A 1153433-nucleotide genomic window follows, 5' to 3' on the forward strand; every position below is an offset into this window, starting at 1 on the left:
CATGCTAGCAGTGTCACTGCCAGCAACACCTGGCCTCTTTGGCATTGCAAGGATGGCAACCCGGTGACCCTGCCAGGGTGCCAGGCTGGCAATGCCAGGGTGTCCAGGTGGCACCTGCAGTGTCAGAGAGTCACCCTGCCCAGAGGGTAAGCACCTGGGGCCTCCAATTCCCTGGGATGCCCCCACAAGTGCCATTCCATTTGGTCCCCGTTTGTGGAGACCAGCACTGAATGGTGCTCACCCGAGGTCTGCAAGGCAAAAGGGTTAGATTCCAACACCTCGGGTGGATCATGGTAGAGCAGTCATTTTCAAATCCAGGCTCGTGACCCGGGGTAGGTCACGTTGGGAGGGTTGCGGGCCCATGTGTTGCAGCGTTCCCGATCGTGGGGCCGTGCATTGTGCCGTTCCTGATCATGGGAAGTAGTGCCCAACAGCGTGACTGGCTTTTAAAAATGACAGCCATTCCGCGCATGCGTGCCCCCTCAGCAGTGCGCAGGCCCGTTGACTTAACCAGGATGATATTTTATTGATGTGCACGTGGTAAGGTAATGATCAGAATGCTATCCAGTCCAAGTTATCATAGAATTACATTGGACTGTCCTGGAACTATGTGCGACTGTCCTCAAGTACGTCTTACAACCTTCTGCCGTTAGCCGGATGTCAGCTGACTGATATCTGACGCCACCTGCTGGTGGGAGGTCGCAATGTTGAGTATACGTGATATTATCTACAGGCATATCACCACATAACCCATGAAGAAGAAGATGAAAACAAGAACAAAGCAGCATAAAGATAATTACTTGAGTTATGGGTTTATTAATTGTGCTACTGCAAATCAGGACTCAAAGTTCATGTGAGTTAAATGCAGGGAAGCACTGGCAAGTGAAAGTTTAAAGCCCTCAAACCTTCAAGACATTTGAAGACTAAGCATGACGGGGCCGAGGACAAACTTCTTTATTTTTAAAAACTAAAGTGTTTCTCGGCACTGCGAGTGCTGGGAAACGCCCAGCTAAACACACTCGTTGCTGCACTCTGTTACCTTTCACTTCGATCGTGCCTAACTTCCCTTCTCCTAAAGCTAAAATAGTAAAAGCTGATGAGCTCAGAGAGTCCAGGGCTGATTCATAAATCAGATTCATAACACAGCCGAACAGGTTGAGTATGTCAACCTGCAAATTCTTTCAAACATGCTAATGGCTGGTAGTAAGAGTGGGAGAGATCCTGGTCAGCTACGCTTGATATGGACTGGTACCCCGTAAGCTACAAGCCATGGTGACAGACTAGTGACCTGCTCTGGAAATTCTTAGCTTTGTCTTAGTGTATCACTCGGCGTGGGAAGAGAATTGGAATGGATTCATAAATCAGCCTAAACATGGTGACTTTTTAAAATTATCTCATGAGATAAAAAGATGTGCGGGTTAGGTGGATTGGCCATGCTAAATTGCCCGTAGTGTCCTAATAAAAGTAAGGTTAAGGGGGGGGTTGTTGGGTTATGGGTATAGGGTGGATACGTGGGTTTGAGTAGGGTGATCATGGCTCGGCACAACATTGAGGGCCGAAGGGCCTGTTCTGTGCTGTACTGTTCTATGTTCTATGTTCTATGAGATGTGGGCATCGGTGGCTAGGCCAGCATTTATTGCCATCCCTAATTACTCTTGAGAAGGTTGTGGTGAGTTGCCTTCCTGAACTGCTGCAGTCCATTTGGTGTAGGTACATGCATGGTGCTGTTAGCAGAGAGTTTGAGGAGTTTTGACATAGCTTTTTGTGTACAGGACATATTTGGGCAATGGATAGATGCAATTGGTGTCACTGTACTAGAACAGCTTGGCTATGGCACAGGTAATTGCACAAGCCTTCAGTACTATTACCTAAACATTGTCAGGGCCTTTGCAGTATCAGTGTCTTCAGCCGTTTCTGGATTTCGCATGGAATGAATCAAATTGGCTGAAGACTGACATCTGTGATGTTGGAGACCTCTGGAGGAGACCAAGATGGATCATCCACTCGGCACTTCTGTCTGAAGATTGTTGCAAATGTTTCAACCTTACCTTTTGCTAATGTGCTGGGCGCCTCCTTCACAGAGTACGGGGAAATTTGTGGAGCCTTCTCCTCCAACATGGGGCTGGTTTAGCACAGGGCTAAAGAGCTGGCTTTTAAAGCAGACCAAGGCAGGCCAGCAGCACGGTTCAATTGCCGTACCAGCCTCCCCGTACAGGTGCCGGAATGTGGCGACTAGGGGCTTTTCACAGAAACTTCATTTGAAACCTACTTGTGACAATAAGCGATTTTCATTTCATTTTCAATGAGTTGTTTAATTGTCCACCACCATTCACAGCTGGATGTAGCAGGACTGCAGAGCTTAGATCTGATCCGTTGGTTGTAAGATTGCTTAGCTCTGTCTATTACTTGCTGCTTTTGCAAATCATCCTGTGTTGTAGCTTAATCCGGTAAAGACCTCATTTATTTAGGTATTCCTGGTGCTACATTGAGCCAAGGCTCATTTTGAATCCTCCTTAAATAAAAAAGTAAAATCCAAAATGTAAACTATTGCAAAAACAAATTTCACTTAAAAAAAAACAATGGGTGAGATTCTCCATTTGGGAGACCCTGGGCTGGATTCAATCACTTGAGAGACTAAGTGCTGACTACGGGACTGAATGGAAGGTGTTCCACCGTCCTGATGGCAGCAATGGTCTCGGTGCGATTCAGGACATACTAATGGGACAGCACTCACGCCGCATGGAAATACTGCAATTCCAACTCATGGCGGCATCGGATTCGCTGCGTTCAGGATTGGCACTGGAGAGGCTGATGAGCTGGAGCTGCATGTAAGCACTCCAATTCCCACACACTCTCATTAAAGCTGAGAACATAAGAACATAAGAACTAGGAGCAGGAGTAGGCCATCTGGCCCCTCGAGCCTGCTCCGCCATTCAATTAGATCATGGCTGATCTTTTGTGGACTCAGCTCCACTTTCCGGCCCGAACACCATAACCCTTAATCCTTTTATTCTTCAAAAAACTATCTATCTTTACCTTAAAAACATGTAATGAAGGAGCCTCAACTGCTTCACTGGGCAAGGAATTCCATAGATTCACAACCCTTTGGGTGAAGAAGTTCCTCCTAAACTCAGTCCAAGATCTACTTCCCCTTATTTTTTTTTTTTTTAATTATAAATTTAGAGTACCCAATTATTTTTTCCAATTAAGGGGCAATTTAGTGTGGCCAATCTACCTATCCTGCACATCTTTGGGTTGTGGGGGTGAAACCCACGCAGACACGGGGAGAATGTGCAAACTCCACACGGACAGTGACCCGGGGCCAGGATTCGAACCCAGGTCCTCAGCGCCGTAGGCAGCAATGCTAACCACTGTGCCACCGTGCTGCCCTACTTCCCCTTATTTTGAGGCTATGTCTCCTAGTTCTGCTGTCACCCGCCAGTGGAAACAACCTGCCCGCATCTATCCTATCTATTCCCTTCATAATTTTAAATGTTTCTATAAGATCCCTCCTCATCCTTCTAAATTCCAACGAGTACAGTCCCAGTCTACTCAACCTCTCCTCATAATCCAATCCCTTCAGATCTGGGATTAACCTAGTGAATCTCCTCTGCACATCCTCCAGCGCCAGTACGTCCTTTCTCAAGTAAGGAGACCAAAACTGAACACAATACTCCAGGTGTGGCCGCACTAACACCTTATACAATTGCAACATAACCTCCCTAGTCTTAAACTCCATCCCTCTAGCAATGAAGGACAAAATTCCATTTGCCTTCTTAATCACCTGTTGCACTTGTAAACCAACCTTCTGTGACTCATGCACTAGCACACCCAAGTCTCTCTGAACAGCGGCATACTTTAATATTTTATCGTTTAAATAATAATCCCGTTTGCTGTTATTCCTACCAAAATAGATAATCTCACATTTGTCAACATTGTATTCCATCTGCCAGACCCTAGCCCATTCACTTAACCTATCCAAATCCCTCTGCAGACTTCCAGTATCCTCTGCACTTTTCGCTTTACCACTCATCTTAGTGTCATCTGCAAACTTGGACACATTGCCCTTGGTCCCCAACTCCAAATCATCTATGTAAATTGTGAACAATTGTGGGCCCAACACGGATCCCTGAGGGACACCACTAGCTACTGATTGCCAACCAGAGAAACGCCCATTAATCCCAACACTTTGCTTTCTATTAATTAACCAATCCTCTATCCATGCTACTACTTTACCCTTAATGCCATGCATCTTTATCTTATGCAGCAACCTTTTGTGTGGCACCTTGTCAAAGGCTTTCTGGAAATCCAGATATACCACATCCATCGGCTCCCCGTTATCTACTGCACTGGTAATGTCCTCAAAAAATTCCACTAAATTAGTTAGGCATGACCTGCCTTTTACGAACCCATGCTGCGTCTGCCCAATGGGACAATTTCTATCCAGATGCCTCGCTATTTCTTCCTTGATGATAGATTCCAGCATCTTCCCTACTACCGAAGTTAAGCTAACTGGCCTATAATTTCCTGCTTTCTGCCTACCTCCTTTTAAAACAGTGGCGTCACGTTTGCTAATTTCCAATCCACCGGGACCACCCCAGAGTCTAGTGAATTTCGGTAAATTATCACTAGTGCATCTGCAATTTCCCTATCCATCTCTTTTAGCACTCTGGGATGCATTCCATCAGGGCCAGGAGACTTGTCTACCTTTAGCCCCATTAGCTTGCCCATCACTCCCTCCTTAGTGATAACAATCCTCTCAAGGTCCTCACCTGTCATAGCCTCATTTCTATCAGTCGCTGGCATGTTATTTGTGTCTTCCACTGTGAAGACCGACCCAAAAAACCTGTTCAGTTCCTCAGCCATTTCCTCATTTCCCATTATTAAAACTCCCTTCTCATCCTCTAAAGGACCAATATTTACCTTAGCCACTCTTTTTTGTCTTATATATTTGTAAAAACTTTTACTGTCTGTAAGATGCCACCTTGGAGATTTCTCTTTGAAGTGGTTGCTATTTGCAAACATTGTGGTCAGGGCACTTTAGAGTTACTCAACCACGAAGTAATGTGAATGAAGCAAGGCTCACTGCTGTATGTGGAAGCTGTCAATCACCACTCACTAAGGGAAATGAGCTGACAGGGGGGATGCAAGACACCAAAGTATCTGGGACCTTAGTGAGAAATTAGACTAACAGTGTATCTCCATAACCAATTAAATTTAAGGATTGAGGAAGAAACAGAAATGATAAAGAAGAAAGTGAATTTGGATCTAATAATGCAGAGAATGCAGAGAGGGAAAGAATATTTAGATTAAGAGAGCAAAATCTCGAAGAATAAATCTGTAGAATTGAGCCTTCCTTCCACAATTTAAATTGTTCCCTTTCAGGGCGGCACAGTGGTGCAGTGGTTAGCACTGCTGCCTACGGCGCTGAGGACCTGGGCTAGATCCCGGCCCTGGGTCACTGTCCATGTGAAGTTTGCACATTCTCCCCATGTCTGCGTGAATTTCACCCCCACAATCCAAAGGTGTGCAGGTTAGGTGGATTGGCCATGCTAAATTGCCCCATAATTGGAAAAAAATTATTGGGTACTCTAAATTTATAAAATAAATAAATTGTTCCCTTGGGTGGGGGAGGTTGATTGGCTTTGCATTGGCAAATATCACATAGCTGTGCAGTTTCTGTGACAATTTTAATGGGCAATTAATGTTCAAATGCAACGGGCGCGATTCTCCGCACCCGCGGAAAATCGCGAAGACGGCCGTGAAAACGGCCGGCTTTTGTGACGGCCCGACACGGCCCCGTTCCCGACGTATTCACGTCCGGGAAATGGGCTAGGAACAGGGCCGCGTCAATCACGTGTGCGATGACGCCGGAACACGACGACGACACGAACACGCCCACGTGAGGCCGCCCGACGCCGTTAAAAGGCGCGGGCGAGCACAGAAACTGTAGGCCAGGGTGTCGGAGCAAATGAGAGCAGCCCCGCGATTCTTGGAGGCTGACGTGGAGACGCTGCTCGAATCAATCGAGCAGAGGAGGGGCATCATCTGCCCACGTAGAGGGCATCGCCACCCTGCCAGCGTGGTGCGCCAGGCCTGGCGTGAGGTGGCTGCTGCCGTCAGTGCTGTGGGGCAGACCCCTCGCTCGGCAGACCAATGTCGGAAGAAGGTGCACAACCTCACCAGGGCTGCCAGGGTAAGTGCCAACACGGTGCCCCCGGGTCACAATCATCCCTCCCCCCTTTACTTAATCACCCACCTCCCCCCCCCCTCTCGGCACGGGGGGGTGGAGGGGGATTGGGGCAGAGTGAGTTGAGGGTGGTTCACAAAGTAGTCACAGACCCAGCGCTCTGGCCCCGTGGAGAGATGCAATGGTCTTATTACAACTTGACCCCCAAACTGTGCCAGTATCTGAACGGACTGCTGATACCTGCCGTATTGTAATGATCTACCTATGCCCCCTCCCCCAACAGGACAAGACCGTTCACAATACTCGTGAGCGGAACAAGACTCGAGGGGGTTCGCCCATCCTGCACCCCCTCACCACATTTGAGCAGAGGGCACTGGACCTTGTTGGGGGATCTGCCACCCGGGAGATCGCGCAATGCGAGGTTGGCGGAGCTGCAACAAGTGAGACAACCCTGCATGACAAACAACCCCCCCCCCTCCCCCATCCTCTGTCCCTTCACACTCTGCCCACTGGAACACCTCCCCCATCCTCTGTCCCTTCACACCCTGCCCACTTGGACACCTCCCCCATCCTCTGTCCCTTCACACCCTGCCCACTGGGACACCTCCCCCATCCTCTGTCCCTTCACACCCTGCCCACTGGGACCGTCCAGCGCCCGGCCGAGCGTCTCTAAATAACCCGTTTCATTCTCTTCCCTAGGACGTGATGCCGAACGACCAGGGCCGTCTGCCTCCAGGCGGACACAGGCATCTTCCCCCACCGCACCCAGGGCCGCACGACAGAGGGTGCCCGATCAGCGGGGAGTCCCATCCTCCACAACCGAATCTGTGGAGCAGGACGCCCAGAGGGTGGCGAGAGAGCAAGAGAGAGAAATGGCCCGCGAACGCCCTGCGGCCTCTCAGCGGGCCGATGACATAGAGGAGGCGTCCACCCAAGACGACCTCGAGCTTGCGGCACAGCTGTCTCCCACACCATCCACCATCCCAGAGACACTCACCCTGGTTGGCCTATTTAGTGATGAGGCTCCTGGGTCACAGTCCGGGTTGCACATCACAGCTGAGCAGGTACAGCAGGTGGAGGTCGGAGCAGCCGAGGGCCGGACTGGCGGAGGACAGGCCAGGCCCAGCATTCAGCTGGCTCCCAGACATTTTCCGAGTTCCTGGAGTTTCTCAACCCACCCGCACAGCCGATGCATCAAGAAACCCAGGGACACAATGACGGGATGAGGGCTGTCTTCCAGACTCTGCAGACGCTGTTAGAGGAGTCGAACCGCATCCACGAGCAGGGAGTGGTGCCGTTCATGGCAGCAACCCAGGCCGACACCACACGGGTGGCATCCGCGGTGGAGGCAATGGGTCAGGTTATGCAAGGCATTGGGCTTAATGTGCACGCGTCATCCTCGGCCCTGGACAGGGTTGCCCTCTCACAGGCAGCAATGCGCCAGAGCCAACGCGACATTGCCGGCGCGCTGCGGGCCTTGGCCGAGTCTCAGCAGGTCATGGCCCAGTCACAGCACGCCATGGCACAGTCACAGCAGTCGATGGCACAGTCCCAGCAGTCAGTCGCGGAGAGCATCAACCGCCTGACACATGTGCTGGATGGCGTCGTGCACTCACAGGTTGAGATCGCACAGTCCCTGGCGGGAATGTCTAACTCCCTGGACTCCGTCTCTGCAAACCTTCGGATCCTGGTGGATACCGTTGCAGGCATCCAGGACTGGCAGCGCCAGGTGTCAGTGGCGCGACGGGGCACCTACCTGCACGCACCTCTGTCCCAAAGTGAGGCCCGGGGGCCACCGGGCTCCCCGAGGGAGGAGGAGGTTTTGGGGCCCGTCCCATTAACTCCATCACGGAACGTCCCGGAATTCTCGGCCTCCCCCCGTCCCATCCCTGGTGCATCGGGTGGGCAGCAGGCAGAGCAGGGTGGCACAACGTCACCCGCAGGGCCGGCTCAAGGCACCGGCAACTCGGGCAGTCGCCCGGGGCGCCATGTGCTGGGGGGCGCCAGAGACTCGGGTCCCACGCATGCGCAGTTGGGCCGGTGCCAACCAGCGCATGCGCGGTGGCCGCCCTCCCCCAAGGCGACCCCCCCGGTCCGCCCCGCTCGGTCCACCCCCCGCTCGGATCCGCTCCCCCCCCCCCCCCCCCGCCCGCCCACCCCCCTTGGGTCCGCCCCCCCCCGCCCCCCCCCTCGGGTCCGCCCCTCCCCGCCCCCCCCTCGTGTCCGCCCCCCCCGCCCCCCCCTCGGGTCCGCCGCCCCCCCCTCGGGTCCGCCCCCCCCTCGGGTCCGCCCCCCCCGCCCCCCCTCGGGTCCGCCCCCCCCCCCGCCCCCCCCTCGGGTCTGCCCCCCCCTCGGGTCCGCCCCCGCCACGGCCCCCCCCACCCCGCCCCTCGGCCCCGCCCCCCGCCCCTCGGCCCCGCCCCCCGCCCCTCGCCCCCCCCCCCCCCCAAGGGCGCCGAAGTTCAGCTTGCCCGGGGCGCCAGCAACCCTAGGGCCGGCGCTGGTCACCCGAGACGCCCGCAGAGCAGCCTGGCCCATCAAGGCCGGGTCGCCCCAGGAAACGCTTGCCGAAGGAGAAACGAGTCGAAGGGGGCGATTCGCAGCAGTCCTCCTCCACTCCTGCTGTATCATCTGGGGAATCACTTAGACGTAGTGGTAGGGCCCGTAAGGCAACAAAGAGAGACACTGAGTAAGTTGGCACGGGTGAAGGGCACAGTTTAGTTGTAGGGGCTAGGGCACCTGTAAATTATTGTTAACATTAAACGCACTGTTCCACCTTACTTGTAATACCGTGTGATTGTTCCACAGCCACAGGAATCGTGATGGTGACCGAGTGTCGCTGGGGTTGACGAGCGGTGAAACTTTGGTGCCGGGTGTGCAGTCCCTTCCCCTCCCCCCACCCCCTCCCACAGCTAGCCCACGCGGGCACGTGATGGAGTGTCCGTGACGAACTCAGCGGCCACCAAGGTGGATGGTCAACTATTGCCATGGGTCAGACTCTCTCTAACGATTCTGAGCTCACAGCTCATCGCAGAGCGGGCTGTCATCATTCCACATGGCACTGATCACACCCGCTGACACAGCCATCAATGTTGTGCCATACCGTCTGGACCAAGTGGTAAGGGTGATGTTGAAGTGGAGCAGTGTACACTGAGAGGGGAGGGGGGTTGTGGTGGTGGCAGTTGTGAGTTGACCCTCTGCACGACTAGCGATGCAGGTGGTGGTTTGGTGTTCAGCGGGGACGTCGCATGCGACGCGTGAACCGTGCTACCACCAAGGCGTCGCATGCCCGCCGTCCTCGCCGGGTCCGTCGTGCCGCCTCCTGGACATCACCAGCACCTGGGTTGTGTCTGCGTGCTGCTCCCGCCACTCCGCCAGCCTCCTCCTCCTCCTCCTCCTCCCTCTCCTCCTCCTCCTCCTCTGTGCTGGCACCACTACCACTAGCTTCTCCCTCCGCCTCCTGCAGCAGGTCATCTCCCCTCTGCACCGCGATGTTGTGCAGCGCACAGCAGACCACAACAATGCGAGCGACCCTGTCGGGCTGGTACTGCAGGGCCCCTCCGGAGCGGTCCAGGCACTTGAATCTCATCTTCAGGAGGCCAAGGCAGCGCTCCACCACACCCCTGGTTGCTGCATGGGCCCTGTTGTATCGGGTTTCCGCATTGGTCTGAGGCCTCCGTATAGGCGTCATCAGCCAAGACCTCAGCGGATAACCCCTGTCGCCTAGCAACCAGCCCCTCAGCCGGGGGGGGGAACGTCCCTCAAACATCGCAGGGATGTACGACTGCGCCAGTATGTAGGAGTCATGCACACTCCCTGGGAACCTTGCACAGACGTTCATGAACGTCATGTGGGGGTCGCATACCACTTGGATATTCATGGAGTATGTCCCCCTCCTGTTTGTGAACACCTCCCTGTCCCCTGCAGGCGGGCGCATGGGGACGTGAACACAATCGATTGCCCCCTGCACCATCGGTATCACGGCCATGCTGGCAAATCCACGAGCTCGTGAGTCTTGAGTTGCTCGGTCCTCGGGAAAGGTGATGTAGCGGTCCGCAATGGCATAGAGGGCGTCGGTCACATCCCGGATGCACCTGTGGACCGATGACTGGGAGATCCCGGAGAGGTCCCCGCTTGGAGGTCGCATAGAAGTTAAGAGCGACCATCACCTTGATGGCAACCGGGATCGCGTGTCCTCCCCCCGTTCCACGTGGGGCGAGGTACGCCACGAGGTGACAGATATGTATCACCGTCCGCCTACTCAGCCGCAGTCTCCTCCTGCAGGTGATGTCCGTCATTGTTAGGAAAGAGATCCGGACACGGTACACCCTCGGCCTTGGTCGTCGCCTCTGGTGCCGTGGCTGCACCCTCACTCTCTCCTCTTCCTCTTCCTCCTCCTCCTCCCCCCCATGCTGCTCGACGACTGGCAACTCCTCGGCCCTTCCCTCTGCTGCTGCAGCTGGCCCTGCATCCACTGCGGGTTGTGGGTGTGGATGCTGCTGCATCGCCAAATGCAGTGCAGCGGCCCCAACCACTGCGCAGAACATAGCCGTTCTGTTCGCAGACATTGTGCTAACCTACAGAAGGGTGGTGGGGGGCAGAGAAACGGGACATGTTAGACGGACATGTTAGACGGAGGTTAGTCGACACCTCGGCAGCCGCCTTCCACGGGATACCTGTGTGTCCCGGTGGCCTGGTCGCGCTGCTGACACGCGGGCAGCCTAACCCCTGGTCACTTTCTGCATCCAACGGGCAGTTAACTACGTCCTCTTCACCGGTGCGTCAGTGGCCTGTGGCCGTAAGCCACAGGGGAACCAGCGGCCGTGTCCTCGTGACCGGCACGCCATGGCATGGTGGCAGACATTTTGTAACCGGGGTTGGACGGGTCACTCGCTCACTCACTCCCTACCCCCCCGCTCCCACTCCCCCCCCCGTCTCCCCCACTCCCCCCTCAGTCTCCCCCACTCCCTCCCTCAGTCTCCCCCACTCCCCCCTCCGTCTCCCCATTCCCCCCTCAGTCTCCCCACTCCCCCTCCGTCTCCCCCACTCCCCCCTCAGTCTCCCCCACTCCCCCCTCCATCTCCCCCACTCCCCCCTCCGTCTCCCCCACTCCCCCCTCCGTCTCCCCCACTCACCCTTCAGTCTCCCCCCTCCGTCTCCCCCACTCCCCCCTCAGTCTCCCCCACTCCCCCCTCCGTCTCCCCCACTCCCCCCTCAGTCTGCCCCACTCCCCCCTCCGTCTCCCCCACTTCCCCCTCCGTCTCCCCCACTCCCCCTCAGTCTCCCCCACTCCCCCCTCAGTCTCCCCCCCCCCCCCCTCCGTCGCCCCACTCCCCCCTCAGTCTCCCCCACTCCCCCCTCCATCTCCCCCACTCCCCCCTCCGTCTCCCCACTTCCCCCCTCAGTCTCCCCCACTCCCCCCTCCATCTCCCCCACTCCCCCCTCAGTCTCCCCCAATCCCCCCTCCGTCTCCCCCACTCCCCCTCAGTCTCCCCCACTCCCCCCTCCGTCTCCCCCACTCCCCCCTGCTCAGGACCCCCTCCCGTTCTCGGGGATGCCTTTCCCGTTGTGGCCAGACTCCGGCAGTGCGCTGAGCTGTGCGCTAAGCGGTGTGCTCACCTCCTCGAAGCTCTCGTCAGCCAGCACGACTGGTTGACGAACTTGAAAAGCAGGTGTGTTGGCCGGCGTGAAAACATTGCGTGATGACGTCGGGACTTCGGCCCATCCGGGCCGGAGAATAGCGGGGGGCCAATAAGTCGGGATTCTGGTCATGTCGGGGGGTCTTTCGAGGCCTTTGCCGGTTAGCCGACGTGTAGTTTGTGCGGGGTTCGGAGAATAGCGGGAGGGCGTCGGACCGGCGTCGCCGTGAAAATATGCGCGGCCCGCTATTCTCCGAACCGGAGTGAGAGCAGAGAACCGCGCCCAACATCTTTAAACAATCACAGACAAGTTGAGGGCGAGCTGCATTTTGGTCAAAAGGCAGAATAATGCAAATTGTCTAACAACTTGTGACAAACACAGGATAGCTACTCTGCAATACAAGTTTCAGGATGATTTATAGGGAACCAGTGAGTCTAACGTCGGTACTAGGGAAATTGCTGGAGTCCACAGTCGAGGGTTTCATAGCACAGCATTTGAAAAGCAGTGGTGTTTTTTAAAATTCATTTATGCAATGTGGACTTCGCTGGTTAGGCCAGCATTTATTGCCCATCCCTAGTTTTCCTTCAGAAGGTGGTGGTGAGTTGGCTTCTTGAACCGCTGCAGTCCTTGAGGTGCAGGTATACCCACCATGCTGTTAGCGAGGGAATTCCAGGATGTTTCCCCAGTGACAGTGAAGGAATCAGACAAAGTTAGCATGGGTTTACGAAAGGAAAATCATGCTTGACAAATTTACTAGAGTTCTTTGAAGATGTAACTCGTAGAGTTGACCAGGGAGAACGAGTGCATGTGGTTTATTTAGATTTACAGAAGGCTTTCAACAAGGTCTCACATAGCAGATTAATATTTAAAGTTAAAGCACATGGATGGGATTTCTGGCAGATGGATAGAAGGCTGGTTTGCAGACAGGAAGCAAAAAGTTGGAATAAATGGGTCTTTTTCTGATTGGCAGGCAGTGACTAGTGGGGCACCATAGGGATCTGTGTTAGGACCCCAACTGTTCACATTGTATGTTAATGATTTGGACGTGGGAACTAAATGTAGGATCTCAAAATTTGCAGATGATACAAAGTTGGGTGGGTGGGTGAGGAGTATGCAGAGATACTTCAGCAGGATTTGGACAGGCTGACTGAGTGGGCAGATGCATGGCAGATGCAGTATAATGTGGATAAATGTGAGGTTATCCGCTTTGGTAGAAAAAATAGGAAAGCAGATTATTATCTGAGTAGGTGTAAATTGAGAGAAATGGATACTCAGCAAGGCCGTGGTGTCCTCGTGCATCAGTCACTGAAAGTAAGTGCCCAGGTACAGCAGGCAGAAAAGAAGGCAAATGGTATGTTGGCCTTCATAGCGAGAGGATTTGAGTATAGGAATAGAGATGTTTTACTGCAATTGTATAGGACATTGGTGAGGCTACACCTCAGTGTTGTATGAAGTTTTGGTGTCCTTATCTGAGGAAGGAAATTCTTGCTTTGGAGAGTGCAGCGAAGGTTTACCAGGCTGACTCCTGGGATGGCGGGATTGTCGTAAATGGAGAGAATAAATCGGTTAGTGTTATATTCATTGGAGTTTAGAAGAGTGAGAGGGGCTCTCATAGAAACTTACAAAAGTCTATCAGGATTAGACAGGGTAGATTCAGAAAGAATGTTCCCAATAGTGGGGAGTCCAGAACCAGGGGTCATAGTTTGAGGACTGAGGTGAAATTTCTTCACCCAGTGAATGGTGAATCTGGAATTCGCTACCACAGAAAGTAGTTGAGGCCAAAACATTGTGTAATTTCAGGAAGGAATTAGTTATAGATCTTGGGGCTAAAGGGGCCAAGCGATATGAGGGAAGAAAGGATCAAGGTATTGAACTCAATGATCAGCCATGATCATAATGAATGGCAGAGCAGGCTCAAAGGGTCGAATGGCCTCCTCTTGCTTCTATTTTCTATGTTAATAATGTCCTTAAACGTGACGTTAATGGGACAGCAAAGTGTGGGCCTTTAATATCGAAATAAACGCTGCTGTGTCACACTGTCTCTTTGTCAGATTTTTCCCAAATTTTAACACGATTATTCACATGAAAGAAAAAACAAACACTGTCAGAGGTGGCTGCTTTTAGATGAGACATTAGCCACCCTGCTCAGATGTATGTTAAAAGTCTCATGGAACTCCTTTGTTGAAAAGCAGCAGAGTTCAAGGAATGACTAAGGCTTTAAAAATATTATTTTCGCAAAGCATTCAAAGCTGCAAAAATATCTCTGTGGACATGTTATTGTAACATAAGAAGGGAACGATCTAATGGTCTTGTTGTGCCCGACTTGGTGACGTGACAAAGCCGTTAAACCTCGCAAGAGGCCTCAGATGCTCGGAACGCCTTGCAAGATCTAACGAGATCTCATGAGATGTCACAATCTGGATCTCACCTTCACTGGCCATTACCCAGATTAACATATTTAAATGAGCCATTTGCCGCTGTATTCTCCCAGGAACTAACGGCCATGCCTGGGAGACCTCGCCATGCCACCCTTTATCACTGGTCCACACAAATAATGGCACCTGGGGGTCTCTCAAGCCCCCGGGTGGTCGGGCTCTTGGTAGGGTGGCACCCTGGCACTCACCCTGGCACCCAGGCACCTTGGCACTGCCAGATGGGCACACTGGCAGTGCTGCCCTAGCACTGCCAGTGAACATGGGTGAGAATGCCAGGGTATCAGGCTGGCAATGCCAAGGTGCCCATGTGCCTGACTACATCTTCCAGGGATCAGGCCCGGGGGTGCCTTCCCTTAAGAGATGGGGTGAGGAGGGCCTCGAGGACCCCTAAGAGGTACATTGGGGAGCGGGAGGGGGGGTCCAGAGGCCACGGTGGAGGAGCAGGGAGGGGGAGCTTTGAAACATCAGGATAACATTTAAAAATGGCGTCCTGCTCCACGAAAATTCTTCCTGGTGAGCTGAGCCCGGCAGTGCAGGAAATGAGAAAAGTGCGGCTGAGGCTAAACCAAACGTCAGTGTCCTGTTAAATAGCGGAGTCGTTCTTGGCACTGCAGGTGCAGAGAAACATCCTGCTATATTCGCCCAAAATGGGACTCTGTATTTTATGCCTGTGATTTTGATTTCTTTAGTTTGGTCAAGTTTTGTTATGGGCATTGAGGGCATACCATTTGGATCTTTAACACCTGGTTTTATGGGTACCTTGAGTGTCCTTAGAGGTCTAAGATGACATCAATGGAATGTGTGCACAATCCCTGTGTGATATTGCACGTGCAGTGAATGTCTGCTGGAAGTATATAGATCAAGATCTTTCTGAAAAGAAAAATCCAATTGAAGGGAAATTTAGCCTGGCCAATCCACCTACCCTACACATCTTTGGGTTGTGGGGGTGAGACCTATGCAGACACGGGGAGAATATGCAAACTCCATACGGACATCTTCACCGTCTGCACCTTCCCAGCTAATGACAACGGGAGCGCGCCCAGCTCCGAGAATCGTCCTTCATATGGTCTACTAGCTGGGTCAGATTTAATTTATGCAGCCGGTCCCATTCCCGTGCCATTTGAATGCCTAGGTACCTAAAGCTTCCTCCTACTAATCTAAACGGCAGCGCCCCCAAGCGCCTCTCCTGTCCCCTCGCCTGGACCGCAAACATCTCACTTTTTCCCATATTTAGCTTATACCCCGAAAACCGGCCAAATTTCCCTAGAATCCTCATGATTTCTTCCATCCCCTCTAATGGGTCCGATACATACAGAAGCAGGTCGTCTGCATAGAGCGAAACTCTGTGCTCCCCCCCCCCCCCCCCCCCCCCCCCCCCGGACCAGCCCCTTGAGGCTCTCAAAGCAATTGCCAACGGTTCTATAGCTAGCGCGAACAACAGTGGGGAGAGGGGGCATCCCTGTCTCGTCCACCGGTGCAGTCTAAAATAGTCCGATGTTGTCCTATTCGTCCGTACACTTGCCACTGGAGCCTAATACAGCAACCTGACCCAGTCAATAAATTGTGATTAAAAAGTGCAATGAAGGAGCAGCACGGTGGAGCAGTAGTTAGCACTGTTGCCTCACGGCGCCGCGGACCCGGGGTTGATCCCGGCCTAAGGTCACTGTCCGTGTGACGTTGGCACATTCTCTCTGTGTCCGCGTGGGTCTCACCCCCACCACCCAAAAAGATGTGCAGGGTCAGTGAATTGGCCACGCTGAATTGCCCATAAAGTGTGATGAAGTGTGACATGACAAAGTTATGAAGAGAGGACGTGCTTACAGAGATTTAATAACATTACTAGATATACCTTTTATTGCCTGCAACAATGTTAGTTGTGTAACCAAAATTAATAACACAAAGAATACATGGCACCTTCTTGTGAAGGAGATCTGACATAGAAATCACAAAATTACGATGAAATAATTTTTACAGGGTTCAATTTTTCATGGAATATACTGTTATAAAGGAATTAATACTTGTTTATGTTGTGTTTTTATAATGATATACAAGCACCAATCACTCACAGGTTTCTGGGTAAAAACATTGTGAGTTTATTTATTTAGACTAGGCACATCAAAACAGCTGTGGAAAGGTAGAAATCTTGAAGATCCCACCAGCAGCAGAGGTGTGCGTACTGTGTTCAGCTCGCAGGTCGAAGTGAAACTGAAACTGGACCACATGACACACTTCCCTCCTCGTGGTGACATGATGCTATTCCTTAAAGGCACATTACAGCAGTTTATATTTTGTGTAATATTTTGTGTTTCCCTGAATTTCTCTAGCTTCTACTTTACAGGCTTCAGTGAAAGAAATTTACTGAGGGTCATCTGCAGAAATTATTCTCGCAGAAACTTTATACATGTCTTGAAAGGTTAAGCAGGAATTATAGACATCCATTTGCAAGGGGAAACTGCAAATGTGTATGTTTTCCTCCTGTGAAGTTTGATACTGTTAAAGAATCTGTGCGCATGGAAATGATTCCCAAGGGGCTGTGGTATTATTGTTAAAATGTGTCACGAGCTGCTGAATAGGTTCTTTGACAGGCCTTCTCCTCTATAATCGCACTGTAATTTACCTATATTTTCAGCGCCATATAAACTCATAAGGTTAGGCTTAGGACCTGACTGTTCAGTTTTCTATTTATGCCAATGGGAAACACCCCTGAGGCGCCAGTGAGCTGGTGGAATAATGACATGGCCAGCATGTCATGGCCATGTTTGGAATGTGTTCCAGACATTAAGAATTTGCTCCTGGAACCACCAAAGCTAGATTATTGATTTTTGAACATTGCTGAATATTACATTCTTTACAAAGAGAGAACAGTTACAGCTTTACTTTAAGTTGCAGGCAGCTGCCAAGTTCCTCTCTTCATCACTGACAGTTCATTTATTCCACCTCTCAAGTCAATATTATCACAATCATTTTTTCAACCTCCGCCTGCGTAAATCATCACTGTGTTGAATTTCACAGTGAACAGGCTCCTGAGCAACACACTCCCAATAGGCAATTGGTGTTCCCATCAGTAGAAAAAAGAATTAGCCAATAATTCTGGCCAAAATGACAGCAGAAATTTATCACGGCCCACTTGGTGCATTTTGCAAACTCAGAGGGCTCACAAGCATGCACAAAATGAATAAGTCATCTTCGCACAAGTATTACTTTAAAAGGCAATATCATTGTGTGCAGATAGTTTTGTTTTCAATCCTTTATTCCATCTGCTGAAGGACAATGCTAACCCTTTAAGCACTGAATCACTGGAATGGGCAATTTTTCAGCTTTAAATCATAGCTTTAAACTGGTGAGGCGACAAGAGCTCCTTTCCATAAACTTTGCCCAGAGCATACTGAGGTCACTGGGTATATAGGCCAAGATAACGCTGCCCTGGGATAATAATAATAATCGCTTATTGTCACAAGTAGGCTCCAATGAGGTTATTGTGAAGAGCCCCTAGTTGCCACATTCCGGTGCCTGTTCGGGGAGGCTGGAACGGGAATTGAACCCGCGCTGCTGGCCTTGTTCTGCATTATAAGCCAGCAGTTTAGCCCACTGTGCTAAGCCAGCCCAGGGATTACCTGGGAGTGAAGCTTGGTCCATTGAATCTATTCCAATTAGGTACTTGAAGGAATTTCCAGATTCAAGTTTTGTTTACTGACTGCAAGATTTGGGACAGAATGTTCCACTGTGCATGCGCCCATCCCAGAAGCACGTGAAATTAAATGTAAAGGTGGCGGGCGCAGATCCCGACGTCATCATGCACTCGTGTGATATTTTGGTCAGTGGGCGGCGCAAGAACGGATCGGTTGTATGCCCATCAAGAATTAAAGAGTCCATAGAGAGGATTGAAGCTGTAATTGCCCAGAATATTGTGTGACCTGTGCGATTTTTGGTCAGTACACGGGCAGGCGGACAATCCGATTTTGCTGTTTTCTCATGGCAGTGCAGGATAAACGTGGGTTGGAGCAATGGTTGGAGTGTTTGGGAGTTTGGTTAGGGTTTGCTTTGGAGCATTGTGAATTTTCACTGCTTTCTTTGGAGGTTTCATCATTCAGTCTGGAGCTTTCAGGACATTGCTGTCCTCTGATATCTGAGATTTGCTACCCTCTTTCACCCTCTTTGCACGCATCAGCCCCATTGCATCTGTGCTGATGGGTCTTGTCTATCCAACAAGGAGCACTTCCTCTGAGGAGGTGAAAGAAAGAGGAGACCAGGTAGTCGAAGGCATCACCTCAGAGCAGAGGCACAGGGTGCTTAGGGCCAGCGGGAAGGGCAAGGAGGACATACCCGCAGAAGACACCACTCCCAGCTGCCGGCGTGTACAGGTCGGGATCCAATCACCTAAACATCACTGATATCCAGCACCTCAGGAGACCCTTACCAACTTTTACAGATGCCCCATAGAAAGTATCCTATCTAGCTGCATCACAGCCTGGTATGGCAACGACTCAACCTGAGACCGTAAGAAACTACAGAGAGTCATGAACACATCCCAGTCCATCACACGGACCCGCCTCCCATTCACTGACTCTATCTACACCTCCCGCTGCCTGGGGAAAACAGGCAGCATAATCAAAGATCCCTCCCACCCGGCTTACTCACTCTTCCAACTTGTTCCATCGGCCAAGAGATACAAAAGTGTGAGAACACGCACAGCAGATTCAAAAACAGCTTCTTCCTCGCTGTTACCAGTCTCCTAAATGACCCTCTAATGGACTGATCTGATCTCTTCACACATCTTCTCTATTGAGTAATACTGCACTCCTGTATGCTTCACCCGATGCCTGTGTCTAAGTATTTACATGCTGTATTTTATGTTTGCCCTATTATGTATTTCTTTTCATGTACAGAATGATCTGTCTGAACTGTACGCAGAACAGTATTTTTCACTGTACCCCGAGACACGTGACAATAGACAAATCCAATCCAATCCACAACCATTTGTCAGATGATTGGGTTGGAGGTAACCTCCAATTGTGTGGGTGGACACCCAATTCCATGGCTCTCAAAGTCACTGTTGCACTTAACCTTTATACCTCCGGATCTTTCTCAGGCTCAGTGGGTGATCTTTGCAGAGTCTCCTGGTCAGCTGCGCTCAGCTGTGTCAAAGTGGTGTCTGACCCCCTGTTCAGGTGGGTGAGAATATTTATACATTTCAGGATGGATCATGTCAGCCAGGCGGAGTGAGCCTGAGGCTTTGCTGTAATTGCAGGGATTCCCTGCATCCAGGGTGTCATTGATTACACCCATGTGGCCATCAGAAGAGGAATCTAATGAAGACTCAGATGCAGATCCCGGGCAGGCAGATCACGAGGATGAATAGGCTGAAATGAGGAACCTCGGAGTTAGGGACACCAGGGAGTCCTTGATTCAATGTTCTTTCAGTTAAATTGCAAAGCCTGACTTCTCTCTGAGTCTATGGGCACCACTCCACACCAAATGTCTCACGTGTGACCATCCCATGAGCCTAATGTGGCATCACTGCTTCAGTAATAAAGTTTGATGCTACTAATATCTCTCACCAGGCATTGATGAGACAAACACGCATCGAATACACACAATACTAGGGGCTTGTGAGCTAGTAGTAATATTACTTTATCACTTTAATGTTAAATAAAACAAAAACATCCAATTGGAACAGATTTAAACACATGTGATATTAAAAAAATACATAAGCCTCCAAAGGACAAACCCATTGCTGTGTTTACTGTGTCCTTCTCCCACACCCGCAGTGACCTCCTGAGATCAGTGCCTGTGTGAGGGCTTGCAGATCCGAGCGCAATCCCAGGAACCCCTCATTCCATCCCCAGAGCTGCCTCTCCAGGAAAGTTGCCACTCTCTCCATGAGTGAGGTTGTGGGCTTGGAGCTAAGGGTCAGCACAATGCTCATGTTCTGCAAGGACTCCTCCATGACAGAGACAATGACACACAGATCCTCGGGGATCTCCGCCACATCTCCATTCTCATCCCACTGGACATCCACCATTGGCTACCTATTGATTCCTCTGGAGGCTCATCATCTCGTTCCGACTCAGGTCCTGGTCTTGGGCACTCCTATGACTACAGGCACCCTGGGTACTCCCTGCATCCACCACCTGCTCAAGTGAGCGTGATGTGCCCTCACCGCTGCGCACTACCAAATGAGCAATGCCTTATTACCCACTGACATGCGCGTGTCTGTGCTGGTGCTTAGTGCTGAGAGAGGATGTGCGGTGGATAAATCTTCCATGGGCATCTGCTCCAGTATCAATGGAGGGCCGTTGACCTTCTGACTGGCTTTGGTGGATGGCTCATCTGAGGGGTGAAAGCAATGGGTCAGAACTATTAGTCATACCACACATACCCATGGTATGCTGGCCAGTGCGATTAGTATCAATTGCATCACAGTGGCTCAGTGATTGGTGCATCACTAAAGTCCTTGTGAGGGATAAAATGCCCGTATATTCATAGAATAGAATCATAGAACCCCTACCGTGCAGAAAGAGGCCATTTGGCCCATCGAATCTGAAACGGACATTTGAAAGAGTATCCTACCCATATCCATTCTCCAATCCACCCCGCCCAATCCCCATACCCTTACCTGCACACGAAGGGCCAATTTAGCATGGCCAATCCACCGAACCCGCATAACTTTAGACTGTGGGAGGAAACCGGAGCACCCGGAGGAAACCCACGCAGACACACGCAGACACAGGGAGGATGTGCAAATTCCACACAGACAGTCACCCAAGGTCAGAATTGAACCTGGGTCCCTGGCGCTATGAGTCAGGGGTACTAACCTCTATGCCACCATGTTGCTCTTTCACTTTCAGCCTGTCCCACTTCCGCCCACTAGGCTCTTACCTTCCTGAGCCTCTCCATGACCTGATAACCTCCTTCCCCACTCGTACTCAAGCAGCAGGGCTCCCAGCTCATGGCTGGTGAGGATTGCCAGTTAGGCACCCACCACCTCAACTCTCAGAGTTGTTATGGCTATGTTGAGCTCCATTGAGTACTCATCTCTCCACCTATAGCACCATACCAAGCTGTCTCCACCCCTCCCCCCACCCACCACTTCACCCCCACAAGGCATGTGGATATTCCCATCCCTTTTGCAGGCCTGACCTTTTGATGGAACCAGGTTTTCAGATTCTCTTTCCATCTTTGACACGCATGAGCAGAGATGCTTTCTGAGACTCCCTAATTTCTACATGTTAGAGTGCAACTGTGGATGGGCACACTTTCCCAGTCCCCCAGACTGGACAATGCCTATTCAGAACTCACCCTTGCCAAGTGCGGAAGATCATTGAACCTCTTGCGGTACTGGATCCACATGCATCAGACAAGGTCATGTCCGTTGGCCTCATCTGCCACCTCTGTGCAGACCTTCTCGGTGAGGTGGGGTGGCCTCCTTCTTCCATCTCTCGGCCTGAGGATGTCCCTCCTGGCTGTCACTGCCTCCACAAGGGTATGCAGTCACCAGTCAGAGAAATGGGGGGGGGGGGGGGGGGTTTGCTTCCCACCTCAAGTTTTCTCATGCCTTGTGTGTCTTCCTGGTGCTGCAGCCACCATGATGGAGGCCTCTCTCTGGCTCTTTTGTTGTCTTCAGTGGCCTCTGACAGCCGCCTTTAAACTTCCCACTCGGCTGCCATTGTACCCGGCACACAATGTACGCACATTCCCACCAGCTTCCTGACCTTCTCCGGATGCATTTCATATTGGCTGCCACTTAAGTGGTCAGCCAGCATAATATTGCATTCCTTAATTAATCTAGGACGGGACCAGGGAAAGTGGCCGGTTCCGGTCCTGCTCACTGTACACGCATGTCATGTATAAAATTCAGGCCTTGTATTCCAGCACAGGATCATCCCGGAACAATGGCACTCTTGAGCTGCTCCCAAAGTCTGCAGCCTAAAGGGTCTGTTAGAGCTCTGCAAGAAACACCCCAAAATTAAGATGAGCCTTCTGCGCTACCCTCAGGATCTTGAAGTCCAAACAGGCTTTGGTGCGTCAGTCTCCATCAGCAGAGTAAATGTCTATATGGGCATGGCCAGACTTGCAGCTGTAGACTTCTTAGGCTTGTAGCTACCCCTAAGTTTTCTAGCTGCAAGAGGAGGAATCAGGCCATGCATTTCCTGTTGCAGGAAATAAATGTAATCTTGGGGCGTCATTTTTGACTTGGATGGGATGGGACTGCAGCACGAATTTGGACCTATGACTCAAAACATAAAAGAGATCAATCCAGTTTACAGTCACTCCCTCCCATTCCAATTATCTTTTCCAATTGAGTGGGCTTAATTAACTCCCAGTGCTATTATGGAAAGGATATAGGAACTAAACGTTATATTCCACAGGATAAGTCATCCTGACAGCGTGCAACTTGGTCCATTGGTATTATACTTCCTACTATCTAACCATAGTGGCATCGGTAATAGTCTCCATTTTGTGACCCAGATCATTTTGCTCTCCTTGGTGCTACAGATGATGAATTACCACATCAGTGGTGGAAGAAAATTTTGCTTTGAACTAACCTAAACCAGGGAATGTAAATGTCATACCACCCTCTCTAAGCTAAGACACATATTTCTTGTATAAGCAACCGCACCACTTAATAAACCAGTATGGTGCTATTCAAAGCTTTCATAGCAAATAAGCAAGCTGTGCTTCAGCACATTGAGCTAGCTGCTGCTGACCACACAGCTGGTGTGCTGTACATTACACAAATGTTTCCACTTGCTTCAATGGAAAATAAGCCCTTGCAAAATGACATGTGTATATTTTTGGTGTTAGACTTCATGTAACCTTCGGTTCCATTTGAATTAGTTTACTCTGTGCTTTCAGTGAAATGAACAGCATCCAGGAGAGAAAAGGTATTCAGATGTTGCCCTCCTATTGAGCCGATAATGTGTCTGATTCTATAACAGAATTAGATTAACATTAGAAGCATCCATCTTCTTTCCCAGTTGACAAAAAAAGAATGCAATTTCCTCCCTATCTCAAGCCCTGCCATTTTTCAAATACAGAAGTTCAAGTAGCTGCAAATGTTCATTGTTGGATTTATTTCCACGGCATGAGACGAATGAAGCAACACATTGTCTCTCTCTCTCTCTCTCTCTTGCTCTACCTTCAAGGACAGCACTAATTATTTGCCTCACAAGGGAATTTTCAGGCCGTATGGTGAAATGAGATAAAATTAAGGTGAAGGGACTTCAGATACTGGTAGGAAGAGATAATCTCAAAAGTGAGGTTAGAATAAAAGGGAATGACGATGAATGTCCTGCCAAGGTTCTTATTCATATTCCAGATTCTTCCGATTTTTGTGTCAAAGGCCTCTTTCCGTGAGTTGGATACAATTATTTCAGAGTTCGTGTGGGAGTGGGGGGGGGGGGGGGGGGGGGGGGGGGGGAAGATGCCAAGGGTAAAGAGGACTCTAGTACAGAGGCACAGGCAGAATGGGGGGATGGTGTTGCCAAACCTGTTACATTATTACTGGGCGGCAAACGTGGAAAAGGTGAGTCGGTGGTGGGAGGGAGATGGGGTAGAACGGTTTAGGATGGAGGAAGAATCTTGTAGGGGGTCCAGCCTGAGGGCTATGGTGACGTCAACTGGCGCCACAGAGCCCAGTTGTGCAGTCCACGGTGAAGGTGTGGAACCAGCCGAGGAGGCATTTTAGGATATCTAGTATAGAGGAACTGAAGGAGAGGGTAGAGCTCCCGAGAGGAAGCGAGTTTAGATAGTTACAGGTAAGGGGCTTTGCACGGAAGGTCTGCAAAGAGTTCCCCAAGCTGCCGAAGTATGTCCTACTGGAGCGTTGCTGCTCCCGGAAGTGGACGGGGAGGGCAGGAACAGAGACATATATAGATGGCTCGGAGAATAGTAGGGCGAGTAGGTACTGAAGAATAAAGAGAAGTGGGAGGGGGAACTGGGAGGGGAGATAAATGGTGGAGTGTGGAGTGAGACGCTACGCAGGGTAAATGCAACCACCTTGTGTGTGAGGATGAGCCTGATACAATTCAAGGTGATACACAGGGTGCATATGAACATAGGACATACAGTGCAGAAGGAGGCCATTCGACCCATCGAGTCTGCACCGACCCACTTAAACCCTCACTTCCACCCTATCCCCATAACCCAATAACCCCTCCTAACCTTTTTGGTCACTAAGGGCAATTTATCATGGCCAATCCACCTAACCTGCACGTCTTTGGACTGTGGGAGGAAACCGGAGCATCCGGAGGAAACCCACGCAGACATGGAGAACGTACAGACTCTGCACAGACAGTGACTCAGCGGGGATTCAAACCTGGGACCCTGGCGCTGTGAAGCCACAGTGCTGTCTACTTGTGCTACTGTGCTGCCCCATGACTCGGGCAAGAATGAGTGGATTCTTCCAGGGAGTGGCAGACGAGTGTAAGAAGTGTGGGCGAGAATCAGCAAACCACATACATATGTTCTCGGACTGTGGAAAGTTGGAGAGATACTGGGCGTGAGTGTTTGAGACACTAACAAAGATTGTGGGGGAAGAGGTCGGGCCAAAACCTGTGTAGGCGATATTTGAGATATCACAGAAGCTGGAGCTGATGGAGGAGAGGAAGTCCGATGTCATGGCCTCCACCTCCCTGGTTGCCCGGCAAAGGACCTTATTGGAATGGTGGTTGAATCGCCGCCGGGGGTGGCTGGCTAGGAAACCTCTATGACTTTCTCCGTTTGGAAAAGATTAAATATGGACTGAGAGGTGCAATGGAGGACTTTGCAGCAAGGTGGGGGCTGTTTGTGGCCATGTTTAAGGACCTGTTCATCGCAGAGAATCCTGCAATATTAACTTGGAAATATAAAATAATAAAAATACCAGATGTTCATATAATTAGTAATTTTCTGTAGCTCTCACTGAGGAAACATATATGTCATTCCCTCTGTGTGGGCTGAAGCAGAATTTGACTGCGGAATATTTATTGGACTGTGGTTATCAGTAATGAATGGAATAGCCACGGAATCAAATTCAGTCAGTCTATATCTGGTCTTGTATGAACTATTTAAAAATATGGAATGTTGTTTTAAGAAAATGATACGTTTAAGTTTGGAGCTGACCTGAAACGACAGCACAGAAAATAAGAATGTAATAGTTTCACATTAAAATTAACTTGAAAAGTTGCCCCTTGGTATCCAGGGATATGCGGGTTCAGTGCAGGGATAAGATGGGAACTCGGTTAGGGTGCTCTTTCAGAGGGTCGGTGCAGACCCAATGGGCTGAATGGCCTCCTTCTGCATTGGAAACATGCGCGGGATTCTCCATTGGCTGATGCCAAAATCGCGAAACGCGATTGGGCAGAGAACAGGTTCCGACATCAAAATCGTGGGGGGCGCCGATTTGACACCAAATCGCAATTCTCCACCATCTCGACAATGACATCATTGCGTTCCGAAACTCAGGCACAGTAAACACCACTTGCATATCATTAGCAAACCTGACCTGGTATTCTCGGGGGATCTCCGCGATGCTCCGCCTCCGATGGGAATTAACTGGGGGTGGCCAGGAGGTGGGCTGTGGTGTCGGGGTGGATGGACATGGAACACCATTACTGCAGCCGGAAAGGCAGCCATGCAGCTGCACACGCCGCTGACAGCCCACTGTAATCTTAGGGCGTTGGTCATATAGGTGTCCCCCCAACCACTCCTTTAGCTGACCTCTGGCCCCAGCCAACCCATTAGCTGTGTGGGCCTGCTCCAGCATAACCAGTGCCATCTTGTTGGCTGGGATAAATGTGTGTGGGGATTTTAACGTGTATTTGCGGCTGCAGTTTGTCAGCCTCCGAACTGTCAATCACGGACCCAGCGAATCCCACACTTATTCATTAGAATCGATTGTGTTCCATGTGGTGCATTGCTCGCCCTTCCACAGTTGCTGCATCGATCTGGGTTCAGCGCCAGCTTTGCTGTCATGAAAGTCCACAAATTCTACGTCAGCATCAACACTTAGTCACAGAAATAGAGAATGCTGCCCATTATCTTCAAAGCTTGCAAACAGACAGTTCCACTCTTGTTCTTAATGTATTTGAATAGTACCATTTGGTTAACATCATTAGTTTAACAAGATAGTTTTTATTTGTATAAAGGTTTTTGTTCTTGTATTTGCATGAGTTGTGTCACATGGCACATATCAAATCATCATTTATTTATGATGGTTTTCACTTTGTTATACGCTCTGTCAGGAAAACAAAGGTTGATCTAAGGGATTTATATTTGTATTGATAAAAAGAAGAAATAAGGTATCATTTTAAGTGGATTTAAGTGGGTTTAATTTAATATTTCTATGTAAGGATGCGTAAACCTATAGTTAGATCCATGCTTAACAAAGGTGTTTGTATGTGTGGGGGTTTTGGTTTCAATTCAAACTGTGCTTCTATCGTGCATAAGAGAAGTTATGGTGTGAAAATCTTGGAAAAACAGGAAGACGTTGCTTCGTAACCAGGGGCCACTTTCTAGAAGGAAGAGATTCTAGAAGGATGCCAGGGCAGTTGGAGATAGAACACTGGGGAGTGAACATCTCTCGGGTGTGATTTACGGGCCTTGTCCTGTCCAACTTGGTGACACGATGAGACCATTGAATCTGACAAGAGGCCTCTTTCGAGATTTACGACGCTCAAAATGCCTCGTGATTGGATCCCCCCCCTTACTGAGTGAGATCCAGATTAGCATATTTCAGTGAGCCATTAGCCTGTAACCCCATAGCCACACCTAACCTTTGGACACTAAGGGACAATTTAGAATGGCCAATCCACCTAACCTGCACATCTTTGGGCCAGGGGAGGAAAACGGAGCACCCGAAGGAAACCCACAAAGACACAGGAAGAACGTGCAAACTCCACTCAGTCATCCAAGATTGGAATTAAACCCAGATCCATGGAACTGTGAGAGCTGAGCTCGTCAGTGCAGAAAAGGATATAAGTGTGGGTTCGACGGAGCATTCCCCACTGAGACCAAAACAAAAGACAAAGTGTTGTTGAATAGCGGGGTCTTTCTCGATGCTGCAGGTGCTGAGAAACACCCCACTAAACGTGCCTGAAATGTGGCTCTGTTTTTGTCCTGTTGAATCGCACCCCTCACATCTGCCAGAAGAAAAGTGGGACAGGGCAATGGGGCTGCAAAAGGCAGACTTCCCAAAGAATAAAATAAATTCCAGACAGACAAGTAACTGGGACAGAAAGAATGTCTTGGAAGACTGAAGTTAGGGCGGCTTGGAGGCAGGGTGTTTAGCTCTGCTACCCGTGGCGCTGTGGACCCGGGTTTGGTACCGGCCCTGGGTCACTGTCCGTGTGGAGTTTGCACATTCTTCCCGTGTCTGCGTGGGATTCAGCCCACAACCCAAACATGTGCAGGGTAGGTGAATTGGCCATGCAAAATTGCCCCTTAATTGGAAAGAATTATTACTCTAAATTTAAAAAAAAGTAAGACTGAAGTTAAGGGAACAGAGAACAAGAGGTGAACAAGGAACTGCTCAGGAGAATTTAAGACAAAAGTAGATAAGGTGTTCTAAGTTAGAGAGATAGCTGCAGTAATCAACATCACAGAAACAGATTATGTGGGCATGACTACCTTTCTGTTTGTGGGAGTTTGCTGCGCATAAAATTGCGTACTGTGTTTTCTACATTACAAACGTTGCACAATTTTAAAGTACTTAATTGGCTGTAAAGCGCTTTGATATGCCGAGTGGACATGGAAAGCACAAGAAATACAGGTCTTTCCTTCGTTTCTGCACTATAATTCCTCCATTACAGATGCTGGAATTTGAATTAAATTAATATCCGGAATTAAAATTCGAATGATGACCATGAAACCATTATCAATTGAGGTAAAAACCCATCTGATACACTAATTTCCTTTTGGGAAGGAAATCTGTCCTCCTTACCTTGTCTGGCCTACATGTGACTCCAGACTCACAGCAATGTGGTTGACTCTTAAATCCCCTCAGGGTTGGGCAACAAATGCTGGCCCAGCCAGCGACGCCCACATCCCATGGACGATTAAAGAAAAACAAAATTCCAGTTTTACTGCTTTCTACTATGCCAGATGGAGATACGCTCAAACAGCATCAAGGGTGCTGAATACCTCAGGAGTTCTACCTGCTCTAAGAATTTCTAACTTGTTCACAAGGGGCAGAAGCTCCACCCATTAAAGCCAAAAATATCAACAGGAGGGGCAGAGTCAGAGGGTGAAGCCTCATGCTGGATTTTCCCATTTTAGTGGTACAGGTGAGATCTGGCTTATCTGTAGTGGGCCGAGTTTCGAGATGCTTGCAACTAATGTGAGAGACACATCGTGATGGTACCTGTGCCCACCTACTCCATGCTAATTGGATGTCCACCAATGACTCAGAAGGAGACAATATTGGAGGGAAACAATGGTCACAATCCTGAAATAACCATCAGGATTGTGACCCAAGCATTTTCACACCTAGGTTTTTAATAATATAGATAATACGTTTCTGGGTATTCAATGTGAAAGCTGGTTATTGTACTGATATTGGTGTTTAACTTACCTGAATTCAAAATGCCTCCTCAAAATTACGACAATTACCCTCTGTTGCGAATTGGAGAAGATCCCTACTGTAAAATGTTTTTCTAGCAAAATAATCATTTTAGGGAAAACATTTAAATCTCAGGGTGTGGGGTGAGGTAGGGTTAAATGTTGGGATCACATGCTTTGTAATTCTCTAATCTTCATTGATGCAACTCAATGAATGGCAGATAAGGGGCGAAATTCTCCGACCCCACGCAGGGTCGGAGAATCGGCCGGCAGCGGCGTTATTCCCGCTCCCGCAGGGTTTTTAATTCTCTGACCGGCCAAAAACCGGCGCTGTGCAAATCCCGCCGGCAGCCTCTGAAAACAGCTGGCGCCGGCGGGATTTCATTTTTTTTTTAGTTTCCACAAATCTCCGGCCCGGATAGGCCGAAGTCCCGCCGACGTGGCCACGGGTCACGTCGGCGAAAATCACAGTTGCTTTAAAACGGCGTCAACCATTGAAGATGGTTGACGCCGTTCAGTGTCGGGGGGGGGGGGGGGCGGGGGGGGGGGGGGGGTGGGTTGCGGCATGGGGGGGGTTGCGGCATCGGGGGGGTGTTTGCGCCATCGGGGGGGGGTTGCGGCATCGGGGGGGGTTGCGGCATGGGGGGTGGGTGGTTTGCGGCATCGGGGGGGGTTTGGGGGCAGCGGCGTGCAGAGAGGGGGGGCGCACGATTGCCCGGGGGCCAACGCGCCGTCGCCCCCCCCTCTGTACGCCGCTGCCCCTACCCCAACCACCCCCCCCCTCACCACCTCTACCCTCCCTCCAACGCCCCTACCCCCGCTCCCCACCACCCCTACCCCCCTCCCCACCACCCCTACCCCCCTCCAATGCCGCCCCACCCATCTCTCGCAACGCCGCAACCCCCCAGCCTCAAACGCCGCAACACCCCCTCATCGCCGCAACCCCCCCCTCTCAACGCCGGGTCCCCCCCTCTCAACACCGGGTCCCCCCCCTCTCAACGCCGGGTCCCCCCCCCCCTCAACGCCGTACCCACACCCCGTCCCCCTCCCTCTGAAGGCCGTACCCACACCCCCCCCTCTCTCCTCCTCCCCCCTTCCTTCCTCCTCCCCCTTCCTTCCTCCCCCCGCCCTCCTTCGTCCTCCCCCCCTTCCTTCCTCCTCCCCCCTTCCTTCCTCCTCCCCCCCTTCCTTCCTCCTCCCCCCTTCCTTCCTCCTCCCCCCTTCCTTCCTCCTCCCCCCTTCCTTCCTCCCCCCTCCTTCCTCCTCCCCCCCTCCTTCCTCCTCCCCCCTTCCTTCCTCCTCCCCCCCCTTCCTTCCTCCTGTAGGGGGGGGGGTGCGGCGTTAGTGGGGGGGGGGTGCGGCGTTGGAGTGGGGTAGGGGTGGTGAAGGGGGTAGGGGTGGTGAGGGGAGGGGGTTGGGGTAGGGGCAGCAGCGTGCAGAGGGGGGGGCGACGGTGCGTTGGCCCCGGGCATCCGTCACCCCCCTCCTCTGCACGCCGCTGCCCCTACCCCAACCCCCCCTCACCACCCCTACCCCCTTCACCACCCCTACCCCCCTCCAACGCCGCCCCCCTCCAACGCCGCCCCCCCTCTCTCAACTCAACACCGCAACCCCCCCCAACTCAACGCCGCAAACCCCCCCCTCAACTCAATGCCACAAACCCCCCCCTCAACTCAACGCCGCAAACCCCCCCCCCTCAACTCAACGCTGCAAACCCCCCCCCCCTCAACTCAACACCGCAAACCCCTCCCCCCCTCTCCTCTCAACTCAACGCCGCAAACCCCCCAACGCCGGGTTCGTCTCTCTCCTCCTCCCCCCCCAAATGCCGGTCTGTCTCCCTCCTCCTCCCCCCCCCCCCCAAATGCCGGGTCTGTCTCTCCTCCTCTTCCCCCCCCCCCCCAAATGCCGGTCTGTCTCTCTCCTCCTCCTCCCTCCCCCCCCCAAAATGCCGGGTCTGTCTCTCTCCTCCCCCCCCCCCCAAATGCCGGTCTGTCTCTCTCCTCCCCCCCCTCCCCCCCCTCCCCCCCCCCCCCCTCCCCCCCCTCTCCCCCTCCCCTCCCCCCCTCTCCCCCCTCCCCCCCTCCCCCCTCCCCCCACACTCCCCCCTCCCCCCTCCCCCCCTCCCCACCATCCCCCTCCACCCCCCCCCTCCCCCCCTCCTCCCCCTCCCCCCTCCCCCCCCTCCCCCCCTCCCCCCCCCCTCCAAAATGCCGGTCTCACCACTTCCGCAGCTGGTGAAACTGACGCGTATCGCGTCAGTCAGCTGCTGGCCCCTCCGGGAACGGAGAATAGCGGCCTAAAAGAAGGCCCCGACGCCGGAGTCATCTACAACACCGATTTTTCCTCGCCTGGAAATCGGCGTTACGACGGTCTGCAGAGAATTTCGCCCCAGGTAACTACCTTGATCAGATTTAATTCGCATTATTCGCTGAGGTATCAAAAACAGAAAAGGGGGACAGAAACACAAGATATTGCTTACAAACATAATCTCAGGCCCACGGAAATAAATGTGTCAGGTATGCTGTATTTCCTGTATAAAGGGCTGGCTCTGAAATTAGTCTGGTTTGTTGGCACCTTGGAGCCAGTGGTGATGGGTAAATGTGATTGTGGATCTGATGATTGTCTTGTACCCACACTGATGAAGTGCAGTACTCTGCCCTGGTGTCCAGATCAGTTAATGTCTGTGTTTTTGATGTTCTTCTTTTTGGGTGTGACATAACAACCAGTCATTCTTAGACGCACAACATATGTGGCGTAGCTATAAAATCACCTGGTATTCATCAAACATCTGTTTTCAATTTCAGATCCCTGAAGGTACCAGTGTTGTTACATTGGCCTTGTTTTAGTAGCTGTTTGTCAAATTCAATTTAGAGAACACTTCATCACAAATTTGGGTGTAAAATCTCGAGGAAAATACTCTGGTACAATAATTTGGAAGTCAAAAGAAATTGCAAATGTTTTCATATGTGTCCTCTCCCTACTGTTTGCAAGGATTTCAGCTGTAGCCTGGGTTATTTTGTTGCCAGAATTGTCAGAATTGCAGGAATTATGATGACTTAGCTCTCATTTAAAGGACTTGGGTAGGTTACTCCGCATAATTTAAGTAATATCCTGTATGGTTTTCATATGTGAAAGGGAGAATTCAGTCACCTGTAGGGATGGGAAACCAGACGTGCAGCAGCTCTTTTAATGTAAAGAGAGGCAGCATCTTTTTTATTTCAGAGACTGACTAATGGACAGTTTGCCTGGATGAGTTCCCAGAACTGCTCCCTTAAGTGAAGAGACGTGTTTATTGGAGGAAGTAATTCTGGTCATTTCTGATGCAGAAGCAAGTTTTACCAATATCCCCAGTGTACATAGAAGAGATGCCCAATCTTGTGAATGTTGCCTTCTCAGCGCAATGCTAATAGGAGGAAAGAAGTTCTCTCGAGTGCCAAGGCAGGACAGACTAAAGAATGCCCAGGAAAAATAAGTGGATTTCAATGCAGTAACTCAACCTACATGCAGCTTGTCATTTCTATTAGATTCTTGAAGTTGTACATCCTCCTTTCTTTCACAGAGCTTTGATGTGCTTTCTCGCTATCTCACTGGTCTTATGGCCCAATACATACTGCCCCTTCCTCTGCACCCAAAGCTTCAGATTTTAGTCCCACTCCAGGACTTGTTGGTCATGGAAGGAACGCTCAAGAGGTGGTTCAACAGTTTGCTCGTACTTTCAAAACTTCCCCAATACTCCCCAAGGAGGTGTGTGTGAAGATATAAAACAAACTAACTCATTGTATTGCTTCTGTAATTGTTTACATGCTCTCAAATAAGATGTTAGCTGATCATTGTGGTGCCCCCTCGTATTGCCTCATGATGCTCTTTAGTTTGCTTTCAAAGGAGGTGGGTGCTTGTAATCATAGATTCATAGAATTTACAGTGCAGAAGGAGGCCATTCGGCCCATCGAGTCTGCACCGGCTCTTTGAAAGAGCACCCTATTTAAGCCCACACCTCAACCCTATCCCCTTAACCCAGCAACCCCACCTCACCTTTTTTGGACACTAAGGACAATTTATCATGGCCAATCCACCTAACCTGCAAACCTTTGGGCTATGGGAGAAAACCGGAGCACCCGGAGGAAACCCAACGCACACATGGGGAGAACGTGCAGACTCCGCATGGACAGTGACCCAAGCCAGAAATCGAACCTGGGACCCTGGAGCTGTGAAGCAACTGTGCTAACCACTGTGCTACCATGCTGTCCACTAATCATTAGCGAAAAACCCTCGCTGCTAGCTGAGGAGGCAATACGTTATTCTGTGGATAAGGTGAGCAGCTTACCAAAGTATGTGAGGTGAAGGTCATTGAGGAAGTATTTGGTTATATCATGTCAGCGCAATAAGAAAATAATTTGTTTCAGCATGCTCAAACCTAAACTCAGTCAATAATGTCCTTACTTGAATATTCCAATCCTCTTAAGATATTGGAAATTATTCCATTAGCTTGGATTTTCCATTGGGTTTTTTAAAACTTGTGCAGTGGCTATTAGTGATTGTATATATAGACACATAAATTCTTTTGTTCCTGCATAGCTCCTAGTCTATCACCATTATGTCAAACCTTGTCAAATATCATCTGCCTATTTGGTAACATCCATAGATACTCCCTTATTCACCTCAAGTAATTCAAATAGATTATACAGACATAACCTCTGCTTGACAAATATGATTAGAATCATAAATCTGACAAAATGTTAACTCTATTTATCTCTTCACAGTTGCTTTCAGACCTGCTGAATATTTCCAGCATTGTCTGTTATTTTATTCAGATTTCCAGCATTTGCAGTATTTTGTTCTTCAATAACTCATGCCAGCTGTCTTTGAAATGAAATGAAATGAAAATCGCTTATTGTCACGAGTAGGCTTCAATGAAGTTACTGTGAAAAGCCCCTAGTCGCCACATTCCGGCGCCTGTCCGGGGATCGAACCGTGCTGCTGGCCTGCTTGGTCTGCTTTAAAAGCCAGCGATTTAGCTGAGTGAGCTAAACCAGCCCCATGAATAACTGATTCATGTCCAAACGCTTAGCATCTTGAGGCAGAATGTTTTGTCCCCTCACGTTAGTGGAATCTTACGCTCCCACAGAGGTCAATGGACTTTTGAGTGGTTCACTGCATTTCCTGGCCCCGCCCCAGCGTGATGGGGCCAAACATTTCTGCACCAGATCCCAGTTACCATCCAACATTAGATGTTAAACCAGTAGTCTATTCTGTTGTCGTTATCTATCATATGTATTATTTGGCCACCATGAAGCAGTCGTGTTGAAGTGACAAAGAAGTTTTAATCAACATTACTGAACCATGTACATATTTACAGTAGAGGGTGAAGGTATGTAGAAGACCCCATACTTAGTCCTTTCATGTTGCTACCTATCTCTAGACTGCCCTTAGCTCAAGGTCATGTGCCTTCTTACATCATTATGTGGGCAATACCATACTCAGTCCCATGTTAACCCTTTAGTAGTGGATCCTACTACTGCGCCACCCCCCAAGTCTTTATCCCCTGGATATAGACTGACATTAGTTTCTTTACAGTTTGCCTCAAGTCTTACATTGCAATAAAGTTTGTATACTTAATGTTAGTGTTGCAGCAATAAACTATTCTAACTCTAAACTGCTTTATGATTAACATTGCAACATTAACAGAATGCATTAACAATGTTCTTACCCCATCTCTCCTATTTAAGTCTTTGAAGTTGGGTATTTAGGCAGCCTGGAGATCTTGTATTCCTGCCACATCTTATTTGTCATCCATTGGGGAGTGGTAGGCTCTAGGTGTTCGGAAACTGAAATAAAGAACAACAGAGAAGAGAGCTTACAAATAAAGTCAACATTTGAAGGATGTGTAACAGTTGGGCCTTCAGGAGGATGCCTTTCAAGCTGGGTGGGGTCTATAGTTGCCTTCACATCTTTTACTAGTTGAAGAAGATTGAGAGATAATTGCAGACATCTCTGCTGAGTCAATAAAAGAGTTGAGTCCGCACAATGTGCATTAGTTCTGTCATCTGTTTTTGCTGCTAGATTCTCCTGTTAATTTTGGCGGTTTCCAAGACCTTCTTAGATCTCAAGTTGAAGAAAAGGCTGAAATATTTTAAAATATCATCATCTTGATTAACATGAAGATCAGAAGTTATGGGGAGAAGACAGGAGAATGGGGATAAGGAACATATCAGCCATGATCGAATGGTGGAGCAGACTCGATGGGCCAAATGGCCTAATTCTGCTCTATATCTTATGAACTTATGAAATATAGCAGAGGATTGGCTTGCCTGGCAATGATACTGTCTCCTGTTGGCCCTGTGGCATAGAGTAATGTGATAGCCTATTTACCTCAGACTTTTTCTTTAATTCTGCAGCAATGCAGTACCTCAGTACCTTCCTCCAATAACTCCAATTGTAACATTGGTCAGAGCCATTGGTGAGGCCTATTGGTGGTGGTAGTGAAGAATTGTGTTCCATCGTTAATATGTTTTAAGGTGTGTTTGTCTCTTTAATAATGATTTCAAGATGGTCTTACCAGTATGGATGAAGATGGGGGGTTGGATTCTCCGCAGCCTCGCGCTGAAATCAAGTTTAGCGTGGGGGCAGAGAATCAAATTTCAGGCCCAGTGCCAGTCTGGTGAATCTCCAGGAGCCGAGAATCGACGTGTTTGCGGAGTACTCCGCGTGGCTGGAGGGCCATTGCCCCGCCCAGCGATCCTCTGCACCCGATCTGCCGAGTTCCCGACGGCGTGGTTCGGGAAGCTCGTGTGGAGGCTGTGGACCCAGTTCGCGGCCGCCTTGGTGGGGGGGGGGGAGAATCGGATACTGGGGGGGTTGCCTTATGGGTGGCCGGGGGACAGATCGGGAGTTTGGATCTTCGGATGTGTGCCCGATCGGGTGGGGGGGGCTACATTTTACAGCTGCCTCTGCGGTCCGAGTGTGCCATGGTGCTCGGCACGGCCGCTGGAGGCATGCACGGACTAAAACCGGAAGTGCAGGGACCCGTATCTGCAGCTGAAGCTACTTGAATAACTCTGCAGGTGGGTGAATTGGCTTATCTTTTATCGGAAACGCCAGAGTGAAACGCCAGCATTTTTACACCGGCGTGGGGACATAGTCCCATTTTGGGAGAATATGCCCGGGATGTTTGTGATCTGCAGTTTTGGCACAAAATTCTAAATGGCGGTGAAGTCGGTGGGAAGGAAAAGCCTTAAAATGGCTGTGGGTCAGGTTGCTACTGAGGGTGGTATATTATTTCTTATGTCTGAATAAAGCTCGTAGTCTTCCAGTTAAAGTAAATGCTTTATTGAGTAAGTTCGTTCTTTCTCCAGAGTTTATACTAGATGTTACATGAGAGCTGTCTGTCTGTGTCCTGCTCACTAGCTGCTGTTCCTGTGAAGAGTGACCTCCTGACTTCCTGTCTGCCTATTATATACAACTCTAGTGCTCCCTTTAGTGTTTACTTAGTTGTAGTGTATTTACATTAACCCCTTGTGTATATACAGTGATCCAGATCACTACAGGCCAGGAAGCTGAAGAGTCATATGGCACCTGATTTATTTATTTTATTCTTCCAAGTTTGATCCCCTTTTCATGTCTTTTTTTGTAATGTTCCAGACTCAGGGCATTGACTTAGAATTCAGGATAGCGATGAAATGCATGATGGAACTTTGTCTGACTAGATTATTTTTAATGGTTCACAGGACTGACTCGTCTGGAAATTTAAGTGTTCAATCTCACTCTGCAGGCTGCTGGCTCTGCTGTGTAGAAGTTTATCTTCCACATGAATTCAGTGGAGATCTGTGCTCGAGCTCAATTTTTACCTTTTTGCTGCTGCCAAACTGTCATGTCTCTGGAGCTTCTCAGAAGGCTCTTCTCAGCATTTTGCTTCTTGAGTAAGGTTGTTTCAGGGCAGAATCATTGTGGGTTCTTTAGTATTTTAGAAAGGATGTGGATTTCTATCCCCCAATGCCGCAATAATCTGTTCTGTTGTCAACACCGGCTGATTCGACACCATGAAGCAGTCTTGTTTAAGTTACAAAGAAGTCTTTATTAACATTACTGAACTGGGCACATATTTAGTCGCGGGTAAAGGAATGGAGAAGATCCCATACTAAGGGCGCGATTCTCCGCTCCCGGGAAAAATCGTGAAGGCCGTTGTGAACTCGGCCGAGTTTCACAACAGCCTCGGAGCCCGCTCCTCTCACCATATTCACCCCTACCCGGGGGGCTAGGAGCGGCGCTCCGTTATTCTCAGCCACACATGCGGAGGTTGGCCGGCTCCAACCCGCGCATCCGCGGTTGCCGTCTTCCACTCAGCCGCCCCGCAAGACGTGGCGGCTTGACCTTGCGGGGCGGCAGAGGGGAAATAGTGCGTCCCATTGAGACGCGGTGCTCAGTCCCCACCAGGCTCCCTACAAGCCCCAAAGGGGCATCCCACGGCGTTTTCACAACGGCAGTGACCAGGTGTGGTTGCCGCCGTCGTGAAACGGTCGCGAACGGCAGGCCGCTCGGCCCATCCGAGCGGGGGGTGTGAGAATCACGGGGGCGCCAGGGTGGCGTGAAATTAGTCGCCCGGCCCTCCCGCGATTCTCCACCCGGCGCGGGGAGCAGAGAATCGCGCCCTAAGTCCTTACATGCTGCTACCTACATCTAGACTAATATTAGCTCTAGGTCATGTGCCGTCTTACATCACTGTGTGGGTGGTACTCTCCTCAGTTCCATGTTAACCCTTTAAGTACCAGATCCTTCTACCACATGTAGTTGCCATGGGCTGAATTTTACAGTGCACTGTGGTCTCAACTGTCCGGCTAACAGGTCATGGGGAATGGGGTATCCTGATGGCTGCCCTGCATCAATTTAATGCTGGGTTCAATAGTAATTGCTTTAAAACAAGAGTTCTGCACCTATCTCAGGAGGAAGTCCTGCTTTAGAGAGCTACCGACTCATTGAATGGTGGGCAACTTTGTAGCCAAGCAGGGGTGATGGACACTGTTGGAACTACAGGCAGTCTCATCAAGCCAAAGAGCCTGGGTAAGAGCGGCACAGTGGCACAATGGTTAGCACTGCAGCCTCACAGTGCCAGGGACCCGGGTTTGATTTTGACCTTGGGTGACTATCTGTCTGGAGTTTGCACGTTCTCCCCAAGCGTTGGTTGCCTCCAGGTGCTCCGCTCTCCACCCTCAGTCCAAAGAGGTGCAGGTTAGGTGGATTGGTCACGCTAAATTGCCCCTTAGTATCACAAACGGTTTAGTGAGGATTGGGTGGGGCATTGGCCTAGATAGGGTGCTCTTTTGGAAGGTCAGTGCAGACTTGATGGGCGGAATGGCCTCCTTCTCCACTAGGAATTATATAATTCTATCCTATGATTCTAAGCATTTGGGTCAGGGGCCTTAGTGGGGGCTCAGATTCAAGAGACCAGGGAGGAGGGTTAAAGAAGGAAGGACCTTTGGAGCAGGATTCTCCAATAAGCCTGAGGGCCTTTCAAAGGAGGTCTCTCCCTTGCCTGACTGCAGCCTGTGCAAGTAAAGCTGCTGGGTTTCCCACATGTCAGAGGCCTACCCTCGCTGTGGAAGTGGCATTGGGATGAGGCCCTTAAAGGCCTCAATAGGCCCAGGAATGGGCTAAAAGCCAGACGCCTTACCACCCCCTCGCCCATTGAATCTCAGAAAGACAAGGGCGGGCGGGGATTGTACATGCACCCCTTCTTCCTGCTGGTGGGGAAGCATGAAATATAGCCTCTTATTTCTCACCTGCACTCACTGGGCACAATTTAACATGCAAAAAGAGTCTCATTTTTGGCACGTACAACATCTGTCCCCCCTCAGGTACCCCACTGTGGCCTCCGGACCCACCCACTTCTCTAACTTACCTCTATGGGGGTCCGCGAGTCCCCCCTCACCCCATCTCTTAAAGGCAGGGCACCCCCCGGCTGATTCCTGGCACGGGCAACCTGACATCTGGGCACTTTGGCACTGCCACCCTGGCACCATGGCAGTGCCCTGCCATCCTGGCCATGCCACCTGGGCATCCAGTGCCCAGATTTGTGCCCTGGGCATTGCCCAGGTGCCAGCTGGTGTTTCAGGACATCACCCTGTCCAGAGCCTAACCCAGGGGCCTCTGATGGCCGAGGAAATACGCCCAGGAAATTACACCTAGTCCATGTTTATGTGCACCAGTGCTGAACAGCACTACGGTGAGGTTTCCCAGGCATGGGCATTCATTCCTAACAGGCCTAATGGTTCATATAAAAATGTTAAGCTGGATCTTGCCCGGCAAGGGTGGGATCCAGATCATAACATTTCTCGAGATCTCGTTAGATCTCTTGAGGCGTTCCGAGCATTGCAAATCTGATGCGAGCCCTCTCACGAGATATAACGGCCTCGCCGCGTCACCGATCACGCTCAATGTATTCAGTTAATATGTCTCACCATCATGTGCCTTTAACGGGACAACATTCGGATTTTATATTACTTTATTTCCCAAACTTATTATGCCAGTATTTGCCTAGAGTATTGCCACAAAATCTAAAGAAAACCTTTGTTCTTACGGAATCAGATTTTCAGAATCATGTGTGCTGAGGCCAGACCCACATCCAAGAGTAAACCCTCCACCCTCTCTCCCCCCCCTCCCCGCCCCCCCCCCCCCCCCTCCCCCGCCACCACACTTCTCCTCCACTCCTCCATGGAATTCTCCTTTTGTCTTTGCTTTCCAACACTCCACTTCAAGTGCATTGCTCTTACTCAGCAAAGTTCATTAGTGAGTATAATCTTCACTCCGTTGGCAACACTGTTGCCTCTGGTTCAGAAGGCTTGGTTTGAATCCAAAATCTGGCCTAACATTGTAATGAAATATTACAGGAGTGTTGTATTGTCAGAGCTGTTGCTTGTCAGATGAGCTGTAAACTTGAGCTTTGTCTGTCTTTTCAGAGGCCGTTAAAAGAGAAGGTAGGAAGATTGGTATTCCGGAAGAATGGGGCTAACGATTTGTGTTTACCTGACCTTTTTTGGTTTTATAGGTTCCCGCTGTTATTCTTTACATCATTCATCTCTTTCCTTTTCCCTCTGGACCCCAACCCCCTAAAAGTATCTATTCCTTTACCTAGGCCTTGTGGTACATTACTTATTTTTCAGCCATTCTTTTTTGTTGTTTTCCTTCGCCCCAGCCTATCCTCTAGTATTGATTTGTTCAAAACTCCCTTCTATGAGCTGTCTCCTCTGAGCTTGCCTTTTAATACAAAATGCGGATCTCCTACTCCTCCTCTTGTGTTTCCTGATAGTACTAGACAATTTTCTAAAACTCCCTGGGATACCTCTTGTACTCAATCGTAATCCAACACCCACTGGCTTTTTTTATGCTTTCACATTGACCAACATTCTATGGCAGAGGCTCTAGCTGTCCTCAACACAGTTCACTATTTAATGGCACGACCAGAGCTGAGTATAAGAGTTGACACCACTCCCATAAATCTCTCAGTGGTATCAAAGACCTGTAAATCACACAAGCTCTCACTTTTGACAGTCTTTTGAAAGTAAGGTTTCAGCCGACTGATGTGAGTGCCTGTGTTTATTTTTAAATAAATGCCAGTGTCACTTCCTCACATTGCAGCCCATGGACTGAAACTGTGACTCATGATTCCAGCAACAAATCCTGACTGTGACAGTGGGCTGGATGGCTATGTTGCAAGCCAGATGGTATCTGCTTCCCTGCAGCAATTGCCCTATCAACTCAATGTACCAGATACAGCAAATGAATGGATTACTTGTATGTAGTATGTAACATTTGTATGTAGAGTTAACTCAATTCAATTGTTTAAAAAGTGATATAAAGCCAATCCAGTAATCTGGAGAGCTGCCCTCGCTTTTCAATCACGACTTACAGTCAGACAGTGTGTAATGTATGAATTATAAAACCGATCTTGAATGCTCGTGAGACATGCAAAAAACAAGATTAATTGTGCTCCAAGAGAAATGCCTTTTGCAAAATTAATCTGGAATATTTGAGTCTGATAAAGCCAGTCACCGTAAAGGTTTTAGTGGCTCATTTTATTCAATGCATCTATGGAAATTATTTTTAGCTGTCTACTTTATGTTTGTTTTAAAATGCTTGAGTGGAGATTTATAATTCTACAGTTGCTCAAGTATACCAACATTATGCATTTTTGTACAGCTTAACATTCATAAAGCTGTCAGCTTAATTTCACATAAAACATGGGGGAGAGGGCTAAATTCTCCTCACATAAACACCAAAGCAACAAGCGTGGTGATCATGATGTGTGATTAACATGTGCCCATTCGTTGTGAATGCCATGCTGCCTGTTCCTTTCCATAGTTTGTGCATTCAGCTAGCGCTCACAGTGCTATTCACCGTCTGAACTTAACAGCAAGAGGCTAATGTTGTAAGTAGTTAATACTACTAAAAGCTAGCCTGCACCATTTAAAGGGGAGAGACATTATAGATGTTGGCAATCAAGAAGGAAGTGACTCTGCCCCAGGCAACATTGAAGAATGGCGCAACATGGGAAGCAGCAGGCTCCACGGTTTTCAGATGCAGCTCCAAAGGCCTTGCTGGAGGTGGTGTAAAGAAGGAGAGATGCCACAGAAGAGAGATGTCCTGCAGCCTGCAGACACTCAGATGGCAGGGGGAGCAGGACTGTGGAAATAGATGTCAGGAGTTGAGACCCCAGAGCCTGGAAGCAGTGCCACAAGAAGTTCAATGATCTTCCATCAGTGGTCAAACTCAGTGAATTCATCATAAAATGCCATGTGCTATCTGTTGTGTTCTCTATTTTGCTTTACCTGGATGGCTCAGATATGTAGTAAAGATATGTAGTAAAGAACACAAAGCTTTGTTAACGAACAAAACTATAAATTTACTACACTACTAACTAAGATTTGTTCACATTCCTAAAGTAGAAAGGTTTCTCTATTAGACTATGCTATCCCTAACTGCAGACTTCTCAAGTACAACTGCTCTGAAGGCTGGCACTCTTCCAGTTGCCTTCTAACTCCTAATTCACAGAATCCCCAAAGTGTTTTGAAACGTTTTACAGTCCACAAATGTAAGTATCTACTCAGTCTTCATTGTGGTAGTGTTACAGTACCAACAAGAACCTCCACCGGCCGGCATGAGTTGGCGCATGCACGGGAGCGCCAGCGTGTTCTGGCATGATCCCAGTGCATGCACAGGGGGGTTCTTCTCCGCGCCGGCCATGGTGGACCGTTACAGCAGCCGGCATGGAGGGAAAGAGTGCCCCCTCAGCACAGGCCCGCCCACAGATCAGTGGGCCCCGATCGCGGACCAGGACACCATGGCCCGCCCCCCCCCCCCCCCTTCCGGGGAGATCCCCCCCCCCCCCCCCCCCCGCCCCCTCCCCTCCCCCACCCGGGGACTCTGCAGGCTGCCCGCAGAGCCAGGTCCCGCCAGTAAGGACGTTGTTTGATTTACGCTGGGGGGACTGGCCAAAAACGGGCAGACACTCGGCCCATCGCGGAGCAGAGACTCGCCCGGGGGGTGGCTACTGCCAAAGGCCCCCGACCGGCGCTATGCGGTTCCCGCCCCCGCCGATAAACCGGCGCCGGAGAATCCGGTAGCCAGCATCGGGGTGGGATTCACGCTACCCCCGGCAATTCTCTGGCCCGGCGGGGGGTCGGAGAATCCCGCCCGTAATTTTAGTTGCTTTACTCGCACGGACCATTTTAATAGAATCTCCCAGCATTATTTTTTTTTGCCTTTGCGGTCGTTTACTCAGCTGCTCATTTCTTTTAAGGTCACAATAGCTATCGAATTTCTTAATGACTACTTCAAACTTATTTTGTTCAACTTCATTCTCAAAGTGGAATGAGTTATACACTTCTATAGCCTGCGGTCCAGCCAAAGTGAGTGACAGTGCAATCTTTCACTTCTCACTGGCTGCTTGGAGGTTTAAGGCAGAAAGGTATTGTTCAAACTCTTGTTTAAAAATTTTCCAGTTCACATCTACATTACCCGACGTCCTGAATTACTTTGGAGTCTGCAGACCCTCCATGAAATTTCGGCTGGGTATTTCTTTTTATGATGCTTCTGGTCATTGCTCTTGGAGTCTGATTGCTGCTACTGCAGTCTGGTTGAGATTTCCTTTGCATATCTTTTTCTTTCTTTGAACGGAGATTCTTTCTTTCTCTCTAAACCTTACCAATCTACTCGAGGACCACTTCTGGTACCATGTTGTGTTCTCTATTTTGCTTGACCTGGCTGGCTCAGATGCGTAGTGTTGAATAAAGAACATAAAGATTCTCTGCCCAGTGAAGCAGTTGAGGCTCCTTCATTAAATGTTTTCAAGATAAAGATAGATAGATTTTGAAGAATAAAGGAATAAAGGGTTATGGTGTTCAGGCCGGAAAGTGGAACTGAGTCCACAAAAGATCAGCCATGATCTCATTGAATGGCGGAGCAGGCTCGAAGGGCCAGATGGCCTACTCCTGCTCCTCCTTCTTATGTTCTTATGTCCTTAATGAACAAAACTATAAATTTATGACACTACTAACTGAAATTTGTTCACATTCCTAAAGTAAAAGGTTTCTCTATTAAACTATGCTATCTCGAACTGCAGACTTCTCAAGTGCAACTGCTCCTAGGTTTGGCACTCTTCCAGCTGCCTTCTAACTACTAACTCGCAGAATCCCCGAAGTCACATGATATATATATGACTGTTCTGTGGTTCCCTCTCGTGGTAAGAATCATTATCATTAACTTGTTAACACTTTACATCCCAGTCAATATACATATCATTGCAGTATCGACCACAATTTTAGCCTCCCACACTGCTCAATGCACCACATCCCACCATTCACCCATCAACAGAGTTCATCAGTCAGGGCTTATTTACATTTATATGCTCCCACTCTAAGCACTGCTGGAAGCCTCTCACCCATAACTCACAGCCTGAGCACACTGTCAGCTTATCAAACATGGCAATGATCACCCAAACAGTTCCCATGACTTACACTGACAAACATTCCCCTCTCTTGCAGCAAGTCCTAACCAGAAGGATAGAGTCACGCCCCAATGGGCGAGGTAAAGCTGGCCATTATTGCTAAGGCCACTGCTGAGGCCATTGCCAGCAGTGGGGCTGAAACCATTGAACATTATTCCTTTTTAAAATAAATTTAGAGTACCCAATTATTTTTTTTTCCAATTAAGGGGCAATTTAAGTGACCAATCCACCTAACCTGCACATCTTTGGGCTGTAGGGGCAAAATCCACCCAGATATGGGGGATATGTGCAAATTCCACATGGACAGTGACCCAGGGCTGGGATTTGAACCCGGGTCATAGAATCATAGAATCATAGAATTTACAATGCTGAAGGAGGCCATTCAGCCCATCAAGTCTGCACCAGCATATCTGTCTTCAACATATTACTGTTGAAGACAGATGTGAAAATGTTGGCTAAGTTAGTGGTGGGGAGGATGGAAGGATGTGTTCCGGGGTGGTTTGCAGAAGATCAAGCGGGCTTTGGGAAGGGTTGGCAACTTTCCAGTAATATTAGGCGGTTACTGAATGTGACCATGACCCTGTCGAGGGGCTGGGTACTGGAGGTAGTAGTATCTATGGACACGGACAAGCCTTTTGACCGGGTGGAATGTTTGTGGTTCTGGGAAGGTTTGGGTCAAAATTTGTGGCGTGGATGCGATTGCTGTACGTGGCCCCCATGGCGTGTGCACGGACAAACAAGATGAGTTAGCGGAACTTCATGTTGCATAGAGGAACAAGGCAGGGGTATCCTCTATCGCTACTGCTGTTCGCACTGGTGATAGAGCCCTTGGCGATGGCCTTTAGGGGGTCAGTGGAGTGGCAGGGGATTATGCGGGGGAGTAGGGAACACTGGGTGTCGCTGTATGCAAACGACCTGTTGCTGTTTGTCTCAGACCCATTGAAAAAAATAGGGAGGGGCCTTCTCGGGCTATAAGTTGAATGTGGGAATAAACAAGGTGTTTCCGGTGAACGAGGCGGATCGGGGAGTCAATTTAGTGGTGCTACCATTTAGGGTAGCCAGGGATAGGTTTAGGTATTCGGGGGTCCAGGTAATAGGGGAGTGGGCGACAATGCACAAATGGAACTTACCAAAGTTGGTGGAGGGAGTAAAGTAGAACTTTAGGAGATGAGAATGAGAGAATGAGAATCGCTTATTGTCACGAGTAGGCTTCAATGAAGTTACTGTGAAAAGCCCCTAGTCGCCACATTCTGGCGCCTGTCCGGGGAGGCTGGTACGGGAATCGAACCGTGCTGCTGGCCTGCTTGGTCTGCTTTAAAAGCCAGTGATTTAGCCGAGTGAGCTAAACCAGATGCAATATGTTACACCTTACACTGGTGGGGAGGGTCCAACTGGTGAAAATGAATATCCTACCCAAGTTCCTTTCAGATTCCAGACCCACCCGACATTCATTCTGAATGTCTTTTTCCAGAATCTAGTCGCAGCGATTTCGGAGTTTATACGGTGGAGAAGGTACCGAGGGAAAAGAGGGCCCTGCTACAGATGCAGAAAGGGGGGTTGGCATTACCTAGTCTGCTGCAATATTATTGGGTGGCGAATGTGAAGAAAGTGAGGCGGTGGTGGAAAGCAAAGGGGGTAGAATGGGTTAGGATGGAGCAGGCGTCCTATGGGGAGGTCCAGCTTGAGGGCCGCTGGCACTAAGGAGATATCATAGAATCAGAGAATTTACAGTTCAGAAGGAGGCCATTCGGCGCATCAAGTCTGCACTGACTCTTGAAAAGAGCACCTACTTAAGCCCACATTTCCATCCTAACCCCATAACCCAGTAACCACACCTAACCTTTTTTGGACACTAAGGGCAATTTAGCATAGCCAATCCACCTAACCTGCACATCTTTGAACTGTGGGAGGAAACCGGAGCACCCAGAGAAAACCCACACAGACACGGGGAGAATGTGCAGACTCCGCACAGACAGTGACCCAGCCGGGAATCAAACCTGGGACCCTGGAGCTATGCAGCAATAATGAGAAGCCAGTTGTTCAGTCCACGATGAGGATGTGGAACTACCTGAGGAGACACTTCAGGATGGAGGGGATGTCAATGTTAACACCATTGTGTGAGAACCACGGGTTCAAGCCGGGGTAAACAGATGGCATGTATAGGAGGTGGAGAGAGGTAGGGCTGGTGAGGACGAGGGATCTATATCTGAAGAAGAGGTTTGCAAATCTGGAAGAGCTGCAGGAGAGGGTAGAGCTCCCAAAGGGAAGTAAATTCAGGTGTATGCAAGTGAGGAACTTTGCACAGATGGTATGGAGAGTGTTTCCCAGGCTGCTGAAATATGCCCTACTGGAACGGTTGCTGCTTTCGGATGTGGAAGGGGAGGGTGGGATCGGGGACATATGGGTGGCTGGGGGGCAAGTGGTGAGGATCAAGAAGAAATGAGAGGAGGAGTTGAGGGAGTGGGAGACAGGGTGGGGAGTGTAGAGGTGATGCACAATGTGAATTCGACCTTCTCGTGTGAGAGGATGAGTTTTATACAATTTAAGGTGGTACAAAGGTACACATAATTCAGGTGAGGATTAGTGTGTTCCTCAAGGATATAGCAGCCGAATGTGAGAGGTGTGGGCAAGGACCAGCGAACAATGTACCTTTTTTCTGGAGTTGTGAGAAGTTGGAGAGATACTGGGAGGGGGTGTTCGAGATGCTAACAAAGATTGTGGGGGTAGAGGCCGGGCCGGACCCTATGGTGGCGATTTAAGTTGTATTGGGAATGCCGGAGCTGATGAAGAGAGGAAGGTCGATGTGCCGACCTTTGCCTCTCTGGTTGCCCGACGAAGGATTTTGCTGGATTGGCGGTTGACAACGCCGCCAGGGGTGGCGGCTTGGCCAGGGGACCTGTACGACCTCCTCCGGTTGGAGAAGATTAAGTTTGAATTGAGGGGTTCAGCGGATGGGCTTTGAAACGCGGTGGGGACTGTTTGAGGAATTGTTTGTCATGTGGCAGGGTCGGGTGGGGGGGGGGGGGGGTTGGAGGCAGGGGAGGGGGGCAGGGGCTGAAAAAGGGGAAAAACTGTAAATCGTGAGATGGGGAGAATGTTTTCCGACCTATTTATATTTTTGTACTTTTGAAAATGGTTGGAATAAAACACTGTCAACTCAAGTCTTCATGTGATGTAGGGATTGAGGTCTGGATTTTTATGACGAACACCAAACATTGTTCCTTTCTGGACCATATCCATCATCTTTCCCATCACTAGATTGTTTCGTGTATACCTCTGTACATGAGACCAAGTCACATGTACATCATCCATGAGTGAGAAATACAGGATGTTGACTAAATATTCTTCAGGTTCTTGTTTGGCTTGTAACAGCCATCTTGACAAAGCATCAGCATTTGTATGTTGCTCAGTCTTATGATATTGAATGTTGTACCTGTGTGCTGACAATATCAAACACTATCTTTGTAATCTACTAGTTGGGCTAAAGAAGGAACACCTTTATATGGCCCAAGGATTGTCATCGTGGGTTGATGGTCGGTCAAAATAGTAAAATCACATCCATAAAGATAGTGGTGGAACCTTCTTACTCAGAAAATATTGCTCAAAGCCTCTTTTTCCAGCTGAGCGTAATTCGTTTCAGCGTCAGTAAGAGTTCATGAAGTGAATGCTATTGGTCGTTCCTCTCCTGAAGCCATTATGTGTGAGACAACTACACCAATCCCATAGGGTGATGCATCGCAAGCATGTTGTAACTTCAGCTTCGGATTATAGTGAACCAACAGCTCTGACTTCTGTAAGGCGTATTTCACCTCATTGTCTGAACTTTTACAGTCTTCTGTCCAGTGCTATATCTGTTTGGCACATAATAAAGTGTGTAAAGGATTCAATCATGATTTAAATTCAGCAAACATTTACCATAATAATTGATCGACCCTAAAAACTACCTTAGTTGTGTTACATTTTTGGGCAGTGGTCCTTCTAAGACTGCTGTCATCTTCTCCAGCTCGTTGCGTAAGCCATCTGTATTGATGATGTGGCCCAAATAATTTTTGGATGGTTTGAAAAAGTTACACTTTTCTTTTTTAACTCAGAGATTCTGGTTTTGCAGACGTTTCAACATAGCTTCCAAGTTCTTTAAGTGTTCCTGTTCACTCAAACTGGTGATGAGAATGTCATTTAAATAACATTGCACCCCATTTAGCCCACTCAGAATTTGATCCTCTGAAAAAGAGCAGAAGCAAATGTTTTAAATCTCCACATATTCCCACTTAGCCATTGCATTTTAGTACAGGAACTTTTGGTGTTGCCCAATCACTCATAGTTACTGGCTCAACGACTCTTGTTTGTACTAGCCTTCTAGTTCTTCTTTGACTTTTGGCCTGATGGCGTGTGAGACATTTTGGTGGACTGCTTGGGTTGATCTTTAATTGTTCTTCAAATTCAATCATGGAACCTAGTGGATCTTTAAACACCTTCTCATACTTCTCCAGGATTTTTTTGTTGGTTGCCCTTGGACTCCAATAGTTGATTTATTGCTCCTCAGTTGAGTTTAAGCTTTGTCAGTCATGCTGTACCAAACAAATCAGGAAAGTTTCCAAGACAACGTGAACAGGCAACTCCACCATCTGTCTATATATGTCCATTTTCACCACAATATATCCTTTTAGTGATGCAACCTCTTCTGTATAAATCCTTGGGATCACATTTGATGGTTTTAGTAGCAGATGCTTCACCTTTTGATTAAAAATTGGCCCAGGTATTAATGACACAGCTGTACCCGTATCCAGTTCCATTTTAATTTAATTGCTGTCAAGTTTTAGAAAGAAGTCTGACAACACCAGGTTAAAGTCCAACAGGTTTGTTTTAAATCACTAGCTTTCGGAGCACTGCTTGTTCCTCAGGTGAATGTCATTGATGTATCTGGTGCATAACATCGGAGAAGGTCCAAGGAATGCCCAGCTTCTGTCGCGATACGACGGGCTTCTTACAGAAACTCAGCACCTATGGACCAGAAGAACCAGGAACATTCCTCGTCACAATGGATGTCTCGGCACTCTACACCAGCATCCCCCATGACGACGGCATTGCTGCAACAGCCTCAGTCCTCAACACTGACAACTGCCAATCTCCAGATGCAGTTCTGCAACTCACCCGCTTCATTCTGGCTCACAACGTCTTCACCTTCGACAACAAGTTCTTCATCCAGACGCACGGAACAGCCATAGGGACCAAATTCGCACCTCAATATGCCAACATCTTCATGCACAAGTTTGAACACGACTTCCTCACGGGTCCTTCAACCGACCTTTTACACCAGATACATCAATGACATTTTTTTCCTTTGGACCCACGGCGAAGAATCACTGAAACAACTACACGATGGCATCAATATGTCCCATCCCACATTCAGACTCACCATGGACTACTCTCCAGAATCGGTTGCATTCTTGGAGACACTCATCTCCATCAAGGACGGTCACCTCAGCGTTTCGCTTTACCACAAGCCCACGGATAACCTCACAATGCTCCACTTCTCCAGCTTCCACCCTAAACACATTAAAGAAGCCATCCCCTATGGACACGCCCTCTGTATACTCAGGATCTGCTCAGACGAGGAGGAGCGCAACAGACATCTACAGACACTGAAAGATGCCCTTGTACGAATGGGATATGGCGCTCGACTCATTGATCGACAGTTCCAACGCTCCATAGCAAAGAAATGCACCAACCTCCTCAGAAGACAAACACGGGATACAACCGACAGAGTACCCTTCATCGTCCAGTACTTCCCCAGAGCGGAGAAACTACGACATCTTCTTCGCAGCCTTCAACATGCAATCGATGAAGATGAACATCTTGCCAAGGTCATCCCCACACCCGCACTACATGCCTTCAAACAATAGCGCAACCTCAAACAAACCATTGTTTGCAGCAAACTACCCAGCTTCAGAACAGCGACCACGACACCACACAACCCTGCCATGGCAATCTCTGCAAGACATGCCAGATCAACGACATGGATACCACCATTACACGTGAGAACACCACCCGCCAGGTACATGGTACATACTCGTGTGACTCGGCCAACGTTGTCTACCTCATACGCTGCAGGAAAGGATGTCCCGAAGCGTGGTACATTGGAGAGACCATGCAGACGCTGCGACAACAGATGAACGGACATTGCGCGACAATTGCCAGGCAGGAATGTTCCCTTCCAGTCAGGGAACACTTCAGCAGTCAAAGGCATTCAGCCTCTGATCTCCGGGTAAGCGTTCTCCAAGGCAACCAAAGGACCCGCAACAACGCAGAATCGCCAAGCAGAAACTTATAGCCAAGTTTCACACACATGAGTACGGCCTCAACCGGGACCTTGGATTCATGTCGCACTACATTCAACCCCCACCATCTGGCCTGGGCTTGCAAAATCCTACCAAATGTCCTGGCTTGAGACAATACACATCTTTTTAAATTGGGATCACCCCTCTCTCTGGATCTGTAAAGACTTAATTACCTGCAAATGCTCGCATTCAAAGTATTGTCTTGCATCTTTGACTTTGTCTATATATATGTTTCTGGAACCTACCTCTTCATTCACCTGAGGAAGGAGCAGTGCTCCGAAAGCTAGTGATTTAAAGCAAACCTGTTGGGCTTTAACCTGGTGTTGTAAGACTTCTTACTGTGATCACCCCAGTCCCACGCCGGCATCTCCACTTCAAGTTTTAGAAATGCCCAGAAACATTGTTGATCACCCCTAGTGATCAACAATGTTTCTGGGCATTTCTAAAACTTGAAGTGGAGATGCCGGCGTGGGACTGGGGTGACCAATATGACCCTTTTTTCCACAGTTCTATCACTTATATTCTCTACTCCAGAATTCCCCCGCTGAGTGTTTAACTTGTAACATGATTGTCCCCTAGCAGCCTTGTTTCTTGCAGTATCCATTTTGTGAATCTTCACTCCAACCTTGTCTGTGAAGCTTCTTTCATTGCTAGCTCTATAGATGCGGTAACCTCTACAGCAACTTTGAGAGTTAAATCACTTACAGTAAGCAGCTTCCTCTGAATAGCTTCACTGTGGAGTCCACAAATCGACCGATCATGAAAAGTGTCATCAGGTGCTGCACCAAACATTTTGCTAAGCTTCTTAAGGTCACTTCGAATTTTAAAATGCCTTCATATTTTTCCTGTCTATGGGTGTGGAACTGAAACCTTTCTGTTGCTTCACAGCGCCAAGGTTCCAGGTTCAATTCCCAGCTAGGGCCCCTCTCTGTGTGGAGCCTGCATGTTCACCCTGTGTCTGTGTGGGTTTCTTCCGGGTGCTCTGGTTTCCTCACATAAGTCCCGAAAGACGTGCTGTTAGGTAATTTCGACATTCTGAATTCTCCCTCAGTGTACCCAAACAGGCGCCGGAATGTGACGGCTTGGGGCTTTTCACAGTAACTTCATTGCTGTGTTAATGTAAGCTTACTTGTGACAATAAAGATTATTATTATTATCAAAGGATAGCACAGGTGCCAGTTTGCTGGAGGGAAAGGTTGCATACAACTTATGCTCTCGGGGAACACATTGATGGACTAAGCTACAAAAGAATACTGATGGGTATTCACAATGATGGTCTTGGTGTGTTGACAGGCATGCCAGGAAGACAGTGATCAATGTCAAGGGTCATGGAGGAGTTCAGCACCAACAATGCACAAAGCTCAGTGCCAGACTTTTCAGCATGGAAGTGTTTACTGACTCTGTTCCCACACTTATGATTCAATATTGATAAACCGCCCGATGGGAGATGTGCAGTTTCCAATGCCACACAAGCAGAAGCCGCACAGACTCTGAATGCTGAAGTGGAAGCTTGGATGATGTGATGCAATGTCAGTTTGCTACCATGCAAGCTCAGACTGCTGATATCACAGCTGTGGATCATAGGGTGCAAAGAGGCTTGCGATGTGCCACAGCAAACCAGTAATCTGCCCTCCAGCAGATAGTTAGAATTGCTGCGGCGTCACCCTAGGACAGTGACAGTGGCTCCATGAAATTCCATGGTCCTCTCTTGGGAAGGCAGCATTCAGCTTTCAACACCCTCAATCTTCCAGTGTATCCATTGTTGCCTGTCAGTCTGCTGGCTCGAATGCTGCAGCCCACGCCAAGATGGTGCAAACTATCTTCCAGGTGATCCCCCAAGGCTACCTGTAGCTTCTCACCCTGAAAGTCAGCAGCCTTCCATCAACCATACTGCAATAACTGGAGTAGCACTATGTTGAAGCACTAGAGCAGGCAAATGCAGATTGAAGGTACGCATTAAGGGAGCACAGAGGGATGATTAGTTGACATTGTATGTGACGTGAAATACTTAGATTTATAAATTGCATTTGGGCTGTTTATTTGGCAGTAGTTATAATTTTGGACCCTGTGACATGGTGACAGAGGGAAGGGAAGGAGTGGGACTGTTAGTTATAGGATACAGGATATAACTTATAGTTATCGAGGTTATAGGTATTGCGCTTGGATGAGTCCTTCACTGACTCCGCCCCCCTCCAACACACACACAAAACTCAGCAGGTCTGGCCACCTTGTGTGAAGAAAATATAAAATTTTCAGTTTAACCATGGAATACAATGAAGCAGGTTTGTGGAGGCTGTGTGTATGTTTGTGAATGTGTGTGTGTGCGTGAGTGATTAACTAATTTAATCAATCTGAAGACAATTAGGCTGCATGATGTAAATCATCAAAGGGCTAGGTGTAAAAGCAAGCAAGCATTTTGAAATGAAGATGAGTCAGCTAAGATAGGATACAAGTAAATACAACATGAAAGGGGATTTGGCTTCAGAGATAAATGAAGAGTTGAATTTTAGATGTTGAATTTCAAAGTGGAATAAAAGAGAGGATTTACAACTGGCCAATATGCAGGAAACTATGACTGTGTGAGAGCTACCTACAGTCTCAGAAGCTAACCACAGATATATTAAACTGTTTAAAGAAGAACTATTTTTCAAAAAGCCAAGAAAAAAACACTGAGCAAAAATAGTTGCCACGAGTCACCTGATCACAAATATTGTAAAGGTGACGGCTTCTCAGGAAAGTTTATGGGTGGGATGTGCCACGATGGAGGCGGCCCACGATTAGCCAGTGGTGGGATCAGAATGGAGTTTCCAATTGAATGCACCCTCACTGCCTGGAAATCCACAGTGGTGATACTCCATCAGTGGGACCAGAAGATCCCGTTAGCATAAACAGTTGGAAAATTCTGGCCATATGTGTTGCACAGCAAATTACATGAAATTTCATACCTATGGGGTGCCAAGACCCACTTCAAACCCTCTTGAAAAGGAAGGAATTAAAGATGTAAAATGCTGTTCTTTGACCAGATGCTCATCAGACATTAAACAAAAACTTTCTGTAGAGGACAAAATAACCTCCATCTTATTTTGAAATGTGTCAAAGATTCTGAAGGTGAAAAGATCGGAAAGTTGGATTATTTGGTATACAACAATGAATGCAAAGCATGCTAATCAAATTCCCTTCCAGGAACTTAGACTGGTGCTGCCAAGCCGAATCAGAAAAAAGAAGCAGGAGAAGAAAGAAGCATGATGGCCATCTAAAATACTGCTGGAAATATCTCACTGGAAACTAAAAGGGGGCTGGATTCTCCGATCCTGCGACTATGTCCGCCCCGCACTGATCCTCCATCCGGTGGGTGGCTAGCACTCGCGCAACGTAAAACCCCCAGCTTTAACGGTGGATATGGCCGGAGAAGGGCCTGGTCCTTGGCTGCGCATGCGCACAGCGGCGGCCTGCAGCAGACGCGCTGAACGACATGGCGCCGGCCTGCCAAAAACTGTCCCCCTGTAACCAGCCTCGCCAGCCCCGGACCACCCCCCACCAGTCTTCCCAGCCCCCGCCAAAGACCCCCTGCCAGCGAACGGCTCCCTTCTGTCACATGAGGTCCCCGAACAGTGTAAGCACACACGAGTGACGCCATCGGGGGCTTGGCCCACCGGGGCTGGAGCATCAGTGGAGGGCCTCAGGTGACGTCCTCATTCATACGGCATGCGGTATACTCCACCAGTCTGACGTTTGTGAGGGGGCAGAGCATCGCGAAAACAGCGCCGCCCCCGATTCCGGCGTAGACAGGGATTCTCTGGCCAATTGCTGAACGCAATTTCGGCATCGGCGATCGGAGAATCCCGCCAGGGTGTCTCCAGCAATATGCAGACCTGAACAAAGTCAACTCCAGAATGCTACAGAAAACTACCTACCTTCATCCACATACGTTTTAAAGGATGTGACATTTCCCTCCTCTATTACGCTCCCAGGCAGTATATTCCAGATTCCCACCATTCTCTGGGTGAAAACAATTTTCCCCAAATCCCCTCTAAACCTCCTGCCCCTCACCTTAAAATTGCGCCACCTCATTATTGGCCTTTCAACTAAGCGGAACAGCTGCTTCCTGTTCACCCTATCCATAACCCTCAATCTTAGACACCTCAAACAGGTTCCCCCATCCTCAGCCTTCATTGCTCTAAAGAAAAGAACCCGAGCCTATAGAGCCTCTTTTCATATCTCAAATGCTCCGTCCCAGACAACATCCTGGTGAATCTCCCCAGCACCCAGGTGGCAAAACCTGACATGTCACTTAAGAAGAATCTTTGGTCGCCAAGCCATTTCAATATGGGAGATCATGCAAGAGATTAGGGATCTTCATCTTTGTCTAATGTCATAGTTACAGTGTTCTGCCTATTAACATATTATTGTTCTGTTATATTTCTCTAAGCAAGCTGCTAGAGCAGTTAGTATTTTGAAATATCTTAAACATGAAATGCTACCTTTCTTTGTAATAAAGGTGAAGTGAAATACAAAGGAACTAAGTCACTGAGTAACTTCCTGTCTTTCATAAATTGATATAATATGAATGAGTGCTAAGGTTGAAGACAATGTCCATCTATAAGAATTAATAATAAAAGAGTTTTAGAACTGAAGGGAAGGGTAAGTACTGAGTTACACCTGAAGTACTGCCATAATACAGCATTGTGAACAGTCAGATTTACTCTGAGTGATTGAAGATGAGGGATTATAGTTCAGTTCATATTATTTTACGCACAAGACTGCCTGGGGTAGATGGACAAACTCAGCCCATTTCCTTTACTTTCCTTTTCTTGGCTTGGGGTTTTAGTTCTGTCCCTGCTTTGAATTATAATGCATGTGGACTTTGTTTAATCTTTTAATGGAAATGAAGTTGCTACTTTTAAAAAGTGCAAAAGATTTTTGTGAATTGGAAACTACTGGGTAAGGACTCCGCTATTTTGGAATTGTTTGCTACATCAGTCTTTCAGGTCATTGCAAATGAATATGAAAACAATAACAAGGGTTCAGGAACTTATGGACTCGAGAAGGAGTGTAAATGAACATGGACAGGAATACTAAACCTGCAGAATTGCCTTGGCCAGTCTTTACACTGAATGTCCGTCGTACAATATAATGTGTGGCAAAAGCAATATTTCATAGTTTGCACTCACGCCATGCCCAATTTCAATCCAATGAAAATCCCAGGTGGATATTTTGGAACTCATTCGAGACCTTAAACACAATAATACAGTAGTCATAAATCGCAAGTGGTTCAATTCCATCAATATTTCGATAGACAGTGACCGTCATAACAGAAATGCAGGATCATGCCAACTTTCCAAACAACGGTCAGAATTCTTTCATTTTATAACCATCTTCTGTGCCTGTCTCATTTGGAGGTGTATTACTGGTGCATCTTTTGCTGCCTTATTTTGTATTGGTCCAATCCCCATGTAACCATTTACATTGTAAAGCAATTCAGAATTAAAAAGATACTTAATAAGCAGGAACCAAGTAGAGAGCAGGCCATCCTAGACTGGGTATTGTGAAATAAGAAATGAATAATTGACTATCTATTTGTATGAGGCCCCTTGGGTCTGAGCGACAAGAATATGATAGAATTCTACAGCGAGATGGAGAAAGAGACGTAGTTGATTCTGAGACTCGGGCCCTGAATCTAAATAAAGGAACTACAATGGTAGAAGTTGTGAGCTGGCTAAGCTGGATGGAGGAACGTTATTGAAAGGGATGACGGTGGATAGGCAATGACAAGCATTCAAAGTGCGCATGGGTGAACTGCAACAATTCTTCATTCCCCTCAGGCACAAAAATAAAACACGAAAGATGGCCAAACCATGGCTTAAAAGGGAAATTAGAGATTGTATGAGATTCAAGGAAGAGGCATACAAACTGGCCGAGGAAAACAACAGACCTGTGGATTGGGAACAGTTTAGAATTCAGAAAAGGAAGACAAAGGGATTGATTAAGAAGGGAAAAATCGAGTAAGCTTGCGGGGACTACAAAACTAATTGTAAAGGTTTCTATAGGTATGTGAAGAGGAAAAGGTTGCTAAAGACAAATGTACGGTCCCTTACAGTCAGAAACAGGAACATTTATAATGGGGAGCAAAGAAATGGCTGGCCAACTAAATACATACTTTGTTTTGTCTTCACAAAGGAGGATGCAAATAACATAACAGAAATGTTAGGGAACACGGGGTTTAAGGATAGGGAGGAACTGCAGGAAATCAATATTAGTAGGGAAATGGTATTGGGGAAATTGATGGGATTGAAGACCAATAAATCCCTGACAATCTACATCCTGCAGAGAACTTAAGGAAATGGCCCTCGAAATAGTGGTTGTCATCTTCCAAGATTCTGTGGACTCTGGAACATTTCCTCCAGATTGGAGGGTAAATAATATAACCCCACTATTTTAAGACCAGTCAACCTGACGTTAGTAGTGGGGAAAATGCTAGAGTCCATTATAAAAGATTTAATATCAGAGCACTTGGAAAAGAGTTGCAGGATTAGTCAGAGTCAGTATGGACTTACAAAAGGGAAATTATGCTTGACAAATATACTGGAATTCTTTGAGAATGTAACTAGTAGAGTTTATGAGCGGGAGCCAGTGGATGTGGTTTATTTGGACTTTCAGAAAGCTTTCGACAAAGTCCCACATAAGAGATTAGCCTGTAAAATTAAAGCACATGAGATCGGGGGTGTATTGAAATGGATAGAAAATTGGTTTGCAGTCAGGAAACAAAGAGTAGGAATAAACAAGTAGTTTTCCAGGGATCAGTGCTAGGCCCAGGCTATTTACAATATGTATTAGTGATTTAGATGAGTGAACTAAATCTAATGGCTAGATTCTCTGTCGGCAGGATCCTTCACTTTGCCTGCAGCGCACGTAAGCCTGCAGATTTCCCGATGGCGTGGGGGTTCCCACAATGGGAAACCCCATTGGCCAGCTGCCAAGACGGAGGATCCCGTTGCCGGTGGGGCATGCTGTACCAGAAAATAGGTACAGTGGGATGGAGAATCACACCCAATATCTCCAAATTTGCAGATAACACAAAGTGAGCTCTGAGGAGGATGCATAAATGCATCAGTGTGATTTGGACAAGTTCACCCCCACCTCCTTAACACCCTTCTGTCTCATCCCCTACTCCTTATACATCACTAATCTCCTCAGCCCTCTTCCATTCCACCCCATTCACCTAGTAACCATAGAAACATAGAATCCCTACAGTGCAGAAGAAGGCCATACGGCCCATTTAGTCTGCACAGATCCTCTGAAAGAGCACCTCATCCAGGTCCACTCCCCTGCCTATCCTCATAACCTCGTAACCCCACCTAACCTGCACATATTTGAACACTAAGGGACAGTTTAGCATGGCTGATCTACCTAACCTGCAAAATCTTGGACTGTGGACAGAAACCGGAGCACTCAAGGAAACCCACGCAGGCAATGGGAAAACATGCAAACACCACTTCATCAATAGAATTCACAAGGCCAATAATAACATTTTTACGTTGTTGAAAAGATCATAAATATGTCAAAATAAACAAACATCACTTGAATAAGTGCATAAAAACCCTCAGCCTCTTCAGAAGATTGTAAATTAGGCAAACCAACAAAGTCACATTCCAAAGGCTTGCTGAATAAACATACTCCGCACTTCATAATACATCAGTACTTTTGAAGGCAGCCAAAAGCTCAAACATTTGGCACAGCTTTCAAACAGCCAAACAGAGGGCTGAGCTGAACTGGGGACAATTTAAACATGTAGTCTTGGGTCTTGCACTGGATGAATCAATATTGAACAATGCAGAATATTGTTTTATCCAGTGGACAATCTAGTCTAATGTGTTTGAGGGCTTTTCTACTTTTACAATGCTGTTATTTCACTTGACAGTTCTCAGAAGTAACAACCTGATAACCACACTATTTAATGGTCACTTACATTTCATGATAATAATAATCTTTATAATTGTCACTTATAGGCTTACATTAACACTGCAGTGAGGTTACTGTGAAACTCCCCTAGTTGCCACACCCCGGAGCCTGCTCGGGTTCACTGAGGGAGAATTCAGAATGTCCAATTCACCTAACAAACTTTCGGGACTTGTGGGAAGAAGCCGGAGCACCCGGAGGAAACCCACGCAGACACTGGGAGTTCCAACCACAGCACTGTTATCACTCACTTTAGTAAACACAGCTACAACTGCAGCATTGCGTGATGAACAATAAATGAGGCAACACCATTTTTGCTCACCTTTTGTACTCTTATCACCTCTAATCCATGGTTCGCACCTCCACTCAATAGATTTGATTGAGGAGGGCATCCAAATTCCAACTGCTTCCATGGAAATTCTGGACATTTTGAGATGGATAATAATGCAATCAAAGGAACCAGTTAAAAGACAATGGGCGCGATTCTCCGCTCCCCAGGCCGTGTGGGAGAATCGCGGGAGGGCCACTCTGACACCCCCCGCGATTCTCCCACACCCCCCAAAATGGCGTGTCGCATTTTTCACGGCGACCCGCGATTCTCCAGCCCAGATGGGCCGAGCGGCCTGCCGTTCCTGACCTGTTCACGCCGGCGGCAACCACACCTGCGTGAACAGCGCACAAAAGGTGAGTTTGGGGCCTGTGGGGGGCGGAGAGGGGATTAAGCACCACGGCCGTGCTCGGGAGGGGACTGGCCCGCGATCGGCGCCCACTGATCGTCGGGCCGGCGTCTCCAAGAGACGCACTCTTTCCCCTCCGCCGCCCCGCAAGATCAAGCCGCCACGTCTTGCGGACAGCGGAGGGGAAGACGGCAACCGCGCATGCACGGGTTGGAGCCGGCCAACCTGCGCATGCGCGGCTGACGTCATTAGGTGCTGCCGGCCGCGTCATTCTCGGCGCACTGCCTTGACGCCAGCGTCAAGGCCCGGCGGCCGAGTTCTCCACAACACCGCTCCTAGCCCCCCGGGGGGGAGGGGGGGGGGTTGGGGGGGGGGGAGAATAGGGGGCGAGGAGCGGCCTCCGACGTCGTCGTGAAACACTCCGGGTTTCACGACGGCGTCGGCCGTTGCAGAGAATTCCGCCCAATATATAACATGTTGATCGTCTGAGCAGCATTGTTAGGCAGTGCAATCTAATTCGATCAAAGTAAACACATGGATGGAATCAGAAGATATGAAACGAATAGGTAATGTATTCATGCACAAGAAAATACCTCCCAACTCCAGATGATTTATACCTTTTCCTGATGTGAGTCAGGGGCCAGAAAAGGGGTACAGTAAGTTGGTTCATAGTTTGAAGTCTGATGCCTGATTTCCTTCTGGTGAAAATTTATTAAAAACTCGAGTAACTTTAATAACTTCAGGCTACATATCAAAAGCCTCAGAAGTAAGTTAGATAAAAAGACTCCTGTTTGAAATAAATATTTTTTTTGCCATCAGTTCATATTTCGGACATGTCTGGATTGAGGGCATATTTAGTAACACAATACATTGTATACCATTAGTTATACTTTAATCTCACATCGATGAATTCATGTTAGACTAACCCAGGTAAGTAAAGCACCAAATAATTATTCCTGATCATAATTGTCTTTTCTACTGTTTGTTGCTTTTTCCTTTGTCAATTTTCTTGGTGTAACCTGGGGACTGAGGTATGTCCCAGCCTGGGTTTACTACTGAAGAGAGAGAGATTGCAGATGTGTGAAGTTACACGTTTTGGGAGAAAATACAGCGAATGGCAGAATATCCTGAATGAAAACATGACATAGGAAACAGCGAAATCCACAGGGTCAGGGACAATGTTCCCTGAAAGTGTAAGACCATTGCATGCAAAAGAAAACAAAAATAAATAACATGCTGAATTTTATAAATGAGGACATGGAATACCAGACTAAAGAAGTTATACTAGTTGTTATAGCTTTAGACTAACAGCATAAAATAAATAGATTGCCAAAGCATTTGGGTTTAACACAAGATTAGCAGAGGTTTATTGAATAGGTTAGCAATGTACGTTTTGCACTAGACTTGCCCATTGCCCACAAAGTAGCCGATGATGGCATGCATGTCGCGTAACTCTGTTCTTAAAGAGACATTGCACACAACTGCAATAATCCACATGTATAGGGCGAAATTCTCCGCCCCCCACGACGGGTGGGAGAATAGCGGGAGGGCCTTCCCGACTTTTTTGACGCCCTCCCGCTATTCTCCCCCCCCCCCGCCGAAATCCCGACACGAATCGCTGCCGCCGTTTTTTTACGGCCGCAGCGATTCACAGCTGTTAGAAGGGCCGAAGTCCCAGCCCTTTACGACCTTTTTACGAACGGCAAACACACCTGGTCCTGCCATTCGTAAAAACGTCGTGACCACCTGGAAAAAAATAACCATGGCACCGATTGGCACGGCAGTACCACGGCCGTGCCAAGGGTGCCATGGGCCCGCGATCGGTGCCCACCGATCGCGGGCAGCGGGCCCGATGCCCGCGCACTATTTGTCCTTCCGCCGCCCCGCAGTATCAATACGCGGGGCGGCTGAGGGGCAACCCGGACCGCGCATGCGCGGGTTTCGCGCAAAAAAGCGGTGACGTCACCCGCGCATGCGCGGGTGGCGTCTTCCCACCTGCGCATGCGCGGCTGACGTCATATGACGCGTCAGCCGGCGCTAAGTCCGACAAGCGGGTTTAACGATTTTCGTTAAGCCCGACTTGTCGGAGCCTCCGACGTCGGGCTGCTAGCCCCGACGGGGGACCAGAATCGGTCCCCCGTCGGGAAGGGGCGCGATGCCGTAAAACCCGCCCGGGTTTTACGGCGGTTTGACGATTTTTCCCGTTTTGGGAGAATTTCGCCCATAACATCTCGCCCCCTTTATTTCTAAGGTTCATCACAGCTAATAACTTGTATTTTAACTTAGTAATTTCCATCTATACACAAATGCAGGCATCATATTATTAGAGTGCATTAGCATAGTGAATAAGATAGACAGTCAGATGGGCATCTATTTCTTTCTGGTTGCCTGCGCACTTCTCAACCTTAGATGTATTTTCAGGCTCGACAGAAGATTTCTCGACCCTTGAAGGGGGTAAAATCTCTTTTTCCGAGGGAAGACTAGTCGTAGCAGGTACAATCTGTTCTACTGTAAATGAACAATAACAGTCAGATGGAATGGCGACCAATACCTTTTGAGGTAGTTCTGGCATTGGCACACAAACATGTGTAGACAATGATTGATCTTCAACATTTTATTATAAATACAATATTAAACTTTTTAACTTCACATTCGAAAAGAGCAGCTTACAATTACACCTTAACACTACTATACAATTCCCCATTAAACAACAAGAAATAAAAATACAGCCCTCAATCCAGCTTAAAATTCAGCAGGGCAGAGAGTAAAACTTGCGTTCAGATCAGATTAGAACCCCTGCAGGTTCTAGCTGAACATCTTCAAATAGCTGCTTCAACTGGATTGTTTCAGCCTCTTTCTTGTCTTCAGACAAGAGTGCTCTGCTTTAAAATATTATTACTCTTTTTTAAACTATCCTACTGGGAAAGAATTGTGGATTCAGGATCAGGGAGCTCAGAATTCAGCTCCTCTCTCTTTCAAAGCTTCTCCAAACTTAGACTCTCTGCTATCCTGGGCTACACCCAGCAAAGACCTCGGCCAGGATTCTCCGAAATCCCCGCTATCCTCGGCAGCTCCTGCCAGGTTCGGGGTTTCGGGCCTTTAAACGGGGTGGCATCCGCACTTAGAAGATGAATACCAGCGTGGGAAAGGATGCTGGGGAGGTTCCCCTCACTGCTGTATGGAGGGAACCAGGAGCGGGGCCGTTAAACGAGCGATTGCGGGGAAGAGAGCGGAGCGGGTCCGGGAGGACAAAATGGCGGCCAGCGCAGACCATGAAGAGTGGGCCCAGTGGTCGAGAGAGCAGCAAGACTTTCTGAGGAGCTGCTTCGCAGAGCTGAAGACAGAGATGCTGGCCCCAATGAAGGTCTCTATGGAAAAGGTGGTGGAGGTTCAGAAGGTACAGGAGAAGGTGATCACAGAGGTGGAGAAGAAGGTCTCCGAGAATGAGGACGAGATCCTGGGCCTGGCGGTCAGGGTGGAGGCACACGAGGCCCTACACAAGAGATGGCAGGAGAGACTGGATGACCTCGAATATAGGTCTCGGAGTCACAACCTGCGGATCCTGGGCCTCCCTGAAGGTGTGGAGGGAGTGGACACGAGCACGTATGTGACTACAATGCTGGGGACGCTGATGGGCGCGGGGCCTTCCCGCGGCCCTTGAAACTGGAGGGGGCACATAGAGTCCTCGCGAGGAAACTGAGGGCGAATGAACCACCGACGGCGATGGTGATAAGGTTCCACCGCTTTACAGACAGGGAGTGTGTCCTGAGTTGGGCAAAGAAGGAGCGGAGGAGTAACTGGGAGAACGGCGAGATTCGCATATACCAGGACTTGGGAGCTGAACTGGCGAGGAGGAGTGCGGGTTTCAACCGGGCTAAGGCAGTCCTCTACAGCAAAGGGGTGAAATTCGGGCTGCTGCATCCGGCGAGGCTTTGGGTAACATACAAGGACAGGCACCATTATTTTGATAGGCCTGATGACGCGTGGACATTTATTAAGCATGAAAAGCTGGATTAGAACTAAGGGGCAACTGCACGTGGGTGAAACGCGCTGGCGGAGATGTGCAACCGGGTGTTGGCCTGGTGCAAGTTTATTAGTAGAATTTAAGTTTGTTTGCTTTTTTTTTCCTGTTTTTTGTTTCAGGGGGCTGGGTAATGCCCGGGTTGTGTTGTCTGGTGCACGGGAAGGTTCCGGATGGCACTTGCCTTCTTACCCTGTGGGGAAGGGGGTTGGGGGCCCCAAGGAGGAGACTATAGTAAGGTTGGAGATAGAGGTGGGAGCGGCCGGGGTCAGCATGGGTCAGCTGACTTACGGAAGCGTAATGGGGGGGAAATCAGTGCTAAGTGGGTGCTTGGCATGGGGGGTTTGGGATTGGTGGGCTGGGGGGGAGGAGTGATGCTTTTCTGACTGAAGGGGAACCAACTGTTGGGTACAGATGGAGATTCGGGTTGGGGGGCCTCCGGCAGGGGGGGGGGAAGTCCCCATCCAGGCTGATCACGTCGAATGTGAGGGGCCTGAACAGGCCGGTCAGGAGGTCCCGCGTGTTCTCGCACTTAAAGGGGTTGAAGGCGGACATGGCCATGCTGCAGGAGACGCACTTAAAGCTTGCTGACCAAACGAGGTTAAGGAGGGGATGGGTGGGCCAGGTGTTCAACTCGGGGCTAGACTCAAAGACCAGAAGGGTGGCAATTCTGGTAAGTAAACGGGTAGCGTTTGAGGCAGGGAGCAACGTGGCAGTAAAGGGGGGCAGGTACATAATGGTGAGTGGCAAGCTACAGGGGGCCCGGGTGGTGTTGGTGAACGTGTATGCCCCAAACTGGGATCATGCGGAATTCATGAGGTGCATGATGGGTAAAATCCCAGACTTGGAGTCAAGTAACTTGATCATGGAGGGGGGTCTACTTTAATACGGTCTTGGATCCGGCGCTGGACCGGTCTAAGTCCAGGTCAGGAAAGAGAGCGGCGGCAGCCAGGGCCCTGTGGGAATTCATGGATCAGATTGGGGGGGAGGGGGGGGGGGTGTGGACCCGTGGAGATTCAAGCAGCCAAGGGCGAAGGAGTTCTCCTTTTTCTCTCACGCCCATAAAGTCTACTCGTGGTTTGACTTTTTTGAGTTGAGTATGGCATTAATCCCAAGGGTGGAGAAGGTTGAGTATTCGGCCATTGTGGTCTCGGACCATGCCCTGCACTGGGTGGACCTGCGACTGGGGGCGGAAGAGGTCAGCGCCCTCTCTGGAGACTGGATATGGGGCTGCTGGCGGATGAAGAGGTGTGTGGGCAGATATGGAGGAGCATTCAGAACTATGTGATAACGACTGACAAAGGGGAGGTAACAGGGAGGCTATGAAAGCGGTCATCAGAGGGGAGTTAATCTCTATTAGGTCCCACAGAGAGAAGAGAGAGAGGGCGGAGAGGGAGAGGCTGGTGGAAGAGATGCTTAGGGTAGACAGGAAGTATGCAGAGACCCCCGAGGGGGATTGCAAAAGGGTCGCCGGAGAATACAGGCGCAGTTAAATTTGCTGACCACGGGAAAGGCGGAGGCGCAGTTGAGGAAAGTGAAAGGGGCAGTCTACGAATATGGGGAGAAAGCAAGTAAGATGCTGGCACACCAACTTCACAGGAGAGATGCGGCCAGGAAGATCGGGGGGGGGGGGGGGGTGAGGGATAAGGAGGGTAATACTGTGTTGAACCCAGAGAGGATCAATTAAGTCTTCAAGGAGTTTTATGGGAAGCTGTACGAGTCAGAACCTCCGAGGGGAAGTGAAGGGATGAAGCAATTTATGGATCGATTGAGGTGCCCAAGGGTGGACGAGGATCGGGTGGAGGGACTGGGGGCCCTGATTGAGTTGGAGGAGATAGTTAAGGGACTGGCAATTGCGCAGTCGGGCAATGCCCCGGGTCCGGATGGCTTTCCTGTTGAATTTTATAAGAAGTTCTCGGAGCTACTGAGCCCACTCCTGCTAAGAACCTTTAATGAGGCAAAGGAGAGAGGAACCCTCCCCCCCGACGATGTCGCAGGCATTGACCTCGCTCATTTTGAAGAGGAAGAAGGATTTGCTTAATTGTGGGTCCTACAGACCAATATCGCTCCTGAATATAGATGCCAAATTGTTGGCAAAAATTCTGGCTACAAGAATAGCGTCCCAGGAGTGATCGTGAAGGACCAGACGGGTTTCGTTAAGGGCAGGCAACTGAACACAAATGTGCGAAGGCTCCTGAATATTATTATGATGTCCTCGGAGGGAGGGGATGCAGAAGTAATGGCTGCAATGGATGCAGAGAAAGCCTTTGACAGGGTGGAGTCGGAGTACCTGTGGGAAGTGTTAGGTAGGTTTAGATTCAGGGAGGGATTCATAGGGTGGGTCAAGCTACTGTATCAGGCCCCCGTAGTGAGTGTGTCCACGAACCGGCTGAGGTCGGAATATTTTAGGCTGCACCGAGGGACAAGGCAGGGGTGCCACCTATCCCCGTTACTATTTTCCCTGGCAATTGAGCCGTTGGCCATAGCGCTGAGGACTTTGAGGAACTGGAGGGGGCTGGTCCGGGGGGGGGGGGGGGGGGGGGGGCACCGGGTTTCCCTCTACGCGGATGACCTGCTATTGTGTATTTCGGACACGCTAGAGGGGATGGGGTGGTCATGCGGATCCTGGTGGACTTTGGGTGCTTCTCGGGGTACAAGTTGAGCATGGGGAAAGTGAGCTGTTTGTAATCCACGCTAGGGGTCAGGAGGAGAGACTGGGAGAGCTCCCGCTCAAGATGGTGGAGAGGAGCTTTCGTTATTTCGGTATACAGGTGGCCAGGAACTGAGCTGCCCTACACAGGCTCAACTTATCTGCTTGTAGAGCAGATGGAGGGAGACTTTAAAAGGTGGGACATGCTCCCACTTTCACTGGCGGGAAGAGTGCAGACCGTGAAGATGACGGTCCTCCCCAGGTTCCTGTTTTTCAGTTACTCTCCATTTTCATCCCCAAATCCTTCTTCAAGCGGGTGAACAGGATTATCACGGGATTTGTGTGGGCAAACAAGACCCCGCGGGTCAAAAGACTGTTCTTGGATCTCAGATCTGGAGGTCAGCGGCTTTATTTCTAATACCATAGATAATACCAAGGGGCAGCAGGGTAGCATGGTGGTTAGCATAAATGCTTCACAGCTCCAGGGTCCCAGGTTTGATTCCCGGCTGGGTCACTGTCTGTGTGGAGTCTGCACGTCCTCCCCCTGTTTGCGTGGGTTTCCTCCGGGTGCTCCGGTTTCCTCCCACAGTCCAAAGATGTGCGGGTTAGGTGGATTGGCCATGCTAAATTGCCCGTAGTGTCCTAATAAAAGTAAGGTTAAGGGGGGGGGTTGTTGGGTTACGGGTATAGGGTGGATATGTGGGTTTGAGTAGGGTGATCATGGCTCGGCACAACATTGAGGGCCGAAGGGCCTGTTCTGTGCTGTACTGTTCTATGTTCTATGTTCCATGGTCATAGAACAAGATAATGTCATTGGTTAGTCTACTTTCTAATAAAAGTTAATTTATTGTACTGGAGTGGTTACCTAACAAGGTACAGAAGATCTGTAAACTTCTGACAAATAAAGTATTCCATAATATGTGAAACAAAAGAGCTATGATTACACTTTTAATACATTTAAGCACTGACACTTTATGCACTCAGGATGGAGATTGTCTTACTCTTCACTACCTTTTTGTATTAATAATCTTCTTCCATCTCATCCAAACTGTTAACAGTGCTAATAAGAGGATTTTAGTGAATTAGGTTTCAAAGCTGAGTACCTCCATTACAGCAACAATAACAACTTGGATTTATATAGCACTCTTATTTTTTCATTATTAAAGTTTGTCATTTCATAAAATACAAAATAAACAAATCTGTGTAGATCAGTTACAACTTACAAAGGCCAAACATTAGAAATAACCCCGAAAACCCAAACACCCTGCCCCCCCCCCTTTATTTTGAAATGTTTTTATTGGAATACATAGTTTACAAAAGGTGATTGTCATGTATTTACATATGTATAGTTCTCCCCCCCTTTCCCTCTGCCCCCCCCCCCCTCCCATCGATTGGCCCCACCCTATCCTCCCCCCACCCCCTTGTTTTAGATGTTCCTTTGAGGGTCTTGGTCTACTTCATCTTATTTGATTGTACCCGCCCCGGCCGGGCTCTAGGCCTAGTAGCTGGCCAAGTTGGTCTGCCAGTTGGTATGGACTTTCCGCCTGGGGGGGGGGGGGGGGGTTGTTCCTCCCCACATTGGGTGGTTTAGCCTTGGCCGGCCCCTTCTTTCTCTTGGGGCCCTTTGTCCCTGTCAGAGGGTGCTGTCTTTGTGGCCTTGTTCTTGGTCCCCCATTGTCTATCCCAGGTCTTCCTAACCCCCCCCCTCCTATCTCCCTGCCCTGCCCCCTCCCTCTGGGGTGAACCCTGTCCCCAGCCCAAACCACTCTAGTCCCTAGATGAGGTACTCCCAGTCAACTCTGTCGAAGGCCTTTTCTGCGTCCAGAGAGATGATTACCTCTGGTGTTCTCTCCCCAGATGGGGTCATTATCACATTTAGCAGTTGTCTGATATTCGCTGTTAGCTGTCTTCTGCGATCATCTCAGGCATGCAGTTCTCCAGACGCTTACCAGGATTTTTGCGGGTATTTTCATGGGCTCATTTAGGTTAAAAATGCAAATTTTCATGCCTTTCAGAGGGGAGCCACATGCTGTGCAACTGCTCAGTACATCCTCGCCACCAGAAGTCCCTATGCAGCACTCTTAACAAACACCCCCAAAGCGCTTCACAGGAGTGTTATCAAAATTTGGCGTTGTGTCGAAGAGGAGATATTTGGACAGGTGACCAAAAAGTTGGTCAAAGTGTTACGTATTGTGGTATTGAAGTATTCAATCCCTATGGAAACACATTGCAAGTGAGTATCATTTCTTTCGGAGGATCAATATGGATTGGCAAATGTGTGGATAAAAGGGCCTGTTTCACTTTCTTGAATGGTTCCTTCTGCAGTGTTTTCCAATCCCATTCCTAGTATTTTTTTACAAGAGCATGCAGGAGTGCCAGCATTGCTGGAAAGTTGGGAATGAACCACCCATAGTAATTTGCCATTCCGAGAAAACATTTTGCTCTGCTGTATTCCTTGGGACTGATGCTTCCTGAAAAGCCCTTACCTTATCTTCAATTGGAGGTTACCCTAATGCATCCATTCTATAACCTAGTTAAGCCACCTCATTCACTCAAAAGGTACATTTCTCTCTCTTTAACCTCACTCCAGCATTCTGAAATCTTTTAAAAACTTTCTCCAGGTTCGATAAATGCTCTTCCTCAGTGGTTCCCATTATCAACACATTGTCTTAAGTAAATGACTACTTATAGTAAATCTTCCACCAGATTCTCCATAGTGTGATGAAAAATAGCTCAACTGGTAATTGCATATACTGATGTAACCCCTTGTGTGTATTAACGATGACACATTCTCTGGAAGCATCATCCAGTTCCAGTTGCTGGTATGCATGACTCATGTCTAACTTGGTGTGTGCTAGACCCCCAGCCAACTTCGCATACAGGTCCTCTATATTGGGGATGAGGTAGGTGTTTAATTTTACCACTTGGTTCACTGTTAACATGTAGTCTCCACTGATGCGAATGGTCTTGTCTGGTGTGGCTACAGGTACAATGGATGCTGTCATTTCTGCAAAATGTATGGGCATGATGATGAGCAGATCCTCTAATAAGCTCACTTGGTCTCCACTTTTTTATACAATGAGTAAGGCACAAGTCTGGCCCTATGAAACATTAGTGTAGCTTCAGGACCTATATGAATCTTGGCTTTAACCCTTCTGATTTTACCCAATTCATAGAAACATTGGCCTGGGAGACCCCCCCCCCCCCCCCCCCCCCCCAGATGCCATTATGACAGGTCCACGTTTGTGTAAACCAGTACTGAACAGAACCCTGGCAAGGTCTCCCAAGTGCAGCTGGTGAATCCTGGGCCCTGCTCCCAGCGAGAACGACATCCAAATTGCAACATCTCGCGAGACACCGTTAAATCTCACGAGATGCTTCGAGCATTACGAATCTCTCAAGAGGCCTCTCGCGAGATTCAATGGTCTAGTCCCAACACCAAGTTGGGGCATGACAAGGCCGTTGAATCATGCCCATGATGGTTCACAATTGCCAATGCCCCTGAAAGTCAGTGCCATGCTCAATTATTTTGCCTGTGGATCGTTTCAGGAATCCAAAAGGGACCTAGACAGCATCTTACAGTCGTCAAGCTAGCCGCACTGTTAGATTTGTGTTTGTAGCTATCTCAGGCTTCCCTCACGCACAAGTTGCAATAAATTGCATGCATGTGGCTTTGAGAGCCCCTGATGTTCATTAACAGGAAAAACTTTCACTCCCTCAACATTCAACTGGTGCGCGATCATTAGAAACACATCATGTACATTTGTGTCAGGTACCCTGGGAGTTGCCATGATTCATAAATCTTGAATCACTCCCAGTTACCTCACATTGATTGATTGATTGATTTGATTTATTGTCAAATGTACCGAAGTACAGTGAAAAGTATTTTTCTACAGCCAAACAAACTTACACAGTACATACATACATATTCAAAGGGTCTTCGTGATTACTGGGCTGTTGCTTGGGGATAAGGAGAATCAACTCAAATAGCTCATAACGCCCGTGTACCATCCTCAGAGAGCCTCAAAGAAGAGATACAACATGGCATACAGCTTGACAAGATCCATTGTCGAGCAGACCATTCAGGTTGGTCTCTGCAGTACTGTCCACAGTGGATGTCCTAAATAATCATGGTGTGTTGAACCCTTCACAACCGGGTGCCTCAAAGGGGGAATCCCTTGACAGAGAGCCATGGAAGAGGCTCAGCACTCCTCAATGATGACGAGCAAGAAGGGTAGGAAACTGAAGATGGTCAGCTTCCACGTGAGGATGCCATCGAAGAAGCACGAGATGGAGGAATTGCCCGTGTCACACTGACAGCCACAGGATTCCAGGAGGAGTAAGGTGCAGACAGCAGGATATAGCCACATTCCCATGTCAGTTTAGTATTCGGACTTGCTCCTTTGACCCTCATCAGGCCCTAATCTTTGGAAAAGTCAGCAGCGAACTCTGTATCGCTGCACTCTGGAAAGTGAAAGTTGGCACAACTGCCCAAGCTCTGCATCAAAGGACTTGATGGAGTCATCTCCAGCTTAATGAGAAAATGTTTGCAGACACTAAGATGCAAGAATGGTTGGATAGACCACCTTGGCTGCAGATCTTATACTTTAATTGGATTATGAGGAGAGGTTGAGTAGACTGGGACTGTACTCGTTGGAATTTAGAAGGATGAGGGGGGATCTTATAGAAACATTTAAAATTATGAAGGGAATAGATAGGATAGATGCGGGCAGGTTGTTTCCACTGGCGGGTGACAGCAGAACTAGGGGGCATAGCCTCAAAATAAGGGGAAGTAGATTTAGGACTGAGTTTAGGAGGAACTTCTTCACCCAAAGGGTTGTGAATCTATGGAATTCCTTGCCCAGTGAAGCAGTTGAGGCTCCTTCATTACATGTTTTTAAGGTAAAGATAGATAGTTTTTTGAAGAATAAAGGGATTAAGGGTTATGGTGTTCGGACCGGAAAGTGGAGCTGAGTCCACAAAAGATCAGCCATGATCTAATTGAATGGCGGAGCAGGCTCAAGGGGCCAGATGGCCTACTCCTGCTCCTAGTTCTTATGTTCTTATGTTCTTATGTTCTTTAGCGCTCCAAATGCAGAAGCCATCTCATTTTATGAAACAATTACAGTTAACCCCCCAAAGCTATTGAGGATGCTTAGCTCCATATCACCATGTAAGGAGTCGAGATTACTAATGCAATTTTGCAAACACTTCCAGTAAAGAGTCTGACACATCCCCCTGACAAGACAGTTGCTCTATCCTTGTGTTATGAGTCAGCTACACATCACATGAATTCGAGCTCACAAAAGGAGACAAACACTGAGTGGGAGCATGGATCACCCTCACAATAAGAGGACACATAGATGCAGATGCATGACTCTTTCAAATGACAAGACCATTCTCATGAACAACAAATGTGCTTACAAAATTGCATAATATATACAGTGACTGAATGAATACCCATGCCACAGAAGTGATGTCAAAGTCTCTTAATTTTTTGAAACATGCCACCATGTCTTGTTGCACCCCGACATCCACAACAGAGGTGGAGGCAGCCTGCTGACTGCTGCACCCTGTTGTCTGTGAGAGCTTTAGTGGGTATCCTCTGGAGGGCCAAGACCTGGAAGGTCCCAGACTGCTTTAAGTGTTCTGCTGACCTTGACTGACTATATGAGATCATTCATCCTGTTCCTGCACTGGGTATTTTTTGGGCGCGTGCTTGAAAAGCTGACCTCCTTTGCAGCAGTCCCAGACCAGCGAGGTGAGGTTGGTTAGCCTTCTGGAGCCATCCCTTGGGGACAGAAATTCCCGGTGCTGGCGGACTACATGGTTGAGGGCCCCATGGGAGTCATTGCTGAACCTCAGTACAGCATTTTACTTGGGTGCAGCCATATGAAGAAGTTCCTTGCATACCGCTGGGCTGGAGAGAGCGAACATGTGTGTTTGGGTAGCGTTTAAATATGGCGCCCATACCTTCGGCCCCATTAGCTGACAGCGGGTTGGACAAATTAGTGCCCACCCTGTGATGTGATTCGAAGATCTATTCTCTGATGATTTATTAGCTTCTGAGCATGAAATTGGGTGGGAGCTCCCATCCCGTCACCCAGCGGGAAACACCCCGTGAAACCCGCCGGCCATCGCACTTAGTCTACAGAAGGAAAGTTCAACCCATGTTGTTGGGTATTCTCCACTGAAATATATGTGTGATTGCATCAGAATCATTAAATTATTTGGAACCTTTAATGTTTCTGATGCAATTAGGTTTATGACCAGGAAATAGCAAAGATATTGGGTGGGATTCTCGGTCGGCTGACGCAAGAATCGCTAAACGCGATTGGGCAGAGAATCGGTTTTGATGCCCAAATCGTGGCGGGTGCCAGTTTCACGTCAAATCGTAATTCTCCAGTGCCTCGACAGTGCATTCCGCTCTGCACGTACAGTAAACGCCGTTTGCATATTATTAGCGGGCCTGACATTATATTCTTCAGGGTCTCCGTGATTCTCTGTCTCTATTGGGGGGATTTCCCGACGGCAAATTTTGCTTGTTGAAATAAACGGGGGGGGGGGGGAGGGAGAGAGAGAGAGGGGAGGGGGGGGAGGGGGAGGAGGGGAAGAGGGGGGAGAGGGGAGAGGGGGCGGGAGGGGAGAGGGAGGGGGAAGGTGAGGGAGGGGGTGGGTGGAGGGGGAGGAGGGGGGAAGTGGGAGAGGAGGGAGAAGGGGGGCAGGGGAGGGGGAGGGGGAGAGGGGAGGGGGAGGGGAGGGGCCTCTGCCAGGGCCAGAGAGGGCGTGAAGGGGGGATGGATCCGTGGGACAGGGGTGAGCCCCCACGGGACTGTGGCATGTCCAGGCACGGACACGCCGTGCCGCAGCCTGCAAGTTAGCTATCTTGCTGCACGCGCCACTGACCACCAACCTTGGACCCTAGTTCTGCAGAGTGACACTGGCCATCTGGATGCCCTCACCCCCGCACCCCACGCTCCACTCCCCCAACCGGCCGCCACCTGCCGGCAGGGCATCACGCAGCCCGCCCACGGACAATGCCCACAGTAGCCTCTACAGGGGGCAATGGTGTCCTTCCTCCTAGTCACTGCAGCCCAAGGGGATGCACTGTGGCTGTGCGAGCTGGAGCTGCTCGAGGAGGAAGAAAGTGCAGCAGCGAACCATATCTGTGAGGTACAGGCGGCAGCCACTGAGGATGGAGAGCCGGTCTCCCAACTGGCCGAGGAGGAGGAGGATGTGCAAATGGAGCGCTGCAAGAGGCCCCATGTGTACCAGCTGCACTTGTCATTCGAAAACCTGTCGGACTGAACATGCTGTAAAAGATTCCGGCTGAGCAGGGGGACAGTGCGATTTATCTGCAGGATTATGGCGCACTTGGCACCGCGGGAGAACTGAGCGAGCCACCCACTCCCGGTGGCCGTCAAGGTGATGGTTGTCCTGAACATCTACGGAACAGGATACATACCTGCTGCACTATGTGGTGCAAGTTTTGGGTTGGCAGAAACAGCAGGTATGGCCCATGGGATGGAGGATGATGACAAATCGCTCTGCGATGACCCCTGGTGCTCCACATCATTTGACAATGTCTGACTCCCGCCAGTGGTAGCATTTTCCAGCATCCACCAGGGTGATCCTTACATGTAAGCTGGCATTCCCTCACACGGTCCTATCGAATCCCTGGGGTGGCAGAGGTGGTAGACGTGGGGATGGTGGGGGCGATGGAGGTGGAACACCGGAGCGGTGAGCACTGGCTGAACTGTGGTCCCTAAGCCAAATCCACCCTCAATGTCAGCACATTCCCCTCCCCCGTGCCAGCTCTGCTCCAGCCCAAACCAGTCCACCCCTCACATCCTTCTGACAGAGCACCGAGGCAGGTTGTAACATTGTGCACATGTCGTTAATGTGGAAACATACCTACAGATTCGTGCCCTAGCCCTATTGCAAAACTTTGCCCTGCACCTGTGCCAACTTAACTGCCGTCTACCTTTCTGGCCTTACAGGCCCTAACGTTATGTCTAAGTGGATCCCTAGGAGTGCAGGAAGCCGGCTGTGTTTCCCACGCTGTGACCTGGATCCGCTTTTGGCAGCCATCTTCTGGGGCGACCGGGCCTGAATGGGCCCGGCTGCTGCTCGGGTGTCCCAGGTAGCGTGGTGCTGCCCTGTTCTGCCCGCTGCCCGTGTGCCGAGCCAGGAACAGGAGGGGAGATCTGCAGGTGGTGGTGAGTGTGAGTTTGGTGTGGTGTGGGTGTAGTGTTGGAGGGGGGTGACAATGTGTCATGGGGAACCGCAACTCAGTGGAGTCTCACTTCCTCATCAGATGTCGACCTCCGCCCCAGCAACTGCCCTTTCTTTGGGCCTGCGCATCCAGGGCCCTGTGTTCTGCTGCAGTGAGGGGCTGCAGGTCCGGCAGTCTCCCTCCAGTCTTCGCCCGCTCCGATGGTTATGGGCGCCCTTCTCCTGTGTGTATGTTGGGGGGGGGGGGGGGATAAAATACACAGTGTTAGACAGTCTGACGCATGCAGCCCAGGGGGAGGGTAGCTGGTGCCTTCAATGGCCAGGGCACCTGGGTACCAACATGTGGTGCAGGGTGGAGGTTCGGCCACCCTCCGGGTTGGGGGGAGGGTGTGGAGTTGCGGGTGTGTGGGATGGGGTTTGCTGCCAGGGCACAGTGCTGCCGACTCACCCTGGCCACCCTGAGGAGGTCGTGCAGTTTCTTCCTCACTGCTGGCCGGTCCGGATGGTGTTGCTCACGCCGCTGATGAACTCTGCCACCTACGCCCAGGCATGGCGAATGGCGGCTGGCAGCCTCCATCCCGGGCCGCCCACCTCTCCTCCATGGTGTCCAGCAGGGGTCTCGAGCTCAGCATCTGTAAAATGGGGTGCCGCTCTCCTCACTGCCATCTTGTTGGCTGGGATGGTGGGTGTGGGGAGTGAAGTGTGTATGTGCGGCTGCAGCTTGTCAGCCTCCTGAGTTTTAATCATGAACCCGGCGAATCCCACACCATTCCTCATTAGAATCGATCGTGTTCCATATGGCGGTGGTGCTAGCACCTTCACGGTCGTTGAATCGGTCCAGGTGCGGCGCCAGTTTCGCTGTCGTAGTAGTCCATGAATCCTGCCCCAGCGTCAACACTAAGTCTCAGGAATGGGAACTTCCACCGATTGGCTGTGAGCTAACCAAAGAAAAAAAGAGTCTGTTCTGGGGTCAAGCGCCGGGAATGATCGTGCCATCTAACGGCACTCTTTTTTTCGAGCCCCAACAGGAAATGCCCTCCCAAGGCCGCACTCAGTTGCATTTCCTGCACTGAGGAGCCCCAATCTCCTGGCAGCCCAATGCGACCCCCGGCCCCTCAATGCCCCAACTCACTTATTGGGGGTTTCCGATTCCCTCCACACCAGATCTCAAACGGGTAGGGCACCCAAATACCTGATCTCCAGCGCGGACAAAATACCACTTGGGTAACTTGGCGCTGCCAGTCCAGTACCCTGGCAAAACCCCTGTCAGTCTGACCATGCTACCTGGGCACCCTGTAGTGCCAGGTTGGAACGTGGGTGGCACTGCCAGGGTGGCCAGGAGGTACTGCCAGGCTGGCAGTGCCGTTTTCTTCAAATGGCATCTGGAGTGCCAGCGTACCACCCTTCCCAGATGCCAATCACCTGGGAGACCCCCCCCCACCAAGCGCCGTCTCGCCTGATCCATGTTTTTGGGACCAGTGCTAAATGGCGCCTGACTGGGGTCTCCGCGGCGAGACTGGTAGATTCCGAGAGCCAGTTTGATCTGGCGCCGGCAGAGTTAAATGAGTTTTTAAACTCACTGAACTCTGCAAGTCTCGGTCCTGCCAATTATGAGATTTCACGAGGCGTAATGACTGCCAGAAATCCCAGAACAAACATCTCCCGGAATCTATCTGCCCCGTCCCATCCCGATTCTGATGGAACGCGGCCGGTAAATCACGCTCATTCTATATGTTCTAACATGTAAAATATGTAGCTCTTACCTTCTCCATCATCCTATAATATTAAGAATGTGCCATATCTGCTTAGGGTAGTTTGATGCTAGTTTTTATTTATTAAAAATGTGATAAATGTTGTGGAACACGGGGCGGGATTCTCTCAGCCCAGGCCGGGCCGGCGAATCGCCAGGACGGGCGCGAATCGCACAACGCCGCCCCATCACCTGTCCACCGATTCTCCGCTCTCCGGTGCATTGGCGCCAGCGCACAGCGGCCCCTCCAGTAATTCTCCGCCCGGGATGGGCCGAGCGGCCATACAAAAAATCCGAGTTCCGCCGGCGCTGTTCACATCTGGTCTTACCCGGCGGGATCTCTGGTCTTACCCGTGCATGCATCCGGAGGCGGCCTGGTAGAAGGGGAGGGGCGTCTGACCCCGTGGGGGCCTCCGCTGTGGCCTGGCCCGTGATCGCGGCCTACCGATTGGTCGGTCCCTCGGGCTGGGGGATTTTTTTGTTCTGCGCTGGCCCCTGTAGCCCTACGCCATGTTGCGTCGGGGCCGGCGCGGAGAAGGGAGCCACTGCGCATGCCGCTTTGCCGCCAGTCCCACTGCGCATGCACAAACCCGCGGCGCCCATCTGATGCTGGGATTGGCAGCTGGAGCGGCGTGGGTCGCTCCAGTTCCGTGCTGGCCCCCTGTGGGAGTCAGGATCGCTGCTCCTGAGTGCATGTTAACACCGTCGAGAAACGCAACGGCGTTTACTACGGCGTCAACACTTAGCCTCAGGATCAGAGAATCCCGCCCAGGGTTTAGTGAGAGGGAGCAACTGAAGAATAAGGGTGTTGGGGATTGAAGTCTGATAAATTCCCAGGGCCTGATAACCTACATCCCAGGGAACTGAAGGAGGTGGCTCGAGAAATAGTGGATGCATTGGTTGTCATCTTCCAGGATTCTATGGACTCTGGAACAGTTCCTTCTGATTGGAGGGTAGCGAATGTAACCCCACTATTTAAAACAGGAGGCAAAGAGAAAACTGGGAATTATAGACCAGTCTGACATTGATAATGGAGAAAATGGTAGAGACCATTATAAAAGATTAAAAATCAGAGCATTTAGAAAACAGTGGCAAGATCGGACAGAGTCAGCATAGATTTATGAAAGGGAAATCTTGACAAATCTTTTTTTTTTTTTTATAAATTTAGAGTACCCAATTATTTTTTCCAATTAAGGGACAATTTAGAGTTGCCAATCTACCTATCCTGCACATCTTTGGGTTGTGGGGGTGAAACCCACGCAGACACGGGGAGAATGTGCAAACTCCACACGGACAGTGACCCAGGGCCGGGATTCGAACCCAGGTCCTCAGCGCCGTAGGCAGCAATGCTAACCACTGTGCCACCGTGCTGCCCAAATCTTGACAAATCTACTGGAATTCTTTGAGGATGTAACTAGTAGAGTTGATGAGGGGGAGCCAATGGATGTGGTTTATTTGGACTTTCAAAAAGTTTTTGACAAAGTCCCACATAAGAGATTAGCCTGTAAAATTCAAGCACATGGGGTAGTGTATCGAGATGGATAGAAAATTGGTTGGCAGACAGGAAGCAAAGAGTAGAAATAAACGGTCTTTTTCAAAATGGTGGAAGCTATTCACAGTATATATTAATGATTTAGATGAGGCAACTTAATGTAATATCTCTGAATTTGCAGATGACACAAAGCTGGGTGGGAGGGTGAGCTATGAGGTGGATACAGAGATGCTTCAGTGTGATTTGGACAAGTTGACTGAGTGGGCGAATGCATGGCAGAAGCAATGTTATGTGGATAAATGTAAGGTTATTCACTTTAGTAACAAAAACAAGAAGGCTGATTATTACCTGAATGGGTATAGATTGAGAGAGGGGAATGTGCAACTAGATCTAGGTGTCCTTGTAAACCAGTATCTGAAAGTAAGCATGCAGGCCTACATTGCGAGAGGATTTGAGTACAGAAGCAGCGGTGTCTTGCTGCAATTATACAGGGTCTTGGTGAGACCACAACTGGAATACTGTACTATGTTCAGTTTTGGTCTCCTTATCTGTGGAAAGATGTTCTTGTAATAGAGGGAGTGCAGGACATTTTACCAGACTGATTCCTGGGATGGGAGGACTGACATATGAGGATAAATTAAGTCAAAAAGGATTATATTTGCTGGAGTTTAGAAAAATAAGGGGGAATTGGATGGAAACCTATCAAATTCTAACGGGACTAGGCAGGGTAGATGCAATGGGAGGGGAGTCCAGAACCAGCGACCACAGTCTTAAAATACGGGGATTTGCCATTTAGGATTAAATTAGGATACTTTCTTCACCGAAAGAGTGGTGAGCCTGTGGATCTTGAATAAAGCAGATGAGGCCAAATAATTTTTGTTTTCAGGAAGGAGTTAAATAGAGCTCTTGGGGTTAAAGGGATCAAAGGATATAGGGCGCGCGGGGGGGGCATGGTGATATAGGCCGAATAGCCTACTCCTGCTCCTATTTTCTATGTTTCTATGTTACTAATAATTTTGCCAAAAGGCCTAACAGTAAATCTGGGCACTAGTGATCAGAATAGGGCTGGGTCTCTGTACAGGAGCCAAGCAGGAGGACCTTCATTACAAGTGAGAAATAGCATTTGGATGAGGGCTGTATACTGACGTACAGCCAGAAGAGTGTGGGCAGATTCCCGAGAACAGCAGGAGGGATTTACAGATCAGAAATCTGGACAGCAGACAGCATCATAACTATTAATAGTTCCTTTTTCTTGTTGGATTTTCTCATGTAAAAAGTTTAAAGTTAATTGATTCCCAGCCCATGAGTTGGGGGAGATGTGTCGTTGTGGTAACAATTACTTAACTAGTACTGCTAATGCTCGGGGGGCAGGGGTTCAAATCGTACAAGAAGAGCTAATGTAATTTAAATCCAGTTAATAAAACTGGAATATAAAGCTAGTCTCAGTAATGATATCCATGATAACTTTCATCAATTGTTGTAAAAACTCGCCATGTTTCCTTTCTAGAACGAAATCTGCTGTCCTTACCTGGCTTGGCCCAGATGTGATTCCAGATCTAACAATATAAGAAAATAAGAACTAAGAGCCGGAGTAGGCAATTTCAACCCCTGGAGCCCGCTCCACCATTCAATATATTTACAATGTGGTGTGGTTGACCCTTGCATCCTCTGAAATGGTCTTGTGAGCTATTCAATTGAAGGATAATTAGGAATAGGAAACAAATCTATAGAGGGACAGGTAATACTGAGGAAGCAGACGGGCTGCAGAAGGACTTGGACGGGCGAGGAGAGTGGGCAAAGAAGTGGCAGTTGGAATACAATGTGGAAAAGTGTGAGGTTATGTACTTTGGAAGGAGGAATGGAGGCATAGACTATTTTCTAAATGGGACGATGCTTGTGAAATCGGAAGCACAAAGGGACTTGGGAGTCCTTGTTCACGATTCTCTTAAGGTTAATGTGCAGGTTCAGTCGGCAGTTAAGGAAAATGCAATGTTAGCATTCATGTCAAGAGGGCGAGAGTACAAGACCAGGGATGTACTTCTGAGGCTGTATAAGACTCTAGTCAGACCCCATTTGGAGTATTGTGAGCAGTTTTGGGCCCCGTATCTAAGGAAGGATGTGCTGGGATGGAAAGGGTCCAGAGGAGGTTCACAAGAATGATCCCTGGAATGAAGAGCTTGTTGTATGAGGAACGGTTGAGGACTCTGGGTCTGTACTTGTTGGAGTTTAGAAGGATCTTATTGAAACTTACAGGATACAGCGAGGCCTGGATAGAGTGGACGTGGAGAGCATGCTTCCACTTGTAGGAAAAATTAGAAGCAGAGGACACCATCTCAGACTAAAGCGGCGATCCTTTAAAACAGAGCTGAGGAGGAATTTCTTCAGCCAGAGGGTGGTGAATCTGTGGAACTCTTTGCCACAGGAGACTCTGGTAGCCAAATCACTGAGTGTCTTTAAGAAAGAGATAGATAGATTCTTGAATAATAAGGGGATCAGGGTTTAAGGGGAGAAGGCAGGAGAATGGGGATGAGAAAAATATCAGCCACGATTGAATGGCGGAGCAGACTCGATGGGCCAAGTGGCCTAATTCTGCTCCTATGTCTTACGGTTTTATAAATCCATGAAAGAATAAATAAATGCCAAACAATGACCACCAGCAGAGGGAGATGTTTAACAGCATGAGAGTGTTGTCATCTTCCTGAGAAATGATAATTAGAGAGTATTAAAGAGCTTTTGTCACTGCTGGCAAGTTTGATAATTTATCAAGTGGCGTTTTCAGTGATTGACTGGAGGATTCATTCAGTACTGTAATGTGACTTGGCACAGCCTGAGCCTGACAGGAAGTGCTGATGTGGGGGCGGTTAAGTGCTACCCTGGCAGTGAATTGGAAGGGAAGGAATGGTTTGTTGGATTTGTTCATCTTCACATCCTGAACTCATGTGTTTGCTATTTGTTATCCTGCTTGGCTGTTTTACCACAACCTTCTCATCTCCCAGGGAGAACAAAGACTTTCAAAGGCAACGATAGAACTATAATTGATTCTTAGTTTTAGTGCACATGACATTTTGCATGAGATTCAGCTTTACTTGATAAGTGATACACCCTAGCAAACACCATAATATATATTCTAATTACAAGCTCTTTAATTCCTGGCCTACTTCCTCCTCCTACTCATTCAATTAACTCCAAAGAAAACCTGCTTGTACTCTCCTTTTAAGATGTTGTTGAATTGCTCACTTTAAGCACATATAAGCTGATAACTTCCTTGTTGATTTTCTACACTGTCTAAAACAATACTATATTTTTGTAACACATATGAGCTCTCATGATGAAGAACACATTCATTATCAAGCTAACAATATTTTTGATGCGGATTTTCTTTTTCTACCCGAACTCAATTTTGGCTTTGAATTGGCTTTGAATTGCCATTAAACTTCAGCTAGACCGAGTTTTAATTTGTTAAAGTGGATTTCTATATGATATATCCTGTTGTATGGGTAAAGATGAAGTGTGCAATGAGGAAGAAGGGGCACTTCACAGCATTTTTATTGGTTGGACATAGCTGATAGTATTTAATCTTCAAAGCAACTCCAATGCTTTGATATAAAAATAAAAAGTGCTGCAAATCTCAGCACATCTCTTTGTATCTGTGGAGAGAGAAGCAGAGTTAATGTTTCATCAGACCTGGGAAAAGTTAGAAATGTAATAAGTTTTAAGTGGGTCAAATGGGGTGGGAGGTGGAAAAACAAAAGGGAAAGTCAGTGATTGTTTGGAAGGCAGGAGAGGTTCAATGCCAAAAACATGATGGGGCCAAAGGGGGGGGGGGGGGGGGGGGGGGAGTGTAGGACACATAAAGGAAAGAAGATGTGCTCTGAGGAGGTGTGAATGGCAAAGTAATGTACAGCTGTTATCTGGAACCAAAATCAAGGTTAACACCAAAAAGTGCAAAGAGAGGGAAACAAAATGGGGAGCGGAGATTATGGTCAAAATTTATTGAGCTCAGTGTTGAGGTCAGAAGGCAATAACGTGTCTAATCAAAATAAATCGGGGATGGCGCCGCTTTTGTGGCCTCTGTACGTTGGCTGAGGCCCGCCCCACGATGCTCCGTCCCCAGCCGGCTGAGTCGGGGGAGGGCCAATCCATGGGCAGGGGTGGACATATTTGGGGCTGGGGCGGTCTGGGCACACGAGCCGGCCGAAGGAGGGGACTATTTTGTGGGCCGGGTACGTGAGCGGCATCCACCATGAAGCACGGCTGTGGCCTGCAGCGGCCAGGGACCCGGCAACTCTCCAGACCATATTGACAGCTAGAGCCGGGCGCTCTATGCTGCCTGGCTGCTTGCCGCTCCCCCCCAGAACATGGAATTGGTGGCCGTTTTACGCCTGTTTTCCTGGCCACCGTTTTCACGCCAGTGTGGGGGCTTAGTCTCCAGAACGGAGAATCCAGCCCCCGGTACCTCCATCTGTGATTGTGCCACCACTTTCTGGGCCTGTGTCACATCAGCCAGTGACTGGGCCATCTCGCTCTGTCTTCGCCACGCCAGCCAGTGTCTGGGAAATGACGCTAATATTCCTAACCATGGCCTGCTGTGATGTCCAGCTGGCTCTGGCACATGGTTGCCCGTGAGTCAGCAACTCTGCCCTGGGTCACGGCCAGTGCCTCCACAGATTGACCCTTGGACATGCGGGTGCATAGCCGAAACCGATGCCCCCAATGCCTTCAGGCATTGTATGGCCACCTGTATGGTGCTGGCCTGGGTGGCACACATTGTCGGCACCGCCTCCTGCTGCTGCATTCTGCAGGTGCTGGATGCTCGCCAACAATCCCTGATGCAGTCCCTGGTTCTGCGACTACATCTCCACTATGGATGGGACTGACTTTCCAGAAGCCCGAAACCCATCTGGACGGCAGCTAGTCCCTGGGGTCGGCCCTCCAACCATCCAGTCCCTGGGGAGTTCCCACCTCCACCTGCTGTGTGGTGAGCAACAGAGAGTGTCCCAGGAGCCTCCTCACTAAAGTGCCAAACTGAGGTGAGCGTCTCTGGGATGGTGGAGTACGGTAGAGACAGCTGTGATGAAAAATCACTGACATCCTCCGATTCAAGCTCTGGGGGTCTCCTGAGTCTCGGGCGGAGGGCTGGTGTCCAAGCTGCTCTGATCACTGCTCGGCTCACGGGGGTCTCCGTGCTGTGGCACTGGCTGCGGGCGGAAACGCCAGATGGACCTGCCCCATCACTAGCAGGTCCTGTAAAACACAAGAGAAGACGCATAATTAGACCGCGGGCCGGGGGGGGGGGGGGGGGGGGGGGGGGGAGGGGGGGGGGCAGTGAGGTGAGCGTGTGAGTGGGGGGATGGTGTGGGGGTGATGTGGGGGTCGTGTGGGGGTGACGGTGGGGGGGGGGCGAAGATGGTTTGTGGGGGTTTGGGGTGGGTTGACACACATGTGACGGGGAACCACAACTCGGCAGGGAGTCACTACCTCGCCTGCGGCTGGACTCCAGCTCGGCAACCGCCCTTTCCTCTGGGCCGCCAACTAGGTCCAGAACCGTCTGCTCAGCCACAATGAGGGGCCGCAGATGTGGCGGTCCCACTCCTGTTTCCTTCTGCTCCGGCGGTTGTGCGCGGCCTTCCCCTGAGGGGTGGGGGTGGGGTGGGCGGGGAGAGAAACAGAAAACATTCAGTGTCAGATAGTCCGACACATGCAGCCCCAGGGGGGGTAGCTGGTGGCCTCAGTGGCCGGGCCCTCAGCTATGGTAGCCAGTTTGGGTGCTGGCAAGTGGTGCAGGGTGGGGGTTCACCTGGTGCCAGGGGTTGGGGGGGCGGAAGTGTAGGACGGGGGTTGATGCCAGAGGCACAGCGCTGCCTACTCACCTTGGCCACCCTAATGTGGTTGTGCAGTTTTCTGAGGCACTGCTGGCCGGTTTTAAACTCTAGCCCCTCACCAGTAGCAGAATCAGTCCAGGTGCGGTGCCAGTTTCGCTGCCGTGAAAGTCAACAAATTCTGCCTTGCCGTCAAACGGACTCAGAAACTGTGGTCTCAGATACGGAGAATCCGCTCATGAACTTTCATGATTAAGAGTTATTTACTGATTGCAATTGCAAGAACTGCTGATCAAGAATATCATGGAATTTTCAACAATAACTCGCTTTATGCGGCACATTTAATGCAGAAGAATATCCCAGGATGGTTCACAGATATACAGTTAGACGAAAGACTGATCACAAGCCAAAGAAAGAAATATTAGATGGATTACCATGAGTAGCAAGAGAGTGACAGTGGCACTACGTTCTTTGCCTCTCACTCACCTGATCAAAGAGCTACACTCCGAAAGCTCGTGATTCCAAATAACCCAGTTGGACTTTAACCTGATGTTGTAAGACTTCTTACTGTGCTCACCCCAGTCCAACACCGGAATCTCCACATCATCTCAAAGGTTATTGCAAATCTCTGTGGCATATCGCAAGCAGCCACCCATCACAGCTTGTGCGGGTAACGGGCATGGGGCTGGATTCTCCGTTTGGGACACTACTCCCCACGCCGGTGTTGAAATGGTGGTGTTTTACGTCAGGAAAACTGATGGAAAACGGCCACCCATTCCTTACTCTGGGAGGGGGTGGGTGGGGGGTAGCAGCCAGGCAGGGTAGAGCTCCAAGCTCGAGCTGCCAATACGCCCTTGAGCATTGCTGGGGCCGTGGCCACGCATGCACACGGCGGCAGCATGCAGCGGCCGGGCTGTGCTTCATGGCCGACACAGCCCACGGACCATGACCTCAAAATAGTCCCCCCCCCCCCCCTTCGGCCGCTCGCCCACCCTGGACCGTGCCCCCCCCGCCCCACCCCAACAGTGTCCCAAGCCCCAATAAAGCCCCTCCTGCCGCGGTGGCCCTCCCCCAACTGGATTGAGTATGCAGCCACCACACTGAGTTCACGACTGGTGAGACCACACGTGTCCCACGCTGTCGGGAACTCATCGGATCGGAGCATCGCGGGGCGGGTCTGAGGCCGTGGATATGGCGTGTGCCGTATGCCTAGAGTACCCCACTTTTCAGGGGGCTGAGCATTGCGAAAGCGGCGCCGCCCCCGATTTTAGCATCATCGGGGATTCTCCGCCCCGTCGCCAAACGCGATTTTGGCGTCGGGGACCGGAGAATCCAGCCCATGGTGTATAGAACAAAGAACAAAGAAAAGTACAGCACAGGAACAGGCCCTTCAGCCCTCCAAGCCTGCGCTGACTATGCTGCCCGTCTTAACTAAAACCTTCTACACTTCTGGGGTCCGTATCCCTCTGTTCCCATCGAATGTGAGGGGATTGGAGTATATTGACTGATGGAGCTCCAGAGGCCCAGAGGACCATGGGCGGATGCCTTCTTGGAAAGATTTCCACGGGGACAGGGCACTATCGACTACATACATTTTGCTTTTAAAGTCCCAGCAGAGCTTTTATCCTTTGGAAGGGATTTCCAAATGATTCCTTAATGATTGCCTTAAAACTTCAGCTAGACCAAGTTTTAATTTGTTGAAGTTGATTTCTACATGGTATATATTCTGTTGTAGAGGTAAAGATGAAGTGTGCAATGAGGAACAAGGAACACCATGGTGGGGGCTTAAGTAGTTAGCACTCTTGCCCCTGAATCACAAGGTTCCAAGTTCAAATCCCACTTCAGGACTTGAGAATAAAAAAATCAGGGAGGAGCATTGTAATGTTGGCGGTTCCATCTTTCCGACGAGATACTAAACCAAGGCCCCATGTGGACGTAAATGATCCTCTGTCACTATTTTGAATAAGAGCAAAGGAGTTTCACCAGAAGAGGGATCTTGGGGTGAAGAGAGTATTCATGAGTTGCCAGAGTCAGTGGAACAGTGTTCTGGGGACTGAGGGTGAGTGGGTGGAGGTGAGTGAGGCAGAGAGGCACAAAGCCACAAACAGTTTAAAGCAAGAGACTAAGAATTTTAAATTAGTGTTTGGAACTGTATGGAAATGTAGGTCTATAAAAGAAGGAGTGATGGGTTAGTGGGATTTGACGTAAGCAAGGATGCAGATGGCCATTTCAAAACTGTTTTCTTTTGTTTGTGGTTGTCACAATCACTACCTTGTTTTTTGTCTCTCTTCTGTTAGTTATGCCAGTTCGTTATTCATTCCATGGCCAACATTTATCCATCAATCAATATCACAAAAGCAGATTATCTGATCATTATCACAGCGACGTTTGTGGGAGTATGCTGAGAACAAATTAGTTGCCACCTTTCCTCCAACCGTGACTACACTTCAAAAAGTACTTCATCAGCTGTAATGCACTTTGAAGCATCTGGTAGTCTTCAAAAGTGCGATATAAATGCAAGTCTTTTTCCAATGTCTAGCTAGGGTACGGGCACCAAAGCTTTTTCTGTCAGGATATGCTACGTTTTCATGGCAGTTTTCATGAAACCTTCAGCTTGAGCTAATAACAGCTGCCAACATTTGCTCCTGTCACAAGAGAAACTTCTTTGATGACTTCTAGGTGATATAAAGACGACCCATGAGGAAAAAGATACAGAACAGCAGAACCCAGCTTCAAAGAATGAGGGAGAAGGTCCTGCATTGAAGACTTTCCAGAGATCTGTTTGAGGTATCATATGATTGACCAGGACTGGAGGGACAGCTCATTCTGGGCAGCACTTGCTCCAACACAACACCTTCCCCACTAGGAGCGGCCATATCCAAAATGTTTGCTATGCAATGCTGTCTCCTGTTTCCTCACAATGCTTGGATGAAGCAAGGCAGCTAGTCCCACTCTAACATGCAGATTCCCGAGATGCCTGAGGTTTGGGATTCATCCCCTTCACCTCGGAGACCTCCGGTGAGCGCAATTCAGCATTGGTCTCCACAAACAGGGACCAGATGGAACGGCACTCATGGGGGACTCCCAGCTGCACGTTCTTTGGATTGTCATGGGAATGTCCCTTTAAGAAATGTTTGTCTTCTCAAATGGCTGCAATGATGTCATTGTGTGGGTGGAGCTGGGCGGTGGCTCTGGTTTTTACTTTCGTTTTGAGCTGGAAGCTGTTTGTGGCTCCGAGTTTAACTTTCGGTTGAGACAGTTTGAAGCTATATTCAGACAAAAGAAGGCTTCTCTGGTCTCTCTGCATGTTAAATGGTGTCTCCAGATCACTTGATACCTTGAAAGTAATAACTGTGTTCTGGAAGGAATCCAAACCTACTGTTTTGTGGTAAAAGGGATTGTCTGATTTATGGATGATGTTACTTGATTGAAACAGTAAAGGGAAATTATTAAGGGTTAAATATATAGCTGTGTGGGGTATTTATGTTTGTAGTTGATAAAATGCTTACTGTGTGTGTTTGTAAAATGTTAACTGAATTCGTAGAATACACTTTGTTTTTGACTAAAAGTGCTTAAGGCCTTTGTGCTCCTCATAACCAAAATCTATAAACTGTTCTAGGTCAGGTGAACTCCATGATATACTTTGGTGTTCTCTAAACCCTGGCCCATAACAGGATAGGGTGGTGTCCTGGCACTGTTGGTGACACCGAGGCATCCTGGCAGTGCCAGCCTGTCACCCTGGCAATGCCACCTTCCAAGTTTCCCAGATGGAACTGCCAGCTGGCATGGGCACTGCCAGAGTGCCAGGTTGGCACTGCCAAGATGCCAAGCTAGCATTTTTTGCACGATCGGGACAAGAGTGTCCTGCGTGGGCATTGTGCAGGGGTGCCAGGGACCTCCCCATAGTGCGTTTGGGCTGGAAGGGTCAGGAGATGCTTTGGGGGCCTTTCACTAAACTGGGGAGCTATGGTGAGCCGAGCTCCCCAGTGTACAAAACGAGGCTCTGTGTCACCTCAGCTGCATGTTCCCCACTGAGGCCCCTTACACAAAGTGAGTCACTTTGCATAGCCATGTGTTTCTCAGCACTGCAAGCGCCAGGAAATAATAATAATAATCTTTATTATTGTCATAAGTAGGCTTACATTAACACAGCAATGAAGTTACTGTGCAAAGCCCCGAGTCGCCACATTCTGGCGCCTGTTCAGGTACACAGAGGGAGAATTCAGAATGTCCAATTCACCTAACAGCTTGTCTTTTGGGACTTGTGGGGCAAAACCGGAGCACCCGGAGGAAACCCACACAGACTCAGAGATAATGTGCAGACTCTGTACAGACAGTGACCCAAGCGGGAATCGAACCCGGGACCCTGGCACTGTGAAGCATCAATGCTAACCACTGTGCTACCGTGCCATGCTGTGAAATACACAGCTAAATGGACTCACTATGGGACTTGTTCCCAATTAGTTGAATCGTGCCCAGCATCAACATGGTTTTATGAAGGGGAAATTGTTTTGGGCTCCCCAAAGCCTTTCCACCACCTATAAGGCAGTGTAATGGAATATTCTCCACTTGCCTGGATGATTGCAGATCCAGCAACACTCAAGAAGCTCAGCACCATCCAGGCCAAAGCAGTCCTCTTGATTGGCACCCCACCCACCACTATCAGCATTAACTTTCTCCACCTTCCAAATCCACAACCGCTACCACCAAGAAGGATGACAGCAGCAGATTAATGGGAACACCACTACTTGTCAGTTTCCCTCCAAGTCACACACCATCCTGATTTGGGACTAATTATTGCCATTTCTTCAAAACCACATTCTCAAAGGCAATTAGGCAACATGTGCTGGTCCAGTCTGTGACACCCACAACCTGTGTAAGAATTTAAAAAAATTATTAGAGTTCTTTGAAGATGCAAAAATAAGTTGGATAATGGGATACCAGATGTTGTGCATTTGGATTTCCAACAGGCAATCCATATGATGCCACATAAAAGGATACTGCAAAACATAAGGGGCGCTATTCTCCCAAAATGGAACAAAGTCCAGCAGCAAGCGCGTTTAGCCGTGTGTTTCCTGGTGCTCGAAGTACTGAGAAACACATAGCTATTCAACGCGACTCGCATTGAATAAGGGGCCTGAACAGGGAACGCGCGGCTTCACTGTGGTCGCCACCCTAGCAGTGTTGGCCTCAGTGCCTCGCTTTGCCTGCGCCATCTCCTGCACCCGCAGCCTCTGGGACTCCTCCAATTGGCTATTGATCTGCTGGAGTAACAAGGCAATAACAACTCACGTTTCACAGGTTCTCCAGGTGGATCTCGGAGCTTCTTCACTTCTGCGGCGTCCGCCAGCCTCCGCATGGGTGACTGATCTGTCCTCCATTACCGCAATCACCTCCAGGACCCACTCCTCAAAGGACATGAGGATTCTTAAGCCTGGCACCCCTCTGCCAGTGTGGGCCATCTCTCGAGGAATATGGGAGAGCTTTTCCTGAGGAGGCACAAAGGGGGCATCATTAGCCACACATGTGGTTCACAGCGGTTGGAGGGTTGGGGGGCATGAAGGGGGAGGGGGTGGAGGAAGGGCTAGAGGTCACTTGGGGAGTTGGGGTTGGATGCTCCCTTGGGGGGGGGGGTGGGGCGCGTTGGTGCCTACTCACTTGTGCTGCCCAGAGTAGGTCGTTGACCTAACGGCGCTCGAGGGCAGTCCTCCTGGTACACTCCCTGAGCTGACAGCCACCTCATCCCAGGCAGCACTGGCTGATTTGTGGGTGACCCCCCGGGACTCTCGGGGGAACAGGACATCCCTCCTCATCTCCACCGTGTCTAGGAGCCTCCCCAGATCAGCATCTCCGAATCCTTGGTGCCATTGGCTGGGATTGGCTGAGCAAGTGTAGCTTAAGTGCTGTTCAACCTTGTTAGCTGAGGGCTGCCAAGTGCTGACAAGCCTTCATTTGTGACGAGAAGCCCGTGAGGCCTCGTTAAGTGGACCAATTAACATTGAATAGCGTTGCCGACCTCGCTGGGCCGAGCGCCGAAAAGCTCAGGGCAATTCCTGCTCGCTACCACGCTTAGAGATTTTTCCAGAGAATCACGTGTGTCTCCCATTTAAGATACTGGTGAGGATGATTTTTATTTTCCTCAGAGTGTTGTTAATGTTTGGAATTTTCTTTCTGCAGTTGACATTGCCATTCTAGCTGGTGGACAAGCTCACTCCAGCAACCATTTTATTCTGACCCACTTTTCTGTGATGACCTAGCATGGTTAACCAGGATGCAAGTATCACTCTTGAGTTGGATTGTTGACTTAAAGATATTCCAGACCAACTCTGCTTAATATCAAACCAATTTACTTAAATGTCCTGGAAGCCTGATGCCCAATTTTGAATTCTAATCGTAGTAATAATATTTCTTAGTTTCTGCAGTACCACCTCATAAGAAATTATCAATCGGCATCATGATCAAAGCTGAAACTTTCCTTTATCTCTCATACCAATGGAACATTGTGGGATCTGCTTTTCGTTGAGCATCGTCTATCTTTCATGCATAGATGATGCTGGATGCTCCAGTCACTCAGCCGTCTATGTGGTCTCATTGGTGCACTAATTGCTGGCGGCAGGATTCACTACTCCCATCTCTAATCAATGGGATTTCCCATTGAAGCCATCCCACTCCCACGGGAAACCCACAGGTGGGAGTGGGCTGCCAGCGGGAACAGAGAATCCCAATGGTCAAAGAATTCCGGCCTTTAGTTTCCATAATTTCCCTTCTACACCTGCTGCCTTTTTTCTCTGGTAAGTCTCGTCCTGCAGAACCGTGGCCCAATATATGTCTGTGTCAGGCTCTGAATGAAAACCTGCTTGTTTCCCTCCAGAAACACAGCCGAGTTCTCAGGCCAGATTTTCTGGCACTCAGGCATGATTTATGCTGTCACTCTGGCGGGATGTGGCCTGTTAGAGCCCACAGAGATTGGGGCACAATCTTTTAAGGGCACCCTGATTTGCATTCAAACTATAGTCGCCCCCCCCCCCCCCCCCCCCCCCCCCGGTAACGACATGGAAGATCACCTTCAAAAGCATCCGGGTAACCCACCATGGATGTATTGGGTGGCACTTTCCCCTTTACCGCCAGGGCCCCACCCCTCTGTGCTGTCACTGGGGCTCTCCCACCCACCACACATAAGGGGAAGCTCCCCAATGGAGGAGGATCCCCCCCCCCCCCCCCCCCCCCCCCCGGCCTCCCGCCAGACCCACCACCCTTGGCATTTCCCACTTGGCACTTCCTAAAGGTACTTATGGAACATAGAACAGTACAGTACAGCACAGAACAGGCCCTTCGGCCCTCGATGTTGTGCCGAGCAATGATCACCCTACTCAAACCCACGTATCCACCCTATACCCGTAACCCAAAAACTCCCCCCCTTAACCTTACTATTAGGACACTACGTCATCTTTCTTGTAAGTTTAATCATGTGGGATAGAAGAGCAAAACTTATATCTCTATCTAACTGATGACCATCCTGCTCACAAAAGGCAGTGAAGGAATTTAGAGGGTGCCTTATCTTTGGGAAGTAGTGAGAGCCCTCCTGGCCCCACAAGGAAAGTGGAAACATACTTATTTGGACTTCTTCTGGCCCTAGATCCTTTTTCTACTGCCTTCGCTGGTGGGAAAGCAGGGCTGCAGTTTGAATTGCAGTAGGAGTCCAATGATCTCCTTAAAGGAGGACTCCACCAGCTTCAGGTGGCTGTCTTTGCCCCACATGTGGAAGAGAAGCTTAAAATTGAAGACAATAGATATGGTGCAAGACCTCAGTGGGTAAATCACCCAGCCAATTTGAATGTCCTGTCCACCAAGTTTCTGTTCAAGGAGAACTGTTGACATTGCCTCTTTAGATGCAGACATGTATATTTCCCCCACAGCTGCTGCGTTATCAATTCAGTCTTTTTCAGCAACTTTGTTTAGCTACCAGGATTTTTCTAAGAGACAGTCATGTTACTTAGTTACTATTTTACTTGGGACTCAAGTCCATCATCTGCAACTTCATTTATTATCCAGAAGATAAAGTATATTTGGCAGTCTCTTAACATGAGCGGCAGTCTCCGTGAATCGGCGCGATGGCCGGAAACCCGGCGGCAAAAACGGCGCGAATGACTCCGGCGTCAGACACCCTGGAACGTCGAGAATTCGCCGGCCGGGAATGGGCTAGCAGCGGCGTGACGCCATTCGTGATGGCGTCACCCGTCATGGACGCACGCGGCGTTGCATCACAAAAGACGCCACCCCCTGGAGACCGTGCAAAATGGCCAACCGTCACACAGCACCGCAGTTCCAGGAGCGGGACATCGAAGCGCTCCTGGGCGCAGTGGAGCAGAGGAAGGAGACCCTGTACCCCGGACACGGCCGCAGGGTCGCACCACACCGCAGCCGGCACGTGTGGAGGGAGGTGGCAGGGACCGTCAGTGCCGTGGCCATTACAGCCAGGACAGGCATCCAGTGCCACAAGAAGGTCAATGACCTACTCAGGGCAGCCAAGGTGAGTAACACCCCCACCCGCAATGGGCAGCACAGCCCTAGGTGCAACCGACATGGCTGCACCCACCCATACAGGCTGCAGTGGCAGGATGGGTTGTGAACCTCTGTCAACATACACAAAACCACTGGTCCGCATGTATATGGCTGCCTAACACTGTTGCCCTTTATCCCTGCCACCTTCCCGCCCCCCACAGGAGAAGCGCGCTCACAACAACCAGGAACGTGAGAAGACCGGAGGGGGTCCACCCGAACTGCGACCACTCACCATCCATGAGGAGAGGGCCCTGGCTTTGCAGGCGGACTCGAGGACCGGGAGGTAGCGGATGCAGAGGTCGGGGTCACATCACCAAGTGAGACCCCGCACTGCCTGTCCCCCTTTCCCACATCCCCCTTCCCCCATATCCCCTCTATCCACCTTCTCCCATATCCCCCTTCCCCTATCCCCCTTCCCCCATATCCCCTTCCCCCATATCCCCCCTTTACCACATCCCCTTCCCCAATATACCCCCTTCCCCTGTATCCCCCTTCCCCTATCCCCTACCCCATCCCCCTTCCCCCTATCCCCCTTCCCCATATCCCCTCTATCCACCTTCTCCCATATCGCCCTTCCCCCTATCCCCCTTCCCCCATATCCCCCTTCTACCACATCCCCCCTTCCCCAATATACCCACTTCCCCCATATCCCCTCTATCCACCTTCTCCCATAACCCCCCTTCCCCATCCCCCTTCCCCCATATCCACCTTCTCCCATATCCCCCTTCCCCCTATCCCCTTCCCCATATCCCCCTTTCCCTATATCCCCCCTTGCCCCTTGCCCCCATTTACCCTTTCCCCCATATCCCCCTCCCCCATATCCCCTCTTCACTCTTTCCCCGTCTGCGTGTCTAACCATGCATGCTGTATTGTGTATTGCAGGACCAAACGTCGACTCGACACATCCGTCCCCGCGGATTCCGACTGTCCCCAGGGCGTCCCAGGGCGACCACAGACAGACCCAGCCCATCAGGCATACGATGCCCCCAGGACGTCCCAGGGTGGCCACGAACCAAGGACAGACCCAGCCCATCAGGCATATGATGCCGCCCCCATCTAGTGCGAGTGCGGAGACATACCCAGAGACAAGGAAGGCAGCCATAGCAACAGGCCCCTGTCGCAGCTGACTCAGGACACTGACACACAGGACACAAGCACTTAGTAGACCCACAAACAGGGCACACCCACACAGGACCCGACACCCAGGCCACTGACGCCCAGGACACTAACACCCAGGACACTGATGCCCAGGACACTGGCACACAAGACACTGACGCACAGGACACTGTCGCTTGCAGGGACGGTCTAAGTGGAGGGTGGTACAGTGGCCATGGGTCAGACATTGTCCAACGATGTAGAGCCCAGAGCTCATCGCAGAGCAGGTTGTCATCATCCTCCATGGCCTGCAATAGACACGCTTCCACTGGCGACCGTGTGAGCCCGGCCCGTTGTGCCGCAGGTGGATGTGCAATGGAGGGGTGGTGTGCATGCGGGTGGGATGTGGGTGGTTGGTGTGGGTGGGTGGGGTGAGGGTGATTGGTGTTGGGTGGGTGGGGTGAGGGTGGTTGGTGTTGGGTGGGTGGGTATGTCAACATACTGACCTGCTCGGCATAATGGAAGAAAATAAATTATAATGAGGTCCGACGATTACATTTTGGAAGTTTTGCATTGCCGGTCTTGACGGGTTCTTTGCCCATTCCAGTTACCCCCACACCCTCCCCATATCCCTATAAATTCCAGATTTAAAAAGTCCATGTAATCCAGCCTTTCCGTATAAGTCTTGCTTCCAGGACTTGAATGTTTTCTCTGTGTCTCAGTGATCATAGTTACACTCAATCCTTAAGGTATAGTCTGACCAAAGCTTCAAATAATTTGGTCAGGACTCTCTTTGACTTACATTCTTCCATTTTGGCTCCAAAGTTCAACGTTCTCTTTGCTTTGGTGATTACTGCTCAGCGCTGATTGGATATGTTCTTTTTTTTTGAAAGAGGGATGTCCTGTTCTGCTTCTTATAAAATGCAGCCTCTTGTTTCAACAATAGGGATACTGTCTTGTTATAAAAAGACAAATGAAGAACGAGAATAAATATTTTGACAAGGTGAAAAAATACTAGACGCATGGACAGCTTGGCGCCTCACCCTACCATAGTCCTCAGAGGGTTAAGGTTTCAGGCCACAACTCCATATCTGCCAACATGCGGAAAGTGTTAGTGACTGGCAACTGCTTCTGAGCTCTCTTTAGCAGTTCACACTTCATTCATTCAAATCCCAAAGTGCAGCAGAAAGCAGTTAATCAGATCAGCTGTTATATTCTTGCAACAAAGAAAAATCTGATTCTGTCATGGTAGTCGATTAGATTTCAGAATGTTTGGATTGTGTTCAGACCAGATTAATATGGAAAAACTGTATTCTTTGGACTCTTTCAGGACTGTGATGCAGTCACAATTTTTTGCACCGAATTAAAACATATATAAGATTGGCATTTTTTTATCTGTTCAATCAGATATTTTTGATTATGCCAATGCAGTTAATAATATTTATCCTTAACAGCTGGTAAACAATGTTGAAAAATATATAAAAGCTTCAAATCCTTGAGAAGTCTTCAAAGGGTTAGCTACGCACTTTGGGTGTTTCATTTTTTCTAAGTTAAAAACTAACAGATTCAGTAGGAGAAAGTTTAAACTTGTAAAAGTAAAGAGAGAATTCCACAAAAGTAACTCTTTAACTGAGTGAAAATTACACCATGCTGTCAGAAGGGGATCAGTTTGGATGAAAATAAAACACAGTGAAATCTTTGTGAAGTGCACAAACATAATACTGAATTCTATCTTGGCTGCTTAGTAGCTACTGAACCCAGGTTATAAATATTCATATATTATGCCCTAAAAATAACCGTGGTGCGTGGTTTGGACTATGTTATCCTTGTTTAACCAAAATCTGGGCCGCCCCTGAATCCAAATAGATGGTTCAGTTTGTCACCACTGTCAAAGTGCTTTTGATGCAGTTTTCTTGTCGAACACGTTGTTACTGCCCATGGTTGCAAGATCATGAAGTCCATACGATTCTAGCGATCAGAGAAGGCAGGGGGCGGGATTCTCCGCCGGCTGGATTCTCCGTTTTGCCGGCATCCGGGGGTTTCCCGACGGCGTGGGGCTGCCCCACAATGGGAAACCCTATTGTCCAGCCGGCGTAACGGAGAATCCCGCTAGCGGGTCGAGGCTGAAAAGTGGCGCAGTGGGGCGGAGAATCCAGCCCAGGATGTCTCATTCTTGGGAAAATTGGAATGGGTTTGAGGGAGACTGGAATTTGGGAAAGAATTGAGATGAATGAGGATTTCAATTCATTTATTTGGGCCCTTTACATTTCATTCGGTGGAGAATCCGTGGCCGAATCTTCTACCAGCATCTCTACACCAAGAGGAACTGTCTAGGGAAACACCCAGATTTCCCCAGCAAGTGTCAGCTTTTATACAGTCTGTAGAATTCACACCAGCTAACAGCTGGCATGAGTATTGTGGAAGTCTGTAAAAAGTCAGCAAATCTTTAGAAGTATGGAGTATTCAAAGATTTTCCCAAAAGGTCTATTCACCCCATTTATTTTCAAAGGTGCACTATCTTTTCTGAAAAACTAGCGATTCTCCATGTTGCTAATTTGAAGAGGAGACATTGAGATATTCTCATGCACAATATATTGCAAGTGAGGAGAAAAGCTGAATTTCATTTCAATGGCATCATCACAGATGACAGGGTTATGTTCTCACATCATAATTTCATATTTTGATATCAATATAGCGGTTTTAATATACTTACAACAGAGCCAGCCTGTTAGCCGTTGAACTTTCGGTGAACTGACCGGCTGACCCTGTGGCACTTATCTTTATACAGCAGCTCCCGGGGGAGGAGTCCTGGGCGGAGCCAAGGGATAAGTCCTGTACAACTCTCGAGCATTCCCAGAGCTACTCCCCCTGGAGGACAGGTAGTGCAACTGCACTTACAATAGGCACATGTATATACAGGTTATAATCCGGTGTGAATCACATTCACCACAATAATTACATCAATGTGTTTGCCTTTGTTAACTTTTCTAACTGTTAAACATAGACATAGAACAGTACAGCACAGAACAGGCCCTTTGGCCCTCGATGTTGTGCCGAGCAATGATCACCCTACTCAAACCCACGTATCCACCCCATACCATACAACCCCCCCCCCTTAACCTTACTTTTTAGGACACTACGGGCAATTTAGCATGGCCAATCCACCTAACCCGCACATCTTTGGACTGTGGGAGGAAACCGGAGCACCCGGAGGAAACCCACGCACACACGGGGAGGACGTGCAGACTCCACACAGACAGTGTCCCAGCCGGGAATCGAACCTGGGGCCCTGGAGCTGTGAAGCATTTATGCTAACCACCATGCTACCATGCTACCCTACTGCAATAATGCATTTTCAATATGGCCACTGCGGCAAAATATATTTGTCGTTGGATTCTCCATTCCTGAGACTAAGTGTTGACACCAGGGCAGGATTCGTGGACTTCCATGATAGCAAAACTGGTGCCACACCGATTCGGTGACTGTTAAGGGGCTAGCTCCGGTGCCATGTGGACATAGTCACATGACTTTAAGGCCAATGCTTATTTTCAGTTTATCTTGTATTAGAGGCTCCCAACAGAAATAGGCAAGAGTTTTATTATGGTGTTGCAGTATGATGGGAGTTACATCTTCAAGGTGATCAAATATTTTCGAGTTTTATGTTAGAAATATTTGAAATTTCAGTCACACAACCTACAGTTGAGAAAGGTCACAGCCTCAAACATTAACACTGCTTTCCTCCACATTTTCTACTAGACTTGCTGCTCATTTCCAGCAACTTCTGTTTTTATTTCAGATTTCCATCATCCAGAGTATTTTGCTTTTACATTACTGCCATAATAACAAGGAATGGGCTGTTTGGATTTTGAAATGTGACCATTTTAATTGACACCTCTGGCTTTTCATAATCACGTGACTATGTCCTAATGCTGCCCCTGGAAGCAGACATCTTAAGAGCAGTTCATTAAAGCCTCGCACAGAAACAGATGCTGAAGAAGACCACTGTCCTTATACATGAGACATAGGACGGGGTTTGCCCGCCGATCGGAGAATCCTGCCCGAGGTCAATGGAGTTCTCCATTGTCCGCCTCTTGCCCATGGCGTCCTTGAGGCAGGCGGGACGGAGGAATCCAGCCCATTGTGTCAGAGAGTGAAGAAAACAAATATACACATAAAAATACAAATCTGCAAAAAAGCTAATGAGGAGCTTTAGAATAATACCATCAGACACTCAAAATGATGATTCGGGCACACTGTCAAGTCTATCCCCATGATTGGGACAAGGGTTAGAATTTATTTTTCTTGCCATTAGGGATGAGTGAACCGGTTTTCATTCTTTTGAGTTAGTTTATGGGCATGAGGTGACAGTTTCTCTGAAACTAATCCAAGAAAAGTTACTGGAATGGAGGGACGACTATTCCATGGTAGATTACGTGTGTAGGTCCAAGGAGCAGCTTGCAAGTGCCTACAATAAGGCTCAGGAGCACCTTAAAGCTTTGCAAACAACAATGAAGAAATGGACAGACAAGCACGCCAGGACCCAAATCTCTCAATGAAGGGATGATGTGTTAGTATTACTGCCTTTACAGGGCAAACCACTAAAATCATTATTCGGTGGTCCATATAAGGGCGTAAAACTGGTTGGTACAGATAATTATTTAATTAACAGCCCAGCTAGCCCCTAGATAAGGAAAAGAACCAGCTGTGTTGCATCAATATATCGAAGCAACATCATCACCGGGAAGAGGTTAAGCAAGTATAGGTATGCCAGATAGTAAGGACAGTTGAGGCTGAAGAAGATACTGAGGATGAGGCAGAGGGAAGCCTAGACAATTCACAAATTGAACCTCCTACTATCAGGTTCACTAACTCTGAAATATTAGGAAAACTGGACTTGCTTTTGTATTCAGATGCAGAACAACAAGAAAACCTAACAAGGGATAAACCAGGAGGTACAATCTTAGCACATGATGTGGATGTAGGAGAATCCTCTCCTATAAAACAGTATCCTTACCATTTATTTCCAGAAAAATAGGTTCAGGTGAAAGCAGAGATCCTCTTGTGTTAGTACCTAAACCAGATGATTCAACAATGTTCTGTATAGACTACGAAAAGGTCAATGCAGTAACAAACAAATTGCTACCCAATTCCTCGTTTGGAAGATTGTATTGACAGAGTTGGCTGTGTGATGTTTCTTACCAAGGTAGATTTGTTAAAGAGGTATCGGCAGGTTCCTTCAACATCCCAAGCTGAAGAAATATCGACTTTTGTCATATCAGATGGTCTTTTCCAATGCCAAATTATGCCACTCTGGGCTAAAAAATATGCACCAGCAACTTTTCAGAGACTGACTTTTTTAATTTGTTCATGGGATGTGGGAATCGCAGGCTCCAGCATTTATTGCCCATCCCTAATCGTCCTTGAGGGGGCAGTTAAGAGTCAACCACATTGCTGTGCGTCTTGAGTCACATGTAGGCCAGACCAGGTAAGGATGGCAAATTTCCTTCCTGAAAGGACATTAGTGAACCAGGTGGGCTTTTACAACAATCAACAAGGGTTTCATGGCCACCGCTAGACTTTTAATTCCAGACTTTTATTGAATTCAAATTTAACAATCTGCAGTGGTGGGATTTGAACCTGGATCCCCAGAGCATTACTCTGGGCCTCTGGTTAACTAGTCCAGTGACAATATCACTATGCCACTGCCGCCCCATAATTAACCAAGTCACAGCCAGTCTTTTGAATTGTGGTTTATTTTGATGATATATAGTGATACTTGGAAAGATTACTTGAAACAGTTAGAAACCTGTTTACAAAACTGCAGTCAGCTGATTTGGCAATGAACATTACCAAGAGTGGGTTTGCAAACACCAATCTCGTGGCCTCATCTTAGGGTCTTAAAAGAAGCAGCTGCAGAGATTATAGGAACATTGGTTGTAATCTTTCAAAATTGTGTGGATTCTATAAATGTCCCAGATTGTAAAAATGTGAATGTAACGACTCTGTTCAAGAATAGAGGCAGACAGAAAGCAGGACATTATTTGTCGGTTATGAGTAAAATGCCAGAATCCATTATTAGCAGGACATTTAGACAATCATCATACTATCAGGTAGCATCAACATGGTCAAATGGAAGGGAAATCATGCTTGACAAATTTTAATAGTTCTTTGAAGATGTAACAAGCAGTGGGGATAAAGAAGAACCATTGGATATGGTGGGCGCGATTCTCCGTAAATGCGGAGAGTCGTAAAGGCTGCCGTGAAACCGGCCGTGTTTCACGGCAGCCTCCGCGCCCCCTCCCGGGACCCGATTCGCCCCCCCCGGTCGGGGCTAGCATCGCGGCCCCGGGAAGAACGGCAGCGCTGGCTTAGCGAACGTTCGCTAAGCCCGGCCGCCAAGACTCACGGCGGCTGACGCGCATGATGACATCAGCCGCGCATGCGCGGGTTGGACGGCTCCAACCCGCGCATGCGCGGATGACGTCATCGCGCATATGCGTCAAACCCGCGCATGCGCGGGCCGTCATGCCCCTCAGCCGCCCTGCGGACTTATCCTGCGGGGCGGCGGAGGGACAAAGAGTGCGTGGGAATCGTACCCGCTGCCCGCGATCGGTGCCCACCGATCGCGGGCCCATGCCACCCTTGGCACGGCCGTGGTGCGGCCGTGCCAATCGGTGGCATGGTTGGGCAGAACGGCACTTTGCGGCCGTTTCCACGAATGGTGAGTGCAGGTGTGTTGAAATTCGTGGAAACGGCCGTAAAGGCCTGGGAATTTGGCCCATCGGCCAGGGGAGAATCGCTGCCCGCCGTAAAAAACGGTGGGCAGCGATTTGTGTCGTGGGGCGGCCGTGGGGGCGGGGGGGGGGGGGGAGAATAGCGGGAGGTCGGGAAAAATGTCGGGAAGACCCGCCCGCTATTCTCCCACCCAGCGTGGGGGGCAGAGAATCGCGCCCGGTGTATTTCAATTTCCAAGAGGCTTTGATAAGGTGGCACACAAGAGGTAAATACACAACATAAGAGCTTATCATTTTGGGGGTAATATGTTAGCATGGATAGAGGACTGGTTAACAAGGAACAGAGAGTCAGGATAAATGAGTCACTTTCTGGATGGCAAACTGTAACTAATGAAGTTCCAAAGGAGTCTCATCTACTTACAGCCTATGGACTGAAATTTCACACATTGTTTATGCATGATCAATGGGCCTGGAACTGGATGTGATTTCTACCTCAGGTCGCAATTGGAACCCAAAAACAATTTCAGCATAGACATTAGTGCAGCACTGCCAGGCGCTGGGTCCAATGGGGGCCCAGCAATGGATTTAAATTCAGCAGAGGCAGCTCCCTGAAGGCTTCCAAAAGTTGGTGAGGAGACAAGGAGAAACAACACAAATTGGCATCAGTTATGGCCTCAGAACCCATTGGGCACACCAGGCGGGAGGGCAATTTGCCACCTTCCCCCCTCCCCCCATCCAGCTTTTTGGATGACTGCCTATGCACTCTAGTGGAGGCAGTGAGTGCCAGGTGGAGGGGGGCATTCTCTTGCCTCGGGTTGGGAAGAACAGGCCACTTCACCAGAAGGCCTGGTCAGAGGTGGCAGCACAGGTCAACAGGCATGATGTTGTGCATTACAACTGGATCCAGTGCCGGAAAAGATCTAATGGTCTGGAACTCCTCCTGGCAACGTTTGCCAGTGAAGTTGGAGAGGGTCCAAACTAGATTGGTAGGAGGGATGGGAACCTGAGGAGAAATTTAGAGAGGAGATGAGAAAAACTGGCAGTGGAATGTACAGAAGTACTAACTGATAAAGAGGATATATTGGAGTAGTTTCAAGGTAAATAGAACACTTGGAGAGTTTGATAGAACTTGAGTAGGCTGTCGGAAGTCATTAGATGAGGTCAGAGTAAGGGGAAAAGTTAAAAAGCCTAAATCAGGATTAATGTGAACGTATGTGAATGCAAGGTGTGTTTTTAACATGAATGGTGATCTACAGGCACAGGTTGGTATATGGACATATTGATATATTATTGCATAAACAGAGACCTGGCTCAAAGAAGGACAGCAATGGGTGTTAAATATTCGTGGGTAGAAGGTATTTGGCAGAGTCAGCAAAGGAAGAAAAGGCGGGGGGGGGGGGGGGGGGGGGTGTCCCAGGGTTCATTAACGGTGGTATTACAATACTGGAGAGAGGATATCCCAGAGGGGTCAAGGATGGAATTTCTCTAGCTAGAGGTAGGGAATGAACAAGGCACAATAACATTGATCGTTGTAATATATAGACAACCAACCAGTGGAACAGGCGCAGAGAAACTAATTTGCAAAGAGTGGTGCAATAATTATAAAGTAATTATAATGGGGGGGGGGGGGGGTAATTATTCTGGGGCATAGTTTGTTGCACTGTTTCTGCTTGCTTGTCTTTGTTTTCAGGGACTGGGTGATGGGGGAGGGGATTGGGAGGAGGGGGGCCCTGGCAGGAGCCTCCACACTAGCAAGCGAAGGTTGTGAATGGGAGTGTGGCGAGGGGAGGGGCTGCGGTCATTGGAACCTGGTCCAATTGGATTCGATGGGCCTGGGAGGTGTGGGATCGATACTGGGAGAGATGTTTTCAGGAGGAAGTGGAGGGGGTTTCTGGGAGAGGGGGAGGGTGTTGATGCAACAAATGGACAGGGTGGGTTCGGCTCAATGGGCAGGGCCCGGGATTACGATGATGGCTGATAGGAGGGGCGGGGCAGGTGAGAGACCTCCGGTCAGAATCGTAACGTGGAACGTGAGGGGGTTATACACCTTCAATTCACCGAGAGGCAGAGAGAGCGAGTGAACATTAGGCTTTATTAATCATGAACTTGCCTAGCCAGAGTCGGTTGTACAGATGAATGCCGCCCACAGGCAGCTGGTCTATATATGGCCCCGGCGAGGGCCGAGCCAGAGGCGGAGCCCACCGGGGTTACAGTACAGTACCTGGAAGCAGCTTGTATAACCACTTCCAGGTCATAGGTCATAGATTGCAGTATCATACATGTATTAGGTGAATACATTCACCACAGCGGGTTAGGTCGAGAAGCGGTCGAGGATTTTTTCACATTTAAAGAGCCTAAGGACCGATGTGGTGATGCTGCAGGAGACCCACCTGTTGGTAAAGGACTAGGTGAGGCTTAGGATGGGTTGGGTAAGCCAGGTTTTCCATTCAGCGTTTGATAGCAGGACTCAGGGGCTAATGGTATTCGTGGGCAAGAGGGTGAGGTTTCGGGTGGAGAAAGTGGTGGCAGACCAGGGGGGGTAGGTATGTCATTGTGACAGGGGTGCTAGAGGGGAGGTTGGTGGTGGTGGCGAGCATATAAGGCCCCCAATTGGGACGATGTGGGTATGTGAAGAGGGTGCTGGGTGCCATCCCGGATTTGGATACCCATGAATTAATAATGGGGGGGGGGGATTGGAATATGGTGCAGGAGCCAAAGGTGGATAGGTCTCAGCCGCACTGGCTGGCCCAGTCAGGGGGCGAAGGTGGATAGGTCTCAGCCGCACTGGCTGGCCCAGTCAGGGGGCGAAGGTGGATAGGTCTCAGCCGCACTGGCTGGCCCAGTCAGGGGGCGAAGGTGGATAGGTCTCAGCCGCACTGGCTGGCCCAGTCGGGGGGCGAAGGTGGATAGGTCTCAGCCGCACTGGCTGGCCCAGTCAGGGGGGCGAAGGTGGATAGGTCTCAGCCGCACTGGCTGGCCCAGTCAGGGGGCGAAGGTGGATAGGTCTCAGCCGCACTGGCTGGCCCAGTCAGGGGGCGAAGGTGGATAGGTCTCAGCCGCACTGGCTGGCCCAGTCGGGGGGCGAAGGTGGATAGGTCTCAGCCGCACTGGCTGGCCCAGTCAGGGGGCGAAGGTGGATAGGTCTCAGCCGCACTGGCTGGCCCAGTCGGGGGGCGAAGGTGGATAGGTCTCAGCCATGCTCGCAGGCCCAGTCAGGGGGCGAAGGTGGATAGGTCTCAGCCATGCTCGCAGGCCCAGTCAGGGGGCGAAGGTGGATAGGTCTCAGCCGCACTGGCTGGCCCAGTCAGGGGGCGAAGGTGGATAGGTCTCAGCCGCACTGGCTGGCCCAGTCGGGGGGCGAAGGTGGATAGGTCTCAGCCGCACTGGCTGGCCCAGTCAGGGGGCGAAGGTGGATAGGTCTCAGCCGCACTGGCTGGCCCAGTCAGGGGGCGAAGGTGGATAGGTCTCAGCCGCACTGGCTGGCCCAGTCGGGGGGCGAAGGTGGATAGGTCTCAGCCGCACTGGCTGGCCCAGTCGGGGGGCGAAGGTGGATAGGTCTCAGCCGCACTGGCTGGCCCAGTCAGGGGGCGAAGGTGGATAGGTCTCAGCCATGCTCGCAGGCCCAGTCAGGGGGCGAAGGTGGATAGGTCTCAGCCATGCTCGCAGGCCCAGTCAGGGGGCGAAGGTGGATAGGTCTCAGCCGCACTGGCTGGCCCAGTCGGGGCCGAAGGTGGATAGGTCTCAGCCGCACTGGCTGGCCCAGTCAGGGGGCGAAGGTGGATAGGTCTCAGCCGCACTGGCTGGCCCAGTCAGGGGGCGAAGGTGGATAGGTCTCAGCCGCACTGGCTGGCCCAGTCGGGGGGCGAAGGTGGATAGGTCTCAGCCGCACTGGCTGGCCCAGTCGGGGGGCGAAGGTGGATAGGTCTCAGCCGCACTGGCTGGCCCAGTCGGGGGGCGAAGGTGGATAGGTCTCAGCCATGCTCGCAGGCCCAGTCAGGGGGCGAAGGTGGATAGGTCTCAGCCATGCTCGCAGGCCCAGTCAGGGGGCGAAGGTGGATAGGTCTCAGCCGCACTGGCTGGCCCAGTCGGGGGGCGAAGGTGGATAGGTCTCAGCCGCACTGGCTGGCCCAGTCAGGGGGCGAAGGTGGATAGGTCTCAGCCGCACTGGCTGGCCCAGTCAGGGGGCGAAGGTGGATAGGTCTCAGCCGCACTGGCTGGCCCAGTCAGGGGGCGAAGGTGGATAGGTCTCAGCCGCACTGGCTGGCCCAGTCGGGGGGGCGAAGGTGGATAGGTCTCAGCCGCACTGGCTGGCCCAGTCGGGGGGCGAAGGTGGATAGGTCTCAGCCGCACTGGCTGGCCCAGTCGGGGGGCGAAGGTGGATAGGTCTCAGCCGCACTGGCTTGCCCAGTCGGGGGGCGAAGGTAGATAGGTCTCAGCCGCACTGGCTGGCCCAGTCAGGGGGCGAAGGTGGATAGGTCTCAGCCGCACTGGCTGGCCCAGTCAGGGGGCGAAGGTGGATAGGTCTCAGCCGCACTGGCTGGCCCAGTCGGGGGGCGAAGGTGGATAGGTCTCAGCCGCACTGGCTGGCCCAGTCAGGGGGCGAAGGTGGATAGGTCTCAGCCGCACTGGCTGGCCCAGTCGGGGGGCGAAGGTGGATAGGTCTCAGCCATGCTCGCAGGCCCAGTCAGGGGGCGAAGGTGGATAGGTCTCAGCCATGCTCGCAGGCCCAGTCAGGGGGCGAAGGTGGATAGGTCTCAGCCGCACTGGCTGGCCCAGTCGGGGGGCGAAGGTGGATAGGTCTCAGCCGCACTGGCTGGCCCAGTCAGGGGGCGAAGGTGGATAGGTCTCAGCCGCACTGGCTGGCCCAGTCAGGGGGCGAAGGTGGATAGGTCTCAGCCGCACTGGCTGGCCCAGTCGGGGGGCGAAGGTGGATAGGTCTCAGCCGCACTGGCTGGCCCAGTCAGGGGGCGAAGGTGGATAGGTCTCAGCCGCACTGGCTGGCCCAGTCGGGGGGCGAAGGTGGATAGGTCTCAGCCATGCTCGCAGGCCCAGTCAGGGGGCGAAGGTGGATAGGTCTCAGCCATGCTCGCAGGCCCAGTCAGGGGGCGAAGGTGGATAGGTCTCAGCCGCACTGGCTGGCCCAGTCAGGGGGCGAAGGTGGATAGGTCTCAGCCGCACTGGCTGGCCCAGTCAGGGGGCGAAGGTGGATAGGTCTCAGCCGCACTGGCTGGCCCAGTCAGGGGGCGAAGGTGGATAGGTCTCAGCCGCACTGGCTGGCCCAGTCGGGGGGGCGAAGGTGGATAGGTCTCAGCCGCACTGGCTGGCCCAGTCGGGGGGGGCGAAGGTGGATAGGTCTCAGCCGCACTGGCTGGCCCAGTCGGGGGGCGAAGGTGGATAGGTCTCAGCCGCACTGGCTGGTCCAGTCAGGGGGCGAAGGTGGATAGGTCTCAGCCGCACTGGCTGGCCCAGTCGGGGGGCGAAGGTGGATAGGTCTCAGCCGCACTGGCTGGCCCAGTCAGGGGGCGAAGGTGGATAGGTCTCAGCCGCACTGGCTGGCCCAGTCGGGGGGGGCGAAGGTGGATAGGTCTCAGCCGCACTGGCTGGCCCAGTCGGGGGGCGAAGGTGGATAGGTCTCAGCCGCACTGGCTGGCCCAGTCAGGGGGCGAAGGTGGATAGGTCTCAGCCGCACTGGCTGGCCCAGTCGGGGGGGCGAAGGTGCTGGCTGGGCTGATGAGAGAGATGGGAGGAGTGGATCTGTGGAGGTTCCTGCACCGGAGAGAACTGGAGTATTCGTTTTTCTCCACGGTACATGAAGTGTACTCGAGAATAGACGTTTTCATGTTGGGGAAGGCATTATTGGCTGGGGCCAGAAGGTCGGAGTACTCAGCGATATTGATTTCAGACCATGCGCCGCATTGGGTAGATGTGTTCTGGAGAAGGGGATAGCTCAGAGGCCGGGGAGGAGAATGAACGTGTGTTTGTTAGGGGATCGGAGCTTTTGCGACAAAATTGGGAAGCTGATTGAGGAATATGTGGGGTTTAATTGCACAGAGGAAGTCTCGCAATCGGTAGTTTGGGAGGCTCTGAAGGCAGTAGTGAGGGGAGAGGTGATTTTGTACAAGGCTAAGTTGGACAAGGAGGAGCGTCAAAAATTGATAGAGGAGCTGTTAGAGATGGAAAGGAGGGACCCGGAACCCAGCCCTCTTGGCCAAAAGAAAGGAGCTTCAAGGCAAGGTTTGACCAGTTGTCCACAGGGAAAGTAGTGCGCCAGTGGAGAAAAGTGAAGTGGGGCGGTCCATGAGCATGGCGAGAAGGCTGGCCAGCTCCGGAGAGAGGCGATGGTGAGGGCGATAGTTCAGGTGCAGGATAAGAGGGGAAGCTGGTTGTGGCCTAGGAGCAGATCAATAAAGGATTTTAAGAGTTCTACAAGAAGTTATATAGGTCGGAGCCAGCGGGAGAGGAGCGAGAGATGAGAGAGTTCCTGGACGGCTTGGAGTACCCTAAGTTGGGTGAAGAGGATAGGGTAGGCTTTCAGGGGCTGGTGGGGGAGCAGGAGGTGAAGGAGGCAACTGGGAGGATGCAGCAAGGGAAAGCGGAGGGTTCCCAGTGGAATAACTATAAGAAATTCAAGGATAAGTTGGCGCCGCCGATGGTGGGAATGTTTGAGGAGGCGATCGGTTGGGATGTCCTGCCACGGACTTTGGGGCAGGCATCGATTTCTCTGCTGTTAAAGAAGGATAAGGAACCAGTGGGGTGTGGGTTGTATAGGCTCATATCCCTATTGAATGTAGATGCCAAGGTATTGGCAAAGGTTTTGGTGGCAAGGCTGGAGGGGTGTCTCCCGAAGGTGATAGGAGAGGATTGGACAGGGTTCGTGAAGGGATGGCAGCTGATTTCGAACATGAGGAGTTTGCTAAATGTGATCCTGTCTCCGGCAGAGGTGGTGGTGGCAGTGGATGCAGAGGTGTTTGATCGGGTAGAGTAGAGTTATTTAATGGCGGTTTTGTAAAAATTTGGATTTGGGCCAAGGTTTGCGGCATGGGTATGGCTGTTGTACAAGGAGCCAATGGCAAGCGTTCGCTGAATTTGGTGGACTTTCTCTGGGGTACGAGGCAAGGGTGTCCTATGTCCCTCCTGTTGTTTACACTGGCTCTAGAACTTTTGGCCTTCGCACTAAGGAGCTCGGGTTGTGAAAGTAGATGGTTGGGGGTGGAGCATAGGATATCCCTATATGTGATGCCATTTCATCTGACGACAACCCACTTTAGGCACCTGGGGGTGCATGTGGCTTGGGTCTGGGGTGGGCTCCGAAGATATCATTTTACCAGTTTGGTGGGGAAGGTGAAGGCCGATTTAGCAAGGTGGGACAACCTTCCTCTGTTGTTGGCAGGCAGGGTACAGGCAGTTAAAATGAATATGTTGTCACGATTCTTGTTCCTATTTCAGTGCCTGCCAGTCTTTCTACCAAAATCCTTCTTCAAGGGGACAGACAAATTGGTTTCCTTGTTTATTTGGAGGGGTGGGGAGGGGGTGGGGGGAGGGGGAAGGTGACAAGGATAAGGAGGCTGGTCTTGCAGAGAGGACGACAGGCAGGGGGACTAGGCCTCCCAAACTTATTGTGCTATTATTGGGCGTCGAATATGGAGAAAGTGCAGGGCTGGACTAAAGAGACCCAATGGGTGAAGATGGAGTGCTGGCAACGGCACCACTCCCGATAGCACCAGGTAAGTACTCAGTGAGTCTGGTGGTGGTGGCCACTCTGAGGATCTGGAGGCAGTTTAGGCTACATTTTAAGCTTTGGGGGAATGTCGATTAGGGGAAATCAAGAGTTCGAGCCAGGAAGGATGGATGTGGGGTTCCGGAGATTGGACGAGAGAGGGTTTAAGGAATTGTATCGGTGATTTATGGGAGAATCCTGGAGGAGAATAGGGTGACTGTGGAGGAGATTGAGGTGAAGTGGGAGGAAGAGCTGAGGGGGATGATGGAAGAGGGACTATGGTGTGAGGTGCTGCGGAGGGTAAATGCCTCAACCTCGTGTGCAAGGCTGGGGCTGATACAGATGAAGGTTGTGCATAGGGCGCAACTCACAAAATCAAAGATGAGCCAGCTATTTGAGGAGATGGAGGATGTCTATGAGCGATATGGGAGGGGCCCCGCAAAGCACATGTTCACATGTTTTGGTCCTACCTGAAGCTGGAAAGTTATTGGTGGGAGGTATTTAGCACAATCTTGGGGGTTTTACATATGGATGTGGAGCCCAGTCCCCTAGAAGCCATTTTCGGGATGTCGGACCGGCCCACGTTGCAGGCAGCTGCAGGGGCGGACATTTTAACCTTCGCCCCGCTGATCGCTCGTAGGCAGGTCCTGTTGGGGTGGAGGTCAGCTTCTCCACCCTGTACTTTGACGTGATGGGGGGACCTGCTGGAGTATTTGACCCTGGAGAAGGTGAAGTTTAAGCTGAGGGAGGCGAAGCAGGGGATCTACAATTCTTGGGGTTTGTTTAGTATGCACTTTCAGGAGTGGGTTGCTGTTGAATGCTAAGGGGGCAGGAAGGGGAGGGAGTGGAGGAGGGACTGCTTTCATTTCTGTTTTGTGTTTTATACAGTTGGGGTTGTTCTGTTTCAGTTTCTTTTTTGTATGGTGAAAAGTTTGAAAATATGGTGAATAAAAATATTTTTTTAAAAGAAAAAGGGATGGTTGTACAATGGACCACCTTCAACGTTATAGTATTGCAGGCAAAGTCAAGGTATATTCCCCTGAAGGGGAAAAGTAGGGCAAATAAATACCTCCAAGTGCTGGATCCCTGGGACGCCTCTGCCTCCACATTATGAATCTTCAGCTGTGAGGTGCTCACCAGTAAGTGGCCCAGAAACCTGCCTATTAGTTAAACCCACCCAGGTGTGAGTATCTGCGCTGGTGGAGGGTGCACCTGTCAGCAGTGACACCTCCTTGATGCCTGTCTCCCTCGGAGCTGCTTGGATCTATGGTCTCCAGAAGGCATGAGGATGGTCAGGGTTGGTCAACTGATTAACCTGCAAGGCAAGCAAGATGGCATTAGTGCATCACAGGGGCAGATTGATGGGAGAAAATTAACTTAATGTGTTAAGGGTTTTCATTTTTGTCTGGTGCACCTACCTCGCCCTCTGCGCAGGTGTGGTCCTGCTCCTCACCAACCAGCTCGTGGGCTTTCTCATCAAGTGGTGTTAGGCTTCTGAGCTCTGACATGGCTCTGGCAGGCTGTGCCCACTCATGCCAATTATACCCTTAGCAATGAGACAGATGGGGAGAGTATAGGCCGAAGTCTTGCCAGATCAGATGGTGATGAAATCTGGCATGCATGGGAGGTGAATGGGAGCAGGCATGTGAGGAGCAGATTATTTACTGGGGGGACCATAGAGAGTGGGGTGGGGGGGGGGGGGGGGGGGGGTGGATACATACACATGACATGTGTTGAGAACCCGTGAGGTGGCTGGGAGAGAGATCACCATGGATGTGTGATGGCTGTGTGGACATTCAGCGGGAGGCATGAGGAGACAGGCATAAGCTGACCGCACAAAGAAGTTCATTCAACTTCTTTCAGTACTGTAGCCCTGCCCTCTAATGGAACAAACTCACCATCAGTCTCCCAGGTGAGGTTGGTGACCTTGTTCACTGGACATTTGGCCGATCGTGGGTAGAGAGTTTCCCGCCTCCGCTCGACACCATCCTGGAGTTTGGTGAGGGATCCCTCCATGAAGTCATCCCTCCTGACTGGACACGTGGTGGGAAGGCATTTCAAAGGAGCGCCCCAGTGATTACAGAGAAGCTCTGACAGTGGGATTCTCCCCGGTTTCCTTACCGGGTGCGGCATTTTGAAAAAAATATGGGAAAACTCCGCCCAACATATGCAATGCATGTGCAGTAACCGACGAGTAGAACAAACAGTTGGTAATGCAATATTGTACAGTGAGTAACTTGAATTACTCAGTCACACAGGATTGTGACTTCAAATGTGTCTTTTGTTTGATATGAAAAGGAAGATGTTGGGTTTTGAAATGTAACCAGTCTCTGGTTTTCCCCAGTCGCGTGACAATGCCATGAGGCTGCCTCTGGAAGCAGACATCCTTCGGGCAGGTGAATAAAGCTTTTCACAGAAACATACACTAAATAAGACTGCTGTCCTTACGCATGAAATGTGGGCCAAGCCTGGTACACGCCTTCCAGATACTTATGCTCTGACCATGGCTCCTCTCAAAGCACTCTGAGTGTGGACAATGGCTCCTCAGGCCCTCTGCCAATGACCCCAACACCAGTAACCATGACAATTAACAGAGGAAGATCTTGCCTCTGCAGAAATCCCTCTGCATGTCAGAGTCCTCCAGGCGTCAAACAACCAGAGGGTGACTAACCCGCTCAGCAGTTTGCCTCCCCTAACTACAAATACAGAGTCCCACCTCATAGGAGCACACATAAATATTAAGCAGTTCATTTGACATATTTGGATTCGCAAATGTTTATATTTTGCATATATTTAAATCTTTATATAGTAGTGCCAATAAATCAATGTCACACTTACTGTTTATGGTCGTCCATGCATCTCTTACTGCCTTGTCAGATATCATCCAGTTTTCTTCCCTCAAAGAAGTAGACTGGTGGCGAATAACATTTTGTAGACCCATTTTTTCCTAGAAGATCTGCAGAGGGCTATTAACGAAGGTCCGTACCTGGACATGACATCATCCATCTCAGGTAGCCTGCTTTGAACCTAACCGGCAATGCTTATAAACATTTGATGTGGTCATCAATGCAGGGCATTTATCATACCTGGTGTTCATCTCAATGGAGTAATTGTACTAAACCTAGAAGGACAGGTAGGTATTCTACTACAGTTGTCGAACACATGTGGATCCGATTTTAACTCTGTGTAACCCGAAGAATTGGTGGACAAGCACCCCCGATGGTAAGGGCTGCCCTGCAGCCATTTGATGTTCCAAGGATTGTTAACTGGCTGGAGATGGGATTTCCACCTCTCACTGTTGGCCAATCTGACTGACTGGCAGCTCTTACGTCCCAGCAGCACCATTGGGAGCAGTGGCCACTGCTAGTGCTGGCATCATTTCTACTCCTTTTGCCCATTACCTTGAATCTGTGCCCTCTACTTCTTGATACGTTCCTGAGAGGGGATAGTTTCTCACTATTTACCCTGTCCATACCCCTCTGGATCTTGAATGCCTCTATCAGATCTCCTTTCTGTCTTCTTTTCTCCAAAGATAACAGCCCCAACCTGTACAATCTATCCTTGCAGCTACAGTTATTTATCACTGGAATAATTCTTATGAATCGCCTGTGTGCTCTCTCCAATGCCGCACATACTTCCTCAAGCATGGTGCCCAGAACTGGGTACAATAATCTAGATGAGGCCTAACTAGTCTTATACAAGTTTAACATGACCTCCTTACTCTTGACCTCAGTGCCCCTATTAATAATACCTAGGATACCATATACTTTATTAACTATTCTCTCAACGCAAGGCATAGATTACAAGGACTTTAAACTTCAATGCACAAATGACCACATCTGACCACATCTGTGCAACAATGACATTTGTGCATATACACTAAGATCACTTTGTTCCTGTGCCACCTTAAGAATTAAAACTGCCTCATCACATTATTCCTGTCAAAATGAATCACCTCGCACTTCTCTGCAAAGAACTTCAACTGCACTTGTCTAACAAATCCATCAAATGTCTCTTCTTTTGAAGTTCAAGACCATCTTCATCACAGTTGACAACGGGCGCGAATTTATGGCCACACTGCGCCCAAAAAGCAGCTTGCCATGCGTAATGTGGACCATTAGAAGCTGGGAGACCCCACTCCCGGGAACTACCCGGCTTGCAATGCCTCGCGAGATCTAGCACAATCCCACGAGACATTACAATGTAAATCTCGCCTATTGTGGGCGGCATCACTTTTTAGCAAATCAGCATATTAAAGCGAGACTCCAAGTCTCACTTTACTGTGCAGATTCCCAAGTTACCTGAAGGGTGGGATCAACCTCCTTCACCTTGGAGACCTTGGGCGTGCGCCGGTCTGTATTGGTATCTTCAGACGGGGATCAGACAGATTGACACTTTGGGGATCTCCCAGGGAATCAGAGGCCCACAGGTGCATGCCCTTTGGGCAGGATGGTACCCAAGCACGACAGGTGCCAACTTAGCAGTGCTACCTGGGTGCCAGCCTGGTACTGCAAAGGTGCCCAGGTTTCTATGTGCTGGTGATCGGGCCGGGAGTGCCCTATGTGGGTGTTGGGAGGGTGCGGGGCGGGGCCCTCCAATAGTGCTTTGCGACTTGGGGATGTTTGGGGGTCAGGTCAGGGGCCTCGGATGTTGGGATGCTATTTAAAAATTGGCATCTCTATCTCTTGCTATGCTAAAGAGTTCTGGCCAGCAGAGTTCCTCAGTGTAGAAATGGGGCTACATGCAGCCTTGGCCTCATATTCCCCACTGAGGCCCCTTATCCAACATGCGTGGCGTTTTATAGCCATGCGTTTCTCGGTGCTTGGGAAATATGTGGTTAAACACGCTTGCAATGGGACTTTGTTTCCTTTTAGTAAAATTACGTCCAAAGCTTCCCATCTTTGTATAAACTTTAAATTTTGAAATCATGCCCTGTACGCCACAGTCTAGGTAATTGATATATATCAGGAAGAGCAAGGGTCCCAACACTTGGCATTCCTTGGGGAACCCCACTACAAACCTTACACGAACCTGAAAAAAAACTATTTATTGCTACTTTCTGTTTCCTGTCACTCAGCCAATTACTTTCCTTTTTATTCCATGAGCTAGAATTTTGCTCACAAGTCTGTTGTGTGTCACTGTATTAAATGTCTTTTGAAAATCCATATACACCGCATCGACAGCTTTGCTTTTATCAACCTTCTCTGTCACCACATCAGAAAATTACAGCAAGTTAGTTAAACATGATCTTTCCTTAATGAATCCATGCTGGCTTTCCTTCATTATTCGGCACTTGTCTAAGTGACTTGATTTTATCACAAATTATAGTTTCCAGAAGTTTCCATACCACTGAAGTAAACAGACTGATCTGCACTCCCAGCTCCTCTCACACCCTTTTTGTACTTCCCTCTCTCCTGGCGTAATTTTTGCACTCCAGGATCCTCTTGTGCTCATTCATTCCCCTCTCCTCTCACGCTCTTTTTGCATTCCTCGCTCCTCTCATGCTCTTTTTGCACTCTTCACTTCTCTCACGCTCTTTTTGCATCCCAGCTCCTCTCAGTGCTTTTTACCCTCCAGCTCTTCTCACGCTATTTCTGTACTCCCCATTCTTCTTTCATTCTTTTTGCAGTCCCATCTCTTCTTGCGTTCTCTTTGCACTTTCTGCCTCTCTTGCACTCCCCACTCCTCTCGTGCTCCATTTGCACTCCCCACTCCTCTCGTACTCCATTTGTACACCCCACTCCTCGCGCATTCTTTTTGCGTTTCCCACTCCTCTTACGCTCTTTTTGCATTCCCAACTCCCCTTGCACTCTTCTTTACTCCCCACTCTTCTCGCACTGCTTTTGCACTCCCCACTCCACTCGTGCCTTTCCCCCGCTCCTCATGTGCTCTTTTTGCACTCCCCGTTCCTCTCGCTCTCTTTTTGTACTCCCCACTCCTCTCACTCTCCTTTTGTACTCCCCACTCCTCACACATTCATTTTGCATTCCCCACTCCTCTCATGCTCTTTTTGCATTCTGAACTCCCCTTGCACTCTTTTTTTTACTCCCCTCATACTGCTTTACTCTTTTCGTACTGCTTTTGCACTCGCCACTCCTCTCATGCTCATTTTGCTCTCTTGATTGGCTTGTGCTCTTTTTGCTCTCCTGTTCCTCTCAAGCTCGTTTGCACATCCGGCTCCTCTCATGCTCTTTTGTTTTATTTTAAAAGCACTAACAAATTACCAACCATCCAGCACACTCGAGGTATCATGCAGTGTAATCCATAAATAAAGCAAAGCTGAAATAAAGCTTTTTGAAAACTGCTGTTTAAAACAGATTCTCCTTGGCTAATCCCTGAGATTGCCAACAACTTTATTGTTCTGATGTCTCCAGGAATTGAAGATTTACCTCATAGAAATTTGTCTAAGCACCCCGGAGGAAACATCATTGGGGTATTAGAAATGTGTGTGTTTTTCATTTTCCTTGAAAACTTGGATTTATTAGTTATCAAAATGTTGGAGATGGGTAACTAAAGGTTGTTTGACTGGGTGGGGAGGTTGGAAGGAAGGCAGCGAGTAATGTCTCATATAGAGGTGAAATCTCCAGGAATACACTCAACCTCAACTGGGAGCTGACAACCTTAGGCTTGATGCTACCACTGTACCAGCCTCCCCGAACAGGTGCTGGAATGTGGCGACTCGGGGCTTTTCACAGTAACTTCATTCGAAGCCTACTTGTGACAATAAGCGATTTTCATTTCATTTCATTACTACACTCATCCCCCGAAAAACGGTGAGCCTAATTTTCAACTTCACTGCTTGAACAATAAGCTGGCAAAGTCCACCACACGCCCATTATATAACACACCACTGACTCCCACTAATTTTAGCGGAAATGAAAACCGGACAGGCTCTATAAAGCATGGTTAGTTGATCGACCAAGCAGAGAAGGTGAAAATTACCGCAGCGATTTCCAATGGAGACAGAAATCCTGCCTGGTGTCTGGCAGAGAAAAATAAATAAAATTAGCTTGACCCTGGAAAATCAGCCAGGGTCAGGAGCACAGTCTTGCCAAGTTTATGCCGGGATTCCATTGGAGCGGAAAATCCTAGCTGAAATGTTTGCTACTCTATTGTGTGCAGGTGATGATCGGCAATGTGCTTATGATCCATGTGAACAGCAAAACACACAGAACTGCTGGATATAATGGATTTTTCCAAAATCTATTCAAAACAACATAAAATATGTGAATAAAATGCTGACAACGATGAGACACTCAAATAAACAAGAATGATCAATTTTATCAGTTTTAGTGGAGAAAATTAAGAATTACAAGTTGGAGACCGGTGTTGCCATTTTTCAGGAGTTACAATGATGCAAATCAATGATCCATGAAATGGTTTTGTGCTTTATAGCAAACAATCAACAGCTGGACAAAATCCTCATGGCATCAGAGACATATGTGCTTCATGAGTAGCTAGAACTAAGCATCGTTTGGATACGGATTCAGAAGTTTGCTTATAAGCTTCTGCCTTTTGTCTTGACATTAACATATAGACAAATGTTGCTACTAAGCCTTCCTTTGTATTCAATGTTATTCAGGAAAACCAAGAGATTGAGCTTGTCCAGCAGAAGAGAGAGAAAAAGCAAATTTGAACAAAGTTCTCACCAGACAGCGTTTAAATATGGATTATAAGGGTCCTGAATTTCCATAGGAATGTGGCACACTTCTGCCAGTTCCCAGTCTACACTGACAGTGTCTATTTGGGGAAAAACCCCTCCACAGTCTCTTGTGTTGGAGGAGACATGGGGCGCGATTCAGCGAACTCAAGTTGTAGTCTGCTGAATGCTGCGTTTAGCAGGATGATTCTGGAGTGAAAGACCCCACTATTCAACGGCACTTTGCCCTTTTCTTTGGCCTCAGCGAGAAACCCCCTGTCGAGGTCACTCTCAGAAACCTCGCCAGTGCAGCAAGACTACTCGCACATTGGGGCACCATCTTTAAAGGCAGCTCCAATCTTTCGACCCCTCCTCTGTTCTCCACCACAGCCTCAGGAACCCCCCCACCCCCACTTCACCCAGCTTACTTCTTCCGGGGTCCTCGAGCCCTCCCTCACCCCCCAACTCTTATGGGCAAGGCCCCTTCTGGCTGACCCCTGGCATAGGCAACCTGTCACCTGGGTACCTGGCACTGCCAGCCTGGCATCCTGGCAGTGTCAAGAGAGAGTGCCAGGGTACCACCCTGACCAGAGGCCTCAACTCCCCAGCAAACAGCCCCCCCCCCTCCCCCCAAGGTAGCATCATGACTGGTTCATATCTTTGTGAACTAATACCTAAAGGTGCCTGTTTGAGGCCTCGTCGGCGAGTGTGGTGAATCCTGGGCATTGAGAAAATTGGGCAAATGCATTTTCAAATGGGTCTAATGGTTCATTTAAATATGCACGTTTGGATCTCGCCCAGCGAAAGTGAGATTCCATTGAATCTCAAGAGATATTTCGAGCAACGCAAATCTCGATCCAGGCCTTTTGGGAGATTCAATGGCCTCGTCCTGACACTAAATCAGACGCAGCGAGGCTGCTGAATAGTCCATGATATGGAGGAGGATACGTTCCTGTGTGAACAGTATGCCATGTGCACTTGCTGGCAGGAATATAGCCACTGAGAGATCCAAGCCAACAATTTGTCACGTAACTCTGACAATATAGGCAAGAGGCTTTTCTGCGCTACAGCTTTTATTTATTTTTTACATCTGTGGCTCTAACAACCCAACAGAACAGCTTTCCAGTGCCCTGAGGAGGGCCATGCCCATGACAGGGTGTTCTGAAGGATGGTGGGCTGAAGGGAGGTATGAGGCGACTTCCTAAAGGTTGGGGGGGGAAAGGAGCCATCCTGAAATGGGGGTTGTGCGGCCTGTAATGTGGGGGCCCTCAGCAATCCCATAGCGGGTGTGCTCACTTGAGGTAGGATTATGCTCATGTCTGGGAGGGTGGAATTGTCCATGGATGGGAGTTTAGGGAACCCGCAAGCTCACAGAGATCAGGGCACCCTTTCAAAGTGGTGCCCCAATCTCTGATAAGCCAGTCTCGCCAGCAAGTTCACCTTTCCATTGCTGAAAAGATTTCTCAGTGTGGGCTAGACCAGGGAGAAACTTCCCAACGCCCAAGAGAATGACTAAGTGTGGGTGAATTCCGGTCTGGATATCATCCAATAAGCCGGAGGGAAATATCCCGCCAAAATCTCTAGTGTGATCACAGTAATGGAGTGAGCAGAACTGTATGCAAATTAATTGAATGAAAATTATGTTAAGGGATAGGCCAATGTATAGATATGGCGACAGACATTCAAAGGAATATTTCAGACTACACAGAATAGGTCCATTCCATCCATCGTTAACTAAAATAGTTAAAAGAAAATGGCCAGGATTTCCCCTGCCGCAGTGCGTTTCCTGGCAGTGGAGGTGGCAGCGGAGGAGGATCACCATTGGCTGGTGGGTTCCCTGGCAGTACATCCAGTAAGCAACAAAAATGGCCATTGACTTTGGCAGGGGCAGAAGATCCAGCGGCGCCGGAAAATCCACCGTGGAGGTGGCAAAAATCTCGGCCAGAATCAAACTTAAATAAAAAGCATATCATTGGTAAAGACTCAGAAAATTGGTCTGAGTTTAAAGAAAAGCAAAGAATGACAAAAATATTAATGAGGGAAAATTTAGAGTACGATAGAAAGTTGGCTAAAAATATAAAAATGGATAGTAAGAGTTTCTATAGATATTTAAAGAAAAGAGTTAACAAAATGAGCATTGGTCCGACAGAAAGTGAGTCTGGGGAGCAAACAATGGAAAATAAAGGACCAGAAGATGAATTGAATAGGTATTTTACATCAGTCTTCACTATAGAGAATACAAGTAATATCCCAGAAATAGCTGTAAATCAGGAATTGGAAATGAGGGGGAAACTCAGGGAGATTATAATCACCAGAGAGATGGTACTTTTCAAATTGTTGGAGATGCGGCCTGACAAGTCCTCGGGTCCTGGTGGACTCCATGCTAGGGTCTTAAAAGAAGTGGCTACTGAAATAGTTGACACGTTGTTTTAATTTTCCAAAATCCCTTGGTTTCGTGGAAGGTGTCATTACATTGGGCAATTGCAAATTTATTCAAGGGGGCGGGGTGGGGAGAGAGACAGAAAACAGGAAACAACAGGCCAGCTAGCATAATGTCTCTCATCGGGAAAGTGTTGGAAGCTATTATTAAAGATGTTATAACAGGACACTTAGATAAATTCATGGTAATTGGGCAGAGTCAACATGGTTTTGTGAAAGGGAAATCGTGTTTAACCAATTTATTAGAGTTTTTGGAATAAGTAACGGGCAGCTGCCTTGGATGGAGGGAAACTGGTGGATGTCCTGTACTTAGATTTCCAGAAGGCAATTGATAAAGTGTCACACCAAATCTGATTGCGAAAAATAAATGGAAGAATTCTCCATTCCTGAGACTAAATGTTGACGCCGGGGCAGGATTTGTAAACTTCAACGACAGCAAAATTGGCGCCGCACCTGGATCAATTCTATGTTGAGGGGCTAGCTCCAGTGCCACGTGGAATACAATCGATTCCAATGAGAAACGGTGCCAGATTCGCCGAATTCGCGATTGACACACGGGAGGCTGACAAGCTGCAGCTGCATATGCGCACTTCACTCCCCACACACACCATCCCAGCCAACAAGATGGCAGCAAGATGTGCGGCCCCAAGATTTATGAACACAGAGGTTGAGACCCTCCTGGCCACTGTGGAGGAGAAACGGGCCACCCTGTTCCCTGGCCCGGGAAGGAAGCTGCCAGCCGCTCGCTGGACCGTCCTGCAGTGCCAGAAGAAACTGTATGGCGTCCTCAGGGCGACCAGGGTGAGTAGACAGCACTGTGCCCCTGGCAGCAGGCCACGTTCCACACACCCGTAATCCCACCCCATTCACCAGGGGGACGGCTGAACCCCTAACCTGCACTGCATGCCGGCACCCATACCAGCCACTGAAGCCACCAGCTAACCACCCTCTGGGCTGCATGCTTCAGACTGTCTAACACTGTGCATTGTCTGCTCACCCCACAGGAGAATGATGCCCATAACCGGAGGGAGCAGGAGAAAACTGGAGGGGGGACTGCCGGATCTGACGCCCCTCACCGTGGCTCCTTCATTAAATGTTTTTAAGATAAAGATAGATAGTTTTTCGATGAATAAAGGGATTGAGGGTTATGGTGTTTGGGCCGGAAAGTGGAGCTGAGTCCAAAAAAGATCAGCCATGATCTCATTGAATGGCGGAGCAGGCTCGAGAGGCCAGATGGCCTACTCCTGCTCCTAGTTCTTAGTTCTTATGTGGGAGAGCAGAGATACCTGGATGAGTAAAGGGAGGAAGTGAGACCCTGTTGAGTTGCAGTTCCCCGTGCCATGTGTGTCAAGCCGACCAACACCACTCTCATCCCCCTCACTACCCTCACCCCCACACCACCTGCCAACCCACCGTCTAATCATGCATCTTGTCTTGTGTCTTGCTGGAGCTGGTGGAGTTGGGGTGGGTCCATCTGCTGTCCCCTGGCCCCAGCCACAACTCCTCTGTGTGCTGAGCAGTGATGCCGATACCGAGGTGGAGGGGACCCATATGCCTGACACCCAAGAAAGCCCGGAGCTCGAGTTCGAGGATGACACAGAGTTCCAGTCACAGCTGTCTCCAACATCCTCCACCATCCCAGAGACACTCATCACAGTTGGGCACTTTAGTGAAGAGGCTGCTGCGACACTCTGGTGCGCACCTCACAGATGCTTCGGTACATCAGGAGGAGGTAGGAACTCCCGAGGGCCAGGACGGTCGGCTGGGGGGCCGACCCCAGTGACTCACTGCTGTCCAGATAGGTTTTAGGCTTCTGGAATGGACAAAAGGCACACAGCGTTAGACAGTCAAACACAGGCAGCCCAGGAATTGGGTAGCTGGTGGCTTCAGTGGCCTGGGCACCCAGCCATGGAGGCCGGTATGGGTGCTGGCATGTAGAAAGGGTTCAGCCGTCCTCCCTGTGGAGGTGGGGTGGGGTTGCGTGAGGGGGTTTGGTGCTGAGAGTCATAATGCTGCCCAGTCACCCTGACCATCCTGAGGAGGTTGTGCAGTTTTCTACAACCTGATTGGCCAGTCCTGACGGTGATGCCACCTGCATCCATGCATGGTTAACAGCGATGGTTGGCAGCCTCTTTCCTACCTCCGTGTACAGGGGCGCCCGCCTTTCTCCCACAGTGTCTAGCAGGGTCTCCAGTTCAGCATCATGTGAAATGGGGTGGCGCTCTCCTTGCTGCCATCTTGTTGATTGGGATGAGTGTGAGTGGGGGTTCAGAGTGTATATGTGGCTATAGCTCGTCAGCCTGAGTGTCAATCCTGAACCCGGTGAATCTGGCACCGTTTCTCATTGGAATTGATCGTGTTCTACATGACGCTGGTGAGCCCCTCAACGGTCGGTGAATTGGTCCAGGTGCAGCGCCAATTTTGCTGTCGTAGAAGTCCACTAATCTTGCCCCGGCATCAACACTTAGGGTTGGATTCTCCGATCGCCGACGACAAAATTGCGTTCAGTGATCTGCCAGAGAAGGCATTTTTAACGCTGGAATCAGGGGCAGCGCCATTCATCCGATGCTCCACCCCCTCATAAATGGCATACTCGAGGAGCACGCCGCACGCCACTGGGACGGCCTCAGGACATCACATGAGGCCCCCCCATGCCCCGCCCCCATGGGCCAAGTCCCCGACGGCGTGGGGCGTGTGTCCTCACATCATTCAAGGACCTCGCGTGGCAGTGCTCAGCACTGCCACAGTTGGGGGGGGGGCATTCTGATGGCGGGGGAGGCATCGGCGGGGGAAGGGGGACGGGTGGGGGGTTAGTCTGGGGGTGCCGAGGGGGGTTACAGGGAGGCAGATGTTGGCATGTAGCAAGGCGCAGCCATTGCAGGCTGCCGCTCTGCACATTCACGGCCACTGACCTGGCCATTCTGTGGCCGTATTTGCAGGTAAAGTCGGGTGCTTTACGCGGTGTGGCTGTTAGACCCCCACCAACCGGAGGATTGGTGCGGGGGTTGCGTCGACTTTATGGTCGTAAGACCAGATGTATCCTGCAGACATAGTCGCAGAATCAGTGAATCCACCCCTTAGTCTCAGGAACGGAGAATCTGTCGCGATGTGTCCATTCCTGGAAATAATTTATCTCCTTTCATGGATGAGTAACTCTTAAGTGTTGTAACCACAATGTTTACAAACATCAAAAACTTCAAAGAGAGTTAAGTGCTGTTAATTTTTAGTGCAGCACATGAAAGTGTGAGGGGGGGATGCACTTAACTCTCTGAAGTAGTTGATGGGGTCTGTGGGGGGGAGGGTCACTCTTTTTTGGTAGTCGCTTTGGGAGGGTCTCTTATCCAGGGGTCTTTCCCTGTTTAGGATGTGTCTGGGGAAGGTCGCCCTATCTAGGGGGTCCCTGGGGATTGGGGGTGTGGTTTGGTGGAGGTGGGCAGGTCATGCATTGTAGTGAGGTGGAGAATGGCCCTTGGGTGGATTTTGGGAGCCACACTGGCAAATACCAGTAGTGATCCGTGCCCACGTTATTTCCGGCCCAGAGAATTGCAAGTCCCTGGAGACTCTGGTGCTGGGCCCGCTAAGTGGATGTAGATGGGCCATTCGGACCCATTTGCAACCATTAGTGTGCAGGCATTAGCGTGCAGGCACTGGTGTTGATGAGCCATCAATTGCACGAGAGACGAGTTGCTATACAAAAGTTAGGCTTTAATAAGCTAGAACTTAGCCCTGCGGTTGTCTACAATAAAATGGACGACTGCCGGGCGCTTCAACCATTTATACTTCGGTAAGGAGGCGTGGTTAACTCAGCCTCTTGACCAATCGGAGAGCAGTCACATGACTGGTCTCAACCAATCAGTCGGGAGACACATGACCGACCAGGGCCAATGGTAAGCCGGTGTTCTGCACCAATGGCAGACAGCTATGCAAATCCTATCACCACATTCATCCCTTGCGGAGAAAGAAGCCGGGGGGGGGGGGGGGGGGGGGTATAAACGAGAGCCGGTGCAGGGGGGGGAGGGGGGGGGGGGAGAGAACTGGTGATATGAGTAGCAGCCGGGAGGACAAAAATTTTCTCTCCTTTTATTAAATTTGGGGGCTTCCCACTGGCCCAGACAATAAGCAATATTACACAAAGTCCCAACAAAGTCCATGGAGCTGTTGAAATTTAGATCGATTCGATCAGTCTTTTCGTGGCCCGTGACGTTCTGGCAGACCGCCGCAGTGGAGGAGGTGACGTCGGTTCAGCCGATGGTGGTGGTTCCGCTGACGTCCTGGAGTCCGGGAGCGATGGTCCTTGAACAGTCTCCGTCACCCGAGCTGGCTGTGGAGACGCCATGGATGGGGAATGGATGACCTGAGTGTGGCGCTGGGGGAAAAAAACAGGGGGGGGGGGGTCTGTGGTGAAGGGGGGGAAGGCCGCACGTCGGCGGGTGCCATTTCCCGGAGGGAGACCGTGTCCTGCCGACCGTCGGGGTACTCCACATACACGTACTGCAGGTTAGCGTGGAGTAACTGGACTTGTTCCACCAACGGGTCGAACTTGGGCACACGCACATGCTTCCGGAGCAAGATGGGTCCGGGGGTGACCAGCCATGTCGGGAGAGGGGATCCGGAGGACGACTTCCTGGGGAAGACAAGAAGACGTTCATGAGGTGTCTGATTTGTTGCAGTACAGAGAAGTGAGCAGATAGAATGTAGGGCATCGGGGATAACCTCTTGCCATCGGGAAATAGGGAGATCTCTGGACCGGAGGGCCAGTAGTATGGTCTTCCAGATGGTACCATTCTCCTGCTCGACCTGTCTGTTACCCCGGGGGTTATAGCTGGTCGTCCTGCAAGAGGCAATGCCCCTGTTGAGCAGGAATTGACGCAGCTCGTCGCTCATAAAGGAGGACCCCCGATCGCTGTGTATGTACGCGGGGTAGCCGAACAGGGAGAAGGTAGAGAGGAGGGCCTTAATGACGGTCAATGTGGTCATGTCGGGGCAGGGAATGGCGAAGGGGAGGCGGGGGAATTTGTCAATTACCGCCAGGAAGTAAATGTTGCGGTTGTTAGAGGGAAGGGGCCCCTTGAAGTCAATGCTGAGACGTTCGAAGGGGCGGGGTGCTTTGATCAGGTGTGCACGCTCGGGGCAGTAGAAGTGCGGTTTGCACTCGGCGCAGATGTGGCAGTCACGGGTTACTGTCCTGACTTCCGCGATGGAGAAAGGCAGGTTGCAGGCCTTAATGAAATGGTAGAGGCGGGTCACCCCTGGATGGCAGAGGTCCGCGTGGAGGGAGCGGAGGCGGTCTATCTGCGCGCTGGCGCAGGTACCGCGGGACAGGGCATCAGGAGGCTCATTGAGCTTCCAGGACGATACAAGATCTCATAGTTGTACGTGGACAACTCGATCCGCCACCGTAAGATCTTGTCATTCTTGATCTTGCCCCTTTGTGCATTATCAAACATGAAGGCTACTGACCGTTGGTCTGTGAGGAGGGTAAACCTCCTGCCGGCCAAATAGTGCCTCCAATGTCGCACCGCTTCGACTATGGCCTGGGCGTCCTTTTCCACAGAGGGGTGGCGGAGTTCGGAAGCCTGGAGGGTTCTGGAGAAGAAGGCCACGGGTCTGCCCGCTTGGTTCAGGGTGGCCGCCAGAGCTACTTCTGATGCGTCGCTCTCGACCTGGAAGGGGAGGGCCTCGTCGATGGCGCGCATCGTGGCCTTTGCGATGTCCGCTTTGATGTGGCTAAAGGCCTGGCAGGCCTCCGTCGACGGCGGGAAGGTCGTGGTTTGAATGAGGGGACGGGCCTTGTCAGCGTAGTTGGGAACCCATTGGGCGTAGTATGCAAAGAACCCCAGGCAGCGTTTGAGGGATTTGAGGGTATTGGGAGAGGGAGTTCCATCAGGGGGCGCATGCATTCGGGGTCGGGGCCTATCACACCTTTACGCACTACTGGCTAGACGGTCGGTGCTAAACACGCACTTATCCTTATTGTATGTGAGGTTAAGGAGTTTTGCGGTTTGGAGGAATTTCTGGAGGTTGGTGCCATGGTCCTGCTGATCGTGGCCACAGATGGTGACATTATCAAGATACGGGAAGGTAGCCTGTAATCCGTACTTGTCGACCATTCGGTCCATCTCCCGTTGGAAGACCGAGACCCCATTTGTGACACCAAACGGAACCCTAAGGAAGTGGTAGAGGCACCCAGCTGCCTCAGACGCAGTGTATTTGCGGTCACTCACGCGGATGGGGAGCTGGTGGTAAGCGGACGTAAGGTCCACAGTGGAGAAGACCTTGTATTTCGCGATATCGTTTACCATGGTGGAAATACGGGGGAGAGGATACGCGTCCAGTTGATGGTCTGGCTATAGTCGATGACCATCCAGTTTTTCTCCCCAGTCCGGACCACCAGCACTTGGGCTCGCCAGGGACTGTTGCTGGCCTCGATGACCCCTTCCGTCAGCAACCTCTGGACCTCGGACCTGATGAAGGACCGGTCCTGGGCGCTGTACCGTCTGCTCCGTGTCGCGACGGGTTTGCAATCGGGGGTGAGATTAGCAAACAAGGAGGGGGGGTCCACTTTGAGGGACGCGAGGCTGCAGACAGTGAGGGGGTGTATAGGGCCGCCGAATTGGAAGGTCAAGCTCTGCAGGTTGCACTGTAAGTCCAGTCCTAGGAGTGCCGGTGCGCAAAGGTCAGGGAGGACAAGGAGTTTATAATTTTTAAAAACCTTCCCTTGGACCGTGAGCTCCGCGATGCAGCAGCCGGTGATGCGGACGGAGGTGCGAACCTGAGGCTAACTCGATTTTGTGTTTTACAGGATGGACAGGGAGCGTGCAGCGTCTTACCGTGTCAGGGTGAACGAAGCTTTCCGTGCTCCTGGAGTCCAGCAGGAAGCCCGTCTCGTGGCCGTTGAGGTAGATGAGCGTCGTCGTTTTGGCGAGCGTGCGTGAACGTGACTGGTCGAGCTGAATGGCCGCTAGCCGTGGAGAAAATCCGTATTCGTCGTCGTCGTCCGAGTAGATGCTGGAAGAACCTTGCGTGCCAGTCCCGGAAGGTGGTGCCCAGGATCCGCACGTGGAGTCAGGATCCCAAGATGGCGGCGCCCAGGACCCGCACGTGGGGCCGGTGCCCCAAGATGGCGGCGCCCAGGGCCCGCACGTGGGGTCGGCGCCCAAAGATGGCGTCGTCCGTGGGGCCCTCGTGGTTGCTGGGGGTGGGGTTAGCGGTGCCGGCGGGCCGATTGGCGCAGCTGGGAGCGGGGGCAGCGAGGCGCGCAGGCCAGGCGCGGGGGCCCGGGGGCGGCGAGCTGAGAGTAGCGCGGTGTGCTGGAGGGGCCCCGGAGGAGAGAGGCGCGCAGGCCAGGCGCGGGGGCACGGGGGCGGTTGGGAGAGAGTTGCGCAGCGTCTAGGAGGGGACAGGGAGTGCCCAGAGGAGAGAGAGAGGCGCGCAGACCAGGCGCGGTGGCCCGGGGGTGGAGGGGGAGAGAGTTGCGCGGCGTCTAGGAGGGGACCGGGAGGGCCCGGAGGAAAGAGAGAGGTGCGCAGGCCGGGCGCAGGGCCCGGGGGAGGGGGGGGGGGAAGAGTTGTGCGGCGCTCAGGAGGGGACAGAGAGGGCCCGGAGGAGAGAGAGAGGCGCACACGCTGGGCGCGGGGGCCCGGGGGCGGGGAGAGTGTTGCGTGGCGTCCAGAGGAACCGCAGCAACCGTTTTGGCCTGGCAGACAGTGGAGAAGTGGCCCTTCTTCCCGCAGCTCTACAGAGGGCGGAGCAGGCTGGGTAGCGTGGGCGAGGGTGTTTCGTGAACCAGCAAAAGTTGCAGCGGGGCCCCGTGGACTTGTCAGGGCGTCCCGCGGCGCAGGCCTGAGGGAGGTTGGGAGCGGCGGATGGCGGTGGGGAAGCGTGCCAGGAGGCCCAGGATGGTGCCGCGCGGCTGGGGACATAGGCACGAGCGTTTAGATCGGCGACCTCCAGGGAGGTGGAGAGAGTCCGTGCCCCAGTTAAGCTGAGGTCGTCTTTCTCCAGCATCCGCTGGCGGATAGCGGGGGACTGCATCCCAGCCATGTAAGCGTCTCTGATCAGCAGTTCCATGTGTTCTGTAGCTGAAACTGCGAGGCAGGAGCAATTCCTCCACAGGATGGCGAGGGCCTGGTAAAATTGGTCTAATGACTCACTGGGGAGCTGTTGTCTGGTGGCCAGCAGATGTCGGGTGAATACTCTGTTGACTGGTTTGGGGAATTGTCCATTCAGCTTTAGTATTGCGGCATCGTAATCTTTCTCCTCCTTGATTATCGCGTAGGCTGCGATACCCACGCTGGAGTGGAGGACGTGAAGCTTCTGTGCCATGGTGGGGGGGCTGGTTGCAGATTCCAGGTATCCTTCTAGACATAAGAACATAAGAACATAAGAAATAGGAGCAGGAGTAGGCCATCTGGCCCCTCGAGCCTGCTCCGCCATTCAATGAGATCATGGCTGATCTTTTGTGGACTCAGCTCCACTTTCCGGCCCGAACACCATAACCCTTAATCCCTTTATTCTTCAAAAAACTATCTATCTTTACCTTAAAAACATGTAATGAAGGAGCCTCAACTGCTTCACTGGGCAAGGAATTCCATAGATTCACAACCCTTTGGGTGAAGAAGTTCCTCCTAAACTCAGTTCTAAATCTACTTCCCCTTATTTTGAGGCTATGCCCCTAGTTCTGCTGTCACCCGCCAGTGGAAACAACCTGCCCGCATCTATCCTATCTATTCCCTTCATAATTTTAAATGTTTCTATAAGATCCCCCCTCATCCTTCTAAATTCCAACGAGTACAGTCCCAGTCTACTCAACCTCTCCTCATAATCCAACCCCTTCAGCTCTGGGATTAACCTAGTGAATCTCCTCTGCACACCCTCCAGCGCCAGTACGTCCTTTCTCAAGTAAGGAGACCAAAACTGAACACAATACTCCAGGTGTGGCCGCACTAACACCTTATACAATTGCAACATAACCTCCCTAGTCTTAACTCCATCCCTCTAGCAATGAAGGACAAAATTCCATTTGCCTTCTTAATCACCTGTTGCACTTGTAAACCAACCTTCTGTGACATGCCAGCCAATGTTGAAAAAGTTCTGCAGAGTTCGGAGTTCGGAGTTTGTGGGCTGATGTGGAGGCATTTGGGCTTGATCCGGAACTCCATCTTCAAAAATCTAACTTATCAAATTGATGAGCCATCAATTGCACGAGAGACGAGTTGCTATACAAAAGTTAGGCTTTAATAAGCTAGAACTTAGCCCTGCGGTTGTCTACAATAAAATGGACGACCACCAGGCGCTTCAACTATTTATACTTCGGTAAGGAGGCGTGGTTAACTCAGCCTCTCGACCAATCAGAGAGCAGTCACATGACTGGTCTCAACCAATCGGTCGGGAGGCACATGAACGACTAGGGCCAATGGTAAGCCGGTGTTCTGCACCAATGGCAGACAGCTATGCAAATCATATCACCACAGGTGTGCAGACACAAACCCCGATCCCGCTGCCAGCATGGTGCCGGAGCTTAGCCGTCAGTTTGGCGCCCGTCTCAATCTTCGTTTTCGGCCAGACACCCGATTCTCTGTGCGCTTACCATCTGCGTTGCCGGCGTCACGGGCGGTCAATCCAGCCCAGAGTCTTTGAATGTTTTCAAGGCAGAGGTTGATAGATTCTGGATAACCAAGAGGGTGAGAGATTATTGAGGATAGGCGAGAGGTTACAGCCAGATCAGTCATGATCTTACTGAATGGTGGAGCAGTCCTAAAGGCCCGCTTCCTCCTACTTTTAATTAGTATGTTTGTATTCAGTATGCAGTACTCTAGCTGTGGTTTAAACAGTGTTTTATACTGTTACAGCGTAAACTCCCTGCAGCGCCGGCCCTAGGGTTGCTGGCGCCCTGGGCAAGCTGAACTTCAGCGTCCTTCGGGGGGGGGGGGGGGGGGGGGGGGGGCGAGGGGGGGGGGGGGGGGCGAGGCGGGGCCGGGGGGGGCCGAGGCGGGTGGGGGGGCGAGGCGGGGGGGGCCGAGGCGGGGGGGGCCGAGGCGGGTGGGGGGGCGAGGCGGGGGGGGGGGGCGAGGCGGGGGGGGGGCCGAGGCGGGGCCGGGGGGGCCGAGGCAGGGCCGGGGGGGGGGGGGCGGACGGAGGGGGGGGGGGGGGCGGACGGGGGGGGGGGGCAGGGCCGAGGCGGGGGGGGGGGGGCGAGGCGGGGAGGGGGGCAGGGCCGAGGTTGGGGGGCAGGGCCGAGGCGGGGGGGGCGGAGGGAGGGGGGGGGCGGAGGGGGCCGCCCTGGGGGAGGGCGGCCACCGCGCATGTGCTGGTTGGCACCGGCCCACCTGCGCATGCGCGGGACCCGAGTCTCTGGCGCCCCCTAGCACATGGCGCCCCGGGCGACTGCCCGAGTTGTCGGTACCTTGTGCCGGCCCTGACTCCCTGCCCTTATACTCTGTGCCTCTGCCAAGAAAGGAAATAATCCCATATGTTTTCTTACCTGTTCTACCTGTCCTACTACCTTCTGGAATCTGTGAATATGCACTCCAAGGTCCCCCTGTTCGTCTACACTCTCAGAATCTTACCATTTATTAAGCATTTTGTTGCCTTGCTTGTCCTCCCAAAATGTATCACACTTCTCTGGATTGGAGAGCAAAGATGCCAGTTCAAGGACAATGTTACATGTATTCCTCAGGGCAGTGCCCAAGTCGCAAATATCTTCAGTTGCTTCATCAATGACCTTGCCTTCAAAAGGTCATAAGTGGAGATATGTGCTGATGACTGCACAGTGTTCAGTTCCATTTGTAATTCCTCAAATTACAAATTACCGAAATGAAGCAGTTTGTGTCCGCATGCAGCAAGAGGCAATCGCACCACAAAAGTGTCAGGCAGTGGCCGTCTCAAACAAGAGAAAATCTCACCGCCTTGTCTTGACAGTCAATGGTATGACCATCCTCAAATCTCCCATCATCAACACCCTCGGGGTCACCACTGAACAGGAACCTAACTCGACCAGCCACATACAGACTGAGGCTACCAGAGCAGGATAGAAGCTACATATTTTGCGGTGAATGACTAACCTCCTGACTCCACAAAGCTTGTCCACCACACACCTTTACAAGTCAGGAGTGTGATGGAATATTCATTACTTTGTTATATTAGCGCAATTTAATAAGTTTGAAGCGATGCACTGTGGGAGAAACAACATGGAGAAGCAGTATTACATCCAAATGGTACTCTTTTGGGGACAGGTGCTAGATCAGAGATACCTGGGGAGTGCATATTTGCAAATCACTGAACGCAGAAGGGCAAGTTGATAAGGCAGTTCAGAATGCACATGGGTAACTTGGTTTTGCAAATAGGGGCATTAAGTGCAAAACAAGGAAGCCATACCAACCTTTACAAATCTTTGGTTAGTCTTTAGCTGGAGACTTGTTTAACATTCTGGGCATCATACACTGTTATTAATTCTTGAAATGTGAACATTGCTGACAAAGTCAGCATTTATTGCAGATCCTTAATTGGCCTTGTAAAGGAGCTGGTGAACTGCCATCTAGAACTGCTGCAGTCCACGTGTGTAGGTACACCCATCGTACTGTCGGAGAGGCAGGATTTATACCCAGTGAAAGAACAACAATATAGTTCTTAGTCAGGATGCCAGCTTGGAGGGGAACTTGTAGATGGTGGCATTCCCATGCATCTGCTGCCTTTGTACTTTAAATTGGTAGAGGTCATGGGTTTGGAAGGTGCTGTTGAAGGAGGCTTGGCAAGTTGCTGCTGTTCATCTTGGAGAGACGCACACTGCAGAAAGGATATCAAGGATATGGAGAGAATACAAAGGATGTTAACCAAGATGATACTAAAATGAGGAACTTCAATTATGTGGAGTGTTGGGAGAATTTGGGATTTTTCTCTTTAGAATAGAAGAGGTTAAGGGATGTTCTAATAGTGATATTTTGCCCATGTTGGGAGGGCCCACCATCATGTGGAGAGACTGTTAATGGGCACTCCTTGGGCCAGGTGAGGGAGCATCACCGGAACAACCAGTCTTGCTCCACCCGGATCTCCAGGCCATGGCCCCGACTCACCTGTCTTTGAGGGCATTGCTCCTTGGAGGCGCAGCTTCAACACTCACAATTGTGAGCGGTGATACAATGAAGGCAGAAAGCTGCCAAAAGTTCTTATGGAGGGGGTGGGCGAGGCACCTTCTTCAATTGGACAGTTGCCCTGTAGCAGTCCGTTAATTGACTTTTGCGGGCAAAATGCAGCCCTAGGGTCCCACTGCATGCTGTAGTAAGGTCCATAAATTCCCTACAGTGCAGAAGGAGGCCATTTGGTCCATCAAGTCAACACTAATCCTCCAAAAAAAGCACCCTACCGACCTCCGGTAGCGTACATGGTGTGAGTGGTTGCACATTTGGAAGCACCCGCTTGTGGTGAGCCTTTTGGTCCCTTTTCCCCAGTTAACGGCAGAGCTGAGTGATTGTAAAAGGTGCAGGAGGGCTGGAAGAAGAGAGTATCCCGTCGGTGTATGGATTTGTTGACCGGAAGTGGTCAAAAAGAATGGATCAATTGTTGAAAGCTAGTTTGGAGCCTGCGACACAGGGGAAGGTGGCAGAGGGTCAGGATTCGAGCCTGCCTGTCCAGTGGCCGACAGATCAGCTAGTGGGCTTCCTCCATGAGAAATGTGCCCAGCAGAGGAAGGAGCACTCGGAGGATGCGGCTAGGGTGGTGGATCAACAAAGGTGGCTGCAGGAGAAGGTGTAGGACCTGGAGAATAGATTGCACAGGCAGAACTTAAGGATCGTGGGCCTGTTGGAGGGCAGCAGCGAGGGAGTGGATGCTGGCGCATATGTGGCGTGGATGCTCGAGAAGCTACTGGGTGAAGGGGCCTTTGCTCAGCCCCTGGAGGTGGACCGTGCGCACAGGGCGCTAATGAGGAAGCTACAAGGGAACGAGCCGTCGAGAGTGATGGTGGTGTGACTGCACCGGTTTCTGGATAAGGAATGGATTTTGAGGTGGGCCAGACAGATGAGGCACTGTACTTGGGAAGGCAGCAAGCTGCGCGTCCATCAGCACATGGGTGCAGAGCTGGCCAAAAGGAGGGCGAGCTTTAATAAGGTGAAGACGGCCCTCTTTAAGAAGGGGGTGAATTTCGGCATGTTATACCCAGCGCATTTCTGGGCCGGGAAAGGCCGAGAACTGTCTTTTGGGTCACCAGAGGAGGCGATGGAATTTGTTAGAGATAGTGGACTGACAGGAGAAGGAGGAATTGGGCTGCATTCTTCGGCCTGCCACGCCATATTTCTGCCCTGGCTAGCCAGCAGGATTCTCCGTTGCGCCAGCCGGTCAATGGGGTTTCCCATTGTGGGGCAGCCCCACGCCATCGGGAAACCACCGGGCTGCCGGCAAAATGGAGAATTCTGCCGGCGGAGAATCCCGGCCATTGAACTTTGGAGGAGAGGTTCCCAATTTGTATTTTGGTTTCTTATGTTTTGTATGAACCACGTTTGCACTGTATTTGGGACCGTTGCTCTATTCTGGGTTTGTTTCGTTCTTAATGGGGGATGGTGGGTTGCTCTTTTCTTTGTGTCTGGTGGAGATTGTGAAGTTTGCACTGGGCGAATGATTGAGCGGGGGGAAATCAGCAGGGGATCATGGAACATGGAATATGAGAGGGCTGGATGGGCCAGTCAAGAGGGCCGGTGTATTCGCTCATTTGAAAAGCTTAAAGGCGGACTTGGCAATGATGCGGGAGACACACCTGAGGGTGATTGATCAGACTAGGCTGAGGAAGGGGTGGGTAGGGCAGGTATTCCATTCAGGACTAGACTCTGAAACAAGGGGGGTGCCGATTCTGATTAACAAGTGGGCGGCGTTTGAAGTGGGAAGTATAGTGCTGGACTTTTGGGGGGGGGGGGGGGGGGGGGGGGAGAAAAGAGGGCAGGTTCGTCTGGTGAGCAGGAAGTTGGAGGGGTTGCGGTGGTGATGGTGAACATTTTACGCACCGAGCCGGGATGACAGAGTTCAGGAGGTAGGTATTGGGGAAAATCCCAGTTCTGGACTTTGGGGGGGGGGGGGGGGGGGGGGGTGGAGAGACACGCAACTTTATAGATCCAAGGCTGGATTGGACGTTGGACGAGTACGAGTACAGGGTGGGTGTCAGTGGCTGCAAAGGAACTAAAGGGGTTAATGGAACACTTGGGGGAGAAGATGGATCCGTGGAGGTTTGGGCGGCCAAGAGCAAAAGAGTACTCATTCTTTCATTCTTTTCCCGTATACACAAAGTGTACTCCCGAATTGACCTTTTTGTTATGGATAGGACGTTGTTGGCGGGGGGGGGGGGGGGGGGGGGGGGGGAGGAATGCTGAGTACTCCACGATTGTGGTGTTGGATCATGCCCCGTACTGGGTGGACATTTACCAGTGAGTAAGTGGTGGGGGACAAGTGCCCGCACTGGAGGTTAGAAATAGGACTATTAGTGGAGGAGGAGGGTGTGCGTGTGGGTGAGGGAGGCCATTCAAAGGTATGTGGAAATAAATGATACGGCGGAGGTTTCGGCAGCTACGGTATGGGAGGCGTTGAAGGCAGTGATGGTGGGGGAGGGACAGGAAGAAGGCGGAGCAGGCGGCGATGGATACGTTAGTTAAGGAGATTCTCCCAGTAGACAGGAAGTACTCGGAGGTGGAGTTGTTGAAGGAGCGGCAGAAGCTGCGATGGAATTTAGGTTGTTATCTACAGGGAAGGCGCTGGGGCAGTTGAGAAAGGTGATGGGAGCGGTGTATGAATACTGGGAGAAGGCTAATAGGATATTAGCAATCAGCTAAGGAAGCAGGAAACGGCGAGGGAATTGGGAAGTGAAGGACGGGGGGGGGGGGGGGGGGTGCGCACAATATAATCTTGGACCCAGTGGGGGTGAACGGGGGTATTTAGGGACTTTTACAGTAGGCTGTATGAGTCGGAACCCCCAGCCGGGGTGGAGGGGATGAGTGGATTTTGGAGGGACTGGAGTTTCGAGGGTAGAAGAAGAGCTGGTTGAAGTGGTGGAGAGGCTGGAGGCGATGCAGTCGGGCAAGGTACTCCACAGACCTGATGGTAATGCCGGCCTTGAGGGTGTGGGGACAGTGGCAGAAGCACATGGGAGTTGAGGGGTGTCAGCATGGATACCAATTGTGGCAACCAAAGGTTTGCGCCGGGGGTCTGGATGGGGGGTTCGGGAGTGGCAGTGAGCTGGGATCGATCGGTTAGGGAATCTGATTAATGACGGTGTCTTTCCGCGCTTGTTTGAGGAGTTTGAGCTGTCTGGAGGGGGAAATGGGTTCCCCTACCTGCAGGTGAGGCACTTTGGGCAGAGGCAAGTTTCAACCTTTCCGTACCTACCACCCCAGGGGGATACAGGGTAAGGTTGTGCCAAAAACGGGAGTGGGGGAGGGGAAGGTCTCGTAAATTTATAAAGAGCTCATGGAATGGGAGGGAGCCCCGTTAGGGGAAGTGAAGCAAAAGTGAGGAGAAGAATTGGGCAAGGAGGTGGGGTTGTGGGAGGATGCCTTGATTACAGTCAACGCGTCCTCATCATGTGCCAGGCTCAGCCTGATACAATTCAAGGTGGTCCACAGGCGCATATGACTGTGGCCTGTATGAGCAGGTTCTTTGAAGGGCTGGAAGATAGGTGCAGGGGTGTGCGGGAGGGCCCGCATATCATGCCCACATGTTTTCGGCATGTTCGAAGCTTAGAGAATTTTGGAAGGATTTGCCGATGTCATGTCCACAATATTGAAGACATGGGTGGTTCCAAGTCCAGAGGTGGCGATCGGGGATGTGCCGGAAGACCCAGGGGTCCAGGGGGCAAGAGAGGTCGATGTGTTGGCCTTTGCCTCCCTGGTAGCCCAGTGACCGGGGTATGGGTCAGTGACATGGCTGGATTCCTTAGGCTTGAGAAGATCAAATTCGCCCCGAGAGGATCGATGGTTCGCCCGGAGGCAGCAGCCATTTATCGACTTCTTTGGGGAAAATGAAGCTGTCAGTGGATAGAAGGGGAAAGTGGGGGCGGTAATGGTAAGGCGGCAGGCATGGGGGGCTGGTTGAGGTGGGAAATAATGGGAAAGGGGGATTGGGGAACTGTGAATGTAAGCCAAGTTCGTTGGGTTTGGTTGTTAGTTGGGTGGGTGTTATGTTGTGCTGTTTTTCCTCTTGAAAATTGTTAAAATTATATATGCCTTAATAAAGATATTTAAAAAAAAAAGAAAAAAGCACCCTATCTAGGTCCACTCTGCTGCCCTATACCAATGACTCTATAACCCCACCGAACCTGCACATCTTTGGACGCTGAGGGGAAATACTTTCAGCATGGCTAATCCACCTAAGTCTACAGTGGTGGGACTTGACCCACTATGATTCTATTCATCAGTATTCTGGGTAAGGTGTGTTCTACTAAAATTAGTGCATGTGGCTATGATGGTGCCATAGTTTTGCCTGTGACTCTTTGGATTTTTTATTGGACAACACTGTGCCAAAACTGCAGTGCTTGGATTAATGAGCATTTCCTGCATTCTCTGCTTTTGTTGCTGAAGAATCAGATTATGGAATTAAAAAGATGTTTCCATAATCCTGTGCTGAAAGCCAACAGCCATTCATTGAAATCTGCTATTGTTGTAATCTCTGCTAAATGTTCCCTACTGAAAATGTAGAATCATCTCTTATGCCAAACAGCCCTGGAATCTGTCTCCATTTTATCAAAGGCAAAAAAATTGTGAACAGGGCACTGCAACTCCTGAAATACTTGTTTATTTTACAATGGCCCATTGGGTGACTTGGACACGTAGAATCCCTACAGTGTAGAAGGAGGCCATTTGGCCCATCGAGTCTGCACCGGCCCTCTGAAGGAGCACCCTACCTAAACCCAAACCCCACCCTATTCCCGTTATTCCGCTAGGGGCAATTTTCACCTAACCTGCACATCTTTGGACTGTGGGAGAGAACTGGAGCACCCAGAGGAATCCCACACAGACACAGGGAGAACGTGCAAACTCCACCCAGTCACCCAAGGCCGGAATTGAATCTGGGTTCCTGACTCTGTGAGGCAGCAGTGATAATCACTGTGGCGCCATATATCATATATCTGAATATCATTTCAAGATTTATTCAGTGACAACTGGAGGTAAACAATATACAAGAACAGTGCAAACCTGAATTACACAGCTGTGAATTCTATAGCTGCATATCCTCTGCAGTATCTTTAAATGATCAAAGAACATAGATGCAAACGTTATAGAAAATGCCATTTTATTGAGAATGAAATTCAAACTTAAATCAATGTTACAATCATGACAATATGTCAGACAAGGAATTTTGTGGTTTGGTGACACAAAAAACCATTATCTTAGCATTGTTCCCTTTTAAGACGTAGCAAAGTGATTCATAATCAATGATGGCAATGGCTTGGAAACACAATGCATTTGTACAGTATACTCAGTGCAAAGCAATTATTCAATAACAGCAATAAAAAGCTTGTACTTATACAAAAAGTAAAAAAACACAGAATAAAAAGGCTGAAGTGTAAGGATACCTTTGAAATCAAAACTGCAGAATGTTGTCTGTTTTACATACACAGAAATACAAACAGATTAAAATGTATGTTTTTTTTCATGGAGCTCAACTATCTATGTGGTAATTACATTAGAAAGCTAGGATTTCCATCTCATGCCTACAATCACAAACTAAAGGAATACAAAATATGAACTGTATCATAAACTGCTGAAATTATGATAAAATAAGCCTTTTTAATGTTTGTAAAAAGAATTCAGGATTGAAGATAATTGGGTGTACCAAATCAGAGATGGATGAGGCTTGCCCTAGGTCCTATTCAATCTTTAACGTTGAAACAGCCACCTATACCTTTCAATCTATTTAATAAATAACAGGATAAAGTGTTATTTTCCACTATAAATTTGAGAATATTGCTTTCATTATGCGAAAAAAAATCATGTGCATATTTTAACATGGCAGTTACTGGAAGCAAATAAAAATATTTTGTTCTTCGCAATAAATGGTTAATAAACAAAGCTTATTTTGCCACCAGTACTGGCCAGGTACATTAGCAGAATGACTGTTGGCTTAGAAAATCCTAAAAGTTTTCTGAACTCTGCTTGACCCAATTGTGCTCAATCATTAATATGAGTTGCCGTGTTCGGCAAATACTTCGATTTACTGCTAGAGTTAGTGCTTCTGCTTTCTTAGCAAGAATCCCATTATCAAAGGTCTCGAGGAAAGCAGATTAATCGTTGTCACCAGCACAGAACTAGAGCCAGCTTTAACCTGTGGTTCGATCTGTGCTGCTCGGGTTTTGTTTGTTTTGTGTCTGAATGTATTTCACACCTGCAGTACTCAGTAATTACCATCTTCTCAAACAGGTGTCGCATTGAATAATAAATGATTCCCAATAATTTAGCAGAAAAAGGAAAATGGAGATGGCAACAACTCCAGTATTCAGTGCTATCCCAAGAACTTCTGCGGAATCCCATCTCATCAGTGGAGGAATTTATTATTTGACTAATAGAATGACATTTCAAACATGAGTGTGTAACATTGGTTGTGATTGCACAATGCAATAGGAGTGATTTGAATCTGAATTCCTTTTTTTGCTAGTATATAATACCTCAGATTATCTACTACCACTATATAAACAAATAATTTCTTGGTGTACTGTAAAGTCTATTAAAACATATCTCCATTAGCAACAAATTTATTAGCAAACCATCTGAGGCATCACATAATTGCAGCAGAAACAATAGTTAAAGGTAGCAGTCGGTACCATAGAAAACTAACTCTATCTAAAACCCAAAAGATGTTCACATCTGCAGTAGAAAATTTGCTCCGAATGGAAAAGTGATGAATTACTGCATTTTGTTTGATGTCCAAAATGTATGAGGATTATTAAAACTTTTGCGGTAGAGAATTTACCTGGTGGATGCTGAATCTAACTGGATGTGGTGCGAAATGTTTTTGACTGTACAAAATCTTAAATTTGGTTCCAAAATCGCTGCCTGCAGCCTGACAAATATCACATCCTAACAAAGAATGTTCTTTTTAAAAATCACTTTATATAAAAAAAATCATATTTAAATCTTTGAAAGCCCACCTTAAGCAATAAAATTACATTAAACAATTCGAGTACCCTATTATAAAATAGTAACAGCCTGCACTGGCAGTAAGATTTGATTAGTTCAACCTTGAGTCGTGTAACCTGACACTGCTTTTTCAAGTGCTGCTGAAAACTCCTGAAACTCATTACCTGTACAACAGATATTAAACGTAGATCTGGTGGTTTGCCTTCAGCTACCACTTGGACTAAATAATATCAATAAAGTTGTCCAGCTTACATGTAAATCGGCAATTGTGAACCTTGGGTCCACTTAAGCATGCTTCACACAAGAAACTTTGCAGTAAAAAAAAGCGAACTATATCTAAATATGGAAAACATATTTAACTTATTTAATACATAAAATAGTAATGTCTAAGTTTCTTATGGAACAAAGCATTTGAATTTAAGGAAGCATAAGGATAAGTAGATATTGCATTAATGTAACTCATTCTATTTGTGCTTTTTAAATAAGTCGAATACACATTGCAAGTGTGACCTTTCTAAGTAATATTTGGTTTTATCGGTATTTCAAGACTACTATCTCAAGGACTGGGTTACTTTGATACATAATGGGTTCTCTATAAATCTACACTTACAAAGTACATATTTAAAATGGACATCTACACATGTCTTAATAAGGGTTGAAGGCCTTCTAGAATATGAGGCCTTATAAGACTCACAGTTAGATACGAGACTAACGAAAAATCAATTTTCATTTCATTGTTTAACAGGACTGAAAGAAATGATGACCATAACAGCATGTCTTTTAGTTGGCATATTAAACAAAAATATTTGATTTTAATTTGCTTCATTACAGGGCTTTAGAATTTGATCTCTTTTTTAAAAAGGTGAGAGTCGCAATAATCAAATGATACAAGTCAGGATGCCGTTTTGTGCTCTCAACTTCACTATTCCGTCGATCCATCTGATCTTAATCATTGTATGCAGGACTAACAACCACAAACCGGGGTGGCACAGTGGTTAGCATTGCTTGCCTCACAGTGCCAGTGACCCAGGTTCAATTCCAGCCTTGGGTGACTGCCTGTGTGGAGCTTGCACATTCTCCTCATGTCTGTGTTTCCTCCAGATGTTCCTGTTTCCACCCACAGTTTAAAGACATCCAGGTTAGGTGGGATTACGGGGTTAGGGCGGGGGAGCGGGCCTGGGTAAGGTGCTCTTTCAGAGGCTCAGTGCAAACCTGATGGGTTGATTGGCCTCCTTCTGCACTTTAGGAACCCTATGGTTCCAAATACGGGAAAATTTTGAGTTACTATGGGTCAAATGACAGGGGAGGGTTTATCGATAAACAGTTATATAGGGTTATGATTGGGTGATTTTGGACAGCCAAAAAGTCCATCCCTTCATTTATCAAAGCCCTGCACCTATCAGTCACGTAAGGATGTTTCTTTGATTTGACATCTTTAAGAAAAGAAGACCAATTTGTCAAATAATACACTTCGATTCATACCTCAAATAAATTAACATTTTACATCTAAATATTTAATGTATAGGTTTTTTAAAAAATGTATGTTTTCAGAGAACTTGTAAATTGGAACAGATGATTTGAAGGCAAGTCTCCCACCGCCACTGGAATGAGCTACCAAGAATACTCTGTTATGTAGGCACGAATATTTGATGATTAAATCATCCTGGGATTTTAAATATTTCAAGGGAAATCCCACATACTTTAAAGTAACCAATTTGAGTATGTCAAGACAATATTAATGACTTCCACTTTTTTTCAAATGTGCAGACAGCTACAGATAATGATGCTAAAGTAGACATTACTATTTTAAGATCGCTATGTCATGAAGGAGCCATTCATTTAATGAGTAAACAATATTCAATAGAAATATTAATGACACTAAAGTAGAGTGAGATTTCTTCAAGCCAGATGACATTTACCTCGTTTGAAACTGGAAAGCATTTTTCTTTGAAACATACAAAGCATTTAAAGAATGCAAATCAGACCTCTTAAAATCTGTAGTAAACATTCAATTAACAGGAATTCTTGGATAAACGGCACTTAGAAAACAACTTTTTTCTATTTACACTTGAAGGGATCTCTCAGGAAATTGATAAAGAAAAATTCTGCCCCTCTATGCATAGATACAACTGAGTGCATACATGTTTGTTTCTGATACCACTATTCTAACAGTGAACCATTTTCCCATAGACAATTTATTTTTAAAAATTAAAGTGGGTAACTATTTTTTGCAGGACTTTTCATCTTCTTAAGCTTAGAGTCCTCTTATTCTTGTTTTTAGCTACTTTTCTTGCAACTTTCCATGTTGTTCTCATAATGCATTTATAAATTCCTGAAATTTGCACACTGTCAGTTCTGGGAAGGCCCATCTTTCTAAAACAAAACAATTTTGCTGTGTAGCTAGAAGTTCTTCATATATTTGGACAAGATTACAAGTTCACTCAAGAACTTATAAAAAAGCAATGTGATGTGCATATCTTGATCAGTACAGAAATGTCCTCAAATACTGTACCAGTTCTTTCACTCACAGTCTAATATGATAAGATTTTCTTCCAGTTAAAAACTGTATAATAGGCACTATTTAAATGATGACTTCCTTTGCAAGCTGTAGATATAAGATAAGGAATCACAGGTTCAGTATGGTCTCCAGACAGACTCATCAATCCTCCCAGTGGAAGTCAACACTGTGGGAGAATTGCTATGGCTACCATCAGCATCTACACCATCATTTTGGTTCGGCAGGTTTGGATTAAGGAGTGTACTGCCAGTTGATGCACTGGTGCAAGGTGGTAGCATTCTGGAGGGTGAGCGTTCTCCCCCTGCCACCATGGAGAATTGGTAAGATCCAGAAGAGGTGCCATAGTAGAGATAGGGTGCACTGCTGGTCTGGAAAGGTCCACTTTGGTTTGGGGATGAGCCAGGATAGGGTGGTGGTAGATAGGTATGGTAATGTGTAGCTGCAGACATACCCAATGACATGCCAGTTGTAACAGGAGTTGGTGTGTAGGTGAAGGCTGCTGGGTAGTGCATTCGCGGATTAGGAAATCGGCTTTCTGTGAGGGAGGAAAGCCCAAACTGTCGGGAGTCTGTGAAGTGAAAGTCTGTAGCACCTACAAAAGAAAAAAGTGCAAAACATATAACTTGCAAATCTTTCAAAGGAACATTCATAAACTAGTATTCAGTTTTAGACATTTAAAATTAGAGTTAGGGTTATACATCAGTATATCTATCACTTGTGCTGTGCAAAAATGTAGCAATAAAAAAAAACAAATTTAACACTATTGCTTTTGTGTTTCTTACATCCTTATAGTGTACAACATGTCTTATCCTAATCTGCTTGTCATGGGGTTTATCTGAGCAAATTTAATCTCTTAATCTGTACGAAAGAATCTAAAAAGGTTATGAGTATGGCCAGAATCTTGTGGAGGCAACAGAGGTGTCTGCTGCCAGCTGGAGAGCTGGCGAGACTCCATGCTGTCTTTTCGTTTGGGAGAGCCTGCGTCATGTATCCAGGAAGGTACTTAACAGATCAGCAGTGGGGCCTTCCTCCAGGATCAAAGACACAAAGGTAGGTGTCCAGCCTACAAAACGCAGCCAGCCAATCAGAAACCGACAGCTCAGTAACTCAATTTTGGAGGTGGTGACTACCCACGGCCTCAGAATCAGGGTGGGGCGGGGGGGGGGGGGGGGGGGGGAGTCTAGGTACAGGTGAATGATGGTGGATTGGGGTTTGTGGGCTTGGGGGGGTGATACACCATCAATAATACATGACGAGGGATAAACGTAACTGAGGCTTTAATACACTAAACAGCAAGCCTCCTGCCTCTGGACCCGAACTGGGTCTGGAAGCAGAGACTTGCCACTTTTATACAGAAGCCCCGAGGGGAGGAGCACAGGCGGAGCCAGCCTGGACAAGCCCAGGCATGTACAATACAGCACAGTGAATATAACACAATAAACACAATAACATGGTTTACCACAGGGGGGGTCACAGGAGAGGGGGCTGGGGGTTTGGCAGCAAAGACAGGGGCCGTGATTCTCTGATCCCGCGCTGGGTCGGAGAATCGCCAGGGCTGGCGCGAGAATCGCGCCACGCTGCTCCGATGCCGGAACGCCAATTCTCCGGCGACCAGAGAATTGGCGGCAATCACGCCCGCACGGTCACCGCCGCACCGGTCGAGGGCCGTCCCCGCGCTCGACGGGCCGAGTACCGGCCGAGTTCCGCCAGCGTCAGTTACGTATAGTCTCGGAGTTCTGGCTGCGGGGGCCGTCGTGGTGGGAGGGGGGAGATCTGACTCGGGGGAGGGGGGGGGGGGGGGAGGACCTCCACGGTGGCCAGGCCCGCGATCGGGGCCTAACGATCGGCAGGCGGGCTAATTCCGGGGAGGGGAGCCTATGTTCCTCCGCACCGGGTCGCCATATTGCCCGGGGGCCTGCGCGGAGACGGCAAACCACGTGCATGCATGGACCCGCGCCGGCCGTGTCGCACCAGCTTTTGAGCGCACAGCATTCCGGCCCCGTACTAGCCAACGAAGAAGGGGTGAACTGCCTGGACCTGGGGGCCACGTGAAGCCGGCGTCACTCGCACCAGTTTTGATGCCAGCGTCAACACTTGGCCGGGATTGCAGCCGTCTCTTTTCCCAATGCCTTCTACTGGTACATTTATTAATTTTTAAAAACAAATATGTATTTATTGCAATACCGCATGGGAAAAGATTGGAGGTTTATTAAGCCTATGCTAGCATTAATAATTTTGGGTTGTTGCCACATATTAACTGTCAGTGAGAATGTAAATGTTGCCACCTTCCCAGAGGACCATAGGCTGCTCCCCGCTTTGAGAGAGAGCTGACTGGTGGTGATGTAACCTGAAGGTCATCACACTTCAAGCAAGGGGCAAGGTTGAGAAAGCAGGGCATTCGTTAATAAGCTCAGCCCATACTTGAATTGAACCCACGTTGTTAGCGTCACTCTGCCTCACGAACCAGCCGTTCAGCCAATTGAGCTAAATGACCCCATGTCAGCAAGAGACAAGTCACTACTTTATTGTGGCCATATATATCCCATGTAACAGAAGGAAAATTGATTCCATTTCTGGAACCAATGTTATTAAAGTGGGTATACGACAAGAACCAGTATGAAAAGTGGATTATTGGGACCATTGACACCAACAGAAAATTAAGCAGTACTTAATATTGTCACACTAATAGCTGGCAGATTTAGAGTATTGGCCAATAATGAGATTTAAATTCTTGAGCAGTAATACGAGGCCCACAGGGAATAGGTTTGATTAAATTCCAAGAGCATTCATGAGTTCTTTGTGTAAAGCTGAGGCCTTTTGTAAAAACAAAAATATATGTTTTTTAAAAGCACCATGCCCTGTCAAAAATGAATCCAAAGTGCCAATCTGAACTTTACATTTTAGTTTTTATGTCTATTTTACATCTATTGCAAAGATTTATGTCCTTGTTTTATAAATTATTCTAAGCATTCAGGAAAACGTATTTATTGATTCAGAATCTATGAAATAACATACAAAATCTCAAAGAAACATTCTGTTGTCCTATTTGAGGAGTTATAGTGAAATGTCATATACAATGAGAAACATATAGAGAACTCTTTATCCATACTCCGTTAGAGTAGGAGCTATAAATAACATGCATTAAGTATCAATATATCAAAAGATTTTCTAATGAGAGCTTACTGTACTGTAGCTGTAGGCTAACAAAATAAATACAAAGCTCTTTGTGTATGTGGTCCCTGCAGTTCTAGTTAAACAGAAGTTAGGTAAACATCTTAGAACTATTTTCAACTATATTTTTCCTGGAGGGAGTACAGTTGTTTTTATACTGTAATTAATACATATGATTTGTTGAAACACATTCCTGAACTAACTTTAAAGGAAGTCTGCACATAAAACTGAATGGAATGCATTATTACTTATTATTTTGTGCCTAAACAACAGCAGATATCTTAGGTAAGGAATGCAATCCTTCCTTCAGTATGTTTGGTATGTCCACTCTCAGCATTCTTTTACTTGGGGGTACACGGTGTGGCCAGTTACGCTTAGTGACTTCCCTCCTACATCCTGTCCCAACAAATGCCAGGAGTAGGTGCCAGCAGCTCTAACTTATATGCAATAAAAGTCATACAGACAACTCAAATGAACTTTAACGTCATATACAGTTTGGTGGGAGAGGGGTGTGTGGTGGGAAACGGTGGGTGATTTGTGGGCGAAGGGGATGGAGAACTATTTTAACAATTGAGGACACCCACTGCTGCCCACTCCCCCAGCCACAATCTATCCCAATCTTCCCAAGGGTTTTAATACAAGTTTTTTTTCATATGCAACACAACAAAGGACACTAAAAGAAAGCACAGGGGTGAATAGGTTTTTAAAATTTTTTGGATTGTTCTTTATCATTGCATATGCTGTTTAATAGAGATGCTAAGGCAAGGTTTTTGTTGCTGTCTTTTATTGCAGGATTTTGGTCAAGGGGTTGTTATGACTGGATGTCGCAGGTAAATGGGTAGGTGTGGCATGGTGGACCAATGGTGGTGAAGGGGCGCATTTACAGCCGGTCCATCTGGAGGTAAAGTGACACAGATGCCTCCTCCCTACTTGTCCCTTGATGCTGAGCTTCCCCTTTCCACAGCCTCTGCTCTATCTGCCCTTTCATGTTGTAGAACAAGAGGCATTACAACTAGAGCTCCCTTGCCTGTTGCAGCCTTTGCATGGATAGGTTACCAAATCCTCTGCCCACCCTGTGGAGATGTAGCAATATGTGCTGCCAACTCCAGAAACTCACATCTCCAGAAACATCTCTACGGTACTTTCATAAGTAGCAGACGCTTTTCGAAATGACCTGACCTGTGAGTTGGATGCCTCGATGGCAAAAAGTGCTGGTATATGTTCTCTCTTTTGTACTTTTGTGAGTAAAAATATGTACTTTTGTGAGTAAAAATAACATGCATTTAGTGAATCAGCGCAGTCCAAGGTCCAAGAAAATGCATCAGGACGGCCAGTTGCTATGCATCGGCACTGCTTGAGGCATGCCAGAAACACTAAACGTACCATTTTGAGGACTTACAACTTCGATAGTGCGGCCTTCACCAACACTTACAAAATTGAATTGAGCACTTTTTTTGAGTAACCCATTATGCTATTTCCTCATCCAATTTTTTATACCCCATAATACTTGATACGCCCATGTACCAGCAGTGCAAATCAATTCTGGCCTGTTTCTATCACAAGATTTTACAGCTAATAGGCCAATCTCCTCTTTATTCAAGGTACAAAGGCATGGTAGCACAGTGGTTAATACTATTGCTTCAGAGCACTAGGGTCCAAAGTTTGATTCCTGGCTTGGGTCACTGTTTGTGTGGAGTCTGTGTGTTCTCCCCGTGTCTGCATGGGTTTCCTCCGGGTGCTCCGGTTTCCTCCCACAAGTCCCGTGCTTGTTAGGTGAATTGGACATTCTGAATTCTCCCTCAGGTGTACCCGAACAGGCACCGGGGTGTGGCGACGAGGGGATTTTCTCAGTAACTTCATTGGGGCTGTTTAGCACACTGGGCTAAATCGCTGGCTTTGAAAGCAGACTAAGGTAGGCCAGCAGCACGGTTCGATTCCTGTAACAGCCTCCCCGAACAGGTGCCGGAATGTGGTGACTAGGGGCTTTTCACAGTAACTTCATTGAAGCCTACTCGTGACAATAAGTGATTTTCATTTCATTTTCATTTCATTTCATTGCAGTGTTAGTGTAAACCTACTTGTGACACTAATAAAGATTATACTATTATTACATCCCGCCAACATAAACAGCCAATATATTCCTCCCATAAACTATTGTGCCGGGAGAGCCACTCTCCTTTAAAGTGAAAAACAGCTCAAAATATTTGTCATTGTTTACATATACATTTTTTAAAAAAAAATATTATTAGAATTTTCCAATTTTAAGACATTACAGAATGTCTTAAATTACAGAATGAAAATTACATAGATGATTTGGAGTTGGGGACTAAGGGCAATGTGTCCAAGTTTGCAGATGACACTAAGATGAGTGGTAAAGCGAAAAGTGCAGAGGATACTGGAAGTCTGCAGAGGGATTTGGATAGGTTAAGTGAATGGGCTAGGGTCTGTCAGATGGAATACAATGTTGACAAATGTGAGGTTATCCATTTTGGTAGGAATAACAGCAAACGGGATTATTATTCAAACGATTAAATATTAAAGCATGCCGCTGTGCAGAGAGACCTGGGTGTGCTAGTGCATGAGTCACAGAAAGTTGGTTTACAGGTGCAACAGGTGATTAAGAAGGCAAATGGAATTTTGTCCAACATTGTTAGAGGGATGGAGTTCAAGACTAAGGAGATTATGTTGCAATTGTATAAGGTGTTAGTGAGGCCGCACCTGGAGTATTGTGTTCAGTTTTGGTCTCCTTACTTGAGAAAGGACGTACTGGCACTGGAGGGTGTGCAGAGGAGATTCACTAGGTTAATCCCTGAGCTGAAGGGGTTGGATAATGAGGAGAGGTTGAGTAGACTGGGACTGTACTCATTGGAATTTAGAAGGATGAGGGGGGATCTTATAGAGACATATAAAATTATGAAGGGAATAGATAGGATAGATGCGGGCAGGTTGTTTCCACTGGCGGGTGAAAGCAGAACTAGGGGACATAGCCTCAAAATAAGGGGAAGTAGATTTAGGACTGAGTTTAGGAGGAACTTCTTCACTCAAAGGGTTGTGAATCTATGGAATTCCTTGCCCAGTGAAATAGTTGAGGCTCCTTCATTAAATGTTTTTAAGGTAAAGATAGATAGTTTTTTGAAGAATAAAGGGATTAAGGGTTATGGTGTTCGGGCCGGAAAGTGGAGCTGAGTCCACAAAAGATCAGCCATGATCTCATTGAATGGCGGAGCAGGCTCGAGGGGCCTCAGAGACTTCAGGCGAGCGCCGTTCAGTATTGGTCTCCACAAATGAGCCACAGACGGAACGATATTAGTGGGGTTCTCCTAGGGGATCGGAGGCTCCAAGGTGTGCCCTTTGGACAGGCTGATACCCTTGCACTGCATGGCTGGCAACCAGGCACAGCCAGCCTGGTACTCGTGGCAATGCCACCTGAGTGCCAACCTGGCACTGCTAAGGTGCCTCTATGGCACTGCCAGCTGACAAGGGCACTGCCAGGTTGGCACTGCCAAGGTGTCAAACAGGCATTTTCTGTGTGGTGTTGATCAGTCCGAATGTGCCCTGCATGGGTGATGGGGGGATGGGGGAATGCCCGGGGACCCTCTCATAGTGCGTTGGCACTTGGGGAGGGGGGGGCGGAGGGTCGCCTTGGGGGCTTCGGAGATCGTGACACCATTTATAAATGGCATCCTGTTCTCTCACTACATGGAGTTCAGCGAGCGGTGCTCCTCAGCGCACAAAACGGGGCTGTGTGTGGCCTCGGCCCACACCACCTCCAAGGGATGACACCCCGCTAAGTGATCACTAAGTGACCCCTTTTTTAGGTCAGACTTTCCACCCCACTTTCAGGTCCCTCTTCAGGACCCCCACTCTTCTAGAGACCCTTTCTTACCCACCTTGCACACCCCATCCTCGTCCACGTTCCTTTCATGGACATGCCCCCCCCCCCCCCCCCCCCCCACCCCCCCCTCCCACCCCCAGACCCTTGGCAGTACCACCTGGCCACTCTGGCAGTGCTCCTGCTGACTTTGCAGTGCCCCCCCATAGTGACAGCGCCAATGTGCCCATGTTCCGGGGTCAGGGGCCACACTGCTCATGCAAGGGCCTCCAATGGCCTGGGAGACCCTACAGCTGCTGATCCGCCTGGTCCACATTGGTGAGGCACAGTACTAAATGGCACCCAGCTGAGGACTCCCTGCGGAGGCCATTAGATGCCCAGATGCCGGTAGATCCTAAGTGAGGACACCTTAGTAAGTTTAAAACCTACTTAGGCATGTGCGGCTTGTTCACGCCCATTGTGGGCGGGATCCTGATCGCACCGCCTTGCCAGGTCTGGATAGATCTTGCGAGATATACTGGCTGTCGGGAAGCCTTCAGGAGGCTTCTCCCAGCATCTACCAGCCACATCGTGCTCCCGTTCGGCCAGTAGATCATGCCCTTAGTCTGCCATTTGTCCAATTACTGTGTCCTGCAATTTTACAATGCTGTTGCAATTGTGTGTTGGTTTCTGATTTCATTTTGTTTCTACAATTCAAGTTACAATAATTAACTATCCCTCGCAAATTTAACCCTTTTGATCTTCTGGCTGTACGCACCGGTGAGATTTTCCTGTCCCTCCCGCCGATGACACAGCCCCGTTGCGGGTTTCCTGGTGGCGTGGGATGGATTGAGAGGGAAACCCTATTGACAATGGCGGGGCCAGAAGCTCCTACCGCTGAGAAACAGGCTATGGGGAGGCCAGAGAATTTTGTCCCTCTTCTTCTGAAAACATTCATGCAGCGGTGCAGTTTCACTGGGAAGGAGAGAAGGCGAATTAGTTCCAGAGGCAGTAGCTTCCCCACATGTTCAGCCTTTACATGTAAAGTGGTAGTGGCCCCAATGTTCACAGCCTCCACCTAGCAGGAATAGAGCTGTACAAGGCCTAAAAAAGCAGTGTGCCACCTACCACCCCTGCCTCCTCCTAGTATGGCTGCCAGCATTCTTGATCACCAGTGGAACTGGCTGGCCACAGGGCCACCTGGTTGAATTGGAAGGCAGCTTTTATCATGCAAAGTGAGTCCTGCTGGTTGTATAATTCCGATGTGCAGTACAAATATACAGACACTGGCCAGAATTTTGCGCTGCTTGGGTAGGCGCGCACCTGACCCGGAAGAGTGTAGAATCGCATGGGAAGATGTTGGGTGCATGTACCGATGTCACCTCGCCCTCGTGCAATACTTAAGTCAGTGGTGTGAGTCAGAAATGCGCCCGCCTACAATCAAGAAGGCAATTTAAATTAATGAAACATCAATTGACTGGGATTTTACGTTGCCGGCCTGCTGGTTGGTGGGCAGGCTGATTGGCAATATGGCCTTTACGTTTTAGCTACAACCTTGATCCAGGGCAGATTAAAGTTGAGGCTCAAATAAAATTAACAAAGGTGTCCGAGGACTGAGGTCTGTTTATGATTGTGTTGTGTTGATACTCGTGGCGTAGTTTTTCCAGTGATAATTTTTTTTACAAGTCAGCAGCTCCCCGAGATAGCTCCGCTGTCCCCCTGAAGAAGCACATTGAAAGCCCAATCTGCCACGCTCCCTTTTATCGGCATCCGCGCTCCTGGTTCCCAGGCAGCGCTCAACCTTTCACAGAGTACATTTCAGGCTAAATGGCCGCTATTTGGCTAGCCAGTGTAATATTGCGTTAACAACACAATCTTGGACAGGAGACGGTTTCACAGCCGCTCACGTCCACATCGACTTTGGGTGTGTCCCGAATGTAAAATTCAGGCCCATGTGCAACTTGCACGAGACATTGAGCAGCTTAATCTGCAATCCTTAAAGGAACCGCTGCAGGCTGCTCCCGAAGTAGGTAAATACAAGTTTTGTGTATGTTTTATATAGGTCCAGGAGGAGCATGAAAAATTGTCCCTGGCTGCATGAATATTTTTGGCACTGTTTACCTTTGAAAATAGAATTTCCTATTTGGTTTGTGGAGGAGGAACCAGAATTCCAATTCTGACCATCCTTCACCTCACTGGCAAACTACCAGACATCAAAATGGGTTGGGCCTCACTGACGACAATGGTCTGGTACACAGCTCAACTGATTTACACTCAAAGTCAAAATCAACATAAGTAGGTTATTCTTCAGCAGGCAAGCCACAGCTAAACCCAATTCTGACCTCATGAATGGTAAATGTGCATACTAGGTAGTGATCTGAGGTAGGGACATCCGCAGAATCTAAAACTCTGTTTCTTGTGTCCTTGCACAAAGTCTTGATGACCTATCACCTCTATGTTGCTGGTATACATGCTTCTGGTTAAGCAATGTACATTGATCTACATAACTATGGGCCTGGCAAAGCCTGAACAGGCTCACATCTCCCTATCTCCCACACCTCCCTACCCCTGTAATCTCCTCCTGTTCAGCAAATCTCCAAGATCCCTGACCATGTCCAATTATGGCCTCCTGCGCATCCCCAATTCTAACAGCTAACTGATGACTATGACTCCAGCTGCCTCGGCCCTAAACTCTGAAATGTCCTCCTTAAACATCTCTGCTGACTCTCCTATTTTAAGGTGTTTCTTAAAGCGTTTCTCTGTGACCAAGATTTTGGTCACCTCTCCCAACACCCTTATGTGGCTTGGCATAAAATTCTGCCTGATATAACTCCTGTGAAGTGCTTTGAGATGTGAAGTGCTTGGAGATGTTATACTATCTTAAAGATGTTACACAGATGCAAGTCGCTGTTGTTCTGCCTGAAAAGCAGCTAACTTCACACATCAGGAATCAAACTTGAGATCTTCCTGATCTGTTTGGCTCATTTTCAACCCACAGGGTGCAATTTCTATCCACTGAGCTGTCATGATATTTGTCTACTAAGAAATACTTTTATCAGACCATTTGTGGAATAATTACATTAAACTATAATATCAGTGGCTATAAGAGAAACCGTAATAAACATTTCTTGCAGTAATTAAAAAATGGGCTCGTCAAGATCCAAAGGGAAAAATGCGTTGTGTTTAAGAAGCCCACACAAGTTGTGGCACAGCCTCACATGACCAGTATATCACTCCCAGGACCTATTGCCCAGGCCTATTCCCTGAAATGGTTCCAGTGAGTGCGTGCATAGGGACCCCTTCAGAGAGAATAGAATGAATCGGAAAGACATATGGAAACGTTTTCATTGAACTGTTTCCATGAAATTTTTAATGAGCCAAAGCCCTTAGATGTGGTTCAATGCCTTAAATTAGCAAAATAAAAAAGGACAAATCCTCTTTCCCTTTCAATCCATACACTGCTTTAAAAAAATTAAAAACCACTAATTGCTTGTGGTTCAACAACAGAAAGACATTAAAACAGGACCTTCCTCCTAAAAATAGCAACAGTGCTCTTCAAATTCCTATTCAGAATCAATAGTCTTTCTCCCAGTCAGATTGTCTCCATGAGGTACATAATGTAATTTCTCATGTTGCAACAGGAGGAGGGTTCAAAACATTAATTATATAAATGGTCAATTAAAATTGCTGCCATTGATTATTCATTTTGTCAAACCTCAAATGAAATGCCTCCAGAATACAACCAAATGTTATATTTTGGCTTACAGTCATAGAATTAAAATTAATCAGGATTCATGTATTCACAGTTTATTGAATCAGGGCATTCAAATTTAGTTGCATGTATATTTTGAAAGAAGACAACAAGTTTAACAGATGAACTGAAAACAGGTGGAGGTGTTCTGTTAAATAACAAGTAAGCTGCTTGAACTTGTTTATGAATTCCCACCCTCTGTTTTTAGACATTACTAAGTATGACATTCCAGCTTGCCAAGAGGTCTGTGGAGACAAGACAGTCTGTCTGAAACTCATTACCTTTCCCTCTGTTGGCCAACATGTCATGTAGCGTTTGCACAGGAAGGTGTAAAGAAGTCCACTTTCCACTTACCTGATCAGCTGGTTATGTAGCTAACAAATAGATGGCAGAGATCAATTACAAAGAGGAATTGAATATGTCCCCTGTCCGCTTCAACATAGCAAACTATATTGGAAAAATTTCAAATTTACTTCTGGAAAAGGCAATTTAAAATTGCAGCTAAATTTCCATGCGTTCCATGAGAAACACTGGCTGATTTTACAGTGTTGTCCTTCTTGATTGCTACAATTATTTTGAAGTCCCAAAGTCAGAATAATGTTACCATATGTGAAAAAGAAAATGTGCTGATTTAGTTTCCTTACTGCTTTATATTGTTAGTTGGAGGCACTCCCTTCTGAAAGTACAGCCTTTAGCTTTATTCTGTCTAATACAACAAGGACAATCAATTGTCCAGTACATGAAGGGAACTTGAGAGACTACACTACACAGAGGTAGGTCATACCAGCACACATTCTAAAACTACTATAAATTATTAATCCACTTGAAGGAAGGGGGACTTTTTGAGTGACAACTGGTTAAACATTTATTACAACAAATAGATATGTAAACTTTCAGGTTTTGGAAAAAAAAATCAATTCCGCTCAAATTATTCCAGTTAACAACTATGCAAAGGAGTTATGCCACTTTGCCTACTTATTGAAGGTCTGATTTCTTGGCTGTGGCTAAACTTGGTAGCTGACATATAGAGCCTCTTCAGAAACTGTCAGATGTATTTGTAGACTTCTGTCCCATTCGAAAGGTCAGCAGAGGAGTAGCGATTGAGACTAAATGGACCAATTTATGAATGTGTACTTTGGCAAGGCATGTGCAAAAGTCACCATTTTCCTTCCTGGATTCATGGTAGTGCTGAGTATTGGAGCACTATCACTCAATTTCCTTTAGTGGAAGCTTTGATCCTCCAGTTTGCTAAGTACCTGATTTGAGCCAAGCTCGGCCTGATGGCTTTGGTCAGTGTGGTGATATGCATCACTGTAAATACACATGGGGTTAACGTAAATATATGTAGACTAGCTAGACACTAGAGGGAGCACCAGAGACATGACACACAGGCATTCAACCAATAGGACAGTAAGATAGGACACGACCAATGGGCATTCACGACACACACACACACACACACACACATACACATACACAGAGGTGACACTACCAGAGGAGGGCATTATACCAACCCATATAAAAGGACACAGCACACATGATCTTCCTCTGGTTTAGCTCACTCAGCTAAATTGCTGGCTTTTAAAGCAGATCAAGCAGATCAAGCAGGCCAGCAGCACGGTTCGATTCCCGTACCAGCCTCCCCAGACAGGCGCCGGAATGTGGCGACTAGGGGCTTTTCACAGTAACTTCATTGAAGCCTACTCGTGACAATAAGCAATTTTATTTTATTATTTCCAGTGGAGACACTGTGTACACAGGGTTGATTTGAAACACATCATACCCACCACCTGGATTGTAGCAGACTGGTTCGTCAGTCTGAGTAGCTATAGCAGGATTAACAGGAGAGTCGAATCCAAGTAGGAGAATCGTTAACAGTTTAATAAATGTGTTAAAGCTATCTCCAAGTCTGAACCTTCCTTTGTCAGAGTGCACATCAAGGAAGCAGCTTATGCTCCGTCAAGGGCATAACAAAACAGTCAGTAATGACTATACTTCCCTGCCTAGACAGTGCCTCAGCCCTTCTAGCAATTAACCAAATTGCAGAGGTCTGGGAGCAAAACAATTCTCCATCAACCTGGCATGAGGGGCGCGATTCTCCGCTGCCCACGACGGGTCAGAGAATAGCGGGAGGGCCTTCCCGACATTTTTCCCGACCTCCCGCTATTCTCTCCCACCCCCCCTCCCCAACACGGCCGCCCCACGACACGAATTGCTGCTCGCCGTTTTTTACGGCGAACAGCGATTCTCCCCTGGCCGATGGGCCGAGTTCACAGGCCTTTACGGCCGTTTTCACGAACGCAAACACACCTGCTCTCGCCGTTCATGAAAACGGCCGCAAAGTGCCGTCCCGGGCAACCATGGCACCAATTGGCACGGGCAGTGGGTCCGATACCCGCGCACTCTTTGTTCCTCCGCCGCCCCGCAGGATCAGTCCGCGGGGCGGCTGAGGGGCATGACGGCCCGCGCATGCGCGAGTTTAACGCATATGCGTGATGACATCATCCACGCATGCGCGGCTGACATCATCGTGCGTGTCAGCCGCCGTGATGCTTGGCACGCGGGCTTAGCGACGGTCGCTAAGCCCGCGATGCCGTTCTTCACGGGGCCGCGCTGCTAGCCCCGACAGGGGGGGAGAATCGGGTCCCGGGAGGGGGCACGGAGGCTACCATGAAACACGGCCAGTTTCACGGCAGCCTTTACGACTCTCCGCATTTGCGGAGAATCGCGCCCTAGAGATACAGGGCGCGATTCTCCGCTCCCCACGCTGGGTGGGAGAATCGCGGGAGGGCCGAGCGACTCACGACACGCCGCCCTGGCACCCACGGGATTCTCCCACCCCCTGCTTGGATGAATCGCCGCTCGCCGTTTTTCACGGCGACCGGCGATTCTCCGGCTCGGATGGGCCATGTGGCCTGATATTCCCAACCGGTTCACGATGGCGGCAACCACACCTGGTCGCTGCCGTCGTGAACATGGCACCAAAGTTCCATTTGAAGCTTGTGGGGGGCGGAGAGGGGAGTGAGCACCACGGTCATGCTCGGGAGGGGACTGGCCCGCGATTCGTGCCCACCGATTGTCGGACCGGCGTCTCCAAGAGACTCACTCTTTCCCCTCCGCCCCGCAAGATCAAGCCGCCATGTCTTGCTGGGCGGCGGAGGGGAAGACAGCAAACGCGCATGCGCGGGTTGGAGCCGTCAGCCGTCACGACGACAGCCGCGCATGCACGAGTTGGAGCCGGCCAACCTGCGCATGCGTGGCTGACATCACTTAGGCGCCGCCGTTGCTTCATTCTCGGCACGCCGCCTTGACGCAAGCGTCAAGGCCCGGCGGCTGAGATTTACAGAGCGCCGCTCCTTGCCCCTTGGGGGGTGGGGGGGGTGAATACGGTGCGAGGAGCGGCCTCCGAGGCCGTTGTGAAACTCGGCCGAGTTCACAACGGCCTTCGCGAAGCCGCACGGGAGCGGAGAATTCTGCCCACAATTCATGGACCATTTTGCTGTTTAAAAAAAAACCTCATAGATCCTAGAATTTACAGTGCAGAAGGAAGCCATTCGGCCCATCGAGTCAGCACCAGCTCTTGGAAAGAGCACCCCACTTAAGCCCACACTTCCACCCTACCTCCCCATAACCCAGTAACCCCACCTAACCTATTTTGGAAACTAAGGGCAATTTAGCATGGCCAATCCACCTAACCTGCACATCTTTGGACTGTGGGAGGAAACCGGAGCACCCGGAGGAAATCCACATAGATACGGGGAGAACACAGACGCCGCACAGACAGTGACCCAAGCTGGCAATCGAACCTGTGACCCTGGAGCTGTGAAGCAACAGCGCTATCCACTGTGTTACCGTGCCACCCCAACCTGATGACTTATTTTTAAAATCTAAAAGCCTCGAGTTATAATAACTCCCTCTCTGCAAACATATTGGGCAGAATGCTCCCAAGCACTCACTGGCGGGTTCAATGGTGGGCTGGGGAGAGGGGGGGGGGTGGCAAGAATTAGGCAGGATGCCCAAAAAGTGGCGGCGTCAGCAGGAAAATATGTCTGTGCGAAACATGTTTGGAAGAACTTGACATGCAAATGTCGGGACTCACATGAACTATGCCTGGGGTACATCTGAAGTTCCGGATGGAGGCCGTCGACACCCCTGGACCCTTGAGCACCATGGCAGTAGGTGGAAGGGGAGCACCTACAGGTGGACCTTCCAGATTCGGTGTCCTAGAGGGGGTCCATCATCCAGTCTCAATATGTTCCTGGTGTTCCATTTCTTTTACACGAGATCCAATTTCTAGCCTCAAAGTTTTCACAGAGATCTATCTTAATTGTCAGATGGTCCGCCTTTCTTCAATAGTGGGTCAGTGGTGTTAGGCCCAGATAGGAGAGCAGACTACACGCCATCAGGCTTGACCCACCACGGAATATAGAGCAAAACACCGGGTTGCATAATTAATTGAGGTCAGGGATAGAAGATTTGCCGTGTTTTCTTGATGGCCTCCACAACGTGATACATTCCTAACCCACCACATGACCTAGTTCCCAGATGGGAGAATTCTACCCATTGTCTTAACTTGATATGCAGTGGAAAATATCAAGAATATTATTCCTTATGCTAAATACAAGTGTCCAAGTGTACACATTACTTAAATTGGTAGGCTGGTTATTCGACACTCAGCGACCCTAGCAGTCAACATGAATATTAACTGCTGCACTTGAACTAATTATATATTTCTTATTCTGAGTATTACTAAAACAAAACTTGCTGTCAAAGCTTTTCATTTTGCACTCATCAGGGCAGACACACAAGTAACATATTTCAAAGGGGCAACCACTTATATTGCATATATTGAGAAAAAGGTGCTGATTGGTTGGCAAATAAAAGTCTACGCTGATTGGTCACGGCATTGCTCATGCATTCCCCATCACACCATCTTGAACAATCAGTGCCGACTTGCCATTTTTTGAATTTAAATAAAAGCTTGGGAGTAATTGTTCCCTGGCACAGTTTCCATGACAACATTTCAACCGTAGTCCACTTGCCAAACAATCAGCACCCTTTTTCTCATTTGGTATTCTTGTGTTTATCCTGGGTGGCACGGTAGCATAGTGGTTAGCACAGTTGCTTCACAGCTCCAGGGTCCCAGGTTCGATTCCTGGTTGGGTTACCGTCTGTGTGGAGTCTACACGTTCTCCCCGTTTCTGTATGGGTTTCCTCCGGGTGTTCCGGTTTCCTCCCACAGTCCAAAGATGTGCGGGTTAGGTGGATTGGCCATGATAAATTGCCCTTAGTGCCCAAGAAAGGTTAAGTGGGGGTTACGGGGATAGGGTAGATACGTGGGCTTGAGTAGGGTGCTCTTTCTGAGGACTGTGCAGACTTGTGCTGAATGGCCTCCTTCTACACTGTAAATTCTATGATCCTGCTGAATGCAAGATGAAACGCTTCGACAGGATGTGTTTTTCCTCAACAATTTATTTTTCTCTTCGTTACATAACTGCAGCAAAGCAGCGAAAGTTTCAACTTGTTCAACTTCACCACTTTTCTTTAAGTACCAGGAAGTCATTTAGGCCAAGAAGTCTCCACTTAGTCTACTTCAGAACAATGCACCTGCCACAAAAACTGCTCGAAATATTGAAAGCCCCAAGCTCTGGTTCAATTTGTGACTGTAGAATCCCATGCCAACGATGCACACTACATGATTTGTTTCCAGCTTTCTTTCAGCTAATAGTAAGAGTTGATGAGGTCTCAAACAGATGTTATGAGAAGTGTGCAAATATGACAACAACGTGATCAGATAATTTCTATTTTACGTTTGTTTTAATCTTTATGTCAGCTTTCTCTGATGGATGACAAGAAAAATGTTTATACACTGAGGTAGCTCAGATGTTTAAAATAAAAATAACTATCGATCTATAGGGATGGATTTACCTAATGGAAAAGGGTCAAAGTCGGATTTCTGCCCTTCAGCCTATCTCCACCATGACTTTCACTCATTTTCCCCCATCAGAACGCTTTCCGCATGCAAAGGGTGATCCTGTCTGAACCTCTACCAAAGTCCACTATTATTGGAGGAGGGACATTAAGTCATTGGCGATGGAAGTATCCAATGAAAACGTTCATATTAGACCTTGCGGTAAGCTGAGGCCTAATAAATGGCCTGCAGAAAGGGAGATGTGCCTGCTATCTCTCTGAATTTTCTCAAAATAGTCCATTGCAAACCAGAGGACAGTGGTTGAATGTTGGGGATTGCAGTTGGTGAAGCTGTGTTCTGGTCGGTCTGTTTAGAATTCTTGAGAAAATATTAATCTATCAAAAGTGAAGTGTGAGTGAAAATGTGGACAATATTAAGGATAGTTACTCCCTTCCTCTACTGTTTAATTATGCATCTGTGTACACAATGAACATTTTGGTCATAGTCTTATTTGGATTTAACGCTATATTTTCACACTGTGTCCTGAATTTGCCCAGCAGCTCTCCTGACCTCCTGCTGTCACATCATGTCAGCAGAACTGCCAGTGTAGCACCATAAATGGACATGTCTGTCAATCTTCCACCAAGGTTACAGCAGGAAATCAGGCAAACCTTTGTAGAAATTTGGTGGAAACATTAGCACACTTTACAATTATTCTTATACACCATTGTTACTGCAAACACAGGCATATCTTGATTCAATATGTGCCTAATCTAGGGAAAAACAATTGAATTACTGCCTTGCAGACTGACACTAAATAATTGTTTAACTACCGCGTATAATAAATAATCAGTGCCTCTTTCATTGTCATGTTGGGAGGACTAGTAATGGCTGCTACCCAGGAAAGGCTTCTTTCAAATAAGTGAGTTACAATTCTAATCAGTTAACATAATTAGACTGTGGTACTATGCAAGCCGAAAGAAAAAGTAGCACATCATACCCTCTCTCAGGGCCCTGGCATCCTGACTGTGCCACTGGCCCAGGTAAAGCAAAATAAAACTTTCTGTTTTAGTGGCGCATTAGAAACTTTCGCAATTGCTCTGGGTGCAGAATACTTTCCACAATGTAAATTGGATTGGAGCAATACAAATTGATCTGACTACACATTTTACCGGATGTTGCAGTTTTACGTAGATTCAGGGATTATGAAAGGAATATTCAACTTGCGTCAAGCCAAGTCAAATGATGTACCTAATAACATAACGGGCTGATTTCTCCCAAAATGGGACTATGTCCCCACGCCGGCATAAAAACACTGGCGTTTCACTTCGGAGTTTCCTAAAGATGAGCCAATTCACTCACCTACAGGGGCTAGCAGGGAACCAGAGTGATTCACGCAGCTTTAGCTGCGGATACGAGCCCCCACACTTCTGGTTTTGAGTCTGTGCATGCGCACGGCGGCAGCCTCGCTGAGCGCCATGGCGGACACGGACCGCAGAGGAAGCAGCAAAATGTAGACCCCCCCCCCCCTCCCGATCGGGCCCGATTTCGGCGTGAAATTGGCATCCTCCACCCCCACGCGATTTTGGTGTGGTGCTGCGGAAAATCCAGCCCAATATGTAGAATCTTTCATAATTGGCTGTAGATTATTTCTCAATTAGCTTGCAGTGATGTCATGATATTTACTCATACCTGAAAGTATCACACAAAAGCAAATCAGGGGTTGCAGTTGCTACTGTAAGAAAAACTGCCAAAAAATATATCGGGCAGGATTTCCGAAGGCTGGCGGGGGTAGGACTGGAGGTGGGCCTGGAATTTTGGGCCATAATCGTCCTAACCCTGAGCCATTTTCAAGATGGTGAGGCTAGATTGGGGGCAGAACTGTTGCCTACCTGCAAGTGGTGGGTAGCCAACTGAGGCAACTAAGGGCCTTTTAAGGCATCTTTCCTGGACCCAGAGTTGAATTTCCCCGTCGGCAGATGGGTCGCACACTGCAGCCAAGACAGTGAGAAGAAATTGTCCCTAGGTGGGAGGGGAGCTAGGGTGGGGAGTGGGTAGCATTTCATCCACTAGGGACCCTCCCCCGTACCTGCCATACTTGTGGGGACCACAGCTATAGCTGCTGATCACAAAGTGAAAGGGTTATTCCTCTATCACCATGGTCTGACAGCTGTGGCTGTCAAATTTTTTTTTTAAAAACTGGTTGTCAGAGATTGCCTCCATTGTGAGATGGGGCTGTCAATGTGTTGTCACTATTGACTCTCTAGTCTCAAGACCCCACTTGTTGCCTATAATTAGATCGCAGGTACGCCCTCTCGTCACTAATTGGCCAGCTCCCCAAAAATCCTGACAGATTTGTCACAACCACACATCATGCATGGTCAGGATCTAGAATTGATTCCGATGTTGGGATCCCGATCCCGATCCCGATCCCAAGCAGAAAATCCAGCCCACCAACTGTATTGTAAGCAACAATTTATGTTATGTTTTAAAAATTGGGGAAAATTAAGATTAAAAAATGAAATTAGGATAAAATAAAAAGAGCAATTGATTAGCATACCAGCGAGACAAGCAAGTGCTTACCTACGTGATATGGGGAAAATAATGGGGTATAGAAGAGAACTTCAAAAGTGGAGAGATAAGGGAATTGGCACTTGTATGCTAAAAAGCTGCGTCCACAGGTTGGTAACATCAAAATGAAAAAAATGATATTTCCACAGCAGAATAACTGGAGAAAGGGACACAGTAGTAGCAGCTTCCATCACAGCCACACCCAGCTGCAGAAAGCAGTCTCCTCTGAAGTTATTACTAAAAGGACAGCCAGTTAAACTCAAAAACTCAAACCAAGAAAATTACGCCTTAGCTGAAACTGACCGTTTTCCCCAAACGTGGACAAATAGCCTGTCCATGATAATTATCTACTGGACTTAACTCATCATTGGATGTTGTTTAGGAACAAAGGGGCATCTCAGAGTTCAGGATACATACGTAGTTGGGAATAAAGGGGTAACTTAATGTAATACTGTGTATGTATCGCCATCAGTGTACTATCAAATTATATTAATCCTTCTTGTCAACTTTTAAGTTAATACATTTTTTTCATTAATTGATCACAAAACAACTGGACTATTCCTCCCTGGTTTGCATACCTTTCCTCACAGTTTACCAAATTGAAAATACACACCACTTTCAAGTTACCCTTCTGGGTTTTGGGATACCCTCTCATTAAGCATCAGCGGCATTCTGAACATATGTAATTACTTCTATTTGGTTAGGAAAATAATACATTTCTGACAAATTTATATCTTGGTTTGTAATATTATCCAATGCCCTTGATTCGGCTACTGCCCTTGATTAATTATTTACAAATACATCCCATCATTCAATGTGACCAAACACAAAGAGAAAGTATGGGTCAAATTTTCTCTAGTGTTTGCTAAGACAAGAAAATCGGAGTGTAGCTCCCCGGCTACACAGCCAGCTTTTCTTGCCCGGTAATGTAACACTTGGAAGCATCTGTGACGCTGACATGTTTGTGGGGTGGAGCCTGATTGAGTCAGTGCCAGCTCTACAGAAAGTGAAGGGTATCCCGATCCGCAAGAAAAAAAACATCTCCCCCCCCCCCTCCTCTCGGATAAAGGGAAACCCCCCCATACATACAAGGTCAGCTCCCCCCTCCCTCGCACACCCCATGGATAAGAAAAACTCCCTCCCACTGGAACTCCCCAGAAGGCCCCCCCGGCTCCACCCCTTGGCACTGTCCCCTGGCAAGTGCCGGGGCAGTGCCAGGGTTCCATCCGAGCATGTCCCTCCCCCGGGGGCTTTACATACCTGTGTGCCCATAGCGGGTTCCCGTCACCTGGTTCCCATGTTTGAAAAGCAGTTGTAAACCGTGTCGGCCATGACGTGATGCCAATGAGGGGGAATTCTTAAATGCAGGGGAAACATACGGCAGGAAAGCCCTTTAATTATATGCTAATTTATGGAAAATAGATTCCTGCCTTTTTTGGGGTGGGGGATCGGGGAGGGGGGGGGGGTAAACTCTTTGTGTCACCGCCTGCTGGGAGGGGAAAAAAATCAGAAAGCGAGACCTCACCATTGAGATTCTCATTTTGGTGGTCTTGCGAGATTTTCCGCAGGCATCGCCATTTTCGTCCTCGGCGAATGGCAGCAGAAATCCCGGCCCATGATTTGCTTCTATGACAAGGTTATTCCACTATTTGTCTCATTCATGTATTGTTCCTTCTATACTGTCTTAGGTCACTGTTAGCCTAGACTGAGCCATCTGTAAATGAGGGATTGCTGTGGTTACATTATCATGGCTCAAGCCCCACAATCTGCAAACATGTGGCACATAACAAGCACTGTAGTAGTGCTGAGTGAGCCTCTGTTTACTCAGTCAGGGATTCTGAACTAATCTGGAGTGAAATTATACTAAGTTATTACCAGTGACTTTAGTGAGAACTGAAAGTGCCTATTGCCGCCGCCATTCTTCATATGGAACTATTTTATTCTCTCCAGAACCTGGAAGAGATTTGGGCTAGTCAATAGGAGGTTTATTGGAGATTCAAAACAGCAATTGCTTAACAATGTGCTACTTGTAAAGTTTTTTTTTCAAATGCTTTAAAAATATCACTGAACCAAACAACTTAAATGTGTTCTAAATATAACATACAGATCAAATGCAACAGCTGTTGTTGGGCAATTCTCTCTCATCTGCTTTTATTTCAATATAAAATAAGCAAAACGTTTTTCATCTAACACTGTAAATCAACTTCACTTTTAAAAGGGAATTCTTTTAATGAATTGAAAATGCTGATTCTTTTACGCTGTCCTGTGTGGTACAATAATACTAATTGTTCTCAAAGGGCTTGTAATTAAACTCTTCATAAAAGTAAAGATTATTGTTTTGCCCCATTGAAAAGTGCTGTTGAGTTAAAGGAATGTTTACTTCCTATTTCATAGCAATGGAAAGTAATTTTGATAAGAAAAACATGATAAAAATCTGTTGGATATTTTCATTAGTTGGAAACTATGTCCTGTTTTAGCAGAGAACATCCCCCTGACTAATCTATTCTAACCAAACACAAACCAATTGATCAACCCTGCACAGTAACTGTATCAACAAATCCAAACGCTTGAATAATTTGCAAAGTTTTGGATAAAAATGAGTCAAATCATGTTTTTGAGAGGCCACACATACTGTATTATTGCTGCTGCTTGACTAGCTTGTGCATGTTTTGGTGTCTCTGCAGGACTAACAGTAATAGGCTATGCTGCATATATTGTGCATATGAATGAATCCTGAGATCACCCAATTGCTGAATACTAAAGGGAAATGTATGGTTGGAGATTTTGACTGAAGTGTATTGGCACAGTCCTTCGACCTGTGAGCAGAAGGCTCCTATTAACAAAAATTCAGATTTTGAAGTGCCAGTGTTATGCCAAAGGGCAGGGCACATTTGAGATACTTCTTTTTTCTCCCCCCTCCAATTCGCCTTTTCTTTCTCTTCCTGTCCTGAATAGACTGATTCCTACTGGGCTAGAGTTCCATTGGTTTTGGCAGCACTTTAGCATTTCATTCTACTGGGTGCTGTCCATGTGTTAATAAACCAGTTGATTGTATATGGGAAGACAGCATCATGCTGTATTCATTCCAACAGGAGCCATTCTATCTCCACCACTGCCCCCCCCCCCCCCCCCCTTCTCCATTCCATCTCACAACCCAGCACAGTGACCGGGATCCTCCGAGGTTTCCCGCCGCAATTGCGCTCAGCGCCGGAGCGGAGAATGGGCATCAGACCCATGATCGGGTCCGACATCTTTCCTGCGATTCCGGAGAAATGGCGCCAATCACACGCGCGGTCGACGCGGCGCTGGTTAGGGGCCATTGAAAGAGGCCCCCGCGGCGATTCTCTGCCGACAACTGGCTGAGTTTCCGCTGGCGTGGTTCACTCATGGTTCCATCCGGCAGGAGCTCGGAGTGGCGGCTGCGGACACAGTCCCCTGGTAGGGGGCCTCCAGGCAGGCAGGCTCGCAATTGGGGGCAACCGATCGGCGGCCGCGTGCGATCTCAGGGGGACCTATATTGTCGGGGCCGGCCCGCGGTGTGGGTCCGCCATGTTGCGCGGGGCCGCCGCCGTGCGCATGCGCAGGCCGGCGGCCGGAAGTGCAGGGCCCCGTATCAGCAGCCGGAGCTGCGAGGAGCACTCCGGGGCCCTGCTAGCCCCCTGCAAAATGAAGAATCACTCTGGACTTTCTCCAGGAATGTCCAGAGTGATTCGTGCCCGTTTTCTCACGGGCGCGGGGACATTATCAGAGTATTCTGCCCAGAGACATTGACTGACTATTTGTGATGCTGATACATTTTGCTTTCAGTAAATATAGATTTGTCATTTAAAAATTCAAGTTGGGCACGGTGGTGGATTTTCAGTGAAAAAAAAAATTTATAAACAGAAACTACATTTAAATCAAATAACGTTAAAAGGAAGGTCCTAAATTTATCCATTCTGAGGTAATCCAGCCATAGGTTCAGGGGGGAGTTCAGAGGAAGGGTTGCTCCCTCAACCGGAACTGAAATGTTGCTGCTTTCCAGCTTTTAGGCAGACTTTCTGGGATGGCTTTGTGGGATTTTGTGGTAATGTATTAGTTGTTGCTAATGTGGATTTTTTTTCCTTTCCTTCTTCCCATTTAGTCATCCCTGGACTGTGGCGGACAGCCCAGCATAAGAAGTTGGACAACGTGGTCTTTCAGATTTACTACCTCCATTCTGCACCTGCCAATGTCAGAGGCCTTCAAAACTAGATTCCCTGCTCATTTATCCTCCTTCCCTGTGGGAAGTTTCTAGGTATGGCCAGGAACCCCTGTTCCTTTGGTGTTACAGCTTAATGATGGGTCAATCCACATCTGGAATTGTGTCTGCAAGGTCACATTCTATGGATCAAGTCGAATACTGGAAATTGAAATACCCTGAAAATATTGGGGTGGATTCTCCGCGTCCCCAGCCACGTGTTTTTCAGCGGAGCTGACAGTGGAATTCTCTGTTCCTGCCCCTCCACTCCACGGAAACCCACGGCCGGGAACAGAGAATCCTGCCGGTGGAGAATTCACCCCATTGTCTCTCTGAGGATTGTACCAAATGGATCCATTAACATTGGGAGCTAGGACATTTTCTTTTAGCATGCTGTGAGTAGTTTTATTCATGATTGCTTTAAACATTTGTGGATTGTCTCAGCTGTTCTGGTAGAATTTGTCACAGCTGCCAAAATGTGAGCTGAGTTTTCAGACCAGGTTGTTTGATGTGGATTGGCTTGAAGCCAATTGTATTGCTGTTCAAGACAGGTGACCCTAACCTATACAAGAAATCTAGATATGACGATAAGACCACCAAGGGTGCCAAGAGACAATACTACAGCAGCAATTTGGCCTGACCAAAATGTCGGACAAAGCTCCCATCTGCAACAACCATAGATTCACACCAGCACTGACTGACGCCACCTTCAAAAGGTGGGGACAGGACGGGGGGGACACTGACAGTCAGGGACCTATACATGGACGGCAGGATCACAATACTGGACGAACTGACAGAGAAATTCCAGCCAGCCAGGGGGAACGTGCTCAGGTACCTGCAACTCAAAAACTTCCTGCAAAGGAGACAAAGACATACCCACAACCGCCACGACAGACACTACTGGAAGTGTTACTGGACGCAAGCATACTAGATAAAGGAAACTGTAGCGACATATATGACCGACTGGTAGAGAGGGCCGACACCCTACTGGACGCAACAAGAAAGAAATGGTAGGAGGACCTGGGGATTGAAATAGGGTGGGGACTCTGGAGCGAAGCACTGCATAGGGTCAACTCCACCTCCACGTGCGCAAGGCTCAGCCTGACGCAACTAAAAGTGGAACATCGAGCCCACTTAACAAGAACCCGTATGAGTAGGTTCTTCCCGGAGGTGGAGGACAGATGTGAATGGTGCCAAGGAGGCCCGGCCAACCACGCCCACATGTTCTGGTCTTGCCCCAGACTTGCGGGGTACTGGACTGCCTTCTTCGAGGCTATGTCCAAAGTGGTGGGGGTGAGGGTGGAGCCATGCCCGAAAGTGGCGTTCTTCGAGGTTTCAGACCAGCCAAATCTATTCCTGGGGAGGAGGGTGGACACCCATACCTTCCTGATCGCCCGCCGTAGAATCCTGTTCAACTGGCGGTCAGCAGCACCACCCAAAGCTGCAGACTGACTGTCCAACCTCTTGGAATCTCTCCAAATGGAGAAAATCAAATTTACCATCCGAGCGTCAGACGACGGCTTCCACAGAACGGGAGAAGCAAGTGGTAACACCAACACCAGACCCATTCGAGTATTGTCCTCTGTAATTGTTTCTCCGGCACCCAAATGTATATCTACCTTCCCCCCCAACCCCAGCTCCCCTCCACACACACACACACACACCCACACAAACAGATGCCTATTTGTGTGTTGTAAATAATTTTGCCAATTGTACAGAGTTGCTGCGATTTTTTAAAAAAACTTTTTTTTTTGGTTGTGTTTGTGTGTGCCCTTCTCTTATTCTGTGCACATAACGGTAAATATACTTTGTTCACAAAACCCAATAAAAATCATTTATAAAGACAAAAAAAACACACACACATCCAACTTTAGTAATTCCATACAATGGAAATCATGTAGATTTGGTAACCTCAAAAATGTTCTTCCTGCATCCATATTCGTACAAATAATTTTGCAAAACACAGAAACTTTCTGGGAACAATAGAGCAGTATGTCCAGCCCAAGGATGGAATCTGATTATATAGGTCATTAAATACACATTTTCCACATGAAAATAAAACTAAGCATTTCTAGGACCATGGAATCCCTATACTGTTGAAAGAGGCCCATCGGGTCTGCACCCTACCTAGGTCCACACTCTTCCCCCCCCATCCACCCCGGCCCCTTCCCCGTAACCCCACCTAATCTGCACATCTTTGGACACTAAGGGGCAATTTAGCACAGCCAATCCATCTAACCTGCACATCTTTGGACTGTGGGAAGAAACTGGAGCACCCGGAGGAAACCCACACAGACACGGAGAGAATGTTCAAACCACACAGTTACCCAAGGTCAGAATTGAATCCGAGTGCCTGGTGCTGTGCGACAACACTGCCGCCCTTTAGTTACTGATGTTCAGTTATATAATATCATGCACATACCTCAATGATCGATGTACCGGTTAGCTCAATTTGCTAACTACATCTAATTTAATAAAATTACCAGTCAACAATGGCAGAGCCAGTGAGGTTGTCAGGGGTCTTAACCACCTCAGTAACTTTGAGATTGGCCAACTTTGTACAACAAGACTTGACAAAAGCTGACTACAAGTAATTTACTCATTAAAAAAAAAAAATTTGATCAATAACAATTTGCATTTATATAGACTTTCTGACATAGGAACATGCGGCAAGATGCTTCACAGGAGTGTAACCAGACAAAAATTAGCACTTGGTTAAGAATCAAATATGAGGACAGATGTCAATAAACCTGTCCGAAAGGTTTCAAGGAGGGTCTTGAAGGAAAGGGAGAGACAGAGATATGGAAGTTTAGGTAGAGAATTACAGAGCTTATGGCGTAAATAGTTGAATGGTGGGAAGAAGTTAGAGGGTGATGAGTAAATGACCAGAGTTGGAGGAAGGCAGAGTTCTTGATGGGAAGCGTCCGGTGATATATTGGTGGACTATTAGAGCCTAATGCAGATCAGTGAGTATGGGTGAACTCGACTTGCTGTGGATTAGGATAGCAGTAGCAGAGTTTTGGATGAGTTCATATTTTAAGAGGGCAGAAGGAGGAAGGCTGGAAAATAGCTAAAATAATAGCGTCTGGAAATTTGAAAAGCTTGGATGAGCCGCAAACACACTTAAAATAACAAAAATATGTTTATCATGTAGCCTGAAAGGAAAACATCACATAAGCAGAATATGTAAAATAGCATTAATGGTGTGAGGTAATAAGTTAGTTTTAATACAAATCTCATTGGTGCTGACTGTAATCATTGCATGGATACATCAGAAAATACCCTAAGCATTGTTTATGCCATTTTTCTATTGTTTCCACAGGTCTTCAACATACTTCAGTAAATCAGTTGGCAAATACCTACAGAAATTCATCCGCAGGTTCTCAAAGGGCTACAGTGAAATTACAAAGTTTCTCCTTAAAGAAGAAGTTTCAAAATAGCTCTTTGGAAACATCTTTTTTAGAATTCAGAGATTATCCTCTTAAGTGTTAAATTGGAAATGTTGATCCAAATCCAATAGGAAACAAGTGTAATCCACTGACAATTTTCACCACATTGCACTGAACATAGTTGGATAGAATTCTAAGGGAGTTTCAAATTATAATTTGATTAATGCCACCGAGATAAATTGGTAAAGCGATATCATCTCTATATCATGAAAAATGTGCGATTTTTAGGAACAAACAGTAAGGAGGGAAAACAGAAAAAAGCTATCTGTGTTAGAAGTCATGACTCCCTCTTGTACATATGCCAGTTTAACTATGCCAATGCTTTCAAATTCCACCAACCCATCCCCTCCATATTCCCCCACCCACACCTTCCCCAACCATCTTCAAAAGTTTAAATACACAGGAGGTTTACTCCTGAGATTGTGTCTACCTGAAAGTTGTCTTGACGCATCAGCAGTGATTGCAGGAAGCCCTGTGGCACGGGCAGAGGAGAGAGGGGTTGTGGAATGTAGGGAAGGTGAAGTCATCTGACTCAGATAGGGTGGGTAGGACTGATCATATGACCACGGTGGCGATGACTGGGCCTGCCTGGGGTCTGTAAACAGAGGAATCAGTCAATTCTTTTTTTTCTCTTATGTTACCTTGCCAGAAAAAAAAGTCTCTATCACTTTTGTCGGCCTTAGACTACATTCAACATTACTAAATATCAGCCTTATAAAAAGGTGCTCAACTCTCTTGCAAAGTTTACAAAATTGAACCTTCTTCCTTAGTTTTTAAGAGAAATAAGTTAAATAATTATCTATCATCGTTTATGATCAGCATGCCACAGTTCAGGCATGTTCCTTTCCAATGTATTCTATTTTGTGATTAATACTAATAAAATCATTTCCTGAAAATATTAAACATTAACTATATTCTTTTGCAAATTGGCCCTGAATCAGGCACTGTAATCACACGTTGTAGCCACTAAACATGAAAACAACTTGCATTTATAGTATGCCTTTAAGTTCTGAAACATCCCAAAGAGCTTCAAAACAAAGTTTGTACACTAGTTCCTATAGCTTGTAAATCAACCTAAAACACAGCATCTGTAGTGTTTCTATTACAGGAACTAGTTCTATGTGTACAAATGGCCAAGTAGATTTCAAAGTTTATCACAACACATATATATATATTTCAGAAAACCAGCTCAACGAAGAAGAGAATTGCTTGTATTTAAGATTATGTGTAATGAAACAAGCAGCTGAATTCTCACGTTGTAAGCTGCCATGGTTATCCCCTATTCCCTTTAGTTTACTCAGGCAGATGAATTACAGCTGTGCTCATAACAAGGAATGGATAACAAGGTAAAGTGATAAGAACTCAGTGAATCAAAAATGATCCAAAATATCCTGGCAAGAATGTGGAATAATCAGTGTTTCAATTGTGTAACAATGTCCTCACCTGTGCTCAGTTAACCAGCAACAAATCGTGCAACCACTTTTTCACGTAAAGTTTTGCCGAATCCCCGGCACAATTTGATTGTTAATAGACTCAATACTTAATACCAATGAAAAACCTGCGCGATCTAATGGCCGCATCGTGCCTGACTCGGTGACGCGATGAGGCCGTTAAATTTTGCGAGAGGTCTCTCGTGAGATTTGCGACACTCGGAACGCTTCACGAGAGCTAATGAGATCTCGAGACATCGCAATCAGGGAAATATTTCTATGCCGGCTTCCCTGGGCCCTGGGAACTAATAGAGTCGCCTGAGAGACATTGCCAGGGCACCATTTAGCTCAAACATGAGGTGGCTCCATTGAGGGGAATAGAGTCCAGGCGAATAGAGTTCCCTGGGTTGTCAGCGATAGGGCAGGGTAGTATCCTGGCACTCCCACTGGGACTTGGGCACCTTGGCACTGCCAACTGGGCACTGCCAAACTGGTATCTTGGCAGGGCTACCCTGACACTGCCCTGACAGGTGGCTAGGCCGGACTGGCAGTACCAAGGTGCCCATGTGCTAGGTTGCCCATGCCAGTGGCACTCGTGGAGGACTCCCAGGGGATCAGAGGCCCTCAAATGCATGTCCTTTGGGCAGGGTGGTCCCTGGCACTGCTGGTGCCACCTGGACACCATGGCAATGCCACCTGTGTGCCAGCATGGAACTGCCAAGGGGCCCAGGTGGCATTGCCAGCTGTCTTGGGTACTGTCGAGGAGCCAAGCTGTCATTTTTTGCGCACTTGCAATCAGGCCAGGACTCCCCTGGGAGGGTTGGGGACCCTCACGTAGTGTGTTTCGGCTGGGGGGTGGTGAGTGATTGCTCTGGGGGCTTCAGAGATCTGGGATGGGATTCTCCGATAATGGGGTTAAGTGTTGACGCCGTTGTGAAAACCATGAATTTTCATGACGGTGTCATTGGGCCCCCAAGTGCAGCAATTCAACGGCCCACAAGGGGCTAGCACGGCCTCCGATATGCAGGTTGCATCATTCGCCGTGGCACACACACATACACAGCTGTCGCAGGCAAGGTGGCCGCCAGACGAGCAGCCCTGAAATTTAGAGACGGTGAATTGGACACCGTCCTGGACACCATGGAGAAAAGGAGGCTGGTTCTGTACCCCGGGCCCGGCCGCAGGACAGCGGGCGCCATGCATGGGCGGAGTGGCAGATGCCGTCAGTGCCGTCGGGCTGCTGGACAGGACAGCAGACCAGTGCAGGAAGAAGCTGCACAACCTCCTCAGAGCAGCCAGGGGGAGTACCCAGTATTGTGCCCTTGGCACCAACCACTCTACTCCCCACACATGTGAGCCGCCCCCACCCCCGGCCTCTTCCCCTCCCCCAGGGGGACTGTCCTACCCGCGCCCTGACCCACATGGCTGCACCCACCCATGCCAGCCGCAATGGCCCTGTGCACTGATGCCATCAGAGACACAAACCCTGGGCTGTATACGCCTGGTGGTCTAACACTGTTGCTGTTTGTGTTTGCCACCACCGCCCCCCCCCCCCCCCCACCCCCCCCCCGGAAAAGTCCGCACACAACTGCAGGGAGCGGGAGAAGACCGAGGGGGACCTCCAGAACTGCAAACCTCACCGTGCCCGAGCAGAGGGTACTCAACATTGTTGGCGGACCGGATGAGCGGGGAGGTTGCCGAAGCAGAGGTCAGAGGCACGCCACCAAGTGAGAACCCCCTGCCTGTACGCGGACCCTACACACCCTCACCCTTCCCCACCCCCTCACGCCGCTCCCCCCATCTGTCTGTTTAACCATACATGCTGTCTTGCAGGACCAGCTGGCGATGGTCCCGGCCCATCCGGAGCTCCCCGCCCCCAGACAGTGCCAGGGCCGGTGTCCCCCAGATGCGCAAGCACCGACGGGAGGGCAACCATAACAACAGCCCTCTGGCCAAGATGAGCCAGGGCGAGAAGAGCCAGGACACCGCGACCCAGAGAATGGAAACGTGGGGGATGGACACCCAGCACACAACGACCCAGGGGACAGACAGCTCCGGTTTGGACTGGACGGTCAGAGGGCAGCCGGCCCCAGCAACTAGCTGCTGCCCAGATGGGTCCCGGGTTCCTCGAATATCCACGCCCACCATAGATCAGGTGCAGTCAGAGACCCAGGGACGAGAGAAGGGGATGACAACCGGCTTCCAGCACCTGCAGATGCAGGTGGAGGAGTTGAACCGCCTGCAGGAGCAGGGAGTGGTGCCGGTCATGCGTGCCACCCAGGCTAAATCCGCATGGGTGGCGTCCACAGTGGAGGCTATTGGGTGAAGGTGTCAGGTTATGCAAGGCCTGGGGCTATCTGTGCAGGCGGGGGCCGTGGCCCAGGGTAGGTCGGCCCTCTCACAGGTAACCATGTGCCCGAGCCATCTGCAGACTTCAGCGGTGCTCCTCATTGTGGCCCAGTAACAGCAGGCCATGGCTGAGAGTATTGGCGCCATTGTCCAGGTGCTGGCTGGCGTAACACAGACCCAGAGGGAGGTGGCCCAGTCCCAGAGGGAGGCGGCCCAGTCCCAGAGGGAGGCGGCCCAGTCCCAGAGGGAGGCGGCCCAGTCCCAGAGGGAGGGGGCCCAGTCCCAGAGGGAGGTGGCCCAGTCCCAGAGGGAGGTGCCTCCAAGTCAGGGATGGCCCACTCCCTGAGCTCCATGTCTGCGAACATACAGACCCTGGTCGATACCAGAGCGGGCACCCTGGACTGGCAGCGCCAGGTGTCGGGGAGCTTCGGGAGATGGCCTCGCACCCCCACCCCATGGAGAAGCGCGGGGGCCATTGGGCACCTGAAGGGAGGAGGAGGTGATGAGGCCCGTGCCGGTGACTCCTGCAGGGGTGGTCCCGGAACACCGCAGCACTTTGGATTCCTCCCTTCTGCCCCTGGTGCATCTGGTGGGCAGTGGGCAGAACAGGTTGGCACCACACCAGCCAGCACGCCCGAGGAGCAGCCTGATCTACGGTGGGCGTGGATATTCCAGGAACCCGGGAGCACAAGTGGGTAGCACTGTGGCTTCACAGCGCCAGGGTCCCAGATTCGATTCCCTGCTGCGTCACTGTCTGTGTGGAGTCTGCATGTTCTCCCCATATCTGCGTGGGTTTCCTCCGGGTGCTCCGGTTTCCTCCCACAGCCCAAAGACGTGCAGGTTAGGTGGACTGGCCATGCTAAATTGCCCTTAGTGACCAAAGGGGTTGGGAAGGGTTGTTGGGTTATGGGGATGGGGCGGAAGTGAGGGCTTAAGTGGGTCGGTGCAGACTCGATGGGCCGAATGGCCTCCGTCTGCACTGTATGTTCTGTATGTTCTATGTAAATCTGGGCGGCAGCTGGTTGCTGGGGCCAGGCTGCCCTCCGACCGTCCAGCCCCTCGACTGCTCCCACCTCCACCCATCCAGGCCCAGCCGCCCAGGAAATGTGCGCCAATGGGGACCCTAGTCACAGGGCAGGGGTCACAGCAGTCCACCTCTACTTCTGCTGTTCCATCTGGGGATCCAACTGGCAATAGTGATATGGCCCGCAAGGCCAGAGAGATAGACGCCAATTAAGTTTTTAGTTACAGGCGCTAGGGCATAGACTGTATATACCTCTGCACAATAAACACCTGTTATCACCAATGGAAGCTGCTTCTGTGCTCTGTCTGATGGGTGCGGGGGTGGGGCGGTACGTGAGGGCCACTGTGGGTGAGGGGTGATAGAAGAATGAGTCCCCAGTGGGTGTGCCATGCAGCCCTCCAGACCCCCCCCGGACGTACCCATTACTCCATCCCCAGCCATACAACAGGGCCATGTGATGGACTAGCCAGCTCACATGCAGGGGCCATCCAGGTGGAGGGTGCTACTGTGGGCATGAGTCAGAGATTGTCTAACGATGTGGAGCTCGGAGCCCATTGCAGAGCGGGTTGACATCCTCCATTCCATGCACCAGACCCATTGCGGTGATCAAAAAGCGTCCCGTGCTCACTGGCTCTGCCGGTGGCGTAGTGCGGTCTCCCGTGCATGACCAGCCCCCATGTCCTGCCCATTGTCCCTCTCTCCCTCATACTCCTCATCTGATGAGGCCTGCCCTTGCCCCGCATCCTCCTCCAACACATTGCCCCTCTGCTGGGCTACATTATGGAGGACGCAGCAGACCACCTTGATGCGGTCGACCCTCCTTCACTTGTACTGGAGGGCCCCTCCAGAGCGGTGCAGGTACCTGAAGCACATCTTCAGTACCCCAAAGCAAGTCTCCACCACACCCCTGGTCGCACAATGGGCATCGTTGTAGCTGTTCTCTGTCGCTCTGTGGCCTCCGTATAGGCGTCATCAGCCACGACCGCAATGGTAACCCCTGTTGCCCAGCAACTAGCCCCGCAGCCCGGGCGGGGGGTGGATGGGGGGGGGGGTGTCCCTCGCACATGCAGGGGATGAATGATTGCGCCAGGATAAACGAGTCATGCACACTGCCTGGGTATCGGGCGCAAATGTGCAAGAACTTCACAGGCCACCTGTACGTTCATGGAATGGCAACCCTTCCTGTTCTTCAACATCGGTTTGTTATCCCTCGGTGCCCGAAGGGCGGCGTGCACCCCATCGATGACCCCCTGGACCATAGGCATCCTGGCGAAGCCCGCTGCCCGGGCACCCCCCGGGGCCAGATCGCCCCGCACCCTCCCCAGGACCCCGGAGCCCGCCCGCGCTGCCTGCTCCCCCGGTAAGGTAGGTGGTTTGATCCACGCCGGCGGGAGAAGCATGACAGCGGCGGGACTTCAGCCCATCGCGGGCCGGAGAATCGCCGGGGGGGGGGGGGCACGCTGACTGGCACGGAGCTATTCCCGCCCCCGCCGAATCTCCGGTGCCGGAGAATTCGGGGCACGGCGGGGACGGGATTGACGCCGGCCCCCGGCAATTCTTCGACACGGCGAGGAGTTGGAGAATCCCGCCCCCGTCCTCATTTATTGGTTATGATCAGGGCCGAAACTTGGGGACAGGTGCACATTCTCCCTAGAGCTGTGAGGGCCTGGTAGAATTCGTCGAGTGACTCACCAGGGAACTGCTGTCTAGTCGTCAGGAGATGCCGTGCGTGTACTTCGTTGACCGGCCGGAGAAAGTGTCCTTTGAGAATCTCCATGGCCGCATCAAAATCGCTTTCGTCCTCAATCATTGAATATACCGCCGTGCCCACGCACGAGTGGGGGATGTGGAGTTTCTGCTCCTTGGTGGGCTTGCCGGCTGCAGTTGTCAGGAAACTGTTGAAGCACGCCTGCCAATGTTTAAAGATTGCAGGCGCATTTGAGGCATGCGGGCTGGTGCGGAGGCAGTCAGGCTTGATGCGTAGCTCCATTCCAAAATTCTAGCTGATTAAATTGATGTACCATCAATTGGACGCGAGACACGATGAAGATCCAAACTGTGGCTTTAATCAGCTAGTTGTTAGCCCGGTGGTCGACTACAGATTAAGGCCGACCGCCGGGAAACCTGGGTACTTATACCCCCACCTCGGAGGCGGGGTCTACTTGCCTCTCGACCAATTGGTGAGCAGTCACATGACTAGTCCCAGCCAATCAGACGAGAGGCACATGACCAGCCAGAGCCAATGGGGAACCAATGCTCTGCACCAATGGCAGTGCTCCCACTCATATCACCACAGTTGCCACGGAAGTTGCGTAGTTGAACAGACCCAAGATAAAATCTGCCCCCTTATGCAAAAACCAGACAAATTAATTTTAAAATATTTCATTTAGACTTGCAGTTTATGATCTTGCAGCAAACTGCTGAACAAAATTCAGCGAGGCAGTGTGTGGATGTGAGACTGTTCAGTCCAAAGAAGCAGTATTTTTATAATGACCGAGCACAATCTCACAATATGTAAATAACCCCTGTGTGGATCATCTGAAAAAGTAAGCAGTGTAGTGTGCTACCCTTGTATGCAAATGACGTCTTGCATCAGTACACATAAAGCACACCCACTTCCTGCTGTCTCTGAACACCCTGGTTCTGTTCTTCCAAGTACCATTTAACACATTCCTATCCAAAGTCCTTTAATGTATCATTGCTTTTCTAATCCATGTACACCTTTCCCAGAACACCTTGTTTAAATCCCTCCAATCAGATTTTGTCCCTACTACTGTATTGAAACCCAGGGGGTGGGAATCTCTCCCCAGGTTCCATTTTTATCTAATCATAACCAGAGAATCACTTACAATGGCTTCTCTTCCTGCGCCTGTACTTTTACATCTGGTGTCCCACAGAGATCCATCCTTGGCCCTCTCCCATTTCTTATCTACGTGCTGTCTCTCGGCAACATCATTCAAAAGCATAGTGATAGTTTACACATGTATGATGACAACACAAATCTCTGCCTCAAATCACCTCTCCCAACTGCTCCAGTGTTGCAAAATGATCAGCCAACATATCCAACATTCAGTACTGGATGTGCAGAGGTTCCCTCCATTAAACATTGGCACGACTGAAGTCATTCTTTTTTGTCCCCATTCGAAACTATATTGCTTAACCACCAATTCAAACCTCTCTCTGGCACCTGTGTAAATCTAAACCGGACTGTTCGCGACCTTGGTGTCATATTTGACCCCAGAATGAGCTTCCAAGGTGGTGAAAAAAAGTTAAAGATGCTTTTTTTCCTGATCAATGTAAATAACAACGTATATTTATATATTGCCTTTAACATAATTAAACATCGCAAGGTGTTCCATGGGAGTGTTCCAACAAAATATGATACCAAGCTACAGAAGGAGATATAGTCAGATGACCAAAACTTTGGAGGTAGGTATCCTGCACACGCAGATTTAAAATAAGTAGCAAAAAAGTCAGAGGGACATGAGGAGTAATTCATTCATCAGGGTTGTTATGATCTGGAAGGGAGTACCTGAAAAGGAGGTGGAAGCAGAGTCAGTAGCAACTTTCGAAAGAGCATTGTGTCTACTTAAAATAGAAAGATTTGTTGGGGTAAGGTTAATAAGCAGAGTGGGACTAATTGGTATCTCTCTCAGGGAGCTGAAAAGGGAACAATGGGTCAAATGGCCCACTTTTGTGCTGTACAATTCTAACTGACCTTCTCTGCACTCTCTGGTCCTGCTCCTCCATGATATTGATATTGTGACATGGAGGAAAGATAATGTTGGGGTCTGATTAAGGTTATCAGATGCCAATATTTTAAATCTGAATGAGGCAATCGTCCACCTATGATGTTAGCCTCACACCCTGCCCATAAAGGATCAACATGGAGGCATGTGCGTAATCAGTGAGTGACATGCCAATGAAATTATAAGATTGGCGCATGTTCTGTTCTCACTGGGTGCAAGAGAAAGGACAGGACAATTAAAATATAGTAGCCAAAACTAATATGAACACATTCTGGGATCATCATTGGGCCATTTTGCTTGTAATAGCTTGAACTCCTTGTACTTTTAATCTTTTTATTGCTGAGTTTTCTTGGCAGCTAATATTTCCTTCATATTAATCACAAAAAAATAATATTAGCAGGAGGTAAAACTTAAGAAGAAACCTTTATTTGTTGCATTCATGCAAGAAGATTGCTGTTTTCTTTCTGGTAGTAAATGGTATCATAGCACTGCAAGTGAGAACACATTTCAACCTAATGCACTGTAATGTAGAAATGCTTTTCTTATTTGATGTTTAAACTAGGCGAGCTGTATGACATTATCCCATTGTTCATGTTACTGTCAGTGCAACCCTGGTTAGATTTGGCCATGTTTTTAATGAATTGTTTTGTTTAGGTTTCATTTTTAGAGTTGATTTTTAATTTTGTGTATTGCGCGGAGAAAAGATTAACATGTGGACTCATAGCAGGCAGCCATCATTGAACTAACCTTATTTATACTTCGCCAATTGAGAGGGCAACAGATAGGCATAATAAAAAGTTCTGCTCTTGCGATATACTATATTCCCTCCCCACTTAAAGATCAACTTACATATATAAAAATATAAAATGGTTCATGTACATAATTTAACAGAATACAATATCACAGAATCACTACAGCATTGAAGGAGGCCATTCAGCCCATCGAGTCTGCACTGACCCTCCAAAACAGCACCCTGACTATGCCTAATCCCCCGCCCTATCCCCGTAACTCTACCTAACCGTTGGACACTAAGGGGCAATTTAGCATGGCCAATCCAGTTAACCTGCATATCTTTTGACTGTGGAAAGAAACCGGAGCACTCAGAGGAAATCCACACAGACACAGGGAGAATGTGCAAACGCCACCCAATCATCCAAGGCTGGAATTGAATCCGAGTCCCTGGTGCTGTGAGGCACCTGTGCCACCATGATGCCCCAATATAATATAACTGAACTATCAATAATACCTGAAAATGTTAACAGGATGGGTTGCTTATTTGTTTCTACTATAATCACAAATAAAACACATAAGCTAAAGTAATTTACATGCAAAAATAGACTTTTCCTTAACTCCAGTATGTGATTAACAAAAATATCACCATTTAACAAGAAATAATAAAGGAACAGCTTGTTTATAGAACATAGAACAGTACAGCACAGAACAGGCCCTTCGGCCCTCAATGTTGTGCCGAGCCATGATCACCCTACTCAAACCCACGTATCCACCCTATACCCGTAACCCAACAACCCCCCCCCTTAACCTTACTTTTATTAGGACACTACGGGCAATTTAGCATGGCTAATCCACCTAACCCCCACATCTTTGGACTGTGGGAGGAAACCGGAGCACCCGGAGGAAACCCACGCACACAGGGGGAGGACGTGCAGACTCCACACAGACAGTGACCCAGCCGGGAATCGAACCTGGGACCCTGGAGCTGTGAAGCATTTATGCTAACCACCATGCTACCCTGCTGCCCTTCTTTCTTCCTACATGCTTTCAATGAAACTACCCAGCTTCTTTCTCTTTCTGTCTGGATATCGCCTTCCATTTTCATTACCTTGTTTCTGCTCACGACATCTCTGACTGTGTCAAATCTGAGTTTTACCTTTGAGAATCAACTCCACTTAATGGTTGGTGCTGTAGCATTCATTGATTTTCCTTAATCAAAGACCCTCACTTCCCTTGCTCTACTAGTGGATTCTGTGATACCAACATACTTTTGGTTTCTTTTTGACTTTCACTTGGATCTGTAGGTAAACCCTTGGACTATAGGTGGTTATCATGCTCTCCCTTTGTCAAATGTCCTCTTTCAAGCAAATGAAATGAAATGAAATGAAAATGAAATGAAAAATGAAATGAAAAATGAAAATCGCTTATTGTCACAAGTAGGCTTCAATGAAGTTACTGCGAAAAGCCCCTAGTGAAATGATCTACAAGGCACTGATGGAGTCCCTCTCCAATCTTTGCTAGATATGTGTGTGCAGCGAGTCACTTTGCAACAACTCTAATCACATGCTTCTCCTTATCACCTCAAGAGTTTTTTATCACCTCGGAAACAGGAGCAGTAGACCATTCAGCCCGTCGAGCCATTTCCACCATTTAGGCAGGTCATGGCTGATCATCTTCCTCGATGTTATTTTTCCCATTATCCCTATATCCTTTGATATCATTAGTATCCAAACATCTATCAATTTCTGTCTTGAACATGCTTAATAATTATAGGGCGCGATTCTCCCAGAGAGGGAGAAATCGTAAGGCTGGCGTCAAATCCGGGCGGGTTTGACGCCAGCCTCCCCCTCCCCGACCGGGAACCGATTCTGGTCCCCGGTCGGGGCTAGCATGCCGCCGCCGTAAACTCCGGCATCGTGGGCTTAACAAATTTCGTTAAGCCCGCTTGCCAGAGTTTGCGCCGGCTGACGCGTCACATGACGTCAGCCGCGCATGCGCGGATTGGAAGACTCCAACCCGCGCATGCGCGGATGACGTCATCGCGCATGCGCGGGCCGGGATGCCCCTCAGCCGCCCCGCGAAGTGATACAGCGGGGCGGCGGAAGGACAGAGTGCGCGGGTATCGGACCCGCTGCCCGCGATTGGTGCCCACCGATCGCGGGCCCATGGCACCCTTGGCACGGCCGTGGTACTGCCGTGCCAATCGGTGCCATGGTTTTAAAAATCGGCACTTTATGGCCGTTTTTACGAACGGCCAGACCAGGTGTGTTTGCCGTTCGTAAAAACAGCCGTAAAGGGCTTGGAACTCGGCCCATCGGCCAGCTGAGAATCGCTGCTGGCCGTAAAAAAAACGGCGGCAGTGATTCGTATCGGGAGTCGGGCGTGGGGGGGGGGGGGGGGGGGGGGGGGGGGGGGGGGGGGGGGGAGAATAGCGTGGCCGTAAAATTTTACGAACCCCGCTATTCTCCGCACCGTCGTGAGTGCGGAGAATTGCGCCCAGTCTTTTGGGGTAGAGAATTTAAAAATTCACCATCCTCTGTGTGAAGAAATTGTTTCTCATCACAGTCTTAAATGACCTGCCCCTTATTGGAGACTGTGTGCCCTGGTTCTAGACTCACCAGCCGGGGAAACAATGTTCCTATGATCTTCTGACCAGCACCAGTTCTCCATGTTTCATGCCTTGTGTATCATGATACATCTTCATTTTGTCTTGCTTTTCTCTTACTTTGTTACTGATGTCAGGCTGAAGCAAATTAAACTTTGTCTCAGGAGTGTGTTTAAGCACTAACTCATGAGGTGAGCAACCTGTTGCAGACTGTGGAGTTATTCTGGGGGAGAAAAGAAACCTGACTAGCTTGGGTCGAAGAGAAGCATGAAAATTACTGTCTCCCATGTCACTTAGCAAATACTTCTGAAAATACCTCTTCACAGTCAATTCATTTCTTTGTGCAGCACCATTCGATTCTGGGTGACATGATGGTATTAGAGTGTGTTTGACTCCATTCTTACTCAGAAATATTTCAAACTCTTCTGACAGAAACTGGACCATTATCTGACACCAACATCTCTGGCAACCCATAAATTGCAACTTCTGAAAATCTCAATAGTCTTGGCACTTGTGGCATTGGGCACAGGCTCAACATTTATCCACTTACTATAGCCAATGACCAAACTAAGGTACCCTTTTCCTTCCATGTCAAATAAATCAACACATACTTGTCTCTCTGGTTTTATTGTGTTTGACCATGGAATAAAAGGACCCTTTGTTGGATCATTTCTCATTCCAAGATGCACCACAATTTTTCACCAACTCTTCAATATCTCCATCTACCTTTGGATACCAAAAATGTTTTCTTGCTGCTGCTTTCATATAGACTAGCATTGTGTGCTCTGCATGAAGTCCATCCAACAACTTCTCTATAAACCCTGGCAGAATAATGACTCTTAAATTCCATTGAAGACAGTCTTGATCTGCACTCAGTTCATTTCTATGTGTGAAGTGCACCTGCAGTTTCTCTTTATCACAATCTTTAGGCCAATCATTCATTAATTAATTAAGCACCACATCTGGCAGATATTGACATGTCACTTGTGAATGTACATTAATTCACAGGTAACGCAGTGGCTAGAATGAATCAGTCTTCACGGGAAATCTCAAAAGAACATCTAGATTTACATGATCTACTGACTTACGAGATTTAGTATCATACTGATGGATAACGTGATCATTTGGCTCTCTTTACTCACTTGACCACTTTGCGCTCTCTTGGCACTTCCTCGATGATAAATATACTCTTACTGATCCCTACTATAAAAAACTCAGCACAGTTTAACTGTATTTTCTTAAGCCAATTTCTTTCCATCAGATAGACTTTGTACCCTCCTCCTACTATCAATGACAAGTAATTGAATGCGTCATCATATTCCACCCTAACCCTAATTTTACAGAACACTGGAAGACTGATGTTGGAATAATTAGTCAGTTCCACACTGGCTTTACAAAAGGGAATGGTGAATCAGTGTATACCTGAATACAACGTGCAAATGGAGCAATCTTTCAGATCACTCAAACTCCCTCAACATCAACGTTCCAAGAATGTGTCACAATGTTCTTTAGTCTTTAATTTCTCAAATAAACTGTGAGAGAAGATTCCACACCAACCTCATTGTCAGCTTTCTGTTGTATATTGTAGTTAGAAAAACATATGGACTCACAACAAGGAGCCATCATCCCACTAACTTTACTTACACCTCCCCAATGGAGAAAGCAGCAGAGAGGCAGGATACCAAAATATTCTGCTCTTGCAATATACTAAACTTACCCAGTATATGACCATGATAAGAATGCATAGGAAGGGAGAAGTTGGACTTCAGTGTGGTTTGAATTGAATTAAAAGGCTAATAACAGAACTATGATCAGAGTATTGTAACAGGAAATTGCAATATTTGTTGCACCTCCTTTTTCTTTGGCCATTGTGCTTCCTGTTGCATCTTGTTAGGAAGGAAAGAAAATTTTAATTTATATCTTGGCAGGTCAGATCCTGACAGGTCTGAGACAGATTTGCTGGCGTAGTTGGCGTCTCCTTGTTTTGCAAGAAATGAATGGCTGCCAGCTCAGATTTGACTGTCAATTATCAAAATAATCAGCCACACACAGGGTTTAATAGCTTTGTATTTATGTGCACTTGAGGAATTGAATTATGTATAAGTGAAATCATTTATTTTAACTGAACAGTTCCTACAAAGGAATGCATCTAAACAAAATTTGGTATTTTTATCATTGCTGTGCATGATTTCTTTCTCTCCCCCCATGTTCCCATTGCAAAGTTTCTAATAATAATAATAATAATCTTTATCAGTGCCACAAGTAGGCTTACATTAATACTGCAATGAAGTTACTGTGAAATTCCCCTCGTTGCCCCAGTAACTTGGACTGAGTTTTCAATCAGAGGTGGGAAGGCCCACAACTTTGTGCTAATAGTTATCATACTGCCTCCTCATCACAATCCCAAACGCATCTTGAAAGAGTTCAGGTCAGGGTCGGTTTGTCAGCCTGCCGGCAAGCCGTGAATCGCCCATTTGGATCAAATAATTAAGGGGCCTTTAAGGCCTAGTCTCTGGGCTGAATGGGATTTCCAGTCAGCATGTGGGCAGTCCACAATGGCCTGGACATAGGGTGGACTCTGGAGAGTAGACACGACTGTTTACATGGGGGACTTCCACACCCCTGCACCGAACCCAGTATAGCCGTCATCACAGCTGCGGCCGCTAGAATGATCGTGGAGGGGTTGCCATCCAGGATCATGCCCAGGCAGCAGTGGCAGTTCTGAAAATAAAAAACACTTACCTGGCTGTCTTCTCTCTCTATTCTGAGATTAGCAGCTCCTCCCTCAGTGGATAGAGCTGCTGGTCTCTGAGTGCCGGAGGGACCCTTACTGGCCCTCCATCCTCAGAAGCCTGCCCACCATCCCTGATTAGAAGGCAAGCCCACCTCCTGGCCTTTAATTAGCTTCCCATTTCAAAATAGCAATGGGGATGTCAATGAAACGCTGTGCTGGGTCGGAACTTGGAGTTAGTCACCATGTCGGGTTCCGCCCCTGGGCAAGAAGGGAAAGGTATCAACCTTTGTTGCCCCAGCTAATCCCTCACCATTTATCGTAAATTGGTGTGTGCGCATTAGGTAAACTCAGTTAGTATTACTCATGCCTCTGAATCAAAAGGAACTGAAGTTCCAATGCAGTACTTTACCCTACAATCATGAGATCTGTGCAAGATAGTACTGTAGTGAAGAAATGCTACATTACTTGTGTTGCTCTTTGGATAAGAAATTAAGTCAAATAGCCTGCTTGCAATGATGATTCAGCTGAATGTTAAAGCTTCCACATCACAACTTAAAAGAAAAACTAAACTTTGTGCACTCCATTCAGCCATCAACTAAGAAGGACAGATTAACTGGTTACTCATTTAATTTCTGTTGATAGGATCTTGTTGAGTGACTGCCTTGTGTGCCTACATATCATCAATGACTGCACAACAAAATTCATTCTGTGAAGTACAACAGAGTGCTTTTCCCTCTTGAGGTGCTTCATAAATATAAGTTGCTATTGAACTGCACCAAGGAATTGAGAGAAATATGAGTAAGATGCCATGTTGAGAGAGAGCACAAATTTAAGACAGACATAAACAAAATTAAAGGGGGGTGGCGGTTAGAAAAAAGTTACACAGAAAGTGGTTAGGATATGAAAATATCTGGCGTAATCTATGTTTCGTCTATTATTTTACGTAGGGAAATTTGTTGGTTGGAAATGAGGAATATAAATGGTTATATGGGGAGTGAGCATGAGAGTAGGATTAGACCAGGTGACTGGTAGTGAAGGGCACAGAAACAGACTTCATAGGCAAACAGTCTGTTTCTGTGTTGTAAAACTCTTTCTTTTTTCAAATTGGAATCAATACCCCATGACATTGCTAAATCTCTTGACTAATGCATGAGGAATGACCACTTGGACAAGGTAAATAGAGGATTGTCAGCACCCCTGAAGGAACGGTACACCACCATAAATCAACACCTTCAGGGCAGCAGAGGGAAGATTGACTGGAGCTATAGGTAAATAAACAAAGGGTGAGTGGTGGGTGCAAAATGTAGAGGACTACAACATAATCCACCCTATTAGCATGAACTGCAATTAGTATAAATACGTAATAATCCAAAAGGTATAAACGAAAATTTATTTCAAGTATTAGGTTCATCAGATATTCTGCTATAAATAATTGAATGAACATGGTATATCTCCAATTATAAGCATTCAGATAAGCAACAATGTATGAAACTACTAGTGATGAAGAGAGAAAGAGATACTGGGTGAACGTTTTCCAAAAAATGACTAAGTGTCATTTTGAGCATGAAAATCGGTGTGAAATCCGGTTTGATTTTGATCGCGATCTTCCTGCACTTAGTCATTATATTTGAAGCTGGCAGTGATTTGCGCCGTGAATGAGATGTATGGGACCCAAAGATGCTGGCAAGGCCCGATCCTCAGAGATTGGGGCACCCTTCTTGCCGGCAAAGACCCCCACCAATCGCTGGCATCGGGGCCTCCCTCAATCGCCAGCATCAGCTGCCCCCGCAATCGCCGGTACCAGCTCCCCCCATTGTCCAGATGAGGACACCCTGCCATGGGGTCACCAAATGCCCTGCCCCCATCATGTCCCATCCGTTCAATATCCTACCCTTGGCACTGCCCCCACCATCTGGCAGTGCCAACCTGACAATGAAAACATGGCAATGCCAGGGTGCCAGGATGCTCTGACCACGTGGGCCTACAATGATCTCTGAGTCTCCATGGTGTGATCATCATTTCTGTTCTCCGTTTGTCAAGACAAGTAGTAAGTTGCGCTAGCCATATGTTGCACCAGCAATGCATGAAAATTGCGTGAGCTGGGATAATTTGGCTCAAAGCCAATTGTGAATATTTATGTTTGATTTTTAATGAACTAATCTAGTTCACACCCAGCAGAGCCGTGAACCAGATTACGGCAGCTGGGAGGGCCAGGGAACATCATGTCCGGTTTGGCGCCCATCGCAAATCCCGTTTGATGGCTGTCCCGCAACTTTCCCAACATAGGGGGATTTGCACCGAGCGCAACGCTGCTGAAAAATCACGCCCCCATTGATTTAAATGGCACAACTGAAGGAGCGGTCTACTCTGTTCATCTTTCTACGTACCTGCAATCTGAGATGTAGCCTGAGGACTGAAAGGAGCTGGTGCAGGATTGAGAGATGGACGAGGACTCTGTGTTGAGGCACCCACTCTCATTGCAGTTTGCCGAAGGCGTTCCAATTCACTCAGCCTTTCTGAGAATAATCCGACTTTGGGTTGGTCTTCAGGCTTCTGTCTGTGTCCTGGTTAGAAGAGAACAAAATGGCAATCTACAAAAATTCTCTTTTATCCACTTATTGGTTAAAATGTAGATTATACATCTTTTTTCTGTTGAAAGGTGAATTTATTGTAGGTTTATCCTTGAAAGTGTAATCTCCTCATATTGGAAATGCCAAGGGGACAAGCAAGAATTGTAACAGTTGAAAAGGATCTTAAAAAAAGGTGAGAACAAGAGCAGAGAGGTAGAAAAGTGCAAGGATGAGAGCACAGGTGTAGGAAAGGGCAAGGCGGGAGTAGAGGTGTAAAATTGGTGGAGATAGAGAGCAGAGTGATTAAAGAGGGTGAGGCCGAGAGCAGAGCTGGAGGAACGGGTGAGGCCAAGTGTAGAGCAGTAGATAAAGAGTTTGAGTAACATACGAGAAAAATCACAAACTGAGGTTACAACACCATGGGAACTGGTAGGGTAGGTTATAGGTAAATACTGAGTTAAAACAGATAAAGTAATTAGTTTAAAAACTTCTAAAAATTAACTAAGTTGATTAAATATATAGGCGTGGATTCTCTGGCGGCGGGATCCTCCGCTTCGCTGGCAATGCATTCACGCCTGCAGATTTCCCGACTGCGTGGGGGTGGCCACAATGGGAAACCCCATTGGCCGGCTGCCGGGATGAAAGATACCGCTACCAGCGGGGCGCACCATGCCAGAAATGAGTCTGATGGGATGGAGAATCCCACCCATAAGCTTTAACTTAATAAATAAAACAAGGGCAACGGAGATGTTAATGCAGGTGGTGTGTCTCAACTGCAGCACATGGGAGTTTGTAGACAGCAGTGCAATCTTGGACAACCACATCTGCAATAAATGTCCCAAGTAACCTCATTCTAAGCTGGAGTCTGAGGTGCAGATATCGAAGAGCAGCAGACAGAGAGGTGAAGAGTTACCTGGGCACTTTAATCCGGAGGCACTTGCAATCCAAAGTTTTGTTAGTGGTACTGAACTGGCTGATGGTCAGGAACTGGAGGTGTGACCGTGACTCAAACTCCTCCAATGCTGGAGGAGTTTTAGCCTTTGCCATTATCCAACAAATACAAGGTTGTTGCCTGTGTAGATGAGGGCAAAGTCTGAAAAACTGAACAGGGCACCATTGTACAGCAAAGTAATTCAAGTGGGAAGAACGAAAGGAAATGTGTAGTAGTAAGAGTCAGTGGAGTAAGGGATAGATACCATTCTCTGCAGTTCCAAAGCTTGCATTGACTTCTCAGTGCCAAAGTTGAGTACGCTCCCTCAAGGTTTGAGAAAAGCCTGGATGGGAGGGGGAAGATCCAGTTGTCATGGTCAGCATAGGAACCAATTATAGATAAACTAGGAATTAAATTCCTTTGAGAGAATTTGAGGAGCTCGGGTTCATTTTAAAATTCAGCATCTTGACAGGTAATCTCTGGATTGTTACTTGAGCCACATGCAAATTGGCATAGTTGCAAAAGGATTCGAAGGTTAAGTGCGTGACTGAAAGAGTGATTTGCAAATCAGGGGTTTTGTTCCATGGGGCATGACAACAGTTTTGCGGAAAGAGGCATCTGTCCCATTGGGAATGGCTGCACTTGTCCTGGAAAATCAAATAACTAGGGTGGTAAATTCGGCTGTAAACTAAAAAAATGGGGCGGGAAGGTGGAGTTTGAAGGATTCAAGAATGGGTAAATTAAAACACATTGAGAGAAGCCAAGCTTTAGAGCAAGTGGGTGAATAAGTGGGTGAGGAATGGAGTGAGAGCATAACAAAGGGCATAAAGTGACATCTAAAGATGTGCAGGTAGGATGGGGTTAATGGGTTTTGAGGATAGGGCAAGGAAATGGGCCTGGGTGGGTGCTCTTTCAGAGGGTCAGTGCAGACTTATTGGGCTGTAGGAATTCTGTGGTTCTATGGTTAAAATTGAGGCACTATATCTAAATGCATTAAGTATTCACAATAAAATAGATGAATAGCGCAGATAGAAATGAATAAGTTTGACCTATTAGCCATTAAATGTACAATGTTGTGAATGAAATATTATATGACACTGGTCTTCTAAAAGAGATAGGAAATTTGGAACAAATGGAGGGTAGCCCTTATCGTAAAGAATGGATAAAGAGAGTAGGAGGAAAGAACCTTAGCTCAGAAAAACAGATCAGTTTGAATGCAGCTCAGAAACAAGACAGAAAGCATAAGTGGGGGTAATTTATAGAGCCCCTAACAGTAGTTGCAGTGTTGAGGCAAGTATAAATCAGGAAATTACAAGTTCATGTAACAAGGGTAGTACATGAGGGATTTTAGATACAGAATGAGCAATCCAAATCTGCAGTATTACTGTGGAGGATGAATTCATGGAATGTATACAAGATCATTTTCCAGGTCAAAAAGTCGAAGAACTGGGGGACTAGTAGATCTAATTTTGTGCAATGATGCATAATTGATTAATAACCATATAGTAAAGGAGGCTGGGGGAGGGGGTGGGAGTAATCATAATATAATATAATTTCATGTTGAGTTTGATAGTGATTTAGTTAAGAAACTCTGATCATAAATCTGAACAAAGCAAATTTCTGAGGTATGAAGGGAGAGTTGAAAGAGCTCAGTTGGGAAACTGTAGCTTCAAAGATATATGACAGTAGGTAAGAAATGGCAAACTTTTACAGAAATGAATCAGGTTTTGCAATGAATATACATTCTTCTAAGGAAAAAAAGCTCATGTGAAAACTATGCAACCACAGCTAATAAGGGAAGGTAGAGATTATTCAATTAAAGGAAGAGATCTATAATGTTGTCACAAAGGAAGGTGAGCCTGATGATCGGGAAGATTTTGGAGTACAATATTGATAACGAGAGAAAAAATTGATTATCGAGTAAAGTAACAAAAGACATAAAAATAATCGTAAAAGTTCCTATAGGCATACAAAATGATTAGTAATATGAACCATGGATTCCTTCCAGGTAAAGGCAGGAGAACGTATAGCGGGATATGAGGAAACAGAGCCATGACACAAGTATCTGCCTTCATGGTTGCAAATACAAAAATAATTCCAGGAAATAGTGGGGAACCAAGGGTTCATTTGGAATGAGGAACATAAAGAACTTAGCATCAATAAAGAAGTAGTATTGGAGAAATTAATTGGTCTGAAAGCCAACAAATGTCCTAGATCTGATGTCCTACATCCGACTGAGCAAAGAAGGAGCAAATTTATTTGGGGATTTAAATTGGGAGAATTGAGGGTCAGGAAAATAATGTATGTCAGCAAAGAAAAAGTGATTGTGAAACAGAATTCCATGAGACATAAGATACAGCTGAAAAAGGTTAATGAGTTGAGGTTTATAGAACAAAGAAGATGGAAGCTGCAAAAAAAGGATTGTACTATCTTGGCTGTAGGTGACAAAGACATGAATGAGAGTTTACGCAGCAGCTGAGGCTGCTGAGCAGGTGGGCTGAGGAAGGGCCGGAGGTGGGTGTTGTTATAGTGATGATGTGGACAAGATTATCATTCTGATAGTTGGGCAAGGCAGGTGGTACAAAGTATAGCCAGAAAGGAACATTCCAGGAACGAGCAAGTTGTCGGCTATCACAAGGCAAATTTCCATCAAAGCCAGAATATCAATGCAATAATTCACAATAAGTTATGGGTAGCAAGAGCTTTGTTCTGCAATTAATGGAAATTCTGAAGAGATATATAGTGATTGTTGATCCGTTGGTGAAAGTCAAGTGGTCATTGGATTATGCAAGACAGCAATAACTACTCCAGAATCTGTGAATAATAATGATAGCTAAAGCTGACCCTCTCATTGGACTGAGCGACAGGAAGGAAAGGCAATGGCAGAGAATGACACAAGAGACGTTAAGAAGAAAATAAAGGAAGGTAGAAGTAATGTGTCTCGAACAATGTGGCACTAGGGTACAAAAGAGATATAGGTTTCCCATGGCACTGCAACGGTAAAATATGTGAAATATATACTTAATATTATCCAAAATAAAATCAATATAGTTGTATTGTTGTTCATCACCAGCCTTTGAAATGGCTGCATTAATAACTAATATATTAGTCAAGTATTTGAACTTTGTTTATAAAACTGTATTCATGTTTCCTTTTTTGATTATACTGAATATTGATAGGCCAGGTAAAATAGACTGAGCAAAATTTGAAACAGTGAACAATCGTGCTCGATTACTGCAATGAATGAAGTAATCCATCAGACAAGGATTACTGCTATCTCAAATGTTTTGTCCTGCTTTTAGTAAAAACTTTGACACTTCATTAAGGGAAACATAAACTAGATCTCTTCAATACATACGAGAATGTTTCTGGCTGGACTGGTAATATTTAATAAAATACAACATTGATTCAGTACTCTGGGGCTTTTTCTAAAGCTAATCTCTGTTCATCATGTCAATAAACTATATTTTGAACCGTGATACTTCAAATGGCTGTATGACTGAGCAAATTGGAATCATCCAGTGGCATTTCCAATAACAGCTGTGGCTATCATTATTATTCACAGATTCTGAAGTAGTTTTGCATGCAAACATAGCCAGTCACGCAAATCCTTTCTTTCAGCATCCCAATCACAGACAAGTACACATACCCGGACTCTTATGAAAGAGAGAAGCAATGCAAACACTGGTAATAAAAACAGCAGCCTACAGGTGCATTAGCTGTTTGATTTTTGTATAAATACAATGGAAAGAATGAAAGCAAAATAAAGCCAGTCACTTTGTATAGTTCGGGCCTGCCTATCAGGCCTCAACTAGCAGCTTTTAATGGAAGAAAAGTAAATATCTAACAGTAGAAAAAAAGTTGCTTGTGCTGGCTGATTGCCAATTGGCAGAAAACAATGATTACCTCAGCTTACCAACCCCAGTCCTATGGATACAAGAGGCAAAGAGACGTTGTATTGGACTTTCAAGTTTAGAAGGTCTTTGTTTAGACTAATAAATACGGAAAATTGCTACCTGGATTTATTTTTAAAAAATAAACATTTTAAATTTTAAAAACTTACAACGAAAAGGCACCCACTGTATTACAGCGATGCACAGTGTGAATTTTTCCTGGTTACTTGGAACAGAAGCCAAAACCCAAGCAATGATCACGTTACACACTTTTTGAAAACAAAACTGAGATGAGGCCTGAAAGGATACAAATAAACTGTTCCTACCCATTCATGTCTGTATCATTATATCTGTAATAGTGCCAAATAATCGGCAAAGAAAATTAATTTGGAATACACAGTACCTTCCAAACCCATGACAATTGCCATCCGGAAGGACAAGAGCAGCAGATACCTAGGAACCCCACCAGCTGGAGATTCCCCTCCAAGTCATGCACCACCCTGACTTGGAAATATATCACCGTTACATCACTGTTGTTTATTCAAAATCCTGGAATTCCCATCCTAACAGTACTGAGGGTGTACCTACACCTCAACGACTGCAGCAGCTCAAGATGGCAGCTCACCACCATCTTCTGACGGGTAACTAGGGATGGGCAATAAATGCTGGCCTAGCCAGCTAGGCCCACATCCTGTAAAATGAATGTTAAAAAAAAATCTCAATGCAGGTATTGCATCTAAACTCATGTTGCATTTTCAAATTAAATGTTTATTCCAAATAAATAGCTCTGCAGATGTAAAATGCAGCTGTATTAGTGATGGGAACTGTAGCAGCTGCTGTGAGATTATGGCTATAATTCTCCGGTCGTTGTGATTCTCTGTTCCCACCGTCAGCGCACCCCTGATTTCGAGTGATGTGGGGTGGCTTCAATGGGAAATCCCATTGACAAGCAGCAGGAGTAGAGAATCTCGCTGCCAGCGAACGGTACACTGCCAAGAAATACGCGGCTGGAGGACTGAGAATCCAGCCCATGTTTCAGTTTATGGGTGCATGTCTGCATGTTTTTTGGACGTATATGATTTGAACAGTTCTCTCATGAAACATGATGGCAATGAAAGCTTCTTAATGGAATTTCTACTCAAAAAGAAATCAAACAAGATCTGTGCTCCTATGAAACTACTGTTCAGTTCATGTCTCCCTATTACAAAAAGGATACAGAATCATTGGGGAAAATGCAAAAAGGATTTATGAGGATGATACTAGAACTGAGCAGGTACAACTATCAGGAAAGATGAACAAGCACAGAGCACAGAGATAATAAATTAATGGGACTTGGTGCAAGTTAAGACAGTAGAACTTTGGATGACTTCATGTTTTACAGGGTAGAAAGTAGCAGACCAACCAGCAGTACTTTGGAATAGAGATAATAAAAACATGAATGAGGGTTTCATCAGCAGATGAGCTGAGACAGGAGCAAATGCAAACGATGTTACAGAGAGGAAAACAGATGGTCTCAGTCATCGAGTGATATGTGGTTGAAAGATCACCTTGAGGTCAATATAACACCAAGGTTGCAAACAGACTGGTTTGACCTCAGAATGTGATGTGATGATGTGAATTAAGTGAGAAAGTGGAACTCACTATCACATTGAGTGGTGGTGGTGGGGGAGTAAAAGGGAACATAAAAGGGGAAGCTAGATATGTAAATGAGGGAGAAAGGAATAGACGGATGTGTTGATAAGGTGAGATGAAGTAACATGAGGTGAGGGTCTTGTGGAGCTTAAATGCCAGCATAAGTTAGTTTGGCTGAATGGCATGTTCCTTTCCTGTAAATTTTATTTATAGCCATTTGGTCGTATAGAAATCGAGTATTATTGAAAAAAAGAGAGATATGCTATCAAAGTTTTTCAACTTGCACTCACCAGGAAAACTTGCAAGAAATACCAGCAACAGTAAAAGAAACAAGTTATACTGCATAAGAAGAGAACGCTGATTGGGTGGCAAGTGGACTCTGATTGGTAGAAGTGTTTCCAAGGAGAATGCAGGAGGTAACAGTTGACTGCCTAGCTTTTGCTCAAATTCTAACCAGGTAGGTTGACTCTGATTGGCCAAGACATTGCCAATGGGGAATGAACAAAGAATAGCTGTCCCCCTGAGCTTTTGTTTTATTGAAAAAGCATAATGCATGTTCTTTCTGTCTGTAAATGCCATGGCTGTGTGTGTGAATAAATGTGACTTCTAACATGCATAAGCGAGCCATACTGATAATCTTAAATTGGATTATATTTCATTTTACTCTCTGCAATAAGAGAAACAGAGACAAATTGGCCAAGAGAGAAGTACAATGATACAAAGACCAGGCAGAATTGAGCAGACACAGGCGTCACTACCTGCTGGCATCAGTCCAAATAATTTATTCTAAATTGAATTTTCATAAGAGTGCATTCATATATATATTTTATGAAACCACTGTACATTATTGTACTAAGCTTGCCTAAATGTTCAGGTCTCCTGGCATGGCTATGCTTGAACTGGAAGTAATGTGAATCAACATGTAGAGAGAAATAATTTGGCTTGGTATTGGGGGATTAGTTAGGTCCGGTAACATGAGGAGAGGAAGAGAAGGCCCTCAATACTAGTCGATGCATTGGCTGGAATCTTGTCTGGGGGTCAATTGTGTGAGTTTCTATGCTAATACAGAAGGCAGTTTTTAAACTTTTTAAATTTTTTTCATTTTATTCATTTATGGGATGTGGCCAGCAGTTATTGCTAGGCCAGCAGTTATTGCCCATCGCTAGTTTATGCAGAAATGGCTTCCCAAGTGGCAACCCCATGTCAAGTCACCCCATCATCACTACCCTGAGGTTACCACTGACCAGAAGATGAAATGAACCAGTCATAAAATGTTATGGAAAATACAAGCTGTGTACACTGCAACAGACAGCTAATTTCCTGGCACCTCAGAATCCCTCTATCCACCATAGGATTTCAGTTGGAATTGTGATGGAATTGTGATCATTTGGATGGATTCAGCCGCAACAGTTATCAGGAAAGTCAGTGACAACCAGAATAGAGCAGATTGCTTGGTCACTCTGCCTCTTCTCGCAATAGGTATCCTTCTACTGCCAACACACTTTGACTTCACATAACAATCTACAGAATGTACGGCAGAAATTTACTAAGATTACTTCAACAGTACCTCCTTTCCCTATGACCTTTATCATTAAACAGAAAGAGTGAAGTCAGGTAGTAAAGTGAAGGCCCGGGAGAGTGAAGTCAGGTAGAACCGGGGGAGAGTGAAGTCAGGTAGGACCAGGGGAAGAGTGAAGTCAGGTAGGACCAGGGGAAGAGTGAAGTCAGGTAGGACCAGGGGAAGAGTGAAGTCAGGTAGGACCGGGGGAGAGTGAAGTCAGGTAGGACCGGGGGAGAGTGAAGTCAGGTAGGACCGGGGGAGAGTGAAGTCAGGTAGGACCGGGGGAGAGTGAAGTCAGGTAGGACCGGGGGAGAGTGAAGTCAGGTAGGACCGGGGGAGAGTGAAGTCAGGTAGGACCGGGGGAGAGTGAAGTCAGGTAGGACCGGGGGAGAGTGAAGTCAGGTAGGACCGGGGGAGAGTGAAGTCAGGTAGGACCGGGGGAGAGTGAAGTCAGGTAGGACCGGGGGAGAGTGAAGTCAGGTAGGACCGGGGGAGAGTGAAGTCAGGTAGGACCGGGGGAGAGTGAAGTCAGGTAGGACCGGGGGAGAGTGAAGTCAGGTAGGACCGGGGGAGAGTGAAGTCAGGTAGGATTGGGGGGAGAGTGAAGTCTAGCATGGCACGAAGAGAGCAAAGTGAGTGACCAAGTGCATGAGAAGGAGTGAGAGTGAGTGACTATGTGTGAGAAGTAACTGAGTGGCTGTGGGAAGGGGGGAGGGGCATGAAGGCAGGGGTGTGGAAGGGAGTGCGAGATACTGAGTGTGTGGGATAGGTACGAGGGGGTAGTTCAAGAGATCGAGTGAGTGTGTGAGACTGAGTGAGTATTTGGAACTGTGAGTGAATGTGCCTTACACCCAATCTCAGGTTTCTCACTCACTCACCACCACATACTAACAGATACACACACAGCCAATCACACTCACCCACCCACATACACTGATCCTCTCACACTCTGGTCATTTTTATTACTCATTTTTTTTATATGTAACAATTTATTGATGTGGCATTGTTGTACATTTGATCAGCAATTGCTTCTTTCCTTAGACCCCAACTTTTATTTAAAATTTAGTTTATTGTTGAGCCAATCTTTACAAAATTTGCAAATCAGCCCACTGAATAAGAAAAACATGCAAATGTGGCCCCTGAGGAAAACGGTTGAATAAACCTGTCTTAGATCCATCTATCATAGTTATACATCAATTTGATCTTTCTGCTTCCAACTCATTTTAGATAAACAGGATATTCTGGGCCTTTTCGCTAATTAATTCTATTAACTGAACAGAAATTGAAAAAGTTATAACTGCAACTGTTTTATTTATTACTTAGTTATTTATTCTATAAATTAAGGCGGTACTTTAAAATGATACGTTAAAATAATAAATTGGCAAAGTATATATCACCACATTTATAAACGAGAAGTTTTATTTTTATTTCTCTTATTTGCAAAAGTGATTCATAACAATAGTTTTTGTCGGGTTTAATCAAAATGGCAAACTAATTTGCTATGGTTGATTTCTTAGTGTTGGTGACAAAACACTAACCAATTACAGTGCGTCATAATAATATTCCTGACGTATGTCAGGGAGCTAACAAGCTACTCGTGTAAAATCAAGCATTTTATCAAATTTAGGTATGGGCTTATCTTGTTGGTGCAGGCATAGTTCCCACAAGTAAGTAAAATAACAGGGTACGTGGCAAGGCTTTATGTGTAAGCTTGGGCTCAATTATTGTGAGAAACTAGGAACATCAGAAGCAGTTTCATGATTTGAGACAGAGCAGCTAATTACAGCAAGGTTTATCTTTTAATATGGAAATGAATGACAAATACAGAGATAAAGTAAATTGTTCATCTCTTCCGTAGTTTGCTGCTTTTGCTCATCCAAGTCCAAGGTTAGACTTCTGTCAATGATAGTATTATGCAAAATACCTTTCAGTAGTTTACATTGTCTACCAGTCCCCTCAATGTTTTGAACTTAAAACTTTCATCCTTGAAAATGTTCATCCTTTCACCCTACCATATACTCCAAACTCCTCTAGCCTTACATCCACTCCCTCATCCACATATTATCTTGGATATCCATTGGTGGCAAAGACTTGAGTCACTTTTCTGATAAACTAGAGTTCAGAACAAACTCTATTTCTTTGACCTTTAACAAAGTCTTAACAGTCCTTAATAAGAGAACTTTTGGACTATCTTTCATTAATGCATTGTTGAATGGGAGTGAGGTTCAAGATACCAATGGATAAAATGTGTTTCTTTCTTCCTACCCATCTTGCTTGTCTGTTAATTTATTTCTACCTTTTCATTTGTGGAGGTATTGTGGCGCTTCTACTTTGAAGTCTCACCCCGGGACATAATGGTCAAGGAAGTAATGTTCAAAATGTGGCCAAAGAGGTTGATTATCAACCCACAATTCTTTCCAACACATGCCAATGATAGGTAGGAAGAGAAATTGCTGGTCAGCCATGTGTTGGAGTGAAAGTTGGAGCTTCTATCATTACTATCCATAGCTCCAGATCCAAATGAATATAATACTGCAACTTTGACTCCTTGAATGATCTAACACATTGCCACAAGTTTTTCATCACTATTAGCAAATAAAATATTCAACAAATGTTTACATGGGCAGAATTTCCCCAAATCTGCAGAGTTCCGGTTCAGATTGAAAACCGGGGTAAATATCTCCAAATGCAGAGCCAAGTTTTCACTCCATCTTGTCTGACACTCAGTGCACAGAAAATCTGGTGACTCTCAGGTTAAATCTTCACCTGTCAGCTCTCTCTCAGAAGGGGAAAACAGCCTATGCAGCTTGGGGACAATGTCATCCAGAAAGTGTGATGCTGGTAGTGCAAAGACGGCAATACTTCATATAGTCAATAAACTCCGCCAGTGTCTTCTCCTTGTTAGTGCACCTGCCTTCTGGAAAGGGATCAGAATAACTGTGAATGACAGCTTCCCATTCAATGAAAATGCGAATGATTAATGACTTTCTGTCATACAGTCACTTTCTCCCAATAAATTCTCTTAAGCACAAAGTGGTACTTGTATCCTGATGTCGGCTAAGAGAGAAAAAAAAAGCTCCCATAACAATTGGCATAAAAAAGCCACTTTAAATTATGCCTTTTTAGTTGCCTCAGCAGCCCGCGGCAAACAAATGTTGAAGAATGCTCGTGGGAGTGCAAGAGGATACTTGTAGTGCTGAAATGTGGGCAAGAGGCCAAAACAAGCAGCCTGATGTCATCTACGGTGTAAAGAAGCTTTGCAAACAAAGTGAGCACTTGAGCAAAGGTGAGGCCCAAACAACTAAGTGACTATTGTAATGAAAAACTATACACCATATTTAATAAGGGCAAAACAGCATTTGAAAAAGTGCTAACAAAGTTAAAATTGTTTTCATGTGATATCCATTTACAATATCTAATGATACTGACATCAATTATGTATTTATTGACTTCAAAAATGCTCAATTTCACTCAGAACTTTAAAAGTTGCTTTTCCTCAGACTTTCTCCCCATCAACATGCATCAAGAACGCAGGAAAGTGAAATACTTTGGCCTGTGTTGTTGTTCCAAGACATTTGTCTCTGGTCCCCAGATCAAAATTCGGCACTATCAGAGATCAAAGCTACATCCCGCTAATCTAACGCACCACATGCTGGTGTTCCAGCATACCACTTACCATCTGATTGGTCATTCCATCCCATCTTTTAAGAAAGACTATTGCCATAAATACCGATTTTCTGTTCACCAACCGTTAACCACAGGGATAATGGGATATGATATTTCGTACACTTAATTGAATTGTCAAGCATTATGTGCTACTCTGATATGTCATATTTCACATGTAAATTGTAAGCAGCATGTAGGGGAGGGAAAATTTCCTTGAAACTGACTGAAGATTATTTCTCTTTGAACTGCAGTGCAGGTTTTATTGTTAGTTTTAAACATCCTAATGTTGCACATGCCAACAAGTTCACTAATTGGGCGCGAACAGGCAGCCACGCTGTGCCTGAAAAGCAGCCCGCTGTGGCATAGCGTGACCAATAGAAGCTGGGACACCTCTCTCCCGTGATCTACCCAGCTCACAATGCCTCGCGAGACCTAACGTGATCTCGTGAGATGTTGCGATATAAATCCCACCCATTGTGGGCAGCATCGCTTTTTGGAAAATCTGCTCCTTAAAGCGAAACAGCTCGTCTCACTTTACTGTGCAGATTCCCGAGGTACCCAAGGCGCTGGAATCTATCCCCTTCACCTTGGAGACCTCGGTTGAGCATTGTTCAGTACTGGTTTCCACAAACAGGGACCGGACGGAACAACAGTAGTGGGGGTCTCCCAGGGGATTGCATGTGGGTGCCAGCCTGGCACTGTGAGCTGGCAGGGGAACTGCCAGGTTGGCACTGTGAAGGTGCCAAGCAGGCATTTTTTGGGTGGTGGTGATTGAGCCGGGGGTGCCCTGTGCAGGTGTTGGGAGACTCCCATTGTGGCTTGCGGGGAGGAGTCAGGGATCGCTGTGGAGGCTCCAGAGATCAGGACACCAATGAAAAATAGTGTCCTGATCTCCTGCTACACTGAGGAGTTCCGGTGAACAGAGCTCCAAGTGCACAAAAAGGGGCTGTGTGTGGCCTTGGCCATGCATTCACGCTTGCCCCCGATCTAACCTGGGTGCCGTTTTATATAGTGTCATGTTTCTCAGCGCTGTGAGCGGCGGGAAACACACAGCAAACGTGCTCACTATGGGACTTTGTTCACATGTAGTTAAATCCCGCCTGTTAGGTTTACCAAAGAAACCAAGATTCCGAAATCGAACTGACCCATAATACATTGGGTGAGAAATTAGGATCCTTTTTGCCTGTTTCTTCAAATGCTAAGACACACACTAAAACTCTAAAATGTTGCCTATGGCATGTGCGCAAACTTATACCACAAGACCATAAGATGTAGCAGTAGAAGTAAGCCATCTGACCCATCAAATCTTCTCTGCCTCTGCCATTCAATAAGATCATGACTGATCTGATGTGATAATCCTCAACTCCATTTTCCCGCCTTATCCCCATAACCCTTGATTGCCTTACAGAACAAAAATCTGTCTGTCTCAGTCTTGAACATACTTAACGACCCAACTTCTACAGCCCTCTGCGCTAAATAATTTCACAGATTCACTATCCTCTGGGAGAAGAAATTCCTCCTCATCGCTGTTCTAAATGGGTGACCCCTGACTGCGATTATGCCCCCTGGTCCTAGACTCTCCCACAAGGGGAAACATCCTCTCAGAATCTACCCCATCAAACCCCCTGAGAATCCTTTATATCTCAATAAGGTCACCTCTCATTCTTCCCAACTTCAATGAGCACAGATCCAACCTACTCAACCTCGACTCATAATACTCCATATCCAGGATGAATATAATGAACCTTCTCTGGGCTGCTTCCAATGCCAGTATATCTTTCCTTAGGTAAGGGGACCAAAACGGATCATAGTATTTCAGGTGTGATCTATTTAATGCCTTGCATGGTTTTAGCAAGACTTCCCCCATTTCATAGTCCATTCCCTTTGAAACAAAGGCCAACATTTTGATGGTTTCCCTATTATCTGCTGAACTTGCATGCTAACTTTTTATAATTTATGCACAAGGACCCCAAATCCCTCAGTACTGCAGTTTTCTGCATTTAAATAATATCCAATTCCTTTATTCTTCCTACCAAAGTATATAACTTCACATTTTCTTACATTATAAGCTTATGGGGCAAATCACAAGCGACAACAGATTGGTATGGGTGTTAGCATACATGCAGCTTCTGATCTTTACAATTATTCAGAGAAAGAAGATCATGGTGTCAACTAGCCTGCAACATGTGATGTGACGCCAGCAGATCTCAACAATCCAGGCCTCACATTGCTGAGCACACGCTCAACAATAGGACAGCTGTTCTGACAAGTGCTACATAAAAGGATTATCAACTTCTTACAGGTAAATTGTTGTTTGATTTGTTCTCGATGTTGCTTCGATGCTACAAGTGTTTGGTGCTTTGTATAGTTGTTTAAAGTTTCAAAAGTCTACAGAGCCTGGCAGGTGCTGAAAGAGTTTTTGCTGACTTCAAACGTTCTGCACAAACCTGTTGTTGCCAGACATGGGCACACTCAGCCAACCCACTTGAAATAGAGCATGACAAAGAAAATGGACGGAGCCGGAGAAGCTGCTGCTGAGGAAGGAGAGCGAGAAAGGCTCTCAGCAGGAGGCCATAACCGCCCAGGGTGCTCAGAGAACAATTCTCGTCCCTGAACCTCAGTGAGCAACAAAGTGTGAAATGTCTGTGCTCCAGTAAAAACAGTTTCACTGAAATCTGCTACCTTGTACAACCTCAACTTCAACTTCAGAGCAGGACAAGGACAGCATCAGCAGTGGTTGTGAAAGCGACCATGAACTTTCATGTGTTTGGCTTCTTCGAGGCTAGAGTTGGAGATATTTACAACATCTCACAGTTTGCATCCACTGTTGGGTAAGGGAGGTCACTGAAGCCCTCTACCCAAGGAAGCTAATTACTTTTCATTCTCACTTACCAGAGAGGAGCAAGTAGAACAAACACTTCATTTTGTCAGGACTGCCAGATTCCCTGTCGTGCAAAGTGCCTTTGACCGCACACAGATAACTTTGTGCATGCTGCATGTCAACTCTGCCTTATACTGAAACCAAAATTGATGCCACCCTCAATGTCCGACTGATTGGTGACTATAGGCAGCCGTCATACAGGTCAAATCCAGCTGCATTTAAACACAAAAGAAAACCAAAGGCTGGCATATTGGGCAACGAGGGCTATCCACAGATGAGATTGTTGATGACTCCAGTGCCCACTTTGTGCTCACTTGTGCAGTATGTATACAATACGCTGCCATATAAAATGTGTTAGAACAGATCATTGGCTTGTTGAAACAATGCTTCCTCTACCTGAAGAACTCTGGAAGAGCCCTGCAGTAATTGGCAAAGTGCATATCAAGATTCATGGTGAATTGCTGCCTGCTGTATGACCGCATCATCATGAGGGGACAGCAGTTGTGAGTTTACATATTGAACACCATAAGAGCAACAGTATGAGGATATGGAGCATCAGACACATAAAGGAGAGGGAGCAAAGGAGAGGAATAGGAGCATAAAGAGGAGAAGAAGGAGAAAAAGGAGACAGAATGTAACCTATTCAACCCCTTTCTGACTGAGCTGCATGTGAAGAACTTGTCTGAGTGCAATAATAATGACAACTTCAATTCCACATTCACCAACAGTTTCAGAACTTAAATTTGCTCTATCCATGGTCTGTCCACTTGACCACAATGCAAAAATAAAAGCCACGACAAGAGAAATTCCAAATTTATTTTGTAAATAAATCATATTACATACATAAGTAAATAATCATCCTTTTGCATCCACTTAGTACCTGGCATCCGTGAGCTCCTAAACAGTGCTCATCTGTGGCTGCAGCATGACTGGTGGAAGGCTGCTGACTTTCATCGAGGAAGACTGCAAATGGCCATGGAGGATGACCTCAAGCAGTTCTGGCCCCATGAGATCTGTCTATGGATTACACCATTTCAGCATCAGTGGCAGAAGCCTGGCCTGGCTGGGTGGCAGGCAATAGCATGAGTAGCTGTGGAATGGGGTGGGAAAATTAATGTTGTCTTTCAGAAAGTGTATAGCAGATTCTTGTTCCATGGAGCCATTGCCACTTCTCCATGGTGGTGTAATCATGGTAATCTGTTGGAAGACAGATTGTTGGGCACCCTGCAAGAGATTTTCACTTAGCTGATCGATTATGGGATCACAAGTATTAGAAGCAGGAGTGGTCATTTGACCCATCCAGCCTGTTCTGACATTCAATAAAATCATGGCTGATCTGATTGCGGCCTTAACTCTACTTTCCTGCCTGCCCCTCAAAATCCATGACTCCCTTGAACATCAGAAATCTGTTGAATAATATACCAGGTTTTCTTGATAATTCTTCTCGCCATGCTAATCTTCAAAATGGTCTGTAATCATAAAACTTTTTAGCTCATGGCACAGCAATGAACTGCCAAAACCTTCACCGAGAATAACAGTGTTAATCTGTCAAAACCAGAATTTCAACACGGGGAGACAATGTGAACAACAAAAGTTCTGCAGAGCACTAATTCTAGACACACACGGATCTTAGATTCCCTGGGGGCTGACAGCACCACACAGCACTTCTCAATACAAACATTTCTCTTCCTAAGCATTTAATTGCCCAAGTGGTTCCATAGGAATTTTAAACATCTTTACTGTAACTTCCTGTACTATTCCTTCCAATCCACATTAAGAACAGGTAGAGAAATTTTACCCGCAGGCTTCTGCTCATGCCTCTGTTAAGACCACAAGACCATAATAATAGTGGTAGAGTTAGATCATTCAGCCCATTGAGTCTGATCTGCCATGGCTGCTGTGTTCCTTATCCCCATTATTTTGCCTTCTCCCCATGACCCCTGGTCCCCTTATTAATCAAGAACACCAGATTTGTGCTTGAGGTTCTGTTACCTACAGGGCAACAGACAAAGAGCTGGAAGGTGGAATTGGACAGAATAGTTCTTTCTTGAAATAAAAGAACATAAGAACTAGGAGCAGGAGTAGGCAATTTAGCCTCTCCAGCCTGCTCTACAATTTAATATGATCATGGCTGATCGCAATTGGCCTCAACTCCACCCTCCTGGCTGTTCTCCGTCGTCGCCGGGCAAATCATGCGCCAGTGTGGGACTGGAACTTCCCGCCTACGTGAAGAGCCGGTAAGTCCCACCCTATGATTACTCAGCTGCCGAGTGATATTCAAACTTTTTTTAAAAGCACATAAATTTTAACATGTGTACATAATGTGGAGTTGGGATGGGATAACATGCATGGGCTCCCTGGATGGGCTGGCGGGTTCAAAGGACCTGCCGCCATATTTAAATACCAATCCAGCACACTCATATCACTCTCTCCAACCCACCTATCATCATCAGACACTCAACTCTCAACCTTACTGAAATTGATATCACAATTTTTCATATTGTTAAATAGCATTTGATTGATTTGTTTTATTGGAGGCAGTATAAGGTTAATATGTTAGTAATACACATTAAGTATAAGATAAATGATGTCAGCTGCTGTTATGAATGGTTAAATGCTGTCTGGTTGTGTGAGGACCCAGCAATGGAAGGAGAAAACAGCTGTTCCTGATTGATAGTTCCTGCCATTTCCCAATGGGCTCTGTCATCACCTATACCACAGTCACAAACTACTGCACTGCTTTACCCCTTCTATCCAAAACACCTGCCAGCTTGTTGTAATGTTGGAGTACATTCCGTGGAATGACAATAACTCATTTTTTTATATATTTATTATTTCCTCACCTATTGGGGAGCAGTAGAAAATCACAATTTAGACATGAGCAGCGAGTTATTACTGGGCATTACCATTTTTGGATACGAATATAGGGGTTCTGTTATTGTGATTAAGCACATAGATGTGTAAAACGTCATAAGCCGTTTCAACGCTAAGCGTCAGTGGCGTTCTACGGTGCCAAAATAGGCACCGAACCCTCACCGATTCCGAGACCGGTGAGGGGCTAGCAGCGGCGCCAGTTAAAACTCCTGGCTACTGCGCCAAAATCGGCTGGAGAATGGCCAGGTCCGTGGTCGCGCATATGCATGGTGACGACTTGCAATGGTTGCGCCGTGCAACATGGCACCGGCCTTGCGCGGACCCAACCCGCTAAATACGACCCCACAGGCCATCCCCATGCCACCCCACACCAGCCCTCAGGGAAGCCTCCCCCCACTCCCCCGGCCAGCAGCACAGCTCCTGGTCGAGTGTGGCGGCGCTGGACACAGTTCACAGCCACCACATTGGGTTCCTGACCGCTCAGACCACATGTCAACTGCGCGGTCGGGAACTCGGCTCCTCAGGGGCGAGGCACCAGGGGAGGGCCTTCCGATGACAGGCCAATGCCGTTTCAATAGCGTGCGCTGCGTAACATGATGATGCCATTTCGGAGACTCGAAAACCGGCGTCAAACCGGCACTGCCCCCGATTTGGGCGTGGGAAGGGATTCTCCGCCCGATCACCAATTATGATATCGGCATTGGGCAAGAGGAAATCTCACCCCAAATTTCTCATGGTCAACGAAGTGTATGACACTAAACTGAAGGTTATCATGGGCCTCCATAGTACTTTGGAACAAGGAAGCTTGGAAAACTATCATGGTTGAGAGACGAATGTCAATAAGGATTCCTTGTGGTGGTGGAGGCACATTTCTGCTCCTCATGGCTTAAAGGGAAAACATTAAAGTTGTTTTTTAAAAATTACTTCACTGAACCTCTTATGGCCCTGGAGCCATCATCCACCCCCCCAGTTCTAGATTTTCCCACAAGAGGCAACATCCGCTCCACATCACCCTGCCAAGACCCATCAGCATTCTATATTTTTCAATCAAGTTGTCTCTTACTCTTCTAAACTCCAGCAGATACAAGCCTAACCCGCCCAACCTTTCTTCATAAGACAATGTGTCCATTCCAGGTATTAATCTGGTAGACATTCTTTGAACTTCTTCAAACACCTCTGTTTTCAGGCGACCCCACCTCCACTTTCACCCTCCCCACGTCCTTTTTGCCCCCCCCACCCCTGTCCTTCCACCCTTCCAATATTTAGGAGGCCCTTCATCCCCCCCACTCTGCATATCTCACTGATCCCCCTTTCATGGTTAAACAAATGTTAGAGTGGCACATGAGATTGCACATGGCTCCCCCTGCATGATAGCACAGTGGTTGGCACTGTTGCTTCACAGCTTCAGGGTCGCGGGTTCGATTCCCGGCTTGGATCACCACCTGTGTGGAGTCTGTATGTTCTCCCTGTGTCCGCGTGGGTTCCTCCGGGGGCTCTGGTTTCCTCCCACAAGTTCCGAAAGACATGCTGTTTGGTGAATTGGATATTCTGAATTCTCCCTCCGTGTACCCGAACAGGCGCCGGAATGTGGCGACTAGGGGATTTTCACAGTAACTTCATTGCAGTGTTAATGTAAGCCTACATGTGACAATACAAATTATTATTATTAGATCAGGACACCACATGGCTTGACCCCCGAACCCTCACTATGGGAGGGTCCCCGGCCACTCCCCTGCACTCCCGGCCTGATCGCCAGCGTAAAATGCTAGCTTTGCCCCCGGCAGTGCCCATGTCAGCTGGGCATTCAGCAATGCCAGGTTAGCAGCCAGGTGGCAGTGGCAGGGTGCCACCCTGCCCAGAAGGCATGCACCTGGGGGCCTCCAATCCCTGGGAGACCCCTCAGAGTGCTGGTCCACATTTCTGGAGATCAGTACCGAACAGCACTCGCCCGAGGTCTCCGAGGTGGAGGAGATTGATCCAACGCATCGGGTGCCTCAGGAATCTGCACATTAAAGTGAGAGTAGCTACCTCCCTCAAATGTGCAGATTTGCTAAATAGTGATCCCGCCTGCCCCGCTTTAGATCGCGAGCTGTTGCGAGCCGGGTAGATCCTGGGAGCTGGGTCTCCTGACTTCTATCGGCCATGCTGTGCTAAGCCGAGCTGCTTTCAGGGTACAGCATGGCCATAAAATACCGCCTAATATGCCAGTCTAGTTACACGCTTTTCATTCTTTTGACTATTACGTGACTCTGCCGTGTTTATGCCAATTAAGATGTCATCATATGACCTCCTACCTTCAACTGCCCCTCGCCCAGACTGCTGTCATGTTGCCCAACATCGTGGAGCCTCACTTTCCCAAGGCTTCGATGTGTCCCAGTTTTGATTTTGAAAATCTGGTAACTCTAGTGAAGGATTCACAATCAAGTATCAGAACTGGAACTCAAAATTTGTTCAGATGAAAAATAATGCTCAAATCCAAGTTAAATTTAGATCTGGCGAGTGATATTTGCCTGACATTAGTGACAAAAGTGTGCAACTAACGTATGCAAAACCAGCACGACTGTGGACCTGGCACATTTTGCTGGCCTTAATCCAATGCTGGTGTAAGCAGTTTATAATATTACCTGTATATCACTTCTCACCAGCACATTAATTTCTCAAAAGACAACAAAAAGCAACCTCATACCAAGCATTTAATAACACATGGCAATATTGCTGCAATCCAATAAATTATTCAGGAATTCTTGTACTACAATGTAGTCTTTAGAGAATTAAATAGGCAGCCTTTCTGACTCTATGCAAAGCATTAGAGTGTAACAGAGTCTGCAAACAGGATTATCTCAATTTCTGCTGTGCTATTGCACCATTCACAGGATAATAAAAAGTGGTTTAGTCTGTATGTCTGACACTGACTGTTTACTGCTTACCTTCAAACAATCATCGACAGTAATCGTGACAACACTGAAATACGTCATCTATTTGCATTTGGACCACATTGCTGTTAGATGGTCAGCTCTGAATTCAACACAGTTCTGTACATAACAGTTTGGCAGTTTAGAATTGCGGGTAATGTTGCATAATTATAGTTGGGAAGGAAGGAATAATTTTAATTCATATCGTTCCTTTACAAGCTCCTAAAGTGCTTTACAGCCAATTAAGTTTTTGGGAAAAAAAACTGTTGTACAAAATGTGCCGGCTAATTTGCACAAAGCTAGGTCCCACAACAAAAGATGACCAGATAATCTACTTTGGTAATGTTGGTTCTGAAATATGGCCATGACGCCTAGGAGAACTTCCTGCTTTTCTTCAGATATACAGGCCTGAATTTTCATTAAGTCGGAGGGGCGGGGGGGGGGGGGGGGGGGGGGGGGGGGGGGCTGGTGAAACAGGGGCAGGAGGTATTTCACATATCTACAGTTCATGGAGGCAGAGACACAAGTGCAGATGCCTTTTACAATAAGCAATTTTGATCATGAAAATTTCGGAAACAGGACCCGTGGGCTTTAGAGATTTGAGGAAAAGGTCTTTATGTTCAAGAGATGTGGTGTCACTGGCCATCCCTCACTGCCCTTCATGGTGGTGTGCTGCCTTCGTGAACCACTAGAGTCCATGTTTTGTAGGTGCATCCACAGTGCTGTTAGGGAGGGAGTTCCAGCATTTTGACCGAGTGACAGTGAAGGAACATCGATATAGTTCCAAGTCAGGGTGGTGTGTGGCTTGGAGGGGGACTTGTGGGTGGCAGTGTTCCCATGCATCTGCTGCCCTTGTGTTTCTCATGATTGAGGTTGTGGGTTTGGTAGGGGCTGTCGAAGGAGCTTTGGTGGTAATGCTGCAGTGAATAATGTAGATGGGTTGGAATGAGTTGGCCACTAAGCTGACATAGGGGCTATAGAGATGATTGTGAGGTTGTGGGTTGGCATGAATTGGCATGGAGGGTATGAGGAGTTATGGGGTGGCATAGATGGGGTATGGGGAGTATATGGGGGGTGATGGCTGTGTTTGGTTTACTGATTTTTTAAACCACTGGGATGAAGTCCGCACTAATATAGGCTTTTTAAACAGGCCGCTTTGGCACCCGGCTGCCCCTACGGCTGTCTCTGCACTGCCTCTGGCAGTTGGGAGCTAAAAGTTATCCCGTAATACTTACAGCACAGAAACTGGCCGTTCTGTTCAACAGGTCTCTGTCAGTGTTTATGTTCCACGTGAGCCTCACCCCCACTTTACTTTATCTCATTCTGTCAGTGCAACCTTCTATTCCTTTCTCACACATGGACTTCGCTAGCATCCCCTCATGCTGTTCATCTCAACTATTTCTTGTGCTCATGTTTCTACATACTCACCACACCTTGTGTGAAGTTGTTACACCTCAATTCCTTATTTGATTTATTGGTGACTAATTTATATTTAGGGGGCTGGTTAGCTCAGTTGGTTAGATGGTTAACATGCGGATTAGGGTCCAAGCCCTGTACCAGCTAAGAAAGAGACAAAGCCTGTCTCAGTCCTCACCCTACCAGGTGTGAAAATCATGGCACTGTTCAGCAAATAATTGCCAAGGACCAGCCTTTGGGCAGACAACTGAAGAAGATATTGGGCACGATTTAACTGAAACGTTTCTAAGTGTCACTTTGGGAGGATTTGGCGGGGTGTGTCCTGCCTGTTTTTCAGTGAGATCCACATCTATATTACCCACACTTAGGGTGCGATTTAAGAACAAAACAGTCTCATTCCAGGTGGGATTAGCAGGGTGGTTCCAGGTGCTTATAGTGGCAGGAACAAGACCGCTATCAAACGGCACTCTGATATTTTTGGTCCACAGCAGGGATCGCAATCTCGCAACGCAAACCTCGGATGCAAACCCCTGCAATGCCCCAACTCACCTGTTGAGGAGTCCTCAAGTCCACCTCTCCGCACCGCCCTTCATACGGGCAGGGCAACCCCATGCCAAATACCCGGTGCAGACACATTGCCACTGGGCACCTTGGCATTGCCAGCCTGGCACCATGGCAGGGTCCCCGCCAGCCTGGCAGTGCCACAGTGGCACTCAGGTGTCAGTGGCAGTATTCCAAGCTGGCAGTACCACAGTGAACTGGTGGAATCAGCAATGCCAGGGTGCCACCCTTCCCAGGGGCCTACCACCTGAGGTTCTCTGATCGCCTGGGATCCATTCCACCGTTCAATATGATCATGGCTGATCTTTCATTTCAATGCTGTACTTGCATGCTCTTTTGTCCAAACCCCCCAAGTGAGGACACCCCGCTTGAGATTGCTGAAGCCTCCCCCCCCCCCCCCCCCCCCCCCCCCACACCCCTCCCACCCCATGTCCCTTTTGGCCCCCTGCTCCTTCAGGACCCCTTCCATCCTTCCAATCTTTAAGAGGTCGTTCATCCCCCCCCATCCTGCATATTTCCCTCATCCTCCTTTCATGGGCATGGCTCCCCCTCAGGCCCTGGCCCTTGGCTGTGCCACCCTGGCACCCAGCAACCCTGGCACTGCTACCCAGTCACCTTGGCAGTGCCAGCTTGGTGGTGATACCCTGATACCTTGGCAGTGCCAGCATGGCAGTGCTAAGGTGCTAGCCTGGCAGTGCTAAAGTGCCCGGGTGCCAGAGGAATAGCCAGGGTGGCACCCTGCCCTGACCACCGAGACCATCCAATGGTCTGGGAGACACGCCCAGGTGCCATTACGCCAGGTTTATGTCCGTGTGGACCAGTGCTAAACAGTGCCATTGTCAGGTCTCCCAGGAGCGGGCATCAGTTCCCAGGTGCTGGGATGATACGGCGCAGACATATTTAAATGAGCCTAAATGAGATTTAACAACCCTGTTGCGTCACCAATTCCTTATTGTGATTATGTTCTGTCTTAATTTTTAAAAAAGTGGCCCAGATTTTATGGATGGGGGAGGCAAGGGGAGTGTAATTTTGAATAAAGCACCTAAGAAAATCTCCACAGTACTTTAAAAAACTGCATTTCAAAAGCTTACACAAATTTCTTCAAGTGCTCTGAAATGTATTGTTTTTATGCAATGCAGTATGGGGAGCATGAGATCATCTTGGCAAGCTTGTAGACTAGTCATAGAATAAAAGTCATCTTACAATTAGGAGTTTTGCTTTTCATTGGTAATTTGTATTGCTTCTGCCTGCTTGCAAAAGACTCTGAAAATTATTTTGGCGGCATCGCTGGTGGGCACAGCAATGTCATTTTTCCTAAAACGTACTGCACTTTTCCATAACAAAGAAGGATGTGGTTTAAAGGCCTTGGCAGAACATTTTGTGAATAAACTCCCTTAATTTCTTAAAAATTAGATTATTACCATCTGTAAAACACAACAACAGCTAAAATCATGGCGTTGCTTAACTGGGATTGAATGTAGATCAGCAAATAAATAGAAACATAGAAAACCGGAGTGGAAGTAGGCCATTCAGCCTTTTGAGTCTATTCCACCATTCAATATGATCATGGCTGATCCTTCATCTCAATGCCGTACTCCCATGTTCTCTTGACGTCTTTAGAATTTAGAAATCTATCTATTCCATTCTTAAATATATTCAGTGACTTGGCCTCCACAGCCATCTGTGATGGAGAATTCCACAGGTTCACCACCCTCTGAATGAAGACGTTTCTCCTCACCTCAGTCCTAAATGGCCAACCCGTATCCTGAAACTCTGACCCCTTGTTCTAGAGACCTGCCAGCCAGTGGAAATGTCATTCCTGCATCCAATCTGTCCAGCCCTATCAGAATTTTATACAGCAAAGAGATCCTCTCTCATTCTTCTAAACTCTGGTGAATACAGCCCGAGTCAACCCAATCTCTACTCCTAGGACAGTTCTGCCATTTCAGGAATCAATCTGGTGAACCTTTGCTGCATTCCCTCTGTGACAAGTATATCTTTTCTTAGGTGTGGAGGTTAACCATAAAACTGTGCACACTACTCCAGATATGGTCTCACCAAGCCCTGTACCACTGAAGTAAGATATATTTGCTCCTGTACTCAAGTTCTCTTGAAACAAAGGTCAACATACCATTTGCCTTCCGAACTACTTGCTGTACCTGCTTGCTTGCTTTCAGTGATTGGTGTACAAAGACATCCAGGTCACTTTGCACGTCAACATTTCCCAATCTATTACCATTTAAATTATACTCGCTCATTCTGTTTCTCCATCCAAAGTGGATAACTTCACCCTTATTCACAATATTATTCATCTGCCATGTATTTTCTTACTCGCTCAACTTGTCTAAATCATCTTGAAGCCTCTTAACATCCTTCTCAACACTCACATTCCCACCAGGTTTCATGTCATCACGACAGCAAACTTGGAAATATTACATTTGGCTTTCTTGTCCAAATTATAGATGCATATTGTGAGTAGCTAGGGCCCAAGCACTGATCCCTGCAGGACCCCACTGGTCACCGCTTGCCACTAAAAATAACCTATCTGTTTCTGATTGCAAATTATTTCTCAATCCATACCACTATATTACCCCGATCCCATATGCTTTAATTTTGCACATTGACCTCTTTTCTAGGACTTTATTAAAGGCTTTCTGAAAATCCAAATATATCACATCCACTGGTTCTCTCTGAACAATTTTGCTAGTTACATCCTCAAAACATTTCAGTAGGCTTGTCAAATGTTACTTTCCTTTCATAAATCCATGTTGACTTTGTTGAATCACATTGATATTTTCTAAGTCTTTTGTTATCATATTCTTTATAATAAACTCACACATATCCCCTACTACGTATGTTAGGCTAACTGGTGTGTAATTCCCTGTTTCCTCCTTCCCTCCTTTTTTATACAGTGGAGTTACATTTTCAACCCTGCAATTTACAAGGACTTTTCCAGAATCTACAGAACTTTGGAAGCTGACAACCAACAAGTCCACTATTTGCATGGCCACATCCTGGGATGTAGATTATCAGGTCCTCGGGATTTATCAGCCTGCAGTTCCAGTCTCCAGCATTATTTTTTAGTAATACTAAATTCCTTCAATTCCTCCTTCTCACTAGACCCTTGGTACCCTCGAATTTCTGGGACGTTATTGGTGTCATCCTCCGAGAAGCCAGAACTAAAGTAGTTGTTTAATTGCTCTTGTCCTCCATTATGAAGTCTATGGTTTCAGACTGTAAGGGACCTACATTTGACTTCACTATTCTTTTTACATAATTTAACAGTTCACTTTTATGCAACTTACAAGTTAACTCTCATACCTATGGCCAAAATCTTCTGTCCTCATTCACAGCCGCATTCACAGCGAGGAATTTCCGGTGCCACTGAGAGTGAATGAAGTTTTGGCTGGAACACCTAGGCTGGAATTCTCCGACCATTGGGATTCTCTGTTCCCACTGGCGGCAGGTTTCCCAGTGTACTGGGGTGGCTGCAATGGAAAATCTCATTGGTAAGAGGCGGAAGTATAGAATCCCACCAAAAAAGAACGTGTCCCCGAGAAACACGCAGAGAATCCAGCCCCAAATTTTCCATTCTTGCTCACAACAGGTCCCGCCACAGACGAGAACGGAGAATCCTTTTCTCCTATTAATTCATCTCTTGGTGTTCCTTTGCTGAATTCTCAATGGCTCCCAATCCTCAAGCTTGCTACCTTTTCGAGAAACTTTATATAACTCCCATTTGGATCGAATATTATCCTTAATTTATTTTGCTATCCATGGGAAGGACTGCTTTTTCTGTTGTGTTTTTCACCAGAAAGGAAGTATAACTGTTGCAATGCACACAAGCTTCCTTTAAATATTAGCCATTGCCTATCCACCTCCATTCTTTTTAATGAGGTTCCCCAATCTACCTTAGCTAACTCACACCTCATAGTTTCCTTTGTTTTGACTTAAGACTTTAGATTCAGATTGTACTTCTTCACTTTCCATCCTAATGAAGGATTCTATCATGTTAAGGTCACTGTTCACTGAAGAACCCCACACAACAAGATTATTAATTAACTCCCTCTCATTGCACAGTACCAAATCTAGTATGGCCTGTTATCTAGTTGGTTCTTCAATGACAAACCATCTCATAAACGTTCCAGGAATTCATCCACCACAGTATTATTGCTAATTTAGTTTTTCCAGTGTATATGTATATTAAAATCATATGCATCTCCTACTTCCTGTTCAATGCCATCCCCTATCGTACCACTACTGTTGTGAGACCTGTAGTCGGCTCTTACCCTTCTCGCTTCTTAGTTCACCCAAGACTGATTCTACATCTCGATTTTCTAAGCCACTATCCTCTCTCAGTAGAGCACTGATTTCATCCTTAATTAACAATGCCACCCTACCTCCTTTTCCTTTTTGCCTGTCCTTCCTAAGTATCGAATGCCCTTGGATATTCAGTTCACAGCCTTGGTCACCTTACAGCCTTGTTTCCGTAATTGCAATCATATCATACACATTTACATCAATTTCTGCTCTTAATTCGTTTACTTTATTGTCAATACTCCATGCATTCAGAAACAGTGCTTTTAGACTTGTCTTTTTAACATTTTTACACATTTCTTTAGTATTATGGCCCTATTTGCTGTTAGCCCTTGTTTTCTCTGCCTTTCATTTTTGCTTTCTACTTTTCTATTTTTAATTTCTATCTTTGTTTCCCTCTGTTTGTGCTTCCCACTCAGGTTCCCATCCCCTTGCCACTCTAGCTTAATCCCTCCCAAATAGTACGAGCATATACCTCTGTGAGGATATTGGTCCTGGTCCTAATGGGGTCAGACTGGAAACAGGCAGTGGAGTTTTGGATAACTCAACTTTTGAATGGTGAAGCATGGAAGGCCAATCAGGTATGTATTGGAATCATCAAATATAAAGGTAATAAAGGCATGGATGAATTCAGAGGAGAGAGAACATGATGAATTGAGATGAAAGCTGAAATCACCAAGAATGAAAGGCTGCTCAATACAGACTGGGCTGAGGGAGGTAAGCAGTAAAGATACCTCAGTGAGAAAATAGTTAAACTGGGTGGGAGGTAGATGATAAAGACTTTAAATTATAGGTCAGAAAAGTGGAACAAGGGTCAGACGCTCATAGGAGAAGAAAGCACCATAGGAGTTGTAATAAAAATGGAAAAATGTGATATTTGAGCCGTGGCCATTGTCCTGGGAGGACTTAGGAATTTTGTTTGGGGAACCAATGTTGGGCCAAGGGAGCAGATAACCAACTTGTGCTAGCGTCTTTAGAGGAACGGTATATCACCAGTCAGTGCTTCGAAGCTCACCTGCCTGCCATTCAATTAAAAATCATGTCAAAGCTTTGACCATGTTGCCGGGGAGAAAAAAAAAGATGGTTGGTCACTATTTTTATCTGCGGGTGTGTGTGTTTTTGTTGTTTATGAAAACATTTTTTAAATTGGAAATGACGCTGGGACTCACAGGGGGCCGTTGCTGTTTAAAGAAAGGCGGCAGTTGGCAGCACGAGCGGGAGGCATGCGCTGGTGCTCGCGGCGGCCATTATTTTTTAAAATGATGACAGTTAAGAGCAGTTGGGGCTGTTGAAAGCAGTTAGTTGGAGAAAGGCAGCCAGAGAGGAAGGCAACCGACGGCCGGAGCACAAGAAAAAAGCCAACGGCATGTGAAGGCTGGGCGAACAGTTCCGCAAAGCGAATAAGGTGCCATCAGCTATAAAGAACAAGGTCAGAAATAAATAAATAAAGAGCAGGAGGAAGAATGACGAAGGAAAAACCAAGCAGCCCAGAAAATATATTGGAAGACCCAAGACTAAAAAATAATGATTGACAAGGAAGACCTGAAGATTTTACTACTGGCCCAATACATCGAAAGAAAAAGATCTGTTATATCCTTTAAAAAAAATAGCTTTAATCTTTTAATTTTGAAACTAAACTTTATTTAAGTTAATATCCTGAAAGAATTGTTATTAATTCGAATTGTAAAGTTTACTTATTCTACTTAAAAAGCCTGACCCGTGTGTAGAGCTATTAAGTGATAGGTAAATGAAATCTTCTCGGAAGATATGGGTTATACTGGTGATTAACTTGAAAAATTAGTTTGATCCGAATAGCACCCATCAAAGTCTGTCTAGGAGTCAGGGATACAAGGGAGTCCCTATTTACCACATAGAATTTCTCTACCTGTTTTGGTGTAGGGGGAGATTTCTTACTGATTTCTCGATCCTTTGTGGTTTAGGGGGAGAATTCTTGGTGGTATTAACTTCAGAGTATAGAGAGACAGGTGAGAGGTGATGATAAAATTCACACTATCTCCACAATGGCCTGGTTGGGCAATTGATGGATGGTACAGCCAGGCAGGGGGCTTCACTTAGGGGATAGGTGTCATCCTTTAGCAAAGTTTATGTCAAGGCCTAATGTCAATGCAATCATCCACAATTAATTCATGGAGGGCAAGAGTCAATTGATCTAAAATCACACCATAGAGGAACTGAAAGACTGCCTGATGTTGTTTTCTATTTTTGATTGATTGACCATTGCTACTGAGCCATCCAGAGTTTTGCGAACTGAGCTATCACCATCATTCCTTCTGTTTGATGATGTGGCTGAAAGCAGGAAGCTTCTGTGGCAAGCACTTCCTTGTTAACAGAAAGCTGTTGCAGTCATTTTCCACAGTCCTTTTCATTTTTTTTCCCTGCCATAATTTTGAAGGTTCAAGAAAGCTATAGTTCCGTTAGGATATTTCCAGTGCAGGAAACACTTGCAACAGAAACCTTCTGCACACTTTTACATAATTACCCAAACCTGTCACACTTCTTCCTCCATGAGTATGTAACTCGTTGCTTGTATTTTAGTCAAGTTTTAGAGCTATGTATTTTTCAAGTCCCTCCCTCGAGTAAAAAATGTTTCACAAACCTTTTACTTTTTGGAGGATGAAAAGAAGCAAAAGATGCATGAATAATTTCCAACATAATGACTTCACTAGGAATTGATGCAATCCTGCATTCCAACAAATACCTAAACTCACAAAATATATTCTTACTTGTTATTTTAGGGTAAATTGAGTTCTCCCTTGATTCTACTGGATTCTACTACATTCAAGAGAATCGGTGCTCCCTCGAAGCATGGTTTCCCCACTGGGAATATGCAATTATGAAATTGGTGAATTTAGCCTCACGGGGTGTATCAGTAAATGAACAAGAAAGCATTTGTGGAACACTTTTGCATGAAAACTGACCTTTTAAACGGCTTGTATTATTACATTCAAGATATCATAAATAGAAATGCAGCGTGTTTTATTTTACAAACACGGAGTGTAATTTTAGTTCCCCCGATAAGAGTAGGAGGTAGGCAAGTTGGGGGGAGTGGCATAGGGCATGAATTCCGTTGCCCTTACGGATTTGCCAGTCACCTACCCGCCTCTGATGGTATTTTGCCATCAGCAGGGGAGGTATTGGTTGGCCCACCACTCTGGAATCTATTGAGGACCTTAAGTGACAAAATAATGGCCACTGTGATCCTTGTGATCTTTTTCCGGGCTGAAGGGGGGGGGGGCACAACTATGGGCACCCTGTGCCCAACAGATGCCCCCCTCACCTCCGGCATAGTCCTCCTGAACCTAATCTCCATTCCCCCCTTGCTACCAGTCTGGCCCCGACAAAATCATCCACTCACCTTCTCCTCCATTTCCATGCTTTGTCGTCATGCTGAATTGCTCTCAGTGGTGGTGCTGAGACTAAAAGCTGCTGGCCACCTGGTTGACCACACTTAGGGACGAGATTCTTTGGCTTCCCTGCAGCGTATTTCTCGTGGTGGTGGTGGGGGGCCAGCCATTGACTGATGGTGGGATCTTTCAGTCAATGAGATTTCCCATTGAATCCACCCCATGCCCCTGGAAAACGATAAAGGGAAGTTCCCGCCGGCATAAACAGCCGGAGGATCCCACCCTGGGACTTTTGAGACTTTAGGGATTTAGGGACATGGGGAGATGCAAGTGTCTCTCACCTTGAGCCCTGAGCCAATTAACGGTCTTACAGGCATAAAATTATCTTGCAGTGAGCCTGCCAAGAGAAGGCAGTCTAGATGAAGTGGGCCTATCTGTGGGATGCAGATGCATCTGTCCATGACAGTATTGGTAGAAGTGACCACCATACAGTCCTTGTGGTTACAAAGTCCCGTCTTCACATTGAGGATACCCTCCACCGTGTTGTGTGGCATTACCACCGTGCTAAATGGGATAGACTTCAAACAGATCTAGCAATTCAAGACTGGGCATCTATTAGGCTCTGTGGGCCATCAGCAGCAGCAGAATTGTATTTAACCATAATCTGCAACCTCATGGCCCATCATATCCCTCACTCTACCATTGCCACCAAACCAGGGGATCAATCATGGTTCAATGAAGAGTGCAGGAGAGCATGCCAGGAGCAACATCAAGCATACCAAAAAATGAGGTGTCAACCTGGTGAAGCTACAACACAGGGCTACTTGTGTGCCAAAGAACATAAGCAACAATTTATAGATAGAGTTAAACGATTCCACAACAAATGCATCAGATCTAAGCTCTGCAGTCCTGTCACATCCAGCCGTGAATGGTGCTGGACAATTAAATAACTCACTGGAGGAGAAGGCTCCACAAATATCCCCATCCTCAATGATGGAGAGCCCAGCACATATGCACAGAAGACAAGGCTGAGGCATTCGCATCAATCTTCAGCTAGAAGTGCCAGGTGGATGATCCATCTCGGTCTCCTCCGGAGGTCCCTAGCATCATTGATGTCAGTCTTCAGCCAATACGATTCACATCACGCAGTATGAAGAAACGGCTGAAGGCACTAGATACTGCAAAGACTGTGGGCCCTGACAATATCCCGGCAATAGTACTGAAGACGTGTGCTCCAGAATTGGCCGCACCCCTAGATAAACTGTTCCACTACAGCTACAACACTGGCATTTACCTGGCAATGTGAAAAATTGCCTAGGTGTGTCCTGTGCACAAGAAACAGGACAATTCCAGCCCAGCCAATTACTGCCCTATCAGTCTATTTCTTATGTCTCCATCATCAGTAAAGTAATGGAAGGAGTCATCAACAGTGCTATCAAGTGGCACTTACTCAGCAACAACTTGGGCTGAGCAGCACGATAGCATGGTGGTTAGCACAATTGCTTCACAGCTCCAGGGTCCCAGGTTCGATTACCGGCTTGGGTCACTGTCTGTGTGGAGTCTGCACATTCTTCCCGTGTGTGCGTGGGTTTCCTCCGGGTGCTCCGGGTTCCTCCCACAGTCCAAAGATGTGCAGGTTAGGTGGATTGGCCATGCTAAATTGCCCTTAGTGTCTAAAATTGCCCTTAGTGTTGGGTGGGGTTACTGAGTTACGGGGATAGGGTGGAGGTGTGGGCTTGGGTAGGGTGCTCTTTCAAAGAGCCGGTGCAGACTCAATGGGCCGAATGGCCTCCTTCTGCACTGTAAATTCTATGAACTAACCTGCTCACGGACTCTCAATTTGGGTTCCACCAGGGTCACTCAGCTCCAGACCTCATTACAACCTTGGTTCAAACATGGACAAGAGAGCAGAATGCCAGAGATGAGAGTGACTGCCCTTGACATCGAGGCAGCATTTGACCGACTATGGCATCAAGGAGCCCTCGCAAAACTAGAGTCAATAGGAATCAGGGGGAACACTCTCCATTAGTTGGAGCCATACCTGGTACAAAGGAAGATGCTTGTGATTGTTGGAGGTCAATCATCTCAGCTCCAGGACATCACTGCAGGAGTTCCCCATTGTAATGTCCTCGGCTCAACCATCTTCAGCTGCTTCATCAATGACCTCCCTTCCATCATAAGGTCAGAAGTTTGGATGTTTGCGGATGACTGCGCAATACTCATGACTCCTGCAGCAAGACCTGGAGAATATCCAGACTTGGGCTGACAAGTGGCAAGTTACATTTGCACCACACAAGTGTCAGGTAATGACCATATCCTACAAGAGAGGATTTAGCCACAGCCTCTTGACATTCAATGGCATTACCATTGCTGGAGGTTAACATTGATCAGAAACTGAACTGGACTAGCCATATTAATACTGTGGTTACCAGGTAAAGGCTAGGAATCCGATCGCGAGTAACTCACCTCCTGATCACCCAAAACTTGTCCACCATCTGCAAGGCACAAGTCAGGAGTGTAATGGAATACTCTCCACTTGCCTAGATAAGTGCAGCTCCAACAGCACTCAAGAAGCTTTCATACCTTCCAGGACTAAGCAGTTTGCTTGATTGCTCCCCCTTCCACAAACATTGAAACCCTCCACCACCAATGCACAGTGGCAGCCGTGTGTACCATCTACAAGATGCACTGCAGTAACACACCAAGGTTCCTTAGACAGCACCTTCCAAAACCACGACTACTACCATCTAGAAGAACAAGAGCAGCATATACCTGGGAACCCCACCACCTGGAGGTTCCCCTCCAAGTCATTCACCGTTCTGACTTGGAAATATATCATTGTTCCTTCACTGTTGCTGGGGCAACATCCTGGAACTCCCTCCCTAACAGCACAGCGGGTGTACCTACACCTCAATATACAGCGGTTCAAGAAAGCAACTCACCACCACCTTCTGAAGGGCAACTAGTGATGGGCAATAAATGCTGGCATAACCAGTGACGCCCACATCCCGTAAATGAATCAAAAAAGAAAATCCATACCATATTATCACAAACCTTTTCTAAAACAAGGGGTGAGGTTTACAAGTGTTTTAGCTTTCAGATTATGGTATGAAATTGATTCCTCAGATGAGAGGGTTGCCCAAAAAGAAAGATTGGGTAGATTGGTCCTATGTTCTCCGGAATTCAGAAGAATTAGTGATTATCTGATTGAAACATGTAAAAGTCTTATCGGACTTGTCAAAGGTAAATGTTGTGTGGCTGTTTCCCCGGTTGGAGAATCTAGAATTCAGGTCATAGTCTCAGGATTACTTATCACTGAGAGGAGGAAGAGTTTCTTCATACAGTGGGTTATGAATCTTTGGAATTCTGTACCCCAGAAGCCTGTGCACTGCTTTGTCTTTCCTTATCATGCATGTGTTCCATAAATGCAGCTCCAATTACTGCCAGCACCCGCATAACTATTATACCAGTCGTATGTTTTGGTGTTAATTATGCAATGGATTTGTTGGCATTTCGCCAAATAAATCTTTTTCTTATCTATAGAAAGAACAAAATAATCGCAGCAATTTTGAGAAAACCACTGATTTTCTGATTCACTCACCAATATGCATTCTGGAAATTGTGATCATGATATTGATATGCATGTATATCATGCCATATTGTCATAACTTCCACATCAATTTATTCCACATCCAAATCAATATATTCCTCATCTAAATTGTTTCCAGCTGATCACCATCAGGTGGGCAAACACCAGGTGTGATTCAGCACACACGCAGGCAGGAAAGAATGTGTGTGCTGCTGCTGGCCTCAAAGCTCTGAAGCACCTCATGAGAGAAATTGTCCTTTTTCAAGATGGGTGCTGATATAATGAAATCAACTCAGAAAATATCTAGGAGCAGTACTGCCACCAGCAGGGCACCCCAGTTGAAAAAAAACAGCATAGAAAGCAGCACAGATGAAACCTCCACATTTCTCTTCAATGATTCAAGAAGGGTTGGGCTAAATGGCTGAGTAGAAAGTGAGTGGTCAAGATATGAAATGTCAGAAATATTGTGCAAAGGACCCAGATTCAATGCAGGGAAAGGATCAATAACCTTACGAGGAGCGGTAAGGTAGGTGTGCACACTATTAACTAAAATTATGTAGTGCAGCAACTGTTAACATCATTATATATGTTCCTTCCTGTTTAAACATTCTTCCAATATTTATTTAGCATCCCCTGGTTTCGCTTTTTGCTGCACTCCCTCCCAGCATATTTTCTTCTGTAATAGCCTTCACTTTGTAACCACATTTAACTCTTTCTATGCACAACATCTGCATGATATATGTTTCCATCCTCCTTGTGGTTACGGACCGATTCCAGGTACATCAGTTTTGGTGTTTGCAATACAGCCAATTCCTGCCTCTGCCTTTGTAGGAGAAAAGAGATCAAAAAAGCGGTCTACCATTTTAAGACAGAGATGAGAAGGAATTCCATCTGTTAGAGGGTAATTAGTGCTTGAAATTCCCTTCCCCAGTCAGCAATGAATATATTTAAGATTGGATCAGACAAATTCTAATTGACCAGGGGGGCCAATGGGTAACTGTGGCAGGCAGAAAAGTAGAATGAAGGCCATAATCAGATCAGTTGTGATCTTACTGAATGATGAAGCAGGATCAGGGTGCCATGTGGCCTTCTCTTGCTCCTATTTCTTATGTTCTTCTGTTGTTAACATGGGAGTGGATGAAAAGGGGAAGAGAACCAACCATGCTGCATCCTCCTTCTGCCTCTGATGAGATTCTCTACATCTTGAGCCAGGACGTGCAAGAAATGGGGAAGTAAAAGTTCTAGTCCCAGTTTGGGAGTATGACATATTTATTTTCCCTTTATACCTCATCCTGTTCATTGAAGTACTCACTGACAACAAAATATACAGCTAGTCCATGCTCGGAACACAAGCAAATTGTAATAAAAACATGCAACATTCTTTCTCCTCTTTTTTACAAATAGATTTAGAGGACCCAATTCATTTTTCCAATTAAGGGACAATTTAGCATAGCCAATCTACCTACCCTGCACATCTTTGGGTTGTGGGGGCGTAACCCACACAAACACGGGGAGAATGTGCAAGCTCCACACAAGACAGTGACCCAGAGCCAGGATCGAACCTGGGACCGTGAGGCAGCAATGCTAACCACTGCACCACTGTGCTGCCATTCTTTCTCCTCTTTGTAGGTATGGCTGAGACATGAGTCAGTGATCATTGCACAGTGACTTATTACCTTCTAATTGAGCGAATGAATGGCAGCACAGATATATCACACCTGGGGATTTAAAAAGTGATTTAGACATGAGTGTTGTCATCTCGTGGAATCCTGGTTCTGGTAGTGACCCAATGCTAGTTGGATCTCTGGAGCTTGTGTCACCTCCTATTTGCCATTTGCATTGTGCACTGAGGGGGAAGGTCAGATGCATGCTTCATGCTGTGGTCCTGTGAAATTACAGCTTTCATCACGCTGCTGCCTGATCACCGTTGGACAAAGCCATGGATCTGCATGTCCACTAAACTGCGTGCTGGCTTGTCTAATCAGACACTGAAAACCCTGAGAGACAGTGACATCCAAGCTGGTTCTAATGTCTGTCAGTGTCAATGATTAACTATTTAAGTCTACTCAGTCTTTTAAACTATCTGATACTTACCTTCTGCTCCCTCAAGCGTGAGGCTGTATACCGTCAGCCATTCAAGGCTTTTTAGGCTGCAATTAACAGGTTTTATTCATCCCAGTGGAGTACTCAAACGTTACATGGGAGGAGCATTTACCAATGCTAATGGTGATATAAATAAGCTGGGAAAGTGATTTATGTTGGAGAGGATCAAATTGGGCCCAGAATCTCTTTTGTTAGCTATAAAGTGTAAGCAGGACTGAGATTAACACATAACATTTTGGTAGTTATAACATTGCATTTTACATGCTGTATGTTCTAAATGACTAGACAGACCCGTGTCTAATGACAGTCATTGAAAATAAATTGAAATGAAAATTTTAAAAGTTACTAAACATTGTTGCAAATCAATAATGTTCAATTTAAAGGCAAACAAGTGTTTTTTGTTTGTGGGCATATTTTAAGCTTTCTTACATGTCGAGAACAAAGAAAAGTACAGCACAGGAACAGGCCCTTCGGCCCTCCAAGCCTGTGCCGACCATGCTGCCCGTCAAAACTAAAATCTTCTACACTTCCTGGGTCTGTATCCCTCTATTCCCATCCTATTCATGTATTTGTCAAGATGCCCCTTAAATGTTACTATCATCCCTGCTTCCACCACCTCCTCCGGCAGAGAGTTCCAAGCACCCACTACCCTCTGTGTAAAAAAACTTGCCTCGTACATCTCCTCTAAACCTTGCCCCTCGCACCTTAAACCAAGGCAAGCATGCCATATGCCTTCTTGACTACCTTCTCCACCTGTGTTGCCCCTTTCAGTGACCTGTGGACTTGTACACCTAGATCTCTCTGACTTTCAATACTCTGAGGGTTCTACCATTCACTGTATATTCCCTACCTGCATTAGACCTTCCAAAATGCATTACCTCACATTTGTCCAGATTAAACTCCATCTGCCATCTCTCTGCCCAAGTCTCCAAACGATCTAAATCCTGCTGTATCCTCTGACAGTCCTTATCGCTATCCGCAATTCCACCAACCTTTGTGGCGTCTGCAAACTTACTAATCAGACCAGTTACATTTTCCTCTAGATCATTTATGTATACTACCAACAGCAAAGGTCCCAGCACTGATCCCTGCGGAACACCACTAGTCACAGCCCTCCAATTAGAAAAGCACCCTTTCATTGCTACTCTCTGCCTTCTATGACCTAGCCAGTTCTGTATCCATCTTGCCAGCTCACCCCTGATCCCATGTGACTTCACCTTTTGTACCAGTCTACCATGAGGGACCTTGTCAAAGGCCTTACTGAAGTCCATATAGACATCATCCACTGCCCTACCTGCATCAATCATCTTTGTGACCTCTTCAAAAAACTCTATCAAGTTAGTGAGACACGACTTCCCCTTCACAAAACTGTGCTGCCTCTCGCTAATATGTCCATTTGCTTCCAAATGGGAATAGATCCTGTCTCGAAGAATTCTCTCCAGTAATTTCCCTACCACTGACGTAAGGCTCACCGGCCTGTAGTTCCGTGGATTATCCTTGCTACCCTTCTTAAACAAAGGAACAACATTAGCTATTCTCCAGTCCTCCGGGACATCACCTGAAGACAGTGAGGATCCAAAGATTTCTGTCAAGGCCTCAGCAATTTCCTCTCTTGCCTCCTTCAGTATTCTGGGGTAGATCCCATCAGGCCCTGGGGGACCTATCTACCTTAATATTTTTCAAGACGTCCAACACCTCGTCTTTTTGATTCTCAGTGTGACCCAGGCTATCTACACACCCTTCTCCAGACTCAACATCCACCAATTCCTTCTCTTTGGTGAATACTGATGCAAAGTATTCATTTAGTACCTCGCCCATTTCTACTGGCTCCACACATAGATTCCCTTGCCCATCCTTCAGTGGGCCTACCCTTTCCCTGGCTACCCTCTTGCTTTTTATGTACGTGTAGAAAGCCTTGGGACTTTCCTTCACCCTATTTGCCAATAACTTTTCGTGACCCCTTCTAGCCCTCCTGACTCCTTGCTTAAGTTTCTTCCTACGTACCTTATATTCCATACAGGCTTCGTCTGTTCCCAGCCTTCTAGCCCTGACAAATGCCTCCTTTTTCTTTTTGACAAGGGCTACAATATCTCTCATTATCCAAGGTTCCCGAAATTTGTCGTAAATTTATTCTTCTTCCGCACAGGAACATGCCGGTCCTGAATTCCTTTCAACTGACTTTTGAAAGCCTTCCACATGTCAGATGTTGATTTACCGTCAAACATCCGCCCCCAATCTAGGTTCTTCAGTTCCCGCCTAATATTGTTATAATTAGCTTTCCCGCAATTTAGCACATTCACCCGAGGACCACTCTTATCCTTGCCCACCAGCACTTTAAAACCTACTGAATTGTGGTCACTGTTCCCGAAATGCTCCCCTACTGAAACTTCTACCACCTGGCCGGGCTCATTCCCCAATACCAGGTCCAGTACAGCCCCTTCCCTAGTTGGACTATGTACATATTGTTTTAAGAAGCCCTCCTGGATGCTCCTTACAAACTCTGCCCCATCTAAGCCCCGAGCACTAAGTGAGTCCCAGTCAATATTGGGGAAGTTGAAGTCTCCCATCACAACAACCCTGTTGTTTTTACTTGTTTCCAAAATCTGTCTACCTATCTGCTCCTCTATCTCCCGCTGGCTGTTGGGAGGCCTGTAGTAAACCCCCAACATTGTGACTGCACCCTTCTTATTCCTGATCTCTACCCATATAGCCTCGCTGCCCTCTGAGGTGTCCTCCCGTCGTACAGCTGTGATATTCTCCCTCACCAGTAGCGCAACTCCACCACCCTCTTTACAGCCCCTCTATCCCGCCTGAAACATCTAAATCCTGGAACATTTAGCTGCCAATCCTGTCCTTCCCTCAACCAGGTCTCTGTAATGGCAACAACATCATAGTTCCAAGTACTAATCCAAGCTCTAAGTTCATCTGCCTTACCCGTAATACTTCTTGCATTAAAACATATGCACTTCAGGCCACCAGACCCGCTGTTTCGAGGTTTCTTATTGTTGTTGACTTTTCCTGGCTCATCCTCTTGAAAGTTAAGATCTGTATCATTCAAGCCCTATCTCTTCCTGTGTTTAATGACAAATTGACAACTGCTATAAAAATTTGTGAATGGCATTTTCCTTTTAATTGTAAAACACAAAAATCTGCAACATGGAATTACGAATGTATATTTTGCGTTATTTAATGCAATTGCTCATTTTGTAACCGGTGACCTTTTAAAGTATATTTGGAAGTTAACTAATGACTTGGACACATTGTGACTAATCTCTTTAGTGTACTTGTTGTTTCAGAAGCACTGACAACACTACCAGCACACCAAGCCAAGACATCAGTAAGACAAAAGGTTGCACAACCAAATGACTCTAGACGTGTCACTTTCTGCCTCGCTACCTATTTAATGACTGAAAACTCAAGTAACTGGGGAAAAAAAACCTCCACAATCCAGAAATTCATCTGTTGATTTTTTTTTGAACGAAGCAATGCAGTCCTTCAAACAAAGAAGAATCATAGCACAGGGTGGGGAGGGGGAGTGACAAATGTTCAAAGTTCAACACAGCAATTATAAGATGGAGAAGTTTTTAATCTTTTAGTGCATGATGGTCATATGGTCTTAAGAAGTGTTTCCAAGAGGGAGTGCCAGATGCTTTCACTTCTTTAAAAAAAACACCTGTGATGTAATAGCACTTGCTTGGAAGCAGGCAATGGAAAAAATCTGTTACTGACATGTGAAATAAAAAGATCAACTGTCAACAGCTGGAAAACTGATCCTTGAAACACACTGGAAATTGTGACATTTTACGAGTTCAGCACACTGCAGCTCTAATTCAGAGAGGAAAGCACCTTGCAAAATGTTGGCACTCCGCTTGCAATGTCCAACGCTAATTTTACAGCCTTCAAGTTTGTTTGACATTAAAAAAAAACAAGTTGTCATGCTACTTTGAAAGATCATCCAAAAAGGAAAGTGAAATGTACTTTCAAAGCAAGGAAAACAAGATGTAACTACACCAATGACGGCCCACATTAATATCATCGCCCACAAGTCATGGCGATCAGCCAGAAATTATTTTTTAGTGCACAATTTGAAATTTGTACAAACCATAATTGCTGGAGCTACCTAGTGTTCAAACAAAATGATAAACAGGCCAAGTTTACATGCTATCTGCCTAATCACTCGAAAACCAGCAATTTAGGCCACCTGCACCCATGGATGCCAAACCTATTCAAAATCCCAGTGAAAGGTCAATGGTTGATTTGAGATGAGTGCATTAGCACCTGCCTCCACTGGCTGGATGCAACCTTTCACCTAGGGGCAGATGGAGGCCCTTCCCAAGGCCTAATAACCTTACTTTTAGTGAGAATAGGGTCCCTTTCCTGAGACATTAGTGTGTCAAACCAGCTCCCAATTAAGAAAGAGACAGATTCCAGGTGGAGTTGAATCCCATCCTAACTTTTGGTCTCTTGACAATAGGTCTTCCCGAGTTCTGCCTAGGCCAGGGTGGGAAATGTTGTTGTTCCAAATCAAAATAGTCTTGATTTTAACTCCATGCAAACCCCCCCCCCCCCTTTCCCTCACACCAGAATTGAGAGAATGAAGAATGAGGGAAATGGGAGCCAAAGTTATAGCAGCATGCTAATCACCTTCTTCATGGAATATGAATGCCCGGTCTATTTTAAAGGTGTGTTTTGGAGCACATACTGGAGTTCCTAGTTCCAGATAGGCCAATTTAAGACAGGTTTAATTCCCTTACTCCCTTGTCTACCAATATTCAGGGAATGACCATCTCCAACACCCATCTCCCCACAACTACCTAGCTGAGTACCATAGATCACTCCAGTGTGTCCCTGAAAGTGGCCTCCTTCCATCACAATTCCCATTCCCACTTGCGAGCTGCTGGGAATTAGACCTATACTATGGTTATGGAGCCTGGAGTTAAAATAGGCCAAGTTTCATGTTGATGAGGGTGGTGGGAGAAGCTGGTGGGGAATTTAAGAACTTGCAAGTACACATCTGCACACAAATCTATAATAATCGCTTATTGTAACAAGTAGGCTTCAATGAAGTTACTGTGAAAAGTCCCTAATCGCCACATTCCGGCGCCTGTTCGGGGAGGCCGGTATGGGAATTGAACCCTCTAGGGTTAACCCTTTTGCTCTGAGTATATTCTGTTACCTCGCATATATTTTTTTGACTCCCAAGATTCAGAAGTGGTATATTTTGGCTAATTGGTGCAGGTTTCCACTTGGATTGCAGACTGCCTAATGGAACATTTGCATGCAATCAGCTGTTAAGCATAATTTAAATGGCTCCAGCAACCATTTACACAACTGCATTCGTGCCTACTACACAAAAGAACTGCAAAAATCCTTGTTAATCTATCACTGCCAATTTATTGACTGACATTGCACTGGAAGCTATGCTGTAGCAAGGCAATTGTCTTTGGTTCTGAAAGGCACGCTTCACAAACCAGCGCAGATAACTGATAGCTGAATGCTGTTACGGCACCCAAACTGAGAAGATTGCAGGCATGAAGTAACTTGCACCGTAAGACTCCAAACCGTCTTTTTATGACAATTAGCTGCTTTGAGTATATATATCACAAAGTGCTTCACTACCTCAATTACTCTCTTTTCACCACCCATCCAAAGAATTTATACAATGTTACAGGTCTTTGGATATCACATATGGCCATAATATAGCACAACATTATACAAACTGCAACTTAAACCTGGAACAGTTGTTATACTGAGATGTCAAATGGACCTCATGCAGCAAATCCTTCTAACAATTCAGAACGGGTCACAGAACGGTCTCACATCTTGACATTGTACAAAGTCCTTAAATTTGCAACAGCTCAAGAGAACTTCCTTGCTTGCAAAACAACACGGAACATAATAAACTACAATCTCTTAATTCTCTCAGAGAATGCTACATAAGACAACATTGTCTATGAAGGGTTCGAAGCAATGTATGTGAAGCTGGTGATGGCTGTCATACTCAGGGATGGTGCCATTCAATTCTTGTTAATCTCTTGTCCTCCTATTTACTCATTCCCACATACGATACATTCAACCATGGAAACATTACATGCAGTCCTTTGCATCACATGTCAGCACCTTTAGAGCCAATATTACTTGATTTTCTTCTGTTTTTGCAGGGTAAGAAGAAAATTACAAATAGCCTGAAGCAAATCAACATTTAAATGTACATCAGTGACAGTCATAAAACTAGCAAACATATCTTAAAACCTCCATATAAAAGAAAATGATTGTTTGAGCAGGAGAGTCTACGAGACTCCGTTTCAAATCGTCCTAAATACTTTGCAAGATCTGGCTGGACATATGGAACAGTCCAGTATCCATACCTGTCAGGTCACGCAGGAAGTTCACTATGCACTGCAGTCTACAGTGGAGCAAGTGGCAACTCTGGAGATAGCTGTACCAAAATCCCAATTAAACAGGTCTTAAACCCAGTTACATTATCTCTTGTGAGTACACTATTGCTCGAGAGGTCTTGATCTCCAGAGTTACTTTCCTCAACCACATAAAGCCTGCTGACATAAACACAATTTCAGACTAGAGTGAGAGGCTTAAAGCTATCAATTTACAGTTATATTTGTTAGTAAAATCTAACATTATTTTTCCCATGTCAAATCTGACTAGTTTCTCCAGTAAACATTTGTTTTTGGGTATTGCCACCTTCCTTATTCCTCATTTGGATTAACTTTTCCTTTTTTTCCCCATTGTATAATTTTTCACACAAATCTCTTTAAAGCATCCTTTCACATTAAGCACTATTTTGATACAAAAAGGCAGCAAACGGATCTGATGCCAGACTTAAATCAACACTATGCTCCTTACGCTGACCATTGGGGAGGTGGATGAGAGAATGACCTAAATAATTCACCGTTAGAATTTCTTTTCTTATCCTATACCAGCCACTACCGCCCCCTGACAGCATGGTTGTATTCAACAATTTACTACCCGTGGAATCACACACGTGGACTCAGGTCCATCGTTCAGTGACACTGCACCGGGCTGGTGTACCAATGTGCTGCTATGATTTAGCAATTCTCAATCCAAAAAATATCTAGCCTTTCAATTTTTGAAGCTCCACATAACATCCAGATGTCAAAAATCCACAGAAAGAAAAAAATCTTGGCATATTGTTATTCTGATGCAGAAGCACTAATTCAGTTCTCAGTGGTTTAAACAGAAAACAGCCAAGATGTTATCCTCGTCAATTGGTTTTACCATTGGCAATCCAGCAGAAATTCCATTCATATTTGATTTTGATGCTCCCATGTGTAATGATAAATAAATATAATCATGTAAGTAAGAGTGTCTGTTATAACATACATTCTACCCAGGTGTTTTTAGTACTGTGGGCTGACAAGCACAGTTCAAATGTAACTTTATCGTGTTTTAGTTTTAGGTATTTTCCTGATTCTTTGAGAACACTGATGGCGGCTTGCCTACCTTGAGCTGAAGCCAAGGCTTTAATAAGGAAGAGACTTCAGTCAGAAAAGTTTCAAACGATCGTGCCTCTGTTGCTGGTAATACTCCCACGTTAAGCTATTTTGATTGATTTTAGGGATTCTAGTAGGAAGTGGTCCTTGCAGAGTGGTGGCATTATGGCACAGTGGTTAGCACTGCTGCCTCATAGCACCAAGGACCCAGATTCAATTCCAACCTTAGATGACTGTCTGTGTAGAGTTTGCACATTCTCCCTGGCCGCGATTCACCGATCGCAGGACTAAGTGTCCGTGCCGTCGTGAACGCCATCACGTTTCATGACAGCGTGAAACGGGAACAGGCAGTAGGGATTCTGGCCCCCATCACCCCAGGTGAAGTAGCGCTTTTCCCTGCCCCACAGGCCGCCCCCCCCCCCCCCCCCCCCCGACCCTTCTCGCAGAGTTCCCGCTGGTAGCGACCAGGGGTGAACGGCGCCAGCAGGACTCTGCCGTTTGCGCGTGGCCGCTCGACCCACCCAGGCCGGAGAATCGTCGGCCCGGCCGCGGACAGCGGAGCGGGACCAGCGCTGCCCCAAATGCGCCAGCGCAAATGGCGCTGATTCTCCACACCTCAGAGAATCGCATGTCAGCGTCGAGGCAGCGTGGCGCGGTTGCGACAATTCTCTGGCCCGGCACGGGGCTGGGAGAATCGCGCCCCCTGTGTCTGCATGGGTTTCCTCCAGTTTGAGGGCCACGAAGAATCCAGCACGAGTTTGTAGAATCAAAAGAAATAACTTTATTTACAATTACATATATACAACAGCAGCAGTAGACTCTGCAAATGATTTCTCCACTCTCCTCATTGGGGGAGCTCATACTAAGAATTGTGGGATTGTTATTAGTCCCCAGCCAGTAGTAATCAGGCAGGTTACAACACTCCAGATGCTCTGGTTTCCTCCCACTGTCTAAAGATGTGAAGGTTAGGTGGATTGGCCGTGCTAAATTTCCCCTTAGTGTCCAAAGGTTAGGTGGTGTTATGGGGATAGGATGGGGGAGTGGGCCTAGGTACGGTGCTTTTTCGGAGGGTCGATGCAGATTCAATGGGCCGAAAGGCCTTCTTCTGCACTGTAGGGATTCTAGAATTCTAAATGGTGGACATGCAAATTGTGACTTCCTTTATCTATATGACAGATGGAAAATCAGTCCTATAAACTTTGCAAACACCGCTGCTGCTGGAAATATCGGATCATAGAATTACCCCAGTACTGAAATACATATTACACCTGAAACTATCAGCAAAAGTCTCTTTTGAAGTACAAATGTTTAGAAGAAAGTGCAAAATGGGATTCTGGTCTCCACTGCAGAATGTGTACTCTCTGAGTGGAGACCAGAATCCCATTTTGCACTTTCTTTGTAAAAATCAAGATGATCTCTGTCCTACACAGTTGATTTCTACCCATGAGAAACCCAAAGAAGACAGCACTCTCTTTGGGTAAATAAAGGCAAAAACTCCCTATTTGAATAATAATTGGTTATTTAGTGATCAATACAAAAACTTTAAGCTACTAGGGTGCGATTCTCCGGAACAATGTCCAAGTGCTGTAGCGAGCGGGAATTGCCGCGTGTTTCCCAGCGAGACCGGCAACACTATTCAACGTTAATTGGCCCACTTAACGAGGACTCATGGGCTTCCCGCCGCCAATGCCGGCTCACCAGCTGATTCAGCGTGACCGTGATCGCCAGCCCCTCGCTAACAGGTTCGAGCAGCACTTAGGCTGCCCTTGCTCAGCCAACCCCAGCCAGCTCACAACAATGGCGCCGAGGATACCGTCCCCCAAGATTCAGGGATGCTGCCCTGGGGAGGCTCCTGGATGCGTTGGAAACCAGGAGGGATGTCCTCTTCCCCCAAGGGTGCCGGAGGGTGAGTCATAGAGCAGCCAGTACTGCCTGGGATGAGGTGGCGGCAGCAGTCAGCTCGGGCAGTGTGACCCGGAGGACTGGTGTCCAGTATCAGAAGAAGGTCAACAACTTACAATGGGCAGCCAAAGTGAGTATGCACCAACGTCCCCCTACCCAAGGGAGCATCCCCTGGGCAACCCCCAACCCTCCCTCCATCCCCGTACCGCACTCCCTCCACCCATCAGTCCAACCCTCACTTCATCCCAACCTTCCATTCCCACAACTGTGAACCACGCATGAGGCCAACAATGCCCTCTCTGTGTCCCCTCAGGAAAAGCTCTCCCATAATCTGGCAGTGAGGTGCTGAACTTGAGAATCCTCACCTCATTCGAGGAGAGTGTCCTGGAGGTGTCTGGTGTGGCCAAGGACAGGGCGGTCACCCACATGAAGGCTGGCAGATGCTGCAGAGGTGAGGAACCACCAGCCACATCAGAGGACCTGTCTAACGTGACCCATCCCACCTACTGACCACATGTCCATTCTCCCAGAGCTCCTCCAGCAGATGGTGCCGGCCCATCCCGCGCTGCTCCCCCCCGACTCCGAGGACAACACCTCGGAGGAGAGTTATGAGGATGCAACTGTTATAGTCACGGCACAGCTATCATCTCCACCCTCCACCAGCGCAGATACACACACCTTGGTGGGAGATGTTAGTGGTCAGGCTTCTGGGCACAATCTGGTGAACACCATACTGCTGCTGATGTACATCTGGTGGAGGCAGGAACCCCAGGCGAGACAGCAGTCGGAGGTCTGCTGGATCTCTCGATCTAGCACTATCGTGAATGGGTTGTTGTACAGCACATTAAACAACCCTTTGCACAAACGTTATGATGCCTCTGTCACTTTCTTTCATGATGCGGGATGCCTGAAAATCATGTCCCTACATTTAAAATAACTTATTTTGGATTTTATTTCTCTCATATCAATTATTGACCTGTCCATATCTACAGTGAGCGAGTGGCATGATAAAGCATACTGCAGATTCCTACAATTACTGCTTGTATCGGGATTTGATGGTCCAGTATTGCAGCTTTGCATAAAGCAAGTAGAGCATATTTCTGAATGGCTAACAAAAGGAAACATCAAAGTTGTTTCAAGGTTTTCATGGTGAAAGCAGTAACACTGAGTATGCCAAATTTATGGTTACACCATGTAATGTTTTGCTCGGAAAGGAGCAGTTTTAAGGTAAAATTGGGAAGGTGGTGGCATAATGGTAATGTCACTGGACTAGTAATCCAGAGGCCCATGTGGTCTGGGGACACGGGTTCAAATCCCATCATGGCAGCTGGTGGAATTTGAATTCAATTAATAAATCTGGAATTAAAAACTAGTCTAATGGTGCCGACAAAATCATTGTCAATTATTGTAAAAGCCCATCTCGTACACTAATGCCCTTCAGAGAAGGAAATCTCCCATCTATACCTAGTCTAGTTCCAAATCCACAATAATTTGGTTAAAGCTTAAATGCCTTCTCAAACAGCATAGCAAGCCACTCACTTGTATCAAACTGCTACAAAGTCTAAAACGAATAAGACCGGATGGACCACCCGACATCGACCTAGACACTGAAAACAACAATGGCAAACCCAGCCTGGTTGACTCTGCAAAGTCCTCCTTACTAAATTGGGTGAGCTGTCTCACAGACGAGTCAAGCAACAACCTGACATAGTCAAGCACAAAGAACCATAACCTTACAATCATCATCCCTGGGTATGTCTGTTCCACCGCAGGATAGACCTACCAGAGGTGGCGCAGCTTGGTCGTAAGCGGTCGGCTAGCAGAGCTAAACATCTTGTTCCCCAAGATGTCTCATGGCATCAGGTCATGGGCAAGGAAACATTCTGCTGGTTACCATCTACTATTCCTCCACAGCTGATGAATCAGTACTCCTACACATTGCACCCCATTTGGAGAAGGAGGCACGGAGGGTGGTAAGGGCACAGAACATACTCTGGGTGGAGCACTTCAAGGTGCATTACCAAGAGTGGCTCAGTAGCCCAGCATATCAGTGCAAAAGACAAGGTTGAAGTATTTGCAGTCATCTTCAACCAGAAGATGGATAATCTATCTTGGCCTCCTCGTGAGGTCAGCATCACAGATGTCAGTCTTCAGCCAATGCATTTCACTCTACGTGACATCAAGAAATGGTTGAAGATACTGGATACTGAAAAGACTATGAGCCCTGACAAGATTCTGGCAATACTATTGAAGAATTATGCTCCAGAAGTAACTGTGCCCCTCGTCCAACTAGTCCAGATCAGCTACAACACTGGCATCTATCATTTCTATCATGAGAAAACGATGGAAAGTGTTGGTGACACAGCAATCAAGTGCCACTTACTCAGCAATAACTTGCTCAGTTAGAGTTCTGCCAGGGTCACTCAACTCATAACCTTGTTGCAGCATTGGTTCAAATACAGAGACTGCCCTTGACAGAAAGGCGGCATTTGACCGAGCATGGCACAATGTTCCTTAGCAAACTGGAGTCATTGGGAATCAGTGACAGAACTCTATACTGGTTGGAGTGATAACTAGCATAAGGAAAATGGTTGTTGGAGGTCAATCACCTCAGTGCTGGAACATCACTGTAGGGGTCCCTCAGATTCCAAGAACAGCCGCTTTCACCTCTGTTGAATCCGTGGTAGGCAGAACGTATAGACAAAAATAGAAATTACAAACTAAGGTTTATTTCAATACAATTACAATACTACTCCACTCCACTCAGGGTCTCCTTCCCTGACCTGCAGCTAGGCCAGGGTTTTTATGCAACTCGGGCTCTCCTTGTAAAGGGGAAACCCCGTCCCCTTAAAGGGGAAGGCCTGCCAGTCTTAAAGGGGACTTCATAATCTGGGGAGGTCACGGGAAATCGTATAGTCCTGATCCCAGGACCTCCCTTGAGGTGAAAACAACCTGCTTCATCAATTCATCATCAGGTCAAAAGTGGGGATGTTTACAGATGATTTCACAATGTTCAGCACCATTCATGATCCCTCCGACATTGAAGCAGTCCGTGTTCTGAAACATTCTGGGATAATGTGCAGCAAGACTTGAACAATATTCAGGCTTGGGCTTAGAATTGGCAAGTAACATTCTCCCACACAAGTGCCAGACAATAACCATCTCCAACAATGAGAATCTAACCATCTCCCCTTGATATTCAATGGCAATGCCGTCACTGAATTACCCACTACCAACATCCTGGGCATTAACATTGACCAGAAACTGAACTGAAATAGCCATATAAACACTGTGGCTACAAGAACAGGTCAGAGGCTGGTAATTCTGAAGAGAGTAACTCACCTGGCTCCCTAAAGCGTGCCCACCATCCACAAGGCCCAAGCCAGGAATGTGATGGAACCGTCTCTACCTGCCTTGGTGAGTGCAGCTCTAATAATACTAAAGAACTTAACACCATCCAGGACAATTCAGCCCACTTGACTGGCACGCCATCGACCCAATAAACATTCATTCCCTCCACCATGGCCGAACAGTGGCAGTAGTGTGTACCATGTACAAGATGTACTGCAGCAACTTACCAAGGCTCCTTTGATAGCTCCTTCCAAACCCAGTAAGAAGGACAAGGGCAGCACATACATGGGAACATCACCACATGCAAGTTCCCCTTGAAGCCACAGACCATTCTGACTGGGAACTATATTGCCATTCCTTCATCGTCACTGGGTCAAAATCCTGAAACTTCCTTCCTAACAGCACTGTGGGTGTTCCTACAACACATGGACTGCAATGCTCCAAGAAGGCAGCTGACTATCACCTTCTCAAAGGCAATTAGATGGCAATAAATGCTATCATAGCCAGTGAAATTCACATACCATGGATAAATATAAATAAAATTACATAGTGTAATGGGAAAATTGTCTTCCTCAAAAGAAACATGTGAAACGTATCTGTCTTGGTGATGAATGCGTAGAAAAGTCTCACGAAAATGTAAAAAGGAAGCAAAGGGAAGAATTTGAAATGGCTCCCATGACTTTCTTCACCTGTTTCTACACAAAATACAGTTCTGAGTCACAATAATGCCCTAATGATTGATACCTCTTTTTTAGTGTAATTCTGTACCTCATTATTCATAATTATTGTTTCTCTGTCCTGATTTTGCTTATCTTTATTGTGGTTTCTTTTATCTTCCTTTGTTGCTTCTCATGTCCTCTTCCTTTTCTGTTATTTAACTTAGTTTGTTTCCCTCACTCTTCCTTCCCTCTATCCTGCAATAAACAGTATGGCGATTGTAAAGGACTTCAAGAGGACATAGCAAGGCTGGTGGAATAATAGGTGGACATATGACAGATGAAATTCAACACACAAAAGAGTAAGATGATACATGTTGGTAGGAGGAATGAGGATCGACAATAATAGCTAAACAATACAATTTTAAAGGAAGTGAAACAGAAATCTGGGGGAATTTGCACACATATCTTTGAAAATGACAGGGCAGGTTAACAAGGCAGTTACTAAAGCATATGGAATGTTGGGCTTTATAAGTAGAAGCATAGAGCACAAAAAACAGGAAGTTGTACTAAATCTATATGCAATACTAGTTGCCCACAGCTGGAGTATCATGGCAAATTCTGGGCATCACAATTTAAGAAAGACATGAAGACTTCAAAGAGAGTACAGAAGAGATTCATTCGAAGGATTCCAGGGATGAAGGATTACGGTTATGTGGATAGACTGGAGAGGCTGGAGTTGTTCTCCTTACTGCAGATAATGCTAAGAAGATTTGATAAAGGCATTTAAGATCATGAAAGGTTTAGATGAGTGAGTAAAGAGAAACTGTTTCCGATGACTGAAGAGTTGATAACTAGATTTGAGACAGAGAATTGAGATAACTGGTCTAAATTGACAACCTAAGGAGACATGAGAAAAATATTTTTCAGCAACGAGTGGTTAACATTTGGAATGCATTGCCTTATTAGCATAATGGAAACAGATTTAATGGCAGCTTTCAAAAGGAAATTGAATAAATTCTTGAAGGGGAAAACAAATCACAGAAATATGGGCAAACAGTGGAGAAGTTGGACTGACTGGATTACCCTTCAAAATAGACGGCACAGACTTGATGGCTGTTTGCTCTGTTTATTTCTAAAGTTTAGAATTTAAAAACTGAACAAATAAGACAATATTCTTGATCATTTAACAGTCAAGTGCTGGGTGCTGCCTTACCATTCAAAAAAAGTTTAAGGTGCATACTACTACAAGTATAAACTATATTTGAAATTCCAATTCTATTTTCCAAATGTGATTCATAGCTTAGAAGCATAACTTGTGAAAATTGACACAAAAATATTATGCAAATTATTTTGTCTTGGATACCTTCTCTGGGGTGCCATGCCATTCAAATCTAAGTGAGAATAATTAGAAAACAATAAGGTGTCTTTTGTCCATTAAACATATGTCAAGTGAATGCTCCTCAGTTAATACTGAGGATTTGGATATTTCAGAAAGGGTCAAGTTGGTTGACATTTCGGTAGTTATACAAAAGATGGAAAAAACTGTAATTATTTTGTATGTTCATAGAATCATAGAATTCAGATATATTGTGATGAGCTAAAAAAGATGTCAACATTTACATCATATTCAAAAAGTTTATTATGATTTATGTGTAACAAGTTGGTATAGGGCTCTGTTACTTTACCCAAATTTCCATTATTTGCTGGTTAACCATAACAATGAGTGCCAGCAAGCTAGTCAGTGTGGAGATCATGATTGGCAATCCTAATCCTATGCTGATGCACACACTCACTGCAATGGACATGGATTCACAAATAGGATTAGCCAATCTTTAATTGTTTAATTAAAGAGCAATAGAGCAAATTATACCACTCCTTATAATGTGGTGCCAAGATCAAAGTAGAGATTGGGGATCCTGACCTGTAAGCTTCAAATATAGAGACATTGGGTGGGATTTCCTGACCACCATGCTGTGTTTTTTTTCGGTGGGGGAGGTGGGCCGCCAGTGGGATCTACCGGTCCTGCCCTTGTCAACATAATTTCCCGTTGACTTCAGCTCTCGCTGCCGGGAAACCCGTGCGCCGGGGTGGGACCGGAACTTCCCACCGGCGTGAACAGCCAGGAAATCCCTCCCTTTATCAACAAGCCTTTGGGAGTTTCAACCTCAAAATTTAAGAACGTTTTGCTGACTATTGTTCATCAGCATTGGTGAATGCTCAAGTAAGAGTCAGTTATATCAGACCGTTTCTAGTCTGGACATTTTGACATGCTATTTGGCACATACCTTAGTACAAAATTGAATTGAACCTGACCAGGGTATCTCAGATAAACTGAGATCCAGCACAATCATTGATTTGAAAATGGTTACAGATGAGCAACTGATTCAGTAAATCTCCCACCTGAAACAGTAAAGTTATGTTGGGAAAGGAATATAACTTGCTAAAAGAGTTCAATAAAGTAGTTGGTTTAAATCTTAAAACAGTTGCAGTTAATTAAAGTTAATTTAACACTTTTTGTGGTTTAAAAGAACAACAATGTTAACCCAAAGAACTTTTGTCATTCTCAACGGGAAGTCCAGAAATTCTCTCATGGTTGAGGTACCATAAGGGCTTCCATTCATTACAAATCTGACACGACAAATCCTTTTACAAATTTCAACTCATTTCATCAAACAAAAATACTGTAATTATCTGTCTGTATAAATCATATCAGTAATGAACATAAGAAGGTGGCACTTACTTCTTGGTTCTCTAGGTCCATCCACTGTAACCTTTATAGCTCTGTGATAGGTTGCCACTTGGGGTGGGTTTGTGAATACTGTGATTGTCAATGTAAAACTTTTACCTGAAAAATATAGTTACATTTAATTTTACTTATAATGACCATTATGTCCAAGCCTCCCATCAACAACTATTTCTGTTTTCCAGCATTACGATAGTGCGGATTTAGATAGCTAAGAGCATCTATACTAGTCATTGCAATCCTGAGGTGAGTGTTTACCAAAGTGACAGAAAGTGACTTGCTTAAAAAATTATGTTAACTCAAAGTCACAGGTTGATTCCGTTATTGATTATAATTCTTTCTGTTGCTCATTATACATTGCATTCTTCCCAGGCCTGTTAACATGGAAATAGGAAACTGTTCTTAATGCCAAATAATATCCCATAATATAAACAATCATGTATGGTACAATCATAGGTATTAGTAAATGGTATAAGCTAATTTATAAGTGTGAAAAACTTATAATTCAACAACAATTTGAATTTAGTTGGCTTAGGAAAATGTCCCAAAGCCCTTGCCAGATGTATAATCAGCCAAAGGAAGGGATATTAGTATCAGTGACTAAGCATTTTTGTCAAAGATGCAAGTTGAATGAGTATCTAAAAGAGGACAGGGAGCCGGGGAGAGTATGGGAACTAACTTGCTCATATTTGCCACTGGAGGGACAAAGTAGGGCGGGTGCACAAGATCAGAGTTAGAGGGACCCAAAGTTCTCAGGAAATAGGTATGGAACTGGAGGAAGTTACTGAAATAGGCTGAGGCAAGACAAAGAAAGGATTTAAGCATGAGGGTAAGAATTTTAAAATCATAGGCTTTGAGGATACGGTTGCCAATGTAGATCAGCTTGTCAGTTTTGTCTGCTTACATGGGGATTGGTGTCAATATTAATGGGTCCAATTGACATCCCAATGCTGGGGGGACAGGAATCCCATGTCAGCCCCTTCTGTCCTCTGACTGGGTATGGTTTTGTCACACTTAATTTCATTTGATTACGTGAGCCTGGCTGCCATGGCTCCTGATTGAATCCAGCCCAGGATGTGGTTTTATTATTGCTAAACTAGAGAAAGTTACAGTTCATCCTGGACTGGATGCCAGACAAACAGTTTGACAAGTTGGAGGGTTTGAGAGAGGTGGTGGAGAGGTAGAGTATGGTGTCATTGGTGTACCTGAGGAAAGTGACTCCATGCTTTTATATGTCACTGAGCAGCTGCATAAACTTGAGAAATAGGAGGGGCCTATGACAGACACCTGGGTAAAGGTGCAGGTGTGAGAAGTGAAGCTATTATTCGATATGCTCAGGCTGTGACTGATCAGTAAGAATGGAACCAGTCGATGGCTCAATAGGTTCCACTGAGCTGAACATGGAGAGACATTGGAGGTGCATTATGTGGTTGATCAAAAGCTGCACCGTCAGCCATCAAAATAGTTTTTGGGGCATTACGTAGGCTAATTTCAGTGCTGAGCCACTGGCGGGAACATGATAGGAGAGATTTAAACATGGAGTTGTGCAAAAGCTAGGCATGGATTTAAAAAAGCAACCGCATGATCAAGGACTCTGGGCAGGAAGTGAACGTTGGAGTAATCTTTTGCAGGTAGAGGTATCAGAAGTGGGTTTGAGAGAAGGTCAATGAAAACCAAGGTTTGGAAATGGAGAGGTATAGAATTTTCTCTGGAGGAAAGGAATCATTTACAACATCAGCTAGTTTGGTGGAAAGCAAATTGGGTAATTAGTAGTGACCAAAGGAGCAGAAATCATGGAAAAAAGTGAGCATGAATAGGAAATTAGGGAGGATAGGAGAGAAATTCGAGAAGGACACAGGACCAGGGAAAAGACGGGGGAGAATTTGAGGGAAGTTAAGGGTAGATAAGGAAGGGGAGAATGGTTTAAGGGTATGATTGAGAGTGGATAAAAGGAGTCCTTGCTTCCCAGATAATAATCAGAATAATACCAGTTGTGATATTGGAGACAGAGGCCTGGGAGTACTTGATGGGACCCTCATGGCCTCGTAATGGATGAATAATCCAGCTGTACACCAGGGGCGGGATTCTCTGACCCCCCGCCGGGTTGGAGAATCGCCGGGGGTCGGCGTGAATCCCGCCCCAGCCGGCTGCCAAATTCTCCGACGCCGGAGATTAGGTGGGGCGGGAATCGTTCCGCGCCGGTCGGCGGGTCCCCACAGGTGATTCCCCGACCCGCGATGGGCCAAAGTCCCCCTCGTTCTATGCAGGTCCCGCCGGCGTAAATTGGACTAGGTCCCTTACCGGAGCGACCTGGTGGCGCGGGCGGGCTCTGGGGTCCTGGGGGGGGGGGGTGCGGGGAAATCTGGTCCCGGGGGATGTCCCCAAGGTTGCCTGGCCCGCGATCAGAGCCCACCGATCCGCGGGCGGCCTATGCCGTGGGGGCACTCTATTCCTATGCCCCAGCCGTGTAAGCCTCCGCAATGGTCGGCGCAAAGGTGAACCCCCCCCCCCCCCCGCGCATGCGAGGGGATGACGTCAGCAGCCGGTGACAGCTGGCGGACTCCCTTCGGCCCCGGCTGGCGCAGCACCAAAGGCCTTCCATGCCGGCCGGCGGGGCGCAAAGCACTCCGGCGCCGGCCTAGCACCTGAAGGTGCAGAGGATTCCGCACCTTTGGGGCGGCCCGACGCCGGAGTGGTTCACGCCACTCTGTCCCACCGGGACCCCCCGCCCCACCGGGTACGGGAGAATTCCACCCCAGATATAGTAACACATGAATTCCTTGAACTTGAGAGAATAACAATTTGACTATACCTATGGTAATGGGTGGCATGGTAGTACAGTGGTTAGCGCTGTCGCTTCACAGCTCCAGGATCCCAGGTTCGATTCCCGGCTTGGGTTACTGTCTATGAGGAGTCTGCACGTTCTCCCCGTGTCTGCATGGATTTCCTCCGGGTGCTCCGGTTTCCTCCCACACTCCAAAGACATGCAGGTTAGGTGGATTGGCTATGCTAAATTGCCCTTTGTGCCCAAAGAGGTGGACAGGATTGCTGGGTTACGGGCAGAGATGTGGGTTTAAGTAGGGTGCTCTTTCCAAGGGATTGTGCAGACTCAATGGGCCGAATGGCCTCCTTCTGCACTGTAAATTCTATGTCTATGTCTAATGCTAGGGCCTGGATTTTTGTAAAGGTGGGGAGGATCTTCAGCGTAGCCAAAATGAGGCTGGAGACCTGACTCCAGAACTTCCGACCCCAAATCTGGCACCCGCCATTTTTGCCAGGTTAGATGAATTGTAGTTATATGTCTGATTTAGTTATGTTTCAGGTCAATGGTAACCCACGGGATGTTGATAGTGGGGAATTTAGTGATGGTAAAGCAGTTTAATGTCAAGGGGAGATGGTTAGAGTCTCTCTTGTTGAAGATGATCATTGCCTGGCACTTGGGTGGTATAAATGTTACTTAGTACTTATCAGCCCAAGCCTGAATGTTGCCCAGGTTTTGTTGTGTATGGACACAGACTGCTTCATTATATGGAAAGCCAGGAAAGGTACTGAACATTTTGCAATCATCAGTCAACATCACCAATTTGGGCATAATGGTAAAGGTAAAGTAATTGATGAAGCAGCTGAAAATAATTGGGGCCTAAGAAACTACCCTGAGGAACTCCTGCAGTAATGTCCTGGGGCTGAACTCATTGGGCACTAACAACCACATCTTCCTTTGTGTGACGCCAATCAATGGAGAGCTTTCATCCTGATTCTTGTTAACTTAGATTTTAATGGGGCTCCTCAATGTCACATTTGGTCAAATGCTGCCTTTATGTCAAGGGCAGTTACTCTCACCTCCCATTTTGTGTTCAGCTCTTTTATCCATGTTTGGACCAAGGTTGTAATGAGATCAGCAGCTGCTTGGTCTTCGAGAAACTCAAACTGGGCATCGGTGAACAGCTTGTTGCTGTGTAATTGCCATTTGACAGTATTATCAACGTCATCTTCCATCACTTTGCTTAACGTCACTGATGGGGTGGTAATTGGCCAGATTGCATTTGTTCTGCCTTTTGTGGACAGAAAATTCCTGGGCAAATTTCCACATTGCCAGATAGATGCTAGTGTAGCTGTACAGAATGGTTAAGAATGCAGCATGCTCAGTGACCGATGGTGGTATAGTGGTGAGCATAGCTGCCTTCCAAGCAGTTGATCCAGGTTCGATTCCCGGCCATCGCAATAGTCATTTGATTGGAATGTTTTAATAATGCAGCATGCTCTGGGCACAAGTCTTTAGTTCTAGTGCCGGGATGTTGTCAGCCCCAGAGCCTTTAGAGCCTTCAGCCGTTATTTTGGTATCACATGGAGTGAATTGAACTGGGTGCTGCAGGGGACCTCCGAGGAGGCAGAGGTGGATCATCCACTCAGCACTTCTACGTGAAGATCGTTGCAAATTGTTCAGCTTGTCTTTTGCACTGATTTGTTGGGGCCCCCATTATTGAGGATGGGAATGTGTGTGGACCCTCTTCCTGTTTGCGGTTTAATTTTCCATCATCATTCAAGACTAGATATGGTAGGACTACAGAGCTTTGATCCGATCCATTGGTTGTGGGATTGTTTAGCTCTGCCTGTTGCATGCTACCCCTGCTGTTTGGCATACCTGGTGAACCAGGTTGGTACTCATTTTTTGGTATGCCTGGTGCTTGCTGTCCTGCATTGCTCATTGCACCAGGATTGTTCTGCTGGCTTGATATAATGGTAGGGAGAGAGCTATGTTGTTACGGACGCTGGTCGAATACAATTCTCCTGATTGACCACAGCACCTTATAAATGCCCAGTTCTGAGCTGTTACATCTGTTCTGAATCTATCCTATTTAGCACGATGGTAGAGCCACAACATGATGGAAAGATCGCTTCTTGGCCTTTTGGCTAAAATCGAGTATGAGATCAGGTGTAATGACTGGATCTGTTATGTCTCTCTTGTGGGGACCATGAATTGGATTCAACATGATGGAGAATATCCTCAGTGCAATTATGGCACTTCATCTCCATAAGGACTGTGCGGTGGCCACTTCAACCAATACCATTATGGACAGATGCATCAGTGACTGGTAGATTGGTAAGCGTACCTGAGGATGATTCCATGAGTATGACTATGTCAGCCTGTTGCTTGACTATTCTGTAGGACAGCTCTCCCAATTTTGGCATTAGTCCCCTGATGATAGTAAGGAAAACCTTGCAGGGCTGAATGGGCATGGTGGGCCATTGCCATTTCTAGAGCCTAGGTCGACAATGAGTGGCCTCTCCGGTTTTATTCAACTTTGACTTTTTTGTAAGCGGTTTGGTAGAAATGAATGGTTTTCTAGACCATGAAGAGGATACTTAAGAGTCAGCTACATTGTGTGGATTTGGAATCACATGTAGGCCAGGTCAGGTATGGATGGCAGGTTTCCTTCCCTAAAAGTGAATCAGATTTCTTATTGAAACAATCCAATTGTTTCATTGCCATCATTACTGAGACTCACTTAAAAAAAAAATTCCCAGAAGAATTAATCAGTTTTAAATTCCAACAGATCCTGTGGTGGGTTTTAATTCCAAATCATTAGCCTGGGTTGATGGATAATTAGTCCAAGAACATTTCTACGACACCACCCTCCAAGAGTGCAGTCAAGGGTCACATTCCTTTTTCAATTGATACAACCAAACAAAACCCATCAATTGATTATTCATTCACCTGCTGTTTGTAGGACTTTGCTGTGTGCAATTAATTAGTTTTAAAGCATTTTTGGACATCCTGTGATAAGCCACTATCCAACTGGAAATTCTTTCTTTAGCTCAAAAACTGAAGGACTGTGGCGGGAATACGTACGTATTATATATTCTTATGATATAAAGTGATGACACTTCAAAAGAAGATTGAAGGTTAAGACTGAAGATAAAGCATTTTGGAGCATCAGGTGGTTGTGAGAAGGGCTATACAAATGCAATATCAGTCACTAAATCAGCTTTACGTTAAAATGCCAAAGTTCATCTGGGACATTGATGCATTTAATCTTTTAACTAATTTAATCTCCGACTCAAACAATAATTGATTATAATACATTTCACAAATTTAATGAATATCTAAGTTTTGTAGTCTACCTGTTTCTACTGTTTCTATTTTGACAAGCTAAATGTTGAATATTTAAATTATCCACAATATAATTTAAAACCTGGTAACATTCCTCCAAGTATAGTTCAAAATGCAAAAATTCTATGAAGGTCATTTTTTTTCTGTGTAACTACCTTACTCATTAGAGCTAAATTAATGTCTGTTAACCAGCTGAATAATTTAAATTTCCCTTATTTAATACTATACAGTGTCTGTACAATTTGTAAGATGCTGGAGGGGTATCATAAAAAGGAATGGATTGTACGAACTAAACTCCTGTACCTTTTGAATACACACATGTAATAAGTTAGATATGCAATTGTTAGTCATTCCCAATAGCAGTTAGTGTAGTAATGATTCAAGACAGGAAGAGGTGGGTGTTGTAAAGTGAGTCAATAAAACAGTCATCACTTTGCATCAATACAAGATTTTGCATAAATCAGTGAATGAATCAGAACAGACTGCTTCAAACTCTATTACTGACTGTGTACTTGGCAGACATGAATGTCCATAAGTTTTTTAAAAAATCTATCGTTTGTAATTGATAGCTTTCAACTTGTCTTTCTGTCCAACTTGCTTTCTCTGTTGTTAAAATGTTTTGGCTTGATGAGTAAGTTACGCAGACTTCTTTACCATGTACAGTTTTCAAATGTCTACATGTAACTGTCCACCCATGATCTCATGCCCTTTGTCCATTGTTTAGGTTTGTCTTTACGTGTTGGATCTTTCGGCTTCTGCAGCTAAACTGTCTTTGACAGTCTGCTGTCCAGGATCAGTTAATAGGTAACTCGAGTTCTAAGTGATTAAATAGCTTGAATACTTGCTTCACTGTGCTCACACCGACTATGATCTGTTGGTGATGGCTCAATGAATGTTCAGTAGAAATGGGAATCTATTAGCAATCTTATCTCAACCTCACTCCTTACTTGAACTGAATCACACAAGACAAGTCTCGACTTAAAAACTCTTTTGCAGCTCTTCCTGCCTGTGGCACACTCGGAGCTGGAAACAAGCCGTCTGCTTCAAAGCAAACCAGGGGTTTGTTCCACGAAGATCATAAGAAAAAAAGGGTCAAGTCTGTTTGGACATAATTACACTTCATCAAAAGAAGCTTTCTTCATCTTCCATGCGTGAAAAGCCTGCAAGCAGTTAGTCTCTTTTTTTGGAAAGAAAAAAATGCTTTTTGGGAAGCCAGCCAAGAGAAAAGCAAAACAGTAAAACTGGGTACACCACTCCTTTGTGATTTCTTTGAACTTTAAAACAACTTTTTCAGGTACATGGTTTATGTGCTTACATTCTGTGTTGTCTTAAGAGTCCTTTGGTTAATACATTTTTTTGATATAGAAGACAACAAAGAGTTGGCACCCAATAGGAGTTTTAGAAACCCCCTTTTCTCTCCCTTTTCGCAAAGGATTAATTTTAGAAAAGTTGTTGGCTTGTAAGAGAAATCCTTCCGGCCATTAAATGTATGTCTGTTTTAAGCAAAAAAAGAGAAAGCTGATCTACAAAGGATTAAGCTGAAAGGGGATCTGTCACTTCCCTCAATTTTGTTTTTCAGTACAGAATAAGTACAGTGCTTGCAAAGATTCTGACATCTTTGAATTTTAAAATACTTATACATTTCTGCAAAGGGCACCTGGAAAAAGTTCTTGCAACTCTGTTGAACGTTTGCAGCTTGTTGAAAGGCGACTACAGTGAAGTTCAGGCGAATACAGGAGAGGAGTGAAAAACAGGAGAGCGAATGCCCACAATACTGAAACGTTGACAGGATAGATAAACAGATTGAAAAGAACATGACAAAATGTAACATTTCAGCAGAAAGTATTAGATACATAGACCCCATAGTCATTATTTAACATCAGATGCAGCGAACTCCTGTTTACAATCATTACTGTACCAGCATAAATACAGGATGGTGTCAGATTCCCGTGCCTGGGAAATACTGCACTGGGACCACACACATACACATATATATATATATATATATATATATTACACACACACACTCACAGAGGTAAAATGCCCACGTATTTAAGTTAGGTAAATTACTGTACCCCTTCCACTCCGACCCACGAAGCGCAAATCATTGAAGCGGGCCACTTGGTTTTTCATTACTGCCGAGGCGTTGCGGAGTTCGGCCGAATAATTCTCATCATTGCCGGCCATGACAGTGACCACAGTGCCGTCAGGAACATCCCCCAAGGCTACCACCTGTCAGAGAACAACACACCATTAGTAGTGTCCTAGCTACTGTCACCAGGGAGCTGCCTCATTCGAAGACCTCGAGGATTAGGATTAGTTAGCACTGAGTTTAAACTGTCCCTGAACAACTTTATAAAGATGGATTTGTCTAGTCTTGTTTCTAAATGGTTGATTTGTTTCAATTACCCAAATACGTTTCAAACTAAAAATAATAAATGTGTTGACTTAACCATATTTTATTGTGCAAAGTAAAGCACTGTTGTTGTGGTTTGCAGGAATGTGTGTGAACATTTCCCCAGCTGTGCCTTTCCCAACCTCCTGATCATTACAGTAAAGGAGTAACGCATTTAGGCAATTACTTTCAAACCACATTGCGCTCTTTAGAAAGCGTTGGACTGATCTGGTGTTCCCAATAAGTTACTGTAAAAAAAGTTACTTTATTTACAATTCTTTGATGTTTGTTGTTCAATATATTTGTGTGACAATTGTTAAACGCTCAAAATTCACTTAAGGAGTTGCTCACACTTTCCTCTGACATAGGTGTACATGAATAATAGTTCAATGTTATGTGCCATATGCAACAGCAGAGAAAATACTGCGTATTCACTAGTTTACAGTCTAAGTCTGTTGAAATACAAACTACATCTTCAGAAAGTTGCTAATGCATTAATCTTAGCAAACTAAAATATTATAAATTCGCATAAAGTGGTTTGATGACTATAAATGTTCAACTTTAAAAGCGGCAATTCTACATCTTTATACATGTCAGGATGCCGACAATACAAGGCTTCACTTTTCCACAGTAGTAACTGCTTGGTACATTTTTCCAACATTTTGTTCTTACTCTGCATGTACTGGAAAAAAAGAGAGTTTTTACCTTGAATGCCACAGGCAGGGTTTTATTACACCTCCAGTGGGACGGCAGGACAGAGCAGAGGAAGTTGGGGCTGTCAGTCCGGACCAACTCTGCCGGGTGATCGGCAATGATATCCACCATGGTTCGGTTCTCATGGGGCCTGATCAGGGACCTGCCGAGTGCCGCTGCCGCCCCGGCAGTTCCCACTCCGGGCCCGGGCTCCTGGTGAGGGATCATCCCGCTCACATCGCTCATCTTTCCCGATGCTGGTAATGTGGTGGACGGAGGAGTAAAGCGCCGGCTCGTAGTGGGATCTACGGGAATACGCATCACAACACTTTGATTAGGGGCTTACAGTAGCCACAAAGTCAATCTGTCCAATTAATGCCAGTTATTGTCTCACTCAATCCAATCCTGTCCAGTTTCTTTATTTTTTCGCCTTCCCTCCTCTGAAATAAAGAACTGTTTTTTCAGGAAAGTCACTGATTCCTCCTGTAGTTATTAATATATTCCAAATGTATGTCTTTGGGGAGAAAAATTCTAATCCAACTTGTGGTCAAGGCGATCAAGAGGGGGAAAAGCCACAGTTTCCAACTGGTGGTTTCACGGAGGTTGGGATTATAAAGCAAGTTTGTGGTCATGAAAAAAGTGAGAGATGATGAGACATCAAAGAGCACGTGGTAGCTGTCGGGGTCATACACGACTTAAAAATACTCCGTATTCCCTTGTAAAACGAGGTCGAGACGATCACGATGGTAGTTTCCAAATCCGATTCTTATCCGAAATATATACATAAATATCTCTCCTGCTCCTCGCTGATGGGGGAATAATTTTCAAGGAACGGCTGTAGAATGCACACTAAAACATTTCCTTGAATGAATGGAAGTTATAAAGCGTCCCCCCAGAGAAAGGCTTTGCTAAAAAAAGGCTCTATTAAAATCATTTACATATCCAATCGTAAAAAAGTGCAAACGCCTACTTGTTATGGTCTGAGCCTATCAAAGCCCTCAGATGGTTTCTTCACAGTTTATTTCCTCAAAAAGTGTTAGGAGGCTGCCGACTTCCAGTTTCTAGTGTGGTTTTAGTTAAATCTTGCTGCTGAGTTCATAGTGATGATGTGTTCAAATGTTTGCAAAACACTGTAAATGGCTTCTAAATGCGACTCGCTGCCTGAATATAAACGTGCGCAATAGGGCTACTGTCGGTTAATTTTATTAAAATTATTTTCAATACATGAGGGAGTGGGGGAGTGCATAAACGCACTGAGTTTGGAACGAATCAAATCCCAAACTGTTAAACTATTACTGTAAATTAGTGGTAAACCCAACAATAACTTTCAAGTGTACAAATGCTACTTGAATTTGAGTGAGGAAGCAATTATTTAGCCAGTCAGTAATCTGGCACTGGCATCGCTCTTGTTAAACCAACTTCAAACGACGTGCTTTTTCAGAAGTATTCATCAAAGGGACATGATGTATTGCATATAACGTTATGGCAAAACATTATATTAGATACACTTATTACACCAAATGACTAATAAAAATAGGGCATTACGCTTCCATCCAGATAACTATACATCCAGTCACGTTTATCTGCAAGATTATCCTGTTCGACGGAAGCAATATTGCAGGTTCCTTCCACAATAACGAGCAGCATAATTGACGCAACATCCAGCACTGCCAAGGCATTCTGCTTAATACAGATTAGGCAATACCTTAATAAAATTATATCCCAAATATTTCTATTACGAGCTCGCGTCCCTTTCTCCCAAAAGGGGCCTTGTCGGGGCCTGAACGCAGTTTGTTCAAATGTACCGCGTAACATAATTCACATATATGAATCGACCAGTCTCTAATTCAGTCTGTGTTGCGGGGGCTATCTGGATCTGAACTCGCTATAATGAGGGTTATTATTCAGTTTATTGAGGTGCGACCGCACGAACACCCTGACGGCTGGTTCGCAGATCCGAATGAAATACCAGCAAACCCTCATTTGTATCGGATTTCCGCGCACGCGTCCTGAAGGTCGCACGCACGCCTTGATTGACGTGCCAATGATCCAATCATCAGTAAAATGGCTCTTGGCAACCAGGGTAAATAAGAGGCCAGATAAACCAATCAGTGCTCCCGATGGGCGGGTAGCGGATGCCCAACCTGTTTGTCATGCTACGCCTGAGGAGACGTCGGTGCTCAGCATTGCGGGAATTGAAGTTCGCGCGCCGCTTGGATCGGGAAGGCACCTCCCGCGACCGGTGGACTACAACTCCCAGCGTGCGCTGCGCACCGCGACTGCGTGGATGTGATGGGGACCGGAATTATGGCTGTGTGCGCGTGAGCAGCTGTCAGTATCCGGAGGAGAGAAACAAACAACAAAACAAAAATCCCAGACACACATATATACATTACAATTCAAACCCTGTCGTACTGGATAGTGTGTGTTTACAGAGGGCTTCCTTATTAAAACCAAAGTGAGTAAATCATTCAACATTCATCTGGTTTTGTGCCACTGGCCTAAATTTTGAATTTGATATAATTTGACACAGTCCTGACGCCCTTAATCCAGTTGTTTACTCTGTTTTGTTGTAGGTAACACGTTTGAGGTTAAACGTGAATCAGACGGTCGAGCTGTTCGCTGTGAAGTGGGCTGAACATTTTTCACTGAGTGGTGCGTTAGCTTCCATCCGTTTAAACTTCACATACTGAACCCGCACGTGGAAGGATCCGCACTGGAATCCCGTATCCCCGCACGTGGACAGAATCCGCACTGGAATCCCGTATCCCCGCACGTGGAAGGATCCGCACTGGAATCCCGTATCCCCGCACGTGGAAGGATCCGCACTGGAATCCCGTATCCCCGCACGTGGACAGGATCCGCACTGGAATCCAGTATCCCTGCACGTAACATTCCAATGTAGTCAGGAATCACGTGTTCGCTTATATGATGGAAAACGGACTCTTCCTGTTTTAATTACTTTTCCTTTGCTTTAGGACCTTTTAATCCAGGTATGAGTGTGGGAAGTTTCTAGGTACCAGCAAGCATATTAGTGCGGCTATTTAAACGTGTCTAATAGCTATCCTGACCTACTTCGTACCTATAGAATTTCCCTATTTTGCTACTCTTGAAATCAATACGGTGTTCATGAAACTTAGGTCCTGTGTCTTTCCCACTAGTGTAAGGAGGTGGTATATTTATACCCTATGTCTTTCCTAATGGTGTTTTATACTGGTGTACATGAACTTCCAAAAGGCAAAGTTGAACACCATGGAATAAAAGGGACAATGGCAGCATGGATACCAAGTTGGCTGAGTGACAGGAGTACTAGTGAACCTTTTTATTGGTGGAAAACATAGTGAGGTTTCCAGAGGCTGGTGCTAGGACCACTGCTTTTCTTGATCTATACTCATGACCCAGATTTTGGTGTATAATACACTATTTCAAAATTTGGAGATGACATAAATCTTGGAAATATTGTGAGGTTGATATACTGTCAAGTGGACTGGGATAGGATGATAAATGGTAGGTGAAATTGAATGCAGAGAAATCTGAGGTGATTCATTTTGATGTGAACAAGAAGAGGCAATGTAAAATACAGTACAATTATAAAGAGGGTTCAGGAGCAGTGTGATCTCTGTTTGTGTGTAAATCATTAAAGGTATAAAGGTAACAGGGAGGTTGAGAAAGTGGTTAATAAAGCAAATGGGATCTGGGCTTAATAAATCAGGTTTGGCCTCAACTGGAATATTGTGTCCAATATTGGGCACCACACCTTATGAAAGATGTAAAGACATTGGTGGGTGCAAAGAAGATTCACAAGGATGGTTCTTGGGATGAGGAACTTCAGTGTGGATAGATTGGAGAAGAGGTTGCTCTCCTTATGGAAGAAAAGATTCAGGATATTTGATGGGTATTCAAACCACGAGGGGCCAGGATAGAGTACGTGGTGAGAAACTTAGTTTGGTGGAAGGATCAAGAACCTGAAGATTGGCAAAATAAACAATTGTGACATGAGGAAGACATTTGTTTTGCTGTGAGTGGCTAGGATCTGGAATGCACTGCTTGAAAGTGTGCTGTGGCAGAGTTGGCATAGAGAATATCTTCAGCTACTTAATTCCAGCAATATACTCGAATGCCAACCTCCCGCTGCAGAATTGAGATTTAAATTACTTCCAGAGTCTAACCATGTGGCTCTTTGAGTAGAAAAAAAATTAAGAGGATAGTGCAGGGAAATGGGGTTAGAGTCGTAGCTGTAGAAAAGTGTGATCTATTGAATGGCAATTTTTTGTGCTAAAATGTCTGTTAAATGTTATTTGATGGAAATCGGTTCTTTCAAAGCAAAATCCCCTGTATCTATTAATCTATGTAATTTTATTGCTTTTGCAGTAAGCCACAGGTCATTCAACTACTCCCAGGCTTCAGTTGTTTTTTAATAGGAGCCTTGACATTATTTACACTTATTTCTGTCTCACCAATCTGATTAGATGTGTAGCTTTGCCTGAATACTTTCCTACACAATTGTTACCGATGAGAATTAAGTGGGTAGAAAATTGAACTATATCCATTCTCCAATTTATTACCCTGCCCAAATAGGTTTTGTCCCCAGTAAATTGTACTTGCATTTCTCATACCAATAATGATCAATAAATAAGAAGCAACTGCTTAAAGATTGTTTTTGTTTTCCCTCAAGAGGAGTTTACCTTTAGCTGTGCTTTGACCACTGTTTAAAATGTAAGCAGGCAGAATGAACTGTAGTTCATGTGCTTTTTCCACTCGCAGTCTCTCCCTCAAATATTTTTCCCTATTGCGTTGCTTGTTTTGTTAATTTCAATAGAAACTGCTGTTCATTTTTGCTTTAATTGTAGCTTTTTATACTTCCCATTGGAAGAGCATCTGGTAGTTGCATGTCTACCTGCTAGAAACTATCCAAGTTACTTGTCATCTTCAGGCCATTATCAATATTGATCAGAATTGTACAGAAATAATTCTACGGCTGTTGCAGGCTAATTTAAAGTGCAGGTTTAAAAATTGTTCATTGCTTTTATTTCATAAAACTGAAACATATAACTACTTTGATTAAAAATGTTCAAAGTAGCAGATAAGTATTGTACCCGAATTTAATGGCTGAAATTAATAATATTTAGGAGAAAAGTACATTTTGCAGTGGACTAATGTTAGGAGTATAACTGACCTGATGGATCAGTGAGCACCTTCCAGTTAAACATGCAGGAAGCTTTTTGTGTCGGCTTTTTTGAGAAGAGACTCTGGACGTTTGTGTCTGAAAGGGGTGAAAATTAAAAAGTGATTCTGAATGTTGTCTTTACTGTTTTGAAAGTAAACAGCAGTTACATTTTTGTGCAGTGCGGCAGTTTGAAACACCCTACATTTGATACCTCAGTCAAGTTCTTTGTTTTGTAAGTTTAAAATTGTTTTAATTTGAGAGTAACCAGTCCTTCCCATTGCTGCACTTTCAGTCTCCAAACTTCAGTTAACATACTGGTGATTTTTATTTACATGATCCTGTTGTCTTTCTGTCCTGCAGCATTAATATCCAGCCCTGGCTAGAGCAATTAAATTCTCTGTTACTTTAAAGTATATGAACTTGCTTCTCATCACTTAAATTCCTGAGGTATTAGATACAATCATAATATATATTTTAAAGGAGAATACAGATAAAGGTTTCATCATTTTAATTAACATGTGGCCAGGCAAGTTGATACAGTTGTTGGGATGCTTGGGTTTGTAAATAGAGGCAAAGAGTATAAAAGCAAGTAAGTGATGCACCTCTGCAAATCATTTGTCAGACCACATTGTTCAGTTCCAGCATCTTATTTAAAGAAGGATGTTAAAGCCCTAGAGAGTGTGTGGAGGAGATTTACTCGAATTATACCAGGATTGAGGAATTTTAGATACAAAGAAAGATTAGAGAAATTGGGCTTGTTCTCCTTAGAGCAGAGATGATTAAGAGGTGTTCAAAATTATGAACAATTTTGACAGGGTAAAGAAGGCTATTCTGTTTCCAGTAGTTGGGGGTAGGGGAGGTTTGCAATTTCAAGATGGTCAGCAAGAGAGCGAGGAGTGAGATGAGGAGAAAATTCTTTATTCCGAGACTTATTGGAATTTGGAATACGATGCCTGGGTGAGTGATGGAGGCGGATTCCATAGGAGGTTTCAAAAGAGAGCTGGATATACATTTGAAAGTGATGAATTTCGAGGACTATGGAGATAGGGCTGGGGAATGGGACTAGCTAGGTAGCTTTTTCGTGAGCTGGTGGAGACATGGTAGGCTGAATGACCTGTGCTGTAAAATTCTATGATTCTATTCTATGTTTTGAATTGCGTTTTTTCAGAAACTCCTCTTTAGCTTGAAATTAAAAAAAAAAATACATTAGTATATACTGCTGTATTTTGTATTATCTTTTGAAAATAAATTTAGAGTGCCCAATTATTTTTTTCTCCAATTAAGGGGCAATTTTTAGAATATAGAACATAGAACAGTACAGCACAGAACAGGCCCTTCGGCCCTCAATGTTGTGCCGAGCCATGATCACCCTGCTCAAACCCACGTATCCACCCTATACCCGTAACCAAACAACCCCCCCCTTAACCTTACTTTTATGAGGACACTACGGGCAATTTAGCATGGCCAATCCACCTAACCCGCACATCTTTGGATTGTGGGAGGAAACCGGAGCACCCGGAGGAAACCCACGCACACAGGGGGAGGACGTGCAGACTCCACACAGACAGTGACCCAGCCGGGAATCGAACCTGGGACCGTGGCTAATCCACCTAACCTGCACATCCTTGGGTTGTGGGGGTGAAACCCACGCAGACATGGGGGGAATGTGCAAAGTCCACACGGACAGTGACCCAGGGCCGGGATTGGAACCCGGGTCCTCAGTGCCGCAGCCCCAGTGTTAACCCATGCGCCACATGCCATTCAAACCTATTTTCTTATTATCTGCTGATCTCCTTCCTAAATTACACTGGCTAGATTTAAAAAAAGTTTATCTGAGAAAATGATAGTTTGAGTCAAATTCAATTTTTTTTTTTGTTGGTAGTCGGCAATGGATTAAAGCTTTTAACTGACAAATATATTACAGTCGCTATGTATCCTACCCTGCCTTTTTATTGAACCTGAGGTCCGTGATGGCAGACGATGAAAGTATGACAGTGGATATTAAGTAAGGGATTAGCTTTGGTTAGAGTAATTGGAAGTAGTGCAGTGGAGCGTGGTTTGTTAGATAAGTGCTGCTGAAACTGAAAGGAAATGGCTGTAAGACAGTTCTGAGATCAGCCTTGTTCTATAACACAGAAACCTGGGCAACATCAAGAAGAGAGAAACAGCAGTTGGATACAAATGAGATGCAGATGCTGAGATGGATATGTGGAGTGAGGATAAAGGGAAATATCAGAACCAGTACATCAAGGGGTCAATGAAGAGCAAATAAAGTAACCGAGAAGAGAGCAAAATGGTATGGTTATCTTGTTGTGGCGAGAGGACATATGGTGAGGTGAGTTAAGGAGATGGGACTATCAGGAAGAAGGAGAATAGGAGGGCTTAAGATGGAAGAATGTGGTGGTGAAAGATTGAAGGAAGAATGGTGATTGACAGGATGAGATGGCGAAGGACGGTCAAACCAATATTCTGGAAATTCCAAGAAAATGGGTGAAGCTGAAAGAAGAAGCTGATATCAGTTGAGGAATTAGTTGAGAACATTAAGGAGATAAGTTAAGGATTTGCTGTTCTTGACCTAAGCAAAATGCTGGAAAATGAAACATTTTCTCAACAACAATCTGTTGTAAATAAGCCTTTAACTGTAACTAGAGACATTCCCTATTTTTTGTCTTTAGCTTATGAAATAACTTGTAAAAGTTATTTTCACAAACATTAGATGTACCTCTTTAAGCAATAGCTGAAATTGAATTTCTTGGGTACCCTGTACTGATTTCATTTGGTGATATTTATAACTACTGCCTAAGAAACCAAAAGGGAAAATACATTTTTTGTGTTATAATTTAATTAACAGCAAAATAAACATGGCTTTTATTGTGATTTTATTTGATTGTTTATTCAACTCACGAGTACAGACATACATTATTTTCTTTTCAAGGAAAGTTTGCTGTTCACAGAAAACATTTTCTTTGCATAGATTCAACGTGTTTACGAAAGTTGGGAATGAGGAATACATCACACATGTCATTGCGAGTTATGTTGAAAGTGAGTCATCAGTGATTGGTGTTTGATGTCGACTGGGATTCATTACATGAAAAAAATACTCCTTCAGAAATTATTTTGAAAGTAATATAAGGAATTGTGAATTTCAATAAGAGAGGAACTTTGATTTCAGGAAAGTAGTTTGCTCAAAGTTACCATTCTTTTTTCTCTGTAACTTTATTCTCTTTCTCCTCCTTCCTGAAACTCCCAGCTACAATTAACTCTGCTTCCACACCACATAAACTTATAATAATTATTGGATTATTTTTCTTTGCTTTTCTTGAAAGAAAGAATAAATTTGATCATTGTTATCAATTACCTTTCCAGCTGAGATTAGCTAGATAGATCATTTATTGGCTTGCTAAACTCCTCTATTGCCCTTCATATTGTATTCTACTGATTATTCTCTGCTGATGAGTTCCAGCGCTATCTCTTTCCTCAGCCCCATAAACTATATCTATGCTGTCAGGCCACCTATTCTAAATTAAGTAGTGCATTTGTTAAAAGTCTGAATGTCATGGTGGATTTCACCAGTAAGTTTGATTGTCATTCTATGATGGGAGAAAACTGCATCAGCACATTCAAATGTATATTTTGACACTTTTTACCATAAAATAATATTGACCTCGAGTTTCAGTATAATTGTAGCACAAGTTACGAAGTAAAAAAAAAGTACTTTTGGAAAATGTTTTTCATAATTGCAAGGTGAAATTAGTGCAGATTAGGGGAAAAGCCTTGTGTCTAGTTATTCGGGTCTAGGAATACAGTTTATATTTTATGATGTCATGTTTTGCAAATCTTGTAGTGGCTTTTGGACAAGGATATAACCATATTTAAAATGATTTTGACTTATTCAGAAAACAGCTAAATATTTAAAATCTACTTCCAATGCTTTAGTAGAAGTAAATATTTTGTTTGCTAGGTTTGTATTGCATAAACAAAATTCATGTGTTTAAAACCCTGAGGGCACCTTTAGTTTCAAAGTGAATAGCAAAATGTGGGAGGAGATTTATAAATGGTGACGTGTGAGCTTGAGAACTGCATGAGAAAGCAAGCGGTATGCACCTGCAGCCTGGGCTATCCTGTAATTCTTCCAACATTAATGGGAAAGTTGCTTCCAGTTGTGTGGGAGCAGACAGTAATATCCTCTACATTTCAAATTTCATCTAGTAGTATTGATTGACGGAGCAGCTTTTCAGCTGCCATGCTTTTGAGTCAGCCAAACACTTTGTTTTTCTTTGTAAACTGTGGTGAGCTACTCAAATGTTACAATGTTATTTCACTGAGTGGGTTCAATGTACTTTTCCTGACCACCCACTCGAGAAAACAGACCGTAAAGATGAAATCATATATTCAGAATGTTTGTGTTTAAATAAGGATGCCAAAGGTTAGACATGTCCACTTATAGCATTTGTCGTGAACGTTTTGTTAGTCCATTGGTAATGGATTTTAATTTAAATACATGTAATGGATAGATTGTGAAATATGTCAAGGTTCATATTTGTATAGCACTTCTGTAGTTTGTATTCCTTTTCTGCCATGCATTAAACATTGTAAGAGTTTGAAGAATTTTTAAAGGTTTTTACAAGAAGGGAAAGTTTATAATTTTTTTCAGTTTTTCTTCAATATCTGAGTTACTTTAGTATCAGTTTTGTTTACTCCTGTGATATTTTTCTTTTGTCAGTACATTTTTGCAATCACTGTGATTCCACATTGTCATGCAGCATCCTGGACATTGAATTTGTTATTAGGCAAAAATAATTTCTTATCCTTAAATATTTGGAGCTGTAAACTAATTCAATTTGGAGCACTTTTATAAAAAAATTGAATGCTGTGTGCTGTTAAACAATATATTTTAAAAATAAAGTCTTAGAATGGGTGAGGGAGAAACACCTGAGAAGAAGTTTGCGCGTTTTCTGATCTTAAAACTTTGATTTGTCACAGGACTACATGCTGTGTACTGAAAGTAGGAACCTCTAATGCTAGGAATTGCTTTATATGTTTCCATTAACTGTTAGCCTTTGTTTAATGTCTACATTGAAAGGCAGTATTAAGAAATATTTGAAATCTTGGTAAGCATTTTAATTAATTGATATTTTTCAGCGATGGTCAGAAGTTTTAATATTCATCTTCTAACAATTTTGAAAAGGCTTCTCCATCCTTCTTCTCTCCAGTATTTATTTATTTGTGGTTAAGCAAAGCCAGTATTATCTTTTTATTAGCAGCGTCGTGCATGTGGATCTGTATGGCTTGCAGATTTTGAGGAGACAACATATTTTTATTTTATTTATTCATTTCCGGGATGTGGGCGTCGCTGGTTAGACCAGCATTTATTGCCCAACCCTAGTTGCTCTTGAGAAGGTGGTGGTGAACTGCCTTCTTGAACTGCTGCAGTCCCTGAGGTGCACTCACTGTGCTGTTAGGAAGGAAGTTCCAGATTTTTGATCTAGTGACAGTGAAGGAATGGTGATAAATTTCCCAAGTCAGGGTGGTGAGTGGCTAGGAGGGAAACATCAGGGTGGTGGTGTTTCCAGATATCTGCTGCTCTTGTCTTTCTAGATAGTTGTGAGTTTGGGAGGTGCTGCCTCAGCAACCAACTTTTCAAGCTCCACTACATTAATGAGAAACACCATTTAGTACTAACATAAATATGTACATGATTTCATTCTATGATTTCTTGCAAATGCAAGAAATATTATGAATAAAATAGTTGTAATAGAGGTTTGGCTCATTGATAGGGCTGCAGGTCAAGACTGTCAATTACCTACTGCATAACTAAGCTTTCTTATTGTAATTTAACTTCATAACTGTAGCACATTGTTTTGTTTTTATTTTCCAATGGGCGGCACGGTAGCACAGTGGGTAGCACTGTTGCTTCACAGCGCTAGGGTCCCAAGTTCAATTCCCGACTTGGGTCATTGTCTGTGTGGAGTCTGCACGTTCTCCCTGTGTCTGCGTGGGTTTCCTCCGGGTGCTCCGGTTTTCTCCCACAAGTCTCGAAAGACGTACTGTTAGGTAATCTGGACATTCTGAATTCTCCCTGTGTGTACCCGAACAGGTGCCGGAATGTGGCGACTAGGGGCTTTTCTCAGTAACTTCATTGCAGTGTTAATGTAAGCTTACTTGTGACAATAAAGATTATTATTATTATTTTCTTCCTTTTGCAGTTTTACTAGGCACAGATCTAACCTGTTTGAGAGTTGCAAGAACTATTGCTTGGGCAACATCAAAGAGATCCGAGATAGTCTTTGGTAATTGTTTTCTTTATTTTATTTCTCTTTGTGGTCAAGGCAGCTTTCAATTAACTCTTACCCTTGGTCATGAAGCTGAGATGGGGCATCAGTGGACTGATGGGTGGAATTTGTATCCTTATATTGCCATGGCATTTCATTTATAATACATTTTGGAAAAGTCTTTAATACTAGCAATGGAAGTTGTGGGATTTGTTGATTATCTAAATAGTGGACAGAGGTTGCTCGTAGCTTTAACATACTTATTCGTTGTATCTAATGTCTCTGACCTTACTGTGCAGACGTGTCTAGAGTTTCAGATGAGATTGATTAACTGGACACAAATTGGTATCTTGTGGTCTGTGTGGGTCAGCTAACTGCTAGACAGACTAGCTGGGTCAGTGGGGAGCTGTCTTTTAGGCTTTGGAAATGCACAGTTTTGGAAATAAACCATTTGAGAACTGAATAACTTGTGGTTTAGATGGGACATTTTCCAAAACCTCCTCCATTACTTCACCCAAAGATGAAATACTGGTGAAAGCATACAAAGATTGTTAATAAATTACAGTACTTAATTTCAGGTGCTGTATGGTTTGTAGACTGTACATGTCTCTTGGTGTAGTCTGGCAATCTTCACAAAGATTTAAATATTTTCAAGCAATGTCAGTTGGAAAACTTCACATTTATAGAGAAGGCAACAACTTCTGAGGAATGATTAGTTTTATTTTACTCATGAGATTTAGAACTGCGATTTTGACTGTGGTATTGTTGATATAGTTTGTTGTAGTGCAGAGTTACTTGTTAAAATGGTCTTCACAGACTTTATACATCTGAATTCATTTTACTTGGTATGGCAAACAGCTGCATTTCACTTCAGAGCAACTGATACATTACCATATGTCTAAAGATTACAGTGTGATTTCAATTTCATGTTCAGTCTATTGCTTAAAGTAAGTTTTCTAATGTGTTTCATCTTTTACGTTATATTTTAATGTCCGGAAGAGAGGAAATCAGGCAGTTTCACAAAGCAAGACTTTGATGTGTAAAGAAGTCAATTATCTAACTACCGAACATATTGAGATGAGGAAGTAATTCATTAAGAGCCTCAAATAGTATTTGCCGAAGCAAGAAGATGCACCTGCATCAGTCAAAGAAACAATATGCAGCTTTTAAATGGAAAAATTGGCTGAAGTAGTTGGGTTAAGATTACTGATAATACTTTCTTGCTGCATAACACTCAGTATATTGTTATTATTACTGGGGTTTGGGGTTTCGATCCTGCAATTCTGCATAATAACCCTTTTTCGCAAGAATCTAACTCGTGCTGTAATATGTAAATAGAGCTACTGCTTTGAACAAGCCAAAATTAGAGTCCTTAAATATAAAATAGTCACAAATATAACCTATCAGGAATTCAGGAGAAACCTCTTTACTCAGAGTGCTAAGAATGTGAAACTTGCTGTTCTATGGCATGATTGAGGCCTTTAGCATAGATGGATTTAAGAGGTAGCTAGATAAGTACATAAGTGAGAAAGGAATGAGAAAATAAGGTGAACTGAAATAAGGTGTGGAGCATATACACTGGCATAGGCCTATTGGACCTAATGGCCTAATTCTGTGCTGTGGTATTTATTGGCAAGATTTGTGGTTAGTGGTGAAGCAACGGTGCTCACTGCTGACCTCAAAGAAAACTGCCCACAAAGATCTAGTGACCTCTGCAGACGGATTTCCCCTTTCCCAACAGCAGTTTAAATATGGAACCAAGTTAAGAGGATCTTCAGACATGTAACAGTAGAGATGTCAGCAAGCAGGATAACCAACCAAAAATTAGGATTTTATCAGCACTTTCTCCTTCAATTCAGATAGTGCAATATATATTATAATTAGACTTTGATAGAATTTAGAAAAAGCAATATAAGCAAACTTTAAACAAAATTTAAAAACTGGTACTTTCTCATGAAATGATTTGACATAATCTTTATTGTCACAAGTCGGCTTACATTAACACTGCAATAAAGTTACTGTGAAAAGCCCCGAGTTGCCACATCCGGCGCCTGTTCAGGTACACAGAGGGGGAATTCAGAATTTCCAAATTACCTAATAGCACGTCTTTTGCGACTTGTGGGAGGAAACCAGAGCACCCGGAGGAAACTCACAAACATGGGGAGAATGTGCAGACTCCGCACAGACAGTGGCCCAAGTCGGGAATCGAACCTGGGACCCTGGCATTGTGAAGACTATGCTACCATGCTGCCCATTCCACAAAAAGTGGAAGTTCATTACTTCAGGATTGAACTTGGCGGGGGGTGGGGGTGGGTGGGGGGTTGGGGGTGGTAGTGAAGGGGGAACTTTGGAAGAGTGTTGGGCCACTGACAGCAACTTATGAATTTCAGCACTATTCTGTACGTTTGTAGATCCTAAAGTTGCTGTCAGTTTCAGTGGTGTATGTCTGTAAATGTGACAATTTCACCATCGTTACCACTGCAAAATTGAGGCCTCAGTTGGAGTTCCTAGTTGGAACTTCTATCTCTCAAATATCCCCAGAAAAGGCTGTGCAAATTAAAAAGGCCTTGTGGAACTGCACTTATTGTCTTATCAAAGACTCCTAATAAGAGGACCACAAATCTCAGTGTTGTCAGTCTGTATCTTTAGTTGAGTTGGATGATGCTGAAGGTTGGGAATTAGGTGAGAAAAGTCTGGCTCACCCAAGTTTTAAACCACAATGACGCCTTTCCAACTTTGCTTTCTTGAAGAAGATGTTTATTCGGGTGAAGGAAAATGAATCAAAATAAATCTGAAGGGTAGCTTGAAAATTATAAACCTGTCTCCTACTTCTGCTTTGTGTCTTAGATAAATCTTGAACGATCTCTGATGATTCTTTCCAAAGTAAGATCAGAATCAGAACAGTATCTCAAACTAGATGAAGAGGAATAATGTCAAATGTAGATGCCCTTTTAGGCAACACTTGCATCATGTTAACAAGCAAGCATCTGTTGAGATATACATAAATTATGCTGTCTGAATTGTACTGTGGCTGTGAAAACATTCTTCCATTTTAAAAAGTGTTTTATTGAAGCATGTGTTTAGAAAGAAACTGGGCAGTATTGTTTGGGAAAAATTGTGGTGTGATGAGAAACAGTTTTCTGTTGTAATCTGTATAGTACATAAGGTAAGATTAGGGCAATAAATGTTGCTACTTTTCAGGAGTTAATGCATTTGTATAGATTGACAAATTAGATCTTGTTTCTTCAATAAATTTCTGATTTAAGATAAAGGTGAAAGCTTGATGAGGAATCATCTGCCGATCTACACAATGGTAAAAGTGCAATGCAAAAGTGTTTTCCATTTGCATGCCTTAATTTTGCATTGAAAATGTTTGGTTGAGAGCTTTCCAGAATTCAACAAATAAACAACAGATGCGGGATTTAATGGTAAAGATGCTGTCTGTGTACTTGGAGACACATTTCTAGACTATTTTTCCAATTGCTGGAATAAATAAAGGAATCTTATGAAGATTTGCCAGTGAATCTTTGATGGTTTGAAATTCTTATGCTGTTTTGCTAATGGGTCTAAAATGTGTTTGTCACTGCGGCATTCCATACTGATTATAGGCAGACTTTTATAGTTTCTAAAAGTCTGATTTGCTTTCATGTTAAGAGACAAGTAACTCTTTTGTGCATGGACATATGTTAGATTTTAAAACCATAAAGTCATTTTTTTTTCAATTTAAGGAGTGACAAAGTGGCACATAGCAGTTATCCTATTTATTCATCCTATGTTCTGTTAGGAACTGTTTTCTGTCATTTATAAATGAATACACTAAGTTGTTTATCTGAAAAATTGTTTGCTATTCATAGCACTGCTAAAGTGCAGCGTTAAACTGGAAGATAAATGAAGAGTTCTGATTCTCACTTGATAGTGGGAATGGAGGACTGAACTAAATAGTGCATCTTCGAGATTATCCGCAAATCAGGAACTCTTTGGAGGGGTTGGTCTTTTGTTAAGGTCGTAAGCATTATACTCAAGATGGCCTAACCTTGATCTCTATCTAAGCTTCTCTTTAAGTGCAAGTGTTACCATTCACGGTCATGTGCAATAACTTTTTAAAAATTGCATCAGTTGGACCCATCCTATTTTGCTGAAGCAGGCCTTCTGGAGACAGGCTAAATATCTTTGCTACATTAAATTGCTACAAAGAGGGAGAGAAAATAAAAAGCAAATGTGAAAGAAAATACCTTTTGAAAATCTGTACAACTAAAATCTGTGTGCTGATGAGATGTGTGAAATACATGTATTTCTTTTGTTTAAAACTTGATGGACAATGGTTTCTGATCACTGTACCACCATTACTCCAGTGTTTTCATTGGCAGTTCATGTTCTTGTAGGTATTGAAGCTGGGTGTCACACAAGCAATTATTTTGATAGAGCATTTTATCGCAGATTGGTATTTTCTGTTTCTATAGATTGGAAATTTTTGCAGTTATTATCCTTTTTTAACCTTTTCAGTTTCGCGTAAGAAATGAGAATCACTTCAGTGGATCCTGTGCTTGAAATAATTAATTGTGAAATATTTAGAATGTGTTAAAGATTTCTACAAATCATTAGAACTGACTATAGATAGGAATTCCGTAAAACATTATAATAATATTTCCAAGGGTAAAAAGTTAAATCCGAATTAATGGGAGCTAATAGGTTTAACTGAAATTGTGTCAACATTTGAATAAAAACCTTCTCTTTCTGCTTGGAAGTTTGGTGCTTTCTTTCCTGGATGCCTGGACTTCTCTATCCTGTGGTCCATCACCAAGTTGCACTAGGTTGTTCAATAAGATTGATTAAATTGATAAGCTGTTTAGAAAAATTTTGAAATATGTAATGTCACCTGGTCAAGGCATCAAAGAAGAACATGCATATTTTTCCAAAAAAATAGCCTAACTTGCATGTTTGCATCTTTTGCTTTTGCTGAGTCTCTTGTACAAAATTGATCATGAAGCTGGAAGTTGAATTAAGAGCTCAGCCCTGGTGCAGTGAGTCGGAAGGGAATTTCCTGATAATTTTTGAAACTATATATAAAAACATTTTGAAATATTTAATACTATTTTAATGTCAAGTTCCAGATCAGTTTGTTGTTTGCTTTAATGATTGCTCATGTATTTCCAAAACCTGAATTCTAACAAAATTCTCTAAATGTTAATGAGTCCTTATTTATTTATTTTAGATGAGCAGTAATGCAGCCAGTCCCATGTCAGGCGCAGGAAGCACATCAAGCGGGAGGGGATCTGCAAAATCGACCAGCTTTGTTATGGAACTTCAGACCATGATGTATGTAACAAATCATACAATTTACTTACTATTTTGATCTAATTGTGAATCATTATGAGCAAGTAAAAAAAATTAAATGATACAAAAGAATTTGTCATTAAGATATACATTTTTAAAATAAGCATTTGGCCATATGTACCTTCATTCCTTCATTACATTTTATTTGACCATATCTGAAATGAAGATTTATGGTTAAAATTTACATTTTGTTCTTTTAATCAGTGTAAGACAATGTAATTTTTATTGCTGTGTAGAGAGAATTTTGATGTATGATAATGAGCTAATTTGATCCCTAGAGTTATTTTAATTTAAATTTGATTAATTCGTCATCGTCAACTCCATTTTATATACTTTTGTGAATTGGGAAGCGCATTGACTGACTGGATTATGTATGTTATTCTCTTTATGTAGGCTTCTAGAATTGTTAATGAAGGAATAATACTGGTGGGGTTCATTTCCATCTGTAGGCAGGGATGAAATACAGAAACAAAATGGGTCATTTGAATAATAAAGTTCAGATAACTCAAATCTATGAATGCGTTAGATGTTTAATGGGTAAAAATGTCCTAAAGGAACTTTGCATTTATTTGTGCAAATAGAGATTGTTTTTTTTTTTGCAAAGCAAAAATAATGCACTTTCTCTCCCTGCAGAATATAATAAATTTTACATTGATCTTTGACGGTTTAAAAAAGGGAATGAATTAAAAACAACCTCCAACATAGGCTGAAAATAGTGATGGTATGATATGATTTCATTCTTTCCCGCTGTTTCCATTTCCATTGTTGAGTGCTGGCTGGAACTGTCTTTTAGACTATGGCTCTTGCTACCCAAAGTCTCCATTGATTGTCACAATACTTAATCAGTCTGGATATTAGCATTTTTTCTTTGACATTCTATTGTTACAGATTTACACGTCTGGATGTGAGAGCTAAGTCTGGTTTAACAATGTTAGCAAATAAGTTGCAATTTGCCTCGGTGAATCACTGACATTTCAGTTTGCGATTTTTGCAATCTAAGTTGGACTTTTTAGGGACTCCATGGGTATGCAATTAAATTGTTCCTGTGATTCTGGTTTTGTTTTATGATCATCGGCACTAAAGAAATGGTGCCTTCATTTTGACGCACCAAGGTAACCAACACTGGAAGCTGGAACTGGCACAGGTGGGTGCCAATGAATGCACATCTGATGTTGATAAGGAGGCGATATTTTACTGCGCACAAAAAGAGATTTGAAACGAGCATAGAAACATAAACCACCAAAATCTCTAAAAATATGAGACCAAAGTAGATTTTGGCAGTTCAATACTGTATTTGGGCTGACAGGTTTGTCAGTGCATTTACAGAAATAATTATTTCCTGTTCTATTTGGTTACAATGTCTGATTTCTTCTGCCTTCATGGAGGTCTTTAATTGAGATCACTTGTGCACATGCATGACAGGAAAGAAAAGGGCTCACGGGAAGTTTAAATGGAACAAGAGCGTTTATAATGGGGTGAAAATCTTAACTGTAGTAAGTTTGAAGAAAAAAATTTTTTTTTGGCAAAATGTTGTCCTGTATACTGAAACCTTCCTATATTGCATCAAATTTATGGCTTCCTCAGATAACAGTTGCTTGGAGCAACAGCTCTGCATTTAATTGACCACACAACCTGTATTTTTTAAATTACTAAAAGTCTATGGTAGTAAGATTTTGAGAGTTTTTTTAGGTTTGGTAGCTTAATGCATGATAATGAAGATATAACTGGTTGCAACAATGTAATTAATAGTATTTGATGAACAACCAAACTGACCTCGAAAAGGTAATGGTATAATCGTAGAGAGCAGCAGTTAATTACTAGATTTTGTTCAATAAATTTTCATTTTAAAAATCTTTTTTGAAAGAATATGTTGACTTTTACCTTCACTACATATGTATACCCCAACCTTTAACTTGAAGTAAAACATATTTTGCAACTAATTTTAGTTAATGCTTTTATGTTTCCTGCTTGAATGTCTGTTAAAATTCTTTAATGTGATTGGCTACATGGATAGCTTGATGACATCATTGCTGCTCCACACTGTAAAGACTCATAAAGAGCGCTGCAATCAGTTGCAGCACTTCTGCACAAGCTAGACCTGAAAATCTTGCAAAAGATCATCAGATCTCTGAACAAGATTTGCTTCAGAGTTAGTGGAGAATGCCAAACTGACCTGTTTACTTAAATTTGAATATAAACTTATATTTTTTTCTAATTGGCTTTAGAACAGTGGTGTCCAAGTTTACTGTTTTTTGGTCACTTGGATTTTGTCCAATTGAATCACGTAGGCAGATTATGGTGCTGTTAATTTTCATATATCTTATTTGCTGACATTTATTAATCTTGGTGTCTTGTTTTAGACTTCACCCATCAATGAGGCAACAGTGGTTAAGAACAGCTTTTTCAGAACCTTCATGTTTCAGACATCATGCAGGTGCAAACCAGTGAATAACATATTCAAGTGCAAATATCACTGAATTCCTTGAACGTTGATGACCGGATTATCAAGGCTAGGGAACCTCGGGTGGCCCATGACTGTAAATTGAATCCCTCTTTTAGAAGTAAAAACAACAAAATGATTAAACTATTATAATAGTTTACTGACGTGGTGGTAGGACGGTTGTCTCTAATGTTTTCTCTTTGGCGAAACCCATATTTTCCTTTTTGAAATTCAGAATACATATTCTGAATTGTAGGTAGTTTCCTGCAATTTTCAGTTTGTACTGGAATATATGTGGATATTTTGATATGTCCAAAATGAATTCTAGTTTGTCTATGTTTCATAAATGTACACCTACAAGAAATAGGCCAGCAGGTGCTATGGGGGAGAAATCTAAGGCACAGAAAATTTCCTCTGAAAATAATTGATTCTCATTGAAAAGGAATCATTACTGTTTTCTAAGTTGCCAATATAACTAAACATTTGGTCCAAAATGAACAATAAACAGATCAGCAATCTGAAATACCCGGTGACCAATGATAGTCTCATAATAGTCACATCATGCCATCAATTCAATGTGGAATCATTACTTGTTTCAGAGATGAGTTGTTGATTTAAAGTTACTATTAAGCTGTCTTGTGAGAGTTTCCTGTTGAGTCTTATTGTTGTACTGCATTTCTGGTTTGTTTGTATTTAGCCTTCTTGTTATAGTTTACAAAACCTGCTAACCAAACTGTGGCTCGACCCAGTTGACTCCTCCACAATGGCACTACTCATCTTCTGATTTCATTCTTATTTCTCTGGAAACTATTTCATAATTTCAAGTGGCTATGAGAGGTGTTCCTGTGGATCCACCCTCAGTCCCACCCGTTTTCTACTTAATACCTAGATGTTGACTTTTGACTTAGTGACACAATTTGCACAGAGACTGTTTTCAAACTGATGCTGATCATGTTTAATTCTACTTCACGCTACTGACTCCAAGACTATCAACATTGTTTAAATCTCCACCCTACATCAAGTCCTTCAGAAATCAAAACTTCCCCTAGCTCAATGTTGGTAAAATAAACCATTTGATTTTTCTCATCGAACCTTCTGGCCTGCACCTCGGGACTGAAACTGGTGATGTATAGCTTGATTCTGAGCTGATATATGGCAAACTTTTGTACACTCCCTCTCTACCTCACATCCACTTCTAGCTCTTTCTCATCCCCTGCTCTCTCACATACTTTGTTTCTGTTACTATCTCTATCATTCTCTCTCTCTCTCCAACATTTTTTGTCTCCCTTTACCTTTCACCCTTTCTCTCTATCCATTTCTCTTTCCTCTTCCCTCTCTCTCTTTCTTGCTTCCTCTCTACCTTTTAGCTCTCTACCCTTTTCTCTCCACCTCTCTCTACCCATTCTCTCTTGGCCCTTCTTCTCTATGCCCTTCTTCTCTACGCCCTTTTCTCCCTGCCGCCCTTTCTCCCTGCCGCCCTCCCTCCGCCCTGTCGCCCTCTGGCCTTTCTAGCTTTGTGGGTTTTGTATTAGTGAACATTAGAAATAAGGTCTAGTTTTAAATGTTTTTAATTTAATTTTTCTGTGCCTGGAAGGGTAAAAATTGAACCAATAATGGTGTGTTTAAAATAAAAAATACCTTTTAAAAGGTTAACCACAACAAAAAGTGACATATTTGTGGCAGCATATTTTGCAAATGAATTGACTGTTAAGTGGAAGATGGTCAGTGTCCTGTAAAACAAATGTCCAAATTTGGCTGCTTTGCACATGCAGGAATTTCTCTAGTTACATTTTTAATTAGTTTTGGCATAATCTTTGTGGATGGCTGTTGATGGGATGGAATGAATATGCTCAAGCAATTCTTATGCAAGTATTTATATGGGGAAAGTTTGCCACAAAAATGTAAAACTTTTTTTCCATTCTGTCTCTCCAGTGGACCCTGATAACTAGGTTTAAATTTAAATAGTTTGAAGCATACTTTGAATTTTTGGAATGATGGTCATAAAAGAACAGTATTCCTTTTTGTATTTTTATTGTTCAGCATTGTGACCAGCAGTCACCTTGGCTTGTGCAATAGAGCGGATATTAAATTGTTTCCTAAAAACATTGGCCATTACTCTTATATCAGAATAAGTTAGGAAATTCTGTATCAAGGGGGTATCTTGTTTTTTCCCTTGCCCCCAACTTTCCATTTCTATTTTCATTTACACTGAAGTCAAACTGTTTATAGTAGCCAAGCAAAACAGCTTGGCGCTTTAAGTGACAGTGTTTTCTTTCATGTGTCCTCTTCTAATTATTTCATAAGGAAAAGCACCTATTTCCCCCTGCCGTGCAGATTTTCATGATTGACTGATTAGAAGGCTGCATATCCAATCTAATTGGTTGGAAGACAGCATGAGAGTTAACAGAACCAATCCAGTTGGACAGTGGAACGGAAGATGTTTACACACCAAATGGATCATTAATATGAAACTTTTCAATAAATTTTAGTTTTCATCAAAGTAATGCCCAGCTGGTTGTTTAGTAGATTTATTTTAATCAAGGTTAATTGCAGTTCCTTGGCGTTACGTAAGTTTACTTGGGTTTTACTTGAGTATTACTGTTTTTGGACTGGTGAAATTCTCTGGAATTTCCTCCCTAAACCTGCTTCTTAATAATAATCTTTATTAGTATCACAAGAAGGCTTACATTAACAGTGCAATTAAGTTACTGTGAAAATCCCCTATTCGCTACACTCCTGCGCCTGTTCGGGTACACTGAGTGAGAATTCAGAATGTCCAATTCACCTAGCAAGCATGTCTTTCGGGATTTGTGGGAGGAAACCGGAGCACACGGAGGAAACCCACGCAGGCACGGGGACAACGTACAGACTCTGCACAGACAGTGACCCAAGCCGGGAATAGAACCTGGGTCCCTGGCGCTGGAAGCAGCGCTAACCTCTGTGCCACTGTGAGACCCTCCTTGAAGCCCGAGTGACTAAACCTTTTGTCACCTTTCCAAATCTCTTCCTCTGTGGCTTTACATTTTTAGTTTTCTGTTGATTCCACTCTAGAAATGCAAGTAATTGGCTTTGACAAAGGGTCATCTGGACTCGAAACGTTAGCTCTTTTCTCTCCCTACAGATGTTGCCAGACCTGCTGAGAATTTCCAGCATTTTCTCTTTTGGTTTCAGATTCCAGCATCCATAGTAATTTGCTTTTATCCAGTAATTGGTATTGCTTCTTTCTCCTTTTTCCTCTTATGCTTTTCTTGATAGGTAAAAGGGGGTGGTTATATGGTAGTGTGGAACTTGAAGGAGATGTTGCTGAAGGGCAGTACAGAGATGAGGACGGAGGGTGGGGTCAAACATAGATCCTTGGGTCGACATCAACGGTAACAATGGGGTTAGATTGTGATGCTTTCATTAGAGATGCTTTAGCTTTGAGTGGATAATTAAGAATGGAGTCAAGTGAGGGTAGTCTTATTTGTGTTGGATGATGGGGTAGAAGCATTAAGCGAGATTTGGAAGGAAAGGAAAGAAGCTGCAGAATTATGATGGCAAAGGCTGGACAGTCCGAGTTTGCAAGGGACTCGGGAGAAAATCTACATGAGGTCAATGGAGAAAGAAGTACGGTTGGAAACAGTAGGTGATGTGAATGCTGAGGGATATCAAGCCGTGATTGGAGATGGCCTTTCCTCAAATCAAGGTGACGAGAGTGAAATATGTGAAATGGTAAGGTTGAAGGGTGATAAGGAATACAGATGGGAGATTAAAAGTTATAATTGTATACATCTTTCCAGGTGAAAATATTAAACAAGCCTAAATTTTAATGACTGCCCTTTCAGTTGTATCACATTTGAACACATTCTTGAGATTTTTTCTTGTGCTCCTTATAAGCTCCAGATAAATAATTTCTTTCATGTTCCCTTCATTTGCACTGGTTAAATTTAAGGTTGAATGCCTTATGTCTTTCTTTAACCGCTCTTTCTCAGGGACGTGGATTGTGGAAAACCTTATTCCCTCAATCTTGTCTGTGCAATCTAAATACTTTTATAACCCAAACTAGTTGTCACCTAATCACCAATTCTTGATTTATGTGGCCTTTTCACTTACTCTTTTAAACCTTGGTAATATTGCTAATTATTGGCCTTGGTTTCACCTATGTTTTGCAGATAAAGACACACCTAAGGGTAAACGTGAAGAGCAATAGCCTGAATAACTTGCATTCATTCAGATTTATTTATTCTTAAGTATTAACCAACTTGGCTTAGTTGGTATCACTCTTCTCTCGGAACCAAAGGTTTAAACCCACCTATAATCGCATAATTTAGGCTGACACAGTGCAAAATTGCTGGATTGTCTCTTGAATGCAACTTCAAACTAAGCCTCCCATTCTCCTGCTCAATCCCATGGCTTTAATTTAAAGTTCCATGCATTTTTGCCAGTACTTCTCCCTCAACCAATCGTGTAAAAAAAAAAAATAATCTGATTTATTAATTTGTGGTTTATGGGTTGTTGCTGCATGCAAATTAGCTATATGGTAACCACGACTACACTTCAAAAGTATTTTTTTTAAGCAAAGTTTTAAACTAAGTTCTATCAACATCATACAGTACTACATAAATTAAAGTTCTCTACTGCATTTGTTGTTGATAAATGACATGGATTATTAGCAATAGATCAAAAACCCAGAAGCAAATTTGCTGTTTATGATGCCACAGTACACTTTACAAAAGAAGCGAAAATTGGAGTTGTTTGGAATTAGAATTTAAGGAATTTTAAAAAATCATATTTTAATTTTATAGCTGTAAATTTCTTTTCCACACAAATGAATAGCCATGTCATATTGTAAATTATCCAGAAACATGATAACGGTAATTAAATTAAACATGCAGTTGATTAATCATGCAATTTTCCGATGCAGTGCATTCTACAACATCTTAAAATGCATCCACTCCCATGGAGGCATTATAATTCTCACATATTACTTATAAAAGAAACAGACTAAACTATTAAGCAAGAATAAGAAAGAGTTACTCTTGTATGGTGTTTTTATTTTCCTCACAATGACTTGAAGTGTTTTCCAGACAACAAATTGCTTTGGATGTCTGTTACGCAAGCAGATAATCAATAGACCCAGAATTTCTTCTGTTTAGAATTTATTTTTGTTTCATAATGGGCACTTTATAATTTGTAGAAGTGCTGAGCAGGAACTGTAACCTATTGGTAAATTAGATGTTACTATCTGCAATAATTAGGATTGAGATTCTTGCCAGGTTTTGAGAAACTGGATGATCATTGTGCTTGCTCAGGGGATTATATTTTCATTTCTGTTGGTAGTATTCAATAGAAGTTTTGTAATACAATGTCCATTTCCACCTGTCCGTATTATCCTAACTTTAAAAAAAAACTCTAATTGTGCTTCTGCCTGTCTGCCCGAGCTTTTCTTCCACTTCTGTGCAGTGCTAATCTGTCTCCCTATAAAGCATCTTGGATGTTTTGCTACATGAAAGGCAACATCGAAGTAAAAGTTGCCAAAAAAGTTTTTAAAAGAAAGTCAGTGCAAAGGAGGAAATGGAAATGCATATTGTTATGGAAGTTGAATGCAGCAGTATGATATCAAAAATCTAGCAGTGAACTTTTTAAAGCTAATTTAATGACAGTCAGGATTGACCCATGGATGTGTAGCCCAAAAATAATTGACAGAATTGCACAGCATTGGGGGTGAAAGATGGTCTGAAATTAATGGGATTTGGGGCTTAAATGTGGGGGTGATTTGGTAATATCGGGCATTTCTTTAATTGCAGCAGAGCAGAAAAGGGAAAGGTTGGAGTTTGAGGCCATATTTGTTTCCAAGGGTGAAAAGTGAAAATGTAGGACAATTGCTTGTCCGATGGATGAATGAAAGAAAGGAAATGAGAAAATGGTCAGAAAGAGCACGATAATTGAAATCTTGGCCAAGTGGTCAGAAAGAGCACAGTATTTGAAATATTGGCCAAGTGGTCAGAAAGAGCACAGTAATTGAAATCTTGGCCGTTTCCACACCTTGTTACAAATTTTGGCTCTTCACAAGATGTTCTCTACAGCATTTGCCTCTCCTATAAGCAAATTTTGTATCACCCATGACCAGTTTACCTTGTTTGCTTGGTATCTTGTTATATGACAACTTTATCTCAACTTGGACAGGAAAGCACATTTCCCCTTCATGAGGGGGAGGGGCCAATAACCAAAGGGCATAGATTTCAGGTAATGGGCAAGAGGTTTAGAGGAGATGCGAGTAAAAGCTTTTTCACGCAGAAGGTAGTTGGAATCTGGAACTCACTGCTTGAAAGGGTGGTAGAGGCAGGAACCCTCCCAACTTTTAAGAAGTATTTAGATCAGCACCTGAAATGCGATTGCATGCAAGGCTACGGACCATGTGCTGGAAAATGGGATTAGAATAGTTAGGTGTATGATGGTTGCAATGGATGTAATGGGCAGAAGGGCCTCTTTCCATGCCGTAAAACTGACTCTATATCTATCACAGCTGTTTATCCTTTAAGATATTACATTGGCAGCACGGTAGCATAAGTGGATAGCACTGTGGCTTCACAGCGCCAGAGTCCCAGGTTCGATTCCCCGCTGGGTCACTGTCTGTGTGGAGTCTGCACGTTCTCCCCGTGTGTGCGTGGGTTTCCTCCGGGTGCTCCGGTTTCCTCCCACAGTCCAAAGATGTGCAGATTAGGTGGATTGGCCATGCTAAATTGCCCTTAGTGACCAAAAAGGTTAGGAGGGGTTGTTGGGTTACGGGGATTGGGGTGGAAGTGAGGGCTTGGGTGGGTCGGTGCAGACTCGATGGGCTGAATGGCCTCCTTCTGCACTGTATGTTCTATGTAAAATCTATGTAATGCAAATCTACTGAAGGCCAGAGAAATAAAACAGGGCCAGCTTTGTACCATAATTAAAATAAAAAATGCTGGAAGGTTATTAATCTGAAACATTAACTCTATTTGTTTCTTCATGGATGCTGCCAGACCTGCTGAGTATTTCCAGTATTTTCTGTTTTTATTTCAGATTTTTAACAACTGTGTATTTTGCTTTAGTGCCAGCTTTGTGGAGTTCATTTTAAATTACAGTCATTGCTGCAAACACTGAGTTTTAAAAAAAATTACAACTTTCAACTTTTGAACATTTCTTTTTTTTAAAAGAAATTTAGAGTACCCAATTCATTTTTTCCAATTAAGGGGCAATTTAGTGTGGCCAATTCACCTCGCCTGCACATCTTAGGGTTGTGGGGGCGAAACCCATGCAAACATGGGGAGAATATGCAAACTCTACACCGACAGTGACCCAGAGCCGGGATCGAACCTGGGACCTCGGCGCTGTGAGGCAGCAGTGCTAACCCACTGCGCCACCGTGCTGCCATCGTTGAACATTTCTTGATGAAGCTTCCATTATTGTATTTCAGAAAAATTAACTGATCATTGAGATAATGCTCTAAAGGCATGTTACATCAATGTCAGAATCATAGAATTTTTAAAGTGCAGAAAGAGACCAGTTGGCCCAGCACTGGCTTTCTAAATGAGCACCATTTCTCCGCCTTCTCCCTGTAATCCTGCTCATTCTTCTTTTCAAGATAACAGTCTACGTTTGGCTGGTCACCAGGAGGCATGGAAATTGCCGAATGGAATCACCCAACAAATTTTCCCTCATTATACTAGTGAGATGTTTTCTCACCAGTTAACTGAAAGCATAAATTTATGCCATTATACATACGTGTATAATGCAGGAGCACTATTTGGCAAAAGGAAACTCTTCTTTTCAATTTTCAGTAGCTTCCAAACAGAATTCCAATAGAACAGTTTCCCAATGTAAGTAGTGGTTCCAGATACTAATAAAAAAAATAATTTATTAACCCTTGGGGCGCGATTCAACAGGAAAATTTCTAAGTGTGGTAATGAGTGGGAATCGGCGTGAACGTCCCAGCATTGAGCCCAGCGAGGCAGGCAATACAATTCGATGTTAATTCGTCCACTTAACAAGGCCTCACGTGCTTCTCGCCGCAAATAATGGCTTGCAGCTGATTCGCCGGGACTGCACTCACCAGCCCCCAGCTAACCAGGTCGAGCAGCACTTAAGCTGCCCTTGCTCAGCCAACTCCAGCCTACTCACAACAATGGTGCCGAGGAGACCAGTCCCAAGAGATTCGGCATTGCTGACCTGGGGAGTTTTCTGGATGCAGTGGAGGCCAGGAGGGTGTTTCCCAGAGGGTGAGCCACAAGACAGCCAGCTCTGCCTGCGATGAGGTGGCGGCAGCTTTGAGTTCGAACAGTATGATCAAGAGGACTGGCCAGCAGGAAGAAGGTCAACTACCTACACCAGGCAGCACGAGTGAGTAGATACCCCCGGCCCGAGACTCTTCTGCCCCACGGGAGATGGAAGCATCCATTTCCCAACTCTTCGTGAACCCCAGCCTCTCTCTCCCCCCCCCCCCCCCCAAAACCCCTCGTTCACACCCCCACTCCCACCTCTGTGAACCATGCGTGTGGCTAATGATGCTCTCTCTGTGTCTCCGCAGGAAAAGCTCTTCCACAATCGGCGGCAGAGGGCCCTCCCAGACCGGTTTTGGGGGGGGGGGGGGGGAGGATGGATGTCAAACGTGAGTTGTTATTGCCTTGCTGAACGACCCATCCGTCCCACTGACCACATGTGCATTCTCCCACAGGTTCTCCAGTCAACAGCGCTTGCTCATCCAGGCCGGCCCCCACTCCTGACTCCGAGGAGAACATCTCGGAAGAGAGCTCCGAGGATGGCACCGGGTTGCAGCACAGCTGTCATCCCCACCCCCCACCTGCGCAAATACACACACCTTGGTGGAAAATGTTAGTGGACTGGCTTCTGAGACACAATGTGGTGAGCATCACACTGCTGATGATACACATCAGGTGGAGGTAGGAGCTCCCAGGCGAGACAGTAGTCGGAGGTCTGCTGAATCCCAGGACACAGCTGGATCCCAGCCTGATTAAAAGCTTGTGGAAATGGTTTACCCAGAGCTGATGGAGATGATGGGGAGCGGCCAGGACCTTCAGACGGAGGTGTCAACGTCGCTCCTGCAGATCGATAGCATCTTGGAAGAATCCCAGAGGCTACGGGTGCAGGAGATGCCACCGGCAGTGAGTGGCACCGAGGCCAGCTAAGCTGGTGACCGCAGTGGAGAGCCTGGTGCATGACGTGGGCAGCATGAGAGGAGTCCAAGGCGTTGCGCTGTCGGTGAAGGCCATGGCCTCGGCAGAATGACCGCCTCGCTGGGGGATGTCACCCAGCACCTGGCCGACCTTAATGAGGTTCTGCGGGACATGTCCCACTCTCTGGGAATGGCCAACGTATTGCGGAACTTGTCCCACATGCAGGTGGGCATGGCTGAGGCATTGCCGAGCATTGCCCAGTCACTGAGGAGCATCGCCGAGGGCATCGACACAATGGTGCAGACCATGGAGAACTGCCAGGGCTGGCAGAACCAGATGATGCAGGGGCAGTCAGGGCTCAAACCTGCTGCCCATCTGTCCTAAGATGAACCCAGGGCTGTAAGGACACCGATCGAAAGGAGAGGGCGCTGAGTGCCAGGCTGGTGGGGGGGGAAGAGGGGCGGTGGGGTGGTGGCAACACCATCGATGGTGAGGTATTGCACAGTACACTAAACACATTTTTGCACAACCATTATGATGTCTCTATCACTTTCTTCAGCAATGCAGGCTATCCCCGGACCCTTTTCCCATCTCTCCAGGCATCCCCCCCCCCCCCCCCCCCCCCCCCACCCGTGGCGCTCACCCAACCTCCAGTGTGTACATGTCCCCAGCGATCTGTCCCATGCGTGTGTGGGGTTGCCTCCCACAGTCTTCAGGCACGGTGTCCAGGCATTACGGTCTGTTTGCGATTCTAAGCAATGACTCCCACATGTTAAATGGCCCACCCATCCACAGAAATTCACTTGGTGGGTCAAGTGCTCACTTAACCAAGATTGCCATTTCCCTATAGCAGCCTTCACGCCGCAGCCAGAGGCCTCAGCAGTCGGGTGGTAGGTGGGGCAGACAGGCAGGGATAAGGGTTGTCCCTGGAACAGGTGCACATGGTACACAATAGCGAGCAATAGCCCCTCAATTGCCACCCCAGCTCATCCGCCCCCCACCACCCCCACCGTGACGGCCCATCCCTGTGGAGGAGGGTCACCACCCCCAGCCAAGCTCTCTTCTCTCCAGAAGAGCACTGGAGTGGCAATACCAGCACCCCGGGCCCTTTGCCTCGTCAGAAAAGATGGCTACTCGCCGTAGCTCACCACAGAAGTCCTTCTGCCAGGTTCACCTTCAAAAGAAGTACTAATCGACACCAGAGTGACTACTTGCTGGGCAGACCGCTGAATGATGGGAGTCCGTTGGACTTGGGGTCGCTCTCGTTGATTGTATGGAAATGGGACTTAAGTGGTGATAATTAGTTTCTAGCCTCGCTACGGTGAGATCCCGATTTCACCTATGGGAGCAGGCTGGTTGCATCGCAACTGTTTGGCACCAGGCACAGTACTCATTTTTGGCCTCTTCCGCTGCTCACCGGCCTCATTACGCTTGAGTGAGAGCGAGAACAAGACCGGAGAATCGCGTCCATGGTTTTACAATTCCATACTTTACATAACATGTGCCACTTTGAGCTATTTGCATCTGTCCACGTGACCTCAACAGGCATGAAGAAGGAATCAATAAGCTACTGGCCAGGCAAGAGTTAATAATCAAACTGACATTCTGAAGTGCAAAGTTACTTGCAGTCTAGCGTGGGTGGTAAATAGCAGAGTAAAAGTCCAGTTTTATGTTGTTTGTGGTGAGACTCTAAAAGAGAGACACACTCAATATGACATCACCAGACAAATCTCTTAAGGGCAACTGTAGCGGGAACTTGAATTAGGTTTTATGTCTTGATTCTGTTCCCTCTGATTATTGTTTTCGATCTGACTACTCCCAAGCAGTTGATTGTTTTTTTTTAAAGCAACTGAAAAACAATGCTAAATGGGCCCTGCTTGTTTATATGGAGTTCTGTTAGGAGAAGTTTCATTTTGACATAAACAGCACTAATAAGTTGGTTGGTTAACCAGCCTGCAATTTAGAAGCTGAGAAGCGTTTCTAAAAGGCATTTGATATTTGTTACCAAAGATTATGTTCAGGAGGAACACGCAGTGTGCTATTAATTAAGTCTCAAAGTCACTATCAATCATTGTTATGGTTTGAAAGAATAGTTGTAGGATGTTGTGGGAAGTTATTTTCTAAAACTATTGTATCATAAAAATAATTGTGGTTAATTACAGTACCTGTGAAACTAATTTATGTTTTGATTTGATTGAAAATACTCTTTTCTGCTTTTACTTCTAACCTTTTCGTTTACACAGCTGAGATTTATATTTAAATAAAGTGATTGTGGCTTAATATGTTCTTTGATAGGCCCTGAGGTGTGATTTCCTTCTGTTTTTCATTAACTGCTTGACCTAAAACATTCATCTGCAGGAGGGAATCAGCAGATGGCAATATGGGAAGAAGAAGAATTGGAGATTATTATCTTCAGTCTTTCTTCCTCTCACTTTCTAGGTGGTGGTGGAATCTTATCTGCACATTGCAGGACTAACAGCATCATAGGGTGACACAGGTTTGGGATTTCATAGAATTTACAGTGCAGAAGGAGGCCATTCGGCCCATGGAGTCTGCACTGGCCCTTGGAAAGAGCACCCTACCCAAGCCCACACCTCCACCCTATCCCCATAACCCAGTAACCCCACCCAACACTCGGGGCAATTTTGGACACTAAGGGCAATTTAGCATCTTTGGACTGTGGGAGAAAACCTACGCACACACGAGGAGAATGTGCAGACTCCGCATTGACAGTGACCCAAGCCGGGAATCGAACCTGGGACCTTGGAGCTGTGAAGCAATTGGGCTAACCACTATGCTACCGTGCTGCCCTCCTGTTATGTTGACCCTCTGATCTCCACTTTGATTGCAAGATAGCAAGTAGCAGGCCAGCCTATCTTTGGAAGCAGAACAAACAATTTGGATAAGGTGATCTCTATCAGGTCTCCCTCCTCTGCTCACTCCTTTTTCTGAAGAAGTGATGTGCGGCGCAATCCATTGGTAGTGTAGGGGGAAATAAAATGCTTTGGAAACATCAGAATTCCTCTGTTGATACCAGCTAGGGTAAATTCAGTGCATGGTGTGGTAATGAGATCATGGAGCAGGAGGGCCTTGTATTCAATCCCTCATCTTTGTTAAGCTGGCTGTACAGTTTACTTCAGCATTCTACTTACTTTCCCTTCACTCTTACAAGAAATGTTTCTTGTGTGAGGGCATATTTGAGTTTAGCTATTATAGTGTCCATGATTGCGTTAGCTGCTGCCACAGATTATTCACTTGAGTGAGGTATCTGCGATGAAATACTGACTGAGGAACCATACCACAGTCTGAGTCATATTCTAAAGTGGTTAGTCGGGCAGATATAATGGAAGAAAAGAATTAGGGGAACTTTGAGTGGGAGGTGAAGGATATTAATTCTCATGCTATCAGAACATGCTGTTTGTGGGATGATTTTAAACAGACATTCCAAGAAGTGGACAGTTTGAGCAATTCTAAAACATCAGGTGGTGTGTTAAGGCAGCAGCAAATGTTTGCCTAGTATTTGGAGTTTTCGTTCTTATGAAGCAATGTAAAGAAGAAATGTGGTGAACAGAGCGTAACCACATAATGTTCATTCACAGAACAGCGTGAAATGCATATTTTTATTCATTTACTGATGTGAGCGTCGCTGACGAGGCCAGCATTTATTGCCTACTCTTAATTGCCCTTGAGAAAGTGGTGAGGCATTGTCTTGAATATAACTAAGTGGTTTGCGAGGCATTTCAGAGGACAGTTAAAAATCAACCAAACTGCTGTGGATCTAGAGTTACATATAGAACAGAATGGGCAGCAATGGACAGATTTCCTTCTGTAAAAGGATATTAGTGAACCAGATGGATTTTATCAGTACTTCTTTGCTGTTTTCATTTTAATAACATTTCTAAAACCTAAATTTAGCAACAAACACTTCAATGGGTTTTGAATAGTAATGCAGAAGAGCAAAGAACAATGTAAAGTAGGCCTTTTAAATTAGAAGAGGGGTAATGTCATGGGGGTGTGAGGACATCAAGGCGAGTAAACGGTACTGGAGATTGACAAGAAAATCTAACGGACAATGATGATCGTTAAGGAAGTCATGTTTCAAGTACAGGCTAGATACATTCCAACAAGGGTGAAAGATAAGGGAATCAAAGCATGAGCTCTTTGGTTGACGAGGGAAATGGAGACGGTGACGAAAAGGAAAAAAAGAGGGTGTATGACACGTGAGCAAGTGAATTCTGAGAAATAGATCAAATATAATAGTTGAGGGAGAAAGGGAACATATGAAATTAGAATGGCACTTAACATACAAGGGAACCCAGAAATCTTGTATGTAAATAAGCAGATAATAAAAGGTGGTGTGGGCTTATTAAGGGCAAAGAGGGAGATATATGCTTAGGTGCTTACTAAGAGGACGTTGACAACATTCGTAGAAGCGGTGATAGTGGGGTGCAATTTGGTACGAAGGATACACTGGAAAGGCTGGCAATGCTTCGCATGGATAATTTGACCTGGATGGTTTGCACCCCATATCACTAAAGGTACTGGAGATAGCAGAAGGGCTTGTCATTATCTTCCCATCTTACCTAGATATGGGAGAGGTGCCAGAGGATTGGTCAGTGGCAATTTTGGTACCCTTATTCAAAGGAAATGTTCAAGGACATCCCCAGTAACTACAGTCTGGTTAGTTTAAGATCAGTGGTGGATAAAATGTTAGAATCAAAAACCAACAGGAACCTTGGGATGTCTTGAGTTAATTAAGGAGAATAAATAGATATTTATAGAAGGCCTGAATAATCTGATTGATATGGACTGCCATGGTTCAAGAAGGCAGCTCACCACTACCTTCTTGAGGACAATTGGAATTAGGCAATAAATGGTGGCCGAGCCAGTGATGCCCACATCCCATGAATTAATAAAATTAAAAATAGAATTTTTAAATAAAGTAGCACAAGCTTAATGAAAAGAATGCAGTGGATGTTGTTTATCAACACAAGAGGCCATTAACAAAATTGATGCTCACAGAATAAGAGTCAGTTTAGATAAAACTTGTTCTAAGGACAATTAAAAAAAAAAGTTTTAAAAAATCTTCCAATTAAGGGGCAATTTAGCATGGCCAATCCACCTACTTTGCACATCTTTAGGTTGTGGGGGAGAATGTAAACTCCACACGGACAGTGACTCAGGCCGAAATCGAACCCGGGTCCTCCATGCTGTGAGGCAGCTGTGCTAAAGCACAGAATATATATCGAGTGTAAGTAAATGGCTGTTTTTCAGATTGGAGGATGATAGACAGTGGTATCCCACAAGGGTCCGTACTGGACCTGCTGCTTATAAATTACTTGGATACTGGAATACAAAGTAAAATTTCTAAATTTGTCAATGATACCAAACCTGAAGTGTGACAAACAGTGGAGATGATACCAATGACTGAAATGGAACATGGGCTAATAGAATGGGCAGACAAGTAGCAGACAGAATTTATTTATATATATATTTAAAAAAAAATTTTTTTAAAAAATTACTTTATCTTAGTTACACAGCCAGGGCTCAGAGTGTGGACAGAGGCGAACCCCTAATCCAGCTCTTTGCCTGCTCCAAAAAACAATTCAAATTGAATCCAATTCATGGTCCCCATAAAGGAGACATACCAGATCTGAACCAAAAGGCTCAATCTACGCTCAATCTTAGCCAAAAGGCCGAGAAGCGATCAGACAGAATTTATTAATGTGAGGTGACACATTTTGTCAGAAGGAATACTGAGAGGCAGTACAGACTAAATGGCACAGTTCTAAAAAGTGCATAGGTTCATATGAATAGACCTTTGAAAGTGAGAGAGCAGTGAGTAGTTAACAAAGCATACGGGATAGAATCATCCAAAATTTACCAATAGAAAGAGGCCACTTGCCCATCATGTCTGTGCCAGCCAAAAAATAATCCCTCCGCCTAATCCCACTTTCCAATGTTTGGTTCATAACCCTGCAGGTTACGGCACTTGAGGTGCATATCCAGACATATTTTAAATGAGTTGATAGTATCTGCCTCTACTACCCTCTCGGGCAATGAGTTCCAAACCCTTACTACCCTCTGGGTGAAAAGATGTTTCTCCTCTCCCTTCAACTTTATATATGTCCTTCCAATCCACTCCAAAAAGAGATCTTGGGCTTTCACAAATAGTGGTGTTGAGTACAAAGTCTGTGCAGTTATGCTGAACTGGTATAAAGCTCTGGTTAGGCCACAACTAGAATATTGCATCCAATTTTGGCCACTGCCTTTAAGGACAGATGTGAGGCCCTCGAGAGAGTGCAGGGGGGATTTACCTGAATGGTTTCAAGGATGAGGAAATTTCAGTACAGTGTTAGGTTGGAGAAGCTGTGCTAGTTCCCTTTGGAGCAAAGGAAATTGAGAGGAGATTTGACAGATGTACAATATTATTTTGGGTTTAGATTAGACGAGCTGTTTGTTAGCTGATTGTGCAGGGACTAACGAACACAGATTGAAGATTTTAGGCAAGAGATGCCGGGTTGGGGTGGGGTGGGGGGTTGGAGGTGAAATGTGAGGAAGAACTTTTTTCACACAGTAAGTGGTAATGACTACCCTGATGGTGGTGCAAGCCGGGACAATGAAAATTATTCCAAAAGAAAACGGATGGGCGCTTGAGCGAAATAGACTTGCAGGGTTCAGAGCAGGGAAATGGGTCTGATTGGATTACTCGACAGAAGGCCTCCTTCAGTGCAGTTATGACTCTGACATATTGTCCCCGTCAAGAATGGTGTCAACATCCCCAGTGTAATTAAGGCTGGTCAGCTGCTTGAATAACAGTCAAAGTGACCTGTTAAAGTTGATAAAAATAAATAATCTTTATTGTCACAAGTAGGTTTGCAGAGGGAGAATTCAGAATTGCCAGCTGGTACGGGAATTGAACCTGCGCTGCTGGCCTTGTTCTGCATCACAAACCAGCTGTCTAGCTCACTGAGCTAAAATAGCCCCTGGATGTTAAGGGCCCGAATGCGTAGTTTCCATCACTACCAGAGAAAACCCTGCCCAGGCTCAGTGCTTTATTAAATTAAAAGGGTTTTCTTTTATTATCCTGATATGTTGAATGGGGGTTGTTTAGGTCACTTGGACAGCTGGTTTGAGATGCAGAGCAAGGCCAACAGCACGGGCTCAATTCCTATACCGGCTGAGGTTATTCTCAACTGTGCCTCTCACCCTGAGGTGTGATGATCCTCTGGTTAAATCCCCATCAGTCAGCTATCCCCCTCAAAGGGAAAAGCAGCCTATGGTCATCTGGGACTATGGTGACAAACAATAAACGATATGTTGAAAACACATGTTTACAATGTAAATTTAAAATTTCTTGCAGTTGGCTAGCATGACCAATATTAACTCATCAGTATTAACAGTAAGAAGTCTTACAACACCAGGTTAAAGTCCAACATGTTTGTTTCAAACACTAGCTTTCGGAGCACTGCTCCTTCCTCAGGAGGAGCAGTGCTCCGAAAGCTAGTGTATGAATTAAACATGTTGGACTTTAACCTGGTGTTGTAAGACTTCTTACTGTGCTCACACCAGTTCAACGCCGGCATCTCCACATCATCAGTATTAAGACATTGAAAGGTGAATGAGAACAAGTTGTTGGGAAATGAATAGGAAGTGGTTTCCATGGCAGTAGGTGGTTTATTATTGAAAATTGCATTATTGTGACAGATTCAGAGTCAATTGTCCCATTTTAACATGGAATTATTTTGTATGTGAAGGATTTTTAATGTTTGTCTTAAATTCAGTGTCACTGAACCACAAGAAAATCCACAGACCCATAATGCATTATGCAGTAGTATGTTTTTTGTCTAGGTTGTTTTTCACTCCTCCAATAATACGATTTATACAATTTTGTAAAGCTGGACCGGCTGTGGTTTGTGAATCATCTCTTAATTCTTCTCCAAACAAAAGCTTATTTTTTGCAAGGGATCTGGCCAGAATAAGAAATGAAACCTCATTAAAGCTGTGAATGAAACAGTGAAGAGCTCTTAAAAACCAGTACTGTCCCCAGAGACAGCAGAACATTTACAAGGGTAAAACACACAATAGTTTTTTTTTGCTGTATGCCCCAGTGTGACAAACAGCTGGTCTGTTGTCTCGTTACGATGATTCACAGTCACTTGAAAGTAACAGTTTGTAACTTGACAGTCTTCCTATCAACTTCAGTTTGAAGGCTATGTACTGAGACAAAGTGTAGATTACCGAAGGTAACTAGAGACCTTGCATTGAAGATGAGTCAACTTGAGCTTGCGAAACCATTCTTTATTAAATTGAAGAGGCAGCCAATTTCTTTTTAAAACGTATAGCCAAAATTTATACAAAATGTTTCATTAGTAGAAACACAACAATACAACAAATCCCAACCCCATATTATTCCCGAAGTACATCCATCCAGTCCTCCCAATCCCCCACCCTCTCACTCCGAGCTTAATCAGACTAAAAAAATACAAACCGCACCTCCCCGACAACTGACGGTAGCCAGTTCCCTGAAAAAGGAGATGAAGGGATGACACCTCGAGTAGAACTTTTCCACTGACCCCTCATGGTATACTTAATCTTCTCTAGGTGCAAAAATTCCATCAGGTCCCCCAACCAAGCCGAGGTTGCTGGTGGCCCTGGGGTCCTCCACCCAAATAAAACTCGCCTCCAAGCTATTAGCGAGAAGGTTAGGACATCTGCCCAGGTCCCCATCGGCAGCGCTTGTGAGTCTGATACTCCAAAAATGGCCACCAATGAACATGGCACCAGTAGAATGCTTAAAATCCCCAACATTATATCCAAAAAGGCGACCCAGGAAAACGAACAAGCTTGGGGTATGACTGAAGCATGTGTGTATGATTTGCTGGTACCCTAGAGTACAGCTCACCTATCCTCCACCCCCAAGAAGAAGCCACTCCTATGTTCCCTAGTCCGGTGCGCCCTGTGTACAACCGAAGTGGATCAGGCTTAACCTTGCACATGAGGATATGAAGTTAAGCCTGCAAAGGGCTTCACTGGGAAATGAAGGAAGTTCCTTGTGTAAAAAATATCTGAAAGTACCTGAATACATTCTCTCTTGTAAACTGGAACCTTACCAATCTGTCTCGTCTTGCAAACTTACTCTCCAAAAACATGTCTCTAAACCTCTCCAATGGCACAAATCCTCCTCTCCCATGCCCTAAACAATGAATCTAAGCCAGACAGCACAAACCTATGGAGCCAGCAGCAACATAGAGCCCAGCTTAAAATGCTGCCTAAATAGATTCCAAATCCTCAGAGTGGCCATCACCACCAGGCTCGAAGAAACCTGCAGGGAAAAAAGGGAGTAGTGCTGAAACCAGGGCACCCAGACGTGGCCCTATGCATGAAACCTCCTCCATCCGACCCCATATAGAGTCCGGATTCTTGAACCACCCCCCACCTTATCAATATTTGCCACCCAGTAATAGCATAACAGATTAGGTAATGCCAAACCCCCCAATGGCCTACCCCTTTGCAAAAACGTCGTACGAACCCGAGGCTTCTTATCGGCCCAAACAAAGTAGATATAAATTTATTAACCCTTCAAAAGAAAGCCTTGGTTAGAAAGACTGGGAGACACTGAAACAAAGGAAAAACCTCAGGAGAATATTCATCTTCACCGTTTGTACCCTTTTCGCTAAGGTCAGAGATAGGGCATCCCACCATTCCTAATCAGCCTTCACCCCATCCACCAGACTAGAAAAGTTACATTTATGGAGTGTGGCCAAGTCATGGACCATCAGGATTCCCAGATACCAGAAGCCAGTCTTGGACAGATCAAACAGCAGCCTCCCCAGATCTGCTCCCCTCCCTGGGTGGTTCACCGGAGAAAATTCATTCTTGCCCAGATTTGACTTGTGCGCCGAAAAGGAGCCAAACTTTCTGAGCAGCCCCATGATCTCCCCACAGCGAAGAGAGGATCTGTAATATATAGCAATAAATCGTCTGCAAAAAGGGCACCCTATGCTTTCTTCCCAGCACCCCCCTCCCCCAATGCTCTATCCCCTTCCATCTGGTAGACAACATCAATGCAATTGCCAATCGCTTGATTGCTAAGGCCAACAAAAGAAGAGACAATAGACACCCCAGCCTTGTTGGAAATAACCCCAGCTCAGGACATTAGTGCATACACTTGTGGTGGGGACCCTGTGCAAAAGACTAATCCACAACAAAATAAATTTTGGTCTGTAGCGAAAACCGCACCAAGATCTTAAAGATCCCACCCAGCCCTATCGAACGTCTTCTCCGTGTCCATCAAAATAATAACCTCCTGGCAGGTGTCAGGAGGCTGGGGGACCTGTTCATAGATGGGAAGTTCGTGAGCCTGGGTGAGCTGGAAGGGAAGTTTGGGATCCCCCGGGGAACACCTTTAGGTACATGCAAGTAAGGGCGTTTGTCAGGCGGCAGGTGGCGGGGTTCCCTCTGCTGCCGCCGCGTGGGGTTCAGGACAGGGTGCTCTCGGGGGTGTGGGTTGGAGATGGGAGGATCTCGGAAGCGTACCAGGTGATGCAGGAGGTAGACGAGGCCTCGGTGGAGGAGCTGAAAGGTAAATGGGAGGAGAAGCTGTGTGAGGAGGTTGAGGAGGGGACGTGGGCGGATGCCCTGGAAAGGGTGAACTCCTCCTTTTCATGTGCGAGGCTTAGCCTCATACAGTTTAAGGTGCTGCATAGGGCTCATATGACCGGGACAAGGATGAGTCGGTTTTTTGGGAGTGAGGACAGGTGCTCTGGGGGCCCACCAAACCATGTCCAAATGTTCTGGGCATGCCCAGTGCTGGGGGAGTTTTGGAAGGGTGTAGCAAGGACGGTATCGAGGGTGGTAGGATCCAGGGTCAATCCAGGCTAGCGACTCGCAATATTTGGGGTTGCAGTGGAGCCGGGAGTGCAGGAGGCGAAAGAGGCCGGTGTTCTGGCCTTTGCCCGGCGGAGGATTCTTCAGTGGAAGGATGCGAGGCCCCCAAGCGTGGAGGCCTGGGTCAACGATATGGCGGGGTTTATTAAATTGGAGAGGGTGAAATTTGCCCTAAGGTAGTCAGTGCAGAGGTTTTTCAGGAGATGGCAACCATTCCTAGATCTCCTGGCAGAACGGTAAAATTAAAAGGTCAGCAGCAGCAGCAACCCGGGGGGGGGGGTCTCTTTATTTTTGTTCTGGGTTGAATCTTCGCTAACGACGGGCGTTTATTTATTGTTCCTCTTTTGTATATATCGGGGGGGCGGGGGTGGGGTTTGTTCTTGTTGTTCTTTGAATTTTCTGTTACTGTTTTCTTTTGTGAAAATGTGAAAATTTGAATAAAAATTATTTAAAAAAAAAAACAAAAACCTCTGGCTTGGTCTCCAAGGAGGATGACATTACAATATTTAACAACCTTCTAATATTGGTCGACAACTGCCGGCCCTGAAATCCAGTCTGCTCCTCCAAAATCACACCCGGTAGGCGGGGCTCCAAATGCATTGCCAACACCATAGCCAACAACACTGCGTTTAACAACGAAATAGGCTGATACGACCCACATTCCATGGGATCCTTGTCCTTCTTCAAGATCAAGGAAATCGGTGCCTGCGTCAGTGTGGCTGGCAAAATCCCCCCGGCAAATGGAACCATTAAACATATCCAGCAGAAATTAGACCAACTAACTTGCAAACTGTTTGTAAAATTCAAATGGGAACCCATCCGGACCTGGTGCTTTGCCCGAGTGCCTTAACTGAATACAGCTCATAATCTCCCCCAGCCCTATCTGCGTCTCCTCTTATCCTGCTCCACCTCCAGGAATGTCAACACATCCAAAACGTGGCTCTTTGATGCACCCTCCTCCGGAGGTTCTGACTCATACAACCCATGTTAGAAAGCCTCAACCACTTCATTAACCTTTCTGGTAGAAACTACCCGCTACTAGAGTCCCTACCCTGCACTATCTCTCGGGAGGTTGCCTGCTGCCTCAGTTGGTGAGCTAATTACCGACTAGCTTTCTCCCCATACTCATTAAAAAGTCTTCCTCGAGTGATGCAACTGGGTCACTGCTTTACCTTTTGAAAACAATTCAAAATCCATTTGCAATTTTTTTTTTGTCCACCAATAACTCTGCCATCAGAGCAATTGAGTACTGGCCGTCCACCTCGAGAATGGAATCCGCCAGTCTTTGATTCTTCAACTTCCCAGATTTATCCCTATGGGACTTAAAAGAGATTATCTCCCTTCTAACCACCGCCTTCAGTGTCCAGTGCTTGGGGGCCTCGCATCCTTCCACTGAAGAATCCTCCGCCGGGCAAAGGCCAGAACACCGGCCTCTTTCGCCTCCTGCACTCCCGGCTCCACTGCAACCCCAAATATTGCGAGTCGCTAGCCTGGATTGACCCTGGATCCTACCACCCTCGATACCGTCCTTGCTACACCCTTCCAAAACTCCCCCAGCACTGGACAACGTCGAAGGCGAGATCGCCTCATTCCTGTTAAACTCAACGTACTCTTAATGGCAGAGGATGCACACTCTCAAAAAGTCTTTTTACCGTGAGCCAATCTCCACGGGGATCGCTGTGAGCGGCCCAGCTCCAGTATCAGGTCCGCAAAATGCGGAGCATGATCCGATATAATGATCGTCGAGTACCCTGCACCCGTCACATCAGAGAACGACCCACCACGAAGAAGTCAATCCGAAGTAGACCCGATGGACATGAGAAAAGAAAACTCCATATCCTTCGGAAACAAAATCTCCACGGGTCTGTCCCTCACCCTCCATCTGTTCCACCAATAATTCCTTCGCTACCTCTGATGGACTCCGAGACTTGGGATTCGACCTATCTAATCTGAGATTCAAAACACAATTGAAGTCCGTCCCCCCCATCCCCCCCCAATCCAATAATTACCGGACGTGAATCAAGATCTGGGCTAGCTGTCAGCACCTTATTAATGAATGCCGTGTCATTCTAGTTTGGTGCATACACATTGACCAACACCACCGGTGTGCCTGTCAACGACCCACTGATGATTGCGTAAAGGAGAGATTTGCCTCTTAAGTGGGGAGCTTTTCCCTTCCAAAATGCTTATTTACATTGTGTGTATTTATAGTAATTCTGCTATTATTGAGAGAGTTGAGTTTTGAATGCGTCAACATCTCAGAAAATAGTGGATGGAAGAATTTCATTTGAATACCTTAATTAGTATCACATAATGCGATTTTATACCAGAAGGCGTTCCTCAAGGAATAAATGCAAAAACAATCTTGAATGTTTGGAGAAAAGCTGGTGATATGAGTCTGCTGTGTTAACAGTTATTGTTGCAGTCATCAGATAGTGTGGCTTGCTCATGTCCTGGTCAATGTTACTAATATAAATGATCTGGTTATTTATCTTCTTGCTCTTTGTGAGACCTTGCTGTGCACAAACTAACTTTATGTTCAAACAGTAGTATGGTAAACCTGGCAAGGCTTGGATTTTAGGCCCAATAAAATTGGATATTTTAAATTAAGAATTGGATATCTTAAATCAAACTGCAGTCAACCTCAGGCAGGCTAATGCAAATTCGGACTTGACCAAACGCAAATACACAACACACCGACAAACTGTGAGGACATGTCTTGACCTGCCCTGTCAAGCATGCATCAGGAGATCATTGATTCTACTGATATGCACCGATTTGTTTTGGGTTGCCCAGATTGAGCCAGACTTTCTGGTACCTAGAGTTCCTGCCGTTACCTTGTATGGCAACAGGTTATGTGCAAGCAACAACATCAGAGTTGGACACCCAGAGGCGGGCCCTGGTGTCCTGTCAAGCGGTCATCATCTAATCCACTGGGTCTTGGGACTCACTCCCGAAGCCTCATTGGCCTTAAGCCAGAGATGTTTCGAGAAAGGTTCGAAAGGATAGGGAAAAAAATTAGATCCACAAGACACACCCCAGTGAAGATTCAACATGGAGGTTACCGTAACGATCCGGAAGTCTGACCAGAGGAGGAAGGAAGCAACCAGTGAGATGCACCTTCGCAATGTTGGACCTTAAAGACCACAAATCCTGCATTTTCAAGAATTGGATAACATCAAACATGGGGGGGGGGGGGGGGAAATGAAACTGTGGGGGACTGTATGTGTTAATGTTGACTATGAGTGATTCCTGATCCCTTTTTGTTATTTGCTTATGGAACATGCGGGCAGTTATTTGGTGGTTGGTGGGAAGATGTGATTGTTGTTGATATGGGGATTGACATTATATTCGTGACTGCTTATTGTTTATTGTTGGTGGGTGTAAATTTGGAGAAAATGTGAAAAAGGAGAATAAAAATATTTTTAAAAAAATGTACGATTGAAATGTTTGCTACAGTTTGTTTAATGTGAATGGTGGGCAGAGCTGATAAATGCAGTGACTGAGTAGGTTTAATTCCACTTTTATGACAAAGAATTGAGTATTCTGCCAGTGCGATGGGTGATGTGTTTATGTTCATTTTTTTCATGAAATGCAAGCTTCTATTTGAACACCTGTCTTTAAGGGAAGTAAGTATATTGATGCACAAGTATTTAAGTTTTTAGAGAAAATTGCCTTTATTTATTTAATAAGAATGAGCAAGCATAGGTTGTATCCCACTTAAGGATTGTACCTTTGAATAGTCCATCATTATTTGTCTGAAATGACGTTTTAGTTTTAGATTCTGGAAAACTCTGTCTCTGCTGCAATGTATTCAAACATACTGTGAGCTGACTGAGAGTCAGCAATATGATTGAGTGCCGAGTATTGGAAATAACAAGATGGAGCCCGGACATGATCCATTTGACTATGATGCATGGCACGTTTACGGAACATAGGAACAGGAAGAGGGCATTCAGCCGCTTAAGCCTGTCCTGCCATTTAGTGAGATCGTGGCTTATCTGTGGCCGAACTCCGTATACCTGCCTTTGGCCCATATCGTTTAATATCTTTGCTTAACAAAAATCTATCTCCGATTTAAAATTAACAACTGTTCCACCTTCAACTGCTGTTTGTGAGATAGAGTTCCAAACCTCTCCCACACTTGGTGAAGAAGTGATTCCTAACATATTTCCTGAATTGTGTAGCCTTAATTTTGACTGTTTCTATCTTCCAATCCTGTTTATCCCCCCCCCCTTGCAAAAAAAAATTGTTATCTTGTAAATATATTAGCAGGCCCTATTGTTTAAATCCATTTTCAATGTTTTTTTAAAAATGTTTTTATTCTCCATTTTCACATTTTCCTCAAATTCACACCCCACCCCCAAACAGTAAAGGGTAACAAATACAAAGTCAATCCCCTTAACAATAACAACGATCCCATCCTCCCACCACCCCAAACAACAGCCCATCTGTCAATATATGCATCCAATAAAACAAACCCTCCCACGCTGGAAACAAAAAACAAAGGAGAAAAAGAGAAAGGAGTCCGGGACCACCCATGGTCACCCTAGAGTCCACTCGCTTCTCTCCCCCCCCCCCCCCCCCCCCAGCCCATGGTCACCCTAGAATCCCCCCCCCCCCCCCCCATTTAGCACACACACCCCGCATATCCACCTACACCCCAAAGAGCCCTCACTTCTAGTGCAAGTCCCATCACTTCCCTTGTCCAAATATATACAACATTGGCTCCTTTAGCCCATACACCCGCACTCAGTTAAACAAAAAAGAAGAGACAAAAAAGAAGAAAATTCAGTCCTGAGGTTACATCGGCACATGGCCATATCTCAATTTCTCAGTTCTGTCACAGTCCTTCTGCCTTTGCAAACTCCTCCGTTGCTTCTTCCGTTCCAAAATATAAGTCCTTGAGCTTATAAGTCACCCTCAGCTTCGCTGGATATACAATGCCGCACTGCACCTTGCTGATGTACAGTGCCCTCTTCACCCGGTTGAAAGCAGCCCGCCTCCTCGCCAGCTCCACCGTAAAGTCCTGGTATATATGTATACTAGCTCCAGCCCACTGCACCACCCGCTTCTGCTTGGCCCAGCACAGGACCTTCTCCTTCACACTGTACCTACGGAAGCACAAAGTCACTACTCTTGGCGGCTCACCCGCCTTTGGTACAGGCCTCCCCGACCGATGAGCCTGATCCAGTTCATATCGGGAGGGATCCTCCCCCTCCCCAATAGTTTCGCCAGCATAGTGGCAAAATACTCCGTCGGCCCTGCCCTTCAACTCCTTCGGGCAGCCCCGCAATCCTCAAATTCTGTCGCCTGGACCTGTTTTCCAGGTCTTCCAATTTTCCTCGCAGATCCTTGTTCACCTCCATCACCTTCCGCATCTCCTTCCCCATCGAGGTAAGTTGATCACCGTACTGCGCCACCGTCTCCTCCATTACCTTCAGTGCCTCCCCTTGCGCCCGCACCTCCGCCACTGCGCTCGCCACCGCCGCCGTGGAAATCGCCTCCTCCACCAGCACACTCAAAACCTCCCTCATCGCCTCCAGGTGTTTTGTAAACTGCCTTTCGAATTCTGCCGCCATTACCGTAGTTATTTCTTCAGCCTTCAGCAATGCGGCCTCCCCTGGTGCTCCAGCCTCCTTTTTCCCTGGTGACCCCGTGGTGACCTCTCCACTCCCCGACGGGCCCTCAGCTGTTCTTTTAACGGCCGTTTTCTTGCTGACCCTTGACATCTTCTTCTGCTGTGCCTCGTCTGCACCTTCTCAGTGCCTTTGACGCCTCCGTGGACCTTGGGACCGGGCTTAAAGCCCCGAAAATGCCGTTCTCGATCGGGAGCCCTCCGTTGCGCGGCCGCCTCCCGCCCGCCGTCACCGGAAGTCATCCATTTTCAATGTTAGGCAATCCTTTCAATGAACTATATTTGTTTTATTGTAAGAAAATAACAATTCAACTTTGTGAGGATGTTGATGCATCCTTGTGCTCGTTTAAAGTTTAGCATATTTTAAATAAACTTCTAATAGCTGTCCCAAAGAAGCTGCTTTCGCTTTACACAGTCCAGAAAATTCACCGTGTGATACCTTTCAAAGCAACAACAATGAGCCTCTTTTATACCAAGGCAACTGGAAATAACAGTGGAAAGTTGATGTCGCATATGCGATAAATTGAGAAATTCAACTTTTCTATAACAAAAGTTGCACTGTTTCATTAAAAGGCCAATTTATTGCCTGTGGACACTGATGCACATTCGTAGCCCTCTCTGTACTGGTACAGTAATAACAGATGAAATATACGAGTCCACTTCAAAGCTAGAGAGACACTGTAGTGCTGCTTTGCACTTCTGTTTGGAACTGTGCATGTTCTTTTGTGCCCTGAAAGGTAAAGTTACAATGTTTTTTTTCAGCATTTGTAGGTTCTGTCCTCTGACTCAGCTGGAAGAAATAGCGAAGCAATTTTTTGCCATTGTAGTTGTAACAGGACCTTGGTGTAAAACATTGCCTCTGTGTATCCAAACGTAAAGCAGCTAATGTACTCTGCAGTATTTGGTATCTCTGATCAAATATCCTCTTCCTTATAACATTGTAAAGTAATAATTATGTCAGTAGACCTTAATCTGTTGTAATGTGTACTTTGAATAAACCTCAGAGTTAACGTTTCAACTGCAATTTATCACTTCCTTTAAATGTTGACCGATTAGTACAGAAAGAAGAAAACAATGCAGGCACATATATACCACACATGCAAAACAAAGTACATTTTTACTGAAATTTTGTTTTTCACTAAATTCTTCACTGATTACTATTGGAATAATTCAGCTGTGTGATTTTATTCTGATTCCAACTGTTCTACATTTTAGTGACCGTTGTCTCTTTCCATAACTACCTTAAATCCTACTGAGTGATGGTCACAGTCACCAAAATACTCCCCCACTAAAACTTCTACCACTTGCCCAGCTTCATTCCTGAAAACTAGGTCCAGCACTGCCCCCTCTCTTGCAAGACTTTCGTTATGCTGGCATTAAAAAGTTCTTCTGGATGTGCTTTAAAAATTCTACACCCTCTAGGCCTTTCACACTTTGAAAATTGTGATTAATTTCATTCGCCATTGTCATGTGTGCTACGCCTGAAGGCAGATTCTCTGATCATTGTTTGCTGATATTTTATCCTGAACTGTTTTCTTGACAGTTTTTTTGCCATTGCCTTCCACTCTCAAGGGCAGGGTCAGGAAACAGTTCCTGAATCTACTTTAGCCAGGATGGGTTCGGTTATTATGAACCACGCACTACTATCTAGTCAACCGAGCTAACGGCCCTTTTGTAGCAATAATTGCTGTTTGTTTAATGTTTGCTTTTTAATTATTCTTATTTGAAACAACTTGACTTCGTGCACGACCAGTTGTTCATTATCTTTTGTGAGTCAGTAGGAAGCCTGTTATAAAACTCTGTAAGCGTGCATATAAAGAATTTTATCCCCCGCCCCACCACACACATGCACGCGCACACACACACTATAACAGTACAAGTTTCATTGCTCACAGGCACTGCCAATAGTAATCACAATACTCATGGTCCAGTCTGATGCTCAAGTCAGTTATCAAGATGAGACATGTGGGTGGTTACAGTAAAAGTATGCTATGTTTCCTTTCTGTTCAGCCTATTTTTATGTTTCTTGAGACTTTTCAAATCTTAAAAAATATTGCTATTTTCCTCAACTTTATGTCTGCTCTCATAAACGTGATCTTGGCATTTGTTTCAAGACTTTGCCTGCCTCTTTTTCTGTGAGTTGGTGGCTGTTGGCCATCCAATCACATTAGTTCAAATTAGAGTCCTAACATTAGATAATTTAATTTCATTGTGCTTGGAATGTTAACAGCAGTGAGTTATGTTGGATGCTTTGCATAAACTTTACGTATGTGTCTAGATTGCATACAGTCTTATAAAAGATGAATACATCATAGCGCTATGATCTAATTAAAGGAGGAAATATTTGAAATTATGCCACACACCCGAAGAATTGAGAATTTGCTTTCCTAAACTTATTTTTATTGCACTTATGTCAATGATTGCTGACAGCATACACCATTCCTCAATTATGGTGCTTTTCAGAAGTGTATTAATGTGTCTTTTGTGAGTTCTCTGATTTAAAAAAAAAAGTAAATTATTATTTGTATGATTTCATGTTGGCTTTTACATTCTGTAGGCTTTCTATACAGTAAATTTACACATCTTCATTAATATGTACGGATTTGCCTGAACATTCATTATTTTTAAACAATTTATTTTTGTTATGCATTTAATTTTGAAAAGGGGTAAGAGATGCACTGAATAACTGAATCTAAAATCAGCCAATTTATTAGGTAGTGAGTTTGCTTAAATACAAGCAGACAATTTGGTTTTTAGTTATTTTGGTGGATGCCTCCTTATCTATTATAGTAACCTTATTAACGCATTTAACAAAATCACAATATGATCTTACACGATCTTCTGCCTTGTATGCAGTGGAATGCAAACTGTAGTTGCTTTTATGAAAGTAAATAGTGCTTGATAAACTTTTCTCAACTTTCTATCTTCAGAGGAAGGACTATTTTCTTTGAAGTGTTATAACAAAATCATGATAGACCCTGCTACAGTGGCAGAGGCAGCAGGGGGGGGGGGTTGGCGTTGCCAAACTTGCTTCATTATTATTAGGCGGCGAATATGGACAAGGTGCGGTGATGGTGGACAAGGTGCAGTGATGGTGGGAAGGAGAACGGGTAGAGTGGGTAAGGATGGAGGAGGAATCTTGTGAAGGGGTCTAGTTTGAGGACTATGGTGATGGCAGCACCAATGGCTCCGAGTAGGTATTCAGGGTGCCCGTGCAATCCACGGTGAAGATATGGAATCAGTTGAGGAGGCATTTTAGGGTAGAAGGGATGTTGGTGGGTGAAGATATGGAATCAGTTGAGGAGGCATTTTAAGGTGGAAGGGATGGCGGTGCTAACGCCACTGCGAGAATCATGGGTTTGAGCCGGGGGAGATGGATAGTTTATACAGGAGGTGGAGGGAATTGGGGCTGGTTACGATGAGGGATCTGTAATTGGAGGAAGGGTTCGCCAGTCTGGAGGAGCTAAGGCAGAGGGTAGAGCTGCCAAGGGGGAGTGAGTTCAGGTATCTGCAGGTTACGGACTTTGCGTGATAGGTCTGGAGGGGGTTCCCTGGGTTGCCGGGATACACGCTGCTGGAGTGACCGCTGCTTCCGGATGTGGGAGGGGAGGGAAGAATTGGGGATATATACAAGTGGCTGGGGGAGGACGGACGTGAGCGGGTGGTGAAGATCAAGGAGAAATGGGGAGAGGAGATCAATTGGGGAGTATGGAGTGAGGCACTGCGTAGGGTAAACGGGACTTCTTGTGCAAGGAAGAGCCTGATATAGTTTAAGGTGGTGCACAGGGTGCATATGACTGGCGCGAATGAGTGGGTTCTTTCAGGGGGTAGCAGATTGGTGTGGGCGGGGGCCAGCGAATCATGCGCACTTGTTTTGGGGTTGCGAAAAATTGGGAAGGTTTTGGACGGGGGCATTCGTGGTCTTAGCCAGAATAGTGGAGGAGGAGGTGGACCTTTTGTGGCGATATTTGGGGTTTCAGAGAAGCCGGAGCTCGTGGAGAGGAGGAAGGATGATTGCACGGTGGTGAATTTTACAGTAGTGGCGGGCGGCATCGCCACCAGGGGTATGCTTGGTTGGGTGACTGTACGACTTCCTGCGGTTGGAGAAGATAAAGTATAAGATAAGGGGCTCTGCAGGGGGTTTGAGAAAAGGTGGGGAATGTTTGTGACTGCCTTTGAGGAGCTCTTCGTCGGGGGGGGGGGGGGGGGGGGGGGGAAGGGAAGGTGAAAATGTGGAAAAATCTGTAAAGACTGTATAGTTGATTGTTGGGAAGTATGTCTCCCGGAGTGTTTTTTTGCTGTAACCTGTTTTGATACATGTAAAGTAATAAAATACTTTATTTAAAAAAAAGCCATGATTAGGCTGTGCAATTGCAACCATTTGTATTGCATTGTCAAATATTAAAGGAAAAAGCATAGCGTGAATTTGTTTAATTGCACAGCATGACCTCATACATTGTTTTTCCAGTTCTTGCCTTGCTGTTTAAACAGCAAAGAATTTAGATATTATTGATTGTTTTGCACTATTAAGCATGGTACTCTACGATCTGAATTGATGTTCAGCAAAAAGTAAATGTCTGTGTGGCTGTGAAGAACTTTGTTATAAGAGTGCCTCTGGGACTGAGCATCAAACACTGACCCTTCCCAAATGTTTGCTCAGGTTCAATCTGGTGATGCAAATTGAGATTTAAACCTCACATGTGGCCCATTGCTGAGATCATTGTTTTTCATCTATAGGATGTTGCCTGTGCAAAACTCTACCAGCAGATCCATATACACCTTAATTGTCTCGAAGATTGATTTCTCTAAAGCTTTTTCAGTGACTTCCCCACTTTTTTTCTGCTACAAACGTAAGCTAATCTCGAGCTTCACATGCCAAACTCATTCCAACATAAAATCTGTGCATCAAGCACTCATGTTTATCAAATGGTGCTTGCTTCCTGTGTCCAGAAAATGAATGCCAAAAATCTTTATACTCATTGTTAAATTTTTCCTTGTGTTTTGCTGGAAAATCTTCTCCAGCCATCCAGTTCTGTTCCAGGAATACTGCCTGCTACCCATTCTCACTGTTGCTTCATCAGAGATTTGTGTTTCAACTCTCCTCCAAAATCACTGTTCCCTTTTTAACTTTTTCTGTGCTTACAAAAGGTCATCTAGAAACAGCCTTTGCATTGTGCCTTCCTTTTATGATAACCTTATTCCTCACTGCTTCCATGTCCATCTGTCCTCGATAAAGTGCTATTGTGGTATTGTAATGCAAGGTGAACATCAATTTAATTAGTTGCAGTTGCTTTGTCAGATAAGTTACTTTTCAGAATTAAAAGCACTACTTGGCTGTCTTTAATGACAATAACTCAAATGCTATGAATTGGGCTTATGTAGATTGAGATTCCCTTTTGTGTTGGATGTGCATTACAATGTTCATTTTGATCTTACAAGGTACCTTAATTTGGGGAAAATGTGCTTTAGATTGGGGGGGGGGGGGTGAATTGAGATGGATAGAAAACTGGTTGGCGGACAGGAAACAAAGAATAAGGATAAACAGGTCTTTTTACAAGTGGCAGGCAGTGAATAGTGGAGTACTGCAGGGATTAGTGCTAGGGCCCCAGCTATTCACAATGTATATCAATGATTTAGATGCAGGAACTAAATGTAATATCTCCAAATTTGCAGATGACAGACGCTGGGTTGGATGGTGAGCAGTGAGCAGACATGCTTCAGTCTGATTTGGACAAGTCGAGTGAATGGGCAGATGTATGGCAGATGAAGTTTATTATCTGAATGGCTAAAGATTGAGAGAGGGGAATGTGCAATGATACCTGGGTGTCTTTGTACACCAGTCGCTGAAAGTAAGTCTGCAGGTGCAGCTGGCGGTGAAGAAGGCAAATGGTATGTTGGCCTTCATAGTGAGAGGATTCAAGTACAGGAATCTTACTACATTTATACAGGGTCTTGGTGAGACAGCGCCTGGAATATTGTGTGCCGTTTTGGTCTCCTGATTTGAGGAATGATTAGCTCTTGGGGCTTAGAGGATCATGGATATGGGGGGAATGTGGGAACAAGTTATTGTGTCAGATGTTCAGCCATGATCATAAGGAATGGTGGAGCAGGCTCGAAGGGATGAATGGCCTCCTCTTTCTATTTTCTATGTTTCTATAAACACTGACACTCTAAATCGAATCTAACCAGCTTCCTTTACAGTATTATGATGAACATAGTGGGAGCTGTGACATCTAAACAGAAACTGATATTTGCCAATTAAAGGTGTTCACATAAGGCAAGATTCTGAAATGATTACATAGAGATTGAAAATCTCCAGTTTGCACGAACATTGAGACCTGTACTCACTTCAATACAAGTTGACTTGTTTATGCTCATTTAATCTAAAATGCTGATCTTGCATTTTAACTGAAATTTTGTTAACTTACAAATGCAAAAATAAACCATAAATTTTAATATTTTAAAAATTCCAGCAAAATGGTTTCTCAGTTTACACTATTGGCATTTTACCATGTATATTTAATTCAGATAATTTAAAAGTCCACAATATTTCTAAATAAATGAATTAAAAAATTGCATATTTCAGTAAAATTTTATTTTTGATATTTATTTTTGGAGGTTTGATTATAAATAATTAGCATATTATTTTTGTTTGTTTATTGGTGCTAATAAAGATATTGCCCCTCCTGCACTGAGGTTATATGCATACCAGATGAAGCCTCACCTCAACTTATCTAACTTTGGGGCTGCATCAAATTTTGAGTTAGCAAATGGAACACATTTTTGAACTTGTGGATACATTGTATCTGTTTAAGATGAAGCTAAATCACGGGGGCAGCATGGTGGCGCAGTGGTTAACACTGCTGCCTCACGGCGCCGAGGTCCCAGTTTCGATCCTGGCACTGGGTCACTTTCCGTGTGGAGTTTGCCATTCTCCCACTGTTTGCGTGGGTTTCGCCCCTACAACCCAAAGATGTGCAGGCTAGGTGGATTGGTCACACTAAAATTGCCCCTTAATTGGAAAAAATGAATTGGATACTCTAAATTTATTTTTAAAAAATGAAGCTAAATCAATAAAAGAAAAATGGCTCTAATCCTGGGCACAGCCAGTCGCAGGTAGTCCTCTATTTCAGGAGCATTTCATTATGGAGCTGTGAGAATGTTAAAGTCTCTCTTGTACTAGTCATACATCTTTGGAAGATACATTATCTGTCAAAGATATAAGGGAGAATTCATATGTACTTGGTTCTGTGCTGTAACTATGAGCCTTGCAACTGGTTTGTTGAGGCAATATAATCAGCTGAAAATATAATTTTTATTTATTTACACATTGAAGAAACTATATCGGGATGCGCAAAGTTTAACTGAAGCAAGAAAAATGTTAAGAGGTGGAGATATCTTGAGTGGGTTTCTCTGTCCTGTTGCACCAGATTTTTGGTGCGGCACACCGGCGGAATTCCATTTCGCCGGCTGGTCAATGGGGTTTCCCATTGTGGGGCAGCCGCACCCCGTCGAGAAATCCCCGGATTTCCGGCAAAACGGAGAATCTCGACGGTGAAGAATTCAGCCGCAAATCTTTTCATTCAATTTTTTCAAAACAGAAATCACTTACACTGACCTTGATCGTTTTCTAGAGTTAACTCATACTGGAGTTTAGTTAATATGGAAAGAAGAACAGTGAACCATAATTTATTTCCCAGAATGTAGGACTTTCCTTTGGTACGTTTGAATTCAAGCCCATGCACATTCTGCACTAATTTGTGTCACAACTGCTTGCAGTTTGAACAACCATACTTTGTAATAAAAACTGAAAAATTTCAGTTGCAAATTAGTGAGTGGACTTTGGCATTTCAGAACTGAATGCCCCTTTTTAACTTTTAATATCTATGCAGAGAAATTTCTTTTGGAGAACAGAAAGAACTAGTGAATTTTAAGGAAAGATGCAAAATAGTCTACAAAACCTATGCATTGAACTATCTAACTGCACTTTGCTTACCTTTGTGTAAATAGGCTGAACAATAAAACTCTTTTAATAAGCAGTATAATAGATTTTCAAAAGTTGTCAATGTAACTATAATATTTTAATTTCTGACAGACTAATTTTATAATTATTTTGTGAATCAGCAACTGTTGATATTTAATAAAAAGTGGTCCAACATGCAATATTTGTATAATAATGGTGTGAATTGCTTTGTGTTTAACAACAAATTGCAGTTACCCTTCTTGGAAAACTAGTTAGTTTTCCACCAACACACAAATATCTTGAGAGATTTCTGGTTGTCCCATTGGAGTTAAGTCTCAATCAGGCAACCTTTCGGGGTTCCTGGGGTCAATTCCCTCCCTGACCTCCTGGTTAAGGTGGACAACTCGTCTTGGTGAGATGTTGGACAATCAGAAGCCGAGGCTGAAGATCATCACTGGAACCCTGGAATGATGGTGAGTAGGGTGGGATTGCCATAGCCACTCATGGAAGCCCCAGCCCGATACTGGAGGTGTGAAGGGTGTCCTTTTCAAGGATTTCTGGAGGGTCCCTTCAATTTCACTGATTGTTTACTCCATTGGACTCAGGATGCTGAGAAGGAGGGAACTTGAAAAGCCTCAATGGCACTTATCTCCCAGTTTATTGAGGCCATCGATGAGAAGCAAGAATACAATTAAACTGTTCATAGAGGTGCATTCATGTGGGATTGGGACCTCCTCGGCTATCACAAAGCACTGCTTAACACCAATTTGTGGGTGGATCCCCTGGGATTCAAATCATCGTGATTTTGCTGTTTCCTAACACTTTTTGTTGGGTTGATATAGAAATAGGATGGAGGGCTGTAAAGGTGGAGGTGAGATCTTGCAATTTATACTACCCTCTGGGGATAAGTTATTCTTTGCTGGAGACCTGAAATTTAGGTTTCTTTATTTGTTCCAATGTACAGTAAAGACGCAGTAATGCAAATTGTCACGAGTAGGTGGGTCATCCTTCAGTGTCCTGGTGCCCACCAAAATTTAAAAAAAAGATTTTATTTCCTTAATGTAACTGAGGAGTACAGTCTCACTTGATGCCCTGTTTGAAGATTTTAAGTGTAAATAAATGTCAAGATACGATATGTAGCCATGTGATGCAGAATAAAACATTAATGGACTGTAGAGGAGAATAAAATAACTATCTTTTTACTGTGCATAATGTAACTTTAGTCATCAAAAATGAAAGATGGTTTTTGTATCAATTCAAAGTTGTATACAAAGTGTTTCTGATGTTACACATACAGCACTTTTGCTAAATTTAGCTTAACACAGTTTGGCTTCAGACCATGAAAATAGCCTTGATAATGCTGGTAGTCGTTGTGTGGTCACACTGGACTATGCATCATTTTGTGAAGAGTAATTAATTCAAGCCATAGAGATTGCACGCTAATAGAAAAAGCAGTTATGAACTGGTGGTTACTAAATATAGCATCTGAGGAATTACTAATCAGCTATAATTATGATGTTTATTGATACATGTCAGGTCATTAAATAATGTGCTCTTTAAGGTTCTTGTTGACATTATTTACAATAATAAGGCCCTATTCATTGTGAATTTACTCATATTTGGACTTGTGCCATTCTCGTGTCTATTTCATACTGAATCACTTGTAGTTAGGGGTTTAAGATCTACAGTAATTTTGGATGGAATGCCCTGTTCGGGCATAATTATCGGACTTGGAGACATTAGTAGGGCTGGTTAAGACAGTGAATTGCCAACCAAACAGACCTGGATTCGCTTACCTGTCCTGACTTGGCTCATCTCACCCAGGTTGGTAGGATAGAGGCTGTAATTAAGTCTTGCACCTCGTTGTCATAGAGGGAAAATTTAGCAAGGGTACCTGATTCCGATTAATATTCATAAAATCCTGCTGGAAGTGTATCCATAGAATCCTGCTGGGTGTGTCCATAGAATCCTGCTGGAAATGTATGTGTCTATGCATATGTCATGAGAATAAAATTGGCTCAGCTATGCTGGCCTGTGTAGGCAAATAACTAGCTAACAGGTGGGAGAGGTACAGAGTTCACTTGTAATTTATCAAGTGATCAAATGTTGCTGGACTAGGAATTTCAGACAACAAGTTCCAATATCACCATAACACTTTGAGGATTTGAGTTCAGTTTGTAATTAGGCGACACGGTAGCACAGTGGTTAGCACTGTTGTTTCACAGCAACAGGGTCCCGGGTTCGATTCCCGCTTGGGTCACTGCCTGTGCGGAGTCTGCACGTTCTCCCTGTGTCTGCGTGGGTTTCCTCCGGACGCTCCGGTTTTCTTCCACAAGTTCCAAAAAAAGTGCTTGTTAGGTGAATTAGATATTCTGAATTCTCCCTCTGTGTATCTGAACAGACGCCGGAATGTGGCGACTAGGGGATTTTCACAGTAACTTCATTTGTAGTGTTAATGTAAGCCTACTTGTGACACGAATAAAGATTATAGGTTATTATAATCACAAAATTCAAATTAGTATTTTTAAATTGGATTATGATGCTGTCAAATTGTCATAAAAACCTGACTGATATCCTTTCTAGGGAAAAATAAACCTGCAGTCCTTGCCTGGTTTGTCTTGCACGTGACAAATGGCCCATGCCAACTTGGAAGCTTCCTGACTACCTTCTAAAATAGTCTAGCAAGTCACTCAGTTGTCTCAAAGCTACTGTTGTAAAAGGACAGTAAGAAGTCTTACAACACCAGGTTAAAGTCCAACAGGTTTGTTTCAAACACGAGCTTTCGGAGCGCAGCTCCTTCCTCAGGTGACTGGAGAGGTATGATCCAGAAACATTTATATAGACAAAGTCAGCGATGCCGGACAATTCTTGGAATGCGAGAATTTGCAGGTAATCAAATCATTACAGATCCAGAGAGATTTGATTACCTGCAAATTCTCGCATTCCAAGCATTGTCCGGCATCACTGACTTTGTCTATATAAATGTTTCTGGATCATACCTCTCCATGCTCGTGTTTGAAACAAACCTGTTGGACTTTAACCTGGTGTTGTAAGACTTCTTACTGTGCTCACCCTAGTCCAACGCCGGCATCTCCACATCGTTGTAAAAGGAGGCCCTCCACCAACTTATTTGGGAAATTAGGGATGAACAACTGGAAACATCCAGAAAATGGGTGTAAAGCACTTTCACAAAAGGAGGAAAAATTAGCACATATACAATGCCATGTAGAATAAATTGCTGTAATTTTGTCACAACTTCCCAAGTAAAAGTTGTTACATTTCATAGTTCTTGATGTTGAAAAGCATCATTGTAATGTTCTTCATTGCGGCTGTTTAGCACAGGGCTAAATCGCTGGCTTTGAAAGCAGACCAAGGCAGTCCAGCAGCACGGTTCAATTCCCGTACCAGCCTCCCCGAACAGGCGCCGGAATGTGGCGACTAGGGGCTTTTCACAGTAACTTCATTTGAAGCCTACTTGTGACAATAAGCGATTTTCATTTCATTTTTCATTTCATTATTATTTTGGTATTATTGAAGAAATATGAGGAGATTTACATACTATGGAGTAATTTTTGAACTGGGGGCATGGGCGCATTTACATAGAAACACAAATAGAAGCAGGAGGAGGCCATTCGGCCCTTTGAGCCTGCTCCAGCTGATGATCAAATTTAATACCCTGATCCCACCTTCCCCTCCCCCATAATCTCTTGATTCATTTAGCCCAAAGAGCTATATTTAATTCCTTCTTGAAATTGCACAACGTTTTGACCTCAACTACTTTTCGTGGTGGTGAATTCCACATTCACTACTCTCTGGGTGGAGAAATTTATCCTTTCCTCAGTCCTAAAGGTTTAAATAAAATAAATTTAAAAAAATAATCTTTATTGTCACAAGTAGACTTACATTAACACTGCAATGAAGTTACTGTGGAAAGCCCCTAGTCGCCCACATTCTGGTGCCTGTTCGGGTACACAGAGGGGAGAATTCAGAATTCTCAGCTGGTACGGGAATTGAACCTGCACTGCTGCCCTTGTTCTGCATCACAAACCAGCAGTCTAGCCCACTGAGTTAAACCAGCCCTTACCTTCAAACCATGACCCATTATCCTCAAACCATGACCCCTACTTGTGGAAGGAAATCGGAGTACCCGGAGGAAACCCACGCAGACACAGGGAGAATGTGCAGGCTCCGCACGGACATGACCCAAGCACGGGTGCACAGTGGTTAGCACGGTTGCTTCACAGCGCCAGGGTCCCAGGCTCAATTCCTTGGGTCACTATCTGTGTGGAGCCTGCACATTCTCTCCGTGTCTGCATGGGTTTCCTCCGAATGCTGTTTTCTTCCCACAGTCTTCTTCCCACAGTCCAAAGATGTGCAGGTTAGGTGGACTGGCCATGCTAAATTGCCCTTAAAAAGGTTAGGTGGGGTTACTGGGTTACGGGGATAGGGTGGAGGTGTGGGGCTTAAGTGTGGTGCTCTTTCCAAGAGCCGGTGCAGACTAGATGGGCCAAACGGTCGCCTTCTGCACTGTAAGTTCTATGATACTCCTGGACTCTCCCACCATCGGGAACATTCTTTCTGAATCTACCCTGTCTAATCCTGTTAAGAATTTATGTTTCTATGAGATCCCCTCTCACTCTTCTAAACTGCAATTCATATAATCCTAACCAACCCAGTCTCTCCTCATATGACAGTCCTGCCATCCCAGGAATCAGCCTTGTAAACCTTTGCTGTTCTCTCTCCATAGCAAGAACATTCTTCCTCCGGTAAGGTTACCAAAACTGCACACAATACTACAGGTGTGGCCTCTGCCTGCCCTATACAATTGCAGTAAAATATCCCCATTCCTATACTCAAATTCTCTTGCTGTGAAGGCCAAGGTACCATTTGCCTTCTTTACTGCCTGCTGTACTGTGCGCTTTCAGCAACTAAGCATGCGAACACCAAGCTCTCGCTGAGTATCCATTTAATGGGTCATAAAACCAGCTAATCATTTTATTATGTACAGTGTTTGAGAACTTTGATAAAATGGCATTTTAAATGTTATAACAAACTCTTGGGTAACTTCGCTATGTTAGCTATTCGAACTATATGACTACACCCACAATTAACATGGAAATAGAACATAGTTTTTTTTTGGGAAAGTTATCTGATTGCTTGTTGGACTTTCAATACTGAATTTGCAAAATTTCCTCTAATTGGGAAGTCTGAAGCCAACCATTGTTATTGGTCCCCGCTACACATTTTGTTCTCTATCTACTGTGTATCATCCGTGGCAACTATCTAACATTGAACCATATTGTTTGCAACCATGGTGTCATATCTGACTCTGAGCTGCATTGCTAACTACATCCATGCCAACACTGAGACTGTCTTTGGCCCCGCCATGGCACTGCCCAACCTTTACGTCAGTTCATTTGTGCATTCACCTTTTTTTACTTCTGGACCTGACTATTCTAATACATTCCTGACTGGCCTCCACATTATTCCGTCTGTAAATTTGAGGTCACCCATATCGGCTACCTGTGTCCTTACACCATATCCAGCTCACTTATCACCCCTTTGTTCATTGATCTACATTGGTTCCTGGTGAAGCAATGTCTTTCTCTATCACTGTAATTTCCTCTGGCCTCACAACCCTTCATGGTATCTGCACTTATCTAATTCTTGTTTGTTGAGCACCCCTGATTTTAAATGTTACACCATTGATGATCTTGTCTTCAACTGCTTTGGTAATACACTAGAATTCCCCTCTAAAATCTCTTCATTCTCCATTTCTTTTTCCTCCTTTAAGACGATCCTTAAAATCCACCTCTTTGATCAGGTTTTTGGCCATCTGCCCTAATGTTGCCTATGTGACTTCATTTGGGCAAGTGGAGTAAAATTCCAAGCTGTAAATACACAATTGCGTAAATGTTAATCGGGTTCTTTGAAAGCCTGTAAATTTTTGGCTTTGTTGTTGATTAAGTGTCTGTTCTTGTCCAGTGGTTCTGATTTTAGGAACTTAATGGGATCATTGCAGAGGTGACAGCAGAGGTGCTGTCTGAGTGGGAACAAGAGCTTCTGGACCTCGCAGCAAAGCTGTGGTGAAAATTGGAAACCAGGCTCCAGATTTGAGATTATCTATAAGCAATACCAAAAGAGTTCTATTAGTAATTTTTTGTCACTCCAAGATACATTTTTGACCACTTTTAATAATTTTAATGACGGATTGCTACAGATGAGCTATATTAAAAAAAACTTTTAAAATATCATTGTAACTTAGAATTTTTGTTTCTGTTGTCTTGATATGGTCCACAATAGTATATAAGCTACATTGTTATGAACATATTTCTTATTTGCTGTACAAAATAATCTCTGGCAGATCCAGTGAATATTAACAAGCTTTTTAAAAGTCTATGTCATAACCTAGTGCATGTAACAAACCTCTAGTGCTTCATAATTCTTGTGATATTATAAAGCTATGCATTTCACTTCAAAACTCTGTTCTGTACCCAGATCGACATTTGTCAAGTCTTATTCTTAGTCCATCTATTTTTCCAATTGCTTTATTCTACTGACTGTCTTCTCAATGGAGTCTTCAGGTCTTTATCATCTACTTTGGGGAAACGACGGCACATTGGTAAAGTCACTGGACTAGTAATCCAGAGATCCAGGCTAATGCTCCGAGGAAATGGATGCAAATCTCAACGGCAGTTGGTGGAATTTGAAGTCCATTGCTAAATCTGGAATATGAAGCCAATCTTAATAATGGTAACCACGGCAACTACCATTGATTCTTTTGTGCAGCGTGACCTGGCTGGCCTTGTACACCAGCCACTGAAGGTAAGCATGCAAGTACAGCAGGTGGTAAAGAAGGCAAATGGTATGTTGGCCTTCATAACGAGAGGGTTCGAGCACAGGAGTAAGGATGTCTTAGTGTAATTATGCAGGGCGTTGGTGAGACCGCACCTGGAATATTGTGTGCAGTTTTGGTCTTAGCTGAGGAATGATGCTTTTGCTCCGGAGTGAGTGTAGCAAAGGTTTACTGGATCGATTCCTGGATGGAAGGACCGACGTACGAGAGGATTGTATCTGCTAAGATTATATTTGCTTAAGTTTAAAAGAATGAGAGGGGATCTCACAGAAACCTATGGCCTAGACAGGGAAGATGCAGGAAGGATGTTCTTTATGGCGGGGCAGTTCAGAAACTGGGGTTACAGTCTGAGGATATGGGGTAAACAATTTAGGACTGAGATGAGGAGAAATTTCTTCACCCAGAGTGTGGTGATCCTGTGGAATTAGCTACCACAGAAAGCACTTGAGGCCAAAACATTGTATGTTTTCAAGAAGGAGTTAAATAAAGCTCTTTGGGCTAAAGGGATCAAACGCTATGGTGGGAAAAGCGGGAGCAGGTTACTGTGTTGGATGATCAGCCACGATAAATGGTGGAGCAGGCTTGATGGACCGAATGGCCTATACCTGCTCCTTTTTTTTGTGGTTCCTATCTTCTATGTTTCCTATTTTCTACATTTCTTATTTTCTACGTATCTATCTTGTAAAAGCCCATTTGGTTATCCAGTTTCCTTTAAGAAACAAAATCTACCATCCTTGCCCAGTCTGACCTCCCTGTGCCTCCAGACAAACAAGCAATGTGGCTGTCTGTTAACTGCTCTCTAAAATAGCGTAGCAAGCAATTTAGTTCAAGGGGAAATTCGGGATGGGCAACAATTGCTGACCCTGCCAGTGAAAGAATGAAGAAAACAAAACTTTGAAATAACCAATTTTTTCAATCTGCATACTATTTGTAGGTTTCTACTCATTGCTATGGTTTCCACAAAATTAATGCATAAAGTCAGTGTGTAAGGGGGAAATGAGAAGGGCAATATTTGTCATGTTAACATCACAAACCCAATTATTACTAAAATACAGTAATGGCAGTTTAGAAAATAGAAAAACTATGATTTTTCTTTCCACAGCAGTTTACAGAAGAAGATACTGGAGCAGTAAAACTCTAAATTCAACTTCCATTTTGTAAATCTCCTCTGTTGAAGATTACTCTCCAGTCTTAAGCGACAACAGCAGCCAGACTCTTCAGCTGCTATGTTCTCCAATTGATCTTTTTAAAAAGTAAAATAACTAAATGCATAAAGGCTTTCTTGATCTCTTTGATCTGAGCCAATGGGAGAAAGTTTCACTGTCTCTTATTACTGGTATGCATATGAGATGCCAACAAGGGAATACATTTTTGAGTTTTGGGATCATCAAAGAAAATAAACTTGTACCGTCCAAATGTTGATGCAGGTTTCCTTGCTGTCTAGCTGCAAGTTGACATCTTGATGATATCAGGTTATTTATGTACAAGTGAGTCAGTGAAAGGCGCTGAAATTCCCACTGCATCAAGGAATTAGGTTTATGCCTTCTGGGAGATTTGTCAATCCATCATAGAAATATCTCGTACTTGTACATATTTCTTTCCATCTGACTTTTCCAAAATAAGTGTAGGTTCATTTGTTTGTACATACGTACATTATGCAGCAAATGTACGTTTATATATAGTGTGTGTATAATTAATCAGAGTTCAGTCTTCTGCACACTGTTGTTCACATTTGTTGAAAGTTTAGTTTGGATACTTATTAAGTACAAACCTGCAAGCATTTTGGGGACTCTTATAGTGTGTCATGTGAGAGTACCTTTAAGAAATGCGTGTTTATAAATGGGTGTGTATATAAATATCTGTAGTGAGAGTACCTTTAAGAAATGGGGGTTTGCTACTGCAGTGATGTCAGAGAGTGGGTGGAGCTGGGCTGTCTGTCAGCTTTTTACTTTTGTTTTTGAGCAGGCTGTAGGGTGTGTTTTAGTTTTGTTTTCAGTGTTGGAGCTGAAGCCAGACCAAGCAGGTGTACTGCTGTTGTCTCTGCCATTAAAGACTATCTCTTGATCAGTTGGTGAATGCAGAATTATAAATGTTTTCAGTAGTGACTTTAACCTGATGTGCTTCTGATAAAGGTTTTGTTTTTAAGTCGTACGGATGTTAAAAAGGAAAACTTAAAGGTTTACTTAGTGTTGTAATCTTTGGGGGTTGTATTTGAATTAATGGTTGCTAAGATGTTCACTGTATGTTTTAAAAAGGTTAACTTGAGTTCATAGAATACACATTATTTTGATTTAAAAAATACTTTTCCATTTCTGCTGAATACGTGAATATGAAAGAGAGATAGAGAGGAAAAAGAAAGAGAGGAGAGAGAGAGAGGTGAAAGAGCGAGAGAGAGACAGGAAAGAGAGGAGAGAGAGATAGAGGAAAGAGAGGAGAGAGAGAGAGAGGAAAAAATAGCCCTAGCGGAGCACAAAGAAAGAGAAAGGGAGACACAGATCAGAGAAAAAGATAAAGAGAGAGAGTTTGAACTTCAGAAAATGGCAATGAAACATGACAGTCAGTTAAAATTGGCAGACGTAAAGGGTAACGTACGGTTGGTTGATAGTGATGAGGATAGTGAGAAATAGCGTCATAGTCAAAGGCTTGGTGTGAATCTATTTAAATATGTGCAAGCATTGCCAAGATTTGATGAGAAGGAGGTAGAAGCTTTTTTCATTTCATTTGAGAAGGTGGCTAAACAAATGAAATGGCCACAGGACATGTGGGCATTACTGATTCAAACAAAGCTGGTAGGTAGAGTTAAGTGAAGTGTTTGCATCACTACCGGAGGAGATATCGGATGTATGAGAAGGTGAAAAAATCCATTTTAGGTGCATATGAACTAGTGCCTGAGGTTGACAGACAACGGTTTAGAATTTAAGGAAAGAATTTGGTCAAACATACATGGAGTTTGAAAGGATCAAACAGAGTAATTTTGATAGGCGGATAAGGGCTTTGAAAATGGTCCAAACGTATGAAGCTGTCAGAGAAATTATACTTTTGGAGAAGTTTAAAAATTCAATTCCTGATGTGAGAATTCATGTGGAAGAGCAGAGGGTTAAAACTGCGAGATTAGCAGCAGAAATGGCAGATGAGTATGAATTAGTTCATAAAGCAAAACTTGGTTTCCGACATCAGTTTCAGCCTGTGGGGACAGGAGAAATATGCAAGTGGTCAAGGTAAAGGTGATCTGATGGGAGATAATAAGGAAAGTGTCCCTCAGATTACAAAAGAAATCCAGGAGGGTGGAAAAGTAATGAAAAGTTTCAAATGTTTTCCCTGTAATAAACTAGGCCATGGAAAGTTACAGTGTTGGTGGTTGAAGAAAAGCACTGGGTAGGCTGATGTGGATAAACAGGATAAGACAGTAGGGATTTGTTAAAGGGTTAAAGGAAAGCCCAAGTGAAGTGAAGGAGGTGCAAAAGATTGTACAGCCTGATCAAGAGGTGCTTGATAAGAAGGTGCCAGATATCTTTAAAGAATTTACTTGTGTGGGTAAAGTTTACTCGTGTATCAGGAGGAGCAGGTAAAGAAGTCACAATTTTAAGATATATGGAAGCTAGTCAGTCTTTAATGGTAAGAGATGAGGAGTTACGTAGTTTGGGAAGAATGTTGCCAGAAAAGGTGGTAATATGTGGAATTCAGCATGAGAGTAGTGTTCCATTATATAAGGCAAGGTTGGAAAGTCCAGTGAAAAGTGGTGAAGGGGTAGTAGGAGTAATAGAGAAACTATCTTGTCCAGGAATACAGTTTATCTTGGGTAACGATATAGCTGGATCACAGGTGGGAGTGATGCCTACTGTGGTTGATAAGCCAGTGGAAAATCAGACAACTGAAGTGTTGAAGGACGAATATCCTGGGATTTTTCTGGATTGTGTAGTAACAAGGTCGCAAAGTCACAGATTAAGACAAGAGGAGAAATCAAAGAGTGAAGATGAAGTGGAAGTGCAATTATCAGAAACTATTTTTGATCAGATGGTTGAACAAGAACAGGAAGATGAGGCGGATATTTTTTGTTCAGGAAAATTGGCGGAGTTACAACAAAAAGATATAGAAATAAAACTGATGTATCAGAAAGCATAGACGGAAGAGGAATCTGAGAGTATACCAGAGTGTTATTACCATAAAAGTAATGTCTTGATGAGAAAATGGAGACCTTTACATATGCAGGCGGATGAAAAGTTGGCACAAGTTCATCAAGTAGTATTGCCGGTAGGAAAGGAGGTTTGCGAGTTGCACATGAGGTACCAGTGGGAGGTCATTTGGGAATAAGGAAACATCGAGCTAAAATACAAAAATATTTTTATTGGCCTGGACTACATAAAGATGTAGTAAAATTTTGTCAATCATGTCACATGTCAAGTGATAGAGAAACCTCGAAACGGGTGCGGAGGCAGATATCGTAGCTTTCGCCTCATTGATCGTCCAAAGGCGGATCCTGATGGGATGGCGAGCAGCCTCTCCACCTTCTGCCCTGGCGTGGCAGGGGGACTTGTTGGAATACTTGACCCTTGAGAAGGTTAAATCTGAACTGGGGGGAAGGACGGAGGGGTTCTACAAGTCATGAGCATTATTCATTATGCACTTTCAAGAACTGGATAACAATGAACATTAGTTGGGGAGGGGGAGGGTGGGGGGAGGGGGGAGGGGGGCTGTGTGTATTAAGGGTCACTATGGGTAATCCCTGATTCCTTTTTGTCATTTGTTTATGTAAACATGCGGGCTGATGTTTGGGGGTTGGTGGGAGGATGGGATTGTTGTTATTGTTATGGGGATTGATATATTTGTTGCTGATTATTGTTTATTGTTGGTGGGTGTAAATTCGGGAGAAAATGTGAAAAAGGAGAATAAAAATATTTGGGAAAAAAAAGCGATAGGGAAACCTCAAGCTGTGATAAAACCAGTGCCCTTGATACCCATTTCAGCATTTGAGGAACCTTTTACAAGGGTCCTAATTGATTGCGTAGGACCGCTTTCTAAAACAAAAAGTGGAATCAATATCTTTTGACTATAATGGATATGTCTACTAAGTTTTCAGAGGCCATTCCAGTACGTAATATTGCAACTAAAATGATTGTGGAGGAGTTACTTCAATTCTTTACTAGATATGGACTACCCACAGAAATACAATCGGATGAAGGATCAAATTTTACCTTGAGGTTATTCAAAGACGTTATGGATAGCTCAGGAATAAAAGAATTTAAATCAACTGCATGCTATCCAGACTCGCAGGGAGTGTTAGAAAGGTGGCATCAGACATTAAAGAAAATGTTGAGGGCTTATTGTCACGATTATCCAGAGGATTGGGATAAAGGAATTCCATTCGTACTGTTTGCAATTAGGGATGCATCTAATGAGTCAACCAAATTTAGTCCTTTTGAACTAATTTTTGGTCATGAGATAAGAGGACCACTTAAATTGATTGAGGAAAAATTGGTCAGTGAGACATCAGAAATTACATTATTGGATTATGTGTCAAATTTTAGGAAACGATTAAATTGAGCAGGTGAATTGGCTCGACAAAATTTAAAAGTTGCACAAAATGTGATGAAACGGGTAGCGGACAAGAAATCCAAAGTTTGTAGTTTTGCCTGTGGAGATAACGTTTTAGTGTTGTTACCAGTGGTAGGTGAACCTTTAAAAGCAAGGTTTTGTGGACCTTATCAGACTGAAAGGAAATGAAGTGAGGTGAATTATGTGGTAAAAACACCAGATAGAAGGAAAACTCACCGAGTGTGTCATGTTAATATGCTTAAAAAGTACTTTGAAAGGGAAGGAGAGAAAAAGGAGGAGGTTTTAATGATTCAAACTCAAAGTTACAAACCAAATCCAGATGACTGTGAATTTGACATACCTCAAATTAAATTGGAAAATGAGGATGTTCTTAAAAATAGGGATAAATTGTTGAGTTATCTTCCAGAGGAAAAACGAACTGACCTGAAAGTTATTCATATCACATGGGCAGGTTTGTGGAGATAAGTTGGGAAGTACTAAAATGGCTATACATGATGTAGATGTGGGAAATGCTGTTCAGATCAAACAACATCCATACAGATTTAACCCTTTAAAATTGGCACTGGTTAACAAAGAGATTGAGAGTATGCTTAAAAGTGGCATAATTGAAGTGGGTTGCAGCCAATGGAGCTCACCAATAGTGATGGTACCAAAACCAGACGGTACCCAACGGTTGTGTGTGAATTATAGAAAGGTTAATGCAGTTACAAGAACGGACTCTTATCCTATCCCACGTTTGGAGGATTGCATTGGGAAAGTGGGACAATCACCTTTTATTTCCAAACTGGATTTACTTAAAGGTCACTGGCAGGTACCTTTATCCGAATGGGCGAAGGAGATTTCAGCTTTTTTGACTCCAGATGATATATATCAATTCAAAGTTATGCCATTTGGCATGAAAAACACCCCAGTCATATTTCAACGGTGAGGCATAGAGAAATGGACGGATCGTGCAGAGACCTTCTTGTTCAAAGAGACTATCAATCAGGAAGGGTTTCAGTTGGAGGAAGAAGAACAAAAATGGACTGTTTGCGTGTGTTGTTTTTTTTTTAAACGAAAAAGTATATTGACTGTGTGCATTTCTTAAAGGATAGTGAAAAGGTGAATAATGAAACCACCTTGAAGTTGATGGTTTAATTTTTATTTCTTGGGGGGAGGTGTCATGTGAGAATACCTTTCTGAAATGGGTGTTTATAAATGGGTGTGTATATAGATATCTGTACTGAGAGTACCTTTAAGAAATGGGGGTTTACTACTGCAGTGATGTCAGAGAGTGGGTGGAGCTGGGCTGTCTTGTCAGCTTTTTACTTTTATTTTTGAGCAGGCTGCAGAGTGTGGTTTAGTTTCATTTTCAGTGTTGAAGCTGAAGCCAGACCAAGCAGGTGTACTGCTGTTTTCTCTGCCATCAAAAGACTATCTCTTGATTATTTGATGAATTCAGAATTATAAATGTTTTCAGTAGTGACTTTAACCTGATGTGCTTCTGATAAAGGTTTTATTTTTAAGTCGTATGGATGTTAAAAAGGAAAGCTTAAATGTTTACTTAGTGTTGACGTCTTTGGGAATTGTATTTAAATTAATGGTTACTAAGATGTTCACTGTATGTATTAAAAAGGTTAACTTGAGTTCATAGAATAAACATTATTTTGCTTTAAAAATTACTTTTCCATTTCTGCTGTACCACACCTGGAGAGTGGGCCGTGTGCTCCCCATACCACAATCTAGTAAAAGTTGTGGGTACAGGTGAACTCCATGATACACTTTGGGGTTCTCTAAACCCTGGGCCATAACAAGTGTGTTTATTTACTTTTTATACGGTCCTCAGATGAAGTAATATTTGCAAAATTTCATTTGTATAAAATATCCCCTAGCAATATATGCATCCCAGGGTAGAGGGGTCAATTACTAGGGGGCATAGGTTTAAGGTGTGAGGGGCAAGGTTTAGAGGAGATGTGCGAGGCAAGTTTTTTTACACTGAGGGTAGTGGGTGCCTGGAACTCGCTGCCGGAGGAGGTGGTGGAAGCAGGAACGATAGTGACATTTAAGGGGCATCTTGACAAATACATGAATAGGATGGGAATAGAGTGATACGGACCCAGGAATTGTAGAAGATTTTAGTTTAGACGGGCAGCATGGCTTGGAGGGCCGAAGGGCCTGTTCCAGTTCTGTACTTTTCTTTGTTCTTTGTTTTAATATGCAATAACAAATGTTAGTTCCACTGAGAACGGAGGGGGAAAACATATGTTGAAGACATATCTTTTACGCTAACCCGTGTAACATTAAGAAAAGCATTAAACCTTCAAGCACACGGAATCATTGACATAAATAGCATGAATTGAATTTTAAAATATGTTGATTCCATTCAGGACATTGAGAGAGGACTGAAATCGCTAGCAATTTCTGGTGCAATTGGGATAAGAGAGGTATCGCAAATGTCACTCACTTCGTGATTTTATTTGGGCAGGAATAAATGAAAAAGTGCTGTACGTTATTTTGTGGCACTGCAGCATTTTATAGGAGATGGTAGTCAACATGTCAGGAGTGTTCGGTACAGCAATGTTTGAAGCTTGAAGTGGCACAAACTTTCAATTATCACCCATACAGAATCTGAAATACCAGATGCTAAGCATCATTCCATCATTTTCTTCAAACTTGCACTAAACTGATTCTAATGGTTTTATTATAAGGTATCAATTATTACTTCTTTACTAAATGTAGTGTAAAAGTTTTGATGAAAGTTCTACGGTGTGATGTACATGAAACCAGATAAATTATCAATAAGATAGAAGATCGCTTAAACTATTTTAGGAATGATAATTGTGGTTGGTGCAATTGTGGTTAATATTTCTTTTAATCACTCCTGAATGTTCCAAATAGTAGTTCACCAGTAACATCTGTGAGGAATAATCATTACTGCCAGTAATTACTACCATTACTGTTTTGCTCTTCAGAAGTGTCATCAGTGGCCGATGTGCGATTGCTGTTCTCTAAAGAAAAGCTTGCTGATTGCATGTGCATGGCAGTAGAAAATCGAAATATATTATGATAGCTGCAGTGGCATGAATTTCTGATTTATTTTCAACTTGTGCAATCTGTTAAACCTAACAAGCCAAGTGCTCAGTCAGTTGTTTGAAAAGCACCATGCTGTTCTGATTCTAGGAGTGTCTTGGCTCCGTGATTTACCTGCACTGAGTTTCAGTCACTACCTTAAAAAATTATCTTGATCATTTCGCATAAAATATTGTTTGATTTTAGAATGGCTCAGAATGCAGTGGGTCCCCTTTTTCTGATGCTCTCTGATATTTGCCGAAGGCTTGCTTTCTCTAATGAGTATGCAACAAATTGTATTAATAGAGAATTTAGTATGTGCATTCCTGACATATGATATGCAAGCCTGATACGGTTTGTTCCTTTTTTATCGCCCAATTCAAAGTTGAGTCATTGAGATGACAAAGAAATATGTAGTTAAGGATGAAAGTGATGAGCTATGCTCCTGGACTAACTGTATGGTCTCCATTACTGTTGGGCTGAGAATCTCACCCTGTTCATATTAGTTTTTAACATTGCTACTTTAGATATCATTGTGGCTATTTTATTGCTAATGATAAATAGTGTGATACAAGAACCGCCAGAGATGTGTACAAGTTTCACTTAGTGTTAGATAAGAAAGTAATGCTCTGCACAATAATTCTTAGTAAATGCTTCATTATGTGTTTGCTATGGTTTTGTTTCATGAAAAATACATTAGAACCTGATGCATTGATGTTACAAGGTTGTGAGAATTTAACATTTAAAATATGAACTCACTGTTCATTGACTTTAGTAGTTGAAATTGAATAATGATATATGACCTTAAAAAAAAAAGTATGATATTGTAATTTCTAGGAAATCTGCCATTTTGTCTCAGGCTTAAAATCACCAATTTTTGCAGCAGTGCAAATGGATGTTAAAGATTGGATGCCTTTATTCAAAGAATATCAGGGAGTTTTCGGAGTGAATCTTTTCCTATTACAAATGTGAAACCTGAACAAGAAGTGGTTGGTGCAATTAGCATTGACAACTTTAAGGGAGGTGTACATGAAAGATGATGGAATGAAAGAATATTAAGACCGGGTGGAAGAAATAACGAGTGGGTTTATTGGAAATATAAAGACTGGCATGTTAAGTATGAAAATCCTGCTCCTGTGTTTAGATTTTGTCTAAATTTGGCCAATATTTCTTGCTTAACCAGTATCAATGGAATCATATTAACTGGCTGTTCCTCATTTATAGAATCTTAGGCATACAATGGCTGCTGGAAAGACACCCAATGAGTAGAATTGCTTTTGAATGGTGAAGAGACTAAGTAAAGGCACAATGTAAACACCAGTCTTTCTCAATGCCAACTTGCAATACAGGATATATCAGAGTTTATCTTCCATATTAAAGTGCAATAAAGTCATAACCTTTCAATAATATACTTTTACAAACTAATGTTTTTTGTTGAGCAAACTACATTTCAAGCTTTGCAGTTAGAAATACCGAGACACAACATGCTCCTTAGAAATCTGAACATATTCTTGAAAATATATTATTTACAAATGTTGCATTGATTTATAGTTACCTCCTAACTTCTAAAGTGGAAAAGCCTTCTAACTCCTAGAATAGCTGTTAATTCTCTTACTCAAGAACATCTGACAATGATAACAGAATTGATATTAAAAAAAGGGATTAAGTATTAAATACAGATAGACTTGGGATATATGTGTTTTTCAGTGTATGATCAATAAAACAACTAGTATCGTATTTCACAATGTTCACTGTTACGGACAGATCTGGAATAATTTCCCCCTTTGCCACTTTTTGATTGAGCGTGACAAGATGTGTTTTAAAAGAAGTGTTTTAACCTCATGTGTACTGTGACTTTTAAGAACAGACACAAGGTAGAATTTCTTCACAAATAGAAGAAAGAGTAAAAACCCAAGATGTAAACGCAACAACATCCACTTCTCTTTCACACAAGGCACAGACATAAGAAAAGGCGATTACAAAAAAAAGGTAGCGTGCATTGATATCTTTCAAAAAGTATGAGAAATCACTTTTTTTACTTTAGTTCTGCAAGGTGGTAGTGGGAAGCATTACAGGCCTGAGGATTCTCTTTTGTTTCACTGAAGAAAAAACAGAGGTTGGAAATTTCTAGTGAGGGGTTTGGGCTTTTCCTGTCAAAGTTGTGATTGAGCCCCTGTTCTGAAAATATAGTTCTGCAGGTAAACTGAAGTGGCCCACTTATAGACAGCTATTTCTTTTGCTCTGCAAGATAGCTTCCCTGCGTGAATTCATAAGATATTTCTTATTGCAAGCCAGTTTCTCCAATGTGACCATAACATTGATATTTCCATTGTCCACACAAACAATCTGGTGCGCTAGGCAATTTTCACACAATGGGGAATGTTTGATATACCCATCAACATTCCAGTTGTGAATAACTTCCAATTATCTTTATTTGAATTGCATTTCTATCTCCATGAGGCTGGCAATTTTATCAGGTACTGTTACTTTGAGTCATTTTAAGTGAAATGGAAAGGGGCAATTATCAAAATCTCTTGTTTATAAAAGCCTAATATTGCTGATTAGTTTCTCAATATGTCCTGCGACCTTCAAAGACCTATGCACATGAACCCCTCTGTCACTCTACACTCTTTAGAACTGTACTATTAAGTATATATTGCCTCTCTGCATCCTACTGCTAAAGTGCATTACCTCGTAGTTCTCTATTAAATTCCACCTGCCAGTTGTCTGTCTATTCAGCTAGCCTCTGTATGCCCTGTTACCTTTGATTGTTATCATCCTCACTATTTACCATGCCTCCACGTTTTGTATCAACAAAGTTTGAAATTTTACTCTGTATTCCATATCTCATTAATATATATATATATATTTAGATATGTATATCACAAAAAGCAGTGTTCCTATAACTGATCCATGGAGAACATCCTCCATGACCGTCATCCTCCAATCTGAAAAACACCCATTTACCATCAGTAGTTGTTTGTGCCCTTAAGTAATTTATTTTATTCAAGTAACTTTCCTATTCCATGCGCATCACTTTTGTTAATCAGCCTTTTATGTGGTACTTTGTCAAATGTTTCTTAAACTAAATCCCTATAGACAATATCCATTGCATTGTTTTTCATCAACCTTCTTCACTTTGTCAAAAACATTCATATGGCACAATCTGCCTTTTACGGTTCTCTTTTATTAACTCAAACCTCTTCAAGTACTTGTTACTTTTTCCCTTCTGGAACAAGGGTGTCACGTTTGCTACTGTCTAATTCTCTGGCACCTCCCTTTATCTAGGAAAAGTTGCAAGTTTTGGCCTTCAGCCATCTCAACGACCATTTTCATCCGGACCGGCAACCTATCCTCTACCGTAGCCAGCCTTCAAGTACATCCTTCCGATCAATTTTCACCTCATCCATTACCTCTACCATCTCTGTTTATATCAATTTTTTGTCATCACCCACTTTCTTGTAAACAGTGTTACAAAGCCTTGTTCTGTGCCTCTAACCGACCATCATTGTCCTCGTAGATCCCACTCCATCTTTTGCTATCTGCTTACTAGTAAATGCAACTTTCACTGACATTTTATTTGTAAAGCTAACAGCATTGCTACTTTTCCCACATTTTCTTGTAGTATTATACCTTGAACAATCAGGACTGCATGCTGGTAGATTTTCGTATTACCTTTTATGTCAACTGCCATTCTATTCTCATTGTCTCTTTGTTTTCTCTTAATTTTCCTTTTCAACTTACTGTATTTAACCTGACTTACTTACGGTTGAAGAATTGATCTGACATGCATCAAACACTTTTTTGGTTCATCGCCTTTTCGTTCTCTCTTGTCATTCACTTGATTGGTAACTGTAATGTCCATGGACTCCTTTGACATTAAGTTACTTGCATCTTTAATTTTTAACATGGAATTCCACTTTATTGATTGATTAATTGTTGAATATGGAGAGATGCAATGCCATGCACAAGTTACTTTTGAAATCAAAATTATTTCATGGTTCGACATGCATATGAAGAAAAATTAAAGGCGATCGACTTTGTGCAATATAAGTGTCATCCTGATTGTTCTTCTTTGGTCGTAATGCTGTTAATGTGGGAAATGGAGCAATGCTGTTATATTTTCAAATAAAATGACTGAGAAAGTTGTACTCACTAGTGCTAGTTTGACTAGTGAATGAGCTGTGAAAGACGCAGCTATGCCTTATGTATTTAACATCTTGGGTTTTGGTTATTTGGCTGTTTATCATTTTTAGTTTTAGAAAAATTGGAGAACAAAGTTAAAGGCCTAAACATGCATCCTATATTGTAAAGTTCACCAGTGGATGTGTATTTTTGATTCCGTATTGATTAATTTTGTGTTTCTCTTTATAGTTTGACTCGTAGCATAGACTATTTCATGCTGAAACTGAATAGAAATGTTTGCAACTTAAAAATTAGGGCTACGAAAGCAATTCTAAAATTTTGGCATAGTTGGATACAAATTAAAGAATAGAGAATGATGACAATGGCATAACTGTTGATTTAAAGGAAGGTATGTAATTTTCTCATAACAGTTTTGTTTTTCTTTTGACAGCTGTTTTATATTGTAATCTAATTGTAATGTTGCCCTTCAGAGGTGACTTGTAAATGCTCACATTTTTCATAATATGTTAACCATCTACATATTAATGTTTAAAATCTATATTTGCAAAGATTTAGAATTCTACTGAATTATTTTTGATTAATATCCAAGGGGCTGTTTAGCACAGGGCTAAATCGCTGGCTTTGACAGCAGACCAAGGCAGCCCAGCGGTTCAATTCCCGTACCAGCCTCCCCGAACAGGTGCCGGAATGTGGCGACTAGGGGGTTTTCACAGTAACTTCATTATTTTAATAGGGGCTGGTTTAGCTCACTGGGCTAAATCGCTGGCTTTTAAAGCAGACCAAGCAGGCCAGCAGCACGGTTCGATTCCCGTACCAGCCTCCCCGGACAGGCGCCGGAATTGGGCGACTAGGGGCTTTTCACAGTAACTTCATTGAAGCCTACTTGTGACAATAAGCGATTTTCATTTTTTCATTTCATAATGCGCAGCAGTAAATGTAAAATATTTTATGAATCTTTTATTAAAATGAAATGGAATGAGCTTCTGCAGAAATATGGTTGCTACAATATAGGAGAGAGGAAAAGAGATTGCATTTTGTTTTATTGTGAGATGTTAGTTAGATTTCACGATGCTATGTAGATTTTTATCCTAAACCTTGTAAACATGTCCTTTTCAAAATCATGTTAAGATTTTTAGTTAACATCAGAAGCCAGTTCTATTTTTCCTGTGTTCTTGGAATGTTAAATGAAGCAAGCTTGACAAAATCTTAAATTTTATTGACTTTTTCCAATGACTTAAATTGTATATCACATTAAGTATATTACAAAGAATTGAAAAATATGCTTTTGCTAGGTCATTCTAAACTTTAATTTTAGTATAAAATTTTCTGAAAAACATTTTTTCTAAATTTAAATGTTTTAGCTTTATATAAAAGGAAATTCAAACTTCTGATTGAAAACATAAGTTAGGAATGTTAAGTAATCATTTGGAAATTACTGAAACCTCACGTTTTTCTGTTGCTAGACAGTAAAACTGCTATGACAATGTTGTAATAAATTTGAGATATTTTGAAAGCTTTAGGGAATAAAATCTAGCCTGGATGGTTATAAATTATAATTAATTGGGTTAAAGTGTCTAAGCAGAACCATATAGTATTAAATAACTCAACCATGAAATGCCTGACTTGTGTAAACCTACCTCATAGCTGACAAACACATGGTCCATGTTTTAGGTCCAAGGATGCAAAATTTATTGGGTGCCCCAATACAGTTGCTTGTATTTTTGACCATGAGAAATGGAAGGGGAAAATATTTTTTAATTTGTGGCTCTTGAAGAAAGTCTATCTGGGCTGCTTTGTGCCAAATGTTCTTTTATGTGCTGAAATAGCCTTGAAGGTTTTTTTTCAATTGCTTTAATATGCCTCCTGTAAATAAACTAACAGTTTGTAGGTAGATGAAAAGAAATTGGTGAATAATCAAGTAGTCTTATTTGCCACCATCTGGTTTCTAATTATACCCCACCCGCCCAACTCCCTCACCCAGTCATTAAAGTAGTTTCTTGTTGGGGTTATGTGGTAAAGGGAGGATGTCTGGCTGGCTTTGTGGATATCAACTGTCTATGGACAAAAAACCGTGGTCAGGTTGCAGTCATAGACTCATTTATAACAAAAAGGGCAGTTTCATTTTATGCTGCTTTAAAAGTTGAAGCAATTGTTAGGGAACACACTAGTTGTATATTTAGTTCAATTGTTTTGCTTCGACAGGAAGATTGTTTACACGCAACAGCAATGGGCCATTTTTCAGAGGACTACTTGGAACTACATGCTTGTCTTGGAGACAACCACATCATAACTAAAATTTCAGTACTGTTTGAATTAAGATTCTTGTCAAGGGCATGTTCTCATTGGCATAATTTCAACATTCAATGAGTTAATGCAAGCTTTGTGGAGGTACAAAATTATTTTTTTGTTTTTAGCTTCAGTAACCACCACAAGCTGAATTAAATTCCAAAGCCTAATTTACTTGGGTGTCTAGTCTGAAAAAAGGTCAAATAGAAAACAAAGTGCCTCCTTCAATGAAAGATTAAATTTTAATTACATTTTTATTTGAGATGAATGTTAAATTTCTAGCGCTGTGTGTCTACCCAAATGGATACTAAGGCCATAGATCAGAATGATGGGTTTCTGCAAAAACATAAAATTCTAACATTTAACTGCCCAGTCCCGCTCAGTTGCATCATTCTCGTTCTCAACAGATTGAGATGAAACCAGTTTGTTCACAATCTTAGTACCATATTTGATCCTTAGATGAACTATCAACTACATACTTATGCCATTTCTAAGATTGCCTATTTCTACCTGCATAAAATCGCCTGACTTTACTCCGGCTCAATTCATCTGCTGAAACTGTCATTCATGCCTTTGTTACCCCTGGACCTGGCTGTTCTAATGTACTCCTGGCTGGCCTCCCACATTCTACCCTCCGGAAACTTGAGATCTTCTAAAACTCTGCTGCCCATGTCTTAACTCACACACCAAGTCCTATTCTCCGATCACCCCGTGCTTGCTGCATTGGTTCCTGGTCAAACAATGTCTTGATTATAAAATTATGATCCTTGTTTTCAAACCCCTTCATGGGCCTCACTCCCTTCTGGCTCTATAATCTATTACAGCCCCACAAATGTTGAGATATTTGAGTTCCTCTAACTGGGGCCTTTTGAGCAACCCAGAATTTAGTCTCTCCGCCATTGGAAGCCTTCAGCTGCCTATCACTCTACCTCACCGTTTTCCTTTACTTTGCTTGCCTCCTTTAAGCATTCCTTAAAATGTACTTTTGTCACCAAGCTTTTGGTTATCTAACCTAATATTTCCATATATTTGTCATTTTGTTATTGTGCTCCTGTGAAGTGCTTTGAGATGCTGTATTGTGTTAAAGGCCCGAGATAAATGTAAGTTATTGTTAAGTTTTGATGGTTGTCTAATTTATCTGGTCAATCCCAGCAGTGAGCTGTAGAGGAATGAACTCCCTCCGACAATATGACAAATAGTGCTAGCTCGGCACTGTCTGCAAAATTAGGTACCAGTACATTAGCATCATCATTCCATAGCGGTGTTTTAGCCATAGGTGCAAAAATAAGAAAGTGGTGCTCTGCAAAGATAATTTTGTGTGCGGTGACTGAAATAAATACATTTTTTAAGAAATCTACCAAATATCTGCAGCAGCAATTATTTTATTGTACATATACTGATATAACCTTATGTAAAGGATAGTTTTCTCCATCCCAATTATTGTGGCAAGCCTAACAGCAGCATACCTTTTCAAAGAAAGAAAAATATTTATTAACATAATGCTTTATCATGTCCCCAGATTGCATTTCACACAGTCACTTTTTTGAAGTGCAGTGAAGTTGTTGTGTTGGGAAGCATCAAAGTGCATTGATTGGTCTGTTATTGAAAATAGCACCAGTGCCTGGGGAGAGAGCAACTGAGTGATATTGACAGGAACTTAGATCAATCTTTTATCAGTCGTGAATATAGTAATTTACTTGGTTAAACAGTGGTCAGCACTGCTGCCTCATAGCGCCAGGGATCCAGGTTCAATTTCGGCCTTGGGTCTGTGTGGAGTTTGCACTTTCTCCCCGTGTCTGCGTGGGTTTCCTCCGGGTTCTCAGGTTTCCTCCCACAGTCCAAAGGTGTGCAGGTTAGGTGGTTCGGCCATGATAAATTATCCCTTACTGTCCAAAAGGTTAGTTGGGGTTACTGGAATACAGGGATAATGTGGGTGTATGGGCCTAGGTAGGGTGTTCTTTCAGAGGGTTGGTGCAGATCTGATGGCCCGAATGGCCTCCTTCTGTGCTGTAGTGATTCTATGATTCTCAATAATATCATTTTTAAAGAGTTGATATCTAGTTTATAAAGCAACATGCATGAAATCATTCCATTTAGAATTTAAAATATTCTACCTTATTGAGTTGAATTACTTTGGCAGTTTCTGGTTTGCAAACTAGAAATGTCTGAATGTTTCTAATTCCAATGCAAGTAAACTATTGATCAAAGTTCAAAACTTTTATTTATTGTTGGGTATTTGCTGCAGAAAGGTGCTTTTTCATTGGTTGGGTCTTCTATCTGTAAATAGATTTAGTACTATACACAATATTTAACTTTTACTTCATTTGAATATGTTAGCTTCTCCATGAGGTGAGAATAATAGGCCATTTATGGTTTATCCCAAATAGATATGAATTATTAATGTGTTGCTGCTGAGAGAAAAATTAAGGTCAACATTTGTTTAGGTTAACAAAGTCGCACAATCCACATTGTTACAAAGCAAGGAAATGCTTCACTTTCTATCTACTTCAAAAAATTAATTATTATTTTGTTTGAAGCAGAATAACAAGTATTACGCTGAACGTCGCATTATCTTAAGGATGAATGGTTCATTAAATAGAATTAAGATTGCATAATGTTAACATTTCAGTATCATACACAGTTGGAGAATATGAATCCTAGGGAATGATTAATTTGCCCATTGCAGATACGGTTTGCCTTGTGAAGACATAGTAACAATTATTTTGAAGGCAGATTTTTTTCTTTAAGAAATTAACAGTTGAGCGTTGTTACTTGCAAGTTGACTAGGCCAGCAGAATTACTAATTAATGTCCCTCTCATGGCATGATTCTGTGCCTAACAGTGCTCAAAATGCCTCACAAGGTGGTTGTACCAAACAGAGCCAGCTTTTAATTAAGGCTCAAGTCTTAGCGATGTACAATGTGGAAAATGTATGAGATTAGAAATTTACTGAGCAAGACCTATCTGGAGTTTTCATGAAAGCATCATATAACAGTACTTGTAATTTTGGGAAAGCAAAATCTGACCTTTATATAGAGGAGTTCTTGAGAGCACCCTGGCCAATATTCATATCTGAACCAACATCGCTAAAACAGAAGATCTAGCCGTTTATTGCATTGCTATTTGTGAACCTCTGCTGTGGGCAAATTTACTGCCACACTTGCCTATAATACAACAATTGATATACTACAATTAGTACTCAATTGCCTGTAATTTCTTTGGCACAATTGAGATTGTGAAATTCAAGTCCCCTTCCATTTTTACTTTGAGATTTTTGTGCAAAATGATTGAAAATGTTTGAGGTCACCATACGTATACTTTAATGGATGCTTTTTGCTTTAGACTACTGATGTGTCGAGTTGTGTGAATTTTATTCAATTGACTGTGGAATATACACAAGCATTTGGAAGAGAAAATCATTTTGACACAAGTTGGTAACAGGATCTTTTCTTCCTCACCTTTTTGTAAAATTATGTACATATCAATGTTAAACCTGAGGAATTGTATTATTTGTGCATTAAAGAACTCAGCATTTTAAATGTGCCTTGCAATAATTTATATTCAGTATGATTCCTACTGAACAATGGAGTTGGCGAAAGGGATAAATAATTATATATGCGGGTACAATCCCTGGATGGTTCCACTTATTGAGTTGAGTCTGCCTTTGAATTTGCATTTGAATTTTAACAAAAGGTTTTGTATTCTCTTCTGTCCCTCTATTTTCAATTTGAAACTAGTAGACAACTTTGCTTCTCAGAAGTTCAGTCTGAAAAAAATGGATAAATGTGTGCTTTTAATAGTCTATATGGTAGAATGAGAAAGTTAACACTGCAACAAGTGCCATCTGTGTTTCCACACTGGTTGAGTTTCCTTAAATATTTTCCCTTGCACGTAAAGTTTTAAAGTATTAAATACTGTAATTTAAAGCCTGTTGAAATGAAATGTGCTTTTCATGACTATGCCAGGAGACCAAGGTTTAAAAACCCGAATGCAATGTTTTTCTAAATTGTCTATTTTGAAAACTAAGACACTGTTTTGTGTAATATTGTTTAAATGGCAGTTGCACACATCATCTATGCAGTTGACTAAAGGGTGTAGTTGGAATATTGCATTTGCATTGTTGTGGTGTAGTAATAATAATGAGAACACTTCAGATTCAATAAGTCGAAATTTGCAGTTTTCGTACAATTTATTTGTTGTTCAGGGTACTGGGCAGATTTACCTGGATTATTTACCTGAAACCCTACACAAGCACTTACTAGAGATCAAGGCGCGTGATATTCCTTTTTAACAAAATCTTGCGTTAAAAGTTGTTTCAGTGAAATTGCTGCAGTTCATTAATAATCTACATTCTCCCGTTTTTTATAAATGTAATTTTGAGACCAAATGTTTCACAATCATTGCTTTGCTTATTAAATCAATTATTTGTTACAAATTTCAGTTTTATTCTTTATCCAAAAGGCATATAACCAAGCTGCAGATGATATCAAATGTGGACGACACTGGCATTGGATATTTTTGATAGTAGTGAAAAAGATTAAGAATTTAATATTAATATTCCTATTAATTTAAATTAATAGAACAAGAAATACGTATGATTTGTAAAGATCTAAATCTTTTAATATGTAGATGATAATTAATGGTCTCTTCACATAGGAATGGCAGTATATTGGATTTAAGGTTTGCTGGATGTATTTGTATTAAAACATAAGTCACCAAATAATGGATGGACTCATGTTATGCATTAAACTTTTAAAAAATTTGATTCATAGCATAAAATACTAAATTCTCATTTAAGTGCTGTAAAACGATAATTTTTAAAACTACTAATTTTTAATCTGGCTCGATCCAGGAATACGTGACCCTTTCCAACTGCTGTTCGGAAGTTCAAGCTAAATAGACTATTCACAGTTGTAAACCTACATTATCCATTATAAACATTTAAATAATGTGGCCCAGCTACTCAGCGGATGTTATTCCTCTTGGTTTACAAAAGCAGCTTACAATTTAGTGTAGATTTAACACCTGTTTTTACAATGAATGGTTTCCTTAATTTTTCTTTAATTGCACACAACTAGGCAAGAGTTATTTGTGAAACTGCTACTTTGTTAGTGAGACCATGTGTAATTATGTGATGGAATTAATTAAACTATATCTAAGAACTAACCAAGGCTAATACTTTAATTGCCCATTGTAGATTATAGCAGGAAGTGTAAAGGTTGCTGCAAACCTTAACCGTGCATAAATCAAATGTTTTAAAATTATGTATATCTGTGGAGTCAAGGAGTCAATGGAGAGGCATAGGAGAAAAGAAAAGATCATTTTGGTATTGTTAGTCATTACTAATTTAGTTGATTAACAACTGCCTGAATAACTCTCAGATGTTCTCCGAGTAGTAGTGAACAATTTTCTTGTGACATTTTACCACCTGTCTTTGTTAATTTGGGTATCTCTGCTTTGGGATCAGACTATAAATTCGCAAGTGCAAAGTAGAATGTAATTTTTGGATTTGAATATTTTTTGAAATGTGTTATGATACTTGCAAAGCCACACTTAAGGGATTAAAGTTTCAGCTGACCACTTGTAAAAGATTATGAAAAATAAGTTGTTATCTGCAGTATTTAGTGATTACTAATGGCCATATATGCATTAGCTTATTGCAACGATAAATGACTTCTTCACACTTCAGAAGTTTTTCTTGCTGTTCTTTAAAAGTTATACAGTATGTTATCTCTATGGTCTGCTATGTGGAGAACAGTAATATCTTGATACCCACAGGTAATTAAAAGCAACACAGATTCTTTCGAAATGAACCTAGTTTATATCTCTATAATGCGTATTTTGGTAAAATCAAGTTCAATATTTCAATTTGTAGTCTTTATTTGTCATGTAGAAACTTTGAAAGTACACTAATCTTACCAATTTGCTGTTGATTTTCATCAATACGTTTGTTTGATAGACCCAGTTCAGATAAACTAGAAGTACTTGCATTTATTTTAATTAGTGTGACTCCCAAGTACCATTACCATAAATGGCAATTCTGGCAGGAAGCAATGCAAAGGATTTAAACATATATGCATATGCTTTGAAGACATTTCTTGTTTCATTTTAATCGGATCAGTTTCTGTCAAGACCAAATACAGCATGCGTGCAAAACATGCCACTTGTTCTAAAATTAAATTAAATTCTTTACGAGTATTAGAAACCACCTTAGCGGTCAGATAACACAGTGACCTAGCTGTTAGAGGTTGCATTTTAGTCAGTAAAGCCAGGTCAGCCACATATCCACAATGTAAATATCAGGAAACTTCTGTATGCTTCCTGTACAAAATCGTAATCAATATAATATGTGCTGCTGTATTTGAATGAAGTTTTAAAAGTAGGATGTATGCTTTTTCCTTCCCACCGTCATTCTTTTTCTGTAATGTGGAAGAGTTAAAACCAAACCGTACCAGTTACATATTTTACAAATCATCTTTAGTTTGTTTGTAATCTGCTGTTTTGTTTCTTTTCCGTGAAAGAAATGCATACCACAGGAATGTTGGACGGGAAAAGATAGATTGTAGTCCTCTATTGACAAATAGGCAAAATCTTATTTCCACAATATCATTTTCAAATTTTTAATTTTTAAATCATCCTGTAGTAGTTTTAGGTTTGAAAAAAACAGCATGCTATTTGAAATAAGTTTGTTTTTATCAACAGCTAATTAATTTAAGTTTCATTTGCCTTTCCATCGTCTCAGTTTTACTGCAAGCTTATGAGACGAGCTTTTGTATTTGCCAGTCACCAAATTAATAAGTTTCATAAAGATGTACTAAATGGAAATATTAATAGTAAAATTCCACTTCTAGTGCAAGGGAATATATATATGAATTGTACTTACCCCAGAAAAAGTTTTGCTGACATGGTGTGACTGAACTGAATAGGCTGTTAGATGCCATACTTCTTCTTTCAAATATATTTTTCGTCTGTGGTTTTGGTGTCCTTCGAAGTCTTAAACTGAAAATATAACCATTGCAGAGGAAGTTTAAGAGCTTGCCAGAAGTGCTTAGGTGAGCTGTTTGATGTTGTTAACTTGTTTGGCCACAAAATAACATACAACATGCAAAAAAGACAAATAAACATTTGATGGACAAGTATTTACTGTAAAGGCTGTGGTTAGCAGGCACTTACTGACAGAGTTGGTCTTGGTGGCTGGTAGTGACCTGCGGAGATTAACCATTTAGAACCAGAGGTTCTCTCGTCGTCCTGGAGAGAAAGTTGCACCGCACTTGTGGTTCTGTGGTTGTTTGTGAGGCGAATGAAGCATTTACACAATCCAAAAAGCATGAGCTTTAAACTCTTCATGTGCTCTTAGTGGAGAATCTGGATCACATGGCTTGTGACATCATGATATACAAAGCAAAGTGGGACAGCCTATCCCTGTGGGTTTTTGACAAAAGACTCGTGGTAGAAATCTTCCTGGCTTAAAGAGGGACCAGCTTCACGTTATATGACTCATGGGGATTTGGACAACAGTACAAATGCAGTGAAGGGAAAAAAAAAGAACAGACTCATCTACAGATGAAGCATATGGGCAGCAGGAATGACTCGTAGTACTCCGTTTAGTCTTACCAATGCAATGTCATTTGTGGAGAAAGCTGAACATAACTTGCTGACAGTTGTGTGAAGTTCTTTAGATCAGTGATGACTAACAGTAAAATTGTGAATTTGTCCATTATTGAGAGAATATGATTTATATTTGTGATTTCTGAGTGAACCCCCCCCCCCCGCTTGCTAGCATTATGCTACTCCTTTTTGAAAGAAAGTAATCTATGTTGGGTCTGGTTACCAGAAGGTTGTTTGTTGTACATTTTAAACTGTAATTGCCTGTTGTTGAAGTGCAAGCCATGGTATTCCAATTCAAGACTGAGGGTAAATCATGTTTTCTGTTGCTGCCTGGGAGCTTTGTCTTGAATAATGAAATTAATGCAGCAAATTGTTTGTTTATTTCAGTAAAAAGCAGCAGAAGTTTTCATTTGTGATTTATTGGAATTTATCAGAGTGCTTTGCTATCTATCAATTGAATAAAATTTTTAAAAATCTTTTGTTTTTGTTTTAAGTAGTAGAGCAGCATTAGTCACAGAATCCATACATACAGCTCCTCAATGGGGATGGGGGGGGGGGAGGAGAGAAAGAGATCTCACTTAAAGTACATCTTTTTTCTAAATTTTTGGTACATATTAACGTGATTGAATAAATTCTATCATTCCCCTTAATTACTATTCTTTTGAGTAATTATATAATACTGTACTTTGAAAACTAAATGATGTCTTCAGATTTCTATTTTATTTAAATGGAAGAATCACATAATAAAAGGTACACAAGGTTAGTGTTGGGTAAAAGATGTTGAGGATACTATTTTTAAAAACTTTTTCTTTGTGTACTTAATTTTTCAAAGAGGCGGTGATGTCAAAATGTACATTTTGTTCACACTGGGGAATTTAAACCAATCCATATTGAGGTAAATCAGTTTGAACTGGGGACCTCTAAACCAGAAACACATTGAAATCAATCTTTTTAGAAATTCTCCATGGAGATGGGTTTAAAACTAATTTAAAATTGACTTCAGGCACAGTATTACAGGTCAGAACAAGAAAGTATTCAAATATGTTTAATTGAAAAGTAAAAGACCCACCTGTAGTATAAGAGTAAATATTAAAAGTTTCTGCTCGTATTCCATTCAAGACCTCCAATCTCATCGCAAAGATAGATGCACAATGGGAACTGGTGGAGTACGAGAAGTAAGTTGGAATAGTTTGGGCTGTGGTGCGTGTGAGTTATGTCAGTTGTGTCATAAGTGGTTTCCTGAACTCACTGTTTCCTGACGCATGTTGTATTTGAGAGTTTGAATTCTTTTAAACCAGTAATATTGATTAGGTTTGGAATGGAATTACCATTGCAGATGTCATTGGAGAAGCTGTTGAGTGATCCCAGATTGTGAGATTATAGTAAAGATTCAGTAATGGAGATGTAAAAAACAAATTTGCTTTAATAAATAAAATTTGCTTCATGTTAACATTTCATAATATATAATTTCGAGAATAAGAGGACAAAACATACTGATTTTGCAGCAGATTTTATACAAGCAAGCGTAACATCAAGAATGTAAAGCTAATTAAAAGTGGTTCTCTGTAATTACGCATCACTAACACATGAGTACATTCTGTCAAACCTTTGGACCGATTAAACAAGGGAAACGGCATTTATTATGTGAGCCGTTGTCACCAATATCAAATTGTACATTGACTTTAATGGGAACTGAATCATATTGGCATACCTGAACACTTGAATTTGTTTTGCAGGACAGCTTGACCATGTGGAATGTCCATCCTGTAACATGTGGAAAGTTGTGGATGCTTCCTGTAGCTTAAGCGATCATATATACAGGGAATGTCACCATCTGCAGAACTGAGCTCCAGATTTTAGAACTTGTGCATCGGCTGGAGTTAAAGTGGCACATCTGTGAGGCTGAGAGCTATATGCATAGCATGTTTAGGGAGATGGTCGCAATGCAGATTAAGGGAGTACAAGCAGAGGGGGAATGGGTAACCATTAGACAGTCTGGAGAACCAGGTAGGTAGCACAGAAGTCTCCTGAGTCAATCTTGCCACTTTGGATACTATTGAGGGTGATGGCTTCTCAGAACAGTATGGCTCAGCTGTACAAAGGGGAGGAAGTAGAGCGTCAGGAGATTCAGTAGTTAGGGGAACAAATAAGTGTTTATGTGGTTGTAGATGTGACTCCAGAATGGTATGTTGCCTCCCTGGTACCAGGGTCAAGGTTGAGACTGAGGGGCTGCAGGCTATTCTTATGGGGATGCAGAGATTGTGGTTCACATTGGTATGAATGACATAGATAGAAAAAGGATGAGGTCCTGAAGGCAAATTCTAGGTAACTAGGACTTCAAAAGCACTGATTTCAGGTTTACTACAAGTTCTGTATGATTAAGAGTGCAGAAATAGGAAGATAGAACAAATGAAAGCTGGAGAGATGGTGCAGGAAGAAGGACTTTACATTTCTGAGGCACTGGGAGTGATTCTGGAACAGGTGTGATCTGTACTAGACTGGCATGTTACACGTTAGCAGGGCAGCACGGTAGAATGGTGGTTAGCATAAATGCTTCACAGCTCCAGGGTCCCAGGTTACGAGTATAGGGTGGATACGTGGGTTTGAGTAGTGTGATCATTGCTCGGCACAACATCGAGGGCCGAAGGGCCTGTTCTGTGCTGTACTGTTCTATGACTGGAGCCAATATCCTTGCCAGGCGATTTGCTAGTGCTGTCGGGAGTGTTTCCCTTGCAGTGACCAAGGCTGGAAACTGAATGTTCTGGAGTATTTAACTTGTAGGAAAGATAGGTATAATAACCTGGACAGGACACACTGGCAGGTTTGATTGTTTTCCCCGTGTGGCTCGAGGAGTATGAGCTCTCCCGCTAACTGCGAGGCTGATAATCACGTTGTATAAAAGGTCGGCCAGATAGGAATCGACCAACACCGAGAGAGGAGCAGGTGAGTTTTAACCGGGCACCTTGCAAATATTATGTTCTTATAAATAAACCCTGTCTTTTGTTGACTTGTCTGACTCCCCTCACCTTTATTAAACTGGCGATGAGGATAAACTGCAACTGTCAATGTGCAACTCTACTCGACTACACCGCTTATCCGTGACTTTGCTTCTCCTCGGACGAAGGTCCGGCGTGAAGCACGTCACTATGCCTTTGGTTGATTGGAAGCTTTTGGCTCTTCTGTTAAATCCTGGAATCAGTATGCGGAACGCCTGAGATACTTTTTCAGAGCAAACAGCATTACAGAAAACGAGCGGTAGATAGTGATCCCATTCACAGTCTGAGGAACGTGCACATTCGGTGTAATTAGGGGCCTCACATTTCTGCCAGCGGTAGCATTTGAGCAGCCCATTTCGCTGATGGAGAATCATTTCAACCCGACTCTGTCCATATTTGTGCAAAGGTATGGATTCAATATGACAGAAAGGTCGGAAGGGGAGTCAGTTGCAAAGTATGTTTCCCCTTTGCAAAAAATCGCCAAATATTGTAACTATGGCTCTGCGTTGTTGGATATGCTCCGTGACTGCTTAGTTTTCTGTATTAACAATCTCGAAATACAAAAGAAGCCCCGAGGTGAAGGTTCCTGAACATTGCAGCAGGCTTTGGAAATTTCTCTTTCACAGGAGAGTGCCGCTTGGTGCGTACAGAAACTACTGGGAATGGAGGTAAATGTTGTCTGGCGCCTCACCCCCTTGCCGCCCTTCAGCGACTAGAACGGACTGTTGCAATTCTATACGCTCAATGTCCTGGACAGTAGCACGCACCCTCCTGATTTGGGAGGTGTTGACTCCGCCTCCTGCAAGAAGTGTGACCCCGGGGTTGTCGAAGCCGCTGGTAGTATGATGGACAGCACCCTGACCGCCCGGGTCGAGATAGACATCGTGCCTCCTGCTAGTGCCCTACATTTTGATAATGCTGGAGACGACTTGGAAATGCAGGTGAAATGTGTAGCTGCACCACGTGTGGCCCCTATTCGTATCCTTGTGCAGATCTACGGACACTTCATTCAAATGGCATTGACTACAGGTGCTGCCGTCTCAGTGTTGACGCACCACTTGTTTGACAGGACACAACACTGGGTAAGTCAGTTTTTGTTGGCTGTTTTGGCCACCCGCCTTGCCATGTATACAGGGGAGCGTTTGGCTATTCTGGGCTCCACGCTCACCCCGTGTGCTCGTCCTTGCGCATTCCCCTCATTGTGGTTCAGGGAGATGGCTGGGTCGGGATTGGCTGCGCTATTTGTGGATCGACTGGCAATGCATCCTCCAAGCGGAGACGGCGGGGGTGGGGGGGGGGGGGGGGGGGGGGGGGTGGCTTATATATGGTATTGTGAAAGTTCCCTGACACTTAAAGGAGCTATGACAAAAATCTAGGTGAATCCGCAGGCCCAGCTCTATTTGTTTTGTGCTCGACCGGTCCCTTGTGTTATTGTGGGAAGATCTAGTTCTTGGAGAGCCTCGGTATGATTCGGCCGGTTTGTTTCGACGACGATGGTGGTTCTGGTGATAAGACTGGATCGAACTGTCTGACTTTGCGGCGATTACAAGTTAACTGTCAGTACGGCTTCCCGTTTAGACCGATTTCCCCTACCTCAAATTGAAGATCTCTATACCACGCTGACGGATGGTTCTGCATTTATCAAGTTAGATATGAGTAATGCTATTTACAGCTTAAACTGCACAAGGCCTCGAGAAAATATCATAGAATCATAAAATCACTATAGTTCAGAAGGAAGCCATTCGGCCCACCAATTCTGCACTGACCCTTTGAAAGAGAACCCTACCACTCGTCGCCCTATTCCTGTAAGCCCACCTAACATTTGGACACTAGGGGATAATTTAGCATGGCAAGCCACCTAACCGGCACATCTTTGGACTTTGGGAGGAAACTGGAGCACCCCGAGGAAACCAATGCAGACATAAGGATAAAGTGCAAACTCCACACAGACAGTCACCCAAGGTCAGAATTGAACTAGAGTCCCTGGCGCTGTGACGCAACAATGCTAACCACTGCACTGTGGTGCTACCCCTATCAATACTCATAAAGGATTGTACAAGTACACCGGGCTTCCATTCAGCGTCACTTCAGCATGCACCATGTTGTGACGCGTCATGGAGAGGATATTAAGTGGTCTTCCATGCGTTGCTGGCTATCTTAATGATGTGTTAATCACGGGGGCCATGCAGACTGAGCACCTGCAAAATCTTGAAACGGTATTGCAGAGATTTTCAGAATATGGCATCCGCATGCGTAAAACAAAGTACTTTTCAATGCTAAAGAGGTGGTGTATTTGGGCTACTGGGTCGACCGGGATGGCCTACACCCAGTGCCGACAAAGTATAAACGAATAAGATGGGCCCCCGCGCCACATGATGCTAGAAAGCTTCACTCCTTCTTCGGCCTGATCAATTATTATGGCCGTTTTATTCCAAATTTGTTGACAATCCTGACCCCCCCCCCCCCCCCCCCCCTCACTTTCTCCTTCAGAAATGCTGGCCCTGGGTTTAGGGTGATTGCTTTCCAGCTAGTGAAGCAGACATTTGTTTCATTGAGAGTACTGACCCATTTCAACGCAGCTGAGCCCCTATATCTGACATGCGGTGCATCTCTGTATGGCATTGGCGCATCTTTTCCCTTTGGATGGTGACAACCAGGACCGTCCGATAGCTTTTACCTCCAGGACTTCAATTGTCACAAAGTGTAACCATGGGCACCTGGAGAAAGAGGTTCCGGCGGTCGTGTTCGGAGTCGAACATTTTCATCAGTATGTATGCGACCGCCATTTTTAAATAATTACTGATTATAAACCACTGCTTGGCGCGAAGATAAGGCAGTGCTGCCAATCACATCTGGCCGGATCCAGAGGTTGGCTCTGCTATTGGCTGCGTACCAGTATTCTTACAAACACTGACCAGGAACACTGCTAGCGAATGTGTACCCTGCCTGTGGTTTTGGTGGATCTCTCCACAGCTGACGCAATTGTGCTCCTAAATTTCTTGGACACTGCGCGTGATGGTGCCTGCATTCGCGAGTGGGCACATTATGACCCGGTGCTGACTAAGGTATGACGTTTGATTTTGTCTGGTGCACCATGGCGACGGCTTCCGTCGGTTAAAGGCATTTTCTATCAAAGTGTCGGAGCTGACCGTTGAGGATGATATTCTCTTGTGGGGCACCAGAGTCATTGTCCCTGAAAAAGGTCAAATATCTTTTTGACCTTCACGTGGCACCTGGGTTTTTGCAAGATGAAACTGGTGGCGGGGAATCTATGCAGATATTGAGCTGGTAGCCCAGCGCTGCTCTGTTTGCCAGGACCATCAAAAGCTTCCAGCAGCAGCACCTCGGCATCCGTGGGAGTGGCCTGGATGCCGCTGGGCTCCATTCATGTGGATTTCACTGGCCTGTTTTTAGGATCCATGTTTCTCATCTAGGTGGATGTGAGTCAGTGGCTAGAGGTCCACAAAATGGCGTCCATCACCTCCCACTCAACCATTGAACAGTTCTGCACCTCTTGTGGCCCACGATTTATTGGAGGTGCTCGTTACCGACAATGTAACCTCATTTACTAGCGAGGCCTTCACCGCATTTGTGAAAAAGACTGGCATTTGCCATGTTCGCACTCTCCTTTTCACCTGCTGTTGAAGGAACTGGTGGAGTGCGCCGAACAGAGAGTGAAGCGAGGCCTAACTGAAACAAACCACAGGTTTGATGGAGACCCGGCACGTTTTTTGTTCTCATATAGAATTACACCTCATGCTGTGACTGGGTAGGCCGTGGCCAAAATGTTGATGGGTCGCCGACTCCGGACTCAGTTGGGTTTGTTGCTCCCTCACATTGGCGCAAAAGTAAACCGCACCCAAGATTTACAAGAGCGTTGCCTGATGAGGCTCCGTATTCTGTAATGCTTTGCACCTGACGAGGCGGTTCATGCCTGTAACTTTGGTGAAGCTCCTCACTGGCTTCCAGAGGTTGTCGTTCATCAACCCGGTTCCGTATCATACCACGTTCGTTTTCGAGGTCAGCTCATGGAGCATCACCTAGATCACCTCCATGACCAGCAGTTCGCCACAGGGGAAGCTCTCTTCAGGAGAACTCTGCCGGATTACTCCAGTTTGGAACCTGTGCATCTGACTGTCATCTTTTTCTCGTGATGCCTGATGTTTCTTTGTCAGATTCCGATATTGAGAAATAGACCTCTGGGGTCTCTGATTCGGATGTCGTCGTTCGGCTGCCTTCGGAGTGCTCTCGACCCAGACGGTCCAGCAACAAGCGTCATTCTCTGGCTCTATAGCCAGCTGCTCCGTTCCCACCACCAGGCAACAATGTGCCAAAGTGCTTGCGTCATCCTCCACCCGCCAGGACTGCAAAGTTTTCTTCTGTTCCTTCCTTGTCATTGGTGTTTTTAATTTCTTCTTTGGCTACTCGTCTTCGTCTTCATCATTCCCTTTGAAGGTCTTCCGACTTTGGGGGGGGGGGGGGGGGGCAGGGGTGTAATAACCTGCCTGGAATGCATGGGTGGGTTTGATTGTTTTCTCTGTGTGTCTCGAGAAGTATCAGTTCCCTCGATAGCCATGGGGCTGGTGCCATGTTGTATAATAGGTCGACCAGATAGGAACGGGGTCGCACGGTGGCACAGTAGTTAGCACTGCTGCCTCTCAGCACCAGAGACCCAGGTTTGATTCCGACCTTGGGAGACTCTCTCTCTGTGTGGAGTTTGCAATGTCTCCCCATGTCTGCGTGAATTTCCTCCCGGTGCTCCAGTTTCCTCCCACAGTCCAAAAATGTGCAGATTAGGTGGATTGGCCATGCTAAATTGCCTCTTAAGAGTCCAAATGTTTGGGTGGGATTACGGGGTAGGGTGGGGGATAAGGTGGTCCTTTGCAGGGTTGATGCAGACTCGATGGGCCAAATGGCCTCCTGCACTGTAGGGATTCTGTGGAACCGACTGACACAAAGGGAGGACTTGGTAAGGTTCAACTCGGCCCCTTGTAAATAGTACGTATTATAACTGAATGTCTTCTTTTGTTTACTTGTCTTGCCCCCTTCCCTTTATTAAAATAAGGAAAGAAGGTGTAGTAGTTACTAAAGGATGAGATTAGTGCATCAGTGAGAGAGATCTCAGATTGGAAGATTAAAATGTAGAATCAGCTTGCGTGGAGCTAAGACAGAGCAAGGCACGACAATTATTGGTGGGAGTTATTTGTATGCCTCCAAATAGTAGTGGTAATATAGAATATATTCAAGGGATGACTTTGTTGCCCATTCCCAAATGCCTGTGATTTGAGTGACTTGCAGATGGATGGCAGATTTCCTTTCCTAAAGGACACTTGTGAACCAGATGGATTTTTATAACCTTTGATGGTTTCACCATTACTGAGACTAGCTTTTCAATTCCAGATTAATTTATGAATTCCACCAGCTGCCGTGGAGGGATTTGTACCCATATTCCCAAAGAACTCACCTGGACTTCTGGATTGCTAGTCTAGTGACATTACCACTGCGCACATCGAGAAGAAGAGCAATTTCTTCATTCAGAGGGTGGTGAATCTTTGGATTTTCTACCCCAGAGGGCTGTGGAGGCACAGTCATTGAATATTTTCAAGACCGAGATCGATGGATTTCTAGATAATAAAGGCATCCAGGGATATGGCAATGGTGTGGAGAAATGGCATTGAGGTAGAAGATCAGTCATGCTCTAATTGAATGGCAGAGCCAGTTTAGGAGGTGAAATGGCCTCCTACTGCTCTTATTTCCGTGGATCCTATGTTTTCAGTTAGAAATATTTTTGGTAAACAGTTGGTTGAGATATTTTTTATAATAATCTTTATTGTCACAAGTAGGCTTACATTAACAGTGCAATGAAGTTACTGTGAAAATCCCCAAGTCCCCACATTCCGGTGCCTGTTCGGGTGCACGGAGGGAGAATTCAGAATGTCCAAATGACCCAATAGCACGTTTTTTGGGACTTTTAGGATTCAATTCCGATCTCTTTGGACTTACAAAATATTGTCTGGCTTCTTAAGGTGGATATCAGCATACAGTGATTTGTTTAAGCATATAGGACTTAGTTTCAGTTTCATATTTGATGTGGGTATTGGTGCATTGTAATTTCCTGCCTTTTTTGAGCTGAAGTTGAATTTTCCATTAATTTGTTCTGGACTGCTGTAAGAACAGTTGAGCTGTATTTACTCCTGGCTTCCATCAAATTTCTGTCGCAGGAAAGAGTGGAGGAAACTCCTTTTCTTCTTCATTTGGTATAACAGGGATTTTGGGACGGTGAAATCGGATATTTTGTAGGATTCATATTATTGGATTGTCATCATACTGTGCCTTGGTACTCATTCACCACAAAAACCTGATTGCTTAATTCAAGTTTGCTTACCACAAGAAAACCCCTGGAAATCATAGCCCGGATATTATGGTCAGCAGCTGACCTCGAGGAAGGCTGCCCACAGAGGTTTAGAGGGATCTAGAGCACTGATTTCCTCCTATTCTGCAGTGACATTCAATCTGGCACCATCTATAGATGTCTAAGCAATAATGCCATCAAGCAGGCTAAGTAACCAAACAGATTGACGATTTCTCGGACAGCAAATTGGGAAGTAAAAAAAATTTCTCAATTCATTTTGCACTGTATATGCGCATGGAAAAGACAAAATACTCGGTCAACTTTGCATGACGAATATTTTTGAGGGGCTCTCTTTCAGTTCAACTGCTCCCCCCCCCCCCCCCCCCCCCTTCTATAGTTACCATGGTTCTCAATAGAATCTATAACATGATGGAAGAAGCGGGTTTGCACTGCTGCCTCGGGTGACTGTTGAGTTTGCACTTTCTTCCTGTGTCTGTACAGGTTTCCTCTGGGTGCTCTGGTTTCCTCCCATAGTCCAAAGATATGCAGGTTAGGTGGATTGGCCATGCTGATATTGCCCAGAGGGGTTACGGGGATAGGGGCGAGGGAATGGGCCTAGGTAGGGTGCTCTATTGGAGCAAGGGCCGATGCAGACTCATTGGGCCGAATGGCATCTATCATAATATACATCTATGTATATAATGGAGTGCAGACAGGCAGTGATTGACACAGGATGACCAGTAAGCACACAGAACAGAACAGCCAATCACCAGACAGGACACTACCACTATAAAACCAGAGGGAAATAGGTTTCCCGCTCTCTCTGGACCCAGCCACTGAGACAGTCAGAGCTCGTGAGCATAGCCAGTGCAAACACCATGCGGTAGCCAGTAAGTCTGGTCAGGCTAGTACATAGGTCTCCAGTCAAGTCAGCATAGTGTCAACCCACAGTTGAACATATATAATAGTTAAGACGTTAAATAAAATCGTGTTGCATCTAATCAAGTGTTGGAGGTCTGTCTCTCGCTACACTGCATCAAGTGCAGTCCACATTGACCCAGCCTGCCCAACACATCAGCATCCTTTTGCTCTGTAGGGGCTCTATGATTCTAAGCGGTGCACCTACCTCCCTCCCTCCAGTCTTTGTCTGTCTCTGTCTCTCTCTCCTCTCTATGTCTCACATGCTCACATTTCCCTAATAAAAACAATTTTTATTACTTAATTATAGAAAGGAGGAACTAACACTTCGCACTGAGCAAATTCATTTTCCTGGTAGTAATTATGACTTAGTACGCAGTTTAAAAATTCCGCTTACAGGGGGGTCATGTGATATGAGTGCAGGAACGGTTGCATTTTCGTGAGCTCTGGCTGTGCTCGACTTGCGCTATGGAGGTCAGCTTCTCCACCCTATGCCGCGGTATAGCTGGGGGATCTTGGAGTTTTTGCATCTTGAGAAAGTTAAGTATATGCTAAGGGGCGCAATTGAGGGGTTTTATAAAAGAAGGCGTCCTTTCATTTTTTAAAACGATTTACTCACTGTCAGCTGTTGGGGGGTTACAGTTTTTTTGTGGGCGTGTTTTGTATTTATTTCATTCTGTATTCATTAAAAAATATTCAATAAAAATATTTTAAAATATTGCTAGGAGAGTAATTATATGTGAAACAACTGCAATAACCCGCGTTATATCATCTTTAGTTGCATTAGGATATCGTCTTCTGATCAGTTTGTTTTATAAAGTATTTTCATATTTGGCAGTAATGAAAGCAATAGAGGTACCCAGCTACTTACATATAAGGACAATACAAATCAAATTTACTGAGATGCTTCTCTCTGCTTAAAAGACTTTCCTTTTGTGAACCTAAATAAAAGAATGTCCTTTGCTTCCATTTCTCCTGGTACTTAAACTTGAAGTTTCTTATCTTATGTGACCTCCTCTGCATTTGTTTCACTCTGTTGCTTACATGAATACTTCTCTTATTAAGATACAGTTCTGAATTAGATTAAAAATGCCAGAATTCCAGTGGCGAGATGTGAGGGGAAGACATGTGGGAGGTGGCTCCTGCTGGTGCCCTTTTTCTGGTGCCACGGATCTTTTACCTTTCAGAAATTTCTGAGAATTATCTCTCCTCTGAGTTGCCAAGGCAAAGTCCAGATAAATTCAAGCCGAAACCCGTTGACTGGTTCTGAAGCATCTCAGAATTCAACTGGAGTTAAGACGGTGGAGGTAGCTTCTTCCTCTCCGGCCACTCCACTAATGGTTGTGGCTCTCAGCCGCATTTTGGCGAGTGAGCTTGATAAACACCGACAAATCCTGCCGATGGAAAGACCAATTGAAGAGGGCTTGGTTCCCATTTGTTTGACTCTTCCACAAGTAAGACCTTCGAAGCTCATGGAGACACGATTAACAGCATGGAGGAAGCTTTATCGGATCACAGTGATCAGATCACCTCAGGAGTCCAATCTTGCTTTGGTGGTTGAATGCAACAAATCTTCAAAAAACAAATTGAATGGCCTGGAGAACAGAACATTTGTATTGTTGGTTACTGGAGGGACTGAGGGCTGAACCCCTACTGAATATTTTATAAGATGGTGGGTGGGGGTGTATTTGCATCCCCCCATAATTAGAACTGGCCCGTCGCTCACTGCGACCTTAGCCTTGTTCTGGAAATCTGCCTCATGCGTTGATCATAATATTCCATAGTTTTAAAGAAAAGAACAGGTTCTTCGATGGGCAAGGGAACATTGTGATCTCAAGTGGGAAGGCCACTCCATTAGATTGTACCAAGACAGGAGTGCAGACCTAGCAAAGCGAAAAGCCACTTTTAATGGAGTGAAATCCATCTTTTATATAAAAATGGAGTCAAGTTCGGGATGGTCAACCGGCTTGTCTCCGAGTAATGTTTGGGAATAAAGACCACTTGTTTGTATGCTAAGGACAACAAAGTTGGAGCAGCAGAGGATGGTGGATTCCATTCTAGAAGTGGATCACCAATACTCACTCGATCCAATCCAGAGCTATTGGCAAGCAGGAAACAATTGCTGACCCAGTTCAAACTATTGTCCACTAGCAAGGCTGTACGTCAGTTATAGTGCACCAGGGGTGGTACTTAGGAGTACGGGGAGAAGCCCAGTCGTCTCCTGACTCACCAACATACAACGGCCTCCTGTGAGATCCCTCAGATAATTAATTTGGGCGGAAACCTTGTCTCCGCCCTTCTCCAGGTCAGTGGGGTTTTAAATCATATTAGCACGACCTGTATATATCGGAGGTACCTGCAGAGATAAATCGATTATGTCTGACTTTCTGGTAAGTCTGCCCATCCCAACTGTTGGTGTGGACAAGAGCTGTGAGATAGACTCCTTGTTGCGCCCTGACGAGATTTTAAAGTATATTGGTCTAATGCAGTCTGGCAAGTCGCTGGTTGGAAAGGCTTTCCGATCTGGTATTACAAGAGGTTCTCATACCCTTGTTTCTTTTTTTCTTCTTTTTCTTAATAAATTTAGAGTACCCAATCAATTTTTTTCAATTAAGGGGCAATTTAGCTTGGCAAATCCATCTACTCTGCACATCTTTGGGTTGTGGGGGCGAAACCCACACAAACACTGGGAGAATGTGCAAACTCCACATGGACCGTGACCCAAATCCGGGATCGAACCTGGGACCTCGGCGCCATGAGGCAGCAATGCTACCACTGCTCCACCGTGCTGCCACAGCTCATACTCTTGTTATTGGACATGTTCAGTGACTTCATATCTCTGGTTTCATTGCCTCCGACCCTCAGTTAAGCTTCTATTTCTTCACTCTTCAAGAAGGACAGAAACCTGACCGAATGGGGTTCATACCGACCCATCTCACTTTTAAATGCGGACGTTAAGGTGCTTGCTGAGGTTGTGGCGCTCAGAGCTTCAGCCAATGTACATCGCCTTTTAAATGTTATTCTTTCTCCCTCCCCTGCACCCGAGCCTGAAGTGATAATATCACTTGATGCTGAGAAAGCATCTGATAGGGTTGAATGGGAATATTTATTTGAGATCCCTGGGAGATTTGGATTTGGCCATAAATTTGCCTCTTGGATTCGCTTTTTGTATAATGTCCCTACAGCCAATGTTCGTATGAACACTACATTGACATTACTTCCCATTAAATAGGGGCACTAGACAGGGCTGCCCTCTTTCTTCACTTTTGTTTTCCTTGGCAATAGAGCCGCGTTCTATAGCTTGGAGGACGTCTAGTCAATGGAGAGGTATTAATCGTGATGTGGTGGAGCATCGGATATTTCTTTATTTAGATGACCTACTTCTTTATATTATGGACCCAACTCCCCTTTTTGTCTCTCTAAAACATGTCTTCTGTTACTTGGTGGGTCCAAGTGGCCCATAATAGGACCTCAGTTGAAAAGTAGAATTACTGAAGCCTGATCAATAATGTTAAAATAGACCTACAGAGTGGAACAATCTTCCTCTATCTTTGGCAGGAGGATTCAAATAATTAAAATGAATGTACTTAATAGGTTTTTATTTCACTTTCAACGAGTCTCCATTTTTCTGCCCACATCCTTTTTTATTAAGGTTAACAAATTGATATCTGCTTTTATTTGGCTAGGTAAGAATCCCAGAATCCATAGCATTCTCCTGCAAAGGGACAGACAGACAGTGAGCTTGGCTCTCCCAAATTTATTGTTTTATTACTGGGCTGCTAACAGCCAAGAAATGTTGTGGATCAGTGTCCCCCCCCCCCCCCCCCCCCCCCCCCCCCCGATTCTATTTGGGGCCAAATGGAGGCCTGCTCCTGCACTACTTCTATTCTTCTTGCCATAGTTTCTGCACCATTGCCTGTTTTCCCGCTAGATTTTCCTCTAGCCTAGTGGTGGTCTCTTCTCTTAGAATTTGGAAACCGTTTCAACAACATTTTAAGCTTTCCTTGTCTTCACTGGTCTCTATTTGTAATAATCACTTTTTCTTACCATCTGGATTGGACCCAACATTCAAATCTTGGAAAGTGAAGGGACGTGAGCATTTTGGTGACCGGTTTGTGGAGGGGAGGATTGCCAGCTTCAGAGAAATGGTTGACAAATTTGAACTACCCAGTTCTAGCCTTTTGTTATTTTCAAGTTTGTAACTTCTCTCGCATGGTTTTCCCTTAATTTCCTTTGTTGGACAGGATTTTAATCCTTGGCTCAGCCTAGCAAGGGGTCTAATTTGGACCTATGGCCTTATTCTCTCGTCGTATCCCTCCCCACTTATCAGGGCAAGATGGGGAAGTGAGTTTTGCCCTATATTTACTAGTGAGATTTGGAGGGAGGCCCTTTTACAGGGGCAACTCCATGTGCTCAGTTGAGCCTAATTCAGTTTAAGGTGTTACACAGGATACACTTGATCAAGGCTGGGATGAATGGGTTTTCTCCAAAACGTTGAGGACAGATGTGATCGTGGTTCGCTTGTCCCAGCTAATTACACGCATATGTTTTGGTCCTTCCCCAAACTCTCCAGCTTCTGGTCTTCCTTTTTTAGTACTATGTCGGAGATAATCCAGGTAGATTTAAACCCATGTCCACTGGTAGCTATATATGGGGTTTTGCATTCACTCGTGTTTCTGGGATAGAGGCAGACGTCGTTGCCTTTGCCTCACTGATAGCCCAGAGACAAATATTGTTCTGTTGGAGGTCTCCCATTCTGCTCCAGTGCCTCTGCTTGGTTGGGAGACTTGTTGCCATTCCTACACTTGGGGAAAAAATCAAATTCACCATTAGTGGGTCTGTGGAGAAGTTTTACCTGAGATGGCAGCCATCCATTTCCTTTTTTAAGGATCTAGACACTGTCAGCTGTTAAGGGGTTTAGTTATAGTATTTAAGTTAATTATGTGTATTGTTTTATATTTGCTTGTAATTTCTTGCACTCTTGCGTTCTTGTGTTTGTTATTATGTAAAACTTCAATAAACATTTAAAAAGAAAAATTTAAAATGCCAAGATGTATCTGTTGATGAGCTCTATTTGCTGAGCACAATGATCCAATCATCCTTAATTTCTATTGTAGCTAAGCTCCGAATTCTATTTGTGGCAGAAAACTGCCTTTCCTTTTCCAGATGAATTTTGAAATTGGAATGAAAAATGTTTTTACGGATACTAAGTTTTTAACCTATAATGGTGACAGAAAAAGTCATTAAGCTCATCAACTTTGAGCATCCTGTAACATAGATTGGCTCGGAATTTCCCTGGAATTGTTCCTGCTCTGCTGCTATAACTTTGTTGTAAATGTGGCAGAATCCTTGTTTATGTGCGTAAATGTAGTTTCCGTCGAATTTTTGAATATGCCATTGAATATACAGCTGAGTGGGAGCAGCTCCAAGGAATTTCTTACCCGTAGAACTGATCCTGCCAAAACTACCTCTGTGACTATAAATCACTTCAGGGCATCCTGAGGTTCCACTTAGGTGCTATGTAAGTGAGAGTTTACATGTTATTTTGGAAATAATTGGTTAATTACATCTGTTATTGCTATTACCTAGCAATTAGGGAAACTTGGGAAAAGTGAAAGGGAATGTACTTCACTGGTTAATCTCAAAATCTTTGCACCTTCAAGAGGACATATTTGCAGTGTTTGCCTTGAAACTGTCATAAGAGTGTAACCTACACTCTGAATTATCTACTAAATAGTACCTTTATTTTTGCTAGACTGAAAGGATTTTTGCCAGAAAGGATTGCAAATCATGGAGGATTGCTTCCTTTCAGTCTCAGCCAGGGTTTTTCAAAAGTCTGGGTTGCGACCAACAGGTAGGTCGCGGGAGGGACGCAGAGCGATCGATAGGGGCACTCGCACTGTGGAGGTCCTGATCATAGGGGAACTGCCAATCCCGGCATTTAAGTTGAGACTGGCAGCTGCTACTGGCTTTTAAATGAGACGAAATGAGGTTGTGTGCAGTCTCACGACCATAAGCGGCAGGAGTGAGCAGGTCACACGCTCTGCACACACTTTTGATGTCAAGCGCCCTGTAGGTATGTGCTTTTGGCGGCAAATCATGGAGGAGAGCTTCTTCCATTTTTGAACTGCCAGCAAGCAAGGCAAGATTATTTTGTCAGAAGGAAGAGACGGCTAGAGATAAAACTAGGCAGTGTACTTACTGGCCAGGATCTCGCATCTGAATCTGCTGGAGATTCAGGATCTCACATCTGAATCTGCTGGAGATTCAGGATCTCACATCTGAATCTGCTGGAGATTCAGGATCTCACATCTGAATCTGCTGGAGATTCAGGATCTCACATCTGAATCTGCTGGAGATTCAGGATCTCACATCTGAATCTGCTGGAGATTCAGGATCTCACATCTGAATCTGCTGGAGATTCAAGATCTCATCTGAATCTGCTGGAGATTCAGATCTGTATCTCAGGTGGGACAGATCAGTACTAGTGTTAGCTCTGTACGGGGCTCCAGGGCCTAGTTCTAAACAGAGCTCCAGGACCTCTGGTTAACAGCCTACAAAGAAGAAATTTAACTCGGAAACAAAGCAGTATATAGATGATTCTTGTGGTATGGTTTTGTCAATTGTGCTAATGCAAATAAGGATGCAAAGCCCAGGTGTGTTATATGCAGTGATGAACTGGCATATGAGAAGAGAAATTTCAGATTTTGAATCAGAAGTGGTGGCTGAAAAATTCCTTTTGAGGTTGAGACCCAAGAATCAGTTACTAACTTACAGCAGACTCCAAATGAGAAAACTAAGCTGGTGTACCTAACCTATGACAGCACATTAAAAGCACGCCAAAAATCCATGGGGCTGTCCGCATACTGGAATAGCATCTCCCAGGAGTATCCAGTGCTGAGCAAAACAAGCATTTTGTTGCCATTGCCCTTCACAACGACCTATATGCGAGAGGTTGGATTTTCTGTTCTCACAGTTGAAGACGGGGAGAAAGGGACTGGCTGGAGTCTGTATCTGCATCTGTAAGCGCATTTCTCTCCTCCTATAAACCTGATTGGAGTGAGATCATGAAGATCAAGCAGGCTCCCCTTTCGCATTAAAGGTAAGCAAACGTGGCATGGGTCACGGAAATCGGCAAGCGGGGTTGAGAAAGTTGGCTGGAGTGGGTCCTTGGAAAAGAAGTTTGAAAAACACTGGTCTAGGCAATACTGAGTTCATGTCATATGTGGATTATGTCAGAACAATGAAACTTGGTTATCTAATCGATAGGATTGCTTTTTGAACTTGAACATCCCTTATCAAACATCAGCCTGATGCCCCTTTATTGATGAATATTGTAATTATTGTTACAATTTGTCTTTTTTGTCTTCACTGGGGAAAAGACCCAACTGTTTCCCACATCAACCAAAGAACATTCCCTTATATGGGGAGATCATATAGTGCGCAGACATGAAGAACATCTCAAACAATGCCTTTATGAATTTGTTTTGGCATTCTGTTCATCAAAGCACTGTGCAACATGATCCTTGGAAGAATGCAGAAAATTCGTTTTCAATAGATTTCCATTCAGAACAATCTTAAAATACACCCTAGAATATAGTCAGAAGCATTGTATCACTGCTGCAAATTCTTTTGCAGTAATATGTGAAGATATGCAAACAATGGGCGCGATTCTCCTAGCCCCACGCCGGGCCGGAGAATTGCCTCAACCACTCCACGCCACCCCGATGCCGGGGCGCGATTCTCCGAGGTGTGGAGAATCGGCACCATTTGCGCTGGCGCGTTTGGCGCGCCGCCGGTCTCTGGCCGTAGTACGTGGCGGGGCCGCCGATTCTCCGGCCCGGATGGGTCGAGTGGCCACGCAGAAAAAGCGGATTCCCGCCGGCGCCGTCCACACCTGGTCGCTGCCGGCGGGAACTCTGCGCGAAGGGTCCGGGGGGGGGGGAAGAAGGGGGCCTCCGATGTGGTCTGGCTCACGGTCGGGGCCCACCGATTGGCGGGCCAGCCCCTCCACCCCCTGGGCCTACTTTGTTGCGTGTCCGGCCCCAGAACCCCCGCGTCATATTGTGTCGGGACTGGAGCGTTCAGTAAGGCCACCGCGCATGCGCTGGTTGGTGCGTCGCCACTGCGCATGCCTGGGTTGGCGCCGCCCCCAATGCGCACCAGGAAGTAAGGCTGGAGCGGCGTGAACCGCTCCAGCGTTGCGCTGGCCCCCTGTGGCGCCCGTTTCGTGCCATCGTGAAATACGACAGCGTTCACGACGGCGGGGGCACTGTCCCGCGATCAGAGAATCGTGCCCAATGTTTTTGCTAACCTCTTTGTAGGTCTAACTAACCTGCAGCGGTAAATCTATAATTGGAACTTGGTTGAAGTGAACATTCTCCATTAAGTCAACTTAACCCAAGTCTAATTAACCTTAGACATAACAGGTTCTGATGAAGTGAGATGTAGTAAGAGGAGGGAAACACATCGTTCGATTGTGGCCGTGGCATAGGATAAGAGCCAAAAAAGAAAGTGCTTTTGTCTCATATATATTTTTAGGTATCTGGGTAAAACACAAGTCAAAACTAGAAAGTGCATCAAATAGCTGTTTTATCAAGATTTTGTAACCTGTAAAAGCACAAATGACATATTGCTAAATGCATGTTTTTGAATTTAAAGCTTTCACATGCACATTGAAAAAAAACATGATGACTTGGTTTGTGAATGATATAGCTATGATTTGTCTTTGTCCTGTAAAATGTGACCCTTTTAAAAGACTACATATTTCCCCCTTTCTTCATTCCAGCTCTGCTGGGCTCCCAAAATCCATGCAGCATATATGAAAATTATTCATTTGTCATAAAAATGGCAAATTGATTTAATCTATTTCCTACCTCTGGTCATTACTTTCTCTCCTTTGTTCATCTTCTTACCTGCCCATTTCTATCCTCCTTTAAAATTTTCTCCAGTCATTACTAATTGTTCTCATCATGCGTAGTTCTCGGGGAAGCGGTGGCATAGTGGTATTGTCACTGGACTAGTAATCCAGAGAGCCATGCTAATGTTCTGGGGTCCCGTGTTCGAATCCCACTATGGCAGATGGTGAAATTTGACTTCAATAAAAAAATCTGTAATTAAAAATCTAATGATGACCATGAAGCCATTGCCGATAGTTCACTAATGTCCTTCAGGGAAGGAAATCTGCCTTCCTTACCCAGCTGGCCTACATATGACTCTAGGCTCACACAGCGATGCGGATGACTCTGAACTATCCCCCACTGAAATGGCCTATCATTGAAGAACATAGAACATTGAAAAATACAGCACAGAACAGGCCCTTCGGCCCACGATGTTGTGCCGAACTTTTATCCTAGATCAAGAACAAATTAATCTACACCCCATCATTCTACTGTAATCCATGTACCTATCCAATAGCCACTTGAAGGTCCCTAATGTTTCCGACTCAACTACTTCCACAGGCAGTGCATTCCATGCCTCCACTACTCTCTGGGTAAAGAACCTACCTCTGACATCCCCCCCCCCCCCCCCCCCCCCCCATGTCTTCCACCATTCTCCTTAAATTTATGTCCCCTTGTAATGGTTTGTTCCACCCGGGGAAAAAGTCTCTGACTGTCTACTCTATTCCCCTGATCATCTAAAAAACCTTTATCAAGTCTCCCCTCATCCTTCTCCATTCTAATGAGAAAAGGCCGAGCACTCGCAACCTTTCCTTGTAAGACCTACTCTCCATTCCAGGCAACACCCTGGTAAATCTCCTTTGCACCTTTTCCAAAGCTTCCACATCCTTCCTAAAATGAGGCGACCAGAACTGCACACACTACTCCAAATGTGGCCTTATCAAGGTTTTGTACAGCTGCATCATCACCTCACGGCTCTTAAATTCAATCCCTCTGCTAATGAATGCTAGCACACCATAGGCCTTCTTCACAGCTCTATCCACTTGAGTAGCAAGTTTCAAAGATCTATGAACATAGACCCCAAGATCTCTCTCCTCCTCCACATTGCCAAGAACCCTACCATTAACCCCGTATTCCACATTCCTATTTGTCCTTCCAAAAAACAGCCACTTTAGAAAAATAATCACCCAAAAAGCAGAACCAACCCCAAAGCCTATCACCCCTCTAAATGCTCCCTGCAAGACGAAGTTAACTTCAGCCATCCAAACAGCCCCTTATTACACATAGCACTACAGTATTTATATTTATACAACCCAGCACAACAAATCGCTGCCACAGTACTTCTCCAAGGCTTCAGTGTCTTTTAATTCGCTTCCAGCCTCTTTTCTTTAATAAAAGTCCATACTTCGTCTGGTGTTTCAAAGTAGAAATCCCGTTCCTCATGTGTGACCCACAGACGGGCTGGGTACAGCATCCGAAACTTCACCCCCCTTCTTAAAGAGGGCCGTTTTTGCCCGATTAAACCCAGCTCACCTCTTGGCCAGATCCGTGCCCAGGTCCTGATAAATGCGCAGCTCACAGTTCTCCCATTTGCTGCTCCGTTCCTTCTTGGCCCACCGCAGAACCTGCTCCTTGTCCAGGAAACGATGAAAGCGTACCGCCATGGCCCTTGGCGGCTCGTTCGCTCGGGACTTCTTCGCGAGGGAAGGAAACAGAACTTTATTCTTCATTGTGTCTGATCCAGGAGCAATACTGTCCAAAAGCTGTTTTTAAACAAAAATGCCGCAATCATCTCTTTTTATGAAAATGAAAATCGCTTTTTGTCGCAAGTAGACTTCAATGAAGTTACTGTGAAAAGCCCCTAGTCGCCACATTCCGGCGCCTGTTCGAGGAGGCTGTTATGGGAATCGAACCGTGCTACTGGCCTGCTTGGTCTGCTTTCAAAGCCAGCGATTTAGCCCAGTGTGCTAAACAATGCTACAACCTTGTGGGGCATTGGGAAAAAGGTTGGCCTGCCTGAATACTTCGGCCTTCTCCCAAGTTATTCCAAGCTTTGAGAAACAGATTTCTTGGACTGAGTTTGTGGGGAGCTGGGATTCCTTACATATTACTTCAGCTTTGTTGCTGAATTGCTTAATTATCTTGAAACGTCTTTTGAATATATGCAACACAGCAGTTGTGTAGTAGTAAATGTATTTGCTTCTGGAACATTACATACAGTGAAAATACTTTCTGGTTTAAAGATGTTTTACACTTTTTGCAACATCTTATTGAGAACACAAATAAAGTTCATACAATCTGTGCAGTACTGTATGTTAACTCTGATTCCATGAGACCATATGTGTGCTCAGAAACATTTAGTTCCTGAGTTCAGGCTTGGTTCTTCCAGAGAATCCTGTGCATTGAAACCGTATTACCATTCAGGTTTCACCTCGTAGTCATAGTTCAGTATTTTCTTTCCACAAGTATACTTCTAAACACATTTTTATTCAGAAAGGGCACTGACTTCCTATGTTTTAAATATCGGGTTGAATTCAATTGTGAGTTTCAGCCCTACCCTATAATTAAAAAGTTGGTTTCCATGTTTAGACCACCTTAATTTCAAAATGAAATTGTTATTTTTACATCATGTTCTTATAATTGTAATTCTGACGTAATTATTACAGCATATGAAATTATATCTGAAAACATTGACTATTGTTCTGATGCCATCAGCATTTAAACTAGAGTATGCAAGAACTTGTATTTAAGCCAGAGTGTTTAAGAACTTGTATTTAAGCCAGAGTGTGTAAGAACTTGTATTTATGTTTTGCTTTTTCTTATTTCCAAACTTATACTCTGTTCAATAAATTTATAAAAGTACCGTTTGTTCCACTATTCTACGTGATTGCACTTTATCACGCCTTTCAAATGTCCACAGCTTTTCACAAACTATGAATTACCTCTGATGTGCAGTCACTATTTAAGTGTATTAATTGGGTTTTCACATTTTGTATTTCACAATTCATATGTTACATTTTACATAGCCATGCCAAAAAGAGGAAGAAAAAAAAACGAACAGGAAATGAAAGGAGATAAAAGGCGGTCAGAAGTCAGTGCAGATATTTACATACAATATGTAAATTGTATGTAAATACAATATGTATTTCCCTCTTGCTGTGGCTGGGACCCCCCCCCCACTTTGGTCGGTGTGCCTTTGTTGCAATTCCGAGTATGGCCTGGGCACGTATTTACAGCTGTCTATTTACAGTTTTGATCCCTTGTTCCTCTCGTTTTCCTTGCGTGTCCTCCTCTTCCCCCCCCCCCCCCCCCCCCTTCCCTTTACATCTTTATCCAGTGACTCGCTTGTGTTAAACCCCCTCTCCCTTACTGTATTGGTTGCTGGCTACGAACAGATTTTGGAACAGGTTGGTGACCCTCTGATGACAAATTTTATTTTCTCCAGATTAAGAAATTCCGCCAGGTCGGACAGCCAGTCCTTGGGTAGTGCTGCCGATCACCAGCCCAGCAGGGTTCTCTGGCCAGCGATCAGGCATGCAAAGCGCAGGGCCTCGGCCCCCCTCCCCATGAAGAGTTCTGGCTGGTCTAAGACCCCGAAGACCGCCAGTTTTGGGCATGGCTCCACCCTCACTCCCACAATCCTAGACATTGCCTCAAAAAAGGTTCACTCACTGCCCAGCAAGTCTGGGGCAGGCCCAGAACATGTTGGTGTGGTTGGCTGGTTCTCACTGGCACCATTCACATTTGTCCTCCTCTGGAAAGAACCTACTCATTTGGGTTCTGGTTAGGTATGCACTGTGCACCATCTTTAGCTGCGTTAGACTAAGCCCTGCGCATGTGGAGGTGAAGTTTGTCCTAGGTAGTGCTTTGACCCAGAGTCCTCCCCCTTTTTCTATGCCTGGTTCCTCCTCCCTTTTTTCCCTCGTCTTGTCCAGGCGGGAGGGTACCTCCTCATCTCGTCAAAGGGGGAGCGTGTATCTCCTCGCAACAGTCACCCGCACACATCCCCAATGTTTCCCTTCCCTATGTCAGTAGCAGTTCTTTGCTTAACGAATGTTCTGGTTTCTGGGGGTACATCGCTGTTTCCTCACGGAGGAAGTTTTTGACCTGTCTGTATCTTAGCTTGCTTCCTGTTGGCAATTGGAACCTGTCTGTGAGTTCTCCCAAGGTCACTACTCTGACGTCCATGTACATGTCCCTAACTGTCAGTGTCCCCTCGTCCTGTCTCCACCTTTTGAAGGTGGCATCCATTATTGCGGGAGTAAACCTGTGGTTCTTGGAGATGGGGGCCATGGTGGACATTTCGGATGGACTGAAGTGTTGCCTCATTTGGTATCATGTCTGGGGCGTGGCTACAACCACTGGGCTTCTCGAGTGCTTGGCCGGGGGAGGATGGGAGTGGTTGTGAGTAGTGCTTGGTGGGCTGTCCCTATGCAGGAAGTCTCCATCTTAACCCATTCTGCTCCCGATTCCTTCACCTGTCCCCTCACTCTTTCTGCTTTGGCCTCAGTGGTAGAACTGTAGGTTTGGGAGGGCCAGGACTCCCACATTTGTTTTCCTTTGTAGGACCACTTTTTAGATCACATGCCATGATATACTAGGTTGGAAAAGGCCTTGGGGTTGTAGATCGGTATGGATTTGAACAGGAAGAGGAACCTGGGCAGCTTAATCATTTTAATTGTCTGTATTCTCCCTGCGAGGGAAAGTAGGAGTAGCAAGTGCCTGATGTTGGCTATCAAGTGCCTGCCCTTGACAAAGCCCATCTGGTCTTCCATGACTACCTCTGACACGCAGCTCTCCAGCCATTTTTCCAGGGCCTTTGCCAGGATATTTGCATCTTATGTTGAGCAATAAGATAGGCCTGTCGGACCCCCATTCCGTCGGGCTTTGTCCTTTTTAGATATCGGCGATATCGAGTCTTGTGCCACTGGCAGTGGCAGCTTGGCCCTAACCAGCGACTCTGCGAACATTTCCAGCAGGTGTGGGGCCAATGCTGTTGCAGGCTTTTTGTAGAAGCCCACTGGAATCCAGCTGGCCCCGGCGCTATCCCCACCTGCATGGAGTTGACACTCTCCATGATTTCTGCCAGTTTTAATGGTGCTTCCATGCCTCGTCACTTCTCTTCCCCCACAACCGGCATGTCCAGTCCATCGAGGAACTGCTTCATCTACATGCCCTCCTTGGGGAGGCTCGGAGGTGTACAACTCCTGGTCAAAGGTTGCAAAGGCCTCGTTGACCCTTTCTGGCATGGCGACCAGTCTATCGCTATTTTCCCAAACCTGGGCTGTTTCCCTCGTGGCTGCCTGCTTTCTCAGATGGTGGGCCAGATCTTTGTCTCCATGTTCGGAGATGACCAGCTTTTGCCTAGTCGCCCTCTCCTTCCTATGCTTACGAGCCTTGTATACAATAATTTCTCCAATACACTGCCTTCAGCGCCTCCCAGAACGCGGAGGGTGAGACCTCCACCCGCCCAATTCTGGTTGTTGGTAACATAGCCATCTATGGCCTCTGATATCTGTGCAGAAAGCCTTGTTGGCCAAGCCGGCCGAGTCCAGCCTCCATGGGGCAGTTGTGCCTGGCTCGTCTCCAACCTCACATCCATGTAGTGTGGAGCATGGTCGGAGATTAAGAACACCACATTCTTACTACCCCCGGAAGCACTGCGCTCCCCACTACAAAGAAGGCGATTCTAGTATTTACCTTGCAGAAGAAGAAGAACTCCTTCTCCCCTGGTGTGTGAACCACATCTGTCCCTATCTGTTCTGTGTACACGCCTTCGCAATGTTTGACCTTTCCCCAATTTCGGACTTTGGCTGTCTGTGGAGTCACTCTCTCTCTCTCTCCCTAACTCTCGCGCTCGCGCTCACTTTCTCTCTTTCTCACTCACTCTCCTCTCACTCTCTCTCACACTCTCCCTCCCCGCAGTTGGTCCTTCTCCCTCAGGTGGGTCCCCTGGAGGAAGACTACATCGGCTCTCTCACCTTTCAGGTGGTCCAATACTCTGGATCTTTTCACTGGGCGGGGGCGGGGGGGGGGGGGGGGGGGGGGGATTTAAGACCCTTGACGTTCCAGGTGACTATTCTAATGGGAGTCTCTGCCACTTCCCTCCTGCAGGATCAACCGTACTTAGTATATGGACATGCACCTGCGCTCCGGGGTTTCCCCTTGTCCAAGGTTGAACCGAGGTGGCCGCCATCATTGACTATTGTTGCTAATTGTGTTTTCTCTTTAATTGGCTCTGTTTATGGCTGTTAATATGGTCACCTTCCTTAATTCTAATTATGTTTGCTCAAGTGTCGCCAGATATCTTTCGATACCGCCACAAGTTTCAAAACCGAATACTGATCAAAGACTCGATACACCAGTTATTAAGGTCGAAATCAATGCTCATTTATTTACACACACAGTCAAATATGCTCATGCACAAAACTCTATCAACTAAACTGTCACTACTACTAAAGCTAATACTTAGCTTTGGGCACCCACTCAATGGCCGTTGTCCGCTTCTGAGGCTGCTGGGGTTGAACTGGTACAGAATAGCAGATGAGAGCGTCTGTCTCGTAGCGTGCGTTGACTTTGGACTTGTTCTGGTGCAGCTGCTAGGCTGGTCTCTCCTCGCTGAGAGCCAAGGCCAAGAGAGCGATTCTCTTATATTATTCTTCTTCTTAAACCCGAAGGGGCTTTGCGCGCTTTTGAGTGGGCCTTGAACTTGGCTCCAGTTAATTGGACCGCATCTTGATCATTCCTATCGATTTCCTCCAATAAAGGGGTGGGTGCTCTGATTGCTGGGCATGTCCTAGGTGGCCGTTGGCCTGCTTTGTTCTAGTCTCCTCTGGCGCCGGGGTGTCTGCCTTACTATCAGTTACTTAAATGTTCCCCTTTTGTCCCCGGAGATGGCTCATTAGTATGGTAATGGCTTTGCAGTATCGGTCTTGTCTGCGAGCGATGGCTCCAGTCAACAGACAAACCTTGCACCTGCTTGCTTTCTCAGCACTGTCCGTTTTCCCTGCACTCTTTGCAAAGTGTCCACTTTGTAATCAGGACGTGGCCATCCCAGATGGCTACACTATGCCATGTGGATGTGCCTCTGCACTCCGTGATTTCCCTTTGTTTGGGGGCTCTCCAAAGTGTTTGTTACCGGTGCCTTTGTTTTCCTTGCTGCCACGTGCAATCTGTCTTGACCAGTTTATTGCCCCTCACCCCTCAGCTTTCCCTGGTTTGTCACTCCTCTCCTCCCCCCCCACCCCCCACAGTTTTTCCCTCTCTATTTACCTCCCCATCCAAAATTTTCTCTCCCCCCCCAACTTGTCAGCAGCTACCCTCTCCCCATTGGGAGGTGTGCCGGGCGGTGTGCTAGCTCACCCACTTGTGTAGTAATGCCCCCCCGGGTCAATCTATATACCTCTCCCTGACCGATGCGTGTCTCTTCTCCCCCCCCCCCCCTTTCCTTCTCCTCCCTCCTCCTGTGACCGATCGCTCTCACCCCCTCCTTTTTGAGACTCAACTTCAGATTTGAAGATGAAAAGGTTCAGTCACGTGCAAATGTTCTCTGCATTATCTGTTGACCGATACAATGAAATGTCTGGGCCACTGCTGTTGCCTTCCCAACCCATGCATATGCTCAAATTCATCTGGTTTTGTCGGTGTCGTGAAATAGTGCTCCCTGCTCTGGAAAGTCACCCAGAGCTTGGCGGAGTACAGCATCTCGAACCGCACACTGTTCTTACAAAGAGCCGCCTTGGCTTTGTTAAATTCAGCCCGGCGCTTGGTCAGGTCTGCCCCAATGCCCTGGTACACCTTAATAGAGTGTCCCTCCCATTTACAGGACGTTGCCCAGTTCAGGATCATTTCTCAGTCTTGGTACCGGTGCAGCTTTGCACTGTGGCCTGTGGCTGCTCCCTGGCCTTGGGCTTTGGCCAGAATGACCTGTGGGCTGTGTCCTCTTCTGGAGGTTCGTGGAGGTTTTCCCCCTCCAACCAGCTTGCCTATCATCTGGGCCACATACTCCATAGGGTTCTACCCCTCTGCTCCCCAGTAGGCCAACGATGTGGAGGTTTATGCGGAGCGCTCTATTTTCTTGGCCCTCTACCTTCCCCCTTAGTATCCCTTGTATTCCTACCAATCTTGCCAACTCTGTCTCCAGTGAGGTGACCCGATCGCTCTGGGTCGATCGTGGCCTTCACCAGCTCTCCGATCGTCACCTCTTGCGACTCTAGATGCTGCTCCATCTTTTCCAGCACTGCTTGAAGGGTCCTCCGATACTGCCACATACACTGTTGCCATTATTTCAAGTTTGATGCCATCTTTGAGCCCTTGGAGTTCTTGTGTTAGGAATTCTATCCATTCATTTATTGGGAGGTAGCCCGGGATATCGTTGCCCTACCTCAGACTTTATCTAGGCTGTTGCTACCTCAGCATTTGTTCAGCTCCTCAGGTTGTTGTTGCCTGAAATGTTTTGTTCATGGTGGTGTTGGAGGAGGGTGGGCTATTCTGGGTTAAAAATGCCTAATTTAGTTTCCAGGAGGAAAGTCACCTTTTGTGCATCCGCTCAGCATATCCTGTCACCTGAAGTCCTGCAGTCACTATTCGAATTACCATTAAACTGCCACTAAATGCAGTTACCATTTTGTCATTATGACTCCGTACAGTATTCCACCATTTTGGTGCATTTGAGTAAGAAAGCACTCGCATCTACATAAATGTTTATTTGTATTCTTTCGACATCCCAAGGTACTTTGCGGCCAATGAATTAATTTTGAAGTGTAGTTACTGTTACCTTGTATGCCAATGTGGCAACCAATTTCCCCACACATCAGTGCCCTAAAATTAGCAGAAGACCTTGGTCAGTTAGCTTTGTTTTTGATTGAAGGAGGAATGTTTGTCAGGACATGAGAAGGACCTGGTGTTTTTCAGAAATTGTGCGATCGGATCTTCACGTCAATCTATCACTGCAATATTCAGCAACAACATGGATATGCACTGCGAGCAAAGAATAAAAACAAAGTATATAAAAACCTTCTCTACAATGCTTGCATTTTCTGAAATGTAACTCTGTGATTCAGATGAATGTGTATGACGTCTCCGATTCAAAGACGGCACTTTCTGAAAGCTTAAAATTTTAAATTTTGCTCTCTGGATATGGGCATGTAAGCATGTATGAAGATAACAGCTTGTGACTGAATGCTGCTCGATAAAGTGTGTAACTTGGGAATTTGGTAAGTGAGGGAATTTTAACAGTTAATCTCTTTTTCTAAAATCTAGTTTTCATTTAAGAATTCAACTGCAATTTACTGTTAAAGTTAAGTAAATTTCAGTCTTAGTCAGGGATAAACTAGCTCCCTGGGAGAGGCAACTACAGTTAGTTAAATAGGAAGCCAGTTAAAATTGGTTTCTGTAGCCAGCCATGCCTGACTCAACCCTGGAAAATTTCAGGCAGTACTAATACAGGTGGACTTACTAAGCACTCAAAGTAGGACTTACTAAGCACTCAAAAGTAGGACTTACTAAGCACTCAAAGTAAGCAAGTACGAAGGTAGCAGCTTGTGACTAAGTGCAGATCATGACAGAGTGCAAGCTTAGGAATTTGTCAGGTGAGGGAATTTGGTGCAGTTATGGAGGAAGTGCGGGGGTGCTGTTCTGACCTTTTTTTTTACAAAAAGGAGTGGTCCCTGAGAGGGAGCTAGAGATCAGCAGTGTGAGAACTGAAGCACAGAAGCATTCATCTGGTGAGAAGATTGGTGAGTATTTAGTGTGTTGAAGTTTTGTTTCTCCCGATAAATTGGGGCAGTAGTTTAAACTGGTATTGGGCAGATTTTGGTTTTGAGTTAAATATATAGCTTAATTAGTTTTTAAAAATAATTCATTGGATGTGGACATCACTAGCTAGGCCAACATTTATTGCCCATTTGGGTGGCACAGTGGTTAGCGCTGTTGCCTCACAGCTGCAGGGATCCGGGTTCAATTCCGGCCTCGGGTGACTCTGTGGTGTTTGCACGTCCTCCCCGTGTCTACATGGGTTTCCTCCGGGTGCTCCAGTACCCTCCCACAGTCCAAAGATGTGCAGATTAGGTGGATTGGCCATGCTAAATTGCCCTTTCGTGTCCAAAAGGTTCGCGGGGTTACTGGGTTACGGGCATAGGGTGGAGGCATGGGCTTCAGTAAGGTGCTCTTTCCAAGGGCAGGTGCATTGTAAATTCTATGTTTCATTCCTAATTGCTCTTGAGAACGTGGTGGTGATCTGCCTTCTTGAACTGCTGCATTCCATCTGATGTAGGTACAGCCATAGTGCTGTCAGGGAGTGAGTTCAGGATTTTGACCCAGTGACAGTGAAGGAATGACAATATAGTTCAGAGTCTGGATGGTGAGTGGCTTAGAGGGGAGCTTCCAGGTGGTGGTGTTCCCAGTCATCTGCAAGATGTGTCGTTGGGCAGACTTTCTGCAGCTAACAACTTCAGATACACAGCTTGTGTGTGTAATACAGATTGATACAGAAGTGTTTTAACCCCTTCAGCACTTATTGGATAACTAAAGTCTTTAAAAGTAATTTTGATATAAGGTCTAAAAACTGCACCCTTTCAACCTTGAGTAGGCTTGAAGGGCTAAATGGCCAATGCCTTCTGACTCTTACGCCCTTTCTATATTGCCATAACATATTTTTTGACCATCCCTGCTGCATTGATGGGCCCTTTCTTTGTGATAATGGTGTCACACTTGTGCTATCTACAGAATTCCAGGTTATTGACACTGTGGTAATAAACAAACATCACTATACGTTCAAATCAGAATGCTCTGGGTCTTAGAGAGAGACTTGAAGGAGATTTGTGTTTTCACAGTACTATTTTTGTCTGTCTTGGTGGTGGAGGGTGCATTGGAGGTAACTATTTTCAAAATAATCTTGATTTATTGTGCAGTTCATCCTGTCGATTATATGTAGTGGTAGATATTGATTCCAATGGTCGAGGTTTCTTGCGAACTGCTCTGCTCTGTTCTGGATGTTGTTGTGGATGCATCCATCCAGGTAAGTGGTGTGTGTTCCATTGCACTCCTCGCTTAAGCATTCTAGGTTATGGATAGAGTTTTTGAGGGAATTAGAAGGTGAGGCACTCGTGAGAGAGAATTCTGCTTCTGCACTGCCACAGTGTTGATACATTGCGTTCCAGTTAAGATTTTAGTCCATAGTGAACCTCTCAAGATTTCGATGGCGAGGGACATGGCTATTATGGCACTATTTAAGTGTCAAGGGAATTGCCATAGATTTTCTCTTGTACTTACATGGCACAGAACGGGCTGGTTTATCTCAGTGGGCTAAACAGCTGGTTTGTGATGCAGAACAAGGCTAACAGCACGGGTTCAATTCCCGTACCAGCGTACCCGAACAGGCGCCGGATTGTGGCGGCTAGGAGCTTTTCACAGTATCTTCATACTTGTGACAATAAGAACTTATTATTATTATTATTTATTATATAACTTTGCACTCATTAGTCCAAATGTGGATGTTATCCAGGTGCTGGCATGGGCTGCTTCATTATTGGCATAATTGTGAACAGAGTTGAATACTGGACTGGACATCAATGAATAGTTCTGGTTTTGACTTAATGGAGGTAAAGGTATTGATGAAGCAGCTGAAAAGCCAAGGATACTTCTCTGTGGTAATATCTTGGGGCTGTGCTTGTTGGCCTCCCACAGCAAGGACCATTTTCCTCTATGTGAGGTTAGTCCACAATTGCAAGGTTTTCACTTTGATTCCCATTGACCTCAGTTCTGCTCGGGCTTCTTGGTGGCATATTTTGATGAATGTTGTTTTGATATTGAGGATAACCAGTCTTATCTTGACTCTCCTCTGGCATTCGGTTCACGTCCGTATCTGAATCAGGACTGTGTTGAGGTGTGGAGTAAAATGTTTCTGTAATACACAAACAGAGCATTGATGAGCAGATTTTAGATAACCAGGCTTCCATCACTGAGATAGAATTCAAAAACGCAGTTTGGATTATTAATATATCAAATAATATATTTGCTTTGGGCTTAATTTGTCATCTGTTTGTAAATTGTGGTTAAAATTGGACTAGTTTCTTTTGGTTCAAGTTTCCGCTCGTTCACCTAATTACAATTTAAAATCTTATGAACCAGTGGGATTAGGACAAGTAGAACTTCACTTTTTTCCTTGAATTACAATAATTCCTTGATGAGTTTAAGAGTGGTAACCCTCTCAAGATTTATTAACACAACTGAAAATGGGATTAAGAAACAAGACTAGTCAGTCACCTTTGAATAACTGGATTTTAAATAACTGAAAATGACATTAAAAATGTATACAGAGCCATTTACTAGTTTAATTGGTGTGTAATGTAGGTTTCTTAGCAAATGAACTGTTTTTTAAATTTAAAATTTGCCTATTTGTACTTTTGAGCCTGAAAAGTAAAGTTTAATTTTAAAAGCCTCCTTCAAAGACTAGAAATGGGGATACTATCTGCCTGTAGTGATTAATTTTATTGGGGATGTGGCAAGTTTTCTGGGTTAGTACAAAAGGTCTCTGAAACTTGATTTGTGATGGATGTAGTTTACACTGAAACCTCTCGATCCAAGCACTGATTTCTCTGATTTTGAATGAATACAACCCAAAGTAAACTCCTTAACAAGTATACAACTTTCTTCCTGGACTTACTTGTAGTATGGGTAAGCATTTGTTGACTGGTGAAGAAAGTGCATCTTTACTAGTAGACCTAAGCTCTGCCAACATGAATTTTGTTTTTCCTAACGCTGCTACTGCTGCCGAGAATTTATGACTGCACTTTCTTTTTAAGTCACATGTTTGAAAATAGACCCTGAAAAAGTAGTTGGACTCAGCAGTGTGAGTTTCCTAAGCAAGTGTTCAACAGGAACTATCTGCTCAAAATTGAGTTGATTGAAGTATTAACTATGTATGCAACTCACCAAATGGTGTATGAGGCGTACACAACACAAGTGTTATTCAGAGGGAAAAGTGCTTAGGTTGTTTTGTAGACTAGGTTGTTCAAGATCATAAGTGGGATCCGTTGAATTTAGTTTAAGAGGCTTATGTGCACTAGTTTCTTTCAACGCACATTTTGGGCATTTTAACCCATTGTGATTCTGATTAATCCAGGAAAACATTTGTTTTGCTGGACCACAAGATATGTATTTTCAGGTCATGCATTGTAAAACTGAAGCTAACATTAGCATTATAATTACATTTGAACACCACTAGATTCAATGCGAATATAAATAACCTTAATCTACAGGAATAAGCATTTAAAATAGTATTTGCACTCAAAAATAATATATAACACTACCCTCCTGCTATTCCATATTCCATTCCCTGATCTTTGTTTTCATCTTCTATCTGCCCCATTTAAAAATAAAATTAAATAGAAAATCTGTTAAAATACTTTTTTTCTTTCTATACCGTATATTAATTCAAGAAGAAACAAGACTTTTTGTCTACCACCTGACTGCACTTTGGAGATGGAACAACATTTCCAAAACTGATTTTCATTGCTTTAAAGCTCATTTTGTTTCTCTCCAGCTAATCAAAAGTTTGTATTGCATCCAAACATAGAAGGACTGTGCTGAATAAATATAGGCATTATTGGCTGTTGGAACTCGATAACCAACAGAAGGTGATGGAACTGTAGTTGTAATATCACTGCTCCAGTACTCCCGAGGGCCAGGCTAATGTGACAAGTGTTCAAATCCCACCCTGACAGCTGATAGAATTTGAAATCAGATGAATAATCTGCAATTAACAAGATAGTCTCAGCAACCAACCATGCAACCTTTATCGATTGTTGTAAAAGCCCACCTGCTTCACTAATGTCCTTTAGGGAAGGAAATCCACTGTTCTTGCTTGGCCTGACTCCAGACTCAGTGATGTGGCAAGCCACTCCGTTCTCAGGCAATTCGGGATGGGTAATAAATGGTAGCCTTGCCAGCAATGCCTATATCCCATGAAAGAATGAAGAAAAAAATACAGCAGATGAGTAAATTTATCTACTTCTCGTAAGAGTTTTTTCTGAATAATTTTAACAACTTCAAAAAAATCTCTGAATTTAGTGTTTGCTATACAACTTGGATCTAAGGGTGGCATGGTGACCCAGTGGTTATCACTGTTGTCTTGCAGGTTGCATTCCGACCTTGGGTGACTGTCCCTGGAGTTTGCACGGTCTCCCCGTGTCTGTGTTGGTTTCCTCCCACAGTCCAGAAATGTGCAGGTTAGGTGAATTGGTCATGTTAATTGTCCCTTAGTGTCCAAAAGGTTATGTTAGGTGGGATTACAGGGGTACGTTGGGGGTATGGGCCTAGGTATTGTACTCTTTCAGAGGTTCAGTGCAGAGCCAATGGGCTGAATGGCCTCCTTCTGCACTGTAATGATTCTATATTTCTACGATCTACGAGTCTCCGAATGCTCTCCATGGGATGTTTTCTCAATGGTTAATGGATTTAGTAGACAATGTTTAAGAAAAATGTTTAGTTACTGTGTGGTTAGCACTGCTGTCTCACAGTGCCAGGGATCCCGGTTCAATTCAGACCTTGTTGGCTGTCTGTGTGGAGTTTGCATATTCTTCCTGTGTCTGCGTGGATTTTCTCTGGGTGCTCCAGTTTCCTCCCACAGTCCCAAGATGTGCAGCTTAGGTAGAATTGACCATGCTAAGTTACCCCTTAGTGTTCAAAGATGTGCGGGTTAGGTGGGATTACAGGATAGGTCGGGCGAGTGGACCTAAATAGGGTGCTCTTTCAGAAGGTCGGTGCAGACTTGATGGGCTGAATGACATCCTGCTGCACCGTAGGGGTTCTATGGTTCTATGGTAATATTCCATTTCAATTGGTCACATCTTTTTCCAAATCCGCCTCTCCTCCATATCTACTTATTATGTGTGCTGTCAGACAACCAATGGTGCAACATTCATAATTTGAAACCATGGATAAAGCTATAAAGTACATACTTTGATATGAATGACTAATGTGCTGAGGTGAATAATAGGTAATGTCTTTTGATTGGGAAAAATATTGGGAGAGGAAAAATTATTGCAGTAGCTGGAAAACTGCGCTAAAAATGTTTCTATTTTGCACGTTTCCCAGGTTTTTGGCAATCACCATGTATTCTAACAGGACTAGACAGGAAGGATGTTGGGTGTGTCCAGAACCAGGGGTCACAGTCTGAGAATCCGAGGTAGACCATTTAGTACAGAGATGAGGAGACATTTCTTCACCTAGAGTGGTGAGCTTGTGGAATTTGTTACCACAGCAAGTAGTTGAGGCCGAAACATTGTATGTTTTCAAGAAGCAGTTAGATAGGGGATCAAACGATATGGGGGGAAAGCAGGATTAGGTAACTGAATTGGGTAATCAGCCATGATAATGAATGGCCTCATCCTGCTCCAAAATTTCTATGTTTCTATCCTTTCCTTGGTAGACCTTTGGGACACTTCAACCTGTACTATTTTTGGATTACTGCTCCTCTTAACTGAATAAATCAGGTTTTACTTGGTGCAGCACACATTTTCTGTGGTGATCTGGGTGGTTTACTTGTGTTAGATTGGAACAATTCAGTTCATGTTTTCTGCTCTGCCTGCAAATTTTAAATTGCTCCTTTGTCATTACAATTTAACATTATCATTGAATGATAGGAGCATAAAGTGTGGAATATAGAAAAGGTATTTTGGTGATTGACAGACTATCACCACTTTCCCTGTGACAAACTGTACCAAACCCAATTAATCCCTGGAGAGAACAGTCAACCGCAGGCAAAACTTTAAGAAACTAAAACACTGTTGAGTTAATTGAGCCAGGCACTTAATTATCAATCCAACCTCTAAACCATTGCATGCTCTGATCAGTTGCATTTTACAGTTTTAGTGGGTCTGGATTTGGGCACAGTAGAATGCCTAGATATGGAAAATATCAGCAAATTGGAAAGGTTAAAACAGACCATGTAACCCTCTCACTTTTCTTTATTCAGCTGGAAGAAAATGGGTCTGATTCCTAGCTGCATAGTGGGCTAAACAGCTGGCTTGTAATGCAGAACAAGGCCAGCAGCGCAGGTTCAATTCGCGTACCGGCCTCCCTGCCCAGGCGCCGGAATGTGGCGACTAGGGGCTTTTCACAGTAACTTCATTGAAGCCTAGTTGTGACAATAAGATAATAATAATAAGTGTTTGGCCACCCCTGACCTAACGATTATCTATCTGATTCTTTAACAGATACTTATCCAGCACAGTTTCAAATGTTTGAATCATAGCATTTATTGGATTGAGGGTAGTGTTTTGCTTGAAGCTGGATAACTTTGTATTTGTTCTCAAGTTCTGTGCTCATGTCTGACTTGTTTAATCTGCTAACTTCCATAGTTTCAATCCTTCTTAACTACTTAAAAATAAATTATTCCTGCCTTTCACTGGGATCTTGCAGGAGAACCTTTCTTCTGAGCAAAAGGGAAGGACCAGTTCTCTGCAATTACCACATAAATCTCCTACTCAGCCATGCAAGTGCAAGAGAGAGTCATAACCATTATGGCATAGGAGGAGGCTATTTGGTCCATCAAGTCCATGTTGGCTTACTGCAGGGCAAACCAGTCAGTCCCATTCCATCATTCTTTCCCTACTCTTCCCTCAAGTACCCATCCAATTTCCTTTTGAAATCATTGATCATCTCTGTTTCAACTAATAATAATTTTTCTAATTGTCACAAGTAGGCTTACATTAACTGCAATGAAGTTACTTTGAAAATCCCCTAGTCGCCACACTATGGCGCCTGTTGTTGAAGTCTGAGGGAGAATTCAGAGCGGAGATGGATTGTGAGGGGGGTAGTAGAGCATAGTGTGTCCCTGTAAGGAATCCTGGGCCAGATATGGGGGAATATTGCGCATATTCAAGAGGCTCGGCTCCCTTTCAGGGTTGGGAATAGTGAGTATTTTGTAGTTAGCCTTTCAAGGGTGGGGTGGAGGGGAAGAACTGGGCTGGTGGGGCTGCCGTTCTGCCAGACAGGGATTAGTTTTTGCTATTTGGGGGGGTCAAGTGTCCCAGGACTGGGCGCAACTTCGCAAGCTAAATCTTATGAGCCTGGTGACTAGGTTTAGAGCTGATCTACAAAGACGGGACAGCCTCCCATTGTCTTTCGCAGGCCGGGTTCAACCTAATACGATGAATATTTTGCCACGATTCATGTTCTTGTTTCAATGCCACCCAGTTTTTCTCCTGAAGTCATTTTTTGGGAGATGGAGCGGCCCATAACGGGTTTAATTTTGGTGGGGAGAAGTCAGAGCTGAGGACAGGAGTGGGGGCAGATGCTTTGGCATTCGCCTATTTGCTGGCCGGGAGGTGGATTCTGTTGAATTGGAGGTAGGTAGCATGGTTGAGTGATTTGATGGGAGTTCTTGTATCATGAGAAGGTCAAGTTTAGGGTAAAGGGGTCATGAGATGGGTTCTATCGTAGATGCCAGTCATTTATTTTGCACTTCAAGGAGCTGGTCACTGTTAGCTGTTAGTGGGGAGGGGGTAGTTCCAGGTTTTTGCCGAAGGTGGTGGGGGGGGGGGGGGGGGGGGGGGGGGTGGCGAGGGTGTTGTTCTTTCTTCTTTGTTTTTACGCTGCTATTGTTATATGTGTTATTGGGGTTTGTGATTTGTATAAAATGATAAAAGGTGAACAAAACTATTTTTTAAAAGTCTAGGCTCCTGAGGCATACAGAAAGGACTCTGTACTTGGGTCATTTCACTTCATGCTGACCTTGAATTGATCAGTTTCCTGTCAACTTTGTATGATCAACTCATAAAAATTTCCCACCTCCGAGCCTCTGCCAAACTATCTGAATTCCACACTGTGCTGAGCAATTGTTTATAATATCTGTATCCATCCATTTTTTTCTTATATAGTCTTGTCCATATTTGCTCTTTTTCCCCCTTGATAATTTTCCCAATATTCTGTTTTTTAAACTGCCTGGAAATATTGAACTGATGATTTCAGCGATCTGTCTGCTAAAACACATAAGATCACCTCTTGTGCTCCAATACTTTGCGTACATTTAGTGCTGAAGTCTCCATTTCTTTGCCTTCGTTTCATGAGGAAGGAGGAGGACCAGAGTTGAAAAATATGGGAAGAGGTTTGCAGAAGTATGGGGTCTTAGACCTTGGGGAAACAAATATAAGGATTCTGAATCACTGGCCCCTCAGTTGATTGCCAGTTTTATAGCATGGAAAATGTGTTTGTGTGTGTGCATAGTGTTTTTAGCTACATCCTGTTTTTCACTCTCTCTGAAGCTCAGTGTGGAATAGAAGCAAATCAGAGGGTCTCCTGGTTGTTTGCTCTTGGCCTGGCTCAATCTGCCATCCGCATTAATAGTGCATAAAATCAGTGGACAGAGTTCTTCAGCCTGCTTGCCAGTATTTTGCATTCTAGCTTGTATGCTAATAACCTTTGAATGCTGTACCTATGTTCAAGTTTTCCCAGTTCTATCAAGACCTTTCTAGATCAGTAGGGACCACATGATACATTTAGCATTATTTCACCCAGTTGTGTTTTGATTTGAATACATTTTAACAAAGTTTTAAAAATAATTACATTGGCTGAACCACCCGATTAAAAGATTTTTCCGAACCTAAGATTTTTCCTAACCCACTTTTTTAATGAAAGGATAATGTTGATATATCCATAGAATCCCTACAGTGCAAAAGGAGGCCATTTGTCCCATAGAGACCGACCCTCCGAAAGAGCACCTCGGCCCATTCCCCTGCCCTATTTGCATAACCCAACGCATTGATCATGACCAATTCATCTAACCTCCAAATCTTTTAAATTGTCTGAGGAAACCAGAGCACTGGAGGAAACCCACGCAGACAGATGATACAAACTGGCTGCAGATGCAAAAGATTGATGAGCACAAATTCAAAAGGATCTTGACCTCCTTGTCAGTGAACAGAGAAACGGTGATGCAATTTAATACAGGGAAATGCAGGTTATGAGATTTGGCAAGAGAATGTGGATTACATGCTAAATGGAAATGTACTTGAAGTATCATGGCAAGATGTGAGATCTTGTGGATTTTAGTGGACAGGTCACGAAAGCTATCAGTACGATATTTCCCAGGCTGTTTAAATAAATAGAATGTTGGTGTTTAATTATTGGAGGGCATGTTGAAAATGGTGACAAGATTTGGTCACAAACTTAAATGTATGAGGAAAGATGGATTTTTCTAGATCTTCTCAGCGAAAAAAAAACATTTTGCATAGAACTTGATGAATCAAACTGTAATAGACCATGAGCAAACCTTTAACTTTCACTGTTCCATTTTTGCGTTGTGCTGCTCTGCCAGTTTCCAGTCCAGACGGCTAACGTGCTATTATTTTCATGAATCATAATTCTCTTAAGTTGAAACTGTGGAACTTTGATCAGATGCCTTTAGAAAAGCCATGTGAACATTATCTACTAGTTAGTCCTCACCCACTTCAAAGAATTAATGGATTTCTGATGCACGACCTGTTTAAAACCATTCCTTATGGGCTTTGCACTCTTTTTTAAAAAAGCATTGATGGATCACATTAAGTACCATTAAGCATTTTCTGTACTATTGATGTTGGGCTAACTAGCCTATAATTACTTGATTCATGGCAGTCCTTTTCTTAAATAAGTTAATAATAAGTAAGCTGTAGCCCTCAAGTAAAGCTTGTGTATTTATGGTGCTGTGAAAAAAACTTAACCCAAGTCTCATTTGCTTCTTTACACACTCTAGTGAGGAATGCTCATCAGGTCCAAGAGGTCTTTTTATGTTGTGATAAAATTTCCCCCCCCCCCAATTTTAGTAAAAGTTTTATTTCTCCATTTTAGTTTTATTTCCATCTTTTAAGCACATGAATTTTACACACTTAATTCTTTTGCATTTTTGTAACATATTTTGCTGATAGTATACGTTAACATTATGAAGTAAGTTCTGAAATTCAATCGCAGAGATTACATTTGGTGAGCAGTGCGATCATTTTCTTTCATGCGAGTTCAAATACATATTGTTATAAGGTATTATTAAACAATATGTAAATCATATCTCATATTTATCTTTATTTATCTCAAGAGGGTTGGAATATAAAAGCAGCGATGTGCTACTGAGCCTTTATAAGGCTCTGGTTAGGCCCCATTTGGAGTACTGTGTCCAGTTTTGGGCCCCACATCTCAGGAAGGACATACTGGCACTGGAGCGTGTCCAGCGGAGATTCACACGGATGATCCCTGGAATGGCGGGTCTAGCATATGAGGAACGGCTGGCGTTCCTGGGATTGTATTCATTGGAGTTCAGAAGGTTAAGGGGAGATCTAATAGAAACTTACAAGATAATACATGGCTTAGAAAGGATGGACGCAAAGAAACTGTTTCCGTTAGGCGAGGAGTCGAGGACCCGTGGGCACAGCCTTAGAATTAGAGGGGGTAAATTCAAAACAGAAATGCGGAGACATTTCTTCAGCCAGAGAGTGGTGGGCCTGTGGAATTCATTGCCGCAGAGTGCAGTGGAGGCCGGGACGCTAAATGGCTTCAAGGCAGAGATAGATAAATTCTTGATGTCGCGAGGAATTAAGGGCTATGGGGAGAATGCTGGGAGGTGGAGTTGAAATGCCCATCAGCCATGATTGAATGGCGGAGTGGACTCGATGGGCCGAATGGCCTTACTTCCACTCCTATGTCTTATGGTCTTATGGTCTTATATTACTGCTTTGATGTTTAGCAGGACTTTACAGGTCGCACCAGTTTGAAAACACGAGTTCTCAATCCATTTTGGGTTGTCTGATGTAGGAAAGCTGACCTGTAAGCCATTTGAAGGAGAAAATGTAACCAGATCGGTTTGATTTGTTATTAATTTAGACTGTTTACTGTGGGAATAGAAATTAATTAGACCCAAGACTCCCAAGTTCTCTCCAAGCCACACACAATCCTGACTTTGAACTATATCGCCCCGTTCCTTCACTGTCACTGAATCAAAATCCTGGAACAGCACAGTGGATGCATCTTTACCACATGGATTGCAGTGGTTCCAGAAGGCTATTCGCTACCATCTTCTCAAGGGCATCCAGGATAGGCAATAAATGCTGGCCTGGCCACTGATGCTTGCATCTCTTGAAGGACTGAGAACCATGAGTGGACATTCAAATTTTCATCCCATTGAAATAACAAGTAACTGTACAATCATTGAAAAATGTTCTCATCTTTTACAGGGTAAATTTTACTTGCAAATATATTCTTAAATTCTGAAAAAAATACAAGTCAACTGGCAAATGCATTGAATTTGGACTTGATTGCACTAAAATTACTTGTAGCTTGTGGTGTAGTACTGTATGTTCGGAACAAATGCTGAAAGATTTGGTTTCTGGCATATGATATTCTTGCATGTGCCATCCACAGCACAGAAGATCTATCCTTTAAATTTTTTGTCATAGATATTCTTCTGGTGACTCCCTGCACTTGATTGTACTGACAATGGCATTGACTCCAGGCCTGTGAGACTGACCTACAGTTAATACAGTATCAATGCACAAGTAAGTATCTGGCTTGATAATCCCTTCTTCAGACTTTACTGAAGATGTTTAATACACTAATTGCAGCTTTAAAGAAGTTGCACACAGACTTACCATTGTGTTTCACGAAAAGTAGTTTATTCTCAAAGAATACAAAGCTATGCAGAGCGCTTACAAATTGAGGAAAACAAGTCATTTATACAGAAATCAACATTTGTTGTCAACAGCAGTATAATAACCATGACTTTATAAGCCTGATTTTGTGGTTTGAAGTTTGATTTGTCACTCTGTTGCATAATTTACCAGTATATGTAAAAGGTCAGATTAAACATTCAGCCATTGTTATAGTGCACCATACGCGGTTATGTTTCTGAGAAGTAATTCTTAAATGTAACTTAGTCACATGAATCCATTTCACTAAGTGGATGTAAATTTTTCTTTGGGTAGTCTAATTTTAGATTATGTATCTATAAAGGGGCGACAATATTCAAGCCTGCCCTCAGCAGACAAATCTGTGATTTAGTTTTGTCAGCACTTTACCTTCTTGTGTGTTCTGAATGACAACTGGCTTGGGAAAGACTAGTGCTGGTGTTGTTTTCTTTTGTGACACATACTTCATGAGGGTTAATGTGCTGGAATACCATTTTAAGTCATCAGTATTATTCAGTTCATGCTAAATTTCTGAAATAACATTAAATAATTACTAAGGATCGTCCGTATGATATTTTCTGTTTTTCTTTGTTTATATACTAAATATAATACTAATACACAATATGGAAATTAATAATTTAAAACAACATATAATTGGTAGTTCTTGAGAAACTGCCCACTACGCAAGTCATCTAATTATTCCATGCTCTTCCTTCCCTAATAACTTCTGCAGAACCATTTTGCCCTCTTTCTTTACACCTTCATTATCTATTTTTTTTTCAGTGTTAGCAATCTCTCCTTTTTGCCAGTTAAGTCATAGGTTCAAGTTGTACGTTGAGCCTAGAATCGAGGCTGGCACTCCAGTACAGCTCTGAGGGACTGCTGCACAGTTAAAGGTAGAGGCTTTCACATAAGATGCTCAAGTAAGGTGTATTTGGCCCTTCAAGTGGCGTGTCAGACCCTGACACATTTTCAAATAACAGGGGAGTTCTCCTCACCAAAACCTATCCCTCAATCAACATCACTAAAACATATCTGATCATTACAACATTTACGTTTGTGGGAGTTTGCTGAGCGCAAATTAGCTGTGAGGTTTCCTACATTACGACAGTGGCAACACACCAAAAAGTAATTAATGGGCAGTAAAGGGCTTTGAGATGTCCTTTGGTTATGAAAAGTGCGATATAAATGCAAGTCTTTATTTCTTCCTTTCCCAAGTACCAATTAATTATGTCTCAAGGTTTCCTCACCACTGAAGTTAGGTTGATTGGCCTGCAGTTTCCAGATTTATCCTCTTCACTTTTATGAAGAGGTGCGAAACATCTATGAACCTCCAATCCTCTGATACCAGCCCATATCATCGGAACATAGGAAATTTGTGGTGGGAAGAGCCTCCATTATTATCATCTTCCTTTCCTTCTTTATTTCCTGACACCACCCCCTCCCGCCTTTGCTCCTCCCTACAAGCACTTCATTTCTGCTTCTCATTTGCCGCCTTCCTTCCTATCTGCTTAACTGGGATAATTGAGTTTGCCTTGACTCCCAGTGTGTGTTTTTATGGAAAATTATTTGGTCAATAAAAATTGAGTTAAGTCCTTTGCTGTCCCTTCCAGGATACAATTATTCAACATTTAGAATAACATGGTTCAAACAAATGTACCTATTTGTTAAAGGCATGTTCCATTTGGCAAATGTAATAGTTTTTTGAGAAAGTGATCCATTGGCGAGATGAAGGGGACACAGTGAAAATGTATTGTGGATTTACAGAAGGCATTCAATCACAAGAGGCTTATGAGGAAAATTCAGGTGTGTGAATGTAAGAAAGACTATAGCAGCACGGTTAGAGAGTAAGAAGTTAAGGTAAATGAGTGTTGCTGAGTCTGAAGAAGAATTGGGAGTGGTGCACTCCAGCAATCTATACTAGCTACGTTTTCATTCTCGATTATACATAAACCATTTGGGCTTGGATAACTGGCATACAATCTTCAAATTTGGTGGCAAAAAATGTACAGTTTAGCACATAGTGAGGATAACTGGAGCGGAGTTCAAGAAGATATAGGGTTAGCAGAATGGACTGGCAGCTGCAGTTTAATATTGGAGAAGTGTAATGTAACACATTTTGGAGGGGTAATAAAGAAATGGATGTTCACAATTATTACGATCCAGTACAAGACCATCAGTTGTTATGATCGAGAAAGTTAGAGCCCAATAATACGTTTATTTGTTATTTTTTAGAATCTGAAAATCCAGGGGCGCGATTCTCCGCAAATGCGGCGAGTTGTAAAGGCTGCCGTGAAACTGGCCGTGTTTCACGGCAGCCTCCGTGCCCCCTCCCAGGACCCGATTCTCCCCCCCGGGCGTGGCTAGCAGTGGGGCCCCGTGAAGCACGGCATTGCGGGCTTAGCGACGGTCGCTAAGCCCGCGATGCCGTCTACGTCATCACGTAGACGCGTCAAACCTGCGCATGCGCGGGCCGTCATGCCCCTCAGCCACCCCGCGGACTGATCCTGCGGGGTGGCGGAAGAACAAATAGTGCGCGGGTATCAGACCTGCTGCCCGCGATCGGTGCCCACCGATCGCAGGCCCATGCCACCCTTGGCACGGCCGTGCCAATCGGTGCCATGGTTGTCCGGGACGGCACTTTGCGGCCGTTTTCACGAACGGTGAGAGCAGGTGTGATTGCGTTCGTAAAAACGGCCGTAAAGGCCTGGGAACTCGGCCCATCGGCCTGGGGAGAATCGCTGTTCGCCGTAAAAAACGGCGAGCAGCGATTTGTGTCGTGGGGCGGCCGTGGGGAGGGGGGGGGGAGAATAGCGGGAGGGCGTGAAAATTGTCGGGAAGGCCTTCCCGCTATTCTCTGACCCGTCGTGGGCAGCGGAGAATTGTGCCCCAGGTATTTGCTGAAAAAGAAATTTAAGCCACATGGTTGTGATTTAATTTAAAACAATTTTACTAAACAAAAGTCAAAGAAATTAATATTTAAAACTGCACTCTATCCTAAATGGTCAGTTACGTCAAAGTACACCAAACTCAGTTATTCATTTTCTAAATTGAGCTCAATTCAACTTTTTTTCTACACCCCCAAATCTCAAGTCAAATATTTATCAAAATTTGGAAGATTAACCATTTGGCCTAAATACCGCTTCAAAGATTCTCTGCATACTTTCAGCAAGGTTTTCCCTTCAAATCTCCTCAAACCGTCCCATGGTTGTTGACTCGCAGCTCAACACAAGGCATAGCTGGCGTCTTTGGGTCCAAACCTGCACAGTTCAAAATGCATAACTCCAGAATTAAAGAATATTAGAAGTCTCTCTCTTTTCTCAACTTGGCTATGTTTTTGAAATAAATCTGGTTTAAATAAATTATATTTGCATTGTGAATATTATGAATAAAGTACAAGTTTAAGCTCAATTTGTGTTTCAGTATTTGCTAAGAAAGGGTTAAAATGTCAGTTAGTTTCATGTAAAACACCAATACCTGCAAATCTACACTTTAGTTTAATTTAAAATGTTTCCTGAATTCTAATTAAAGGTTTACAATGTAAAAGTAATTTCAGGTTACAGAAAAACTAAGCTATTGCTTAGCAACCAGAGGCTCACCCTGAAACAGCAAGAACCTTTGAGTTAATGGTAAGCTCGAGCCAGAAAAAGCTGAAAACAAGGAAGGGAACTGCAGAAAGCAGATTTTGCAAGACAAAATCTCAAAAGCTAGGGGGTGAGGACAAAAGACTTTCTCAGGAAGACAGTTAACTTAAAGGATAAGAACAAGAGGTTGAACAAGGCTCTGTTCAGTGAAGTTAAATTATAAGGCAGATAAAGGGCTCTGAATTGAAGAAACAGCCACAAAAATAGATTAAAGTTAGCTAGGTGAGAAGCCAGGCATCTGAGGTACATCCAAAATTTGGTGACACCTTAATGCATTCTGTGAAGAAGTAGTATTCTGTTAGTATGGCTGAGTGCCTGAGATTATGTGGAAGCTTGAATGCACTTGGCAATCCAAAGCAGAGGCATACTGAAAGGAGAGGTTGAAATTTGGACATCTGAGAGAAAGCATTGATTGGCGAAGATTCCAAGCATATTCTTTGAGAATGGAGTTTGGAAACCCTTGTGTGGAAGACAGAGTTCCAGTGAAACCAGTTGGCTCACTGTGACAATCATCTGGGGAAAATTGATGAAAAATCCACAGAAGATATTTTAGGTGGCACCTATCACTTATTTTCAGAGAGTGATATCTGACCACTTTGCTCCTATTGGTTTAAATGGTCTGAGAACATATCTGCAATGATGGAGCTGGGGCGAAGAAGTAGTGTATCATAGTTAATAGTTTCCTGTTCAATAAATGTGCGCAGATGCAATGGGCTGAAGGACCTTTACTGTACTGTAGACCTTTTGTCTATGACTCTTGTCAAAAGTTCATTGCTAAACAAAAAATAAAATCACAATTACAAACTTGGGGTCGTAACATTTCTCAGAAGTCTTTAACTCACTGTTAATTAGCATCCTTTAATTTACAAGAGGTTTAAACTCTAACACATTAAATTTTGAATGAACTCTGCTGGAAATAGACATTCCTTGCTCTGGATCCAGATTATTCTTAAACCCTGTTTGAGACCAGAGCCACACCCATAAGCTACTCAACTCTATTATTTACTTCTCGTGACCCTTGGCTCTTCTATTATTTATCTGATAGGCAGCTTGGTCACATGATCATTTGCTGGCAGCCAAGTTCTTTATCAGAAATCAACATTGAGAGAAACCTAGTTCTTAATGAAAACTCCAGTGTAAAATATTATTTCCCCACACATACACGCCCTTACCCACCCAAAAATCTTTTCAGAAATACATTGAAATTCTTGATAAATCTTGCTCAAGAATATTAAATACATAATTCTTGAAAGTATGAATAGAAGTAGATGAAGCCATAAAAATAGCTAATACCATTTTTGAGTTTTAGAATAGGGTTGTAAGTAGAAACTAATGACAAATTTATGCATGTTTGTTGTAGCATGTTATACCTGCACTGGGAGTGGAGGAAGAAAAAAGCATTTTACCTTTCAAGAGATAATAAGTAGTACCATTCTGTACAGTAAATTCCTATTATTCTATCTTTCTGTCAAAACTGCTTGTCTAGCTTACTAACAATGTTGAACCGCAAACACTAACTGCAGCCATGTTTGCCTTGGATCACACTGGTATCCAGGAACTCCGACATGCTGCATCCGTGTCACATTCTGGCATTTTTAATATGCTTTAATTACTTAATTATATTATTCACTTATTTATGTTGCTTCTTTATATATTTTATTAACTTTACCACCAGTTTGAATACTATTTCAAACATAGGACTGGAGGAGACTGTATCCGCTTGCCAGATACTGCCAAATACTTTCCATGTAGTAGGAAGAACCAATCCAATTCCTACAAGGCTAAAACGGTAGAAAAAGAAAATGAACCCCACCTCAACAAATTCCCCCCCCCTTCACCAAAATCCCCCCTCCCTCACTAAACTCCCCTCCCCCTCAAGAAAAAAAACACATTCCTCACATAACTTCCCCTGCTGCTAGTCTTCTCCCCCCCCCCACTTTCCTCTCCCCCATCAGACGTTTCCCCCCTCCCCCCACCAGACATTTCCCCCCTCCCCCCACCAGACGTTTCCCCCCTCCCCCCACCAGACGTTTCCCCCCTCCCCCCACCAGACGTTTCCCCCCTCCCCCCACCAGACGTTTCCCCCCTCCCCCCACCAGACGTTTCCCCCCTCCCCCCACCAGACGTTTCCCCCCTCCCCCCACCAGACGTTTCCCCCCTCCCCCCACCAGACGTTTCCCCCTCCCCCCACCAGACGTTTCCCCCCTCCCCCCACCAGACGTTTCCCCCCTCCCCCCACCAGATATTCCCCCCCCCTTCCCCCACACCAGGTGTTTCCCCCCTTCCCTCCACCACCAGACTTTCCCCATCACCATCAAACTTCATCACATATCAGTCGCTGATGAGCCAGAGACTGGAAGATTTTGGTCATTGTCTCATTACCGATTGATTCTTCCTGTAATCAATTTATTGCCACTTCAAGCTCTATAAAAAGCTTTGATGTTTATTCACTGTAACTGTTACTATAGTTAGTTAAATATATCCAATTTGGTAATTGTAGTAAATCAGTTATTTAGGCGCAATAGGTTTATGTGGGTGAATTTGTTTTAAAAGCCTATGCTAAAAGAATCTAGAAGGAAGGAATATTGAAACCTTTCAGATTTTCTGACTCACATCATTTTTTCCTATGTTTAAACAGCTATTACAGAAATTCTCAATTTTGTATGTCAATGTTCTTTCCATAATACTCAGTTAGATATTTGTGGTGGCACGTGACCCCAAAATCAGGATTCAGAATAATGTTTGCTATGTGAATTAATTATTTAGTGATTATATTTGTTGCTACGGTTTCAAGAGACAATCCTTTTTCCCTGCATACCAGGAGTTTCATTTGAAACTTTTCAAACTACATTTAGGCTCCACAGAACTGTTAACATTACACACAAACAAACCACTGCAGATAAAATAAATTTGAAATAAAAACAAAGTACTGGAAAAAAACAGGTCAGGCAGCATCTGTGAAGAAAAATGGATGTTTACGTTATGTTTAATGTACTATATTTTCCAGTTTACATTTATTAAGATAAGTGCAAATTATTACGAGTTTCTGTTCAGTGCACTACATTACTTCTTGTAAGTGGGGTTCAGCTAGGTGGATGAGTCCAAAGGCAGAGTCAACAGAATTATAAGTAAAATTTTATATTTTATTTTAAATTCTTCCAGTGAACGTCTGAATACGTCTGAATACTTTCACTGAAGCGTCTTGCAATTTTATTCTCATGCAAAAACCAAAAGGAACAAAGCTCAGTTCCTTGCATTGTGATGACTCTGCTTCCTTTTTCTCCCCAGGATTGCAGAGCCTTATGCTGGCAAATGGATACCCTTTCGTATCCTTTTAAAATCGAAAATGTGTTGAATGCTGAAGCAAGTTTGGCTTATTTTTTAATGTGTTTCATTTTATTTTGATATTTTCAAAGCTTGCTATCAGGATCCCTGAAAATCAAATGACAGTTTGGGAAAATTACCATGCTACCCTGGCATAATTGTGCAAAGCTGGGACCTAATTTGAAATTTAATTTGTCCCAAGACTTTTGAAATGAAACGAAATGAAAATAAAATGAAATTTAAAAAAATGAAATGAAATGAAAATCGCTTATTGTCACAAGTAGGCTTCAAATGAAGTTACTGTGAAAAGCCCCTAGTCGCCACATTCCGGCACCTGTTCGGGGAGGCTGGTACAGGAATTTTGTATTGCTTTTAGAACATAGAACATAGAACAGTACAGCACAGAACAGGCCCTTCGGCCCTCGATGTTGTGCCGAGCAATGATCACCCTACTCAAACCCACGTATCCACCCTATACCCGTAACCCAAACAACCCCCCCTTAACCTTACTTTTTAGGACACTACGGGCAATTTAGCATGGCCAATCCACCTAACCCGCACATCTTTGGACTGTGGGAGGAAACCGGAGTACCCGGAGGAAACCCGCGCACACACGGGGAGGACGGGCAGACTCCGCACAGACAGTGACCCAGCTGGGAACCGAACCTGGGACCCTGGAGCTGTGAAGCATTTACGCTAACCACCATGCTACAGTGCTGCCTTTGACTCCAGTTGATTATTAGATGTATTTCAAACCTATATATTTAAATATTCCATTGAGAATTGGGTTTTTAAATGTCTTACTACTTTGATGCAGTGGAAAAATTCAGTAATCAATATTAAATCAAGCAGATAGGAAATGGCCGAGATTCATTCCTTTGCCTGTGCTGTGTAGGCTAATTTCAGGATGCATTGAAACACCACAATTGGCCTCTAACTGCTTCCGCACCAGGGAGTGGAAAATCGGGTAAGATTCTTGCTTTTGATACTTAGTGAAGAAATCATACTTGCTCTTTTAATACAATTTAAAATAGACACAGCCTGCTAATTATGCTACAGCAGTTACTTTTAATTTCTAAACTGACATTTACTGCTGGGACAAGTAGCTACCTAAGTAAAACAAAAGATTAAAATCATGGACAGAAATGATTGGTCAATATGCAAATTTTAGAAGAAACTAATGAGCGATCATTTTGAATGGCAGCTTCACTTCTTGAGTCCGGAGCATCACGTTTAGTAAAACTATTGCCAAGATAGTTTGGTCAAAGTTAGGTTTTTTTTCTTTTAACTGCTTGTAGAGATCTACCATGCGGATCTAGTGGCACTTGCGACACTAAAACTCAGTAGAAATTTGAGTTAAAACTTCTCGGGTGCAAATAAGAATCGTTTATTGCCTCTATTTGATTACAACTGAGAGTCACTTAAATCTTATTCTCTAATAAGTCCGGCTAGCAAAAAGTACTTAAAGAGAAGCAACTTGTACACAATTTAACTTTCAAAATAATACAGAAATGGTTGCTTGCTTATGGCAAAACAGCTTGCATTTACTTAAAGAGTTAGAGTGGAGTAGTGAAAGTATAGAGACAGCGAATAGTTTAGATCAAAGTATAGATGATTCCGGAATAAAGATGGCTGTATGGACCCTCACGGTTATATGAAATCATATCAGTCTTTAGCCATCTATCTACACCCCTATGTAATCCTAATTGGTTTGGGTTAGAATCAAATGAGTTTGATTTGACGGTTAGCTGTCAATCTTCAATGTGCAACATTAGTTTTAAATGTTTCATGTCTGTATACTTGTGCATGTTATGGAATGCGATTTTGTGCTGTTATCGCGGCCAGCTTAAACTGGTCTTCTGTTGTCTTAGCTGTTATCAATATTGTGAACAATGGTGCCTTCATTTTACTATGTTGTTACTATGTCCTTGATCTGATAAATGGTACAGCACAAGTATAGTGTCAAACTGTCTTGCAAATGTATTTGTTAGTTCAGTAAAAGTGCTGTTTTAATCTATAATGGAATTATGCTGTTTCATGCTGTTTTGTGTCTCTGTACGTTTTGAGATGGCCTGAGGTTATGAGTGAATGTAAAATGGGTATTTGAAGACTGGGGCTTAATATTTACACGAGATAACTATCTTTTGCCTATCAGGTGTATTAGAAAATAGTCGGTTTGTACACTGCTTGAGTGCTTAAAATACCTAAAATCTTTAAATATGCAGCTTTTCTATTAACAAATATTTGCAAAAAAACACTATTGTTGGTTCTATTTTGACACGCTCATTTTGCTTATGAGGTTTGTATTATAATCAAGCCAAATCAAAAATGTACCATTTGCACAAATGATCATAGCATGGATATTTTCATTATCTTTTACTGTGCATTGCCAGCAGCAACTTGGGCAAACATTATTTGCAATGCACTATAGCCAGCAAAATGACATGTGACTCTCAGGACTTCTGCCAATAATTAGTCTATTGCAATCAGGTACTTGAGTGTTATCCGCCTCAGCTTGTGGTAAAGGAGAGATAGTAATGGCTTCATATCCACAATTCTATACTCTGTTCTTGTTCTCTTGTGAATCATCAGGGGCTGCACAGAAAAGAAAGTTTATTCTTTTCTAACGGGGAGCAGGAAAGAGATGGCCATCTTAAGCAAAAGATCACAAGTTTGAAGGAAAACAGAATATCTATATCCAGTGACTTTTTGTGGAAAACGTTGATCCATGGAAATTTTCTACATAATTTCTAATCAAATAACTATCAACAAAACTATGTATGTGCATGAAAAGTTAATTAAATCACCAATAAAAGTTGAAATTTTTGGAGAAGGAACAGTAATTGGTTTCATTGCTGTTGGCCTAGAGTGAAGGAGATAAGTGTTCTTGTTGCTCATGTTTTTTGTTGGCTACCTGCTCTCCCTTTCTGCCCGAATGTTTTCCTGTTCTTATTTGTCAAATGATCTCGTATTCCCGTACCATTGAATTCTCAGATATCCGCTGATGAAGCAGTCTGTTGTTTCTAACTGGGACAACATTTGGGTTTCTGTTAAATTCATTATTTTTTGGAATCTGCACGCCACTCTTGTTCACAGAAATTAATGCAGGACATGTATTTATTTCAATTAGGATCAAAAATTTGGCTGACAGCTGCAGTAACAGTGCAAAGCAGTGTAGTGAACATTGGGGTGGCTCTGTGCCCATTGACATCCTACCACTACTGAGATTTTACCCACAGCAGATACGATGTGAGGCTGCCTACTTGCCTGTGGGCCAATTGAGGTCTTTAAGTCGGCAATTAATGGCCACATGGGTTTCCTTCTGCCACTGCTGGGGCTTTACCTGTGGTGGTGCATGCCAGGGACAAGTTTCCAGTCTGCCATGTAAAATCTGGCAGCCTTGTTGCTGGTTGTGGGGGTGTCTCCTGTTTGTATGCCCTGTGCTCAAAGGAAGCCCCCTCCCGTTCTTACAAACCTGGGCCCCCAACCCTCTCGCAAGGGATGGCTAGTCTGACTCCAGTGAAACCCCAGACATTTTAAATCCCAGATCTGTGGCGTCTCGTTTGGGGGATTGTCCGCATTCCCAACAGTGGCCACTGCTCCCAGTTGGATTGGATTGGATTGGATTTCTTTATTGTCACGTGTACCGAGGTACAGTGAAAAGTATTTTTCTGCGAGCAGCTCAGCAGATCATTAAGTACATGAAAAGGAATAAAAGAAAATACATAATAGGGCAACATAAGATATACAATGTAACTACATAAGCACTGGCATCGGATGAAGCATACAGGTTGTAGTGTTAATGAGGTCAGTCCATAAGAGGGTCATTTAGGAGCCTGGTGACAGTGGGGAAGAAGGTGTTTTTGAGTCTGTTCGTGCGTGTTCTTAGACTTCTGTATCTCCTGCCTGATGGAAGAAGTTGGAAGAGTGAGTAAGCCGGGTGGGAGGGATCTCTGATTATGCTGCCCACTTTCCCCGGGCAGCGGAGGGTGTAGATGGGGTCAATGGATGGGAGGCAGGTTGTCGTAATCAATATTTTCCCCGCTTCTGGACTGTGATAGAAAGATTCAACAAGGTTCGTTAGGTAAGAAAAACTAAGCTTTATTTACGAACTACAACTGCTAGCTGTATGGCTGAGACTTGGAGTCGGAAGGCAGTCAAGTACAAACTGCTGGTTCCCTTCCAAGTCTGAGTATTACAAAAAATAGGTCGACATTTATACATTATTAAATCAGGATAACGTGAATACAGCTTGGTCAGGAATTTGATCAAAAGTAAAACATAAGTAATAATCATTAAACTGGCGTCACCTTGCTGACCTTTAGAGGACTCGGGGTCTCATATCATTATCTTGTCTTTTGGTCGCATGTTTAAGAAACGGAGCAGATTTGTTTAAGTATTGAAAAGAAACTATTTCTAGCTTACCTTGTGTATTTAGACTGCACTGGGTTATGACGACTGCATTTTTATCCGAGTTTAGAGTCAGCATGTTTTCGGGTCAAGTTGACCTTGGCTGCTTGTATTTGTGCCTTAGGTTATGCAAAGTCAGTTTAAATTTTATTGTACCAAGAAACTTGACTAGTTTTCCCATCATGCCATTATTTGCTTCGCACAATACCACAGGTTCGTGTGATGTACTGGGCAGTATTCATGACTCTCTGAAGTTTCTTGTGGTCCTGGGCCGAGCAGTTGCCATACCAGGCTGTGATGCAGCCCGATAGGATGCGTTCTATGGTGCATTTGTAAAAGTTGGTAAGGGTTAATGTGGACATGCTGAATTTCCTGAGGAAGTATAGGCGCTGTTCTGCTTTCTTGGTGGTAGCGTCGACATGGGTGGACCAGGACAGATTTTTGGAGATGTGCACCCCTAGGAATTTCCAACTGCTAACCATCTCCACCTCGGCCCCGTTGATGCTGACAGGGGTGTGTACAGTACTTTGCTTCCTGAAGTCAATGACCAGGTCTGTAGTTTTGCTGACATTGAGGGAGAGATTGTTGTCGCTACACCACTCCACCAGGTTCTCTATCTCCCTCCTGTATTCTGACTCGTCGTTATTCGCGATCCGGCCCACTATGGTCATATCGTCAGCAAACTTGTAGATGGAGTTGGAACCAGGTTTTGCCACGCAGTCGTGTGTGTACAGGGAGTAGAGGGGCTAAGTACGCAGCCTTGTGGGGCCCTAGTATTGAGGACTATTGTGGAGGAGGTGTTGTTGTTCATTCTTACTGATTGTGGTCTGTTGGTCAGAAAAACGAGGATCCAGTTGCAGAGTGGAGAGCCAAGTCCTAGGTTTTGGAGCTTTGATATGAGCTTGGCTGGGATTATGGTGTTGAAGGCAGAGCTGTAGTCAATAAATAGGAGTCTGATGTAGGACTCTTTGTTTTCGAGATGCTCTAGGGATGAGTGTAGGGCCAGGGAAATGGCGTCTGATGTGGACCGGTTGCAACGGTATGCGAATTGCAGTGGATTTAGGCGTTCTGGGAGTATAGAGGTGATGCGCTTCATGATCAACCTCTCGAAGCTCTTCATTACGACTGAAGTCAGGGCCACCGGACAGTTGTCATTGTGGCACTGGATCTCAATAGGGTGGGCTGACAGTTCTTAGAGGCAGGACTTCCAGATGGGGATGGAAGTCTCATCGAATGACTTTGTTTATTGACTGAATGTACTTGTTGAGCTTTAAAAGTCTGAACAACAAAATTTCAGTGATTTAAAACAGCAGCTGCTAAAATTTTTAAAAGTAAATTTAGTGTACCCAATTCATTTTTTCCAATCAAGGGGCAATTTGGCGTAGCCAATCCATCTACCCTGCATATTATTGGGTTGTAGGAGCGAAACCCATGCAAAGATGGAGACAATGTGCAAACTCCACACGGTCAGTAACCTGGAGCCTGGATCGAAAATCAATTAAATTGAATGATCATTTTATCTTTTAATGTAAGGGGAGAACGTTGAGAGTGGAGAGCTACATCACAAACTATGGAAAATGTTTGATTCTATTTCTACTAATTTATTGGCAAATTCCCTAAATATCTTTAATCTTTTGGAGGATAGCTATTCACATCAAACTCTTGCATTCTTAAGATTTGCAATTTTTTTTCAGAGATGGTGTTTGGTGCAGAATAGAGAACAGAAGGATTTCACGTTGTGTGGACTTATCTCAGAAGCTGAAGGCATTTGAATCTGTTCCATTAAGACAAAATTCATAACTGTATCTGAATGTTTTTCCTCTTTGGTAGTGAGGGGAAAGACATCTGTTAGTATTCAGATTTGTGAAGCAGTCCTCGAAGATTAGTGCTCAAAGCTTTTGGCTCCAGTCTAATACTGGAATCAGGCTTTGAACAGGCTAAAGTACCCACCCTTTGGATCCTATAGTTTCATGTGATTCAAAATTGTCATGAAAACTGGAGAATAAGCTGAATGCCTTTTCCATTTGTCATTAACTATCTCAGCTTGATTATGCAGTGGCACTTGGACCTTATTCTAAATATGTCAACAAGGTTGCGTTCGAATTCTGCATGATGTTATGACCAGTCCCCAGTCATAATTCGTTAACTTCTTGAACGGGATCCCAATTTTGTTATTCTCTTGGGTGAGAAACCTCAATTTTTAGACTGGCAGGTTCCGGATTGATCAGGGTGGGAAACAGAAAAGTTTACGATACAAAATCAGCTCCACCTTCAACACCATAATCTCAGCCAAGCTCATATCAAAACTCCAAAACCTCCTTCCTCTGCAACCGGGTCCTCGACTTCCTGACCCATAGACCACAATCAGTAAGGATAAACAACGACCCCTCCTCCACGATACTCCTCAACACCGGGGCCCCACAAGGCTACCTACTTAGCTTCCTACTACACTATCTATACACACATGACTGTGTGACAAAATTTGGCTCCAACTCCATCTACATGTTTGCTAATAACAGGACTGTAGTGGGTCGGAACTCGAACAACGATGAGTCAGAGTGCAGGAGGGAGATAGAAAACCTGATGCCATGATGAAATGACAACAATCTCTACCTCAATTCATCAAAACTAAGGAGCTGGTCATTGATGTCAGGAAGTGAAGTATCGATTTGATTTGATTTATTGTCACCTGTACCGAAGTACAGTGAGAAGTATTTGTCTGCGGCTAACAGAATGTACACAGTGCGTACATAGTAGACAAAAAGAATAATCAACCGAGTACATTGACAAATGGTACATTAACAAACAGTGATTGGTTACAGTATGGAACAAGGGGCCAAACAAAGCAAATACATGAGCAAGAGCAGCATAGGGCGTCGTGAATAGTGTTCTTAGAGGGAACAGATCAGTCCGAGGGGGAGTCGTTGAGGAGTCTTGTAACTGTGGGGAAGAAGCTGTTCCTATGTCTGGATGTGTGGGTCTTCAGACTTCTGTACCTTCTGCCTGATGGAAGGGTCAGGAAGAAGGCAATGCCTGGGTTGGGAGGGGTCTCTGATAATGCCGTCTGCCTTCCTGAGGCAGCGAGAGGAGATACAGAATCAATGTGGGGGTGGCAAGCTTGTGTGATGCGTTGGGCTAAGTTCACTACACTCTGCAGTTCCTTGCGGTCTTGGGCCGGGCAGTTGCCATACCAGGCTGTGATGCAGCCGGATAGGATGCTCTCTATTGCACATCTGTCGAAGCACACCCCTGTCTGCATTAATGGTGCCAAAGTGGAAATTATTGAGAGGTTCAAATACCGAGATATGCACATCACCAAAAATCTGTTTTGGTCCACCCACGACCACGAAAGCACAACAGCACCTACATTTCCTCAGGAAATTGAGGACATTTGGCATGTCCACATTGACCCTTACCAATTTTTATAGATGCACCGTAGAAAGCACCCTTTCTGGTTGCATCACAGCCTGGTATGGCAACAGCTTGGCCCAAGACTGAAAGAAACTACAGGGAGTGCAGATCATCACACAAACCCGCCTCTTTTCCATTGACTCTGTCTACACCTCCCGCTGCTTTGGGAAAGCGGGCAGCATAATCAAAGACCCTTCCCACCTTTGTTAGTCTCTCTTCCAATCTCTTCCATCCGGCAGGAGATACAAAAGTCTGAGAACACGCACTAACAGGTTCAAAAACAGTTTCTTCCCCACTGTTACCAGACTCCTGAATTACCCTCTTATGGATTGAACTGATCTCTCCAAACATCTTCACTACTGAGTAGTGCTACACTCCATATGCTTCACCCAGTGTCTATGTATTTACATTGTGTATTTATTGTATGTCCTATGTATGCAGAACTATACTATTCACTGCGCCTCGATACATGTGACAACAAATCCAAATCCAATCCAGTTTTCTCTCCTGCGTAGTACTACATTCCATATGCTTCACCTGATATCTATGTATTTACATTATGTATCTATGTTTTCCATGTATGGAACGATCTGTCTAGACTGTACACCGAACAAAACTTTTCACTGTACCTCAGTACTTGGACCAATAAATTCAAAATCTCCAGCAAGGTGGTGGGGTGGGCATTGCCATCAGAAGCACCCTTCTGACTAGAGGCGCCTCCCCTCAGAGACTGCACACCTCTGTAACCCCACCGCCTGGGCTTAAATACTAATACCCCAATCTCCCTCCTCGCGGCTCCCCCAGGAGTCCTCTACCCTCTCCCCCAGGAGTCCTCTACCCTCTCCTTCCCAGAGCCCCTGTCACTTACCTGGCCGCAATGTCCTGCCACTTATACCCAAGCATGTTGCTGCAGCCCTGTACATGGATGGACTGGAGAGCTGTCGGCCAATCTGATTGGCCGAAAGTTATCCAAGGCAGGTCTTTTGTTACACCTGAGGGCAGGAGTCCTGCCTCCTGCCACTCAACATTCTTTAAGCCTAAAATGGCAGTGGGCCTGTCTGAGTTGGTGGGGATGTGTGCACCACCGACTCTTTAATGTGTTCCACATGTGTATAACAGAAACTCTTAAAAGTCCATGAAAATAAACCTGTCGCTGACCAAATAATAATAATAATCACCTGTTAAGTCAATTCTTCATCTGGCTCTGATGCTGACATATCCTCCAGTGAAGCCCAACATGAGAGGAATAGCCTTTTATCTTTCAAGTAGGGGACTCCTCTGGAGCTTCTCCCAGAGTCTTCCCCCTTTCCCTCTTATTGTGGGGTTTCTTCTCCTGTGGCGATAAAGAGAGGACATTGTGAGCCTGATGGATTGGGGGAGGGGAGAGAGATAAAGAGAGGACATTGTGAGCCTGATGGATCGGGGGAGGGGAGAGAGATAAAGAGAGGACATTGTGAGCCTGATGGATCGGGGGAGGGGAGAACCACGGGTCCGTCATGCAACCCCCTGGATCATGTGTACCCAAGCCCTGCCTGTCTGGTCCCACAGACTACCCATATCTCCCACTGACTAGAAGGCCACTGGCCGTGCGGTTGAAGGCTATTGGTAATTGGGAGTTGGCAATCGTAGTTAAGTGAGCACCTCGCACCTCCCAAGTGGATTCCTGTGGGTAGGTGTATCATGTAGCATGAGGGAGTTATTGCCTAGCATCCAAATCAGACCGTGATGCCTGGAAACTGTGTCTGAACACTGCAGGAAGCAACACCACTCATGCAGTGGCCAACATCTGAACACCCAGAGTCTGGCCCAGGCACTGTAGACATTTCCGCGACTGGTGGGTGGGTGTTTGCACCGGGGAGGGGACCAGCGCCCAGGTAATGTTAAGTGCGGGTGTCTGGGGTATAGGTTGTGGGGTCCAGTGACTAGGCCCCTGCTGCAACGCCAGGGGTGTGTGGGCAGGGCATGTTGGATGGTGGTGGTGGAGCGTGGGGGGGAAGCAATGGGGGAATAGAGGGTGTCTGGGTGGAAGACCCTGCTGGTTTTCAGTCTCTTACCCCCTCCAATTTCTTACAGATATTACATGGGATGGATGATACCATGGACCCCGAGGAGGCTGCCCTACCCTTGAGGCTCGCCTCAACAAGGGGACAGTGTGGCACCTGTGCCATGCCCTCACGGACTTGGCATCAAGTGGGGGAGGAAAGTACCCGCTCAGGCCAAGCTGTCCCAGTACAGCTAAAACAGTGGCATCTACCCAGCAATGTTGAAAATTGTCCAGGTATGTCCTGTGCACAAGAAACAGGACAGATCCAATCTGGCCAATTACCGCACCATCAGTCTGCTCTTGATCATCAGTAAAGTGATAGAAGGGGTAATCAACAACACTGTCAAGCGGCACTTACTCAGCAGTAATCTGCTCACAGACACTCAGTATGGGTTCCGCCAGGGTCACTCAGCTCCTTCATTTCAACATGAACAAAAGAGCTGAACTCCAGAGGTGGGGTGAGTGACTGCCCTTGACACCAAGTCAGCATTTGACTGAGCATGGCATCAAGGTGTCCTAGTAAAGCTGGCATCAATGCAAATCAGGGGGAAACCTTTGGCTGTTTGGAGTCATACTGAGCAGAAATGAAGATGGCTGTGCTGGTTGCAGGTCAATCATCTTAGCTCCAGGGCATCACTGCAGGAGGTCCTCGGGGTAGTGCCCTCGGCCCAACCATGTTCAGCGGCTTCTTTAATGATCTGGCTACCATCATAAAGTCAGAAGTGGGATTGTTCACTCATGATTGGACAATGTTCAGCACTATTTGCAACTCAGCTGCTTCATCAGTGACATTTCTACCATCATGATGACTGCACAATATAATAATAATAATCTTTATTGTCACAGGTAGTCTTACATTAACACTCCAATGAAGTTAATGTGAAAAGCCACATTCCGGTGCCTGTTTGGGTACACAGAGGGAGAATTCAGAATGTTCAAATTACCTAACAGCACGTCTTTCGGGACTTGTGCGAGGAAACCCACACAGACACGGGGAGAGCGTACAGACTCTGCACAGACAGAGACCCAAGCTGGAATCGAACCTAGGACCCTGGAGCTGTGAAGCAAGTGTTAACCACTGTGCTACCATGCCGCCTTTTGCGACACCTCAGAGACTGAAGCAGTCCATGTCGAAATGTAGCAAGACCTGGGCAATATCCAGGTTTGTGCTGACAAGTGGAAGTAATATTCGTGCCAGGCAATGACCATCTCCACCAAGAGAGGATCTAACCATCACCCCTTGATATTCAATGGCATTACCCTCGCTGAATCCTCCGCTATCAATATTGTTGAGGTTACCATTGACCAGAACCTGAACTGTGCTAGTTATATAAATGCTATGGCAACCATAGCAGATCAAAGACTTCCCTCCTGACTCCCCCAAAGCCTCCACCATCTACAAGGCACAAATCAGGAGTGTAATGGGATTCTCTGCACTTGCCTGGATGAGTGCAGCTCCAACAACACTCAAACTCAAAATCATCTAGGAAAAAGCAGCCCACTTAATTGGTACCACTTCCTCAAACATTCAATCCCTCCATCACCGATGAACAGTGGAAGCCGCATGTACCCTCTACAAGATGCACTGCAGGAACTCACCAAGGACCTTTAGGCAGCACTTTCCAAATCCACGAGCACTACCATCTAGAAGGACAAAATCAGCAGACTCACGGGAACACACCACCTGGAAGTTCTCCGCCAAGCCACTCACCATCCTGTTTTGGAAATATATCGCTGTCCCTTCAGTGTTGCTGGGTCAAAATCCTGGAACTCCCTCCCTGACAGCACTGTGGGTGTACGTGCAGCGGTTCAAGAAGATGGCTCACCACCACTTCCTTAAGGGCAGCTAGGGATGCTGGTCCAGCCAGCAATGTCTAAATTCCTCAAATGAAAATGCAGATTAAATTTGTCCCTTCAATGAGTGAGCTTCCTATGATGAGAGCTCAATAAATTGGGTCTATTATCCGGAATTTAGAAGAATAAGGCAATCTCATTGAAATACAAAAGATTCTGAAGCGGCTTGATGGGGTTGACGCAGAGAGATTATTTTCCGCTGGTCAGGTAATCTACTACATGGGGGAACAGTCTCAGGATAAGGGACTGATTACTTACGACAGAAATGAGGAGAAATTACTTCAATCAAAAGACTCTGAATCTTCGGAATTCTCTAATCCAGAATACATGATGAATACATTTAAGGCTGAGATAGACAGACAGATTGATGGTGTCTCAGGGAATCAAAGAATATGGGAAGCAGATGGAAATGTGGGGTTGAAGTCAAGATCACCCATGATTATATTGAATGGTGGAACAGGCTTTGACAGGCCATAAGCTCCACTCCTTCTATTTCATGTGTTCTTGTGGAGGAATATTTGCTTGTGAATTTCCCAAGGGTTGGTGTTGGGACCTTTGTTCTTCCTGAGATGTATAGTCCACAATTTAAAAGTTTCAGATGATACAAAACTTGGAAGCATTTTGAGTTTTGAGGAGGACATGATGTTGGAATGAGTGGACAATGACAGATGAAATTCAATGTAGTGAAGTATAAAGTGATTCATTTTGGCATAAAAACATAGAGAAACAATATCAAATAAAAGGTACAACTCTTCAGGTAGTACAGGAGCAGAGGGACTTGGATGTATATGTGCATTAGTGATTGAAGATGCCAGGGCAGGCTGAGAGAGTGGTTAATAAAGGATACCATATCCTAGGCTTTATTATTTGGGCACCAAGCAAGGAAATTATGTTTAACTTGTGTAAAAGACTGGTTTAACCGTAACTGGACTGTTGCATCCATTTCTGGATATCGCACTTTAGGAACGATATGAAGACATTTTAGCCAGTGCAGGAAAGATTAACAAGAACAGTGTCATGGATGAGGAACTTCAGTTACATAGATTGGCAAAGTTGAAACCGTTTTCCTTGGAGAAGAGAGGTTGAGAGACGATTTGCTGACCGTATTCAATGTCCTGAGTGGTCCAGACAGATGAGATAGGGAATAATTCTTTCCACTGGTGGAAAGGTCAAGAATGAGAGGGCGCAGATTTCAGTTAACTGGCAAAGGAAGCAATGGAGATGTGATGCAAAACTTTTTCTTGCAGCGAGTGGTTAGGATCTGGAACGTGGTGCCTTAGTGTCTGTTGGAGGCAGATTTAATCGAGGTATTCAAGAGGGAATTGAATTATTAGCTGAAAGGAGGAATATGCAGAGGAATGGCACCAGGTAAATTGCTCCTCCGGAGAGCCGGTGTAGCCATGATGCGTTGAATGGTCTTATTCTGTACTGTTACAATTCTGTAATTTCAAATCATAGTTCATATGTGTTATTCAATGATACTAGATGGCATAAGATGATTGCTTCTTTGGTCGAATTGAGACCTGCACTACAACAGCCAATACATTGCCTACATAAGAATCTAAGAAATAGGAACAGGCAAAGACCATTTGAGCCTGCTCTACCATTCAGCATGATCTTCAGCTCTGCTTTCCCACCCTATGCTCCACATCCCTTGATTTCCTGAGAGACCAAAAGTCTGTCTTTCTCTAGCTCCTATCATTTCATAGTGGAGGAAATTGAAATGGAACTACAGATGGCAATGTTGCCAACATTTGTCATTTTGGTAATGTTTGATGGTTTTGCATTTTGTTTTAATCCATTGGGATATGGGAGGGGAGGCATTCTTCCTTGCTGGTTCTTTTTTTTGTGGTTGAACTAGTCTTTGCCATTTCTCAGATACAGGCAGATAATTGTGTCCGAATGCACATTGTTGTGGATGATTTGTGTGCATGACATCAATGTATCTCTCGTAGTAGTACTTTTGCCTCAGAGTCCAAAAGTGGCATTCCCATTCTAGAATTTGAACCCACAAGCTGGCATATAAATGCAGTGCAGAGGGAGCATTACATTGTAAAGATGCTATCCTGACATCTATTGTCTGCCTCATTTGACAGCTCCCATAAGAGAGTTCTGTCTGAACAACATTCTCTCAGACCAAAATCAGCTTGACTAATCATTAATCTCTCTTGCTGATGTGAGAGCTTGCTGAATGCAACTGCCTGATGTGATTTTTTTCCTTCATAACAGTGGCTACATTTCAAAAGGAATTCATTGGGTGGCATGGTGGCACAGTGATTAGCACAGCTGCCTCACAGCGCCAGGTACCCAGGTTCAATTCCGGCTTGGCTCACTGTCTGTGTGACGTTTGTATATTCTTACCCTGTCTGCGTGGGTTTCCTCCGGGTGCTCCTGTTTCCTCTCTCATTCCAAAGATGTACGGGTTTGGTGGATTGGCCATGACAAATTGCCCCTTAGTGTCCAGGGATGTGAAGGTTAGGGTATGGGATTTTGGGGGAAAGTGAGGGGTGGTTGTGTGAGTGTATATAGGTAGAGTGCTCGTTTGAGGGGTCGGCGCAGACATGATAGTCTGAATGGCCTCCTTTTGCACCGTAGGAATTCTACATGATAAGGTGTTATGCAAATAGTTTCTGTGGCATAAAGAAGGTAGTAATTCCAAAAGAACCTTTGCAAGTAGATATTTTTAATCTTCACTGTTCCTGTAGATGCAGCAAGAATGAATTCAAATGAATAGTCTTTTGCGGATTTTGTTATAACTATTTATGTAGTATTAAACACTCAAAAAAAATTATTGCTCATTAACCTTCTTCTTTGCAAAGATATATGGGGCGGGATTCTCTGTCCTTCCATACCCGTTTTCTGGTGCGGTGCGCCCCCGCTGGCAGTGGGATCCTCCGTCCTGGCAGCCGATCAATGGGGTTTTCCGTTGTGGGCATCCCTACGCCAATCGAAAATCCGCGGGTGTGAATGGACTGCTGCTGATGGAGGATCCAGCCCATTCTGTTTGCTCTATCATGGACTTAATCCAATCCTTGAAATTTCACGAATAAAAAATCGGCAAAGACTTTTTTCTTGCACTCAGGAGGTAATGCAAATAAAACAACAGAATAATTTATTAACCTTAAATTAAACACAATGTGTCCAACCTTAACCATTTGCCTTCTTGACCTGATATTTCTCCAGTTGCTTGTTTTTAATTTCAGTCTCGTTAAGATGATTAGAAAATTGTTTATGGTAAGTTTCATTTGGGAGAAAATAAGTTTTCTCATCACAAACTATCAATAGTGCTAGAAACATTACAGGAATAAATCAGTGATCATATATTTGTTTATTCTTTTAAAAAAAAAGAGGGCCTAGTTTTGTGTGCTGAGAAGAAAACAAAATTTAACGCTCACTATATTAAATATATTAAAAATCCTTAATAGATATGGACACTTTCTATGTACACAATTGTTGTGGTGTAGTTATGCCACCCTGCAAATGGAAGCTCTGATTTTGCCACCACCAGTGGTATTAGCAAGTTGGCAGATAAATATGAATGTAGGAACTTGGAAGGAAAATATAAAAATGTCAGAATGCCTTATTTAAAATTGGGGACCGAATTAAGTTTGCTGGGCTCATTATTCCCTGTTCTCTTGATGCCATATCAACTGAAGACTATGCTTTGTCTTGACTTTCTGTGTGTGGTTCCCTAGCAGATTGGCTTTTTATTTTTTTTAAACTGATAAGTTACTTCAATATAAAACTGATTGCCCCACTACGCATTATTTTACAAAGCTTAAAGAGATTCAAGTCAAATGTTTAATGTGAAATTAAATGAAATGAATGAAAATCGCTTATTGTCACGAGTAGGCTTCAATGAAGTTACTGTGAAAAGCCCCTAGTCGCCACATTCCGGCGCCTGTCCGGGGAGGCTGTGATTAGATTTGTGACTGTTGGGCTAAATGGCTTTCTCCTGTGTCCTAAATCTTTCTTTGTTTAAGTCAATCTTGAAACATGGAAACATAGATATGTCGTATGATGATTTATTTGTGAATACTGTCTGGAATTGAAGAGAACAAAATCTTGGTGCGGGCGCATTCCCTGTAAAATTTAGTTGTGTGCAACCAATTTTCTGAATGTGCGTTATCTTTAAAATATTTGGTGCAATATTTAACGTGGAACAAAGCCTGCACAGGACCATCTAGCCTCCTGTTACACAGCTTAGTAGGAACATTAATTAATGTGCTAAATTTCAGCCTGTAAAGGGTAGGCGTTGAAAGCATCAGTGACGCTCATTTAGTGACTAGTGATGCACAATAAAAAGAATGATGCAGGACTCTAAACTTCACATTTAAATTAACCAAGCTCTCTTATAAATTTCAAATAGAACAGCAGAGAGGAAGTATGTTAACCATGAATATATTACTGAGTAGTTTTACTCCATTGAAACCCATTGAATCAGATCCACCTAGTTGTTTGCTTTCTCAAATGAAGAGTTACTTCTAATGCAGTGTCAATTTTTTTTCAATTTATTGATGGAAAAACAATGCCAAATGTGTCCATTACAACTTTGTTTACAATGCTTTGCTTGAACTGAAAGCATTTCAACTGAATAGAAAATTAACTTTCTTTTTAGACTTTCCTTTTTCAAATTGAGACCAAAATTAAGAGGTGAAATCTAAATGTGGGATGTTATACTTTTACCGTAATTTCTACCATTTTCCCTCGAAATGACTTTGGCTCTTGTATCTTGGATAAGTTCCCTAGTTCCTACCCTCATTCTTGCTTGAGATGTATGAAAGTTTTCAGGAATATGCCTGTTCAGAGAATATAGACCGTAATGATAGTGATAAATTGGAGACAACAGAGCAAGGTGGGGCGGGGTGGGGGGGTGGAGGAGAAAGTAGGAGATACCGGGTAGTCAGGTTTAGATCAAGGTGCACCACTTATTAAACAGCATGCTGATTCTTACATGCTCCCGGGGTTGTGAGAAATGTGTCAGTTTCCTGACACTTGGGAGCAGCATTCAAATCTTGGGATTAACTTGAGGTTTACAGAAAGTAAAGGCATTTAAAAAAAGTAGTTGACATTAAAGAAGGGTGTGAGAATTTGGGATTGAAGTTTACTTTGTCCCAAACATAACTTTTTCTATTTATCATTAAAACTCCCAAGCCCATACTAGGTCCAAACAAGTATTTCCTCAACTATACTTGAGCATTAAGCTTTCTTAATAACCTCACATGGGGAACTTTGTTAAATACTAAATCTGAGGGGAAAAAATGTGTTTAAAGAGTAAATTCTGATGAAGGGGAAGATGGCTGTGGCAGTTATGAGTCGGAGTCAGAGGTCTGAAGCGAAATTCTTCTGTAAAATGCCTTGAATTAACAGATGAAATTAATTATCAGTACAGTATGCTTCAGTGATCTTGACTTTTCAGAAGTGTGCATGCTAAGCCAGTAAAGCCTCCCAATTAGTTCCCTTGTTTGATGCGCATCCTCATTTACAATTTAATTAATGAGTATAACAAAATGTACGTAAGATTGTTAAAGATAATGCTTAATAACCATTTTTAAGGAGTTACTGATGACCTCACTTGGCAGGCTCAATGAATCTTGATTGAATGCATTTTTATTAACATAAACGTAGATATAGTATACACTTCAAAATATCTTCAGGGTGGCATAAATCTACCGTTGAGCTTGTGTTGCAATCTTTATTTTGTGCAGCTAGTACAATTCCTCTCTGTGTGGCATTGAGTTAATGAAATGCAGATGAAAATATTGAACATCAATAATTAACTGTAATCATTTCTAAAACTTGGCTTAAAGTAAACACAAGTAATTTCAATTATAGCCTCATAGCATCCACAACATACTATATAATATAAAGAGCTTTTCAGTAACATAGTTAGTTGTGGAATGGAAGAGACCAACCGAATATTAAATGAGCCAAATGGGATAGTGGGTGGAAGAATAGTGAGTTATTTTCAGTGTTAAGAAGACCAATTCAGTAACACTGTTGTGAAAGAAGGACTGTGATGTTGCCCACCCTTTACTCTAAGATTTGCAAACTCTCTTAATATTAAGCTTGGTTCTAACTTCTTTTTTAACACCGGAACGATGATGGTGGAGAAGGCTGGAAAATCTGGTAGAAGAATTGGAACGATCAAGGAAGTTCAGCCTTGTTTCTCATCATTTTCAAAGTTTTATCTGCTCAGTGATGGAATATCAAAGCACTATTTCATAGGCAGCTGAAGAAGTCCATTCTTAATTATGAAATCTGTAAAGTTGAAAGATGTACTATTAAAACAGGCCTATTCCTTGTTGGTCCACACTTTTGGTCTTTGAGAAGTGTGGCTTGGTCAGTAATTCTCTGCCAGGTTATGATGGTTGCAACAACACTGGAGTGTCGGCTCTTAAGTCAGACCTCTGTTTCTACTAGTAGCAGAAAGCTGGATCTCAACTTTGCATCAATTCAAAAATATTGGACAATATTGGGGCAGTGAAACTTCAGCCATTGTTTCTCCATTCTGTGGGATTCACTCCAAAACAAAATTCTCGTCTGGAACATTTTCCCTCAATTCAGAAGTTGAAGTACATATATACCATCAGTATGTTACAATGATGCTTTGTGGGATCATATGCATCAGGACACTTGGAATTGGTCACTTCTTATCTAGTGCCGCTTCTCCAAGTCCTTCTGCCCTCTGCCTGAAAACTGTTATATCAGCTAATTTATAGTGTTGGCTCAATCTATCATCCTTCATTTACTTAAAATAATTGAAGACTTCGAACATTTACTCTTCTACCTTCCACCTAGCTACCTAGCTCTCTTGTTTGTATGACTTTTGCTTTCCTGCTATTTTTGATGTACTTTGTTTCCCCCTGACTGTAATGACCAATTTCTAATCTTTCCTGAGTCCACTGATGTATTTTACCATTCACTAATTAAGTAGTTGAGTGATTTGGTAGTGTTCGCCGATGTCCGTATGAAGGCTTAAAATTCTGACTGCGGCACATTGTGGATTGCTTAAAAATGAGGCACATGGATTTCAAACACTTCAAGATCAGAATTCACCACTTTGAGAAACATGGATACAAACCTAATGCCAATGAAGACGAGTAAGGTAATATTACGTTTTTGCATGTTGCATTGCACTGCTGAATCTGGACTTTGCAGTTTGAAGTGCAATTAAATTGCATTAAGTGCAGGCTGCTCCGACAAAGTGGAAAATTTTCCCATTAATTTGTTTACACTGAACTATTTGTCTGTTTGAAAACTCTTTCTCGACTGTTGTCTTACCAGGGAAAGGGTTCCTTTCAACTTGAAAACATTTTTAAAAAGTGAAACATTCTACAGCAAATAAACATACAGTTTATTTGTTGCAGGCAGAAGGGTTGCAAAATTGATCGTGCTGCTGAATCCTGACCCATTACTAAGTTGTATTGCAAGCTCTTGTGTCCTGTAGTATCTTGTGTTTCATTTTAGAATTAAAAAAGAGCTTGCCTTTGTATAACATTTTTTACATTCTTGGGATGTACCAAAACACTTTACAACCAATGAATTGCTTTTGAAGAGAAATTGTAGCCATTTTGTGCATAGCAAGTTTTCTCCAACAGCATGTGACATTAATGAACAGATAATCTGGTTATCTGCTGGTTTAGCACACTGGGCTAAATCGCTGGCTGTTAAAGCAGACCAAGGCAGCCCAGCAGCACGGTTCAATTCCTGTACCAGCCTCTCCGAACAGGCGCTGGAATGTGGCGACTAGGGGATTTTCACAGTAACTTCATTGAAGTCTACTTGTGACAATAAGCGATTTTCATTTTTCATTTTAATTTCATCTGTTTTTGATAGTGCTGATTGATGTATGAGTCTTGCTTATGACACCGGGGAAACCTCCTATTTTGCTGCAAAAAAGTGCCATGGGAACTTATGCATCTATGTGATTAGCAAGTCAGTGCCACTATTTAATACCTTTGAAGGATGGCTTCTGAAAATGCAACACAGTCAGCATCATGCTCTGAAGTCATGATTTACCCATCAATAGCTTTTGGGGAAACAATTTTTCAGGTGTGAAGTGTCATTATCACCTCAAGCGGATTATTCAATGTGATTCTTGATATATGGGAAAATGCAATACATATGAAAATAAGCTTAAGCATGTTTTATGTTGTCTAGTTTATCATCTCATTTGCTGTTTGTGGGACTCTGCCTTGTTTTATGTATTCATGAAATGTGAGCATTCCTGACAAGGCCAGGATTTATTGCTCATCAGTATTTTGCCCTTGAGAGGGTGATGGTGAGTGAATCATGGCTGACCATCCAATTCAATAGCTTAATCCTGATTTCTCCCCATAATCTTTGATCCCATTCTCCCCAAGTGCTATATCTAGCCACCTCTTGAATATATTCAATGTTTTAACATCAACTACTTCCTGTGGCAATGAATTCCGCAGGCTCACCACTGGATGAAGAAATGACTCCTCATTTCTGTCCGAAATGGTTTACCCTGAATCCTCAGACTATGTGCCCTGGTCCTGGCCCCACCCACCACCTGGAACACCTTCCCTGCATCTACCCTGTCTAGTCCGGTTAAAATTTCATAAGTCTCCATGAGATCCCCCCCTCGTTCTTCTGAGCACAAGCAAGAACAATCCCAACCTAGTCAATCTCCCCTCATATGACAGTCCCGCCATCCCTGGAATCAGTCTGGTAAACCTTCACTGCACTCCCTCAAGAGCAAGAACATTGTTCCTCAGAAAAGAAGACGAAAACTGCATACAATATTCTAGGTATGGCCTCACCAAGGCCCTGTATAATTGCAACAACACATCCCTGCTCCTGTACTCGAAACCTCTTGCAATGAAGGCCAACATACCATTAGTCTTCTTTACCGCCTGCTGCACATGCATGCTTACCTTCAGCGACTGGTGCATAAGGACGCACAGGTCCCACTGCACACTCCCCGCTTCCAATTTACAACCATTCAGGTAGTAATCTACCTTCCTGTTTTTGCTTCCAAAGTGAGTAACCTCACATTTATCCAAATTATACTGCATCTGCCATTGATTTGCCCACTCGCCCAACCTGTCCAGATTATGCTGTGGGATCTCTGCATTCTCGTTACAGTTCACCTTCTCACCCAACTTGGGTATTATCTGCAAACTTTGTGATGTTACATTTTGTTCCCTCATCCAAATCATTAATATATATTGTAATAGCTGTGGTCCGAGCACCGATCCCTGTGGCACCCCACTAGTTACTGCCTGCTAATTTGTAAAGGACCCATTAAATCCTCCTCATTGTTTCCTCTCTGCCAACCAGTTTTCTACCCACCTCAATACACTTCCCCCAATCCCATGTGCTATAATCTTGCACAATAATCTCTTATGCGGGACTTTATCAAACGCCTTCTGAAAGTCCAAATACACCACATCGACTGGCTCCCACTTGTCAACTATACTGGTTACATCTTCAAAGAATTCCACCAGATTTGTTGAGCATGATTTCCCCTTCATAAATCCATGCTGACTCTGACTGATCCTGCCACTGCTTTCTAAATGTTCCACTATAAAGTCCTTGATAATGGATTCAAGAATTTTCCCCACTACCGCTGTTCGGCTTACTGGCCTATAATTCCCTGTTTTCTCTGTACCTCCCTTTTTGAATATTGGAGTGACATTAGCTACCCTCCAATCTGCAGGAACTGTTCCAGAGTCTATAGAATCCTGGAATGTGACCACCAATGCATTCACTATTTCCAGAGCCACCTCCTTTTTTTTTTATAAATTTAGAGTACCCAATCATTTTTCCAATTAAGGGGCAGTTTAGCGTGGCCAATCCACCTAGCTTGCACGTTTTTGGGTTGTGGGGGCGAAACCCACGCAGACACGGGGAGAATGTGCAAACTCCACACGGACAGTGACCCAGAGCCGGGATCGAACCTGGGACCTCAGCGCCGTGAGGCGGTTGTGCTAACCACTAGGCCACCGTGCTGCCCCAGAGCCACCTCCTTAATCACTCTGGGATGCAGATTCTCAGGCCCTGAGGATTTATCCCCCTTCAATCCCATCAATTTTCCCAGCACCATTTTTCTATTAATATTGATCTCCCTCAGTTCTTCCTTCTCACTAAACCATTCATTCTCCAGCATTTCTGGTATCTGATTTTTGTCCTCTTTTCTGAAGGTAGAACTAAAGTATGTATTCAATTGCTCAGCCAGTTCATTGTCCCTTATTATACATTCCCATGTTTCTGTCTGTAGGTGGCCGTCACTTGTTTTTAGCAATCTCTTTTCACATAGCTATAGAAACTCTTTATGTTCCTTGCAAGCTTACTTTTGCACTGTATTTTTCCCTTCGTAATCAGTACTTTGGTCCTTCTTTGCTGAATTCTAAACTACTCCCAATCCTCAGACCTATTATTTTTCTTGGCCAATCTGTATGCTTCTTCCTTGGATCGGATCATATTTCTAATTTCCTTTGTAAACCATGGATTGGCCCTTTACGCATTTTGCTTTTGTGCCAGACAGGAATGAAAAGTTGCTGCAGTTCCCCCATGCGTTCCTTGAATGTTTGCCATTGCCTCTCCACTGTCATCCCTTTAAGTTATTCTCTCCAATCTAACAAGACAAACTCACACCTCATATCTTCATAGTCTCCTTTATTAAGATTCAGCACTCCAGTCTCCTGACTCAACTACTTCACTCTCCATCTTGGTAAACAATTCTATCATGTTATGGTCACTCATCCCTAAGGGGTCTCGCACAGCAAGATTGGCAATGATTCCCTTCTCATTCCACAGTACCCAGTCTAAGATGGCCTGTTCTCCAGTGGGTCCTTCACATATTGGTCAAGAAAACCGTCCCATATACACGCCAGGTATTCCTCCTTTACGGCATTGTGGCTAATTTGATTTGCCCAATCTACGTGCAGATTAAAATCAGCCATGATCATCGATATTCCCTTATTACATGCATCTCTAATTTCTTATTTAATGCCATTCCCAACATCAGCACTGCAGTTTGGGGGTCTATATATGACACCCACTAATGTTTTTTTGCCCTTTGGTATTTCTCAACTCTACCCATACAGACTCCACATTGTCAGAGCTAATATCCTTTCTCACTGCTGTGTTAATTTCGTCTTTAACCAGCAGTGTCACACCACCACCTTTTCTTTTATGCCTGTCCTTCCTAAATACTGAATACCCTGGGACATTCAGTTCCCATCCCTGGTCACCCTGCAGCCATGTCTCCGGACTCCCAATTATATCGTACCCATTTATATCTATCTGTGCGATTAGTTCATCTAATTGTAAATGCTCTGTGCATTAAGGCACAGAGCCTTTAAGTTTGTCTTTTTCACATTGTTTGTCTTGCTGCCAATATTTTTCTCTTTTGCCCTGTTTGAATCTTGCCCTTAGTTTCTTTGCCTATAATGTTTCTTATTCCCTTTTCTATCTTTTGTTTTTGTCCTTGCTCCCTCTTTCTCTGACTCCTTACGTAGGTCCCCCTTCCCCTGGCAATATTAGTTTAAACCCTCCCCAGCAGCGCTAGCAAACAACCCCCCTACGACATTGGTTCCAGTCCTGCCCAGGTGTAGACCGTTCGGTTTGTAATGGTCCTACCTCTCCCAGAATCGGTTCCAATGTCCCAAAAATCTGAATCCCTCCCTCCTGCACCATCTCTTAAGCCACACATTCATCCTGTCTATGCTGTCATTCCTACTCTGACTAGCATTCACGGCTAGATGTGGCAGAACTGTAGACCTTTGATCTAATCTCTTGGTTGCTTTGCTCTGACTATCACATGCTGCTTCTGTGGTTTAACATGCATGTGGTCCTGTATTGTTGCTTCACTAGCTTGGCATCTCACTATTAGGTATGCCAGGTGCTGCTTCTGCTTCTGGCATGCTGCTCTGGACTCTTGATTGAACCAGGGTTGATCTCTTGGTTTGGTCTTTATGGCAGAGTGAGGGAGAGGCTAAGCTGTGAAATTGTAGTTAAATGCAGTTCTGCCAAAAACACCTCATGGATGCCCAGTTTTGAGCTGCCAGATGTGTTCTGAGACTATCCAATTTAGGACCTGATTTTGTCATTCAACTTGCTGCAGGAAGTCCTCAGTGTGAAGATGGGACTTCATCTCCACAAGGACTATTTGGTGACCACTCCTACCAATGGCCAGATCATCTGCAGCTGGTGGGTTAGTGAAGCAAAGGTCAGTTAGATTTTCCCTCCCTTCGGTCCTTTCCCAAATCTGGTAGATATAACACAGCCGGTTCGGTGAATACTGGCACTACTGTGCTACTCCTGTTGATGGTCATTGAATCCATAGAATGCCTGCTGTGCAGAAGGAGGCCATTCAGTCCATTGAGTCTGCACCAACCTTCTGAAAGTGCCCCCTACCTAGGCCCACTCCCCCACCATATCCCTACAACCCCACCTAACCTACACATCCCTGGACACTAAGGGGAAATTTAGCATAGCCAATTTACTCAACCTGCACATCTTTGGACTGTGCGAGGAAACTGGAGCACCCGGAGAAAACCCACGCAAAAGGGGAGAATGTGCAAACTCCACACAAAGTCACAGAAGGCTGGAATCGAAACCGGGACCCTGGTGCTGTCATTCCACAACCACAGTCCATTCTGTGCACTTTCTACCTCCAGCGTTTCCTCCAATGGAGGAACATTGATCCATTAGCTGAGGGTCAGTGAAAGGTGATAATCAGCAGGATGTTTCCTTATCAATGCTTGACCTGATACCATGAGATTCCTGTGGTGAGGAGGACGGCCACTCCTTTCTGACTCTATATCAATGTGCCCCTACCTCTGGTGGGCCTGTCCTGCTGGTTGGACATGACATACACAAAGATAGTGATGGAGGATGTGGGTTGTACTGGTATGATTCAGTGAGCAGGATTATGTTGCTCATCAATTTTGGCAGAAGTACTCAAATGTAGGATTGACTTAACAGGGTATCCCTCTGTCATTTCTTGTTCTGAGGCGGATGCTCCGTTGTCCATCCGGTTCTGTTCTTAATAGATTTTTGCTGCAACAGAGTGGCTTGCTAGGCTGTTTCAGAGGACAGTTCGGGGTTAACCGCATTGCCTGAGTCTGGAGTCACATGTAGGCAATAAAGGACAAGGATGGTAGATTTCCTCCTATAAAGGTCATTATTGAACCAGATGGGTTTTTGTGACAATCTGGTAGTTTCATGGTTACCATTACTGAGATTGCCTTTTTTACATTTTGAATTTGTTAATTGAATTGACGGTAATGCAGCTGCTGTGATAGGATTTAGATCTGTGGCTCCATTATGAGTCCAATAATCTTACCATTATGCTTCTGATCCCTATAGTGTGTGAAAATTGACTGGAATATTTTACTACATAACAGTGATTATATTCAAGTAATTAATTAATCACCTGTGAATTCAAACAGGGACATGAAAGCAGCTTTTGTTAATAAATGGAGTGTGTTCTTTAGTTTTGGTATAGAAAGCTTTAATGTATACATTAATTGAGGTGATTCTTGACCCATCATCCACGTCGGGTTTTACAACAGAAATTCCAGTATTTTGAGTTTCTGTAACAATAGTTAATCTTGATCAGTTTCTCAACTTGTTTTGGGTCGCAGAGAAGTGCTTGTAGAATAAATTTGATAAGATATGCTTTTCAAATAATATTTAGTCCGTGTTCAGATGACTGACTGTGAAATTGATGTTGGTTGTCTGTCATTTCCCAGAGCCTGAGGATATCCTGTTTGTATAATTGCTGGTCTATATTGAAAATATGTAGACGTGATTATTACCAGTAGTATGAATAATTGTACCAGCCGGCTGGTCTGTGGTCAGGCACTGTCTAGAGTAGAAATGCGGAACCGTTGACACAGAAGTTCACAGAAGTTACTGAATTCCAGAGGTTGGTCTTTCTTCCAAAAGCAACATGATAATTTTTGTATTGGAGTATAAACACTATTATTAATAATTATATAATTTTATTAAACATTTTTGTTGTGTTAGCTGTGTTACATAGCTCCCTTGCAGTGAATAAGTTATGTTGTGGTTAGCAATGATATTTTGTCAAGTGGGAATAAACTGACTAAGTATACAGATTAGGGATTGTTGAATCTAAGAGATTGGACATACAAGACTAAATATTTTATGACTAATTCAGAGCAGTACCTGGCTCTAAATGCAGACAAAGAAATTCTAGCAGTGCTTAGTTATATATTAATGGACAGTAGCATATTACCTTGTCATCAAAACTCCAAAATCTTGTTTTCATTTGTTCTCGGACATGAGTAGCTTAAAGTGATTACTTGCTGGCATTGAATTGGACGGCTGCATAATGTTATACATTTTAAGTCACATAATTAAATTTTTCTTTAACTAGTCATAGAAATGGTTTTGGTCCAAGGCTTCACTTAAAGGGACTGTTAAACAGTCATCCGATACTTGATAATATTAGAATAGATAATATTTCTTAAAGCATAACAGTTTGATGCGCTTTTGCACAGATTTCACCACAATAATGGACAACCAGATGAGCCAATGTTTGCTTTGTTTTACTATGGACATTAAATTCTTTAATTTTCTCCTTTGGCCCTGTCTCTTTCAAAACTTTTCTGTTTTTAAAGCTGTTCTTTTTGTCTGCCCTATTATCATTTTTCTTTTATTTATTCATTTTGGCAATTTTAAGTTTTAATTAATATTCAAATTATTTGGTTTGGGAATCATTTTTGTTTTATAGAACATAGAACAGTACAGCACAGAACAGGCCCTTCGGCCCTCGATGTTGTGCCGAGCCATGATCACCCTACTCAAACCCACGTATCCACCCTATACCCGTAACCCAACACCCCCCCCCCCCCCCCCCCCCCTTAACCTTACATTTTAGGACACTACGGGCAATTTTAGCATGGCCAACCCACCTAACCCGCACATCTTTGGACTGTGGGAGGAAACCGGAGCACCCGGAGGAAACCCACGCACACACTGGGAGGACGTGCAGACTCCACACAGACAGTGACCCAGCCGGGAATCGAACCTGGGACCCTGAAGCTGTGAAGCATTTATGCTAACCACCATGCTACCGTGCCGCCCTTTCACTTTTACTTTACTATACTTTTGCCGGACTTCATTTTGCTCATTTTACCTTGGAGGGGAAATTTGGCAGAAGATTTTCTCAAATGGTTAAAAGAGATGGATAGAGAGGCCATTACTCTTCTCAAGTGTAATTGGGGATGGACAAAAAAATGCTGGCCTAAATGAATTAAAAAGTTTGTGGTAGAAGATGCAAAGCTTCTCTTTAAAAATAATCAGGGTAATTCAAATAGGAATGCCATTTTGGCCATCTTCAGTTCACTCAACCATAATATTCCTGTAGTCCATCTAATATAGCACACAGCCATTTCTTAATGATTTATGAAAAATGAATCATTTTTTAATGATCTTGCCTTCACAGTCCTATGTGGAAGTTTGCTACATTTGTTTAAAGGTCATCAACATGAAATGTTAATTCAGTTTCCCAGCTGATGTTGCCTTACTTGTTTAGTATTTTTCAATTCTGTACTTGTATTCAGATTTCCAGCATCTGCACTATTTTGCCTTTTGTGGACGTTGCTTTATCTGCTGATCACTGTATGAATACGACCTTCTGGACATCAGCCCTAAGTATGCTTTGTATTAGTTTACACCTTCAAATCCCATCATGAAAGTTGGTGGGATTTAAACTTAATCTGGAATATAAAACTAGCCTCGCTAATGGTGACTGTGCAACTATCTTCGATTGTTGCAAAAATCGTTAAGCAGTTATAGAAGACTATAGATTTGTCCACATGGCTTGTTCATCCACATACCCACAAGCTAATGGAGAGGGCAAAAAAAGGAGGAGTAAGAATGGTAAAGGCTTTGTTTGGAAAAAAAGAAACTATGAATTTGGCACTGTTGGCCTACCATTCCACACCACTCCAGAATGGTTTGGCTCCATCAGAACTTTGGAATGGAAGATAAGCATGGATTTGGCTTCCTGTTCTTCCACACACACCTATGCCATATCTCAAAGCAACATGCAGATAGAGTTAGTAAGGGAAAAGAAGGATGAGTATCGTGCAAATCAAACCAGGAACTAATCAACACCGGATTTACCGGAATTCACTCCAACTAGGTGAATTTGGCTTCCAAAGGCCAAATTCTGGAACAGAAAATCTACATCTACGATCTTATCTTGTAGAGACTGAAAATGCAATAGTGAGAAGATTCAGAATTGCACTTGCAATGCTTAAATTATACAATCAAACCACGCCTTAAATAAATTCGCAACTTCTCTGCTAGCATTGTTGTGGATCTGAGATCAAGTTATTCTTGGTCAGGATTGATAGAAACTGCTGGAGGCTCGGTTGTTGGGAAACCTTACATTTACAAGAAGATCAAAAATGGAAGGGACCAATTATCCAGTGATCGTGAAGACAACATGAACAGAGAGCCAGCCAGTAGCCTCTGAAGATTCACAAACTACACTACTGAGTTTGAGAGAGATGGAGAACTCGAATCCTATTCGCCCTCCAAGAGAGCTGAAAACAAGGTTGAGGAGGTCGGTGAAATCTTGTGGTAAGGCTTGTATATACAGAGTTTGTAAGATGTTCAATAAAATGTAAGGTTTCCCAAAAACCGAGCCTCCAGCAGTTTCTATCAATCCTGACCAAGAATAACTTGATCTCAGATCCACAACAATGCTAGCAGAGAAGTTGCGAATTTATTTAAGGTATGGTTTGATTGTATAATTTCAGCACGGCTACATCTGACTTGTACTCTTTGGTTGTATAGTTCATTATTCTAAATTTATTAAATGTTTATAGTGACTGGAAATATTAAGTGTCTCGTCTCCTAAATTTCCTCAATATTCAACTTTAATATAAACAGAAATGCTGGAAATACTCAACAGGTCTGGTAGCATCTGTAAAGAGAGAATCAGAGTTAATGTTACAGGTCGTGACCATTCATCAGAACAATTTGGTCTTCAGTTAATAATCATTACTGGGGTCCTTTTTGTCTCCACTTGCTTGGATGAGTGCAGCTCCAACAACAGTCAAGAAACTCAACAGCACCCAAGATAAAGCAGCCAGCTTGGCCAGCACCTCATCAACCACTTTAAGGAGCTTTAGTGAATTGCTGTAGTGTATTTTGTTAATGGCACACACTGCTACCACTGTGCGTCAGTGGAGGAAAGAGGGGACGTTTGTGGAAGGGGTACCGATTTAAGCGGGCTGTTTTGTCCTAGATGATGTCGAGCTTGTTCTGTGTTGTTGCACTCACCCAGGCAAGTGGGGAGTATTCCCAAACACCTGACTTGTTCCTTGTAAATGGTGGACAGACTTTGGGTAGTCAGGAGGTGAGTTACGCACCGCAGAATTCCTAGCCTCTGATTTGCTCTTGTAGCCACGATATTTATATGCCTAGTCCACTTCTGTTTCTGGTCAATAGTAACCCCCAGAGTGTTGATAGTGGGTGATTCAGCAATGGTCATGCCATTGAATGTCAAGGGGCAATGGTTAGATCCTCTCTTGTTGGAGATGATCATTACCTGGCATTTGTGTGGTGAGAATGTAACTTGTTACTTGATAGTCCAAGCCTGGATATTGTCCCTGTATTGCTGCATTTGGGCATGTAATGCGCAGTCGTGAATGGTGCTGAACATTGTCAGTGAACATCCCCACTTCTGACCTTATGATGGAAGGAAAGTCATTGATGAAGCAACTAAAAGATGATTGGGCATTGGCACATGACTGCAGTGTGACACTGACCGTGGCACTCCAGGATATATATTAATATAACAATTAGTCCCGAGCACTTTGTGAATAATGTAACAATATGACATCCCTCTTTCTTTTAAAAAAATTATCATGCCCCTATATGAATAAAGCTGTTCCAATCATTAACCTTTTCTTTCTAACTAAAGAAGATTAAGAATCAACTTTTATAAATAAGTCGAATACCTGAAGAGCCTAATAGCTTGTTTTTTTTCTGGGAAAAGCGTTATTCTGGTATCACTTGGAGGGTCGGATTTTGTGTCTCCATCTCGCATATTTGGCATTCATCGCTCTTGGTGGTGAGTTAGCACATTGCACAGGGATGTGTGTGTGTGCTGCTCCTGTTCTGGGAGTCATGCTTGATACTGCTAATGTGACACTTGGTTGTTGTTGATGTTGCACCATTTGTCAGTGATGTTGTTGATGTCTTGCTGTTTATTGATACTGCTTTTATTGTTGATCCTTTCTGCTTTACACCTCAGATGTAGGTCGAATATGGATTCTGTTCCTTCTCATTTCCTTACCCATTTCAATCTCAATGATGTATGACTTTGGAGTCTCGGCTTCATGACCAACTTTGGCTGGGTCCCTGGTTTTCATGATTGGATCCTGTATATGTGCAGTTTGTCCTTTCAACAACTCAGGCTGGCCTTTAGCATACTGGTTGAACTGCTGCCCTCCCGACTGTGCATTACTGAGTTGTTGGCTTACTTCCTCCTTGTCTCTTGGAGGAAGTATCTTGCTTGGCACAGTTGTTTTCAACATTCTTCTGTGGCAATTTCATGTCAGCCTTGAGAGGTGTACATTAGAGTTCCTTTTTATTTTGGCATTTCATGAGGGTTCTCTTGATCATCTGTAAACCTGTGTCCCTTTGGGTAAAGTGGTGATGAGGTGACTATGTTGAACCCATACATTCAGCGAGTTCCTTAAATTCTCTGAAGTTGAATTGGGTGCCATTGTCAGCTTTCCTTGCCCAGCGAATAGAGCTCGTATGGTTGCGATGATTCTTGCAGCTCTCAAATCTTTCAACTTTCAAATAAAAGGGAACTTCTAATAGTAGTCTGCACTATGAGGTACCATTCTTGATTGTGTATGAATAATTTGCTTACACAGTATGCTATGATCTGGACGGTGCTTTCGTCTCCTGTTTCTGCTGTGTATTTTCTACATATGTCGCATGTAGACATAATTCTTTTGATGTTTTTGTAGATGCCTGCCCAGTACACAGCTGATCTGGCTCTGAGCTTACAATTCTCTATTCCCATCTGGCCTACATTTCTCCTCTGTCCTTGCATTGTTTTGGTTATTCTGATTATTATTCTGGTTTCATCTAGTAGAACACCATCTTTAGCAAGATATTATCTCTGATCTATACTGCTGTATTGCTGGTTGTGTTTGCTGTACCTTACAGATCATCCCTGGATCACTTGTTGAGAAAGAGGACATCTGTAACTCTTCATCTTTGTTAGTTTCATCTCTAATTTGACTTAGTTTTGGTGGGTTAATGTTCACTAGGTGATGGATCTTTATAGTTAGGTCTTTAATGTCATGTTTCTCCTGCAACAACAAAGGTAGGGTGTTTTCTAGCACTATTTCTCTTCCTGCTGTGATTTCAGATTGAAATCGTAAGTCTTAAGTCAGAGTAGCCTCTGCAGTCTTGCTTGTGCTTCACACACATTCTCCTTATAGGTCTGCTTCAGTGGACGATGGTCACTCTCTCCGATGAGCATTCTCCCATAGAGATATATAAGGAATTTCTAACATCTACAGACGACTGCCAATTCATCATGAGCAGCAGCTGTGCTTTCATTGCAGGCTGGTTATTTAATTTACACAAAATTCACTCAGCTTTTCCTCTCTGGCACTAATTTGAGTTGATTTTCCAACCTAATTCAGCATTAAATTCATTTAAAATGTTTTTTTTTCAATCACAGACACCCGCTGCCACCATGTTGTAATATTCTGATTCACATAGCAAGGAAGTGCCTTGCTCGGCACAGTTGTCTTCAACTTTCTTCTGTTTAACAACTCTGTGGCAATTTCATGTCAGCCTTGAGCGATGTAGATTACAGTTCCTTTTTATTTTGGCATTTCATGAGGGTTCTCTTGACCATCTGGATCCAAAATGCTGGAGCTCTGTTGATTGTATTTCATGCTGCTTTCCATGTGGCTGTTGGACTGATAAACTGATAAAGTGCGACAGTGAATGTGGTATCCCAGGATAAATATTCATATAAACAACTAATTCATAGATCTTTATGAATAATGTAACAATATAATATTGACTTTGAACGACTCATCATTTATTCACTGTCGCTGGGTCAAAATCCTGGACATCCCTCCCTCACAGTGCCATACCAAGATCACATAGACTGTGGATTGCATTTATACCTGCGTTCATTCTTTTCCTTCCCATCTAAAAACTTATGTCTGAGATTTACAAACAAACTTTCAGATCAACTGTTTCCAACCATCCAAATTTGAATGTTGAGTTCTGCAATTTTAAAGCAGCAGAAGACATGATCACCTCACCTCAGAACTAAAATTTGATCGGGGATTTATTGATTATGCGCTGTATAATCTGATTCTGAAAAATTCTGATACAGTGTAGCCAATGGAATTCAATTCTTGGCAATACAAGATGTAATTTCTGAGGGATGGAATCCAAAACCCGTTGAGTTACTCTTGATTTCTTTGCATTCTGTATAATTTTATAGGTGAAGTGCAAGTGTACCTGCCTTTCTTCCTTTTGTTGAAATCCATTTCTTCCTTCAAATCAGAGGCCACTGGCAAAGCTCTGTAAAGTTGGCAACTCCTGCTGAGCAATGTTAAGCCGGCTGGAGGTCCGTGAAAAGAAGTACTGCTTTGCCAAACGTCATAGGCAATAAACAGGAAAAATAAACTTGCAGAAGCTGTAATGCAGAAATCGCAGTACGCAAGGCAAAAGGAGAAGCTTTAGAGAATGAGAGAGGCCGCAACAGAAAAAGCTGTACCTGTGTCTGAGCTGGAGTTTCTTTGATGTTTGACATTTTGCTTGTTACGGTCTGAAGCATGGAATCTTAGTGTAGGCTATGTTGTTCTGTGCTCGCGTGGCCTGACTGTCTTGCTTTCCCCCAACCTCCTCTCCCTGCCTCACAGTTGCATTTATCTTGATAAAGTTTCTATTCGCAGTGTGTATGCAGATTCATGGCTTTGTGGGGGGGGGGGGGGGGGGGGGGGGGAGGGGAGGGGGGGGGGGGAGGTTGCTGTTTGACCACCACTTCCTGTCTTTTCTCCACAGCATGTTGGAAAATTTGCATTGATAATTGAAATCAGTCACTGATGAATAGGCAAGGATGTGGTGATCAAACTCATCATCTTTCTGAAAGCAATGTTGAAAAGAACTATTCACTGCCATTACAAAATTCTACTTGCAGGCTATTATTTGTTGAGTTTCTTGTTACCTGCAGCAGATTGCATTTCTCATATGATGGGCACTGACGGGTCTGATATGTCATTCTGGTCAAACTGGCATGCACATTTACATACACACACACTTATTTGCTGATTTGAAACTATTAATTCAAGCACATTGGACACACTTGTTTGAATCTTGATTTGCAGCACTGGAGGCTGGGAGTTGAAGGAGGAAGTGTGGGGGCGGGGGGGGGGGGGGGTGGATTGACAGATGGCAAAGCAACATTTTTGTTGAGAAACCTGGAAGATTAGGTTCCCCATACGCTATAAAGTTTTGCTTTGACAGGTTCCTCACCCAGTTGTCAGCATGATTGGTAGATTTGGCTTCCGGTCAGGCGAAGAGCACTCTCGAGAAGGCAGGAGTCACAGATGAATAGTGCTGCTAGTGGGGTGGGGCACTGGGGTGGGTCCAATTCCTTAGGAGTCAGTGGGAAAACATCCCCTTTTCTCCAAATTTGTCCTTCCCTCTTTTCAGCTGCCATGTGTACTGAGGTCCAATGAGGCCAGAGTTTAAACCTACAAAGCAGGTTAAATCTGAGGATGCCAGCTTCATTAAAACATTTAATTGATTAATCCATCTCCTGGAAGGAGGGTGGGTAAACCCAAAAGTGGTGGTGTTGGTGTTGAGTATGAGATTTTTTAACATCCCTACTGGCCAAAATCTTCCAGTTTTTGAATTTCAGTCCAGCACTTTTAAGGAAAAGCAATTGCAGAGGATTCTAATTTTTCATGTGACATATTGATGCCATAAAATGCATTCAAAGAAGCAAAGTGTAGTACAGAACACCAGACAAATGAAAAAATAATCAAAATCCATAATGAAATGCCTGATAAATTTACTTTTGTTTCCTGCTTTGCCAAAAATTCTGCTGTTAATTTCACCCATTGGAACATTATGAAAGTATATAAAGCCGAATTGGGTGCTCTATTATCTTTACTGTGTCAACATATATATTGTACATTTGAATATAAGCAATCCACGGCTCAGAATTATTTCAAAACTGCAAAGTTAACATTTAAAATGTACCTCATGGTAATGTTTCACAAACAAAACAAGCAGAGCTTTACTTTCTGTACTTTTAGGACCTCTGCAGATAAAATTTTCTTTTTATATGTGATGCACCATCAATTGGACTCGAGTCGTAGAGAGGTTCCAAACAACAGGCTTTAATACGCTAGATGTATGCCCGGCAGTGGTCGTACAGAGAAAGGCTGACTGCCAGCCGGTACGAGTTCTTATACCCCGCCTTGTAGGCGGAGCTACCAACCTCTCAGCCAATCGCCAGAGAGGCACATTACTTGCCTGGGCCAATGGGCAGCGAGTCTGCTGTACCAATGGCAGCTTGGTTCTAAGGTAATATGATGTCCCTAGTCATACTACCACATTCACCCCTTGTTGAGAAAGAAGGCGGGGGGGGGTCCCATAAGACTGGTAATATGACTAGAGACCTTTTCAAGTAGTACCGAGGTAATTATGGCTGCCCACTGGCCCGCGACGAACGTGTAAGAAAAAACAATATACAGTGGACAGAAAAAAACCAACAATAATAATAAAAGAAACGGGCAAGGAACATATGCAGAACGTAAAAGTCCATAAGGTCCATCAAATTGACTCGATCAGCCGGATGGGTGCTTTCGGTGTCCTGCCGGACCTGCGCAGCGGCGCCGGTGACGGAGCAGTGGTCGTCCGTGATTCCGGGAACGGTGGTCGTGGTCCTGTGTCCGTACCCCTGGTTGGAGCTAGCGGTAGCCGGGCCGGGGAAGGGGGTTCCTGTGCGCTGGGTTGCGAGGGCGCTGGGGGCGGTCAGGACTCGGGGGAGGGTGTTGGTGCTGGGGGGTGTGGCTGCACTCCGGCGGGTGCCAGGTCCTGAAGGGAGACAGTGTCCTGTCGTCCATCGGGATAGTCCACGTACACGTACTGCGGGTTCGTGTGAAGTAACTGGACTCTTTCAACCAACGTGTCGGACTTGTGCACCCGCACATGCTTCCGGAGCAGGATGGGCCCGGGGGTGGCCAGCCAGGTTGGGAGTGGGGTCCCAGAGGAAGACTTCCTGGGGAAAACAAGAAGACGTTTGTGAGGTGTTTGATTCGTGGCAGTACAGAGGAGAGACTGAATCGAGTGGAGTGGGTCTGGGAGAACCTCTTGCCAGTGGGAGACCGGGAGACACCTGGACCGCAGGGCTAGTAGGACGGTCTTCCAAACCTTACCGTTCTCCCTCTCGACCTGTCCGTTACCCCGGGGGTTGTAACTGGTCGTCCTGCTCGAGGTGATGCGCCTGCTGAGCAGGAATTGATGCAGCTCGTCGCTCATAAAGGAGGACACCCGGTCGCTGTGGATGTACGCGGGGTAAGCGAACGGGGAGAAAATGGAGTGGAGGGCTTTGATGATGGTTGTCGTGGTCATGTCGGGGCAGGGAATGGCGAACGGGAAGCGGGAGTACTCGTTAATCACATTTAAGAAATATGTGTTGCGGTTGTTGGAAGGGAGGAGACCTTTGAAGTCCATGCTGAGACGTTTAAAGGGGCGGGAAGCCTTTATCAGATGCGCCTGCTCGGGGCGGTAAAAGTGCGGCTTGCACTCTGCGCAAATGTGGCAGTCCCTGGTTACAGACCTGACCTCCTCGATGGAGTAGGGCAGGTTGCGGGTCTTGATAAAATGAAAAAAGCGGGTGACCCCGGGATGGCAGAGGTCCGCGTGGAGGGTGCAGAGGCGGTCCACCTGTGCGTTGTCGCAGGTACCGCGGGACAGGGCATCAGGAGGCTCGTTGAGCTTCCCAGGACGATACAAGATATCGTAGTTGTACGTGGACAACTCGATCCGCCACCGCAAGATCTTGTCGTTCTTGATCTTGCCCCTCTGTGCATTATCGAACATGAAGGCTACTGACCGTTGGTCTGTGAGGAGGGTAAACCTCCTGCCGGCCAGATAGTGCCTCCAATGTCGCACAGCTTCGACGATGGCCTGTGCCTCCTTTTCCACCGAGGAATGGCAGAGTTCGGAAGCGTGGAGTGTCCAGGAGAAAAAGGCCACGGGCTGCCCGCTTGGTTGAGGGTGGCCGCCAGAGCTACATCGGATGCGTCGCTCATGACCTGGAATGGGAGGGACTCGTCGATAGCACGCATCGTGGCCTTTGCAATGTCTGCTTTGATGCGGCTAAAGGCCTGGCGGGCCGCCATCGACAGGGGAAACGTGTTGAACTGGATGAGAGGGCGGGCTTTGTCGGCGTAGTTAGGGACCCACTGAGCATAATACGAAAAGAAGCCCAGATAGCGTTTGAGGGCTTTGAGGGAGTTGGGAAGGGGGAGTTCCATTAGGGGGCGCATGCGTTCGGGGTCGGGGCCTATCACTCCATTACGCACTACGTAGCCGAGGATGGCTAGACGGTCGGTGCTGGACACGCACTTATCCTTATTATACGTGAGGTTAAGGAGTTTTGCGGTACGGAGGAATTTTCGGAGGTTGGTGTCGTGGTCCTGCTGGTCATGGCCGCAGATGGTGACATTGTCGAGATACGGGAAGGTGGCCCGTAAATCGTATTGGTCAACCATTCGGTCCATCTCCCTTTGGAAGACCGAGACCCCATTTGTGACACCGAATGGAACCCTTAAAAAGTGGTAGAGTCGCCCATCGCTTCGAACGCAGTGTACTTTCGGTCTCTCGTGCGGATGGGTAGCTGGTGGTAGGCGGACTTAAGGTCCACCGTGGAAAATACTTTGTACTGCGCGATCCTGTTAACCAGGTCGGAGATACGGGGGAGAGGCTACGCGTCCAGCTGCGTAAACCTGTTGGTGGTCTGACTGTAATCGATGACCATTTGGTTTTTCTCCCAGTTCTAACCACAAGCACTTGTACTCGCCAGGGACTGTTGCTAGCCTCTACGACCCCTTCCTTCAGAAGCCTTTGGACCTCAGACCTGATGAAGGTCCGGTCCTGGGCACTGTACCGTCTGCTCCTGGTGACGACGGGTTTGCAATCCGGGGTGAGGTTTGTAAACAGGAAAGGGGGGTCGACCTTGAGGGACGCGAGGCTGCAGACAGTAAGGGGGGGAATAGGGCCGCCGAATTTAAAGGATAAGCTCTGCAGGTTGCACTGAAAGTCTAGTCCAAGAAGTGCCGGTGCGCAGAGGTGGGGAAGGATGAGGAATTTATAGTTTTTAAAAACCCTCCCCTAGACCGTGAGGTCCGCCACGCAGCACCCGGTGATTTGGACGGAGTGCGAACCAGATGCCAGAGCGATTTTGTGCTTTACTGGATGAACGGGGAGCGCGCAGCGTCTTACCGTGTCAGGGCGGACGAAGCTCTCTGTGCTCCCGGAGTCCAGTAGGCAGCTCGTCTCGCGACCGTTGAGGTGGATCTGTGTGATCGCCGTGGAAAGCGTGCGGGACCGTGATTGATCCAGTAACACCGAGGCGAGTCGTGGCAGGAACTCAGAGTTGTCATCCACTACGGAGTAATCGCTTGCGGCGTCCTCCGTGCCGATCTAAGATGGCGGCGCCCGTCGGCCGCACGTGGTGGGGGATGAACAAGATGACGAACCCCGGGGGTCGCACGTGACATCGGGGGCCCAAGATGGCGGCGTCCGTGAATCACTCGTGGTGGTGGGGGGTGGAGGCAGCGAGGGCCGCACGGGGCCCTAGAGGAGCGCAGGGGGGCGACCCGCCTTTGAGAGACAGACGGCCGCAAAGTGGCCCTTTTTGCCGCAGCTTTTGCAGACTGCGGTGTGGGCCGGGCAGCGCGGGCGGGGTTGCTTGGCCTGACCGCAAAAATAGCAGTGGGGGCCCGTGGACTTATCGGGGCGTCCTGCAGCGCAAGTCTGGGGGTCCGAGTCGGCGGGGTGAGGGGGGTCGTGTGCCACGCTGCCCAAAGGGCTGCTGCGCGGCCGGGGGCATACACGCACGTGTTGCGGTCAGCGACCTCCAAAGAGGGTCCGTGCCTCAGTGAGACTTAGAGTGTCTTTTTCTAAAAGCCTCTGCCGTTTCTGGGGTGACTGCATGCCGCCACGAAGGAGTCCCTCATCAAGAGTTCGGTGTGTTCAGCTGCAGTGACTTGCGGGCAGGCTCAATTTCTCCCCAGGACAATGAGGGCCCGATAGAATTCGTTGAGGGACTCACCGGGGAATTGTTGCCTTGTAGCCAGGAGGTGCCGCGCGTAGACCTGATTCACTGGCCTGATGAAGTGTCCTTTTAGCAGATCCATAGTGACATCATAGTCCAGTTTGTCCTCTATCATAGAGTAAACGGCGGTGCCCACGCACGAGTGGAGGATGTGGAGTTTCTGTTCCTTTGTTGGGCGGTTTTCTACAGTAGTGAGGTAACTGTTAAAACACGCCAGCCAATGTTTAAAGGTTGCTGACGCCTTTGCAGCATGCGGGCTGATTCGGAGGCATTCTGGCTTGATATATAGTTCCATTTTCAAAGTCTAGCATATTAAATTGATGCACCATCAATTGGACTCGAGTTGTAGAGAGGTTCCAAACAACAGGCTTTAATACGCTAGCTGTGTGCCCGGCAGTGGTCGTACAGGGAAAGGCCGACTGCCAGCTGGTACGAGTTCTTATACCCCACCTTGTAGGCGGAGCTACCAACCTCTCAGCCAATCGGCGGGGAGTCACATGACTAGCCACAGCCAATTGGCAGAGAGGCACATGACTTGCCTGGGCCAATGGGCAGCGAGACTGCTGGACCAATGGCAGTTTGGTTCTAAGGTAATATGATCTCCCTAGTCATACAACCACAATATGTTTGCATTTAACCTCCTCCAGTCCCTACTTTTTCATCACATTCTTCTCTGCCAGAGAGAAGTTGATTCCATAATTTCTAATGTTCGTCCTACATTACTAAATTGGCTAGAATTTGCCTTGGTTGAGATGCATAATATGCTATATTAGCGTTTCTCTGTGCTGATGCAACATAATTCACACTAGGTGGTCTTAACTGAGGACAGTTAAAACTCTTGACACTAAATCCTAGTTATGAAGGAATAGAAATTCTTACTGTAGCAGAGTCCCAGTTGTTGAGCTTTCCCTGAGCTTTCTTTAATTAATTTGTGATGACTGTTATTGTACTAAAATGTTGAATCTAATTTGTATGAATTTAATTCAAAGAACAGCTTAGAAGAATGTTGGCTGCACATAAAAATCACAGTAATTTGTTCATGCTATTCTCAGAAAAGAACCATTGTGCCAAATTGTACCAGATATGCCTGCCAGGTTATAATATTCACCCTGTGAATTTTGCAGTGAGTGTTTTAACTGGACTATCATGTCTTGAAGCTAGGTTGTAACTCCTGGACCAGAAAAAGTGTCATTTCATTAAAAAAACAAAATCTGTTTTAATTTAACCCAACAGAAAAGAACATTTGAAATGAAAAAGTGTATTTAAATAATTCACAAATTATCAGATGAAGTATGGTATGCAGGAACTGCATAAATACATTGCCTGAAGGATTGGATAGGTTTGGGTTGACAAACCAAACAAAATTGTAACCTTATCAGTAGTTGATCTTCAGTTGGAGTATAAATAGTCTCATGAGTGCCATTGATTGAGGTTACTATTGATGGTATTTGTATTCTTGGGCAACAATATATTTTAAATATCAGCTTCAACAATTTAAAATTTAGACCTCCATAAACTGAGACACAAGTGAAGATCATGGAGATTAGATGGGGGAAACACCTTGTGAATGCGTACATGGAATGGTTTTGGTATGTGTTCAAGGTAGTGGTTTTTGGCTGGTCATCAGTGATAAACCTCAGTGTCAGCATAATTTATCTACTAATATTTACCTTTCTGCTAATTTGAAAACTCATTTTTGTACAGACAGCTAAACCAGTTAAGCACTCTATTGGGCTGGCATGGTACCAGCCAGAAGTTTAGTAGCTTAGTAGAAGTGCACATTGCTGCAGGTTAACCTGGAAGTAGAAATATATGTTTTTGCTATTTGCACGTTATCTGTTATTCAGTAGAGATGCTGTGCTAATTACATTTTCATAAAGTCGACTTTACATTGTCAAAATGGTTTGTAATATATTGGAGTGAGTTTTCAGAGAGTGGGATTTGCTGTTGGATTGCCATTCCACTCCTATTTTCTAACATTGCACCAGAGCGCCTCATTTCTCGCTCGGGCCTCTGAAGTACAGAACTACTCAATAACGAAGAGCAAAACCCCAAATGAAACATTGTTCTTCTGATTATCTACAAAGCCTGAACATCATCAGACAACTTCAGTGTAAATAATGGATAAAAATGCACCACACTAATAATCCACTTAATAAAATTAGTCATTGTTAATGATATTTCTCAGAACAATACCTTTTATGTTCTGTGTTTTGTCTATGACAGTACGTACTAGTTTTACCAATTTGTGCTCCATTAAATAAGAAAATTTGTGCTCAAAATAAATTATAAAGTGTTCTTTAATACTAGCACATTAATGACAATTTCAGCATTCACGATCTTATTGTGTAGACGTTAATATTTGAGAAAAAACCTATTTGAATACCTATTGGTATGGTTTCATTTTGCCTTTGTCCTATTATTATAAATGTTCATGCCCTTAGTACATGTAATAAATAAGGTGTGAAACGTCTTCAGATTTGTTGAACATTTTGTTATCATGTCTGTGTTATCATGCCATATGCCACCCTGTTGTGCCAATATTTTCCATTATTACTGCTCTCAATATTCATACCAATTGTTGAATGGGTTCAATTTTGACATCTTTAGCACCCTCCTCAACAGTAAAATTGATATGTCAGATGTTGGCATTATGTCTACCAGTCTCCTAGATGATGTTGAATAACAAAAATGATCTGTCTTAATAGATAATGGAGGGGAAATTTATTCTGCTGTGTAGTTTGTTGCAAACATAATTAGGAAGTGCTTCTTCTTTAAGTGGATAGTCATAGAGGTCTCCAGCACAGAAAAGGCCCTTTTGCGCATAATGTCTGCGCTTGTCAAAAACAACCACCTAACTATTCTAATCCCATTTTCCAGCGCTTTGCCCATAGCCTTGTATGACTTGGCATTGCAAGTGCACATCTAAATATTTAAATGTTATGAGGGTCTCTGCCTCCACCACCCCACCACCCTTTCAGGCAGCATGTTCCATACTCGCGCCACCCTCTGGGTGAAAACGTTTTCCTTCACATCCCTTCTAAACCTTTACATTGAATCATAGAATCCCTATGGTGTTTTGGCCCATCAAGTCTGCACTGACACTCTGAAAGATTGCACATCTTTGGACTGTGGGAGAAAACCAGAGCACCCAAGGAAACCCACACAGACATGGGGAGAGCATACAAACTCCACAACGACAGTCACCCAAGCTTAGAATCGAACCTGGGTGCTGGCGCTCTGAGGCAGTAGTATTAACCATTGTGTTACCATGCCGCCCCATCTTAAATCTATACCCCCTGTCTGTGTGGAATTTCCACTTTCTCCCTGTGTATGCCTGGGATTCCTCTGGGTGCTCCGGTTTCCTCCGACAGGCCAAAGATGTGCAGGTTTGGTGGGGTTACGTTTATAGGCTGGGTTGTGGTCCTAGGTTGGGTGCTCTTTCACAGGGTTGGTGCACTTGATGGGCCAAATGGCCTCCTTCAACACTGTAGGATATTACCCATGATATTTGACAGAGGATTGGGACAAAAATTAAATTGGATTCCCCAGATGACAGCTCTGTAGGTAATTATTTGGTACTTGCAATATGCCAGTTGCTTGGCACACATTATTAATTACCGATTTTAAAAATATGCAAATAAGCAGTGACATTAGAAGCCCTTACTGCCACAATTGATTTAGTGATTAGCCTCAGTTACATGATTTGTACATTTTAACGTTTTTGCATTTGAATTCTGACATCCTAAACAGAAACCATGGAGCAAACTGGTACATTCTGTGATGTGGCATTTGGTCAGAAGTAAAACAGATTACTAGTCGATATGTTGTTCTGTGGGCTCCTAGTAAGATAATCCAAATATTGGAAGCACCAGGGAAAATATGATAATTTGGCCTGGTCAATGTAGTGATACTGGGTACTCTTGGACCTGTAGGAAGAAATTACTTCTTTTAAAAATTGTTTACTTGGTTCCTTTTGGTGAGAAATGGTCTGATATCTTTATTTTTCTGTATTGACAGATGGAGGGGATTGGATTCACCTCTAGTATATAGGTACCTACTTCAAAAGGAGGTTCTGCACCTCTGTTTATCATAGAATGATTACTGCACAGAAGAAGGCCATATAGTCCATCATGTCTGTCCTGACTCTTCAAGAACAACTCACCTAGGCCCGCGCAGCTGCTTTTCCTTCCATAGACCTGCAATTTCTTACTCTCCAGATAACAATTCAATTCAGTTTTTAAAACTTCAATTAAATTTGCCTTCATCACATTCTCAGACAGTGCATTCCAGATCCTCACTACTTGCTGGATTATAACAGTTTTTCTTTGTGGTGCTGTTGCTTCTTCTGCCAATTACCTTAAATCTGTGCCCTCTGGTTCTTGATCCTTCCGTCAATGGAAACAGTTTCTCCCCATCCACTGTAAGACCCCGTATAATTTTGAACACCTCTGTCAAATTTCCTTTTAATCTTCTGTTCTCCGAGGAATATAGCCACAGCGCCTTCAATCTATTCAACTAACAGAATTTACTCATCCTTGGAAACATTCTCACAAATCTTTTCTGCACTCTCTCTAATGCCTTCACATCCTTATTAAAGCCCAGATCTGGACACAGTTGAAGTTGGACCAGTATTTGAGACAGGTTTATCATAATTCCCTTGCTTTTGTACTTTATGCCCACGTTTCTAAAGCCTTGGATCCCATATCTGTGCTATATTATGTGCTTTCTCAACCTACCCTGCCACCTTCAGTGATTTGTGCCCCCAAGTTCATCTCCCCTGCACCCCCTTATTTTACATTGCCTCTTCTCGGTCTTCCTCACAAAAGGATTCACGTAAACTTGTCTGTATTAAATTTCATCTGCCATTTGACCATCTAATCCACCAGCTTGTCTATGTCCTTTTGAAATTTAACAGTTCTTCAAATTTTCTGTCATCAGCAAATGTTAAAATTGTGTGCCAGACTGTACACTCAAATCTAAGTCATTAATATATACCAAGAAAAATAGTGGTCCTAAGACCCATCCCTGGGTAAGCCCTCCATATACCTTCCTTAAGTCCAAAAACAACCATTCACCAGTACTCTCTTTCTCCTCACTCAACCAATTAGTGTTGCCACTATCTATTTTTGTCCATGAGATCAAACTTTGCTGACAACAATTTACTATTTCTATGCACGTAGAAGACTTTTTAATTCCCTATTTTGTTAACTGCCAGTGTCTTCCCATGTGACACTATTAAATTCAACCAACCTAATAGCTCCTCTTTATCAATATTTAGCTCATCCACTACCTGTTTTTTCACGATGACTTTGGCAGCATATTCTTCCTTGGTAAAGACCAATGTAAGGTACTCTGCTACTATCTGAACCATGTTCCATGTGTAAATGCTTTTCTGGTCCCTAATTAGTGCCACTTATCTTTTTACCACCCATTTACTATTTCTATGCATGTAGAAGACTTTTTAATTCCCTATTATGTTAACTTCCAGTGTGTTCGCATATGCTGCCTTTTTTTCCTTTTCTCTTATTTCCTTTCTCATATTTCCTTTCTTATTGCCCCCTCGGCCCCTCTGGACTTTCTACAGTCAGCCTATAGTCTCAATTTATTATTTGCCAGAAAGCTGTTGCCTTTTTCGGCTTTATCTTACCCTCTGCCACTTACGTCATCCAGGGAGCTTTGGATTTGTGTTCCCTAGCTTTTCCCCTTATGCTTCTTGTTTGGGCAGTGTTAGAAGATCTCAACTCTCATCCCAGATAATAGGAATTAATCCTGATTAGGCAGTTAAATGTATATATATCGAATCTGTCATATATACTTCAAGTCTATTTGATTTGTAATTATTTCATGCTTCTGAAGGGCTCACTGGACACATATCTGTTCTTATATTTTTAGCTATGACATGGATAAGTCAGACTAACTTTCATACATACTGGAAATGTTTCTTTGTGCTTTTTTGGATGAAAATATTATTCACGGCAAAATGTTTCAAACTGAAGCGCAATTGATTAATTGCAGATGATGCCCTGCATTAAAAAGAGAGAATAATATGTAATGAGCTGAGTTTTCAATGCTGTTTGGGGATTTTCCTATCTGACTGTGGAACTATAAGTCATAAGCAAATAAGGAACTTTTATTGTTTCACATGAAATTGTAGCAGGTTCAGTACTTTGATTCTGTATCATATTTCTAATAAATATGAGATACTTTCATTATGGAGGTTCTGTTCTGTCAGAGAGTTTGGGAGTATTTAAGACTTTTTGCTACTTTAAAGGTTCTATTTAAATGCATGTTGTGCTATTGGGCAGGCTTTTTTAGATAATGATGTTTCCTGTTCTCCCACCTGAAAACTTGGTGGGAAATGCAGCCTCACAGCCATTTAACCCTCCATTAATGTGAATGGACTGGAGACGGATTTCCGCCCCTCACTCGGCAGGGGTCCTGTCTCAGAGAGAGATACTGGCCAATCTGATTAGCCGGTAGCTCTGTAGGCCCAGCATTGACCAGGACAGAGACTGCACGCACTCCCCAAATTCTAAGTCCCAGCACCAGGTAATTGTGAGGTGTCACATCAAAGAGAGAGAAGGTGAGGCTCAGGGGTTGGGAAAAGGAGGTGGAGGTCTTTGGTGAGGTCAGTGGGTAGCGAGCACCAATGAGTAGCAACCTTGAAGGGGAGGTACCCAATATGGAAAGGGAGAATCTTGAGGGAGGCCCTCCCTTCCCACTCCAGGCTGAAGCATGGTGACTTACCGGGATTCCCAGTAGCTCTAATACCATCTATGATGTAAAAGGTGAGCGCTGCAAAAGGGACACACTTTTGAAAGGGAGAGCAGGACAAAGATGGGTTGCAACATTATAGCCCTGATTCTCCAAGTGTAACTGCCTGTGAGGATGTGAGATTACAGAATTGTCTTTTAACTGACTCGTGTGTATTGCCCAAATGTAAAGCTTTTTTTTTATTCATGCAAAATGCATGTGCTTATTTGAAAATGTTCACTTTTTCAGCATTGGCCAGCTGGTAGTATCCCTTTTAAATGTAAGAGCTTTTGTAAGTTTGTAACAAGAAATTAGAAAGTCCTAAATTACTTAAATATGCTTAAGCCTTGACTATTCATTGATCAAACAAAGACTTCCTCTTTCCTTTGGAAAATGTTCTAAATATAGCTCTTAAGGGAAATCAAATTTAGGCAGCCTAAAGGACATGGGTTAAATGGAAAGAAAATATATTCCAAAGAAAATTTATGTTCTGTAAATAGCTTGAAAGTTCATAGCTAATTTTTTTGAAGTTTTGAATCCTTTACCTGTAGTAAAAGGAGTAACTGTGATCACGCATGCCTTGTGAGGGACAACAAGCTGTGTCAAGTGCTGATCTTCACCACCTACAATTGTACAGTTTTTGCAAGTGCTTTGCTTCCAATACCATAAAAGATATTCATGAAGGTGTCCATGGTTTCAAAGTTTGTATTTTTTGAGACATATCCCAATTGAAAAGGGAAACTGAGAAAGGAAACTGACCCTCAAGGAAATTAAGACTGAAACTGAGATTGAAAGCTAAAACTTCAGGAGAAACCAAAACTGATTAATGCCACATGAAATGGCACAGCTCTGATGATCATCCCAGAGATGCAGTAGAGGCTGGTTGAAGATAGAGGCTAAATTCAGAAGCTGAGAACAAGGCAAATGTACAATTGCTACGCCTATTTCTGTTACCTTGACGATAACATTGGTTGGGCCTATGCCACCCGGATCATAGTTAGCAAAGTTGAGGATAGAAATGTGCCATTTTTGGTGAAGAATGATACTCTGGTTGTGGCGGTGGAATTTGGTTTAGTTGTGAGCTGCTGTCAACTGGGTTTCAGTCTAGAAGAAGTGTTGAATTTCTTTGCGAGGGGGACTTTGTGACCGACATTGATGACTTATTTACTGAGTAGTCTGCTGAGCCAATATGTAATATCTGTCTTAGTTGTATCTGCCATTTAATGTGTAAGTTATAGTTTGTAATTAACTGTAATTTGCGTTTTAATTCATGTTTAACTTGTGTTGATTCTGGATGTTCGGGTATAGGAGGTTATGCCTCCTTCTGCAGGGATTCTATGGGATCCTATCATGTTTGCTTAACTCTAGTATCGTGAAATTATTTTGCTTTAAACCGTGGAATCCTGTGGCTTCACTTTTATCAGTAAATAACTAGGATTTAGGATTTCTTTATCTTCTAAAAGTAAGTTCTTGGTTTCCAACTGGATCATATCACATATTAAATAATTTTGAAATAATGCTCCAGGGAATTGTTGCAGCGGTCTGAAACCACTCCAACCATCATAATCTTTGCTGAAATACATTTTCTGCAATTTATTGATGCTCAGTATTTTAGGTTAGAAATGCTACAAATAAGCAACAACTTGTCTTAGCTAGGAGCCTATGTTACAGCTGACTTTCTTTCTTTGTGCTGCCTGTGCATAATTGCATAGACTATACCCTCCACAACATAAATCATTGATTATTTCTTTAAAATAAAATGTGATCAGATTATTCCAGTGGTAGCATCATAAGTAGAATAAAGCCTTTAATTCCAACTGCAACAAATCTGACATTTACAATCCAAGACTGTTGAACTTTCTCTGAATATTGCTTCTCCAGTAGTGGCTCTAACAATGATAGTTATGTGAATTCCAATGAAAACTACACGCAGTGGTTTAACCCTCCTAATTTCCTGAGATCAATGCTCTTCATGTGGCTGCATTTGCCGTTGTCTCAGCAATAAGATAGTATGTTAGGGGAATATTTGAATATATGTGGTTGGCTGGCCAATAAAAAGTCTTTGAGGATTACCAGATTATGTCAGTAATATGTAAATTGCTTAAAAAAATTATTCATGCAAATGTTTGTAAAGCTTTAAAATCACCATACTTGTACATCTGTGTTTATTGAATTGAAGAAAGATAGTGAAAGGTGCATTATATTACTATTTTGGAAGAAGCTATGTCATTAACTACTCCCATTTAAGACATTGTGCAGTCAACTGAGCATTTCCTTGTTGTCCCTTTGGTGTGACTCTCTTTTCCCATTTTGCTGTAGGTTGTATTATTACCAAATGGAACAAGTTCCCTACAGAGTCCTCCTGTTCAGATTACTTTGCCAGCTCAAATTAGATCATCACGAGATATTAAAATGAGGCATGGTCCAGATCTTTTTAAAAGTGGAGAGGAATTAGCAGTGATGATGCCGGCATGATATTTAATTTGGACTAGAAGCATAGAGGGCACGAGGATAAAATTAATCATCCCTATATTTTTTGGATACAGAGTAGTAATAAACGTATGGATGTTAATGGTGAAAGTATTCCTTAATCCTCCATCGAGTTTAAAAAATAACATTAGTAACTTTGGAAAACAAAGTGACAAGTAACATCTATTCCACCAGAAACGTTGTACAGGACATGTTGCCAGAATCCCCGATGAGTGCTTGCCAAAATACTCTGCTACGGCAACCTAATTGATGGGAATTATTCACATGGAGGCCAGTAAAAGAACTTCAAGGACATCGAAAGGTCTCATTGAATTACAAATTGCCCCCAAGACATGGGAGAACCACGCACAGAATTACTCTATATTGTACAATCTCATAAGTAAAGACACCACCTAGGAATAGCACAGAGCCATATTGGCCAACAGGAAACGTGAGCTTTGCATATCCAGAGCCACAAACACCTCTTTTGCACCAACCATACATTTGTGTCCAATGTGCAATCGTTGTTTTCATGCTCAAATTGGACTGATTAGTCTTTTTTTAACACATTATGTAATGATATGTATATTGCTGGAATGCAAAGAGTGTTGTGTTCTCTATTTTGCTTTACGTGGATGGCTCGGATGCGTAGTGTTGAATAAAGAACACAAAGCTTTGTTAACAAACAACACTATAAATTTATTACACTACTAACTAAAATTAGTTCACATTCCTAAAGTAGAAGGTTTCTCTGTTAAACTATGCTATCTCTAACTGCAGACTCCTCAAGTACAACTGCTCTCTTTCTCTCTCTCTCTCTCATGCCTCACTATCTTAGCCAGTTCTCTCCTAACTCCCAGAATTCTCAGTCACATGATATATATATGACTGTTCTGTGGTTCCCTCTACTGGTAGGAAGCATTATCATTAACTTGTGAACTCTTTACATCCCAGTCAATATACATATAATTACACATTAGACCTAAAACTTAATTCAATAAAGTTGAGTTGATGTTATGGGCATCTTCGATTATGAAGGATTAATAAATAAACTGCAGTTGGGTGTGTCATTACTTGCATGCAAAATGAATTATAGTGAGGGAGAGTTGTGCTGTGTCAATCTCAAGAACAAACCCACTGGCAAGATAAAGTTGAGATGGCTGAAGTTGATTAGGGGCAGCACAGTAGCACTGTGATTAGCCCAGTTGCTTCACAGCTCCAGGGTCCCGGGTTCGATTCCTGACTTGGGTCACTGTCTGTGCGGAGTCTGCACGTTCTCCCCGTGCCGGCGTGGGTTTCCTCTGGTGCTCCGGTTTCCTCCCACAGTCCAAAGATGTGCAGATTAGGCGGATTGGCCAGGCTAAATTGCCCTTAGTGTCCAAAAAAGGTTAAGTGGGGTTACTGGGTTACGGGGATAGGGTGGAGGCATGGGCTTAAGTAGGGTGCTCTTTCCAAGAGCCAGTGAAGACTCGATGGGCCAAATGGCCTCCTTCTGCACTGTAAATTCTATGATTCTATGAAAATGGAGTGAGTGGTCTTGATACCTTAAGTGCCTGACCACGCCCTTAGCACTCCACACCTTTTTGCTTTGTTGGCCATGTGGTTGTTGAATTCATGCAGAATTCTTCTGCCACTTCACTGAGTGAGACTTTGCATGCTTAGATGGCACAGTAATGTTGTCGCTGGACCCAGGGTAATACTCTGGGCACCTGGTTTCAAATACCACCATGGCAGCTGGTGAAATTTGGAATCAATAAAATTTCAGTAATTAAAAGGCTAATGATGACCATGAATTAACTGTCATAAAAAATCTTTCGCAGATGTCCTTTAGGGAAGGAAATCTGCCGTCCTTAGCTGGTCTAGCCCACATGTGACGAGAGATCCACAGCAATGAGGTGGTCTTTTAAATGCCTGGGAAAACCATTCAGTTGTATTAAGCCAGTTAAAAAATCTCAAAATGATGAAACCAGACGGACCATCTGACTTTGACCTAGGCATCAGAATCGATGACTGCAAACTGAACCCCGTCGACCCTGCAGAGGTCTCTTTACTAAAATCTGGAGGCTTCTGCCCCAAATTAGGATAGCTGTCTCAACTACTCATCCAGCAACACCCTGACATAGATTTGCTCACGGAATAATACCTCACAGGCAATGTCCCAAATGTCACCATCACCATCCCTAGGTATGTCCTGCCCACCAGCAGAACAGACAGACCGAGCAAAGGTGGCAGCACAGTAGCACAGTGATGTATTCTCAGGAGGGATTGTCCTGGGACTCCTCAACATCGACTCCGGACCAAATGACTCACAGCATCAGGTCAAACATGGATTACCACGTCCAGTGGTCAGATGAAAATGACTGCTCTTGACTTCAAGGCCGCATTTGTCCAAGTGTGGCATCATAGAGCCCTAGCTAACTTGGAGTCAATCAGAATCAGGGGAAAACTCTCCGCTAGTTGGAATCATACCTAGCACAAGAGGGTTGTTGTTGCTGAACGTCAGCCATCACAGCTCCAGGACATCACTGCAGGAGTTCCTCAGAGTAGCAGCCTTGGCCCAATCATGTTCAGCTGCTTCTTTAATGACCTTCCTTATATCATAAGGTCAGAAGTGGGGATGTTCGCTCATGTTTGGACAATGTCCAGCACCATTTGCAACTCAGATGTTGAAGCAGCCCATTTCCAAAGGCAGCAAGGCCTGAACAATATCCAGCCTTGGGCTGATGAGTGGTAAGTTACATTTGTGCCAATCAAATGCTAGGCAATGGCCATCTCCAACAAGAAAGAATCTAACCATCGCGCCTTTACATTCAATGGCATTAACATCGCTGAATCCCCGCTGTCAACATCCTGAGGGCCACCATTGACGAAGAACGTGACTGGACTAGCCATAAAAACAGGTCAAAAGCTAGGAATCCTGTGGCGAGTAACTCACCCCCTGATTCCCCAAAGCCTATCCACAATCTGTAATCACAATCAAGTCATGAATGTGATGGAATACCCTCCCCATACCTGGATGAATGCAGCTGCAACAGTACTCAAGCTTGACCCTGTTCAGGACAAAGAGGCCTGCTCGAATGGCAATCCATCCACAAACATTCACTCCCTCAGCAACTTGATGCACAGTAGCAGCAGTGTGTACAACGTGCACACTGCAGGAACTCACCAAACCTCCTTCGACAACACCTTCCAAATCCAAAACCGCTACCATCTAGAAGGATAAGGGCAGCAGATATATGAGAACACCGCCACCTGCAAGTATCCCTCCAAGCCACTCATCATCCTGTTTTTGAAATATATCGCAGTTTCTTCACTGTCCCTGGGTCAAAATCCTGGAGCTCCCTCCCTAACAGCACTGTAGTTGTATCTGCGCCACATAGACTGCAGCAGTTCAAGAATGCACCTTCCCAAGGGTAATCTGAGAAGGGCAATAAATGCTGGCTTAGCCAGTGAAGCACATTTCCCTTGAGTGAATATTTTTTTTAAATTGCAAGCCCCAACTAACTGCTAGAGAGGTATATTGGCTATGCTCATCTCCTGTCAAAGTAGTTTGCTGGGTTATGGCCACTGACGTGCAGACATCTGCTTGGTGCAATTAATATTGATTTGAAAAGCACTCCCTTCTCAGCCCCAAGAAGACCCTTTAATCCCAATCTCAGAATGGAATCATAGAGGTTTACAGTGCAGGTAGTTAACTGATTGTATCTGTTGGCGATTTGCTTGAGCAATCCAAAGTTAATCAGCCAGCTTTGCACTCCCCTCATAGCCCTCTATCTTTCTTTGTTTTACATATGTATCCAATTATCCCAATGCCTTCCACTTCAACCACAGAGACATCATGGACTTAATGAGCTGGATGGCCTCCTTTTGTGTCATAATGACTCCATGATATCCCAACTTCCTCTGTGTAAAGAAATGTATTCAAAACCTATCTTGTTTTTTGGTGATGATTTTACATTATTATCTCTCATTAAAAACTATCTAGCCAGAGGAAAAATCTGAAATAATGTTTTTCACTTGTCAGAATTACCAAAAACCTTCAGTCAATATCCAGTTAGCCTTGAGTGTTGTGGTGGAAATTGTTTGAGTAACTCAAGTCTGTCATGATATGCACTCATGCACATAATGAGATACAGACAGGCAGTGAGAGACACCCAGTACAGCCAATCAACACATAGGACAGAACACAACCAATCACCAGGCAGAACACTAGAAGGAAGTTTCCCACTATAAAACACACGAGGCATCAGCACTCTGCCTCTTTCCACTGGTGACAACTGTAGTGACAGTCAGGGTGTATATATCAGTTAGCACATTCTACACGTGGCTCAGAGTTAGTCTAGTTAGTTATAGTAAGCATAGTAAGCATTAGTAAAGCGTCAAACCCACAGCGAACTGTGTGCACTGCTTAACAAGTTCAATAAAGCATATTGAACAAACATCAAAGTTTGGTGTCTACTTTCAAGTATAACTGCATCCAGTTGCAGTCTGTGTTACCCCAGGGTGATTAACACGACATGGTACCAGTCATCTACTTTCTCGAAGTGGTTACCTTGAGTGATTCCGTGATGACCAGCAAGTGCCTTCCAGCGGCATGGAGAAGATCCAGGCCCCTCCACAGCTACGGATCTCCGGCAATCTCGGCGCCAACTGGCGGGTCTTCAAGCAAAGATTCCTTCTCTACATTGAGGCCTCCGGCCTCGAGGATGCGTCCGATGCCAGAAAAATCACCTTGCTCCTATCAACTGCAGGGGACCAAGCCATTCAGATTTTCAACTCGCTTGATTTTACCGACAGTCAGGACAAGACCAAATTCAAGATCGCTTTAGAGAAGTTTGACAGTCACTGTGAAGTCGAAACAAACGAGAACTTTGAGCGCTCTATCTTCCACCAAAGCCTTCAGGGTAAGGATGAACTTTTCCAATCCTTTCTAACCGCTGATTCCATCATCAGGGATCAGATCGTGTTTGGGGTGTATTCTGATTCCTTGCGGGAGCAACTCCTCAAAATTAAGCGCACAATCCTGCCAGTCGCAATTGAGACGTGTATAGTGCATGAGCATGCGATAAATCGGTACTCCTGTCTCAAATCGACAGAATACGAAAAACTTGCCTCCCACGAGACAGAGAGTGTACAGGCCATCGCCCGGATGCAGCGCCTCAGTATCGATGAAAGCGGCCATTTTGCACGCTTTTCCCGGGGCCCCACGCATGCGCAACACGAACGGGAGAACAAAGCGGCCGAAAACCAAACTGCGCAGGTGTGAACGGCGGCTGACCGCACTGCGCATATGCGACGACGCACAGAGCGTAACGATGTCAACGTCATGATGTGCCCGAACTGCGGCACCGCCACTTAAAGCGGCAATGCCCTGTAAAAGGCAGGCGATGTTTAAATTGCGGGAAGCCTGGACATTATGCAGCCTTGTGCAGGTCTGTACCACCAGTCAAGGGCCAGCGATCCCAATTTCAACGCAAGCGCGTTCGATGTGTACAGCAAGGTTTACTGGATTCTGATCCTGGTAGCACTACGGATCCAGAGGACGAATGCCTGGAGTCCCCCTATCGTGTGGGTATCATCACTACATGTGAGTATGCCTCCTCAAATTCAGCAAGGCGACTGTCTATCCTCAATGTGGATTCTGCGGACGAATGGCGTGCTGTCGTACACGTAAATCAATGCAGCATCCAGTTTAAGCTGGACACTGGTGCTTCTGCCAGTCTCATCTCTCAAGTTGATCTTGACCGCATAAAAAAGCAACGAAAAATTGTTCCGCCAGCCTGCCAGCTCCTTGATTATAATGGAAATGCCATAACTGCACTAGGATCTTGTCACCTATCCGTCTCCAACAAGACCATCAATGTCACACTGCGATTCAAAATCACCAAGCTTGATAAGGCATCCCTGCTTGGTGCCCATGCATGCAAGCTACTCAACCTCGTACAGCATATCCATGCCACGTTTTCTTCTGCCAATGTGGATCTTCAGGCTGACATTGATGACATCCTTGCCCAATATCCGGATGTGTTTGATGGAATGGGCACTCTGCCATACTGCTACAAGATCCTACTCAGGCCTGATGCCATGCCTGTATTCCTTGCACCACGACGGTGCCGGCTCCTCTGAACGAATGTTAAAGGCTCAGCTACAGGAGCTCCAAGACCAGGGCATCATCTCCAAAGTGACGGAGCCGACTGACTGGGTCAGCTCGATTGTCTGTGTGAAGAAGCCCTCAGGAGAGTTGCGGATATGCATAGATCCCAAAGATCTTAACCGGAACATACTGCCGGAACACTACCCGATCCCGAAGCGGGAGGAACTGACCAGTGAGATGGCACACTCCAGATTCTTCACGAAGTTAGATGCATCGCATGGTTTCTGGCAGATACAACTGGACGAGTCCAGCAGGAAGCTCTGCAGGTTCAACACACCATTTGGCAGGTACTGTTATAACTGTATGCCGTTCGGCATTGTCTCAGCCTCTGAAATCTTCCATAGGATCATGGAGCAGATGATGGAGGGCATTGAGGGTGTGCGTGTCTACGTAGATGATGTATTCATATGGTCCACGACCCCCGAAGAACACATCTTGTCTCAAACAAGTCTTTTGACGTGTCCATACAAACGGCCTCAAGCTGAACAAGGCCAAATGCTCCTTTAGCATGTCATCCATCAAGTTCTTGGGCGACCAGATATCCCAGTAGGGTGTGCGACCAGATTCGGACAAGGTCAAGGCCATTAACGCCATGAAGACCCCGGAAGACAAAAAGGCGGTATTTCGCTTCCTCGGAATGGTGAACTTCTTGGGAAAATTCATTCCCAAAATGGCCTTACACGCCACCGCTCTCGGGCATCTGGTAAAGAAGTCCGCTGCATTCCAGTGGCTACCCACACATCAAGCAGAGTGGCTCGAGCTCAAAGCAAAGCTCACCACTGCTCCGGGACTAGCGGTTTTTGACCCGGACAGGGAAACAAAAATCTCCACGGACACAAGCCAGGACGGCATTGGTGCGGTGCTCCTCCAGAGGGATGACTCTTCGTCCTGGGCTCCAGTTGCTTATGCGTCAAGGGCCATGACTCCTACTGAACAGAGGTACGCCCAAATAGAAAATGAGTGCCTGGGCCTCCTAACCGGCATTGTAAAGTTCCATGACTACGTCCACGGTCTACCAACATTCGCAGTGGAGACTGACTACAGACCCTTGGTCCATATTCATAAGGACATGACACCCAGGCTTCAACGCATTCTCCTTTGACTCCGAAGGTACGATTTTGAGTTAGTATACACACCAGAAGAGGAGCTGATAATTGCAGATGCCCTGTCCCGCTCCATCACCTGTCCCTGTGAATAGGTTGACTTTATCCACCAGATTGAGGCACAGGTGCAGCTGCGTGCCAACAACCTCCCGGCCTCAGATGAAAGGTTGATCAGCATTCATGAACAGACTGCCAAAGACCCTCCTTTGCAGTGTGTAATGCACGCTAGACACCTCCCATGTATATATTCATCCACTCGCCATTTAATGTAAAAAATTCCACATGTAAATACAGTCGCATATGCTTCAAGCAACTAACATTTTTTTTTAAAAAGGGGAGATGTCACGATATGCACTCATGCACATAATGAGATACAGACAGGCTGTGACAGACACCCAGTACAGCCAATCAACACACAGGACAGGACACAACCAATCACCAGGCAGAACACTAGAAGGGAGTTTCCCACTATAAAACACACGCATCAGCACTCTGCCTCTTTCCACTGGTGACAACTGTAGTGACAGTCAGGGTGTATATATCAGTTAGCACCTTCTACACGTGGCTCAGAGCTAGTGTGGTCTAGTTAGTTATAGTAAGCACGCTTAGATTAGTAGAGTGTTAAACCCACAGCGAACTGTGTGCACTGCGTAACAAGTCCAATAAAGTGTGTTGAATGAACATCAAAGTTTGGAGTCTACTTTCAAGCACAACTGCATCCAGTTGCAGTCCGTCTTACCCCAGGGTGATTAACACGACAAACTCATCCTTCATGGGGAAGTTTTATTATGCTTCATCATCCGATTGAACCTATATGCTATGTGCTGTTAAACTCTGTAATATTCTGTACTGGGGGTGCCCAAGGCTGCACATGGCACTCAGACCGTGTCTTCCACTTGCATGCTGGTAATATCTGTTCCAACTCAGTCGATTCCTCTCGTGTTTCTGTTTGGACAGACTGCTTGTTCGACATTTAATCGTAATTCCCTCCAGTTAAGTATAGGGAAGGTCGAAACCATTATTTTCAGCCCCTCTACTAATTCTAACTCCTTCCCCAGGTGCTCTTCTAAAATCAACTAGATGTTTGACAACCATGGCATCATATTCCACACTGAGCTGAGTTTCCAATCTTTTGTATTGTGCACATGGAATTGGGTCATAGATCAACCTCATTCTCATTGAATGGCAGGTGGAGCATGTTTGAGGGGTTAAATATCCTACTGCTGCTCCTATACATCCTCTCCATCACAAAGAATGATTACTTAAGCTTCTGTAACGTCAATAGCCTGTATCCCACAATTATATCTGAAGATTATTGGCATTGAAATCTCCATTCATGTCTTCCTCACCTTCAGATCTATTTCAATGCTCTCCTGGATATCCTCTCCCATCTTCCACCCTCCATAACACCCAAAACTCAACTACACATGCCCTATTCCATACCAACTCCTGCTCATCCATCATCCCTGCCTTTGCTAATATTCACTGGCTACCAATTATTGTGCCCACCCTCTAGGATCTAATTTAAAATTTTCACTGTGTTTACATCCCTCGTGGCCTTCTCGTTCCCTATTTCTGTACACCTACAAACCCTCTCCTATCTTTCAATTCCTTCACTTCAGACCTCCTACACATTCCCTCTTTCCATCACTCCATCATTTACAGCCATGACTTTATACATCAGCCCCTCACTCTGGAATTCTTTGTCAACCTCACTGCCTCTCCACCATGCTCCCCTCCCATAAGAGCTTAAAACCTAGTTTTTGGCTACCTCCATAGCTGCTTTGGTGGCATCCATTTTTGTCTGACTGCACCATGTTGTGTTTTTCTGCTTCAAATGTGCGCTCTAAATGCATATTACTGATATCTTCTCTTGACTTTTACAATGTTGGTTTAGAACCATCTCTCCTTGTCAAATGTTAAACTATTCTACTTGGTTCTAGAATGGATAACTTCCAGAATGCTTTCTGGGAAACATATTTCACCTACATTTTTTTCATTTACCTATCCTTGCCCATTTTGATCCTCTATTTTACTATGATAGAAAATAAATTTGTAAGAAATTAATAACTCTTAATTGCAAGTGTTAGGACTGCGAAGAAATTTTCTTCACGCAAAGGGTTGTGAATTGTTCAGTTTTCTACCCCAGAATTTGTCGATGCTCCATCATTGAATATATTTAAGGCTTGGATAGACAGATTATTGGTATCTCAGAGAATCAAGAGATGGGCAGTGGACAGGAAAGTGGAATCAAACTCCCAAGATCCACATGATTGCACTGAATGGCAGAGCAGGCTCCTGCTCTATTTCTTCAGGTCCTGTCATGGAGATTAAGATTTTTGTCTGCATTATTTGTATCATATATCAATTCTAATATAGTTAAAATATTTTAGTTCAATATATAACTAGTAACAATGTTATGAATGTAATAATTCTATGTATTTTGATCCATAAGCTCAAAACAAGCTTTTTATATAATGAAGGCTGCAGGCTACCATGAACTATTCAAAACTCATTTTATGAAATAACTGTGGGGGAGGAAGGTTGGTATTTTTATGGGCTCATACTTGTGCTGAATCATAGCGCTTTCTTTCATGTCCAGAAGTGCGAAGTATATTTGAACGCCTTGTGTCACGCTGCATTTAAACATTTAATTATTTTTCTATTTAGTTTTTCCTTAGATGTGTAATTTTATATAATGGAATCAGTATGTGCATGTCTTACAATAAGCAAAGTTTTTTTTTGTTTTGTAGTTGGAGCACTTTCCATTCGTAAACCCAGACAGACAGTGGTATTTAAGGTTAGACAAATAAGACCAGCAAAGTATCCAAAATAGAAAAAAGGATCTAGCATGAATTTAATAGGGTGTGCGTGCTTTAATGTGTGGAGATAAGGAAGTGGTTGAAGAAGGCTGGAGATGGATGTGAGGCATTATTTTTTATACCAGACTTTTTAATGAAACAGACAATGGATATTCATGGCATCATGTTCAGCCCTGTGCTGGACTTCTAATTTAATATCCTTTTGATCACAAAAAACACTTACTTCTACCTACGTATCTTCACCATAACCCCTCCATTTCAACTCATCTGATGGTGAAATTCTTGTATGTATCTTTGCCCCTTCTGGACTTCATTAATCCAGTGCCAGCCTGGCTAATCTCCTTATCCCTGCAACCTCCTTAAACTTCAACTCTCAAATACTGTCTTCTAACCTACTGGCTATTAAATGCCATCCTGTACCTTGGGTTTCTACAGTTTTTTGATTCACTAGAAACTTTTCATGTAGAAGTTCTTCAAATGTTTGTTGAAGCTTAAGACCAGTTGTCATCTGAATTACTTCATGGGTAGCCTTCCCATGGAAGATCAGAAAGCTAGGCAGGAGTGGCTTCCCTTTGTTTTTATAAAAAAGTTACTGCTGATAGTTGCAATATTTGCATCATAACAAGATGACTTGGTAATTTGCCATGATGGCTTGGCTCTCTACCCACTTAAAATTTTTATGATCTTTGGCCAGACCCCCGAGTTGTTGGTGAGATCCGGTTAGGGACCAATAATGTTTTGTTTAAAGTAAACAAAGTTTGAGATTCAAGACACTTACCAAATGAATAAAGCCACAAGATTAGAACATAGAACATAGAACACTACAGCGCAGTACGTTCTGCTGGTTTTAAACAAACAAAAATGAACTTCACTATACAAGTTCAGAACAATAAAATAATTTACAATATTAATCTTACACTCTAACATTGAGTAAGTGTGAGGTCATAGAATCCCTACAGTGCAGAAGGAGGCCATTTGGCCCATCAGGTCTGCACTGACCCTCTGAAAGAGCATCCTATCTAGGCCCACTCCCCCTGTATCCCTGTAACCCCACCTAACTGACACATCTTTCAACACTAAAGGACAATTTAGCATGGCAAATCTATCTAATCTGCACATTTTTGGACTGTGGGAGGAAACCGGAGCACCCAGAGGAAGCCCATGCAGACACTGGAGAATGTGCAAACTCCACACAGACAGTCACCCGAGGTCGGAATCAAACCCTGGTCCCTGGTGCTGTGAGGCAGCAGTGCTAACCACTGTGCCGCAGTGTGTGTCCATACAGTACATACGAATTAACAGGCATATTGTGGTCTAACACACCACACAACAGAATAGATGCTAAATCAGACCAAAATGGGTTCTCTGCATTTCTCAACTGCCCATCCATACGTTCATAGCATTATGAGTCAACCAATCAGATTGAAGCTCTGACTCTATCCCATGGGTGTTCAATTTACACCATCAAACATCATCCCGACAGAGGTTGCTTCAACTTGGACCGCTTCAACAATAGTCCGACCCACAGGGTTTTAATATCATCTGAGATTCGTTCACCTAGATTCCCAAATAAATTGAGGCTTCAGCTTGCAAGCACAGTTTCAGCTCTTTGGATGTTCCAAGAACACTAGTTCTACAGGGTACCTTTGTCCCAGTGACGTACTGCACTGAGTCACTAACCTTCAGTTGCAATCTTGGATCTTCAGGGCTTCTCTTGAGCTCTCTTTGACATCCAGGGGTTCTACTGAGCTGACGCCCACGCCCCTCTGCAGCCCTTTCACTAATCAGAGCCTGTTTCTCTGCTCCTCGCTTTTTCTTCATTAAGTGGGACATTTCCCTGTCCTCTCTCTCTCTTATCTCTTACCGAGGACGCTTGTTGCAACCTCTCCCTGTCCCTCTCCCTTGCCCTTTTTTTGTTCTGGGACATTTGGTCCCGGTCATCTGACCCGGGTTTTTGCATCATGAATCGCTGGGCTCCAAAGAATGTAAAAGTGACGATGTACACGTATACGGCTCTCTCCCAAACTGCGCACGTAGGAGAGGTCCAAGGCTTGTTGGGGCCTGGAGTTCCACTGAGCTCAAGATTAAGATAAGCTGGGTTTCATAATGAAATGAACAGACATTATGCCATTATACGTTATATATTGCATTGCATCCAAGAGGAAAACAGCACTGACATCACCCGTGGAACTTCATTATGTGGACAGCATCGCCATCTCCACTCTCAGAAGAGAATCTCCAAGTAATGTTTAACACTTTTGCGGAAACATGCCAACGAATCGGTCTCGGCCTGAACCTCAAGAAGACCCAAGCTACTAACTCACCCCAGGGCAAGGTCGGTCTCAACTCCTAGATCAACTGAGAAACCTTCCCATATCTGGGGAGCCACCTCACCTCTGAGGCTTAATTTGATGTGGAGATACAATGTCATATGCAATCCGTGAGTGCCTCCTTCAGATGCCCAAGGACGAGAGTCTTTGTCAACCACAACATCCGTGCTGACACCAAGATCCCAGCTTCCCAACTCTTCTATAAGGCTCAGAAACTTGGACTATGTATAGATACCACCTCAAGGCCCCGGAGATGTACCATCAACACTGTCTGAAATGGATTTTCCGCATCAGCTGGGAGGGCAGGCTAACAAAAGCATCAGCACCAAGATCATGATCATCTAAAACCAACTCCTCTGGGCTGACTATGTGCTTATGGTGTCAGAGTACCTTTGCTCAGCTCAAGGAGGACTTTCATAAGAACATAAGAACTAGGAGCAGGAGTAGACCATCTGGCCTCTCGAGCCTGCTCCGCCATTCAATGAGATCATGGCTGATCTTTTTGTAGACTCAGCCCCACTTACCCGCTCGCTCACCATAACCCTTAATTCCTTTACTGTTCAATAATCTATCTATCCTTGCCTTAAAAATATCCAATATGGTAGCCTCAACTGCTTCACTGGGCAAGGAATTCCACAGATTTACAACCTTTTGGGTGAAGAAGTTCCTCTTTAACTCAATCCTAAATCTGCTCCCCCTTATTTTGAGGCTATTCCCCCTAGTTCTAGTTTCACCCGCGAGTGGAATCAACCTCCCTGTTTCTATATTAACTATTCCCTTCATAATTTTATATGTTTCTATAAGACCCCCCATATTCTTCTAAATTCCAATGAGTACAGTCCCAGTCTACTCAGTCTCTCCTCATAAACCAAACCTCTCAACTCTGGAATCAACCTAGTGAATATCCTCTACACAGCCACGTGTGCCAGTACATCCTTTCTCAAGTAAGGAGACCAAAACTGTGTACACTACCCCAGGTGTGACCGCACCAGCACCCTATGCAGCTGCAACATAAACTGGAGTTTTTAAACTCCACCCCTCTAGCAATGAAGGACAAAATTTCATTTGCCTTATGAATTACCTGCTGACCGACCTTTTGTTATTCATGCACAAGGACACTCAGGTCCTTCTGCACAGCAGCATGCTGTAATTTTTAACCATTTAAATAATAGTCCATTTTGCTGTTATTCCTACCAAAATGGATGACTTCACATTTACCAACATTGTACTCCATCTGCCAGACCCTTGCCCACTCACTTAAACTATCTATATCCCTCTGCAGACTTTCAGTGACCTGAACACTTTACCACTCATCTTGGTGTCATCTGTCAACTTTGCCACATTACACTTGGTCTCCAACTCAAAATCATCTCTGTAAATTGTAAACAACTGTGGTCCCGAACAAGAGGAGGACAAAGGAAGCACTTCAAAGACATCCTGAAGGCAACATCGATGTCAACTCTGAGGAGTTCCTTGATCAGAATAAGCGTACTTGGATCATATACAGGTGTTTGGGGAGCAGGACAAGGCAAAAGTGATGAAGATAAAACGTAAGTGGGAGGAGGGGTTGGGGAAGGAAATAAGATGGGGACTCCAGTGTGGTGCGGTGGGTGAATGCAAGCTCCTCTTGTGCGAGGATGAGCTTGATTCAGTTCAATGTGGTGCACAGGGTGCGCATGACTCGAGTGAGGATGAGGGGTTCTCTCAGTGGGTGACCGATGGATGCGTGGAGTTTGCGTGGGGTCATGCTCACATGTTCTGGGATTGTGAGAAGCTGGAGAGCTTTTGGGAGGCGGTGTTTGGGGCGCTATCAAGGATAGCAGGGGCTGAGGTCAGGCCAGACCTTATGGTGGTGATCTTTGCGGTTTCAGAGGAGCTGGAGCTGCTGGAGGCGAAGGGGACCAATGTAGTGGCCTTCACCTGTATGATTGCCTGGCGAACGTTCCTGTTGAATTAGAGATCTGATACGCCACCGGGGGTGACAGCATGGCTGGGGGACATGCATGACTTTCTACGGTTTGAGTTGAGGGGACCAGAAGAGGGTTTTGAGGTGTGGTGGAGGCCATTCTTGACTTTATTTAAGGAGGTGTTCATCGTCGGGAGGTGGGTGGAGGGGAGGGTTTAAAAGGAGAAAAGCTGTGCAAACTGTTAACTATGCTTTGATGGACTGTGTATTTTTTTTGATGGACTGTGTATTTTGTTTGATGGACTGTGTATTTTGTTTGTTGGACTGTGTATTTTGTTGATGTCGTGTATGTTTGGAATAAAATATATTTTTAAATAAAAAGAAACCTTGGAGGAACCTTGTGATTGAAGGGATACAGTTCTTTGAGGACACTTAAATGCAAGATGAGACCTGGAAAAGAGCCTGAGCAAGGAATCCAACAATCTGGATTCCTTTCAAGGACCCATCTCCCAGAAACACCTGCAACTGTGCGTTCAAAATGTGGCTCTAGGGTTGAGCTCATCAGCCATGCCAGGCCCAACAGAACCCATGACTTGTAACATGGAGTTTCTTAGGTGGACAATCGTACTCGTTAGCAAGTGATGGCCGAAGAGGAAGAAGCATTGGACTGATTGATAAGCAGGTTAACTCTTCACAATTCTATCTCTGGAGCATTGGTTTTAATTCATTGCAGAGTTGTAGTTCTAAGTGAGGTACATTTGGGTAGTCTCAAAATAGCTCCTAACGTACCTGGGTCCATAATTTGTCAGTGAAAGAAGGGACAGGACCATTCTGGTGAAATAGGCAGTGATTTTCTGGAGTTACAATTAAAGCACATGGTTAGGACGGAGCAGGAGGAGCTTTGCCCCACATTTGTACAATTCTGTGAATGATTTAGGAGCAATTGATGTTAACGTTGTACAAAATGTAAAAAATTATTCTTTATTCAATATTGTTGTAACTCAATGAGTAAAAGTATGCATCTCCCTACATTTTCAGATATTCCATTCAGATATGGAAAGTATACATTTTTGTCAGACCTTTTTGGTAATTTCTGTATTTTGTATTGCAATGTCAGATTTCCATTGTCCTCTTACATTTCTAATGAGGCCGATCTTGTTTTTAATTCTCAACTATTTCCTCACCTGTGTCAATCTTGCCCATTCACAAAATAGTGTTATCTTTTTGTTGACAGAAACACAGGGAGAGCATTTTTTGGCATCTAAGAGATAAGTTATCAACTGCGTACAGGCATGGTTCAAGCTTGCATCTATATACTTAACTGTACCTTTCTTGTTTGTACTTACTCAAGTTTCACATCTGTTTTGTAGGTCAAATGAGAAAATACAATTCTTATGTATGCTGTTTGATGAAACAGTTTTGAGTTTCCAAATAACTTTTGTCAAATTGGTTCTGCCACCCCATATCTATACTTAGCATCAGTATTTCCATGTGAAATAGTCTTGGCATTCTACTGGATTTCTTGTTTCTGTATAGGCATTGCAACATTTCCAAATATTGTCTGAACATTTAGCAATTTTGTAGCCAGGATGAATTGGGAAGGGGAGAAAAGCAGTTGTGATTGTTAAGTTCTTTCAAAACATAAGTTGACTGAGCTAAGCTATGCAGAGTTATTGTGGTATGGCTAATGGGGGGGGGGGGGGGGGGGTTTGGTTTATTGCTGCCAATTTGTTGATTAATGGTGTGGGATATTTGTGCTATTGTAGAGAAATATTATATCGCCACTCTCCATTTAGTATTGCAATGTTTTTTGCTAGGATTTTTGGATTTCTGGGAGAAGTGGGCAGTTGCATCTGGAGTAGCACAGCAGTGCCAAAGCCAAGAAAATGAAGAGACCTACTCTTCAACCCATGAATTTTGGGAGGTCCTAGGCAGGCCTATCCCAGCACTTAATTCAGATCATCAGGCCCTATATGTGCATTGGGTCCCTATTTGTGCATTGGTTCCCTCCTGCTCAAATATGCAAAGTGAAACAACGTCCCTCTTGTCATAATATACGCATCAGTATATGATGGTGCAGAGACACACACTGACTGACACACTGCAAGACCAATCAACACACACAACACAGCAGCCAATCACCAGTTAGGGCACGGTCACTATAAAACCAGAGGGCACTAGTTTTCCCGCTCATTCGGAATGCAGCCTCTGAGACAGACAGAGGCTGCAGTCAGTAGCACAAACATCCACCATGTGCTAGCAGTATAGGCTGGTCAGATTAGGCATAGGTCTTCAATCAATCTAACATAGTGTCAACCAACAGTGCAAGTATGTTCACAGCTCTTAGTTAAATAAAATAGAGTTGTACTATTACAAGTGTTGGTAGCCTGTCTATGTTACTGCTAAGGTAAACACAGTCTCCAGAGTACCCAACACATCACCTCTTGTTTCAAGGATTACATAGATTACATAGAATTTACAGTGCAGAAGGAGGCCATTGAGCCCATCGAGTCTGCACCGGCTCTTGGAAAGAGCACCCTACCCAAGGTCAACACCTCCACCCTATCCCCATAACCCAGTAACCCCACCCAACACTAAGGGCAATTTTGGACACTAAGGGCAATTTATCATGGCCAATCCACCTAACCTGCACATCTTTGGACTGTGGGAGTAAACCGGAGCACCCGGAGGAAACCCACGCACACACGGGGAGGATGTGCAGACTCCGCACAGACAGTGACCCAAGCCGGAATCGAACCTGGGACCCTGGAGCTGTGAAGCGATTGTGCTATCCACAATGCTAGTTTTTCAAACACTGGGTCAGAACCCAGCAGGTGGGTTACGAGCGGGTATCGGAAGGGTTGCGGAGCGATAGTTGTGGCGTTTCCGATGTCTGCGAGGGTTTCCTCCGCGTGCTCTGGTTTCCTTCCAAAAGTCCCGAAAGACGTGCTTGTTAGGTGAATTGGACATTCTGAATTCTCCCTCGGTGTACCTGAACAGGCGCCGGAGTGTGGCGATCAGGGGATTTTCACAGTCACTTCATTGCAGTGTTAATGTAAGCCTACTTATGCCATTAGTAAAGATTAGCATTTATGAAAAATGACATCATAGACTCCCAAGTTTTGAAACTGCATTACATGTCAGGAAATAGCATGTTTCCAAAATAATACTACATTTAATGTCTGACTAAATTGTTGTATGTTTTCTTTTTGAACTTTTTGTGTATGTGGTCAGACAAATAATTCTTGCTATTGTTGTGGGATCTACCTTCAGTGGCTGTGAGTATACTTGGGTGGCCAATGACCAACAGCTTTAAGCAAGATCTATACATTTTAAAAATAAATTTAGACTACCCAATTCATTTTTTCTAATTAAGGGGCAATATAGCGTGGCCAATCCACTTACCCTGCCCATCTTTGGGTTGTGGGGGCGAAACCCACTCAAACACGGGGAGAATGTGCAAACTCCACACAGACAGTGACTCAGAGCCAGGATCGAATCTGGAACCTCGGCATCATGAGGCAGCAATGCTAACCACTGTGCTGCCCTTAGACTTATACATTTTAAGTAAAATTATTTCTAATTGCTTTCTGTATGGAATTTTATTCTGTATGTATTTGTTCTTTTTTAGTAATAATATTGTATTGTCGAAGTGATTAGCTACTGTTTGAGATACTTCAAGTAATTGTTAGAAACAGCTATTCACAGACCACAGTGTGATATGCTTGTTCTTTAGGTTTTCCCTCGGTCTTTAGGTTTTCATCAACAGAAAATCTTAAAATTATAGTAGCATCAAATCTTACAAAAAATAATATTAAGCCTCCTACACAAATGGGAAAGAACAAGTCCGTGAATGAAAGTGCTTTATCAAAAATTGTGTCAAAATATTTTGCTTTACTTGTCAAAGTTTGTCAAAGAATGCTCCAAGTTAATTCAAAATTAGTGATTTTATATTGTAAAGCCATAATATTGTCCAAAATCATGCAGCTGTCATGCCTATACGTTTCTTGAGCAGTCATTGAGACAATACTGTTTCAAATTATTTGCTTTTTGCCATCAGCTGCTCGAACAGGTCACATGACAGACTGAATGGCCTGCTATTGTTAATTCTAAACTTCCTATGAATTAATGTTTAAAGTTATGAACAATATGTCATATGTTTGAGATAATAGAATGAAAGAAAAGTGAGCTTGAATTATTTGTAATAATGGAGATGTAAATGCTCTTGTTAATTTTTAAAATAATCTCTCAGTCACACTGTTTCAACAAGCGTTTCATTTCTCAAAGTTTACCGGTTATCGTCTGATAGATTATCAGGCTATGGTCCTAATGCTTGAAGCTTTGGATGCTCAGTATTAGCCAATACATGTTACTTTCAGTGGTTGTCAGCTACAATATACCATTGCTTAAGACAGCCAATTGATGCAATGCCTAGCACTTTCAGATCTTCAATTGTGCCACATAATTTTAGTTGATGGAACGACTAAAAGAACTTGTAATTATTTTCTTCTTTTTTAAAAAAAATATTCTTATTCTCCTCCTTTTTCACATTTTTCCCAAATTGGCACCCAGCAACAATAAACAACAAGCAGTAACGAATACAATATCAACAACAACAATCCCATCCTCCCAGGAAACCCCCAAACAGCAGCCCGTATGTTAACATAAACAAATAACAAAAAGGAATCCGGAAACATCCACAGTCCCCCCCCTAATGTATGATGTAATCCAATTCTTGAAAGTGCATAATGAATCATTCCCATGAATTGTAGAACCCCTTCATCCTTCCCCTCAGTTCAAACGTAACCAAGGGCACAGGGTGGAGAGGTTGATCTCCACCCCAACAGGATCCGTCTTTGGGCGATCAACGAGGCAAGGGCGACAACATCTGCCTTCTCAACCGTTTCCAACCCCGGCTGGTCCGACACCCCGAATATGGCCTCCCGAGGGCCTCGGTCCAGTTTCACGTGCACCACTTTAGAGATTACCCTAAAAATCTCCTTCCAGTAATCCTCCAGCTTTGGACAGGACCATAGCATATGAACGTGACTTGCCCTGCCCCCCCCGCGCAATGTTCACACACATCTTCTACCCCTTCAAAGAATCGGCTCATCCTCGCCCTTGTGAGGTGTGCTCTATACCACCTTCAGCTGTATCAGCCCCAACCTCCTGCACGAGGTGGGGGTTTTCACTCTCCGGAGCACCTCACACCAGAACCCCTCCTCCATGCCTTCTCCCAACTCTTCCTCCCACTTTGCCTTGATCCCTTCCAGCGGTGCCTTCTCCTCTTCCAAAATAGCCCCATAAACCGCCGATACTACCCCCTTCTCCAATCCCCCTGTCATCAGCACCTCCTCCAGCAATGTGGAGGCCGGCTCTACCGGGAAGCTCTGTATCTCCTTCCTGGCAAAGTCTTGAACCTGCATGTATCTAAATATTTCCCCCGCTCCAGCCCATACCTCGCTCCTAGCTCCTTCACTCCTGCAAACCGACCCCCATGAAACAAATCTTTTAGTGTCCTAATTCCTTTCTCCTCCCATCTCTGAAAATTTCCATCCCACTTCCCTAGCTCAAATCTATGGTTCCCCATAATCAGCATTTCCCTTGACCCTGCCCCCAACCTGAAGTGCTGTATTTATTTTCTTTTGAAAATATTTTTATGCAAGTTGTTGATATTTTAACATTTAAAAACACGCAATGTAACAAGGAATAACAACCCCCATCCGTAACCTCAACCAGACATCCCACTTTGCCTCCCCCCCACCCCATGACAGTAACCAGCTCCCTGAAATGTAGTACATCCAATCCCCACCTCTTGTGGAACCTCTCACTTAACCTCCTCAGAGCAAATTTCACTTTTTCCAGATCTAAAAACTACATTGGATGCTCCTGCCACACCGAGGCACAGGGTGGAAGACTAACCTACACTCCAACAGGACCCTCCTGTGAGCGCTCAGCGAGGCGAAGGCTAAAACATCTGCCCCCGCTCCTGACTGCAGCTCCGGCAAGTCTGACACCCCAAATATGGCCCCCAGGGGACTGAGCTCTTAATCCACATGGAAGACATGGTGCTGAAGAATGACCTCCAACGTTTCTCCAACTTAGGGCAGGACCAGAATCTATGTGTGTGATTGGCTGGGCCCCTCCCACAATGCTCACAAGTATCCCCATCAAACGGCTGGCTCATCCTCAACTTTGTCCCGTGTACTCCATGTAGTACTTTAAGCTGTATCAACCCCAGCCTCGCACATGAGGTTGAGGCATTCGCCGTCCGCAGCACCATCCCCAGCTCCTTCACCCATTTGGCTTTAACCCCCTCCAGAGACGCCATATCCTCCTGCAAAATCCTCCCATAGATTGCAGAGATGACCCTCCCCTCCAGATCCATCACTGACAGCACCCCCTCCAACACCGAGGAGGGTGGTGCCACCAGAAAAGACAGAAAAAACTTTTTTGCGAAATCCCGCACCTGTAGTAGCTGAAAACCCTGGGATCGCAGACTTCTCCCTCCAATTCCACTTGCAAACTGCTCTTCTAGAAATAGGTCCCTAATTTCCATTACCCCTTGCTTGTTCTAATCCCGAAACCTATCATCCAACCTCGTCAGCACAAACTTATGGTCCCCTCGGATCGATATCAACTTCGACCCTGCCCCTAACCTAAAATGCTGCCGGAATTGCCTACATATATTCAACATGGTTACCACCACCGGACTCCCTGTAAAATTCAATTTACGGAGCCAGGCCGAATCCCAAACCACTTGCACTCTCAAGTACCTACAGTGGGTAGTTGCCACTCGAAATGGCAACTTCCCCAAACCAGCTCCAGCCCCCGGAGAAGACACCACAAAACACTCCAAATTTCTCCTCCAAATTTAACTTATAGCCTGAAAACGTCCCAAACCTCCGAAGCAGTCCCATTATATCCCCCACACGAGAGCCAGGTTGAAAATATGCAACAGATCATCATACAGAGACACCCTATGCTCCACCCCCCCCCCCCCCCCCTTACTATTCCCTTCCATTTATCCAGGCCCCTCAGCACTATGGCCAAAGGCTGTATCACCAGCGCAAACAGGAGAGGGAACATGGGGCACCCCTGCCTCATTCCCCTATGTCTCAGAAAGTACCCTAAATTCACTTCATTCGTGCTCACACTTGCCTTCGGTTCCTTGTACAGCAATTTAACACACGCCACAAAGTTGGGCCCAATCCCAAATCTCTCCAACACCGCAAATAAATAACTCCACTCCACATGACTAAATGCCTTCACTGCATCCAGCGCCACCACCACCTCCGGCTCCCTCCCTTCTGCTGGAGAAAGTCTAACATTCAACAGACACAGCACGTTCAACGACAGCTACCTGCCCTTTAGGAATCCTGTTTGAACCTCCCCAATCATCTTCAGGAGGCACTCCTCAACCTAAGCATCAGTACCTCAGCCAAAATCTTGGCATACACAATGGCCTATACGACCCACACTCCACAGATCCTAAGCCTTTTTTAACAGCAATGAAATGAATGCTTGTCCCATCGTCCCTATTCACGGCATCCTCAAACATCTCCACAAACAACTCCATGGCACCAGCTTATCCAAAAACATGCTGTAAAACTCCACCAGGAAACCATTCGGTCCCGGTGCCTTACCCGCCTGCATCCTCACTATCGCCACCCACACCTCTTCCATCCCCATTGGCTCTTCCAACTCGACCTTCTCCTCCTACTTTAGGAAACATTAGGTCGAACCTTGCCTGTAATTCCTTCCTCTTCACCAGAAGATCTGGAGTAGGATCTTCCGCATACTTTCCATCCACCTGCAGAATTTTCTCAACCAGCCACTGCCGCTCCTCTCTTGCTCTCTGTCTACCTTAGCCTTAAACAAGGTTAGCTCATGCCTCAGTACCGCCTTCAACGATTCCTACATCACTGACAGCGAAATCCCCACTTAAACCCCAGATAATTCTCAATCACCTTTTCCATCTTTGCACAAATGTTTGTGTCCGCCAACAGCCCAACATCAAACTCCATGCAAGCCTTTGTGCTTCTCCAGGACCACATCCATCCAATGTGGAGTATGGTCCAAGATAACAATTGCCGAATATTCTGCTTTCTTCAATCCAGCCAACAGCCTTCCCCAGAAGAAAATGTCAATCCTTGAAAACACATTGAAGAGAAAAGAATGAATACTCCCTATCTCGTGGATGCAAAAACCTCCACGGGTCCGTTTCCCCCCCCCCCCCCCCCTTGCCAATCGCCCTCATAAAGGAAGCCAACACCTTCGTGCCCCCCACCTCCACAGAAAGGGTCAGCAAATGCCTTCAGACTCAGTACTGTATTCAAACCCCCAGCCCAGTATTAGCTGGTGCGAACCCAAATCCGGTATGGCCGCCAACATCTTATTCATAGATCTTACATCATCATAATTCTGGGCATACACATTAACCAGAACCACCAACCTCCCTCTAAAACCACTGTTACTATAACGTATCTTCCCCTCCTGGTCAGCCACCACCGTCTTCATCTGGAACCTCACTCCCTGTCCCTTGGTCCTCTTATCAAAGCCCGAGTAGAACACCTGACTAACTCAGCCCTTCCAAAGCCTCAAGATGGGTCTCTTGCAGCAGCACCATGTCGGCTTTCAAACTCTTCAAATGCGAGAAAACTCTCGCCAGCTTCATCGGTCCCCCCAGCCCTCATATGTTCCACTTTACCAAACAGACCAAATGTCACTTACCACCCCCTCCCCTCATATCAGTCATAACTGCAACTCCTGGCCCCGCCCAACCAGCGGGACCCAGCCCTCCCCCCTAGTCACCGTTAGCCACATACCCCTCCACTTCCCAACAACCCCCGATCCAGTTACTCTCGAAACCTTTCCCAGTATCGTCCCCATCCCCCCACCAGTCACACCTTCCAGGCCCATCAAACCCTGTCTAACAACCGTTACCCCATCCCCATCTCATTACTGCTCACTAGCCAACCTACATTATTTAGATTTGTTTATTGTCACGTGTACAGTGAAAAGTATTTTTCTGTGAGCAGCTCAACAGATCATTTAAGTACATGAAAAGAAAAGGAAATAAAAGAAAATCCATAATAGGGCAACACAAGGTATACAGTGTAACTACATGACACCGGCATCGGGTGAAGCATACAGGGGTGTAGTGTTAATGAGGTCAGTCCATAAGAGGGTCGTTTAGGAGTCTGGTAACAGTGGGGAAGAAGCTGTTTTTGAGTCTGTTTGTGCGTGTTCTCAGACTTCTGTATCTCCTGCTCGATGGAAGAAGTTGGAAGAGTGAGTAGGCCAGGTGGGAGGGGTCTTTGATTATGCTGCCCACTTTCCCCAGGCAGCGGGAGGTGTAGATGGAGTAAATCGATGGGAGGCAGGTTCGTGTGATGGACTGGGCGGTATTTACGACTCTCTGAAGTTCCTTGCGGCCTTGGGCCGAGCAGTTGCCATACCAGGCTGTGATGCAGCCCGATAGGATGCTTTCTATAGTGTATCTGTAAAAGTTGGTAAGAGTTAATGTGGACATGACAAATTTCTTTAGTTTCCTGAGGAAGTATAGGTGCTGTTGTGCTTTCTTGGTAGTAGCGTCGACGTGGGTGGACCGAGACAGATTTTTGTAGATGTGTACCCCTAGGAATTTGAAACTGCTAACCTGTTGATGCTGACAGGGGTGTGTGCAGTGCTTTGCTTCCTGAAGTCAATGACTAGCTCTTTAGTTTTGCTGGCATTGAGGGATAGATTGTTGTCGCTGCACCACTTCATTCGGTTCTCAATCTCTCTCCTGTATTCTGACTCGTCGTTATTCGAGATCCGGCCCACTATGGTCGTGTCGTCAGCAAACTTATAGATGGAGTTGGAATCAAATTTTGCCATGCAGTCGTGTGTGTACAGGGAGTATAGTAGGGGGCTAAGTACGCAGCCTTGCGGGGCCCTGGTATTGAGTACTATTGTGGAGGAAGTGTTTGTTCTTGCTGATTGTGGTCTGTGGCTAGAAAGTCGAGGATCCAGTTGCAGAGTGAGGAGCCAAGTCCAAGGTTTTGGAGGTTTGATATGAGCTTGGCTGGGATTATGGTGTTGATGGCAAAGCTGTAGTCACTAAATAGGAGTCTGATGTAGGAGTCCTTGTTGTCTAGATGCTCTAGGGATGAGTGTAGGGCCAGGGAGATGGCGTCTGCTGTGGACCAGTTGCAGCGGTATTGCGAATTGCAGTGGATCAAGGCATTCTGGGAGAATGGAGGTGATGCGCTTCATGACCAACCTCTCGGAGCACTTCATTCCGACTGAAGTCAAGGCCACCGGACGGTAGTCATTGAGGAACGTTGCCTGGTTCTTCTTTGGCACCGGTATGTTGGTGGTCTTCTTGAAGCAGTTGGGGACCTTGGAGCGGAGTAGGGACAGGTTAAAGATGTCTGTGAGCACATCTGCCAGCTGATCCGCGCAGGCTCTTAGTGCATGACCAGGGATCCCGTCTGGGCCCGTCGCCTTCCGAGGGTTCACTTTCAGGAAAGCCAATCTGACTTTGGAAGCTGTGATGGTGGGTATGGGTGTATTATGGGCTGCTGGTGTACTTGACAGCGGATCGTTGGTTTCCTGCCCGAACTGAGTACAGAATGCATTGAGTTCATTGGGGAGGGGTGCACTGCTGCTGGGGATGCTGCATGGCTTCGCTTTGTAGCCTGTCACGTTGTTTAGGCCTTACCACAACTGCCGAGAGACTGTAACGCTAATCTGATGACTCTAGCTTGGTCTGATATTCTCCCTTGGCATTTCAGATGGCTTTGCGGAGGTCGTACCTGGATTATTTGTATGGGTCAGGGTCGCCTGACTTGAACGCCTCAGACCTGTCCTTCATTAGCTAGTGAGGTGGCCCCTGCCAGAACCCCAGCCCAGTAGAACTTGTATTTATATAGAAACTTAACATAATAAAATGTTCCAAAGCACTTCATACCGAAAAACCTGGCACATAAGTGGATATTAGGGAAAAAAAACAAAGATTTGACCGAAGAGGAAAGTTTTAAGGAATGTCGTAAAGGAGAGAAGCAAATTAAAGAGGCAGAGTGGTTTATGGAGTAAATTGGAGAGCTTAGAGCCTTTTCAATTAAGGCCCAGCCACTGTAATTTATCAGTCCAATTTTTAAAAATATGCTTGTGATGCCTCAATCGCATGCCTGGTATATGTTGTGTAGCACTGAAGCATGAGTCATATATTTTGTTATGTTTCCTATTGTCGCTATTAGATCTACTTGAATTTCATCTTTGCGTAAAAGGTAAACACCCTTGTGGTACTGTCATTTAGCATGTTGTTGAGAATTTGTTTCAACTCTATTTTTCTTGTTGAATTCACCAATATCAAAGAAGCTCCTTTCAGTAATCTGTAACGGTTGGTGTTTTCCTGTAGCCTTCAAATTTACATTGAGAGTTCTGCTGGAAATCCCAGAAGTGTCCAAATTTTTGACATAGAAAAGAGATGATTAAATTAAGAGAGACTGAAGATATAATTTATTGTGTGGTCAAGTTGAAGAAGTATGAAGAATCAACATACAAGAATTAATCTTCCTGCAATCAGTTTCTTGAGGAAATTCAAACCAAAACATTGATGAGGGAAAGTTTCAGTTTGACACTTGTTAAAAATCTTTTGTTTGATTTCCAAATCAGAATCAGCATAAAAGACACCATTGGGAAGTTTTTTTTAATTGTGATAATCAAAATGAAAGACCCTTCAATGAAATGATATTTGACAGATATGGTGGCTAGACAGTTTTATGACCAAACTTTACCCTGACCATTGGTATAACGCAGGTTTATACTGATGCTGATGATCTGATCTGTGGCTCCCAAGGCCTTGGAAAAGTACCACTTTTGTAAGGTGTGAAAATTATGTCATACAGCCCTGCACCTTCTGCCAAGTTTTATGTGGACTAATATTGAGTTTGCTCCTAGTTTTCCCCATTAATTTTGCCTACTGCCTAAAGGGCCAGGCATAGTTATAACTTTATCCTATTTTACGCACAAACTCTGGAATCAAGTCTCTTAACAGCATTAAACTGCTTTATAGCAAGTTTCTGTTCTCAGTTCAAGATTGTAAATGTTTTATTGTATTTTGTGACAAAAGATGATCCATGTGTGTATAGCACCTATATTGTGGATGCAGCTAAAAATATCACAAGAAATTCTGTCTATTTCAATTAAATCTATATTTACTGAAATAGAAATTGCAGATTGGCTTGTCATGAAACCTGTAAAATAGCCAAATTGATCTGAAACATGATCAAAGTCTTTCATCTAAATTGATAGTGACTCCGTTCACGTGGCTTTTAAAAGATGGTATAGCATGATCCTTAAAACCTTTCTTATTGATATGTTGCAACCCTCCCTCTTTATCTCCTTGTCAATTCTCTCAGCTTCTGCTGGATTCGAATTGTGAATAATGAGAATGTTGCTTCACACAAGATGTTCCACCGAGCCACCCTTTTTCTCCATCTAGAATACGCTGGGGTGATATTGTCCCTTTACATTATAATACCCCATTGGATTTGCTCAGTATTGGTCCGGTCTGCTGGCCTTTTATTCTAATAGATTGAGCTGATTATAATTTCAGCATTTCTCTCCGTATAATATTGCAGGTGTTTCTATGGAGCTGATGTCTGACAACTTTACCAATGTTACTCAACACTTTAGCAGATAACCACTGAGCAGTACTCAAGAAGTAAAGTTCACACAATGATCAAAAAACACTCATGCACTTTGCTTTCATCATACAATTTTACCAACAGAAATGCAAAATGTTAAAGTGCATATGCCTACTCTGTATGAATATGAATTGTGAAATGACATGTCCCGTTGATATCTTTTGCTCTCTTTGAATTTATCAGGCAAAAAAATGCAAATATTCACATTCTTGAGTGTATTCTTTGTATGTTTGAGAAGCATTAATTAGCATAATAAGTACACAGAAAAATCATCTCCTTCCACAATACATGTCAGAGGTGTTCTTGTGGGTGAGATGTTAAACCGAGGTTCCGTCTGCGCCCTCAAGTGTAATCTTGTGACATGGTTTTGATGGTGAATTGCTTGGTATTCTGATTTGTATTCTAAATTAACGGTCCCTGACAGAATCGTAACAGTATCCAGCAGGAAGAGTGCACAGGCCTCCACATTCAAGGAGTTGATGATGGAATCCATCAAGAAATAACTCGAAAGCCTTGGCCCACATGCAGTGGAATCTTAAATATAGAAATTAAGGTGACCACAATTCTCAGCTTTTATGTGCTTCAATTCTTCCCATTACACACATGGGGGACCTTGACGGGGTTAGTCAAGGGCCAGTAAGAGCCTGTAATTGGCAGTGTCATGTGATGGGCTTTATGCCAAATGATTTTTAATCCACTGACTGGAAACATGAATTGAACTTTACAAAAACAGACTTTTTAATGCATAGGCTGTGGTGATATGCATCACTGTATATATACACAAGGGGTTAATGTAAATGTAAATACATTGCAACCAAGTAAACACTAGAGGGAACACCGGAGATGTCATGATATGCAAATATGCAGCTAATGAACACATAGAATAGGACACGACCAATGGGCAGTCAAGACACCAGAGGTGACACTACCACAAAGGGGCATTACACAACCCATATATAAGGACAGGGTACACATGCTCTGTCTCTTTCCACAGGCGACACTTAGAGAGTAGGACAGGGGCAGATCAGAAGCATCACACCCACCACGTGGCTTAGAGCAGACTGGTATTAGATTGAGTTACTATAGCCAGATTAGCAGGAGAGTCAAACTCGTAGAGAACTGTGCTAATGGTTGAATAAATCACGTTGAACTTACTTCAAAGTCTGGAGTATCTTTTGGTCAAAGCTGCATCGAGTTGCAGCCTGTGTTATCCCAGAGTACATAATACAACATAGACGAGAGTGACTTGAACTCACAGCCAAGATGGTTACCTAATTTGCATTACTGTATATTCCACATTCCAACCCCATTGAGATGATGATGGCATGCTTGCAAAAACCCATCCGGGACAATTCCCTCAGAGGAATGTGAATGAACCATGTCCATTCCATTTGCACCATATCCAGATACTCAACTGGCTGGAGACAAACCATTAAACATATTCACTTGAACAATGGGATCCTGGTTAAGAAGGGGGATTCCCATACTGACCTAACCAATTTACGATTGCAATATATGATCATGATTGATTTATTGCTCAGTTGGAGAGGGCAGTCACATGATGAGCCAACGATTTATATGTTTGAAGCACATGTTTTCTCATGAGGACAAGCAGCTGAGGGAGATCCTTCCTCGCTCTCTCTCTCTCTCTCTCTCTCTCTATACCCAACTTGCAAGTTTTTGGGACCTGTCTGCTATTGTTTGGCTCTCACTCCATATAACTCCACAGCAATGTCTTCAGAAGAATAGATGGATCATTCATCTGTAGTTTTAAACTGCCTCGATGCTGAAAGCAAGGGATCACCTGAGTGAAAGCAGCAAGACCACCAGGTTCAGCCTGAAGCCATCTGAGTCACCAAACTAAAGACTGTGAATTCCTTTTACCTTTCATAGACTCTAATTTGACCAGCCCACCCTCCCCCAGTCTGTAATCTGTGTGAACTTTGTGCATGTGCGAAAGTTGGAGCATATCTTATCATTTCACTTAGATCGGTTTAAGTATAACAAAGCAAATCTTTTTCTTTGTTAAACTCAAGAAAATCTGTCCTATTGGTTCTTTATGATGACAGTGCGTGAACAGTTAAGTACTCATTGAATTGGCAAGTATATCCGTTCCAATCAAAAAAACCCTGTTGCGATCAAATGAGGAGAGGGAAATGAAGGGAGTTGTTCGACCCCTCACAACTGGTTTTAACAGCAGGTGACTCCCCTTGTAAGAAATAGGCGCAGGGGTGATGAGACCATACAATTTGGAATGTCCGCAGTCAAAAAAAAAACCTGAGCATTTGGTTTCTGTAGGGTTGTTGATGACCCAGGGTGCTGACTGTGATCTACAGAATGCACATGAGGCTCAAGGCTCTCGTTCAGAACCCACAGCTCCAGGCACAGAAAGGGCTACCACTCGCTCAATATCCAGGTGGTTTGTACAATGAAAACTTTTATGAATGACAATTCTTAAAACATTGGTCTAGGTTTTGGACCAGCTGTAAGATGATGGAACTTTCCACTCATCTTGACGAAAGGTGCTTACAAAGAGCTAGCAAGTTCTGTGTTGTGGATTTCACTTTTTCGAATGTTCAGCAAATTCTGCTTCCAGCTTTAGGGGATCTTTTCTAAGATTCACCTGGTCTTTCTCAAGGAGGTAGATGCTACCCAGGATATGGTGACAGATGAAAGGTCCCCAGAAAGGTTCAAAATTGATCAGGAACATAGAACATACAGTGCAGAAGGAGGCCATTCGGCCCATCGAGTCGGTACCAACCCACTTGAGCCCTCATTTCCACCCTGTCCCCGTAACCCAATAACCCCATCTAACCTTTTTGGTCACTAACGGCAAATTATCAAGGCCAATCTACCTAACCTGCATGTCGTTGGACCGTGGGAGGAAACCGGAGCACCCGGGGGAAACCCACGCAGACACCGGGAGAATGCGCAGACTCCGCACAGACAGTGACCCAGCGGGGAATAGAACACAGTGCTATCCACTTGTGCTACCGTGTTGAACAGACTGTCAGTGCTGGGAGTTGACAAGGCACCGCAGGACTGGCTGAGATGTATCCAAGGATATTAAAGGAAATAAGAATGGATATTGCATGGGTGTTTGCCATAATCTTCCAATCTTCTCTAGACATGTGAGGTGCCAGAGGACTGAAGAAGTGCAAATGTTACCCCCTTGTTCAAATAGATTTATAAGGATAGCCCCAGCAATTACAGGCCAATCAATTTAACATCACTGGTGGGAAAGATCATAGATCATAGAATCTACAGTGCAGAAGGAGGCCATTCAGCCCATCGAGTCTGCACCAGCTCTTGGAAAGAGCACCCTACCCAAGCCCACACCTCCACCCTATCCCCATAACCCAGTAACCCCACACAACCCAAAGAGCAATTTTGGAGACTAAGGGCAATTTAGTATGGCCAATCTATGCTTCTCAAAACAATTATTTCATAGAATTTACAGCGCAGAAGGAGGCCATTCGGCCCATCAAGTCTGCACCGGCATTGGAAAGAGCCCCTTACCTAAGCCCACATCCCTATCCGAACCCTGTAACCCAAAAACCCCACTTAACCTTTTTGGACACTAAGGGGCAATTTAGCATGGTCAATCCACCTAACCTGCACATCTTTGGACTGTGGGATGAAACCAGAGCACCCGGAGGAAACCCACACTGACACTGGGAGGACGTGCAGATTCCGCACAGACAGCGACCCAAGCCAGGAATCGAACCTGGGACCCTGGAGCTGTGAAGCCACGGTGCTAACTACTGTGCTACCGTGCCGCCCTTGTGATATATTTGAGATACAATTGGTAGTCACGTGGAAAATGTAGGATGATTAAGAACACCGTATGGATTTCTAAAGGGAAATGGTGTTTAACTAATTTCCTGGAGTTTTTTTGAGGAGGTAACAGAAAGGGTCAATGAGGGTAATGCTGTTGATGTGGTGTACATGGACATTCAGAAGACATTTGATACAGTGCCACACAACAGTCTTGTGAGAAAAGTTCTAGCTCACTTAATAAAAGGGACAGTAGAAATGTGGATAATGAATGGTTTGGGTATGGAATGCACTGTGGTGGAGGCAGGTTCAATTGAGACATCCAAGAGGGCATTAGATGATTACTTGAATAGAAATAATGTGCAGAGATGCAGGGAAAAGGCAGGTGATTGCCACAAAGACATGATGCTCGTTTCTCATTTGGTGAGCCGGTACAGACATGATGAGCCAAAGGGCTGCAACCTGCTCCATAATAATTCTGTGATCTTTGGCCTCCAGTAACAGCGATGGCATCAAGCAGGTAAGCAAACTAGTCACATTGAAGAATTCCCACAACAAATCAGCCAACAAGCAGTTATTTTTATTCAATTTTTGTAGTTCCCCGGAAATTTAGCTAATTGTGACATGGGACAATAATAGAAGCTGAAATATTTTAAAAATAAATATGTATTTAAAAAATCTATGCAACTTTAATTCTTTAATACAACTTTATTGTATTAATGCCATTAATGCAACCTTAATGCAACTTTAATACAGTACAACAATATTGCAAACTAGAAACTAATGATTGGACCAATTAAAACTGCAGCTTATTAGCACAGAGCGCTGGAAGGCTCCCAATGCCAGCTCAGAGTATTCTACCTTATAGTTTGCAGGGTTGCCTCAAGCTGAATAGTCACTCTAAATTTCATCCGGTGGTCAAACCAGCCAATCAAACGTTAAATATTAAATTGAACTAACAGACTTGCTTGATTCAGGTTTTCGGAGCAGTCTGCCACAGAGGGGTAACTTGTATCCATGGTTCCCAGAAGTGTTTCCTCATGGAGCCACTGAAGTTTCAAACAGAACTTCCTTTTCTCGTCCTCCCTCCCATCCTCCCTCTGCCCCAAGTGTTTCTAGTTTGTTTCCTTTCCTGGTTCTATCGTTATTGTAAATGCTGATCAAAATAAAGCTCATTATTCCTTATAAAACTACTATTGCATTTATTGCATAAATCAGGATTTTGCACATTTGGCATTTGCACTGAATATGGCTCCCTCTTTAATGGGTCTTTATAGAGCTTATTGTCATTTCATAAAACTGGTTAAAGTGGTCAAAATCAGTACATGCATAATGCTTTAAAATGAGATGATCAATTTGATAGTATTGAGATTAATTTTTCTCAGGATGACATTCAGCAATGTTTCTGCTGAATATCTTAATCACTATCTGCGCTATTTACAATTAAAATGGTGGAATCATTAGTTGAATATGAATTGTAGTTCTTATTACTGCTATTCTTTGGAAATTTAGAAAAGAATGACATATAGCCTCATCTCTGTCAAGTTTCCTCATTGCCATTTACAGTCTGGCAGTGGTGCTCATTGTATTATCCAACAGCCATTGGAAGCCCCGCCATCCTTCATTGTTGTTACTGAGTGTTGTTACTGTTGTTACCATTCTTGTTACTGTTGTTGATCGTGCTGGGATCCAGCAATGTTGTCTTTAATTGCCTTGCTCCATAAAGAAAATAAGCCCTACAAAATTCTAAATAAAATTTATTTTTCCTCTTGGGGTTAGGAAGTGCCAACTTCCACTTGGAAACTGCCACAGTGGCATGATTTGATATTCGGAGGTCACTTTGTGGGGTCATGATCCATGCTTCAACATTCTATTTTTTTTTGTGTTGCTTCAGCATTCTAGTGTTTGATAGTTCTGGACATTAACAAAAAAAGTAAACTGGCCTCAGATGATAAACGTGACAGGAATACAATAAGTTTAGGAAAGTGTGGTTCCAGCATCTTCATTTTTATGTGATTCATATTCAAAATAAAGGAGGTCTTAAAAGACTTTTCACCCAAGATTGAACATTATTAAATTAAATAATGCAGTGCTCTTTTTGGGTAAAAAAACCCCCACTGAAACTGAATTAAAAATTGATTTGCCAAACTGATGGTCTTTTTATATTGAGTTTGTAAAATTGTGCCTAAGCAGAGTTAATCTTGTAAATCAGATTCCTGATGTGGAAGTTTGGGTGGGAGCACTTTGTGCAAAAGCTTCCAAAGGAGTAGAATTAGAAGTAGCTTGTTGCGGTTTTCAGAGTCACTGTGAGGCTGAGTCCCCAGGATGTTGTGAAACTGCCCTGTGAATAATGGAAAAACACAAGGTACAGTAACTAGCCAGGACCAGCTGCAAATTTGGTATCACCTGATTTAATCTTAAAGTTGTAAACTCACATACATTTTGTGCTGCATTTCTGTTGCCAATTTCCATATCCTCTTAAAACTGCTGAAGCGTGCATTTGCTATTTGTGTTTGCAGTATACACTTCTTACAATTTGTGGTTTTAGAAATTGGATAGAGCTAAACATCATTCTGGAAAGCTTAATTTCAAACAGCTGTGTAGTGGTATATTTACTGTCGTGAAAATACTTTGAGATAATAAAAACAGACAATGTTGGAAATGTGCAGCAGGTCAGTCAGCATCTGCATGAAGAAAAAACATTTTGGGTGTAACCCGCCCTTCGCATTGTAAACTAAACTTTGTAAAATGTATCTCCAGAGTTTTATGTAATTATTTCAGCTTACCTGAATTTTTTATTTTTATTTTGGATTGTCAGCAGATCAGATTTGCCTTATTGAGTACTGAATAAATTGATTTTGTGGGGCAGTGAAGATGCAAATTTACAATATCATTCCAAAATTATCTGTTCTAGCTTTCTATATTTCTTCTGGTCTTGTGCTTGTCTCAATTGTTTAATGAAGCGTTTCTTTTAGTAGTTTTCTGAGCAACAGGTGTTCGAGAAACATAAGAACTAGGAGCAGGAGTAGGCCATCTGGCCCCTTGAGCCTGCTCCGCCATTCAATGAGATCATGGCTGATCTTTTGTGGACTTAGCTCCACTTTCCGGCCCGAACACCATAACCCTTAATCCCTTTATTCTTCAAAAAACTATCTATCTTTATCTTAAAAACATTTAATGAAGGAGCCTCAGCTGCTTCACTGGGCAAGGAATTCCATAGATTCACAACCCTTTGGGTGAAAAAGTTCCTCCTAAGCTCAGTCCTAAATCTACTTCCCCTTATTTTGAGGCTATGCCCCCTTGTTCTGCTTTCACCCGCCAGTGTAAACAACCTGCCCGCCTCTATCCTATCGATTCCCTTCATAATTTTATATGTTTCTATATGATCCCCCCACATCCATCTAAATTCCACCGAGTACAGTCCCAGTCTACTCAACCTCTCCACGTAATCCAACCCCCTCAACTCTGGGATTGTAGACAGCAGTTGTAGACAAAGTGATACACAGCGGCGGGAAGTCAACACTCAGCTCATAAGTGAATACAATCTTTTTTTAAAAAGATGCAATTTCTTGAAACTCATCCTTTCAGCTAAGCTTTTAGTCTGTACTCCTATCTCTCTCACCATGGAGTGTTGCCCATATATCTTTTTATTTTTCCCGCTCAGGTGCTTATGAACTTTGTTTTGTTAAAGGTGCTTATGAAAATTTAATGGTATTGCCATTGGGCACAGGTAGATAGCAGAACTGATTTTGTGTATTATGTATAAAGATCAAAATAGCATCAACTTTTGGAGCCTTCTACCTGATATTGAGCCTATCCAAAAGAAGCATTAAACTGTTAATATGCCTTTTTCCTTCGTTTACCTGGAATTTTGCAAGGTGCATTGGGCATTTAAATCTGTTCACTTTGTGAGATACAGTGACTGGCTGGCAAACACAAAGTTATGAAAACTAGTGTAGTCCTCAGTGAAATGGAACTGAAAGTGAGTGAGCCATTGAACTTGTTCTAAAATTTTGATAGAGGATCTAGTTGCATTCTCTGCTGTCAGGATTGGGATGTACGTTTTTATTCATTTAAGGGATGTGGGTTTCGCTGGCTGGGCCAGAATTTATTGCCCATCCTTAATTGCTCTCGAGAAGGTGGTGGTGAGTTGCCTTCCTGAACTGCTGCAGTTCATGTGGCATAGGTGCACCCACAGTGCTATTAGGGAGGGAGTTCCAGGATTTTGACCCAGCGACAGTGAAGGAACGGTGATATATTTCCAAGCCAGGATGGTGAGTGACTTGGGAGGGGAACTTCTAGGTGGTGGTGTTCCCGTGTATCTGCTGCCCTTGTCTTTCCAGGAGGTAGTGATCATGGGTTTGGAAAGTGCTTCCTAAGGAGCCATGGTGAGATCCTGCAGTGCATCTTGTAGATGGGACAGACTGCTGCTCTTGTGCATCGGTGGTGGCGGGAGTGGATGTTTGTGGATGGGGTGCCAATCAAGCAGGCTGCTTTGTCTTGGATGGTGTCAAGCTTCTTGAGCATTGTTTGGAGCTGCACTCATCCAGGCAGGTCCACTCGGACTTTTGCCTTGGAGGTTGTGGATATGCTGTGGGAAATCAAGAGGTGAGTTAATCGCCGCAGGATTCCTAGCCTTTGACCTCCTCTTTTAGCTACAAAGATTCATGCCTTTCATAAATTATTCAAGCTTCTGCTGTATTTTATCCATTTGATAGAAATAAACCTAGCTCATTAATTTGAAATCTCTTCCCAGTTTTTGTGAGGTGTTCTCGTATCGCCTTTCTGCATAGTGACTTGGAGTACAGCCAAGTGCAGTGGGCACTCTCAATCTGGAAATGTGCACAGGCGCAAGATCCCTGTCTGAACAAAATTCTGTGCTGCAACCTGTGATAAGTAAAGGATATGAGGTCTGTTTCTCAAAATGTTTTGCAAGGTGCAATGGCTCATTTTAAATACAAGAAAATCGCATCACACCAGTAATGGAGGGCTGTGGGAGATTCTGGTTTCATCATGTACCATGTTGGTTTAAAATTCCTTAAGATTTTGTCCTTGCTGTCACAGATTCTCCTGGATTCTGCCAAGGCTTTGGGGTTTCATTTGTGCAGTTGAGCAAGGTATAGCATGCCCTGAGGTCAGTTGTGGCTTAACTCCAGTACAGTACTTAGGAAATGCGTTAATCCAAGGCTACATCTGCCTGCTTGGATGGATGTTAAAGAACCCATGGCATAATACCAAAAAACGCATAGGGGAATTATCCATGATACTATGGCCAATATTTACCTGTAGATCAATATCACAATAAGCATATTATCTCGTCATTACCACTGCTGTTTGTGGGAGTTTGCTGCACTCAGGTTGGCTGCTGTGTTGCATACGTTACAACAGTGACTAGACTGAAAAAAGGAAAGTACATTTGTAAAGCGTTTCGAGATGTCCAGTGATCGTATTTAGTGTTTTATACATACAAGACTTTCCTTTTTAAATGTTGATTTTAATTTATCTTTATTTTCATTCCTTCTATACAATTTTACAAATGCATTTCAATTCATCACAAAGATCTTACTTGTCCCGCTCACACGCCCAATGCTGTATTTATATTTCTTATCACTGCGTAACTAGTTTGGCTGTGCCTTTGGGCCTCCATGTTTTTCTGACTGAATCATTTGAGAAGTGGATGGTGTGTTTTTGCTCGGCTGAAATTCAGCTCAGCGGATCGTCATCGGCTGTCCCTTGATTTGAGGATGATGCCTACCATAAATTACTGTTCTTTATGTGACTGAACTGGCTGATTTTTAACCCACAGACATGAGGCAGGATTTCCCACGAGGTGGTGGATTTGGATTGCAGATTTGCTTCCTTTTCTTTCCTTCTCTGCCACAGCTCTCTCTCATCATTAAGCCGTACTGACTCAAAGTGTGAAGCAGCTTGATGGACAAGTTGTTGCCATTTTGAATGATTGATAGTCATGGAAACGAGTGGAATATTTCCCTCTTGACCATTGCTTGGAAAATCCTGATATGCATTCTCCTGAATTTCCTACTTCCTGTGGCAGAAAAAATCCTCCCAGAGGCACAGTGTGGTTTTAAACATTCCAGAGGAACCTCTGAAATGATCTTTGTTGCCATAAAAATCCAAGAAGAATGTTGAGAACAAAGCCAGGAGCTCTTCATTGCATTCATCGACCTGACCAAAGAAGTTGACTCAGTGAATTGCAAGGTTGATTGTACTCCAAAGATTTGTACATCCAAGGAGCTTAATTAAAACCCTACAATGTGTTCATAATGATATGACTGCAACTGTCCTGAGTGGGAGGTCGAAAACACATGCCTTCAAAATCCAGACTGGGATCAAAGAAGGCTGCGTGATAGCCCCCATACTATTTACAATCTACCTGAAAGTGGCTATTCACCTCATCAAAGATTAACCGCCCTCTAGTGTCAGTATTAAATATCGCCTAGTTGGCAAACTTTACATCAGTCGCCTTCGTGTTTAAAAAAAACTGACCACTTAGACATAGGTGATTTACTGTTTGTGGATGACTGACTGTAGTGTTGTTGCCCACTCTTCACCAAATTTGCAAGCCAATTTTGATCCCTTCAATTCTACATATACAAACTTGAATGTTGCCAATTTAAAAGTCGTATATGAACCCAAATATTCTATACACACTCACTTCACTCCTTTCACTTCTCTCACACGACCCCCTCTCTAAAGACCATCATTAATGAGGAGATCCAACGGCACATCAGTTGCACCAGTTCAGCATTCTGAAAATTATGGCACTGAGTATTTGACAACAAAGACCCCCACAAGTCAACAAAAGTCCTAGTGCACAACAGTTGCCGTTAAGACACTCCTATACTGCAGTGAGACCTGGACTGCGTTTCAGTGACACATAAGATGACTTGAGAAATTCCATTGACAATGGCCACACTTTGTTCTCCAGATTCAATAGGAGGACCGATAAAAATATACTAGTGTCCTTCTTGGAGGCAGCTCCAGCATCGACGAATGGCATTGTCATCCTTAAGAGAAACACCATCCTGTGAGTGGAGGAGATTTTGTCCATTTGACCTTGGTCTAAAGAAGGCCCTGCTGTCTTCTAAAAAGTTTTGCTTCTCATGTGCAGCACGGTAGCACAAGTGATTAGCACTGTGGCTTCACAGCGCCAGGGTCCCAGGTTCGATTCCCTGCTGGGTCACTGTCTATGCAGAGTCTGCACGTTCTCCTCATGTCTGCGTGGGTTTCCTCCGGGTGCTCCGGGTTCCTCCCACAGTCCAAAGATGTGCAGGTCAGTTGGATTGGCCATTATAAATTGCCCATTCTAAAGTGACCAAAACAAAAGGTTCGGAGGGTTACAGAGATAGTTACAGAGGAAGTGAGGGCTTAAGTGGGTCGGTGCAGACTCAATGGGCCGAATTTCTGCACTGTATGTTCTATGTTCTATGATAGTCAGCATGTTGTTGGATCTCTTGCGTTTTCTCTTCCCACTTCCATGTCTTTTATCTTCTGGATTTGTCTTTGGGCATCAAACTTGAGCTGTTGGAATGCTGCCTTCTTGACTTGTAACCTTGCATTGTTCTCCCCGGCGATGAAGGCTGCTACATGTTTTTGTTCTAAGCAGTCACAATTTTCAGTATCATTTGTGTTGAACCAGTCCTGGTGTTGCCGTGTTCTAGGTAGAGGAGCCTTGTACACTGTCTTTATTTGATCTCATTGTTTTGGAATTGAGTTAGATGTGTGAAGATTTTCCAACCTGCTCATGAGCTGCATTTGGAATTTCTCTCTTCAATTAGGCGGCTTTAGTGTTGAGATCGTGATGATTTTCCTGTTGGAATTTTGGGTCTTGTGGTGTTTTGCTGCTAGGTTAACGTTCATCACTGTCACGTACAGGAGGGGATTTAACGTAACAGTCCAAATTTCTCCTCTCACCACTTGTCCATGAGCAGAAATGTGTTTTGATTTTAATTTCCTCCTTTATAAGCAATGACTTACTTTCCAGCCACTCCGTTTTGGTGTGATCCAAGTTTTATTAACCCCACAGAAAACTCAAAATGGGGTTAGTTTGTTTGCATACACTGAAACACAAGAGAAGAGATGCAACATGGCGGTGTCCTTTTTCACTCCTAAAAGAGGGGGAGATAGGGAAAAGGTGATTCACAGGGCAAAGACCAGAGAAGAAAGAATTATTGTTTCACCTGAGTCCGGAATCAAAGTCCAATAGTGTATTCTTTCCCAGAGATTGGCAGGCTGTAGATTAATGCTGAATAATTCACTGTTTCAGAAGAAATTACTTCCACAATAACATGGGCATAAATAAATGAATTGGCTTGCAGGCGCTGGCACAGAAGTTCCAATGGAAACAGTGTCGAACAGTAGGAGTTGGCATTCATCTGACCGAGCCTTTGTTCTGAGCTGCTGCTTGCTACATGGAAGATGGCAGACTGTTTGACAGTTTCAGCAAGACAGTGTTACCAGTTCTTCTAGTTTGGGGGCTCATGTCACATGGCTTCCATTTGTCCAATTGGTCCATTTCTTTGTTTGGAGAGATTTTTGTTGCAGGGGCCTTTTTCGTAGCAGAGTACTAGGCTCCATTGGGCAGACCTGACTTAAGAAATGTAGATGGCCTTTGTATAATTTCATTTGAATTTGATCTCTGCAGTCATCGGGGTCATGAGCCTCTTTTCAGAGTTAACAATATGTCAGCTTCTCGGATATTGCCAGAGAGATCCCTTTATTCAGGGTTACAGGCAGACATAATATCAACCTTTAAAAATTTTTTGCCCAGTTTTTAATTTTCAGAAATGGATGTGTTTATATATAAATACATATTTCATAAAAATATAGTGTGAGGTCGTAGCTTCATGACAGTAACTGATCGACCAAGTGATGTCTATCCAGCAGGCACCAGTCAAGTGGATCAGCATGGATCAAGTGGTACAAGGGATCAAGTGATACAAGTGATCAAGTATGGGCTGCATGGTGGCACAGTGGTTAGCACTGCTGCCTCACTGCACCAGGGACCTGGGTTTGATTCCAACCTTGGGTGACTGCCTATGTGGAGATTGCACATTCTCCCCGTGTCTGCGTGGGTTTCCTCCGGGTCTCCAGTTTCCTTCCACAGTCCAAAGATGTGCAGGTTAGGTGGATTGACCATGCTAAATTGCCTGTTAATATCCAAAGGTTAAGTGACTTTACAGGGTGATTGGGTCTAGGTTAGGGTGCTCTTTCGGAGGATCGGTGGGCCAAATGGCCTCCTCCTGCACTGTAGAGAATCTATGATTCGATGATACAGCCATCACTTAAATCTTTGATTTGAACAATGACATAGTCCAGCAGTTTCCAATGCATTGATCTAGGATGCGTCCATCTGGTTTTGTATTTGTCCTACTGGTGCAAGAGGATGGTTGTTATAATGATGGCATGCTGAGTACACTTTGTCAGCAGGGAGATACAATTTGCATTGGGTTCTCCCAACCCATTTTTTCCCAGTGTCTCCTCTCCAGGCATTGGAGTCATGACCAACCTTGGCATTAAAGGTTTACAGAAGGATGATCTTTTTTTTCTTTTGGGAAGGTAGTGAGGACTTATCAATTTTTCCTTACATTTCATCAGAGTCGTGGCTCGAGGCATATGCGCTAATGACTGGCATATTGGTTTTGGACGGGTTGTAGGTGAAGGGTCATAACCCTTTCATTTATGCAATTGGGGAGTTCTGGCAGCGCAACCTATTTTTAGGATACCTTTGCCATTTTTGGCCACCCCATTTTCAACATTTACATATTATGGTGGGTGGAAAGAGGCAGGAGACTCAGCAACTCCTGCTGGAGTGAGCACTTCGAGCACCTCCTCAACCCAAGACACAGCCTTCAACACAAGTAGCATGGGTGGGCACCACGGTAGCATGGGTGGGCACCACGGTAGCATGGGTGGGCACCACGGTAGCATGGTGGTTAGCATCAATGCTTCACAGCTCCAGGGTCCCAGGTTCGATTCCCGGCTGGGTCACTGTCTGTGCGGAGTCTGCACGTCCTCCCCGTGTGTGCGTGGGTTTCCTCCGGGTGCTCCGGTTTCCTCCCACAGTCCAAAGATGTGCGGGTTAGGTGGATTGGCCAGGCTAAATTGCCCTTAGTGTCCTAAAAAATAACGTTAATGGGGGTTGTTGGGTTACTGGTATAGGGTGGATACGTGGGCTTGAGTAGGGTGATCATTGCTCGGCACAATATTGAGGACCGAAGGGCCTGTTCTGTGCTGTACTGTCCTAATTCTAATCTAACAACGATATGCCCGGCTTCTTCAGCACTATCAAAGCCATCTATGGTCTGAGTACCCAAGGGCTCACCCCACGGAGAGCCAAAATTGGAGAGGTGCTCATCAAAGACGGGCAGTCAACTCCCGCTGGAGTGAGCACTTCGAGGACCTCCTCAACCCAAGACACATCCTTCAACACAAGTGTCCTCAACACCATCCCACAACATGCTACCCGCCACCATCTCAGCGCAAAGCGAGCTCGCCATGAGACCGAAAAGGCCATCTGACAGCTGAATAGCAACCTCTGGCGCAGATGGAATCTCCGCAGAAGTACTAAAATGTGCCGAAGATGCACTCTTGACAAGAATCCACAACCTCATCACCCTTGTCTGGAAGGAAGAGAACATGCTGGATGATCTCGGAGATGTCTTAATTGTGATCACCTTCGAGAAGGAGACAGGTCCGACTGAGGAAATTACAGAGGGATTTCCCTGCTCTCCGCCACAGGAAATATCATCACCAGAATATTCCTCAATCGCCTCCTCCCAGTGGCTGAAGAGCTCCTTCCTGAGACTCAGTGCGGCTTCTGCCCATCAAGAGGCTCAATGAACATGATCTTCACCACGGGACAAATTAGGAGAAGTGCAGGGAGCAACAACGACCTCTGTACATGGCCTTCTTCGATCTCGCAAAGGCCTTCGATTCTTGTCAGCCGTGAGGGATCGTGGAACATCCTCAAATTCGGCTGCCCGCAGAAATTTATCGGCATTCTCCACCTGCTCCACGTGGACATGCAAGCCGTGACCTCACCAATGGAGCCACCACAGACCCAATACATGTGCAAACTGGGGTCAAATAGGGCTGGGCCATTGCTCCTCTCCAGCTTCCTTGCAGCAACCCTACACCCGATCACACTGAAGCTCCCCGAGTGAAACTAGCCTACCGAACATGCAGGAAACTGTTCACCCTCCTACATATCCAGGTCAGAACCAAGACCACCCCAACCTCTGTTATCAAGCTGCAGTAAGCAGACTGTGTGTTGTGTGTGTGTACGTGTACACGTACCTCGGACTAAACATCTGGACATCAAAGGTTCTCCACCACTCGCTCCTGCCACACAAAACTGCTCTGCAACCATCAAGGAACACGGTGACCCCTAGCACACTGTGAATCATTCCTCAGACCTCAGGAGCCTCCACTCGGTGGAAGCAGATATTGATGACAGTCTTCAGATTGAGGTGCAGTCTTCAGATGCCTGAGGACAGAGTATTCGGAGACCGAGACCTCAAACCCAGTACCAAGCTCATGGTCTACAGAGCAGCCGTGGTCCTCGCCTTCCTGTATGCATCAGCAACATGGACACCTCAAATCCTTGCAAAGATATCATCAACACTACCGCCGCAAAATCTCTGCAAATCCGCTGGCAGGATAGGCATACCAACGTGAGCATCCTCTCCCAGGCCAATTCCTCAAGTATTGAGGCTCTGGTCATGCTCGACCAGTTGCGATGGAAGGACCAAATTGCCTGCATGCCCAACACAAGATTCCCAAAACAAGTGCTCTACTGTGAGCTCTGCAATGACAAGCAGTCACTAGGAGGGCAGAGGAAATGTTACAAGGACACTCTGATATAATTGCAACTGACACGTGGGAATCGCTTGCCTTACAACGCACAAGCTGAAGAAAAGGTATGCGCAAAGATGCCAATCACCTCGAGCATCGTAGGGTGGAGCACATGGAGGCCAAGCGTAAACAGTGGAAGGAGAGTGCAGAAGCTAGAGCATCCCATCCACCTCATCAAGCACCACCTGGCAGACCTGTGGCAGAATCTACGGATATAGGATTGAACTTTTCAAACACCACAAAACTCACCTCCCCAGAGTGGAAGCAAGCCATTCTCGATGCTGAGGGACTGCCCAAGAAGGAAGGATTATTCCTTGGGTAACATTCTCCAGAAAAATGGGGTCAGCAGTCACAGGCCTGATGAAAGCACTGAGCCCTTCTACCTTCTTCATCAATCACCCAACTGCTTCTATTGTCTTCCAATTGCTTGCGCCACAAGCAGACCTGGGCCTGGATGAACAAATCTCCTGTAGTTGCATGTTGGTAAATACAGAGTTGCATTCTTTGGTTCTCAAACAGATTTGCGCATATTTGTTCTTGATTCCATTAAGCTTCTAGCTTCCAAGCCATGTGGAGCAACATCTCACACTCCCTCATCAGATCTCAGCTTCTTCCATAAACTAACTCATCTGATTGCTTTTCTCCACTTGTCCCATTCCTACCTCTCTCCATCTGTTGCCAAACTATCAATAAAATTGTTCAATTTTTTAACATCAGCCTTACGAGTGTGATGAATGTAGAAATTGGTATTTTATATCTGTTTCAGTACGGTTATTAAAGGATTGGTTAATTAATAGAAAGCAAAGAGTGGGGATTAATGGGTGTTTCTCTGGTTGGCAATCAGTAGCTAGTGGTGTCCCTCAGGGATCCGTGTTGGGCCCACAATTGTTCACAATTTACACTTGGGCCCCAACTCCAAATCATCTATGTAATGTGACCAAGTTTGCAGACGACACTAAGATGAATGGTAAAGCAAAAAGTGCAGAGGATACTGGAAGTTTGCAGAGGGATTTGGATAGGTTAAGTGAATGGACTAGGGTCTGGCAGATAGAATGTTGACAAATGTGAGTTATCCATTTTGGTAGGAATAACAGGAAAAGAGACTATTATTTAAATGATAAAATATTAAAACATGCTGCTGTGCAGAGAGACCTGGGTGTCCTAGTGCATGAGTCGCAAACATTTGGTTTACAGGTGCAACAGGTGATTAAGAAGGCGAATGGAATTTTGTCCTTCATTTCTAGAGGGATGGAGTTTAAGACTAGGGAGGTTATGCTGCAATTATAAAAGGTGTTAGCGAGGCCTTACCTGGAGTATCGTGTTCAGTTTTGGTCTCCTTACCTGAGAAAGGACGTACAGGCGCTGGAGGGTGTGCAGAAGAGATTCATGAGGTTAGTCCCAGAGTTGAGGGGGTTGGATTACCTGGAGAGGTTGAGTAGACTGGGACTGTACTCGTTGGAATTTAGAAGAATGCAGGGGGATCTTATAGAAACATATAAAATTATGAAGGGAATAGATAGGATAGATGCGGGCAGGTTGTTTCCACTGGCGGGCGAAAGTAGAACAAGGGGGCATGACCTAAAAATAAGGGGAAGTACATTTAGGACTGAGCTTAGGAGGAACTTCTTCACCCAAAGGGTTGTGAATCTATGGAATTCCTTGCCCAGTGAAGCAGTTGAGGTTCCTTCATTAAATGTTTTTAAGATAAAGATAGATAGTTTTTTGAAGAATAAAGGGATTAAGGGTTATGGTGTTCAGGCCGGAAAGTGGAGCTGAGTCCACAAAAGATCAGCCATGATCTCATTGAATTTTAACCATTTACTTGTTGACCAAAAGATACCTAATGCAGCATTATTATTATTGCCTGAGATTGCTTGGCAAGTAGATCATTTATGAGGGATTGTGTGTTGTCCTAGCTAAACGAGTGATGGGACATCAAAGTGGGATACAGATGATGTAATTAATGGGAGGAGCCAGTTCTGGTTGTAGTTTTTCAGTGTGCTGATGTTTTTTAGTCGAACAGTAGTTTTTCCAAATTCTCAGGTTGAACAGAAGTGTCTGACAAGACAGAAGGATTTTCAGGTTGGTCCTGAAAGGTTCTCTCTCTCTCTCCAAAGTACTGCACAGATGAGCAAGTAAATGTTAACTTTATTTATAAGTGGTCTTTGAACTGTATTCAGTTGCTTGGTTAGAATAGTTATAGAGAAGGTATAAGGCATAAAGTGTTTTCCTTGTGTGGCACAGTGATTAGCACTGCTGCCTCACAGCGCCACGGACCCAGGCTCAATTCCAACCTGGGTGACAGTTTGTGTGGAGTTTGTACTTTCCCCAGTATCTGAATGGGCTTCCTCCGGGTGCTCTGGTTTTCTCCACAATCCAAAGATGTGCAGGTTAGGTGGATTAACCATGCTAAATTGCCCCTTAATGTCCAAATAGGTTAGGTGGGGTTATGGGAATAGGACGCGGGCCTGGGTGGGGTTCTCCTTCAGAGGGTCAGTGCAGACGCGAAGGGTAAAATAGCCTCCTGCACAGTAGGGATGTTTAAGAACTGTTTGACTGATAATTGTAAAGCTATTTTCTTTGATATTACTGTGGCTAATTCTGTATTTCAAGTAAAGTTTGTCTTCACATAAAAGATACCTCTTGGTCAGAGTCATCACTCCTGGGGTGAAGTATTCTTTCCTCTCAGTTTTACAAAATAGTTTGGGGCTCTTGCCCGGTATCCTAACAAATCTTGGGGTCGGGTCTGCAATCTCAACAGAATTGAGGCTCTTTCCTAGGATTACAAAGTATAATTCCTTGTTTGGTTTGGGATTATTGAATTTAATGAGTGTGTGAGGATTTGGTGCTTTCTTCCAGATGTTAAATTCTGTCATAAAATTTACAGTACAGAAGGAGGCCATTCGGCCCATCGAGCCTGTACCGGCCATTGGAAAGAGCACCCTACTTCAGCCCATACCTCCACCCTATCCCTGTAACCCAGTAACCATTCCTAACCTTTTTGGACACTAAGAGCAATTTAGAATGGCCAATTCACCAAACTAGCACATCTTTGAACTGTGGGAGGAAAGCAGAGCACCTGGAGGAAACCCACGCAGACACAGGGAGAACGTGCAGACTTCGTACAGACAGTGACCCGAGCCGGGAATCAAACCTGGGACCCTGGAGCTGTGAAGCAACTGTGCTAACCACTGTGCTACCTTGCCATCCACCATGCTGTCAGTTTAAATAGGGAGTGACTGAGTTTTGGTAGCTGGGTTTCCTAGGTGTGGAAGAGGTCACTCCGGTTGATTTACAAAGTGGGGTTAAAACGGAACTTTTGGATTTGGCTGTCAAACTGCAGTTACCTTTACTTGAAGGTGTGAGGAAGATGGGATAATTAAGCGATTGCTCAGCATTTAATTTTGCTAGAGGCATAGTCTGAATCATTAGAATTAGTTAAAATTCAATTGCAGATGAAACAATTAGAAATTCAGGAAAAGGAAATAGCTTCTCAAAAGGCAATTGAACTGAGTAAACCTCAGGTAGAAATGGAAAGATGAGCAAAGGAAGAAAGTGACAATGGCAGTTGTTAGAGAAAAAGAAAGAGAATTTGAACTTTGGAAAATGGAACTTCAAAGGGATCATCAACTTAAAATGTTGAAGGCCAAGGCAGAATTTGAGGAAAGTTTAGAGGGAGGAGAAATCCCTCTTAATCAAACGCCTAGTGGAGATAGGCTTAAATATATTCAAGCACTGCCAAGGTTTGACGTAAAAGATGTGGAAGCCTTTTTTTTTCTTATTTGACAAAGTAGTTAATCAGTTGAACTGGCCAAAAACCGTGTGGGTATTGTTGGTTCGAACAAAGTTGGCAGGTAGAGCTAGTGAAGTGTTTGCATAGTTATCTATCTAGAGCTATCTAGGGATTATGATGACGTGAGAAGAGCTGCTTTAAGTGCATATGAACTAGTGCCAGAAGCCTACAGATGGAAGTTTTGAAAACTAAGGAAAGAACCAGGTCAAACATATATAGAATTTGAAAAATCAAACAAAATAATTTTGATAGGTGCATAAGAGCATTAAAAATAGATCAAACATGAAATTCTGAAGGAACTGGCAGCAAATTGGCAGAGAATTTTGAATTTGTTCATAAATTAATATTTGGTTTTCCACATCAATTTCAATCTGTGAAGGATAGAAACTGGGGAAATGAGAAATCCACAGGTGGTCAAGGTAAAGGAGGTTTAGTTGGGGATATTAAGGAGATTTTGCCTCAGGTAAAAAGGAAACTTATGAGAGTGGAAGAGAGATAAGAAAACTTCAATGTTTTTATTGTAGTAAGGTTGGACACCAAAGTTGCAGTTTTAATGGCTTAAGGCAAGGCAAATTCTTTAAAACAGGTTTGGTCAGTAAGGTTTATTAAAGTGGCAAAATAAACCATGGTTGCAGCTGAAAAGTTGTAAAGCGAGTACAACCGGTTCAGATGTTGGTTGAAGGTGTCAGATCTTTTTAAAGATTTTATTTGTGAGGACAAGGTTTACTTGTGTGCACACGGTTGAGTAGGTTAGGAGGTTAAGGTCTTAAGGTTATACAGGAGCAAGTCAATCTTTAATGGTGAGAGATAATGAGGTTTGTAGTTAAGAAGGAATATTGCAGGAAATGGTGGTAATATCTGGGGTTACAGGTGAAGTGAGTGGTATTCCATTTTGTAGGGTAAGGTTAGAGAGTCTGGTCAAAAATGCTGAAATGGTGGTAGGAGTAATAGAGAAATTGCCTTTATCAGGAGTACATTTATCCTGGGTAATGATATAGCTGGATCACATGGGAGTGATGTCTACTGTGGTTGAAATGTCGTTGGAAAGTCACATCCTGGTCAGGTGTTTCCAGGTTGTGAGGTAACAAAATGAAGCCACTGGTTGAGACAGTAGTAGGAGAAATCGAGGAGTTACAGATAGGAAGGCTGAGGTTCAGTTATCAGAAACAATCTTTGACCAGATGGTTGATAAAGACCAAGAGCAGGATGAAGATGATATCTTTAGACAAAGGATAGTTGGTACAATTACAACAGAAGGGTTCGCAGACAAAGTAGTTGTATCAGAAAGCATACACAGAAATATAACTTGAGTGTATACATATTCAGGCAGATGGGAAATGGGCAGAGGTTAATCAAGTTGTATTACCGGTGGGTTATAGAAAGGAATTTTTGTGGGTAGCGCATGAGGTTCCAGTCAGGGGTCATTTAGGAGTAAGGAAAACTTGAGCAAAAATTAAAAAATATTTTTATTGGCCTGGACTACATAAGGATGTGGTGGGATTTTTCTGTACATGTCAGGTTAAGAAAACCTCAAGTGGTAATCAAACCAGCACCCTTGATACTCAATCCGGAATTTGAGGAAGCTTTCACTATGGTCCTAATTGATTGCATTAGATCCCTTTCTAAGACAAAAAGTTGGAATCAGTATTTGTTGACCATAATCAATGAGTCTACTCGATTGCCAGAGGCCATTTTATTAAGAAATATTATAGCAAAGAGGGTTGTAGTGAACAAATAAAGAACAAAGAACAGTACGGCACAGGAACAGGCCCTTCGGCCCTCCAAGCCTGTCTCGATCACATGTCCTATCTAAACCTGTATCCTCTGTACCTCATCTGTTCATGTGTTCAGCTAGTTAAATCTTCAAGGTCACGAACGTATCTGCCTCAACCATCTCACTTAGCAGTGCATTCCAGGTCACCACCACCCTCTGTGTAAAAACCTTCCCCCGCACATCTCCACTGAACCTATCCCTCCTCACCTTCAACTTGTGCCCCCTTGTAATTGTCATTTCCACCCTGGGAAAAAGTCTCCAACAGTTCACCCTATCTACACCCCTATTAAACTATCAGGTTGCCCCCTCAGCTTCCTAGTCTTTCTAGTGAGAATAATCCCAGTTTATTCAATCTCTCCTCATAGCTAATACCCTCCATACCAGACAACATCCTGGTAAACCTTTTCTGTATTCTCTCCAAAGCCTCTACGACCTTCTGGCAGTGTGGTGACCAGAATTGGACACAGTATTCCAAATGTGGCCTAACCAACGTTCTATATAACTATAATTTGCAAACCTTTATACTCAATACCCCATCCGATGAAGGCAAGCATGCCATATGCTTTCTTTACCACCATTTCCGCCTATGCTGCCACTTTTAAGGATCTGTGGACGTGCACGCCCAGATCTCTCTGTGTGTCTATGCTCCTGATGGTCCTACCTGAATTGGATCTACCAAAATCCATCACCTTGCATTTGCCTGGGTTAAATTCCGTTGCCATTTCTCTGCTCAATTTTACAGGCTATCTGTATCCTGCTGTATTCTCTGACAGTCTTCATCACTATCTGCAATTCCAGCAATCTTAGTATCATCCGCAAATTTGCTAATCAGACCAGCTATGTTTTCTTCCAATTCATTTATATATATATATATATATATATATATATATATATATATATATATATATATATATATATAATACAAACGGAACACCACTAGTTACAGACCTCCATTCCGAAAGACACACTTCCATTGCTACCCTCTGTCTTCTGTGGCCAAGCCAGTTCTGACCCCGTGTGATTTAATCTTTTGTATCAGCCTGCCATGAGGGACCTTATCAAATGCTTTACTAAAGTCCATGTAGACAACATCCACAGCCCTTCCCTCGTCAATCATTTTTGTCACCTCCTCAAAAAACTCAATTAAATTAGTGAGACACAACCCCCCTCGTACAAATCCATGCTGTCTGACACTAATAAGACCATTCATTTCCAAATACGCATAGATTCTATCACTAAGAATCTTTTCCAACATTTTCACCATCACTGACGTCAAGCTCACTGGCGTATAATTACCCGGGTTATCCTTGCTACTCTTCTTAAATAACGGGACAACATTGGCTATCCTCCAATCCTCTGGGACCGCACCGGTGGCCAATGAGGAAACAAAGATTTCTGTTAGTGACCCAGCGATTTAATCTCTTGTCGCCCTCCGAAATCTGGGATAGATGCCATCTGGCTCTGGGGATTTGTCTACCTAAATGCTTTTTAACACACCCAACACGTCCTCCCTCGTAATAATGACTTGTTCTAAAGTGTTTGCATATTCCTCTGAGACACCACCAATTAACATGTCCCTCTCCTTTGTGAATACCAATGCAAAGTACTGATTAAGGATCTCACCTACTTCCTTTGGCTCTACGCATAATTTCCCTCCTTTGTCATTGAGTGGGCCAACTCTTTCTCTAGCTACCCTTCTGTTCCTAATATACGTATAAAATGCCTTGAGATTCTCCTTCAGAATGTCTGCCAGGGAATTTTGGGACCCTTTTTGCCCTCCTAACTCCTTGTTTGAGCTCTTTTCTATTTTCCCTGGATTCCTCAAGTGCTTCATTTGTTTTTAGTTGCCTAGACCTCATGTCTGCATCCTTTTTCTTGTTGACTAGACTCGCAATTTCTCTGGTCATCCACGGTTCCTGATTCCTGCCTTTCCTGGCTCTGTAGCATGGTGGTTAGCACTGTTGCCTCACAGCGCCAGGGCCACAGGTTTGATTCCTGGCTTGGGTCAATGTCTGTGCGAAGTCCACACGTTCTCCCTGTGTCTTCATGAGTTTCCTCCGCGTGTTCTGGTTTCCTCCCACAAGTCCCGAAAGACATGGGGCGGTATTCTCCGCTCCCGATAAAAATCGGGATGGCCGTGATGAAATCGGCCGAGGTTCACGACGGCCTCGGGGCCCGCTCCCCACGTCTAATTCACCCCCACCCCCGGGGGGCTAGGAGCGGGCCTCCGTCTTTCCCGGCTGCGACCTCGTCGCGACGCGCAAAACGGCGCATTTGTGAGTTGCCGGTTCCAACCCGCGGATGACTTCATCGCGCAGATGGCGCGAACCGCGCATGCTCGGTGGCCGTCTTTCTCCTCAGCAGCCCGGCAAGACGTGACGGCTTGATCTTGCCGGGCGGCGGAGGGGAAAGAGTGCGTCCGTTTTGGACGCTGGCCTGACGATCGGTGGGCACCGATTGCGGGCCTGTCCCCTCCAGAGCACAGTCGTGGTGCTCCCGTGCCAATCGGGCCCCTAGATGCCCCAAAAGGACATCTGGCGCCCGTTTCACGAATGCAGTGACCAGGTGTGGTTGCTGCTGTGGTGAAATGGGTGTGAAGGATCCGGCCACTCGGCCCATCGGGTTCGGAGAATCGCCGTTCGCCGTAAAAAACGGCGAGCGGCGATTTTTCCGAGCGGTGGGGGGAGTATCACTGGGGTCGCCAGGGGGGCGTGAAAAATGTCGGGGGGCCCTCTCATAATTCTCTCACGCCACGTGGGGAGCGGAGAATTCCGCCCATGCTGTAACATGATTTGGACATTCTGAATTCTCCCTCAGTGTACCCGAATAGGTGCCAGAGTGTGGCGACTGGGGGATTTTCACAGTAACTTCATTGCAGTGTTAATGTAAGCCTACTTGTGACAATATTAAAAATTATTATTATTATCCTTTTCATCAGCACATTGTCTGTCCTGTACTCCCATCAACTGCTCCATAAAAGGCTCCCACATGCCAAATGTGGATTTACCCTCAAACAACCTCTCCCAAACAATATCTCTAAATCCTGCCTCATCTGGTTGTAGTTAGCCTTCCCCCAATTTAGCACCTTAACCCTAGGACAACACTGGTCCTTTTCCATGAGTATCCAAAAGCTTACGGAATTGTTGTCACTATTCGCCACATGTTTCCCCACTGCAACTTTGAAGACCTGGCTGGACTTATTCCCTAGTACTAGGTCCAGTTTAGCCCCTTCTCTAGTCGGACTATCCACATATTGTTCCAAAAAACCTTCCTAGACACACTTAACAGATAAGGACACCAAAACTGCAGTCAATGCACCAGGTGTGGCCTCACCAATATACTCTAATCCTCTCACTATGAAGGTCAACATACCATTTGCCGCCTTTACTCCCTGCTTTACCTGAGGGCATACTTTCAGTGACTTGTGCTCAAGGTCACCAAGGTCTCACTTGAGTATCCACCTCTCAATTTACACACATTCAAATAATCTGCTTTCCTATTTTTGCTACCAAAATGAGTAAACTCATATTTATCCACATTATACTGCATCTGCCATGTACATGGTCACTCACTCAGCCTGCCCAAATCCCACTGATGAATCTCTGCTCATCCTTCCAAACAACTGTATTACCTGCACATTTGGAAATACTACATTTAGTTCCCTCGTCCAAATCATTAACATACAATGTGAACAGCTGGGGTCCTGGCACAGATCCCTGCGGCACCCCAATAGTCTCTACCTGCCAATCAGAAAAAGACCCATTTGTTCCAATTGTTTGCTCCCTGTTTGCTAACCAGCTTTCAATCCATCTCAAGACACGACCGGTAATCCCATGGGCTTTAACTTTACATATTAATCTGCTAAAGGAGACCTTGTCGAAAGCTTCTGAAAGTCTAAATATGCCATATCCACCTGTTATCCCTGGTCAACTCTACTAGTTACATCTTCAAAGAATTCCAATAAATTTTTCAAGCACATTTTCCTTTCATAAATCCATGCTGACTTTGTCTGATTACACCATTGCTTTCCAAATGCTGTGCTATGAAATTCTTGATAATGGACTCGAGCAACTTCCCTCTACTGATGTTAGTCTCACTGGCCTATAGTTCTCTGTTTTCTCTCTCCTTCCCTTTTTGAATAACGGGTTATATTGTATCAGGGGCTGGTTTAGCACAGTGGGCTAAACAGCTGGCTTGTAATGCAGAACAATGGCAGCAGTGCTGGTTCAATTCCCGTTCCGGCCTCCCCGAACAGGCACTGGAATGTGGCGACTAGGGGCTTTTCACCGTAACTTCATTGAAGCATACTTGTGACAATAAGCGATTATTATTAATTATTATTATATTAATGGGTTATATTGGACTCGAAACTCGAATATTGGACTCCTTTGTCTTCGTGCAGATGCTGCCAGACCTGCTGAGATTTTCCAGCATTTTCCCTTTTACATAGAACATAGAACATAGAACGATACAGCGCAGTACAGGCCCTTCGGCCCTCGATGTTGCACCGACATGGAAAAAATCTAAAGGCCATCTAACCTACACTATGCCCTTATCATCCATATGCTTATCCAATAAATTTTTAAATGCCCTCAATGTTGGCGTGCTCACTACTGTTGCAGGTAGGGCATTCCACGGCCTCACCACTCTTTGCGTAAAAAACCCACCTCTGACCTCTGTCCTATATCTATTACCCCTCAATTTAAGGCTATGTCCCCTCGTGCTAGCCACCTCCATCCGCGGGAGAAGGCTCTCGCTGTCCACCCTATCTAACCCTCTGATCATTTTGTACGCCTCTATTAAGTCACCTCTTAACCTTCTTCTCTCTAACGAAAACAACCTCAAGTCCATCAGCCTTTCCTCATAAGATTTTCCCTCCATACCAGGCAACATCCTGGTAAATCTCCTCTGCACCCGTTCCAAAGCTTCCACGTCCTTCCTATAATGAGGCGACCAGAACTGTACGCAATACTCCAAATGCGGCCGTACTAGAGTTTTGTACAACTGCAACATGACCTCATGGCTCCGGAACTCAATCCCTCTACCAATAAAGGCCAACACACCATAGGCCTTCTTCACAACCCTATCAACCTGGGTGGCAACTTTCAGGGATCTATGTACATGGACACCGAGATCCCTCTGCTCATCCACACTACCAAGAATTTTACCATTAGCCAAATATTCCGCATTTCTGTTATTCTTTCCAAAGTGAATCACCTCACACTTCTCCACATTAAACTCCATTTGCCACCTCTCAGCCCAGCTCTGCAGCTTATCTATGTCCCTCTGTAACCTGCAACATCCTTCCGCACTGTCTACAACTCCACCGACTTTAGTGTCGTCTGCAAATTTACTCACCCATCCTTCTGCGCCCTCCTCTAGGTCATTTATAAAAATGACAAACAGTTTTAGTTTCAGATTCCAGCATCCGCAGTAATTTGCTTTTATTCAGGCTTACATTTGCTAACCTCCAATCTGTAGCAATCATTCCAGAGTCCAAAGAATTTTGGAAAATGACCACCAATGGATCTACTATTTCTAGGGCCACTTTCTTAAAAATTCTGGGATGAAGATTATCAGACCCTGGAGTCTGCCTTCAATCCCATTAATTGACCCAAAACCATTTCTTTACTAATTCTGATTCCCTTCAGCTCCTCACTAAAACGTGTGCTTCTCAGATCTTATGGTACATTATTTGTGTCTTCCTTTGTGAAGACAGAAGCAAAGTATGAATTTAGCTCCTCAGCCATTTTGTTGTTCCCTGTTATGAATTCCCCCGTTTCTGATTGTAAGGGGCCTACATTGGTTTATTTCAATCTTTCTCTCTATACTTTTACAGTCAAATTTTATGTTCCCCGCTAGCTAACTTTCATGTTGTATTTTCCCCTTCTTAATCAATCCCTTGGTCCGCCTTTGCTGAATTTTAAACTATTCCCAATCCTCAGATGTATTGGTATTTCCTGCTAATTTTTCTGCCTCTTCTTTAAGTCTAATACTATCTCTGATTTTTTTTGTAAGCCATGGTTTGGCCACAGTTCCCTTTTTACTCTTGGGCCACCAAGGAATGAACAACTTTTGGAGTTCACCGATCCGTTCCTCGAAAACCTGCCATTGCCTGTCCACAGTCCTTCCATTCAGTAATGATTCCCAGTCCGTATCAGCCAACTTAAAAATTTTTTTTTTACAGTACCCAATTCATTTTTTCCAATTAAGGGGCAATTTAGCGTGGCCAATCCACCTACCCTTCACATCTTTGGGTTGTGGGGGCAAAACCCACACAAACACAGGGAGAATGTGCAAACTCCACATGGACAGTGACCCAGAGCCGGGATTGAACCTGGGACCTCAGCACCATGAGGCAGCAGGGCTAACCACTGCGCCACCGTGCTGCCCAGTATCAGCCAACTTGTACCTCATACCATCATAGTTACCTTTATTGAGGTTCAGAGCCCTGGTCTCATAATCAACTAACTCACTATCAAGCTTAATAAAGAATTCGATAATATTGTGGTCACTCAATCCCAACTAGATTGCTAACTAATCCTTTCCCATTGCGCAACACCCAGTCCAAGATGGCCTGTTCCCTTGTTGGTTCCTCGACGTATTAGTCCAGAAATCCATCCCGTATACACTCAAGAAATCCTTCCTCTATTGTACTAAGACTAATTTGACTCGCCCAATCTATATGCAGATTAAACTCGCCCATAATCACAGATGGTCCTTTATCACACGCGTCTCTGATTTCCTGTTTAATGCTATTCCTAAAATTTTATCAAGCAGTTTGGTGGTCTGTATACCACCCCTATGAATGTGTTTTGCCCCTCAATGGTTCTTAACTCGACCCAGACAGATTTCACATCATCTGTACTGATATTTTTCCTCAATATTGTCTCAATATCTTCTTTAATCAATAAAATAACTCCACCACCTTTTGCTTTCTGTCTATCCTTCCTAAAAACTGAATAAAACTCAATGTTTAGTTCCCATCATTGGTCACCTTAGAGCCACGACTCCGTACCCTTAACTATATCATATCCCTTTACATCTATCTGAGCAACTAATTCATCCATTTTATTTTGAATGCTTTGCGTGTTCAGGTACAAAACCTTAAGTCTAGTTCTTTTCATATTCCTTGTCCCGTTCCTCGTATTTTTTTTAGAGTAAAATAGAAGAGCAGATATATAGGCAAAATCCGGAGAAGTGTAAAAGTAATAGGTTAGTGATAGTACTTCCCCAACATTAACTGGGGTAGTGTTTAGAGGGAGCATAATTCTTAAAATGTGCCTAGGAGAACTGTAAGCCATAGAAGGTCTTATTAAATTCGGTCTTCACCCAGTTTAGAACTTTGATTTCAGGCCCGTCCTTGTCCTTTTCCATAACAATCTTGAACCTAACAGAGTGATCGGTGTCTGCAAAATGCTTCCCCACTGACACTTCAACCACTTTTTGTCCCCGGTGGAATTTTATAAGCAGTTTTGCGACGGAGCTGGCTCCCCACCTGTTTGGCATGTTTAGTGAGGCGGGTGGAAAGGAAGAGCTGCAGGCTACTTTTAGCGCAGGCGTTGATTTCACTGTTCCCGAAAATGGGAAAGGACCCACTGGAGTGTGGTCCTGTAGGCCATTTCCTTGCTGAATATGGACGTGAAAGTCCTGGCATAGGTGTTGGCGTGTAGGCTGGAGGGGTATGTGCCGGAGGTGGTTTCTGAGGACGAAACAGGTTTGTGAAGGGGAGGCAGCTCGATAGCAATTTTTACTCCATCAGGGGGCAAGAGCCGGAGGTGATAGTGCCCACCCCGATTGATCCTTTTAACTAATACCTTGTCCTGCTTTCCCAACCACCCATATATCCCCAATCCTGACCTTGCCCCACCTCGTCTCGGAGCAGCATTTTCTCAAGTAGCGTGTACTCCGGTAGTTGGACAGGTAGAAACGTTTCCCCTTGACGGAGGGATAAATGACAGGGGCATAGATTTAAGGTATGGGAAGGAGGTTAACAGGGGATGTGAGGGGAAACAAATTCACCCAGTGGGTGGTGGGCATCACAAACTCACTGCCAGAAAGGATGGTGGAGGCAGAGACCTTCATAACATTTAAGAAGTATTTAGATGTACACTTGCGATGCCAAGTCTTACAAGGTACAGGCCAAGTGCTGGAAAATGGGATTGGAATACTTTGGTGGTTGCTTTTGGCCGGTGCAGATGTGATGGGCCAAAGGATTTTTTCTGTGCTGTAGGCTTCTAAGGAATCAAGGGTTACGACGATAGAGCAGGAAAGTGAAGTTCAGATCGAGGTTCAGCTCTGATCACCTTCAGTGGCAGAGCAAGTTCAGGAGTTGAATGGACTCCTCTTGCACCGATTTCTTATGTTCTTCCTTAATCAGCCATGTTGGGGTGGGATTAGAGGTCACGTGTCCACTGGACTGGTGATAACAGATTTTCTTTCCCACCAAACATTAGTCAACCAGCTGCAACCTCACGGCTACTTTTGCTGGTATCTGCTTTAACTTTCAGATTTACCAAAAAAATTGAATTAATCTCGATCAGTCACGGAGACTAAATTCCTCAGTGTCCATACTGACAGTGGTAAAGCAGCATGTACTGTAAGTGCGCCATAATGGAGAAGTCTGAGAAATGAATTAAATTTATTCTCGCGCCTCATCAGAATAAATCGTGTGCAGTGATGCAGCTCACTTGATGAGGCCTTCCTAGTTTTACGCCATGCCAAGGCCCACGTTTGGGCAGGAGCAGGGCAACCAGGAGAGGAACAAGGAACAGCCTGCAGTGTTCTACTGTTGCTTTTTAGAGTCAGGAAGAACTCTTCGCCTTTTGACTCCATAAAATACAAGCCTTTTAATTATTTTAGGCCTTCATTGAGCATCCTCCAGCAGCCACTTCAATATAAACTAGATACAATTATCACAGATCCCAATTTGCAGGCACCAGAGTTAGTATTTTTAATCTGATGGCTTGGGTATTGCACTTCAGGTGGACATCTATTCCTCTCTTGAATAAAATTTTGAAGGAACCCATGTGCTACAGATTTGGAGAAATGTCGGTGTACTTGTTTAAGAAATTTTGCCAAAATCTATTCTGATCCTTACAAATCAGAAATAGTTGATTTACCATATTCAACCTGTTTAACTTGTTTATTTTTCTTTGTCTGTTCAATGCTTTTTAAAATCTACTTTCGTTTAGGTGACATGCATAGCTTATACTTGGATACGAAGACTTCATGTTTGTTAGATTGGATTGTATTCAGCCATCAGGAATATATTTCTCTTTAAATAAATATTTGCAGTTGATTACTTTCAACAATATGAAGAGGATGTAACATTTTGTTAGTGAAAAAGCCTGTATGAATGTGCAAGATCTCCTAATGACATGTGTAAACTGAAAGTAATTTAATTTCATCCTGTGTTAAGAGTATGCCAGGTGCCTAAGATTTGTGGCTTAGGATGTGGCTTTCATTGGCTTCAATAGTACCAGACATAGGGAAGCAAATTCGGCATGCAAACGAGAGATTCTCTGAAGCCCCTGTACTTCTGTTCTGAGATCACGTCTGTTGGTCACATGACCTTTCTGGCTAGTCTTTTCGTGACAAGACAGCTAGTGCTCTTTTCCGGAGTTGAGGTTACCACTGATGACATGCTGGACACTTTTAGAAAATGTGTAGATCGGATCGTGAGAAAATGGGGGAAAAAAAGCAGAAGATTCACTTTCCTTTTTTGTTTCACATTAAGTGTGGCTTCATAGGGATGCATGAATGTTTGCGTGCGAATGCAATATATCACATCATCAGTACGGTGGTGTTGGTGACAGGATGGAATTAGAAACTGAAGTCTGAGAGTTTCAAATTTAGCTTTTTTAGTTAATTTGTTCTCATTACTTGATGTGAGAAGAATTCTTAAATTTAAGAAACTTTAAAGTGTTCACAGCGATACTGATGAAGGATCCCCAGCTGAAACTTTCCTTCAAACCAAGGATTGGTTTCAAATTTGCAAACGATCTAGAAGCTTATTTTAAAGTGAACAAGTGTCAGATTGCAGAACAATTTTAAATTTATTTTCATTTATTGATCCTAACCTTAACTCCTAACTCCTTTCCTTGCACTCTGCTCCACCCCAACCGTACCCAAATTTCCCTGAATGACGGACTCTCTACTGACTTGCTCCCAATCTTTTTAGCTGGCAAGAGTAATGAAAAGGATACAGGAAATGGAGATTTTGCAGTACATGCAGAATTCCTTTCTTATCCAGTATTTGAAAAGTTCAACTGTCTGTGCGGAGTCTGCACATCCTCCCCGTGTCTGCGTGGGTTTCCTCCGGGTGCTCCAGTTTCCTCCCACAGTCCAAAGATGTGCAGGTTAGGTGGATTGGCCATGATAAATTGCCCTTAGTGTCCAAAAATTGCCCTTAGTGTTGGGTGGGGTTACGGGGATGGGGATAGGGTGGAGGTGTTAACCTTGGGTAGGGTGCTCTTTCCAGGAGCCGGTGCAGACTCGATGGGCCGAATGGCCTCCTTCTGCACAGTAAATTCTATGTATAAGTGAAGGAGCAAGGGGAACATCAAAGCAGGCTGGTGGAATGCGGTTACACATGTCAAATGAAATTCAATCAGAAGTGTTGAAGTGATAAATTTTGGTTGGAGGAAGAAGGAAAGGCAAAATAAAATAAAGGATACAATTCTAAAGGGGGTGCAGGCACAGAGGGACTTGTGACAAATTGTCAAATGTGGCAGGGCAGATCACGAAAGTGATTAATAATGCATATTGGGATCTTGGACTTTATAAACAGAGGCATAGAATACAATGACGAGGAAGTTAAGGTGAACGTTTATAAAGCACTGGTTTAGCCTCAGCTGGGTATTATGTCCAATTTTGAACACCACATTTTCGGAAGGATATGAAATAATAGAATGGGTGCATAAAAATTTAATAAGATTGGAATGGTTGACTTCAGTTCCACAATTAAATTGGAGAACCTGGAGCTACTTCATAACTGGAAAGAGGGATTGAAAATGATGAGGCGTTTGGACAGAGTAGATCGAGAGAAATTGTTTCCATTGGCAGAAGGGTTGAGAATCCAAGGACACCAATTTAAAGTGAATGACAAAAGAACCAAGGCGACATGAGGAAAAACTTTGTTATGCAGGTTAAGATCTGGAATGCACTGCCTGAGTGTGGTGGTGGCAGATTCAATTCTGACTTTAAAAAGAGAATTCTGAGTGGAAAACAATTGCTGGACTGCAGGGGAAAGGCAGGGATTGGGACTAGCTGAGTTGATCTTGCAGAGAACCAGCATAGACAAGACTTCTTTCGGTGCTGTAACCATTATGTCAGTAGTTGAAGAAGACGAAAAAGGAAGAAAAAAATGGGTGGGGGGGGGGGGGAGAATTTTGTTTAAATAGCGGAGAAATCCCCTGCTTTGAAAGCAAAATTTCCATTACATTATTTTGATACATAGCCAGTCTTTGAGCCCAGGGAAATTACAAATCGCAACTTCTGCTTTGCAATGTTGCAAATGTGCAGTGAAATATTAAGTTAAAATGGAAGTATGAATAAAAACTACAGGAGAATGGCACCTATTAATTAACTTCCCTAGTTATAAGGAATACAGAGAAACTGAGATTCTTACATTACTCTTTCTGAGAGAAAGCTCACCACCACGTTTGGCAATATAAAAGTGGAAATTACAAAATTGATCTGTGCAAAACTTTACCAAAATACCATTATTGAAGACTCCACAAGCATTTTGTTTTAAGAAAAACGTAGTAAGTGGAATTTTTCTATATTTAAAAAAAATATCGATCCCGGTGAGAATACCGGGGAGAATCTCGCCTGTGGTGGGAAAAAAAATCACCGTATATTCAGTCTCTTTATCAATCCTGTTTCCACGTAAATTCTCCCTGATGTTTCTACCTGGCGCAGTCCCGGCTGCTGCTGGTTGAATACGAATCGAATTAAGTGGTGACTTAAGGGCCGCAATTGACCTCCGGGCGGGAAAGACATCACACTTCCCAGCTCGCCTCCGGGAGGAATATAAAAATTCTGCCTGATGTTTATACTTGCTGGGGTAACCAGAACTAGAGGACACAAGTCTCAAATAGTCACTAATATCCAAAACGGAATTCATGAAAAATTTCTTTACCCAGCCAGACAGTGTTTAGAATGTGGAACACGTCATTGCAGAGAACAGTTGGGGTGAATAGTGTTGGATGTATTCAAGGAGAAACAAGATAAATTTGAAAATAAAAGGAAAAGAAGGATGGGAGGAATGTCTTGTGGAAAAGAAATATTGACATGGATCCGTTGCAACAGATGGTCTGCTTCTCTGCTGCAAATACTTTGTAAAGTCTCGGTTGACTTGTCCCCTGCTTTTCTCACTCATCCTTTGACATATCTGCTACTGCTTCGTAATTTCCCCTTTGGTTGTCCAATTGAAGCTGGAAACTGATTACCTGGAGAATCGTGGGTTCTCTAGCGAAGTGATTCTCTGATATTTTTGTAAGAACCCACATGTGAAATATACTTCACTGATCCACTTTGACACCTTAGAGGCTGGTGAAATGCGGAGACACGTGGTAAAAATCAGCATAAATGTGAAGTGATAAATTTTGGTACGAGGAAGAAGAAAAGGCAGTACAAACACACAACATTTTCTCCCCCATCAAATTGTACGTCTACAACAATTTCAATGAAGTGTAACATAAGTCAGATGGTTTGGAGGTTGTCTCATTCAGAACAGTTGATGGCTTAACTCTGGCGTTTGTTTCTTTGCACTAGTTTTAACCTCTGGCGTTTTCATCTTTTGCGAACATCCTCGGTGGTTGTTTTGACAGGTGTCGGCATGGTAACTAGCGGTTGACTCTGTGCTTGGTTTGAAAGTGAGGTGTTGTCTTCCTCAACAGTGTCTGTCAGTGTCAGGGTTGTAGGAAGGCTCAGGTCAGGATTTTGTGCAGTTGAATCCGAATTTTCAGCAGTTTACATTTCCGGCTTATCAGTTCACCCGTCAACAGCTGGTCCGCATGCCTCCTCCAGATGACATCATCTCTAGTCTGGGCGGTATCTGAGACTGGTCCAGTCTGTGCAATGATCATGGCAGGAACTTATTTTTCTCCTATGGAGTAATTCCTGGCCAACACTCCTTGTCCTTGGTGGAAGACACAATGTTTTGTTTTACTTCCCTGCTGTTCTATATGTCCTTGTTGGTTCTGTTGAATGGTCTCTTTCGTTTTTGGATGTTTTAACAAGTTGGATGTTGAATGTTGTCTCATCATTAATGGTTTAGCTCACTGGGCTAAAACACTGGCTTTTAAAGCAGACCAAGCAGGCCAGCAGCACGGTTCGATTCCCGTACCAGCCTCCCCAGACAGGCGCCGGAATGTGGTGACTAGGGGCTTTTCACAGTAACTTCATTAAAGCCTACTCGTGACAATAAGCGATTTTCATTTCATAATGCAGGAGAGATTTTAATGCTTGAATAAGCAGTATTCCTATACTTCAGTAGGAATTAATTAAGGTGTTTGAGCGAACCTTGTTCCTATGTTGCTCTCAATGTGTTTCATGGTTTAAACAAAACGTTCTAGTTTGTTTCTAGCAGGATGGTACGGTGCATCCTAATATGTGGAGTAACATTCTCCTTCAAGAAACTTTCAAATTCTAGGGAGATAAAGTGACGTCCATTATCACTTAGCAATTGCAAAGAGAATCCAAACCTACGAAAACCTAGCGCCTCGATTGCCTTTTCTGATGAATTTCAGTTTATTCTGATGATTTATGGCCACTTTGAATGAGCATCGACCATTATAGCAATTTATATCCACTTTTAATGAGAATCGATAATTACCAAGAACTATTTCTTTCAAATATACCTGCAAACCGTTATAATGATGACAGGTTTTGGATCTGTACACCTGAACACATTCCAGCTTTCACTTTAATCTCCGTGTCCAATCCCGGCCACCAGAAATAACGCCTTACTATTTCTTTAATGCGCACAATTCTACAATGGCCCTCATACAATTTGTTTAACGTCCGTCTTCTGAGCCCCCAAAGCAGACATCCTGACTGTATAGACAGCTGCAATCCTCTCATGGAATATGGTTTCAAGTCGGGTTTTAGTTTGGAGGTCTTGTCTTGCAGTGAAATGAAGGTCGCAGTAGTCCTCAAGGACCATAAGCTGCTCTGCCTTTTTGAGAGAGAGCAGACTGATTGTTATTTAACCTGAGGGTCACCACATCTCGGGTGAGGGGAAAGGTTGAGAAGGCGGAGCCTTCATGGATAATCCTCAGCCGGTACAGGAATTGAACCCGTGCTTTTGGTGTCGCCCACATCACAAACCAGCCATCCAGCCAACTGAGCTAACAAACCCCTTTCATTTCACTTATTCACTTCTTCTGAAGTAACAGGTGCACTGTCTATCTGTTCAAAGTAGAAGATACTCTTGAGTAGTTTGACGAACTGCTTGCTGACGAACTACTTAGTAGTGGTAATTGTGAAAGTCCATCCGGATTACAATGGAGACTTGATTGTTGACACTTGTTGACAAAGTGCCCATCTCTGCATTCTACTTGCTGCAAGTGACAGAACTCCTGTGTGGGGCCCAAACATTGTTAATGGATGTAGGTCCATCAACAGTGTGAACTTTGTGGCGTACAGGAATTTGTGGCGTCTCTTTACTCCAAAGATAATCCCTAAGGTTTCCTTTCGATTTGTGGATAGTTACTTTCAGCTTTGCTCAGTGTTCGAGATGCAAAGGCAATGGGTCTTTCCTCACTTGACGGCATGAGGTGGGATATCGGTGCTCCAACACTATAAGGAGATGTGGCAGACGCCAACTGTAGGGGTAGGGTGGGACCGAAATGCATTAGGACTTCAGATTTGAGCAACGCTTCTTTGGCTTGTACATAAGTGTTATTGCATTAATCTGATACTTCCACTTGTGTTGGCTCAATAGGATACAATGGTTGCCAAATTTGGAACAAATCTTCCATAGTAGTTCAACAATCCTCGGAAGGATCGTAACAAGTTACCCCTCTGAGGTACAAACGCCTATGAGATTTGTGACAGTCCATGCCATTGATCACCTGCCCCAAATACTCAATGGAAGACTGGAAGAACTTGCATTTTTCTTTGTGGACACTCAGTCTTCCAATCTTTGAAGAGTGGCATCCAAATTCTGAAGATGTTCCTCTTTGTCTTTTCCAGTGATTAGGATGTCATCCAGATAGTCATCCACTTAGTCTATTCAGGATCCAATCTATTCCTCTTTGAAACAATCTCTGAGCTGATGTGATACCAAACGGTAATTTTCCGAACCGAAACAAACCTTTATGTGTCGCAATTGTCAGAAGTTCCTATGACTCCTGGTCTACATTCATCTGAAAGTATGTCTGGCTCTGGTTGATTTTGCTAAAATGTTGGCCTCTTGCCAATCCCGTAAACAGGTCATCAATGTGGGGTAGTGGGTATTGTTCTGGACACAATACTGGCTTAAGGGTGCCTTTGAAGTCTCTGCAAATCTGTATGGAACCATCCTTTTTGATGACTGGTACTATCAGTGTAGCCCATTCACTAATACTGACCGGGTCCAAGACTCCCTTCTTCGCCAATCTTTCCAAGTCAGCCTCCACTTTCGGCCTGATAGCAGAGGATACCGACCTTGCCCTCAAGCATTCTGCTTGCCTTCTTTCTTTAACCTTCATTTTAACTGTGACGTCTTTCATACTCCCTAGTTTTCCATTACACACAACAGTGTGCTTCTTTAGAGTTTTTGTCAGGCCTGATTCTTCATTACTCATCAGGTTGATTTTGGCCCAGTTCAGTCAAATCTTTTCTAGCCATGTTCCACTCATCAATGCTGGATAATTGAACTTTACTACATGTAAAGATAAATCTGCAGTTTGCCTGTTAAGTTGCAGTTATATCAATGCAGCTCTTCAATGCAACCACTTCAATATATGTCTTCAATGCTGTTGTTGAAGGTTCCAAGGGAATTATGTGAGTTTTGCCATATAGATAGTCTCGGGCACCAGCAAGTCTGCTGTCCCAGTGTTGACTTCCGCCTCTGGCTGCCAATCTAGCAGTGGTGTAAGTCGGTATCTATTTGTAGCACCAGCGATGGCGAGCACATTCAGTGAATCTTCAGACTCCGAGTCGCCTTGTTTCTCTCTACCCTTTTACACAGGGTGAACACTTCTTCTTTTGTCCTGTTTACATGCTGCTTTGGTTTGCTCTTGCTCCTTATTATTTTTGCTCGTAGCTTTTTCTTCCAGCAGGCACACTCTATATAACCTTTTTTTCCATCGTTTCTGCATATTAGATTGTTGCAGCAGCATTCTGCAGCTGAATGCCCTGGCTTCGCTCATTGGTGACATGTACCAGTTTCAAAACTTTTGGATGTCGATTCAGCCGACATATTGTGTATCTGAGTATTTGAACTCGGTTGCTGAGTTCCTTTGCGGCCAGCTCCATTGGAACAGCAATTTCCATGTTTTTTTCAGAGTAATGTTGCTCTCTTAGCAACCATTTCTGTATTGCCTCACTTCAGAGACCATTCTGTTCCGATTTGTTTCATTCAGCACATTACCAAACTCTCAATACTCTGCAAATCCTTTTAATACAGCCATATATTGCACAATTGATTTTCCCCCTTCTTGATGTCTTTGATGGAGTTTGAAGCGCTCTGCAGTCACCAAAGATTTGGGCAAATTGTGTGCTTGCAGGATCCCTACAATTGTTTCATATACTTTACTGCCTGGCTTCTCCGGTTGCACTAAGGTTTCTGAGGAGAATGAACATTTTTCTCCCTATCGCGTTCAGGAACGTGGGAACCCTAATATCTTCAGCTATTGTGTTTGCCTGCGCAAAATAGTCAACACACTTTTTATACAGGAACCCCATTGCGCCACGTTTTCATCAAAGAGTACCACGTTGCCAAAAACCCCTGCCATTTTCTTCCTAATGGGGGTTCCCCATATGCACACTTTGCAACGTGTTTTCAGCAACTACCTTACTTTTCCCCTTTAAACGAGGCAGCAACCTGAGCTTCAGCCACTTTTTTACTCACCCAAGGCTCTATAATTGCTTTGCATGGGCTCGATACTGACGTCCACCCCGCCCATTATGGCCGGGGCACTTATCAGAGCTTTCCTTCTAATCTTCTTTCCTGACTTTAGGTAAATTGTTTTCCTCCCCGGTGGCTCGCAATCATCAAAGTACTCGTCACCGGTTTTTATGATTTGTATTGTGGACAACTGATTCTAGAAAGCATGGAGAGCCAAAAACTAACAGAGCTTTATTTACAAAGTGTGTTCCCTACAGGCTGCTTCTTCAGTCAGTTTCCTGTGCTAGTGCCCTGTGACATCACTTCCGGTGTCAGCATACATATATTAATACACAGTGCTTACTACCGCTACCTAAGACTCCATATAAATATATAACAGGAACGTCCCAGGGGTCCGGCACTTGGAGCCTCAGACCAATAACATGCACTAGGTCCCATGGTCCCAGAGCCGCGAGATTCAGGGAGTGATGACCTCTCCTCCTGGAACTTCATGGCCAACCAGAGGAGTCCCATCGCCTTTTGTCGATGGAGATGATGCTGTTACTCCTATGCAACAAGGCCAACTCTGCGAGAGTGTTATTCGTGGTGGAGATCTTGGCGCAGGGCATGCACTCCATGGCGGAAGATTCCGCTCCATGGTTTAGCTCATGGTCTCCATGGCTGAGGGCATGAGCACCATGGTGCAGGGCATCAACTGCATAGTGGGAGTCCACGAGTATCAGAGGCTAATGGGGCTTCGGGATCTCACTCCAGCCTCTCTATCCCACGAGGAGGCCAGCTACCTGGGAACCTGAAGGGAAAAGGATAGGGAGGAGTACAGTTAAGGGCCTTCCACCCAGGAGACCTTGGGGCTGTTCAGCCCATCTAATAACCCTCTCCAGATGAGCGACACAGCTTCAGCCCTGCACATTGAGGAGGGAAGTATTGCAGCACCCATACTACACGAAAGTAGGCCTAGACCCTCAAACGTTCAGGCAAACCAGGGGCTACCTGCCAAAGTCATCTCAGGCAATAGGGTGTGGAAGTAAGCAGACCACTGCACCCTCAGCTATGGATGCTGGGGATATACCTAGATGCAGCGAGAGAGTGGGGAAGACTAAGAAACAATAGACACCTAGTGGGCACAAGTGAACCTAGGCACTATTAGAGATAAGTTACCATTGTAATAACCCATTTGTATTAAAAATCACTTTGGTCACCCATACAGATCCTCTATGCTGTCATATGGAGCCATGTTCTGCAAACTCCCACGGAAACTTGACAATTCATCCCAATGCAATGAGAGAATGGTAGCGCTGTATCTCTCCCACACCGACGAACCAGTAAAACCGTGCCACTGCTGGCACGGGCCTCCAAGCCGTGTTGTTTCCTCCCCCCCTCTCCCCCCCCCCCCCCCCCCCCCACCCCCCTCCCCAAATCAATCCTCAGGCCCCTCATATCTGACAGTATTCTCTAGTGATAAGGATGCCAAGTGCTAAAGAATAGGGCTGGTTTAGTTCAGAGGACTAGACAACTGGTTTGTAATGCAGAACAAGGCCAGCAAGGGTTCACTTCCCATACCAGCTTACCCGAGCAGGTGCGGAATGTGGTGACTAGGGGCTTTTCACAGTAACTTTATACTTGTGACAATAAAAGAAAAAGTGTGGTTATGGGGTGACTGATGAGTGACTTCACCGTGACGCCTTGCATTGAGGGCCACATCTGTGTCACCTCTGATGGAGATGTGGGTATTAGCCTTGGAGTTGAACACTTGGGGCTGAGCTTCCAACTTATTTGCTCTGGAGGTTGGAACTGAATATGTGTGACATCATGCTTGTTTTTTAAGACAGGGTAGAGAGAAGGGTTAATTGGACACCAATCAGTGGCATACTCGTGCATTAGAATGCTAACTAAATTGGCACAATTGACTCATCAATGAAGGGCCAGGGAGCTGTTGAGGCAACTGGCTTCTCCTTGTGGCAGGCAAGAAATGTCTTTTGCATATGAAGACTGCAATTTAAAGTGAATTTCATCCTTCTGGGACATCCTCATTCCCCAGCTCTCATCGGCTGCAGATTAAATCCGCTTTCCAACTTGAACAAACAGCCATCCATACACTAATCCCTGATAGTCCACCATAACCAGTGGCCTTGAAGTTCCAGACATCTCATGCCATCTATCTTCAAAGTGTAACCTGAGTGTGGGCTCGTCTGACTGCACTCATCCTCCTCCCCCCCCCCCCCCCCCCCCCCCCCCCCCCCGTGTGAGGGAATTCGGCCCCCATGAGGTTGGAAACCACCATTCTGCCCACACAGCATGGCTTCTCATGGGAGCCCACCCAAGGACCTCACAGACACTCCTTGTGTTGACCTTGTGGATTCATCTGCTCCAACCCGTTTTCCAGTTGCCGCTGTGAAAGGATAATCCCTCAACGGTGATATTGCCCCAAACTCAGCAAGAAGGACACGGGAGGCGATACCTGTAAAGCAGCCTCCAGACTCCTTTAAACCTAAAGTCTCACAACCATGAAGGGCCACTAACGTCTGCAAGTGACCCCCACCCCCAGAGATGCAGAGACCGAACACTGCCCCACAGGGCCCCCCCATCCCCCGGCCCCACGTCACACTTTTCCTGAGTTATGGCACTGAATTCAGGAGGAGTCGGTGCTTCATGCTGAGCTCCGGGCATGCGCATCGATGAACGGGCACACCTGCTCAGCACGCCTGCATTTTTAAAGCCACTCGCAGCAGGCATTTTAAAAAGTTGAATGCTGCGGCTGTTGCGCGTTAATTCCTGCGATCAGGAATGCCACGATGGATGGCTCTGCGAGCGTCCTGAGACCTGCCCACGACCCACCCACGGGTCGCAACCCCGACTTTGAAAATGACTGTTCTACAGTGCCCTATCTGCGATTGCCACCCTGGAGGGTTATGGTTACCTGAGAGCTCACTTCAAATATCCTTTTCAGAGAAACAGAAAATGGGAGCAGGAATAGATCATTCAGCCCTTTGAACCTGCTCCGCCATTCATTATGATCATGTCCGATCATCCAACTCAGTAACTTGTTCCCAATTTCCCCTGTATCCTTTAATCCCTTTCTCCCCAAAAGTTAATCTAACTCCTTCTTGAAAACATACAATATTTTGACCTCAACTGCTTTCTGCAGTAGAAAAGTCCACAGACTGACCACTCTCTGGGTGAAGATATTTCTCCTCATCTTAGACCTAATTGTTTTCCCCGTATTCTTAGACTGGAACCCTTGGTCGTGGACTCCCCTGCCATTGGGGACATCATTCCTGCATCTACTCTGTTTAGTGCTGTTAGAATTTTATAGATTTCTTCTAAATGGAGGTGAGATCGCATGATTCTTGTTTTGATGGAGTTGTAATATAAGCAGGATATTGTATATTCTGTGTTAAGTTGCACAGAAAATATTTTCCTTTAGAACTCTTAAAGTTTAAAGCAAATTTTAAATTGCAACGGCATTTTTTGAAGATTTATCTGTGGCTTTTAGACAGAATATCAGATTTGTTTTCTTATCTGTTGAGTTATGAAAGCAGAATATCTGAATCCTTTGGACTAAAACAGTCCACTTTATAAAATAGGAAGTAGCTAGAAATGCATCAAGTAAATAAGGTTATGGTCCATTTCTGACCAAAATGACTTGACAGAGAGGAAGAAGTTCTAGACAGTTCTGTAATGACAAAGAACCCTGTTTTTCTCTTGTCATGTCAGTCTACACAAATTGTCTGGTCTGTGCTCAGTGTTTATTCTCCCATCTCTTTCTCAATTTGCATAAAGATTCTCCTGTTTATGAAGTAATGATTGTGGTCAGCGACAGTTAGAAAAACTGAAAATTGGAAATTGGCAGCAATTTAAACACAACTCATAGATAGATTCATAGAATTTACATACCTTACAATGCAGAAGGAGGCCATTCGGCCCATCGAGTCTGCACCTGCCCATGGAAGAGCACCCCACTTAGGCTCGCGCCTCCACCCTATCTCTATAACCCAGAAACCCCACCTAACCTTTTTTGGACACTAAAGGCAATTTAAATGGCCAATCCACCCAACCTGCACATCTATGGACTGTGGGAGGAAACCAGAGCACCCGGAGGAAACCCACGCAGACGCGGGGAGAACGTGCAGACTCCACACAGTCAGTGACCCAAGCTGGGAATCGAACCTGGGACCCTGCAGCTGTGAAACACCTGTGCTAGCCACTGTGCTACTATGCTGTCCATACTGACAAAAAATAAAACAAAGTAGAGAGTTGGTGCTGGTGAGAGAGGGAGTTTCCGTCTCTCCCAGATGGTCACATGCATTTATGGTTAAAGGGGATTTAAACCTCTTCCATGCATCTCAGACTATGTAAAAGGTTTTTTGCCTCGCTGAGCATTTTCTGTAGGCTGTGCTAGATAAATTATCAGACGGTTCAGAATGTTTATCATTTACGTATTGTCCCACGGTGTTTTCAGGATGAAGCGTTCTCACTGTCCACCATCCATGAGCAGAACATATCTGTGATTTGTTGTTCATCCTATCTAACTCACCCACACGCCATATGTCCTCTGAACATTTTCCTGCTAGTTTTCCCACCCCAATCCCAAAATATCGCTTGAGTAGCCAACTAATAATAACATATGTGACGAGTAAGCACCAAAGTTGATCAAGAGCAAGTGAGTTGTATATTTATTGCTTTCGTATTGTGGGAAGCAGAAAAATGTATAATATGCTTATGGTAATATTCATTTATCTCTTGTATGTAAAGCCACTTGCCTGTGTTTCAAATCTGTAAGACTCGTGATCTGATTTGCCTGTTTGCTTACAAAAAGGATCCATATAATTCCATAAGACCATAAACATAGGAACAGGAGTAGGCCATTAAGTCCTTCAGTAGGTTCCTCCAAGTAGGTCTCTTCTGTGCAATGGTCTCCCAGGCGTTGACATCTATGTTGCATTTCTTGAGGTAAGCCTCCGGGGTGTCTTTGAAAAGCTTCCTTTGTTGCCCTCTTGTTTGGAAGCCTCCCATAAGCTGGGCAAAGAAGATTTGCTTTGGCAGTCGGGACTCTGACATCCTAAGCACATGGCCGGCCGAGTGGAGTTGGCTTCGGATGGTTATGGCCTCACTGCTGGTGCTCTTGGCTCCTCCAAGGACACTGATCTTAGTACGCCTGTTTCTCCTAGCTGATGTGGAGAATCCATCTCGGAGCGTTGATGGGATCTCTGCAGGCCCTTGAGGTGGCGTCTGCATGTAGTCCAAGTTTCTGAGCTGTAAAGAAGAGTTGGAAGGACGACAGCCTTGTACATTGGGATCTTGGTGTAAGCATGGATATCGCGGCCGTCAAAGACTCTCATCATCGATTGACTACAATGTTGGATCTCTATATCACTGTCAGCCTTCGAGGAGATGTGGCTCCCCAGGCAAGGGGAAATGTTCCACATTTGGGACGGTTTCTCCTTTGATCTTGATGGAGGGAGAGACTGGACCTTGCCCTGGAGTGGTTGGTAAAGGACTTGAGTATTCTTGAGTTGAGGCTGAGACCAACTCTTTGGCATGTGTCTGTGAAGGTGTCAAACATGGCTTGGAGATTCTCTTACGAGAGAGAGTGGAGATGGCGATGATATCGCATTCTGAGGTTCCAAGAGCGTTGTCAGTGTTGTTTTCTTCTTGGATTTGGTTTTCCATGCATGCTGTAGACTATGTACACTCCACTGGGAAGCTTGATCTTGACAAGGTGAAGGATGTTGGCACTGAAGATGGATAAAAGGGTGGGTGATAATACATCCCTACTTGACTCCAGTCTTGACCTACAGTTTATCTCTTATTTGTGTTGATGAAGACTGTCACTGACATCTTGTCTTGTAGGAATCGGAGGATGTTGATATGAATTTCTCTGGACAGTTGGCCTTTGGCAGGATATTCCATAGCACTTCCTGATTGAAAAGCCTTGGTCAGATCAATGAAGGTAATATAGAGTGGTTGACGTTGCACTTGACATTTCTCTTGAAGTTGCCGGGCAATTAAAATCATGTCCCCTGTTCCACAGTGGTCAAAAGCCACACGAGTGATCTCTTCTCCTCCAAGTTTGAAAATCTCCGCCGGGGTCTCGTCCACTGCTGCAGCTTTTCAATTCTTTGTCTGTTTAATTACAGCTTTGACTTTGCCACGCTTGGTGGGAGTCCAAGATCATCTTTGATGGGGAGTTGGGGGATTTCCTCAGACACGTCCTCATAGTTTTGGAATTCTCTGAAGTGTTCTCTCCTTTGAAGGCTGATATTTTCTCTGACTTTCAAGATGATTCTGTCCTTACTCCGCCCTGGTTTGAGACCCAGGGTATTGCGTCCATATATTGCCTTGGTGGCGCTGAAGAAGTCCCGGGTGCCATGCTGGTTAGCTTTCTCAGTTCACAATTGGTTCTTTATTTCCCTAGTTCTTTTAGTATCTCCACCTTAGCTAATTGATGAGCTTTCCTCTTTGTCTTATTGGTTGTGCCATTTTACCAGGTGCAGAGAGCTTTCCTCTTGTTGTTGTAGTAGTAGTAGTAGTAATAATAAGAGGTCTTGGATGGCTTTGTTCTCATCGAACCAGTCTTGGTCTTTAGTGGTCTTGTCACCAATGGTTTCTTCACAGCTTGAGATGATGGCTGTCTTGCGCACTTTCCAGTTATTCTCCACTCCATTAGAATGGACAATTTGGAGATTTTGGAGAAAACATTGTTGGAAGGTCACTAGCATGCTTGACTCTTGAAGCCGCTTAATGTTTACCATCTTCCGCTGTTTCTGGTGGAGTTTGATAGACTAAAGGAGTGGATGAGTCTGTAGTTTGTCCAACAATCATTGCACTGGTCATTGCTTTGATGATGAGACATCAGTTTGGTCGCGGGATCAGACAACGGTGAAGTCAGTCACGTGCCAATGCTTTGATCGTGGATGTCTGCAGGATGTCTTGAACTTGTACTTTTGGCGGAACAGTGTGTTAGTGATGTCAAGCTGGTCACATATTTGACGAACAATTTCCAACTCCTTCCTTTCGATGGTTCCTTTCCAGATTTGGGAGTCCTTTCCAACCTTGGCATTGAAGTTGCCAAGGAGCATGATCTTATCTTCCTTAGGAATTTTGGGGAGTATGGTGTCCAGAAGTTCTATGTTATAGGAGCCTTCTTTGGACTCATCATTGGTATCAAGGGTTGAGGCATAGACACTCACTACCATTGCCTGCTGGTTCTTGGCAAGTTGTAGATGGAGGGCCAAGAGACCGTTCGTTCATGGCAATCTTTCTGTTTGCTTTAAAAAAGGATTCATATACTGGCAAGTAATACATTCCAGTAGTCAGTTTACCATAAGACCATAATAAATAGGAACCAGGAGTAGGCCATTCAACCCTTCAAGCCTGCTCCACTATTTAATAAGATCATGGATGATCTAACACTCACTAAATCGATTTTCATGCCTTCTCTTCATAGCCCCTATTTACCATAGTGATGAACAACCTATCACTCCCAGTGTGAAAATGTACAAGTTCTCTGATTCCACAGCTTTCTGAACTAAAGAATTCCAAAGCTTCATCATTCCTGGAGAGGGGAAATTCTTCCTTAAGTCTATCTTAAATGAGCACCCCATTATTGTGTGATTATGTATTCTGGTCCTACCTTCTCTCATAAGTGGAAACCTTCTCCCAAAAGTTACCTTGTCTCGCCCCCTAAGAATCTTGCCTGTTTCAATTATTTCACCTCTCGTTCTTCTGAACTCCAAGGAGTACAGACCAAGCCTGTTTAATCTTTTCTCATATGGCAGTCCCTTCATACCTGGGATCATCCTAGTAAACTTCCTTTGTACAGTCGGTGATAATATATCTTTCCTTAAATAAGGGGACAAAAACTACGTTGTATTCTAAATGTGGCCTCACTAGAGCCTTGTAAAGTTGCAGCAACACCTGCTTTAAACTCCCACCCCTTTGAAATTAAAGCCAGCATTCCATTTTCCTATTATCTCCTGCATCTGTCTGGTAGCTTTCTGGGTTTCATGAACAAAGACCAAAGTTTCTTTGTGCTATAGCTTTCTGCAGTCTCTCTCCATTTAAATAATAATCCACCTTGTCGTTCTTTCTTCCATAATGAACAGAGTTTTCACACTTTGAATTCCATCTGCTAATTTTCTGCCCAAACTTGTCAATGTGTCTCTGTAAGCTACTTATATCCTACTTACGACTTGCCTTCCCACCCACCTTTGTATGATCCACAAATTTTGTCAAAGTACACTCTTCCTTCCTCCAAATCATTAATATTGTAAAGCGTTGAGGTCCCACCACTGATCCCTGTAGCACTCCACTGGTTCCTGCCCTCCAACCCGAGAAAGACTCCCTTATTGCTACTTGCTGCTTGCTGTCCGTTAACCAATCCTCTATCCATGCCAGAATATTACTTCCAACAACATACTACATAGTAGCCTTTTGTGTGGAACCTTATCAAATGCCCGTTTAGAACCCAAACATACAACATTGACTGGTTCTCCTCTATCTACTCTAGCTGATACTTCCTCAAAGAACTCTAGTGAATTTGTCAGACATGATTTTCATGAAACCATACTGACTCTGCTAGATCAGATTATGACTTTCCAAAGGCATTGCTATTCTCTCTTTAATAATCAATTCTACTATTTTCCAATAACTGAAGTAAGACTAACTGGCCAGTAGTTTCCTGCATATTGCTTCCTTGTCTTTTTGAACAAGCGTACCACATTGGCAGTTTTCCAATCCTTTGGCATAGTTGGTACAGCGTCACGGTTCACTGTTATATGTCGTGGATCATGCTATTATTTGGATATTTATGACCGAACTAGGCAAAATATCGACTTTAAAAGACTCTATATCTGAGACAACTACATTTCAATACGCAATTTGTTGGTTGCAAAATGTGCCTGAACATCCAAAGGAAATGAAATGAAAAATTAAAATCGCTTATTGTCACGAGTAGGCTTCAATGAAGTTACTGTGAAAAGCCCCTAGTCGCCACATTCCGGCACCTGTTCGGGGAGGCTGGTACGGGAATTGAACCGTGCTGCTGGCCTGCCTTGGTCTGCTTTAAAAGCCAGCGATTTAGTCCAGTGTGCTAAACCAGCCCCTGGACACAGAATCATTACAGTACAGAAAGAGGCTTTAAGGCTCTTTGTTAATCAACGTATTATATTTATTTCTGTGTATGACTTGTAATTGCAGTGGTACAGACTTTTCATTATTCAGCTTCAAATATCCTCAATCTTCTATAGTAGAAGATTGTGGAAAAGGTTAACATAGAACAGTACAGCACAGTACAGGCCCTTTAGCCCACAATGTTGTGCCGACCATTTATCCTAATTTAAGATCAACCTAACCTACACCCCTTCAAATTACTGCAGTCTAAGAGTCGCTTAAATGTCCCTAATGACTCTGACTCCACCACCTCTGCTGGCAGTGCATTCCACACACCCACCACTCTGTGTAAAGAACCTACCTCTGACATCTCCCCTATACCTTCCTCCAATCACCTTAAAATTATGTCCCCTCATGACAGCCATTTCCACCCTGGGGAAAAGTCTCTGGCTATCCACTCTATCCATTCCTCTCATCACCTTGTACACCTCTATCAAGTCACCTCTCTGCCTTCTTCGCTCCAGTGAGAAAAGCCCTAGCTCCCTCAACCGTTCTTCATAAGACATGCCCTCCAGTCCAGGCAGCATCCTGGTAAATCTCCTCTGTACCCTCTCCAAAGCATCCACATCATTCCTATAATGAGGCGACAAGAACTGGACACGATATTCCAAGTGTGGTCTAACTAGAGTTTTATAAAGCTGCAGCAAAACCTCGCGGCTCTTAAACGCAATCCCTCTGTTAATGAAAGCCAACACACCATACGCCTTCTTAACAATCCTATCAACCTGGGTGGCAACTTTGAGGGATCTATGTACGTGGACCCCAAGATCCCTCTCTTCTTCCACACTTCCAAGAATCCTGCCTTTAACCCTGCATTCAGCATTCAAATTTGACCTTCCAAAATGAATCACCACATTTATTACGGTTGAACTCCATCTGCCACTTCTCAGCCCAGCTCTGCATCCTGTCAATGTCCTGTTGTAACATGCAACAACCCTCAACACTGTCTAAAACTCCACCAACCTTTGGTGTGTTTTCATTAATATCCTTGGAAAATTGTGTTGCTAATTTTTTCCGTACCTAAATCTGATTGGTTATATACATTAGTCACCCTGACATTGAAAATTGGTACTTCTATTCTGTCACCTGTTCCTGCTGGCACTCTTTCCCTCTTTGCCCACCCAATCCACTCTGTCACACAGCTTTCCTCAATCAGGAACACCATCCCCTACTGTGTGGTAATCACTTCCAGTATTCACCGTTTTGATTATTGTGTCCATTTAAGTAAGAAGGATTCCATTCTAACAGTGAGAAAATACATTTGTTTTGTGATGCAATAATCGTAGTGAATATCTCAAAGTCCACAATTATCGATGGCCTATTGATGATTTGGGTCTGTCATAAGTGAATGGAAATTGAGCTGGTAAAAGCTTTTAGTTAAGAAGACCAAAGCTAAGATTACAAGTACAAAAATGTAACCAAGCACATTTAGTTCAATGAATTTCCTGTAAAAATGAGTATTGTAGTAAATCCATAACCAAAAGTAATGCGGAAAAGAAGCGAGTAAGTTCTGGCAAAGAAAATCACTGCAGGTTTGTGATCACATAACTAGTATTATCTCATTCTCTTTCCTACTTTATTAATTCTTGGTACTGACCAGCACAATGACTTTTGGTCCTTTACCTGAATGACACAAAAAAGTCACCCTCCAGTAGTATTTGTCACATGTACCGAGGTACAGCGCGAAGTATTGCCTGCATGCAGTCCAGACAGATTGTTCCATACTTTTAAAAAAAGGACATATGATAAATACACAATTGAAATACATAGACAGACATCGGTGAAACATACGAAGTGTAGTGTCGTTGAAGTAGAGAAGATGTGTGGAAAGAGATCAGTTCAGTCCATAAGAGGGTCATTCAGGAGTCTGGTAACAAGGGGAAGAAGCTGTTTTTGATCTGTAAGTGTGTGTTCTCAGACTATTGTATCTCCCGCCAGATAAAAGGGGGTGGAAGAGGAAATAACCCGGGTAGGAGGGGTCTTTGATTATGCTTCCCACTTTCCCAATTCAGCGGGTGGTGTAGACAGAGTCAATGGATGGGAGGTGGTTTTGCGCGATGGACTGGGCTGTGTTCACGACTGTAGTTTCTTACAGTTTTGGAGCTGAGCAGTTGCCAAACGAGGCTGTGATGCAACCAGATAGGATGCTCTCTATGGTGCATGTGTAGAAATTGGTAAGAGTCAATGTGGATGTGCTGAATTTCCTTAGTTTCCTGAGGAAGTATAGGCGCTGTTTTGCTTTCTTGTCGGTAGCGTCGACGTGGGTGGACCAGGACAGATTGTTGGTGATGTGCACACCGAGGAATTTGGTGCTGTCAACTCCACCTCGGCAACATTGATGCAGACAGGTATGTGTACGATACTTTGCTTCCTGAAGTCAATGACCAGCTCCTTAGATTTGCTGTCGTTCAAATGAAAAAATGAAATGAAATGAAAATCGCTTATTGTCACAAGTAGGCTTCAAATGAAGTTACTGTGAAAAGCCCCTAGTCACCACATTCCGACGCCTGTTCGGGGAGGCTGGTATGGGAATTGAACTGTGCTGCTGGCCTGCCTTGGTCTGCTTTCAAAGCCAGCGATTTAGCCCTGTGCTAAACCACCACCTTGAGGTCAAGATTGTTGTCATTACACCAGTGTTCTTCAAACTTTTTTTTCCGGGGACCCATTTTTACCAACCGGCCAACCTTCAGGACCCAACCCGGCCGACCTTCGCGACCCACGCTGGCCGACCTTCGCGACCCACCATTTTCTCTTACTTTGTTTGCTGCTGACAAAAACGGAGGAAATGGTTTTGGGTCACTTTGGCCCTTGTACAAGCTCCTCCAATGGAACCTGTTGGATGAAGGTGAAGCCTCCTGGTGTCGGAAAGTATGGAGCCTCCATCTGTCCTAAGTTCTGAATTTTTTTCCTGTTAAATTTTTATCAAATAAACCCCCTCCCACCCCGAACTTGTTAAAAAAAATCAGTAAAATAAATGAAAAAATTAATAAAACCCCATAACTTATAAAAAAAGATGAACAAAATAAATGGGAAAAAAAAATTAAATGAATAAAATAAATGAATAAAAACCACTACAGTACTTGTAAAACAAAAGGCTACAACCATTTAAAAAAAAAAAATAGCGGCCGCACTACACATGATGCACATGCGCGCCGATCATCATGCGCACATGTGCAATGCGGACAAATTTTTTTATTAACATGTTCGCGGCCGCTTGCAGCCAGCGTTATGAAAAGCCGGCTGCTGCGCTGGGATTTGTGCGGTCGGGAGCGCCGCGGACAACGGCTCCGTGACCCTCCCGACATCCGCCCGCGACCCACCCGCGGGTCGCGCCTCCAACTTTGAAGAACACTGCATTACACTAGGTTCCCTAGATGAAACTGGAAACTGTTTGCTACACAATCGTGTGTGTTTAGGGAATATAGTAGGAGGCTAAGTACACAACTTTGCAAGGCCCCGGTATTGAGGACTATCGTGGAGGAGGTGTTGTTGTTTATCCTTGTGGTTTATGGGTCAGGAAGTCAGGGTACAGTTGCAGAGGGAGGAGCCAAGTCCTAGGTTTTGGGGTTTTGATGTGAGTTTGGATGGGATTATGGTGTTGAAAGCGAAACTGTAGTCAATGATTAGAAGTCTGATATAGGTGTCCTTGTTTGTCAAGATATTCCAGGGATGAGTGTAGGGCCAGGAAGATCGCGTCTGCTGTGGACCGGTTGTGGCGGTATGCGAATTGCAGTGGATCTAGGCATTCTGGGAGTATGGAGTTGATGTGTCTCATGACCAACCTCTCGATGCACTTCATAAAGTATAGTTCCTATGAAAAGAAGGTGCTGCCGCACCTGTTGAGTATTTCCAGCTTTTTCGTTTTTATTTCAGATTTACAACATCCACAATATTTTACTTTTGTCCTGTCAAAAGTTGTTACCTATAATATGTCTTGGATATTTGTTATTGAACACTAGAATATGCCCTGAAGGAAATAATCATATGGTCTCCTCTTATTCTAGAAAGTTATCTTTGGGAGAGTCTGAAATGAAAAATAGCCATATTAGGGCACATATGAGTGTTTATTACGGCAAAATAATTACTCAATATCTATTTTATTTTAAGTAGCAAACTGCACGTAAATGAATGCATAGCTTTCTGGCAGTTTCTGATGTCTTCATGAGAGTGAAACCTCCTCTTCATGTACCTTGTTTTGCTATTATGGTGGCTAAATCCAAATGTGAAAGCTATTCTTAAAAAAATAAGAATTACAGTTGTAGTATAACCAAATCAATGACCAGCATTGGTGCTGTAACGCTAGAAATAAGTCTCTTTTTGCATCCTGTATTTTTGTTTTGTCATAACTGGAATATCTCTCAGACGCTTTGGATAGCAAGGGCGATATCGTATGTTAGTTGGCACTAATACTGGGAAGTCTGTACTTTTGCCATTCCCCCATGTCGCAATTAATTAATTGGATTATTATAATGTTGCCTTGCCCAAAAAGGCTTATTCCTTGATGGAGAAATCACAGAACGTTTTAAAAAGGAATTCCATTGGGCAGCACGGTAGCATTGTGGATAGCACAATTGCTTCACAGCTCCAGGGTCCCAGGTTCGATTCCCGGCTTGGGTCACTGTCTGTGCGGAGTCTGCACATTCTCCCCGTGTGTGCGTGGGTTTCCTCCGGGTGCTCCGGTTTCCCCCCACAGTCCAAAGATGTGCAGGTTAGGTGGATTGGCCATGATAAATTGCCCTGAGTGTCCAAAATTTCCCTTGGTGTTGGTGGGGTTACTGGGTTATGGGGATAGGGTGGGGGGTGTGGGCTTGTGTAGGGCGCTCATTCCAAGAGCCGGTGCAGACTCGATGGGCCGAATGGCCTCCTTCTGCACTGTAAATTCTATGATTCTAAATCAACATGAGCCTTTTATAGAATAATTAAATAAAGACTGTCAAAGTTGTTTGATCTTTCCTGTTAGTTTTACTCCAATACAAGACTCGACATTATATAGGTGTCATACAGTTTTTGATCATTTGCTGTTTAGAGAGGCCTGGCATAAGTAAAAAGATGGGGTAACAATTGATAAAAATTAAGAATATTAAATTAATGAAGGTGCAGTCGTGACATCTGACAGCAGAAGCAAACTTTGCCTTGTTGGTCGTTCTGGGTGAGTGTGCTTAACACTCGCTTTGGCTCTGTTTCTCGTTCTAAGCTCTGGAGTCGCCAGGTGCCGTGAAGACACCGCCACAAGTTTCAAGGTGAAGTTCAAAGCAATAAAGCTGTACACCAATTAGTAAGTCCAAAACAATTAGAGTTTATTATATGACAATTATAATAACACTCATGCACACGCTAAAGATTAAACTTACTTCTTCCACTAAACAACTAATACTTATCTAAGAAGGAACTGCGAGGTCAGGGAACAAGGCTTTTGTTCTGTTCTGGTCTGCAGGCTTCGGATCGCTATCAGTTAGCAAGGGTGTCAGTAATGCCGGTTTCAGGTAGCGGTCGTCGTTTAGGCACTTACGTTTTGGTGGCTGCTGCTCAACGGCTGGTGTAGAAGACAAGGGTCTGGAGGCTGGGGCCGGAGACAGGAGACTGAACCATGTGTGGGACCTTTCTTTTATAGGTCCCAGGGGGTCCGCGCCCCTTTGGGCGGACTCCCTTACCTGCTTGGGATCGATTGGGCCTCTTCCCAATCAATATGGTTTGAACCCCCCAATCATAGGGCTGTTCCTTGGTTGCTGGGGCGGTTCTTAGGACTTATTATCCTGGGCTTCTCTGGCGCCACTGGGTCTGGTCTCCTATTGAATGTATCGATTAATACTTAATTTGTGTCCATTGTATCTGGGACTTGCCCGGTATCACCTCATTAGTATGCTAACGACTTCTCTTTCACAGCGCTGCCTGGTCTCTGCAGCAGTCAGAAACCGGTTTCTGCAGTTGTCCCAATACATAATTGCTCTGCAAGCTGTTTGCTCTTTTTTTTTTTAATATAATTTTTATTGGAATTTTTTACAGAAAATATAAAACATAACGACAAACAATGAAATGCAACACAATAACCCATAATAACTGTGACACCCCCAGACCGTATCGGCGCATGTATCACATCCCCCCACCCCCCCAACCCTAATGAACAACAAAAGAACTTAAAAAATATTAAAATTAAATAAACAAACATAGTCATTGTCGGCCCCCCCCCTTTTCCCTCCCCTTTTCCCTCCCCTTTTCCCTCCCCGGGTTGCTGCTGCTGCTGTCCCCGTACCCTATCGTTGAGCCAGAAAGTCGAGAAAAGGCTGCCACCGCCTAAAGAACCCTTGTACCGACCCTCTCAGGGCGAATTTGACCTTCTCTAGCTTAATGAAACCCGCCATGTCATTGATCCAGGTCTCCACGCTTGGGGGCCTCGCATCCTTCCATTGAAGCAAGATCCTTCGCCGGGCTACTAGGGACGCAAAGGCCAGCACACCGGCCTCTTTCGCCTCCTGCACTCCCGGCTCCACCCCAACCCCAAAAATCGCGAGTCCCCATCCTGGCTTGACCCTGAATCCCACCACCCTCGACACCGTCCTCGCCACCCCCTTCCAGAACTCCTCCAGTGCCGGGCATGCCCAGAACATATGGGCATGGTTCGCTGGACTCCCCGAGCACCTGACACACCTGTCCTCACCCCCAAAGAACCTACTCATCCTCGTCCCAGTCATGTGGGCCCGGTGCAGCACCTTGAATTACTGTTTGCTCTTTAACATGTCCGTTTTTCCTGCACTCTTTGCAGTCTTCCATTTTGTGTTCGTTAGTGGCCATCTCAGGTGGCTACAGCCTGCACTAGATAATCAATAATTGTGCAACAGGGTGCACACATTAAGGATTCAATTATGGTTAATTCGCAAGTTTTACATCTTTACTAATTGATGTGGCGCTGTTTTCAAGATGAAAGTGGCAGGCAATTTTGAAAATTTACTTTCCTGAAAGAAAATTTAAAACAGTGATCTGCCTGATTAGGATCTTGAGAGGCTTTGTCTAAATGAGAGCTTGGTCTCTGATCATAGTTTCTCTCTTACACTGAAGTTCATGTATGATTGATTGTGACTGTGGGCTAAAGGAGTGAAGAGGAAACTGAAAGGGAGATAACAAAATTCTCAGTTGAAATATTTGTAAACAAACCTCAATGTATGCCTAATTTAGCATCTACATGTAGAATGGGTTGAGTAGGCACATTGCATGGAAACGTTGTATCATTGTTTTAATTTTCTAGCAATGATCTGCAGACAATATTTCAGCGGGCACTCTTCCTACCTGAACGTTTGATATCGTTCCGTGTGCTCAAAACCATCAGCAATCATTTGACATCAAATGTTCTAACTTGGAATGAATTTGAGTGCAGATCAGGGGAGGGTGGAGAGTGGGAAAGTGGAGGAGGTGGTAGAGAAGGGAAGAGGATGAGAGTGGGTGCAAGGAAAGTGAAGGAGGGTGGAAAGGGGGATTGGGGAGGGGATGAAGAGGGCAGGAGGGGTTGTAGGATAGAGGTGTAAAGGGAGGAGAGGGGAATGGGGTCACAGAGGATATAGGGGCGAGAGAGGTGAAGAAGACGACTGCAATTTTGCGGGGATGGCGGGGAGAGGGGATGGAATAAAATTGCTTGGGGGAGGGTCAACCAACCCCCTCCCAGGAAATAGATTGTCAATTTCAATATTATAATGAGACTGATAGCCAAATTAATACATTGTTTCAAATTTAATATTGGACAGCTGGGTTTCTCTGGACTTGGCCAAAGGACTGCTGGATCCAGGAAGTAACTGCCTTTCACATTACTTCCTGGATTAGGTTCCTGCCTCACCAACCACCCTCCCGCGCCTGCTACTTTTCTGCCCCCAGCCCCTGATTTCCTATGCCTCTGATCCTCGATCCTCCACCCCCCCTCCCAAAGCCTCTGATTGTCACCCCTCCCACAAGGTCAGGAATCAAAACTCTTCCATCCTACCCTGATTCCCTCGGATTGGACTCCTTCTGGGCTTCTGGTATCACTTACATTACAGGAATATAAATCTACTCATTAAAAAGGTATTTGCAATATTAAGTAGTATCTCAAACGTTTGTAGCATGTTTAGTCAATTAATGTGCAAATGCAGCAATTTTGTGAAATGTGGGAAGGTTGAGGGAGAGCTGTTTTCGCAAGGCTAGCGATGGAGTGGCACAAATCATCAGCTTTTCATAATTTGAATGTCGTCTTTGCCACAAATTGCTCGATTATTTGCACATTAATATCAGAAAATGTCATTTAACTTATTTTGGCAGTAAAACCTGAACCATTGAGTGATTGTGAGGTATATAATAGTCCACCACAAGAATGGAGTAATTCCCTGAGCCAACTATTGGGCTTGCAGTTTACTTGTGACTTGCCTGTTGCAACAGGCTCATATTGCGGTTTCAATTAGCTTTTGCATGATAGCTAGGAGAAATGTTGCACGGTAGTTGCTGCTTTTCGACCATGATCCTTTGTTACAGGTCAGTATACATTGGCTACTTTTCAGTCGGGCATCGGTGGTTTGTTGGAAACAATTGAAAAAGACCACATTTGAGAATTTAGTTTCTTAGATAGCTTCCTGGATACTTTAGCATTTATGATATCAATTGAGATTTCCTTTCTTCTGTGGAAAGTAAAATTTAGATTGTTGAGAAAAGTAGTTCCCATTAAGACAACACTTACAAATAACCAGTTATAAGGATAATTGGATAATTTCTGAAAGAAAGAGATGCTGTCAAAGCTTTTCTTTTTGCACTCATCAGGATGGATTCAAAGGAATACCAAATCTCAATGGAAGCAACAGTTTATACTGTATGAATAGAGAGTGCTGATTGGTTGGCAAGTGGACTATTATTGGTATAGATGTTGCCATGGTGTTAATTGCCAAGCTTTTGTTTAAGGTCAAACCAGGCAGGTCAGCTTTGATTGGTCAAGACATTGCCATGTGGAATGAGTGTCATAGAGAATGGTTGTCATAGAATGGTTACAGTGCAGAAGGAGGACATTCGGCACATTGAGTTTGCACCTGCCCTCTGAAAGAGCACCCTACCTAGGCCCACTCCTCTGCCCCATCCCCATGCCCCACCTAACCTGCACACCTTTGGGCTGTGGAAGGAAACTGGAGCACCTGGAGGAAACCCACACAGACACTGGGAGAATGAGCAAACTCCACACAGACAATTACTCAAGGTTGGAATTGAACCTGTGTTCCTGGCGCTGTGAGGCAGCAGTGCTAATCACTGTGCCACTGGTGCCTGCACTAACCTCTGTGTCACCAAGCTTTTGTTTGGTTGAAATGGTTCAATACATGGACATGTTCTTTCTCTTTGCAAAGGATAGGGCCCTGTGTGTGAATATATGTAGCTTCTAACATGCTTAAGTCAGCCTCACTGATGGTCTTAAATTGGTTAGGTCACGGACCACGCTAATGTTATCTACGAGGGTATCCTAACTTGGAACACTGGTTCGTGGGGGTGTAGAGTTTGTTTTTGAAATGGTGTGAGGATTCAAGTTATATCCCAGTGAGAATAAGCAGCCCAGTCATTGTGTAACGATTATAAAAGACTTTTTTTTTAATTAAAAAAACACAAATATACATGAGCACTACTGTAAGACGATTATGTCTGTGAACCACTAAACACGCACATACTTTATGGAGAACGTATCCTATGTTCCAAATATATCTATGATCTCTCAACTCCTCGAGACTTCCCTGTTTCCCCAAACAATATCCAAATTAAATCTAAAAGTTAAAACCAACTTATATTTACCACACAATATAGGGATGGTAATCAAGTCTGGGAAACGCCTTGTCCCAATCCAGCGAAGATATTTAAATTTATTTTACAAAGGTTTCTGCACTGCTGTGTGGTTCTAAGATATGGAGGCTGTTGGATATAATACTTGGCCTCCAGGCTGCTAGTTGGAAAATGGCTTGACTACTTCTGAGACTGCTAGATGTCAACTGGCCTCCCTTGCTTCTGAGGGTCCTGGCAATTATACCTTTGTTCCACTTTCATAGAATTTACAGTGCAGAAGGAGGCCATTCGGCCCATCGAGTCTGCACTGGCTCTTGGAAAGAGCACCCTACCCAAGGTCAACACCTCCACCCTATCCCCATAACCCAGTAACCCCACTCAACACTAAGGGCAATTTTGGACACTAAGGGCAATTTATCATGGACAATCCACCTAACCTGCGCATCTTTGTGACTGTGGGAGGAAACCAGAGCACCCGGAGGAAACCCACGCACACACGGGGAGGATGTGCAGACTCCACACAGACAGTGACCCAAGCCGGAATTGAACCTGGGACTCTGGAGCTGTGAAGCGATTGTGCTATCCACAATGCTACCGTGCTGCCCACTTTGTTTCTGCTTTCTGTATTTGACCATCTGCCCCCCCACTCCTCTCGAATTCCTTACCTCTAGACATTGGCATATGTATATCTTATTGATTTACCAGTTGTCTAATTAAACTGTTTCTACTAATAAGCTGTTCACGTCTTATTCTTTCTAAATGACTTCAAATCTCATTACTGAGAGAGACACACCTCATCTTGCCGTTTGAATACTGGTTGCTGCTGTTGCTTGGCAGGTCACTCCTATTATGTCTTTATTAAATTTGTTTTACTGCTGTTACATACAATCATACAATCCATAGGATCCCTACAGTGCAGAAAGAGGCCATTTGGCCCATTGTGTCTGCACTGACCCTTTGAATGAGCACTCTGCCCATTTACGAGTGTCCACCTCTCCCTATCCCCTAATCCCATAATCTAACCTGCACATCTCTAGACATTAAGGAGCAATTTAGCAAGGCCAATCCACCTAACCTGCACATCATGAACTCCATGACAGTTGTCGGTGTAAATCTAAGCATACTTAACCTTGTTTGCCAATCAAATCACTGATTGATTTAGACTGTTGATGGTTCTGTTGTTGCTTCCCAAACATATATCCATCTTTCTTGGCACTTCATATTTAAATCATATCAATCAAATTTCCAAGTCTGCCACAATACTGAAACAGCTCTAATAAAAGTCATAAGTAGTATCCTCTGCATCTATGACTTTTATGTATTATCCATCCTTTTTGTCTTTGCAGCCTTTGATGAAATAAAAAAAATGAAATGAAAATTGCTTATTGTCACACGTAGGCTTCAAATGAAGTTACTGTGAAAAGCCCCTAGTCACCGCATTCCGGCTCCTGCTCGGGAGTTGAACCATGCTGCTGGCCTGCCTTGGTCTGCTTTAAAAGCCAGCTCTTTAGCATTGTGCTAAACCAATCATACCATCATATTCCTTTGTTGACTTGCTTAGTTGATTGTTCTCACTTGGATACACTCTACCTCTTATTTTACCTTGTATTCTTTTGTAATCTCTCTCTCAGGATGTGGATGTCGCTGGCTAGGCCAGCATTTATTGCCCATGAGAAGGTAGTGACGAGCCTTCGTGAACCACCGCAATCCATGTGGTGTAGAAACACCCATGCTGCTATTAGGAAGGTAGTTCCAGGATTTTGACCCGGCAGCAGTAACAGAACAATAATATAGTTCCAACTCAGGATAGTGTGTGCCTTCGAGGATAACTTTCAGGTCGTGGTGTTCCCATGCATCTTCTGCCCTTGTCCTTCTTGGCAGAGGCTACGGGTTTGGAAGGTACTGTCGAGGGGACCTTGGTGAATTATTGCAGTGCATCTTCTTGGTGAATTACTGTAGTGTATCTTGTAGGTGGTACATACAGCTGCCATTGTGTGTCGACAGAGGAGGGAGTGAATGTTGAAGGTGGTGGATGGGGTGCCAAATGGAGAGTATTCCATCACACTCCTAACTTGTGCTTTGAACATAAGAACATAAGAACTAGGAGCAGGAGTAGGCCATCTGGCCCCTCGAGCCTGCTCCGCCATTTAATTAGATCATGGCTGATCTGTTGTGGACTCAGCTCCACTTTCCGGCCCGAACACCATAACCCTTAATCCCTTTATTCTTCAAAAAACTATCTATCTTTGAAGAAAGTAGACAAGCATTAAGGAGTCAGAAGGTGAGTTACTCAGCACAGATCTCCCAGTCTCTGAATGCTCTTGTAGCCACAGTATTTATATGGCTAGTCCAGTTCAAATTCTGGTGAATGGTAACACCCGGGATGTTGATAGTGGGGGATTCAGTGATGGTAATGCAATTGCATATCAGGGGGAGATGGATAGATTCTCTCTTATTGGAGAGATGGCCATTGGCTGGCACTTGTGTGGAATGTAACTTGCCACTTGTCAGCCTAAGCATCCAGAGCATCTCCCAACAATGGCTTTCTGTGCACTATCTCTTCATTACCTCTGCAATCACCTAAGAATTGCCCCTCCCCCTCCTCTTCAAGTTCCCCTTGGTGACAATCACTCAAAGACCAAAAATCCAAAGCAAGGTTATACATGCATGAAGATAACATGCAGCTCTGCCTCACCTTTCTCAACTTCTCCACTTCCATTGAGAGGATGATATTCATTGCTGTTCATGAGCTGTTGGCTGTCTCGAGTTTTGTTTTTTGAAGCTGTTGGACAGCTTTTGATTTTATTTTTAGGTTGACATTTATGTTTTCATTCTGTTCTGACCACTTGATTAAATGATGCATCTTTTGAGGTTTCCTCAAATGCTACATAATATGCATCATGAATGATACATTTCAACAATGAAATTGTCACAGTCTGAGGATATGATCGACGAGGAGAAGTTTCTTCAGAGTGGTCAGCCTGTGGAATTCGTTACCACAAGAAGTGGTTGAGTCCAAAACATTGTCTGTTTTCAAGAAGCAGTTAGATCTAGCACTTAGGGCGAAGGGGATCAAAGGATATGGGGAAAGCAGGATTAGGCTTTTGAGTTGGATGATCAGCCGTAATCAGAATGAATGGCGGAATGGGCTTGAAGGGCTGAATGGCCTCCTTCTGCTCCTATTTTATTCCATGTTTCTATGTCTTCAGAAAGCATGATCCTATGCCATGCTATATAACGATAAAGTTCATGAACTGAGCACCGATTAATTGTTAGCACACAAGAATTTTATCTTTTAGAAAGGTAACATTTGGAAATAGACTATTAGTTTAGAACCAAGTTCTAATTAAATGAGGAAAATGGATGGAGCCTTCGTTTATTGAGATATTCCACAGGGCCTTCTGTGTCACTGGGTTCAGGGCTGTTATGGGGGGGGGGTGACTGGTGTTGCTGGTGGCCAGGAGGTGGGGAATATGGGAGGGAGATTTAATGCATGTGATTAACAATATTCCACTTTAATCATTTGCTGAGTTTTGGAGCTCAGCCGGAAGCACTGGAATCTATTGCAGTTGCAAGTGAAATAGGTTTGAATATTTACCTCAAGCCTTAAAATTATATCTTGGATGACTAATGTGAGAATATTTGAGGCATTTATTTGGAATTCCACGTTCTGCTCTTAATGAATCATTTAATCAGAGATCGGAATTTCAAACCATTCCTTGAAGGTTTGCATGTTAGTGTCTCATGGTCCAATCTGAGATCCTTTATTGGAGACTGGTCCACAGCAAAAAAAAAACCTGCCCATGGATTGTCACTAGTTTAGAACCACAATCTTAGAGGATGTATGAAGTAGACATGTCATAATGGTGCTGTTCTGTATAAGATACTTGTGTATATTGGGGAAATAACCTTACTCTATTTGGACGCCGTGCTACATCAATACTCAGTATAGTGAAAATTTGAGGTTTTTTGAGGGGAAACTGATAGGATGAAACTACTCACTGTGTTATGAAATACTACACAGAAGAGGTTTTATTCTACTCCAACAATTTCTTCAAAATTACATGGAAACAAAATTATTCAGTGTTCTGTTGTAAGGTTTGGCCAGAAGCAGTAAGGGAGGACCACACAATGCAAACCACAGAAACATATTGCACAGCTTAAAGTGATTATAATAATGTAGATTTTTAGCAAAATTTCAGTAAACAGTAAATAATATGTTGTTGTAACTTTTGTATATTTGTCTTTTGTGCAGCATATATAGGATAACCTGGCAGAATAAAATATTTAGAGCACCAGATTTATAGTGTCGTGTATATGTAAATGATTAAATTGATCTTTTTTTAAACCCTGGATATCGCCAGCCTGTGGATGGCAAATTGATGCATCCTTACTAATGTGTGATTATCCTTTAAAAGAACTAAATAATTGTCAATGAATAATCATAATTTAGTACAGCACATGACAAATGATGTGCTAAAGGATTCAAATGACAATTAGATGATGTATTTAAAGCAAAAAAGTAACAAATGTAGTATGGAACATATGCAAGACATTTGTATAGTGGAAGTGCTAGAGTTATGACTTTAAGCATCATTTGGTTTATTTTTCTATAAACTATTGATCCTTGTATATTCTATCAAACCACATTAGCTTTATTTTCTGAATCAATTTAAAAGAAAGAGACATTATAAAAAGGCATACAGTTTCTTCATGTAGCCTTCTGCTGTAAATACAAAATATTGACAAGCTCAATGGCAGAGATGAAAAATATAATTTTATTATGTATTGGGAAAGTAAAAAAAACTAAGACTAGGGTTATGAGTACTCATTCACAAGGCTATCTAGGGAATAAAGCAAAATCACTGGCAGGAATTATGGAGATATTAATTTGTGGTAATTTTAAGCCCCCAAAAGTGCTTTGGTCTGGTGGGAAGTTTAGATGTTAAAAAGATCTGAAACAGGGCGGCATGTGGCGCAGTGGCTAGCACTGGGACGACGGTGCTGAGGACCTGGTTCGAATGCCGGCCCTGGATCACTGTCTGTGTGGAGTTTGCACATTCTCCTCGTGGGTTTCACCCCCACAACCCAAAGATGTGCAGGTTAGGTGGATTGGCCACGCTAAATTGCGCCTTAATTGGAAAATAAATAATTGGGTACTCTAAATTTATTAAAACAAAAAGATCTGAAACAACCTACATTGAACCTGCCCATTTCCCTTTTTAATGATGAGGGATGTGAGGTGGGCAACCAATCTGCACTCTTTCAAAGGGGCCTGCATTCCTTCATTTAACAGGTTTTCAATGTTGTCCCATGTTAGCTGTGTTTCCCAGGCCGGTAAATAAATGAACACAAGAAGGTAAGTGCCTTTCCAGCGCTGCTTGTTGGCCAAGAGAAGCAGAATGTCTCCTCCAGGCTCAATAAATCAGGAATATACATCCTCATTTACTGGGGACAGTCCCCTTGATGAGGTGCTGTGCCTCTGGAAGAGCCCCTTGGATTGCTAAACTCCCCCTCGAATTAATAGTCTATTAATGGCCACACTCCTTCACAAGAGAAGCCGGGTGACATGAGCTCCCCTGCGCTTAGTTAATAAAGTTGCTGGGGCAGGTTCTGATTGGTGAGATGGATGGAAATCTCATGTTTTCAACGAGCAGAAGCAGTAGATTAACTGGGAGACTTTAAGTTATGCAGAGACTGCACGCTATGACTGCACATGCTATGCCCTTCCCCACTTCACTCTACTCCTCTGTGTTTTCCTGAGAAATATAATTGAATTGAAAATAGCCCAGGAGTCAAAATATTGAACTAACCGGGGATGCAGGTAACTGAACTGATGAGCAGCAGCTGGAGCTTGATCAGAGCACCCTCGGTGACCTAAGTTGGTGTGAGAGGGTGGGGTTGCATTCCCCTGGATTCAGTTTCAAAAATATGATTGCTCCACAATAAGCTATCATGCAAGCATTCCACTTACCTCCACAATCTCGCCTCCCCCCCCACCCCCAGTCAATCAAGCCTCCTCCAATTACCAATTCCTGTGACTACCAACTCTTCCTCCAATCCCTGATTTCTCCCCTAATCTTTGACCATCCATCTCACTATGATTTCTCCTGAATCTCCTAATCACTTTGTATCCCCACCCCTCTATCTCTACCCTGCTTCTACCCCCCCCCCCCCCCCCCCCCCCCCCCCGGCAAGCCACCAAACCTATGATTTTTGGGGATTTTATCCTGCTGACAAATAATATAACTTGTCAATCAATTAAAAAAAGAAACACAAATTCCCTCAAATTAAAACTCCACAGCATGCAAGGACAACGGCATGTCTGGGTTCTCTTCACCTCCAGTCACCATGACCAAGTAAATATTGGGCCAATATAAAAATTCTACATAAAATGTAGTTATATTGCAGATATTGGTCCAAGAATAGTGCAAAACTTATTCAGCAGCCTCAAATTATATTACTGCATTCATCTGATACTCGGCTTTATTTGAAACGCATTAAGGATCCAAAATGAATTTTGGGTTTTGTGAATTTATATTATTTTCAAAAATGTGAAATGTCAAGCAGTATAGCATGGCTTGAATTGCTCCTGATGATTGATTCTGAGCAATTGTCACAGTGGCATTTTATACTAAATTTGGATTGGAATACAAATATCAACTCCGTGCAGTTCTGATGCTAACAATGAATATAAGATCTGGTCAGCAATCAACAGATCATGGAGAATAGTCCACTGATTTTAAACGGACTTACTGTTTAAGATGCATCATTATTCCGACTACTGATTCTTATCCTACACATACAACTATCAAATATATGACAAATCATGTATACATTTGTTGAAACTGTTAAGATCATGATCACTACTCAAATGCTTTTAGTAAAGTATGCCTCTTTAAAATGTCTTAAATGTTTTACAGCTGGTTTCTACAACTTTGATCAATTTTACCCATTAAAAACAGCTTAAAATAGACCCCCCTCAAAAATGTTGTTTACTATTTGACTATGTCCATTGTCCTGTATTTAATTTAAGAACAAATATTAAAAATGCTTTGCATTTTTGAGGTTTTTTGTACTTCAAGATGATTTTTAAAAAATTTTTTTCTCTACATTGAAGCATTTGACAGGAAATAGATTTATACAAGATCATTGGGACAAATGAAAATGTTGTAACTTTTAAAGCGCATTGTAATGTTCAAGAGAATGCTTTAATTGTTACCTTTTCTTATTGTGCTGTGATCACGAAATGCCCAAACAGTCAACAATATTTTATTCAGGAAAATAATGTTTGATACATCGCTTGTACATTTTGAGGGTGTAACCAGCAGATAAGGGGTACCAGTGCATGTAGTATATTTGTATTCTGCGAAGGCCTTCAATAAGGTGCGATACAGTAGGTTGAAATGCAGGAATAGGACTCCTGGAATTGAGCGTAACATTAACCAATCCTCATTCCATGTTAATGGGCAGAAAACAGAGTTGAATAAATGGGTAGTTTTTAGAATGGCAGAGTGTAACTAGTTAAATGCTGCAAGGATCAATGCTCGGGCCTCTGCCATTTACAATGACCATTTCTCAATGACTTAGTTGAGGGAACCAAGTATGACATAACCAAATTAGCTGGAGATACAAAGTTAGGTGGGAAAATAAAGTGTGAGGAGCATGCAACTGGCTATAGACCGGCTTAGTGATTGGGTAAGAGGGTGGAAGATGAATTATGGGCAGCACGGTGGCAGAGTGGTTAGCATTGCTGCCTCAAGGCGCCGAGGTCCCAGGTTCGATCCCGGCTCTGGGTCACTGTCTGTGTGGAGTTTGCACATTCTCCCCGTGTTTGCGTGGGTTTCACCCCCCACAACCCAAAGATGTGCCGGGTAGGTGGATTGACCACACTAAATTGCCCCTTAATTGGAAAAAATGAATTGGGTACTCGAAATTTATTTTTAAAAAGATGGTGTATAATATGCACAAGTGTGAAATTGTCCACTTTTGTAGGAAGAATGCATAAGCAAATTTTTTAAGCAAGTGAAGGATGAGCTAATGTTGGTATTCAGACAGATTTGGTGCCCTGTACACGAATCACAAAGTTTAATATGCAAGTATAGCAAGCGATCAGGAAGGAAAATAGTATGTTGATCTTTATTTCAAGGAACGTGGAGTATAAGAGAAAGGAACTCTTACTGCAGTTCCATTGTGCAGGTGTGATCTCACAGAAAACCCTGTGTATAGTGTTATGGCAAACCCCCCCCAATTTATATTAGGAAACCGGATAACACCCCAACAATTTTTCAATTTGTAACCTGGAGGTAAGTATACTTAATTCCAGGAGTGTTTCCACAGAGAACTAGGGATCTTTTATATTAAAATAAACTTTACTATTAACACAGGATTAACCCCATTAACATCCAAGGGAGAAAAAAAACAGCTTTTCAATTCACAGTTAAACAGTTCTTACAAAACAAAATAAAGAAACGTCTTTGAGCTTACTTTCCCACCTGCTTCTAAACTTTCAATTAAACAGAATCCACACACACAGGTCAAATGCCACTTCTTAATAAAGTTAACACATTGGCTTACAGATTTGTTCACAAAGTTGTGGAACAGAAGATTTCAGAAGTCAGTCTGAGAAACACCTCCTTACCTCAGATACCAGAGCAGAACTTCAAAAATGAAACTAAAAAATAGACAGGGCAGGGCTGAAAATGAAACTAAAACAGACCCAACCTCTCCCATGAGTGGCATCTCAGACAGCCTGGCTGTTAACTCTTAATCACAGCTTTAGCAGATGTATACTCTGTATACCTTAACCTAAGTTCTTGAGATAGAATCCCTACAGTGCAGAAGGAGGCCATTTGGCCCATCGATTGTGCACCGCTCCTCCAAAAGGGCACCTCACCTCGGCCCACTCCCCTGCCCTATCCCTGTAACACCACCTGACCAGCACATCTTTGGACTGTCGGTGGAAACCCACACAGTCATCGGTAGAACGTGCAAACCCCACATAGACAGCTACTCAAGGTGGGAATTGAACCCACGTACCTGGTGCCCTTTCGAACTGGGGTGAGTAGAAAATTCCTCACTCCAAGGGCTGTGAGGTTTTAGAATTTTCTACCACAGAGGACAGGCAGTGCTCAAAGATTTTCGTCACTAAGTGATTTAAGGGATACAGGAGGAGGGCAGGAAAGTGAAATTGATGTAGATGTTAGGCTATGATCTTCGATAGTGGAGCAGGCTCGAGTAACAATGTATGATCTACTTGTTCTTCTATTTCAATAAAATGAGAGGCTGGTTGATGTATACAAAGATAATGCACTGAACCTAAACCTTGTCTTTTCTGTCTCAAGCTCAGCTGTCAGCAAGTCATATGCCTCACTGTTTTATACTATTGTTATTTACAGAGTATTTGCTATAACCAAAATGTACAAAATCTAAAATCTTAAAACTTTGGAAAGATACAGTTCAGTAGATTGTAGGGATCAATTTAGTACAACCATGATTATTTTTATTGAAATGTAGTTACCGTAGTCTGATAGTTGCATGCAGACAAGATGAATAAGCTAGATTTACTTTGGAATTTTTTGCATGTGTTGTGCTTTTGTGCTCAGTTGGTATATTTGGACTGAGGTTGATATTAACTTGTATTTATGCATTGTGCCTAATGCAAATAATTATGAATTTGGTATGCTGGAATCTAGAAATTATCAAAGAAATTTTAGTAAATTCTATTAGCTGATGAGGTAAGAGCACAAAAGAAAGTTGACATGTAAATTATATTAAGAATCCAGGTTTTGTAAGCTAGTTTATGGCAGACCGAGGGCAAAGACAAGAGAGGTGGTTGAACGGAGGTTTGGGTAGATCAGGAAATGGTGGTTATCTTAGATTGATTTTGAATTGATTATTCATGAATAAAGAGTTTTGGATCCATTTGTTTTGGCTTAGAAACTTACAAAATTAAACATAATTAAATGTGATGTTATGTACAAAATATATACAAGCAGTTATAAAATGTCTGCAAAATACTTGAACCAGCGGCATATATATGAATAGAAACTAGTAGAGGTAATAGGTGAATGTCTAGTTTACTTTCTGGGAGTTTCATATGATCATTATGAGATTGTGAGTGCAATTTCAATGCATGAAAGAGGAATGAACTAAAGCATCTTGGACCAGTTAGACCTAATGCATGGTGGATAAAATGCTGAAGAATATTTTACAACACACTAACAACTTGGCTTGTGGAATAGCTAGTGTGGACGTTGAAGGTAATTGGTTGTGTCCCAAGTCGAGAGATAATCCTTTGGAGCAGGTGAATGCCATCTGAATATAATGCACATGGAAATACCATGCTTAAACACAATTGGTGAGATAATTTAGGAATTTCTGTTTCTATCATTACATTAAATGCATTTTTTTTACTCATACCACTTAAAAGGACTGATCAGTGATGTACAAGCTGAACCTGTATTTCAGACCTTCTTTCAAACTAGCAGCACCACTTGCTAAAAGCTTTTTGCTTTTATTAAACAGACAACATGGCACCATGTTTGATAAGTAAAGCTTTGCAGTGAGAAATATTCCTGAACGATATACAGTGAATCATTTGTCTGACTTGTACCCACCCAGATAGAGACTAATACCATTTTCCTTTCCCAAGGCAGCACAAAGAGACCAATATTTATAACAACTAAGCACAATACATATTAACAGGTGAAGAGGCATCAAAAGAGTAACTTCATAAAGATATATTTCCTTTTCTGTTCTTTTCCGTGTCCACCATACCACCTGCTATTTTCCTGTGGAAGTTGACCTGAGCGGATGCTTCTTTGTAATAGCTGCTCTGAAGTAGGTGTAATTTAGTGGATTAATCAGTCCACCATTTTTCAGTCTCCTATTTTTGGCGGATGGAATCACATCTGTTTGATAAAACCCGTATACAGCCCAGTTAAGAAGATATTAAAAACTTACTTGAGAAGGCCATCAGTTGAAAGATTGCATCTGAATGTTTCACCTCCTGTGTGCTTCATTAATATGGTGCTACTAATTTGCTGGTGACAGTGCTGTAATTTACAGTAAATGTAAATTAGACATGAAAAATTGTGAAATTTAATTTAATTCCTGATAATAGATGTGTTTATTTTAAATACATGTAAACTATTAAACAATCATCTGTTCTGCATTTCCTTCAATATATTAAAATATACATTCTACTGAATGAGTTTGAATTGTGTAAACAAACATTTTATTCATTGCCCTGCCAGTATTATTTACTAAATAAGGATTCAACCACGATAACTTGTGCTTTAACCTGTAACACACTTAGAAGCATGTAATGATATCAGTTTGAATATTAGAACTAGAAATGCTCCATTAGCACCAATAAGTGTTTTATTAGTAGTAATATTAGAATTTATATAGGTTGGGATCTAACTAAAAATAAGAGTCTGTTCAAGCGCCGGAAATGACCCTGCCATCTAACAGCACTGTTTTCTTTCAGTGCCCTGGAGGGGGCCACCCACCCGAGGCCGCACTCAGCGTCATTTCCTGCACTGAGGAGCTCCTGCGAACGGTTCAAGATGAGATCGGAAGACCATTTTTAAATGGCGTCCCGATCTCCCGCCCTCCAGATGCAATCCTTGACCCCACCCAACGTGTTGGGGGTCCTCAGAGTGCCCCCCCCCGTACCACATCTCACACGGGCAGGGCAAGCCTGAGCCCCGATCACTGGCGGGGCAAAATGCCAGCCTGGCACTCCAGCGCTGCCAGCCTGGAACCCTATCAGTGCCTCTGTCAGCCTGGCAGTGCCAGCCTGGCACCTGGGTTGCACTGCTCGGATGCCAAGGTGGTACTGCAAGGCTGCCAGGCTGGCAGTGCCAAGGTGCCAGGCTGGCACCAGCAGTGCCAGGATGCCACGCTGCCCAGAGACCGACCACACAGGGGTACCCAATCACCTGGGGGGATCCCCCCGGCGTGGTATCATTGGCTTGGTCCACGTTTGTGGGAGCCAGTACTGAACAGCGCCCGGCTGGCATCTTCTCAATGAGGCCGAGAGGTGCCGGGTACCCGTTAGATTCGGCTCGAGCACTGCTAAGTAGGTTCTTTTGGACGATGTTCAGATCACATGGTCTTGCGAGATCTGGCTAGAGCCTGCATGGTGTAACAGTTGTCGGTAATCCAGGGGGAGGCCTCTCCCGGATTCTACCGGCTGTGTCTCAGTTCCAGTGGGACGTGACTGGTAGATCGTGCCCACAGTGATTTATGATATTGAAACAGCACCTTTCCTATAATAAAATATCCCATAGGCTGATGTGGTGGACACCAATCAAAAAGTAGGACAGGCAAATTAAACGGTGACCAGACACATGGGGAGTTTAAAGGAAGATGTTTACGGGTGGAAAGGAGGTCAGAACGGAAAGCAGATAGGAATCCAAGAGCTCAAAGTAAGGTGACTGAAAACTCCATCATTGGTGATGGAGTAGAGGTTGCAATAGGATCTAGAATGGAGCAGTTGTTTTTTTAAAAAGTTTTTTTAAATTTAGAGTACCCAATTCATTTTCCCCAATTAAGGGGTAATTTATCGTGGCCAATTCACCTATCCTGCACATCTTTTGGGTTGTGGGGGCGAAACTCATGCAGACATGGGGAGAACATGCCAACGCCACACGGACAGTGACTCAGAGCCGGGATCGAACCTGGGACCTCTGTGCCGTGAGGCAGCAGTGCTATCCACTGAGCCACCGTGCTGCCCTGCAGTTGGTTAGTAACATAGCAGTTATATGATATAAGCTGGGGAAGACTCCCTGAATGCAATGTAGTTTATTTTATTAAATTACATTATTATCCATTCAGCAAAAGTAGTTAAAGGATAAAAGGATGTGACATCCTCATCCTGTGGGGATCTGAGGGTTTCTTTGCTTTTTACAAAAGATTGAAGAGTAAATTATCAAATTTGCACATGTTTGACATTTATTTAAAGCTATTACTGAAATGAAATGAAAATCACTTATTGTCACAAGTAGGCTTCAAATGAAGTTACTGTGAAAAGCCCCTAGTCGCCACATTCCGGCACCTGTTCGGGGAGGCTGGTACGGGACTTGAACCATGCTGCTGGCCTGCCTTGGTCTGCTTTCAAAGCCAGCGATTTAGCCCTGTGCTAAACCAGCCCCTAATAACCAATTAACAACCAATACCTATGTACAGTGTGTTAACAGAAGTACCTGTGATCACCGGTTTTTCTGATAATTAGAAATGCAAATGGAAAGATTGATACAGAGAATGGGACTTATCGCTTTTGACAATTCAGTTAACAATCTGTTCCAAACCATTTTTTGAGGATAAAATTATTTTATTTAAAATATATGAAGCTTGGAAAGTGAATAAACAAACTCTTGAGCATTTTATGAGTTTTTTAAAAATGGAAATTTAGTTTTTATTAAAGACTGCAAGTCAGCAAACTCACTTATTGTACATTAAGTGTTGTTCTTCTGTACTGCTGATAAGTCAATATCCTTGGTAATGGTACTTGGCATAACTCCTTGTTCTTATAAAACCGCCAGTTTATTGTGAGCAATGGCATTTGAGATGCTACTGTATTTTTTTTTAGTGATGTGACACACTTTCCAGTTCTTTGCCACTGTAGCACCATATCACATGTTTCAGCAATATGAAAAAATGAAAAATGTTCGAAACCTATTTTTAAAATTGGTCAATACATCTATAGATTATTTAATCCTGCAGTTTTATGGAACATTGAACTGTAAAATGTAGCTTTCATTCACTGCACTACATAAATTACATGTAGCAATAATGGGCTGCATTTCCAGCATTGATGATGTCATACTCAGTTGTAATAAAATAAAGTTCCTATGTAATTGAGGGGTATAATTATTCAAATTTTGATGCTGTTTACCTTGTTTAACTGTTTTGCAGATTTGAATAATGCTCCAATTTCCTCTATTACCATATTGTGTTTGTATTATATACCAGCCAAAAAAAAGCAAACCGATAAGTATTTTGTTTCCCTTCCAGGATAAACAGAAGGGTAGGGCATTGTGGCGTTGTTTCTTAAAGTGAAAAGGTAGAGTATGTCTCAGTCGATACCTCAAATATGACCATGGGAGTGGTCACTTGGGAGTTGGCAGCAGAAGGATGCAGTTGATTGAGTAGTACTTACCTTACCATAGAACTGCTACAGTGCAGAAGACAGCTATTCGGCCCATGAAGTCTGCATTGACTCACCCTATCCCCGTAACCCCACCTAACCTGCACGGCCCTGGACACAAAGGGAAAATTTTATCATGGCCAATCCACCTAACCTGCACATCTTTGGACTGTGGGAGGAAACTGGAGCACCCGGAGGAAACCCACGCAGACATTGGGAGAAAGTGCAAACTCCATGTCACCCAAGGCTGGAATCGAACCCGAGTCCCTGGTGTTGTGAGACAGCAGTGCTAACCACTGTGCCACCGTTCCGCCCCGTGATGTAGGATTCCTCTAATCGATTTACTGAATTTGAATGTTGTGCAGCAATGAAGTTTGAGACAAAGAAATAGCAGAAGAAGTGTCCTTAGGCAAACTAACTTACCTAGCCTGATCTTGAGGAAAAAGTACATATTCAGTCTGCTAAAGTTAACTATGATATGAGCATGCTAATTGGAAACCAACATTGTGAATATCTGGAAAGAATTACACTGTAAAGGAAATAAAACCTAGTTGAAACAAATAGAAAAAGAACTAGTAGAGAAAAAATGGAAAGAAAGAAGTGTTGAAGTTGAGAGAGATTGAAACACTGTCTTACAAGGAGCTACGGATATCAAAAAGTTAGATAAGTAACCGAGGGGAAAGATCCAGGAAATGGAGCTCAGCCTGAGTGTTATATCTAAAAATGTCCAAAGGATTCAAAACGAAATGAAAGAGGTAGACTGTAGAAATTATTACCAGAGATGTGGCTTGAGTGTTCAACAGACAATTCAATATCACTACTTATATATTTTACGGAATGATGGAACGTAAAGGATTCCATTGTAGTGCCAGAAGAGCAAGCATTTAGATGTTGGGCTAAATGATTCCTTCTGTCATTTTAAAGACATCAGGCAATGATTGTCCATTACGAATACAAAGTTTATTGCTGCAATTTAAGAAATATGAGCTACATGTGACAATTATTCTTGAAATATATTGTATGCAACTCATTACATGTCATACGTCATACCTGGCACAAAGGAAAATGGTTGTGTTTCTTGGAGGTCAGTCATAGAATTTACAGTGCAGAAGGAGGCCATTTGGCCCATCGGGTCTGCCCCGGCTCTTGGAAAGAGCACCCTACATCAGGCCACGCCTCCATGCTATCCCCATAACCCAGCAACCCCACCTAATCTTTTTGGACACTAAGGATAATTTAGCATGGCCAATCCACCTAACCTGCACATCTTTGGACTGTGGGAGGAAACCGGAGCACCCGGAAGAAACCCACGCACACACGGGGAGGATGTGCAGACTCCACACAGACAATGACCCAAGCTGGGAATCGAACCTGGGAACCTGGAGCTGTGAAGCAACTGTGCTAGCAACTGTGCTAGCTACTGTGCTGCCCGGGGCATCACTTCAGGAGATCCTCAGGGTAGTGTCTGAGGCCCAACCACCAGCAGCTTCATCAATGACCTTCCGTCCAACATAAGGTCAGATGTGAGTGTGTTCGCTGATGATTGCACAATGCTCAGCACCATTTGCAACTCCTCAGGCACTGAAGCAGCCCACATGTAAGTGCAGCAAGAAGTGGACAAGATCCAGGCTTGAGCTGACGAGTATCATTTGTGCCACACAAGTGCCAGGCAATGTCCATCTCCAATGAGAAAGAATCAAACTTTTGCCCTTTGGGCATTCAATGACATGGGGGTTGGGGACTGGCGCAATAGGTCAGAAGGTGAAAATATTGAGGGAGAACTTGGGAATAGGGCCAGTATGGCTCTGAGGAAGAGCAGACAGGGAGATGTTGCTGAAAACAGCGGGACTGGTGGCCTGAAGTACATATGTTTTAATGCAAGGAGTATTACGGGTAAGGCAGATGAACTTAGAGCTTGGATTAGTACTTGGAGCTATGATGTTGTTGTCATTACAGAGACCTGATTGAGGGAAGGACAGGATTGGCAGCTAAACGTTCCAGGATTTAGATGTTTCAGGCGTGATAGAGGGGGATGTAAAAGGGGTGGAGTTGCGCTACTGGTTAGGGAGAATATCACATCTGTACCGCGGGAGGACACCTCAGAGGGCAGCGAGGCTATATGGGTAGAGATCAGGAATAAGAAGGGTGCAGTCACAATGTTGGGGGTTTGCTACAGGCCACTCAACAGCCAGCAGGAGATAGAGGAACCGATAGGTAGACAGATTTTGAAAAGGAGTAAAAGCAACAGGGTTGTTGTGATGGGAGACTTCAACTTCCCCAATATTGACTGGGACTCACTTAGTGCCAGGGGCTTGGATGGGGCAGAATTTGTAAGGAGCATTCAGGAGGGTTTCTTAAAACAATATGTAAATAGTCCAACTAGGGAAGGGGCTGTACTGCACCTGGTATTGAGGAATGAGCCCCGCCAGGTGGTAGAAGTTTCAGTAGGGGAGCATTTTGAGAACTGTGACCACAATTCAGTGAGTTTTAAAATGCTAGTGGACAAGGATAAGAGTGGTCCTCGGCTGAATTATAACAATATTAGGCGGGAACTGAAGAACCTAAATTGGGGGTGGATGTTTGAGGGTAAATCAACATCTGGAATGTGGGAGGCTTGCAAATGTCAGTTGAAAGGAATTCAGGACCGACATGTTCCTGTGAGGAAGAAGGATAGTTACGGCAAATTTCGGGAACCTTGGATAACGAGAGATTGTAGGCCTCGTCAAAAAGAAAAAGGAGGGATTTGTCAGGGCTAGAAGGCTGGGAACAGATGAAGCCTGTGTGGAATATAAGAAAAGTAGGAAGCAACTTAAGCAAGGAGTCAGGAGGGCTAAAAGGGGTAATGAAAAGTAATTGGCAAATAGGGTTAAGGAAAATTCAAAGGCTTTTTACACATACATAAAAAGCAAGAGGATAGCCAGGGAAAGGGTTGGCCCACTGAAGGACAGGGAGGGAATCTATGTGTGGAGCCAGAGGGAATGGGTGAGGTACTAAATGAATACTTTGCATAAGTATTCACCAAAGAGAAGGAATTGGTGGATGTTGAGTGTGGAGAATGGTGTGTAGATAGCCTGGGTCACATTGAGATCCAAAAAGACGAGGTGTTGGGCGTCTTGAAAAATATTAAGGTAGATAAGTCCCCAGGACCTGATGGGATCTACCCCAGAATACTGAAGGAGGCAAGAGAGGAAATTGCTGAGGCCTTGACAAAAATCTTTGGATCCTCACTGTCTTCAGGTGATGTCCCGGAGGACTGGAGAATAGCCAATGTTGTTTCTTTGTTTAAGAAGGGTAAAAAGGATAATCCAGGGAACTACAGGCCGGTGAGCCTTGCGTCAGAGGTAGGGAAATTACCGGAGAGAATTCTTCGAGATAGGATCTACTCCCATTTGGAAGCAAGTGGATGTATTAGCGAGAGGTTTTGTGAAGGGGAGGTCGTGTCTCACTAACTTGATAGAGTTTTTCGAGAAGGTCACAAAGATGACTGATGCAGATAGGGCAGTGGATGTTGTCTATATGGACTTTGACAAGGTCCCTCATGGCAGACTGGTATAAAAGGTAAAGTCACACGGGATCAGAGGTGAGCTGGCAAGGTAGATACAGAACTGGCTAGGTCATAGAAGGCAGGGAGTAGCAATGGAAGGGTGCTTTTCTGATTGGAGGGCTGTGACTAGTGGTGTTCCGCAGGGATCAGTGCTGTGACCTTTGCTTTTTGTAGTATATATAAATGATTTGGAGGAAAATGTAACTGGTCTGATTAGTAAGTTTGGGACGACACAAAGATTGGTGGAATTGCAGATAGCGATGAGGACTGTCAGAGGATACAGCAGAATTTAGATCGTTTGGAGACTTAGGCGGAGAGATGGCAGATGGAGTTTCATCTGGACAAATGTGAGATCATGCATTTTGGAAGGTCTCGTGCAGGTAGGGAATATACAGTGAATGGTAGAACCCTCAAGAGTATTGACAGTCAGAGAGATCTAAGTGTACAGGTCCACAGATCACTGAAAGGGGCAACACAGGTGGAGAAGAAGGCATACTGCATGCTTGCCTTGATTGGCTGGGGCATTGAGTATAAAAATTGGCAAGTCATGTTGCAGCTATATAGAACCTTAGTTCGGCCACAGTTGGAGTATAGTGTTCAATTCTGGTTGCCACACTACCAGAAGGATTTGGAAGCTTTAGAGAGGGTGCAGAAGAGATCTACCAGGATGTTGCCTGGTATGGAGGGCATTAGCTATGAGGAGAGGTTGAATAAACTCGGTTTGTTCTCACTGGAACGACGGAGGTTCGGGGCGACCTAATAGAGGTCTACAAAATTATAAGGGGCATAGAGAGAGTGGGTAGTCAGAGACTTTTCCCAGGGTAGAGGGGTCAATTACTGAGGGGCATAGGTTTAAGGTGCGAGGGGCAAAGTTTAGAGGAGATGTACCAGGCAGGTTTTTTACACCGAGGGTAGTGTGTGTGTACCCACTCGCTGCTGGAGGAGGTGGTGGAAGCAGGGACGATAGTGACATTTAAGGGGCATCTTGACAAATACATGAATAGGATGGGAATAGAGGGATACGAACCCCGGAAGAGTAGAAGATTTTAGTTTAGCTGGGCAGCATGGTCGGTGCAGGGTTGGACGGCCGAAGGGCCTGTTCCTGTGCTGTACTTTTCTTTGTAAGAAGTCTTACAACACCAAGTTAAAGTCCAACATGTTTGTTTCAAACAGTAGCTTTCGGAGCAGTGCTCCAAAAGCTAGTGTTTGAAACAAACATGTTGTACTTTAACTTGGTATTGTAAGACTTTTTACTGTGCTCACCCCAGTCCAACGCCGGCATCTCCACATCATGGGTACTTTTCTTTGTTCTTAGTTCTGTTATCATCACTCAATCTCCCACTGTCAACATCCTGGGGTTTGCCATTGGCCAGAAACTGAACTGGACTAGCCATATAAATACTGTGGCTACTAGAGCAGATGCAATGCTGGGAATTCTGTGGACTCGCCTCCTGACTCCCCAAAGCCTGTACATTACCTACAAAGTACAAGTCAAGAGTGTGATGGAATCCTCCTCATTTGTCTGGATGAGTGCAGCTCCCAACATCAAGACGCTCAACACTATACAGGACAAAGCAGCCCACTTAATTGGCATCCGTTCCACAAACATTCATTCACTCCATCATCGATGCACAGTAGCAGCAGAGTGTACCATCTACAAGATGCACTGTAGGAACTCACCAAGGCTCCTTAGGCAGGACCTTCCAAACCCACAACCACTACCATCCCGAAGGACAAGCAGCAGATACATGGGAACACCATCAGCTGGAAGTTCCCCTCTAAGTCACTCACCATCCTGACTTGGAAATATATTAGCATGCTTTCACTGTCGCTGGGTTAAAATAATACCATAACCATAAGCCATAGGAGCAGAATTAGGCCACTCGGCCCGTTGAGTCTGCTCTGCCATTCAATCATGGCTGGTATTTTCTCATCCCCATTTTCCTGCCTTCTCCCCATAATCCCTGATCTCCTTATTAATCAACAACCTATCTATCTCTGTCTTAAAGACACTCAGTGATTTGATCCTCACAGCCTTCTGCGGCAAAGAGTTCCACAGATTCACCATCCTCTGGCTGAAGAAATTCCTCCTCATCTCTGTTTTAAAAGATTGTCCCTTTAGTCTTTGATTGTGTCCTCTGCTTCTAGTTTTTCCGACAAGTAAGAAACAGGAAAGGAGCGGTCACCCTATTAGGGGTTTTCTATAGGCCTCCCAAAAGTTCCAGAGATGTAGAGGAAAGGATTGCAAAGATGATTCTGGATAGGAGCAAAAGTAACAGGGTAGTTGTCATGGGGGACTTTAACTTTCCAAATATTGACTGGAAACACTATAGTTCGAGTATTTTAGATGGGTCCGTTTTTGTCCAATGTGTGCAGGAGGGTTTCCTGACGCAGTGTGTAGATAGGCCAACGAGAGGCGAGGCCGTATTGGATTTGGTACTGGGTAATGAACCAGGACAGGTGTCAGATTTGGAGGTAGGTGAGCACTTTCGTGATAGTGACCACAATTCGATAACGTTTACTTTGGAGATGGAAAGGGATAGGTATATACCGCAAGGCAAGAGTCATATCTGGGGAAAGGCAATTATGATGCGATGAGGCAAGACTTAGGATGCATCGGCTGGAGAAGAAAACTGCAGGGGATGGGCACAATGGAAATGCGGAGCATGTGCAAGGAACAGCTACTGCGTGTCCTTGATAAGTATGTACCTGTTAGGCAGGGAGGAAGTGGTTGAGCGAGGGAGCCATGGTTTACTAAACCAGTTGAAACACTTGTCAAGAGGAAAAAGGAGGCATATGTAAAGATGAGACGTGATGGTTCAGTTAGGGCGCTTGAGAGTTCCAAGTTAGCTAGGAAGGCTCTAAAGAGAGAGCTAAGAAGAGCCAGGAGAGGACATGAGAAGTGTTTGGCAGGTAGAATCAAGGATAACCCTAAAGCTTTCTATAGATTAGAATTAGAACAGTACAGCACAGAACAGGCCCTTCGGCCCTCAATGTTGTGCGGAACAATGATCACCCTACTCAAGCCCACGTATCCACCCTATACCAGTAACCCAACAACCCCCATTAACATTAATTTTTTAGGACACTAAGGGCAATTTAGCCTGGCCAATCCACCTAACCCGCACATCTTTGGACTGTGGGAGGAAACCGGAGCACCCGGAGGAAACCCACGCACACACGGGGAGGACGTGCAGACTCCGCACAGACAGTGACCCAGCCGGGAATCGAACCTGGGACCCTGGAGCTGTGAAGCATTTATGCTAACCACCATGCTACCATGCTGCCCCTATGAGTGCATGCTGCCCCTTGAGTGCATATGTCAGGAATAAAAGAATGACTAGGGTAAGAGTAGGGCCAGTCAAGGACAGTAGTGGGAAGTTGTGCGTGGAGTCCGCGGAGATAGGAGAGGTGCTAAATGAGTATTTTTCATCTGTATTCACACAGGAAAAAGACAATGTTGTCGAGGAGAATACTGAGATACAGGCTATTAGACTAGAAGGGCTTGAGGTTCATGAGGAGGAGGTGTTAGCGATTCTGGAAAGTGTGAAAATAGATAAGTCCCCTGGACCAGATGGGATTTATCCTAGGATTCTCTGGGAAGCTAGGGATTGCTGAGCCTTTGGCTTTGATCTTTAAGTCATCTTTGTCTACAGGAATAGTGCCAGAAGACTGGAGGATTGCAAATGTTGTCCCCTTGTACAAGAAGAGGAGTAGTGATAACCCCGGTAACTATAGACCAGTAAGCCTTACTTCTGTTGTGGGAAAAGTCTTGAAAAGGTTTATAAGAGATAGGATGTATAATCATCTGGAAAGGAATAATTTGATTAGAGATAGTCAACATGGTTTTGTGAAGGGTAGGTCGTGCCTCACAAACCTTATTGAGTTCTTCGAGAAGGTGACCAAACAGGTGGATGAGGGTAAAGCAGTTGATATGGTGTATATGGATTTCAGTAAAGCGTTTGATAAGGTTCCCCACGGTAGGCTATTGCAGAAAATACAGAGGCATGGGATTCAGGGTGATTTAGCAGTTTGGATCAGAAATTGGCTAGCTGATAGAAGACAAAGGGTGGTGGTTGATGGGAAATGTTCAGACTGGTGTCCAGTTACTAGTGGTGTACCACAAGGATCTGTTTTGGGGCCGCTGCTGTTTGGCATTTTTATAAATGACCCGGAGGAGGGCGTAGAAAGATGGGTGAGTAAATTTGCAGATGACACTAAAGTCGATGGAGTTGTGGACAGTGCAGAAGGATGTTACAAGTTACAGAGGGACATAGATAAGCTGCAGAACTGGGCAGACAGGTGGCAAATGGAGTTTAATGCAGAAAAGTGTGAGGTGATTCATTTTGGAAGGAATAACAGGAAGACAGAGTACTGGGCGAATGGTAAGATTCTTGGTAGTGTGAACGAGCAGAGAGATCTCGGTGTCCATGTCCATAGATCCCTGAAAGTTGCCACCCAGGTTGAGAGGGTTGTTAAGAAGGCGTACAGTGTGTTAGCTTTTATTGGTAGAGGAATTGCATTTCGGAGCCATGAGGTCATGTTGCAGTTGTACAAAACTCTGGTGTGGCCGCATTTGGAGTATTGCATGCAGTTCTGGTCGCCGCATTATAGGAAGGATGTGCAAGCATTGGAAAGGGTACAGAGGATATTTACCAGGATGTTGCCTGGTATGGAGGGAAGATCTTACGAAGAAAGGCTGAAGGACTTGAGGCTGTTTTCGTTAGAGAGAAGAAGGTTAAGAGGTGACTTAATTGAGGCATACAAGATGATCAGAGGATTAGATAGGATGGACATTGAGAGCCTTTTTCCTCGGATTGTGATGTCCAGCACGAGGGGACATAGCTTTAAATTGAGGGGAGATAGATATAGGACAGATGTCAGAGGTAGATTCTTTACTCAGAGAGTAGTAAGGGCGTGGAATGCCCTGCCTGCAACAGTAGTGGACTCGCCAACACTAAACTCATTCAAATGGTCATTGGATAGGCATATGGACAATAAGGGAATAGTGTAGATGGGCTTTAGAGTGGTTTTACAGGTCGGCGCAACATCGAGGGTCGAAGGGCCTGTACTGCGCTGTAATGTTCTATCTATCTTCTCCACGTCAGCTCTATCCAGGCCTCGCAGTATCCTGTAAGTTTCAATAAGATCCCCCCTCATCCTTCTAACCTCCAACAAGTACAGACCCAGAGTCTTCAACCGTTCCTCATATTACAAGCTCTTCATTCCAGGGATCACTCTTGTGAACCTCTTCTGGACTCTTTCCAAGACCAGCGATCCTTCCTTGGATACGGGGCACAAAACTGCTTACCATATTCCAAAAGGGGTCTGACCAGGGCCTTATACAACCTCAGAAGTACATCCCTGGTCTTGTATTCTAGCCCTCTTGACATGAATGCTAACATTGCATTTTCTTTCCTAACTGCCGACTGAACCTCCACGTTAACCTTAGAGAATCGTGAACAAGGACTCCCAAGTCCCTTTGTGCTTCTGATTTCCTAAGCATTTCCTTATTTAGAAAATAGTCTATGCCTCCATTTCTCCTTCCAAAGTGCACAACCTCACACTTTTCCACATTGTATTCCATCTGCCACTTCTTTCCCCACTCTCCTAGCCTACCCAAGTCCTTCTGCAGCCCGTCTGCTTCCTCAATACTACCTGTCCCTCTCCAGATTTTTGTTTCAACTGCAAACTCAGCAACAGTGCCTCCAGATCATTAATGTATATTGTGAAATGTTGTGGTCCCAGAACAGACCCCTGAGGCACATCACTAGTCACTGGCTACCATCCTGAAAAAGATCCCTTTATCCCCACTTTATCCTTCTGCCAGTCAGCCACTCCTCTATCCATGCCAGGATCTTACCCTGAACACCATGGGATCTTAACTTATTTAACAATCTCCAGTACGGCTCTTTGTCAAAGGCCCTCTGGAACTCCAAATAAATCACGTCAACTGGTTCTTCATTGTCTAACCTCCTTGTTGCTGCTTCAAAGAACAGATTTGTCAGACATGACCTACCCTTGACGAAGCTGTGCTGACTCAGTCCTATTTTATCATGCACTTCCAAGTACTCCGCGATCTCATCTTTAATAATGGACTCTAAAATCTTACCAATGACCGAAGTCAGACTAACCGGCCTATAATTTCCCGTCTTCTGCCTCCCTATCTCCTTTAAACAGGGGTGTTACATCAGCCGCTTTCTAGTCCTCTGGGACCCTTCCTGTCTCCAGTGACTCCTGAAAAATCACCACCAATGCCTTCACAATCTCCTCAAATATCTCTTTTAGAACCCTGGGGTGTAGTCTGTCCGGTCCAGGTTATTTATCCACCTTCAGACCTTTCGGTTTCCCCAAAACCTTCTCCTTAGTGATCGTCACTGCACTCACCTCTGCCCACTGATTCCCCTGGAGCTCTGGCGTCCCACTGATGTCTTCCTGCAACTACCTCCCTAATAGCACAGTGGGTGTACCTGCACCACGTGGACTGTAGAGGCTCAAGAAGGCAGCTCACCACCACCTTCCCGAGTGCAACTGGATGGGCAACAAATGCTGCCTTAGCCAGTGAAGCCCATATCCCATACAAAATAATTTAAAAACAAATAAAATATAATGTCCTAAATAAAGATTGGCAGTAATGGTGAGGTAACAGTGGATGTACAGTTGTTAGCATTGGCACTGATAGCTAACCACAAACTTGATCAACTCACGTGGGAGACTATTAAGGACAAAGATATGCCATGTCTCCAAGAGACTGTACAAAATGTATGGACAATTGTGTCTCAAAGAAATTGCAAGTTGTTGGAATTAAAGTTGGATACTCAGTGATCATAGATCTTGGGCGAAATTCTCCCAAAACGGGAGAAATCGTCAAACTGCCGTAAAACCCGGGCGGGTTTTATGGCAGCGCGCCCCTTCCCGACGGGGGACCGATTCTGGTCCCCGGTCGGGGCTAGCAGCCCGACGTCGGAGGCTCCGACAAGTCGGGCTTAACGAAAATCGTTAAGCCCGCTTGTCGGACTTAGCGCCGGCTGACGCGTCATATGACGTCAGCCGCGCATGCGCAGGTGGGAAGACTCCACCTGCGCATGCGCGGGTGACGTCATCGCGTTTTTGCGCGAAACCCGCGCATGCGCGGTCCGGGTTGCCCCTCAGCCGCCCCGCGTATTGATACTGCGGGGCGGCGGAAGGACAAATAGTGCGCGGGCATCGGGCCCGCTGCCCGCGATCGGTGGGCACCGATCGCGGGCCCATGGCACCCTTGGCACGGCCGTGGTACTGCCGTGCCAATCGGTGCCATGGTTATTTTTTTCCAGGTGGTCACGACGTTTTTACGAACGGCAGGACCAGGTGTGTTTGCCGTTCGTAAAAAGGTCGTAAAGGGCTGGGACTTCGGCCCTTCTAACAGCTGTGAATCGCTGCCGGCCGTAAAAAAACGACGGCAGCGATTCGTGTCGGGATTTCGGCGGGGGGGGGGAGAACAGCGGGAGGGCGTCAAAAAAGTCGGGAAGGCCCTCCCGCTATTCTCCCACCCGTCGTGGGGGGGGGAGAATTTCGCCCCTTGTCTTTAGGATTTACATTGTTGTAATTACTCAGAGCCGAACTAAAGAAACTTGACAGAAAGTTCACGCGCAATATCTAATTATTATAAAATGCAAACCTAGTCTGTGATATGAATCGACCAAACTAAATAACCACATATGTCACTTTTCTGAATAAGTAACAGGGATGGATCTCAACTTGCAATCACTTACTACAAGATCATGATTAAAAAGTTGATTTTTTTCTGTATTATTCAAATGAACCAAAACTCAACCCTTTGAGAAATGCCAGATAAAATGGTCATTAGAATCATAGAACCACAGAACCAGAGAAAAGTTACAACACAGAAACAGTCCATTTGGCCCATCTTGTCCATTCCAGACCGAGGGCACCCAGGTGCCTTTTCCACTCCCACCTTCCTTCTGCACCCGGCCTAGAGACCTGTAGCTTACAGCATTTAAGGTGCATTATAGCTATTAAATCAGTATTCTTTGGAAATCGGAACAGTCTTCAATGATAATGAATCTTAAGATGCCATGTATTTTCATTAGTTTCTGGATGAGTGTGACATTTTATATGCCCTAAATCAAGTTGTCTTGTTCAAACTTGTACCCAAATCTCAAAACATAATTATGAAGGCTAATAACCAGTGTTAAGATCTTTGCAATTATGTTTACCATGTATCATATTGCAAACTTGCGCAATGAACCTATGTTCGCAGCCTCACACATTTTTCTATTTTGCATCATTACACAAATATAAATTGTACTAATTTGAATTGTTTGCCTCTGATCATTATACTTGCATTGTCAATTTGCCTTACTCTGGAACAAACAAACTTATGATTTACATTGTAAACTTTGTCTCATCTAGTGTTTACTTGGTCTGCAGTTGGTGAGATTGAAGAATGGTGCATGAAAATGCCAGCGATCAGAGGGCGGCACGTGGCACAGTGGTTAGCACTGCTGCCTCAGCGCTGAGGACCCGGGTTTGAATCCCAGCCCTGGGTCACTGCCCATGCTCAGTTTGCACATTCTCCCGGTGTCTGCGTGGGTTTCACCCCCCACAGCCCAAAGATGTGCAGGTTAGGTGGATTGGCCATGCTCAGTTGCCCCTTAATTGGGGAAAAAAATAATTGGGTACTCTAAATTTATTTTGTTTTAAATGCCAGCGATCTGATCCAGGCCATGGATTCATTTCATTATTACACTCCCTGCCCTACCAGAATACAAGTAGAGTTGTCAACTGAGGCTTGACATATTTCGAGAGATGTTGGCAGAAATTATGCCATGAAAAGCCAGAGGTGTGGCACGAGCGGGTTCCAAGGGAGCATGAGAGAGGAAACCAAACCAATTTTAATTAGGCAAACTGGATGAATTTTCAGCGAAGATGAATAATGATGAAGATTTAGAGGGAAAAAAGCTTTACTCACAATAAAGAGGCTTGATGTAAGATCTGATGCCATTGTTTCAAATAGGGACATTACAAATTTGAAGTAAGATTATTTTTTTCCCCCTCTCTCCATATTTGTATTTTTAATGAAATGAAGTGATCGTAACTCCTGCTCACACCCATCACACTCTGACAGCTAGCGTCCAATCCCTCAATGAAATTCAAACCCCCACCAATCCCATTGCACTCTTCCAGAATCCCAGCCATTTGGAATCCTCCTGGTTTTTCGTTTGGTGTAAGGCTTGAATTTGATTGGACAGCACTGTGCTGGATATGATGTCACAGCGTAACAATTCCTCATGATGATGGGACTTCTCATTTTTTCCCCCTTCTTGGTGGGTTGCTGATGAATTATGGGATTGATTTGTTTAAATATCTTTTTAAAATCTCCCAAAATGCTTTATTTAACCACTGGGAGATTGTTGCTGATTCTGATAGATTCCCAGTCATTGCCAGGAACATTGGCAAGCTTAAATACAAGAAGATGGAGGAGAAACTGAGGTTCATTTCATTAGAACAGGAAAGGTTAAAAGGTATTCCAAAACCTTTTTTAACCTTAGTTTAACAAAGTCAGGGAAACCGGTTTCCACCGGCTGGTGCATTAGTCAGTGGATTGTATATTTCTTTAAAAGAAGAAAGGGAATGGTTAGGACTTTTTTAATGCAGAAGCTTGTTAGAATGTTGAGTGTCATACAATGGTGAAAGTAGAATCCATAACCGCTTTAAGGAGAATTAGATAATATTTGAAGAAAGAAGATGCAGGGAAATAACTGCAGAATGGAACAAAGCAAACCACTAGCACAGGTGTAGTCGGCCAGATGGCTGTTTTTATGTGCTTTATGATTCTAGGTTTTGGAATTATAAATACTAAATATCTTCTAAAGATTGAAATTGTTGAAACGTTACTGAATTCTTGCCAATAAAAATAATAAAGCAGGCGACATCTTGATAAGGTGACAATTTGTAATAAGATGTTTTTCACAACGTTACAAAGTAAATTGGCACTGGGTGCAAATGCCAGTAGAGCCACAGATCTGAATTGTTTAAACCTTCAGTTTAAGCCTGACGTTTCCAGTGGCCGAAAATAATCACTGATGTAAAGGAAGTAGCTGTGGCTTATGAACATGTTGGGTTCCTTCCTCTTTCTCAGCATCTGCTGTGAGTGTGAAATAATTTAGCAGACAGCCTATGGGAAAGATGTGAAAAAAGAGCATTAAGATCGAAACTGGCCATGATCGAATTGGGAGATAAAGCAACACGATAGAAGTGCGCCATCAGCTGTTCTATTTTAGTTGCAATTTAGATGTTCTCCGTATTCTAGCAAGCTGATGCATTAACAAACGGTGCTGCACCTGGTTTCCATATTCACCAAGAAAATTTGAAATTTGCTGGAAAATGAGCTGAATCCAGAGCAGAAAACATGTTTTCAAGATGTTTGTCCCACTACAGGTGTGAAAACCGCTTGAAGGCTTATGCAAACAGTACTGAGCTAGTTTGAATATTGGCTATGATTGTTGACCAGGTGCCATTTCTTGGCCTTTTAATCAAATTAAAGGTATCAATCATGGTATTAAGACGGCTGCATGATAATTGCTAGTTGGAGGTAAATCATTTACCTCCAACCAGCAAGATTTAAATTAAAATACAAAGCATAATTATCAAATATTCACACTGCTGGTAGCAAGTATATGAAAATGTAATGGTTGGACAGCAGGGGACCATTCCATTTCCAAAAGAACGTCTAAGTGTCTACTTGAACTTCTGCTTGTCAGTGATGGAGACAGTCATGGGATTGGTTGTTCCACATTTGTGTGGTAGAAGATGGGACACCTTGTGATGGCAAAATATTCCAGAATTTTAATATTTTTCCCAGCTGGATAAATGTATTCAAGCACCGATCTGCAATGCTAGTCAACATCCATTAATTAAGATATAAACAAAGCAATTTTGAATCTTAGCAATATATTGTGCAAGGTTTATAATTTTCTACAAGTATTAATGGATATTCTTTTTCAGAAACAATATTTTTTTGGATGATACAAAGGTGGGAGTGAAGGCAGGTTACAAGGAAGATATAAATAGCTTAGAAAGATATTTACAGGTTAAGTGAGTAGGCAGAAGATTGGCAAATGGAATTCAATGAAATTGTTCATTTTGGAAGAAAGAATGAGAAGGTGGATTATTATTTAAACGGAGAGAGACTGCAGAAAGCTATAGCACAACCGTATATCCTGCAACCGTACAAGGTACTAGTGAGGCCACATACTCTGTGCAGGATTGCATTGGATTGGATTTGTTTATTATCATGTGTACCGAGGTACAGTGAAAATTATTGTTGTGCATACAGTTGAGACGGACCATTCTACAGCTGAAGACAAAATACATAGAGAAAACATAAATTACACAGTGTAAATTCATAGACACAGGCATCGGGTGAAGCATACAGGAGTGTAGCACTGCTTAGTAGAGAAGATGTGCGAAGCGATCAGATCAGTCCATCAGAGGGTCATTTAGGAATCTGGTAACGGTGGGGATGAAGCTGTTTTTGAATCTGTTAGTGCGTGTTCTCAGACTTGTGTATCACCTGACCGAGCGGAGGGTATATTAGTTCTTTGAGGAGGTAACAAGCAAATTAGACAAAGGAGAACCAGTGGACGTGATTTATTTATATTTCCAGAAGGCCTTTGACAAGGTGCCGCATAGGAGACTGTTAAATAAGTTAAGAGCTCATGGTGTTCAGGGTAAGATCCTGGCATGGATACAGGATTGGCTGACTGGCAGAAGGCAAAGAGTGGGGATAAAGGGATCTTTTTCAGGATGGCAGACGGTGACTAGTGGTGTGCTCCAGGGGTCTGTGCTGGGACCACAACTTTTTACACTATACATTAATGATCTGGAAGAAGGAACTGAAGGCACTGTTGCTAAGTTTGCAGATGATACAAAGATCTGTAGAGAGACAGGTAGTATTGAGGAAGCAAGGGGGCTGCAGAAGGATTTGGACAGGCTAGGAGAGTGGGCAAGAAGTGGCAAATAAAATACAATGTGGAAAAGTGTGAGGTTTTGCACTTTGGAAGGAGGAATCTAGGCATAAGCTATTTTCTAAATGGGGAAATGCTTGGAAAGCAGAAGCACAAAGGGACTTGGGAGTCCTTGTTCACGATTCTTTTAAGGTTAATGTGCAGGTTCAGTCGGCAGTTAAGAAGGCAAATGCAATGTTAGCATTCATGTCAAGAGGGCTAGAATACAAAACCAGGGATGTACTTCTGAGGCTGTATAAGGCTCTGATCAGACCCCATTTGGAGTATTGTGAGCAGTTTTGGGCTCCATATCTAAGGAAGGATGTGCTGGCCTTGGAAAGGGTCCAGAGGAGGCTCACAAGAATGATCTCTGGAATGAAGAACTTGTTGTATGGGGAACGTTTGTGGACTCTGGGTCTGTACTCATTGGAGTTTAGAAGGATGAGACGGGATCTTATTGAAACGTACAAGATACTGCGAGGCCTGGATAGAGTGGACGTAGAGAGGATGTTTCCACTTGTAGGGAAAAATAGAACCAGAGGACACCATCTCAGATTAAGGGGACGATCCTTTAAAACAGAAATGAGGAGGAATTTCTTCAGCCAGAGGGTGGTGAATCTATGGAAAACCTTGCCGCAGAAGGCTTTGGAGGCCAATTCACTGAGTGTTTTTAAGACAGAGATAGATAGGTTCTTGATTAATAAGAGGATCATGGGTTATGGGGAGAAGGCAGGAGAATGGGGATGAGAAAATATCAGCCATGATTGAATGGTGGAGCAGACTCGATGGGCCAAGTGGCCTAATTCTGCTCCTATGTCTTATGATCTTGTATTGTAAAAGTGATGGGCAAATAGAGAGTGGAAAGGGCCTGGCAAGATAATAGGGGTAACGGGAAAGCAGAGTTGGTACAACACTTGGAATCAAGTTGCTCGGGTATATCCTTTTGTTTAGAAATGTAAAGTACCCAATTCATTTTTCCAATTAAGGGGCAATTTAGCTCGGCTAATCCACCTACCCTGCACATCTTTGGGTTGTGGGGGAGAGACCCACAGACACGGGGAGAATGTGCAAACTCAATGCAGACAGTGACCCGGGAACGGGATCAAACCCTGGTCCTCAGTGCCGTGAGGCAGCAGTGCTCATTTAAGGAAATAACTATGGAGATAAAGCAGGAAAGTGTATTTAGTGAGTGTGAGATTAGCCATGATTGTATCAAATGGCGGAGATGGCCCAACAGGCCAAATAGCCGATTCCTGTTCCTATTTCTTATGGTCTTCTCTATATATATATATATATATATATATATATTTTTTTTTTAAATTAATTTATGGGATGAGGGCGTTACTGGCTAGGCCAGCATTTATTGCCCATTCCTAGTTGCCCTTCAGAAGGAGGCGGTGAGCTGCCTTCTTGAACCGCCGCAGACCCTGAGGTGTAGGTACACGCACAATGCTGTTCGGGAAGAAATTACTAAATTTTGACCCAGCGACGATGATGGAGGGGTACCTCCATGTACCGGTGTCCCCAGGTATCTGCTGCTCTTGTCCTATATCTGATTATTTTTAATAATTCATGGAAGTTTAAATCTGTTCTTTGCATTGCAGGTATGCTTTTGGGGATGCTCGCCGATCTCTCCCGGAAACCGCTGTTTTGGTTGAAGATATTGTGCATTCTCAATTGATTAACGTGGTAAGGTTTACCAAAGAACACACTATTGAGACTTGTATTTTTGATTTAACATTCATTTGAGAAATGTAATGAGCACACTCAATATTATGCTGGAGTCTTGTTTCCCCAACTTATTGAATTTTTTAGAAAAACAACAAATGAAGTAAGTGAGGTCAATTCAGTTTGTGCGGTATGCAGGACTTTCAGAAGGCCTCTGATAAGGTGCCACAGAAGATAAATATTACAAAGGTCAAGCTTTGTGAAGCCGGATAGCAGTATGGATTGAGAAATGGTCACAGAACAGAAAGCAGCGTATGAGTTAAGCACAATTTCTCAGATCAGCATAAAATGGTGCCCCTCACGGACCTGTCCTGGGACCACTAGTATTTATCAGAAACATAACTCAAATTTAGATATGGTGTTCAAATTTGTCAGCGATACCAAATCAGCGTATAATTTATCGTGTGGAATAGTTCTTAAGAGCAGTAAAAACAATTATTAAGGCATTGATAGGAAGTATTAAAGGATTATTTTAACCTTAAGACTTCAAGGTACGTGGTGTAAAATTTTTTATATTTAATTTGTAGCAATCTGTAGTTATGCGGAATAAAATGTGTTACTATTTTCTCCAGAACTCTAGCTGTGGCACCATTTACTAGGCTCAGATGTGCACTATGCATTCAATTTGGGAGTCAATATACAGTCTGAATTTTGGATCAGCTCGCTCATTTTGTAGCACTCTCAGAAAGTTGCAAATTCGACCTCTGCACTGTCTCAAGCATAATCGAGGTTAATACTTGAGTGCGATTATAAAGGAGCGCTGCATTTTCAGTGGCACCATCTCTCAGATGAGATGTTAAAGAAAGAACATGTCAGCCTGTCCTGTTAGATGTGAAAATAAATCCCTGGTGCTATTGGAAGAAGACAGGTGGTAATCTCCCAGTGTCATAGCCATTATTTATACTTCAATACTCCAGCAACAGTTTTATCTCATTCCTGTTTGTGGAATACTGCTGCAACCAATTTGCACACAACATCCATAACGAGACTCATTATTCCAACCTCTGACTTGGGAGAAATGCAATGTGACCACGTAATGCCTTAACTGACAAATGCACTTCTTTCATGGTTTTTAACTAGAAAATAAAGGTTTGCCTTTTACTGCTTTTCAAGGTATTTGCCTTACTGAGATTGTCAGATCAGATCTTATTTCTGTCTGAAAGTGTCTGCTAAAATTCAAATTTATCATTGATTTTTTTGTACCAATGGATGCTTTGAAGTATTTGGCAAATTATGTAGTTGTATCCAGCGTTCTACTCACATTCCTCATATTAAAGGAAATTATGAAATGCGTGAAGGCACTATGAAAAAGTGCCAGGCTCCCACCACTGAACAATGGCTAGAATTTTCCAGTTCCGCCAGTGACAGGCATCAGTGCGGCTTGACGTTTGGCTGCTCTCCAAATTTTCCCTGCCCACCCACACTGATGTCTGCTGCTGGTGGAACCAGAAATCCCACCCAATGGTTCTTCCTCCAAACATTAATTGCATCTGCTACGGTTCGATCCATGGCCGTCTCCAATTTCTCATCTACATGCTGCCCCTCAGTGTCATCGTCCAAAAGCATGTTCATTTTCACATGTTACACTGATGTCACCTCCACTGTTGCTAAATTATCAGACTTCTTATTCGATGAGCAGAAATTTCCTTCAATTAAATATTGAAAATACTGAAGCAATTGTTTTCGATTTCCACTCTAAACTACAGTCCTTGGTGTCAACTCCATCGCTCTCCCTGGCAATAGTCTGAGACTCAAGTCTGCTTGAAACCTTGAGGTTACATTTGACTCTGAGACAAGTTTCCCGACATCTAATTTGTGCCACCGCTAAGATCCACATCCATAAAATTGCAGCTGGGTTGAATGAAGTAATCAACAGAGGTTCAGTAGGTGTTTGTGAACTGCACAAAGGCTTGCTCTACTGAGTAGCCGATAATGTCACGGACTATCACGTGACTAAATTCTTAAAGTGACCATGCAATAACACAACAAAAATTCACATATATAACATCATTTCCCTTTTACTTCTAAGGTCCAAAACAACAAATAACTATAGTATTTTTATATAGTAATTAAAACGTATATACAAGGGCAGGCATTTAACCATTACACGGAAGTAATATAGTTAATAAGACAGGCGATCTGATGAGCACCAACTCCGTACTGGTTCCAATGCACTTCAAGGATTTGGTTGTTCATAGACTTTAGAAGTACTCTCCGGTTCTTCAGTGTATGTCTCCATCCCAGAAGATGTTCCAGTCTCTGTCGCAGAAGGAAGACTAGTAATAGCAGGGGATTCTTCTGCAATCTCTGCTTCAATGGATTGACAAGAATCCACGATCTGGCGGTATGAATGGCGTTCCTCTTGAGGTAGTTCTGACGTACACAGTACTAGCACATTGATGCATGTAGATAACAACTGATCTGTGTGTCGCCCCCACACTAGTTCATCTTCAGTTTGTACTATGTAAGGGATAGGGTCAGTTTGAACCAATACAGATGCAGGTACCCACTTCTTGCTAGTGGTACAGCTGCGTGCCAACATTTGCTTTCCTTGTTTAAACACGTGTCTTCTCAAATCTCAGGATCTATGACAGCTGATTGTGTTCTACTATTTCGGACAGATCCTGTGGTAAGGGTAGATCAAATATAGTTCTCAACTTCCTCTCCAGTAGTAGTTGGGGACCTCTGAGCAGTGGCATGTATGGTGTTACGTTATGTCACCAAGAAACCTTGATCTTTAGAGGCATTTGGTGCATGCTTCAAGGACTGGACACACCTTTTGACAAAGCCATTTATAGATGGGTGTTAAGGTTCTGATTTTATTTGTTGATGTCACTCATCTTTAAATAGTTCTCCAACTCCTGAGCCATAAACTATGGACTGTTGACACTCCCGATTTGTTCTGATTTCCCAAATCAAACAAAAATCTCATGCAACTTTTCGATGATTTGTTCCACGGTTGTTGACTTCATCGGGCCACTTGGAGTGAGAGTAGGACTACCATGAACATGTGCCCCTCGTATGGACCAGCATAGCCGATGTGTAGATGTTGCAACGGCATCTTAGACGATTCCCATGGATGCAGTGAGGACAACAGCCATGCGATCCTTACCCGCGCACATGACAGGCATAGTCTTGCTTTTTTCTCGGTCTGGGCATTGATTCCGGGCCACCAAAACTAGCTCTGTGTGAGTTCCTTCATTCGAATTATACCAGGGTGTCCTTCATCTAATTGTTCTGATACTCTTTGATGCAAGTTTAGAAGAATTATTACCCTCTTACCCGACAACAGGCATCTGTCCTGTACTGTTAACTTGGGTTTTCTGTAATATACGGCTTTAATCAGGATGCGTACCCTCTATTCGCCCTTATTGCCAGTATCTTCCCCATCACGGGATCATTTCTCGTATGTCATTGGGCCTGAGTGCAGTCACTGAAATGTGGTTTATCTGCGCACTATCGAAGATATTTTCACTACTGAATGGTATCTGACCAGCAGGCAAAGGCAAACGTGACAATGCATCAGCATTGGCATGAATCTCTGATGGTAATAGGTTTTGTACGAACATTAAACACCATCATTTGAATCTACTTGCTGCCAACCACGGAATACCTTTATGCGGCCCATAAAGGATCTGTGATCCGTCAACAATATGAAGTGATGACCATAGAGGTATTGCTAAAATTTTCTCACACCAAAAATAATACTCAGCGCCTCCTTCTCCAACTAAGCATAGTTTGATTCAGCACTTGCTAAGGCACATGACACAAATGCTATTGGTCTTTCATCCGCTGAAGTTAGTATGTGTGATGCTACCACTGCAACACATTATGGTGAAGCATGATAGGCAAATTATAAAGGTAACTTCGGGTTGAAATGTACCAGAATTTCTGACTTCTTCAGTGCTTGTTTAGCAGACTGGTATCCTTGCCATGCTTCTTTTATGCACAACGTACGTAACAGTTTGAATAAGGTTGCTAGGTTCGGAACAAATTTCCCATAATAGTTAATTGACCCGAGAAATGATCTTAACTGTGTGACATTGTTTGGTCGTGAGCCTTCATTATAACCTCCATCTTTTTAGCTGGCTTGTGTCAAGGTGCCTCACGGGAGACTGCTGAGTAAAATAAGGGCCCATGGTATTCGAGGCAAGGTACTAACATGGATTGACGATTGGCTGTCAGACAGAAGGCAGAGAGTTGGGATAAAAGGTTATTTTTCGGAATGGCAACCGGTGACAAGTGGTGTCCCGCAGGGTTCAGTGTTGGGGCCACAGCTGTTCTCTTTATATATTAACGATCTAGATGACGGGACTGGGGGCATTCTGGCCAAGTTTGCCGATGATACAAAGATAGGTGGAGGGTTAGGTAGTATTGAGGAGGTGGGGAGGCTACAGAAAGATTTAGACAGTTTAGGAGAATGGTCCAAGAAGTGGCTGATGAAATTCAACGTGGGCAAGTGCGAGGTCTTGCACTTTGGAAAAAAGAATAGAGGCATGGACTATTTTCTAAACGGTGACAAAATTCATAATGCTAAAGTGCAAAGGGACTTGGGAGTCCTAGTCCAGGATTCTCTAAAGGTAAACTTGCAGGTTGAGTCCGTAATTAAGAAAGCAAATGTAATGTTGTCATTTATCTCAAGAGGCTTGGAATATAAAAGCAGGGATGTACTTCTGAGGCTTTATAAAGCACTAGTTAGGCCCCATTTAGAATACTGTGAGCAATTTTGGGCCCCACACCTCAGGAAGGACATACTGGCACTGGAGCGGGTCCAGCGGAGATTCACACGGATGATCCCAGGAATGGTAGGCCTAACATATGATGAACGTCTGAGGATCGTGGGATTATATTCATTGGAGTTTAGGAGGTTGAGGGGAGATCTAATAGAAACTTACAAGATAATGAATGGCTTGGATAGGATGGACGTAGGGAAGTTGTTTCCATTAGCAGGGGAGACTAGGACGCGGGGGCACAGCCTTAGAATAAAAGGGAGTCACTTTAGAACAGAGATGAGGAGAAATTTCTTCAGCCAGAGAGTGGTAGGTCTGTGGAATTCATTGCCACAGAGGGCGGTGGAGGCCGGGACATTGAGTGTCTTTAAGACAGAAATTGATAAATTCTTGATTTCTCGAGGAATTAAGGGCTATGGGGAGAGAGCGGGTAAATGGAGTTGAAATCAACCATGATTGAATGGTGGAGTGGACTCGATGGGCCGAATGGCCTTACTTCCGCACCTATGTCTTATGGTCTTAACCCTTGATATCGATCACATGGGCCTAGATATTGGACTGATGTTTGAAAGTTGTCACAATTATCCCTTCCTCACTTGACTATGCATCCAAAGACATTTTAATGTGGCTTCTCAGTAATGTAAATGTTCCTGTTCATTGGTACCAGTAATCAGTATATCATCCAGGTAACAGTGTACTCCCAACAATTTTGTCCACTGCTGTTTCCAGGGAAGCTTCTGAGTCTGAGGAACACACATGGCTCACCCCTCTTTTAGTTTTGTTACTTTTTGGCATTCTTCTTGGTTGTATTGTTACCCCAGCGACTTCTTCAATTTTCTTTGGCAAACGCTGCATTTTAGCGCTTTACAGGTCAGGTTTGGGTCAGAGCGTCTCCTGTTGCGTTCCCTCGATCACATCCATCGCCGGAAGCTGTCTACAATATTATGATGCCTTTGTATTGTTCTAAGTTGCTTAACTTAACTTAGTTGCTCAGTGGTTGCTTCATCTGCTTACTTTTGAGATATCACCAGTGTTCATAATTACTGATTTTGATTTCCTTGTCTGTGATTGGCTGCCAAATGGCGCCAATTCATTATTTTGCTTTCCCATGAAATTATACATAACTTGTGACAGGGCTTTATCGCCTAACTACATCTACAATCTTCATTTATTTGTGTAAATTCATCATCCTGATCAGAAATTTACCTGTCACAGTTGTCTGCCTCTTTCTTGTCCCCATCATATTCTATTGCTTTTTTTGCCTTTATTCGTTTCTGAGCCATTGCTTAATGTTTGTTTTCCATCCCACCAAAACTTTTATAGCTTGATTGTTTATTGCCAGTTTGTCTTGGCAATGGATCACAAAAAGTAGAACTTCTCAGGCTGACCACTGATGCCAAGTTGAGTTCTTTCTCATTTCCTTCAGCCACCAAAATATGTGGGATGTTAAGTCATAGGTTAGCGAGATGACGAGCCAAGTACCTGTGAAAGGACATCAATAGATTGCATGGCACTTAATTTTGTCAAGTTAGGTCGGTATTTTGTTGCACTTTCATGTTATTAACATGATTTGAGACCAAGAAAAGTAAATAAATTCTTATAAAGATTCATATGTGATGCAGTACGTGTAGAAAGTCACAATACATGGAACTTAGTTTGGAGGCAACAGCTAAGAGAGTTTCGCACCAATTTGGTATGAACGCTAATGAAAGAAGGTAATAATTTTACGTTTTCTAACAACATCAAGAATTGTGGGTGGATGGTGACTGCGGAGAAAATTGATAGTATTCAAAATGGATCTAAACAATTAAGCAAATGAGCTAAGAAATGGCAGTGGGAATTTTATGTGGTTAAATAGAATGTGAAGAATATTGGTGTACAACAAAGATGAAATATATATATTTCGGTGGCACAGTGGTTAGCAATGCTGCCTCACAGCGCCAGGGTCCTGGGTTTAATTCCTGTCTTGGATCACTGGCTGTGTGGAGTTTGTATGTTCTCCCCATGTCTGCCTGGGTTTCCTACAGTCCAAAGATGTGCAGATTCGGTGAATTGGCCATGCTAAATTACCACTGTGTCCAGGGATGTGCGGCTTAGGTTACAGGGTTCGGGTCTGTAAGGGGTGCATGGGGAGTGAACATGAGTAATGTGCTCTTTCAGAGGGTCAGTGCACACTCATTGGGTTGAATGGTCTCCTTCTGCACGGTAGGGATTCTATGATATGTAGATGAGTATCTGTTAGCAGAGTTTTTTTTTAGTGCACAATTAAATTCAGGCAATTATCGATAAGATAATGGCGAATTGGCAAGAATTTTCATGGAATTAGGTTGTGCCAGACAGTATTTTTTAAATCTTTCATAACTTATTCATTAGTCCACAATTGAAATATTTTTAGTGTTTTTAAAAAATAAATTTAGAATACCCAATTAATTTTTTCCAATTAAGGGGCAATTTAGCGTGGCCAATTCACCTACCCTGCACATCTTTTTGGGTTGTGGGGGCGAAACCCACGCAAACACGGGGAGAATGTGAAAACTCCACACGGACAGTGACCCAGAGCCGGGATCGAACCTGGGACCTCGGAGCCGTGAGGCAGCAGAGCTAACCACTGCACCACCATGCTGCCCTTTTTACTGTTTATAATTCAAACACCAGGAGAAATTCATGAAGTGAACTATGACTTCCAAATGCCTGTAATGGACAGGAATTGATAAAATTGAACCAGTGTTTATTACAGAATAGATCATTGAGATGAGATATAATCTGGGTGTTCAATCCAACAGAGAAAATTATCTGGGTGTTCAATCCAATAGAGAAAATAATCTGGGTGTTCAATCCAATAGAGAAAATAAATAATGTGGTTAAAAGCAGTTTGCTTTTATGATCTCAGTTTAAGCAAAGTAAAGGTCAAATCCTCAACTACGACCAGCGATCATGTTTTTGCAGAAGGCTTCCACTTGATAATCAATGCTGCAAGAATTGATTTGCTTTGAAAAGGTATCAGATGAATAACTAAGAACAAGATCAGTGAGGATGAGTATAGACACCCAGATAGTTAATTACAATATGCAAGTTAATGGTTACAATCCTGTTGTGACTTTGAACCAATAGTCCTTCAAATGCACATGGTCTTAAGTCATAATTAAAGGTGATAATAGTAAACTAATATCGAGAAAACCTTGCATGACCAGTGGTTTATCTGTTTCAGTGGAGTGTTCGTTATACTGGTTATAGGTCTCCACCTTTCCACCTTTACCGTTGTAGGCTCAAAGGGTTTTTGTCTTTGTCCTTGTGCAATCTTGACCATGTAATAGCTTTGAAATTCCAAATTTAACCTCAGACCCTCAAATAAGACCCATTTGATTACCACCATTACTCACATCCAAGTAATTTAATGAAGTACATATAAAAATCTATTTTAATTTGTTGTTTAACATGCTGTTCTAAATTTCACCAGCAGATGTTACTGCTGAAAAGTGCACAATGCGTTTCCTCCTAAACCCTCAAGTGCACTGCAACTGAGAAAATACAACTTTTTTGGTGAAATTTGTTGATAATTGATATTATAAGCAACAGATGTGCTTGTGCGGATTGGAAAGGGATATATTTCATTAAGTAAAACTATGGTTGTGATTAGGAATTTGGATGTTGATAGTTGTTAAAATTAAAAGACAGTATCCAGAAATTCACGATTATCAAAATACTTGGTAAACTCTTTTTAAAAAAAATTTCCCACCCAAGAAAATGCTTCAGATTGGATACGAAATGAACTTATAATTCAGAAACTTATAATTTTGTTGAAAATGATCTGGAAAGGAAAAGGATAATTTTAATCTTTTTTCAAAAAATAAAATAAAATTAAGAGTATATGAGCACATGATCCCATTTTTGAATTCATGCTTATTTATTTGACTTTTTTTAGCTGTCATTACTGGAGGTTGTGGTGTCTTTACTATGGAGTCCCAGACAAGAATTTACTTTTGAGTTGACAAAGCTGTGCCATGCTAAACTTTCCATATGTAGGAAAAAAGCACAAGATTGATAAAGAATTGTGTTTAACACTAATGAAAATTAGACTAAGATACAAAGTACTTCTATATATATTTTTCATTTACACTGATATCTGGGCTGCAAAATTTGACCCGACTGGAATCGGAGGGTTTATAAATAGATGTATTGAGATGAAAAGCAAGGAAGTTATTATGAAGTTTTATAAAATACTGGTTCAACCTCAGCTGGAGTATTGCGTCCAATTCTGAGCACAGCATTTTAGAAAGAATATGAAGTTTTAGGGAGGATACAGAAAAGTTTACAAGAATGGATACAGGGATAAGTGACTTCAGTTCTAAGGATAGACAGGAGAAATTAGTGTTGTTCACTTTTGAGGAAAGAAGGTGGAGAGGAGATTTAATGGAGGTCTTCAAAAACATGATGAGTTTAGACAAAGTACACAGAGAGAAACTGTTTCCACAGGTGGAAAGGTGGAGAACTAAAGGACACAGGTTTAAGGCAAATTGCAAAAGAACAAAGGCAATGTGAAGAAAAACCTCTTTGCTCAGAGAGTGATTATGTAATATCAGGGAAGCACTGCCTGAAAGTCTGGTGAAGGCAGATTCAAAGAAGGCTTTCTAAAGGGAATTAGTTAAGCGACTGAAATTGAAAAGCATTAGCGTGCTATAGGAAAAGGACGGTGGACTGGGACTAGCTAAATTGCTCTTGTAGAGAACAGGGATGAATATGAGAGGCCAAATGATGGCCTCCTGTTCGCAATACTATGATCCTATTGTTTGTGTAATGAGAACTGGGAGATGAAAAAAATGGCAGAACTCCATACCAACTATTCTGGCATGGCCCTCGCTGATCACCAGATTTTGAAGCAATAGAAGCATCCCGTGTATCCAGAGGAAGCACGCAGAGTGCACAGATTGTTGTGTTAATTTTGTGTTGGTAACGCCCCACCAATAATATTTGAAGGAATTGTCATTCAATTCTTAGGATAGGTACTTTTGACTTCCTTTTGCTGCTGCATTATTTAGTGGAACTGTTGTGTTGTTGGAGGAGCTGACAGAAGATCATTCAGTGAGAGGGGACTGTTACTGGACCTTTGGAAGGTCTGGTTTAGTTTTAAAAGGACTCTGAAAGTAATACTTGCTCCCAGCAGTGAAATCTGTTGTCCGTTCCTCTTGGGGTGGAGCATGACATGAGAGATGGAGCAGCGACAACAGATGGTGGAGCAAGGGACTTGAGGTCTTGTACCCCTGGAGTCTTCAAAGAGCACTTTCACCAGCCAGGAGAAATGTCTTCATCTATGAGGTGGCCACTGACCCGTGCAACCTCCTCAACCTGGATCTGCAGTAACACTGCAGGCTAAGGATTGCGCTGCTAGTGGCTGCATATTGAGGTCAACATGGCCATCAGTTTCCAACATAGGATTATTCTAGTTTGGAGCTGGTGAGTTTCTCTGTTGTCCGAGCATTGCAGCATTAAGATCCTGTATGCAGAGAGAAGATTTAATCTTCCAGCACTGTCTCTTTTTCTTTCAAATCTCCAGGATATGCTGTATTTTAAAAATAAATTTTTATTAGATTTTTCAATTTTTTACAAATATCACATCAAAAATACAAAAAAATAATCAACAATACAATATGATCCTATTGTTTATATCTGTACAATATAGGTACAGATCAAAAATTATGGCAAATATTGGAATAAACAAGATGGGATAAATTTAGAACAGTATACTTAAGGAATTTGTGCCTCCTGTTTGATACCAGATCAATCCAATTACAGGTTAATAACAGATTAAGGGGAAAAGGAGGATAAGGCCAGATAACAATTCAGCTGCACAAATTCATGTATTGCAAAATCAAGACACCCAATACCGCTCATGGAAAACCCAACAGGAGCAAGTAAGACGAGATGGAGCCTATAGATTTAAGATAAGGGTCCCACACTTTTATGGAATGCATTAGATTTAGAATGGATCACAGTTGTCAGAATTCTAAAAGAAGACATTTCATAATTAATTTGTGGCAGTTTTGAATTGAAGGATAGTTGTCACTAATCCATGAGCATAAGATATTCTTACAAATGCAAACGTCAGGAAATTGTATAACTTATTTTCATTAGCATCAGTAATTCTCCCATCTGGAAGACCCAGAATTAGGAACAGAGCATTTAATTCTAAGATTTGTCAAGATCTCCAGCACTCTGACTTTACCAGACCAATAGGATTGAACCTTAACACAGGCCCATACTCAATGAAATGAAATGAAAACCGCTTATTGTCAATGAAGTTACTGTGAAAAACCCCTAGTCGCCACATTCCGGCGTCTGTTCGGGGACACTGAGTATAATGATCCTCAATTACCAGACACTTTAGGCATATCAGGACATATTCGGTTCAAATCTCTGTCTAAGACTAGGGGTGCAATTCTCTGGCCAGCGAATGTCGGAAGAGGTTTCCAATGAGCCTCCCAACAGCCTCCGCACCTCGTGGGATTCCCATAAGTCCCCCGAGACGTCGGAGTCGGAACTCTGCCCCAAATGGACGTGACCAAACGGCGCTCCCGGGCGTAAGGCGTAAACCTACTTGTGACCTACTTATGCGGGATTCACCACCCTCCCTCAATTCTTTGACCTCCCCTGGGATGCTGCCACCAGGCGTCGATGAGTGCTGGTCCACACAAACGGGCCCATCGGTGACGCCTGGGTGGTATTGGTAAGTGCAGGGTGGTTCCCTGGTCCTTCCCCTGGAAAGTGGGCACCTTGCCACTACCAAGGTGCCAGGAGGGCACTGCCAAGCCAGCAGGAGCACTGCCAAGGTAGCAGTGCAAGGATGCCCGAGTACCAGGTTGGCACTACCGTGGTCCTGGGGCAGGGGGCCATGCCCATAAAATGAGGGTAGAGGGGAGGTCTGAAGAGGGGGACCCCCAGGGACCCCATAGCGCTGTGTCCCCATTTTGGGGGGGGGGGGGGGGGATGGGGTAGTGTTCATGTCTGTGTGGGGGATGTCATGATCTTTATCTTTATTGTCACAAGTAGGCTTACATTGACACTGCAAGTTACGAAAGATTTCCTGTGGCGGCCATGAGGGAATAGGTCGCACATTTGGTGGCTCTCGCTCATGACGGATATTTTGGACCTTTTGCCTCTGACCTTTTTCGGAATTTTGTTCAGGGGCCGGTGGTGGATGAGACTGTGAGGAGGAATCCCACCCAGTCTATGGCGACACGGTACAGAAGTGGACGTAAGGGAAGGAAGAATCGAATTGAGCAGACACGTGCAGGTTCTGCAGCAAAGGAAAGCATGGCGGATCTGCAGAGTACTGGCTCGGCGGCCCAGTGGACACCGGACCAGCTGGTGGAGCTTATTCGGGAGGACTTTGCCAAGTAAAAAAAGGAACCCTTGAATCCGATCAAGGCGTCGATCACTCGGGTGGAGCAGAGACTGGAGGCCCTAGATCGGGCGGTCCAGAAGGTGGAGGAAATGGTGGCTGAGCATGAGGAACACCTAACTGCGCTGGAGGCTCAGGTGGCGCTGACAAAAGAGCAACAGAAAAGGCTGCAAGACAAGGTGGAGGACCTAGTGAATTGGTTCCACCGGCAGAACTTGAGGATCATTGGCTTCCCTGACGGGTGTGAGGGAACGGACGCAAGGGCTTATGTGGCGAACCTGCTGGAGAAGTTAATGGGCGAGGGGTCGTTTTCTATACCCCTGGAAGTGGACAGAGTGCACAGAACGCTTGCGAGGTTGCCGCAGGCGAATGAGCCACCGAGAGCGATGGTGGTACGAATGCACAGATGCACGGATAAGGAGCAGATTTTGCACGGAGCTGTAAGTGGGAGAATAACATTCTGCGCATCTACTAAGATCTGGGTGCGACCTGGCCAAGAGAAGAGCGGGTTTCAACAAAGTGAAATCGACCCTTTTCAAGAGGAAGGTGAAGTTTGGTCTACTTTATCCAGCTCGTTTATGGGTCACCTATGAAGAGCGGCAATTTTACTTCGAGTCTCCAGATGAAGCAATAGACTTTGTGAAAACCAAAGTCTAGATAGAGACTGAGGTGACTGATCATTGCTGTAGGGATTCTGCTAAAATTGTTCTTAATTTTGCACTATATGAGAAATGCCTTCTGTAACGCTTTTTTTGGGCTGTTGCTAAGTTTTGTGAGTTAACTTTATACTAGTGGGGGAAGGGTGGGTAAATCTTTGATGTTTTTTCTTTGGCTGTGTTTGGGTGGAAACGTGCCTTTCGAATAGGTATGCCTGAGCGGCGGGGAAGGGCAGAGAACAATAGGTAAGAGGTCTGGTGTCATGGGAGTCACCAAGCCAGCTGGGCGGGTTGGCTCACAGAAGCGCAGTGGGGGGTGAGCATATGTTTTGTTTGTTAAAGGGGGTTGCATTTATTGTGCTGTTAATGGAGGGGGGGGGAAATGCTCTGCTGACAGGGGAGGGGCGGTTACTTTCCGATAAATGGTAGGTCGGGTATGGAGGCTACCTGTGGGCGGGTCGGATAGAGCGCGGGGCACGAGCTGGAGGCTGGCCTAGGAAGAGGATGGTTGATCAGCCATGGAGGGTGAGAAGCCTCTCGACCAGGCTGATGACGTGGAATGTCAGAGGGCTGAATGGGCCGGTTAAGAGTGCTTGCATGTTCGCACATCTGAGGGGATTGAAGGTGGACGTGGTAATGCTACAGGAGACACATCTGAGGCTAATTGATCACAACAGACTGAGAAGGGATGGGTCGGGCAGGTATTTCACTCGGGGCTGGACTCTAAGACTAGAGGGGTCGCGATCCTGATTAACCAGCGAGTGACACTTGAGGCGGGGAGAATAGTTGCAGATATGGGGTGTAGATATATCAGGGTTACCGGGAAGCTGGAAGGGTTGCCGGTGGTGCTTGTGAATGTCTATGCACTAAACTGGGATGATGTGGAGTTTGTAAGACGGATATTCGGGAAGATCCCGGATCTGGATTCACACATGCCTAGCTTTCTCAGTCTTGAGAAAATCAAGTTCGCCCGAAGAGGGTCAATGCTCGGATTCGTCCGGAGGTGGCAGCCATTTGTCAACTTCTTCAGAGAAAATTAACTGTCAGCAGAAGGTGTGTGTGTGTGGGGGGGGGGGTTAGTCTAGATAACTGTTCTAGGAAGGTGGGACCTGTGAGGGAGGTAGAGGTTCGTTGCACTATGTTTATAGTTGTTTGTATATGGTTTACTGTCACTGTTATAAAATCACAAATGCCTTAATAAAATATTTTACAAAAAAAACACTGCAAGTTACTGTGAAAAGTTCCTAGTCGCCACATTCCAGTGCCTGTTTGGGTACACGGAGGGAGATTTCAGAATGTCCAATTCACCTAGCAGCACATCTTTGGACTGTGGGAGGAAACCGGAGCACCCGGAGGAAACCCATGAAGACACGGGGAGAATGTGCAGACTCCGCTCAGACAATGACCCAAGTCAGGAATCAAACCTGGGACCCTGGCGCTATGAAGCAATAGTGCTAACCACTGTGCTACCATGCTTCCATATGGGATGTGGGGTAGTGTTGGAATAATTGGAAGTATGTAGATTCTGTGAAATGTGGTTGTGAGGCTTGCAGTTGTGACAAGTGTGTGAGGGCATTGTGCACTATATGAATGTTAAGCATGTGGAAGTTGATTGCTGGAGATGGCCAATGATAATGTGGTGTATTGGGCAGTTTGTGAGGTTGGTGGTGCAGTTATTTGGAGATGGCCAGCATCTTATCCACAATGGACAGGAAGGAAATCCGTAGAATTTCTACATGCAGAATGAGGCCATTTGGCCCATTGAGCCTGCATTGACCGTCTGAAAGAGCACTCCATCCAGGCCCACTCGCCCACCCCATCCCTGGCATTGATTATGGCAAATCCACCTAACCTGCACATCTTTGGACTGTGGGAGAAAACCGGAGCACCCGGAGGAAACCCACACAGACATGGCAGGAAGGTGCAAAATCCACACAGACAATCACCCCAGGTCCTTGGCACTATAGGCAGCAGTGCTAACCACTGTGCCAAGGTATAGTTTTCACAATTAGATTTATCCCCCTTCTTATGGATAATGTTCTGATTATCTGGATAGCAATAACCTGTGCAAAATCAAAATAATTCACCAAGCATATATTTCTCTGGTGAATTTCACAAACGCTTGCTCTTTGGTGGAGGTCTGTTGGTGAGGAAGGTGACACAAAATTTAGTGGTGTGGTAAATAGCAAGGTGAAAAACCTTAGATTACACGGTGATCTAGATAGGCTGGTCAGAAGGACAGAACAGTGGAAAATGGAATTTAACCCAGTGATGTATTTTGGGAGGACTAACAAGGAAAGGGAATACAGAATGAACAGCAGGACGCTAGAAAGTACAGAGGTCCGGAGTGATCTATAGGTCCCTGAAGGCAACAGCACAGGTAGATAAGGTAGTTAAAAAGGCATATGGGATACTTGCCTTTATTAGCCAACAGAATGTAAGCAATTCTAACCTCCACACAATTGGATAGATGTGATTGCATGAGAAAGGGTGCAGAGGAGATTCACCAGGACGTTACCTGGGCTGAAGCATTTCAGATATGAAGAGAGGTTGGCTAGGCTGGGATTGTAAGAACAGAGAAGGCCGAGGGGGACAGTGTTCACGAAAGAAAGGGACTTTATAGAAGTTGATTCTTGGTTCGGGTGTGTGGGCAGTCTGGATCATGTTAACATCGAAAGGGAGCAGGTATTGGGTCTTTTAAAAGATATTAAGGTAGATAAGTCCCTTGGGCCGGATGGGATTTATCCCAGAATACTGAGGGAAGCAAGGGAGGAAATTGCTGGGGCCTTGACTGACATCTTTGTATCCTCATTGGGTACCGGTGAGATCCCAAAGGACTGGAGAATAGCTAATTTGGGACCGCTGTTTAAGAAAGGTAGCAGGGATAATCCTGGAAACCATAGGCCGGTGAGCCTCACGTTGGTAGTAGGTAAATTATTGGAGAGAATTCTCAGGGACAGGATTTATACCCATTTGGAAACAAATTGACTCATAAGCAATAGACAGCATGGTTTTGTGAAGGGGAGATTGTTTTTTGAGGAGGTGACAAAGATGATTGATGAAGGGAGGGCGGTGGATGTTGTTTTCATGGACTTCAATAAAGCCTTTGACAAGGTGCCTCATGGCAGACTGGCACAAAACGTGAAGTCACACGAGATCAGAGTTGAGGTGGTAAGATGGATACAGAACTGGCTCGGTCACAGAAGGCAAAGGGTAACAGTAGAAGGGTGTTTTTCTGAATGGAAGGTTGTGACTAGTGGTGTTCCAAAGGATTGGCGCTTAGGCCTCTGTTGTTTGTGGTGTACATAAACGATTTGGAGGAAAATGTAGCCGGTCTGATTCGTAAGTTTGCAGATGCACCAAGGTTGGTGGAGTGGCAGATAGTGTTGACGATTATCAGAAGATACAGCAGGACATAGCTAGGTTAGAGACCTGGGCAGAGAAATGGCAAATGGAGTTTAATCCTGACAAATGTGAGGTAATGCATTTTGGCAGGTCTAACATAGAGGGGAAATATACCCTAAATGGTAAAACTCTTAGGAAAATAGAAAGTCAGAGAGATCTGGCCATACAAGTCCACAGATCTTTGAAAGTGGCAACACAAGTGGACAAGGTAGTCAAGAAAGCATACGGAATGCTTGCCTTCATTGAACGACGCATCGAGTGCTACAGTTATATAGAACCTTGGAAAGGCCGCACTTGGAATATTGCGCACAATTCTGGTCGCCACACTACCAGAAGGATGTTGGAGGTTTGGTGAGTGTGCAGATGAGGTTTACCAGGATGTTGCCTGGTCCGGAGGGTGTTAACTATGTGGAGAGGCTGAATAGACTCGGACTGTTTTCATTAGAAAGACGGAGGTTGAGGGGCGACCTGATAAGATGTCTACAAGATTGAGGGGCATGGATAGAGTGGATGGGCAGGCACACTTTCTTAGGATGAAGGAGTCAGTCACCAGAGGGCTTAGATTTAAGGTCTGTGAGACAAAGTTTAGAGGAGATGTGCGAGGCAGGTTTTTTACACAGAGGGTGGCGAGTGCTTGGAACGTGTTGCCAGGGGAGGTTGTGGAAGCAGATACATTAACGACGTTCAAAAGGCATCTTGACAAACACATGGATAGGGTGGGTATAGAGGGATATGGCACAAGGAAGTGCTGAGGCTGAGGGTTTTGTCAAAGGTTGGTCATGATCAGTACAGGCTTGGAGGGCCGAAGGACCTGTTCTTTTGCTGTATTGTTTTTTGTTCTTTGATTGAGGTGTATAAAATTATGAAGGACTTAGACAGGGTAGGTAGGAATGAATTTTTCCCCTTAGTTGAGGGGCCAATCGCCTGGGGGCATAAATTTAAGGTAATGGGCAGGAGATTCAGAGGGGATTTGAGGAAAAACCTTTTCACCCAGAGGGTGGTGGGAATCCGGAACTCACTGCCTGAAAGAGTGGAGGAGGTGGGGAACCCTCACAAGATTTAAGAAGCATTTAGATGAGCACTTGAAATGCTACAGCATACAAGGCTACGAACCAAGTCCTTGAAAATGGAATTAAAATTGATAGGTGCTTGATGGCCGGCACAGACCCAATGGGCCGAAGGGCCTCTTTCTGTGCTGTACGATTATGACTGTACGGATCTGCTTTCATACGTGTTTCAGTCTCCCTTCACATCCAACCATTCTGGACAATAATGAAAGAGAATCTATAATCTAGCTCAGAATTCTAACCCCCTTCTTCAACCCTGGTGTGCCTGCTTGTCAGACGCTAGGAAATTATTGTAGCACAAAGGATTAGTAAAACTGTCAAAATTGACAGCAAGAAGCACTATCCACTCTGACATGTGGTTAAAGGTTAATCTGCATGTACAATCTCTGCAGCTGGGCCCTCATCTTGAGATCCTTACATACTCTAGGGCAGTGAGACAGAAAGTGCACTGATTAGCTCGAAATTGGAGATGAATTACTTACTGTAATCACCCCGCCGCACAATGCTTCTGGGTGGGATGTTTGCAGGGTGACCAACTCAGAGGAAAGAAACAGATTCTTCAACAGGAGGGCTGGAGGCTATATTTGCTGACTAGGCAGGAGGACCAATGGGGCAGGGATGCTGATGAGACCACATGACCGTGGAAGGGCGCTAATGAGACTGGAGGACTGAGGTGGGAGGGGGACGGCTGAGGGGACCAGCAGACCCAATGAATTGTTCAAATAAAAAGATTTCCTAACATTCCACACATAAAATGCTTACGTTCTGCCACCTCAACTCTGTCAGCCGCTACGTTGAAGTTCCCTTTTGCACCACAGACAATCCATCCAACAGCCAAACACAAAATACTTCTGCCCAACTCGCCTCCCGCGACAGACATACTCAGAAGACCCTCTCCCCAAACACCCGCTCACTCGGCAGCCCCTTTCCCAAACCTGCTTTGCCCCCATTCACACAGAAGCCCCTCTCCCCAACCTTCCTTTCTCCATTCACAAAAGCCTTCCTCAATCCAGCTTACCCATGCTCACTCAGCAGCCTATCTCTTCCACCCTGTCCGCTGGGCCTGCTGGTCCTCCTGCTCCATGTGGCTGAATGGGCTGAGTATGTGCAGACATGAAAGATGGACAAGCAGCGGCAAGAGGAGACTCCAGCAGTCTCTCCAGCCACTGCCTGGATAAATCCAGGTCAAATGGCCTTCAAGAATCGACAAGGTACCTCACAAAAGGTTAAGTCACAAGATAAGAGCCCATGGGGTTGAAGGTAGGATGTTGGCATTGATAGAGAATTGGCTAATGGGCAGGAAACAGCGAGTGGGAACAAGGGGTTCTTTTTCAGGTTAGTGATTGTAATTAGTGGAGTTCCACAGGGAGCAGAGCAGGACCGCAACTGTTTATAATATTTATTAATGACTTGGAGGAAGGAAGTGAATGTAATGTTGCCTAATTTACAGAGACCCAAAATTAGGTGGAAAGGCAAGTTGGAGAGGGATACAAACAGTTTGCAAAGAGATATTGATAGGTTAAGTAATTGGGCTAAACGCTGTCAAACGGAGTATATTATGGGAAAATGTGTTCATTTTGGAACGGCGAACAAAAGAACAGTATTATTTAGATGGAGAAAGACTACAGAAAGCAGCAACACTAGGCACTTGGAGGTACTTGAACACAAAACACAGAAAGCCTAAACGCAGGTGCAGCACGCAATCAGGAAGGCTAATGGAATGTTGGAGTATGAGAGTCGGAAGTTTTGCTACAACAGTACAAGGTACTGGTGAGGCCACATCGAGAGTACTGCAAACAGGTTTGGTCCCCTTATTTAAGGAAAGATATTTCATTGGAGGCGTTTCGGAGAAGGTTCACTAGGATGATCCCTGGTATGGAGGGATTGTCTTATGAGCAAAGGTTAAACAGGTTTGGTCTTCCTCATTAGAATTTAGTAGAAGGAGAGATGATCTCATTGACACATATAGGATTCTTAAGGGGCTTGACAGGGTAAATGCTGAGAGGATGTTTCCCCTCATGGGACAGACGAGGACGAGAGAGCATTGGCTCAGAATAAAGGGATGGACCTGTAAGAGTGAGATGAGGAGGAATCTCTTCTCTGTTGGTTAGGTTTTTGGAACTCTTTGCCACGGAGAACTGTGGGGGAAGAGTTATTGCATATATTTAAGGCCGAGGTAGATAGATTCTTGATCAGTAACGAAATCAAGGGTTATGCGGAAAGGGCAGGAAAGTGGATGTCAGAATAGCCATGATCCAATTGAATGGCGGAGCAGACTCGAGTGGCCTATGGTGGTATGGTATGTGTAGGGGTGACAATTAAGTGGGCAAGTTTGGGATAAATGGCCCATAGTTGTTTAAGAGGATCGGAAAATATTATAATTATTTTTTTTAAGTGTTTTTATTAAGGATTTTAAGCTATACAAGACAAAGGCATTTGTAAACATACATTGAGAAATAACAGGAATGAAATAAAACAAACAAAAAAATTGTATTTATGTTGGTTGCGTTTAGCTATTTACATCGTACATGGCATCTTGTTTTGTGTTCTCCAGTGGGTGCTTATTCCCAACTGGATCGCCCCCTTTCTTCTCAACGCCCCCCCCCCCCCCCCCCCCCCCCCCCTCTAGTCGCCTGGTGTGCCCTCTTTCCTCTTCAGCTCCTGTGCAGCCGGTCTGCAGCTTTGGGTGGTGTTACCGATCGCCAGCTGGGCTGGATTCCATGTGTCTATCCTGATGGGGATTTTTGCCCCCCCCCCCCCCCGGCATCTCCAGCAGAATCAACCATAATAACCTGGGGGGGCATCTCCTGCAGAATCAACCATAATAACCTGGTGGACATGCTCCTGCACTCCGGGGTTTTCCTTTGTTAGGGGGCTATCCAAGATGGCCGCGGTAACCATTCTTCCCATGAGGCCGGGCCCCTGAGGGTTTCCCTTTGTTCAGGGACCCTCCAAAGTGGTTGCTTGCGGTGCCTTTGAATTCCAAATCGGCACAGGTGGCCTGTTGCTGATGCCTACCCCTCTCCCTTGCCAGGTACTCTCTCTCCCTTGCGAGAGATTCGCTGTGGCCTCTCATTCCTTCATGCTTCCAGATTCTAGCTTCCCTGCTAGTGTGGTGCCCCCCCTGCTCCCGAGGTTGCTTGTGTGTCCTCCTGTTGTCCGTTTTCTGAGCTCCCTAACTGCAGTTCCCGTCACTCTTTTCTGCTCTCTGCTTTCCTTGCTCTTTCTTTCTTCTATTTCACCTCTCGCCCCCAGAACGAGGCAGAGCTGTCCCGCGCAAAGTGCTCCTCAAGTTGGTTAACATTTAGTAAATAAACAAATAAAGTCTCTTCAAATGATCTCTTCACCGCTGTCCTTGCTGCTGTTTCTCTAGCCCATTCTCCACGACGAATTTGTCAGCTTCCGCAGGGGCATTGAAGAAGTGCTCCCTGCCTTGGAATGTGACCCAGAGTTCGGATGGCTACAGCATCCCAAATTTTATGCCGCTCTTGTACAGGACTGCCTTCGCCCTGTTGAATTCTGCCCAATGCTTGGCGAGGTCAGCCCCAATATCTTGGTAGATCCTGATCCAGTGACTTTCCCAGTTATAGTTCTTTGTTTACCTCGCCCAGCGCAGTATTCTTTCCCGGTCTTGGTACCGGTGCATTTTAGCAATTATCACCCTAGGCTGTTTCCCGGCTCTGGACTTAGGGCGAAGTGACCGGTGGGCTCTGTCTATTTCTGGTGGGTTGGGGAAGTTATCGCTTCCTACCACAAATTGCCAAGCATTTGGGCCATGTAGTCCATGGGGTTCCTACCTTCGATCCTCCGGAAGGCCCATAATCCGCAGGTGTAGGCACCTCGATCGGTTTACCTGGTCCTCAATCTTCCTCTTCAGACTCCCCTGTGTTGCGACCAACCTGGGCCCTTGGCGTTGTGAGGCAGCAGTACTGACCACTGTGCTGCCCCACACCTCGTTTGGCCTTACTTACAGCAGCCTTGCGGCTGACATTTGTAGTCTTCCGAAGAGGCTTCCCTGGTACGTCTATCTACACGGCAGTCTTTTGAGACACCAGAATATCACAGAACACAGAACAGTACAGCACAGAACAGGCCCTTCGGCCCTCGATGTTGTGCCGAGCAATGATCACCCTACTCAAATCCACATATCCACCCTATACCCGTAACCCAACAACCCCCCCCCCCCTACCTTTTAGGACACTACGGGCAATTTAGCATGGCCAATCCACCTAACCCGCACATCTTTGGACTGTGGGAGGAAACCGGAGCACCCGGAGGAAACCCACGCACACACGGGGAGGACGTGCAGACTCCGCACAGACAGTGACCCAGCCGGGAATCGAACCTGGGACCCTGGAGCTGTGAAGCATTTATGCTAACCACCATGCTACCGTGCTGCCCTAATATCCTGGCTGAATATTGAGTTGGTGATAGGTGAAGCATGAGGGGGCCTTCGCTGGAAATGCTGGCTTTTCTGTAGGTCCTGCTAACTACACCCCCCCACCTTGGGGCGTTTCAAAAAGGCTGTTCAGAATCTTGTGCTTGATCCACGTTGCCAATGTAATAATTCCATGAGGTGCGGCATAAAAAGCCAAACTAGTTTTATATTAAACTGAAAATAAAGCCAATACTGCGGCACGCAAAACGAAAGTCCCAGCCCAGGACTATCGGGGACTACTGGTTTGGGCCTGGGATTGACATTTAAAGGTCCCGCTAACAACATACCGCCTTGGCCCACTCACTATGGGAGCTTCTATTCCATGAAACCAATGGGGAGATCAGTCAGCGATCCCACGTGGACCTTGTGAGGGTTATCGCAACTGGCAAATTGGTAACCCTGGAAAAACAGCACCATATTCTCTGTCCATTCCAGTTGTGCCACTATTTCCAGTGATTAGCATGACAAAAGTCATGGCCTTGACATTAATCCCCCTATGATGGTCGAGGGAGGTGCGTCAAGACTTAAATACAGGAATTGTATCCCCAGTGTGCTACATCATCATTTTTACATCGTGGCTAGCATGGTACCTAAGTGTTTCCCTATTGGAGAGGCATGATGCTTTATTAGCAGATTTAAACTGGGCTCTTTCAGTGCAATTTGGAAGCTTAATTTAAAACTCAGTGCTGATCCGCAAGTTAGTGAGGAATTAAGAAACCAGACAGGGAAAGGGAGCGGGTGAAAGGTCAGAAGAAGCTGCCAGCTGTGCAAGTACTCTTTCCTATTTCAGCACTTGAGGGCCAGAAGGAAGGGGAATGCCCATCCCAGCCTTTAATGGAAGCTGTCAGCTTCAATCCTGCTGAACACCATCCACCCTCGCACCCCATTGCAAAAAGTTAACCTAACTACAACCATCTTGTAACTCTCTTTACACTATGTAGCTGCATAAATTTCAGAATAGTATTTGATGTAAACTTCTATTCGAGAAAGCATATCGAAAGGTATCTGAATATACCTAGCCCCCAGTTTATCTTCCAATGTTTTAAATCCTGAACTGAAGATTGCAAACTGATGCATGCATGTTGCTTTTTTCTTCAATCTTATTTTCATGTATATTAATGTTTGATCAAACAATTTTTCTTCATTTATACATCAAAGTACAAAACCTCGGTAAAGTTTTAAAAATGACGAGTCTTTATTTTATACAGAAAACAAACCAGACTAGGGAGTGCCTGCCTTATGAATGGAGAACACAACCACAATTAGAAACATTGCAGGAGCTGTGTCATTTTGCAATGTTGCAAACATATACAGGTCAAGCTGCCTCTTACTGATGTGAGTTTCTGTGTTTGTATGCTTACATAAAATACATCCTCGAACCCCCCTGTGAATCTAGACTTAATGGGACCATGTCTGGTGTGTATATGAAGAGATGTATAATAAAGTACAAGTTGGTGAAGTAATCTGGATATTTGGCAAGCAAGAAAGATTTTTTTAAAATTCCAAAATAGTAGTGAAGATAAATAATATATCTGTGATGGAGAATGTTACAGTATGAGAATTTAACTGATATGCAGTTCTGAATTTAGAAATTGAGTTAATTTGTTAATATTTATTTCATAACTTGGTTGAGGAAATCAAGCTATTTAAAAAGAAAACATTTTGTTTTACACAAAACAAGGCAATCAAATAAAAAGTATAGTTTTTTAGACATTTGATTTATGTTTCACAAACATACAAATGCACAGAGTAATCTTAAAAATTCTTGAGTTCCAGAAATCCCTTGCCCCTAAACACAGAGGGTGGTGGGAGCCTGGAACGCTTTGCCAGCGGAGGTGGTAGAGGTGGGCACGATAGCATCATTTAAGATGCATCGAGACAGATATGAACGGGCGGGGAACAGAGGGAAGTAGACCCTTGGAAAATAGGCAACAGGTTTAGATAAAGGATCTGGATCAGCGCAGGCTGGGAGGGCCGAAGGGCCTGTTCCTGTGCTGTAATTTTCTTTGTTCTCTTTGTTTGTAATGAATGGTGAAGAATATCTTTATTTAGTTTTATGGAGCAAGCATTCAACCCAGCCACAATACTATTGGCTGAAATGATTAACTTCTGTTTTAAAATATTAATAGGCTTTCAAGATTCAAATCCTGTTTAAAAATATACTGTGGCCATGATAGGGATGAAGAAAACTGTTTATGAATACTTTAAGCCATAACACTGCCTTTGCTGAATATGAATTACAAATATTTGCCTGCCGATCAGATGCCTAAGAATTTACAGAACGGCTATTGAATGTTTACCTTGTCTCGTTTGAAAAAATTTACAAGAGATAAGACTATGGATATGAGACTTGCAATGACGAATATTATTTCATGTTGTCTATATGAATGGAATCTGAAGTGCCATACAAACACTCCATCTCCTCTTCTCTCTATCTGTCTTTCCAACTCCAATTTCAACAGTGCAAATAGGAAAAAAATTCAATTCTAAAAGAAGTCCTTCCCCATTTCCTCAGTCACTCCAGTAACATTATTGATATTTCATTCCTGGAACAATTTCATTCAGTCCATCAGCTGCAAGGAAATGTGCTGCTGACAGTATGGAGCACACATTTCCCTGTAAGGGCATCACCAGAATGGCCCAGGAAAGAAGGAGATAAGAAGTGACAAGTCTCCGAGGAATGAAATCTGAATTTACATTTTAAACTTGACAGATGTTCGATTTGGTGGTGGTAATATTTTTTAAATGTATGCTTTCTCGAATTACCTTAGGCCAGGAATTTCCTCGGTGCTGCTCTCGTAAACTTTACCCCCTTGGGTATTTTACTAATAAGTCTTAGCTTTTTATCAAAATCTTTTGGATCGGAGACCTGGCTATCGGACATGGCTAGCTTTCTCTGTTTGGAGAAAATCAAGTTCGCCCTGGGAGGGTCACTTTTAGGGTTCACCCGGAGGTGGCAACTGTTCATAGAATTTACAGTGCAGAAGGAGGCCATTCGGCCCATCGAGTCTGCACCGGCTCTTGGAAAGAGCACCCTACCCAAGGTCCACACCCCCACCCTATCCCCATAACCCAGTAAACCTACCCAACACCAAGGGCAATTTTGGACACTATGGTCATTTTAGCATGGCCAATCCACCTAACCTGCACATCTTTGGACTGTGGGAGGAAATCGGAGCACCCGGAGGAAACCCATGCACACATGGAGAGAATGTGCAGACTCTGCACAGACAGTGACCCAAGCCGGGAATCGAACCTGGGACCCTGGAGCTGTGAAGCAATTGTGCTACCCACAATGCTACCATGCTACGTTCGTCGACTTCTTTGCAGGAAATTAATTGTCAGCAGACCGGGGTGGGGGGAGTAGTTTAGATTAGAGTGGGTGGTTAATAAGGGTGGGACCTGTATGAGAGGTAAATGGCTTTTGCACTATGTTTATGGTTTCATGTATATTGTTTATTTTGTTGTTGTTACTATACCAAAAATAACTCAATAAAAGGCTTACAAAAAAAAAACTTTTTGATAAGATCCACGTACAGAAAATCAACTGCACCAGTCTTATCAAACCTCTTTATAACGTCATCGAAGAATGCAGTCAAGTTAGTCAAACACTATTTTCTTTCCACAAATCCATGTTAGCTTTCATTTATTATTCTTGATTTTTCCAAATGTCAATTTTGTCCTAGAGTTTTGTCTCTACAGCCTGGTCTGTAGTTATCTAAGAAGGATTGGAAGATTGTGGACAGAGATTCTGTAGTTTACACCCTTCTTTCCTTCAGCAGCTGGGGATCCAACTCATCTGGATCTGATGACTTTTCTACTTTGAGTACCGCCAAACTTTAAAGTAACTTTTTTTTTATCCCAACCAATTTGTCTACTACCTCTTCTGTTGTTTTATTGACAAAACCCTCTTCATATGTGAAGACAGATGCAAAGTACTCATTTACTAGCTCAGCTATTTCCTCTGTCTCCATATGACTACCTTGGTTACATTTTTACTCTTTATGGATCTATAACAGACTTTGAGTTTCCTCTATGTTAGCTGGCAATCAATTCTTATAGACTTTCGTCGCCCCTCTTATTTCAATTTTGTGTTCTCTTCTGTATTTTCTGTATTCAGCTTCCCCGCTGTTGTATTATGAACCTTATATTTATCGTTAACCTCTTTTTTTTTCTGTTTCATTTTACGCTCTTTCTCTTTAGTCATCCAGTGAGCCCTAGCTTTGGATGCCAAAACCCCCTTCAACTCAGTCTTTCTGCTGTTGATTATTTTCATAACTAAACTGAATTATTCTATGATCATTATTTCCCAAATTCTGTCCAACGGCAACGCATCGATTTGCCCTCACTTGTTCACCTAAATTAGATACTGCACTGCTTCCTTCCTCGTTGAGCTGATCGAGAAGCACCTCTTGTATAAATTTTATTAATTTTTCTCCCCATTTTTCCTTTACACCATTATTTTTTCAATCTATATTAGAATTATTGAAGTCTCCTATTACCACGCTGAAGTTTTTACTAATTTGCCCTGAATTTTTCCCATTGGTGGTCTATAGTATAGGCCTATCAGAGAAATAGAGCCCCTAATGTTCCTCATCATTATCCTTTACTGATTCTGTAACAACATCATTCATCAGTATTTCTGCCCTGCTCCAGCACTGCATATCCTTCCAATACGTGACCACCAGGAGCCAGGGAATCTATCATTGATTGGTTGCTAGTGGAGGCAGCCAGCACGCTGCGCTTGCACGAACTGTACAAACAAGGTGCCAGTATCAGCACCCAGGAGATTGATTGCCCATTTTGGGAGAATCATGGGCAATCTAGGAGAGTTATCAAGCTTAAGTGGGAGACCCAAGAGCTAATATAGGTATTTAGGGCAATCTTCATTCTCACGGTAATTTGAACAATAAGCCCTAATTTGGTTGACCTTTGGATAAGGAACAGAAGAAAAGGAAATTGCTCTATGGACTCGGTCAACAGGCATCTTAATGTGCAGTTAGTGTGATATGTAATTTTTAATTGGTCCTCAAGTAAGCATTTGCTTGTTAGTACAAGAAGATGAAACAAATATTTTCCCATTGTTCCTCTGTAATGTCTGTTTCAAGGTGATCTTTGAGTTAAGAGCCTTTTAGAATATTGAATATTGTAGGATGATTGAATTTTCCAGAACTTTAAAGATTAATAGCTTTGTGCAGCCTAAGCAGCATATTGTATATGGTAACATAAGTAACAATCTTGTTGGCCTTCCTTTATTTCATGGTTGTTAAATAATCCAACTACTGTTAACTCTGCTTTGATCTCCGGTAGTAACAATTATTTTTAATGGTTAGATATATCTAAGTGACTTGGTAAAATATCCTCATTGTATCCATGACAGAAAACAATGTTGAATTATAATCGATCCATTGTCAATCATTCACTTTACCGTTTGTATCTGTATAGTTCAAAATTATGCATGTATAAATTTATAAGAACATACGAGCCCCTCGAGCCTGCTCTGCCATTCAAGACGTTTGTACTTGATCTCATCTCAGCCTCAACTCCACTTTCTTCATAACCTTTCAACTCATTACTAATTAAAAATCTGTCTATCGCTTCAGGTTTACCCAATATCCCTGCATCCACTGCACTCTGTGGTACTGTATTCCACGGATTCACGACCCTTTGAGAGAAATAATTTCTCCTCACCTCTGCTTTAAATCTGCTACCCCTTATTCTAAAACTATGACCTCTTGTTCTAGATTTCCCGCAAGAGGAAACATCCTCTCTCATCTACTTTGTCAATATCTTTTATCATCATATATACCTCAATTAGATCTCCTCTCATTCTTCTAAACTCGAGAGAGTAACAGCTTAAACTGCTCCTCTCTCGTCGGACGGCAAGCCTCTCATCTCTGGAATCAATCAAGTGAACCTCCTCTGAACTGCCTCCAGTGCATCTACATCTTTCCTGAAGTAAGGGGACCAAAACTCACAACAGTACAGAGTACTTCAGGTTACAACATTTATTCTAGGCCCTGTATGCAGTACCCCATACAGTCTATTTGTAATTCAAAGCTATTTTTGTGCTAAAATTATTTGAATTATCCCATCATTTTAATTAAACATCAAAGATAGAAATTCAGCATCAAGAAAACATAATTAGATCATTTGACGTAAACAACATTAATTGAGAATAAACTTTGCACTCCATCTGTGTTAAAATACATGTAAACTCATGAGAAGATCGCTAAATCTATTTGTGTGGTGGATCCTTTGGCTATTGCTTTTGAGTGTATTATGTCTAGACTAAGACTATTAAGAAATAGGAACTTGAGGAGGCCATTTGGCCCCTCAAGCCTGCTCTATTATTTAACAAAACCATCCAGTTTGAAAGGAGAAAAGTGGGTCTAAGACTAGTACTTTAAACTTAAATAAAGGCAACTATGTGGGCATGGGTGCTGACGTAGGTGAAGTAAACTAGGATACTAGGCTAGGGGATTCATCAATAGAGAAGCAGAGGCAGATATATAAGGAGATATTTCAGAATACTCAGAATTCTTGCTGTAAAGAAAAATTCTAAAGTCATAGTTAACTGAAAAAGTTAAGGAAAGAATCAAACTTAAGGATGAACATAACTGCGCAAAGATGAATGACAGACCAGGTGATTGGTCAGAAAATAAAGCGTAGCAGAGAATGACTAAAAGGATAATCAAGAGAAAGAAATTAGGATACGAGGTGAAGCTAGCGAGGAATATAAAAATAAATAGCGAGCATCTCCACAGGTCTTTAAGCAGGAACAAGTAGGTCAACTGAGTGTTGGTCCCTGGAGAAGGAGAATGGGGAGTTAAATGGTTGATGAAGTTAACAGATATGTTGCTCCTGTATTCATTAGAGGATAGAAGAAACATTCTGTAAATCAGGATATGGAAGGGAGAGAGGAATTTGGGAAAATTACAATCACTAGGGAAGTGGTGCTGAGTAAACTAATGGAGTTGTGGGCTGATGGACTTCGTTCTTGGGTCTTAAAATAAGTGGCTAATGAGTTAGTAGATGTTTTAGTGTTATTTTTCCAAAATTCATAAGATACTAGAAAGATTCCCTGAAAGTGGAAAGTAGCACATGTAACCCCTCTATTCAAGAAGGGAGGGAGGCAGAAAACAGGAAATTATAGGTCAGTTAGCTTGACATCTGTCCTGGGAAGGTGGCAGAATCGATTTTTAAGAAGATTATAGCTGGGCAGTTGGACAAGCTCAAAATCATTGGGAAGAATTAGCATGGTTTTATGAAAGGGAAATTATGTTTAACCAATTTATGAGAGCTCTTTGAAGGAGTTACATGTGCTTTGGATATGGGAAGCCTGTGGACATACTGTACATAGATTTGCAAAAGGCATATCAAAGGTTAGTGCAAAAAGTAAAAGCTCATGGTAAGAGGGGTAACATATTAACCTGGATAGAAGACCGGCTGATTTGCAGAAAACAGGGTATGCATAAATGGGTGATTGGCTGATTGGCAGGGTGTGACGAGTACAATCCCACAGGGGTCTGTTCTGGTACCTCAACATTTTACAATTTACATCGATGACTTGAATGAAGGGAGTGAAGGCATTATAAATTTGCATATTACACCAAGATAGATAGGAAAGTATGTCGAGAGGAAGACCTACGGAGTTTGCAGATGGATATAGATAAATTGAGTGAGTGGGCAAAAATCTGGCAGATGGAGTATAATGTAGGAAAATGTGAAGTTGTTTACTTTGGCAGGAAGAATAAAAATACAAAGTGTTACTCAAATGGAGAATGACTACAGAAATCTAAGATGCAGAGGAATTTAGGTGTTCTTGTGCAAGAGTCACAAAAAGGTAGTATGCAGGAGAAGGTTAATGGGATGCTATTCTTTAGTGCAAGATGAATTGAATATTAAAGTAAGAATGTTATGCTTCAATTATACAGGACATTGATCAGACTGCATCTTAAGTACTCGGTGCAGTTTTAGTTTCCTTATTTAAGGAAGGGTGTAAATGCATCAGAAGCGGTTCCAAGGAGATTTACTAGATGGACATTTGAAATGAGTGAGTTATGCTATGAGGATAGGTTGGAGGGGTTTGGCTTGTTTCCATAGGAGTTGGGACGAGCGAGGGGTGGCTTGTTGAAGTATGTAAGATCCTGAAGGGAATTGACAAGGTGGACATTGGAAGGATGTATCCGCTTGTGCGTAAGTCCAGAACCAGAGGGCACTATTTTAAAATTAGGGGAGGCTCTTGCAGAGCAGAGATGAGAAATATTTCCCTCTTGGGGTTGAACAACTTTGAAACTCTGCCTCAGAAGACAGCCACAGAGGGATAACTGAATGTTTTTAAGGCAGAGGCTATCGGGGGTATGGTGAATGTGGAACTCAACACAAACAGATCAGCCATGACCTTATTGAATGGCGGAACAGGCTTGAGGGGCATAATGGCAACTTCCCTTATTTGTATGTTTCTATGGCATGATGATAAGGGCAGCACGGTAACATAGTGGTTAACGCAATTGCTTCACAGCTCCAGGGTCCCAGGTTCGATTCGCGACTGGGTCACTGTCTGTGCGGAGTCTGCACGTTCTCCCCATGTGTGCGTGAGTTTCCTCCGGGTGCTCCGGTTTCCTCCCACAGTCCAAAGATGTGCGGGTTAGGTGGATTGGCCATGCTAAATTGCCCATTAGTGTCCAAAAAGGTCAATCGGTTGCGGGGATAGGGTAGATACATGGGCTTGAGTGGGTTGCTCTTTGTAAGGGCCGTGCAGACTCGATGGGCCGAATGACCTCCTTCTGCACTGTAAATTCTATGATCTGCCTTAACTCCACCCTCCCTCATTATCCACATATCCCTTAAGACTTCTGTCTTTAATATAGTAAGAAGTCTTACAACACCAGGTTAAAGTCCAACAGGTTTATTTGGAATCACTAGCTTTCAAGCGCAGCTCCTTCATCAGGTAAGTGAATTGCGCTTAATTGCCAAAGTTCCAGATTTGGTCCCACCAAGGCCAGGTGAAATTTTAACATCTTTTTAATTATAAATTAAAATTATAATTATAAATCATACCCTACCTATATGTCCTGACAATTAGTTTCTACACCTCCCACTGCCTGGGGAAAGCAGACAGCATAATCAAAGACCCCTCCCACCCCGCCCACTCACTCTTCCAACTTCTTCCATCGGGCAGGAGATACAAAAATCTGAGAATACGCACGAACAGACTCAAAAACAGCTTCTTCCCACTGTTACCAGATTCCTAAATGATCCACCTGTGGACTGACCTGATTAATACTACACTCCTGTATGCTTCACCCGATGCCGGTGTCTATGTATTTACATTGTGGACCTTGTTTTGCCCTATTATGTATTTTATTTTTATTTTATTTTATTTTCATGTACTAAATGATCAGTTTGAGCTGCTCGCAGAAAAATACTTTTCACTGTACCTCGGTATACGTGACCAATCCAAGCTAATCCAATGTGTGCACCAAACTACTCGAGCTCTTTTATCACATGGAGCACATTGGGTGGCATGGTGACACAGTGGTTAGCACTGCTTCCTCACAGCGCCAGGCACCCGCGTTCAAGTCCAGCCTCGGGTCACTATCTGTGTAGAATTTGCACAGTCTCCTCGTGTCTGCGAACATTTCCTCCATGTACTCTGGTTTCCTCCCACAGTCCAAAGATGTATAACGTAAGTGGATTGGCTATGCTAATTTGCCCCTTAGTGTTCAAAACAAGATGTGTAGTTTAGCTTAAGGGGTTATTGGGATAGGGTGAGGAAGTGAGCTTGGGTGGTTCAGAGGATTGGTGCAGACTCGATGGGCCGAATAGCCTTCTGCACTGCAGGGATTCAATGTGTAATCTATCTACTACTTCTGTCTAATTTTATGACATTTCTCTGCCTCCTTAGTCAGCGCTTGTCCTTCGCCTTTAGATTAGCTGGCACCATTGGCCTTGCACCCAATTTGGTGTCATCTGCAAACGTAGGCACTAGGGAGAATATTCTATTCTGCAAGGCATTGATATAATTATGAACAACGATGACCTTAAAACAGATCCCTTAGAGCTGAGTGAGCAACCGGTTTTTATTCTGACACCACCTCTTGCTCCACCAGCCTTTACTGTCATCCTTTTAGATGTAGATCAATGATCTATCAGCAACAATATAACACACTTCAATCCTATATGAATTGGCAATAGAAGTTGAATAAATGCTGGATGCTGGCATTACATGGCATTTGCAGAACAGAAACAGCTTAACTAGTACATGCTTGTGCTGATTTTCCACATGAATGTCCTCCCACTATAATTCCTCTCATTCTCTCTGCAAATCCTTCTGCTCCTTTCTTCCTCATGATCTATGTTATTTGCCTCAACTACTCCATGTGGTTGAGAATTCCACATTGTAACCACACTCTGGATATATAAATTTCTTGAATTCTTTATTGGACCTATTAATAACAACCTTGTCTTTATGTCCTCCAGTTTTCGATTCCTGCACTTATGGAAACATCTTCTCTACATGTGCCAACACCAACCTTTTCAGTTTCTCTTTTAATTTATAACTTCTTAATTCGGAATCACACTTTTAACTCATTTTTGCACCTTCTCCAGTGTTTATATATCCTTTTGTAATATGATGAGCAGAATTGTATATACTCCTTTAAATGTAGTCTAAGTGACTTTTTGTGGTGGGAAAGGCTTTTGCTGGCTGGGGTCAAGGGGTCAGAATACTCGGCAATTGCTGTGTCAGATCATGCTCCGCATTGGGTGGATATGGTACTGGAGAAGGGGGTAGCGCAGAGGCCGGGTGGAAACTGGATGTGGGGCTTTTGAGGAACCAAGTGTTCTGTGAGAAAATTGAAAAGGTAACTAAGGAATATGTAGGTTTCAACTGTATGGATAGGGTGTCGAAGGCAGTTGTATGGGAGGCCCTAAAGGCAGTGGTGGGGGGGTGAGGTAATTTTGTTTAAGGCCAGGATGGACAAAGCAGAGAGGTTGGAGCGGCAGAGGGTAATAGATGAGATGTTGGAGGTAGATAGGAGTTGTGCAGAAGATGGGGACCAAGCGAAGCTGGAAAAGAGGAAGAAACTACAGTTTGACCACCTTCCACCATGAAGGCAGTGTGCCAACTGAGGCGAGCAAGGTGTGCAGTTTATGAACATGGAGATAAGTATGTTCGCAGGTCAGCTCCGGAGGGAAGCAGCGGCAAGGGAAATTCTTCAGGTGAGGGATAGGGCAGGGAAGTTGATGGTGGCTCCGAAGCTGATTAACAAGGTTTTTGAGGGGTTTTATGAGAGGTTGTACAGGTCAGAGCCATCCGGGGAGACCGTGAGATGCAGGAATTTCTCGATGGGTTGGAGTACCCGAGGCTAGTCGAGGGGAACAGGGCTACATTAGAAAGAACAATAGTGGAGCAGGAGATAAAGGATGCGACTGGGAGGATGCAGTCGGGGAAGGTGGCAGGGCTGGGTGGGTTTCCGGTGGAATATTATAAAAAATTCAAGGATAAATTGGCACCCCTGATGGTGGGGATGTTTGAAGAGGCAATATGAAAAAAGATAAGGATCCGACGGAGTGTGGGTCGTATAGGCCCATATCACTTCTGAATGTGGATGCAAAAGTATTGGCGAAGGTACTGGCGGGTAGGCTGGAGGAGTGCCTCTCGAAGGTGATAGGTGAGGATCATACAGGGTTCATGAGAGGGAGGCCGCTTTTTTCAAACATTAAGAGGATTTTGAACGTCGTTATGGCACCGGCGGAAGGGAAGTTAACAGATGTGGTTGTGGCATTGGACGCTGAGAAGGCGTTTGACTGGGTAGAACGGGGGTTCTTGATGGCAGTTCTGGAGCGGTTTGGGATTGGACCAAGATTTGTGAACTGGGTAAAGCTACTAAAAAAGGAGCCAAAGGCGAGTGTCCGCACAAACAATATCAGCTCGAGATACTTTTCTCTCCACCGTGGGACAAGGCAGGGATGTCCTATGTCCCCCCACTGCTGTTTGCACTTGCGATTGAGACGTTGACCATCGCATTAAGAAGTTGGGGAGCATGGAAAGGAATTGAGCTGGGGGGGAGGGGGGGATAGAGCATAGGGTGTCCTTATATGCCGACGACATGCTGCTGTATGTGTTGGAACCGAGTGCGTCGATAGTAGGGATATTGGAGCTTTGGATCTTTCTCTGGGTACAAGCTGAACCTGGAGAAGCGTGAGTATTTTGTGGTGTCTCGGCCGGGGTGGGGGCAGGGGTGGGGAGGCTGCCATTCCGTAGGACAGGGACCCACTTTAAGTATCTGGGGGTGCTGGTTGCCCGGGAGTTCGGGAGGCTTCGCAGGTACAACATCACTAGTTTGGTGGGGAGAGTGAAAGCCGACCTGGCAAGTTGGGATGGTCTCCCTCTGTCACTGGCGGGTTGGGTACAGGCGGTTAATATGAATGTGTTGCCGCGATTTCTGTTTATTTTTCAATGCTTACCGATTTTCCTGCCAAAGGCTTTTTTCAGGGAAATTGAGGGAAGGATTACCTCGTTCATATGGGGAGGGAAGGTGGCCAGAGTGAGAAAGGTGCTGCTACAGAGGGGAAGGCAGGCAGGGGGTTTGGGTCTCCCGAATCTGATGTACTACTACTGGGCAGCAAATGTGGAGAAGGTGCGGAGCTGGGTCAGAGGGGTTGATTCCCAGTGGGGCAGAATGAAGGAGAGTTTGTGCAGGGGGTTGGGACTGAAAGCACTAGCAACAGCGCTGCTCCCGATAGCTCCGGGGAAATACTCAGGGAGTCCGGTAATAATAACTTCATTGAAAATCTGGAGGCAGTTTTGCCAACACTTCGGGTTGGGGGCAGAGTCAAGAGAAATGCCAATTCGGGGAACCACAGATTTGAGCCAGGGAAGTGGGATGGAAGTTTTCAGAAATGGGAAGAGAAGGGGATTAAGACGCTAAAAGATTTGTTTCTTAGGGGTCGGTTTGCAGGATTGAGGGAGCTGGAAGCAAAGTATGGGCTGGAGCAGGGAGAAATGTTTAGATACATGCAGGTTCGAGATTTTGCCAGGAGGGAGATACAGAGCTTCCCGGAGGAACCGGCCTCCACATAGCTGGAGGAGGTGCTGATGACAAGGGGTCTGGAGAAGGGGGCAGTTTCAGCGGTGTATGGAGCTATTTTGGAAATGGATAAGGCACCACTGGAAGGGATCAAAGCAAAGTGGGAGGAAGAATTGTGAGAGGTTATAGAGGAGGGTTCTGGTGTGAGGTGCTCAGGAGAGTAAATGCCTCCACCTGATGTGCGAGGTTGGGGCTTATACAGCTGAAGGTGGTATATAGAGCACACCTCACGAGGGCGAGAATGAGCGGATTCTTTGAAGGAGTAGAAGATGTGTGTGAGCGTTGCGGCAGACGGGAGGTTGGGGTGGGGGGGGGGGGGGGGGGGGGGGGGGGGGGGGGTGGGGGGGGGGGGGGGGGGGGGGGGGGGGGGGGTGCGCTAATCACGTTCGTATGTTTTGGTCCTGTCCAAAGCTAGAGGAGTACTGGGAGGAGGTTTTTAGGGTAATTTCCAAGGTGGTGCACGTGAAACTGGACCCGGGTCCCCGGGAGGCCATATTCGGGTGTCGGACCAGCCAGGGTTGGAAACAGGTGCGGAGGCAGATATCATAGCATTTGCCTCGTTGATCGCCCGAAGGCGGATCCTGCTGGGATGGAGAGCAGCCTCTCCACTCTGTGCCCTGGCATGGCGGGGGGGGGGGGGGGGGGGCACTGTTGGAAGACTTGGCCCTTGAGAAGGTTAAGTTTGAACTGAGGGGAAGGACAGAGGGGTTCTAAGTCATGGGCATTATTCATTATGCACTTTCAAGAACTGGATAACATCGAACATTAGTTGGGGGATGGGTGGGAGGGTTGGGGGAGGGGGCTGTGTATATTAAGGGTGACTATGGGTAATCCCTGATTCCTTTTTTGTCATTTGATTGTGTGAACATGCGGGCTAATGTTTGGGGTTTGGTGGGAGGATGGGATTGTTATTGTTATGGGGATTGACATATCTGTTGCTGATTATTGTTTATTGTTGGTGGGTATAATTTCGGGGGGAAATGTGAAAAAGGAGGAGAATAAAAATATTTTTTAAGAAAGTGTAGTCTAAGCAAGGTTCTATGCAAGTTTAATTTAACTTCTTGGCTTTTGAATTCGGGGATGGGGCAATGAATGTTAGCATTGGCAAAATTCTCACATTCCATCAAATAGTAGAAAATAAATATTCCTCTGGAAATGAACCCTTCAGTGCTTGGTTTACATTTTTATTTTCTTGCTAAACTGTGTTTCTACTTTTAGTGATTTGTGAATGTGTATTCTGAGATCCCTTTGCTCCTCGACCCCATTAGACCCTTGTTTCCCTGAAGGTTATATGCCCTCCTATCTGTTCTACAAAAATGCAGCACCTCACACTTATTTATATTAAAATTAATGTGCCATTTTCTGCCCATTTTGCACGCTCATTAACTTATTGTATTTTCTCACATCCTTCCTCCGTATTAACCGTACCCCCAACTTTGTATCCTCTGATCTTTCTTCTCTGTTCCTTTTCGGCTTTTCCCATGTTGCATGGGGCCACCACAATGCTGATTGAACACCTTCATATCAGTCATTATTTTTTGTATTTGGTGCGTGGTTTTACAGCCAGATGTCCAGCCTGCCACTAACCCTCCCCTTTTACCTGAGCTGGAGACAAACACTGGTACACGCTAGTTTTCTAGCACCAGTGGGTAGGTTAACATCCTCCACAAGTTTTGAAATTGTCCTTCAGGCTCCCAAATCCAAATTGCTTAAGTAAATAATGAACAGCAGTGTGACAATATGTATATTGTAAGAATAATGAAGGGTGAGCAATTTACTGTAACTGCATCCAACCACTAGATGGTGATCAAGCGCATACACGTGGATCACATGCTACTCTTGATTGGGGGGGGGGGGGGTGGTGAAGGTTGTTAAATGAGGTAGAGAATAGTCGTGTTATCAGGACCTCAGTAATTAGAATCATAGTTTTAGTGAATCTTTTATATCATAGCAAGGAAGTATGCAAGGCTGGTTTAGCTCACTGGGCTAGTTAGCTGGTTTTAATGCAGAACAAGGCCAGCAGTGTGGGTTCAATTCCCGTACCAGCTGAGAATTCTGAATTCTCCCTCTGTGTACCCGAACAGGCGCCGGAATGTGGCGACTAGGGGCTTTTCTTAGTGACTTAATTGCAGTGTTAATGCAAGTCTACTTGTGACAATAAAAAGATTTTTATTAAATCTATTTAGTTGTATTGTATATAAATTAGCTTTGTTCAAAACTTAGCTTGATGTTCTTTGTGAGATAGTGTAGTTCGCAGTAACCCTCATTCAGAAAGCAAAGAGCATCACAAGCAGTGATTCAAGAAACGTTCCCTGTGTAACACCACTTCCCGCCTCCCACCAGTCTGAGTAATTACCTTTAACTCCCTATGTTCTGTTTTTTGCTTTCCAACCCGCTTGCTTATGTATTTTGTTACTTGACCCTTGAATCCACATGTTCTGATCTTGGTTATGCGTCCCTTTGAAATTCCAAGTGTGTTAGTTACACTGCTCTTATCAGCACTTCTTGTTATTTCCTCAAATAAATCAGCAAGGTTGGTCAAGCATGACCTTCCCTTTTGAAATCCATGTTAACTATTTCTTATTAAGAAAAGTAATAATGAAACATAACCCCAATGATGTGAAAACACAATATAGGTTGCCTAGTGGTACATCAGTGGGTCAGAAGGTGTAATGTATGCTGCATGGGTAAATGTCATACTTAGTATTATTACTATTGAAACAGTGTTTGAGGTCAACCTGGGTGAGTTAACCTCTGATGTTTCACCTTTTAGAGAATAACCTGGTGTTTGATACTTTTCTTTGATAGCATATTCAGCTCACAGTGAATTTAATCACATGTCTGCCAGTCCAAACTAAACAGCAAAATTCTCTCTGAATATCCCCACTGAAAGGGCCAAATGCCTCTGGTGTGAGAATAGCGGCATAGATAATTAATGATAGAACTAGTAACTTCGAGTGAAGGATAAAATGTTTGCTTGTCTTTCTTTCACATCAGGTGCGTTGCCAGCATTCTGTATTCTTTTTTCAGCAATCCATCGTTTCCAGAAATGTGTCGCAAACCTAATCATTAGGCTGATTACTGCTTACAAGTGTTTTTTTTTAAGCTGATCCTGTCTACTGAATAAATGGGAGAGCTGAAGTCAGCTCTTTGTACCACATGGTACAGTTCCTGTCTAGGGACAACAACATATGAAATCACTCAACTAAAATTAACTTTTTTCCAAAAATGAAAATAATCCTGCAAGTAAATAATCCTCACCCGCATTGCTTCATCACTTACCACATTTTCAACAACAGTCTTGAAATTGCTTTTAGAATTAATTGTTTATAATTTATGGCACTTGTGGTTGAAGCAGCATTTAAGTTGAGTTAACCTACTTTGGTGGTGGTAGATTTGGGGCTGAATATTGGTTAAGATATCAATCAAGGGGATCCCTGTTTTTCCTCTGTAAAATCAATCGAATGTTTGATGTCAACCTAAACACACAGGTGGAGCCTTGATTTAACATCTCATTTGGGTTGAATAATTTGTTTCTGTGCCCAAGTGTTAGCCTAGACTGTGCTCAGGAGTGGGGCTTAAACCTACCGAGTGCTACCAGTGAACCAAACTGATTAGGAATCCAAGAAGAGCCCAGGGCAATCTTACTTACAGAAAAGGACATTTTCATTTACAGTGAAGGTGGTAAAGTTTAAAAATGGGTAACTATGCTGCTACTGAATTTGTAGGATTTTATAAAAGCCAGCAGTTGCAGTAACCTTCTGTGCACTTAAATTGTGAAAGCCGTATCATCATGATGTCATGCTCTATATATTTATCACTTCCAGCTGTCATGCAAACTATGTAACATGTATATCTATATAACATCTATATCTATAGGTGAGAAAGCAGAACTGTAATTTGAAGTGACATTGAATAATTATTTTTTTAAAGGAAAAACAAAGTAAGGAATAATATTAATGTTCAATTCGATACCGTAGTTTCAGCACTTAGTTTATATTTTGCTATTTAAATTTTTAACAGTTTCCTACCATGTCATGATGTTGTGACTTAATAGGCCAATGTGTTAGCTCATATTTCTGCTGGTCTTATCTGGCCCTCTGTGGCGGACTATGGTTATGATGATATGTCTTTGGTGTGTGTGCCTGTATTTTATATATATATATATATATATATATATATATATATTCTTATTTATTTATTTATATATTTTTTAAAAAATTTTACGATATATATATACACACACACACATGCTGGTCTTATCTGGCCCTCTGATGGACTATGGTTATGACGATATGTCTTTGGTGTGTGTGTGTGTGTGTATATATATATATATATATTATATATGTACAGCAAATCGACATATTTGAGCAAGACAGCTAGTCTAATAGCTAGTAGACACTCTAATATACACTCCCCTGATCTACCCAAGGCGTTGGGAACTAACACCTTCGCCTCGGAGACCTCAGGCAGGTGCCATTCAGTTTCGGTCCCAACATACACAGATGGTACTTGGGGTCTCCCAGAGACCACCAAGTGCTTGCCCTCTGGGCAGGGTGGTACCCTTGCATTGCTGGTGCCACCCAGGCACTTTGGCACTGGTACCTTGGCACTGCCAGCCTGGTACCCTGGGCAGTGTCACCTGGGTGCCATCCTGGCAGTGCCAATGCGCCCATGTAACATTGCCAGCTGGCAGGGACACTGCCAGAGTGCCTTGCAGTGCCAAGATGCCAGGTTGGCATTTTTCCTGCGCCAGGGGATTAGGCCCTTGGGTGCCCTGTGTGTGAGGGGGTAGTGTCACAAGAAGGCTTACATTGCAACAAAGCTACTGTGACAATCCCCTCGTCGCCGCACTCCAGCACCTGTTTGGGTACACGGAGGGAGAATTCAGAATGTCCAATTCACTTAACAAGTACGTCTTTCGGGACTTGTGGGAGGAAACCGGAGGGTACAGAGGAAACCCACGCAGACACGGGGAGAACGTACAGACTCCCCACAGACAATGACCCAAGCCGAGAATCAAAAACGGGTTCCTGGCGCTCTGAAGCAATGGTGCTAATCATATCTGTATGAAAGAATTATATTTTATCCAGGCAGTATTTTTAAGGTATACCATTATTCTCTGAACATATGGAATTTGCCATAAAACTTGGGCATAAAATTTGTGGCTTAAGAACAGAATTTACATATCGTGGCCCAGATCTTCCAGTCTCCAGGTGTCAGACCAGTTGTACCCTTCAAGATGCACTACGGGAACCTTCTGATGGCCCAGTGTTATAACTTGGTGGGAATTTCCCAAGAAGTTTGACCTTCAACTGGGCAATTCCCATGCTCTCCAGACACTCTGGAAAAAGTCTCCAACTCTGAGTTACAGTGAGAGACTTTGGATGGTTCTGACTTAGCTCCTGAGTTACTCAGGAAAAGTTAAACAGGAAACAAACTTAGTATAATGCCTGGGTAACATACAACTGACGTACCAATCACTCACGCTGACCCCATGCCTACCGATTGGATCTGACTAGCCCTTGAGTCAACCTGACTTGCCCATAAGCATATCTGACTACCGACCTACCCACTCACCTGCATTATCCAGCTATCACCCTACCCATCTCACTCCCCTACTTATTGTTGGTTTAAAATACCAATTAAGAGAAATTTCAGAAATTTCCACACAGACATTCGCTCAAGGTCAGAATTAAATCGGGTCCTTGTCTCTGTGCAGCATCAGTGGTTGGGGAAGCTTATCCTCTGCCTGTAAATTGTGCATTGTCAGTATGGCCTCCTGTGAGTCGCACTTGTCTGCCATCTCCCCTCTCTCCTGTAGAGGGGCAGTTCTGAAAAAAGCAGGCTGTTCCTTTTCCTTCTAATGCTGGTGCTCTTCCTGTGGCTTTGGTCATCTTAATCCACAACTGAGATCCAGCACCCATGCTTACCTGATGGGAGTGGATAGATGTGACTGCTCTTGAATGGAGATCAGACATTTAAATATTCAAAGATGTTAAAGTAACCTCTCAGTGCAAGTCATGGAAATTAAGCCTTTCATACAATCAGGCAAGAAATCAGCTGAGAGATTTCAATTCCTAATGTAATCCTTTCCTGTCGTGTCTTCACCCTCTCTTAATTGCTGCTCTGTTCTCACCTTGCTTTCAATGTCATATTCCAAGAAGCCCAGGAAACCTGCATTCAGTTAAATTCCAAAAGCTTCATTAATGTTGCTGCAACTGCGCGATTAATATGTTGGAATTAACAACCTGTCATCGCCAGAAGAGTTGCTTGCATTCAGTCTTACGCTAACCTTTTAAGGGGTGGTACGGTAGCACAGTGGTTAGCACTGTTGCTTCACAGCTCCAGGGTTCCAGCTTGGGTCACTAGATACGGAGTCTGCATGTTCTTCCCGTGTCTGCTTGGGTTTCCTACGGGGGCTCCAGTTTCCTCCCACGAGTCCCGAAAGACGTGCTGTTAGGTGAATTGGACATTCTGAATTCTCCCTCAGGGTACCCGAACAGGCGCCAGAGTATGGCGACTAGGGGATTTTCACAGTAACTTCATTGCAGTGTTAATGTTAGCCTACTTGGGACAATAAAGATTATTATTATTATAACAAACTTAATATTTCTTCTGTCTTAAGCAATGTAACACAAATAGCAATAGATGTCTAATTCCTTACCCAGTTGCAATGTCTTACTTTCTGCAGAAAACTCCAGTCAACGAGTTTCCCCCGCCCATAATTTGAAACGATTATTATAATGCATCTAATTTATTTTTGTTTCCTGAATCTGACCAATATTATGCAAACACAGCAGTAAAACAAAAGTTCAGCTGGTCATCATTTCCTGCATCTGTTTTGAAGCAATTGGTTCAGCTGTCCAATTTGATTTTTGTAACCAGGTGCAATATTTTAGCCAATAAAATAAGAGCACTGATGTTTCTGTTTTAAGTTAACTAAGAAAATCAGTGCCTTGCTGATGTAGCATGAATAGCAAACATGATGTGTGGTTTTCGCAACTTTGAAACATGGTGACATTTCTCGTTACTAAATCAATGCGTATTCATTCTACGGCCAGCTCCAACTTAGCTTGTTTTACCCTTCGCTTGCGGGCTTGCAGGGCATCTGTACTTCTGAAGAATTTGATATACTTAGTAAGTATTAATTTCAGTGCACAGAATGGACCCTTATAGTTAAGACTGGAGCGAGGAGGGGCAGTACGGTGGCGCAGTGGGTAGCACTGCTGCCTCACGGCGTCGAGGTCCCAGGTTCGATCCCGGCTCCGGGTCACTGTCTGTGTGGAGTTTGCACATTCTCTCCGTGTTTGCGTGTGTTTCGCCCCCACAACCCAAAAGATGTGCAGGGTAGGTGGATTGGCCACACTAAATTGCCCCTCAATTGGAAAATAAATTGGGTTCGCTAAATTTTGAAAAATAAAGACTGGAACGAGGATTTTGTTGTCAGCACTGAAGTGAAGACACTTGCCACTGACCTGAAAAACAGATGAAGATTTTCATTAGGTCTGTGGCATAGATTTCACATTCCCGATGATATTTCCCAATGGGAATGTTTTCTATGACATCAAACAGTCAAAGCTGCCAATGACATTGAATAATTCACAAGGAGAGAAAAACCAGAAGGCAACATGTGTAAGAACAGGTCAGGCAGCATTTGTGGAGCGAGAAGTTAACGTTTCAGGTCGGTTCTCTGATGAAGGGTCCTCTTCGATCAGCAAAGTTAACTCTGTTTCTCTCCACAGATGTTGCCTGATCTGCTGAGTATTTCTGGCATTTTCTTTTCAAGATGTTTTTATTGATTTTCATTTGTATTTATAACAAAGAGAAAAGATAAGAGAACACAGGAAACATACACAGGAGCAAGAGCCATATTAACAATGCCCCCCCCCCCCCCCCCCCCCCCCGCCCCCGCCTTAGTTGCTGTCACAAACAGATCCTCAAAAAGGTTGGTGAATTGCTTCCATGTATTGTGGAAACCTTCTTCCCATCCCCTGATGGCGAATTTTATTTTCTCCAATTTCAAAATTTCCACTCAGTCGGACAGTCAGTCAGCAGCCTTGGGTGGCGCTCCTGATCTCCAGCCGAGCAGGAATCGTCAGCGGGTGATCAGGAAGGCAAAGGCTGGGTGCACGGATCTGAGTTGTGGATTAAGATGACCAAACTGCTGCATTTTTCTGAAAGCAGTGAGTGCCTGGCACACCCTTTTTGCAGTGAAGCTGAAGTGACACTGAGTCTGCAGAGTAGGTAGATAACCTTGCCAGAGGTAACCATCTCAAGCCTAGAAGAATGAAGTATCAAAACAAAAGCTAATTTCAGAAAGACGTAAGCTGGAAATCATTCCAGAGCATCAAAAATCTTTTATCTTTTTATTAATATTTTCTTTCTCATTCCATCATCCTTTTGTTTGTGTGTGTGTATAGAAAATTGTGGGGGTGGTTAGTTAGGAAGGGGGGGGGGGGTTGGGAAAGGGATATTAGATAGCCAGTTAAATTTTCTATCTGGCAATTTATAATACTGTACAAGATAGAAGGTTCTTTGTGTTTTAAAGTTACAAACCTAGGGACAGCACAATGTCGCAGTGATTAGCGTTGCTGCCTACGGTGCTGAGGACCAGCCCCGGGTCACTGTCTATGTGGAGTTTGCACATTCTCCCTGTGTCTGCGTGGGTTTCACCCCCACGACCCAAAGATGTGCATGTTAGGTGGATTGACCACGCTAAATTGCCCCTTAATTGGAAAAAAATAATTGGGCACTCTAAATATTTTTTTAAAATTAAGTTACAAACCTGGTGACTGTATTTATGGGCTCAACCAAGAACCTTGGGTACTTTAAATAAAATCTAATTTCACCTGTGTTGGAATTGACTGTGCACTAGCTCAGGGGGTTATGGCATGTAGCCTCTTATCCTGCTCTGTCCCGGTGGTTGGCAGGAGGGTAGAAGTTGCAGGTGGTACCAGGAAGTCGGCCCTCCCTCCTAGAACGCCCAGTTGCTGAGTGTGTTGGCGATTCCTCCTCTTATCGGGGCGGCGTCCTCCCCTCAGCTGGGGCTGGAGTGTTTATCCTAGTGATTATCCTATGCCTTGACGATTGTCCTGTGGATTCCCTCGAGGATGGGACAAACTCTTGTTTATTGAGTGGCTTATTCCTCTCTTGTGGGTGATTTGTGGGTGCTGGGGTCGCAAGGGGCCTGGGTTGCTTCTTGAGCTCTTGTTATTTGGTGGGTGAGGTTTAGTATTTCTCGTATTCCTTTCCTTCTTTTTCTTCTTTGGGAGGCCCTGAAGTTTTGATTGTAATCCAAATATGTTGTTTCCGGTCCTGTCTTCACATATGTATGGAGTGACTTTGGTTCTGCTCTGGGCCTGGATTGGGGTTAAGTTGCATTGTGTGTCATGTATGTAACTCCCCTTCGAACTGGGTTTTTTGTGTATTTTGTTTATTTTCCATAAGGTTGTGTAATATAAACCTGTTCTTGGATCCTACATGGGTGCAGATGGGTTTGATATCCGAGGAGAAGAAGCTGTGATGGGACGCCGTTGGCACTGCTGGGGTCAAGGGAGTTATTCGTTGATGCGTACAAGATTATGCCTTGTGACATTTATCCTGATTTTTTTGTTGACGATTGTGGGCTTGTGCGGTGTGGAATGGTGTGCATTTTGCCAAATCTTTCTGACTCTATCCTGCTCCTCCTACGGATTCCGGTGGTGCCATATGAGGAGCTTGTTTTGTCCAATGATTGTATCCGGCCAGTTGAGATGTTTTCCTGTTCCATTCTGTAGATGTGTTAAGCTGTTTTCTACTTGTTTATGGCAATATATTTTGTAACTTCGTTGCGTTAGTATCAAAAATGCAAAATCTCAATAAATATACTTAAAAACAAAAATCTGTTAACTTTTTAAAACTGGAACAGCATCTCATCTTCCAAATAGGCACTTTACAGCCTTCTGGACTGAGAATTGAGCTCAACAATTTCAGGGCATGAACTCTCTCCTCCTTCTTGATCCTCATTTTAAATCCAAATTTTTTGTCCCTACTCCACTCCTCTCCCACAAGACTATTGGTCACTCTTTCTTAAGTTTTTCTTTCAGAGAGTGCTGCCCATTGCTCCGCTATGAGCACATTCTGCTGCCTTACCTTTATGCCACTATTGACACCTTCTTTAGTCTTTAACACTGCCATTAACACACTCTTTGTCTTGTTCCCATGACATGTTTGTCAAATCTCTCCTCGCTCCCACTTTACCCTGACCTTCTATTTTGCTCCACCTGCTCTACACCTTTTTTTTTAAAATAATTTTTATTCAAATTTTTCAACAACAAATTTTATCCCAACAATAAAAAGAGAAAAACAAAAACCCCTCCCCCAATACAAAACAATAAATTAACAACGAGAGAGTAATAAACATAGAACCATAAGAACAATACCCCATAACGAACCCATAATGTGCCCTATGCAGCACATTGAGCTTATAGCCAGAGAAGTCTCCGAACTTCCCCAGAATCCTCACCACCTCTGGCATCCCCCTGCTGAATCCGCAATGTACAGCAGTAAATCGTCCGCGTACAGCAACAGCTGGTGCTCTCTCTTCCCCCCCCCCCCCCCCCCCCCCCCCCCCCCCCCCCCCCCCCGGCACGATCTCCCTCCAGTTCCTTGATTCCCTCAGTGCCATGGCCAGGGGTTCAATCGCCAACGCGAAGAGCAGGGGAGACAGGGGCACCCCTGCCTCGTCCCCCGGGGCAGCCGAAAGTCCTCCGACCTCCTCCCATTCGTCACCACGCTCGCCACCGGAGCACTATACCACAGCCTCACCCACCTAATGAATCCCTCACCAAACCCAAAACTCCTCAACACCTCCCACAGGTAGCTCCACTCCACCCTGTGAAAAGCTTTCTCCGCATCCATCGATGCCACTATTTCGGCCTCCCCGTCCATCATTATGACATTGAGAAGCCGCCGCACATTGACATTCAGCTGCCTCCCCTTCACAAAACCCGTTTGGTCCTCGTGAATGACCTGCGGGACCACATCCTCCACCCTCCTGGCCAGTATCTTGGCCAGCAGCTTCGCGTCCACGTTGAGGAGCGAGATCTGCCTGTAAGATCCACACTGGAGGGGGTCCTTATCCCACTTCAAGATCAAAGAAATTAATGCTCTGGACATCGTCGAGGGCAAGGCCCCCCCCTTCCTTGCCTCTTTCAAGGTCCGCACTAACAGCGGGCCGAGCAGGTCTGAGAACTTCTTGTAAAATTCCACCAGGAACCCGTCAGGCCCCGGTGCCTTCCCTGACTGCATACTCCCCAACGCCTTGATCAGCTCCTCCAACTCGATTGGGGCCCCCAGACACTCCGTCCGCTCCTCCCCCACTCTCGGGAACTCCAGCTTGTCCAAGAAGCGGTCCATCCCACCCTCCTCCCCAGGGGGGCACCAACCGGTACAGCTCCTCATAAAAGGCCCTGAACACCCCGTTAATGCCCCTTGCACTCCGCACCAGATTCTCTCCTACATCTCTAACTCCCCCTATCTCCCTCGCTGCCTCCCGCTTCCGGAGCTGGTGGGCCAGCATCCGACTTGCCTTCTCCCCGTACTTATATACCGCCCCCTGCGCCCTCCTCCACTGCACCTCCGCTTTCCGGCTGGTCAATATGTCAAACTCCGCTTGGAGACTACGACGCTTCCTCAAAAGCCCCTCTTCCGGGACCTCCGCGTACCTCCTATCCACCCTTACCATTTCTTCCACCAACCTCTCCCTCTCAATTTTCTCCCCGCTCTCCCTGTGTGCCCTAATAGAAATCAGCTCCCCTCTGACCACCGCCTTCAACGCCTCCCAGACCACCCCCACCTGCACCTCCCCATTGTCATTAGCTTCCAAATACCCCTCTATACCTACGGACCCGCCCACATACCTCCTCATCCGACAACAACCCCACGTCTAACCTCCACAGCGGGCGTTGATCCTTCCCCTCCCCCAGCTCCAGGTCCACCCAATGCGGAGCATGGTCTGATATGGCTATCGCCGAGTACTCCGCCCCACCACCCTCGGGATCAGCGCCCTGCTGAAGACAAAAAAGCCGATCCGGGAGTAAGCCTTATGGACGTGGGAGAAAAATGAGAACTCCCTACCTCCTGGCCTCATAAACCTCCAAGGGTCCATCCCTCCCATCTGGTCCATAAACCCCCTCAACACTGTGGCCGCCGCCAGCCTTTTACCGGTCCTGGACCTCGAACGATCCAGGGCCGGGTCCAGCACTGTATTAAAATCTCCTCCCAATATCAAGCCCCCCCCCCCCCCCGTCTCCAGGTCTGGAATCCGGATCAGCATGCGCCGCATGAAGCCTGCATCGTCCCAATCTGGGGCGTACACATTGACCAGCACCACCCGCCCCCCTTGAAGCCTACCACTTACCATTATGTATCTGCCACCGCCAACCGCCACCACACTCGACACAACAAACGACAAGCTCTTTCCCACCAAAATCGCCACACCCCGGTTCCTCACATCTAACCCCGAATGGAACACTTGTCCAACCCACCCTCTTCTCAGCCTAACCTGATCCGCCACCCTAAGGTGCATTTCCTGGAGCATAGCCACGTCCGCCCCCAGCCCCTTCAAGTGCGCCCGCTTCACCGGTCCATTCAGCCCCCTTACATTCCATGTGACCAGCCGAATCGGGGGGCTATTCCCCCTCCCTCTGCGCCGGTCAGCCATAGCTCTCCCTCGGCCCACCACGTGCTGGCAAAACCCACATGGCTTGTTCTCCACGGTGGCAGATCCCCCATCATCATCTATTCCCCTTCCGCTAGGGCCCCCTTAGCCGCATTACCCCTCTCGTCGTACTTCCGTAAGTCAGCCGACTCCTGCTGACCCCGGCTACTCCCGCCACTCCAATGAAGACCCCCCCTCAGTCCTCGGTTCGAGTCCAGCTTCTCTGCCTGGACGAAGGCCCAGGCATCTTCCGGGGAGTCAAAGTAGAGCTGGCGGTCTTTATAAGTGACCCAGAGGCGTGCCGGCTGTTAAAACCAGCCCTTCTCTTCACCACCTCCACGCTCCAGTCCTGATAAATCCGGATCTCTGCGTTCTCCCACCTGCTGCTCCTCTCCTTTTTAGCCCATCTCAGCACACACTCACGGTCGACGAAGCGGTGAAAACGGACCAGCACAGCCCTTGGCGGCTCATTCGGCCTGGGCTTTCTCAGCAACACTCGATGGGCACCCTCCAGCTCCAAGGGCCCTTGAAAGGACCCCGCTCCCATCAGCGAGTTCAGCATCAGGGCCACATAGGCCCCCAGGTTCGATCCCTCCAGCTATTCCGGGAGGCCCAGGATCCGCAAGTTCTTCCGCCGCGAGCGGTTCTCCATTTCCTCCATCCTCGCTTGCCAGTTTTTGTGGAGCGCCTCGTGAGATTCCACCTTCACTGTCAGGCCTAGGATTTCATCCTCGTTCTCTGAGGCCTTTTGCCGTAACTCGCGGATCTCTGCACTCTGGGTCGCCATGAGCTTATCCAGTGAGGCCTTAAGCGGTTCCAGCAGCTCAGCTTTCAGCTCTCTGAAGCAGCTCCTGCTGCTCCTGCGCCCACTGCTGCCACGCTGCTGGTTCCCCGCCCGCCGCCATCTTGTTTTTCCTGCCTCGCACCTTTCTTTGCTCCAAAGTCGATTTTTTGACCGCCCCGCTCCTGGTCCAGTCCATCCACCGGCAGATAAACGCAGCAGATGTGTTCCCACACCGGGAAAAGTCCAGCCAGTGCCGCTATGGGCCCTTAAAAGGGCCCAAAAGACCAAAAAAAGCAGGGGCCACTGAACGTGCGGCTTAGCTCCGCATCACCGCAACCGACTCTACACCTTTTTAAACAGTATAAAAACTATCACATTTCTCCCTCTCTTTAGCTCTGAAGAAGAGTCACACTGACTCAACAATAACTCTATTTTCCTGTTTTCTCTGTTTTTGGGAGAGATGGTGGTCTTGTGGCAATGTCATTGAACCAGTAATCCAAAGGACCAGGCTAAATCTATGGGGGACACGGGTTTGAATCCCACCATGGCAGCTGGTGGAGTTTAAATTCAAGAAATAAATCTGGAATTGAAATCTAGTCTCAGTAATAATGACCATGAAACCATTATTGATTGTTGTAAAAACTTCTGTTCTTTAACGAAGGAAAGCTGCCATCCTTATCGGTCTGGCCTGCAAGTGATTCCAGGTCCAGAGCAATGTGGTTGACTCTTAACTATCCTCTAAAATGGTCTAGCAAACCACTTAATTCAAGGACAATTTGGGATGGGCAACAGATGCTGCGCCTTGCCAGCGACACCCACACATCCCTTGAAAGAATGAATGAAAAAAAAATATTTCATTAGAATTTTGATTCTTCTATTGCACAGAAAACCCAGGATCTTCAATAATTGCGTCTGTGCACATTGACTTTTTTTGTTTCAATAAGTGTGGCGCTCAATATACACGCCAGTTTTAAATTTACCTTGCTACTTGTAGCATCCTCTCAAACCTTCGTCCTTCTGAGATTTTATTAGAACCAATACCACAATGTGAGTAGCAAGCTACAGACAGTGTGGGAAGAGCGCTATTCGCAGTGCGGGAAGCGGGCTATTCGCAGTGTGGGAAGCGGGCTATTCGCAGTGCGGGAAGCGGGCTATTCGCAGTGCGGGAAGCGGGCTATTCGCAGTGTGCGGGAAGCGGGCTATTCGCAGTGCGGGAAGCGGGCTATTCCCAGTGCGGGAAGCGGGCTATTCGCAGTGCGGGAAGCGGGCTATGCGCAGTGCGGGAAGCGGGCTATTCGCAGTGCGGGAAGCGGGCTATTCGCAGTGCGGGAAGCTGGCTATTCGCAGTGCGGGAAGCGGGCTATTCGCAGTGCGGGAAGCGGGCTATTCGCAGTGCGGGAAGCGGGCTATTCGCAGTGCGGGAAGCGGGCTATGCGCAGTGCGGGAAGAGCGCTATTCGCAGTGCGGGAAGCGGGCTATTCGCAGTGCGGGAAGCGGGCTATTCGCAGTGCGGGAAGCGGGCTATTCGCAGTGCGGGAAGCGGGCTATTCGCAGGGCGGGAAGCACGCTATTCGCAGGGCGGGAAGCGGGCTATTCGCAGTGCGGGAAGCGGTCTATTCGCAGTGCGGGAAGCGGGCTATTCGCAGTGCGGGAAGCGGGCTATGCGCAGTGCGGGAAGCGGGCTATTCGCAGTGCGGGAAGCTGGCTATTCGCAGTGCGGGAAGCGGGCTATTCGCAGTGCGGGAAGCACGCTATTCGCAGTGGAGGAAGCGGGCTATTCGCAGTGCGGGAAGCGCGCTATTCGCAGTGCGGGAAGCGGGCTATTCGCAGTGCGGGAAGCGGGCTATTCGCAGTGCGGGAAGCGCGCTATTCGCAGTGCGGGAAGCGGGCTATTCGCAGTGCGGGAAGCGGGCTATTCGCAGTGCGGGAAGCGCGCTATTCGCGGTGCGGGAAGCGGGCTATTAGCGGTGCGGGAAGCGGGCTATTCACGGTGCGGGAAGCGGGCTATTCACGGTGCGGGAAGCGGGCTATTCGCGGTGCGGGAAGCGGGCTATTCGCCGTGCGGGAAGCTGGCTATTCGCAGTGCGGGAAGCGGGCTATGCGCAGTGCGGGAAGCGGGCTATTCGCCGTGCGGGAAGCTGGCTATTCGCAGTGCGGGAAGCGGGCTATTCGCAGTGCGGGAAGCGCGCTATTCGCAGTGCGGGATGCGGGCTATTTGCAGTGCGGGAAGCGCGCTATTCGCAGTGCGGGAAGCGGGCTATTCGCAGTGCGGGAAGCGCGCTATTCGCAGTGCGGGATGCGGGCTATTCGCAGTGCGGGAAGCGCGCTATTCGCCGTGCGGGAAGCGCGCTATTCGCAGTGCGGGAAGCGGGCTATTCGCAGTGCGGGAAGCGCGCTATTCGCAGTGCGGGAAGCGGGCTATTCGCAGTGCGGGAAGCGGGCTATTCGCAGTGCGGGAAGCGGGCTATTCGCAGTGCGGAAAGCTGGCTATTCGCAGTGCGGGAAGCGGGCTATTCGCAGGGCGGGAAGCGGGCTATTCGCAGGGCGGGAAGCGGGCTATTCGCAGTGCGGGAAGCGGGCTATTCGCAGTGCGGGAAGCGGGCTATTCGCAGTGCGGGAAGCGGGCTATTCGCAGTGCGGGAAGCGGGCTATTCGCCGTGCGGGAAGCGGGCTATTCGCAGTGCGGGAAACTGGCTATTCGCAGTACGGGAAGCGGGCTATTCGCAGTGCGGGAAGCGGGCTATTCGCAGTGCGGGAAGCGGGCTATTCGCAGTGCGGGAAGCGGGCTATGCGCAGTGCGGGAAGCGGGCTATGCGCAGTGCGGGAAGCGGGCTATGCGCAGTGCGGGAAGCGGGCTATTCGCAGTGCGGAAAGCTGGCTATTCGCAGTGCAGGAAGCGGGCTATTCGCAGGGCGGGAAGCGGGCTATTCGCAGGGCGGGAAGCGGGCTATTCGCAGTGCGGGAAGCGGGCTATTCGCAGTGCGGGAAGCGGGCTATTCGCAGTGCGGGAAGCGGGCTATTCGCCGTGCGGGAAGCGGGCTATTCGCAGTGCGGGAAGCTGGCTATTCGCAGTGCGGGAAACTGGCTATTCGCAGTACGGGAAGCGGGCTATTCGCAGTGCGGGAAGCGGGCTATTCGCAGTGCGGGAAGCGGGCTATTCGCAGTGCGGGAAGCGGGCTATGCGCAGTGCGGGAAGCGGGCTATGCGCAGTGCGGGAAGCGGGCTATGCGCAGTGCGGGAAGCGGGCTATGCGCAGTGCGGGAAGCGCGCTATTCGCAGTGCGGGAAGCGGGCTATTCGCAGTGCGGGAAGCGGGCTATGCGCAGTGCGGGAAGCGGGCTATTCCCAGTGCGGGAAGCTGGCTATTCGCAGTGCGGGAAGCGGGCTATTCGCAGTGCGGGAAGCGGGCTATTCGCAGTGCGGGAAGCGGGCTATTCGCAGTGCGGGAAGCGGGCTATTCGCAGTGCGGGAAGCGGGCTATTCGCAGTGCGGGAAGCGCGCTATTCGCGGTGCGGGAAGCGGGCTATTCGCCGTGCGGGAAGCGGGCTATTCGCCGTGCGGGAAGCGGGCTATTCGCCGTGCGGGAAGCGGGCTATTCGCCGTGCGGGAAGCGTGCTATTCGCAGTGGGGGAAGCTGGCTATTCGCAGTGCGGGAAGCGGGCTATTCGCAGTGCGGGAAGCGGGCTATTCGCAGTGCGGGAAGCGCGCTATTCGCAGTGCGGGAAGCGGGCTATGCGCAGTGCGGGAAGCGGGCTATGCGCAGTGCGGGAAGCGGGCTATGCGCAGTGCGGGAAGCGCGCTATTCGCAGTGCGGGAAGCGGGCTATTCGCAGCGCGGGAAGCGGGCTATTCGCAGCGCGGGAAGCGGGCTATTCGCAGCGCGGGAAGCGGGCTATTCGCAGTGCGGGAAGCGGGCTATTCGCAGTGCGGGAAGCGGGCTATGCGCAGTGCGGGAAGCGGGCTATGCGCAGTGCGGGAAGCGGGCTATGCGCAGTGCGGGAAGCGGGCTATGCGCAGTGCGGGAAGCGCGCTATTCGCAGTGCGGGAAGCGGGCTATTCCCAGTGCGGGAAGCTGGCTATTCGCAGTGCGGGAAGCTGGCTATTCGCAGTGCGGGAAGCGGGCTATTCGCAGGGCAGGAAGCGGGCTATTCGCAGGGCGGGAAGCGGGCTATTCGCAGGGCGGGAAGCGGGCTATTCGCGGTGCGGGAAGCGGGCTATTCGCCGTGCGGGAAGCGGGCTATTCGCCGTGCGGGAAGCGGGCTATTCGCAGTGCGGGAAGCGGGCTATTCGCAGTGCGGGAAGCGGGCTATGCGCAGTGCGGGAAGCGGGCTATTCCCAGTGCGGGAAGCTGGCTATTCGCAGTGCGGGAAGCGGGCTATTCGCAGTGCGGGAAGCTGGCTATTCGCAGTGCGGGAAGCGGGCTATTCGCAGGGCGGGAAGCGGGCTATTCGCAGGGCGGGAAGCGGGCTATTCGCAGTGCGGGAAGCGGGCTATTCGCAGTGCGGGAAGCGGGCTATTCGCAGTGCGGGAAGCGGGCTATTCGCAGTGCGGGAAGCGGGCTATGCGCAGTGCGGGAAGCTGGCTATTCGCAGTGCGGGAAGCGGGCTATTCGCAGTGCGGGAAGCGGGCTATTCGCAGTGCGGGAAGCGGGCTATGCGCAGTGCGGGAAGCGGGCTATGCGCAGTGCGGGAAGCGGGCTATGCGCAGTGCGGGAAGCGCGCTATTCGCAGTGCGGGAAGCGCGCTATTCGCAGTGCGGGAAGCGGGCTATTCGCAGTGCGGGAAGCGGGCTATGCGCAGTGCGGGAAGCGGGCTATTCCCAGTGCGGGAAGCGGGCTATTCGCAGTGCGGGAAGCGCGCTATGCGCAGTGCGGGAAGCGGGCTATGCGCAGTGCGGGAAGCGGGCTATTCCCAGTGCGGGAAGCGGGCTATTCGCAGTGCGGGAAGCGGGCTATTCGCAGTGCGGGAAGCGGGCTATTCGCAGTGCGGGAAGCGGGCTATTCGCAGTGCGGGAAGCGGGCTATTCGCAGTGCGGGAAGCGGGCTATTCGCAGTGCGGGAAGCGGGCTATTCGCAGTGCGGGAAGCACGCTATTCGCAGTGCGGGAAGCGGGCTATTCGCAGTGCGGGAAGCGGGCTATTCGCAGTGCGGGAAGCGGGCTATTCGCAGTGCGGGAAGCGGGCTATTCGCAGTGCGGGAAGCGGGCTATTCGCAGTGCGGGAAGCGGGCTATTCGCAGTGCGGGAAGCGGGCTATTCGCAGTGCGGGAAGCGGGCTATTCGCAGTGCGGGAAGCGGGCTATTCGCAGTGCGGGAAGCGGGCTATTCGCAGTGCGGGAAGCGGGCTATTCGCAGTGCGGGTAGCTGTCCACAGTGCGAGTAGCACGCTGTCCACAGTGCCAGTAGCACGCTGCCCACAGTGCCAGTAGCACGCTGCCCACAGTGCCAGTAGCACGCTGCCCACAGTGCCAGTAGCACGCTGTCCACAGTGCGAGTAGCACGCTGTCCACAGTGCCAGTAGCACGCTGCCCACAGTGCGAGTAGCACGCTGTCCACAGTGCCAGTAGCACGCTGCCCACAGTGCGAGTAGCACGCTGTCCACAGTGCCAGTAGCACGCTGCCCACAGTGCCAGTAGCACGCTGCCCACAGTGCCAGTAGCACGCTGTCCACAGTGCGAGGAGCAGCCTATTCAGTGTAAGAACTCAGTAAGCCGAGGTTAAAAGACTGAAACAAGACTTAATCATTATAGAAGGTCAAATTTGTTCTTGATATTGTCATGGTGACTATGTTTTGTTTCTGATTAAATATCAGATTGTTCTTCTATATCCTGCTCTTTTCATGTCAAGTGCATTATATGGTCTGGTCACCCAAAATGAAATAGCAATGGCAAGCCCGTTGATACTTAACAAGCGTTACAACTCCTGGTTAGCCACAGCTCTATACCAAATTAAACATTTGGACTGGTTTAAAGTGCCTAGTTTTTTGTCAAACCTAAAGTAGAGAAAAAGTGATCTTGTCTTGCACAAAGTTGACTCCAATGATGGTAGCTTTCCTGAAATAGTTCCATTGTTAAAATCTTGATCAGCATGGAAGGAAACCGAATCAGGGTATAAAAATTGTACACTTGGCTATTTAGATTTCAAAATTAGATAGAACTTTGAGTAGATAGGCCAGAGACTAAAATAACATTTGATCAGTACGGTAGCACAGTGGGTAGCCCAGTTGCTTCACAGCTCCAGGGTCTCAGGTTCGATTCCCGGCTTGGGTCACTGTCACTGAGGAGTCTGCACGTTCTCCCTGTGTCTGTGTGGGTTTCCTCCAGCTGCTCGGTTTCCTCCCACAGTCCAAAGATGTGAGGTTAGGTGGATTGGCCATGCTAAATTGCCCTTAGTGTCCTAAAAGGTTAAGTGGTGTTACAGGGATAGGGTGGAGGCATGGGTTTGAGTAGAGTGCTCTTTCCAAGGGCCTGTGATGGGCCAAATGGCCTCCTTCTCTACTGTAAATTCTATGATTCTATATTGGTGAATCATAAGGACTCCTTTTCTTAAATGTATTTGCAAAGACTTTCCACTTTCGACATTGAGCCTATTGGCTCTGCTATTCCAGTAGTCAGTCCCCTGGCCTACTTCCCATCTCAACTTGCTCCAAACTTCAATCTCCCTGACAACAAATTCTGTTCCCCATCACCCATGTGTTCACCTACCTATATTGACTCTCAGTCCTCCAGTGGCTTGAGATCAGTAATGTTGTTTAAGAAAATGTCAAACAACAGCAATATAGATTTGAGTTGGTCGGAAATTGAAGTAGATTTATGCCAAAGTAATAAGTTGGAATTTGAGAACTAGGTATGCTGGGAACTGCAATTAGTCATGAGAGACCGGGTTCCAATGACAATTCAATGATCTGCATTGTAAAGTGATGAACCCCAAATGGACTGAGACATTTCTTCTCATTCCTACACTCAGTGTGGTCCCTGAGAATAATCAAACTTCAGGAAAGGAATTGAGAAATAATTAAATTGCTGTGATGAAATAGTAAACAGAAACCGCAATCCTTCCAAGTATAAGCATTTAATCCACTTGCAGTTCAGTTTCACAGGATCAACCTCTTTAAGTGAAATGACCATCAATGAGGGCCATGCTGAATTGATTTGGGAATGACATTTTCCTTTTCAAGTCCATGAAAGATATAACATTCCAATAAAATATTCAATTTACTGTAGCTATAGAAATGAAGATTTTTAGATGTGGGATCATATTGTCATATACAAGAAGTACGTAGTACTTTTTCTTAGTTTATGGTTAGTGATGTGGTACTGGTATCACTTATATTTTTTTCTGCTCTGTAATTCTGACAAGACTGAAGATTCCAGCTGTGGTCAATGAAATGCTCTGTCGCCATCAGAGTGGTCGAGCAGACTGCTTTTGCTTCACTATGCTTTTTCTGCTTTCCATCAATTTACTTGTGAAAAGTACTGTGTTCAAGCAGGCGCATAAATGAACTCAGCCTCCTGACTCCCTGATTCTCAGTCACAAAAATTAGCTTGATCAATGAAGTAGACAATGAAGACAAAAGACTATAATGTTTTGTGAATTTTCTTCTGAGCATGTTACGTTGGCAATAAATTTCAGTAAGGTTACTTTTATTTCTATAACACTTATGAAATGGATACATGTGCTCTACTAGTCTAGATAATGTTAGTCGCTGGTTAAGCAACTGGCATGCTGATGAAAATACAGTGGGAATCATTTGCAAATTGGGCTTTTAATATCTGTGGACTAAGTTATGTTTAGCACTATCAAATATAATACATTTGATCAGTGCTTTAAGATTCAGTGCATCGGTCTTATCGTACGAGTACAAAACAAAATTAAGCTCTTTGCCTTTCTTCAGTAAATCTGTCATTTGTTTGCAGCAGGGTAGCATGGTGGTTAGCATAAATGCTTCACAGCTCCAGGGTCCCAGGTTCGATTCCCGTCTGGGTCACTGTCTGTGTGGAGTCTGCACGTCCTCCCCCTGTGTGCGTGGGTTTCCTCCGGGTGCTCCGGTTTCCTCCCACAGTCCAAAGATGTGCGGGTTAGGTGGATTGGCCATGCTAAATTGCCCGTAGTGTCCTAATTAAAGTAAGGTTAAGGGGGGGGGGGGTTGTTGGGTTACGGGTATAGGGTGGATACGTGGGTTTGAGTAGGGTGATCATGGCTCGGCACAACATTGAGGGCCGAAGGGCCTGTTCTGTGCTGTACTGTTCTATGTTCTATGTTCTATGTTGTTGCTGACCTAGATACAGCCTTGCATTAGTTATTTTGTCATCAAGTAACTTGTCCAATATATACAACTATTTTTTGTCTATTTAAGCATTTACATTTTCTTTTTGAGCTGAGCAGAAATTAATCTTCATTCATTGATCTTCCACATAAATTAAGAAGGTTTCTTCAGAATCTCTTGTGGGGTTTTGCAACTTGTGATCCTATTCCTTTTTCACACTACATTAGTACTGTAGTCACAATAGATGGGAATGTAGAATTAAAATCACAGATGAGCCATGAACTTAATGAATGGAAGAGCAGACTCAAGGGGCTGAATGGCTTAGTTATGCTCCGATGTTATATGTTTGTATAAGCAGCACTTAAGTGGACATTAATTGCCCACTTAAGGGCCTCAATTATAGCATGGACAGGCAGGCAGTCCTGAGCCTTGTCTGCACACCCATTGAATTGCTGCTTGGTTAGGGGAAGGGCTGGTCGATGACGGCTAGCATGCTTGCAATATTTTACAGCTACCTCACCTTACTGCCTCTGAAATCTGCTCGGGGGGTACTGTAAAATTCTGCCCATGGTCTTTCAGCAACTATAATTCTTCAGATGTTTTCTTGACTTTTCTTGAACTTGTTCATTTCATGTCTCATTCAGTATGCTATCAAACATTTCCTTTGATGCACTGAACAAACAAATGATTGAAAACTAAAAGACACATACAAAATGTTGGAAATATCCAGTAGGTCAGGCAGCATCCATGGAGAGAGGCACATTTAACATTTCAAGTCTGTGACCTTGCGTCAGAATGTTGCAGATATAACAGGTTTTAAGCCAGTGCAGAGGATGGAAAGGGCAGCAGGCCAGTAAGGTAAGGATGGTGATGAGGAAAGAACAAAAATTAAGATCTGAGATGCGGTGGAAAGTGAGAGAGATAAAAATGACAAAAGTGATGATAAAATGCGTGGTATTGGGAGAAAAAAATAAAGAAAAGATGGTTCTGGAGGAGATGTTAATGGTTACATCAGAACTATCACCAGATAAATATTTCTGATATTTTGACTTTTTTACGGTCCCTTGTGTTCTGGAACTACTGGCCTGACACTTTCTGGGTAAAGTTAGAAGGGCTCCATGCCTTACGCAAAATGGTGTTGGAGCCTGAAATCCAGAAGTCACGCCGCCGTACCCACTCACCTGAATAAGGAGCTACTCTCCGAAAGCTAGTGATTCCAAACAAACCTGTTGGACTTTAACCTGGTGTTGTAAGACTTCTTGCTGTGCCCAGCCCAGTCCAACGCCAGCATCTCCACATCATGGAAATTATACAGGGCCTTGGTGAGGCCACACCTGGAATATTGTGTGCAGTTTTGGTCTCCTTGTCTGAGGAAGGACATTCTATCTAGAGAGGGAATGCAGCGAAGGTTTACCAGACTGATTCCTGAGATGGCAGGACTGATATACGAGGAGAGATTGATCCATTAGGAGTATATTCGCTGGAGTTCAGAAGAATGAGGGGGATCTCACAGAAACCTATAAAATTCTAACAGAACTTGGCAGGGTAGATGCAGGAAGGATGTTCCCGATGGTGGGAGTCACAGTCTGAGGATATGGGGTAGAAAATAATAATCTTTATTGTCTCAAGTAGGTTTACATTTACACTGCAATGAAGTTACTGTGAAAATCACCTATTCGCCACATTCTGGTGCATGCACGGATACATCGAGGGAGAATTCAGAATGTCCAGATTACCTAACAGCACATCTTCCGGGACTTGGGGGAGCAATCCGGAGCACCCGGTGGAAACCCACGCAGACACAGGGAGAATGTGCAGACTCCGCACAGACAGTGACCCAAGCCGGAAATCAAAACTGGAACCCTGGAGCTGCGAAGCAAAGAGCTACCCACTGTGCTACCGTGACAGAGATGAGGGGAAATTTCTTCACCCAGAGAGTGGTCAGCCTGTGGAATTTGTTACTACAGGAAGTAGTTGTATGATTTATGAAGCAGGTAGATATAGTACTTCGGGCGAAGGGGATCAAAGGATATGGGGGAAAGCGGGTTAGGCTATTGAGTTGGATGACCAACCATGATCATAATGAATGGTGAAGCAGGCTTGTAGGGCCGATTGTCCTTCGGCTCCTATTTTTCTATGTTTCTACACAGTAAAAAGCACTGAAGTCCTAGAATATTTTTCTTTCAGATAAATGATTACTGTAGAAATTGTTACATGTTATATTTCATATTGGTAGCAATAACGTTATTAAACTCCTGGTTTAAAATACATTTGGCAATGTGTCTACTAAAGTTGCAATATAAGAGGCATAAAAGAAGAAGTAATCATTAATTCCAACCACTTACTTGATTACAGATAAAGAGCTAATGGAATCATGTTTTGATTGCTGGAGATTCCCTGGAGTATAGATAATGTATGAGGGATTGTATTTAGTCCTAGCTAACCAGGTCATGGAACTTAGTGGGATACAGATAATGTAATTAATGGGAGGAGCCAGGTCTGTCTGTCGTTTTGCAGTCTGTTAATAGGAATTCAAGTTGAACAGCAGTTTTGCCAAATGCTGTTAGGTTGAACAGAAGTGCTCTTGAAAGGAACTCTCTCCAAGTCTCTACACAGCCAAGCAGTAACCTGTTTTGTTAACTAGTGGTGTTTGAACTGTATTGAGTTTGCTGAATTGGAAGTAGTGGCAGGTATGGGTAGTAAGTTCAAGATTTCCTTTTATTTAAGAACTGTTTAACCGTTAATTGTGAAGCTATTTACTTCTGGTGGTGGCTATGAGGGAGTAGGTCGCACATTTGGTGGCTCCCGTCTCGGTCGGACTTTTGGACCTTTTCCCCCGACTTTTTTGCGCTTTTGAGCGCAGAACTAGAAAGCAATAGTACTCAGGCACAGGACCCATACAGAATTATATAGACCGAAGAAGCCGGAGGGACCGTAAACAGCAGAAGAAGTGGTCGAGTAAGGGCACAGTGGAGGCTGTGAGAGGGACCAGCATAGCTGGTGTTCAGAGCAAGGAGCCGACAGCCCAGCCCACAATGGAGCAGCTGCTGCAGACTGCAGGAGGGCTTTTTGGCTCTGAAGTGTGACAACTTGGAGCCGCTACAGAAGTCGATTGACCGGATGGAAAAAAGGCTACATGATCAGGCTGAGAAGCTCCAGCAGTTGGAGAAGCCACTGGAGGAGCAGGCTGACTTTCAAACGGGGGCGGATGTGGAGATTCGGAGCTTGAAGGACCAGCAAAAAGTGCTTCTGGAAAGGCTGGAGGACCTGGACAACAGATCTCGTTGGCAGAACGTGAGAATCGTGGGCCTCCTGGAGGGGGCAGAGGGCCCAGCACTGCCGCGTTTGTGGAGGGTATGTTTCAGAAGTTGCTGGGGAACGAGGTGTTCCCGCGCCCGCTGGTGGTGGAAGGGCACACAGAGTGCAGGTGAGGCAGCCGTGACAAGGGGGTGCCCCACGAGCGATGGTACCCTTTCACAGGTACCTGGACAAGGAATGGGTGCTGCAATGGGCAAAGAGCACACAAAGCTGTATTTGGGACAATGCCACCCTGCGTGTTTACCAAGATTTGAGCGCTGAGGTGGCCAGGAGGAGGGGAGGCTACATCAGGTGAAGGAGATACTGTATAAAAACAAGGTGAAATTCGGTCTCCTTTTTCCGGCGCAACTGTGGGTTACGTATGAGGGTCAGCACCACTATTTCGAGGAACCCGAAGAGGCGATGGACATCGTTAAGAAGCAAGGGCTGGCACTGAGCTGAGGACGTTTGGACTCATGTTTAGAACTTTTAAGTATATGTGGTGTCTCTCCCGTTTTAAAAATTGCCTGTATGTTTGAGTCTGTTTTTGTCGTTTCTTTGCGTGCTTTTTACATGGTTTACCTGAATGTTTCCTTTTTGGGCTCTTTGATTAGTTGGAGCTTGACTTGGGGGAAAATAATAATGAAAACAGTTAAAAGGGTTGGATTAAGAGGGATGCTTCAGGGGAACTGGATGTTCTGTGTCTGGATGGGAAGGACTGAGAGTGCCTGTTATTTATTATCTCTTTCTTTTTTTTGTCTTGTTTAACTTGAATTGTGCTATTGTGGGGGTTGTTTATGACTTGTATAGAGTGTTTGCTTAAGTAGGGCTGATCTGGGGAAGTGGTATGGGAGGGTCGGGGAGGGGTGACTGGGAACAATGGGTGGGTCGGGGAGGGGTGAATGGGAACAGTGGGTGGGAGACGCGCTGGCGCCGAGGCGGGAGCCCCAGGCTAGCTGAGTGGGGCTAGTCAATGGAAGCCGAGGTGCGGGGTGTGCATATAGTTAGATTAGAACAGGGTTTAGGTGATAGGATGGTGTTGCTGGGGGGGAGGGGGGAGTTGTTCTGCTGACAGGGTGGAAACTGGGCATGGCAACAGTGAGGAGGTCATGGGTGGAGCTGGTCAGGAGGCGGGCCAGATGAAGCGCGATACATGGTTGGGGGGCTGGCCAAGGAAAGGGGATGGCTGATTGGCAAAGTGGGGGGGGGCGAAATGCCCCCCCCCAACCAGGCTGATCATCTGGAATGTTAGAGGGTTAAACGGGCCAGTGAAGAGGGCGCGTGAGTTTGCGCATCTGCGGGTCCTGAAGGCGGACATAGTCAAGTTGCAGGAGACGCACCTGAAAGTGGCAGACCAGGTTAGGTTAAGGAAGGGCTGGGTTAGTCAGGTCTTTCATTCGGGGCTTGATTCTAAGACGAGGGGGATTGCGATCCTAATTAATAAAAGGGTATAATTTGAGGCGGAAGGCATAGTCGTGGATGGGGGTGGCAGTTTCATTATGGTGAGGGGTAAGCTCGAAGGGGTGAGAGTAGTCCTGGTCAGTGTGTATGCCCCTAATTGGGACGATGTGGATTTTATTCGGAGGATGATGGGGAAGATCCCCGACTTGGAATTGCGTAAGCTGATCATGGGCGGGGTCTTTAATACAGTCCTGGACCCGAGCCTGGACCGGTCATGTTCAAGAACGGGCAGGTTGCCAGCGATGGCAAAGGAACTGAGAGCGTTCATGGAGCAAATGGGGGGAGCAGATCCGTGGAGATTTAGCCAACCGACGGTGAGTGAGTTCTCGTACTACTTCCACGTCCACAAGGTGTATTCCCGAATTGACTACTTTGTGGTGAGTAGGGACCTGCTGGCCGGAATGGTGGGGGCAGAATACTCGGCAATTGCCATATCGGACCATACTCCGCACTGGGTAGACCTGCAGTTTTGTAAGGACAGCTTTCACCGCCCACCATGGAGGCTGGAAGTTGGATTACTCGCGGACGAGGTGGTGTGTGAGAGGCTGAGGAAATGCATGCAGAATTACCTGCAGGTGAACGATACTGGAGAAGTCTCGGCAGCGGTGCTCGGGGAGGCACTGAAGGCAGTGGTGAGAGGAGAGCTGATTAAAATCGGGGCGTACAGGGACAGGACAGACAGGGCAGAGGCGGACCGACTGATTAAGGAAATTCTACGGACGGACAGGACTAACCCGGAATCCCCGATGCCAGAGTTACTCAGAAAACGACTGAGGCTGCAGGCCGAATTTGGGCTGCTGACTACAGACAAGGCTGTAGAGCAGCTCAGAAAGGTAAAAGGCGCGATTTATGAGCATGGGGAGAAGGCCAGTAGAATGCTTGCGCAGCAACTGAGGGAGAGGGAAGCGGCTAGGGAAATAGGGAGGGTAGTGGGTGGGGAAGGTAATCTAGTGGGTGACCTGGCAGGGCTGAACAAGGTCCTTAGGGACCTTTATAGGAAATTGTACACATCGGAAACCCCCGGGGGATCAGGGGGGATGAGGCGATTCGTGGACGGACTGACCTTCCCAAGAGTGGGGAGGGGGTTGGTGGACGGACTGGGGGCCCTGGTCAGGATCGAAGAGGTATTGGGAGGCCTGAAGGTCATGCAGTCGGGTAAAGCCCCGGGGCCGGACGGGTATCCGATGGAGTTTTACAAAACATTTGCCGGGATAATGGGGCTGGTGCTGGTCAGAGTCTTTAACAAGGCAAGAGACAGAGGGAGTTTACCCCCCGATGATGTTGCAGGCCACCATCTTGCTTATTCTGAAATGGGATAAGAACCCGGAGGTTTGTGGGTCATACAGGCTGATCTCTTTGATCAATGTAGATGCCAAGTTACTGGCCAAGATCTTGGCGACCAGAATTGAGGACTGTGTATCGGATGTAATTGTGGAGGACCAAACCGGGTTTGGAAAGGGAGGCAGCTGGTGGCCAACCTAAGAAGGCTGCTCAACGTGATTATGATGCCCCCGGAGAGTAGGGAGGTAGAGATAGTGGTAGCCATGGATGCTGAAAAGGCTCTTGACTGGGTCGAGTGGGATTATCCGTGGGAGTTACTAGGGCGGTTTGGGTTCGGAACGGGGTTCATCGACTGGTTTAGGCTATTATATCAGGCCCCGGAGTGTAAGGACGAACAGGACGACATCGAACTACTTTAGACTACACCGTGGGACAAGACAGGGCTGCACTCTGTCCCCTCTGCTGTTTGCGCTGGCCATAGAGCCGCTGGCAATTGCACTGAGAGCTTCTAGGGGCTGGAAAGGGCTGGTTCGGGGGGGGGGGGGGAACATAACAGTCTCGTTATAAGCAGACGATCTGCTGTTTATATACATCGGACCCAATGGTGGGGGTGGACGGTATTATGGAAATCCTGAGGGAATTTGGCCGGTTCTCAGGATATAAATTGAACATGGCTAAAAGCGAGTTGTTTGTAATTCAGGCAAAGGGGCAGGAGAGTAGGCTGAAGAGGTTACCGTTCAGGCTAGTGGGGGAAGAGTTTCCGATATTTGGGGATTCAGGTGGCATGGGACTGGGGTAAGTTGCATAAGCTCAACCTGTCCCGACTGGTGGAACGAGTGAGGGAGGAGGTCCGGAGGTGGGATGTGCTCCCGCTGTCATTGGCAGGGAGGGTGCAGACTGTTAAGATGATGATTCTCCCGCGGTTCTTCTTTAAGAGGCTGAATAAAATTATTCTGTGATTTGTATGGGCAGGGAAGCCCCCGCGGGTGAAGAGGGTGATGCTTGAAAGGAGCAGAGCAGAAGCGGGGGCTGGTGATGCCGAACTTCAGCAACTATTACTGGGCGGCCAACATAGCAATGATAAGGAAATGGATGGTGGGTACAGGGATGGTTTGGGAGCGCATGGAGGCTGCTTTGTGCAGGGGCATTAGCTTAGCAGCCCTGGTCACGATGCCTCTGCCGCTTCCGCCGGCACGGTACTCCACCAGCCCGATAGTGTTGGCGGCTCTTTGGATCTGGGGCCTGTGGAGGAGTCATGTAGGGGAGGTAAGAGCATCGGTGTGGAGCCCAATCTGCTGCAACCACTGATTTGCCCCGGGCAACATTGGACGGGGGTTATCGACTGTGGAGGAGGGCGGGGATTGTGAGGATGGGGAATCTATTCCTGGTAGTGAGCTTTCTGAGCATGAGGGTGCTAGAGGAGAAGTTTGGGCTTTGCGGTTCCCTGGTATTGATGACTATCGTGGAGAAGGTGTTGTTTATCCTTACAGATTGTACTCTATGGGTCAGGAAGTCGAGGATCCAGTTGAAGAGGGAGGAACCAAGTCCTACATTTTGAGCTTTGATATGAGCTTAGCTGGGATTATGGTGTTGAAGGTGGAGCTGTAGTAAATGAATAGGAGTCTGATGTCGGAGTCCTTATTGTCAAGCTACTCCAGCGATGAGTATAGGGCCAGGGAGATGGCATCTGCTGTGGGCCGGTTGTGGTGGTATGCAAATTGCAGTGGATCAAGGCATTCTGGGAGTATGGAGTTGATGTGTCTCATGACCAATCTCTCAAAGCACTTCTTTTAAAAAAAAAAATAAATTTAGAGTACCCAATTCATTTTTTCCAATTAAGGGACAATTTAGCATGGCCAATCCACCTACCCTGCACATCTTTGGGTTGTGGGGGCAAAACCTATGCAAACTCCACACGGACAGTGACCAAGAGCCAGGATCGAACCTGGGACCTCGGCGCTGTGATGCAGCAGTGCTAACCACTGTGCCACCGTGTTGCCCTGCAAAGCACTTCTTAATGATCAATGTCAAGGCCACCGGACCGGAGTCTTTGAGGCACATTGCTGGTTCTTCTTTGGCACTTATATGATGATAGTGGTCTTCTTGAAACAGGTGGGAACCTCGGGATGGAGTAGGGAGAGGTTGAAGATGTCCGTGAACACATCCGCCACTTGGTCAGTGCTGGATCTGAGTGCTCGACCAGGGATCCAGCCAGGTCCCATCGCTTTCCGAGGATTCACTTTCAAGAAGGCCGATCTGACTTCGGATGCTGGGACGGTACTTATGGGTGTCTGAGGGTTGACAATGGCTTGTTGGTTTCCTACTCGAACCGAGCACAGAATGTACTGAGTGCATCGGGCAGGGGTGCGCTGCCACCAGAGATTCTACTGGGCTTTGCTTTGTTGCCTATTATAGTGTTTATTCCTTGCTACAACCAACAAGAGTGTGGTGATCTAACCACTGTATATATGTGTGCTTGCAGTAGGGGGATGTATGGTCATACCTGTATTACAGGTTTCTCCGGTAAGCCCCTGCCGGCTAGCTCCGCCCACAGGGAGCAGTATAAATATTCGTAAGTTTCACTGAGATGCCATTCTACAGCTGCCGCCGGAGGAATAGCATCTCACTGTAATAAAGCCTCTCTTGTACTGCACTCGAGTCTTTGTGTACAATTGTTAGCGCCACAAAGAGTTGTGACGGTAGTCTGTGACTCTAGCTTAGCCTGGTATTGTCTTTGGCATCCCTGATGACTTTGCGGAGGTCGTACCTCGATTTCTTGTAGGGTAGGCTGTGTTGAGCGCCTCAAACCCGGCCTTCAGTAGGGAGCAAATCTCCCGATCAAACATGCTTTCCGCTTGGTGAACGTACGTACTACCTTCTTTGGCAATCTTCTACACACTTGCTGATGAAGTCAGGGACAGTGGTGGCATACTTGTTTAGGTTGGTCGCTGAGTTCTTGAATATGGACTAGTCCACTGATTCCAAACAGTCACGTATGAGCTCCTCCGTTGCCTCGCACCAGCACTGCACGACCTTCTTAACTGGATTTCCCTGCTTAAGTTTCTACTTGTCTTATGGTTTGATTTTCCAAAGTGCAGTCGGGGGATGGATCAGCAAGGATCCTTGATTTTTCTGTAGTAGTGGTCAAGAATGTTGGCTCCTCTGGTGGGACAGGAGATGTGTTGGTGGCATTTTGACAGTACACTCTTGAGGTTGGCCTAGTTGAAGTCCCCGACCACGATGAACAAGGCCTCTGGGTATTCTGTTTCACTGTTAGTTATAGCGGTGTACAATTCATCAAGCGCCTTCTTCACTTCCGCCTGGGGTGGGATCTAGACCGCCCTGATAATGGCAGAAGTGAACTCCCATGGAAGATAGTACGGGCGGCACTTCACAGTCAGGTATTCTAGCTCTGGGGAGCAAAGTTCGTCAGAGTCGCATGTTGATCAGGAGGCAAACCCCTCCACCCTTCGCTTTGCCTGATGACACTTGCTGATCCATCCCCCGACCGCACTTTGGAAAATCAAACCATAAGACTTACAAGTAGAAACTTAAGCAGGGAAATCCGGTTAAGAATATCGTGCAGTGCTGGTCCGAGGCAACGGAGGAGCTCATACCTGACTGTTTGAAATCAATGGACTAGTCCATGAGAAGCTGTCAGGTTGTATGGCACAGTCCGGTGAGGCAGGGGTGAGCCATGTCTCCGTGAAACAGAGCACACAGCACTTCATCTTCAACAAAATGCTCAAGATTCATTGTCTGTTCTAATGAAATATCAACAACCTGAAGGGTTAACTCTCTTCACAGATATTGCGTTATTTACTGAATATTTCTAACGTTTCCTGTTTGTAATTCAGATTTTCACTATCTGAAGTATTTTGTTTTACGGATCTATTATATATATTGTAGTTTATAAAGTATCTTGGGAATTATTTAAAGGAAGCATACATTCAAATTCAACATGTTGCAAGCTAAGATTGAAACAATTATGTTTGCAAAGGATTCAAATCATGCCCTGTTTCCTCTGTCGTCTAGTTTTGATTTTGAACCATGTCAAAAAATACAGGAAGGGAAGCTATGGTAAAATAAACATCCCCTGCTGATTTGCATGTGCTTTCAAATAATGTGGTAAGAAAGAGCACCATTGACAAAGTAGTTTAAATTATACTAAATACATTAACATTGCAATCTTAATATTTTGCATCTATTTTTGTTATTCTTTCATGGGATGCAGCCATTGCTAGCTAGGCTAGGATTTAGTGCCCATCCCTGATTGCCCTTGAGAAAGTGATGGTGAGCTGCCTTCTTGAACCGCTGAGTCCATCAGGTATAGGTACACCTGCAATGCTGTTAGGAAGGTAGTTCCAGGATTTTGACCCAGTGACTGAGAAGAAACGACTCCAAGTCAGGATGGTGTGTGACTTGGAAGAGTATTCCAGGTGGCGATGTCCCCAGATATCTGCTACTTTGTCCTTCGAGGTGGTGGTAGAGAACGTGCGTTTGGACAAATTCCCCTCCAACTCGATTTTCAAATTTGCTGATGACACCACCGTAGTGGGTCGGATTTCAAACAATGATGAGACAGAGTTTAGGAATGAGATAGAGAATCTGGTGAATTGGTGCGACGACAATAATCTCTCCCTCAAATGTCAACAAAACGAAGGGGATTATCATCGACTTCAGGAAGCGCAGTGGAGAACATGCCCCTGTCTACATCAAAGGTAACGAGTAGAAAGGGTCGAGAGCTTCAAGTTTTTAGGTGTACAGATCACCAACAGCCTGTCTTGGTCCCCCCATGCCGACACTATAGTTAAGAAAGCCCACCAATGGGCAGCACGGTGGCCTAGTGGTTAGCACAGTTGCCTCACGGCGCTGAGGTCCTAGGTTCGATCCCGGCTCTGGGTCACTGTCCGTGTGGAGTTTGCACATTCTCCCCGTGTCTGCGTGGGTTTCGCCCCCACAACCCAAAAATGTGCAGAGTAGGTGGATTGGCCACACTAAATTGCCCCCTTATTTGGAAAAAATAATTGGATAATCTAAATTTATTTAAAAAAAAAAGAAAGCCCACCAATGACTCTACTTTCTCAGAAGACTAAGGAAATTTGGCATGTCAGCTACAACCTCATCAACTTCTACAGATGCACCAAAGAAAGCATTCTTTCTGGTTGTATCACAGCATGGTATGGAGCCTGTTTTACCCAAGACCGCAGGAAACTACAAAAGGTGGTGAATGTAGTCCAGTCCATCACTCAAACTAGCCTCCCATCCTTTGACTCTATCTATAATTCCCGCTGCCTCAGAAAGGCAGCCAGCATAATTAAGGACCCCACGCACCCCGGACATACTCTCTTCCACCTCCTTCCATCAGGAAAAAGATACCAAAGTTTGAGGTCACGCACCAACCGACACAAGAACAGCTTCTTCCCTACTGCCATCAGACTTTTGAATGGACCTACCTCGTATTAAGTTGATCTTTTCTCTACACCTTGCTATAACTAACATTATATTCTGCAGTCTCTCCTTCCTTCCTTATATACAGTCTGCATTAGTTTGTACAGCATGCAAGAAACAATACTTTTCACTGTATACTAATACATGTGACAATAATAAATCAAATCAATATCAAATCAAGTTTGGAAGGTGCGATTGAAGGAGCCATGGTGAGTTGCTGCTGTGCATCTTGCAGATGGTTCGCCCACCGCTGCCACTGTGCATTAGTGGTGGATGGGGTGCCAACCAAGTGGACTGCTCTATCCTGGATGGTGTTGAGCTTCTTGAGTGTTTGAGTGGCACTCATCCATGCAAGTGGGGAGTATTCCTTCACACCCTTGACTTGTGCCTTGTATATGGTGGACAGGCTTGAGGGAATCAGGAGGTGAGTTACTCACCACAGGATTTCTTGTTTCTGACCATGCACTTGCAGTCACAGTGTTTATTTGGGTGGCTCAATTCAATTTGAATGAATGGTAACCCCCCCCCCCCCCCCCCCCCCCCCAAGAAAAATGTTGATCGTGGGGAATTCAGCAATGGTGATGCCATTGAATGTCAGGGGAAGATGTTGGATTCCCTCTTGTTGGAAATGGTTTTTGCCTGGCACTTGTGTGGCACAAAGGTTACTTGCCACTAATTAGCCCAAGCCTGTTGGTTGTCCAGATTTTCTGCACAGGGACATGGACTGCTTCAGTATAATTTCTAAACATTATTCTTGTACAAAATAGGGCGGCACAATGGTTAGCACTGCTTCATACGGCGCTGAGGACCGGGTTCGATCCCGGTCCCGGGTCACTATCTGTGTGGAGTTTGCACATCCTCTCCGTGTCTGCGTGGGTTTCACCTCCACAACCCAAGATGTGCAGGGTAGGTGGATTGGCCATGCTAAATTGCCCCATAATTGGAAAAAAAATAATTGGGTACTCAAATATTTTTTAAAATTCTTACACAAAATAGCATATATTATGTCTAACCTAAGTTCAGACTTAAATGTACTGTCGTTAATTGGATGCACAGAATGAAACTCCAGAGCTCCTGTTCTGTGGTAACTTAGGCAGGAGTGTGCTGCTAATTAGATGGTATATAGATGCAAGGGCCCTAATTCTGAGGAAAGTTTTTGAAGTGCAATCTCCATCTGCTCTAAGCAAGGTAATTATCCTAAGTGGAGTGTGACTGGTGACAGGAACTACACTTTAGGAATTTCTACATCCTCAATCAATAATGGGACCCAGCATTCATTTGACAGAGGTGTGACTGGTGAGACCAGGCCTATGACTATGGAAAGGAGTGGGACCCATATGAAAAGAAACAGGATTTAAAATATAAATGCAGCCCCTATACAAAGGTTGCCATAGAAGCATTTTAGAAATGTCCCTGGGATATGGCGACTGAGGGACACAATGATGTTCTCTTCCCCCCCCATCCCCCCAGAAGATAGCCACACTGACATTTCACTGTAAAATTTGTATGTCAATGATAGAATGTGTACATCTCTGACAAAACAATCCACCTCTTTCCCACCCCGCCTGCCACAGATTCCTGCTAAGCAAAAACTCAGCGAGAAAGATCCTTTATGTTGTTGGCTAAGTGAGATTAAGGATACTATTCAATTGAAATGTTGCAAAAAGTAGGAATAAGTCTGAGTATTGGGAGTGTTTTAGAAACCAGCAAAGGGCCACCAAAAGCATTTAAAAGTGAAAACATAGAATCTAAGAATAAACTAGCCAGAATATAAAGCATTTTGCAAGAGTTTTGTGTAAGTATATGAAAAATCAAGAGAGTAGCTTAAGTAAATATTGGTGTGTGTATCCCTTTCCCCCCTGAAACAAGGACAAGAGAAAATATCATGAGAATTAAGGAAATGGTAGAAACGGTGAACAAATGTTTTGTTTCTGCCATCACAGTTGAAGATACAAGTTACATACCAGCAATAGAGGATAATCTAGAGACTAAAAAGAGTGAGGAAATTAATATCAGCGGAGAAAAGGTACTGGAGGAACTCGAGGAACGAAAATCCATCAAATCACTAGGAATTGATAATCTACATCTTGGGGTTCTGGAAGAGATATCTGCAGCAATAGTGGATGCTCTGGCTATGATTTTCCAAAATTCCCTTGATTCTTGAATAGTCCCAGCAGATTGGAAGTTAGTAAAAGTAACACTGTTATTCAAGAAAGTGGGAAGTGAGAAAACTATGAACTACAGGCAAGTTAAGTGCCGGAATCTATTATTCAGGGAATATTCACGGTGTCCTTAGAGAAGCATAGTATAATAAGAACAATCAAAATGGTTTTACAAATGGAAAATCCTGTTTGACAAATTTGTTGGGGTTATTTTATAAGGCTGTAACTGGTAGGTTAGGAAAAAATGAACCAGCCGATATAGCATACTTGGATTTTCAAAAGGTATTCAGTAAGTTTTGACACAAAAGGTTAGTATGCATGATAAGAGCTGATAGAGTTGAGGGTGATATATTAGCATTGATAGATTGGCTAATAAACAAGAAGCCATGGGGAAATGGGGCACTTTCAAATTGGCAGGCAGTGACTGGTAGAGTGCTGCAATGGTCAGTGCTGGTGCTTCAGATATTTACAATCTATATTAATTATTTGGATGCAGAGAAAGTCATGTACCGTAGTTTGCTGACAATACAAAGCCAGTGGAAATGCAAGCTGTCAGGAGAACACATAGGTTGCAAAGAGATAAAGACAAGTTAAATGAATGGGGAACAAGGTGGCAATTGGAGTATAATATGGGGAAGTGTGAGGTTAATCACTTTGGTCATGTGGAAGAGAAAAGCAGAATGTTTTTAAAAAGCATGAAACTTGTAAATGTTGATGTTCAGAAAGATTTGATTGTACTCGTACAAGGAACACAAAATGTTAATATGCAGTGCAGCAAGAAATTCGGAAAGCAATGGCATGTTGGCCTTTATTACAAGGGGATTGTAGTGGGAGAATAAAGAATTATTTAAGGAACGATATGCGAGAAGCAGTGCAGCAAAGGTTCAATAAATTGGTCCTGGTATGAAACTATCATCCTATGATGACAGGCTGAATAAATTGGGTCTATTTCCTCTGAGGTTTAGAAAAATGGCAGCGACCTTATGGAAACATTCAAGATTATGAAGGGACTTGACAGGGTAGGTACTTTGACATTCTTTCCCATGGCTGGGGAATCTAGAACAAGGGGAACAGTTTCAGGATAAGGGCTAATCATTTACAACTGAGGTGAGGAGATATTTCTCCACTCAAAGGGTTATTTCTGTACCCCAGAGAGTTATGGATGTTCCATCATTGAATACATTTAAGGCTGAGATAGACAAATTCTGGTCTCTCGAGGGAACAGTGTGAAAGTGGAGTTGAAGCCCAAGATCACTCATCATGTTGAATGGAGCAAGCTCGAAAGAACATAAGAACTAGGAGCAGGAGTAGGCCATCTGGCCCCTCGAGCCTGCTCCGCCATTCAATTAGATCATGGCTGATCTTTTGTGGAGTCAGCTCCACTTTCCGGCCCGAACACCAGAACCCTTAATCCCTTTATTCTTCAAAAAACTATCTATCTTTACCTTAAAAACATGTAATGAAGGAGCCTCAACTGCTTCACTGGGCCAGGAATTCCATAGATTCACAACCCTTTGGGTGAAGAAGTTCCTCCTAAACTCAGTCCTAAATCTACTTCCCCTTATTTTGAGGCTATGTCCCCTAGTTCTGCTTTCACCCGCCAGTGGAAACAACCTGCCCGCATCTATCCTATCTATTCCCTTCATAATTTTAAATGTTTCTATAAGATCCCCCCTCATCCTTCTAAATTCCAACGAGTACAGTCCCAGTCTACTCAACCTCTCCTCATAATCCAACCCCTTCAGCTATGGGATTAACCTAGTGAATCTCCTCTGCACACCCTCCAGCGCCAGTACGTCCTTTCTCAAGTAAGGAGACCAAAACTGAACACAATACTCCAGGTGTGGCCGCACTAACACCTTATACAATTGCAACATAACCTCCCTAGTCTTAAACTCCATCCCTCTAGCAATGAAGGACAAAATTCCATTTGCCTTCTTAATCACCTGTTGCACTTGTAAACCAACCTTCTGTGACTCATGCACTAGCACACCCAAGTCTCTCTGAACAGCGGCATGCTTTAATATTTTGTCGTTTAAATAATAATCCCGTTTGCTGTTATTCCTACCAAAATGGATAACCTCACATTTGTCAACATTGTATTCCATCTGCCAGACCCGAGCCCATTCACTTAACCTATCCAAATCCCTCTGCAGACTTCCAGTATCCTCTGCACTTTTCGCTTTACCACTCCTCTTAGTGTCATCCGCAAACTTGGACACATTGCCCTTGGTCCCCAACTCCAAATCATCTATGTAAATTGTGAACAATTGTGGGCCCAACACGGATCCCTGAGGGACACCACTAGCTACTGATTGCCAACCAGAGAAACACCCATTTATCCCAACTCTTTGCTTTCTATTAATTAACCAATCCTCTATCCATGCTACTACTTTACCCTTAATGCCATGCATCTTTATCTTATGCAGCAACCTATTGTGTGGCACCTTGTCAAAGGCTTTCTGGAAATCCAGATATACCACATCCATCGGCTCCCCGTTATCTACTGCACTGGTAATGTCCTCAAAAAATTCCACTAAATTGGTTAGGCATGACCTTCCCTTTACGAACCCATGCTGCGTCTGCCCAATGGGACAATTTCTATCCAGATGCCTCGCAATTTCTTCCTTGATGATAGATTCCAGCATCTTCCCTACTACCGAAGTTAAGCTCACTGGCCTATAATTTCCTGCTTTCTGCCTACCTCCTTTTTTAAACAGTGGCGTCACGTTTGCTAATTTCCAACCAACCGGGACCACCCCAGAGTCTAGTGAATTTCGGTAAATTATCACTAGTGCTGGAAGGCCTTCTCCTGGTCCTATTTCATATGTTCTTATCATTGGAAAAAGAAGGCAGTCAGGAACAATGTGATTCCAATCACAATGCTCACCCCTAGCTGCAGGCTAGTTTTAAGTTGTTAAAATTTTAGGACAATGGCTGATGCGTGCAGCTGATGAAAAGCATGATTAGCGCTGGCTGCATGCAAAGATCCAAAGAGCACGATGTTGGTGTGTTGCCACATTTCAATCAACAGACATGGATTAATCTCGCATCATGCTTCCTGCACCCACTTCTGGAGATTATCCAATTTACTCCCCCAAGAGTTGTCCAACTCAAACTTCCACTTATCCATTTCAAAACAAATTAGCTGAGAACATGTTGGCAATTGCACTGCACTGAATGCCAGGAGAGGTCTCAACTCTCAATCTTCCTAAATTTCTTATTTAAGGATCCTCCTGTTTAAACCTGGTTTCTCGTGTGTTTTCCCTTTTATTTTCTGTTATTTTGGCTTTTCTAACTTTTGCATCAGGACGATCACTGAACCCTCTCCCGGCAAGATGTGCTATTTGGGCTGGCCTAAGGAAATCACCAATGAGATATGCTGCTTGGTTTGGCCTCAATGATGACACATTTTGATGGAATTGGCTGGCAGCCAATAAGCTGTTTTAAATTCCTGGGTTTTACCTACCTTTCGATGCTGATTGGGGCTGCCTATTCCAGAATGTTCTGCACAGGTAGGCAGACCTCATTCTGAGAGAAGTTCAGTTTTAGACAGAGCTGACGAAGGCTTTGAGTTTTCTATTTCCTTGACGGCGGGTAAATCTCTCTCTACAGTCAGATTGACTTGCAAGGAAGTTCAGTCCAGCATCAGCTGCAGGCAGGTCAGTTTAAAGAACTCTTTTTAAAATCTCATGTGGGGAACTCTGTTCTTGTTGTGGAAAGGCTGGGTAAGCTGGCAACAAATGAGAATTACATAGGCCTGGAGTTGTTCTTTTGGTTGAAGGATCAGGTTAATAAAAGTGAAAGTGACTTCCCAGAGGAAGTCTTACAGCTTGAGAGTTTTGATTGAATGCACATGCCAGACGATTCAAACTAACTGGTCATTTCAATTAAATCTCCATTATCCCTCCAATGCTGCCCACCGGGCCTGAGATATATAATAACAGATATTAACGGTTTCTGGGGTACAAGTTGAACATGGGAAACAGTGAGGCGTTCCCGATCAATGGTGCAGGGCAGGAGAGAAGGCTGGGGGCGTTGCTGTTCAGGGTGGTGGGGGTGGGTTTTAGGTATTTAGTAATCCAGGTGGTGTGGAGCTGGGCCCAGCTACACAAATTGAGCTCTGCCGATTGGCAACGGGAATGAAGGTGGATTTCAAGAGGTGGGGTGGGCTGTATTGTCATAGCCGCTGTCACTGGTTCGGCGCATGCAGACGGTCAAAATGACACTGCTGCCCATGTTCCTGTTTGTGTTTCAGAACCTCACTATCTTTGTTCCCAAGTCCTTTTTCAGGACAGTTAAGGTGATAATTTTGGGGTTGTGTGTGTGTGTGGTGTGGTGTGGGGGGGCTGGGGGGAGACCCCACGGGTGTTCCTGGAGAGGGGGGCAAGGGAGGCTGGCATTGCCGAATCTGATGAATTATTATTTGGTGGCGAAGGAGAGGTTGGTTTGGAGGCAGATGGAAGCAGCATCATGTAGGGGAACGGGTTTGTGGACACTGTCATTGGCGCCTCTTCCATGCTCGCCGGTCAGGTCCAGTAGTGGTTTCAGCGTTAAGATTGTGGAGCCTGTGTAGGCAACATTTTGGGTTGGGAGGTATATCGCTGTGGGCACCTATGTGGCGGCGGGGCTGGGTGGCGGCAGGTGGGGACAGAGTATTTTAGGGACTTGTTTATAGGTGACATGTTTTCAGGGCTGGGTGAGTTGGAGGAATTCTATGCATTGCCCAAAGGGAATGGCTTTAGGTACCTGCAGGTGAGGGATTTTATGAGCAGAGAGGTGACAGCCTTCCCGGGGCTGCCGCCTCCAGTATTACAGGATAAGTTGTAGTCGGAGGATGAAATAGGGGAAGGTGTCGGATATTCACAAGGAATTGATGGAGCGGGAGGGCGCTCCAGTAGAGGAGATCAATTGCAAGTTGGAGGAGGGTCTGGGAGGGGAGGTGCAGGCCGGGACGTTGGTAGAGGCCTTCCGGAGGGAACGTGTCCTTGTAGTGTGCAAGGTTAAGCCTCATCCAGTTCAAAGTAGTGCATAGGGCCTGAAGGAGTTCTGGCAGGTGTTCTTGGATGCCTTTAACGGGCAGCACGGTAGCATGGTGGTTAGCATAAATGCTTCACAGCTCCAGGGTCCCAGGTTCGATTCCCAGCTGGGTCACTGTCTGTGCGGAGTCTGCACGTCCTCCCCGTGTGTGCGTGGGTTTCCTCTGGGTGCTCCGGTTTCCTCCCACAGTCCAAAGACGTGCGGGTTAGGTGGATTGGCCATGCTAAATTGCCCGTAGTGTCCTAAAAAAGGTAAGGTTAAAGGGGGGTTGGGTTACGGGTGTAGGGTGGATATGTGGGTTTGAGTAGGGTGATCATTGCTCGGCACAACATCGAGGGCCGAAGGGCCTGTTCTGTGCTGTACTGTTCTATGCTCTATGTTATGTCAGAGGTTCTGGGTGTGGGGGTGGCCCCCAGTCCGGAGGTGCCGATATTTGGTGTGTCAGAAAATCCGGACATCCTGGTGGGGAGAGAGGCCAATGTGTTGACCTTTGCCTCCCTGATAGCCCGGAGACGGATTTTGTTGTGTTGGCGGACTTGGAGCCACCAAAGGCGGGTATGTGGGTGAGCGACTGGCAGAATTCCTGAGGTTTGAGAAAGGCAAGTTCACGTTGCAGGGGTCAGTAGAGGGGGTCACCCGGAGGTGGAAACCGTTTATTGATTTCTTCAAGGAGGATTGAGGGGTCAGCAAAGGGGAGGGGGAATGCTGTTGGGGGGGGGGGGGGGGGGGGGGCGGGGGAGGGAAAGGGGGTAAAAATTGGGAATGCAGGATGTGGTGGGGTGGGGTGTTAGTACCAGCGGAGGTTGGGGATTTGTGGTTATTTGTTCAAGTTGATGTTTTGGTCTTCTGATATTTTGTGTATATGTGTAAAAAGCCTTGAATAAAAATAGTTTAAAAGAAAAATAACAATTGATTCAGCTCCATCTCTTTGAACTAGATATGGCGACCCGATATGTTACAACTTGCGTTTCTTCCAGTTGACCGTTGCCATATTGATGATGCTTAAGTACAGCATCATGGGAGACACAACGCAGAGAAAACCTTGCGCATGTACTATATTGCAATAGTGTGAGGGACACGGTGTTGTAGAATGTAAAGGAGGGTTTTCAGTGATCCAAAGAAAATTGAATGAACAGTTGAGTATGGAAAAGGGAAGTTTGGAAGAAATCCAAGCCATATCAGTTCACATGCCAGCGAATGGGGGGAGCAATGATTGCTTCTTCACCATTCTGGGCAATATAGTTTTTTTGTTAAAAAATCATGTCAATTTAGCATGTCAGCTACACAGATGGTTGCAAGTCAGCTGCAAGGTTGACACTCTATATGTGCTATATTTTACCTGTCACCACTGGGTGCGTTTTGGGGTAAAGTAGGCTGGGTGCCCACCGGGTGCCTACCCCACCATCTTCCTGTCCACCCCAGGCTCACCCTCACCTCTGTGATATGGGGTGGGTGGTGGTGGTCAGGCGGCAGAATCGGCAACCTGCCCACCATATTCAAATATGAAGTAATCAGGGGTCAGTTAAGGTTATCATCAAACCAGTTGACCCTGATTTTGCCCATGCCAAAAAATGTTTGGAGGACAGCGAGGCACGAGAGGGCAGAATTACTTTTGTTTATAAAAAGTTCTTCAAAGGGTGGAAAGGAGGGGGGATTTGTTCTTTGGGAGCTGCCCTAGCCGATCAAGGTCCGAAGATCGAACCCCCATTCCTCTCTACCTGCTCAGACTTAAACCCACCTCCTCTCCCTCACCGTGACCCCCTCGCTGACCTACCCAAACTTTCCCTCCCCAAGGCCTCGTTCATACCCGCTCTGGGAACCCACGGGCTGCCTTTCCTCTATACCTGCAATCCCAGCAACTGCCATTGACATGCTCTTGGCACTACTGAAGCTGCTGACCAATCAGATTGATTGGCAGCCCCAGCGGGTGGAGCATCCTCCCTCATAAGGGTTGGGAGTCCCACTTTTAGCTGTCCTACAGCATATAGGTCAAGTCAGAGTGTTGGCCCCCACCCATCCGTGCTCCCCACCCCTCCATATATTCAGTTCTGTGACTGGCAAGTGCTGGATTCTAAGTGTAGTTATCTTGCGTTCTGATAAAATTGTGTTCATAAAATAAGGAACAAACTTGCAAAATGTTAGCGTCATTTGCACAGGCTTAGGTCTAGGAAGATATTTAAGTATGCCATGAAAGAAAATCTTATTCTTAAAATGTAGATTCCCTTCCTGTCACTTCAGTGGAAATGGTTTTGCATTGGTAAAAATAGTTGCCTCAGAAAATAAAATCTGTGCTTTGAAATGAGTGATGAATAGATTACCCTGTTAAAAAGTGGCACCTGTTTCTACTCAGAGAGGAATGAAATATTTCAATGAAGCCTGTTATTATTGCACTAAATGGTATGTAATGGTTCAGCTTATTAAGGTGAAATCTACTTTGATATTTTCTTGAAAACAGAACTATTTATTCCAGCTAGTCAAGCTGTAGAGTGTCAAAACATTCAATCCGAGCTTCAATAATGTTTTTGTGCATTTGTGTTGAAACATTTTTGTGAATAGTTTATTTGAAATAAGTGATAGCTTCCATGGTTTGAACATCGGGATGGTGGATGGATTTAGTGTAAATGGTACAGAGCCTTGATCTATCATTTCAGGCAAAAAGCCAAAATGGACATGCGTATATGAGAATATGATAACCAGAAACACTTTTTTTAAACTGCCTGATTGCATGGAAAATGTAGTTCTACAGTACGGTCCAGTATTATGATTTATTGACTGGATATTGTGCCCACTGCATCAACAGAAAGAAAATATGCCCCTTTTCTGTGACTATTAGAAACAGCTACTGTTGTTATTGCAGTTTTTTTTACGACTAAATTCAAATGTTAACCAGCATGGGTGTTGAATGAATAATGTTCTTATTCAACTTGGGCATTCAGTGAAAGTTGTAGCTCTTCCATACGTGTCGTTAAATTTCTCAACTATTTTCAGATGGGTGATTATTGTTTTTAAATAATTGAACATTAGCATTGTGTAGAATCACAACTTAGTTACAGCACAGCCCACCGTGTCCTTGCCTGACCTCTGCAAGAGCAACACAGCTAGTGCCACTCCTTCATTCTTTCCCTGTAGCCATGCAAATTGTTTCTCTTTATGTACTTACCCAGTTCTCATTTTGAAAACTGTGATTGAATCAGCCTCCACCACACTCTCGGGCAGTGCATTCGAGATTCTAAGCACTCACTGTGTCAACAAAAAAGTTGTCTTTTCAGGGGTTCTTCGTCATGGTGGCTTTGTGTTATTGGCCATTCTATCAATGGGAACAGTTTCCCTCTCTCCCTGTATTCTGACTACACCCCCTCATGTATTCCTCCCATGGAATGCAGTATAGGTTTATATTATGCTTTGCTGTGTTATGTTTTAGTTAGGTATCATTGCTGATGTAGCACAGAACACCAACTTTATTTGCATAAAATTTATAAGCAACATTTTTAATATGTTTCCCTTAGTTACACCAAGCAGCTGATATTTCGCAAGTCAGAGGAGCTCGAGTCATTGCAGCAGAAGATATTTTGTTTTTAATGCGGAAAGACAAGGTAAGTCAATTATTTTGAACCAGGTACAAACACTGTCGACCTGGATCAGTATTAATACTGTGAAATGCTTATTTTGGATTCAATTTGATCGTTTATCGTAGAATCATAGAATGCCTACAGTGGAGAAGCAGGCCATTCAGCCACATCAAGTCCGCACTGACCTTTCGAAAGAACATCCTACCTAGGTCCACTCACCCGTCCACCCGGCCCTATCCCGGTAACCCCATAACCGAACTTGCACATTCCTGGACACTAAGGAGAAATTTATCATGGCCAGTCCACCTAACCCGCACGTCTTTGGAAGGATTGTTTTGTGTCTTACCATGTGCTTTTCACAAAGCTATATACAGATAGGGAGGCTATTACATGGTCCCTCATCATAGCACCCAAATGCCTCCTGAGTGACTGTTGCCTCCACTATCCTAACAAGGAAATGAAATGAAAATCGCTTATTGTCACGAGTTGGCTTCAATGAAGTTACTGTGAAAAGCCCCTAGTCGCCACATTCCGGCGCCTGTTCGGGGAGGCTGGTACGGGAACATTATTCCGTTTATTAATTACTCTTTTATTCTGACAAAGTGCTATTACTCACTGCCTTCTGAGATTCATGTTGCTTACTTAATTAGATGATCTCAAATGGGACAACATTAGAGGAGCTGCTTGGCAACCCTCGATTAGTAAGGGCAAAAGATGCCATGGTTCCAATCCTCCCTTCATCCCCTCGCCCTCATCTGTCCTGTGGAGTCACCCTTTCTGGAAAGTTCATGTGTGTATGGATTTTGGATGAGACCAGGATTGTGCTCAACTGGGATGACACCCCTACTCGACAAATAGGGCTGGATTTTCACTGTCAAGGCATGTAGCTCAAATTGGAAACTTTTCTGACTCACCCGACTTGCCTCAGTAAAACGTGGCCTGAATCTTCCGATTTTCACTCTGGGGCGAGGGTGTGGGATGGAGTCTGACACACCAGTTCTATGAACTCCAGAAACAGATGCTAGGTGGCCATAGGGGAGAGCGCCTGCCAAGGTTAGAAGTTCTGCCTTGGTTTTCTGGTAATGTTTCAAAAACTATTATTCCCTCTACCCCCTCACTCTTCACATTCTCTCACAGCTCCCAAAAATCATCCATGGCCCCTCATACCCTCAATGCCAACTCATTCCACCCACAGCCTCTGTGACCTCTCAAACCCTTTATGCTACTTCTATAACCACTCACCCAGGATCCCCCATGGCCTGAAATCAGGAGCCATGCAGAGATTAAACAAAAATAAACTTCCAGCTATCTGATATAGTTCTCACTCCTGCACATATGTTGGTGAACAAACTTGAATTCCAGAAACTCATTCAATGCTTTTAAATATTTTCAAAGGGTAAATCTCTTATAAAAACAAACAGCTTCCAATTAGAGCTCACATCAAAGACAGCTACTCCCTTAACAGCTTCTTTGAACTCGTGCTGAGACAATGGTAGCTTTTGAAACTCAACCAAGCATTCATAATAATGTCATGAAAGCCTTTGGGGAAATTTCAACAAAAAAGCTCTGGCTAGGATTTACTGGCTTTGTCGCACCCGACTTGGTGGCGTGGTGAGACTGTTGAATCGCGCGAGAAGCCTCTCGCGAGATTCGCGACACTTGAGACATCTCGCGAGGTTCAACTGAACCTCGCTAGGCATTGTGATCTGGATCACGCCCATGGCTCATTAAATATGTCTGTGGAGTATTCCCCCGGGGTCTGGGGACTAAGGCCTCTCCAGCAAGGCCTTGAACAGGCGCGGTTTAGTTCTGGTCCACACGAATATGGACGAGTTGAAATGGCTACCAGTGGGTTACCCAGGTCATTGGAGACACATGGTAGGTCGGGCTGTGGCAGGTCAGTACCCTGGCACGCAGGCACCTTGGCACTGCAAAGCTGGTAGGGGCACTGCCAGGTGCCATGCTGGCAGTGCCAAAGTGCCCGAGTGCCAGGCTGCCTGTGCCAGGGGTCTAGCCTGGTGTGTCTTACCTTTTAAGAGGTTGGTGAGGGGGGCTCGAGGATCCTGGAAGCGGTGGGTGCAGTGGATGGGCGTTTGGAGGCTGCAGTGTGTTCTCTGAGGGTGAATAAAAGGTCGGGCTGCCTTTAAAAATGGCATACTGATCCGTGAGCTCGTCAGTGCAGGAAATTATGTAAGTGCAGCCTCGATGGCTGTTCCTCACCAAGGCCAAAAAAAAGGCAAAGTGCTTTGAATAGCGGAGTGTTTCTCGGCGCTACAGCTGCATCAATTTGTGACTCCTGAGTTAAGGCCTTTGGACTAATCAAAATGGGGTCTGTTTAAACTCAGCACAGAGTTGAAATGTACCCGGCTGAGTTTGATTTTCACCCCTTTACCCTACCAACAAAACTTGGATCTGTCTCAAATGGGGGCAGGACAGCTGCACTTGGGTCCCACCCGACCTTTTTAAAGTATCACAGAGTCTTCCTGACAGCCAAAATGAGGCCTGTTCTCCTAACCCTCACTGTTTGTCTGCCACATAGCAAATTGTAATTTGTGAGGAGGGGATGAAGGAAGGTTAACAGTCCCATGGAGACGTACCGTTATATATGTCAGCATAAACGAGAAATATAAAAAGTAAAAACTTTTTAATGTATTACTTTGGTTTGATGTATATTGTGGAATTCAGTTTTTTATCAATATTAAGATGTTTTCTAAGTTTATATCTTAATGAACATTTTTAAGAATTCATATTCTCTTGATTTGAAACTTGAAGCTAATTATATTTTGGAACTTGAGTAACTATTCGAGAAATAAAAATATTTACAAGTTTGGGACCAAGGAATTTGAACACAGAAGTTGTTTGTGAATTTAAAGTCCTCTGTTGTCCTCAATGTGTTTTTCATTCAGCTGCAAAACATACTTAAAGGGGAGGGAAAATGTTGACAAGTATTTTATCTTCAAAATGCTTCCCAGTATCTATGTTGATCAGAGCATGTTCAGAAATATACTTGCTAACTTGAGCAAAACATCTTCAAGTTGGTTGCCCAACTGAAACTTAGCATTTAGGGCCATCTTACTTCCAGGTGTCTTCCAGTGATTTTGATATCACTACATGGTAGCAGCTGCCTGCATTTTTGAGCAGCTGTGTTCTTTTTACTGAGGGTTGCAACTTCAAAAGAGTCTGGAAGCCCATGCCAGAACGGCTTGGTTCAGAGAAACAAGAGACCAGATGGGATAAAAAATGTAAGAGATCCATCAAGATGAGATGATAGACATCTAATGCTTGCAACATGCTTGTAACAATCTCTGAAAGGGCTGTCTATAGAGAAGATCCTAATATTGGAAAACCAGCGTTTTTGTGTTATTTAATAACATCTTGTCGCAAGTTCCATAAGAGTTGAATTGACAGGTTTCCTTCTTCCGACTTGGCATTTGTGTAATTTCAACATGTGATCAATTAAGAACAAGCAGGCACTTAAAATTGTATTTTAATGTGGAGGATATTTTCTGTTCATGTATTTGTTTATCTTTATATGCAGGGAAAACTACGGCGTTTGCTAAAGTATATGAATTTCCGGGATTTCAAGTCCAAAATTGTTAAGAGTGTTGAAGACGAAGATGTTATTGAAGCAGGTACTTGGAAGAAGAGATGGACTTATCAGAATTAAATTTGCAATATAAAATCATGAGCATTTGTGTTTGGCTTCAGATCTCTGAAGGCACTACAATTCAGGTGTTTACAAAACTGAAATTCGACCCTAATGGTAGAGTAATGGGCAAGTATAGCAAGGTTAAAGAAAATGGAAGGAGTTAAGTTTACAGAAAGAAAGGATTCACAGGTGGAAGTCACCATCACTTGGTGTCCTTTAAAAATAATGGGTGATGGCCATTTATCTAATTTGATGTGGGAATCATAGAAACCCTACAGTGTAGAAGGAGGCCATTCGCCCCATCGAGTCTGCACCCTACCTAGGCCGTCGCAGCCAATCCACCTAACCAGCACATCTTTGGACTGTGAGAAGAAACTGGAGCACCTGGAGGAAACCCACACAGACACGGAGATTGTACAAACTCCACACAGCCACCCAAGGCCGGGATTGAACCTGGGTCCCTATGAGGCAGCAGTATTACCACTATATAACCGAGTAAATTACTCTAATCACAACTGATAAAAGATTGATCTAAGTTCCTGTCAACATCACTCAGTTGCTCTCGCCCCAGTCCCTGGTGCTGTCTTCAACACAGACCAATCAATGCACCTTACAATGATGTTTCCCAACAGAACTTCACTGCACTTCAAAAAAGTGACAGTGTGTGAAATGCGATCTGAGGGCATGATAAAGAAAAATGAAAATCGCTTATTGTCACGAGTAGGCTTCAATGAAGTTACTGTGAAAATCCCCTAGTCGCCACATTCCGGCGCCTGTCCGGGAAGGCTGGTACGGGAATCGAACCGTGTTGCTGGCCTGCTTGGTCTGCTTTAAAAGCCAGCGATTTAGCCGAGCTAAACCAGCCGCCGTAGGCTTTCCACAATAATTGTGACGGGGGGGGGGGGGGGGGGGGGGGGGGGGGATTATCCTTTACATAAGGTTATATCAGCATTTGTACAAGAAAATAATTGCTGCTACAGACGTTTGGTCGATATGTTAAAAAATAAATTTATTTCAGTCACTGCACACAAAGTGTCTTTGCAGAGCACTACTTTGTTCTCAGTTTTGCACCTATGGCTAAAACACCTCTATGGAACGTTGACACTAATGTAGTGGTACCTGATTTTAGTTTACAGATGTGCCTTAGCAATAATTTGCTTTTGCACGTGCAAAAACCTATAGATTTAGGCACCTGATATTAATCTGAGGTGATTAGAACCAGAGTTAAAAATAAACGTTTTAGGCACAGGCTGTTAGAATTTATGAAGGAATCATTTCAATTATGCCACACACGTTGGTTTATGACTCTCATGTGCCATGCTGGAATTATTTTTCAGTAATGTTGTATGCGCCTCAATTTCCCTCCCCCACTGCACTCTTTTATTTACCTACTTACTGATGGCATACTGCCCCTAAGCCAGTCGTGAGCACTGGTGCCTGGTTCTGACACCTGGTGGTTGCCTCCAGAAAACTGAACTGTTCCCTGCTGTTTCCAGGAACCTGGAAGCTGACTGGAAAATTCTGGTTGGCCTCTTAACAGGTCTTGTTGGCCTTTAAGTGAGTCAATTTGCCTTGCTATCCGCTATTCCTACATCTACGAATATGGTGAGGAAGCGGGATGGAGCCGAGAAACAGATGCGCAGACCAGCAGCATGAAATGCCACACTGCCTGTCTCTGTTCCCAGCGCAATAGGGGCTAAAAATTCAGTCCCACATTTAAAAGAATGCATTCACTCATGATCACCAAAAATCAAGAGGCACAGTTGGAAAACCCTGTTAATTACCACAGGAATTATAAAAAAAGATGAGAATTTTGGGCCCCTCAGCCTGGAAAGTTGAAATCTGAAAGGTTCGACCTCTAAGATAGTGACCTCAGAATTACTACTACCCAGTGCCACGTGCTCATCAGAGTAGATATAGCAGGATATAGCAGGTGAATACGTGGTTGAAGTGATGGTGTGAAGTGGAGGTTTACAAATTCCTGGGGCATTGGGACTTGTTCTGGGCGATGATATGAGGGGAAAGTTGGCTGTGATGTATTGGAAAACGTTACTTGAAGGGATGGTGGTGGATAGGCAGTAGCAAACATTCAAAGACCGCATAGGTGAACGACAATAATTGTTTATTCTTGTCTGATGCTTAAGTAAGATGGGGAAGGTGACCAATCCATGTCTTACAAGGGAAAGGAGAGATAGTATTAGATCCAAGGAAGAGGCGTACAATTTGGCCAATAAAAACAACAGACCTGAGGATTGGGAGCAGTTTAGAATTCAACAAAGGAGGACCAAGGGACTGACTAAGAGGAAAATAAAGTACAAGAGTAAGCTTGCGGGGAACATAAAAACTGACTGTAAAGGTTTTTATAGGTATGTGAAGAGAAAAAGATTGTTGAAGACAAATGTAGATCCCTTACAGTCAGAAACTGGGGGATTTACAATGGGGTCAAAGAAATGGCTGACCAACTAAATACATACCTTGGTTCTGTCTTCACAAAGGAGGACACAAATAAGATACCAGAAATGTTGGGGAACACAGAGTTTAGTGAGAGGGAGGAACTGAAGGAGATCCGTATTAGTAAAGAAATGATGTTGAGGAAATTAATGGGATTGAAGGCCGATAAATTCCCAGGGCCTGATAATCTAGTACTTAAGGAAGTGATCCTAGAAATAGTGGATGCATTGGTGGTCATCTTCCAAGATTCTATAGTCTATGGAACAGTTCCTACAGATTAGAGGGTAGCTAATGTAACCCTGCTTCTTCTTGGGCAGTCCCTCAGGGTCGAGAATTAATATTTGAAAATGGAGGTAGAGTGAAAACAGGGAATTATAGACCAGTAAGCCTGATGTTGACAGTGGGGTATTTTCTAGAATCCATTATCAAAGATTTTATAGGAGAGCACTTGGAAAACACTGGCAGGATCAGACAGCATCAGTTCGGATGAATGAAAAGGAAAGCCTGCTTGACAAATCTACCGGAATGCTTTGAGAATGTAACTACGAGAGTTGATGAACGAGAGCCAATGGATGTGGTTTACTTGGACTTTCAGAAGGCTTTCAACAAAGTCCCCCATAATAGATTAACGTGTAAAATTAAAGCACATGAGATTAGAGGTAGTGTATTGATATGGATAGGAAACTGGTTGGCAGACAGGAAACAAAGAGTAGGGGTAAATGGGTCTTCTTCTAAATGGCAGGCAGTGACTAGTGGAGTACCGCAGAGATCGATGATGGGACCCCATCTATTCACAATATATATTGGCTGTCTGGATACAGAATTGGCTGGCCGAAAGAAGACAGCGAGTGGCAGAGGACGCAAAGTATTCCGCCTGGAGGTCGGTGACCAGTGGTGTCCCGCAAGGACCTGTTCTGGGACCTCTGCTCTTTGTGGTTTTTATAAATGACTTGGATGAGGATGTGGAAGGGTGGGTTAGTAAGTTTGCCGATGACATGAAGGTTGGTGGAGTTGCAGATAGTGTTGAGGGTTGTTGCAGGTTACAACAGAACATTGACAGGATGCAGAGCTGGGCTGAGAAGTGGCAGATGGAGTTCAACCTTGATAAATGTGGTGATTCATTTTGGAAGGTCGAATTTGAATGCTGAATGCAGGGTTAAAGGTAGGATTCTTGGAAGTGTGGAAGAAGAGAGGGATCTTGGGGTCCACGTACATAGATCCCTCAAAGTTGCCACCCAGGTTGATAGGATTATTAAGAAGGTGTATGGTGTGTTGGCTTTCGTTAACAGAGGGATTGCGTTTAAGAGCCGCGAGGTTTTGCTGCAGCATTATAAAACCTTCGTTAGACAACACTTGGAATATTGTGTCCAGTTCTGGTCGCCTCATTTTGGGAAGAATGTGGATGCTTTGGAGAGGGCACAGAGGAGATTTACCAGGATGCTGCCTGGACTGGAGGGCATGTCTTATGGAGAAAGGTTGAGGGAGCTAGGGCTTTTCTCACTGGAGCGAAGAGGGAAGAGAGGTGACTTGATAGAGGTGTACAAGGTGATGAGAGGCATGGATAGAGTGGATAGCCAGAGACTTTTCCCCAGAGTGGAAATGGCTGTCACGAGGGGGCATAATTTTAAGGTGATTGGAGGAAGGTATAGGAGAGATGTCAGAGGTAGGTTCTTTACACAGAGAGTGGTGGGTGTATGGAATGCACTGCCAGCAGAGGTGGTGGAGTCAGAGTCATTAGGGACATTTAAGCGACTCTTAGGCACATGGACAACAGTAAATTGAAGGGGTGTAGGTTAGGTTGATCGTAAGTTAGGATAAATGGTCGGCACAACATCGTGGGCTGAAGGGCCTGTACTGTGCTGTACTGTTCTATGTTCTATATTAATAATTTAAATGGAATCTCTCCTAAGTTTGCAGATGACACAATGCTGGGCGGGAGGGTGAGCTGTGAGGAGGATGCAGAGATCCTTCAGTGTGGTGTGTGGGCAAATGAATGGCAGATGCAGTGAGTTTGGGGGAAGGGATAAAGTGGGGGGGGGAAGAAAAATAGTTCCGTGTTTTGTTTTGACTTGTTTAAAATTTCAGTCTTTCTAATTCAGTGATTTACGTCGCGATGTTCGGGAAAAAGAGGGTTTTTTTTTCTTGTGTAATTTGATTTTGATCTATTGCTTTATGTACTGGGTTACAAAGGAAAAAACTTTTCAGTTGCAATGGGGGGTTTTCTTTTCTGTAAGAAAGATGGTTGATTCTTCCCACGCATTATATTTGCTTAAGCTGGTTGAAGCAGCTTCTATTGTGTTTGATTCTGTTTTAAGGTGATGGAACTGATAAGAGTCGGTTAAAGGGGGCGGGGTGGGGCCCTGTTGCCTGTGTGTTGGAGCATGGTTGTTATTGTGTTGAGTGCTTGTGCTATGTTTAAGGGGGATGGAATCTGGCAGATGGCAGGTTATTTGACGCCAGAGTTGGAGGGGAGCTGATGGGCTAGCTGGATAGTTAGTTCACAGGAGCAAAGTGGGGGGAGAGCTGAGGAAAGACGAAGTGGGGCGGATGCGGGAGGGGAGGGGCACTGCTGACGGGTAAGGGACAGCTAGGAGACTGAAGATGGAGATCAGATGGCGGTCGCCGCCAAGGGCCGGATCAAGTGAGGTGCGGGACACAGGCTAGGAGCTGGCCTAGGAAAGGTCATGGCTGATCGACAGGGAAGGGGGACAAAAGCCCCCCCGATCAGACTGGTTACGTGGAATGTTCGTGGACTGAACAGGCCGGTTAAGAGAGCTTGTGTGTTCGCACATCTGAGACAGTTAAAAGCGGACGTGGCCATGTTACAGGAGGCACACTTGAAGCTGGGAGACCAAATTAGATTAAAGGAGGGATGGGTCGGCAAGTGGTTCATTCAGGACTGGACTTTAAAACAAGGGGGGTGGCTATCCTGGTTAACAAAAGGGTGACATTCGTGATGGGGACGATAGAGGCAGACCCAGGAGGCAGATTTGTTATGGTTAGCAGGAAGCTAGAGGGAATGGCAATGGTGCTGGTGAACATAAATGCTCCAAACTGGGATGATGTCGCGTTTGTCATGAAGGTGCTGGGAAAGATCCCAGACCTTGACTTGCACCAGCTGATCATGGGTGGTGACTTTAATACGGTCCTGGACCCGAGGTTGGACCGGTCGAGTGCTAGGTCGGGGAAGCTATCAGCAATGGCAAAGGAACTGCGGTGGTTCATGGAGCCCATGGGGGGGGGGTGGATCCGTGGAGATTTGAGAGACCAAGGAGCAGGGAATATTCATTCTACTCCCATGTACATAAGGCGTACTCCAGGATAGATTTCTTAGCAGGGGTTGAGGACACTGAGTACTCAGCAATTGTGCTCTCACATCATGCACCAGACTGGATAGACCGACGGGCAGGCATGGGAATGCCCCAGCACCCACATTGGAGACTAGATACAGGGCTGTTAGCGGATGAGGAAATCTGTGAGCGAGTGAGAGAGGCCATTCGGGGGTACATAAAGATCAATGCACGGGAGAGACTGCAGCTGGGGTGGTCTGGGAGGCACTGAAAGCGGTTATTAGAGGGGAATATATTTCGATTCGAGCCCACAGGGATAAAACTGAGTGGCTGGAGCTGGGCAGGTTGGTAGGAGAAATCTTACAGGTGGACAGGAGATATTCGGAGTCTCCAAATGAGGAGCTCCTGAAGGAGCGTCAGAGACTTCAAATGGAGTTTGGGCTCCTTTCCACAGGAAAGGCGGAGGGTCCGCTGAGGAGGGTTAAAGGGACAATATATGAACATGGGGAGAAAGCCATCAGCACATCAGCTGAGGAAACAGGAGGCGGCGAGAGAAATAGGGAAAATAAAGGATATGATGGTGACGGACCCGGGGATGGTGAATGAAGTGTTCCGGGAATTTTATAGCCAGCTATACGAGTCGGAACCCCCGGATGGGGAGGAGGGCATGAATCAATTCCTGGGGAGGCTAGAGTTCCCGAAGGTAAATGAGGAGCTGGTGGAGGCCCTGGGGGGTCCGACTGGGCTTGGGGAGGTGATAGGTGGACTGGGGGCGATGCAATCGGGTAAAGCCCTGGGACTTGATGGGTTCCCAATGGAATTTTAGAAGAAGTTCTCTGGGTTACTGGGGCCGCTCCTGGTTAAGGCTTTTAACGAGTCCAAGGAGCTGGGAGTACTCCCCCAAATGTTATCACAGGCATCAATTTCTCTCCTCCTGAAGCGTGGCAAGGATCCGGAGAGCTGTGGATCGTACAGGCCAATTTCCGTCTTGAATGTAGATGCCAAATTATTAGCAAAGATCCTGGCCACCGAATAGAGGATTGTGTCACGGAGGTAATTGGGGGGGATCTGACGGTATTTGTAAAGGGCAGGCACCTAACACCCAACATTACACGGCTTCTTAATGTAATTATGATGCCAGCGGAGGGGCCGAGACTGAGGTGGTAGTTGCCATGGACGCGGAGAAGGCTTTCGACCGGGTGGAGTGGAAGTATCTATGGGATATTTTAGGCAGGTTTGGGTTTGGGCAGGGATTTGTGGAGTGGGTCCGATTATTGTACCAGGCTCCGGTGGCAAACGTAAGAACTAACTGAGTTTGGTCGGAATACTTTAGTCTATGTCGGGGGACAAGGCAGGGATGCCCGCTCTCCCCATTACTGTTTGCCCTGGCCATAGAACCCTTAGCAATGCCTGAAAGCAGCGAATGCCTGGTGGGGTATAGTGAGAAGGGGAGGGGGGTGGAACACAGGGTCTCTCTCTATGCGGACGATTTGCTTCTTTATGTCATGGACCGGTGGGGGGGAGGATGAACGGAATCATGGAGGTATTAGGAGAATTTGGGCGATTTTTAGGCTATAAGTTAAATATGGGAGAAAGCGAGATGTTCGTGATCCAGGCACGGGGGCAGGAAAGGAGGCTGAAGGAGCTACCTTTTAAAGTGGTTGGGAAGAGTTAGGTATCTGGGGTTTCAAGTGGCCAAGGATTGGGGGCAGTTAAATCCAATTAGCTTCACAAGTTAAATTTGGGCAAAGCATTGGATCATATGAGAAGAGATTTTCGTAGATGGGACATGCTCCCACTGACACTGGCAGGGAGGGTTCAGACGGTGAAGATGACGATCCTTCCGAGACTGCTTTTCTTTTTTCAGTGTCTCCCGATTTATGTCCCAAAGGCTTTTTTCAGAAGCGTGAATGCGGCAATATGGAGGTTTATATGGGTGGGTAAAACCCCGAGAGTAAAGAGGGCACTCCTGGAACAGGCCCGCGGGGAAGGGGGATTGGCTCTCCCGAGCTTTATTAGCTATGACTGGGCTGCCAACATGTTGATGGTCAGGAAGTGGGTAGTGGAGATGGGGTCGGTCTGGGAGCGGATGGAGGCAGCATCCTGCAATGGTACGAGACTGGAGGCTTTACTGACGGCGCCCCTGCCATTCTCGCCGGCTCGGTACTCCACAAGTCCTGTGGTGGTGGCAGCCCTGAGGGTGTAGGGGCAATGGAGGCAGCATGTGAGACTGGAGGATCTGGAGGATCACCGATCTGTGACAATCACCGGTGTGTCCCGGGAAGGGGGGGGTTGCTGGATGGGGGCTTTGAGGTATGGCAGGGGGCAGGGATTGAGAGGTTTGGGGATCTATTCATCTAGGAGGTCTTTCTGACCTTGGAGACATTAGAGGAGGAGTTTGATTTGCCGGGTGGGAACGGGTTTCGGTACCTTCAAGTGCAGGACTTTGTACGGAGACAGCTCCCAAGCTTTCCTCGCCTCCCCCTGAGGGGACTACAGGATAAAGTGCTGTCAAAAACAGGGGTTGAAGGTGGGAAAGTTTTGGAGATATACAGGGAATTGTTAGAGTAGGAAGGAGCCCCGATCAGAGAGGTGAAGAGGAAGTGGGAAGAGGTGCTAGGAGGGGAGCTGGAAACTGAACTGTCGGAAAAAGCCTTGAAAAGGGTAAATGCATCCTCGTCCTGTGCTAAACTCAGCTTGATTCAGTTCAAGGTAGTTCACAGGGCCCACATGACGGTAGCCTGGATGAGTAGGTTCTTCGATGAGATGGAGGACTGATGTGGGCGGTGTGGGGGTAGCCCGACCAACCGTGTTCATATGTTTTGGGCATGTCCAGAACTGAGGGTATTCTGGCAGGGATTTGCGGATGTTATGTCAGGTCCTGGAAGGTAGGGCAACTCCGAGTACAGAATTGGGAATATTTGGGGTGTTGGAGGATCCGGGGGCAAAGGGGGGGGAGAATATCCTGGCCTTCTCCTCCCTGGTGGCTTGGAGACGGATCTTGCTGAGATGGAGGGACTCGGAGCCCCCGAAATCAGGAGTGTGGGTCAGCGATATGGTAGAGTTTCTCAATCTGGAGAAAATCAAGTTCGCTCTGAGAGAATCAATACAGAGATTCGCCCGGAGTTGGCAGCCGTTCATCGATTTCTTCAACAAAAATTGAACGTCAGCAGTAAGGGGGTAAAGGGAAGGGGGGGCGGGGGGGGGGGGGGGGGGGGGGGGGGGGGAGAAAAACAGGAGGCATGGTAATGTTAAATAAGGACAGGGTACTTAGTATACGGGTAATTGGGGACAGGGCAGGAGAAGTGGGGGACATGGTTTATTGTTTGTTGTTCTTTTAGGGGGTATTTTGTGCGTCGACCCGCGCGGTTGTTTTAGGAATGTCAACATGTTAAATTGCGAAAATTACAAATGCTTCAATAAAATATTTTCAAAACAAAAGAGACTGGACCGCTGTGAGACAACAGTACTAACCACCCTGCCACCCAGACCTTTATTGTTAGAAACCAAAAGTAACATTGACTATATAATTACGTCAGTCAGCAACTAATACTCAAGTTAATGCTTCTTAATATCTTAATGTAACCAACCTCACGTCATATATATACTGTGCAGCATGCTTTTCACAGAATGATATTATTTTCAGGAAACAGTCTAAAGTCACTCCTAGCTTCCAAAGGGGTTCACATATCCCTGTTTCAGTGAGTCCAATGCCTGTGAAAGGTCCTCTCCTTCAGTTCTTTAAGAATTATGCAGCATTGTGGCCCACTCCAATAATTTCTTCTCCCAGCCTCACCAAGACAAATCTTCTTGTGTCCTTAAATCACTGTGGGTTAATTCCTGTTGACCAATGGATAAGCTTTCCCCAGCATTCTGCTCAGCAACTAACCGAGATAATAGCCGTTTCCCCTTTGCAGACCACAGAAACTGCTGTTCTGCCTCTCTCTCTCTCTATCTCTCCCTGTTCAAAGTCTCTGAGTGAAAGTCTGCAATAATAAGAACAACTGCTTCATCTTTTGTTTTCAGGTGTTAAACCTGGCATGTGCATTTAATAGCAGACAATCTGGGCGCCCATTCTCCACGGTAACCAAACAACACATGCTTGTTGGCGGGCGGAATACGTAGTTGATCACATGACTCTTCATTAATTGATTCTACCTAGAATTAGAGAGAAAATCCAAAACATAATCTTATAAAACATCACATTCGGCACAGTGTATAGGGCACATTGCTCATGCCAACCATGTAAACACATGAAAGTATTTAGAATATTTTACTATTCTGTGCTTATCTTCAGTTTCAAACCAACTCGGACTTTTTTATGTTGTCTGACTGCCCATTTACTATGGTAGTTGTAAAGTCTTGTTTTAACATGACTCTGGCAATTCCTTGTCATCACCCCAGAGGAATTCTTGTTCTCTGAAAGATTTGTATATGCCAACTTTATCTCACTTTTAATTGGGCGTGCATGTTTAGCCTTATTCGCGGGTTACTGGGGTGAGGGTGTGGACCGAGGTAAAATCCTCTTGCGAATAGTCGGTGCACACTCAGTGGGCTGAATGGCCTCGTTCTGCACTGTAGGGATTCTGATGAACAATCACTACTTTGATCGGCTACGTATTTTGTCTAACTCGTTCTGTAACTTCAGAGCTAGCTTGATATGTTTTAGTTTCCTGCTCATTTAATTGATTTAACCCTTTAACATTTGGTATCAGGCTTGTATAATTCTGACTCCTAGACCTTCTTCATCTCTGCCCAAATGCCAATATTTGCCAATTCCTCAGCCCAATCAGTTATTTCATTACCTTTCTACCAGTAACTGCAACTTTTTATTTCCTTCTCTCACTGCGATCGGGATAGGGTGGGAGACAATTGAGGGAGGAAGGGTGAGGTGGCGATTATATTGGGACGATGGTGATTTAGAGGGAAGGGGAGACTCTGACACTGCAGTTCTTGGCTTGACCCCACATTTCTGTAAGTAATTTGTGAATAAATTAACTTTTTTTCATTGTCATGGCTCCAGTGGTCCCTTTCAGAACTGCTGGTTAAATGACATGTAGATCATATTTTACTGAATGTAGGTGGCCCAGTGCCAGGTGCATTCAGAGCAGACCAATTTGCAACAGGGACGTCATACAGGTGCTACGCTCATTTGCATGAAAAAAGGGCCAGGCATAGCTGGGTGCCTCCTTCTCTTCTTTTAGCGATATACACTTCCAGCCAGAACTTGCATGTTCATGCTGTCCGCTATAATGGATGCTTTGGCATCCGGTTTGCAAACAAAATTTTGCATGGCACTATTAAATTTCTGTGCCAATATTTTCTTTCTGTTTCTAAACAAACCACTTCCTTAACTTTGATAGGTTTGTTTCTAAAGTATTATGTCTGCAAATTAATGTTAGCTCTGTTTTGCATGTTGCCTGACCTGGGAGTGTCAAATACCAGCATTGTGTGGAAAATTGTAGAATGTTGTTCCTTTTCTCAGGCCTTCCATTAATCATCTTGAGCATAAAGCATAATCAAAATAGGAATTGTTTAATATTGAAGTTTACAAAATGGTTTTCACCTGTTTTTATGAGATGCAAATACGGCAGAAATGGTGCTATTGCTTTAAATTCTTTCTTCCCCCTGTTGCAATTGAAAATATTGTTGTGCCACAGTCTATCATTACTGATCTTTGTTTGAAATGATGGGTGGGAACACAGCAGAAATGTATTTTTGCCTTACTGAAGTCTGTGTAGCAGGTGAAAATTAAGTCCCAGGCTCATCTGTGCTGCAGATGTGCAGAGATTTACATTAGCAACTTTTCTTTCCCTTTTCTCGCCCACACATAGACAAATCCAGCAGCAATATAAACAAGCGCCAGAAACTCTACCAAGAATTCCTCAGCTCCATTGACCAAACAGGGGAGCTGCTGGGCTGGCTTGAAGAGGATGATGCTGATGAAGTCAAACAGGAGCGGCTGGAGGTGGGTGGAGCAGTCTTTGCTGACCACAGGGATTCATTGTGCCAGAATGAGTCTGTTCACATTGATAAATTCTGATGTTGTGAAAATTTGAGGTTTCACCAACATCTGCTTTCTTGACATTTTATCAGAGTAAAATGATTACATTGCGAATTGGACGAAACATGTGTTTTCCCTGGCATCTTGCTTTCACGCTGCATTTTTTAAACCACACAACAATATTTTACTGTGAGTTTTCCAGTAGGTCTGCACCTTAACAAAAACTTTCAGAAGTTGAAACCATGCTCTTTAAAGAAATTACTTCCTTGACATCTTAGGGTCAATTTGCTACTTGACCTTAGGATGTTGGAAAAATAAATGTCCAGTTGTGTTTCTTTATATGAATAGCCCTGAAATAGAAGTTTCTTTGCTCAGCCACTGATCATTATTTTTTTTAAAGTGTTGGTCATGGCTGAGGAAATTACTATACACCCCTTCTAGGTTTAAGCCTGAAGAAAATGTGCCCTGGGAATTTTATGAGCTACTACTGGACGACCTGTTCAGGTAGCGGACATCAAAAGCTCCTCTTTTGTATGCTGGGACACTGACTGCTTTAGGTTTTAAAATCATGGTGGAATGCAGTCTCTGGCCTTACTGTGAGTTGTATCAGACAGCCCAACTTCAATAATCCTAGTTTGCCTCTGTTTCTTCAGCTCTATATAGCAAAGCAGACTTTCTGCCTGACCACTGCTTCTTTGTATTTTCTCTTCCACTTCCCTAACTCAGTATGAAATGAGTAAGCTTTGAATGTTTTATTCCCCCAGACTCTTAAATTGTTTCTAAACTTCTCTACCTCACATTTTTTTCTCTGTACCTTTCAAGTAATTCTGAAAGTCGATTTCCTCAGACAATGCATCTAGTCCTTTTTATTAAAAAAATATTATTGGGATGTGAACATCAGCGACACATCAGCATTTCATCCCTAATTTCTCTTGATAAGGAGGTGGTGAGGGAGATTCTTTAACCACTGCAGTCCATGTGCTGTAGATAGATCACTATTAGTGGGTAGCACGGTAGCACAGTGATTAGCACAATTGCTTCACAGCTCCAGGGTCCCAGGTTCGATTCCCGGCTTTGGTCACTGTCTGTGCGGACTCTGCACGTTCTCCCCGTGTCTGCGTGGGTTTCCTCTGGGTGCTCTGGTTTCCTCCCACCGTTCAAAGATGTGCAGGCTAGGTGGATTGGCCATTCTAAAATTGCCCTTAGTGTCCAAAAGGTTAAGTGGACGTAGATGAGGAGGAAGATGGTGCTGAGAAGGAAGACGAAACAGATGGACATGCAGTGAAGTGTCCAGCTGTGGAGCTGGGTGAAGTTGCAAAGAAGAGGCAAAAGACCAAAAATGGAGAGTCAACAGAACCCAAGGCAGAAGCTTAAACATTCCTTTGTTTGAATTTTTAGAGTGGAGGCATGTGCTTGAGTAGGGTGCTCTTTCCAAGGGTCGGTGCAAACTCGATGGGTCGAATGCCCTCCTTCTGCACTGTAAATTCTATGATCACAAAGAATGTTACTCACATCTTTGGCTGCATCATTGCTGTGAGCAGGGCAGAGACAAGCCTGGGGAGATTCAAACTGGTAATTATCGAAGCATAGTATGGTTTCATCATAGAGGCAAGCCATTTGAGCTGCCATGTTGCTGGAGCACTTGTGTTGCTGGATTCGGAGTTCAGAGTGTGGAATTACAAGAGAAATGATTGCCATTGAATAAAGATGATGATGTGTTCAAGGAGCTTGGAGAAGAAAGGGAGGTTAGTAATGACACAGTTTTGACAAGGAAGGGTCAAAGGTGATCTTTTTGAATGGTGGCATGACGATTGCAGCTTTTATGGGAAGAGAGATACAGTACAAACCATTGATAAAAAGCTAGAATGTGATTGAGAAGTAATTGAATGACCTGGAGTTTATTAACAAGGGAGTCATAGGACATGGAGTAGGAAGGAAAGGGGAGTTGAGACTACAGCCATATCAGCCATGATCTTATTGTATGGCGGAACAGGTTCAAGAGCCAATGGAAGATAATCCATATTTACAAAGGAGTTTTGATCTCCCATTGTCAAGGCTATCAAGATGCCACTGAAACACATAGGGAGCCTTAGCACCAGCACACGCCTTGCAAATTGAGTTTCATTACTCCTTTGTTTCTGGTTCACTTCTGGAATCATAAGGTCTCATAGCCTATTCTCTTTTTTTCTGACAGTTCAAACAATAGCAAATTGGATGTCCATCAGGCAAACTGCCTTGAGGATTCCCCTAGTAATCCGCTTTCAGAGATAGCTAGAGGTTTGGCCAACTTGTAGGTCAAGTGACTTCTCCTGACATTTTAAAACGGTGCATTTGCAGTTTTACCTGTTTTGTTTCTTTTTTACAATCCCAGGACATTACACCAGCCAAGGAAACTAATGAGTAATAGTTCACGTTGCACAAGACACATTGTTATGATAGTGCATGAGATCCGCAGTGATTTCCTCATGAGTTTGGAGAGCAGGTTTTCCTAAGTCAGATTTCTTTTCTGCAATTGTTTCACTAGGCATTCTTTTCCTGGTTTGTCTTAAGTTATAATAATAATACTCTTTATTGTCGCATGAACACCGCTTGCATGAACACTGCAATGATGTTTCTGTGAAAAGCCCCTAGTCCCCACATTCTGGCGCCTGTTTTGGGTACGCAGAGGGAGAATTCAGAATGTCCAAATTACCTAACAGCACATCTTTCGGGACTTGTGGGAGGAACCCGGAGGAAACCTACGCAGACACAGGGAGAACGTGCAGATTCTGCACAGACAGTGACCCAAGCCGGGAATCGAACCTGGGACCCTGGCACTGTGAAGCAACAGTTCTAACCACTGTGCTACTGTGCAATTCCTGCATTAGGTTGTTCTGTCACTGGCATCCTCCCCAGAATAGTCAGGCGGATTGCCAGCCTGATCACCTTGTTCAGTGGCGTTCTGGTCACCTCCACATTCCTCATCCAGTCTCTCCTCAAAGAGGTACACAATTTCTGGAACTTCCTCCTGTGGCTGCAGGTGTGGAACATTTTTAGGAGGACTGGCTTGGACCATTCCTGTTTCATTTGGGATTCTAATGCAACAGGTTAATGAAGGAGCTGCAACTCTCCAAGCTTCTCTGCTGAATACAGTACAATCTTGATTGTGAATAACGCGTTGGTAAGTTTTCTTCCCTTATAACAAAGTGTGGCAGTTATTTGCCCTTGCATCTTCAGTGGGATGCCCCCAGACAGGGGGACTGAGTGTTTGAAGGCTGGAGAAACGCGGGGTTCAGCCACTGTACTACATCGGAAAGAATTAATACCCACCCCCTCCCTTTTCTACTTTAAAATTTGAGTTGTGGCCATTGACTTTAATATCCTTGCTCCAAAAATTCCCTTGGATTTTGAAACCTCGCTCAAGAAAGGCACTCTATGTTCGTCAATAACTTCTATTTCTTGGAGACCGATCCCTCCGTAATTTTTTTAAACTCCTGGCGGAATAGCACTCGGCGTTTATGACGACACCTCGAGAGTACTGGGCACTGGGAGCTACTGCTCCTTCTTCGGTCTGGGTCTGCTCTTTAGAGGGTGCGCTGATGAGTCTATTGCTCACATCTGGACAGAGTCAGTAGTCTGACTTCACAGTGCTTGCCTATCACCCTGAATTAAATCTCTGTTCTGCTTCCGTAGCTGAGCATGTGAAATGAAAATGAATGAATGAAATGAAAACCGCTTATTGTCACGAGTAGGCTTCAAATGAAGTTACTGTCAAAAGCCCCTAGTCACCACATTCCGGCGCCTGTTCGGGGAGGCTGGTACGGGAATTGAACCGTGCTGCTGGCCTGCCTTGGTCTGCTTTCAAAGCCAGCGATTTAGCCCTGTGCTAAACCAGCCTCTGGCATGTCTCGCTAATTGTACTGCCAATGTGAAATCCTCCTAGATTCCAAAAAATCGGATAAAGCTTCATCAAACACTTTAGCTCCAATGGGGTCTCGGATTAGTTCGATCTTTAGAGCCCTGTACTCGCAACTGTCAGCAAAATGATTAGTAAAATCTGTATTACTCAATGGGCACAAAGGGTGAAACTGATACCTTTTACCAGTAAAACATTTAATGATGTCTTGGAGGAAGTCAGCTGCTTGATTGTACTGATACCCCCAGCCTCTTTGCACATGAGCAGTCTTCATCAAAGACCTCCGCTTCCTCCTCTAATGCCCCATCTCAATAATCTTTTAGCTCTGTACAATACTGAACTCTTCTCGCATCGCCTTTACCTCCCTATTAGCAATTCTCCCAATGTACAGTGATCATAAACATTACTCCCATTTGTTTTTGGAGGAGGCTGTTGTTAATGACACTGCATTTCTCATCTGCATCTTCTATTGTTTTATTTGTCATTACTGTATCTCTTTTGCCTTGTATCATCATTCCCATCCTGCCTTCCACTCTAGAACAGACCTTCCTTTTTGTTCTTTTCTCCCCTCCTCTCCCTGTCCCTGTAGTTGCTTAAAAGCTGTTAAATCTCGTCTAAATAACATCGAAAAGTCATCAACCTGAAACATTAATTGTTTCTCCCACCACTGATGCTGCCTGCCAAGCTGGGTGCAATCAGACTTTTGATTTTGCTTTCTAGCATCCATAGATAGAAACTTTCCACCCCATGAGGAGGCCATTCGGCCCATCATGTTTGTCAGTTGAAAAAGAGCAGTGTAGTCTTAGCCCCACTGTCCAGCTCTTGGTACGGAGCCCCATGGGTTATGGAAATTCAAATACACATCAAAGTATCTTTTAAATACAATGAGTGTTTTTGACACTGCTCCCCTGTCAAGGAGTTTGTTTTAATTAATTTGTGTGATGTCAGCATCGTTGGCTGAGCCAGCATTTATTGCCCATCCCTAATTGCTCTTGGACTGGTTGCCATGCTAGGCCATTTCAGAGGGTATTTATGGGTCACCCACATTGCTGTGGACCTGGAGCCACATATAGGTCAGACCAGGTAAGGATTGCAGAGTTCCTTCCTTGAATTACATCAATGTTTTTTTTACGACAATTGACAATAGTTTCATGGTCATCATCAGACTTTTAATTCCAGATTTTTATTGAATTCACATTTCTCCAAATGCTGTGGTGGAGTTCAAACATGAATACCCAGGGCATTTCCCTGGGTCTCTGGAATACGATGCCATCATTTTCCTGTGTGTTCCAAACTCTGGGTGAAAATGTATTTTTCTCAATACCCCTTTAATCCTTCTGATAATTGCTTTCAATCTATATCCCTGTTATTGCCTTCTCTGCTAAGGAATATAGGTTTTTCCATCCACTCTATCTAGGTGTCTCATAATTTTATGAATGTCAACTGAATCTCCTTTTAGTCTCTGTCCGAAGAAAGAAACCCAGCCCATCAAATCCTTCCTTAGAGTTAAAATTCCCATTTCTGGCAACAACTTTGTAAACCTCTTCTTTAATACAATCATATTTTTTGTGTAATGTGGTGACCAAAACTCTTTGCATACTCGAGCTGTGGCCTATCTGTTGTTTTGTACAGGTCTAGCATCCCAGTTTCACTCTTTTATCTCTCATCTGCGCTCCCAGTCTTGCTCTTTAATCGCCCTGCTCCACTCTCAATCTCGTTCCTGTATCTCTCCCTCCGCTCTCAGTCTCGCTCTTTTATCTTTCGATTCTGCTATTGGTCTTGCTCTTCTATCTCCCTGCCTCTGCTTTTTTAACCCACAGTTCTGCTCTCCGCCTCTCTCTTTTATCTCCGATTCTGCTCTCAATATCGCTCTTTATCTCCCTGCTTCGCTCTCAGTCTCGCTGTTTTATCTTTCGGGTCTGCTCTCAGTCCCACTCTTTTATCTCCCTGGCTCTGCTCTCATTCTCGCTCTTTTATCTTCCTGGCTCCGCTCTCAGTCTTGCTCTTTAATCTCCCTCTCCACTTCTCAGTCTCACTCTTTTATCTCTCCAGTTCTGCTCTCAGTCTCACTCTTTTATCTCCCTGCTCCACTCTCAATCTCACTCTATTTATCTCTCCAGTTCCACTCGATCTTGTTCTTTTATCACCCTGGCTCCGCGCTCAATCTCGCTCTTTTTTGTGCTGTTTTATCTCCGCAGCTGCACTCTTTTTTACATTTTCTGCCTGTGCTGCTACCTTCAAGGACCTCTGAACAGGCACTTCAGTCTCTGTATATTTTGCAGTTGCTTACTGTAATTCTGTTACATTTTACAGAAATAATTTTCACCCACAAAGTGTCAAGCACTTACTAAGCATGTAATTGTTCAATTAGTTTTTAATCTGTAAAATTACTATGTTAAATATTATGAAACAGCACAAATTTAAATAAGGATTTCAGGGACAGTATTTTTATATTGTATCTTTCATCTACATTATACTGTGTTAATTCAGTTCATCCACAGTATTAGAATGTGAAAATTGCCTCAAATTTTAAAACACAAAGGCCCTTTGTATGCAGTCATTTAAGAAACACGGCTGTTTTTATTTTTGTTCTAATGATTGGTTTGAAACAAATTTCTTAAGAATCTTTAATCCCTTTAGGCTGCAGCAAACATTTTGATCCAGCTTCAAAATAATGCAGCCAATTACTTTTGTCACCCAGAGAGCTGAGCGCCAAACTCGAATGATGGATTCGTCCCAATATGCAGAGTACTCCGAGAGCCGCCAGCTGAGTTTTGGTGAGTACAGTCAAACCTTGGTAAATGTGAACAGAGTTAACTAAATTCCTCCAGTTATGTTACCAATCTCATTTTTACATTGTATCTAAAATGATAAGACTGCTTCTGTATTTTCACAAATAATATGCGCATATGTGATATTAGGGGCAAAACTGATGTGATTGAGGTGGTTAAAGGAGGACGGGTTCCCTACCCAAGCTCCTCCATGAACCTCATCGCCATCATGTTCCCCTTTCAAGTTACTTCTTAAAATCATGTTATGGTTAAGCTTTTGGTCATCACTCCTAACATCGTCTCCTTTGAGTTGACATCTATTTATTTCTGATTGCATCCCTTGCGTTAACCTTCTACATTTAAAGGTCATGTATAAAAGGAAGTTGTTCATGTATTGCAACATTGAGCATGATTCCAGTTCTTATGAAAATGGAGTGGGAGATTACAGTTAATTACAATTATGTGGGAAACTAGTCACTTCTATGTAATTACAGTGGGGTGGAAGACTAGTCACTGCAATGTAAGTACAGTGGGTAGGGTATTGGGTTGAGATACAAGTCACTGCATCCATAAGTAGAGTTGGCAACGGTTGCACTCAACATCCATTGTCTGTGCCTATAATCTTTTGTTCTATTTTATCCCATCCAAATCTCTTGTATCACTTTGTCCAAAGCATTTCTTTGTTTGACTGGAAAGTAGAAGTGTTATCTTGTGCCTGGGTAACTATAAAGCCAAATGTTCAGGAGAAATACTCAGCCATATATAAATGAGGTAATTGGGTAGGTTTATGGAAAGCATAGATTCATCAGGTCATCAAAGATAAAATTAACATTTTTTTTATTTTGACAAATTTTGTTATCAAGAAAGTTAAATATTTCAAGTTTATGATTACAAATGTAGTTAGTATTTGAGGGAGCAGAATTTTGTAATTTTACACTTGAAAACATTGTTTTGTAAGTTGAGAACTTTACACGTTTAAGGGCTGATGCAATGAAATTGTGCCAGGAGCGGTTATTGAGAATTTAAGTTCAATTATCTGACCATTAACATTAATGGTAAGGCCTCGTGCCTAAATTTCCTTTATGCGCTCTCAGTGAGTGGGGCTCCCTACTAGCATTTAATTTTGTAAAATTATCTTTAACAGTAATTTGAAATGAATAGTATAATTTCACAGAAGATAATTGTAGGTTCTGTACATTATTCAAGAGTGAAGGAGTTAATATCTTGCAGTCAGTGCAACTGAACAAGCTCTGGACCATTAGCAACTAGTGCACATTGACTGATCACAAATAACCTCAGCACAAAAGGAATCTTTTCTTAACTAACAGTGCATCTAGCTTTTAAAACTTCCTGCCGTGATGTCCATTCATTTCAGGCCAACTTGGCTACAGCTCCACATTCCAAGGCTAAATACTGTGTTCACATAATTAATGCTTATCGACATTTATAACGTAGTTACTGGAAGTGTTTGTGAACTAGTACAATAACAGGTTGTAAATTAGAAAGCTTGCTCACTACCTCGAGATGTTGTTAATAGATGAGTAAGAGTTAGGTTAAAGGTTACAAACGTTGAAGAAAGCAATTAAATCATGACAAAGTTGCACATGATTTTAACGCAGACGAAAACAGAATAATCGTCATTATTTAAACAGACTCCCTTTCTGTGGACTCAAAGGTTGCAACAACTCTCTCAATCTCATTTTCATTGAGACTTACGAGAATAATTATTTTGGAATATCTGAAACCTGGTTCATTAGATACAGTATTTCAAATAACACATTGCACTGAACAATAGCACAGGCATTCTGGAGCAAAACAAACTGCTGCACCTTTATACATGTTTTTGTTTCTCTAGCGAATGCTGAGAAGTAATTTACGTTGCTGGGTTAGTTATTGAGCTGTTAAAACAAGTGCTTTTTGCTGGGATCTGAAATAGTTGGTCACTATGTTTTGAACTAAAACTCCGCAAAATGTCTTTATCCCTTCCTGCCTTTGAAGTGCAGCTGCTCTGACACAGTCATAGTCTGGGATTCATTCTCAGCAGAAAATATCATTGTGTGGTGCTGGTCGTGATCAGCAAAATGTATATATAGGATCCAACAGAAACGAGTGGTTTATGGAATGGGTGCAAATGAGTTATATTGAACATCAAACTAACGATTTATTATCCATCCATCACCAGTTCCTGACATTTACTTTTTCTGACAGATTCCTATCTTTAATAATAATAATCTTTATTGTCAGAAGTAGGCTCAGTAGTGGACTCGCCAACACTAAGGGCATTCAAATGGTCATTGGATAGACACATAGACAATAAGGGAATAGTGTAGATGGGCTTTAGAGTGGTTTCACAGGTCGGTGTGACATCGAGGGCCGAAGGGCCTGTACTGCACTGTAATGTTCTATGTTCTATAATCAGTTACAATGTAATAATAATAATCGCTTATTGTCACAAGTAGGCTTCAATAAAGTTACTGTGAAAACCCCTAGTCGCCACATTCCGGCGCCTGTTTAGGGAGGCTGGTATGGGAATTGAACCCGCGCTGCTAGCATTGTTCTGCATTATCAGCCAGCTCTTTAGCCCACTGTGCTAAACCAGCCCATGCTGAATTTTTAAACACCTGAAGGGTGGATGATATATTTAAAAAAAAGTTAATCTTTTGATGTGGCTTTTTCTTTTTCTTTGAAAAAGAAGTTTCCATTTGTGACCTGGTGAAGTGAGTCTCAAATCACCAGCTTCATCAAACATGTTTTCCAGTTCAGATCTTTTTGTGAACTATTTATTTCTATCATCAGATTGAGAAAGAATGCCTGTTTTACCTATTTTCACATATAAATATTGACAGAGATCAGGGGACATGAAGTGCATTTACTTTAAGCGTTAACAAACTGCTTGTAAGCAAATCTGAAAATTTGCAGCATGCAAAGTCTCACACTAATTATGACATGTCAAAGAACCTTAACTAATTCATGAAAAAATTTGGCAGCTGAGAGTCAGACAAATTGTGTCTCTACCCTTTTTAATTTCCAGCAAAAGAGATGAAATTAATCTTAGAATTGAGTTGCCACAATTTTTATCAGATGCATTTATCAAAATAAAGTTGCTGAAGTATGTGGATGAACAGAGTGCCCTCGAGTTTTAAATAAATAATTTGCTGGAAGTGTTAATGCAAGCAGATAAAGCCTTAATAAGGCCAATAGCCTTTTGAGTTTTATAAATAAGAGTAATGATGAATTTGTACAACAATCAGTTAAGTTAATGTTAGAACACCGGGTGATTTGGAATGCTCATTATAGTATAATTAATTATAGCCATTGGATTTGCATTGTCGATTCTAATAAGAGAACATAATTTTTGAAGATATGATTTTTTTTTCTGGCTCGATTCTAAACTGGAACCCCATTCAGACAATTGGGCTTTTTAAAGAAACAGGCCAATCTGAGTTGCTCCAAAACACCATTTAGCATTCCATAAATTTGGAATGAAGTGAGACATTCAATCCCATGGAAAGCTTGAAAGACCCCTTCTGACTGACTGTTCAACCACACGGAAACTTTGTAAATGTTTCTTAGATAAGGTCTGAAACAATAACTGCAACAAGCATGATCTAATCAAGCCGCTCTAGAATATACATCCAACCAGATATTGCAAGGGAATCCCTGTCAGGCAGGAGAGAGGAAGAAGTAAAAAAGAGACTGCTGTATTGAAACAGGCTGCTGGAGTCGCCATGCTCTCTCTGAAAGTATTATGCGCCCGTTTTATAAGATGAGAAGAAATCCACTGCGAACCAAGATATTTTAAAACATGGACATCTGCTCCGCATGATTGCATTCAGGAGAACAGCTAACCTAAACATTTTGAATCAGCTCATCAAGACCTAACAATGAACATGGAGTATAATCCATTTTTTTCTTTCATGATCGGTAAAATCCTTATAAAGCTGTTCTTCTCTTAATCTACTATCTGTACTTGTGTGTGCGCGTGGGCCCAGACAAATGTATGTAATCTTGTGAGGGTGTCACGTTTTCTTACACTTTTTTAGCTCAGGAATAGTTTAATAAACTTACTCATTTTTTTTTTATAAATTTAGCGTGCCCATTTTTTTTTCCCAGTTAAGGGGCAATTTAGCATGACCAATCCACCTACCCTGCACATATTTTTGGTTGTGGGGGTGAGATGCACGCAGACACAGAGAGAATGTGCAAACTCCACATGGACAGTGACCCAGGACCAGGATCTAACCCGGGTCCTCGGCGCAGTATGGCTGTAGTGCTAACCCCTGCACCGCCATGCAGCCCACTCATTCATTGTTTAACCTAAAAAAAACTCTGGGTGGGATTCTACGGTCTCCGACTCCAGAATCACATTTGGTGATCAGACGGAGAATCCCCATTGGCGCCAAAATCAGGGTGCTGCTTTTGTTATGCTCCACCCCCTCCAAAACGGCAGTATGCCGCATGTCGTCGGGACAGCGACAGGACGTCACATGAGGCACTCCTCCGATGCTCTGCCCCCCATAGGCCGAGTTCCCAACACCGTGGGACACGTATGCTATTTATTTTCAGGAACCTGGCGTGGTGGCTGCAGACTGGGTCCAGCACTGCCATAATCGGGTGGGAGCTGTTCCGCGGGCGAAGGGGACTTTGGCCGGGGCTGGGGCACTGGTGGGGGGTGGTATGAGGGTGGCGCGCCTGGTCAAAGGGGGGGCCTTATTTTGGCGCGCGGCTGGCTCCATGCTGCACGGTGCGGCCACTGCAGGCCACCGCCGTGCGCGGCCACGGACCGAGCAATTCTCTGGCCGTATCCATAGCTAAAGCTGAGGCTTTACGGTGCGTGCCTGCTAGCCTCCCACCAGACGGAGGATCGGTGGAGGTTTGCGCCGTTGTTTTGGGCATAAAGCGCCACCGTTCCCACGCTGTGTCCCAGTTAAAGTCTTTCCCAAGTCTCATGAATTATCATGGCAAATGTATTCCAAATTTGGCGATCCTTTTAAAGCCATTGCATAATCTTCTATGTAAAGATTAATTTTGGAAATGGGACCAGGAATGTGAGCGTGCATAGCTCGCTGTCAAACATGCACTTCAGAGGTAGGATGCGTTGGTTCACTTAGACCCTAAGTTGCCCGTGATATTGGCTTGTAATGCCTCACCCCATAGAATTGAAGTGTTGTCACACACCGTACCCAATGGTGAGGAGAGGCCAATTATCTTCACTTCATGCTCTCTAACCAGTGCAGACAAAATACACAGAACTAGAGAAGCCGGCTCTCAGCATAATTTTTGGTGTGAGGAAATTAAACCACTTTGTGCCTCTGATGGCTCATCATCCACTCACATTCATCTTCAGCCCATACAATGGGATACCCTTATTCACGACCAGTAAGCTTCAGAGGTGGGCCCTAATCCTCTGAGCGCACTTGTACAATATCAAATACAAGCAGTCGGAGCGACACGCAAACGCAGATGCCTTGTCCAGGCTACCCTTGCCCTTGAGTAGTGGGCAATCCAGTAGTCAGTTGAAGATTCTCTACTTCTCCCAAACTGAAAATGTACCAGTAAATGTACAAGTGAAGAATAGGACCAGAAATGACCCTGTTCTGAGACAGGTGATGGACCTGGTCCTGAAAGGGAGTGCTGGTAGGAACCATCTGGAATTGAAGCCATATATGTCCCTGCAGTAGGAGTCGTCGATTCAGAACGACTTCTCACTATGGGGGATGTGGGTGATCATTTCTCCGAACTTAAGATGCAGGATGCTGGAACAATTGCACCAGGGACATCCAGGGGTGGTGAGAATGAAGGAGCTCGCTAGGAGCTCTTTCTGGTGACCGTGTTTGGATGCTCAATTGAGGAAAAAGCCAGTTTGTGCCTTGCTTGTGCCCAAATCAGGAGTGCACAGCCATTACCACCGGTACATCCCTGGGAATGGTCCAAGATGACATGGCAATGTGTCCACATGGATTTTGCTGACTTCATTTAAGGTCAACTGTTACTGCTGGTGGTTGATGCCCATCCCAAGTGGCCAGAGGGTGGTGATAATGAAGTCCACTTCAGCTGACCTGATCATCGAGAAACTGGATGAATCCTGGGTGAAATGTTCCGAAGATTTGGAAGTCTGAGCAGATTGTTAACGATAATGGTCCTTGGTTCCTTGCACAGAAATTCACGGACTACGTGGAATGGAATGGCATTCGGCATGTTAAATCAACACTTTATCACCTCTCAACTGACAGTCTTGCAGAATGATTTGTGCAATCATTGAGGACTCATTGGAAGCTTCAATGGGGGCAGGGTCACTAGTTCGAAGCATTAATAGATTCCTGGCAATATTCTGAAACACACCTCATGCTACTTCCCAGAACTCGCCAGCATACATGATGTTAAAAAGGAATCTATGAACCATCTTTGACCTTGTTACCTGAAGAAACTCCCAAGATTGTCAAAAGGAACCAATTAATCCAGATGTCCAGAAGGGAAAGAGACATTCTATCTGTCGTGGTGAGCAAGTACTGGCCTGGAGCTACAACGCGTTGACAAGTGGGTACTTGCCACAGTCCTGGCCGAGACAGGTCCCATATTCAGACTAGGGACAAGATCATGTGGCAACCGCACGCTGACCAGCTGTTACCGCCATACCCCAAGTGTTGGAACTACTCATTACCACAGGACATCGAGAAGGGGCCTTGGCCTTACTAAGTCCCCTGAGCGAACGACTGTAATCACTGTTGATACCACCCCCATGGAGGAGACTATCCGTAAGCCCCCTAGGGACGAACCCTCTTCACCTGAGGTCCCCAGTATCCATAAAGTGGAGAACAATCCTGTACCAGATGTAAGGAAACAACTGGCACGAAACAGGAGCCTGCTGGACAGATCCTCTTCCTTAGTGTGCCTCATGTTTGTGTATCTACTGGAAACTGTTTTTCCTGTCTACGTAAATAGTTTTGCTGCTTGTGAATATGTGTAGCTTTTGGACTATGTAAATACTGGGGGTGTTTGCTTGAAGGGAAATTTCAAAGTAATGGGGAGGGGGTGTTCTCTATTATAGTTGGTGTATGTTATGTTGGGCCAGTGTCCCTTTAAGAGATGAGTCACGTGAGCACTGGTGATATCGTCAGTCATTTGCACAGGCTTTAGGCCCAGTCTTGTATTTAAGCCTGTGACAGTGCTCACTGCAGCCGTGTAAATGGGCCAGTACAGAACAGACTGAGGCAGACATTTTAATCTTTAGGGAGCTGGGGTCTTAAATAACTTCACTGCTTGACAGTTCAATAGACTTCATCTGTCTTTCTAGAGCATTTATGTCCACTGCAATAATTTGTAATTGCCACACTGCCGGTTAAGGCTCTTGCTGCAGTGAAAATGAGGTCTGTTGGAACTCAGCACTGAGTTCAAATGGCCTTGCTGAGTTTGGGATTCCCTTGTGTGAGACACACCCTGCCCCTTTCCTCTAGCAGCAAAAATGGGATCTGTCAGAAATGGGAATGGGACTTGAGCAGAAGGGTCCCATCCGCCATTTTTTAGAGTCTGCGGAGTCCCCACAACTCTGAAATTCCAGACTAGAGTTTTAACTTGTAAGGAGAGAGGCAAAACAGTTGGACCAATTTTACTGCACGGAGATATATTCAAAGCACAAAAGTAAAATACGCTGGAAGTCTAAAACAAAAGCTGAAAATGCTAGAAATACTCAACACAACTGTGGAGAAAGAAACAGATTTAACATTTCAGATCAGTATTGTTTCATCAGAACTGGAAAAAGTCAGAGAAAAGATGGATATGAAACAAGTAAAAGGGGGAAAGGGTGAATAAAAGAACAGAAGTTCTGTGATAGGTGGGAGGTAGGAGATCATAAATTACAAAAGGGTATTTTGTGCAAGGCCAAAGAGAGTGATAATGGGACAACTAAAGACGCAAGAGATCTGTCCAGAGCAGCTATGAATCGCTGAGTCATGAACAGTTGCTATCCAAAAACAAAAAAAGGGCAAGAAAGTAAAAATGCCCCTCCAGTTCAGAGGACGGGTTGCATCTAAACTGGGGAGGCATAAATATCCTGGCCGCGAGGTTTGCTCGTGTCACACGGGAGGGTTGAAACTAGTATGGCAGGGTACCGGAGCAATAGGTCAGAAGGTGAGAGCATTGAGGGAGAACTAGGGAAAAGGGCAAGTATGGCTCTGAGGAAGAGCAGACAGGGAGAGTTGCTGAAAACAGCAGGTCTGGTGGCCTGAAGTGCATATGTTTTAATGCAAGAAGTATTACGGGTAAGGCAGATGAACTTGGAGCTTGGATTGTACTTGGAAATATGATGTTGTTGCCATTACAGAGACCTGGTTGAGGGAAGGACAGCTAAATGTTCCAGGATTTAGATGTTTCAGGCGGGATAGAGGGGGATGTAAAAGGGGTGGCGGAGTTGCGTTACTGGTTAGGGAAAATATCACAGCTGTACGACGGGAGGACACCTTGGAGGGCAGCGAGGCTATATGGGTAGATATCAGGAATAAGAAGGGTGCAGTCACAATGTTGGGGGTTTTCTACAGGCCTCCCAACAGCCAGCGGGAGATAGAGGAGCAGATAGGTAAACAGATTTTGGAAACGAGTAAAAACAACAGAGTTGTTGTGATGGGAGACTTCAACTTCCCAAATATTGACTGGAACTCACTTATTGCTAGGGGTTTAGATGGGGCAGAGTTTGTAAGGAGCATCCAGGAGGGCTTCTTAAAACAATATGTAGATAGTCCAACTAGGGAAGGAGCTGTACTGGACCTGGTATTGGGGAATGAGCCCAGCCAGGTGGTAGAAGTTTCAGTAGGGGAGCATTTCGGGAACAGTGACCACAATTCAGTAAGTTTTAAAGTGCTGGTGGACAAGGATAAGAGTGATCCTCAGCTAAATGTGCTAAATTGGGGGAAGGCTAATTATAACAATATTAGGCTGGAACTGAAGAACCTAGATTGGGGGCGGATGTTTGAGGGTAAATCAACATCTGACAGGTGGGAGGCTTTCAAATGTCAGTTGAAAGGAATTCAGGACCGGCATGTTCCAGTGCAGAAGAAGGATAAATACGGTAAATTTTGGGAACCTTTGATAACGAGAGATATTGTAGGCCTCGTCAAAAAGAAAAAGGAGGGATTTGTCAGGGCTAGAAGGCTGGGAACAGACAAAGCCTGTGTGGAATATAAGGAACGTAGGAAGGAACTTAAGCAGGGAGTCAGGAGGGCTAGAAGGGGTCACGAAAAGTCATTGGCAAATAAGGTTAAGGAAAATCCCAAGGCTTTCTACACGTACATAAAAAGCAAGAGGGTAGCCAGTGAAAGGGTTGGCCCACTGAAGGATAGGCAAGGGAATCTATGTGTGGAGCCAGAGGAAATGGGTGAGGTACTAAATGAATACTTTGCATCAGTATTCACCAAAGAGAAGGAATTGGTGGATGTTGAGTCTGGAGAAGTGTGTGTAGATAGCCTGGGTCACATTGAGATCCAAAAAGACGAGGTGTTGGGCGTCTTGAAAAATATTAAGGTGGATGGGATCTACCCCAGAATACTGAACGAGGCTAGAGAGGAAATTGCTGAGGCTTTGACGGAAATCTTTGGATCCTTATTGTCTTCAGGTGATGTCCCGGAGGACTGGAGAATAGCCAATGTTGTTCCTTTGTTTAAGAAGGGGAGCAAGGATAATCCAGGGCACTACAGGCCGGTGAGCCTTACGTCAGTGGTAGGGAAATTACTGGAGAGGATTCTTCGAGACAGGATCTACTTCCATTTGGAAGCAAATGGACATATTAGCGAGAGGCAGCATGGTTTTGTGAAGGGGAGGTCATGTCTCACTAACTTGATAGAGTTTTTTGAAGAGGTCACAAAGATGATTGATGCAGGTAGGGCAGTGGATGTTGTCTATAGGAACTTCAGTAAGGCCTTTGACAAGGTCCCTCATGGTAGACTGGTACAAAAGGTGAAGTCACACGGGATCAGGGGTGAGCTGGCAAGATGGATACAGAACTGGCTAGGTCATAGAAGGCAGAGAGTGCTTTTCTAATTGGCGGGCTGTGACTAGTGGTGTTCCGCAGGGATCAGTGCTGGGACCTTTGCTGTTCGTAATACATATAAATGATCTAGAGGAAAATGTAACTGGTCTGTTAATAAGTTTGCAGACGACACAAAGGTTGGTGGAATTGCGGATAGCGATGAGGACTGTCAGAGGATACAGCAAGATTTAGATCATTTGGCCACTTGGGCAGAGAGATGGCAGATGGAGTTTAATCCGGACAAATGTGAGGTAATGCATTTTGGAAGGTCTAATGCAGGTAGGGAATATATAGTGAATGGTAGAACCCTCAGAGTATTGAAAGTCAGAGAGATCTAGGTGTACAGGTCCACAGGTCACTGAAAGGGGCAACACAGGTGGAGAAGGTAGTCAAGAAGACATACGGCATGCTTGCCTTCATTGGCCAGGGCATTGAGTATAAGAATTTGCAAGTCATGTTGCAACTGTATAGAACCTTAGTTCGGCCACAGTTGGAGTATAGTGTTCAATTCTGGTTGCCACACTGCCAGAAGGATGGGGAGGCTTTAGAGAGGGTGCAGAAGAGATTTACCAGGATGTTGCCTGGTATGGAGGGCATTAGCTATAAGGAGCGGTTGAATAAACTCGGTTTGTTCTCAATGGAACGACGGAGGTTGAGGGGCGATCTGATGGAGGTCTACAAATTTATGAGGGGCAGAGACAGAGTGGATAGTCAGAGGCTTTTTCCCAGGGTAGAGGGGTCAATTACTGGGGGGCTTAGGTTTAAGGTGCGAGGGGCAAGGTTTAGAGATGTACGAGGCAAGTTTTTTTACACAGAGGGTAGTGGGTGCCTGGAACTCGCTGTCGGAGGAGGTGGTGGAAGCAGGGACGATAGTGACATTTAAGGGGCACCTTGACAAATACATGAATAGGATGGGAATAGAGGGATACGGACCCAGGAAGTGTAGATTTTAGTTTAGACAGGCAGCGTGGTCGGCACAGGCTTGGAAGGCCGAAGGGCCTCTTCCTGTGCTGTACTGTTCTTTGTTCTTTGAGAGAAAGATCAAGCCCAGCAAATGGAATGGAAACAACTGGGGCCAAGGTTTTGATCTAAAATAGTCAGGAAGGTTGTAAAGTGCCCAGCTGAAAATAAAATGCTATTCCTTCAACTTTCATTGAGCTTCTATAGGAATCTGAGGACACAAGTCGTAGTGTGGAGAATTAACATGGTGGACAACTGGAAGCTCTGGATCAAGCATGCAGGCTGCAAGGAGTTTTTCCATAAAGTGCTCACCAAATCTGCATTTGTTCTCCCTAATGGAGAGGAGACCACATTGTGAACAGTGAAAACAGTGTACGAAATTGAAAGAACTAGCATTTCACTTGAAAGGAGGATATGGGGCATTGGACAGTGGAATAAGAGAGAAGATAAGACAGCAAGTGTTTGCAATTCCTGCACTTGCATCAACAGTGCCGTGAAAACAGGAAGGGGTGTTGAGAGTGATTGAGGAGTGGACCAGAATGTGGCAGAAGAAGTAGTCTCTTTGAAAGGCTGAAAGTGGAGGGGAAGGGAGTGGTGAACGCACACTGGAGGTGGAAGAAACGGTGCAGAATGATGAAAACAGAGGCTGATCAGATGGAAGGTGATGAAAACAAGGAAATTCATAGCACGGTTGGGGGAGGGATGGGATGAGAGCAGAAATGTGTGAAATGAAGCAACTAAATTCCACAGCATTTCACCAATGGCAATTACAGCATCATTGAAAATATGGAATATGAAAAGTTTATTTTGTCTTTCCAATCCATTCTTTCCATAGTCTTTCTGGCACTCTATCCGAACCATTTAATCTCTTGGCAAAGAATTTTCAAGCACCTAAAACTAATTCAAGCAAATCTCCAGGGTAGTTATCTATATTGTTTTACATAACTTCCCTTTATATCCAATTCTGAGGAGGGTTTACATTGGTAATGACAATTTGTCAGTTCTTACCACAGATGCTACTTGACCTGCTGAGCGCTTCCAAATTCTCAGTTTTTGTTGCAAAAGAAAATAAGATACATACAAAGCGATAAATGGGATTAAATAAATTGGAACAATGGCAATGAGAGCCAGGGTGAAAGAGCGAGGGAATAAGAAAGTGGGAGTTGAATCAGAAAGACAAGGAAGTGTGAGAGATGGAGAGAAGGAATGATGTGGAGTAAAAGTAAGAATGAATAATTACGGTACTGAGAGCTGGATTGTGAGCGAAGATATGAGATAGCAGAAATGACGCTTAGAGACGAGGTATAAAAATAAAATGTACATTCAAATTAAATAATTAGAAACAAAGCTTGTGAAAGGACATACCGATCGGCTAGATTTCAGATTCTCTGCATGGTGTATTCATGGTGATGTTACAATGTTTGTATTACATTTGAAACTTGTGCCTTTTTGTCGATACGCAGTTTATTTCTTCCTCAAAGGTTGGCCACGCTGCCCTTGTAATATTTAAATGTTACAGCTTATATATTAGGAAAATACAAAGCCAGCATTTCATGCAACTAAAGACCGGAACAAATGATCTGCTAAGATATCAGTTGGTGAACACAGGCGTACCTTGTAAACAAAGGGAAAAGTGACAGTTTTAACGACTTGAATTTGCAGTAGGTTTATAAACTAGCGCTTCAATATTAAATAGTTGTTTTTCAGGTCATGATGACATGCAGAAAAAAATGTTGACATCCTCATAGCCATATTTATATGTCTGCTGCTGTAAAATGCACAGTAGCAGTGTTTTTCTCATATATTCCATTTATTGAATTTGTAATTAACAGCTAAAAAGTCAACAAAGTTTAAGGACTGGTTGGACTGCAGCAGCATGGAGGTCAAGCCAAACCCAGTTGCATTAGAGATCATGGCATATCTAGCCCAGGAGACAGTGGCCCAGGTAATATGCAAACTTTATAAAATGGAGTGTTCTCATGCATGAAATTAGTTTAATTTGAATTTGTAAAGAAAACATGCAGTTTTGCAACTTTGTTACAATGACTGTAACAGGTATGGTAAACCCATCCCAATGTGTCACACCCCCTAACTACTAATAATCTCCATCAAAAACCCTCACACACCCAGCACTTCTGCAAGCCTCTCATCTAAATTTCACAACTTACACACGCTATTCAACCATGACAGCCCCATTACCCAACATATTTTGCCACACTCGCTAGCACACTTGCAGGTCAAGATGGCACTTAATAGGAGGCAGAAGCTCCTAACTGTTGAGTGACCCCCTTGGAGGAGATCATAGAATTTACAGTGCAGAAGGAGGCCATTTGGCCCAGCGAGTCTGCACCGGCTCTTGGAAAGAGCACCCTACCCAAGGTCAACACCTCCACCCTATCCCCATAACTCGTAACCCCACCCAACATTCAAGGCAATTTTGGACACTAAGGGCAATTTATCATGGCCAATCCACCTAACCTGCACATCTTTGGACTGTGGGTGGAAACCGGAGCACCCGGAGGAAACCCACGCACACATGGGGAGGATGTGCAGACTCCTCACAGACAGTGACCCAAGCCGGAATCGAACCTGGGACCCTGGAGCTGTGAAGCAATTGTGCTAACCACAATGCTACCGTGCTGCCGTGAGATGGTGCTTGCTATCGTTGGAGTAGTTGTGACTGAAACCGGGCCAGTGGTGGGGTAAAATCATCGAACATGACTGCATGCTCATACCTAATTCTCCTTCTCGTGGCCCCACTTTTCATTTCACAATCTCTTCTAATCGACAAGCTGCAGATAGTCCAAGTTTTCACCTCATGATTTTCCCCCACCCTTCACCACAAGCCTACCTTTTTGCCTGCCTCCTTAAAGGTAAGACAGAAACTTGCATGTATATGGTCCCTTAACATAGTGAACATCCCAAAGTGCTTTTTTTTTGTGCAATAAATGTTAGGGTCTAAAATGTGCCAGCTGTCAGGGAGTGTGGTGGACACCATTTCAACTTCATCTTTCAAAAATAGAATTGGGTAATATCTGAAGAGAAATAAATACCAGGGCCATGGGGGAAAGCTGGAGGACCAGGACTAAGTGAGTTGCTCTCGCAGAGAGTCAGCATGGGCAAGATTATCCAAATGACTTCCTACTGTGCTGTAACCATTCTATGATAAGTGAGCATTAAGCTAGATGACCAAAGGCTTGGTAGATTTCAAAGAACATCTTAAAGGAGAAAAGAGAGAAGGAGAGGTTTAGGTAGGAAATTCCAGAGCGTGGGTCCTAGGCAGCTGATGGAACAGCCATCAATGATGGAATTATTAAAATCTGGAAGACTCAAGAGCCCAGAATGAGCACAGATCTAGAAGGGTTGATGGGGTGAAGCTGTTTAGAGAGAGAGTTGAGACCAAGGTGTGATATGCAAACATGATTTTAAAATAGAGGCATTGCTTGGCTAGGAGCTAAATGTCAAAAATGTTGGGTGGGCAGACATGTGCAAGTGTTATTTTGTTTGTTCAGGGGATGTGGGTGCCACTGGCTGAGCCAACATTTATTTCCCATTGCTAATTACCCTTGAGTGGTTTGCTAGGCCCTTTTAGATGGCATTTAAGAGGCACATTTGGGTCTGGAGTCACATGTAGGCCAGAAGGGTGGCAGATTTCATCCCCAAAGGACATTAGTGAACCAGATGGGTCTTTACAGCAGTCAACAATGGTTTCCTGATCACCGTTAGACCTTTAATGCCTGATTTTATTGAATTCAGGTGGGATTTGAACCCAAGTCCCCAGAGCCTTACTGTCCAGTGACAATATCTTAGCACAATGGGTAGCAGGTTTTGAATTACCTCAAGTTTATCGAGGGTAGAATGTGGAAAGCTGGCCACAAGTGCATTGGAAGAATCAATTCTAGAGGTTACCAAGGCATAGATGAGGGTTTTAGCTGCAGGTAAGCTGAGGCAAAATCAAAATCAGGTGATGTTACGGGTAGCACAGGTGTCTGTTTGCCAGAGGGTGAGGTCACTAATGAGTTCTGTTGCAGAGGACTCAGATGGGGAATTTGATGGGGTAGCCTGGAGAACAAAGCTGATAGGTCTGAGCAATGAAACACTTGGTGCATTTGCAGGATGGCCAGCAAGCCTGTCAATCTTACCCAGCACCAACTTGGCATAGGGCTTTGTGGAGAAATTGGAGCCCATTCTTTCCAGTGAGGAAGTGATGGCCAACACTTTAAGCATACTTGAGGACCCAACCGTAATGCAGCATCTTCCTCCTCCTCTTCCTCCTCAGTGGGTCACTTTGTAGCTGGTGGCAAGGACTGTGCCAAGTTCATGATGAGGTTGTGTAACATGTAGCAGGCCACGACGAATTTCAATATACACACTGACAGTAATTGCAGGGCTTGTCCAGAACAATCCAGGTAGAAAACACTTTGCTGAAGCACCCTTGTCGTCTGTTCCTGTCACATTTCACATGGGCAGCCTAACTTTACCACGTTGCCGCCACTGATTTCGCTCTATCATGCGGTAGGTCAGCGATGATTCAAAAGACCACACCCCTGTCTGGAAGCAAGTGGTTTGTGCAGAATCCTTGACGTCAACCCATGCCAAACACTCCCTGTGGACTGAAACCCCTTAAGCAACTTTAAATAATTCTGGAAACTACTAAACTGCTTACTACTTAAACTACTACTGTGCATGTTTAAGAGACATCTCTAGCTGGAGTTTTGAACAACAAATCAGTGTTAGATTTTTGAGGTAAACAGCAGAGTGTTGGAAGAAGGGCACGACTGGGCTGAATTTTGCAACCTATCCACTTTAATCCCACCATTGTAATCTGTGAACATGAATTCTATAAATCTGGTAGTTTGAGTTGACATTTGGCAAATGACAATGAAAAACTTTTTGGTAAAAGTCCAACTTGGTCTGTTAAATCATGAATGGAACCTGCCACTCCTAACTGACGATTGAAGTGGTTTGTTGCTGTAATATTCTGGTGGTGCACGCAGCAAATGAATTGTCTTGGATTGTCATCCTTCTCACTGAATCCTGCATTATTTCCTGTGTCTTACGAGAAATTGAACTATTGATGAATAGTCACAGCTACAAAAGTTTACAAGCCCTTCATGGAATGGCCAGTACCAGGGTTTCGAATAAGAGTGTGATATTGCAACAAAGCAGCTTAATTTATGCTTACGAACACGAGCGTAAAAATTCAGCCACTTTAATTCAAAGCTCCAGGGAGGATATGAGTCTCTATCCTCAGTGACACTGCATTTCTGTGGTTTTAGTCCATTGTGCTGCTAACAAAAAGAATATAACAATTCTGAATCAACTTTGGGAAATTTCACAGCAGAGAACTTTATTGAACAGCTCATATGAAAGTACCATGTTTCTTGGTGGTATTATGAATAATTCAAGACTCATTTAATTCCGCAGTGACTGATTAAAATCCCATATTTTTATTTTTAAGGTGGTTGACCTAGCCCTTTTGGTGAAGCAAGATATGGCTGCTAAAACAGGAGATCCATTTAATAATGCCAGATCTGTGACACTTGCACATCACAATGCTGCATTACCTGAGGTAAGTGCTTTGAACGTACTTACACAATCCTTTAGAGGAAGGGAATTAATTCCCACAAAAGTACTAATTTCATGCTTCCCGAAAAAACAATTTCATACTAATTATTTTGAGTTGAATTTGTATGTTTTCCAGTTTAAACAATGCCATAATTGTTAATATTTATGCTTGCTGCAAAGTCAGCATCCACAAGGTTATAATTTGTATGAATAAAAACTCACTTTAAGTGAAATGTCTGGACAATGAGCCCATTGACTGTAACCTACCAGAAATAGTGCAGAATGTGTCAACAAATGTGTGATGTCTTTGAATTGGCTGAAAAAGCAAACAAATGGATTATTCAGATAGACCATAAGATGTAGGAGCAGGCGTAGGCCATTTGGCCCATCACGTCTGCTCTGCCATTCAGTGAGATCGTGGCTGGTCTGATATAATCCTCAACTCCACTTTCCCACCGTATCCCCAGAACCCTTGATTCCCTTACTGAGTAAATAATCTGCCTATCTCAACCTTCAACCTATTTAATGATCCAACTTCTACAGCTCTCTGCAGTAACGAATCCCACAGATTCACAAATAATAATAATCTTTATTAATGTCACAAGTAGGCTTATATTTGCACTGCAATGAAGTTACTGTGAAAAGCCCTAGTCACCACATTCCGGCGCCTGTTCGGGTACACTGCGGGAGAATTCAGAATGTCCAATTCACAGCACGTCTTTCGGGACTTGTGGAAGGAAACTGGAGAACCCGGAGGAAACCCACGCAGATACAGGGAGAACATGCAGACTCCGCACTGTGACCCAAGTCAGAATCGTACCTGGGACCCTAGCGCTGTGAAGCAACAGTGCTAAACACTGTGCTACCGTGCTGCCCCTACATTCAACAGCCTCCTGATATTACTGGAGAGCTGCTCGCCCTTTACGAAACCCGTTTGGTCCTCAGCAACATATCTGGCACATATCCCTCCATCCTTCCTGCCACCAGCTTAGCCAGCACCTTCACGTCAGTCTTCAACAACAAAATGGGCCTATATGACCCACACTCCAGCAGATCCTTCCCTTTCTTCGGAATTAGCGTAATCGACACCTGCATTAGTATCTGTGGCAGCTCCCCCTTCTCCAGTGCCTCACTCAGCATCCACAGCAAATGCGGTGCAAACTCCGTTACATACGTCTTGCAGAATTCCGTCGGAAAGCCATCTGGCCCCAGAGCCTTCCTCTTACTTTATCCCCCAAATACCATTGATCGCCTCCCTAAGACCCAACGGCTCCTCTTCTCTTCCTCCAAGTTTGGAAACTCCCATCCGTCCAGGAACCGTCTCAGCATCTCCACCTGACTCTGTCATAAATAACTTCTCATAGTACCCAAGGAACACCTCATTTATTCTCCACCCAGCCCCCCCCCCCCCCCCCCCCCCCGGCTCTGACACTACCTCCCTCCTCTTGGGTCTCACCTTTAAGATTCCCCGGACGCAGCTTGTCCCCCTCAGCTGATGTGCCAGCATGCGACTTTCCTTCTCTCCATATTCGTATTGAACCCCCCTCGCCCTCCTTAACTGCCCCATCCTGCCTGCCTACAAATCCCTCAGACTCCACCCCCACCGTTTGACTCACCACAAAGAAATCCATTCTCAAATACACATTATACATGTGTGAGAAGAAGGAGTAACCCACCCCGGGTTCTTAAGCCTCCACAGGTCAACCATCCGCTCCATAAACCCTCCGAACTCCTTCGCTATCTTCAACCTCCATATTGACTGGGGGCTCGATCTGTCCACCCTCGGTTCCATCATGCAATTAAAATCTCCATCCATAATCAATTGGTGCTTATCTAGATCTGGGGTCACTCCCAAGAAACCGCTCACAAACCCCACATCATCCCGATTCAGCACATACACATTGACTCAAACCCTGATTGGAATACCTGTCCCACCTATGCCTTTCTCAGCCTAACCTGGTCTTCTTTCACTTGGAGGTGCATCTCGTGTAAAAAGATCACCTCCGGCCTCGAACTCCTCAAGCGCACAAAGACCCTGGACCTCACAACCGGCCCATTTCAACCCCCAGATGTTACAATTCTTACCAGCGGCTTACGCCTCTACTTCCTTCTACCATCCACCATCATCCCCCTCCAGCTCTGCCTCCTCTAATACCACCCTATATTGCCCCATCCAAGATGGCCATCCTCTTCGTCCATCACCACACTCAGCCTCCAACTCCGCCAATCCTCCCTCTCCTACCTCACCTCCGTTCACCCGCGATACCTCCAGTCTGGCAGTTCCTGCTCGAAGGCCCCCATACACCCCCACATGCAGTACAATACACCTTGGCTCTGCACGCCCCTTCGCCAACTCCGTACCGATAGCCTGATATATTCGGACACGGTTCCCCTCCCATTCGCAGTCTCACTTCTCCCTGGCCCATTGCACGATCTTTTCCTTCTCCACAAATTTGTGCATCCATGCAATCACCGCCCCCGGCAGCTCCCCCGCTCTCAGCCTCTGCCTTATAGACCTGTGGGCCCTGTCTACCTCTGGGACCTTGTCCAGCACGCCTTGCTCCACAAGTCCGGCCAACATCCTTGATACATATTTTGTGGCGCTTGTTCCTTCCACACCTTCTGGCAGCCCCACAATCGGTAGGGTCTGCCGCCTAGACCTGTTTTCTTGCTCCTCCACCTTCCCCATCAGCAACTTATATAAGTCCCCCCCAGGCCCCCCATATCTGCCTCCAAGGACACGATCCGGTCACTCTGGTCAGACACCACTGTCTCCACATATCGTATCTTCGCCCTTTGTGCCTCAAGGCACTTCTCCACTCGATCCATAAACTCTCGCAGAGGTGCTACTGCTCCCTCGATGGCCTTCGACCAGTCCCCATGCACCTCCTTCCTCTGCTGTCAAAATTCATCTTTGATGAAGGCCATCAACTGCTCCATCTGGGCCTTTCCCACTGGCACCGACTCTTCCCCCTCTGCCACGTTCGCAATTGTTACTGCGCCACGGGTCCCCTCCAGTTCCTTAGCCAGGTCTTTGACTGTTTTTTGCCGGGTTTGGCAGCCAGTAGATATATCAGTAGATATAGAAAATCTCTCCATCTGTATTTCTGCACCACATTTCCTGCTGGAGCTATCCCACTTTTGTGCCCAAACCAATGCCTTCGAGCCAGAGCTGCCGGTGCCTTCCGGCCTCGGGTGGCTGTCTGTGTGGAGTTTGCATTTTCTCCCCCAGTCTACGTAAGTTTCCTCCAGGTGCTCCGGTTTCCTCCCACAGTCCAAAGAAATGCAGGTTAGGTGCATTGGCTATGATAAATTACCCTTAGTGTCCAAAAGGTTAGGTAGTTACTGGGTTTGATTGAATCACATGAACTAAAAATGCAACAATCCTATTAAGTCCCAGCTTTCAGTGCAAATCTAACTTCCAGTCAAACTACATTTCAGGAACATAAAAGGAGCTATTCATCTGCCTTAAGTATATTCTTGCATATCAAGGACAAAAGTAACTTTGCTTCATTCAGTGAGTGTTTGAGTGCTGGTCCACCTTTGATAAAACAGACAATGGTTATGATTACCAGTGAAAAACACATATGCTGTGAGAAAAAAAAATTGTCATTTTATGCTGATTGGAGCATAGAAATATCAGTAGGCCATTCAGCCCCTCAGGTCTGCACCTGCTGTTCTGATAGGTTATGGGTGATCTGTACCTCCAGCCACCCATTTACTATCAGGTGGATTTTCACAGTAACTTCATTACAGTGTTAATGTAAGCCTACTTGTGACAATAAATATTATTAGGTGAATCATCATACTTCAATGCTCAGACTAATGCAGGCAGGATTTATCTATCCTAGTCTTTCTTGATGCGTAAAAATAAGATGAATCCTCATCAGAGTGCTTGAAACAGGAGCCCAGCTTTAAATGTATCATACTTCTTGACCTAACAGCAAATTAATATGAAATCTAAATATAGAATGTCTCTTGAATTGAAGCTTGACACTTCCAAGACCAGTCACAGCCAAGATGAAATTCTACCAGCTTGAATAGCCAATGCTATGTTTGTTTTACAGTCAGTGTTCCAATTCCCCAACTAAGTGAATTACTGGGGAATAAATCCAGCCTAGTCAGAAATCTGCTGGGTTGCTTACAGGTAACATCTGAAGAATTTAAGTCTTTTAGCTATCTGTTTAGTTCAGTTTCCCTGATCTTCTGCCATTCCTTTATAGGCAGAAAACAATTCAAACAAGTTATCCAGGCTCATGGATTCATAAATCAAGCAATAATTGCACTGATCTGTTTGGTGTGGTGTTAGTTCTTCTGACAGGATCATCTTTAATTGGTCTGCTGAATGACAATATCCACAGTGAATTTTATGTTAATTGTATTGTCAAGGTTATGGATACACAGGTGACGGTCATTGATTGATTGAGTACCTTGAGTATATATAAAGAAACACCAACATTTCCTTTTACTTAGTGTCCTATTTGGGTCTGTCGTCCCTGTCACTATTATTCAATTTATTGATGTTTTTTCTTCTATTCAAAAGAGTGTAAAGAAAGACTTGTCGCTCACTGGGTGTTGGGTAGGGAGGAGGCAGACATTTGTAATGTTTCATTCTGTAAATGAATCTAGTATTAAATAAAATATTGGTGTCTAGTTCCCTACTTCACCAATTGGCTTTGAATTAAGTTAACATCCAGCTCTTTATTAGGGCCAACAATCTAATTTTCTGGCCCATTAAACAAGAATAGTTCATCACCCATTAATATTTTCATAGATTATACAATCTGATTCAATCTAATTTCTTTAATCTCTTGATTTTTTTCCACATTTTTTTTACCTTTTCTCTTTATCCTGATATCATGCCAAAATCAGTTCACCAGAACTTCACAATATTGACTCCGCTTGCCTTTTGTTTTGGGTATCATTGTATACATAGCTGTCTGATTACTCTCCCAACTAAATCTATTTGTTGTTCCAATGGATGGTTTATCAGAGCAAAGTAGCTAAAACTTTCTTGTTAAACTGTTCATATATCCACTAAACATGTAGTTCTACCAGAAACTTGAAATTCCAGATTTGAATATCACGTTCGATTGGAATTTACAGGCAAGCTTCTCCCTCATAACAAACCTCTCCCTCATGACAAACCTCTCCCTCAGGACAAACCTCTCCCTCAGCACAAACCTCTCTCTCAGGACAAACCTCTCCCTCAGCACAAACCTCTCCCTCAGCACAAACCTCTCCCTCAGCACAAACATGTCCCACATGACAAACCTCTCCCTCATGACAAACCTCTCCCTCATGACAAACCTCTCCCTCATGACAAACCTCTCCCTCATGACAAACCTCTCCCTCATGACAAACCTCTCCCTCATGACAAACCTCTCCCTCAGGACAAACTTCTCCCTCAGGACAAACCTCTCCCTCAGGACAAACCTCTCCCTAAGGACAAACCTCTCCCTCAGGACAAACTTCTCCTTGTTGTCTATAACAATATGGGTGAATGGCAATATATCCAAGCGGGCAAAATTAGCTGTGTCCACAGAAATGGGCAGCACAATTTACGAGGTCATTGGGGCAGACCTGGCCAGGCGACGGGCCGAATTCAATAGAGCGAAAGCAGCTCTTCACAAGAGCAACGTGCGTTTTGGTATGCTGTACCCAGTGAAACTCTGGGTCGCATACCAAGAAAGAGAATACTTCTTTACAGCCCCCGCAAACAAGTTTGTCGAGGAACACGGGCTGGAAAACCAGCAGCTAGAGTAGAAATAAGGGTCCCCTGGCAAGAGGCAATAATACGCCGACGGAGAGGAGATGAGGCAACGCCAGGCCCCCCCTCCCCCCGCCATGGCGAGCGCACCCTGACCAAAGAGCAAACCACTGCCCCAGGCACCGCTTCAGGTGAGAGACCAGGCCCCAGCACGAGGGAACGAGAGTAGAGTAGAAGGGAGAGCAAGCAAGATGCGTGCAGGATAGGGTGGGGCAGAGGAGAAGCGAGACAGCAACTCCCGAGAGGAGGGGCCAAAGTACTAGCAGGAAAGCTAGCGCCGGGGGCATGCAACAAAGCAGGGCCACAGCGCGCCCCCAACAGGGGGGAAGGTGCCAGGCAGGGGGTGGGGGGGACCACCCAACAGAGCCAGGAGAGCAAACGGGGATGGGAATAGGGGAAAGAGGGACTAAGGGGGGGAAACGGGAGAGACCGGGGGGGGGGGGGAACACAGGGAGGGAGAGACCAGGGAGGGGGGACACAAGGGAAGGAGGGACAAACAAGGCTAGAAAAGGAATAGGGCTACAAAGTGCCACAACCAAGGGCTCGAAACAAAGAATCGCTGCAAACACCACCCAGTACGGTGGGAGACCCCAGAGTACAGGGGACTACCTGTGTGGCGGACACATAGTGGACGGCCATGGCGGGTACCCCCGGGACAAAGGGAAACCCCGGAGGGCAGGGGCCCGACCGCATGGAGAGAGCAATGACAGCGGCCATCCTGGACGGCCCTCTAACAAAGGGAAACCCTGGAGGGCAGGGGCGTGTCCACCAGGTAAGTATGGTTAATCCCACAGGAGCGAGGGGACAGAAGCCCCCCACCAGGATAGTCACCTGGAATGCAAGGGGACTCAACGGCCCAGTGAAGAGATCCAGAGTCCTCACCCACCTCAGAAATATGAAGGCCAACATAGTCTTTCTCCAAGAGACACACCTGAGAGAGCAGGACCGACTCCGGGTAAGAAAGGGCTGGGTGGGACAAACCTACCATTCCTGCTATGGGACAAAGGCCAAGGGGGCTGACGGTACTGATCGGCAAGAGGACGATGTTTAGGGCGACAAAGACGGTTACGGACCTGGGGGGACGGTACGTCATGGTCAGCGGGGCCCTAGATGGGGCACCGGTAGTACTAGTTAACATGTACGCACCCAACTGGGACGACATGAAATGAAATGAAAATCGCTTATTGTCACGAGTAGGCTTCAATGAAGTTACTGTGAAAAACCCTAGTCGCCACATTCCGGCGCCTGTCCGGGGAGGCTGGTACGGGAATCGAACCGTGCTGCTGGCCTGCTTGGTCAGCTTTAAAAGCCAGCGATTTAGCTGAGTGAGCTAAACCAGCCCCTAACATGAGCTTCATCGAGAAGACCATGGCAGAAATCCCTGACTTAGCGACGCATCGACTAATCATAGGGGGAGGACAGACAGATCAAACCCCAAAACTGGGAAAACCTCAAGCTTGGCAAGGGAACTCAGTCACTTTATGGAGCAGATGGGAGCGGTGGACCCCTGGAGGTTCGCCCACCCAGATGGAAGGAATTCTCCTTCTTCTCCCCAGTGCACAACGTACACCAGAATTGACTTCTTTGTGGTGGGGAAAACGGTGCTTCCGGGGATAGACAAAGTGGAATACTCCGCAATTGTAATATCAGACCACGCTCCACACTACATGGACGTGAGGCTGGAAACAGGCAGGGCCCAACGCCCCACATGGAGGTTGGACATTGCCCTACTAGCTGACAAGGCCTTCAACGAAAGGATATCACGGACCATAGCAGAGTACACAGAGAACAACCAGGATGGGGAGGTCTCACCCTCCACGTTCTGGGAAGCGCTAAAGGCCGTACTGAGAGGGGAAATCATCGCTTTCAAAGCGTGAGGAGATAGGGAGGAAAGGGCGGCTAGGCAGCAGCTGGTCGACTCCATACTGGAGGCATACCATAAATACTCCGAGACCCCTACCGTAGAGCTTTTGGCAGAGAGGAAAGAGCTCTCCACCAGGAAAGCAGTGCACCAACTCCGCCAGGCACACGGGACCCTGTACGAACACGGAGACAAAGCCAGCCGTCTGTTGGCACACCAGCTGAGAAAGCAGGCAGCCACCAGAGAAATTGCACAAATCATGGATACCAGAGGCACGTTAGAAACAGAACCAGAAAAGATTAACAAAACCTTCAAGCCTTCTACCAAGGGTTGTACACTTCAGAGCCCCCAGTGGGGGAGTCCAGGATGAAACGGTTCCTTGATGGACTGGACATTCCAATAGTGGGGTAGGGCAAAACACGGGAACTGGAAGCACCACTAGCACTGGGAGAGATCATGGACAGCATTAGCTCCATGCAGGCGGGGAACGCGCCAGGACCAGACGGGTTCCCGGCGGACTTCTACAAACAATTTGCGACAGCACTGGCCCCGCACCTGCGGGAGATGTTCACAGACTCACTAGCTAGGGGCACACTGCTACCCACGCTAGCACAGGCCTCAATCTCGCTGCTTCCTAAGAAAGACAAAGACCCAACGGAATGTGGGTCATACAGACCCATCTCACTGCTGAACGCAGATGCCAAAATACTGGCCAAAAGGCTAGAAGACTGTGTACCTGAGGTGGTCGCAGAGGACCAGACAGGATTTGTCAAAAGTAGACAGCTTACCTCGAACATCAGGTGCCTGCTGAACGTGATAATGACCCCCTCCGGGGAGAGAAAACCAGAGGTGATCGTCTCCCTAGATGCAGAAAAGGCCTTTGACAGAGTCGAATGCAAATACCTCATAGAGGTACTGGAGCGATTCGGGCTTGGAACAGGGTTCACCTCCTGGGTAAAAGTCCAATACAATGCTCCCATGGCAAGCGTATGGACCAACGATGCCAACTCCCAATACTTCCAGCTGTACAGGGACACTAGACAAGGATGCCCACTGTCTGTGCTGCTGTTCGCCTTCGCGATTGAGCCACTAGCAATCGCACTCAGAGCAGCAAAAACCTGGAGGGTGCTCCGAAGGGGCGGCAGAGAGCACAGAGTCTCACTCTTTGCAGGTGACCTGCTCCTCTACATTTCGGACCCACAAAGCAGCATGGACAGAATCATTGCGCTCTTGAAAGAGTTTGGCGCCTTCTCGGGCTACAAATTCAACATGAGCAAAAGTGAGATCTTCCTAATACACCCACAAGGGGGGTCAGCAGTAACGGGACTGCCATTTAAACAAGCCCGACACAAATTCCACTACCTAGGGTTCCAAATAGCCCATGACTGGAAAGGGAAACCTCACCAGTCTGACGGAGGAAGTAAAACAGGACCTGCAAAGATGGAACACACTCCCACTCTCCCTCGCGGGGAGAGTCCAGACGATCAAAATGAACGTACTGCCCAGTACCTCGTCCTACTTAGATCCATTCCGATCTACATCGCCAAGGCCTTTTTCAAAGCGCTGGCCAAACTAATCATGGCGTTCGTATGGGGGGGGGAAATGTTAGGATCCCAAAGAAGGTCCTACAAAAAACAAAATCCAGGAGGGACTAGCCCTCCCAAACCTTCCCAAAGGAAACTGTAATGACATGTATGACTGACTGATAGAAAGGGCTGACACCATACTGGACGCAACACGAAAGAAATGGGAGGATGACCTGGGGATTGAGATAGGGTGGGGACTCTGGAGCGAAGCACTGCATCGGGTCAACTCCACCTCCACGTGTGCAAGGCTCAGCCTGACGCAGCTAAAAGTGGTACATAGAGCCCACTTAACAAGAAACCGTATGAGTAGCTTCTTCCCGGAGGTGGAGGACAGATGTGAACGGTGCCAAGGAGGCCCGGCCAACCACGCCCACATGTTTTGGTCTTGCCCCAGACTTGCTGGGTACTGGACAGTCTTCTTTGAGGCAAAGTCCAAAGTGGTGGGGGTGAGGGTGGAGCCATGCCCGAAAGTGGCGGTCTTCGGGGTATCAGACCAGCCAGATCTATTCCTGGGGAGGAGGGCGGACGCCCTTGCCTTTGCCTCCCTGATCGACCGCCGTAGAATCCTGTTCGGCTGGCGGTCAGCAGCACCGCCCAGAGCTGCAGACTGGCTGTCCGACCTCTCGGAATCTCTCCAAATGGAGAAAATCAAATTCCCCATCCGAGGGTCAGACGGACGACTTCCACAGAATGTGGGAGCCATTCACGCAATTGTTCCGGGACCTGTTTGTGGCCAACGAACAAGCGGAAGAATAGCCAGGTAGCCAAGAATCAGGGGAGAGTAGCCAAAGTGTGAGAGGGAGAGATAGACCGGGAGAGAGGGGGGTGGGGGGGCAGCTAAACCTAAGAGGAAAGAAAGGCGAACCACAGGAAGGGGGGATGGGGGGGGGGGGGGGGGGGGGGAGAGGGAAGGGACAGGGAACAAGAGAGGAGAACCAGGAAGGTGGGGGGGTAGGCAAGGAAATGAGAGCCGGAAGGAAGGCACGGGATACAATAATGACCATGGCACCTCCAGGAGCAGGGAACAAGGAGAATAAAGATGAAGGACGGGAGGAACGGCAGAAGCGGAGGTGAGCGTGAGACGGCAGCGAGATCTGTCCGGGAGAAGCAAGCGATAACACCAACACCAAACCCATTCGAGTATTGCCCACTGTAATTGTTTCTCCGACACCCGAATGTATATTTACCTCCCCAGTCTCCACCCCCCCCCCCCCCCCCCCCCCCCCCCACTACCACCACCACACAAGTTATTTGTTGTAAATAATTTTGCCAGGTGGACAGAGTTGCTGCTGTTGAGCTGGTGCACAATATCCTACCAGTTGTTCTATTTTATTTGTTAATGTATTTTTTTATTATTTGTTATTTTCTTTCTTTGGTATGTTTGGGTGTGCCCTATATGTTTCTTATCATGTGTATACAACGGTAAATACACTTTGTTCAAAAACCCAATAAAAAACATTTATAAAAAAAAAAGAAATGGGCAGCACAGCAGCACAGTGGTTAGCACAGTTGCTTCACAGCTCCTGGGTCCCAGCTTTGATTCCCGGCTTGGGTCACTGCCTGTGCGGAGTCTGCATTTTCTCCCCATGTCTGCATGGGTTTCCTCCGGGTGCTCCGGTTTCCTCCAAAGATGCGCAGGTTAGGTGGATTGGCCATGCTAAATTGCCCTTAGTGACCAAAAATGTTGGGTGGGGTTACTGGGTTACGGGGATGGGGTGGAGGTTTGGGCTTATCTGAGGTGCTCTTTCCAGAAGCCGGTGAAGACTCTGAGCCGAATGGTCTCCTTCTGTACTGTAAATTCTATGATTCTATGAAATGCCTTCATGGTGGGGTCCCAGTGGTGATCAAATTGAAAAGGTATATTGTAAATGGGATATTAACTTGGCCTACTAGTATATTTTTCATTATGTGCATTTAATAAATAATTGAATTGATGATGATTAATGCTCTCTCATTTCCTAAAATATCTGAACAGGAAAGAAACAAAGGTTGCTAATCACCTAAGCAATATATTGTCAAAAATCAAGTCTCCCATAAAATGTGTGCTTACGGTGGATTTGGATTAGTATCTGGTTCTATGAACAACCTGTTGGTGTTTCAGCCTCTCAAAAAATTACTATGTCCTTTTAGATACAATTTCAAGTTCACTCCGCGAGTTTGAAGAGTAACCCTGACTCTCCTGAGAATACGCCCCCATCAACGCCAACAACCCCTGCATCTGCAGCACATCTTGTGTCTAAAACACATTCAGGAAACATGGGGAATGGAGGCATGGGGCAAGATTCCAGCAATACTAAAGCCAAAACTCGCAAGAGAAAAAAGGTTGGTAGATACTGTTTACTCATTCTCTCCATGTCTGCGTGGGTTTCCCCGGGTGCTCCGGTTTCCTCCCACAGTCCAAAGATGTGCAGGTTAGGTGAATTGGCCATGATAAATTGCCCTTAGTTCCCAAAAAAGGTTCGGTGGGGTTACTGGGTTACAGGGAGGGGATAGGGTGGAGTGCTTTTTCCAGGGACCGGTGCGGACTCAATGGACAAAATGGCCTCCTACTGCACTGTAAATTCTATGATCAATGGAGCAACATTCTTCTGCACTCTGTACCACCATCATGCTGTGCTGTATAGACATCATCATAGTAAAATGTATGAACTAAGTTTTAGCTTTAAATGTAGACTTTTGGTGAAATATTATCAACTTATCAGAACAGTGTATTTATTAAGTATGTAAAGAACAAACATAGAATTAGGGGATAACTTTGGCCTATGAAATTCGAACTGAAAGTTGACATGCTCTATGATTTTTTAGGCAAGACATATCTGTTATCTGACACGTGGGCAGCACGGTAGCATGGTGGTTAGCGTCAATGCTTCACAGCTCCAGGGTCCCAGGTTCGGTTCCCGGCTGGGTCACTGTCTGTGCGGAGTCTGCACGTCCTCCCCGTGTGTGCGTGGGTTTCCTCCGGGTGCTCCGGTTTCCTCCCACAGTCCAAAGGTGTGCGGGGTAGGTGGATTGGCCATGCTAAATTGCCCGTAGTGTCCTAAAAAGTAAGGTTACGGGTTTAGGGTGGATACGTGGGTTTGAGTAGGGTGATCATTGCTCGGCACAACATTGAGGGCCGAAGGGCCTGTTCTGTGCTGTACTGTTCTATGTTCTATGTTCTAACCTGAATCTGAAGCTTCCAATATGTACCAAATTGGGAACTTGCTTATTTCCCATTTTGAATAATTCAGTATTTGTGTTCACTGCTTTTGGTGTTGTTTTATTCCAAAAGTTGCCTCGTCTTACAAACAAAGGCATTGGGTTGAAATTGGTCTTAAACAGTGTCAAGAAGCATCAAGGTGTAAAAGGGGCTGTCCATTGTTTGGCTATTGCATGTTTTCCGCCACCATCCAAGACCAATTTCATCTCCATTAGATCTTAACCATTTATGTTATTAGACAACAGTAAGGTTTTGTTTTTACATTGTGTAGTTTTGTCCTGCATTAAATCATAGCTTAAGTCAAATATTGAAGTGGTTAATTAAATAGTTGTGAATAATGCAGTATCCCAACATCAATGTTAATTTAATGAGGTCCGATTCACCTAAGCTGTGCCATGAATTGTAATGGCAGGTGCCAGCTTCGTGGATTGGTGAAACTAACTAATGGAGTGTTTTATAGTCCATAGAGATTTATTGTCTGCCAGGCAATCGCAAAGCAAAATTCCCAACAATTCTAAGTAGTCCAGGTTGCCAATACTTTGCTATGCTTCCAGCTCAACAAGGAAGCATAGGAGAAGTGAGAAAATATTAAGGAGAAAATTGGAGCAGATTGATTTTGTTTTCAACTGTTTTAACAATAGTAACAAAATAAATTAAATGAATATAATTATATTTGTAGAAATCAGTTAACCTTTGTTTATTGTAAATGTATGCTCATTTATAATCTCTTTTAACCCTCCTTCCCTGCCCCCCACAATCTTTGGAAGTGGACAATTTATATATGATGCTCCACATCATTATATCTTCAAGGACAATTATTTAAACCTTAGTACACTACAGATAAATGTACTTGGGCAGAAGCAAAGTTCATGGATCTATTGAGAGTCCCTTTCTGTTTTGCAATAAGAAGAAACCAGCAAAATCATTACTGTACAGATATTGATTGTTTTTTAAAATCATTTTCAATTCTGAATTCGGCATTTACGTGAAGTCCACACATGCGTTGCCCAACAGAGGTAAGTGGGTCATGCTCAGAAGTGGGAACCAGGTTGTTATGTTACCTTGTGTAATATATGTTACTCATTTGCTTCTTACCAAGATGATCCTCTATTCGATGTTCATTAACACTCAAATTCTTCTCGTTAAATAAACTGTGTTTGTTCTCTCAACAACTATACTAGAGATTAAATAAACAAGATTAAATATATATTAACTATGATTAACAACGCCTACACTCAGAGCTATCTCTCTCTACCTCTGGTCACTAGTCACTACATCAACAAAGAGGCAGGAACTCGGCTTGAATTTGTCTTTCATACCCATCTCTCGTGCTGCCATCTAGTGATTACTCAGTTGTTACTTCTAAACATTGACTCCTTATATAAATACAGATATGCAGATCACTGCACAGGGCTGTTATATTTCTTTCTTAGCCGAGCATCACGAAGGAATCGTGATACCCCATCCTATCTGAGATCAGTTAACTCAGCTGATGGGAAGTAGATCATAGGGCATCCTGCTCAATATTGTTTAGTTAACACACAGCCATTGCCAACTGAGCCGTCAGAAAAACTTCTAATGAATGTTATGCTAATCTAATTATAGCAAGGGAAATGTTTTTGTTTTTTTTTGCACATGTTACGATTGTGAGACCCACAACACACTTCCCTGCTTTGCCTCATGATGCACTTTAACTTCCAATGCTTTGAAGTAGCACACCTTTTGTGCCATTGTGAATTTGTATTTCACACTTCAGCCTTCCTTCCACCTCGGAGTGAAATTAATAATTTTACTACTGGTTTGTACTGACTGACAATTTAAAATTGTGGACATGTGCTTAGTAGGAATTGGAACAATGCTAATTTCAGAAAAATACATTTATTCTTTAACTGCTTCCATATCTGTGAAACTTTATTTGATTAAGCTGAAGGAATTGGGTTTAATTATATAAATGTTGGGATTTGGCCTCTGGACATCAAACTCTTGGAATCTGAATTTAATGGTACCAATATAAAAGCTTATTATCAATGTGGCAGAATGCACATTTGGGTCCCAAAAGTGGAAGGGTAGTGTGCTTATTTTACTGTGCCGCTAAGTACTCTTTCCAAACCATTAGAGTTTCACAAACATCAGGAGGGAATTCATTCCATCAGACACAAGGGGCGCAATTCAGTGGAAAAAGGTTAAAGTCCTGTCTCGGGCACATTTGGCAGGGTGTTTCTCGAAGGCTATATGAATACCTTTCATTTGTATTGATTTCTTACAGCCCTCAGGATGCTATCTGTGCATTGTTGCTCTTTTTTAATAAAATACTTATATTTTAAGTATTTGAACAAGATCTTCAGATGAATTAATGTGCAATGTAATAGTTATTCTGCACATCTTATCCAGATGCTTGAAAGGTTTCATGCACCCTTCCGTGGGTATTTTAGAATGGTATTACTGAGTTGGGAGTAGCTCAGCTACCCACTTATCACTTGAGTTATAAGGAGATCAGAAAAGTAGAAATAAAAGGGAAAAGAAAGAAACTTTTAGAAACTCAGAATGGCAGAAATAAACCTTAAGACATTTCTATTTTAAACAAATTCTTTATTTTTTCTAAAATATTGGGCTGGATTCTCCTTTTCAGGGACTATGTCCCCATGCCGTCGTGAAAACTGTGGTCTTTTATGGCAGAAAAACTGGTGATTCACAGATTCACAGCATTGCAGGGGGCTAGCAGGCAGCTATCATGGAGCTCGCAGCTACAGCTGCCAATACAACCTCCCCCTACATCTCCGGGTCAGAGGCTGCGCATACGCACGGCGGCAGCCTCCAGTGGCCGCGCCGTGTTCCATGGCGGACTCAGACCGCGGACCTGGACTGCAGAAATAGTGCCCCCGATTGGCCATATGCCCGACCCGGACCGTCCGCACAATAAAAGCCCAGTCCCGAATTAGGCCACACCTGCCCTCCGATCAGCCTGCCCTCGACTGAGTCCACAGCCGCCTCGCAAGTATCCCGAATGGCAGGACCACATTCGAAATACGCCATCGGGAATCTGGCCATTCGGGGTTAGAGAATAGAGAGGTGGGCCACTAGCAATGGCCTCAGGTGGTGGATACTAGTTGCAGCAAACTCCCCGAGTACACACTTTTCCGGGGGGGATGCGCAGAATTGCAGAACCGGCGGTTAGAGAGACTTGGGTTTCTCAGGTTTAAAAACTAAGAGAGAATCTCATCGAGGTATACACAGCAAAGAAAAACTACATTTAGATTACCACCTTCGACTTAATATCTGACTCTGGCCAAGAGGGAATTTATTGAATTGTTCGAAGCCAAATGTCGGACTTATGTGAGAAAGTTGTTCATATTTGTGGTGAACATATGAAATGGATTTTTGAATCAGACAAACTGGGCAAAAACTCTGAAATGACCATTCAATTTTGTTACTGTAATGGTTGATTTGGTCTGTATGGATGAGCTGAATGATATTCGTCACTTTTATATCTTATAATGTGTATGATTCAGCCTTCAATAAGCAAAAAACAGTCTTCATGAGTAATTTCTATTTAGCCATGAGCCTTATGTTATAACTACTTACCCCACAAAGGATGGGATTACGAATGCTCTTTGGTTCCAAGACAGCTTACATTTGCTGGCCTTCCTATCATCCCATCAGAGCAATTCTGAAATGTGGGTTTGTGTTGACAGTGCTCATTTAGAAAAGAAAAGAAAGAAAGCCGCTTATTGTCACGAGTAGGCTTCAATGAAGTAACTGTGAAAAGCCCCTAGTCACCACATTCTGGCGCCTGTTCGGGGAGGCTGTTACGGGAATCGAACAGTGCTGCTGGCTTGCCTTGGTCTTATAGGTTTAAAAGGGTTTATATCAGGGGTTAAGCAGCTTGTTCTATTCAATAATTTTTTTTAAATCCTCAAAAATTGCAATGATAATATGCAGATGCAAGCTGAGTAGATGACCAATTAAAATCTTTCATCAAAACATCTTGAAAGTAACTACATGTTCCTCAACTAAACTGTACAACATGGTAGCATGGTGGTTAGCATAAATGCTTCACAGCTCCAGGGTCCCAGGTTTGGTTCCCGGCTGGGTCACTGTCTGTGCGGAGTCTGCACGTCCTCCCCGTGTGTGCGTGGGTTTCCTCCGGGTGCTCCGGTTTCCTCCCACAGTCCAAAGATGTGCGGGTTAGGTGGATTGGCCATGCTAAATTGCCCGTAGTGTCCTTAAAAGTAAGGTTAAGGGGGGGGTTGTTGGGTTATAGGTATAGGGTGGTTACGTGGGTTTGAGTAGGGTGATCATTGCTCGGCACAACATCGAGGGCCGAAGGGCCTGTTCTGTGCTGTACTGTTCTATGTTCTATGTTCTAAGTGCGTAGTATCAGTGTTGGCTTTAGAAGCATGTTGCCAACAAAGACTCTGTTTTGGGAATTGGTCTGTGGTAGTACAATTTTAAAAAAGAAAGAAGGAAGTAGCAGGATAAATTTAGAAAAGAGAATGTTTCAGTAATTGTGATTAAGCCTATAACTGGCAAGAAAAATATTAACATTTGCCCTTCAAAATTAACTACCCTTCCAGACAGTATTTATGTAAAGGGTGGTGTACCTTAAAATGCAATTGCTCCAAACTAAATAGTCAGATTGTAATCATCTCAAAATCTTGAAAAAGTGAACAGTTGGATCACAATGGAATAAGTGTGCAACTAATGAAAAATGAAATGAAAATCGCTTATTGTCACGAGTAGACTTCAATGAAGTTACTGTGAAAAGCCCCTAGTCGCCACATTCCGGCGCCTGTCCGGGGAGGCTGGTACGGGAATTGTAAACCCATTGGATAATGAACACCAGAGAAAATAGAGAAGAACTAGAATATATCAAAAAAGAGATAAATTTGCGCAAATCAATTATTCTGTCTATAAAGCTAAAGAAAGCTAGTTCCTGATACTATTTTTGTTCACAAAAAGATATGTAGACAACTATTACATTTCCAGAACACCTCTTCAGCAAGACTGACTGCATGGCTAGATTTTGTGCTTTTGTGGTATTCCGTTGCTCCGTACAAATTAACCACAGTGTACTGATACTGTCCTTTGTGAAATGTTGTGAAGCATACTGAAAAAAAACAATTATTTCTAAGCAAATTGTGTTTTTAAATTAAAAAAATAACAGCTCTGGGGAGGAGGGGCAGGGTGTGTAAAGGTTTAATATCTGAGTAAAATAAAACAAAAATTCTGGAAATATTCAGCAGGTCAGGCAGCATCTATGGCGAGAGAAGCAGAGATCATAGGTGGGATTTACGGACCACCCCGCCACGTGTTTTTCGCAGGCGGCCCGCCAGCAGGATCCATCAACTTCGCCGTTGCCACGGGATCTCGCTATCGAGCCGCTCACTCAAAATGGTGGCCCGATAGTGGGATTTCCTCTGGAATCTCATCTTCCATGCATGCATAGATTTGCATGGCAAGGAATGTGGAGTTGCTTGCCGCTTTGCACTCCCAGGGGAATCGGAAGCTGGTTACAATTCACCTCCGGCAGGACAACAGAGTCTCCCAAAAGGAGAATCCCACCCAATATTTTGTTTTAATGTTGGTATTTGAGGATTTTGTCTTTTCTACTTTCCGAAGATTAATTTTAGGGCTGCAATACAAATGCTTATTTTATTTTTTAATTTTAGAGTACACAATTTATATTTTCCAGTTAAGGGGCAATTTAGCATGGCCATCCACCTACCCTACACATCTTTTGGGTTGTGGGGGCGAAACCCACTCAAACACAAGGAGAATGTGCAAACTCCACACGGATAGTGACCCAGAGCCAGGATCGAACCTGGGACCTCAGCGTCGTGAGGCAGCTGTGCTAACCACTGTGCCACCATGCTGCACGACAAATGTTTATTTTATAATTAAGTTTATAAATAATCTTCTACTTCATTTGTTCTGGTGTGAGTTTCACTGCAGTATAATCCGGAACTGTAGAATCCATAGAATGTCTGCAATGCAGAAGGAGGCCACTCAGCCATTTATGGGGAAATTTAGCTAATCTACCTAATCTGCACATTTTTGGACTGTGGAACGAAAGTGGAGCACTTTGAGGAAACCCACGCAGATATGGGGAGAAAGTGAAAAGGCACACAGTCACCCAAAGCAAGAATTGAACCCTGGTACCTGGCGCTGTGAGGCAGCAGTGCTATCCACTGTGCCACTCCTAATGTTGTTTTAATAGTGAGGCTAGTGTAATTAGGTTTGCAAGGAGGAGGGTAGGTTTCTTTTTCCTCTGATTCAAAACTGCCCAGTTACTTACAGCAGATCACCAGATGTATATGGATGTCTCTTCCTAGGTTGAAGCTCCTTTTTTGCTTCTCTGAAGTTGTTTCTAGGTGGATCACTCAGAAACAGTTTTCGAGAAGGCTTTAAACTTTAAGTCTTTTGGCATAGTTTCAAAACGAAAAGGCAAAATGTTATAGCCACGTTTCTGCATTGATGTTAGTTCTGCATTCTGAAGTGCTGTGTTTTTGCAAGCAAGAAGGACTTGCAATAAAAAGGCATTTAGAAATGTGTATTTTGATCGTGTGATGACCGGCCATTGATATACGATAGAAGCAATGAATGGTTTGTTCATATTAATGAAGCAGCTTCCACCTCCTGTGGTCAAAACCATCAACATACAATGGATGCATACTGGGGTCCTTAGCATTTCTTTGTACAGAAAAGATTTCAGTAGCTACCCTTTGTTACCTGGCAGTTCTGGATATGGGTTACTTGAGACTTCATTGCCCTTGCTATTTTGAGGTGATTCTTAACAATACCACGTCTGACATGCCACGACACTGTGGTTATTGTAATTCTTTTCGAGAATCTTGGTCAACTCTTGCATTTCAAAAGTCAGGTGATCTGTGACAGCCATTTTTAAAAGCCCAACAATATCCACTTATAAAACAAACTACAGTTTTGTTGTATTACCAACAAATACTAACAACCAAGCTGGGATCAGCATCCGAATGAATCTTATAACCATGGCTGTGCATAGAGCTTTAAACTAAAATGAGGGTGGTGGGGGGGGGCAAGCAAAGGGAGATATAAAATCTACATTTAAAATTGAGAAAATTGACTGATGCCGATTAGGCCAGGAAGTGATAGAGTTTAATCGCAATAGTACACCAGCGAATCAGGTCCGTGCAAAGATCAGGTTAAAAAACTTTAATTAAAGACTTTTTATCTGAATGCATGAAACATCCATAACAAGGTATACCATGCCGAGCAGACTTCAGAATATTACAGATTGTTAAAAACTGCAGATTTCAGTCATTTGTTTTCTCAGCATATCAATGTGTTTTCTGTTCTGCAACTAAATGTGTTTGTGGCTGCACTGCATTCACTTGTACTTAGCAAAATTCTGATAATGTTCAAGGTTACTAATTTTTTAAAAAGATGTATAGCATTTAGGTAATCGGATCAACTAATTTTAATTTAAAAGCAATGTAAATTTCAGTGTGCACATAGAGGAAACAATGTGAAATTTTATTTTGAGTCTTTTTTGAGAAATTTAGTTAGAATATTACACGTATCCTTAATTTCTGAATGTCGCACATATTACATGTAAATATTGTTTTAAACATATTCTATCGTGAAAGATGTGTAATTTTCGGTTTGTTGAAATATTTATCTTCTATTCTTTACTTTCATTTCTGATATTTGCTGCTGTAAATGGACCAAAAAAGGCAACCTTATCAATAGTTAGGGTCCAGTTAGTTTGCAGGTGTTTGCAAATTGACAAAGTCCATGGATGATCCAGTGGAAAGGTTGAGATTTCACTTTATTGTAATACTGGGGAGATTTTAATTTGATTGCTTCAGAAACTGATCTAAAGGCAACAGAATGCTTCAAAACTATTTAGAAACCGGTTGTCATATGATATTGCAACAGCAAGTATTGGGCTATTGATTTAAGGTTTGCTTTGAAAACTAGTCTTAAATTATCTGTACTTATTTGTACTCTGAGATACTTAAGAGGTTTCTACATGTGCTTCTTTGACTTGTGAATTTTAAGCAATACATTAGTCATTTTACATGGTCCTAAAGGATTTTTAAATACAATGATTTACTTATGGCAGGTGTTTTTAAATCTGGGCAATAGATGTACTAAATGTTCTATGCTAATTCCAAGGATAACATAATGAGTTAGAGTTAACCTAACTGAAAGGCAAAAAAGGATGATCAGTCACTGCAGTTTGAAGCTGATTGTGTATAAGGGGAAAAGATTATCCCTGTTTCATACAGGTGGAAGATAGGTTTTAACAGTTCAAAAAAAAACTTTTTGTTTCGTCTTCCTGTGGAGCAGGCCCCCAAAGGCCTGACTCAATTAATTGGGGATCCCACTACAGCAGCTACGGAATTATCTGCCATGTGCAAATAGCTCCTGGGCCAGGTATATGGCATAGTCCAGGGAGGCATCTTTGGGATCGAAGGACCCTTGTCCCATAAGAAATGGGCTCCCGTTTTGCGCAACATGGCTTCAGCCCAATATCTTCAAGTTGGGAGATGTAAAAGAAACTGGGAGCCACTGAAATTTTAAGAAAAAAGAATGCCTGTGGTTGTTTCTTTTGTTTTATTCGAACTGCATGTTTTTGAATTCCTTATTGTGGATTGCTTGGTGTTTGCGGATTTATTGTTCTGTTGTTAACAGATGTAGTACCATTCCCTTTGCCAGGAAATAAACACATTCAAACTAAAGTGCATCTGGCTCTTTGTAAAGATTAGCCTTTCAGTTAGGACAATGCAATAAATTCAGATAGTGTGCAATTCAACGTTTCACTTCAAAGTCTAGTTAAAGCATTTTCTCCGTTACTAGTTACAAAGCAGAATGTAACCTATGAAGGATAAACATGTTTGTATGGAGTTCTTTAGTCCACAATTTTAACGAAGACTTTAATCAGTTAGGTTCCAAAGAGTTCAGGTTTCCATCAAAGTAGCAGATGAATAAATTTGTTGTGAATATATTAAGCAATTTGTTGCAAATATTGGCACATGCAATTTCAAGGCTATTTGAGATTAAGTTGTCAAAACAAGACCCCAAAATGTTCAGTTAAGCAAAAAGTTTTGCATTTGATCTCTTGTTGTGAGTATGGTACCCAGCAGAAATGCCAAATTTTAAGCTCCCAAAACCACTTAGAAGTAGGAGCCAATCCTCAAGTGAGCTTCATTGAACTGATTCATGTATTATTTTACGTCAGCACTTTCCACAATCTCAAGAAATACATAAGCTTACTTGTTCTAAGATCTGATGCTGACTCAGGCCTTGTACCATAGATTGACTTAACAGACTAGGAGTTTCAATCCACTTTTAAGTTCCATAAGACAAGATCAGCTTTAGAGAGGCTAGAAGTGCAAATAGAGCCCAATTTGCTTAGTGCCTGGGTTACTTGGCATTTGTCCTATGATTAATTGATTAGTAGGCTTTACGTTCAATCACTCGGTGAACCTGCTTGTGTGTGTATATTAATCTCTGCAGTTATTTAGTTGAACTGGGCAATGTGCTCGTTTTTTTTTTGGCACATGTGCTATTGTGCATTTATTTAAGCTTCACGGTCCTTTAAAAGTTACTAGACTGCATCAAACCAGCCCAACTAATTATACTGCCTGAAATATGCAATCGGGTGCGTGGTTCAGTGCACTAGTAACAAGAATTTATTCCTTGTATTGTATTCAGGGAAAAGTCATGTTACTTAACTGCAATGGATTTGGAGATTCATTGTCATTTGTTCAGTGTCCCATGTTCAGAATATTGGAAACATTCAATGTATTTCAAAAGAAAATGTATTCATTCAGCAGTGCAACCGATCCTAATGTATGTCGACGAGTAAATTATAAAATTTAATATTTCAGTAAAAAAAATTCTAATGGTAGAAATGTGAACTTAAGACCGCAATAAAATTGGCCATGATCTTATTGAATTGCAGAACAGAGGCTGAATGGCTTACACCTGCTCATAATTCTTCTCCATGTATAATACTAATTATCGGAGACAAATAGATATTTAGAATGAAACTGGCATTACCTTTGTGAAAAATTTGAAGGAGGGTGTGAGACCATAAGACACAGAAGCAGAATTACGCCACTCGGCCCATCGAGTCTGCTTCGCCATTCAATATGCTTTTCATCCCCATTCTCCTGCCTTCTCCCCATAAACCCTGATCCCCTTATTAATTAAGAACCTATCTATTTCTGTCTTAAAGACAGTCAGTGATTTTGCCTCCACAGCCTTCTGCGGCAAAGAGTTCCACAGATTCACCACCCTCTGGCTGAAGAAATTCCTCCTCATCTCTGTTTTAAAGGATCGTGTAGAATCAGATCATTTCACTGTGACATTAATGATCTGTTTCAATGTGAGTTATATGTGTTAAATTCCGAAATAAAGGGTTTGCTAAACATGTTTATGAAGCAGATGGAACCTCTTTTAAATCAAAGTGGAAAACTCAATCACATACCATTACCTCTAGCACTGATATTATGTCATTCATTCAAACCAATCAATTTTAAATTGCTTGATGAACTCAAATATAGTTTTAATTCAATGCTGTCCATTCTATGTATTCTATCCTGTAGGGTAATTGTACAGGTGTTTCTTTGAATGGAAATAGCAACAGCTTACATCTGCATTTCTTCTATCAGAATAAAGGGCGGGGATGGGGAATGTTTCCAGCTACAGAGGACTATGGGAAAACATGCCATATCGTCCGTCCAGAGTGCAATTTCCTATTTTATAGGTAAACACCGGCAGGTTTCCGCCGTCTTCTGTGATGGGGTGAGCTTAATGGGGCACAGCCCGCTGTCATACCCAACATTACTGACCTCCCGAAGGACGAGGATGCACCTCCCCAGGACGAAGATGGACTTCCTGAAGGACGATGATGGACTTCCTGAAGGACGACGATGGACCTCCCGAAGGACGAAGATGGACCTCCCGAAGGACGAGGATGGACCTCTCGAAGGACGAAGATGGACCTCCCGAAGGACGAGGATGGACCTCCCGAAGGACGAAGATGGACCTCCCGAAGGACGAAGATGGACCTCCCGAAGGACGAAGATGGACCTCTCGAAGGACGAAGATGGACCTCCCGAAGGACGAAGATGGACCTCCCGAAGGACGAGGATGGACCTCCCGAAGGACGAGGATGGACCTCCCGAAGGACGAGGATGGACCTCCCGAAGGACGAAGATGGACCTCCCGAAGGACGAGGATGGACCTCCCGAAGGACGAGGATGGACCACCCGTAGGACAAAGACAGACCTCAAGGACACTGATACTGGTGATCCACGTGATAGATTTCCCCCCCTGGCCCCACACACGCGCACACACACACACCGCTGCAGTGTTGCAGGATCCATGATCGCTGGCAGCCCCCGGCCTTCTTCAGGTAATTCCTGACTTTTGTACGGCGCTTGGTCCAGACCTGTTCTAGACTGGCTTGTTTTCCTGTTGGAATAATGGAGAATTGGGAGTGGAGCGAAACATTCTTTGCAGGCCTTCATTTGCATCCCATTAGCAGGTGAAAATCGGTTTCATGCCAGTTTCCAGCAGGATTCCCAATACGCCATGGCGCACACCATCAGAAAATACCACTGTAAATTTACACCGGCGTGAAACCGATTTTTGGCCTCCCACCAAATTCTCTCCTCCCCCGCCCCAATCATTGATTTTTGCCGACGGAGGCATGGGAGAATTCCATGTTTTGCAGGGTTTTTTTTAAGAAACCAATAAAGTAAACTGTTTACCTTTCACTGGATGTAGCGTCACTGGCAAGCCCAGCGTTTATTGCCCATCCCTGTATTACCCTTGAGAAGATGGTGGTGAGTTGCCGTCTTGAAATCCATGTGATAGAGGTACATCCACAGTGCTGTTAAAAAGGCATTTCAGAAGGCGGCATGGTGGCACAGTGATTAGCACTGTGGCCTCACGGCAAAGAGGACTCTGGTTCGGCCTCGGCCCCGGGTCACTTTCAGTGTGGAGTTTCTACATTCTCCCTGTGTATGCATGGGTCTCAACCCCACAACCCGAAGAACTGCAGGGTAGGTGGATTGGCCATGCTAAATTGCCCCTTAATTTAAAAAAAAATTTAAAAGGTAGGGATTTCACAGTTGTGACTGAGTGACAGTGAAGACGGTAATATAATTCCAAATTAGGCTGGTGTGTGGCTTTGAGGGGAACTTGCAAGGAGTGGTGTGTCCATGCATCTGCCGCCCTTGTCTTTCTAGGTGTGAAAGTTTGCAGGTTTGGAAGATGCTGTCGAAGTAAACTCAATGGGTTGCTGAGTTACGTCTTGTAGATCCTGCTGTCCCTGTGTGTTGGTGGTGGGGTGTGAAGCGGGGAGTTTGGTGAATAGGGGAGTTCAGTAACTAGGGGGAACTAGGATAGGTGATGTATCATGGCTGCAGCATGGGGTGTCTCCTGGATACCACTGCAATCCATGGTGTTATTGGCCAGGGTTTAGAAAAAGGTGAAGTATATTATGGAATTATCCTATAACTATTTATTGATTTTGGTTACGATGAGCACAAGAGCCTGCCTTTCAGGTATTGAATATATTATATTATATTCAAAAGAGTTCTTAGGCGCTTTTAATCAAAAAACAAGGTTTTAATATACAAATTTAGTTAACATTTGTATAAACACACACACTGAGCATTTTTACCAACTACAAACATTCAGACCCCACACAGCTACAATAATCTATGCATAACCCTTAATGAATTCCCTCTTTAACTGTTCCAATTCAGTAACAAAATCCAAATCAAACCAGTAACCCCTTTTCAAAGGCGTGGCCCAGCACATGTCACTCTTACTGGTATATGACTTGTTAGCGATACTCTGTTCCCCTTCTCATACAACAGGTTTGAATTCCTTCCAGAAAGCAGTTATCCCTTTTAAATTATCAAGTAGTCTGGAAACAACATTTAAAATGAAGATGAAGAAACACTTCTTTCAACCTGTGCAGTTCAAAACCAGTCCAAACTCAAAACAAAAGTAGAACCCAGAGCCACTGAAGCCATGTGATAAGACAAAAATATTTCTTAAAGGGGCACTCCCATGAAATTGGTAACCACATCTCTCGTAAGTGTTGTGGCTTGAGGAGCTTCAATTCAGATAAGCTGGAGGCCGAGGCCAACACATCAGGGAGAGGGAAAGTTACTTGGACTCTTTATTTCAAAAGGCAGTCACATCTCTTAGGTTAATGTCACCTGATTTGGCCAGTGGTCAGGACCAGGAGGGTGTGAGTCAGGTAGGTCAGGGAATCGAGAAGGTGGAAGTGGTGGAACCTTGTAACTTAGAAACCAGTTCAGGGTTCTTTCGGCTTGTACACAGGGCCGGCTCAAGGCACCGGCAACTCGGGCAGTCGCCCGGGGCGCCATGTGCTAGGGGGCGCCAGAGACTCGGGTCCCGCGCATGCGCAGTTAGGCCGGTGCCAACCAGCGCATGCGCGGTGGCCGCCCTCCCCCAGGGCGGCCCCCGCTCGGTCCGCCCCGCTCGGTCCGTTCCCCCCCCCCCAATCAGGTCCGTCCCCCCGCCGCCCCCCCCCCCCGGCCCCGCCCCTCCTCTCGCCCCCGCCCCCCCTCTCGCCCCCCCCCATCTCGGCCCCGCCCCCCCCCTCTCGGCCCCCCCCCCTCTCGGGCCCCCCCTGCCCCCCCCCCCTCTCGGCCCCCCCTGCCCCCCCCTCTCGGCCCCGCCCCCCCTCTCGGCCACGCCCCCCCCAAGGGCGCCGAAGTTCAGCTTGCCCGGGGAGCCAGCAACCCTAGGGCCGGCGTTGCTTGTACAGACAAGAGTGAGAGCAATTGTGTGGTGAGCAGACTAACCAAGGCACTATGGTACAGAAGGCAATTCAAGTGTGGGAATGTACGGCATTAAAAGGAGTGATAGTCAGGGACAGTATAATCAGGGGGATAGACACTGTCCTCTGCAGCTGAGTGCGAGATAACAAAATGCAGTATTGCCTGCCCAGTACCAGGGTTCAGAATATCTGTTCAGGGCTCGAGAGGAACTTGCAGTGGGAACAGGAGGATCCAATTTCCATGGTCCATGTAGGCACCAATGGCATAGGTAAGACTATGAAAGAGGTTTTGGATAGGGACTATGAGGAGCTGGGCACTAAATTAAAAAGCAGTACATCAAAGATAGTAATCACGATTATTACCTGAGCCATGTGCAAATTGGCACAGGGCAAATAGATCAATGGGTGGCTCAAAGACTGGTGTGGGAGAAATGGGTTCTGGTTTTTGGAACGCGAGCAGGAAAATGGAGGATGTACTGTTGAGGTGGACTTCACCTGAATCGTACTGGGACCAGTGTTCTCACAAATTGTACAACTGGGAAGGATCGTGTTGGAGAATATTGTGTAAATTAAATGGAAATGACAGCGCAATAAAGGTAAACAAAGGCATTAAGCTAGCGGTAAAGGCGTGCGAATGGCGAGAAGGAACAGTGACTACAAATTTTTAAAAAATAAATTTCGAGTGCCCTATTCTTTTTATTTTCCCAAATTGAGGGCAGTTTAGCGTGTCCAATCCACCTACCCTACACATCTTTGGGATGTGGGGGTGAGACCCACGCAGACACGGGGAGAAAGTGCAAACTCCACACGGACAGTGACCCGGGGCCAGGATCGAACCCGGATCCTCAGCCCGTAAGGCAGCAGTGCTAACCACTATGCCACCTCTACAGTGATTATAAGCTTAACAGTGTGGCAGCTGTTCCAGTCAGCAGATTAATTTAAACAGCCCTGGTTCTCCTTTCATTACCGGTCCGTGAACAGAAAGGTGCTTTCATTTCTGATTTTTCCCCTTCATAAGTGGTGCCGTATGTTCTGCAACTCTTCAGTTTGGAGTGTTCCAAACCTCTACTCATAATCCCACAGCAGACTTAAGGTTCGGTTTATTTTACACACACACATAAATTTTCTGCCAAGGGAAAGAAAAGGGTACAGGGCAAGACCACAATAAAAATGAGATATGGGGCGGATTTCTTTCTCATCTCCAGCAGAGGGTGAGAAATCCTTATGTGGTGGGATAATACAGCGGGAACCCCATTATGTCATTAGTGGTGGATGGAGAGAATCCCAATGGCAATTCCACCAGTGGAAATGCCGTTTTGGGACTCCCATTGGATTCTCCTCCCCCTCCCGCTTTCCCTTCTGCCGAAAACCTGGGTTTTACATGAGTCTAACATCCACAATCAACATCCAATGACATATTCTTTCAAAGGGTAGCAGGGTGACTGTGGTAGGGTCTTTCCAGGATCAAGGACATCCATGATGGGAGAAGACACATAAACTTGAATGAAGCTTGAAGGCACAAATAAGGAATTTCCAATGATCCAGTAGTTCAAATGTAGATATGATACCAGTGCAATTTTAAAGCTGTATGTGAGCTTTTTCTGCAGCTACCTGTGAATTGGTAAATGGTACACAGAGATGGGCTGCTTGTAGAGTCCTGCTTCTCTTGAGGCGTCAAACAGTGACTGCATGAGTTAATTTCCACACAGCAATATTATAGGTTCTAGCAGCTTCGGGAGGTCATGTGATATACCTGGAATCTTGAAGTGTTTAATAGAAGAGTCGGGTTCTCTCTTGTCCTTCGCAGACATACCGGGATGGAGAGGAGTCAGGTTCTCTTTTGTCCTTTGCAGACAGTTTAGGGTGGATTCTCCATTTGGGAGACTATTGTTCTCCCGTCGGAGCTGAATTGCACCAGTTTTACGAACTCTTTGCAGTCATAAAGCGGGATGTAATTCAGTGTTCCATACCATACAAATTTATGCATGACATGAAATACAAGGGATTGCCAGGGAATCCCGCCATTTGAGCCACCACCTTGAGCAGGTGGCCGGATAGCGAGGTCCCGCTGCCAGCACCCTCCCCTGAATCACGAATCAACCCCTCCCCTCCCCCCCCTCCCCAATACCACAAATCGGCCCCAACCATCCCCCACCACAACCACAAGGCAGTTCGCACCCCTGGATTGCCAAGGTGCCCCTATCCCCCCCCCCCCGCCCCCAGGGACCCGTTGCCTAAAGGAACCCCCTCTACAGGCCCCTCCCTACCCACAGACCTCCGAAAAGGGACACCTGTCTGGAAGCTAGAGAGCAGTCTAGAGGACAGTGGGAAGCATTATATTTGTAATATTACCTTACAACTCCACATGTCCATTCCTCGAAGGAGAGCAGTTGCGCCCGAATCTGTTCCCACAGATCTGCAAGCCATTCATTGCTTTCGAGAGTGGTCTGCGATTGATAGCTTGTAAAAAGCTATCTGCATCATTTGATTCATTCATATTGTTCCACCCTTCTGTAACCTAAGTGGTGAAACCCCAATATTTGTAAACATTGTCAACAACAAAGAGGTAAGCACAGTGAAATCAGACGCTTGAGTGATTGGAATGTACTTTGTACAGTCACATCTCTGATGTGGGCAATGTTTATAAACATTGGGGTTTCACACTTAGGCTACTGAAGAATCAACATGAAAGCTGCAGATGGTTTTTACATACCACTAGCAAAAGCAATGAATGGCCTGCAGATACTGGATCTGTTGGAACCAGGCGCAGGCGCACCTGCTCTCATTCGAGGAATAGACACGTGGAGCAGCAAGGTAAGAATTACAGCTATAATGTTTCCCACTGTCTGGAATCCACTTGATAGGAGGCATTTGAAATAGCGCAGAGGAGATTTACCAGGATGTTGCCTGGGCTGGTAGTTATGAAGAGAGATTGGATAGACTTGGATTGTTTTCCTGGGAACAAAGTGAGACTGAAGGGGGACATGATTGAGATGTATAAAATTATGAGGGGCACAGACAGGAAGAAACTTTTTCCTTGGTGGAGGGATCAATGACCAGGGGGAATAGATTTAAGATAACGGGCAGGAAGTCAGGAAAAACCTTTATACCCAGAGGGCAGTGGGTGTGTGGAACCCGTCCAAAAGGATACTGGAGGCACATACCCTCATATGATTTGGAGAATCATGGGAAGTCTAAGCATTGGGCGTTGGGCCCGCTAGGTAGATGTAAATGTGTAATTCCGATTCATGCATTTATATACGTGCTCTTGCTGGCGTGCAGCATGGAACTTATTCACGCAGCCAGTAGGGGGTTGAAGCATTGTGTGGGCGTCAACCCCCAATTTTGCCCTGACGCCTGATTCTCCTTCGCATCGGATAACACATTCCGGACATCCAGGGACAGAGAATCCAGCCCACCATCTCTGATGGCCAGAGATCTTGAGAAAGGTGAAGAGACTTTGTGCAGTTCCAGGAAGGGCATTAGTGCATTTTTCGAGATAACACATCTCTGATATTTGTATGAAGGTCAGAAATCCCTCCGGTATCATAGATCATAAAATTTACTGTGCAGAAGGAGACCATTCGGCCCATCGAGTCTGCACCGGCTCTTAGAAAGAGCACCCCACTTAAGCACACACCTCCACCCTACCACGTAAACCAGTAACCCCACCTAAGCTAAGGACAATTTAGCATGGCCGATCCACCTAACCCACACATCTTTGGTATGAGTCATGGCTAGTCATAAAAAACCCTTGGTTCATTTTTTAAAAATTACAATAATAATTTTATAAACTAGCCAGGTTGACAAGTATATATATTTTATGCATTATATAAAACATATTTTTCTTCCTGTTCTCTGGCTTCAAGACAGCAGAGTTTACAGAAATATAAATAAAAACTGATTTAAGGGCTCTGTATGTGAATACGTGCAGAATTCACAACAGATGAAATGTCAGCTTAAATAGAAAGCCATATGTATGACCTGATAGCCATTACAGAGATGTGCCTACAAGGAAGCCAAAGCTGGGACCTGAATATCCAAGCCTACGTTGCATTCTGGAAGGACAGGAAGATAGGAAAAGGTGGTGGGGTAGATTGATTGATTAAAGATGGTATTAGTACTATAGTGAGAGATCACCTTGGTTCTCAAGATCAAGGTTTAGTTGGAACTAAGTTTAACAAGGACAGGGGTGTCCACACAAAGTAAAAATAAGAATGAAGTTTTATTTACAAACTGTATATATACACTTCCCGGTTCCTGCTCAGTCGGTGCCTTACTGGCTAACCTTATATACACTGGGTAATTGCAATATCTCACCTCTAGGAGGGGAGCTCATACTCCGCAAGGAGCACGGGGAAGACGAGCATTCACAATTCATAGGTCCTGTGCAGGATATTCCATTCCTGCCCTTCTCTCCGAAGTCTGAAGACCCTCTCGAACCAGCGACGAGATGGAGAAGGAGGAGCAGGCGGAAGACGTCGGAGTCTCTTCGGCTCCAGTAAATCCTCATGGAGCTGATGCGCCAGATCAGTCGGCATGTAATGCGCTGATGAACACTGTGTGCGGCAGGAACAATTTGGCGTCAATCGTCAGGAGGCGGCTGAATTACGCAGAGTACTACGGTATCTGAGACTTCTGAGGTCTGCATCTCCATCTGAGTCGGAAGACACAACGTCTGGCATGTCGGCGTCAAGAGAGACCCGAGGTGTCTACACAGGCTGATTTGGCAATGGAGCCGAATGATCCAGGGCAGGCTACTTGTGAGGCAGTTCAGGAAGGAACAACTGCCATGAGCGAATGTGATCCAGGTGGCATTTCATGAGTTGCCCAGGGACCTGAGCTTGGTGAGAGACTGGTCCCGTTTGACGGATGAGAATCACAGAGAGCCAGTGAGCACTGTCATTGATGTTCCGAATGAACACTGCATCGTCAGATGAAAAGTGTCAACGAGATCAATGTCGAACTGGGCAATGCCCTTACAAATCTTGGTTACAGCGCACCTTCGCTCTGATATCCGGTAGAAGCAAACTCAGTCGTGTTCAAAGTCTATGACATCTCACCGGGGGCTACCCCTGTTACTGCGTGTGGCATGGTCCTGTATGTAAATAAAACATGCCAGCCTTCAGTCTATTGAGCTGGACATCTGTTTCTTGAGCCCCCTTTCAACCGTGAGTACAGTCCTGTCTGCCAAACCATTTGATGCCGGATGGTGTGAGGCGACGCGGACGTGGCAAATCCTTTGCTCTTCACAAACGCGGCAAACTCTTCACTCATGAAAGAAGCCCGGTCATTGGTCACGAGTACCTCCGGGATTCCGTGGGTGGGAAAAGAAATGTGCAATCGCTTAACGGTTGCTCGGGAGGTGATCAACATCATTTTGTGGGCCTCCAGCCACTTTGATGGGTGTCCACCAGGATGGGAGACATCAAACCCAAGAAAGGACCGGCGTGCATGTGGGCCCTAGGGTGCCTGGCCTCTGCCAAGGTCGTAGGAGTGCAGCCATGGGTGCTCTTGACAGATGGCGCACTGTTGGGCCAACATCTCAATATCACTGTTCAAACCCGGCCACCAGACGTAGCTTCTAGCCAGCGTCTTCATTTAGGACACCCTGGGATGTCGTTATGAAGCTCCTTCATGAGAAGCCAATAACGGAACCTAGCATTGAATCCTTGCAGACGCTCTCAGCGGATCCGCCTGGTCTTCACAGACGAGTCCGAGCAATGGCTTGTGATCGGTGACAATACAAAAATGGATGTCAAATTGCTTTACATCAAATACAACCGCCAGACCTTCTCTTTCAGATTTGGGCATATTTTCTTTTGGCTGCAGCCAGCATCAGGAAGGCAAAGGTTGTCCATTCGATAGAACAAAATCGCCCCAATTGCATATGGTGAAGCATCGAATGTTGCGTACAACGGTTTTGAGGAGTCTAAATGTGTCAACACCCCTGAAGCAGACAACCGCAACATCACCTTGTTAAATGCCATATCCTGGGCCTTGCCCCAAGCACAAGGCTGGTGCCTTTTCAAAAGCAAGTTGAGGGGGGTGAGGATGGAAGCCAACTTCCGAATAAATAATTCACGAATCCAAGGAAAGAGTGAAGTTCCATGGCATCTCACAGAGTGGAGATCATTTCGATTGCCCGTACCTTCTCGGCGAATGCGTACAGGCCATCTTGGCCTACCCGATATCCCAAATATACCACTTCTTTTGTGTGAAACGCACACTTCACCTGGTGCTTGCGGACCCCGTATTCGGAAAACTGCTTCAACACCGCCCCGCGGTTCTGCAAGTGTTAATGTTCCGTGGCCCCTGTGACAAACTGGCCAAGTTAATCGCAAAGTGCAGCAACACATGCAGGATGTTCTCCATAACGCAATGGAAGACTGCACACGTCGAGGAAACACCGAACGGAAGCCGGGTGTACTCGTAGAGTCCCTTGTGCATATTAATCGTGATGTACATCTGTGAGGATTCATCGAGTTCCAGCTCTTCTCGTAGATACTGGTTGATGAGCGCTGCACGTGCAATTTTGTGTATGTGCAGCCACCGGCCAATGTTGCATATAAATTCTTGATGAGCGATAAAGTGTATTGGTCTAACCTTGAAGCCATGTTCACTGTTAATACATAGTCTCAAATAATGCCCAAATGTTCCAAACGCTGAAGGTTGTTCTCGACCTTCTCCACTATAGCGTAGGGAACCAGGTGGGCACGTAAATAATGGGGCTGGGCTTCTGGGTTCACATAGATTTTAGCAATGGCCCCTTTAATGGTATCCAACCCAGGCTGGAAAACCTCCAGGAATTTGCTCAGTACCATATACAAACCACCAGACCCTTCTTGGAGGATATGTTGCCAATCCAAGTGCAGCTGATGCAGCCAATCACGGCCCAACAGGTTCGGGCTGTATCGCTGCACAACGATGAGGGGAAGGCGCACTGACTGGTGCCCATACACCACCAGAGTGAGGGTGGACCCCACAATATTCAGTCGTTCCTCTGTATAAGTGTCCAAACGAGCTGCCATGTCAGCCAAAGACAAAGTATGCACTCAAAAGCCGGTCACTAAACCGTGCAACGTCCCCAGACTCGTCTAAAGGCGATTCCAGCCCATGTGGTCGCCGGTCTAAGTGTACCCACGGGGAGCAGGAAGGTCAGCACTCCAGATGCCCTGGCCGAGGTAGACGTCAGCCCTGGGCTGCACCACTACAGACATGGCCACACCTGACCCAAATCCATTTAGAACATATAATCATATAACATATGGAGCATATTGGAACATGAATAGGGGCCACACGGGACTCTGTCAAATAGTTCAGCTGCATCTCAGCCTCATCCTCGGCTTCTTCTGGGTGTTCTAGATGCAAGGTCCGGCTCCGAGGTTGACACCCTACCTCAACTGGAGCGCTGGTCTTCCTGCTGTCGGCGGGTATGCCGAGATCGGCACCCACACAGGTCGGAATCACCTTCGGTCAAGTCTGGGATGTCGCTCGTCTCAGTGACCAGCTCTTTGCCCAGAAGCCAGAACCTCTTTTGGACACCGCGTTCTGTGCTTTCTGGGGATAGGGAGATCTGCAGCACCTGCTGAAAATTTAGGGAGACTTCACCCAAAAACTTTATTTGAGTTTCCATATTATTGATACCACAGACTAAGTGATCACAGAGCATCTCAGACAAAACAGTTCCATATTCACACAACCCGGCTGTCTTCCGTAGCCGAGAGACAAATTCAGTGATGAACTGACCGGTGGATCTCTCCGCCATATTTATCTGATATCTTTGAATGATTATCGACAGGATTGGGTGAAAGCATTGTGCCACAAGTGTCACGAGCTGGTCAAATGTTGCACTGTACATAACCTACCTGCCACAGCGCCACCCTGGTCTCATTGCAATGAATGGCCAATGAATGCCGGGCTGCAGGGTTGGTCTGCTCCTGGTGGTTTGTCGTCACAAGGACACCAACCTGGCACTATTCAAGTTTCAGATACTGACCAGTATTGCGACTGGGGTTGGGGATGTAGAGGTTGTCTGCTCCCAGTGGGTGCTAATGTTGTCCAGAAGGACCCTATGGGCAGCAGTACTTGGAAAGGGTTGAACATTCAGAAACCAGCATTTCAACTGTGGATGCATTGGAAATCAGGGTGGGATGAATGGGGAAACACATGGGGACCATGGGGAAATAAGGCTTTTCTTGGGTTTGTGGGAAGGGGGAACACATGGGGAGCAATTGGGAAGGTAGAGTTTTCAATGAGGGGGAGAAGGAGGGGAACTTTGGAAGCCAGAGGATAGATTGAGGGGTGCGAAGCTGGAGCCCGTCAAGGGTACATGAAATTCTAACAAACAAGGGGATGAAAGGGATACCACAGTTATGAATGGAAGAGGATATATGCAGACTCTGAAATAGGAAAGTGAGGGGTTGATCATGTGGAACAAGAGGGTCGCACAGAGACCCATAATGGGGGCTCAGGGTTTGGGAAGTGAGACAGTGTAGTCCTCAGTCATGAGGACAATGGGGAACTCTGTGCAAGTCAAACTCTTTGGTCTGAGGCTTGCAGTGAGGAGTTAGAGAGTGAGACACTGCCAGGCACTGTGGAAAGGAGTCAGAGCGTAGAGACACTCCTGGAGCCTCATTATCCGAAGTCAGGAATTGGAGACGGTTATGGGGTGCAGTGGACATGCTGAAGGAGTATTCATTGGGAGCATGGTGTACTCCAGCTTTAGGGAGGGGCAAGTGGAATAATTCACAACTTGGTATGCAGGGCTGTTGCTCAGTTGCTGACCATGTCTGTCTCTGTACTGGGATGCAGATGGAATGGTGGTGGTAATGGGAGGCATTTGTAGCCTGTATTCTGGAGGGGCATGTAAAGCTCTTATGGAGGCAGGGAGCTGGACGTCAATTCAGTTGGTGACCATGCATAAAACCTCAATATGGGGAGAGTAAAGCTCCACCTGGGGCATGGGCAAATCACAAGTGATGGGCTCTGGGCGGGGCCGGGGTAGGAATGTGCCCACAGGAACTGTGGGATCCAATATTATTGGGGGAAGCTGGAGAGCAATAGGAGAGAGCTGCACCTCCACATTGTGAGGTTTCAGGTAGATATCTGGGGCACAGTATGAGAAGGAGCGCCAAATTCTATTTCAAACTAGTAGTGCAGAATCACCATCTTGCTTTATCGGAGTTATGGCACAGTTATAAAGTGAAAGTAGAAACAAATCTGAACGGAAGGGGTCTGAGGCTGTGTGAGAGGAGTTCTCTGCTGGGCTAAGGGGCTCTTTCTGAGGGCACCCTCTAACTTGTTGCCGCAACAGTTAACAGGAGTCTGATTAGAGAGAAAGGAGGAAGATCTCCTTGGGAATAAAGCTATTGGAAGTCCAAGCCTACTCTAGAAGCCTGCCCACCAAGGTATATGTCTCTGCACTGGTGGAGGGAGCAAGTGAGTTCTGTAACATTTCTTCCAGAGCTTCCTCTTCTGATCTGGCCTGAGGCTCAGACATGGTGGGCTGCCTTGTGGGCCTCAATCTGCTGGTGTCTACAAGATAAAGAATAGAGCTTTAGTTGATGAGCGAGAGGATGATAAGACTGCATGCGACTTGCTGTGATTGTCAGGATTGATGAACTGATGGAGATGTGATCCGTACGAGGTTGCTAAGACAATCCAATCTCCCCTTCCCCACAGGAACAATCGCTATCCTCCCCAGTGATCTCAGCTGCAACCTCTATAAAGTCAGAGGGCAGTTATGTACACCGGTATGTGTTTCTTTCCCCCTGTTGTGGGCCAGCATGCCCTGGATGTAAACAGAAGAAAGGCTTGTAATGAGTAGGGAAGGAGCATAGGTTGAGAAAGATCTATGCTCCCTGTGTGTGATGAGCCCTCAGCAGGCCCGAGGATGGAGTGTGAGCACCTTGACAGATGGGATGGTGGTGCTGTGATGGTTTCTCTGAGATAATCCGTGGTGCTATGCATTCCCTGCTAGTTGTTGTGTGAGATCCCTGAATTTGAATACATGATGCCAGGATGAGAGCTTGATGTTGCATGTTGGGATTTGAATGATGACTTACCCTGGCAGAGTGGATGAGATCATTCATCCTATTCCCACACTGGATGCAGTTGCTAACCACACTGATGCACCCAGTGATGGCCTCCCATGCGAGAGCTGTGAAGCCTGTATGCTTTCTGGAACCATTCATGGGATATAGGATGTTTCTTTGTGCCTACACTCCCACTAATGAAGGCCTGGAGGACCTCATGGGTGGAGCAGGGTGTTGTCTTCCTCTTTTGGCTTACAGCCGCCACCTTTTGGCTCGAAGACATCTCTGTGGGTGTCCTGGAGACAGGTGAGCTGGAGAAAGTGAGATGTGTGTGCTTGAGTGCGATTTATATATGGTGCCTGGGCCTTCAACTCCGCTAGGTAATGGCAGGTTAACAGCATATTGTAAGTGGAGAGGCTGGGATGTGTTGAATTTCACAGGGACTTGGGTGGCCTTGCTCATGTGTCACTGACAGCTGACATGCAGGTACAGCAAGCAATTAAGCTGAATGATGAATGTAGCAATTTCAGATGTATGGTACTTTTGGTATTTGGTGTAGTAAGGGGGAAAAGCCGGGGTGAGTATTTGTGTGACTGCTGCAATCATGTTTTAAAAGAAATCCTAATCTGAAAGACAAGTATATTTTGGGAGCCGGGAGTGCAATTAAAGCGACGTAAAAGCTTGGGCTAATGACATTTCGTTTTGATTAAGTGGATCCGTGTGGAGTTAATTAGATTTCAGCTTGTTAAGATGATGTCTTTGCTGGGTGGCGCTAAGGCATCAGGCACTGTGCAGAACGCAGGTCAGTGCAGTTCTTAGCTGAATGAAGCTATGTCCAGAAGTCGAACAGTTTGCTCTCACTGCAGTTTAAAGATTAGCAGACTTTAGCAGTCTGAGAACAAGGGGGAGCTGAAACAACTTGGAAAACTTCTTCTGAAGACATAAATCCAAAGTTTCTGCGTAGGTTTGACAAGAGTCATATATTTTCTTTAAAATAGTTTCGAGAGTTCTCTCTTTCTCAAAGTGCATCTCTGTAAAGTAAAAATTCCTATGTACCATTGGTAGTTAAAGTGCATTGAGAGTTGAGTTTTTTTTTCCCTGGTTGTTTAAGTAGGAATAAAGATAGCAGTTAAGGGTATTGTATTCAATGTATTGAGTAGCATTGATTAAGGGGTAACTGTAAGCTACTTTCTGTTGTGATGTTAAAGAGTTGAATACTGTGTTAGTAATGAAATTTGTTCTAATATGTCGTAAACCTATTTCTTAGTGGAATCACTCCTGGATCGAGGTATCCTTTCCTCACAGTCTTACAAAATTAAAATTAAATATTAGGGTTTCTGTCCAGTATCCCTAGCCACTATTGGGGCCTGGTTTGGGATAGAAATAGGTGGCAGATGTTACACTGGCTTTTATTGAAAGAGGATTTGACTATTGGTGAAAAAAATCTCTTACTACAATTATGTGGAGCCTGGGTGAGGCCACACCTGAAGTATTGCATTAGTTTTGGCCTCCTAACCTAAGGAAAGGTATACTTGCCATCGAGAGAGTGTAACAAATGTTCACCAAACTAATTCCTGTGATGGAGCGGTTGTCCTTTGAGGAAAGATTAAATAGACTGAGCCTTTATTATCTGGAGTTTAGAAAAATGAGAGATGATTTAATTCAAACATACAACATTCTTGCAGGCTTGACTGGTGTTGAAGTAGAAGGTCAGCCAGTGTAGAACCTCTGCCCCCACCAGAGTTTTGCCTCACTTTTGTGCCAGCATTTTCCACAAGAATTACACAACATTGTTGCTATGTAATTTATTATTTTGAATGAATTTTAATTGTAATATTTGCCCCAGAGAATTCAGATTTAGTGCACTTTTGCCATTTTAAACAGAATGTGTGCTGTTCACATGTGATCCCACAGAGTCATATTTAGAAATAACGGAGATCCTTATCAGCAGTAGACTGACCGCAATATTCTTGGATTGTGCAAAGTTTACTGGAAAGAATCAGGCCCACATTCACTGGTTCTGCAGTGCAGACTGGAAAGCTCATCCAACCAATGTAATTTGAGCAATTGTGGGGTTGTAATTACTTGTGCATTCCTTGCCCCAAGCTAGTTGGGGAAGCATCAGTGTGACTTCTTGGATGCCTCAAGTGGCACCAGAATCCAAGAATGATAATGACAAGAACTGCATAAGAAAACAGTTTGTAAATAGTCATCAACTAGCACAATCTTTCAGGCTTCTGTGGGTCCGCTAGCATGGATTTGTCACAGCAAGAGGTACATGGCTCTGCTCTTTTTGATGTGTCTACAGGAGGGGAAAAAAGACTAAAAGTGCACCATTTGTGATTCTTACATAGACAGTGGTTTGAGGAAAAAAATCTGGAATGTTAATATTTAATGGAAAAGATTCTCAACATTTTCCCATCAGTTTAAATGTTTGAGATGAGAAAGGGCACTAATTTATAACTATATAGATAATAATAATAATCTTTATTATTGTCAGAGGTAGGCGTGTATTAACGCTGCAATGAAGTTACTGTGAAAATCCTAAATAGGTGGAAGCCAATTTCCATGATTTAATTTAATTTGCAAAGAATTTCTTGTGGGCATAGTAGCAAAATCCCACCTAATGAGGTTAGAATGCATCTGATTCATACATATAATGACATCAAAAATGGACCTGGGAAAATCCCTCCCGGATTTGAAAAGAAGATGTTTATCAATTTGTTAGAAATATTGAACAAAGAAAATCCTCCTGACTGCTTTTGCTCTGTTACTGCACAAAATGATCAGATAAATTATTTGCCTAATGAACTTGCTCAACCATCTTATTTAAATATAACCTGTACTTATATATTAAACAATAATGGCGAAATGGCGATTTCATTTTTTTAAAAAATTACATCCTTAAACTCGTTTTTGAGTTTTAAAAAAATGAGGAATTAAGGAAATTAGATGAATAATTGTAGTAACAGCAAAAACCTCTTAAAGGGGTAGGCTCTCATGTTTAAAATGTTCTGTTTAATTAAATAATGTTAATTAATAAAATACATACAGCTTCTAAAGATATTGACTCATTTTGGGGCATGATACTAATGGTCTCCTCTAGTACCTTACAGAAGTGACCTGAGTGAATATTGAATAGCAATCGAGGCTTTGCAGCTAAATTTGCTTTTTTTGTATCACTTTCCAGCATCTAAGTCACTGGTCAGCAAATAAAATAAGGGCAGGATTTTCAAACCGATAGGGGGACGAGAAGACAAGCGGGTAGGCATGTAATTTCACACCAGTGGACAATATGCTGGTTTGCTAGCATCATCCCGCCCATTTTTTGGAAGGGGCGTAATGACCACCCATAAGACCACCAATAAGACATAGGAGCAGAATTAGGCCACTCTGCCCATCAAGTCTGCTCCGCCATTCAATCATGGCTGATATTTTTCTCCTGCCTTCTCCCCATTACCCCTGATCCCCTTATTGATCAGGAACCTAACTATCTCTAACCTGAAGACAGTCAGTGATTTGGCCTCCGCAGCCTTCTGCGGCAAAGAGTTCCACAGATTCACCACCCTCTGGCTGAAGAAATGCCTCCTCATCTCTGCCTTGCTTATCAAGGATGTCTTCGAAACCCCTTGTGCACTGTTTATTTCAATTATGTTGACATTGGTGAGAGGGCACTCTTACCTTACCTGCAACGGCAGACTCCTTTCATGCAGAAAGGTCACCTATTGGCCCTCCAGCTGAGAGATCTTGCCTACTGTCCTTAATTGGATGAAACAATGTTTTTTGGCCACTAATTGGTGAATTCAGGCAAAGTCAGTGTTGGATAACTGTCCTGGTAAAGTGTAGGGTCAGGGCCCTGACCCAAAATGTAAAACCCTGCCGCTTAGCTCTGCCTCACCCTCCACAGATGCTGCATGCTGAGTATTTCCAGCATTTCTAATGTCATCACCAACAATCCTAGCTACATTCTTCCTCTGTCTAGCTCAGTGACACAGAAACAAATTGTAGCATCCCTATCAGTGCTCTGGCTGAGATTGGTGAGATCGGCACGGTGGTTAGCACTGCTGCCTCACAACGCCAAGGACCCGAGTTCAGTTCCTGCCTCAAGTGACTGTCGGTGTAGAGTTTGCACGTTCTACCTGTGACTGTGTGGGATTCCTCCAGGTGTTCCGGTTTCCTCCCACAGTGCAAAGATGTGCAGGCTAAGTGGATTGACCAGGCTAAATTGCCGGGGATAGGCAAGTTAGGTTACGGGATTACAGGAATATGGTAGTATGGGCAGTGGTGTGGACCTGGGTGCTCTTTCGGAGGGTTGGTACAAACTCGATAGGGCAAATGGCCTCATGCACTATAAGGAAGAGCCAACATAGTCCCAGATTACCGTAGGCTGCTTTCCCCTTTGAGGGGGAGAGCTGACTGGTGGATATTTAACCTGAGGATAACCACACCACAGATGAGAGGCAAGGTTGCGAAGGCGGGCCTTCATGAATAACCTCAGGCAGTACAGGAATTGAACCCACACTGCTGGCCTTGCTCTGTATCGCGAACTAGCTGTCTAGCCAAGTGAGCTTGTAGGGATTCTATGCATAGGCATTTATTACAGATTAGCAGACTGGACCAAATTTATCTAGCAGGTATACATCTGACTGGGGATTCATTCTATAATTTTCCTGGTCGGCATACTGACACTATACCATTGCTGAAGTTTGTTTTATTTTGCATATACATGTAATCAATTAATAATCGCTTCTACAAAATAATTCTCAGTACTCAGGAAGATAGATAGTAGTTAAACACTGCAGCTTTCTTTTAAAATTTGATTCTAGTTTAACTATTAACCTATTAAAGCACCATTACATTAACATTTTTCAATTTTATCTCCTGACCCATTCCTATTCTGAACCTTTACATTAATTTAATGTGAATATGTACCATTTAAATGCTAAATTTGTTGAGACTACTATACTGTAGGTCTTTTATCTGGAGTTGTCTCAAAGTGTTTTTGATTTAGTTGAGAATTTATGATTTTATGTTACAGAGTGCTGCAGCTTGTGGTCTAGAGACTCACAGTGATGCCATACAGCCGAGCCACATCAGAGAGGTGATCCGACGGTACAGCCACAAAATTGGCCCTCTTTCCCCATTCACAGTACGTAATAACAGAGCTATAAAAAGTTATATTTATATGCAAGAGCATTTTTAGTTTCAAGTGGTCAAAGTTCGAAGAATTGAAATTGTTGTGCGCAATTTGTGGCAGCAGTAATTTTCTCGAAAAAAAGATTTATGAAATTCTCTTCAGAGAATAAATACTCCTTTTTTGGGGAACTGGAGCGTTGCTAAATGCTCCTTTCCATTACAATTCACGTGTTTTATATTACTTCAGAATCTTGTATGGTTAACACAAATTCTTTGAAGTGTCTTGTTCATGCATTGCGTCGGCATTTATTACATATTAGCAGACGGAACCAAATTTATCTAACAGGTATACACTACACTGTTGTTAAAACTGTAAAGCTTAATAATGATTTGGTCTCAGAATGAATTGTCTAGCCTATGGACTTTTAAGAAAATGAAGGATTAAAGTATTAACTCCCGAGACTGGTTTAGGAACACTATTAACTTTCTGAACTGTCTGTTGCTCTTTGACTTTTGGTTGTAGGATCTCCGTACTTGCCAGCATGTAGTCTGCCAAGCTACAACCAACTGGCTCGGTCATAAAAGTTGGAATGTTTGCTTAATTTTGGTTATCACACTTAATAAAGTTCAAATCAACCATATAGAAAGATAAGTGGATGGGATCTATTAAAGATTATAATTACTGAGATTTTTTCCTTATTAATCTCTGCAGTTATTCTAAAATAAAATAGCTTGTCTCTCCTGATCAGTAACATTTTAAAAAGTATTGATGCTTATCTTCTGCCTGCTCCTTTTTTTTAAAGTTAACATTGCAAGCAAATAGGACGTTGCAACAAATAATCTATTCTTGTATTTGTGTTTAGCTCAAAAATGTCATGACAATGTGGAAACATTATTTTAAAAATTATACTACCATAATTCCTGCAAAGAAATATTGAAGTTTACTTGATCTGCGACCTGCATGGGTCAAAATAAATCAAAACTGTAATGTAAAAATTTACCATATAATTATAGCTTGTAGCAAATCACAAAAAGAATGAAACATGCTTTAAAACAGCTTTGAAGTTATTTCCTGATTGTTCCTGTTAATTAAATAACAAAGAGCAATAAAATTGGAACAGATAGCTTAGCCTTGGAATTCCTGGCATGACTTGAAGAGCAAAGGGGCAGAATTTCTGTTAAGTGCGAATTCGAGTTAATTTGATTATAATGAGGTGCTCGTGCCATTTTGGCACATTGGAGTGTTAGTTCCAACAGGAGAGCTGACCTTGCCATAGTATCATGGAGCCAGTCATGCTGGACAAAGTGACAAGTAGGGCTCAAGGCCAAGAATTTAATTTTTCCTTTTCCAAGGACAGCTTTGTGATTGATTGCCACATGGAAATCGACTTAAAAAAAATATATATTGCTGGACTTCATTTCTGCCAGAATTTATTCCTGTCGTGCTATGCCATTGCTTTGTCAGGCACACAATATACTATGGGCAATTCTGGATTTAGGATTGTTCACGTTATTCTACCAGTCTCATCTGTTTTGCTGACATTGCCAAAAAGGGGAGAGACTCGGGCAGCACCACATTCCTGTGGAACTGCCTAACCTTTAACCCTCCAATCGCCATGATAGTTCTGCTTAAACCTATGCACCCTAGTAATTGACCCCTCTACCCTGGGAAAAATTCTCTGACTATCCACCCTGTCTCTGCCCCTCATAAGTTTGTGGACCTCTATCAGGTCGCCCCCCAACCTCCGTCGTTCCAGTGAGAACAAACCGAGTTTATTCAACCGCTCCTCATAGCTAATGCCCTCCATACCAGGCAACATCCTGGTAAATCTCTTCTGCACCTTCTCTAAAGCCTCCACATCCTTCTGGTAGTGTGGCGACCAGAATTGAACACTATATTCCAACTGTGGCCTAACTAAGGTTCTATACAGCTACAACATGCCTTGCCAATTTACCTTGCCTTCTTGACTACCTTCTCCACCTGTGTTGCCTCTTTCAGTGACCTGTGGACCTGTACACCTAGAACTCTCTGACTGTCAATACTGTTGAGGGTTCTACCATTCACTGTATATTCCCTACCTGTATTGGACATTCCAAAATACATTACCTCACATTTGTCCGAATTAAACTCCAACTGCCATCTCTCTCCACCCAAGTCTCCAAGCGATCTAACTCCTGCTGTAGCCTATGACAGTCCTCATCGCTATCTGCAATTCCACCAACCTTTAAGACCGCAAACTTAGTCATCAGACCAGTTACCTCCAAATCATTTATATATACTACGAACAGCAGGGGTCCCAACACCGACCCCTGCGGAACACCACTAGTCACAGCCCTCCAATCAGAAAAGCACCCTTCTATTGCTACTCTCTGCCTTCTATGACCTAGCCAGTTCTGTATCAATCTTGCCAGCTCACCTCTGACCCCGTGTGACCTCACCTTTTGTACCAGTCTGCCATGAGGGACCTTGTCAAAGGCCTTACTGAAGTCCATATAGACAACATCCACTGCCTACCTGCATCAACCATCTTTGTGACCTCCTCGAAAAACTCTTATCAAGTTAATGAGACACGACCTCCCAACCGTGCTGCCTCTCGCTGATACGTCTGCTTGCTTCCAAATGGGAGTAGATCCTGTCTCGAAGAATTCCCTCCAGTAATTTCCCTACCACGGACGTAAGGCTCACCAGCCTGTAGTTCCCTGGATTATCCTCGCAGCCCCTTATACCAGCCCATTTCTCTGCCCCCGTCTCTCTCCAACCCAGTCTCCTCACTTCTGATCCTTTAAAGCACGGTGTACCGACCTCACTGCCAATTCTAGTGCAATCACTATCCAGAGGTGCAGGCATCCTGCCTGCTCCTGGGCTGTGCTCTTTTCTTGCACCAACAGGGAATCGAGGCCTGGCAGTCAGGCTGTCTTCTATGGAAAAAGAAACACGTTTTCAGGGAATCCCAAACTTAATTCCTTCCTCCCCTTGGAAATTCCACCTTCGTAAATATTGTGGCCAATAATACAAATTACATCATCCTCTGTTGTAACGTTTTATAGTTCTATGGCCCTTGCAAACCATCTCAAACCTCCCTTTCATCTCTGAATTTCTTTAATGTGTTGCTGCGTCCGTCCCTTTTTCTGTACCAATCTTTAGAGCATCTCGACGTTTGAATTTTCCAATAATTTTTCCATCTCTTTTTTTATAAATTTAGAGTACCCAATTATTTTTTCCTATTAAGGGGCAATTTAGCGTGGCCAATCCACCTATCCTGCACATCTTTTGGGTTGTGGGAGTGAAACCCACGCAGACACGGGGAGAATGTGCAAACTCCTCACGGACAGTGACCCAGAGTTGGGATTCGAACCCGGGTCCTCAGCGCCGTAGGCAACAATGCTAACCACTGTGCCACCGTGCTGCCCCATGTTTCCATCTCTGCCATGGAGGAAACAGACTGACCATATGAAAATTCACCTCAGACATTGAAGGGGGCATTTCAGAATGCTCAGAATTTAATTGAAGAGGGGATATTTCAGAACGTTTAGAAAATTTAAGTCAATTCCTGCCATAAAGAAAAATTCTAAAGGGAGGACCCACCTTCCATGGTTGACTAAAGAAGTTAAGGAAAGCATCAAGCGTAAGGAAAAAGTACATAACTGCACAAAGGTGAATGGCAGGTCAGATGATTGGTCAGAATAGAAAGAATGGCAGAGAATGACTAAAACGTAAACTGGGAGAAAGAAACTGGGCTGACAAATGGAGTTTAATGCAGAAAAGTGTGAGGTGATTTATTTTGGAAGGAATAACAGGAAGGCAGAGTACTGGGCTAATGCTAAGATTCTTGGTAGTGTGGACGAGCAGAGAGATCTCGGTGTCCATGTCCATAGATCCCTGAAAGTTGCCACCCAGGTTGAGAGGGTTGTTAAGAAGGCGTACGGTGTGTTAGCTTTTATTGGTAGAGGAATTGAGTTTCGGAGCCATGAGGTCATGTTGCAGTTGTACAAAACTCTGGTGCGGCCGCATTTGGAGTATTGTGTGCAGTTCTGGTCGCCACATTATAGGAAGGATGTGGAAGCATTGGAAAGGGTACAGAGGAGATTTACAAGAATGTTGCCTGGTATGGAGGGAAGATCATATGAGGAAAGGCTGAAGGACTTGAGGCTGTTTTCTTAGAGAGAAGAAGGCTAAGAGGGGACTTAATTGAGGCATACAAGATGATCAGAGGATTAGATAGGGTGGACATCGAGAGCCTTTTTCCTCGGATGGTGATGTCCAGCACGAGGGGACATAGCCTTAAATTGAGGGGAGATAGATATAGGACAGATGTCAGAGGTAGGTTCTTTACTCAGAGAGTAGTAAGGGCGTGGAATGCCCTGCCTGCAACAGTAGTGGACTCGCCAACACTAAACGCATTCAAATGGTCATTGGATAGGCATATGGACGATAAGGGAATAGTGTAGAGGGACTTTAGAAGGGTTTCACAGGACGGTGCAACATCGTGGGCCGAAGGGCCTGTACTGCGCTGTAATGTTCTATGTTCTAGAGTATGAGCGGAAGCTAGCTAGAAATATAAAATTGAATAGCAAGAGTTTTGACAGATATTTAAAACGGAAAAGAGTGAGTAAAATGAGTGACGGTCCTTTAAAACAGGGTTTTAATGCTGCGGGATGCGGGCGGGTGTCGGGAATGTCACGGAGCGAACGGTCGTGGTGTTCCTGATTGTGGAAGAAGTGCCTGTGGTAAACACCACTGATCATACACTACGTGTATTACGGTACTGCCATTGTACTCCAGTCATCACAGTAAATCCCGGCCTGCTGGCTCAACCCAGCAGGCTCTGTATAAAAGTGTACGCTCTCCTGCACTGCCACCATTCTGGTTTAACATCTGGCACAATAAATTGATGTACCATCAATGACTACGAGACGAATGGTGAACTATTGAGGCTTTATTGTGCTAGATGTTAAGCCTCCTGTAGCTGGAACCAGAATGGGGGCAGTGCAGGAGAGCGTGCACTTTTATGCAGAGCCTGCTGGGTGGAGCCAGCAGGCCGGGATTTACTGTAATGACTGGAGTACAATGGCAGTACTGTAATACACGTAGTGTATGATCAGTGGTGTTTACCACAGTGCCCAATATCTGCGATCGGCTTTTAAATTGAGAATGCCGGCCGTAACCGACTTTTAAATGAAACGATGCAGTGGTCTGGCCAGAGGCGGCAGCAGAGCACAGGTCACTGGCCGGGCACATACACTGATGTCACACGCCCTGTACGTCTGTGCTTTTGGCACAAAATCACGGAGGAGAGATTCCCCTATTTTCTAGCTGTGAGCAAGCAAGGCAGCAGGACTGTAAAGAACTGAAGATAGATCATTTTGTGATAATGAAGAGAGGGCCAGAGACTCAAACAGGCCAGGATCTCACAACTGAATCTGTTGGGGAGAGCTGCTCTCCCCACAGCAGGATAAAGCTGTGTTAGTTTTGGCCCTGGACAGAGCTCCAAGGCCTCTGGTGAACAGCCAACAAAGAAAAAACTGAAATCGGGAACAAAGCATTATAAAGATGATTTCTCGAGGTATGGCTTTGTTAATTGTGGCAGTGCAAATCAGGATGCAAAGCCTATGGGCGGTATTCTCCGCTCCCGATAAAAATCGGGATGGCCGTCGTGAAATCGGCCGAGGTTCACGACGGCCTCGGGGCCCGCTCCCCGCACCTAATTCACCCCCACCCGGGGGGCTAGGAGCGGGCCTCCGTCTTTCCCGGCCGCGACCTTGTCGCGGCGGAAATGACGCGCAAAACGGCGCATTTGTGAGGTCATCCGCGCATTCGCGGGTTGCCGGTTCCAACCTGCGCATGCGCGGATGACTTCATCGCGCAGATGGCGTGAACCGCGCATGCGCGGTGGCCGTCTTTCTCCTCAGCCGCCCGGCAAGACGTGGCAGCTTGATCTTGCCGGGCGGCGGAGGGGAAAGAGTGCCGCCGTTTTGGACGCTGGCCCGACGATCGGTGGGCACCGATCGCTGGCCTGTCCCCTCCCGAGCACAGTCGTGGTGCTCCTGTGCCAATCGGGCCCCATGATACCCCAAAGGGGCATCTGGCGCCCGTTTCACGAATGCAGCGACCAGGCGTGGTTGCTGCGTGTTGAAACGGGCGTGAAGGGCCGGCCGCTCGGCCCATCGGGCTCGGAGAATCGGCGTTCGCCGTGAAAAACGGCGAGTGCCGATTTTTCCGAGCGGGAGGGGGGCAGAATCGCTGGGGGCGCGTGAAAAATGTCGGGAGGCCCTCCCACGATTCTCCCACGCCACGTGGGGAGCGGAGAATTCCGCCCTATGTGGGCAGCACCGTGGTACAGTGATTAGCACTGCCGCCTCACAGCTCCAGGGATCCGGGTTCAATTCCAGCCTTGGGTGTCTGTCTGTGTGGAGTTTGCACTTTCTCCCCGTGTTTGCGTGGGTTTCCTCCAGGTGCTACGGCTTCCTCCCATAGTTCAAAAATGTGCAGGTTAGGTGGTTTGGCCATGCTAAATTTCCCCTTAGTATCTGAAAGGTTAGGTCGGGTTAGTGAGTTGTGGAGATGAGGGATGAGGGCATGGGCTTGCGTTGGGTGCTCTTTCCAAGGACCAGTGCAGACTCGGTGTGCCGAATGGCCTCCTGCATTGTAGAGATTCTATGATGTGCAGGGAGTACTGGAAAATTAGAGTTTAAAACCCTCAGAACTTCAAAGGCATTTGAAGACTAAGCATGGTGAGTTCAAGGGCAAATCTCTTGATTTTTTTTTTCAAATGATGGAGCGAGAGCTTAAATCATCAGCTGAAATTCTTAGCAGCAATGTAACATTGAATGACAAAGCAAGTGAGATCGTGAGGACCAAGCAGGCTCACCTGTCGCATTAAAGGTAAACAAAAATAGTGGGTCGTGAAGGTCAACCGACGTGAGTCCCAAAGGTTCGCATTTGGTAAAAATAGGTCCTGGGGAAAAAAGTTTGAAAAACACAGCTCTAATGATTGAGAATGGTGAGTTACTAGTAAATAATAAGGAAATGGACGATATAATGAACAATATTTTGCTTCTGTCTTCACTTTATAGTGGATACTAAAACATTCTACTAATAATCAAATCAGGAGGTGGAATAGAGAGAGGTACTCGGTGAAATTACAATCACCGGCAATGCGGAACTGAGCAACCTGATGGCAAGAGATTGCCAAAATTCCGAGTCCAGGTGGACTTCATTCTTGAGTCTTAAAAAAGGTGCCTAATGAGGTATTTGATACGTTTGCATTAATTTTCCAAAATGTTCTAGTTTCTGGAAAGGTTCCATCAGACTTGAAAGTAGCAGATATATATCCTCTACTCGAGGGGAGAGAGGCAGAAAATGGGAAATAATGGGTCAGTGAACTTGACATCTATCGTGGTGAAGGGGTTAAATTCGATTATTAAAGAGGTTATAGCTGGACACTTAGAAAAACTTAAGGTAATCAGGAGGAAACAGCATGGTTTTTTTGAAAGGGAAATCATGGTTAACCAATTTATTAGATTAATGCTGTATCATCAGTGCATTCGTTTTTAGTGATGATCCAAAAGAATTCCATGTCCTTTGGGGTAATCAATCTTTCCCAGGTTAGAAGTGTCAAATAAATAGAAGTTGTTATTCTTGTTTTTAATGCAGAAGGGGAGACCCCCATTAGATCCAAGTGCCACAGTTAGTCCACCCCCCCCCCCCCCCCCCCCCCCCCCACCCTCCACCCCAAGATTCCACTAGCCCTGAGGAATTTCCAAAAGTAAAACTAAATTGCAAAAATGTGTGATGGAACTCAGGAAAAACATCTTGGCCATGATTTAGCAGCTGTGTTTGCTGTGTGGGAGGTTTAATTGCAGAGTGGATCCTTTAATTAAACTTTGAGATTGAGGCAGCCTTTCTAAGATTCCCGGTACTGCCGGCCTTTATAGACCCCGCCCCTCCAGCTGGCTCTGCAAAACGCGCCAGTCCTTTAAAATTGAACAGAGTGCCATTAGAACTGGCGCGATACACCAGCTGTGAAACCTGCGGGGTTCACACAGGTTTTCCCACCTGATCCAACACTGCCAGTTTTTCGGAAGATTGTACCCCTATTGAAATAATTTGAACATGACAAACAAGTTAAGAGACTGAGATGAAGCAGATTTGCTTTTGCTGTATTTCTATTGTCGGCCATGTCAGTGAGTAGTGGATAAGATGCAATGAATCTTCCCATGCATTTTTAGTCTTGAAGTAGAAAAGTCTACTCAGCAATTCCGTGTATCACTTGAGATAAATAAGCAAGGGATTCTAAATGCAAAATGCTGTGGTTATTAATTTAATATCCGAATACTGACGCAGAGTAACTAGAGTCATTAGTATGTAAAGGAAGCAACATCAAAATGTACACGATAACCATTAATCATTGTTCAGATCTCAAGCATTTATTTTATATCTTTGCTGATGCAGCCCAGACAGCTGCCAGAATCTTGCCTCTTGTCCATCAACGACCAAATACCATTGATAGCAGTCATTGTTTGAAAAGCATATTAGGCAAAATCATCTATTCAGGTAGAGGTAACAATTGAAAGCGGGAATGGGGCAGGAATGGGATGATAGGTAGGAAAAACCATAAATGTAGAAGGACAGAATTATGTTATTTCTCATGTCTGCTCTTTGAATACCCTAAAGAAAGTGTGATATATTTTAAAGTGGTACCAGAATATTATGTTTTTGATTAAGTAGCCGTAAGCTATTTGTAAAAAAGGAAATTGTAATCCTTATTTCAACAAACCATATTTATGATGTATTGTCAGCATAAAATCAAATTAATTAGACTACCCATGATAGTGATTGGATTGGATTTGATTTGTTTATTGTCATGTGTACCGAGGTGCAGTGAAAAGTATTTTTCTGCGAGCAGCCCAAACAGATCATTTAGTACATGAAAATAAAATAAAATAAAAGGAAATACATTACAGGGCAACACAAGGTGCACAATGTAAATACATAGACACCGGCATTGGGTGAAGCATACAGGAGTGCAGTATTAATCCGGTCAGCCCATAAGAAGGTTGTTTAGGAGTCTCGTAACAGCGGGGAAGAAGCTGTTTTTGAATCTGTTCATGCACATTCTCAGACTTTTGTATCTTCTGCCCGATGGATGAAGTTGTAAGCGGGGTGGGAGGGGTCTTTGATTATGCTGCCTGCTTTCCCAAGGCAGCGGGACACGTAGATAGAATCAATGGATGGGAGGCAGGATCGTGCAATAGACTGGGCTGTGTTCATGACTCTCTGAAATTTCTTACGGTCTTGGGCCGAGCAGTTGCCATACCAGGCTGTGATGCAGCCAGATAGCATGCTTTCTATGGTGTATCTGTTAAAGTTGGTAAGAGTCAGTGTGGACATGCAGAATTTCCTTAGTTTCCTGAGGAAGTATAGCGCTATTTCACGTGATTGTATAACATGTACTGCTTAAAAACTATATGAATCATTTGAAAGTAACTAAGAATGGTAAGGACAAATTCTTAAGCTGCCTGTTACATGGAAAATAGCTCATTTTTGCTGGTTTAAATAGAACTGTTGTTAACCGTATCATTTTAATGCTAATTGGTTGTTAGTTTGGCTTTGTTCCCTTTGAAATTCCTCTTCCATCCCACATTGTTTTAATCTCTAATATCATTTGGTCTTTATTAATGAATATGTCATTGCCTTCAAAATCCATGCCTGATTTTCATGCAACTCCATGGCTGAACATTTGCAATCTTAATTATTTCTGCAACCACTGTCCGTGTGGAGTTTGCACATTCTCCCCGTGTTTGCGTGGGTTTTGCCCCCACAACCCAAAGATGTGCAGGGTAGGTCGATTGGCCACGCTAAATTGCCCCTTAATTGGAAACAAATTAATTGGGTACACTAAATTTATTTTTAAATGTATTTATGCTACAGCATTGAAATGACATCCCATATAACTGTGACAATGGTACACCATCCCTCTTCATCCTTCTTGACTAATCTGCAGCTTTTAACACTGTCAACATTAGTAACCTTTCCAAAGCCAATAAAACTTTCTTGAGGTTTAGTGCATGAAACTAAATGCATTACTCGAGTTAAATCTGACAAAAACTGCGTGCAAATTGGCTCAAACGTTGTGGCAGTAATGACATGAAAACTGGCAGCATTCTCTGCCTCTGAAACCGACAATAAGCTCTGGAGTCTGCACATGCTTCATAGATTCATAGAATTTACAGTGCAGAAGGAGGCCATTCGGCCCATCGCTCTTGGAAAGAGCACCCTACCAAAGCCCACACCTCCACCCTATCCCCATAACCCCACCTAACCTTTTTTTTTGGACACTAAGGGTAATTTAGCATAGCTGATCCACCTGCACATCTTTGGACTGTGGGGGGAAACCGGAGCACCCGAAGGAAACCCACGCAGGCAGGGGGAGAACATGCTGACTCCGCACAGACAGTGACCCAAGCCAGGAATCGAACCTGGGACCCTGGAGCTATGAAGCAACTGTTCTAACCACTGTACTATCACGCCGCTCCAAAGTCAAAACAGGGATCCAAAAGTTGCTGGCAGCAATTCTATGCTTTTCTATAAGATGCGTTCTTGACGCTCCTGCAGAATATGATTAATTAGAAATCACTGAACGGATGAGAACTCATTTTCACATTTTTATTATGTTGTAAAAGTTATTTGGATTGTTGCAGCTGTTGAATGAGGTGTGTCTGTGTCTTGCTGAACAAGCTCCTTGACTCGGAAAAACTAATTTTAGATTTGTGGAATCTCAATCTTTTTCTATTTTGAAAATGCCACATTTTAGAAATATTTCTTCAACAATTTGTTTATGATATTTCAGCTTCTACCTTAATCCTTTGTGCACATCACAATCTTTATTTCATTCACTGTAAAGTCTATGAATCTATGATAGGGCTACTCAGTTTGAAGGTGAGAGGCCAAGATATACATTCAACATTTCACTGGGACAAAAGGAGCTTTAAATGCGTCACTCTTAAATGTAAATACAGCTGAAAATCAAACATAGATGCAAACAAAAGCAATAAAATAATTATATTTAAATTAAATGTAACAGCTCCCTCTCATAGAATGGTTACAACACAAAAAGAGGCAATTCGGTCATTTATGTCCCTGGCAGATATTTGCAAAAGTAGTTCAGCCAATCCCGCCACCCAATGCCCCCTGTTGTTTGTCTGTAGCCATGAAATTGTTTTCTCTTTAGTTACTTCTTCACCTTCCCTCTGAAAGCCTTACAACATATTTGCCTCCATCACTCTCAGGCAGTGCACTTCAGATCCTGACCAGTTGCTGCATAAAAATGTTTTTCCTCATATTCTCTATTTTTGTGCCTCAAAACTGTGCCCTATGATTCTTCTGCCAAAGACAACTGTTTCCCTCTTATCTATTCAGTATTGATCCTCGTGCCTTTAAATCCTCAACCAATTGTCCTCTTAACCTTCTCTTCTTCAAGGAGAATAACCCATGCTTCTCCAATGTCTCCAAGTAACTGAACTTCTTCCTCCCTGAAACCATTCTGACAAACCTCTTCTCTCCCTAAAGTATAGGGCCCAGAATTGAACATGATACTTACTCCAGTTGAGGCTGAATCAGAATTTTATCTAGATTTGTTAAAACTTCCTCCTTTTTGTACTCAATGGGTCAGACTCTCATCACAAAGGTAGGAATCATGAGTTGGGAATTTTGCCATCATTGCAATCCTGCCTTCGCCGGCAGGCATGATTTTCATCTAGTAGAGGCAGTGATGGTTTCCAAAGCAACCATGTTAAAAGGCCCAAGGCCCAGTTCCGACGTTCAGTTTTAAAAAAAACCTCTCACCCTTGGCCCCTCTTCACCTCCTTACTGCTTTGAACCCTCCTTACCCACTTCACCCCTCTCTTTGCACGCTTATCCCTTTTCAACCCCACCCTTACCCAATCATGCAATATCTATTTTATGTACCGAACTCTCAAACCCTATTTGAAAGTCTTATAAATCTGTGAAAATAGCCAAACGTTGCTTGAATATGGACCTGGGTATCTTAGAAGGTCATAAACCTGTAAAAATAAAAAGACTTGCTGCCCTGGACAACTGTCTAAACAAACTCAAAGAGCATGAAGGGAGCCAGGGATTTACAGAGAGTGCAGCTGACTGAGAGCAGAGTCGGAGGGCAGAGTTCCAGTTGGTTCACAGCGCAGCTACATTCTGTAAGATCAGAGGGGATGGAGGCTAGGGCAGTTGCATGCTCCTCCTGTAGGATGTGGGTGCTGAGAGATACCACCGGTGTCCCCGCTGACTACACCTGCGGGAAGTGCACCCAACTCCAGCTCCGCAGAGACCGCGTTAGGGAACTGGAGCTGGATGAACTTCGGATCATCCGGGAGGCAGAGGGAGTGATAGAGAAGAGTTACAGGGAGGTAGCCACACCCAAGGTACAGGAAAAGAGTAGCTGGGTTACAGTCAGGGGAAGGAAAACGAAGGGGCAGACAGTGCAGGGATCCCTCGCGGCCATTCCACTTCAAAACAAGTATATCGTTTTGGATGCTGTTGGGGGGGATGACCTGCCGGGGGAAGGCCCCAGCGGCCAGGTCTCTGGCACTGAGCCTGGCTCTGTGGCTCAGAAGGGAAGGGGGACAATAGAAAAGCAATAGCGATAGGAGACTCGCTGGTTAGAGGAATGGGCAGGAGATTTTGTGGTCGCGAACGAGACTCCCGGAAGTTATGTTGCCTCCCGGGTGCCAGGGCCAGGTATGTCTCGGATCGAGTCTACAGGATTCTTAAGGGGGAGGGTGAGCCCCCAGAAGTCGTGGTGCACATAGGCACCAACAACATAGCTAAGAAAAGGGCTGAGGATCTAAAAAGTGATTTTAGGGAGTTAGGTTGGAAGCTAAAGAGCAGGACAAGCAGAGTAGTGATCTCAGGATTGCTACTGGTGTCACGTGCAAGTGAGGCAAGGAACAGAGAGCGAGTGCAGCTGAACACGTGGATACAGGGCTGGTGCAGGAGGGAAGGCTTCAGATATGTGGATCATTGGGATATCTTCTGGGGAAGGTGGGACCTGGACATGAAGGATGGATTGCATCTAAACTGGAGGGGCAGCAATATCCTGGGTGTGAGGTTTGCTAGAGCTCTTTGGGAGGGTTTAAACTAGTTTGACAGGGGGATGGGAACTAGAGCTATGGATCAGAGGATAGAGTAGCTGTTGAACAGGCAGAAATAGTATGCAGCAAATCTGTGAGGAAGGATAGACAGTTGATAGGGCAAAGTTGCACTCAGTGGAATGGGTTAAAGTGTATCTGTTTCAATGCAATGAGTGTCAGGAATAATTTGGCTACCTTTGAAGATAGCCAAAAACTCATACATCTTTCAAATCTTTGAAGCAGCCCAATACATGGCTAATCTGTTATTTAAAGAATGAAAACTACAGGAATAGTTCAAATAATTTACTATTTATCATACTTTGGACTATGGTTTCAATATTGTACAATGTTGAATAGCACTTTATCCAGTGTATGATTTATTCTAATAGTTTTGAAGGCTTCCACTTTTGCAATGCTGTACTTTCACTTGACAACACGCCAGTTGTCAGAAGAAACAACCTGGCAGCCATATTATTTAATGGTTCCCTTTGCCAATCACAGCACTCTCATCACTCACTTTGGCAAACACAGATATAACTCAGGCTATAGTATTTCATGATAAATTGTGAAGAAGGCAATACCATTTTTACTACCTTTTAGACTCTTCCTGCTTCCAAATCATTATTCATATTTCCACTGACCAGGTGTGATTTGGGAAAGCTTCTAAAATGCTGTCACCTCAGCAAAGATTCTCGCAGCTCAGAAATGCCCGCCACCTGAATTGTGCCAGCAGGTTGACAGTGGGGTTCCAGATCCGCTTTCTTTCCCGCACTGCCACCGATACCTTGAGGGGGAAATGAAGGCCGGGCCTCCAGATCTTCACTCTGGCTATCATTCTTTCCGTCTTACCTGAAATCCAGCCCTGTGCCTCTGTTTATAAAGCTGACAATCCCATCTGCCTTTTTAACCACTATCACAATCTGCCCTGCCACCTTTAATGATTTGTGCACATATACCCCCAAGACACTTTGCTGCCACTGTCCATTTTATTCCATGGATTTCCAAGTTCCTGATAGGTCTATTATGTAGAGTTTTATCAAACGCCTTTTAAAAGTCTACATACGTTACATCAGCTGCATTACCATCATCTACCATCTGTATTACCTCATCGGAAAATTTAATTAAGTTAGCTAAATACAATTAGCTAAATACAATTTGCCTAACGAATCCTTGCTGGCTTTCCTGAAACAATCTGTGCTTGTCCAAGTAACTGTTAATTTTGGCCTGGATTATTGTTTCTAAAAGTTTCCAACTACTGAGGTTGAACTGATCAGCCGATAGTTACTGAATTTACCCACGCACCCTTTTTTGAATAAAAATGTAACATTTGCAATGCTCTAGTCCTTTGTACCACACCTGTTTCTAAGGGGGATTGGAAGGTTATGACTAGTACCGTCACGGTTTCCACCTTTACTTCCTTCAGCATTTTTGGATGCATCTCGGCCTGTCCTGTCCTTATCAACTTTTAAGTACAGCCAGCCTCTTATACCTTCTCTCTGTCAATTATGAGGCTTTTTCACTATGACATGGGCCGCATCTCCTTCCTTGGTAGAGACAGGTACAAAGTACTAATTTAGTACATCAGCATGCTCTCTGTCTCCATGCACAATTCCCTTGTTGGTCCCTAGTTAGCCCACTATTCCTCTCACTACCCTTTTACTAATTATATGTTTATGCCAGACTTTTGGATTACTTTTTATGTTCGCTGCAAGTCTCTTCTTACATTCTCTCCTTGACGCTGATTTCCTTTTTCATTCCCCTTTGAACTTTCTATATTAGCCTCGTTCTCACTTATATCATCAACCTGACATTTTATGTGTCACCTTTTTCTTCTGCACCTTATTCTCTATCTCTTTCATCGCAGCCATAACTTCAGGCTAGCTCATTTTAGTACAGAAACTAGCTGGGTCACTTTGTGTCAGTGAACTATTTCTTGAACTTCATATGGATGATAAAAATAGCCAACAGTATACTAACATTCTAGAAGGAAATTTTTGACACCTTTACCTCTTGCTACTTTGGTATAGTACACCTGCATATGAATAAGTAGTGCTATCAAACTGCCATTGTTCCATTTTGTGTTCTATAACAGCACAAACTTTTTTTGTTGAATACCATTACAATAATAGAACAGTACAGCACAGAACAGGCCCTTCAGCCCTCGATGTTGTGCTGAGCCATGATCACCCTACTCAAACCAACGTATCCACCCTATACCCGTAACCCAACAACCCCCCCACCCCTTAACCTTATTTTTTAGGACACTACGGGCAATTTATCATGGCCAATCCACCTAACCCGCACATCTTTGAACTGTGGGAGGAAACCGGAGCACCCGGAGGAAACCCACGCACACACGGGGAGGACGTGCAGACTCCGCACAGACAGTGACCCAGCCGGGAATCGAACCTGGGACCCTGGAGCTGTGAAGCATTTATGCTAACCACCATGCTACCGTGCTGCCCCAATAATAGAACATTGTTATTTCCCGGTAAACCACTGGGCTGAACAATTGGCAAACTTAAGTGAAAATTAACTTATGTTCCTACAGATTTCAAAATTTTATATTTAAATGGTGCACATTTAACCTGGAAAGAAAATTGGAAAAATATACACTGCATTTGTAAACATCATAAATTCCAATTGTCTGTCGCTTCAATCCAATTAGCTCAAATATGATTCTTAAATATTGATAAATGGCTTTGTTTAACAATACTGATTGTGTCAAATATTACTAGATATAAAGCAAGTTGGAAAATGTTGCCAGTATAAACAGCAAAAATAGTTTTAAATTTAGGAAAATAAATGTCGCCAGTTCCAGATGACCACAGGCTGTTCTCCCCTTTGAGAGCAGACTCATGGTGATCAACCTTGCCCCTCACCTGAGGCGTGGTGACCCTCAGGCTAAATCACCACCAGTCAGCTCTCAAAGGGGAGAGAACAGCCTCTGGTCATCTGGGACTGTGGCAACATTTACATTTTTGAAATGTAATAGTGAAAGGGGGAATCAATTGAACTGGTCAAATATTTTAATTCTTTCAGCCTGCAGCATGCCTTATCAGCTAACTAAGCATGTATGATACTACAAATAAAATTTCTAGCATAATGATGACACAAGTTAACAAATTCGCAACATTTTTTCGTAAGAGTTTCTGTTTATGTACATGAAATCTATGACATGGTACTTCCCTTCCAGGGCTGTTCCACCCCTGAGGTCTGGTGCTTAGTTGTGCTACATTCATAATGCCAATGTTGTCTTCCCTTCTCACATGAAAATTCAACTCGATGGTTTACCACAACTCAAGAGTGGCTTATGTGGTCCTAACTAGGACAGACTTCAAAAGATGTGAACAAGATGCTGTATACTACAAGGAACCAATGCCCATTGCATATCCGTCCTATTGCGTACTAAATGTGTGACCAGATTGGCAAGTAGGATTAAGGTGAATCCCAAAGCTTTTTATTCATATAAAAAGCAAAAGGATAACCAGGGAAAGGATTGGACCACTTAAGGACAGTGGGAGGAATCTATGGGTTGAACCAGAGAAAATGGGCGAGGTACTAAATAAGGACTTTGCATCAGTATTCACGAACAAAAAGGACTTTGTGGAAGATGATTCTTGGGTAGGATGTGGAAGTCTGGGTCATGTTGACATCAAAAAGGAGGAGGTATTGGGTCTTTTAAAAGATATTAAGGTAGATAAGTCTCCGCCGGATGGAATTTACCCCAGAATACTGAGGGAAGCAACGGAGGAAATTGCTGGGGCCTTGACTGACATCTTTATATCCTCATTGGCTACAGGTGAGATCCCAGAGGACTGGAGAATAGCTAATGCGGTACCACTGTTTAAGAAATGCAGCAGGGATAATCCTGGAAACTAGGCCGGTGAGCCTCACGTCGGTTGTAGGTAAATTATTGGAGAGAATTCTCAAGGATAGGATTTATACCCATTTGGAAACGAATGAATTCATTAACGATAGACAGCATGGTTTTGTGAAGGGGAAGTCCTGCCTCACTAACTTGATCAAGTTTTTTGAGGAGGTGACAAAGATGATTGATGAGAGGAGGACGATTGATTTTGTACATGGACTTCAGTAAAGCCTTTGACAAGGTGCCCATGGCAGACTGGTACAAAAGGTGAAGTCACACGGGATCAGAGGTGAGATGATAAGATGGATACAGAACTGGCTCGGTTGCAGAAGGCAGAGGGTAGCAGTAAGAAGGGTGTTTTTCTGAATGGAAGGTTGTGACTAGTGGTGTTCTACAGGGATCTATGCTGGGGCCCCTGTTGTTTGTAGTATACATAAACGATTTGGAGGAAAATGTAGCTGGTTTGATCAGTAAGTTCGAGGATGACACCAATGTTGGTGGAGTGGCAGATAGTGTTGGGGATTGTCAGAGGATACAGCAGGACAAAAGTTGGGGACTTGGGCAGAGAAATGGCAAATGGAGTTTAATCCAGACAAATGTGAGGTAATGTATTTTGGTAGGTCGAGCATAGAGGGGAAATCTATCATAAATGGAAAAACTCTTCGGAATATAGAAAGTCAGAAAGGTCTGGGCGTGCAGGTCCACTGATCTTTGAAGGTGGCAACACGTGAACAAGGTAGTCAAGAAAGCATTATTATGGACTACAGCTTCCATTATGCGGTTCTAAACTGCGGTTTTTTTTTCTGACAAAGGGTTTTCACACCTATTTTGGATGAGATAGTATGGGCTGAGGCCCTTCACAGGGTGAACTCCACTTACTCCTGCGCCGGCTAAGTCTGATTTAGTTTAAGATCATACATAGAGTTCACCTAACTAAGAGGTTCTTCGCATGAAGAAGGGGTAGCGTGGTGGTTAGCATAAATGCTTTACAGCTCCAGGGTCCCAGGTTCGATTCCCGGCTGGGTCACTGTCTGTGTGGAGTCTGCACGTCCTCCCCGTGTGTGCGTGGGTTTCCTCCGGGTTCTCCGGTTTCCTCCCACAGTCCAAAGATGTGCGGGTTAGGTGGATTGGCCATGCTAAATTGCCCGTAGTGTCCTAAAAAATATAAGGTTAAGGGGGGGTTGTTGGGTTGCGGGTATAGGGTGGATACGTGGGTTTGAGTAGGGTGATCATTGCTCGGCACAACATCGAGGGCCGAAGGGCCTGTTCTGTGCTGTACTGTTCTATGTTCTATGAATGGAGGACATCTGTCAGCAGTGCTCTCGGGAGCCCGCTAACCACACCCATATGTTCTGGTCATGACCAAGCATGGTAAGCTTTTGGGTCTTCTTCGTTTACCACTGTGTCAGTGATTCTTAAACTGATCTAGAGCCTTGTCAATTGGTGGCTATTTACGGGGTCTCGAACTCCCCGGGGCTGCAGACCGGGGTGAAAGCGGATGTTCTTGCCTTTGCCTCGTTGATAGCCCAGAGTTGAGTTCTGCTTAGAATCATAGAATTTACAGTGCAGAAGGAGGCCATTCGGCCTATCGAGTCTGCACCGGCCTTGGAAAGAGACCCGACTTACGTCCACGTCTCCACCCTTTCCCAGTAACCCCACTTAATCTTTTGGACACTAAGGGACAGTTTAGCATGGCTAATCCACCTAACCTGCACATCTTTGGACTGAGAGGAAACCATAGCACCCGAAGGAAACCCACGCAGATACGGGGAGAACGTGCAGACTCCGCACAGACAGTCACTCGAGGCTGGAATTGAACCCTGGGCCCTGTGAGGCAGCAATGCTGACCACTGTGCCACCATGGAGACCTTAGCTCCGTCCAGTGCATCAGCCTGGTTGCGTGACCTCATAGAACGTTTAGATCTGGAAAAGGTCAAGTACACCGTTAGGGGGTCAGGGGAGGAGTTCTATCTGAGATGGCAGCCATTCCTTCCCTACTTTAAAGAGTTAATCACTATCAGCTGGGTGGGGGGGCGGAGGAGGGGTAGTTATTATTATTGCTTGTGCTATTTGGTCTTTCTTTGGGAGAGATTTATAAGTACGGTTGGGTGCTTTTGTTTCCTTTTGTTCAAAAAAAAGGGTTATCACAAATGTTGCATGCCCACCTGAGTGTTTTGAGCATTTTATTAATGGCTTTTCCAGGCAGAAAGGATTCTGTAGCTACCAGTAACCTTTTGATTGAGCCACTCACTTGCAGATGGCAGAAATAATAATATAAAAGTTATTGGGGTGAATTCTCCGCCAGGGGGATTCTGCGTTCCACTGGCACCGCATGGGTTTCCCGGCGGTGTGGGGTGGCTGCAATGGGAAATCTCTTTGGTGAGCAGCGGAATGGACAATCCCACTGCTAGGAACGGCTCGCTGCCGAGAAATGCTTGGCTGGGGAGGCCATTAATTATAAGGGTTTGAAAGCAGAGCTGGCTAAAGTGAACTTGGAAACCAGGTTGAAAGGTAGGAGAGTTAAGATGCAATGGCAGATGTTTAAGGAGATATTTAATCATTTTCAGCAAAAATTTATCGCAGTAAGAAAGAACCATCTCTCTGGGAAGGATGGAGCATCGGTGATTGAATAAAGGAGTTAAGGGTTATATCAAATTGAAAGAAATGCTGTCCAAATCTACAAAGATTAGTGGTAGGTCAAAAGATTGGTCGGATTTTAAGAATCAGCAAAGACTTTGATAGTAAAATAATGAACAGGGAGAAAGTTGTATATGAAGGAAAGCTAGTTAGTAACGTAAAAACAGATATTTGGTGGTGTACTTAGATTCCAAAAGGTATTTGATAAAGTGCCACATGGAAGATTTTTTTATTCGTTCAAGGGATGTGGGCTTCGCTGGCTAGGCCAGCATTTTTGCCCATCCCTAATAATTTTTCAGAAGGTGGTGGTGAGCTGCCTTGAAACGCTGCAACCCATGTCGTGTAGGTACATCCACAGTGATGTCAGGGAGGGAGTTCCTGGATTTTGACCCAGCGCCAGTGAAGAAACAGCGCTATATTTCCAAGTCAGAATTGTGAGTGGTGGCTTGGAGGGGAACTTGCTGAGGTAGTGTTTCCATGTGTCTCCTGTGCTTATCTTTCTAGGCACTATTGGTTGTAGTTTGGAACGTGCTGAGTTCCTGCATCTCCTGGAGTCAAAGAACCATACACTAAAGAAGTGGCCCTTTGGCTCATTGAGTCTGAACTGACAAAACTACACTAAATCTACACAACCCATAGCCTTGAATGTTATGGCATTTCCAGTTCTCATCCATGTACCTTTTAAAGATTGCGAGGTTTCCGGCCTCTACAATCCTCCCAGGCAATGCATTCCACACTCCCAGTACCCTTTGGGTAAAAATATTTTTTCTCAAATCCTCTCTAAACCTCCTGCCCCGCACCTGAAAATTATGCCACTCATTATTGACCGCTCAACTAAGGGGAAACTGCTTCCTATCCACCCTGCCCATACTCCTCATCATCTTATACATCTCAATAAGGTCCCCCCTCAGCCTTCTCTGCTCAAAAGAAAACAACTCGAGCCTATCCACCTTCATAGCTCAAATGCTCCATCTCAGACAACATCCTGGTGAATCTCCTCTGAGCCCTCTCCTGTGCAAGCACATCCTTCCGATAGTGAGGCGACCAGAACTGCACACAGTACTCCAGCTGTGGCCTAACCAAAGTTCTATAGAGCTCCAACATAACCTCCCTGCTCTTATAATCCATGCCAGAACTGCAAAGGCAAGTGTCCCAGATGCCTCCTTAACTACCCTATTAACCTACTCTGCTACTTCCAGTGATCTGTGGACAGACCTCTCTGTTCCTCTGAGATTCTTATTGCCCTGCCATTCATTGAGTACTCCCTTGTCTTGTTGCAGTCCATCAGCTCGCATTATTCAGGGTTAAATTCCGTAAGCCACTGATCTGCCCATCTGACCAACCAGTCTGTCCTCCTACAATCTAAGACCTTCTTCCTCAATATTAATCACCCTGTCAATCTTTGTATGATCCACAATCTTACTTATCATCCCCCCTCATTTTCATCTACATCATTTATATTTATGTTGGTAGTGGGGGATTCAATGATGGTAATGCCATTGAATGTCAGGGGGTGGTGGTTAGATTCTCTCTTGTTGGAGATAGTCATTACCTGGCACTTGTGTGGTGAAAATGTTAGCTCAAACCTGGATATTGTCCAGGTCTTGTTGCATTTGTACATGGACTGCTTCAGTATCTAAGCAGTCCTTAATGGTGCTGAACCCTGCAAAATCATCAGGAAACATCCCCACTTATGATCAAAGGGAGGTCATTGATGAAGCAGCTAAAGATGGTTCGGCCTGGGGCAGCCTGAGGTACTTCTGCAATGAAGTCCTTGAGCTGAGATGATCGACCTCCAACAAGCACAACCATTGGGCTAAATCGCTGGCTTTTAAGGCAGACCAAGGCAGGCCAGCAGCACACTTCAATTCCCGTACCAGCCTCCCCGAACAGGCGGACGGAATGTGGTGACTAGGGGCTTTTCACAGTAACTTCATTGAAGCCTACTCGTGACAATAAGCGATTTTCATTTTCATTTCATTGTCCTTTGTGCCAGGTATGACTCCAACCAGCAGAGCGTTTTCCCCCTCCTGTACAGCTGCAGTATAACTTCCCTACTTTTCTAATCTATTCCTCTTGCAATAAACACCAACACTTCATTTGCCTTCCGATTCACTTGCTGAACCTGCAAAGAAACATTTCTGATTCAGGTACCAGGACACCCAGGTTCCTTGTGCCACCAAGGTCTGCAATTTCTTTCCATTTTAATACTATACTGCTTTTCCACTCTGCCTGCCAAAGCAGACATGTTTACATTTACCCACATTATACTCCATTTGTACACACCAACATAACCTATCTATATCCCTTTGCAGACTCTCTACCTCCTCTTGACAATTTACTTTGCTGTCCACCTTGGCAAATTTAGCTACTGTATATTCGGTTTCTTCATCCAAATTATTGTTGTAGGTTGCAAATAGTGTGTTAGTCGATATTAGGGATATTACGGTACCTAGGTTGGAGGTACCTGATGCTGTAAGATCATTGGTGTTGGAGGTACCTGACACTGTAAGATCATTGGTGAAGCCTGCCTGCTGGTTCCGCCCAGTGAGGCGGAGTATAAGAGTCTGTGTTTCCCTAGCTGCTGCATTCTGTACCTGCGCTGCTGGGGAAAACATCTAGTTCAATAGAGCCTTCAATTGTCCTACAATCTCGCTTCGGGAGTTATTGATCGTGCATCAATTTATTGAACCAGATTTGAAGAATGGAGCTCCGCATCAATCGGAGTGTCTGCAACTTAGTCCCCACATGGCAAACTCAGCGACGACTTTCAAACACTGGCTGGCGTGTTTCAGCGGATACATCAGGATGGCCATAACTACACCCACGGAGAAACAGAAACTACAAGTTCTCCACTCAAGGGTGAGCCGAGAAATCTACTCGCTCATCGAAGATGCAGACGGTTTCAAGGCCGCGATGACCCTGTTGAAAGGACACAACATCCGCCCAGTAAATCAGGTTTACGCCCGACATCTTCTAGCTACCAGACGACAAATTCCGGGGGAATCTCTAGACGAATTCTACCGCGCACTGCTGGTGGTAGGTCGGAACTGTGACTGTCCGCAAGTTTCAGCCAACGACCACACCGAACTTTTAATCCGGGACGCCTTCGCTGCAGGTATGCTGGCCTCTCAGAACCGCCAACGGCTGCTGCAAAAAGAGATGCTAAGCCTCAAGGAGGCACGGGCCCTCGCAAGCTCCTGAGACGTAGCCTCCCGCAGTGCCCGAGCGTATGTCCCCGACCGTGCGGCAGCCCCATGGGCAGCATGGACCCCACCCGCAGCCGATTCCGACACATCCCCCAACCCCCCACAAGCTTGTGCTGCGTGGCTGCCGGGGGGCCCCAATGTTATTTTTGTGGGCAAGCCAAGCGCCCCCGGCAACGCTGCCCCGGCCCACTCCGCAACTTGCAAGGGCTGTCGAAAAAAGGGGCATTTTGTGGCGGTATGCCAGGCCCGGGCGGTTGCCGCTGCTTCCGGGGGCGAACCGGGGCCGCCGCCATTACTCGCAAAGCAGGCCATGTGTGGCCCATGGGCGCCGCCATCTTCGATCCTGTGAGCCACGTGCGGACCCCCGGTGCCGCCATCTTGTTCCCCAGAGACCACGTGCGATTCATGGGCGCCGCCATCTTGCCCACCCCCGGCCATGTGCGACCCGTGGGTGCTGCCATCTTGGCTGGAGTCTCAAGACCCCGATTCAGATGACCGCACACCGCCCGAGGAATCCCATCAGCTTCTGCCACGACTCGCCTCGGTGACTCTGGACCAGTCTCGGCCCCGAACTCTTTTGACCGCTACGACGACTGTACCTATCAACGGACACGAGACATCCTGCCTGATTGACTCCGGGAGCACAGAGAGCTTTATACACCCCAACACGGTAAGGCGCTGCTCCCTCCCTATACACCCAGTTAACCAGAGAATCTCCCTGGCCTCCGGGTCTCACTCTGTAGAGATTAAGGGGTATTGCATAGCTAACCTCACAGTCCAGAGAAGAGGGTTTAAGAATTTCTGACTCTAGGTCCTCCCTCACCTCTGCGCTGCCACACTCCTGGGATTGGACTTCCAATGTAACCTCCAGAGCTTAACATTTAAATTCGGCGGCCCTATACCCCCCCTCACTCTCTGCAGTCTTGCGACCCTTAAGGTCGACCCTCCTTCCCTTTTTTGCAAACCTCACCCCTAATTGCAAATCCGTCGCCACCAGGAGCAGACGGTACAGTGCCCAGGACCGGACCTTCATTTGGTCGGACGTCCAGCAGTTACTGAAGGAAGGTATTATCAAGGCTAGCAACAGCAGCTGGAGAGCACAAGTAGTGGATGTAAAGACCAGGGAGAAGCACAGGATGGTCATCGATTATAGTCAGACCATCAACAGGTATACGCAGCTCGACGTGTACCCTCTCCCCCGCATATCTGATTTGGTCAATCAGATTGCACAATATAAGGTCTTTTCCACGGTGGACCTCAAATCCGCCTACCATATTACGCCCAGTGAGTCCCCAATTAGGCGGACAAGGCCCGCCCACTAATCCAATCCACGGTTTTCCCCCTGTCGGCAGAGGCCCGCCAGGCCTTCAGTCGCATAAAGGCAGACATCGCAAAGGCCTCGATGCATGCAATCGATGAATCCCTTCCCTTCCAAGTCGAGAGCGACGCATCTGACGTAGCACTGGCGGTCACACACAACCAAGCAGGCTGGCCCATGGCCTCCTTCTCACTCACTCTCCATGCCTCCGAATTCCGCCATTCCTCCGTTGAAAAGGAGGCCCAAGCCATAGTAGAAGCTGTGCGGCATTTGAGGCATTACATGGCCGGCAGGAGATTCACGCTTCTCACTGACCAACGGTCGGTAGCTTTCATGTCCGATAATGCACAGCGGGGCAAGATAATGAACAATAAGATCTTACGGTGAAGGATCGAACTCTCCACCTCCAACTACGAGATCCTGGGAAGCTAAACGAGCCTCCTGATGCCCTATCCCGCGACACGTGCCAACGCACAAGTGGACCGACTCCGGACCCTCCACGATGATCTCTGCCACCCGGGGGTCACTCGTTTTTTCCATTTTATCAAAACCCGCAACCTGCCTTACTCCATCGAGGAGATCAGGACCGTCACCAGGAACTACCATATCTGCGCGGAGTGCAAGCCACACTTCTACCGGCCAGAGAAAGCTCACCTGGTAAAGGCTTCCCGCCCCTTTGAACGCCTCAGCATGGATTTCAAAGGGCCCCTTCGCTCCACCGACTGCAACACGTACTTCCTGAACGTGATTGACGAGTACTGCCGGTTCCCGTTCGCCACCCCCTGTCCCGACATGACCGCTGCCACTGTCATTAAAGCCCTCCACAGCATATTTACCCTGTTCAGTTTCCCCACCTACGTCCACAGCAACAGGGGGTCCTCCTTCATGAGCGACGAACTGCGTCAATTCCTGCTCAGCAAGGGCATTGCCTCAAGCAGGACGACCAGTTATAACGCCCAGGGAAACGGGCAGGTGGAGAGGGAGAACGGAACAGTCTGGAAGACCGTCCTACTGGCCCTACGGTCCAGGAATCTCCCAGTCTCTCTCTGGCAGGAGGTCCTCCCCGATGCACTCCACTCCATTTGATCACTACTGTGTACCACGATCAACGAAACACCTCATGAACGTCTTCTTGTCTTCCCTAGGAAGTCCTCCTCTGGTACCTCGCTCCCAACCTGGCTGGCAGCTCCTAGACACATTCTGCTCCGCAAACAAGTGCGGGCGCACAAGTCGGACCCACTGGTCAAGAGGGTACACCTCCTTCATGCTAACCCTCAGTACGCCTATGTGGTGTACCCTGATGGCTGGCAGAATACGGTCTCCCTCTGGGACCTGGCGTCCGCTGGATCCCCACCCACACCCCCCTCACCAACCCCACCCACCCTCCCACAGGCGCAACCCACGGCTGCCCCCTTCCCAGGGGGATCGGTCCTTCCACTGGTCCCACCCAGGGGTGATGAAGGTGAAGAAGCCACGCTCCCGAAGTCACGGATGCCCGAGCCGGCGCCTGCATCACCCCCGAAACTGCGACGATCACAGAGGAAGACCAGGGCCCTCGATCGACTAATAGGTTCATTATGAAATGTACCTGTAAATAAATACCTGTAAATTATTTGTGTGACATGTAAAAGGCAAAACACTCTACCAGCGACGGGTACCGCCATAATCTCCACCACTGTATAACGCGAGACCACCACCCCTGCCGGACTTTTTTTTAACAGGGGGTGAATGTGGTAGTCGGTATTAAGGGTATTACGGTACTTAGGTTGGAGGTACCTGATGCTGTAAGATCATTGGTGTTGGAGGTACCTGATACTGTAAGATCATTGGTGAAGCTTGCCTGCTGTTTCTGCCCAGTAAGGCGGAGTATAAAAGTCTGTGTTTCCCTTGCTGCTGCATTCTGTACCTGCGCTGCTGGGGGAAACATCTAGTTCAATAAAGCTTCAATTGTCCTACAATTTCGCTTCGGGAGTTATTGATCGTGCATTACCCAGCATTGGTCCCTGTGGCACTGCAGTAGTTACAGCATGTCAGCGTGAAAAAACCTGTATCCCTAGTCTCTGCTTCTTGATAGTTAACCAATCCTTTATCAATGCTAACATGTTACCCCATGTATCATATTCTCTTGTGTAATAATATCAAGAAATGACTGAAGGCCTGGATACTGCAAAGACAATGGACCCTGACAATATTCCGGCAATGGATCGGCGCAGGCTGGGAGGGCCGAAGGGCCTGTTCCTGTGCTGTAATTTTCTTTGTTCTATAGTACTGAAGACTTGTGCTCCATAACTTGCCATGCCCCTAACGAAGCTGTTCCAGTACAGCTGCAAAATTGGCACCTGCCCAGCAATGTGTAAAATTGCCCACGTACACAAAAAGCAGGACAAACCAAACCCGGCGAATTACCACCTGGATTTTCCCCTCCAAGTCGCTCACCGTCCTGACTTGGAAATATATCATTGTTCCTTCACTGTCGCTGGGTCAAAATCCTGGAGTACTCCAACAGTACTTTCAATCATCAGTGGAAGGAGTCATCAACGGAGCTATCAAGTGGCACTTAAATAACCTGCTCATTGACATTCAGTTGGGGTCTGCCAGGGCCACTCAGGACCTCATTGCAGCCTTGGTTCAAACATGGACAACAGAACTGAACTCCAGAGGCGAAGTGAGAGTGACTGCCCTTAACTTCAAGGCTGCATTTGACCAAGTGCAGCCCGAGCAAAATTAGAGTCAGTGGGAATCAGTGAGACCACATCTGGAAAACAGCTGTGGCTCCTTATTTGAAAAATGATATTGCATTAGAAGCAGTACAGAGAAGGTATACCTGACTCATTCCTGTGGTGAAGGGCTTATCCTTTTAAGGACAGTTGAATAGGTTGGGCCTATACCAATTGGAGTTTAGAAAATGAGAGGTGATCTTATTGAAATATGTAAGGACCTCAAGGAATTTGATAGGGTGTCTATGGAGAGAATGTTTCCACTTGTGAGGGAGGCTAAATCTAAGGGCCGCAGTTAAGAATAAGAGGTCTTCCTTTTATGATAGAGATTAGGAGAATTTATTTTGCTCAGGGGGCCTATAGTATGTAAAGTTACCTTCCCCAACAAACCATGGAGGCGGATTATTGAGTTTATCCAAGGCAGAGTTAGACAGATTTTTGATCAACAAGGGAGCTGAGGGCTATTGAGGGTAGATGAGCCATAATCTTATTAAATGGCAGAGAAGGCTAGAAGGGCTGACTGGCTTAGTTCTGTTCCTACTTCCCAAGTTCCTGTAGAGCTACTGGACCATTTGGGAGTTGTAACTCTGCACATCCCTTTCTCTGTTCGGCTGAAATCCCAGCATTCATAGAATTCTGGTTCCTGAGAGATGAAAGAATTTATTTGTTCATTTGTTCAAATTTATTGCCCATCGCTAATTACCCTTGAGAAGGTGGTGGTGGTGAGTTATCTTCTTGAACCACTCGAGTTCATGTGGAGTTCCAGGATGTTGTCCTAGTAACAGTGAAGGAATGGCTCAGTCAGGATGGTGAGTTACTTGGAGGGGGACATCCAGCTGGTGTGGTTCACAGGTATCTGCTGCTCTTGTCCTTCTAGATGGTGGAGGTCATGGGTTCAGACATTGCTGTCGAAGGAAGGTAGGCTCCAGGCAAGTGTTTTGCGACTTGACTGTACCAGGATCCAGGTGGTTTCAAGTTTATGTCCATTCTGGACTGAGGCTAGTAGCCATTGTTTTCAGTACAAGATTATTAATGATCCTCATCTGCCCCTGCTTCTTTTGCCAACTATCCTCTTAGGTTCTTGGCCATCCTGTCAATGGAAACAATTTATTTTTATTTACTTCAACAAAATCCTTGATTATTTTAAACATCTCTATTAAATCTCCTCTAAAGTTACTCTGTTCTAAGGAGGGCAATCCCAACTGCTCCAATCTCTCCACATAACCAAAGTCCCTCATCCATGGTATCACTCGAGTAAATCTCCTCTGCACCCTTTTCAAGCTCTCATGCTAACTCACACCAAGTTTCTTTCACCTATCACCATGTTGACTCACTGATCTGCATTGACTCCTTTTTTCGGCAATGCGTCAATTTAAAAATTCTCATGCTTGTTTTCAAATATTTCCATGGCGTTCCAATTTACTGGGCTGAATAATACACCCCCAAATCAGGAGGGTTCCCTGCCCCCACCGCCATGTTATCGGGCATGATGACATCAAGTTGTCAACATCACGCTGACAGTTTCATAATAATAGTCCAGAGGAGCAGGTTAAAGATTGGGAGCGCGGCCACATTATTAAAATGTGATTTAAGTCGGTACTTACGGTCATTGACAACCCGATTGACTGTAAGAATACATTGTTTCAACAATAATACCTTTGTAGAGGCTGTTTGATGCCATGTGGAGTTCCCTTTCTTAATGAGGAAGCGTGTTAGGGCAGGTTTAAAAGGTTCAGCTGAGCCCGAGTCTCATCTTAGCAGTTCAGTAGTTACTGGGAATGTTTCATTTAAGGAGCAGAATTTGCATTTCAAAGTTATATTAGTTAGAGGTTTTTTATCCGCTCAGAGACAGGAGGATCTTCTGTCACAGCTACACTGCAAAAGGACTGTGTCAATGATGGATGGACAGAAGAGATGCTGCCCCTATCAGAAGTACCCTGAGAGATGCTTCCAGATGGTGGGAACTGCTGCTCATATTTCGCAAATAGGACCGTATGGTCCTTCCTGGCACCTGGTGAGATTACCAGAGTTGTGTCTGTGCCCTTGCCCCTAGCTCTGGGCCCCTGAACTCAGAGCCACGGTGTTAGTGTGTAAGTCAGACCACATACTGCAAATTGCATGTGCAATGTGCTTGGTTTTCCTCTCCAGGAGAGTTGGCAGTCTTTCCATGGATGAAGTTTAGCTTTTCAGGGAATGGGAGATCACAGTGCTCATGGTCTGGATCGACACTTCTGCAGTCCAGGCCTAGAGCACGCAACCCCTCAGATATATCTGCCTAATCTTCGTAGACCTCATGCTGGACACCCAGCATTTGCTGCCTGACAAATGACTCCAGAGGCTCATCATCTGATTCTGAATCAATCTCTGGATCACCCCGGACACTCCACCAACTGCCTGAGGTCAGTTCCACCACACTCTCTGGCAGCTGCACGTGTGACTGTGATGTGCCCTCACCAGACTGTGGATGTCCCCCTTCCGCGCACCCTGTTGAGGTACCAGTATCCGCAAAGGTGCTTGGAACAGCTACATTCTCACAAACTTTTTTCTCTTCCTCAGAGGGGAGTGGTGACGTGGCACCCGGAGAAGGGTCCACAGACGAGACTTTACCTATAGTAAAGAAACATAAGAAAGGGTGGTCATCACATACCTTGCCACATCAGCACAAAGTCATTAGGTTCTGTAGCATTACTCATGTCCACACGAGAGATGACACTACACAGGCACAATACATGCATGTACAAACACCTGAAGCTTCTGGTTCTGAAGCTTCCCAGGGTTTCAGTTGTCAGAACTATATTAACAGGTTTGCATTGCATCAAAGGAAACCTCCATCCACCTCCCACTTGCCCTCTCCCCTTTTCTATCAGTTTGTGCGTTTTGCCATCTCACCATACCCATGCCTTTGTCCAATCTTGTTTCTACCAATGGTTTCTACCACTGTGTCAGTGAGTGTCAAGACCTCCTCTTCAAATAGAGTCAGGACCACTAGATTTACCACATCCAGTGAGTGTCAAAACCTCCTCTTAAGAAATAGTCAGGGCTACTAGATACACCACATCCCTGCCAATCCAGTCTCATCCTCAGGCATTGTGGGCATGTTTGTCCTGAAAAGATTGCTCTTACTAACACGGTCAGCTTGTTTAATGTTGCTAACGCATTATTAGCATAGTGCCTGGCAGGCTAGATACTGAGCACATCCCTCATTGGCACAGTCTGTCAACCTCCCACCCTTCAACTCGACCAAAGCTAACAGCATTGTCTTTGCTGCATCCTGGTTCCCTTGAGCTCCAGATATACATGTAAACATACGAATTAGAGTGGGCCACTCAATCCCTTGAGCCTGCTCCTCTATTCAAAAAGATCATGGTTAATCTAATTCCACATTCCCGCATACCCCCAAAAATCTTTCACCCCCTTCACAGAACCACAGAACTCCTACAGTGCAGAAGGAGGCCAGTCAGCCCATTGAGTCTGTACCGACCCTCCGAAAGAGCACCCTACCTAAGCCCACTCCCCTGCTCTATACCCACAAACCCACCGAACCTGCACATCTTTGGACTGTTGGAGGAAATCGGAGCACCCGGAGGAAACCCACGCAGACACGGGGAGAAAGTGCAAACTCCACACAGTCATCCAAGGTCGGAATTGAACCCGAGTCCCTGGTGCTGTGAGGCAGTGGTGCTAACCGCTGTGTCACCCATTGTTCGTCAATAATCTAGCTAGCTCTCCCTTAAAAATATTCAAAGATTCTGCGTAAACTGCCAGTTGAGGAAGAGAATTCCAGTGACTCACGACCCTCAAAGAATACAGCTTTCCTCATCTGTCTTAAATGAGCGATCATTTATTTTTAAACAGTGACCCCTTGTTCCACATTCTCTGCAAGAGGAAAAATCTTTTCTACATTCACCCTCAGGATCTCAAAGATTTTGATCAAGTCACCTCTTAATCCTTCTAAATTCTAATGAATACGAACCTGATCTGTCCAACCTTTCCTCATAAGACAACCCACACATTCCTGGTATTAGTCTAGTAAGCCTTCTCTGAACTGTTTCAAACACATTCGCCTCTTTCCTTAGATAAGAATACCATACTGTATGCAATACTCCAGATGTGTTCTGCCAATGACCTGTGCAACTGAAGCATAACCTCCCTCCTTTTGTGATCAATTCTCCTCACTATTAACAATAACATTCTATTAGCTTTCCTAATTACTTACTGTACCTGCATACTAGTCATTTGTGATTCATGCACGCTCCCTCAAACTGAAAGTAAAATCCAATCATATTATAAAAGAAAATTACTGCGGATGCTGGAATCTGAAATCAAAGAGAAAATGCTGGAAAATCTCAGTAGGTCTGGCAGCATCTGTAGGGAGAGAAAAGAGCTAACGTTTCGAGTCCAGGTGACCCTTTGTCAAAGTACCAGCCTGGCAGTGCCAAGGTATCAAGCTGGCATATTGCTCGCCCCAGGGAACAGGCCCGGGGGTACCCTGCCAGTTTGTGGTGGGAGTGCTTGAGAACTCCCCCCAACGGGGAAGTTAATACGGGGGGGGGGGAGGGGGGGGCGGTCTGGCATTCCGGATGCGAGAGAACGGGGCACCATCACCATTTAAAAATGGCATCCCAATATCTTCCTGCACTGAGGAGCTCCCCTAATCGGCACTCCACAGTGCGAGAAATGGCACTAAATGGGGGCTGGGGCATTAACTCACAACAGAGTGCCTTTAGCATGTAGTGCCGGAAACAACTCCACTAATCTCGCCCAGAGCAGACTCTGATATTTTTCGAGTTAGATCGCGCCCATTAGCTTTGAGGTTCTGCTTCTTAATTTGGTGCCTATCACCTCTCCTTCCTCGTCATACCTGTGTTGTTGGTACCGAAATGGACCAAGTCCACTGGACCCTCCACCTCTCACTGCAAGTTCCTAACGAGCCCCAAGCAGGCCTGGACTCTCGCCCCTTGCTTCAGAGAACAGTGTCAATCCTCCTCACTGTATTGTCCCTTACTCCCACTACATTCTAATGTGTTTCCCTCCACTTGAATGGCTTCCTGCACCACAATGCCATGGTCAGTCAGCTCATCCATCCTGCAGCTTCCAATCCCATCCAAGCAAGTTGAAAGAACTTTAAACCTGTTAGCTAGTTGCCTTCTGAGTCCCCTTACCTGCATCAGCTTCTGGCACACCCTCCTGTTCCTGACTTCTTTACCAACCTAGAAGACCCTATCCTAAGGAGTGTGCCCGCCTCCTAAAACAAAGCGTCCAGATAACCCTCACCCTCCATGATGTGTAGCAATGTCCAGCTCAATTACTCTGAGCCAATGTTCCTCAAGCCAGAGATACTTAATGAAGACATGCTTGCCCTGGATAACACTAGTATCCATGAGCTCCCTCATGCTGCAGCCTCAACACATCAACTCTCCTTCCATAGGTATGAGCTTTAATTAATTACTACATAATTTTAATCAATTATTTATTTTCTTTCAGATATTTATTAATCTTATCACAAATTTCAGTACAATTTTAAACCTTAGGAAAATAGGCCTTGACCACTTACCACATACTCATCAAAAGTTAGCTTCTTCCCCTGCAGTAAAGCAAAAACCAATTCCTACAGGGTGAAAAAGTTAGAAAAAGCCAACAGTGCACCTACCGAACTCCCTCAGCTTACCAAACGTTCACACTCCGTTTGAGGTCGCACTCAATGCTGGGCGCACAAAGAATGGCTGAATTCATATGTTCTGAGCAAAGGGACCAGCTAAGCCAGATACCGCAAGACAAGTTCAAGACAGTTTCCTTAATTAACCATTTCAGTTACTGGCATAGCTGCTGTGCCCCTAAACGAATATTCCACCTGCATTTGTGACGGCACCTTGTAGCACACTGGCACAGGATTGCACGTACTGAGGACTTACTCACCCTGGCTGCCCTGAAGAGGTCATTGAGCTTCTTCTAGCATTGGGACCAGGTTCTCCTTAAAAACTGAACACTGCTGAGCTGCTCAGCTACCTTCTCTCAGGCCACATGCATTTTGTTTGGGTTTCTCCCCTTCCCATGGATGGCATTAATGCTCACTGTACCGAGGAGGGTTTTGAGGGAGTCATCATTAAATCAAAGGGCTGATTTGGCCCTTCTCCCTTGCCTCTCCATCTGCTTCAATTACTCCGACATCTCTGGAGGAAAACATGCAACAAGTAGGCAACTCCTCTATGCAAAGATGTAGAAAGCATGCACAGTTTCAAATATAACGCCTCCTCTTCTAAGTGACAACATTTGGATGCAGCAGAACTCAAAAGAAGCCTTAACTCACCTTAAAAACCTGCAGGTCACTGAAGTCATAATGCAATTTCTAACTCTGAACAATGCTGCCATTTGCTGCGTCCCCTGGGTCCTCCGGCTCGGAGCACCTTCTGATTAATGGTCGTAACCTCATTCCAGATCATGGCCAACAATCTCAGTGGCCGGACAACCTGTTCCCCAGCATTGATTAGGAGGGATGAAATCCTCAAACCCACCCTCTGATTTCAGTACCTCAATTAGCATTTGATCGGTGCATTTCAGAGCTGGGCCCAGACATTGAAAGGCCGCCGACTTCCGGGTGCGGAACCTGCCCCCCGCATCCCAGCGTATTATTCGGCCTCCTATCCCTATAACCTTCACCAACCCTTCCACCCTCTGAAACGTGGGGCTGGTTTAGCTCACTGGGCTGAATCGCTGGCTTTTAAAGCAGGCCAGCAGCACGGTTCGATTCCCGTACCAGCCTCCCCGGACAGGCGCCGGAATGTGGCGACTAGGGGCTTTTCACAGTAACTTCATTGAAGCCTACTCGTGACAATAAGCGGTTTTCATTTTTCATTTTCAAATGTCTGCTTTCCTCCAAATCAGGCCTCTTGCATAGACAGAAGTTACAGTGCAGAAGGAGGCCAAACGACCCAACGAGTCTGCACCTGCTCTTGGAAAGAGCACCTTACCCAAGCCCACATCTCCACCCTATCACCATAACCCAGTAACCCCACCCAAAACAAGGGGCAATTTTGGACACTTAAGGGCAATTTAGCATGGCAATCCACTTAACCTGCACATCTTTGGATGTGGACTTTCGTTGAAACACACAGCGCTGCAGTACGGGGCCACGGCCTATGGGGGGCCTATATGGAGAGGTGACTGCTGTGTTGGGAACACCAATCAGAGCCTTTGTAGCTCTAAATTTGCTGTTTGGCTCATTCTGAGCCTATCAGCAGCCAATACTGAACAACATCGGGCTTTGATTGGAGCAGCATGGTAGCACAGTGGTTAGAACAGTTGCTTCACAGCTCCAGGGTCCCAGGTTCGATTCCCGGCTTGGGTGGCTGTCAGTGTGGAGTTTGCACTTTCTCCTTGTGTATGCATGGGTTTCCTCTCACAGTCCAAAGATGTGCAGGTTAAGTGGACTGGCAATGCTAAATTGCCCTTAGTGTCCAAAAAAGGTTAGGTGGGGTTACGGGGATACATGGAGGTGTGCGCTTTGGGTAGGGTGCTCTTTCCAAGGGTCGATGCAGACCCAATGGGCCGAATGGCCTCCTTCTGCACTGTTGATTCTATGATTCACCTTTCGAGCAGGAAAACAGTTTGCCAGCTTTTGAGAGGTGGTGGAGACTTAGAGTATTTCAGACATGGATCTCCTGAATTGGTGCGAAGTTTCTGACTATTCATTGAGTAAAGGTACAAAGCAGCATCCAGGTTTCAGCATCCAGGTTTCTGGTGTGCAATATGGCGGACACCCTGAGGAAAAGGTAAAGTTAAAGACCTAACATTGGGGTGTGAGCTGCAAAGCCTTTAGCGAGGCTAGAAGGAGGCATTGGCCAACATCCATCAAGGGAAGCTGCAGAGCTACTCTTGACATCCAGGCCAGGGCTGAGATGGGTAGGCGGGAAATCGACCACAAAGAACAGAGGTCACCAGGTCAGATAGCCAGCAGCAGGCAGCCTGCCAGGAGCACATGCGGTCGTCAAGGCTCGAGGACCGGCCACCCATACGAGAGGTGAGCAGTGCAGCAGCCAGGAGGTGCAACGCAGGCCACGCAATTGCCAATGCCGGGTCTCGGAGAATCAGGAAGCAATGGGAGTGCAGCGACTCAACCAGAGACTAGCCAGGCAGAGCTGAAAGTGAAAGGGCTGGGCAGCAATTGGACCGGGCAGCGAGGGCGGGAGAGATCTGAGGCCAGGCCAGATAGCCAACAGCAGCCAGGCAGCCAACCAGGAGCACAGGCGGTCATCAAGGGACGAGGCTCGTGGCCCGGCCACATAAGCGAGAGACGAGATATGAGCAGGGCAGCAGTTGGGAGGTGCGAAGTAGAGTAGGCAAATGTGGCATCGCATCTCAGGGAATGAGGGAGTACCAGTCAGCAGGAGCAGTCAATTGGGAGTAGGGCTAAACCTCTCTGCCTCACGACCTCACATCCTTTAATACTTTTTAAAAGCACTGAATAAACTTTTGGTCATCTGCCCTAATATTCCTTTTTGTGGCTCTGGGTCAAATTTTAATTGATAATACACCGTGGAACGTTTTACTACCTTAAAGCTGTTATTGTCCAGAGTTGACACAGTAGCTGAGGGCTAACTGCGATTTGTAAAGATCTTGTATAACCTCCTTGCATTTGTATTCTGTACAACTAACTCTCTAAGCTGCATTTAAGTTGGATTATACTATCTAAAGTTGTTCCCAGACTTCCTTATTGCATTGATGTTAGCAAGAAAAGTTTTAAGAATCAGCCATTTTCTAAATTCCAACCATTTAAGCACAAGAATGATAAAAGGAAAGGAGCTAACTTCATGTTGAGAATATACATGTATCATTTAAAAATTATTCTTGTTATTGTATGAAATCTGTTGTTTGAAATCAATGTATGTGTGCAGCCCCTCCACCAGCATGAATCCTGCTCGTCTAGATTTAACAATGACGTTACGTTTTTATCCTCATTATTATCCTTATTAAACTATTTAAATTATTTGTATGTTGTGGAAGAGAAATGTAACAGCATATTATGAGAGCAGTGCAAAGTCAAATTAAGAGGGAAAAATGGTCTCTCTTCTCCCACAGATTTATGGAAGCTAAAATGGTCTTATATGAATGCTTTTTTTGTCAGAATCCATCTGGAAATGTTTATTTCAGTGCCATGTAATCTATCTGTGGATTTTGTATGCAGTATACCCTTTTGTATATTCTTTGCCTTAAAATTTATAAATTATATCTAGTTGAAATTTTGCCAATAAGTGCATGGTTTGACTGATTGCTGCCTATGCTCCTTACCTGCTATTCATCTATGATTTAGTTTCACTTCCCCCTCCATACTGGAGCCACTGCAGCTTGCTGACTGTCCTCTAAATCATCTTGCGTTATAAATTATTCCAAGATGAGCTTTGAATGCATCTGAATATGTTGTACTGGAGAACTAAATATGGTCTTTTGTTTAAAAGCCCTTGCCCATTTCGCTGAACGTTCAAATACTGTGGATGCCTTAATGTAAATCACATTTGCTGCTGTTCTTTTCTTCCATATTACATAGCCATGAAAGCAAACTAACCATGACTACAAATAAGCATTGCCAAAATTTGTTTGTCAATCAGCCAATGTCTGAATTGCTTTATCCTCTGTGAAAATGTAAAAAAATTGAAAGAAAATGTCATTTTTTTTTGAACCAGGAAAGATTTAAATAAATCACTTTAGCTCTTAATATGTCTATTTTTATCCCCATATTTTCATCATCTTGGCCTCTTTAAACTGTTATGCTGCAGTCACAGTTGTTGCCAGTGATTGGCAGACTAACTTTCCAGTTTAAGAACAATTGCTGAGTTTCGGCAAGAACGACCTAATTCATAGAAGTCTCAAGCTGCTTTAAAATTCCATACCTGAAGCATTGCTGAAATTGTTCAATGCAGAGATGTTTTAAAGCTAAAGACTTCTGATTTCAGCTGGTTGCTGCCTGATATTGGTTTCACAAACTGAATAGGAGAAATTAGTCAAGTCCTAGACTTGCTGTAGTATGACATGAATGAAGAGCAAGTAATGTTTTAATGTTTTCATTGTGTAAGGGGAAGAGTGTGAAATGCACACATTTCTGTTTTGGAGAGTCTTTGTTTGTTCTATCATGTTGCACCGTGGGCCACTTTATGGAGGTTTGGGAGTGCAATTTCTATTTTGGTGCCACAGCACAAACTCAGCATGTATCAATGTTGAAGTATTTTCTGGCTTGGCACAGGAACGTGCAGAAAGCCCATTGTGGTTCTTGTGTTTTTTTAATCCCCCTGAATGTGGCAACATAATGAGGAGAAAGTGTCCGAGGTTTGAAGGCCTGTGTAAGAAGGTGAGAATCAGGAGAAGCATTTGCTTATTTCCGGAACTGTTAAGATTTCTTCCTACAACTCCTTTTGAGAGAAAGCTTTCATCAGGTCCTGGAGCAAATTACAGCAGCGCTCAACACTCGGCTGTTACGCACCTCCCTGTTTTCACGATATTTGCCCAGGAAGTGCTCTGCACTGGGAACCATCCAAAAATATGATTCAAATCGCAAACTTCAGATGGTTCTCACTGTGTGACAGCAATAATTTGCCAGAAAAAATAAGACATATCAAAATCAATTCAACTTCCTGCAAACTATTGGATAGATGAACATTGACCCCCCCCCCCTCCCCACCCCACTGGACTCCCACAAACTCCCCAAGGAACTGCCACCCCTGACCAAAGCACCTGGCTACCCACCCCACTCCCAAGCCCGATCTGACCTAACCTTCCCCACCCCCCGCACATACTGTGAGAACAACACCCCCACCCACCATCTGAAGTCTCCCCTGACTGTTCAATCCTTCCCCACCCCCCACCTCACAGCTGCCCAACCCAGACTCACCCCCACCCCCGACTCTCTGAACCTGAAACATCTCCAATTTTCTGAACCCCCCTCCTCGACTCTCCAAACCCCCCCCCCCCCTCCCGACTCTCCAAACCCCCCCTAACTGTCTTGACGCCACCCCCTGATTATCCGACCAACCCCTCAAACTGTCTGACGACCCATTATCCCCAAAATTCTAACAACTTACTTGAAAAGCTACCTTCTCCCTGGTTTGAAATTGGTTGGATTTAAACTCCACATGAGCAACAACACTCGGTGCCGTTAAAAAGAGGACGCAGCCTCCTCGCATCTGAGTTCCTCGGCAGAAAGCCCTGGGAGTGCACTGCCCTGCACAGTTCTCGCCTGGCTTGATTCGGAAGGTCAGGCAAGACAGGATCAAGAAGATTTGAAGGTTAAAAAGTAGTAGCGGAGTGGCAATCTGACTCTGATTGAGTCATCTAATTCTAGTGACTTAAACATCCCCAATTTCTTTGGTGAGATGCCTTCTTGAACCGCTGCACCCTTGGTGGAGGTGCACCCACTGTGTCGTAAGGGAGGGAGTTTCAGGATTTTGACCCAGCAACAGTGAAGAAACTGATATATTTCCAAGCCGGGATGGTGAGTGACTTGGAGGAGAACTTCCAGGTGGTGGTGTTCCTATGTATTTACTGCCCCTGTCTTTCTAGATAGCAGTGGGTGACTTCGAAAGGTGCTGTCTAAGCAGCCTTGGTGAGTTCCCCCAGTGCATCTTGTAGTTGGTACACACTGCTGCCATTGTGTGTCAGTGTTGGTGGGAGGGAATGTTTGTGGATGCCATGGGATGACAATCATGCAGGCTGCTTTGTCCTGGATGGTGGCAAGTGTTGTTGGAGCTGCACTCTTCCTGGCAAGAGGAGAGTGTTCCATCACACTCCTGACTTGTGCCTTGGTGGTGGTGGACAGGTTTTGGGGTGTCAGGAGGTCAGTTACGTGTCACAGGATTACTGAGGCATTGCCTGTAACATATGACTGTCAGGCTGCTGCTTGACTAGCCTGTGAGACAGCTCTCCCAATTTTGGCACAAGCTACCATATGTTACTAAGGAGGACTTTGCATGGTCAAGCGGGCTGGTTTTTCCATTGTCATTTCCGGTGCCTCGGTCATTGCTGAGTGGTAAAGTTTGATACAACTGAGTGGCACTAAGACTCAACCACATTGCTGTGGTTCTGGAGTCACATGTGGGCCTTAGTGAACCAGATAGGGTTTTGAAGACAATCGACCATGGTTTCATGGTCATCAATTTGACTTTTAATTCCAGATTCTTAAAATTGAATTCCAACTCCACCTTCTTCCGTGGTGTGATTCGAACCGAGGTCCCTAGAACATTACCCTAGTTCTCTGCATTACTAGACCAGTGACAATACTACTACTATGCCACCCCTCTCCATTTATGAGGTATCAAGGGCGGGACTCTCTGACGTGAATCCTGCCCCCGCCGTCCTCCGAATTCTCCGGCCTCCCCAAAACTCGCCCCGGCGTGAATTGCTCTGCCCCTCTTGGAGAATGGTGGGGACCGGCGTGACACAATGGGCCCCGGGGCCGCCCGAATTCTATGGGCCGCGATGGGCCGAAGTCCCGCCCATTGAACGAGGTCTGGCCCGGGGATGCCCCCATGGTGGCCTGGCCTGCGATCGGGGCCCGCCAATCCGCGGGCGGGCCTGTGCCGTGGGGGCACTCTATTCCTCCCTGTCAGCCTTGCACCGATCTGCGATGGCCGACGCGGAGATGCACCCCCCCCCCCCCCCCGCGCATGCGCGGGTATGATGCCAGCAGACGCTGGTGCTCCCGTGCATGCGCCAACTCGCGCCGGCTGGCAGAGGCCCTTCGGTGCCGGTTGGCGTGGCGCCAAGCCCCTTCCCACCAGCCGGCGCAGCGCAAACCACTCCGGCGCCGTCCTAGCCAAACCAGTTTCTTTTTCAAAAAATTATGAAAGTGTTTTTTCTAAGCAGTTTCACACATTTCATTGTTACTAATAATAATCTTTATTGTCACAAGTAGGCTTACATTAACACTGCAATGAAGTTACTGTGAAAAGTCCCTAGTTGCCACACTCCGGCGCCTGTTCGGGTACACAGGGAGAATTCAGAATGTCTAAATTACCTAACAAGCAGGTCTTTTGGGACTGTGGAAGGTAACCGGAGTACCCGGGGAAACCCGCGCAAATACGGGGAGAATGTGCAGACTCGGCACAGACAGTGACCCAAGCGGGAATCGAACCTGGGACCCTGGAGCTGTAAAGCAACAGTGCCTACCACTGCTACTGTGAATCCTTGCAGTGTAGAAGGAGGCCATTCCTAAATAAATATACTGTAAAAAAACACATCCCTCTCCAGCATTCTGAAAACGTACACCAGCCTTGAGGAAAATTCAACATTAGTACTATTGGGTTCATTGCTTTTGTACATAGTTTATATTGACTGAATGATTATGGAAGGGACATGAGTTGGTAGGGGGGCGAGAAGGGGCTGTTGGGGTGGATATGGAACATGGGTTGGCAGGGGGCATGGAGGTGGAATTTCTTCACACAGTGTATAATTGCTGAGCCCTCCTTCTCAATCTGGGCGTAGTTCCATTCTGCTTCTCAAAGGGTCCTCGAAACAAAGGCAATAGGGTGTTCAGAACCATCTCCCATTTGGTAGGATAAAACTGCATATGTAAGCACGATTAGTTTTCCCGGGTCAAAATGCATCAAGAGGTTCGAGGACAGCAAGGCTTGTTTCACAACTCAAACGATTTTCTCTTGTGGGCCCCCTCCATTGCCACCACTAATTTTTCTCTAGGAGCTGATGCAATACTGCCAATGTTGTAGCTAAATGTGAAATGAACTTTCCATAATTATTTACCACACCGAGGAAGGATTTGAGCACATTGATATTTTTGGATGCAGGGACTTTGCATAGAGCCTTGACCTTTTCTTCAAGAATTGAAACCCTATTGTATCAACGCAAACTCCTAGGTATGCCCCTTCTGAAAATACACTATTCACACCTGAGGCGGACGCACGAATAGCATAACTTCTTTAATACTTCCTCCAGGCTCGACACGTGTTATTTAGGGATAGTGCTGGTGACAAACGTCTTCAAGGTAGACCATCACCGTAGGAATTCCGTGGAGGAGCTTTTTCCATTGTACGGTGGAAAGTAGGCAGGCTGAAGTAATGCCAAACAGTAGTTTTGTATACTGAAAGAAGCCTTTGTGGGTATTTATTGTGACAAACGTCTGAGACTCTCTATCCCATTCTACTTGCAGGTAGGCATGACTAGGGTCCAATTTTGAATGGGTAAGAGCCCCTGCGAGCTGAGCATAAGAGGTCCTCAATCCGGGAGATTGAGCACCTATCAACCTGGGCAGCCTGATTTTTAGTTATAGTTCGCTTACAGTCCCCACAAATTCTTAGCGAGCAACCTGGTTTGAGAACAGGGACTATTGGCGCCACCCACTCAGAAAACTGAACCAGCTTGATTATGCCTAACTCTTCTAATCTCTACCTCTGCTTCAACCTTCTGATGCAGTGCCGATGGCACTAGTCTAGCTGTGAAGAGCTTGGGTGTCGAATCCTGATTGACATAAATTTTGGCATTAACGCCTTTAATCCGGTCTAGTTCCTTGTGGAATGTATCCCCTTCAGTTGCATCGGAAGCGCACACACTCCCAAATATGACGGATCTCCTGGGGCTGCTCTCCCCTGCAACAATAGCAGTCCATCTCTGACTTAGTTTGATCCCCATCCTTTAACTCCATTCCGGTCCCAATGACCATGGCTGGTTCTCCGCTATGGCTGTTGATCCTGCCGCATACCTCGCAGCCATACCACCCCATACTTGGTTAATTTCTCCTTCAACCATGTTCTGGAGTTCAGTGGCATATTTTTCAGTGCAGTCTGTTGCCTGAGCTATCTTGATCACTTTTTCCAACGTTATAGTGGTTTCAGCCAGAATCAACTTCTGAATATTAAGGTTATGAAGTCCACAAACCAGCCAGTCGCACAACATATCGCTTAACGCGGTCCTGAACTCTCGGTGCTCTGCGAGCTGGTGAAGCCTGGCTATGAAATCTGAGACACTTTTCAGGGTCTTTTACTGCAGAGTTAAACTTACAAAGTTGGAGGATAATCGTGGGTCTTGGGTCAAAGTGTTCTTTGACCAATTTCACTGTCTGGTCAAAGATCTTTAAGTCATGGGGACATGAGGTTCTGAATCAAATTATATGTTTGAGGCCCGCAAACTGTCAGACGTATCACATTCTGCTTGTCTTCGCCTGTGAACTTGCTTGCGGTTTTTTAAAAAAGCAGAGCTGTTCAATGTACTGACTCCAATACTCAGCCCCATGGTCAAATGGGTCAAGTTTACCAATGATAAGCATTTTCACTCATGATTCCTGACTCTTGCTGAAGCTTCTCTACTTTCTCAACTGCTCCTTCTTTCCCCCATCGGCCGCGATCAAAACGTTTACCTTGTCCCCAATTTAGTGGCTCGAGACATTCATATTAGGCTTCCAGTAGTTAACAAAGAGGTTTATTGATGAAAGGTAAAGTAACAGGCACAGAACACCATACACAACACACTACGGCTCCCTGGTCTACACTGCCGGGGGTGTTGCTCCCAGAGACCAATGCAATTTCCCTATTGGCCATGTTTGCACGCTCCTGCGTGATTGGCCCTGAGGGGGCCGTGCTGCCACAAATATAATCACTTGGGTGTATTTACTGGACAAAGACACGAGGCACCAGTCGCCCTTAAAGGATTCTGTAAACAAATTGTGGGTTCACTTTTTAAGAACAGTTATACATAGGTATAAAGCTTGAAGACATCAGAGTTGTGTGTGTGTTCTGTTTAAAGCAAAAGTGAAACTAAGACTGGGTCACATGATGCAGTTCCTTTCCAGTGATGTCATGCTGATATCCCTTAAAGGCGTATTACAACAAAAATGACATTGATATAATTTCCTGAATTGGGTTGACTACTTGATGCTAGGTAGGTGCTGTCCTCAGATTTTAGTTTACGGCGGCCATTTCTCAAGTCTTAAGCAAAACTGCAAAGTGGGAATTCTGTCACAAATTGAAACTTCCTGTGAGCAATGTGGTGAACAGCAGAGTGCATACATTATTGAAAATGAGTCATTTGATCCAATATTTTCTGGTGATTTTGCTGTGGAGATAATCTGGACTTGATTTTATAACGTGGTATAAAACTCCTTGATCCACAAATAACCCATGCATCTAAAATTAACCCAGTGTAGTCTTAAAGACTGGGGAGATTTTAGTATTTTTAGAAGTGGTTGTAATCATTTAAAATCAGACTATCTTCACAATGGGGACTTAATTTGTTGATAAAACATACAGTAATCTTCATTTATTTCACTGTATTTATCAGTTCCACTGGCTGGATAGTCCATAATTTAGACTGTCATCCATAATTGAAAAAGATTGTTTATCTTTTCGATATGGTGAAAATTGCTCTTGCAGTGCACATCACAAATTTGTTTCAAGATAAACATTGTTCCTTTTCATTTATTCTTTCCCCACCTCCTTTCCTGCTTTGTTGGCTCTAAATGGAATTCAAAAAACAGCGGACAGCTGAGGCAAACAATTTTCTTCCTTCCTTGCTGTCGAATCTGGAAAAAGTTCTTGGCTTCCTGTCATGAATAACTTTCTTTGACATGGCTGGGCCTTTCGGACAATATTATGAAGGCAGTCAAAGGCGTTTGTACTTCCTGTGCAGCTAATAAAGCAGCTAATATAGTTGGACTTGCTTTCCTTTGGGATATACCATGTTCTGCTCTAAAGTCGAGTAAATGGAATATTGTTTCCTTTGACATTCTTATATATATTGTTCAAAAAAAATCTCTTGCTCAAAATGGTTATGTAACAACCTGTATAAGGTTGTTTGAATCAACAACTACTGACCTGTTACCATTTTTATTCCAATGACAGAAAAAGAAAGCTTAAAACTAGAATAGCTTCCAATGATTTTCATAGTGACCTTTAAATAATTAAGATATTACAGATCTCTTGTGGGGTGAAATTGAACCATGAATTACGAATGAATGCATTAACACATTCAGTTGAGGTTCCTGTGGGTGCTATTTTAACAAAGGTGTTGAGTCATTTAAAATAGTGTTAATGGGTCATTAAAATAACTCAAAACAGGATTTCATTTGGATTTATCAATACATTCTTTAGTAATATCATAGTCTGAGTTCAGTTATTATAATAATGTATTTCTTAGCACTTTTTCTTCACTGTTATTCTATTTCGGTGACATTTTCACGATTAATATATTCAACTTTATTAAAGGAGCTTTGCTTACAATATGTGTTAACCCATTTAGTTAGCGATGGAGTCCACAAATTTAATTTGACTTTGGGTGACTGCTGAATAACACTATTTTCATATGTTTCGTACAACAGGGTAAAATATTTGCTGATAAATGTTAGCTGTATAATTTTGGCCAATGTCACTTTATCTTTAACCAGGAGAAAGTAAATTGAAAAGTGCATTTTTGTGGACTATGTTTTACAGCTATGAAGGAAAAAAACATCTTTAAACGTTATCAAATGCAGCTGATGCAATCAGAAGAGACATTATATTGAAGCTGTCATAGAATAAGCCCAGCGTAAATGACAACTCCAAAAATATGACTCTCAACTTGTTCCTTTTTTTAAAGCTGGTTGCCACATCTGCTTATAATTTATTTTCTTTTCCATTCTGCAAAAGTAAACAGTTAATTCTGGAAAAATTGATGTGTTAATGCCCAAAACCCTCACAGTCTCTGAGCTGTTGGAGCTACTATAGCCTGAACCAAAGTACTTTCTTTCTTCTGCCCAGGAAGGAAATTTTTGTTGCGATATGCCTCTATTACTTCCCCTGCAACATCCGCATATTATAAACTTACCGAGACAGATTTTGGACTCCCAACCCTTTTCTAATTAGGTAAAGTATCATTTCAGTTGTGTATATATTGCTCCCAAACTGCCATAGGAAATATTAGTCATCTCTTAATGCTTTAAAAACAATTTCATTTGCATTTCAGTGTTCAATATAACTTCCTCTCAGTGCTCGACTTAGAAGATCAAAGATAAACTCAGTGTTGAGCAAACCAAAACAAGACGTTAATTTTCTTCCTCCAAACTGATGTGGCAGTTAATTCGGTGCACTTTGTCTGGTAGATTTAAAAAATTTCTCTGCAAGCGATACCCTTCTTGTGCAGATGGAGATTGATTTTTTTTTTAAACATAAATAGATACATATAAATGTATACACATTTACATATAATATCTAGTTTATGGGTTCCAGGTTATTTGGAATGGAATGAAAGCTAATGGTACATCCTGCTTTTCCTTTTGTAGTCTGCCAGCAAGCAGCAAAGCCAGGAATTTCCCTTCTAAGAGGCAGGGCTCCCTCCGCCGCTCCTAAATAAAAGCTTTGAGTGTCTCAGCATAATATCATGCCTTGATTTATGTCATAAATATTTGAAAAAATTGAAAGTATAAAAGGAAGTGACAAGAAAAGCTTCTCAACAGGGTGACATGCAAGCATTTATATGTATATCTAAGCTGATATCTCAAAAGACCTGGAGAAAGAAATAATAATAGTCAATGGAATAATTAGTAACAAAGCTGTTACATGTTTTGTCACAAATAGTTTTTAGGATAGTTGTAGTTGTAGCAAGGTACAGTAACAATTACTTAATATTGTGCACCAGGCTCTCCACTGCGGCCACCATCCTTGTAGTACTGGCCTTGGCGCCACTCATTGCCGGCGCCAGCACCTGCACCCCGAGCCTCTGGGATTCGTCCAAGCAGCTATGGATCTGCTGGCATCTCCCTCTGTATGTCCAGGTTGGCCCCTATCATTTTCATCAGCTCAGGGTACCTCTGTACCACAGGTTCAGCATCAGGATGGGACCCAGCTGGGTCCTGGATTCCAGCAGATCTCCGACTGCTGTCTCACCGGACAGGTGGCGGAATGTGGCGACTAGGGGCTTTTCACAGTAACTTCTTTAAAGCCTACTCATGACAATAAAGCGATTTTCATTTTCATTTTCATTTTCACCTGGAGATTCCTGCCTCCACCTGATGTGCATCATCAGCAGTATAGTGCTAACCAGATTGTGCCCCAGGAGCCTGACCACTAACATTTCCCACCGAGGTGCGTGTATCTGTGCTGGTGGAGGGTGGGGATGACAGCTGTGCGGTGAGTACGGTTGCATCCTCAGAGCTCTCCTCTGAGGTGTTCTCTGAGTCAGGAGAGGGTGCCGCCTGGGATGGGCCAGCGTCGTCGCCTGGAGGACCTGCGGGAGAATGGACATGTGGTCAAAGGGAGGGATGGGTCAGTCAGTAAATCAATCACTATTCACATATGACAAGTCCTCCCGGTGGTTCCTCAACTCTATGGCATCCACCAGCCTCCGCGTGGCTGACCAATCTGTCCTCAGCCACCCCAGCCACCTCCAGGGCCCGGTCCTCAAAGAGGTGAGAATTCTTAAGTCTGGCACCCCTCCGCCAATCTGGGGCCTCTCCCGATGATTATGGGAGAGCTGTTCTTGAGGGGAGACAGAGAGAGAACATAGTTAGCCACACGCATGGTTCAAAGTGGTGGGAGAGGTGTGTTAGGGGGACCTGAGGGGGGAGGGGTTGGAGGAAGGGCTGGGGATCACATGGGGAGTTGGGGAGTGGATGCTCCCTTGGGGGGGGCAGGGGTTTGGGGAGCATTGATGTCTACTCACTCGTACTTCCCAGTGTGAGTAGTTGACCTTTTTTTGACACTGAAGGCCACCTCATCCCAGGCAGCACTGGCTGCCTTCTGGCTGATTCTCCTGGACCCTTGGGGAACAGGACATCCCTCCTGGCCTCCACTGGGTCTAGCAGCTTTCTCACGTCAGCATCCCTGAACCTTGTGGCTGGTCTCCTTGGCACTATTATTGCGAGGCTGGGGTTGGCTGAGCAAGTGCTGCTTAAGTGCTGCTCAACCTTGTTAGCGGAGAACTTGATTTGGGGTGAGAAGCCCGTGAGACCTCATTAAGTGGACCAATTAACATTGAATTGCGTTGCCAGCCTCGCTGGGCTGAGCGCCAGGAAGCAACGTGTTAACCTTGCCTGTGCTTCTATTCCTATATTCATCGTACAAAACACTGGAAGTAATCCACAGAATTTCTTTCAATAAATTTAATGTACCCAATAATTGTTTTCCAATTATGGGGCAATTTAGAGTGGCTAATCCACCTAACCTGCAAATCTTTGGTTTGTCGGGGTGAAACCCATGCAGACACGGGGAGAATGTGCAAACTCCACATGGACAGTGACCCGGGGCTGGGATCGAACCCGGGTCCTCAGTGCCATAAGCAGCAGTGCTGACCACTGCGCCACCATGTCGCCCTGGAAGTAATCCACAGATAATGAGTTTAAAGACAATTTTTAAATGTATTCCTAGCTCCTAAAATGCTGAATGCAGTATCGCAAGCCTTTTCTTTCCAATGTTATGGATTCCCGTGTGAACTCTGACTTCTTCTTGGTCCCTTTCTCCTTTCTAAGGGGCGCGATGCATCGGCTGCGCTCTCGCTCGAGTGTGGTGCAGCCAGTGAATCCTGGGAGATGCGTCTCAGGATCCACTCAAGTCCCGCGAGACATTGGAGTCAGGATCTTGCCCAAAAGGGACGGGACCAAAATGCGCACACCGAAGTCGGCTTAAAACTGACTTTGGCAAACTTATCCGATATCCACTGGCCTCCCAGGATCTATCGGCCTCCCAAGCGAGGCCGCAGCCAGGCGCCGTTCAGCACTGGTCCACGCACACATGAATCAGGTAGAACGGCACCCGGGTGTTTCCCGGGACATAGGAGGTCCCTGGGTGGTCAGGCATAGTGCAGGATGGCCTTCTGGCCCTCCCGCTTGAATGCGGGCACCTTGGCACTGCCCAGCTAGCACCTTGGACTTCCACTCTGGCATTGCCTGGGTGACACTGCCAAGCTGGCAGGAGCACTACCCAGGTGCCAGGGTGGCAGTGCAAGGGTGTCCAGGTGTCAGGGTGACACGCCAAGGTTCAGGGGCCAAGGTGGGGCATGCCCATGAAACAGTGTTGGAGGGGAGTATGAAGGGCGGCTAAGTAGGGGCCTCTGGGAGGCAGGGAGGGTTGGGAGTCCTGGAAGGGGGGTCCTGTAAGGGGTTGTGGAGGGGCCTGAAGAGGGGGGGACCCCCAGGGTCACCATAGCAGTGTGTCTTCACTTGGGGGGTGGGATAGCAGTGGGGAACTAATCGGCAGAGCAGGTAGGAAACTCCCTGAAAAACCAGCCACAAATGAACTTAGAAATTTTTCCAGAGAATCGCGCCCAAAATATTCTGCATCCTCTTGGAGATACAGTAGATTAATATGATATATATCTGCAGCAGTTGTATTGTACTATACTTATCTCACATAAACATAAAGAAGCTTTAGAAAAGGCTATAACCTCCAAGTATGATACGTAAAACAAGCTGTCCCTAGCATGAAGAGAGGTATATTTTATTTAGCAACATGAGAATGCTGGTCATATTAAATAAATAGTTTACTCTCTGCCAACATGTGACATATTCCCCAGAGTCATTGCCTCACGTACCTTCCAGGCAAAGAAACACGAGCAAAAACAGGAAAACAAACCAGCTTAATGGCTTGAGCTAAAATATCTTGCATAGAACATAAACAATAACAGAACTGAATGCAAGCATGTAATCTAACATCATTCAGATAACATGTACAGTTTATGTCATCTCTTTTTAAAATCATTCATGGGATGTGAGCTAGGCCAGCATTTATTGCCCATTCCTAATTGCCCTTGAGAAGGTGGTGGTGGGTTGCCTTCCAGAACCACAGCTGTCCAGGTATTGTAGGTACACATGGTTAGGAAGGGGCTTCCAGGATTTTTATCCAGTGGCGGTGAAGAAACAGCGATAAAGCTCAAAGTCAGGATAGTGAGTAACTTGGAGGGGAAGTTCCAGGTGGTGGTGCTCCCATGCATCTACTGCCCTTGTAGATGGTAGAGGTCGTGGGCTAAAGGTGCTGTTCAAGATGCAGTGGTGAGTGCCTGCAATACATCTTGTAGATGGTACACTGCTGCCATTGTGTGTTGATGGTGAAGGGAGTGAATGTGTATGAATGGGGTGCCAAACAAGCGTGCTGCTTTTTCCTGGATGTTGTTGAGCTTCTTGAGTGTTGGAGCTGCACTCATCCAGGCAAGTGGAGAGTATTCCATCACAGTCCTGACTTGTGCCATATAGATGGTGGATAGATTTTGGGGAGTCAGGAAGTGAGTAACTCGCTACAGGATTCCTCGCCTTTTACCCTCTCTTGTAGCCACAGTATTTATATGGCTAGTCCAGTTCAGTTTCTGGTCAATGGTAATTCCCAAGTTGTTAATAGTAGGGGATTCAGTGATGGTAATGCCATTTAATGTCAAGGAGTGATGGTTAGATTCTCTCTTGTTGGAGATGGTCATTGTCTTTTATTTGTGTGGTGTGAGTTACTTGTCAGCTCAAGCCTGAATAATGTTCAGGTCTTGCTGCATTTGGACATGGACTGTTTCAGTATCTGAGGAGTCCTGAATGGTGAACATTGTGTAATCATTAGCAAACATCCCCACTTTTGACCTTATGATGGAAGGAAAGTAATTGATGGAACAGCTGAAGATGGTTGGGCCTAGGACACTACCCTGAGAAGCATCTGCAGTGATGCCCTGGAACTGAGATGTTTGACCTCCAACACCACAACCATCTTTCTTTGTGCCGGGTATGACTCCACCTGAACCCTCAGTCAGAACATTGCCTTTATTATACATTGAGAGGTAACTGTTGACATTGATTTACATGTAAGTATAAGTTTTGGGGAACAAGCTCCTCTGGTGTCAGGTGAAGCACATAGACAAAAAGGTTTCAGGTTCAGTCATTGGTCTATGCCGGGTTTTCTACTTCAGCAGGAAGTAAAGAGGATGCCACAGATGAGTTCCAGCAAAATTGATAAGCAAGTGGGAAAATCATTTGGAGTCCCAGCTCATTCCTTTTTGATTTGTTCATGCAATGTGGACATTGCTGGACGTTTCTGGATAGGTCAGCATTTATTGTCTATCCCTAATTTTCCTTGAGAAGGTGGTAATGAGCTGCTCCTGCCACCTTAAACAACTGGAGCCCGTGTAGTATAGGTACACAATCAGTGCTGTGGAGAAGGGAGTTTGAGGATTTTGATCCAACGACAAAGAAGGAATGGTGATTCTTTTCCAAGTCAGCTGGTATGTGACTCTGATGGTGTTGCACCCTTGTGCCTGATGCCCTTATCTTTATAGGTGGTAGAGATCACAGGTTTGGGCGGAACTGTCAAAGGAGCCGCAGCAATATTCTGCAGTGCATCCCGCAGTTGGTGCAAACTCTTTCCACTTCAGAAAAATAGCACAGATGTGATTTCACATCGGTCAATTGGCGCATCCTGCCGCAGCAATGGGTTTCCTGCTTGTTTGCTCTCTAATCCAGCTCCACTACCGTCTCAAAATCCAGCCTGTTGTGTTTATTTTCTTATTTGTTTTTAAAACATATTTTTGTTACAAACATTTATCAAAGCAGGTTACAGCAAGTAAACACCCCGGGACACATGCTTCCCAATAATCAACTATACAGACTCTACAGATTTTTCCCTTTTTTTTTTTACCCACACCCCTGTGCCGAATAGCTCCTCAAACATGGCCACAAACATCGCCCACCTTTTCTTAAACTCCCCTGCTGTGCCCCTTAACTCATACTTTATCTTCTCTAACCACAGGAAGTTGTTCAGGTCACCCAACCATGCCGCTACCCCCCGGTGGCGACGCCGACCGCCACTCCAGCAAAATTCGCCGCTGTGCAATCAGAGAGGTGAAGGTCAAGACATCGGCCTTCCTCTGCTCCATGAGCTCCGGCTTCTCTGAAACCCCAAAAATCGGCACCTTAGGGTCCAGGTCCACCTCCTCCTCCATTATCTTGGCTAAGACTGCAAACACTCCCACCCAGAATCTTTCCAATTTTTCACAACCCCAAAACATGTGCGTGTGATTCGCTGGTCCCTGCGCACACCCCCTGCTACCCCTTGAAAGAACCCGCTCATTCTCGCACGAGTCACGTGCACCCTGTGCTCCACCTTAAACTGTATCGGGCTCATCCTCGCACTAGAGGAGGTCCCATTTACCCTTCGCAGTGCCTCACTCCATACTCCCCAATTGATCTCCATTCCCAACTCCTTTTCCCATTTCTCCTTGATCTTCACCACCTGCTCACCTCCCTCCTCCTCCAGCCACTTGTATATATCCCCAGTTTTTCCTTCCCCTTCCACATCCGGAAACAGCAGTCGATCCAGCAGTGTGTATCCCGGCAACCTAGGGAACGTCCTCCAGACCTTTCGTGCAAAGTCCCTAACCTACAGATACCTGAACTCTCTCCCCCTCGGCAGGTCTACCCTCTCCCTGAGCTCCTCCAGACTGGCGAACCCTTCCTCCAAATACAGATCCCTCACCTTGACCTACCCCACTTCCCTCCACCCCCTATATACAATATCTACCCCCCCCCCCCCCCCCCCCCCCATCCCTTCCATCCTAAAATGCCTCCTCAGCTGATCCCATATCTTCACCATGGACTGCACCACCGGGCTACTTGGATACCTACTCGGAGCCATTGGCAATGCTGCCATCACCATAACTAGACCCGTTACAAGATTCCTCCTCCATCCTAACCCACTCTACCCCTTCTCCTTACCACCAGAGCCTTTTGTGTTTAAATTGAACTGGTCAAAACCTGTTTATAAAATATCTCTGCGTTTTCCTTAGTTAAACTCATCAATTTTGTGCTGAAAATTCGAATGTGAGCACAATTTTACCTCAGTTCTATTTGCTTTAACATTTATTAGCCTCTTAAAAAGCTGATTAATTAGTGTATGGTCTCTACCATTAGTTCTGATTGTGAGCACCAAAAGTGAAAAATCACAATTTGTTCAAAAAAACATGAAGTCCTGGAAATACTCAGCAAATCTGGCCACATTCGTGGAGAGAAAAATGCAGTTAACCTTTTGAGTTGAATATAACTCCAGCAGCTACAGTATTTTACTTTTAGTGTTTATTGGGTTTGTTGTCACATACTGATATCCTGCGCAGAGTACTACTAAAAAGCGTCTGAGCATTTGAAGTCGAATAACTTGGCCATGATTCTCCGCAACCACGATGGGTGGGAGAATAGCGGGAGGTCCGCTCCCGCACCTCCCGCTATTCTCCCACCCCCCCAAAATGGCGTGTCTGGTTTTCCAACACGCTGGATGGGCCGAGCGGCCTGCCGTTCCCGACCTGTTCACGACGGCGGCAACCACACCTGGTCGCTGCCGTCGTGAACATGGCGCGCCAGGTAAGTGTGGGGCCTAGGGGGGGCGGATTGGGGATCGAGCACCACGACCGTGTTCGGGAGGGGACTGGCCCGCGATCGGTGCCCACCGATCGTCAGGCCGGCGTCTCAAGGGGACGCACTCTTTCCCCTCCGCCGCACCGCAAGATCAAGTCACCACGTCTTGCGGGGAAGCTGAGGGGAAAGACGGCAGCCGCGCATGCGTGGGTTTGAGCTGTCCAACACGCAGATGCATGGCTGACGCCATTAGGCTCCGCCGCGGCGTCATTTTTGGCGCGCCGGGCCTTGAAGCCAGGGACAAGGCCCAGCCGCCGAGTTTCCCGGTACGGCCCGCCTATCCCCCCCGGGTAGGGGAGAATAGGGGGCCGGGAGAGGCTTCCGACGTCGTCGTGAACCTCTCCAGGTTTCACAACAGCGTAGGGCCTTGCGGAGAATTCCGCCCCTTGGCTATTACCAGAAGCTGGTAAACTCTGTTCGAAAATAATTGAAAATTTTCACACGTTTCCTGAACATTCCCAGTTATGTGGACAATTTGGATTACTGACCAAATCAGTGACGGGAATCAGATTCTGTCTGTGTTTCAGCACTTTTAATTTGCACTAAATACCACTCAACTGACAATAGATAATTTGCTTCATTCATCTTTTCAAGTAGAGAAACCCAGAAAACATTCAAACATTAGATAACTTAACGTTTCATGAGTAATTTAACAATCATGTCAACACAATTAACGAACTGGAATTGAAGAAAGAAGTTAAAATATACTTGTAGGAGATTATTTACCTTACAAAGAATTTAGATTTTATTGAAACCAGCCAGAGATTTTTTCACAAGGTAGCAGAGAGCCCTTTTCACATGGACACAAACATGTGAAAAGCTGAAAATGAGTTAAGAGCAGGTTGTGTGCTATCAATTCTAGGATTCTAACTCAGTAACTCTCTAATTGGAGGCTTTATCTCAGCTGTTATTCCCAACATTCAGAGCAGCATTTGGGTATCATCGTTATGGCTGCATTGTTTTCACAAAGGGGCATCAGTTAGAAAGGGCGATGGCCCATAACCTCCCTCTGAGCTCCTTAATAGTTTAAACAGCAGGTGAATAACTACAGCATTCGTTAAACTAATACTGCGACACTGACATTTTGAAAATCACTTAAACCGAAAACCCCCCTCAATCTTGTGACAGTTTTGAAACTAAAACTGAGCAAAATTAGCACCAATCATAAACGTTTAGATGGAACTGAAAAACAAAATAATTTGATCTTGATCAAAATACAGAAATGGCACAATCAAAGAAATGCCATTTTTCACCTGGGTATTGGTCTCAGAGACTCTCGTCTATCATAAAGTCCTAATGGTGATGCATATTGATACTTTGTAAACGTCAAAAGGGTACAACCACATATACACGCGTATACATGATGAGTAGAAAACCAGAGAACTGACATTGTGAAATTATAGACAACCTAAATAGTGACTACTTAACAAATATAAACAATAAACATATATGGAATAATTAAATTGGTCACCAAAAGCTTTAAATGCTGACACAGCTGGTTGATTGACAAAAGTGAACAGACATAATCCTTGAATAAATTAATGATGGGCTGGGAACAGAGACAGTAGTGATGTACAAATCTGGACTCGCCTCAATGCAAGGTAATACATCGCATAATTTGGATCAATTTAATTTGCAGTATGTTTTTTTTATGTTCAACTTGATAATTCTTGCAATAAGCTCATATCAAATTCAAAGCAAAGTTAGCTTTTCAATAGTATAGGGCACCTCTTCACATATTATTGATGATAGTAGGTGTGCACATTGCATGGGCTTTAAAATCTAAACTTGGCATAATTCAGTCATAACTTCCAAATTTACCTGATCTTTTTCTTTTTTTTTGAGCAATGGCCCTTGACCTGGTTCTATCAAAAACAGTGATCTGTTTCTCTGTCATTCTTCCAAGTGTTTTGGTAATGAAAGAGTAATTATTAAAAATGACATTTTCCCCCATTCCCTTTAGGTCTCTCTGATGGGATGGAGAGTGATTTATTTGTCAAAGCCACAAGATAATCTGTGGATGAGGAAAGTCAACTTAACTTCATCCAACCAGAAACATTTCCTCACCCCCAACATAGTTTTAAATTGTTTATTTTAGGTAATATTAAATGATTGCAGGACTTTTATCTTTGCTCTTTTATTTGAAGGTTTATTCTACATGCCATGGGTGAAGAAAAAATTCCCGATAGTGGATTCTAAAATGATCTTATCCGTGTCCCACCATTCTACTCCCTGGCTTAAAGTGAAACAGTTGTAAAATCGTGCTCACCTTGTCTTGCTTCTGGTACCAGTACACTTATTTATCATTCATAGCTAGAAGCCTCAAAGCATCAAGTCAAACATTAGCAAGGGAACCTCCTGTTGATCATCACCAACAGCCCCCCTCAGCTGATGAATCAGTACTCCTCCGTGTTGAATACTGTTTGGAAGAAGCATGGAGGCCAGTAAGGACATAGAATGGACTTTGGTTTAGGGATCTCAATGTCTGTCACTGAGTGGCTCATTAGCACCACTGCTGACCAAGTTTGCTGAGTACTGAAGGATATAGCTTGCAGAGTCGGCTTGTGCAGGTAGTGAGAGAACCGTCGCATGGAAAAAACCTTATTTGATCTCATCATCACTAAACTACCTGTTGTGGATGCATAGCCTTATTGATAGGAATGACTGCGACACAGTTCTATGGAGGTAAAAATCTGTCTTCACACTGAGGCCACATTCTGTGGTGTTATGTGGCGCTACCATTGTGCTAAATGGGATTCAGAATAGTTCTAGCATCTCCAAACGGGGGGGGCTATGAAGCACAGTGGCCCATCAACAAATTCTGTAAACTTATGACCCAACATATCCCTCACTCTTATGAACCAGCATATCCCTCACTCTTATGACTCAGCATATCCCTCACTCTTATGACTCAGCATATTCCTCACTATTATGACCCAGCATATTCCTCACTCTCATGACCCAGCATATCCCTCACTCTTATGACCCAGCATATCCCTCACTATTATGACCCAGCATATTTCTTCACTCTCCCATTACCATCAAGCCAGGTGACCAGCTCTGCTTCAAGGAGGAATGTAGGAGCATGTACCAGAAACAACATCAAGCCGACCTAAAGTGAGTGTCAACCTGGTGAAACTGTAACACAGCACGATTTGCAGCCATGAAATAGAAGCTGCATGCTACAGATTGAACCAAGTGATCCCACAACCAATGGGCCAGATAAAACCTTTGCAGTCCTGCCTCATCAGTTATGAATGATAACTAAGCTACTAAGGGGGACACTCCATGAATATCATGTCAGTGCAGAAGTTAAGGCTGATACATTTGCAATCAATTTCAGCCAGAAGTGTCAAGTGGATGATCCATCTTCACTTCCTCTTGAGTTCCCCACCATTACAGAAGCCAGTCTTCAACCAATTTTATTAATTCCACATGGTATCAAAAAATGACTGGATGAGGATCTCAAGGAGGATCAGTCGGTGGTGCATTATGGTGACATACTGACCGTGGTGACAGAGAGATCCAGGGTACTCTGACCCAAAACAGTGGATACAACAAAGGCCAAGTACTAGAACATAGAACAGTACAGCACAGAACAGGCCCTTCAGCCCTCGATGTTGTGCCGAACAATGATCACCCTACTTAAACCCACATAACCCGTATACCCTTAACCCATTAACCTTACACTACGGGCAATTTAGCATGGCCAATCCACCTAACCCGCACATCTTTGGACTGTGGGAGGAAACCGGAGCACCCGGAGGAAACCCACGCACACACGGGGAGGACGTGCAGACTCCACACAGACAGTGACCCAGCCGGGACTCGAACCTGGGACCCTGGAGCTGTGAAGCATTGATGCTAACCACCATGCTACCGTGAGGCCCCAAAACCTTTGTCCGCGTGGGTTTCTGATAACATTCAGAATAACATGTTACTCTGATAACATTCTGGTTGTAGCATTGAAGAATGTGCTCCAGAGTTAGCTATTAGTCTAGCTATGTTGTCCAATACAGCTACAACCTTGCATCTACCCCACAATGTGGAAAGCTGCCCACCCATGTCCTGTCCACAAAAAGCTTAACAAATCCAATCTGGAAAATTGTCACCAATCTATTATTGATCATCAGCAAAGTGATGGAAGGTGTTGTCCTATCAAGTGGTACTTAGTCAGCAATAAACTGCTCAACAATCCTCCGTTTGGTTTCTACCATGACCACTTGTCTCCAGAACTCATTACAGCCTTGGTCTAAACATGGACAAAGGAACTGAATTTCAGAGTGAGGTGAGAGTGACTGCCTTTGACATCAAGATAACATTTGATTGACTGCTGCATCAAGGAGCTCCAGAAAAAGGCATTGGGAATCAGTGGAAACTGTTTCACTAATTGGAATCATAACTAGCATAAGGGAAGATGATTGTAGGTTTTGGAGGCCAATCATCTCAGCAATTAGTATTGTGACTACAAGAGCTGGTCACAGGCTGGATATTCTGTGGCGACTAACTCGCCTCCTGACTCCCCCCAAAACCTTTGTGCATTCTACAAGGCACATGTCAGGAATGTGATAGAATACTCTCCACTTGATGAGTGCAGCTTCAACATCACTATAGAAACTCGACACCAGCCAGACAAAACAACCTGCTTGATTGGCACTCCGTCCAACACCTTAAACATTCACTCCCTCCACCACCAACTTACAGTGCCTGGAAAAGAATGCCCTGCCTCGTTGTTGGATGAGGATCTCAAGAAGGATCATTCGGAGTTGCATTATGGTGCTCGTACATGCTCACCATGATGGCAGGGTGATCCAGGATGCCCTGTTCCAGAAACACTTCATAGAGTCCCTACAGTGCAGAAGGATGCCATTCAGCCCATTAAGTCTGCACTGACCCTTGGAAAGAGCACCCTACCCAGATCCATGCCCATTCTATATCCATAACCCAGTAACCCCACCTGAAATTCTTTTTGGGATACTAAGGGGCAATTTAACATGCACAGCCTAACCTGCACATCTTTGGACTATGGGAGGAAACCGGAGCACCCAGAGGAAACCCACGCGGACATGGGGAGAAAGTGCCAACTTCACACAGACTGTCATCTGAGGCCAGAATTGAACTCGGGTCCCTGGCGTTGTGACGCAGTGCTAACCACTGTGACACCATGCCGCCACTTCACCTGAAAAATAGAAGACGTTATATCAACAACCACTTAATACCTAGTCCCTCCTCCCCAGGGTCTGAGGGTAGATCCATTTCTCATGGCCTTTAGCAATCATAATGCAATGAGTCTTTTGGGAGAACACAGGACACCCCGCAATCACAGACATCACACACACAGGCAGGATTTAGGGATGATGTTGCTATCTCTCACGTCAGACGACATGAAAAATGTCACTTTACTAACACAATCATTTTACTCACAGTAAGATGCATGGATGAATATTTTTTAAATTAATTTTGCGGGATTTGGGCGTCGCTGGTTAGGCCAGCATTTATTGCCCTTCACAAGTTTCCCTTCAGAAGGTGGTGGTGAGTTGCCTCTTGAACCGCTGCAGTCCTTGAGGTGTAGGTACTCCTGCAGTGCTGTTAGGGGAGGGAGTTCCAGGATTTTGTCCCAGTGAAAATGAAGGAACAATTATATATTTCCAAGTCAGGATGATGAGTGACGTGGAAGTGAACCTCCAGGTAGTGGGGTTCCCAAGTATCTGCTGCTCTTGTCCTTCTAGATGGTAGTGGTCATGGGTTTGGCAGGTACTTCTAAGGAACCTTGATAAGTTACTCTCTGTGCGGTCAGGACCTCGAAATGGTCCAAACATTGGGTTGCCTCTGGAATGGGGAAAATACAGCCCTATAAGTGTACTAAAACAGTAATGCATAAACGCAGGTTCCATTGTCCTCGGTTTTTGACAAATTGGACATGATATTAATACCAATTAAAGAATAAATAACCTCCGCCATTGCTTAAATACCAAATTTCACAGGATCCTTCATGCAGACTTGCTGTTTGAATATGTGCTCATTATATTTTAAGCTTTGTGAAACATACAGAAATACATTGGCCTGAATTTTGCTCCCAGCATCAAAGGAAGAGTTTTTGCCATTCACCTTGGTTACAATTGCCCACAGTCTTTTCAGACTTGTCAGCAGGGATTTTCACTAATCGCATGCCTAATCCACCAGTACACACACTACTGGTGATCTGTGGTATGATGCCTGTGATCAGGGCAAGCAATAGCAGTGCCCTCATTGTCACGTACAGATAAGGATGTAAGAAAACAAAGTATAACTTACATTTAAGTAATTGTAGAAGAAGATTTTTTAAAAATCAGTGACTTTTTTTGGCAGAATGGGACCCCATGCATTCCAAAATTTTTCAGGGCCACAGAGGCTGTCCAACAGAAATTATCACTTATTATGCCGTTAAAACATGCCCACTCCTGGATGCAATAACCCTAATATTTTCATTTATCCTTTGTGTAAAGTTATTTGGTAAGTAAGAGAAGTTCAGCCCATTATAACGATTTTAATGCCAAATTTATCAGTGAAGACCACAACAGCGGCCTGTGGCTATGAAGCACGGTAATTCTGACAGCAGCATCTGGATTTCCACACTTAACTACTCCTGTACATTAAAGGTTGCTGCTAGTTTTACCCTGTAATAATGGAAAGCGCAGTTAGACTTGCTGCTATTATTACTGCAAGATCTGGGCCAGTAACAAAACTCAATTGTATATTTTACTTTATTGCTTTGGAAGAAAAAAACGTGGGATTGTGTGTCCAATCTAAAATATTTTGGGCGCTATCGAACGGCCTCATTGTGCCTGACTCAGGACGCAACAAAGCTGTTAAATCTCACAAGAGGCCTCTCGGGACGGCTTGCGAGCTCTTGGGAGACATCACGATCTGGTGAGACATCACGATCGGGATCTTGTTCTCACTGGGTGGGATCCAGATTTGTATATTTAAGCGAACAGTTAGGCTCACTTAAATATTTCTGCACTGGAGTCTCCCAAGGCCCAGGATCGCACATCCGCGCCTGGGAGACTTCACCGTGGCCCTTTAGCACTGTGGGCCACACAAATGTGGACCAGGTGTAGCGGCACCATGAGAGGGTCTCCCAGGCAATCGGACGCCCCGGGTGGTTCGCCTCTGGGCAGGGTGGTACCCTGGAACTCCTGCCACCTGGGCACCTTGGGACTTTTTTTCCTGTTAAATCACACACTTTACTTCCCTACACTAGATGTATTATTTTAATAAAATCGTCTGTCTTAACCGGGTGCAATTACTGCAGCGTTTCTTTCTCACCATTTTAAGTATTCCCAATAAGGGTGAAAATTGCTGTCCTAGCATCAGGTACGAAACAATCAGCAAGAAACACCAGTGTAAAAAAATGTTAATCAACATCCTTCCTGGTCCTGGGTGCCAATCAGAAGTCCCAAGTAGGAAAATTCAGTACTCGCCAATTGCTCTTCTGTACTTGGCTGGTCATGTATTTTCCCATCTCAAATGCCTCCCAATCAGCATCTAGCGCTGGAAAGAAGACGAGTGTGTGGGTGTTATAGTGGAGCTGCTCACTAAAGCCAACTGGGCTGCTCCCCACTGACCGGGAGAAGCAAAATATAGGTCTCAATGGGGAGTGGAAACTAAATCTACAAATATTTCTGATGAAAGAGAATATGTTTAACTATTTGGTGACATTTTACAGTGCTTGCTTGTCCCCTTTAAAAATAGTTTGGTGTTAGTTTAGAGTGACTAAAAGGCAAACTTTCGACCGGAAGCTTTATGCTACCTGTATCTCTAGGTTAAAAAACAAAATCAAGGTCGACCCCATAATGACCAGAGGGTATGAGAGGGGGAGAATCACATGGTGCAGGGTATGAATTTCCGAACCGAAGAATCATACTTTCCTTTTTACTCCTGTTAAGTTAGATAATTTATCTGTTCTGAATTGAGGCTGGTTTGAACGTGTGAAAGGTGACGCATAAAAATATTTTTGTCCCACATACTAGATGTTTGTAACTTTCAAATACTAACCAGATACCATCTCATTTGTATGTATTATAATTACCTTTTGTTTGTACCAGTCTTAAACACCTCCGCCATCTCTTTGCCACTCTTACTCCCAACAATACATGGGAGGAGCTCAGAGAGTGCTTTTGAAGATTGAGAACATCTGATCAGCTGCATCCGTCGCTTCCACTAGCCCATGAGGCCGAACTTCCATTAAAGATGCCCCCTGCCTTAGCCCTGGACACACATCTTACCAGTTCCTCTCCTATCTATCCCTGTACCCCTTTCGGCTGATGCTGTAAATAGTCCTCACTACTCAGGGTCTGTCCCTCTCTCCTTTATATCTATGACTTTATTCCTCTCCTCAGACCATACCACCTGTGCATATTTCTGCCCCATCCCCAACATTTTTCCTGTCCACAGACCTTGAGTGTGTTGAATATATATTGTATGGAATACAATGTTGACAAATGTGAGGTTATCCATTTTAGTAGGAATAACAGCAAAAGGGATTATTATTTAAATGATAAAATATTAAAACATGCTGCTGTGCAGAGAGACCTGGGTGTGCTCGTGCATGAGTCGCAAAAAGTTGGTTTATAGGTGCAATAGGTGATTAAGAAGGCAAATGGAATTTTGTCCTTCATTGCTAGAGGGATGGAGTTTAAGACTAGGGAGGTTATGCTGCAATTGTATGAGCTGAAGCAGTTGAGGCTCCTTCATTAAATGTTTTTGAGTTAGAGATAGATCGTTTTTTGAAGAATAAAGGGATTATGGGTTATGGTGTTCGGGCCGGAAAGTGGAGCTGAGTCCACAAAAGATCAGCCATGATCTCATTGAATGGCGGAGCAGGCTCGAGGGGCCAGATGGCCTACTCCTGCTCCTAGTTCTTATGTGTTGTTGCTTCCCAAATCCACACTCTTCTTTCCCAGAACATGTTTGAAACATTCCTATCAGTTTTGCTCCACAAAACAGTACTGAAAATGTACTCATCAAAGACAAATGGCATCTTATGTGACTGTAACAAATGGAAAAATATCATTATCCTTCTCAATCTGTCCGCACACTTTAACACATTTGACAATGCCAATATCTTTCAACACCTTTCCGTTGGATGTTAGCTGGGTGGGACTCACCTAGTTCCATTGGTTTTAATTTTAAAGTGAGTGAACAAAAGGAAAATTTCCAACCAGAACCTTTATGCTACCTATATCTTTAGTTTAAAAACAAAATCAAGATAGACCCTATAATTACCATGGAATTATAGCCAGAGAATCACCAGATACAGTTCCTTTGCCCATTCCCACACCAATGCATCTGCTGTCCCTCTAGGGCAGGGGTGGGCAAACTACGGCCCGCAGGCCACATGTGGCCCGCCAATGGTCTGTATGCGGCCCACCAAGATCAAGTCATAAAAAAAAATAAGGTTAATGGGGGGGGGGGGGGGCTGTTGAGTTACTGGTATAGGGTGGATACATTGACTTGAGTAGGGTGATCATTGCTCGGCACAACATGTGTTTCATGTGAAGCTTCTACTTTAAAATATTAATTAATAAAAATTAATTGCTTTTTTTTCTTTAAACTGAGTTACTTTGTTTTTCAAATAAATGTGTTTCATGTAAAGTTTCTACTTTAAAATATTAATTAATAAAAATTAATTGCTTTTTTTTCTTTAAAAACCTTTTATTTTGGCTATTTTAAATATTAATTATTTTACTTAATATACTATGCGGCCCTTTAAAATTGTGAATTTCTGAATGTGGCCCTTGCACGGAAAAGTTTGCCCACCCCTGCTCTAGGGTCTATCCTAGCCCCTTCCTTTTTTCATCTATCTGCAGCTTCTCAGCGCCACCATCCAAAAATAACCTTACTTTTCACATGTACACTGATGAACGTAGCTCTACCTCACCACCGCTTCTCCCACCTTCTGCATTGTTGCTTATCTGACATTCAGTACTGATGAGCGGAAATGTCCTCCAATTAGGCATTGGATATTCTGAAGCTATCGGGCTGGATTCTCCGTCCAGTGACACTGGAGTCGGGAAACATGATTGGACGGAGAATCGCACGTCAGCTGAAAATCGAGGCCGTGCCGGACGCCCGACGGAATGCCATGCTCCGCTGCCTTGACAACGGCGTGAATGCGTTGCACACTGCATGGCAGCATGAGCATGCAAATTGTACAGTCAACACTATTGCCATATCATTAACAGGCCCGATCTGGCAATTTCCAAAACCCCACAATGCGTCTCCTTCACCAGGAGGAATTGCCGACAGTGAGGTTAATTTGTATTTAAAATTGTGAAACAGGTGCCGTAGCTGATGAGGGAGGGAGAGAGGGTACAGAAAATGTCCAATGCCGCTGTAGCTTGCGGACAGTTGTGCCGCTGGTCAACTTTTGCCAGGGTTGGAGGGAGTAGTGGGGTTGGCCAGGATGTGGGTCAGGGTGGACGGCACGGACCACCATTATCGCAACCTGAAAGGCAGCCATGCGGCCGAGCCCCTCCGCTTACTGCCCACTGTGAACATAGCACCATGGATCGTGTGGGTTCTTCCCCAGGCCATCCCCCAATGGGATTGTCATGCTCCAGTGCAATAAATGCCATCTTCTTGGCTGGGATGAGGGTGTGTGGGGAGTGGAGAGCCTATATGCAGCTCCTGCTTGTCAGGCTATCCAGTGCCAAACCCCACCCCAGTGAATCACACACCAGCTTTTATTGGAATTGCACTAGTTCCACGTGGTGCCTGTGCTAGCCCATCAGGATGTCCTGAATTACTCCAGGACCAATGCCACTTTCAGGGCCATAGAACTATTCAGTCCCAGCATCAGCACTTAGTCTCTGAAATGGAGAATCCGGCCCACCGTCTTTGGTCCACACTACGAACTCCAGTTACTAGCAATCAACTCCATCGCTCTTTTTGACAACTGTCAGAGATAAATCAGACTTTTCACAATCTTAATGTCATATTTAACCCCAAAGGGTTAATTGTGGCTTTTTAATCAGTCCCAATTTTGATTGCTTCACACATTGGTGGCTTTGATTTCAGTTGCCCAAGTCACAAATTTCTCTATTTCTCTACTTCACTTTCCTCCTTTAGGACACCTCTTCAAATCTTGCTATCGAACCCTCTTGTGAAACACCTTGGTATGTTTTATTACATTAAAGAGGGTACATAAATAAACATGAGGAAAATCTTTTTCACCATAGTGTGCTGGGAGTGTGGAACTCGTTGCCTGAAAATGTAGTGGAGGCAGAGACCCCTATAACATTTAAGAGGTATTTAGATGTGCGCTAGCGATGCCAAGGCATACAAGGCTATGGGTCAAGTGCTGGTAAATGGGGATTCAAATAGGTGGATGTTTTTGACCGGCGCAGATGCGATGGGCCAAAGGGCCTTTTCTGTGTTGCAGACCTCTATGACTCCAACTAGGTTAATGTTTTTGTTGTTGCTTTTCCTTCAGTTAATTCTTGAAAAAAAGGCCTTAAATGTCACATTGTAGACAGAACTTAAATATACAAACTGTCCATGGGGTTCTTAATGGATGTATTCTGTTAGTTTAAGTTCTGCTTAGGATAGGACAACCTGACAGGGAGAAGGTGGCTTGACCATTCACCTCATTAATCATAGATCCTGTTGGTGGATGATGGCAACACAGGCAGCAATGGACAGACAAACAATTGAACTGCCACTGCCAGAATCATATTCTTTATTACCTTGACCTAGAAGATTGAACATGGAAGGGTGGAAATGTCGACCATTTCATCATGGATCTAATTTGCTGCATTTGAAATCACAGCTATTTTAAATTCATGACAGATTGGTTGACTACTTTTTATTAGACGCTCAACGTGTATTATGCAGTTTATTTTTTTAACTCAGTAACTAGTTAATGAATTAGGTAATCAGCAAGGCTATTCACAGTCTGTAATTTATTATCAGATTACAAACTTATTTTTATAATGGTAGCCCAAATTAAATGTATCGTTATTCTTCTGCAAGTCATTAAGGCATTCCTAATTGTTTTCACACACATATTTCCTTTGATTTAGTATGTTTCTTTTCTGTACCTCATCAGCTTCCATGTATCAATTCCAAATGTCAACATTCCCTACCTGATTCCAGTAGTTAAACATTGTGATCATCTTTGGCCTTTTGCATTTGCATTTTAAGTCACTTAGTTTAATTTTAAAAATCACCAAATAATTTCTAAGGATTGAAGAGACCAGAAAGACAAGGCACCAATCATTCGGAGTAATTATCTCCACAGGCAATCCAGTATTTCTCAGCATTGCCGGTTATCTCACCTCAGTTGTGTACCTCCCTCGAAGATCACGCTCAGGGTGGGAAGTTATTGTATAAGGAGTAAGGAATTATCGCACAAATCTGCAACATATGTGCTCTATAGCTCTGCATACTAATTCAAACCATAGTTACGCTGTTCATTTTAAATAATTTTATATGTTATCTTCCTGTTGATGCTAGTGAGTTTCTTGACGTAAAAGGAACAGGAATATCAATAATGCAAAATATTGAAGCATTTTTAAGGTAGATTGAAACTAAATTTCTAATCTATCTTCTAACTTTCAGACCATTCTTTATCCTTTCAAAAACATTACTAAACCTGAGTATGAAAGGAAAAAGTAACTCATTGTCAGTGGCACCAGAATAATTTCATTGTGTGGCTGACTTGTAACTCATTTGTAGCCATCCATTATGTATGTTTCAGTTTCCTATGATACTAGTCAGTCTTCCATTGCATGGATATAGAGAATCAAGGTCACTTTTCAGGTAAAGCATGTTTGGAGGGTGGGGCAATAGTTGAATCTGAGAAGGGGAGGGGAACAGTGAAATCGAAAACTGGAGGGCAAAGAAAGTGGGGAAGGAGGAAGAAAGATCTGCACATGGAGTAAGAGGAGGGGTGGAGGAAAGGGTAAGAGCAGGGAAAAAGGAAATGGAGGTGAGGTAAGAGGGTGGGGAAAGTGGATAAAAGAAGAAAGAGCAGAAGGAGGGACAGGGTGCAGAAGAAAAGGGAAGTCAAGGAAATGATACATCGAGAGTGGACGAATGGTGAATGGAGTTAATAGGGAGAGCAAGGAAGAAGTAAAATAAGGAGTAGAGGGAGAAAGAGGTATTCGGCCTCATTCAGGAGATTGCTCTTTGGGTAGTTTGTGCTCAGTGGAAGAGAAACATTGTCAGTGATGGGTTTGTCAGTCTGCGGCAGAAATTATGATGAAAGTTTAGAGATTTGGGGAAACTATGTTTCTGTTCACTGGAGGTCAAGAGACATTAGTCATAATGCTGCTCTGTGTGGGGTTGGTCAACGCCTGCTCAATGGGGTTGATGTTCATCTGCTGCGCGTGTTCCAACCGTTGCCGTATTTTCTAGATGCTTTTGGGACCATTGAATCTGCCTGATCACGGGAGGCCATCTTATCACAATTGGTTGTGTGTTTTTAAGATGATTTTTGTCACCTACAGTCGCATTTGCAATGGAGTATAGTGTCCACCTGTTGTATGACTTTGGGTGATGGTGTAAAACAGGGGCTATTGAGTCAGCAGATCAATAAACATCTTTCAGCTTTCATTTGTGGCATTATCACCACTTTTTTACTTATGTATTAAGTGTTGTTATGAAATAGGTACTGTTGAAAAGACAAATTTTGGCTTACAGTCTGAAAAATAGCACCCGAGACCAGTTTGGCAAATTGTATATCTTTGTTTTATTTGGAGAATGCCTTTGACAGATTGTTATTTAAAATCTATCTGTGTGTAATTAGAATAATGGTCTAGTAAGCTGAGCACCATGCCAATTTACATATTTGGGCAATTTTCCCAACAGATATCATACTAAGGATGTTCAAATTAACTTCCTTTGAGCTGGAATGAAAGGCTTTATTTGTTGCTGCATTGCCAGATTTCATTGTACATCAGGCAAGAGGCAGTATTTCTACTAACTGTATAAGACTTTCATGTGCCCATATGTAGACACAGTACACTGCTTCCAAGAGATGATGGCTACCCAGTTGGCTAACAATTCTGGCCATAGATTCTATTAATCACTTACTCCTTTCCTCCAACTAAGCAGAGTGACTCCAGATGATGTATGTGAATCTGCAATTGGACAGCTTTGAAAATCTTTTGAATCCAGTATTAATTAGCCATCGGTTTAAAAGGAAATCTCCCAATTCATGTTACCATTGACAGACCTTTTTTTTTCAATTCTGGTGCATAACAACTGTCTTGTTAAAATTTTCTAATCAAAGCTTTAAAATTACTAAAGTATACCTTACCAAAACCTTCGGGGTTTCCCCTGTTTTAAATAGATTATCCGAGTAATGTCACCTTTAATAGCCAAGTCATTTATCTTAAAGTATTCAACTCAGAACAACTTTCTGTGGTGCAACTCATAAGAAGGGACCAATAAATTGCACAAACGGGACCAGGAAACTTTTGAGGATTCAGCAAGTGATCCATCAGAATTGAAAAAAACTTAGCAACAGTGACATCATAACATTGGACTGATCTCCTCAATTACACATTCCTGTTAGATTTCAATGTGTTTTTAATCATTTGTTTTATAAGCTTTTCATGTAAACACGTGACACATATGTAAAATTGTTGATGATTGCACTGTAGTATCAGATAACAGTTGGAAGCAGAATTATAAGTTTTTTCCATTGAGCTATAATAGGTACAATGTACTTGACTTAAGTGGTTAATTGTGATGGACATATAGAAACACAAAGCCTGCCCTTCTGGATTGTGTTGCAAACTTCAGCAAATGGTATATGACTCACAGCAAATTCTGGTATCCAGTTATAGTGTTTACTTAGCATTGTATATGGTGCATTCCAACTTGTGCAGAGGAGTTGCATTGTATTTGAGATTGTGTGAATTGCTAGAAATAAAAAGGTAAGCAAGTGTAAGAACTGAAATTATATGGCACGCTTTCTTCAGTTACATCTTATGTATTTTATTGCATGTAATTACAGGTTGCATTCCCTCATAAATCAGATTTAAATCACGACTGATCTATAGGTGTAAAAACCTGGTAATTGTTTTATGGTGTTTATGACTATTGCAGAACAATAAGTTAATAAACCTCGACCTTTCCTGAAATCTATAGTTTGAACAATGTAGTAATTTCTTTCCCATGTTCCTGAGAGCTTAGAAAGTATTCACAGTCTCTATGAAGTGAATGTAACATTGAATACAGACTATTTTTTTCCCTCCTTAATAGAGTGCTTACCGCAGAACTGGAATGACGTTTCTAGCCTGCTGAGGGCGGAAGGAACAAGAAGGCTGTTGTTACTGAAAGGTGAAGTTGCTCCAAGAAAGCAAGGCTGTGTCAGTACACTGTGTACGTGTGTTTGTGTGTGTTGGGTGAGCATTTGTGACAAGTCACTGACCTGCACCCTGCCATCAATCCTGTTTACTTGGTGGAATATTTTAGTTAATTAAAGGCAGGATGTTTGGCCTGCATGTAGGTGGATAGGAACGCAGATCACCAGCTGCCAGCTCACATCCGTGACTATTTATGTAATAGTGTTTCAACAGAATGAAATCTTTTTCTAACCAAGTACGTGTAAGGGGTAATTTTCTGAGTTTGTGCTTGTGGTGCGAAGCCTCACCCAGCAGGAGGGAATTTGGATCTGTGCTGCATATGGTTTTTCATGCCATTTAACTAATTTGAGCTCCTGAAGTACCGATGTATGCTACGAAAAGGTGAAGCACCCCAACAGGGCTGTGAAGTCAGAAAATTACTCCTAGAGCCACTTAATATGTAATTTAAAAGCACCGAAAAGTAATTGAAAAGCTTTAAAACTACATATTTCATTAATCTTTTCTTGTACCAAATTTTTAAGGAAGCGCAAGTACTTTTCTCCTCTGACTGAAACTTGAGTTATGTACAGGGTTGTTGTAATATTGAACAGTTGTAGGCAAAAGTGTACTGTTTGATACATCTGTGACAACGTACTGACTCCTTTCATTTCAAAAATGCAAGAGGATAATGTCATAAATTTCTATAAATGCATGATTGATGCAATTACATTTATAAGGATAACAAAACATTTCCATTATGATGATTTCAGTATTAATCTCATGTTATAAGGGACAAAATGTAAATGGTGTGATTTATTGATTGCATGGTGTTACAATATAGCAACGCTTTCTTGAATAGCATTGGCAATAAATGCAGAAAGCAGCATATAAAAGGTAATGTTAGGCAAATTCAGACTGATCTTTAAATAATTTGAGGCTGAACGTACCTCTCTTTCATAATTTACATCAAAATGTTTATTATAAATACCAACTAGACAGATATTGGCATCATTGTAGAACACCCAAGGTTGGGAGTGCTAATTCAAGGTTCATGTGCCAAAGCAGAGTGTTGAAGAGAAAATACATTTAATTTTTCATTGTCACCCAATGTTTTTTTTAAATGTTGCTACCACATGATCTTTCTAAGCTCCATTATTGAAAGCTGGTCTGCAAAAGTTGTAAATAAAAATGTGAATTAAAAAAATTGATTTGTTTGCTTTATTACAGGCTAATGTAATAGCTTTAACTGAAATGAAATACAACATTATATAGCAATAGATAATAATTTATGGAAATTATTAGGTTTCTGTTAAATATCCCAAGAAAGATATTTGGATTGTCTTAAATCGTTTTTAGAAGAACAGTTGAGGGTTGATCTTGCCAAAACGTGGCAAACTGACAGTTTCTCCTTTGAGAAATAAAAGACCCCTGGTGCTTATTTCAGTAACTTTGTCAGAAGTAAACATGGGCCTATTCAATTTTTATTTAGTATTTCTCAGCCTAGCCTTGCTCAAGTTGAGTAGTCCATTCAAATCCATCAACAAGAGTGTGGTGTTTGTCCCTTTATGGGGCTATCTGTCAGGAGGGTCACATTACTTGGATAACCATTCAGGGACCAAAATGAGGGATCAACCTTTCAAGCGTGCGTTTCTGTATCAGTTAGATCTTGGAGGCTGACTCGCAGACAGGCAGCTTGCAAGCCTTTGCACTGTAGTTATATGTAAATAAACATGCAGTTGTTATTTTGCCTAACTGGTGAATGGGAAATATTACATTGATGATGAGGAGTAATTCAATATTTTTTTTTAATAACCTTTTATTGTCACAAGTATGAAGTTACTGTGAAAAGCCCCCAGTTGCCATATTCCGGCGCAAGCAGTCCCAAGTATTAAGTCACAAAGTTCAGTTAGAGATGAGAAAAAGAAGAGTGTTTGAATAAATGCTCTGATTCGGATCCTTTTGATACCTTTGTGAAGCATTGGACAAATGCATTGAACCTTTGGGCTACTTTTTTTCGGCCAATGAAATACAGGAGATGGGGAAGAGTAAGACCATCTTTGTGAGTGCATGCAGGACCCAGGTCCACAATTTAATATGCAGCCTCACATCCCCAAGAAGTCATTCACTGAGATAGTTGAATTGGTGTCAACATACTACCACCCAAAGCCATCTGTGATATTGCAGCGATTTAAGTTTTAAGTCAACCAGGAGGAGCCCCTGGGAAAACTATTGCAATTTATATTACCAAGCACTGCAGCTTCGGAGTAAGTCTCAACTATTTGCTGCAGGGCCGTTTAACCTGTGGAGTAAATAATGAGCCCATCCAAAGGAAGCTATTAGCAAAGGAAGATGTGCTGTTCCTGAATTAGAATCTATTTGGTTGGAGGTGAGAAACAGGAATGTAGCAGTTACTTTGTTGGATATTTATTGTAGACTTCCAAATAATAGAAGAGAGCATTTGTAAGCAGATTATGGAACTGTGCAGGACAAGTAGGGTTGTGGTAGTTGGGGATTTCTGTTACCCCAAGGTAGACTGGGAGAAGGATAGAGTGTGGGGCATGGAAGGGGAGAAATTCCTGCAATAAGTGCAGGAAAACTTTCTGAAACAGTACATTTCGAGTCCTACCAGTGAGGAAGCTATGCTGGACTTGATCCAGGGAAATGAGGAAGGCCAAGTGGAGAATGTCAGAATGGGGGTCTAGTTGGGAAATAGTGATATAATAACCTTCAATATTAAATTGGAAAAGGATGAAAATCAGTCATGCATTAAGATCCCAGACTTGAAAAGGGCAAATTTTAGGAATCTAAAAGTTCAACTAGAGCATTTATCATAGAAACCCTACGGTGCAGGAGGTGGTCATTTGGCCTAACAAACCTACACTGACCCTCTGAAAGAGCACCCTACCTAGGCTCATTCCCCCACCCTATCCCCGTAACCCACCTAACTTTTGGACACTAAGGGACAATTATGAATGGCTAATCCACCTAACCTGCACAGCTTTGGACTGTAGAAGGAAACCCGAAGGAAACCCACACAGACACGGGGAGAATGTGCACACTCTACACAGTCACCCGAGGACAGAATTGAACCCGGGTTCCTGGTGCTGAGGCAGAATGCCATGCCGAGGTTGATTGGAAAAGCATGTTGGTGGATAAAACAGTGGATTAAAAAATGGGAGATTTTCAAAGGAGAGATGAATAGGGTACAAGCGAGATACTTTTTTTATTTGATCATGGGCATTGCTGGCTGAGCCATCATTTATTGCCCATGTCTGAAGGCATTTAAGAATCAACCATATTGCTGTGGAGCTTGAGTCACATGGCCAGACCAGGTAAGGATGATAGATTTCCTTCCCTAAAAGGTATTAGTGAACCAGAAAGGTTTTTCCAACAATCAACAATGGCTTTAATTCCAGTCTTTTTTTTGTTGAATTCAAATCTCACCATCTGCCACGGTGGGATTCGAACCCAGGCTCCCAAAGCATGGCTCTGGGTCTCTGGGTTACTAGTCCAGCGACAATACCACTACACCACTGCCTCTCCTACATAGCCATGAGAAATTAAGATGGGGTATCCAAAGCTGGAAAACCTGGATGATTAATTGTATTAAGGAGAAAATAAGGAAGAAAAAAGAGGCATATGGTACATGCCAAAATAATAACAGTACGAAGTCTTACAACACCAGGTTAAAGTTTCGGAGCACTGCTCCTTCCTCAGGTGAATAAGCGGTATGTCCCAGAAACATATACATAGACAAAGTCAAAGATGCCAGACAATGCTTGGAATGCGAGCATTTGCAGGTAATCAAATCTTTACAGATCCAGAGATAGGGGTAATCCCAGGTTAAAGAGGTGTGAATTGTCTCAAGCCAGAACAGTTGATAGGATTTTGCAAACCCAGGCCAGATGGTGGGGGGTGAATATAATGCGACATGAATCCAAGATCCCGGTTGAGGTCGCACTCATGCGGAACTTGGCTATAAGTTTCTGCTTGGCAATTCTGCGTTGTCGCGTGTCCTGAAGGGCGCCTTGGAGAACGCTTACCCGGAGATCAGAGGCTGAATGTCAAGGGCATTCACCCCAGTCCAACACCGGCATCTCAACATCAAAATAATAACAGGAATAGAAATCAGGAAGAGTATCTCAAATGCAGGAGAGAGTCTAAGATTGAAATAAGCAAGGCTAAGGGGAAGCAAAAGGATGGCAGACTGCATTAAAACAAATAGTAAATGTTCTTCAAAGATATTAATGGTAAAAGATTAGGAATGGAACAAGCAGGGTAAGTTGCTTACTGAAGCAGAAAATATGGCAGAGGTATTAAATTAGTATTTTGCTTCTGTCTTCACCAAAATCGAAGATGGTGACAATGGCACAGTTGAAAATGTGGGTGTTGAGCAATTGAGCAGTATAGTCCTAGATAAAGAAGAGCTGCTAAAAAGACTGGCAGCACTCCAAGTAGTGAAGGCTGGATGGGATGTGTTATATTGCCATGTAATATGTTATTCTTTTGCTTCTTACCAAGATGATCTTTTACTCGATGTTGATTAACACTCGTCGTCTTCCAATTAAAGAAAATAATTTATTGAGTAACGTTAACAAATGAACTGTGAGTTTGTTCTCTCTCAAACACTTATACTAAATATTAAATAAACAAGATTGAATAAGAATTAACTATGATTAACAACGCTTGCACTCTGAGCTGTCTCTCTACCTCTGGGGAATAGTCACTGCACACTCAAGTGCTGCCATCTAGTGATTACTTGGCTGTTATGTCTATACATTAACCCCTTGTAGACATGCAGATGTGCAGATCACTACAAGATGCATCCTAGATTTCTGAGAGAGGTAAGGAAGCAAATTGCAGAGCTGCAGACAGAAATTTACCAGGCCTCTCTGAACGCAGGATTAGTCCTGGGGGACTGGAGGATTGTAAATGCGAGACTGTTGTTTAAGAAACCGACAAAGGAAAACATAGGGAATTACAGACCTATCAGCTTGACATCAATAGTGGGAAAACCGATGGAGGCCATAATATGGCTTAAGATATACACATATATATATATATATATATATATTTAGAGAAAAATAAGTTAATAATAGACAGTCAACATGGCTTTGTGAAGGGCAGGCCATGTCTGACAAATTGAATTGAGTTCTTTTACAAGGTGACACAGGCACTAGATTAGGGTAGTTTTGTGAAAGTTGTATATTTGGACTTTCAGAAAACATGTGATACATGGCAGGTTGGTTAGTAAATTAGAAATGTTTGGGAGCATAGATTAGAAGTAGGCTAAGAGATAGGAAAAAGGGTAGGTATAGATGGCCATTTCTCAGACTGGAGATGAGTTGAAAGTGATGTTCCCAAGGGCTCAGTGTTGGGACTCTTGCGTTTTCTTATTTATATAAAGGATTTAGAGATGGGTTGAAAGCAAAATCTCTAAATTTGCAGATGATACTAAGCTAGGGAGAGCTGTGCATTGTGAGGATGACACTGAGCAACTTCAGAGGGACATTGGTAAATTGGCAAAATGGGCAGACACCTGGCAGATGAATTTCCATGCAGAGAAAAGTGATGTAATGCATTTTGGGAGAAGAAACATGGGGAAACAATACAGGTTCAATGGTCTAACTTTGAGGGAGTACAGGAGCAGAGGGACCTCGGGGCCCAAGTGCATAATTCTCTGAAGGTGGCCAGGCAAGTTGAAACAGTTGTGAAGAAGGCTTACAGGATCCTTGGGTTTGTAAATGGAGGCATAGAGTATAGAGATAGAGAAATACAGCACAGAACAGGTCCTTCGGCCCACGATATTGCGCCAAACTTTTGTCCTAGGTTAATCATAGAATTTTGGACAATTTTTCATGGCCAATCCACCCAACCTGCACATCTTTGGACTGTGGGAGGAAACCGGAGTACCCGGAGGAAACCCACGCAGTCACGGGGAGGATGTGCAGACTCCACACAGACAGCGACCCAAGTCAAAATCGAACTTGGGACCCTGGAGCTGTGAAGCAATTGTGCTATCCACAATGCTACCGTGCTGCCCTTAAGAAGTTAACCTACACTCCATTATTCTACCCTAATCCATGTACCTATCCAATAGCCGCTTGAAGGTCCCTAACTTTTCCGACTCAACTACTTCCACAGGCAGTGCATTCCATGCCCCCACTACTCTCTGGGTAAAGAACCTACCTCTGACATCCCCTCTATATCTTCCACCATTTATCTTAAATTTATGTCCCCTTGTAATGGTGTGTTCCACCCGGGGAAAAAATCTCTGACTGTCTACTCTATCTATTCCCCTAATGATCTTATAAACCTCTATCAAGTCGCCCCTCAACCTTCTCTGTTCTAATGAGAAAAGGCCTAGCACCCTCAACCTTTCCTCGTATGACCTACTCTCCATTCCAGGCAACATCCTGGTAAATCTCCTTTGCACCTTTTCCAAAGCTTCCACATCCTTCCTAAAATGAGGCGACCAGAACTGCACACAGTACTCCAAATGTGGCCTGACCAAGATTTTGTACAGCTGCATCATCACCTCACGGCTCTTAAATTCAATCCCTCTGCTAATGAACGCTAGCACACCATAGGACTTCTTCACAGCTCTATCCACTTGAGTGGCAACTTTCAACGATCTATGAACATAGACCCCAAGATCTCTCTGCTCCTCCACATTGCCAAGAACCCTACCATTAATCCTGTATTCCGCATTCATATTTGTCCTTCCAAAATGGACAACCTCACACTTGTCAGGGTTAAACTCCATCTGCCACTTCTCAGCCCAGCTCTGCATTCTATTACGTCTCTTTGAAGCCGACAACAGCCCTCCTCACTATCCACAACTCCACCAATCTTCGTATCATCTGCAAATTTACTGATCCACCCTTCAACTCCCTCATCCAAGTCGTTAATGAAAATCACAAACAGCAGAGGACCCAGAACTGATCCCTGCGGTACGCCACTGATAACTGGGCTCCAGGCTGAATATTTGCCATCCACCATCACTCTCTGTCTTCTATCGGTTAGCCAGTTTGTTATCCAACTGGCCAAATTTCCCACTATCCCATGCCTCCTTACTTTCTGCAGAAGCCTACCATGGGGAACCTTATCAAATGCCGTACTAAAATCCATGTACACTACATCCACTGCTTTACCTTCATCCACATGCTTGGTCACCTCCTCAAAGAAGTCAATAAGACTTGTAAGGCAAGATTTTTCATGCTCTCTCTTAGCTCTCCTAATCCCTTTCTTCAGTTCCCTCCTGGCTATCTTGTATCCCTCCAGCGCCCTGTCTGAACCTTGTTTCTTCAGCCTTACATAAGTCTCCTTCTTCTTCTTAACAAGACATTCAACCTCTCTTGTTAACCATGGTTCCCTCACTCGACCATCTCTTCCCTGCCTGACAGGGACATACATATCAAAGACACGCAGTACCTGTTCCTTGAACAAGTTCCACATTTCACTTGTGTCCTTCCCTGACTGCCTATGTTCCCAACTTCTGCACTTCAATTCTTGTCTGACAGCATTGTATTTACCCTTCCCCCAATTATAAACCTTGCCCTGTTGCACGCACCTATCCCTCTCCATAACTAAAGTGAAAGTCACAGAATTGTGGTCACTACCTCCAAAATGCTCCCCCACTAACAAATCTATCACCTGCCCTGGTTCATTACTAAGTACTAAATCCAATATGGCCTCCCCTCTGGTCGGACAATCTACATACTGTGTTAGAAAAGCTTCCATAACACACTGCACAAACACTACCCCATCCAAACTATTTGATCTAAAGAGTTTCCACTCAATGTTTGGGAAGTTGAAGTCACCCATGACTACTACCCTGTGACTTCTGCACCTTTCCAAAATCTGTTTCCCAATCTGTTCCTCCACATCTCTGCTGCTATTGGGGGGCCTATAGGAAACTCCCAACAAGGTGACTGCTCCTTTCCTATTTCTGACTTCAACCCATATTACCTCAGTAGGCAGATCCCCCTTGAACTGCCTTTCTGCAGCTGCTATAGTATTTCTAATTAACAATGCCACCCCCCCCCCCCCCCCACCTCTTTTACCATCCTCCCTAATCTTGTTGAAACATCTATAACCAGGGACCTCCAACAACCATTTCTGCCCCTCTTCTATCCAAGTTTCCGAATTGGCCACCACATCGTAGTCCCAAGTACCGATCCATGCCTTAAGTTCACCCACCTTATTCCTGATGCTTCTTGCATTAAAGTATACACACTTTAACCCATCTCCTTGCCTGCAAGTACTCTCCTTTGTCATTGTTACCTTCCCCACTGCATCACTACGTGCTTTGGCATCCTGACTATCGTCTTCCTTAGTTGCTGGACTACAGATCCGGTTCCCATTCCCCTGCCAAATTAGTTTAAACCCTCCCGAAGAGTACTAGAAAACCTCCCCCCCAGGATATTGGTGCCCCTCTGGTTCAGATGCAACCCGTCCTGCTTGTACAGGTCCCACCTTCCCCAGAATGCGCTCCAATTATCCAAATACCTGAAGCCCTCCCTCCTACACCATTCCTGCAGCCACGTGTTCAACTGCACTCTCTCCCTATTCCTAGCCTTGCTATCACGTGGCACCAGCAACAAACCAGAGATGACAACTCTGTCTGTCCTGGCCTTTAACTTCCAGCCTAACTCCCTAAACTTGTTTATTACCTCCACACCCTTTTTCCTACCTACATCTTTGGTACCAATGTGCACCACGACTTCTGGCTGCTCACCCTCCCCCTTCAGGATCCTGAAGACACGATCCGAGACATCCCTGGCCCTGGCACCCGGGAGGCAACATACCTTTCGGCAGTCTCGCTCGCGACCACAGAATCTCCTATCTATTCCCCTAACCATTGAATCTCCTATTACTATTGCTTTTCTATGCTCCCCCCTTCCCTTCTGAGCCCCAGAGCCAGACTCAGTGCCAGAGACCTGGCCGCTGGGGCCTTCCCCCGGTAGGTCAAAAGCAGGAAACTGATTCTACATCTGTATAAATCATTGGTCAGACCACATTTGTAATATTGTGTTCAGTTCTGGGCACCTTATTTAATGAAGGATTTAAAGCCCTTGGAGAGAATGCAGAAGATATACTAGAATGATACCAGGAATTATGAATTTTAGATACAAGGAAAGATGAGATAAATTTGTTCTCCTCAGAGCAGGGATGATTAAGAGGTGACCTTATTAATGTGTTCAAAATTATGAACAATTTTGACAAGGTAAATAAGGATATTCTGTTTCCACTGGTTAGTGAATCAGTGAATGGGTAGGGGGTATGGGGGTCACAATTTCAAGATGGTCAGCAAGAGAGCTATGAGATGAGGAGAAACGTCTGTACTCAGAATTGTTGGGATTTGGAATGCGCTGCCTGGGAGAGTGGTGGGGTTGGGGAATGGAACTAGCTAGGTGACTCTTTCAGAAGCTGGTGCAAACACACTGGGCTAAATGGCCTTCTGGATTGTAAAATTCTATGATTCTATATAATTTTAATACGGCGCTGGCAATGGAGAGTGTTCAGAAGGGCGAACAGGAGCTTTAGAATGCGCAAAATAGCGCAGTCCCCCAGTTAGGGCAGGGGAAGCTGCAGTCAGCAGTGACACCAAAAATGAAGATGTAATTTGGGCACAGTTGGGCAGCATAGTAGCATAGTGGTTAGCACAATTGCATCACAGCTCCAGGGTCCCAGGTTCGATTCCCAGCTGGGTCACTCTGTGTGGAGTCTGCACGTTCTCCCCGTGTCTGCGTGGGTTTCCTCCGGGTGCTCCGGTTTCCTCGCACAGTCCAAAGATGTGCGGTTAGGTGGATTGGTCATGCTAAATTGCCCTGAATGTCCAAAAAGGTTAAGTGGGGGTTACTAGGTTACAGGAATAGGGTAGATACGTGGGCTTGAGTAGGGTGCTCTTTGTAAGGGTCAGTGCAGGCTCGATGGGCCAAATGACCCCCTCCTGCACTATAAGTTTTATGCTCTGTGTTCTATAATCTATGATCTAATTTAAAAACGGGAAGCAAATGCAGCCGTGAATAGAGTGAGAAAATTTAAGAGCCAATCAATTGCCTAGGATTGAAGTACCATGTTGCCAGTGCAGGGATGATTACTCCCCTGAAGCCTGCTGGTCTAAAGAGGCTGAATGTTTTTACTGCCACAGGTAAGGTCTCTTAAGATGCCAATGTAAAAGTAAGTCAAGTCTACCCAGTAACAGAGTTAGTAATACATCGCAAGTTCATAACATGGATGAGTCCAGTACTACGGATTTAAATGTTCACTCTTTGTTCAATATGAAAGCCGGCAAAATAGCCCCCATCGCTGTGATTCTTTTCGTACATGGTAGGCCCTTGAAGAAGGAAGTTGACACAGGAATCTCTGCCATGGTGATAGGCGAATACACCTTTTGACATTTACATTTTGACAGTTGTTAGCACACAGCACCAGGGAGCTGGGTTCAATTCCCGGCTTGGGTCACTGTCTGTGCGGAATCTGCAAGTTCTCCCCATGTCTGCGTGGGTTTCCTCCGGGTGCTCCAGTTTCCTCCCACAAGTCCTGAAAGACATCCTTGTTAGGTGAATTGGGCATTCCGAATTCGCTATCCCAGAGTGCGGTGGATGCAGGAACAGTGAGTAAATTTAAGGAGGAGTTAGACAGATTTTTAATTGGTAATGGGTTGAAGGTTATGGAGAACAGGCAGGACAGTGGAGTTGAGACCAGGATGGGATCAGCCATGATCACATTGAAGGTGTTCGGCTCGGGAGGCTAAATTGTCTACTCCTGCTTCTAGTTTATGTGATGCTCTGGCTGATTTTTTTATCCGGCTCTTGGTCTGTAACATTGTCGGTAACAGAGGAGGAACATGTCAGCTATGATAGAATAGCGGAGCAGACTCGATGGGCCGAATGGCCTAATTCTACTCCTATATCTTATGAACGTATGAATTCTCCCTCAGCGTACCTGAACAGACGGCGTAGTGTAACGACTAGGGGATTTTCACAGTAACTTCATTGCAGTGTTAATGTAAGCCTACTTGTGACACTAATAAAGATTATTATCATTACTACAAGAAGGACTCCAGCCATTGAGTTTGAGGGTACCACAGCAAAACTTGCACAAGCGAAGCCATCAATATAAAGGGTGCTACCACAGTACCTGTAAGCTATCAGCAGCAGTTCACTCAGATCGCAATAATAATACTGTCAGGCTGAGGGCCAAGTCTTTCAGGCCTTGATTCAGACCTTGGGGCAGCACGGTAGCATAGTGATTCGCACAATTGCTTCTCAGCTCCAGGGTCCCAGGTTCGATTCCCAGCTTGGGTCACTGTCTGTGCGGAGTCTGCACGTTCTCCGTGTCTGCGTGGGTTTCCTCCGGGTGATCCGGTTTCCTCCCACAGTCCAAAGATGTGCAGGTTAGGTGGATTGGCCATGCAAAATTGCCCTTAGTGTCCAAAATTACCCTTATTGTTGGGTGGGGTTACTGGGATAGGGTGGAGATGTGGGCCTACGTAGGGTGCTCTTTCCAAGAGCCGGTGCAGACTCGATGGTCCGAATGGCCTCCTTCTGTACTGTAAATTCTATGATTCTATGATGATTGACTCAAGGTAATCAAGTTAAACTGGTGGAGATCTTCCAAGCACGGGATGAGGGACTGCCTGAGTTAATCAAGAAGTATGAGAATGTTTTTGCGATGTGTTATATAAAATAAAGAGCCACCAGACAAAGATCTATGTAGAGCAAGACCAGTGCTATACACCTTGCAAAAAGAGGTTGGAATTGAAGAGATTGGAAGAACTGGGTATTATCAAGCCACTTCAATTTGTGGATGGACAGTCCCCATCATAAAGCCCGGCAAGACCACACGCATCTATATTAATAATAATAATAATATTTATTGTCACAAGTAGGCTTACATTAACACTGCAATGAAGTTAGTGTGAAAAACCCCTAGTCGCCATATTCTAGCGCCTGTTCGGGTACACAGAGGGAGAATTCAGAATGTCCAAATTGCATAATAGCATGTCTTTCGGGACTTGTGAGAGGAAGCACACGCAGACATGGGGAGAACATGGAGACTCCGCACAGACAGTGACCCAAGCTGCGTATCGAACCTGTGATCCTGGAGCTGTGAAGCAACAGTGTTAACCACTATGCTACGTGCTGTCCATCTGTAGAGACTACAAATGAACAGCCAATCAGGCTGCCAAGTTAGATAAGTATACAATCCCCAAAATTGAAGACTGCTGGAGGCCAGTCTTATTCATAGCTCATGTGTACCTTTTTATAACAGCAACTTGAGTTAGACGAGGCTTCCCAAGCTTACGTTACGATAAGTACGCACAAAGGTTTATTTCAGTATTCACGACTACCCTGTTGAGGGTCATCAACATGTGCTATTTTCCACACAACTGAAAAAGATTACTCTTAGATTAAAAAAGAAGACTTGTCAATAGTACACATAGTAAAGAATTTCCACCAGTATGTATATGGGAGGCACTTTACCATTGTTATGGACTGCAAACCACTCTTGGGTCTTTTTAAAGAAGATGAGGTTATTATACCAATCACAGCAGCAAGAATTCAGCATTGGTCATTATTCTGTCCATCTGTGAATATACATTCAAGCACCGGCCTGAAACATATACTGCGAATGTGGATGTGCCTAGTCACCTGCCTTTACCAGAGGGTGTAGCATCTCCCCCAGTACCGCAAGAAATTGCTGTGGTGTAAAATTTGTTGGACCCGTTGCCAGTTTCGGTGCAGCAAATCAAGTATTGGACCAGCAGCGATCTGCTGTTTTCCAGAGAGAGGCACAGGATATTAAGAGGTTGGGCCTGGAAGCCAGTTTCTGAAGAAATGAAACCATATATACAAAAGAATGAATTGAGTTGTGAAGATGGCATCATACTTAAGGGAGCCAGAATAATCGTTCCTATTTCAGGAAAGGAGTTGCTCCAAGCTGAATTGCACAGTGCACATCCGAGTCAATCTAAGATGAAGATGCTTGCTAGGAGTTATGAATGGTTGCCTATATTGAGAGTGGTGAAGCACTGTGAACAGTACCAAATGCAACAACGATTGCCTGCTACAGCCCCATTGCACCCTTTGGAATGGCCAGGTCAGCCATGGTTGCAAGTTTATGTTGATTAACTGGGGCCATTCTTGGGCACAATGCTTTTGCTCCTTGCCCATTCAATATGGATGGAAGTATTTGAAACAAAGTCTCCAATGTTTCACGCCATAATTGATAAATTGTGTCAGTATTTTTCAACCCACTGATGCCTGAAGACATAGTGTCAGATAACAAAGAGATAACAAATAGGTTAGACCAAGGAGAGCCAATGGATGTTATCTATCTTGACTTCCAAAAGGCCTTTGACAAGGTGCCTCACGGGAGACTGCTGAGTAAAATAAGGGCCCATGGTATTCGAGGCAAGGTACTAACATGGATTGACGATTGGCTGTCAGACAGAAGGCAGAGAGTTGGGATAAAAGGTTCTTTTTCGGAATGGCAACCGGTGACAAGTGGTGTCCCGCAGGGTTCAGTGTTGGGGCCACAGCTGTTCTCTTTATATATTAACGATCTAGATGACGGGACTGGGGGCATTCTGGCCAAGTTTGCCGATGATACAAAGATAGGTGGAGGGGCAGGTAGTATTGAGGAGGTGGGGAGGCTGCAGAAATATTTAGACAGTTTAGGAGAATGGTCCAAGAAGTGGCTGATGAAATTCAACGTGGGCAAGTGCGAGGTCTTGCACTTTGGAAAAAAGAATAGAGGCATGGACTATTTTCTAAACGGTGACAAAATTCATAATGCTAAAGTGCAAAGGGACTTGGGAGTCCTAGTCCAGGATTCTCTAAAGGTAAACTTGCAGGTTGAGTCCGTAATTAAGAAAGCAAATGTAATGTTGTCATTTATCTCAAGAGGCTTGGAATATAAAAGCAGGGATGTACTTCTGAGGCTTTATAAAGCACTAGTTAGGCCCCATTTAGAATACTGTGAGCAATTTTGGGCCCCATACCTCAGGAAGGACATACTGGCACTGGAGCGGGTCCAGCGGAGATTCACACGGATGATCCCAGGAATGGTAGGCCTAACATACGATGAACGTCTGAGGATCGTGGGATTATATTCATTGGAGTTTAGGAGGTTGAGGGGAGATCTAATAGAAACGTACAAGATAATGAATGGCTTGGATAGGATGGACGTAGGGAAGTTGTTTCCATTAGCAGGGGAGACTAGGACGCGGGGGCACAGCCTTAGAATAAAAGGGAATCACTTTAGAACAGAGATGAGGAGAAATGTCTTCAGCCAGAGAGTGGTAGGTCTGTGGAATTCATTGCCACAGAGGGCGGTGGAGGCCGGGACATTGAGTGTCTTTAAGACAGAAATTGATAAATTCTTGATTTCTCGAGGAATTAAGGGCTATGGGGAGAGAGCGGGTAAATGGAGTTGAAATCAACCATGATTGAATGGTGGAGTGGACTCGATGGGCCGAATGGCCTTACTTCCACTCCTATGTCTTATGGTCTTATGGTCTTATAATGAAACAGCTGTCTTGAGTGCCTTACCAACCATCATCCAACGGACTGGCTGAATGAGCAGTCCAGACTTTCCAAACAGGCCTTAAGAAACAGGAGGGATACTGGAGACCAGAATCTCACGATTCCTTCTGGGCTATCCAAGCAGTGAAGTACCGAGCCAGCCTGCAACTGGCAAGTCTGTCGTCACCATGGAAACAAATGAAGCTGAATTACCAATACCTCAGGGGATGCCAGGTATAGGGTGTCTGCTGGAAGCACCCCAATGGAAGCACCTGTGATAGAGGAGTTACACCCCTCCACCAGAAATCGGAAACCATGTAAAAGATTCAATTTATGATAGACGGATTTGTTTAATGCTCTAATTATTGGGGACTAAGTAACTTAATTACTATTGATGTATAAAAGAACTTAGAGAGGGTGGAGTGTGGCATTTGTCTCCATAATGGAGCAATCTGCCGAGAGGGTCATGCAACCTGTGTAACCAATCAGGGACAGGGTGGGGGTCACCCTAGCAGGCGCGGGTTTCTAGTATCAGTTCGATTTCGAAGCTCAGGCATTGCCCCGAGGGTGTTTGCCTCTGCATTATAGTTATATGTATATAAAATTTGCAGTTGGTATTTACCTATCCGGTGAATGGGAAATATTACAAAGAGTTTGGCAATCACTAATAAAATTTCACAAAGTTTAATACAGGGTTTCCTTTCTAAATGTATATACACTGTAGCATCAAACAACTGTTAATAATCTGTATCAAAACCAGCTAAGGCATCTTTTGTAAATGCAGCTTTTACTTTAATGTGCACATACAGAAAGAAACATACAGAAAGCATGAACAAATAGATTCCAATTGGAAGTCAAGGAGAGGAAAATGCCATTCAGTCCAAACCATTGAAGCTCATCCCTTGGGCGCGATTCTCCGCTCCCCACGCTGGGTGGGAGAATCGCGGGAGGGCAGGGTGACTCACGGCACGCCGCCCTGGCACCCCCTGCAATTCTCCCACTCCCTGCTCAGATGAATCGGCGCTCGCCGTTTTTCACGGCGACCGCCGATTCTCCGGCCCAGATGGGCCGAGCGGCCTGACGTTCCCAACCGAATCACGATGGCAGCAAGCACACCTGGTCGCTGCCGTCGTGAACATGGCGTCAAAGTTTTGCTTGTGGCTTGTGGGGGGCGGACAGGGGAGTAAGCACCACGGCCGTGCTCGGGAGGGGACTGGCCCGCGATCGGTGCCCACCGATCGTCGGGCTGGCATCTCCAAGAGACGCACTCTTTCCCCTCCGCCGCCCCGCAAGATCAAGCCACCACGTCTTGCGGGGCAGCGAGGGGAAGACAGCAACCATGCATTCGTGGGTTGGAGCCGGCAGCCGTCGCGACGTCAGCCGTGCATGCGCAGGTTGGAGCCGGCCAACCTACGCATGAGTGGCTGACATCACTTAGGCGCCGCCGTCGCGTCATTCTCGGCACGCCGCCTTGACGCAAGTGTCAAGGCCCGGTAGCCGAGATTTACGGAGCGCCGCTCCTAGTCCCCTGGGGGGGGGGGGGGGAATAGGGTGCGAGGAGCGGCCTCCAATGCCGTTGTGAAACTTGGCCAAGTTCACAATGGCCTTCCCAATGCCTCGCGGGAGCGGAGAATTCCGCCCCTTAACTTTCCCATTTCAGCATTCACTTAATTAATACAATGCTAAATATCCTCCTTTCTAGCAAAGAACCAGAGATTGATGGTTTCTTAACCTGGAAGACCTCTACAATGATGCACAATAAACAGGAAGCACAGATTTGAATAGGTTGCTATAAATTCAGGAGAAATTAGAAGGTGCATAATCATTTGTTTCTAATAGGAAATAAAAGTTAACAGACAATTCAGGCGCACAGTACATTAACATACTCCTATTTCTCACTAGCCATAATCACTATCTTCTGCTAGGCTTACAGAGGCTGCCTAACATTCAAACTCAACTAAGTTTTGATGATAACTTCAAAATTTCTGCCAATAAAGCTTCTCAGTGGACACCATTCTTTTTTGTGTTTGTCTATGGGCAATGGCAAAGTTCTACCAACCATATAAAACACTTGGAGAAATTTTGAAGGTGAAATTAAAATAAATTGTTCCAAGGTGGTTTAGATGCTTGATGTTTATGTTATGGTTTTTGCCAAATCAGTGTTGCAGCATATGGAGACTTCATTAACTTTTTGTGGTTTGCTGTTACATTTGTACCAAGAGGCTTATATATACACATTCCTGAGAAAATCATTCCAGATAAAGCTATTTGAAGCATGCCCATAGTAGAATACTTGTTTTTTTAAAGTATCAGTTAAAGGATATTTACCCTTGGAGAATCTTCTTTTTCTGACTGGTGTCACCATATACCTCAATACTTTCTCTCTCCAGAAACCTGTTTAGTTGTGTTCTTAACCTATTTCTGTTATTTACTTCATTAATCTCTGCTAGCCAGTATGAATGCACTGATCTATTTTGAAAGACATTTTGCCTGATTTACTCTTATTACTAATTTTAACTTAGAACTTGCACCTTTGCCAATAGCCACCTGAATCAACTATATGAACCCTTCTCAAAATATCACTTTTAACTTTAGAATTTTCTCTTTTCCAAAGGCAAGAACTCAAATTATTTATTATTTCTTCATTACTAAAGTCTCAGCAAATGGAATAGTTACTCATTGTTGTACCTTTGTTGACTCAGGGTAGTGAAAGCCACACTCTTCAATCAAACTAACATTGTACCTAATGTGAGATTTTTGCAATGCCAATAGCGTATATTAAACTTAGCAAACATTTTATTTCACGCCACATAGTACTGCCCATGGATCGATGAACATGAAATTCAAAAACCATTCACCTTGGGAACAAAATTAACGTTTTTCTTTCTTGCTACCATCCATTCTCCTACTTATTGAGGGTAGAGTTTCAACTTTATTGGGGATATATATTTTTTTATAAAACATTTTATTGAGGTATTTGTGATGTAACAATAACAGAAGAAACAGTGTCCATACAAATATAAGCATAGTGCAAAAGCTGTCTTCCTCCCTTACAGGTCCCACCTTCCTTACACTTTATTGGGTATATATGATGTGGCAAAAATGGCCTGGCAGGAAAAAGAGGAAAATGCCATATTTAACAGCCTATTAGGGCAATTAGGTCCTATTAGGACCCCTAATCTCACTAATGAGGTTCTAATTGCTGGTACGGACTTAGTGGGCTGAAGGGCCTCGTTCCACACTATAAAAACTCTATAACTTTAGTAAGTGTTTAGTGCCTTAAATGAACTGAACGCTCTTGCGTCACTTGGTTGGTTTTTGTACCACATACTAACGGAAAGGTCTCCCATAGAAACTCAAAATTTAGACTTGTCTTTCTAATTGGTCTGCATGTCCTGGAAACGTCCACCGATGTTTCCTCATTTGAAATTAAATGAAATAAAACTGGCATTATACGATGTAGCACATTTTCAGTTATTTTTCCATCATTCCTTTTCTCACCCATATGAATTGGTTGTCAAGATTTGCTAGGCGAGAGGGAAAACGTGGAAGAGAGAAATTGTATGCGTTTGCCCAGATCTCATAATGTTGAGATTTTTCCCAGATTATTTAGTCGATGTGCATAGAGTTTTAGTGTTCTACATTAAGGAAACAAAAATGTCCAAAAACATATTTTTGGAACAAACCATATGTAAGAATATAACCCCTTATGTTATGGAGATGCATTATACACTAAGTTGATCAAATATCCATCTGATAGTGTTCTGGGACTGGAGTGTAGATAGCCAAGATTTAGTCGAGGGGATGGATATGTACTTTGCTTCATTGTTGGGAATAAGGAGCTATTTAAGCTGTTTCTGGAGGGAGATACTGGGGCTTTGAAATTGGACGTGGCCCAAAAACATTCTCCCTGCTGATCTGCATGATAGCTATGTGAATAGACTGCTGAATGGCTTCATGTTTCTGCTGGGAGCCCAACTTGATATGACAATGGCACCATTTAAAGCTGTCCTGTGGCACTACAAGCCAGCCTGTCCATCTTAAACAAGTGTATTCTGGCTGAGGAGGTGCTGGACCTGGTTGCTGAAGAGATCGTAAGCAAGAAGAACAATGTCAGAAGTTTAGTCCCAAGGACCTGATGCAGTGCTGCAAAAAAATTCAATGACCTTGTATGAATAGTTAAGATTAGTGAATGCATCTTCAAATGCCATATTCTACCAGCAGCCTCACACACTGCTTAGTGCACCATAGCCCCAGTACTAGCTTACCAACAATCTTTCTCAACCCTTGCTCATATCTTAAAATTCATAATTTCACCTCATCCTCACATGTTTAGCAGTGCTTAATTTCATACTCGCGTCTTGCACACACTGCCAGTTGTTCAACCATGACAGTACCCAAACACATTGCACTGCATACACTGAACCACTTGTCCCTCTTTTGAAGAACAAGGTGACACAACTAATAATAAAAGCACCTATTTGACGGGGGCTATTATGGCTACACACGCTTCTGATTTACAAGCTGCAGATGGTATAAGCATTCACCTCTTACATTCCACTGCTTTCCACAACACAGGTCTATCATCCTCCTTTCAGATATCCAAAAAGGGAAACCTGACCAGGCTGTGGTGGGAAAGCAGAAAGATGATGAAGAAACGCCATTGCATGGTCTCACACTCAGTCAACAGCTCGGATATTGACACTACGCACAACTTATAAGTAGAATCTGTATGTGGTGAGATACCAAGTACAAATTAGCTGTATTGGGACATGGGGAAAGTGTAGTGCACAGGTGCTGGCTTGCTGAAGGGTAAGGTCAGGGTAAGGTTTTGCTGCAGAGAACTCAGGTGGGCACTTCAATGGGGCAGCATACAGAATAAAGCTTATGGAAAGACACAATAAAATGCTTGGTTGCCTTGGAAAGCCTGCCAGAAAGCCTGCGATCAATATCAAGGAACGTAGAGGACTCCGGCACCAACTTGGCACAAAACTTGGAGCCCACCTTCCAACATAGTGGCCAACTCCATGATAACAGTCCCACCCCAGTGGATGACAGTGCAGAGGCATTGGAGGAGGACAGTGTGGGCGACCATCTCAAAGGCTGCAGATAGATTGAGAAGGATAGGGAGGAATAACTTGCCTTTGTCACCGTTGAATATTTTTGTGAATTTGATGAGAGTCGTTTTGATACTGTGACGGGTAGAAACCTGTGGGAGGTAACAACATATTCCAGAAATTTGCAAAGCAATGGAAGGTTGGAGATAGGGCAGTAATTTACAAGGACGGTGGAACTAAGAGTTTGTTTTCTGAGGAACGGAATGACGACGGCAATTTAAATGAGAGGAGAAACACCTAAAAAGAGAGATCCATTTGCAATGTCAGCTAACGTGGGAAGCAGAAGCAGAAGTTAGCTGATCAACAGTTTAGTAGGAATAGGGCTGAGGAAGCATGAAGCGGGTCTCATAAGCAAAATGAGCTCAGAGAGAACATGAGGGGAGGAGAGAAACTAGAGGAAAGTGCGAGTTACAAGGTTTCAGGTTTTTCCACTTGATACTCTCTTAGTATCAATTGCCCCTTAATTGCAAAGAAATATAATTGGGTACTCTTAAATTTATAAAAATAAAACATTGATATACACACCATGCTCCATGCAATTTTAAAAATATATAAATTTAGAGTACCCAAATTTTTTTTCCAATTAATGGGCAAATTAGGGTGGCCAATCCACCTATCCCATACATCCTTGGGTTGTGGGGGTGAGACCCATGCAGGCACGGGGAGAATGTACAAACTCCACGTGGACAGTGACCCAGGGCCATGGTCGAACCCGAATCCTCAACGCTGTGAGGCAGCAGTGCGAACCACTGCACCACCATGCCACCCAGGACCCATGCAATTTGAAGTACTGCACAATATTTAGTTCAGTAATAGCACAGTTCTGAGATTTAAACAAGTAACTCATTGCATGAATTGGTTCCAGTAATCTTTCCATTGTAACCATGTGCATTCTCTTGCCTTCCAGGTCACTTCCATGCCTCCCCTTTCCCCCCACCCCTTCCTGCTGACGGTCAATTCTCCTTGAAAAGTTGATGAATGGCTGCCACCTCCGAGTGAACCCCTTAAGGCAGGGCCAGATCCTGCCCTTCGCCATCTCCACGCGCGCTGTCCGCACTTCACACGCCTCAATCAACTGGTTCGCTTTTTCCCGGGTGCTTCTGGACCGCAGCTCCATAAATTAGGGGTCACTCTCTTCTGCTCTCACTTCTGTACCTTTTCCTGACAAAATTCCTGCGACAAGCCAGCATAAAGACCACAAGAAAAACACCTTGAGGGGGAACTGTCAAATATGTGACCACTCGCTCCATGGCCGTCACCAGAAGTACTCTGGACATTTCTATTGTGTTTGGAGTTACCACTGGGAGTGGTAAAGAGAGAGAAAATGAATTAACCAAATCTAAAATTGACCTGACAATAGAAAACAAAAAATGACAATAAATGTGAAAAGGAATCTGGCTTTGGGACTGACTAATAAAAGTAATTCAGAGATCTTAATGAGCTTCCTGCAGGGCCAATTTATAAACTGAAGTGCTTTGCAAATATTTGCGCTTATCAGCTATTTTCATCAGACATTCTTGGCTGTGCATAGCAGTTTGTCCACAAGACATGCATGGATAATACAATGCCAGTAAAACAATGCCATATCCTGTACATTATGCCGTTAGAATGAATTGTGCATGATTTAGGAGTAGCACACCCTTTGGAAGGTCCGGCACATTTCCTGTGGCACACTTTATCAGACAGGAATGTCAGAATGATTCAGTAGAAATTACCAGAGAAACACGCTAATATCTTTTAAGATTCTTGCATAAACAGCACCAGTGATCAATAGTTATTCTTTGAGCAGAAGAATAAGATGAAAATGTAATTTTCATTGGGTTGGATTTGATTCTCTGCCTCATGGAGGTGAGGACCCAGGTTTGATCCCGGACCAAGTTCACTGTCTGTGCGGAGTTTGCACATTCTCCCCGTGTCTGCATGGGTCTCACCCCCACAACCTAAAGATGTGCAGGGTAGGTGGATTGGCCAAGCTAAATTGTCCCTTAATTGGAAAAAAAATAATGGGTACTCGAAATTTAAAAAGAAGCATTTGATTCTCTCATCAGAAGATAGGGGAAATGCAAAAGACAAAACATCTAGTTTAGATTCTAAAAAGGACCCTCCTTACACCCTTGCATTACGTTATCATACAATTATACATTGGGCAGATTCCTATACATAAGACACTTGAACCAGCCACAGGAGTCCAGCAGAGGGCAGCAGAGCAGAGCTACTGATCAGCTGTTCTGGGGAAATTTGCATACGTGCAGTGCGGTCAGCCTAAGTTGAAGGTGAATCTGCAAAGGAGACCCGAGGAGTTTGAGTGAAGGCAATCATCCAGCAGAGGGCAGCAGAGCAGAGCTACTGATCAGCTGTTCTGGGGAAATTTGCATACGTGCAGTGCGGTCAGCCTAAGTTGAAGGTGAATCTGCAAAGGAGACCCGAGGAGTTTGAGTGAAGGCAATCATCCAGCAGAGGGCAGCAGAGCAGAGCTACTGATCAGCTGTTCTGGGGAAATTTGCATACGTGCAGTGCGGTCAGCCTAAGTTGAAGGTGAATCTGCAAAGGAGACCCGAGGAGTTTGAGTGAAGGCAATCATCCAGCAGAGGGCAGCAGAGCAGAGCTACTGATCAGCTGTTCTGGGGAAATTTGCATACGTGCAGTGCGGTCAGCCTAAGTTGAAGGTGAATCTGCAAAGGAGACCCGAGGAGTTTGAGTGAAGGCAATCATCCAGCAGAGGGCAGCAGAGCAGAGCTACTGATCAGCTGTTCTGGGGAAATTTGCATACGTGCAGTGCGGTCAGCCTAAGTTGAAGGTGAATCTGCAAAGGAGACCCGAGGAGTTTGAGTGAAGGCAATCATCCAGCAGAGGGCAGCAGAGCAGAGCTACTGATCAGCTGTTCTGGGGAAATTTGCATACGTGCAGTGCGGTCAGCCTAAGTTGAAGGTGAATCTGCAAAGGAGACCCGAGGAGTTTGAGTGAAGGCAATCATCCAGCAGAGGGCAGCAGAGCAGAGCTACTGATCAGCTGTTCTGGGGAAATTTGCATACGTGCAGTGCGGTCAGCCTAAGTTGAAGGTGGTTTGTGGAGAGGCTGTTGGCAAGTGACAGTTAAACCCGAAACACTTCATGAGTGTTTCCCACCCTACCTCCTCCTCTAACCAACCCCCCCACCCCACGGTGGTTGGGAAGCGGGAGCAGGGGCCTGTCGTGAAGGTGAGTGAGTGCCTTTAAATTTGCTTACCTTTCAGCGGGAGCAGGGTTTGAGGTAATATCAGGTAAGCTCTTCCTTTCTTTTTCTTTTTCTTGTTTTTTTTTAAATCTAGAGGTGATGTCAGGGAAGGCAGTACAATGCTCCTCCTGCAGAATGTTTGAGGTGAGGGACGCCGTCAGTGTCCCTACTGATTTCATCTGTGGGAAGTGCACCCAACTCCAGCTCCTCAAAAACCGTGTTAGGGACCTGGAGCTTGAGCTGGATGAACTTCGGATCATTCGGGAGGCAGAGGGGGTCATAGATAGGAGCTTCAGGGAAATAGTTACACCAAAGCCTGGAGATAGATGGGTAACTGTAAGAGGGACTGGGAAGAAGCAGTCAGTGCAGGGACCCCCTGCGGTCGTTCCCCTGAGTAACAAGTATACCGTTTTGGATACTTGTGGGGGGGACGACTTACCAGGGGTAAGCCATGGGGTACGGGCCTCTGGCACGGAGTCTGTCCCTGTTGCTCAGAAGGGAAGGGGGGAAAGGAGTAGAACATTAGTAATTGGGGACTCAATAGTCAGGGGCACAGATAGGAGATTTTGTGGGAGCGAGAGAGACTCACGTTTGGTATGTTGCCTCCCAGGTGCAAGGGTACGTGATGTCTCGGATCGTGTTTTCCGGGTCCTTAAGGGGGAGGGGGAGCAGCCCCAAGTCGTAGTCCACATTGGCACTAACGACATAGGTAGGAAAGGGGACAAGGATGTCAGGCAGGCCTTTAGGGAGCTAGGATGGAAGCTCAGAGCGAGAACAAACAGAGTTGTTATCTCTGGGTTGTTGCCCGTGCCACGTGATAGTGAGATGAGGAATAGGGAGAGAGAGCAATTAAACACGTGGCTACAGGGATGGTGCAGGCGGGAGGGATTCAGATTTCTGGATAACTGGGGCTCTTTCTGGGGAAGGTGGGACCTCTATAGACAGGATGGTCTACATCTGAACCTGAGGGGCACCAATATCCTGGGGGGGAGATTTGTTAGTGCTCTTTGGGGGGGTTTAAACTAATTCAGCAGGGGCATGGGAACCTGGATTGTAGTTTTGGGGTACGGGAGATTGAGAGTATAGAGGTCAGGAGCACAGATTTGACTTTGCAGGAGGGTGCCAGTGTTCAGGTAGGTGGTTTGAAGTGTGTCTACTTCAATGCCAGGAGTATACGAAATAAGGTAGGGGAACTGGCAGCATGGGTTGGTACCTGGGACTTCGATGTTGTGGCCATTTCAGAGACATGGATAGAGCAGGGACAGGAATGGTTGTTGCAGGTTCCGGGGTTTAGGTGTTTTAGTAAGCTCAGAGAAGGGGGCAAAAGAGGGGGAGGTGTGGCGCTGCTAGTCAAGGACAGTATTACGGTGGCGGAAAGGATGCTAGATGGGGACTCTTCTTCCGAGGTAGTATGGGCTGAGGTTAGAAATAGGAAAGGAGAGGTCACCCTGTTGGGAGTTTTCTATAGGCCACCTAATAGTTCTAGGGATGTAGAGGAAAGGATGGCGAAGATGATTCTGGAAAAGAGCGAAAGTAACAGGGTAGTTGTTATGGGCGACTTTAACTTTCCAAATATTGACTGGAAAAGATATAGTTCGAGTACATTAGATGGGTCATTCTTTGTACAATGTGTGCAGGAGGGTTTCCTGACACAATATGTTGACAGGCCAACAAGAGGCGAGGCCACATTGGATTTGGTTTTGGGTAATGAACCAGGCCAGGTGTTAGATCTGGAGGTAGGTGAGCACTTTGGAAACAGTGACCACAATTCGGTGACCTTTACGTTAGTGATGGAAAGGGATAAGTATACCCCGCAGGGCAAGAGTTATAGCTGGGGGAAGGGCAATTATGATGCCATTAGACATGACTTAGGATGTGTTGGTTGGAGAAGTAGGCTGCAAGGGTTGGGCACAATGGATATGTGGAGCTTGTTCAAGGAACAGCTATTGCATGTTCTTGATAAGTACGTACCAGTCAGGCAGGGAGGAAGGGGTCGAGCGAGGGAACCGTGGTTTACCAAAGAAGTGGAATCTCTTGTTAAGAGGAAGAAGGAGGCCTATGTGAAGATGAGGCGTGAAGTTTCAGTTGGGGCGCTTGATAGTTACAAGGAAGCGAGGAAGGATCTAAAGAGAGAGCTGAGACGAGCAAGGAGGGGACATGAGAAGTCTTTGGCAGGTAGGATCAAGGAAAACCCAAAAGCTTTCTATAGGTATGTCAGGAATAAAAGAATGACTAGGGTAAGAGTAGGGCCAGTCAAGGACAGTGGTGGGAAGTTGTGTGTGGAGGCTGAGGAGATAAGCGAGGTACTAAATGAATACTTTTCGTCAGTATTCACTCAGGAAAAAGATAATATTGTGGAGGAGAATGCTGAGACCCAGGCTATTAGAATAGATGGCATTGAGGTGCGTAGGGAAGAAGTGTTGGCAATTCTGGACAAGGTGAAAATAGATAAGTCCCCGGGGCCGGATGGGATTTATCCTAGGATTCTCTGGGAAGCCAGGGAAGAGATTGCTGAGCCTTTGGCTTTGATTTTTAGGTCATCGTTGGCTACAGGAATAGTGCCAGAGGACTGGAGGATAGCAAATGTGGTCCCTTTGTTCAAGAAGGGGAGTAGAGATAACCCCGGTAATTATAGGCCGGTGAGCCTAACGTCTGTGGTGGGTAAAGTCTTGGAGAGGATTATAAAAGATACGATTTATAATCACCTAGATAGGAATAATATGATTAGGGACAGTCAGCATGGTTTTGTGAAGGGTAGGTCATGCCTCACAAACCTTATCGAGTTCTTTGAGAAGGTGACTGAACAGGTTGACGAGGGTAGAGCAGTTGATGTGGTGTATATGGATTTCAGTAAAGCGTTTGATAAGGTTCTCCACGGTCGGCTATTGCAGAAAATACGGAGGCTGGGGATTGAGGGTGATTTAGAGATGTGGATCAGAAATTGGCTAGTTGAAAGAAGACAGAGAGTGGTAGTTGATGGGAAATGTTCAGAATGGAGTTCAGTTACGAGTGGCGTACCACAAGGATCTGTTCTGGGGCCGTTGCTGTTTGTCATTTTTATAAATGACCTAGAGGAGGGCGCGGAAGGATGGGTGAGTAAATTTGCTGATGACACTAAAGTCGGTGGAGTTGTAGACAGTGCGGAAGGATGTTGCAGGTTACAGAGGGACATAGATAAGCTGCAGAGCTGGGCTGAGAGGTGGCAAATGGAGTTTAATGTGGAGAAGTGTGAGGTGATTCACTTTGGAAAGAATAACAGAAATGCGGAATATTTGGCTAATGGTAAAATTCTTGGTAGTGTGGATGAGCAGAGGGATCTCGGTGTCCATGTACATAGATCCCTGAAAGTTGCCACCCAGGTTGATAGGGTTGTGAAGAAGGCCTATGGTGTGTTGGCCTTTATTGGTAGAGGGATTGAGTTCCGGAGCCATGAGGTCATGTTGCAGTTGTACAAAACTCTAGTACGGCCGCATTTGGAGTATTGCGTACAGTTCTGGTCGCCTCATTATAGGAAGGACGTGGAAGCTTTGGAACGGGTGCAGAGGAGATTTACCAGGATGTTGCCTGGTATGGAGGGAAAATCTTATGAGGAAAGGCTGATGGACTTGAGGTTGTTTTCGTTAGAGAGAAGAAGGTTAAGAGGTGACTTAATAGAGGCATACAAAATGATCAGAGGGTTAGATAGGGTGGACAGCGAGAGACTTCTCCCGCGGATGGAGGTGGCTAGCACGAGGGGACATAGCCTTAAATTGAGGGGTAATAGATATAGGACAGAGGTCAGAGGTGGGTTTTTTACGCAAAGAGTGGTGAGGCCGTGGAATGCCCTACCTGCAACAGTAGTGAACTCGCCAACATTGGGGGCATTTAAAAGTTTATTGGATAAGCATATGGATGATAAGGGCATAGTGTAGGTTAGATGGCCTTTAGATTTTTTCCATGTCGGTGCAACATCGAGGGCCGAAGGGCCTGTACTGCGCTGTATCGTTCTATGTTCTATGTTCTATGAGTGCCTGAGAGAATACAAGACAGACCGAACACCTTTTACAACAACAGCTATCCTTTGTCATCTTGCTTGCCAAACACTAGCTTCTAACATGTTAGTGTTGAGACCAGTATGATAATGCCTGAGAAAGAGCTTGGCGGTTTCATAGTGGCCCAAGAAGGTCAATGCTTTTGTCATAATTTTCCTGCTTGCCCTTTAAACTTACTCAGTGGGCAATATGTGGACATGCTTGCCCTTCAACTGCATAATCAAAATCTTTACTTTGCTATTTTCTGCACAGCCATCTGTCAAAAGTCCTATAGTAACATATGTTCCTTTTCTATGTACAGGGCACACTGGTTTCTATATGGTGCATTGAACAACCAAAGGCTAACTTAAGCAGCACGGAGCAGAGCTGTATCTGTGCAAGATTTTGTCTTGTAGTTCAAGTACTATTAATGAGAATAAGTGCTTTGTCAAAAAACAGCAACAGTGAAGACAGATTTCCTCAAGTATGGCCAAGTGGCTGTGCCAAGATCTGAAAATGTAGTTTATGGCCAAATCCAATTGGGGACCAAACACTTGCCTTTACCCCTGAATTTCTCATCCATCAAATTCACAACACCATCAGATCCCAATGGAATCTTTAGGCGCAGTAATGTGGTTATAGTTGAGTGACAACTGATGGGGACACCAACATTGTGAATGGCACCCAGGGCACAATAAATATTCTGTTGTATTAAAACAAATCATCAGAAAGGAAAGCTTGTAATGCAGGAACAGAATATCAAGTTGAAAGAAAACAAGTGCTGTGCCCCCTCAAGCTTTCCATGGGAAAAGGGAAAAAAGGGTTTCCAAAATTAGCAAATCACCAAATGGCAGATAAACTTGCAATTTCCAACAGTAGCACTGTGCCTCCACCTGTCTCTAAAGCAAGCAGACCCGGCAGGTGACCCTAGATCTTCCTCTTGCTGCTGTTACTTTCACTGTCAAATGTCCTCTGTCCAACTTGAAGAATGGACATTCTGCAGTGGATAACATTGTAGCCCAGAAGTGGGTATCTTAAAGAATGGATCTTAACAAATATAGGTGGAGGGGAAGTCCGGAGGTCACCGGGCGAGGGAACCTAGTCAGAAGGGGGCTTCTGATGGAAATGTCGCCTCCACACCATGCCTTCCCGTCCAAATTAAAACTTTGTTCAAGTTCAGGTCCCCCACCCTACAATCTATCATCCATCCACCAGCCACTGAATTTTATGATGTCTGTAATGATGCCTATTTGATCTTGCAGCAAGGCTTGAAAGACATAAAAATCTTTCTCCAGTATCAGTGCTCAGTCTACCTGCCCAAATTCACATTCTTTACATTCGGTTTGAAGATCAAACTTGGAGTTTGCTTGTTACAAAGCCCTTATCATTTGTTGATACAGTTCTGGACAGCTGACTGACTAATTTGACATCATTCTCATTAGTGGCACCTTGAAAGTATCAGCCAGTATGAATATTTGATACATACTCATAAGAAAAGGGACCTTTCATAAAAGTTCACTGGCAAATGACCTTCAGGAAATGGCATTTCTATGTGGCAATCTCCTTCTTAAGCAGAGGAGCCACGATCGAATGGTGGAGCAAACTCAATAGGCCGAATGGCCTACTTCTGCTCCTATATCAAATGGTCTTATGGAGCCAGAGACAGGGCTGCTCTGATATGCCAACAAAGAACTCTACAGATCAGTAAATGCAGATCCCAGGGTAAGACTACATGTATGTGGGGGCACACAGTCACGCCAACCTTTCTTGGTTTTCTCCTCCAAATGAATTACAAGGGGAGGCATTTTGAGGCCCCACCATCCCCACAAGTTGTGTTATGTAGGCAAACAAAATAACTTTTTTTTCTCTGCGGGTCCTGCAAACTCCAAAAGAGATGAATGCTCTTACCACATTTTCTTGCATTTTATCAGCTTCTCACCATCTCACGAAACTAAGGTTCAAATGGAGAGAGATTAGTCTGTTCACTTCATGGGCATGAATTATTTTTGTACCTGGGAATATATTTTTGAAAGTCTTTTTGTTACTACTTTAAATAGCGTTAACATAAACATTCAAATATACGTAAATAAACCTTAATACCTGCTTAAATTATATTTGAAATGTTTTTAATATTTCATTATACGACTGTGGTATTTTTGGCTGCTTCTATTACCATAAATGTCCCAAAGGTACGTTCACTGTGCCCTCTGTGGGTTCTGCGTGACTTAAAGCATAATTCAGGAAGTTTGTGAATAGCTTGAAACATCTTGCTGATTTTTTTAATGCTCCTGAGTAAGTGAAATATGTTGTTACTCTCTGCATCGGGAAGTCTAGTTTTCCTGACTTAAAAAAATACCTGAATGTTAAAAGGATTCTTTCTAATTCACACCACTTTTTTTCTTCTGAACATGGACTGTTGTGGCAAGTTAGATTGGCTTTTGGTAATAACACAACGTTGTAGTAATGGGGGATTTCAATTATGCTGTGAAGAGACAAGAGACAAATGTTTTTGGTCAAATGATGAGATATCTCTCGAATATTAAGGGGCTGCAGAAAGGGTGGGGGGGTTGGAATTAGGGTTGCCTTTCAAAATGGCGCCCGATCTCTCGGAGCCAGTCTCGCCAGCATATTCAGCTCCCCGGTACCAGAAACATTTTGAAGTGCAGAGTCTACACATTCTCCCCTTGTCTACGTGGGTTTCCTCCGGGTGCCCCAGTTCCTTCCACAAGTCTTGTTGGGTGCCAAAAGTGAAAATGCTGGAACATCTCAGCAGGTCTTGCAGCATCTGTAAGGAGAGAAAAGAGTGAACGTTTCGAGTCCAGAGTACACTTTGTGACAAAGGGTCATCTGGACTCGAAACATTAGCTCTTTTCTCTCCTTACAGATGCTGCCAGACCGGCTGAGATTTTCTAGTATTTTCTCCAGTGGTTTCAGATTCCAGTATCCGCAGTAATTTTCTTTTATCCAGTGCTTGTTAGGTGAATTTTCCCTCAGTGTACCGAGCAGTGTGGCGACTAGGGTATTTTCACAATAACTTAATTGCAGTGTTAATGTAAGCCTACCTGTGACACTAATAAAGGTTATTATTATTACAATGGGATTTTACTGTACAAGGCATTGGTATGGCTGTGAAGAATTTGGGGTCTACCTTGTCTAAAGTAGCTGAGGCCATGGGAGGATTGCAGTGACTATTCATAATAATACCAGAAATAAGAGATCAGAGTTATGAAGAAAGGCTACAAAGTTAAGGGTTTTACACTGAAGAGAGAAGTTTAGGGGACCCAGCAGACTTTTTCAAAATACTGTGAGTTTTGTGAGAGTAAATAGAAAACTGAATTGCCTTTAATTCACAAATAAGATGTGGAGATGCCGGCGTTGGACTGGGGTGAGCACAGTAAGAAGTCTTACAACACCAGGTTAAAGTCCAACAGGTTTGATTCAAACACGAGCTTTCGGAGCGCAGCTCCTTCCTCAGGTGAGGAATCAAACCTGTTGGACTTTAACCTGGTGTTGTAAGACTTCTTACTGTGCACAAATAAGATGTCATAGGGGCTGGGTTAGCAGGGGCTGGTTTAGCACATTGGGCTAAATCACTGGCTTTTAAAGCAGGCCAGCAGCGCGGGTTCAATTCCCGTACCAGCCTCCCCGAACAGGTGCCAGAATGTGGCGACTAGGGGCTTTTCACAGTAACTTCATTTGGAGCCCACTTGTGACAATAAGTGATTATCATTTTCATTTTCATTGGGTGAGGCTTACATGAAAAGAATGGATGAAGAAATTCAACAATTTGTTGAGGGGCTGATGAGAACATGTTTTTTGAGGCAGGGATTATAAAATTTGTTGTGTATCTGGAAATGTGTTTTGCTGGTTATGCATCACGTGATGTGTAGTGATGTCAGCAAAGTGCGCGGGCTTTGGGCAGATCACCATCTTGGGTTGTGTTTTACAAGAATCCAGAGTGTGGTCACCTTTTCCCTTTACAGCATCAAAAAAAAATAGAGAAAACTGGCAATGAGGACCAAGATAGAAAAATTGCTGGATAGAAGATTTTCGTCAGCTAACAGTGGAACGGCATTGGGAGCAATGGAAGATTCTCGAGACCGGACTTGCACATACACAGAAGTGGGCACAGCATTGCCACCGATGCGAAGGTTTTAAAAACATTTTTGGACAGTAACTGTGAGTAAGTAGACCAACAGTCAGGGAAGACTTGCTTGCGTTGAAGTGAATGGGGTCTGGGATGCAAGGGCCGCTCATGTGGCAAAGCTACATGGGCTGTGGGGAACTGGGTTTTTGAAGTCTGTGACAGGCTGCGACTCGGGTAAAAAGTCAAAAAACTCAAGACATAAAAAGTGACAGATTTCCCAGTTGCTTGTTCAAGGCATTGTTCGTGCCATACTTTTGAATATATTCGGGGGGGTGGAAGTGTACACCCGAGGAGCCGGGATCCAAAAATGGCAGGAGAATTGGGCACTATGGATGTGTTTGATGAAGATTATGAAACATGGAATTCATATGAAGAAAGATTCCAAATGTTTTTAATAGTTAATCAGACACCAGAGGATCTAAAGGTCGCCGCATTTCTCACATCAGTTGTCCAGAAAACATTTATGCTGCTGCAGAATCCTGTTCACCAGCAAAATCAGGAAACAAGTCCTTCAATGAATTAATGAAAATCTTAGAGCGATATTTCTCCCCTAAACCATTATTGATTGCAGAAAGTTTCCGATTCCGCTGCCACAGTCAGAAAGAAGCTGAAAGAAAGTTTATAGCATCTTTAAGACAATTAGCTAGATGTTCTGAATTTGGTACAGCACTTGATGCTACTCTTTGAGACAGACTGGTTTGTGGTTACACAGTGAAACAAGAGGAATCTGCTTACTGTAAGTGATTTAACTCTGAATGCTGCTGTGGAAGTTACCACATCTGTGGAGCTTGCTACGAGAGATGCTTCACAGATAGGGTCTGGAACGAAGATCCACAAAGATACAACCATGTCATGCACAGCTAAGAAACTCAGTGGGGGAATGCTGGAGTAAATCAAGTACATGTGAGATCAGTTAGGGGTAATAAGGGCCACATTGCCAAGGAAGTGCAAAAAGAATAATACAAGTAACAATCTAGTTGTGTCTACAATTTAGTGGATGAAACTCAAGATCACTAAAATGACAGCAAAACCGAGCCACAGCAAGAAATAGTTGCAAGATGTTTTGTCAATGCAGGGAAATTTTTGGGCATATCCATAAATTGAAGGTTATGAAATTAAAATGGAATTGGATACGGGTGCAATAATATCGCTGATACCTGAGACAATTTATCAATAAAAGCTGAGGCATCTGCCTTTAAAATCATCAAATGTGATTGTAAGGACATACACTGAAGAGATTGCATCATTAAAAGGATGCATTATGATGAAAGTAGAAGCAAATGGGCAAGCAGCGAAGTTGCCACTTCACATTGTCCATGGAAACATTCCTGCTCTATTTGGCAGAGCATGATTGGCTAAGATTAGGCTTAACTGGGATAGAGTAATTCAAGTAGTGGATTCAAAGAGCAACTTGCAACAACTTCTGAAGAAGTACGAGAAGCTGTTCGGTGATTCACTAGGCTCTATGACTAAAGTTGAAATAGACATCAAACCAGACCGGCAGCATGGTAGCATAGTGGTTAGCACTGTGGCTTCACAGTGCCAGGGTCCCAGGTTCGATTCCCTGCTGGATCACTGTCTGTGCAGAGTCTGCACGTTCTTCTTGTGTCTGCATGGATTTCCTCCGGGTGCTCCGGTTTCCTCCCACAGTCCAAAGACATGCAGGTTAGGTGGATTGGCCATGCTAAATTGCCCTTAGTGTCCAAAAAGGTGAGGAGGGGTTATTGGGTTACGTGGATAGGGTGGAAGTGAGGGCTTAAGTGCGTCATTGCAGACCCGATGGGCCGAATGGCCTCCTTCTGCATTGTATGTTCTATGTTCAGACAGCACACCCAAATGTCTCAAAGCTGGAACCCTACCAAATGCCATCAAACCGAAAGTTGAATAAGAACTAGTCAGATTAGTAAGGATAGGAGTCATCGACCCTGTTGCTTCCAATGATTGGGTGACACCGACCGTTTATATATGAAAACGGGATGGCTCAGCGAGAATTTGTGGAATTTTAAAACTAATTAACCCAGTTATGTGCACAGATCATTATCCACTGCCGCTGACTTGCTAGACTTTCTGGAGGATAGAAATTCAATAAAATTTATCTTTCACAGGCACATCTGCAAATCAATGTGGCTGCCAAATGACAGCCACTTCTCACCATAGTAACGCACAAAGGTCTGTTTTGTTACAGAAGACTTCCTGGAATAAAGGTAAGGTAAAGTCATCATAGTCCGAGGCAACCTTCGGCTGCTTTCACCTTTGAGGGGGAGACTGACTGGTAGTGATTTAACCTGAGGATCACTGCACCTCAGATGAAGGGCGGGCCTTCATGAATAACCTCAGCTGGTACGGGAATTGAACCCACACTGCTGGCCTTGCTCTGCATCACAAACCAGCTGCCTTGCCAACTGAGCGAAATGGATAAAGGTATACCTTTTTTGGCAGCTGGTAGATTGCAAAGATGGTCATTAATATGGTCGGCATAGTATCGCAAGTCAGAGTAGCATGCAAATGCTGATGCTTTATCACAAGCATGACCCTGAAAAACATTGAATCAATATTTAGTGATTCTTGCTCATGGATAGTGCACCTATGACTTCATCTAAATCTCAAAGATATACAAGAACCAATCCAGTACGGGGGAGGTGATGTACTGGGTCCAAAAAGAAATGTTGCCAGTAGTTCCTAAGAAAACTCCAGGCTTCACACAAAGTCTTGATGTGACAGTATAGAATGGAGTTCTGTTGTGGGGAATCTATGAGGTTATTCCTCCATACTTAAGTAGTAGAGTGCTTGATCAGCTGCATGAGGGACAACCTGGTCTGGTGAAGATTCAAGAATTGGTACCAAGTTATTTTTGGTTGCAAGGATTAGACCCTCAAAATGAAGAAAACATTGGGAAATGCCAATCTTGTGCAAAACCAGGGAACACTCTACCATTCCCTAATATTGACTGGAATCTCCTTCTTGCAAATGGTTTGGGTGGAGTATATTTTGTCAGGTGTGTACAGGAAGGATTCCGGACTCAATATGTAGATAGGCCGACCAGGGTGGGAGGCCATATTGGATTTGGTGTTAGATATCTCGGGGTGGGAGAGCATTTTGGTGACAGTGAACACAACTCCTTGACCTTTACCATATCATGGAGAGGGCTAGGAACAGACAGTATGGGAAGGTATTTAATTGGGGGAGGGAAAATTATACTGCTATTAGACAGGAGCTGAGGAGCATAAAGCGGGAACAGTTGTTCTCGGGGAACAGTAATGCAGGGGTTGTTTAAGGAGTACTTGCTGCAAGTGCTGGATGGTTTTGTCCCACTGAGATGAGGAAGGAATGGTAAGGTGAAGGAGCCTTGGATGACAAGAGAAGTGGAGCTTCTAGTCAAGAGGAAGAAGGAAGCATATGTAAGGTTGAGGAAGCAAGGATCTGGCATGGCTCTAGAGGGTTACAAGGTGGCCAGAAAGGAACTCAAAAATGGACTTAGGAGAGCTAGAAGAGGGCATGAAAAAGCCCTGGTGGGAAGGATTAGGGAAAACCCCAAGGCGTTCTACACTTATGTGAAAAATACAAAGATTATCAGAGTGAGAGTAGGGCCGATCAGGGATAGTGGAGGGAACTTGTGTCTAGAGTCTGAGGAGACAAGGGAGGCCCTAAATTAATATTTTGCTTCTAATTTGAATGCTGAATACAGGGTTAAAGGCAGGATTCTTGGAAGTGTGGAGGAACAGAGGGATCTTGATGTCTACGTACATAGATCCCTCAAAGTTGTCACCCAGGTTGATAGGATTGTTAAGAAGGCATATGGTGTGTTGGCTTTCATTAACAGGGAGATTGAGTTTAAGAGCTGCAAGGATTTGCTGCAGCTTTATAAAACCTTCGTTAGACCACACTTGGAATATTGTGTCCAGTTCTGGTCGCCTCATTATAGGAAGGATGTGGATGCTTTGGAGAGGGTACAGAGGAGATTTACCAGGATGCTGCCTGGACTGGAGGGCATGTCTTATGAAGAAAGGTTGAGGGAGCTAGGGCTTTTCTCACTGGAGCGAAGAAGGCAGAGAGGTGACTTGATAGAGGTGTATAAGGTGATGAGAGACATGGATAGAGTGGATAGCCAGAGACTTTTCCCCAGGGCGGAAATGGCTGTCACAAGGGGACATCATTTTAAGGTGATTGGAGGAAGGTATAGGGGAGATGTCGGAGGTAGGTTCTTTACACAGAGAGTGGTGGGTGCGTGGAATGCACTGCCAGCAGAGGTGGTGGAGTCAGAGTCATTAGGGACATTTAATCGACTCTTGGGCAGGCAATAAATTGAAGGGTTGTAGGTTAGGTTAATCTTAGATTAGGTTAGGTCGGCACAACATCGTGGGCCGAAGGGCCTGTACTGTGCTCTACTGTTCTATGTTCTACATTCTATGTTCTATTACATCCATGGAATTGGCCAAAACAGTCATGGCAGATAACACACATTGATTATGCTGGTCCACTAGAGGGGCACATGTTCTTAGTGATTGTGGACACACACTTGAAATGGCCAGAAGTCGTGATACTGAAGTCAACGACTCAGCGGACCATCTAGGAACTAAATATAGGGAAGATTCAGAACATCATACAGATTACCAGTGATAACGGTACACAGATTACTTCAAGGACTTTTTAGGACTACTTGAAAGGGAACAGTACACACCATATCAAGTACACACCATATCATCCAGCAACAAATGAATTATTTTAATCTTTTGTGCAATCATGAAATAAACACTATATCAAAGCATTGAAGGAGCAGGGACAATTATCAAGAAGAGTAAACACATTTCTAATATCTTATCAGAACACTGTACATGCTACCAGGCAAAGTTCACCAGCAATGCTGTTGTTCAAGAGGAAAGTATGAACACAGTTTGATTTGTTAACTCCACCTGATACTTCAGAGATTGTCAAATGACAACAACAAACACAAATTGCTAGGAGGGAGAACATTTCTAAACAGTGAGAGAGAGTGTGTTAGCTCGGAATTACACCACTGAGGAGAAATGGGTACCAGCTATGATCCTAGCAAAGACAGGTCCAATATCATACACCGTACAGACAGACGATGAAAGTGTTTGGTGACATCATGCTGATCAGTTACTTGCTGATCAACCTCCTCATCACCAGCATTATTTATCAATGTCATGCAGTTTAAATAATTGAAAGAACATGCACAGCACATCCTGAGTTTCCATGGAACCACTGGCAGAAGTATGAAATAAGTAAATTATACCTTGTTATACATTCAAATATGCTGAAGAAATCTACTTGGGTTCAGCAGTGTCAGTCATTCCATTCAGTGGGCTAGCTGCCTGCGTTTGTTCTCACAGAAGCAGCTTACCTTGTATCTACGAGACGGAACAAAAATCTAATGAGTGTGTACCATCTGCAAGATGCACTGCAGCACTTAAAGCTCCTTCAACAGCACCTCCTAAACCCACAACGTCTACCACCCTGAGGGAACACCACCACCGACAAGCTGTCCTCCAAGTAACTCACCATTCTGACTTGGAAATATATAGCCATTCCTTCACTGTTCTAGATCAAAATTCTTGAACTTCCTAACAGCACTGTGGGTGTACCTACACCACTTGGACTACAGCGGTTGAAGAAGACAGCTCACCACCACCTTCTCAAGGGCAGTTAAGGATGGGCAATAAATGTTGGCCTCATGGCATCCACATCCCATGAACAAATAAAATAAACATGCATTTGGCTTGTGATTTGGAGATTTTTGTTTCTTAAGCAAGTGTCGTACCGAAACCTCCCTGAAGGGAGAGGGAGACTAAGTTCATTTGGTTAAATTTGTTCGCTGTTATATTCTGCAGTCAGTGAAATGTATCAAACACTTAGTATGATGAAAGCCACTTGGCATAATGAGTTCACTTCTGTTTGCATACCATTACAATAAGAAAGATCAAGCATGCTAGCTCGCATTATCAGCCCTTGAAGTAAACCTCAAACGTTCCCTGAGGTTCTCAGATTGAAGACTGTCTGACTGACTTGCTCATGCTTTTGTCCAGATTTTAAAAACATTTTTTCTCCCATCACCCACAATAGAGTTTGCGAACAAAATAGTACTAAATGTTTTCTTTCTTGACTAGACTTTGGTAGGGAATTGCCCTTTTGTTAGGATCTGTGCAAAGCTGCTGTCCATCCTGCATTTAAATAATCTCTTGTCTGCCTGTGGATGGCACGTGCAGATGCAAGTAGCATTCTATTTTCCCTTTTATAATGACCATTATATTCTGTCAGTTACATCAATTCATAACCCATTATTAATCTTCAGGAGAGCAAGTGATCACAATCATAGACATCTCTAAAATTCTATTCCCTATTCTGCCTCACTAATTGGATAATGTGAAACAATAACAGCAATAATCCCTTTGAGTCATCCAAACACGAAACGTTAGCTCCGTTCTCTCTCCAGAGATGCTGCCAGACCACCTGAGGTTGTTCAGCATTTTCTGTCTTTGTTCCATAAACATGAGGCCACCCAAAACGTTGTTGCCCATGTGTTAACTTGTGTCAAGATCTGTTTACCTATCACCTCTGTGTTTCGCTGACCGACATTGATTCTGGCCAAGCAATGTTCAATTTTAAAATTCTCATCCTTATTTCCCCCGGCAAGCATGTGATGCGGGAAGGCGGGCAAGAGAGTCGGATGGGATAGTTACGGGTGCTGCTTGTAAAAAGGCAGTGATGAAGGCTTCAATGGGTCCTTTGGAGGATGCCAAGAGAGCCTCAGAGGGAGTCAAGTCTGTAATGGTGGCAGGATGGTAGTAAGGCCAGAATTATTGTCTTTTGGTGAGGAGAAAATGAAAAGTCTGAGATGAAACATGGTGATGTAAGACACACTCCAGCACAACAATTTTACCAGGACATCAATGTCTCTAAAATTGAATCCAAATGTGAAGCTTTTATTGACATTTTTGTTCATACTTTAAGTCAAATATATGAGTTCAACTTAGCTACAAAAGGCTAACCCGTAAGATTTATTATGATCAAAGTCTTTAGTTACTGGATTGTGTTTTAAATATTTATTAATTCTAATAGCTATTGACAATTTTATTTCTCAACCAGGGTGTCTGCCTCGTGTCATTGCTAGCGTTCTTGTTTCTAGCCAATTCTGGATTCTCCAGTTTTCAACAGTCCATCATAGGTTCATAAGATATAGGAGCAGAACTAGGCCATTTGGTCCATTGAGTCTGCTCCGCCTTCAATCATGGCTGATCTCATCCTGGCCTTAACGCCACCATCCTGCCCGTTTGCCCATCCTTAACTGCCCTTGAGAAGGTGGTGGTGAGCTGTCTTCTTCAACCGCTGTAGTCCAAGTGGTGTAGGTACACCCACAGTGCTGTTGACCCGTTACCAATAAAAAATCTGTCCAGCACCTCCTTAAATTTACTCACTGCCCCTGCATCCACCGCACTCGGGGTTGGCGAATTTTACAGATTCACAACCCTTTGGGAGAAGTAGTTTCTCCTCAACATTTTAAATTTGCTACCTCTTATCCTAAGACTATATAGTAAAAATGTCCTGTGGCATTTTATTATATTAAAGTATTCATTAATGCAGGTTTTGTGGTTGTGTCAGATGGTTGTGAGTTCAAGCCCCACTCCAATAATAATAATAATCTTTATTGTCACAAGTAAGCTTACATTAACACTGCAATGAAGTTACTGTGAAAAGTCCCTGGTAGCCACATTCTGGCGTCTGTTCGGGTACACGGTGGGAGAATTCAGAAATGTCCAAATTACATAACTGCACGTGTTTCGGGACTTGTGGGGGAAACCGGAGCACCCGGAGGAAACACACGCAGACACGGAGACCGTGCGGACTCCGCAGTTACCCAAGCCAGGAATCGAACCTGGGACCCTGAAGCAACAGTGCTAACTACCATGCTTCTGTGCCGCGCCAAGCACTTGAGCACATAATTTAGGTTGGCACTTGTATGCAGGACTGATGGAGTGCTACACTATAAGAGGTACTATTTGTTAATGATCTGTTAATATTGTTAAGATTTCTAGGTGAAGGACATTGTTTAATTAAGTATTTTAATAGGGGACAGCTGGGTTCTTGGGTAGAGAGGACAGTTAAGTCTGAACAAAGTCAATAAACTCTCTTGATGAAGAAAAGTTCTGTGTCTTGGTATTGATGTCATTAACCGTTTGGAGCGGGTTAGCATTATCTTTTGAATGAGACATGAAACCAACGCCCTGTCTGTCCTCAGATTGACATAAAACATCTTGTGACACTATTCAAAGAAGAACATGGAGTTCTCTTGGTGTCATGAGCCAACATTTATCCCTCAACCAATGCCTAAAATAGATGATCTAGTCATTTATCTCCTGGCTGATTGTGGGAGCTTGCTCTATGCAAATTTGCTGTTGTACATGACAACAGTGAGTACACATCAAAAAAAATTCTTAGCTGTAAAGTGCTTTGCGGTGTCCTGAGATCGTGAAAGGCGCTTTATAAATTCAAATATATCTTCTTTTTTTTCATCCTGATCTTATTCTGATTTTCTTAAAACACGAGCTTTATATAATCACACCTTGATTTAGTTTACCGTTCCAGTCCAATTACTCATGCTTCTAATGTCACAGTGACATGAAGTGCCTATTTTTGTGACTGATGTAGGATGGTCTGTGGTTTTCAGCACAATTAGTTTTTGTTTGGAGTTTGAGTGTAATACCCCCTGTTTTTTTTTAAAGAAAAGTTTCCTTTGTTGTCTGTCCTCCTTCCTGCACAATGACTATAATGATATATTTAGATCATGCTTGATGATATCAGCACCACACTTGCTTATATTGGTTTGTGGAGTATTTAATATAATTTGACAGTTAAGAGCACAACAGAAGCTGTGTAGTGTGACTGAATCACATAACATTAAACCACTGGGACTGAAAGTTAGTTCATAAACATTCTGAAGAGAATTGGCACTGTTTCTGTACCTCAGGTTACCTAAGAGGATAGAAACTGCTAAGGAGATTTTTGTTTTAAAATTCCTACTTATTAAAAACTGCCGTATCACTTATTTTTGGCCTTGGTACAAAATGTCCTGTCTTCTCACAGTTATAAATAGATTTACAGAGAAAAAAATTATATATTGAAGACTGCCCTTTAGATATGTATTACAGACTTGAAGCACTTAACTCAAAAGGGAAAAAATAGACTTTTTAATGGGTTTGACTAAATGCCCAATTGAATGTTGCATAGACCAGCTTTTTAACTGTAAACACATCAAAGTCATAACCTTTTGAGATAATAAAGAAGCATCATAAATTCTAGAGATCGGAAGTAAAAAGAAAAGATTCCAGGAGTTAACAGTTTATCATCTGGAAGGAAAGTTAGGTTAATGTTTGATTGGGATCCTTTATCACATGAGTCACAGCCAGACTGGAGGAATGCCCTGTACAGGGCTGATATGGGTAAGTCAGGATATGTCAAGAAAGCAAAGAGGAGAAAGGGAAAGACATCAAATCTATTTACTGGTTTAATCTGACAACAGATATTTCAATACTCATGTTCATCCCATATACAAAAGTTGGATATCATGGAGATGCTTATTGTCAAAGTATCAGAAGACATTTAGCAGTCTGTTTAATTCAGCAAGATTAAATTTGTGTAATCAGGAAATGCTTTCAAATTCATAAGAATATAGATTTGGAAAGCAGAGAGTAAACAATTGTATATGTACTAACAGATCTCCCATTCTCTTGTTCAAGAGAGTCATAGTTACTCCAGAGCAAGTTTTGGGGTGGGGCTAGGGTGGTGTTTGCATCTCTCCTTTGAAAGGATTTAAAAAGAGATCACCCCAAACAGTGAATTAGGAATAATTTTTATTGATTCTTGGGAAATAAATAATATTTACCTTACCAAACAATACATGCATGTAATATGGGGGAGCAACTCAATTTCTGTTATTGCAAGCGTGACATGATAGATAAAGCCATAAACCGTGTAATTAATATTAATTAAAGGACATCAAATAAATGTTTAATACTTTCATTCAGCTCCTTCCTAAAAAACAACCTGGAGACTCATCTCGATATGTAAGATTCATTAGGTGCTAACCTTTAGCGTACTTGAATCATCTTACATTCAATAATCTATATTATGTTATCAGTTGTGCAAACTAACTAACTAAATAGAGCTAGCTAAGGTCGACTGGGAGCAAAGACTTATGGTGAAACAGTTGAGGAACAGTGGAGAACCTTCCAAGCGATTTTTCACAGTGCTCAGTAAAGGTTTATACCAACAAAAAGGAAGGACAATAGGAAGAGGGAAAATCGACCATGGATATCTAAGGAAATAAGGGAGAGTATCAAATTGTAGGAAAAAGCATACAAAGTGGCAAAGATTAGTGGGAGACTAGAGGACTGGGAAATCTTTAGGGGGCAATAGAAAACTACTAAGAAAGCTATAAAGAAAAATAAGATAGATTATGAGAGTAAACTTGCTCAGAGTATAAAAACATAGTAAAACTTTCTACAAATATATAAAACAAAAAAGAGTATTCCTTTAGAGGATGAGAAGGGAGATTTAATAATGGGAGATGAGGAAATGGCTGAGGAACTGAACAGGCTTTTTGGGTCAGTCTTCACAGTGGAAGACACAAATAACATGCCAGTGACTGATGGAAATGAGGTAATGGCAGGTGAGGACCTTGAGATGATTGTTATCACTAAGGAGGTAGTGATGGGCAAACTAATGGGGCTAAAGGTAGACAAGTCTCCTGGCCCTGATGGAATGCATCCCAGAGTGCTAAAAGAGATGGCTAGTGCACTAGTGATAATTTACGAAAATTCACGAGACTCTGGAGTGGTCCCGGCGGATTGGAAATTAGCAAACGTGACACCACTGTTTAAAAAAGGAGGTCGGCAGAAAGCGGATAATTATAGGCCAGTTAGCTTAACTTCGGTAGTAGGGAAGATGCTGGACTCTATCATCAAGGAAGAAATAGCGAGGCATCTGGATGGAAATTGTCCCATTAGGCAGATGCAGCATGGGCTCATAAAGGGCAGGTAATGCCCTTTTTTTGAGGACATTACCAGTGCGGTAGATAACAGGGAGCCAATGGATGTGGTACATCTGGATTTCCAGAAAGCTTTTGACAAGGTGCCACACAAAAGGTTGCTGCATAAGATAACGATGCATAGCCTTAAGGGTAAAGTAGTAGCATGGATAGAGGATTGGTTAATTAATAGAAAGCAGAGTGGGGATTAATGGGTGTTTCTCTGGTTGGCAATCAATAGCTCGTGGTGTCCCTCAGGGATCAGTGTTGGGCCAACAATTGTTCACAATTTACATTGATGATTTGGAGTTGGGGACCAAGTGCAATGGTCCAAGTTTGCAGACGACACAAAGATGAGTTGTAAAGCAAAAAGGGCAGAGGATACCAGAAGTCTGCAAAGGGATTTGGATAGGTTAAGTGAATGGGCTAGGGTCTGGCAGATGGAATACAATGTTGACAAATGTGAGGTTATCCATTTTGGTAGGAATAACAGCAAATGGGATTATTATTTAAATGGTAAGATATTAAAACATGCTGCTGTGCAGAGAGACCTGGGTGTGCTAGTGCATGAGTCACACAAAGTTGGTTTACAGGTGCAACAGGTGATTAAGAAGGCAAATGGAGTTTTGTCCTTCATTGCTAGAGGGATGAAGTTTAAGACTAGGGAGGGTATGCTGCAGTTGTATAAGGTGAGGCCACAGCTGGAGTATTGTGTTCCGTTTTGGTCTCCTTACCTGAGAAAGGACGTACTGGCGTTGGAGAGTGTGCAGAGGAGATTCACTAGGTTAATCCCAGAGCTGATGGGGTTGGTATACGAGGAGAGGTTGAGTAGACTGGGACTGTACTCGTTGGAATTTAGAAGAATGCAGGGGGATCTTATAGAAACATATAAAATTATGAAGGAAATTGATAGGATAGATGCGGGCAGCTTGTTTCCATTGAATTTACATAGATGATTTGGAGTTGGGGACCAAGTGCAATGGTCCAAGTTTGCAGACGACACAAAGATGAGTTGTAAAGCAAAAAGGGCAGAGGATACCGGAAGTCTGCAAAGGGATTTGGATAGGTTAAGTGAATGAGCTAGGGTCTTGGGGTGAAAGCAGAACTAGGGGGCATAACCTAAAAAAAGGGGAAGTAGATTTCGGACTGAGTTTAGGAGGAACCTCTTCACCCAAAGGGTTGTGAATCTATGGAATTTCTTGCCCAGTGAAGCAGTTGAGGCTATTTAATTAAATGTTTTTAAGGTAATGATAGATAGTTTTTTGAAGAATAAAGGGATTAAGCGTTATGGTGTTCGGGCGGGAAAGTGGAGCTGAGTCCACAAAAGATCAGCCATGATCTCATTGAATGGCGGAGCAGGCTCGAGGGGCCAGATGGCCTACTTCTGCTCCTAGTTCTTATGTTCTTATTATGAATCATTTTACATTAAATAATCTATATTATGTTATCAGTTGTGCAAACTTACCTCCCATTTTAACACAAGCAATTAACTACTGAGTGAATGAGACAGCAAAGTGATGAACAAATGTCCTTATTAACACAATTATAAAAATATCATTAACACTATCTCAATACTGAACACTAAAGAGCACATAAAGTGCTTCAGAATATGTTACTCACAGAATTAGTAACCCTGGGGGTACAAAAGAAGTTTAAGTATATCATAATAACAACTATCTGCTGGGAGTTATTTGGTTCAAAACATAATTTCTCTCAATGTCCAAGTTTGAGATAAAGTTCTCAAGGTCAAGTGTAGAGTCCTTGTACAGCTGTTTAAGGTACCAAATATGTTTAAACTCTAGCTTCAGTTATTGCTGTTAAACTCATAACTTTTAACAATACGACTCCTACCGATCAATCCCCCGACCGCACTTTGGAAATCAGACCATAGGACGGTGCTCCTTTTCCCAGCATACAAACAGAAACTCAAGCGGGAGAATCCAGCTCAGGAGGTGGTGCAGTGCTAGTCCGAGGAAACAGAAGAGCTCCTACGTGACTGCTTGGAGACGACGGATTGGCCCATATTTAAGAACTCAGCGACTAGCTTAAATCAGTATGCTGCAACCTTCACAGACTTCATCAGTAAATGTGTGGACAGCTGCGTGCCAAAGAAGGCAGTGCGTACGTTCCCCAACTGGAAACCATGGCTCAATCGGGAGATTGATTCCCTGCTGAAGGGCAGAGTCCTGAATGTCTGAGGCATTCAAATCAGGCGACCCTGACCTATGCAAGAAATCCAGGTACGACGTCCGCAAAGCCATCCAAGATGCCAAGAGAGAATATCAGACCAAGCTACAGTCACAGACTAACGTTACAGACTCTCAGCGCTGTGGCAAGGCTAAACAAGATAATGGGCTACAAAGCGAAGCCGAGCAGTATCTCCAGCAGCAGCGCACCCCTCCCCGATTAACTCAATGCATTCTATGCTCGGTTTGAGCAGGAAACCAACGATCCGCTGTAGAGTGCCTCAGCAGCCCATAGTACACCCATACCCACCATCACAGCTTCCAAAGTCAGATTGGCTTTCCTGAAAGTGAACTCTCGGAAGGCGACGGGTCCAGACGGGATCCCTGGTCATGCACTCAGAGCCTGCATGGACCAGCTGACAGATGTGTTCCTACTCCGCTCTGAGATCTCCACCTGCTTCAAGAAGACCACCATCACACCGGTGCCAAAGAAGAACCAGGCAACGTGCTTCAATGACGACCATCCGGTGGCCCTGACTTCAGTCGGAATGAAGTGCTTCGAGAGCTTGATCATGAAACGCATCACCTCCATACTCCAAGAATGCCTTGATCCACTGCAATTCGCATACCATCGCAATCGGTCCACAGCAGACGCCATCTCCCTGGCCTATTAGCTCATCCCGAGAGCATCTCGGCAACAAGGACTCCGACATCAGACTCTTATTTATTGACTACAGCTCCGCCTTCAACACCATAATCCCAGCCAAGCTCATATAAAATCTCTAAAACCTCGGACTTGGCTCTCCACTCTGCAACTGGATCCTCGACTTTCTAACCCACAGATCACAATCAGTAAGAATAAACAACAACACCTCCTCCACAATAGTCCTCAATACCGGAACCCGCAAGGCTGTGTACTTAGCCCCCAACTATACTCCCTGTACACACACGACTGCGTGGCAAAATTTGGTTCCAACTCCATCTACAAGTTTGCTGACGATACGACCCTAGTGGGCCGGATCTCGAATAATGAGTCAGAATACAGGAGGGAAGTTGAGAACCTAATGGAGTGGTGCAGCGACAACAATCTATTCCTCAATGCCGGCAAAACTAAAGAGCTGGTCATTGACTTCCAGAAGTACTGCACACACCCCTATCAGCATCAACAAGGTGGAGATGGTTAGCAGTTTCAAATTCCAAGGAATACACATCTCCAAAAATCAGTCCTGGTCCACCCACGTCGATGCTACCACCAAGAAAGCACAACAGTGCCCATACTTCCTCCGGAGACTAAGGAAATTCAGCATGCCCACATTGACTGTATCTACACCACCCGCTGCCTGGGGAAAGCGGGCAGCATAATCAAAGACCCCTCCCACCAGGCTTACTCACTCTTCCATCTTCTTCCATCGGGCAGGAGATACAGAAGTCTGAGAACACGCACAAACAGACTGAAAAACAGCTTCTTCCCCGCTGTTACCAGACTCCTAAATGACCCTCTTATGGACTGACCTCATTAACACTACATCATGTATGCTTCATCCGATGCCGCTGTTATGCAGTTACATTGTATTATGTATTATGTATTTTCTTTTATTTCCTTTTCCTTTCATGTACTTAATGATCTGTTGAACTGCTCGCAGAAAAATACTTTGCACTGTACCTCGGTACACGTGCCAATAAACAAATCCAATCCAATCCAATCCTGGACCTCATGCAACCTTCACCTTGCTGGGCTCTCACTAGTCAGGTATGTTCCTACTGGTGATGTGAGTGTGACAAGTTTCCATCCTTACACATGATATCCAACCCCTTTGTCTTTTTTTCCAACCTTCTGCATATTTTGATGTATCTCAAGTATGGGCCAGTTACAGTGTTCAGGGAAATTAAATAATTTCACAACAGGTGACAAACTTTGAAATGATGTGGAGATGCCGGCGTTGGATTGGGGTGAGCACAGTAAGAAGTCTTACAACACCAGGTTAAAGTCCAACAGGTTTGTTTCAAACACGAGCTTTCGGAGCACTGCTCCTTCCTCAGGTGAATGGCGAGGTATGTTCCAGAAACATTTATATAGACAAAGTCAGAGATGCCGGACAATGCTTGGAATGCGAGCATTTGCAGGTAATCAAATCATTACAGATCCAGAGATAGGGATAATCCCAGGTTAAAGAGGTGTGAATTGTCTCAAGTCAGGGCAGTTGGTAGGATTTTGCAATTCCAGGCCAGATGTTGGGGGGGGTTGAATGTAATGTGACATGAATCCAAGATCCCGGTTGAGGCTGCACCCATGCGTGCGGAACTTAGCTATAAGTTTTTGCTCGGCAATTCTGCGTTGTCGCGTGTCCTGAAGACCGCCTTGGAGAACGCTTACCCGGAGATCAGAGGCTGAATGCCCTTGACTGCTGAAGTGTTCCCCGACTGGAAAGGAACATTCCTGCCTGGTGATTGTCGCACGATGCCCGTTCATTCGTTGTCGCAGCTTCTGCATGGTCTCGCCAATGTACCACGCTTCGGGACATCCTTTCCTGCAGCGTATGAGGTAGACAACATTGGTCGAGTCGCACGAGTATGTGCCACGTACCTGGTGGGTGGTGTTTCCACGTGTAATAGTGGTATCCATGTCGATGATCTGGCACGTCTTGCAGAGATTGCCCTGGCAGGGTTGTGTAGTGTCGTGGTCGCTGTTCTGAAGGCTGGGTAATTTTCTGCAAACAATGGTTTGTTTGAGGTTGCTCCTCCTCCTCCTCCGTGTTGGCACCACTGCTAGTGGCTTCTCCCTCCGCCTCCTCCACCAGGGCATCTCCCCTCTGCATCGCGATGTTGTGCAGCGCACAGCAGACCACAACAATGCGAGCGACCCTGTCGGCCTGGTACTGCAGGGCCCCTCCGGAGCGGTCCAGGCACCTGAATCTCATCTTCAGGAGACCAAAGCAGCGCTCCACCACACCCCTGGTTGCTGCATGGGCCTCATTGTAAAGGGTCTCCGCATTGGTCTGAGGCCTCCGTATGGGCGTCATCAGCCACGACCTCAGTGGATAACCCCTGTCGCCCAGCAACCAGCCCCTCAGCCGGTGGGGGCCGTCCCTCAAACAGAGCAGGGATGAACGACTGCGCAAGAATGTACGCATCATGCACACAGCCAGGGAACCTAGCGCACACGTGCATGATCTTCAGGTGGGGGTCGCATACCACCTGGATATTCATGGAGTATGTCCCCTTCCTGTTAGTGAACACCTCCCTGTTGCCTGCAGGCGGGCGCATGGGGACGTGAACACAATCAATGACCCCCTGCCCCATCGGTATCCCGGCCACGTTGGCAAATCCACGAGCTCGTGAATCTTGACTTGCTCGGTCCTCGGGAAAGGCGATGTAGCGGTCGGCGATGGCATACAGGGCGTCGGTCACATCCCGGATGCACCTGTGCACCGACGCCTGGGTAATCCCGGAGAGGTCCCCACTCGGAGACTGAGAAGGAACCGGTAGCATAAAAGTTCAGTGCCACCGTCACCTTGACGGCAACCGGGATCGCGTGTCCTCTTCCCGTTCCACGTGGGGCGAGGTGCGCCACGAGGTGACAGATATGTGTCACCGTCTCTCTGCTCAACAGGAGTCTCCTCCTGCAGGTGATGTCCGGCATTGTCTGGAATGAGATCTGGGCACAGTACACCCTAGGCCTCGCTCGTCGCCTCTGGCGCCTTGGCTCCACCATCAATGTCTCCTCCTCCTCCTCACACCCATGCTGCTCGACGATGGGCCACTCCGCAGCCATTCCCTCTGCTGCTGCAGCTGCCCCTGCATGCACTGCGGGTTGTGGCTGTGGATGCTGCTGGATCTCCAACTGCAGTGCAGCGGCCCCAAACACTGCGCTGAACATAGCCGTTCGGTTTGAATACATTTTGCTCACCTACAGAAGGGTGGTGAGGGGCAGAGAAACAACATGTTAGACGGAGGTTATTTGACACCTCGGCAGCCGCCTGCCACGGGATACCTGTGTGTCCCGGTGGCCTGGTCGCGCTGCTGATACGCGGCCAGCCTAACCCCTGGTCACTTTCTGCGTCCAATGGGCAGTTAACAATGTCCTCCTCACCGGTGCGTCAGTGGGCTGTGGCCATAAGCCACAGGGCAACCAGCGGCCGTGTCCTCGTCACCATCCTGCCATAGCAGGGCCGCTGAGATGTTGCATCCGGGGGTGGACGACCCACTCCATTCCACTCACTCCCTCCCCCCCCTTTCCCCACCCCCACTACTTGCTCTCTGCCCCCCGCCACTTCTCCCTCCCTCTCTCCGCCCCCCCTCCACTTCTCCCTCCCTCTCTTCCCCCCCATTTCTCCCTCCCTCTCTCCCCCTCCCACTTCTCCCTCCCTCGACCCCCCCACTTCTCCCTCCCTCTCTCCCCCTCCCACTTCTCCCTCCCTCGACCCCCCCACTTCTCCCTCCCTCTCTCCCCCTCCCACTTCTCCCTCCCTCGACCCCCCCACTTCTCCCACCCTCTCTCCCCCCACTTCTCCCTCCCTCTCTCCCCCCTCCCACTTCTCCCTCCCCACCTCCCACTTCTCCCTCCCCACCTCCCACGTCTCCCTCCCTCTCTTCCCCTCCCTCTCTCCCCCCTCTCACTTCTCTCTCCCTCTCTCCGCCCCCCCACTTCTCCCTCCCCCGCCCACTTCTCCCTCCCTCACTCCCCCCCACTTCTCCCTCCCTCTCTCCCCCTCCCACTTCTCCCTCCCTCGACCCCCCCACTTCTCCCTCCCTCTCTCCCCCTCCCACTTCTCCCTCCCTCGACCCCCCCACTTCTCCCTCCCTCGACCCCCCCCACTTCTCCCTCCCTCTCTCCCCCCACTTCTCCCTCCCTCTCTCCCCCTCCCACTTCTCCCTCCCCACCTCCCACTTCTCCCTCCCCACCTCCCACGTTTCCCTCCCTCTCTTCCCCCTCCCTCTTCTCCCCCTCACTTCTCCCTCCCTCTCTCCCCCCTCTCACCTCTCTCCCTCTCTCCGCCCCCCCCACTTCTCCCTCCCCCTCCCACTTCTCCCTCCCTCTCTCCCCCCACTTCTCCCTCCCTCTCTCCCCCTCCCACTTCTCCCTGCTTCTCTCGACCCCCCCCACTTCTCCCTCACTCTCTCCCCCCCACTTCTTCCTCCCTCTCTCCCCCCTCCCACTTCTCCCTCCCCCCTCCCACTTCTCCCTCCCCCCCACTTCTCCCTCCCTCTCACCCGCCCCCCCTCCACTTCTCCCTCCCTCTCTCCACCCCCCCACTTCTCCCTCCCCCCCACTTCTCCCTCTCTCTCCCCCACCTCCCACTTCTCCCTCCCTCTCTTTCCCACCCCCACTTCTCCCTCCCTCTCTCCCCCTCACTTCTCCCTCCCTCTCTCCGTCCCCCCACTTCTCCCTCCCCCCTCCCACTTCTCCCTCCCTCTCTCCCCCCCACTTCTCCCTCCCTCTCTCCCCCTCCCACTTCTCCCTCCTTCTCTCGACCCCCCCACTTCTCCCTCACTCTCTCCCCCCCACTTCTCCCTCCCTCTCTCCCCCCTCCCACTTCTCCCTCCCCACCTCCCACTTCTCCCTCCCTCTCTCCCCCTCCCACTTCTCCCTCCCTCGACCCCCCCCACTTCTCCCTCCCTCTCTTCCCCCCCTCCCACTTCTCCCTCCCCCCCCCACTTCTCCCTCCCTCTCTCGACCCCCCCCACTTCTCCCTCCCTCTCCCTCCCTCTCTCCCCCTCACTTCTCCCTCCCTCTCTCCCCCCCTCCCACTTCTCTTCTCGGGGATGCCTTCCCCAGTTTTCGGAGACTCCGGGACGTTCCGCTCACCTCCTCTCTCCTAGTCAGCCAGCACGAGTGGCTGGCGACTTTTAAAAGCAGGTGTGGACGGTGACGCCGTGACATGCCGTCACAACGTCGGGACTTCGGCCCATCCGGGCCAGAGAATAGCGGGGGTGCCGGAGAATCGCCATTTTGGCTCCATCGGGCGATTCTCCGTGTTTTTGCGCGCAAAACCCGATTACAGACATTTGGCCGTTTGGGAAAATAGCGGGAGCGCGTCGGACCGGCGTCGCGTGAAAATCTGGCGCAGCCCGCTATTCTCCCAACCGCCGTGGCATCGGAGAATCGCGCCCCAGGTTTGTAACTTGAAACACAAATACTGTTTATTTCTAACAGAAATAAAGATGTAATATGCAGTAATTTCAGCTGGATAATAAACATAATAACCTACTATGAGCCCCCCCCCCCCCCACTTAACTGCCCCACTCTCTATTCACACACAACATAGGTAAACACAGAGGGGTGGAAAGGGGTAAAAATAATAAGGATTAAGGTGAAAATGATGAGAGTTCTTGCTTTTGATAATGAATTCTTTGCAAGAGGCTTCACCCCAGCTGCTGATTGATTGAACAGTGTACAATTGATGATGGTCTTCTTTTTTCTTTCTTTGTTGTTATTTACAGTACAGAAGGTGGCCATTTGGCCCATTATGGGATCCTAAAAAAGCTACCTAGGTAGCCTCATTCCCCAGCTCTATCTCTGTAGACCTCTAAATTCATCACTGTCAAATATACATCCAGCTCTCTTTTGAAACCTCCTATGGAATCCGCCTCCACCACTCTCCCAGGCAGCCCATTACAAACCCCAACAACTCTGAGTAAGGAGGTTTCTCCTCATCTCACTCCTAGCTCTCTTGCTGACCATCTTAAAATTGTGACCTCCAGTCACTGACTTCTCAACTAGTGGAAACAGAACATCCTTCTTTACCTTGTCAAAATTGTTCATAATTTTGAACACCTCTTAGTCTTCTCTGCCCCAAGGAGAACAAGTCTAATTTCTCCAATCTTTCCTTGTATGTAAACTTCCTCATTCCTGGTATGATTCGAGTAAATCTCCACACTCGGGCTTTAACATCCTTCCTTAAATAAGGTGCCCAGAACTGAACACAATAATCCAAATGTGGTCTAACCAATGATTTGTAGAGGTGTAGCAACAATTCCTTGCTTTTATACTCAACACCTCTATTTATAAACCCAAGGATCCTATAAGCTTTCTGAACAACTGTTTCAACTTGCCTGGCCACCTTCAAAGAATTATGCACTTGAACACTGAGATCCCTCTGCGTCTGTATACCCCTCAAATTTGTACCATTGAACCTGTGAAATTGTCTGCCCATGTTTCTTCTACCAAAATGCATTATCTCACATGTTGCTGCATTGGCGTTCATCTACCAGGTGTCTGCCCATTTGGCCAACTTGTCGATGTCCCTCTGAAGTCACTCAGCATCATCCTCACTAACATTCTGTTAATAGCAGAAGGATTTCTCCTAGAGAGACACTTTAGCCTTTACTAAACTGGACCTTAAACTCAAAGGTCCACTTTGAGCCAACTTCTCTCTTCAGACCCTTTGTCTCACATCAAATCCAACTTCCAGCCTGAATTTTGATCTCAATCCTTTGCCATTGCAATAAAACGATTCTGGCATGACAGTGGAGAGAGAAGTGTTCTTACACTGGATTTGTAGAGACACTTCATCAAATCAGAGCTGCCCCTTCCAGCTTCAGGACCAAAGTGAAACTAAACAACCCACCTTTATGACACTGAGAAACATTCCAGAGAAATCAGAACCCATCACCACTGGTTACCGGTAAAGCCCAGCATTTCGAGCCAGTTCATTCGCCACCGGCCAAGTCAGTCAAACTGAGTCATTACTGATCTCTCCTGCTTGAATTAAAGGCAAAGACCACACTAAAGTCACAGGTCCATTAATCATCCATGGATCAAAATTGTAATAGCAAAATTTAAAAGAAAGGGGAAAACAGGAAACAAACAGGGTCAAGCGAGAGGATCCTTACACACATGACCAAAAAAAAATAAAATTACTGCAGCTGATAATTGCTTTTACTTTTCCTACCCTTAACTAATGAACCCAGGAAAGAGGAAGGAACTCCAGGCGAGCTTTGACTGACTATCTACCAGGAAGGCGGTACGCCAATTAAGGCGAGCAAAGGGGGCAGTTTACAAGCATGGAGAGAAGGCCGGCCATATATTGACGGGTCAGCTCCTTAGGGAGGCTGCGGCAAGGGAAATTGTCCGGGTGCGGGACAGGGCAGGGACGTTGGTGGTAGCTCCAGATCAGATCAACAAGGTCTTTAAGGAATTCTATGAGAGGTCAGAGCCACCTGGAGGAGGCCGGGAGGTGCAGGAATTTCGAGATGGGCTGAGTATCCGAGGTTGGGGAAGGGGGACAGGGCTACATAGAGGGGGCAATAATGAAGCAGGAGATAAAAGATGCGATTGGGAGGAGTAAGTCGGGAAAGGCTGGATGGGTTTCCGGTGGAATATTATAATAAAATTCAAAAATAAGCTGGTACTACTGATGGTGGGAAGTTTGAGGAGGCGATAGGGAAGGGGGTTTTACCACAAACTTTGGGGCAGGCATCGATTTCTCTGTTACTTAAGAAAGATAAGGATCCGACGGTTTGATCGGGTAGAATGGGGGTACTTGATGGCAGTTCTGGAGCAGTTTGGAATTGGACCCAGATTTGTGGACTGTGTAAAGCTATTATATAAGGAGCCGAGGGCCAGTGTGCGCACAAGTAACATCAGCTCAGAATACGTTCCTCTCCACCGTGGGACGAGGCAGGGATCTCCTATGTGCCCCCTGCTGTTTGCACTTGCGATTGAATCATTGGCCACCGCATTAAGAAGTTTGGGGGTATGGAAAGGGATAGTGCGGGGCTGGGCGTCCTTATATGCAGATCACTTGTTATTAAACGTGTTTGAACCAAGTGTAATAGGGGGAATACTGGAGCTGCTTCGGGTGTTTGGGTCTTTCTCAGGGTCCAAATTAAATCTAGACAAGAGTGAATATTTTGTGGTGTCTCAGCCAGGGGTGGGGGCAGGGGTGGGGGGGCTGCCATTCCGTAAGGCAGGGACTCACTTTAGATACCTCGGGGTGCAGGTTGCTCGAGATTGCCGGAGGGGGGGGGGGGGGGGGGGGGGCTCCGTAGGTGCAACATTTCTAGTTTGGTGGGGAGGGTGAAAGCTGATCTGGCAAGGTGGGATGGTCTCCCTCTGTCACTGGCGGGTCGGGTACAGGCGGTTAAATGAATGTACTGCCGCGATTCACGTTTATTTTTCAATGCCTGCCAATTTTCCTGCCAAAGGCATTTTTTAGAGAGATTGAAGGGATGATTACCTCGTTCATATGAGGAGGGAAGGTGGCCAGAATTAAAAAGGTGCTACTACAGAGAGGAAGGCAGGCAGGGGGTTTGTGTCTTCCAAACCTGATGTATTATTACTGGGCGGCGAATGTGGAGAAGGTGCGGAGCTGGGTCAGAGGGATTGACTCCAAATGGGTCAGAATGGAGGAGAGCTTGTGCAGGGGGTTAGCGACAGCGCCACTACCGACGGTCCCGGGGAGATAGTCCGGTAGTAATAGCTTTGTTGAGAATTTGGAGGCAGTTTCAACAGCACTTCGGGTTGGGGGCAGGGTCAAGGGAAATGCCAATTCGGGGAACCATAGATTTAAGCCAGGGAAGTGGGATGAAAATTTTTGGAAATGGGAGGAGAAAGGAGTTAGGACACTAAAAGATTTATTTCTTGGTGGTCGTTTTGCGGGATTGAAGGAGCTGGGAGCGAAGCATGGGCTGGAGCAGGGGGAAATATTTAGATACACGCAGTTTCGAGATTTTGCCAGAAAGGAGATACAGAGCTTCCCAGTAGAGCCAACTTCTACATTGCTGGAGGAGGTGCTGACGATAGGGGGACTGGAGAAGGGGGTAGTATTGGCCGTTTACGGGGCTATTTTGGAGGAGGAGAAGATGCCGCTAGAAGAGATCAAGGCAAGCTAGGGGCCGCACGGTAGCATGGTGGTTAGCATAAATGCTTCACAGCTCCAGGGTCCCAGGTTCGATTCCCGGCTGGATCACTGTCTGTGCGGAGTCTGCACGTCCTCCCCGTGTGTGCGTGGGTTTCCTCCGGGTGCTCCGGTTTCCTCCCACAGTCCAAAGATGTGCGGGTTAGGTGGATTGGCCATGCTAATTGCCCGTAGTGTCCTAAAAAGTAAGGTTAAGGGGGTGGTTGTTGGGTTACGGGTATAGGATTGACACGTGGGTTTGAGTGGGGTGATCATTGCTCGGCACAACATCGAGGGCCGAAGGGCCTGTTCTGTGCTGTACTGTTCTATGTTCTATGTTCTAAAGTGGGAAGAAGAGTTGGGAGAGGATATGGAGGAGGAGTTCTGGCGTGAGGTGCTCCAGAGGGTGAACGCCTCCACCTCGTGTCTGAAGTTGGGGCTGATGCAGCTGAAAGTGGTGTACAGAGCACACCTTACAAGGGCGAGGATGAGCTGGCTCTTTGAGGGGGTAGAAGATGTGTGTGAACGTTGCGGGGGGCCCCGCTAATCACGTTGATATGTTTTGGTCCTCTCCAAAGCTGGAGGATTACTGGAAGGAGGTGTTTAGGGAAATCTCTAAAGTGGTGCACGTGAAACTGGACCCGGGCCCTCGGGAGGCCATATTCGGGGTGTCGGATCAGCCGGGGTTGGAAACGGGCACGGAGGCAGGTGTTGTAGCCTTTCCCTCGTTGATCGCCCAAAGGCAGATCCTGTTAGGGTGGAGATCAACCTCTCCACCCTGTGCCCTGGCGTGGCGGGGGGACCTGTTGGAATTCTTAACACTTGAAAAGGTCAAATTTGAACTGAGGGGAAGGATGGAGGGGTTCTACAATTCATGGGCGTTATTCATTATGCACTTTCGAGAATTGGATCACATCGAACATTAGGGGGGTTGGGGGCTGGTAGGGCTGGGGGGAGGGGGACCGTATGTGTTAATGGTGACTATGGGTGATTTCTGATTCCTTTTTGTCATTTGTTAATGTTAACATGCGGGCTAATATTTGGGATTTGGTGGGAGGATGGGATTGTTGTTATTGATATGGGGAATGACATTACATTCATTACTGATTATTGTTTATTGTTGGATGTAAATTTTGGAGAAAATGTGAAAAAGGGGGAGAATAAAAAACATTTTTTTTAAAACAACTAATGAACCCAGGTATCAACAGATAAAAGTGGCATCCCTATACGGAACTTTATGAAAGTAAGTTTATTTACCTTTGCCTTGTCATCCACAACTTCCTGTATACTCATTTTCATTACCCTGACAATCCACTCCTGGGAAGAGTGCAAATCTCCACCGAATCTCTCACTCTCAAGCATCCAACACTCCATGCTGTAACCCACCATCCATCACAGTGTTGGCCTGATTTTAGTTCCTTGCGATACTGATTACTTATGTATGCTTTTCAATTCTTGTCTTCTTTTAGGTGGGTTGCTCACAATCTTCACTAATTGCAAAATCTTTTGCTTTTTAATGTCCTTTCACTGCTTCCCTGAGATGCCACTGCACATTCTCCTCCTTATCATTAAAAAAGAGCTTGCATTTCTAATAATCTTTATTATTGTCACAAGTAGGCTTACATTAACACTGCAATGGAGTTACTGTGAGAATTCCCGATTCACCACACTCCGGCGCCTGTTCGGGTACATAGACGAGGAATTCAGAATGTCCAATTTACCTAGGCTATGGTATAGTCCTTTTCATCTCCATGTTGGGAAATAGACATGGTTTTCGATTATTTGTATTTGTGTGTGTTGGGAATGAACTGTTGCTTTAGGTTTGCTAATGAAAACAAGAATTGATAAGAACAATTTGTTCTTTAAGGAAGTGCTGAGAGTTTTGGCAAAGGTTGGTATCATGACCGGTACAGGGTTGGAGGGCCAAAAGGCCTGTTCCTGTGCTGTATTGGTCTTTGTTCTTTAATTGCGAAGCCGTCATGGAAAGTGGAACATTTTAGTGAGGTTTTTAACTGCTAAAATGATAAACATAGCAAAGGTCGATCTTCAGTTAAAACTTGATAAATTTCAGGCACCCGAAGTCTCTTTGAAGTATTCTGGAAAATGCCTTGAACAGGAAAAGGAGTTCTGGTAAATGAGAATAATTGCTTGAATGCAGAATTAAAAATCAGAACTAATAGACTGGAAGAACTTTGTCATAAAAAGAACAATGAAATTCTTGAACTTCGAAGGAGACTGGAGAATCAAACATTAGGGGCTGGATTCTCCAGTCCTCCAGCCACATGTTCCTCGGCAGCGTGTCATTCGCTCGCAGCAGGATTCTCCCTGCCCGCCATTTTGCAGCAGCGGAGACGGCTCGCCAGCGGGCTTTACCGATCGGCCGTATCAATTGGATTTCCCGGTGACTCACCCCTCATCGCCGGGAAACCTGTGCGCTGGCATGTGACCGGAATATCTCACCGGTGTGAACAGATCGCGACCAGTGATTTACAGGTGCTTGCTGGTCCTAAATCACAAGTGCATGCAAGTGGACAGTTTGCCAAAGACCAGTCAAAATCTGCTGACCACTGACATATTTCATAAATTATGCAAAAGAGTTGAAGGGCTGAAATGAACTATGAAATTCCAGAGGGAGCAGAGCAGGTAATTGATACTGCTAAAAAAAAAAGTACAAAAGACCTGTTCAAAATGGGATTGGGAGAAACAAATAGATCATAAAAAGTTCAACCATCAAACCGAGCAGGAATATGAAGCCCTTTTCAGTAAACAGAGGAAACATCTCAACACTATCCTTGAAATGGCTAAAAGAGACTTTGACCAGAGAAGAAATTAGATGTTTATGCACAAAAATGTAATTTTGACTTTGCTAAATCGAAATGAGAATTTCCTATATAGAGAATGGAATAATGCCTCAGTCAATGAAAAGGGTGTTTCCACTCTTGACTTACATGGAACACTGGATGGTATTCTGCAGCCCCTCCAACCAGCGGAATCTTCTGATGTCAATCCCTGATGGCGGCAGAGGCAAGGAATATAAATTGCTTTCGACCACGATGGGACAGAAGATCCAACTGGCGGCCAATGGCAAGCCTCCTCAGTCATGGGAAAACTTGCCTTTGTTGGGAGGGGCCTGGAGAATTCCACCCATTCTTTGCTGATTTAGATTGGGAATAAGAGGGGGAAAACCCACAAGGGTGAAGTTATGATAATGCTGTGATACACGAATTCTACTGATCTTGTTACATTTATTGATTTTGTTTTGCTTAATTCCTTACATGTTATAGAAGTAACAATTTCATGCTGTTTCACAACTACGTGTCATATTATACAATTGCAAGATGTAATGAGTTTATTTTGTGAGACATTCATGATATTAAATTTATGTGAAGCGATGGAAGGCCATTGTAAAGAAACCTTCATGGGTGTGAAACTTTCTTTCCCTCCTCCACAGCAGAGAGTGTGTCACCAGTGGCCAGCAGCACGATCATCTGGTCCCGCCGTTGTCAATGCGGTTTCCTATTGAACGCATCCCTCACTACTCGGAAACTACGCCGGGAGTATGCTGTTGGTGGGACAACGTGAAAGGCCAGAAATGTCCACTCATGGTTTTTGGTCATTTGTATTTGTGTGTTGGACATGTGCTGTGACTTTCGGTTTAAGTTTTAACTCTTGCGTTTGGCCTTGTTTTTTTTGTTTCTGTGGTGTAGGGGAGGCTGGGGTTTTGGTTTCACTTTGATGAGGTTTTACAACTCTACAGCAAAGACAGAGGGCAAAATTCTCCATTTGGAAGACTTAAGTATTGATGCCGGCCTGAATTGCGTGCAGTTCACTTTCCCGGTGGGGGAGCAGGTCAGGGCCTTTTTCTACACCAGCACTTTGCTGCTGCAAATTCCAAGCAATTTCCAGCCCAGCGGGGATTGTTAGCACCAAGAGCCTGGTGGCTAGAGCTGTTTTAAGCGCTCCATGTACTGCACACTCACTGCAGCCACCAAGATGGCTCAGAGAAGGCGTGCCTCCTCTCTCCCGCCCCCTCCCCTTCCCCCCAGAGATCGGGGGTCCGAGGTGGACCCACAGCTTCATGCCAGTGAGGTGCAGAGGGGCACCCTCTTCCCCAGGGGGGGGTTGCAGACTCAACCCCATCCTCCTGAACACTGCATGGGAGGTGGTGATAGAGGCGGTCAGCATCGTTAGTCTCATCAGGAGGGACCTCTGGTGATCCTGAGGGGTGGGGGTCACTGGTGAGTCGTCTGTCCTGAGAGAGGCAGAGAACCAGGGAGGGTTCCAAAGGCTGTGCTGCAGGTGTCCTCTGGTTGGGGTGAGCTCTGCTGATCCCCTGTTTCCTCTGCAATGGAGCAGCGCTTCTGAGGAGTGCGAACACCTGGTGGGCTTCTGATTGAGCTTGGCTCTTGATGATGCAGCTGGGTATGTCCAGAGGGTGTCCAGACGGGCAGCCTGGGTGGGTTCCCAGATGACCAGTCCACGGACAGCACTCAGCAGTGTGAGCAGCCAGGATCCTGTCAGTAGCACCAAAGGGGTACGTTTAAAAGGGACTGCAGCAATAGTGTCTGGGCCAGGCCACCCTGATCCCTAAGGGGGACCCCCCCCCCCCCCCCCAAAATCCATGGACTTGGCACCAAGATATTACCTGCTACTGCCCCTGGCCCGGGTGGCCATTCTCCCAGTTAAGACCGACAGTTTTCAATGGTTTTTCAATGTTTTATCTAGCCCTCCCTCTCCTCCTCCGCTGCCATGTTGCCTTCCGTGGAATATACTGGCAGGGATTCCCCGACTTTGCGCTGAGTCGGAGAATCCCCGGGGGAGGTGCCCCGACGCCAGATGCCCTATTCTCCGGCGCTGTTTTTCAGGGCCGGCGGGAGTCCCGCCACGCCGGATGAGGGCCGTTAACAGCAACCCCGCCCGGCGATTGTCCGGGCCCCAATGGGCCGAGTGGCCGTAAAGTTTTGGCCAGTCCCGCCGGCGTGAATTACTCACCTCGCGCACCGCGGGACTTGGCAGGTACCTGAGACTGAGTACTGAGGCTGGGGCAGGATTCATGCGGTTCTACGACAGCAAAACTGGCGCCGCATCTGGACCAATTCAATGACCATTAAGGAGCTAGCACCAGCACCACATGGAACACAATTGATTCCAATGAGAAATGATGCGGGATTTGCCAGATTGACACTCAGGAGGCTGACAAGATGCAGCCACATATACACACTTCACTCCGCAAACATACCATCCCAGCCAACAAGATGGCAGCGAGGAGAGCTGCACCCTATTTTACAGGCGGCGGGCTAATGACCTTGTTGGACGCCGTGGAAGAGAGGTGCGCGACCCTGTACCCTGGCCCGGGAAGGAGGCTGCCAGCTGCCACCATTCGCCATGCCTGGGCACAGGTGGCAGAGGCAGTAAGCGGTGTGAGTAACACAGTTCAGACCGGCCAGCAGTGATGGAAGAAACGGCACGACCACCTCAGGGCCCCAGAAGGCTCCTGCCAAAACAGGACTGAGGTCGGGGGGGGGCGGGAATCACAGCAGGCTGCCTCCACTCCTAGACACAGCGTCAGGGCCCATAAGTCCAGAAATGTAGGCATCAGTTAAGTTGGCAAAGGTGTAGGGCACAGTTTGGTGATCGGAGTTAGGGAACGTATCTGTATATATCCTTTCACATTAAACACCTGTTACCACTGTTACAAACTGCCTTGGGTCTCAGATGGGGCTTGGGGATGGGATGGTCTGGGTTGACTATAGTGTGGGCACAGGGCTGATGTTGGGGATGGGCTTGGCTTGGGGACCACTGTTTACCCAGTGCTCTCCGCTCCGGTGTCCCACCCTCAACCCCCATCCTCGTCCCCATCCCCATCTCCACTACCCCAGGGAATCGATGGGACCCTGTGATGGAATGGCCAGCTCGCATGTAGGGATCACCCAGGTGGACAGTGGAAAGTGCCTCCGGGGGAAGGGGTCAGACATTGTCAAATGGTGTAGAGCACCAGAGCTCATTGAAGAGTGGATTGTCATCATCCTCCATACCATGGACTAGACCCACGTTTACTGCCAACCCAGGGCCCACACCCTGTAGTGCGGCAGGTATGTATCATGAAAGGGGTTGCAGGCAGGGGTGGTGGCTGGAGGGGGGTTGTGGGCATGGGAAGCGGTATCCGTGATGCTGGCCAGTGCCCCCACCCCCAGTCCATCAACCTGGAGGCAGTGGTCTGGGTGCCTGAACCGCATCTTCAGGATCCCGAAGCACCGCACGATCACGTGGCTGGTCGCTGTATGGGCGTCATTGACGCGGGTTTCCACGTCGGTTTGTGGCCTCCGGATCAGCATCATCAGCCACAACCGCAGTGGATAACCAATCCCTTCAACCAGGGATACGTCTCAAAGAGGCCGGGAATTCTCGAGTGTACCAGGAAGATGACAACATGCACGCTGCCCGGGTATCGGGCGCAGACGTGTATGATGCGCATCTGAGTCACAGACCAGTTGCACGTTCATCAAGTGGAACCCCTTTTGGTTTGTGTAGAGTGGCCTGTCATCTGCAGGTGCTCATAGGGCGACATGCATCCCGTCTATCACCCCCTGGACCGGGGGCACGTCTGTGATGGTGGTGAACCCTGCTGCCTGGGCATCCTGGTTGGCTCAGTCTACATTGAATTTGATATATGGAGCTTCTTCCCCATTGTCACCAGACTCCTAAATGACCCTCTTATGGACTGACCTCATTAACACTACACCCATGTATGCTTCAACCGATGCCAATGCTTATGTAGTTACATTGTATATCTTGTGTTGCCCTATTATGTATTCTCATGTATTTTCTTGTCTTTTCTTGAATTTTGTTTAATTCCCTTTTCTTCCCTGTACTGAATGATCTGTTGAGCTGCTTGCAGAAAAATACTTTTCACTGTACCTCGGTACACGTGACAATAAACAAATCCAATCCAATCCAATCCAATAGGGCCTCCTTGATGGTGCGGATGCACATGTACACCGACGTCTGTGAGATCCCAGACAGGTCCGAACTCGGCACCTAGAAGGAACCCGTGGCGTAAATGTTCAGGGCGATCGTCACTTTGATGGCCACCAGGAGTAGGTGTCCTCCCCCATACCTGCGCAGTGCGAGGTGTACCATCAACTGGCAGACATGTCACACTGCTCCCCTGATCAGTCGGAGTCTGCGATGCCAAGCTCGGTCCGGCAGGCTCTCGAATGACAGACGCAGCCGGTACACATGAGTCTGTGACATTTTCATAAATGTAAGAACTGCAAGGGTTAATGAAGTGTCTCAATCAATCACTAGGAGGAGCTTGATGTACAACTATATAAGGCATTGATGCTAAGCCTTGTGGGTGAGAGGTTGAAGAGAAAGTTAGAGTACAGACTGAAGGAAAGATAGTGTGAGTGAGAGCAGATCATAGTTAATGTAATAGTGTAGAGATTGGTAGTAGATGAGTGTAGATTGTATGTTAATTATCAATTATATAGCAGTAAGTGTCGAATCCAATAAAGTAGTGTTAACAAATTTACAGCTTGGTTAAATTTAAAAGCTATTTGTGGTCTTTGTGAACATTATGTCAACCATCCTGAATTTAGCAACACAAAGAACAGCACAGTGTCCTGATGCGGCGCCTCCTTCCCACCTCCTCCTTGACCTATTGGCTGGTTGGCTCTCCATCGTTACCGGCTGTTCCTTTTTCCTCTGGAGCACGCTCCGCTGCTACAAGTCCTTCCTCCTTGAGCAGTTCTAGCTCGTACAGCCTCAATGCAAACCCCAGGGCTCTGGCAACTAGGAGGAAGGCCACCATTATTGGTTGTATTCCAATATTGATTGTCTGCAGGGGTGAAACACCGACACGTTAGCATGGTACATAGCCCCATGCCCAACCAGGTCCAACGGGCTACACAGTGACCCCGGTTGGCACTGCGGACTCCACTTCTGCATGACACCCCCCCCCCCCCCCCCACCATTCCAGCATCACTGGCCCTATTGGTGCCTTGCGCCCTTCCCTGCTTCCAGGGGTACGATCGGCTGGTGCTGCCCATGCCAGCAGTACGCTCCACGGCCCCATCCGGTTCCCCCCCCCGTAGGGGCTACTGTCGGTGTCACTTGGGTGAGCCACATGATGCCCCGCCGATGGGTGGTGGCAGGTTGCGGGGTTGGGGAATGGCGTGTGGGGTGGGGCACCCAAATGGCCAGTGACTCTGCAGAACCACGGGCCAAGGTGGGTAGTCTGTGTGGTGCGCAGCACGATGACTGCATTGTAGGCTGCGGCAACAGCAGTCCATGCCTGGACCACACCCATCTCCCATCACCCTCACCCCCTCAGCTCTGGCAGGGCCACTCAACTCCCAACCAGCTTGGCCATTGTTAGGATCAGCAGCCCACGGTCACGCTTCTCCGTGTCCAACCTCCGCTCTCTTTCTCCCTCCTCAGCCATGGCACACCTGTTTCTCAATTTTTAAAAGCACAAGCGAACCTCACTGTCACTAATTCCCCCGGCAGAGGCAGAGAATCGCGAAGGTCCCGGAGAATACCAGGTCACGCCTGCTAATGATATGCCAGTGGCGTTTACTGTACATGCGGTCTGGAATGCATTGACGCCACTGTCGTGGCACTGGAGAATTGCAATTTAGCGTGAAAAGGCTCCCACCGTGATTTCACGATTCTCCGCCCAATTGCGTTTCCCGATTCCGGCATCAGCCAATGGAGAATCTTGCCCTTTTCCTTCCTGCGGGGGCTGGTTTATCTCAGTGGGCTAGACAGCTGGTTTGTGGTGTAGAACAAGGCCAGCAGCATGAGTTCAATTCCCGTACCAGCTAAGAATTCGGAATGCTCCCTCCGTGTACCCAAACATGCGCCGGAATGAGGCGACTGGGGCTTTTCACAGCAACTTCTTTGAAGTGTTCATGTAAGCCTACTTGTGACAATAAAAACTTATTATACTAAAAGTATTTCAGCAGACTCTGTGGGCGAGATTCTCCGCACTCCCGACGGTGCGGAGAATAGCGTGGCTCGTAAAATTTTACGGCCACGCTGTTCCGACGCCCTCCCGCTATTCTCCCCCCCCCCCACGCCCAACTCCCGACACGAATCGCTGCCGCCTTTTTTTTACGGCCGGCAGCGATTCACAGCTGAAAGATGGGCCGAGTTCCCAGCCCTTTACGGCTGTTTTTACGAACGGCAAACACACCTGGTCTGGCCATTCGTAAAAACGGCCGTAAACACTCGCATTTTATAACCATGGCACCGATTGGCACGGCAGTACCACGGCCGTGCCAAGGGTGCCATGGGCCCGCGATCGGTGGGCAGCGGGCCCGATGCCCGCGCACTATTTGTCCTTCCGCCGCCCCGCAGTATCCATTCGCGGGGCGGCTGAGGGGCATCCCGGCCCGCGCATGCGCGGGTTTCGCGCAAATACGCGATGACGTCATCCGCGCATGCGCGGGTTGGAGTCTTCCAATCCGCGCATGCGCGGCTGACGTCATATGACGCGTCAGCCGGCGCAAACTCAGGCAAGCGGGCTTAACGAAATTCATTAAGCCCGTGATGCCGGAGCTTACGGCATCGGGCTGCTAGCCCCGACCGGGGACCAGAATCGGTTCCCGGTCGGGAAGGGGCGCGCTGGCGTCAAACCCGCCCGGGTTTGACACCAGCCTTACGATTTCTCCCGTTTTGGGAGAATCGCGCCCTGTGTCTTTGTTCAGTCGCCGCCCTCCACATTTCTAAAGAAAAAAATAAAAATTAAGCCTGGTTCCACCCTGGGATCTGACTTGTCCAATAGTAACATCAGCTGGAATCATAACAGCCAAATTCTCAAAGTGTTATCCAGCCAATGAAGTACATTCGAAGTTTTATCACTATTTTAATGCAGGAAACATGACAGCAAATTAGTGCACAGCAAGCACCCACAAACAGATGTGATAATGATCAGGGGAATAGCTAGACAGTCAGAGACATTTTCCCCGGGTGGAACAAACCATTACAAGGGGATATAAATTTAAGGTGAATGGTGGAAGATATAGGGGGGATGTCAGAGGTAGGTTCTTTACCCAGAGAGTAGTGGGGTATGGAATGCACTGCCTGTGGAAGTGGTTGAGTCGGAAACATTTGGGACCTTCAAGCGGCTATTGGATAGGTACATGGATTACGGTAGAATGATAAGGTGTAGATTGATTTGTTCTTAATCTAGGACAAATATTCGGCACAACATCGTGGGCCGGAGGGCCTGTTCTGTGCTGTATTTTTCAATGTTCTATGTTTTTGTGATCTTGATTGGGGAATTAATAATTATTCGCCCGGAGGAAACCTACTCCGACACCACGGGGTGAACATGCAGACTCTCCCCGTCTGTTACCCAAGGCCGGAATTCAACCCGAGTCCCTGGCACTGTGAGGCAGCAGTGCTAATTGTGCCAACTGCACAGAACGTCATTTTGTCATATGTGGGAGTTCTGCACAAAATGCCTGCTCCCATTTTGCCTCTAATCAGTGGCTCTCAAGCATAAAATGACATCAGAAATTACACTAACAAGATGATATTTATCATATTTACGATAATGGGGAATTCAGTCGCATATACTTCCCTTCAACAGACAAATGGGAATTGATAAACTTAAAATTTCTGAGCCATAATTTACATTGATTTTTGTCCCTCTCATTTGATTGAGATCAGTAACATGTGCAAAATCCAGAGTCACAGGATGTGCCTTCCCATACAGGATACAAATAACTGATGGGCTCTTTTTGAGCAGTAACATTTCCATTACTGTTATATGTGAAACTGCTGCATCATGAGCACCTTCTAATGTAGCCTGGGTTTAAGTGCTTTCAGCTGAAGTGCAAGATTAAACTGATATCGCTTGAATCTATTCTTTGCTTTTAAATTATTTAGCTGGGAAATCCTACCTTAATCTTCAATAAAATTTCATTTTGTAGTGCTGGGAATCATGCTGCGCCCACACTATCAGTAATAGCACCTATTCCGATGTAACACTGTTGTATAAGTGAAAGAAACCGTAATATTGTTCTTATCACCAGCTCCTGATCTCTGCAGTGCACTCGTTGAAATCCTTCAGGATTTTCCATTTGCCTGACAGGTCAGATTATGATTTTGCAAATGATCCCTCCATTGGCCTCTGGAGCATCAAGCTTTGAAGTGTTGCTTCAGCATTTTTGCAAAACATTTTTTGAATATTCCATTGCAACATCGCTGATTTGGCAATTCATTTCTGTACCATTGACAACATGGAATAATAGATGGATAACTAAAATCGAATTGATTGCATTTCAACTAATTAATAATACTAAAGACACCTTTGAATTTGAGATTTTAAGACTTCTACATTATCTTGCATGTGGATTGATTTCCAATTTTGTACTTTTAAAACTGGATAGCCATTCTCACAACTTTAATATACACTGACATTATTTGTACTCCCTGGTCAGATGAATGATTGTCCCTCCACATAGGTTATGATGCCTTCATCTCCCTTATTCTGAAACTGGATTTATGTGTCAAAGTTTTTCTATATGGTGCATATTCCTAATCATGCTTTAAATGTAGCATGGTATATTAGTAGCCAGGTCTGGTATAAATAATTACTTTGATCTGTAATACCTTTTGATTTAAAATACTTACATAATGCTGTTGCATGAGGTAATGTGACAAGACGGATTTAAATCACAACAGTGATTTATTAACAAACTGGCAAACTATTTATATACAAGCACAACACTAGCAAAGGTCAAGTCCCCATTGACTGCAGGGCTCACACCCTGGCATCCGATAGGCCCAGGTTCGTACACTCTGGCCCCATAAGTTCCGGGCAAGTCATGTGGCCAGCGAAGCAACACCATTTAAAGGGGCCACGCTATCACATTCTTCTCTTACAATTATCCCCCCAAAACTCATATTTTATTACGATCCCAGACCAGACCCCAACAGTTGCTAGGTTACTTTACAGAAACTCCAATATTTCATTCAATTTGTAAGACTGTGAGGAAAGGATACTTCGCTCCAGGAGTAATTCCACGCACAAATAGGGATATTGTATATTAAAACAAACTTTATTACGAACACAAGATTGAAATAACTTTAATATTATGCAAGAAAATAGCTTACGATTTCCTGTTAAATAATGCTTAACCCTAAAATGAAGCACTAAATCCTAACTACTATCTTTTATTTCCACTCAAGCAAACCCATCTCTGGGTAAATGCAGTCATTGAATGTAGGAATTTTCAATATATTGTATTGAGGTGTTTTATTGTTTTATTGAGATGTCTTGGATAAACTACATTGAGAAAGAGAGATCCTTCAGGAACCAGTGCCGGGATTCTCCCCTCCCGGCAGGGCGGGGGGGTCCCGGCGTGATGGAGTGGCGTGAACCATTCCGGCGTCGGGCCGCCCCAGTACCTTTAGGGGCCAGGCCCTCACCTTGAGGGGCGAGGCCCGCGCCGGAGTGGTTGGCGTTCAGCCGGCTGGAGACCATGGCGAAGGCGGAAGGAAAAGAGTGCCCCCACGGCACAGGCCCGCCCGCCGATCGGTGGGCCCCGATCGCGGGCCAGGCCACCGTGGGAGCACCCCCCGGGGCCAGATCACCCCACGTCCCCCCCAGGACCCCGGAGCCCACCCGCGCCGCCTGCTCCCGCCAGTAAGGAAGGTGGTTTGATCCACGGCGGCGGGGGGTTGACACCGGTGGGACTTCGGCCCATCGCGGGCCCGCCGAATGGCGCGGTGCGATTCCCGCCCCTGCCAAATCTCTGGTGGCAGAGAATTCGGGACACGGCGGGGGCGGGATTGACGCCGACCCCCGGTGATTCTCTGACCCGGCGGGGGGTCGGAGAATCCCGCCCCAGGTTGCAGATTCTTGCCTGTATCAAACTATTGTTTAACTTCCCAGCATTTGACAAAAAGCTGCTTGCTGGTTCACATCCCAAATTTAAACTGCTTTTCCCAGAAACGGAAACTCAACGCCTGACTGCTTCAGTCCCTGGCTTCTCTGATTAAAGACATCAACTTACTAAGGCCTAACACAATGCCTCTAATTATCTACTTCCCAGGGAACCATTTTTATATAAACAAAACTCCATTAGCCCAACTTCAGGTAAAAAATATAAATGGTCGGAATGAATGTTGATTTCATTTTTTAGGATGCTTAATTGCACCTCTGTAATCAAAAAGTCTGACTGTCTTTCAAACCAGGGTTTTTAAAACTAATACTGCAGCAGTCACATATAGACCCTGACCCAGACTTTTAACCCTTGCTGCACCAAAATACATATAATGCAAGATATTGAAAATTCCTACATTCGTCACAATACAACTATGTACTCTTGAGGGTATATATGACTGCAAAACCCTTTGTCTATCTGTGAATACTTTCTTTCAACATCCAACAAGGTTCTGGAACCAAAGGCCTCTCCATGCCATCTTCCATCTAACATGAAAGTACCGCCCCTATTGCCATAAGGGGGTGCATCACGCATCACTATTATGGGTTTTCCTGGATCAAAGTGGTCAGATAAGGTTGATGATTGCACCCCTGTTTCACTTGATCAAAAGGTTTGCTCTGGTAATCATCCCACTTCCATCTTTTATGCTGCTACAATAGCTGGTGCAAGGCCACCAAAGTTGTAGATACGTTTTGGGCAGCATGGTAGCACAGTGGTTAGCACAGTTGCTTCACAGCTCCAGGGTCCCAGGTTCGATTCCCCGCTGGGTCACTGTCTGTGCGGAGTCTGCACGTTCTCCCTGTCTGCATGGGTTTCCTCCGGGTGCTCCGGTTTCCTCCCATAGACCAAAGATGTGCAGGTTAGGTTGATTGGCTATGCTAAATTGCCCTTAGTGGACAATAAAGGTTATGTGGGGTTACAGGGATAGGGTGTGGATAGGATGGATGTATGGGCTTAAGTAGGGTGCTCTTTCCAAGGGCCGGTGCAGACTCAATGGGCCAAGTGGCCTCCTTCTGTCCTGTAAATTCTATGATTCTATCTAAGTAGGGTAAAAAAACAAACAGAATGGTTGACCATCATTGAATCCCTACAATGCATAAGGCTGCCATTCGGCCGATCGAGTCAGCACCAACCCTCTGAAAGAGCACCCTACCTAAGCCCACTCACCCACATACCGGTAACCCCATCTAACATCTGGACACGAAGGGGCAATTTTGCATGTCCATTCCACCAAATTTGCATATATTTTGGACTGTGGGAGGAAACCGGAGTACCCGGAGGAAACCCATGCTGCCAAGGGGAGAAAGTGCAAACTCCACACAGACAGTAGGTAGGAATTGAACCTGGGTTACTGGATCTGTGAGGCAGCAGTGGCAACCACTTTGCCACAGTGCCACCCTTTTATAAGTTACAGACAAAAGAATAGTTGCTAATTCACGTTGTTAGGAAAACATGGCAGAAGTTGTATAATTAATTAGGTAAGGGCCAGAAGATACGGTTCCCGCCGGCCACCGGAGTGTGAAACATTCCAGGGACAGCTTCTCTTTCTGGGAAGCATTTGAGAACAAAGACGCAGCGTTGTAAAATAAAACTGCGGTTTGAAAACCACCTGCACGCCTGAGTTTAAAAATCCCTACAGAGCTAGCCAAATCGCCCCTTTGAAACTGCCTTGACCTGCTAATCAAAACGCATTTAGCAGGCAATGGCGTGTGAAATTGAATATAAACAATGCAGTTCAATGCTTTTAGCCTTCCTGGCAGACACACAGGCTTGTATACTTTAAAGGGCAATTAAATTGACTGTGAGGAAACCATTTCAAAGATTTGCACCATTTTAAAGGGATTACTTTTAGCTTCATCTCACACACCTTTAAACTTGGCATACTGACGAGACTTTCTAAAGGGTTTAGGAGTACAGATTGGATCATTTTCATTTTGTTATGGGAAAACTTTAATTTTTAGATACTGAGTGACCGTTTAATGAGTTGAAAGGCTGCAGATGGGAAGATCAGCCAAATAACTAAGGGACAATTTATTCATAGAATTTTTCATAGAATTTACAGTGCAGAAGGAGGCCATTCGGCCCATCGAGTTTGCACCGGCCTTTACAAAGAGCACCCTACTCAAGCACAAGTTTGCACCCCATCCGCCTATCCCAGTAACCCCCACTTAACATTTTTGGACATTAAGGGCAATTTAGCATGGCCAATCCACGTAACCCACACATCATTGGACTGTGGGAAGAAACCCACGCACACGGGGAGCATGTGCAGACTCCACACAGACAGTGACCTAGCGGGAATTGATCCTGGGACTCTGGAGCTGTGAAGCAACTGTGCTAGCTACTGTGCTGCCCAATTTAGAATGACCAATCCACCTAACCTGCACATCTTTGGACTGTGGGAGGAAACCAGAGCACCCAGAGGAAACCCAGGCAGATACGGGTGAAAGTGCAAACTCCACACAGTCACTCAAGGCCAGAATTGAACCTGGGGCTGTGAGACAGCAGTGCTAATCCTGCTGCCACCATACTGCCCATCTTAATGGGGAATTCAACTCAGTTATGTTCCTTGGTGCCAGCACCCTTTTTATCATTTTTACCTACTCCTCCAATGGATATAAGCCTTTTGCAATGACTTTGAAATCTAAATATGTGGCATAATTGGCCTGAAATGTGCATTTCTCAAGTTTCGGACGTATACCAGCTTCTTTGAATCTCCTAAGGACTTCTTCCAAATTGGGGCTATGCTTTTCGGGTGATGCCCCTGTTGCTAAGGCATTATCCAGGTACACAACAACTGCTAGGAAACCTTGGAACAAGCCCTTGTGTGTGTTTATGTTTTTCGAATTTCCTCGATTCTTCATCCAACTCAAGCTGTTGGTATGCGTCACTGAGATCAAATTTTCTGTACTTGAGGCCTCCTACTGATTTTGCTTTGAGGTCCTTTATCCTAGGAAAATAATATCTATCTATTTTAGCAACCCTGTTTATGGTCATCTTGTAATCGCCGCAAATCCTTACTGTGCGGTTTGTCTTTCACACTGGGACTGTGGTTGCTGCCCATACTGTAGTGGTCTAATCATTTGGACAAGTGTGGATCAATTAAGTATAGTCAGCATGGATTTGTTAAAGGCAAATTGTGCTCAACTGACTTGATTGGGTTTGTGATGAGGTAATGGAAACAGTTGATGAGGGTAATGCATGGGTGTATATGGACTTCCAAAAAGAGTTTGATAACGTGTCACATCGTAAACTCGTCAGCAATTTTAAAGCTGATAGAGTCAATGGGGAAGTGGCAGCATGGCAATGAAGTTGGCTGAGTGGCAGAAACAAAGATCAGTAGTGAATAGTTGTTTTTCAAACTGTTAAATTCAACTGGGTGGAGGAATGAGATGATAGATGGGGACTGATTGAAGGAAGATGTGGCAACCCTACAAGCTGTCCTGGTGAGGGATTGATGAGTATAGGGAATGATTTCCATAGTGCAAAGAGGATGCTTGGGGTAAAGGAGTTGAATCATCAATATGGCATAGCAGGATAACAGAGGGGTTATGGATGCAGGTGAGTAGAGACTAGATGTGGAGGAGGTAGAAATAAGATCAACATTAAAGGAAATTGGTTCAATAAAACAGAAGAAAACTGAAACAGTCGGTCCAACTGGCCAGTCCTGTTTATGTGTCTTAGGGAGGTGATAAAGTTGTTTGGGAACTATGTGGCTGGGGACAATGGACAAGGGAGATCTCCAGAAGACATGAAATCAGTCCCCGTCTGATAGGTAATTTGTTGTTTGGTAGTGGGATCATGCGCGGTTTAGAGAGGATGTGAGAATCAAAAGGTTGGCATTCAGCTTCAGCAAATTAAAGTGGAGTAACATATGTGTTTTGTATAATTTTTAGAAGATAAATAGGTGACAGTAATTCAGCATCAATTGGTCTGGTACCTCTGTCATAAACATGCTGGCTTGATTCCAGTTATGTCTGCGTGGATAGATTATTATTTTCTTTTTACTGTATGACATTCATCCATCATCTTAGTTATAGAAATAGATCTCATTTTCTGATGGCCTGAGTTATTTTTGTTTGTTTAATAAATCCTATTCAGCCATTATGCTTTCAGACTTCTAACAATCTTCTTATCTTTTAATGTGCATCTTTCCACTCCTTTGCTTTACTTGCACCCCATTTTAAAGAATTAAAATTTCTTGCCATTATGAAATGTTCTTGCCATTTGCCCCAGGCTAACTGCGGAACAGCAGCTTGTTAATGCCTTCCATTTACTTAGCTCTGCAGGTGAGCTAACAAAGAGGGAGAATCACAAGTTTAATAACTGTACAGCAAGTGAGGACTTGTGTTTAGAATGTGCTATTACTTATGTTGTCAACGGACCCAGGTGCGGGCTTTCAGCTTTTACATATTCTACTCTTGTTCCAGTGCTTTTTCAGTTGTTTTGTATCACTGAAACAATCATGCATGGCTTCTCCCTGTCTTTGGGTTTCTGAACTGTTTTCCATGATTCCCTCAGATTCCCTACCACATTCCAACATAACTATTGAGAGGTCTGTCTCATAATGTTGATTTTCTTTCAAACGGAGGCAGAACATTCATTTTCTATTCAGTGGATTCTAGGTAGCAGGATATAGGTGTCAGACATGACTCAATGGGAGAACTCTTGTCTCAGAAGATTCAAGCCCCACTACAGGCAGGGCATGAACACATAGGGCACGATTTAGTGGCTCCATTGAGTCCGGCTGGGTGTCGTGGCGAGGCGGTGAATGATCAAAACATCTTGCGTGTCTATACGGAAACCCGTGGTGCGAGCTGTGTCACGCCTTCACTGGATGTGGTTCAGATCATTTAAATGGCCGTATGGCTCATTTAAATACTCGGGGCGGAATTCTCCACTCCCGCGCGGAATCGGGAAGGCCGGCGTGAAATCGGCCGAATTTCACGACGGCCTCGGAGGCCGCTCCTTGCACCTTATTCACCCCCACCCGGGGGGGCTAGGAGCGGCGCTCCGTAACTCTCGGCCGTCGGGCCTTGACGCTCGTCAAGGCGGCGCACCGAGAATGACGCGACGGCGGCGCCTAAGTGACGTCAGCCGCGCATGCGCAGGTTAGCCGGCTCCAACCCGCGCATGCGCGGCTGATGTCACGAAGGCTGATGTCACCCGCGCATGTGCGGTTGCCGTCTTCCCCTCCACTGCCCCGCAAGACGTGGTGGCTTGATCTTGCGGGGCGGCGGAGGTGAAAGAGTGCGTCGCTTGGTGGGCACCGATCGCGGGCCAGTCCCCTCCCGAGCACGGCGTGGTGCTCACTCCCCTCTCCGCCCCCCACAAGCCACAAACGAGCATTTGGCGCCCATGTTCACGATGGCAGCGACCAGGTGTGGTTGCCGCCGTCGTTAACCGGTCGCCGTAAAAAACGGCGAGCGGCGATTCATCCGAGCGGGGGGTGGGAGAATCATGGGGGGTGCCAGGGGGGGCGTGTCGTGAGTCGCCCGGCCCTCCCGCGATTCTCCCACCCGGCTTGGGGAGCGGAGAATCGCGCCCTCGGACTCAGGATTCATCCGGCGCCCGGGACTCACCGGCTGCATCTGGGATAACTTACCAGGGTACTGTTTAGTACTAGTCCACACTAGTGGATCAGGCATAACGGTACCTGGGAGGTCTCCCAGGCCATTGGAGACTCCTGGATAATCAGGGACAGGGCAGGGTGGCACCCTGGCTCTCCCTCTGGCACCTGGGCACCTTGGCACTTGCAACCTGGCAGGGCGATCCATGCAATGTGCCTGTCTTGCGGTGCCTGGATGCACCTTACCAAATAAGGGAGCGAGGACGGTGATGCGGGTTCCCAAGGGAGGGGATGTGGGGGGGGGGGGGGGTGGAAGCCAGAAGGGGGATGGGAAGATCTTGGCAGCCTTCCAAAATGGCACCTCAATCTGCGAGGAGTCAATACTTGCCAGTAGGAAATCTCTCTTAATTGCAACCTCAGCGAAGGGAATCTCCCCAAGACCAAAGAAAATGGGAACATGCTGTTGTACAGTGAGACATTTCTCAGTGCTTTAGCTACTGTGAAACACCCCGCTAATCGCACTGGGTTGTGGACTTTAATTTAAGATTAACTTAAGGGGCAGCATGGCGGTACAGTGTGTTAGCACTGCTGCCTCACAGCTCCAGGGTCCCAGGTTCAATTGCGGCCTCGGGTGACTGTGAGGAGTTTGCACTTTCTTCCTGTGTCTGCGTGCGTTCCCTCTGGGTGTTCCGGTTTCCTCCCACAGTCCAAAGATGTACAGGTTAAGTGGACTGGACATACCAAATTGCCCCTTAGTATCCAAAGGTTAGGTCGGGTTATGGGGGTAGGTTAGCGGCGTAGGCTTAAGTAAGGAGCTCTTTCCAAGGGCCGGTACAGACTCCTTCTGCACTGTCGATTCTATGAATTATGCCCAGAATCAAAGCTGACATTTCAGTGCTACCTTTCAGAAGAAGCATTAAGCTGACTCCCTGCTCTCTGCCGTCTCAGGTAGATGTAGAAGAATCTACTTGATGTCAAATACCCAAACATAACAAATATAGCATTAATCAAATAAATGTGGAATACTCTAACTGGGTGGTGAAGTGACATACTTGCTTCAACTATTTGCTGTTTGTTATATGTGTTCCACTATGGCCTTTTATCTGAAGAAAATTAAAAATACTATTAACAGCTATAGAGAACAATCTTGAAGTTAAAACGTTAGGCTTCTAATTTTCTGGTACACTGCGTGTTTTGCAGACCAGAAATGATCCGGAACTGCGGGTGCTGCTTTTATTATTTGTCAGTTAGCAAGATTTTTAAAATTCATAAAATTGGGGCAGCACGGTAGCATTGTGGATAGCACAATTGCTTCACAGCTCCAGGGTCCCAGGTTCGATTCCGGCTTGGGTCACTGTCTGTGCGGAGTCTGCACGTCCTCACCATGTGTGCGTGGGTTTCCTCCGGGTGCTCCGGTTTCTTCCCACAGTCCAAAGATGTGCAGGTGGATTGGCCATGATAAATTGCCCTTAGTGTCCAAAATTGCCCTTAGTGTTGGGTGGGGTTACTTGGTTATGAGGATAGGGTGGAGGTGTTGACCTTGGGTAGGGTGCTCTTTCCAAGAGCCGGTGCAGACTCGAAGGGCCAAATGGCCTCCTTCTGGATTGTAAATTCTATGATAATCCCTACAGTGCAGAAGGAGGCCATTTCGGCCATCGCGTCCGCAGGGATCCTCTGAGCTCTCCTGCTGATCCCACTCACCCACCCTATCCCCATAACTCCACCCAACCTACACATCTTTGGACACTAAGTGGCAATTTTGATCATAGTCAATCCACCTAACCTGCACATCTTTGGACTGTAGGAGGAAACTGGAGCATCCGGAGGAAACCCACAAAGACATGGGGAGGAAGTGCAAACTCCACACAGTCACCTGAGGCCGGAATTGAACCTGGTTCCCTGGCACTGTGAGACAGCAGTGCTAACCACTGTGCCACCGTGCCGCCCTGTTGGTAAATTTGTTGCAATTTCTCAGCAACAGTAAAAAAAATTCTCATACTTAATAATATACCTTTCCCACCCTCAGAACATCTCGCAAAATATTTTTGAGCTAATGAAATACTTGTGAGCTACAGACATTGGGTGACATTTTCCCATGCCCCCACTGGAGAGTTCGATATTGGGTGGGGGGAGGGGAGAATTTGGCACGAGGCCCCAAAATTGGTTTTACACCAAAGTGAATTTGCTGTGGAATCTTTCTCCGGTGCCTGCTACGGCAGGTCAGGAAACCCACTGGAGGCCAGTGTAAAACTGATTTGCATCCTGCTAAAGTGATGCAGTGGAAGACCTGACCGGAATCTTACACCTACGCCTGATTTTCTGCGATGCCAGCAGGAAAACTTGCCAGTGCAAAACACGTCTGGAAGAACGTGGTATGTAAATGTCGGGGCTCTCCTGAACAATGCCTGGGGCTACCTCCAGAGTTTGGAATAGAGCCCACCAGCAATGCTGGACCCTGGAATACCATAGTAGTGGATGGGGAGATCATCTGAACGTGGATTTCCCAAAATCAGTATCATTGAGGAGGCACATCCCCCAGGCTCAGAGTATTCCTGTCCATATCCATCTTCTTTCTCAGGAGTTTCAACGTCTGGCCTCAGAATGTTCCCAGAGGTCCATCTTCATTTTCAGGGTGTTCATCTTCTTTCTTCAATAGTGGATCAGTGATATGTGTGTCCTTTCAATATGGCACCTGGATATGATGGTGGACTACACACCATCAGGCCTGCCCTGCCATGAAATATGGCACAAGACATCCAGTTGTATAATTAATTAGATAAGGGCCAGAAGATACGGTATACTTTACCGCTGGCCTCTGGAGTGTTAAACATTCCAGGGACAGCTGCTCTTTCTGGGAAGCATTTGAGAATAAAGACACAGCCTTGTAAAAATAAAACTGTGGTTAGAAAACCACCTACGCACCTGAGTTAAAAGATCCCTATGGAGCTAGCGAAATCTCCACTTTGAAACTGCCTTGACCTGTCAATCAAAAAACATGTAGCAGGCAATGGTGTGTGAAATTGAATGTATACAATGCAGTTCAAAGCTTCTAGCCTTCCTGACAGACACACAGGTTGTATACTTTAAAGGGCAATTAAATTGACTGTGAGAAAACCACTTCAAAGATTTGCACCACTTTAAAGGGATTACTTTTAGCTTCATCACACAAACCTTTAAACTTGGCATACTGACAGACTTTTTAAAGGTTGAGGGTACAGATGGGATCATTATTAGGGGAAAACTTTGATTTTTAGATACTGACTGTTTAATGGGTTGAAAGGCTGCAGAGAAGACCAGCCAAACAACCCTCATTCCAGGAAAGACCCCCAGCCTGAGCCCCGTCATGACAACCCAGTAATCCCCCCCCCCCCCCAACTCACATCTCTCATGAAGAACCCTCCTCAGCACCCTAAAGGCAATTGTAGGTATGGTGCTCACCCACTTGCTGTTCCTCAGATTGCAAGGTAACAAGTTGGCACTGTCAACTGGCGGGGGCTGAAAGGGGGATTAAAGGGAGGCTGAAGGGAGGGACTGGGGGAGTAAGGGGTGTTATGAGAGTGGGGAGTGGGCTGAAAGGGGATCTGAGGGGGGGGGGGGGACTTGCCAGCGATCCAGGGCAGGCACTGCAGCAGCATTTTGAGATCGGGTGCCCTTTAAACATGGCGCTCTGATCTCAGATGTGGGACCTGTCATAGATATTAGGTTCCAGCAAGAAAGGCACTGAAAACCCTTTTGAGGAAAAACATCTTCAAAGTGCCATTGCATGGCACGTCGGGGGTTGCTCCTAGCGCCGGCCAGAATCACTCTGGTTTTCCCACTGGCGAGGTCAAGGATCAGGAGAATTGCAGCCCATATTTTCAACATTCTGGTGTGGATTTCCATTTGTCCTCTCTTCCTAAATCTGAAAAGCCGACACGAGTTTTCTACTCGGAGTAATCCTGAACATTTATTTACATTTTTAGAGGAACAACCAAAGAAGTTTAAGCTAGTCAGGCACAATAGGAGGCTTATGGTGCTCACCCATTGATACCCCGAGTGAGACACACCAAAACATTTTTACCTTCAGTGGATCCAAGTCCTGTGCTTCTATATCCTTCAAGAGAAGCCATTCATGAATTCTGCCGAAACCTGACCTGCAGCTCATATAGCCTCTCTGCATCTCCGGTGCTACCCTACCCATCTTGCGTATGCTACACCCTTCTTACATGTTAAGGTATTGAGATATTTCTGGATGACGATTGGGCTATCACTAAGATGAGTCCATCAACTATGAACAGATGCCTCAAACAATTAATTTAACATCCTTTTCTAAAACAAGCCGGTCCATCACCTTCCCCTTCCACCATGGGCTAATGACAAAAAGACAGGGGGCGGGATTCTCTCAGCCCGGGACAGGGCCGGAGAATGCCCGCAAATCACGCCACGCCGCCCTGACGGCGGGACGAGATTCTCCCCAGAGCAGATCGGCATGGTCGGCGCGGCACCAGTCGGGGGCCACTTTACGTGGCCTCCCCCGCTGATTCTCGGCCTGGAATGGGCCGAGCAGCGTCGTAATAAACACAAGCCTCGCCAGCACCGTTCACACCTGCTCTCAGCCGGCGGGACCTCGACGTGGAAGGGTCCGGGGGTGTCCTGTGGGGGAGGGGGGTCCGCCCCCAGGGCAGAGCCTCCGATGTGGCCTGGCCCGCGATCGGGGCCCAGCAATCGGCGGGCCGGCCTCTCTAGCTGGTGGCCTCCTTTCTTCCCCTGTAGCCATGTGCCATGTTGTGTCGGGGCCGGCACGGAGAAGGGAGCCACTGCGCATGCGCGGACCCCGCGGTGCCCAGTTCACCCCAGGATCAGCAGCTGGAGCAGCGTGGATCGCTCCAGTGCCGTGCTGGCCCCCTGTAGAGGCCCGAATTGCTGATCCTGAGGCCATGTTGATGGCGTCAAGGTACGCAATAGCGTTTTCGGTGGCGTCAACACTTAGCCTCAGGATCACAGAATCCGTCCCACGTGCTGCAATATAGCAAAGTGGCAGGTGTGGTGATTGTCCCTTTAAGGGCAACACAGCAGAAGAGGCTGTGGGGGACAAATTGAGACCGGAGAGTGGGTAATTACCCCAGGGGATGGAGTCCTCGCTTAGGCCGAAGATTGTAAAAGACATGTAGGGACTGATGCAGCCGGTGGGCCGCTCTAGGGCAGCCATGTGGGATGCTCGCCTCTGTACGATTTTTCTTATCAATAAATACCTTTTGTGTTTCTAATAAAATCTGTGAACTTCCATCATTACATTTGGCGACAGGAATAAAATTATCATGACACTTCCTCTGGCCAATCTCCTGTGTGGATCCTGTTTTAATTGAAGTTTGAAGATAAAAGAAATACCCATCCAAATGCCTTTCTTTGGGCAAATAGGCCCATTTCAGATGTTGAAATATTGCCAAACCCTGAGGGACGGACATAGAGCTAACATGAATTGGCCAATGCAGTCTGAAGTTAAGAAATGTAAAGAAAAAAAATGAGAAAATAACCCTCAGAAGCAAAAGCGGTAACTTGAGATTGGAAAAGAAATGGAACTTAAGTTTTAAAAAGCCAAGAGTCGCTGAAAGTTATTTTTAAAGAGAACAGAGCAGTATTTTCAGTGTAACGAAAGTGCCCCATAGAACTGTAGCATGGTCTCCCGAAGCACAGGAAGATGAAGAGGCTGAGATTGATGGACTCCCCATCAGAGTGGAGCCTGCGGAGTTGTCAGGGTAGTGATCCATGCACTGAGGGACTTCAGGTCGTGAGATTCTGGAGTTTTGGGGAGAAGTCCATCCTGTTTAAATAAAAGGAATTAGAAGGTTTTGAGACCTTGAAAATGCCTGGTCTCCAATGAAATTGATGAAAAAACCGGCACATCAAAGGAAGAGAGGAAACAATTCTCCAAATGGCCTGAGGGATAAAATGACTGCAGCGATCACTCGGGAAGCTATCTATTGGTGGAGAAGTGACATTTTTAAAAAAGGTTCAAAGAAGGAGCGGTCAGGCTTTCAACAAGACACTAAAAGCATGCGGAAAACACACAGAGAAGTTGTTGACGGCTCAGTGAAAGAAAATGACAGTCTTAAAGTGGTAATGCATTTAAAAGATGTAATGCATTTAAGTTGATAATATATTTAATGTGGCAATGCACTTAAAATGGCAACTACAAAGAGAAAGGAATGAAAAGCTCCATAGGCAACGCCAGACCTCAGACGAGGCAATGAAGAACTCAAGGAAGAGGCGACGGATGATCTCAAAGGAAGCAATGAAGACTTCTCGGAGGAGGCAATGAAGACCTCAAGGAAGAGGCAACAGAAGATACAGGAAGGAGGGCACTGAAAGATCTCGGAAGGAGGACACTGAAAGACCCAGAGGGGCAATTAAAGAATCCAGAAGGAGGGTAATGTAAGAAATAAATTAGAGACAGACCTGACCAACAGTGAAGCCAAGAGAGTTTGGCTGAAGTTAAGACAAGTGGAAATGTAGGTTCCATTTGTGAAATGTATATGTCCACTAAGAACCTGATGGATTCCCCTCAGACGAAATGCAGAAATTAAAGACTTCAACAGAAACTAGAAACTATTAACTATAAAGAGGAATGAACAAAAAAGAAATAAAGCACTAGAGAGTCACTAGAACAACAAGGTGAAATGACTGACAGAAAGCCTGGAGAATAAAGAACTTGCAAAATGAAGTTAAGGAGGAGAAATTAATGAGACAATGGAGACTAAGGTGAACTCCATGAAAAAGCAACTAGAAAATAAGAACAAGTCCAATGAAGAATTAAATCGGGTGAATAAGAGCTTGAAGAAGGGAAGTTTGGCAATGAGAAATTAACTGAAGAGGTAAAAGAAACATTGAAATTACCAGAAGAATCAGCAATCCAGATAGAGAAAGAAACTGAGATTACAGTGCCAGAACAAGGTTGCTGAAATAGTCACGCGAATGGAAAGGCAGCAGACCTGTATGGAACAGTTTCATGCAAGACTATATTTGGAACTGTACATAGTTAAAGCCAACCAATAAAAAAGAGTTTATGTTTAAATACACAAGCTTCAAGATCTTATCAATGAGCCATCACCACTGCAATAATAAAAAAATCCATATTAGGTGCATAATATGACGTGGTGTCTTAATGTGAAACTTTGGTAGCGGATCAAGTTGGATCCCTGGAATTTTTATCTCTGAGACTTGGCTCCTATTGTACCAAGTGGACGTGGAGGAATGGATCATTCATAAACACATGGACCACTTGAGGAGTAGAGAGATGATCCAACAGTCAGTGTTACATCAAGATATGTATTCGAACTCGTAAGCACCAAGTACCTGAGAACCTGATCAAACTTTTACATAAAACTGATGTCTCATGGAAGCAAGTAGTAATGAACTGACTGTGCAAGAAGGGATACCTGTTGTTGCAGTTTCTGTTACTCTCAAACCGGTGGAAGCATCTCAGATGACAGACTAAGCTACTTTCCAAGAAACAGAAAAACCCCTCAAAGACTCTATTTATAATTGTCTAACTCGTGTACAATGTTTAGTTAGAACTTGGTTATTGAAGATTGTACAGGGGATTTAAAGGAGGAGGAATATAATGATCCTTTAAGGGCAACACAGCAGAAGAGGGTCACCTGGCTTGAGGAACCAATTGGGACTGAGAGTGTGGACTCCTCTGTTAGACAGAAGACATATAGAAGACATGTAGGTGACTGATGCAACCAGTGAGCTGCTGACCTCTGTGCAGTTTTTCTTATGAATAAATATCTTTCGTGTTTCTAATGAAGTCTGTGAAAGTGCATCATTAATGCAGGATTCCTAAAAGTTCAAAAAGACATATATTGCACCCATGTGCACATGAGTTCCTTTAATTAACCTCATCACCTATGTCAGCGGGAGTATTCCACTCTTGCAATGTCCTGCTCATTACTGCCAGCAGTATTGCATCATTCAAATAACTGTTCATGTTCCTGGCAGTCATGATGCTTTACGGAATTTTACTATCCCTGAATGCTATTACCTAGGAACGCAGGTAAGTTAAAGTTTACATTTGTAGTCATAGGCAATAACCTGTGCGCTTTCCTGGGACAACAGTTGAGAACTGCTATAATGGAAGCTTCCTCCAAGCCATGCACCATCCCGACTTAGAAATATATCGCTGTTCCTTTGCTGTCGCTGAGTCAAAGTCCAGGAAGTCCCTTCCTAACAGCACTGCGGGTATACCTATAAAACATGGACTGCAGTGGTTCAAGAAAACAGACCACATTCTGAAGTGAAATTAGAGATGGCCAACAAATGCTGGTTAGCCAGCAATGCTCACATATAATCTGCAATAAAAAGTACATATTTCCACCAAGGATCTCATAGAGAAGACAAGAGGGATTTTGAAGATATGCTTCAGGTGCCTGCATCAGTCTGAGAGTTTCTAAAGTTTTGTCTGGTTAGAGTCTCAAAAGTTTAAGCTATCTGAGTGTAGCTTACAAAAAAAGCCACATAACCATGGTCCTGCCTCATTGAAGGCAATCCAAACTATTGCAAAAACAATGTCTACACACATATCATACAGCCATCATTTTAATCAAAACTCATACGGTTTGTGTGTCTTGTGACTCTTTTGCCTTTTGTGCTTCAGGTACTGTAACAGCACACCACCTCCTGTTTCCACATTGGTGAGCTCCTAATTCACTGGCATTGACAGCTCTGGGATCCTACCCATATTATTCAAATAAACCTGATCCAAAACTTTGCCTTGCCGCTGCCTTTTCTGCACATAGACTGGGGCCTGGAGGTGGGCATGCAATTCCTTTGCCTTACCATTGATATGCTGTGGTGGACCCATTTTTTTGCTTGGAGTGTTCAGGTATTTTGAGGTAATTTCTGGATGAAGTAATTTTTCAAACAAATTCACCATCCGAAAAAGTAGAGGTATTTCTTAGAAACTGACAACAACCTTTTTTTGGTGTTCTTTAGTTATTGGACTGCACCCTCCGGGCTTTCACAATATGTTAGCCTTTCGATTGACAACTTTTTTTCACCCGAAGGGTCTTTTTTTTTTAGGTGCAAAATACACACCATCGGGAGCCACATACTGGGCAAATTGCCAAGTGTCTCTGATAGAATGGATAATTTGCATAGATCAATTCAACACCCACACTTTCTGTATCAAAAGAAAATGAACCAAAACGGAAATAGATCTAACTCCCTGAATTCTAACGGGTGGGATTCTCCGTCCAGCAATGCCAGAATCACGATACGCGATCGGGCGGAGAATCACGCGTCAGCCGAAAGTCAAGGCTGGTGCCGGGCGCCCAATGGAATGCCATTGGGGGACAACATCGTACAGCAATAAATTGTGGCGCTAACAATTATACTCAAAGCCGAGAGACTAGTACAATAGAGGCTTTATTGCTGTACGATGTTGTCCCTCCATCTGCAACAGTAGACTAAGGGTCTGAGCAGCTCTCATACATTTATACATAAGCTCCCTGTGGGCGGAGCTAGCCGGCAGGGGCTGACCGGAGGAACCTGTATTACAGGTACAGGCATACATCCCCCTACTGCAGTACACATAACTACAGTGGTTATCTCACCACATTCATGCTCTGGTGTCTCGACATGGGCATGCAAATTGTACAGTAACGGCCATTGGCATATCATTAATGGGCCCGAGCCGGTATTCTCTGGGCCTCTCCTGATGCTCCATCTCCGCCAGGCGGAATTACAGACAGCGAGATTCATATGAGGTAATGAAAATTGCAAACTGGGCACCATGATTGTTGATGGAGAGAGAGGGGCTACAGAAAGTGTCTAACATCGTTATAGTGTTCTGATAGTTGTGCCGTTGGCCAGGGGATATCTGCCAGGGCTGGGGGGGGGGGGGGGGTGTAGCGGGGGATGGCCAGGAGGTGGGCCAAGGGGTCAGGGTGGCTGGGCATGGACCACCATTGCTGCATTCTGCAAGGTAGCCATCTGGCTGCATATGCCGCTGACTGCCACTGTGAACTTAGCACTATGGGTCATGTGGCTGCCTCCCTAAGCCATCATTCTAGGTATTCTGTGGCCGCTACCAACCCATCAACAGGATGGACATGCTCCAGCACAACCAGTGCCATCTACTTGGCTGGAGTGAGGGTGTGCGGGGAGTGGAGTCCTTATATGCAGTTCTGCTTGTCAGGCTCTCCAGTGCCGATCCCAACCCCAGCGTATCAATGCGGGTGTGCATTGAAATTACTCTAGTTCCACGTGGCACTGGTGCTAGCCCATTAATATGTCCTTAATTGCTCTGGGACCAGCGCCACTTTCTGCGTCATAGAACACTCCCGATTCAGTCCCGGCGTCAGCACTTAGCCTCTCAAATGGAGAACCCTGCCCATGTTTTTGACTACTTTTGTCAGTAAAGTTATCTTTAAAGCAAACTTTTACTGAAGATGCATAGAATTAAGACAATTACTCCAGGTGTTGATTTTCATGATTTAAAACAAAGCTTCTGATAGAACATTCAGAATAATTTATCATCTCAACATTGGAACCAATAATGATCGCAACTATAAAACATATTCCTCCAACCAAAGGCATCATCTATAACCATGTTGCCGCTATATACCACTCAGACAGGTTTATTCTGAGCACCATGATGTTTATCATTAAAATAATCATTTGAAACCGTGAAGAGCAGCATAATGATTTTTAATCCCCACAATAAAAACATTTTTCTTGAACTAATTTTTGAAAACATTTTCATGACAATGCGAGCCAACTGGAAAAGGTTGGGACACATAGATGAGATGTTAAAGAACTGCATGCGAGTCTGGAGCTATAGGATGTAGACCCCGCTGTGTTGTTAAATGTGGATAATTCCACAAGATGTCCTAGAATGTATTGGTGCCAGAGCTGGAGCAACTCAGCTTGCTCCTCTTCCCCATATATCTGATCACTCCCCACTATCCCGTTTCCCAGTGCTGATAATACACCAGTAATAAAACTCCATATACATCTTTCAAACCCCAGAAACCCTACAAAACATCCGGGGCGCGATTCTCCGCTGCCCACGCCGGTTGGGAGAATAGCGGGAGGGCCTCCCGACGTTTTTCACGCCCTCCCGCTATTCTCCCCCCCCCCATCGCCCGACCCACGTCACGAATCGCTGCTTGCCGTTTTTTACGGCGAGCGCCGATTCTCCGCGGCCGATGGGCCGAGCGGCCAGGCCTTTTACGCCCGTTTTTTCACGGCAGCAAACACACCTGCTTGCTGCCGTCGTAAAAACGTGCGCTGGATGCCCGTTTGGGGCACCCAGAGGCCCGTTTGAGGCGGGAGCACCACCGTTGTGCTCGGGAGGGGACAGGCCCGCGATCGGTGCCCACCTATCGTCGGGCCTGCGTCCAAAAGGGACGCACTATTTCCCCTCCGTCGCCCGACAAGATCAAGCCGCCACATCTTGTCGGGCGGCGGTGGAGAGATGCGGAACCGCGCATGCTCGGGTTCCGTCAATGGCGTGATGACGTCACCCACACATGCGCGGGTTGGAGCCGGCCACGCGTCATCTTGGCTCGCGGCCTTAACGACGGTCGTTAAGGCCGCGATGCCGTGATTCCCGGGGTCCCGCTCCTAGCCCCGATGGGGGGGGAGAATCGGGTCCCGGGAACGGGCGTGAAGGCTGCCGTGAAACACGGCCAGTTTCACGGCAGCCTTTACGACTCTCCGCATTTGCGGAGAATCTCGCCCCCAGTGTCTACCTCCCAACACACTTGAGTGTGTGCACCATCTTGCTGTGTACCCTGCTCTCAAAACCAGTAGGATCTAAGAATTAATGGCATAGGTATATCAATTAATAATAATTAAAGGAGCTAATTTGCAGTATCTACAAAATAGTGAGCCCTCGAGGAATTTCATCTGCTAAAATCCAAAATACTTTGCAATTAAAAGCAGAATTTGTCTGAATTATTGCTAATCAGTAGAGCTGATAGCACGGGTTACACATTTCTTCCTTGGCAGATCCTCTGCTCAAAGTGTGCCAAGACTGTATCTCACTCCAACAGTGTGATGTGAAACTGTGGGGAGTTTCTTTAGTAGGCCCTAGCTGAGCACTAAAGAAAAGTTTCCAACATCATTTGCACCCTCTCGAGGAAGAAGAAGAGAAAAATCAAGTGTTACTGCAATGCTAATGCTACAAAGAGGCTGCAATATCTGGAAGGCAGCCATTTTGTTCTTAAAACAATTTCACTAACTGTGATGCCTGAAATTGATGTTTCTTAAGAGCAATGGCATCAAAATGACTGACTCTTAGCTGAGGTGTTAATGTTTACAACAGATGAGGACACAGCTTCCTGCTCTCGCAGAGAGCTAATCCATGATGGACATGATCTAGGCCTAGTGTAAGTGCCACCTCCAGACACACAAAATAGACTTAACATTGTTGAACATAAAATACTGCCGGTGTTCGAAATCTAAAATAAAAACAGAATGTGCTGGAAATATGCAACAGATCGGTGGTGAGGTGTGCTGCCCCCACAGTATTTGCACTGGCTACGGACTACGGCCAAACTCACAACTCAATTGCCTCAGCCTGCCTGGGATGGCCTCAATGCCCCCTCATTCCACTTACCCCTCTTCAAGGACACCCTCAGTGGCATTGTTGAGCTCTGTCTGCGGGCCAAGACACTGTTCTTAATTGGACAGCTGCCCTGGTGGCAGTGACTTAATTAACCAACCAGGAATATGTCTCCCTAGGTCCAGCTGACCACCAAAGTGAGATAATTTCCTGCTTTCAGCATTGGGGCAAGACATCTGCTGTCTATACAAAACTTGGTCCATAGTTTTTATCATTTCAGGTTGGTGACCTTTTGTCGAAGGTTTCTCTTGAAAGGTCATCGACCTGAAATGTTTCTCCCTTCACAAAAACTGCCTGAGCTGCTGAGTATATCTAGCATTTTCTGGTTTTATTTAAGGCATATCATTATGTACCACCTGAGAGAGAGGTAAATAATATAACTCCTAAAGCAAAGGACACAAAGGTAGGTAACGGAATAGCTGACACAAATGAAAACAAAATAAAAACAGTGGCACTGTTATTAGGTTTTAACACCACCTGTGAATATGCAAGCTAATTCTTAAAACTCTTTCCCACTTTCAAAATAATACTTAGCAGCCCTGGATTCCAAGTGTGATTATCATAGGTGAAGAGAATAAAAAATAGATATGACCAATGGAATTTGGCAGCTGATGTCACCACGTTATTAATGAGTAAGGTCACAAAATCAGGTGGACAATGACAAAAGCTCCAGGCCATTGAGGCTGTAAGACTGAACCTATTCGAAAATTTATACAATATGTATTAATTAAATAAAAATCGGAAAGTGCCAATTAAAATTTAATTATGTATTTTCTCACATGCAGAGTCCAACTTCTAAGACACTGTGCTATTATTTAAACACAATGCAATAGATATAAATTTAAAAGCCTTATTGTTATCTGTGTGCTCCCAGGGCATGTTTGGAACTCATATCTTTTCCCTGGCCCTTCAGTGGTAATATGTAACCACCCGAGGTGGAATTTCCTGTAAGGTGAGTAACAAACATGCAGTTCTCAAATTCAAACATTGGAAATGACCTTCCTGTACTGTCTTATGCTTCACACTCCACTGCTTTGAGCATCACTAGCCTCCCTTTATGTGTACGGACATTTGTACAGAATTGACAAAAGCAGTATTTACGGAAGACCACCTAAGGTTTTCATTCATTTTTTCTTCCTGTTGCCAATCCTCTATTATTATTACAAGTCTAAGTAATTTGGCTATATTTGCTGTACTGCGTAAATTAGTGGTAAATGGCAGTCGACCTCATCATCCAAACCCACACCCATTGTTTGCATAAATAAATCAGTTAAGTTATGACTTTAAGATATGCTGAACATTATCAAAGGAAAACTATGATTGTTCTTTAAACTGAAAACCTGGAAAGACTGGTGAACAGACCTTTTTATTGTGAACTAAAGGCACTGCGACTGTTTTCTTTTCAATCCCATAATGTTTACTTGTTTTTAAAACAATTTAGAGTACCCAATAATTTTATTTTCCCAATTTAGGTGGCCAATCCACCTAATCTGCACATCTTTAGGTTGTGGGGATGAAACCCACGTAGCCATGGGGAGAATGTGCAACCTCCACACGGGCAGTGACCCAGGGCCGGGATTCGAACCTGGGTCCTCAGCGCCGCAGTCCCAGTGCTAACCACGGCGCCACATGCCGCCTCATGTTCACCTGTTTCACGACATTGGAACCCCTACATACTTTGGTGGTCTACGTGACACGAAGCTACAAGTGTTCAAACATAATGTAACACAAATTGATTCAAGTAATTATAGCTCTTAATATTGAAATAGCCAGCCATCAGTGACCAAAGAATCCTAAGTTGTCCACCCAACCTTCTTTCACTAGGTTTGCACTGTGCTTCTATTTGACTGTTGTCACAGACAGTGCTGCAATAAAGTACAACTGATAGAAACTGACCATCATATCACACAACACAATACAGCAACAGACACTCATAAACTAAGGGTTATTTTTTTCCCAACCCCATGGAGGTGGGAGTTGAAGATGGGTGGGACCAGTATCAGGAAAATAGGAGTGTCAGAACAGCTCTGTGCGCAGTCCTACAGCGGGATAAGTTTCCCAGGGCAGATTGGGAAGAGAATGAATTTCATGCATCAGGAAGGCAGGCATATGCACACATTGGAAAAGCATTGCAGTTGCCTTGGCACTTTGCCACCTGCGGAGCAGTTTCCAGGTGTGTGCAGAGGCCATCAGATCAATGAAGGAGACTACCCGAGCTGAAGGGTTCATGCCCCATTGATGGGTTCTCGAACATGAAAGGCTATGATTGCGGCCGGTCCCAAACCAACGGGGAAATTTCTATTCCACCTGATGGACCTGCCAACCTCGATCTTGTTAATCTATGCACAACTGTGCAGGCGGGTCAGGGAGCCTCCATATTGAGGCCTCAGCCTGCCCATCTCTCCTGGTGAAATTGATGCTGAGACCCAAGAGCTGGTAGCCAATTAGCAGGCTCTTTCCTGGAAGTTTGTTCAGGTGGTCTGGCTCCTGGAAAGTGCAAGCTCAGGACCCCCTTTGGTCGCAACATCAGTGTCCTGAAACCTGAGGGGAAATCCTGCCCAAGTGTAGAATAAAGGATTCACTCTAACAACACTCCAACAATAGCTACCACAATTGCATAAGGAGCTATGTGATAATGTCACACAGAAGAGATCGATGAGAACCTGAGATGTCCAAGTGGCTCTGCCCTAGTATTTTGTAATCCTGTACATATTGAGTATGTAAATTCTGAAAAAAGATCTTTGCCTCCAGTCAGATCTGTTGTGAAGAAATGAAATGAAAATCACTTATTGTCACGAGTAAGCTTCAAATGAAGTTACTGTGAAAAGCCCCTAGTCACCACATGTTCGGGGAGGCTGGTACGGGAATTGAACCATGCTGCTGGCCTGCTTGGTCTGCTTTCAAAGCCAGCGATTTAGCCCTGTGCTAAACAGCCCCAGAGTCAGACACCCAACATCTTCCAAGGTGACCCAACAGTAACACAATAAGGATTTTGTTGAGGTCAATTCTTTGCATGCAGTCACTTCCAATACATGTGATGGCAATAAAAATACTTCATGTTAGAAAATTTGAAGAAGCTGGTTGCCACATTTACCACATATGTGGGAGAAATGTGGGAGAAAAGGAAGCATGGTTAGCACTAAATATTGTATAAAAACGCTTGACATCAAAGCAACCAAACATTTATTACCCATGTCTCAATTGTGTAAATATCATGGAAACACAACATGCCAACAAAATTAGTACCTGATTTCCAGAAATTTTCTTCAGGCTCCAACATAATGTATCAAATTACACCCTATGGTATCTACCATAGGTGACAGAGATAGCACACAGTGCATTGTTGATGGCTAAGAGGTGCCATAGAGTTTTGATGAGCAGCATGCAGATCACCATGGCACGTGTGTGACTACATTACAACCAACCTCCTCATCTCCATAGTCCTCACAGAAAATTATCCCCATATGTAAGAATCTGCCTGCTAAGCTGCATCATGTCAGTCTGCAATGTAATGACCTCCAGGACATTGCAGTAGTTACCACAAACCATTAAAAATGTGCATTAATCATTATAACATGGTTAATGTTCGTTGGAATGCAATAAATTTGTTTTATTGGGGGTTGATTTCTTCCAGTGTTCTTTTCTGTCCTACTCCAATTTTTAGTTTGAACTATTTCTGTTGCAAACACATTGGGAAGGACTTTCCAATTGGAGATGGTGAGGCCGGTAAATTGGCATTGGAGAGTGATGTGCTAGGTTGCTCATATGCTCCCACTTCCGGGTCACCTTTGTCCCAGGAGAGCAATGTGGGTGACAGCTGCCCACCGGCAATCAGGAGGTAAAATATCAGGCCTAGTAAGTGGCCTATTAAGCAATTGTGGTAGTCTGGTTAGAGGTATTACGGTACCTAGCAATGCTGGAACATCATTGGTGGATAAGGCATGTTGTCTCTTGGCCGAGACTGTATGGTAGCTCCGCCCTGCAAGGATGGGTATAAGAGCCTGTGCAGCCCCAGAAACTTCCTTTCTGTACCCGAGCTGCTGGGGGGAACATTTAGCTTATTAAAGCCTTCAGTTGTACTACAACCTCGCTTAATAGTCATTGATTGTGCATCAATTTAAGAAGCTAGATTTAAAGAATGGAGCTCCGAATTAAGCTGGAGGGTCTGCAACTCAGCCCCCACGCAGTAAAGTCGGCGGCGACTTTCAAGCACTGGCTAGCGTGCTTCAACGGCTACCTCGGAACAGCAGAAAACACGCCCACAAGAGAACAGAAACTGCAGATCCTGCACTCGAGGGTGAGCCCAGAAATCTACACCCTCATCGAGGACGCAGACGACTTCGATGCTGCGAATGGAGTCGCTGAAAGGACATTACATTCGCCCTGTGAATCAGGTCTACACCCGGCATCTACTAGCAACGAGGCGTCAAATTCCTGGTGAGTCACTAGAAGAATTCTACCGTGCGCTCCTAGTGTTGGGAAGAAACTGCAGCTGCTTGCACGTTTCAGCAAATGACCACACTGAACTGTTGATTCGGGGCGCTTTTGTTGCGGGTATGCTGTCTTCTCAAATCCGCCAGCGTTTGCTGGAGAAAGAAATGCTAGGCCTCAAGGAGGCTTGGGCCCTTGCCGGCTCCCTGGATGTGGCCTCCCGAAACGCCCGCGCCTACGCCCCCGACTGCACGGCAGCCCCCTGGAACCCGTGGAACCCCTCTGCGGCCGGCTCCGAGGTGATGCCCCACACACCCCCACAAACTTGCGCTGCAGGGCAGCCCAGCAACCCCGGGGGGCCCCGCTGCTATTTTTGCAGGCAAGCCAAACACCCCTGACAGCGCTGCCCAGCTTGTTCATCCACCTGTAAAGGGGGCGGCAAAAAGGGCCATTTCGTGGCAGTATGCCAGGCCCGGGCGGTCTCCTGAAGCGAATGCGGACCGCCACTACAACCCCCTCCAAGGGCCCCGTGCGGCCAGCGAGCGCTGCCATCTTCCTCCCCCAGGGCCACGTGTGGCCTCCGGGCGCCGCCATCTTGTTCCACGGACGCCACGTGCGATGGATGGGCGCCGCCACTTTGTGCACCCACAGCCACGTGCAACCAGTGGGCACCGCCATCTTGGATGGACTCCCAGGACCCCAGTGCAGATGACCACATACTGCCCGACGAGAACACCCAGCTGCTGCCACGTTTAGCCTCGGTGACCCTGGACTAGTCTCGGCCTCGAACACTCTCAACTGCTACAACAACGGTGCTAATCAACGGACACGAGACTCCCTGCTTAATCGACTCTGGGAGCACGGAGAACTTCATACACCCCGACACGGTAAGGCGCTGTTCTCTCCCCGTCCACCCTGTTAATCAAAACATCTCCCTGACCTCCGGTTCCCACTCAGTAGAGATAAAGGGGTTCTGTGTAGCAAACCTCACGGTCCAGGGAAGGGAGTTCAAAAATTACCGGCTCTACGTCCTTCCCCATCTCTGCTCAGCCACACTCCTAGGGTTAGACTTCCAGTGCAACCTCCAAAGTCTAACTTTCAAATTCGGAGGTACTATACCCCCTCTCACTGTCTGCAGCCTCGCGACCCCCAAGGTCGATCCACCTTCCCTGTTTGCGAACCTCACCCCGGATTGCAAACCCACCACCACCAGGAGCAGACGGTACAGTGTCCAGGACCAGACCTTTATTAGGTCAGAGGTCCAACGGCTACTGAGGGAAGGAGTCATTGAAGCTAGCAACAGTCCCTGGAGAGCTCAAGTAGTGGTGGTAAAGACCGGGGAGAAGAATAGGATGGTCATAGACTACAGTCAGACCATCAACAGGTTTACGCAGCTGGACGCGTACCCGCTCCCCCGCATATCCGACCTGGTAAACAGGATCGCACAATACAAGGTCTTCTGCACGGTGGACCTTAAGTCTGCCTACCACCAGCTCCCCATCCGCACGAGTGACCGCAAGTACACTGCCTTCGAGGCAGATGGGCGGCTCTACAACTTTTTAAGGGTTCCTTTCGGTGTCACTAATGGGGTCTCGGTCTTCCAGCGAGAGATGGATCGAATGGTTGACCGATACGGCTTACGGGCAACATTCCCGTATCTCGATAATGTCACCATCTGCGGCCACGACCAGCAGGACCACGACACCAACCTCCGAAAATTCCTCAGACCGCGAAAATCCTTAACCTTACGTATAACAAGGATAAATGCTTGTCTAGCACCGACCGCCTAGCCATTCTCGGCTACGTAGTGCGAAATGGAGTTCTAGGCCCCGACCCTGAACGCATGCGCCCTCTTATGGAGTTTCCCCTCCCTCACTGCTCCAAGGCCCTGAAGTGCTGCCGAGGCTTTTTCTCTTACTACGCCCAGTGGGTCCCCAACTATGTAGACAAGGCCCGTCCTCTGATTCAATCCACAGTTTTTCCCCTGTCGATAGAGGCCCGCCAGGCCTTCAGCCGCATCAAAGCAGACATCGCAAAGGCCACGATGCACGCCATCGACGAGTCCCTCCCCTTCCAGGTTGAGAGCGACGCATCCGACATAGCTCTGGCAGCCACCCTCAACCAAGCGGGCAGACCCGTGGCCTTCTTCTCCCGGACCCTCCATGCTTCCGAAATCCACCACTCCTCAGTCGAAAAGGAGGCCCAGGCCATAGTAGAAGCTGTGCAACATTGGAGGCATTACCTGGCCGGCAGGCGATTCACTCTCCTCACTGAACAACGGTCGGTGGCCTTTATGTTCGATAATGCACAGCGGGGCAAGATAAAGAACGATAAGATATTGCGGTGGATGATCGAACTCTCCACCTATAACTACGAGATCTGTATCGTCCCGGGAAGCTAAACGAACCTCCTGAGGCCCTGTCCCACAGCACATGTGCCAACGCACAAGTGGACCGACTCCGGGCCCTCCACGAGGATCTCGGCCACCCGGGGGGTCACTCGCTTCTTCCATTTCTTCAAGACCCGCAACCGGCCCTACTCCATCGAGGAGGTCAGGACAGCCACCAGGAATTGCCAAATCTGCGTGGAGTGCAAGCCGCACATCTACCGGCCAGGGAAAGCGCACCTGATAAAGGCTTCCCGTCCCTTTGAACGCCTCAGCATGGACTTCAAAGATCCCCTCCCCTCCACCGACCGCAACACGTATTTCCTGAACGTGATTGACGAGTACTCACGATTCCCATTCGCCATCCCCTGCCCCGACATGACCGCAACCACTGTCATCAAAGCCCTCCACAGTATCTTTACACTGTTCGGTTTCCCCGCCTACATACACAGCGATAGGGGGTCCTCCTTTATGAGCGACGAACTGCGTCAATTCCTGCTCAGCAAGGGCTTTGCCTCGAGCAGGATGATCAGTTACAACCCCGGGGGTAACGGACAGGTAGAGAGGGAGAACAGAACGGCCTGGAAGTCCGTCTTGCTGGCCCTACGGTCTAGAAATCTCCCAGTCTCCCGCTGGCGGGAGGTCCTCCCAGATGCCCTCCACTCCATCCGGTCCCTGCTCTGCACCACGACCAACCAAACACCTCACGAACGTCTCCTTGTTTTCGCCAGGAAGTCCTTGCAATGTTAATATAAGCCTACATGTGACAATACAGATTATTTTAAAAATGTACCAGTATTAATGGAGTACCCAACTCACAGCAGTTCTTTGTTGCCGTGAAGGATTGCGCTTGTAGAATCCCCACAGAGGACAAACTGTGGCCTGATGAAGACAACAATCTCATAGAAGCAGACATGGATGGGGGAAAAATGTTCTTTCTCTCTAGGAAACCTGATGCAGCTGTTATGGCCATCGGGCCACATCTGTAGCCACTGTCTTCCCAAGGGAGGAGATGCCCTTTAAATGTTGACCTGGACAATGGCCTTTCTCAATGGAATATTTTCTCCAGAGCTATGTGAAGCCTCTGTCACGTTAATGCAGACTACGTTCCGGCCTGCACGTCCTTCCCTAGTTGTCCTCCATCCTCCCCTGGCCCCAGCCCCCCAGGCACGGTGGTCCTGGATCTGGGCTGGGCTGCGGAGGTGGCTGCCTGGACTGCCATCGCCACCGTGAGGGCAGCTGCTGCAGGGTCCACAATATCATCCAGTGTGTGATATCTGTAAGGATTTGGAGAGGGTATGAGACTGACAATCAGCTGTGGCTTCCACCCTGGTACCCTCAAATCCCCCGAGCCTCCCTCACCCTTACACTTCCCGCCTTCTCTCAGGCTGCCATCCAATGAGCCACTTGTGCTGGGGGACCCTGCCCATGTATCCCCGGCCACAGCGGGGGCCCCTGGGTATCGGACCCCAGACCCGGGACTCCACCCCCCCTGCTGGGAACATTACTTGGACCAGGAACAGGGGTCCCCTCCCCAATCCACACAACTACCCTCTGGTCGTGGGGATGCCCCCAGCGCTGAAGCCCAGCTCTTGGGTGTTGCTTGTTGGCAGCTCTGTGGTGTTGATACCTCAAGTGTTTAGGCAAAGTTTCTAGGCCTCAAAATCTGTTTAGGGTGCCAGGCAATAAGACTCGCCTGCGAGATGGCATGTTTACCCACAGGAATCCACTTTGGAGTTGTGGAATGGTCACATTATTAACATTGCCAATTCCCTATTAGAGATATCCTTCACCTGTCCAGCCAGTGGCCACCACAGTCAGGGGGAGTTAAAGTGGCCGTTACCATATTATCATGGGCGGGCTCAGTCCTGAGGGTGTTCAGTTTGATGGACAGGCAGCAGCTGAAGTTGCCCCTGGTATGAGTGTACACAATTGGGGGGTGGCACGTTGGACCTGGGAGCGCTGAGCCCTCGCCCATCCCAGCTCAGGGCTGATCCCCTACTGATGATGTCCAACCACCACCCCAGCTGGACTCGTCCTCCTCGGATGCTCCCCCACTTGCCCTGAGCACTGGAGCAGCAGCCCCGGGCTGACTGCACGATTTCTAAGATAGCTACTCACCTCCTCTGATCCTCACAGCAGTCATTGCGTCAGCTTCACTTTTTGAAATAGGTATACTGAACGACGTCCGCATGACCGCTCGCTCAGGAGATGGTTAGATCACAGGAGGCCATTCTGTAGGGGATCCTTCCTGTTAATGCGTTGGACATTGCCCTTAATTGGTGGCTACTTGTTTCTCTCCACATCGCAGTGGGACAACGGTAGTGGGCCAGTTATTTTGGAAACCAATCAGTGTCCGGTGCGGCTGCCGGTTTTGGCCTCTCCCATGATCTAACCGGCTTGCGCAGATTTACTCTGGGCACAAATACGGCTGTCAGATCGCACCCTCTTGCATCTAAACTGGTTTTCGGCCCAAATTGCATCAGAGAATCCATTGGCACTCGACTCATATCGCAACTATCCAATTAATCAGACACATTTGAGTCTACCCAACTCCTTTCTCCTTCCTAAACATCTGGGCCTGGATTTTCCGCAGCCCAATGCCGAAATTGTGGCTGGTGCTGGGGCAGAGAATCCAGTTTGATGCTGGGCATCGGAAATCGGCGGCACCGCGGAGTATGCCGCACCGCCGAGCACCGGGGGCTATTGCCAGAGGCCTGCTCAGCAATCCTCCGCTCCCAACCTGCCGAGTTCCCGATGGCGTGGAACTAACCTGCTATTGCCGGTTGGGATGCTTGCGTGGCAGCTGCGGACTCAGTCAGCAGCCGCCCTGCTCGGGGTGGGCTGATCAGAGACCAAGGGGTGCCTTATAGGCGGCAGGGGCATTAATGTGCTGAGGTTGAGGCTGAGGCCTGTGACTGATCGGGGAGGGGTCTCTTCCTTCGGTCTGGCTCCGCGGTCCGAGTCCGCCATGGAGCACAGCATGGCCGCTGGAGGCAGCCGCCGTCCGGCTTCTGACCTGGAAGTGCAGCAAAATCTGCAAGATTTACTCCGGGTCCCTGCTAGCCCCCTGCAGGGATAAGAATTCGTTTAACTTTTTTTCAGGAATTTCAGGAGTAAAACTGCACCATTCTGGCACTGGTATGGCGATATAGTCTCAATAATGGAGAATCCAGGCCATGGATTTTGGGCAAAGACACACAAATGTGAAATGTTTCAAAACTCTGCAGAGTATTTGGAACCTAGGGTAAGTGTAATAAGTCCATGGAGGCAGAAGTCCCATCACCAGAATTCCTTTTATTTACAAACCCAACAGCTGAACAACCATGGCCATTAAGTCTGCTGCCTACACCGGGAGTGCAGAGGATCTGACACTCCCTATTAAATACACAGAAAGGGGTTCCCTGATTGGGCCACTAATCAGGGAACTCATATTCTAATTGGCCGATCTCAAAGGCCTGGCCTAAGTTATTACACCCCTCCCACCCAAAAGTCCGAGGAGCCTCCTTGGTCCTCGTGAGTCATGGGTCTCCTGCTTCGATTGTGTTGGGTCAGGCTCCTCCATTTCGGCCTCCAACGTAGGGGGATATAACGGCTAGGCGCCCGTCTTTTCCGATGTGAGCGCCTGAGGGGTGGTTCGTCCCTTTCCTCCGGCGGCAGGGGTACAGCTGCGGCATCATTCACAGTGTCCATATCCGAGTCCGATGCACTCACCAGTGGTGGCGGAGGGGCGTGAATAGTTTGTCGGGGAGAACTCTCCACGGTCCTTGGTATGCTGGTCTGAGTCAGCTCCGGAGGAGGAAACGAATCTCAGGCACACACCTGGTCCAGGTGTTTCTTTATTACATGTCTTCCCACACGTCTCTCAAATGTCCTGTCCTGGCCTTGACTGTTCCTGCTACCCATGTAGGGCCATTCGCATGATTTATGACCCATACATTTTCACCTGTGTTGAACTGCCTTTTTCGGTGAGTGTTGTCGTGGCCCCTGCAATGGGCCTCTTGGTGTCGCTCTATTCTGCCACCTAAATTCGAGAATAGTAGACTCAGCCGGGTTCGGAGTCATCTGCCCATGAGTAGCTCCGCCGGTGCTATTCCCGTTGTGGTGTGTGGGGTTGTTCTGTAGTCAAACAGCCAGCACGACAGTTTGGTGTCCAATGATGCTGCTGACTGTTTCTTCAACACAACATTTAAGGTCTGGACGGCTCTCTCTGCCAAACCATTCGATGTCGGATGGTATGGTGCCATCCTTATGTGCCGAATGCCATACAACTTAATAAATTTTGTGAAGTCCTGGCTGGTGAAAACCAATCCATTATCAGAAACTAACACCTCCGGGATACTATGAGTTGAGAACGAGGTGCAAAGTTTTTCAATGATAGTTGTTGAATTTGCAGAGTTCATTTTGTAGACGTCCAGCCATTTGGAATGGGCTTCTACCAATATAAAAAACATTGAACCCATAAACGGGCCTGCAAAATTGACATGAAGTCGCGACTATGGTCTACCTGTCCATTCCCATGGGTGCAGCTTCTGCCCTTGTTGGCATTCTTGGCACCAACTTACCAATGCCGCTATGTCTGTGTCCAGGCCCGGCCACCAGTCAGAGCTTCTGGTCAGCATCTTCATTTTTGAGACTTCAGGGTGCCCATGATGCAGTTCGGCCAGTATGGCTCGACGGTCTTGACTTGGAATTATTGCTCGAGCCCTCCATAACAGGATCCCGTCTTCCATGGTGATCTGCTCTCTTCTGCTACAGTAAGGGTAGAATTCCGTCTGGACCGGTCTTTCCATCTCCCCAGTTAGCACTATGTGTTTTATTTCCATATCGACTTTCTGCCTTAATGCGAAGGATACTGGTGGGGCCTTGTAGAATTTTGGGACTGCCTCTGGATCTACATGCAATGTCGCCTTTGCTCCCTTTATTGTTCCGAGCCCTTCTCGGAAAACCTCTGGGTATTTGCACAGGAGTTCACTCAGGCGTCCATTTCCCAGCTGGAAAATGTTTACCCAATCCAGCTGGATCTCTTTTAGCCAGTTTTGTCCCAATAAGCTTGGCCCCACACCTTTCACTACCATTAAAGGCAGCGTAACCAGCTGCTCTCCATAAGCCACAGTTACATGCGTTGTACCCAACACTCTCAGTGGTTCCCCTGTGTGTGTCCTCAGTTTTACCGAGGTCCTGGTTAGGAATAAGGGTTGGAGTCCAGTGCAAATTATATTGAATACTGTTTCCCCCTATCACTGATACGGCTGCTCCAGTGTTGACTTCCATCAGTGTGGGATGTCCATTCAGCCTTATGGATAATTTAATGGGTTTTAATTTCACCATCATTATACAATTTAGTTGTTCCTCGTTGGGAGGTATGTGGGGCTTCTAGGGTATGCATTCTCCTGCACCCCGGCCTACGTGACCTTCTCCAAGATTTTGGTTTTGGGCTTCTAGTTCTCCTCTCTGGCTCCAATCTCTGGCAACAAATACAATATTTTGCCGGGCAAAAGGCTGCAGGGGCTGCCGTCTGTCTGGACCTAATTTTCCCTTGCTTGGGAGGGCTTTTGCGACTGGGCCTGGTTAACTTAGTATCCAAGTCGTTCCTGAGGGTGGCTACGCAGTTGTCTATCCTCCAGCGGTAGTCCCTTAACTCAGTTTCACTGGTATGGGTGTCGACCTCCATCGGAGTACCCTGTAATTCATGCGCTCTGCTTGCCGCTTTTTCTATGGACAAAGCCAGCTGCAATGCTTGTTTGCAATCCAGCTCGGCCTCTGCTAACAGACGTTTCTGTCTTGCTAAATTAATTATTCCACATACCAAACGGTCTCGGAGCATCTCATTTAGTGTCAGTCCAAGTTCGCAAGCCTCTGCTAATCGCCTTAACCTTGTTAAAAAGTTTGTAACTGACTCCCTGATGCACCATCAATTACGACAAGACGAGAGTAGAGTAATCAAGGCTTTATTACGCAGAGATGTGGAGCCTCCCGCAGCTGCTGCCGAAATGGCTGCAGCTCGGAGAGCCCACACATTTATACTCCGCCGACTGGGCAGAGCCAGCAGGCAGGGATCTACCCCTGTACCTGTAGCACATGAGCCTTACCGTAATACCCTCGTATGCAGTATACACAATACAACAGTGGTGACTACCACATTCACCCCCTGTTAAAAAGGAGTCCAGCTGGGGTGGTGGAAACTATTTACATACAGGTTGTTTAAAATTTAAGAAAGCGGTTACAAATTTAGACGATCGGGAGCCTTGATCCGTCGTTGCGAGCGCCGCAGTTGTGGTGGCGATTCAGGCGTTGGTTCGGTCATCGGTGACTCCGGGAACCTGTCGACCTCATCTTCTTCCACGGGTGGGACCAAGGGGAGGGCGGATCGTCCTGCATCAGGGGCTGTGGTGGGGTGCACCGGGGGGAGGGAGGGTGGCGCTGGGGCAGGGGGGGTGGGGGGTGGTGTGTGGGGACTCAGCTGGTGCCAGGTCCCCGAGGGAGACTGTGTCTTGGCATCGTCGGAGGGTTCGCGTGGAGCAGCTGTACCCTCTCAACCAAAGGGTCCGCCTTGTGGAGCCGCACATCTTGCAGAGGAGAACGGGTCCTGGAGTTGCTAGCCATGTTGGGAGTGAAACCCCGGAGGTGGACTTCCTAGGGAAGGCAAAGAGACGTTCATGGAGAGTTTCATTATCGCAGTGCACAGGAGCGACCGAATGGAGTGAAGGGCGTCGGGGAGTACCTCCTGCCAGCAGGAGGCCAGGAGATTTCTGGACCGTAGGGCCAGCTGGACGGCCTTCCAGACCGTCCCATTCTCCCGCTCCACCTGTTCATTTGCCTGGGGGTTGTAGCTGGTCGTCCTGCTCGAGGCAATGCCCCTGTTGAGCCAGTACTGGCGCAGCTCATTGCTCATAAAGGAGGATCCCCAGTCGCTGTGAACGTAGGCGGGGAAACCGAACAGAACGAAGATGGTGTTAAGGGCTTTTAGTAGCGCCGTGGCCTCAGCGTATGTCGGCATGTCCCGGATGAGGGGAAAGATGTCTGAGCTCACCGCGTGTAAAGTATCTGGAGCTTCTGTGCCTCTGAGGTGGTTCAGTCGCAGATCTGGTGTATGCCTCGAAGCAAGCTAGCCAATGTGCGAAGGCCGACTTGGCGTTGTCTGCTTGAGGGTGCAGCTGCAGGCCATCAGGCTTGATGCGGAGAGCCATCGTTTAAAAATCACTGCTTAATAAATTGATGCACTATCAATTACGATGAGATGAGAGCAGAGAGTAATCGGGGCTTTATTACGCAGAGATGTGGAGCCGCCCGCAACTGCTGCCGAAATGGCTGCAGCTCGGAGAGCCCACACATTTATACTCCTCCTACTGGGCGGAGCCAGCAGGCAGGGATCCACCTCCCTACCTGTAGCACAGGGGCCTTACCGTAATACCCTCTTAAGCAGTATACACAATACAACAGTGGTGACTACCACACTCCCCAGTGTCTCGGAATGCTGAGTAAAACCGGTACCTCCGCAGGATCAAAGGTGGCTTAGGGTCATAGTACTCTTTTACTCAGTCCGTCAATTCCTGCAAAGTTTTTGTGTCCGGTGCCTCCGGAAAAGTGAGACTGTGCATAATGGCAAAGGCTGCTGACCCACACGGTCAGCAGAATGACCCATTGCTTTTAATTCAGAATTATATCGTTTGCTCTAAAGCAGTGTTCTTCAAACTCGGGGTCGGGTCACGGGCGGGTGTCCGGAGCATCGTGGAGCCATCCTTCACGGCGCTCCCGATTGCGCAAATCCCCGTGCAGCAGCCGCCTTTTAATAACGCCGGCTGCAAGCGGCCTTTAAAATGGCTGCGAACATGTAAAAATAATTCAGCCGCATTGCGCATGCACGCACGATCATCGGCGCGCATGCGCACTGCGGCCGCTATTTTTTAAAACGGTCGCAGCTTTTTGTTTTACAAGTTCAGGGGTTTTTTATTCATTTTATTCATTAATTTTATTCATTTTATTTTATTTTTTTACAAGTTTGTTTGATAAAATTTTACAGGAAAAAAATGCAGAACTTTGGACAGATGGAGACTCCATACTTTCTGACACTGGAAGGCTTCACCTTCATCCAACAGGTTCCATTGGAGCAGCGTGTACGAGGGCCAAAGGGACCCAAAACCATTTCCTCCATTTTTATCAGCAGCAAACAAGGTAAGAGAAAATAGTGGGTCGCTCAGATCGGCCAGCGTGGGTCCTGAAAGTTGGCCGGTTGGTAAAAATGGGTCCCAGGAAAAAAAGTTTGAAGAACACTGCTCTAAAGAAGTACTTCATCCGCTCTACATATTGGGCCCAGTCTTCCACTGCAGGCTCAAAAGAGTCCAACTTTCCGAATAAAGGCATTTTGCCTGTCAGTGGCTTACCCTTAATATGCAGCAGCTGCTGCTGATGAGCAGGTTTCTTCGGGTCGTTCCATTTTCCTCGTCGCCACTGTAATAAGTCCACGGAGGCAGAAGTCCCGTCACCAGAATTCCTTTTATTTACAAACCAATGACCATTCAGTCTGCTGTCTACACCGGGAGTGCAGAGGATCTGACACTCCCTGTTATATACACAGAAAGGGGTTCGCTGATTGGGCCACTAATAAGGGAACATGTATTCTAAATGGCCAATCTCAAAAGCCTGGCCTAAGTCATTACTGTACACCAATTAAAGACAGTTATATTCGACCTATTGTAAGGTTCAAGCAATAGGAAGTGTTTCACACCCTCAGAGTATCCCTGAGTACAGATTTGTTTAGGCCTAATAAATTCATACAAAATTTGGCAATCTGATTGCATCCATTGAATGAACTCTTGATGTAAAAGTAAAGATGGAAAATGCTTGTACATTACAATGGCTGAAATTATCCGGCCCTTCCTGCTGGCATAATCTTCAGGTTCTGCCGATAGCGACCTCCCGGGGTATGTTCCCGGCTGGTGGAGAGCGGATGGTGAACAAAAGCCTGTAGGCATTGGCGGGACCGGAAGATCTCACCACCAGCCAATGGCAGGCCACTTCTGCATCTGCAAAATATACCACGGGGTGGGGGTGGAGGGGGAAAGCCCACCCCATGTGCTCAGAAATATTAAGCTGGCATATGATGCCTCTCCATTCGGAGTAGGCACTGTGATCTTTCATGAGTTGGATAATGGAGAGAAGACACTGATTGCATTTAACTCAGGCACCTTCAGTGCCAGTGAGCGGAATCATGCTCAGATAGAACTTGAAGCAGTCTTTGATTTTTAGAATAAGAAGATTTCATAAACACTTGCATCATTGCAGTTTCATGATTAAAGCAGATCATTGGTCACTGACAGCCATTTTGAATCAAAAATCTCCGGTACCCTACAGCCCAAATGCATAGATGGCCATTGATTCTGTCTGCTTATCAGGAAGACATTAAATACAGATGATCAGAAGGTTGTGGGGGAGAGGGTGGTGCCACCACTAGTGGCAGTCTTCGAGGTTCTGGAGCAGCCAGAGCTCTTTATGGGGAGAGGGTCAGACACCCTAGCCGTTGCCTCCCTGATAGCCCGCGGAAGCATCCTGCTCAGCTGGCAATCAGCAGTGCCATCCAAGAACACCGACTGGCTGTCCTACTTGGCAGAGTTTCTCAGAATGGAATAAATAAAATACGCATTCGGGGAGCAGAGGTCGGCTCCCATAACGCGTGGAGGCTATTCACCAGCCTGTTCCGAGACCTGTTCGTGACTGGCAACCAATAATTAAAGTGGGGGAACGGGGATAGAGGGAGGACCGAATTTGACAACGGAGGGAGAGATAAAGGGGGGAAGAGGAAGAGGAAAGGTGGGAGGAGAGGATAGGAAGGAGGGGGGGTGTGAGAGGGGCTTGAAGACACCAAGGCAAACACAGGGAAAGCAGGGCAGGGGAGCCAGAAGGGACAAAGGGCCAAGGCACACATGGGGGTGGCCACAGCAGCAAAGCAGAAGCACGTAAGGGTGTCTGACCCTCTCCCCATAAAAAGCCAAACATGTCCCGTCTTGGTATGTTGTAGTACCTGGGGGCAGCAGGGACATAAGTAAAATAGTATGGTTGTGGCAACCAACTTCCAGAGCTCAAAAACATGCAGAGGTTCCTTTTCTTGAATGTAAAAGATTTGTTTGTCCTTCATTATTTCCTTTTGTATACACATTTTGTAGATTCCTGTTTTTTCTTCTTTTTTTGATTATTGTATGTTATATGCAGCAAATGTTACTGTAAATAATTGTGAAACCAATAAAAAATATTTTCCCATAATAAAGTGAAAATGTTCTCATTTGCACCCTTAAACCATTTAAACAGTAAGTAGTATGTAAGAAATAAAGTTTTCTCATAATAAAATAAAAGTGATCCCATCTTTCCCCTAAACCCTTTTAAAACGTTTGTCAGTCTGCCACGTTTAAAGGTCAGTGAGATGAAAGTGAGAGTTATGACATTAAAGTGGTGGAAACCTTTGAAACCTTTGTTTTCGAGTGAAGAACAGCTGTGGACGCTGCCCTTCCACTTTCTATGAAACTTTCACGGAGCATGGTGCGTCCTGCCAGCCAATGATATGTAAAATAGCTTCAATGAGTCGGGGCGGGAAGCCCAGCTAATCGTTTAAATTCTTGCTCTAATTTCTCCCTTAGAGTACAGGGTAAAGGACGAGCCCTGCAGTAAACTGGTCTAGCATTCCTCTGGACCCCTGCATTGACCTTATATCCTTGAATTGATTTGCCAGTTTCACTAAATACCTGAGGATACATTGCAATCACATTGTTTTGTGTTGTGGATTTCACTTCTATGTGATATAGCTTGTTCCAGTTTATCTTAATTGTTTCCTAACAATTCCTTCCTAACAAGGCTTTTTCAATCCAGTGATGGGTAATTTTGCATGTTTCTCCTTGTATGTGACTGGAGCTGGCACTCATCCCACGATGGGAATTTTCTCTCCTCCATAACTTTTTTCTTCAGTTGATTGTCACGCTAACTGATGCCCCTGTGTTGACCCATATGTGTCTTTTTTTAATTTAGAGTGTCCAATTCATTTTGTCCAATTAAGGGGCAGTTTAGCATGGCCAATCCATCTACCCTGCACATCTTTGGGTTGTGGGGGCGAAACCCACGCAAACACGGGGAGAATGTGCAAACTCCACACAGACAGTGACCCATAGCCAGGATCGAACCTGGGACCTCGGCGCCGTGAGGCAGCAGTGCTATCCACTGGGCCACCGTGCTGCCTGTGTTGACCCATATGTTGACCATCCAATGTACTTGGACTACCATTCCCTGCAAATTCCCACTGGGAATTTCTGGCTTTGGATCGTATTGGCCTCAACAAACCCCTCATCAACCTAATGCTCTTTGACAGCCCTATGCTGCCATTTACTCCAGCCAGCATTTTCTCCGCTTACGTTCTTGCGACATGTCTTGGTAAGGTGACCCTTCCTCTTGCAGCTGTCGAACTCTGTCATCAGAAATGAACAATTCTGTGCCCAATGTTGGCATAAGCACAGATAACATAACTTGGCAGTACCTCTGCGATGACTAGCTGCTGCTATTAATACACCTTTAATACACTTCTAGTTATTACTTATCAAACCTGGTGAGCATCTACTGAGAGAAAATCAGTATTGTTACCAGTAGAATTGGTTCCTTGGCATTGATGCAGTATTATAAAAAGTTAATTATTTGGACTTAATTTTCAGGTTACCTAAAGTGAATTATCTGCAGCACGAAACATGTAGTTGCAAAAGATATCGTTAATGTTTTCAAGAATGGTTAATTGTCGCTATTGTGGGGCGTCTTCAATGAAACCTTTAAGATTTTGAATAATAAAATTAAGGACCTAAAATGTATTCAAAAGTAGATCAATTTAGTTAGATCAGTCATTGTTCATGAAGAGGCCGTCCATTGATAATGTAATATAGTGTGCAGCAAAGTCCGAGGTCATTCGGAGATTTGTCTGCAATTGATCTGTAAATAAATCTTTAATCAACGTCACTTTAAATGATAACTGATACCACCTAACTTCTATTGTTAAATGTTTTATTCTTATAGATCGCTGGCCAGCATGTTTCTTGAACGCATGAGTTATACAATTGCTCTTGTGACCTTCTAGGGCTTTCAGAAACCTATTCCCAGAACTGATAAATTCCAGATTGTCTTCAAAAGACAAATTTATTGACATAAATCTGGTCAGTCATGGACCAATTTATAAATGGGAAAATTATGCACCCCAAGGACATTTAATATAATTTAGCAACACAAACTAAATGCATGGATAATAGAATTCAGGATGCAATATTTAAAGTATCAACTGTGATTATGATGAATCACTGTCAAAATAATGGTTCAAGATGTTCTTGACTAAATATATCACAAATCACGTTTATGATAATCAGTAGCAATGATGCACAGTAATACAAAAAGACAAAGGCAATGCACCTTGGTTGGCTTTAGCAGTTACCCCAAATGCAAACACAGTGGGCTTGGTTCTCCGTAGTCCGAAATCGGGATCGGCGATCGGGCGGAGAATGGATTCCAACGGCGGATCCAGGGCAGACGGTGGTTTGACGCCGGTCCGCAATGCTCCGCCCCCTCCAAACCGGCAGCATCGGGACATGCGCCGCGCGCAGTCGCAAGGCCATTGGCACGTCATCGGCCAGCCCACCTGGAATGCTCTCCCCTGATGGCCCAAGTTCCCGACGGGTAGGTGACGTGTGGTCCTAGTGGTCTGGAACCCAGCCTGCCGACTGTGGACTGTATCTAATGTCGCCACACTCGTCCAGGATCCGCGCCACTGCCGGGGGGCTTCTGCTAGGGCTGGGGGGACTTGTGAGGGTGGCCAGGGTGTGGGCTGTGGGGTCGGGATGGGAGTTGGGGTTAGGGTTCTAGCACAGCTGGCACTATGTTTTCCGGCGCGACTGGTGCAGGCCGTCAACCCTGCGCATGCGCGGCCTGGGACCCGTTGATTCTCCGGCCATTTTTCACGTGTTGCGTGGGTGGTTTACGCTGCGCCGGTGCTAGTCCCTCACCGGTGCAGGAATCGGTGAGGGGTTTGTGCTGTTTTCCTGTCATGAACCACCAGCGGATTCTCCGTTGCCGCTGGCACTTAGCCACTGGATTGGAGAATTCCGCTCCATTTCTGGTAAAACTAAAGTTTTCTGGAAAAAAGAGAGAAATAATGCAGTTTAGCATCTGGAAAAATACTACAGTAAAAATAAATGTGCTAATGCATCATGTCCATTGTTTAGACCTTGTCCTTATAATTTTTGTAAATTAATTCCTGAGAGAATGAGGGAACAATCTTCCAAGTTTTGGAAAAAAATTACCATCCGTTTCCTGCTACGCTGGATTTGGGAAATTGGGCAGAAAACTGGGTTTTGGCTCGCTTTCCACCAATCTAAAGTATCCGCCACATCTTTATGTGAACAAAGTGAAAAGGTTTACATGGTATATACCAACTTAACTCATTATTAGGGAATAGCTCCAATGCGGTTTAATCAGCAATTCCCTGGCATCCACAACTAAAGGGGCAGCAGGGTAGCATGGTGGTTAGCATAAATGCTTCACAGCTCCAGGGTCCCAGGTTCGATTCCCGGCTGGGTCACTGTCTGTGTGGAGTCTGCACGTCCTCCCCCTGTGTGCGTGGGTTTCCTCCGGGTGCTCCGGTTTCCTCCCACAGTCCAAAGATGTGCGGGTTAGGTGAATTGGCCATGCTAAATTGCCCGTAGTGTCCTAATAAAAAGTGGGGTTAAGGGAGGGTTGTTGGGTTATGGGTATAGGGTGGATACGTGGGTTTGAGTAGGGTGATCATGGCTCGGCACAACATTGAGGGCCGAAGGGCCTGTTCTGTGCTGTACTGTTCTATGTTCTAAAGTCTTGAAACGTTTGTGAAATTTACATTATGTTCAGGTACCGCAATGCAAAAGAGACAAAAAAATCTATTTGAAATATTACGTTGAATTATGAAAACTTTCACAAGAAACCTCGGCCGGAATTCTCCGGCCGTTGTGATTCTCTTTTCTCACTGGCAGCGCACCACCGCCTGCGGGTTTCACAGTGGGGTGAGGTGGCTTCAATGGAAAATCCCGTTGACAAGTGGAAGCAAGAGAGAATCCCACAGCCAGCGAATGGCGCACCGTCGAGAAACACATGGTTGGGGGAACAAAGAATCCCGTCCACTAAGGAAAAACATCATGGTGGAAAAATGGTACACGACAATTCACAATTGTTGGAAACCCTTAATTTCAAAAACACAGAATAAACACTTGGAAGATGTGTATTATCAGCTGAAAATTAACAAGTTATTTTTGGTTGATGAATTAATTGGAACTAGTGGCCTGTCACTGGTCCAGAAAAATGCAAGCTCCCCACTTAACTAATTTGTTTACATTTCACTTAACATCATTTTTCTTTATAAATTTAGAGCACCCAATTATTTTTTTTTCCCATTTAAGGGGCAATTTAGCGTGGTCAATCCACCTAACCTGCATATCTTTTGATTGTGTGGGTGAGACCCACGCAAACACAGGGAGAATGTGCAAATTCCACACAGACAGTGACCGGGGGCAGGATCAAACCTGGGTCCTCAGCACCAGAGGCAGCAGTGCTAACCACCGTGCCGCCTTTTGAACTCAAATTAAGTGTCACCTTATAGCTTCATTAGTTTAAAGGTACAAAAGCATGCATCCAAAATGATACATTAAATATATATTTAAAGAATTAAACATTTACCTTTGCTTGCCAATCTCCCTGTTGACTGTTCAATTTTTCTTTCCTCATTTATATTCCCGTTTTAAAAATTTTGACTTTTTTTTCTACCGAAAGGAAGTACTGCTGCAGGATAAATAATTTCACTGGCAGTCCCAGAATGTAAAATAAGACGAGGCAATAGGTAATAAAGAATATCCAGAAGAAATTCCTAAATGTAGAAACAGTCTGCAGTATTAAAGTAGTACGGCATATATTAATTCAATATTCATGTTGAAAATCTGAATACTATCTATCTGACATATGCCTGAGAACAGTGGGGTCTATTTACCTTTTGGAAATTGTGTAAAATAGATAATATTCGATTAATGACCCATTGAACACACCGCCCGCATTTCTTTATCATCCAAATTTATGCAAAGGAAAGTCCGATGGAGAGTCCAATTGTGGCTATCTGATATTAACTATTTACACCATCACCTCAAATTAAAATTGCTCCCAATTGACCATACTTTACAATTCAAAATGCACTGAAGAAGCTTATATTATGCTCTGTCTCAATTGCCAGAGTTAGAAAGGTGCTGCTACAGAGGGGAAGGCAGGCAGGGGGTTTGGGTCTACCGCACCTGATGTATTATTACTGGGCGGCGAATGTGGAGAAGGTGCGGAGCTGGGTCAGAGGGGTTGATTCCCAGTGGGTCAGAATGGAGGAGAGCTTGTGCAGGGGGTCGGGATTGAAAGCACTAGCAACAGCGCCGCTCCCGATAGCTCCGGGGAAATACTCAGGGAATCTGGTAATGATAGCTTCATTGAGAATTTGGAGGCAGTTTCGCCAACACTTCGGGTTTGGGGCAGGGTCAAGGGAAATGCTGATTTGGGGGAACCACAGATTTGAGCCAGGGAGGTGGGAAGGAAATTTTTGGAAATGCCGAGCAGGGGATTAAGCCACTAAAAGATTTGTTTCTTAGGGATCAGTTTGCAGTGCTGAAGGAGCTGGAAGTGAAGTATGGGCTGGAGCAGGGGGAAATGTTTAGATACACGCAGGTTCGAGATTTTGCCAGAAAGGAGATACAGAGCTTCCCGGTGGAGCCGGTTCCACATTGCTGGAGGAGATGCTGGCGACAGGGGTCTGGAGAAGCGGGTAGTGTCAGCGGTTTACGGAGCTATTTTGGAAGAGGATAAGGCACCACTGGATGGGGTCAAAGCAAAGTGGGAGGAAGAGTTGGGAGAGGTTATAGAGGAGGGGGTCTGGTGTGAGGTGCTCTGGAGAGTAAATGCCTCCACCTCGTGCCGAGGTTGGGGCTGATACAGCTGAAGGTGGTATACAGAGCGCACCTCACGAGGGCGAGGATGCGCCCATTCTTTGAAGGAGTAGAAGATGTGTGTGAACATTGTGGGGGCGTGGCCCGCTAATCACGTTCATTTGTTTTGGTCCTGTCCAAAGCTAGAGGATTACTGGAAGGAGGTTTTTAGGGTAGTTTCCAAGGTGGTGCATGTGAAACTGGACCCGGGTCCCCGGGTGGCCATATTCGGGGTGTCGGAACAGCCAGGGTTGGAAACGGTTGCGGAGGCGGATGTTGTAGCCTGTGGTGAATGTATTATACCAATAATTACCCTCACCACCTCTGAAATTTGTTACTCCTCAGTCGAGAAGGAGGCCCAAGCCATCGTGGAAGTCGTACGGCACTGGAGGCACTACCTCGCTGGTAGGAGGTTTACCCTCGTCACCGACCAACGATCGGTAGCCTTCATGTTCGACAATACACAGCGGGGCAAAATCAAGAACGATAAGATCTTGATGTGGAGGATTGAACTCTTCACCTATAATTACCATAGAGTATATCGTCCTGGGAAGCTCAATGAGCCCCCAGATGCCCTGTCCCGCAGCACATGCGCCAGCGCGCAAGATGACCGATTACGGGCTATCCACGATGACCACTGCCACCCAGGGGTCACCCGGCTTATCTACTATATCAAGGTCCGCAACCTGCCCTACTCCACCGAGGAGATCACGGCATGACCAGAGACTGCCACATCTGTGCAGAGTGTAAACCGCACTTCTATCGACCAGATAAGGCCCACCTGGTAAAGGCATCCCGGCCCTTTGAGCGCCTCAGTATCGATTTCAAAAGGCCCCTCCCCTCCAATAACCGCAATACATATTTCCTCAATATTATTGATGAGTTCTCCCGCTTCCCCTCTGCAATCCCTTGCCCTGACATGACCACGTCCACCGTCATTAAAGCCCTACATAGTGTCTTCACCCTGTTTGGTTTCCCCAATAATGTCCACAGTGACCGGGGCTCGTCGTTCATGAGCTACGAACTGCGTCAGTACCTGTTCAGTAAGGGCATCGCCTCGAGCAGGACTACCAGTTATAACCCCAGGGGAAACGGGCAGGTGGAAAGGGAGAACGTGCGGTCCAGGAATATCCCAGTTTCTAACTGGCAGGAGGTCCCCCCCCGATGCTCTCCACTCTATTAGGTCCCTACTTTGCACAGCCACAAACGAGACCCCTCATGACCGCCTATTTATTTTCCCTTGGAGATCCACCTCTGGGGCCTCGCTTCCGTCCTGGCTGAAGACACCTGGACCAGTCCTACTCAGAAAGCACGTCAGGAGCCATAAGTCCGATCCTCTGGTAGAGAGGGTCCAGCTCCTACACTCCAACCCCTTATATCGAACTCCATACGCTTATATCGAACACCCCGATGGCAGACAGGACACGGCCTCCCTCCGGGACCTGGCGCCCGCCGGTTCCACCACCACCACCACCGCCCCTCCACCATATCCCACCCAACCTACCATGACCAGCGCCCCCGCCCCTATATGGCTCCCGCGCTCCCTCCCGCCCGCCATCCCCCCTTCACCGATCCACAGGAATGAAGTTCCAGAAGAGACGCTCCCGGAGTCCACATCTGTACCTGCACCGGTGCCCTCACTACCGATGCCAGCACGGACGAGTTCGACACCCAGGCCAGCAACAATGCCAGAGCTTCGGCTATCACAGTGCACAATCCGTGCGCTGGACCGGCTGAACATATGAACCCGTCACCCAGCCGGACTTAATTTTTTTTAACAGGGGGTGAATGTGGTGAATGTATTATACCAATAATCCACCAGTGTGTTTGTATCTGTGCTGTTGCCCTTGTATTTGTATCTATGCTATGCTGTTGTCCTTGTCGGCTTCACCTATGGGCCATTGTATGGCATTATCCACAGGGGAACATGTTGGGGCATGTATGGGCTCCGCCCTTGGCTCCTCCCCTTGAAGTAAGGTATAAAGAGCAGTTGACCTGTAGGCGGTTCTCAGTATTGGTTCAGTCACAGGCAGGCACTATTCTAAGTTGATTAAAGCCACGGTTTACTTCTACTCATGTCTCGAGCATCATAGCCTTTACCTTGTTGATCGCCGAAAGGCAGATCCTGATGGGATGGAGAGCAACCTATCCACCCTGTGCCCTGGCGTGGTGAGGGGACTTGTTGGAATTCTTGACTCTTGAGAAGGTTAAGTTTGAACTGAGGGGAAGGACAGAGGGGTTCTACAATTCATGGGCATTATTCATCATGCACTTTCAAGAATTGGATAACATCGAACATTAGTTGGGGGGTTGGGTGGGAGGGTTGGGGGAGGGAGGCGGTGTGTGTTGGTGGTGACTATGGGTGATTCCTGATTCCTTTTTGTCATTTGTTTATGTGAACATGCGGACTGATGTTTGGGGGTTGGTGGGAGGATGGGATCGTTGTTATTGATATGAGGATTGAGATATTTGTTACTGATTATTGTTTGTTGTTGGTGGGTGTAAATGTGGGAGAAAATGTGAAAAAGGAGAAGAATAAAAAATATTTAAAAAACAATGTGTTGATTTCTTTACAGTCTCACCAACGCTCTGTACAACTGTACCAAAACAACCCTACTTTTATATTCCATTCCTCTTTCAATAAATGACAACGTTCCATTTCCCTCCAAAATCACTTGGTGTGTGTGGTGAATTATAAACCGAGTAATTCACACTGTGTTCCACTATATGTATTGTGTCCTTGTGGGCTCTGTATACGAGCCGTTGCGCGGCTCTGCCCATAGGGGGAGATGAGGAGTTTGTACTGGGCTCCACCTTGGCTCCGCCCATGGCTCCGCCCATGGCTCCTCCCACTAACCGGAAGTATAAAGCTCTGCAGTCGTGAGCCTGCTGCCAGTTCATCTCGTCGCAGGCAGGCTCTGTTGTAAGATTATTAACACCACTGTTCACTTCCAATCACGTGTCTTGTGAATTGATGGTCACATCAATTTAATAATCTTCGGAAACTTGAAGAAAACTACTATGGAATCAGCCCTCAAACCTGACCGACTAGAACTCGACCCGCAGGCTGCAGAGGCGAAAGAAATCTTTCTACACTGGCTCAGATGTTTCAAGGCCTACCTGGCTGAATCAAGCACTTCAGAATCTACGGAGGAGCAGAAACTCAGCCTACTGCACGCAAGGGTGAGCCACCGTATCTCTACTCAACTTAACAGTACTTCCTCGTATACGGAGACCATGGCCATGCTTGATCGAATGTACGTGAGGCCCATCAACGAGGTCTACGCGCGCCACATTTTTACGACCCACCGCAAGCGCCCCGCGGAGTCGCTGGACGAATTCCTGCGCGATTTAAAAGCCTTAGCTCGGGATTGTAATTATCAAGCTGTATTTCCGAACAGCATATGGAGCTCGAGATGTGTACGCGGCAGGGCTCAGGTCAAACTATGTGCGCCAGCGGTTGCTTGAAAAAGGGGCCCAGAACTTGGAGGACACTGTCGAGTTAGCTACAACCATGGAGGTCTCGTTCCGCAGTCTCATCTCGTTCCCCGCGGACCAAGCGACCCCATCCTGGGCCCACGACCAGTAACTGCCCCAGGCCTGTGCCGCACGGCCACCCACCCACTACGCAGCACCAGCTTGCCATTTTTGTGGGCAGCCCCAACACCCACGGCAGCACTGCCCGGCACGCAACGCGACCTGCAGCAGCTGCAGTCGCAAAGGACACTATGCACGGGTCTGCCTGGCAAAGAAATCCTCCTCTCCAAACTCTCCCGCAGCCCAGAGCACTCGCTTCCAAAACTCGCAGGCCCGCAGGTCCCAAAATGCTGCGGCCTGTATGCCGACTCCGCCCCCAACTGACACGTGCAACTCATGGGGGCTGCCATCTTGGCAACCCTCCCCCACGCGGCCGGCCACATGCGACTCATGGGGGCCGCCATCTTGGACGCAATCTTCCTCACCGCCCGCCACGTGCGATCCATGGGGGCGGCCATCTTGGGATCCACCCTCTTCAAAAACTGAAACTCACCTCGAAGACTACAACCTCAGCGGACAGTCATCACGGGGCCACTCCAGCACAGCTGATCGAGCCGCCGACTACCCGCAACTCAGCGCGGTCACGTTGGACCAGTCGCGTCCGAAACACCTCCGCAACTCGATGATGACCGTTAAAATCAACGGATACAGTACACCGTGCCTCTTCAACTCCGGGAGCACCGAGAGCTTTGTACACCCAGATCTGGTAAGACGCTGTTCGCTCCCTATTTTCCATGCACGGCAAACTATCTCCCTCGCTGTGGGCTCAGACTCTGTTCACCTCCAAGGGCGCACCGTCGTGACCCTAACGATTCAGGGAGCCAGCTACTTGAACTTCCAGCTATACGTACTCCCCGAACTCTGCGCCCCACTCTTACTGGGACTCGACTTCCAGTGCAACCTCAAAAGCCTCACACTCAGCTTCGCACAACCCTCCGCGCCCTGCGCCCCCGCTCCTACAGGTTCACTGCCCGTGCTCCACGACTCTGTGCCTATGTGTTTCCAGCACTCCCCGTCGCCAGTCGAACCAGTCGGGTACGAAACTCGGACCGAATCACCCCCGGAGTCCACCATCGTACACTCACCGACCGCCACCACCCAGCCACCAGAAGAGGCTGCAATCCTGGTGCTTTGCCGATCCCAAAGGACGACTCGGCCGCTGGACCGGCTCAATTTGTAGACCCATCACCCCCGCCAGACTTGATTTTTTTTACAGGGGGTGAATGTGGTGAATCATAAACCGAGTAATTCACACTGTGTTCCACTATATGTATTGTGTCCTTGTGGGCTCTGTATACGAGACGTTCCGCGGTTCTGCCCATAGGGGGAGATGAGGAGTTTGTACTGGGCTCCAACCTTGGCTCCGCCCATGGCTCTGCCCATGGCTCCTCCCACTAACCGGAAGTATAAAACTCTGCAGTCGTGAGCCTGCTGCCAGTTCATCGCGTCGCAGGCAGGTTCTGTTGTAAGATTATTAAAACCACTGTTCACTTCCAATCACGTGTCTTGTGAATTGATGGTCACATCAGTGTGCCACCAGACTAATTTTCTGCGATTCATGTACTAGGGCACGCAAATCCCTCTGTAACTCAGAGTTCTGCGAGGCATGGTACATAGCTCTGGGGACATGTCCACGGCCGGAGGGTGGGTGAGTGCCACGGGGAGGGGTGGGGGGATGCCTGGAGAGATAGGCAAAGAGTTCAAAGGTCAGCCTGCATTTTGGAAGAAAGTGACAGAGGCATCATACTGGTTGTGCACAAGGGTGAGCACGCTCCCGATTGTGCCTCCCTTCCCCGCCCCCCACCTCTGGTGACCTCAGTGATCCTTGATGTTCTTTGCCTTCCAAGCTCGACCGCTACGTCTAAGTGTGTTCCCAGGATGCACATCAAAGGTGGAGCCAGCCAGCTCCTTACCGAGTCCCGTGGCCTTCGATACCCCTGGTGCTCGTCCTCTGGGGGCTCTGGGGCCCGAGGGCCCCGACGCACTTGTTGGCAGCACATGTATAGCCGTGCCACCCTGTTCTGGGTGCTGGCTATGAGACTCGGCCTCATCAGAGGGGTTAAACACGGGGAGCTCTCATCTGAGAGCTGCATATGTTCCACAGAGCGTTATCATGGTTGGCCTGGTACTGGGTGATATCCTCCAGCGAGGAGGTCATTCTGCTGAAATCCTCCACCCTGGTCATCACTGACTGCGCGATGCCTTGGACACCTTCACTAATGGTACCACAAGTCGTGCACCAGGCTCTCCACTATGGTTGGCACCCTAGCTGTGTTGGCTTCGGTGCCACGCATTAACGGCAACATCTCCTGCGGCCTTAGCCTCTGGGACACCACCAATCAGCTGTAGACCTGCTGGAGTGTCGCTGACATCTCCCTCTGAATGTCCTGGACGCACCCTAATGTCTCCATCAGTTCTAACCTCTTCCAGAGACTCAGCATCATTTAGGACCTGGGATCCAGCAGACCTCGGACTGCTTTCTCGCTTGAGGGTTCCTGCCTCCACCCAATACTCATCAACAGCTGTGTGATGCTCACTAGATTGTGCCCAAGTAGCCTGACCACTAACATGTTCCACCGAGGTGTGTGTATCTGCGCTGGTGGAGGGTGGGGATGAAAGCTATGACAGCTCGACCCTGTCTTCCTCAGACCTCCCCTCCGAGGTGTTCTCTGGGAGACAGGAGAGTGTGCTGCCCGGGAAGGACTGATGCCACCAACTGGAGGACATGCGGGAAAATGGACACGTGGTCAGTGGGAGGGATGGGTCAATCAGTCAGTAAGGCAATAACAACTCATGTTTGACAGGTCCTCCGGTTGGAGCCCAGTGCTTCCTCACCTCTGCAGCGTCTGCCAGCCGTGTGGGTGACCGCCCTGTCCTCGACCACCCCAGTCACCTCCAGGACCCGCTCCTCGAAGGAGGTGAGCATTCTTACGTCCGGCATGCCTCCCCAGTCTGGGCCCTCTCTCGATGGTTGTGGGAGTGTTTTTCCTGAGCAGAGAGAGGGCATCATTAGCCACACACAGGCTCACAGTAGTTTTGGGGGGGAGGGGGGGTTGTGAAGGAAGGGTTGGGTCAGGTTGAAGGGAGAGCAGGGGTGGAGGGAGGATTGGGGGGGTTGAAGGGAGAGAGGGGACGGAGGGAGAGTTGGGGTTCGAATGGAGAGTTGGAGGGCTGGATGCTCTGGTTGGGGTGGGAAGATCTTGGCAGCGGGTTGGTGGGGAGTGGCGTTTGTGTCTACTCACTCGTGCTGCCCGGTGTAGGCTGTTGACCATTTTCTGGCACTGGATGCCAGTCCTCCTGTTCACACTCATCCCAGGCAGCACTGGCTGTCCTATGGCTCACTCTCCGGGACCCTCGGGGGAACTGGATAACCCTCCAGGCCTCCTGTGTGTCTAGGAGCCTAGCCGTATCTGCATGCTCAAATCTAGGGGCCAGTCTCCTGAGTCCCATTGTTGCCAGCTGGCTGGGGTTGGCTGTGCAAGAACCGTTTAAATGCTGTTCGACCTTGTTAGTGGGAGGGGGGGGGGGGGGGGGGATGGCGAACACGGTGCCGACAAATTGGTTGGCGTGCCTTCATTTGTGGCAAGAAGCCTGTGGGACCTCATTAGGTGGACCAATTAACATTGAATAGCATTCCGACCTCACTGGTCCTACCGCCAGGAAGGTCACAGCAGTTTCCGCTCGCTATCACACTTGGAAATCTTTCTGGAGAATCCGGCCCCTATGTCCTCTTCATATCTTTCTTTCCTATCTTTGTATCGTCAGCAAATTTATCAACCGTACATTTAGTCCCTTCATCCAAGTTATTGATATCAATTGTAAATAGTTGAGACATCAGCACTGCTCCTGTGACACTCCACTACAGCCTGCCAAACCTAAAATGATCCATTTATACTGCTCTCAGTTTCATGTTAGCTAACCAATCCTCTACACATACTAATATGTTACCTCGCTACCATGAGCCCTTATTGAGTGGCAACATTTGATGTGACACCTTGTCAGATCCCTTCTGGAAACCTAAGTTAAGCATCAACAAATTCCTCATTATCCATGTTGCATGTTATTCCTCAAAGAACTTAACAAATTAGTCAAACATGATTTCCTTTTCACAAAACTATGTTGACTCTGCCTGATTGCAGTGAGATGTTCTAAGTGCCCCACTATAACCTCCTTAATAATAGATTCCAGCATTTCCCATAAGACAGAGGTTAAGCTAACTGGCCTGTAGTTTCCTGCTTTCTGCCTTTCTCCTTTCTTCAATACAGTAGTCACATTTGCTATTTCCAATCTTGATGAGACCCTTCCAGAATCAAGGGAATCTTGTAAAACTAAGACCAATGCATCGGCTGCCTCACCAGCCAATTCTTTTAAGACTCTAGGATGAAACCCATCAGGATCTGGAGACATGTCAGTTTTTAGTTCCAATAATTTTCTCAGTACCCTTTCACTGGTGATTGTAACTGTTTTAAGTTCTTCCCTTCCTTCCACCTCCTGATTCACAATTATTTCTGGGATTTCCTCTGCAGTGAAGGCAGATGCACAATATCTATTCATGGGGCTATTTAGCACAGGGCTAAATCGCTGGCTTTGAAAGCAGAGCAAGGCAGGCCACCAGCACGGTTCAATTCCCGTACCAGCCTCCCCGAACAGGTGCCGGAATGTGGCGACTAGGGGATTTTCACAGTAACGTCATTTGAAGCCTACTTGTGACAATAAGTGATTTTCATTTTGATTTCATTTCATTTTGCCCGCCATTTCCATATTTTCCACTGTTAATTCCTCAGTCTCAAACTCTAGAGGGCCAACACTCATATTACTGACTCTTTCCCTTTTTAAATACCTGTACAAACCCTTGCTATCTGTTTTTATATTTGAAAAATGAAAATCGTTTATTGTTAACTTATTTTCCCAGTTCACTTTAGCCAGCTTGCCCTCGATCTGAAAGTGAAATTCAATCATATTATAGACGCGATTCTCCAGAACTGTGACTAAGTGTTCCCGCCAGCAGGAAACCCAGAATGATATCTGCATGGCACCAGGAACGATCCTGACCTTGGAATTTCTTTTTAGCTGAATTAGATTTTTCATGCCATTTCATGGCAAACCGGGTCTGCTCTGCAACTGAGAGGTGCGGGAGCCAATCTCTCTGACAGGTCCCGCACCTATGAGATTGGAATGCTCCAATCTCAAAAAGCTGCTGCAGTCCCCTCCAGATTTCTGGGGGAGGGGGGCAACTTTCCCCACCCTAATTGCGACTGTGGAGGAGGCCCCTGCACGTTCCAGGAAGCACTTGAGAACAAAGAGGCAGACGCATAAACAAACTGCAGTTAGGAGAACACCTGCCACCTGAGTTAATGGATCCCAACAGAGCTATATAAATAAACAATCTGAATCTCCCCTTTGAAACTGCCCAACCTGCAATGGGGCATGAAATTGAATGTAACCAATGCAGATCAAACCTTTCGGCCTTTTGGGCAGACACACAGATTTCTACACTTTAAAGGGCAATGAAAGTGAATGTGTGAAAACTACTTCAAAGGTTTCCACCACTTAGAACATAGAACATAGAACAGTACAGCACAGAACAGGCCCTTCGGCCCTCAATGTTGTGCCGAGCCATGATCACCCTACTCAAACCCACGTATCCACCCTAAACCCATAACCCAACAACCCCCCGCCCACTTTAGAGGACGGCTTTTACCTTCATCTTACAGGCCATTAAACTTGAAATGCTGACAAACTTTTTAAAAGGTTAGGGTTAGAGATGGGATAACTTTCACTTTATTCTGAGAAAATTTTATTTTTTACATACTGGCTGAGTGTTAAAAGGGTTTAAAGGCTGAAGATGGGGATAACAGCCAAATAAGCCCCATCCCAGGAGAGACCCTCTAACCTGAGCCCCTCCAGTCCAGCACAAGCCACACTGACTCCCACTTCACAGAAAGGACCACCTTTGGCACCCTGGCAGCAATTGTTGAGAGGGGATTTACCACCTTGCCTCCCCTCAGACTGCAAGCCACCAAGTCCATGATCCTCAATACTTGCACCAACTCAGGCCAGCTGGCTGATGAGATGGGCATCCTGCTTGTCAATGAGATGTAAAATAGCTCTGATGAGCTTTTGTATGGTCCCGCCCGGTCAGGGTGGGAAGCTCGATGGGGACGTTGGGAAACCTACTATGGCTGACAGGGCTGGCACAGAGGCTCGCAACACGGCTGCCGCCTGCTGCAAATCCCAATTTTGGCTCGACGTGGCATTCTGCAGAGAATCCCGGCCTATGACTTGTTACCAAGGGACATCTTCACTATGAGTTCATGGGGAGTTGGTGGCATTGTGGTATTGTCACTGGACTAGTAATCGAGAGACCTAGGGTAGTGCTCTCGGGATTCGGGTTCAAATTCTACATGGCAGATGGTGATATTTGAATCCAATAAAAAATCTGGATCTAACAAGTCTAATGAAACCATGAAACCATTGCTCTAAAAACCCGTCTGGTTCATTAATATCCTTTAGGGAAGGAAATCTGCCATCCTAGTTGTCCTCACCTGGTCTGGCCTACACGGGACTCTAGATCCTCTGAAATGGCTTGGCTCAGTTCAATTAGGGAATGGCTGCAAATGCCCAGCCAGCAATCCCAAAATCTCATGATCAAATAAAAAATAAGGTTGTAAATTAAGAACAATGTTGCTGCTCATGGACCCAGTCCTGAGCTGCTAGATCTGTTCTGCATCTATCCCATTTGACATTCTGATAGTGCCTCAAAACACAATGGAAGGTCCCGCAATGTGAAGATGGGGCTTTACCTTTTCAAGTTCTGTGAGATGGTCACTTTTCCAATACTACCTTGAACAGTTGCATCTGTGACAGGTAGATTAATGAATGTGAGGTCAAGTGGTTTATTCTGTCTTGTTGGTTCCTTCATCAGGCCTGGTCTATCCAACCTTGAGGACTGAGCCAGCTTGGTTCGTGGAGGTGCTCCTCAGCCATTCAGTGGTGAGCACTGAAGACCCCACCCAGAGTATATTGTGTGCCCTTTCTGCTTTCAGCGCTTTTTCCAAGTGGCATTCATCATGGAGGTGTACTGATTGATGAGTTGAAGGAGTGTTGTATGTAGCAACAGGAGGATTCCTTGCCCATGATTGACCTGATACTATGAAACATCATGGGGTCTGGAATCAATGTTGGGTACTCACAGGACAACTCCTTACCAAATGTAAATAATTGGTTTTCCCATAGGACAGGATATGCACAGGAATGATGATGGAGAAGTCTGTAAGTTATGATTCAGTAAGTATGACTCGATCAGACTGCTGTTTGACTGGTCTAGAGGACAGGTCTTCCAATTTTGGCGCACGTTCCCAGATGTTCATAAGGAAGTCTTTGCAACACTATCTGTCAGGGTGTACAACTATTATTTCCCATGCCAAGATCAATGCTGGACAGTCCTTTCAGCACATGGAGGGTTTAAAAAGTAAGCTGATCCTTTTGGAAACAGAAACACTAATAGGCACACTTTAGAAATGTTTGAATATAATTTATGTTCATAATTTAAGAAGAAACTGCTAACTGTAACCCCAGTAAAACCAGCACATGATTTAATATGTTTTTCATAAATTACTTTCAGTAATTTAAAAAAAAGACATGCTGCATTTATGTAGTGTTTTTCATGGCAGCACATGTCCTTTATTAAGTGGCACTGTTGTAGGAAACATGGCAGCCAATTTGTACACTGGAGGCTCTCGGAAACTGCAAGGTAATAACACTGAGATTACATCCAAACTTGTGCTCATAGAGCTGGATTTTGCATTGACAATAGTGGTGATGCTCACAGCACTGACTGAACAAATTGCTTTTTATGGAATATATTGGGCAGCAATGTTCGGGGCTATGAGTCAATTTTGAATGTAATTTTTGCTTGTTTCTTTGTGCCCCAAGTGGAAACTCTAACCAAATATGTTTAATTATATAAATTTATGACGTTAATCAGTTCAATAAATGGTCGGATTGCAGAAATGTGATCTTAATAATATTATTTTGATCTTGTTTCCGGCAGATATCAAAGGTAAGGTGAAAAGGTTTTTGCACTGCTCCACAGTGTCACTGAATCTTACTCCACCATTTCCCCGAATTTGATATTCAAATGAAAAGTGCTGAATAGTGATGGAAATCATTAGATTGTGTTATTAATTTGTGCATACTCCAGAAACAAAAAAAATGACTCGTCTTTTGATATGTTGCACAAATTCAAAACACAATATTATTGAGATCAGCGCCTGAATTTTACATGCCCCAGGTGGGTGTGTTTCCCATGGTGGTGATGGTGAGGTGGGGGGGACATAAATGGTGTGGGATCCCATCCCACCACCTTCCTGCCCATCCCTGAGCCCACGCCCATTATACGGGGAGCGGGTGCGCGCCAAAGTCAGTAGCCTATCTTCCATATTAAAATGGGCATTTATAGGTGCAATAAATAGGCTTGCTCCCCTTTCTTCCCTCCTGCTCTCTCGTAGACTCACCCCTTTCTCTCCCACCCCCCTCCCCCCATGAGCCTTTTTGTAAGGCATCCAAACCTTCCCTGCACAAGACCATGGACTTAGTTGCTTTGAGGATGCTAGGCTTTGAGATCCACTCTTCGTCTATAGTCACGGAAGCTGCCATGATTGGAGAAGCTGCCAGATAAGACTGAAGAAGCTGCCAGATAATCCAATTGGCCAGCAGCTCGAGGGTGTGTCTTGCATGCCAATAAGGGATGGAAAGCCCACTCAATCTTGTTTTTTTTTAATTTTATTGAGGTATTTTTGGTTTTACAACAGTGACAAAATAAAAAATGTACATGAGTCTATAAACAGAGTGCAAAAATCCTGCTTCCTCCCTTACAGGACCCACCTTTATTGAAAATGAAATGAAATGAAAATTGCTTATTGTCACGAGTAGGCTTCAATGAAGTTACTGTGAAAAGCCCCTAGTCGCCATATTCCGGCACCTGTCTGGGGATTGAACCGTGCTGCTGGCCTGCTTGGTCTGCTATAAAAGCCAGCGATTTAGCCAAGTGAGCTAAACCAGCCCCCAGATTACTATTAACCCCTTACTCTAAGCTAAACTAACCCCCCCCCCCCCAAAACTCGGTCTTGTTAATCAGCCTCGCAGCGCTGCTCGGTGAGGAACTGGTCAGCTTTGCCACGATGTGGCTTCCGGGGGGGTCATGCCATCCACTACCCACTTCCCCACCCAGATTTCTGTGTTGCAATCATTTATGGACTTGCTGGCTGTGGACACAGTGGGAGGCAGATGTGATACTGCCAAGAATGCAGCCTGCTCACAAAATGCCCGATAAGTGCCTCACCAATTGGCTTAACTATCTATCCACTGCTGCAGGGTGTGTTGACTTTGTTTGTGTTGGCAGGAAAATGGCACCAAGTGATTTGCGAATTCGGAAAGCCGGTGAAGACACGATGGGCCCAATAGGCTCCTTCTGTGTTGGAACAGTTCTGTGATCCCATGATTTGCCGTTGGAGCTTTTGAATCTAAAGCACAAGGAAGTGGAAAACCACCAGGAAGCTGACCGATACATTCAATCTAAATTTTCATGTCAACGCTGTCTCCAAAGCCACCTTCATGGCTCTGGAAAAATTCCATCCTTTGTGACTCTGTGAAGATTCTTCATACTGATTGGCCGAAGAGGTTCACCGATTCTTGTCCCACTTACAGATGCCACAGGTGCCCTGGAGAGGACACCGCAATAGCTGAGATGGAAGATTAGAGCAGGTCTCCATTCTAAAGCCCTTGGAAACATTGTAGGCTATTGTCAGTGTGGTTAACGGTCAGCGGCTTACCATAAAATTCAAGCCATTAGAATGTGGCAACGAAGTCTTACAATGTTGTAAAACCATTTTGAAGCGCTCTCGTACAACTACATATTCGTAGTTAAAACTCTTGCTACGTAGTATCTACAAAGGAATCTAACCACTGGCATGTTAGGCAAAGTTCTGCTTCCTGCTTGCCACAGGACTGTAGTGGGAAAGATGAAGTAAGAGTCAGTGTGAATGCTCTCAGAATTATAGAGGTAGCTTTAGACACATACATATCCATGACTACAAGTCATTGTATATTTTAAATTCTATTTTCCATGAATCAGGTCAAAGCAGTGTTTACACCAACTTAATCAATTTACCTTTTGATCATTAAGGAGCCAAAGAAGTTTAACTCAGGCCAGCTATGAAAGTAAATCCAACTGCAACATTTGAAAGGACTTTTCATTTTTGAAGGTTATTTAGAGCCTTTGAATCTAAAGATTTTCTCTCGTATATCTGGAAGAAAGATTTTCAGCAGATTTTTAATCCTAAATGGTATGCAAGTGCTCTGAGGCACAAATTATTTATTAGTTCCTATTCCTTTGTGAATGATTTAAAAATGTAATCCTCTCCTTCATTTATTTATAATTTTATTAAAGAAGTATGGAATGGCTGTAGAATTAAAGCCAATCTATGTTTACAGTATGAGTACAAAATGATGTTTGAAGATTTGCTCAAAAAGCTTTGGGGAATTTGAATAGCACAACATGTAAACAAAGTTTATTATTCATACCCTAATTGATAGGAAGTGAAGGTTATAAAAATATAAATTGAAATTTCAAACTACACAGCAAACAAGTAGGGCTTAATAAATGAGCAAATGTGACTTGACTAATTGTTTCAAATAAGAAGGGCTTACATTTATAGAGCACATATGCTTTGCCTTACAAATATTTATATAAAAAAGTAGGACGAGAACAAATTCTAGTCCATCAAGTCCACTCTATTCAAACGTGATGCAGCTTCATGGATCACTGATCTAATCTTTAGATAGGCAATCTCCTGGCAGAGAGGAAAAACCTGCAAGCAACTGAGGATAAACTCTGGGAAATACCCTCTAAAGCAATCAAGAGATGTTCCAAGGGAATGTGGTAAACCATCAATCCAATAAAAACTGAAAGTGTCCTCACACATTATGAAATTGGCCAGCTCCTTTTTTAAGAGCTGAGAGGAATCTATACTCACTGCCTGCTTTGATTATTTGACCGAACAGGCAATGAGTCTTTGAATCAAAAATAATGGGAACGATTTTGAGCCTGCACCTGCGCAGAATCGGCGGTGAGGGCGGAAAGGTGATTCTCACCAGACTGACTGTGTTTCCGGATTCTCTCCACCTCACCGGCGACATCACGAGGTTTAGTGTGAATGTTATTTGAATGCATTTCCATCAATTTAAATATTATTACCACCCCGCCACGTGATCTTACCTCATCGATGTGATGTTATGTCGGTGAGGTTTACAACAGGTTTGGCCAAACAAGAATCGGTCGAGGGGATCCCTTTGGGGTCACAGAGGTAAATACTGTACGTATAGTGCCTGGGGTGTGGGGGGTGGGCATGCTCAGGTACTGCTCCCAGACACAAATTGGCACTGTCAGGTTGGCACAGGGGCAGGGGCAGTGGCGATGGGCCCCAGTGGGTGCCCTGTGGGGAAGTGCATTTATGTGTGGTGGAGGGGTGGGGAGAGCAGACATTGGGTTGGGGGGGGGGGGGGGGAGGTGTGCTCAATGAGTGAAGGGAGGGTAGAATGTTGATAAGGATTGTCGGGGCGGGGATGGTCCCACGTGATGGGGGCTTGGGGCCATTAGTCTGCAATGCCGAATGGAGCGCCCTTTAATGGTAGTGCCCCGATCTCTATGGAGCCGGTTGCCGGATCTATGAAGCCCTGCCTCATAGTGCCAGGGTGACGGCATAAACCGCGGCCATTCATTTTCTTTCCTCTTCGCGGCTTAATATTTGGAGAGAAAATTGGTCTGTGCAACTGGTGAGCTGCACGTGAGTTTTCAGTCCGAGCCTGATTGTTTGCCAAAATTCTGGTAAGATTTCACCCAGTGTATCCTAACATCTAGCCTAACTTAATTAACTTGATGTCTAATGGTTTTATATGCATCCTCCCTAGTCATACCATCCCCATCTATCTCAAATAACCCATCCGATTGCACAGAATCTAATATCTTCATCAGTCAAATTGCCTTCAACCTACGTTTTACTGGAAAAAATAACCTCAACTACCTGAGCTCATCTTGATCAATAAGGACCCAAAGATTGAGAATAATTTCATTTGCCTTCTTCTGCACTTCCTCCACAACCTCTACATTCCCTGCCATGTGTGAGGATGAAAACTCACTCCCAAGTTCAGTCATACCAAGACTTTAGATGGCTTTTTTAATAACATTATTGTATTAAATTCACAACGGAACCTAAAATTGTTCCGGGCCTCCCCGAACAGGTGCCGGAATGTGGCGACTAGGGGCTTTTCACAGTAACTTCATTTGAAGCCTACTTGTGACAATAAGCGATTTTCATTTTCATTCATTCATTTCATTCAAAATGCTATTTACCTCACAATGGCCTTGTCACGCTGCTTGAGGACCTTTCATGGTTGAACAGCTATGGCTCTGTCTTAGCCCATAGCCTTTAATGTGAACTGTTGCAAAATACAAAGAAATAAGAAATCACATGTTTTAATGCATCCATCAGAAACTCCTCAAAGCATCTTGCAGAAAACAAATCACTTTGCACTCAGAGAATGCTGTGGTGCAGGCAACTTCTCAGCCCTGAATGTGCTTACTTTGACACTGTTTTTAAGGAAGTATGATTTAATCCAACTCCTTTAATTTTTCACGTATTATACAGTGTAAAAGATTTCCTCCTGTACTAAAGTTGAATAATTGTATTGATTATAGGGCGGGATTTTCCACCATCCCAGCCATGAGGTTTCTCTGCGACGGGACGTGTTGGGCTGTTCGCTGGTGTCGAGATTCTCTGTTCCCGCCACTGATAATGGGAATTCCCATTGAAGCCATCCCAAGCTGCTGGGAAACCTGCGGCAGGAGGTGCGCTGCTGGCGGCACTAGAGAACCACCACCAGCGAATGGCCGAAGAATTTTGACCTATAAAATGCAACGCGTAGCGACCGGGGAAAAGCAAGCTAAATCTGGTGCAGTTTCATAGGTACAAGCTTTACTCAAAGTACAATGTCCTGGGAGGCATAATAGAAAGAGGTGAGGTGAGTAACGGCCCTCCTTTAGATAAACCTTTCTGGGATTCTCCAAAGACTAAGATTAACTGTTTAAATAGAATCGTCTGTGACTTACATGTACAACTGAGACGGATCACAAGATGCAAAGAAGATGCAAAGGAGAAAACTGATTCGATTACCTTTTCCAATGGACTCTCCCCTCACACAGAACCTTAAATAAAAACTAATTAGAGTATTCCCTTTGCAAATAGCTGAAACCACATACTGTTGAGGTTAGTCTGGATAGAGGTGATTCAGTGGTGAGACTGCCTAAGCGTGAGTACTGGCCATTGACAAATTGTGACTAATTCCTGCAGATCAAATAGCAATCTCACAACAAGAATATCAGAATGCTTTACTCATCAGGTTGGGACTTGACACTAACAATGAAAAAATGGTTAGGTTCATGACCTGGAATGGCTTCTTGGCAAATGCTACTCCTCTGGTCACTGCTACTGGCTCTTCTTTAATTTGCATTATAAGACCCAGCAAAACTGTAGTAGGTAACACCCCAGTCACCCGAATGTGAATTAATTGGGCTGGTTTAGCTCAGTGGGCTAGACAGCTGGTTTGTAATGCAGAAGAAGGCCAGCAGCGCGGGTTCAATTCCCGTACCGGCTTACCCGAACAGGCGCTAGAATGTGGTGATTGGGGGCTTTTCACAATAACTTCATACTTGTGACAATAAAAAAGATTATTATTATTATCACACTGTGTCTGGTAGTCCCTACAATTCTTATCATAGAATCCCTTGAGTGCAGAAGGAGGCCGATCAGCCCATTCAACCTGTACCGAATATCTGAAAGAGCACACTACCTCGGCCCACAGCCCCGAATACCCCCAAAACCTCACCTAACCTTTAGGACACAAAGGGACAATTTAGCATGGCCAATCCACCTAACCTGCAAAGCTTTGGTCTGTGGGAGGAAACCAGAGCACCTGGAGGAAACCCACGCAGACATGGGGAGAAAGTGCAGACTCTTCACAGACAGTGACCCAAGGATGGAATTGAACCCGGGTCCCTGGCGTGGTATGGCAGCAATGCTAACTACTGTGCCACCGTGCCGCCCTGATCTCTCTGAACTAATGCTCCAAACATTGGTTTTAGGTTTGAGGAATTTCAAATTCCTATGTATCATTTATTTTTCATCAGTGAACAAGGTCAAAGCAGCCCCTTTCCACCAACTTAAGTGGAGGAGAGTCGTGTTGTTACTTGGTTAAGCTATGAAAAAGTAATTCTTTCATAACAGAGATTGGCCACAATTCCTGATCATAGCCAGAGCCCTTGGGCTGGATTCTTCGATTCTGAGGCTATGTCCCCACGTCAGCGTTGGCACGGTGGCATTGGACGACTGTAAATTTGGCGTGAAAAGGCCACCGGTCCTCTGTTTGGCTTGGGCTAGCAGCCACGTAGCGTAGAATACCCGGTGTAGCTGCCTATTCGGCTGGGAGAATTGCTGGGTCCATGGCTGCGCATGCGCACGGTGATGGCCTGCAGCGGTCGCACCGTGCAACATGGCGTCGGCCGCTCGCACACCCAACCTACAAAATAGTGCCCCCTTTTGGACGGCTCGCATGCACCACACCACCCCCACAGTGCCCCGAGCCCCTGACAAAGTCGGCCACTTCCCACGGATCGGCCCTCCCCCGACTGTGGTGGCACTGGACTGAGTCCACAGCTGCCACGCAGAGTTCTCGACGGATGGTAGCTCACGCGACCGACGCCATCGGGAACTCGGCCAGTCACAGGCGGAGCATTGGGGGAGTAGGCCTCAGGCAACGTCCTGAGGCCGTTGGTGCGGCGCGCAGCGTTGGAGGGGGGCGGAGCATCACAAAAGTGGCACCGCCCCTGAATTGATCAGAAACGGGTATACTCCGGGCAATCGCCGAACGCAATTTTGGCGTCGCCTACCGGAGAATCCCGTCCCTTGTGTCTGACTCGGATCAGATGGAAAATTCCCGAATTACCTTCACACAATGAAAATGCGCTGATGTCCAATGGGGGATCCTGCAGAATTCACTCAGGCACAGGATCCCCCCAGACAGCCGCGAAGAGAATCTGCGCAGAACCCATGCTGACTTTGTACAGCAGAATTCCGGTATTCCGGTAAGCGTTTAAGGGTCCCAAAGCTTCTCGGGTGTTAGTCAATGAGTGTATGAGTGAATTTGTGGCTGAATGTGTGAGTGAATGAGTGAGTGAATGGGTGAGTGTGTAGGTGTGTACATAGTGGGTGTGAGGTGAATGGGTGGGGTGGTAACTGGGTACGGTGACAACTGGGTGAGGTGGGTAGGATTGGTTCGTGGGAGGTGGATCAGATCGGGAGGGATTTTCAGGTCAGGGGAGTTGTGGGCTTGGGGAGGCAGTTGGGTGGTGGGGCTAGTGAGGTCAGGTTGAAGGGGAGTTGGGAAGGGGTCATTGGTTTACAAGGGAGAAGTCAGTGGGGTGTTAGTTGTACAGTTAATTAAGAATTTGACTCGGATTTTTCTGTCGAACACCTCCCGTGTAACTATCCAGCTCAGTACATTGGAAATTCCAAATTAGCCGACTCTAACACAGATTTGGGTACTTTTTGGAGGGTCCTTGGAGTAGGGGAATTGCCCATCAGAAGTTCTAACAACTCAGACACTGTCCACAGAATTATTGCATTGGGACTTACACAGGGTGAGAAGATATATTCACAAAGCTCTGGGAGAGATTCTCTGGCCACACTGTGCTGGAACAGCACCTCGCAGTGTCGCAGCATGGCTGGTGAAAGCTGGGAGACCCCACTCCCGGAATCTACCCGGCTCCCAACGCCTTGCGAGATTCAATGCAATGTAATGAGACGTTGCAAGGGGAATCCCGTCCGCAATGGCAGGATCAGATTTTGGCAAACCTGCAGGTTAGAGTGAGGCAGTAAGCCTTACTCTAATGTGCAGATTCTCATGGTACCTCAGGCTTTGGAATTCAATTCCTTTGCCTCGGAGATGGGCAAGCACCATTTGGTATTAGTCCCCACAAGCGGGATCCAGACAGAATGGCACTCATGGGGGTCTCAAGGGGATTGGAGGCCCCCAGCTGTATGCCGTTTGGGCGGCCTGATGCCCGGCATTGATGGTATCACCTGGGTACCCTGGCAGTGCCAGCCTGCCATCCTGACAGTACCACCTGAATGCCAGCCTGGCGCTACCAATGTGCCTAGATGGTAATGCCAGCTGGCAGGGGCACTGCCAGCATGCAAGGTTGGCACTGCCATGGTGCCAAGCTGGTGTTTTTTGCATGTGTGCAATCGGGCTGGGGTTGCCCAGTGTGGGTGTTGGGGGGGGGGGGTACCCTCCTATGTTGCGTTCAGGCTGGGGGGAGGTCAGGGATGTTTTTTGTGGGCTTTGGAGATTGGGTTCCCATTAAAAAATAGTGTCCCAATTGTTATGTTCTGTGTTGTGGCCATAGTACTGATGCACACAGAACATCCAGTCCTTTGATTAGTAAGATGATTTATTGACAAGATGAACACGTGGAAAGATAACTAACGAGCTATGATACAAACAGGAACAAATAAATAAATTCAGTGAATTCTCCTGGAGCTACTTCTAGTGTGACTACCCTCTTGTACGACGTACTACCAATGACTGGATATCTCGAGTCACATAGTTGATCTATATCGCCACCAGCTGGTTGGAGGTTGCATCGATAACTATATACATTGATAGATAACTATATACAAAACTGTGCACAGGCATATCAGCACACTGATCTCTCACTACAATTGGGAGTTCCGGTGAGCAGAGCTCCACATTGTAAAAAACGGGGCTATGTGTGGCCTCGGCTGAGCGTTCCCTGTTTATGTCCCTTATTCAAAGCGAGTCTTGTTAAATAGCCAGATGCTTCTCGACACTGCGAGTGCCAGGAAACACGTGGCTAAACGTGCTTGCTCAAAATCTTTGTTCTCTTTTGCGAAGATCACGCCCTCTATCTTGTGAAAGTTGAACCAAGCAATCATTCAGATAGAACACAGAATACATTTTTGCAACCTATGAGTTGGGCAAGAATGATGTAAAAAGGCCTGTACTAGTCATTCATTTGAAATTACCATTTAGTATGGACAATCATGAGTTGAATGTTTTTCCATATCATGTGTGCGATTTTCGCGAAAAATGGCCAAGGCTGGAATTCTTCAGATGTTCGCTGATGACGGAATTCACTGGTCCCACCGGCAGTGCATCCCCGCCCATGTGTTTCCCAGCAGCATGGGGGGTCTTCAATGGAAATTCCCATTAACAGCGGCAGGAGCAGAGAATCCCGCTACCAGCAAATGGCATGCCGCCTCCTGCAGCTGAGAAACACGCGGCTGGAAGGTCAGAGAATCCCGCTACCAGCGAATGGCATGCCGCCTCCTGCAGCTGAGAAACATGCGGCTGGAAGGTCAGAGAATCCCGCCCGAAGTGTCATTTCGGGCAGGAATTGCGGGCTGATTCCTGGTGAGTGGATGGTCATGAACAAGATCGCAATTTATCTCCAGTCAGTGCAAAGAATGATCCTACACATGAAGCTCGCAGAGCCAGAGTCTCCAGGTGTCTGATTCGCCCGACCGGAGTCTCAGCTGTTCACTGCTATCAAAGGGATTATCATTTAAATGGACCCTCAGCCCTCACTCCCAGTCAAGCCAGGAGGATGGCAGTGCAGAGACCTGCTCCTCAATTTATGGCCTCAGATCTAGCCAGACCTCTGGACACAGTGGAGGAGAGGCAGGCACCCTGTACTCCAGAGGGGGTAGGAGACCCCAGAGCACTGTGACAAATCCTGCCTGGAAAGCAATGGCAGCTGCCGTTAATGCCAGTAGATGTCAAGGATGACGACACACAAAGTACAAAGGAAATTAATGACCTCCTGCTACCTCTTGCTATCTGACATCAGCCCAGCTTGTCACCTCCTTGTTCCCCTTCCATGGCACCTGGTCCCCATGTTTATAGAGTAGCACTAAATGATGCCCAAGTGACTTCTCACTGGGGGGAGATGGATGGCTCCCGGGCTACTGCTGCATTTTGCTTTAGTCCCACTAATGAAGTTAATGCAAATGCAAATTAGGTATGACCAGGTTCTTACCCTTTCTGGGCGAGATCCTGATCAAGCCGGGAGGATGGCAAGCTATTTGGCGCCCGGCACGAATCCCATTTTGTGGCTCTCCCGCTATTCTCTCGACATAGTGGGATAGGGGCTGGGTGCAACGTGGCCAGAGAATCACCCCTCATATCAGTGAAGTTTCTGACACAGATTAAATAGATTTGATCATGAGCTTATAAAACCTTCCTGCTCTGCAAAAGAAAGATAATTTCTCCCCATTTTCCTTCAGAAGCGAGTTGGTCAGGTTTTTTTTTGACAGTTATTGCTCTTTGTGAACACATTCACTTTATCAATATTCCTGCGGTTGCTTCCTGTTATAGATCCACTTGGATGCAGTTCAATTCTCATTTTAATGGTTTGTTCCTTAAAGAGGTTATTGATTACACCAAGTAAGACTAGAATTCAGTGTCCATTTTCCAACACATGCACTGCTTTTCAAATTTTATGAGCAGATAAGAAACTGTCTGTGCAATTAAGCATTCTAACCATTTACACAAGTTCCTGAACACAAGTAACACAAGTCCTGATCTGTGCTTCCTGGCTAACCTTGTCCATCTCACTGGCCTGCCCATTGCTTGTTGCATTAAAATCTGCACCAGTGTTTGTGATCGACCCGCTAAACTATTGCTAACCTTTTAAAACAACTATTATGAAAATTATCTTTTGTTTAAATTCATTTACGGGATATGGGGATCACTGGCTAGGCTAGCATTTATTGCCCAGTCCTTTTTTGTTCTTTTTTCAAAATTTAGATTACCCAATTATTTTTTCCAATTAAGGGACAATTTAGTGTGGCCAATCAATCCATCTACTCTGCACATTTTTGGGTTGTGGGGGCAAAACCCACGCAGGCACGGGGAGAATATGCAAACCCCACACGGACAGTGACCCAGAGCCGGGATCGAACCTGGGACCTCAGCGCCGTGAGGCAGCTGTGCTAACCACTAGGCCACCGTGCTGCCTCTTATTGCCCAGTCCTAATTGCCATTGAGAAGATGATGGTGCTGGGCCAAGCGCTTATCAGTCTTTCAGCAGACCATATTGTGTCTGAAAGTATTGAAAAGTAATGCTTTATTCACCTAATAATACAAGTTTACATTTACCAATGAAAATATAAAGTTAATCTTCTGATCTCAGAAACTGGTCCCTCGTAATTGAGTTAAGCATTTTTGGGTACATACTTTGCTGATGCTTAAGAGTAAAGTATAAGGGGTAAAATTGGACTTGGCAGTGCACATGTTATTGGTGCTACTAAGCGTCTTCAAGTTTCAAAATAGCATAGAATTTACAGTGCAGAAGGAGGCCATTCGGCCCATTGAGTCTGCACCAGTCCTTGGAAAGAGCACCCATAAGACCATAAGACATAGGAGCAGAATTAGGTCTCTCAGCCCATCGAGTCTGCTCCACCATTCAATCATGGCTGATACTTTTCTCATCCCCATTCTGCTGCCTTCTCCCCATAACCCCTGATCCCCTTATTGATCAAGAACCTATCTATCTCTGTCCTAAAGACATTCAGTGGCTTAGACTCCACAGCTTTCTGTGGCAAAGAGTTCCACAGATTCACCACCCTCTGGCTGAAGAAATTCCTCCTCCTCTCTGTTTTAAAGGATCGTCCCTTTAGTCTGAGATTGTGTCCTCTGGTTCTAGTTTTTCCTACAAGTGAAAACATCCTCTCCATGTCCACTCTATCCAGGCCACGCAGTATTCTGTAAGTTTCAATAAGATCCCCCCTTCATCCTTCTAAACTCCAACGAATACAGACCCAGAGTTCTCATCCGTTCCTCATACAACAAACTCTTCATTCCAGAGATCATTCTTGTAAACCTCCTCTGGACCCTTTCCAAGGCCAGCACATCCTTCCTTAGATACGGGGCCCAAAACTGCTCACAATACTCCAAATGGGGTCTGACCAGAGCCTTATATAGCCTCAGAGGTATATCTCTGGTTTTGTATTCTAGCCCTCTCGACATGAATGCTAACATTGCATTTGCCTTCTTAACTGCCGACTGAACCTGCACGTTAAATTTAAGAGAATCATGAACAATGACTCCCAAGTCCCTTTGTGCTTCTGATTTCCTAAGCATCTTCCCATTTAGAAAATAGTCTATGCCTCCATTTCTCCTTCCAAAGTGCATTACCTCACACTTTCTTTTCCACATTGTATTCCATCTGCTACATCTTTGCCCACTCTCCTAGCCTGTTCAAGTCCTTCTGCAGCCCGCCTGCTTCCTTAATACTACCTGCCCCTCTACAGATCTTTGTATCGTCTGCAAACTTAGCAACAGTGCCTTCAGTTCCTTCCTTCAGATTATTAATGTACATTGTGAAAAGTTGTGGTCCCAGCACCAACCCCTGAGGTACTGGCTGCCATCCTGAAAAAGACCCTTTTAACCCCACTCCCTGCCTTCTGCCAGTCAGCCAATCCTCTATCCATGCCAGGATCTTACCCTTAACACCATGGGCTCTTAACTTATTTAACAGTCTCCTATGCGGCACCTTGTCAAAGGCCTTCTGGAAATCTAAATAAATCACATCCACTGGTTCTCTTTTGTCTAACTTCCTTGTTACTTCCTCAAAGTACTCTAACAGATTTGTCAGACATAATTTCCCCTAGACGATGCCATGATGACTCAGTCCTATTTTATCACGCACCTCCAAGTACTCCGCAATCTCATCTTTAATAATGGACTCCAAAATCTTACCACTGACCGAAGTCAGGCTAACCGGCCTATAATTTCCTGTCTTCTGCCTCCCAGGGGTGTGACAATATCCACATTCCAGTCCTCTGGGACCCTTCCTGCCTCCAGTGATTCCTGAAAGATCATCACCAATGCCTCCACAATCTCCTGAGCTATCTGTTTTAGAACACTGGGGTGTAGTCCATCCGATCCAGGTAATTTATCCACCCTACCCAAGCCCACACCTCCACCCTCCCCGTAACCCAGCCTTTTTTTTGAACACCTAGGGCAATTTAGCATGGCCAATCCACCCAACCTGCATATCTTTGGACTGTGGGAGGAAACCGGAGCACCAGGAGGAAACCCATAGACACAGGGAGAACATGCAGACTGCGCACAGACAGTGACCCAAGCCGGTAATCGAATCTGGCACCCTGGAGCTGTGAAGCAACTGTACTAACCACTATGCTACTGTGGTGCCATAGAGTTCTTACAGTACAGAGGAAGCCATTCAGTCCTTCGAGTCTGCACCGACCCTCTGAAAGACACATTACCTAGAACTACTCCCCCACCCTATCCCTGTAACCCCACCTAAACTTTGGACACTACGGGACAATTTAGCACGGCCAGTCTACGTAACCTGCACATCTTTGGATTGTGGGAGGAAACCGGAGCACTCGAAGGAAACCCACATAGACACGGGGATAGCGTGTAAACTCCACACAGTCACCCGAGGTCGGAATCGAAGCTGGGTTTCTGGTGCTGTGAGGCAGCAGTGCTAACCACTGTGTCACCGGGTGCATCCTTGTGATGCGAAGCATAATGGATGTTGTATTGATAAATGGATTAGTACGTGAGTACCTGCTGTCTGGTGAACGTATGCAGAGCAGAGACGTATTGGCATCAATCAGCATGCAACACTAATTTGATGCCAGCTCTGGCATATTGGAGATCCACGCTCCTGCCTATATGCTTTCTTAATCAGCAAACAAACTCGACAAACAAACACGATGGATTAAAGAACTCCACCCTGTCCCTGGCCACCCCAACTAATGCTATTTAAAGTTGTTTATTGAATTATTTCTTCTGGATGCTGTTTCAATTCTATGTGTTTTGGGTGTTAAAAGTTTAATTTGTCCACTGGTCTGGAAGATGCTGATTTTTTTTTTAGACTTTTCCACAAAGTAATTTCTTGCATGTTGGGGCTTTTAGACCTTCCTTTTAGAATGCAGCATAACTGGGAAAATGAATAGAGGCCATGCAGAAAAAGATAGACATGAAGAGGAAGATAGAGGAGAAGGAGGAAAAGAACTCTCAGTGGATACCACCCAGCGAGTTCAGGGAGACAATCTCCTCTCTGAACTTTAGCAACAACCAATCTTTGAGATGCTCCCACTTCACTGAGGACATTGTCAGTGAAACCTGCCAACCTTTGCAGCTACAAGTTTGAACTCAAAGCAGGGTGAGAACCACATTGCCAGTGGCTGTGAATGTGACAGCAGCTATCAACTTTTATGCATTTGGCTTCTTCCAGGCTGTTGGCAATATTAGAATGGGATAATGAGATAAGTCATTGTGGCTGTCTTTTCAGAGAGAGGACTTCATTTTATTTCCTCTTGCTAGAGAGAGGCAGGTGGCATGTGCACAGAGGTTTTCAAGGGCTGCAGGTCCTTGATGCAGGCAACTATTGATAACAGGCACACTGTTCTGCACATGCCTCATGTCAACCGAAAGGGGAAAAAGATTCCAATTCCTCAATGTACAGCTTGTGCATGATTACAAGAGGTACTCATGGGCTAAAAGAGCAAATGCTGGAAAATCTCAGCAAGTCTGGCAGCACCTGTAGGGACCATAAGATCATAAGACACATTTGCAGAATTAGACCACTCGGCCCATCGTGTCTGCTCCGCCATTCAATCATGGCTGATATTTTCTCATCACCATTCTCCTGCCTTCTCCCCATAACCCCTGATGCCCTTATTAATCAAGAACCTATCTATTTCTGTCTTAAAGACACTCAGTGATTTCCACACCCTTCTGCGGCAAAGAGTTCCATAAATTCACCACCCTCTGGCTGAAGAAATTCCTCCTCATCTCTGTTTTAAAGGATCGTCCCTTTAGTCCGAAATGGTGTCCTCTGGTTCTAGTTTTTCTTACAAGTGGAAACATCCTCTCCACGTCCACTCTATCCAGGCTACGCAGGGAGAGAAAGGAGCTAGCGTTTCGAGCACAGATGGCCCTTTGTCAAAGCTGAGGTACTCATAGACTTTGGATCACAGCTGCTTGTGTTGCAATGGAAGCTAAGACATCGGCCTTCAGATGCTGCATCATGTTTAATTCCAGAAATATGTGATGGAGTTGGCACACCATTTCCATAAGACCAAAAGACATTGGAGCAGAATTAGGCCATTCAGTCATGGCTGATATGTTTCTCATCCCCATTCTCCCCATAACCCCTGATCCCCTTATAAATCAAAACCTATATATCTCTGTTTTAAAGACACTCAGTGATGTGGCCTCCACAGCCTTCTGTTGGAAATTATGGGCTTCAATCACTGCACAAAGCCCTGTGCCAAGTCGGTCCCCCATGGTCCTTGACATTTAGTTGTGTCCATCCATCCGGCTTCTTCTGAGTCTCTGCAGCACAACCAGTGTGTGATCTCGCAAGGGAGCTGGCACTGTCCAATCTTTGCCCCTTGCACTGTCTACAGCCACTTCTGCCCAGTGTTTTACTATCTGCACACCTCACTTCTACACTACACTTTAAAATAAAATGTCAGTTTCTAAGAGAGTGGCTGTGTGCATGAAATCAAGTGACAATGTTTCATCCTCTTCACTGCCATCTTGCTCCTCTTGCACTGGCTGACCACACTGCAATCTTAAGTATCTGCAACGAAAAAGTCAGATTAGGATGTGTTGAAGGGAGAGGAGAAAGGAAGAAGTGTGTTGCAGTATATTGCAAGGTCTGATCATGTTGTTGCACTGCCCCCTTTGCTGTCCTCTCTGTTAGGGAAGTGTAAAGCAAGTAACTAATAATGGTAGCCTCCACCTGAGCATCTGTTAGTCTTGCTCAGTGAAATACACAGTGGAAAGTTAACATTGTGGCTGGGATGGAATGTTCCTCTACGTTTATTTTGCAAAGTAAGGATTCAGGAACATTCTGACAATTTTTGAAAGTCCTAATATTGATTTTGAGGAACTTTTGAGTAATTTGAAAGATTGTTCCACGTACTCATTTTGTTCCGATATAATGTGAGTCAGCATGGTACATAATTGAAATTACAACTCTAAAAAAAGAGGACTGCTGTAATTATAAATGAAGGTTTTACAACCAACCGCTTGAGGGCCACAATTGATCAAAAACTGAACTGAACTAGCCATGTTTTAGCTAGCTTTGCGCAGCTTTGGAGACACGTCCTGAGTGAGTGAGACACATCCAGAGTGGGAATTGGAACTTGGTAATTTGGTGCAGTGAGGTAATTCGGTGCAGCGTGGGAGAAGATGCTTTTTCCCTACCGTTTTGTTCTCTTTCTTCTGGCCTGTAACTTTTAATCTGCAGGGAGAGAACCAGAGAGCATCCTGGGAAGGCAAGTGATCTGTATTGTTATTTTTATTACCTTTTCAAATTGTGTGGGGGGGGGAAACTGAAGTGACATCACAGTAAAGCTGTGACCTGATTGGCTGGTTGGGAATCTACACTAAATTTAAAAATTAAACATTGTTAAACTAATTAAACATAATTACTTAATTATAATTTAGAGGGGTATCTAAGTCAGAGATCGGAGAGTACTGTATTTAGCTTTCACATTTATAGTAGAAATCTAGTGCTCGGAAACATATAGTTAACAGTAACTTTTTTTTTAATTTTAAATTTAATTTACTAATTAATTAACGCAATGAAATTTAGAGGGTGCAGTGCTCTGACTGTGAGATATGGCAAGTCCGGGAGGCTTCCAGCATCCCAGATGGCTTCATCTGCAGAAAGTGCACCCAACTAGAGCACCTCACACCACACGGTTCGGTTTGAGCAGCAGTTGGATGCACTTAAAAGCATGCAGGTGGCGGAAAGCGTCCCAGATAGCAATTATATAAATGTGGTCACACCCAAGGTACAGGCAGAGAAATGGGTGACCACCAGAAGGGGCAGGCAGTCAGTGCAGGAATCCCCTGTGGTTGTCCCCCTCTCGAACAGGTACACCCCTTTGGATATTGTCGGGGGGGGAATAGCCTATCAGGGGAAAACAGCAGCAGCCAGAGCAGTGGCACCACGGCTGGCTCTGATGTTCAGCAGGGAGGGTCAAAGTGCAGAAGAGCAATAGTCATAGGGGACTCTCTAGTCAGGGGCACAGATAGGCGCTTCTGTGGACGTGAAAGAGACTCCAGGATGGTATGTTGCCTCTCTGGTTCCAGGGTCCAGGATGTCTCCAAACAGGTAGTGGGCACCCTGAAGGGGGAGGGCAAACAGGCAGAGGTCATTGTACATATTGGTACTAACGACATAGGCAGGAAGGGACATGAGATCCTGCAGCAGGAGTCCAGGGAGGTAGGCAGAAAGTTAAAAGACAGGACCTCTAGGGTTGTAATCTCGGGCTTACTCCCTGTGCCACGTGCCAGTGAGGATAGAAATAGGAAGATAGAGCAGCTAAACACATGGCTAAACAGCTGGTGGAGGAGGGAGGGTTTCCGTTATCTCGACCACTGGGAGCTCTTCTGGGGCAGGTGTGACCTATATAGGAAGGACGGGTTGCATCCAAACTGGAGAGGCATAAATATCATGGCTGCGCAGTTTGCTAGTGTCACATGGGAGGGTTTATACTAGTATGGCAGGGGGTGGGTACCGGAGCAATAGGGCAGAAGGTGAAAGCATTGAGGGCGAACGAGGGAATAGGGCCAGTATGGCTCGGAGGAAGAGCCATACTCTTCGTTCACCTGAGGAAGGAGCAGTGTTCCGAAAGCTAGTGTTTGAAACGAACATGTTGGACTTTAACCTGGTGTTGTAAGACTTCTTACTGTGCTCATCCCAGTCCAGCGCCAGCATCTCCACACCACTGAAGGATAGGCAAGGGAATCTATGTGTGGAGCCAGAGGAAATGGGCGAGGTACTAAATGAATACTTTGCATCAGTATTCACCAAAGAGAAGGAATTAGTGGATGTTGAGTCTGGATAAGGGTGTGTAGATAGCCTGGGTCACATTGAGATCCAAAAAGAAGAAGAGGTGTTGGGCGTCTTGAAAAATATTAAGATAGATAAGTCCCCAGGGCCTGATGGGATCTACCCCAGAATACTGAAGGAGGCTATAGAGGAAATTGCTGAGGCCTTGACAGAAATCATTGGATCCTCACTGTCTTCAGGTGATGGCCTGGCGGACTGGAGAATAACCAATGTTGTTCCTTGTTTAAGAAGGGTAGCAAGGATAATCCAGGGAACTACCGGCTGGTGAGCCTTATGTCAGTGGTAGGGAAAGTACTGGAGAGAATTCTTCGAGACAGGACCTACTCCCATTTGGAAGCAAATGGACGTATTAGCGAGAGACAGCATGGTTTCGTGAAGGGGAGGTCGTGCCTCACTAACTTGATAGAGTTTTTCGAAAAAGTCACATAGGTGATTGATGCAGGGAGGGCAGTGGATGTTGTCTATATGGACTTCAGTAAGGCCTTTGGCAAGGTACCTCATGGTAGACTGGTACAAAAGGTGAAGTCACACGGGATCAGGGGTGAGCTGGCAAGATGGTTTCAGAACTGGCTAGGTCATAGAAGGCAGAGAGTAGCAATGGAAGGGTACTTTTCTAATTGGAGGGCTTTGACTAGTGATGTTCCGCAGGGATCAGTACTGGGACCTTTGCTGTTTGTAGTATATATAAATGATTTGGAGGAAAATGTAACTGGTCTGATTAGTAAGTTTGCAGACGACACAAAGGTTGGTGAAATTGCGGATAGCGATAAGGAATGTCAGAGGATACAGCAGGATTTAGACCATTTGGAAACTTGGGAGGAGAGATGGCAGATGGAGTTTAATCCGGACAAATGTGAGGTAATGCATTTTGGAAGGTCTAATGCAGGTATGGAATATACAGTGAATGGTAGAGCCTGCAAGAGTATTGAAAGTCAGAGAGATCTAGGTGTACAGGTCCACAGGTCACTGAAAGGGGCAACACAGGTGGAGAAGGTAGTCAAGAAGGCATACGGCATGCTTGCCTTCATTGGCCGGGGCATTGAGTATAAGAATTGGCAAGTCATGTTGCAGCTGTATAGAACCTTAGTTAGACCACACTTGGAGTATAGTGTTCAATTCTGGTCGCCACACTACCAGAAGGATGTGGAGGCTTTAGAGAGGGTGCAGAAGAGATTTACCAGGATGTTGCCTAGTATGGAGGGCATTAGCTGTGAGGAGAGGTTGAATAAACTCGGTTTGTTCTCAGTGGAACAACGGTAGTTAAGGGGCGACCTGATCGAGGGCTACAAAATTATGAGGGGCATAGACAGGGTTGATAGTCAGAAACTTTTTCCCAGGGTAGAGGGGTCAATTACTAGAGGGCATAGGTTTAAGGTGCGAGGGACAAGGTTTAGAGGAGATGTACGAGGCAAGTTTTTTACACAGAGGGTAGTGGGTGCCTGGAACCCGCTGCCAGAGGAGGTAGTGGAAGCAGGGACGATGGTGATATTTAAGGGGCATCTTGACAAATACATGAATAGGATGGGAATAGAGGGATACGGACCCAGGAAGTGTAGAAGATTTTAGTTTAGACAGGCAGCATGGTTGGCACGGGCTTGGAGGGCCGAAGGGCCTGTTCCTGTGCTGTACTTTTCTTTGTTCTTTGTTCATTGTATATTAATACTGTGGTTACCAGAGCAGGTCAAAGGCTAGGAAACCTACGGCAAGTAACTCGCCTGCTGACTGCCCAAACCCTGTCCACATCTACAAGGCACAAGTCAAGAGTGCAATGGAACACTCTCCACTTCCCTGGATGAATGTACCTCCAACAACATTTAAGAATCTTGACACCATCTGGGACAAAGAAGCCCACTTGATTGCTCCCCCTTCCACAAGCATTCAATCCCTCCACCACTGCCGAATAGTGGCAGCCATGTGATCCATTTATAAGATGCACAGCAGTAACTCACCAAGATTCCTTACACAGCACCTTCCAAACCCATGACCACTACCATCTAGAAGGACAAGAGCAGTAGATACCTGGGAACCCCACCACCAAAGTTTACCCTCCAAGGGGCTGTTTAGCTCACTGGGCTAATCGCTGGCTTTGAAGGCAGACCAAGGCAAGCTGGCAGCACGGTTCGATTCCCGTGCCAGCCTCCCCGAACAGGCGCCGGAATGTGGCGACTAGGGACTTTTCACAGTAACTTCATTTGAAGCCTACTTGTGACAATAAGCGATTTTCATTTCATTTTTTCATTTCATTCACCACCCCGACTTGGAAATACGTCGTCGCTCTTTCACTGTCGCTGGGTGAAAATCCTGGAACTCTCTCCCTAACAGCAGATGTACCTACTCCTCATGAACTGCAGCAATTCAAGAAGGCACCTCATCATCAAACTTCTGAAAGGCAATTCGGGATGGGCAATAAATGCAGCGTTGTCCACATCCCATAAATTAATTTTTTTTATAAATTTGGCTGAAAGTGATTCTAATAGTGGATGAGGTAAAATAAATGTCTCCTCACTTTGATGGCACCAGATGCTTTTGATGTAGTTTTTACCCAATGTTGTTCAACAGACTGCAGTTGGAAGGAATGTACGAAATGAGATTAATACCAGATTACATTCTCGAATGAAAGAAAATCGTCACTATTAGTATGAGGCAAAAATGTATAAATCGACTTTAGTGACACATGGCTATGAGGCCTAAATAGCAATAAAATCCAGACCAAGCTTTTGAACGAAGGCAATAAGCTGATGTGGAAGGAAACCTGCGATGAGGCCACAAGTTTAGTAATGGCAGAAGGAGATCCTTTCAGGTTGTAAGAGAGTTCTTTTCCTGAACCAGCAGTGGAGATCCACTGGATTTCAGCAAGATCCAGGGTACAGCAATCAAGTTCACAGACTCAGAGTCATAAGTTTAGATGCCACCATTGCCATGGTAGCCACCAGCCATTTAAATGCCCCATTTCCAGTCAAGATGGGAAAGTTGGTCATATCCAGATGGTGGATACAGGAGTGGAGGAAACAGTAATACTTCAGAACATGATTAAACTCCAGATCATAGCCATGCACCAGGTCCAGGTCCTGATCAATCTAAAACTAGTTCAGGAGTCTGGAAATCCTCAAATGTGCATTATGATAAGTATGGAAACAGGAACTGGTGTTTTTGGGCAGGAAAATCAAAAGCTATCATGATAGGTAAATGAAGGGAAGGACAGGATAAATCTTTCTGTACAAAACAATAAATTAACGCAGCAAAGAATGTATGATAAATGTTGATAATGTTGAAAATGCCAATACTTTTTTAAAAATTCTATCATGATAGAATATTATAGAATCCTTACAGTGCAGAAGGAGGCCAGTTGGCCCATGGTGTCATCACCAAACCTGTGAAAGAGTACCCTACCTGGGACCATTCCCCCGCCCTATCCCCGCTACTCTGTAACCCCACCTAACCTTCGGACGCTAAGGGGAAATTTAGCATGGCCAATCCACCTAACCTGCACGTTTTTTGGACTGTGGGTGGAAATCCACACAGACACAGGGGGAATGTGGAAACTCCACACAGACAGTGACCCAAGGTCAGAATCGAACCAAGGCAGCAGTGCTAACCACTGTACTGCCGTGCTGCCCTGCTGTACTTGGTCAGAGAGCAAGAGAAACAACACATGAAAGATGAGAGTAAAAGATGAGACCTGTCTGGGAAATATGGGGGTGGAGCACTATATGCCCAGGCGACCTGAGCCTATCAGGTGCCAGGGCACAGACACGGGTAGCGGGGAACCAGCAGCCTAATCCTCGGAGTCACTCGGGTTTCGACCTGTGTTAGTGTTGTACTTGTATATAAATATAGTTTGCCAGTTTGTTAATAAATCACTGTTGTAATTTAACTCTGCCTCGTCATATTACCTCATGCTACTACAGGAAGAAATTGTCTTGAGAAGATACAGATAAACCGGGCTGGGTTATTTACAGTAAGGATAAGTAAGAGTAGGAGGAAGTGTGAAGAGAGCACAAAATGGTCTTTTTGTAAAGTGGACCAAATGGTAAAGTTATCCATTAGTATGACACTAAATGTCGTAAGTCAGTAGATCATACAAATTTGGATGATCTTTTGAGATATCGTGTGAAGACTGACTCATTTCTAACCCATGAGTTACCTGTGAATAATTTTACATACACAAATGACATACCAGTATCTGCCAGAGAAATCAAGAAGAAATTCACAGAGATGTGGCGCTCAGTGTTCAATTATGTCATGAATGGTTGGCCTAACGATTGTGATGCTGAGAAACGTCAGGAATATTTCACACAATCAGCAATGATGGCCTTCATGCTAGTTGCTGCAGCACTGGGGGATTCCCTGCGGCTGTGCAAGCTGCAGCTGCTGGAGGAGGAAAAGGAAGCTGCTGCAGCGGAGCCTGCACCAAAGGAACAGAAAGCAGCCGCCCAGGATGGAGAGCCAGCCGCCCAAAAGGTTGAGGAGGCCTGAGGCCTCCTATGCACCAGCAGCGTCTGTCATTCGAGGGCATGCAGGACCGGGCATGCCGTCGAAGACTCTGGCTGAGTAGGGAGATAATGTGACATATCTGCCAGATGATGGCACACCTGGCACCACTGGGGTATAGGGGAGGACACCCATTCCTGGTTATCCTTCCAGGCGCCGAGTGTCCGGGATCTCACAGACTTCGGTGCACAGGTGCATCCACGCCATCACAGAGGCCCTATATGGCCAGGCGACCCAACACATCCACTTCAGTATGGACCGAGTCCACCAAGATGCCCGGGCAACAGGGTTTGTCGCCATCGACAGATTGCCCCGGGTCCAGGGGATGATCGACGGGATCCACATGTCCCTATGAGCACCTGCGGATGACAGGCGCTCTGCACAAACCGAGAAGGGTTCCAATCGATGAACGTGCAGCTGACCCTCCTCCACAATAATCCACAATACCGGGGCCCCGCAAGGCTGCGTACTTAGCCCCCTACTATATTCCCTGTACACACACGACTGTGTGCCAAAGTTTGAAAGTTTGATGACGATACGACCATAGTGGGCTGGATCTCAAATAACGACGAGTCAGAATACAGGAGGCAGCCTGCCTGCCATCCCAAATTGGCCTGGCAATAATCAGTGCTCCCTCGGTCCCTGACCCTCAGCCCTCATGGCAATGCCACAGGAAATCAACTAGTAAGTTAGCAAAAGTTGTCTGTCATGATCTTTCACATCTGTGGTCCTTGTTAACACTTGGGATAACTGCTGGATTGTTTCATTTCAGTACAGGAGCTTTCAAAGTAGAGTTGAAATGTCTCCAAAAGCCAAAAAACAACTGCAGATGGAAATTTGAAACTAAACCAATAACCCTGGGGACGCTCAGCAGATCAGATAATATGTACAGAGAGAAGACACCAGTTAACGATTTGGCAGCAGATTGTTTGGAAAAGGGGTTCAAACCTAAAAAATGTAATTTGCTTTTTTTCTCCATGGAAGATGCCTCACCTGCTGAGTGTTTCCAGAATATTTTCTTTTCTTCTTTTTCCCGTTGGCCTTGTCCTCCAGGCTGTTGCCGACATACTAGTCACCCTGCCACTGTTTTCATTTCCAGTTTGGCTCTGGTCTCCACTTTCTGTAGCCTGCCTCCTCATTTCCTGACTTGCGTTTTTCTTCCTGCTGCGTTCTTCAATTTTTTGGATCTCGATTCTTCTTTTTCCAGCCTGTTGGTTGTTCCTTTGCTTAACCTCAGGTGCTCCCATTCCATTCACACCCTTCTCTAATTTTGGCACTGAGCTGGGTAAAGTAGCTATTTAAAGTGTGCGTACCATTTTTATTGACTTAGATGTTAGTAAATACATGATTGCGTTAAAAAATAAAAGCCCATTTTTTTTTTAAGTTAGCAGCCATGGGGGGGGTGGGGGGGGGGGGGGGGCGGGGGGGGGGGGGGGCTGCAAATATCTCCATAAAGTTAATATTCATGGGTAGGTTAAAAGGAAAAAAAGATATGGTGGAGGTGGGTGTGGGGAGGACGGATGAGAGGTTGAAGGGATGGGTCAGGTAAGGAAACAGCTCAGAAAAAGGGGGGTAGATCTTGGGAGTTTGGAGTTACTCTGCTGTTAGAGTGACAGAGGTGGCAGCATAGTGGTATACAGTCAGGCTTCAGGTTAAACATGGACAAGGAATCCTCCTGCTGATTACCCCGTACCATCCAACCTCAGCTGATGAATCAGTACTCCTCCATGTTGAACACAGTCCAGGGTACTTCCACTATTCCAAGCTGACACATGTAGAAGTGGATACACATTGGGGAAAAAGTACCAAAGAGATAACATCAGTGGAACACAACAAAGACTTAGATTAAACACTAAGGAAGAAAAGACATGAGAAAATAACACAATACACATTGGAGCAGAAAAAAAGAGATACATCAAACTACGGAAAGAGAGCAAGAAAAATCAAAAGAAGAGCATTGTGCTGTGTAAGCAAGGGTTTCAATCCTATGCTCAAATGTAGAGCAATGTAGAATATTTATATTTTGTCGCTACATCCATTTAGGTGTCAGCTTTGGCTCAGTGAATGTATTCTCACCTCAGTTAAGAAGGTTGAGAATTCAAGGCCCTGTTCAGGGATTTAATAACTAATCTAGACTGGCTATTCAGTGCAGTGCTGCACTCTTGCACGATGAGTGCTTCGAGATGAAGCAATAAATCATGACCCTCTTTCAAATGGATGGCAAAGTTCCCATGGCACTATATGAAGAAGTCCAGAGGAGATCCCCAATGCCTTGGCCAATCTTCAAACAATATCATTAAACACATAGGGGTGAATCCTCCACTGGTGGGATTCTCCATTCCACCGGCAGCGCACCCCAGCCCACAGGTTTCCCAGCAGCATGGGGGGGTGCTATAATGGGAAATCCCATTGGCCAGTGGCGGAACTGACAAGCCCACTGCCAGTGACAGCGCGTCGCTGAGAAACACACGACTGGGGAGACGGAGGATTCACCCCATAGTATCTGGTTATTTGCCTCCTTGCTGTTTGTGGAATATTGTTCTCTGCAAATTGGCTACACTTCAAAAAGTTTTCACTGTATGTGAAGTTTTTTGGAGAATGCTCAAGTCATGGAATGCATATCCTTTCTTTCAAGAGAGACACACACAACACAAAAAGAGAAATATAGATTAAAATGTGCCTTGGACTCATGACGAACAATTCTACAAGAGGTTTTGTTTTCTGTGTACCGTTTTATTTTTTCACCTTTATTATCTAATATATTTCCCATCATGTGCTGTTGATAATACCAGTATTGCCCTAAAACCTCAATGTGTGCCGTGTCATTGAAAATTTGCTGGCATATAAAAAACTCTATGCTTATTCTATATTGTACAGTGTAACCCTTCATTTTTAGGGTGTTTTAACTAATAATTGTTCCATTGAATATATTGGCAATGATATGTATAATATTAGCAGATTTACTGAGAAGTTCATATATTTGTCAGAATGTTTGGTTTAAAACTGACATCATTATTATTACTAAACTCACTTTTTCCATCTGTGTTTATATTCAGAACTGGAATGTACAAAGGAAAGACTGTCGTCTCCTTTAGCATCAATTGCAAGCAATAGATAGTGTTAAGATGGTCTATTTACACCAGCATAGGATGATCTGATTCTGCATCACTTACATCACCAGGATTTGAAACTCATTTAAAAAACTTCCGAGGGAGTCCAGCGCTCACCCTTAAGGTATACACGTCACTCCTACAAATTTGTATCCTAATTCTAGGAAACCTGCTGAATCATTAGCTGTGCATGTGAATTGTTAAATTTGCTGAAACAGCTATCCCAGCTAACTTGATGTTAAGCCTTTTTTTGTGTCTGAAGATGGTTACTAAAGAACAAGTGGCATTGATTTTGACATTTTTAATTCCACAGTTTAGTGCTGCTGTCATTTTTGAATGATGTCTAAGCTTTTGTTGAACATTTGTAGGTGTGGGGGTGGCCAACATAGAACAAATTATATATTGTACACCACACATGAAGAAACTATCGCCGTGGTTTACTTTCATTAAACTATAGAAAAAACAACCCTTTGTGGTTATTTTCTAAATGGTAGCTTAAGTTTTTGAAACATTTGAGCATTATGGAGGTGACAATCATGCACTATCTAACGGATGGTATTGGCAACGATTATTTTCTGTGAGTTTGAGGAACTGCAATTTAATCTAATCCCAATTTCTTTGTTTAACAATTGTTTGTTTTATAGCAATTAACTAATTTGGAAATAGAATCAGGATATAATTACTGCAGCACGGTAGCATTGTGGATAGCACAATTGCTTCACAGCTCCAGGGTCCCAGGTTCGATTCCGGCTTGGGTCACTGTCTGTGCGGAGACTGTACATCCTCCCCGTGTGTGCGTGGGTTTCCTCCGAGTGCTCCGGTTTCCTCCCACAGTCCAATGATGTGCAGATTAGGTGGATTGGCCATGATAAATTGCCCTTAGTGTCCAAAATTGCCCTTAGTGTTCGGTGGGGTTACTGGGTTATGGGGATAGGGTGGAGGTGTTGACCTTGGGTAGGGTGCTCTTTCCAAGAGCCGGTGCAGACTCGATGGGCCGAATGGCTTCTTTCTGCACTGTAAATTCTATGATATAAATTCTATGATAAATATGGTGATTGTCCCTATAAGGGCAACACAGCAGAGTAAGGGTCACCTGGCTTGGGTGACCAATTGGGCCTCAGAGTGTGGAATCACCCCACAGTGAGAGAGGCTCCGAAACAGGCATTTTGGGAGCTGACTACAGCAATGCGTCTACCTTACAAATCTTATTAATAAATACATAGAACATACAGGGCAAAAGGAGGCCATTTGGCCCATCGAGTCTTTACCGATCCACTTAAGCCCTCATTTCCACCATATCCCCATAACCCAACAACCCCATCTAACCTTTTTGGTCACTAAGGGCAATTTATCATGGCCAATCCACCTAACCTGCACGTCTTTGGACTGTGGGAGGAAACCGGAGCACCCGGAGGAAACCCACGCAGACACGGGGAGAATGTGCAGACTCCGCACAGACAGTGACCCAGCGGGGAATCGAACCTGGGACCCTGGTGCTGTGAAGCCACTGTGCTAGCCACTTGTGCTACTGTGCTGCCCAATACCTTTTCTATTCATTAATGAAGTTGGTGAAAGTGCATCTTTACAATAATATACAGTAATTATCTCTCTCCGAGCAGAATATGATGCATTTTGGACACTATTTTTGCTGACATCTAGCCCATTAGATTGGTAATGAAATCTCTGAAGGTGAATTGATGGCATAACAATATGCCCAGTTTTTCTGTGTTCCCAATGTTAAAATTAGATCTGTCAATAGGGAGCTTTTTGGTCAAGATATTTGGATAAGCCAAATTAAATAGCTTTTCTTGTTTGCATTTTTAAAAAAGGAACATAATGGGCCAGATGTTCCTCTCAAGCTAGAGAAATGTAAGTCAGATATTTTAATGGCTTCCATAACCTGTACCTGATTCATGACCGATTCTGCCTAGGGGTTTTGTGGTTTCAAATAAGGGGTGAGTTCCATGGCCTGCATTTTACAGGTGGCAGGGTCTTGACCCCCGCCATCCGGAGAGTTGATAGGGAACATATCCCCGCCAACCCCAACAGGCTTGCTGCCATCTTACGTTTAATTGTGCATTGATTGACTGCAGCCGATGGCTTCATTCACACCTGGAAGAAAGTCGCACCTCTCCAGCCCACCTCAGCACAGCACTGCAGTGGCAGGAAAAAAGGCACTGCAGCCCCATGCCTGGGACTAAATGTTGGGGAGCTGGTGTGAAGGTAATTGCAGGTGTCCCGGAGAAGGGAAAGTAGGGGATGTCCTGGGAGGAGGGGGGGGAGGGGTGTTGGGCAGGAAATGGGTTATTGAGGGATAGGCTGGGGGCTGGCGAGAGGGTGCGAGGGGAGAGGAAGGGAGGGTGGAGGTGGGTCAACCTTGCATTTGGGGATGGGAGTAGTCAGGGGTGGAATTGGGTCCTTTTCATCCTCTGGCCAATAAAAGAGCAGCAAACAGCATCAAAATCAAGTGTCTTCCTGGAGACGGCCTTTCTCTGCTATTGGACCATCTTTGACTCTTTCACAGTAAGTACAATGCAGTTTGATGTTGGCTTAAAATAGTTTTCCTGTGTGACCTGGGCCATTGACCAAATACCTTAGTTAAGTAAATATATATTGATGTATTCAGTTATAAATCAATGTTGTCACTCTACTGTTGCACAGTATTTTGCAGCTCACAGCTGATTTTTAAAGAAACATCAAGTGGCAGCTCACACAGTTCTGCAAGTCACCACAAGCAGCACAGTTCACCTTTAATGGTTCAATCCAACTCACCTGCAACATCCATCTTGAAACATTCCCCTATAAAATGAACGCTCAGCACTGATCACATCCAGGCCTAGATACAGAAGCTTTGCAAAGCAGATAACGAATGTTCCTTAAATCTCATGAGTCTTTACTGCATTTGCAAGCTGGGAAACTAACTTGCCACCCCTGTCACTTGCAGTGCAATCCTTCGGCCATAAGAAAGTGCCAATCAAACCCCGCACATCCCATGCCAAACACAGATTTGCATCTTCCCTTTTCCTTCATTAAATCCCATGAAATTCAAGTCAAGAAAGCCATGACAACCACACATGCTGACTCATGTACCTCCTCTTCCCATATTCTAGGGTGGCCCATGGCCAGAGTATTCAGGAGTCGCAAGATGGAGCAGCTTCCAGGTTTCCTGAACATGAGCTGTGGAGGAGTGGACAATGGCCAAAGCACACATTCCATCATCTGAACATGTGGGTGATGGCAAATTCTTCCTCCCAGATGCATATGGCCATCAGCTGCTGCCACTCATGGAACTGTATAGAATTCCTACACTGCAGAAGGAGGCCATTTGGCCCATTGAGTCAGCACCGACCCTCTGTAAGAGAACTCAACCCAGGCCCACTCGCCCACTCTATCCCCGTAACCCATAACCCCACCTAACCTACACACCTTTGGACACTAATGGGCAATTTATCATGGCCAATCCACCTAACCTGCACATCTTTGGACTGTGGGAGGAAACCGGAGCACATGGGGAGAAAGTGCAACTCCATACAGAAATGACCCAAAGTTGGAATTGAACTCGGGTCCCTGGCACTGTGAGGCAGCAGTGCTAACCGCTGTGCCATTGTTCCGCCCATATAGCTAGCATGAATGGTCACTTTCAGGAGAGGAGGGAAAGGGAGTGGGAAATTGAGTAAAAATGCTCAATGCTCCATACGCAAAATGAGCTGGTCAACATATGGGTTAAATTTAAGATTCATTGTCCAATTTCAATTTGATACCAACATTACTTTACAAATCTTCCTTATAAACGAAACCACAATCTAATCCCAGGCGTGTGTGACATGATAAAATAATCATTGCAAACTACAGCCTAGATTATTGTAATGGAGTTATTTCTCAAATCAAGCAAGTTCAGTGCGGCAGCTACATTTCATTGTGCTGAGAGGATTATTGCTGATGTCGAGGAGTTTTAGCCAGCTTATCTGATTTATGTGATATGTTAGAATACTTTTTTACTGAAACTAAAAAGGGCAGCCATTAGTGGAAAGGAGATTCTCCTATTGATAAGCCAAGTGGAAGGATATATTATTGATTATGTTCTCAAAGGGACAGGATCACTTTTTATTAGACAGCCAAGGCTGTATTTCAAAACTATCATAAACCCAATCTGCATTACATATTATTCAGTCCTCCAGCTAACTGGGAGATCATTTCTTTGATTTTGTGGGAATTATGTAGTTTATCTGTGTTGAAATTGTACATATTTTGTGACAGTTTAACAATGTCAGGCTGGCGATCTCTAATTAACACAGTAAGTAAAACAAAGATGTACTGCTTTTCTTTTGATTTTGCAGATAACAATAAAATATTAGAGACATATATGATGTATTGTCATGTACTGCAGGGTTTCACATTGTGAATAGAGTTACATGGGGGCATAATTCCATCCCCAGCAATGATATTGGTAGAGCCATCAATATGGAGGCAAACTTTGGGAAATGGTGGCAATGTCTTGCTGCTCTTCCACCACTAAGGTGGTCTTTGTGGCAATTGCCATTGTCTGCATTTGACTTAATGTACAATTGCGAATTTCTTTGTTTCCTTCCCCTGCCAATACTTTGCTCACAAATTCCCCTATGCAGTTAATGTGAGAATGTTACAAAACCTTTTTTGGAGTGTGGTCAATGCTTTTTAGCGGTACCTGTAACTACACATCTTATTGATATTAGAAATGGAACAGATTTGTGCTCATGTCACCTGATAATAAAGCCCTTTTAGTCTGGAGAGCTGGACTCACGTCAGCTTGAAACACAAAGGATAAACGTGTGCTTTTCTGATAGTTATTAAAGGTATTCAGAGAAATTGCCTTGTGCCTAATAATCCAATTTCCAGTGGGATAAATTTGGAACATAAAGTCATCTTTGTGCTTATAAAGTTTAAAACCTTTCTCTATTTTAGCCATTTTCTTTTATTGTTTATGATCTTTCCTACCTGACTGTAGGAAATCCCTTGTTTCAGGCTAAGAATTTACAAGTTTATAATGGAACAGTCATGTTCTGCTAATAGAATGAATGGGAGAAACTTGCATCAAAGTAGAAAAAAAAACTTTATCACATTATTGCTCCTAATATAATATGCTGTTTGTACTGAAATGACTTTGTAGCCTAATTGCATTATGTAAGCTTAGAAAGAAAGATTTGAATGTCAGGACCCCAGGATATCCCAAAGCACTTTACAGCCAATTAAGTACTTTTGAAATGTAGTCACTGTTGTAATGCGAGTTGATAGAATCATAGAATTCCTACAGTGCAAATGATGGCTATTCGGCCCATTGAGTCTTCACCAGCATCTGAAGGATCACTCTACATAGACCCACTCTCCTGCCCTATCCTGCAACTCTGTACATTGATCATGACCGATCCACCGAACCTGCACATCTTTGGGCATTAATAGACAATTTAGCATGGCTAATCCACCAACCTTTTGGACCCTAAGGGGCAATTTAGCATGGCCAATCCACCTAACCTGCACAGTTTTGGACTATGGGAAGCAACTGGAGCACCCGGAGGAAAACCACGCAGAGACAGGAGAAAGTGCAAACTCCTCACAGTCACCCAAGTCCGGAATTGAACCTGGGACCCTGGAGCTGTGAAGCAGCAGTGCTAACCACTGTGCAACAGTTCCACCAATATGACAGCCAATTTGCACACAGCAAACTCCCACAAACAGCAATGTGGTAATAACCAGATAAGACATTTTTGCGATGTTTTAATGGTGGATAAATAGCGGTCAGCAACCCAGGGCGCGATTCTCTGTTCCCCACGCGGCGTGGGAGAATCACGGGAGGGCCCCCCGACAAAATTCACGGCCCCCCCTGGTGCCCCCCGCGATTCCCCCCCCCCCCCCCCCCCCCCCCCCCCCCCCCCCCGGCTCGGAAGAATTGCCGCACGCCGTCTTTCACGACAAACGGCGATTCTCCGCCCCAGATGGGCCGAGCGGCCTGCCGTTCGCGACCATTTCACGATGGTGGCAACCACACCTGGTCGCTGCCATCGTGAACCGGGTGAGATATGCCTGTTTGGGGCTTTTGGGGGGAGTACAGGGGAAAGAGCACCACGACTGTGCTCAGGAGGGGACAGGCCCGCGATCGGTGCCCACCGATCGTCGGGCGGCGTCTCAATTGGACGCACTATTTCCCCTCCGGCGTCCCGCAAGATTAAACTGCCACGTCTTGCGGGGTGGCTGAGGAGAAAGATAGCCACCGCGCATGCGCGGGTTTGAGCTGTCAGCGTCGTGACATCAGCCGTGCATGCGCGGGTTGCAGCCGGCCAACCTGCGCATGCTTGGTTGACGTCATTAGGCGCGCCGGCCGCGTCATTCTCAGCGCGACGACCCCGCGGCCAAGATTTACGGAGCGCCATTCCTAGGCCCGCCAGGAGGGGAGAATAGGGGGCGAGGAGCGGCCTCCGAGGCCGTCGTGAAACTCGGCCGAGTTCACGACGGCCCTCCCGATTTTTCCCGGGAGCGGAGAATTCCGCCCCTTAGCTTTGACAAAGAGTCATCCAGACTCAAAACATTAGCTCCCTTTTCTCTCCATAGATGCTGTCAGGCCTGCTGAGATTATCCAGGATTTTCTATTTTTGTTTTACTCCAGGAATCTCTCCTTGCTCTTCTCCAAAACAGCACCATGGGATATTTTAACTCCGCCTGAGAGGGCACATGGAGCCTCAATTTAATATCACATCCAAATGCTGACACATCCGGCACTGGACTATCAGCCTTGTGCTCAGATTTCTGGAATGTGACTTCATGCTGCAATCTTCTGGTTCAGAGGCAAGAATGCTATCAACTGAGCACGGCTGTCACTCCTCTACCTGCCCTAGTCTCAAATTTTAATTAGTCCTCTTTCTTGCTCCCTATAATGAAAAACATGGGCCGGGATTCTCCCTTCTGGGGACTAAGTCCCCACGCCGGCGGGAAAACCGCTCCGGTGTCAACAGAATTCCGCACTTTCGGGAGCTAGGTGAATAGCGGAGGGGTTGGCGCCGCTCCAGCGGGCGCCGAAGGGACGGCGCGAGTTCGGGCATGCGCCAAAGAGCCAGCGTGATCTCGTGCATGCGCGGAATGACCGACGTGATTCCGCGCATGCGCAGATTGGCCGGCGTATTTTGGCACATGCAAGGGGGGGGTTCTCTTCTCCGCGCCAGCCATGGCGGAGCCCTATAGGGGCCTGGTGTGGAAGAAAAAAGTGCCCCCACGGAACAAGCCTGTCCGCAAATCGGTGGGCCCCAATCACGGGCCAGACCACCGTGGGGGTCCCCGCCGGTGTCAGATCCCCCCCCCCCCGAGGACGGCCCACGTTTACTCACCTGCCAGGTCCTGCCGATGCATGAGTTGAGTGATTCACGCTGGTGGGACTGGCCAAGAATGGACAGCCGCTTGGCCCATCAGGCCTGGAGAATCGCCGGCGGGGGGCAGCCGCTGCCAACGGCCCCTGACCGGCGTGGCGGAATCCCGCCCTGCCCAAAAAATGACACTGGAGAATACGGCAGCCGGCGTCGGGTCGTCGGAGCGACGGGGTGAGATTCACGCCGCCCCGGGGATTCTCCGATGTGGCAAGGGGGTCAGAGAATCCCGCCTATGCACCCAGTTTTTAAGCACTGCAAGGGGAGAATATCAGACAGTTCTGTGCCTGGTGCTTTATACATGATCAGAGCTTCTAGTTTTCCAGATCTATGAAAATCCTGGTTTATGTGCTGTAGAGGACAGGAAGTAATTACCTTCAATTGGTGGTGTTCAGCATTATCTCAATTGTATGCTGCAGTCTACCTTTAGTACACTGTATTGGACCATGAGTTTGCATACACAGCTTCCCATGCACAATTTATGATTTTAAAAATCCTGGGCGGGAATCTCCGTTAGCCGATGCCAAAATTGGGAAAAGTAATTGGGTAGGGAATCAATTCTGATGCTGAAAATGTGGCGGGTGCCCGTTTCGCTCCAAATCGCAATTGTCCGCTGACTCGACAGCGGCATCAATGCATTCCACTCTGTACATACAGTAAACACTGCATATCATTTCAGGCCTGACCCAGTATGTTTCGCGACCTCCGTGATGCTCCGCCTCCATTGGGGGACATTATAGACGACGAGGTTGACTTGTTTGTTCACAAATCGGGAAACAGGCGCCATGGCTCATGAGAGAGAGAGAGGAGGGAGGACAGCGCGAGGCACAACAGTCGGATGCCGGTCGTGACACTGGCCAGGCTAGTAGAGGGGCCCACCAGGGCTGGCGGGGGGGAGGATGGTTTGGGGTGAAGGCGGGATGGGCTGTGGGGCCAGTGTGACCACACCCCCCGCCCCAAATAGGACTAGGGAGGTGTCCAGACATGGACTTCCATTGCTGCACCCTGCAACGCAGCTATCTTGCTGTGCACCCCACTGATCACCCACCATGACTCATAATTCTGAAGACTGAAAATGGCTGTATGGGTGCAAACCACCACCACCCGAAACCAATCTGCCACCTGCCGGTGGGTCATCACGCCAAGGACAACGGACACAGTAGCCCCTAAAGGGGGGGGGGGGCATGAGGCGGAGGCCGTAGTTTTTATCGCTGGCAAGGGTAGCGCCAGCCACTGGCACACCTACCAGCGTGGATAGGCGTCAGGACCACAGTGCTGGGCACGGACGGGGCCGGGGGTGCAGGGATCGGGGTGGGGGTAGGGGACTTTCAGGGGCAGGATCTGTAGTGCAGACCAGAGCCACCATATAGCCTATTGGACCTGGTTGGGCATGGGGGTACGCACCATGCTGACATTCTGGCATTTCAGCCCCGGCAGACAATGGATATTGGAATATAACCAGCAATGGTGGCCCTCCAGCTAGTCGCCACAACCTGGGAGATGCACAGCGACAGTAGGAGGTGCAGCTGCTCGTGGAGGAGGAAGCTGCAGCAGCAGCGCCTGCCCCAGGAGAACAGGAGGCAGCCAGTGAGGATGGAGAGTCAGCCGAGGAGGAGGAGGTGCAAAGGAGGCACCGCATTCGGCTTGCATGTACCAGCAGTGCGTGTCATTCGAGGACCTGCGGACCAGGCATACCATTGAAGACTCTGGCTGAGCAGGGTGACAGTGTGGCATATCTGCCAGATGATGGTGCATCTGGCACCGAGGCAGAATGGGGGAGGACACCCGCTCTCAGTGGCCGTCAAGGTGACGGTGCTCTGCACCTCTGCCCCATTGGGTCCTTCCAAGTGCCGAGTGAGGACCTGTCCGGGATCTCTCAGAATTTGGTGCACAGGTGCACCGGAGACCCTACATGCCCAGTAAGCACAATACAAAGAACAAAGAACAAAGAAAAATTACAGCACAGAACAGGCCCTTCGGCCCCCAAGCCTGCGTCGATCCATATCCTCTATCTAAAACTGTCGCCTATTTTCTAAGGATCTGTATCCCTCTGCTCCCTGCCCATTCATGTATCTGTCTAGATACATCTTAAATTATGCTATTGTGCCCGCCTCTATCACCTCTGCCGGCAATGCGTTCCAGGCACCCACCACCCTCTGCGTAAAGAACTTTCCAAACATATCTCCCTTAAACTTTTCCCCTCTCACCTTGAACTCGTGACCCCCTAGTAATTGAGTCCCCCACTCCGGGAAATAGCTTCTTGCTATCCACCCTGTCTATACCTCTCATGATTTTGTAGACCTCAATGAGGTCCCCCCTCAACCTCAATCTTTCTAATGAAAATAACCCAAATCTACTCAACCTCTCTTCATAGAGATGTTGCCTCCATACCAGGCAACATCCTGGTGAACCTCCTCTGCATCTTCTCCAAAGCATCCACATCCTTTTGGTAATGTGGCGACCAGAACTGTACGCAGTATTCCAAATGTGGCCAAACCAAAGTATTATACAATTGTAACATGACCTGCTAACTCTTGTACTTAATACCCCTTCCGATGAAAGAAAGCATGCCGTATGCCTTCTTGACCACTCTATCGACCTGCGCAGCCACCTTCAGGGTACAATGGACCTGAACTCCCAGATCTCTCTGCACATCAATTTCCCCAGGGCTTTTCCATTTACCATATAATTCGCTCTTGAATTGGATCTTCCAAAATGCATCACCTCGCATTTGCCCGGATTTAACTCCATCTGCCATTTCTCTGCCCAACTTTCCAACCTATCTTATATTCTGCTGTATTCTCTGACAGTCCCCTTCACTATCTGCTACTCCACCAATCTTAGTGTCATCTGCAAACTTGCTAATCAGACCACCTATACCTTCCTCCAGATCATTTATGTATATCACAAACAACAGTGGTCCCAGCACAGATCCCTGTGGAACACCACTGGTCACAGTTCTCCATTCTGAGAAACTCCCTTCCACTACTACTCTCTGTCTCCTGTTGCCCAGCCAGTTCTTTATCCATCTCGCTTGTACACCCTGGACCCCATGAGACTTCACTTTCTCCATCAGCCTACCATGGGGAACCTTATCAAATGCCTTACTGAAGTCCATGTATATGACATCTACAGCCCTTCCCTCATCAATCAACTTTGTCACTTCATCAAGGAATTCTATTAAGTTGGTAAGACATGACCTTCCCTGCACAAAACCATGTTGCCTATCACTGATAAGCCCATTTTCTTCCAAATGGGAATAGATCCTATCCCTCAGTATCTTCTCCAGCAGTTTCCCTACCACTGATGTCAGGCTCACCTGTCTATAATTACCTGGATTATCCCTGCTACCCTTCTTAAACAAGGGGACAAAATTAACAATTCTCCAGTCCTCTGGTACCTCACCCGTGTTCAAGGATGCTGCAAAGATATCTGTTAAGGCCCCAGCTATTTCCTCTCTCACTTCCCCCAGTAACCTGGGATAGATCCCATCCGGACCTGGGGACTTGTCCATCTTAATGCCTTTTAGAATACCCAACACATCCTCCCTCCTTATGCCGACTTGACTGAGAGTAATCAAACATCTATCCCTAAACTCAACATCCGTTATATCCCTCTCCTCGATGAATATCGATGCAAAGTACTCGTTAAGAATCTCACCCATTTCCTCTGACTCCACGCATAACTTTCCTCCTTTGTCCTGGAGTGGGCCAATCCTTTCTCTAGTTACCCTCTTGCTCTTTATATATGAATAAAAGGCTTTGGGATTTTCCTTAACCCTGTTTGCTAAAGATATTTCATGACCCCTTTTAGCCCTCTTGATTTCTCGTTACATCCATTTCAATACATCCATTTCACTGTGGGCCGAGCCCACCAGGATGCCTGGGCAGTGGGGTTCGCAACCATCACTGCATTTCCCCAGGTCCAGGAGGTGATCGACGGGATGCATGTTGCCCTACAAACACCTGCAGATGACAGGCCACTCTACACAAACTTAAAGGCGTTCCACTCAATGAAAGTGCAGCTGGTGTGTGACCATGAACTGAACATCATACACGTCTGTGCCAGGGCAGTGTGCACAACACCTTCACCCTGGCACCTTAACGGTTCCCAGTCTCTTTGAGGCACACCCCTGGCTGGGGTGTTGGCTCCTGGGTGACAGGGGTTACCCGTTGTGGCTATGGCTCATGACAACTATCCGGAAGCCACAGACCTATGTGGAGACCCACTACAATGACGCACATGCAGCGACCGTGGCGATCGAGCAATGCTTCGACACCCTGAAAGTGCGGTTCAAGTGCTTGGACCACTCTGCTCTGCTGTGGTGAGCAGCCGCAGCTGATGGCCCCTCTCCAGTCTTTTCCCACTCCCGGCAGTTGTGAGCAGTCTTCAACTGGAGTGTGGACACAGAAAATACACAGTGTTAGACAGTCCGACGCATGCAGTCCAGGGGGTGGGTAGCTGGTACCTTAAGTGGCCATGGTGGCCGGTATGGGTACTGGCATGTGGTGCAGGGTGGGGGTTCACCTGCCCTCTGGGTTGGGAGTGGGTAGGATTATGGGTATATGGGACAGGGGTTGGTGCCAGGGGCACAGTTCTGCTTACTCACCTTGACCGCCCTGAGGAAATCGTGCATAGAATCATAGAATTTACAGTGCCGAAGCAAAGTGCATTTTCATTCTGCCAACTGGCCGATCCGGATAGTGTTGCCCATGGCGATGACCACCCCTGCCACCTGTTCCCAGGCTTAGCGAACGGTGGCGGCTGGCAGCTTCGTTCCCACCACGGGGGCACAGGGTCACCGGCTCTGCTCAACAGATTCCAGCAAGGTTTCCATTTTGGCATTGGTGAATCTCAGGGCCGCACATCTTGCTGTCATCACATTGGCCGGGATGGGGTGTGTGGGGAGTGCAGAGTGTACATGTGGCTGCAGTTTGTCAGCCTCCGGACTCTGCGAATCCCATACTGTTTCTCATTGGAATCGATTGTGTTGCATGTGGTGCCGGCGCTTGCCCCTTAATGGCCGTTGAGTCAGTCCAGGTGCGGTGCCTGTTTTGCTGTCATAGAACTCCAGGAATCCCGTCCTGGCATCAACACTTAGGATGGGATTCTCTGATTGCCGATGCCAAAATCATGTTCGGCGATTGGCCGGAGAATTAGTTTTTTACACCGAAATTGGGGGCGGCGCCGTATTTTGGATGCTCCGCCCCCTCAAAAACAGCACGATCGCTCAGTACTCGCATGTAGTTGGAACGGTCTCAGGACGTCACTTGAGGCCCTCCCCCGATGCTCTCCCCCGATGAGCTGACTTCCTGACGGTGTCAGACGTGTGTCCTCTCGGTTTTCAGGGACCTCATGTGGCGGTTGCGGACTGTGTCCAGCGCCGCCACAGTTGGGGGGGAGCCATTCCGCTGGCAGGGGGGCTTCGGTGGTAGCTAGGCAGTCTGGTGGTCTGGGGGTGGAGAGGGGGGGTTACAGGGGGGCACTATCTAGCAGGCCATGTTGTTCAGCGCGGCCGCCACAGGTCATCACCGTGCGCGGCCACGGACCCGGTAATTGTCCATCCGTATCTGCAGGTAAAGCTGGGGGCTTTATATGGCACAGGTGCTAGACCCCCACCAGGCGGAGCATCGGGGCGGGGGCGCCGCCGACATTTTCATTGTAAAACTAGACGCTTCCTCCAGACTTTGCCTTAAAATCGGAGGATCCAGCCCTTAGTCTCAGGAATCCGGCTGCCTATCTTTCTTCTTTTCTTTCCTAAATTTAGGATTTACACCAGATAATTGCACACACTCAAATAGCCCTTCTTCATGTGTGAAACTATTCAGTCCGTGCTAGTCGACTAATCAGCCATGGCGCAGCATAGAGACCAACCCATGAACTCACTTGACAGTCATTCACTTGCACTTTCCACCAAGGGTCAGGGAACAATGATCAGTGGTAGCAACACTGGATGATGTTTCCCCTCCTCAGGGACACATTGATTAGTTGCACTAAACCGTTGGGGAAATTTGAGATAACAACTCTAAAAGTCACTTACCTCTTTTAACAAAGGTGGCAACTGACTGACACAATGGCTAAGAACATTCATGGGGATATGGCTATGATCTTAGTTCACAGACAGTGTGAAAACCTCTTTTTAAGCTTATGATTAGCAAAATCATAAAAAAACCAAGTTTGGAAATCCACCAGTTTCTGTTTTGTTTCAATCAGAAGCTTGTTTACAATGTAAAGCAGCACAATGCTTTGCATTAAGCAGGCAGTCATCAGGATCTTTCTCGTGGTAAATAGAAAGGTGTACTAATGGGTGTGATTCAAAATTTCAGATTCAGACACATTGGACAAGGTGAAACTCTGAACCCTTTGTTGTACACTGCCCAGTGAAAAGGATAGCGTGCCATGCTAAACAAGTGATACGTGTATTAAACTAGAAAGATAATAGAAACAATCTGTTGAGGCCTTATTTTTGTCCATATTCACAAATGAGCTCAGTATAGAGACAAATGTAAAATAATTAGCATTTCTATAGTGTCTTATCATGACCACAGAACTCATCACACACAATGATATTTTGAAGTATTTGTTCCAAAATTGTTTGGATTTGCACTTTAGTCAGAGTATTTAGGGTAGGCTTTTGGGGAAGGGAATCCATTCACTTGTTAAAGGGCAATGATAGAAGCAGACCAAAACATCATCCCATCGGGGGTTCCAGTCCTTGGTTGCTACAGGGCAGCCTGGCCCCCATCAGGAATCCCACACAGAAAGTAATGAAGTATGGTCCACCTGGAGATCCAGGCTGAAGGTGAGGAGCAGCAATTGTTTAACGTGGTGGGGGAACCTTATCAATTCATGGGGATGGAGTGTCCTGGAATTACCACCGGCTATCAAAATTCTGTCACTATTTCTTTTTTTAAATAAATTTTAGAGTACCTAATTCATTTTTTTCAATTAAGGGGCAATTTAGTGTGGCTAATCCACCTAGCGTGCACATCTTTGGGTTGTGGGGGCGAAACTCAGGCAAACACGGGGAGAACGTGCAAACTCCACACGGACAGTGACCCAGAACCTGGGACCTCGGTGCCGTGAGGCAGCAATGGTATCCACTGTGCCACCATGCTGCCTCTGTCACTATTTCTAACTTCTCCACAGAGGGTGGGGAGGGTGAAGAAATGCTGGAGCAAATTTGTATGCAAAAGTCTTTCCTCTGTGAGGTCCTTCATACGACCCTGCAAACCTTGGTGGAGCCAGTGGCAGAATTCACTGGTCGGAGTGATCCTGGTGGAGGACGGGAATGATGACCTGTCGGATTTTGGGGCCCGCTGTTGATCGGTAAATGTTGCAGACGATGTTTAGATGATGTTGAATGTTATAAACGACACTGCAGGAACTTTCTGCCCTTCTCTCTATAGGGCCGTGGTATCTTTTATGTTCAGTTGGGTAGCTAGGCAGGGTCTTAGTTCAATGTAAAACAAAAGCAAAATACTGTGCAAATTGGAAATACAGAAAATGCTGGGAATACCCAGCAGGTCAGTATTTGTGGAGAGGCAGAGAAACAGAGTTAAGAGACAGAATACTCCGACCTCCCCGCCAGGTCAGAGATTCCCCGGGAGGCAGCGTGAATCCCACCCCGCTGCTCCAATGCCGGCTGCCGAATTCTCCAGAGCCGGTTTGCACGCAGGATCACGTCACGCCGTTCAGGGACCGTTGGCAGCGCTCCCCCCCGGCAATTGTCCTCCGGCGCCGGTGTTTCGTCGGGGGGTGGGAATCGCGTTGCGCCAGTTGGGGCCATTGGCAGACGCCCTCCCGGCAATCCTCCGCTCCGTGATGGGCCGAGTGGCCACCCGTTTTCAGCCAGTCCTGCCGGCGTAAATCAAACAAAGTCCTTACCGGCGGGACCTGGCTCTGCGGGTGGCCTGCAGCGTTCTAGAGGGGTGGGGGGGGGGGATCTGGCCCTGGGGTACGGGGGTGCGGGGGGGGGAGATCTGGCCCTGGGGTGGATCCCCACAGTGGCCTGGCCCACGATCGGGGTCCACCGATCTGCGGGCGGGCCTGTGTCGTGGGGGCACTTTTTCCCTCCGCGCAGACGGCGGAGGCCCTTCGGCACCAGTTGGCGCGGCGCCAACCCTTCCTGCGCCGGCTGGCACGGCGCCAAACCAGCCGCCGCCAGCCTAGCCTCTGAAGGTACGAAGGATTCCGCACCTTCCGGGTGGCCCGACGCCGGAGTGATTCATGCCACTCTTTGGCGCCGGTATAGCCTGCCCGCCTGATTGCAGAGAATCCATCCTCACAAATCTGATACTCTGGACAGAATTCTCCTATCCGTGGCACCGATGAGGACAGGATAGGGATGGGGACTGGAGTATTTCCTGCTGCAGAAGCCAACGGGAAGCCACGCTATATCATCTGGCCCCATGGTCATTAATCTTACTGTGGCGCTAACAATTGCACTCAAAGACGAGAGACAAGTACAATAGAGGCTTTATTGCTGTGTGATGCTATTCCTCCGGCTGCAACTGTAGACTAGGGTCTGAGTGACTCACACGCATATTTATACACAAGCTCCCTGTGGGCGGAGCTAGCCGGCAGGGGCTTACCGGAGGAACCTGTATTACAGGTACAGGCATACATCCCCCTACTGCAAGTACACATAACTACAGTGGTTATCACCACACATACATCCAGGGTTTAGTGTAGCAGGGAGGCTTGATTGTGCGTTTCCTGCCGTCATATCTAGGTGCCATATTACAAAGGTGCCTAACATCACTGAGCCGCCACTGAAGAAAGAAGATGGACATCCTGAAGAAACAAAATGGATCTCCAGGAACACTCTGAGGCTGGAAGATGTACCTCTTGATGTACATCTGGAAGACCCACCTGTCGGTGCCCCCACCCTGCTGTGGTGTACCAGAGTCCAAGGTCACTGGAGACCTCCATCCCGAACTCAAAGCAGCCACAGGCATTCTTCAGGAAAGTCCTGAATTCTGCATGGCACATTGTTCCAGATGTGTTTTGGACTTTAAGGGGCTGGTTTAGCACACTGGGCTAAATAGCTGGCTCTTAAAGCAGACCAAGGCAGGCCTGAAGCACTGTTCAATTCCCGTACCAGCCTCCCCGAACAGGCGGCGGAATGTGGCGACTAGGGGCTTTTCACAGTAATTTCATTTGAAGCCTACTTGTGACACTAAGCAATTTTCATTTCATTTCACTGGCGTGTTTTCCCGCTGGTGTTGCGGAGAATCAGGAGTGTGTGGCGGGAAGGGGAGGAGGTTCCGGTTGGATATGTGGTCCCTTTGTTCAAAAAGGGGAGTAGAGATAACCCCGGTAACTATAGGCCGGTGAGCCTAACGTCTGTGGTGGGTAAAGTCTTGGAGAGGATTATAAAAGATACGATTTATAATCATCTAGATAGGAATAATATGATTAGGGATAGTCAGCATGGTTTTGTGAAGGGTAGGTCATGCCTCACAAATCTTATTGAGTTCTTTGAGAAGGTGACTGAACAGGTAGACGAGGGTAGAGCAGTTGATGTGGTGTATATGGATTTCAGTAAAGCGTTTGATAAGGTTCCCCACGGTCGGCTATTGCAGAAAATACGGAGGCTGGGGATTGAGGGTGATTTAGAGATGTGGATCAGAAATTGGCTAGTTGAAAGAAGACAGAGAGTGGTAGTTGATGGGAAATGTTCAGAATGGAGTTCAGTTACGAGTGGCGTACCACAAGGATCTGTTCTGGGGCCGTTGCTGTTTGTCATTTTTATAAATGACCTAGAGGAGGGCGCAGAAGGATGGGTGAGTAAATTTGCAGACGACACTAAAGTCGGTGGAGTTGTAGACAGTGCGGAAGGATGTGGCAGGTTACAGAGGGACATAGATAAGCTGCAGAGCTGGGCTGAGAGGTGGCAAATGGAGTTTAATGTGGAGAAGTGTGAGGTGATTCACTTTGGAAAGAATAACAGGAATGCGGAATATTTGGCTAATGGTAAAATTCTTAGCAGTGTGGATGAGCAGAGGGATCTCGGTGTCCATGTACATAGATCCCTGAACGTTGCCACCCAGGTTGATAGGGTTGTGAAGAAGGCCTATGGTGTGTTGGCCTTTATTGGTAGAGGGATTGAGTTCCGGAGCCATGAGGTCATGTTGCAGTTGTACAAAACTCTAGTACGGCCGCATTTGGAGTATTGCGTACAGTTCTGGTCGCCTCATTATAGGAAGGACGTGGAAGCTTTGGAACGGGTGCTGAGGAGATTTACCAGGATGTTGCCTGGTATGGAGGGAAAATCTTATGAGGAAAGGCTGATGGACTTGAGGTTGTTTTCGTTAGAGAGAAGAAGGTTAAGAGGTGACTTAATAGAGGCATACAAAATGATCAGAGGGTTAGATAGGGTGGACAGCGAGAGCCTTCTCCCGCGGATGGAGGTGGCTAGCACGAGGGGACATAGCCTTAAATTGAGGGGTAATAGATATAGGACAGAGGTCAGAGGTGGGTTTTTTATGCAAAGAGTGGTGAGGCCGTGGAATGCCCTACCTGCAACAGTAGTGAACTCGCCAACATTGAGGGCATTTAAAAGTTTATTGGATAAGCATATGGATGATAAGGGCATAGTGTAGGTTAGATGGCCTTTATTTGTTTTCCATGTCGGTGCAACATCGAGGGCCGAAGGGCCTGTACTGCGCTGTATCGTTCTATGTTCTATGTTCTATATTCATCTGCCTCTCATTAGTGGGATCAAATTAGTTTCACGCCGGGCTCCAGCAGGTTTCCTGATACACCATGCCGGGCACCAGCGGAAGATCCTGTGGGGAATTCACGCTGGCAGAAAAACGATTTTTGGGCCTCCCACCGAACTCTCCCCTCCTCCTTGCCCCCTCCACCATTGAACCCACCAGCGGGGGCTTGGGAGAATTCTGCCCAAATTCCCTCCTCCATAGGTGCTGATAGACTTGTGAACATTTGCAGCATTTTCTGTTTTTATCCTTGGATCATCAGCTCCTCTGAAAGACATCACTCCTTCAGTACTGAGCCTAGTATTTGTGCTGATGAATGAAGACTGACGCAGGAGGCAGATGTTATCATCTGAACTCAGCTGACAAGCTTGCACTGGCCCCTTCTTCAGTAAAATCTCTTTTACTGCTTGAACTTTTCTCTCAAAGTGTTGCATTATTTTATTCTGGGCAGACTTGGGAAGGGTGTGGCGTTTCATTATTGTTTACAAGGGGTTAAAGCAAAAATAAAGTGTTGGTTGGCCTGCTGCAATTGAATATGATGGTTGTGTGGTTAGCATTTTACCACTGCATTAGCGACCTGTGTTGTGGGTAATAGAGAGCTGCACACCAGGTTAACTTCTCTGCAGTCACCCTGAAATACTGCCAGCTGCCCGGCGTTTGCCAAAATCCTCCTCTGTTCAGCGAGTACTGAGTTACCTGCTTTTTATAGACTGCTTTGCTAATTATTAAAAAGTCCAAGATGGAACAAAAAAACATTTATTCTGGCAGTCGCTTTTTTTGCTTAGCTTGGCATTTGGAACAGATTCTCAATATTTGACACCTCAGGGAAGTGAGAATGAAGCAAACAGGAATTGGGATGGAGTTCCAAAATCGCCGCACAAGGGCTGCTGTAAAAACACCTGGGTGTTGCTGGAGCTGAAGAGAAACAGGCACCAACTGATGGAAAACGCATTCTGTGTTCTGCTAACAGGTGGTCTGCAGTGAACAATGCTCCATTTTATAGTGTGAAATCTTCAAGGATTTTAGCTTCTGGACTAAAATGTTCAGCATTCCCCATGTGATCTTCTCAGTTAATTATTGAGCTGCAATTAGGGGAAATTGTGGTCAAGTAATTACAAGCTGCAATCAATTATGTTTATAAAATTTGATTCTTGTTTTTTTTTAATGCATTATATATATATATATATATATATATATGTGTGTGTGTGAGTGTGGCCTTTAACTCCTGAAGTGCCACTGACTTTTTCGTCACTTTATTTTTATATTTGTTAATTTTGCAAACAGGTCCGGTCCAGGAGACAGTGGGTGCAAATTAATGGAACGGTTTCTAAGTGTAGTAGTAAGTGGGAACTGCCGCGATCTTCCTGGCGCTTGACTCGGCAAGGCTATCAAATGTTAATTGGTTCACTTAATGAGGCCCCACAAGTTTCACAGAGCATATGATGGTCCTGCCGGCTGATTTGCCGGGGACCAAGCCCGCCAGCTTCCCGCTAACAAGGGGGAGCTGGACTTAAACCGATCCCGCAGAGCAAATCCCACACAGCACGCAGCTGTGCCGCCAACGAGATCAGCACCACGATTCGGGGATGCCGTCCTGGCCAGATTATTGGACATGGTGGAGACCAGATGAGATGCCCAGTTCTCCTGAGGGGCTCAGAGAGTCAGCCACAGAGCGGCCAGTACCGCCTGCGAGCAAGTGCCAGCGACCGTCAGCTTGGGGAGCGTCACCAGGAATATTGGCACAACGTCCTCCACCCTGCCGAATGGGTGGGCTGGTACCGCACCACGTGGCAACACCCCTACCCGGCCCCCCTCCCTCGAGCATACACCTGGCGCCACCCCCATGCAGCACCATACTGTGCCCAGCCCACCCATATCCAGCAATACTGCCCACGTCGCCCCCCATATTCTACATGTCACCATACTGCCCATCCCGCATACTCCCCCTCACCCCCAACCCTGCGATGAACAAAGATTGTGGCTAACTATACTCCCTCTGTATCCCCACAGGAGAAGTGACCAACAACAGATGGGAGAAGGCCCATATGGGAGGTGGGGCGCCGGACATTGGAGTCCTGACTCCCTATGAGTAATGGGTCCTGGAGATCACGAAGGTGACCAACGACAGATTGGTCACCGACGTAGAGGTTGGCTTATGTTGCAGGGGTGAGGATCCAGCAGCCCCCACACAGATGACTTGTCACATTAGCAATCTGAATTGTTAATGCCATAAAGACTGACCCATCACTCGCACTGACCATGTCCATTCCCCTGCAGGATCTCCATCAGATGGAGACGGCCCATCCGGGGAGGTAACACCCCCTCCTCTCCCAGCCCCTCCCCCTCCTACCACCTCCCATGAGAACACCTCAGAAGGGAGGTCCGAGGAAGCCATCATATTCGCAGCACTGTTGTCATCCTCACCCTCCACCAGCACAGAGACATACCTTAGTGGGCCACAGTAGTGATCAGGCTTCTGAGGCACCTTCTGGTGAGCACCACACAATTGCAAATGCACATCAGGTGAAGGCAGGAATGCCCAGGTGAGACTATTACCCTCTGTACAATGAGTATCCCGGCGATGGCAGAGAATGCTGCTGCTTGGGCATCTTGTTGTGCTCTGGTCCATGTCAAACTTTATATAGTTTGCTGCCCGGGCAAACAGGGCATCCGGGACCGCAAGGATGTACATGTGGGCTGTAGCTTGTGATTGCCACACAAGTCCCCGCTTGAGACCAGGAATGATCTTAAGGTGTAAAGGTTCAGGACTGCGGTGACCTTAACGAACATCAGGATCGGGTATCCTGCTACTCCACGTGGTGCCAAATTCGCCAGAACATTGCACAGTTCCTGCACCGTCTCCTTGTTGAGATGGAGCCTCTTGCGGCACATCTGTTTGAAAGACCAGCGAAGCCTATACCTTGAGCCATCGCCGGCCTCCCCCTCGGGTTCCTCCCTGACCTGATGGGTGGCTGGATCTTCAGGGTGTGGGGAGAGTCAGCTGCCTCGAGTCTCTATCAGTGGGAGTTACGGGTGGTCAGTGGGACAGACAGGCAAGGGCTTGGATTGCCCATGTACTGGGTACACATGATCCAGGGGGTGGCATGGCAGAACCATGGGCACTGAGGCACTCCCCCCCCCCCCCCAGCCCCAGGTGCCCCGCCCCTCCTGCTGATGGCAGCCCACCCTGACCGAAACTTCTCCTCCCTCCCCAAGCACCAGGGCAGCAGCCCCTGTGCCCCACAGTTCATTGCCTGGAAGTGAAGATGGCAACTCTTATGCTCGGGTCCCCACAGCAGCCATTACGCCAACTTCATGTTTTTACAAAGGTGACAATCACATGACCACTTGCTGGGGAGGAGGTTAGATCACAGGAGGCCGTAAGATACGGGGGTCGGGATTCTCCGACCCTCTGTGCTGAAATCGTGCTCGGCACCGTGGGCGGAGAATTACCCAAAATAGGCATCCCACACCGACACGCGATTCTCCGGCGACCAGAGAATCACCACCAGTCGCGCATGTGATTGACGCGGCGCCGGTTGGGGGCCATTGAAAGCGGCCCCCATGGTGACTCTCCGCGCATGACCGCCGAGTTCCACTGAGTCCCACCCGGCGGGACCTCGGCGTTCTGGATGCGGGGGCCGTCCTGTTGGGGAGGGTGGGAGGGATCCGACTCTGGTGGGAGGGTGGGGTGGGCCTCCACAGTGGCCAGGCCCGCGATCGGTGGCTACCAGGCGCGCTCATTCCGGGGGGGGGGGGGGGGGGCTATGTTCCTCCGCGCTGGGCCCCTGTAGGGCTCCGCCATGTTGCACGGGACCGGCACGAAGAAGGCCGCCGCGTGCATGTGAGGCCGCACAGGCGTAATTGCAGGGCCCCGCCAGTAGCCAGACACACACCGGGGCCCTGCTAGCCCCCTTGAAGATGGAGAATCACCCTGGACTTTCTAGGAAAAAGTCCTGAGATTCCTGCCTGTTTTCCGGCAGGCATGGCGACTTAGTCCCCAGAAGGGAGAATCCCGACCGGGGTCTTTCCCGTTAATTGCATGGAGATTGGGCATAAATGGTGATTACTTGTTTCTCGCCTAGGCTGGAACCCGATGTCGCCGGTGGGAGCAGGCCGGTTGCATCTCAAACCAACCAGTATGGTTATGCACCAGAGGGCAGCACGGTGGCCTAGTGGTTAGCACAGCTGCCTCACGGCGCTGAGGTCCCAGGTTCGATCCCGGCTCTGGGTCACTGTCCGCGTGGAGTTTGCACATTCTCCCCGTGTCTACGTGGGTTTCGCCCCCACAACCCAAAAATGTGCAGAGTAGGTGGTTTGGCCACACTAAATTGCCCCTTAATTGGAAAAAAAAATTGGGTAATCTAAATTTTTATTAAAAAATGGTTATGCACCAAAACAATTGTGCAGATAATGAAAATACCTCACCTAATTAGCTATATTTATTCATAATATATAAGCGGTGGTTCAATGGTAGCTGCCTTGCCTCTGAACCAACAGATTATGGGTTCAAGTCTTACATTAGAAATTTCAACCACTAATCTCGGCTGATGTACCCATGTGTACTAATAGAGTATTATACATGCTTTGGTATGAAAGACATTGAAACAATTACATCCACCTATCATGGTACTATTCAAACAAGACTGGGGAATCCATTGTAGTGTGGCCTATTGAGTTCACAGAAGCAGCCACATAGGAAGCGTTGAGGATAAAAGATTTATTCACAGAAGTATGAAAAAACTATACACACAGGTCGCAGAAGGGACTACCACACCGGCTCACTTGGGCCAGGTTTAAATACTCTGATTCCTCTCCCGCTGATGTGGGGACCCCACTCCTCAGCGGAAACGTGCGTACTCCACAAGACTCATGGGAAGCCTAATCGGTCTGGCCCCGTGGGGGTTTCAACATTCCTCCCTCCCCCCTAAAGTCCGAACCCACTTGGCGCCATCTAAGAAATTAGAAATTGTGCACATGGACCGTGTCCTCTGGTACGAACTGCCTTGGTTGGGCATGATGGACAGGGCAATGCCAAGCTGAGGCGAGTTTGAAGTCGACGTCCCATGAGAGATTCCACTGGTGCCACACCGGTGGCGGCGTGTGGCAAGGAGCGGTAACAAGAAAGGAAGCGTGCCCGACCCATGAAATGAAATGAAATGAAATGAAAATCGCTTATTGTCACGAGTAGGCTTCAATGAAGTTACTGTGATGCCACATTGTGGTGCCACATTCCTGTCCGGGGAGGCTGGTACGGGAATCGAACCGTGCTGCTGGCCTGCTTGGTCTGCTTTAAAAGCCAGCAATTTAGCCCAGTGTGGGACACCAAGGTATGCTTGTTCATGCCATGCTTGAACATTTGGACCGCTCTTTCGGCCAAACCATTTAAAGCGGGGTGATATGGGGCAGTACATATGTGGCGCACTCCATTCATCTCCGCATGAAATTTTCGAACTCGGCACTAGTAAAAAATGCTTCATTGTTGGAGACCAGAACCTCCGGGATGCCATGCGTGACAAAAGAGAGCCTGAGCTTCTCAATTGTTGCTCTTGAAGTCGTTGATGGCATCCTGTGGACGATGAGGATGAGGTACATGAATCCCAGAAAATTGGTCTGCAAAGTCGGCATGGAGACATACCCACCGTGGACCCGGCTACTCCCAGGGAACATGCGGTCGGAACTTCTGCTGCTCCTGGCACGCTCAGCATTGCTAGGCAAGCCGCTCAATATCTGCATCCCATCCGCAACACCAGTGTTGGGTTCACAGAAGCAGCCACACGGGAAGCGTTGGGAACGATAGGTTTATTTACATAAGTAGGAAAAGACTATGGTCATTTATCGCATTGCTGTTTGTGGAACATTGCTCTCAGCAAAATGGCTGCCACATTTCCTCCATGAATGGAGTGACTATTGTAATGACTGTTGCTTGTTCTACTGTTAGTGTGATTAACACGCCTCTATTTAAAGGACATGTGCTTAACACTGGTTTGGCTCTGTATCTGTATCTATGCTCAGGAGTCGCCAGGTGCCGTAAGAGACACCGTCACAAGTTATCAAGGTCAAGTTCAAAGCAATAAATCTAAACACCGATCAGTAAGTCCAAACAATTAGTGTTTATTATAATAAATATAATAAATACTCATGCACACACTAAAAGACTAATACTTATTCCTACTATTGAACGACTAAATACTTATCTAAGTAGGAACCAGCAAGGTCAGGGGACAAGGCCTTTGTTCCTTTCTGGTCTGCATCTTCTGTTCACTAATAGTCGGCAAGAGTATAAGCAATGCCTGGGTCACGTAGCGATCGTTGTTTTGGCACTTACTGATAGATGGCTGATGCTCAACGGCCGGTGATGAAAGACAGGATCTGGAGGCTGGGGTCGGAGTCTGGAGTCAGGATGCAACAGGCTAGGCCGGAGTCAGGAAGCAACAGACCGAATCATGTGCGGGACCTTCTTTTTATAGGTCCCCAGAGGTCCGTGCCCCTTGGGGCGGGCTCTTTCACCTGCTAGGGGTCGATTGGGTCTTTCCCAATCGATATCATTCGAACTCCCCTATCCTGGAGTCGTTTCTCGATGGCGGGGGTCGGTTCCTAGGGGTCATTGTCCTGGTTTCTCTGGCGCCATTCTGGCTGGGTAGCTATAGAAAAGTATCCATCGATACTTAAATGTATCTATTGTATCTGGGACTGGCCGGTATTACCTCATTAATATGCAGATCGCTTTCCTATTTGCACCTTTGGCTGAGTTTCTGCAGCTGCCTTGAAAACCGGTTTTTACGAATGTCTCACTGTTGAAAGCTTCTGCAAGCTGTTTGGCCTTACTATGGCTGTTTTTCCCTGCAGTCTTAGCAGTTCTCCATTTTGTAGACTGGCGTCCATCTTAGAGGGCTACATTACACAGTATTATAAATCTTTAAGCACATATTACCAGTCAGAAACAGGCAAATTCATGACAGGGAACAAAGAAATGGCTGAGGAACTAAATTTGTACTTTGCTTCTGTCTTCACAAAGGAAGATATGAAAATGTACCAGACGTTCTGAGAAGCACAAGCTTTAGTGAGGAGCTGAAGGAAATTAGTATTAGTAAAGAAATGCTTTTTGGGAAATTAATGGGATTGAAGGCGGATAAATTTCCAGAGCCTGATAATCTTCATCCCAGCGTACTTAAGAAAGTGGCCCAAAAAATAATAGATCCATTGGTGGTCATTTTTCCAAATTCTTTGGACTCTGGAATTGTTCCTACAGATTGGAGGATAGTGAATGTAACCCTGCTATTCAAAAAGGGAGGTACGAGAAAACAGGGAACTATAGAACAGTGAGCCTCACGTCGATAGTTGGGAAGTTGCTAGAGTCAATCATCAAGGATTTCAAAGTACAGCATTTAGAAAGCCATGACGTAATCAGGCAAGGTCAGGATGGATTTATGAAAGGAAACTCATGTTTGACAAATGTACTAGAATTATTTGAAGATGTAATAGTAGAGTTGACCTGGGATAACCGGTGGATGTGATTTATTTAGACTTTCAGTAGGCTTTCGATAAGGTCTCACTTTGCAAATTAATATGTAAAATTAAAGTGCATAAGATTATTGGTAATGTCTTGAGATGGATAAAAAGCTGGTTAGCAGACAGGAAGCAAAAAGTTGGAATAAATGGGTCTTTTTCCGATTGGCAGGCAGTGACTAGTGGGGTACCAGAGGGATCTGTGCTCGGGCACCAGCTGTTCACATTATTTTTTTTTAAATTTAGAGTACGCAATTCATTTTTTCCAATTAAGGGGCAATTTAGCGTGGTCAATCCACCTACCTGCACATCTTTGGGTTGTGGGGATGAAACCCGTGCAAACACGGGGATAATGTGCAAATTCCACACGGACAGTGACACAGAGCCAGGATCAAACCTGAGACCTCGGTGCTGTGAGGCAGCATGGCTAACCCACTGTGCCACCATGCTGCCCTGTTCACATTATGTATTAATGATTTGGACGAGGGAAATAAATGTAGGATCTCCAAATTTGCAGATGATACAAAGTTGGGTGGGAGGGTGAGCTGTGAGGAGGATGCAGAGATGCTTCAGTGGGATTTAGACAGGCTGAGTGAGTGGGCACATGCATGGTAGATGCAGTAAAATGTCGATAAATGTGAGGTGATCCGCTTCGCTAGCAAAAGTAGAAAGGTAGATTATTATTTTAATAGGTGTAAATTGAGAGAGGTGCATTTTCAGCAAGACCTTGATGTGTTTGTGCACCAAAGAACAAAGAACAATACAGCATAGGAACAGGCCCGTCAGCCCTCCAAGCCTGCGCCGATCACATGTTCTATCTAGACTCCCGCCTGTATCCTTCTGTGCCCCGTCTGTTCATGTGTCTATCCAGATAAGTCTTAAAGGTCGCTAACGTATCTGCCTCAACCACCTCACTTGGCAGTGCATTCCAGGCCACCACCACCCTCTGTGTAAAAAACTTCCCCCGCACATCTCCACTGAACCTTTCCTCCACTCACCTTGAACTTGTGCCCCCTTATAATTGTCATTTCCGCCCTGGGAAAAAGCCTCTAACTGTTCACCCTATCTATACCCCTCATAATTTTATAAACTTCTATCAGGTTGCCCCTCAGCCTCCGTCTCTCTAGGGAGAACAATCCCAGTTTATTTGGTCTCTCCTCATAGCTAATACCCTCCATACCAGGCATCATCCTGGTAAACCTTTTCTGTACTCTCTCCAAAGCCTTCACATCCTTCTGGTAGTGCGGTGACCAGAATTGGACACGGTATTCCAAATGTGGCCCATCCAACGTTCTATATAATTATCACATATTTTGCGAGCTTTTATACTCGTTACCCCATCCTATGAGGGCAAGCATGCCGTATGCTTTCTTTGCCAACATTTCCATCTGTGCTGCCACTTTTAAGGAACAATGGACCTGCAAGCCCAAATCTCTCTGTGTCTCTATGCTCCTGATGATTCTGCCATTTATTTTATAGCTCCCACCTGAATTGAAAGTAAGCGCGCAGGTATAGCAGGCAGTAAAGAAGACAAATGGTATGTTGGCCATCATTGTGAGAGGATTTGAGTATAGGAATAGAGATGTTTTACTGCAATTATGTATGGCATTGGTGAAGTCATACCTGGAGTATTGTGTGCAGTTTTGGTGTCTTGATCTGAGGAAGGATGTTCTTGCTATGGAAGCAGTGCAGCAAAGGTTTACCAGGCTGAGTTCTGGGATGGCGGGACTGTCATATGAGGAGAGACTAAGTTGGTGAAGGTTATATTCATTGGAGTTTAGAAGAGTGAGAGGGGATCTCATAGAAACTTACAAAATTTTAACAGCATTAAACGGTAGATTCAGAAAGAATGTTTCCGATGGTGGGGGAGCCCAGAACTGGGGGGTCATAGTTTGATGATAAGGGGACTTTAGGACCTTTTACGACTGAGATGAGGAGAAACCTCTTCACCCAGAGAGTGGTGAATCTGTGGAATTCACTACCACAGGAAATAGTTGAGGTCAAAACGTTGTGTCATTTCATGATGGAATTACATATAGCTCTTGGGGCTAAAGCGATCAAAGGATATGGGGGGAAGGTGGAATCAGGGTATTGACCTTGATCAGCCATGATCATAATGAATGGCGGATAAGCCTGAAACCCGTCTTGACGGCAGCTAGTCCCTGGGGCCGGCCTGCCCTCTGACCACCCACCCCCTCTGGAGTTTCTACCTCCACCTGATGTACCGGAACAGCTGTGTGATGCTCACCAGAGAGTGCCCCAGGAGCCTGTTCACTAAAGTGTCCAACAGAGGGGAGTGTGTCTGAGATGGTGGAGGGTGATGGACTCAGCTGTGATGGGAAATCTGTCTCAACACTGGACTCAAGCTCCGTGATGTCTTGGGTCACTGGCATATGGATCCCATCTGTGTCGGTGTCCTCATTATTGGTCAGCGCATGGGGGGGGGACTCAGGTTATGGCCCTGGCTGGGGGCGGTAAACACCAGATGGACTTACCCCAACACCAGCAGCTGCTGTAAGTCACAAGACAAGATGCATGATTACACCATGAGCGGGGGGGTGGGGGGGGGGGGGGGGGGGTGAGGGTGGTGTTGGAGTGTGGGTGGGGTTGAGCGTGGTGTAGGGGTGAGGGTTTGGATGATGGTGATGTGGGAGTGAGGTTGCGGTGAGGGTGGTGGGGGTGGTGTTGGGGGTGGGGGGGTTAAAACACGTGTCACAGGGAACCCCAAATAAGTGGGGTCTCACTTCCTCCCGCACGGCTGAACTCCACCTCGGAGATCTCCAACCATGTCCAGGGCCCTCTACTCTGACATGGTCAAGTGCCAAAGGACCATTGGTTCTCCTCCACTTTTGTCCCACCCCTGATGGTTATGGGCTGCCTTCATCTGCGGGGGAGGGAGGGGGGAAACGGCAGACAACAGTGTTAGACAGTTTGGTGCATGCATCCCAGGAGGGTGGGCAGCTGGTGGTCTCAGTGGCAGGACTCCCGGTCATGGCGGCCGGAATTGTTACCAGCATGTGGTTCAGGGTGGGGGTTCAGCCACCCCCCTGGTGGCGAGGGGTGGGGGTGGGGGGGAGGGTTGGGGGGATCATGGATGTGTGGGACAGGGGTGAGTGCCTGGTGCACAGTGCCGCCCTGAGGGGGTCTTGCAGGCCGGTCCGGATGGTGTTACTGGTGACGCTGACCGTCTCTGCCACCTGCGCACAGGCACGGCGATCAGCAACGACTTGCAGCCTCCTTTCCGATCCCAAATATAGGGTGGCCTAAATTCTTGCAAATGTCTTGAGGAGTGAAAATGAAAAGCTTCAACAATAATGTCTCTTTTTCAACAATGCTCAAGTTCTGTGTTAACAAGCGACTATTTATATACCTGACACAACGATACAACAAAGACCAAATTCAGGATATCAACAACATAGTTCAACTGACAGGTGCATTAAGAACAGGTAAGCTATCTATTGAATTTCTCCAAGAGTTGCATTAAACCTAAAGTTGCGCCAGTTTTTATTTCCAAACATATTGCTAAAGTGAGACGTGGTCCCAAAATTAAATGAATGCTTATGCGAGATGAGATTGAACAGATTGGTTCCAAGAGCTATGAGGTTGGCCTTATCGGCAACCTTGTAACAGAGCCCAAGCCATTTGCTCACCATGCACGTTTAATCATGGAATTTACAGTTCGGAAGGAGGCCATTCGGCCCATCGAGTCTGCACCGGCCCTTGGAAAGAGCACCCTACCCGAGCCCACACCTCCACCCTATCCCCATAACCCAGTAATTCCACCCAATACTAAGGGCAATTTTGAACACTAAGGGCAATTTAGCATGGCCAATCCACCTAACCTGCACATCTTTGGACTGTGGGAGGAAACCGGAGCACCCGGAGGAAACCCACGCACGGGGAGAACGTGCAGATTCCGCACAGACAGTGACCCAAGCCGGGAATCAAACCTGGGACCCTGGAGCTGTGAAACAACTGTGACCACTGTGCTACCGTGCAGCCCTTACAATGGCTTCCCTGATCAGATCATTTTGCGCTGTATGTCACACAAACACATTAATGGGCATAAGGCTGTCACGTTCGGCTCTGAAAAGTGGCCAGTACATTTCAGATTACCTTGGAAGAGCAAAGTGTCTGAAAACTTTGAACAAGTGAAACTACCTGTTTCATGCTGCAACTAAGCAGTAACAAAATGAGTGGCATTTGCCACTAATGCTGCCATGTCTAAAAGGCATTCTGCCTATCTATTACACAAATGAATATTATGTCAATTTCAGTGCCTGCGTAATGCTAGGTATGCATGTTGAATGTTCCAAAGGCAGGTGGTTTCGCTGTTTGAAATAAGCAAGGTATAAACCTTAGGAAACCAGCTTGTTCTTGCAAAACTCAAAACACAATTCCAACATGAGATGTAATTCTGTGATTAGACAAAATTTGCCAAAAAATCCTTAGTGCGTTAAATATTACACTAACAACCAATTCAAGATTGTCAGTCAGGTTCGCAGTGTAGCATATTTCTTTGCACTGGAAGTTGCATATTCCTGTTCTTTGCAGGCAGCAAGAATGTGTGCACACTGTGCCTGTTTCAGCGAAACAAAATAAGTGACATCTATTTGCTGATATATTCCTCAGGGCAATGACTGGGTCAATTAGAGTCAAGCTGCCTGGTTTAAACCATGCTTGGCAGTTGACAGTCAGTCACCATCTACTGATGCATTGTCCATGGCAATGCCTCTACAAATCAGCACTCTCTGCTCAAACTGTATAAATTTATTGATTTCCCTGACATTTTATATGTCCTGATGAGTGCAAGACAAAAAACTTTGACAAAAAAACTCTTTTTAGCAATACTTATATTACATTAATTGTCAGTCTTTGCTTAATCCTTGCTTAAGAGCTGAAAATATTGTATGGTACCAGCTAAGCATTCTTTTACGAATGCCCCAGGCCATGCTTTGTAAAAGAAAATGCATTTTGTAAATTAATTGACAGAATGATTCAAAGGAAAGTTTTGGCCGTCAGAAAATTATAACGAAACTCATAATTAATGAGGAGAAAGTCCAAACAAATTAGCAGAAACAGATTTGAATTTATGCTATATGGTCTATATGCAGTTCATGTCTCCAGTAGCCTCGGCAATAATAGTCAGCTAGGGTAATCATTGACTTGCCAAGAATTTAAATATTTTCAGAGTTAACATAAATATTTAACCTGTTGGTTCTTCAAATGTTCTTCCTCACTTGAGTGGATTAATAATTTATGCCTTCATAATGTTACTTAGAGCTACTTACCCCTGAATATTTTGTTAATTGTCTCTCCTGCACACTGTTGAACAGTTTGGTTAATGCCTTACTGCTCTAAAGAGCAGGCGTAAACTTGATTATGTACGAGATTCAGATGTAAGTACTTCCAAGTATTGATGAAAAGCTGTACGTTAATAGGAATACAGAGTTCCAACATTATGCAAGACATACTAACGGAGCTCTGTTCCTGTCGTATTATTTCAGATTTACTTCAATCTTCTTATTTCAGTTTAATTCCCCTTTCTCCTGCCAGGAGGCCATTCTTCATGTGTGAGCGGATACTTTGACCACTGAGTATTCTCATTCCTCCCAAATAGGAAATAAAGGACTGGGCTGCATTTCTATAGGAATAAAATTGAAAAGAAGAGTAGGGACCTCCTTATCTTTGTTGTAAGTTATGTTAAACGTTTGCTGAACCTTGGTTATGCCACATGTGCATCGCCCAGTATTAAATATATATATAGAAAGTGCAGAAGGTTCAAAAAAGATGATTTACAAGACTCAAGGAAGAACTGGAATATTACAGCTATCCACACAGATTTAACAGTTTTTTTCTCCAGAAAAACAAAGATAAGGGATGACCTAATAGTGGTCTTTAAAACTGTGAAAGGATTTAAAAAGTGGGTGGAGAGAAGCTGTTTTAACTTCTGGAAAAGTCCAAAACTAGAGATCGATGCCTGGATTCTTCATTCCTGAGACTCAGTGTTGAGACCGGGGCAGGATTCATGGACTTCCACGGTCGCAAAACTGGCACCGCATCTGGACTGATTCCACTACTGTTAAGGGGCTAGCACCGGTGCCACGTGGGACACACTCAATTCCAATGAGAAAAGGTGCTGGACACTCAGGAGGCTGACAAGCTGCAGCCGCATTTACACACTTCACTCCCCACAAACACCACCCCAGCCAACAAGATGGGCGTGAGGATAGCGGCACCCCATTTCATGGACGCTGAGCTGGAGACACGCCTGGGTGCAGTGGAGGCGAGGCGGGCCACTCTGCACCTCAGGGTGGGAAAGGGGATGCCAGTTGCCACCTTTCACCATGCATGGGCGCAGGTGGCAGAGGCGGTCAACGCCACCACTGGCTTGCAGTTCCAGAAGAAACTGCACAACCTCCTCAGGGTGGCCAGCATAATTAGGCAATATTGTGCCCCCAGCACTACCTCTATGCCCCATCCCCCCCACCGCACCCTACCCAGAGGGCGGGTGAAAACACCCATCCTGCAGCACATGCCGACACCCATACCTGTTGCCATTGCTGGGTACGCTGTCTACTGAGGCCACCAGCTCCCCAACCCCTGGGCTGCATGCATCGGACTGTCTTCTGATTTTCTGTTCCCCCCTCCTCCCACAAGAGAAGCCGCCCATAATGGCCGGGAGGGGGAGAAAATTGGAGGGGGACCGCTAGATCTGCGGTCCCTCACCGCAGCTGAGCAGAGGGCCCTGGATGTGGTCGGTGGCCCAGAGAAACGAGAAGTTGCCGGGATGCAAATAGGCTGCGGACGACAAAGTGAGACCCCACTTAGTTGTGATTTTCCATGCCACGTGCGTCAACCCCCTCCCAACATCACCCCTATACTACCCTCACCCTCACCCCCACATCACCCTCACCCCACCCCACCCTCATCCCCACCCTCATCCCCATTCCTACACCAATCTCACCCTTACCCTCACTCCTACACCACCCTCACTCCTACACCACCCTCACTCCTACACCACCCTCAAACCCCCCCTCATCCCCATTCCCACACCAATTTCACTTTCACCCCTACACCACCCTCACCCCCATCCTCACCCCTACACCACCCTGATCCCCACCCCCATCCCCATTCCCACACCAATCTCACCCTGACCACCCACATCACCCTCACCCCCACCCTCACTCCTACACCACCCTCATCCCCACCCTCACCCTCATTCCCACACCAATCTCACCCTCACCACCGCACCACCCTCAACCCCAACACCTCCACACACCCCCGGCCCACGGTCTAATCATGTGTCTTGTCTTGTGTCTTGCAGGACCTGCTGGTGATAGGGCGGGTCCATCTGGCATCCCCCGCCCCCAGCCAGTGCCACAGCCAGAGCCCCCCATGTGCTGACCAGTGAAGAAGACAGTAGTACGGATGGCAGCCCTTGACAAGAGACCCAAGACACCCCGGGGCTTCTGTAACACTGCAGCGCCTCAGACTCCCCCACTCCTGTCCCTGGCTCATCTGGTGGGCAGCGGACAGGACAGGGTGGCACCACGCCACCTGGGACATCTGAGCAGCAGCCGGGCCCATCCAGGCCGGTCGCCGCAGAAGACAAGCGTCACCGGGGACCCATGGCAGGGCGGGAATCACAGCAGGCTGCCTCTACTCCTGATGTACCGTCTGGGGAACCACCTAGATGTAGCATTAGAGCACAAAGGTTAGACACCAGTTAAGTTGGCATGGGTGCAGGGCACAGTTTAGTTATAGGGGCTAGGGCACGTATCTGTATGTATATTTCAGATTAAACACCCGTTAACACTGTTACAGCCTGTCTCGGTGCTCTGTCAGATGGGTGTGAAGGGTGGGCTGGCCTGGGCTGGCCAGAGTGGGGGTGCGCGGTGCAGGGGGGGAAATGGGCGGACGTTGTGGGTGACCCTCTTCCCTCCAATCGTCCACACCATCATCACCCCGGGAATCCGAAAACACTGTGTGATGGAATGGTTAGCTCACATGCAGGGATCATCTAGATGGATGGGGGAAGGTGCTACCATGGGCAGGAGTCAGACATTATCATATGATGCGGAGCACCAGAGCTCATTGCAGAGCGGGTTGTCAGCATCCTCCATGGACCAGACCCGTTGTTACTGCCAACCCAGGGCCTGCAACTGTAATGCAGCAGGTATGTATCACGGAGGCAGTTGCAGGCATGGGGGTGGCTGGGAAGGGGGTGGAACGGTGCGGGGGTGGGATGCGGTGTCTGTGTCCCTGACCAGATCCCCCTCTCCCCCTGTCAGTGAACCTGGATGTGATCAGAGCTTTCCGTGTGCGTTGGCCCTGGCGTTCACATTGTGCGGCCTCCGCTGCCTGCCTGGGCCCCATGTCCTGTCCATCCTCGTCCTCCACTGCATTCACATCATTGGACAAGGCCTGGCGTTCGTCCTGTTGTACCTAAACCACAGTGTGCCTTTAACCCAGATATGATGGACAAATGACCACAAGTTGTTTCATACAAAAATATAATTTATTTACTGTCGCACAATTGTTACTTTTAACCAATCACGTACACATGCAGGTGGAACTATAAGCTAATACACACAATACCTTAACTTAATTTTCAAGTGACTGGCAGATTTTTTTAAATTATAAGTTTAGATTACCCAATTATTTTTTCCAATTAAGGGGCAATTTAGCGTGGCCAATCCACCTAACCTGCACATCTTTTGGGTTGTGGGGGCGAGACACATGCAGACACTGGTAGAATGTGCCAACTCCACACGGACTGTGGCCCAGGGCCGAGATCCGAACCTGGGCCCTCAGTGCCGCAGTCCCAGTGCTAACCACTGCACAATATGCTGCCCTCTACCGGGCAGATATGGCCTTATCTGGAGTCCGCAGTCTGGCAGTGTTGAAAGTCGTTGTCCTTGGCTCTAGTCCTTCCGTCGATGGCGTGGATGTCTTCCTCTTTGACCGGTGAAGGGTCACCGGTGTTGGCTGCTGTCGCGAGAGTGAGTGGTGGGTCATGAATCTCCTTTTATCCCCAGATGTTTTTGCGCGCTTTTGGGCGGTCCCAGGTGATTATCCAATCAATCGATCAGGGCTTGATCACCCTGATCGATTAGGTTCAATTAAGCTCCGCCACCTTGATGGCAGGGTGAGTCCTTACCAGCCATGTCCGTTGGTGTCCAAGGCACGTAGGCCATCAAATCTGCCACACTATATTGATTTACATTTCAAGTCCATTGTCCCGGGATGGCCTCTTAATGGCCTTTTTCCTGGGGTGTTAGCAAAAGCCTAGGCTGCAGCTTTTTGTTTATTTGCGAGCTGCAGCCTGTCTGTAGCTGAACTTGGCCAATTTTTCCAGCGTCCCAGTGGTAAGTAACAATAACACCATACACGTGACAGGCAATGACATCTACAACAAGAGAGAATCAAGCTATCACCCCTTGACATTCAATGGCATTACCATCACTGAATCCCCCACTGTCAAAATCCTGGGTGTTATCATTGACCAGAAACTGAACTGGACTAGCCAGATTAATACTATGGCTACAAGAGCAGGTCAAAGGCTAGGAATCCTGCAGTGAGTAACTGATCTCCTGACTCACCAAAGCCAGTCCACCATCTACAAAGCACAAGTCAGGAGTGTAGTGGAATGCTCCCCTCATGCCAGGGTGAGTACAGCTCCAAAAACGCTCAAGAAGCTCAACACCATCCAGGTAAAGCAGCCTGCTTGGTTGGTGTTTCCCTCCACAAACATTCAGTTCCTCCATCACTGACGCACAGTAGCAGCAGTGTATACCATCTATAGGATGCACTGCTGAAATTCACCAAAGCTCCTTAGGCAGCACCTTCCAAAGCCATGACCACTATCATCTAGAAGGACAAGTGCAGCAGATACCTGGGAACACCACCACCTGGAGATTCCCCTCCAAGTCACTCAGTGTCCTGACTTGGAAATATATCGCCGTTCCTTCACTGTCACTGGGTCAAAATCCTGGCACCCCCTCCCTAACAGCAAAGTGGGTGTACCTACACCACGTGGGCTGTGGTGGTTCAAGAAGGCAGCTCACCACCACCTTCTCATGGGCAATTAGGAGTGGGCACCAAATGCTGCCCTCACCTGCGAAGCCCACATGCCGAAAAAATTAATTTAAAAAAACGAGCAGTGATACAGAGCCAAATTATGGAACCTTAATCTCTTAGTAAAATTTAATATTATGACAAATACATGAACCAGGCCTGATTTTTGCAATGATTGTAAATTAGAGCAACTCCAAGATGCTAGATTCAGATAAAACCTTTAAGATTAATGTAAAGTATTCCAGGAATACCTCTGTTTTCATGACCATGACACATACTCCCTCCACCACCATTGTACATGTTACTAATGGAACTTTTCATTCATACAAGTCTTTCTTAATTTTGTATAGTTTCAGCATCTATTTTTTCAAGTGGACTGCTGAGAGTATCATCCTTTACATTGTCCAAGGAGGAATAGCTATGTTTTGGTTCTGGGTATTGAATATCTTCAGCAGTCCATGTTCTGTGTTTCCCACTCCATGGACATATTCACATCTCAAATTTGGTCTTTGATATACATTGGGTGGGGGAAACACTCACATGCCCAAAGTTGTCAGTGGGAATCCAAATTATTTTGATGGTGGGCCATCATGTGTTTGATGAGCACTAAAAGGCCAAATGAACACCATTTTAGGAGGATCTGGCATGCAGCAGCTGAGACTATAGGACATTTTAAAGGGGATGTCTGGATTTCTCAGAGGAATGACAAGGCATACAGGGCATCCCGGAAGACATGCTGTTAGGTCATTTGGACATTCTGAATCCTCCTTCTGTGACCCGAACAGGCGCTGGAATGCAGAAACTAGGTTCTTTTCACAGTAACTTCATTGCAGTGTTAATGTAAGCCTATTTGTGGCCATAAAGATTATTATTATTATTATATTAAGGAATTGAGTACTTTGGTGAAGGTGCATGGAAAGCAACTCAAATAATCCTCCAGGACCATTACTGCAAAATCAGTAGGTTAATAGCTTATTGACTTCTGGATTTCTTACACTGTGCCGAGTCATTTCCACTGCCACCCATGAATAAAATGCAAGGTTAACACTGAATGGTGCCTTGTTGGTGGCATCAAATGGCAGCAAGATCCTAAAAAGGTACAGCACTGTGAAATAATAGTGGCTAAATTAAGCGGCACAGCAAGCAGTGGAAGCAGGGTGTTACAAAGGGACATAAGCAGATTAAGTGAGTGGGCAAAACTGTGGCAGATGGAGTTCAATATGGGTACAATGCAGGCTTCCACTTTGTGCCCAACAAAGACAAATTAGAGTATTTTCTAAATGATGAGAGCTTTGTGGGAGTTTATGCTCAGTGGTTCACTTTTGGTGCTGACCACTGTGCCATCTCTATTTCAACCACCATGGCTGAAACCAAAGAGGGACTACCGGCATCAAGGGCTATCTGCTGACAGCCTGGCTCCTGACTCTGGTTCACAATCCATGCTACCATGCAAAATATATATACTGAGGCACTCTAGAGAAGCCTATCGAATTTGGCAGAGTGGGTTCAAAGATTCATGGTGGTCTGCTGTATAGCCACTTATTAGGTGAGAAGAAGTACTTATTTTATTTATTCATTCATGTCACTGATCCATACTTACTGAGTGGCTTGCTGAGCCATTTTGCAGGACATTTAAGACTAAACCACATTGCTACAGGCCTGAATTTGCATGTAGACCAGATAGCGATGCCCAATGCCGATGTCCTCTCTAAAGGGACATTAGTGAACCAGATGGGCTTTCATGTTCATAATTAGACTTTTAATTCCAGGTTTTTATTGAATTCATATTTCACCATCTGCTGTGGTGGGATTTGAACCTGGGTCTCCACAGCATTACCTAGGATTACTAGGCAGTGGTAATACCACTATGCCACCACCACCTCCTCTTCTGCAACCGAGACTACCTCTTTAACGTGGGCTGTGCGTGAAGGACTAATTCAAGTTCAGTATCAGTAACCTCAAACCCAATTCACAATTTTGGAACAATCCCACACACCATGGGCGGGATTCTCCGACCCCCCGCCGGGTCGGAGAATCCCCAGGGGGCGGCGCAAATCCTGCCTCGCCTCTCTGACGCTGGCTGCCGTATTCTCCAGCGCCGGTTTTCGAGGGGGGCAGGGTTCACACCACGACGGTCAGGGGCCATTGACAGCGCCCCCCCCCCTCCCCCCGGTAATTCTCCGGGCTCCGATGGGCTGAGCGGCCATCGTTTCCTGGCCAGTCCCACCGGCGTGAAATGGACATGGTCCATGACGGCGGGACCTGGCTTGTAGGCTGGCTAGGTGAGTCCTCGGGGGAGCGCGGCAGGATCCGGCCCGGGGGGGGGGGGGTGAGGGGGTTGGGGGCGGGCCCACCTGGCCCACTGATTTGCGGGCGGGCCTGTGCCGTGGGGGCCCTCTTTCCTTCCGCGCCGTCCTCTGTATAGCTCAGCCATGGCCGGCGTGGAGAAGAACCCACCCTGCGCGTGCGCAGAAACACTCCGGCCGGTCTGCGCACGCGCAGACGGAAGTGTGGAGGATTCTGCACCTTCCGGTCGGACCAACGCTGGAGTAGTTCGCGCCACGCTTGGCTCCGGCGTCGGATCATCCGGCCAGTTGCGGGAGAATCCCGTCCCATAGATCCCGTCCCATAGATCTCTAGACTCGGCGCCATCCTCATTTTTAGTACCATGGACATGACATCCGAAACTCCCTGCCAGAATCCCCTAAGCTTCAGACATGCCCAAAACATGTGAACATGGTTTGCGGGCCCTCCTGCACACAGCACACATCTGTCCTCCACCCCAAAAAACCTGTTCATCCGGGCCACCATCATGTGTGCCCGGTGAACCACCTTGAATTGTATCAGGCTGAGCCTGGCACATGATGAGGATGTGTTAACTCTTCTCAGAGCATCCTCCCACAGGCCCGTCTCTAATTCCTTACCCAGCTTATCTTCCCATTTACGTTTTGTCTCCCCTATCTGAGTTTCCTCCCACTCTACAAGTTCTTTATAGATTTCCGATACCTTGCCCTCCCCGACTTCCGTTCCAGAAACCATCTTGTCCTGTATCCCCTGCGATGGTAGAAGCGGAAAGGTCGAAACCTACCTTTGCACAAAATTTCTTACCTGCAGATACCAAAACCCATTCCCTCCCGGCAATTCAAACTCCTCCTCCAAATCCTCCAAACAGGGAAAGCTCCCATCAAGATCCCCCAGCCTCTCAATCCCTGCTCTCTGCCACCTCTGAAACCTCCCATCCATCCTCCCCGGGATAAACCGGTGATTACCACAAACTGGAGCCCACACTGACGTTCCCTCCACTCCCTCCACTCCCATATGCTTCGGCCACTGCCCCCAAACTCTCAGGGCCGCCAAGTAACAAAAATTCCCTCCCAACACTTTAAACGGCAACTCCCCCAGCCTCCTCTCCTGCCCCCTCGCATGGATCACAATAACCTTGCTTTTACCCATATTCAATTTGTACCCCGAGAGCAGACCAAATTTCCCTAAGAACCGCAAATCGCACACTGTAATTATCTCCCCAGCACCCAAATGTATATTTACCCCCCCCCCAATCCCCGCCACCCCTGCCCCCCCTTCCCCCCACCCCACCCCCCCGCAAACAGTCACGTACTTACGTGGTGTAAATAATTCTGCCAGATGCACAGAGCTGCTGCTGTCTAGCTGGTGCACAATACCCCACCAGTTAGTCTATTTCATATTTTATTGTATTTTATGTTGGGGTGTGCCCTTCTCTTCTAAATATGTATATATACGTTTCTTATTCTGTGTACATAACGGTAATTATACCTTGTTCAAAAACCCAATAAAACATTTATATAAAAAAAAGAACCGCATAATCTCCCCCATCCCCCCTAACTGGTCAGAAATATACAGGCGTAGGTTGTTTGTATATAACGAGACCCTGTGTTCTATACCCCCCCCCCCCCCCCCCCCCCCCCCCCCCCCTCCACGGACTAGCCCTTCCAGTCCTTTGATGCTCTCAGCACCATCACCAATGGCTCTATAGCCAAGGCAAACAGCAGTGAGGAGAGTGGGCATCCTTGCCTTGTTCCCCGGTGCAGTTTAAAGTAGTCCGAATTCTCCCGGTTTGTCCGCACACTCGCCTGATACAGCAACCGAACGCAGTGAATAAAGCCCTGCTCAAACCCAAACCATCCCAGGACCTCCCACGGCCACAATGTAAAATTAAAAGCCAACACAAAATAAACATTACAAAGTAAATTTATAAACAAAATAATGTCATATTACATACAATCTTAAACTCTTGTGCATTCCCTTAGTACTTTGGGCTCTGTCTGTCCTCGTCCTCCTCCTCTGTGCCACCTTAATGACTGAAGCATGACTGATGGAAGACTACTGACGATCTGGAGCAGCTCTGGGTCTTGAAGACTCAGCTTCAGAATTGCATCAGTTCTGAAGGAGTAGCAACGGGAAGAACACTGGCAAAGTAGCGGGAGTGTGAGCGCAATGCTGTCATCCTAAGAGAGGGCAGTAGGTTGGTGCTCTGTGAAGTTACTGCCAGTCACCCCAAGGCTGCACCTCAGCAAACCTAATAATCTACAAGAGGGTAGATTGCTGGACTAACTGCAAGGACCTTTGAACGCCAGTATCCACAACTATGGTGGCAGTACGCTGAACTAGTATAACGTCTATCTGAGCTCCCCCTGCAGCATTCAGACTTTTGATGAAAGCTTGTGGTGCAATAGAAGCTGAGACATTGGTCGTCAGTCACTGCATCGTGGTCGTTCAACAAGTATGTTGATGGAGTTGGCCATCACTTCTGTGCTGGAAACGATGGGCTCCAAGCCCTGCAAATAGTCTTGCATCAAGTTGGTGCTAATGAGTCAATGGAGCCTTTCGGACATGCTTCCCAATGCACCAAGCATTTTGCTATATATAGCCCTCATCCTTCTCCTGGATCTTGACCCATTGAAATGCTCAACTCCATTCTCTGTAGCAGATCTCTTGGGTAACCTCATCCTCTGGTGACCTGGTACCCACACAATCATTGCTCCCGCTAGATTTCACCTTTAATCTATAGTACTGACTGTCCTTCCCACACACCCCAACTACCACACGACTCTCCAACTATTCCCCCCACCTCTGGTTACCGTCCTCCATTGACTACCCTCCCAACTCCACTTCCTGACTTCCAAACTATCTTCCTGACCCACTAATTCCACCACCTAGCCCCTGACTACATTCCTGACTACCCCCAGAACCCCCAGATACCCTCGCCACTCTCAAACTACACTCCTGACTCCATGACTACCCTCATGCGTCGCTGACAACCCCCCTGACTCTAAAATAGGTGCGTTTTCAGTCTCTGAGCTGGTGGCTGCAATTGTGAAATCGGGCGGTGGTGTATATTCATTGATTAAGTAATAAAATTCCTTAAAAAAAATTAGAGGCAGAACTTCCGAGAAGTGGCAATGGGAGTCGGATTGTCACTCTGCTCCTTTCGTGCCCAACCTTCCGACTTGGATCTCCTCATAAAAATGCAGTTCATTGGGTTCCTGAGATCTTCAATCAAATGCAGTAGAGTCAGCGGAAGCCATGGCATCTGTTTACATCACTAAATGGCATAAAGCCAGTAGGTTCAAAGCTCCCAGCCACTTTGAGAAGCAAGGAGAAGATAAGTGTGAATGGTAAGTGGGTAGGATGCGAAGGATTGGGCTGTTCCGACAGGTAAGGTCTGGTAGTCTGGTCTGGTAGTCAGTGGGAGGGTGTATGGTTTCTCAGGTGGTCGGGCAGGCAGTGATGGATGGGTTCAGCTGGTCAGTGGGAGTGTTGGATGGTCAGTCGGAAGGTTAGGAGAGTAGTCGGAGGGATTAGTCAGTGGGTCGGGTCTAGTCAGGGGGGTTGTCAGGGACGCATGAGGGTAGTCATGGAGTCAGGAGTGTAGTTTGAGTGGGGAGGGTATCTGGGGGTAGTCAGGAGTGTTGTCAGGGGGCTAGGTGGTAGAATTAGTCAGGAAGATAAGTTGTGAAGTCAGGAAGTGGAGTTGGGAAGGTAGTCAATGGAGGAGGGTAACCAGAGGTGGGAGAATAGTTGGAGAGTCGGATGGTAGTTGGGGGTGTGGGGAGGGCAGTCAGTACTATAGTTAGTCAGGAGTTAGAAGTGGTTTTAATTCTTCTAACCTTTTCTGGGTAACTAAGAGAGTCAGAACCATCCAAAGTCTCCATTTTAAATCAGATTATCAGATGGTTTCCAGTACGGGGTAATTTCCCATAGAATGTTTGAACTTCCTGGGCAATTCCCATGCAGTACTTGCATGTGGACCTCCGGAGGGTGGGTGGGGAGCTTCCTGGGGGAACCAAGTGAATCTTCCCGGGTACCTCTTGAGCATCGCCCTCTCAAGATGGGACGTTATGGGCCGAGATTTAAAACATACAGGTTTGATTTGAATGCTGCAGATTTTAAAAGCTGCAAAGGACAGTTGCGAAAAAATTAAATGTTAAACATTGGACGAAGATATTTTGGAAGGTCTGCAGAAATCCATATTAAAATGCAATGTATTTTAACATGATCCATTAATTATAATGGCTGCTGAGGGCTACAGTTCTACTTAATCATCTTTTAATGTAACTGAGTTGAACTAGATAACATTGAATGCATGTGCACAGTTTAGATTATGGTGGGGATTTAACTAAATGGGAACAAACCCCCATAGCGAGCTCGCTTAACCATGTGGTTTCCTGGTGCTCGTAATGCAGAACAACACAACGCGATAAAACAGCACCCGGGTTAGATCGAGGGCCAAGGCTGAGGCCACACAAACCCTTCCTTTCCGCTCGAACGAACTCCTCAGTGTAGCGAGAGATCTGTCTGCCATTTATAAATGGCGCCCCGGGGCAGCACGGTGGCCTAGTGGTTAGCACAACCGCCTCACGGCGCTGAGGTCCCAGGTTCGATCCCGGCTCTAGGTCACTGTCCGTGTGGAGTTTGCACATTCTCCCCGTGTCTGCGTGGGTTTCGCCCCCACAACCCAAAAATGTGCAGAGTAGGTGGATTGGCCACGCTAAATTGCCCCTTAATTGGAAAAAATAATTGGGTAATCTAAATTTTTTTTTTTTTTAAATGGCGCCCTGATCCTTGAAACTCCCCACATTATTCTCAACCCCTCCAGCCCCAGTGCACTATGGAAGGGTCGCACCCCCCCTCCGCCCACCCGCCCCCCCCCCCCCCCACCCCACCAGCATCCACTCCCCGGCACCTATGCAGGGCACTCCCAGCCTGATTGCCACCGTGCAAAATATGCCAGCTTAGCCATGTCAACCTGGCACCGTGGTAGTGCCCCTGCCAGCTGGCAGTGCCAAACTGGCACCATGTGGGACTGCCAGTGTGTCAGGCTGGCAGTGCTCAGGTGCCCAGGTGACACCAGCAGGGCCAAGGCTCCAAAGGCCTCTGTTACCCGGAGTGGCCATCACACCTGGTCTCCGCTTGTGGCGACTGGTACTAACCAGTGCCCGGGTGAGTCCTCAGTGCGGCTGGTGACTCCAGGAGCCAGGTGAATGCGGCGTCAACCCGGCTGCACCTATTTATTTGAGCCTAATGGCTCATTTAAATATCATCACCTGGACCACGTCCAGTTCGTGTCAGGCGTTGCGAGTCAGATGACTCGCGTGTGGTTTTGTGCCCAGCGGAAAGCCTGTTTTGGGCCTCTCCCGCAATGTTCCCGGTGCAATGGGATCGGTGCAACGTGGTGGGAAAATCATGCCCCAGGACATTAAAATGAATCTGTGTTTTTCCCGTCTTTCAAAACTTTTATGATTTCACAAAAGTTGCGAATAAATGTTGTTTGACTGGGTGGGGTAGTTTGAGGCCAGTTCTGTGAAACAACTTCCAGAAATACTTCTAACCGGAGATGACGGCAATAGTAGAGCCCCTTGTGTTAATTGTATATGAATTACGTTAAATTGTTTGCAGGTGTGTGGGCATTAGCTGTGAATTTGCTTGAGCACCTATAGGCACAGGCAAAAACTGTGGTTGTTGGGTCCAGAGTTATGTGCTTGTAATGTGTTGCTCTGTAAATAAATATAAAGGTATGTAAAGTTCTATCCTTCATCCTTCTGGAACAGAGCACCTGTGCTGGGAAGAGGACAAACAAAAACATCCGAATTCCCACCCCCTGATCACTTACTGACTCCTACTGAAATGTCCATGCATGTGGAATTCAGACAAGAGCAAGAATGGGCTTGATTGCAAGGTAAGAGATAACCTATCAGAAGGTACTGCCAAGGCTTAGCTGAGTGGACTACCAGAGGACTGCTGACACCTTGAGTTTGGTGCCTCAAAAAGCGGACAGGGTGGGGGGTAGGGTGTGGACGCGAATAAAACTAGAGAGAATAAATTTAAATTTAAACAAAGGACACTAATTTCACAAAATAAATATTAAAACTGCCACTTACAACAATTGTTCAAAAGCCAGCACATCTTTGAGCTAAAATTTCAATAAGTCAACAACATACTTGTGAGTTTCTGCCTCTAAACACTGGTTAAAGAAACGTTTCAGTGTCAACATGGCTTTAAAAAAGTTTTGACTTTTGACTTCCGGTTGCGGCTATGACCAGCTAAGTCGCACGTTTGGCTGCTCCTGCTACAAAGGTGTTTTCGGGCCGATTGGAGGGCCCCAACGGCGCTGTAAGGACAAATCCCGGTGGGGGAAGGCTCCCTGAAGAGAACCAGACCAACTTTATGGTCGGTACCCGGAGTGGGGTGGTAAAGAGAGCAACAGCAGCTCCCAAAAAAAAGCGGGGGAAGAAGACCAAAATGGCGGCCGGTGGTGCACCCGAGGAATGGACGAAATGGGCGGAGGAGCAGCAGGCCGCTCTCCTGCGCTTCTTTACGGAGCTGAAAATGGAGCTCTTGGAGTCAATGAATGCGACGACCACCAGGCTGATGGGAGCCCAGGCGACCCAAGAGGCGTCGATTCGGGAGCTGCAACAGGAGATGACTGCGAGGGAGGAGGAGGCCACGGTCCTCGTGGGAAAGGTAGAGGTGCACGAGGCACTCCACCTGAAATGGCAGAGCCGTTTTGAGGAGCTGGATACCCGAATGAGGCGGAAGAACCTGAGGATCTTGGGCCTGGCAGAAGGCCTGGAGGGGTCAGACCTCCCGGGATATGTAGCAGAAATGCTGAGCTCCCTGATGGGGGCAGGGGCCGTCCCTTCGCCCCTGGAGCTGGAAGAGGCCTACAGGGTCATGGCTAGGAAGCCAAGAGCAAATGAGCCCCCGAGGGCGGTGCTGGTGCGGTTCCAGCGACTCAGCGACCGTGAAAGAGTGCTGGAGTGGGCCAAGAGGGAAAGGAGCAGCAAGTGGGAGAATTCGACGGTGAGGGTCTACCAGGACTGGAGTGCGGAGGTGGCAAAGCGGCGGGCCCGGTACAACCGGACGAAGGCGGTGCTACATGCAAAACGGATCAGGTTCGGAATGCTGCAGCCAGCGCGCTTGTGGGTCACCTACAGGAACCAACACCACTATTTTGAGTCCCCAGAGGAGGCGTGGGCCTTTGTACAGGAAGAGAAACTGGACTCGAATTAGACCCAGGGGATACTTGGCGGCCGTAGCCGCTCGGGTACTTTCAGCTGAATTCTTTGTTTGGATTTTGAACTCTTGCTGTGGTTTTTCTTCTGATGTTTTTTCCCCCTTTGCCAACTTCCCTTAGTTATTGTTATTGTGGTTATTCATGGTTATTTATGGTTATTTATGGTTATTTATGCTGTTTGGTAGAGGGCGACTGTTAAGTACATTGTTATTTGTTATTTATCTGTTATTTATAATGTTAAGTTGGGGAGGCGGGACAGGGGGGGAGAGCAGATCGGGGATATGGGCTCCTAGGGGGGGTTCTTTACAGGCATGGACGGGGACGGGGGTGGAACTGAAGATGGCGGGGTGGGGTGTGGCAGGGCGAAAGCGCGGGCTTTCCTCTGTTTTCCCGCGCGCGGGGCAGAGGAGGGGGGAGGGGAGGAGTGCGGGGCGTGGCTAGCAATGGCGACCTTTCCCGCGCTGGAGCGGGGCCAGGGAGGAGTGGCAAGGGGGGGGAGGCCCCCCCCCCGAGCCGGGGGGAGTCGGAGTGTGGCAGGAGCAGCCGGGTCAGCGTGAACCAGCTGACTTACGGGAGTACGATGGAGGGTACATCGCGGCTAGGAGGGGTCCTAGCCTGGGGGGGGAGGGGGGTTAGGGAGGGACACCGGGTTGCTGCTGAAAAGACCAGAAACGAGAAGTGGAGGACTGGAGAGGTGGGGGGAGGGGGACATCGCCATGGGGAGCGGGTCAGAAGGGGAGGGTCGACCCGGGGCGAGCAGGGAACAGGACATGGCTAATCGGCAGGGGAGGGGGGCGGGTCGTCCCGCGACCCGGCTGATCACTTGGAACGTGAGGGGGTTGAATGGGCCGGTCAAGAGATCAAGGGTATTCTCACACCTGAAGGGACTGAAGGCTGATGTAGCAATGTTACAGGAGACCCATTTGAAGGTAGTGGACCAGGTTCGCCTGAGAAGGGGGTGGGTGGGACAGGTGTTCCACTCTGGATTGGACGCAAAGAACCGGGGGGGGTGGCGATTCTGGTGGGAAAGAGGGTGTCGTTCGTGGCGGAGGAGGTGGTGGCGGATAAGGAGGGTAGGTATGTGATGGTGAAGGGTAAGCTGCAGGGGGAGAAAGTGGTGATGGTCAACGTATATGCCCCGAACTGGGATGACGCGGGTTTTATGAGGCGCCTATTGGGCCTCATTCCGGGACTGGAGGCAGGGGGCTTGATCATGGGGGGGGACTTTAACACAGTGCTGGACCCCGGGCTAGACAGATCGAGCTCAAGGACCAATAGGAGGCCGGCAGCGGCAGAAGTGCTGAGGGGGTACATGGAGCAGATGGGAGGAGTAGACCCATGGAGGTTTGGTAGGCCGAGGGCGAGGGAGTATTCCTTTTTCTCCCACGTCCATAGAGTGTACTCCAGAATCGATTTCTTCGTGTTGAGCAGGGGGCTGATCCCGAGGGTACGGGAAGCTGAGTACTCGGCCATTGCGATCTCTGATCATGCACCACATTGGGTGGATGTGGAAATGGGGGAGGCGCGGGACCAGCGCCCGCTGTGGCGGCTGGATGTGGGGCTGTTAGCGGACGACGAGGTGTGTAAAAGGGTCCGGAAGAGCATTGAGAGCTATCTGGACTTGAATGACACGGGTGAGGTGCAGGTGGGGATGGTCTGGGAGGCCCTGAAGGCAGTAATCAGGGGAGAGCTGATCTCCATAAGGGCGCACAGAGAAAGAAAGGAGAGGCAGGAGAGGGAGAGGCTGGTGGGGGAGCTATTGGAAGTGGATAGGAGATATGCGGAGGCACCAGAGGAGGGGCTGCTGGGAGAACGGCGCAGCCTGCAGGTCAAGTTCGACCTGCTGACCACCAGGAAGGCAGAGACGCAGTGGAGAAGGGCACAGGGCGCGGTTTATGAGTATGGGGAAAAGGCGAGCAGGATGCTGGCACACCAGCTTCGCAAACGAGATGCGGCTAGGGAGATTGGGGGAGTGAAGGAGAGGGGCGGGAAGGTAGTGCAGAAGGGGCAAGAAGTGAACGGGGTCTTCAGGGATTTTTACAAGGAGTTGTATCGGTCTGAGCCGCCGACGAGGAGAGGGGGAATGGAGGACTTCCTAAACAAATTGAGGTTCCCAAGGGTCCAGGAGGGGCTGGTAGAAGGGCTGGGGGTGCCAATAGGGCTAGAGGAGCTAGTCAAGGGAATAGGTCAGATGCAGGCGGGGAAGGCGCCGGGGCCAGATGGGTTCCCGGTGGAATTCTATAAGAAAAATGTGGACTTGGTGGGACCGGTACTGGTACGAGCCTTTAATGAGGCGCGAGAGGGGGGGGGGTTCTGCCCCCGACAATGTCGCAGGCTCTGATCTCCCTGATATTGAAGCGGGATAAAGACCCCGTGCAGTGCGGGTCCTACAGGCCTATCTCGCTTCTGAACGTGGATGCCAAGTTGCTGGCAAAGATCCTGGCAGCTAGAATAGAGGATTGTGTGCCAGGGGTAATCCATGAGGACCAGACGGGGTTCGTGAAGGGGCGGCAGCTCAACACGAACGTGCGGAGATTGCTGAATGTAGTTATGATGCCGGCAGTGGAGGGGGAGGCTGAGATAGTGGTAGCGCTGGACGCGGAGAAGGCATTCGATAGGGTGGAGTGGGAGTACCTGTGGGAGACGTTGGAACGGTTTGGGTTTGGGGAAGGCTTTATTAAGTGGGTGAAGCTGCTCTACTCGGCCCCGACGGCGAGTGTAGTGACAAACGGGAGGAGGTCGGAGTATTTCGGGCTCCACCGAGGGACCAGGCAGGGATGTCCCCTATCCCCCCTACTTTTCGCACTGGCGATTGAACCGTTGGCGATGGCACTGAGGGGTTCAGGGGGGTGGAGAGGACTGACTAGGGGAGGGGAGGAACATCGAGTATCGCTGTATGCGGATGATCTACTGCTGTACGTGGCAGACCCAGAAGGGGGAATGCCGGAGATAATGGAACTATTAGCAGAGTTTGGGGACTTTTCGGGGTACAAACTAAATTTGGGCAAAAGCGAGGTTTTTGTGATACACCCGGGGGACCAGGGAGAGGGTATTGGGAGACTCCCCTTCAAGCGAGCAGGAAAGAGCTTTAGGTACTTAGGGGTGCAGGTGGCAAGGAACTGGGGGACCCTCCACAAGTTGAACTTTTCCAGGCTGGTGGAACAGATGGAGGAGGAATTTAAGAGGTGGGACATGGTACCGTTGTCGCTGGCGGGGAGGGTGCAGTCAATCAAAATGACGGTCCTCCCAAGGTTCTTGTTTTTATTTCAGTGCTTGCCCATCTTCCTCCCTAGGGCCTTCTTCAAAAAGGTGACGAGTAGCATCATGAGCTACGTGTGGGCGCATGGCACCCCAAGGGTGAGGAGGGTCTTTTTGGAGCGGAGTAGGGACAGTGGAGGGCTGGCACTACCCAATCTTTCGGGGTACTACTGGGCGGCAAATGTGTCAATGGTGCGCAAGTGGATGATGGAAGGGGAGGGGGCAGCTTGGAAACGAATGGAGAGGGCGTCCTGTGGCAACACAAGCCTGGGGGCCCTAGTAACGGCACCATGGCCGCTCCCCCCCACGAGGTACACCACGAGCCCGGTGGTGGCGGCCACCCTCAAGATATGGGGGCAGTGGAGGCGACATAGGGGGGAAATGGGAGGTCTGTTGGCGGCGCCAATAAGAGGGAACCATAGATTCATCCCGGGGAACATCGACGGGGGATTTCAGAGCTGGTACAGGGTGGGCATACGGCAGCTGAAGGACCTGTTTATAGAGGGGAGGTTTGCGAGCCTGGGAGGGCTGGAGGAGAAGTTTGAGCTCCCCCCGGGAAACATGTTCAGATATTTACAAGTGAAGGCATTTGCTAGACGGCAGGTGGAGGGGTTCCCCCTGCTCCCCAGTAAGGGGGCGAGTGATAGGGTGCTCTCGGGGGTCTGGGTCGGAGGGGGGAAGATATCAGACATCTACAAGATAATGCAGGAGGCGGAAGAAGCATCAGGGGAGGAGCTGAAAGCCAAGTGGGAAGGGGAGCTGGGAGAGCAGATAGAAGACGGGACGTGGGCGGATGCACTGGAGAAGGTCAATTCTTCCTCCTCGTGTGCGAGGCTGAGCCTCATTCAATTTAAGGTGCTGCATAGAGCTCACATGACGGGGACAAGGATGAGCCGGTTCTTTGGGGGTGAGGACAGGTGTGTCAGATGTCTGGGAAGCCCAGCGAACCATGTGCATATGTTCTGGGCATGTCCGGTGCTGGAAGGGTTCTGGAAGGGGGTGGCAAGGACGGTGTCGAAGGTGGTGGGGTCCAGGGTCAAACCAGGATGGGGGCTTGCGATCTTTGGGGTCGGGGTAGAACCGGGGGTACAGGAGGCTAGGAAGGCAGGAATACTGGCCTTTGCGTCCCTAGTGGCTCGACGAAGGATATTAATTCAATGGAAGGACGCGAGGCCTCCAAGCGTTGAAACTTGGATTAACGATATGGCTAGCTATATTCAGCTAGAAAGGATCAAATTTGCCCTGAGAGGGTCGGTACAGGGATTCTCCAGGCGGTGGCAACCTTTCCTTGACTTTTTAGATCAGAGATAGACGTTCGGGGTCGTGGCAGCAGCAACCCGGGGGGGGGGGGAGGGGGGGAGGGGGGGAGGGAGGGAGGGGGGGGCAGCAAGGGTCGTGGGGGGACATGCACGACTGTAACGCGGGCAAGTCTGCTCGCTGCTCATGTCTGAAACTGTAGGCTGCCTTGTTTGTTCAGGTTGCCTGGGGGGGGGGGGGGGGGGGGAGGACTGGTGCGCGCGAGAGGGCGGGCGAGGGAGGGACATTTGCCTAGAGGGATTGTGTTGTAAATAATTTAAAAATTAGTAGGGGTAAATGTTTGTATGGAAAAACTCTTTCAATAAAAATTATTTAAAAAAAAAAAAAAAAGTTTTGACTTTCAATCTTGGTTTATAACTAAGTATTCTGTGGTTTTAATAGTTAATTGTTTATTACAATCAATTGTCAATGCGTCTGTTTAGACTTCAGAACAAAAATGAAATAAAGCATGTGGCCCTGTGAAATTATCAGTAGCTGCTACAAAATCTGCCTGATTTGAACGGCATCTGGTGTTTTTTGAGTTAAAACTTTATGATAAAAACAAAGGAGCAACAATAATGCAGTACTGCTTTTTTGCCTCACAACAGTATTCATAAGATATCATACTGCAGAAAAAAAAATCATGAAACAAAATACGTGTGCCAATGTCATGTAAAAGTCCTCAGTGGATGCATTTAAGCAACACTGCCACCCACTGGTTCTATATAACTCACCCCAATGAAAGGAATACAGTGCCTTGTTGTATCTATAATGTCACGGGTCAAACATGTGCTTTTCGTTGCACACAGTGATACTATTATAAAACTCTTCTGTTTTCCTTTGAATGATTGCATAATACGTTGCCAATTGCTCTGAGAAATAGACGGTATTCCATAACTATTCCCAAACTCAAAGTCAGTGCTAAGTGCTGAGTTATGCGAGTCACGATCGTGACTGACATAGAAAGAAGACAGGAACAGGAGCCGACCATTCCACCATTCAATTTGGTCATGGGTGCTGTTGTCCCTCAACTCCATTTACCTGCCTTTGCTCCATATATCTTGGTACCCTTAGCTCATCTATCAATCTCAACTTTTGAATTCTTTAATTGACCCAGCTTCAGCAGCTTATGAGGGAGAGGTTTCCAGATTTCTACTGCCCTTTGTGTAAAGAAGTGCATTCTAACATCACCCTTGAATGTTCTTCACTTTAAGGTTATGTTCCCACATTCCCACTCCAGGGGAAATAGTTTCATTCTCACAACTATCAAATCTTTTTATCATCATCGTCTCAATTAGATCACCCTTTAATTCTGTATAGTCAAGGGAATAAAAGCCTTATTTATGTGTTCTGTACTCATATTTCAGCACTCTTAGCACTGGTATCATTCTGACGAATCAACATTCCACCTTCTCCAAGGTAAAATGTATTCTTGAGGTGGGACTCCCAGATTTGAACGCATACTGAAATAAGGTCAAACTAGAATCTTTTACAACAGCAGGATAGCTTCCACCCATTTCTCTTTCAACCCCCAAATATATTTCATACAGTTTAATGTTGGGTTTTTTTTTCATTGTTTATTATTTTATATAGCTAATGCTCATATTATTTGTGCAGGAGGCAGAACAGGACTTGACATTACCCAACTGTGCATGTCAAGCCTAGAAATATATTTCCGTAAGGATTGTCATGGTATTCAGAATTAGCACGAGATAATTCATGGGTCATTAGAGGATGCTGCATAGAATATGGAGATCAGAAAGAGTTGCAGTTTTGAGAAATGCAAACTGTTATAAGAAGCAATTGTGGGAAGTCTTGCCAAAGGGGCTTAAACACTGCCTTAAAGATTAGTTTGTTCCACATTTTCAGATTCCGATTTCTCTCAACTGGCATCGAAGGCCAGAATGAGTGTTCATGTGTACTGTGTATTGTGTAGTTGCTAGCTGTTAGAAATGGCAACTGAGGGGCATCCGGCATGTGGAGATCTGAAGAGGCAGATCTACGTGCACTTGGGGAACATAGTATAAACCTGGAAATAATTCCTGAATTTTTTTTCTAGAAGTTTACATTAAATGTACGAGTGGGTGAATCATCAACTACGTCCCTCCTACACATCCTGTCTTACTCAAGCTTCACGCTCCCAGAGAATATAATGAGTACATTATTAATGATGAAGAATTGAATATTTTCTCTTATAATTAGTACCTATGACTTTCCTGACATTCTCACTGGCAACCCCTGGCATAACTTGTCCTCACCAGGAAGTTAGCCTGTTCAATGTTGCAATTGTGTAATGATTGAAGAGGAAGCCTGCACTTAAATGAAGTTATGTACTCATAAACAAAAATTGAGAACATAAAGTTACACTGAATAAGAAAAGTTTCACAGTCCCAACATGCCTATCACTTTCTTGGACTTTGTACCTCATTGTGGATTCTAAGTCTAAATTGAATAAAATGTAAATAGATTATGATTTTAGTTGTCCTTAGAAGTATTTGTTACTCCAGTGTTACTCCAAAGTTTTCGAGATTTCACCTGATTTTGTTCTTAACTAAATAAACCCTTTACTCAAAGGTTAAATTGGTTTTGTTTGCAAACAGTTTGTGTCTCGTTTTTAATGTCTCCTGGAAAATTGTTTCAATGCAGCCCACCATATAGACCAAGGATTTACAGATTTCTCTCATATGTGAAGGGAATTATAAATGGAAGATTTGGCCTCCCGTGGTGTTGAACTCCCCCATGGAAATTAAATGTTGTCTCTCAAGTTAATTAACTGAAGACTACTAGCAAGCACTCCATAATTATCATAAGCTTTTTGCCTTTGAACAGCATAACAGGCTGTGCTTGGCAGCAGTTAAGAAGTGGTAATTTTAACTCTGCTGTTATTGCCAGTACTGAAGCCTAGCTGTGTTTCAGCTGTGGTACATTTGGAGCTGGAATTTAAGCAGAATGGTCTGTAAATCTGCTTCCCGCTCCACTGTAAATTACTACCCTGCATATTTAATTTCCTCTCCGCATACAATGTTATTCATTTAGTTCCAAAACAAACATGTGGCCCAGAAACTGCACAACTTATGAGAACAAACTGTCCTCTTCTCACTGCTTTTTACCTGTCAAGACCCTGATTAAACATTGACATTCCTAATGTCATATATCAGGCATCAAGGCCCAGGCTGTAAAATGTTTATAAGGCCACAGTTAGCAGTTCTGAACTTTGTTCAAGTCTCTGCTCCAACATTGATTGTTTTCATGCCGGCACACATTTAAAAAGTGCACTATTTTAAAGATTTATGGAAGTGTTGAAAACATCATCTTAACGCAGCTTTTGAGGCTGAAGTATTGTGGTCTGCTACAAATCAAAGTTCTGAAGAGAAGCTTCACGAACAGTTTTATTATACTTGTATGAAATAGTTTGACAACGTTCAAAAGAATTATCCCAATCAGTGATGATGGACTTAAAAATGATCTTATTCAGCTATTGTAATAAGTTAAACCATTTATTGCAAACTTGATTAGTATTACTGAATATAGATTACCTCACACTGACAGCCAAATAAATTCTAGGGCCTGAGTTTTTTTATCTGTTGGGCGGGTGCAATCAGTTGGCCCAGGAAGGGGTGCAAAATGCGTTCCCAGCCGCGGAAGGCCGGAGCACAATTTCAAGCTGGCTTGTCAATTAACAGTCATAGTGCTACCGGGGAAGGCGAGAGGCGGACAGGCACCAAGAAAAGGGAAGGTGTGGGCTGGCGTTTCCCATGTGCTCCCTCAGGGGGACAGCCACTGCAGAGCTGTCTCAGGGAGCTGCTGACCCATGAAAAATAAATATCGATGTTAAAACTATGCCATGAGTGTCTGGGCAGCGCAATCATACACAGACGCTAGCCGCCAGACACATTTGTTAACTTTAGTTGAGCTCTGACCTTTAATCCCGCTCTGGAGCAAGATTGCAACTGAAGTGTAAAGGCCGCCTTGCTCATTGGTCTGCGCCCCCAACCCCCAAGGCAGGTAATCAACATGAAATCCTGGTCAATTGGTGTTTAATCAATTTAAATTGGCTTCTTGAATGTTGGCAGGTATGCTTGTGACTCACACGTACCTACCCAAATATTGTGCGAGGACGCAATGACGTTGGTATGGACGTCCAACATATTACCGTGTGATTTTATGCACATCTGGGACTGGCACATGCCCGAACTTTATGGATAAAATTCTGACCTAGGGCCCATTTTACCTCAGATTTTGTTTTTCTTTTATAAACTTAGAGTACCCAATTCATTTTTTCCAATTAAGGGGCAATTTAGCATGGCCAATCCACCTACCCTGCACATCTTTGTGTTGTGGGGCCAAAACCCATGCAAACATGGGGAGAATGTGCGAACTCCACACGGACAGTGACCCAGAGCCGCGATCGAATCTGGGACCCCGGCGCCGTGAAGCAGCAGGGCTAACACGGGCAGGGGCAGCACGGTAGCATTGTGGATAGCACAACTGCTTCACAGCTCCAGGGTCCCAGGTTCGATTCCGGCTTGGGTCACTGTCTGTGCGGAGTCTGCACATCCTCCCCGTGTGTGCGTGGGTTTCATCCGTGTGCTCCGGTTTCCTCCCACAGTCTAAAGATGTGCAGATTAGGTGGATTGGCCATGATAAATTGCCCTTAGTGTCCAATATTGCCCTGAGTGTTGGGTGGGGTTACTGGGTTATAGGGATAGGGTGGAGGTGTTGACCTTGGGTAGGGTTCTCTTTCCAAGAGCTGGTGCAGACTCGATGGGCCGAGTGGCCTCCTTCTGCACTGTAAATTCTATGATAATCTATGATAACCCACTGCGCCACTGTGCTGCCCTCCATTTTACCTCAGATGACACTGGGGAAATAGGTTGTGTGCAAGAAGCCCACATTAATATATCACTCGCAGCATTCTAGGCCATTGCTAAGCCAAAGTATAAGAAGCCTTATATAAATGTCGATATTAGGAACCTGAAGTCGTCTGTTCTGTTCCATTTAACAACCCAAAGCGCCCACTAAATTAATTGAAAAAAGATTATGATGCTAACTCTGGAACTGACTGAGTAGAATTCTGAATGATGTTTAGAATTTCACACATTTATTTACAGTGGAAAATATTCTTCCAGTGCTGAAGTGCATATGGGCGGCACAGGTGCACAGTGGTTAGCACTGTTGCTTCACAGCACCAGGGTTCCAGGTTCGATTTCTGTTTTGGGTTACTGTCTCTGTGGAGTCTACATGTTCTCCCCATGTCTGCGTGGGTTTCCTCCGGGTGCTCCGGTTTCTTTGCACAAATCCCGAAAGACATGCTGTTAGGTGAATTGGACATTCTGAATTCTCCCTCTGTGTACACGAACAGGCGCCAGAATGTGGCGACTGGGGGCTTTCACAGTAGCTTCATTGCAGTGTTAATGTAAACCTACGTGTGACAATAAAGATTATTATTATATTAGCACAGAATAGTTATTTACAAAAGAGTATTCAGCTTATTAATAATAGGTTGATTGAAGACCTGTTCTGTTACTTTGTTTTCAATATTACAAAACTCAAATGAAGGATCGGGCCTCTGGAGCATGTCACTAAGTTAGAAATAGTAGAGGGTGAGGTGAATCAGGAAGTAGTGTTATGGGAGCGATGTTTTCAGAACCCCAAAATGTATCATGGAGTTCAACCAACCTCTCCCTTTAATGTATTGAAGCACACGGCATGGTCTCCAGATATGGTATTACAATTATGGACACGTGGGTTTTTAAACACAAAACAATGTTTATTCCATGAATTCAACTTAACCTTTTTAAATAAACATTGGATCATACCATCATACCACCCCTTACTTCAAAGATAACCCTGAAAATAATACAACACTAAATAATCCCTCAAAATGTTCCTTCAAACCTCCAAAAGACTTAACACCTTTAAACAGAAACACATCAGGTTAAAGAAATTACTATTATGAGTTTAAATCACCCAAATGATTCAGAAATAGTCTTTCCTGGCAGAGATCACCGCAGATCCAGCTCACTGCAAACACAGACACACCCAAGCTCTTTTCCTCAAAACTGAAACTAAAAGCAGAAGTGAGCTCAACTCAGCTACCCCCACCCTCTGACATCACTTCAGTAATATGAGCTTCTCCATTTCTTAAAGGTACATTGCTTAAACATCTATTTCTTAAACGTACTCTCACCTGACACCTCCCCCCAAGAAAAAAAAAATAACCCATTAACTTCAAGATGGTTTCATTTTTCACTTTTGCACCATTTACACATTTACACAGTAAATATACTTTTTCGTTTCACCAAAAAAACACACGCAAACAGGCATAATAATAAAGTCCATCTTTCCCGTTCTTCTTCCTCCAACCAAAATCCTTCTCGATTGACAGTCTCTTTGAACAAGAAAGTCAATGCACGACCCATCCATTCCTCTAAGTCTCGGCAATTCTCTTTAAAGTTAGATACTTCAGTTCAATCTGATCACAGAGTCCCTTGCAATTCTCCAATACAGGAGCATCGGTTATCACAGCTTTCAGACACTCACCTTCCTGTTGAAATTCCTCTGTCCATTGAAATTTTTGATGTGTCGTTAGCAAGTCCATCAGTGGAGTAATCACGCCACAAAACATTTGCACAAAGGTTCGATCAAATCCATTCATGCTAAGAAATCGCATTATTTCCCTTCGTCTTGAGGGTATCAGAAACTCCTCAAGGAAAGTGATTCAGGCTTCTCCAAATTCACTTTCGGCTAGGTTCATCACCAAACCCGCCTCCTGAAGTCGATCGAAGAACTCCATACGATGTTTTAAATGTTCTTTCCACATCTGGAAGTTGGAAATAAAAGCAGATTGTCCCACTTTTTTCAATGCAATCCTTCAAATGTGGGATAGGGTAGGTGTCCGTTCTTGTAACTGCATTCACCTTTTGATAGTGCACACACAACCGTTGGGTACCGTCTGGTTTAGGTACCATCACTATGGGTGAGCTCCATTGGCTGCAACCCACTTCAATTATGCCATTTTTCAGCATACTCTCAATCACTCTGTTAACCTGTGCCAATTTTAAAGGATTAAGTCTATATGGATGTTGTTTGATAGGAACAGCATTTCCCACATCTACATCATGTATTGCCATTTTAGTACTTCCCAATTTATCTCTACAAACTTGCCCATATGATATCAATAATTCTTTCAGGTCAGTTTGTTTTTCCTCTGGAAGGTAATTTAACAATTCATCCCAATTTTTATGAACATCCTAATTTTCCAATTTAATTTGAGGTATGCCAAATTGAGTCATCTGGATTTGGTTCGACACTTTGAGTTAGAATCATTAAAACGTCCTTTTTCTCTCCTTCCCTTTCAAAATACCCTTTAAGCCTATCCACATGACACACTCGGTGAGTCTTCCTTCTATCTGGTGTTTTTACCACATAATTCACCTCACTTAGAACATAGAACATAGAACAGTACAGCACAGAACAGGCCCTTCGGCCCTCGATATTGTGCCGAGCAATGATCACCCTACTTAAACTCACGTATCCACCCTATACCCGTAACCCAACAACCCCCCCCTTAACCTTACTTTTTAGGACACTACGGGCAATTTAGCATGGCCAATCCACCTAACCCGCACATCTTTGGACTGTGGGAGGAAACCGGAGCACCCGGGGGAAACCCACGCACACACGGGGAGGACGTGCAGACTCCGCATAGACAGTGACACAGCCGGGAACTGAACCTGGGACCCTGGAGCTGTGAAGCATTTATGCTAACCACCATGCTACCGTGCTGCCCAAATTTCCTTTCAATCTGATACGGGCCACAAAACCTAGCTTTTAAAGGCTCACCTACCACTGGTAACAACACTAAAACTTTATCCCCACTGACAAAACTACGAACTTTGGATTTCTTGTCCACTACCCGTTTCATCACATTTTGTGCAACTTTCAAATGTTGTCTAGCCAATTCACCTGCTCTATTTAATCGTTACCTAAAATTTGACACGTGATCCAATAGTGTAATTTCTGATTTCTCACCCACCAATTTTTCCTTAAGCAATTTAAGTGGTCCTCTTACCTCATGACCAAAAATTAGTTCTAAAGGACTACATTTGGTAGACTCATTAGGTGCATCCCTAATTGCAAACACTACGAACGGAATTCCTTTATCCCAATCCTCTGGATAATCTTGACAATACGCCCTCAACATTGTCTTTAATGTCTGATGCAATATTTCTAACGCTCCCTGTGATTCTGAATGATACGCAGTTGATTTAAATTGTTTTATTCCTAAGCTATCCATAACTTCTTTGAATAACTTCGAAGTAAAATTTGATCCTTGATCCGATTGAATTTCGTGGGTAGTCCATATCTAGTAAAGAATTTAAGTAACTCCTCCACAATCCTTTTAGCTGTAATATTATGTACTGGAATGGCCTCCGGAAACCTAGTAGAAACATCCATTATAGTCAAAAGATATTGATTCCCACTTTTTCTTTTAGGAAGCGGTCCTACACAATGAATTAGGACCCTCGTAAAATGTTCCTCAAATGCTGGAATGGGTATTAAGGGCACTGGTTTTATCATTGCTTGAGGCTTCCCTATCACTTGACATGTGTGACATGATTGACAACATTTAACTACATCTTTATGTAGTCCAGGCCAATAAAAATGTTTCTGGATTTAGCTTGAATTTTCCTGATTCCCAAATGACCTCCCACTGGTACCTCATGTGTAACTCGCAACACCTCCTTTCTATACCCAACCGGTAATACTACTTGATGAACTTCTGCCCACTTTTCATCCGCCTGCATATGTAAAGGTCTCCATTTTCTCATCAAGCCATCACTTTTACGGTAATAACACTCTGGTATACTCTCAGATTCCTCTTCCGTATATGCTTTCTGATATATCCATTTTATTTCGACATCTTTCTGTTGTAACTCCGCCAATTTTCCTGAACTAAAAATATCCGCCTCATCCTCCACCTGTTCTTATTCTTTTTCAACCATCTGATCAAAAATCGTTTCTGATAATTGCCCTTCAACTTCATCTTCACTCTTTGATTTCTACTCTTGTCTTAACCTGTGACTTTGCGACCTTGTGACTATACAATCTGGAAAAATCCCAGGATAGTTGTCCTTCAACACTTCAGTTGTCTGATTTTCCACTGGCTTATCAACCACAGTATGCATCACTCCCACCTGCGATCCAGCGATATCATTACCCAAGATAAACTGTATTCCTGAACAAGATAGTTTCTCTATTATTCCTACTACTACTTCACCACTCTTCACTGGACTTTCCAACCTTACCTTATATAATGGAACGCTACTCCTCTCACCCTGAATTCCACATATCACCACCTTTCTGGCAACATTCTTCTCAAACTACATAATTCCTCATCTCTTAGCATTAAAGATTGACTAGCCCCTGTATCTCTTAAAATTGTGACTTCTTTACCTGCTCCTCCTGATACACATGAGTAAACTTTACCCACACAAGTAAATTATTTAAAGACATCTGGCACCTTCTTAACAATTACTTCTTGAACAGGCTGTACAATCGTTTGCACCTCCTTCACTTCACTTGGGCTTTCCTTTACCACTTTCATAAACCCCACTGTCTTATCCTGTTTTACCACATCAGCCTTCCCAGTGCTTTTCTTCAACCACCAACACTGTGACTTTACATGGCCTAGTTTATTACAGTGAAAACATTTGAAACTTTTAATTTCTTTTCCACCCTCCTGGATTTCTTTTTTAATCTGAGGTACACTCTCTTTATTGTCTCCCATCAGATCATCTTTGCCTTTACCACTTGAGTATTTCTCATGTCCCCAGTTTCTATCCCTCACCGGCTGAAACTGATGTCGGAAACTAATCTTTGATTTATGAACTAATTCATAATCATCTGCCATTTCTGCTGCTAATCTCACAGCTTTAACCCTCTGTTCTTCCACATGAGTTCTCACTACATCAGGAATTTAATTTTTAAACTCCTCCAAAAGTATAATTTCTCTGAGAGCTTCATACGTTTGGTCTAGTTTCAAAGCTCTTATCCACCTATCAAAATTACTCTGTTTGAGCCTTTCAAACTGCATGTATGTTTGACCAAATTGTTTCCTTAAATTTCTAAACCTTTGTCTGTAAGCTTCAGGCACTAGCTCATATGCACTTAAGATGGATTTCTTCACCTCCTCATATCTTCCAGATACCTCCTCCGGTAGTGATGCAAACACTTCACAAGCTCTACCTACCAGCTTTGTTTGAATCAGTAACACCCACATGTCCTGTAGCCATTTCATTTGTTTAGCTACCTTCTCAAATGAAGTGAAAAAGGCTTCCACTTCCTTCTCGTCAAACTTTGGCAATGCTTGGACATATTTAAATAGATTCCCACCAAGCCTTCGACTATGACGACCTTTCTCACTATTCTCATCACTATCATCCAACTGTACGTTTCCCTTTATGTCTGCCAATTTTAATTGACTTTCATGTTTCATGGCCATTTTCTGAAGTTAATATTCCCTCTCTTTATCTTTTTCCCTGGTCTGTATCTCCCTTTCTTTTTCTTTTTGTTCTGCTAGGGCTATTCTTTATTTTCTCCTTTCTTCTCTCTCCTTTACATTTTCCTCTCTCTCTCTTTCTCTTTCTTTTTCCTTTCTCTCTCTCTCTCTTTCTTTTTCCGCTCTTTCATATTCAAGCAGCTTTAATTCTTTCTCATGTTCCATTTGTTTAATTTGCAACTGAATTTTTGCCATTTCCAATGAGTCAGAATCTATCTCCGGCAACTTTAAATGTTTAACTACCGCTATAATTACCTAATCTTTTCGCATTTTGTCAGGTAATGTTAACTGCAATGTTTTTGCCAAATCTAACAGTCTGCTTTTTGTCTCTGTCTGTAAGGTACTGTATGTGACATTCTCCACCCCCAAAAACTTCTGAGCCTCTGAAAGATCCATTGTTCACAACACTCTCCCCACTTAAACTAAAATACCACACCGGAAAAGCAACAATCCTTCACTGTCTTTAAGTTCACAAAACCCAATCCAATAGATAGACTTTTATCCACCTCGAGCCCCCAATTGTTATGGGAGCGGCGTTTTCAGAACCCCAAAATGTATCATGGAGTTCAACAAACCTCTCCCTTTAATGTATTGTTGCTTCTGAAGCACACGGCTTGGTCTCCAGGTGTGGTATTACAATTATGGACACGTGGGTTATTAAACATAAAACAATGTTTATTCCATGAATTCAACTTAACCTTTTTAAATAAACTTAGGCTCACTTACCACCCCTTACTTCAAAGATAACCCTGAAAATAATACAACACTAAATAATCCCTCAAAATGTTCCTTCAAACTTCCAAAAGACATAACACCTTTAAACAGAAACACATCAGGTTAAAGAAATTACTATTATGAGTTTAAATCACCCAAATGATTCAGAGATAGTCTTTTCCTGGCAGAGATCACCGCAGATCCAGCTCACTGCAAACACAGACACACCCAAGCTCTTTTCCTCAAAACTGAAACTAAAAGCAGAAGTGAGCTCAACTCAGCTATCCCCACCCTCTGACATCATTTCAGTAGTATGTGCTGCTTCATTTCTTAAAGGTACTTTGCTTAAACATCCATTTCTTAAAGGTACTCTCACATGACAGTAGTGATTAGGCGGTATTAAACTTACGTATTAGGGATCTTGGCAGGGTTTTCCAATTCTGTGCTCATGAGCCCACAGCTTTCCACTCATTAATGGGCAGACATCTAACTGGCAAATACACGAGCAGAAACTCTGGCCATGTGGTAAATGGAAGAAAGGAGAGAAAAGGAAGTGAAAGTAACTTTTAAAAACACTTCTGTCATTGAGCAACGTCTGTGAATGGGAAACATTTGAAAGTAGTTACATTCAGCCACATACAGGCTAATGATTGTACACAAATAGATGGTTTGCAGGTTGCAACGCTTGACCAATATAGATAATTGGAACAGAAGACCACACTACATGTCATTATCCATAGAATCCTTTGACTGGATATCCCACATGGGTTTGGAAAATTAAATGAATAAAATAAATGAATAAAAACCACTGCAGAACTTGTAAAACAAAAAGCTTCAACCGTTTAAAAAAATAAATCATCGTGCGCACAACCACAATGCGGCAACATTTTTTTTAACATGTTCGCGGAATGCACATGCGCGCCGATCATCGTGCGCGCATACGCAATGCGGCCACATTTTTTTTTAACATGTTCACGGCCGCTGGCAACCGGCGTTATGAAAAGCCGGCTGCTGCGCGGGGATTTGCGTGATTGGGAGCCCCGCAGACAACGGCTCCGCGACCCTCCCGACACCCGCCCGCGACCCACCCGTGGGTTGCGCCCCCTGACTTTGAAGAAACTGGAATAATGCATCAGTTACATTTGGCTGACTTTTCACATTGGCGGGTGGGAAACAAGAGTCTGGACTGGATTTTTGGACTACTTTCATCTCCAACCCCAACATGGCTCCAAATTCAGCCTCTCAGTTGAAAAATACTTGACTGGTTGCCTTGGGGGTACCATTGACCAGAAACTGATCTGGACTAGCCATATAAATACTGTCACTACAAAAGCAGGTCAAAGGCTAGGAATCCTGTGGCAAATTTAAAGCAGTATACAGAGCTCCAATCCCAAATCTAGTTTAAAATATTGCACCTGAAGGATTTGATAAATCATTAGTCTTGTTTAAAACCATGTGGGAATGTCTCATTTCAGTGGGGTGAAGAGAGAATGCCTACTCTCTCCTATTCATCTATGTCAACTTTCAACCCAAGTGTGCTCCAACTTTTTGAAAAATTTATTTTCATTCAAATTTTTATAAATATCGCATTAAAACAATAGAAAAAGAGAAAAAAAAACAGTGATATCAATGCAAAACAGGTACAGCACGTAACAGAAGTCATTGTAAGCATAGGGACAAATAGGGTTGGATAAGTCGGGGACAATGGGAAGGGTTCTTCGTTCGGAGTCCGGCTCGCAGCCGCTGCCAGCAATGCCGAAGAATTTGGCGCTCAGCCAAATCTCCATTCACTGCAGCGGGAACGGAAAATTCCAATGGTGTGAAGGAACGAAGAATCAAAGTCAATGGGTACGATCGAATGGCTGCGCCCGCTGGGTATGAATAGGCGGCGTGGTAGCACAGTGGTTAGCACTGTTGCTTCACAGTGCCAGGGTTTGATTCCCAGCTTGGGTCACTTCTGTGTGGAGTCTACACGTTCTCCCCTTGTCTGCGTGGATTTCCTCCAGGTACTCCGGTTTCCTCCCACAAGTCCAGAAAGACGTGCTTGTTCAGTGAATTGGATATTCTGAATTCTCCCTCAGTGTAGCGAACAGGCACCAGAATGTGGTGACTAGGGGCTTTTCACAGTAACTTCATTGCAGTGTTAATGTAAGCCTACTTGTGACAATAAAGATTATTATTATTAATCCGAGCAAGTTGGTTAGATCATGGGAAGTTGGGAACTGCACCAGGAGGCGAACGGTTTATGATCTAATCGACCCGTTCCTGTTGCATCGATCCAGATCCCGCTGTGGCGTGGCGAGGAAACAATAATCACCAATTAAGGCTAATTTCCGTCCCATTAACAGGAAGGACCCCCTATATAACAGTCTCCCGTGATCTAACTGTCTCCCCAGTGAGTGGGCGCCCTTTAGCACACCTATTTAAAAACGCGAAGCTAGCGAAATGGCTGCTGTGGGATCCGAGGAGGTGAGTAGCCATCTTGGAAAATGGGCAGTCAGCCCAGGGCACCGGGACTGCTGCCCCACTGCTCGGGGGGGGGGAGTTGTGGGAGCCCCTGGGAGAGGACCGGCGTGGTTGGGGGAGGTTGGCCACCATTAGTGGGGTGGTCGCTCCTGGTCTGGGAGTTGGGGGGTGGGGAGCAAAGGGGCTCAGTGCCTACGGTTCCAACATGCCACCACCCTGATCGTGTATATTCTCCGACCACCTCCAGGACAGAGCCCCGTCCATGGTAATATGGTAATGGCCACTTTACACCCACCGACCATGGTTGCCTCTGGCTGCAGAGCTGAAGACTATCGCTAATAGGGAGTTGGTAGTGAGCACTTCACAGCTCAAGTGGCTGCAGGATGTGTTTTCTGCGTGCTCCTGCTTTTGGCTGCAAAATGTCTGCAGGCCTTGTTTTCGTTTGCCTCTTCTGCTTCTGTGGCCTGCAATAAGGCAATGGGATGCTGTAAGCATGCCGCCTACCAGTCTGAAGAAGGGGAAGGATGTTCTCTCACTCCTCTGCTGTGCTCTGTGTTAGTGTGGCTTCCAGGTAATGATTGTTTCTGCCTTTGAGAGTCTGCTGCTCAGAGCAGCCAGAGGTGGGGTGAGAGGCAGAGTGACCGAATGCTGTTGTAGCTGCCTGGGAGCTGTGTGTCTGCTGGGTGCCGCCTCTTTTGCTTCTGATACCTGGAGTGAGGACAGTGAGAGAGTGAGACGCAACTACTGCCAGTGCTGACGAAAGGGAAGAGCGGCGATTGATTCAACTGAGCAACTTGTTGAAGGTATGAAGATCCGCTCTTGCAGATTTCTGGTGGCTTTGTTGTATTGCTGACAGTTCAATGTTTAATGTCTGGAAGCCATGTGTTTGCTTGCTATCGGCTCTTATACTTCTGTGGCCTGGACCAAGGAGTGGGTGGAGTCAGGAGACCAGATGCCGATACGACAGGAGTGGAAGGTGGCAGCTCGATTCAACTGAGCAACTTGATTAAGGTATGACAACCTGCTCTTGCAGCTTGCTGGTGGCTTTATTGTGCTGGTGACTGTTTAAAGTCTGGCAACCGTGCAAATTACTGGTGACATTTTGTAATGTTGCCTGTTTATGTTTAATGTTCAGAAGCCGTGTGTTTGCCATTGTACTGTTGACTGTTTACTGTTTGATGTCTGGAGGCCATGTGTTTGTCTGAACATAGAACATACAGTGCAGAAGGAGGCCATTCGGCCCATCGAGTCTGCACCGACCCACTTAAGCCCTCACTTCCACCCTATCCCCGTAACCCAATAACCCCTCCTGACCTTTTTGGTCACGAAGGGCAATTTGCCATGGCCAATCCACCTAACCTAGACGTCTTTGGTCTGTGGGAGGAAACCGGAGCACCCGGAGGAAACCCACGCAGACACGGGGAGAACGTGCAGACTCTGCACAGACAGTGTCCCTGCGGGGAATTGAACCTGGGACCCTGGCGCTGTGAAGCCACAGTGTTACCCACTTGTGCTACCGGGCTGTAGCCAGTTTTACTTCTGTGGCCTGTAGTTCTGAACCTACTGCCAGTGCTGGAGCGGGGGAAGATCTCTCGATCTTCTGCCATGCTCTATATAGGTGTGACTTTTCCAGTGCATTGTTATGCTCACTCTTGAGCGGCTTTGCACTGATACGGGTCCACTGCTGGAGCTGCAGGAGGGGGGAGAGTTATTGTACTGTTGACTGTTTACTGTTTGTCTGCTGCAGCCCATTTTGTCTAAGGCCTGAGGTGGGATTCTCCTGAATCGGCGCGATGGCCCGACTACGGCGTCAAAAACCCTGTGAACCACTCTGGCGTCGGGCCGACCGGAAGTAGCGGAATTCCTCACACTTCCAGGGGCTAGGCCTGCATTGGAGGGGTTGGCGCTGCGCCAGCCAGCGCCAAAGGGACTGTGCGAGTTAGTGCATGTGCAGAACCGCCGGTGTGGTTCAGCGCATGCGCAGACTGGCCGGCGTATTCTGTTGCACGTGCAGGGGGGTGCCTTCTCTGTGCAGGCCATGGCGGAGCCCTACAGGGGCCGCCGCGGAAGGAAGAAGTGCCCCCATGGCACAGGCCCACCCGCAGATCGGTGGGCCGCAGTTCCGGGCCAGGCCACCGTGGCCCCCCCCCCCCCCTCCCCGGAGTCAGATCCCCCTGTGACCTCCAAGGACCATACCAGCCAACTTACCTGCCAGGTCCCGCCATGTGGGACCATGCCCAATCCACGCCGGCGGGACTGGCCAAAAACAGACGGCCGCTCGGCCCATCAGAGACCAGAGAATTGCCGGGAGAGCCGCTGACAACAGCCCTGACTGGCATGGTGTGAATCCCACTCCCACCCGAAAAATGACAGCCGGCATCGGGGCGGCGGGGTGGGATTCAAGCCGACCCCCCCCCAGGGATTCTCCGACCCGGCTGGGGATCGTAGAGTCCCGCCCTGCTGCAGTCGTGCTGTGCTTCAATGTGACTTTCCGGTGTATTGTTGCGCTACCACTCATGTTGCCGATTAACATGCTCTTGGCATTCCACTGCAGTTGTCACCCTGGAAGTGTTGGCCTGAGGGCCAAGCATTGCCGATGCCATCTCCTGCACCCATAGTCTTTGGGACTCCTATAATCGGTTATGGACCCGCTGGATGTCACAGCTGCACCCTAGCATCTGCATCAGCTCCGGGATAACCTGGTCCAGAGGCTCAACATCGGACAGGGACCCAGCTGTGTCGTGGGGTCTAAGAGACCTCCGACTGCTATCCCGTCTCTGCCTGATGTACATGAACTGTGTGGTGCTCACCAGATTTTGCCCTAGAAGCCTGTCCACTACTTTCTCCCACCATGGTGTGTTCCTTTGCATTGGTGAAGGGTGGGGATGACAACTGTGATGCCTTGACGATGGCATCCTTGGAGCTCTCTTCTAAGATGTTCTTGTGGCTGGCAGGGGGTTGGTCTTCCCAGTTGGGCAGTGGCACAGATGGAGGTCCTGCGGAAGAATGGACACGTGGCCAGTGAGAGGGAAGGATTATTATGTCTGGCATGGACAACACAAACTGTAACAGGGCATCTGGGAGGGGACCTGTGGATACTCACCTCTACGTTCAGGCCAAGTTCAATGCGGAGGGGGTCTCGGTGTGGGCGCCGCTACTGGCCATGTGTGGGATGCACGGATGAGTGCTGGGGCACAGGCGAGTTATTGTCTGGGCAGAGGTGCGATGCCAACTGTGCCAGGGGGCCAATGTCAACTCACCGCTTCTGCCCGGTGGAGGTCGTTGAGCTTCTTGTAGCTCTGAATGGTGGTCCTCCTGGTGACACTCTCTGCGCTGACGCCCGCAGGTGTTTGGGCTGCAACCCCTCCAACGCCGGCTACAGCCTTCCAGGTGGCACTGGCTGACCTGAGGCTGACCTTCCGACTCCCTCAGGAAAACAGGGTATCCCATCTGAACTCCACCGCATCCAACAGTCGTGCCAGGTCAGCATCACTGAAACGTGGGCCTGGTCTGGGCAGTGGCATGGCTGAGTGCTGTCTGGGGTTTGCTCTGCGGGATCCGTTTAAGAGCTCTCCCTCATATTCCGGGACTTGCTGAGCACAGCCCAAGCAAATCAGTTGGTGGGGCAGCCACTGCTGGCGTGAAGTCTGTGGGGCTGGGGGCGGGGGAGTGCTGAGACAACACAAAGCGCCCTCTTCCCTCCACCACAAGGATTGTCAGACAATACAAGGTCCAAATACATTTAGGATAAAGGCTCTGCATGAATCCCTCATTCAACATTTGGCTTAACATGATCGGAACTTGTTAAATCAGGGTACTCAACATTATATAATAATACAATAATCTTTATTGTCACAAGTAGGCTTACATTTACACTGCAATGAAGTTACTGTGAAAATCCCCGAGTCGCCACACTCCGCCATCACACCCACATTATTCCCTGTAAATGGAATAATTTGACAACATCAAGCAGATTACAACATGATCAAGAGGGAGAAAAGTCCAGGATAATAACTGAGATGCAGAAATGCAAGGTGGTACACAGGATAAAGACTTAGATTTATTGTCATGTGTACCAAGGTACAGTGAAAAATATGGTTCTGCGTACAGTCCAGACAGATCGTTCCATACATGAAAAATACATCGGACATTCATATATACACAATGTAAATACATAGAATTGGACATCGGGTGAAGCATGCGGGGTGTAGTGCCAAGACAGTCGAGAAGATGCGTAGAGAGATCAGGTCAGTCCATAAGAGGGTCATTCAGGAGTCTGGCAACAGCGGGGAAGAAGCTGCTTTTGAATCTTTTTGTTCGTGTACTCAGACTTTTTATCTCCTGCCCGATGGAAGAAGTTGGAAGAGTGAGTAAGCTGGACGGGAGGGGCTTTGATTATGCTGCCCACTTTCCCAATGCGGTAGGAGGTGTAGACAGAGTCAATGGATAGGAGGCAGGTTTGTGTGATGGACTGGACTGTCTTCAGGTCTCTCTGTAGTTTAGGATGAAACAGGATCAGCATCAATGAGCACTCTTCAGGATCTCTCAAGAATTCCAACTATCGAAACACGAGACACCATTAGTTCCATCATGCCGTCCCACCAGAACTCAGGCGGTCAAAAATCTACGCTCCAGCCGTGGGTTTGATTCGACCAGTTTTGCTATCCCTGCCCATCACGACTGACATCTGGAACAGGATAACACAGGACTAGTGGTCGGAAGGCCACACCAACCACAGGCCTCAAAGACAGGATTATCTGTGCTCCATCAAATTTAATTTTGCCAACTTCCAGATTTAGACGCCTGAAACCTGGCACCCAATTATCAAACTCAGCTGGGAGCTTCTTCATCGCCTCACCTCAGGGACTGGACTCAACAGCACTCGTCTCCTGTTTCCCCCTCTCTCTCGCTCCTGACTCTATTAGGATGGACAACAGGCCATGAAACAGGAAACCGACTGTGTAGAGGTGGGCTCCCACCAGGGACAGTGCTCTCTCTATTGCAAGAACCTCCTTTATGCCTCCATTGCCTCCATAAAAACACCCTGCATGTCTTGGAATTGGGCCTTGATGATCTGTACCTTCGAGCTGAGATCACCAGCCAGAACAGCATCTTTATTGGCAGTAATCATCCGTCAATGCACACCACTCTAGCAGGGCAGGAACTTGCTCAAAAGCAACTGTGCCATGAAAGACAGGGGGCGCGATTCTCCGAGACCCGCGCCAGGCCGGAGAATCACCAGAACCGCGCCACGACCCCCCAACGCCGACGCACGATTCTCCGAGATGCGGAGAATCGGCACCATTTGCGGTGGCGCGTTTGATGCGGTGCCGGCCACGGGCTGCTGGAATCGGTGGGGCAGCCGATTCTCCGGCCTGGATGGGCCGAGCGGCCACGCTGAAAAAGCAGAGTCCTGCCGGAGCCGTTCACCCCTGTTCGCTGCCGGCGGGAACTCTGCGCGAAGGGTCAGGGGGTGGCCTGTGGGGCGGGGAAAAGCGCTCCTTCACCGTGGGGCCTTCAATGGGGTCTGACCCGCGATCGAGGCCCACCGATCGGTGGGACGGCCCCCCCCCCCCCCCGGCCTACTTTGTTGCGTGGCCGGCCCCTGAACCCCCACGCCTTGTTGCGACGGGGCCGGCACGCTGCAGAAGTCCCCCGCCCATGCGCAGGTTGGCGCGGCCCAACTGCGCATACGTGGGTTGGCGCGACACCCATTTGGCGCCGGGAAGGGAGGCTGGAGCTTTGTGAACCGCTCCAGCGCCATGCTGGCTCCCTGTGGGGGCCAGAATCAATAGTGCCCTGCCCATTTCGCTCCGCCGTGAAACGCAACGGCGTTCACAACGGCGGGAACACTTCGTCTCCATTTTGGAGAATCGCCCCCAGGGCCTCACCCCAATTCATTCCAGCCACCACAAACAAGTGAGGATTTAAATATTCTAACTCGGCTCCATCATGCAGAAACACCAACCAACAATTCTCGGGACATATGTAAACCAAGAAAGGACAAAAAAGAAATGTGCACAAGGATGAAAAGATGGATTAAAAGATGGGAAGAGTCGGAGCTCACAAAAATACAATGGCTCCAGCACTCACATCACGTGACCACCCCTGCCCTGCATGCTCCAGATTTTTATCACCACTATATAGATCGCATTATAAAGGTCAGTCATGACTTTTGTTGCTAGTTTCTCTCGGCTTTACTCAAGTTGCTTGCAATGGGGAGCCCCAATTTACCAATTGGAATCTCTATTGTTATGCTATGGAGAGGAGATTTGTATACTAAAGGTTGAATTATTGGCTTGTTGATTGAGGCATTTTCTCAATTAGGACAAAATGTTGTAGCCAGCAATGCCACATCATGCCAATCTCAGAAAGCAGCTGTTTCCTGTACTTCCATCCATTTTGCTGGATTCACAGATTAAAGAGGTCTTACTTTTGTGAAAGTCAGTAATTCAGAGAACTGTGCTTCTTACATAAGCTACTGGGGGAGTATGCCAACTATTGATTGAAGACCTGCAGCCTAGTTGCACCAAAAGATCAGCGTTGTCTGTATCAGTCAAGGTGGTCATTTCTTTCAAGTTCTTCTTCTCTGAATCCCTTTTGTCACATCAAGCAGGCTGTCGCTCAGCATTGCATCTTTGATGCTCTCTTTAGGAAGGTTGTGCAATTCCTATCCTTCCCATGAAAGCAGACAAATGGAGAGAGAGAGACAGTGAGAGATCCATCCAGTTCCACAGATTTAGCTGAATTTCTACTGGTGGAGAGCAATTAAAGAACTGCACTTAAACCCTCATGTACCAACTCCTTGATTTTATAAATGGGATTGACTTTAATTCAATTAAGTGTACAGATAGATGATAATTCCAATTACATAATCTTGCATGTCAGTGCAAGATGTTCACAAAGCCGCCATGATCCTTTCATGATACGTCCATCATGTGATAATCTAACATGCCAGTCTTTGTGTTTAATATAGGTCAGGTTGATTAGTAATAAGTGCTATTCCCAGTAGTTAAAGCATAGCCGCTGAAACTCCATAAAGGATTTTTTTTTTTTAAACCTAGAAGTGCCATAAAACGTGCCTGATTTTAACTCTTATGTCTTGCTGGGTAAATCCGGTTCGACCTGTAATCCAACCTAACAAGCATCTCAAAAATCATTGTACTTTGCTGCATTCTACATTATACTAAAATAGAAGAAGGCTTACTGCTTCCAGAAACTGAAGACCATATGATGGAAAGGATAAGAAAGGCATGCCTTCCCATAGCATGGAACAAAAACAGTGGAAGCCAGAAAAGAGAGAATGCACTGGCAGTCCAATACTTTCAATAAATGAAAGTTAATTCATCAAATTAATTCACTTCACGTTTGGCTGTTCTCCCCACCACCCCACATCCTGACAAAATCCCTCAAACATTTTGGCTAATTTCATTCATTAGTCATAAATCTACATTTCCCTAATCATCATCCAAAGTCCTGAAAAGTGAAACCATATGCAGAAATAAACGAATGATTCCATGGAGACAGCAGATCAGTTAACTGGTTTCTACACAGATGCTGCCTGATCAATTGAGTGTTTCAAACATTTTCTGTTTATGTTTCAGATTTCCGTTATCTGATTTTTTTGCTTTTTGTTTTGATCTCAAAAAATATGTTTACAGAACAAGTTATTCTTCAAACAATGCCAAAATTCCAATAATCGTATCTAACTATTTTAACAAACTATGTACTCATTGCATCATTTAACTTGCATGTTCACATTGCTGTGGACATTCTGAATCAGATATGATTGAATATTGGGGAGTGTAGAATAGATCCCTGGAACAATAGAGGCCTGAGATGACCTATCTCAATGAACTGCTGTTCCATAGGCCCACATTTGAGAGCATCAATGTGTAAGTATTGAAGGGTGCCTGAAGACTGTAGATTCAACAACACTCATCAGAGAGACAATGACCGTCCATGGTCAATCCTAGCAACTCACTGATGTTACACACAGAAAAGCTGCTGCTCAATATCATTGCATATCAAATTGTCCCAAACCATCTTGCAAGCTCATCATCAAAGTATCAGTAACGTTGTACCATAAGCTCATAAGAAATACCAGCAGGACCAGGCCATTCAGCCCTTTGAGCCTGCTCTGCAATTCAATAAGATCATGGTTAATCTGATTGTGACCTCAACTCCACTTTCCTGTCCTACATAACTTTGTTTTCTTTAACTTTTTTTTCTAATTTAGAGTACCCTATTAATTTTTTCCATTTAAGAAGCAATTTAGCATGGCCAATTCATCTACCCTGCACATCTTTGGGTTGTGGGGGTGAGACCCACGCAAACACAGGGAGAATGTGCAAACTCCCCATGGACAGTGACACAGAGGCGGGATTGAACGCATGTCCTCAGCACCGTGAGGCAGCAGTGCTAGCCACTGCACCACCATGTCGCCTCGCCTGTCCCCCACAACATATGCTCCACTTCACAATCAGAAATTTGTCCAACTCAGCCTTGGCAATATTCAATGATCCAAACTTCACTGTCCTCTGTGGTAGTGAACTTCTGAGAAAATAGATTCCTTCTCATCTCTGTCTTAAATAGGAAACCCATTATTTTGAAGCTGTCCCTTAGTTTTGGATTTGTCCGCAAGGGGAACCTTCTTCATAGCATCTACCCTGAAAACCCCCCTTAGAATCTTATATGTTTCAATAAGATCACCTCTCATTCTTCTAAGCTCCAATGAGAATTGGCTCAACCATTCCTCACAGAACAAACCCTTCCTCCCAGGAATCAGCCTAGTGTACCTTGTCTGAACTGCCTCTAATACAAGTATATCCCTCCTTAAAAAAGGATAGCAGAACTGTACATACTTGGTGAGGGTTCACCAAAACCATGCAAAGTTGTAACAAGACCTCCCTACTTTTATACTCCATCACCCTTGTAGGCCAACATTCCATTTGCCTGCGTAACTAATGGCTGTACCTGCCTGCTGACTTATTGTGATTCATGGTGAAGGTTTCCAGATCCCTCTGTATCACAGAATGCTGTACTCTCTCTTCATTTAGATACTATTCTTCTCCCTATCACAAAATCCCCAATATTCTCCTAAGCTGATCTAGGTGCTGCTCAACCCTCCTAGGTCCTCAGTTTCGAGGGTGTTATGCAGGTCATGAGACTGCTGCTTTGAAGTTTGTAGGACTAACTCCTATTTCAGTTGTGAACCTTCAAAGCTAACACTTCAGCTTTTATCAACATGATGGCTGGCATTATTGGCTCAAAGCGCCCAGTTTATATATGTGCATCCCCAGCATAAAGTTGTGGGAATCCCTGAAGGACACATTTGCATCTAATTTTCAAAAAGATGATCCAGTTAATTGAAACCCTAACATTTGGACCAATTTTACAATTTTACACTTTTGGCACATTTTGGCAGAGAGTCCCAAATGAGGGGAGCGTATATTGGATATTAAAGGACCATTGGCAGCAAACTGGCTCATGGCCTGCTGACCAACCATCAAACCAACTGGCCACCAAATTCTGCACAACACAACTTTAGGCTCGCTGAAAAATAATGCTGATCATGAATTTTGAGGGATCCAGTGAAGCACAACCTTGGCCCTTGCAAGGCTATTCTGAAATCTATCCACCTGGCAGAAAAATACACCATTAAAAGCCAATTTACTGTGAAACTAAATTGGCAAACAAAGAGTAGGTTGTGTGCTTAAATGTTGCAATGAGCTCTTGCGTTTTCCCTGAGCTTTGACACAATTGCCAGAGGTATGCTGGTCTGTTGATTTACTTGTTTTGTTCATTGACCATGGGCATTGTTGACATGCCCAGCATTTATTGCCCATCTCTAATTACCTTTGAGAAGGTGGTGGTGAGCCATTGGCTAGAACCAAGGAGTTGCGAATGGTACTGAACACTATGCAATTGTCAGTGAACACCCCCAATTTGGCCTTATTTTGCAGGGAAGGTCATTGATGAAGCAGCTGAAGATGGTTGCACCTCAGATAATACCCCAAGGAACTCCTGCAGACATATCATGGGACAAGGATGATTGGTCTTCAAAAACCGCAACCATCACCCTTTGGGATAGATATGACTCCAACCGGTGGAGAGTTTTTCTCTTGGTTCCCACTGACTCCAGTTTTTCCAGGGCTCCTTGATGCCACATTCGGTCAAATTCTGACTTGATGTTAAGCGTAGTTACTCTCACCCTAACCTTTGGAATTCAACTCTTTTGTCTATATTTGGACCAAGGCCATAATGGCGTCAGGAGCTGAGTGATCCTGGTAAACCCAAACTGAGTGTTGATGAAAAGGCTATTGGTTGGTACATAGCACCTAATAACACTATCAACGACCCTTCCATTACTTTGCTGATGATTGAATGTAAACTAATGCTGCGGGATTCTCCGTTGGCTGGGTCTTCCTCTTCGCTGGCAGTGTGCCAGCACCCGCGGGTTTCCCGATGGCGTGGGGTGGCCACAATGGGAAACCCCATTGGCCGGCTGAGGGAATGGAGAATCCTGCTGCCAGCGGGAGAGCGCCGCGTCGGAAAACAGGGGTGTTTCAGGGTCTATAACTATTGCTGTATTCAGTGCACTCATCCTATTTTTGATATCACATGGAGTGAATCGAAGACTGGCCAAGATGAACCATCCACTTGTGGCCGAAGGTGCTGGGAATATTTCCTTGATTTTTGCACTGACATTCATGGACATCGATGTCATTGAGGATGCGTATAGTCATCAAGCTTCCTTTTCTGGTAAGCGGTTTAATTGTTCACCATCATTCATGTCTGAATGTGGCAGGAATGCCAAGCTTCGATCTGGAAACACTCGGCATTATCTGTGGAGAGAGAAACAGAGTTAATGTTTCAGGTCGGTGACCTTTCATCAGAAAGTATAATTTCTGATTGGGCTTGTTTGTTCTCTTGACCATCAGTAAGCCAGGTTAAGTAAATATCAGTTCAAACTTGGAATGCAAATGCCTTTTTTCCGTGAATTCCCATCATAGATTTCAGAGCCAGCACCTTGGATCTGTATGTCCAGCTTTATGATTCTGGAAGCAGATTCCCTTGGAACATACCTTGCTTGAATCAGAAAGAAAAAATGTAAAAATCCAATTAATGTAAACTGAATCAATTCCGATTACTTTGCGCCACCCTGAACGAGCACAGTTCAAATATCATAATGAAGCTATGATTCTCTTATTAGCAATTTTGTCCAGTTCCAGAAACGACCCAACCTCACAGCCACAGCAGAGTGGCAGCCTGACACCCATGCAAGCATTTAAATCAAGCTGGTTAGGATCGTGTGGAGAATATCACTTATAAAGATTTATTCTGCTCCTAATTTACAGCTACTGTTCCAAGATCATGGGCTGGATTCTCTGTTTCAGGGACTATGTCCCCAAGTTGTCATGAAAACTGTGGCCTTTTACGCAAGAAAAACTGGTGGCAAAAGGCCACACATATTGATTTGATTTGATTTGATTTATTATTGTCACATGTATTAGTATACAGTGAAAAGTATTGTTTCTTGCATGCTGTACAAACAATGCATACCGTACATAGGGAAGGAAGGAGAGACTGCAGAATATAATGTTACAGTTATAGCAAGGTGTAGAGAAAAGATCAACTTAATACGAGGTAAGTCCATTCAAAAGTCTGATGGCAGTAGGGAAGAAACTGTTCTTGAGTCAGTTGGTATGTGATCTCAAACTTTGGTATCTTTTTCCTGACGGAAGAAGGTGGAAGAGAGTATGTCCGGGGTGCGTGGGGACCTTAATTATGCTGGCTGCCTTTCTGAGGCAGCGGGAATTATAGATAGAGTCAATGGATGGGAGGCTGGTTTGAGTGATGGACTGGGCTATATTCACGACCTTTTGTAGTTTCCTGCGGTCTTGGGCAGAGCAGGCTCCATAGCAAGCTGTAAAAAAACCAGAAAGAATGCTTTCTATGGTGCATCTGTAGAGGTTGGTGAGGGTGGTAGCTGACATGCCAAATTTCCTCAGTCTTCTGAGAAAATAGAGTCGTTGGTGGGCTTTCTTAACTATAGTGTCAGCCGGGGCAGCACGGTGGCCTAGTGGTTAGCACAGCTGCCTCACGGCGCTGAGGTCCCAGATTCGATCCCGGATCTGGGTCACTGTCCGTGTGGAGTTTGCACATTCTCCCCGTGTCTGCGTGGGTTTCGCCCCCACAACCCAAAAATGTGCAGAGTAGGTGGATTGGCCATGCTAAATTGCCCCTTAGTTGGAAAAAATAATTGGGTAATCTAAATTAATAAAAAAAAACTATAGTGTCGGCCTGGGGGGACCAGGACAACCTGTTGGTGATCTATACACCTAAAACCTTAAAGCTCTCGACCCTTTTTACTTTGTTTCCATTGATGTGGACAGGGGCATGTTCTCCTCTACGCTGCCTGAAGTCGATGACAATCTCCTTTGTTTTGTTGACATTGAGGGAGAGATTATTGTCGTTGCACCAGTTCACCAGATTCTCTATCTCATTCCTGTAGATTCCTCATTCCTCAGATTCACAGCCTTGCAGGGGGCGAGCAGGCAGCTGTCGTGGAACTCGCAGCTCCAGCTGCCGATACGGCCCCCCGTCACTTCCGGGTCAGAAGCCGCGCATGCGCAAGGTAGCGGCCTCCAGCAGCCACGCCGTGCTCCATGGCGGACTCAGACGCTAACCTGGGCCGGGGAAATAGTGCCTCTGATCGGCCGCGCGCCCGACCCGGACCGGCCGCACAATAAAAGCCCAGTCCCGAATGAGGCTCCCCTGCACTCCGATCGGCCTGCCCCCGACTCTGGCGGCCGCGGACTGAGTCAGCAGCCACCTCCTGAGCATCCTGAATGGCAGGTCCATATTAGATCCTCAGCGTGGGGAATTCAGCTGGTCGGGGACGGAGAATAGTGGGGCAGGCCTCTGGCAATGGCCTAAGGTGATGGATACTCTGCGGGAGTACGCTGCTTTTCGGGGGGGGGGGGGGGGGGGGGGGGGGGGGTGAATCGCGGAACTGACGCAGGTCCCGATTTCATGTGGGAAACTGGACTCTCCACCCTGTCGCCAAATGCGATTTTGGCGTCGGAGTGCGCAGAATCCAGCTCCAGAACTTTGCAGATAATGAATACAGGGAGTTAATCTGACCTTGACACATAGGTTAACAGGAAAAGACAAGATGGTATTTTATGTGCAAAGTAGATAAAAAAACAGAAAATATTTTGCTCCTTCAGTTGTTTGTTTTAAAGAAAATATTTTTAAAGGACAAAAAACTGTTCTAATGATTGCTTCAATTACCATCATGCCCAACTTCTAAGCATTGCCTTCATTGATGATTATCTGGTCACTTACTGTGACTCATGATCATCATTATTTAAGTTAATGTAAATGACAGGAACTTCATAGATATTTGAAAGAGGGTCTCTGAGTCATTGTCCTGGGAACTTAACTTGCATTTCCAGTCTCCTATTTCCAGCCATGCTGCCTTAGTAGACATTTATAATGTCAGCCTGCTATTTGTACTGACGGTTGTTTATTATCCATGCTGGTGTTATGGGACTGAAGGAAGTCCAGTAGAGATTACTTCACAGATAAGTTTGAAAATGCTGTCTGCCAATGAATTGCTTCCTTCCTGTAAAGAATAATTGATGGTGATGTAATTTCAAAGTTATTACCAGCTCTGATGCCCTGAGTCCAAGAGGCATTTGTATGATAGTTGTGATAAAATAAAGAAATGACATGCCAATAGAAAATAGACAGATTTTCTTTCTGAAATTTTTGTGTGTGAATGTTTTCCATTCTGTTAAAGCCTCCTATAAAACATGTGTTGGCATCAAGAATGTAACATATACAAGTGATTAAACTGATAATGGGTGACATTCTATTCATCCACTTCCTTTGACGATGAGACATCTGTGGGCTCATAAGCACATGCATCTGGTAACAAAAAAGTTGCATAAACCTTGACAGAAAGCTATTCATTCAGTACATAATTTAGCTTTTTTTTAACTTCAGATAAAAATATTCCAATTATCAACTGATTCTGCAAAAGTAACTCAAACAAATGCAGCATGTTTTGTAACATGTAGAATGCATGATGTGGGCAACACACAGTAAATCCTATTAAACTTAAAAACTCAGAAGACATGTGACAGTTTTATATGACTCAAAGTTATGCTGCTATAAAATGTAAGATACTCATATTAATGCTGCTATAACAATGTAAGATGTTGTTGTACATGTTGCTTACACAATCGATGATGGATGAGAAAAGACCCTTTGGTCCACCCAACCTGTTCCATACCATTGTGTTACCTTGGCTGGGTTCCCTATGCAAAACCATGTGGTCTCCTGGAAGAGAAAAAAAAATAGACAGTTTGGTTGAAAAATGTCTGGGAAAAGCTCTGGAACTCCCTTCGGCAATTCAAATTAGTCCAGGAGGCGATCTGGCCTTGATAAGTTTATTTTGTATCGAAGTTTGTACGGATGATCTCTGACAGAATCAGAAACAGGTCCAGCCCTCGCTGGAAGGAATTCAAAAAATTGGCAACCACTGCAGGAGCCAGCAACCTGTTCTAGAGGTCAACTATACTCTCAAAACATCTAACCTCGATCTGACCACATACAACTTATAATGGTGATCCCTGGCCCTGCCTCATGGAATTCCTACTGTGCAGAGAGAGGCCATTCAGCCCATCGAATCTGCACTGACCCTCTGAAAGAGCACCCTACGTAGGCCAACTCATAACCCCACCTAACCTACAAAACGTTGGACAATACGGGGCAATTTAGCATGGTCAATCCTCCTAACCTGCACTTTTTTGGGCTGTGGGATGAAACCAGAGCACCTGGAGGAAACCCACGCAGGCACGGGGAGAAAGTGCAAACTCCACGCAGACAGTCACCCAAGGCTGGAATTGAACCCGGGACTCTAGTGCTGTGAGGCAGCAGTGCTACCCACTGTTCCACCATGCCACCCATCATCTATTAGAACAAACTATCAACTTGACAAAATCTACTCTTTTCCTCATATTATCAATCCCAATCATATCACTCCAATATCTAAACTTCTCTAAAGCATAGAATCCTAGCTCTTAACTTACCTTGATAACTAAGTACTTCAAACAGTAAAGTACCATTTGTGCTGCACAAGTGCAAGTTAATGACCATCTCCAGCAAAGGTGAATCTGACCATCTCTCCTTGACATTCAATGGTATTACATTGCTGAGTTCCCACTATCAAAATCCTGGGGATTACCATTGATCAGAAACTGTACTGGACCAGCCACATAAATATTGTGGCTCCAAGAGTCGGACAGAGGCTGGAAATTCTGTGGCAAGTAACTTACCTCCTGACTCTCCAAAGCCTGTCTACCATTTACAAGGCACATGTCAGGAGTGTGATAGAATGCTCTCCACTTGCCTGGATAAGTGCAGCTCCAACAACATTCAAAATGCTTGACACCATCCAGGACAAAGCAGCCCGCTTGATTGGCACTCCAATCTTAAACATTCATTCCCTCAACAACCAATGCACAGTGGCAGCATTGTGTATCATCTACAAGATGCTGTACAGCACCTTCTAAACCTAAACTACCATCATCTAAAAGGACAAGAGCAGCAGATGCATTGAAACATCTCCACCTGCAAGTACCCCTCCAAGCCACAGACCATCCTGAGTTTCTCAGGCTAGTGTCCTAGGACCTAACCAGAGATGCCCACATCCTGTAAATTACTTGCAACTATATCACCATTCATTCACTGTCACTGGATTTAAAGTCCTGAAATTCTCTTCCTAACAGCATTGTGTGTGAACCAACAGTGGTTCAAGCAGATAGCTCACCACCACCTTCTGAAACAAAATTAGCGATTGGTAAGAGGTAACATAAATGCTGGTCCAGCCAGCGATGCAGACATCCACGGAAAGAATATTTTTAACATCTTATTGCCTCTCTCTGTACCCTTTCCAGAGTCTTTATATTGTACATCATGTGAGGGGACCAGGGATGGACACACCATATTCCATCTAAGGCCCCACAAAGATAAAATAACACACTCTACAATCAATTATCCACAAATTCACCCCAATGCCCAATTTTATTACAGCTACCAATTTCTTAAACTGTTAGAGATATAGGGTGTGATTCAGACACTGTGTTATGCCCATCATGGATCTGGGCTTGCCAGGTATATAGTGGGAGAGGGCAAAATTGAGTATTGTGCTGGACATGATCCATTTTGGAATTCACCTGGCTCGCTCCCGATGGTGAGTTCCGGATCTCACCCAAAAATGGTGAATGTCATTAAGCCACGCTCTATCCACCTCATCAACTGAGCCATGCCTTGGACAACAGCACTCAAGGCCTGGACGTCATGCTCCAGGCTTTCCACTGTGGCCACAATGCTAGCAATGTTGGCCTAGGTGCCACGCATTGCCTGCACCATCTCCTGCCTGAAGGCTTTGGGCCTCCTCCAATTGGTCCTGCAGTCACTGGATTATAATATTGCTGACACCCCCTCCTCAGTCTCACGACTTTGGACTATCATCTGCATCAGCTCTGCGAGAACCTTGTCCAAATGCTTGATATCTGATTAGGACCCAGCTATGTCCTGGGATCCAACAGATTTCCGACTGAGGTCTTGGATGTTCCTGTCTCCACCTGATGTGCATCAGCAGCTGGATGATGCTCACCAGATTGTGCTTCCAAAGCTGGTCCTCTAATGTCGCCCACCAAGGTGCGTGTCTCTGCACTGGTAGAAGGTGCAGGTGGTAGCTGTGATGCATCGCTGGAGTTATCCTCGGAGATCTCCTCCAAGGTATTCTCTTGGGTAGTGGGGAGCGGGGGGCGCGGGAGGTGGAGTTGGGAGGGGGATGCATGGCTTCGGGTAGCCCGGCCCGATCAGATGATGATCCTGCAGGACAATAGACATGTGGTCAGTGGGAGGGAAGGATCGTTTTGTGAGACATCAACAACTCACTTCACAATGTCATCTGGATGAAGGGACAGCTGGTGCAGGCTGATCTTGCTGTCAGTCACTGCTCTCTCCCCGGGCAACCCCTTGATCTCCAGGGCCCTTTCCTCATAGGGGGTGATGACTCGAACCTCCGGGATTCGTCCCCCCCACATCTTGGTCCTTTCCTATTTTGCATAGGCTATCTTCTTCTGTGGGGACAAAGAGAGGAGCCACAGCATTGCCAAAGCGAGGAACAGGTCTGCGACCTGCCATCCTCATGTGTTGACTCGGAGTGAGTGGTGAAGGAATGATTAAAAGCTGCTACTCCCCTCATTTTTAAAGTATTTTTATTCAATTTTTTAACATTTTAACATTCAAAACACACATTATTACAAAGTACTGCCCCCCACCCTGTTGGCGGTGAGCAGCTGAGGCGCAATGTGGGCGAATCAGATGGCGAGACCACCAGTAATGTTGAGAATCTCCAGGGGGCTCATTTTTGGGACTCAGTGCAGTTGAATACAGGCCGCAATCTCACCAATGCGGCCGATGAGAAACCCCATCAAACTCAACCAAAAAGTTTTTCTGCTGAATTGCGCCCCAGCTCTTTTCTTTCTCAAACTACTTTAAAAAAAAAACATTTATTCAGATTTTCATTTTATGTAATACACAACAGTGCATAATAACAAGATAGAGTAAAACACCGACACAAACATAAAACCCAGAAACATAGTCTACCCCCTCCTGCAGCCTAACTCCACCCCCTCCCGCAGCCTAACCCCACCCCCTCCCGCAGCCTAACCCCACCCCCTCCCGTAGCCTAACCCCACCCCCTCCCGCAGCCTAACCCCACCCCCTCCCATTGCCTAGCCCCACCCCCTCCCGCAGCCTAACCCCACCCCTCCCATAGCCTAACCCCACCCCCTCCCATTGCCTAACACCATCCCCTCCCATAGCCTAACCCCACCCTCTCTCGCAGCCTAACCCCACCCCCTTCCGCAGCCTAACCCCACCCCCTCCCGCAGCCTAACCCCACCCCCTCCCATTGCCTAACCCCACCCCCTCCCGCAGCCTAACCCCACCCCCTCCCGCAGCCTAACCCATCCCCTCCCACAGCCTAACCCCACCCCCTTCCGCAGCCTAACCCCACCCCCTCCCGCAGCCTAACCCCACCCCCTCCCATTGCCTAACCCCACCCCCTCCCGCAGCCTAACCCCACCCGTTCCCGCAACCTAACCCCACCCCCTCCTGCAGCCTAACCCCACCCCCTCCCGCAGCCTAACCACACCCCCTCCCATAGCCTAACCCCACCCCCTCCCGCAGCCTAACCCCACCCCCTCCTGCAGCCTAACCCCATCCCCTCCCATTGCCTAACCCCATCCCCTCCCACAGCCTAACCCCACCCCCTCCTGCAGCCTATCCCCACCCCCTCCTGCAGCCTAAATCCACCCCCTCCCGCAGCCTAACCCCACCCCCTCCCGCAGCCTAACCCCACCCCCTCCCGCAGCCTAACCCCACCCCCTCCCGTAGCCTAACCCCACCCCCTCCTACAGCCTAACTCCACCCCCTCCCACAGCCTAACCCCACCCCCTCCTGCAGCCTAACCCCACCCCCTCCCGCAGCCTAACCCCACCCCCTCCCACAGCCTAACCCCACCCCCTCCCGCAGCCTAACCCCACCCCCTCCCATTGCCTAACCCCACCCCCATGCAGCCTAACCCCACCCCCTCCTGCAGCCTAACCCCACCCCCTCCCGCAGCCTAACCCCACCCCCTCCCGCAGCCTAACTCCACCCCCTCCCACAGCCCAACCCCACCTCCTCCCGTAGCCTAACCCCACCCCCTCCCACAGCCTAACCCCATCCCCTCCCGTAGCCTAACCCCACCCCATCCTGCAGCCTAACCCCACCCCCTCCTGCAGCCTAACCACACCCCCTCCCACAGCCTAACCCCAGCCCCTCCCACAGCCAAACCCCACCCCCTCCCACAACTTAACCCCACCCCCCCGCAGCCTAACCCCACCCCCTCCCGCAGCCTAACCCCACCCCCTCCCGCAGCCTAACCCCACCCCCTCCCACAGCCTAACCACACCCCCTCCCACAGCCTAACCACACTCACTTCTGCAGCCTAACACCACCCCCTTCTGCAGCCTAACCCCACCCCTTCCCTTTAGCTGGCATCCACATTAAGCATTAGTGCTTAAACATACAAGAAGAAAGTATAAGTAACAAGGGATCTATAGTGAATGTTTATTCCAAAATACAGGGCAAACTGGAAGTTAACGTATTTTGCAAATACCAAGAGAACATATGTGCAGGTTTAGGGGGCCTGTTTGCTTTAGGGTCCCCATGGTCGGGTACCCGACCTCTCTGTTCTACTATTGATGAGTGGCTCCCTGGTACTGAAACATACCAGTGGCATGCTTGTGGGCTCCCAGGTCTGCCTTCCTGCTGCTGTTCTGGGCATCCTTCATGGGCTGATCTCCCTGATCTCTGCCCATCTTTCCCTGTGTTCTGGGTTGTGTCTTCTTCTCCCTCTTTTTAGATCCCTTCCCTCCCATCCCCTGCTCCCCTGCCCCACCCCTTTGTTGTCTACTTTAGTCCCCCCACCTCTCTTCGCTTATTAGTTGCTGGTTACGAACAGGTCCTCAAACAAGTTGGTAAATAGCTTCCATGATCCTCTGATGGCAAATTTCCTTTTTTTCCAATTTGAGGAAGTCGGCAAGGTCGGACAGCCAGTGGATTCTCCAGTAGTTGACTAGGGAGGCATCTTCTCCCTGCAAAGTGTTCTGGCTGTTCTGATACCCTGAAGACCACCACTTTTGGGCATGGATCCGCACTCACCCCCACAACTCTGGACATGGCCTCAAAGAAGGCGATCCAGTACCCAACTAGTCTGAGACATGACCAGAACATGTGAGTGTGGTTGGTCGGGACTCCCTGGTACCATTCGCATTTGACCCCCAGCTTCAGGAAGAGCCCATGTTTTTGTCAAGTGTACCTTGTGTACCAACTTTAGTTGCATTAGGATCAGCCCTGGGCATTTGGAGGTGAAGTTTTCCCTGTGCAGTGCTTTATCCAGACATATCCCCTTACTTCCGTGCCTAGTTCTTCCACCCATTTTTCACTGTCTCATCCAGTGGTGACCTTGTTTATGTCAGTAGCCGTCAGCACAGTTACCTTCCCCTAGTTTGCCTGTGGTTAGGAGTCTGTCCAGTAGGGAATGTACTGGTCGTTGGGGAAAGTTTGTTGTTTCCTTGCAGAGGAAGTTCTTCAGTTCCATGTATCACAACTCATTCCATTTTGGGAGCTGTAGCTTGTCCATCTGTGCTCTCTGTTTCCTCTCTGGATGCCTCTGTAACAGTTCAGTAATTTGAGGGCGATGGTCAGTGGCTCAAATAGCAGCGGGGATAAGGGGCAACCCTGCCTCATGCCTTAATGTAGTCAAAAGTACCCTAGTGGTGTTCGTCCGTATGCTTGCCATGGGAGCATTCTACATTAGCTTCAGCCATGAGACGAATCCTGGCCCGTTCCAAACCTTTCAAGTACCTCCATTCAACTCTGTCGAAGGCCTTCTCTGTGTCAAGGGAGGCGATTACTTCTGGTGTCTCTTCCCTGGGTGGAGTCACAATCACATTCAGCAGGTGTCTGATGTTCGCCGTTAGTTGCCTGCCCTTGACAAGACCTATCTGGCACGCAACTCTCTAGTCGCCATGCCAGGGCCTTCGCCAGGACTTTGGCAGTGAGATGGGTCTGTATGACCTGCACTCCGTCGGGTCTTTGTCCTTATTAGGGATCAGTGATATCGTATCCTGAGCATGGGTGGCAGGGTCCCTCTCGATAGTGTGTCATTGAACATCACCCACAAGTGAGGGGCCAGTGTTGCCACAAATGATTTATGAAAATGAAAATCGCTTCTTGTCACAAGTAGGCTTCAAATGAAGTTACTGTGAAATGCCCCTAGTCGCCAGATTCCGGCGCCTGTTCGGGGAGGCTGGTACGGGAATTGAACCCGCACTGCTGGCCTTGTTCTGCTTTATAAGCCAGCTATTTAGCCCACAGTGCTAAACCAGCCCCTGCTAAACCAGACCCTTTATAGAAGTTCATCGGGAATCTGTCTGGACCCGGTACCTTCCCCAACTGCATGGAGTCGATGCTCTCCATGACCTCCCCCAGTGCTAGTAGTTCTTCCAGTCCCTGTTTCTATCCTCACGATGACTGGTATGTCCAGTCAGTCGAGGAACTGTTCAGTCTTTGTGAATCAAAATTAATGTATTGCCCAGGTTCCTCCAGGGGTTCTGAGGTATACAGCCCCTGGTGGTAGGTTGCAAATGCTTCATTGATTTTATCCGGGACCGTGGCTAGTCCACCGTTCTTATCTTTTACCTGTGCTATTTCCCTCGTGGCTGCCTGTCTCCTCAGCTGGTGAGCCAGCAGGCGGCTGGCCTTGTTTCCATGTTCATAGAAGGTCTTCCGTTTCTGGCAGAGCTGGTTCACTGCTTTCCCGGTGGAGAGCAGGTGAATCTCCATTTGTAACTTCTTCCTCTTCCCCAGTGGTTCCATGGTCGGGCAGTAGAGTATCACTGGTCCACCTCCAATATGGAGTCGACCAGTTGTTGCAGGCATCCCTCTCCTTTCTGCCCCTAAGTGCCCTTTATGCGATTGTTCCTCCTTATCACTGCTTTCAGTGCCTCCCAAAATGTAGAGGGTGAGACCTCCCCATTCCGGTTTCAGGTAACATACCTGTTGATGGCCTGTGATGTTTTCTCAGTGAGGAGGGCTATGTCCAACCTCCACAGGGGCACTGGGCCCAGTCCGTCTCCAACCTCACATCCGGATAGTGTGGAGCGTGGGTGGAGGTTACTATAGCAGAATATTCCACCCCTACAAAGCACCAATTTCCCTCCTGGAAAGAAGTTGATATGAAAGTATACTTCATGGACTTGGAAAAAGAAGGAGAACTCCATCTCCCTCGGGTGTGTAAGCGCCCATGGGTCCACACACCTCCCCCCCCCCACCTCCCCCCCCCCCCCCCCACCCCCCCCCCCCCCCCCCACCCACCATCTGTTCCATGAAGGCATTCCATTCTCACGCCACACCTGAATGTTTAGTTGATGTGGAGCCATCCGTGGGTCCTGTACGCAGTTGAACTCCACCCCACCCCCCCCACCCATGCTTATTCAGTGGTAGTCTAGGTCAGGGATTTCTGTCATGGTCTTTTTTATATAGTCTGCATCATCCCAGTTGGGGGCTATATATTCACAAGTACCACCAGTGCCTCTTCCAGGACACCACTAACCATGACACATTGTCCCCCGGTCTGTCACCGCCTTCGTCGCTGTAAAGTCCATCCTCTTATTGAGCATCCTTCCTTACCCGCAGTCGGTCCTCCTCCCTCCAGCATGTCTCTTGAAGGAAGATTACATTGGCCTTCAGGCTTTTCAGATGGGCAAAGACGCTGATCTTTTCACTGGGCCGTTAAGTCCTCTGTTGTTCCAGGTGACTATTCTGTCCTCCGCCCCCCCCCCCCCCCCCCCCCCCAGTGCCTCCTGCCGGGTCAGCCATACTCAAGCTGTGGATCTGCTCCAGGGCTTCCCGTTGTCCTTGGCCCATCCAAGATGGCCACCATTGGTTTCTTCGTTCCCGTTGTCACCATGTGTGGTCTGTTGCAACCAGCATTCTACCATCTCCCTCCTTACCTATTCCCCAGTCCTCCCCGCCCCAATATCCCACTACCCTCACCTACTTCCCTTCCCCATGTCCCTGTGGACATCTCTTCCCCATCGCTCCCTCCCTTACTCTCTATCCCCCCTTCCTCCTGCCCTGCTTTTTTACCCCTTCTGCCAGGCACTCCCTCTGACTCGGGAGCTGTGCCGTGGCCCTCCCTCTCCTCTTAACTCTGTGTGCTTGCATGTTCGCTCGGCCGGGGCCTCCCCTCCAGGGAACGTTTCCGCCTATATTTGGCCCATTATGTTCCTCTACCCCTCTCCTCCCACAACTCCTTCCCACTTCCATGTCTCTTTGTCCTACTCCCTCTCTCCTGGGAGGCACAGATGATCATTCCAATGAGTGCCCTGGACGTGTGAGTAAAGATAGATTAGGCATGGAAGTACAAACAACATATTTTGTGGTGCATTCCTGCTGTTCTCCCAGCCTGTTTTTCTCGACAAATTCCTCTGCTTCACTTGGTGTATTGAAGTAAAACTCCATGTTGTTGAATTTTACTCAGAGTTTTACCGGATAAGGTATCCCAAACCGTATTTTGATTTTGAACAGGGCTGCCTTGGCTCCGTTGAACTCGGCCCAGCGCTTGGCTATGTTGGCCCAAATGTCCTGGTATATACAGATCGCATGGCCTTCTTATTTGAAGGACCTTGCTCCTCGCCAGTTTAAGATCCACTGCTCCTTGTCCTGGTATCTGTGGAGCTTTGCGATGATTGCTCTTGGTGGTGCCCTGATTTTGGTGTTTGCCTGAGTGTTCTGTAGACTCTTTCCACTTCTGGGATTTGGGGAATCTCCCCACCCCTGACAAATTTCACCAGGATTTGCGCTACATGGCCTGTTGGGTCCCTGCCCTCTGTGCCTTCAGATGGCGCAGTCTATTCTCCTGGTCCTTGACCTTCCACTTGAGCTCTCCCTGCCACCTCCGTTTCCTGTGTGGTGATCCGCTTGTTTCCAGTTCTTGCACCGTCTCTTCCTGGGTTACCAACCGTCTTTTCCCGGGCCGCTTTCAAGGGGGCCAGGCGATTGCTATGGCCGCATTCATGGCTTACATGAGGTCCTCTTTGATGGACTCCCTCAGCTTTTGGTGATGCTGTGCCAGGGGCTCCATCCATTAACCCTTCAGTGGCTGGGTTGGTGCTGGTCGTCGCTTTGGCGGTCCCTCCCAGTCCACCATGCTTCGTTCAGCTTCAGTCCTTGTGTCCGCCGTTTGCACCCTTCTCTCCTGGCTTCTACCACCTTTTCTGTTTCTTAGGAGATTTAAGGTATTTTCTTCATTGGTGGTTGTTTGCTTTGCTGCAGGTGAGGGTAGTGTTTTTTTTGTTGGCTTAGTGGTCGCTCTTTAGGTCTAGAGGAGAGCTACTTTTCATGTTCAACACATCACCACAACCACCCAGAAGTCCTCTAACTGCTTTCATGCTTTTCCCTTAGGGTCTATATATGTCCAGCATTCACCCTGCCCAGACCCATAACACTGCACTTTTCCAAGTTATAAACCATTGGCCAGCCATAAAGCCAATGCATCAAGATAAGTCTGAAACAGTCAGGCATTGTCTACAGTCCTGGGATTTGTCAAAATCTTAGAATTATCAACAAACTTGCAGACCATGCTCCCAATGCCCACATCTAGAACATTAATAACAATAGTAGGGTCACACATACTTAAATTAAAGCAGTGATTCCCCAGCTGCATTGCATCCGGCGCCGATCCCGGTCTGCTGGGAGAATAGCAGGAAAGACCCTAATCCGACTCTGTGCCAAGCGCTGAGCAGAGCGCGATGCTCCCAGCCTGCTGCAGGTGAAGATATTTGGTTCATGTCATTGCTGGGCACCCCACTCTCCCATGGCAATCCACCCCTACAGCGGGTCCCCCACCCCTGCCGAGCACTGTGGTGGCAATCTCAGCACCCCTGGTCTTGTTGCCTGTGGGAAAAGATGGCTACTCACCTCCTTGGCCCCACCACAAAAATCCTCCCGCTAGTTTCACGTTTTTCAAAAGGAGTACTAATCGGCGCCAGCGTGAGCACTTGCTGGGGAGGCCGCTGGATATGGGGTGGCTCTCGTTAATTGTATGGAAATGGGGCTTAAGTGGTGATAATTGGTTTCTCGCCACGCTACGGCGAGATCCCAATTTCACCTACGGGAGTGGGCTGGTTGCATCGCAAACTGTTTGCCGCCTGGTGCGGTTTCCATTTTTTGCCTTTCCTACTATTCACCAGCCTTGTTTCACTGTAAAGAAGCCAGAGAATCATGCCCAAAGTCATTTTTTAGGACAATTCTTCCCTAAATCTATTACAGAATCATAGAATCACTGTGCCGAAGGAAGCCATTTGGCCCCTCGAGGCTGCATCGACAGCGTGAAAGAGCACTCTGCCTGGGCCCATTCTCCCACCCTATCCCCGTTACTCAATAACCCAACCATAACCTTTTTTTTGGACACTGCGGGGCAGCACGGTAGCATTGGGGGCAGCACGGTAGCATTGTGGATAGCACAATTGCTTCACAGCTCCAGGGTCCCAGGTTCGATTCCGGCTTGGATCACTGTCTGTGCGGAGTCTGCATGTCCTCCCCCGTGTCTGCGTGGGTTTCCTCCGGGTGCTCCGGTTTCCTCCCACAGTCCAAAGATGTGCAGGTTAGGTGGATTGGCCATGATAAATTGCCCTTAGTGTCCAAAATTACCCTTAGTGTTGCGTGGGGTTACTGGGTTATGGGGATAGGGTGGAGGTGTTGACCTTGGGTAGGGTGCTCTTTCCAAGAGCCGGTGCAGACTCGATGGGCTGAATGGCATCCTTCTGCACTGTAAATTCTATGATAAATTTAGCATGGCCAATCCACCTAACCTGCACATTTTGTGGACTGCAGGAGGAAACCGGAGCACCTGGAGGAAGCACACGTAGACAAGGGGAGAGCGTACAAATTCCACAGTCACCGATGGTCGGAATTGCACCTGGCCCCTCGCGTTTTGAGGCTGCAGTGCTAACCACTGTGCTACCATGCGCCCCCATGTTTAATAACATGGCTGTTGCACATTAAATATGTTTGTTGATACCATTGCAAATTATTCAGACTAAGCTGCAATCATAAATGAGGCCATTATTGCAGAACATCTCAGTACATTAGTGTCTGTCCTGAAGTTATGAATTTTAAGAACAGTTTTATTGTCTTAAATTGTTCTTTAGCTAACAGATGTTAATGTAGTCAGAAGCCAGTTTTCCCTGAAAAAGCTTCTCTTTGTGGCACATTTCACTCTGCTCCCCACGCCGGGTGGGAGAATCGCGGGAGGGCCAGGCGACTCACGACACGACCCCTGGCACACCCCGCGATTCTCACACCCCCGCTCGGAGGAATCGCCGGTCGCCGTGAAACCCGGATGGGCCGAGCGGCCTGCCGTTTGCGACTGGTTCACAACGGCGGCAACCACACCTGGTCGCTGCCATCGTGAACATGGCACCAAACGCTGGTTTGACGCTTGTGGGGGGCGGAGAGGAGAGTGAGCACCACGACCGTGCTCGGAAGGGGACTGGCCCGCGATCGGTGCCCACCGATCGTCGGGCCGGCGTCTCAAGGGGACGCACTCTTTCCCCTCCGCCGCCCCGCAAGCTCAAGCCGCCACGTCTTGCGGGGCGGTGGAGGGGAAGACGGCAACCGCGCATGCGCGGGTTGGCGCCGGTGCCAGCGACAAGGCCCTGCGGCCGAGAATAACGGAGCGCCGCTCCTAGCCCCCCGGGTGGGGGTGAATAAGGTGAGAGGAACGGCCTCCGAGGTTTCGGAGCGCTGCTCCTTCCTCAGGTGAATGGAGCGGTATGTTCCAGAAACATTTATATAGACAAAGTCAGAGATGCTGGGCAATGCTTGGAATGCGATTATTTGCGGGTAATCAAATCATTACAGATCCAGGGAGAGGGGTAACCCCAGGTTAAAGAGGTGTAAATTGTCTCAAGCCAGGACAGTTGGTAGGATTTCGCAAGCCCAGGCCAGATGGTGGAGGGTGGATGTAATGCGACATGAATCCAAGATCCCGGTTGAGGCCGCACTCATGCGTGCGGAACTTAGCTACAAGTTTCTTCAGGACACGCGACAACGCAGAATTGCCGAGCAAAAACATATAGCTAAGTTCCGCACGCATGATTTCCCCACAGGTTACTGTGGCCAATTGGATTAGTCAGAAATAGAACCTGAACCTATCTCTCCTGCATGGTTTAACGTTTCATTGTGCAGTTGTATGTAGGCTATTGGTGGCTTTCCAGAGCTATTTACATGTGTTCTTTAAAGCATAATACATCATGATTTGTGATTCATAGAAATGAAGACTTTATAATACAGAATTCCTCAATCTGCTGCTCCCAGCAGTGTAATCTTTGGTCAAGGATCCTTAATGTTTTATATTACTGATCCCACAGTCCTTCGCAGTGCTGCACTTTTATATTTTTCACATATTTTTCACATGTGCAGAAATGGTGGTGAAGAAATACCTCAGTAAACTGAAGCAAAACCTCTTGAGGTCTGCAAGCTGCAGTGATGGAGACCATTCCACAACTACACCAATCATGCATCTTCTTTTGCCAAGAACTTCCTTAAAAAAAACACTCTGCTCTGTCAGTGTACAGTCTGCATCAAGAAATTATATACAATAAGGATTGGTTGAACCTTCTTAAGATAGGAAACCAACAGTTCCCACTGCAATTCAGAATGCAGACTTGCTGTGACATAACTAATATTTATTAGGTGCAGTTCCACAAAGGGTGACTGGTTCGCTCAACTGTGTTCCATGTAGTTTATATTACTTTGGTTATTACTGGTTGTATCACTCACACCACAATTAGTATACCATTGGAATGTATATCAATTTTCAAATATCAACATGCAGCACGGTATACCAACCCTGCTGTAGATCTTTCATGTAATGTACTTGACTTGCCACAATTGTTGATGGCTTGCAATTTATCCTGCAAGCATTAGCTTCAAATGGATATCATTTCACAATGTTACAAAGGGCTATATTAATACCATCATTATTATTCAATAAAAAACATGAGTGGGATTCATTGTTGCAGAGACTAAGTGCTGATGGCGGGTCTGAATCGGTGAACATCTAGGGCAGCAAAATTGGTGCCAGTCCCGGAGTAATTCAACAACTGTTAAAGGGCTAGCACCGGTGCCATGTGGAACACAAGTGATTCCGATGAAAAATTTGCTGGGGTCGGGATTGACACTCGAGAGGCTGATGGGCTGCAGCCGCATATTAGCACTTTGCTCCGCCCACACACACACATTCCAGCAAACAAGATGGCAGCATCGGTATGGGGGGAGCACGGTAGCGTTGCGGTTAGCACAGTGGTTAGCACAGTTGCTTCACAGTCCCAGGTTCGATTCCCGGCTTGGGTCACTGTCTGTGCGGAGTCTGCACGTTCTCCCCATGTCTGTGTGGGTTTCCCCCGGGTTCTCCGGTTTCCTCCCACAGCCCAAAGATGTGCAGGTTAGGTGGATTGGTCATGATAAATTGCCCTTAGTGTCCAAAAAGGTTAGGTGGGGTTATGGGGATAGGGTGGAGGTGTGGGCTTAGGTAGGGTGTTCTTTCCAAGGTCTGGTGCAGACTGTAAATTCTATGATCTGTGATCTGTGAGCATGGTGAATAGCACACCAGTTTACGGACACCGAGCTGGAGACCTTGCTGGACGCTGCAGAAGAGAGTTTGGCCACCTTGTACCCCAGGGTGGGAAGGAGGCTGCCACCCGCCACCGTACACTGGGCCTGCTCGAAAGTGGCAGAGGTCGTGCGCACCATGGGCCCCACCGCCAGGACTGGACAGTAGCGCAGGAAAAAGCTCTACAATCTCCTCTGGGCGGCCAGGGTGAGTAGGCAGCGCCGTGCACCAACCCCTGTCCCGCACACTCATAGCCCCGCCCACACCCGGAGGGCGACCAGACCCTATCCGCCAGCAGTGAGTGTTGCCCACCCTGCACCGCATTCCAGAAACCATACCAGCTGTCATGGCCAGGTGTCCTGGCCACAAAAGCAACCAGCCATCACCCTTGTGCTGCATGCGTCCGACTGCCTGATACTGTGCACTTTGTCTCCCCTCACGCGCCGCCCCAAAAGAAGTCACCGCACAACTGCCAGGAGAGAAAGGACTGGAGGGGGCCTGCCGGTCCTGCGGTCCCTCATTGCAGTGGAGCAGAAAGCACTGGATCTGGTTGGTGTTACTGTGGCAGGAGTCAGACATCAAATGATGCAGAACACCGGAGTGCATCGTAGAGCGGGTCGTCAACACTCTCCATCCCATGGACCAGACCCACTTTTACTGCCAACCCAGGGTGGCACCCCATAGTGGGGAAGGTAGGAGTCATGGTGTGGGTTGCAAGGGCGGGGAGTGGAGGTGGCACAAGGAGGATGTTAATGGGAGGGGGTGTGTCATAATATACACATTAATATATAATGGTGCAGACACACACTGACTGACACACTTGAAGACCAATCAACACACACGACAGCAGCCAATCACCAATTAGAACACGCTCACTATAAAGCCAGAGGGCACTAGTTTTCCCGCTCATTCGGGATGCAGCCTCTGAGAAGGACAGAGCTCACAGCTTGTAGCACAGATCTTCACCGTGTGCTGATAGTCTAGACTGGTCAGGATAGGCATAGGTCTTCAGTTTAATCGAACATAGTGTCGACCCACAGTGAAAGTATGTTCAACAGTTTCTAGCTTAATAAAATAGTATTGTACTATTTCAAGTGTTGGTAGCCTGTATGTGTTACTGCTAGGGTAAACGCAGTTTCCACAGATCCAGAGTACCCAACACATCAGGGTGGTTGACCGGGTGTGGAGGTGGAATGGGAAGTCTGTGCTGCTGTGAACCTGGATACAATTAGAGCATCCCATGCTTGCCGACCCAGGCGCACGTGTTGTGGGGCCTCTATGCCTGCCCTAGCCCAATGTCCTGCCCATCCTCGCCCTCCCTTGCATCCTCCTCGTCGGACGAGGTCTAATGTTTTTCCTCCTCACCCATACAGCACGTCGCCCCTCTGCTGCGCGATGTAGTGGCGGATGCAGCAGGCAACCGTGATGTGTGAGACTCTCATAGCGCTATACTGTAGGGCCCCTCCAGAGGGGGACAGGCACCTGAACAACATCTTCAGGATGCCGAAGCACCGCTCGATCATGCCCCTGGTTGCGGCATGGCCGTTGTTATAGCGGGACTCCAGGTCAGTCTGTAGCCTCTGGTTAGGTCATCAGCCACGACTGTAGTGGATAACCCCAGTTTCCCAAGAGCCAACACCTCTGGGGCTGCGCCTCGAAGATGTCAGGAACAGTCTTGTGCCAGGATGAAGGCAGCATGCACACTGCGCTGGTATCATTTGCAGAAGTGCATGATGGTCACCAGCTACACGTACATGGAATGGTACGCCTATTGGTTTGTGAAGACTGTCAGGGGCTAGTGCTCATAGGGTCACATGCATCCCATCAATAAGCCCCTGGAATTTGGGCATCTTGGTGATGACGGCGAACCCCACTGCCCAAGCACCAGGTGGGCTCGGTCCACATTGAATTTGATATATTGTGCCGTCTGGGCATACAGGGCATCAGTGATGACGTGGATACACTTGTTCACCAAGGCCTGTGAGATGCCTGACAGGACCCAATTGCCACCTACAAGGACTCAAAAGACATAAAAGCTCAGGGCGACCATCACCTTGATGGCCACTGCGCCATGATTAGGCAGATATATCGCACTGTCCCCCTGCTCAGCCTGTCTTCGTGGCAGGTCCTCAAATGACATGCGCTGCCGATACACACAAGGCCTGATGCGGTGCCTCATTCCCACCTACTCCTCGGCCTGTTGGGTGGCCGGCTCTCCATCCTCATCGACTGCCTTCTGTTCCTCTGAAACAGGCTCCGATGCTGCAGGGTTCTCATCAAGAAGCTCCTACTCGTACAGCCTCAGTGCATCCCCAAGGGCTGTAACAGCCAGGATGAAGGCCACCATTCCTGGTTATATTCCAATAGCCATTGTTTCAATGGGTGAAAGTTAGACATGTAAGCATGGTGCATACCCTCTTGCCCAACCAGGTCCACCGGGTGGCTACACGGCGGCCCCGGTCTGCACTGCAGCACCTCTCCCCACGTGACCCACCCCCCCCCCCCCCCAATCCCCACACCCACACCCGGTTGTTACCCCGGCACTGTGCCCACTGCACCCCTGACAACGTCCGTGCCCAGCCCAGTGGTGTCCTCTGGCCCGTACCTGCTGCCAGGAGTACCATTGGTTGGTGCTATCCATGCCAGCAGTATACTCCATGGCCTCCATCCGGCACCCTCCTGTAGGGGTTACTGTGGGCGTTGGCCTTCAGTGTGCTGCGTGGTGCCCCGCCGGTGGGTGGTGGCCAGTTGGGCGGGAAGGGCTTGGGTTGGTGGTGTGCCGGGGTCGTGGTTGGGGGCATATATGGCTGGTGTCAATCTGCACAACCACGGGCCATGGAGGACGGTCTGTGGGGATGCACAGCAAGATGGCTGCTTTGCAGGCCGTGACTGTTTAGCACAGGGCTAAATCGCTGGCTTTGAAAGCAGACCAAGGCAGGCCAGCAGCACGGTTCGATTCCCATAACAGCCTCCCCGAACGGGCGCCGGAATGTGGCGACTAGGGGTTTTTCACAGTGACTTCATTTGAAGCCTACTCGTGACAATAAAGCGATTTTCATTTCATTTTCATTTCACAACGGTGGTTAGTGACTGGATGCCCCAGTCTTGAGGAGGGGGTGTCACCCCTACTCCATAGCCCATCCCTGGTCACCTCCCACATAACCTCCCCCTCCCCCCCCCCCCCACCACTGCACACCCCCCAAGCCTGGCAGAAGCCCTCCTCCCCCCAGCCAGTGGCAGGACCAGCAGCTCATAGTCGTGACTCTGCATGTCCTACCTCCTCACTCATCAGCCACGACGCCTGATTCACGATTTTTAAAACCACAAGTGAACCTCGCTGTCGGTATTTCCTACCGACAGAGGCAGAGCATTGCGGAGGCTCAGGAGTATACCAGGTCAGGCGCGCTAATGATGTTTACTGCAGGTGCGGAGGAGAATGCATTGACGCTGCTGGCATGGCACCAGATCATGGTATTCTGCCGGGTGCCCGGCACCAGCTACAATTTTGACTCTGGCCAAACGCCTTTCCCGATTCCAGCGTCGGCCAACGGAGAATCCCACCCTGCATTTATCAGCTTACTAACCTCAACAGTAGTTTGCCTAAAATTGAATTTATCATCAATCCAAAGAAGACAATGATTATGGCAGAGATTGTGTTGACTGTATCAAAACGTACAACAGCTCATAGTTCTGGAATCAACTCTGTCAAATAACATGGGTGCGATTTAATGGCCATGCTGTGCCCAAAAAGCAGCGCGCCATGGGATCTACCTGGCTTGCAAAACCTCACGAGATGTAATGGGATCTCGCGAGATGTTGCAATATAAAACATACCCATTGTGGGCTGGATCACTTTTTTGTAAATCTGCATATTAGAGCGAGACAGCTAGCCTCACTTTAATGTGCAGATTCTCGAGTTACCTGAGGCATGGGATCAATCTCCCTTGCCTTGGAGACCTTGGACAAGTGCTGTTCAGTACTGGTCCTCACAAATAGGCACCAGATGGAATAGCACTTGTGGTGGACTCCTAGAGGACTGGAGCTGCCAAGTGCATGCCCTTTCAGCAGGGTACCAAATTGGCATTGCCAAGGTGTGCTGGTGTGATTGAGCTAGGGGTGCTCTATTGGGGTGTTGGGGGGATTCAGGGGTGGCTGGGAACCCTCCCATAATGCATTGTGGCTTGGGAGGTCCAGGGGTTGCTTTGGGGGCATTGGACATTGGGAAACCATTTAAAAATGGCTTCCCGATCTCTCGCTACACTGAGGAACTCTGGCGAGCGAACTCCTCTGCGTTCAAAACAGGGCTATGTGTGGCCTGATGCACTGTCAATTACCACAAAGACGAGAGTAGTGGAATAATCGAGGCTTCATTGAGCAAAGATGTTGTGCCTCCTGTAGCTGGAACCAGAACGGCTGCAGCACCGGCGAGCACACACATTTATACGCCGCCTACTGGGAGGAGACAGCAGGCAGGGATTTACCCATGTACCTCTACTATACGGGCAGTGCCATAATACATGTAATATACTACTAGTGGTGACTACCACATTCACCCCCTGTTAAAAAACAAATGTCCGGGGGGGGTGGTGGTGGAAAACATTACAAGTTAAGTCTGTCGTGGGCCTTGACCCTCCTCTGTGATTGCCTCAGTCCTGGAGGTGATGTGGGCGCTGACTTGGTCACCTGTGACTCCGGGAGTGTGTTGTCCTCGTCTTCATCACCCCTGAATGGAACCAGTGGGAGGACGGATCCTACTGGGGCGAGGGCTGCGGTGAGGCTCACTGGAGGGAGGGTGAGTGATGCCGGGGTGAATGACGCAGCCGGGGGGGGGGGGGGGGGGGGGGTGTCAGGTCGGGGGTCGTGGTGGGGATCCAGCGGGTGCCAGGTCCCGGAGGGAGACTGTGTCGGGGTGAGCCACGTAGGCATACTGTGGGTTCGCATGTAGGAGGTGGACTTTTTCGACCAAGGGGTCCGCTTATGGGTCCGCACATGCTTCCGGAGGAGGACGGGTCCAGGAATTGTCAGCCATGTTGGGAGCGAGACTCCAGAGGTGGACTTCCTGGGGAAGGCAAACACACGTCCTTGAGGGGTCTCGTTAGTCGCAGTGCAGAGTAGCGATCGGATGGAGCGGAGCGCGTCGGGGAGGACCTCCTGCCAGCAGGAGACCGCAGGGCCAGCAGGACGGCCTTCCAGACCATCACGTTCTCCCTCTCCACTCTCTGTTTCCCCGGGAGTTGTAGCTGGTCGTCCTGCTCGAGGCAATGCCTTGCTGAGCAGGAACTGATGCAGCTCATCGCTCATGAAAGAGGATCCCCGATTGCTGCGAATATAGGTGGGGAAACCTGAAGAGTGAGATGCTGTGGAGGGCTTTAATTACCGTGGCAGAAGTCATGTTGGGGCAGGGGATGGCGAAAGGGAACCGGGAATACTCATCAATCACGTTCAGAAAGTACGTGTTGCGGTCGGTGGAGGGGAGGGGCCCTTTCAAGTCCATGCTGAGGCGTTCAAAGGGGCGGGAGGCCTTCACCAGGTTCGCTCTATCTGGTCGGTAGAAGTGCGGCTTGCAGTCTGCGCAGACCTGGGAGTGTCTGGTGATGGTCCTGACCTCCTCAATGGAGTAGGGCAGGTTGCCAGCCTTGATGAAATGGAAGAACCAGGTGACCCCCAGGTGACAGAGGTCGTAGTGGAGAGCCCGGAGTCAGTCCACTTGTGCGCTGGCACATGTACTGCGGGATAGGACATCAGGGGGCTCATTGAGCTTCCCCAGGCGATGCAAGATCTCATAGTTATAGGTGGAGAGCTCGATCCTCCACCTCAAGATCTTGTCATTTTTGATCTTGCCCCGTTGTGTATTATTAAATATAAAGGCAACCGACTGTTGGTCAGTGAGGAGAGTGAATCTCCTGCCGGCCAGGTAATGCCTCCAATGTCGCACAGCTTCCACAATGACTTGGGCCTCCTTTTCGACAGAGGAGTGCCGAATTTCAGAGGCATGGAGGGTGTGGGAAAAGAAGGCCACGGGCCTGCCCGCCTGTTTGAGGGTGGCGGCCAGAGCAGCGTCCGATGCATCGCTCTCCACCTGGAAGGGGAGGGACTCGTCGACTGCGTGCATCGTGGCCTTACCGATGTCGGCCTTGATACGGTTGAAGGCCTGGCGGGCCTCAGCCGTCAGGGGAAAAACTGTGGACAGAATGAGTGGGCAGGCCTTGTCCGCATAATTAGGGACCCACGGGGCATAGTAGCCATGTCAGATAGGCGTGGGAGGGGCCGATTGATGGTCTGACTGTAGTCAATGACCATCCTGTGTTTCTCCCCAGTCTTTACTACTACCACTTGAGCTCTTCAGGGGCTGTTGCTGGCCTCAATGACCCCTTCCCGCAGAAGCCGTTGGACCTCCGAACTGATGAAGGTCCTCTCCTGGGCACTGTACCGTCTGCTCTTACTGGTGACGGGTTTGCAATCCGGGGTGAGGTTCGCAAATAGGGAAGGTTGATCGACCTTAAGGGTCGTGAGGCCGCATACGGTGAGGGGATGTAGGGGTCTGCCGAATTTTAAGGTTAGGCTTTGGAGATGGCCCTGAAAGTCCAGGCCGAGTAACAGGGCAGCGCAGAGGTGGGGGAGGACGTAGAGCCGGAAGTTGCTGAACTCTACGCCTTGGACGGTGAGGGTCACGATGCAGTACCCCCGGATTTCCACGGAATGGGATCCGGAGACCAGGGAGATTTTCTGGATGACGGGGTGTACCAGGAGTGAGCAGCGCCTTACTGTAGTGGGGTGGATGAAGCCTGGAGTCAAAAAGGCAGGTCGTCTCGAGCCCATCGATCTTCACCTTCGTCGTTGCGGTCGCGAGGTTGTGGGGCCGGGACTGATTCAGGGTGATAGAGGCGGGGCTGCGGCAGATGCTGGGAGATCCCGGGCTGGTCAGTGGTGGTGGAGGTAGCAGCAGGCGATGAACGGCCAGACGAGCAGGGGTCCTGAGACGCCGTCCAAAATGGCGGTGAAGATGGCGGCGCCCATGGGCCACACGTGGTTTGCGGAGGGGAAAGTGGCAGCGCCAGTGGGTCGCACGTGGTGGGTGTAGGAACGCCGGGCCTGGAAACAGCGGCGACCAACCGGGCCTGGAAGACAGAAGCGAAGTGTCCCTTCTTCCCACACCCGTTGCAGGTCCGCTCTGCGCTGGGCAGCGCTGCCTGGGGTGTTTGTTTTGCCTGCAAAAATAGCACTTGGGCCCCCGAGGGTTGGCTGGCTGCCGTGCGGTACGGCTCAGGCTTGCGGTGAGCTAGAGTTGGCAGCTGGTGGGGCCCACGATGCCCACGAGGGTGCCGCGCAGTCGTGGACGTAGGACTGGATGTTACAGGAGGCCACTGTTAACGAATTAGCGAGCTGCCTAGTTCCCACAAGATCAAGCGTACCCCCTTCCTGTAGCCGCTGGCGGGCATACGCAAACTTCATGCCCGTGACGTAAGCGTCTCGAATTAAAGGTTTGGTGTGCTGGACTGCCGAAACTGCCTGGCAGTCACAGTTCCTATCTAGGATGTGCAGGGCACACCAGAAATCATCCAGAGACTCCCCTGGGAGTTGCTGTCTTGTGGCCAGGAGGTGCCTGGCGTATACTTGATTGACTGGTCGAACCTAATGTCCCTTCAGGAGCTCCATTGCTTCGGAGTAAGTGGGCACATCCCGGATGAGAAGAAAAATGTCAGGGCTCACCTATGAATAGAGGACTTGGAACTTCTGCGAGTCCAAGGGTTCCTCAGCAGATGTTCAGAGGTAGCTTTCGAAGCAGGCTAGCCAGTGGTCAAAGGTGGACGTAGCATTGGCTGCTTGAGGGCTCAGCTGCAGGCGATCAGGCTTGATGCAGCGATCCATCGTTTAAAAAAAATCTTTGCTCAATAAATTGATGCACTATCAATTACCACAAAGACAAGAATAGTGGAATAATCGAGGCTTTATTGAGCAAAGATGTTGTGCCTCCTGTAACTGGAACCAGAACAGCTGCAGCACCGGCGAGCACACACATTTATATGCCACCTACTGGGAGGAGCCAGCAGGCAGGGATTTACCCATGTACCTCTACTATATGGGCAGTGCCGTAATATATGTAATATACTACTAGTGGTGACTACCACACGGCCTCAGCCGCGTGTTCCTCGGTGAGGCCTCTTATCAAATGCATGTTGCCCCAAGAAACACACGGCTAAATGTGCACGCTCTGGGACTTTGTTCTCATTTAGTTAAATCGTGTTCCATATTAAAACAGCAAGAGGAGAGCCGGGAGTTTCAGTGTTTAAAACAGCAAGAGGAGGATGGAGGTGGCGTCCTGTGTGGGCACGACTTTGGAGGCACTGGTGACGGCCCCGCTCCCACTCCCCCTGGCAAGGTATTCCACGAGTCCAGTAGTGGTGGCTTACCTCAAGATTTGGGGCCAGTGGAGGCGGCATAGGGGGGTCTAGGACAACTCATCGCGGCCGACTCATCGCGGCCGACTCATCGCCGCTGACTCAGCGCCAGCCCAACTCATCGCCAGCCCAACTCATCGCCAGCCCAACTCATCGCCAGCCCAACTCATCGCCAGCCCACAATAATAATAAAAACAAATACATAACAAGTAATTACCGACTAACTAGATCCACAAATTACTCAATTACCAACGCAACGCCTCTTCATACATAACAAGTAATTACCGACTAACTAGATCCACAAGTTACTCAATTACCAACACACCTATTTGTCAACAAATAAATCTGCTCCTCCACATAACAAGTAATAACCGAACTAGATCCACAAATGACCTTCAGGACAGGAACTTCAATTTTATTTCTTCCAATTTTAAACCCTTTACTTCAATTTTAATTCTTCCAATTTTAAACCCTTTACTTCAATTTTAATTCTTCCAATTTTAAACCCTTTACAATGGAGCAAATTTTAAGTCAGCGAGGCAAAGAGAAGTTTTCTCATAATGGATATTTGTTCATTTTTGATAAATTCAGTAAAACCGAAGGCGATTTGATGTTTTGGCGATGTGAACAGCTCAGCAGATGCAAAGCAAGAATTCACACAAGATTTGTAAACGTTGTGAAATTCATAAATACTCACACCCATGACTCTTCACCAATATGAATAGAAGTGGCAAGGATGACTACAAAAATTAAAACCCGAGCCGAGGAGACAATGGAAAACCCAAGTGTATTGATTAATGAAGTTTTGGCGAATGTTTCCCAAGCGGAACAAGGATCACTACCGTGTGCGTCTGCTCTGAAGAAAACAATTCGATGGAAACGGAATCAAATTAGCGTCCTTCTGCCAGACCCAATTGACCTTCATCAGTTAGCAATCCCTGATGAATATGCGACCTACGAAATGGAGCCAAACCAGAAAGATTTTTCACTAAAAGACAGTGGTCCCGGAGAAGACAGAATCTTGCTGTTTGGAAGGAGAAGTTGGTTGCAACAGTTGGCTTCATCAGAAGTTTGGTATGTAGATGGAACCTTTAAGATAGCTCCGAAGTTATTTTCTCAGGTTTATATTGTACTGGCTCAAAAATTCGGAGGTGTCATCCCAGTACTTTAAGCTCTTTTACCTAACAAGCAAAAAGTTACATATTCAAGGTTATTTGAAATGATAAAAGAAATTGAGCCCACCGTAAACCCGAAATCAATTGTATGTGATTTTGAACTCGCGGCATTTAGTGCAATCAAAGAAATATTTCCAAACGTAGAATTAAAAGGGTGCTTCTTTCACCTTAGTCAAAATATGCAGAAGCACATTGCAGCTTCGGGTCTAACTTCTCATTATAATAACGACAACAAGTTTTCGTTACAAGTCAAGATGATACTGGCTCTTGCATTTGTCCCTGTTGAACATATAGATTCTTATATTGATGCCTTAGTTGACGAATTATCTACAGAGCATTTGCCAATCCTGAATTGGCTCGAAAACAATTATATAGGTCGGTTAAACAGATGCGGAAATAGCAGACGTGCCCCACTCTTCCCAATGGAAATGTGGAATTTGTATGTTCAAACTTTAAATCATGAAGACAAAACCAACAACCACGCAGAAGCAGCAAACAGAAGACTACAAATGGAATTAGGGATGGAACATCCTACAATATGGAAATTCATTAATGCACTCAGAAAAGTTCAAAAAGGACGAGACTGTTATTTGGCTTATAGCTGGCAGTGCACCACCAGCAAAATTAAAAAGATACCTAGATACTGATAACCGCATTCTTAGGATAGTCCAAAATTTTAATGAAAGGATTCCTATTGAATATTTACGCGGTATTTCTCATAACATAAAATAAGTCTTTTCACCTCCATTAATTTTTATTGAGCACACCATGAATTTCAATTTTTAGTTGGGCTGGCGATGAGTTGGGCTGGCGATGAGTTAGGCTGGCGATGAGTTGGGCTGGCATCAGTCGGCGGCGATGAGTCGGCGGCGATGAGTCGGCGGCAATGAGTTGTCCCATTCCCGCATAGGGGGGAGGTGAAGGCCTCAATCTGGACCCTGATACGGGGCAACCATCGGTTTGCACCAGGGAGAATAGATGGTGGGTTTTTGAGTTGGCATAGGGCAGGCATCAGGCGGCTGGGGGACCTCTTCCTCGATGGGAAGTTTGCGACTTTAGAGGAGTTGGAGGGGAAGTGGGATCTTCCCCTCGGGAATAATTTCAGGTATATGCAGATTAGGGCGTTTGTTAGGTGGCAGGTGGCCGAGTTTCCGCTACTGCCGCCAAGGGGGGTGCAGGATAGGGTGCTCTCGGGGACATGGGTCGGTGAGGGTGGGATCTCGGCAATTTATCAGGTGATGCAGGATGGGGAGGAGACCTCGGTGGAGGAGCGGAAAGTGAAGTGGGAGGAGGAGCTGGGGGAGGAGATCGACGAGGGGATGTGGGCAGACGTCCTGGGGAGGGTGAATTTGTCCTCTTCTTGTGCTCAGCTCAGCTTAATTCAGCTGGTTGGAACCGGGCTGGGGGCTCGCTATTTTTGGGGTGGCATCGGAGCCGGGAGTGCAGGAGGCGAGAGAGGCTGGTATTCTGGCACCCGAGCCCGGAATCCTGGATCAGTGACATGGCTGGGTTAATTAAACTGGAGAGGGTCAAGTTTGCCCTGAGGGGGTCGGTACAAGGGTTCTTTAGGCAGTGGCAGCCTTTTATGATTTCCTGGCAGAGTGTTAGAGGGTGGTCAATATCAGCAGCAACCCGGAGGGGGTGAGGGGGTGGGGGGGGGGGAGAGGAGGGGGGGGCGGGCTATCAGTCTGTTAAGGGGGTTTGTTTTGTAACTATGTGTTTGTTACTTTTTTTTTCTTTCTTTTTCTGTTGTTAATCTATTGCTTTGTATGGGGGGCAAGGGGCTTTTGTTTCTGTTTTTTCTACGCCTTGTTTATTTTATTGTTGGGAGAAAATTTGTTGTTGAAAAATTTGAATAAAAATCATTTAAAAAAAAAACAGTGAGAGGCGAACTGGGAGTTTCAGTGTTCAAAACAGCGAGAGGAGAGTCGGGAGCTGAGAGGAGCAGACCTGCGCGGGACACTGCGCTGCGGGTAGGACAGCTGCTTGTCTGTTTATTTCAAATTGAAAAAATCCCGGTAAAGTGATGTCACGGGAGACTGTGACCTGATTGGCTGAAAGGCAGAGTGGGCTAAATTTGAATATTTGTGGAGTTACTAGTTTTAATTTGATTTGAATTACTATTTTTAAAATTTGACTTAAATTACCATTTTAAAGTTGATTTAAATTACCATTTTAAAGTTGATTTCAATTACTTTTAAATCTCACTTAAATAACTATTTTGGGTTGATTTAAATTACTGTTTTTAAGTTGATTTAAATAACTTCTTTAATTTTAATTCAATAACTTTTTAATTTCAATTAAATAACTATTTAATTTGTTGTCAGATCAAGCAAGATAAATACTCAGGGATAAAGCTAATCAAATAGTATACAAGAGATTGGATATAATCCGACACAAAAACATCTTTCTAAAGTTTAATTTCAAAAGTTTAATTTAAAGGAATAGATCATGGCAGGACAGCTCCAAGGCGTGGTCTACTCCTCTTGCTCCAGGTGGCAGGCTGGGGACAGTTCCAGTCCCCAGGGTCAGCATGTGTGCAGGCAGTATCTCTAGTTACAGCTCCTGGAAGCTCGAGTTTCAGAGCTGGAGCGGTGGCTGGAGACACTGTGGAGCGTCCGTGAGTTGGAGAGCATCGTGGATAGCACGTATAGAGAGATGGGCACACCACAGGCTCAGGCTCCGCAGGCAGGAAGGGAATGGGTGACCACCAGACAGAGCAAGAGAGCGAGGCAGGTAGTGCAGGAATCTCCTGTGGCCATTCCCCTGCAGAACAGATATACTGCTTTGGATACTGTTGAGGGGAATGGCCTCTCAGGGGGAAACAGCAACAGCCAAACCTGTGGCACCAAGGTTGGTTCTGCTGCAGAGGTGGTAATTGTGACAATGCAATAGTTATAGGGGATTCAATTGTAAGGGGAATATTTAGTCGTTTCTGTGGCCGCAAACAAGACTCCAGGATGCTATGTTGCCTCCCTGGTGCTCGGGTCAAGGATGTCTCAGAGTGGGTACAGGACATTCTGGAGGGGGAAGGTGAACAGCCAGTGGTCATGGTACACATCGGTACAAACAACATTGGTACAAACGATCTCAGGATTACTACCGGTGCCACGTGCTAGTCAGAATAGAAATGACTGGATACATATGATGAATACGTGGCTGAAGGGATGGTGTCACGGGGAGGGTTTCAGATTCCTGGGGCATTGGGACCGGTTCTGGGGAGGTGGGACCTGTACAAACTGGACGGGTTACACCTGGGCAGGTCTGGAACTGATGTCCTTGGGGGACTGTTTGCTAGAGCGGTTGGGGAGTGTTTAAACTAATGTGGAAGGGGGATGGGAACTGATGCTGGAAGTCGGAAGGTAGTAAAATGGAGACAGAAACAAAAGGCAGTAAGGGGAAAAGTGTAAAGCAGAGAAGCCACAATCAAAATCAAAAAGGGCGACAGTATAAGGTACAGTGACTGAGGGGAGCTCAGTGAATAGGCCCAGTAATACTAAAAGGAATAAAACGGGAAGTAAAATCATAAATGGAAAGCGACGCGGCAGGTTGTTACATGAAGATATGGATTCAATGACAAAGAAAATTAGGAGAAAAGTTAAGAGGAAAAATAACTTAGGAGAGGTTACTGATCAAGGTGTTAAGATTCAAAACAGAGGTATAAAAGCCAACATACGTGTACTTTACCTGAATGCTTGTAGTATTCGGAATAAGGTAAATGAGCTGATGGCGCAAATCATCGTGAATTACTATGATTTAGTGGCCATTACTGAAACATGGTTAAAGGATGTCCACGACTGGGAGTTAAATATCCAAGGGTATCAAACTATTCGGAAGGACAGAGTGGATGGTAAGGGAGGTGGTGTAGCTCTGTTATTTAATGATGACATCCGGGCAATAGTAAGGGATGGCATCGGTGCTATGGAGGATAAGTTTGAATCCATTTGGGTGGAAATCAGGAATAGTAAGGCGAAAAAGTCACTGATAGGAGTAGTCTATAGGCCACCAAATAGTAACATTATTGTGGGGCAGGCAATAAACAAAGAAATAACGGATGCATGTAGAAATGGTACAGCAGTTATCATGGGGGATTTTAATCTACATGCCGGTTGGTTTAACCAGGTCAGTCAAGGCAGCCTTCAGGAGGAGTTTATAGAATGTATCCACGATAGTTTCCTAGAACAGTATGTAATGGAACCAACGAGGGAACAAGCGGTCCTAGATCTTGTCCTGTGTAATGAGACAGGATTGATTCATGGAGATTACCATGGGATGAGAGAAGAGCTAGCTAAGGTAGACTGGGAGCAAAGACTTTATGGTGAAACAGTTGAGGAACAGTGGAGAACCTTCCCAGCGATTTTTCACGTTGCTCAGCAAAGGTTTATACCAACAAAAAGGAAGGGCGGTAGAAAGAGGAAAAATCGACCATGGAAATCTAAGGAAATAAGGGAAAGTGGCATACAAAGTGGCAAAGATTAGTGGGAGACTAGAGGACTGGGAAATATTTAGGGGGCAACAGAAAGCGACTAAAAAGCTATAAAGAAGAGTAAGATAAATTATGAGAGTAAACTTGCTCAGAATATAAAAAAAGATAGTAAAAGTTTCTACAAATATATAAAACAAGAAAGAGTGGCTAAGGTAAATAGTGGTCCTTTAGAGGATGAGAAGGGAGATTTAATAATGGGAAATGAGGAAATGGCCGAGGAACTGAACAGGTTTTTTGGGTCGGTCTTCACAGTGGAAGACACAAATAACATGCCAGTGACTGATGGAAATGAGGTTATGACAGGTGAGGACTTTGAGATGATTGTTATCACAAAGGAGGTAGTGATGGGCAAGCTAATGGGGCTAAAGGTAGACAAGTCTCCAGGCCGTGATAGAATGCATCCCAGAGTGCTAAAAGAGATGGCTAGGGAAATTGCAAATACACTAGTGATAATTTATCAAAATTCACTAGACTCTGGGGTGGTCCTGGCGGATTAGAAATTAGCAAACGTGGCACCACTGTTTAAAAAAGGAGGTAGGCAGAAAGCAGGTAATTATAGGCCAGTTAGCTTAACTTTGATAGTAGGGAAGATGCTGGAATCTATCATCAAGGAAGAAATAGCAAAGCATCTGGATGGAAATTGTCCCATTGGGCAGATGCAGCATGGGCCCTTAAAGGGCAGGTCGTGCCGAACTAATTTAGTGGAATTTTTTGAGGACATTACCAGTGTGGTAGATAACGGGGAGACAATGGATGTGGTATATCTGGATTTCCAGAAAACTTTTGACAAGGTGCCACACAAAAGGTTGCTGCATAAGATAAAGATGCATGGCATTAAGGGTTAAATAGTAGCATGGATAGAGGATTGGTTAATTAAAGAAAGCAAAGAGTGGGGATTAATGGGTGTTTCTCTGGTTGGCAATCAGTAGCTAATGGTGTCCCTCAGGGTCAGTGTTGGGCCCACAATTGTTCCCAATTTACATTGATGATTTGGAGTTGGGGACCAAGTGCAATGTGTCCAAGTTTGCAGACGACACAAAGATGAGTGGTAAAGCAAAAAGGGCAGAGGATACCGGAAGTCTGCAGAGGGATTTGGATAGGTTAAGTGAATGGGCTAAGATCTGGCAGATGGAATACAATGTTGACAAATGTGAGGTTATCCATTTTGGTAGGAATAACATCAAAAGGGATTATTATTTAAATTATAAAATATTAAAACATGCTGCTGCGCAGAGAGGTGTGCTAATGCATGAGTCGCAAAAAGTTGGTTTACAGGTGCAACAGGTGAGTAAGAAGATAATGGAGTTTTGTCCTTCATTGCTAGAGGGATGGAGTTTAAGACTAGGGAGGTTATGCTGCTATTGTATAAGGTGTTAGTGGACACCTGGAGTATTGTGTTCAGTTTTGGTCTCCTTACCTGAGAAAGAACGTACTGGCACTGGAGAGTATGCAGAGGAGATTCACTAGGTTAATCCCAGAGCTGAAGGGGTTGGATTACGAGGAGAGGTTGATTAGACTGGGACTGTACTCGTTGGAATTTAGAAGGATGGGGGGGGGGGGGGGGAATCTTATAGAAACAAATGCAATTATGAAGGGAATAGATAGGATAGATGCGGGCAGGTTGTTTTCACTGGCAGGTGAAAGCAGAACTAGGGGGCATAGCCTCAAAATAAGGGGAAGTAGATTTAGGACTGAGTTTAGGAGGAACTTCTTCACCCAAAGGGTTGTGGAATTCCTTGCCCAGTGAAGCAGTTGAGGCTGCTTCATTAAATGTTTTTAAGATAAAGATAGATAGTTTTTTGAAGAATAAAGGAATAAAGGGTTATGGTGTTCGGGCCGGAAAGTGGAGCTGAGACCACAAAAGATCAGCCATGATCTCATTGAATGGTGGAGCAGACTCGAGGGGCCAGATGGCCTACTCCTGCTCCTAGTTCTTATGTTCTTATATCTCTCAATCACAGGGAAATTCTCACGTTGAAAAGGGAGCAACCACTCAGCCAATTGATTGTAGAGGTGTCAGATTATAGACGATTGATTTTGAACACTACGACTTGAGTTTACGAAAAGGATATTCTGATCATACTTGTGTACGACTGTGAATCTGAATCAACCATAGGACACATAACAGAAGACTAAAACTCTTTTCTCTCTCTGCTATGTTCTAAATATCAAGTGGAAATAAATGTTCCTGGCACCAAAGTACTTGAGCAAGCAAGTTTGCCAATTCTGTGAATGTTTCTCAAACACAGATGCCTCTGGTGACTCGAACATATATATCCGAATGGAAGGTGCATGCATTACAAAGGAGCTGCTGTGCAGAGACTTTACAAATGCATCAAGGCTGCAGGGCCAAATTAGGCTCAGCTTTTGTGGTACTTGAAAACAGGGACAATAGACTAATAAGGAAAGCGCAACAGCCTACAAGGATTAAAACTCATCCTATGATTTTAGTCTGCACCATCAGTGGCAAGGACTGTCATTCAACAATTCAACTTGGCCTTCACATTGTTGCAAAATGGCAAAGGAACTGAACTAGTATAGGAATTCTTGCAAAGACACCCACAAGACAGACACTAAGATATTGTACAATCATGTTGTACATGATTGTTGTTTATCTAATTGCATGTGTTATTAAATTAAGATGTTTTGTGAAGGTTTTTGCGGGTGTTTTTTATGGTTGAATGTTGACTGAGGAAACATGATGGCGAGTATAAAAGGGATTTCACAGCGACGAATGGTGGCAAATGTGATGCGTAAGTTACTGAAATGAAAGCAAAGGCTCATAAAATGCTCGCGTACAGTCTGCCCACTTACAAGAGGGTCCAGGGTACCACCTCCCCTCCATCTCCTATGGCTCCTCTCTTCCTCCATGCAGAGCTTTCCCTCTCTCTTTCCAAATTCCTGGTCATGTTGAGGAACAGGAGGTAATGCAACTGTACTTGTACCTGAGTAAGGTAATCCTGACTCCTACAACCATATGATTGGATGGCATGTTGGCACAATGGTTAGCGCTGCTGCCTCACAGCGCCAGGGACCTAGGTTCAATTCTGGCTTTAGGTGACTGTCTGTGAGGAGTCTGCACGTTCTCCCCTTGTCTGCGTGGGTTTCCACCGGGTGCTCCGGTTTCCTTCCACAGTCCAAAACGCGGAGATGAGAGTGTAATTGAACAGATCACTGTAGAAATAAGGTGATGAGTAGAGGGCCAAAGGCTAGTGAGGTGGATATTTGAAAATACCTTTTTTAATTGCATTGAGGGAGAGGTACTTTAAGAAGGAAGTGGGTTGTAAAGGGAAAGGGGATGTGGGTGTAGAGGGTAACACAGGAAATACACAGAGATGGTCCTAATTGTGATCAGAATGGTGGGAATAAGGGAGAACTTTGACATGATAAATTCATGATGATGGCCATAAATATGTGTCAAAGAGTTTATCTTGAGGCAAATCTTAATGGAGAACAAGAAGGCTGTGAAATCAGAACTAGAATTGAAATCATTGAGGATCACTTACTCGGTACAGAGACTGAGGGAAGAAAGTACTGAAGATATGACAGTGAGAATCTTGACATGAGAATTTTAAAAGAAAGCCAAGAGAGGTGCAACGAGGGGAGCTCAAATGAGGAGGGAGACAGAGGAGCAGGGAAAGAAAATGATCAGGGGAATGTAATGGGTTCATTTCTAACTTCATTTTTGTTATCCTCCTTAATTCATCTGAATTAGATAGTCAACATCTTTTGCCAAAGGTAGAGGAGTCTAGAACTAGAGGTTTAAGATGAGAGGGGAGTGATGTAAAAGAGACCAGAGGGGAAATTTCTTCACACAGAGGGTGGTGAGCATCTGGAATGAGCTGCCAGAGGCAGTGGTAGAGGCGGGAACAATTTTTTCCTTTAAAAAAAGTTAGACAGTTAGGCAGGGTGGGTATAGAGGGATATGAGCCAAATGCGGGCAAGTGGGACTAGCTTAGTGATAGAAACTGGGCGACATGAACAAGGTGGGCCAAAGAGCCTGTTTCCATGCTGTAAACATCTATGACTATTACTCTATGAATCTGGGCGGCACGGTGGCACAGTGGTTAGCACTGCTGACTCACAGCTCCAGGGACACGGATTGAATTCCAGCCTCGGGTGACTGCCTGTGTGGAGTTTGCACTTTCTCCCCGTGAAGACGTGGGTTTCCTCCGGGTGCTCCGGTTTCCTTCCATTAGGGTATTGGTGAACTAACAATCCAGGAAATTGCAGTAGGTGGGAAAGCTGATTGGATCTTAGGATGTTTCCAGAAGGATAGCGCACAAAGGTGTTAATGTGTCTGTACAAGGCACTGGTATTTCCATCTGGTATTAGCCAAAATCCTGGTAACCATATTACAGCAAAGCATTGGAAACAGTTCAGAAAAAAGAGAACCAAATTGATAATTAGCTTAAGGATCTGAGTTCTGAAAAAGGTTGGAAAGCCTTAGATTGTTTATTTTGAAGGCAAATAGGCGCAGTAGAGACATTTTAAAAGTATTTAAGACCCGAAAGAGAATAGTAAATTACAAACTACAATAGCAGGAACAGAGGTTGAAAACTTAGAGGAGGGAAAGAAACAAGTAATATGGGGGGAGAGTGTAACAAAGAATTAGATAGATATTTGAGTGGTATTCATTTTGGAATCAGCCAGATAGATTTGTGGTCTTTTCCTATTTTATAGTTTTATATTTCTGTAATCTCTCTTGGTGTTTTCTGGATGGAGCGATGGACAGCCTATATTTGATTCCTGACAATCCCATGGGTTCTCTAGTAATCTTGGGAAGTTGTAGTGTTTGTGCAGATTGCCTGGAGGGTAGGACACAATTCATGATGGCCTTGTGGATATAAATCCCTAATGGCTGCAAAGTAGTCATGTGTCCTATTGACACAAACAAGAAGATGGATTGTTTTCCCTAACAGTCCTTAAAGGTGTGTTTGTTAGCCTGGGTTGTTACTTTGGCTTCATAGGCAAACAAAGCTAAGACATTAAAAGTTCATAGCCTATTAAAAAAATGTTTCAAATACCAGACCAGTACAGAGTCTACATCCTGGTTATGTGTCTTGTTAGATGGCATTTCCGAAATGCAGGTCTTCCAATAACGATTCAAACTGTCAGGTTCACAGAATTTAAAACAGAAATACTAACCTTGAAGTAGAAGTGTATCATTTGTCGGATTTGGTGTGACTGAAAGGCTCAATGATTTTTTTTTGTTTAATTGTACTATCATAATTAATTGTATTATCATAAAATCTTAGCAAGAAAGAACTGCCATAATATGTGGTTTATTGATAATACACAATAAGTAAATTGCCAAAATGCTAATTGTAAATTATTTTAATTTTACAACGTATAGTCTTCAAGGCTGAATACTATCTAACACATGGTAATCAGTCAAACATTCTGATCTCCTTCCAAACCACAGCAGGAAGGTAATTATTAATCGTTTTATTCTAAGTGAGAGCTATTGTGGTTTAGACGGGAAGAGGAATTAACCCTGGGTATATTTCTACTGGTAATTAGGTACCTCATTACATATATAAATGGGCAGCATATGACTCTTTAACTCTGCTTCCTTTTATTTCATAAATAATTCAAACTAAGTGATAAAGTGAAGGAATCCAATGACGGAGTAAAACTAAAATAAATACATGCTGCTGATATAACGATTACCATTAGATTATGTCAATTCTACTTGCAAAATAAAGTTGTTTGAAAACACAGTTAACTGAGGCTTTAGCTCAGTTATGAGTCATTTGCATGTGTAGCCTTGTATGCCTATGAAACGAAAGTCTAACATAATTAAACTTAAAGTGTTATATGTGTCCTTTAAACAATTTCCATGAATATAATTTATATGGTCTGGTAGAAGAACTGGCAAACAGATGCTTCTTAATTAAGAGCTCTATAATTTACTTTAGACTGTTATATTATTTACCCAAACAGTCCTACATTTCCATTCTCAATGCAACGGATATCTAATGGGTAGATATTGAGATTTTTAACCTTCCAATTCTGGCAGCACGCTATAATCCAACATGTGCAAATAGTTGATAAAAGGTGAATTCATGGCTGCAATTCTCCACAAGGGGGGAATATCAAGCAGTGGCTACATAATTGCCCATTGGGAGGGGGAATTGGAAGTGAAGTGTGCCCTCCAAGTCCAAAAAGCTTACCTGTAAATAACATACCTCCTTGATTATCTCCCAACATCTATTCCCCCCCCCCCCCGCCCGCAAAGATCACTAGCACTCAGGGCTGAGTTTCTGGAGATATAGGGTGAGATGATCGCCCTTCGATGAGCGACATAGTACTACCAAATAAGAGGCCACCAACATTTCCACCATTCAAATCAGGACAGTGGCTTGCTTCCCAGAAAAGCCAGCCCAAACATGGCAGGCAGTCCCCAGTGATCTGGTGGTGAGTAGGAAGACCCCTCACGTGGGGATAGGCTCCCTCAAATAGGCAGCATGTCCCTAGAGGCAGCGAGTAGCCCTTAATTAGGCCATTAAGAGGCTCAATTGGTTTTCCGGCATGTGTCCGAGCTGCCAGTCTTCCCACCTAATAAAACATGGCGGGGGAAAGAGTGTATTGCACCATAGGACAACATGTAGGAAGCCATTGTTGACATAGCTTTATTTACACCTCCCCAACAGAGAGAACAGCAGAGAGGGCAATATAACCAAATGTTCAGATCTTACAATATACTCCAAGTCTGATTTGCTTTTACGCACCATTTTGTCATCCATCGAGCATCCAACTCATTCCTACAGGGCCTGGAAATATCCATCTCCAATTCTTCCATGTTCTCTGAACCCCTCCAATCTATCCAACGACCACTCACGATTTTCCCAAGTTCCAGTGAATTTCCTTAACCACCCCGGCTAGCAGGTGGTTACGGGTGTGGGGGATGGGGTTTGGTGCCAGGGGCATGGTGCTGGCTCCTCACCCTGGCCACCCTGATGAAGTTGTGCAGCATCTTGTGATAGTGCTGGCCAGTCCTGGTGGTGGGGCCCATGGCGTTCACACCCTCTGCCACCTATGCCCAGGCCCTGTGTATGGCGGCAAGAACAGGGTGCCACACCTCTCCTCCATGCCTTCCTCCAGTATCTCGAGCTCCGCATCTACAAACTGCTGCTCTCCGTGCTGCCATCTCCTTGGCTGGAATGAGTGTGTGTGGGGAGTGGAGTGCAGCTTGTCAGCCTCTCAAGTGTCAATCCTGATGCTGGCAACTTGGACACCGTTTTTCATTGGAATTGCTCTAGTTTCACGTGGCGCCGGTGCTAGCCAATTAACGGATCCTGAATTGCACAGGACCGGCACCAATTTCGTAGTCGTAGAACATGTGCAATTCAGTCCCGGCGTCAGCACTTTAGTCTCTGAAACAGAGAACCCGGCCCATCATTTTTTGGTCATTCATTAAAATGGGCAACAGAAACTTTTTAGTAGATGGCTGAAGCAAAGTGTGAATCCTGCTGCTGTGGCCAACGTCTTGGAAATTAAATATTTCTGCCAATGAAAAGGCAAACATTTTGTTATGTGCAGGCAGGGAGAACATAAAAACAGAATATTACTTCAATGGAGAGAAAGGATGCAGAATGCTGCTATACAGAGGGATCTGGGTGGACTTGAATTACAAAAAGTTAGCATGCTGATACAGCAAGTAATTAGGAAGGCAAATGGAATGCTGACCTTTATTGCAAGAGAGATGGAAATTGAAAAAGTCTTGCTACAACTATGAAGGACATTTGTTATAAACATCCTCGAGAATGGTGTGAAGATTTGCGGCTGGGTTCTCCGATTGCCGCCACCGAAACTGCATTCGGCTATTGGCCGGAAAATCCATTTTGACGGCGAAATCGGGGGTGGCGCCTTTTTCAGATGCTCCAACCCCGTGAAAACGACGTCATCGCTGAGTATGCCGCACGCCGTTGAGGCGGCCTCAGAACGTCACCTGAAGGCCCTCCCCTGATGCCCCATCCCTGATGGGACAACTTCCCAATGGCGTGGGGCGCGTGTGCTCTCAGTTTTCGCGGAACTTGCATGGCGGCTGGGGACTGTGTCCAGCGCCGTCACAGTCGGTGAGGGGGGGGAGACGTTCCTCTGTTCAGAGGGCTTCGACGGCGGCTGGGGGGACTGGTGGAAGGTGGTCTGGGGGTGGCAAGGGGGTTACCATCTGGAAGGCTGGGTCCGCACAAGGCTGCCGCCATGTTCTACGGCGTGACTGCCGCAGGTCACCGACGAGCGCATGAGCGTCCATAGACCCGGTAATTCTCCATCCTTATTTGCAGGAAAAGCACGGCTGGTATCCCCTGACTGGGGTGAGTATTGGTACGGGGACAGCATCGACTATTTGGTTATAAGACTAGACACATGCTCTGGACGTAGCCACAAAATCGGAAAATCCAGCCTTCGGTCTCCTTGCGTAAGGAGCGATGTACTTGCATTTGTTATGGGACAGGGTTTAACAACACCAAAGTATATTATGGAGTCCACCTAACCTACAACGTTTATGTTGAATTTGGCTACGATAAGCCCATGAGCCTGCCTTTCAGGTGTTATTCAACAGAGTTCTTAGGTGCTTTTAATAAAAAAAAACAAGCTTTATTCTAAGAATTTAGTTAACATTTGTATAAACACAGGGCAGCATAGTAGCACAAGTGATTAGCACTGTGGCTTCACGTTGCCAGGGTCCCAGGTTCGATTCCCCGTTGGGTCACTGTCTGTGAGGAGTCTGCACGTTCTCCCTGTGTCTGCGTGGGTTTCCTCCGGGTGCTCCGGTTTCCTCCCACAGTCCAAAGACGTGCAGGTTAGGTGGATTGGCCATGATAAATTGCCCTCAGTGACCAAAAAAAAAGGTTTAGGAGGGGTTATTGGGTTATGGGGATAGGGTAGAAATGAGGGCTTAAGTGGGTGGGTGCCGACTTAAGAGGGCGGTCAATGGGCCGAATGGCCTCCTCCTGCACTGTATGTTCTATGTTATAAGAATTTCTATCAACTACAACCACAAAGACCTCACACAGCTACAGTAATCTACGTATAACCTTTAATGAATTCCCCCTTAACTGTTCCAATTCAATAACAAAATCCAAATAAAACCAAAAACCTCTTTTCAAAGGTGTTGGCCAGCACACGGCATTCTTACTGTTATAAGACTTGTTATTGACACTCTGTTCCCCTTTTCAAACAGCAGATTTGAATTCTTTCTAGAAAGCAATTACCTCTTTTAAGTTGCCAAGTAGTCTGGAAACAGCTTTTAAAATGAAGATAGAGAGACACCTATTTCAACCTGTGCAGTACAAACCAGTCCAAACTCAACACGAAAGTAAAAGCTCACAGAGCTACAGCCCAGCTCCACCCACACAATGACTTCACTGAAGCCATGTGATGAGACAAAAACATTTCTTAAAGGGACACTCCCATGACACATTGGAGGCAATTTAGACAAGGTTGACTCAGCTGATTCCTGGGATGAAGGAGTTGTCTTATGGGGCAATGTTGTGTAGGTTGGGCCTCTACTCACCGAGGTTCAGAAGAATAAGAGGGGATTTTATTGAAACATTGAAGATACTGAAGGGGCTTGACAGGGCATATGATGAAATAATGTTTCCGCTCATGGAGGAATCCAGAACCGGGAACACAGTTTGGAAAAAAAGGTTCTCGATTCAAGACTGAGGTGAGGGGTGGAATTTTCTGGCACCTCTCACCTCCACGATTGTCCGGTCCTGATGAAAATTAATGAACTTTTGGCCGAATCTCCTGTGCTAGGACCCGCCGGGACAGGAAAGTCTGAGCTGAGGAGGAAATGCTTTCTCTCAGAGGGTGGGCAGTCTTTGGAGCTTTCTTTCCAAGAGAGCAGTGGAGTCTGCGTCACTGAATATCTTTAATGCTGAGTTGGGAAGATTTCTGTTCAACATGGGGAATCGAGGCTTATGGGGGCAGGGAGGCAAGTCCACAATCCGATCAACCATGACCTTGTTGAATGGAGAGCAGAATTGAAGGATCGATTGGCTTACTCCTGCCTGACCTTATAAAACTGTGTTCCATAACTGAAGTATATAATTTACATGATCATAATTTACAATATTAGCCTTCACATGAGAGCAGTGTGGATTTAACCCCATACTTCAGAGGCTTGAGACCGTATATCTCGTGTATTCCTGAGAGGGTGCTGCATTGCTAGAAAAAGTGCCTTTTAGATGATATGCACGTCTGCAATAATCCCGTGGCGCTATTGCAAGAAGAGCAGGTATCCTGGTCAACATTTGGTACTCACAGCCAACACCATTAAAGCAGATTATTTTATTATTAATCTTATCAGCTGGTTGGAAGCCTTTGTTGTGTGTGAATTGGCTGCTTACAGTCGTGCAGTGAGTCCATTTCAAAAGAAAATATTAGAATTTGGCACTTTTTGGGATATCATGGGTGGGATTCTCTGTCCCACGTGCCATTGGGAGTCTCCATTTCACCGGCTGGACAATGGGGTTTACCATTGTGGGGCAGCCCTACGCCTTCGGGAAACCCCCGGGCTGCCGGCAAAATGGAGGAACCCGACGGCGGAGAATTCAGCCCCATGAATTTCTTTCTTCTGTATTTTCCAGAATGTTTTGGTCTTTGACTTATCCTAACAACATTCCTCAAGCTGATATACCCTGAATAGATGTAAGTGGTCTTATGACACCATTTTAAACAGCAAGGTCCAGACCAATATTTATCCATTAAACAACATCACTTGAAATAGATCATCTGAAATAGAGGCATTATCTCTTTTCTGTTTGTGGGATGTAGCTACGCACAAATTGTCACTGTGTTTCCTTCACTGCAAGTGACCAGATTTCAAAAGTTCTCCATTGGCTGTTACCACTGAGTTTACACAGAAATATAGAAAATAGGAGCAAGAGGAGGCCATTCAAGCATACTCCGCCATTCATGACTGATCATCCAACTCAATATCCTCATCCTATCTTCCCTCCCCCCCCCATATCATTTCACCCCAAGTGCCATATCTATTGTTCCTTGAAAGCATACAGGGCGCGATTCTCCCAAAACGGGAGAAATCGTAAGGCTGGCGTCAAACCCGGGCGGGTTTGACGCCAGCGCGCCCCTTCCCGACCGGGAACCGATTCTGGTCCCCGGTCGGGGCTAGCAGCCCGACGCCGCAAGCTCCGGCATCACGGGCTTAACGAATTTCGTTAAGCCCGCTTGCTGGAGTTAGCGCCGGCTGACGCGTCATATGACGTCAGCCGCGCATGCGCGGATTGGAAGACTCCACCCCGCGCATGCGCGAATGACGTCATCGCGTATTTGTGCAAAACCCGCGCATGCGCGGGCCGGGATGCCCCTCAGCCGCCCCGCGAATGGATACTGCGGGGCGGCGGAAGGAGAAATAGTGCGCGGGCATCGGGCCCGCTGCCCGTGATCGGTGCCCACCGATCGCGGGCCCATGGCACCCTTGGCACGGCCGTGGTACTGCCGTGCCAATCGGTGCCATGGTTATAAAAAGCGAGTTGTTCCCGCCATTTTTACGAACGGCCAGACCAGGTGTGTTTGCCGTTCGTAAAAACAGCGTAAAGGGCTGGGACTTCGGCCCATCTAGCAGCTGTGAATCGCTGCCGGCCGTAAAAAAACGGCGGCAGCGATTCGTGTCGGGAGTTGGGCGGGGGGGGGGGGGCAGAATAGCGGGAGGGCGGGAAAAATGTCGGGAAGGCCCTCCCGCTATTCTCCGACCCGTCGTGGGGGGCGGAGAATCGGGCCCACAAGGTTTTCACCTCAATTCTTCCTGTGTTAACGAATTCCACAGGCTCACAAGTCTCGATTAAGAGATATCTCCTCAACTCTGTCCAAAATGGTCTTCCTCATATCCTCAGACTGTGACACTTGGTTAGGGACATCCCCTCCATCTGGAACACCCTTTTATATCTACCCTATCCAGTCCTGTTAGAATTTGACAGGTTTCTATATAATTCCCCCCATATTCATCTGAACTTCAGCGAATACAATCCTAACAGACTCAATCTCTCCTCATATGTCTGTCCTACTATCCCAGGAATCAGTCTGGTAAGCCTTATCTATACTCCCTCTAGAGCAAGATCATCCTTCCTCAGATAAGGAGCGAAATTCTCCGACCCCATGCAGGGTCGGAGAATCGCCCGGGGCTGCCAAAAATACCGCTTCCGCCGTGGCAGAAATTCTCCGGCACCCGGGAATTGGCAGGGGCGGGAATCACCCTATGCCGATCGGCGAGCCCCCTGCGGCGATTCTCTGGCCCGCGATGGGTCGAAGTCCCGCCGCTGAGAGGCCTCTCCCGCCACCGAAGTTTGAACCACCACTGGTGGCGGCGGGATCGGCGGCGCGAGCGGGCCCCCGGGGTCCTGGGGGGGGCGCGGAGTGATCGGACCCAGGGGGTGCCCCCACGGTGGCCAGGCCTGCGATCGGGGCCCACCAATCGGCGGGCGGGCCAGTGCCGTGGGGACACTCTTTTTCCTCCGCCGCCGCCACTGCCTCCACCATGGCGGAGGCGGAAGCGAATCCCCCAGCGCGCATGCGCCGGAAGGCCTTTCGTCCAGCCCCGGCGCCGGGCGCCGGGCATCAAAGGCCGTTGGTGCCGGTTTTGGCGCCAGTTGCGTGGTACCAACCGCTCCGGCGCGGGCCTAGCCCCCAAAGGTACGGAGAATTCCGCACCTTTGTGGAGCCCGACGGCGGAATGGTTGCCGCCACTCACCTACGCTGGGACCCCCCGCCCCGCCGGGTAGGGGAGAATCCCACCCAAGGAGTCCAAAATTGCACACAATATTCCAGGTATGGCCTCACCAAGGCCCTGATTAATTGAAGCAAGGCTTCCCTGCTCCTGTACTCCAATCCTCTCGCAATGAAGGCCAGCATACCATTAGCCTTCTTTACCACCTGCTGCACCTGTATGCTTCAGTGACTGATGTATGAGGACACCCAGGTCTCATTACACGTTCCCTTCTCTAATTTATGGCCATTCAGATAATAGTCTGTTATCTTGTTTTTGCTACCAAAGTGGATAACTTTGCATTTATCCAAATTATACTACATCTACCATTCATTTGCCCACTCATTCAACTTGTCCAAATCACACTGAAGAATCTCTGTATCCTCCTCACAGCTTACCCAATTTTGTGTCATCTGCAAATTTGGAGATAATACATTTTGTTCCCCCCATCTAAACCATTAATATATATTGCGAGTAGCTGGGATCCCAGCACCGACCCCTGAGGTAGCCCACTAGTCACTGTCTGCCAATTTGAAAAGGACCTGTTAATTCCTACTCTTCGTTTCCTGTCTGCCAATCAGGTTTGCACCCATCTCAATGCGCTACCCCTAATCCTGTGCGCTTCAATTTTTTTTAAAGTGCCCAATTCTTTTCTTCCGCAATTAAGGGCCAATTTAGTGTGGCCAATCCACTTCCCCTACCATGCGCTTTAATTTTACACACTAATCTTGTTTGCGGGACTTTGTCAAAAGCCTTCAGAAAGACCAAATAAACCACATCCACTGCCTCTCCCTCATCAACACTGCAAGTTACATCTTCTAAGAATTGTAGTAGATTTGTCAAGCATGATATCTCTTTCATAAACCATGCTGACTCTGTCCGATCCTGCTACTGTTTTCTAAGTGCTCTGCTATAAAATCTTTGATTATGGATTCTAGAATTTTCCCCTCCCAGACATTAAGCTTACTGGTCTACAATTCCCTGTTTTCTCTCTACCTCCCTTTTTAAATTGGAATTGCATTAGCTACCCTCCAATCTGTAGGAACTGTTCCAAAGTCTATAGAATTCTGGAAGATGACCACCAATGCATCCACTATTTCTAGAGTCACCTCCTTCAGTACCCTAGGATGTAGATTATCAGGCCCTGGGGATTTATCAGCCTTCAATCCCATCAATTTCCCCTACACCATTTCTCTACTAATATTGATCTCCTTCAGTTCCTCCCTCTCACTAAACCCTGCATTCCCCAACATTTCTGGTATCTTATTTGTGGCCTCATATGTGAAGACAGAACCAAAGTATGTATTTGGTTGCTCAGTCATTTCTTTGACCCCATTATAAATTCCCTTGTTTCTGACTGTTGCCTTCACCAATCGTTTTCTCTTCATGGACCTATAGAAAAGTTTACAGTCAGTTTTTATGTTCCGTGCAAGCTTACTCTCAAACTCCATTTCCCCTTCTTAATCAATCTATTTGGTTTTTCTTTGCTGAATTCTAAACTGCTCCCAATTCTCAGACCTGGGGCGGAATTCTCCGCAACGGCCGATGCCGTCATGAAACCCGGAGTGTTTCATGACGGCGTAGGAGGTCGCTCATCGCCCCCTATTCACCCCCCCGGGGATAGGAGCGGCGTTGCGGAGAACTCGGCCGCCGAGAATGATGCGACCGGCGGCGCCTAATGGTGTCAGCCGTGCATGCGCGGTTGCCGTCTTCCCCTCCGCTGCCCCGCAAGACGTGGCGGCTTGATCTTGCGGGGCGGCAGAGGGGAAAGAGTGCGTCTCTTGGAGACGCCGGCCCGACGATCAGTGGGCACCGATCGCGGGCCAGTCCCCTCCCGAGCACGGCCGTGGTGCTCAATCCCCTCTCCGCCCCCCACAGGCCCCAAACTCACCTTTCACGATATGTTCACGCCGGCAGCAAAACGCGACACGCCATTTGTGGGGTGTGGGAGACTCACAGGGGGTGCCAGAGCGGCTCTCCCGCGATTCTCCCACCCGGCCTGGGCAGCGGAGAATCGCGCCCCTGTTGTTTTTTCTGGCCAATTTGTATGCTTCTTCCTTGGATTGAATACTATCTCTAGTTTTCCTTGTAAGCCATGGATTGGCTACCTTTCCCACTTTACTTTTGTGCCAGACTGGTATGAACAATTGTTGCAGTTTTCCCCATACGCTCAATGAATGTTTGCCATTACCTACCTCCAGACATCCCTTTATGTAATGTTTCCCAATCTGTCATAGCCAATTCACATCTCACATCCTTTGTTAAGATTCAGGACCTTAGTCACAGAAGCAACTACTTCACTCTCCACCTTGATGAAAAATGTTGTCACATTATGGTACCTCTGTATTATGGAGCTATTCTTGAATACTTGCTGGATGCTCAAAATCTTAACTGGTTACCTCTCCCTCTGGCTTTCATATCATGAAAAACCTGTGTCATTTAATCTCTCTTGCCCTCCACCCTAAGACCCTCATTTAATCTCTCTTGTCCTCCCCCTTCCACGAGCTCAAAACTTATTACGTTTCTAATTTTCCTCAGTTCTGATCAATGGCCACCTTGACCTGAAACATTAAACTCACTTTCTCTCTCCACAGATGTATTTCCAGCATTTCCTGTTTTTATTTCAGTTTCCAGAATCTGCAATATTTTGCTTTGGTTTTGTCTCAATCTCTCACATAGGTGCCATGGAAGCAGAATTCCTAGTTTTGTCTGTTTTATAAGGGGCTGAGAGCAAAAACAAAAGGACAACAGCCCCATTCATCACAAATGGAACATATTTCTTGACTTCAGCTAAGTAATTGCGTTAAACTAGTACCGAGCATCTTTTGAAAGAACCTGCTGTCCACATTAACCATAAAATAAACCAGCCCTTGCAACAAATTAACCACATCATTACTAGCCACTAGCAGACTTTAGATTTGCCGGGAGGCGATTTCATAATTACCCACTTTGTCTTTAATTTTAGAACCTATCTCTTACACTCTCATTCCATCAACCAATAAATTAAACACAATCTTTAAATTTCAGTGGATGATGGTCTGCAAGGAATTTTGTTGGTCTAATGAAAGGAAGAGGTAGGCATTCAAGTGTACACAGATAAAATTCTCTTCATTATCTCGTATCCTGTTCCCAGGCAATTTTTACAGAAACTCGTAGTATCGGCACAGCAATGAGTCAAACATGCAACAGAAAGATTTTTTTCCCATGTACAGCCCTCAAACTCCATTTTTGATGTTGTTGAGCACCCTTTTTTTTCCTATTACTGTCTTTCCTGGACAATGCACAAAATATGACCAAGGGAGCTGGCAAATAACTTCTTGCAAACCTCTTTTTAAAATTGAAGATAAAATGCCCAGGTCTGTTGCCTTCTGGTTTCTCTTCATTCTTGCAATTATTCAATAGACTAGCTGTGCCAAGAATAGCAATTTAATTTGTAGGGATGACAAGTGCAGAATGATATTCCAATGACGTTCAATGGCCTTGAGCTCCTTTGAGCTCCACCATCAAGTACTGGGCAGCTACAAACTTTTTCAACAGCATCATACACCTTACACATGCTGAGTTTTGCTAACAATGAACCCGACTCATTTTTTATGACTGAACTAATTTCTCCAGATTGTGAAAATAGGTTTAGCAGCAGGTTTAGCATAATTGAATCTTAAGAATAAGAAAAAATTGATGATTTCGAGAAGAATTTATTCTGCCTGGCAATGAGAATGAACAACAACTTCATATATATACAGTACCTTTAAAGGTACTCCAAGATTTACAGAAGCCTTATCCAGCAAAATTTAACACTTAGCCACCCAAGAAAATATTAGGGCAGATGTAGTTTAGTTGCAGAATGAGTTTGAAGGACCATTTATAAGAGGAAAGATAGGGAGAGAGCGAAGAGAAGGTATTCCAGAAGTTAGGGACTCAACAGCTGAAGGCACGCCCCCCCCCCCCCCCCCCCCCCCCAAATAGTGGAGTGGTTAAATTGGAGATGTGCAAGAAGCCAGAATTGGAGTAGGGCAGATAACTTATTTTCAGATAAATCACATTATCCATTGATTCAGCATAATGTTTTCTTGTTGGTTTTATTGCCCGAAACTCTTCTTCATTATTTTGAGATTATCTTCCAGAGATTACCAGTGTAATACAAAATATTTTGTCTGTCTTTTGAAGAACTAAGAATATTTCACTGTTTATTTTAGCAGGTGCACCCCTATGAGTAAACTATAACTTGTATCTTATGGTCCATTGTCCTATCATCTGTCACTAATTTAAACGGACCAGTTACTTCATCTCAGTAAGAATCACATTCCTCCTCTCTTCTGAACAATCATACTTTGCCTTGAGTGTTTATCTTTTGATCTGTCTCAAGAAAGAGATTATCAGCATTATTTTTGGAATCATATCTCTTGATAGGGAGAGAAAAAAAAGCTTTCTACAATTTAATTATCTTTAACAAAATATTTGTCAGTTTAAGATTTCCATCATTAACCTTTCCTTTAACTAAAAGTGCTAACCAGAGCCAGAAGGAAATCATCAAACAGAACACTCATTAAGTTTTTGGCTCAAATTATTTTAGAATTAATAGAGAATTCCTTTCAAGTTATTTGCAATTGTTATTTAAAACAGTGCGCAATGGAACTGATTTGGTTCGGTTCAGACAAACTGACGCCAGCCTAAACATAAAATCCTGCATGGTGAAGGGAAAATAGCCAAGCTGGCAGCAAAATCAAATTCAATATGGCTTCACGTACGACCTTTCAGTCTCAGGCCGTTACTAATTTGCAACATAGGAAAACAAATAGATTCTTTCTTCGACGTTGTTGAAACAAATGCTGACTTTTGTGTTCGCCGTTTCCATTTATGGGGTCCACTGCAAAATTGCAATATAACTTGAGTGTCGGCTCCTAGTCTGACAATCCAAGCACACTAAAACTCTTGCAATGTGAGATCCTTCCAGGAGGATGTCTCATGCTATTTTGAGTTTGCGCAGCCGGTGGTATAACTTCGTCCTGGCATAAATTCATGTTTAAAAGCAACTACAACTCCTCAGGACTTTTCACACTTTGTATGGAATCTTTTCAGTGCTCTGTGAAAGCAGATGTTCTGTGGCCAAGGCGCAGTGTTCTAAACACATCTCTATGTATGCGTGCACAGAAATCTGCTGTTGCTTTACTTCAGTGCCAGTCAGACTGAGTCTGGCCTTTTGAGAAGAATTTCACAGCATAAGATAACAATTTCCTATTACTAGCTGCACTGCAATACGAGCCCTCAGTACCAGTAACAAACCTGGCACTACACACCATCTCAATAGCATTTTGCACAATTCTCTGCAAAGTTGTGCAAATTGTCCAACACAAACCTCCGTAGCCATGTGCTTAATAGCAATGAAAGGTTATATATAGCATTGAATTTCCAATCTGCATTCGCTGTTATCAAGGTTCTATGCTAAGAACCATGCCTCACAAAAGTTACTTACCAATTTACCTCCTGTCTATTTTTAACCTCTCTGCTGTGTAAGCTCAAGTATACCAGCAAGATTCAGAAAATAAAATAACCAGTCAGTTGCAATTTTTAGCTGGCAAGATCATTGTTTTGCAAACATTTACCTTTTGCAGTTAAGTGCAGATATCAGTGTGGTAGTCACCACTGTTGTATATATCACATACGAGATGTAAGGCTCCTGTACTACAGATACGGGGGTAGATCCCTGCCTGCTGGCTCCACCTAGTAGGCGGAGTATAAATCTGTGGGCTCACCGAGCTGCAGCCATTTCGGCAGCAGCTGCAGGAGGCTGTACATTTCTGCTTAATAAAGCCTCCATTACACTCTACTCTCGTCTCGTCGTAATTGATAGTGCATCAGTCAGCTGTATGTTTAGTGTGGACCTCATTATGTATATGGCCATGATGGGTGTTCTGCCACAGGCCACGACTTTTTTGTTCATTTATGTCCTCCTTTCCCATCTCTTCCTCCCACATGATCTTTCTAGTTCTTCCAGACTGGACAAACAGCTTTGGCTTCCAATGGCACTAACATCAGTGCACTCTGGGTGGTATGAAGTGCATATGTGCAGAGATTGATCTCCACTAACTTATGGATAATAAATAGAGTCCACCAGAGTACAGCTAAGAGCAGGTCATACGTTGTAATAAGTGATGTATTGAAAGAATATTTAATTGTTTTGAGGCTGAAGAAAGTAAACTTTTTAATCACTTGAAAAACATTTGTTTTGGTCCAATCATAATTAAAATTTTATTAAATACACACTTCTACAAATGTTATGGTAGATATGACCAAGCAGGGAAATAAAAGAAACACTAGGCTGTAATTTCCAAGCTCCAGGTCAGTGTATTTGGGGGGTACCACAGAGATGGGCTGGGGAACCAGAAACCCACAGGTAAAGTTTGCAATTGCCTGGGAAGCTTAAACTTTACAGCCAATTAGAGCGCAGACTTTGGATGGTTCCGACTGTGTTGCAGCAGAAACAGATGAGTATGTTAGGTGGGGTAACTGGGTTACAGGGATAAGGTGGAGGCGTGGGTTTAAGCTTAAGTGGGGTGCTCTTTCCAAGGGCTGCTGCAGACTCGATGGGCCGAATGGCCTCCTTCTGGAATGTAGATTCTATGATTCTATGAAAATAATTTCTAGCTGACCCACCCCAAACCTGCAATGGGTATCTCCTCCCCAACCCACTCCACCACCGTGCCCCCCCCCCCCCCCTCCCCCACTTCCCACCACTCCATGTCGAGAAAGCCCCGACCCTCCCAGGGTTAACCACCGTCTTGGGTGACTGTCTGTGTGGAGTTTGCACGTGCTCCCTATGCCTGCATGGGTTTCCTCTAGGTGCTCCGGTTTCCTCCCACATTCCAAAAGATGTGCAGGTTAGGTGGATTGACGATGTTAAATTTGCCCTTAGTGTCCAGGAATGTGCAGGTTAGGCAATGAGGATAGGGCGGGGTGGACAGGGGAATTGGCCTAGATGGGGTGCTCTTTCGAAGGATTGTTGTAGACTCGATGGGCTGAATGGCCACCTTCTGCATTGTAGGGATCATTGTAAGATTCTATTCTATTTTTCCTTTGGACTGGCACAAAGCTACTTCATTATTGAAGGAGCTAAAACTTTGTGCAATCATCAAAAAATAGTTGACTACATTATATAGAGAATAAAATAACATATGTTGATTGGCCCAGGCACATCCCTTTCCTGGCCTGCAATGACTGGCCTCTGATAAGCATATTTGTTTTGTTGGATTGTTGCTGTCTCTATTGTGCACTGCTTAGAAACTATTATGCAGTCTTGTAGCAGTTACCAAGAGGTTTTCAATAACATTCCTAAAGTTTATACATGTTTACGATAGAGGGTACAGGTATGGAGAGGACTCCATGGCATGCCTACATGTTGTTATCAGGCTCTACACTGCCCTCCAAAGATTCTTCATGCCCCATCCATGCTGCCTCATGCCGCCAGCCTCCTCCATGTCTCTCATGCCCTCTATGGCAGACTGTGCCCTTCCACCCACCTCCTCAAGCCTCCCAAGTGCTGCCATTCCAGACATAATGAGGCTTGTCTGAAAGCCCAGACAGCTATTAAATTATGAGAACACCTGCTCATATGATCCGTTGTTTAATTTGGAGTTCAGGGACTCCGGTCTCTGCAGTCAATTTCACAATCTTTGTTGAGATAAGTCAAGTGGGTCCAATTCTGTGATTTTTGAAACTTCAAAGGACCAGGATGATTGACACTTTTATTAGCTAGCCATCCAGACTTTTATTTTTATTTACTTATCCATGGATTTCACTTTTTAATAGCTGTTGTTTTAATGGTTCACTATACACTTTGGTGTTCATTGGTTCTAAAAAGTGTACACTAGATCAGTGGGCAAGGAAATGCCAGTGCCTGGCATGGGGGCATGAGGATACATGGGGGTAGGTGGGGGGGAATGAGTTGGTCCTTTTAAACTTGCCTTTTAAAAGTTCCTGACTCCTGACTGGTTCGTGACTTTCTAAGGATCTGTGAACTATGACTAAGGACCTGTGAAACCTAGCCTGATCCATGAAAATTGTGGAGGGGTAGGAGATACATATCTCTCAATGAAGCCTGCCAGGTTGGGAGTACGGCATTTGGCTCCTGACTGGAAGCAGCCTTCATTCTTTCCAGGCATTTGTAAAATCTAGGCAATCCCGCAATGGAGTCAGGAATCCCAGAATTTTTAAATGACGCCTGGGTCATCCCAACTTAGTGAAAATCCAGGTGGTTGGCTCAGTTGTTGGAATTGAAGCTGGGAGCACTCTTAAAGTGTATATTTCCAGTGTTTCATTATATTCAAAATCTAAAGTTCAGAATAGGACATGAGCAAGGTTACACAGAATAGGAAAAAAGACAAAAGTAAAGAAAAAAAGACAGAGTTCAGGTTTGACAAAGTCGTGTGGTGCTTCTAAAGATGTTAACCTGTGTGTTTTTAGTCCGTGTGAGGAAAGAAAAATTGATGGGATAATGAGTTCAATCATTTTAAGTTCTAGGGAAAATGAGCTAAATTAGGAGACAAAGTGATAAGTCAATTCCAGTGCCAGGAGGGCTTATGTTGGAGGAATAGGTTGTAGGATGGAGCATTTGGTGTTTTGGAGAAGCAAAAGATGCATTTTAAAAAGAACAATGGCTGTGATAATGGGCGAGATTTAACGACTGTGTTGCGCCCGGGCGCAGATCCGTGCTTGCCAGTTAAATCGCAGGAGAGGCAGAAATCGGGATCTGTGCCAATTGCCGATCAGTTCACGATATAACTGGCCCGCTCCCGTTGGCGGGTTCCGGATCCCGCCTAGACGTGGCGAGACACCAATTAATAGAATTTACAGTGCAGAAGGAGGACACTCGGCCCATCGAGTCTGCACCAGCTCTTGGAAAGAGCACCCTACCTGAGGTCAACACTTCCACCCGATCCCCATAACCCAGTAACCCCACCCACCACTAAGGGCAATTTTGGACACTAAGGGCAATTTAGCATGGCCAATCCACCTAACCTGCACATCTTTGGATTGTGGGAGAAAACCGGAGCACCCGGAGGAAACCCACGAACACACGGGGAGGATGCACAGACTCCGCAAAGACAGTGACCCAAGCCGGAATCGAACCTGGGACCCTGGAGCTGTGAAGCGATTGTGCTATCCACAATGCTACTGTGCTGCCCTCATGGCACCTCAGGAAATTAAGGACAATTTCCATCTTATTAATGAGATGGATGCGCTATCTAATTGCCTCCTGGGAACAAACTGGCACCCCAGTGAGAGCTCATGACGGCGGCACTTAGCACTCCTATTTAAAAAGGGGGAACAGGCGCGATGGCCGCTGAGGGGATTGGAGAAGGTGAGTAGTCAGCTTTGCTTTTGGGCATGCAGCCCGGGAGCACTGGAGTCGCTGCCCCAGTGCTCAGACCGGTTGGTGGTGACAGGCCTGGTTGGGGGGGCTGGGCGCCATCGGTCTGGAGTTGCCCCTGGCTGGGAGGGTGAGGCGCTCTGCACTTGTGGTTCCCACAGGCCCTCCCCCGAATTATGTATACCCATAACAGGAGCAACTACAGCAGGTACCTGTCTGCCTCACCAAACATTTCCAGGATTTTCTGTTTGTGGTTTTTAAAATAAATTCAGAGTATGCAATTCTTCTTTTTTCTTCCAGTCAAGGGGCAATTTAGCATTTCCAATCCAACTACCCTGCACATTTTCGGGTATGGGGGTGAGACCCATACAGACACGGGGAGAATGTGTAAACTCCACATGGACAGTGTCCAGGATCAAACCCATGTTCCTCGGTGCCATGAGGCAGCAGTGTTAACCACAGCTCCACCGTGCCACCCACTGTTTGTGGTTACATGGTGAAGGTCACTTTAACTCTCTATGACTGTGAGCAGCCTCTGGCTGCACAGCTGAAAACTATTGCTAACAAGGAATTGGCATTGTTAGTTATGTGAGTACTTCACAGCTCTCAAGTGGTGCTGCCAGTTGTGCTTGCTGATTGCTCCTGCTGGTAGCAGCAAATGCTTGAAGGCCATGTGCTTGTTTGCTGCAGTCTCTTTTGCTTCCGTGGCCTGGAGTAAGGAAAGGGAGGATGGAAGATGCCGGTGCTGGAGAAGGGGAAGGGGAGCTATTTCTCTCATCTGGCATGCGCTACGTTGGTGTGATTTTCACCTTCTAAGGAGTCTACTATTGAGAGCTGCAGGAGGGAGAGAGAGAGAGGTGGATTGATCCGAATGAGCAACCTGATCACTGGCGATGAGGCGGTTACATTGCACCTTAAACACCAATGGAACATATGGACCGAACGTTGGTTCCTTTTGAATTAAGACATTTAAGAAGGTCTGTATAATGGAGGCTAATGGACAGAGACTGATAGGGAAAACGACTGAACAGCAAGAATCCTCTATTTTATTGAGGACCTACGCAGGGTGATACAGTGTGTTTAGGTTGCTTTGTACAAATGAGCTGTTGCAGTTTTGTGTTTGTACTGATATTCTGTAGTAAAAAGGCACTTGTGTAAGTGTATGGCATGGTGCCTTTCATTGTTGATTAATGGCCGGTGTGATATATGGACTGTTAAGTAATTGGTTTTCATCTGTTTGTACACTGGTGCTGTTGACCACTTAATAAATAAAATATTTTCAAGTATGTTTGCTGCTTGCCGCTGATTGTAGCTGCAAATGCCTGGAGGCTGCTGCTTCCTTCTTTTTCTGTAGCCTGGGTAAGGAAAGGGAGGATGGGAATATGACCTGTTGCCTGGGCTGGAGAAGGGGCAGAGGAGCTCTTTCTCTCTACTTATATACTCTAAGTCAGTGCAACTTTCCACTACTGAGAAGTCTACTCCTGGGAGCTGTAAGAGGGGGAAAGAGAGGCAGATTGATCTGAATGAGCGGTGTTTGCTTCTTATTGATGCTTGCAGCTGCATCTGCCTGAAGTTGTTTGTTTGTTTGCCCCTTGTTGGCATTTGTGGCCTGGAGTAAGGAAAGGGAGGAAAGATGACCTGTTGGCTGGGCTGGAGAAGGGGAAGGGGAGCTCTTCATCTCTTCTGGCGTGCTCTGGGTTGGTGCGATTTTCCACTGCTGGCGAGTCTACTGCTGGGAGCTCCAGGAGGGAGAGAGAAGAGGATTGATCTGAATGAGCAACTTGATGAAGGTGTTGAAGAAATGCTTTTGCAAATTGCTGGTGATTTTTACTGTGAATGTGGTGAATGCTGCATGTTGACTAGCACATTGCCTCAAGTCAAACATGCTGGACATCGAAACTGTTTTATTCCACCTGCCATGCAGTGGAACATGTGGATACTGAGCTTTGGTTCCAATGAAATTAGGCCATAATAGAAGGCCTGTATAATAGATGCTCATGGACAGGGATTGATATGTAAAATGACGCTCAGTAGAATGATCCTCCATTCAGTTGAGGACCTGTGAGGAGTGATACGGTGTACTTGTTTTTTTTAACAAATGAACTGCTGTAGCTTTGTGTGTGTAACAACATTTGGAAAGAGAAATTTTATAGTCGGTCGTATGAGTCAGAATCCCCAACAGGGCCAGAGGGGATGAGGCACTTCCTTGGGGGGCTGAATTTCCTGAAGGTGGACGGGGAGCTGGTAGAAGAGCTGGGGGCCCCGATCAGGATAGAAGAGATAGCGGAGGGGCTGAAGGCCATGCAGTCGTGTAAAGCCCCGGGGCCGGACGGGTACCCAATGGAGTTCTATAAAAAGTTCTCTGGGATATTGGGACCGTTGTTGATGAGGACATTCAATGAGGCAAGGGAGAGAGGGGTGCTTCCCCCGACGATCTCACAGGCCACAATCTCGCTGATTCGGAAGCGGGAGAAGAACCCGGAGCTGTGTGGGTCCTACAGGCCGATATCCCTATTGAATGTGGACGCCAAACTGCTGGCCAAAATTTTGTCCTCTAGGATTGAGGATGGTGTTCCGGACATTATTGGGGAGGACCAGATAGGGTTTGTTAAGGGAAGTCAGTTGGTGGCCAATGTAAGAAAGCTATTAAACGTGATCCATGATGCCTCGGACGGTAGGGAGGAGGAGGTAGTGGTCGCAATGGACGCAGAGAAGGCCTTTGATCGAGTAGAATGGGAATATCTGTGGGAGGTTCTGGGACGGTTCGGATTTGGGCGGGGATTTATTGACTGGGTCAGGTTGCAGTATCAGGCTCCTGTGGCGAGCCTACGGACGAATAGGACAACATCGGATTATTTTAGGCTGCATCGGGGACGAGACAGGGATGCCCCCTCTCCCCACTGTTGTTCGCGTTAGCCATAGAGCCGCTGGCAATTGCACTGAGAGCTTCAAGGGGCTGGAGGGGGCTGGTCTGGTTGGGGGAGGGGGGGACAGTGGAACACAGAGTCTCGCTTTACGCAGACGACCTGCTCCTGTATGCATCGGACCCAGCAGAGGGGATGGAAGAAATCATAGCGATTCTAGGGGAATTTGGCCGATTTTCTGGGTATAAACGAAATATGAGGAAAAGTGAGATGTTTGTGGTCCAGGCAAGGGGACAGGAGAGGCGTTTGGGGGAGCTGCCATTTAGAGTGGTAGGGGAAAGCTTTAGGTACCTAGGCATCCAAGTGGCGCGGGAATGGGAACGGCACAAACAAAACCTGGCCCGACTGGTAGACCAAATGAAGGACGATTTCTAAAGGTGGGACGTGCTCCCGTTGTCTCTGGCTGTGGTGCAGATGGTGAAGAGGCGGTCCTCCTGAGATTCCTTTTTGTGTTTCAATGTCTCCCCATCTTTATTCCGTGTTCCTTTTTTAAACTGGTCAACAAAGTGGTCACTGGCTTTATATGGGTGGGCAAGACCCCGTGATTAAAAAAGGGGATGCTTGAGCAGAGTCGGGGAGAGGGCGGGCTGGCGCTGCCAAACTTCAGTAACTACTATTGGGCAGCGAATATAGCCATGATCGGGAAGTGGGTGGTGGGGGAGGGGTCGGCATGGGAGTGTATGGAGGCGGATTCATGTAAGGGCACCTGCTTGGGGGTGTTCATAATGGCGCCTCCACCATTCCCGCTGGCACGGTGCTCCACCAGCCCCGTGATGATGGCGGCCCTGAGAGTCTTGGGGCAATGGAGGTGACAATGGAGGCAATGGCGGGAGCAGAGGGAGCATCGGTCTGGTCTCCAATCTGTAAGAACCACCGGTTTTCCGGGAAGGATGGATGGGGGTTTCGGATATGGCAGAGAGCAGGGATTGAGAGGATGGGGGATCTGTTTATAGAGGGGAGCTTTCCTAGCTTGAAGGAGCTGGAGGAGAAATTTGGATTGGCGAGGGGAAACAAATTCGGGTACCTCCAGGTGCTGGACTTCCTACGTAAACAGGTGTCAACCCTCCTGCTCCTACCGCTAAGGGGGATTCAGGATAGGGTAGTTTCAGAGGGTGGGTGGGAGAAGTGTCTCTGACATTTACAAGGAACTTATGGGGTCAGAGGATACGCAGACTGAGGAGCTGAAGCTCCTCAAGTGGGAGGAGGAGTTGGGAGGTGAGATAGAGGATGGTCTATGGACAGACGCGTTGAGTAGAGTCAACGCGTCCGCAACATGTGCCAGGCTCAGCCTGATACAATTTAAAGTTGTTCACCGGGCTCACATGACAGTGGCCCGAATGAGAAGATTCTTTGGGGTGGAGGACAGGTGCGCAAAACGTGCGGGAGGACCAGCGAACCATGTCCACATGTTCTCGACATGTCCAAAGCTTAGGGGATTCTGGCAGGGGTTTGCAGATGTCATGTCCACGGTGTTAAAAACAAGGGTGGCAGCGAGTCCAGAGGTGGCGATTTTCAGAGTGTCGGAAGATCCGGGAATCCAGGAGGAGAAAGAGGCAGACGTTCTGGCCTTTGCTTCCCTGGTAGCCCGGAGACGGATACTATTAGCTTGGAGGGACTCAAAGCCCCTGAAGTCGGAGACCTGGCTATCGGACATGGCTAGCTTTCTCTGTTTGGAGAAAATCAAGTTCGCCTTGATAGGGTCACTGTTAGGGTTCGCCCAGAGGTGGCAACGGTTCGTCAACTTCTTTGCGGGAAATTAATCGTCAGCAGAAGGGGTGGGGGTTTAGTTTAGATTAGAGTAGAGGGTTAATAAAGGTGGGACCTGTGAGGGAGGGAGTTGGCTTTTGCACTATGTTTATAGTTTCATGTACATTGTTTATTTTGTTGTTGTCAAACCAAAAAATACCTCAATAAAATGTTGATTTTTTTTTAAAAAACAAGATTCGGAAAGGTACTTGTGTGTGTATGGCATGGTGCCTTTTCCTTGGTGATTAATGGTTAGTGTGATTTATGGACTGTTAAGTAGTTGGTTTTCATTTCTTTGTATAAAGGTACAGTTGATAGTTTAATAAACAGAACACTCTGAAGTGCATTCTCGTAGGTACACATTCCATGTCTGGTTTTATTCATTGCATTCCATAGATCATAGAGTTTACAGTGCAGAAGGAGGCTAATCGGCCCATCGAGTCTGCACCGGCTCTTGGAAAGAGCACCCAACACTAAGGGCAACTATGGGACACTAAGGGCAATCTAGCAATGTCAATCCACCTAACCTGCACATTTTTGGACTGTGGGAGGAATCCGGAGCGCCCGGAGGAAACCCACGCACACACGGAGAGAACGTGTAGACTCCAAACAGACAGTGACCCAAGCCGGGAATCGAACCTGGGACCCTGGAGCTGTGAAGCAATTGTGCTAACCACTGTTCTACCGTGCTGCCCCTCCAATCAAACGGTGAGGCCTGGGCACTTTGCCTGAACTCTGGGGGCATCAACACTACAGACGCAGCAGCCAACAATCAAACACCCAAGAGCTGGGCCTCAGCACTGGGGATATTCCCACCACCAGAGTGTGTGTGTGTGTGTGTGTGTGTGTGTGTGTATGTGTGTGTGTGTTGATCAGGAGAGGGCACCTGTGTTTGGTCCCTCTAATGTTCCCGGCAGTGATCTGAGGTTGGGGGCCTTGAGATCCTGGTGTGCAGTGTGAGTTTGCAGGGTGGGGTCTCCCAGCACAACTGGCTCAGTGGAAGGCACTCTGACAGAAAGCAGGAAACATAAGGGTGGACGAGGTTTGGGGGATTTGAGGGGCCTGGAGTGGAAGCTCAAACTGATTGTCAGTCTCTCTCCTTCAATTTCTTACAGATATAACAAAATGGATGGTGTTGTTGACCCCGCAGCGGCAGCCCTCACAGTGCTGGGGAAGCCCAGGCGGCCAGGTGCCTGAGAAAGCAACAGCGCCCATGCAGGCTCGTTTCAACATCCCATTTGGGCGGCATGGTAGCACAATGGTTATCACTGTTGCTTCACCGCGCCAGGGTCCAGGTTCGATTGCCGACTTGGGTCACTGCCTGTGTGGAGTCTGCACGTTCTCCCTGTGTCAGCGTGGGTTTCTTCCGGGTGCTCTGGTTTCCTCCCACAAGTCCCGTAAGATGTCCTGTTAGATGATTTGGACATTCTGAATTCTCCCTCAGTGTACCCAAACAGGCATCGCAATGTGGCGACTAGGGGCTTTTCACAGTAACTTCATTGCAGTGTTAATCTAAGCCTACTTGTGACAATAAAGATTATTATTAGTAGTATTATTATTATGCAGCGGAGCAGACCGACTTCCCAACAGGCCGGTGAGAGACCCAGAGGGGGACGCCAGTGACGGCCCAAGGTGTACAGGTGTCGTTGGTCGTTCGAGGAGATGATGGACAGCATGTGCCGCAGCAGGCTCCGCCTCAACAAGGAGATGGTGCGACATCTGTGCCATGTCCTTGTGGACTTGGCACCCATGGAGGTGGAGGACACTCATTCCTGGTGGCTGTGAAGATCACCAGAGCCCTGAACATTTACGCAACTGGTTCATTCCCGGGCTCGAGCAAAGACTAGTACGGCATGTCACAAGCTACAGCCCACAAGTGCATCCGTGAAATCACGGATGCCCTCTATTCCCAGGTAGCTGATTATATAAACATTGAGCTGGACCAAGTCCATCAAGGTGCATCAGGCACCATCAAGGTGCCTGGGCCGCAGGATTCTCCATCATTGCCAGGATACCCCAGATCCAGGGGGTAATTGATGGCATGCGTGTTGCCTTGCGTACTGGGGCATCAGGGATTGCCATTAACAGCAAGGGGTTCCACTCCCTGAAAGATCAGCTAATGAGCGACCTCCACCTTAGGATCATGCAAGTGTGTGCGCGCTTCCCAGGGAGTGTGCATGACAGCTTCATCCTTGGAAACCGGGAGATCTCCGGCATCTTCGAGGACCACCCCAGGATGACAGTTTAGTTCTCTGGGGGAATAATGTGTACCCCCTGAGGCCCTGGCTGATGACACCAGTACGGAGGCTGGAGACAGGTGCAGAGAACCAATATAATAAGGTCCATGTTGCTACCACTACTGTCATTGAGCGGTGGATTGGACTGCTTAAAATGCACTTCCAATGCCTGGATCACTCTGGCGCTGCACTGCAGTACACCCCCAGAGGATCTCCCACTTTGTGGTGATCGGCTATGCCTCCACAACCTGGCCCTGCAGCAGAGTGACATGCTGGAGGAGGAGCAGTGATTTGCGACCTTGTTTGTGGAGGATAAGGAGGGACCAGACCAGGAGGGGCTGGAGGATGAGTCCGGGGAGGACACGCAGCAGCAGCTGAAGGACGGAGGACAGGCAAGGGCCTTGCATGTCCAGAGAGCCAGGGAGACCCCCATCCTCGCTGGCTTTTCATAGAACAAGGCTTTGTCCATCAGCTCACTGCTCTCCCTTTCCCCCAATCCCTCCTTTCCCCTTCCCCCCCCCCCCCACCCCTGCACTCCCACCCATTTCCCTCCTTACTCCATTTCCCCACCCTCCCTCCACTGTTCCACCCTCCCAGGGCCTGTGCAACATCACCCCAGGGTGATGGGCCTGTGTTAACACTGTCAGAGGGTCCATATGTAAGGCAGGAGAGTGATGATGATCCACTGTGAGGTAAGCTCACCTGAGGAAGGAGCTGAGCTCCGAAAGCTAGTGATTCGAAACAAACCTGTTGGGCTTTAACCTGGTGTTGTAAGACTTACTGTGCCCACCCCGTCCAACACTGGCATCTCCACATCACATCAAAAGGTGAGAAGTGATAACTGTTTGGTGAAATTGTGCAAGAAACATGAAGATATTGTATCCTTGGGACAACGAAGATGTTCCAAAAGTATACTTTTAAGGAATGTAGAGTAAAATTACTATCACAAGCTGTAATGTGTATTTCTACAGAGAAGAATAGATCAAATAACACATTGAGGGAAACCCAGAAATCAATGGAAAAGAGTCAAAACATGAATAGAAGCATAGATAGTTAGCGCATTGAAGAGAAAACTAGATGTCCCTGAAGGTAAATTGCTGAGATATGCACCATTCTGTTGTGCATATTGCTTCCTATTGCAGCTTTAATGTTCAAAGAGATCAGAAAAATTCTTTGAAGTGACGCAAAAAAGTGATTTTCTTTACAGCCCTGTAAAAACATGTTTATTGGCTTAGGAATTCTGCCTTTTTTTGTTTAACAATCTGTGACTTTCATGTAAATTAGAGACCATGGAATAGCAAAAATATATTGGACACTCTGTACACTCACACTCGTATTAAGTGCATACGTATCTCTTCCACCCCTGTTTTCAATAGAATTCAAGTAAAACACCCTTGAATATTGATTCTGTTCTCACTTCTTTCCTCACAGATGTGAGGAAATAATACGGTTTTGCATTATTAACAATAATACACATTAATAATAATCTTTCTTAGTGTCACACGTAGGCTTACATTAACGCTGCAATGAAGTTACTGTGAAAATCCCCTAGTCGCCACGTTCCGGCGCCTGTTCGGTACAGTGAAGAAGAATTCAGAATGTCCAATCCACCTAACAAGCACGCCTTTCGGGACTTGTGGGAGGAAACTGGAGCACCCGGAGGAAACCCACACAGACACGGGGAGAACGTGCAGACTCCGCTCAGACAGTGACCCAAGCCGGGAATTGCACCTGGGGCCCTGGCGCTATGAAGCAACAGTGCCGCTACAAGTAGTCCCCCTTTATAACGCGGGTGTTGGGGTCCAAGACAGCCACCCGCGTTGCAACCGAGCCGCGGATATCCACGATGGGGGTTTTAAATTTATTTTTAAATCTATGCTAGCGCTTCCCCTTGTGAGTCTACGGGGGGCGGGGGGAGAGGTCAGACCCCCGTAGACTCACAATGGGAAGCGCTAGCATAGCTTTTTAAATAAATTTAAAACCCCCATCGTGGATCTAATTAAAACAGTGTCAATTTCAGCGGCCGGAGAGGGAAGCTGCTCTCTCACTGAAACAATCAGCCGGCCGCTGAAATTGACACTGCCGGCTGCTCTCTCCCTCCAATCAGTACCCCAGCAGCCACAGCCTGAACCCCAGCAGCCACAGCCTGTACCCCAGCAGCCACAGTACCCCAGCAGCCACAGCCTGAAGCCCAGCAGCCACAGCCTGTACCCCAGGAGCCACAGCCTGTACCCCAACAGCCACAGCCTGAACCCCAGCTACAGAGGGGAGGGGCGATGTGAGACCATGCTGGTCTTGCAGAGGCCCGTATGACCTCCTCCTGTGTTCTCTGCTCTCTCCCTCCAATCAGCCGGCAGTGTCAATTTCAGCGGACGGCTCACTTTGATCCGGAGAGGGAAGCTGCTCTCTCACTGAAACAATCAGCCGGCCGCTGAAATTGACAATGCCGGCTGCTCTCTCCCTCCAATCAGAAACATTAAAACTTAAAAGTTGGATTGGAGGGAGAGAGCAGCCGGCAGTGTCAATTTCAGCGGCCGGCTGATTGTTTCAGTGAGAGAGCAGCTTCCCTCTCCGGATCAAAGTGAGCCGGCCGCTGAAATTGACACAACTGACAGTTGGGGTCCATAAGCCCCCCCGCGGTATATCGCGAACCGCGGTATTGCGGAGCGCGGTATAACGGGGGACTACTGTATTAACAAATGCTGCAACTAATAAAACAAATGTGGCCCAAAATCATTTCATTGATGGTGGTTCTGATCCATAACGCAAACCTATACTTCCAACATTTACTTTGTATTCTGATTAATAAAAGGGATATAAACTGTGCATGGAAAAGAAGAAATGGACCAATTTCCATTCTAATTATGTTTCCTATGCACCAGTTCATGTAATGGAATTAACAACCTTTCAACTAAAAATTGTGCTCCATCTTTACAACAACTGCATTTACCTATCACATTCAATATAGGAAAATATCCCAAGGAATTTAACATGGGCATAGTCAGAAGAAAATGGATATTGAGTCAACGAAAGGGTTAGTAGGACAGGTGACTGAAACCTCGGCAAAAGATATAAGTATTAAAGAACATATAAAAAAAAGAGATGGCGAGGCTGAGGGGGAGAATTTAAGAGCTTACCAGATTGCTGAAAGCCACTGCCAATTGGCAATGGAGACTAAGGAAATGGAGGTTACACAAGAAATTAGAGTTGAAGGAATGAAGAAATCACATAATTTTGTAGGCCTGGAGGATGTTGCAGATATAGGAGGGACAAGGCTGTGAAGGGATTTGAAGGTGAGGAAGAGAATGAACTTTTAATTGAGGAGTTGGTGCACTGGGAGATAATGAGGTTAACGAATAAAGGCTTTAATAAAACGTGCAACAGGACCAAAGACAGATTGCCAGAGCAACTTCACAGGTTCAAAATTGCTCCTTTGGGAGTTTGCGCCACATCCAAACAGATTTCTAAAACGTCTGTAGTGAACACAAAAATGATGGATTTAAAATTCAGACACGGTTGCATAATTCTTTGTAAATGTGAATGTAACCAGTTACTTTGGAGTCTGCACAGTCAATGAACACAAAAGGAAGTGCTGTGTCAAACATCATTAAAATTGACAAATGCAGTATCGTATCACCCACGACATTAGAAAGAAAACTACCAGTAACAAGGCGAACAATGTTATTTCTGTCTATAATCTACAAATAAATATGATGAACACCATTCCAGGAAATAGCTTATTCTTTGGCGTTTACATATGTCTGACATGTATACTTAATAGCACCAATGTTTTTCATTTTAGCTAGGTCCATGAGCAATCATTGCTCATTGACCCGTCACAGCTTGTAATAATTTAAACATCAAATAAACATTGAACCTAAATTTTTACATCAGGCTAAAAGGAGTACAGTAAAAGAATAGTATTTAAATACATTGCTGTTCTTTGTAATATTTTAATAAAGAAACCATCTTTAAATGAACATGTCTGAAACCGAACAAAACTTTGGGTCACGTATAAAAAATGTAATTCAATGATGCACGGGGTGGCAATCACTGTCAGATTGCCATTCTCCTTCTCTTCCCTTACATCAGAGCTTCATATTTCTGGCCTGGACTTCCAAACCGGGTCTCTTCAGAAATGCAGAGCCTACCTAATCTGGGAATCCGTCATAGGGCAGGATCATCGGGGGGCGGTGGATGGAGCCAAACCCTGTCCCTTTTTATAGTCCCAGCTGCTGTATTCCTGTAAGTAGAAAGTTTAATAGCCCCAAAGCCACTTTGAAAAGCTATGGAGAGAAGGTAAGTGTGCAAGTTAAGTGGGTGAGATGGTAGGGTGGCAGATGGGTGGCAGAGGGGGTAAGGTGACAGCTAAGTGGGCAAACGGATAGGGTGGCAGGTGATTGGACAGAACATGGCAGCTATGTGGGCGAGGGCGAAGGATGGCAGATAGGTGGGTAAGCAGATAGGTGGAGGAGGAGGTAGGGTTCTAGGTAGGTGAGGGGGTAAAATGGCAAGTGAGTGGAGTGTCAGGTGATCGGGGGCTTTGGGGTAATGGGGGAGTTAGGTGTTAGGCAGGTAGTTGGTTCAAGGGGTGTTGGGTGGTTGGAGATTTTGTCGGGTGTTTGAAGGGGTAGTCAGGCAGTGTGGAGGGTAGTTGGGAGTTTGGGGGGGCTAGTTGGATTGGGAGAGGTTGTTGGGTGGTCAGGAGGGAGTAGTAGGGGGTCCAGTGTGGAGTCATAAGTGTCAGTTGTATAGTTACACAGGAGTTAGAACTGGTTTCCTTCAAACTTTTCTGGGACAACTATTCTGGTAAGTGAATCAGAAGCATCCAAAATCTTCCACTCCAACTCAGAGGGCGAAATTCTTGTTTTGGGAGCCCAAACGAACGACTCGGTAACACAACAAGGCCGGTAAATCTTACGAGAGGTCTTTCGCGAAATTTGTAATACTCAGAATGCCTTGCGGGATCTAACGATATGTCAGATTTGCATTTTAAGTGAGCAAAATATGTTGGTGCCCGTGCTCCCAAGGCCCGGGAACAAATGCCCATACACTGGAGACATCGCGGCACAGCACAGTGGTTAGCACTGTTGCTTCACAGCGCAGGGTCCCAGATTCGATTCCCATTGGGTCACTGTCTGGGCAGAGTCTGCACGTTCTCCCCGTGTCTGCGTGGGCTTCCTCCGAGAGCGCCGGTTTCCTCCCACAAGTCCCGAAAGACGTGTCTGTTAGGTGAATTGGGCATTCTGAATTCTCCCTCTGTGACCTGAACAGGCGCCGGAATGTGGTGACTAAGGGATTTTCACAGTGACTTCATTGCAGTGTTAATGTAAGCCTACTTGTGACAATAATAAAGATTATCATTATGGTGCCGTTTAGCACTGGTCCACACAAACATAGACCAGTAATTGAACTGTCACGTGACGGTAATTTTTTCTTGAGATCTGCACATGTTTCATAACTCACCCATACCCAACAGCACAGCTTCTGAAGTCAGATCGGCTTTCCTGAAAGTGAACCCTCGGAAAGCGACGGGTCTGGACGGGATCCCTGGTCGTGCACTCAGTGCCTGTGTGGACCAGCCGGTAGAGGTGTTCGCGGACATCTGTACACACCCTACTTCACTCCGAGGTCTCCACCTGCTTCAAGAAGACCACCATCATATTGGTGCCAAGGAAAAACCCACAACGTGCCTCAAAGACAACTGTCCGGTGGCCCTGACTTCAGTCATAATGAAATGCTTCGAGAGGTTGGTCATGAAGCACATCACCTCCGTACTCCCAGAACGCCTTGATCCACTGCAATTCGCATACCGCCGCAGATGCCATCTCCCTGGCCCTACACTCATTACTAGAGCATCTCAACAACAAGGACTCCTACATCAGACTCCTATTTATTGTCTACAGCTCTGCCTTCAACACCATAATCCCAGCCAAGCTTATATTAAAGCTCCAAAACCTCGGACTTGGCTCCTCACTCTTCAACAGGATCCTCGACTTTCTAACCCACAGACCAATCAGTAAGAATAAAGAACAACACCTCTTCCACAATAGTCCTCAATACCGGGGCCCCGCAAGGCTGCGTACTTAGCCCCCTACTCTACTCCCTGTACACACACGACTGCGTGGCAAAATTTGATTCCAACTCAATCTACAGGTTTGCTGGCGATACGACCATAGTGGGCCGGATCTCAAATAACGACGAGTCAGAATACAGGACGGAGATAGAGAACCTAGTAGAGTGGTGCAGCGACAACAATCAATCCCTCAAAGCTAGCAAAACTAAACAGCTGGTCATTGAGTCGTGAACGCAGCCCAGTCTATCACACAAACTTGCCTCCCATCCATTGAATCCATCTACATCTCCCGCTGCCTGGGGATAGTGGGCAACATAATCAAAGACCCCTCCCACCCAGCTTACTCACTCTTCCAACTTTTTCCATCGGGCAAGAGATACAAAAATTCCGAGAACTCTCACGAACAGATTCAAAAACAGCTTCCTCTCCGCTGTTACCAGACTCCTAAACGACCCTCTTATGGACTGACCTCATTAACACAACACCGCTGTGTGCTTCACCCGATGCCGCTGTTATGTAGTTATGTTGTGTTGCCCTATTATGTAGTTTCTTTTATTTCCTTTTCCTTTCATGTACTTAATGATCTGTTGAGCTGCTCGCAGAAAAATACTTTTCACTGTACCTCAGTACACGTGACAATAAACAAAATCCAAATCCAAACGCCTGGTGGTGGTGAGAGACCCACAGTTAGGATAGTTACGTGGAACATGAGGGGGTTAGAAGATCCAGTCAAGAGGTCAAGGGTTCTTGTGCATCTTAAAAGTTTAAAAGCCGATCTAACAATGCTGCAGGTGAGTCACTTGAGGGTGAAGGACCAAGTGAGACTTAAAAAGGGCTGGGTTAGTCAGGTGTTTCACTGTGGATTTGACAGAAGGGCTTGAGGGGTAGCGGTAATGGTCAGCAAAAGAGTATGGTTCCAGATAGAGAATGTGGTGGCAGATCAGGGGGGTAGATATGTGATTGTGACAGGGGCGCTGGAGGAGAGGTTAGTGGCGCTGGTAAGTGTATATTGTCCCAATTGGGACGATGTGGGATTCGCGAAGAAAGTCAAGTTTGGGGCCATCCCCGACTTGGATACACACAAACTGATAGTGGGGGGGGTGGGGCTGGAACTTGGTGCAGGAGCCAAGGTTGGACAGGTCACGGCCGCGCTCACTGGTCCCATTGGGGGGGGGGGGGCGAAGGTGTTGGCTGCGCTAATGGTGGAAATGGGGGGTGGACCCTTGGAGGTTTCTGCATTCCCGAGGGAGCGGGAGTACTCGTTTTTCTCGGCAGTTCATAAGGTATATTCGCGGATCGACTTTCTTGTGGTGGAGAAGGCTTTGCTGCTGGGGTTAAGGGGTCGGAATACTCAGCAATTGCAGTGTCATATCATGCTCCGCATTGGGCAGATATAGTACTGGAGAAGGGGGTAGTACAGAGGCCGAGGTGGAAATTAGATGTGAGACTTTTGGGGATCAAATGTTCTGTGACAAAGTTGAAAAGGTAATTGAGGAATATGTAGGTTTCAACTGTACGGGTGAGGTGTCGAAGGCAGTTGTCTGGGAGGCTCTAAAGGCGGTGGTGAGGAGTGAGGTGATCTTGTTTAAAGCAAGGGTGGAGAGCTTGGAGTGGCAGAGGGTAATAGATGAGATGCTGGAGGTAGATAGGAGTTATGCAGAAGATGGGGACCCAGCGAAGTCAGAAAAGAGGAAGGAACTACAGGGGAGCTTTGACCGACTATCTACCAGGAAGGTGGTGCACCAACTGAGGCGAGCAAGGGGTGCAATTTACGAGCATGGAGAGAAGGCGGGATAATGAATGCCACAATGTATGTTAGCAGGTCAGCTTTGGAGAGTGGCGGGACAGGGCAGGGAAGTTGGTGGTGGCTCCGGATCTGATGAACAAGGTCTTTGAGGAATTCTATGAGAGGTTGTACAGTCAGCCACCTGGGGGAGACCGGGAGATGCAGAAATTTCTAGATGGGCTGGAGTTCCCAAGATCAGAGGAGGGGGACAATGCTGCATTAGAAAGAGCAATAGTGGAGCAGGAGATAAATTTGCGTGGACACTCACCCTCGGCAAGAGATAAAAAATGCGATTGGGAGGGTGACATTCACCTGAGGAAGGAGCAATGCTCCGAAAGCTAGTGTTCAAAACAAACATGTTGGACTTTAACCTGGTGTTGTAAGACTTCTTGCTGTGCTCACCGCAGCCCAATGCCGGCATCTCCACATCATGGCTGTGGTGAATGGCTGAAGCTCTGACGCTCCTGCTCCAGTCTTCTCTCTCTCCTGGCAGTTGTGTGCGGCCTTCTCCTGGAGGAGGGGGGAAACAGAAACGCACAGAGTTAGACAATCTGACACATGCAACCCAGCCTCAGTGGCCCAGGACACCTGGCCATGGAGGCCGGTATGGGTGCTGGCTAATGGTGCAGGGTGGGGACGGGTTACGGGTGTGTAATAGGAGGGGTGGTGCTAAGGGCATAGGGCTGCCTACGCTGAGAAGGTTGTGCACTTTCTTTGCTGCACTGCTGGCCAGTCCTCGCGGTGTTGCCCATGGCGGTGACGACCTCTGCCTCCTCCATCCAGGCCCGCTGAATGGCAGAGGCTGTCAGCCTCCTTCCCAACCCCAGGGTACAGGGTCACCTGCCTTTGCTCCACAATATCCAGCAAGGTCTCCAGTTTGACATCTGTAAATCTTGGTTCCGCTCGTCTTGCTGCCATCCTGTTGGCTGGGATGGTGTGTGGGGGGAGTGAAGTGTGTATATGCGGCTGCAGCTTGTCAGCCTCCTGAGCGCCAATCCTGAATCTGGCGAATCCGGCACCATTTCTCATTGGAATCGATTGTGTTCCACTTGGTGCCAGTGCTAGTCCCTTAACGGTCGGTGAAATCGGTCCAGTTGCGACACCAGTTTTGCTGCTGTAGAACTCCGCGAAGACTGCCCCGGCATCAACCCTTATTCTCAGGAACAGACCATCTGGCCCAAAAACATTTAAAAATGTCCATCAGCTTTTTGTTTTCAGAGTTGCTGGAGGCAGTGCCCAGGAAATCAATCTTTAATTCTTAGAGACTGCAAGACAATCTTTTGGCAAGCCGAAGAGGAAGTCAATACAACTATGCTTAGTTCAACACATGTGATGAGTGAAAACAGATGACTGTCTGGGCACGAAATCATGCACATATACATTTGGATTTATGTGCTCTCTCTATGGATGCTGACTGGTCTTCTAGGTGTTTCCAGCCTTGCTTGTTTTTGTGCAACTATCTGGCACTTTGCTTTTTATTTGTGGTTTCCACATGTTCTGACATGTAAAGGAACCTTGTCTACACCGATGTTCATCAGCACTCAAATATACATAGCTGGAATGATACAAGATGGCAATTAGTAATTTGGCAATTATTCCCCTATTTAACAAAGTTAACAGTCCTAAAAGTGCAGGATTTTCTTCTCGATTGTTTTCTCAGGCTAGAAATGTGAGCATTTATGCGTAATGGAATTCTCCAGAAGGTGGAACCTAGGTTCCTATGGTTAAATCCAAGTCAGGCATTGTGGTGATAACCACTGTAGATATGCATACTTGCAGTAGGGGATGTATGGTTGTACCTGTAATACAGGTTCCTCCGGTAAGCCCCTGCCGGCTAGCTCCGCCCACAGGGAGCTTGTGTATAAATATGCGTGTGAGTCACTCAGACCCTAGTCTACAGTTGCAGCCTGAGGAATAGCATCACACAGCAATAAAGCCTCGATTGTACCTGTCTCTCGTCTTTGAGTGCAATTGTTAGCGCCACAGGCATGAAGGGAAACAAATAGAACATTTCAGTGCAGATTTACCTGCTTAAAATTTCTGCCTTCACCTCCATTTTTGCTCATTTTGTTTGACTAATTACTTTTCTGTTTTTGTCCTTGACGGAAGGAAATCTGCCATCCTCACCTGGTTTGGCCTACATGTAACTCCAGCGCCACAGCAATGTGGTTGATTCTTAAATGCCCCATGAAAATGGCCTAGCAAGCTACTCAGTCCAAGGGAAATTAGGGATGGGCAATAAATGTTTCAGCTACCGACGTCCACATCATATAAATGAATGGGTGGGGGGGGTGGGGGTGAGAGTGTAAAATTGAAGGAACGGGCTTCTCTTGGGGTTCCCACCTGTCCTGACCACACAACGATTTTACACTACAGTGGGAAAGGCATTCGGTGGGAATCTTACCCTTGCCCCAATTGAGGCTTTTAAGTGGTCAGTTTGTAATAGCCCACACAGGACCTACGGGGTGGGAATGATTATTTTCCCCGTGGTCCTTGCTGATTAAGAGCATCCCGCTCGGGCCGGAGGATCTCTATTAACCTTTGTATAAAAAGTCAGCCAGAAGAGGAACCTGGTAGGGATCCACCAGGCAGTGTATATATCGTGTTGTAAATAACTTTATTCTACTCGGTGTGGCTTCCTGTGTCCTTATTAAACAATTATTGGTGACCTTAGGGCTGTTTCCTGCCCAGCCTCAATGTTTTAGACTGTCAGGAGGAATTGCCTGGCATGGGGAAACTGGAAAAAGAACAGGCTTGGATCTCAAGCAGGACGGGGAGGGGGAGGGGGCTGGGGGGGTGGGATGAGGGGGGGGAGCCGCCCACATCAGAAGTCCTCTTCTGACTGTAGGCAGCCCCCCCTCTCATAACATCCAGTGGTCACTGGACCTCCTACTCCACCCACCCCTCCCCCCCTCTTCCAGGCTTTCCCTACCCCCCCATCCTCCCATCCTGGGAACCCTTAAACTTCCCTTGCCCTCCGATCCTAGGACTTAGGCTCAGTCTTGTTGGTGCACCTTCTCTTCAGTCTACTGCACCTCTTGTTACTGCAGGGACTGGAGAGCTGCCAACTAATCAGACTGTCCAGCAATTTTCTAATGTGGGACTTGCTACCCAGTGAGGGGTGGAAGGTCAACCTGCAGCTATTTAATGCCCAGTAGAGTGTGAAATAGTTGCGAGGCCCCAGGAGTTGGCGGGGAATTCTTCGGGGGAAAGGAAGGGGAGCCCGCCATCAAAATAATTCAGGCGTATTTCACTACCCAAGCTCTGAGGCCCCATTAAATCACCAACATAGCCCACATTATTTTCAATATTTTACATTAAAAAGCTGTTGTGGAGGGATGGGTGGTGGTGTTCTGGCGATGGATGACTGTATCCCAGTATAAGTGCAGAATGCTTTCGAAACCAATGGTACTGAATTCTCCAGGCTGGGGAAAGGAAATTTAATTTACAAAACCCTGGCATCCCCAATAGGGATACATTTCATGTGCTCATCGGACCTAGGAATTCTAACTGAAATCAACTTGTTCTGTAGGGGCTGTTGAGGTGTCCCCCCTTCCCCCCCACAACAATTAAACAAAAACTACCCTATCAAATGGCACTTTCATAACGGGGACAAAATACACTAAAAAGATTGTAAATGTTCAAGGGCTCCGTGTCATGTCCCAGGCAGACGTGTGCCTCTGTCTCTACCGGTGATATGCAAGACCCTTCTCAGGGGCATGGGAATTTCCAATGACAGGAGCTCCCAGATCCCGTCCTCTGACAACTAACTTGTAAGGACAGGTGCAAGATTCATGATATCCCAGGGGCTAGATTCTCCACAGCTCCACGCCGAAATTGCATTTGGGGCCCGGCTCCACTCGCTGGAGAATCACTCGCACGCGAATTAAGCAGCGCGGCTGGAGGCCTATTGCCAGAGGCCCTGCCAGCAATACTCCGGTCCCGACCGGCCGAATTCCCGGCAGCATGGTTCCAACCATGTCTGGCCAGTCGGGACTCTCATGCGGACTCAGTCCACGACTATCATGGTGGGGGGCAGGGGGGATCAAGCACCGGGGAGGGGTGCCCTTGTGGGCACCCAGGGCGGCATTCAGGCAGGTTGGATGGAGTGGCGCAGGGCAGATCGTTGGGATCTTGTTTGTTGGTCCAGGTCCACCGGCTGAGTCAGCCATCACGTTCGGCGCAGCCGCTGGAGGTCACTGCCGTGCGCATGCGGGGACTCGGAACCGGAAGTCCGGGGTCCGTATTCGCAGCCAAAGCTGCGTGAATCTCCCCGGGTCCCAGCCACCCTCCTGCAGGTAAGTGAATTGCTCTTTATTATTTCAGGAATGTCTGGAGTGAACTGGCTAGGTCATAGGAGGCAAAGAGTAGCAATGGAAGGGTGCTTTTCTGATTGGAGGGCTGTGACTAGTGGTGTTCCACAGGGATCAGTGCTGGGACCTTTGCTGTTCGTAGTATATATAAATGATTTGGAGGAAAATGTAACTGGTCTGATTAATAAGTCTGCGGACGACATAAAGCTTGGTGGAATTGCGGATAGCGATGAGGGCTGTCAGAGGATACAGCAGGATTTAGATCGTTTGGAGACTTGGGCGGAGAGATGGCAGATGGAGTTTAATCCGGACAAATGTGAGGTAATGCATTTTGAAAGGTCTAATGCAGGTAGGGAATATACAGTGAATGGTAGAACCCTCAAGAATATTAACAGTCAGATAGATCTAGGTGTACAGGTCCATGGGGCACAACAGGTGGAGAAGGTAGTCAAGTAGGCATACGGCATGCTTGCCTTCATTGGCCGGGGCATTGAGTATAAGAATTGGCAAGTCATGTTGCAGCTGTATAGAACCTTAGTTAGGCCACGCTTGGAGTATAGTGTTCAATTCTGGTCGCCACACTACCAGAAGGATCTGGAAGTTTTAGAGAGGGTGCAGAAGAGATTTACCAGGATGTTGCCTGGTATGGAGGGCAATAGCTATGAAGAGAAGTTGAATAAACTTGGTTTGTTCTCGGTTCCGGTGGCGTGGGCGCGCAGGGCGGCCACAGCGTGAAGAGCTCCCGCCAGTGGCCGCGAGCCGCCAACCGGTGAAGAACCCCGCTCGGGTGTTGGGGCGGCGGGGGCTGAGGTCCTGGGCCCTGCGCGGCGTCGGGGCCAGAGCAGCGGGGGCGGTGCTACGAGGAGGCCGAGGAGGCAGGCCTGAGTCCAGGGCACCATGTAAGTGCGGTGTTCCACAACGGATGGCTCCCACCTAGGAGGAAGAAAGAAGGCTGGAACCTGGTCCCAGGGGAGTTCTGGATGAACACAGAGGGGAAAGGACTTCCTGCAGGTGGCCTGGGAGTGGGGAAGGCTTCGCAGATACAACAAAGTCTGAAAACCGATGTGGCAATGCTGCAGGAGACTCACTTGAGGGTGAAGGACCAGGTGAGACTTAAAAAGGGTTGGGTTAGCCAAGTGTTTCACTCTGGATTTGATGGAAGGCCTTGAGGGGTAGCGGTGTTTGTCAGCAAAAGGGTATGCTTCCAGATGGAGAAGGTAGTGGCAGATCAGGGGGGTAGATATGTGATTGTGGCCGGGGCGCTGGACGGGAGATTAGTGGCGCTGGTAAGTGTATACGGTCCCAACTGGGACGATGCGGGATTTGCGAGGAAGGTGTTTGGAGCCATTCCTGACTTGGACACACACAAGCTGATGGTGGGGGGGGGACTGGAACCTGGTGCAGGAGCCAAGGTTGGACAGATCACGGACGCGCTCGCTGGTCCCATCGGGGGGGGGGGGGGGGGGGGCAAAGGCGCTAGCTGGGCTAATGGTGGAAATGGGAGGGGTGGGCCCTTGGAGGTTCCTGCATCCAAGGGAACGGGAGTACTCATTTTTCTCAGCAGTCCATAGGGTATACTCGCGGATTGACTTTTTTGTGGTGGGAAAGGCTTTGCTGGCTGGAGTCAAGGGGTCGGAATACTCTGCAATTGCTGTGTCAGATCACGCACCACATTGGGTGGATATGGTGCTGGAGAAGGGGGTAGTGCAGAGGCCGGGGTGGAAACTGGATGTGGGGCTTTTGGGGAACCAAGTATTCTCTGAAAAAATTGAAAAGGTAATTAAGGAATATGTAAGATTCAACTATACGGGTGAGGTATCAATGGCAGTCATCTGGGAGGCTCTAAAGGCGGCAGTGAGGGGTGAGGTAATTTCGTTTAAGGCCAGGGTGGACAAGGAGGAGAAGTTGGAGCAGCAGAGGCTAATAGATGAGATGTTGGAGGCAGATAGGAGTTATGCGGAGGATGGGGACCCAGCGATGCTGGGAAAGAGGAAGGAACTACAGGCGAGCTTCGACCGACTATCCACCAGGAAGGCGGTGCGCCAACTGAGGCGAGTGAGGGGTGCAGTTTATGAACATGGAGACAAGGCGTACGTTAACAGGTCAGCTCCGGAGGGAGGCAGCAGCAAGGGAAATTCTTCAGGTAATGGATAGGGCCGGGAAGTCGGTGGTGGCTCCGGAGCTGATTAACAAGGTTTTTGAGGAATTCTAAGAGAGGTTGTACAGGTCGGAGCCACCCGGGGGAGACCATGAGATGCTGGAATTTCTAGATGGGTTGGAGTACCCGAGGCTAGGGGAGGGAGACAAGGCCACATTAGAAGGAGCAATACTGGAGCAGGAGATAAAAGACGCGATTGGGAGGATGCAGTCGGGGAAGGTGGCAGGGCCGGATGGGTTTCCGGTGGAATATTATAAAAAAATTTAAGGATACGTTGGCACCCCTGATGGTAGGGATGTTTGAAGAGGCGATAGGGAAGGGAGTGCTGCCGCAAACCTTGGGGCAGGCATCGATTTCACTGTTGTTTAAAAAGGATAAGGATCCGACGGAGTGTGGGTCATATAGGCCCATTTCACTTCTTAATGTGGACGCAAAGGTATTGGCAAAGGTACTGGCGGGTAGGCTGGAGGGGTGCCTCCCGAAGATGATAGGTGGGGATCAGACGGGGTTTGTGAAAGGGAAGCAGCTGTTTTTGAACATTAGGAGGGTCTTGAATGTCGTTAAGGCACCGGCGGAAGGGAAGGAAACAGAGGTGGTGGTGGCACTGGACGCCGAGAAGGCGTTTGATTGGGTAGAATGGGGGTACCTGATGGCAATGCTGGAACGGTTTGGGATTGGACCAAGATTTGTGATCTGGGTAAAGTTGTTATATAAGGAGCCGAAGGCGAGTGTCCACACAAACAATATCAGTGGGACGAGGCAGGGATGTCCTATGTCCCCCCTGCTGTTTGTGCTTGCGATTGAGCCGTTGGCCATCGCATTAAGAAGTTCGGGAGCATAGAAAGGAATAGTGAGGGGGGGGGGGGTGGCGGGGGGGATAGAGCATAGGGTGTCCTTGCATGCCGACGACCTGCTGCTGTATGTGACGGAGCCGGGTGCGTCGATAGGAGGAATATTCGAGTTGCTGCTGGTATTTGGGTCTTTCTCTGGGTACAAGCTGAACTTGGACAAGAGTGAGTATTTTGTGGTGTCTCAACCGGGGGTGGGGGCAGGGGTGGTGGGGCTGCCATTCCGTAGGGCAGGGACGCACTTTAGGTATTTGGGGGTGCAGGTGGCCTGGGAGTGGGGAAGGCTTCGCAGATACAACATCACTAGTTTGGTGGGGAGAGAGAAAGTCGATCTGGCGAGGTGGGATGGTCTCCCTCTGTCACTGGCGGGTTGGGTACAGGCGGTTAAAATGAATATGTTGCCGCGATTTCTGTTTATTTTTCAATGCCTACCGATTTTCCTGCCAAAGTCTTTTTTCAGGGAGATTGAGGGGAGGATTACCTCGTTTATATGGGGAGGGAAGGTGGCCAGAGTGAGGAAGGTGCTGCTACAGAGGGGAAGGCAAGCAGGGGGTTTGGGTCTCCCGAATCTGATGTATTACTACTGGGCGGAGAATGTGGAGAAGGTATGGAGCTGGGTCAGAGGGGTTGATTCCCAGTGGGTCAGAATGGAGGAGAGTTCGTGCAGGGGGTCGGGGCTGAAGCCTTTAGCAATGGCCCCGCTCCTGATAGCTCCGGGGAAATACTCAGGGAGTCCAGTAGTAATAGCTTCATTGAAAATCTGGAGGCAGTTTCGCCAACACTTCAGGTTGGAGGCAGGGTCGAGGGAAATGCCGATCCGGGAGAACCACAGATTTGAGCCAGGGAGGTGGGACGGAAGCTTTTGGAAATGGGAGGAGAAGGGGATTAAGACTCTAAAAGATTTGTTTCCTCGGGGTCGATTTGCAGGTTTGAAGGAGCTGGAAGCGAAGTGTGGGCTGGAGCAGGGAGAAGTGTTTAGGTATATGCAGGTTCGGGACTTTGCCAGGAAGGAGATACAGAGCTTCCCGGAGGAACCGGCCTCCACGTTGTTGGAGGAGGTGCTGGCGGCCAGCGCCGGCCCTAGGGTCGGGTCGGAGGGGGGGGGGGGGGGGCCGGAGCGACCTGGTATATGATCGGGACTCACCGATCGGCGGGCCGGTCTCTCTGTCGGCAGGTCTCTGAAGCCGGTCACGCACTCGTTGATGGCGCCCCCTAGCACATGGCGCCCCGGGCGACTGCCCGAGTTGCCGGTACCTTCAGCCGGCCCTGCTGGCGGCAAGTGGACTGGAGAAGGGGGCAGTGTCAGCGGTGTACAGAGCTGTGTTGGAAAAGGATAAGGCTCCACTGGAGGGGATCAAAGCGAAGTGGGAGGAAGAATTGGGAGAGGTTATAGAGGAGGGGGTCTGGTGTGAGGTGCTCCGGAGAGTAAATGCCTCCACCTCGTGTGCGAGGTTGGGGCTGATACAGCTGAAGGTGGTGTACAGGGAACACCCCACGAGGGCAAGGATGAGCCGATACTTTGAAGGGGTAGAAGATGTGTGTGAACGTTGCGAGGGGGGGGGGGGCCGCTAATCACGTTCATATGTTTTGGTCCCGTCCAAGCTTGGGGAGTACTGGAAGGAGGTGTTTAGGGTAATTTCCAAGGTTGTGCATGTGAAGCTGGACCCAGGTCCCCGGGAGGTCATATTCGGGGTGTCGGATCAGCCAGGGTTGGAAACGGGTGCGGAGGCAGATATCATAGCCTTCGCCTCGTTGATCGCCCGAAGGCGAATCCTGCTGGGATGGAGGGCGGCCTCTCCTCCCTGTGCCCTGGCGTAGCGGGGGGACCTGTTGGAATTCTTGACTCTTGAGAAGGTTAAGTTCGCACTGAGGGAAAGCTCGGAGGGGTTCTGCAAGTCATGGGCACTATTTATTATGCACTTTCAAGAACTGGATAACATCGAACATTAGTTGGGGGGGGGAAGGGTGGGTGGGGTGCGGGGGGAGGGGGGCTGTGTATGTTGAAGATGGCTATGGGTAATCCTTGATTCCTTTTTTTTTTCTTTGTCATTTGTTTATGTTAACATGCAGGCTGATGTCTGGGCATGGTGGGAGGATGGGATCGTTGTTACTGTTATGGGGTTTGAGATATTTGTTGTTGGTTATTGATTGTTGTTGGGTGTAAATTCGGGAGAAAAATTGTGAAAAAGGAGGAGAATAAAAATATTTATTTAAAAAAAACTTGGTTTGTTCTCACTGGAACAACGGAGGTTGAGGGGCGACCTGATAGAGGTCGACAAAATTATGAGGGGCATAGACAGGGTGGATATTCAGAGGCTTTTTCTTAGGGTAGAGGGGTCAATTACTAGAGGGCATAGGTTTAAGATGCGAGGGGTAAGGTTTAGAGGAGATATACGAGGTAAGTTTTTTACACAGAGGGTAGTGAGTGCCTGGAACTCGTTGCCGGAGGAGGTGGTGGAAGCAGGGACGATAGTGACGTTTAAGGGGCATCTTGACAAATACATGAATAGGATGGAATAGGGATATGGACCCCGGATGTGTAGAAGGTTTTAGTTTAGACAGGCAGCATGGTCGGCACGGGCTTGGAGGGCCGAAGGGCCTGTTCCTGTGCTGAACTTTTCTTTGTTCTTTGCTTTTGGCGTGGGGACATATGCCCATTTTTGGAGAATCCAGCACCAGGTATAAGGGCCAGGGCCTGACGTATCGGGGTCATGGTCTATTTCCTGGTCCTTAGACTGAGAGCTTAGAGTGCAGAAGAAGAGTTACAGGTCTTCAGTTCTGCACATGGTAAATAAATTAGCACTGAATGGGACTGACACCTCTGAGTTCAATATCAATGGTAAGGAGGACACAGCAATCGGAGAACTTAATGCTACCCTCACTAGATGGTATTTTAATTGACTGCATGAAACATTTACAATTCTTTATTCTTAATTCTTGGTAGCTCACCATCAGTTTCACAAGGTCAATTAAGAATGGACAATAAACATTAACCGAGCCAGCGACACCCACATCCGATGTACGTATGGAAAAAAAGGCATGTTGATGATAAAAAAACTAACTTGGAAGTTGGCGAGCATCCAGAACAATACATTAACTTATCTTCACTGCTATATATTTTAGTTAATTCCTTACTTTTCCTTGTAATTTACCTTTACCTCACATATTTTCCTCAGGAAAAGACAACCTTATATTTAAAACCTGTATTTGAAAGAAAATCATAGATTGTCCATTTTGGCAGTTCACTTTTAATGGAGTCAATAAGTGTCCCTGAATGAAAGAACAGCTCAGATTTTATTACTTCCCAACATGACTTTCTCATAACCTTGAGCACATCAATCTCGGGCCAAGATTTTCAAGCTTGGTCCTTGTTCAGCAATCCTTTCATACATTCTTCATTCAGGGAGAAAACATTTGATGGGCAAGTGTTTTATTCTGGGTTTTTTTTGCTGTGTTTAAAGTGCATAACGCAATTGTGTGGAATGTTTCAAAGTATATCACCTCATTTGCTTTTCATATTATTGTGGCAAAATTAGGGGACACATCTGCTGACCCATCTTCCTGTCTAAACAATAAGAATGCTGAATATATTTTTACTGAAGTCATGGTCATCTAAATCTGTCTAATTTGTGTGTTCATTGAATGTGGGCAATATTGACAAACCCGTTTTTATTGCCCATCTCGAAGAATTGAACAAGCAACGTGGGATTGAAGCTATCTAAACCAGGCTAGTCAAGTTCTCCTTGAAGTGCATCAGTGAACCAGTTGGGCTTTTTCAACCAAAGCTCAGCATATTTCATGGTCATTTTTCTGAATGACAATGCATAATTTAAAAGACTTCAATTTTCCAACCTATGACTGTGTTTTGAACTCACGACCTCTTGGTTGCTAGTCCAGTGCCAATACCATACAATGTAATGGGCAATGAGTACTCTTATTTCTTACATGCAATGGAGAATGAAGATTCTGCTCTCCAATATTGTCCTGTTTCTCTCTTTTTGTATTAGAATTGAAAAAGTATACATTTTAATGTTATTCATTATGGATGTGAAGTACCACAGTGAGGCAACTGTGGAAAAAGTAGGATTGTCTATGTCATCTTCAAATGATAATATGGCTCTGTCCAAAACTCTCACAGGACAGAGCCATGCTGCAGGCTGTCTGTGGTAGTATGACTAGAGGTACTACGGTGCCTGGGAGTGTGAGCTACCATTGGTGGAGAAGGCTCGCTGCTCATTGGCCCAAGTATTTGCATTTCATTGGTCGGGACGTAAGGTAGCTCCGCCCAGTGAGGCGGGGTATAACAACCCGTGTTACCCAGCGGCCAACCTTCTTTCTGTACTCGAGCTGCTGGGGAAACATCCTGTTGATCAAAGCCTTCAATTCGGACTACTTCCTCGTTTCAGTAATTATTGATCGCGCATCAATTTAATCAACAAGATTTTAAAGGATGGAGCTCCGCATCAAGCCGGTGTATCTACGACTCAGCCCCCATGCAGCTAACGCAGCAGCTACGTTCAAGCATTGGCTAGCTTGTTTTAATAGCTACCTCAGCACGGCGGAAAACGTACCGACGAGGGAGCAGAAGCTGCACATCCTCCACTCGTGCGTCGGCCACACGCTCATCGAGGACACGTCCGACTACGGCTCCGCCATGGAACAGCTTAAAGGACACTTCATCCGGCCGGTAAATCAAGTTTACACTCGGCACTTGCTGGCTACGAGGCAGCAGATCCCTGGTGAGTCGTTAGACGATTTTTACCGTGCGCTACTTGTACTGGGGAAGAACTGCGGCTGCCCGCAAGTTTCTGCTAATGAGCACACCAAACTCTTAATCCGAGACACCTTTGTTGCGGGTATGCAGTCCCCACAAATCCGCCAGAGACTGTTAGAGAAGGAAACTTTGAGCCTCACGGAGGCACAGGCCCTCGTGAACTCTCTAGATGTTGCGAACAGAAATGCCCGTTCATACGCCCCCGACCGCATGGCGGCTCCCTGGGCAGCATGGAATTCAGCTTCCCCTTCCCCTTCGGACTCTGAATCGCCTCAGGCCTGCACTGCAAGACGCCCTGGAAACCCCGCTGGGCCCCGTTGCTATTTTTGTGGTCAGGCAAAACACCCCCGACAGTGTTGCCCAGCCTGATCGGCAACATGCAAGGGCTGCGGTAAGAAGGGCCATTTTCTGTCCATTTGCCAGACCAAGGCGGTCGTTGCGGTCCCGGGCAGCGACTGCGGGACATCACCCCGTCTCTCTCCAAGGGCCCCGTGCGGCCTGCGAACTTCTCCGTCCCCATCCCCCAACGCCACGTGCGGCCTCCGGGTGTCGACATCTTGTGTTTCCGATGCCACGTGCGGGGGGCGTCGACGCCATTTTGTCCATCCCCCGCCATGTGCGACCAGTGGGCACCGCCATCTTGGATCGGCTCCAAGGACCCCGGCACAGGTGACTACGCACCGCCCGATGACGACTCCGATCTTCTGCCACGACTCGCTTCAGTCACCTTGGACCAGTCTCGACTCCGCACCCTCTCTACGGCGACGATGAAGGTCCTGCTCAATGGGCACAAAACTACCTGCCTGTTGGACTCCGGGAGCACGGAGAGTTTCATATACCCTACCGTGGTAAGACGCTTCTCTCTTCCTATCTATCCCGTAAAGCAAAAAATCTCCCTGGCCTCTGGCTCCCATTAGGTTGAGATCACGGGGCTTTGTATAGCGGACCTCACAGTCCAGGGGAGGGAGTTTAAAAATTACAGGCTCTAAGTCCTCCCCCACCTCTGCGCGCCCACACACCTGGGGTTAGACTTTCAGTGTAACCTCCAGAGCCTAACATTTAAATGCCCTATACCTCCCCTCACTGTCTGCAGCCTCGCGACCCTCAAGGTCGATCCCCCGTCCTTGTTTGCAAACCTCACCCCGGATTGCAAACCTGTCGCCACCAGGAGCAGACGGTACAGTACCCAGGACCGGGTCTTCATCAGGTCTGAGGTCCACCGGCTTCTGAAGGAAGGGGTCATCGAGGCTAGTAACAGCCCCTGGTGAGCACAAGTTCTGGCGGCAAAGACCGGGGAGAAGAATAGGATGGTCATAGACTACAGTCATACCTATACAGGTTTACGCAGCTGGACGCGTACCCCCTCCCCCGTACAAGGTCTTCTCCACGGTAGACCTGAAGTCGGCCTACCACCAGCTCCCCAGCCGCGCGAGCGATCGGAAGTACACTGCGTTCGAGGCGGACAGGCGGCTCCACCACTTTTTAAGGCTTCCCTTCGGTGTCACAAACGGGGTCTCGGTCTTCCAACGAGAGATGGACTGAATGGTCGACAGATACGGTTTACGGGCAACCTTCCCGTATCTCGATAATATCACCATCTGCGGCCACGATCAGCAGGACCACGACACCAACCTCCGCAAATTCCTCCAAACCGCAAAACTCCTGAATTTGACCTATAACAAAGAAAAATGCGTGTTCAGCACCGACCGCCTAGCCATCCTCGGCTACATAGTGCTAAATGGAGTGATAGGCCCCGACCCGGAACGCATGCTCCCCCTGATGGAGCTCCCCCCCTCCCACTGCCCCAAGGCCCTGAAGCGCTGCCTCGGGTTTTTCTCTTATTACGCTCAGTGGGTCCCCAACTACACCGACAAAGCCCGTCCCCTCATACAAACTACCACAGTCCCCCTGTCGACGGAGGCCCGCCAGGCCTTCAGCCGCATCAAAGCGGATATTACAAAGGCCACGATGTGTGCCATCGACGAGTCCCTCCCCTTCCAGGTCGAGAGCGACGCGTCTGACGTAGCTCTGGTAGCCACCCTCAACCAAGAGGGCAGACCCGTGGCCTTCTTCTCCCGGACCCTCCATGCTTCCGAAATCCGCCACTCCTCGGTCAAGAAGGAAGCACAGGCCATAGTACAAGCTGTGCGACATTGGAGGCATTATCTGGCCGGCAGGAGGTCTACCCTCCTCACAGACCAACCGTAGGTGGCCTTCATGTTTGACAATGCATGGCAGGGCAAGATAAAAAATGACAAGATCTTGCCGTTTTGTGGAGGATCGAGTTATCCACCTACAGCTACAGCATCTTGTATCGTCCTGGGAAGCTACACGAGCCTCCCGATGCCCTGTCCCGCGGCACCTGTGCCAACGCACAAGTGGACCACTTCCGGGCCCTCCAGGAGGACCTCTGCCACCCAGGGGTCATCCGCTTCTTTCATTTTGTGAAGACCCACAACCTGCCCTACTCCATCGAGGAGGTCAGGACAGTCACCAGAAACTGCCACATCTGCGCGGAGTGCAAGCCGCACTTCTACCGCCCCGAAAAAGCGCATCTGATAAAGGCTTCCCGTCCCTTTGAACGCCTCAGCATGGACTTCAAAGGTCCCCTCTCCTCTACCAACCGCAACACGTACTTCCTCAACGTGATTGACGAGTACTCCCGCTTCCCGTTCGCCATCCCCTGCCCCGACATTACCACAACCACCATCATTAAAACCCTCCACAGCATTTTCTCCCTGTTCGGATTCCCCGCTTACATACACAGCGATAGGGGGTCCTCCTTTATGAGTGACGAACTGTGTCAATTCCTGCTCAGCAAGCGCATTGCCTCAAGCAGGACGACCAGTTATAACCCCCGGGGTAACGGACAGGTCGAGAGGGAGAACGGCACGGTCTGGAAAACCGTTCTACTGGCCCTACGGTCCAGAAATCTCCCGGTCTCCCGCTGGCAGGAGGTCCTCCCAGACGCCCTCCACTCCATCCAGTCGCTACTTTGCACTTCTACAAATCAAACTCCTCACGAACGCCTTCTTGTCTTTCCCAGGAAGTCTTCCTCAGGGACCCCGCTCCCAACCTGGCTGGCACCCCCCGGGCCCATCCTGCTCCGGAAACACGTGCAGGCGCACAAATCGGATCCGCTAGTCGAGAAGGCACCATCCCCTGAACCTGAAGCCTTTGAGAATCTTCCAATCGGCTTTGCAGTTCCAGGAATGTCACTGACACCCCCTCCTGAATCTCACAGCTCTAGCTTATTGTCTCTAGCAGTTATGGGAGAACCTTGTCCAGAGGCTTAGCATCTTGCTGGGAGAACCAGCTGAGGCCTGGATCCAGCAGCCCACTGACTGACTGCTGTCTCCCTTGAATGTTCCTGCCTTCACCTAATGTGCATCAGTAGCTGTGCTGCTCACCAGATAGCGACCCAGAAGCCTTTCTACTGATCTCACCTACCGAGGTGTGTGTCTCTGTGATGGTAGAAGGTGGGGATGATAGCTGTGATGCATTGCCAGGGTTCTCCTCCAAGATGGACTCTTGGGTGGCGAGGGGCAGGGGCAGGGGGGTGGGGGAAACTGCGATTCTGATGGCCCGCCCCAATCAGATGATGATCCTGCAAGATGTGGACATGTAATTCAGTGAAAGGGAAGGATAATTGTCTGGGACATCAACAAATAACTTGAGACAGGTCATGTAGAAAAAGGTATAGGAGATCCACTAATGCAGGCCGATGTCATTGTCAGTCACTGCTCGCTTCTCAAGCAACCCTGCGATCTCCATGGCCCTTTCCTCATAAGGGGTGAGGTCTTGTAAATCTGGAATTCTACCCCTCCTCTACTCCCTCTCCTTCTTATTATGGGCTATCTTCTCCTCTGGGGGCAAAGGCAGGGCTTTACGACCTGCATGCTTGATGGGTCAGAGGGTCCATAGCAGGTGGCATACGTGGGCACCGCACTCGTTGTTGTGAGTACCGAGGGGGTTGTGAGAAACAAGATTGAAAGTCAGATGTAAGTGGTTTCAGCCAGTGAAAAGGGGGTGGTGGGGGGGGGGGCGGGTTGGTGGGGAGGAGTTTGGGAATTGAAGAGTGCCAAGCTGGACTGAGTAACCAGAGTGGCAAGCGTAACTTACCCTTGCAGCATGTAGGACATTGTTTATCTTCTTCCTACTTTGGGCAGCGGTCCTCCAGGTCATGTTTGCTGCACTCACTAATGCTGCCTGTGCCTGTACCGTGTTAATGGGTCTCCCACCACCTTGGGAAAGGGGGGTGTACAGGGTGCCCCGCCTGTACTCCACGTCGTCCAGAGTTCCACGGAGCTCTCCTCCGAGGTGTTCTTCTGAATAATAGGGAGCGGAGGGGGAGGGCAGGGCCTCATCAGATAGTGGTCCTGCAAGACATGGCACATGATTCAATGAAAGGGGAGGACAAGGGTCTGGGACATCAACAACTCATTTGAGACAGGTCACCTGGATGAAGGTGCAGTGGATTGTCACTTCTCTGCTGGAGGCCAACCTCAGTGTTGGTCACTGCTTGCTCCTCGGCCACCCCCGCGATCTCCATGGCCCTTTCCTTATGCAGGTGAGGACTCGCAACTCGGGACCCCCCTTCCCCCCACGCCTCACCTTACATAGAAACATACATCGAAAATAGAAGCAGGAGGAGGCCATTCGGCCCTTCGAGCCTGCTCCGCTATTCATTATGATCATGGCTGATCATCAAATTCAATACCCTGATCCCACCTTCCCCATATCTCTTGATCCTTTTAGCCCCAAGAGCTAGATCTAATTCTCCCTTCTACCTCTCCTGCTCATCATGGCTATCTCCTGCTGGTCAAAAAGTGGACATTGTGAGCAAACGCCTGTCAGGTCAGGGGCTCTAGAGCATGTGGCATGCGTGGGCACTGCGCATTGACAGAAAGCAGTTGGGATGATGAGGGCCAGGAGGTTTCTGAGGAACAATCTGGGAGGTCGGATGTTGGAAGGGTGCGAGGTGCCAGCCAGTGGATTAAGGTAATTTGGGGGGCTGTGGAGCTGGGAGGGTGCAAGGGGGCGGGTGGGGTTCCAGAGGTGGCAGGCTGGACTGATGCCAGGAGGAGCGAGGTGATAATTTATCATTGCAATTTGTGGGAGGTCATCCACCTTCTTCCCACATTGGATGCCAGCTCTCCTTGTCATGCTGCTGCCACCAACTGCAGCTGTTTCTGAGACAGAAATTGCCAGAGTGCTCTGGGGTATCCTACCCCCTCACACTGCTAAGCTCTCAATACCATTAGGGCCTCAACAAATAGGCTCTTTGAATCTTCTCTTGCGATTTGTTGCCCGTCAGATATTTTTGCTTCATGCACATTTGTTCTGATACAAAGTCATTTTGCTTAACTGTGTTAAGTGTATAAATTCTTAGCCCTTGTCACAGGATGTTGATGTTTGTCAGATCATTTATACTAATTATTGCTATTGTAAATTTGCTTGTGGTGTGACCACTACTGCCTCTCTAGTCAATTTCTGATTGCCAATATGAAGCCCAGTGGACTAAACATTGGTTCGAGGGTAATGCCAATGCTTTCCAGAAGCAGATATCACTTGACTGACATCATCATCCTGGGTCTGACTTACCCTATCTCCCAAAAAGAACTGTCCTTGAGGATATGAACATCAACAGTGAACATCCAGACTAACTGTTGCGGTTTTGCCTGCAATTGGCAATCTAGGCACAAATGACACTCAAAATTGCATACGTTTTAAAAAGACTTTTCCATGTTTCCACAAAAACCCATTTGCGAAATCTTCCATGAAACAGGGCCTCGAGCCCCAGGTGGGAATCGCGATGCCCGGTAAATGGGATATGAGGGGCGAAATGGAATTCTCGCCGGGCATCAACCCCATTGTGAGTTTCCTGGCCCCGATCAGATTCCTGCCATCCCAGATCAGGTTCCTGCCATCCCAGATCAGGTTCCTGCCAGCCCAGATCAGGTTCCTGCCATCCCAGATCAGGTTCCTGCCATCCCAGATCAGGTTCCTGCCAGCCCAGATCAGGTTCCTGCCATCCCAGATCAGGTTCCTGCCAGCCCAGATCAGGTTCCTGCCATCCCAGATCAGGTTCTCACCGAGACTGGGCAAGAACATGGTAACCCCTAATTTAGATTAGTTTGAATGTATTTACCAGGCAGCAACCCTGATTCATCAGGCTCCTGGGATGCTCTTTCCCCTCACCTTGCCACATCTCACCCCCCCACACCACCCCCCTGCCACAGCCAGGTCCTGACAAGAGCCAACCTGGCACCGTTGGACTCCAAGTGCAGGTCAAGGGGGTGGGTATCGTCTCTACAATTACTGCCATGGTGCCAATGTGGCCCTTCAGGGCTGGGGGTCTTTCCCAGGATGGGGGTTGTGTGGCATCTTTCCTCTGTAGTTTTGAAACCCTTTGATGTCTCTCCCAGCATGGCACGTTCAAAGATCTGTCAAAATCAGGTGACAGTCTTCCCTTTGATGGGTTGGAAACCTTTGAAATGCTTTCTTCTCAGCCCAGCGAGGCCAGCAACACAATTCAATGTTAATTGGTCCACTTAGACCTACACCAGGCAGCACGGGTTAATGGACCCCAATGCCCCCCCCCCCCCCCCCCCCCCCAATAGAGCATCCAGCCCCTCAAACCCCCAATCCCCCAGGCGGCACCCAATCCTCCTTCCACCTCCTCCCTCTTCAACCTACCCTCCACCCTCCACTTCAACTCCCTCAGCCCAACCCTCCCTTTATGCCCCCCTCCATTCCACCACTGTGAACCACGCCTATAGCTAACAATGCCCTCTCTGTGTCTCGCCAGAAGGCCCAGACTGGCGGAGCTGAGAATCCCCACCTCATTTGAGGAGCGGGCCCTGGAGGTGACTGGGGTAGCTGGTGGATGCCGCAGAGGTGAGGAACCAACGGGCTCTACCCGGAGGGCCTGTTAAACGTGAGTTGTTATTGCCTTACTGACTGACCCATTCTCCCGCAGGTCCTCCAGCCGATGGCGCTGGACCATTCCAGGCAGCACCATCTCCTGCCACCCAGGAGACCACCTTGGAGGAGAGCTCCGAGGACACAACCATTATAGTCATGGAATAGCTGTCATCCCCACCGTCCACCAGCGCAGATACATACACCTCAGTGTGGAATATTAGTGGACAGGGGTCTGGGGCACAATCTGGTGAGCACCACACTACTGATGATGCACATCAGGTGGAGGCAGGAACCCCCAGACAAGACAGCAGTTGGAGGGCTGCTGGATCCCAGGACCCAGCTGGGTCCCAACCTGATGCTGAGCCGGTGATACAGGATTACCTGTGTGATGTTCTTTGCTTTCTGTATGAAGGTGGCTTTGAAGTGTAGTGTCTCACAAAGAACATCAAGCTAAGATTTGAACAAAACTAATTTATTTACACCTCAACTCAATAGATTCGACTTGCTTGCTAAAAAATAAAAGATTACAGATTCACTAAAACCATGATTCTAATTACAGAGCTCCTGATAACACGACTATTCTCTCCCTCACTTAACAACCTTCGCCCCGAATCAAGAGTATCATGTGATCCACGTGTATGTGCTTGATTGCCATCTAGTGGTTGGATGCAGTTACAGTAAATTGTTAAAACTTCACTATCATTACAATACACATATTGTCACAACCCGGAGCTGATGGAGATGATAGAGAACGGCCGGGATATTCAGAAGATGCCAGCATCACTCCAGCAAATGCATAGCGAATTGGAGGGGTCCCAGAGGCTGCGGGCAGTGGAGCTGTCGCCGGCAATGCATGGCACCGAGGCCAACACTGCTAGGGTGGTGACTGCAGTGGATAGCCTGGTGCACAACGTCGGCATCATTACTGAAGATGTCCAAGGCATCGCGCAGTTGGTGACAGACATAGTTGAGGGTCTCGGCAGGATGTCCGCCTTGAAGTGTGATGTGACCCAGTACCAGGCTGGCCTTGATGAGGTTCTGCAGGACGTGTCCCGCTCTAAAATGGGCATGGCCGAGGCACTGCATAACTTGTCCCAGTCTCAGATGGGCATTGTAGGGGCGCTGCAGAGCAGGGCCCAGTCACTGAGGAGCATTGTCGAGGTGCTGCAGAGCAGGGCCCAGTCTCAGATGGCATTGTTGAGGTGCTGCAGAGCAGGGCCCAGTCACTGAGGAGCATTGTCGAGGTGCTGCAGAGCAGGGCCCAGTCTCAGATGGCATTGCTGAGGCGCTGCAGAGCAGGGCCCAGTCACTGAGGAGCATTGTCGAGGTGCTGCAGAGCAGGGCCCAGTCTCAGATGGGCATTGTCGAGGTGCTGCAGAGCAGGGCCCAGTCACTGAGGAGCATTGTTGAGGTGCTGCAGAGCAGGGCCCAGTATCAGATGGCATTGTCGAGGTGCTGCAGAGCAGGGCCCAGTATCAGATGGCATTGTCGAGGTGCTGCAGAGCAGGGCCCAGTCTCAGATGGGCATTGTCGAGGTGCTGCAGAGCAGGGCCCAGTCACTGAGGAGCATTGTTGAGGTGCTGCAGAGCAGGGCCCAGTCACTGAGGAGCATTGTTGAGGTGCTGCAGAGCAGGGCCCAGTCACTGAGGAGCATTGTTGAGGTGCTGCAGAGCAGGGCCCAGTATCAGATGGGCATTGTCGAGGTGCTGCAGAGCAGGGCCCAGTCACTGAGGAGCATTGTCGAGGTGCTGCAGAGCAGGGCCCAGTCACTGAGGAGCATTGTTGAGGTGCTGCAGAGCAGGGCCCAGTCACTGAGGAGCATTGTCGAGGTGCTGCAGAGCAGGGCCCAGTCACTGAGGAGCATTGTCGAGGTGCTGCAGAGCAGGGCCCAGTCACTGAGGAGCATTGCTGAGGCGCTGCAGAGCAGGGCCCAGTCACTGAGGAGCATTGTCGAGGTGCTGCAGAGCAGGGCCCAGTCTCAGATGGGCATTGTCGAGGTGCTGCAGAGCAGGGCCCAGTCACTGAGGAGCATTGTCGAGGTGCTGCAGAGCAGGGCCCAGTCACTGAGGAGCATTGTCGGGGTGCTGCAGAGCAGGGCCCAGTCACTGAGGAGCATTGTCGAGGTGCTGCAGAGCAGGGCCCAGTCACTGAGGAGCATTGCTGAGGCGCTGCAGAGCAGGGCCCAGTATCAGATGGGCATTGTCGAGGTGCTGCAGAGCATGGCCCAGTCACTGAGGAGCATTGTCGAGGTGCTGCAGAGCAGGGCCCAGTATCAGATGGGCATTGTCGAGGTGCTGCAGAGCATGGCCCAGTCTCAGATGGGCATTGTCGAGGTGCTGCAGAGCAGGGCCCAGTATCAGATGGGCATTGTCGAGGTGCTGCAGAGCAGGGCCCAGTCTCAGATGGGCATTGTCGAGGTGCTGCAGAGCAGGGCCCAGTCTCAGATGGGCATTGTCGAGGTGCTGCAGAGCAGGGCCCAGTATCAGATGGGCATTGTCGAGGTGCTGCAGAGCAGGGCCCAGTCTCAGATGGGCATTGTTGAGGTGCTGCAGAGCAGGGCCCAGTCACTGAGGAGCATTGTCGAGGTGCTGCAGAGCATGGCCCAGTCTCAGATGGGCATTGTCGAGGTGCTGCAGAGCAGGGCCCAGTATCAGATGGGCATTGTCGAGGTGCTGCAGAGCATGGCCCAGTCACTGAGGAGCATTGTTGAGGCGCTGCAGAGCAGGGCCCAGTCTCAGATAGGCATTGTCGAGGTGCTGCAGAGCATGGCCCAGTCACTGAGGAGCATTGTCGAGGTGCTGCAGAGCATGGCCCAGTCACTGAGGAGCATTGTTGAGGCGCTGCAGAGCAGGGCCCAGTCTCAGATAGGCATTGTCGAGGCGCTGCAGAGCATGGCCCAGTCTCAGATGGGCATTGTTGAGGCGCTGCAGAGCAGGGCCCAGTCACTGAGGAGCATTGCCAAGAGCGCAACACGATGGTGCAGACCATGGGGAACCGCCAGGACTAGCAGGGCCAGATGCTGCAGGGGCAGCCGGGGCTCAGACCAGCTTCCCAGCCATCCCAAGGTGAACCCCAGGGATCTATGGGCACCGAGCAAGAGGAGGGGGTGCTGGGTGCCAACCCGAACCTGTCCCATGGGATGGCGACATTGGCCACCAGCTTCCCAAGCTCCACCCCTCTGATGAGGCCGTGTCTCAGAGTCAGCACACGGGACAGGGCGGCATGGCTGTACACGTGCCGTTGACAAGTGAGCCGGGACCTTCTGACTCCAGAGCCCCTCAGAGGATACCCACCAGGAGCATCGAAGGCCACAGGACGAGTTAGACCCCCAGGTGACCCTCGTGAATTTGGCTGAGGACCAGCTCTCACATGCTCTGTGGGATTACTATCCTGTCCAGTTTCATTCGTATGCCGTCACTACGGCTAGATCATCCTTTGCATTATAGAACTGTGGGCACTGCCCCTTTCGCCAACCATCCGTGAGATGTCGCATGACCCGCTGGAGTAAAGGATCCCTGGCCATCTCCTGACGAATTTGCACGACCCTTTCATCAGTGGCCGGAAAGTTGGATGCACAAAACTTCACCTGAGCGTCTATCGGACGGACAAAGTCCGACTGCTCACACAGCGTGGTGATGGATCTAGAGAGTGCGTCGGCCACAATGAGCACCTTGCCCAGGGTGTAGACCAGGTCGAAATCGTAGCGGGGGAGTTTGAGGAGTATACGTTGTAGCCGTGGCGTCATATCATTGAGGTATTTTTGGATGATGTGAACCAATGGACTGTGGTCCGTGTTGACCGTGAATTTGGGGAGGCCATACACATAATCATGGAACTTGTCGATCCCTGTGAGGAGGCCCAGGCATTCTTTTTCAATCTGAGCGTATCGTTGCTCAGTGGGTGTCATGGCTCTAGAGGCATATGTGACTGGGGCCCAGGAGGAGGAGTCGTCCCGCTGGAGGAGCACTGCCCCAATGCCAGCCTGGCTCGCGTCGGTGGAGATCTTCAACTCCTTGGCGGGGTTGAAAAACGCCAGTGCCGGGACCTTGGTGAATTTCGCCCTGAGCTCACGCCACTCTTGCTCATGAGCGGGGAGCCACTGGAAGTCTTTCGTTTTTTTAACGAGATGGCGGAGAGCTGTGGTGTGTGATGCCAGGTTGGGGATAAACTTCCCAAGGAAGTTGACCATCCCTAGGAAGCGGAGGACTGCTTTCTTGTCCTCCAGGGTCATCATGACGTTGATTACCAACACCTTGGGGGGAACTCTCGGGGCTGGCGTCAATCCCGCCCCGCCGTGTCCCGAATTCTCTGCCCCCCCCCGCTGGCATGGTTTAAACCACCTCTGGTACCGGCGGGATTGGCAGCGTGGGCGGGCTCCGGGGTCCTGGGGGGGGGGGGGGGGGGGGGGTGCTGGCCGATCTGACCCCGGGGGTACCCCCACAGTGGCCTGGCCCGTGATCGGGGTCCACCGATCGGCGGGCAGGCCTATGCCGTGGGGGCACTCTTTTTCTTCCCCCCAGCCATGGCCTTCACCATGGCGGGAGCGGAAGAGACCCCCTCCCCTGCGCATGCGCCGGTATGACATCAGCACCGCTGACGCATGGTGCATGTGCGGACTTCCACCGGCCGGGGAAGGCTTTTTGGCTCCGGCTTGCGGGGTGCTAAAGGCCATTCGCGCCGGCCGACGGAGCGGAAGCCACTCCGGTGCTGGCCTAGCCCTTTGGGGAGGCCCGACGCCGGAGTGGCTGATGGCGCTCCGTCCCGCCGGGACCCCCGCCCCGCCGGGTAAGGGAGAATCCCGGCCCTTGTCTGGATCTGGCTGCACACCGAACTGCGAAATGTGGTCTCCAAGGAACTTGATTTCTGATTGACCGAACGAGCATTTGGCCCTATTGAGTCGGAGGCCATGTTCGTGGATCCTGAGGAACACTCGCTTGAGGCGATCGATGTGCTCCTGAGGAGTTGTGACCAGATAATGACATCGTCGACATACACTCGCACCCCCTCGATGCCCTCCATCATTTGCTCCATTATGCGGTGGAACACCTCTGAGGCGGAGATGATGCCAAAGGGCATTCGGTTGTAACAGTAGCGACCGAACGGGATGTTGAATGTGCGCAGCTTTCGGCTGGACGCGTCCAGCTGTATTTGCCAAAACTCCTTGGAGGCATCCAGCTTCGTAAAAAACTTGGCATGAGCCATCTCGCTGGTTAGCTCTTCTCGTTTAGGTATTGGGTAGTGTTCCCTCATGATGTTACGGTTCAAATCTTATACGGGTGAGGTTCGAAAACAGGGAAGGCGGATCGCCTTTGAGGGTCGCAAGGCTGCAGACAGTGGGGTGGGGGGTGGGGGGTGGGGGGGGGGGGGGGTGGTGGTATAGGGCCGCCGAATTTAAAAGTTAAGCTCTGGAGGTTACATTGGAAATCTAACCCTAGGATCGTGGTAGTGCAGAGGTGAGGGAGGACGTAGAGCTGGAAATTTTTTAACTCCCTTCCCTGGACTGTGAGGTTCGCTACGCAGAACCCTTTGATCTCTAAAGAGTGAGACCCTGGAGAAGGAAGATGGCGGCGCCCGCTGGCCGCACGTGGCTCGTGGAGAGAGTTGGGGTGGCAATCCCGGTTCACCCCTGGAGACTGCGGTGACCGCCCGGGCCTGGCATACTGCCACAAAATGGCCCTTTTTGCCACACCCTTTGCAGATGGATGAGTGGGCCGGACAGCGCTGCCAGGGGTGCTTGGCTTGCCTGCAAAAATAGCAGCGGGGCACCCCGGGGTTGTCTGGCAGTCTCGCAGCACAGGCTTGTGGGGGGATCGGGGATGCATCGGAGTCGGCCGTGGGGGGGTTCCACGCTGCCCAAGGGGCTGCCGCGCGGTCGGGGACGTAAACGCGGGCATTTCGGGAGGCCACATCCAGGGAGCTGGCAAGGGCCCGTGCCTACTTGAGACCTAGTGTCTCTTTCTCCAGCAACCGCTGGCGGATTTGGGAGGACAGCATACCTGCAACTAATGCGTCCCGGATCAAAAGTTCTGTGTGGTCGCTGGCTGAAACTTGCGGGCAGTCACAGTTCCTACCTAACACCAGGAGCGCATGGTAGAACTCCTCTAGCGATTCCCTGGGGATTTGTCGCCTCATCACTAGCAGATGTCGGGCGTAGGCCAGGTTTACTGGGCGAATATATTGTCCTTTCAACAGGGCCATCGCAGCCTCAAAATTGTCCACATCCTCGATGAGGGTGTAGATCTCTGATATCTTACCCTCGAGTGACGAAATTGCATCTTCTGATCCTCCGTGGGTGTAGTTGTGGCCGTCCTGAGGTACCCTTTGAAGCACGCAGCCAGTGCTTGAAGGTTGCTGCTGAGTTTGCCGCGTGGGGGCTGTGTTGCAGACACTCCAGCTTGATTCAGAGCTCCATTCTTTAAAATCTAGCACAATAAATTGATGCTTGATGAATAACTCCAGAAGCGAGATTGGAGACAATTGAAGGCTTTATTGTACTAGATGTTTCCCCCAGTAGCCCAGGTACAGAATGCGGCTGCTGGGGAGACACAGGCTCTTATACTCTGCCTTACTGGGCGGAACCAGCAGGCAGGCTTCACCAATGATATAGCAGTCTCAGGTACCTCCCACACCAATGGTCTTACAGCATTATCCAGGGTACCGTAATACCCTTAATATCGACTACCACAGGGGGAAAATAAAAAATGACAAAATCTTGAGGTGGAGAATTGAACTCTCCATCTATAATTACGATGTCAAATCTTGTCCTGGGGAGCTCAACGAGCCCCCAGATGCCCAGTCCCACGGCACATGCGCCAGCGTGCAAGACGACTGACTTCGGGCTATCCACAATGACCTCTGTCACCTGGGGGTCACTCAGCCTATCCACTTTATTAAGGCCCGCAACCTACCCTACTCCACCGAGGAGGTCAGGGCCATGACCAGGGACTGCCAAGTCTGCGCGGAGTGCAAGCCGCATTTCTACCGGCCAGACAAAGCCCACCTGGTGAAGGCCTCCCGGCCCTTTGAGCGCCTCTGCATTGACTTGAAAGGGCCCGTCCCTTCCACCAACCGTAATATATACTTCCTGACCGTCATTGACGAGTACTCCCGCTTCCCCTTCGCTATCCCATGTCCCGACATGACCTCGGCCACTGTTATAAAGGCACTGCACAGCATTTTCACCCTGTTTGGTTTCCCTGCATACATCCACAGTGACCGGGGCACCTCTTTCATGAGCGATGAGCTGCGTCAGTACCTGCTCAGTAAGGGCATCGCCTCGAGCAGGACTACAAGCTACAATCCGCAGGGAAACGGGCAGGTGGAGAGGGAGAACGATACGGTATGGAAGGCCGTTCCTCTTGCCCTTCGGTCTAGAAGTCTCCAGATTCCCCACTGGCAGGCGGTCCTCCCTGACACGCTCCACTCCGCCTCTGGCTCCGCCCCCCCCAGACAGGATATGGACCAGCTGCCTGGGGGCAGCACTCATTTGTTACAGCAATCTCAGGCAGGCAAGCTCTTGGGTAATAAAACCTATGTTCTCTCGCTCTCATCACCTTGCAGTGAATTGATGGTACATCACCTTGGTCCTGCATTATTTCTGAATGCATTCTGTGTTTTCTCCTGTCAAGATATTTGTAAAGCAACTTATGGAAACACAGCAATGCACAGAACTGGGAAAGACCATAGTGGCCTATCTGACCCGTCTAACTGCCAGGAGATCATTTACTCAATACTCAGGCATGCTCTGGGCATGTGAGGACACAGAGACAATCAACCACATCAGATGTTGGACCACAGGCCACATTTTAAAGCAGGCAATGAGCTGTGTGAAGCTGTTGGCATCACAGCGGCGCTGAACTAAGGGAGGACGGATAGGTGATTGTACCCTGTGCTGGCTGAGGTATGCAATTGGTGATGGGGTGTAGTGAGAGGTGCATCACCGGGTGATCAGGCCAGTACTGGTGGCTGAGATGATCAGTGGCCAGAGAAGGAGCGTCACGTTTTTTAATAATGTGATGTCAGGAGAAGCACATTTGCTCCAACTAGCTCTGCATTCAGGAAAATTCCCAGTTGATTAGCACCACGTTGTGCCGTGTGAGTTCAACACACAGTGAGTGAAACACTGGGACACCTGATAAATCACAAACGGTTTCTGCATTACATGCAGGGCACAAATTTAAATAAATTATTCTGCAATTTAAATCATGCACTTTTCTGCCGGCAGTGCATCCACTTTATCCAACATGGTGGGCTGCGCAATTCCAGACAAAAATGTACACATACTTCCTGCCTGCTATATTGGGAGTTTAGTAAGCCATTAGGTACTCATAAAATGGGTATTGCACAGTAGAATTTCTGAACCACGATCTTTAATCAAAATGGCATAAATCATAAAGCATTGTGGTTACAAAACATGTGAGTCATGAAATTTGAGAATTTTCCTCCGTACATAATCAAACTAGTTTAAACTGTTGTCTGCACCTCTTACATCTGATGGAAAACATTTTCCACATCACTTTCTAAAATGAGTTAAAACAGGCCACAAAATAAAATAACTCATAAATCTGTGCGGTTTTGCATTTATAATTCAGGTTTATCACAGAATAAAATGTTTAAAAAGTGAAAAATGAAATAACCCTAAAGTGAATGGCATTGATTTTAGTGCGAATCTGATAGCAAGCTGCATGAAACTATTGAACATGGTGGGCGCGGTTCAACTAAAAGGGAACAAAGTCCCATAGTGAGCGCATTTACACAGAATCACAGAATTTACAGAGCTGAAGGAGGCCATTTGACCCATTTGGCCCTTGGAAAGATCACCCTATCCAAAGCCCACACCTCCACCCTATCCCTGTAACCCAGTAAACCCACGTAACCTTTTTGGGCACTAAGGACAATTTGTCATGGCCAATCCATCTAACCCGCACATCTTTGGACTGTGGGAGGAAACCAGAGCACCCTGAGGAAACCCACACACACACGGGGAGAACGTGCAGACTCTGCACAGAACAGACAGTGACCCAAGCCTGGAATTGAACCTGGGACATTGGAGCTGTGAAGCAACTGCGTTAACCACTATGCTACCGTGCTGCATGTTTCCCGGAGCTCGCTGCACCAAGAAACACATCGCTATACAACACCACTCATGTTAAATAAGGGACCTCATTGGGAAAAGTGCGGTGAGGCTGCACATAGTCCCTTTAGCTACACCAGGAGCCCCACTCGCCAGAATTCCGCAGTATAGCAAGAGATCGGGACATCATTTTGAAATGTCATGCGGATCTCCGAGGCCCTCAATACAGCCCCTGGCCACCCCAAGCTACAATGCACAATGGGAAGGTCCATCGTCCCCCCTCCCCCCCCCGCCATTACCCCTCCCACAACCCTCCAAACACCCACGTAGGGCACCCCGGCCCAATCACGAGCACACAAAAATGCCAGCTGGAACCTTGGCAGTGCAAGGCTGGAACCCTGGCACTGCCAGGGTGCCCACATTGCACCAGCATTGCCAAGGTGCCATCCTTCCCAAAGGTTATGCACCTGATGGCCTCCAATCCCCTGGGAGACCCCGACGAGTGATGTTCCATCTGGTCCCTGTTGGTGGGAACCAGTGCTGAACAGCACTTGCCTGAGGTCTCTGAGGCGAAGCAAATAGATCCCAAAGCCTTGGGTACCTCAGGATCTGCACATCAAAGTGACACTGGCTGTCTCGCTCTAATATGCAGATTTGCTAAAAGGTGATCGGGCTCACAATGGGCGGGCTTTACATCACAACGAGATCTCACGAGGCATTACGAGCCAGGTAGATCCTGGGAGCGGGGTCTCCTGGCTTTTATCGACCAAGCTGCACCATGCTGCTTTATGGGTGCAGTGAGGCCATTGGATTGCGCCCGAAAAGCAGTATCACTGATTGCTTCCAATGATTTGAGCCATAGTCCCAGGTGACATAGGCTACTTTCCACTTTGAGGGGGAGAGCTGACCGGTGGTAATTTAACATGATGATCACCACACCTCAGGCGAGGTGTATTTGTATTTCTAGGTTAGATCATTATCACATTTATTGACATTTTCCTAGCTTTGGAACATCCCCAGAATGGGCTGGTACCTAACATTGGGTCAGCAAAGTACTATAAATCACAAAAACCTGGGAGAGGCAACTGTCTTCTTAGGATCTTTGGCTGTTATTCAATGTCAAGTGCTGGTAGGGACTGGTTTAGCTCACTTGGCTAAATCGCTGGCTTTTAAAGCAGACTAAGGCAGGCCAGCAGCACGGTTCGATTCCCGTACCAGCCTCCCCAAACAGGTGGCGGAATGTGGCGACTAGGGGCTTTTCACAGTAACTTCATTGAAGCCTACTCGTGACAATAAGCGATTTTCATTTTTCATTTCATTTCATTTCATTTCATTTCATTTGCTAGAAGACCTGAAACCTCAGTGGTCCTCCTGCCAGTCCTGCAAAGACAATTCTTATCCACCAGGAGGTTTATGGAGATGGTAGCTTCACCTCGGATCTTCCAAATTAAAGATGCTTTCGGTTATTTTGCCAACTGTGCAGCAGAGCTTCAAGAAGCAGGCGGGTAGCACGGTAACACAGTGGGTAGTACTGTTGCTTCACAGCTCCAGGATCCCAGGTTCGATTCCCGGCTTGGGTCACTGTCTGTGTGGAGTCTACACGTTCTCCCCACGTCTGCATGGGTTTCCTCCGGGTGCTCCGGTTTCCTCCCACAGGTCCCAAAAGACCTGCTGTTAGGTAATTTGGATATTCTGAATTCTCCCTCTGTGTGCCTGAACAGGCGCCGGAATGTGGCAACTAGGGGCTTTTCGCAGGAACTTCATTGCACTGTTAATGTAAGCCTACTTGTGACAATAAAGATTATTATTATTATAGGTTAAGATTGAGGGAACTCTGTGGTTGGAAAGTGCTGGGGGGAACTCTGGGCTTTGAAAGAGAGGGTAAGGAACTAAGCTGAGAAATGGGGAAAGGCTGTCAGGACATAGGCTTAGAAACAGCCTGGTTGCATGTGACCAACTGGTTATTACCATAAATCAGTAAGGGCTCCAAATAGCTTGACACAGAGACAGTCCTTTTTACGAGATGTGGGTGCCACTGGTTAGACATTTATTGCCTTGTTATACAATATAGTTAGATGAATATACACAGTTGCTATTCACGGTTTTCACATTTCATTCCAACATCTGCCAGTGTGCACTGAATTTGATTTGGCTGTAATTTAGTTAATTTTGATATTTTATTTATTTTTTTATCCAGAATCAGTTCTCTTGGCCTGACCACTTCCACAAGTGAGATCTGTGGTTCTTGGTCGCACTCTACCGGGTCTCACAGGATATTTGTAGTTGATTGACCTTCATAATTTATGGCAATGCCGGGGGCACGGGGAAGTGGTGTGACACAGGCCTGTATTACAAGCATTTCAGGTTGGTCCACTATATCGCTCTTTATATTGAAATAAAGCAATAAAAAAAATCATGGTTGCGTAATCATAAAAATCTGTGAGGGCTGCTTTTGTTTTTTTTTGTTTGGGTAGTTAAGGAGGATAGATTGCCAAAATTCTTTCAGATGTGACTCTTACCAGCCTCACACAGGAGCTGCTACATGCAAACAGTTCTGATTCTCATTACTAAATATCATAATGGTTACTGAGCAGCCTGAAATCTGGCAAATGTTAGAAAGGCAATAATGCAATATAGCTTACAAAAACCTGCCAACTTCTGGAGGTCTCCTTCAGGGTGGTCCAGGATATCAACTTTGGTACGGTTATGGTAAATCATCAAAATTAAAGTGAAAGAAAAGAATGGGTGAGAGAAAATGCCAGATACACTTTTATACATTATTTTATTTTTCTTTTATGGTTTTTCTTAGCCTTATTCCCATTAGCCTGTCTTTTTAATGTTTGGAGATTTTTCAAATTAAACATCCAGGATTAGACATTACACAATGCATGTACACACAAATTCACCCTTATACAAATTCAGTGCTGGTTTTCTGCCATTAAATATTCCTCACATTTCTATCATCCCTAGTTATTGCTAGCAGTAGGACAATCATAAATTAAAGCACTCCAAAGTGGTTGAGAGGGGGTCTTAAGCTGCCACACCTGGCTCGCCCAACTTTCGTGCAAGACGCCATTTTGGTAAATGGGCTGAGGTGTGCATTCAGAAAGTTTGCTCCGAATTAAATTTCCGCAAGTACTCATTAAAGAGCCTGCATGCCATTTTGATGTGCAACACTTCACTTAACACAATCGCCGAACAGCAGTCAGTTGAACTACGAGTAAAACGTTTTGTGGATACTGAACACTACCTAAAGCCATGCTCAGCTTTCACTGTCCATTTGTTACTGGAGATTGATTGCTCTTGAAACAGACTTTTGAGTCACAGTGCCTTCTCAACTTTGCCTCTTGCCTGAGGTGTGGTGATCCTTAGGTTAAGCCACCAACCAGCTCTCCCCCTCAAAGGGAAAAGCAGTCTGTTGTGTTCTTTGTGTTGCTAAATTCAGAATGGTTGGCGTAGTGTTCACAAAGGCCACAAAATAGTTTTAACTTGAACAAAGCTATAAATTATTAGCACTACTTAATTGGATTCGACACTTATTCCTATATGATAGTTTTTTTTGGAAATGTTTTTATTGAGTTTTCATACTTTATATCCAACAAATTACAAATTCTTAGAAACAAAACACGCAAAAATGAACATGTATATTTACAGGTAAGCATCTTCATAATAACAACTGTGGCCACCCCCTTTAACCGGCATACATATTTTACATTCCCCAATATGGCCGAGGCACATGTTTCTAGGCATTTATTTACAATTTGGTTTTGGGCCTTAGCTTGCCATCAGACTGTCGCTTGCGGCTTTGTCCTTCCTTTTTTTTTGAATAATTTTTATTCAAGTTCTCAACAACAAATTTTATCACAACAGAGAAAAACAGTAACTCCTCCACTCCAATATAAAAACAATAAATTAACAAGAAAAATAAATAAGCGTAAAACCATGCGAACAAACCCCCATAACGAACCTGTTGCCCCCCCCCCCCCTCCCCCCCCTTGCGGGTGTACTGGGAAGATCTTGCTTTTGCTCATGTTGAGTTTGTAGCCCGAGAAGGCTCCAAACTCTTTCAGGAGCGCGATGATTCCGTCCATGCTGCTTTGTGGGTCCGAGATGTAGAGGAGCAGATCATCCGCATAGAGTGAGACTCTGTGCTCTCTGCCTCCCCTTCGGATCCCCCTCCGATTTGTTGCTGCCCTGAGCGCGATAGCTAGCGGTTCGATTGCTAGTACGAACAGCAGCGGGGACAGTGGGCATCCTTGTCTGGTGCCCTGTACAGCTGGAAGTATTGGGAGTTGGTGTTGTTAGTCCATACACTCGCCATGGGAGTGTTGTATAGGAGTTTTACCCAGGAGGTAAACCCTGTTCCAAGCACGAACCGCTCCAGTACCTCTATGAGGTATTTCCATTCGACTCTGTCGAAGGCCTTTTCTGCGTCCAGGGAGATGATCACCTCTTGTGTTCTCTCCCCGGAGGGTGTCATTATCACGTTCAGCAGGCGCCTGATGTTCGAGGTAAGCTGTCTACCTTTGACGAAGCCCGTCTGGTCCTCTGTGACCACCTCAGGTACACAGTCTTCTAGCCTTTTGGCTAGGATTTTGGCCAGTATTTTGGCGTCTGCGTTCAGCAGAGATATGGGTCTGTATGACCCACATTCCGTTGGGTCTTTGTCTTTCTTAGGTATCAGCGAGATTGAGGCCTGTGCTAACGTGGGTGGCAGTGTGCCCCTAGCTAGCGAGTCTGTGAACATCTCCCTCAGGTGCGGGGCCAGCGCTGTCGCAAATTTTTTGTAGAAGTCCGCCGGGAATCCGTCCGGTCCCGGCGCCTTCCCCGCCTGCATGGAGCTAATGCTGTCCATGATCTCTCCCAGTGCTAGTGGTGCTTCCAGATCCCGTTTTCTGCCCTCTCCCACGACTGGTATGTCCAGTCCATCAAGGAACCGGTTCATCCCAGCCTTCCCCGTTGGGGGCTCTGAGGTGTACAGCTCTTGGTAGAAGGCCTGGAAGGTTTTGTTAATCCTCTCTGGTTCTGTTTCCAACGTGCCTCTGGTACCCCTAATTTGCGCAATTCTCTGGTGGCTGCCTGCTTTCTCAGCTGGTGTGCCAACAGGCGGCTGGCTTTGCCTCCGTGTTCGTACAGGGTCCCGCATGCCTGGCGGAGTTGGTGCACTGCTTTCCTGGTGGAGAGCAGGTCAAAGTTCCTTTGTAGTTCTTTTCTCTCTGCCAGGAGCTCTACGGTCGGGGCCTCGGAGTATCTACGGTCTACCTCCAGTTCGGAGTCGACCAGCTGCTGCCTAGCCACCCTTTCCTCCCTACTCTTTGCGCTTTGAAGGCAATGATTTACCCTCTTTGTATGGCCTTAAGCGCTTCCCAGAACGTGGAGGGTGAGACCTCCCCGTTTTGGTTGTTCTCCGTGTACTCCGCTATGGCCCACGCTATCCTTTGGCTGAAGGCCTTGTCAGCTAGCAAGGCACCGTCCAACCTCCATGTGGGGCGCTGGGCCCTTCCCGTCTCTAGCCGCACGTCCATGTAGTGTAGAGCGTGGTCTGATATCACAATTGCGGAGTATTCCACCTTGTCTATCCCTGGAAGCACCGTTTTCCCCACCATAAAGAATTCAATTCTGGTGAACACGTTGTGTACAGGGGCTGGTTTAGCTCACAGGGCTAATCGCTGGCTTTTAAAGCAGACCAAGCAGGCCAGCAGCACGGTTCGATTCCCGTACCAGCCTCCCCGGACAGGCGCCGGAATGTGGCGACTAGGGGCTTTTCACAGTAACTTCATTGAAGCTTACTTGTGACAATAAGCGATTTTCAGAAGAAGGAGAATTCTTTCTCCCCCGGGTGGGCAAACCTCCAGGGGTCCACTGCTCCCATCTGCTCCATAAAGTGACCGAGTTCCCTTGCCATGCTTGAGGTTTTCCCCATTTTGGGGTTTGATCTGTCCGTCTTTGGATCCTGTACACAGTTGACGTCCCCCCCATGATTAGTCGATGCGTCGCTATGTCCGGGATTTCTGCCATGGTCTTTTTGATGAAACGCGTGTCGTCCCAGTTGGGCGCGTACACGTTGACTAGAACTACCGGTGCCCCATCCAGGGCCCCGCTGACCATGACATACCGCCCCCCTGGGTCTGTGCTATATAATACAGTTGATAATTAACATATAATCTACACTCATCCACTACTAATCTCGACAATATTATTTTAATTATGATCTGCTCTCACTCACACTATCTTTCCTTCACTCTGTACTCTAGCTATCTCCTTCACCTGTTCCCCCCCCCCCCCTCAAGGTTTAGCATCAATATCTTATATACTTGTAATTATAGCTCCCTCTATTGGTTGATCTAGACATTTCATTAGCCGTTGCAGTACTTACATTTATAATAATGTCACACAGCTTACGGTCATCCGGGACAATGATGAATTTACCTTTTCATTAGAGATCTTATATGAGTCACTGGAAGAAAGGAAGTGCTTGGTCATGGCATTTTGCCAGCAGACCTCTTGACCGAAGCAAAGAATGAAATGAAGAGATGCCAGGCAGGTCAGCATGGGAGAGGGACATGATGGACGGGAGGATGAGGTAGGTTTCCTTCCACAAAACATTCAACCTCCTTGAGACCTTTTCCATCAGAATCTCTAGTGCAATTCCAAAGAACTTGTGCGCTCTCTTCTTAAGTCCCTGAGCCATCCTGAAACATTTGACTGTGTGTCAGCCACCATGTTACAAAATTTCAGTAGAAGTAGGTGTGTGGAGGCTGAACAACCACTCCATAAGAATTGAGTTTGTGTATTAAACCTATGGATATCTGTTTTAATGGCTCCAAGCACTTCAAAATTATGGTAATCACCAATTAGCCTCAAAATTGCAGATTAAAACTTTAAAACTAACCAGCACCCTTTAGCACCAGTTTTCACCCTTTCTTTTTTGTTATATTCATTAGTTTACAGGATATGGGTATTGCTGACGAGGCCAATAGTTATTGGCCATCCCTAATTGCGCTTGAGAAGATTGTGGTGAGCTGCTTCTTGAATCACTGAAGTCCATGTGATGTAGGTACACCCAATGTGCTGTCAGGGAGGGAATTCCAGGATTTTGACCTAGTGACAGTGAAGGAACCATGATATAGTTCCAAGACGAGTTGTGAGTGGCTCGGACGGGAACTTGCAGCGGGTGGTGTTCTATGAATCTACTGCCCTTGACCTTTGAGGTGAGAAAGGACGTGTGTTTAGAAGATGCTGACTAAGGAACCTTGGTGAGTTGCTGCACTGTATCTTCTAGATGGTACACACTGCTGCCTCTGTGCATCAGTGGTGGAGGGAGTGATATTTAAGGTGGTGGATGAGTGCAATCAAACAGGTTATTTTGTCCTGGATGGTGTTGAGCCTCATCCAGGCAAGTGGAGAGTATTCAATTACCTCCTGACTTGTGCAAGAGAGTTTCTCCTGCAGCCCTGGTTTATCTATTTCTACACTTAGATGCCCAGTAATAGAAATTCAAATACACTTGTGCTTCAAAAGTTAATTACATCTGAGTATTAACTTTCCAAAATAGACACTATCAACTAGAAGGACAAGAGCAGCAGATACCTGGGAACACCAACACCTGGAGGTTTCCCTCCAAGTCACTCAGTGTCCTGACTTGGAAATATATCGCAGTTCCTTCACTGTCGCTGGGTCAAAATCCTGCCAATAAAGGGGATGAACTAATCACGCAGATAGATATAAATGGGTATGATATAATTGGGATTACGGAGACATGGATGCAGGGTGACCTGGGATGAGAACTGAATGTCCCAGGGTATTCAGTATTTAGGAAGGACAGGCATAAAAGAAAAGGTGGTGGCGTGGCACTGCTGGTTAAAGAGGAAATTAACACAGTAGGTTGAAAGGACATTAGCTCTGACAATGTAGAATCGGTATGGTAGAATTGAGAAATACCAAGGGGCAAAAAACATTAGTGGGTGTCATATATAGACCCCCAAACTGCACTGGAATGGCATTAAACGCAAAATTAGAGATGCATGTAATAAGGGAATATCGATGATCATGTTTGATTTTAATCTTCACATAGATTGGGCAAATCAAATTAGCCACAATGCCGTAGAGGAGGAATTTCTGGAGTGTAGACGGGATGGTTTTCTTGACCAATATGTGGAAGGTCTAACTAGAGAGCAGGCCATCTTAGACTGGGTACTGTGTAATGAGAAGGGAATTATTACCAATCTGGCTGCAAGAGACTCCTTCGGGATGAGCGACTATAACATGTAGAATTTTTTATCAAGGTGGAAAGTGAAGTGGTTGATTTGGAGACTCAGGTGCTGAATCTTAATAAAGGGAACTATGAGGATATGAGGTGTGAGTTGGCCTTGATAGATTGGGGAGTTACTTAAAGGGATGACAGTGGATAGACAATGGCAAACATTCAAGGAACGCATGGGGGAACTACAGTAACTCTTCATTCCTGTCTGGCAGAAAAGCAAAAGCAGTAAGAGGGCCAATCCATGGTTTACAAAGGAAATTAGAAATAGTATCCGATCCATGGAAGAACAAAGAACAAAGAACAAAGAAAAGTACAGCACAGGAACAGGCCCTTCGGCCCTCAGGGCCTGTGCCGACCATGCTGCCCGTCTAAACTAAAATCTTCCACACTTCCTGGGTCCGTATCCCTCTATTCCCATCCTATTCATGTATTTGTCAAGATGCCCCTTAAACGTCACAATCGTCCCTGCTTCCACCACCTCCTCCGGCAGCGAGTTCCAGACACCCACTACCCTCTGTGTAAAAAACCTGCCTCGTACATCTCCTCTAAACCTTACCCCTCGCACCTTAAACCTGTGCCCCCTAGTAATTGACCCCTCTACACTGAGAAAAAGCCTCTGACTATCCACTCTGTCTATGCCCCTCATAATTTTGTAGACTTCTATCAGGTCGCCCCTCAACCTCCGTCGTTCCAGTGAGAACAAACCGAGTTTATTCAACCTCTCCTCATAGCTAATGCCCTCCATACCAGGCAACATCCTGCTAAATCTCTTCTGCACCCTCTCTAAAGCCTCCACATCCTTCTGGTAGTGTGGTGACCAGAATTGAACACTATACTCCAAGTGTGGCCTAATTAAGGTTCTATACAGCTGCAACATATTTTATACTCAATGACCCGGCCAATGAAGGTAAGCATGCCGTATGCCTTCTTGACTACCTTCCCCACCTGTGTTGCCTCTTTCAGTGACCTGTGGACCTGTACACCTAGATCTCTCTCTGACTGTCAATAATCTTGAGGGTTCTACCATTCACTGTATATTCCCTACCTGCATTAGACCTTCCAAAATGCATTACCTCACATTTGTCCGGATTAAACTCCAATAGCCATCTCTCCGTCCAAGTCTCCAAACGATCTAAATCCTTCAGTATTCTCTAACAGTCCTCATTGTTATCAGCAATTCCACCAAACTTTGTGTCGTCTGCAAACTTACTAATTAGACCAGTTACATTTTCCTCCAAATCATTTATATGTACTACAAACAGCAAAGGTCCCAGAACTGCTCCCTGCGAATCTTCCAAGAAGCATACAGATTGGTCAAGAAAAATAATTGGGGCGGGATTCTCCACCCCCCGCTGCCCCGACCAATCGGCGGGATTCTCCGTTACGCTAGCTGGTCAATGGGGTTTCCCATTGTGGTGCAGCCCCACGCTGTCGGGAAATCCCCGGGCGCCGCATAACGGAGAATCACGGCGGCAGAGAATCCTGCCCTTGGTCTGAGGATTCAGAGCAGTTTAGAATTCATCAAAGGACGAGGGATTGATTAAGGAGGGGGAAGTACAGTACAAAAGGAAGCTTGCAGGGATCATAAAGACTGACACAAAGAGTTTCTATAGATATGTGAAGAGAAAGAGATTGGTAAACAGAAATGTAGGCCCCCTACAGACAGAAACAGGGGAATGTATAATAAGGGTCAAAGAAATGGCTGAGCAATGGAAGACATACTTTGGTTCTGTCTTCACAAAAGAGGACACAAATCAGATACCAGAAATGCTGGAGAATGAAAGGTTTTGTGAGAGGGAAGAACTGAGGGAGATCAACATTAGTAGAGAAATGGTGCTGGGAAAATTGATGGGATTGAAGGCGAATAAATCCCCAGGGCCTGCGAATCTGCATCCCAGAGTGCTTAAGGAGATGGCTCTGGAAATAGTGGACACATTGGTGGTCAACTTCCGGGATTCTATAGGCTCTGGAACTCTCCCTGCAGATTGGAAGGTAGATCATGTCACACCGATATTCAAAAAGGGAGGTAGAGAGAAAGCAGGGAATTATAGCCCAGTAAGCCTAACAGCAGTAGTGGGGAAAATGCTTAAATCCATTATCAAGGACTTTATAGCAGAACATTTAGAAAGCAGTGACAGGATCAGTCAGAGTCAGCATGGATTTATGAAGGGAAAATCATGCTTGACAAATCTGTTGGAATTCTTTGAAGATGTAACCAGTAGAGTTGACAAGGGGGAGCCAGTCTATGTGGTATATTTGGATGTTCAGAAGGCGTTTGACAAAGTCCCGCATAAGAGATTATTGGGCAAAATTAAAGCACATTAAAATGGGGGAAATGTATTGAGGTGGATAGAAAACTGGTTGGCAGAGAGGAATCAAAGAGTAGGGATTAATGGGTCCTTTTCAAATTGCCCTGCAGTAACTAGTGGGGTATCACAGGGATCTGTGCTGGGACCCCAGCTATTCACAATATATATTAATGATTTGGATGAGGGAACAAAATGTAAAATCTCAAAGTTTGCAGATGATACTAAGTTAGGTGGGAGGGTGAATTGTGACGAGGATGCAGGGATCCTACAGTATGATCTGGACAGGTTGGGCGAGTGGGCAAATCAGTGGCAGATGCAGTATAATTTGGATAAGAGTGAGGTGATTCACTTTGGAAGCAAAAACAGGAAGGCGGATTACTACCTGAACATTTGTAAATTGGGAGAGGGGAGTGTCCAGCGGGACCTGGGTGTCCTTGTGCACCAGTCGCTGAAGGTGAGCATGCAGGTGCAGCAGGCTGTAAAGAAGTCTAATGGTGTGTTGGCCTTCATTGCGAAAGGTTTCGAGTATAGAAGCAGGGATGTGTTGTTGCAATTATACAGGGCCTGGTGAGGCCACACCTAGACTATTGTGTGCAGTTTTGGTCTCCTTCTCTGAGGAAGGATGTTCTTGCTGTCAAGGGAGTGCAGCGAAGGTTTACCAGACTGATTCCAGGGATGAAGGGACTGTCATATGAGGAGAGATTGACTAGGTTGGGATTGTTCTCACTGGAGTTCAGAAGAATGCAGGGGGATCCCATAAAGACTTATAAAATTTTAAAGGGACTAGACAGGGTAGATGCAGTGAAGATGTTACCAATGATGGGCGTGTCCAGAAACAGGGGTGACAGTCTGAAGATTCAGGGTAAACCATTTCGGACAGATATAAGGAGACATTTATTCACACAAAGAGTTGTGAGCCTGTGGAATTCCTTACCACAGGAAGTAGTTGATGCTAAAACTTTGAATATATTCAAGAGGCAGCTAGAGATAGTACTTGGGGAGAATGGGATCAAAGGCTATGGGGAGAAAGCAGGATTAGGCTATTGAGTTGGATGATCAGCCATGATTGTGATGAATGGCGGAGCAGGCTTAAAGGGCCAAAAGGCTTCCTCCTGCTCCTATCTTCTATGTATATATGTATATGTAACTCCCTCACTAACAGCACTATGGGTTGACCTGCACCTCAGCGACTGCAACGGTTCAAGAAGGCAACTCACCACCACCTTCTGAAGGGCAACTAGGGATGGGCATTAAATGTTGGCCTAACCAGCGATGCCCACATCTCGTAAATCAATAAAATAAAGTCAACATAATTTATTTCACGCTGGCCGAAATTGCTCAGATTGGTTTCTGTTTACCTTCAACATCATCTAAAGTCTCAAGCTATGTGGTTTCTATTATACATTTCTTACTCAATTTGACATTAGAGACAGGATGGAAGTGCTTTTGTTGTGCTATAATTTGTTGGAGCTGAATGGAGGTTTAAACATATTATTATGTTGGCTGTATATCTCCTTTTTTTGGAAAGACATAACACAATAAATTATAGAGCACATCTGCTCCTTTCAAAGGACCCTGCACTACATCCAATGTCATGGAACCTACACAGTTGATCTACTCACTTCTTGAACAGAATCTTGTGCAGAAACATAGGGAAAAATAAAGCACTGTGCAATATCAATGAAGAAATGGTGAATTAGTAATAAACATCTCTGTAATATCTGATGACAACTCAATTGGCCCATGGTTTACTTTTAGCTTAAATGTTAAGGACATCTTCACGATGTGTAAAGTGCTCAGAGAATAATTGAGCTATAATAAGTGCAAGTCTTCTATTTTTCTGTAATCCTAGTAACTCCTCATTGATGCAAAGAAACAGGAAAATACACTCTCGATGTTTTCAAGAGCTTGTGATGGCCAAATGAATAGAGATTTTGGAGAAAATGTATTGATTCCCTTAGGATGGGACGTCTGGAATAAAGCCTTGGTGAAACTCCAGTGATGATCAAGATCTTCTTGATCTCCAAGAAGAATTGTCCAAGAAGATCCCCAGTTCATTATTAATAAATCTCGCGGCTGCTCTCCTCGCTGCCATCTTGTTGGCTGGGATGGTGTGTGTGGGGTGTGCAGTGTCTATATGCAGCTGCATATTGCTTTGTAAGTGGGAGCATTATTCTATTATTTCAGCATCAAGGCTGATCTTATATTTGTTCCATGGAAGGCAATGCACATCCTGATAAGGAACAGTATTAAACAGTACTGAACAACCAGAGACAGATACTGGCTGGGACATAACCTTCGTGACCTTACAAAGGAGCAGCCCATCATTACTTTGACCCTCCAAAGTGCGGTTAACAGCTCGGGGTCCTGGCCCAGTTACTTTGCCCTTTCACAGAAATTTGGGCAAGGATGTCCAACTTACCTGTCGGGGTATCATCGAGCCCCTCTGCACTCCACCTCCTAAGGGCAGGGCACTCCTGGGCCTGATCTCCAGAGCAGGCAAAATGCCACCAATGCACCACCAGCCTGGCACCCTCGCAATGCCCTTGTCAGTACTACCTGGGCACCGTGGCAGTACCAGGCTGGAACCTAGGTGGCAATGTCAGGTTCTCCATTGGCACTGCCAGGGTGCTACCCTGTCCAAAGGTCGACCACCCAGGTTTCTCCGATCGCCTTGGAGACCCCCCCCCCCACAAGTGCTGTTCCGCCTTCCGGGTTTGGGAGGGGGGCAGTTTGGGTTACGTGTGTTGGTGCCAGGGGCATGGTGCTGCCTACTCACCCTGGCCACCCTGAGGAGGCCGTGCAGGTTTTTATGGCACTGCTGGCCGGTCCGGATTATGTTGCCCACTGTGCTGACAGCGTCTGCCACTTGCGCCCAGGCATAGCGAATGGCGCCAGCTGGCAGCCTCCTTCCCGGGCTGGGCTACAGGTTTATCCGCCTTTCCTCCACCACGTCCAAGAAGATCCCCAATTCAACATTGGTAAATCTCGGGGCTGCTCTCCTCGTGGCCATCTTGTTGGCTAGGACGGTGTGTGTGGGGAGTGCAGTGTGTATATGAGGCTGCAGCTTGTCAGCCTCCTGAGTATCAATCGCGGCGGAACAGTGAATCTGGCACCATTTCCCATTGGAATCGATTGTGTTCAACATGGCACCTGTGCTAGCCCCTCAACAGTCGTGGAATCGGTCCAGGTGCGGCGGCAGTTTTGCTGTCATGAAAGTCCACGAATTCTGTGTCAGCGTCAACACTTATAGTCTTAGAAATCCCGCCCCACATATATCTGGGCCTAGATTCTACACCGCTCGCCGCCGGTAGCGGGCTCCCTCCGATGAAGCGGAGAACCAAAAAATAAGGATCCCGATCTGAACGCGATGCTCTGACTCCCCGCTGGCGGTGGGATCTAGGTTCACGCCTGCACGCCAACGAGCCCAGCACTCTATTCTTCGGCCCTCAATGATTCTCTGGTCCCTTGGGTCGGGAATCACGTGAGTGGGGACTACGACAGGTCTCACCAAACGTGACCTTGACGTGACGGATTTCACAGTTGGTCTCGGGGCATTGCCATGTCTTGTGGCATGTGAGTCACCCCCCACCATCGACCCACCACCCCCACCCTTGATCTAACAATTCGTCTTGCCTTTGGTCTTGCAGGGTCACTACCAGACAATGAGAAACTGGCTGGTGTCCCGCGCCCCAAGCCACAACCCCACAAAGCATGGGGCAATGGGGCGGGCCCATTCGATGTCCCACGCCACCCACTGAAACCTCGCGACATGCCAGAGTACATGTCTGGGGATGACACCTACCTCTCATCACAACTATGACCAACGCCCTCCAACATCCCAGAGACACTCACCTCGGTTGGACATTTTAGTGAAGAGGCTACTGGGGCAGTATCTGGTGTGCACCACATACATGCAGTGGTATATCAGGTGATGATAGGAACCTCCAAGGACCGGGCCGTCGTAGGGCGGTCTGACCCTAGGGACCAGCTGCCGACCAGACAGGCATTGTGCTTCAGGAAAGGGCGGTCCATCAATGTTGGAGATGCAGACGCAGAGCTGAGGACTACATGAAGGGTTGTCAGCAACCACAGCACCTGCTGGTGAAGTTGGAGGAGTCCTGTAGAAGCAGGAGGTCATGCCTACCATGCGTGCCAATCAGGCCAATACTGTCTGGGTGGTGTTTGCAGTGGAGGCCTTGGGCGAAAGTTTCAGCCATGGGTCAGAATGTCCAAGGACTGGGGCAGAGTGTGCGGGCAGTAGCTGAGGCACAGGGCAGGGCGGCCATGTCACAGGCAGCCATGTACTAGGGCCACATGGACATTTCTGCAGTGCTCCAGAGAGTGGCCCAATCACAACAAGCCATGTTTGCAGTCGATAAGGACGTTGGCCTGGTGTTGGATGACCTGAGCCAGTCCCAGAGGGACCTGACACAGTCCCAGAATGATGTGGCACAGTGCCAGACGGATATGGCACAGTCCCTGTGCTTCATGGCGGTGAGCATGGAGACCCTGGGCGAAATTATCCGACCCCCTGCAGGGTCAGAAAATCGCCCGGGCCGGCGTAAATCCCACCCCCGCCGTGGCCGGAATTCTCCGCCACCCGGGAATTGGCGGGGGCGGGAATCGGGCAGCGCCGATCGGTGTGTCCCACGCACCGATCGGCGTGCCCCCTGTGGCAATTCTTTGGCCCACGATGGGCCGAAGTCCCGCCACTGAGAGGCCAATCCCGCCAATGTCATTTCAGCCACCTCTGGTGGCGGCGGGATTGGTGGCGCGAGCGGGCCCCCGAGGTCCTGGGGGGGTGCAGGGCGATCGGGCCCCGGGGGGGGGGGGGGGGTGCCCCCACGGTGGCCTGGCCCGTGATCGGGGCCCACCGATCAGCGGGTGGGCCAGTGCCGTGGGGGCACTCTTTTTCTTCCGCCGCCGCCACAGCCTCCACCATGGTGGAGGCGGAAGAGAACACCTCCACCACGCATGCGCCGGTGGTGATGTCAGCGGCAGCTGACGCACCGGCGCATGCGCGAACCGGCGAAAGCCTTTCGGCCATCCCCGAAGCCAGTCGGCGTGGCGCCAACCACTCCGGCGCGGGCCAAGTTGCCAAAGGAGCGGAGATGGCCCGGCAATCTTCCAGGTGTCACAGGTGGTGTGGTGCCACCCTTCTCTGCCCACTGCTCATCGGATATGCTAAGGACAAGTGGGGGGATTCAGAGGTGCTATGGTATTCCGGAACCTCCCCTGCGGGTGTCACCGGCACGGGCCCCATGAACTCCTCCTGCCTCGGGTGCCCGAAGGCCCCGGGGCTAACCCTTGTGTGGGGGTTTTGGCCGAAGCGAGTTCCAGGAGCTCCGCCGTCACCTGGTGCTGCCAGTTTTGGAGGCCCGCTCTCGTATCGACCAGGGGCCGGGATTCTCCCCTACCCGGTGGGGTGGGGGGTCCCGGCGTAGCGGAGTGACGCCAACCACTCCGGCGTCGGGCCTCCCCAAAGGTGCGGAAATCTCCCGCAGGTGAGGTTCTGGAATACCATAGCACCTCTGAATCACCCCACCTGTCCTTGGCATATCCGATGAGCAGTGAGCAGGCACCAGGTCACAGGGCTGGATACGCAGCAGGCTGCCTCCACATCTGATGTACCACCTGGGGGAACCACCTAGAAGGACCCTTCGGGCAAGTAAGGTCAGAAAGTTAGACACCAATTAAGTGGGGATGGGTGCGGCACATAAGGTAGCATTAGGGACTAGGGCATAGTTATTGTACATAGCACTGCCACCAATAAACACACTTTCACCAACGTTCTGATCTACCTCGGCTCTCTGTCTGCAAGGTGTGAGGGATGGGCTCGGCTGAGTGCAGAGGGTGTGCCAGTTGAGTTAAGGTTTGGGGTTGGGGGAGGTGGGGGTGGTGGGAGTGGTGTGGGTGGCCGGAGATGTGCGATGCAGGTGTTGGAGGATGGCAAGGGACAGGGCCCCACTTCAGTCCGGGAAACCCCCAGTGGATACCTCCTCATAAGCGGATGTAGCCTGGTCCAGAGATACAGGGATGCCCTGTGGAAAGCCAACCAGTGTACGACCTTTAACCCCCCCCCGCCCCAGACCCCAGCCCAGCGCAGGGAGAAGGGTGTCCATGGGGGGGGGGGGGGGGTTGGGGGAAGGGGGATTTGTGGGGGTGCAGGTGGCCAGGCACCCTAGTTGGTGACCATAGTGCACCTGAACCGTGCCTTCAGCCTACCGATGCACAGCTCGATGACACCCCTGGTCACTGCATGGGCATCGTTATCAATGTTCTTCATGTTGATCTGGGACCTCCAGATAGGCATCATCAACCAGGGCTGCAGCGGTTAAACCCTGGTGCCCGAGAGCCAACCCGTCAGCCAGGGGAGCAGCTCGCAAGTGCCAGGAACCGTCAAGTGTGCCAGAACAAAGGCGTTGTGCACGCTGTCTGGATAACAGGTGCAGACGTACATGATCTGCAGCCGGAGGCCACACACCAGCTGCACATTCAGGGAGTGGAATCTCTTCCTATTTTCTCCCGCCAGAGGAGAATTGCAACCGCTTTACAATCCTCCAGGGAGCGCAAATCGAGATGCAATTCCGTGGCCTTGCCATGCAAATATTGCATGGCGAGGAATATGAGGGATCCCTGAGGGAATCCGGCTATTGGGCCACCATTCTAAGCGGGTGGCATAATAGCGAAGTCTCACCTGTCCCTGCACCGCAAAGCAGCTCTCCACCCAGGTTACCTCGGGTGTCCCTCCTTCACAGGGGTGACCAGACCCGCCCCTCATGGAGACTCCCGAACTAGGGAGCCCCCTCTCAGGGACCCCTTAATAGGGAGACCCTCCCAGGGACACCATGAAAAGGGAAACCCTTCCAGAGATCCCATGAATAGGGAGACCCCCCTCCCCCATGAACCCCCTAACTGAAGGAACCCCCCACAGAGAACCCATAACTAGGGACTCCCCACAGGGAGCCCCTACCTAGAGGCACCTTGACTAAAGGACCCCCCCCCCCCCACAATGACCCTCTGAGAGCAATCCCTTCACAGACCCCAATCCCTTCACAGACCCCAGAGACCCCTCACACCGCAGAAAAGAGACCCCTGTCTGGTAGCTAGAGTGCAATCCAGACAGGGGCAGTGAAAATAATTACATGCTCCACATGTCCATATCTGAGGGGAATGGCTGTGTCCTGTGTTTCAACCCCCCAGATCCTGCAGCTGCAAGACATTCATTCCTTTCGAGTAGTGGGCTGTGATTGACAGCTTCCACAACCAGCACAGCCTTGATTCATTCATCTCCCTTCATGGAGAGTGACTGTAAGAGCTGAAACCCCAATGTTAATAAGCATCAACCACATCAAAGAATGGTAAGTGCATTGCAATCATATGCTTGAGTGATTGGAATGCACTTAGTGATTGGTTGAGTTACCCACGTATTTGGGAGACCCGCTACAACGACGCCCATGCTGCGACCAGGGGTGTGATCCAGCAGTGCATCGGCATTCTGAAGATGACGTTCATGTGCCTGGACTGCCCTGGAGGGGCCCTCCAATATAGTGCGAAGAGAGTCTCCCACACCGTGGTTGCCTGCTGCATCCTCCACAACATCGTGCAGCAGAGGGGCGATGTGCTGGAGGAGGAGGATGAATGTCAGACCTCATCCGAATCGGTACCGGGCGCGGATCGCGATTTTGGCCGGACGCCCGATTCTTTGCCCAATCATAGTTTGCATTCGCAGCATCAGAAGCCGAAGGATTTGATCGATCATCTCCCTCAAAATGGAGCTGAAGTCTTGATTTTTCTGTGCGAGTCGTGGATTGGAACTTGAATCCATAACCTTCTGTTAGGCATAAATGCTACCAACTGAACCACCGCTGACCATAACAATATCAAGGGATCTTGGTGTAATACATATTCAGATGCCACTTGTCAAAGTTAACTGAAAGCTAAGCATGGAAACCAGCTCCGTTGGACATTTCATACCATTTGTATGCATTGTGTCAGACTCCTGAAGCAACTGCTCTGCTGGGACTTGGTTGTAGTTGGAGACTCCCAGGAGGGCAGCGGAAACACTTTAGGAATGTAAACCATAGAAAGGTTAATGGCTGGAAATTGGCCATTCAGCCCATCATGTTTGCGCCGGCCAAAAACGAGAAAAAGTAAACTAGCGGCTCATTTTAATCCCACTTTCCAGCACCTGGTCTGAAGCCTTGCACGTTACAGCACTTAGATCAATGTACCTTTCAAATGAGTTGAGAGTTTCAGCCACAACCACCAATTCAGGCAGTGAATTCCAGATGCCCATCACCCTATGGGTGAAAGGTTTTTCCTCATGTCCTCTCTGATCCTTCTGCCAATTGGCTTAAATCAATGCCCCAGTAATTGACTCCTCAACTAAGTCAGTTATGTCTACCCTCTCTGGGCCCCTCATCATTTTGATCACTTCAATTAGGTCACCCACTCAGCCTCCTCAGTTCTAAGGAAAACAATCCGAGCCCATCCTTATAGATGTAATTTTCAAGCCCAGGCAACATTTTTGTAAATCTCCTCTGTACTCTCTCCAGAGCAATTATGTACTTCCTGTAAAGTGGTGACCAGAACGGTACACAAAATTCCAGCTGTGACCAAACCAGCGTTTTAAACAGTTACAGCATTACACCCCTGCTTTTGTATTCAATACCTTGTCCAATAAAGGAAAGTATTCTATTTGCTTTCTTTATCACCTCATCCACCTGTTTTTTTCCCTTTTTACTTCACCCTGTACTTTCTATAGTATTAAGCGTTTTGTGACTGTGATAAGCTTTCTTTTTTGCTTTATCTTACCCAGTATGTTTCTGGATAACGATGTGGCAGTACCAACTTTTTCTTTTTGGGTAGGTGTCAATCCTGTGCCCATAGAGAGTACAATTCAATGACCTTGTTGTGCCCGGCGCGGATCTGGTCACAATGGGTGAATCGCACGAGAATCGCAAATCGGGCTCTGCTGGGTGCCGGGCCAATCGTGAGTTACCCGACTCACACTGCCCAGTGCGATCTGGAGCTAAACCAACATATTTAAATAAGCCATAACGCTAATTTAAATACCCGAGCCCAGGTCTCAACGGTCACGCCTGCGAGGCCACGTCAAGATGCTGTTTAGTACATAAATGTGGACCAGGCAAAATGGCACATCAAAAGTCAGTACAGACCCACGGGCTGGTTAGGGACAGGACACTCCCCATAGCACCTGGGCACCTTGGCACTATCTGCCTGGTACCCTGGCAGTGCCACCTGGCACCCTATCAGTTTCACCCTGGCATGTCCATGGTGCCCAGGTGTCACTGCCAGGGTGCCAGGGGCAGTGCCACGGTGACAAAGCCAGGGTGCCTGGGTGCCAGGTTGGCACTGCCAGAATTCTATGGGCACATAATTGATACTGACTAACGGGACCTCAGGACACTCCTGCACTATCTACATAGTTTCCTTGGACTGCCTGTCACTCAGCCATTCCCCGTCTGCCTCCTTGCCCCTAAGCTGTAGAGTGACCACATCTCTGAACATGCTATCTATGTAGCTCTCAGCCTCACAGATGTGATGGAAAACATCCCTGCCGACTCATGAGAGAGCACATTAACCCACAAACAACTCACCTAACCTACCCTTCAAGTACTACCTGCCCTTCATCATAGTGGAATCATAGAAATTACAGTGCAGAAGGAGGCCATTCTGCCTATCGAGTCTGCACCGGCTCTTGGAAAGAGCACCCTTCCCAAGCCCACACCTTCACCCTATCCCCATAACCCAGTAACCCCACCCAACACTGAGGGCAATTTTGGACACTAAGGGCAATTTAGCCCCTAAGGGCAGTTTAGCATGGCCAACCCACTTAACCTGCACATCTTTGGACTGTGGGAGGAAACCGGAGCACCCGGAGGAAACCCACGCACACACGGGGAGAATGTGCGGACTCCGCACAGACAGTGACCCAAGCCGGGAATCGAACCTGGCACCCTGGAGCTGTGAAGAAATTGTGCTAACCACTATGCTACCCTGCTGCCCCACTATACTACCAATCCGCCCCACTATGCTACCATGCCGCTCAATCTGCAGATTGTACATTGGAGTTTCAGAACCCATTGAGCTGGAGTGGAATCAAGCCGTCTTTGACCTCTAGGGACTTACTTAGAAGAAAAATGAACACAGTTAAGAAGTAAAGACCAGAGGCTTCAAGGAAAGAGGGTAGCAGGACAGAATACAGAGAAGTTATTATTTTTTAGTAAGCCATTAAGTGAGTCAACCCACTAAAGTAGGATAGCAGATCAGGTTCATTATGTTTACACCATAACACAATAAAGGTATTATCAACTAAACTGATCGGAAGTGTTGCTCTACATGTTCACCCCAATGCGGAATAGAACAGATTAACATTTTGAACCAAGACTCACTTCATCCTGTGCCAACGTAATCCACTGTTGGAGAGATTGAAAAAGTACAGAAGCAAAACACATAAGGACCTAGTCCAGGGCACAGGGAGATGGTATTCTTCATCACTGAGTTATAATAATAATAGCTTATTGTCACAAGTAGGCTTCAATGAAGTTAATGTGAAAAGCTCCTAGTTGTCACATTCCGGTGCCTGTTCAGGGAGGCCGGTACGGGAATTGAACCCGCACTGCTGGCCTTGTTCTGCATTACAAGCCAGCTGTTCAGCCCACTGTGCTAAACCAACCCCAGTATCCTGTAATATGTGTAAATACAAGACAACAGCGATAAAATTAAATAGATTTAATTTCTTTGGGGGACAAATAACCCCTCTGAAACCAAGAAGTTGCCGATGACAGAGCTGAAATTGTAATAGGCCTTTTCTCAGTCCATGTTTTCTTGTCTTGTTACGATACAATACAACTCCTCCTAGTGAGCAGGGACTGCAACAAAATAAAATGTATTCTTTAACTGTGAATGAGTTAATAGTTTTGAAGCTAAGCAGAACAAATCAACCACAGGAGGATACCACAGCTTTAAGGGATTATAAGAACAATATTACAAGCTGGTTTGTTCTGCCACAATTGCACTGATTTTCAAACCTCAGCAGTGATCTGGTATTCAGTTATGTGAGAGCTGAAATGTGACTGCTTGTTTAAAATAAAATGACAGTTTAAGTTATATGAAAATCCTCGCACCTCAAAACCCTGCCAAACCAACATGGCCAGATTCCAAAACTTTCCAATGTAAAGGAACTGAAGGATAATAGTTTCACTTAATCACAACCACCCTAGCGCTTATTTTACAGCAATTACCTTATTAGGGAGTATTATGTGCAACCAGTGTTGAAAGAAACGTCAGGAATCACTGGTCATGTTCACTTGAAGGATTTGTCTAATGGGAAAATTTCTTTTGATGTGAGGTCTAGTATATCATGCCATTTGTTTGCTTCAGGTGTGATTTGTCTCGGCAGCCCACAGGTGTTCATTAGGCTTAAACCAACTTCAAGTAGGCTTACATCTTCATTGTAATGTGAGTTACACTTACTGCCAGTGTTTGTACTGCAGCTGGGAAAATGCAAATGGCGTGTCAGGTCCATAGTATGCAAAAGCTGGATGATACATTTTCCTTCATTTTTCAAAGAGCCATCTGGATTTTTAACCATTCAAGCATCTCAGAATACCGCTGTTTATATGGTTTTGGGATGGGAAAGGTGGATAGAGCAAATAGCCAATACTCGCACAGATCTCCATTCCATCAGCCACTTGTAAGGAATCATGGGGGAATTTGAAACCCAAATTGCCAGATCACCTGGGAGAAAGAAGATTAACAATATTAACAGGAACAGCATTGACAAAGTTACAATTAGTATCTCCAAATAATTTCATTAAGGTGAAATAGAATGCTTTTCCACTGGTGGCAGGGGATTCAAATCATCACCGAAGTATCCCAGTGTAAGTGGTGGGATGTTGCGGCCCATTGCAATCCTGCAGCCATTTATCTAGATATGTGGTGTCAGGTGAGGCCACATAATTTAAATCTGACAAACTTGCCTCAGACCTCAAACTGGGAGAGTATGCCAGCTCAACGGAGAGAGGGTTGCCAGGGCCTTCCCATAGACACATCTTTAAATGGCTCAGCACGGCTTTCATGAGCATGCAAAGAAATGACAAGACTAATTTTGAAAGATCTGTGAGTTTGGGTCATAATAATCTGCCAGCAAATCTTTGCTGAGGTAAAACATGACAAGCAATGGTTCCCTAAACCACCTGAGCAAGGAGGCAGTCTGAAGAACTAAATATGTATCCTTCACTTGTGGGGCCCACATTGATTCGTCTGGAAGCCAGACACCCCTGCTTATTCAATGTGCCAGGTAAAACAATTATCCCCAATCATCCTCCAGTGTGAAGAGTAGGAACTACCATCTTAGGGTATCCAGGCTCTTCCCCAGCTGTCACTGGTCTTGCAAAGGATAGAAACTCCACCCCTTATGGCAGAGAAAAATTCCCTAAAATGATGGAAAGCTGACAAACTTGGACTTTGTCCGTTTCCTGAGGTCCCTCCCTCCTTTATGATGGTCAACTAGAAAACTTATGGCTGCTTTGTTTTTATTTGAAGCACATCAAAATAAGAGATGTTTGTGCTGAAAAATGAACACTTTCCATTTTGGATACCAAGTAGCATTCCAGCTCAAATACAGGGCAAGATCTTTCTGGCTGTTCACACCAGCGGGATCTTCCAGTCCACCGATGGCTGCGGTTTGCCCGGCGGCGTGTGGTGGTTTCAATGGGAAATCCCATTGACAGCGGCGGGACCAGGTGATCCCACCACTGGTCAACAGCGGGCCGTCTCCCGCCGCTGAGAAACATGCCACAGGGAAGCCAGAGAATCTCGCCCTCTGACACGATGGTTAGATGTAGAGTGATGCTCCCTATATTTTTGTGCCAATCTCAGTGGAGCGCCCTCTGCTGCACTAATTTAATATATTTCTATCTGCCAGACAAGTCAACCTCTCTAAGTCTTCCTTGAGTGAGACATTCCCGATTTGATTATTATTATTATTTTGTATATTCAGTATCGTACTTGGATCTGAAAATTGTGTTCACTGGACAAGATAGCCTAGTCTGATTTGAACACAACAGTCTCAGGAAGAGAACAAAGAAGAGAAAAATATATAAATTGAAGTCCAAAAATATAACAGGCAACTGCTCCATTCAGTACTGGATTGAGATTGTCCAAACATATTTAATCCAGCATCAGAAAAGCTTTTAAATCCATCAGCCTGGCTCTCAGCATGGGCCCCAGCAGAGAAAGACCAATGTCACATGTGTAATACTCTGCACTTAACCACGCACCTTTCCTACTATTGTCACAACATGGGTCAGGCTATTCGCTATTTCGTTTTCCTTTTTGTTTTCCTTTATATCTTATTCTTAGATATGTCATATTTCATAAACATAGCTATTTCCCTTTGCCTCTAATCTCAATCCTTGGACCACCTCTAATATTTGTTTCAAATTGGCTAATAACTGATTTGAAACTTGGGCTAGAATCTGGTTGAGGTATCAGGGCTCCTGCCTGCCAGATGGAGAGGCGGCAAGAGAGTTACACTGTCTCTTTTCAGAAAAGCGCACTGAACCACAGGCCAATCAGGCAGTGGCAAGGCCAGTCGCAGGCCTCGTCCTGGAAACAAGGCCCCGGGGCGGAGGTCTTGCCTACCGAAGGCTGCCAGCCAATTAGAGGCCGGCAGCTCTTATGCTCAGCAGGGCCGGAAGGATAAGTACCAGAGTCTCGTATTGTGGAGTGACACAGGCCACAGGAAAGTAATTTGGTGGGGGTGGGCAGGGAGGGGGGGTTGGTTTGTGGTGATGGTGGTGAGTGGATCATGGGTTGAAGGGTGCAGGGAGGTCAGCAACAAGAGCTGTGGGTGGTTCTCAGTGGGCCCAAAGTCCAGTCCCTCGATCAGGCACTAAGGTGTCTTTGGTTGAAAGATCGCACTGCCGCCGCCCCCCACCCCCAGAAGTGACAAGTCGGCTGCACAGTTTTACTTGATGTACATGGTGACAAGCCCACGGTGCAGCTGGGTTAATGCAAGCAGTGGCAGGGGCGGGAAAGTCGACCATGCGCCTTTCTGCGCAGAACTTAATTCTGGCATGGCAGGAAGACGGTGGGATTCCGGTCCACCACCATCCCACCAAACAAATGCCTTTCCCACCTCCAAGCTCAACACCAGTGGGAGCTCAAGATTCCAGCCTCAGTGTTTCTTCAGATTTAGCATTAGATCAACATCAATTTTTAAAAGTTATTTTTGGAGCTCTTCTCGACAGAATTTGTGAAGAAAGAAAATTTGGTAATGGTATATCTGGATCCATGACTATTAGGATTTTTGTCACATGCTCATCTCACTTGTGCTATAAGTGTATCAGAATGGCTATGAATATTCGGCAATCACGGGAATCAATGGGAGCACAGAATTTAACACAATGGCCTCCTGGCATTGCAGTCCTGAGTTAGTTTGATAGTCCTGGTCCCTTGCTACCGGTTAATTGCTGGTCCTTCTTCATTTCAAATGGCTTATATTGAACTTTATTCAAACAAATCTATCCTCTCCCCCACCTCTTTTCTTCCTTTCACCAGTTGCCATTGAGCTAAATTGAGTCCTGTTGCTCAAAGATTCTTGAACATGGGAGGAAAAACAAGCAGATAATTTGGGTAGAGTTGCATCATAAGTTCGGGCAAGATCCAGCTCCATCAGTCTCTGCCTCCCATTTATGTTAGAAAGTGCAGCAGAAAAACGGAAACTTCCTGTCTTACGATTGTTATGTCCTGAGACAGGACGGGCAAGATGACATTTTTTGCTCAAAATCCCAGGTAGGAGAAAGCATGCCTGCATGTTCCAAGTTATAAACTCCGGCACAAGTTAGAAAGTAGATACCTACTGCCAGTTTCCTGATAACACTTATCAACTAGGAGGAGTCAACACTGAGCCGTATCGGTTCCTGAAGTCCCAATCCAACACGGGTCCAATGAAATGCAAATCAGTTCATTTTAATGACTTTATTTCATTTGCTTTCCTGCACGTTATCCTATCAATTAAATGTACAGCCTGATCAATTGCTAGTCTCCAAGATCCTGCAGCAGTCCATCTGATGTTCTGTTGAGTATGTGGCACTCGACTAAAATTGGCACCCAACAATGCTACAAGGTTGCCACTACCTCACACAGGACTCTTAACATTTAAACTATCAAGAGTTCTGAGGATGCATGTTATGGCCAAGGGAGACTAATAGCCCCTACAATATTCAGCTCGAATATAATTTACGATGTCGCTTCCCAGAATTGTGGGAATAACGGGGTAGGGGGAATCTGTGACTTTGAAGAGCGAACCATTAACCAATGATACTTACAAATTGAGAAAGAAATTGAACAATGGAAAAGGAGGGTGGATTGGAGGAAAAATTAGAGGGACAGGTCATCAACCTGTGGCCATTAGCACCCGGTTTCCCTGGGTTTCTGCAGCTATGACTAATCTTTCATTCTCACTCCACAGTATAAATATTTCCCACATTCTCTGTCTGTCAGCTTTGACAAAGAGTCATTTGGACTCAAAACATTAGGGGCGAGATTCTCCGAAAATGCGGAGAATCGTAAAGGCTGCCGTGGGACAGGCCGTGACCCACGGCAGCCTTCACGCACACTTCCGGGGCCGATTCTCCCCCCCCCCCGGGTGGGGCTAGGAGCGCGCCCCGTGCGGCACGACGGTCGTCAAGGCTGCACGCTAAGCGTCACGCCGGCTGACGTGGCCGATGTCATGCGCAGTTGGCGTCTTTTCCCTCAGCCGCCCCGCAAGATGTGGCGGCTTGATCTTGCGGGGCGGTGGAGGGAAAAGAGTGCACGGCCCGCAATCGGTGGGCACCGATCGCGGGCCTATGCCCCCTCGGCACGGCCGTGGTACTGCCATGCCAATTGGGCCCCCAGATGCCCCAAACGGGCATCTGGCGCCCGTTTCACGATGGCAGCGAGCAAATGTGTTTGCTGCCGTGTTGAAACGGGCATGAAGGCCCGGCCGCTCGGCCCATTGGCCTCGGAGAATCGGCGCTCGCCGTAAAAAACGGCGAGTGGCGATTCGTGGCGTGGGTCGGGCGTGGGGGGGGGGAGAATAACGGGAGGGCATGAGAAATGTCGGGAGGCCCTCCCACTATACTCCCACCCGGCGTGTTGGGCGGAGAATCGTGCCCTAGCTCTTTTCTCTCCCTCCAGATGCTGCCAGACCTGCTGAGATTTTCCAATATTTTCTCTTTTGGTTTGAGATTCCAGCATCCGCAGTAATTTGTTTTTATCCAAGATCATCAACCTGAAAGGTTAACTTTGTCTATTCTCCCCAGATACTGCTTGACCTGCTGATCATTTCCAGCATTTTTGGATTATATTTCAAATTTCCTACATCTGCAGTACTTTGCTTCTGTAGAAGAGGGAAGGAAAGATCAGATCAAGAGAGAGAGAACATGTAATAGAAAGGAAAAGTAAGAACAACATATAACTTTTTTTATATGGGCATTTAAAAAATCTCTAAGAGCAATTTACTACCTGTAGGAATGAGACTCAAAAGTATAGATTGTTCCCTTTCTGGACCAGAGACTGATTGACATGTCAATAACACTTTTAATACCATTAAATGCGTAATCATCCTGCGAATTGTAGCACCTAACTTCTTACAGCACGGTTAAGGGTGGGATTCTGTTAATGCAAGGCAAACGATGGAGTGACACAAATCAAACAGCAAGTTCCAAAGATTATCAATTTGCGCCATATGTATTTGTTCCCTGAACATTCTGGACAATTTTCACACAAATAATAGAGTGTGCCATGATCCTGACATTTTTTCACCAGGAAGATTCGACCCAATGAATTGCTCAATTGCCAGAAGCATACAAGTGTCAATTTTCCTCCCAGGGATTCACCTCCATATCTGGTTGCTGCCAAATGTACTTAGATCGAACTATGCCTGCTATTCTGATTAGACTCACATTTTAACATGATTTTAATTGCTTTGTTAACTGCTTTATCAGTCAAACATTTCACCTTCTGTCACTGCAAGACTTGTCCAGTAAAAGTAACATAACTCTGGCACCTTACCTAACTTGCTCGGTAAAGTTAGTTACTGTGTAAAATGCCCATGTGATTTGTAATTTGACAACTGTTCTTTTGGTGTCTGACAGGATAATAGAAGATTAAAGCAAATTGGCGTTTGAGGGTTACCACAAATCAAACACGACAAAAAAAATGGCAGGACAGCATTTCTCAGAAGAAGGCTGAAGCCTAGATAGCACGGTAGCATTGTGGATAGCACAATCGCTTCACAGCTCCAGGGTCCCAGGTTCGATTCCGGCTTGGGTCACTGTCTGTGCGGAGTCTGCACATCCTCCCCGTGTGTGCATTGGTTTCCTCCGGGTGCTCCGGTTTCCTCCCACAGTCCAAAGGTGTGCAGGTTAGGTGGATTGGACATGATAAATTGCCCTTAGTGTCCAAAATTGCCCTTAGTGTTGGGTGGGGTTAATGGGTTATGGGGAGAGGGTGGAGGTGTTAACCTTGGGTAGGGTGCTCTTTCCAGGATCCGGTGCAGACTCGGTGGGCCGAATGGCCTCCTTCTGCACTGTAAATTCTATGATCTATTTTGTATTGTAATATATTTGGTAGTTTAAGACCCCTGGAGGCAAAATACAGACAATAAATATTTTATCTAGACTGTTACTAAGGATTCTGCATAAGGGAACAGAATTAACTACAACACATTGTAAGATCAAAACAAAAAAGGTCCACATATTGTACAGCTACACTCAGGTGCTTTGATAGTTCATATTCAATTCTCACCTCATCCATCCTCCAAACATTTGTTTTTCGTCCCTGTGCCACACACAATTTCCTACTGTGAATGTTAGCAGGTGGCCTGTCCTCAGGCTACTGCTGATCCCATTCTTGAATTAATCAACAGTAGATGATAAGCCTGTCAAACATCTTTTTCCCTATTGCTTCTGGTGCCTGATGCCTCAGGAACTTGTTATGTGAGTTAATTTATATTCTAATACTATGGTCTCGATTTCAATGTTTTGGCCTGTTTGTGCCAGGAACCCTGAAGTTTGAGCAATATATTTGTCACTGATTTTTAAAAATACAGCCTTGGCATTTGCATTTAACTTCCATGTTTTCTGACCAGCTAGAGCAGGCAGGCATAATGATGACCCGAAGCAATTCAGCTCTATTATGTCAAGGGGTCCTGCGAGGATCCGATGGATGTGTTCTTGAAGTGCAAGTGTGATGGATTTTATTTTGCATCTATGGCCCCGTTCCTCTGCATCCCCCCCCCCCCCCTCGCCCCCCTGCCCCATGCTCTACCATTACTGAACCCCTCAGATGCCCCAATTACTCTGGTTCCCCCCCTAAGAAAGGTCTTCAACTCTGAGTTGGAGTCAGAGACGTCAGACAGTTCTGACCTATTACCTGGATAGATACTCAGGAAATGTTAGGCAGAGAATCCTGGTCTTATTCTGGGTAACTATACAACTGAGCCCCAATTACTCACAATGGCGACCCCCCCCCCCCCCCCTCACCCTAATCCATCCTTGGCCCCTTGTCCACCCACCCACTCTCCCATCCTAAAACCCTTCAAGAAAGGCCCCAACCACCAAGGTACCCCTCACTGACCTCATATTCCCAAAATCTGACCTGATCTGACACAAACTCACCACTGGACTCACTGGAACTATTGCCTTCAACACCCTACCAACCTGCCACCCTAATCTCTTATCCACAAAGCACTTTAGCCACCAATCAGCTTACCATCCTACCCACCTACCACCCTATCCATTTACCACCCCTCCCACATATCTTCCTATCAACCAGCGACTCTACCCACATGCCACCTATCCCACTCATCTGCCATCCTACCGAGCTGCTACCTTACCTCAATGTGCAATAACCACCTTACCCACCTGCTACCTACCTCCCTACCATCCTGTGATGTTCTCTGTTTTCTTTGTCTGGATGTTTTGAATGCGTAGTGTTGAACAAAGAACATCAAGCTATGTAAATTGACAAAGCTGATTTATTAACCCTACTTAAATAAGATTCAAACGTATTCCCAAGTATAAGGTTGTTAAAATAAACTGTGCTAAACTCTAACTACAGAACTCTCAAATACACAACGGGCTGGATTCTCTGCAGCTCTGCGCCAAAACAGCTTTCGACGCGGGGGCGACGAATCCAATTTCACGGATATTGGGCCCGGCACTGGTCCGGCGATTCTCCGGGACTCAAAAACCGGCACGATCGCGGAGCACTCCGCGTGGCTGGGGGCTCATTGCCAGAGGCCCGCCCAGCGATCCTCCACTCCCGATCAGCCGAGTTCCCGACGGCATAGTTCTAACCCCCCCATCACCGGTCGGGATGCTTGCGTGGCGGCGGCGGACATAGTCCGCGGCCGCCCTGGTGGGGGGCGGGGGGGATCGGACACCGGGGAGGGGGCCTCATAGGCGACCGGGGGACAGATCGGTGCGGTCGGATCTTCAGGCGTGCGGCTGATCGGGGGGCTCTAATTTCTAGGTCTGAGTCCGCCATAGTGCTCGACGCAGCCACCGCTGTGCGCATGCATGGGCTCAAAACTGGAATGCGGGGGCCTGTATCCACAACAGAAGCTGCATGAACTACTCTGGTTCCCTGTTAGCCCCCTACATGTCAGTCAATTGGCTTCAGTTTTTCCCAGGAATCTTCAAAGTAAAACGCTAGCGTTTTTACGCCGACGTGGGGACATAATCCCATTTTGGGCGCATCCAGCCCAACTACTGTATCTCGCGTCTAAACACTTTTTCCTGGAATCAAGGGCTGTCACGTGATATATATATATGACTGCTGTTGAGCACCATCTGGTATTTACATTAAATTGTCAACTCGTTATTTCCCATACAATATGCATATTGTTACAGCCCCTTCCTTTGAAGAAGTTTGGGGACTGTACAAACATATATACATGGTAAGCAATGTATGATAATAATAATCGCTTATTGTCACAAGTAGGCTTCAATGAAGTTACTGTGAAAAGGCCATAGTCACCACATTTCGGTGCCTGTTCAGGGAGGCCGGTACGGGAATTGAACCCGCGCTGCCCTTGTTCTGCATTAAAAGCTAGCTGTTTAACCCATTGTGCTAAACCAGCCCCTATACATGTTCTATACATGTGAATTACTATTGTCAATTGTTAACCATTTTGTATTTTTTACAGTTCACAAATTGAGTCTGTCTGGCTTCTTTTTCATGTGAGTAGACATTCTCAATTGTGGCCTTTCAGCAGATGGCTTCGTGTTTTCTGGTGTGACAACATCTCGCTGTTTTGCTGAAGGTGCAGTAGTTGACTTGAGCAGCTCTGTGTCAAACTCTATGTGTGGAAATACAGGTTAAGCTGACTTCACTTTGAGAACTGCTCTACGATTCCTCTGTAGGATAGAGCCTTCACTTGTCAGAACAACATGGGAGTGTGAAGCTGCTTGGCGCATCACACGTGCCAATGAGGACCATCCAGTTGGAATCTGTACCAGTACATTATCACCTGGTTCTAGCGTTGCTAGATCTCTAGCTGTCCTGTTGCCGTAATGTTGTTGAGCGTTTTTGTTCTGCTTCATTTTCTTTACAGCGCCATCATGATCAGGATCTGCTATTGGTACTTATGGTAACATTGTACGTAGCTGTCGATTCATCAGAAGATGAGCTGGTGACAAATCTGTAGCTAATGGTGTTGCTCTGTAGCTGAGTAGAGCTAAAAATGGATCACTTCCTGAATCCAACAATTTCTTGAACAGTTGCTATGCTATGTGAATACCTTTTTCAGCTTTCCCATTCGACTGTGGATAATGGGCTGGACATAATATGCTGAAAATCGTACTTTTGTGAAAATTCTGTCCAATCGCAGCTGTGAAAACATGGACCATTATCTGTCCTGGCAGTAAATGGGATTCCATGGGCTGGATTCTCCGCAGCCTGACGCCGCAATTAAGTCGCATCTTGCTGAGGATTATGTTTCTTAGCGAAGTCGGAATTACTATCCAGTTTTGCCGAAGCACAAATCCGTTGATGCTGATTAGATCCGCTCAAATGTCCCTATAGCTAGAACAATTATCTTTCGGCCAACTACCCCTCATATAACGCATCACACGCTGCAATGTGTCATCACACGCTGCAATGTGTCATCACACGCTGCAATGTGTCATCACACGCTGCAATGTGTCGTCACACGCTGCAATGTGTCTTCACACACTGCAATGTGTCATCACACGCTGCAATGTGTCATCACACGCTGCAATGTGTCATCACACGCTGCAATGTGTCATCACACGCTGCAATGTGTCGTCACACGCTGCAATGTGTCTTCACACGCTGCAATGTGTCATCACACGCTGCAATGTGTCATCACACGCTGCAATGTGTCATCACACGCTGCAATGTGTCGTCACACGCTGCAATGTGTCTTCACACACTGCAATGTGTCATCACACGCTGCAATGTGTCATCACACGCTGCAATGTGTCATCACACGCTGCAATGTGTCATCACACGCTGCAATGTGTCATCACACGCTGCAATGTGTCATCACACGCTGCAATGTGTCATCACACGCTGCAATGTGTCATCACACGCTGCAATGTGTCATCACACGCTGCAATGTGTCATCACACGCTGCAATGTGTCATCACACGTTGCAATGTGTCATCACACGCTGCAATGTGTCATCACACGCTGCAATGTGTCATCACACGCTGCAATGTGTCATCACACGCTGCAAGGTGTCATCACACGCTGCAATGTGTCATCACACGCTGCAATGTGTCTTCACATGCTGCAATGTGTCTTCACACGCTGCAATGTGTCATCACACGCTGCAAGGTGTCAACACATGCTGCAATGTGTCATCACACGCTGCAATGTGTCTTCACATGCTGCAATGTGTCTTCACACGCTGCAATGTGTCATCACACGCTGCAATGTGTCATCACACGCTGCAAGGTGTCATCACATGCTGCAATGTGTCATTGGGGCAGCAGGGTAGCATGGTGGTTAGCATAAATGCTTCACAGCTCCAGGGTCCCAGGTTCGATTCCCGGCTGGGTCACTGTCTGTGTGGAGTCTGCACGTCCTCCCCCTGTGTGCGTGGGTTTCCTCCGGGTGCTCCGGTTTCCTCCCACAGTCCAAAGATGTGCGGGTTAGGTGGATTGGCCATGCTAAATTGCCCGTAGTGTCCTAATTAAAGTAAGGTTAAGGGGGGGGGGTTGTTGGGTTACGGGTATAGGGTGGATACGTGGGTTTGAGTAGGGTGATCATGGCTCGGCACAACATTGAGGGCCGAAGGGCCTGTTCTGTGCTGTACTGTTCTATGTTCTATGTTCTACATGCTGCAATGTGTCATCACACACTGCAACAAACACTTGGGTGTTTCTTCTTTTATTAATTTCAGTTTTTTGTCCGAGACAGGTAGATTTTCTTCTCTTAAGTGAGCTTGAGCTTCAATTGCCAGGACTATGTCATTCATCCCAGTATCTTCTTCAGTTGCACTCGACAGTACATCAGCTACCACAAGGTCTTTACCCAGCATGTAGACAAACTCAAAGCCATAACATTGAAGTTTCATTATTATGCATTGTAGTCTCGGTGACATATTATTAAAATATTTCTTGATCATTGATACAAGAGGACAATGATCCATTCCTACAGTAAACGTAGGTAACCCGTGTACATAGTTGTGGAATGTCTCCATTCCAGTGAGGATACCCAAACATTCTTTTTTGATTTGCGCTTAGTGCTGTTCAGTTGGAGTCATCGCTCTTGACATGTAGGCTATGGGTTGCCATTGCCTGTCAGGTTTTTCTGAAATAGCACAGCTCCTCTGCCATCTTTGCTTGCATCTGTTGATATCTTCGTTTCATTCATTGGATTAAAGAATGACAGAACTGGTGCTGTTGTGAGTGCTGTCTTTAAGTTAGACCACTCCTTTTCGTGTTCTGCAGTCCATGTGAATAGAACATTATTTCGTATCAGCTGCCCGAGAACTGTTGTTCTCGAAGATAAGTTCGGAATGAACTTCCCAAGAAAGTTCCCAATGCCTAGCAGTCTGAGAACTGCTTTCTTGATACCTTGAGCTGAAATCTGGTCATCCAAAAATGTGCGTTTGGATGTACCAAATTGACATTTGGTTTGATTAAGTTTTGAACCAAACTTGTCTATCCTTTGCATTACTTGAAGAAGTCTTGTGTTGTATTCTTCTTGAGTGGCTGACCATATAATGATGTTGTCTACATATACCCTGACACCTTCAATTCCTTCTATCATTTGTTCCCTTGCTTGATGAAATATCTCTGAGACTGATATTATACCAGAAGGCATTCTGTTAAAACAGTACCTTCCATATGGAGTGTTGAAAGTGCATAACTTTCTGCTCGTTTCATCCAGTTTCAGTTGCCAAAACCCTCTAGAGGCATCCAATTTTGTAAATACTCTGGCGTGTTCCATTTCACTTGTGATCTCTTCACGTTTGGGAATTGGGTAATATTCCCTTTTTATATTTTGATTGGGATCTTTTGGATCAATGCAGATTCTGAGATCTCCATTTGGTGTTTTGACGCATGCCATCAAACTAACCCAGTCAGTGGGTTCTATCACTTTTGTGATGATCCCCGGCTGCTGTATGCAGTTCCGGTTTAAGGCATTCCCTCAAGGGAGCTGGTATCCTCCTTGGTGGATGAATAACCGGCTTGGCATTCTCCTTAAGCTGTATTTTGTACTTGAATGATAATGTACTCATTCCATGAAATGCGTGTGGAAGCATGTCAATGATGTTATCAATCTGCTCTTTTGCATTTGCTGAAATTTCGGCTGTGCTGTGAATTCACTTCACCAGCTGCACTAGCTCGCATGCCTGTACACCTAATAATGACGATCGTTCGGTTCCACAATCTCAAATTTTATTGGCATCTTGATGTCTTTAACGTGGGCAGTGAGATAACAAGTTCCCATTGTATTAATGACATTGCCACTATAGTCTCATAACTGACATTCATTGTCATGTATTTGAGGCTTTGTGTTCAATTTGGCTAAGTCCAATTGATTGATCAAATTAGCATGAGCACCAGTATCCAATCTGAATTTGATGTCCATTCCATTAATTTTAAATAGAATTGTCCACTCTTCCTGATCATTAACAATCAAGATTGGTTTTAAGTTTTCCGCTTCAGAAATTGCCTGTGGAATGATATTTATTTTTTCTACAATGCCGACAAGAAATGACTTCTAAGACAAAATCATCGTGGACAGTGTCGGGTTTACTTGCTTTAATTTCACATTTGTTTGAATTTCCTTCTTGTACAGCTCTGTCTTTTAGTAACTGTACTCCTCTTTTTGTATTGATATGAAGTAATTCCCGTTCGACATAGCGAGGCAAAATGGTTATGTCTGTGACACTTCGCACAGGTTTTACCGAAGCTTGCACGACACATATTAATAGTATCTTCTAATGTTAACTTCTGTTGCTAGAGCAATCTTTCACGCAACTTTTCATTTTTTATACTGAATACAATCAGATCACGCAGAAGGGAGTCAAATAATATTGAAAAATGACAGGTCTGCACTTTGAGCCTCAGATCGGTAATGTAAAAGTTAAGTGTTTCTGGACTGCTTTCTGGACTCTTTTTCAGAATGTACATCGTTTGAGAGTTTCACTGTTTTTAAGCTCACATTGCCTGTTGAACATTTCTATAATTTTGTTATATATTTTTTTGCCAACCTCATTCTCAAAATGGAATGTGTGGAATATTTCTAATGCCTGCGGTTCAGCCATTATTAGGAGCAACGCTATCTTTTGCTGATCACTGGCCGCTCCGAGGACTAAGGCTGAGCTATACAGTTCAAACTGTTGTTTGAAATCTTTCTAATTTACATCAACTTTACCTGATGTCCTGAATTGCTTTGGAGTCTGTAAAGCCGACATGAAGCTTCAACTGGGCCATTTCTTTTCAACACTACTGGCTTCCACAAGGTTGATGCAATCGGAGTCTGGTTGAAATTTTTTTTTTTCGATCTTGGCAAGTTTGTTTTCCGCACGGAGATTTTTTCCTTCTCTCTAAACCATACTATTATATTTTAGGAACTACTCCTGGTACCATGTGGTGTTCTCTGTTTTTTTCTTGTCTGGATGTCTTGAATGCGTAGTGTTGAACATAGAACATCAAGCTAATTAAATTAACAAAGCTGATTTATTAACGCTACTTAAATAAGATTCAAACGTATTCCTAAGGATAAGATTGCTAAAATAAACTATGCTAAAACTAAACTACATAACTCTCAAACACACAACTAATCTCTCTAATGCCTAAACACCTTCTCCTAGAATCAAGGGTCATCACGTGATACATATGTGACTGCTCTTGATCACCATCTGGTGGTACAAAGTATTTACGTTAAATTGTTAACTCTTTATCTCCCATACAATCTGCATATTGTTACACACCCTACCCACCTATTACCTACCCACCTACCAGCTCAGCCACCTGCTAACCTACCCTGTTACCTACTCACCTCACCAATCCTACCCCCTTAACCACATACACATTCACTGATTCATCCATTCACCCATACCCTAATGTGCTGAAACGCTGTTTAAAGATCCCAGTTTTTCAGTGAGTTCAGGAATACGTACCAGAATAGTGGTAAGGTAGTGCTGTAAAAAGAGGGCGTGGCATGCCTGCCCCCATAAATCTGCAAAAGATATTCAATTTCAGGTACACTCTGCATTGCTGGAGAAGGTGGATTGGAAGTCCCAACCAGAAGTGCAGAGCTCCGGAGTGGGGGCGCAGGAAAGTCAGAGCAGAGTGGCAATCCTCAGGAGTTTCAGGGCATGGAATCATCAATAAAAATATAAATGCAATTTTACAGAAAAGAACATGCGTATATGTTCTTGGGGATTGAATACAATCCATAGAAGATAAAAGATACAGATTTTGTAACTGTATCTGGGTGCATGCTCAGCCTTGTCCTAACATATATGTAGTAGAAGTGTTAAGATTCAAGCAGCTTCATGATTTGAAGTGATGTTACAGATATACACAAGAATTTCACAATAACGTTCTGCAACAATTCTTCCTGGACCTATCCATCTCCTGTAAAAAATTTAATTGTTATCCCTTCATTGTAAATGTCAAGCGATCAAGTGCAGTCAAAAACAAACTGCCTTCAAGTAGCTTTCCAGTTTTTCCGAAATGAGAATTATGAATTGTTCGGAAAGAGCATGAATATTATCTAAAAGTATGCTGAGCTGTTTCCAATCATCCATTGCTCTATATTGTTCCTTTGTCTGCTTATGTTGTGGGCAGTTGAATCTTTTGGTTAATTCTTGCCTTACCCACTTCCTCCTTGAATCTGCATTTGTTTCGACTTTCCTTCAGTAGACAACAATTTCAAGTTGTTCTCCATCTTCAAAATGCTTCCTTTTCTTGTGTACCAAGTTCTGAATTTGCACCATAATCACTTTCAGATGCTATCCAACAGCTTTTCCTCCCACTAATGAACAAACTTGGTTTTCTCAAAAAGAGAAAGCAGGACTGGAGACCAAGAACAAATGATTAATGCTAATTCAATATAAAACATATCGAGATAAATCAAACATTAAAAACAGTTCCAAATTAAAATATAAATTACGAAGACTGCCAAGCCTAATTATAACAGGCAACCGCAGCATAGTGCGTGGTGCCTTTCTGCCTCTCATAGTAGGAGCCAATGAGGTTTGTCCTAGCATTCCTAATGTCAGGCAATATTTTTGGCTGCTGTCTTTCTCAGAGGGAATTGTTCAGTCTTTTTTGTAAATCAGTTAGTAATCCAACACAGTGCACACTGTCTCTTTGACTCCTGTGTAAGGAGTTCACTGAGATCCAGTTCTTGCATTTCCCATGCTGAAGAATATGATTGTCCTGTGTGGGTCCCATAGGCATTGTGTTCCCAGACTTGGGGCTTTAAAACTTGCTGTGGGACTTGTCAACAGAAAATCAATTTTACAATTACTGGGGAACTGCCAAGAGAAGCAACCCTTGCCTTCGGCGCCATCCCTCTAATAGGAAAATGTTGCAAGAGTTTGTTCCTCAGTTTTCTGCTTCAATTCCAACTCCTACATATGCGAAATGAATGTGGATGCTAAAACTTGCATTAAATTATGCAACATGACAACAGGGAAGAACTACATTACAAAGTGGTTTCCTTTCTCAAATAAGGAATCCGACAACACAGGTTAGCACAGCTGCCTCACAGCGCCAGGGACACGGGTTCAATTCCGGCCTCGGGTGACTGTCTGTGCGGAGTCTGCACATTCTCCATGTGTTTGCGTGGGTTTCCTCCGGGTGCTCCAGTTTCCTCCCACAGTCCCAAGGGGTGCAGGTTAGGTAGATTGGCCATGCTAAATTGCCCCTTAGTGTCCAGGGATGTGCAGGTTAGGTTATAGGGATGGGGTGGGAAGAGGGAGTGTAAATGGGTAGTTCATTCGAAGGGTCGGTGCAGACTCAATGGGCCAAATGGCCTTCTTCTATGCTGTAGGGATTCTATGATTCTATGATATATTATCCTGAAATTGTGGGCAAAATTATCCCAAAAACATTTCAAGTGTGGTCTCTGGTGGAAATGAGTTGCAATTCTCGTTGGGTGGTTGGGCGCCATCCAAGTCACAATCTACCCACTCTTAGAAATTGTTTTGGAGCGGAGTGAGTTTTGCACATGGACTGAGAGGGGCGGGGCCCAAACACACCGGAAAGCCTGGCTTCACAGAGATCAGGGCAGCATTTTTAAAGGGCACCCAGGTCTCAAAATGACAGCAAAGGCCCCTCCCATCAACATCACTGGAATCGGGGCTTCAGTGCTCCCCCCCCCCCCCCCCCCCCCCACCATTCTCGGCAGCCTCAACCCCTTCTGCCACTGGCATTGGGACATCAGAGCCCTCCCATTGGGTCTTTCTTCAGAACCCCATCCTCCTTCTCGCCGGCATCAGGATTCTCCATTTCTTGCCAGTAGCCGCCCCCCCCCCCCCCCCCCCCCCCCCCAATGGTCGGTGTCAGCACCCCCTGCCTAGGTTGAACGACACACCACAATGGGGTTGCAAGATGTCCCACTCTATTAAGGCCCCAGCTCCACCCTTGGCAGTGCCAAACTAGCACTGCCCCCGGCACCCTCGGAAGTGTCAACTAACAATAGTAGAATGTAAAATGCCATAACTACTGCATTTTCTGATCATTTTAATGAAATTTATTCATGGGATGTGGGCATCGCTGGTTAGGCCAGCATTTATTGCCCATCCCTGGTTTCCCTTCAGAAGTTGGAGGTGAGCTGCCTCCTTGAATCTCTGCAGACCCTGAGGTGTATGTACACCTACAGCGCTTTTAGGGAAGGAGTTCCCGGATTTTGTCCCAGTGACAGTGAATGAACGGCGATATATTTCTAAACCAGGATGGTGAGTGGAACGTCCAGGTGAAGGGGTCCAGGTGGTCTTGTCCTTCCAGAAGGTAGTCGTCGTGGGTTTGGAATGTGCTGTCTAAGGAACCTTGGTGAGTTGCTGCAGTGCAACTTGTAGATGGTATACATGGCTGCCATTGTTCATCGGTGGTGGGGGTTTGACTGTTTGAAGAAGGGGGAGCAATCAAGCGGGCTGCTTTGTCCTAGTGTCCAGCTTCTTGAGCGTTGCTGGAGCTGCACTTATCTAGGCAAGTGGAGAGTATTCCATTACACTCCTGACTTGTGCCTTGTAGATGATGGACAGGATTTGGGTGATCAGGAGGCGAGTTACTTGCCATAGGATTCCTAACCTTTGACCTGCTCTGGTAGCCACAGTATTAATATGGCTAGTCCAGTTCAGTTTCTGATCAATGGTAACCCCCAGGATGTTGCTTGTTGATGTTGATCATAAATCAAATATTTCTCATTATAATGTTTATTCTGACACACCAGTTGGTGCCCAATTTTTAAAAATAAATCAGTGCATTTATTATCCGATTTATTTCATTGGGTTTCCTCCAGGTGCTCCGGTTTCCTCCCACAGTCCAAAGACTGTTAGGTGGATTGTCCATGCTAAATTGCCTTTAGCCTCCAAAAAAGGTTAAATGGGACTTACTGGGTTACAGGGATTAGGATAGAGATGTGGGCTTGAGACGGGTGCTCTTTGTAAGGGCCGGTGCAGACTCGGTGGGCCCATGGCCTCCTTCTGCACTGCAAATTCTATGATTAATAAATAGCTGTGATTTTACGGTAATTTATTGAGTGCTTCAATAGAAACTGTTCGTAGGGTGCCTGAATTACTTAAGAGGTGAGGGCATTGCCTCGGAGATATGCACACTAAGAAAGTTCTAAATTTAGCCCTTAGCTTGTGCTAACTTACCTGATCTCAGCTGGGAAGACGGTAAAATCTACTCAATTGGCCTCAATGGTATCAACTTGTGAGGTCCTTCATAGTCAAATAGCCTGTTAGCCTTCACCGTAGATAATTATTTCTCAAACGACCCCACCTTATTGAACTCCTTCAAGGGAGTTAACCCCTTGGGCAGAGTGAAAAGGGAGAGAAAGCTAGAGGAAAATCATACCGAGCCATCTTAGTTCTTAGTTTTTTAGGTTGCATTTTCCCTCTCTGGCCTTTTTTGAGTCTGCAGTCTTGCAAACGAAGTTTTACAGATTGGCTTGTAGAAAACATGCCAATGTCAACACTTCAAACCCTCACTATTATTTTTAGAATCAAGAAAGTATTCTGAATTCTTAATTTTGAGATTTATATTTGAATTTATCATTCATGTTAAGAATATAAATATATTTCTATGTCTAAAGAAAACAACAAAGGAATGAATAATTTAATAACAGATCATTTGGGGGAATTATGTGTCTCCACACATTTTTGCTGTCTCCCATGTACCAGAAGAGTTATTTGTGGACTTTGTATGCAATATAACTGTTCTACTATTCTCAATAGAATATAAAATGTATAGACTAATACTAAGAGCACAAATTTTGAAGTTAGATGTCAGACCAACCATTATATTAAAAAATAAAAGCACGTGGAAAAGAAAACCAGAGAGTTGTAATTTAATTGCAATGACATGGGTGGCACGGTAGCACAGTGGTTAGCACAGTTGCTTCACAGCGCCAGGGTCCCGGGTTCGATTCCCGACTTGGGTCGCTGTCTGTGTGAAGTCTGCACGTTCTCCCCATTTCTGCGTGGGTTTCCTCCGGGTGCTCCGGTTTCCTCCCACAAGTCCCGAAAGACGTGCTTATTAGGTGAATTTGACATTTTAAATTCTCCCTCTGTGTACCCGAACAGGCGCCGGAATGTGGCGACTAGGGGATTTTCACAGTAACTTCATTGAAGTGTTAAGCCTACTTGTGACACTAAGAAAGATTATTATTAGATTATTATTAAATAAGATAAGATATTGATTAAATTTAATTTTAGGCTTGAACATGAACATACTGCAATATATTGGGACACAGAAGTTTTTTGTCACTTTGTCTGAAGCACCAAAAACCACAGTAATTTTATAAGGCATCAGGTTTTATCCATTTAAACAAATAAATTATGTACTTTTTAATATTTTGACTGGAAAAGTAGTGTTTTAATTGCTTAGCTGAAGGTGGTTTGTGTGTATGCTTTATAATTGCCCAATTACTTATAAACATCCTCAGCAATAATGAATTTACTTTTGTGCTCTGGAAGCTCACCATCTTTCAATTGGCTTCAAAAGATATGCAGAAAATCATCCAACATCAGATAAACATTTTGGCACAAATTGACATTTAACGAATAGTTTTAGACTTCACTACCAGGTTTCTTGGCATTTGGTTTAGCAATTTGCACTATTTATGGAAAATGAGAACTGAATTATATATTAATTTGCTGGCATAAGACTGCATTTGCACTATGGCACAAGCATTAGTTAAAATTTTGCTTTGCATTATTACCACAGTTCTGAGTCAAGGCTGATGCGACCATCAATTCACTCAAGACACGAGTAGAAGTAAACTGTGGCTTTAATCGACTTACAACTGAGCCTGCCTGTGACCAGATGAACTGAGGGCAGGCTCGCAAGACCGCAGCACTTTATACTTCCGGTTGTGGGAGGAGCCATGGGCGGAGCCAAGGGTGGAGCCCTGTACACGCTCCTCATCTCCCCCTGTGGGCAGAGCCGCACAACGGCTCACAGATGGAGCCCACAGGGACACAGTGATGCACAGTGTGAATTATGCATATTATACATTCACCATATTCACCCCCTGTTAACAAATCAAGTCCGGCGGGGGTGACAGACCGGTGAGTCGGTTGAGTACTCGAATCGTCCGCTGGGATCGGCGGTGCACCGTGGTTGCAGCCGCTTCAGATGGCTGTGTGCTGATGTCCGGTGTGAATCTGAGGGCGGACTCCAGGTGTGATTCGTTCCGTGCTTCGTTCCTGACCGGTGTGACGGGTGAAAGGAGGTGCAGGAAACCTGTAGGCGCGGGGGCACAGGGCATGGGGGATCGGGTGGGGTGTGGTGTGAGGGGTACCTCGGCAGTAGTGGTGGATCCTGCAGGCGCCAGGTCCCGGAGGGAAACGGTGTCCTGCCGGCCGTCGGGGTGTTCGATAAAGCCGTAGTGGGGGTTTGAATGTAGTAGTACGGCCCTCTCTACCAGTGGGTCCGTTTTATGTGTCCGGACGTGCTTCCAAAGGAGAACTGAGCCCAGTGTCCTCAACCAGGATGGAAGCGAGGCCCCCGTGGTAGTGCCCATAGGGAAAACAAATAATCACTTGTGAGAAGTCTGATTAGTGGCCATACACAGGAGGGACCTAATTGCATGGAGCGCGTCGGGGAGGACCTCCTGTTAGTGGGAGGTCGGGAGATTCCTGGACCGTAGGTTCAGTCGGACGGTCTTCCAGACCGTCGCGTTCTTCCTCTCCACCTGCCCATTGCCCCTGGGGTTATAGCTGGTAGTCCTGCTTGAGGCGATGCCCTTGTCGAGCAGGTACTGACGCAGCTCGTCGCTCATGAAGGACGAACCCCTGTCATTGTGGACATAGTTAGGGAAACCGAACAGGGTGAAGACACTGTGCAGGGCTCTGATGACTGTATGGGAGGTCATATCGGGGCACGGGATGGCAAACAGGAAGCGAGAGAATTCATCTATGATATTAAGGAAGTACACATTACGGTTGACGAGGGGAGGGGCCCTTTGAAATCGATACTCAGTCATTCAAAGGGCCGGATGCCTTTACCAGGTGGGCCTTGTCTGGTCTATAGAAGTGCGGTTACACTCCGCGCAGATCGGGCAATTCCTGGTGATGGCCTTTACCCCCTCAGTGGAGAAAGGCAGATTGCGGGCCTTGATGTAGTGGGCGAGCCGGGTGACCCCCGGGTGGCAGAGGTCATTGTGGATAGCCAGTAGTTGGATGTCTTGCGCGCTGGCGCATGTGCCGCGGGACAGGGCATCTGGGGGCTCGTTGAGCTTCCCCGGACGGTAAACGATATCATAATTATAGGTGGAGAGTTCGATCCTTCACCTCAAGATTTTGCCATTTTTTATTTTGCCCCGTTGCGAGTTGTCAAACATGAAGGCAACCGATCTCTGGTCGGTGATGAGGGTAAACCTCCTACCTGCGAGGTAGTGCCTCCAGCGCTGTACGGCTTCCACAATGGCTTGACCTTCTTTTTCGACTGAGGAGTGTCGAAGTTCCGAAGCGGAGAAGGTTCGGGAGAAGAAGGCAACTGGTCTCCCTGCCTGATTCAGTGTGGCGGCGAGAGCGACCTCGGAGGCGTCGCTTTCCACTTGAAAGGGCACAGATTCATCCACCGCCCGCATGGCGGCTTTGGCGATGTCCTCCTTAATGCAGTTGAAGGCCTGGCGGGCCTCGGCTGACAGTGGAAAGAGTGTGGTCTTAAATAGTGGGCGGGCTTTGTCCGCATATTGGGGGACCCACTGGTCCTAGTAGGAGAAAACTCCAAGGCACCTCTTGAGGGCCCTGGAACAATGAGGGAGAGGGAGTTGTAAGAGAGTACGCATACGGTCAGGCTCAGGCCCGAGGACCCCGTTTTCCACGACATAGCCGACGATGGTTAGTCTGGTTGATCGGAAAACGCATTTCACCTTATTGCATGTGAGGTTGAGTTTTTGGGCAGTTTGGAGAAATCCGTGGAGGTTGGCGTCGTGGTCCTGCTGGTCATAGCCGCAGATGGTGACCAGTACGGAAACGTGGCCCGCAGCCCGTACTGGTCCACCATTCGGTCCATTGCTCGTTGGAACACCGAGACCCCATTCGTGATGCCAAAGGGGACCCGGAGGAAATGGAAGAGGCGGCCGTCTGCCTCGAACGCCGTGTAGTGGCGGTCCTCCGGGCGGATTGGGAGCTGGTGGTATGCAGACTTCAGATCCACCGTGGAGAAGATGCGGTACTGGGCGATCTGGTTGACCATGTCTGCAATTCTGGGGAGGGGGTACACATCGAGGTGCGTGAACCGGTTAATGGTCTGGCTGTAATCAGCTCTCCAGGCGCTGTTACTGGCCTCTATGACTCCCTCACGTAGGAGCTCCTTGACTTCGGCTCGGATAAATACTCTGTCCTGCAGGCTGTACCGCCTGCTGCGAGTGGCTACTGGTTTAATGTTAGCAGTTAAGTTAGCGAAGAGTGGAGGGGAGTCGATTTTTAGAGTCGCTAAGCTGCATATAGTGAGAGGGGGCAGGGGTCGGCCGAAGCTGAGTGTTAGGCTCCTGAGGGTACATTGGAAATTGAGTCCGAGTAGGAGAGGGGCGCAGAGATCTGGCAGGACATACAATTGGAAGTTGGAGTAGTTGGCGCCCAGTATCGTTAATATCGCAACAGTGCGCCCTTGTATTTGGACTGAGTGCGGCCCCGAGGCGAGGGAGATAGTTTGCCGTGCTGGAAAGATAGGGAGCGAACAGCGTCTTACCAGGTCTGGATGAACGAAGCTCTTGGTGCTCCTGGAGTCGAAGAGGCACGGTGTCTTGTATCCGTTGACTTGAATGGACATAATGGAGCTTCTGAGGTGCTTTGGCCGCGACTTGTCCAGAGTGACTGCGTTGAGTTGTGGTGGCTTGATCAGCGGTGCTGGAGCGGCCCCGTGATGACTGTCCGCGGAGGTCGTAGTCGTCGATTTGCATATCGGGTGATGGCCAAGATGACGGCCCCCGTGGATCGCACGTGGCGGGCAGCGAGGAAGATGGTGTCCAAGATGGCCGCCCCGTGGATCGCACGTGGCGGGCGGCAAGGAAGATGGCGCCCAAGTTGGCGGCCCCCATGACTCGCATATGGCCGGCCACGTGGGGGAGGATTGCCAAGATGGCGGCCCCCCATGAGTCGCACAAGTCGAACGGAGGCGGAGTCGGCAGACACGCTGCCACATTGCGGGGTCTGCGGGCCTGAGAGTTGGAGGGGCGATTGTTCTGGATAGCGTTAGAGTTTGAGGATTTGGTTTTAGCCAGGCATACCTTTGCAAAGTGTCCTTTCCGTCCGCAGCTACTGCCGGTCGCGTTGCGGGCCGGGCAGTGCTGCCGTGGGTGTTGGGGCTGGCTGCAAAAGTGGCATGATGGCGCTCCGTGATGGGCAGGTGGCCGCGCGGCACAGGCCTGGGGTAGTCTCTGGTCGGGGGTCCATGATGGGGTCGCGTGGTCGGCTGGGAACGAGTTCAAACTTTGAAAAGCGACCTCTAGTGAGGTTGCTAGCGTTACTGTGTCCTCCAGGTTCTGGGCCCCTTTTTCGAGGAGACGCTGGCGCACGTATTTGGACCGGACCCCTGCAACATACACATCTCGGACGGCGAGTTCCATGTGCTGGGAGGCAGTAACAGCCTGGAAGTTACATTCCAGTGCTAGAGCTTTTAGGTTGCGCAGGTAGTCTTCTAGCGACTCTGCAGGGTGCTGGCGGCGGGTAGTAAAAATATGCTGCGCGTAAACTTCATTTACGGGCTGCACGTACAGGCGGTCGAGTATTGCGAGGGCTTCGGTGTACGAGTCGGTACTATCGAGTTGAGTAGAAATGCGATGGCTCACCCGTGCGTGTAGAAGACTGAGTTTCTGCTCTTCAGTAACAGCGGAGGTAGTCGACGCAGCCAGGTGGGCCTCGAAGCACCAAAGCCAATGCAGAAATATTTCCTTCGCTTCTGCGGCCCGTGGATCGAGTTCCAGTCAATCAGGTTTGAGGGCTGATTCCCTGGTGGTTTTTTCAAGTCGATTAAATTGATGCGACCATCAATTCACTCAAGACACGAGTAGAAGTAAACTGTGGCTTTAATCGACTTACAACTGAACCTGCCTGCGACCAGATGAACTGAGGGCAGGCTCACAAGACCGCAGCACTTTATACTTCCGATTGTGGGAGGAGTCATGGGCGGAGCCAAGGGTGGAGCCCTGTACATGCTCCTCATCTCCCCCTGTGGGCAGAGCCGCGCAACGGCTCACAGATGGAGCCCACAGGGACACAGTGATACACAGTGTGAATTATACATATTATACATTCACCACAAAGGCCCAACGTGGCGTCAGAATAAGGGAATCAAAGTCCCTTCCTCTGCTTTGCTTCAGAATTTGCTCGGGCCTAACCCTGGATTCTCATACAACTTCTCAGCGTAAGTACAAAATGAAGCAACATTATATTCACATCACAGTTATAGTTTTAACGTGGTATAACTTGTTTTACATTTTCCAGTAGCCCATGCCGGTAAGACTGCATTCATTACCCTGCCCTTGTTGTCCTCAGAAGATGGAGGTGGGCCTGTTCCTTGAACCACAGCAATCTTTGTCATGTTGGCGCTCCCAGAATGCTGTTAGGTTGGGAATCCTCAGATATTGACCCAACAACAGTGAAGGGACAGAGATAACAAAGCCAGGATGAAATGTGAGCTTGAGGAGAATTAGGAGAAGGTGGTGTTTCCACAATATTTTTGCTCTTGGCTTCCTTAGTGTTAATGATCATAAAGAAGGGAGGCGCTGCCAAAGCAATGTTGGCGAGTTGCTGTGGTGCATCTGCAAATCATACATGCATAGTAGACTGGGAGGGGAACTGAGTCCAGTGGCAAAGGAACTGATTATAAGTAAACTCTGTCTTGGATAGTGTTGATGGAGTTGCACCATTGAAACCTTTATCCGTGCCTTTGTTCCCTCCAGATTAGTCTATTTCATCCTAACTGACTTCAGTTTAGCTCAGGTTCCTCGGTGCCACACTCAGTCGAATGTTGCCCTGATGTTGAAGGTAACTACACCAACCTGTCTTCTGGTGTTTAGTACTGTGCCCACGTCAAGATCAAAGCTGTGATAAGGCCTGGCACTGAGTGGTTCTAGCAGAGCAAAGAGTATTGGTGAGCAGCTCATTCGTGAGAAAATAAATGTAGGAGGCAAAAAATGAATCTGTTATCTGACAATGCCATTTTCACTTGGATGAACATAGAAATTCACTCAGAGTTGGGTAAAACACATCAAATCTGAAGTTTTACAAAAGGGAACAATCACTCCAACAATGGCTCAAATTCTCTGTTGACTGCGATTCACTTTTCTCACCGGCAGCGCGCCCCCGCCAGCAGGTTTCACGGTGGAGTGGGGTGGTTACAATGGGAAATCCCATTGACAAATGGCAGTAGTATAGAATCCTGCCACCAGCAAACAGCCCATGCTGATCCTGCCATGTCCCCTCCCAACCCACAATGCCTGAAGCATGCAGCTCACAATGCCCTCTCTCTGTCCTGCAGGAGATGTTTGCCCACAACGATGGGAAAGGACCCAGATGCCAGACATCAGAATCCCCACCCTTTTCGAGGAACGGGCCCTGGGGCTGTGGGGTTGGCCAAGGTCAGATTGGTCATCGACGTCGAGGCTGGCCTGTGCCGCAGAGGTGAGGATCCATTAGCCCCCACCCAGATAACATGAATTGTTCATGCCAGACATATGATTCTTCGCTCTCACTGACAACATGTCCATTCTCCGTAGAATCTCGATCTGATTATGCCGACCCCTGCCCTCCACCATCCAAAGGAACATATCAGAGGAGTGCTCCAAGGACGCCACCATTGAAGCGCCACAGCTACCACCCCACCCTCCACCAGCGCAGAGGCACACACTTCGATGGGCGAAAGAGGTAGACACAATCTGGGGCACAATCTGATGAACAACACAAGTTGCTGATACACATCAGGTGGAGTCAGTAACGTCGAGGGAGGACAGCAGTCGGAGGTGAGCTGGAAAACAGGACCCAGCTGGGTCACAGTCCCTGGACCAGGTTGTCCCCGGAGCTGATGCAGACTCTAGGGTGCGGCCGTGATATTCAGAGGGAGATGTCAGCGACACTCCAGCAGGTCTGTAGCGAATTGAAAGAGTACCAAGTCCCAAAGGCTACGGCTGCAGGAGATGTCACCAGCAATGCGCGGCACCAAGGCCAACACTGCTAGGGTGCTGACCGCACTGGAGAGTCTGGAGCACGACATCATCAGCATGAGTGACTGTGTCCAAGACATGGCTCAGTAAGTGACTGCCATGGCTGAGGGCCTAGGCAGCTTGTACTGATCGCTTGTAGGCATGTCCCTGATGCAAGTAGGCCTCGCCAAGGTGCTCCAGAGAATGTCCCAGTTGCTGAGGACCATGTCCCAGTCACAGACCTTGCTGCGGCCCTATGGAGCATGTCCCAGTCACTGATGAACGCGTCCAGATGCAGGAGGACATTGGCGGGGGCTGCAGAGCATAGCCCGGTCACAAAGGGGCATTGCTAAAGTCATCGACCCCATGGCAGAGAAAATGGGGAGCCGCTAGGGCTGGCAGAGTCAGGTGACACAAGGGACTCTGGGGCACACTCCAGGTGTGCTTCCATCCCAAAGGTGACCCCCCAGGGCACTACGGGCACCGACCAGGAGGAGGAAGCGCTGGAGGCCAACCCGGAGCCACCCTACTGGGAGGCGACGACAGTCACCAGCTCTCCTGAATCCACCACTCCTGACAATGGTGCTTCCTGGGTTCAGCGGGCAGAGAAGGGTGGCACTGCAAGACATGTACCACCGTCAAATTGGCCAGGACCTTCCGACCCCAGGCCCACCAAAAGGCGCCCAGCAGGGCCAGGCTGCCTCCACCCTTGATGTGCATCCTGGAACACACCTAGAGGTAGTGGCACGGCATGGAAGCTAAAGAAGATTAAGGATCACTGAGGAGGCACTGAGGGGTGGAGGAGGTGGGACGGGCACAATCTGTAGCTAGGGACAGTTAGGGTCACTGTTGCAAATCATTAAAACACGCTACACCGAAACATATGAAGCGCCTGTCACATTATTCCGTACTATTGATGGCCTGCACCCACTCCCCCGCTTGCCTTCTGCCCTCCCAGGCTTAGCTCCCCCGGGCACCGTGGTCCTAGAGCTGGGAACTCTCCCCCCCCCCCCCTTAAGGCATACCTTACAGACGATAAGTGAGAGCGCACTGCCTGCAAACAGACAGGAGTCAGAATGGCATAGACTGCGGAGTGCCAGAGCTCATCTCACAGTGAGTGATCATTGCCTTCAATATTGACCCGCTGTCAGTGCTGACACCAGCCCATCACACTGGAGTGATGTTACACAGACCCTGGGAGGGTGGAGCAGGATGATCTCGGGGTGGGGAGAATGTTTGGAGAGGGGGATAAGGGGGAAGGAGGGGCGGACCGGTAGGAGGGGATGAGTGGGGGCAGGGAATGCTGGTTGGGAAAGGTGGAGGGGTTGAGATGAAGCCATATCTATGAGAAGTGGCGAGGATGGGAGCCTCCCTGGCCCTCGGGGAATTCCAAACCCGCGCTGTCGCCTGTCCTCCATCCTCCGGCTGCTCCTGTGGACCCTCCTCGGACTTTTCCTCCAGCCCAACCTTGTCTTCCTCATCTGATGAGGCCGCATGTTTGTCCTCCTCCATCTCCAGCACATCGCAAAACTGTTGTGCCAGGTTATGGAGGGTATAGCAGACCACCACAAAGCGGATGACCCTCTAGGGGATGTACTGCAAGGTACCACCTAAGTGGTCAAGGCATTGGACCTGCATTTTAAGCAGTCTGATACACCACTTAATGACAGCCCGGTAGGCCACATGTGTCTCGTTATATCGGGTCACCTCATCGGTCACTGGCCTCCGTGCTACATCATTAGCCAGATCCTAAGCTGGTACCCTTACCCCCCAACAGCCAACCGCTCAACCTGAAGTATCCCTCAAAAACGCTGAGGATCTCCAACTGCCCCATATAGCTGATCTTGCATGATCTTGATGTGTGGTTGTACACAAGTTGGACGTTCAGGGAGTGGAATCCCTTTCTAGTAATGGCGGGTGCTCCCGGTCTTCCTGGTATGCGAAAGGTGACATGCGTGCCATCTATTAGCTCCTGGACCTGCGGCATCCTGTCAATGGTGGAGAATCCTGCTGCCAGGGCATCTTGATGGGCATGGTCTAGGTCAAAGGTTAACTGACCAGACATACAAGGCATCCATGATTTCACAGATACATTTGTGAGGTATTGCTTGGGAAATACCACACAAGCTCCCACAGTGTTCTGACCAATGAAACCAAGCATGCCGAAAGTACTTTCAAAGAGCTATGAACCTGTACTCCTAGATCTCTTTTTTCTATAACTCTCTCCAACTCCCTACGTTAACTGAATAGGTCCTGCCCCGGTTTGATTTACCAAAATGAATCACCTCACATTTATCTAAATTAAACTCCACCTGCCATTATCGGCCCACTGGCCCAATTGATCAAGATCACGTTGCAATCCTAGATAACCTTCTTCACTGTCTGCAATGCCACCAACCTTGGTGTCATCTGCAAACTTACTAACCATGGGCAAAATTCTCCGACCCACCGCAGGGTCGGAGAATCTCCCGGGGCCGCCGAAAATCCCATCCCCGCCGTGGCAGAAATTCTCCGCCAACCAGGAATCGGCGGGGGCGGGAAACACCAGCCCCCTGGGGCGATTCTCCGGCCCGCGATGGGCCGAAGTCCCGCCGCTGGGAGGCCTCTCCCGCCGCCGTGGTTTGAACCACCTCTGGTGGCGGCGGGAACGGCGGCGCGAGCGGGCCCCCGGGGTCCTGGGGGGGCGCGGGGCGATCGGACCCCGGGGGGTGCCCTCACAGTGGCCAGGCCCGCGATCGGAGCCCACCAATCTACCGGCGGGCCAGTGCTGTGGGGGCACTCTTTTTCTTCTGCCGCCGCCACGGCCTCCACCATGGCGGAGGTGGAAGAGAATCCCCCAGCGCGCATGCGCCGGTGGTGACGTCAGCGGCAGCTGACCCACCGCCGCATGCGCGAACTGGCGAAGGCCTTTCGGCCAGCCCCAGCGCCGGGCGAATTCCGCACCTTTGGGGAGGCCCGACGCCGGAGTGGTTGGTGCCACTCCGCTACGCCGGGACCCCCCGCCCCGCCGGGTAGCGGAGAATCCCGCCCCATGTCTCCTAAATTCCCATCCAAATCATTACTATAAATTACAAGTAATAATGGACCCAGCACTGATCCCTGAGGCAAGCCGCTGGTCACAGGCCTTCAGTTTGAAAAACAACCTCAACAACCGCCCTTTTTCTTTTGTCGTCAAGCCAATTTTGTATCCAATTGGCTACCTCACTCTGGATCCCGTGATATTTAACCTTATGCAGCAACCTCCCATGCGGTACTTTGTCAAAGGTCTTGCTAAAGTCTATGTAGACAATGTGGACTGCACTGCCCTCATCTACCCTCTTGGTTACCCCTTCAAAAAACTCAATCAAATTCGTGAGACATGATTTTCCACTCAAAAAGCTATACTGACTGTCCCTAATCAGTCCTTGGCTCTCTCAATGCCTGTAGATCCTGTCTCTCAGAATACCTTCTAACAACGTAGAAGGTAGTTGTTACCTACTAACAACGTTAGGTTCACCGGTCCGTAGTTCCCAGGCTTTTCCCTGCGGTCCTTCTTGAACAAAGACACAACATTTGCTACACTCCAAGCTTCAGGCACCTCACCTGTGGCTGTCGATGATTCAAATATCTCAGCTAGGGGACCTGCAATTTCCTCACTAGCCTCCCACAACGTCCTGGGATACATTTCATCAGGTCCCGGGGATTTATCTACCTTGATCCGCTTTAAGACTTCCAGCATCACCTTCTCTTTAATATGTACAGTCCTCTGGACATCACTATTTATTTCCCCAAGTCCCTTAACATCCATGCCTTTCTCAATAGTAAATACCGATGAGAAATATTCATTTAGGATTTCACCCATCTCTTGTGGATCCGCACATAGATGACCTTGTAGATCCTTTCAAGGTCCTACTCTCTCTCTAGTTACTCTTTTGCCCTTTATGTATTTGTAGAAGTTCTTTGGATTCTCCTTTGCCTTAACTGCCAAAGCAATCTCATGTCCCCTTTTTGCCCTCCTGATTTCTCTCTTAACTTTACTCCAACAACCTCTATACTCTTCAAGGGATCCACTTGATCTCAGCTGCCTATGCATGTCATATGCCTCCTTCTTTTTGACCAGAGCCTCAATATTCTGAGTCATCCAGGGTTCCCTATATCTACAAGCCTTGCCCTTCACTCTAAAATGCATGTGCTTACCCTGAACCCTGGTTAAGCCTCCCACTTACCAGCCATTCCTTTGCCGGCCAACAGACTCCCCCAATCAACTTTTGAAAGTTCCTGTCTAATACCATTAAAATTGGCCTTGCCCCAATTTAGAATTTTAACTTTTGGGCCAGACCTATCATTCTCCATAGCTACCTTAAAACTAATGGAATTATGGTCACTGGTCTCAAAGTGATCCTTCACTAACACTTTGGTCATCTGCCCTTCCTTATTTCCTAAGACGAGGTCATGTTTTGCCCCCTCTCTAGTCAGACCATCCACATACTGAATGAGAAATTCCTCCTGAATACACTCAACAAATTTCTCTCCATCCAAGCCTCTAATGCTATGGCTGTCTTAGTCAATGTTGGGAAAGTTAAAGTCCCCAACTATTACCACCCTGTTTTTCTTGCAGCTATCTGTAATCTCCTTACATATTTGTTATTCAATTTCCTGTTGACTATTTGGGGCCTGTCGGACAATCCTATCAAAGTGATCTCTCCTTTCTTATTTTTCAGTTCTACTCATGGGTGAACCCTCGGATATATCCCCTCTCAGTACTGCCATGACACTGTCCCTAATCAAAACGCAACTCCTCCTCCTCTCTCACATCCTCGTCTATCTTTCCTATAGCATCTGCACCCCGGAACATTGAGCTGCCAGTCTGGCCGTGATTCACAAAGATAACCATTGGGGTGGCCTTACCAATCTCTCAAAGGATGTACGGTTAAATTTCTTCATGTTTTCTGTACATTAGTATATGAATCATCAGAAACTACCAGCTGGCTGTTCTGGTCATCTTCCTGATCTTCCGAGTAACTGGTTCATTTGCTAAAGATCTTCTTCTTGAAGATACGAGTGCGCTTCTCCTTCTTCTCACTATTTAATTTTCAGTCTCCACAAAATCGCAGATGTAATATTATTCCCAAATTCTGGCTTTCATAATGACTCCCCTGTCTGGAGTTCTGGGAAGTTATGTACACTGTCACATTGAAAATTCATTTATGGGATGTGGATGTTGCTGGCTCAGCCATCATTTATTGCTCATCTCTAATTGCCCTTGAGGGGGCAGTTAAGAGCCAACCTCTTAACTGTGGCTCTGAAGTAACATGGAGGCCAGAACAGAACAGGACATTCGTGAACCAGTTAATTTTTACGGCAATCGACAAAGGTTTCATGGTCATCATTAGCCTCGCTGCTCTGTCAAATGGATGTGAGGGGTGGGCTTGTCTGGACTGGCTGCGAAGGGGGCGCAGGTGGGGGGAATGGGCAGCCGTTGGGGATGGGCTTGGCTTGGGGACCGCGGTTCAGCCAGCGCTCTCCGCTCCAGTGTCCCACCCCCATCTCACCGTCCCCATCTCTGCCACCCCAGGGAATTAATAGGACTGTGTGATGAAAAGGCCAGCTCACATGAAGGGATCACCCAGGTGGACAATGGAATGTGTGACCATGTGCAGGAGTCAGACGTTGTCAAACGATGCGGAGCACCAGAGCTCATTGCAGAGCGGGTTTTCATTATCCTCCATCCCATGGATCCGGCCCAGTGTTGCTGCACTACGGGGCGGAGGCCCCGGGTTTGCACCCGCGGTATATCTCACAGAGGGGGTTGCTGGTGGGGAGGGGGAGTTGGTCAGCCGTGGAGGGGGATGGGGTGGGATGTGGTGTCCGTGTGGTGTGTCCCCCCCCCCCCCCCATTGGGGAACCTAGAGGCAACCGGAGCATCCCATGCGCGTTGGCCCTGGTGCACATGTTGTGCGTTCTCTCATGCCTGCCTGGGCCCCATGTCCTGCCATCCTCCCCCTTCCCTGCATCCTCCTCATCAGGCGAGGCCCGATGTTCATCCTCCTCCTCCAGCACATCGCCCTCTGCTGCATAATGTTGTGGAGGATGCAGCAGGCCGCCACGATGCGGGCGACCCTCCCAGAGCCATACTGGAGGTCTCCTTCAGAGTGATCCAGGCACCTGAACCTCATCTTCAGGATGCTGAAGCACTGCTCGATCATGCTCCTGGCCTCTGCATGGGCATCATTGTTGTGTGTCTTGTCAGTCTGTGGCCTCAGGATCGGCGTCATCAGCCATGACTACAGTGGATAAGCCTTGTCGCCCAGGAGCCAATTCCCCAGCCGGGGTACGCATCAAAGAGACCGGGAATCCTCGAGTGTGCCAGGATGAAGGCGTTGTGCACACTGCCTGGGTATTGGGTGTAGATGTGCATGATGCGCATCTGATGGTCACACATCAGCTGCATGTTCATCTTGTGGAACCCCTTTTGGTTTGTGTAGATTGGTCTGTCATCTGCAGGAGCTTGGAGGGCGACATGCATCCCTTCGATCATCCCGTGGACACGGGGCATCCCAATGAAGGGGGCGAATCCCACTGCCCAGGCATCCTGGTGGGCTCAGTCCACATTCAAATTGATTATTGAGCCGCCTAGGCGTAGAGGGCCTCCATGATGGCATGGATGCACCTGTGCACTGGGTTCTGTGCGATCACGGACAGGTCTCACTCGGCACCCGGAAGGACTCCATGGCGTAAAGGTTTAGGGCAACCATCGCCTTGGTGGCCTTTGGGAGCGGGTGACCTCCCCCATACCCCTGCGGTGCCAGGTGCGCCATGATCGGGCAGATATGTTGCGCTGTTCCCCTGCTCAGCCGGTGTCCTTGACAAAGTGCCCGGTCCGGCAGGCCCTCGATGACAGGCGTTGCTTGTACACATGAGGCCTCCTTTGCATCTCCTCCTTGGCCTGCTGGGTGGATGCCTCTCCAGCCCCAGTGGCTGCCTCTTGTTCCTCTGGGGAAGGCTCATGACGCTAATGACATGCCAATGGCATTTATTATATATGTGGAGTGGAACGCATTGACGCCGCTGTCGAAACACCGGAGAATTGCGATTTGGCGTGAAACCGGCAGCCACCACGATTTCAGCATCAGAACCGATTCTCCGTCCAATCACGTTTCCCAATCCGGCCTCAGGCGATGGAGAATCCTGTTCCTTGAGTCTAAGGACTCTGGATAGGACCAACCATCTTTGTAAACCTCCCCCGATGTTCTGCCCCCCGATGGGCAGAGTTCCTGACTGCGCGGTTGACTCATGATCTCAGAGGTCGGGAAGCCGGCGTGGTAGCTTCGGGCTGTGTCCAGCGGCACAACAGTCAGGTGAGAGCCCTGCTGCTGGCCAGGGGCCTTCGGCAAGGGCTGGGGGGACTGGTGGGGGTTGGTCAGGGGGTTGTGAGGGGGTATTTAGGGGGCACCATCTGGCAGGTAGGATCCGCACAGGGCCGCCGCAATGTTGTATGGCGTGACCACTGTAGGTCATCGGCGGCGTATGTGCGGCCACGGACCCGGCAATTATCCGAATGTTTTTGTCGTGGAGGCCAGGCATTTTACGTGTTGCAGCTGCTAGCCCTTCACCAGTCGGAGGATCGGTGCTGGGGTGATGCCAATTTTTCCCACCTAAAACACCATGGATCCTATAGCCTCCAAATCAGAAAATCCAGTCCATGATATCTCAAACTGTGTTACTTGTGAGAGACATTTATGTCATCTTCTTTCCATTAAGAACGTCTTGGGATGGACCTATATAAACACAGAGGTAAAATATTATTGCTCATCGTGCATGTCTGCTTAAGATGGATAGAAATCAGGGTCATGCCTCTGAAAGAGATATTTGCAACACATGGAACTCCAGACCTTATAATCTTGAACAATGGAACAGAGTTTGCCAATGAATATATTTGAATGAAGTTAATGTTTTCTTTACCTGACAGACTCTGTACAACAAGATGGAGAACATTATAAAAATCTTCCCAAAGAATGCAAGATCTATGCTGAAAAGGATGGAGACTGAAACAAGGAGTGGAAAACAATCGCAGAAGGTGTAACACCTGCCGCTTTATCTCTTCCATGCTTAACACCCCAGGCCCAAAACACTCATTCCAGGTTAAGCAGTGTTCACTTGCATCTCTTCCAATTTGGCCTGTTCTATTCGCTGCTCCCAATGTGTTCTCCTCTATATCGGAGAGACCAAACGCAGACTGGTTGATCGCTTTGTTGAGCATCTTCGGTCTGTACGCATTCAGGACCCTGACCTTCCCGTTGCTTGCCACTTTAACACAAGACCCATTTGTTTTCATCCCATTTCATTTCAACTGTCTCTTACCATTTATTTATTTCTTTTTACATATATTTAACGCCCCCCCCCCCCATCTTATCCACCTTTCCTTACCCTTTCTCCCCTTTGCTTCCCCCTTCCCCTCCTCCCACATCTACATCTGTCAGTTTACCCTCTGATGTTAGTTTCTCTGCTGTTTGGCCTTTCATACCTTTTGTTCTCTGTGGGGACTGCCATTAGCACTCTTTCCCCTTGGTGTCTGTGGCCTTTAGCACCCGGTTTCCCTGGGTTCCTGTGGCTATGACTCATCTTTCATTCTCACTCCCCAGTATAAATATTTCCCACTTTCTCTGTCTGTTAGCTTTGAGAAAGAGTCATCGGACTCGAAACGTTAGCTCTTTTCTCTCCCTACAGTTGCTGCCAGACCTGCTAAGATTTTCCAGCATTTTCTCTTTGGTTTCAGATTCCAGCATCCGCAGTAATTTGCTTTTATCCAGTGGAAAACATGCACAAGGCAATTAGAGAAAGCATTCAAAAAATTGTTATTTAACTAGTTATTTAAAAGATTAGGCATATATCTGAAGGACATTATAAAATCACAATGTACAGAAAGAAGCCGTGTCGGCCCATCACACCTGTGTTGGCCCTTTGAATGAGTTATCCAATTAGTCCCACTCTCCCGCTGTTTGTTTAGAGCTCTACAATTCTTTTTGTTTTTAAGCACTAATCCATTTTCCTTTTGAAAGTTACTGTTGAATTCACTTCCATTACCCTTTCAGGCAGTGCTTGCCAGATCATCAACAAAAATCTGTCGACAGAAATTTCATGTTGGAATTCCAAATTCTTTGGCGTTTAAACATAAAGCTGTCAATGTTAAAGGGGCATAAATTTAATGTAAAATATACCAGAGGGATCCTCTTCAACTTTAAATCTTCAAGTCTGTGACAAGTATAAATAACGCCAGCAGTTGGGCAGAAAATCCTTGAGATGGAAACTCTCCTGTCTCAACATGAACAGAAACTCTTTTGAAAAATATTAATACACAGGTGTGCACGACCACCTGTGAGAGCAAATGTAGTAACTTTACTGGTGTTATATTCAGACATGCTGATTGTTACAATTCTGCTCTAGATTTTGTAAGAAATATCGGTTTATTTCTGTTGCAGCAGCTCAGACTAACAAAGTCCCAGAGCTAGCGTGTTTCACAGTGTGTTTCCCAGCGCTCGCAGTGCCAAGAAACACACAGCTATTCAACGCGAGCCGTACTTAATAAAGGGGCTGAATGGGGAACGCGCATCCGAGGCTGCACATAGCCCCGTTTTGTACAGTGGGGAGCTCCGCTCACCAGAACTCCCCATTGTAACGAGAGGCCCCCAAAACAATCCCCAGCCTCCCCCGCAGTCCAAACGCACTATGGGAGGGTCCCCACACCCCTCCAACGCCTACACTGGGCAGCCCTAGCCTCTTCACATATGCAACAAAATGCCAGCTTGGCACCACCAACCTGGAAGTGTCCTTGCCAGCTGGCAGTGCCAGCTTTGAACCTTGGCAGTTCCAGGCTAGCACACAGGTAGTACTGCCAAGGTTCCCAGGTGGCACTGTCAGGATGCCACACTGGCAGTACTGGGGAGCTAAGCAGGCACTAGCAGTGACACAGCACCACCCTGCCCAAAGAGCATGCAGCTGCAGGCCTCCAATCCTCTGGAGACCCTCGTAAGTGTCATTCGATCTGGTCCCCGTTTGTGGGGACCAGTGCTGAACTGAGCTCGCCCGAGGTCTCTGAATGCCAAAGCCTCAGGTACCTCGGGAATCTGCGCATTAGAGTGAGGCTTACTGTCTTGCGCTAATATGCAGATTTGCCAAAAAATGATCCCGCCCATTGTGTATCTGTTGTATCTTGCAAGGAGTGGCGAGCCAGGTAAATCCCAGGAGTGGGGTCTCCCAGCTTTCAACGGCTACACTGCACCTCAACAAGCTGCTTTTCCAGAGCAGCATGGCCGTTGGATCGGGCCCATAGGGTCTTAGAGGCCTACAGCACAGAAAAGGCCTTTCGGCCCATCATGTCTGTGCTGGTCAAGAACAACCACCTAACTATTCTAATCCCATTTTCCAGCACTTGGCCCACAGCCATGTATGCTTTGGCATCACAACTCATCTAAATACTTCTCAAACGTTATGAGGGTCTCTGCCTCCACAATCCTTTCAAACAGTGAGTTCCAGACTTCCGTCACCCTCTGGGTGAAAAGGTTATTCCTCACATCCCCACGAAACCTCCTGCCCCTTACCTGAAATTTATGTCTCTGGTCATTGAGTCCTCCACCAAGGGGAAGCATTTCTTCCTATACTCTATCTGTGTCCCTCATAATTTTATTCATCTCAATCATGTCCCCCTCAGTCTCCTCTGCTGCAAGGAAAACAACCCACGTCTATCCCATCTTTCTTCATAACTGAAACTCTCCAGCCCAGGCAACATCCTGGTAAATCTCCTCTGCACCCTTTCCATCCTATTACATCCCTCCTATAATGTGGATTCTAGAAATGCACACAATACTCTAGCTGTGACCTAACCAATGTTTTGTACAGTTCCAGCATAACCTCCCTGCTCTTAAACTATGCCTCGACTAATAACGGTAAGTGTACTATATGCCTTCTTAACCACTTTATCCACTTGCCTTGCTACCCTAAGGGACCGATGTACATGCACACCAAGTCCCTCTGATCCTCGATGCTTCCCAGGGTCCTGCCATTTATTCCCTTGCTTTGTTTGTCCTTCCCACGTGCACCATCTCGCAGTTATCCAGATTGAATTCCATTTGCTACTGGTCAGCCCATCTGACCAGCCTGTCTATAACCTCCTGTAATCTAAGGCTAGCCTTATTATTTACCACCCCGCCAATTTTTGTATCATCCGCGAACTTACTGATCAACCCTCCTACATTCAAGTTTCAATTATTTATATATAAACCGTGAACAGCAAGGGCCCCAACACTGATCGCTGCGGGATCCCACTGGCTTCCAGTCAGAAAAACACCCCTCGACCATCACCAACTTCTTCCTGCCACTCAGCAAATTCCGCATCCAATTTGCCAATTTCCTTGGATCACATGGGCTCTTACAAAGAACATACAGTGCAGAAGGAGGCTATTTGGCCCATCACGTCTGCACCAACCCACTTAAGCCCTCACTTCCACCCTATTCCTGTAATCCAATAACCCCTCGTAACCTTTTTGGTCACTAAGAGCAATTTATCATGGCCAATCCACCTAACCTGCACGTCTTTGGACTGTGGGAGGAAACCGGAGAACCCGGATGAAACCCCGCAGACACGGGGTGAACGTGTAGACTCTGCACAGACAGTGACCCAGCGGGGAATCGAACCTGGAACCCTGGCATTGTGAAGTCACAATGCTATCCGCTTGTGATACCGTGCTGCCCGTTGCTATCTGTCTCCCATCTGGGACCTTATCAAAAGCCTTGCTGAAGTCCAAGTGGACTACGTCAAAGGGATTGCCCTCATCTACACACCTGGTCATATCTTTGAAAAGTTAAATCAAGTTGGTTACACAAGACCTCCCCTTATCAAAACCATGCTGACTGTTCTTGATTAATCCCTGCCTCTCCAAATGCAGATTCATTTTGTCTCTCAGAATTACTTCCGAAAGCGTCCTCACCACTGATGCTAGACTGACTGGCCTGTAGTTTCCTGGTTTATCCCATCCTCCCTTCTTTAATAATGCTACCACACTGGCTATCCTCCAGTCCTCCGGCACCTCTCCTGTGGCCAGCGAGGAATTGAAAATTATTGCCAGCCTGGGATACATTTCATCCGGCCCTGGAGATTTATCTACATTTAAGCCTGCCAGGCAACACAGAACCCGCTGCCTGTCTATGTTAATTTCTTTAATTTTATTACTGCCCTTCTCCCTGATTTCTATACCCATACCATCCCTCTCACTAGTGAACACCGACACAAAGTATTAAATTAGAATCCTACCTCCATCCTCCAGCTCCACACACAAATTACCTCTGTGGTCCTAAATGGGCCCTAATCTTTCCCTAGTTATCCTTTTACCCATCGTGCACTTGTAAAACAAAATAGGATTTTCCTTTATTTTACCTGCCATTTATTTTATTTTACCTTTCATGTTCCCATTTTATTCTCCTAATTTCATTTTTAAGATCCTTCTTGCATATTCTATACGCCTCGAGGCATATGCTGTTTTGAGCCCTCAATATCTGCCATAAGCCTCCCTTTTTCTCCATATCCAATGCTGTACATCCCTCAATATCCAAGGTTCACTGGATTTGTTGGTCCCACCCTTTTTCTATATTGGAACATGTTGGCCCTGTACTCTCCCTATTTCCTTCTTAAATACGTCCCACTGTGATCTTTTCCTGGTCGTGCTACTGGTACAGCTTCGTGCTGATTGCTCTTGGCTGCTCCCCAGTTTTGGGTTTTGGCCGGAGCGAACTGTGTGCCCTGTCGAGTTCTGGGGGATTTGGGAAGCTGTCCCTGCCGTCTAGATTACCCAGCATAGAGTGAGGTAGTCCATTGGGTCCCTTCCCTCCAAACCCTTTGGCAGGCCCACGATACGGAAATTTTGCCATCGGGAACTGCTTTCCTGGTCCTCGACCTTCCCCTTCCAGTTCCCTTGGGCCAACCCCTTCACCTCAGCCTCCAGAGCCACGATCCTGTCGCTCTGATCGATTGACGCTTTTTCCAGGTCCAGGATCATCCTGGGCATCCACCTTCCTTCCCAGGCCGTCTATCGTGCGCTGGAGGACGTCCATTGCTTCCGTCACCACCTTTCACCAACACCTGGAACTCCATTTTAATTGCCTCCCTCATGGCGGTCTGTTCCTTTTTAAGGAATGTCTTCCATCCATTCCCCTGTGTGGTGGGGAGCGTCAGGTCGCCGGTCATCCCCTCTCTTGGTTCGCCGGGGCCTCCGCCTCTGCTGGTCTGTCCACTCATTGCTCCTGCCCCTTTCTGCAGTTTCTGCCTTCTCGCTGGCTCTTTGAACTGCCATTTGCAGGCATCTTCCCTTCTACTTCTTTACTGTTAATACCTTCTGGGTTTAGAGTTTTGGGTGGCTTTTTGAGCCACAAATCCTAGAAAATTCACTATTTTGGGTCTGATTGGAAGGAGAGCCACGTGATGCCCATCCGCTCAGCACATCACTTGCCACTGGAAGTCAACTTGTTAAAGTTTTAAGATGGTGCAGAAAGATCGATTCATTCCAGGAGTGATAATATAAGAAATAGTGAGTGTTCATATTACAAACAAACTTTATCAAAACAAAAGAATATAAAACAATATTTAAACCTTTAGACTTCGACCCTAACAATAACAAATTACATGCAGTTTCTTAACGTTAACATTAAACCCATTAAACAGCACTTTAAATAAACATGCAGCTCTAATGCCACTTACACAGCAAGACAAGGGAAATACTTGCATTTACAAAGCAATTTTTCTTCTGTTAGGAGCATTCGTTCAGAGCCCTTTTCCAAAGCCTGCCAATCTAAAGCTGACAACTGAGAGATGGAAACTCATGTGATGGAATCTCAATGAGGGATGACTGCCCCATTCATCTCTGAGAATCCCTGAACATTGTGCTACAAACTGTATGGGAATTTTGAATGCATTCAAAATAGCTGCTGACATAGGCCATGTGGTCCTTCAAATTTGTGCTGCCATTCAATAATGCCATGGCTGATTATACCTCAACTCCACCTTTTGTCACTATCCCTGCTTCTTGCAATTCTCTTAACATCCAACATCTATTGATCTCTGCCTTGAAAATACTCAATGACTGAGCACCCACAGTCTCCTGGGATTGTTCCTCCTCTCAGTTATAAATGATCAACCTCGTGTTCTTTTTTAAAATAAATTTAGAGTACCCAATTCATTTTTTCAATTAAGGGGCAATTTAGCGTGGCCAATCCACATACCCTGCACATCGTTGGGTTGTGAGGGCGAAACCCACGACATACAGGGAGAATGTGCAAAATGCACACGGACAGTGACCCAGAGTCAGGATCAAACCTGGGATCTCGGCGCCATAAGGCAGCAATGCTAACCACTGCGCCACTGTGCTGCCCCTTCAACCTCCTGTTCTGAGACTGTGATCCCTGCTTCTTAACGCCTGGGAAGGAGAGTATCCCAACATTAACATTGTTAAGCCGTTCCGGTTGCGGCTATGCGGAGCTAAGCCGCACGTTCGGCAGCTCCCGCCAGGAACGGACCTTTGGGCTCTTTTTAGGGCCCCCAGCGGCACTTTTTCAATGATTCCCGACGTGGGAAGGAGTCAGCAGCAGTTCCCCATCGGTGTATGGCCTGGACCAGGAGTGGGACAAGCAAGAGAGCGGTGGCAGTACCTATGAAAAAGCGAGGGAAGAAGCACAAGATGCCGGCTGGCGGAGACCTAGAGGAATGGAGGCAGTGGATGCAGGAGCAGCAGGAGACTCTCCAGCGCTGCTTTTGAGAGCCCAAAGTGGAGCTGCCAGAGCCGTTGAAGGCTTCCATTGACAAGCTGCTGGAGACTCAGACAGCCCAGGGCGTGGCAATCCGGGAGATCCGACAGCAGGCCTCTGAAAGAGAGAATGAGGCCTCGGCCCTCGCGGTAAAGGTGGAGATGCATGAGCCGCTCCACAAAAAGTGGCAGGAGTGGTTCGAGGAGATGGAGAACCAGTCGAGGCGGAAACATTTGCGGATCCTGGGCCTCCCGGAGGGGCTGGAGGGGTCGGACGTGGGAGCCTACGTGGTCGTCCTGCTGAATTCGCTAATGGGAGCTGGGTCCTTCAAGGGGCCCCTGGAGCTGGAGGGGGCCCACAGAATACTGGCCAGGAGGCCCAAACCGAATGAGCCACCACGGGCGGTGCTGGTGCAGTTCCACCGGTTCGTTGACCGGGAGTGTGTGCTCAGGTGGGCCAAGAAGGAGCGGAGTAGCAGGTGGGAGAACGCGGTGGTGCGGATCTACCAGGACTGGAGTGCGGAGGTGGCTAAGCGGAGGGCCGGGTACAACCGGACGAAGGCGGTGGTACACAGCAAAGGAGTGAAGTTTGGCATGCTGCAGCCGGCGCGATTGTGGGTCATCTACAAGTACCGACACTTTTACTTCGAGTCCCCGGAGGAGGCGTGGGCCTTTGTGCTGGCCGAGAAGTTGGACTCAAACTGAGGGTTGGGTGCAGGGGTCTGTATGTAACTGTGTTATTTTCTGAGGGGCGGCTTTCTGTTAAATGCTGGTTCTGTGTGGTTTTCAGGGCGGGTGGAGCATTGTCTTTTTGTGTGGGTTCGGTGGATGGGCTCGAGGTGGGGGGTAGATTTGTAGTGTGGGGAGCTGATGGTGGGAAGGGGGCTGGGGCCCCGCGAGGGGCTTGGGCTGACAATGGGAGCTGCCTTAGAGGAGGCGGGGTCGGGCAGGTGGAAAGTACGGGCTTTTTCCCGCGCTGAGGGTGGATAGGGCGGGGTTGGAGCTGAGAAGCGCGGGCTTATTTTTCTTTTTTTCCCGCGTGAGAGCGGGAGGGGGAGGAGGGGAGCCTGCTGGTGGGCACTGGGGAGGAGGGGTAGCCCCACGCTGGGAGGGGTCGGAGGAGTGGTGGGAGTTGCCGGGGTCAGCAGGAGTCAGCTGACTTACGGGAATATTATGGAGGGAGTAACGCGGCTAGGAAGGGTCCTACCTTAGGCGGGGGGGGGGGGGAATGGGTTGCTGCTGAAATGGCCAGGAAGGAGCTGGAGTGTGCAGGGGGGCCCGGGTGGGGGTTTGCCGCCGTGGGGAACGGGCCAAGCTGGCCAGTGGTGGGCAGGGGAAGGGTTATGGCTAGTCGGCGGGGGAGGGGGGGCAGGGAGCCCCCTGATCCGGCTGATAACTTGGAATGTGAGGGGACTGAATGGGCCGGTCAAACGGGCCCGTGTGTTTACGCACCTGAAGGGACTGAAGGCGGACGTGGATATGCTTCAGGAGACGCACCTGAAGGTGGCGGACCAGGTTAGACTGAGGAAGGGATGGGTAGGCCAAGTGTTTCATTCGGGGCTGGATGCAAAAAATCGGGGGGTGGCGATCCTGGTGGGAAAGAGGGTGTCATTTGAGGCGTCACATGTGGTGGCAGAGAGCAGCGGGGGGTATGTGATGGTGAGCGGCAAGCTGCACGGGGAGCGGGTGGTGCTGGTGAACGTATACGCCACGAACTGGGACGATGCGGGTTTTGTGCGGCGCATGTTGGGCCGCATTCCAGATCTGGAGACGGGGGGCCTGATAATGGGGGGGGGGACTTCAATACAATGCTGGATCCCCCATTGGATCGATCCAGGTCCAGGACGGGTAGGAGGCCAGCGGCGGCTAAGGTGTTGAGGGGGTTTATGGACCAGATGGGAGGAGTGGATCCTTGGAGGTTTGCGAGGCCGAGGGCCAGGGAGTTTTCATTCTTCTCCCATGTGCATAAGGCCTATTCCTGGATCGATTTTGTTATTATGAGAAGGGGCTGGTTTCGAGGGTGGAGGATGCCGAATATTCGGCAATAGTCATTTCGGATCATGCCCCGCACTGGGTGGACCTTGAGCTGGGGGAGGAGAGAGACCAGCGCCCGCTCTGGCGCTTGGAGGTGGGGCTGCTGGCAGATGAGGAGGTGGCCGAGAGGGTTCGAGGATGTATCGAGAGGTACCTGGAGGCCAATGATAATGGGGAGGTCCGAGTGGGGACGGTCTGGGAGGCATTGAAGGCGGTGATTAGGGGGGCAGACATCAATGGGATCTTCAGGGACTTTTACGGGGAATTGTATCGGTCTGAACCCCCAGCGGAGGGGGGGAATAGGGCGCTTCTTGGACTGGCTGGAATTCCCGAAGATGGAGGAGGGGCAGGTGGAGGGACTGGGGGCGCCGGTTGAGCTGGAGGAGCTGGTCAAAGGGATAGTGAGCATGCAGTCGGGGAAGGCGCCGGGGCCGGATGGGTTCCCGGTCGAATTCTATAAAATGTATGCAGACCTGTTGGGCCCCCTGTTGGTTAGGGCCTTCAACGAGGCAAGGGAAGGGGGGGCTCTGCCTCCGACGATGTCTCGGGCGCTGATTTCCTTGATCCTTAAGCGGGACAAGGACCCCTGCAGTGTGGATCATACAGGCCGATCTCGCTGTTAAATGTAGATGCCAAGATGTTGGCGAAGGTCTTGGCCACAAGGATAGAGGACTGTGTGCCGTGGGTCATCCACGAGGACCAGACAGGGTTTGTGAAGGGACGGCAGCTGAACACAAACATACGGAGGCTCTTGAATGTCATTATGATGCCGGCGGTAGCAGGGGAAGCGGAAATAGTGGTGGGTGTCAGATGGGTGAGGTTGTTATATGAGGCCCTGATGGCGAGCGTGGCCACGAATTGGAGGAGATCGGAGTACTTTCGGTTATACCGAGGGATGAGACAGGGGTGTCCCTTGTCCCCCTTGCTCTTTGCGGTGGCGATCGAACCCCTGGTCATGGCGTTGAGGGAGTTGAGGAACTGGAGGGGACTGGTGCCGGGTGGGGAGGAGCACCAAGTGTCGCTCTATGCGGATGACTTATTGCTTTATGTGGCGGACCCAGTGGGGGGAATGCCGGAGGTGATGAAGATTCACAGGGACTTTGGGGACTTCTCAGGGTATACGCTCACCCTGGGTAAGAGCGAGCTGTTCGTCGTGCACCCGGGGGATCAGGAGGAGGAGATTGGTAGGCTCCCACTAAAAAGGGCGGAAAGGAGCTTTAGGTACCTGGGAGTCCAGGTGGCCAGGAGCTGGGGGGCCCTACACAAACTTAACCTTACAAGGCTCGTGGAGCAAATGGAGGAGGAGTTTAAAAGATGGGACATGTTGCCGCTGTCGCTGGCGGGCAGGGTGCAGTCAGTCAAGATGTCAGTTAAAGATCAGCCATGATCTAATTGAATGGCGGAGCAGGCTCGAGGGGCCAGATGGCCTACTCCTGCTCCTAGTTCTTATGTTCTTATGTTCTTATGTTCTTATGACGGTGCTCCCGAGGTTTTTGTTCCTGTTCCAGTGCCTCCCATCCTTATCCCTAAGGCCTTTTTTAGGAGGGTCAACAGGAGTATTACGGGATTTGTATGGGCGCACGGGATCCCGAGGGTGAGAAGGGTGTTTTTGGAACGGGGCAGGGATAGGGGGGGGGCTGGCGCTGCCCAACCTCTATGGGTGCTATTGGGCTGCCAACGCAGCGACTGTGCGTAAATGGGGAATGGACGGGGAAGGGGCAGCATGGAAGAGGATGGAGATGGCGTCCTGTTTGGACACGAGCTTGGAGGTGCTTGTAATGGCGCCGTTGCCGCTCCCTCCAATGAGGTATACCACGAGCCCGGTGGTGGCGGCTACCCTCAAAATTTGGGGGCAATGGAGATGGCACAAGGGGGAAGTGGGGGCCTCGATGGGATCCCCGATACGGGGGAACCACCGGTTTGTTCCAGGGAGAATCGATGGCGGGTTCCTGAGTTGGCACAGGGCAGGTGTTAGGAGGTTGAGGGACCTGTTTGTAGATGGGAAGTTTGCGAGCCTAGATGAGTTAGAGGAGAATTTCAGGCTCCCCCTGAGGAACATTTTTAGGTATATGCAGGTAAGGGCGTTTGCCAGGCGGCAGGTGGTGGGGTTCCCTCTGTTGCCCCCACGTGGGGTCCAGGGCAGGGTGCTTTCGGGGGTGTGGGTTGGAGGGGGGAGGATTTCGGACATGTACCAAGTGATGCAGGAGGTAGACGAGGCCTCGGTGGAGGAGCTGAAGGGTAAATGGGAAGAGGAGCTGGGTGAGAAGATTGAGGAGGAGACGTGGGCGGATGCTCTGGAAAGAGTGAACTCCTCCTCTTCATGTGCGAGGCTTAGTCTCATACAGTTCAAGGTGCTACATAGGGCTCATATGACCGGGACGAGGATGAGTAGGTTTTCTGGGACCGAGGACAGGTGTACGAGGTGCTCGGGGAGCCCAGCGAACCATGCCCATATGTTCTGGGCATGCCCAACGCTGGGGGAATTTTGGAAGGGGGTAGCAAGCACGGTGTCGAGGGTGGTAGGATCCAGGGTCAAGCCAGGCTGGGGACTCGCAATATTTGGGGTTGCAGTGGAGCCGGGAGTGCAGGAGGCGAAAGAGGCCGGTGTTCTGGCCTTTGCGTCCTTAGTAGCCCGGCGGAGGATTCATCTTCAGTGGAGGGATGCGAGGCCCCCAAGCGTGGAGGCCTGGATCAATGATATGGCGGGGTTTATCAAATTGGAGAGGGTGAAATTTGCCCTGAGGGGATCAGTACAGGGGTTTTTCAGGCGGTGGCAGCCTTTCCTGGATTTCCTGGCAGAACGGTAGGGAAAGAAAAGGCCAGCAGCAGCAGCAGCAGCAGCCTGGGGGGGGGGGGGGGGGGGGGGGGGGTCGTTTCGGTGGGTTGGGTTGAAGGGGCGTGTACATGTGTTCTTTGGTTATGACGGGTTTTAATCTCTTTCTTCTTTTTGTATTTAACGGGGAGGGGGGGGGGGGGTTTGTTCTTTTTTGTTTTTCTTAATTGTTAATATTTTTGTTTTTTGTTAATATTTTCTGTTATTGATATTTTGTGAAAATCTGAATAAAAATTATTTTAAAAAAAAACATTGTTAAACCACCTAACTCTATTTCTATCTCCACAGATACTACTACATAATTTGTCAACCTCGCATGACGGCTGAGAATTGCACCCAGCGCTGCCACAGTTGGGGGGAGGGCGGAGCCATTCATCTGGCAGGGGGGACTTTGGCCGGGGCTGGTGGTACTGGTGGGTAGTGGTCCAGGGTTGGCGAGGGGGGTTACAGGGCGGCACTATCTGGCAGGCAAGGTCCGTGCACGGCCGCTGCCATGTAGTATGTGCAACCGCTGCAGGCCGTCTCCGTGCGCATGCACGGCCATGGACCCGGCAATTCTCAGGCCATTTCTGTCGAGAACGTAGGGGGTTTTATGTGGTGCAGCTGGGACCACCCACCGGGCGCAACATCGGTGCGGGGGCGCCGCCGACTTTTTCATCATAAAACTAGACACTTCCTCTGGACATAGCCTTAAAATCGGAGAATCCAGCCCACAATATTTGTCTAATGTCTCTGACGTTTACCTATTCCGTATTATAACCTTTCCTGTAGAGGAATCATGTCTACTTTCATGAACCACCTCGATTTTATATACCCAGAGAAATGTTTACAACCTGTTTCTTTATCTCTTGCTAATTTACTGTCATATTCTCTTTTTTCCTTCTTTATAAATATCTTGGTCATCCTTTGGTGATTCCAACAATCTTCAGACTTTCTATTCAGTTTGACAATATTATAAGTATCTTCCTTTAGTCGAATACGATCTTTAAATTCTTTTGTGGGCCACGTTGGACAACTTTTTCAATAAGGTTTTATTCCTTAAGGCAATGTGTATTTATTGCAAATTCTGAAGTGATTCTTTAAATGTATGTCATTGCTTTATATCTTTTAATCTGGTTTTTTGATCTGCCTCAGACCTACGTGGTTTACATTGTTCAGGGTCAGCTTATTGTGGAATTCTTTAGAATTAGCCCCTGCCAGAAAGGCAGGACCATTTTCTTGTCATGAATCTGATTTACAAATGTGTGTGACTTGCATGGCTCTTTCCCAAAGCAGCGGTATTATCATTCTACCTTTGCAAGTTTTGAATGATCTAGGAGGGTGGTTGGAATAACACACTTAAACAAACAATGAAAGATCTCTATTTTAAGAGGATCCAGGCAGGATTCACAATGGAAGATGCTTGCTGCATTTGATTAAGTCTGTCCTGCATGATTGCAATGATGTTGGAGTTGCACTGCTACAGATTTTTCACCAGCTGCCTCAGGTGGATGCAAACAGAATTTTGCTTTTGCGTTAAATATCTACCCAAATGCAAGACTAATAAGATACAAAACCTTCATCCATGCATCTCACATAGAGGGTGATTTTGTGTGGATTTACCCCAGTGGCATATAATATCAGGGAATTAAACAAACACTCACCATAAAACTTGGGCAGAAACCTCTCCAAGTTCAGAACCTTAACAGAGTCTGAAAATGCCAAATGGGTAAAGCTTAGCTGTTGGCTGCTACAACAGTCTGTTAGCAGGAGTCACTTGATTTTTCCAGGTAGGGTTATTTTTTTTAATGCTCTACAAGAAACGTCTTCTTGTGTTTGAGACGTTCCCAAGGGAACATATTTTTGAAACACACCTTTCTTTCAGAAAAACTTGAATGCAGGCCAAAGTATCAGGGAATTTAGTTTCCAGTAACAGGAATCTGATAGCTTGGATATTTCTCCTATTTTTTCTTTCTTTTTCACTGCCTCCTCTTCTGACAACATTGATTCCTTCTTGGGGCACGGTTCAATAAACCAAAGACATTCTTCTGTAGCTTGGCCAAGTAGCCATTCATTGCATGTAAGCCTAGACATTGAGTGTCGGCAGACTGTTTGACATTAAGTGACTTCACATTCAATTATGTCCTCACCTGATGTCCAATGGGTAATGCAAACAAGATTTTGAAGGAACGAACTTTCTTAGCTTCAGCCTTGGTTCAACACTAACATCCTTGTTTCTGAGTCAGCAGATTGGGTTTGAGTCCCTTCCAGGACATGAAGACAAAATCCAGGCTGCCATTCTCGTGCAGTGTTAAGCAGTGCTGCACTGTTGGGGGTAGGGGCCCAGGCTCTTGGATGAAATGTACAACCGTATCTGGCGGACATAAAAGATCTCGTCGTACTATTTTGAACAAGGGCAGGAGGGTTCGCTTCAGTGTCCTGGCTAATACTTATCCCTAAACCCAATGCCTAAAAACAGATGGTCTGGTCATTATCATATTGTTGAATGTGGGACCTTGCTGTGCATCAATTGGCAACTGCAGTTCCTATATTAGAACAGTAACTATACTTCAGAAGTACTTCATTGATTGTAAAACACTGTGGGACGTTGGGAGGTCATGAATGACGTTATATATAAACAACTTCTTTTCTTTCTTTATAGGCATTACTCATTGTCTTGGTTAAAATTAAATAGTGTCATAAATAAGGTTCTTATCCATTTCAAATTAATGATTTTCTTACTGCTATTGTTGGCTCCTGTTAGTTTTCAACACCGGATGTATCCAATGGATGCTGACATATGGGAACTGCTGAGGCAGCTCAATTAAAAATTACTTCAACTACTGGTAATCATTCTCAAACAATGCTTGAGATCTTGTAAAGCATATGCTGAAATAATTTCCTCAATAAATATTTAGTTTACTTAGATGACCTCATTGCGTACACAAATGATTTTGGTAGTGTAGTTACAAGAACTGAAAGAGATATTTGGGAGGCTATGTCAAGCTGAACTTATACATGTTTTTATTGCAGAACTGTTTCCATTATGCCTCCTTAGTCTTATTGTAAATATGACAAACTATTCATGAATCTAAAGTTTGTTTGTGGAACTCAAGGGTTATAGTGTAAAGTTAATGTTGCAGGCAGAATCAAATATTGAATGATGAGTGAACGATTTTACCAGATGTGGGGAAAGTGGGTGAGGACATATCCTGAGAAATTCCACTTTAAAAATGGGGCAGCAATACACTACAAAGAAGGCAGCATGGTTGCACAGTGGTTAGCACTGTTGCTTCACAGCGCCAGGGACCTGGGCTTGCTTTCCGGCTTGGGTCACTGTCTGTGCGGATTCTGCACATTCTCCCCGTGTCTGCGTGGGTTTCCTCCGGGTGCTCCGGTTTCCTCCCACAAGACCTGAAAGATGTGCTGTTAGGTGAATTGAACATTCTGAATTCTCCCTCTGTGTACCCAAACAGGCGAATGTGGCGACTCGGGATTTTCACAGTAACTTCATTGCAGTGTTAATGTATGCCTACTTGTGACACTAATAAAGTTTATTATTAGAAGAGCTCATGCTGTATCTTCTGAAGCATGTTGCAACTATTTTTCAGCCTAATATCACAAGACTTTCTGGAACTGAGATAGAGGCAGTAACCCAGGGTTAACCAAGCAATAGTGAGGCAACACCTGCCCTACTGGAGATGCAGTCCAACCAATAAGTATTGACAGTGATCTCTTAAGCAAAGTATGTGTTTGGGGCAATTTACGTTTATTGGTTAGGAATTGCAATGAATGAGTTGTTGCTGTTATAGTCAGGTGAGATGTGCTAGAATGGTTCCTGTAATGAACTCCAATTGGCTTTATTGGTTGGCCAATTGGAGTATGAGCTCCCTCAATGATAGCTCATTGAGGGGGCCCATATAATCACCTGTGTAGGCTTTGTGTGCAGTCTTAAGTTGACTGGACTGCTAGCAGCACTGTTTGTAGCTGCTCCTGTAATATCGTTATTGTAAATAAATATTGGTGTGGTGACGGAACTCCTGCCTCCCGTGGATTACTACAGTTCCCCTCTCTTTTCACTCCTCAACTGTCCCCAACAGGTGTTTTTAAAAGAACTCAGTGAGTATTTAACTGTTTACAAGCTATGACTGTAAAAGACACACACACAAGTTTCATTGTAATTTTTTGAAGTGAATAATACTTTTGCATTTAACACCTGATCTAAGTAAAAATAATCAAATGTTTGAACTCTCACACCTGCACACACACACACATGTGCATACACACACAGGCACACGCACATGCACGCTCACATAAATTCTGCAACGGGATCATTTCAAGATGTTGATGGGTGTAGCAGCTGCTGGGCTGGGTTGTAGGTGCTGCTTGTGGTGCATAGCTGGTCAGACAATAGGCAGGGATCCATCAAGGATCCAGGATGGATGGAGGGAATCCTCATGGTCATTCTTCTAGCATATAATGTCTAAATCATGGGTCTGGAATCAATTTTCTAGGCACATGGTTGGGTAACTGGCCAGTTGGTGAGATCATTTGATGAGCCACCTAACCCCATTATATATTTTAAGTAATTTCCAGGCCATATGACAAAAGAAGAAGAGATGCTAAAGCTGGAGGAGTTCCTTCTCAGCTAGGTTTCATTGTACAAAGTGATTGTATCTGATGCCTTGGCCCACACCCAGTTGAATACACAAGTTGTCTGGATGTTTTGTGAATGGTTCAGGAGATGGGTTATTCACACTGCTTGAAGGTGATTGTCTCTGATGGATTCTTCTAGACATCCTGACTCCATTTTAATGGCTTTGGAATTTGAAAGATACAATTATGCAAATATTCAGCAGTCTCAGAAGCTGCTTCTTAAATCATTTTTTAAAAATATGCTGTTGTTTGGCATTTTAAAAACACAACTTGAGGTTTTAGTCCAATGAATATATAGCAATTTTCGATATAAAGCATGGCTTTCTACCAGTTACTAAAATAGCTTCAGATTTATGCTTTGCATAAAAATTGAATTAAAATGAATAGGAATTTCTAATGGGAATATGCCTGATTCCTATGTGGGCTGAACCTTAGTATTATTCTTCAATGTTTTTTTTCCCAGTGTACTCCTTCTTTCTTCTCCCTTGAAGGCATTAAACCCTGCAATGGTTCTTTATAAACTAATTGTCTTTAATAATTCATCCAATTATCCTTCATCACATACGTACAGCACTGGGGCCATTTTAGTTAATTCACTGGATAGAAAACCCATGGGACTGGCTGCAACATCGGGTTTACACTCCTCCCAATATTATTTACTATTGATATCAGTTTTCCAATGTCTTCCAATCCCCAGTGTTTCCAAGCTCTTTGACTGTGGTGGCAACCTCATTCTCCCACACACAGCATCTGGTATGGGTCTCTGGCTAACCAGAAGTAAAAATATTGGTTTATCTTTCTCCTATCATAGTCTAAGAGCTCAGAGGCCCCACTGTTAATCTGGCTGACAACAGCTAACTCAGTATAGACCAAGAATTGGCCTTGGGACACTTTTGATATCATGGGCCAATATGATCATATGTAGCAAATTTACCAACAGCCATTGGATGAACTTGAGCCATCTATTTAGTCATTATCATTACACTTGCAGGGCTGCTTTATTTGTTTTGGAACATGAAATGACGTATTGGCAGCTTGTATGAAAATTTAGCTTCTGGACAGAAGACCCAGATGAAAATGTCCTCGAATCACCTTTAATAAAGATTAATAGTTGTACGACTAGACATAACAACAGTGGAAAAGACTGATGTGAAACTTTGAAAATTTTAAGTGAGCTGCTATGGTCTAAAGAAAACATGGTAAGACCAAAGTTGCACAATTTATTTCCACTTTGTGTCTGTAGAACTGGCAGCACCATGTCTCTCACTCCTCAAATTGTCTCACAGTCAATGTATAGGCCATTCAGAATTCCTGGCAATATGCCCATTTGTAAAACAGGGCAACATTCACCACAGACTGATTTCTTCATTGGCTGATATGTACAATATTTAAGATGATAGAACCACTGATCAGAGTTAATAAATCAAAGCTATTTTAGGTAATTATTATAAATTTCAGTTGAAAATGTAAGATGATTCAAGAATTGTGGATCTCTATCTATTTATATCCTTTATATAATATTTATAAGGATGGCACATTTGTAGATATCTAACTTGTTATAATGGTTTTCTTTGGTGTCAGTGAAGTTTACAGATTATGCCAAGCTAATAAGCAACTTTATGAAATATGTTTTGAATGAATTAAGGAACTATTGCAACACAGTAGTGAACCAGAGCACGTAATTATATAAAGAATAGCTAAAATAATTATTTGACCGCAACCATGTTTCTGTCTTCATTATTGATGGATAGATATTGAAATATTGTTGAATGCAGAGAGTTAGATTAAGTTCAATTCTTGATTAACGATTTTCAGTAAAGATGAAAATTTCAGATTATTTAAGATTTTAATATAAATGTAAAACTAAAACTTGATCCCTTTAGTCGTCTATCGCTTGTCTTCTAAATAATCCAGTGAAAGC

The 1153433-nt window shown here is 45.9% G+C and overlaps 2 protein-coding genes and 1 long non-coding RNA gene across 13 annotated transcripts; 2 read left to right on the forward strand and 1 right to left on the reverse strand.

Annotated features, from left to right (window-relative positions):
- Positions 1-137171: 137171 nt before the first annotated feature.
- runx2a (RUNX family transcription factor 2a) lies at positions 137172-331896 on the reverse strand. 5 transcript variants are annotated; one of them, XM_038799931.1, is made up of 8 exons: positions 331559-331896; positions 325273-325388; positions 243666-243958; positions 242641-242797; positions 234451-234555; positions 182443-182619; positions 165863-166027; positions 137172-139141 (listed from the first exon to the last, which is right to left on the reverse strand). In XM_038799931.1, exons 2-8 carry the CDS (start codon positions 325328-325330, stop codon positions 138666-138668), a joined length of 1431 nt encoding a protein of 476 aa, XP_038655859.1. In that variant the 5' UTR covers positions 325331-325388; positions 331559-331896; the 3' UTR covers positions 137172-138665. The 5 variants fall into 5 exon arrangements, with proteins under 5 accessions (XP_038655859.1, XP_038655856.1, XP_038655855.1 ...); XM_038799928.1 differs by lacking the exons at positions 325273-325388; positions 331559-331896 and adding an exon at positions 248830-248842; XM_038799927.1 differs by lacking the exons at positions 325273-325388; positions 331559-331896 and adding an exon at positions 245359-245631.
- LOC119967413 lies at positions 233646-241678 on the forward strand. Its single transcript, XR_005460980.1, has 3 exons — positions 233646-233931; positions 234639-234699; positions 241562-241678. It is a non-coding gene; the product is annotated as an uncharacterized LOC119967413 (long non-coding RNA).
- Positions 245872-764350, forward strand: supt3h (SPT3 homolog, SAGA and STAGA complex component). Of its 7 annotated transcripts, none has more exons than XM_038799932.1 (14): positions 245872-246111; positions 246230-246308; positions 251795-251862; positions 260305-260408; positions 536643-536727; positions 615501-615587; positions 619102-619195; positions 630788-630921; positions 637554-637629; positions 650434-650546; positions 654063-654173; positions 665517-665708; positions 695477-695587; positions 763064-764350. In XM_038799932.1, the coding sequence occupies exons 3-14, from the start codon at positions 251821-251823 to the stop codon at positions 763103-763105; spliced, it is 1191 nt and encodes a 396-aa protein (XP_038655860.1). In that variant the 5' UTR covers positions 245872-246111; positions 246230-246308; positions 251795-251820; the 3' UTR covers positions 763106-764350. The 7 variants fall into 7 exon arrangements, with proteins under 7 accessions (XP_038655860.1, XP_038655862.1, XP_038655861.1 ...); XM_038799934.1 differs by lacking the exon at positions 251795-251862 and adding an exon at positions 255027-255110 and having other exon boundaries at positions 245873-246111; XM_038799933.1 differs by lacking the exon at positions 251795-251862 and having other exon boundaries at positions 245875-246111.
- The last annotated feature ends 389083 nt before the right edge of the window (positions 764351-1153433 follow it).

Source organism: Scyliorhinus canicula, chromosome 6 (genome assembly GCF_902713615.1).
Source record: "Scyliorhinus canicula chromosome 6, sScyCan1.1, whole genome shotgun sequence".
Taxonomy (NCBI): Eukaryota; Metazoa; Chordata; class Chondrichthyes; order Carcharhiniformes; family Scyliorhinidae; genus Scyliorhinus; species Scyliorhinus canicula.

Excerpts from the sequence above, each read along its gene's own strand:
- runx2a (XM_038799931.1), bottom strand. The coding sequence starts at position 325,330 with ATGGCATCTAACAGCCTATTCAGTTCAGTCACACCATGTCAGCAAAAC. Across the intron at positions 243,959-325,272 it reads TCAGCAAAACTTTTTCTGGG|ATCCCACTACGAGCCGGCGC; the intron begins GTAAGTACAATT and ends GTATTCCCGTAG. Across the intron at positions 139,142-165,862 it reads TGCGTCAAGACAACTTTCAG|GTGCTACAGACTTTCACTTC; the intron begins GTAGACACAATC and ends TTTCTTTTGTAG.
- supt3h (XM_038799932.1), top strand. The coding sequence starts at position 251,821 with ATGAGGAATACATCACACATGTCATTGCGAGTTATGTTGAAA. Across the intron at positions 619,196-630,787 it reads CGAAGATGTTATTGAAGCAG|ACAAATCCAGCAGCAATATA; the intron begins GTACTTGGAAGA and ends GCCCACACATAG. Across the intron at positions 637,630-650,433 it reads GAGCCGCCAGCTGAGTTTTG|CTAAAAAGTCAACAAAGTTT; the intron begins GTGAGTACAGTC and ends TGTAATTAACAG.